At 45.6% G+C, this 1153433-nt stretch overlaps 2 protein-coding genes across 3 annotated transcripts; one reads left to right on the top strand and one right to left on the bottom strand.

The window, feature by feature from the left end:
• The first annotated feature begins 356444 nt into the window (after positions 1–356444).
• EFR3B (EFR3 homolog B) lies at positions 356445–858247 on the top strand. Of its 2 annotated transcripts, none has more exons than XM_069233752.1 (23): positions 356445–356689; positions 541335–541411; positions 561385–561512; positions 595379–595529; positions 672902–673023; positions 733137–733286; positions 743624–743758; positions 750686–750764; positions 754166–754301; positions 757821–757982; positions 784018–784129; positions 797175–797226; positions 801855–802027; positions 802834–802909; positions 807819–807980; positions 811472–811603; positions 820617–820684; positions 821128–821255; positions 822572–822663; positions 831284–831332; positions 833930–834036; positions 836802–836851; positions 848560–858247. In XM_069233752.1, exons 1-23 carry the CDS (start codon positions 356680–356682, stop codon positions 848663–848665), a joined length of 2457 nt encoding a protein of 818 aa, XP_069089853.1. In that variant the 5' UTR covers positions 356445–356679; the 3' UTR covers positions 848666–858247. The 2 variants fall into 2 exon arrangements, with proteins under 2 accessions (XP_069089853.1, XP_069089852.1); XM_069233751.1 differs by lacking the exon at positions 356445–356689 and adding an exon at positions 518442–518576.
• Positions 858248–951151: 92904 nt separating this feature from the next.
• Positions 951152–968781, bottom strand: POMC (proopiomelanocortin). The gene is made up of 3 exons (XM_069236708.1): positions 968706–968781; positions 953386–953524; positions 951152–951884 (listed from the first exon to the last, which is right to left on the bottom strand). The coding sequence occupies exons 2-3, from the start codon at positions 953512–953514 to the stop codon at positions 951231–951233; spliced, it is 783 nt and encodes a 260-aa protein (XP_069092809.1). The 5' UTR covers positions 953515–953524; positions 968706–968781; the 3' UTR covers positions 951152–951230.
• Between the last annotated feature and the right edge of the window lie 184652 nt (positions 968782–1153433).

The following is a 1153433-nucleotide window of genomic DNA, read 5'->3' as shown; positions in this document are numbered from 1 at the left end:
TGCAGACGGGTCTAGCTGCAATGTTCTGAATAAGCTGCATGCGGGTCTTGCTGCAGTTTTCTGAATATGCTGCAGGCAGAATTAGCTGCAGCATCCTGAATACGCTGCTGGCAGGTTTAGCTGCAGTGTTCTGAATAAGCTGCAGGTGGGTCTAGATGTAGTGTTCTGAATACGTTGCTGGTGGGTTTACTGCAGTGATCTGAATAAGCTGCATGCAGAATTAGCTGCAGTGTTGTGAATAAGCTGCAGACAGGACGAGCTGCAGTGTTCTGAACATGCTGCAGTCGGGTCTAGCTGCAGTGTTCTGAACATGCTGCAGGCGGGTCTCGCTGCAGTGTTCTGCATAGGCTACAGGCAGGTTTAGCTGCAGTGTTCGGAATAAGCTGCGGACAGGTCTAGCTGCAATGTTCTGAATAAGCTGCACGCAGGTCTTACTGCAGTGTTCTGAATATGCTGCAGGTGGGTCTAGCTGCAGTATTCTGAATATGCTGCAGGCGGGTCTAGCAGTGTTCTGAATAAGCTGCAGGCAGGTCTAGCTGCAATGTTATGAATAAGCTGCAGTCTGGTATAGCTGAAATGTTCTGAAAGAGCTGCAAATTGGTTTAGTAGCAGCGTTCTGAAAATGTTGCAGGCGGGTCTAGATGTAGTGTTCTGAATGAGTTGCAGGCAGGTTTAGCTGCAATGTCTTGAATAAATTGCAGGTGGGTTTAGCTGCAGTGTTCTGAATATGCTGCAGGCGGGTTTAGCTACAGAGTTCTGATTAAGCTGCAGGCAGGTCTAGGTGCAGTGTTCTGAATAGGATGCAGGCAGGTCTAGCCGCAGTGTTCTGAATAGGCTGCAGGCGGGTCTAGGTGCAGTGTTCTGAATAAGAAGCAGGAGGGTCTAGCTGTGGTGTTCTGAATAAGCTGCATGCGGACCTAGTTGCAGTGTTCTGAATAAGATGCAGGTGGGTCTAGATGTAGTGTCCTGCATATGCTGCAGGCAGGATTAGCTGCAGTATTCTGAATAAATTACAGGTGGGTTTGGCTGCAGTGATCTGCATAAACTGCAGACAGGACTAGCTGCATTGTTCTGAATAAGCTGCAGACAGGCCTAGCTGCAGTGTTCTGAATAAGCCACAGGCGGTTCTAGCTACATTGTTCTGAATAAGAAGCACTCAGGTCTACCTGAAGTGTTCTTAATATGCTGCAGGCAGGTTTAGCCGCAGTGTTCTGAATAAACTGCAGGTTGGTCTAGCTGCGGTGTTCTGAATAAGCTGAAGGTGGGTCTAGTTGTGGTGTTCTGAATAAGCTGAAGGTGGGTCTAGTTGTGGTGTTCTGAATAAGCTGCAGGCAGGTATAGCTTTAGTGGTCTGAATAAGAATAAGCTGCGGATGTTTAGGGAGGTAATTAGGGTAGCAGTTATTTGATAGTATGGTAATCCAAGCAGAGGCCTATCGTAGCCTGGAGTAAATATGGCAAACAGAAGGAAGGGGGGGGGGGGGGGGGGGGGGGGAGGGATTTTACAGAGCCTGAAACAGACGAAGGGGAGGCACTTTTGGTAATCTGAGAAATGACAGTAAGAGAGCTACCCAGTGGTTAATTTGTAAATAAAAACATGCCAGTGCTCAAAGCTTTCCTCTGAAATACATGGTTGTTGGATTTAAACGTGTGAGCACGGAACACTGAGGCTGCCGAATTGTTAAGACACCTCTGGCCTCTTAAATTCATTTACAGCCACTCCCTGCCCCTTCAGCTCACTCTTGCAGCTTTCTCTCTTTGTGACGCTTTTTCGTCCTTCCTCCCTCCGTCTTTCCCATATGTATCTTTTGCAGGCAGTAATTGCCCGATAGAGAAAGATAAGTGCCGGCCCTCAAAAATAAGTGCCGGCGCCCCCCGCCGGCAACCACAGCCTCAAATTAAGCTCCGGAGCCACCAAAGAGAAAGGATAAGAACACTGACTGAGAACAACGTCTAAGCAAGGTTGAGAATCGAACCTAGGTGAGCCGGCCACCGATGGCATACCCGGAAGGCGATGACCCTCCCTCAACGAAACCATCATTTTTTTCCTGAATACAGCTACCTTGACTTCTGTCCGTAGAAAATCGACTTCTATGCGAAGTGCAGAATTCTGTCAATTCATCCAACCATGCGGGTGTACCAGTGGAGTAACGAAACGTGACCCTACCCTCTCCTGCAAAGTACACGGATGCCACATTCTGAACTCCCTCGGGAGCTCTCCTGCCGGTGTACTGAGCTGAGGGGGCCCCCTGGAGCTCGTGCCCCCGCGCGCACCGCGGGGGCCTTTGTTACGCCACTGGGGCATACTGAAATTTTACCTGTCTCTATAAATTCAATGTGACAATCTTTTTGTCTGCGAGAATCTTGTTAAAATGTGTCCTGGAACAGCATCAAAGACATCGAGAAGGGAAATATCACGGGCCCAGGCAGATGGAATCAGCAACAAACAGTGCTTCCAATGTAAGGGCCGTGGGGGGGAGAGAACAAGGGACGGAAGTAGACAAATGTTTTTCAAAAACGAGAGCCGAAAGTGGGCCAGGTTAGTGATTCTGGCACCTTCCATTAAACCTGGTACTTTAATCACCCAGGCGCATTAACAATTCATGATTGTGCTAATGACATTCCGTTGTGGGTCCTGCATCCGAGAAATAACTGAAACAATGGATGCTGAGTGCAACGAAAAAGGAAGCACTGGCAGGGTTAACACTTACATCTACCACAGTCCTTCCAGCGCCACGAAGCGAAAGGTACTCTGTTACACTTCGTTCCTCCTCCTCGGCACCGTTGTCGTAACCTCAAGGCTCTCACCCCTCGGGTGGCAACTTATCAGTTAGAAATATCTCTCAGTGACTCCTCCTCCTGTGGTCCTCGTCACTCTCCTACAATCCTTTGTGTGTCCTTCCCCTCTCTGTGGAGCAGGGGATTGTGGGATAGAATGCCCCCTCCTCTCTCCTTTCAATATCATTGATGTTGCAAGGCCCACCTTCTCTCCTGCTGTGGTGAACATGACCATGGTGGAAATCTCTGCTGGCACAGACCTCTTAGTCCCTGTTGGATCTGGCCCTTTCTACAGATTCATCCCCAAACTTTTTGTCTTCTCCTAATTTTTCTGATCCTTTTTGCTGACATTATGACTCTGGTAACTTCCTCACTGCTGATCAGTGCTAAAGTGCATGTGCTCTTCCTTGTAAACTTGGTATGATTGGCTTATACCAAATTGGCATATTTAATTTACCTGTAAGTCCCTTGTACAGTGGTATCTCTATACCCGGGGCCTGTAAATTAAATGCTACTAGTGGGCCTGCAGCGCTGCTTGCGCCACCCACTGAAGTAGCCTTTCAAATCTGTCTCACACCTGCTAGCGCAGGACCTGCGTGCGCAGTTTACTGCCACAGGGACCTGGCATCGAAATTTACTTGCCAGGCCTGGACCTCCCCGTTTACCACACGTAAGTCACCCCTAAGGTAGGCCCTAGCTAGCCCCATGGGCAGGATGCTATGTATGTAGAAGGCAGGACATGTGCCTAGTTGTGTGACCTGTCCCGGTAGTGACAAACAGCCTATTTGGTTTCTCACTGCTGTGAGTGCTGCCTTCTCATAGGATTGAATTGGAAATGCCCTGCCTTATATCTGGGTGGTATTGTCTGATCTATGAGGGGTAGCATAGGCATGTTTGGTATGGTTGTAATGGTAGTGAGAAATGTTGCTTACTGGTGTAGGTGGATTTTTTATTACCATTAGAGAAATGCCACTGCTAGAAAGTGGGCATTTCTCTGTGCTTATAACTCTGGTGTTTTGCAGCTTGACTCCAATCCACGTCTGGGGCAGAGTGACAGCTGGGCTTTGTGCATACTTTTTAGACAGCAAGTACACAGGGAGGGTGGTGGTGTCACAGAGGTGCATCTGCTTACTAAATGGTCTTTCTGGGCTGAGAGAGGGAGAGGTGGGGGCACACCTGCAGTTGTAAAGGCTGTGCCCTGGCCTCACACAAAAGGCTCATTTACACCCCACTGACGTCTGGAGACTGTGCTGGAAGAGAGAGGGGACACTCTTAGAACCAGTTAGGACTAGTTGGAACCCCTTCTCCTCCTTTTTGTAACAGTTGTGCAAAATGAGTATAAGTGCAGGGGGCTTTCCCCCACATTTTTGAGCACTTTTGGAACTGGGACCAAACCTCTGCCAGAGAGGCTACTGGACTGCGCAAAGGACTCATCTGGACAGCCCTTCTGTGTGTTGCCCTGCTACCTGGCTTCTACCAGGTAGCGCAAAATGACTCATCAGGATTGCTTTTCTGCTTGTTGTCCTGCTGATCAGCTGCCCCCCTAGGCTTGGGCTGGGCTGGCACTGCTGGGCTGACTGAAAAGATCGCCCCTGCCTCCCTTTGGGGTGCTGTAGGGAAGGACTGCCTATCCTTGTGCCCCCCCCGAGTGCCTTTCGGGAGCCCATCACGAGAAAAGCGCCTTGAGCGATACCCTCATGGCGGGCTAGCATGTACAGAGTGTTGGCTGAGGCCTCCTTCCAGCGTGGCTTGAGCGCTTCATTAGTCTGCACGGAGCGCGTCTGGAGGCGCTCTGGAGGTGCTCCGCGGCTTGATTGCTTGGAAAATCACCGCTGTGACCCAGGCAACGTAGAATCTCGGGACGCTTCTGAAACACGCTCCCTGCAGTCCCCCCGGGGTAAGTGGGACAAGAACCAGATTGAACGTTCTCCTAGAGGTGCCGCCGAGGTGAAGCGCTACAAAGAGTGCCCCCAGGGCATCAGCAGGAACTCCCTTTTGGGTGCCTTCACTGCTGCGGCCCGGAAAGGGCTAAAAGAAGGCACGCGCACCTTGTCGTGTGCAGCCACCTCACAAGCGGGTGGGAAGCCTCATCAGAGGCCCCCCTGCTTCACCAGGCCCCTACCCTCATCGTAAGACTTGCGGGCGGGGTCAAAGCCTCATCAGAGGCCCCCCACACCACCGGGCCCTTCTCCCCCAACATCACTGCCCTGAGTGGCGATTGAGGCACGTGTGCCCTCGCTGGCAGGTAGGAGAGCCCCCTGCCTGGTTGAGGGTCAGAGAAGCGAGGTGCCCCCCAAGTAGGGAGTGGGGCCATCTGCGCCCCCACATCACCACCTTTCGTTGGACTACCACTCATTGGAGAATGGCAGCTCTTGGGTTGGGGTTACTGGCCCTGGGACACTATAGGTGAGGGTGTGTCCCTGACAATATAATGTTTGGCATTCATGCCTTGCTGTGTATCTTCTAATGTTCCTCTTTATGGGCATTTATGATGATGTGCTTTTTAGGACTTGCGATGTGTTTCCTAATGTTCCTTTCATGGGCATTTATGATAATTTTATGACAAGTGCATTTCTTTAGTAATATCTTCCTGACTACTGCTTATGTTGCAGAATAACCAGTAATCTATGTGTTTTATGTGACTACTGCTGGTTTTTGCAGATTACCAGTACTATGTAATGTTCTGCCAACTGCTTGGGTAGCAGGGTATTGCTGACATGTTGTCGTTGGTGTAATGATGTTGTGTACAATACAGTTTAATTTTATATATCTTGGTGTTGTATTTCCTTTGTGGTGTGTGTATTGCATCACGTGTGTTGTGTGTGTTGTGCAAATGCTTTACACATTACCTCTGAGTTAGGCCTGACTGCTCGTACCAAGCTACCAAGGGGGTGAGCAGGGGTTATCCTGGGTGTGTGACCCCCTCGCCCTGACTAAAATGGGTGAGTTTGGCCTGGCTTAGGTGCATACCCTAGCCAACCAGAAACCCCATTTCTAACAGTCCCTTTCCAAATTTGCTGGTTCATTTTTGTGTTTGGTGTCAGCGGGTTTTGACATACTACTGAGTGTCCTCTTGGCCTGGGAGAAGGAGGAGTTTCATTTGACCCCATGTTTGTTCCAATTCTGGGATGAGCCTGGAAGGTAGAATAGTGCTTCCTGAGAGCCGACTGTGGGTGACACTCAAGGGAAGGCAGGTGATTGAGAGTGGTCACATCTGTCTGAGGGGGGGAAGTCACATCTGTCCGAAGGGGGAGGTCCTAGTCTTCATGGCTAATACTCTTTAATGGGTTGACACATCTCCATCCTTGTGTTCCTGCTGGCATCACACCAACAGTCATCCCTGACAAGTACCACGCATCAGGCATTAGACTAACGCAGTTCAGTGTGGTGGTCCGCATCACCACACTGAAATGCAAAATCACGCATTATAGTGCCTATCACCGTTGTCAAGCCAGAGCACCTATAATGCATGATGCACCATTAGTCTGAAAGCTGTGGCAGCGCGATGCACACTGCTCCGCGGCAGGCGTAGGGGCTGGCTTGATATGCTTGCGCTGACTGTGCAACAATGTAGCAGACAACCCCGACACCATGGTGGCATGATAACTAGTGTGATGTCAGAGTCACTATCAGTACGCCCACTGGCTACAGTGGAGATAGTGAGTCTCTCATAGAGCAGATGTCAGACTTGTTTTAATAGGCCACGTCAGTGCAAGTGGAGCGGGCGGCATTTCCAGTTATGATCACTTAACTAATGGCAGCGCAGCTGAGTGAGTGCACTGCTGAGTCGCACACAGTCTGCAGCAGGCCTCTAAGGTTCACCCAGCCCACCTGTGCCGGCAGTGGCTGAGTTGCGGTGTTGTGTGAGCATCCTGCCAGCCCGGCACATAGGGGAGCTGCTTGCTGCTTTAATTCTGCCTGCAGTGTGCCCTGTTGTGCAGAGTGTACCAAGGTGATAATCCTGCGGACAACTGCAGCCAGTAGGGATGTCCAGCTTGAACCTGAGTCCGGCCGTGGCACCACCGGGTGGGCTGAGCTACTGTCTGCAGCTAGCTGTGTCTGTCAGTTTGTCACTACAGAGGGGCCCATCTGTTGCCACAGCGCAGGCTCTGCTTGTCGCCTCCAGCAGATTCTAAGTAAATGCAGCAAGAAGTCTGTCCCTAGTTATAAAGACTTAGCTGAATTTGCAGTCTGTTCTTTTGTTTGCTGCACTGGCGTGCGGTGTAAAGAAGTGCACATAGTCCTTGCTGGTTGCCCGACTGCAGTGACAGGCACTATCTCAAGTGGGTGTAATTTCTGATATTGATAAGTTTCTCTTGTCTTCATTGCTTGATTTTGCTTGTGAGAAAGTGTCACTCATAGTTGTTGAAATGTCACTGATAATTACACTGGAATTATGAAAATGTCACACAGCATTCTGAAACCTTGACAGCTATGAACAGTGGGAGACAATAAATAAATAACAAAATGAATGATATAGTTCAACACAACAGAGGGTTACTTAGAAGCTCAGTGGTCTTCATGTGTGGGAACAGTTCCAACCCCCCAACCCTCCCTATCCTATTAAGACGAGAAGTGCCCTGGTGCAGGCGTGTACGGGTGCAACTGGATATGTGCTGTCTGTATATGAGGATATACTCCTTTTGTCAAACCACAGAGAGGCCTAGGGGCACACGATTGGCTGTGGCTGTCACCATCATAGGGCTTACCAAACTATCCTCAAATATTAAGGATGTCTCCTGTACCCAGTAAAGGAGGGAATTAAAATATGCTCTCTATTTTCGCGCATCGGATCCTAGAGAGCGCATGCGCACTTCAGAGCAGTGTTTATCGGAGTAAAATACAGGGATACCTTTGCTCATCAAACTCAAAGGTTACAGTTGTCTCGCCCCGGCAGTGATGTCACTTCTGTTACTGTAACTTCCGGTCTCCTGAGAGCCCACCCCGGAACTAACATAGGTATAGGTGGGTCAGATGGGTAGTGACATCATGTCAGCACGTGTTAGTCACATGCTAGGGTCCTAGCCATAGTGTCTAGTGTCTAGGTCTATGGGTGCCTTGAGACCCTCACGGGTGAGTAGACGCGCTTTACAAATACTGATTGATTGATTGATTGGGATGTGTAAAATTGTAGCCCTACAGGTGTGCGCAGTGTTTCTGCACCTAAGAGGACAAGTCTGGGTATGTTCAGACCGTCACAGCCCTGTGCCAATTGTCTGTCTCCTCACAGGGAGGAGTAGTGGAAATACACAGCCCCCCATTGCGGTATACCCTCCCCAGAACTGATGTAGGTGTAGGTGGGTCACATGGGTTGTGACATCAACTGAACATGTGTTAGTCACGTGCCAAGGTCCTACCACATGGTCAGGGCTTTACATCAGCCCTCAACGAATCAGAGCCCCTCTGGAGAGCATGTGCTGTAGAGGAGTACGCCGTTTTTGACCGGTAGAATGCATATAAGGAGCCTCCTAAGCAGACTAGGCCCAACCCGGAGCCCCATCCTGAAAGAGATTGCTCTGTCATTATGAAGAGATACAACCACCTCACCAAAAAGGCTGTCTCTGAAGGTGGATTGAACACTATTGACAGATATTATTGTACCCTAACGCAGTCGGTATTGGATGAGAATGCGCAGCAGGGTGCCACAAAAGGTGGGGGTTACGATGTTATGGGTTTTCAAGAGGACCTCTGCCACCAGCTTGAAAAGCTCAGCCTCAAGGATTTACCTCAGCTGACATCCCCGATTAAGTGTGACAGCAGTGACGCAACGTGTAGCGAATTAAATGTTCATCGACACAGAAGATGGTGAAGAACCTGTTGCCCGGACTAAATCGCTGGTCTATGAAGATATGGGGTTTCTGGAGGAAACTGCTCCAGAGGCTGTCATAGTGCAGCAGCCGCGTGTAAACTCTGACGCCTGTTATGCACCAATGGGCCTGTGCGACTCTCAAGATTTCAGAGCTGCCGCAGAGTGCCCCAAAAATGACGAGGTTAGTAAAAAATGCTACAGACACAATGTATATACAGCTATATTTTATGTTTAACTAATAGTTTCTTTCTTTTTGAGCAGTAGAAAAAAACAACATAAAGAGCCGTGGTAGATGGGCCGCCCTCAAAGGTTAACGGTGTAAGTTTTTACTGCTTATGTTGTTCAAAACAGTCTGAAAGTTCCACAAGCCAAAACAAAGAGCCGCGTAAGAAATGTGTTTGTACCTATAATGGCGTTGCTTTTGAAAAGAAAACTCCAGGCGTCCCCTACGATGCCATATGGCCTGTAAAAGGCTTTGCAACAACTGATGTGAACACCTGTGTCAAACGTGACTTATAACCTTTGTTATGGTCATAAAATTAATGATCCTCAGCAGGAGGCTCATGAGTGTCTATAGGAATTATACACATTAAGAACAATCTGACATATATGTAGCAGGCTAGAGCCATACAAGGTACATAAGGTGTTAAGGGTGGTGTATCGGCTGTATGAGGAAAATAAATATGTCCATCCTGATATGGTTAAGGTCTTGTCGGCAACACTCAAAGAGATCTGATACTCGAGTGAACCAGGCTCAAATCTTGAGCTTATGCAAGGGATCTGTACGTATTTTGATAGAAGGACAATAGAAAGAGTGATAGAAAGACATATGTGTGATATTTAATTTTAAAATAGAAGAATCGTCTTTTTAGTCGCACAAAGACTATTTTGAAAATGCTAGGTCCATGGTAGCAGTCCTTCACTGTGTTATTTAACGTTACATACTTAGTCACTTTTAGGACGGGTATCAGAATGTCGCGGCGCAAGATGCCTATGACTTATACCCAGGATAGATATGTATTGCCAGATTGGTATATGTGTTGGTCAAAGAAAGAATAGCTGAAATACACCTGGTAACTGCGTTATCTGAAGAGTTGTGAGCCACCCCCGGAGATGCAGTGCAACAGTTCTGATTGTATCACCAAATGGTGTATCAACCAATGGCTACCCACAATGGATGAATACTGGAGTGCGTACAAAAGCTGCATGCGTAAGTTAAGACTATCTCCGACGACTGGATTACGTAGTGCCTTGGAGCTTCTGACAGAAGATTATTTCACAAATAAAGGTCTTGTATCGTCAGACCCAGAACTGTAAGAACTTTTAAATGTCGTCAGTATCCTGAGTGTATAAAGTTATAGGAGGAGTGAGCGGGAAGTTGTGTCTAGAGCAATTGAGTGTATATCTATAAAAATATCAAAACTTGTGACGGTGAGACAGATTAATGGTCCGGCCCCTAGTAATGTATGTAGCCTGTGTCACACTATGTATACGTAGTGAAAAGACAGCAAACTGTCTAGCAACAATGATATTGCGTGTACCAAGAAACTGTATCAAATCAAATCAAATCATTAACATTTATAAAGCGCGCTACTCACCCGTGCGGGTCTCAAGGCGCTAGGGGGGAAAGGGGGGGTTATCGCTGCTCGAACAGCCAAGTCTTTAGGAGTCTCCGGAAAGCGGAGTGGTCCTGGGTGGTCCTGAGGCTGGTGGGGAGGGAGTTCCAGGTCTTGGCCGCCAGGAAGGAGAAAGATCTCCCACCCGCCGTGGAGCGGCGGGTGCGAGGGACGGCAGCAAGTGCGAGGCCAGCGGAGCGGAGGGGGCGGGTGGGGACGTAGAAGCTGAGGCGTCTGTTGAGGTATTCCGGTCCCTTGTTGTGGAGGGCTTTGTGTGCGTGGGTGAGAAGACGGAAGGTGATCCTTTTGCTGACTGGGAGCCAATGCAGGTGTCTCAGGTGTGCGGAGATGTGGCTGTTGCGGGGTACGTCGAGGATGAGGCGGGCCGAGGCGTTTTGGATGCGTTGCAGGCGGTTTTGGAGTTTGGCGGTGGTCCCGGCGTAGAGGGTGTTGCCGTAGTCCAGGCGACTCGTGACAAGGGCGTGGGTCACGGTTTTTCTGGTGTCGGCGGGGATCCAGCGGAAGATCTTGCGGAGCATGCGGAGAGTGAGGAAGCAGGCGGAGGACACGGCGTTGACTTGCTTGGTCATGGTGAGAAGAGGGTCCAAGATGAAGCCGAGGTTGCGGGCGTGGTCTGCGGGGGTCGGTGCGGTGCCGAGGGCCGTGGGCCACCAGGAGTCGTCCCAGGCGGACGGGGTGTTGCCGAGGATGAGGACTTCCGTTTTTTCAGAGTTCAGCTTTAGGCGGCTGAGCCTCATCCAATCTGCGACGTCCTTCATACCCTCTTGTAGGTTGGTCTTGGCGCTGGCGGGGTCCTTGGTGAGGGAGAGTACAAGTTGGGTGTCGTCGGCGTAGGAGGTGATGATGATGTCGTGCTTGCGTACGATGTCGGCGAGGGGGCTCATGTAGACATTGAAGAGTGTCGGGCTGAGCGATGAGCCTTGAGGTACGCCGCAGATGATCTTGGTGGGTTCTGAGCGAAACGGAGGGAGGTAAACTCTTTGGGAGCGGTTAGCGAGGAAGGAGGCGATCCAGTCCAGGGCCTGGCCTTGGATCCCGGTGGAGCGTAGGCGGGTGATTAGGGTGCGGTGACAGACGGTGTCAAAGGCAGCCGAGAGGTCGAGGAGAATGAGGGCGACTGTTTCACCGTTGTCCATCAGGGTTCTGATGTCGTCTGTGACTGAGATGAGGGCGGTTTCCGTGCTGTGGTTGGTTCGGAATCCGGTTTGTGAAGGGTCGAGCAGGTTGTTGTCTTCCAGGAAGGTGGTCAGCTGTTTGTTGACGGTCTTTTCTATTACCTTGGCTGGGAAAGGTAGAAGAGAGATGGGGCGGAAGTTTTTCAGGTCGCTTGGGTCAGCCGTAGGTTTCTTTAGTAGGGCGTTGACTTCAGCGTGCTTCCAGCATTCGGGGAAGGTAGCAGAAGAAAAAGAAGAGTTGATGACGGTCTGGAGGTGCGGGGCGATGATGTCGTCGGCTTTGTTAAAGATGAAGTGCGGGCAGGGGTCCGAAGGGGCGCCGGAGTGGATAGAGTTCATGATGGATTTGGTTTCTTCCGTGTTGATGTGGGTCCAGTTGTTGAGGGTGATGTCCGGGGAAGCGGGTTCAGTGGTGTATGGTTGGGTCTGGTGTCCGAAGCTGTCGTGGAGGTCGCTGATCTTGCGATGGAAGAAAGTGGCGAGGGATTCGCACAAATCCTGTGAGGGCGTGACGGCGTTGGCGCTGGCGCTGGGGTTGGAGAACTCTTTGACGATGCTGAAGAGTTCTCTGCTGTTGTGGCTGTTTTTGTCTAGTCTGTCGGTGAAAAAGTTCCTTTTGGCAGTGCGGATCAGGTGGTGGTGTTCGCGTGTAGCGTTCTTGAGGGCGGTCATGTTGTCAGCGGTGTGGTCCTTGCGCCAGGCCTTCTCAAGGGCACGACAAGTTTTCTTTGATTCTTTGAGGGTGTCAGAGAACCACAGAGGTTTTTTGGTGTTGGTCTGTCGATGCGTGCGTTTGAGGGGAGCAAGGTTGTCAGCGCAGTTGGAGATCCAGTTTGTGAGGTTGAGAGCTGCGTCGTTGGGGTCGGTGGTGAGGGTGGGTTGGTTGGCGGCGAGAGCGGAGAAGAGTTGCTCTTCAGGGATCTTGTTCCACTGTCGACGAGGGATGGGTTGAGTGCGGAGGTGGGAGGTCTCGCGTCGGAATGTGAAGTGGACGCAGCTGTGGTCGGTCCAGTGTAGGGCAGAGGTGTGGCTGAAGAAGACGTGTTTGCTGGCGGAGAAGATAGGGTCGAGCGTGTGTCCGGCGATGTGGGTGGCGGTGTTCACCAGTTGTTTGAGGCCGAGGTTGGCGAGGTTGTCGAGCAGGGTGGTGGTGTTGGGGTCGTTGTTTTGTTCCAGATGGAAGTTGAGGTCGCCTAGGAGGATGTAGTCCGGTGAGGCGAGGGCGTGCGGGGAGATGAAGTCGGCGATGGCGTCGCTGAAAGAGGCGCGAGGTCCGGGAGGACGGTAGACGAGGGATCCTCTGAGGGTGGTCCTTGGGTCGGTGCGAATCTGAAAATGCAGGTGTTCAGCGGCGAGGGGGGGGTCTTCGGTGGAGGTGGTGACGCTGATGGAGTCTTTGAAGATGATGGCGACACCTCCTCCTACTTGGTTGGTGCGGTCTTTTCTGGAGATCTTGTAGCCTTCGGGGATGGCGGGTAGCGATGTCTGGAGCAGAGGAGGCGTTCATCCATGTCTCCGTGATGAAGGCGACGTCCGGGGCTGTGGAGTCCAGGAGGTCCCAAAGTTCAACGGCGTGCTTGTGGACGGAACGAGCGTTGACCAGGATGCACTTGAGGTGGTTGATGGCGCGTGGGCTTGTGGTCGTGGTAGTTGCGTGGTGGAAGATGCGTTTGCAGGAGTTGCAGGCGAAGGGTCCATGGGTGCGTTTGGGGTGAGCTAGGAAGCAGGTTTTGGAGCGCCCTGGGTTGAGGGCGTGGAGAGTGGTGGGGTCGTAGCGGATCAGCGGGGCTTGGGGGAGCTGGGGACCAGGGGTCGTGGCGCTGGGCGCGGGCCAGGCGCGGACGGGCGCAGACGGGCTTGCCTCTGGCGCGCCTCCAGCGCGCCAGCGGCGTGCCCGCTGCGCGCGCCCGCTGCGCAGACGCGCAGCGGCCGCCATAAGAGGTAGGAGGGGGGGGGAGGGGTCAGCTGGGGGCGAATGGGAGCTGGGGGGCGGGGGCGTGCAGGAGGTCGCGGCGGGAAAGCGCGAGGGAGGGGGGGGACAGGTAGAGTGAGAGGAGCTGGGGGAGGGGGTTTAGGGTGGAGGAGGGTGAGTGTTAGGAGGTTTGGAGATTAGGGAGAGAGATAGGAGTAGGGTTGTGAAGATAGGGGAGGGGGGGTTGTAGAGGTGGGTGAGGGAGAGAGGTAGAGTGAGAGGATAGGGAGATAGGTAGTAGAGGGGGTGGCGGGAGGGGGGGAGAGATAGAGAAATAGATAGAGAAAATAGATAGAGAAGTCGATAGATAGGGAAATAGATAGATAGACAGATAGGTAGGTAGGAGGAGGTGGAGAGTGGGGGATTTAGATAGTGAGATAGGGAGCTAGAGAGATAGGAAGATAGGAGGAGTGAGGGAGGTAGATAGCGAACGGGTTAGCTAGGGGTGAGAGAGGGGGAGGCGAGTGAGGGAGGGGGATGAGGAAGGAGCAGGAGGGCAGGCTCGGGGGAAGAAGACGGAGGAGGTAGAAGAGCCGAAGACAGGAGAACAGAAGACAGAAGAACAGAAGAGCAGAAGAGCAGAAGAGCAGAAGAGCAGAAGAGCAGAAGATCGGAAGAGCAGAAGAACAGAGAAGAACAGAGAAGAACAGAGAAGAACACAGAAGAACACAGAAGAACACAGAAGAAGAACACAGAAGCACAGAGAAGAACAGAGAAGAAGAACACAGAAGACCGGAAGAACACAGAAGAACAGAAGGGAAGAACAGAAGAACAGAAGGGAAGAACAGAAGAACACAGAAGAAGATTGCAGAGGGGGAGCGAGGAGGAAGAGACAGAGAGGAGGAAAAGAAGCAGGAGCAGGAGAGAAGGTGAGTGGCGCGGGGCAGGGCGAGGGGCTGGGAGGAGGGGGGTACTTACAGTTAGGTGGGTCTCAGGAACACAGGAACTCGGGAACTTGGAGGAGCTGCAGCGGCAGGGGGAGCGACCTACCCTTGGGTCAAGGGTCGCTACCACTGTCGCGCAGCGGCCGCCATAAGAGGTAGGAGGGGGGGGGGGAGGGGTCAGCTGGGGGCGAATGGGAGCTGGGGGGCGGGGGCGTGCAGGAGGTCGCGGCGGGAAAGCGCGAGGGAGGGGGGGGACAGGTAGAGTGAGAGGAGCTGGGGGAGGGGGTTTAGGGTGGAGGAGGGTGAGTGTTAGGAGGTTTGGAGATTAGGGAGAGAGATAGGAGTAGGGTTGTGAAGATAGGGGAGGGGGGGTTGTAGAGGTGGGTGAGGGAGAGAGGTAGAGTGAGAGGATAGGGAGATAGGTAGTAGAGGGGGTGGCGGGAGGGGGGGAGAGATAGAGAAATAGATAGAGAAAATAGATAGAGAAGTCGATAGATAGGGAAATAGATAGATAGACAGATAGGTAGGTAGGAGGAGGTGGAGAGTGGGGGAGTTAGATAGTGAGATAGGGAGCTAGAGAGATAGGAAGATAGGAGGAGTGAGGGAGGTAGATAGCGAACGGGTTAGCTAGGGGTGAGAGAGGGGGAGGCGAGTGAGGGAGGGGGATGAGGAAGGAGCAGGAGGGCAGGCTCGGGGGAAGAAGACGGAGGAGGTAGAAGAGCCGAAGACAGGAGAACAGAAGACAGAAGAACAGAAGACCGGAAGAGCAGAAGAGCAGAAGAACAGAAGAGCAGAAGAGCAGAAGAGCAGAAGAGCAGAAGAACAGAAGATCGGAAGAGCAGAAGAACAGAGAAGAACAGAGAAGAACAGAGAAGAACACAGAAGAACACAGAAGAACACAGAAGAACACAGAAGAAGAACACAGAAGCACAGAGAAGAACAGAGAAGAAGAACACAGAAGACCGGAAGAACACAGAAGAACAGAAGGGAAGAACAGAAGAACAGAAGGGAAGAACAGAAGAACACAGAAGAAGATTGCAGAGGGGGAGCGAGGAGGAAGAGACAGAGAGGAGGAAAAGAAGCAGGAGCAGGAGAGAAGGTGAGTGGCGCGGGGCAGGGCGAGGGGCTGGGAGGAGGGGGGTACTTACAGTTAGGTGGGTCTCAGGAACACAGGAACTCGGGAACTTGGAGGAGCTGCAGCGGCAGGGGGAGCGACCTACCCTTGGGTCAAGGGTCGCTACCACTGTCGCGCAGCGGCCGCCATAAGAGGTAGGAGGGGGGGGGGAGGGGTCAGCTGGGGGCGAATGGGAGCTGGGGGGCGGGGGCGTGCAGGAGGTCGCGGCGGGAAAGCGCGAGGGAGGGGGGGGACAGGTAGAGTGAGAGGAGCTGGGGGAGGGGGTTTAGGGTGGAGGAGGGTGAGTGTTAGGAGGTTTGGAGATTAGGGAGAGAGATAGGAGTAGGGTTGTGAAGATAGGGGAGGGGGGGTTGTAGAGGTGGGTGAGGGAGAGAGGTAGAGTGAGAGGATAGGGAGATAGGTAGTAGAGGGGGTGGCGGGAGGGGGGGAGAGATAGAGAAATAGATAGAGAAAATAGATAGAGAAGTCGATAGATAGGGAAATAGATAGATAGACAGATAGGTAGGTAGGAGGAGGTGGAGAGTGGGGGAGTTAGATAGTGAGATAGGGAGCTAGAGAGATAGGAAGATAGGAGGAGTGAGGGAGGTAGATAGCGAACGGGTTAGCTAGGGGTGAGAGAGGGGGAGGCGAGTGAGGGAGGGGGATGAGGAAGGAGCAGGAGGGCAGGCTCGGGGGAAGAAGACGGAGGAGGTAGAAGAGCCGAAGACAGGAGAACAGAAGACAGAAGAACAGAAGACAGAAGAACAGAAGACCGGAAGAGCAGAAGAGCAGAAGAGCAGAAGAACAGAAGATCGGAAGAGCAGAAGAACAGAGAAGAACAGAGAAGAACACAGAAGAACACAGAAGAACACAGAAGAACACAGAAGAAGAACACAGAAGCACAGAGAAGAACAGAGAAGAAGAACACAGAAGACCGGAAGAACACAGAAGAACAGAAGGGAAGAACAGAAGAACAGAAGGGAAGAACAGAAGAACACAGAAGAAGATTGCAGAGGGGGAGCGAGGAGGAAGAGACAGAGAGGAGGAAAAGAAGCAGGAGCAGGAGAGAAGGTGAGTGGCGCGGGGCAGGGCGAGGGGCTGGGAGGAGGGGGGTACTTACAGTTAGGTGGGTCTCAGGAACACAGGAACTCGGGAACTTGGAGGAGCTGCAGCGGCAGGGGGAGCGACCTACCCTTGGGTCAAGGGTCGCTACCACTGTCGCGCAGCGGCCGCCATAAGAGGTAGGAGGGGGGGGGAGGGGTCAGCTGGGGGCGAATGGGAGCTGGGGGGCGGGGGCGTGCAGGAGGTCGCGGCGGGAAAGCGCGAGGGAGGGGGGGGACAGGTAGAGTGAGAGGAGCTGGGGGAGGGGGTTTAGGGTGGAGGAGGGTGAGTGTTAGGAGGTTTGGAGATTAGGGAGAGAGATAGGAGTAGGGTTGTGAAGATAGGGGAGGGGGGGTTGTAGAGGTGGGTGAGGGAGAGAGGTAGAGTGAGAGGATAGGGAGATAGGTAGTAGAGGGGGTGGCGGGAGGGGGGGAGAGATAGAGAAATAGATAGAGAAAATAGATAGAGAAGTCGATAGATAGGGAAATAGATAGATAGACAGATAGGTAGGTAGGAGGAGGTGGAGAGTGGGGGAGTTAGATAGTGAGATAGGGAGCTAGAGAGATAGGAAGATAGGAGGAGTGAGGGAGGTAGATAGCGAACGGGTTAGCTAGGGGTGAGAGAGGGGGAGGCGAGTGAGGGAGGGGGATGAGGAAGGAGCAGGAGGGCAGGCTCGGGGGAAGAAGACGGAGGAGGTAGAAGAGCCGAAGACAGGAGAACAGAAGACAGAAGAACAGAAGACCGGAAGAGCAGAAGAGCAGAAGAGCAGAAGAACAGAAGATCGGAAGAGCAGAAGAACAGAGAAGAACAGAGAAGAACAGAGAAGAACAGAGAAGAACACAGAAGAACACAGAAGAACACAGAAGAACACAGAAGAAGAACACAGAAGCACAGAGAAGAACAGAGAAGAAGAACACAGAAGACCGGAAGAACACAGAAGAACAGAAGGGAAGAACAGAAGAACAGAAGGGAAGAACAGAAGAACACAGAAGAAGATTGCCGAGGGGGAGCGAGGAGGAAGAGACAGAGAGGAGGAAAAGAAGCAGGAGCAGGAGAGAAGGTGAGTGGCGCGGGGCAGGGCGAGGGGCTGGGAGGAGGGGGGTACTTACAGTTAGGTGGGTCTCAGGAACACAGGAACTCGGGAACTTGGAGGAGCTGCAGCGGCAGGGGGAGCGACCTACCCTTGGGTCAAGGGTCGCTACCACTGTCGCGCAGCGGCCGCCATAAGAGGTAGGAGGGGGGGGGAGGGGTCAGCTGGGGGCGAATGGGAGCTGGGGGGCGGGGGCGTGCAGGAGGTCGCGGCGGGAAAGCGCGAGGGAGGGGGGGACAGGTAGAGTGAGAGGAGCTGGGGGAGGGGGTTTAGGGTGGAGGAGGGTGAGTGTTAGGAGGTTTGGAGATTAGGGAGAGAGATAGGAGTAGGGTTGTGAAGATAGGGGAGGGGGGGTTGTAGAGGTGGGTGAGGGAGAGAGGTAGAGTGAGAGGATAGGGAGATAGGTAGTAGAGGGGGTGGCGGGAGGGGGGGAGAGATAGAGAAATAGATAGAGAAAATAGATAGAGAAGTCGATAGATAGGGAAATAGATAGATAGACAGATAGGTAGGTAGGAGGAGGTGGAGAGTGGGGGAGTTAGATAGTGAGATAGGGAGCTAGAGTGATAGGAAGATAGGAGGAGTGAGGGAGGTAGATAGCGAACGGGTTAGCTAGGGGTGAGAGAGGGGGAGGCGAGTGAGGGAGGGGGATGAGGAAGGAGCAGGAGGGCAGGCTCGGGGGAAGAAGACGGAGGAGGTAGAAGAGCCGAAGACAGGAGAACAGAAGACAGAAGAACAGAAGACCGGAAGAGCAGAAGAGCAGAAGAACAGAAGAGCAGAAGAGCAGAAGAGCAGAAGAACAGAAGATCGGAAGAGCAGAAGAACAGAGAAGAACACAGAAGAACACAGAAGAACACAGAAGAACACAGAAGAACACAGAAGAACACAGAAGAAGAACACAGAAGCACAGAGAAGAACAGAGAAGAAGAACACAGAAGACCGGAAGAACACAGAAGAACAGAAGGGAAGAACAGAAGAACAGAAGGGAAGAACAGAAGAACACAGAAGAAGATTGCAGAGGGGGAGCGAGGAGGAAGAGACAGAGAGGAGGAAAAGAAGCAGGAGCAGGAGAGAAGGTGAGTGGCGCGGGGCAGGGCGAGGGGCTGGGAGGAGGGGGGTACTTACAGTTAGGTGGGTCTCAGGAACACAGGAACTCGGGAACTTGGAGGAGCTGCAGCGGCAGGGGGAGCGACCTACCCTTGGGTCAAGGGTCGCTACCACTGTCGCGCAGCGGCCGCCATAAGAGGTAGGAGGGGGGGGGAGGGGTCAGCTGGGGGCGAATGGGAGCTGGGGGGCGGGGGCGTGCAGGAGGTCGCGGCGGGAAAGCGCGAGGGAGGGGGGGGACAGGTAGAGTGAGAGGAGCTGGGGGAGGGGGTTTAGGGTGGAGGAGGGTGAGTGTTAGGAGGTTTGGAGATTAGGGAGAGAGATAGGAGTAGGGTTGTGAAGATAGGGGAGGGGGGGTTGTAGAGGTGGGTGAGGGAGAGAGGTAGAGTGAGAGGATAGGGAGATAGGTAGTAGAGGGGGTGGCGGGAGGGGGGGAGAGATAGAGAAATAGATAGAGAAAATAGATAGAGAAGTCGATAGATAGGGAAATAGATAGATAGACAGATAGGTAGGTAGGAGGAGGTGGAGAGTGGGGGAGTTAGATAGTGAGATAGGGAGCTAGAGAGATAGGAAGATAGGAGGAGTGAGGGAGGTAGATAGCGAACGGGTTAGCTAGGGGTGAGAGAGGGGGAGGCGAGTGAGGGAGGGGGATGAGGAAGGAGCAGGAGGGCAGGCTCGGGGGAAGAAGACGGAGGAGGTAGAAGAGCCGAAGACAGGAGAACAGAAGACAGAAGAACAGAAGACCGGAAGAGCAGAAGAGCAGAAGAACAGAAGAGCAGAAGAGCAGAAGAGCAGAAGAACAGAAGATCGGAAGAGCAGAAGAACAGAGAAGAACAGAGAAGAACAGAGAAGAACAGAGAAGAACACAGAAGAACACAGAAGAACACAGAAGAAGAACACAGAAGAACACAGAAGAAGAACACAGAAGCACAGAGAAGAACAGAGAAGAAGAACACAGAAGACCGGAAGAACACAGAAGAACAGAAGGGAAGAACAGAAGAACAGAAGGGAAGAACAGAAGAACACAGAAGAAGATTGCAGAGGGGGAGCGAGGAGGAAGAGACAGAGAGGAGGAAAAGAAGCAGGAGCAGGAGAGAAGGTGAGTGGCGCGGGGCAGGGCGAGGGGCTGGGAGGAGGGGGGGTACTTACAGTTAGGTGGGTCTCAGGAACACAGGAACTCGGGAACTTGGAGGAGCTGCAGCGGCAGGGGGAGCGACCTACCCTTGGGTCAAGGGTCGCTACCACTGTCGCGCAGCGGCCGCCATAAGAGGTAGGAGGGGGGGGGGGGAGGGGTCAGCTGGGGGCGAATGGGAGCTGGGGGCGGGGGCGTGCAGGAGGTCGCGGCGGGAAAGCGCGAGGGAGGGGGGGGACAGGTAGAGTGAGAGGAGCTGGGGGAGGGGGTTTAGGGTGGAGGAGGGTGAGTGTTAGGAGGTTTGGAGATTAGGGAGAGAGATAGGAGTAGGGTTGTGAAGATAGGGGAGGGGGGGTTGTAGAGGTGGGTGAGGGAGAGAGGTAGAGTGAGAGGATAGGGAGATAGGTAGTAGAGGGGGTGGCGGGAGGGGGGGAGAGATAGAGAAATAGATAGAGAAAATAGATAGAGAAGTCGATAGATAGGGAAATAGATAGATAGACAGATAGGTAGGTAGGAGGAGGTGGAGAGTGGGGGAGTTAGATAGTGAGATAGGGAGCTAGAGAGATAGGAAGATAGGAGGAGTGAGGGAGGTAGATAGCGAACGGGTTAGCTAGGGGTGAGAGAGGGGGAGGCGAGTGAGGGAGGGGGATGAGGAAGGAGCAGGAGGGCAGGCTCGGGGGAAGAAGACGGAGGAGGTAGAAGAGCCGAAGACAGGAGAACAGAAGACAGAAGAACAGAAGACCGGAAGAGCAGAAGAGCAGAAGAGCAGAAGAGCAGAAGAGCAGAAGAGCAGAAGAGCAGAAGAACAGAAGATCGGAAGAGCAGAAGAACAGAGAAGAACAGAGAAGAACAGAGAAGAACACAGAAGAACACAGAAGAACACAGAAGAACACAGAAGAAGAACACAGAAGCACAGAGAAGAACAGAGAAGAAGAACACAGAAGACCGGAAGAACACAGAAGAACAGAAGGGAAGAACAGAAGAACAGAAGGGAAGAACAGAAGAACACAGAAGAAGATTGCCGAGGGGGAGCGAGGAGGAAGAGACAGAGAGGAGGAAAAGAAGCAGGAGCAGGAGAGAAGGTGAGTGGCGCGGGGCAGGGCGAGGGGCTGGGAGGAGGGGGGTACTTACAGTTAGGTGGGTCTCAGGAACACAGGAACTCGGGAACTTGGAGGAGCTGCAGCGGCAGGGGGAGCGACCTACCCTTGGGTCAAGGGTCGCTACCACTGTCGCGCAGCGGCCGCCATAAGAGGTAGGAGGGGGGGGGAGGGGTCAGCTGGGGGCGAATGGGAGCTGGGGGGCGGGGGCGTGCAGGAGGTCGCGGCGGGAAAGCGCGAGGGAGGGGGGGGACAGGTAGAGTGAGAGGAGCTGGGGGAGGGGGTTTAGGGTGGAGGAGGGTGAGTGTTAGGAGGTTTGGAGATTAGGGAGAGAGATAGGAGTAGGGTTGTGAAGATAGGGGAGGGGGGGTTGTAGAGGTGGGTGAGGGAGAGAGGTAGAGTGAGAGGATAGGGAGATAGGTAGTAGAGGGGGTGGCGGGAGGGGGGGAGAGATAGAGAAATAGATAGAGAAAATAGATAGAGAAGTCGATAGATAGGGAAATAGATAGATAGACAGATAGGTAGGTAGGAGGAGGTGGAGAGTGGGGGAGTTAGATAGTGAGATAGGGAGCTAGAGAGATAGGAAGATAGGAGGAGTGAGGGAGGTAGATAGCGAACGGGTTAGCTAGGGGTGAGAGAGGGGGAGGCGAGTGAGGGAGGGGGATGAGGAAGGAGCAGGAGGGCAGGCTCGGGGGAAGGAGACGGAGGAGGTAGAAGAGCCGAAGACAGGAGAACAGAAGACAGAAGAACAGAAGACAGAAGAACAGAAGACAGAAGAACAGAAGACCGGAAGAGCAGAAGAACAGAAGAGCAGAAGAACAGAAGAGCAGAAGATCGGAAGAGCAGAAGAACAGAGAAGAACAGAGAAGAACAGAGAAGAACAGAGAAGAACACAGAAGAACACAGAAGAACCGAGAAGAAGAACACAGAAGCACAGAGAAGAACAGAGAAGAAGAACACAGAAGACCGGAAGAACACAGAAGAACAGAAGGGAAGAACAGAAGAACAGAAGGGAAGAACAGAAGAACACAGAAGAAGATTGCAGAGGGGGAGCGAGGAGGAAGAGACAGAGAGGAGGAAAAGAAGCAGGAGCAGGAGAGAAGGTGAGTGGCGCGGGGCAGGGCGAGGGGCTGGGAGGAGGGGGGTACTTACAGTTAGGTGGGTCTCAGGAACACAGGAACTCGGGAACTTGGAGGAGCTGCAGCGGCAGGGGGAGCGACCTACCCTTGGGTCAAGGGTCGCTACCACTGTCGCGCAGCGGCCGCCATAAGAGGTAGGAGGGGGGGGGGAGGGGTCAGCTGGGGGCGAATGGGAGCTGGGGGGCGGGGGCGTGCAGGAGGTCGCGGCGGGAAAGCGCGAGGGAGGGGGGGGGACAGGTAGAGTGAGAGGAGCTGGGGGAGGGGGTTTAGGGTGGAGGAGGGTGAGTGTTAGGAGGTTTGGAGATTAGGGAGAGAGATAGGAGTAGGGTTGTGAAGATAGGGGAGGGGGGGTTGTAGAGGTGGGTGAGGGAGAGAGGTAGAGTGAGAGGATAGGGAGATAGGTAGTAGAGGGGGTGGCGGGAGGGGGGGAGAGATAGAGAAATAGATAGAGAAAATAGATAGAGAAGTCGATAGATAGGGAAATAGATAGATAGACAGATAGGTAGGTAGGAGGAGGTGGAGAGTGGGGGAGTTAGATAGTGAGATAGGGAGCTAGAGAGATAGGAAGATAGGAGGAGTGAGGGAGGTAGATAGCGAACGGGTTAGCTAGGGGTGAGAGAGGGGGAGGCGAGTGAGGGAGGGGGATGAGGAAGGAGCAGGAGGGCAGGCTCGGGGGAAGAAGACGGAGGAGGTAGAAGAGCCGAAGACAGGAGAACAGAAGACAGAAGAACAGAAGACAGAAGAACAGAAGACCGGAAGAGCAGAAGAGCAGAAGAGCAGAAGAGCAGAAGAGCAGAAGAACGGAAGAGCAGAAGAACAGAGAAGAACAGAGAAGAACAGAGAAGAACACAGAAGAACACAGAAGAACACAGAAGAAGAACACAGAAGCACAGAGAAGAACAGAGAAGAAGAACACAGAAGACCGGAAGAACACAGAAGAACAGAAGGGAAGAACAGAAGAACAGAAGGGAAGAACAGAAGAACACAGAAGAAGATTGCAGAGGGGGAGCGAGGAGGAAGAGACAGAGAGGAGGAAAAGAAGCAGGAGCAGGAGAGAAGATGAGTGGCGCGGGGCAGGGCGAGGGGCTGGGAGGAGGGGGGTACTTACAGTTAGGTGGGTCTCAGGAACACAGGAACTCGGGAACTTGGAGGAGCTGCAGCGGCAGGGGGAGCGACCTACCCTTGGGTCAAGGGTCGCTACCACTGTCGCGCAGCGGCCGCCATAAGAGGTAGGAGGGGGGGGGGGAGGGGTCAGCTGGGGGCGAATGGGAGCTGGGGGGCGGGGGCGTGCAGGAGGTCGCGGCGGGAAAGCGCGAGGGAGGGGGGGGACAGGTAGAGTGAGAGGAGCTGGGGGAGGGGGTTTAGGGTGGAGGAGGGTGAGTGTTAGGAGGTTTGGAGATTAGGGAGAGAGATAGGAGTAGGGTTGTGAAGATAGGGGAGGGGGGGTTGTAGAGGTGGGTGAGGGAGAGAGGTAGAGTGAGAGGATAGGGAGATAGGTAGTAGAGGGGGTGGCGGGAGGGGGGGAGAGATAGAGAAATAGATAGAGAAAATAGATAGAGAAGTCGATAGATAGGGAAATAGATAGATAGACAGATAGGTAGGTAGGAGGAGGTGGAGAGTGGGGGAGTTAGATAGTGAGATAGGGAGCTAGAGAGATAGGAAGATAGGAGGAGTGAGGGAGGTAGATAGCGAACGGGTTAGCTAGGGGTGAGAGAGGGGGAGGCGAGTGAGGGAGGGGGATGAGGAAGGAGCAGGAGGGCAGGCTCGGGGGAAGAAGACGGAGGAGGTAGAAGAGCCGAAGACAGGAGAACAGAAGACAGAAGAACAGAAGACAGAAGAACAGAAGACCGGAAGAGCAGAAGAGCAGAAGAACAGAAGAACAGAAGATCGGAAGAGCAGAAGAACAGAGAAGAACAGAGAAGAACACAGAAGAACACAGAAGAACACAGAAGAACACAGAAGAAGAACACAGAAGCACAGAGAAGAACAGAGAAGAAGAACACAGAAGACCGGAAGAACACAGAAGAACAGAAGGGAAGAACAGAAGAACAGAAGGGAAGAACAGAAGAACACAGAAGAAGATTGCAGAGGGGGAGCGAGGAGGAAGAGACAGAGAGGAGGAAAAGAAGCAGGAGCAGGAGAGAAGGTGAGTGGCGCGGGGCAGGGCGAGGGGCTGGGAGGAGGGGGGTACTTACAGTTAGGTGGGTCTCAGGAACACAGGAACTCGGGAACTTGGAGGAGCTGCAGCGGCAGGGGGAGCGACCTACCCTTGGGTCAAGGGTCGCTACCACTGTCGCGCAGCGGCCGCCATAAGAGGTAGGAGGGGGGGGGGAGGGGTCAGCTGGGGGCGAATGGGAGCTGGGGGGCGGGGGCGTGCAGGAGGTCGCGGCGGGAAAGCGCGAGGGAGGGGGGGGACAGGTAGAGTGAGAGGAGCTGGGGGAGGGGGTTTAGGGTGGAGGAGGGTGAGTGTTAGGAGGTTTGGAGATTAGGGAGAGAGATAGGAGTAGGGTTGTGAAGATAGGGGAGGGGGGGTTGTAGAGGTGGGTGAGGGAGAGAGGTAGAGTGAGAGGATAGGGAGATAGGTAGTAGAGGGGGTGGCGGGAGGGGGGGAGAGATAGAGAAATAGATAGAGAAAATAGATAGAGAAGTCGATAGATAGGGAAATAGATAGATAGACAGATAGGTAGGTAGGAGGAGGTGGAGAGTGGGGGAGTTAGATAGTGAGATAGGGAGCTAGAGAGATAGGAAGATAGGAGGAGTGAGGGAGGTAGATAGCGAACGGGTTAGCTAGGGGTGAGAGAGGGGGAGGCGAGTGAGGGAGGGGGATGAGGAAGGAGCAGGAGGGCAGGCTCGGGGGAAGAAGACGGAGGAGGTAGAAGAGCCGAAGACAGGAGAACAGAAGACAGAAGAACAGAAGACCGGAAGAGCAGAAGAGCAGAAGAGCAGAAGAACAGAAGATCGGAAGAGCAGAAGAACAGAGAAGAACAGAGAAGAACAGAGAAGAACACAGAAGAACACAGAAGAACACAGAAGAAGAACACAGAAGCACAGAGAAGAACAGAGAAGAAGAACACAGAAGACCGGAAGAACACAGAAGAACAGAAGGGAAGAACAGAAGAACAGAAGGGAAGAACAGAAGAACACAGAAGAAGATTGCAGAGGGGGAGCGAGGAGGAAGAGACAGAGAGGAGGAAAAGAAGCAGGAGCAGGAGAGAAGGTGAGTGGCGCGGGGCAGGGCGAGGGGCTGGGAGGAGGGGGGTACTTACAGTTAGGTGGGTCTCAGGAACACAGGAACTCGGGAACTTGGAGGAGCTGCAGCGGCAGGGGGAGCGACCTACCCTTGGGTCAAGGGTCGCTACCACTGTCGCGCAGCGGCCGCCATAAGAGGTAGGAGGGGGGGGGAGGGGTCAGCTGGGGGCGAATGGGAGCTGGGGGGCGGGGGCGTGCAGGAGGTCGCGGCGGGAAAGCGCGAGGGAGGGGGGGGACAGGTAGAGTGAGAGGAGCTGGGGGAGGGGGTTTAGGGTGGAGGAGGGTGAGTGTTAGGAGGTTTGGAGATTAGGGAGAGAGATAGGAGTAGGGTTGTGAAGATAGGGGAGGGGGGGTTGTAGAGGTGGGTGAGGGAGAGAGGTAGAGTGAGAGGATAGGGAGATAGGTAGTAGAGGGGGTGGCGGGAGGGGGGGAGAGATAGAGAAATAGATAGAGAAAATAGATAGAGAAGTCGATAGATAGGGAAATAGATAGATAGACAGATAGGTAGGTAGGAGGAGGTGGAGAGTGGGGGAGTTAGATAGTGAGATAGGGAGCTAGAGAGATAGGAAGATAGGAGGAGTGAGGGAGGTAGATAGCGAACGGGTTAGCTAGGGGTGAGAGAGGGGGAGGCGAGTGAGGGAGGGGGATGAGGAAGGAGCAGGAGGGCAGGCTCGGGGGAAGAAGACGGAGGAGGTAGAAGAGCCGAAGACAGGAGAACAGAAGACAGAAGAACAGAAGACCGGAAGAGCAGAAGAGCAGAAGAACAGAAGAGCAGAAGAGCAGAAGAGCAGAAGAGCAGAAGAGCAGAAGAGCAGAAGAGCAGAAGAGCAGAAGAACAGAAGATCGGAAGAGCAGAAGAACAGAGAAGAACAGAGAAGAACAGAGAAGAACACAGAAGAACACAGAAGAACACAGAAGAACACAGAAGAACACAGAAGAAGAACACAGAAGCTTGGAGCTTCTGACAGAAGATTATTTCACAAATAAAGGTCTTGTATCGTCAGACCCAGAACTGTAAGAACTTTTAAATGTCGTCAGTATCCTGAGTGTATAAAGTTATAGGAGGAGTGAGCGGGAAGTTGTGTCTAGAGCAATTGAGTGTATATCTATAAAAATATCAAAACTTGTGACGGTGAGACAGATTAATGGTTCGGCCCCTAGTAATGTATGTAGCCTGTGTCACACTATGTATACGTAGTGAAAAGACAGCAAACTGTCTAGCAACTTGTGACGGTGAGACAGATTAATTTTAAATTTAATTTTAAAATAGAAGAATCGTCTTTTTAGTCGCACAAAGACTATTTTGAAAATGCTAGGTCCATGGTAGCAGTCCTTCACTGTGTTATTTAACGTTACATACTTAGTCACTTTTAGGACGGGTATCAGAATGTCGCGGCGCAAGATGCCTATGACTTATACCCAGGATAGATATGTATTGCCAGATTGGTATATGTGTTGGTCAAAGAAAGAATAGCTGAAATACACCTGGTAACTGCGTTATCTGAAGAGTTGTGAGCCACCCCCGGAGATGCAGTGCAACAGTTCTGATTGTATCACCAAATGGTGTATCAACCAATGGCTACCCACAATGGATGAATACTGGAGTGCGTACAAAAGCTGCATGCGTAAGTTAAGACTATCTCCGACGACTGGATTACGTAGTGCCTTGGAGCTTCTGACAGAAGATTATTTCACAAATAAAGGTCTTGTATCGTCAGACCCAGAACTGTAAGAACTTTTAAATGTCGTCAGTATCCTGAGTGTATAAAGTTATAGGAGGAGTGAGCGGGAAGTTGTGTCTAGAGCAATTGAGTGTATATCTATAAAAATATCAAAACTTGTGACGGTGAGACAGATTAATGGTCCGGCCCCTAGTAATGTATGTAGCCTGTGTCACACTATGTATACGTAGTGAAAAGACAGCAAACTGTCTAGCAACAATGATATTGCGTGTACCAAGAAACTGTAAAGTATGCCGTGTTTATATTTCGCTAACTTTCTTTACTTTTAACTAAATGTTCTTATACAAAACAAGCGTCTTTAATTTCATGGTTTGTAACAAATGATAACATGTCGGTGGATGTGTTAAGGAAGCTTTATTACGATACAAGAGGGGTCAGTAGCTTCAGGAGCGCCGAAGCGCTGTTTAGAAGGGCGCTGGTTGAAAATGAGCTGGTAAGCAGAGCAGTGGTGAAGACTTAGGGGCTCATTATGAACCCTGGCGGTTCAGACCGCCATGCCGGTGGCGGTGGCAAAGACCGCCACCGGCACGGCGGTCTGAACCGCCATATAATGAGCACAGGGAGGGCCGCCTGTGGCGGCCCTCCTCCACCGCCAGGCTACCGCCGACAGGAAGCCTGACGGTGGAGGAAATCATCATCCAACAGGGGAGTGCTGCCCTTCGGATAATGATCCCTTTTCCTCCAGCCGTTCCCTGGCGCTGGCGAAGGGGTGCTCCGGGGCCCCCCTGGGGGCCCCTTCACTGCCCATGCACTTGGCATGGGCAGTGCAGGGGCCCCCGTGCAGTGGTCCGTCGCGCAGGTCCCTGCCCGATTTACGGGCAGTGATCTGCGCGACGGGTGCTACTGCACCCGCAGCACAGTGGCGTTGATGGCGGCTCCATGTGGAGCTGCCGGCAATGTCCCGGCCCTGCATTCTGCTGGGCCGGCGGGCAGAAACAATGTTTCCACCCGCCGGCCCAGCAGAATGTTGTTTATGCAGCCGGCGGGGTCTCGAGGGGGCTGCCGTGTTCATAATGACCCCCTTGGTTATCTGGGGAAGAGGCATACTTACTTCACAAGCCAGCCAGGAAGTGTTTTAAGAGGAGACCTACAACAGTTAATGCACAAATAGATTATCAATGGCAGGCGGACATAATCTTCAAGATTCAGCAAAGCATAATAATAGTGCTCGATACATATTAATGGTCATAGATGTATTGTCCAAGTATGCCTTTGCAGAAGTGCTAAGTGATAAAAGTGGGACCAGCGTCGCCGAAGCCTTTAAAGCTATCTTCAGGAAAAGTCAAATCTCTCAAAAACTACAAACAGACGCAGGAAAAGAATTTTTAAACACATTGTTTCAGAAATTATTAAAACAACATGATGTTCATCATTTTGTAACGCACACGGAGGTAAAAGCAGCTGTATAGAGCGTTTTAACAGAACTTTAAAGTCTAAGATGTGGAGATATTTCATGGCCTAGAACACCTACTGATACGCGGATGTCATACAGACTTTTATAGATGCTTATCATGCCAGTTATTATCACAGCACCATCAAAATGTCTCCCATAGAGGTAACACCAGATAATTCATTTAAGATATGGAGAACAGTGTACGAGAGCCGGTTCCATGCAGGTGTAAAGAAGCCTCTCTTAAAAGAAGGTGACCATGTTAGGGTTTCAAAGATGAAAGGGGTCTTTATGAAGGGTTACTAGCAGAGTTTTAGCGATGAGATGTTTATAGTGGAAAGTGTGGAGCTTAAAGAAAATGTATATATTTGTAGGTTAAAGGACTAGGATGGGGAATCGGTGTTTGGCGTCTTTTACAAAGAGGAGTTACAAAAGGTACCTGATGATCTGCACAGGGTGTACAGGGTTGAAAAGATTCTGAAAAGAAAAGGTAGTGGAGCTAACAGGCAGATCTTTGTCAAATGGCCCACAAAATTTAACAGTTGGGTGTTGGCCAGTTCTGTGCAGGGTGTGTGAGTGCAGGGAGGTATCGCTGTAGACATTAAGATGGAGACAATGCCATTTTATATTACTCTTCCATCCAATGCCTCAAAGGACTTGTTCCCGACAATCAAATTTCTAATTATACCGTGAAATTGGCTAAACCTGTGGACCTGAAAAGGGACTGGAAGGTAGCCCTAACAGAAATCTAATACCCTAGAGCATGGAATACGTTTTCAGTGCTAGAGGCCAACTTTACTATAAAGGGCGATCAAGACCTTATGAGCATCCACGCCGGCTTTCCTCACAGCTATTACCCATCCATCGCTGCGGTGGTCGAAGGCATCAACAAATCCATCGCAATATTGAAATGTGTACGAATATTCAGTTGGTGTTAGATAACGTTAGAAGAAAAGTGTTTCTTAAAACTCCAAATCGTGATACAGTGTTTAGCTGTATGAGTAAACTAAGAAGGGTTTTAGCAACAGTGCAACATATAAAAAGCCAAGTGGAACCAGATCTGTCATGCCTCGATATTAACAGCAGCTTCTATACACTATATCGTAGAGCCGCAGAGGATCGACAATAGTTATTTGCCACTGCTAAGATGAGTCCAGGTGAAGGGTGAAAAAAAACACAATGGCGAATATTCAATACAAAAAAAACAAACTTAAAGCACAGTTCCAGAGGAAAAGTGGACCCTCACTACCAATTAGGGGAGGAGTCAGCCGGTACCTGCAAGCGCTATGTACTCGGAACAAGAGTCCTCACTCACCATCCGGTGACATGCTTCATCATTGGACCATGCTCCTCATCAGGCCAGCACAGCAATGCCTGACGGGGCCCTCAAGGGGGCTCTTTGCCAGAGATCTTTTCGAAATATTTGCCGGAAGTGTGCAAGAGTGTGGGATAGTAATCAAGAAGGCTGTTAAAATTGGCTAGGGAGATCCAAAGGACAAACCTTTATTAGAAAGATGGAGCCCCTGTCAATATTAAAAACAGAAATGGTAGGGGAGGCTGGGTATAATGACCCAATTCCCCTCCAAGTTGGTCTGATTATATGTCCTGTACCCCTATTCTAGGTACTAACATAAGAGGTCATGTGTTGGTAATTCCTACACTACCTACCTAAAAAATCTGGTCAACATGTTTCTCGCTCTGGTAGTCTTAAGGATCTGTTAGCGATTTGTCAGGACCTACAAAAAATCCTAATCCTCACTGTCCCGTAGACACCTACCATAAACCTAATTGTAGTTTTGGCAATCTAAGAAGGAACCTAAAAAGGGAGTAAAAAGAACTCGTTACTCATACTCCATATTGACAACAATTGGTACATCTGATCAGGTGTCAAGTAGTGTCAAGCATCTAAGTGGAAACCACCATGAACAAACTAGGTGCTCAAAAGAACGTGAAAGGTGATTACAACCATGTGCCACTAAACACGTGCCCTGTGTTCAGCAGGTCAATTCTTACCCTCCTAGAGTCAGAGGAATGGGCCCCTTGGGAAAGCATCAGCACTGGTTGTTCAACAAGTTTACTAATCTGATCAAATGGTTTAAAGAAAATGATAGTCGTTATATGCCACCATAAAGCCTCAAGCCTCTCAAAACAAAAAGGTCAAATATTATTGGTAGTTCTCTGCACTGAATAAACTCATGCAGAAGCTGTAGTTCAGGTGGATCTGTCTATCCAGTGCTCCAGATTCCAAATCACCAGCGTACCCCTAGATACACCCTCTGTCGAAGTTCAACCATATCTTAAAAATGACAATAATAGGAACCTCCTGTATTTTTTATGTATAATGGGTAGCCTAGTTCTAGTCAACTTGTACTCAGTGTTAATCATCTCATGTATGGGGACCGGTGGTCACTGAAAACAGTTATTTATCTTTACAGACATGTCATGTGATTATAAACAGTGATATGCTCACTGGGGTCTGGTCAAAAATTGCAACAACATGCAAAAGCCCACATAAAATATTGGCATATATGTGACTGATCGCCACAAACGGAGGGCACTCATCTATGTGAACACCTTACTCTGGAGCATGCATTGTTTCTAGTCTCGGAGCTTGGGCTCCCACCTCCAGGAGGGTCAGAAACTTGTCTGTGGTGGCAGGCTTGTCGATATCAGTCATCCAGCCTACTACAGGACTAGTAAGTTTCAGAGGGCACCTCTAAGGTGTTATCTGGGTGCATGTCACAATAAATCAGACACTGGCATTAGTATGGATTTATTGAGTTTAGGTGTTTGATACCAAATACCATAGGTTTTAGTAAAGGCAATATCTAGCTGGTTAAGTCCTAATGACCAGTGCCCAGTACGTACCTTATGATGGCTTCCCTGTTAACTTGTAATGTCTAGTAGTGGAACTATACATCACAGGGGCACATTTACTCAGGCAGGCATGCATAAATGCAGTACTTTCACAAAATCATTGTGCTCATGAAGATGGGCATGATCATCTGCTAATGTTACGTGGGCCATTGATATTCTGTTATCAGTTTTTCTATATCATATACAAGCTTCCCTTTCACCAGTGTTATTTCAGCTATGTACAGAGCACAGAATGCCGACAAGCAAATCAGAAATACTGACAGAGTAACAAAGTACCATTTCTCAAACATCTTTAACAAGTGTCTTTTAGCAGCTAAGACGTCTGTAAATGACTGGTTTGAAGGGGTCAGAAAGAGACTACATTTTCTTCACTGTCACCTTGGTTGGCAGACGTTCAAGCACATACCAACTTGTAGTTTGGGGCAAACCACACCGTTGGTTGAACAACGAAGATGGACTTTCAGCAGGTTTTACTCTTATTTCATCGATATTCAAATGTGTAACATTTTGGTTTGTACTGGGGGTCTGTGCTTATCTCTAGTGCTTCTAGTATCACTCTGTATCCGTTGGTCGTGTTCCTCAATGTATACTGTCTTTATTCCAGTAGCAGTAATTGTAAAACAGGTACAGACCTGTCTGTTGTAGGAGTAGATTGTTATTTCCGGTGTTGGCTTGGTTGGGGCTGCCCCTTCTGCTGATTGTTCTTCCGCTTGTCAGCCCAAATATTGCCCCCAAGCCTTTTAGTCGTTCTCGGGTTGTATGGTGCTGAGGGGTCGGGGATGTTCCTGAAATTCTTCTGCTGCAGTAGTGGTAAATTATGGCAGTGCTGCTTGCGATGGCGCCTCTTCACGTAACGTACATGAATCTTATTCTTGTTGTTGGTACATTTGACAGCAGTTTATGTGGCCAACAGGACATACAGGGGCTAGAGACAGTTGGATCTCTGGAAGGGGTACCCACTACTTTGCCAAGGGTCTAGCAAGGCCCAAATAAAAGCAAAGCATTTAGGGGGTTATTCCAACTTTGGAGGAGGTGGTAATCCGTCCCAAATGTGACGAATTTACCACCAGCCGTATTACGAGTTCCATAGGATATAATGGACTCGTAATACGGCTGGTGGTATATCCGTCACTTTACCGTCACTTTTGGGACGGATTACCACTTCCTCCAAAGTTGGAATAACCCCCTTAGTCTCTTGCAAAACAAGTGTCTCACCAGTTTGTGTGACATGTCAGCTGTCCTCTTGTTCTGAAACTTCCCCCAAGCTGTCACTGGTCTTCCAGTAACTATTCCATATGGCTCAATTTTGGTTTTGCATCAGGGGAGTTTCTGATGCTCATAAGTGCAACTGGCAGAGTGTCCATCAATGTTAAGTTTCTGCACATACTTTGCAATGTTAAATTTTGATCATGCCAGTCTTCCTTCCCACCGCTTCTGGATGATAAACCCAGTGTAATTTTAGCTTATCTTTAGAGCTTTACACACCATGCAACTGTGGCATACCTCTGCATATTTTTTTTAATGTTCTTATTAACTCATAACATGGTCATACAGTTCACAAAGTCATTTCTACTTATGTGTGCAGGGATGTGCAATGTTGCTGTGATTGGATAAAGATACCGGTCTGCCAGCATGTACCTTTTTCCTGTTTTGTCCATCCAGCGCCCATTAAAATGTGCCAGCACAGACCCTTATTTTAGTCCTTCTGTTGTAGCATTTTTCTATATTTCTTGTATACCTTCCAATGATAAGTTGTTATATTAGATACTTATGAATCCCTGCTCACATTTTATATCACACTGATCAAATGTTTATTATCATAGGCATTTGGCTATTCAAAAATTGAGTAAAGATAAATAAATGTTAGAAAAGTACACTTATTAATTAACTTCAAATATTACAAACCTTGAAAGTCTGTGTTTAAACAGTACTACTTTTCTTCTAATATTATACCTATTATTATATTCCTTGGACATACATTCTCTTACTATGTATTTACATATCTATTTATTACTCTAGTCCTACAGTACTAGAGAAAAAAATAAATAAACATAAAATAAAATCTATAAATATTAAAATTATAAATAAATCTTTCAAAAAAAACATATTAATAATAATAAAGACTAAATACATTAAATAAAAATAATGATCAAACAATGTGTGTGTGTGTGTATATATATATATATATTAAAGAAGAGAACAACACTAGGACAATGTTGCCTAGTGAAGACGCACACTCAGGAATTTGCAAAATAATAGTATTTATTCACACAACGCGTTTCGGCTGTCTAGCAGCCCTGTTCACGTGTATAGTTCAAACAATGTAAACCAGATTTAAATACACAGCTACATATAAACAAAGAAACAGGACTGCATGTATTCTACAGATAACAATGGAAATAGAAACAGGACTACATCATTTTAGATATTCGGATAATAGTACTTGATAATAGCATCCATGAAAAACGTGAACAGTAAAAGATAGATAGTAAGGGATAAATCAACCTTATTCTCCATATATAAATACATAAATATATATCAATACATAAATAAATACTAATAAATATTAAATATTCACTAATAAACATTTATCCATTTATAAAAAATTCATTGATGACATCTTACTGCGGTATATTCTAAAATCATAATTATACTAGATGATACTAATTAATTAAACCATTGTAGGTATATAAATAGGTATAAAATATCATAAAATGTCGATATAAATACGGCTCATATATATATATTTTCTGTCAAAAACAATTCACTATTTGATACAATCTTATTTTATACATATATATACTACAGAGACCTATATTTGATCTTTCCCCTACCTACAACGTACTAATTTCCATGTATCTTTTTTATAACCTGATTCCACCACAGTATCGGTACTATATATCTATCTTCATATCATAAAGGGACACAAAACTATTTTTCCCCCTTGTTAAAATTCATAATGCCATAACATAATCAGTACTAATTCTCTGTAGCTCCTGTCAATATCACCCAAGACCAATTATAAGCTAGAATCAGGAATCCATCCGGACACCTCCATTCTAAAAAAGACATAAAAGTGAAAAAAATGGCATAAAAGTGAAAAAAATGAAAAAAAATGGAAAAAAAATGAATAAAATGAATAAAATTAAATCCATGCAGTATAATCATCGATAGAGGAAACAATTAAACTGCAATGCCACTACTTAAATACAGATAGGAGACTCAATTTCTTATATCCTAAACACTTCTTCAACTTAATCATCAAATAAGTGAGTATTCAACTCCTCCCCAATATTCAAACCCCCAGGTGTCTTAGTTTCTAAATCTAAAATATATTTAGATTCTTTTGTGCGTAAAATCAACTCTCTATTACCACCTCTATGGTGTGCTGGCACATGTTCAATACCAAAGTAAGACAATAAGGTGCCATCAGAATTATGGAAGTCCTGAAAATGTCTAGCTACTGGGTAGTGAGGATCTTTCAATTTGATAGCACGCATATGTTCAAGAATACGTTTTTTCACTATGTGTTTTGTACTTCCCACATACCACAGCTGACAAGGGCATTCCAATACGTAGATGGTAAATGGAGTACTACATGTTATGAACTGTTTGATTTGTCTGTTCATCCCTGGCTTTCTTGTAGAATACTCCTTTCTACTTGCACTATTTCGACAGGCTTTACAATGTCCACAGGGAAAGAATCCTTGTAAGTTATGTTCCTTAACACCAGAAATGAGAGAGACATCATTAGATCTCAACATATCATGAAGATTGCAACCTCTTCTATAAGTGATCGAGGGCCATTTCTGAATTTCTTTGCCAATAATAGGATCACTCTTCAAAATTTTCCATTGTTTAGAAATAATCTTCTTAATCTGGGTAGCGTCCTCATTGTAGGTTAAGATCAATCTGATGTCATCGTTATTTTCATTTACCTCTTTAACCTTATTATCAAAGAGAGTATGGATTCTTTCAACCTTTTTGATTTTCTCAGTAGCTTTTTTGATTACCCAATTTGGGTAACCTCTTTGTCTAAACCTAACAACCATGTCTTTCTGTTCTCTTTCAAATGCCTCATTGGTATTACTTATTCGTTTAGCCCTCAATAGTTCTCCATATGGGATACTCCATTTTAATTTGTCTGGATGTCCACTTGTGGCATGCAATAAGCTGTTTCCTGCTGTAGTTGGGTTTACGAGTGCGCGGTGGAACAGTCTGGTGATTTCTAAAGAGATTATTGTCCGCCCCCTTGAATTCAGGTCCGACTTCGAATAAAATGGAGCCGCGAAGGGTGCTGGAGGTTACCGGACGGCTGTGATCCAGCTCCACTGGATGCGGTATGGGTAATTGTTAGCCGCCGGTTCCAGGGACCGATAGTGGGGGCGAGCCTGCGGTTTTCTGGAACAGCATCAACTCAGGAATATCCCGAAACTCATTTTCCATTCACTTTCTCACTTTTTCATTTTTGAATAACTTCGTGAGCAGCGCTTTGAAGAAATAAGCCAGAACTCTGTGAAAAGCAGCCCGGTGCGGTCCTGTACAAAATAAAAGAACGGTGAGGTGAGACATTGTATCCACTTTCTATATCTTCGAACGTTTTCCATTTCGGTTGAATTGGGCTTTTGCCCAGGATCGGAGACCCGGAGGGACATTACGGATAGTAGGCTGCTTCCGATGATAATTAGCGTATACGGTACTGTTCAGGTTTCTCTATGGATTACTATACAGGCGACTTGAACACCAAATATCATAATCAAGTTATATGCTAGTAGTGAGTTGTGATTAACGAAATCTGTTAATCCGGTGCAGTTTTTTATGGATATATGCCTGTTGATTACCTGAGTTGTACCTTTCATGAGTCCTTTTCTATACAAATGGTGTATTGTTCAAAATGGGAAGAATGGACTTTCAAGAGGGTAAAAGAGAATAATTACAATAAATAAAAGATATATATTCTTTTACCTAACGAGTTACGGCAAGGGGAACTGGGCATTTTGCCCGGGTTTTTTTGCAATTTTGTATATTTTGTATATTGTGTTACTGTTTCTTTGACACAATTGGTATTGTAATACAGTATTTTAGTGATATAGTTTTTGTTTTTTTGTATAATTGGATTTGTACTATTGTCAACATTATGGATGATGACATCGTTAATGAGAGAAAAATGGCTGCTCAGACGTTATTTGCCAAAACTGCTATGAGAGGACATTCATCTGTGAATGATATCGGGGTTAATAGTGATTTAAATGCATTACTATATAAATTGGAAAAATCGTGTAAACAGGAAATATCTAAATGGTGGGAAGCCACGTCATTGCAGAATTACATTGATCAAGACATGGTCCCGAGAGGACTAAGAATCTTTATCACACCTGTATATGAGTCACCCAACCATAAAATGTTGAAAGAGTGGGCGGATGATTCGGCCGTTAGCTCTAAACATATGTTGGAAATTTTGGTCAAATACGCATGGCGTGATAGAGAAACCTTGTTAACTGATATTAAGAAAATGAAAGAGGATCTTGCCAGTAGATTAGGAAAAGAAAAATAAATCATTTCACGTTTCCTTGAATCTATGAAAGTGAAATTGAAGAAATATGAAGATGATATAAAGATTAAAAAACAACAAAAACTTCATAGGGATATAGGGGACTATGAAAGTGGTAGGATCCTAACATTTAGTAGGAAATACGATCACCTGTACAGATCAGGCTCAAATTCTTCTATGCCTGTGGTTCAGCCTTCAACCTCTGAAAGTGAACATGATAGTGTCCGGGAATCTGACTCTTTGAGTTCAACAGATAGTGAAGTTTCTAGTGTTGAAATTACTAGTAAACCGGCCACTTTTTTAGACGAATACCGCCTGTTAAGGCGCGGCAGGCAGGTATCATACAAACAGAAAGGAGAGGGACAGAACTACAGAGGCAGACCAACAGGTCGAAGGGGAAGACGAGCCGGAGTCAGAAGAGGAGAGAGAGAACTAGAAACCGCAATAAGAAGAGATAAAAATTTGGAGCGAGGTGTAACATCAACGAATGGCTCCAATGCCGTAGTGTAATGGATATTGAAACGATAAATAAGACGGTTATTAATTTATCCGATCATCATCTAACTGAGAATGATAAGAAAACACTTTGTTTAGGTCTCTCCTTCTGTCCAACCACACGATTTAATTATGTTGAAACTCGTATTGATCTTTTCAAGTTTATCAGAAAATTGAAACTAAAAAAATGGTTTTAATTGAAAGGGAATACTGGCATCAATGTAGAACCATCTATAAATCATGATAGTGATGAACATGGCCTAATTATCAGTGATGTAGATACCTTGATAACCCTTCATGAGTTAGAACAGGAACAGAGTATACAGAATAAAGAAAATAATTGATATCAGACTTTAGATGAATTGGGTGTTGTTTATGATCATGCAATTTCGTCGGGCTTCAAACCTAAGTCGACATTTTTTCCAAATATGAACCACGATAGTCTCGATACCTTTTATGATATGGCAGTTCGGGATCTTTTACATTTTCGACATCGAACATGGTTTAAACCTAGAAGTAACACCAATATGTCACATAACCAAAATGAGACTATTAGACGATTGGCAGAAGATGGTGATACTATGATCTGTCCAGCAGATAAGGGAGGTAATATAGTCCTTTGGAAACGACAAAGATATATTGATGAAGTCATGCGACAATTGAACAATAAACACTATTACAAAGTCGTGAGTAAAGAAGTATATACTAATAGTATTCTAGGAATATGGCAGCTTTTAGCAGAATGGAAAGATAAAGGCCTATTACTATGGGAAGAATACTGCTTCTTGAAAAAGGACTTTCCTAAATTACCGATCTTCTATATTCTCCCCAAAATACATAAAAACATAGTTAATCCTCCAGGAAGACCAATAGTATCCTCTTGTGGTAATGCCTTGGAAAACGTATCCAAATATGTGGATTTCTTTTTGAGGGATTTTGTTATGAGTCTACCCTCTTATGTGCAAGATACTAAAGATTTTTCAGGCAAATTAGAAGGCATTGTTTGGGAGGATGACTTTTTACTTATATCTCTAGATGTTAATTCATTATACACCATCATTGATCATGAGATGGGTGTCAAAGCGTGCAGACATTTTCTACATACAAGGTCCTTACGATACTTAGCACATACAGATATGATTCTTGAGATGATAACATATTGTTTAACAAATAATATTTTCTTATTTGATGGTCAGCTGTATAAACAAGTTCTGGGGACCGCAATGGGAACTTGCTTTGCTCCCAGTTTTGCTTGCCTGTTCTTAGGCCTGTGGGAAGAAGACATTTTTAAAGATGAAGAGAAATATTCTGAGATTAATCAGATCACATTGTGGCTCAGATATATCGATGACTTGTTTATAATTTGGAAAGGCTCTGAGAATGAGGCCAAACATTTTATTAAGAAACTCAATGACAATGATTATAATATTAGACTATCATATAATATAAGTCATTCCTCTATTGAATTCTTGGATACTAAAGTTACGATTAAGGATAAGACGATCCATACTGAACTTTTCCAAAAAAACTATAGCAGGAAACAGCTTATTGCATGCCACAAGTGGACATCCAGACAAATTAAAATGGAGTATCCCGTATGGAGAACTATTGAGGGCTAAACGAATAAGTAATACCGATGAGGCATTTGAAAGAGAACAGAAAGACATGGTTGTTAGGTTTAGACAAAGAGGTTACCCAAATTGGGTAATCAAAAAAGCTACTGAGAAAATCAAAAAGGTTGAAAGAATCCATACTCTCTTTGATAATAAGGTTAAAGAGGTAAATGAAAATAACAATGCCATCAGATTGATCTTAACCTACAATGAGGACACTACCCAGATTAAGAAGATTATTTCTAAACAATGGAAAATTTTGAAGAGTGATCCTATTATTGGCAAAGAAATCCAGAAATGGCCCTCGATCACTTATAGAAGAGGTCGTAATCTTCATGATATGTTGGGATCTAATGATGTCTCTCTCATTTCTGGTGTTAAGGAGCATAACTTACAAGGATTCTTTCCCTGTGGACATTGTAAAGCCTGTCGAAATAGTGCAAGTAGAAAGGAGTATTCTACAAGAAAGCCAGGGATGAACAGACAAATCAAACAGTTCATAACATGTAGTACTCCATTTACCATCTACGTATTGGAATGCCCTTGTCAGCTGTGGTATGTGGGAAGTACAAAACACATAGTGAAAAAACGTATTCTTGAACATATGCGTGCTATCAAATTGAAAGTTCCTCACTACCCAGTAGCTAGACATTTTCAGGACTTCCATAATTCTGATGGCACCTTATTGTCTTACTTTGGTATTGAACATGTGCCAGCACACCATAGAGGTGGTGATAGAGAGTTGATTTTACGCACAAAAGAATCTAAATATATTTTAGATTTAGAAACTAAGACACCTGGGGGTTTGAATATTGGGGAGGAGTTGAATACTCACTTATTTGATGATTAAGTTGAAGAAGTGTTTAGGATATAAGAAATTGAGTCTCCTATCTGTATTTAAGTAGTGGCATTGCAGTTTGATTGTTTCCTCTATCGATGATTATACTGCATGGGTTGAATTTTATTCATTTTCTTCATTTTTTTTCATTTTTTTCATTTTTTTCACTTTTATGCCATTTTTTTTCACTTTTATGTCTTTTTTAGAATGGAGGGGTCCGGATGGATTCCTGATTCTAGCTTATAATTGGTCTTGGGTGATATTGACAGGAGATACAGAGAATTAGTACTGATTATGTTATGGCATTATGAATTTTAACAAGGGGGAAAAATAGTTTTGTGTCCCTTTATGATATGAAGATAGATATATAGTACCAATACTGTGGTGGAATCAGGTTATAAAAAAGATACATGGAAATTAGTACGTTGTAAGTAGGGGAAAGATCAAATATAGGTCTCTGTAGTATATATATGTATACAATAAGATTGTATCAAATAGTGAATTGTTTTTGACAGAAAAAATATATATATGAGCCGTATTTATATCGACATTTTATGATATTTTATACCTATTTATATACCTACAATGGTTTAATTAATTAGTATCATCTAGTATAATTATGATTTTAGAATATACCGCAGTAAGATGTCATCAATGAATTTTTTATAAATGGATAAATGTTTATTAGTGAATATTTAATATTTATTAGTATTTATTTATGTATTGATATATATTTATGTATTTATATATGGAGAATAAGGTTGATTTATCCCTTACTATCTATCTTTTACTGTTCACGTTTTTCATGGATGCTATTATCAAGTACTATTATCCGAATATCTAAAATGATGTAGTCCTGTTTCTATTTCCATTGTTATCTGTAGAGTACATGCAGTCCTGTTTCTTTGTTTATATGTAGCTGTGTATTTAAATCTGGTTTACATTGTTTGAACTATACACGTGAACAAGGCTGCTAGACAGCCGAAACGCGTTGTGTGAATAAATACTATTATTTTGCAAATTCCTGAGTGTGTGTCTTCACTAGGCAACATTGTCCTAGTGTTGTTCTCTTCTTTAATTTTAAACAAAACCGGAGTGCTCTGCCGGTTCTCGACGCACCACCCCTCATGGGTCTTTAGGAACCCGATAGTGAGCGTTTTTGTTTTTGTGCATATATATATATATATATATATAAAATTATAAATAAAAAATATTATATTTTTACTCTCTTGTAAGCTTTACTTTGTCTACCCATCACCATGTCATGTCTCTATCAATCTACCCTCCATTCCCACTCTGACTCATCCCAAATCCATTCTACTACTTTCACCTCCTCTTCCACATCTAACTCACCCAAACCTCAGTTTACTACCATGATCTACCAAACAACTCTACTAAATTCTCCCTCATTTATCTCACCTTTAACTCATCCAAAACCCCTCCTGCTACTATGATCTCCCTAACCCTTTCCACAGACTCTTCCCTCCCCCATCCACCCCCTTTTACTCATCCCAAGGCTAAATCCTATTACTATAAACTCCCAATTAACACTTCTGGATTCTTCCCTCCTCTACCCCTCCATTACTCCAGTTAATCCAACTAACAGACTCACATATCCGCGGCTCAAATTAACTCATAATAATACTAAAACTGTACTCATATGTCCCTATGCTAATCCACCACTAATTCCTTTTGGGTTCCAGAGTAGCGTGCTACTTGCCGAAAGGCACTTCAACGCCTCATCAGGGGTAGTAAGCGCTATATAAATACTATTACAATACAATACAATGTGGCCATTAGTGAATACAGCACCGAGGCCATAGTGGAATAGGACTGCTTGTCACAACATATAAGTTTAGTAGTGTGGGACTTTAGGTTATGTCAGCTCCCTCCCGGGGTTGAAGTAAAATGTGCAGCATATACAGACTTTGCCAAACATATGGGACAAACATAGAATATCAATGGTGATGTAGGTATCTAGATGAAACAACACATGCTACTCTGACGAATAAACCGCCGTAAAATGCACAGTCCCCAGAACAGATGGCTTCCACTACAAAATGCACTTCAAAGTAGTTCCGGAATACTGATGCCAATCCTAAAATTTGACAGCTCCCACCCAGGGGTTATGTCCTAAAACGAGGAGCTATAGTGGAAAATGCTGCCTAGTAGAGTCAGACAAATAGGTTAAACCAGTTAGACAGCTCCCGCCAAGGGGTTGAACTCGACATGTAATTAGCCGGTTCGCGTTTACGAGAAAACATTGTTAAAACAGAATCAGGGTAAAATCCACTGACTTGTTGCTGGAACACCGCCCTCCGGTACACCTACCCCTGCTCCGGGCTCCCTGAGATGGAGACTGCACAGGGAGGGGGTGAATTTCACTGGAAGGAGAGGTGTCACCCCAACAAAAGACGGACTAAGGAATTAAGGCCCTCATTATGACATTGGCGTTAAGTACCGCTTAACGCCATGCTGACTGCCACTGCCGCAGCGATTACTGCTACCCATATTGTGACACACACACATAGCAATTCGTCAGTATACAGCCACACACACAAGTCCGCCAGCCCAAACGTCAGTGATAAACTCGCGGTAGCAAAATCCACACCGTTACGCCAACAGAACTATGCCCACAGCATTATGACTCACAAATCACCGCAGCGGACATTCAATGGCGGTAAACCATTGGCGCTACATACAGCTGCACTCAAAATACACACACACTAACAAAACAACGCTACATGGAACAATTTGAATAACACACACCTGACATCCATACACACACCACACCCACACACCCACATACCCACACCACTATAAAACACACACTCACATTACCCACAACCCTTTACAACTAAAAGCAATTGCCACAAGGGAGATAGCAAGACCACAGACAAGACCACAGCCACACACCATCATCACCTATACACCATCCACGCACCTTAAATCACACAACCCCAACCCATCACCCCACACACCCTCACCCTCACCCACACCACTCACACTACACCCATGGCCCCACAACAACACCCCAGGTTCTCAGAGGAGCTAAGGGTCATGGTGGAGGAAATCATCTGGGTAGAGCCACAGCTATTCAGATCACAGGTGCAGCAGACATTCCTTGCTAGGAAGATGGAGCTATGGCGGAGAATCGTGGACAGGGTCAACGCCGTGGGACAGCACCCCAGAACAAGGGATGACATCAGGAAGAGGTGGAACGATCTATGGGGGAAGGTGGGTTCGACAGCAGCAAGACACCAACTAGCTGTAAAGAGGACCCCCACCTCCTTCCCACAACTAACAACATGGGAGGAGCAAGTCTTGGCAATCATGCATCCTGAGAGCCTGGCAGGAGTAGGAGGAGGACTGGACTCTGGTAAGTCAAATCTCTATTACTATCACCCCCCTCCTGCATGCCATAACCTACCCCCACCCTCCCACTCATCACTCCTCCATCTCACATACACCCCAACATCACAACCCACCCCTCCCAATACCAAGCCCTGCATGTAACACCAATGCACGGACCCCCATCACAGGCCTGCATGGACAGCCATCACTAAAGCATGCACACTAGAGAGAATCACCTAGCCCACCAAATAACTACACACACAAGGCAAAGCTGCCAGGGCAATAACAACCATAGAGGGCAACACACCCATGCCCAAGATGTCCCAATACCAAGCCCTGCATGTAACACCAATGCACGGACCCCCATCACAGGCCTGCATGGACAGCCATCACTAAAGCATGCACACTAGAGAGAATCACCTAGCCCACCAAATAACTACACACACAAGGCAAAGCTGCCAGGGCAATAACAACCATAGAGGGCAACACACCCATGCCCAAGATGTCACACACAGAAACAATAACACTGCATTTACATCCACACAGGTCCCCCACCCAATGTCACTGGAGAGGAGATGCCAGCAACATCCAGTCCCCCCCAAAGTGGCCCACAGTGACAACAACAGCTCTAGACGCCTGGATCTGGATGACCAACCTGGCCCATCAGGGATCTCCGGACAGTCGTTTAACCAGTCACAGTCCCATACTACCACAGAGCCTCCCCCCTCAGGAAACACCAGCAGAGCACCCACCCAGCGGGCCCATACCTCTGTCCCCAGGACACGTCAATCAGCTGTGTGTCCACCACTACAGGGACCCCAGGCAACCCCACAAACACAGGATGTTCAGGGACCTGGGGTCAGTGGCAGTGGGCACACGGTTCAGGGGACAGAGGCACAGGACAACAGGGAACCTGGGAGGACTACTGTGCGACAGGGTGAGGAGAGGCCCAGGGAACCGACTCTCCAGGAGGAACTCACCAAGATCCTGGGAGCATACCAACATTCCCAGGAGACGATGTGCCAGATACTGGACAAGTTGCAGGAGTCCCAGCGACTGCACGGTGGACAGTACCTGGGGATCAGGATGGACTTGAAGGACATAAACCCCACCCTGGTCACCATTGCAGGGGTGCTGGCAGACATGGCCAACACCATGAGGGAGGCAGTGGCACACCAGTGGGCCCCTGACACTAGCCAAACCACTGAACAGCCTTCCACCTCTGCTGCCACTTGTGTACAGGAGGCCCCCCTACAGGACCAACAGGCCCTCAGCACCCCTCCCCTGCAGAAGGAGAACCACCCCGCAATTGGTCCCTGCGATCCAGACAGAAGCCAGAGACTATTGCCAAGACCCCCGCCAGGAAATAAGACTCTCCTGATTGTCACCCTTGTGTCCCACCCTGTCACCCTGTCCACCTTGAACTGTCATTGCTCCACTTCTATGCCCCCTTGGACAATGCACCTGTGATCCACATAGACTAGACTCTATCCTGGACATTCCTCCACCATCACCCCAGCCCATTGCACATCCCCCTCTACTTATTGGCACTTAAATAAACATGATTTGAATAAATACAAGTATGGAGTCTGTCAAATGATTGAACTATGTATTCATTTAACAAGCTTTAAACACTGCAATACAAGTGTACAGTAGTGTATACATAGGAATCACCTGTAGTTGGCTGCAATCAACACACCAGGAGCGATTGTGGGGCACAAATATCTGCAAATAGAGATGCCAAAGGGCACAGTAAGGGGCCATAGAAGTGGAAAAATCAGCCTACCAGTGACAATGCCAAACACAAAACTGTCAATGAAAAGTGAAGTTACAGTGTCTTACCTGTGTGTCATTGGAAGTATTGTCGTATTATTGCACTTCTGTTGTCCTCCTCCTCATCCTCTGCCTCCTCATCTTCACTGTCCACAGGGTCCACTGCTGCCACACGGCCATCACCAGCCTCATCCTCCTGCAGAAAAGGCACCTGGCGGCGTAAGGCAAGTTTGTGCAACAGACAGCATGCCACAATGATCTGGAAGACCTTCTTGGGTGAGTAGTACAGGGATCCACCTGTTAGATGGAGGCAACAAAACCTAGCCTTCAGGAAGCCAAATGTCCTCTCTATGATTCTTCTTGTTCGCCCATGTGCTCATTGTAACGATCCTCTGCACTTGTCCTGGGATTCCTCACAGGGTCAGTAGCCATGAGAGGTTGGGGTAACCAGAGTCACCTGAAAATATAGAGGGACAACTGTTAGCCACACCCTAAGCCTTAGGGCCCACACCATACCCATACACCAACACCAACAGGGGGAAAACCAGGGCTCACCTATTAGCCACACCCTGTGCCTCTGGAGTTGAGCCATCACATATGGGATGCTGCTATTCCTCAGGATAAAGGCATCATGCACGGACCCAGGATACTTTGCATTGACATGGGAGATGTACTGGTCCGCCAGGCACACTATCTGCACATTCATGGAGTGAAAGCTCTTTCGATTTCTGAACACCTGTTCATTTCTCCGGGGGGGGAGACAAATGCAATATGTGTACCATCAATAGCCCCAATAATGTTGGGGATATGTCCTATTGCATAGAAATCAGCTTTCACTGTGGCCAAATCCTCCATCTGGGGGAAAACGATGTAGCTGCGCATGTGTTTAATCAGGACAGACAACACTCTGGTCAGCACTATTGAGAAAATTGGCTGAGACATTCCTGCTGCCAAGTCCACTGTCACTTGGAAGGAGCCAGTTGCCAGGAAATGAAGCACAGATAGGACTTGCACAAGAGGGGGGATCCCGGTGGGCTGAAGGACAGCAGAGATTAGGTCTGGCTCTGATTGGGCACACAGCTCTGTGATTGTGGCCCTGTCCAGTCTATAGGTGAGGATAATGTGCCTGTCCTCCATTGTTGGCAAGTCCACCAGGGGCCTGTACACGGGGGATGTCTCCATCTCCTATTCATCCACAGTGGTTGCAATCTAGGGGACAAAACTGTGAGCAGCTGGTCAGTAGTCCATATTTACAAACACTACACTGCATTGCATGTTATGACTGTAACAGTACATTGTTGTATAGGCCCAAATGGTGCCTATGTGTACTGTGACGCAGTTAGGTGCCATGGCCTGCCCCCTCCCTGAAATGGCGCCCACCTGTCCTTTATGGAGGTACATGTGGAAATGAGGTAATTCCGCTGACGTTGTGCGCCACTGTGGGACGCGGTTGAGAACCGCTGTGCAACTCCTCATCGGATACCATTGGGCCCCATGGGCTACAGTGGCCAATGGTGATGTACGCCGGCGGTGACGGTACGCACCGCCGTGGACGTGACCACCATTTTCTATCTGTTCACTCACTTGCTACCTGACCTTCAACAGGAGAGAACCTACACTGCAAGTTCTGCTGTGACCGGTGTCCAGAACCGACCATGGATCGTGTCACTGGGGAAAGGGCCCCTGCCTTCACCGCTGCAGAGTTGGAGAGACTGGTGGATGGGGTCCTACCCCAGTACTGAATGCTGTATGGGCCTTGTAGGAGGATGGCCTGGCTTGTAGTGGGTACCAGAGGTACTTACACCTTGTGCCAGGTCCAGTTATCCCTTATTAGTGTAGAAGAGGTGTTTCTAGCAGCTTAGACTGATAGAAGGTAGCTATGGCAAAGCAGCTTAGGCTGAACTAGGAGACACGTAAAGCTCCTACTATACCACTGGTGTCATATGCACAATATCATAAGAAAACACAATACACAGATATACTAAAAATAAAGGTACTTTATTTTTATGACAATATGCCAAAAGTATCTCAGTGAGTACCCTCAGTATGAGGATGCCAAATATACACAAGATATATGTACACAATACCAAAATTATGCAGTAATAGCAAAAGGAAGTAATGCAAGCAGTGTAAAGTTACAGTAGATTGCAATAGGAGCACATAGGTATAGGGGCAACACAAACCATATACTCCAAAAGTGGAATGCGAACCACGAATGGACCCCAAACCTATGTGAGCTTGTAGAGAGTCGCTGGGACTGTAAGAAAACAGTGAGGGTTAGAAAAATAGCCCACCCCAAGACCCTGAAAGGTAGGTGTAAAGTGCACCTACAACCCCCAGAGAGCACAGAAGTCGTGATAGGGGGATTCTGCAAGGAAAACCAACACCAGCAATGCAACAACAGTGGATTTCCAGACCAGAGTACCTGTAAGACAAGGGGACCAAGTCCAAGAGTCGCGACAGTGTCGAGAGTGGGCAGGAGCCCAGGAAATGCCAGCTGAGGATGCAAGGAAGCTGCCACTGCATGGAAGAAGCTTGGTGTTTTGCAAGAACGAAGAGGACTAGGAACTTCCCCTTTGGAGGATGGATGTCCTACGTCGTGAAGAAGCTTGCAGAGGTGTTCCCACGCAGAAAGACCGCAAACAAGCCTTGCTAGCTGCAAGGGTCGCGGTAAGGGTTTTTGGATGTTGCTGTGGCCCAGGAGGGACCAGGATGTTGCCACTTGGATGAGGAGACAGAGGGGGCGCCCAGCAAGTCAGGGAGCCCTCACAGAGGCAGGCAGTACCTGCAGAAGTACCGGATCAGGCACTTGGAAGATGAGTGAACTGGAGTCCACGCAAAGTCACAAAAGGGAGTCCCACGACGCCGGAGGACAACTCAGAAGGTTGTGCACTGCAGGTTAGAGTGTCGGGGACCCAGGCTTGGCTGTGCACAAAGGAAATCCTGGAAGAGTGCACAGGAGCCGGAGCAGCTGCAAATCACGCGGTACCCAGCAATGCAGTCTAGCGTGGGGAGGCAAGGACTTACCTCCACCAAATTTGGACTGAAGAGTCACTGGACTGTGGGAGTCACTTGGACAGAGTTGCTGAGTTCCAGGGACCACGCTCGTTGTGCTGAGAGGGGACCCAGAGGACCGGTGATGCAGTCTTTTGTTGCCTGCGGTTGCGGGGGGAAGATTCCGTCGACCCACGGTAGATTTCTTCAGAGCTCCTGGTGCAGAAAGGAGGCAGGCTACCCCCAGAGCATGCACCACCAGGAAACAGTCAAGAAAGCCGGCAGGATGAAGCGATACAAGGTTGCAGTAGTCGTCTTTGCTACTTTGTTGCAGTTTTGCAGGTGTCCTGAGCAGTCAGTGGTCGATCCTTTGGCAGAAGGTGAAGAGGGAGATGCAGAGGAACTCTGGTGAGCTCTTGCATTCGGTATCTGAAGAATTCCCCAAAGCAGACACCCTAAATAGCCAGAAAAAGAGGTTTGGCTAACTAGGAAGGAAGATTGGGTACTAAGAGAGGTAAGAGCCTATCAGAAGGAGTCTCTGACGTCACCTGCTGGCACTGGCCACTCAGAGCAGTCCAGTGTGCCAGCAACACCTCTGTTTCCAAGATGGCAGAGGTCTGGGGCACACTGGAGGAGCTCTGGGCACCTCCCCTGGGAGGTGCAGGTCAGGGGAGTGGTCACTCCCCTTTCCTTTGTCCAGTTTCGCGCCAGAGCAGGGCTGGGGGATCCCTAAACCGGTGTAGACTGGCTTATGCAGAGATGGGCAGCATCTGTGCCCATCAAAGCATTTCCAGAGGCTGGCGCAGGCTACTCCTCCCCAGCCATCACACCTATTACCAAAGGGAGAGGGTGTCACACCCTCTTTCAGAGGAAATCCTTTGTTCTGCCTTCCTGGGCCAGGGCTGCCTGGACCCCAGGAGGGCAGAAACCTGTCTGAGGGGTTGGCAGCAGCAGCAGCTGCAGTGGAGACCCCGGAAAGGCAGTTTGTCAGTACCCGGGTTCTGTGCTAGAGACCCGGGGGATCATGGAATTGTCTCCCCAATGCCAGAATGGCATTGGGGTGACAATTCCATGATCTTAGACATGTTACATGGCCATGTTCGGAGTTACCATTGTGAAGCTATACATAGGTAGTGACCTATGTATAGTGCACACGTGTAATGGTGTCCCTGCGCTCACAAAGTCCGGGGAATTTGCCCTGAACGATGTGGGGGCACCTTGGCTAGTGCCAGGGTGCCCACACACTAAGTAACTTTGCACCCAACCTTCACCAGGTGAAGGTTAGACATATAGGTGACTTATAAGTTACTTAAGTGCAGTGGTAAATGGCTGTGAAATAACGTGGACGTTATTTCACTCAGGCTGCACTGGCAGGCCTGTGTAAGAATAGTCAGATCTCCCTATGGGTGGCAAAAGAAATGCTGCAGCCCATAGGGATCAAGTGGAACCCCAATACACTGGGTACCTCAGTACCATATACTAGGGAATTATAAGGGTGTTCCAGTATGCCAATGTGAATTGGTGAAATTGGTCTCTAGCCTGTTAGTGACAATTTGGAAAGCAGAGAGAGAGCATAACCTCTGAGGTTCTGGTTAGCAGAGCCTCAGTGAGACAGTTAGTCATCACACAGGGAACACATACAGGGCACATACTTATGAGCACTTGGGCCCTGCCTGGCAGGGTCCCAGTGACACATAGACTAAAACAACATATATACAGTGAAATATGGGTGTAACATGCCAGGCAAGATGGTACTTTCCTACACAACCCCCCCCCAAACGAAGGACAATAAGACTAGCCATGACCTGATGAGTCTTCATTGTCTAAGTGGAAATATCTGGAGAGTCCATCTGCATTGGAGTGGGTACTCCCAGGTCTGTGTTCCACTGTATAGTCCATTCCCTGTAGAGATATGGACCACCTCAACAATTTAGGGTTTTCACCTTTCATTTGTTTAGCCAAAGTAGAGGTTTGTGGTCTGTCTGAACAATGAAGTGAGTGCCAAACAGGTATGGCCTCAACTTCTTCAGTGCCCAGACCACAGCAAAGGCCTCCCTATCAATGGCAGACCAACACTTTTCTCTAGGGGTCAACATTCTGCTGATAAAAGCTACTGGTTGATCCTGGCCCTCAGAGTTAAGTTGTGATAAGACTGCCCCTACCCCTAATTCAGATGCATCAGTTTGAACAATTATTTCTTGGAGTAACATGGGCTTTTTAGGACAGGTGCAGTGCACATGGCCTGTTTGAGCTCCTCAAAAGCTTTCTGACAGCTAGCTGTCCACAATACCTTTGTAGGCATCTTCTTGCTAGTGAGATCATTAAGTGAGGCTGCAATGGAGCCATAGTGTTTAATGAATCTCCTGTAAATACCCAGTGAGGCCTAGGAAGGCTCTCACCTGGGTCTGTGTTGTAGGGGGAACCCAATCCATGATTGTCTGGATTTTCCCCTGAAGTGGTTCAATCTGTTCTCCACCTACCAGGTGTCCCACATAAACCACCTTTCCCTGCCCTATCTGGCACTTTGAAGCCTTGATAGTGAGGCCTGCCTTTTGCAGGGCCTCCAAAACTTTCCACAGTTGGACCAGGTGATCATCCCAGGTGGAGCTAAAGACAGCTATATCGTCTAGATATGCTGCACTAAAAGCCTCCAACCCTTGCAGGACTGTATTCACCAACCTCTGAAAAGTGGTAGGTGCATTTTTCAAACCAAAGGGCATTACTGTGAATTGGTAGTGCCCTCCTATAGTAGAAAATGCAGTTTTAGCTTTAGCATCCCCTGCCAATTTGATCTGCCAATACCCTGCAGTCAAATCAAAGGTGCTTAGATACTTGGCAGATGCCAGTGTATCTATGAGCTCATCTGCCCTGGGTATAGGGGGAGCATCAGTTTTTGTTACCTGGTTGAGACCTCTGTAATCTACACAAAACCTCATCTCCCTTTTTCCATCTTTTGAGTGAGGCTTTGGTACAAGCACCACAGGAGAGGCCCATGGGCTTTCAGAATGTTCAACCACTCCTAGATCAAGCATTTTCTGAACTTCTTGCTTTATGCAGTCCCTGACATGATCAGGTTGCCTGTAGATTTTACTTTTGACAGGCAAGCTGTCTCCAGTATCAATTGTGTGTTCACACCAAGATGTGGTGCCTGGCACAGCTGAAAAGAGTTCAGAAAACTGTCCAAGCAGATTTATGCAGTTGTCTTTCTGCTCAGCAGTAAGACAGTCTGCCAAAACTACACCTTCCACTAAAGCATCATCTTCAGTGGAAGAGAAAAGATCAGGGAGAGGGTCACTCTCTTCTTCCTGTCCTCCATCTGTTGCCATGAGCAGGGTGAGATCAGCCCTGTCATAGTAGGGTTTTAGGCGGTTGACATGGAGCACCCTAAGGGGACTCCTGGCCGTGCCTAGGTCAGCCAAATAGGTGACCTCGCCCTTCTTTTCAACAATTAGATGGGGTCCACTCCATTTGTCTTGGAGTGCCCTTGGGGCCACAGGCTCCAATACCCACACCTTCGGTCCTGGTTGGTACTGAATCAGAACAGCCTTCTGGTCATGCCATTGCTTTTGGAGCTCTTGGCTGGCCTGAAGGTTTTTACTGGCCTTTTTCATGTACTCCGCCATTCTGGATCTTAGGCCAAGTACATAGTCCACTATATCCTGTTTAGGAGCTTTTAAAGGTTGTTCCCAACCCTCCTTCACAAGTGTTAGTGGACCTCTTACAGGGTGCCCAAAGAGGAGTTCAAAGGGGCTGAAGCCCACTCCTTTCTGGGGTACCTCCCTGTAAGCAAAAAGGAGGCAAGGTAACAGGACATCCCATCTCCTCCTGAGTTTTTCAGGGAGTCCCATTATCATTCCTTTGAGAGTTTTATTAAACCTATCTACCAGTCCATTTGTCTGTGGATGATAAGGTGTGGTGAATTTGTATGTTACACCACATTCCTTCCACATAGCCTTCAAGTATGCAGACATACAGTTGCTACCCCTGTCTGATACAACCTCTTTTGGAATACCCACCCTGGAAAAGATTCCCAGGAGGGCTTTTGCCACTGCAGGTGCTGTAGTGGTCCTTAGAGGAATTGCTTCAGGATATCTTGTGGCATGGTCCACTACCACCAAGATAAACCTGTTGCCTGAAGCAGTAGGAGGGTCAAGGGGGCCAACTATGTCAATCCCTACCCTTTCAAAGGGAACCACAGGTAGTGGAATAAGGGGAGCCTTTGGAGTGCCACCAGTCTTGCCACTGGCTTGGCAGGTCACGCAAGACTTACAAAAATCTTTTGTGTCCTCTGACATCCTAGGCCAGTGAAACAGGGGGACAAGCCTTTCCCATGTTTTGATCTGGCCCAAATGCCCAGCCAAAGGAATGTAATGTGCCAGAGTTAGGAGGAACTCTCTGTACTGCAGGGGAATGACCAATCTCCTGGCTGCTCCAGGTTTTGGGTCCCTTGCCTCTGTGTACAAGAGGTTGTCCTCCCAGTAAACGCTATGTGAGTCACTGACATCCCCATTTTTCTGCTTGACAGCTTGCTGTCTGAGACCCTCTAATGTGGGACAGGATTGCTGTGCCACACTCAGCTCCTCCCTGGCAGGCCCCCCTCTACCCAAAAGCTCAGCAGTGTCTGCTGCCAGCTCATCTGGTGAAGGTTCTGCACAGGGAGGAAATTCTTCTTCCTCAGAAGGAGAATCATCTGTGTAGGGAGGGATAGTGGGTAGGGATTTACCCTTGCTACCCCTAGCTTTAGGGAGCACTTGCTCCATTGTTCCAGGATCCAAGTCACCCTGTCCTTTTTGCTTTTTGGCCTGAGCCCTTGTCAAAGCACAAATATGCCCAGGAATGCCCAGCATTGCTGCATGAGCCTCCAACTCCACTTCTGCCCAAGCTGATGTCTCTAAATCATTTCCTAGTAGACAGTCTACAGGTAAATCTGAAGCAACCACAACTTTCTTTGGACCAGTAACCCCCCCCCCGGTTGAGATTCACAACAGCCATGGGGTGGCTAAGAGTGTTGTTATGAGCATCTGCCACTTGGTACTGGTGACCAAGTAGGTGTTGTTCAGGGTGTACCAGTTTCTCTATTACCATGGTAACACTGGCACCTGTGTCCCTGTAGGCCTGAACCTCAACACCATTGATTAGGGGAAGTTGCTTGTACTTATCCATATTAAGGGGACAAGCAACCAAGGTGGCCAAATCAATGGCACCTTCAGAGACTAACACAGCCTCTGTGGTCTCCCTAACAAGACCAACCCCAACTAAATTACCAAAAGTGAGCCCAGCTACTCCCTTGGATTGGCTATTAGTAGGTTTGCTCCCACCACCACTGCTATTACTAGGGGCACTAGAGGTTGCAGTAGGGGTTGTGGTAGTGGGAGGTTTGGTGTTTTTCTTTGGACAACTGGCATCAGTTGTCCAATGGCCTTTTACTTTACATAAATAACACCAAGGCTTTTTTACTTGATTTGAAGAGGATTTGGACCCCCCCCCCCACCAGAGTGTTTTTGTGGGCCTGATGAAGACTCATTTTTAGATTTGTCCCCACCCTTGTCAGAAGACTTACCATCCTTCTTCTTGCCATCCTTGTCACCCCCTGTATGAACTTTTCTGTTCACTCTTGTTCTGACCCATTTGCCTGCCTTCTTTCCCAATTCTTGGGGAGAGGTCAGATCTGAGTCCACTAGATATTGGTGTAACAAGTCAGACACACAGTTATTCAGAATATGGGGGGTCATTCTGACCCTGGCGGTCCATGACCGCCATGGCGGAGGGCGGCGGAAGCACCGCCAACAGGCTGGCGGTGCTTCCTGGGCTATTCTGACCGCGGCGGTAAAGCCGCGGTCAGAAAAGGGGAACCGGCGGTTTCCCGCCGGTTTTCCCCTGGCCCAGGGAATCCGCCATGGCGGCGCTGCTTGCAGCACCGCCATGGGGATTCCGACCCCCTTCCCGCCAGCCTGTTTCTGGCGGTGTCCACCGCCAGAACCAGGATGGCGGGAACGGGTGCCGAGGGGCCCCTGGGGGCCCCTGCACTGCCCATGCCACTGGCATGGGCAGTGCAGGGGCCCCCTAACAGGGCCCCACAAAGATTTTCACTGTCTGCTTTGCAGACAGTGAAAATCGCGACGGGTGCCACTGCACCCGTCGCACCCCTGCAACTCCGCCGGCTCCATTCGGAGCCGGCTTCCTTGTTGCAGGGGCTTTCCCGCTGGGCCGGCGGACGGCCTTTTGGCGGTCGCCCGCCGGCCCAGCGGGAAAGTTGGAATGACCGCTGCGGTCTTTTGACCGCGGTGCGGTCATTCGGCGGTAACTGCATGGCGGGCGGCGACCGCCGCCCGCCGCGGTCAGAATGACCGCCATGGTCTCTTAGAATAAGATTATACAGGCTTTCATAGTCAGAAACTTTACTGCCATGTAACCACCCCTCTGAGGCCTTCACTGAACAGTCAACAAAGTCTATCCAGTCTTGTGAGGGCTCTTTTCTGGTGTCTCTGAACTTAATCCTGTATTGTTCAGTGGTTAAGCCAAATCCATCCAAGAGTGCATCCTTCAAAACTGCAAAATTATTAGCATCACTTTCTCTAACAGTAAGGAGCCTATCCCTACCCTTTCCATTGAAAGATAGCCATAGAATAGCAGCCCACTGCCTTTGAGGGACCCCCTGTACCATACAGGCCCTATCAAGTGCAGCAGACCACTTGTTAATGTTATCCCCCTCCTTGTAAGGGGGAACTATCTTGTGCAGATTCCTGGAATCATGCTCTCTCACAGGATTGCTATCAGGAATACTGCTGCTGCCACCATGGGGTCCAAACCCTAATCTCTGTCTCTCCTTCTCCAGGTCTAGGGATTCCCTGTCTAGAGCCAGCTGTTGCTGTTTAAGCTTCAGCCTGGTCTCTTCCACTCTCAACCTTTTGAGTTCCCTTTCTAACATGTTGTCTTCAGGGTGGGTGGGTGGGTTGGGAATGTTTAGACACTGAGGATATATTGGAAACAACAGAGGAAGACCTGTCCCTAACAGCTTGCACTCTAACAACCTGGCCTCCAGGAACAAAAGCATCCCTACTATGATGAGAGCTTCTATTACTACCAGCATTGCTATAAGGTCTGCTAAGGGGCAGATTTGGAATAGAACCCTCCACACCTCCTTCAAGGGGTTCCCCTGAGTCAGAGTGTGAGCTATCTACCATCTTCTCAATTGAAGTGCCAGCTAGGGATTTATCATTCTCAATGAGCAAATTAAATAGAAATTCTCTTGAAGGATTCTTTCCTATCACTAAACCTCTATCAATGCAGAGACTCCTTAGGCTCTAAAAGTTAAGATTGTCATAAGTAGTATTGACCATTTTAAGAGACGTTCCTACATCAGACATGATAGAAGAAGATTTAGAGACAGTGAGAAGAGAGAAAAGGTTTCAGGATTTTTTAAAGAACAGGAAAACATTTTTTTAAAAACTTTTTGAAACTTTTAGAAAGTTTAGGAGTTCTTTTCAGCACTTAGCAGAAAGTGTAAGAGAAGAAAAGCAAAACTTTTTGGTTAGGTGTACATACACTGAACTTGTTTTGTATATTATTCTCTTATGAAAAGTACAAAATGACAAAGTGGTAAGTACTTACAAGTACTTATCCCACCACTGCACAACCAATGTAGGAGGCTGGCCTGGCTTGTAGTGGGTACCAGAGGTACTTACACCTTGTGCCAGGTCCAGTTATCCCTTATTAGTGTAGAAGAGGTGTTTCTAGCAGCTTAGACTGATAGAAGGTAGCTATGGCAAAGCAGCTTAGGCTGAACTAGGAGACATGTAAAGCTCCTACTATACCACTGGTGTCATATGCACAATATCATAAGAAAACACAATACACAGATATACTAAAAATAAAGGTACTTTATTTTTATGACAATATGCCAAAAGTATCTCAGTGAGTACCCTCAGTATCAGGATGCCAAATATACACAAGATAAATGTACACAATACCAAAATTATGCAGTAATAGCAAAAGGAAGTAATGCAAGCAGTGTAAAGTTACAGTGGATTGCAATAGGAGCACATAGGTATAGGGGCAACACAAACCATATACTCCAAAAGTGGAATGCGAACCACGAATGGACCCCAAACCTATGTGAGCTTGTAGAGGGTCGCTGTGACTGTAAGAAAACAGTGAGGGTTAGAAAAATAGCCCACCCCAAGACCCTGAAAGGTAGGTGTAAAGTGCACCTACAACCCCCAGAGAGCACAGAATTCGTGATAGGGGGATTCTGCAAGGAAAACCAACACCAGCAATGCAACAACAGTGGATTTCCAGACCTGAGTACCTGTAAGACAAGGGGACCAAGTCCAAGAGTCGCGACAGTGTTGAGAGTGGGCAGGAGCCCAGGAAATGCCAGCTGAGGGTGCAAGGAAGCTGCCACCGCATGGAAGAAGCTTGGTGTTTTGCAAGAACGAAGAGGACTAGGAACTTCTCCTTTGGAGGATGGATGTCCCACGTCATGAAGAAGCTTGCAGAGGTATTCCCACGCAGAAAGATTGCAAACAAGCCTTGCTAGCTGCAAGGGTCGTGGTTAGGGTTTTTGGATGCTGCTGTGGCCCAGGAGGGACCAGGATGTTGCCACTTGGATGAGGAGACAGAGGGGGCGCCCAACAAGTCAGGGAGCCCTCACAGAAGCAGGCAGCACCCGCAGAAGTACCAGATCAGGCACTTGGAAGATGAGTGAACCGGAGTCCACACAAAGTCACAAAAGGGAGTCCCACGACGCCGGAGGACAACTCAGAAGGTTGTGCACTGCAGGTTAGAGTGTCGGGGACCCAGGCTTGGCTGTGCACAAAGGAAATCCTGGAAGAGTGCACAGGAGCCAGAGCAGCTGCAAATCACGCAGTACCCAGCAATGCAGTCTAGCATGGGGAGGCAAGGACTTACCTCCACCAAACTTCGACTGAAGAGTCACTGGACTGTGGGAGTCACTTGGACAGAGTTGCTGAGTTCCAGGGACCACGCTCGTCGTGCTGAGAGGGGACCCAGAGGACCGGTGATGCAGTCTTTTGTTGCCTGCGGTTGCAGGGGGAAGATTCCGTCGACCCACGGGAGATTTCTTCAGAGCTCCTGGTGCAGAAAGGAGGCATGCTACCCCCAGAGCATGCACCACCAGGAAACAGTCGAGAAAGCCGGCATGATGAAGCGATACAAGGTTGCAGTAGGCGTCTTTGCTACTTTGTTGCGGTTTTGCAGGCGTCCTGAGCAGTCAGCGGTCGATCCTTTGGCAGAAGGTGAAGAGGGAGATGCAGAGGAACTCTGGTGAGCTCTTGCATTCGGTATCTGAAGAATTCCCCAAAGCAGAGACCCTAAATAGCCAGAAAAGGAGGTTTTGCTACCTAGGAAGGAGGATTGGCTACTAAGAGAGGTAAGAGCCTATCAGAAGGAGTCTCTGACGTCACCTGCTGGCGCTGGCCACTCAGAGCAGTCCAGTGTGCCAGCAACACCTCTGTTTCCAAGATGGCAGAGGTCTGGGGCACACTGGAGGAGCTCTGGGCACCTCCCCTGGGAGGTGCAGGTCAGGGGAGTGGTCACTCCCCTTTCCTTTGTCCAGTTTCGCGCCAGAGCAGGGCTGGGGGAACCCTAAACCGGTGTAGACTGGCTTATGCAGAGATGGGCAGCATCTGTGCCCATCAAAGCATTTCCAGAGGCTGGGGGAGGCTACTCCTCCCCAGCCATCACACCTATTTCCAAAGGGAGAGGGTGTCACACCCTCTCTCAGAGGAAATCCTTTGTTCTGCCTTCCTGGGCCAGGGCTGCCTGGACCCCAGGAGGGCAGAAACCTGTCTGAGGGGTTGGCAGCAGCAGCAGCTGCAGTGGAGACCCCGGAAAGGCAGTTTGGCAGTACCCGGGTTCTGTGCTAGAGACCCGGGGGATCATGGAATTGTCTCCCCAATGCCAGAATGGCATTGGGGTGACAATTCCATGATCTTAGACATGTTACATGGCCATGTTCGGAGTTACCATTGTGACGCTATACATAGGTAGTGACCTATGTATAGTGCACACGTGTAATGGTGTCCCTGCACTCACAAAGTCCGGGGAATTTGCCCTGAACGATGTGGGGGCACCTTGGCTAGTTCCAGGGTGCTCACACACTAAGTAACTTTGCACCCAACCTTCACCAGGTGAAGGTTAGACATATAGGTGACTTATAAGTTACTTAAGTGCAGTGGTAAATGGCTGTGAAATAATGTGGACGTTATTTCGCTCAGGCTGCACTGGCAGGCCTGTGTAAGAATAGTCAGATCTCCCTATGGGTGGCAAAATAAATGCTGCAGCCCATAGGGATCTCTTGGAACCCCAATACCTTGGGTACCTCAGTACCATATACTAGGGAATTATAAGGGTGTTCCAGTATGCCAATGTGAATTGGTGAAATTGGTCACTAGCCTGTTAGTGACAATTTGGAAAGCAGAGAGAGCATAACCACTGAGGTTCTGGTTAGCAGAGCCTCAGTGAGACAGTTAGTCATCATACAGGGAACACATACAGGGCACATACTTATGAGCACTGGGGCCCTGCCTGGCAGGGTCCCAGTGACACATAGACTAAAACAACATATATACAGTGAAATATGGGGGTAACATGCCAGGCAAGATGGTACTTTCCTACAGGCCTCCACACCAACAGTTGAGTACACTGTGAGCACGATGCATAGGGCATTAATGCATGGAGTGCTGTGTGTGAGGGCCTCGTGTAGGGGGGAGGGTTGGTGGAAGGGCTCTGGGCAGCATCCTGCATGTATGGTGGGCAATGTCTGTGCATAAGGGGATGTGAGGGCTATGGTGGGCCATGAGTGTAACAGGCAGGACGGTCTGACTGATACCTTTTCCTATGTGCATTTCTCTGCAGGTCAGCAACCATCAAAAAAAGGGTATATGGCGTACAATCGCCAAGGACATGCGGACCCTGGGGGTCTATGACAGGCGGAGCACCCACTGTCGGAAATGGTGGGAGGACCTGAGACGCTGGGCACGGAAGACGGCGGAAGACCAGCTGGGGATGGCCTCCCAACGAGGAAGGGGTGCCCGTTGAACCCTGACCCCCCTGATGGCCTGCAGACTGGCGGTGGCCTATCCAGAGCTGGATGGGCGCTTGGGGGCATCACAGCAGCCACAAGGGGGCAAGTACAGTGCCCCAATATACTACTTGTGCGTGGTGGGGTGGCGCCTGGGTGGGGGATGTGGGCCTGTGGGTGGCCCTAGGCCAGGCCAGACATTGCAGGGTAGGTCTCATGTTGGGCATGGTCTGATGTAAACCTCCTCCAACCAAGGTAGTAGGCATCCACTACTGGACTGGGGTCTGAGGGTCTCAGGTATGCAGAAATTGGCATTAGGTATCCCTGTCCCTGGGCTATTGACTAGCATTGTGACTCGTAGTGCATTGCCTAGTGCGTAGGGCTGATCCCTGTGTGTGTGTGTTGTGTACGCCAACTGTGGTGTTGTTGCTGCCATTGACCAAGGGTATCCTTTGTCTCTCTCCCCTTTTTGTTTTGTCACCCTGTCCTTATGTGCATTAGCATCATCTGGCAGAAGAGCAGAGGCCCCAGTGACGGGGAGAGCTGTATCCCACAGGGCCCAGGAGGACGAATCCACAGACGGTGAGGGCACCAGTCGGACAGAGGGGAGCACCATGGCAGAGACTGGAGGGGACAGTCTCCCCTGGAAGCTCCCTGGTGGTGGAGGACACCTCTGTGCCCACCCCAACTACAGGTACAGCTGCCCCCCATACCAGCACCGCCCTCCCAGCAACCCCTCAGCATGCTTCCTGCACCTGCTCAACAAGGAGGGTGGGCATCTCCTTCGCCCCAGGCACCTCAGGCCCTGCCCCAGTTAGCCCTGCTGCCCTGAGTGAGGAGGCTATTGACCTCCTGCGATCCATCTCTGTTGGGCAGTCAACCATTGTGAATGCCATCCCGGTGCTGGCAGCCCATTTGCAACAAACAAATGCATTCCTGGTGGGCATTCACTCTGGCATGGCGGCCAAACAGAGATCAGTCCAGGCTCTGGCCTCCTCCCTGATGGCAGCTATTGTCCTTTTTTCTAACCTCCCCCTTCAACTTCCTCTATCCATTCCCATTCCCCTCAACCCCAGCCTGTCCCAAGCACACAGGCAGACCAGCATGCACATAAGACAACACACAGGAGTGGTTCAGGCAAACACAACCACCACACATCATCCCACAGGCACTCACACAAACACCATCATCCACTGCCTCCACTGTGTCCCCCTCCTCCTCGTTGTCCACCTCCCTCCCAGTTGCGTCTACACTCACACCTGCATGCACTACATCCTCATCCACTATCACCATCATGCCTATCACTACACCCCCTCACTGGCAGTCACCACCCCCACATCCATGCACACATCCCCTGTGTCTTCTCCCACTGTGTCTGTGCCCCCTCCTCCCAAAGTACACAAACGCAAGCACTAAGACACGCAACAGCCATTCACCTCACATCAGCATCCAGCCCATGCACCTGCACCCAAAATCAGCAGACAGACACCTCCTACAACCACTTACTCTTCCTCCACTCCCAAACCTTCACCCTCTTCCCGCCCCATGTCCCTAAGAAGATTTTTCTCTCAACCGTTGACCTCTTCCCTACTACTCCCCCCCCGTCCTTCACGTCGGGCCATGGTGGTCAGAACCCAGGCAAGCACCTCAGCCACCCAATCCACAGCCACAGTAGTGTTGACAGCTACTGCAGGTTGGAGAGGATCCCGGGCACCAGTCAGCAAAACTGAAAGGGTGCCTGCACCAGCAGTGTCTAGGAAGGGCAAGGAGGCACCACCAGCTGCGACAGGGAAGGGCAAGGAGGCACCACCAGCTGCGACTGGGAAGGGCAAGGAGAAATCCCCGGCTGCTGACAGGAAGGGTAAGGGGCCTGCACCAGCAGGCAGGAAGGACAGGAGGCCTGGTGCTGGGACTCATTTGGAGCCCCCACCACCAACCATGGTGGTCCAGCCGTCCAAGGCTGCAAGGGAAGGGCTGGAGCCTCCCCCCACCACTGCCAGCACCGCCGCCAGCACCGCCACCAGCACCACTGCCAGCAGCAGCAGCCCCAGTGGGTAGCCGTCCGAGGCTACACGGGATGGGCTGGAGCCTCCCCCCACCACTGCCAGCACCGCCCCCAGCACCACAGCCAGGAGCAGCCCCAGTGGGCAGCTGTCCGAGGCTGCAGGGGATGGGCTGGAGCCTCCCCCCACCACTGCCAGCACCACCGCCAGCACCGCCACCAGCACCACTGCCAGCAGCAGCAGCAGCCCCAGTGGGCAGCCGTCCGAGGCTGCAGGGGATTGGCTGGAGCCTCCCCCCACCACTGCCAACACCACCGCCAGCACCGCCACCAGCACCACTGCCAGCAGCAGCAGCAGCCCCAGTGGGCATCCGTCCGAGGCTGCAGCGGATTGGCTGGAGCCTCCCCCCACCACTGCCAGCACCGCCACCAGAACCACTGCCAGCAGCAGCAGCAGCCCCAGTGAGCAGCCGTCGATGGCTGCAGGGGATGGGCTGGAGCCTCCTCCCACCACTGCCAGCCCTGACACCAGCACTGCCACCACTGAGCAGCCGTAACCGCCGGCGGACAGTGTGTAGTCCTGCATCCATGGGCTGTTGTGCGTTCTTGCCCCTGCATATCCTGTGGGTCTGACACTCAGACGAGAAACTGTGACCTTGCACTCCCCAAGATCTGCATCACAGGGCACAATGCCCCCTCCAGAACCAGTGGAAGAAGCCATGCATTCACCACATCCTTTCCAGGATGAAGCACACTGGGCACAATGCCCCCGCCAGAACCAGTGGAAGAAGCCATCCACTCACCCCATCCTTCCCAGGATGAAGCACACTGGGCACAATGCCCCCTCCAGAACCAGTGGAAGAAGCCATCCACTAGAGAGACTGTGGCCTTGCACTCCCCAGGACCAAGCAGTGGGCAATCCACCCACTGGAGAGACTGTGGCCTTGCACTCCCCAGGACCAAGCAGTGGGCAAACCACCCACTTGAGAGACTGTGGCCTTGTACTCCCCAGGACCAAGCAGTGGGCAATCCACCCACTACAGAGACTGTGGCCTTGCACTCCCCAGGACCAAGCAGTGGGCAAACCACCCACTTGAGAGACTGTGGCCTTGCACTCCACAGGACCAAGCACAGGGCATGTTGTCCCCTCCAGAGGAAGTGGGCAAACCACCCACTTGGGAGACTGTGGCCTTGCACTCCCAAGGACCAAGCAGTGGGCAAACCACCCACTTGAGAGACTGTGGCCTTGTACTCCCCAGGACCAAGAACAGGGCATGTTGCCCCCTCCAGAGGCAGTGGACAAACCACCCACTTGAGAGACTATGGCCTTGCACTCCCTAGGACATCGCACATGGCATGTAGTCCCCTCCAGGACCAGTGGTGTTGCCCCATCTTCCGGCTGAGGTGCCCCACCCATTCCCCGTCCCCCTGAGGTGTCTGTGTATTTCCGACCTGATGCCCCTGCAGTGTTCTCTCCATGTTGTTGCAGGAGTGAGTTGGGGCCTTGCCCTATGTGTTGTGGCCCTACGGCCCACGGACATTGAGGACTGGGCATTGTCCCTCCATTTGGAAATATGTTTATACGTTTGTATTTTGATGCACTTATCCCTAGTATTTTATCGTATTACACTCACTTTCTTCAAATCATTTTGTCCTTGCATTATTCCTGAGGGGTACGGGGTAGGTATGTTATGTTCCTTCTTCTGGTTGTGTGTATGGTGATGGGGTGCAATGTTGGTGATTGCGTGTTATGTGTGTGTGCCACTCTCTTTTCCCTCCCCTCTCCCTTGTATGCTAGGCGGCAGTACTCACTGTGGTCGTCTTCGCTGGGGTTGCTGTTCATAATGCAGCAGAAGGTAGACGAGCATCGGAAATATGTGCAGCTCAGGCTCCATGGCGTTGTGGATGTTCACAGAGCATCCACCGGTGAGTCCTTTGAATTCTGAGCTCTGTTTCCACCATGCTTTTGATGATGTTGTCCTCCCCGGAAAAGGTGGCGGATTGGACTCTCTTAATACAGTGGGTGGTACATTGTCTTCCGCCTGGCTGTTGGCGGTTACCGCCGTTGTGCTTGTTGATTCCGCCGTGGCGGTCGGTGTGTTAAAGTGGCTGTCTCTATGAGCGGTTTCCGCCGTGGTCATAATTCAATTTTTCCATTCCATTACCGCCGGACTGTTGGCGGTATTACCGCTGCTTTATCACCAACCGCCATGGTTGTAATGAGGGCCTAAGTCCTAGATCGTGGCTGCCATCTTGGAGTGTGGAAAAGAGTTCTAAGTACCAAGAAAGCTGAAAACTGGCTCGAAAAACCAGTCCCAAACAGTGGTGGCTATCCCAAATACTGTATTCCAAAGTGGGTGAGGAGAGAACACCTAGGATAGGGCACATAATGTAACCGTCTTCTTAATGAAAGTATGGGACAAAAAAACTCTGACCATCACAGTTAATTAAGCAAAACCAAAAAACAAGATAAATGTATGATTTATATGGTTGTACAATAGAGATATGATAAAGGTACCATAAACAGCAAATGGTCATAATAGAAAGGTGTTAATGCACAGGCCACCTAAGGGAAGGATGGATATCAGAGTGGGTGGCGCCTACAGGCTTATTGTGTTTACTCAGGTGTGTAACCTGTGTTCCTGAAAGATAATGTATGTAGACTGGGGTCAATGTGTCCTGGTCATATAAAATCTGTCCATGGGACATCATCATTTAATACAGTAATATGGGTCCTCAGACTGAAAACCCACTGTTCTTCTCTCACAAGCAATTTCTTTGTGGTGTCAACACAGTCAGTAACCGTCTCCAATATTACCCATTTTAAATCATTAGGTGTATGATCCTGTGTAATGATGTGGTGGGTATGTTTAGTCAAAGCCCGCTGACGTTTTATGGTGCTCCGATGCTCATTGATGCGGGTCTCAGCCATTCTTTTAGTCATGCCTATGTAGCGGACGTCGCATGGACATTGAATCATATAGATACAGTTCTTGGTGCTGCAATTAGTATGTCTATGTGAGTGTCAGACCCTAGCTCCTCCTAAATCAACCTCAGTAGTGGTCATAGATAGAGAGCAAATATTGCAGTTGCCACAAGGATGGTGTCCCTTAACAGGAAGCCAAGTCTGTGCTGCCTGGTACGAGAGGTTGTGGCACATCTTGGTCTGGTATGAATAACCAGATCCCTGATGTTCTAGGTTCTCCTGAATGCAAATAGACGGTGCTCAAGTGATTCCCCTGTGCTGGTTAGTGTAGGCCATCTCTTACTGAAGATTTTCTTTATTTGATTACTGAGAGGTGTGTAAGTTGTGACACACGTAAGTCTGTTATGTTGGGATTTCAGGGAATCTGTCAGTAATACGTCTCTCTGTGTATTAGGAGCCCTGTTTCTGGCGTGGGAAATCACCTTAGTAGGGTAATGTTGGTTACCCAATTTCTTGCACAATGCAGTAGCATATGCATTAAAGTCAAATGTGTCACTACAGTTCCAGCTGAGTCCTAAGAACTGGCCATATGGCAGATTAGTCCACAAGGCTTTTGTGTGATGACTATCAAATAAATGTAAGCTGTTCCTGTCTGTATGTTTCTGATAAATTGATGAGTGCAAAGACTCACCCCTCAATACAATGTGGAGGTCCTTAAAAGCCACTTCCTCATTTAAGATGGTAGCAGTGAAGTGTAAATTTTGGTCCAGGGTATTCACCCAATCGACAAATCGTATCGCCTGTTCTTTGTCGCCCCTCCAGACTACGAGGATATCATTTATGTATCTCTGCCAGAGTTGGATCTTGGAAGTAAAAGAGTGTGGAGACTCCAAGATGTAGCGCTTTTCAAAGGAACACATATATAAACAGGCCAGACTAGGAGCGAATGTACTGCCCATAGATGTCCCCTCTATCTGATGGTATAGTTGTTCTTCAAACTGCAAAAAAGTTATCTTTCAAACCTAGAGTGGCGCATTCCAGGATAAATCGAATTGGAGTCTTATAATCCCATGTAGTTGAGGAAAGTATCTCTTCTACCGTTTCATGGGTAGCGTACTAGGGTATATTATTGTACAGGGTCTCAACATTGAGACATATCAGCATGTCAGTGGAGCCACATGCATTGATCTAGGCCAACAGTACAAAGACATCCTTAGTATCCTTTAGGAAAGTAGAGGTCTGCTGCATTTTCGGTTGTAGGAAAAAAATCACAAAATTTGGACAAGGGTTTGAGTATGGACCATATGCCTGACACTATTGGATGTCCTGGAGGGGGGTCCCCTTATGTATTTTGGGTAGACAATAAAAATAGGGGATTTGTGGTTCTTTGGTGTCTAGGAATTCTGCCTCTTGGTGAGTAACCCATCCCCCTACCTCTGCCTCCTCTGTCATGCTCCGAATCGTCCGTTGTAATCGTTGAGTGGGGTTCACCATAATGGAGTCACAAGAGGAGGTGTCACTCAACAACCTCAAGCGCTCTTGTCTGTAGGATGCCGTGTCCAAAATCACTATGGCTCCTCCTCAGGTTTGATAGTGATCTCCATGTCCAGGGATAACGAGCGAATTGCCTGCTTATCAATCCCGCATAGATTCTGGAATGTTCATCTGGATTGCAATAGTTCAATATAATGGCGTACTGCCTTTTCAAAAGTAAGAACTTCAATGGGTACCATATTAGGAGATGGCATGAAGGTGGAGGGATTCCTTAAGTTGGTATCTCCTGTCTGAATGGCTGCTGGGTGATCTTTGAAGACAAAAATGTAGGCAGACGTTTCTGAACAGTGATACTACTTCGCAATTCAGTCAGAAGAAATAGTCTTTAGGTGTAGGAACAAAACCCAAACCTTCATTCAAGACTTTAAGCTCTGTAGAGGTAAGAGTTTTGCTGGATAGATTGATAACTAGGTATTCTTCACAGGTACTCCGTTGTGGCTCCTGGTTACCATCTGTGATTCTTCTGGTTCCCAGTGCACATTCTTTCCTCTTCCTCTGTTTCTTCCTCTGTGCCGGCCTCTTCCTAAAAAAGGGGCATATGGTAATTGTGGACGTGATTGGAAGAAAGGGTACAGAGGATGGTGCCACATGGGAAATTGCAGGTACGGGAGTGGGGGTACCGTACTCATCTGTGCGTAATGTTGGTTGGTATTCTTCTTCCACTCCTCAACACTACTCCAGCCATCTGATCTCGAGCTATAATTATATGCCTGTGGTTTTTGGGGTCTGCCCCCTGATTAATCTCAGAACTCCATCCCTCCTCCCTGTTGGTAGTCATCCTTCGTGTATGGGTACATTTTTTCCCTGCTGAATTCTGTAATTTAGCAATCTTTTGAGGGGCCAGATATTCTTTAGTTTCATTAAGTTCTGAGTTAATTTCTGCCAAACGTGTCTTAAACTGGGTTATCTGTATTGTCTCCTTGATCCAGGTCTCCCTCATGGAAATGTGTCTGGTAATTGAGTCAGCCAGTCTTTTTAAGGTGTTAATGATCAAGACCAATCAATCTCGGCTACACTTCCCTGCTATTTGTGCCCAATCATTTCTAAATTGTAGATCTTGCAGAAAAATCCAGGGTACATTGGTAACTCTGAGCCCGTTAGGAGCAATATTATTTCTTAGATATTCAGTCATGACTGTGCCATGTAAAATCGTCTTGATTAATTCCTTTTTCAAAGATGACAGTTTATCCCAGTGTAACGGGGATGCCGTTACACGATTGTCGCTGGCAATGACAGTTGCCGGGGCAACCACTGACAACAACACTGGAAAGTGCCCCCGGGGCACTTTCCGACTAAAAGATCCAGCATCCTCGGAACACTTCCGGGGTTACAACGCAGGCAGCAGGGGACAAGTTTTAGACAGTGTGAGAGAGGAGAAGGAGCAGAGAGCGCGAGGAGACTCGAGAGGACGACAACAAGGACAGCGCAACAACCCCCAAGAAGAAGACGACACAGAGGAACCAGGAGAGGCACAGAGGCAGGAGAAGGAGAACAGCCAAACGAGAGAAGGAAGAGACACAGAGGAGCAGGAACAGGAGAGGAGAGGCAACGCGAGGAAGGAGGAGGACGGAGAGAGAAGAGGTGAAGGAGGAGGACCGAGAGTGAGATCAGAGGACGGAAGAGAGGAGCTTCACAACAGAAAACCCTGCCACGTTCCTGGAGGGATGTGGCTGCACAAGGTACAGTCCTATTTTCTTACTAGAGCTCCCACTGGGGAAAAGGAGGAGGGAGAGGAGAGGGTAAGGGAACAAACAGGGCAGCTAACCCCATAGAAAAGAGGTGGGTTAGAGAGGAAGAGGAAGAACGCATTGTCACAAGCACCTATGCATGCCCGACACGGGTGACACCTGTGTGATCCCTCCTCACATCCACACTCACTCCCTTCCCTGGTGATCCCGTCTTATAATAAATTGAAAACCACCTACCTGAAACCTGGATTTCTCCTCTCTTCCTCTCGAGGCACACCAATCCAAGCAGGAAGCGACTCCAGAGGAGCAGAGACATCACCAAGAGAGGAAAGAAAGAAGACAAAACAAAAGGACCTTAATTTGTAATAACCATCTTATCCCAAAACTATCCCAAGAAATAAACATAATACGCTGACAATCCATTCGGAACCTGTAGTCCATCTATTACTTAAAGCAAGTTTTGCGCTTGCACCCAGTCTTCCTTTGAGCTACCTGATGGTCATCGGCAATCCTCTCCTAAGATCGAGAGAGTTTGGAGTATGGCTTGAACATTATCTTCATCAAAACTCAAACCCTGAAGGTCCGACATGATTATGTCGAGTCACAATGATGCTTATAACAAAAAAAGGAGGAACAAAAAAGAAAGGAATTGCCCCACAGCTGGCCGCTGTACTTATATGCAACAAAGGAAATCAACGAGGAGGACAATTGATCTGGGAGGTTTATATGGTCCTGTGCATCATTCTCCCCAATCATACAAAAAACAAAAAGAATGCACAGTTCCAGAGGAAAGGAGGACCCTCACTACCAATTAGGGGAGGAGTCAGCCGGTACTTGCAAGCACTATGTTTTTGGAACAAGAGCAATACAACAAACCCAACTATGTGGTTTTGTTAAAACCATTTTGACACTATTTTGATCATGACCAGTCTGAGCCGGTGCCCTGGAAAGTTATTGTTAAGCTTCATTTAAGACCGTGATGAAACAGCGACTATTAACAAGTCATTGTGGTGATTAAGAAAACAGACGGTGACCCCTCTATGTACAGGGATTATTAAAGAAACCAGACTGGATATGGAGGACCTCTGTTATGTACAAGGCTGATTTGGGGGGTTTCTTCCAAAGTTTGTTTAGAAGAGCCATGCTGTTCTTGAGAAGAGGCTACAAAATTGCAAAAACCCACGCTAAAGCGGTGGCTACGAACATTGCACAGGATGTGGGTGGTTCTGTGATGTCTGCTGTTGTCGAACACAATTAAACAACCTCAAGAAGGAGCGGGCTGGTGTACAAGTCACGCACACATGTTAAAAGGAAGCAGGGTGTCTCAAAGCACAGGGGGCGGCAATCCCCTTATAATAAAAGACGGCGCTCTTCAAAAGGTGCTCACAAAAGAAGATCCGTAAGTCGGAAGAGAGCTTCAAAGAAGAAGAGAGCGGGCACAACCGTAAATATTTTTTAAACCGCAGTAGTCTGCAAACAGGACCTTCATACATTGCACATCAGGTGAATGCGCTAAATCAGAGTTTGACTTGTTTTCTCTAAAATCCACTCAAACTAGCATCGAAAACAGTTTTTTCATGGAGGTATCGCATCTAGCCACTTTGACGCCTATGTCGCCGATAGAGGTTTTTGTGTCTGGGCCCACAGATATGTATCTGGATCTCAACAATACGCTGCTGCACCTTATTTGTAAAATGGTAAACGTGGACAGTTCCAACATAGCGAATGCAGCTAAAGTGGCGACGATCAACTACCCCATCACAACCATGTTTAATCAGGTAGACCTCACCCTTGGTGACCGACTTATCACGCAAAGTGATAACATGCACTCATATAGGGCCTTCATCAAGAGTTTCTAAATTACAGTTGTAATGCCCTGGACACCCAGCATTCAGAGGGGCTCTCCTACAAAGATACGTATGGACAATTTCAAGGCAAGGAGATGGAAAGGAACAATCATGGTTTTGCAAAAAGAGCAAGCTTTGCCGCAGTCAGTAGACAGTTTGACCTCCTTAGACGTATACATTCAGACCTTTTCTACATGATAAACTGCTCGTCAACGGTATTGATCTTAAGATCAACTTACCCCCAACAAGGACTCATTCTGTCTCATCAGTGGGGATGCGGAACAGCATAATCTGGTCATACTATCCGCTAGCTTGTTTGTAAAGAGAGTGAAAGTGTCACCTAGCTTCAGGCTAGCCCACGCCAAAGCTGTACAGCTATCAAACACCAAACATGTCGTTGAAAGAGTAGCTCTGAAGATATTCAGCATTCCAGCCTGCACCAGATTAACCCAGCAGCAAAACTTATTTCTGGGGCAGCTACTGAAACTTATCATCATAGGTTTTGTGGACAATACGTCTTTTAGCAGCCTACATTCCTCAAACCCTTTCAGTTTCAAACACTACAACATTAACTACATGGCACTGGTCCACGAGGGGTCTGTGATTCCTGCAAATCTGTACACACCGAGTTTTAGAACAGTTCATTTTATCAGGGAATATCTTGGTCCGGTATCAATAACTGGGAAACATCTGAGGGACTTGGGAGTCGTCGTATCAAGAGAAGGATACGGGGCTGGCTACAAACTGTTCGCTTTCGATCTAACGTCTGACGTGAAAGATGGTGACCACTATAATTTGAACAAAAAACGAAATCTAAAAGCTGAAATACGTTTTAGTCAACCTTTGGCTACCAATGTGAACATGATTGTATTCTCTGTATTCAACAGCATCATTTAGGTCAACCACGACTACCAGATTCTGTTTGACTTTCTTTAAAATATTGTAAAAATGGACACTGTTCAAATACGTGACTTCTTAAGCTGTCATAAGTACGGTAGGAAATAATTTTTGCGTGTTTTTCCAAGTGACAAAGTACCTGAGGAAATAGGGGTAGAAAGATCTCACACGCTTATCTTTAACACAGATCAGCATTACAAGAGTGGAACACAGTGGGTGGCCCTGTTTTTGGATATCGACAAGGTTACAGTGTTTGACAGTTCAGCGGTGTTCCCCGCGCATAGCATCTATACAAAACCTGTATTCAAGTATATAAAAAAGCTGCTGATAGGGTAGAGTATAACAAGATGTGATAACAGGATTCTCTAGCCATCATATGTGAGGAGTATTGTATATGTTTTATTACTAAAATGTCTGAAGGTTTGACGTTTAGAAATTTACTAAACATACATTTGAGCAATCTAGTAAACAATAACCGTATTGTTGTGAAATATGTGAAAGAAAATGCCAGGTCTACGTCAAGCTCTGTTAAAACAGAATACTGTGTTTGTCAAAAGTGTAAGTTTGTGTAACACATGTGTGTGTAATGATGAATGTCTACAATAAAATAATTGAAACTTGAATTCAGACTATACATTTCTATTCTGCCGCCTAGACACACATTTTTAAAACCTTTTGAAAGATGACAGAAGCGTGTTGAAAAGTAAACAAAAAGTGTTCCTAGCACTACTTGTACTATCAATTTTAGTACAAGTATTACAGTGCTAAACTCACGAAAGAAAATAAATGAAGAAAAATCAATCAATATTTTATCCGATGCAAAACTATACACCCAAACAATGGAACACATATACGTAGGTTCAAAAGTCAGAAGAAAAATCAGACATTTAACCTGTGTTTGTTTTGGAGAATATCTTTTTTAGGTTCCAAAGGCAGAGTCGCAGTGTTCCAAGAGGGGGATAGCCGAGGACAAAAAAGGGTTGCTGGCATCCCAGGGTTGGGGTTAAAAGTAACAGGTGCTGGAGAACTTGGGAGGCTGCAAGTCGGATCTTCCAAACTTTCAAGCAGGTGCCTGTGTTCGGCATTACAGAGGATCGCAGAAGGAATGTAGAGTTCTGCAGTGGCTCGTAGAAACTGATCCCAACCTTTAGGCACTTTCTGGAGCGATAGTGTTTTGGGGTGCATGAGACCTTTGACTAGGTCGTACATGGGTGGGACACAACAACCGGTTGACCTTTGTAGAGGAATTCACCCTGTTCCTTCCACTAGGTCAGGTCTTTAGATGCTGACATTTTACTTGCCCCTCTGTACCTTTGACTTATATTTTTTAAAAGGTCTTCGACAAAGACGTCTGAGGAAGGTGGTGGGGTTGCTGGTGGTGGTTTAAATAAAAATCAAATCAGGGTCTATAAAGCGCAACTACTCACCCGTAAGGGTCTCAAAGCGCTAATGGGGTTTGTCCTCTGAGCTTCTGTTGAAGAGCCGGAATTGAGGTAGCAATGGTGATCTTGAGGCCTTGCAGGGGTTGCTGGAGACGGTTCAGAGTCAGGGGTATACACAGTCAGTTTGCTTTTGTCAGTATACCACTGCTTGTAATATTGTAAAAAGTTTTGTAGAGCTTTGGAGTATAAATCAGCTTTGTTGTGAGGTTTTAAATAAGTACGGTTCAAAATGTCTTTAATCTTGGCATCTAGACGTAGTGTTTCATTTTTCCTTATATCCCAGCCAACAACGGTCCTAACTGTTCCAGCTGCTGGCGCGGCACCAGGTATATCGTTTGGGTGTAATCCATCAGTTCCCTGCTAGGAGGCTTGTGATTAACGGTATCGCTATACCCAGTAACGAGCCTATAAAACCACCCAACTGCTGTACCAGTGTCTTCTTTGAAATGAGGGAAGCCCTTTTATTACTAAGCTTTTTGATAAGGTTGTGCTTCTTCTTTAAAATGTGGAACTGGCTCTCTGATATAGGGACATTGCCTTTTAGGGTGTTTAAGGCAATTTCTGAAATGGCGGCCACTAAGTCGTCCAAAGCCGTGCACAGAATGGCCTTTCTTTGATGGGGTTTAGATGTGACTAGCATTTTTAGGAGGGCTAAATTACGGCATAGACTGGCAGACATGGTCATCACCTTATATTATAAGGCTTAAAGTGTAAATGCTATAAAACTCTTTTTAACAATTCTTTTCATGGGCTCTGAGTATGGGTTTGGGTGTGTGAGTGACAGGAAGATCGGGTGGTAAAATACAGGCACATAATCTTCTGGAGTACTGGGTTTTAAGTCCACCAATAGGTAGCCATGAGGTTTCGTGGTAGCATCCTTCAAGGCTGCCGAGAAAAACTGTTTGTTTCCGGGATACATCTGTTTAACAATGATAGATATTTGCTGTTTGTCACAAGGGTTTCTAAATAAAACAAGGTATGAGGAGTTGAGAACTATAGAATGGATGCTCTTACCCTTGTAAAACAAGTTCTGCACGATGTAGCATATGCTTAGATTGCAATGGTGTGAAAATTGGGTAAAAGCTTTTTCTATCTCAGGGTGATCCCCACACTTGTGTGTAAGATCATCTACAATCACCATGTTTACAAGGTCTGTAGGTATTAATGTGTCATTGTTGAGATTACTAGGTATGCCTTCTATAAATTTGATATGGGGGAACCCTTGGGATAGTTCCGTATAAAGATCTTGCCAGCATGAATAAAACCTTACAATATTGTTAGGGGGTTTGGGATAAAACCCCAGGAACATTTTCTAACAGCTTCTTTTTTAAATAACTTTTACCGTAATTTGAGGGGCCTGCTAAAACGCAGGAGAACTTATGTTGCAATCTGGTGTCCACAGTTGTGGGGATTCGAGACTCTAATGCACCTTTAGTAACTGTATGATAGGGTTTTGTAGTCTGTAGTCAGGACCCTTTTATCAAACACTACACGTAAGGTTTTATGCGCGGTTGAGTTGTAATTTCCTGCACTATGTTAGGCTGTTGTACAATAATTGTTTTATTATTTTCACGGCTGTTCGACATAGCTTATTTGTTCACCAGATACTTTAGACTGTCAAAATTGCTTTTTTGACGGTATTGTTAACATTTAAGATGATAACTCAGACGACTTGGTGAGGTCTGGAGTGGGTAAAAGTTAGAGACAAAGTCTAATGATAAAAAAACTTTGGCCTTCATTACAACCCCACAAAATCCATGGTGGTATGCGGGGTCCTGATACCGCCTGCGGTCTAGTGACGGCCGCTGGGCTGGAGACCGAAGTCTCCAGCCCAGCAGTCGTTACCACTCTGGCGGTCGGTGTAAAAGCGGCGGTAATGCCGCCAACAGGCCGGCGAAAAACAAAATTTAATTACTACCATGGCGGTTACCGCCATGCAAAACCGCCACTTTTACACATCGACCGCCAAGGTGGTAACGACCGCTGGGCTGGAGACTTGGGTCTCCAGCCCAGCGGCCGTCACTAGACCGCCGGCGATATCAGGACACCGCATACCGCCATGGATTTCGTGGGGTTTTCTACCGGCACGAAATCCATGGCGGTAGGCACTATCAGTGCCAGGGAATGCAGTCCCTGGCACTGATTGGGGTCCCCCTTCCCCTGAGTCTTCCCCCAACACACACGACCCCCCTACCATCCCCCAAAGGTGGTAGGACCTCCTGCCCCCCCACAGAAACACCCACACACTCCCCCACACCCCCTACACGCATGCTCACACCACTCATACACATACACGCACACATACATGCGCACATTCACACAGACATATATGCCACATTTCCCATACACACCCCCATGCACGCACACAACACACAACACCCCCCACCCCCCTCCCCTAACAGACAATCACATTCCCTTTTCCGGTGATCCTCCGGGAGGGAACAGGATCCATGGGGGCTGCTCTGCTGCCAGCACCCCGTCACCAGAACACCGCCACGCCGAATCCTGGGACGTGATTCGGTGGGCGGTGTTCTGATGACGTGGCGGTGGAGGTGGAGCAGCCTCCACTTCACCGCCGACCGCCAGTATGGCTGCTGGCAGCTCTCCGTCCGAAAAAGGGCAGAGGGCTGCCAGCAGTCATGATACGGTTGGCGGAAGACCGCCACCACTGGTGGTCTTCAACCCGTAGTAACCTCGGCGGTCTTTAAAAAAGACCGCTGAGGTTAAAATGAGTGCCTTTGTCTTTTCCACGTCCACGAGGGGCGCTCCCAGGAAAGGTTGAGTGGGTGAGATTGGTCTCGCCAGGCTTAGTTTCGCCTCCATACCCTTTTGGAAAGTGAGAAGGTTTGCGGTGTGGAAGTGTGACAGAAGCTTTGAAGTGCATAAGGACTTAAAAAAATCCACACAAAAACATTTAAGGTGATAATGGGGACTTTCATACACACTGCATTGTCTGATGTTTTATAAGAATAGGTTTTGGGTCTGGATAAGGTGAACTCCACTATGTACTCGTCCTTTTCTAGTTCGCTGTTCAAATCTCCTAGATAACCGCCTAGTGAGGGTCTTCATCCCCTTCTTTGATCACAAAAATAACAGAGTTGGTATTGTGATACAAACACCTGTCCTGAAGTTTATCCAACAGCCTTTAAAGGAGCATGAGTGGTTGTGAAACAGGCAATGAAGATGTTTATATTGTTACACCTTGTGGGGTACTCTTTTGAATATTTCCAACACAGAGCTGTGGTCCCATCATTGATAAACTCACAACTGGACACCTCATAACACAGGGCAAAAAGGTACTTAAACAACTCATCAGTATCTGTTATTATGTTCGTGTTTGACAAGTTTGTGCGCTGTGCGAATATTCCCTATAAGGAGTTTAGGCACAGCTTGGCTAACTGACACCTGGCTGGGTTGACCTCGATGAACTCGGGTCTCAATCTTATACCCTTGTGAGCATAGTAATCATAAATGCACTTTTGCTTAGAGATCTCTTTAACACACCATTCTGGAAACCCTGAAGTCTCCTGCTTGTCCCTGAGAACTAAGTTGATATAGTCATAAAAGAGTTGGGTTATAGTCCCTTCAAAGTGCCATATTTCCAATATTTTACCAATTCTTGGGTGTGTTGGGTTTCAAACTCTTTACCTGTTTAGTCATCTCCACCACAACATCTCTGAATAGATTGCATGCTTTTCGTAAGATCATTACATCCCACTGACATTAAGCTTTCAACTCGGGTTAAAAATGAAACTTATTTTCAAGGTTTTCACCATACCATTGTAGAAAGCTTTCTTTCTCAGCAGGCATCATATCATTGACACCGTAGCTGTCCGGCAGAGGCATGGAGCCCTCATAATTCTGATTCGCTCAGGTGTTTAAAAAGTGGTAGAAAAAACCTTTACACCCTCGAAAATCAAAGGCTGTTGACAATTTGCTCAATTTCATGGGCAGAAAATTCAGGGTATCGATGAACCTTATTTTTAAAGGCACAGCCACTAACAGCATCAGTTTGGAACCCTTGGTGATAAGTTCTATGGGCATCTTTTCACAAATCGTGTTTTGCAACATAAAGAATGAGTCATACGCTTTCAAGTTATGAGCCAAAAGGGTCTACCCTTTACATTTTGGCTGAATAAAAGTGCTGAGGAAATCGTTCACATGTGAATGACCTTCAGACTCCCAGTAGTCATCCAAAGTTAGATGATGAGCATAAATATAGTTAGGTTGGTGTACACCTGTCTCTTGTGTACACTCTGTGTCAAAACTATGTAGTCTTCGGTTTTGGTCCAGGCCGCCCTTTAACCATGTAACACTTATGTTCTGTTCCCGCCTGAAAAGACACCTTATACCTGGGATATTTCGTGCCTTTGCATATGTGATCATTGGCTACCTGGCACCCACATCACCTACAGTCTGTTTTAAGGATGCATCGAACAAGCCTGTTGTGAATGCTCAAGCAGTTTTGCGAGCGACAAAACAGCTTACAAGTGCAACACCTCATCTTCTGATCGGCGACTATGACGCACCCGTCCTTTTGACACATTTTACACTGCATTTCACATTGGTGAGTTGACTGAGTTGTAGATGTGGTCGTAATGGGTGCACACGTACTTGGCTCCTCGAAAACCCTTCAGGTTCAAGATGCCATAAAAGTGATTTTCATGATGGAGAACAAAAATGGTCTTGTTTTTCGTTCGTTCTGCAGTTGTGAATTACTTCCAAGAGCCGTTGTGGCAAATAACTTTTACAGTAACAGCAAAATAGTTCTTAAATAGCCCTAGGTCACCAAATCCAACCATTATGTTGTGCGCAATTTCAAGCCCCACATGGGCTTCATCTACTCTATACATAATATCAGCATCGGGGGTGCTACGATCTGACAGTAACCCGGCGAAGATAGCAGCCAGACATGTGTTTGACATTCCTTTGTTAAAGTTGAGCAACCATTGCTGTTTCTTACCAATGATTTTACTGTACAAGATACTCTTTAAAGGTCTGGAAACCCCCCCCCTCAAAACCCGGAACAATGAGGGCGACGACTCTGAAGGTGCCATATGCTACTATTTCTGCCTTACTCTGTAAAGGATTAGAGAGGTTTTCTATAAATTCTACAGCGTCAAACACATCGTGGGACGTGGGTCTGGTAAACAAGGGACTGTCAATGCCCTGCCCCTGGAAGCATAGCTGGAAGAAATCATTAGGCCCCACATTGTATAACAACTGTTCTATGAGCGTTGTATGGCTTGGTGGAGAGCTAAAACCCCTTGATCAGAGGAGTTTATGTGCTCTAGGTTAACAAAACCGAATTCTTGATAATGCTCCTTAGCGTTAAACCTCTCTACAGTACAACTGTACCTTTTAAGGCTCTCTAAAAAAACCAAGCTCTGAATCCTCAGATTTGAGATTGGTGTTGGATGACGAGCTCTCAGGTGAATCATTTTGGGATAGCTGACTTTGGGTCTGCACAGATGTATTTTTAATTCTCCTTGTAGCACATATTATGGCTTTCTTTAACCCCTTGGCTGCCAGGCCTTTCCCCCTTCAAGTGCCAAGCCTTTTTTTGGCTGTTTGGGGCAGTTCGCTCTTAGGCCCTCATAACTTTTTGTCCACATAAGCTAACCATGCCAAATTTGCCTCCTTTTTTTCCAACATCCTAGGGATTCTAGAAATAACCAGACTTTGTGGGTTCCCCTGAAGGAGTCCAGGAAATCAGCCAAAATACAGCAAATATTTCATTTTTAAAAAAATAATGGGAAAAATGTGTTTTTTCCCCTGAAAATGGCATCAACAAAGGGTTTGCGGTGCTAAAATAACCATCTTCCCAGCTTTCAGGAACAGGCAGACTTGCATCAGAAAACCCCATTTTTTAAACACAATCTTGGCACTTTACTGGGACATACCCCATTTTTACAATTTTTTGTGCTTTCAGCCTCCTTCCAGTTAGTGGCAGAAATGGGTATGAAACCAATGCTAGGTCCCAGAAAGCTAAACATTTCTGAAAAGGAGACAAAAGTCTGAATTCAGCAAGGGGTAATTTGTGTAGATCCTACAAGGGTTTCCTACAGAAAATAACAGCTGAAATGAAAAAAATATTGAAATTGAGGTGAAAAAAACAGCCATTCTTCTCCACGTTTTACTCTGTAACTTTTTCCTGCGATGTCAGATTTTTTAAAGCAATATACTGTTATGTCTGCTGGGCTCTTCTGGTGGAGGGATATATAGGGCTTGTAGGTTCATCAAGAACTCTAGGTACCAGAGACAATAAATGAGCTGCACCTTGCAATGGGTTTTCATTCTATACTGTGTATACAGCAATTAATTTGCTGAAATATGAAGAGTGAAAAATAGGTATCAAGAAAACCTCTGTATTTCCAGAATGGGCCCAAGATAAGGTGTTGAGAATCAGTGTGTAACCAGGCTGCTTCATCCCCGGTTCCCCGCAGCTCGGACAGATCGGAGAAAGAGTGCCCCGGGGGCACTCTGCAGCCTCAACCGGAAGTCTCTGGAAACCCGGATGTCTGGGTTTTCAACAACACAAAAAAAGGACCATCAACGCGCGGCAAGAGAGAGAAGGAGACAGAAGGCTGGCTGGAGAGACGCGCACCAGGAGAAAAACGCACTGATGCAGAAACCGAAGAAAGAAGAGGCGGACCCGACCTGGAGACGCGGCATGAGGGGATCACTAAATGATGCATTTCCAGGGACAATGCCCAGGTACGTGCATGCTTGCACCACCGATATCGGTCCATTCTGGGGAGAGAGGAGGGAGCGGAAGGTAAAGGAGGGGGAAACGGGGAGGACCACGACTCCTCTGATTGAGAGGGGGACCAGGGCGATAACAAAAGCGGCATAAATATTTTGTGTCCTCATTAGTTTTTCTTTTCTTACCTTATTTGTTTTTCCTTTCGGGTCACTCCATCGCTGAATCACCGAAAACTGCACACCAACCCGCCATGTGGACTGTGAAATAAACAGTCCCACGACCGGTGTCTACTTATTTACTAAGTAGTGTTACCATTTTTTTTCTACTCTTCTTTGTTTATTTTTCTTTCTTTCTCCTCTTTGTGCTTTGGCCTTGCGTGGCAACGAGAAACCTAGCACCACCGGGTGAACCCTCGAACCGGGTTGTTGGACACCCCTGCACTTCTCTTCACCTCACCGCACCCTCCCATTTTTCCCTAAAAACCCTTATAAACCGAGCCCGAGGAATCCCCGACTTACCTTTATTTTTATTTTCCCCACGACTCCCCGACTCTAATCCCGACACCGTTGGACCTCCATACCGGCGAAGACTACGCAAGGCAGTACACGGAAGACCACCTGAAAGATAAGAAAGGAGAGAATTACCACAGTGAAAGACTGAGAACTAGTCATAACAAACAATACAAAGGAGATATACATAAGAAAATAAAGAGTTTCAACTTGAAAACCCATAAGTCGACTTGGTTTGAGCTCTGTTCACACATCGCTACACCGACCCCTCGGACACAATGGTTATTTGCATCTCTAAATTCCCGGGTGCCCATACTAGCATGTGAATTATAGGGCATTTCTCAAATAGACTTCTTTTTTACACACTGTCTTACATTTGGAAGGAAAAAATGTGGAGAAAGACTAGGGGCAATAACTCTTGTTTTGCTATTCTGTGTTCCCCAAAGCCTCTTGATAGAAATGGTATCTCACTTGCGAGGGTAGGCCTAATGGTCGCGACAGGAAACACAAACTGGACACATCACATTTTTACATTGAAATCTGATGTGTTTTTTGCAAAGTCCCTAGCTGTAGATTTTGACCTCTAGCTCAGCCGGCACCTAGGGAAACTTATCAATCCTGTGCATTTTGAAAACTAGACATCTAGGGGAATCCAAAATGGGGTGACTTGTGGGGCTCTCCGGGCTCTGTTACCCAGAATCCTTTGCAAACCTCAAAATTTGGTCAAAAAAACACTTTTTCCTCACATTTTGGTGACAGAAAGTTCTGGAATCTGAGAAGAGCCACAAATTTCCTTCCACCCAGCGTTCCCCCAAGTCTCCCGATATAAATTATACCTCACTTGTGTGGGTAGGCCTAGCGCCCGGGTCAGGAAATGCTCTAAAACATACTGTGGACACATCACATTTTCCCAAAGAAAACAGAGCTGTTTTTTGGAAAGTGCCTAGCTGTGGATTTTGGCCTCTAGCTCAGCTGGCACCTAAGGAAACCTACCAAACCTGTGCATTTTTTTAAATTAGACACCGAGAGGAATCCAAGATGGGGTGACTTTTGGGGCTCTTACCAGGGTCTGTTACCCAGAATCCTTTGCAAACCTCAGAATTTGGCCAAAAAACACTTTTTCCTCACATTTCGATTACAGAAAGTTCTGGAATTTGGGAGGAGCCACACATTTCCTTCAACCCAGCGTTCCCCCAGGTCTCCTGATAAAAATGGTACCTCACCTGTGTGGGTAGGCCCAGCACCCACGAGGCAATACCCCAAAGCACAATGTGGACACATCACATTTTCCCAATCAGAGCTGTTTTTTGGAAAGTGCCTAGCTGTGGATTTAGGCCTTTAGCTCAGCCGGCACATCGGGAAACCTACCAAACCTGTGCAATTTGTAAAACTAGGCACCTAGGGGAATTCAAGATGGGGTGACTTGTGGGGCTCTCACCAGGTTCTGGTACTCAGAATCCTTTGCAAACCTCAAAATTTGGCCAAGAAAACACTTTTGCCTCACATTTTGGTGACAGAAAGTTCTGGAATCTGAGAGGAGTCACAAATTTCCTTCCACCCAGCGTTCCCCCAAGTCTCCTGATAAAAATCGTACCTCACTTGTGTGGGTAGGCCTAGTGCCCACGAAAGGAATTGCCCCAAAACACTATCTGGAGACATCAAAATTATCAAATACAAAACTACCTGTTTTTGCGGGGGCACCTGCGTTTTTGGTCCTGGGCTCAGCAGCCACACAGGGAAGCCTACCAAACCCAGACATGTCTCAAAACTACACACCCGAGGGAGTCCAGAGAGGTGTGACTTGCGTGCATCCCCCAGTGTTTTCTTACCCAGAATCCTCAGCAAAGCTCAAATTTAGCTAAAAAAATCATTTTTCCCACATTTCTGTGTGGAAGCACCGCACCGGGATGAATTTCCTACCACCCAACGTTCCCCTCAGTCTCCCGGTGAAAATGATACCTCAATTGTGTAGGTGGGCCAAGTGCCTGTCACAGGGAAGAGCCACAAACATGTCGAAACTGAGGGGGAACCAAAGCGGGTCCATAAGAGCAGTTGGGAAAAAAAATAATTTTAGGCTGACAAATGGGGCAGAATTTTTATTGATATAGATGAGACAATGCTGGGTGGTAGGAATTTTGGGGATTCCTGCAGATTTCGTAAGGTTCCATCACAAAAATGGGGAAAAATGTGTGATTTTCAGCAAAGTTGGAGGTTTGCAGGTGATTGTGTGAAACAAAATGGTGCGGGTGCATGTGAAGCACACCACCCTGGACTCACCCAGGTGTTTAATTTTCAGATGTGTCTAGGTCTTGTGGATTTTTCTTCATGGCAGTGTCCCAAAGTCCAAAAACTGCAGCCCTCTCACCATTCCAAGTGGGACGATTTTGAGAGTTAGCCAAGCTCTCATGGCCCAAATGTATAACCAAAACCCCAAATAATCAAATTCCCTCTTGCTTGCCATGGAATAAGATGTTTTAGTGTGCAGGGGGAGAGCTGAAAGGCTGTTACCCCTTCAGTTTGGGTGGGGGCATAACCACGCCCATACTGGTTGGTAGCCACCACCCCTGGCATCTAGTAGACTTTCTGCCCGCTCAGGGTGTGGATTGTGGGTAATTGCCCTATCTGCCCACTGGTGGGCAGAACAACTTTGGCCCCATTTATTTGGGGAGGGGTTATGGCCATACCCCCACCCTCTTATTTAGGAAAAAAATCTTCCCTGGTCTCTGGTGGGCTTTCTGCCCCCCTTGGGGGCAGATGGGCCTTCTGAAAATAGGCCGAACTGCCCCCAAGGGGGGCAGATATGGCCAACAGTAATGTGCCCCCATGGGGAGCGACCCTTGCCCAAGGGGCTGCCCCCACCAAACAAAACACACACATACACACACACCAATCCCTGGTGCCTAAGTGGTTTCTCCCCCCCCCCCGGGGGCAGATCGGCCTAATAGAAATAGGCTGATCTGCCCCCAAGGGGAGCAGAAATGGCCTAAAATAAATTTGCCCGTCCAGGAGAGCGACCCTTGTCTAAAGGGTCGCTCCCCTTGCGTGAAATTAGCGCAAACAAAAACCCCTGGTGCCTAGTGCCTAGTGCCTAGGGGGCAGATCGGCCTAATAAAAATAGGCCGATCTGCCCCGAAGGGAGGCAGAAAAGACCTAAAATAAATTTGCCCCCAAGGGGAGCGACCCTTGTCTAAGGGGTCGCTCCCCATATATACAAAAATAAAGTAAAAAATATATATCTATCCCCATCCCTGGTGTCTAGGGGTTTCTGCCCCACCCCCTAGGGGCAGATTGGCATAATTGTAATAGGCCAATTTGCCCCCAGAGGGGCACAAAAGGCCTAAAAGTAATTTTGCCCCCATGGGGAGCTCCCATTGCCCAACTGTATTTTTAAAGGATAGATCTAAAGGAATTGTTTGTACCTCCATGGTTGTCTGCTTAGTCTTCCGATTCTTTAAGGACAGGCGATTTGTTTTTGGCTTGGTTATGCACGGCTTGATACCCCCTTCAATGGTTTTACACGACCCTGGCTGATGCGTGTCTGCTGTTGAATGTGCGCACCCATTGGGGTCACTAGGCCCATGCACAAATGGAGTTCCTGTAGAAGTGTTCAATGTACTGGTTGAAGGATTTACTTGTAAAGTGGTTTATGGGTTAAAGTTTGTACCTGGTTTATGACTGTTATCTGCAGAGCCAGCACACAGTTTTTCCTGACGCACAGCGTTCATCTCGTCGGATGATTACGACTTTGTGTTTTGAAGGGTCCTTGTGATGTCCTTTAGAGGTGTCGACAAACGTTTAGCCTTGCGCTGGACTCCTCCTGAGATCTTTTGTGATGGCTCTACGATGTAAACATAAAAAATACATATTAAATGTTACTATAACTACTACATCCTAGAGGAAAAAGCTGCTTGAGAGAGAAAGACATTAGGATTCATTTCACTTTACATTTTGTAAAAACGCACCTGATATGTTCCTTTGCGACGTCCCTTTCTTTATTGAAAGTCTGTCTTTAGACATTGTAGATTTCCTTTTTTGGACCACCTTTTTAGCACCCTGTTCTACTTTTTGCGGTGGCATGCTGTCCTTGTATGCCCCCAGAGAATCTGTAAGGAAAAAAAGGAATAACTGTCACATTTACAATATAATACACAGCCTTGGAACACTCTCTGGGGGTCCCCACCTGCAGTGCCTCTATGGGGGGTTTTGGACTGTCAAGGTTGATGCTTACATAGCGTTTACACAAGGGACCAATTTATTTACCTGCAAGAGTTGTATTGTGCTGCACCACAGTGCGGCGTCTTGAGCCTCTAGAATTTGCTGTAGTGCGTCCACCGCCAGCTGTACTTCGGCATCATATACTGTATAAAAAGCACACATACAAAGGAAAACATTTTTAGAAAATAAAATAACAAATAAGACAACGTTGTTGAGACTGGTAGGATGACATAGATCTCTGAACTATAAAGCTCTAAATAGATGTACCTTGCTGAAAGGCAGCCGTTTCCTCGTGGGTCCACATTAGCCCTGGGAGTTCCTGCGTACAGAAGAGGCAAATTGGCCTTTAAAAAACAACTCTAACAATCACTGGCGGTTTTAGACCATAACTCATTTAGTGCCACATTTTATAATCATCTGTCAATCACTCATTTTGAATTATGTACTAGTCACACGTAACATACTGCTAAAAACCATAGCACAACACCCTGGAAAAGCAACCACTCCCAGGAGACTATGCAGTTAAGTAAAAGACATGAAATATAAACATAAAGGGCTCTAATTACCATGGTGTTTTTACACTATTTGTTCAGACTACAACCTTGTATTTTGCATAAAAGTTAAGAATGGGAACACACAATCCTCATGAAGTCTCTTTCAGCAGCTGTTTTAAATTATAATCCCCGCCAGACCCTGCGCCATACTTAAATTTTTGTTTAACAGATTTACTTACGCATTACACACATATTAAAAAGACTATAAAATATACAAAGGCAGTAAAAATGGTTACTCAAATAATTAAGGGATGAATCGTGACTCCCCTAATTAATGTATTTTTTATTAAATAGCCAGGTACAGGTGATTTCAAGGGAATATGCTGAGGCGTTTGTCGGATTTCACCAGGAATTTTTACATACACAATACAAAATAAAAAAAAAACACTTACACATTCTGTCTCTCAAGATACTGTGTATCAGGTACCCCTAACAATTCACTCTCCTCTACTCTGCACCGAATCGCAGGGCTGCAGTGCTGCCCTGCCAAGTGTCACGTTTAGAGCATCAGAATAATGCAATACCAGGTAATTTTCCTTACCTACCACCATGCCAGAAATTATCATAAACAAAGAACAACGTTCTGGGAGTGTTGCAAGAATCTCTTCTTCCAATTCTCTACATCCATGTAGTGTTTATCAAAGGCCACATGTTGGTGCTGGTGTATAATGTATGGTATAGGAATATCAATTTATTTCTATTTTTTATATGTTCCCACGACTTCATAGCATGATTTTACTTGTGATAAAGTGTCACTTATAGTTGTTGAAATGTCACACACACTTACAGTAATTATAAAAAATATAGCACAGAACAATCTTAAAACCTTCCCATTATGTCTATATGGTGGACACCCAGCCCCTCTCTCTCTCTCTCTCTCTCTCTCTCTCGCTCTCTCACCATATGTTACCAACAGTGAAGGGCGGAGCTATGGGGAAACTGTGCCTGGAGGGCGGGGAGCGGACCTTGGCCGAGCCTTGCGCTCCTCTGCACACATGTAGTTCATAACGGACCCCGAACCAGTGGAGATCAGTGGGGCCCGTCGTCTGGTGCCCCTAATTTAATTAAAGATTACCGCAGCGGCCTGGTATGTAAAGCTGACCCCACACTGCCACTAATGCTCTCGGACCCTTGGAGGGTCCGACGTTGCGGCTATGTATTGAGCTCCTCCTACTTGGGAGAAAGATCACCGCTGCGGCCTGGGTTCTTACGACGAATTTCGCTATTGAAGCTCTGGCCCTCATAGATTCATCCATCCCCTGACCCGAGGCCGGTAGGGATCAGGTACAGCATTCACCCCTCTGGGAGAGTTGTCCCGATGCCTACAGGTCTCAGGGGGAGGGATGTAGGGCTCAGAACAGTGCTGTGGGTCATCAAGGACATCAAGGGTGGGTGGTACATGTTATGTCCGGCCCTGGAGTGTACCAGGAGCCCTGACGAGGGGTGACTCGCACCGATATGGTGATGAGAGCAGGGACCCTCTGTTGGTGGATAAAATGGTAGGGTCCTGACGTCAGGGCTCAGAGTAAATAAAGAGAGCCGGGCAGTTTGGCGCCGGCAGGTTGAAACTATGAGCACGGTGTACGGGTGAATTATTTGCTGCGCGAACGCGGCTCCCAATCGCACCGCTGGTGTCCCAGGCCGGTGGTACAAAGTAAACGTGCACTGTTTACAGGGCATATAACAAATTGGCGACGAGGGTGGGATCACTCACCGCTCTTCCCTCCGTGTGCACGGAGCGACGGGGGAGAAGCGACGGAGCGCGGCGGCCGGGCAGGTCGGGAGACTCTTCAGGGGACGAGCGCCGGGAGCGGCAGAGAAAAAAAAAAAAAAACCCCAGCACAGTCACGAAGCGGCACGAAGAGCGAAGGCGGAACAAATGAAACCACGTGGCGCCCGCACTCCGACAAGCCCACAAAGCAAATAAACAGCACCACGAGGCGGCATTATACACGGTGAGAGAAGGGGGCGTGGTTGTTCAAAAAGGAGGGATCCCAAAAGGAGGGCAGGCCCGAGAACATCGTATAAGAGCACACACTACTAACTGAGGAGCCTCTATAAAGGACACAGAAAAAAAAAGAAAAAAAAAAAAAAAAAACATTTCACCAGTACAATGGACACATTCCCAGCATTAGAGCCGTTCGTAGTGGAAGGGCCTCCATCAGCTCAGGCAGCTAAGTGGAAGTCGTGGGTGGAGCGCCTGGAAAACTATTTTGCAGCAATGGCGCTGGACCCAGACAGGCAGAGACCGATGCTCCTGCACATGGGGGGAGCCATGATACATAGAATTAGCAAAACAGTAGTGGAGGAGGGACCCCCGTTCAACTACCGAACTCTAAAAAGGGCAATCACAGCCTATTTTGAACCCATGGCAAACCCAGACTATGAACGATTCCTTCTCCGCCATGCCAGACAACAAGCGGAGGAGTCAGTAGACACCTATTATGCCAGACTACGGGAATTAGCCAGCACATGCACATTACAAGATCCGGAGGATGAAATCAGAGCCCAATTCATCCAAGGATGTTACTCCACAAAACTAAGGGAACACATTCTGCAAATACCTGGCATGGCAATGGCTGACATGTTAACAATGGGCAGATCAAAAGAACTTTCCAAAGTGAGAGCAGCACACATGGAGTCAGCGCTCATGCAAGGGATTAAAACAGAGCCAGGGAACAGTATCAACTCGGGATCCACCACAAAACGGAAAGACAAACCAAGGTTGGCGACCAACCCACGGCAATGCTACATGTGTGGGGGGACATTCCCACATCAAGGAAGATGTCCGGCATTAGGAAAACAATGCTCAAACTGTCAAAAACCAAATCACTTCGCGAAAGTATGTCGTTCTGCGACAAAACCGAAGGTAGAGAGACAAAGAGGGAATCATGCAGCGAAAACCATTCAACAACCAGACGTAATTCCAGACATGGATGATGATGATGAACCGGAGGGGACAGTATACGTAATACACGCCACAGAACCCGGCAGCCGCACAAGAAAAAGAGCCCCGAAATGCAAAGTGAAAATAGCTGGCCACCAAGTGACAGCGCTAATTGACACAGGGGCCTCAATCAACATCCTAGCACAATCGGCGTTTAGACAGTTGCAACCAACTCCCCTACTTCGCCGCACAGCTGTGCAAGTATTTGCTTTTGGATCCACCACGCCGCTTCCGCTGGCAGGGGTATTCACAACAAACATCAGTCATGAAGAACACACGATCCAAGCCAAGTTGTATGTTGCCAAGATAGGAGCGGGGATGCTACTCAGCTGCCGCACAGCGGAAGAATTAAAATTGGTAACCTTTGCATTCAGCATACATCTAGGAACGCTGGATAACCTTCAGGAAGAATATAGTGGTCTGTTCAGAGGGATTGGCTGCCTGAAAGGAAGGCAAGTGAAACTGCACATCGACAAATCGATAGAGCCAGTGGCCCTAAAACACCGAAGGATAGCGTTTAATCTCAGACCGCAAGTGGAGGCTGAACTCAAGAAATTGGAAGACGCAAGTATTATGGAAAAGGTGGAGGGGCCCACACCATGGGTCTCTCCCATCGTAGTCACCACAAAACCGAAACAGCCAGGAGAGGTGCGCATATGCGTGGACATGCGCCTACCCAATGTGGCCATTAGGAGAGAACGCCATCTCACCCCCACAGTCGATGACATCGTGACAGAGGTCAGTGGATCAAAATGGTTCTCAAAAATGGATTTGAGGGCCGGATATCATCAGATCATGTTAGCCCCGGAATCTCGGGCAATAACAACATTCTCAACACATGTGGGGCTGAGGCGGTACAAACGCCTAAGTTTTGGAATTGCCAGTGCGGCGGAAGTATTCCAGGATACCATACGAGGGATACTAGCCGGGCTGGAAGGAGTAATCAACGTTAGTGATGACATTTTAGTACATGCCCCCACAATAGAAATACATCTAAAAAAACTCCGGGCGGTGTTTCAACGACTACAAGTGAGTGGGCTGACCCTACACCGAGAAAAGTGTGAGTTTCTAAGACAGGACATTGCATTCTTTGGGTACCATTTTTCAGAACACGGTGTCCGACCTGACCCTGAGAAAGTAGCGGACATAAAGGCTGCGCCTGCTCCCACATCTGTCACCGCAGTCCGAAGTTTTTTGGGAATGGCGACTTACTGCGGAAGGTTCATGAAGAACCTAGATTCACTCACAGCCCCACTAAGAGAGCTTACGAAGACAAACACCCCCTGGGAATGGACTCAAACACATGAGGCAGCGTTTCAGGCGACAAAGCAGGCACTGTCCTCAGAAACAACGTTAATGTACTTTGACCCGGCAAGAGACACTGAACTATCAGTAGATGCCAGCCCGGTCGGTCAGGGGGCTGTGTTATCCCAAAGAGGCAAAGATGGTGAGTGGGCCCCAGTGGCCTATGCCAGCAGAGCTCTGACTGTGACGGAACAAAGATACTCTCACATAGAGAAAGAGGCATTAGCCGTAAGTTGGGGATGCCGCCACTACCACTTATACCTATATGGCCATCCATTCCTTGTCTACACTGATCATAAACCTCTGATCCCTTTGTTTAACAAAACAGCGTCTCAACCACCCCCACGAATAGAGAAGTGGATATTACAACTTCAAGAGTATCAATTCTCGGTGGTCTATCGGCCGGGAACCCAAAACCCGGCTGACTATTTGTCACGTCATGCAAGACCGGCCTCAGATGAAGAAAAGGAGGAAGCAGAGAACGTTGAGGAGTACGTGCGACTAGTGGTAGAAAGGTCCAAGCCACTGCCGATGTCGCTGAAAGAAATTCAGGAAGCAACTCAACGGGATGAAGTGTTACAGTTGGCCATGTCATGTGTTCAGGATGGGAAGTGGCATATGTTGAAACAAAACTTGGCACGAAGAACCGAGGATGCAGGTGTGGCGCTACAGGCATTATTCCGTGTTCGACATGAGCTGGCGGTATCATCGGAGGACTGCCTTCTACGAGGCAGTCGCCTTGTTATCCCAGATGCCCTCCAACAACGCACTATTGATTTAGCTCACGCTGCCCATCAAGGCATGGTAAAAACCAAAGCCAGACTGCGATGTAAAGTGTGGTTTCCGAAGATGGACTCCAGAGTGGAACAAACAATACAGAGGTGTCACGTTTGCCAAATGATGGGGCCAGCGGATCCCCCATCCCCCATAATCACAGAACCGATTCCATCCACCCCTTGGCACCGGGCAAGTGCCGATTTAGGCAGTTTACCAGATGGCAGACACATGGTGGTGGTCATTGATGACTTCTCAAAGTATCCGGAGGTAGAGTTGGTGGAGAGTACCACCACGGACAAGGTAATATCGTGCCTGGAAAAAATGATGGCCACCCATGGAATTATGAAAGAGTTGAGGACTGACAATGGTCCCCCATTTTCAAGTCATGATTTTGCCAAATACCTCGCGTCGCACTCGATTCACCACCGCAAGATAACTCCCCGATGGCCTCAGGCCAATGGGGAAGCGGAAAGATTCATGCGTACCCTAAACAAAGTGATACGAATCGCAGTGGCTCAAGGAAAGAATCTAGACTGTGCTATATTTGAATTTCTCAGAGAGTATCGTTTGACACCACACAGCACCACCGGAATGTCACCTAGCTTATTATGTATGAGAAGGAATGTGAGAGATACCATACCTCAGCTTGACACGCCCACAACAATTCAGGATCAGGTGGAAAGGAAGCTACGAGACAGACAAGCTAAAAATGACAAGATGTCGAAGAAAAGACGAGCTCGGGTGAAAGACATGCAAGTGGGTGACAGAGTGTTGATAAAAAACCGACATCCGGGAGGGAAGTTCAAGACTCCTTTTGAGCCCTATCCATGGGCAGTGGTGAGAGTAAAAGGGACCCTAGTGACTGCCAAGAGGAACGAGGAGATCGTCACCAGGAACATATCTTGGTTCAAACAATACAACTATGATGACAAGGTCGTTGGAGAAACAACACCAAGGGATGAGGTCAAGGAAGAACCGGAGGAATTCGTGATACCCGAAGCACAGGGAAGCATATGTCCCCAGGTGACAGTCCACGGAAGCCCAGAAACTCGGCAAGGAGCGGAGGAAAACAAAGGTGGTGAGGTGAACCAAGATGTTGGAAGCAGAGAAGTGGAAGAGATGCCGGGAGATGGGGTGACAGAGAATGCGCAGAGAAGAGGTGGGAACAGGTATAACTTGCGACCCCGCATCCTTATCCCTAGGAAGCTCCAAGACTATGCCTGTGAATAACTTAATGTTTTTCACAAGGAAAAAGGATTTACCAAGGTACTGTGTTGTGTGATGCTAATGATTTTCATGCCAGAGACAGGGGATTATGTTTATGTTTGTTTTGGTTCATTTTAGATTAAGTTGAGGAGGAATGTTATGTCCGGCCCTGGAGTGTACCAGGAGCCCTGACGAGGGGTGACTCGCACCGATATGGTGATGAGAGCAGGGACCCTCTGTTGGTGGATAAAATGGTAGGGTCCTGACGTCAGGGCTCAGAGTAAATAAAGAGAGCCGGGCAGTTTGGCGCCGGCAGGTTGAAACTATGAGCACGGTGTACGGGTGAATTATTTGCTGCGCGAACGCGGCTCCCAATCGCACCGCTGGTGTCCCAGGCCGGTGGTACAAAGTAAACGTGCACTGCTTACAGGGCATATAACAGTACAGTGGCCCCCGTCGCTGTGCACAGCGCCCTCCTCTGAACACCCCTACTCAAGGGGAAAGATCACTGCCACGGCCCGGGTTCTTATGGCAGACCCCGCCATAGACCCTACACCTCTGCGGCCCTCAGGCAGGCAGGGGCTGGACGGCATTCCCAAAGGAGGAGCTCGCCTCAATCCCTACTGGCCTAAGGGGTTTCGGTGTTGGTGTGGATCAGGCCGCGCTCCTCGAGGAAGATCACAGCCCTACCTAAAGACCCCTACTTGGGGAATATCACCGCTGTTGCATGGGGGGCTAGTACTACGGTCCCACCAGGAACCCTACCCATCTGAGCTCCTCAGGCAGGTAGGGGACAGACAGTGCTCCCAAAGGAGAAGGGTACCTCGATCCCTACCAGCCTAAGGCGCATCAGTGTTGGTGGGGATCAGGCCTCGCTCCTCAAGGAGGAATGCGGCCCTGCCTAAAGACCCCTACTTGGGGAATACCACTGCCGCTGTGTGAGGGCTTGTAGTTTGGTCCCACCAGAAACCCTACACCTCCGGAACCACACCATTGCCACCCTGGGCCCATACAAGTTGTATACCACAGCCCACAACCCTGCGTCAGCTCTGCTGTAGTGTGTGAGGTGAGTGGAAGGGAATAAGGGTGGGAAGGGCTCTGGGGTGCTGTGTGACAGGCTTACCATGTGTATTTAGGCTTTAAATTGTATTTATTTATGTTATGTTATTAAAGTCTCTTCTGTAATTCTGTGCTGATGAACGCTGTCATTTTGTTTGCTCACCTGTACTCAAATTTTAGTCATTTTTTTGCCACATGACCCATGCTTTGCCTTTAAAATTCTGTTTGCCTCTACAAATACGGGCCTTTGCCATCCTCCCCCTTCTCAAACTAAACACTGGATTGCACAAAACATAAACAAATGCCTCAGATAATACTGTTCAAAGTACAATGCACATACATTACGTTCTGGGTGACATAGGGAAAGGGCTGGAGACAGTGGTAGGGAGAAACTACATTATAAATATGAAAACAGGCCATAGTTATTTACCTTAAGTAGAAGCTGGTTTGCATCACCACTTTGTGCTCTGCCCTTCATATTTTTTTTTTCCTTGATGGTCTGGGTGCCCTGCTCTGCGCAAACTTCACACATGTGGTCCAAAAAGAGGCTTGTGAATGTGGTTGTGTGTATGATCCCTGTGGACTTTTATACTTGCTACAACATGCTAATTGTGCATTATGTTAAAAGTTGTTCTATTAAGCTCCAATGGCCACTAATGTTTATAGAAGGTAACGTAACACGAGATGAAAGAAGTATCCGAAGACCATGATAAGCCTTCAGCAGGCAACAAATAATGTTTACTCAGTCTGTTAACGGCGTCGCATCTCTTGTTACGTTACCTTCTATAAACATTAGTGGCCATTGGAGCTTAATAGTACAACTTGACACTTCCATAAGTTGGAGCCTTGAAAAAGTCGATTCTGCCGAAACACGTGTCAGCTGTTGTTTTTCCGAATATGAGAATTGTATTGGCCTTTTGACACCGTGCCCATTGCGTCTTACTGGGCCAGGTGATGTTTTTCCTGAGACACCATAGAGGAATCAATTGAAATTTTACATATCTGCGATGTGCCGTGGCTTTTCTTCCCTCCTGATAGGTGCTTACCTGGTGAGGTGACCATTCTCCTCTCAGAGATATTTAGGGTCTCTCCTCTGGATGTTTCCTCAGAGTCGGTTTTGCAAGACTTCAGCAGGACTCCTCTGCAACCTGTGCTTCACCTTCTACCGTCGGATCAACCGCAGAACTGCTCCAGGAACTCTACAACTGTAACAAAGCATCTAAGAAGGCTACTGCAACTCTGTAATTCCAGTTCCTGCCAGCAACTGCAACAGTTTCCAGGTTGTGCATCCACAGAAGGCTCCCTGTCTTCATCCTGCACTGGAAGAATTGAAGGAATCTCCCGTGGAGTGACTGAGTCACTTCCCTGCTTCAGCAGGCACCTCACTGCAGCGACGACCAGTACTCTGGGTCCCCTCTCCTGATGATGAGCATGGATCCTGGAACACAAGTGGTGGACCAAAGTAACCCAGACTGTCCAAAGGTCCAACTGTCCAAATTTGGTGGAGGTAAGAGCTTGCCTCCCCGAGCCAGACAGTACCCCTGTGCACTGCGTGTTTTGCAGCTCCTAAGGCTTCTGTGCGCTTCTCCAAGAAATCCTTTGTGCACAGCATAGCCCAGGTCCCCCGAACGCTATCCTGTGACACTCAGCTCCCCGAGTTGTTCTCCGGTGGCGTGGAATCCCTTTGTGTCCCTGTGTCCTGGGACTCCTGTGAGTGCTGCCTGGTCTTCTGAGGGCTCTCTGAAGTGCTGAAAGCCCCCTCAGTCTCCTCAGTCTGAGTTGAGACCCCCAGGTCCCTCCTGGTTCCAGGTAGCGCCTTTTCCCACCAAACACATCTTTTGCGTGAGCCAAGGCTTGTTGGCAGAATCCAACAACGAAAACCAGCCTGCATTCTTCTACTCCACGTGGGACATCTCTTGCACCAAGCAGGAACCTGCAGCTGTGATCTTTGGTGCATCTCTGACTTTTTCTTCTAACTGGAGAATACACTTCTGCACATTCAACTGGGTTAGCAGGGGCTCCTGTTCTTCCTGGACTCTTCAGCTTTTCTTGGACTTGGTCTCCTCTCTCCATAGGACTTCAGGTCCAGAAATCCATTGTTGGTGTCTTGCAGTCTTGCTTGGTTTTTGCATAATTCTTCATCACAACTCCTAGTGTGTTCTGAGGAAACTTGCTGTACTTTATTCCTGTTTTCCTGGGTTCTGAAGTTGGGCACTTTACTTAGCTTTGGTGTTTTCTTACACTCCCGGTCCCCTCTTAGGTGCCGGTTTCCCACCTTGCCTAGGTGGGAAACCAGCATTCGCATTCCACTATTTTAGTAAATGGGTTGTGTTCCCCCTAGGCCCAATGTTATCTATGGTGATTTTCACTGTTTGCACTATTTTATGACTGTTTACTTCCCTGATTTTGGTTACTAGTGTTTATTTAGTGTATAATACTTACTCCTAGGGGAGTATAGCCTCTAAGATATTTGTTGCCTTGTGTCACTAAAATAAAGTACCTTTATTTTTGGCAACACAGAGTATTGTCTTTTCTTGTGTGTAAGTACTGTGTGACTAGAGTGGTACTGCAAAAGCTTTGCATGTCTCCTAGTTCAGCCTCGGCTGCTCTGCCTACAGCTATCTCTAGACAGCCTGGCTTCTAGATACTGGCTACATTTCACTAATAAGGGATCCCTGGACCTGGTACACGATGTAAGTACCTTAGGTACCCACTACAACCAGGTCATCTTCCCACAGCAGGTTAGATAATAGGGGCAGTGGGTAGCAACTCCTCTAGAAAATACATATCGGCATGAAACCCCCTTCACGGATGAGCAGACCTCACTTATGTCCCCCCTTACACACAGTGTCCCTCCTTAAGAAAACTATGACTTGTGGTTTTTAAATGTCTTGCTCTAAGGTCAGATACACCCTCATTGATCCTTTCTGTACATGTGGTGCATGAAGATTATTTTAAAAAGGGCCCCTGAGGATAGGCCGCAATGGGGGGGGGGTTCTGTATTTCCATTACTCCTCCCTGTGAGGAGGCACACAACCGGCACAGGGCCGTCACCGTCTGAACATACCCAGATTTGTCCCCTTAGGTGCAGAAACACAGCGCACACCTGTAAGGCTACCATTTTACACATCCCATAGACCAAGACACTATGGCGAGGACCCTGGCACGTGACTAACACGTACTCACATGGTGTCACTACCCACCTGAGCCACCTACACCTACATTAGCTCCAGGGCGGGCACTCAGGGGACTGGAAGTCCCAGAAAGAGAAGTGATGTCACTTCCGGGGTGGGGCAACTGTCACTTTTGAATTTGATGAGCAAAGATATCGCCGTATTCTATTGATCGATGATCTCCAGTTGAGAGCACATTACTATTTTATAAATGCAGGCAAAAATAAATTTTAAGCATTCTTTCTTTGAAAAAAAAAAATATATATATTTATGATGTTTATTGCTGGTTAATAATGTATTCATGAAATCAAGCTTTATTGCCTTTTTTCCTCAGAGTGGGACAGGTATATCAATAAAATGACATAAGAAGCATTCTGCGGAAAAGCTCTACTACACAGGACGATTTACTTATGAAGGAAAGGCTTAATATTTATAAGTGCCCAGCACACTATGCAATTGCTTTTCCCTTTAATCTCCTATCGAGCCGTATATATGCACATTTTCCCTTTGCAAGTAACTTAAAAGCGTTCTCTTATTATGTTTGTCTTCGCCCTGGGCACAGAAACATCGACAAATTTAACAATAGAAAACTGTGCAATACTTTACCTTTTGTACACAGAACAAAAGGTTACCAAATGTTGTGGGAACAAAGTTTCACCGATTAGTTATGAAACAAACTCTGAAAAGCTTTACTTTATCATAACTTTAGTTCGGCCAATGGCCATAAAAGTACAAAATCACCAACAAAGAATAAAAACCTCTCATAAATATTTAAAAGACTTATAAAACTGCAAAGAGTAAAAATAATGAACATTCATCCTTTATAACAAGCATATACGAATAAAACAGGATCCCCACATATAATCAATGGACCAATTATAAAATTACTCCAACATTCATAGGTTTATAATGAAAATAGAATGTGTTGAATGAAATATTCAATCCCTGCCCATCATACATTATTCATGTGATGGCAGCCGGTCCCAAAAACACAGATAGGGCCCTTTGCCTGACTGATTATCATGGAAGCAACCCCTTTCGATCTGCATCTTCACATATGTAGTAAAAACCAGGAGACAGCAAATACAATTGAATGCTGTGTCGTCGATCTAAGAATCCTAAGTGTTATTCTAAAGTCCCTAATACTCAAGTTATGACATATCAGGAGAATCCAAGCCGTCCTATGGGCATGATACTGGGGACAAAAAACTATCAAATGCTCCATAGATTCCTGAAACTCAGGACAAAAGGGGCAGCTCATCTCTGCTACAGGGGTAGAACACTGCCACTTCGTAATATACAGTACTCTTGCAGCCAGGAGTTCAATAATATCCATGTACTCCTCCAGCGAGAGAGAATCCTTGAATTCTAAAAAAGTCGAAGTCAGGGAACCCACTCTCTCATGTGTATGTAGCCCTTCATCAACCCATCTCATGTACATCCCCTTTACAATAGACTTAGATACCCGACATGAAGATTCCAGGTTCACCCATAGGTGCTCACATCCAATCTCAGACAGGCATTGTTTTGTATATCCCAGCCATGGAATCCTAGTAGCTCCAGGGAGCTCTAGTATATGATCTAAGCCCAATCGAAAAGATGCTAGTTCTGCGGTGGACCAAATCCTCCACAATAACAACGGTCTAAGTCTAACCTTAATGGGCAAGAGCTCAAATGCCCGAAGCTAACTGAAGGTGGACAAGAGGGGTACTGACCAACATATTGGTAAGGAGATGCAAAAAGAAATTGTCCACCAACTCAAGATGATTCACATTACCATGCCCCCAAAGATCCCCCCATATAACACCCCTCCTAGGGTTGGCAAATTATACATTTGTAATGCTGGGGTCATCGGACAAAAACTAGAACCCTGGCTGCCCTCAAAATACCACTTGTATAGTGCTCCAGTCTGAGCTTGCACTTTACAATCCAGATATTCAACGGTACGAACCCTCCATAAGCAAACACCATTAAAACCTAGGATGGTACCGAGTAGAATGGCAAGGGTTTAAAACAAGATACTTGGTTTTGCTAAGGTTAATCTCCAGCCACCTCTGTCCACAGAAGGCACCAAACTGGTCAGGCCAATCCTGGATATCCATTGGAGGCTTTGATATCAGTAAGGTGTCATCTGCAAACAAGAGAACCGGTACCCTACTACCAGCAGGACTCAGGGCATCATGGTTACCTTGTTCTAAGAAGGACACCAAGTTGTTAATAAATAAACATAATAGGGATGGAGCTAACACACACCCCTGTCTCACACCCTGCAACACTGGGATGGGGTCAGTCAATTCCCCAGTAGGACCACACCTAACTTAGGCATAATTTTTTCTCATGGAGTATTCTAAAGATATCGACAAAATATTTTGGTGCACCCACATTAATCAAGACTTTCCACAATGCCTCTCTGGGGATAAGATCCAATGCCGACTGAGGGTCAACAAGAATTATGTATAACTGTCTGCCCCCTATCACAATATGTTTCCAGTATACTAATTGCAACTGGAAAACTGATCAGTGGAAATCGTCCATGCTCGAAAGGGAGTGAGCACATCTACGTCCTCCATCCAGGCTTGGAGTCAATATTATAAAAAATGACTAGTTTCTGCGAGCTATCAATTAAACTAATTGGCCGATAGTTCGATGGAAGCGACATTGAGCCCTTTTTGTAAACTGGAATGACTTTGTCCCCCCGCCCAGGTCCTTAGCATAGGAAGTCCATTCATGATGCTATTAAAGAATAGACATAAGGAGGGACCCCAAATCTCTTTCTCTGCCTGCCTGCCCGAGACCTTATCCAGGTCAGGCGCTTTTCCAGGTGTAATCCACTTGATGGCTTTAATAACCTCAGTAAAGGTAATGGGGCAAGTAAGACCACCTGGCTGACTAGATGTGTCCTCCATGAGATCTAAAATAGCACCAGACCCATTAAACCCGGGATCGCTCGTGTAAAGACTTGAGAAGAGATCAACACAGGCAAAAGTAAAAATATTACAAGAGGTTGAGGCATTAAATTATGGGCTCTTTTTAGCCAAGGTTTGCCAAAAGGCATAATGGTCTTTTCCTTTTGCTGCTTGAAGAAGATCCTCCCAAAAGGCCACTTCATGGTCTTGTTTGGCCTTAGCTATTGTTGGCTTATAAGAAACCCTAGCTTCCTGAATAGCGGCTCTAATAACTCTTTTAATGTCAGTCATCAATGAGCACCTGGATAACCTACAAGCCATAGCGTACCAGTGTGGCAGTTTGGGGAGAGACCTAGCCTCAACCAAAAAAAGCTCCAACAGGGTGCAAAACAGGGTGTTATGAATACCAATATAAACCTCCCACAAACCTACAGTATGGGAACTCCCTCCCAGGGACGTAACTGCTTCCAGAGCAACAACAAGAGACTCATACAGGTGCTGCTGGATATTGGGGGAGGAGGCGATAGAGCCCTACTTCCATCTGCGTCAATTTCTAGTTAGCAGAAGCCTCCTATCAAAATGTTCATGCTTGTGGAGTGGAATGAAAGTACCCACCAAATTAAGCAAAAAAGCCAAGACATTGTGGTCGCTGTCCAACTGCGTAACCACCACCATATTAACAACATGGCTCCACAGCCTTATGTCCACCAGAACATAATCTACGTGGCTTGTTCCTCCCTGACGATTAAAAGTAAACTCCCCATCCTTGTCTGAAGTAGCACTCCTGTTGGAACCTCTTAACCCAGTATTAAGAGTGAAGGCATTAGTTTGCACGGCAGCCACTGGCCATTTTGACACGGTCAAAAGATAATGCAGGAAAACCCCACACTTCATCCTCCTACCCAGAAAATGTCACAGTATCAAGGGGTTCAAAGTTACAATTGAAATCACCAGGCACAATCCTGTATACATCAACAGAAAGAGTTTGCAAGAGTATGCAAGAAGACATTGAGTGCATGCATTGAGTGCATCAATAGCAACCAACCTGGATTTAATACCATCATGCCGACAATAAACATTAGTCAAACATATTGTAACCCCATCAGGAAACCATAGGGAGGCACATAAAATATACGGGGAACCAAGATCAATGACATTAGCAGTGCAAACCGGGGATGTTTCCAGCCAAACTACAAGCCCCCCGCCGATGGCCTACCCCTCCGGAGCATGGGGGCAGGTTGATCAAAAGTAGCAGCCCATGCCTGAAGAGTGATGAAGTAGCCCATGTGTCCTGGAACATACATATGTCATATTGGTCAACAAAGTCACTCCACTCTCAACATACACGTTTATTGCCAGTTCCTGCAAGATTCCAGGAAACTAACTTTGTCAAACACCCAATTCTTGAATTAGGACCCCTGATGTTAAGCTTACCCTGGTGCACAAATGCATGGAAGAACAACCTAAGGGATGCACATAATTGCAACAAATTATCAGAAAGGACACTAGGAGCATCACAGACTGGAAAATCAACAACAACTTGAGACTCCAACAAATCAGCCAATGTATCTCCTACTTCTTGTCGGCTGTGCCACAAAGGAGTCCCCTGGTGGTCCAAGGAGTGCTTGAGTCAGTAGTTAACATCAAGATCAAAAAGTGGCAACTCTCTGCTGGAAATCAAAACAAGAGGAGCACCCATGGATCTTACATACTGGTCAGCAGACCTCCTTCTTACCATTTGACCCAAAGGGCAGGAAAAAGCAGGTCCATAGAAGTATCCCAAAGAGACAATGCTCACTGCTCAACCAAGGTTGCTAGCCCTGTAGCCAGTCTTAAGCAACCGTTGTACCATGCCCGGGGACCTACAGTTGACAACAATGCAATGCCCTTTTAAAGACTTGGCTAAGTTACCAATCCACCCAGTTCTCCTGACGAAAAGAATGTCATTGTGCTCTGAGGAGTTATAGGCGGCATTCCTTGAGAGCCAATGGCATACTTTATTTTTCAATTCCCAATTCATTTCCTACTTCTATGGTAAAAGGGGTGGTACTCCCACCACCACTGCCACATATGGACAGCATTCTGAAGGTAACTCCATAGGAGGCAGGGGTTGTGTGGATAGGGACTCTGATGAGGGTTAATTTAAAGCATTATCTGATTCTTGCCTTGGCGGCCTAGCAGTTATTATAGCCGAACAAGTTGGTGCTGGTTCTACTACCCTCCAATACTGGCAAAGGCTTATTTGCTGAATGGACAATTGGGTCAATAACAGATACATACACCTGAGTTGGTTTATGAGAACTGGGGCTGTTGCTGGCCTTAACTTGGGCATGAAATCGTACATTAGGGGCAGATGAAGATAAAGGATCCAATTTGCAGACAAGATCCTGAATAGTCCCTTCCAGACAATTAATCCTATCCACTAAGGGAGACATTGCAGCAGACACCATACTTTTCACCTGGCCCATAATCTTGTCCCAGGATGTGCTAAGACCCTTCCCATCCACTACCATACAGCTGGGTTGATTCACGACCACTTCAGGGAGACAGCCCACTACGGAAGATCGTGGGTCAGAGGAGGATTGCACATTGGGTCCCTTCTTTTTAGTAATTCCAGGCCCAGATCCTGCTTTTGTCTTCCTCTTTGTCCTTACCGAGGGAAGGCCAGGACTGTCAGACAGAAGTAGCTCAGAGGTATAACAAACCAACTCCTTATCTGCCCTCACCTGAGAGGTGGAGCTTAATAATGTTGGGGGCGTTGAATTAAGGCAACTATCCGATACAACTCTTTGAGAAGCAACCGAGAGAGAATTCACACTAGGAGAATGAAGACTGGGCCTCTCCCCCATCACTAGCGATAAACTTCTCTTGCCCAATTCAATCTCCCTTGAGACCACGCTTACTGCCCAGACAAGAAAGAAGTCCATGGTAGAACCTGCTTGAGAAATACTTGTGCATCCATCCTTCCCAGCAGCCAACTTACATTTCCCCATTACAGGCGTGAGTCCTACAAAAAACAGGGAAAATAACTAAGGTTTACCAGTGATAAAAGATAAGGCGTCAAGCAGAACCAAATGGGGTGGTCCAGCCTCTTCCGGGCAATGACAGGTGAAGACAGGTCTGCTCTTGGCCTGGTCTTCACCTGAGTGCATCCGGGACGCGCCTTGCAGGGTGCCGGGCGTCCTGACGTAAAATGCCTCCGGGCGCAAGGGTTAAAGCAACCTGCAGTGACACCTGGGTTGTGTCATGTGAGTTGCCCCCTCCACTGCCCTCACCTCTCCTCCTGTGTCCCCGTGACCCTTCAAACTTGCAGAATATCTAGTCCAGTCTCACACCACAAGCAAATGATCCCAAGATGCTGGCTGAGTGACCTCATATTGGAAATAGAGGTTTACCTACAAGGATGAAATCAGAATCTCTCACACCTGTTTATGTACCACTCAGGTGCACCAGCATCACAATGGCAAACCATGACATCAACAATGGTGATTAAGGCAACTTAACTTTGATATGGCTCCAACAAACAAGTTGCCACCACTGGAGTCAGGGGTTTTGGAGACAATGGCCATCTTACCATAAAGATTGCGCAGATATAATGTTGACGTCCATGTAGTAGAAGTTAATGTAGCATTATAGAACAATCACTATATGTACCCATGCACTCGCTTTGAGAATGCTTGTCTAACCTGTCAGGCTGATCCCTGTTTTGTATGCATTTCCAGCTCTACCCTAGGCATGAGTTGCCTCACTGCTGCAAAGCCCTACCTCTTGAGTCTAGCGATGTCCGATTGATGCACCCATGCAAATGCACGATGAATGCGCCCAGCTGCTGATGTCTGCTGCATTACCCACCGCCGCCACCGTGCACTAAAATATGGCGTCTCGCTCCGCGTCCCTTGTGTCCCTTGCTAGTGCACATCCTGTGCTAGGTAATCGAATCATGCAGCGTACTGCGAAAATCGCATTTGAGAAAGCAGGCTTTCCAGGGAATTCCAAAGAAAGAAAATATCAGGACTTGACATGGCCACTGGCCTGTGAAATGGGAAATGTATCTGAAGGCACTGGTGCAAGCACAGGCCAGAAGACCAGAATGCTGAGCGAGTGCAAATTGCCTCTCCAGACAGCCTTCACTGATGATCTTTTACCTCAGATGTGGAGCCACAGAATATAGACATTTCTAAACCCATTTCAAAGGCATCTCTGGGCAGGTCTGTCTCAGCAGCTGAGGAAACTCGGCAAAGGGAACGGACGTGTAATAAGACCATATGAAGTATGAGATAAAATTGTGTTCATTGCTAGAAATTGCAACTTTCACGGACTAAATGCTGTTGTAGCGATGGAACATCTCTTCCAAGCTCCAGCATCACGCACAAAGCCTTTGCTCCTCCAAGTGGAATCTCGAGAGGAGCATGAGGTATCCCTCAACAAACTGAATTTACAACTCACTTTTCCAAAAGTATTAGGCAAAATGCCACAGGTTTATGGGCAGATCTGAAGAGGATGCCATGAAATATTCCAGCCCTGCAGTGTCTGTGGACACCTGCCAGGTTCGATTTTAGAATATCAAGGACAAACATAGCGACCTGCCAAGAAATAGCGCTCACAATATCGATTATCATTATACTATGAAGATAAGTGTTCATAGGAAACTATAGGTTGAGTATTCGTAACTCCACACAACTCCATCTACGTACGTTGAAGATGTAAATATGACCATAGTGCACAGATGTGGAGTTGAGAATAGTATGTTTATACATTCCTGCACATCCTTGTGTTCAGCATAATGTGGCAGTCAATATTTTGGTCAGATTTGGTCAGTCAATATTAAAATATTGATATTCTGGTAGAATACTGAATTCTGTGGTACGTATCAGTAGAAAATCATGCAGGCAGGGGTCACTTTTAAGGTCGAGCGCACAAGTGCTCCATCCCTGTTATAATCTCTCTTTGGGATTGTAACCACGCCCATCTCATGCCGGTCACGTTCATTGGTTTGTGGGCTTGCCTTTTATAAAATCCACTTGCTTTCATTAGTGAAAGGCACGCATAGGTCATGCCTTTTCCAGTGTTTAGCCCTCCTGGAGCGCACCGGCCAACTATTGAAAACTTACGAGACTCGATGTTTTCAGCCTGGTTTCTGCACTACTTTATCTTTTTATTTTTCACGCAGCGCGATGGCGCTGAGTTTTACATAGCGCAATCGTTTTTTTTCTTTCAATTTGTGTGACAAGAAAAGTCTGGTTAGGAGTTTACAACGCTAATAGCTCTAACTCGAGGAAATGCGAGACCCGTTGCATTACAAATGCTTGTTATTTTTTGTGTTTGGGATCGCCAGGCTCTTCCTGGTGGTTCTGAACAAAAACAAAAGTACATCAGAACGTCCACCCTAAATAAGGTGGACACTTTCGGGCCATCAGTGTAAGGATTCCCTGACTGACCTAACTTGGGCTCTGCAGGCAGAAACACGACAGTCTGCCCGACTCTAACTAGCGCGTGCTGACAGTCAGTTTAGCAGACAGGGTTTGTGGTGGAGTACTCTGTCCGCCAACTCTCAATGAAGCCATTTTTCCTATAATTTAACCACCTATCTAATGCATATGTCTTTTTTCCATTGGTGTGTTTGCACAGTGTCTGCAATGCAAGACAGCTCATTTGTCCCAGATGTATCAGCCCTAATTTATTAATATTCATAAGGCTGGATCCCTGAGTCCATGCAAATATCTCAGAATGCTAAAATGGATGACTGCAAATAACATCAAACCTATGTTCTTACAATTATAAAATGCCGGCGTTGAAACCCTAAGCGGAAGTTCCACTATCAAAAACTGTGCCACAGTTTTAAATGGACATGAGTGAGAAAATCCTGCAGTCCAAGTTCTATTTACATTTGGGGAGCTGTCCTGCACGAGCTGCTTCCATGTTCCAAATGGCTGCCAGCTGCCATTATCAGTCAGTAATCTTTCAGTGCTGTGTGTCTACAGCAGCGTAGCAAGGGTGCTGTGGCCCAGAGTTCAAGCAGGAAATGATATCACTTGCCAGTTAGGTAGTAAAATAAAGCCATAATTAGAGTGCAAACGGCCTCCCAAACTCAGGGACCTGGTGCCACTGCACCTACTGCACTACTGATAGCTGCACCTCCGAGGGGTACCCCTTTCTGCCACCCCACATGCCTTGTCTGATGCTCAAATGACCTTGACACAGCATTCCACAAAGGCATTTGTGATTTGCAATCGCACTGCCTGAGATATTGTGCAGTGTGGGCTTTGCTGCTGCAAAAGACATTTCTTCACCTGCCCCATCATCTCTGCCACATCGACTTCACCAAAGAGGTCCCTCATAAGTCTACTAACGTCTTAAAACTAAAGCTCCGGATCTTTTTTTTATAAGTACCACCTTTATGAGAGCTTGTTTTCCTTTTCCACCTCTCTTCTGTATGCAAGCCAGTGGCCTGATTTAGGTCTGATTTGTACCTTCGAAAAGCTAGATGTTGTTTAGTACAAGGCTTGTTTGCACCCTTGCCATGTTACTCTTCATGCAGAATAATAGGTGCTGCTCTTACTTAGCTCTACAAAAGGCCTGGTGGCCTCTACTCAGCTGCTGTAATCGGGGAGCCTTCCATTTGCTATTGATGCTCATTAACAATTCACAACTTCGCTATCACAATATGCTGTCTGAATGGGATGTGGACGCTTAGTGACTCAGTGGAAGTGGCATGATGAGTATGCTTAACCCCACTTGGTTCACTGTGATTGTGGCGATACTGTTGATGGCACCGTGGCAGCGGTAGGTGGTGGCAATGGTGGTGGCAGTAATAGTTGTGGTCAGTGGTAACGGTGGTGATGTACTTGGTTGTGTGGTAATAGTGACTGTGGTAATAGCGGTGGTGGTTCTAGTGCTGGGGATGGTGGTGGTGAGAATATTAATAATGGTTGTCTTGACAAAAATGTTCAAAAGTAAGCCCACTGCATTAAACAAATACAAAAACAATGCTTCTTGTTCATAAGTTATGTATGAGACGAATAATTGACTGACGCTTGACTGAATTTTTGAGGTGTAAAATAGTCCCTCATTGCAATGTAGGCACTCCATAAAATGCAAATGTTACACCCATCTGCTCGGCTTGGCACATCGAAACAACTCATCTGACATTAAGTGGCATATTTAAGAGCCCCTAGCTCCTCTTTGCGCCACATTTGCATCCTTGTGTTTTTACGCAAATATGGCCCAATGAGGACAAAAACCCTGCACCATATTTACAAAGTGGCGCAATGCTTGCATTGCGTCACTTTCTAACCCCTTGCGCCACATTATGACGCTAGTCACTCTAACTACCGCCATGGTATGATGTATTTTAAATACGGTGCAACCATGGAGGCGTTAGGGTGGCGCTAAGAGGCATAGTGCAGTACCACTTTTCATAAATCTGCCCCTAAATTAATAAGCCTACCAGGCTGTATGGCAAGCCATGAAAGTTTAAAAAAAAAATCTTTCAATCAGAAATCTGCAACTTGGAGCCCTTTGGAAGGCACAGCTACTGTTTTTGTACTTGAAGCTACTAATAATAAGCGAGATTACACATCAACGAAAAAGAAAAAATGTTGCATGACAGACAATTTCCTTTTATTCTTTCAACCAAGGACAGACATAATTGAATATCTCATTGACCTTTTATCAGAAATGAACACAGGCCAGACAGTGGAAATTTAAAGGGCCACATGTAGGTAGCTTTTTGCACGTCGCAAACAGCAAATTTTGCTGTTTGCGATGTGCAAAAAGCACATCGCGATGCACAAACCCAGTTTTGCGATTCGATAACCTGGTTACCGAATCGCAAAACAGGTGTGCGACTCACGATTAGGAAGGTGTGTTCCCTTCTTAATTGCAACTTGCAGTGCAATGTAGGATTGTTTTGTGACCGCAAACGCGGTTGCAAAACAATTGCAGTTAGCACCCATTTCAAATGGGTGCTAACCCATTCGCAAAAGGGAAGGGGTCCCCATGGGACCGGGGACCCCTTCCCCGTTGCGAATGTCACTAAAAACATTTTTTCAGAGCAGGCAGTGCCTGCTCTGAAAAACATGAAACGAAAATGTTAATTTTTTTGTTTTTGCAATGCATCTCGTTTTCCTTTAAGGAAAACGGGCTGCATTAGAGAAAAACAAAACTGCTTTATTGAAAAGCAGTCACAGACATGGTGGTCTGCTGTCCGCAGCAGGCCACCATCCCTGTGAGGGCCGCCACTCGCAAGGGGGTCGCAAATTGCGACCCACCTCATGACTATTCATGAGGTGGGCATTTGCGACCCCATTGCGAATCGCTAACCGTGTCATGGAAACTGTTGTGCATAAGGTTTTGCAACTCGCAAATTGCGAGTTGCTCTGACTCTCAATTTGCGAGTCGCAAAACCAAACGTACGTACATTTGACCCAAAATGCTGCATCAGTTCAGTTGTAGTCACTGGCCCACATTATCACCTGCCTGCTTTATGGTCTATCGTCAGTTTTTAAGAAATACTGTGATATTAAAGATATATAAAAAAATATATATATTGCTCCCCTCTCCATGTGATTAACATTATTTTAGATGTTTAAATAAAGGCAACGATAGATGGCTTTTAGTTTTTATTTTGTGCTTTTATAAATCAGTCATGCAAATTAACATAAAACTGCTATCAGGCAAGAGAAGCCAACTTTAACTATATTTTAAAGAACTGGTAACAATACATGTTGGTGACAGCTGTGCTACCAAACAAGAGCCCATTAAAAGGGAATTCATTGCACCTTCACCTAGGATCAAGTTTTTGTTACTCCCGTAATTCTTGCAACATAGGTATCTTACGCCATTACATTTCTGAGGAGATCAGAGGATTTACATGGCAACTACGTATACAAAGTAACATATGTCTTAGATATCCTTAAATATGCTACTTATGAACAGGGGTGTAGCTTTCAATAGTGCAGCAGGTGCAGTGGCACCAGGGCCCACTGCTGTGAGGTGTCCATGGCACTCCAAATATAGTTATTATTTACTGGCAGAGCATTAGATGAGACACCATTCTCCATGATTGCACTAGGGCCCAAGGGCACAGATGTTCATGAGATATTTACTCTGGAAATATATGCCCTGAAAGTGACATTCTGTCCATCCCTCACTCATGCGTAACACGCTGCAGGGACCGCTCAGGCTGCATTGTTGTGGATGGCAGCTGAGTCTTGCACTGATATATGAGAAGGAAGGCTCAAGCTTTTGTTGGTAATACTTTCCATTTCCTATACCTTTACAGCTCCTACTCTTCCTTCTTCTATTTTACACAAAATACCCAGCACTTGGAGGTGAGTGAGCATTACGTACACTGAATCCTTCTTAAAAGTCCAACCCAATCATTTGCACAGTTCCTGGGTTTCTCAAGTGAGTCCTTATGTTCTTCGACAAGGCGGAAGTTATTTGGTTCCATATCATGCAAACAGTAGTACAGAGGAAGAGACTGGACGGTTTCTGGGTCTACCATGCAAACCAATAACAATGTCCTACTATTTTGGTGACTCGTGTCAGATGAATGGTGTTGATGCCTCAATGAACTTGTGAGTACATAGGGAAGACCAATGTTCTAATGGCATGGGGTTCCTTAAAAAAAGACTAGAAGACCCTTTGGGAAACATAATAATAAACCATTTGAAAGTTACTAGACACATAAAAATGTATTGTATTATTTCAATAACTCAAAAGGTACCCTTGAGAGCAGTGCATTTTTCTCAAGCTTAACATTATCTCTGAGAAGTAGAAGCATTCAAGAAGCAAGTCAAAAATAAGTATAAAAGATTAATAACTAAACTTAATTAAGATAATACATATTTACAATTTAGTGTCAATTATATGTAAACATTAAAATCAACTAAAGTGTGTAGCATCATACTTTCAACCATCAGCCAGCTTCATGGCTCCTAATACGTTTTCAGATAAGCACAGTCTTATGTTTTACTTCTACAATGAGAGAGGGAAGAGGACTATGCAAAAAAGATCTGCAGACAACATGAAATAATTTTAGTCAGGTGAGTAAAAGTAGAAAAATATTTTCTCATCTCCTTACTTGAGCATTTTAAATTTAAGGTATCTTTGTTTTCTTTACCTCAGATATGAGAGTTCTTAAATCCATGAAAGCCATCTTTTTATTGTGCTGTTGGTTTTTTGTTTTTAAAGAATGTTTTTGTCCTTTTCAGATATCCATGTGTTACTCTGCATTGGTGGTGGGTTCACGTCAGGCTGTGAGCACCCTTGAATGTTTAACGGGGAAATCACGGCTGAATTTACAAGGTCTTTTGAGTTTGGGGCTCTGTTCTCTCTTCTAGTGCCCACGGTATGCTGCCATCTTGCTTCTCTCCCAGCATTGTTTGTATCCTGGGACATCTCTCAGAGACAGAGGTGGTCATTCTGACCCTGGCGGTCTTTGACCGCCAGGGCGGAGGACCGCGGGAGCACCGCCGACAGGCCGGCGGTGCTCCAATGGGGATTCCGACCGCGGCGGTAAAGCCGCGGTCGGACCGGCACCACTGGCGGGGTCCCGCCAGTGTACCGCGGCCCCATTGAATCCTCCGCGGCGGCGCAGCTTGCTGCACCGCCGCGGGGATTCCGACCCCCCCTACCGCCATCCAGATCCCGGCGGTCGGACCGCCGAGATCCGGATGGCGGTAGGGGGGGTCGCGGGGCCCCTGGGGGCCCCTGCAGTGCCCATGCCACTGGCATGGGCATTGCAGGGGCCCCCGTAAGAGGGCCCCTACATGTATTTCACTGTCTGCTGTGCAGACAGTGAAATACGCGACGGGTGCAACTGCACCCGTCGCACAGCTTCCACTCCGCCGGCTCGATTCCGAGCCGGCTTCATCGTGGAAGCCTCTTTCCCGCTGGGCTGGCTGGCGGTCTGAAGGAGACCGCCCGCCAGCCCAGCGGGAAAGTCAGAATTACCGCCGCGGTCTTTCGACCGCGGAACGGTAACCTGACGGCGGGACTTTGGCGGGCGGCCTCCGCCGCCCGCCAAGGTCAGAATGAGGGCCAGAGTGTCAAAGTATGATGGAATTCAGACCTTCTCCACTTCACGTTCTCTTTGGGGATCACCGGAGGCCAAGTTTGTGTGCTCTTTTACTTTCTATAATCCTCTTACCTTGGAAGATCACTCTGGAACATTTTCAGGCCTTCCCTCCAGATCTAAGATGGTTTTTCTGCAGTGTACACTCTTGCTTGTCATTCCCAACAAGGCTTCCTTAATAAACATGCTGCTTGTTAGTTTCCCAATTCATTATGGCTGACCAGTTTCCTGTATGTCACTTCCTGTTCCTTTTTTAAAATTGGGATGCAACTACCAAATACTTCCAGACAAATACTGTAATGTACATTTATGGATACACTTATTAGATTAACATTGTATCGTTAGTAAGAAACATTAACGTATAAGACATCAAAGCAGATTATCACATATTTTAATAAAAGTTTGAGTAGACAGATTAACAGATGGTGAGATCGTCTTTCGTTGTTTTTAGACTAACATGTTTCACTCCCTGGCTGGTGCGCACGCCTGGGGCTATTTCAAGGCTCTTTACTAAGAGTTCTTTCTGCAAAAGAATGCAAAAGTCACAACTGTAATAGGAGTCTTCGAACATATGTTTGGATCTGGATATTAGTTTTAAATCATTGGTCCATGGTCGAATTTCTGTCACTGGTAGGTGGCCTTAGTACCTGTAGGCGATGTCGTCCCGTGAATCAGAAGGTGAGGGGAGGTACCCGAGGGGAGAACGCACCATCCTGACCAGACCGCATGAGACCATGACCCTGTCCAGCCTACTGGACATGACCTTGAAACTGGCAATACACCGGTGGTGCCTGCTGGCCTGCTGATGTGTTTCTTGGTGAGCAATGAGCAGTCGCGGCTCGCAGTGGTTACAAGGGACGGGGCGGCGCACGGGGTGGTAGAAAGGGCGGAATATTAATAATATTCGAAAAAAAAGAAAAAAAATACCTTCATGCCATGCCGCACCACCGATCCTCCGTCTCCTCAGCAGCCAGCACAGGCTCCCAGCCTGCCCTGTGGCCAATACTGATGCTGCGCAAAGCAGCATTAGGATTGGCTGGGAGCGCCCAGCGAGGGCGCTCCCAGGCAGACAAGGAGCCTGTGCCTGCTCTCTCCAGCACGGCAACACAGTGCCGGGCTGGAGAAAGCACAGTGTGCATGTGTGTTTGGCCAGCCCGACACGGCCGGCCAAACACACATGCGCACTGAGGAGAGTGCACAGTGCACTTCCCGCGTTCCCGTCATCCCCAAATCCCTGCCCCTTTAACAATGAAACAATAACACAGTGCCAGGCTGGAGAAAGCACAGTGTGCACGTGTGTTTGGCCAGCCCGACACGGCCGGCCAAACACACATGCGCACTGAGGAGAGTGCACAGTGCACTTCCCGCGTTCCCGTCATCCCCAAATCCCCGCCCCTTTAACAATGAAATGATAATAAACATAGTTTATTATCCTTTTGTTGTTTAAGGATTTGCAGAGGTTGCTGCTGGTGGGGGGGCGATGCTCCTCCGCCATAGCGGAGGAGCCGCTGCTGGCATTTCGCCTGTATGCTGGTTGCTCTGTATCTCCCGCGAGGTGGTGTGCAGTATCTTGCAAAAGCCCAAAATACAGTAAATAAAGTACGTTTTTCATGCAAGGGAGAGGCACACTTTGTGAACAAAACTGGAACAGCTGAATTTAAGTTTCTACTAAAGGACAGTCTGACTTTTTAATCCGCACTGGTACTAGGCTCCGCCTCTTAACACAGCAAGACCTGTTCAGAGGAAGCAGTGTTCGCAGACAGAACCAGAGATCTATATTTTCTTCTCCTTTTGAACTATCGAATTTACCAGCACCAATGTTCTAGCTTGTGATTGATTTTGACATTTCACTTGGATGCCCCAGATCATCATTTTTTAAATGTGCTTGAAAACCTTGTATTGTAAGCTAAGAAAGGTCAGATAACATCTTATCTGGAGGCAATGTGTGAAGCTGAGACGTGGGAAATGTCATGCAGTGTACTATTCCTACATGTGGACGTCATCCAGAAACAAGCACTGGCAAAGCCAACTGGTTGCACTTTGCTAATGCTTTTATGATTGCACGGGCACACCTAATTTTAAATGTCAATTGTAAATGTGTACCTCTGATTTCTCAGGTAGCTCCTTAACGGAAATTCAGTCCTTCAACCATGTAGGTGAGCAGATGATAGTCTCCTTACTGGTTTGAGCCATTAAATGCACTCATTTGGCTTTGCATGCATGTTCTGCACATAACGTAATTTGTAAAGAAACAAGTGCCAGGGCCCATGTCAGGAGACCACTGCAGCTTGCACCACCCATTGTGCTTCTAATGGCAATTCAGAGCTTTTATGCATTAAAAATTACAAATACCTGCCACCCAAGCTATTTTTATAGCTTTGGGTGGCAGATATTAGTCATTCTTAATGTATATAGAATTATTAAACAACGGTTGTGTTCATCTGGCTACCTGTCATAAACCCCGGTGATGGCAATTAAGTGCTGGTGCCGAGCACCAGAAACCACCGGCTCAAATTAAGCACTGGTCCTGCATGGATTATGGGCACTAGCTGCATGCTTGTTTTGTCACTGAAGTAGCAGATGCTTCTCAAGTTGAGATCTTGGTGGGTGTTGTGTTCTGCATCTCTGGTGCAAGTTTTGTGGGTTGATCTTCTTCCTTGAGTGCCCTCTAGTACTAACCTCTTCTGGCCCTGCTAGACTTCACTTCCCTGCACTCTCTGTACCCTCTTCCGAGTCTGATGATGAAATTGAAAGTTGGGCATCCATGTATGGTCCTGGCCTGCGTTATTAATCTTCTCAGAGTGATTTCCTCTAATCCTTTGGTTTGCTTTCTTTTTGTACGGCACTGGTCAGTGTGCAGTGTTGACTGTTTCCAGCAAGTCAATGGAAGGCAGTGGTCAACCTGATGACGTAGTAACCAAGAACGCTCCGCTTTGGTTTGCCACAGGGTCTCTCGTTCTACGCGCCTCTTGAATGCCTTCATTGCACGCGCTTCAATATTGTCCTGTCCGTCATTTGGATCTTTAATTCAGTTTGTCAGCAATTGTTATTGGATTACATGTTTTTTTTTTTTATCTAGTTTCCTTTAAACTTTTGTTTATTTCTTGAAATTGTTCTAGGCTTGCTCACTTCCTCGACTCATTAGTGTAGCATGCTTGTACAGTCATCGTAGGTTTCTTAGGCTGATTCCTTTTGTGTTATTAATTTCTCTGTCATTATCTAGGATTGCCCCATGAATCAATGAATCAAGAACTATTTGAGAGCCCTGCGAGAAGAGTTTCTAGATTTCTGTTTAATATACCATTCTGTGTTCTTTTTGATGCTTTTGGGTGTGGCAGTGTCTGGATGCATAATTATGAACCCCTTAAGCTCAGGACTACATATCCACACTTCCTGCTGTTTCTTGCCTCTCAAAGTAACTTTTATGCTGGTTCCACTCTCCAGGCAAGGGAAAGAGATTTAGTTGGGTAAAGGGGATTCAACCAATTTAAGGCCCGTTTGTTTTGTTTGGATTAAAGTCTAGAGGTTCTCAGTGTGCAGCTTCTCTTACTTTGATGTGGACAGCTTGTTGCTAGGAAACTATTGTTTCATCACTTGATTATAACACTGTTAAACCACAAATACACCCAGGAGCTGACAGCTGATTCTTTCCATTGCAGAATGTAAAGAAAATAAATGGTTCTCTTCTCTCTCTCACAGGCTTATGAGACTGTGCATGGCTGTCAATGCTCAGTAGGAAAATGCCAAATCACTGAGGGGCTTATTTACAAGCGGCCTGCGCCAACGGTGATTCACTTTTTTTTCCCACCAGTGGCGCCGGCTGCGGACCTTTATGTACAAGGCGACACAAAGCTACTGTGAGTGGCTTTTCATGGCCTTGTAGATATGGAGTAAGGCAACACAGCGCAAGTCACTGCGTTGCCTAACTTTGTGTCAAAGAGGGGTTTCATAGTGTTGCAGTGGGGTTTCCCATGCAACACCCATGGATTTTGATGCATTCCCAGATGTACTAGATTTTGTAAACCTGAGAATGCGTCAAAAGCCTAGGGGCGGCGTAAGGTAGGGGCGACGAGGAGAAATGACTTTATTTCTCCTAGTATTTTCCTCAAATGTGTGCTTCATTCTACGACGCACATAGAAGGAGGAAAACTCCTCAGTTTATTGTTTTTGTGCAGGAATGTGCCCCTTCCTGAACCAAAAATAATCATCCCTACAACGCATACACCCTAGCACCAAAATATTGTAAATGAGGCCCTGGCTTACTTCCCTCTGAATATGCGCTAAACCATCTCCACCTCGACCAGAACACTCATGGACCACGTGTTCGCTGCAAGGAAATCTCTTCACGGATTTTCTTTAAAAATGAATTTAAACCCAAAACAGCCCGTCTGGCCCCCAAAGGCGACTTGGAACTATCCCATTCTATTTGAGAGGTAGGATCTCTCGCTGAGGAGTGCAGACAATTTGTTGCCTGATGCTCTAAGGTTCTCTTTGAAGGAGTAGAGAAGATTTGCAGTTCAGGTGGTACTGACCTGGAATGAGCAGCTGTCAATGCAGAAGCATCTTTATGATCTGAGGCATTTGCAAGTGATAATACCTAATAATGGGGTTTTAAACGTCCCTATATTGTGCGACTGCAAAACTACTGCAATATACCTGCTCAGGATCACGCAGTTCGACGACGAGGCCACGTCTCCTCACATAAAGATCAGAAATAATCTGTGATGTGCAATTCAGTAACCTCTAAATTCTAGCTTCTTCCTGACAATTGAAGAGCAAGAATTCAGTCGCACAAAATCAGTAACGCCTCCACAGTCAACCAAACCTTCAGAATATAGGGCCTGATTACAACTTTGGAGGAGGTGTTAATCCGTCCCAATAGTGACGGTAAAGTGACGGATATACCACCAGCCGTATTACGAGTCCATTATATCCTATGGAACTCGTAATACGGCTGGTGGTATATCCGTCCCATTTGGGACGGATTAACACCTCCTCCAAAGTTGTAATCAGGCCCTAATGTTTTAGTACACACTAGAGTAACTTTAAGTATAGTTAATTACATTGAAGGTACCCTGGTTTAGTAGAACAGTTTTGTTCAGATGACTTGAAATGTTGCACCGATCACGATTTCACTTCACCTCACTACTACATACAGAAATAACTGCACAGACGAACGAATCGTTTGATGAGCTAGCCTTCAGGTCCACATTTCGTTTCTCCATTTGAAGTGTAAATGTTACCAATAGCAATGTTCCAGCTCTTTTTGTTAGAGATTTTGACATTTCACCCGGTGTGTCGTGTTCAAGTGCTTCACATCTCTGCAATTTAAGAAGAGCACATGTGACTTTTAATCTTGGAAGCAGAGACCTGGCACCCTTACTCGAAAGGCATTCCTTCAGTTAGATCATCAGTAATACTCTATTCCTTCAACAAAGTCTGGAAATGTGATATTGTTCACAATGAAAACCCATTTTCTGTGACAATTGTACAGATACCTGTGGACCTTCGAGCGATTCTGAAGATGTATAAAACCCATATCCTGGAATTAACCACCTGTCTTTGACCCTCCACAACTTCCTCAAAGGATGTTCAAAGTTGACCCATTTTATACCAGATCATTGCATTCATGAAAGCAGTTGCTTTAGCTGCACAATTTATCCACCAATGTTAAGTTCTTCTAGGCAATATCTTATACGCTAGTTGCAGATGTATGTTTTTCCTTGCCCATCCACACGTTTCCTTACCATATGATATTTGTGTCACAATACTCAGTTAATTCAAACAGATTTCGAGAAAAGGGGACCATAAACTGCTTCCAGAAGAAAACTCCTGGCTGACACACCCAGTCAGTTTCATCATCCCATTCAATCTAGACCAGTGTGAGGGTGAATCTTCTGAAGCAGGTAGGGAATGAGTCCAGTGCCTCTAACTGTTGATATTGACAAGGCTTGACTCCCCGTGCTTCATCCGGGTCTCTTTTCCCAGGTCTCTGCATGCTCATCTTTTATTTCTTGGGAGTGTAGGTGCTGGAATTTAAATCTCCTGTACCTTGCACCATGGAATATCCCAGTCTGGAAGAGCTAACCTGGTGAGGCAATGAGTGAACAATACTGCCCTCAAAAAGAGTTTATCCTTAACGCACTGCTGTAGGCAACCATGCCTTTGTTGCGTCCACATTCAGCACAAGCGCCTAGTGATCTTGTTCAAGACAACTCAGTGGTGTGTGCTCACATGCAGATCCCATTCTGCCAGAGCCGGCTGGCTCAGCCTTTCATCCTTCCAAGGGCAATAAAATTGGGATCGTTGAGTTGGAGAAGAATAATCTTTATTTTCCTCTTCCCTACCCTCCATCCTAGTCCATGCACACCGGCATTGTCGGCTTCCACTCACTTACTGCCTTAAATCCTTTTAGCTACGAAATTACAGGATTGACTGTAAATTCTCCCGTGTTTCTCTTCCCCTCGTCTCTCTCTACTTACTTCTTTCTCCTTTATGAAGATGTGTCTCTAAATCGCATATTTCCCTTGCTTTTAAACCCCTCCTTCGGTAACCCACCTTGTGCAAAGCCTAGACACTCCCGAGATTCTAGTCCTTGCTGTACCAAACTGCTGAATACATAACAACATAGATAATATTCTTTTCATTTACTTTGCAAGGATAAATGTCTAAATTGGTGTCACCTGGATCACACCCTATAACCTGCAAATTACATACGGATCGAAGCAATGGAATCTAAACCCACTGAGTTATCCTAGCAGATAGCCACAGGAGCCATCATCATTTCAAATAGATTTTTTAAAGTTTTAAAGATTTTTAAAGTTTACGATTTTTGTCTTGGGGGTGTAATTTAAATGTAGCACTTTCGGGAGGCGTGGCCTTCACTGACCAGATAAATGTCTATATGTATTCCCACACCCTGGTCACAATGTTATCAATTTTGTAGCACAGGACTAGGAAATGAAATAGGTGACCCACATAGAAATAACAAATGGAAGAAAGAAAATGCATCGCATCACATGCACTGGACTCATTCACTTCCCTACTATAGAGACGTGAGTTCAACTACCGATTCCATTGCATTTGCCACCCGGGTAAGCCCACTGATGTTACATGGCCTCTGCATAAATACACGACTCAGTTACTCACATTACTCTTTTCATTGCACTGCAGTACATTCAATTATTCAGCCATAAATGTAATGTACTTGACAATCACACAACTGATCAGCATCAAGCCTTTCAACAGTGCACAATGATATTGTTTCATTAAAATGATTAATTAGTGAAAAGCAGAACATTTCGTATTGTTCTAGTACCTCGACTAGTAAAGAGCCAGGACCATCAGATAACACACATCATGCATTATTTTCTATTATTGTATGTCAGCTGCAAGCATTTTGCAAAATTTATTCATTGCATTGTTCTGTACCGGCCCTCATGTTACCTGTAATCGCTTTGTAATACAGTAAGTTACAGTAGCATCCAAGAGTAGGTGGGACCATTTACTCAACAACTGCCAATCAAGATTCAGGCCGGCAAGAGGGACTAAAGCAGCACTGGCCAGCATCAGAGAGCACCTTCTAGCTTCATTGGACAACGACAGTCATATGGTATTGATACTGCTAGACCTTTCGGCAGTCTTCGACCTGCTTGGCCATGAAACTGTGTGGCAGACCTGTGAGCTCTTGGCATGGTTTCCCTTGTCTTTTTGCTTCTAACCTCCTGTTTTTGATCCTGTGCTGAATTTCATTTTTGCTAGCTTTAGGACTCTGGGCCTGTAAATCAACTGCTACTAGTGGGCCTGCAGCACTGATTGTGCCACCCACATTAGTAGTCCAGTAAACATGTCTCAGACCTGCCACTGCAGTGTCTGTGTGGGCAGTTTTAAAGTGCCATTTCGACCTGGCAAGGGCACCCACTTGCCAGGTCCAAACCTTCTTTTTTACTACATGTAAGTCACCCCTAAAGTAGGCCCAAAGCAGCCCCAAGGGCAGGGTGCAGTGTATTTAAAAGGTAGGATAAGTATTGGTGTGTTTTACATGTCCTGATAGTGAAATATTGCTACATTCTGTTTTCAGGCCTATCCCTCCAGTAGGGTAACATGGGGATTGACTTGAAATATCTTCAAAGTGTAATTTCACATTGAGAGCTGTCATGGGTCCTTTTTAGTTTGCCCGGACACAGGAGTTTAGCTTAGCTTTGACTTGCAGGCCTGTGTCCTTTTACCTAAATAACATGCTCTGTTTTTATTATTTGTTTTTATTCATTTTAGCACTTCTTGCATTTTAGAAGAAATGTTTTTATTTTATAATAAGTTGCCATTCAGTGAAAGCATCATTATCAGTAATGTTGTATTAGATTGTCATCATGTTCTTCTGCTACATTTGACAAAAAACAGAATGTGAACATGTCAGGCAATTGTTATGATATTGCCGATACAAGTTTGCACACACAATCTAACATTTAGGTACATACCTGTGAAAAAGTAGCCTCTTTCTAGCATGGTTACCCCCTACTTTTGACCTGTTTGTGAGTGTGTCAGTGTGTTTTGCCTGTCTCACTGAGATCCTGCTAGCCAGGACCCCAGTGCTCATAGTTTGTGGCCTATGTGTGTGTTGTCAGTAGTGCTTAACTGTGTCACTGAAGTTCTACTAACCAGAACTCCAGTGCTTATGCTCTCTCCACTTCCAAATTAGTCACTATAGTTTAGTGACTTCAAATTCCAATTTCAGTCGGCACACTGGACCCCCCTTGTAGTCCCTAGTATATGGTACCTAGGTGCCAAGGGCATTAGGGTGCCAGGAGATCCTTATGGGCTGCAGCATTTCTTTTGCCACCCATAAGGAGCTCAGACAAACCCTTCTTCAGGACTGCCACTGCAGCCTGTGTGAAATAGTGCACACACTATTTCACAGCCATTTTTCACTGCACCTAAGTAACTTATAAGTCACCTATATGTCTAACCTTCATTTACTGAAGGCTAGGTGCAAAGTTACTAAGTGTGAGGGCACCCTTGCACTAGCAAAGATGCCCCCACGCTGTCCAGGGCCAAATCCTCGGACTTCGTGGGTGCACGGATACCATTACAGGCATGCACTATATATAGGTCAATATCTATATGAAGCTTCACAATGATAACTCAGAATATGGCCATGTGAGGTGTCTAAGATCATGGAATTGTCTCCCCATTCCAAATATGGTATTGGGGAGCCAATCCAATGCATCCTGGGGGCTCCACCATGGACCCCCAGTACTGCCAAACCAAGTCTCTGAGGCTTGCACTGCAAGTACAGCTGCTGCCACCTCACAGACAGGTTTCTGCCCTCCTGGGATCTGAGCAGCTCAGTCGCAGGAAGGCAGAACAATGCATTTCCTTTGGGAAGAGGGTGTTACACTCTCTCCATTTGGAAATAGGTGTTACATGCTTGGGAGGGGTAGCCTCCCAGAGCCTCTGGAAACGCTTTGAAGGGCACAGATGGTGCCCTCCTTGGATAAGCCAGTATACACCGGTTCAGCGACTCTCAGTCCCTACTCTGGCACAAAACTGGACAAAGGAAAGGGGAGTGACCACTCCCCTGTCCATCACCAAAGCTCCTCCAGTGTGTCCCTGGCATTAGCCATCTTGTTTTCCAAGGTGTGGGGACACTCTGGAGAACTCTGGGTGGCCAGTGCCAGCAGGTGACGTCAGAGACCCCTCCTGATAGGTGCATACCTGGGTAGGTAGCCAATCCCCCTCTCACTGTTATTTAGGGTCTCTCCTGTGGGTTCCTCTTCAGATTCAGTTTGCAAGTTTCCTCCAGGAATCCTCTGCTTCAGCTTCTGACCATCAGATCAACCGCAGACTGCTCCAGGAACCGCTGTAACTGCAACAAAGTATCCAGAAAGGCTACTGTGACCCTGCAACTTTAGCTCCAGCCAGCAACTGCAACAGTTTCCAAGGTGTGCACACTCTGAGGACTCCCTGCCTTCACCCTGCACCAGAAGAACCGAAGGAATCTCCAGTGGAGTGACAGAGTCACTTCCCTGCTCCTGCAGGCACCTTCAAGATGACGACTGGTTCTCTGGGACTCCTCTCCTGATGACGAGCGTGCTCCTTGGAACACAGGTGATGAACCCCTTCGACCCAAACTGTCCTAAGGTCCAGCTGTCCAAATTTGGCGGAGGTAAGAGCTTGCCTTCCCGGTTTGTGACAGTACTCCTGTGCACCGTGTCATCTCTAGCTCCTTGGGCTTCTGTGCACTTTTTCCAAGAATCCTTTGTGCACAGTGTAGCCCAGGTCCCCAGCACACCATCCTGTGATGCACAACTCGCTGAGTTGTTCTCCGGCGGCGTGTGACCTTCTTTTGTTGTGCTACACCAACAGTACTCCAGCAATTTGCACCTTCTTTGTCCCAATGTCCTGGGACTACTGTGGGTGCTGCCTGGTCATCTGTGGGCTCTCTCCAGTGTTGGGAGCCCTTCCTGCCTCCTCAGTCTGAGTTGAGGCCCCCAGGTCCCTCCTGGGTCCAGGCAGCGACATGCTGATGCAAAATGGGACCTTGCTTGAACCAAGGCTTGTTGGACAAATCCAGCGCCGTAAACAGCCTGCATCCAACATCTTGACGTGGGACATCTCCTGCACCATGCAGGAACCCACAGTCATCTTCTTTGGTGCTCTTCTGCAGACTTCTTCTAACTGGAGAAACCTCTTTTGCACCATCTTCTAGGTTGGCAGGGGTTCCTGTCCTTCCTGGAATCTTCTGCGACTTCTGGACTTGGTCTCCTCTCTTCACAGGTCTTCAGGTCCAGGAATCCACCATTTGTTGCTTGCAGTCTTGCTTGGTTCTTGCAATAACTCTTATCACGACTTGTAGTGTGTCCTGAGGAGTACTTTACTCCTACTTTCCTGGGCTCTGGGGTGGGGTATTTTACTTACCTGTGGTGTTTTCTTACACTCCCAGCGCCCCTGTACACACTACACTTGCCTAGGGGGGAATTTGTGATTCGCATTCCACTTTCTTAGTATATGGTTTGTGTTGCCCCTAGGCCTATTGCATTCTATTGTATTTTCTACTGTTTGCACTATTCTATGACTATTTACTTAACTGATTTTGGTCTCTAGTGTATATATTGTGTATAATACTTACCTCCAGAAGGAGTATTGCCTCTAAGATATTTTTGGCCTGGTGTCACTAAAATAAAGTACCTTTATTTTGGTAACACTGAGTATTGTCTTTTATTGTGTATAAGTACTGTGTAACTATAGTGGTATTGCAGGAGCTTTGCATGTCTCCTAGTTCAGCCTAAGCTTCTCTGCTACAACTACCTCTAGACAGCCTAAACTGATAGAACACTGACTACATTTCACTTATAAGGGATAACTGGACCTGGTATAAGGTGCAAGTACCTAGGGTACCCACTACAAACCAGGCCAGCCTCCTACATAACCCATGTCAGGATGTCTACACAAACAATAACATGTGCCTTATAAAAACACCTTGTGAGACAAAGGCCATAAGAGGGGGTTCCACTCAAGATATTCCATCTATACTGCATGTCACTTTGCAGCAGGCCTCAGCCTTTGTGTCTCTACGAAGCCTGATTCTGTTGCTTGTCATTATTCTAATCATTGCAGCTCATGCATTTTATCACAGGTTACAGTCTTTTCAATAAATGTATTGAAAACTATGCTGCATCTTCTTTCTTGCATGTGTGTCTCTTACACAAGTAACAGAATCAGGATTGTGAAAATAAGTGATGTGAATAAAAACAACTTCAACACATTACAATAAACATGAATATGCAAATTCCTCCCTAAAATGTATTTTCTACCCTAAAGAGAGCAAGGCATGATAAACCTAATCTGCCCATGTCATCTCTATGAGAAGCCTCCCAACCCCCTTTACTTTAGTAGAAGGTCGGCCTCCAGTCTCCAAAATTGTATTTTTAAATTGTGAGTTCAGAGACCCCAAACTCCATCTCTATCTGCTCTGTCATAAGAACTCTCGTATCTCTATGAGACTGCTGGATTAGGGGCAGGAGCACCTCTGCTTGTAGGTGACTGAGTCATTCCTACACCAGTTAGCAGATGTTGTCCCAGTCCTTCCGGCTCTCTAGCAGCACCTCACCAAGTCCATGCGATAGACTGCCAGATATCACCTTTACTATTTGTGTTATGACAGAGTAGATGGATATAGAGTTTGGGGTCTCTGAATTCACAATTTAAAAATACAATTTTGGTGAAGTTGGTTTTAAATTGTAGGTTTGAAAATGCCACTTTTAGAAAGTGGGCATTTTCTTGCTTAACCATTCTGTGTTTGTGCCTGTCTGAGGAACACACGTCTGGGTCAGGATAACAGTTCACTGTTTGTGAATTTACTCTAGGCAGTCATTGAAAGGGATCTGAGATGTGCCATGCATTTCCCGATGTGTTTTTCTGATCTAGAGTGGTGTGAGAAGCTGACACTTGCCCCTGAATAGGGCTGTGCCTGTCCTTACACAAAGAAGTCTCTAACCCCTGAAGTGTGTCTGGGGCCAGGGCAGGGAAAGGCAGGTTTCTTGTGCACTACAAAGACTTCTCTTTTGAGGTTTGCCTATTTCAAAGACAGAAATGGGTATAAGTACTGGACCTCTAACACCACATAATTAGAGCACTTCTGGACTGAGGACATTCTGCCAGGAATAGCTGTATACTGTAGGAGATACTGCTACTCTGCCTGTTGCTTTGCTGTGCTGGCCTGCTGCTTGCTGCTCCTGTCCTGAGAGTGAAAGGAATGGACTTGGCTTTCTACATCTTGCTTTCCAAGGTTCTCTTGAACTGTGTTTGCCTCCTGTTAAGAAGTCCTAGGGAAATCAAAGTCTTCATCTCCCAGAGCCTGGGCTCTTCTTCTGATCGTTCTGACTTGCCAAGTGGTGCCAATTCCAGTCCCTGGGCACTTGGAAATGGAAACTGGAGACCTGAAGGAAAAAATCCACGCACTGATGCATTGTGGCTGAAAAATGGACGCAGTGTCTATATTGGGTTTGAAGAATCAACGCAGAACATGTTTCACCCCAGCTCCATCCACACAGTGCATCTTGATTTTCCACGCATTGTCCTTGGGTGTCGATTTCTCATTGACACCACTCTGCAGTAAGGAACCAAGGCTGTGTGTCAACGCATCGCCTTTCCTGCAAGGAAGGAACCGACGCATTGCCTCCCTTGTGAGGAAAGAATCAACACATCATCTCCCCTGTTCTGTAAGAAACCAATGCATTTATTTGCTTTTTTGGCACCTCATGTGCCCTGCGGCCCGCATCATCTTTGTTTTTGATGCATCCCAGGTACTTTGTGCTAAAAAGATACAACCATTGATTCCTATGGACTAAGACTCATTTGAACCATTAAAAAGTGATATCTTTATTTGTGTATGTTGGATTTTTGTCATTTTGGTCTTGTTCACTCAGATAAATATTGGCTATTTTTCTAAACTGGTGTGGAGTCCTTTTGTAGTGCTGTCACTTGTTACTGTGTGTGTGGGTGTACAAATACTTTACTCATTGCCTCCGAGATAATCCTGACTGTTCAGGCCAAGCTACCAAGGGGGTGAGCAGGGGCTAACTTAACTGTGTGATTCCCTTACCCTAACTAGAGTGAAGGTCCCTTCTTGGACAGGGTGCAAACCACTGCCAACTAGAGACCCCATTTCTAACACTGTGGTATGCAACGAATGGATGGGGATATCCAAATTATTCTTCATGAGTAATGGCCAACAAGCAGGTGTTGCAACATCCGAATGCTGACCCTGGCGGTTGCAACTTCTTCAGCAGAGTACTCTCCATGGTTTAATGCACATGTGCAATCCCTTGCCCAAGTGGTCAACTTACAAATCCTCCAGTTCTTTATGTATTCTGATGACTGATGACACCAAGATATCAATACTTATGGAAAATAGGCCTGGGGTCATATCTGGTTCGTAAAGTGTATAGGGCAGACATGGAGAAATGACTAGTTTTGAATTAAAACAGTGCTTAATTTGAGTCATTGGTTGCCACTGGGGGGCACTGGCTCTTATTTTTGGGGACCAGTACTTATTTTTTTAGAATCAGGGGAAAACACACAGATCTGAAACATTGAGGATGAGAAAGATGGCAAACCCATCAGAAAAGGAGGAAGCAGAGACCTGCAAGAGTGAGATAAGGGGCCAGGGAGTGTCTGGTAGTGGATTAAAGAGGCATGATTTAAGACTACCAGCTTTGGTACTAGGCAACCACGTTTAAGTGCACCTTTGTCAGGTTTATGAGCAGGAAATCAGTCACTAGCACTTTTCCTTTCAAATTAAGCACTGGATTAAAGTAGCATCTTTGTTTCTGTCTTAGTGTATGACATCAAGAACAACACTCTCCTTTTCAGATGGCCAACATCATTAGCACTGATCCTGACACCCACTCTGAAGGTGTGCTATTTCCAACTCTGACCTTTCTTTCTAGCCTCAAATAAATAAACTTGTTAAAAACACACCTTTCCATGCTGAGAAATGTTTTATCACTCCTACAAGTAACCCAGATGAGAAGAACTAACTTGATCATTCTCAATAGCCAAGATTGACATCTGGACTTCTGCAACATTGTCTACACTAGTCTCTAAAACACTCTTCACCTGACCTCATGGAGTCCAGAATCAAAATTCACGCTTGGGTCTCAACCTTTTAGGTGTGAAAACACAATACCTCCATTGAAAATCCAGTCCTTCCACTGGCCCGCTGCTGTGCACCATGAATAAACTATATTGAAATAAGCGCCCCTGGATACTGTTGTGAACTAGTAATACCCAATGGGCCTCATAGGGCCCTGAAATCAACAAATTCTGATGGGATTCTTCAATCCAGAATTATGGTGCTAGAGCCCTTAGTGGTAAAAGACAGACATGAAGAAATACCCTTGGCACATCAAACAAACCTTCAGAAGGTTGCAATATGAACATATTTCCCAGATGAACTATTATCTTTTGATAATATATACATTTATTAGATCCATCCTTTACAGGTGTATTTCACCTCCTACAATTCAGACAACATCACAAAACAACATAATTTAGGTAGACATTCGAAGAAGGGCGCATTGTAACAATGATAAGTACCTTCTCCCTCAGATCTGCTGACGCTTACTGGAATCTAACTCTAAATAGAGTCAGTTTATTTCACCCAGCCTGGCCATCCAATTTTGTGGTCCAATCACCGGACCATACACTGGAAAGATAACAAACCAAAGGTCTATTGAAAATATACGTGCCTCCACAATGGCAACTGCAGAGATCAGAGCAGGCCAAAGGAAGACTCACATTGCCCTAGGGAGAAACTCTGGGCCTAATTTAGAGTTTGGGGTAGGGGGCTACTCCATCACAAATGTGACGGATATCCTGCCCACTGTATTACGATTCCATTACTTCCTATGGACATCGTAATACAGTGGTTGGGATATCCATCATGTTTGTGTGGGAGTAACCCTTATGCCAAACTCTACTCAGGCCCTCTGCCTGCTCACCGTTTGGCTTCTCAGAGCTTATACTCCCTCACCATACTAATTAATCCTAAGGCTATTTTCGCCAAAGCCATTACAGTGTGTCCGACACTTTGGCTAAATTCTTGTCCAATAAACCCAACACTTGTGAAAGAAACTATTTTAATTGGAGTGTTCTGCAGTGGCTAAAAGCTTACATACTAATGCTATGTAAGGCATTTTAAAAATATTAATAAGAAAGAAATACCCTGTCATGTATACAGTGAGAAAACAACATGTCTTAGGTAAAGACTGAAAGATGGCTGAGGCTCATTGGCATCCATCTAGTCCTTGAAATGATGGCGTCAGCTACAAGTTACTGACAATCGAGATAAGTGCAGGAAAGACGCTACAGGAAATTACATCAGTTAAGGGGGTAAGGTGAGTATTAAAGCAAATAGCAAAAAACAACCATAGAGAGTAGTTGGGTCCAACTGGGTCCCAAATCCAATGCAAGTTAACAGGACGTGGTAGATGAAAAACTAGTCAGTTCTATAGTCAAGCAGCTTTGAACCAGGGTCAGGAGGCAGCTGCAGGTATGCCACTATCAAGGTCTATGGAGGACCAGCACCTACGCACACTTTGATGCCAATTGACGAAGGAGCAAGTGTTGAGTAAGGGTGAGAGGTTTGTCCCAGTCAACAGTTTTAGCTTTTTGCTTAGAAGCTTTTTCAGGCCTCATAATGCTTCAGCAGTGCAAGGCTGAATGCTGTAGACAAGCAGGGATCATTGGGGTTGGATACCTTCTTTTAGCAATACCTTGGTGGCCTCTACCTTTGCTTTTAAAAGTTATCAGCGAGAGAAACCAGGCAAAAGTTGCACAGCGGACAAATCTTTTCAGGTAGGTTTAGCCCTTGTCAAAGTCCTCAGGAAATAGAAACATTTCTAAATTCCAACTTTGTCAAAAGTTGAATAGCTTCAAGCTTTCCGGGACTTTTCTTAAGGTACCATATCATGGCTTTTAGCAGTAGACAGTCTTTTCAACTAAATTGATTAGGATCCTGGCCCAATATCAGTTCCAACTAGTTGTACTGGATTTCTTTAAGGTACCACAGCACATGCTCTTCTTGTGTCCCACTTCCTTCTTTCCAGCCCGGGGAAAAGGTTAGGTCAATGCAATTGTTCTCCTCGGTCATTTCTTAAAAGCTCTTCTTTCAGATTCCCAGACCCCCTGATAAGGACTTTCAGCACTGGAGAATGTAGAGGAAGCAGATTTCCTTCAGTTCTTCCTTGGGTGACAAGAGTACACCCGCAGTCTCTTCTGAGTTTCTTCAGGTCCCAGCAGCATTCTCAGATTAACCCAACAGTGATTGGTTGGAGCTCCCAAAACTGTGCCTGTAAGGTTTCCACACTCTCCTCTCCCACTTTTTTTGGCAGGAGCTATTCCAGGGAAAAACATTCCTGACTTTTGCAACATGGCAGAAAAAGGTACCACCGTCTTCCCTTCAAAGGAAGCCCTGCTTAATCTGGTTATCGTTAACTGCCCCCCCTACTTAGGGGTAGGGAGCCTGTTTTTCACTGGAAAAGGCTGCTACTAAGGCCCTTTCTAAATAAGGATTGCATTTAAGATGGGAGCGAGATAACAGAGAGTCAGATCTGCTTGAGCGTGGCTCATGGGTACACATCTGTGCTTCCTTTTATATGTATCTGCTAAGTGCAAAGCTGAGTGGTTCCAGGTAGTGTCATTTATGTAATTAAATGTAATTGTCCTGCTGATGGAAGGCCCACAGAAGGGGCCTTGCTCACATTCAAACTCCACATACTGGCATAATATTCACATGAGGCAATCCCATCATCAAAGGCAAAACCCTTTCTGTTTCTGTGAATGAAGAACAGGATTTTGCCTTCGGATATGATGTTTTGGTTCACCTGTGGTGCCCCTAGGCAGTACTTAATTTGAGGTGGTGGTTGCAGGTGAGCACCACTGACACTTTTGTTTGTCTGGAGGACACAGTCCAGAAAATACCATATAAAAGCTTCCAAATTCTCCCGAAGCCTGCTCTGTCCCTTCTAGAGCTAGACATAGAAGTTGCATCACTGAGACAGAGGTTGGTTACTGGCTTGTAACATCACACATCACCAGTGTGAGTCGTCCCTTAGAAAACTAGAATTTTTGTGGGCCGGGGAGGCGTTGCCAGACCACTGAGAGGTCCGCCACAAACCCCTAATGAGGGGCAGGATCCAAGGAGGCAAGAAGGCCAAGCCTGCAGCATTTTTTAAAAGGGCCAATCATCAGGCCAGGTTTAAATGGCCAATGGGGGCCCAAGAGGATCACAAACCTTCGCCGTTTGCCCACCCACCCACACCAAAAACGCAGGTGTCGCAGATGCGAGAAAAGAGTGGGCTCAGGCAGAGTCACCAAAGAGGGACAGCAGCAGGGTGTGCAGTAGCCACAGGTGGAGCCGCTGAAGTGAGTGCCCTTGGGATGCCTCATGGCAGGGTAAGGGGAGCCTGCAACCATTAGCAAGTGGTCAGCAAGAGGACGGAATAGGTGCACAGTGAGCTCCCCCCATGGAGTTTGTGTGACAATAGGGGGACACTCCCCCTCCTGGATTCCTGGGGCTAGTTGCCTTCAGGTATAGGGCCTCCACAAGGTATTGCCTTGCTTAAGGTAGGCCCTTTACCTTCATTGCACCCTCTTCCACTTACTCTCCCAGTGTACGGAGTAGTCCTTTTTCCCTCATAATTTATGAGGCATAGGGATCTGAGGCCCTGACGAAGGCCCCGAGACCTTCCATGGCTCAATAGAGAGGGCAGAAACATGTTGGCCATTGACTCTTAGATAGGCGACCCTGTGAGTCCTTGCAATAACAGAGGTTTCCCAAATTTGTTTTTAACCACACCAATGGTCACCACTATTAAAAGTGTACTTTCACACAGGTGACTGCTTAGGTGTTTATAAGTATACCCTAGGTTAGCTGGATCCCACATTTTTCCAGAACAGTGATAATATATGCACTCCCTCCTGTTCCTTCAACAGTGAGGTTGAGTCCGCCCAGGTGGCATTGTCCCACCTGGGTGGGGCTAGGTGGTCATATGATGAAGCATGACGCTATATAGTGTGTGAGACCACCTAGTCCGTAAAGGAAACTTTCCCTCCCCTCCCCCACCTTCAAATCTCGACTCTCCATAGTACCCACCAGCATCGACTTACCTTACAAGGTCTAGGAGCTACTAGGAAATTTCCACTGTTTAGACAAACTTGTGAACCCCGTACTTTCTTGTGTGATTTTCAGCAATGGGCAGACATTAGCACTTGCAGCCCGGGTAGGCACCGAAGGTTGCACACAATACTCAGCAGCATGGTGTAGCCTAAAACCTGCAAGAAGTGCTATATCTTTGCAAAATGGGGCTATTCACTCTAGGCGCTGTCAGGAAGTGCTGGGTAATACTGAACCAACAGAGCTGGATCCACAAACAATGAGGGCCAGAACACTGGACTATGTGTGGGGGCCTTGATTTTGAACAGTTATGTTTGACCATTTGTATTTTGTGTGAATGAAACTGCTGCCGTTTTTGTTCCAAGAATGACTCGTGTTGTCATAAGGAAAGGGATGGGGTTCATGCACCTGCCCTGGGGGATGCACAGGGACTCGCCCATCTGGGAGGGGTTATAGCAGTGCTTAATTTGTGCTTGTTTCAGGTGCGGAGCAACAGCACTTATTTTTGAGGGCTGGCTCTTATTTTTCTGCCTCCAGCATTTTACTGCGAGCAAAATACACATATGCGAAAGATTGAGGAAGGGAAAAACGAAAAAGCGTCACAAAGGGAGAAAGCAGAAAGCTGCAAGAGTGAGCTGAAGGGACAGGGAGTGGCTTTAAAAGGATTGAAGACGCCCGAGATGACTTCAGGATCATGCCCCCTCAGTATTCAGCGTTCCCACATTTAATTGGAGCAGCCGCGTGCTTAAGAGGAGGGCTTTGGGCACTGGCACGTTTTTATTTACAAATTAAGCACTGATGATAGCACCCCCACCACCCTAATCCCAACCACAGTCCCGATTGGCCCTGCTGAGCAGCCCTGACACTGATCTGTTGGGCGCTCACAGGGCGATAAGTGGAGCAGCGGATCCATCACAATTGGCTACCAGAACCTATATACAAATCCTTAAGCAAAAACGCTGATCAATTTAGTAAAAATCGCTGTAAAAGCTCTTAAGGTCATCCACGCGAATGATGCAGTCCTTGTTTACATTTCATGTTTTACTTAATCGTGTATTCCCTAAGAGTATTTGCTTTTTCGAATCTTGTGTTTGTGTGTTTTTCCCATGCAACATATGACTGGTTGTGGGTAGATGTTCATGACGGGGCATTATTGAGAGTGCTGGAGTTTAGGCTGAAGGAGGTGCCAGTTTCTCATAGTGCCTGAAAGTGGCTCATAAGCCTCACACTACATGTTCATACAATCCTTGGCCTCTCTGCACAGTGCACAGAGAGACAGTCATATATGTGCCAGTTGTAGTTACCAGTTTTTGTCAATAGGGCAGGAAGTCTGAATGAATACAATTCTTAATATACTGACAATAATGTGTACACTACATGGGTGAGGCTGCAAGACCTATGTGGGAAGGAATGTACTCTCGTCAGCTGTACTGTGACCTGGCACAGGGTCAGTGAAGAAGTTAAAAGAGGCAGGGATCTTTTAATGTGGATGCAAAGGGTTGGATTCTAAAATTCCCAAATCTGGGAGCTATAGCCTTCAGGAGACACAACAGTGGCCTTCTGGCAACCTCAGCCCACCATGAAGAAGCATGGGAATGCTGGAAGGATGCCCCAGGAGAAATCACTAACTTGGAGGGTAACGCCCCATGTGCCTCATCCCAAATGAGAGTGTCTGCCACGTTTAGTGCATGCCATGCTGCAGAACAGGTTGGAGGACTTTACTACTGAAGAAGTTATGCAAGTGAGCAATGCACCTTGGAATGATCCTAGTCTCAGACCCATAATAGGATAGGGGTTCCTAACGAGATACTGTGATGTGTTTTCACAGGAGCCTTCGAACAGCGAATCAGAGAAGCTGGAGAGCACTAGTTTGTGGTTATACATTATGACAAGCATTGGCAAAGCCAAATGGTCTTGCGCTGGCCGCTGTCCTTCTGGCACCTCTTGTTTTGAGGCTGCTGACCATCTCAGGATTCAGAAGTGGGTGACATCAGAAGTTCTGGAATGGTGATCCAGTTCTGGAATGGTGATCTGGAGGTAGTGGTTGTATCTGGAGGCAGCTGTTTGGTACTGTCGCCATTTTTCTATGTTAGCTGGATTAAAGGTCATTTTTCTCAAGAGCAATATGGCCGGGATCCTCATTTTAATTCCTACAGATTGGCAACAAGTGGTAAATTCTCAGCGGTGGCCATTTTTGATTGGTCAAGTTGTTTTGCAATGCTTTGTCTGTGAATTTACATGGACTCCGTTTGATGCCCATATTGGATGTGGCAAATATAAGGTGAAGTAATCTCACTGCATCTTGTAAGTTACTAGAGTTTCAGAGACTTAATTATGTCAATGATGATGGCAGATACATTTTAGTGGATCATATCCACTGTAGTTTTGCAAATCATTATTTTTTTTATTCTCTTCAGCCATCATCTCACATCTCTCTTCAGAAAGAACATTGTTTTGTCATCCAAATGCAGTCCATAAATCCTCCATCTCCATTTTTGCAAACCCCAGGAGAACTTCTAATTAAATAGAAGGAATATTTTAGGGCCTTCAAATCCTGCCTTGGAGCTGTTGGTGGATTCAGATTCAAGGCAGACAGGAAACGCTGGCTTTTGGAACATTCTCTTGGTTTGGACGGTCAAGAGATATTTGAACACTTCCCTACCTATACACCTGTAAATGAGCTCGATGAGTATGATGAAGCTGTTAAGATATTAGAAAAACAATTTTCCCACACCACCAACCTTGTTGTTAGGGAGACATTTTATTTCATGCAAACAGTAGGCTAATTAATCTGTTGACATGCAAGTAGCCTCATTGAGAGTTTTAGCTGCCAAGTGTGAACTCGCCAATTTTATGGAGCAACTTATTAGAGACCAATTGGTTACCAGATGTTTTAACAAAATGTTATGTTGTAAATTTTATAGAGTGTGTAGTTGCCACCAAAATAAAAGAAACTGTTCAACAGTGGCCAGAGTACAGAGTGCCCAAACAGAGAGTCAAGAAGAGAAAAGCTGGGTCTTCAGAATTTTCTTAAAGGAAATGTGATTTTGGACATTCCAGATAGCAAGGGTAAATGTATTCTAGAGAACTGGAGGTTTTGCACGAAATGAGCGACCACCCGCTCTTATTCTCATAACACACTGGAGAGTGGCCAGCTTAAGGTTGGCTAGGTACAGGGGCTGTGGGGGCTGGTACAGGTATATCGGACTAGAAAAAATTGGGGCCCCCTAGAAGAATAGGATTTTATGGGTGGAGTACAAGGTCTTAAACTACACACACCTCTCCATAGGTATTCAATGCTGTTTGCGGATCTAAGAGAGGTTCTTGACTTGCAAAAATCCCACATTGGAAGAAGCTTTTGAAATTTCAAATAGTATTGAAGAATCTGAAGCTTCTGCAAATGTTTTGAACAGATGTCAAGAATAAACTATATGTGTGGGTAAGGATAATAAGAGAGAGAAAGATCTCTCATCAACAAGGGAAATTGCTTTTGGTTTTGAAAGATCTTGTTTTCGTTGTGGTTAGAAAAAACATATTGCTTCTATTAAAATGTGTCCTGAAAAGAAAGGGTGATGCATGAAGTGTAGTATTATTGAGCCTTTTGATTGTGTTGCGATTCGTGTGTCAGATTAGGTGGGAGGGTCAATGTTGTATCAGAAGACCAGGATGACCAAAGATTAAGTTAGTAATTTGGTGTTGTTTGTGAATGTTCATGAAAATTATATGCTCATATGCAAAGATCCTATTGAAGATTTCTGCTTGGATGGTGTAATGATTCCTCTTGTGACTGATTTAGCCCGCCTCACAATGTTCAAGTTTTCTTTTAGCATTATGACATATTTCAGACATCATGTTGAGAAAGATATGGATGTGCTTCAACTGCAGACAATAATAGTGATGAGAATATCTCCTACTGCCTGCTCTTACAGACTGAAAACTTTTGGTAACTGTTAGAAATGGAGTCTTTGGTTGGCAGTCTACCCCCTGCCCAAGCAAGGACCCTCACTCTAGTCAGGTAAAGGAGAATCACCCACAGTTAACCCCGGCTCACCCCCTTGGTAGCTTGGCACAAGCAGGCAGGCTTAACTTCAGAGTCTAGGTGTAAAGTATTTGTACCAACACACACAGTAACTCCGTGAAAACACTACAAAATGACACAACAGAGGTTTAGAAAAATAGGAAATATTTATCTAAACAAAACAAGACAAAAACAACACAAATCCAACATACACAAGTCAAGTTATTAATTAAAAAGCAAAAACAGTCTTAAATCCTTGAGAAAACAGTAAAACACTGTTAATGTTGAAAAGTACTTGGGTAGCGTCAAAATAACACGCATGGGTGAGTGTGCCTCGGAAAAGGCTAGCGATGCGTCTATTTCTCACCCGCAAGCAAAACCGTGCGTCGTTTCTCCTCCTCTGGTTGCGTCGCCGTGCGAAGTTTCTTCTCTCCACAGGAGAGCGGTTCGTCATTTTTCCACACCCAGCGATGTTGTGTGAAAATCCGTCTCCACAGTATCAGGAAAACTGCGCTGTGTGGGTTGCGACGTTATCACCCTCCGTCAGCGGGTATTGCGCGTCGTTTCTCCAGCTGCGTGCGTCGATCTTCCAGCCGCGATGGAGGTGGAGCATCGATTTCAGCCCCGAAGCCGGCGATGCATTGTTTTTCAGCCGCGTCTCGGAAGGTGCGTCAAAATTTTCCCCGCACGGCGGTCTGTGCGTGGATTTTCAGTCTTGGTCTGCCAGCTTTACCTCCCAAGGCCCAGGAACTGGATAGGCCACCAGTTGGCAGGGCAGGAGTCTCAGCAGAGAGTCCAGGTGGTAGCAGGGGATGTCTTTGATGGCCCTGAGACTTCAACAACATGAGGCAAGCTCAGGACAAGCCCTTGGAGATTTCTTCACAAGCAGGAATGCACAACAAAGTCCAGTCTTTGTCCCCTTGCACAGGCAGAAGCAGCAACTGCAGGATAGCTCCTCAAAGCACAGTCACAGGCAGGGCAGCACTTCTCCTCAGCTCTTCACCTCTTCTCCAGGCAGAGTTTCCTCTTGATTTCCAGAAGTGATCTGATTTTCAGGGGGTTGGGTGCTCTTTCTATACTATTTTGCCTTTGAAGTAGGCCTACTTCAAATGAAAGTCTCTCTTGTTTGTGAGATCCTGCCTTGCCCAGAACAGGCCCCAGACACTCACCAGGGGGTTGGAGACTGCACTGTGAGAGGGCAGGTACAGCCCTTTCAGGTGTGAGTGATCACTTCTCCCCTCCCTCCTAGCACAGATGGCTCATCAGGATATGCAGGCTACACCCCAGCCCCCTTTGTGTCACTGTCTAGAGAGAGGTGCAAACAGCCCAACTGCCAAACTGACCCAGACAGGGAATCCACAAACAGGCAAAGTCACAGAAATGGTTTAAGCAAGAAAATGCTCACTTTCTAAAAGTGGCATTTTCAAACACCCAAGACCCCAAACTCCACATGTCCATCTACTCCCAAAGGGAATCTCCACTTTAATCATATTTAAAGGTAACCCCCATGTTTACTTATGAGAGAGACAGGCCTTGCAACAGTGAATTTGGCAGTATTTCACTGCCAGGACATATAAAACACATTACTATATGTCCTACCTTATCCATACACTGCACCCTGCCCATGGGGCTACCTAAGGCCTACCTTAGAGGTGTCTTACATGTAAGAAAAGGGAGGGTTTAGGGCTGGCAAGTGGGTACACTTGTCAAGTCGAATTGGCAGTTTAAAACTGCACACACAGACACTGCAGTGGCAGGTCTGAGACATGATTACAGGGCTACTCATGTGGGTGGCACAACCAGTGCTGCAGACCCACTAGTAGCATTTGATTTACAGGCCCTGGGCACCTCTAGTGCACTGTACTAGGGACTTACTAGGGAATCAAATCTGCCAATCATGGATAAACCAATCAACAATACAATTTACACAGAGAGCATATGCACTTTAGCACTGGTTAGCAGTGGTAAAGTACTCAGAGTTCTAAAGCCAACAAAAACAGGTCAGAAAAAAATAGGAGGCAGGAGGCAAAAAGATTGGGGATGACCCTGCAAAAGAGAAAATGTCCAGCAGTGACCCATTGTGGACACACCTTAATCATGGAGTTATAAGAAGCTGTTATTCACCCTGAGAAGAATCACTACTTACTTGAATATAATGAATCTCTATTTTAGTGATTTTTGAATCAGAGTTTCATCATGTACCAGTGAAGAACCTCAAATAGAGAAAATAGCAAGGTTAGTAACAAATAGATAGTTAAATGAGAACTATAAGAAAAAATATTTGATAATGAGTCAAATGTAAGTCTAACCCAAAAATGAATTTGCAAGAGTTAAAAAACTGAGTAAAAAGAATAAATTCTACAAGATTGCAGAACTTCACTACTAATGCAAAAGGCAGGCTAGAAACAACCAAATACTTACTGACCCAGCCATAAAAATTTCCAGTCACATGAAGTCCAAACCATAAGATGTCCTGCCACCAGGGAGGACTATAAAGGGCCAACCCCCAAACCTATAGCACTTAGAAGAAGCAGCGAACCAGAAACAACAGAAAGCCTTGACCCGCCTTCCTTAAGAATGCCCCTAAGGGTGTCCTCGGTTAAGGACAGATATGATAAGGGTGCCTCCTTTTTGGGTCTCTTAGGGCCTGGGAAGGGCCAAAAGCTGAACGTTAAAGAGCAGACTGTCAACCCAGAGCCTCTCAGAAACCTCAGACACTCAGGGCCAGATGTATGAAGGTTCGCAATTGCGAATACCAAATAGCGATTTTTACCGAATCGCTAACTGGGATTCACAAAATGCGATGTAACAAGATCATCACAGAATTTTTAGCGATCTATTAAAATTCGCAATCGCAAACAGCAAGTACCAAATAGGGATTCGGTAAAATAGCGAATTAATAAAATAGCGAATCGGTATTTAGAAATCGCAAATTGCGATTTTTGTATTCTAGAGCAGCATGATGACATGACAAACAGGAAGTGAGTCAGTGTATGCTTTTTCCAGAAACCTGAGCCACAGGAGCAGACAGAGAGACCCAGCACAGCACCAGGGAGGCCCTCAGGAGAGTCAGCCAGGACCAGGTGAGCACAATGATGTAATTGGCAAGGACACAGGAGGGGGGAAAAGAAAACTGAAATTCAGTGAGCAGGAATTAGAGTTGGAGGTGCTCACAGAAGAGGTGGTCAGGAACCATGACCAGTTATTTGGCAAACACTCACTACATGTCCCAGAAAGTGAGAAAAGGAAAATGTGGACTGACATCCAGACCAAAATCTGCACGGTAGGTGTTGCGCAGCGTACAATTGAGGAGATACGCAAGTGCTGGTATGACTTTCAATCACGTGCCAAGGAGAGGGTAGCAAGCAGGCTGAAGGAAGCAAGGAGCACTGGTGATGGACCACCCATCCAGACACCGTCCACCCCCTTGGAAGACATGGTGGAGTCAACACTGCTGCCTGAAGCAGTAGGTGGTGTCACTGACATAGACAGTTCAGGCACACCACGCACCAGCAAAGGTAAAGGCAGTAATGATTTGAATCACCATATGTGCATGTACAAATGTCCCTTAGAAAAATTGCAATGGCACCATGCACTGTGAGAAATAGTCCAGGCCACATTTTCCATTCAACACAACAATGCCTTATGGGAGTGTAAGTCCATACCCCAAAAGTGCATCTACTACATAAATAGCAGTATTGTGTAAAACCAAACAGAGAAACAGTACAATAGACAATTAGAAACACTATGCCAGGGGGAAATGTTTATAATGAAAGTAACTGTGAAATGACACATGCAAGAAGAACATCATGAATGACATGCTGAGCATTGTTGTTGCAGATGTTCCGGGCCCTGACGCAGCAGAAACTGGAACAGGTGGAATGACGAAAGTCAGCCACAGTCTGATTCAAACATCACTGAGTCCATCATACCAGCACCAACCAGACGCAGGGCAAGAGTGGAACCCCTCCCTGAGTTTACTCTGGACTCTGATGAATTACAGAAAGATGTACCCACACCACCTTTAGATGGTAGACGCACCCACAGTCAGCAGTCCCTGTTCCGGCTTCAGTCTACTCCCCTCAGAAGGCGTTGTGAAGAAGGCAGATAGAGCACAGAGGAAGGTGAGGGCCCATCACTGTTCAGTGGTCTTGAGGCATCCATGTTGAAAGTGCAGCACCTGCAATGTCAACACATGAGATGAATGTACAGGCAGTTGGTGTCTCTCAATCACAACATGTGCAAGCTGCAAGAGGGACAGCGAGCTACAGCAGAACGCCTTAGGGAGATGACAAATGCCATTAAGAACTCTGCACTGTAATGCAGCAGGAGCATGTCACCCACCGTAGGCGCCAATTGATGGGTAGGTTGGATGGGTTCAGCAGATCTGTCAATCGGCTCACTAACACAACTGCTTTGCTGTCACGACGTACTGTGGGCATGCAAGTGGAAATGGCACATTGCAGTCGTGACGTTGCACGAGGATTGGTGCAAGTCACCAATGTATTGGAGACAATGCAGACAGCTCGGAGTGCTTTAAATAGCAATCTGGTTGGTGGGGATAGTGAGGAGCTCTCTAGCCTCAGCAGTGTCGCAACCCCTGTGATGGATCCTAGGCATCGCAGTTCCAGACACAGTTCTGTCTCAGAACCTACAACAAGAGGTGCCATTGAGCCCATTGAGTGTCAAGCGGAGTGCGTGGATGCAAACACTAATGTGGAGAAGCTCAGGGCCTTGCATATTATGTAGCAATGCATTGATACTATGATGTCAATAGTATGGCACTGTAATTGGGACCTGATTGTGACTTTTGAATACCTATGTCCTATTCACACATATTTGACCTGGAGTTGAGGTAAAAAATGTGATACCTGAGGCAAAAAATGAAACAAGATGTGGTGTCATTACTTACATCAGAAAAAGCTGTGCATAATCTCAGCATGTCTTTGCCTGCCCTCTGCTGCTCTGGTTCTGTCTACTGGGTGAAGGGGTGGCAAGGGGTCATCCTCCTCATTGGAGTCCGTCTCTGTGGGTTCAACTGGTATGCCTCTTGTTGTTGCAATGTTATGCAACATTGCACATGTGGCCACGATCCTGCAGGTGGTTTCTGGACTGTATTGAAGTGCGCCTCCACTTTTATGAAGGCATCGGAAGCAACTCTTCAGCAGGCCACAGGCCCTCTCCATGACGCTTCGGGCCATATTTATACTCCGTTTGCGCCGGATTTGGGTCGGTTGGGCAAGGGGGCATGACTCCTGTCTTTGCTAAGACAGGAGTCATTTCAATGGGGGTTGGGAGTAAAAAAAAATGGCGCAAATCGGGTTGAGGCGAAAATTTTGCCTCAGCCTGACTTGCCCCTTTTTTTGGCACCCAAGCTCCATATTCCCCTACTCCGGCGCTGCCTGGTGTACGTCATTTTTTTTTACGCACACCAGGCAGCTCCGCCGGCTAACGTCGGCTAACGTCATTGAATAAATACGGCGCCCGCATGGCACTTCAGAATGGCGTTAGCCGGCGTTAGATTTTTTGACGCACAACTGCGTTGGCGCAGTTGTGCGTCGAAAAGTATAAATATGGCCCTTCGTGTCCTCCTATGTGCCGCTTTGTATCTCCGTTCACTTGGTGTGGCAGGATTAAAGTACGGTGTCAGGATGAAGGACCACACTACAAATGCACTGTCTCCTAGAGGAGTGTCAAATTACTTGTTGTTATCTGTGACATCACATATACATTAAGCAGCATTGTTCTCTGTTACATTACTAAGTAGGTATCCTTGACCAAACTCCCCAGCAAGAAGTCTTGTGTGAATTCCACTGTGCCTAAAGATGTAGGAATCATGTGTGCTACCAGGGTATCTGGTCACAAGATCAGTTGTGATGTTGGGTGCATTGCATATGACTTGGATGTTCATGGAATGGCTATTTTTTTTATTCCTATACATATACTTTGTTGCAGATGGTGGACAGATTGCTACATGTTTCCCATCAATGTAGCCAATGACGTGTGGAAACTGGGCTTCCTGGTAGAAAGTATATTTAGTTAGCTGCAAATCCGGTGGGGAGTTGGGGAATTTTATGTGCAGATGAAGTTTTGTTAGCATAGCAATGAGGAATGTATTAAAGAAGTGTGAGAGCGCACTTTGAGGTACACCTCCAGCTGCTGCTCTGACCCCTTAAAAGCTTCCAGAGACTAAGAAGTGCAGGGAGCATTATACCTGCACATGAGTGAGTATGGCATTGGTTCTGTGTGTGTGTCGCTGCAGTAGGGGTTGTAAATCAGCTATTAATTTAAGTATGATGGCAGAGTTCAACCTTGTACTTGTCATATATCTCCTCCACAGTGTGATCAAAGGGGTAATGCGCACTCTGAAAATGTGCTTCTGTCTCCTCCTCCCTCTGCTCAAACCTGCCAGGACCCTCATCCTCCGCGCCATGACGTAGAGTGCAGTCATTGTTGAAAAGGGCTGATGCATTCTGGGCCTCTTTATACCTGATTTCATTTCATGGTAAATTGCCCGTGCAAAACCTCATTTTGCAACTAATCGCAGTTTGCGACTGCTTCATACATTTCTTATTCCTTATTTGCAAATTGCAAATTGCGATTCACAATAGTCGCATTTTTAGGGAATCTCTATTTGAGCGATTCCTTAAGAATACACCGCGAATGCCTTTCATACATCGTGGAAGGCTATTTTGCATTCGCAAACAGTGGAAATTTGCAATTTGCACCGTTTGCGAATGGAAAATAGCTTGATACATCTGGCCCTCAGGTCCTCTTTCGAGGATCATCAGAAAGAGCCAGACCCCAGGGAAACATGAGAACTAGAGGTAGACGTGTAAGCTACGGAAAGCCACTCATTGAGCATCAACAGTGAAGGACACCAGCTTTTAGAATAACAGCAATCAAAAGAACACTGTAGACTGTTTTCTAACTCGAGTATGAGGTATATGTATATATAATAAAGGCTCTTATCACTTTCTGGGCTACAGGCAGCTGAGATCAAGGTGACTGGAAAGCAGTGTCTGACAGAACACTGAGACAAGATGTGCTCTTTTCTCAGCATCAAAGCAGATGGGACACCGGTATCTGGTATTTTGAAAGAGGCCGTAAACCTTTCTGAGGATTCTTCTGTAATACAGAATATGCAGGTGCGAGGTCTGTGCGTCCTACCCCACTTGATGGAGCTCCATACAATGCAGCACATGGGATTCCGGGGGCCCACGTAGTCACCCCCCTATAGGCAGGTGCAGTCACTCACAGCTTGTGTCTGCTTTCCTTCAAATGCTGGTCAGGTGGCTGCCTGCCACAGAAAAAGGTGACTGTTAGCTTCAAGCAGCCAATCTGTCTTTCACTAATGTTGAATGGTGAACTCACCAACTTACAGCTTAGCCAAATATATTACTTTACTTTAGACTGTCCCTACCAGTCAAAACTGGGTAGCAGAGCCCTAAGGGGACAGCCCCTTGGATGACACAAAATAAGTCACCATCTTGAAGCAGGTTAGAAGCCGCACCTCTCTAATCCCATGCCACACACCAGCTGCCACGCCCAATTTGTTGTCTGAGCCTCCATCCCCTCCTTATTGATGGCTGAAACACACCCTTGCCACCATGCACCACAACACACATTGAGGCTTGGAGGTTGCTGCATGAGTACACTGCCATACTGTCTCTGCTTTTTGGCTGGCCTGTGGCCCCAGCGTCCTCCTAAATGGTTAGTCCTTGCAGGACTTCTGATTCACATATCCTACCTCTCACCGTGAAGTTTGTGAGCACAGCTCCCCATACAGTCCCCCTCAGGTTACAGTCTTGTATTCTCCGGGACCCACTTAACTACTTGTGCCCATTTACCCTTGCCCCATGACATTCTAAACTGCCTTATGGTGAATGCATTCAAAAGCAAAAAGGCCCAGACTTAGTGACATGTGGGAAGGAGATTGTAGCAAGACATCTGCTAACTTAAGTAGTAAGTCCCAATTCTTCTGATTCCTTCAATTATGTTGCATATTTGAACCCTAACGATACCCAACCGATACAGCTCCTTGAATATAAACCATTAGAATCTAGATGTAGAATTACTAAGAAAAGGTGAACTTTTTAGGACTTACCGCTCACTGATAGCTAACACGATGGACCCAAAAGCCCAATTGTGAGCTTGTTGGGAAACTACCTCGGTACACTTGACGTTGATGAGTGGATGGAGGCTAAAATGGCCCCATGCACAATAGCAATCTCCTCTAACCTCCACCTCATCCAATGCCATTACGCACACCACATTTACTATACCCCAGAGTGGTTGTCGGAACCAGTGGTTCCCAACCTGTGGTCCAGGGACCCCTGGGGGTCCGCAAAGGCTCCTCAGGGGGTCTGCGACTGCTTAGAAAATTAAATAATATTAACAGATTAGGTCCTCAGCTTTCAGTAATGACTCAGTAGGGGGTCCTCAGATTCCAATAATGATTCAGTGGGGTCCCCGGGTTCTAGATAAAAGTGGGGATCCACAGACGTCAAAAGGTTGGGAACCACTGATCTAAAAAGAAACCAGGGGTATCCCCTAACTGTCCTAGATGCTATACCAAGAGGGACACCCTGTAGTGCATGATTTGGGACTCTCTCTATATAAAGCTATACTGGGCAAGGATCCGTTGCTACCTTGCCAACATCAAGAGTCAACCAGTGGATTTGACACCCAAATTGGCCTGTTACGGCTCATGGAGTAAATGAATGGCAGTAGAGCAATAAGCCCACTCATATGACTGGGTTTTTTAATTGCTGAAGGGACATAGCGAGAAAATGGAGAGCTGAGGTTGAAGCCTCAGTGAGGGAATAGAAACAAGGTACGACCAGATGCTCCACAAAGGAACTTATGGTATACATTGCAAGAGAGCGCCCACATAAACTTCAATAGGATTTGGGGGAAATAGCTGGAGACGCTGTGAACATTGTATGACTGACATCTTTTGTAGAACAGGATATGTTTGTGTATGTGCTGTTGTACTCAGGTCTTCCATTGAACCTCAGTGTCAGAATAAATCTTACTTGCATAGCACAAAGGTTTTTGAAAGGTACACGGATCTGCCAAAAATATCTGTATCTGTGTTATATGTTTACAAAATACAATAAAACAGATTTTGGAAAAAAGAAGCAGGAAAAGCTGTCACTGTACATAGAGACTGTTTGGAGAGAAGCTTCACTTCTTTGCTGAAAACACGATGCAAAATGAATGAGTTCAGTCAAAGATGCTACTTGTCCCATGAATCCACAGCACTCTCACAAAAAAAATGAATTTGCAGATTATAAATTCCCCGTGGCCCAGAGCATCCTTTGTAGACCATCGAAAAACATATTTGCTGAAGCTGGAAACATGTTGCTAGAGTATTGAACGTTTACAGACTATAGTTTCCCCTTGGAATTTGTCGAAGGACTGAACTGGATTTAGAGAAATATTCCAATAAACTATTTGTGTTTCAGGAATTGAATGTATATTTCCAAACTCCTGTGCGGAGTATGAACTTTTATGTTCTGCATCCTATAATTTCTACATGAGGAGTACAAACGATCCCCATCTCTTCACAGACTTTGATAAGTTTTCTTTTGATACTCTTATGGAAAGTGATTGCTTGGTGTCAAGAAAACACCACAATACTAAGGTACATTTGTTGTGCACAAAAGTTCATAGTTGGCAAATGTTCAATTAGAAGGCAATATAATAAATTATGTCAATTACAGCTGCTCACGGACCAGACTTACATGGGTGGATCCCATTGGAGGTTCATCACAGAAAGCTACCTACTATCCCACAGTAATCACAATATCATCAAAAATAATCAATGAAATCCTCAAACCAATCAATAACTATGTGAATCCCACCCATCCCACACCCTTACACCATTTGACGAACAACTGTAATGTCACCAACATCATAATCAAAGACTGCCAAAATTAGACAGCACGTTGACAGCAGAGAAGTCCCACTCATCTTTTTACTAGTAAACGTTTTTGAGACAGACCGAAGTATGCCAGTTTAAAATCCTCTATCCACTGAAGACCTGTCAAGCATCTTCAATTAACTAAAAGCAACATCATCCCAACATCAATAGTGAAGGCCTTTTCTGGAGTCACCCTCAATCCACTCCTCAACATCTGCAACATGCTACATTTCCAAGGTATTTTTCTCAACACTCTCAAGAGCAGGCAAATTCTGCCTGTCCTCCCCGAGGAAACATAACATGGACCTTGATAACTTGGCTTATCACACACCCACCATTTCTATTTAAGATCATCGAAAAAGCAGTTGCTGCTCAGCTCCATGCAGTGCTCAATTTGTGCTTGTTGTTTCCGGTGCTGAGCACCGGCACTTATTTTTGAGTGCCGGGGCTTATTCTTCTACCTCAAGCATTTGCTGCGAGCAAAAGACACATATGGGAAAGACGGAGGAAGGGAAAAATGAAAAAGCGTCACAAAGGGAGAAAGTAGAAAGCTGCAAGAGTGAGCTGAAGAGGCAAGGAGTGGCTGTAAATAGATTAAAGAGGCCCAAGATGGCTTCAGGATTACGCTGCCTCACTGTTCTGTGCTCACACATTTAATTGCAGCAGCTGTGTGTTTAAGAGGAGGGCTTTGAGCACCAGCACCTTTTTATTTACAAATTAGGCACTGGCTCCATGCAAAAGGCAATAGCAACTACCTACTTCATGACCACTCTGGATGCAGACCTCAGAGCGTAAATGAGATCCAGAAAGTTGAAGGCACATTCTAGATGATGTCTTCTCATTATAATGGATCTCTCTGCAATCTTTGACACCACCGGTCACTAAACCTTTCTCAACACCCTCTGCTGAAGAATGGGCTTCAATGGCATTACCATTCAGTGGTTCACATCCTACCTGAACAACTTCAACTTTACTTCAGCTTTGGAAGCACATAAAAAACCCAAGCCACCTGTCAGTAACTATCTCGCAAAGGTAGAAATGCAACCCCAACAGCTGTACAAGCCCTAATACTATCTCACTATAACAGAGGCAACACCCCACTCTTTGGCATCCAAGATTCAGACCTGATTGCCTGAAGAGCATACTTCAAATTGCTGCCTGACTCCCGGAGGATCTTTGGAAAGAATCTCATCTACACTCAAAACACTCAATTGGTTTTGTCCACCAATGTGCATAACTTTTAAAATCTTTTGCATCACCTACAATGTGATAAATATGCACATTCCAGCTTGGTCATATCAAGTACCTGCAAGATTTATGGGGGGTACAGACAAAATATGCAACAAGGAGAAGACAATATCAAAGACTTTTCATGCTATGTTTCTTTTAGAAATTGGGTCTCTAGTTGGCAGAGGTATGCACCCTGTCCAAGTAGGCCACAGTCCTAGCCAGTGTAACTCAGATACACACCGCAAATTAACCTGTGCTCACCCTCTGGTAGCTTGGCACTGAGCAGCCAGGCTTAACTTGTGCAACACCTAATTACAGTAACAGTGAAAGACACCACAAAAAGAATCTACACCAGTTTGGAACAACATAGAATATTTATCTGAGTGAAACAAGACCAAAACGACAAAAATCCATTAAGTAGAAGTCGAGATATACATTTTTAAAGATTAAGGGCCACGTGTACAAACGCCAGATTTTGCGACTCGCAAATTGCGAGATTTAGCGACTTGCAATTTGCGAGTCACAAAAGCTGATGTACAACAGTGTCTCAGACACTGTTTGTGAATCGCAAATGGGTCACGAGGGACCCGTCTCATCAATATTCATGAGGCAGGTTGCAATTTGTGACCCATTTGGGAATGGCCGCACTCACAGGTATGGTGACCTGCTGGGGTCAGCATACCCCCATGTCTGTGATTGTTTTTTTAAATAAAAACGTTTTTTTTTAAATGCAGCCCATTTTCCTTAAAGGAAAATGGTATGCATTACAATAAGAAAATGAAAAGTTTGCTGCTTTGCTCTGAAAAAATGTTGACGCCCCCATTAACAAAGGGGAAGAGGTCCCTTGGGGATCCCTTCCTGTTTGCGAATGGGTTACCACCAATTTGAAATTGGTGGTAACTACGATTGTTTTGCGACCGCATTCCTGATCGTAAAACAATCATATATCCCCTTGCGAGTCGCTATTAGGAAGGGACGCCCTTGCACTCCCCTTCCTAATAGTGAGTTGCAAACCCATTTTGCAATCCAGTAATAGGTTACTGAATTGCAAATTATGGTTTTGTACATAGGATAATGCTGTTTTTTTGGTTGCAAGAAGCCAGATTCTGCGAATTGGGCCACTTGTGAGCAAAAAAGCTACGTTCATGTGGCCCCAACTTTGAAAACAGTGCTTATAAGTCACTATTGTCAAAAGATTACTTGAGGTCGCGAGGAACGAGTGCAAATCCAAGGTTCAGGCCGACTGCGATGGAGGGTAGGCCAGCTATAGAACCCACACAGAGTCCAACCAATATTGTCAGTGAACAAGCGTTGGTAAAGCCGTAAAGCAAGATCTATTGTTCAGTTTTAATATTGTGACATCCAGATATGTAAGAGCAAGCAAAGTGGCAGTGAGAAAATGTACTATGCGGTTGCCTTCTTGAACAAGGCTCTTCTGCAGAGCACTACTTCTGAGACGAAATAAGGCCCAGACATCCTAGGGATGGAGTGCTTTATTCACTGACAAAAGCTTTATCTATTCTAATTACAAGTAGTCACTGGGAATTCAGTCCAAAATATTTAACTGAGTCTCTGCTGAACTTGTTAAAGTTAGGTTAGAAGTTCATCAAAGAAAGAAAATAGAGGAAAACACACGTGCTGGACTCCAGGCTGGCTCACACTACTGTATTAGCAGATTTACGAATTACACACATTTGCAGTGCTCCCAACCTTTCTAACCAACTTTGGGACTCGTGTACAAAGGTTTTGTGGTTGCAAAGCCTGTGATTTGAAATTGCACAGGGTTTGAATCAGTGAAATACTGCTTTAAAAACTTTCTGATTAGCAAAAGGACGGTTCAGTCCTTTACAAATCACAAATAGGAGAGAGAATTAAAAAGACGTCCCCCTTCTGCATGGGATTCACAATTTACCATATTAACGATTTGTATCCACAACTGAGTAAGCAAATCATTGATCCGTGGAAACCGATTTTTAAAAATAAAGTAGTTCCTGTCTGGGAATGCAAATGGAGAGAGGAAGGTCTTCTGTCCCTTGCAGGCCTCCATCTGTGGATTCACAGCCAATCACATTGGTTCCCGAACTGCCTAATTAATATTATTTAGGCAGGTCCTTCTGTGACCCTCTGCAAAAAAACAATTTGCAATGCTATATATTAGTGCATAAGTCACATCGTACATTGCATTTCCATTCCTAAACCAATTGGTATTCAAATTGCGCATCTCTGACATGCGAATGCAAATAGATTTTCAGGCTCTTCGTCGTATAATTAATGAGATCTAATCCCTGTGGCAGTTCATGTCTTCAACATTCATACGAGAAATCGTCTATTCTACTTCAGAGAGGACTTCCAAAAAATGAATGCTACCATGGACTTCAGCTGGTAATCCCTCTTATTCTCGCTGCACTCCCTCTCGTCTGTCCCCCGCTTGTGTGTCTCCCCCACCCCATCTGTGCACATCACTTTCTTCATTTGTCACTAGGCTTCTATCCCCATGCATATGTACAAAATCACCAAAAATGAAAAACTTTTTGAATTAAATTTGAGCCACAAAAGTCACGCACATTTAGACGGAATGTGAATCATTAAACGCAGTAAATGGTTCTAAAACTATGTGATGTGTCCAAGCTTACTTAAAGCTCATAGAGCCTGTCTGCTGTTGCTGAACATGAACAAAAGAGGAGCAGAAAACAGAAATTAGTGGAAGCTGGTAATGGTAATTGCAGAACACTTTAAATCCCACACATTCAATCCAAATTAGTGTCAAGGGAGTACATTGCTGTTTACTGAGGTGTTCTTTGTATTGTCTTTCTCAGCTCATTCAATTAGACCATTTCCAGGGCGCAAAAGAAAAGGTCTCCGATTCAGCAACTACAGGGCATATTTAAGAAAAGTGGCTCTGCACCCCTTAGAGCCCTCCTAACGCCACCATGTGTGCACCGTATTTCAAATACGGCGCACCATGGCGGTAGTTAGGGGACCAGAATATAGCCTTAGAACCCGCCGTAGTGGGCTCTACCGGCTATTAAAGGCCCGCTCCCCGCATTAAATGCCCGAGCCGAAGGAGAGGGCATTTAACAAGGGAGAGGAACTTTAATAGCCGGTAGAGCCCGCTACGGCGGGTTCTAAGGCTATTAGAACATTCTGCCACTCAGGGCAGAATGTTCTATTTAAAAAAAAAATGTTCACAGAGCCCGAGGGGATTAAAATCCCCTCGGGCACCGTGAGGCTTTGTTCACAGCTGTTGCTGTGAACAAAGCGAACATTGGAATGTTGGCGCTGCGGGCTTTTACCGGCCAGTAAAAGCCCGCAGCACTCCATTGTTTTCAATGGAGCCCCCAGCATTCCAATGTTCTAATATGAATTTTTTCATGCTAGTCTGGCGCTTTACAGGATTAGTGTCAAAAATGTTGACGCCAATCCTGCAAAGCACCGAGATGCCCACTGTAACCAATGGAAGCCTCCTTTTAACGCCTGCTCTGAGCAGGCATTGAAAGTGCCGAAAAAAATCATGCAAATAAACCTCCTAGATTTCTTTGCTCCGTTTTTTCAGTCCCTCTAACGGGGGAACTCCCCCTTTGCATACATCATGCCTGGCGCAGCCATAATGTCGCACAAAACGGTTACAAAGTGCCACAATGCATGTATTGCGCCACTTTGTAAATATGTTGCAGTGTTTTTGGCCTTCTAATGCCACATTAACGTAACAAAAATTATGCAAATGTGGTATTGGAATGGCGCTAGGGGCTCTTAAGTATGCCCCTATCTTTTTAAATCCCATTGCCCTTTCACTCTTGCCTGCTCACTTTGCAGTCTCACTATAGACAGCATTGTCACAATCATCCCTCTAACCAATACTTCAAAGTACTCTTGGAGTGGGCTTTGAATCTGGCCATCGCTCATGAGTAGTTGTTTTTTGTCTATGTCAATTAGCTGCTTCTGATTCAATGGCTTTTCTCTTTATTGCTGTGTTTTTCATGCCCCCAGAAGATATAGGCGTCACCCTACTATTTCAGTGGTTGAGTGAATCCTTCCATTTCTGATGCTAGAAGACTGTGGGCCAGATGCAGGAAACAAATAGCGAGTCGCAAATGGCAAAAATTGCCGTTGCGACTCGCTATTCGCGTTTCCCAATGCAGAAATGCATATTGCGAGTCGGTACCGACTTGCAATATGCATTTCAGAATCGCAAATAGGAAGGGGTGTTCCCTTCCTATTTGCGATTCTGAGTGGTATGCAATACCATTTGCGACCGCATATGCGGTCGCAAATGGTGTCGCAGTTACCATCCACTTCAAGTGGATGGTAACCCACTCGCAAATTGGAAGGGGTCCCCATGGGACCCCTTCCACTTTGTGAATGGACCCACAAATATTTTTTCAGGGTAGGTAGTGGTCCAAGGGACCACTACCTGCCCTAAAAAAAAACCGAAACTAAAGGTTTCGTTTTTTTTTTAAGTGCAGCTCCTTTTCCTTTAAGGAAAATGGGCTACACTTAAAAAAGAAAAACTGCTTTATTGAAAGCAGTCACGAACATGGAGGTTTGCTGACGACAGCAGGCCTCCATGTTTGCGAGTGCCGAGACTCGCTATGGGGCCGCAATTAGCGACCCACCTCATGAATATTAATGAGGTGGGTCATTGCGACCCCATAGCGAGTCGCAGACGGTGTCTGAGACACCGTACTGCATACCAATTTGTAAGTTGCAAATTGCGAGTCGCAGGGACTCGCAATTTGCAAGTCGCAAATTAGCATTTTCCTACATCTGGCCCTAAGTTCTTTCTGCATAATTCTTTGATACTTGTATCCATGATAGTGTGTGTCCTGATTGTCCTACTTCTCTTCCTCCGTTCCCCTCCAAAGTTATCGGCCATTTCTGCCATGTACACGTCCTCCGTATCACGCTCTCCCACCCTCAACTGGCCCCTCCTGCCTTCCCTTCTACTTTTTTAACACAAAGCACTGCTGCCACTCGCTGACTCTCTCCCTCCTGCCCCATCTCTTTATCCCTCTTCCTCCTCTGCTGACCCGCCTCCCACTGCTGCTACTAATGCCTTTGTTAGTACATATAATTGTCGTGTAGGAATTGGCTAGGCCAATAGTGGTAGGCGGCCATCTTGGAATGGTTCTACAGTGTGGTTTTGTATACTTATTGTTATACCGTTTCAAGATGGATATCCTGATGCATCAAGATGCAATGGCACGGCCAACTGGAAGTATATAAATGAACATTCCAAGATTACCGCCTGCTGTTATTGGCTTTGCCAATGCGTTTGCCACAATTCTACAAGCATTGCGAAAGTCAATGCCAACAGCAGACAAGACTGATTGGTTTTACCAATTCTTGTTCAGTTTTGTTATTGTAACATCCAGGCACATATAAGTAGGTGCAGGGACAGTCAGAATTTGCATTATGCTGTTCCCTTCTTTAAAAAAAGGCTCCTGATAGCGAGCAGAAGAGCAGCACTTCTGAGAAGAAATACTAGGGCCCGTATTTATACTCCGTTTGCGCCGAATTAGCGTCGTTTTTTTCGACTCAAATTCGGCGCAAAACTAACGCCATATTTATACTTTGGCGTTAGACGCGTCTAGCGCCAAAGTATGGGCAAATAGCGTCATTTTTTTGCGTGAACGCCTTCCTTGCGTTAATGAGATGCAAGGAAGGCGTTCCCGTCTAAAAAAATGACGGCGACGCAAATGCGTCGTATTTATACTCCCGGGCAAAAATCACGCCCGGGAGGTGGCGGGTCAAAAAACCCCGCATTTGCGCCACTATTTAACGCCTGGGTCAGGGTAGGCGTTAAGGGGCCTGTGGGCTCAAAATGAGCCCACAGGTGCCCTCCCCTGCCTCCAGGGACCCCCCCTGCCACCCCTGCCCACCCCAGGAGGACACCCAAGGATGGAGGGACCCACCCCAGGGACATTCAGGTAAGTTCAGGTAAGTATAATTTTTTTTATTTTTAAATTTTTTTTGGGTGGCATAGGGGGGCCTTATTTGTGCCCCCCTACATGCCACTATGCCCAATGACCATGCCCAGGGGACATAAGTCCCCTGGGCATGGCCATTGGGCAAGGGGGCATGACTCCTGTCTTTACTAAGACAGGAGTCATTTAAATGGCGTCTGGGCGTCGAAAATAATGGCGCAAATCGGGTTGAGGCGATTTTTTTGCCTCAACCTGACTTGCCCCATTTTAAGACGCCCTAACGCCATTTTCCCCCTACGCCGGCGCTGCCTGGTCTACGTGGTTTTTTTCCACGCACACCAGGCAGCGCCGGTCTGCTAGCGCCGGCTAACGCCATTCCATAAACACGGCGCGCGCATGGCGCTTCAGAATGGCGTTAGACGGCGCTAAATTTTTTGACGCTAAACTGCGTTAGCGCAGTTTAGCGTCAAAAAGTATAAATATGGGCCTAGGAGTATAATGCCTGACCCACTGGCAAAGTCTTCACCAATGTAAAAAACAGGCGCCTTTGTGAATTCGGTCTAAAAGTGTCAACTGATTGTTTGCTGAACTTTCTGAAAAGTTAAACTAGAATATTACCAGTTAGAGAGAACGTACAAGAAAACATAAGCCTCGAGTCCAAATTAGCCTGTGCTGCCTTAACAACCTTGCTATTCCAAATCTATCAGCAATGTCTCCAACCTTTTTAATGGTCTTTGGGCGTCATGTACAAAGGTGTTTTGTGGTTGCAAAGCCTGTCCTTCAAAAAGCACAGGGACTAAATCCGCCAGACACTGGATTTAAACATGTCAAAACTCTTTCACTAGTTGGAAAAATCTTTCCTACTTATAAAATGGATTTTGCGATCCATTACGCATCACAAATAGAAGGCATGAAAGAGATGTCCCTCTACTATCTAGGATCCACAATGGACTGTATTAATGGTTTGTGATTGAAATTGAGGTTCCAAACCACCGATTGCACCCAGGGTGGGGTGGTCATTGATTCGCAAAGGGGAAGATGTCCCTATGGGAATCATGTCAGCAGTCTAAGGGAGAGCAGGGTCTGCTCCCCGTGATGTGGTCCCAAACAGGAAATTTGTTTCAATTATTAGAAGCAGCACCTGTCCCTTTAAAAGACACAGGCTTCTTTTAAATAAAATGCTTCCTGTTCGGGAATTCAAATGCAGAGATGGAGTTCTCCTTGTCCCTGGCAGGCCTCCGGCCGCGTATTTGCAGCTAATCACAGTGGATATCAAATTTTGATCTGCCTAATCAATATTCATGAGGTTGATTTGCGTCCCCGTGCAAATGTCCAATTTGCCTTGTGACCTATTATCACTTAAGTCACATTGCACATTTCATTTCCATTCCTAAGCCAATCGGTATGCAAATTGCACATCTCTAGTTTGTGAATGGAAATAGTATATAATGCCCTTTGCCGCATACTTAATGAACTCATATCACCTATAGTCGGTCATTCCGCTATCCAGCCTAAGAAGGCGGGCTGAGGAGTGGGGCAGCTTCTTTTAGGAGAAATGAACAGCAACAAAACATGAGTGGAGCATTTAACTTCCTAATCTCAGCTCCGACAAACAGTCCACCTAGTAATTCCGAGTTCTGTGGCTTGGTTAGTCCACGGGTTGTTTTGAGGAATTACCACCTCACACATTTACAGGTTTACATGGTATGGAATTGCACCTGGTAAAATAATCTTCTTTTCTGCTCACGTTATCCACACAGCAGTTGGAAAATGTCAGCAGAAAAGACCCCCATAATTAGGGGGAAACCATGCAGTAAATGGTCCAGTAATTCTGGTATTCTGAACCTCAAACTAATAACAGACCGTAAATAGAGTGGTGATGCCAGTTGCAATCGATAACCACCTACCGAGCCAACTGGGACAAGGAAACATGTTGAACATGGATATACCCAGGTAGCTGTGACAGTACTGGGCATAAACATGTAAAGGCACGCTGACATTGAAGAATGGACCTGCAGCCTGTCCATACTTGCTTTGACCTTCATTTTGGTCAGGGATGCACCCGTCCGTCTCTGCTGCCAGGCCTGCTGCACCTTCCAGCTGGGCCTTTGTGTCTGTTTAAGGCATTTGGGGCCAGATGTATCAAAGGGTTTTACCCATTCTATGTGTATGGGAAAATGTGTTCATACATATGACCCTTGGTACCCACCTACCCTGTGCCCATTGTGAGCTGCACATGAATATTAGTACCCTATACTCAGTGATCAGAACCACGTTGTCAAGTGCCAATTTTGAATTGCTTTAAAATACATTCTTCCCCATAGTGGTATCTGGTCCTACACAAATCTGCCTATGAGCTATTACATCTAGCAAGGCCCCAAGTGACCACTAAAATGATGCTGTTATCCTCAATCTTATACTTTGCTTCCAGCAATATGGACTTTCCTGGATGATTCCACTTCCTCTCTCCCACACATACACATCCAGTGATCTACCACCACATCATCACCTCTGGCTTGCTCCACTCCCATCTTCCCCTCTCCATCAATCATTATTTCAAAGATTTCAATATTGATGTACCTTCTCCCCCATATTCCCACCTCCCAAGGCTCTCTTGTTCTAGTTCTGATGCAAAAAATCACTTTATTCAATCATAGCTTACTTAAACCAAACCTATCATAATCTGTCATCTTGACTCCTACTGTGACACTCTCTGCTCAGCTTTCGATTCTGTGTACCCCAGAACATTCATTCCTGTGGCCCATGCACCCCAGTAATACCCTCCACTGATTAAAGAGCCAAATGCCCACTTCTGACCGAGGAGTCCAGAACACGTAACTTGTCATGATGTTATAAGAACAGCCTACTTCAACGACTTTAATTTCATGCACTTCAGCTACTTTCCGTCAACTCTATTCTTGCAGCAACTCCCACTCCTATAATTTAGCCCAGCCACCATCTTGTTTCCTAGTTGCCCTCAACAGTGCACTCCTTCTTCATCACACTGTGTACATACAAGCAGCACATATCTCTTTCCAACTCTAAAATCAGCCATCTTCTTCATCTGACACCATTACTTCCTAAACCTTCAAACCGCTGGCCGCTTCTCTGGATTTATGTTTTACCATACCACTCCTGGCCACCACTCTCTCATTTGTACCTCTTGTCCTCAGTGCTTCTGTAATGCTGTAGTCACACCGCTATCGAAGAAGCCCTAACTTTTTCTTGCGTCGGCTATTGTCCTCACTCGCCTTTTTCTCCACAACACTTGAATGACATCTGTGCTATTGTCTCACTCTACTCACAACACAGAATACCCTCTTCAGTCAGATGTTCTCGGAGACTCCCCTAACATATGTTTTAAATTTCATTCCTGCAGCCCAGCACTTTTATCTTAATTATTTTAATTAAAGCACAGTGCCAAATTGTCTGTCACTCAGTTCTCAGATTGTTCTTGCTCTGTCAACTGGAGTTCTTCACGTTCCGAGTCACATCTCAAGATGTGAGGTTCCTACAAAGTTCCATCCTTGACATCATCTTCTATTCTCGTTTCACACCTCCCACCTTGGTGGCATCATTCCCCTTTCCAGGCTCTCATGCTAGCATTATGTTGTTGGTATGCGAATCTTCTTCCCAAGCCACCTCCAAGATCAAATTTCAGGATGCTAGACAGTGATCCTAGTCTGAATTGCTCTCCATTCCTTCATTCTCACTAGCTCTGTAAATGAGATTATCTACTCTCTTGCTTTCTCTGCTCCAACCACTGTACTGGCCCGCCTTCTATTTCCCAGAATCTCCAACTCTACCCCTCCTCCGCCAGGAATCCCACCTATTGATTTCTTTAATGCCACTCATTGCCATGAGTGTCACAGCCGGTAAGTACTAAGTTCTGGAAATCAGCAAGATATACTTTCCTTCTTAGTGCAGACATCCATATCTTTCATCACCGTATAGTGAAAAATATTTATTACTGCAATAGACGTCTATTTCACCTCTCACTTTGCTTTTAATTTCCATGGGGTTTAATAAACACCACTGCTGCACCACCACACATTGTTGATACCCTGGGGCACACTCCTCCATCTTCCTGTTTACACCACACTAGAAGGATTAGGAACAACAGGTCTGCATACAACTTCCTCACTCTGGTCTGTGAGTCTATCCCTGAAGCATCCCCAATCTGCTTCTCCCAAGCCCCCTACCTTCACCCTTACCAAAGTCTGTGCTCCACCAGACATCACCCCCTAGACACCTGTTGTGTTTCATTCTACTTTCCATCTTTTAATCTACTTTCCCATCCTCGCTTGAACACAATCCCAAGTGAAATGGTGGCTGCATCCTCTCTTCTGCACAATAAAGGCTAAAGTTGCCCTAAGTGGGAAGGGTATGCCCAGACGTGGGTCCCTTGCTCACTGTGCCACTGGATTCAAGCTAGCCTGGCTGATGAAGGGTGAAACCCTGAAACTGGTCCCAGCATGCTTGTTTCCGGTCCAGTGAGGACCTGGCTTGGCAGTTCGGGCTGGACTGTTCCCATGAGGAACAGGGTCAAGACCGATTTGCATATGGCTGGGTCCAAACTGGGGTGGCATGGTGAGCAAATGAATGATGGATTAAACCCAGATCTGTGACTGGGGGTGAGTGTTTGCATTGTTCGGCACTCCGTCCATCATCCTTTTGTGTTGCAAAAATATCGAAGCCTAAATATCGAGTGCCAAAATATCAACAAGTAAATGTAGGCAAACATAGATTAACTTTACTTAAGTGCCCATATGTACTTTGCTAGTATATGACAATGTATGTACCATCACGGTACACCGATATGGATTAAAAATGGTAAATCTATACTATGCTGTATGCACTTACCTTCCCAATATGTTGGTACTTGATATTCAGACCTTGATATGTGGACCCCCACTATATTTTTCTGCTCTATATTCTGACTTGCAACCCTGCAGGGGATCGTGTGGGAGTGCTGATTGTATGGGGTGCATTTTATGTAATTTAAACATTTTTTCTATTATATATTACAAAGCTTTTTTTTTACTTCAACCCTTAGAATTAAAACTTCGGATTATATTTTTTTTAAAGTCATAATTTACAAAGCTAACCAGTTTGTATTCACAAAAGTTGGTTTTACATTTGCAAATGTATTTATTCACACAAAGATTTGTGTCTCAGTAACTCCAGTACCATGGGTGGGGAGTGTCAATCTATGCTGAAATGCCATGAACGTGTTTTGCACCCACAAACTGACACGCTTGTAAGTACTAAGAAATGTCTGTCCTGCCCATTCCCAACCTGGCAAAGACGGGAGATTTACTTCTGTAATGGCCCAATCCCAACCTGGAAAAGACTGGAGAAGACCGGAGATTTACTTCTGTAATGACCCTTTCCCAACCTGGAAAGGACCCGAGATTTACTTCTGTAATGGCCCATTCCCAACCTGGAAAAGACTGGAGAATTACTTCTGCAATGGCCTGGCGTAATTGCACTTCCAGAGTGGTAAGAGAAAAAGAGCAGACCGAAAATGGGTGAGGTTTAAGAAAATAAGTTTTCCCCGAAATCAAAGATAAATGCTGTTGTAAGAATTCAATAACATCTGTGCACCATATATTACAAGGCATGTGGCAATGCCTCCACACAGCTGGAGCTGCAGATGCCTACATGCAGAAATATGCACTCTCCTGGGATGGGATGGTAAGTATGTGGGTTAGATTTATTTAATTATTACTATACAATTATTATTGCCATTATTGTTGCTGATAATAATACTGGTAATTGTTTACAGAAATGGTACAAACGGGTTTTTTCACTAGCATTAGTTGAATGAGTGTTTGACAGTGAAGCACATTCGATGATGTTTTATTTGCAACTCTAGAAGGTTGCGGAAATAGCACCTGTCTGCTGGGGTGTAGTTTGCATCAAAGGCTATGTTAACAGGCGCCTGTTCTCTCTCTTTTGTGCCTTCAGCGTTTACTCTCTGAGCCCATCCTGAATTAATTTTAAATGGCGTCAGGGGGACCAGTGAATGTGGCAGCTGTAATTGTTTTGCATCATCAGTCCTCTGGCAGAATGCACGGTTTGTACAGTTTGTGTCCTAGAGGGGGCGCCACAGTGGTTCAAAGGGCAGATGGCACATTGCTGTCGGTGTAGGTCCAGTCCTGTAGGTGACTGGAGCCACAGAATCCATTTATGTTTGTATTCATGTAGTTTGGAACTTTGCAAGGCATCTGGCACGTCCGGCAAGAAAGACACAGGATGCCCATTAAAAGGGGTGAGTTCAATGGAAAAGGTGAATTAATTAGAAAGGGGGAAGCAATTCTGGCTGGGTTTAGGCACAAAAAACGTGGCTGTGACGCCTGAGCTGGTGATTTTATTGTATAGATTTATCAGGTGTTTAAATGTCTCCATAAAACGACATTGCAGATATTTGAGCATTACATCGGTCTTCTATTTACTCCTGGGGTTTTACTACATCCTTTTCCCTCTACTATAAATCTCCTAGAAAGACTGCTGTGCTGTCTGAAGAATACTTGCCCACTGTAATCTTTTTTTGGAGCATCTATTTTGATACAACGCAGCAGCTGAGCTCTAGCCCAGTGGTTCCCAACCTGTGCTCCTCAGGATGTCATTGACTGCTTTGAAAATTAAATAATATTAACATATTAGGTCACCAGCTTTCAGTAATGACTCAGTGGAGGGGTCCCTGGAGTCCAATAATGATTCAGCGGAGGTTCCTAGGGTCCAGTACTGATAAAGTGGGGGTCCACAGAAGTCAAAAGTTTGGGAACCACTGCTCTAGTCGAGCTGCACGCGTCTCCTTACAGCAGAATACCTCAGCTTCCTAGTAATCCTACTTATATGCAGCAAACCTAGAACATACACTCTCTGTTCCATAGAACATCACATCACTACAGCTTCCAACCCAGCACATCTCCCCCTTTAATGAAATAACAAAACATTCCTATATACAAAATAAAGAAATAATTAAAGCATCTGACTCTGACACAACACACTAATATCAATTCACATATTGCAATGATAATCTGATCCCCACTCCAGCGGTTTCACAACCCTTCTCTTCATTGTGGATGTGGCACCTTGCATTGTGATATTCAACCTTCCACTTTGTCTAAACAGTATTTTCAGATGTAGCACCCGCAAAAGAATCCTCAGATGTAGCATTCATCTCGTGTTTTACCCCTTCAGCTGCAACTTCTATCCTGCAAACCAGTTTGATCAGTTGGTTTAGTCTCACCACCAATTTGGATCGACTGACCACCATTACCCACACCACTCCTTTCTTTACTTATTCCTAACTGGCCTTTCAACAACATCACCCTTCTGAGGAACACAAGTAGATGTATTTCCCCCCACTAACAGGGCTATTAGACTCATGTGCCAACATTTTCCATTTTCCAATTGCATTGAATTCTTCATAAGTCTAACCACTTGCAGTAGTTCGTAATACTGTCCCTTTTGGGCATTTTTCAAGGTTTCTTTATTCTCACCACCTGTCCTATTTCGATATGTAGCAATTTACACCTCTTTTTACTATCAAAATATTCCGTGTACAACTCATGCATCTAATGCATTCCTTCCTTTGCCTTTTCTATGGACCATTCCTTCTTTGGACCTCTATGGAACAGCCAATTCGGACCACACCTAAGCCTTGGATAACACACTCTCATAATCTTAAAATAAAGTGACACATGGAGCAACACCAGGGGCATTACATTTGCTAATGCAACCATTTAGCTCTACTCAATTGTGCCTCCCAACTAGAATCACACCTATGAGGCATTTGAGACAACTGAATAATCTCCTTCGACAATCTATTGAATCTCTCCACAATACCAACGGCATTAGGATTGTATAATAAAGTAGTGTGATATAATACCCCATAATTCTCCAAAAACAGTTTAGCTTTTTTAGACATACATTTTACTCAATTGTCATGCAATAAACTGACAGATATCCCCTCACTCAAAATATTACTCCGGAAATTGCATTACAGAGTCAGTGACTACCTTCTCCACCAATTTAATTAGTAGCCACCTGGAAAACAAATCCATCACATTCAACACATACTTGTGTTCATACTCAAGCGGTCCCATCAGGTTCACTGTAGTACATTCCCACGGTTCCTCTGGACACTTTAAATTATGCATAGGTGGATTTAACATCTTCAGCGACTTATCTGATCCATTACAGTTCACACATTCTTTCAGTAATTGCTTGATGGTTACAGCCAGACCAGGCCACCAATATAAACCTTTTATTGCCTGCTTTGTCGATACAGTTCCAAGAGAACCACAAGCATAACCCAAAGGGCAAGAGCCTGACCACAGGCTAACTGTTATACAGAGGAACTCAGGGTAACAAAACGCCACTGCAAGCAACTGCAGCACAAATGTCGAACAAGTCAAGCCACCACAGATAAAGACATCTTTAAATCAACCCTGAGGTGCTACCACCATCAGATAAGTAACACAAAGTGCACAGCTCTAGCAAATCGTACTGACACCAGCACTAACAGCAGCAAGAAAATCTTCACCAACAACAAAGATTTCACTGTGTCTTCTGCCACCTCCAGCAACATCATCCACTCACAAGACCTTTCAAAAAGGTCTTGGAATTCTTTTGTAACAAAATCACCTCCATATATAGCAACTTTGACCCTCAACTGGACCCTGTCACAGTCGGAATTCAACTTCCCATCATGGCTTAAGAACAAAACCTGGCCTGCCAGTAACACCATTGCAATTGCTGCTACCATGAAGGCCATCCATTTGGGCTTCCATTTGACCCTTGCCTCCACCAGGCCTTTGCCAAAGGGTTCCTACTGCTCAGCGAAGCACTTATATCCATCCTAAATGCCTCTATTGACTCATTCACATTCCCAGACACTTGGAGATATGCTACCATCATGCCACTTTTCAAGAAACCATCCAATGACCCAGCCGCACCCACCAACCATACCTGGCAAAGGTCTTTAACTGATACGTCATTAACCACCTCAGCAACCACCAGCTCCCAAATGCCACACAGTCCAAATTCAGGCCCAACCACAGTACAGAAACAGCAATCGTCGCCACTATAGATGAAATCTGCATGATCCTTGACAGAAGAAACAAATCAAAATACAATACTTCTTGTACAACTCATGCACAGCAGCCGTCATTCTCCTGCAGCATTTGACATGGTATAACACCCCATCCTCATCAGGCGGCTGTATGAGATTGGCATCCAAGGATCCACTCTCCACTGGATCTGCTCCTTCTTAAGAGATAGAACACAAGATATCAGACTGGCAACTTACTTCTCAGAAGCCAACAAACTCATCTGCTGAGTGCCTCAAGGTTCATCCCTCAGCCCCACACATACATGATCCCTCTGGCCAACTTCATCCACGCACATGATACTAACATCCTCTCCTACACTGGTGACATGCAGCTGATACTCTCCTTCTCAGACAAGACCCCCAACACAAGACACAGGTTTATCGCCTGCATGACCAAAGTCGCTAAATGGATGAAACCCAACTGTCTCAAACCTAATACAGACAAGACAGAATTAATGATCTTCGTCAAGAACAACTCACCATGGGACTATAACTGGTAGCTCGCCGAACTCGGAACCACACTTACCCCAGAACTCATGCCAGGTCCTTGCAATAGGCATTGGCAACAAACTGGACATGACTGCACAAGTCAACACCGTCACTGCATCCTGCTTTCACACCCTGAAAATGCTTAAGAAAGCTCTTCAAGTGGCTCCCATGTAACACTAGAAAAACTGTCACTCACACCCTAATCAGCAGCAAGTTCCACTTTTGGACACCCTCTGTGCAAGGAACACCAAGCAACTCACTAGACGACTACAAACAATTGAGAACTTTGCAACCAGACTCATCCTCAACCTCCCACACAGAACTCACATCACACCCCAACTTGTGGAACTCCACTCGTTCCCAATACACAAACACACTCAATTTAAACTCCTCACATACACATTCAAGGCACTACAGAACTCAGGCCCCACCTACCTGAATAGTTGCATCTACTTTCACCAAACACCCATACACCTCCACTCTGCAGAACTGCTACTTCCACACATCCCATGCATACACCGGTCCAGATCAGAAGGACAGGCATCATAAAGTATGGAATTGCCTCCCACTCCACATCAGAGCCTACTCTTCTCTTCTTGAATTCCGCAAGAAGCTGAAGACCAGGCTTTTCAGTTACTCAACCTACCACAGGCAGGGCTAGTCACACACACCAGCTTAACACCAGGATACCCTCTTGGTGATAGTGGGCTTTACAGATAGGCATGACATAACATGACCCTCCTGCATCTGTTCCATGATAGATGTTCTCAATTTACTTAGAGATACAACCCTACCATCACGTTCAATGTACTTCCCATCCATGACAAGTTCATCCCTCAATTCCCCCCAAATTTTACTTGTCCACTCAATGTTTACTTTCTTGGCTATCCAAATACAATGTGCTCCTTAAAGTTTTGTCACACATTTCCATCATTCCATTACTTTTCCTTAATCGTAAACTTTCCCATATCACAAACCAGGGGAATGTTATTATCTTTTCACTCTCTGTGTTTACATTTCACCATCTGTGGAGGCATCCTAGATAATAAAATTGCTTTCAAATTCTTCTTCCTTAGAACATACACCAGGCTGAATGCATAATCCTGCATGTGCATTGACACACGTGCCAGTCCCGTTGAAACATTTCACCATACAATCAATCAATCAATCAAGGAATTTGTAAAGCGCACTACTAACCCGTGAGGGTCTCAAGGCGCTGAGGTAGGCGGGGGAGGGTGAGGTGCTGCTACTGCTCGAACAGCCAGGTCTTGAGAAGTCTCCTGAAGGTAAGGAGGTCTTTGGTTTGACACAGGTGGGTGGGAAGAGTGTTCCATGTCTTGGAGGCGAGGTGTGAGAATGATCTGCTGCTGGTTGTAGTTCTGTGGATGCGTGGGTGGGATGGTTGCGAGGGCGAGGTCGACAGAGCGGAGTTGCTGGTCGGGGTGTTGAAGGAGAGCCATCTGTTGAGGTATTCTGGTCTGGTGTTGTGCACTGCTTTGTGAGCGTGGGTGAGGAGTTTGAAGGTGATTCTCTTGTTGACGGGGAGCCAATGCAGGTCTCTCAGATGGCCTGTGATGTGGCAGTGGCTGGGGATGTCCAGGATGAGACGTGCAGAGGCGTTCTGGATGCGTTGCAGCCTCTTCTGGAGTTTGCCCGTGGTTCCTGCATAGAGGGCATTGCCGTAGTCTAGTTTGCTGCTTACGAGGGCTTGGGTGACTGTTCTGGTTTTGGTGGGGATCCATTTGTAGATCTTTTGGTGCATGTAGAGGGTGTTGAAGCAGGAGAAGGAGATGGCGTTGACTTGCTGGGTCATGCATAATGAGGAGTCCAAGATGAATCCTAGGTTGCGTGCGTGGTCAGTGGGAGTCGGAGCGGATCCGAGAGTGGCAGGCCACCATGAGTCATCCCATACGGAGGAGGTGGAGCCGAAGATGAGGACTTCAGTCTTGTCGGAATTGAGTTTGAGGCAGCTGTTTTTCATCCATTCGGCGATGGCCTTCATTCCTTCGTGGAGGTTGGTCTTAGTGCAGTCCTTGGTGAGGGAGTGGATCAGCCTGGTGTCGTCGCCGTATGAGATGATGTTGAGGTAGTGAGATCGGGCGATGTTAGCGAGGGGCCCATGTAGACGTAGAAGAGGGTTGGGCTGAGGGACAAACCCTGGGGTACGCCGCAGATGATTTTGATGGCTTCGGAGCGGAATGGGGGGAGGAGGACTCTCTGGGTTCTGCCGGTGAGAAAGGAGGTGACCCAGTCCAGGGCTCTGTCGCGGATTCTTGCATTGCTGAGGCATGTGCGTAGGGTTTGGTGGCAGACGGTGCGAACGCGGCTGAGAGGTCCAGGAGGATGAGGGCCGTGGTTTCGCCGTTCTCTAGTATGGTTCTGATGTCACTGGTGGCGGCGATGAGGGCAGTTTCGGTACTGTGATTGTTGCCGAATCCAGATTGGGAAGGGTCCAGGGTGCTGTTCTCCTCGTGGAAACGGGTCAGTTGTCTGTTGACAGCCTTCTCAATGACTTTTGCCGGAAAGGGGAGCAGGGAGATAGGCCGAAAGTTCTTGAGGTCCTTTGGGTCCACCATGGGTTTCTTGAGGAGGGCGTTGATCTCAGCGAATTTCCAGCTCTCTGGGAAGGGGGCGGACTCGAAGGAGCTGTTGATGATCTTCCGTAGTTGGAATACTACGGCATACACCATACTGCCCCAAGTAAATAATCAAGAGACCATACACCAGTGCTTTCCACCCTGTGGTCCGGGGACGCCTGGGGGTCTGTGAAGCCTTCCCAGGGTGTCTGCGACTGCTTAGAAAATTACATAATATTAACAAATTAGGTCCCCAGTTTTCAATAATGACTCAGGTGGGGGGGTCCCTGAATTCCAATAAAGATTCAGTGGGGGTCCCCGGGATCTAGTAATGATAAACTGGGGGCCCACAGAAGTAAAAAGGTCAAAAGTCAACCACTGCCATACACACATCAAAGCCTCACGTTCAATACCAAAATGCTTCTCTTCTACTGGGGATATAGAATGTGATGCAAAAGCAATAACCCACTCATAACTATCTTTTCCTCTTTGGCTTAATTCAGCTCCTAGTCTTAAATGACTAGCTCAATAGTTGTTATGTTCAGTGCATTGGGATCAAAACCCTGGAGTGCTGATGCCTTTATGATATCTCATTTAATCTTTTCAAAGTTTTATTGGTATTGTTTGATCCACTCAAATTTACTCAAGGTTTTTAACAATTGTCTAGTGTGAAACTGCTTCATAGAAAATGTCTGTACAAAATTTAAAATAAAAATCTACCATCCCCAGAAAAGTGCTAACATCCTATTTATTTTTTGGTGTCAAAGTTAATTTGATTGTTTCAATCACTGAGGATGAGGTTCAGCATCATCACCACTAATTTCATGCCCATGTTAAATACACACTCTGCACAGAAAACTTGTATTACGCAAACTCCACAGTTAATCCCTTCGCCCTCCAACACATGCACTACTTTTGCAATCGTTCATCATGTTCATCCTTATTCCTCCCAGTTGCCAGCATGTTGTCCTGAAAAAAAAAAGTACTCCATTAAATTTCACAAACAATTTCAACATGGGCCTCTGGAAGACCACAGACAGGGACACCAAGCAAAAGGGTATCCATTTGAATTGGAAACATTAATTATGAGTAATAAAATTTGAAGGAAATCTGGTGATAGGCTGGTGACAAGATGAATGTGGAAAAATACTGTGCGCCTCTTATCATGGAGAGCATTTTACCAATTTTGGGAAGAGAAAAGCGATCAACAATTATGTTATTTTTCAAATGCCTAAGGTCTATGCAAAGGTGGATCTTCCCGTTGGATCATCTGGCCACTACAACAGGAGCAATCCAATCAGATGCCTCGATTGGTTCAATTATGTCACCAACTTTACTAACTCCTTGGTTACTTCATCTCTAAACTAAAAGAGTACATTCCGTACTTTATGCACATTAGGTTGAGCATCATCCTTTAACACAAGTTTGTGCTCAAACCCTTTTAATTTCCCAATTATCTCACTAAAGACTTCAGGAAATTTCTCAGACATTTCTTTTCCTGTGGGGTCTCTCTCATCCATCAGCAACACTTACTCACAGCTATTCAGGTCCCAAACAATGTGTAAATTGCCTTGGTCAAACCAAACCAAAACAGAAGGTCCTTCCTTTGCCACATATAACTTGCCAAGGGTGTTCCTCCTCTTAAATCTGAAAATGAATGTATGGTAGCCAAAGATTTCTATTGTTTTATCACTGTGCACTTTGAGATGAAGATCTAGTTCGCACAATCGTTTTCCTGCCCTGCTCAAAAACTTGTCTTTCCAAACACTCTCTTCCACAATAGAGCAATGTGAATCTGCCACCATGTCACTCCTCACTCAACCGATGGATAAATTGCAAATGAGTTTACTCACCATCAGTGTTAAGAATTACACTCTTCTTTTTAGGCATAACTTTTTTTCCAGCTCTCAACCTCACACACCTATTCATCATCATTGTAGATGAATTTTCTCCAGTCGTTCACTACACTATTGCAGTCTTCTTTCTACACACCTAAGAAAAGTGACCAACAATACCACATGAACTACAGCACTGTTTCAAATCAGGCAACATTTTGGAATAAGCTAAATGATTCTGACTCTCACAACAATAGCACTGTTGAGAACCTTTGCAGAGAATTTAACATTTTTATTCTCTGTGTTTTTTTATTTCTTTCACGCTTCACGTTGATCTTCCCAACTTTCTCACATTGCATACTCTGTGTACCATCCTTAATAGCTTTTGCACTTCTACTTGAAAGTTCTGCTTTCCCTACAATTGCCAAAACATCTTTTAACTCACATCTCCCTTGAACCACAATCTTTTTTGTATTGCCTGAACTCTGGCATGCATTACCACTTGGTATCTAATAAATTCCTATTACAATACAAATTGGTCCAATGGAAGCACAACAAGACTACAACACCCAGAATGCATTAGACTATGACACAAGGCTGTGTATGTAATTGCCCGGAGGGAGGTGGTCACCATAACTGTTTCTGTCCTTAAGGTTACTAAAAAGGCATTCATTTTGATACACACTTAATCTATTCAGTATATGTTTCCCATCTCAGCCAAAAAACAATAGCTAGGTCCCAATTTCTGGGTGTCTGAACATGTGCAAATCAGGAACAATGTCGTATACCAGGCATCACGCTGGGGTTCGCCTGCAGCCTTTTTAATGTTTCTTGCATAATCCTTCGTTGCTATGTTTACTTTTTGGCTCTTCCTCTCGCCATGCAGTAATTTGGTCCTTATTATCTTGCACTAAGCACCTAGAATTAATTTGGATCCTCTCCAACATCGTGCACAGGGATTACTTGCTAGAGCAGCTGGAGTGCTGACTGTTTTAATGATTGAATTTCTGCTTTTGAGATTTCTATTTAAGCATCAATGCTGTTAACCAGTCTTTGGCAGCCATTTAATAAAGTCTATCTTCACAAATTCTGTACAGTCTCAACCACTATAATCCAGCCTTGTTCAGTTCGATCCCTTACTTCTTTCTGCAGAGCTCTCAAGGTTTCCAGGTCCATGCGTAAAGTAGTTTATCAGATCCAATTTTTTCACTTTGCATTCTGGGACTTGTAGTCTCGATTTTAAAATGCTTTAAACATGACTGCACATCCCAATATGCACACAAGAAATCTTGGCTTTGTTTAGCTACATACAAATGTAACCTTGGAAACAAACTCCTAATGCCAGGGAAATATACACATTACTTTGCAGAGCAGAAAACGATCTTTCCCTGAATAAATTGTTTGACATTTTGCCAATAACATATGCCCTCATTGCAAGTTTGGCAGTTTTCAGGCAAGACCACCATGCAAAATGGCACCCCTATACCGGCAGTGGTGGCGGTATTGCGACCGCCGGATTACGAGTCACAAAACACAAAATGCTGTGATACAGACACAAAACCAATACTGCGAGGTCAACCCGCAGCAAAAGAGGGACTGAACAACCGTCGTCCACGCCACGCGGACACCATTCCAACCGCCATATTATGAGGCAACCTCCAGAACAGCGGAACATGCACAGCGGAAAACGTTGGCAGTTTGCACCACAGTGGAACAAAAAGGCACCCCGGAAAGTAGCCAACACCACATTGGCTAGTTCAAATATCCCACACCTGATAACCATACACACACCACGCACACCTGACTACGCCACCATATAACGCCCCCCACCAAAAATCCCTTGCGACAGATACGAGCAGCCACAGCCACACTCGAGGCAAAGCATACCCCAAACACAGCAAACAAATATCACACAGCACACATTGCCCAAATGAACACCACAACTCACCAGCACACACAGCCAAACACCCCCACAACACCATACACCACGCATTGCACCCGACACGCACAACACATACTACCCCACAACGTGTCATGCCAGAAGCACCCACGGTTCACCTGCAGTGAGTTGCAGGTCATGGTGGACGAGATCATCAGAGTCGAGCCACAGCTCATGAGAGTCCAGGTACAGGAAACATCCATAGCCAAAAAGACAGAGTTGTGGCATAGGATCGTCGACAGGGTCAACGCAGCCGGCACATACCCATGCACAAGGGAGTACATCAGAAAGAGGTGGAACGACCGCAGGGGGAAGGACCGATCCATGGCATCCAGGCAGAGGTAGCCAGAGACAAGACTGGCGGTGGGCCCCCACCTGCTCCCCTTCAGTTGACATTCTGGGAGGAGAAGGTCCTGGACATCTTGCATCCTGAGGGCCTGATTGGCATCAGCGGAGGGCTCAACTCTGGTAAATCAGCAATACCCTCCACACACCAACCACCCATGCTCAGCATGGCTCCCCACCACTCTCCAACCCACTGCAACCCACCCCACTGCCCCATCCCGAACACCCCTCACCCCTCCTTTGCATGTCACCCCACCCCACTCCCACCATCCCTACACACACACCCCTAATGCATGGACGTCAACCACAATGTGAAGAACCACAGCACCCACAATCCTAACCAAATCAATGTCTGCAGTGCAGCAGCTGTCAATGCCAGCCCTGGAAGCTAATCGAGCCACTACATGCATCACAACAGGGACATAACAACTACAGTCACTCAACTTACATCTAAGGTATCCATCCACAGGTACTCTGGCCACTGACACCCTGCAGGGAATGCCAGGTTCAGACAGTCCTCCCCAGGATGAAGGCCCCACTGGATGTCTGGATGAGGACGACTTGCCTGGGCCATCTGGAGCCACTGGACAGTCCACCAATGGCACACCCACCGTGGACACACCGGACACCCCTACCCATGTGGCAACAACACCACAGCCAGACTCTGAACCCCAAACCTGTGCCCCAGGGACCCATCAATCAGAGGTGTGCCCCATAGTACAGAGGCCAGAATCAAGGGCACCCATCCTAGACAATGAAGCCATGCTGCTACTGGAGTGTGCACACTGTTCCAGGGTCACAGGGGGCCAAGGGCAGTGGGAGGGAACCGTGGGCCAAGGGGCAGGACAGTCACACCAACTGACTGCCCAGGAGGGCCTCAACCAAGTCCTGGGTGTATACCAGCACACCCAGGACAGGGTGGCCCAAATCCTTGCTACTGTGCATGAGACCCAGCGGCTGCAGGGGCAATACTATCAGGAGGCCACGCAGCAGTGGCAAACCCACAATACCACCATGGCCACCATAGTAGGGGTGCTCAGGGACCTGAGCACTGTCATTTGTGAGTCCAGCACCCACCAGCAGGCCTCTACCACTGGTCACATCCCATCACAGCCCTCCACGTCAGCGGCAGCCAGTGGCATGGAGGCTCCGCCACAGGACTCGCAGGACAACAGCACCCGACCCCTGTAGCTGAGGAACCCCCACACAAGCGAGGACGTCCAAGTAGACATCCAGCCGGACATGATGGCCAGACCACGACCACCGCCAGGAAGTGACCCTCTCCTGAACATTCTCCCTTGTGTGTGACTATGAAACCTTGTCGACTATCCAGTCCCATATCTCTGTCTACCCATAGCCAGCACACTGGACCCAGACTACCTACAGCTGGACTCACCATTCTGATGAACTCCGCTGCCATGAACCCACTCATCACCCCTCACACTTGTACATACCAAATAAACAACAATTGAGCATAGTTCATGTCTACTTATTTATTTGCCATGAGTATGCGTGGAACTGGCAATACGTGTACAACTGCCCACCCATCGCCCAGCACATTCATGGGAGAGTGACATAGGAGGGAGCAATATCCCAGGAGAAAGGACGTGTAGCAGGCAGTGGCTGGACATATGTGTCAATGGAGGCAACAGGCCAAGTAGGGACCACAGAACACCACAACATTGTCCTGAAAGTAGAGCAAGACAGGGACAACAATAACTGTAGTATCACAGATGCCAACCCCACACAAATGCACTGTAGGAACAGGAATCCATTGCAGATATGCCAGCCAGGTCCACAACCATATGGCCAGTACCTACACACATTAATACATACCAACCCAAATGGTCCAACCCGCACAGCACCCAGCGACATACCTGAATCCATACCCACTGCCACCAACAACAGTGTAGCACTGTCTTCCAATGTTGAATCCCAGGACAGATGCTGCACACATGCAACAACCCTGTGTGGCACACACATAACACCTGCACTGGCAGCTCAGGGGACATATTACACACACATTGATGGCACCAGTGCACCAGCACAACAGCTGCCTGACTATGGGCCTGACCTGTACACTGTGATTACCTAAGTCATGGGCACATGTGACACCCCCCCAACCCACCTAGAGTTAGAGCTGCAACCAATAGCGTCAGTGGTCACAGGCAACAGGTGGCATCAGTGACAAGGCAGACAGTTGTAGAGGACACATCACACAGTTTACACATCCCTGCATCTCAGCCGAAGTAATGATGAATCAGCTCTGCCCTGGAGTCAGCTGCATCCTCATCATCATCCTCTTCATCACTCCCCAGGTCCCCTTTATCAGCCACTGGCACAGCTGCCCCCTCCTCTGCATCCAGCAATGGGATCTGACGCCTCAGGGCCAGATTGTGCAGCATGCAGCAGGCCACAATGATCTGGCTCACCTTCTGTGGGTTGTAGAGCAGGGAATCCCCGGAGACATGCAAACAGCAGAACCTGGCCTTCAGCAGACCGAAGCATCTCTCAATGACCCATCTGGTACGACAGTGGGCCTCATTGTAATGGTACTCTGCAGCTGAGGTTGGATACCTCACAGGTGTCATGAGCCAGGGCAGGTTGGGATGGCCAGAGTCACCTGTGTGTATAGATGGAAGAGGCATGTGAAGACCGAGAGGGCACTAGGATAGGGACACAAGGGTTCAGAGAGCTGAGGGCTGCACTTATCCTGGGGTACATACCCACGAGCCAGGCCCAGTCCCTCTGGAGTGGAGCCATCATGTGTGGGATGCTGCTGTTCCTCAGGATGTAGGAATCATGCACAAAGTCTGGGTACCTGGCCATCACCTGGGAGATGTACTGGTCCGTGAGACACACCACCTGCACATTGACCAAATGAAAGTTTTTGCGGTTTCTGTACACCTGTTCATTCCTCCTGGGTGGCACCAGGGCAATGTGAGTGCCATCAACGGCCCCAATCACATGTGGGACGTGTGTGACATGGTAGAACGCAGTTTTGACTGTGGCCAATTCTGCACATCGGGGAACCGGATGTAGCTGGACATATGTTTAATCACAGCACACAGTACATCCCTCAGGACGTTGCTGAACATGGGCTGTGATATCCCAGCTGCGAGGCCCACTGTGACCTGGAAGGAGCCTGAGGCAAGGTAGTGGAGGACTGACAAAACCTGCACTGTGGGAGGATGGCATTGGGATGGCCAATGGCAGGCAACAGATTCGGCTCCAAGGGGACCACCAGTTGCATTATGGTCACATGGTTAAGGTGATAGGTCTAGATGATGTGACGCTCCTCCAGAGTGGCAAGGTCGACTAGGGGCCTGTACACCGGTGCATTCCTCATCCTCAGCCATGCATAGTACCTGGGAACAGGAGAGAGCTGGTGCAATGTTGTGCTCTACAGACGCATGATGCACTAACTTTCACACACATTAAATATTGGAAATGTAAAATTGTAGCCTCTTGTCAGCATGCATGGGACAGGTGGAAGTGAGATCATCCTGCCGGCGTAACATGTCATGGCGGAGGCGGTCACGACCACTGTGCAACTCACCATTGGTTCACACTGTTGCCAACGGTGATCGCCGTTGGTGGTGATGGTAATGTCCGCGGCGGCCGTGACTGCCATTTCATGTGCTCATGCCCACTTGACTCTTGAACCTCGTTCACTGAAGACCTCCACTGCGTGTGCTGCTGTGTACTGACTCTGGTAGCCAAGATGCTATGTCCTGCAGCAGACAGGGCCCCAGCCTTCACCCAGGAGGAGTTGGAGCGGCGCATGGACGGGGTCCTGCCCCTGTATGGACAGTTGTATGGGGCATCAGAGCAGCAGGTGAGCCTATTGTCATTGTCCTGCATGTGAGTTGTGCGCATAGTGATGGGGGCCTTGGTAGGTGGTAGTGTGAATAGAGCATGGACATGGGTGCAGGGCCAAAGGCTACATTGGCTAACGACATGTGGGTGTGGAAGTGTGATGTGTGCTGTCCACTGCTGTCCCAGGGATGCCACTCTATATGACTGTCTCCTGCTGTCTGTGTCGCCCATGGGATTTGGCCTGCCATCGCCAAGTAAGTGTGGAACCTGGGGGTTCATTCCCGGCAGAGCACCCACTGCAGAAAGCGGTGGGAGGACCTGAGATGCTAGGCACGCAAGACCGCTGAGGCCCAGCTGGGGACATCCTCCCAACGAGCGAAGGGTGCCGTCAGACCCTGACCTCCCTAATGGTCTGCATATTGGTGGTGGCCTACCCTGAGGTGGATAGGTGCTTGAGAGCAGCACAGCAGCCACATGGGGGTAAGTACTCACTCTCACTTGCAACATATGTTGGCATGTTGGCTCTGGGTGGGCACCAATGGGTAGCTGTGCCGTGGATGTTAGGTACAATGATGTCCACTATGGGTTGTGTCCATCTGGGCAGGATTGACATCACAGGTGTAAGTAATGCCATGCAGTCAGTGACAGCGGGGCAGACTCTTTTGATGTAGGAACCGTGTGTCCAACTACTTGCTAGATGTGTTGGCCAGCACATGGCAACAGGATCTTTAGACCTGGGGTGTCAGGGCATTGTGATTGGTCCTGGCCAACCACTGTGCCAGGGGTGTATCCATGACCTCATTCAGCTGGCAGGCACTGTATGTATAGTGGGGTGGGTGCACCAAGTGGTGACAGTACTACTTGACAATAGCCAAGAAGGCCAAACAACTAGCCGTGCAGGATCCTGTTGGGTGTGCCGTCCTTTGCATGCCTGTCTCAATGGCCATGGGTAGTGGGCAGGTACTGGATAGGTGTGGAGGGTATGACACTCCTTATGTAGATATATGCATCAGTCAAACCATCAGCGGTTGACATGTGCATTGTTGCAGTTTCCCCCATGGTGTTCCCAAGCTGTAGGATGTTCAGAGTTGGGCATAATGTATCATGGAATGGCATCAAATGCTGATGTTCTACCATGTGTGACCGTTGTGCTGGCATTGACCGATTGCACCCTGTCCCTCTCTCTCTCCCTCCCTGTTCTCCTCTGTCTTTGTGTGCATCAGCATTATCTGGTGAAGGAGAAGGGGCACCGGCAAGTGGGGAAGCAGCAGCCCACAGGACCCAGGAGGCTGACACCAGTGGTGCCGAGGGGACCAGTGGGACAGAGGGCGAGGGGAGTGCCATGCATTCACGGTGCCTTGTCTGGCCTACAGAGATTGTTTGAGGCTCTGGCCTCCTCCTTGACGGCAGCCAGTGTCCCTTCTTCTTCCATCCCCCCTCCAGCTACCTGTTCCCAGACCCACATTTCACTCCCCTCACCCATCCAAGGAACACATACTGACCCACATGTATCCACATCAACAGACACGGTACACAAGGACAGATATAAGAACCACAGATGCCACCACCACCATGCACACACTCAACAGACACATGCAGACATGACAACATCCACACCCTGCACCAACTCCCCAAGCATCTCCCCGTCTCAGTCGACACACCACTCACACCTGCAGTAAGCATCACATCTGTCACTAATCTTGCCACATATACCCTCACTGCCACCGTTACCACATCTTCTGACCCCATTCATGCACCCCATACACCAGTGGCGCAGACACCACGACTGTCAACACACCCATATGCAGCACATCCATCCTACCTGCAGACACCACCCCAACATGCACTCACACTTCCCCCCTGTCATCTCCCTCCATCTCCTCCCCACCTCCTCCCAGTACATGTCAAGGCACACACTCACCCACCCAACAAGCCCCAGAACACACATTTCATCCACTTACGCACCTGCACCCAAGGCACATCCTCGTACACACCTCACACCCATACCCACTCCCTCCACTCCCAAACATCTTTCCATTGACCTCCCATGTGTCCCCAAAAAATGTTTTCTCTGCGAGTTTTCCCTGTTCACCACCACTGACCCAGTCCCTATTCCCCCCACGCACCCTGCTACCCTTCCTATGCCCCTACTTTCTGCATTCCAGTCTGCCCCTGCCCCTACACCACCTGCCATTTCCGTCCCTGTCACGTCCACTGCTCCTGCTGCCAAACCCTAGCCCACTCCCTCCACTTCCCAGGCCAAGCCCACTCCCTCCACTTCCAAGGCCAAGCCCAACCACCCACTTATTGAGCCCCCCCCCTCCAAGGGCAATCCCAAGGACCCCCCTTCAAAGTCAAGCCCCAGGCGGAAGGACGCCCCCTCCAAATCCAAGGCACCCCTGCTCCCACCCCCCTCACCTCTGAGGTGCCTGAATTCCCCATTGATCCCCCTACCCTGTGGAGGCCTGCCCTTTGCAGTCAGGAGTCAAGTTGGGGCGCCAGCTTATGCCCAGTGTGCTCGGGGCACTATGGATTTTGGACTGGCCCTTGGGCCTGTATGTTAATTGTTTATTGCACACTTTTGCAAAATATTATATTTATGCCCCACTACACTGTTGGTGTCGATCTTACCTACCTAGTCCTGGCTTTCCTTCAACATGTATGTGTTGTGGCTGCTGCCTGGTGCGCCAGCCCTTCCGCTGTGGCGGGCCGAGCGGTAACTTGGGTGTGTTCTGCAGATACCTTCCAGAGACTTGTGATATGGCGGTCTTCACCACCAGGCCCGCGGCGGTGCGGCTGCCAACTCCACTGCAGTGGTACGCTGACCGCTAAACTCGTATTCAGGGCTTTAGTGTATCCTACGATGGATGACCCATAAAAGACTGCATTGAAAGTAATAGTTACAACATGCCTCTTTGACGCACAGGGTTGGAAACATCTTTCCAGTAGAACTAAGAATGAAACGCTAAGGTTTTGATCCATACAGACATTTCTTACAGTCTCTTGTATTCCAGATGGGGCTGTTCATTCCTGGATAAAATGCAAACTGCTTTTCTATTTACTAAACAGAATACACATGTCAAGCTACTCCAGAAATGGATATGCTGAGTTTTCCGATTTAATTGTTTTGAGTATTAGACCTTTGGCATCAATAAATTTCAAGGCTTGGAGCCTTAGCTCACGAAATAACCATATATTTGCAGTATATTTAGTTCTCTAGTTTCAGAGAAGTGCCTCAGCTGGTCGTACCCCTAAAAGACAAAAGGCATCAGCAGGACACCCTTCTCCGGTCAAGCTGCAAGATTATATAATTCCCTCTCAGTAAAGAGAAGCATCCAGGGCCACCTTTAATCCAGGAAATATGTAGAGATCTGGCTTTGTAAAAATAGTCAAGCAAAGCCACACCTACCAACAAACAATTCTATCACCCAGAGGGAAATACAAATAGCAGATCCTTCCAGAAGAGACTCATCCAAGGCCTCAGCTGATTTCTCCTGAAGGGTAATAGGCACAATCATGTGCACATCTGTCTCTCTTCGGTTCACTCTACTCCAGGTGTAAGTGCAACCTCACAAGTGCAATGACAAGAGAAGTGCCTTCCATTACTCATTATGCACAACACCAAACCACTTCCCACATAGGTCACACCCATGACCCACACTCTTCTAAACATGATAACAAAATACATGAATATACTATTCATTCAGTCTATCTCCCACTCCTGTTTGCCTCACTACCTGCTTAAGCTTAGAGACTGATGTCACCATGAGAGCATCATTCTGGCCATCATTCATGATACCAACAACATTCTTTCCTGACAGCCCACCCACCAAATCAACATTCTTCCAAGCAAGCGCTCCCCATGGTGTAGTGGGCTAGCCATCAGCACTTTGGCATCACATCAGGGGCATGGGGAGCTATACAAGTACAAATGCAATACATAGTGGTGACATTAACTTGCAGGCGCCTAGAAGCTACAGAAAGCGGCATGAAGCACTTGACAATTAATAGCGCCGCTGATTCATAGAACAACAACTATTAGGAAACCCAAGGCGAGAAAAGGATGGTTTAAATGCTGTTCTTCTCTTCCCTCCAGATGGTTATAGGAGCCGCTTCCCTGCTCTGTGATTACTGCACGTTATTTACACTGCTTCGGGCCAGCTTTACGTCTGAAGAACATGGCCGCAACGACCTTGGGAAAGGAACCAAAAATAACTCGGGGCCTTTCCTTCACAACTGCTCCTGCTTCCAGCACTGAAGCGAAGGCTAAATAGAGAAGCAAAGTCAAGGAGAGCAGAGCTGCTTCCAGGCTGCTGGTCGGGGAGTCCCAGAGGATTCAGGCTTGGAGGAGGTAAACACGAGCCATACTGCAGCAGACTGGTGAAGGCTGTGTGTTACATGACTAACTAAAGCAGGACACCGGTGCTGGCTGTGTGTTATGTGACTGACTGAAGCAGGACAACAGTGCTGGCTGTGTGTTACATGATCAATACAAGCAGCAGACTGTGTTGGCTGTGTGTTACTGTAGCAAGCTGGCTTTCTTCTAGCATGGCTACCCCCTATTTTTGGCCTGTTTTTCAGTGTGTTTTTTCTGTCTCACTGGGATCCTGCTAGTCAGGACCCCAGTGCTCATAATTTGTGGCCTATATGTCAGTGTGTTTTACTGTGTTGTCAGTATGCTTGACTGTGTGACTGGAGTTCTTCTAACCAGAACTCCAGTGTTTATGCTCTCTCTGTTTTTCAAATTTGCCACTACAGTCTAGTGACTCCATATTCCAATCCAGATTGGCACACTGGACCCCCCTTATAAGTCCCTAGTATATGGTACCTAGGTGCCCAGGGCATTGGGGTCCCAGGAGATCCTTATGGGTGGCAGCATTTCTTTTGCCACCCATAAGGAGCTCATACAAACACTCCTTCAGGACTGCCACTGCAGCCTGAGTGAAATAGTGCACACACTATTTCACAGCCTTTTTCACTGCACTAGGTACGTTATAAGTCACCTATATGTCTCACTTTCAGTTACTGAAGGCTAAGTGCAAAGTTACTGTGTGTGAGGGCATCCTTGCACTAGCAAAGGTGCCCCCACGTTGTCCAGGACCAACTTACCAGACTTCGTGAGTGCAGGGAAACCATTATAAGCGTGCACTACATATATGTCAATACATATATGTAGCTTCACAATGATAACTCCGAATATGGCCATGTGAGGTGTCTAAGATTGAGAAATTGAACTCCCAATCCTATTCTGGTATTAAGGGGACAATTATATGCACCCTGGGGGCTCCACCATGGACCCCCAGTACTGCCAAACCAGCTCTCTGAGGTTTCCACTGCAATCCCAGCTGCTGCCACCTCACAGACAGGTTTCTGCCCTCCTGGGGATCGAGCAGCCCAATTCCAGGAAGGCAGAACAATGCATTTCCTTTAGGAGAGGGGTGTTACACCCTCTCCCATTAGAAATAGGTGTTACAGGCATGGGAGCGGTATCCTCTCAGAGCCTCTGGAAATGCTTTGAAAGGCACAAACGGTGCCCTCCTTGCATAATCCAGTCTACATCGTTTCAGGGACACCCAGTCCCTGCTCTGGCATGAAACTGGACAAAGGAAAGGGGAGTGACCACTCCCCTGTCCATTACCACCCCAGGGTTGGTGCCCAGAGCTCCTCCAGAGTGTCCCTGGTGTTAGCTATCTTGGATTCCAAGGTGTGGGGACCCTCTAGGAGCATCTGAGTGCCCAGTGCCAGGAGGTGACGTCTGAGACCTCTCCTGATAGGTGCATACCTGGTTAGGTATCCAATCCCCCTCCTCTCAGGACTATTTAGGGTCTCTCCTCTGGGTGTTTCCTCAGATTCAGTTTGCAAGACTCCACCAGGACTCCTCTGTTTCAGCTTCTGACCGTCAAGTCAACCACAGACTACTCCAGGAACCGCTGTAACTGCAACCAAGTATCCAGAAAGGCTACTGTGACCCTGCAACTTCAGCTCCAGCCAGCAACTGCAACAGTTTCCAGCTTGTGCATGCTCTGAGGACTGCACCAGAAGGACCGAAGGAATATCCCGTGGACAGAGTCACTTCCATGATTCAGCAGGCACCTCTCTGCGACGAAAATCGGTACTCTGGGACTCCTCTCTTGTCGACAAGCGTAATCCTGGAACACAGGTTGTGGACCGAAGTGATCCTGACTGTCCAAAGGTCCAGCTGTCCAAATTTGGTGGAGGTAAGAGCTTGCCTCCCCGTGCTAGACAGTACCCCTGTGCACTGCGTCTTCTGCAGCTCCTTGGGCTTCTTTGCACTTCTTCCAAAAGTTCTTCATGCGCAGCGTAGCTCAGGCCCCCAGCACTCTATCCTGCTACGCACAGCTCCCTGAGTTGTTCTCCGGTGGCATGGGATCCCTTTGTGTAGTGCTGCGACGACCACACTTTGCAACTTCTTTGTCCCCGTGTCCTGGGACTCCTGTGGGTGCTGCCTGGTCTTCTGAGGGCTCTCCGAAGTACAGAGATCCCCCTCTGTCTCCTCAGTCTGAGTCGAGACCCCCAGGTCCCTCCTGGGCTCGGGCAGCGCCTCTTTGATGCAAAAAGCATCCTTGCATGAACCAAGGATTGTTGGCGGACTCCAACGACGAAAACAGCCTGCATCCAACTACTCGACGTGGGACATCTCTTGCACCATGCAGGAACCCACAGCTATCTTCTTTGGTGCATTCCTGAACTTTTCTTCTAATTGGAGAATCCACTTTCGCACCTTCATCCAGGCGGGCCGGGGTCCTGTTCTTCCTGGACTCTTCATCGACTTCTGAAGTTGGGCCCTGATTTATACTTTTTGCTGCAAAACTGCAATAACACAGTTTTGCACCAAAACATTTAGCACCAGCTTGCACCATTTCTGAGCACCAGCCGGGTGCCATATTTATGGAATGGTGCAAGCCGGTGCAAAGGGTAGGCTAGCATAAAAGAAAATGACATTAGCCGTGTGTGGCTGGCGGTATGGAAGAAGGGGGTTTTGCACCAAAAAATGACTCCAACCAGCCTAGCATAATTTTCTGACGCAAAACCATCCATACCACATGACTCCTGTCTTAGAAAAGACAGGTGTCATGCCCACCACCCCAATGGCCAGGACAGGGGACCAGGGTCCCCTAGGCATGGCCATTGCACCCAGTGCCATGTAGGGGGGCCTATTTCAGGGTCCCTAATGGCACTTAAAAAAAAAATACTTACCTGTACTTACCTATACTTACCTGGGATGGTGTCCCCCATCCTCCGCTGTCCCTCTGGTGTGGATGGGGGTGTCCCTGGGGCCTGAGGATGGCACCTGTGGGCTTATTCCATGGTGTTCCACCATGGAAATAGGCCCACAGGTCCCCTAATGCCTGCCCTGACCCAGGAGTTAAATAATGGTGCAAAGCAAGTGTTGCACTAATATTTGACCCCTACCCCCCTACCACCCCCGCTGTGCGTGATTTTAGCATGGGGGATAAATATGCCGCTAAGGCCATAGAGTAATTTTTTGCATGGGACTGCCTACTTTGCATCTCATTGACGCAAAGTAGGTTTCCACGTCCCAAAATGACTTTAACTCCATAAATTTGGCGCTAGACCTGTCTAGCGCCAAAGTATAAATATGGAGTTAGTTTTGCACCAAATTTGCGTCAACAAATGACGCAAATTCGGCGCAAAACAAGTATAAATATGCCCCTTGGTCTCCTCTCGCCACAGGTCTTCAGGTCCAGGAATCCATTGTTGGTTTCTTGCAGTCTTGCTTGGTTCTTGCATAATCCTTTACCACGACTTCCTGTGTGTTCTGAGGAAACTTGCTGTACTTTACTCCTGTTTTCCTGGGCTCCGGGGTGGGGTATTTTACTTCCAGTGCTCCTCTACACACTACACTTGCCTAGGGGGGAAAACGACATTCGCATTCCACTATTTCAGTATATGGTTTGTGTTGCCCCTAGGCCCGTTGCAATCTATTGTGTTTTTCACTGTTTGCACTATTTTCTGACTTTGTACTTAACTGATTTTGGTTACTAGTGTATATATTGTGTATAATACTTACCTCCAGTAGGAGTATTGCCTCTAAGATATTTTTGGCCTTGTGTCACTAAAATAAAGAACCTTTATTTTTGGTAACACTGAGTATTGTCTTTCTTGTGTATCAGTACTGGGTGACTATAGTGGTACTACAAGAGTTTTGCATGTCTCCTAGTTCAGCCTTGGCTGCTCCGCTACAGCTACCCCTCAACAGCCTAAGCGGCTAGACACTGCCTACATTTCACTAAGGTGGATCACTGGGCCTGGTATAAGGTGTAATTACCTCTGGTACCCACTACACACCAGGCCAGCTTCTCACAGTTACATGACCCATAGAAGCAACAGACTGGTGCTGGCTGTGTGTTACATGACTGACTGAAGTAGGACACTGGTGCTGGCTGTGTGTTACATGACCCATAGAAGCAGAAGACTGGTGCTGGCTGTGTGTTACATGACCCATAGAAGCAGCAGACTGGCGGTTCCTGTGTGTTACATGACCCGTAGAAGCAGCAGGCTGGCTGTGTGTTACATGACTGATTGAAGTAGGACACTGGTGCTGGCTGTGTGTTACATGACTGACTGAAGCAGGACATTGGTGCTGGCTGTGTGTTACATGACTGACTGAAGCAGGACACTGGTGCTGGCTGTGTGTTACATGACTGACTGAAGCAGGACACTGGTGCTGGCTGTGTGTTACATGACTGATTGAAGTAGGACACTGGTACTGGCTGTGTGTTACATGACTGACTGAAGCAGGACACTGGTGCTGGCTGTGTGTTACATGACCCACAGAAGTAGCAGTCTGGTGCTGGCTGTGTTACATGACCCGTAGAAGCAGCAGACTGGTGCTGGTAGTGCGTTACATGACTAACTAAAGCAGGACACTGGTGCTGGTTGTGCGTCACATGACTGACAGAATCAATAGACCAGTGCTGGCAATGTGTTACATACATATCTGTCGGTCCCCTGAGGTCCCTATTTTTAAAAATTGCAACTCATAACATCAGGGTAACTGAATACCAGCAGATTCTGGTTGTAGGTGTGTATTTGTTAGTGTAATGCAGGGTTTCCAACCTTCCCTGTACTGAAAGCTACTTGTGATCAATTAAAATCATCCCGAGCTACTAATATTATGAGCGTTGTAATAGTGGCAGCATCAGACAAGATTACATTAATGGTCACCAATGCAAGATTACCAGCAGTGATCACCTCAGCTTAAAAGACACAGTTACAAGCAGTAATGTAAAAAGTGCTTTATCAATGTGGAATGCCTCTGTGCATAATGCACAGTAGCTACAGCTACAATACACAAGGTAATAATAGTACTAATATGTCTTAACGCCTCATGACATCACTGAAACATCAGCTTTAAATACATTTTGAAAATGCATTCATGTTTATCTAATGAGTTCTGAAAATGCACACATTTTTATCTTGAATTTTGGTATCTGTATATTAATTCAACCAAGCAAAAGCTTCTAAATTAGTAGGCTGGCCTGCACAAAGGAGAGAGTTGCTTACAAGTAGCCAACAAGCTACCTGTTGGAGAAGCCTGGTGTATTGGAACCACCTTACAGACTTATTTCAACACACATTTTGTTTCTCATAGTTCCTCCACTCTGTCTTACGTGTCATATGAAGGAGTGGCTAGAGTAATTCCTGACCATTATTTCAATGTCTCATTATTTCACTAACTTTGAAATCAGCTGCAGGTAACTTTCACATGTAACTCCAGACAGGACCAGCATTCTTCTTATAGAACTTTTTATTTTACAGAACGTTTTAATTTTACATCAGATCCAGGGCCGGCTTTAGGGCGGTGCGAGCGGTGCGGCCACACTGGGTGCTGGCCTAGATGAGATGAGAGAGGGGGTTTGACCTCAGGGGGGCGCTGTGTTTAGCAATAACTTAGAAACCTGCAATTTAAAAGCACATGCTGAAAAGATCTGTGTCTAGCCTTCAGGAAGCAATTAAAATGTCAAGATAATGCTTGTGATTAATGTTCCTGCTAGGGAGAGAGATGGGAGTTTTGTCTAGTGGCAGCTTTGACTCGCCATAAAGTAGTGGAGAGGGTTAATATGCCTTCTGCAAAGAACAGAACTATGGCCTTCATTATAATGTGGTGGTACCCCCACATTATGAGTATGGCGGGTTGGCCGCTGCCAACCTGCCACATCTCCACTCATACCACCATGGCGGTATGAACTGCTGGGCCGGAGATGTACATCTCCTCCCGGCAGTCCACAGCAGACCGGCGGCGGCATTATGAGCCAGCCTACCGCCATGGTTCCTGCAGCGGTAGCACTGCCATGAAAACCATGGTGGTAGGGCTACTGGTGACAGGGCTACCAGTCACCAGTAGACAGCTCCTCCATCCCCCACAGCAACCACCTGATCCCCCCTACACACATAGCACCCCCCACCCCCATACGTTCACAGCACCCCCCCCCCCACCCCTGTACGGTTACAACGCCTCCACACGCCCTCCCCGCATACATGCACACATACACCCACATGCACCCTGCATACAACCAGTCACTAACACTTCCATACACCCATTCACTAACACTCATCCATACACGCATCCACTCACACTCATCCATAAACGCATTCACTCACACTCATCCATACACACATTCAGGCACACATACACACATACATCCAAACATGCATACTCACACGCATACACACTGACATGCAGACACTTACTCACTTCAACATTCATACACGCATTCACTCACACGCATACGACCACGCATACACCACAACACTCACAGTCGCATTCACACACGCACACACACATTCAGACACACACGCAGACACCACACACTCACACACAACTTCCCCCACCCTCCCACCCTGCTCCCCTGTCGGACGCCCGAATTACCTTGTCCGGCGAGGAGGTCAACCGCCAGCACAGGCCAAAACCATAATGAGGGCCTATATTTTTTATGTGGATAGCTGTATGGATTAGTAAAGCCAGCCTTTACAAGCGCTTTAAGACAAATGAATGTATGCGAAAGGGACTATGGAGAGATGAGGGGCACACTTTCCGGGTGGTAGTTAGGGAATCCGAGAAGGTGGTCACGAGGTGGGGGGGCGCCAAAAAAAGACTGCTGCACAGGGCGCCGACAGTGCTAAAGCCGGCCCTGATCAGATCTGCAGCTCTACATTTCCTAAGCTGCTCAATACATTAAATCATTGTGCCTAGCTTCCCGCTTTTCAACATATTTTATAAGCAGTTTTCGTGACATTGACAATACTGTAATAGAAAATCGGATATAGCCTTCCGATCCCACGAAGGAGGTCGATGACTTTGCAAAATGGAGCACTGAAGGCAGCATACTCTCCAGACATGCAACCGAACAATTCAACCAACACACCAGCCCCACCTTCTTCCCCCGTAGCTTGGTCTGAAGGAGCATTCACACCCACCTCATAGTGGGCAACCACTGCACGGGCCAGCTGCTCAAGGAAATAGCAAGGTCGAGAGAAGGAAAAGAGAAGAAGGCAGGAGTGCAAGCCAATACACCCCACCATCTTCCCGGGCAGGAGGGGGTGGAGCAGCTGCATAGCCTGTGCCAGCTCCCTTTTCTGTTGTCACGAAGTCTGAAAGGAGATGTTCTTTTGCCTCACATCATTCTCTAGGAGGTGTATTTTCTACCTATTGTGTAAGTAAGTTAATATTTCAATTAAGAAAAATTGGTACAATAAACAATATGCAATAGATTAAAACATGTTGTTAGAAATTGGGTCTCTAGTTGCCAGGGTATGTCCCCTGTCCAAGTAGGGACCACAGTCCCAGTCAGGGTAAGTCAGATATACAAACTAAATTAACCTGTACTCACCCTCTGGTAGTTTGGCACAGAACAGGCAGGCTTAATTCAGAATGCAGTTTATAAAGTATTTGTGAATCACTTAATCACAGTAACACAGTCAAAAACACCACAAAAAGACTCAACACTGGTTTAGTAAAATAGATTATATTTATCTTAATAAGACAAGACCAAAACGACAAAAAATCCAATTATCTAATCAAGAGTTAGGTGCTTGTAAATGAATTAGATCCACAAGGTTGATGAATCTACATTGCAGCATAGTAATTAAATAATTCTGTTGAACTCCCAAAATCATTAAATAATTGTGTAGAACTCCCCACGATGCCCAAGGAGTGGTTGTATTCCTAGGATACCCAAACTTTAAGTGCTAGAGTGGGAGGGACCACGTTTCGTGGGTCTCACACTGCCGTAGTACAACAATGGCTGGGAGAGGGTGTTATAGTGTGTTATAGTAATCAAAGGAGAGTGCAGAGTGCACACCAACTTGGTCCCAGTCAGTGATGGGGGTGGTGAGAAGTTACGGGCGTCTCTATCAGCAGGACTATAGTGTGACTCCTCTGGCAGCCATCTTTGGCCCTGGAATACAGAAGGCTCTGGCGTGTCCTTGTGGTACGGAATCAGGGAGACTCTGAAGCGGCCTCGTGGGTTAGACTTGGCTTCCATGTAGCCAATGGGGGGTGTGGCTCCTGGCCCTTTTTAATTGCCACACAGGGCTTTGTGGCTCTGTCACCGGCAGCCTCGCTCATAGGGCCTGTGATACTGGCAGGGGACGGGTGCTCTGGCACAGTCTCAGTAAAGTGGGGGGGTGCGCCCAAACTTGTTAATTGCAGTCATGGTGGCCTCACACACATTGCACGTGTTCTCTGGTGCAGGCGGCTGCAGCACCCCGTAGATCAGCCCAATGCAGTGGCTATGGGGAAAGTTGGCCCACATGCTGCTTCTTCCCAAAGAAGATTCCAGTCCTTCACCTGTAGGACAGGCATAGTAGGCAGTAGGCCAACACAACAGAGCAACAGCAAGGTGGCCTTTCTTCCTATAAGTCAGCATACAGCAACAGTAGGCCAACACAGCAATGCAGTGCAGTCCCTCCTGGCAGCACAGCAGTCCTTCTTCCTGACAGTAGAGTTCTGATTTGGTGGCGTTCGGGATCAGTATTTATACTTGGTTCCCAGGTTCTGGAAGGTTGGGTACACTTCCGGATCTCTCTTCGAAGTCCCCAGGGTCTCTTCCCTGCCCTCCCTGGCTCCAGACGCTATGCAGGGGGGTATGCAATCCTTTGTGTGAGGAGAGGCACAGCGCTTTTCAGAAGCAAGTGTCAGGTCCTCCCTCCCACCTAGTCCAGGAAGGATCATCAGCCTGGTGATGGGCCATCAATATACTAACACCACACCCACGCTCCCTTTGTGTGTCACTGTCTAGTGGTAATGCACAAAGCCCAGTTGTCATCTGCCCCAGACTTATATTCAGAGAATGGCAGAGGCACAGAATGGTTGAAGTAAGAAAATCCCAACTTTCTGAAAGTGGCATTCTGAGACTTCCAATTTAAAATTCAACTTCACCATAAGTTGTGATTTTAAATTGTGAGCCCAGGAACACCAAACTCCATATTTCTAACTCGTTCCATTTGGAAGAAATACATAAAAGGTGTTTTAAGGCAACCCCAATGCTATTCTATTGGAAAGACAGGCCCATACAGTCCACTTTACTAGGGACTTACAAGTAAATTTAATATGCAAATTGTGGAGAAGCCAATATTACCATGTTTAAGAGGACAAAGCACCTGCACTTTAGCATTGATCAGCAGTGGAGAAGTGCACAGATCTCTAAAGGCCAACAAAATAGGTCAGAAAACAGGAGGTCAGAGGGCACAACGTTAGGGGAGACCACACCAACAATGCCAGATCTAACACATGTATACATTATGTTTTAAGAGCAATAGTAATGTCAAACCTAATAATTGAAAAAATGGTAAGTGCATTTAAATGCTGTTGAAGTGAAACTTAAAAGTAATTTAAAAAACAATCATGAAGATTAAGAGTGTAAAATTTTGATTTGTGGTATCCTCCCTTCTTTTTAATTTCTTCTTGGCCATATGCACAAAATTTACAAACTTGCCAAAACGCACTAGCTCAGTCAGTTGATTGGTTTGGAGACAGTATCTCAAGGCGTCCTCACAAGTTGAGTGGCTGGCAGATAAAAACATTGGTCTCAGCAAAGTGCAACACATTTAGAAATTCTGGACAGCAACATAGACTGAATTCTCTCCCATAGTCACAAACCTGGCCAAGATTCCTAGGCCAAAAGTGTTCATGTATCAGCAAGACCATTAATCTAGCACATTGTATTAACTGTCTACAGTTTTTTAATAACAATCTTGATGGCCTGAGGTGAGTAGGTTGCTCTTATTGACTCAAGATCAATGTTCAGGTCATTATCCGCGATTGTAATGTATGTTGACCAGGGATTCTCTGATGCCCTAAAAACTCAAGTAGGACTTCCTTGAGGGATCCAGGATTGGCTGTGATCAAAGAGCGCAAACACTTAGGCCCTGATTAATACTTTTTAGTGCAAAACTACACTAACGCAGTTTTGCATTAAAAAGTTTAGCACCGGCTTGCACCATTTCTGAGCACCAGCCGGGCACCATATTTATGGAATGGTGCAAGCTGGTGCAAAGGGTAGGCTAGCGTGAAAAACAAGTGACGTTAGCTGGGTGGGGCTGTCGGTATGGAAGAAGGAGGTTTTGCACCAAAAAATGACAATCGGCAGGTTAGAGTAAAACAAAATGACTCTAACCAATCTAGCGTCATTTTCTGACGCAAAACCATCCATACGACATGACTCTTGTCTTAAAAAAGACAGGAGTCATGCCCACTACCCCAAGGGCCAGCACATGGGACCAGGGTCCCCTGGGCATGGCCATTGCACCCAGTGCCATGTAGGGGGCCCATTTCAGGGCCCCCAATAGCACTTAAAAAAACAAAATACTTACCTGTACTTACCTATACTTATCTGGGATGGGGTCCCCCATCCTCCCCTGTCCCTCTGGTGTGGGTGGGGGTGTCCCTGGGGTATGGGGAGGGCAGCTGTGGGCGTATTCCATGGTTCCACCATGGAAATAGGCCCACAGGTCCCCTAACGCCTGCCCTGACCCAGGCATTAATAATGGTGCAAAGCAAACTTTGCACCATTATTTGATCTCTCCTCCCCCTGTGTGTAATTTTAGAACGGGGGATAAATATGGTGCTAAGGCAATAGAATCATTTTTTTCACGGGAACGCCTACTTTGCATCTCATTGACACAAAGTAGGTTTCCACATCCCAAAAAATGACTTTAACTCCATAAATTTGGCGCTGGGGGGTCGAGCGCCAACGTATAAATATGGAGTTTGTTTTGCACCCAATTTGCGTTAAAAAAATTACCCAAATTCTGCGCAAAACAAGTATAAATATGCCCCTTAATGAGTCATGCCTTACATTCCAAAATTGACTGTTCAGCCCAAACTCTAGTTGCAGTAACGATTTGCCGAGTATAGTTTGTCAAGTTAAATATTCTTCTGGAAGGCTTGCTTTGCAGTTTGTCAAGGGTGGTGGAAAATTCCACTGGATAGAGTTGACGTCTGCAAGTACAGGTTGGCAGCAACTTTGCCTGAACAACCTTTAAGATACCTTAGGCCTTTGGACTGTACAATCGGATAAGTTTACATTGTGCTATAACCGCTGATGCTTTCTTAGTCAAGTGTTGCAACTGCGTGTTAATCTTGTCTTTTTCATTAAGGCGTACTCATAAATATGTCAGTGTGAGAATATTTCTTTATTTTTCATCCTTGTTACTACAAACTGATGTCAAATAGTCATAACCCCTTGTGCAGTCCTCCCACCGAGGAAATGTTGACAGTAGTTTTCTTTGCCAGTTTGTTAGCAGATGGGGCAACTTAGAGTTTATTTCGATGCAGTTCTCATCATTATAGAAAGTCGAAACATGCGCGATCCATTGCTCCTTTGTTACACTGTTCTCTCCTGAACGCCCAGCGTTAACTAGGTTACTGATAGCACCCCAGAATGATACCTGATTGCAGGGGTTTAGCAGGGTGTGTACAGACCCACTCTCCCTCAAAGAATTTGCCTTGGCCAACCACACGCGGAGATATTAATGCGTTGTAGCTTTGTTGCCATGCCTTATTGTTTCTGTTTTTGTTGTATTTTCTGGGCATTTCTTAGATCACTTGCTATTTTGTAGAGTAAGCCTGTACCAAGGTTCCTTATCAGAGCCCAGATAGGTGCAGTTTGTTGGCCTGTTCTCCTTACTGCCTTCTAAAGAGTGACACAGGGAGTCAATGATATTACTCACAGTGAATGTAGGATAAGACCCAAGTCGGAGTTGGTCAGTATGGTTGTCCACAAGTTTGATGATTGCCGGATGCTACACAGTGTCATATCACTGACTTTAATTGAATTTCACTTGATCCTTTTTATTAGTGCAAAGGTTTCTTCTCCATTAGAGGAGCCCACGTTGCACGCCTGACCGGCTCCCTGAGCTCTCGGTCATAAGGAGGCTTCTAAGTGGTCACTTTCCTGCAGATTATGAACTGCATAGCACCAATGTTACATCCTTTGAGTAGAATGGATTGAAGCGGTGGATTATCTGTTTCAATTGGGTCAAGACAAGGTTCAGTAATGTAGAAACGTAAATTGACAAGCTGCCTGAGGCCCACCCAAAGTGTTTATGTTTCAAGGCTGATTTCCATAATTTGTGAAACCTCTGGAAGGGGACTGCCTTTACTGCCCAGGTTTCCTTCAGCCATATGATATCGCCAGTCATTATGAGCTGGTTTCTGCCTAGTGTCTCATCAGAACCTTTTTTTAGATGGAAGGCATGCTGGGTGCATGCTGAAACCTTACCTAGGAGTGCATTCCTCACTGCTTACCATTGGCTTTGCCTTTTGTCATCATTGTTTGCTTATTTTCTTTTCGGTGGCATTGTTTGTTGTTGCTGGTCCAGGATGTGCTTGTCCTTCCCTGGGAGCATAGCCTGTTTACCACCTCTCTAATTAGCTCCTTGTATCCTTCCACGAGTGCTCGCTTTTCAGGGACTAGGTCTTTTTTCTTTTTTGTGAAGCACTCCATGAGAATGCATGTGTTTTATCCAGCTGTCTCCTTTATATGCTTCCCCCCCCCGCACACTAGTACTGCATGCTTCTATGCAATCCCCACGCTATCTGTTGCTGTGTGCTTCTGTGCAATGCCTCCCACTGCCTCAGTATTGCTCACTCTCTCACTGTGTGATTCTCTGTCCCTTCCCCTCTGCTCTCCATATGTTTTTCTCCTCCTTGCTTCAGCCTGTTCCCCATCCACTTTGCATAGAAAATTTTGTTTGAAAAAAGCGCTTGTGCCCTACTTTTTTTTAATCTACAGATCAGCGTGATGATGCGACCACAATTGTCTCATTGTTTTCTATGCACATGCCTTAGCAAAGTCAAATACGAAAAGTCCTTTCTCCAAAATATATTGACTTTGGCAATGCTTGTTGGTATAAGTGCTTGTTCAATAGTCTCCCTGCCCTTCTCTCTCCTGATCTTGTTCTCCCCTTCCTCTGTCTTCCCCTCAGAACCCCTCTCATCTCTTCTTTCTCCCAGGTTCTCTCACCCTCTGACACCTTCTGCTCCACTACTAGCTCTCTTGTCAAACTTGTGCTTCCATGATCCCAACTAGACATTGTTATTTCAATTGGAGGAGAGAGGCAGAGGTACAGCCCTGTGTCCTGCCTCCAACGCCACCTGGTACCCTTTCACACTTCAAGGAGGCACTCTTGCAGACACACCCCTACTGACCTTAGTATGACCCTCAGTGGTTTCTAGGGTGACCACCAGGTAAGTAGTAAAATGATGGACAGTGACAGTAAAAATTCAGGACAAAGGGTCAAAATTCAGGCCAAATATTCAGGACAAAAGTTAATTTTTACAGACACATCTGAGAATGCCACATAATTACAAAATAGATAGATGGCAGAAGTACACACTAAAATAGGTTTATGTTCTTTAATTTATATTGTTCATTGGAGTATTGAGCAAACATTCACACTTAAGAGGACAGAATTTAACAGCCAACGTACAGGGCAGTTTTCACAATTCTACCCCAGTACCATGAATGATTGTGACGGAAGCAGTGCTGTGTTGCAGAACATAGACTGTGAGTTCACAGGCAGTAGCACTATTAGAGGGTGTGAAACAGAGAGAGAAAAGGAGAGAGGCAGAGATGAATGACGAGGTAGGAGAGAGGAGGGAACACATAGAGACAAGCATTTGCAATGCAATGGGTCTTGCATTTCTCCTAGTTAGAGCTATTAGCAGTTGTAAACTCCCAACCAGACTTTTCTTGCCACATTAAATGGAAAAAAAGAGTGCGATCGCGCTGCTACAGTTCACTCCTAGTGAAACCTATCGGCAAAAGGGCAATTATCTACGTAAACGGCAAAAGTGCAATTAACTATGTAACAGGGTCGATGTCATGCAAAGCGCTCGACTTCTGCCAAGCGAGATCGCGCTGTGAAAAAAGATAAAAAGTAGTCCACAAACTGGCCGGAAAACAGTGAGCCTCGTATGTTTTCAGTACTTGGTCGCTACGCTCGAGGAGGGCTAACCACCGGAAAAGGCATGACGTATGCATGCCTTCCACTATTGAAAGCAAGCAGATTTTAAAAGGCAAGCCCACGAACCAATGAAAGACACTGACATGACATGGACGGGGCTCCGAGCCCTTTTCTAACTACTAAAGCGTCTTGCAAGCAAAACACATGCGCAAGCACATGCAATGCCGGCTCAACCCTAAAAAAGGAACTGGCAGAGGGCGTGGTTGAAAAGGGAGTGGACAGAGAGATGATGTGAGGGTTCCTTTTGTAAGTTGCATGTCAGAGCTTTCAATCCCAATTACAATGTGTCATATCTTTGAAAGCATGATACTGTTCCGCTCAATCCCTTTCATGCAATGCAGTGCAGCATCTTCACTTAGTGTGCTGTGTTGAGTGAAATGTTAGTAAATATGCCCCTCAATGACAGGTGTCCAGATGGCCATTTTGTTTTGAACCTTCTACAGGGCTCTGCTGCCTTTTGGCTAGTGTTGCGCTAATGAAAAAACATATGCATACAGACAGAAAATCACTGTTTGTTCATACTTTTTAAATAATGAGTTCCAGCACGGAGCGTTTGTCTAACAGGTTACAGTCTGGCAGTATAAGATTTTTAGGTCAATACACACCACTCATGTTATTTTAGGCATTTCTAATTCTGCACTTTGTTCTCAATTAATTTGAAAAGATGAAATAAAAACGTTACAGAAACAGAAGTTACAGTAAAATGAAATCCCTCTGTTCATAGGCTAGTCCTTCCTGCTAGTCTCTCTCACACTGCATTCCCGTCGCTGCTGCCCCTGCAGCCCGCCCCCTTTTTTTGTGTTTTCCGCCCCCGCTCCCACCTTTCAGCTGTCCTCTCCTCCCCCCCTCCCTACTTAATTGCGGCCCCGTGGCCCCCCGCTCACCCATCAGCACCTTGAGACCCTTCACTGGTGAGTAGTGCGCTTTGCAAATGCTGTGATTGATTGATTAATTGTCCCACATTCAGCTCTTGAAGTGCTTTTGCCTCAGGGCATGGTGCACTGCACTGGCTGCAGGGATGATAGCTACGCCTAGAAGCCAGCCAACAAATTAACAGGGCATGTCGAGCCAGAGCTGAGCCAAGGGCCTGGCTTGGCTCTCAGAGACTGTACATGATCTGAGCCTTAAATATGTTTGTCATGTAAATCTTACAAAAAACATCACATGAAATATGATAAAGTCTCTTTAAAAAAAAATATTTCTTTAACACTTGGAAGCTTTGAAATGAATGCATCACAGTACAGCACTGCACTGAAAAGTGCTTATTAGAAATAATAGTTTTTAAACACGAACTTAGAGCAGGCTTCTTCAAGTAGCTCATAAACTACTAGAAGCTCTCCAGCTACCTGCAAGTAGCTTTCCTGTGTGCACTGGTCTGCTAAATTAAATGGGTTTGCTTGGATGAATTAATATATGGTTGAATTTACAAAATATATTTAAATCATTTGAGTGATAAATCTTGTGGCATTATGAGACATATTTCTCATATTGTTATCTTGGTGCTAGTCAGGGTTTTGCAGCTGTGTCTGTTATGCTAAATTGGTAGAGATATTGACATTACAATAGGCAACCCTGCCTGACGCACTGAGATGATCACTGCTGGTAATGTTGTATGGGATGGCTATTAGCGTAATCTTCTCTGATGTGGTCATTATTACAACACCAATACTATTAGTAGCTCAAGATAATTTTCATTGAGCATAAGTGGCTCTTGACTTAGAACCATTCCTGGTGACTGTAACCCGTTAGTGAACTGAGAGGCAAGACACATGTCATGTGAACCCTGTATGTGGCCCAGATTGTTATAGAAAGAGCAACATTATGCTCTATTAATCGAAACACATTAGGTTTTTGCACAGCTGGATTTATAAACATGTATTTGAAGGCCTCTTCCTATGTGAAAGTGAAGAAAAAGGAGGATGAGTATAGTAAAAGAATTGCCTAAGATCACACAATTCATCAAAGGGAGGAGCTGTGATTAATCCTGGTACTGCTGTTTCACTTTGAACAAATCAGCCACTTAATGGGTATCCATTTGACTGTCCCTTTTACTTTGGATGTTAATGCTTTGAAGCCTAATGAAAGCTCGGCTTTTTATGGGCTTGAGGTTCCAATGTGTCCTGAAACTGCACCAGGGCCAGACTTCAGGCCTGAGGCTGGCTCGAGCTTTCATCAGCGCATCTACCTCTAGCTACACCCCTGATAGGCCAGCTTTGGTGCTGGAGGCAGACGGCATGACGGTCTTTGTTGGTGCACCCCAAAAGATCAACCTCTCCACAGATTCCCTTATTACCACCCTCCAGTGGTGCCCCTCATCTTCACATTGACCTTCTCTCTTGGGTATGTACTTTTTGTGATAGTGCTACTTACTCCAAGTACGTAGGGAAGGTTGTCGGAGTGTGTTACATTACACACATATTATACAGAGAAAATGACTCATAAGTGTGTGGGATAATGTATAGTGTATGTTATTTATGACAATGAGAGCTACAAGGTGTAGGAGTCAGATGCCATTCATGCTAGTTGTTATATGTTAAGAGTCCCTGGCCTGGAGAAATATAGAAACTCAGGATTTAAAACATAGCATGGTGGTTGGGATTGTTTTTATTAATAAGTGTTTATTATTATCTAAAATAAGCTATTTTTAGCTACCTTAAATTAACAAAGTCTGGGGAAAAACGATAGGAAGTAACAACATGAATTCTGTTACAACATCAGTAACCCACTGAGCTATCTTCATAAAAAAACAATTATTTGATCTGCATGTTACACCTTGTGCTTTGCAGAAGGTGCATTATCACTCTGTGTATGTTTATGAAAGTAAAACATGGTACTAGGCAAAACTCAGATATCTCAACCAGATACAATAATCACCGCAGTAGAATAGAGATTATTGACTAAAAAATGCTGGCACTTTAGGAACTGAAACATCGCTTGTAAGCTATTTCAAAATGCAACCCCCCTTCCCATACACCCACTCAACCCCAACGCTGCCCCTGGTGCGATGTAAGAAGCTCCTGTGTAAAAGCAAAATGCCTTGCCTTAGGCCAGAGCAGGGGAGCCCCCCTGCATGCTGTGACTGCCCCGAACTGGCCCATTGTTAGTCTGTATGTGACAGTCAGTCGGCAAATGACAATGGGCCCATCGCAGTCTGTGCAAGGCCCGGGAGGGGCTGCTTTTCGAGCACAGGTAAGGAGTGCCAGCCGGCCCCAACATGGAGTTCTGCAGTCCAACCCTCAAAATGACAGACTAAAGGATCCGTAAAATGGATCATCACAGACAACGGACGTGAGATCCAAATAACAGACGATCTGTGGAATTTACAGATGGGTGCTCACCCTAGTGGTTTCACCCCTTGCTGACATCGCAGCCATGCTCAGTGACATCACATCTGCCCTCCAGAAAATATTTGTCACCATCACTGACGTCATTGTCTATCACTGGCGTTATAACCCTCCTCGTTGGTATCATGATAACCCTTAGTGACAGCACAAAACCATTCATGACGTCACATTCACCCACGCTGACATCATTAAATCACCCTCAATGGCAGCACAAGACCAACATTGACGTCATAGCACCCTCTCCCCCACTTTAGGAACATTATAGTCATCTCTACTGACAACATAATACCCCTCAGTGCCATCACACTCCCCTTGCTAGAATTGCAGTAATTTTACTGCCATCGTAGCAACCTCGGATGTATCACAGCAGCCCTCAGTGACCCAATGGCCATCTTTGCTGACATCATCATGACTCTTAATAAGATCACACTCACGACCTCTTTGTCGTGAGCACTAGAATAACCATCACCCTTGCTACGATCATAAGCAGACGCAGGGGCATCTTAACATCCCTTTCCCTAAGCTTCCATCATAGACACTGCTGTAGAGTACTGCTAAAAATCTTTTCCAAAGGCAATTGGGCTCATAGTGAAGACCTATTGGCTTTGCCAATGCTTGTTTTCTTTAAGTGTTTACTTTTACCTTCCTAACTTCTGGTAGTACCCTAGCCAGTAGCAGTGCCTCACAGCAGTGGCTCCGTTGTTACACGTTGCACCATCACAGAAAGCTTGAGTCCTGTCCTATTTCTTACTCTCTGGGTTGCTTGATGTGTGATGTGGGTTTAGAATGTCATTGCCAGCATTTTAACTCCAACTTGAAATGCTTTTCGCTTCCCTCTCCTTTGTCTGAGTTAACCTGCTGGCACCTTCCATCACCCTGTGTAGGCTTCATAAAACCGACCACCATGCTCGTCTCACTGTGGCCCAGTGAGAAACCCTCTTCCTTCCCTTTAACATTCTTCCTGCTAAATCTTTTGAACACAGGCTGGGTTCTGGCCCTTGTAGTGCAGCTGTATCCTCACTCAGTCGCAGCTCGCGGGTGTTAAAGGGGGTGGGGTGGCGCTCACGGGGGGAGATGTGGGGGCATGGAGGAATAGTAATAGATTTTTAAAAAATTCATAATAAACTTACCTTGGCTCCTGTGCCGCGCGCCGCTCCTCTGCACCTCTGCAAAGCAGCATCAGGATTGGCTGGGAGCGCACAGCCAGGGCACCCCTCAGGCAAACTGGGAGCCTGTGCAGGCTCCATCCTGCCCAGCAACACTGTTGCTGGGCATGAGAGAGTCCTGTGTGCATGTGTGTTTGGCCGGACCAAGACGGCCGGCCAAACACACATGCGCTCTGAGGGGGAGTGCTGGGGGAGTGCAACTCCCCCTCAGAGCATGTCACCCCTGTGGCCCCGCCCCTTACAAGGAAACAATAACAAACACTGTTTGTTATCGTTTCCTTGTAAAGGTTGTGCGGCTGCCGCTGCTGGCAGGGGGTAACGCTCCTCCACCCTCATGGAGGAGCCGCCCCTCTCCTTACATCTCATGCGCTTCAAATAACCTAGAATTCTGACTCCTCCCCTCGAGGTTCAGTAGCGTCTCTGCTTATTGAATCGGGGTGCCCCTAAACCATCATTAACTTCACTGTTGTGACCTCTGGCAATCAGTGTTACTGTGGTAGGGATGGGAGAACCTCAAGGCCGGACTAGGAATCGGCATTTCCCGAGGAGGCTGGAAGGGTGGGGGCCGCTTTAGTTACTGGGGACGGTTATGTAGCAGTGCAGCAATGTTTCAAGCCATTGCAGAGTTCGCTGTATATCCAATAGTTTTCAGACAACTATAAAAGTGCCATGATAACTCTGGTGATTAATGTGCCCACTGGAGAGAGATCTTTGTGTCTAGTGGCAGTTTTGACTCATCTAAGGTAGCGTAGATGGTTAATATGTCTGTTGCAAAAAGCGTGTACTGTGCAGATCACAGAACAGTATTTTATGTGCATAGCTTAGCAGGATACTGTTTTTGTCACAAAGCTCATTTTGTTACTGTGCAGTTCATAAGTTTCAATCATAATCTAGCACAGTGAGCTATGAACTGCCATCAAAGAGCTTCATGCAAACTTCATAGTACAGGTTAGAAAGTAATGCTTCTGTCCGAGTCTTTAATTATCCTAATTTTGATAAATAGTGTTTGTTGGGGTAGAAATAAATTTTTGTTAATAAAGTCAACCCTAGCCACTGTGTTACATTCTGAATCCTGAGTTTCTGCTTCCCCAGATCAAGCACTCTTAAAAAATGCCTGTCAATATAAAAACAAAAATTGTTGCGCTATAAAACAAAAGAAATACATGTGAGAGAGGGGCTATGGAGAGATGAAAGGCAGGTGATGGTGAGGGAATCATTGAATGTCCCCAATAAAGATTGCTGCATGTTGGAGCTCTGTCAGATCATCATTTACTATGCTTTAAAAAAGAAAATTGAATACATAATAAAAAATGTGTGGTAGGATGCAATGTTTTTGCCATTTTTTCCCAAATTTTCTTGGTGGGACTAGAAGAACCCCTCGAGCCCCATTGTAGTCATCAGGCTTGCTCACCATGCACTATATGATGGCTAGTCTGACATAATTTGCCAATGCTGCTTGGGTTCCAAGTCTGATCCTGTACTATGCACCGCCGCCCTCTACGTCACTGTGCTCTATGTCACTGCACTCTATACCACTCTACTCTGCACCACTCCACTCTGCACTGCTGCACTCTACTGTGCATCACTCTGATCTACACCACTGCATTCTATGGCACTACATTATACACTGCTGAATTCTATGCTGCTGCACTCTGCCTCACTATACTCTGCAACAGTCTATGCCAATGCACTCTACACCAGTCCACTCTACTCTGTGCCACTCCACTCTAGTCTGCTCTGCAGCTCTATACTCAATGCAACAGCACTCTACTCAGCACCACTGTACTCTGCGCCACTGGACTCTAGGCCACTCTGCTCAACATCACTCTACTATACACCAATGCACTTTACCTTATGCCAATGCACTCTACACCACTGCAATCTATGACACTCTACTCTGCAACACTTCACTCTGCACCACTGAACTCTACAACACTCTACTCTGCACTACAGCATTCTATGCCACTCTACTCTGCAGCACTCCGCTTGATGCCACAGCACTCTATGGCAGTATATTCTACTCTGCACCACTCTATGGGCCAGATGTAGCAATTTCTGAATTTGAGATTCGGAAATTGCGAGTCGGTGCGACTCGCAATTTCCGAATCGCAAATTCGGATGCAGAACGGTGTCTCAGACACCGTCTGCGAATAGCTATGGGGTCACAAAGACACACCTAATTAATATTAATTAGCGATTCCCTGCACTCACAGGGATGGTGGCCTGCTGGAGAAAGCAGACCTCCATGTCTGTGACTGCTTTTTAAATAAAGCAGTTTTTTTTTTTTATTGCAGCCCGTTTTCCTTAAAGGAAAACGAACTGCAATACAAAAAAAAGAATGAAACCATTTGGTTTCGTTTTTTCAGAGTAGGCAGTGGTCCATTAGACCACTGCCTGCTCTGAAATTTTTTTTTGCCAACATTCACAAAGGGGAAGGGGTCCCATGGGGATTTTGCGAATGGGTTACCACCAGTGTGACACTGGTGGTAACTGCGAATTGCTTTGCGACCGCATTCGCAGTCACAAAGCAATTTAGCATTGCGGTGCGAGTCGCAAATAGGAAGGGGACACCCCTTCCTATTTGCGAGTCGCATTCACATTTTGCAAGTCGGTACCGACTTGCAAAATGTGAATGTGCATCGCGATGCGCATTTTGCATAGCGCAAACTGCGATTTTCGCAGTTTGCACCATGCAAAATGCTACCTACATCTGGCCCTAAATCACACTACTCTGCACCACTGCACTCTACACCACTGTACTCCATGCCCCTGTACTTCATGCCACTGGAATTCACTCAGCGCCACTCCACTCTGCACCACTGCACTCTGCTATGCACCACTACAATCTATGCCACTGAATCCTATGCTTCTGCACACTACACCATTATACTGTATGCCACAATACTCTATGCCACTATACTCTGCAACACTCTACGCCAATGCACTCTACACCAGTCCACTCTACTCTATGCCACTCCAATACACAACATTCTATAACACTCCACTCTACGACACTCTACTGTACTCTTTGCCTTTCCATTCTAACATACTCCACGCCACTCTTCCCTATGCCACAAACTTTTAGCCATGCTAACCAGCAGCCTCACTGGTGTACAACATGGTTCAAACACATTGGCAAAGCCAATAGCTCTTGCATGAGTGGGACCAATTGGCTTTGCCAATGCTTGTTGTATAGGCCACTCCCAGGGCATTCCTTCTTCCATTACTGGATTTATAAAAACACTTGGCTACCTGGAACGGGACTTCCCAGTGCTAAGGAATAACAGAAGGCGACCAGCTTTACTCTGCTTCGGGAAATAGGTACGTTTTTAATTGCTTGCGAAAGCACAGCCAATTATTTTCGCTTCTCAGCCTTACAGGAAGAGAATTCCATAACTTAAGGGTTAAGTAGGCAAAAGACCGCTCACCGTGCCAGGCTCTCCTCACCCTATGTATGGCAAGGAGGTCCAGGGAGGATGATCTAAGAGATCTCCTCGTTAGATAAGAAAAAATCAATTGTTGAATAATTTTTGGGCCCTGCTTGTATTTGTCCCGATGAACCAGACAGAGAGTCTTAAACTTGATCCTACTCCAAATTGGAAGCTAGTGCAGGGATTTGAGAGCACCAGTTGCTGAACAAAAGTTTGGAACCCCCGAAAGAATCCTAGCAGCCGCATTTTGAATAAGTTGCAATTTCCGAATCACTACTCTAGGCCTCCCTAAGCAGATAGTGTTTCCATAGTCCAGGCATGATAATGTCAATCCCTGGATAATAATCCTTCTAGCTTCAAATGGAAGCCATTTCAGGATTTTACAGAGAACTCTCAACAGGCCAAACCAGGTGCCTGTGATTCTATTTGCCCGTGAGACCTATGGACAACTTGTGATATAATATAAAGCCCAGGCTTTTTACTTCAGTTTTTGGCTGCGGGCTCTTTCCCAGTGTAGAGGGCCACCTGATTTGTTGCCAAATGGATGAATTATTACAACCAACAATACCTCAGTTTTCTCACCATTTAATTTAAGATAACCATCTCTGTCAGACAGTTATTGAGCTTTGTGGAGGAACTCTGAATATCCTAGGATAGTGAGATGATCAATTGAGTATTGTCCGCGTAAGAAACAATCGTGAATCCAAACACCCCTATAATATCAGATAATGAACGCATATAAATATTAAAGACGGTTGGGCTAAGCGATGAACCCTGTGGAACACCGCACCTCAACTTATAACTAATAGAGTAACAGAGTCCTTCGAGGACCGGGAAGCTCCTCTCGCTCAAGAACGAGGTTAACCAACTTAGCACAGAACCGGAGATATCAAGGTTTTCCAGGCGTTGTAGAAATACATCATAAGAGATTGTGTCAAATGCTACACTCAAGTTGAGAAGAACGAGTGCTGCCAACCCACCAGAGTCAAGAATCTGCAAGAGGTCTTCAGTTTCCCTCAATAAGGCAGCTTCAGTCATGTGAACCACCCGGAAACCAGTCTGGGTGGGATGGAGGATATTGTTGGACTCCAAGATGACTACTTGTCATTGACAAAATCTGACAGAATCTTACTAGGCCCTGGTAGAAGAGAGATAGGCCTATAATTCTCCACCACCAGGGGGCCCAGTGATGGGGTCTTTAACAAAGGAAGGATAATGGCCTGTTTCCACTCCATCGGGACCTGACCAATTTGTAAAGAAAGATTGTAAATCTTGGTCAAAGTCGATAGTAGAGGTTCCCCGCCCTTCATTAAGATGCCTATTGAGGCAGGGTCTAGCGGTGGAACTGAAGTTCCTGATCTGGCTAAATTAACTACCTCTGCTTGATTAATGATGGGAAAGCATGGAAGCCCAACACCATAGGAATTAAAGTTTAATGCAACCTCCTGATGCCCTAATGAACTTTTCCTCGGAGCATCCTGGCTTGGGCGCTCCGGCCAATCCTAACACTGCTTTCATGCTGCCAGCAGCATGAAAGCAGCATTGAGATTGGGAAGCAGGGCAGCCTGGGAGCCTGTGCCTGCTACAACGAGGACTGAGGAGCGGAGCGGCGGCGGTGGCGGAGGGTTAGGTATGATTTTTTAAACGTATTTATTTATTGTTTGTCATTCCCCCTCCCCCTGCCGCGCCCTGCCCCGCCCCTTTTGACCGTCGCAAGGCTGCGACTGCTGTAGTGCGCTGTATGTTGGTCTTCCAAGATATCTGTTACAAAAATTACAACTAATTCGGAATACAGAGGCTAGACAGATTTTCAGCCTGGGCAAATTTGAGAACATTTCCATGTATCTTAGGAAACTTCATTAGCTCCATATTGATGACGCAGAAATGAAGGTTTTACATTTATTAGCGCATAAACGTAGTACTGCAATAATCAAGTGTGACTTTAACTGAAATAATAAAGATTGTACGGGGACAAATGTGCCCTCAGAGTAGTTTGCCAACATTTATAAGCGTGCTTTATATAACGTGATGTATTAGAATTATACGAATTTGACATAATCGTAAACGTGTACCATGATTTGCTTGTTAGAAATGTCTTAGCTTAGCATAACTTTAGTGGAGGCTTTGGCCTAGTTGCCTTGTCTCATGATTTAGATGCTCGTGTTTTTCCAATGTGCTAATGAAACGTGTATTCTTGCTTGAAGCTGTACTTTTCCAGTGAGATCGGTTCACATGCTTATCTTTAAGGTTTCGTGCCAGCCTGGCATCTTCTTCTTTGCTCCAAGGTCAATCTGCAGGTGCAGACAATGGACGCTCTGAAAGTGAGTTAATTGGTAAAATATGTTGCAACTTACGTTCCCGACTCCAAGGATAATGTATGCTTAGGTAGAAGCTTGTGAACTGTAGTTTTTGATTGGACAATTTGAAGCCAACCTGTGAACCCTCCAATGGAAGACCCTACTGGATTTGAACTGTTGTCTATTTAAACCAGGTGCACAAGAAGAAAGCAGCCATTACCCATTGCACCTATTGAGGACATTGCAGACATTGCAGCTATTATGGCCCATCTTGCTGCGACGCCATTTTGAAAGAGACTTTGATGCTTTCTCTAATCGAGAGAAAGAGACTTTAAGAAATTCTCGCCCTAGAGACTTTAACTTTGATTCGTCTCTTTGCATGAAGTAGTAGTTTTGTCCTTTTATCTTGCCGCTGTGAGGAAATTGCCCCGTCCACCCTGCCCCTTTGCCCCGTCCCATGCTGATCGAAACCGGTATCCATGCTGATCGAAACCGGTACCTGTGAGACGAAGACTTCCTTGAATGCTGATTGAATTTGGTAAATATGAAAGGAAAATGTACAATTGCATTGTGTTTCTTTTAGGTAACCAACTGCTGATTTTTGATAAGAGCCCTAGTTAGGAGTTTTCCAAATTAATGTTGCTAAATTGTTTTCGCATGAAGTCCCACATGCAGATGCTAATTTGAGGATAGATGAGGATTCATTTGTTGCACGATGCAATTTGAGACCTTGTTATGCTGACCAATGTATGCAATTAGCTCATTACAGATTATAGTTTTAGTGATTTGCATTGCTATTATCGAATGCCTTGTTATTCAAATGCTGCATAGATTGCATCTTTTCCGCCGTTATGGACAGCTATTAATGTTCATTTACATATATCATTTGGTGTTGAGACACATTTATATTGTGCTAGCTATGTTAATATAGGGAAATAAATTGATTAACTTTGAATAAACTGGTGTGGTTATTTATGGCCGAAAGGTCATAGTTCGTCGAAATGTTTTCTGGATTAATTGTGAAGTGTTATGTTGATCAGGGCATTGCTTATGTTCATTATTGATTGTTGACTTGATTAAATTGACTGATCTTGTGTGAGGAGAGCCCCACTTGGTCAAAAGATTCATCGACCTAAGAGCGTTCACATACAGGTAATTTATTAGGTCGGAACGCTCTATCAGTAGATGGTAGCAGAGGACGGTTTCGCCCTTTGGGACCCCTCACTCTTAAAGTACATGGTATTGAATTAATGGTTTCGCCCTTTGGGACCCCTCACTCTTAAAGTACATGGTGTTGAATTAACGGTTTGGCATTTTGGGACCCCACTCGAGAGGTATATGGTGTTGAATTAGATTTTTCTTGGGTAAAACAGATTGAGAAAATGATGATGGGCTAAGTCCCCCGCGACTTTCCCGGGATCTCGGAGCTTGCGAATGGAGAGAATGGAGGTGTGAGATCGGCGTTGGCGGTACTAGTGATGGTATGAGTGAAGTTAGGATTTTGCGCTTGCATAGCTTATTGCCGCAGATTGTGTGAAAAGGTTGCGAGGATTTTAGAGAATAGCGGAGGTGCGACTCCGAGTGTGAGAGTAGGGAAGTCGTCAAACTTCATGTGCATGTGGCGCTTTGTGCAGAAAAAGGTCCACGTGGTTGTTGTTGTTGAGACGGGCCCTGCGAGGTCAAGAGACTCCGGAGTATGTTGAAAAGTGTATGAGACACTTGTTTTATGTTGTGGTCTGGTCGGTTTAGTAGGTTGACCGGGCGTGGTCAACGAGTCGGTACGTGTGTAAAGGGAGTGAAAGAAAACTTCGACTTCGGGCTTTGACAAATTCTAAGTGCACTAGAATAGATCATTGACAAGTTGAGAGCAGTCTGCGGGTCAGATTTGCTTGCGAACGTGGGGACCGAGAAAGATGGAATAACTGCCGAGGCTAGTGAAAAATCCCTAAGGTCCTGAAGCGATTGTGTTACCCTTCCTGTAGTAAACCGACAGATCTGTTTTATTATTATTTTGGTTGCTCGCGATATATGCTAGAAGTTGTTACGAGAGGAGCTGAGTGAAGGAGGACTAGCCGCGAGGCTTTGTCAGCCACAGTGTGTGTGAGTGTGACGTCACTAGGAGCCGCGCTGGGATAGGTTGGTTGCAGAGAAGGGTCGCGCACGGATTGGACGCAGTCCGTGGGGCTCGATTGGAAGGGGAAAAGCAAGCGAAGAGTATTCCGGGAATTAAAGTCACCTATTGATTACAAATTTGTGAAATAAAAGACGAGAAAATGAAATTTTTGAAAGCATTAAAGAGTGCGATGAAGGGGGAGTCTTACATTAAGGCGAGTGTAGGAGAGGAGACGCCACCCGAAGGTACACCAGCTTACATTGTAATGGAGGAAAGGGGGGTAGCTCCGTGCCTTTGGCTAAAGCAATGGCACAAGCTGACAGAGAAACATGGGAGCGTTCCCGATCCATGGGACATTCAATATAAGGATTCTAGAGAATTTGAGGTTTGCGATGTACGACATGAAGGTGCCTCCAAGGCCAGCACAGTTTGAGGCTCTAGCGATTTGGGAACTAATGGCTAGACAGCAACAGCAAAAGAAGTTCGAGACCAGGATAAGAAAGGCAGAAAAGACACTAGCGGACGCTAGGTGGGATAATGCACAGAAGGTGTGGAGGTCAGATATATTGCAGGGGATAAAATTGTTTCCCGCAATTGCTAAGGAAGAAGAGGCGACAGGCAAGAAAGCTACCTGTAAGACAAACAGGAGGTGTTCCAAAGATAGAGAGGAAGACGAGTCAGAGGATGAGGAGTTCATCATGCAATTGCTGAACGACCGTCCACCACCTTATGCAGAGAGTGGACAAGGTCCAAGTACCAGTTCTGCCCCTCCGGCACCGGTACAGAATAATGAAGCTCCGAATTCAGAAATGCCATCGGGATCTAAGGACCCGAGTTTACTGTTCACCCCGCAGATACCGCAGGTTAGGAGAATATATCCAGATGTGCCTATATTGAAAACAGCAGAAAATGATCAGTCGCAGGTCCCAAGGTACTACAGCAGTGACAACAGTACGGGAATGATTCTAGATCCAACCGTAATGGGAGTACAGAATGGTCGCAACCCAACATTGGCACAAGCTGAATCAACCAAGTTTTTGATGCCTCAAAAGCAGTTGCAGGGGGGAAACGCACATGCTCAGATGACGGGAAGTCAGACGGGCATGCCGGCAATGATGACCCATAGTGTGGGAATGAACATGCCTCAGAACATGGGGAATGGACAGAACCCAGATGCGATATCCCTACCCATTACTGTAGGTCCACCGGTACCTTTGTACGTTCAGCCTAACTCAGGTATGATCGGTCAAGGATTAATGGTGCAGAATGGGACGGAAAGGAGGTGCATAGAAAACACTCCAGAGACAACTCCGATAGTGGCTCAGCCAACTGGATCTGGGTCCTTGATGGAGTTTAGTCCCATATGTGCTCAGTCAACAATAGTGAGGTCGAGTCCCCCACTGATGATACCGCTATCATCGAACACTGAAAAGTTGCCGCAACCATCAATGGCAGTCGATGTGAATGCTACACTGATGGGGTTGAATGCGCAACAGCTAACACAGTGGTTCAACAGTCTGAATTCCACACAAAGCTCAGCCAGTGGGAAGGGAGAAGACTATCTGAATAGGGTAAGGTTGAACATGGAAGCAGAAGAATTGGTGGAAGGTACTATGGGTCTGAATAGGTTAGAGTCCTACTCGGAAGAAGAGCTGAGGTATCTATGTCCCAGGATTACGAGGGAAGTGAACAAGGTACATAGAAGGTTGCAAGAAATAGCTGACAAAAACGGGGTTGAGATAGACAAGACCAAACACTTGAGCAGGAGCTATAGATTGGATTTCGGGACCACAGACTTTGAACACATGAGGTCAGCAGGCATGAAAACGCACCTTAGAGAATTGCTGCAGAGTGCACAAGTGTGGAGGTGCTTAGACAAGTGGGAAAGCAGATGGGCAAAGAAAAAGGAAAAGAAGAAAGACAGTGTCCCAGAGCACAACGAGAAAAGACCACAGAGTAGTGATGCAATAACCATGTTACCAATGAGGGAGACAGCAGGGGGAAAATTAGTACATGTACCGTGGCACAGAAGTGACATTCAGTCTTTTACAGATGATTTTCCCAAACTGAGAGAGAAACCGATTGAATGGTATCAACAGACTGATAGGTTTGTGAAGCTTGCAAAATGTCTTTGGGAAGACCTGAACACCCTCTTTGCGATTGTGGTTCCGGCAGATTTGTGGGAAGACTGCAAAAGGGCTGTAGGTTGGCCGACAAGTGAACCAGAGAGAGACAGGGATACGGGTGCACCATCACCTATGGTGATGAGCTTGTACTATAAGGTGATTGAGCATTTGAAGATGAAGGTTGCTGCGAAAAATGTGGATTGGCAGAAGATTGATCGAACTGCCCAAGAGGCTAAAGAGTCGATTCATGGTTACTATGAGAGGTTGTTGAAGGCGTTCAAGAACTACAGTGGCACGGAAACAATAGAGGCGAAGGACATGCTTCATTTTGTGTTTAGATTCGTGGAAGGGCTGAGACCAGAGATAAGTCAGATGATAAAGACGCATTTGATTTGTTGGCAGTCTAAACCTATTGATGAGGTGTTGAATTATGCGAAATACTGTAGCGACGAAATTGAAGTGAAACAGAAAAGGTTGAAAGAGAAAGTGATGATGATGCAACTTAAAGCAGCTCAGACAGGTTTGCAAGGGTTGCAAGGGTTCCAACAGCAGACACCGCAGCCGCAGCCGCAGGGAAATATGATGTTTCAGCCACAGGCGAGAGGCAGAGGCAGAGGAGGCTTTGGGAGTAATGGTCCGGATTTGAACACTGTTGTGATTCCGAATGGTGTGCAGGCAATGAAAAAGGTGATGCCGTGTCATGCGTGCGGAATCGTCGGACATTGGAAACGCGAGTGCCCGATGGTGGTGCAGGAAGGTGCAGGTGTTGGTCAGCAAAACAATGATGTCAATGCATTCCAGACAATGAGGGGACCGAAAATGAGAGGTCCAAACCCAAATTTTCAGACCGTAAATCAGCTGCAGGGATTACAGCCCATGCAGCCGCAGCAGATGCAGATGCCCCGTATGCAGATGACGCAAATGCAGCCAATGCAACAGCAGTTTCCCATGGTACCTAATCAGCAAATGCAAATACCCTTGGCACCAGTGAGTCAGCAGCAAGTGATGGTTCCTCCACAGGTCTCGGGTCAGGTGATGAGTGCAAATGGCACAGTACAACAGTTCCCATTACACAGTGAGAATGGAATAAACAATGTATGGGAGAGTGAAAGTTCAGATGAGGAGGGAAATTGTGTGCTTGCAGCATCCTTGGAAGTTGATCAAAAGGGTCCGTATGTGGAGGGAAGAGTTATGGGTCATCGTGTTTCATTCTTGGTTGACACAGGAGCCACACGTTCAACTGTTAGGAGCATTGAAGTACCAAATTTGCCACTCTCAGGGAGAACAGTTCAAATAGTGGGAGTAGCAAACAGGCACCTGACGAACCCAATCACAGATCCAGTACCAGTCAGAATTGGTAACTATCAAGGGCTACACAATTTTGTGGTATGTGACTCAAGCCCGATAGCATTGTTAGGGAGAGACCTATTGTGCAAATTGGGATGCTCGATTATGTGTTCGAACAATGGAATAAGAATTCAGACGAGCAGTGATGGGGAAGATGAGGACAGTGTAGAAGGGGATGAGATGGAAACTGTCGATGAAGAATATCCTCTGATCAACCTTTTTCCGATGATAACTGAAGCAGATATTCCAGCTGAATTACGGGAAACAGTCGGAAAAGAAGTGTGGGATATGACAGGAAAAGAGGTGGGATTAGTGAAAGGAGTGGAACCAGTGAAAGTGACCGTGAAACCCAATGTAATCTTTCCCCAGACCCCACAATATCACATGGCACAAGACACCCTCATGAAAGTCGCCCAACTCATTGACGAGTTTGTAAAACAGGGAGTATTGAAAGAAGTGTTAAGCAGTCCATGTAATTCACCAATCATGGGATTAATAAAGCCGAGTGGAAAGGTCCGAATCGTGCAGGACTTGAGGAAAATCAATGACATCATAGTTAAATGTTGCCCCGTAGTACCGAATCCAGCTGTGATAATGTTTCAAATACCTTGCGATGCCGAGTGGTTCTCAGTCATCGACTTGTCACAAGCATTCTTTTCGGTGCCTCTTCATGAGGACAGCCAATTTCTCTTTTGTTTCAAATTCTTAGACAGAGTTTACAGTTGGTGTCGAATTCCTCAAGGGTTTTCGGAGTCACCGTCAATTTTCAATCAGATTCTAAAGAAAGACTTGGAAGCGTTAGAATTGCCATTCGAGTCAACCCTAGTACAGTACATCGATGACTTACTGATTGCGTCTAAGACAGAAAGTGGCTGCACAGCCGACACCATTGCTCTGCTGAACCATTTGGGAAGGAATGGACACAAGGTGTCTCCTTCAAAGTTGCAGTTCTGTCAGAAGAAAGTGAAATATTTGGGACATCAAATAGAGAAAGGGTCACGGAGAATAATGAAGGAAAGAATAACAAGTATACTTCAAATGAGTCCACCAAAGACGAGGAGGGAGGTGAGAAAGTTTTTAGGGATGGTGAGCTACTGTCGCCAGTGGATTCCCAACTTCTCAACTCTAGCAAAGCCCTTACTGAAACTGACCCAGAAGGATGCCTTGGATGAAATTGAGCTGAAAGGAGATGAGATGGATGCTTTTATTGAATTGAAAGAATGCATGTGTAGGGCTCCAGCTTTAGGTATGCCTGATTACACAAAGCCTTTCACATTGTTTTGTCATGAACGTGATGCATGTTCTTTGTCTGTCTTGACCCAAGCCCATGGTGGCATAAACAGACCAGTAGCGTATTTTTCAGCTACTTTGGATCCGGTCGCAGCAGCACTTCCAGGGTGTTTGCGCGCCGTAGCAGCAGTTGGTATCAGCCTCACTCAGAGTGAAGGAATAGTGATGGGACACCCATTAACAGTCATGGTCCCTCACTCAGTTGAGATACTTTTGACCCGCTCCCGAACGCAACACATGACTGGAGCAAGACTCACAAGGTATGAAACAATAATTCTGGGCTCACCGAATGTGCAGCTGAAAAGGTGCACTACGTTGAATCCAGCAACCTTGCTTCCCGGTGAAAATGCTGAAATTGAGAACGCTGAAGACGTCGAGCACGACTGTCTTCAGGTGACTGAATTTTGCACAAAACCCCGACCTGACATTAAGGATACTAAGCTTGATGAAAATTACCAAATTGTTTTTGTTGATGGGTCATGTTTAAGAGATGCATTGGGAATATTGAAAGCAGGATATGCTGTATGTACTGTAACAGGTGTCTTGGAAGCGTCCTGGCTTCAAGGAGTCTATTCTGCACAAGTAGCAGACCTTGTAGCCCTTACAAGAGCATGCCAACTGTCTACATTAATGAAGGTTACCATTTACACTGATAGTCAGTACGGGTTTGGAATTGTGCACGACTTTGGGCAATTATGGTCACAGAGAGGTTTCCTGACCTCTTCAGGGTCCCCAGTGAAAAACGGGGAAAGAATAAGGGAATTGTTACACGCCATTCAGATGCCAGCCGAAATTGCAGTGGTAAAGTGTAGTGCTCATACAAAAGGACAGGACTATGTTTCCCTGGGAAATGCATATGCGGATCAAGTCGCAAGATTTTGTGCCTTGAACTGTATATTGCTCAGGGATGAATGGAATTCGATAAGTGAGCCAGAGCTTGAACCAGCTGAAGCATTTGCCTTGAAGGTCGTGGATACAATGGATGAACTAAAAGCATTACAGAATAGCGTCAGGGAGGATGAAAAAGCTTCCTGGATTAAATCACAATGTACAAAGAGACCAGATGAGTTATGGGTTTCAAATGAGGGAAAATTTGTTTTGCCAAATTGTCTCTTATCGCAGCTAGCGCGGTTCTATCATGGGCAGGCTCACCTAGGGAGAGATGCCATGATAAGATTGTTCAAAACTGATTGGTTTAACCCCAGATTCCGTCAAGTTGCAGAAGCAGTCTGCCATCGATGTATCATTTGTCAACAGATGAACCCAGGAAAGGGAACGGTTGTGAACGTGAGCCACATCGGTAGGGCAGGCGGCCCTTTCAGCAGAATGCAGATGGACTTTATTGAAATGCCTGTGCATGGAGGTCTGAAGTATGTGTTGGTGATTGTGTGCATTTTTAGTCACTGGATTGAAGCATACCCCACACGTAGAAATGACAGCCTTACAGTTGCAAAACTATTGTTGAGGGAGTTGATACCACGTTTCGGATTCCCGATCTCTTTAGAATCAGATAGAGGAAGTCACTTCAATAACGAGGTGATAAAGTTACTTTGCGCAGCGCTGAACATTGAGCAAAAACTGCATTGTAGCTATCGCCCAGAAGCCTCAGGACTGGTGGAACAAATGAATGGTACACTGAAATCAAGAATGGCGAAAATATGTGCCTCGACAAATTTGAAATGGCCTGACGCATTGCCTTTGGTGTTAATGTCAATGAGAAACACTCCTGACAGAAAGACTGGATTGTCCCCGCACGAGATTCTCATGGGCAGGGCCATGAGACTTCCTGCAGTTCCCGCAAACGCGCTTTTGAATATTACAGATGATATGGTGTTAGACTACTGCAAAGGTCTGGCTGACGTGGTTCGCTCTTTTTCTCACCAGGTAGAAGCAACCACATTGCCACCGATCCAAGGTCCAGGAAACACACTGAAAGCAGGTGACTGGGTCGTGGTAAAGAAGCACGTGAGGAAGTCGTGTCTGGAACCCCGTTGGAAAGGCCCTTTCCAAGTGATCCTGACGACAACTACCGCTGTGAAGTGTGCGGGAGTTCCCAACTGGATTCACGCCAGTCATACAAAGAAAGTGTTGTGTCCCACAGATGAGGAAGTTGAAGCGCTGAAACTGCCAGTTCCTGATAACAAAGTGCCAAGCGCTGAGACAGAGCAAAACAGAACTAGAAGCGAACAAGCAGAAATAGAGGAGAGAGAAATATTCTCTGAGGACGAAACAACCGATTCACTTGGGGAAGACCAAGGAGAAGCCTCAGACAGCGACGAAGCAGCTGAAGGCAACAAAGAGCCTGAAGCAGCTGAAGGTGACAAAGAGCCTGAAGCAGCTGAAAGTGACAAAGAGCCTGAAGAAAGTAACGGTGACAAAGGGCTCGAAAGAGGTGAAGAAGCAGGAAAGCCTGATCAGAGGAGGGCTTTCCCAGAAGCAGACGGCACAGAAAGAGAAAAGGAAAACGTGATTGACTCCCCAGAAGGAGGGGACAAGGCAGAACAGAACGAAACTGCTCAAACCTCATCAGAAGAGATCGCAGGTCCATCAAGTGGACACAGTGCAAAGAAAAGACCAAATATATCACCAGTAAAAGCAAAGACTAGAGAAAAGTTGAACGACGGTGAAGGGCCAAAAGTGAAAGAGAAAAGAAAGGAAGTGTCTGTCGTGGTACCAACACCAAGTGAAGAAAAAGACTTTGCCAAAGAGGAAAGTACCAGTGAGGCAGAATCAAAGAGAGAGGCAAAATTGAAAAGGAAAAGAATACCAAACAGGAGATATTCTGGTCCAGAATGGGCATATGTAGTCAATGACGATTGGACTGACGAATTTGTATCTCTTAGCCTCGAGAACGAAGAAGAAGAGATACCAATAGAAAAGAAAAGTTTTATGGACACTGTTGATTGAAAAGCTGGTAAATGACATTGCTTGCTATAATCTAACGTGATACAACCAGCTGAGACATTGCTAAACCGGATGAGACATTTGCTAACTTGATGAGACTTTGATAACCTGATTGACTCTTAAACCCAATTTGAGACAACGTTGCTAACTGAAAAAAAAAAAAAAAAGGATTGAGTTATTGCCGAATTGAGACAAATGCTGCTAACCGATAAGTGACTGGGCTCCTGAAGAAGACTGTGTGAACATTGCGCTCGTTCAGCTTTGTAACTGAATTGCTAAATCGTTTTTTTTATAGGTGCTTCTAGCTCCCTGATTCTATACAGATCATGACTAGGTACGCTACACAAAACAGTAGGGTGAAATATTGTAAATATGCGTGTATAGGCTTGATAGCTGCATGTGTACTAATAATAATGGCAATAGTGCTTGCAACGCATGGTAAGGGTGAGAATGAGAAAATTGATGCTTCTACTCCTGTTCCTGTTACTGTCACTGAACTAACCGCATTGAAAAGACTAGAATTAGATGAGAGACACTTGCATGATAAAAAGGAACTTTCGTATAACGTTTTCTATCGCTTGCTAACAGAATATGTTGAGACTATGGATGCGAAAGATTGTTATGTGTGTACACAGATACCGACATCGGTAAAGGAAGGGGTGACTTATCACCACATGCCTCTTACATATGGGATTACATGTAGTATAGTAACTTCTAGATTTTATGGTCAGACAAACATACAGTATTTTTATTCGAATTATGATGTTACCTTTGCATATGTTCCTATAATCACGCAGCTAAGCCAGATTGCTAAAGATTGGGATGCTAAAATAATGAGGGAATTTTTCGAGCCAATGCAACCTTTTGAAACGGCTCACGCACATAGGGAAAATCTTACCTGCTCGCTCTCTGCACTAGAAATAAGCTTTTTAGATCGCACAGATGATAGAAGGGCACAAATGAATGTGAAATTAGAAAAAGAGCTAAGTAAGAGGACTTCCGTAGATCATTATGCTTTTGCCGCAATAAGAACACAAGGGAGAATAGCTTTAGATGCTTGGCATGTAGGGAAATTTTGTATATATCGAGGTGAATCTTATTATGACAACATTTTTGTGGGAGCGAGTGAATGTAAACATACGTTTATCTTTAAGGCCAAATGGACATTCATGCTGAACGGACTTGACCCTGTCATACCAGGTGTATATTACATTTGTGGGCATAATGCCTATTATCGTCTTCCAAAGGGATGGTGGGGGAGATGTTATTTGGGTATAGTGTTCCCAAAGGTTTATCAACTGGATGACCCATCGGTGATTTCAAAGACGCCTGGATCTCATCGTATCCAGAAAAGAGAGACCGCAGCTGCTGTGGTAGGAGATATATTTGGAGCCATGATTCCTTCATTGGGAGTTGTGTTGAATTCCATCAAAATAAGAAAGTTGTCTACTATAGTGGATAACATGTTGACAAAGTTTTCAGGTGCTATAATCCTGATGGATGCTGAACTTGCAGCAGAAAGAGCTATGACTCTTCAAAACAGGCTTGCCCTAGACATTCTTTTAGCAAAGGATGGCGGCGTTTGCAAAATGCTTGGTGCGCGACACTGTTGCACGTATATACCAGACAACAGTGTGAAAATTAAAACAATGCTTGCAAATTTAACGAAAGAGAGTGCAGACTTGAAGGAATTGAAAGAACCAGGAGTGTGGGAGAAGGTTGGAAAGGGAATTGCTTCAGTGGGAAATTGGCTTGGTGGCATTTGGAATGGAATATTGCTAAAAATAATACAGGGAATATTAATAGTACTGATTTGCATTTTTGGGATTTGGGGAATAAAAAGGGGAATAATAATGATCATGGCAAGAATTAAAAGAAGGAAGGAAGAGAAAATGATGAAAAGAATGGCAGAAGAATACAAGGCAAGAACAAGGGGAACTAAAAGGCAGAGAGAACTGACAGAATTTTAATGGAATAAAATTTGTGGGAATAGTTTGTGTGATGACAAGTAGTCATCAGAGGAGGGATTGATGACGCAAAAATGAAGGTTTTACATTTATTAGCGCATAAACGTAGTACTGCAATAATCAAGTGTGACTTTAACTGAAATAATAAAGATTGTACGGGGACAAATGTGCCCTCAGAGTAGTTTGCCAACATTTATTAGCGTGCTTTATATAACGTGATGTATTAGAATTATACGAATTTGACATAATCGTAAACGTGTACCATGATTTGCTTGTTAGAAATGTCTTAGCTTAGCATAACTTTAGTGGAGGCTTTGGCCTAGTTGCCTTGTCTCACGATTTAGATGCTCGTGTTTTTCCAATTTGCTAATGAAACGTGTATTCTTGCTTGAAGCTGTACTTTTCCAGTGAGATCGGTTCACATGCTTATCTTTAAGGTTTCGTGCCAGCCTGGCATCTTCTTCTTTGCTCCAAGGTCAATCTGCAGGTGCAGACAATGGACGCTCTGAAAGTGAGTTAATTGGTAAAATATGTTGCAACTTACGTTCCCGACTCCAAGGATAATGTATGCTTAGGTAGAAGCTTGTGAACTGTAGTTTTTGATTGGACAATTTGAAGCCAACCTGTGAACCCTCCAATGGAAGACCCTACTGGATTTGAACTGTTGTCTATTTAAACCAGGTGCACAAGAAGAAAGCAGCCATTACCCATTGCACCTATCGAGGACATTGCAGACATTGCAGCTATTATGGCCCATCTTGCTGCGACGCCATTTTGAAAGAGACTTTGATGCTTTCTCTAATCGAGAGAAAGAGACTTTAAGAAATTCTCGCCCTAGAGACTTTAACTTTGATTCGTCCCTTTGCATGAAGTAGTAGTTTTGTCCTTTTATCTTGCCGCTGTGAGGAAATTGCCCCGTCCACCCTGCCCCTTTGCCCCGTCCCATGCTGATCGAAACCGGTATCCATGCTGATCGAAACCGGTACCTGTGAGACGAAGACTTCCTTGAATGCTGATTGAATTTGGTAAATATGAAAGGAAAATGTACAATTGCATTGTGTTTCTTTTAGGTAACCAACTGCTGATTTTTGATAAGAGCCCTAGTTAGGAGTTTTCCAAATTAATGTTGCTAAATTGTTTTCGCATGAAGTCCCACATGCAGATGCTAATTTGAGGATAGATGAGGATTCATTTGTTGCAGGATGCAATTTGAGACCTTGTTATGCTGACCAATGTATGCAATTAGCTCATTACAGATTATAGTTTTAGTGATTTGCATTGCTATTATCGAATGCCTTGTTATTCAAATGCTGCATAGATTGCATCTTTTCCGCCGTTATGGACAGCTATTAATGTTCATTTACATATATCATTTGGTGTTGAGACACATTTATATTGTGCTAGCTTTGTTAATATAGGGAAATAAATTCATTAACTTTGAATAAACTGGTGTGGTTATTTATGGCCGAAAGGTCATAGTTCGTCGAAATGTTTTCTGGATTAATTGTGAAGTGTTATGTTGATCAGGGCATTGCTTATGTTCGTTATTGATTGTTGACTTGATTAAATTGACTGATCTTGTGTGAGGAGAGCCCCACTTGGTCAAAAGATTCATCGACCTAAGAGCGTTCACATACAGGTAATTTATTAGGTCGGAACGCTCTATCAATATTCAAGAAAGGTTTGAATGCAATGCCTTGTGCCTTTGTCATAAAGCTATCTTTCAGACACATGACGCTAACTACATTACTATTGGTTGAAAAAGTATATTCCTACCAGATCTCTTCGCTCAGCCTCTCTCAATTCAATATGTGTGCCTAAATTTCGAAAGTTTCTTACTTGGAGGTCGTGCCTTCTCGGTGGTCATTGCTCAGGTTTGGAATAAACTCCCTCCTGAGCGACTGAACTGAACCATCTGAAGTTTCTAAAAACACATGTGTTCAAATAATTGAGGTTGGTCTATTTATCTTACTTTCTCTTTAGCGCCAGGACACCTCCGTGTAATTAAATGCTTAATAAACTAATAGAAAAAAGAAAAATAGAAATTTAGGCAGCACAAGTTTAATGTACACCCCCACCTCCCAAGGATGACCGTCCCGAACTTCATCTTGCGATGCACTTTGGTGAATTGCTGGCACTTTGCTTTAATGAGGCTCATCTTCTGTAGTTCGTGCTACCTTGTGTCTGAGCTCCGGCAGTCAGTTTGACTGAGATCAATCAGCCTCTCACTCTTTCTAGTTCCAATCTTCCAGGCTGTGAATAGCAGTGTGATGAGACATGAGCGCCGCCTTTCATCTCTTCCCATTTTACGGATTGCCAGCCGGCCCTGGGAATTAACATGACAATTTCGTCAGAGCTTTTTCTTGGAATCATTGAAGCCAGAAGTGGGTATCGCCTTGTACTGTACGTGTCTTGAGCAGAACTCATTCCACCCCGTATTCTATTTGTAAGCGTGATCCCTATGACGTACTCTGCCAGAGTAGCTAGTCATTTGCAAATAAATGTATGGTACAACTGTAAGGGTGTCATGATTGCTGAGTCAGTTAAATGCTCGCTGCTAACATCTGCAGTGACAGGAGGTTACAAATTGGAAACCTGAAAAGTATTTCAGTCCTTCAGGTGTTGTAAAGTAAACGCAGCCGATAACAGCAACGCCTTTTAATTAAAATATTTAGAAGAGACAAAACAGTGGTGTAAAGTGTTCATGGGTGTCAGTCAGGGGTAGCAGCTGCTACCCCTGGCTGGTCTTTTGCTACAACTGGTACTGCCCTAGCTACCTCTGATCTCAGGGTTCATGAAGGCACTGACAGCCACAGAAAGTACCACAAAATGCACAAGGGGTGCCTGGAGGAGGATTGCTTGCAATAAATCTAACCAAATCTATTCGCTCGAGGTAGCATCCCAACCCATCGTTCTTGTGCACACCACGGTACCTCAGATTGAACTATCCATATGCAAATCAGCCTTGGTCCTGCTGTAAGAGAAACAGTCCAGGCCAAGCTCCAAACCAGGTCCCCTCTGAACCAGGACACAAGCAACAGGAGACCAGTTTCACCCTGATTGGCGCTCTTCAGCCGGGTGTAGCTTGGTTCCAGTGGTACAGTGAGCAAGGGACCCATGTCTGGGTCTACCTGTCTCACCTAGGGTGGTACACGAAACACAAAAAGGTGACGGAAGGATGCTTGCAGTACGTGTAAGCACCGGCAACAGAAAGTAGACATGGCTTTTAGGAGCCCGGCTTATTTCCTATACTTACCCTTGTGGTCCTTCACCTGGCTTCTTAGGAGCAAACAAGGGGCTGTTGAGCGGTTAACGATGGAGCAGGGGTCAACCCAGTGATGTTATGAGGGGTCAAAGGATGGATGATCTCACTTCCTCTATTTTGGTAAATCAATCAATGTCCAGGATGGTTCTTTATGGAAAGTTAATATTTCTCAATATGGAACTAACGCTCTCTGCAGTGGCAAAAGATTTTTTTTTTAAATGCACATCGGACTTTTAACAAAGTACTAGACACCTCTAACACATACTGTATTATAGTTCTGTCGCACAAACGTTATGTAGGTTACAAAGAAAAAATAAAGAATTTGACTGGTGGTTTAGCCCTGTGCCCTCTTTTTCCACTGGTGCCCTTGGGATGCTGCTGGCTGAGGGACCTGAGACCGCAACTCATAACCGCCAAGGTTTCAGATTGCTGTGTGTGACATTTTCATAATTTCAGTGTAATTATCAGTGACATTTCTACGACTATGAGTGACACTTTCTCGCAAGACAAGCAAGCGATGAAGACGAGTGAACCATATAAATATCGCAATATATTGAGAATCCTATACTTCCCATTGTACGTTAGCGCCAACTTGTGGCCTTAGGTTAACACTACTCAGAGCTTGAGCAACTGGAACAAGAGGTTTTACCGCAGTTCAGGACACGGTTCTTTTGCCTGACAATCTGAGGCATTGCAATAATGCGGGGAAATTACCGGAAATGCGTTATTCTAACTCGAGATGTGTGACTCTTGTCAGGGCTGCCGCAGCTAAGTCTCTTTACTTCCGGGTCGCCGGCAAGCGGCCTAGCTATAAACAGAACTGCAGAATAGGGAATCAAAGGGCTCTCTGTCCTGCATAATGTGGGTTCTTCCCGTGAAAGGTGCCAGTGTGTGGATCCAAGTGAAATAACGTGATGTATAGGACTCGCGACTGCCCCTGAATCTTATGAAATGAAGTTGAACCCATCGCCAGGCTGTTAGGGGTCAAACTCATATGTTTGAAAGTTTTACTGTAAGTGTGGATTCCCTTTGTTTACCAACACATTCCCTGAATACAAGGTAATATCACAAAACAATGCAAGAAATGCCTACACTAGCCGTGCAGTCAAGCAAAACTGTAATAAATCTGTTTAAGAGCGTGAGACACCAGGATTGTAGCCCCATGGGGTAGGGACACAATTGGGCATCCCTGCATCACTGAACAGTAGCAGTTTTCCTGCATGGCATGCCATGCTGCTGCAGTAAGGCATTCACCTTTGTTTCACATTGTTTATCTTTCTCTTCATCCATCAGTAGTCTCTAGCAGCCTAGGAATCGTGTACACCAGTGGTTCCCAACCTGTGGTCCGTGGACCCCTGGGGGTCTGCAAAGCCTCCTCAGGGGGTCCGCGACTGCTTAGAAAATCAAATAATATTAACAGATTAGGTCTCCAGCTTTCCGCAATGACTCAGTAGGGGGTCCCTGGATTCCAATAATGATTCAATGGGGGTCCCCGGGTTCCAGTAATGATAAAGTGGGGGTCCACAGATGTCAAAAGGTTGGGAACCACTGGTGTACACCTTTCACCTACTATAAAGAGATGCAAAAAATGTAACTTTGGACCACAAGAGAAACATATGACCCTCAATCAGCCAACTCTTTCCAGGGATAATCCCATCCGAATAGGGGAATACCAGGCTGGAGCCCTCGGGTGCTGAATCGACTCAGTATCCTGTTCACCTGCAGCTCCTTGAAGTATCTCAACAGTGACACGCAGCGCTTAACACAGGCGCAAAATGCATACGTTAAATAACCATAGCATTCTGTAACGTACATCTATCGATCTGTCTATACATATGATATCACTCTACAATTCTTTGCATAGCTGTGCCCCCCAGGGAAGCACGTGAACAGTTCTGACCATTCTCTATGCCCCAAACCCCCCACCACCCACAGGCCCGTGGCTCATTAGAAAGAGTAATTCCCGCTCGGGGACCCTCTTAAAGATTAAAGACATGTTAAACATTTAAATTTATGTTCCATAATATTTGTAAACATTGATTTGTAAATGTAAGCCATGCTGATGTTGTCTCCCTTCATCATGAGAATAAATCGCCAGAACTTGAACAACATCCAGTGCTAATTGGCGGCAGAAACCAGACCTGAATAATTTAAAACAGGATCGGATATTTTACCGTACTTTAGCATTAACCATTAATAATTAAGCAGGTTTATGCTGTCTCAGAGCATTTTGTAATTATGACTAATCTGTGGGATTGTCTGGAGGATGGCGCAAATGAGATAAGATACAGTAGGTTGCAATCAGCTCTTTCACAGTCAGTCCACAGGTATGATACCCATCTGTGGATATGTACGGCCTTTTTCATTCAGTTGTTTTCATCATTAGTTTTTGAATCCATTAGCAATATTTACTCCATTCATGCTGTCCCGTGGCTTCCGGATGTGTAGCGGGCTGAGTCACATATGTGGGATTAAGTTTGTTGTTGTGTCATCAGCTAGTCAGTTATTTTCATTGTGCTTTGTGTCCCCATGGACCCTTACTCCTGGTACCATGTAACAGGCAGATCTTACGTCAGTGACACAGTGAGCATGTGGTGCCTGGAGACCAGCTGAGCATCCCTTAGCCGGTAACAAGGCCAGTGGAAGCCCCATGTGCAATGAAGGGGGTGGCTCCCTTGAGCCACGGCTGACGAGCCTTGGAAGGCATGCGTGCCCATGAGTGGTACTTAAACCCGAGAAGACATTTGACAGCATTTCAAGCAAGCCCCTAAACCATGCTGCTCCCTGCTAATGACGGGCTAAACCCAGAAACACGTGTGCAGGTATATACAGCACTTGCTGCACCTACAGAGGTGAAAGACTTTATTACTTTACGAATTCGATTGCATTTACCATGATGCATTGGGGTTGGACTTTGTTGCTGGAGTGTAGGCAGTGTGCTCCCTTTCTTTGGGAAACTCCTGGTACCATGTAACAGGCAGATTTTACGTCAGTGACACAGTGAGCATGTGGCGCTTGGGGACCAGCTGAGCATCCCTTACCCGGTAACAAGGCCAGTGGGAGCCCCATGTGCAATGAAGGTGGCAGAACCATATACCAGGTGTATCCTTGCCTCCTGTATGCATGAATGAATGCAGATTTATTTAATGTAGCACCTGATACAAACAACTGAATGCTAGACACTATATAGTGGTGGGTGAAAGCAAAACGCGAATTCCTGACCCAGAGCCCCGCTTGGTGTCAATATATTTATGTATTTTTATTTACTATTTTTTTTTTAATTTACAAGGCTGATGGTAAAGCTAGACCTCCAGACCAGAACTTAAAACAAGCCAAAATGAAGAAACTAAGTCATCTACCTGCTAGCCTGCTGTAAGCATAATACTTTGATACAATCTCTTATATTTCTTTCTAAAAAGTTTAATCATACAACCTTGTAGCTCAAAAAAACATAAAAACATTCTTCATCCGAGGTACTCTAGAAGTCGTCAAAGCCTCGGATGCCTCTATTTTAATTCTGAGACCATCAAGGATTCTTGCACCTCTGCATACATGAACCTCAATCACCCCTGCAGCCATCAGCCTCTCACATCCCTCTCTTTCACTCTTGCATCCATCAACCTCTCACATCCTTCTCCTTCCAACCCCTCAGATCATCTTCTGCCGCTCCTGCATCCATCAGTCTCTCAGCGTCCTCTCTTTCAGTCCTGCAGCCATCAAGATCACGGATCCATCGAGGCCTTGGATCATCTTCTATCACAGATCCCCCCCTTTTCACTCCTGCAGCCTCTCAGGTCCTTGTTTCACTCCTGCTTCCACCAACCTCTCAGAGCCCTCATTCCTGGAGCCATCAAGGGTGCAGAGCCTTCTCTTTCACTTCTGAAGCCATCAACCACTCACAGCCCTCTCGTTCAGTCCTGTAGCCACCAAGGACACAGATCCCTCTCTTTCAGTCATGCATTAACAACCTCTCAGTCTTTCTCTTTCACTCCTGCAGCGATCAATCTCTCAGAGCCCCTTCTCTCAGTCCTGCAGCCATCAAGGCCTCAGAACGCTTTCTTTCACTCCTGCAGCCATCAGCCTCTCAGATCTCTCTCTAACTCTTGCACCAGCAAACCTCTCAGAGCCCTCTCTTTCAGCCCTACAGCCATCAAGGACACAGATCTCTCTCTCTCACTCCTCCAGCCGTCAAGGACGCAGCTCCTTCTCTTTCATTCCTGCAGCCATCAGCCTCTCAGATCCCTCTTTCACTCCTGCATTCTGCAAGGTGGAAGATCCCTCTCTTTCAGTCCTGATGCCATCAAGGCCTCAGACCCTTCTCTTTGAGTTCTGCAGCCATCATGGTCTCCAAACCCCTCTCTTCCACTCTTGACACCATTAAGCCTTCAGCTCCCTCTCTTTTACTCTTGATACTTTCAAGGCATCAGATCCCTCTATTTCTCTACTGACTTCACAGAGACTCAGATCCCTCTCCACGTTTGTTGGCTTTTTCAATTCGATACTAAATCCTGAGTAATCTTTTTTGCCTTCCAGGTAGGAGAGAACATCAATGTAACATTCTACGCGACTTCTCTGGCTCCATTGATCAAATTGTGGTATGGGAGTTCACCTTCAAATCTAGTGCTTGTCCCACCCCAACCATTTTTACAGAAAGGAACCTAAGCAAATGGGATTGCTGTATACCTCCGTATCACAAGGACCCTCCCCATATGCTTTCATTTAGCACATCAGAGCATCCTGCAAAATGTATTGGTTTAGTTCAGTTGAACACTTTGGACTTTCACACGTGAATACACAGATATGTAAATTTCAAGAATTGAAAAACAGATGTGGCCGCTTTGGGTCAATGATACCTCTGCCAAGGCATTTTTCACAGAAATAGAAGTCATAATCATTCTGCGGGTGGTGTGTGTGCATGGTCACTTGCTCTGTCCTTAGGCACCAAAGATAACCAACTAATTCACTGTCTTACAAACCAAGGATCATTTTTCCAAATACAGAATGACCACCGTGCGAACATCTAGGGAATGAAGATTTGTCTATTCTGGACAGGAGGGAGAAGGGAATAATCCCTTGGTGAAATTATGACCGGTTGACAAAATCTGAGCTCTAAAAGTAGAATTTTGTGTAACAAGAAGGGGTCTAAACATTTAACCAAAGAAGGGTCTCAAGTCATCAACCACCCATATCTCACAGGCATCTAATGGTAGTAAATAAGTTACCCAGGAAGCAAAGCTTTAAGGTCAAAAGTCTGATGCCAACAGAATCGGTGGGGATGAATTAGTAAAACTTCATAGCCCCTAGAACTAGCAGGTGGCACAACAGGCTTAGATGGGACAGACAGCCTATCACCTGCAATATAATCTGTCCATCAAGGGTTCTCTTTCACCTAGATCTCCCCATGGATAAATAATAGACACTTGCTGTCTTTGTCAAGGCATCCCAGGCCCTTTTAACACCCACTGAAGGCTTTCAGAGTTGGCGTCATTTAAAAAAAATAAGTTTCCACAAATGCAATTGTAAGGCCTCCTGCACAAACCTCAGGTTCTGAATTAGGGATTTCTTGCCCAGGCCACCTAATAATGAAAGTGAATGGCAGCTTAAGGTAATGAGAATGAAAGATAAAAGAGAGAGATACTGGCCCACCTTAATGCAATGCAAGTAATTTACTAGCCCTTTGCCATCATTGGTACTCCCTTAGTATGCCTTTTTTCTGTAAGGGTCTGTAGGGTCCCTGTCTTGTGCACTGTCTTCCACCTTCTGACTCCCACAGAGGAAATTTCCCTTATGAGCTAATTATTCGGGGTTTCTCCTGTTCTGCTAATCCAAGGAAGCTTTAGCAGTGGGTATATGTGAGAAAATGAATGACTTTCCCATTCGTACCCCACTAAGGCTCTCATGTATCAATGCATGTCCCCATAGACACAGAACGGAGACAACCTTTGATGCATGATGCCCTTAAGTGTGTCAGAGCAGAAAGGTGGGCAAGACGTTCTGCTGGATTAAGAATGATGTTGGGCATAGATGGCCAGGGTACAAGGATGCCAGGAGGGTGCTGGATGGTAAAGGAGGTTCTTAGCCTTCAAGTCTATTTCATGATGAGGCATGAAAAACAACCCTCAGTGTAAGAGCTAGAAGAACATGTTAATTTGTTAATTCCTCACGTGTGCAAAGACCATTTATGCATGTATTTATTTATTTACAGATGAATTCGATCAGGAACTTTGTACAACAAGACAGTCCAGGGTACAGAAGGCAGCAATCAGAAGAGGTGACTTAGATATACCTTGCTGTTGAATGTTGCAGGAGTCAGAAAAAACATTCTACAGAGGACCCCGGCAGAAACAAACAGATACAAAGACAGGACAGTGTTCTCGAGGAGGGGGTTGTTGAACTAACATGGGAATAGAAGCCAAGAGTGGCTGATAGGTAGGATGCCAACCGCCCCCCCCCCCCCCCCCCTAAGTGCTGGACTTTTGTATGGTATCCTGATGCATTTTGGGAGTTGGAGTCTTGTTTTCCTTCCATTGCCCCAATTAGACTAACACAGCTGAAGTCAATGATCTTTCAGAGAAAAGTTCAGGACTTGAGACAATGTGTGTAATGATCTGGAATGAGGCGTCATCATAGTGATATGCCTCACTAGTGAACAAACTCAGATGTTTTCTTTCGTTTTGTACATTCGGAACAGCATTCTGGAACATCCTGTGGTGCATACATTACTTAAAGTCAATGTAATTGAATCATTCAGGAGCCACAAACTATGTAACAATGTAAAGCATCCTTTGTAAGTTAAAAAACATTATGGAGGAAAAGATGGGGCGACAACACAAATTAAGCACAACACGATACAAAATATTGTTCTAAATAATTCAACAAGTGCAAATGAATAGGAAGAGATACAAACACCAGTACATTAATGATAAACAGCAAAAACATGTGCCAAATATCTGTGAGTAGCTCTGGATGATCAACGATAGAAGAAAAGTTCTTCATAAAAGAGACGGTGAAGGTATTTGCAGCCGCTTCCTATCGATTTCGAAATTTGAAAATTTGTGATTTTGAAGCAGCAAATACTTTAACGCCATCCTAGCTGTTTCCAGCCACAGCTTATGGTAAGTGTCATGAAAACACAAGGTAGATGCTGCGTTGAAAGTAATCACTAAGATATCGAGAACAAATTATTTTTCCAAAAAGAATTCCATTCCTACAGAGGATGCCTCCCAGACACTTGTGTAACTGGTCCACAAGTGGGAGAGAGCTGCATCAGATCCTTCATATTTCCAGTACAAGGAGACCCACTGATGACATGTTTAAAGACGTCCATATTTAGGTAGGCTCATCTAGGTAGCCTTTGTAACTATGACAACCATTCATTCTCTTGGAATTTTATATCAAGTTTTTTTCAAAATTTCGTTTCAGTTTCTGAAGACTGGCAAGTTTATATTCGTATTTGTTTAGTTTAGATGTATTTATGTCTATATTCCAAGAAGTATTCCAAATAGATTGTTAACTGTTGAGATATTACAAGTAAGGGTAGACAATAAAGGGTAATGGTTGAGTCACATGTGTAAGAGTAAAGAGTGGGTGGGACAATCTAAATTTGGGTATTTTCCTGTTCGTTTTCTCAGGGTAATTTATGTTTTCCTAAAGATTCACAGATCAATGCCACTTATCGGGTGAGAGTAGATTCTGGACATTCTTGTCACAGACACGTACAAAGTATTTGATTCCTTATGCATAAGGACATTGGCGTTCCTGGTCCCTTACGCATAAGTAAATTAAGGCACATCCTCCTACAGTAGAAATGAAGGGAGCAGGGTAGCAGGGAACAAAACAGTTGGTCTGGCTGGAACCAACATTGCCGGACATGGTAATGTAGAAAGTCTCCTTTGTCGGGACAGAAAGACAGGTGAGGAGGGGTCCTCACATTTTGCTAATGCTACTGTCAACATGCCTGTGGCAACCATTTTCAGTTACTGCTAGAAAGCTGGTGCATACGATGCTCATGCCCAAAGGACTATAGTCATGTTTGTGAACATGGATGTCTGCACATGCACAAGCAGCCTCAGCAGAACGTTAGCACCATTTCAAAGATTTGCACAAATGAGCATCTCAGACAGCTGAGGTCCACAAGTTGGCAGGGTCATCCGGCAGCCAAACTGGAGCCTGCAGACTTGAAGGACGTAGCAGAAGAATAGATGCAAGCTGGAGACACCATAGTGAGCACAAGTGATCTGCATCTCATCCCCTTCAAAGACACAACGGTTCTGATGATCTCTTAGGGCCTAGACATCGTCCTCCAGAGAAAGTACTTTCAGTTTAAATTTCCCTCTCAAGAGTGAGGTTGAGCAAGATACTTTGACCATATTGGGAAAAGAAGAAAAGGGCCTTAAGGCTGGGATAATAGTTTTTTTTTCTGGACTAGAATTTGATCATCTCCATTTTAAGCCATTCAATACAAAAGTGGGTTACTCCATTATTTTTATGGTCCCCAAGGTCTCTGGAGGCTCTTGCTCGTGATATACCATACTAACGTGAGGTATTAGTTCAAATAATACTAGGTTCAGCATTCAAACTTTGCAACGTATCTACCTGTTGGTGACCCAGCAAGATTTCATGATGACTCTATACTTAAAGGAAACATAACTGCATGTGCCCATTGCAGAACCTTATCAGAGGTGCAGGAAGTTTGATGTTCTGAGTCAACACTTCCATTTTATGGTTTTAACATTCCATCTAAAGTCCACCAACTGGATCATCATGAATGCCCTTGTCCCTCTTCTGGAGGCAGCCATTTATCACTATGTGGATGACTTGCTCACCCATGCTTCTTTACAGAGTAATGCACAGATGAGTATCTGGGTGATATGTTCCTGCTTTCATTAACATGGCTCTATACTTAATTGCAAGAATTGTTGGCTCGTGCCTCCCATGGTCTTGCATTTATCAGCAATAGGATTCTGCACAGATGCTGGATCAGTTGTCTGATAACCTGGGGAAGCCAAAAAACCCAAGCTACCTGGAGCTGAGAATGCAGCTTTAAATGGTGGTCTACTGTTGGTACTGTTAAACCTGACAGCGTTGGTGTGTTCTGCCCCCAAACCTTTTGCCTTCTCCCCTCCTGGTTGCTTAAATAAGTTTTTGTTGGCATTAGGACAATGTACATTTTACCACTGCTAACCAATGCTAAAGTGCTTGTGCTCTCTCTTTTAAAACTGTAAGATTGTCTTATGCCGCACTGGCACACTCAGTTTAGTTATACATCCCTAGTAAAGTGGTGCTATATCTATACAGATCCTGCAAGTTAAATGCTACTAATGGCCAGCAGCACTTATTGTGCCACCCACTTAAGTAGTTATTTAAAACATGTCTCAGGCCTGCTACTACAGCCTGTGTGCCGTCTTAAAGTGCCAATTCAACGTGGCCTAATACACAATTTTGCCAGGCCTAAACCTCCCATTTTAATACATATGTTACCCCTAATGCAGCCCCTAAGCAGCTCATAGTGTAGGGTGCAGTGTATTACCATGCTGTACATGTACTTTTAAGTATTATATGTTCTGGGTTGAAAAATGCCCACATTTGTTTTTTCACTACTGTGAGGCCTACCTCTCCCTTGGGATAACATTGAGTTGGGTTACTTTACTTCATTTAAGAAGTGCTAACATTTGATTGGGAACAGGTAGAAATATGATGCTTAGACTCAAATGAATTGTAATTTAAAATCCTTTTTATTGGTAAAGTTGGATTTAAGATTATAATTTTGAAAATACCACTTTAGAAATTTGACATTTTCCTGCCCTAAACTTGTCAGGCCTTCTAAGAGTTTCAAGCTGCCTTAGCCTGATTGTTGATCTCCCATCAGGAATGCGTGCTGGGTCCAAACAGTGAGCAATAGGACCTGGGTGTAGCTGGAAGAGGGCCACCCTGCCGGATGGGAAGGATGGCACTGTTCCCTGTCCCACATATATTTCAAAGGCCACCCACTCAATTGACACTGGCCTATCGTCACCGTAGACCTCTTGGAGTCTGGGCAGGGGAAGGAAGGAAATGTCCAAAACCAGGTTAGGGATAGCCAAGACGTTTCCCCCAAATCAAAGGGTGGCACCAGACATCAATATTGGACCCTCAGACCAACTCTTCAGTACACTCCTGGATCTTCAGACATTGCAGAAGAAGGACTGCCTTGTTCCCCAGAGGACTGCCCTGCTGCTTGAGGTCTGCCTTGTTCCTCAGAGGACTGCCATGCTGCATGAGGCCTGACATGTTCCTCAGTTGACTGCCCCGCTGCTACCAGAGGACTGCCCTGCTGGTTGATGCTTGCCTCGTTTCCCAGAGACTGCCCTGTTGTTTGAGGCCTGCCTTGTTCTTCAGAGGACTGCCTTGCTTCTTGAGGCCTGCCCTGCTCTCTGAGGAGAAAGACTGGACCTGGTCTCTTCACCCCAGGCTAACCGGAGTGACTCCAAGGGTCAGTTGGCTGCCCTTTTGTTACAAGCTACAAGAACACAACAAGCTCCAGAGGCCTCCTTGCAACTGCCCAGCTGACCTGCTGCAACTGGCCCTGCCTGGACCTGCAGACCTGCAATGGAACCTCCTGGACCTGCAACTGTACCTGCCGAAGTCTTGCTAGCCTCTACTGGAGTGAGTTCCTGATCCCCAAGTGTTGCCTTCTCAGGTCCTGAGCCCTTGGCTGGCATCAGTTAAGCTCCTCCTGCGAAATCCTGACATTCTGAACACTGAGAATGTAACTTTTTTAGCTGGGCTATCCTAGTCCCTATATCCAGCCTGCACTCTATCATGATCAGCCTGAACTTGTGACTTTGAAAGACCCAATAAAGCATGTGATTTTGGCTAACTCAACTACCTTGACATGCTCAGCAGAGGATTATCCCTGAGGGCATCCTTCCCATGGGCCATCATGACAGAAGCCATCTGATTAATCTGGGAGCAAATCCCAAATCCAGGAAGATAGTCAACAGAAGGCAAAAGAATTCTTTCTATTGAGAAGAATTGGTGGAGATCTTCAATGCTCTTAGACTTTTCTTACCCTTGGTGCCTCAAAAAACTGCATTCATGTATGTGCCTACAATGCAGTCATGGTTTCCTATATCAGCTGATGGAGGTACAAGATTGAACTTCCATGCCAAAGTAGCGATCAAGAAAAGCACAGTGAAACCTGTCGACAGTGCTTAGTTTGAATCAATGGTTGCTGGTGGGGGCCTCCAGCACTTATTTTTCCACATTAGATATTTACCAATAGGAAGAGAGTGAAAAACAAACACATAGGATAGACAGAGGAAGAGAAAGATGGAACAACTATTACAAAGGGAGAACACAAGGACCTGCATGATGAGATAAAGGGGTTGGGAGAGTCTCATAGCGCATAAAAGAAGCATGAGGTGGATTTAAGTCAGACACCCTTTGTAGTGGGCTCGGCCATGTTTAATTGCACTGACACAGGCCTCTAAGCAGTGCTCATGGCACCTCTGTTTTACAAATTAAGCACTCCCTGGGCACTGAGACACCTGTTCACTCCTCATATTGGGGTGACTGACATAATCCAAATGGACAGACTAACTGTGGTGTTCCTCTCCTTCCAAACATTGTAGGTGGTATGGGAGGGTTAGGTGGTTTTCGGGTGGTCTTCCCAGAGAACTTCCCACTTGCCTTCCCTCTTTTCCCCAAAATGAAGGAAGGAGAAAGTCTAATTTTTGGCGGCTTCACATCCTGTCCTTCAGCAGGTTCATCATCAAAATGTTGGTGCAATTTTCCCACAGCATTGCAATCTCGCCAACCTCTGGATAGTGTTGATTCTAAATAACTGACAGTGAATCTGGTGCTGATGTCAGTTTACCTTGAACTAGGAAGGGTTGAGGAGTTAGCAGCTCTTCTTTTAAACAGTATTTTCTGGGGCTCTCTCCGGGTACCCTGCTTTTATGTCATAAACCCTACTCCATTTCCTCAATGATTCACTTGGCTAAAGAGATGGAACGGACAGGTTTCTGCCCATGCCCAAACTGAAAGTTGTACCGATTAATGATTGTGACACCTATAGATGTCCTGACGGTGTTCATATTTACACTGAAAGATCCCAGCCCTGCAGGGAGTCTGATTCCCTTTTGTTTGTTTCAGAGCTTCAGGATTGTCTAGGAAGGTGTGTATAGTTTCCTTTCAGTGCTAGATCAGTTCTATTACTGCTCAGGCTTATTGGCTTGCTCAGGTTCCCCTAGAAGTAGGTAAACATAGCCAGAGTCATGGTAGCCTACTCGACTGATGAGCAAGGGGTTCCTTGGTAGATATCTGTAGGGCTTTGGCTTATGCCTCAGATTGCACTGGCACTGATGAAATTCCATAGTTGGTCGTTGATTGCTTTCTCTAGAACTTCATGTTTCCAGTTCTCAGGGAAGGTGCCTGTGCTGATGGAGCAGTTGATTGTGTTAAGACGCTTGGGGGCGATGGATGCCCTTGCTCTGATGTATATGTGGAGCAGGCAGGGGTTCCGAGGGGGCTCCGGAGTGGGTGCTGTCATGATGTTGAATGTTTCCTTGATGGCGAGCGTGGACCAGTCATGGATGGTCTGGGTGGGTTCTGTGGGTGGGGGTGGGTCTGTCACAGTATATGGCCTGGATCTTGTGGTGGAAAAAGGAGGCGAGTTTGTCATAGAGCTTCTGTGACAGGGGATGCTGGTGGCTTCAGAGGGGGGATCTGTGAACTTGATGACTGAGAAGAGTTCCTTCGAGTTGTGTGTGAAGGAGTTGATGCTCTCCAGGAGTGTGTCTTTCCTTGCATTCTTGATTTTTCTTGATGGGCGGTGGTTGCGGCTCTGAATGAGGCGAGGTCTTCGCAGGATTGGCTGTTCCTCCATTTTTTCTCTAAACGTCTGCAGGTACAGCTACCCCTTGGCAAAGCTGTACAGCTTCTAGACGCTGAAGGAATAGGAGCCCCTAATTATGAAGTGTGTTATCGTGTGATGCAATTGCAGGGGCTCATAAGATGGCTTTAGAGGGGCCAGGCAAGGCTGGGGTTATTGAGGCAACAGAGCTTGGGCGGCAGAACAATTCGGAAGGTCTTGCTGGGTAGCCTAACACTATTAAGCATGCATCCCATAACTTTCTACATAATGCAATGGTACATCAACAGATATTTAAAGTGGGTAGGCAGAAAGTTTGCCTAAACAAATATGCATTCAGATTAAAGATTGACATTGTTGGAGGATGCTTTCAAACAATGAGGCACAGTCACTGGCACAAAAGACCACTTGAGCTGGATGGAGGGCAAGGTAACTGGACATTCAGTGGAAACTCGGAGCCCACCTTTTGTTGAGGACAAACTCTCAGCATCTTTAAATACTAATGAATGAGACCCTGGGTCTGATTTAGAACTCAGCAGACTAGTTACTCCAGTACAATGCTGACGGACATCATGTCTGCCGAAATCTAAAACCCTTTCTATCCTATGGGATTTAGATTTCAGCAGATGGGATATCTGTCACCGTTGTGACGGAGTAACCCACCTGCCAAGTTCTAAATCAGGCCTTGACTATCCATTACAGTCAGACAGCACACAGACAGTGGCCTAAGGCAAGATGATGGGGCCTGTGCCCCCAAGCAAAACACGGGGAGGGGCCCGTGTGGACCGGTAAATCACAGGTATTCAGGGGCTCTTGGTTGAACGGCAGAGCCGCTGAGGGGTGGGGCCGCCGTGCCCGCAGGGGCTGCAGGGCCTCGGTAGCTCTGCAGGCGCACTGCCACTGACAGCGATGTGAGCCACTGCGAGGTCAGTCCTTGATGTTTTCTTAAGCCCCGGCAGACGGTGCATCTCATTAGATCTGCGGCGGGGAAGACGTGTTGTATGGACAGCCCTGAAGGATGGCGCACTTCCACGCCGCGCCATCACCACACAAAAGAATGCACGTCAGAGGCACCTGATTTGTGCCTAATATTATTCACTTATGAAACAGATTCGGGCGGGGGCTGACAAAAGCCGTGAAAGTGGTGGGTACACTGACCCTGAGCCTGCCAAGGCTTGCCGGCTCCTCTTGTTGGAAGAGGCCGAGACAGTCATCCATGTCTGCGGAAGGACGCCGTTTATTATGCTTGGCATCCCTGGCACCCGAGAAGCTTCCGCGGCCTCTCGAAGCCCAGTTAATCCGCCTGACAGGAAGCACTTTAGGCGACTGGAGAACTGAATTGTTGAAATGCAAGTGAAATAAAAGAAACCTCTAATAAAATAGGCCGCGTTATCCATCAAGGGCTGCTGATAGGAAAAGGAAGCAGGCACCGTGCGTGGCTTAATTTAAGGACAGCCTCTCTGCATTCATCTCCTACTCTAAAGCTCGTTATCAGCCTCAGAAAGATGAGAGGTTCAGTCGGCATTTTAAACAAAGAACCTTTGCACAGGATGCTCAAGTGTTGTACCTGTTGCCCAGCTCTCGCCAGGACTTCCGCCCGAGTCTCTCCCACCACACAAGCACCTTCCATTGAAGCAGAAAAAAGGTGTCAGAACCGAACGCATCATCTCACGTGTTGATGTCACTTTCTGTGTCAGTGGTTGAAGTTAAGTAACAAAATGGAGGACACCCCAAGTTTGAAAAACCGTAGAAAGGATATATAGATGCGTCATGAAGGGGTGAATAAAAACTATGGGGCAGATTTAAGAGCCCCTTGCACCACTTTAGTGCCGCCTTAGTGTCATTTTTGGCGACGCTAGGGTAGTCTTTCCCCCACGCCATATTTACAAAGCGGCGCAATGCATGAATTATGCTACTTTGTAACCCTTTGCGCCACATTATGCATGCGCCATGTATAATGCATGCAAAGGGGGCGTTTCAGCACAAGGATGCCTGCAAAATGGAGCAATGAAATCTACAAGATTTGATTGCGTCATTTTTAAAGCCTACTGCAAGCAGGCATTAAAAGGACACTCCCATTGTAATCAATGGGCCTCCTTGCACTTTGCTCCACTAGCGTCAAAATGTTTGAAGCTAGTGGAGCAAACCGCCACAATAGTATAAAAAGTGTTGACGCTATTGTTCCTAATATCGCCATGGTACGCCGTATCATAATAGAAGTTAAGGAGGCTCTGGGGGGCTGCTAGAAAAGCGTTGCTGCATTGGTTGCAGCGCCACTTTTCTTAAATTTGGCCCTATGCATTTTTTAAATGTCCTCAAGATTCAGAGTTTAGGTATAGTGCATTATTTGAACCATTGCAGATACTTGATTACACGTAATGGCAGATAATTCTGAGTACGTTTTTGAAAAAGTTTTTTGTTGTCACTGACTTACTAACAGGAAGCCAAAAATATAGGGAAATTCAGGAGGAAGTAGCAAGTTATACCATCCTGACTTTTCACAATAAAAACGGCACCCCAGAGGTGTGGGTAGGCCTACGGCCCAGGACAGGAAAACCCCATTATAGTTACTATAGAAACTTTTAGGATGACGTTGATCTTTGGCAGTGAAAATAATGGAAACACAGTTGTGGGTCCAACATTGGCAGAGATATCTTCCTGTGTGAGTGAATTATCATTTTTTGTGAAAACATTCTAAAAACGGTACGGATGCCATGTTCAACACATCGTTCCGGTTAGCCAGAGTGAGGGAACTGCCAGTGACAGAAACCTTAGGATAAGTAAATTTTAAAAATATATGGTTGTGGTATGTTTGCATAGAGCCTAGAGGTCATACCTGCAGTCAGAAGACAGGTACCCTAAGCAAGTATTTTGTCGTCAGTTGCTTTTCAGATTTCTGAAAGGCACTGCACCCAGTTTATTGCCTGTGGACACTCTGACATTATAGCAAACCCATGTATGTCTGATACCTCTGTGTTCAGGCGACCAAGATGGAGGTCAATTCTTGGCTGGGGTAGTTTCCTGTGGGATGGAGGCTGGCAAGAACTGTCATGTTTTGAAAGAGAAATGCTCTAAATCTGACAACCTTCATGTTCAGTGTATTCTACTGGCCAGCCAATCAGTGTGAGTGAGTTCTGGCACCCAGAGATAGGAATCTTAGAACGTGTAGGCGTTGACATTGCATGATTGTGGTCTGTTTCCATACACTCCAGTGGTGATACATGTGACCAAATCTGTTTTTTAGCTTTCACTTGCTTTCCCCCCTTTCCCAAATTCATTGCACCCATTTTTTCACCTTCAGCCATCCTGATCCCAGAGAAAACCGATCTGTTTTTAGTAACCCCACACTCAACACCAGAAGAACAAAGATGGGTGTCAAACCTTGGCAGAGATGTATTCCTATGCGAGTGAGACTGAAAGAAATTAACATGTTTTAGAAAAAAAATGATAAAAGTCAGAAAATTGTAATGGTCCTTGGTTTCTACCATTCAGCAAGACAGGGCAAGAGAGGTCAGGCTGGCACCAATAGATTCAGCATGGCATGCAAGAGGTACATGTGTTCAAACAACCCAAGGTTAATGTTTTGAAAATATTTCCAGCAGACAGGTGAAACCCCGGCAGTGAAAGGGTTAAATATCAGCCATATTGTACTTTGGTATCAAGTGAGTACTCTTTCTGTCTCTTTGCCATTCACCGTGAGATATCATTGGTAGTAGTGTGGGTGCATAGCACTATGAAGCAATGAGAAGAAGGCAAACATGAAAAACCACAACCAGGCCCATCTACGTGAACTGTCCGTATGGTATTAGTTTCCCTTCCATGCATACAGTACCTATTAAATACATTTATACAAATCACTGGAAGCTGAGCATTCATTCTATGTATTAGTCCATTAAATCGTTCGTGCTGATCACCTTTTAATTCATGGATGTCCATACTGTGCCCTTGTCTTCCTTTATTCTCTTAATTACTCACACACAATGCTTAACTTATAAAAAGCATAAGAGCCGGGTCCCTCGTCAGGGGGCCACCACAGCTTGCTCCGCCTATTGCCACTGCCGGCGCTGCCAAAGACAGAACTTACAACACTACTAACCATTGCACTGGTACAATTGTGAGAATCCAGACTGTTTGAGCCCCCCAAAATATATATTGAATTAATAAACAAGTGTTGTTCTGCTTATCTATAAATTACGCAAACACTGCCATCATGTGGCAGCTGTCATAAGTCCCGGCGCTGACAATTAAGTGCCAGTGCCGAGCACTGGAAACCACCAGCTCAAATTAATCACTGCTCACAGTGCGTCATGCGTCACACTTGTGATATTGTGTAGTATCTTCTTTGTTGGACATTTATGGTATCTAATTGAGAAAGCCTGGGACTGAACTGAAGGCTAAGAGATGGTAAGTCTATCCAGTGTGCATGATGAGTTACCTTTTCCCTCGTATTTCATTGTTCTTTATTTTCCTCTTTCTTTTCAGGTCTCTTAAAACCGGTGCCAACTATTATAGAGTGTAGAATGACAAGGGACATCAGGAAACAATAAAACCAAACCAGCAGACAACAAGGAGCCATGAGATTTAGCGCAAGCTAAATATTCGCCACGCCCAAGAGGGTTGCTGCTCCTTGTGATCACATGAATGCTGGTGTTCTTGGTGAGCATGAAGCATTAAAAGGCTCATCAGCACTCCTGACAACCAGCGGATGAATGTACATGTTCAAACTAAGGGAGAGCAGCAGAGGCATCAAGGGGATACAGTGGAATAGGGGCTATAAATCAGAGGAGTTACAGGAACCCAAGACTTTGATCCAATGAAGACTCGAGCTGGTAAGGGCATGTGCCATGAAAGGGATTGAGACCGCCACAGCGAGAAACATGTGTCTTGCTAGCAAGCTTTGACACGGTCACTATCAAACCATCAATGATATCCTTTCATTATACACAGATGGCACTAATAAGCTGCCACTTTAGTTCCCAACATACCTTTACGGTTATTTCTAAGTCATGATCTTAACTGTTCTCTGTGATCTCTCACATCCCATAAGGATCCTTTCCTGCCAAACTCACTTTGGGTGGGCCCCAGGGCAGACAGGAGCTACTGGGTTCCAAACATTTGAGTTAATTTGCCACTGGTGTTCTGAGGTCCATCTGACTATGGCTCTGCACACAGGGCCAAGTACAACCTTTCCACACTTGGTTCTCATGGAGGCGGGGTCTAGCAGTCACAGGCTTCTCAGAGAGGTAGTATACTGGGCAAGAACTCAGAACTGAACAATCAACCAACTTACACAAGAACTCAATGTCCTGCCCAGTGCTCGTCCTTTTGATGCAAAAAAGTACTATTAATCTCACAGCAAAAATAAATGCTAAACAATTCAATATGCAGATGCAGGGTGTTCTTCCAAGCACACATCTCCTGCCTTCTGGGTGCTACCCCCATGTTTCTTAACCAAATACCCTGTTCCTGTCTCTCTGACACTACATATTATAGTTCCCCAGCAGTCTCTAGTAAAAGTGTGAATTAGGCTCAGGTGCAGATAACATTTCCCACAGTTTTAAATGCAGTGCTTAATTTGAGCCGGTGGTCTCCAGTGCTTGGCACCAGCACTTAATTGTTAACATCAGCACCTATAATAGCCTGCCATGTGGTGGCGCTGTTTGTCTGTTTTAGAGATGAGCACAACAGTTGTTTATTAATGCAGCAAACGTTCAAAAGTACTAATACCTGCAGCCCAAGCTGTTCTTATAGCGCTAGGGGCATGAGATAGTCTGAATGGTCAAACCTGCAGGAATGTGAAGGTTAGTAGTTATTTTGGTACTGTTACTGGGAGACTGGCAGGGGCAGTGGATGGTGCAAGCTGCAGTCTCCTGACAAGGGATCTGGCACTTATTTGTTTACAAATTAAACACTATGTAAATGTGTAATCACTTCATTTGATCATACCCCGCAGTGGTTATGGACAGAGTCAGTCTCATGTGTTTTGCACTCGAATCAGTGTGTTGTAGTTCTCTATCCCAGCCATACACTAGTACCTGGGAACTTGTTAATTGTCTTGTTCACAGTTGAGGGTTAAGAGCAAGCTCTGGTTGCATCCTCGGCATGAGCAGCCTTCTGATAGGGCAGATCAAATGTAGCTCAGTGGCCTCCATTGTAGCAATCCTGGTGCCTTCAACTGTTGCGGCCCTCATCTGTGCCAATGCAGGCGGATCCTATGGCAAGGCAGTTGTGACTTACTTCTGGGTCAGTGCAGATTAATCCCATGGTTAGGACTGAATTAAATTAATCCTCATCAAGAAAGATGCAATCCTTCTCTTGGTTAATTTCTGCTCTGGACATCTGCAGTCAGTGTAGACCCATCATCTGTCTCTCAGCTTTGTTGCGGCTTTTCATGCCATCAGTAACAGCAGAATTGAATTGAGGCCCGCAGCGGTCACCAGGGGTCACACAAATAATTTAGCTTGGACAGTCTTTCAGGTGCCGTTCTCAATGGGAACAGTGATGGGTGTTCCGGAGACTGACTTGCAGCAAAGGTAGCCACTGGGTACTCTCTCAATCATCCTGCTTTCTCTGGAGGTTTTCAATGCTAGCAACATGTTAGGAGCTTCCTCCTGTAAAGTCTCTCTTCCTGCAAGGCCAGACAGACTCCTTTCTTCTCTTAGCAGGCAGGCAGGCTTCTCATCACTAGTCAGACCATCGGCTCCTCCAGCAGAAAGTGCAAATTTCAGGTGATGTCTCCTCACATCTGCAACAGGTGGTGTCAGGCAGACAACAGCCCTGGTCACACAACAGTCCTTTGAGTATTCTGCAGAACACTCCCTTCCTTGATCATCAGGTGGCCTGCAATACACCTGGAACGCAAGCCTCCAATTCTAAATGTAACTCTTAACCACCGCCCAGCCCTATCCGATGCTGAGCACTTCCACTCCATACATAAAGAAAGAAAGGATTATCCCCTCTCCCCTAAGAAAAGGGAGCAGCCTCTTCTCTACTCACTATTTAAATACATTTGTATAATTACCATCTCATGTCTCCTCCCTACATTACACATTATTCTCAGCTTCAGTTTACCTCTTTCCCTCATGCTAACTTTTACTTCTAGCCAGTTATAACCTCTTCACTGCCTCCTCTCTTTCAACAATTTCATATCCCCCCTTTCTCCCTGGATTTTGTGCACTACACCAGATCTTTGTTACCTATTCTTAAACTCCCTCTCCCCTTCTCTCCAATCATTTCCCCTTCCAGCTTCCCCCGGTGCCTGTTTTTACCCCATAACTTACACATCTTTTCGCCTCACATCCCCCCCTACTAATCATCGGATACTTCACACATTACCAGCAAGATATCCCCACAGCGGATTACCTTCTTCCAAAGACCTCTCATTTACACTTCTCCTGTTCACTTCCCATTCTCTCCCTTCCTATAGTAAATCAAACCAGTCCTCTGTCTCGCCTCATAATCTTGTCCTTCTCCGCTGTAATTATCCATTGTCTCTTCGCCTTCCACGATATTCTCATCTAGCCTCCTTCCATTCTTCTCTACCTTTTCCCCTCAAAACACATGACTATCAAGCCCCCTCCCTTTTTTCCTTTATTCAGCACTACTATTGACCTCCTGATCCTGTCCATCCTCTACCAGAGATGTGGACACCACCAACTGTGCGCTGTCAAAGAAACATGGCTGTTAATTAACACTGATGTGACCCTAAACATACTTTTGCCCCCAACTACCATGCTCTATACGGTAACAGAAAGCCGGGTAATGTTAGAACAGTAGCTATCTTACCCAACCCCCAGTTCAAGTTCACAGAAATCACGGGCCTCTTCCTCCTTCTTTATATATCTATCAGTGAAATGCACCACAGTATCAAACTTGTCAGCCATCATAACAGACCTTCATTGACCTCCAAAACATGGTTCTATCTTCCTGTCAGAATGCCACAACCTGTCTGAACATCTACAAAGTACCTGGTACACATTCTAATAATAGGTGGCTTCAGTATTCAACTTGACAAAGATTTGCTCACAAAGGACTTCCTTTCAATATTTACACGCCTCAGCTTCATCCGACATTCCAAAGGTCCAACCAACTAAAGCAGCATATAATCTATCTCATTCTACACCACACTCTACCCCCTTCAAAGCTCTCCATCACTCCACTAGCTTGGAGATAAGATTCTCCATTCCCTCGCTCATGCTCCAGGTGAAATGTCATTCCCCAAAAAACTATTTATATTTCAAAGACACACTACAAGAATACTCCCTCAAATGCTCTATCCTTTGTTTACAACACATTTTCCTATCAATTACACATCTCAAACAACTCTAACTGTAACACAAATCAATTCTACTCCAAAGTCAAAGTGGTTCTTGCTGAATCAGATATGTTAATTAGAAATATTAATGAGTGTTTATGCATTTTGAATAATAAGAAAAATGTAGAAATACATAACATAGACAAATTAATGTGCACGCTTGAAAAGGTGCCCACGGAGAGTGGTCACCAAGATTCATGAATTATATTTAAAAAATGACAAAAAATATGTGAAATGTTGAAAATGCTTAATAATGATGTAGTAATATGCCATATTGAGATATATAACGTATGTTTTACATTATATTGTAGAGCTAAATTAGCCGAAGTCGTGGCCTAGTTTTGCCAGGCCTCATGCAGAAACTGAATAATAATGCAATGTAGCGAAGCTAATGTGCTGTACTGACCATGAACTGCTCGTTGTTTAATAAAGTCTGCTTAGCTAGAAGTTTTCTGCGATGAACCGTCAGACAGGAGATTATGGAATCAAAAATGTATCAAGGACTGTGTAAAGTACACTGGATGTGCTTTCCCAGGATTCGAACAATAGAGACACTGACTGGAGAAGAAGATGCAACATTTTCGATACCTGACGAGCCAGATGATAAAGACATCGTACAGAGAACCAATCAATACCTTGAGAACTGTGTAATACTAGAATTCGTAGATTTGAAAACCTAGAATTATTGGATAGAGTCATAACTGGTGATTAACTGACCAATTAGGAATTGGGGGATAGTCTGGGTAACTTTGATATAATGACGTGACAGAAGGGGAGTGCTCAGATGTTAGGGGCAGATGTCGGACAAGAGACCTCATTCCGAAGTTGATGCGATATGGGGGAGAAGAGATTCGAGATTTTGTCATTGGGCTCATGCTCTTGAGAGCCTGATGCGATGCTGATCGATTGATGTCTTGAAGACGAAGATTTACTTTGTTGCCGATCCATACCGTGGATAGGTAGCTATGACAATGTGACTGATTTACCTTTTATGCCTTTTCTTTCTAGGTACCAACTGCGCTGTTTTTATATAGATTTTCTCTTAGCTAGATGTTTTTCCAAATTCACGTTCTAAACTGTTTTCACATGAAGTCCCACATGCTAATGCTAATCTGGGTTAGGTGAGGGTCCTATGCTAAGACGCTGACATATACAGTGACAAATGATTGACGGACTGATTTGCTGAACTCTGCTACTGATGTTGACATATTCATCTTTATTGACTTATGTTGAAGCATTAGAATATATGTTTTTCTCAAGTTTTGATTAGAATATGTTATTGGTGGTCACTAATGAAGTAATCTTGAGTTGATTGAATAAAAGTTTGAATTGATCTCATGAATTAGTATTGTAACTAATAGGGAATAAAATTGCTATATTGAGTTGTGGTTATTCATGAAATGTTGACGCTATTAATGACTTGCTTAATGGTTATTGATTTGTGTATTGGTTATTGATGAACATTTGTTACTACATGGCTAGGATACTCCATGCGAATCAAAAGGTTTATCGACCTATATTCGTCCCCTTGTAAGTTTACTTACTAAGGACCACTAATACCTGAAAAAGTCTTAATAAAAAGCAGCGCACCCAGAGCTTGGTTCAGCCACCACCTCATCGAATGAAACAAGAAGACAAAAGCTTGAAGGATGTTGGCTAAAAACCCACAAGAAATTGGACAAGATTGTTTATAACATCACGCCAATTGTAAGAGATAAAGCTGAGCCAAAAATCCTTCTGTAAAATCTGCATCTCCTCAGCAAAACATTTTCAAACAGAACCCTTTAAAATCTACAAATAGCATACTTCCAGCCAAGATGGTGTCTGACCACTCAACCAGGCCCAATCCAAGTCCACCTGGGAGGTGTCAGTATGTAAGGCTATGCTTAAAGCATCAAACTATTCCTTGTAAGAAGGAAGGTGTTGCCCACCAGAGACAGGAGATGCTGTAGTGCAATGCTGCCACCCCACACTGCTGTACACCCACTAAATGAAGATGGCAGCCATTCGGCTAGCCAGGACCCCAGTGCTTATAGTTTGTGGCCTATATGTGTTCCCTATGTGGTGCCTAACTGTATCACTGAGGCTCTGCTAATCAGAACCTCAGTGTTTATGCTCTCTCTGCTTTTAAAATTGTCACTGCAGGCTAGTGACTTATTTGACCAATTCTGATTGGCACACTGGAACACCTTTATAATCCCCTAGTATATGGTACCTAGGTACCCAGGGTATTGGGGTTCCAGGAGGTCCCTATGTGCTGCAGCATTTCTTTTGCCACCCATAGGGAGCTCAGATAATTCTTACACAGGACTGCCACGTCAGCCTGAGTGAAATAACATCCACATTATTTCACAGCCATTTTACACTGCACTTAAGTAACTTATAAGTCACCTATATGTCTAACCCTCACTTAGTGAAGGTTAGGTCCAAAGTTACTAAGTGTGAGGGCAGCCTGGCACTAGCCAAGGTGCCCCCACATTGTTCAGGGCAAATTCCCCAGACTTTGTGAGTGCGGGGACACCATTACACACGTGAACTACATATAGGTCAATACCTATGTGTAGCTTCACAATGGTAACTCCAAACATGGCCATGTAACATGTCTAGGATCATGGAATAGTCACCCCAATACCATTCTGATATTGGGGGGACAATCCCATGCATCCCCGGGGCTCCAGCATGGACCCCGGGTACTGCCAAACTAGCTCTCTGGGGTTTTCTCTGCAGCTACCGCTGCTGCCAACCCTCAGACAGGTTTCTGCCCTCCTGGGGTCTGGGCAGTCCAGTCCCAGGAAGGCAGAACAAAGGATTTCCTCTGAGAGAGGGTGTTACACCCTCTCCCTTTGGAAATAAGTGTTAAGGGCCTGAGAGGAGTAGCCTCCCCCAGCCTCTGGAAATGCTTTGAAGGGCACAGATGGTGCCCTCCGTGCATAAACCAGTCTACACCGGTTCAGGGCTCCCCTCAGCCCTGCTCTGGCACGAAACTGGACAAAGGAAAGGGGAGTGACCACTCCCCTGTCCATCACCACCCCAGGGGTGGTGCTCAGAGCTCCTCCAGTGTGTCTCAGACCTCTGCCATCTTGAATGCAGAGGTGTGAGGGCACAATGGAGACCTCTGAGTGGCCAGTGCCAGCAGGTGCGGTCAGAGACCCCTCCTGATAGGCTCTCACCTGGTTAGGTAGCCGATCCTCCCCTGAGGGCTATTTAGGGTCTCTCCTGTGGGGTTCTCTTCAGATAATGAAGGCAAGGGCTCACCCGAGTTCCTCTGCACTTCTCTTTTTGACTTCTGCCAAGGATCGACCGCTGACTGCTCCAGGACACCTACAAAACTGCAACAAAGTAGCAAGAAGACTACCAGCAACATTGTAGCACCTCATCCTGCTGGCTTTCTCAACTGTTTCCTGGTGGTGGATGCTCTGAGGGCTGTCTGCTTTCACCCTGCACTGGAAGCCACAAAGAAATCTCCAGTAGGTCAAGGGAATCTTCCTTCTGCCAACGCAGGCACCAAATTTCTGCATCACCGGTCCTCTGAGTCCCCTCTCATCTTGACGAGCATGGTCCCTGGAACACAGGAGCTGGATCCAAGTGACTCCGACAGTCCAATGGTCCTTCTGCCCAAATTTGGTGGAGGTAAGTCCTTGCCTTCCCATGCCAGACAGTAATCCTGTGTACTGCATGATCTGCAGCTACTAGGGCTTCTGTGCACTTTTGCAAGACTTCCTTCATGCACAGCACAGCCCAGGTCCCCAGCACTCCATCCTGCATTGCCCAACTCACTGAGCTGACCTCCGACTTTGTGGGACCCTCTTTTGTTGTGCTGAGACGACCACTGTGCTCAGATCTTTTGAATGCTTATGGGTGCTGCCTGCTTCTGCATGGGATCTCTCTGTTGCTGAGCGCCCCCTCTGGCTCCTCCTCCAAAGGGCGACCTCCTGTTCCTTCCTGGGCCCTGGCAGCACCACAAATCCTCAACTGCAACTCTTGCAGCTTGCAAGGCTTGTTTGTGGTATTTCTGCGTGAAAACAACTCTGCATCCTCCAGCACGCCGTGGGACATCTTCTGACCAAAGGAGAAGTTCCTGGAACCTTCCGTTGTTGCAGAATCTTTGGCTCGTTCCACCCAGAGGTAGCCCTTTTGCACCTTTATCCTGGGTTTAGTGGGATCCTGCCCCCCCCTGGACACTTGCATGACTCTTGGACTTGGTCCCCTTCCTTTGCAGGTCCTCAGGTCCAGTAATCCGTCTTCAGTGCTTTGCAGTCAGTTGTTGTCTTTGCAGAATCCCCTATCTCGAATTTACTGTCTTACTGGGGTAGTAGGGTAACTTTACTCCTACGTTTCAGGGTCTTAGGGTGGGGTATCTTGGACACCCTTAGTGTTTTCTTACACTCCCAGCAACCCAGTACACACTACACTAGGCCTGGGGTCTATTCGTGGTTTGCATTCCACTTTTGGAGAATATGGTTTGTGTTGCCCCTAGGCCTATTGTCTCCTATTGCATTCTATTGTGTTCTACAGTGTTTGCACTCCTTTTCTAAGTGTTTTACTTACCTGATTTTGGTTTGTGTGTATATTTTGTGTATATTACTTACCTCCTAAGGGAGTATATCCTCTGAGATACTTTCGGCATATTGTCACTAAAATAAAGTACCTTTATTTTTAGTAACTCTGAGTATTGTGTTTTCTCATGATATAGTGCTATATGATATAAGTGGTATAGTAGGAGCTTTGCATGTCTCCTAGTTCAGCCTAAGTTGCTCTGCTATAGCTACCTCTATCAGTCTAAGCTGCTAGAACACTACTAATCTACTAATAAGGGATAACTGGACCTGGCACAAGGTGTAAGTACCACAAGGTACCCACTATAAGCCAGGCCAGCCTCCTACAATCAGCCTCTAGATGGGCTGGAAGGGGGGGGGGGAGGTTGTAGACATGTAGCTGAAATCCTCTGGAGCCTGGACACAGGGGTGTGGAAATCTGGGTCCCAAACCCAAAAGGAGGAAATGCAATGGGCTGCTACCCAACTGCTTCTTGGACCTGGAGTTGTCAATGACAAGACTGCTTCAAACAGTGAGAGGAGTCGTGAACATGTGGGTGCCACCAGATTGGGAACCTTGAGCCCTCTGTGTGCAAATGATTCTGTCACTGTGATCAGTGAGTGGCCCATAGAAGAAAGGAGGAGGTGTACGGAGGCTCGCTTAAGGCCCTCAGGCCTGCCTCTCCCTTGGTGCGGACTTACATAAGTCATTGTCCCATCCCTGTTGCTCTCTGCTGCGCTTCCCCATCAACTCAAAATGCAATGACAAGACAATGGCTGATATAGCTTATGGTTGGCTAGGATGGGTGATCTCGGAAGGCATCTGAGGGGGTCTGTCATAACACATGCATACACCTAGCGCATGAGAGCTTGGCCACCACTGGTATAATCTTCATATATATTTCATTTAGATATTCCCTTTTTCACTATATGTATTCATGTGTCCATGTGTAATTTTTTCTAATGTTATTAAAGTATTTGTTTCAGTACAATGTCATAGTTCAGTAAGCTTGAATATATTGTTTTGTGTACACTTTTTGGCATTGTCTGATATCTTTATTTCTAGTTATTGTTTTAAAACGCTAAAAAAAGTTTCATATAACTTGATAGCTTCATTCTTTCAGTTATGGGATTCAAACAATAAAAAGTCTCACAGAACATAAGTAGGTGAAAGACTGAAGGAGCTTCAAGGTTGATTGCTTATTTTCAAATATTCAACAATGTTCAGACAGAGGGGGTCATTACGACCCTGGCGGACGGTGTTAAAGGTGCGGTAATACCGCAAACAGGCCGGTGGACAAAAAAAGGGAATTATGACCGTGGCGGAAACTGCCAACATAGACAGCCACTTTAACACACCGCCCCCCACGGCGGTACAGACAAGCAGCGCGGCGGTCACCGCCAACAGACAGGCGGAAGACAATGTACCGCCCACAGTATCACAACCCGCCAATCCGCCACCTTTTCCGGGGCGGATTCACCGTGGATAAAAACACGGTGGAAACAGCTTTTGCAATGGGAAAACGCTCACCTCAACACACTCCACGAGGAAGGAGGACACCATGGAGCCGGAATTACAAATACTCCCTGCCCTTGTCTTCCTGCTCATCTACGAACACCAGCAACGGCGGCGCCGAAGACAACGGTGAGTACTGCACCTACGACATAGGGGAGGCAAAAGTCATGGACACACACACGCAACACCCCCACCCCCACCCTCGCACATTACAACACACACACCAATGCATTTCCAAACATCACAGTAACAACCCACAACCCCCCCGGAAGAATGCAAAGACAAAAGGAAATCAGTTCAAACATTGTAATGTATGAAAATACAGTTCCAAATATATACAGATATATATACACATTCAAAATTATATACATTACGAGAAGTAGTGCAGGTATGCACATATCAATGTCCGTGCACCACTGGTCCAAAAATGCATGGGCGAGGCCCACACTAGATACCTATCCACAAATGGAGAGAACACTGCAGGGGCATCAGATAGAAATACAACAGGCACCTCAGGGGGAAGGGAAGGGGGGGGCACCTCAGCGGGATTACAGCACCACGACAGATCCACGACGGGGCTCCATGCCCATTGATGTATCTTGGGGAGTGCAAAGCCACAGTCTCTCAAGTCTCTACAGTGGGTGGTTTGCCCACTGTACCATCCTGGGGAGTGCAAAGCCACAGTCTCTCAAGTGGATAACAGTCTCCACTGGTTCTGGAGGGGGACTGGTGCCCAGAGTGCTTCATCCTGTTAAGGACAGATGGAGTGGATGCATGTCTCCATTGGTTCTGGAGGGGGAATGGTGCTCAGAGTGCTTCATCCTGTTAAGGAAAGACAGAGTGGATGCATGTCTCCACTGGTTCTGGAGGGGGAATGGTGCCCAGACTGCATCAGGCTCCCTGTGACGGTTCCTGTTCCCTCACTGTCCCAGCTGCACATGGGATAACGATGCTTGATGTGGCGGTGTTTTCCTTGTTCAGTGGTGCTTTGCCCTGTTCAGCTGTGCTTTGCCCTGTTCAGCTGTGCTTTGCCTGTTCAGCGGTGCTTTGCCTTGTTCAGAGGTGCTTTGCCATGGCGGTCTCTGACCTGTTCAGCGGTGCTTTGCCATGGCGGTGCTCTGCCCTGTTCAGCGGTCTTCACCATGGCGGTGTTTTCCTTGTGCAGCGGTGCTTTGCCCTGTTCAGCGGTGCTTTGCCATGGCGGTCTCTGACCTGTTCAGCGGTGCTTTGCCATGGCGGTCGCTGACCTGTTCAGCGGTGCTTTGCCCTGTTCAGCGGTGCTTTGCCAAGGCGGTCTGTGACCTGTTCAGCGGTGCTTTGCCCTGTTCAGCGGTGCTTTGCCATGGCAGTGTTTTCCTTGTGCAGCGGTGCTTTGCCATGGCGGTCTCTGACCTCTGCATTGGTGTGTGGCATGACGGTCTCTCATTGCCCAGCGGGGCTGTGGCTGCCAGGGCCCTCCTGGGCACTGCCTCTGGCGGTGGTCTCCTGACCAGTGACGATACTGCTGCCCTCCTGGGCACTGACTCTGGCGGTGGTCTCCTGACCAGTGACAATACTGCTGCCCTCCTGGGCACTGACTCCGGCGGTGGTCTCCTGACCAGTGACGACGGTGCTGGCGGTGGCGTCCGGGCCGCCGGGGAGGATTGCGCCCTTCTCCGCCATGCTGCTCTTACTAGACTGTGCAGACTTCTTCTGGCCCCTCACCACCTTTGGAGGAGTCACAGCTGACTCTGCAATCCCCCTGGGACCCTTGTGAGCAGTTTTGCTGCCAGGAGTCTTGACCCTGTCCCGTCGGCCACTTTCCAACTTGAGGTGCTTTACAGGGGGTGGACTGGCAGTGCTTTGGCTCCGTGTCACACTGGCTGCCCTGGTGGCCGGTGCACTCCACACACCTTGAACACGCACCACAGGTCCTGGAGTTTTTTTGGCTGAGGTGCTACTACGGGACTTATGAATTGGAGGGGTGGGGGTGGGGGTGGGGGAAAAGAGGTCAACGTTGCTGAGGAAGAGTTACTGACGAAGACTGGGATGGGTAGCTGGAGGGGGTCTGGGAGTGGAGGAAGAGGAGGTGGTTGTAGGAGGTGTAACTTTAGGTGTTTTGGGTGCAGGTGCCCGCGTTTGTGTACTTTGGGAGGGGGCGTCACAGACACACTGGGAGTGGACACAGGGGACGTGTAAATGGTAGTGGGGTGGTGAGTGCAGGTGAGCGGGGTATGGTGCTGGGTGTTCTGGTGCGAGCCCTAGTGCCTGTAGATGTAGTGCATGCAGGTGAGAGTGTAGACGACACTGGGAGGGAGGAGGGAGACGACGAGGAGGGGGACACAGTGGAGGCAGTGGATGGTGCTGTGTCTGTATGTGGGTGAAGCTTGCGTGAGTGCCTGTGGGTTGTGTGGTGCCTGTGTTTGCCTGAGCTACTTGTGTGTGTTGAGGTGTATGCATGCTTGTTTGATGGTGTGCTTGGGATAGGCTGGGGTACAGGGGATTGGGTCTGGGTGGAGGAAGTTGGAGGGGGGAGGCTAGACACAGGGACATATCCCCAACATCATAGGTGCTATTGATGGCACCCATGTAGCTCTGGTCCCCCCCCCACAGGAGTGAACAGGTGTACAGGAACCGGAAGAGTTATCATTCGATGAATGTACAGATGGTATGTTTGGCAGACCAGTACATCTCCCAGGTAAATGCTATGTTCCCTGACTCTGTGCAGGACGCCTACATCCTGCGGAATAGCAGTATCCTGTATGTGATGGGTCAACTCCAGAGGCACCGTGTGTGGCTATTAGGGGACTCTGGTTACCCCAACCTGTCCTGGCTATTGACCCCAGTGAGGAATCCCAGGACGAGGGCAGAGGAACGCTACAATGAGGCCCATGGGCGGACTAGGAGGGTGATCTAATGCACCTTCGGCCTCCTGAAGGCCAGCTTCAGGTGCCTCCATATGACAGGTGGTTCCCTATTCTACTCACCGAAGAAGGTGTGCCAGATCATCATCGCCTGCTCGATGCTTCACAATCTTGCTTTGCGACGTCAGGTGCCTTTTCTGCAGGAGGATGGTCCAGATGGCGGTGTTGTGGCAGCTGTGGAGCCTGTGGAGCCTGTGGACAGTGATGAGGAGGAAGCTGAGGAAGAAGACATAGACAACAGGGAGTCAGTCATACAGCAATATTTCCAGTGACACACAGGTGAGAACATTTCTTTTTTACCATTACATTCACTTTCACACTTCTACCTCTATCATGTCTGTCATTCCATAGCACTATTTGGTCACTGAGTTGTACCTTTCCATTACGGTTTCACAGGTGTGGTTACCAACGTGTGTCATCTGCTTGCATCCTTCAAGGACTTGTGATGTGTGACATAGGTATGTTGGCTTTACAATTGAAAACGCATTTTGACAATGTCATTGATAATACAAATTTACTAAATCACAGACTGACTCCAGATTGTTTTGTGGTTCAAGGGTGTTTACTTAAGTGCTCAAAAATGTAGGGGGGTTGTAAAATGGTGATGGGGGATGGTGGAGGAATGTCCATGCCAGAGTCCAGTCTATTGGTCACACAGGTGCACTGCCCATATGGGCATAGGAAGTGGAGCTGGGGCAGTTAAAGTATGGACAGGGTAACAAAGTGGGACAGTGGGAGGACAATGAGGGTGGTCTCATTTCCTGCCGGGGGTCTTGCCATCTTGCTCTGTCCTGTTCCTGGATCTCAGGGACCGCTTGCGTGGTGGTTGTCTGTCTGCTGGAGGTGGGGTGCTGGTGTGGTGGTCCTGTGGCGTCCTGTCCACTAGCGCTGGCGGAGGTGGTGGGCAGTTCATCGTCCATGCTAGTGTTAGGGGCCCCTTGGAGTGCCACGGTGTCCCTCATGGTCTTTTGTATGTCCTTCAGCACCCCTACGATGGTGCCCAGGGCGGAGCTGATGGTTCTGAGTTCCTCCCTGAACCCCAAATACTGCTCCTCCTGCAGGCTCTGGGTCTCCTGAAACTTGGCCAGGACCGTCGCCATCGTCTCCTGGGAGTGGTGGTATGCTCCCATGATGGAGGAGAGGGCCTCGTGGAGAGTGGGTTCCCTTGGCCTGTCCGCCCCCTGTCGCACAGCAGCCCTCCCAGTTTCCCTGTGTTCCTGTGCCTCCGTCCCCTGGACCGTGTGCCCACTACCACTGATCCCAGGTCCCTGTTGTTGTTGGGGTGGTGGGTTATCCTGGATTCCCTGTAGTGGTGGACGCACCGCTGATTGACGTGTCCTGGGTACGGATGTATGGTCCCGCTGGGTGGGTGCTGTGCTGGTGTTACCAGAGGGTGGAAGGTCAGTGTTGGGCTGTGCCTATGCAAGGGGAACCGACTGTCCCGAGTCCCACGATGGTCCGGGCTGGTCATCAGGATCCAGTAGGGCAGAGCTGCTGTCGTCACTGTGGGCCTCTTCTGTGGGTGGAGTGGAGATGTCTGGACCCTCCGGTGTGGTGACGTTCCTTAGTGGTCCTGCAGGGATATGAGAGCATGATTATTGCATGTGTGTGTGTAATGGTGTGCAATGGGTGGGTGTGCGTGTACCCCAGTGCAAGCATTCCTGTGTGTGGGTTTGTGTGATGATGGTTAGGGGGTTGTTTTGGGTATGTGCAGTGAGCATGCTTTGGTGAGGGGTGACCATGCTTAGTTGTGTCATGCAGGGCTTGGTGTTGGGATGAGTGGTTTGTGTTATTAGTACTTTAGTGAGGATTTGGGGTGATAGGGGAGGGGGTGAGGGTGGGGGTGTGTGATAGCATGCAGGTAGGGTGGGGGATATGATAGTTAAGATTTGACTTACCCGTGTCCATTCCTCCACCGACTCCTCCGAGGCCCTCTGGATGCATGATGGTCAAGACTTGCTCCTCCCATGTTGTTAGTTGTGGGGGAGGAGGTGGGGGTCCGCCGCCAGTCCGCTGTACCGCGATGTTGTGCTGGAGACCACAGAACGCACCTTTCCCCGTAGGTCGTTCCACCTCTTCCTGATGTCCTCCTGATTTCTTGGATGCTGTCCCACAGCGTTGTCCACGATTCTGCGCCATAGCTCCATCTTCCTGGCTATGGAGGTGTGCTGCACCTGTGAGCCAAATAGCTGTGGCTCTACCCGTAGGATTTCCTCCACCATGACCCTGAGCTCCTCCTCGGAAAACCGGGGGTGTCTTTGGTGTGACATGGGGTGGTGTGGGTGATGTGTGGGGTGGTGTAAGTGTTGATGTGTGTGGTGATGTGTAGTGGTGTGTGGTGTTTTGTGCGTGGAATGTTGTATGGGTGATGGTGTTGTGTGCCTCTGTGTGGTGGGGTTCTCAATTGCTGTGCTCTCTGTCTCTCTGGCCTTCGTTCGTGAATTATGGTCGTAGGGGTTTGTGGGTGATGTGGGTTTGTGTTTTATATTGAATTGGGTGTGTGGGAGTGGTGTTTGTATGTGTGTCAGGTGTGTGTATTTGGAATTGTCCAATGTGGCGGTGTTTTGGAGATGTGTGTGTATTTTGAGCGCGGCGGTGTGTACCGCCAATGGAATACCGCGGTTGAAAGACCGCCGCGTGGATTCGTGGGTCGTGATAGTGTGGGCGTATTTCTGTTGGCGTGACGGTGGAGGAATTGTTTTCGCCAGTTTAACACTGACCTTTGGTGTGGCGGAGTTGTGTGGGTGTCTGAATTTCGGTGGATTCCGAGATGTGTGTCATAATAGCTGTGGCGGAATTCCGCGGCCGCGGCGTTTTTTTGGCGGTCTTCTGCACGGCGGTAAGCGGCATTTACCGCCAATGTTGTGATGACCCACAGAGTCTCTTACCTATATTGTGGTACTGATGTGCTAGAGAGGAACATCCATCCAGGGATATCAGGCGGCAGCTTGCACAAGACAAGATCTTTCATCTGTAAACACCTTAACTTGTTGAAGGCTGCAGAGAAGATAAATCGAGGTCTTTAACAGCTCGTCTAGCTGCCTGTGGTCAGTACAGTGGCTGTGGTTCAGAGACAGAAACAACAGCTTCTCCTTAATGGACACTACTTTGTTTAGTCCAAAAATTTGTGCAGGTGTGAGCAAAACCATCGAAAAAAGACTTGCGACAGGCCCCTGTTGGTGCTAAGATTAGTTAATTTAGTTGATGGGAAGTCAGGGGTGAGGAAAACACGGCAGACAAATCCTAACTTACAGTTGCAATGTCACAATAGTTTGTGTTGTTCTGTCTGGCAGTTGGTGTGGGCTAGCATGAGTCATTGACCCATTTTCCATCACTTAATGTCCAAAAAGTGCTTGCAACTGAGTGAACTAGGAGGACAGCCCATAGAGCTAGGGGCACGTTTCAGGGCAATAAAATGCCAGAAACGGATGGCATTCCAGTCTAATTTTATAAAACTTCCTTCCCTCAAATTGGTAAACATGGGGTAGACTTATTTAACCATTTTATGCAAGGCTGAAATGTCACACCTCCAAGGAGTGAATCATAAATCTCATTAATTCCACAACATTTAACTGGCTGTGTTGATTAGATTGCCCAGTTGCTCTGTTGCATACAAATGCCAAGATGTTTACAAAACACATTGCCAACCAACATATTAAATGAATCCCTTTCCTAATTAACTCCTATCAAGCCTGGTGTTTAGGAGACTGGCAGGGCTCTCAAAACACACGCCAAACTGGCCACCTAATTGAAAAGTGCCTTGGGTGAGAGGGTGATACTGGGAAGGATGGATCTAGTACACAGCATAGAAATACCTCCCCAGAGAGGTGCAGATTAGTTCAAAATGAAGCAGAACAAGCGTATTCAGTTGTCCAAGGATTCCTGGATTATCCATGCATGCATGTTCTGAAAACATGGTACTACTTTGAGTTTCTCTACTTTTTATGAACAATTGAACAATCAGAGAAGGGTAGTGGTTGTTTAAAAAAGAAGTGATTTTTTTACAGCAGAAAACCATCACCAGTGATGAAAAATGCTGAGTGCATAAGTGAATGACAGAGGAGAACTGCATGTCTCCCATTGGGTAACAGGAAGATGGCAGAGGAGAACTGTATGTATCCCATCGGGTTGCAAGAGCACGCTGGTGATGTTATGACAAATAGTTTTAACACCTTATGGTGAATGTATCTGGTATGTTACACCTGTGACCCTTTGGTGTTGTTTTCCCCCCTATTTCTTTGCCTTCTTCCCTCCTGTTTGTTGAAAATATTGTTATTGGCTCTAGGACTCTGGGCACTTTACCACCTGTTAATCAGTGCTAAAGTGGTTGTGCTTACTTTCCTAAATGTTTTTAAATTGGTGTGCACCCAATTGGCACCGTTAATCTACTTACAGAGCCTGTAAATGACAGCAGATTGGATCCTACCTGCTTACCAATCTGCCTGAGGTGCATTGCTGGTTGGCCTGATTTTGTGGTAGCTCCTGCTACATTCTTCCCCGAAGCAGCTAATCCTGTTCAGTGGCTCCTCCCCTGAAGAGCATCTGGCCTTGTGGAGCCCTCTTTGGTCACAGCCTGAAGCTTAGTTCCACTGGATATTTTCAACTTCCAAAAAAGTGACAAAGTCTGAACGTAGAAATCTTCACTGCAACTTCATCCAGCGGCTCTCCGACGATGATGCTTCCTTCTTCGACCCTGCCAGCTGCATTGCGCCACTGAACTTGACCTTCTCAGACATTTTTCTTCAAAAATTCTTCACCCAATTAACTCTGTGCAAAAGAACCACATTCCATCACTGTTGTCCTTAATGTTTGACTTTGCCCCACTCTTGTGTGACCAAATATCCGCAGTTCACGCTTTGTTCTTTTTGGTGCTATTTTTCACTTGAAACTTTGAAAATCCATAACTCCAGTTCTACTGATTAGATTTTTGTCATTTTAGTTTCAAATTATTTATTAAAGTATCCTCTTTTTCAAAGTTGGTGTGGGATTTTTCTTCTGTTGAGTTTTCACTTTATCACTGTTTGTGTACTGCCTAAATACTTAACACTGTGCCTCTAAGTTAAGCCTAACTGCTTTTGTGCCATTATACAAACACAGGTTAATTTAGTGACTTTTGTGATTCACTCTGACATAGATTGTGGTTGTTGCTTGGGAAGGGTTTTCACCCCCCTCAATCGGAGCCGAGAGTTCATATAGCACATCATCCCTGTTAGAACTGTCTGTATGACTAATGGAAGATGAACTCAAGATGCATTATGGCTGTCAGTAAACAGCCAAGGTTCTGCTTTTTTATTCATAGTAAAAACAATGTAAGGATTGTAATCACTTTTCTAGCATTTATAAATATATTTAGAAAATATAAAATATCTGGGAACAGAACTAATTCCATCTTGTTTCCAAGGTTATCAACAAAGGGAAGACAATAGGAAGATAAGTATTTAAAATTGAATAGTGATGCATCCGGGTGATGAATAAGTGTTGTCAATGCCTCTTCAGCTTCTTTAACCTTGAACCAAAATGCACTTGTAACTTACTGAGTCGGGGATGGAGGCACTGTATTTAAAGTTCAGTCTAATTTTCCACTGGAGGACATTTGGTTGGACTGATTGTAACTTTAAGGTTTTAACCAGTCTGCATGAACTTTCACTCAAAATTGTGTTTACAAACCTGATGCATCTGGTGCACATTATACGAATAAACAAATTGTATAGGATCACCAATATTATGTTTTTCAGGCAAATTCATATTGGAGATATTTGGGAAACAAGAGGAACAAAACGGCTGACAAGATATTGACCAAAGTTGACATCATGTCAAAGGTTTCCCCAAATCTCCTCGACTTTCGGGTCGGTGTAACTCAGTTCCTAAAAAGAGAGTTTAACAAATGCACAGGTATATTACCCATCGCTTGCAGATAGACCTCATGTCATCAGTTCTTCAAAGAAGTATTATAGGAATAATGGGCTTTGGGTCAGAACACTTCTGCTATTGGCTTTCGTGTGTTTTTGTGGTTCACTTGCTTGGCCGTGCTATCCATTAATATTGTGACATTTTCAAGGATCATTACATTGCCTCATTTGTATTCCCATTAGGTTCTGGTAATCTAACTGTCATTTTGTTGGACTTGAGATGCAACATGACCTCTGGTAATGAAAATCTGATTATGTTCTTTCATGTATTTATTTAGCTGACACGGTTGCATTTTACTGGTTGATTTGTGGCTTTTGTTTCAGGGCGTGCTGCTGTCTGGTTGCCTTCCCTTGTATCCTCATTTGCTTTACTTTGCTGTAATGTTAACGTGTTGCTGGGTTTAAGATTTTTCACAAATTATAGAACTGCACAGTAAAGGCTTTCTTATAGACGCAGATAAGCCTCTTGCCATTTGTCAAAAGTATGCACTATGCAGACATTTTTTGCTATGTATGTCTTTTAAGTTCACTACTTACAATGCAAACGCCATCTCCTGATTCCTTTTTAATTAAAAAAACTTTCTTTTAAGATAAAGCTTAATTCTTCTAACAGAATTTGTTAGGCAAAGTGGATGTGACTCCTAACTTCCATGTGCTTAAAACTCAAGATGTTCCTTCAGCATGGGATTTTCGTTCTAGCATAACCCAAGTTGCTGTCCACAAATAAAGGCTTGGATTTCGTGTTCTAGGACCACGAATCCAGGGACTTATGGGACATGGTTTACTACACACACAGAATACAGTCACAGCGTGCAGTTAATGGGTGTCTGCTTCATCAAAGTGGTACCCGCTGTCTGTATCAGTAAGTTGCCCAATTGAGACATTTGGCCTCTGCAAACTGTAGGAAGAACAAGGCCCTTGACCATGCTCTGTGCTCACCATAAACAGTCCACAGCCTGCAGCCATGTCCCATGTGCAATCAGAAGAGGGAACTGTCATTGCATAGTAAACATCTACATGCAGTACGTAGAAAACAAGGCCTGTGGTTGTACCTTGCACCTAGGACACTAGGGTCCATATTTTTACTCTTTTTTGCGCCGCATTTGTCATTTTTTTACGCAAAAGCAGCGCAAACTTACAAAATACAATTATATTTGTATGTTTGCGCCTCTTTTACATAAAAAATTACGCAAATGCGGCGAAAAAAATGTATAAATATGGGCCTAAGACCAAGACCTGTGGCAATGTGCGGTATATAATGAAAATAGGACATAGGCCCTCATTATGACAGTGGCGGTAAAAAACGCCTTCCGCCATAATATGACCGTAGCCGGAATTCCGCCAAAAGGATGGCGCAATTGCGGCTGCGAACATGGCGGCGGATGGCGGTAAGGTGGCGCTGCTGCCAGCAGCAGCGCCACACCAGTAGACCGCCACAGACCCTATCATGACCCATGATACGGCCTCGCTGTGTTCTGCTGGTGGATGCTGCTGGCAGCAGCGCCCCGTCCCGTCTCCTGCCGGAGGACACCCTAAAATCAGGTAAGTTGGGTACTCCGACAGGGGAGGGGGTGGTGGGTGTTGTGTGTGTGTGTGGTGGTGTGTGTGTCTGTTTGTGTGTGCGTGAATGCGGGTGTGTGTTGCATGTGGTATGTGTGTGCATGTATGGATGTGTGAGTGCATGTATTGTGTGTTGTGTGACTGCATGTGTGCTTGTATGTATGTCAGTGTGTTTGGGTGTGTGTGTGAATGGATGTATGCATGCGTTGGTGCATGTGGCTATGAGCGTGTGTGATGGTGCGTGAAGGTGCATGTATGTTGGGGGATGGGTTTGGAGAGGGAGGGGGATTTGGGGGGGGAAATCTGGGGAGGGAGGGGGGAAGACCCCTATCAGTGACAGGGAAGGAATTCCCTGTCACTGATAATGTCTACCGCCATGGTTTTCATGGCGGTAAGGAGGCCACAAAAACCATGGTGGTAGGCGGGGTCATTATCCCGTGGGCAGGCTAGTGATGGCTGCCTGGCTGGAGACTGAAGCTCCAGCCCGGTGGCTGTTACCGCCATGGCGGACAGAGTGGTACATTGGCAGTTTGGCCTGAGCCAAACCGCCAATGTAATATGGTGGGGAAAAGTACCACCAGCCTGTTGGCAGTATTTTTCTCTATAATACCACCATCCCCCAGGGTCGTAATGAGGGCCATCGTGTCTGGCATGTTGTGTATGTAATAAATAAAGGACATTACCTGCAGCTCTCGCCTATGTGGAGTCTGCTCAAGACAGAGGCCTTGCACCATTGCCAGATGCCCTGTGCATATGCACTTTGTCAGACACTGGCTAATGGAAACTGGTGGTGTTCAGGTTTGGTGTCTTAAGGAGTGCAGATGCTGACAACTTGCTATAAGCGCAAAGAGGTTCAAGCCTTCCCCAGGCAACTTCCAAGCCTCTAAATGTGTAGCAGGAGGGTGGGTTCAGAACACAGTCTCTGTCCTTCCTGTGACCCCAGTGCCGGAGGGCAGGTGACTGGCATAGGACAGGATCACATAAATCCAAATGGGAATAATGAAATATCTGGGAGAGGTGCAGACTGGTGGAGCTGACTGAGCAGACAAAGACTTCTCCTTAGAAGGCCCCAGTGCCTCACATAATGCACTCACAAAGTACACAGCCTAAGAGTGGGAAGTTGAAGTCACCCACAACAAAGAAGTGCCTCCAAATGCACCCAAGCTGTAAAGTGCTCCTATGGCAAAACAAATGAAGATCCTATCTTCTAAATTAGACAGATTAAGAATATCCAAATGTCTAAACCCAGATGTCTGTATGTGTTCTTATTTATCCTTGACACGGTGGGGAGGAGTCATTTGACCCAGATGAATGTTGCATTAGATGTTATATCTATGCCATTAATCAAAGAACTTGATGATATCACAGTTCCTAAAATATAAGGTCTGGCAACATTTGTGTTAAAAGGCAGACAAGACGATGATTCTTCAGAAATCAGGTAATATGGTGTCTTCCATTATCTAGGTTAAGGAAGATGGCGGCCTACATGGACTAAGATGGAGTCCGACCTTAGGGACATTTTGTTAGATGGACATTAAAGGTGGCTACCCACCATTTTCTTCTATCCTAGCACCTTTACCACTGTAGTATGGAAACAGGATTCTGGAGGTGGTAGCCTGACATGAATGTCTAGGCATATTTGTTGTGTGGCATTTTGTTGTCGTGCTGATGTTTTATGTTGTTTTTTGTGCTGCTGTGTATTTCTGTTCCATTATTACAATTGGATTTTGTTTTGTTGTACTGCAGTTGCTGTTCTGCATTCTGTTCTGACTGTATTGTTATACTCTGTTACACTATAAAGGTGTTATTATGTTGGCTTGTGTATGTTATTGTGTTATGTTCTGTTGTTTACTTTAGATATGTCAATATATATTGCTAAATGTCCACCTGAGTGCTGCACATTAATGTTCCTGTGGCAGGCTACTATTCACCACTGAGTATGGTGGTAAAATAGGGCCCTTATCGTCAACTATTTAAGACAACTGTCGGTCCAAAATGTTGGCAAAGACTGAGTCTCAACTTAGCATTAAAAAAGCTCAGATTGTGGGATATAACCATAGTTGTTATACAGCTTGCTTGTACGTAGCTCACTATTAGTGAAGATAAATGTGACATGTAGTGTGTGGTACTTGTGACAGAGGTGTAGGGTATCTATAGCTTCATAGCCAGAGATTCCCACTGTGTTCTCCTGAGCCGTGTACTCCATCTGGCCCTCTGGACATGGCCTTGTCTTCTTGGCAGCCACCTTGCCCAAAGTTTGGACCTACCTCCCTCTGCCCCTGTACTGGCACTAGAAAATGCCTGCTCTCTGATTAACAATAGAGGATGATGCCAGATTATTTAACTCTCACCAGAGTTATAATTGTCAGGCAACACTCTGATGCCAGGGAGTATAACTGGCACTTTATTCACATTGCTGTGAGAAAGTGGATGCATTCAGGGTCTAAATAGGCAAATTTTTTTCATTCAAGTCAAATGCAAATGCGTATAAAGGTGTATTCTAGCTAAGGAGTCAAGGGTTATATTCTCAGTTATATTTGTTTTTTGTCACTGCTCATAACTTTTGTCTGAGTTTCGTTTTAGTCATTTTGCGTTCCTGTGCTGTGTTGTGTATGCCTCTTCTGTTTCTGTGGATCAAATGTGATATTTGTACAATTTAAATTGCTTGTACAACTCTTCAGTAGAGGCATTAAGGCATGGACGTCAAGTCATCAAAATGCTAGGGGTAGCGGAAGTGACATCATATACTCTTTGGCCTTAATGATGTCACAGGAAGCAACATCATACGATCTTTGACTTTGAATCCTCCTTGGCAGTGATGTCACATAACCTTAATCCTGATGACATTACAATAATTAACACTGGTAAAGTTCCATAATAATTGCATGATTAGCATAACACAAACAAATTTCTATTTTTGAATATCGTCTATGCAAAGGTGTGGATATAATATTCTGTGACACCCACTTTATCATACCTGGAACCTGGGGACCACCAATGAATCATTACTGGAATCTGGGGAGCCCCCACTGAGTCATTACTGAAAGCTATGGACCTAACCTGTTAATATTATTTAATGTTCTAAGGAGTCACGGACCCCCTGAGGAGGCTTCGCTGACCCCAAGGGGTCCCCGGACCACTGGTTGGGAACAACTGTGTTAAGGGAACAGTTACCTGAATTGTAGTAAGCAGGAAAAGTGAGTCTGAAAGTCTGATTTCTTCTGGTGGAGACTGGAGGGTGAGGGCTTCCCTCCCCAGGGAACATTTTGAAAATGAAATGGGCTCTAATAATGCATATCAAGTCATTTCATGGTGTATCAAGCTACTAAAATCTGACAATTGCAATGAGCTGAACCAATTATGTTTTTAGAAGATCCAATTTGCCACAGGTGTCAACTATGCCACGATTTTTCTCCAGTATGCAAGCACAGCCCAATCTAACATCAGACTTGCAAGCATAACACATTCTCACTCATTCACACTTACATTCACTTACACTCACTCACACTCAGTCTTGCTCACTCAGCACTTACTAGCACGCCTTCATTTTCAGTCAGTCTCTTGCACGCACTCTTACCCTGACTCACTAATTCGCATTCTCTTACTCTCTCTTACTCACTTATATTTACTCACTCACACACACACACGATCCTATATACAAACAAAATGCTTAAACATATACACACTCCCTCCGGCAAATTCACTCTCACCCACATACACGCACACAACATACATTTAAAGCAATTTTATTTTTCTTGTCTTAAATGCCAGTGACTGTCCATTCCAGATCCTGCTGCTTCTATTTTAGCTACACAGATAGTGAATAATAGACTAGTGTTTACTATTCATGTAATATAAATGAGCAGAAAACCAAGTTGCAGTCTGACACTACAAATGCTGGAAATGGCACTGTTTTTGCCACCTTTAAGGTCAGGGGTCGCAAAGGCAGTGCCAGAAGTCGCAAGGGGCAAGCCATGGGTCTCAGCTGCGACCCCTGGCGACCCCTAAATGACGTCCAGGCACTGAGGCACTCTTAATGTTCTAAAACATTTGTGGAAATCTTTGGAATGTTACAAAATTTCTATGGCAGTCAAAATGAAGCATACAAGAATAATGAAAATGTGTTTTAATATTTGTCAATTAAATGGCAAAAAGAATAATCAAGCAAACTACATCAAACTTCAGTCATGCTATTGATTTATTTCCAATATTTCTCTCTGTCTGGTGATAGGGGTTCCCCAGCTCTCATTGTATGTTTGTGCCCCATAGGGCACACTGCGACTTGGCACGTTCCATAATAGGGAACAGGAGATGGCCTACACTGCGTGAAGGGGAGAAAGCTAGGTTGGTGGCTTCCCTGCAGATGCATACTACATAAAACATTGCGTCACAATGTAGTTTACCTCCCCCGTTGTTATCTACAAGCTAGTTATGCGAGCTGCTGTCTGGGTTCCATTTGCTGCCTGTATTATAACTCATATTAAGTTTATCAACCCATTTTTTCCTTTCCTGATGTTTTTTTATCCGTTAATTTCAGAACTACTGGTTACCAACAGGCCTGACACCATTTGCTCGTTAAGTACTCTCATGCACAACGTCAGAGTGCAACAATTTATAATGTCATTTATTTGTAAAATGCTGCAATACTTCTGAAACTTGGGCCCAGATTTATACTCTGTTTGCACTGAATTAGCGTCATTTTTTTATGCTAATTCAGCGCAAACTTAACTCCATATTTATATTTTGGTGCTAGACTAGTCTAATGTCAAAATATTGGAGTTAAAGTCATTTTTTTGATGAGTGAACCTACTTGGCGTCAATGAGATGTAAGGTAGGCGTTCACATCGAAAAAATGACTCCCAGCCCCTATCGCCCTATTTACCCTTCCGTGCAAGAATGGTGCACAGGAGGGCCTCAATAATAGTGCTAAGCCTGCTTAGTGCCGTTATTTAACACCTGGGCAGGCATTAGGGGACCTGTGGACCCATTTCAATGGTGGTACACCATGGAATAAGTCCACAGGTGCCCTCCCCAAGCCCCAGGGACACCCCCACCCACACCAGAGGGACACCGGAGGAAGAGGGACCCCATCCCAGGTAAGTATAGGTAAGTAGAGATAAGTGTTTCTGTTAAATATTTTAAGAGCCATGGGGGGCCTTGAAATGGGCATTGGGTCCAATAGCGATGCCCAGGGGACCCTTGTCCCCTGGGCTGGCATTTGGGGTGGTGGGCATGACTCCTGGCTTTTATTAGACAGGAGTCATGTGGTATGGTAGGTTTTACATCAAGAAATGATGCTAGGCTGGTTAAAGTCATCTTATTTGACTCTAATCAGCCTAACGTCATTTTTCAGTGCAAAATCCCCCTCTCCTATACCGCCACCCCCACCCGGCTAACACCCTTTTCATTGACATTAGCCTACCCTTTGTGCTGAATTGCGCCATTCCATTAATATGATGCCCAGCTGGCGTCTTGGTATGGTGCTAGCCGGCGGTAAACTTTTTCACGCAAAACTGCGTTAGTGCAGTTTTGCGTGAAAAAGTGTAAATCTAGGCCTTGGTTTGCTGCTGGGTGTCTTTTCATCTGATTTACTCCAGTAGACAACTTGAATACATATCTCCTCTTTTTTTAAAATGCACTTCCAACATCATGTGGCTACACCATGACCTTTAAAAACACACGTTTTTAAAATCAAAGCTTTCTTGCAGTGCTTGGGGTGCAATAGAAAAGGCCTCTGGCCCACACTCCTGAGCAGAGAGCTTCACATCAGGTTTATGAGAAATGGAAATTCACATGCTCTGCACCTTGTTATTGCACTGATGTTTCCATCATGAGTCAAAATGCTTTACTGGGGCTTTTCTCCTCCATGCCTGTGCTGCACAGACCTTCACACAGGATAGTAAATCCACCCACATGCCAATACTCTTCGAGGATATCTGGTCCTGTCAGGAAAAATGAGAGCAGTGCACAGAAATCATTTTACTCGGGGTGATTTAGTTCAGGGAGAGTTCTTTAGCTCAGCAGTATGGGAACCAGGGTACAAAGACACGACTTAACCACGGCTGGGTGAAACAGAGGACACGTGGGGCCGAAATGAACAAACGTGGCGCTGCATCCAATACAATGCCACTTTTCTTGCACCCCCTAGCGCCCTCCTAACGCCACAATGTGTGCGTCGTAATTAACATACAGCTCACCATGGCAGTAGTTAGGGAACTAGTGTCAAAATGTTTGACGCTAGTTTGGCGCTTTGAAGGATTAGCGCCAAAAATGTTGAAGTTAATCCTGCAAAGCACATTGAGGCCCATTAAAAACAATGGTGTGCCTCCTTTTAACGCCTGCTCCGTGCAGGCGTAAAAAATGCCGCTAGGAATGACGCAAATAAATCTTTTAGAAATTCCCCCCTTGCACACATTATGCCTGGCGCAGCATCATGTGGCACAAGGGATTACAAAGTGGCGCAATGCACGCATTGCACCACTTTGTAAATGTGGCGCAGCGTTTTTGCCATATGATCACCACATTACTGTAAAAAAAAGGATGCTGATATGGCGATATATGGCGCTAGGCCTTCGTAAATTTGAACCGTGGTGTACTACTGTTCATTTCTTCAGGCATACACACTTGCCATATGAATGCAAATATTTTATTCCCCTGTAGAAATAATTACACAGTTTCTAATTGGGCGGCAGGTGAATTACTAAGGTTCCTATTGTATTATTGTTGCTATAATTATTGTTCTTGTTATTGTTATCATTATTGAAGTAATAATATTAGCGACAAGAAAAAGAAGAAAAATAACAAGCAAGATAATATAATGCTATTCATAATAATTATGTATAACTTCGTTGCTAAGATCAAATATGTCGCTATCATTGTGCCAGGAGAACAGAACACTCCCTACCGGGAGCGAGGCTGAAGACACACAGCAGTTTCTTGAGAATCAGAAGACGATAATAGGTCTCCAGCTCAGCCAATCAGAGGCCATTTAGGAAATCTGCACGGTAAAGGCAAGTATCTTCAATGGTAACTTGACATGGCTCAATCGGAGTTCTGTAAGAATGGGGGTCTAAATGTTCTTAGAGTACAATACTCATACCATTTTGCACACCTAACATAGGGCCTGATTTATATGTTGGCAGTGAGGATACTACATCTTACCAGCAACAGAGTTTTCTTACCGCCAGCCTAATGGTCCAGCTGCCTGATTTCCAAGCAGACAGACAATAGGTTTGGCCACCGCATTGTCTACTCTGCCACTGCAAGAGCCAAAAATCTCTGACGGCCTACCATTTAATCATGTACTTCAGGCCCTTAGTCATGGGAAAATATAATTTGCAACCATAAATTAAAGACACTAATAATTCAGGACCTGTGGAAACTCTATTCCTGTGGTTCCCAACCTGTGGTCTGGGGACCCCGGGGGTCGGCAAAGCCTCCTCAGGGGGTCCACGTCTGCTTAGAAAATTAAATAATATTAACAGATTAAGCCCCAGCAGTCAGTGAAGGGGGTCCTCGGATTCTAATAATGATTCAATGGGGGTCCCCGGGTTCCAGTAATGATAAAGTGGGGGGTCCACAGAAGTCAAAAGGTTGGGAACCACTGCTCTATTCCACTCTACTCCACTCTGAGCTACTTCACTCTATGAGACTCTACGCCACTCTGTGCCACTCAAACCTATGCCTCTCTACACTGCTCTACGCCACTAAACTCTACAACACTTTATACCAGCCTATGCCACTCCAGTCTACACCACTCCATGCTACTCCACTTTACGCCACTTCACTCTACTCCACTCCACTCTGCAACAATCTACTCTGCTCTACAAAACTATACAATACTAGGAGTGGGTGGAACTCGTGCGGTTTCACACCGGGAATTTCGCAGAGTTATCTAAAACTTCCATGAGATTCCACAGAGCTCCAAGAGTGGCGGAATTCAGTACGATGCGCTGCTTGCGCTAATTTTTAGTGCTGGTAGCTTGACCCACGCTGTGCAATCAGCATGAGTGGCGCTATGCAGAACGCCAGATGTTGCTACTTCTTTCTACCTCTGAAGTAGATTTTTTACTTGAGCAGCAGCTTTCTCACCGCAAGTGGTGCTTTCTCATCGTGAGCAGTAGTGACCTGCCGTGACCGCCCGCATTGAGAAATCTCGCCGGGGGGCTGTCTAATGCGTGATTTTCTTGCTCCCAAACCTAACGCTGTGCGCAAGAAAAAACTTTGCCACACAGCTGTCGGTGGAGATTTTCTGGAACTCCGAACTCAAAGAGGAGCGCAGAATGGGCAAAACTCTGTGAACTCCGCTGGCAGAGCAGAATTTTTCACCCACGCTATATGATACTCCACTCTCCAACACTCTGTGCCACTCCACTCTATGCCATTCCACTCTATGACATCCTACAACACTCTACGACACTCCACTCTACTCTACTGTACTCCACTCTATGCAACTCTATACTATGACACTCTGCTCCATTCCAGTCTATGACACTCTACTCCACTTCACTCTACGCCACTCTATATACCACTTCACTCTACCCCAGTCCACTTAAGAACACTATGGGGGTCATTCTGACCCCGGCGGTCTCAGACCGCCGGGGCCAGGGTCGGCGGGAGCACCGCCGACAGACCGGCGGTGCCCCGCAGGGCATTCTGACCGCGGCGGTTCGGCCGCGGTCAGACTAGGAAAACCGGCGGTCTCCCGCCGGTTTTCCGCTGCCCTACAGAATCCTCCATGGCGGCAGAGCGCGCTCCGCCGCCATGGGGATTCTGACACCCCCTACCGCCATCCTGTTCCTGGCGGGTCTCCCGCCAGGAACAGGATGGCGGTAGGGGGTGCCGCGGGGCCCCTGGGGGCCCCTGCAGTGCCCATGCCAATGGCATGGGCACTGCAGGGGCCCCCATAAGAGGGCCCCACAAAGTATTTCAGTGTCTGCATTGCAGACACTGAAATACGCGACGGGTGCCACTGCACCCGTCGCACCTTCCCACTACGCCGGCTCAATTCTGAGCCGGTGTCCTCGTGGGAAGGTTGATTTGCCCTGGGCTGGCGGGCGGCCTTTTGGCGGTCGCCCGCCAGCCCAGGGCAAATCCCAAAATACCCTCAGCGGTCTTACGACCGCGGAGCGGTATTTTGGTGGGGGAAGTCTGGCGGGCGGCCTCCGCCGCCCGCAGAATCACCCCCTATGTGCCACTCCACTCTCTGACACACAACTCTATAACACTCCACAACACTCAAGTCCATGCCAGTCTCTTCTATGCCACTAACTTTTAGCAGTGCTGAAAAGCAGCCATGCTAGAGTGCAACATAGCTAAAACACACTGGGAAAGCCAATAGCTCTCACATAGGCGAGATCTATTGGCTTTGCTAATGCTTGTTGACCAGTGAGGAAGGGGGGCACTACTATTGTGAAGCAGATTACTGTCATGCCCCAAGGTGTTGGCGACTCCCCCCATATGTGAGTCTGTCTTCTGTACTTGACTCAGGAGCTTCCAGCTAGCTCTAGGGCACCCTGGATGTTAATGGGGAACATAATCATGCAAACCCTGAATAGGTGTATGCCACCTCCTCTGTGTGATATGCAGGCCATGTCTAACATGTTCTTGCCCCTTCCACCTGCAGACCTCACACGTGGCTTCATTCCTTCATTCATTCATTCCTCCGCTGTGCATCAGCAATAGAGGTTCACAATACCCAGCTCTGCTTCAGAAGTCCACAACGATTGGACTGGACTCGAGCCGTCAAATGATTTATGTCAGGCACCAGCACTTCCCTTCCATTGGCCAACTTGTGTTTCCTCTGCAAGTGCTTTGCCTGGCAGCAAAACTATCACTGATTATTAAATCTGTTCGGCTCTTGCCCACTGCATACCCACATACTGCATATTCTCAAGAAGCTGGGGAGAAGGGCTGTAATAAGTTTCCTGAGCCATGCACTAGCACTTTTATCATTGGTTATTGATATTTCAATATATTTAGGTCACCCTCGGTAGGTGGTGCCCCCCCTTTTGACAGCTGCACAGCAATCATTTACAGAAACTACAGCAAGCGCCTCCTGTCTCTCGACACTGGGTGGGCTGTGGGGTGCTCTGAATTCGTAACACAGGTGATGTAAATCTCTGTGACACCCTACATTGGAATGGCTACTGCTGTACAGCAATTTAATTTAAAAAAAAGAATAAGTAAACTGATTCTGAAAATCAGTCTCCTGGTTCGGCCTATCTGCTGCTAGCATTCAGGTGCAAGGTCATCCTTTTTACTTTTTTGCATCTTAACTTTATGCTGGAAGCTGTTTGTGCCATATGCAGCAGTGAGGCATGTGCTCACCATAGACCTGTTTCATACATGGTGCTGCGCCTGTGGAACCATACACACTCTTGAGATATTTTCACCACATAACATACTAGTTTGTGTCAACCTTACAAATGAATATGGCTGTGTGAAAAAATACCTGCGATTCAAGTTACATTTTTGTATAGATGATAATATCTTCTTTTTAAACAGCGCGTCGTGACGGCCCCTTCTGAGCGCTGTATCTAAAAGATGTTGCCCTTACTTGATGCTGGTGCTCGGTTTAGAGATCTTTGGGAGGATGAAAGGCTGAGTCGTCCTTGCAGGGATTCAAGCCGTTCACCTGCCAATCTTAGAGTTCTTCGAGTGGCGAATCTAATCAGTTTGTATAACATCACTGGAGACCGAATGAAACAGCACTCTGGAGTAAGCACGAGACAATGTGCAGCCAGCGGCGGTTCCTCCGTGGGAGAAGAGGAGTATCGTTCCTCACATTGTTGTGCAGAAAGAGTCAAAAATAAAATGGTAATAAAATTGTTTTATTACCATTTTATTTTTGATGCATTCTGCCAGTAAACAAAGTGTGAGGGCGGGGCCAATGCATCACACCTGCCAATGATTGACAGCAGTGAGGAGTGACCACTTCTTTGTGAAGTGCGCATGTTAGTTTGTCCGGCTACCTTGTTACGGCCAAACCGACATGCGCACTGAAAACTTCTCTAACCTGGCTGTCTTGGACAGCTGGGCTGGAGAGCAGGCACAGGCCTACAGTACCTTTTGGAGTATGGAGACAAACCTTCTCCAGCTGTTCAAGATACTTCAAAACAGCGTCTTGATTGGATGAGGGAGTTGGTTGTGGGCTTTGCTTGGAGGACATGGTGCAGAACAACAGGGACATGCTGCAGTACATCGAGTAAGATATGTGATTTTTTAAATATTTATATTATTGTGTTTGTGTAGGTATACTAGCGTGTTTTGTGTAGTATAATAGTGTTTTCTATATATTTCTTTGCGCATGTCAGTATTTTGCATCCCTACAATGTAATTTGCCACCAACCGCCACTGTATGCAGCACTATGTAAAACCCTGCCTTGAGGAAATGAATGAATGAATTATTGGACTAAAGGTGAGTGAGCCAACAAATTACCAGAAAGAGACAAGCCAAGGGCCAAGCAAAGATTTGGCTGGTCTCTTAGCTCATGCACAAGGCAAGCAATGAATATATGTGGCAGTGCCAGGGGTCGCAAGGGGTAAACCAGGGGTCACAGATAGTCCCCGGACAACCCCTAAATGACGTCCATAGGTGTAAGCCTTGAACTTAATCTTAACAAGGTAGTTCCTGTGCCCCTGTATATATGTATCCATATTCATATAGTACAACATAACTGTTCTATGTGGGAGGAACAAAGGGGGGGACTAAGCTTTATGGCATACTTGGGTCAGGAGTTGCATTTATTTTAGTCTAGTATTTATGTCTTAGAGACCTCCACTGAACTACTGAAAATGCTAGTGTGCACTATAGATATGGCAAATAACAATAATGACAATACCAGCACCTGGAGGATATGGCCCAAGATTTCTACATCAAACCAAGTATTCAGTTACAATATAGTGCCAAGGGGGGCATATCTGAAAGTCCTGGAGTAAATATAAGCCTCTTGCAGGGATGCCTATTACCTTCAGTGTGCTGTCTCCAAATAGCTGCTGTTGACTCAGCAACAAAACTAGATCTCCCACAAGCAGGCCATCTGGCCTATTATTGACATGCACTATTGACATCTACAACAAGCAGGCAAGCTAGCTGACTCTTCACATGCACCATGGATGTCTCCAACAAGCGCGCAAGCTGGTTGACTTTTGATGTGCACTACTGAGATCTCCCACAAGTGGGCAAGCTGGCAGACTCTTCATGTGCACAATTAAGATTTCCCACAAGAAGGCAAGCTAGCAGACTCTTGAGGTGCATCATTGAGATCTCCCACAAGTAGCCACACTGGCAGACTCTTGAGGTGCATCATTGAGATCTCCCACAAGTAGCCACACTGGCAGACTCTTGAGGTGCATCATTGAGATCTCCCACAAGTAGCCACACTGGCAGACTCTTGAGGTGCACCATTGGCTCTGTTTTCAAGACAGTTTAGGAAGAGCCTTGCACATACTGATGGAGATCTCATCAAAGTACAACCCCATTTAATCAACAAACACTTCAGAACAATTGCTTCAGCCTCTATCTTCCACATTGTGGCCCACACTTTGCACCTCCACAGGCAAACAAGATATCAACAGGTGCTGCAAGTTAGCCAAACATGATTGTGGAGGGGGCACAGATTAGCTGAAAAGAAAGTATCAGACCATTCAGGTGAACACTGCATTTCAAATGGATTTGCCACTGTAGAGTTCAGGCAAATTAATAGTAAGAACCCTTGATACCTTTCAAATTAAATACAGTCACCAAATACCTGACAGTGGTAGTCATAGTCATCTCAGAGACCTTGCTTGCAACCCCCAGGGTTCGAATTTCCACATAAGTTGACATGAGATTGTCTGTTCTGGGCTAAAAGTATGGGAATAATTCTCAATATTTAAAGACAGAACGGCTCAAGAGAAAGATTGAAGTCCTGAATCTTGGTGTCTCCCTCACCATGTACAGCGGTGTGTTATAATGCAGGTAAATTAATATCAACTGCTTGCTGGCTAGTGAGCGGGCCTCTGGGATTCCAAAAGCTCTGCACATGTAAAGAATGAGTCCCCATCACTTCAATAGACAGACTGAAAGGTAGGTGCCTCTTTTGGTGAAATCCTTTACCCAGCAGAGTGTTACTGCATTACAGAATACCTTGTTACAGTGGCAGGCTTTTTCCCTTTTTTAATTTAAGAAGTGTTGATAATTGTTAAATAACATTGACAAGTTCTACATGTGATCCAAACATGCCACATTGAAATAATAAGCATTGGCAAAGCCAACAGGCCTCACCTATGTGAGAGCTATTGACTGTGTCAATGTATTTTGGCCATGTTGTATAGCAGTGTTGCTGCTGTTCAGCATTACTAAATGTTAGAGATGTGGCGTAGAGTAGAGTGGCATAGAGGAGAGGAGAGTGGCATAGACTCAGTGGCATAGAATTGTGTGGAGTGGTGTGGCATAGAGTGAAGTTGAGTGGTGTAGAGTATAGTGGCACAGAGTGGAGTAACGTAAAGTTGAATGGTGAAGGATAGCGTGGCAGAGTGGAGTGGAGCAGAATGGCATAGAGGAGAGTGGCATAGAGTGATCTAGAGTGGAAATGACTCGCTTAGAGTAGAGTGGTGTAGAGTGGTGTAGAGTAGAGTGTGGTAGAGTGCAGAATAGTGGCATTATGTGGATTGAATTGGCATGGAGTGGCAAAGAGTGGCGTAGAGTAGCGTGGCATACATTAGATTGGTATAAAGTGGAGTGGTATAGTGTAGAGTGATGTAGAGTAGAATGGCATAGAGTGGGGTAGAGTAGAGTGGCAAAGAGTTGAGTGGTGTGGAGCAAGATGGCATGGTGTATATTGAAGTGGCGCAGAGTGCTGTAGAGAAGAATGGTGTAGAGTGGCATGGAGTGGTGTAGAGTTGAGTGGTATAGAGTAGAGTGGTGTACAGTGGAGTGGAGTGGCATAGAGCAGAGTGGCACACTGTGCTGTAGAGTGGCACTGTGTGCAGTGTTGTGGCCTACAGTAATGTGGCATACAGTAGAGTGGCGTAGAGTGGAGTGATGTACAGTGGCATAGAGTGGGGTGGAGTGGAGCAGAGTGAAATGGACTACAGTGGAGTGGATTGTCAGAGTGGAGTAGCATGGTGTAGAGTAGAATTGTCTTAGAGTAGAGCTGCATAGAGTAGAGTGGCGTAGAGTGGAGTCGCATAGAGTGGGGTAGGGTGGCATTGTGTGGAGTGGAGTGTGGTATAGCAGAGAGGAGTGGCATGGTGTAGAGTAGATGGCATAGAGTAGAGTGGCATGGAGCGGAGCAACAGTGGAGCGGCATACAGTGGCATTGAGTGGCGTACAGTGGAATGGAGTAGAGTTTCATAGAGTGGAGTGATGTAGAGTAGAGTAGAGTGGAGTGGCATAGAGTAGACTGGCATAGAGTAAAGTGGGATGAAGTGGTGTAGAGTGACTTGGGGTGGCGTAGTGTGCGGTGGAGTGAAGTAGAGTGGCTGGTTTGATGAGACAGCCTGCTGTAGATTTTGATGCGATCGCTTTAGGCTTGTTGTTCTGGAGCTGAGGTTTTGTTTAGAAATGCTTGTGGCACCAACTTTCTGGAAGACCATCACATTTCCCTAGGCTACCTGTGTAACTGTGTAATGTCCAGAAGTTGTCATATTCTGTTCATATCTTTGGAAAGTAAAGTTAAACAGCAAGTATGTGCATCACTTCTATATTCCAGTAACTTTACTTAGTTTTGCACAGTATTGCCCGATGCCCACGCATTGTTTGGGGTCAAGATCAACATGTTTTTATTTATATTTTGCCCACAGGACAAGTAGTTTCGAGTCCCTGTCGCACAAACCCCCTGGCCTCCATTTAACAGTACCACAATATGGACCATTGGGAGGAAGACTTTCTGCTATAAGACAAGAACTGTATCCATATGTATAAGTTGTTCAAACTTGTATATTTGACTAATTAGTGCAAAGCCTTTGCTATTAGTACAAGCATTCTAAAACAATGCACTGAGCCGTGAGTTCAACTTGAATTACTGTCAGTGGTTTTGGTGTAAAACATGTACACATATTTGCAAAATATAATATTCCAAGGGTATTTACAATGCCCATAAAATGTCTACTGTGTATTTACAAATATAGGCATGAAATGATATTGGTGATTGCTTGTTTTCAAAATAAATTGTACACAAATAATTACAACATGAGAAAAGTGCTAAACTATTGAGCAACTTTAAATGCCACTTCTCCGAGGCATCATTTAGTAAAATGTTCAATTCATGCCATTAATTTAAAACAAGATACAAATAGGGTTAAGCATTAAAAAACCATTATGGGCAACATGAAAATACCGTTGAAGTTCTGTTCCCTGTGGGAACACACCAGCCGCTCACTGCTCAACTGGATTCAAGCTAGGCTGGCTGATGAGGGGTGATACCCCGAAACCTGTCACAGAATGCTGGATTACAGCCCAGGGAAGACGTGATCTGGCAGGTTGGGCTGGTCTATTCTCATGAGGAACAGGGTCAAGACTGATTTTGCATATGGCTGGGTCCAAACTGGGGTGATGTGGTGAGCAAAAACATGATGGAATAAACCTAGATCTGTGTCTGGAGGTGAAAGTTTGCATTGTTCAACATTCCGTCCATCATCTGTCCTTTCTTGCTTTGGTCACTTCTAGGGACAGCATCTTGGAAACCTCATCCTTATCTGGCAGCATTATTGAATTTACTTCTGACTGGCAGGCTGTGCCAGTGTCTATATCATTGACACATCACTGAGTTAAGCCAGGTGTCAGAGAAAATAGCCCAGTAAGTTGTCCCAGTAAACAGCTACAATCCCTTTGCTGCTGGCCCATCAGTGTATGGGAGAGCAGTACTCCCTCTTCAAAGCCATTTTGGATATTGTGAAGCAAGAGGTCTCAAAGGGTCTCACTTTCTCCCTCTTTACCTCCATTGGCCATAAGCATGGTCATGTCAGCCTGGTCATAGTGAAGCTTCAGTCGGTTGACATGAATCACCTTGCAGGAGTACCAGGGGGCTTCTCAGGTCTACCAAGTAGGTGATCTCTCCCACCTTTTTGAGTATGGGATAAGGTCTAGTCCACTTGTCCCCTAGGGCCCTGGGACCCACAGACTTAACCACCCACACAATTTGGCCTGGTTGGTATTCAACTAGAGCTGCATTCTGGTCGTACAACTTTTTTAGAGTGCCTAGCTGGTCTTCAGATTTTCTGTTGCTGAAGCAATCTGGGAGCGGAGGCCTAACACATAATCCACAAGGTCCTGTTTGGGTTCCTTTAAAAGTTTCTCCCAACCTTCATAGACCAGACTTGATGGACCTCTCATAGAGTGCCCATAAACAAATTTAAAGGGACTGAAGCCCGCTCTCTTCTGTGGTACCTCCCTGCAGGCAAACAAAAGGCATGCAACAAGATGTCCTTCTTCCGTCTGAACTTCCCATTCAAGCCCAAAATTATATCTTATAAGGTCTAGCTGAATTTCTCAGCTAGACCATTGGTTTGGGGGTGAAAAGGGGCAGTAAACTTGTAAGTAACCCCACACTCATCCAATATAGCCTTCAAGTATGCTGTCATAAAGTTTGTTCCCTGATCTGAAATCACCTTTTTGGGGAACTCTAGTCTGGTAACAATACCAAGCATAGCCCAGGCCACCACAGGAACAGTTACCATCCTCAGATGAAATGGCTTCAAGGTACTTAGTAGCAAGGTCTGCCACAATAAGGATGAACCCTTCCCCTGAAGCAGTCTTGGGATCCAGGGAACCAACAGTGTCAATCCCCACCCTATCAAAAGGTGCCCCCCTGCTTTAAATGGGATTTGGGGAATTTTGGGCTGCCCTCTCGTTTTCCCACTAGTTTGACAAGTGACACAGGAGTGATATTGCTTCTTAACCTTTTTATGCACATGGGACCACTAGAAATGGCCACAGGATGGCATGGCTTAACAGTAGAAAGAAGGCCCCAATGCTCTGTGCGAAAACTGTGATTGCTCCCTCTTTAAGGTTCCTGGACTCACTATACAAAGCACCATCATCCTAGTAGATCCTGTGGGACCCACTGGTATCCCCTTGCTCTTGCACTTTAGTGTGGCTCGGAAGGTCCTCAATGGTTGGGCACTCTTTCTGATCTTTGCAGAATTTCTTCTGAGAGGGCCCTCCCAACCCTTGAAACTCTGAGCCTTCATAGAGGTCTCCCAGAAGGATTTCTTCTTCCTCTTTAAGCCCTATGTCCTCCCCTTGTGAGTCAATTGCTCCTCGACTGTGGGAAGTTTTAGGGCTGGTTTCCCACATTTCTGGTCCTTCCTCTTGACTGCAGGTACTTGGACCAATGTTCCATACTCCAAGTCCCCGTGACATCCCAGAAGTCTGTTTGGGGACTTATCGATACACTCGCTCAATCAGGCATACTCATCACTTCAGCAGGAGTCCTAACTTCAACCTCCGGCCTGGCAGAGCTTTTCAGATCACTCCCTAACAGACACTCCAGTGCCAGGACAGGGATAACAGATACTTTCCAAAGGGGACTAACCACTCCTCACTCCAAGATGACCATCTTCATGGGATGTGAGCTCAACCCATTAGTAGTGTTGGGTATCTCATGTAAGGCATCTGGGTTGATCTCTTCTCAGAGTATCAACATGGCAGCCGTTACAGTGGTAGGGGCCCCTGAGTCCTCAAGATGGGTCATGTTGATGACAGGCCATTGTCTGTACTTCCTGATGCCAGGTTGTAAAGCGGGAAGGGCTTCAGCATCCTGTCCACCTATAGAAACTAGGATGGTTTCAGTGTAACCCCTGGTTTCCCCTGGGCGGCCTACTCCCACCCCAATCACCACAATAGCAATCTCCTGGGACTGCCCACTGTTGTTTGAGAAGGCATGGAGCTTTTCCCCTTTGCACCCATCTGACTTCTTCTTAGTAAAAGGTGGTTGGGACTCCCCTCCCTACTCTGACTTTTATGTCCCTTCAGATAAACCCTTCTTATTAACTTTGTTGCTCCCCTTCCTCTCCCTGGGAAGGCTTGGATTCTTCATTCATAGAGTCATCCCTTGAGACTTTTTCAGACAGTTGAGTGCCTAACATCTCATCAGCTGCCTTACCAAGGTAAATTGGAAAAGTCAACTTAGTACCCACTGAGTTCTGGTCCAGCTATAAAGAACAATTACTAAAGATGTTCTTTTGCATAAATAAATCATGTAGTCCATCATAACAATTTGCATTATTGCCGTTCAACAAGCCCACCAGTGCTTTCAGTGAGTTTTCAACAAAATCCTCCTGTTTGTGTTTTGGCTCTTTGCTCAAAGCCCAGAATCTCTTCCTGTACTGCTTTCAGACCAAACCTAAACACTAAAGCACCCTTTGTAGGAAAGTACCATCTTGCCTGGCATGTTACCCCCATATTTCACTGTATATATGTTGTTTTAGTTGTATGTGTCACTGGGACCCTGCCAGCCAGGGCCCCAGTGCTCATAAGTGTGCCCTGTATGTGTTACCTGTGTTATGACTAACTGTCTCACTGAGCCTCTGCTATCCAGAACCTCAGTGGTTATGCTCTCTCATTTCTTTCCAAATTGTCACTAACAGGCTAGTGACCAATTTCACCAATTTACATTGGCATACTGGAACACCCTTATAATTCCCAAGTATATGGTACTGAGGTACCCAGGGTATTGGGGTTCCAGGAGATCCCTATGGGCTGCAGCATTTCTTTTGCCACCCATAGGGAGCTCTGACAATTCTTACACAGGCCTGCCATTGCAGCCTGAGTGAAATAACGTCCACTGCACTTAAGTAACTTATAAGTCACCTATATGTCTAACCTTTACCTGGTAGAGGTTGGGTGCTAAGTTACTTAGTGTGTGGGCACCCTGGCACTAGCCAAGGGGCCCCCACATTGTTCAGGGCAAATTCCCCGGACTTTGTGAGTGCGGGGACACCATTACACGCGTGCACTATACATAGGTATGTATGGCTTCACAATGGTAACTCTGAATATGGCCATGTAACATGTCTAAGATCATGGAATTGCCCCCCCAATGCCATCCTGGCATTGGAGAGACAATCCCATGATCCCACGGGTCTCTCGCACAGACCCGGGTACTGCCAAACTACCTTTCCCAGGGTTTCACTGCAGCTGCCAACCCCTCAGACAGGTTTCTGCCCTCCTGGGGTCCAGCCAGGCTTGGCTCAGGAAGGCAGAACAAAGGACTTCCTCAGAGAGAGGGTGTTACACCCTCTCCCTTTGGAAAAAGGTGTCAGGGCTGGGGAGGAGTAGCCTCCCCCAGCCTCTGGAAATGCTTTGATGGGCACAGATGGTGCCCATCTCTGCATAAGCCAGTGTACACCGGTTCAGGGATCCCCCAGCCCTGCTCTGGCGCGAAACTGGACAAAGGAAAGGGGAGTGACTACTCCCCTGACATGCACCTCCCCTGGGTGCCAAGAGCTCCTCCAGTGTGCTCCAGACCTCTGCCATCTTGGAAACAGAGGTGCTGCTGGCACACTGGACTGCTCTGAGTGGCCAGGGCCAGCAGGTGACGTCAGAGACTCCTTCTGATAGGCTCCTCCAGGTGTTGCTAGCCTATCCTCTCTCCTAAGTAGCCAAACCTCCTTTTCTGGCTATTTAGGGTCTCTGCTTTGGGGAATTCTTTAGATAATGAATGCAAGAGCTCATCAGAGTTCCTCTGCATCTCTCTCTTCACCTTCTGCCAAGGAATCGACTGCTGACCGCGCTGGAAGCCTGCAAAACTGCAACAAAGTAGCAAAGATGACTACTGCAACCTTGTAACGCTGATCCTGCCGCCTTCTCGACTGTTTTCCTGGTGGTGCATGCTGTGGGGGTAGTCTGCCTCCTCTCTGCACTAGAAGCGCCGAAAAAATCTCCCGTGGGTCGACGGAATCTTCCCCCTGCAACCACAGGCACCAAAGAACTGCATCACGGGTGCACTGGGTCTCCTCTCAGCATGACGAGCGAGGTCCCTTGAACTCAGCAACTCTGTCCAAGTGACTCCCACAGTCCAGTGACTCTTCAGTCCAAGTTTGGTGGAGGTAAGTCCTTGCCTCCCCACGCTAGACTGCATTGCTGGGTACCGCGTGATTTGCAGCTGCTCCGGCTCCTGTGCACTCTTCCAGGATTTCCTTTGTGCACAGCCAAGCCTGGGTCCCCAGCACTCTAACCTGCAGTGCACGACCTCCTGAGTTGTCCTCCGGCGTCGTGGGACCTTCCTTTGTGACTTCGGGTGAGCTCCGGTTCACTCCACTTCGTAGTGCCTGTTCCGGCACTTCTGCGGGTGCTGCTTGCTTCTGAGTGGGCTCTTTGTCTTGCTGGCGCCCCCTCTGTCTCCTCACGCAATTGGCGACCTCCTGGTCCCTCCTGGGCCACAGCAGCATCCAAAAACCCTAACCGTGACCCTTGCAGCTAGCAAGGCTTGTTTGTGGTCTTTCTGCACGGAAATACCTCTGCAAGCTTCTTCACGACGTGGGACATCCATCCTCCAAAGGGGAAGTTTCTAGCCCTTGTCGTTCTTGCAGAATCCACAGCTTCTACCATCTGGTGGCAGCTTCTTTGCACCCACTGCTGGCATTTCCTGGGCATCTGCCCACTCCCGACTTGATCGTGACTCTTGGACTTGGTCCCCTTGTTCCACAGGTACTCTCATCAGGAAATCCATCGTTGTTGCATTGCTGGTGTTGGTTTTCCTTGCAGAATTCCCCTATCACGACTTCTGTGCTCTTTGGGGAACTTAGGTGCACTTTGCACCCACTTTTCAGGGTCTTGGGGTGGGCTATTTTTCTAACCCTCACTGTTTTCTTACAGTCCCAGCGACCCTCTACAAGGTCACATAGGTTTGGGGTCCATTCGTGATTCGCATTCCACTTTTGGAGTACATGGTTTGTGTTGCCCCTATACCTATGTGCTCTCATTCCAATCTATTGTGACTGTACATTGCTTGCATTGCTTTCTATTGCTATTACTGCATAATTTTGGTATTGTGTACATATATCTTGTGTATATTTGCTATCCTCATACTGAGGGTACTCACTGAGATACTTTTGGCATATTGTCATAAAAATAAAGTACCTTTATTTTTAGTATATCTGTGTATTGTGTTTTCTTATGATATTGTGCATATGGCACCAGTGGTATAGTAGGAGCTTCACACGTCTCCTAGTTCAGCCTAAGCTGCTCTGCTAAGCTACCTTTTCTATCAGCCTAAGCTGCTAGAAACCCCTCTACACTAATAAGGGATACCTGGTGCAAGGTGTAAGTACCCCTTGGTACCCACTACAAACCAGGCCAGCCTCCTACATTGGTTGTGCAGCGGTGGGATAAGTACTTGCAACTACTTCCCACTTTGTCATTTTGTACTTTTCATAAGAGAAAAATATACAAAACAAGTCCAGTGTATGTACACCTAACCAAAAAGTTTTGCTTTTCTTCTCTTACTCCTTTGCTAAGTGCTGAAAAGTACCTCTAAACTTTAAAAAAGTTCTTAAAAAGTTTTAAAAGTTTTTTTCTCTGTTCTTTAAAAAGTTCTGAAAACTTTTTTCTTTCTTTTTCTGTCCCTTAAACCTTTTCTATCATGTCTGGTACAGGCCAAACTCTTGATCTGGCCAACATAGCTTATGACAACCTTAGCTGGAAAAAAGCAAGGAGTCTCTGTGTAGATAGAGGTTTAGGGGTAGGGAAGAATCCTTCTAGAGGACTGTTGGTTAATATGCTCATTGAACATGATAAGTCCTTAGGTGGCATATCTGGTGAGAAATTAGCTGATGGTTCACACTCTGACTCTGGGGCACCCCCAGTAAAAGTGTTAGATGGGAACCTTCCCAACCTGCCCCCTAGCAGGCCACCTAGCATGGCTGGTACTAATGTGAGTTCCCATCACAGTAGGAGTGTTACTTCTGTAGGCCAGAATGTTAGAATGCCATATGTTAGGGACAGGTCTCCCTCTGTTCATTCACACCATTCTTCTGTCCACCATGCCCAACCCACCCTCCCTGAAGACAGAATGTTAGAAAGGGAACTCAATAGATTGAGAGTGGAAGAGTCCAGGCTGAAGCTTAAAAAGCAACAGCTGGATCTAGACAGGGAAGCATTTGACTTAGAAAAAGAAAGACAGAGGTTGGGGTTTGGACCCCATGGTGGCAGCAGCAGTATTCCAAATAGTCATCCTGTAAAAGAGCATGATTCTAGGAATCTGCACAAGATAGTTCCCCCTTACAAGGAGGGGGATGACATTAACAAGTGGCTTGCTGCACTTGAGAGGGCCTGTGTTGTACAGGAGGTCCCTCAAAGGCAGTGGGCTGCTATCCTATGGCTATCTTTCAGTGGAAAGGGTGAGGATAGGCTCCTTACTGTTAAAGAAAGTGATGCCAATAATTTTACAGTTCTTAAGAATGCACTCCTAGATGGTTATGGCTTAACCACTGAACAGTACAGGATCAAGTTCAGAGAAACCAAAAAGGAGTCTTCACAAGACTGGGTAGACTTTGTTGACCTTTCAGTGAAGGGCTTGGAGGGGTGGTTACATGGCAGTAAAGTTTCTGACTATGAAAGCCTGTATAACTTAATCCTGAGAGAGCATATTCTTAATAATTGTGTGTCTGATTTGTTGCACCAGTACCTAGTGGACTCTGATCTGACCTCTCCCCAAGAATTGGGAAAGAAGGCAGACAAATGGGTCTGAACAAGGGTGAACAGAAAAGTTCATACAGGGGGTGACAAGGATGGCAAGAAGAAGGATGGTAAGTCTTCTGACAAGGGTGGGGACAAATCTAAAAATGAGTCTTCATCAGGCCCACAAAAACACTCTGGTGGGGGTGGTGGGCCCAAATCCTCTTCAAATCAAAACAAAGAAAAGAAACCATGGTGCTATTTATGTAAAATAAAAGGCCATTGGACAACAGATCCCAGTTGTCCAAAGAAAAGCACCAAGCCTCCCACTACCACAACCCCTACTGCTACACCTAGTGCCCCTAGTAATAGCAGTGGTGGTGGGAGCAAACCTACTAATAGCCAATCCAAGTGAGTAGCTGGGCTCACTTTTGGTAATTTAGTTGGGGTTGGTATTGTTAGGGAGACCACAGAGGCTGTGTTAGTCTCTGAAGGTGCCATTGATTTGGCCACCTTGGTTGCTTGTCCCCTTAATATGGATAAGTACAAGCAACTGCCCCTAATAAATGGTGTTGAGGTTCAGGCCTACAGGGACACAGGTGCCAGTGTTACCATGGTAATAGAGAAACTGGTCCACCCTGAACAACACCTACTTGGCCACCAGTACCAAGTGACTGATGCTCATAACAACACTCTTAGCCACCCCATGGCTGTTGTGAATCTCAAATGGGGGGGGGGGTTACTGGTCCAAAGAAAGTTGTGGTTGCCTCAGATTTACCTGTAGACTGTCTACTAGGGAACGATTTAGAGACATCAGCTTGGGCAGAAGTGGAGTTGGAGGCTGGTGCAGCAATGCTGGTCATTCCTGGGCATATTTTTGCTTTGACAAGGGCTCAGGCCAAAAAGCAAAAAGTACAGGGTGACTTGGATCCTGGAAGAATGGACCAAGTGCTCCCTAAAGCTAGGGTTAGTAAAGGTAAAACACTACCTACTATCCCTCCCTCTACAGTGGATTCAACTTCTGAGGAAGAAGAATTTCCACCCTGTGCAGAACCTACACCAGAGGAGCTGGAAGCAGACACTGCTGAGCTTTTGGGTGAAGGGGGGCCTGCCAGGGAGGAGCTGAGTGTGGCACAGCATACCTGTCCCACACTAGAGGGTCTAAGACAGCAAGCTGTCAAACAAGCAAATGGGGATGTCAGTGACTCTCACAGAGTTTACTGGGAGGACAACCTCTTGTATACTGAAGCAAGGGATCCAAAACATGGAGCTGCCAGGAGATTGGTGATTCCTCAGCAATACAGAGGGTTCCTCCTAACTCTAGCCCACGACATTCCCTTAGCTGGGCATTTGGGGCAAATGAAAACGTCCACGTTATTTCACAGCCATTTACCACTGCACTTAAGTAACTTATAAGTCACCTATATGTCTAACCTTTACCTGGTAAAGGTTGGGTGCTAAGTTACTTAGTGTGTGGGCACCCTGGCACTAGCCAAGGTACCCCACATTGTTCAGGGCAAATTCCCCGGACTTTGTGAGTGCGGGGACACCATTACACGCGTGCACTTTACATAGGTCACTACCTATGTATAGCTTCACAATGGTAACTCAGAATATGGCCATGTAACATGTCTAAGATCATGGAATTGCCCCCCCCCAATGCCATCCTGGCATTGGAGAGACAATTCCATGATCCCACGGGTCTCTAGCACAGACCCGGGTACTGCCAAACTACCTTTCCCGGGGTTTCACTGCAGCTGCTGCTGCTGCCAACCCCTCAGACAGGTTTCTGCCCTCCTGGGGTCCAGCCAGGCTTGGCCCAGGAAGGCAGAACAAAGGACTTCCTCAGAGAGAGGGTGTTACACCCTCTCCCTTTGGAAAAAGGTGTCAGGGCTGGAGAGGAGTAGCCTCTGGAAATGCTTTGATGGGCACAGATGGTGCCCATCTCTGCATAAGCCAGTCTACACCGGTTCAGGGATCCCCCAGCCCTGCTCTGGCGCGAAACTGGACAAAGGAAAGGGGAGTGACCACTCCCCTGACCTGCACCTCCCCTGGGAGGTGCCCAGAGCTCCTCCAGTGTGCTCCAGACCTCTGCCATCTTGGAAACAGAGGTGCTGCTGGCACACTGGACTGCTCTGAGTGGCCAGGGCCAGCAGGTGACGTCAGAGACTCCTTCTGATAGGCTCCTCCAGGTGTTGCTAGCCTATCCTCTCTCCTAAGTGGCCAAACCTCCTTTTCTGGCTATTTAGGGTCTCTGCTTTGGGGAATTCTTTAGATAATGAATGCAAGAGCTCATCAGAGTTCCTCTGCATCTCTCTCTTCACCTTCTGCCAAGGAATCGACTGCTGACCGCGCTGGAAGCCTGCAAAACTGCAACAAAGTAGCAAAGATGACTACTGCGACCTTGTAACGCTGATCCTGCCGCCTTCTCGACTGTTTTCCTGGTGGTGCATGCTGTGGGGGTAGTCTGCCTCCTCTCTGCACTAGAAGCGCCGAACAATTCTCCCGTGGGTCGACGGAATCTTCCCCCTGCAACCACAGGCACCAAAAAACTGCATCACCGGTCCTCTGGGTCTCCTCTCAGCATGACGAGCGAGGTCCCTTGAACTCAGCAACTCTGTCCAAGTGACTCCCACAGTCCAGTGACTCTTCAGTCCAAGTTCGGTGGAGGTAAGTCCTTGCCTCCCCACGCTAGACTGCATTGCTGGGTACCGTGTGATTTGCAGCTGCTCCGGCTCCTGTGCACTCTTCCAGGATTTCCTTTGTGCACAGCCAAGCCTGGGTCCCCAGCACTTTAACCTGCAGTGCACGACCTCCTGAGTTGTCCTCCGGCTTCGTGGGACCTTCCTTTGTGACTTCGGGTGAGCTCCAGTTCACTCCACTTTGTAGTGCCTGTTCCGGCACTTCTGCAGGTGCTGCCTGCTTCTGAGTGGGCTCTTTATCTTGCTGGACGCCCCCTCTGTCTCCTCACGCAATTGGCAACCTCCTGGTCCCTCCTGGGCCACAGCAGCATCCAAAAACCCTAGCCGCGACCCTTGCAGCTAGCAAGGCTTGTTTGCAGTCTTTCTGCACGGAAATACCTCTGCAAGCTTCTTCACGACGTGGGACATCCATCCTCCAAAGGGGAAGTTTCTAGCCCTTGTCGTTCTTGCAGAATCCACAGCTTCTACCATCTGGTGGCAACTTCTTTGCACCCACCGCTGGCATTTCCTGGGCATCTGCCCACTCCCGACTTGATCGTGACTCTTGGACTTGGTCCCCTTGTTCCACAGGTACTCTTGTCCATCGTTGTTGCATTGCTGGTGTTGGTCTTCCTTGCAGAATTCCCCTATCACGACTTCTGTGCACTTTTCAGGGTCTTGGGGTGGGCTATTTTTCTAACCCTCACTGTTTTCTTACAGTCCCAGCGACCCTCTACAAGGTCACATAGGTTTGGGGTCCATTCGTGATTCGCATTCCACTTTTGGAGTATATGGTTTGTGTTGCCCCTATACCCATGTGCTCTCATTGCAATCTATTGTGAATGTACATTGCTTGCATTGCTTTCTATTGCTATTACTGCATAATTTTGGTATTGTGTACATATATCCTGTGTATATTTGCTATCCTCATACTGAGGGTACTCACTGAGATACTTTTGGCATATTGTCATAAAAATAAAGTACCTTTATTTTTAGTATATCTGTGTATTGTGTTTTCTTCTGATATTGTGCATATGGCACTAGTGGTATAGTAGGAGCTTCACACGTCTCCTAGTTCAGCCTAAGCTGCTCTGCTAAGCTACCTTTTCTATCAGCCTAAGCTGCTAGACACCCCTCTACACTAATAAGGGATATTTGGACCTGGTGTAAGTACCCCTTGGTACCCACTACAAGCCAGGCCAGCCTCCTACACCCTTCATATGAATGTAGAAGTGTGTCACGTCTTCAGCCCTAGCTAGAAGGGTATCCCTTCCCTCTGGTGGTACCAACACCCACACAAGCGTGCCCAGTGCCCCTGCTACATCTTGTGCATCAGAAATGCCCTCTCACAAGCAAGGAACCACTTTTCATTTTTGTTCCCCACCACACAGCCACAAACAACCTCTTTGAGTACATGAGGGGTGTGACTCCCCTTTGCGTACACCTCACCCACACTGCCACCTCCTTCTTCAGGCAGGACAGGTCATTAACTGGCCTTTTTCTGCTGCAAGACTGGTTTATGCATCTCCATTGCTATTCTCTTTACTTCTAGGGGCCTATCCAGCCTCTCCTTCTCAAGGGTTATGGCCGGCTTCTTTTCCTTAAGGCCTTGGGCAAGAGTCTTCTTTTGAAAGGTCAGCCTCTCTTTTCCCAGGAAGGCCCTATGCACTATCTTTCCCTGCTTGTCCTTGATCTTCAGCTGAAGGAGTGCCAACACAGAGTGGCTCATGCTGCTGGAAGAGGTTGCATTGCTCTCAGCACTGAAATGCGCACTGTCGATTTAAGGTTGCCACCTGCCTCCTCTTTTTCTGGAGGTTTTTTATTTTCTCCATCATTTTCCACTGGAGTGATCTGTGCTTGGTGGGCCTCTTCTCATGCCTGGGGTGTTTTCTTGTAGCTAGTCTTCTTCAGTCAGCTGCAGCTCCTTCTCCTTACACATGGCCTTCATCTTTCTCACAGTAAGGTAAGCCTGGGTTGTCATATCAACCTCTCTGTTAGCCAAGGAAAAAAGTGCAAACATTGTACCGAAAAAACACAAATTTAGAAAAATTATAAAATAGCCCAGTTCAAAACCCAAATGCCAATTAGAAGTCAAAAAACTCATTTTTGGTTCTATAATCAGCATAAGAATTTTTTATTCTACTTTCTAAACCCGATAAAATGGCAAAAACACAAGTGCAGATCCCACCACTACCATCCAGAAATTAAAGAAAGTGGATTATTATCAGGGTAGGAAAATACATTAAGTAACCCTGTGCTAAATCCCTGGTACCGTTAGACAAAGCAGTCAAACTTAAATCAATGGGAACTGGTACAGTATTGAAGCAGTGCACAAACAGCAGAAAATGTTACACAAAACACAATACAACTAAATTTACAATTCAAAAATAAAGAGAAAGATGGTGTGAATAAAATAGGACCAAAATGACAAAAATCAATAAGGGCAACCGTAGACAGGAATTGTTAAAGAATTCACATAAAAAGTGCCAAGAAAAGTAAAGCGCCCAAGGTTTTCAATGGCTGTGGTTGACCAGGACTATGCTGAAATTCCAGGCTGACTACAATGTAGCCTGGGTCAGATACACCAAGCTAATTGCTCTTGGTAAAAGTCTGGAAGTCAAAAAAATAGAAAACATTTCTAAGTCCCACAGCAGAGAGGGACTTTCTCACTTTCCTGAAGAAAAACTTCAACATTTCTTCTCAGTCCCAGCACAGAATGAACCTTTGTCACTTTTTGAGGAGGGAAATCGCCACCACGCTGGATGCCACTGTAACTGTTGCTGCTGCGTCGGACCCAAAGTACCGATACCTGAAGCGGGTTGGTCCTGCTGGTGCGCTGGAGCTTTTGAGGTTTCTTGCTGAAACTTTTCTAAGTCCCAGCTCTGAATGACACTTAGTAATTTTTTCAGAGGTGTGGAGATTTCTATGCAGGATCAAGAGGAAACCCAATAAGAAGCAGTGGAACTGCTTGGCGGATACTTTTTCCGGCGAGGATAGCTGAAACTAGAGAGGAAAAGTTTAAAAAAGTTTCCAAACTCTTCTGGTGCCAGCACAACCACAAGAGTATACTTCTAAGGCCCCTAGGAAGGCACTTAGGGCCAGATGTAGAAAGCATTTTGCATGGTGCAAACTGCGAAAATCGCAGTTTGCGCCATGCAAAATGCCTTTTGCGATCCACATTCACAATTTGCGAGTCGCACCGACTCGCAATGTCCGATTCGCAAAATCGGACTTTGATACATATGACTAATAGGGGCTCAGGCAGAGGCCATCAGCAACGTCTATTCCCAGTATGATTGCCATTGGTCCACTGGAAGACTTCACAGAAATATAAACTTCAGCTTTTTTTTATGTTCTTGGAGCCACATGGACAATCAGACTGATGATCTCCAGAGATCTTGCAGTCCTTGGATTTTAAGTGGAAGGGCATCCAACCTGTTCTGGTTCTTCTCTCAGGTCACAGCAGTTTCAGTGAGCCTGGTTTCTAATCACAAGTCCAGCAGTGTCCCGAGGAAGGCTGGGAGATGGTCCAGGTTCGTAGGGTTCCCCAGCCTGTGTATGGGGGACACAGTAAGGAACTTCTAGGTGTTCTCTGACCAATGGAGTACATATTTCCAAGACCTAGCCTACCTACTTTTTAAGTGGTTTCTGTTTATCCTTATGCAAACAGGCCCAGAATGCATTATGTCAGAGCAAGTCTAAGATGGTTACAGTCTTTAGCAACACAGGGGTGTGCTAAGGAAATAACTTTCAGCCCCCTCCCCCACATCTAACTCTAAAACCCAGATAAAATAGGCCCTAGTGAAAAAGATGTCTCTCCAGGTGTTGTTTGCTTCACAGGTCTTTATTAAGATACACGCCTATAGAAACGTCTCATCCACTCAGAGGCTCCCGGCAACTGAATTGTTAATGGGCAGCCTTCTTTAAAGATGGGTAGCCTTCTTTACTGTAATGTTCAATTATATCTTGTCAACAGGTATTGCTCCGGACAGTTGGAAGGGCTCAATAATTCATCCTATTTACAAGGGAGGGAAGGCCTCCCTACCATTCAACTATCGAAGAATTCTCTTTTGGACGTGGACCTGAAATACTTTTCTATAGGAATTTTGCAGCACTTAGAATTGTGGGCCGAGGATAATGGCAGGCTCCCCATTAACTAGACTGGCTTTACCAAGAAGCAGTGTACCTTACCCAACCTTCTGGCACTGAGTTTGACAATTAACAGAGCAAAGGCCACAGGGATGCCTCTCTACATATGTCTTGTAGATTTTAATCCTCAAGATAAACTGTGGGCAAAATTACAGCAATGAGGGCTGCCGTCAAACGTATTGAATGCATTATTATGCTCTACTCTAACACATGGTTAAAAATTAAACTTGGGGACGGTTCTTATATATCCAGGCCCGTTAAGACTACAACCGGTCTGAAGCAGGTCTGTGTGCAGGCTACACTTCTTTTCAACCTGTAAATAGCAGATCGATTACCAGTATTAGATAATCAGCCAGCCCACCCCCCAACCCTTGGTGGTCGCCAACTATCTATCCTACTTTATGCAGATGATCTGTTGATGTTTAGCAACTCTAGAGTAGGTCTACAGAGACTCCTGAATAGTCTAGGAGGGTATGCGCAGGCCAATGACCTGGAAATAAATCAAGGTAAAACTAAAATAATTGCCTTTAATTAAAAACTCACCTCACATCGTAAATGGCATTTGAACGGACAGTGTATTGAGGAAGAGGCAACTTACACATACTTGGGGATCAGGATTGACTCAAAAGGTACGTTTGCAGGGCATAGGGATGTGATAAGGGAGAAGGCACAAGCTCTAAACTGTGCATTTGGAAACCTAGCAAAGTCAATCATTGGGCACCCTCTTAAGCCAATGACAATGGAAATGAGAGCCAAATTACTCCTGACACTTTCATATGGTACAGAAATAATGAGGGGGTTGGAGAAGGTCTTGTTAGATAAACTAATAGTCAAATCATATAAAGAATTTTTTCGGCTACCCAGAATGGCCTGTCCGGCCCAAGTCAGACTAGAATTTCCATTAGGAAAGCAATCACTGGCCAGACCAGCAGCATTTATCAAGGGATTTTATCAATTACGACTTGCCACTAAAGAGACACTAGCCAATTTAGTATGGCAGGAATTCAATCTTGAGAGGGGTAATAGTAGCTTCAAGGAGTATCTAGAAAAAAGCATAGCACAGCTGGAGCTGGGAACCCCATGGGGTAATACATTGCCTGGCCCAGTCTTCAGGAAAGCAGGAAACAAATCAGTTAAACTCCTAAGCTGGTTAGAATATATGGAAGAGTTATCTAAATGGCCTCATGGCTGATTGGTTTTAAATTCATATAAACTAGGTAAGGAATCACTCATCTTGTCCACTCCTTCTACCTTGAAAACCAAGCAGAGCCTTTTAAGGCTAAGACTGGGAGTCATCCCAACCCTTGATTTCCTACCCAAATGGAAAAAGGATGCTGGGACAGAGACCAAGGAATGAAGGCTATGCCATCAGACTATGGAGACGTTGACCCATGTGGTCTGTATCTGTCCAGTTCTGGCCAGCCAGAGAAGGGAATTACTGAGAAGGGAATTCAATGCCCTAGGGGTTCGATCCTGCAGATCAGCCGTAATTGCAGCATTTGACCCAAGCAATTAAATGCTAAACATCAGGCTAGTTCAGTTTCTGAGAAACTTTGCCTCCTTAGTCGCCCCATACCGCTCCCTTTAAGGAAGGAAAAGGGGTTGTTTAGACAGATAATTTTATCCCAATGTTTAAGGTTAATGGAAGAGGAGATGTTTTCCAGCCCGACTAACCCTTTACTGGTTAAGGGAAGCAAGGGCTATATGATGCTTTTTAAGACAAAATTAGATAAAGTTTGGAAAGTATCCTATCTAATATATGTTCCTAGCCTATCAGGCACCATGAAGCAATTAAGTGGTGGCTAGGATGCATTTTATATAAGTATTGTCCCCGGGTATCGGGTGTTTTTATTATGATTGTGTTTTATTGTTTTAGTATATAGGCGTTTGCTTGACATTTTTGTATTGCACTTCGTTAATGCTAGTATAATAGTCTGAATTTATTGAAGATATAATCTGCACAACATCAAGTTATGAGGCTGTAATGTTAGGCAAAAGGGCAAAAGACGTGTAGGTCATAGTTAGGTGACAAAGGGAAAAGTCTTGTATGCCCTCCTAACTTGTATGTCAACTGTGAGGATTTAAAGCTGGCAATGGGCGGGCTAATGGGCGAGAATACTCATGGTATTGTCAAACAGGTCTGCCTCCTCTCGGAATGATGTTCTGTGATCAGATGTTTTTATGGTTTTGATTAACTAATAAAATAAAGATTTCAAATTTCAATTGTTAACCTTCAAGCGCTCTCAGCATTCCAATCCTAGAACCATTTCACAACATTCTACTTATCAAGTCATCTTAGTAAGATGCAAGATACCACACACCTTTCCTCCAATAAAAAAATAAAAAAATGAATGTCCAACATAAACATAAAAACCTGGAATTATAATATGAAATGACTAATTACACTGAATACAGTCATAGAGATACATTAAGAACTTACACCTGAGAGCAACAAAGACATAGAGATTGTTTACTTAAGGTTCAAACAAACTCACTCTGATATTGTGGTCCAGATGTCACCTGACCACTTCTCCTTGGTTGTGAAACACTGGGCTTAGAGTCTTCAGAACTTGGAATGTCTTTGTTGGGAGGCACAATCGCCACCCTGCTCAAGTTCCAAATACTATTGTCACTCAGTTAGACAGCATTATGAAACAATGTTAGCTTTGGTTGGAAATGTTGCATGTCTCAAATCATAGTTGAGTTTTCTTATTTTTAACTTTTCCTTTTGTGATAACCACCACCTGTCTAACACAGGAGCATACCCTACATGTTTGTTTCTCACCCGCCCTGGATATAGCAGAGTTACAGATTCACATCCACTAAATAACTCAAACTGTATTTTCCCTGTGATGGAATGAGGAGTCAATCTATATAATTTCAATCTCTCCAAAATTTCAAATTTCCAGTCTCTATTTTGTGCTTTCACTATTTGAATAGTTTCTTTCAATACTCTGTTGAATCTCTCTACCATTCCATTAGTTTCTGGATGGTAGAGAGAACATCTTTTGTATTTGATACCGTTGTTGTCTCAAAACACTTCCATTTCTTTAGAGACTAATTGAATTCCATTGTCAGTCAACAAACTTTCAGGTAGACCTTTCCTACAAAATATATCATCAAGACACTCAATCACTTTTTTTGTCTAAATGTACTCCGTTATGCGAATTTCCGGCCACCTGGAATAGAGGTCAACTAAGTTCAGCACATAAAACTGGCCAGTCCTGCAGGTTATAGGGCCCAAAATATGTGAACTCTTGTCTTGCAAATCTTATCACTCGACATACACACAAGACAATCCCTTACTGCCCTCTCTACATGGACATCCATGCCAGGCCACCAAAAATGTAACCTAATGCGTTCCTTGGTTTTGGATTTCCCTTGATGGCCTTGGTGACTGAGATTTAGGACTTTTTCCGGTAAGTTTTGAAGTGGTATTAGCTTAGTGTCCCTCCAGAGTAAACCATTTCTGAAAGTCAGTTCATCTCGTACATTCAAAAACTTTTTGATTTCTTCAGCTTCACCTTTTCTGTAAGGCCAGCCTTCCAAGATTCTTTTAATAACCTCCTTTAAAGCCACATCATTTGACAATAATATCTTACAATTTTCTTCTCTGATCACGCCTTCTGTAACCTCAATCACCCTAAAGTCCTCTAGGTCATCAGCATCTTCCATTACGTTGTTTTCTACACCTGTCTGAGCTAGCTGATCAGGGACAAGACACGATAAGCAGTCTGCAACTTTATTCTCAGTACCAGGAATATGTTCTACTTTAAAGTCATAATCTTGCAAAGCTATTAGCCATTTATAAATTCATGAAGAAATGGCATCCAGACTTTTCTTTATAAAAAGACATCTTTCAGTGGTTTGTGATCAGAAGTGAATCACCCCACAGAAACTTCTTGAGTTTTTTTACTGCCCAGTATATACAGAGAGCCTCCTTTTCAATAACAGAGTTTCTCAGGTCCTACAAGAGCTCTAGAAAAAACCTGAAAGTTTCCTCCTGTCCATCTTTCACTTGTTTCAAAACCACCCCCCCAGAACTTTATTGCTTGCATTGGGGGACCAAAATAGATAGCCTCTTGCTATCAAAGCTTTTGAAACAAAGGGGCATCACACAATGCATTTTTAATATCTCAAATTCCTTTTCACAACTATCACACCATCTATGTTTGGTTCTCTTTTTTAATAGTTCTCTCATGGTGTGAGTACGACTGGCCAGCCTGGGTAAGAACTTGTTGTAATAATCTGCCATTCTGAAGAAAGTGACAAGATCCTCTTTTGGGCAAAGGGAGGTTTACTGTGCTCTTTATTAACTGATCCTTAGGTCTGACTCCTTCACCAGTAAGCTTGTATCCTACATAGTCAATCTCTGTAAGGTTGAACTGGCATTTACTCTCTCTCAATGTTAAACCTCTATCTCTAAATCTGGTAAGTACTTGCCTTACTCTATCATCACGCTCTTCCTGCGATGACCCAAACACTAATACATCATCTTGATAAATTTATTTTCACTCATACCATTTAAAACATCCTCCATAACCCTTTGGAAAACAGAAGCTGCCGAATTTAAACCGAACAGTAACCTTGTAAATTTGAAGGTACCAAAGGATGGATTGAGGAAGGATGTTAGATTCATAGATGTATCATCAAACCATATCTAGTGATATGCCACTCTAAGATTTAATGTTGAAAAAATCTTTGCTCCCTCCAGCAAAGTCAGCATATCTGTTATATTTGGAAGTAGATATTTGTCTGCTGCTATATTCTTGTTAAGACCCCTCAGGTTAACACAAAGCCTCATTTCTCCTGAGGTTTAAGTGCTAGAACTACCGGCGGTAACCACTCAGTAACGTCTGTCTTAACAATAATACCATCATCCTTTAACTTTTTAAGTTCAGTGAGCATGGAACTTCGTAAAGCTATTGGTACACTACAGACTTCTTCTTTGAGCACAATTTTGTGGACATAGTTTGTTAAGCACCCTAACTTATTAGTAAATACTTCCTTAAATTCTTCCTGCAAACAAGTAGTTTTTTTCATCATAAACTATTTTCTTATTATCATTATTCTTTTCATAGACATTTTTGGTAAAATTAGTTTTAGTAACACTTTTTACCTTACCAAATTGCTCAGCATTCTCTTCTTTCTTAAGAACGTCAACACACGCAGGGGAATGTTCTTCGTTTTGCAACTACCAATACTTCGTCTAAGTTAGGGTTATCTTTCTGCCACAGTTCATCCTTTATCTTCTCAACATTGCAACCAAGCATAAACTGATCACGAATACACTCTTCTATCAAATTATCAAACTTACAAGATGCTGCCAGTCTACGTAGATCTGTGACATATTTTTCCACTGATTCCTGGGCTTTTGCATACACCTACCAAAATGATAACGTTCTAAAATCATAATTACTTTCGGTAGGTAATGCTTATCAAATTTGGTTATACATATCACAAATTCATTAATATTGATATTCTCATCTTCACTTAACTCGGGCAAATGTTCAAAGACTTCTTGACCTTTTGATCCTAAACAGTGCATTAGCAATGAAGTCTTCCATTCTGCACTTAAAGATAAATCACATACACGTGCATTATGTAAGAAAACTTTTTTCCACTTTGACCATTTAATAGGTGGATCACCCAGGGAAGTCAAAAGGAAAGACAGAGCTGAAACACTTTGCATCTTAGTAGTTTTTAAGTACTGAGCATGTAAAGTAAATATCACTAATGAGATTTATTTTTTTACCAAACAAAGTAAACTAACTTAATATAACATTTCAATACACATTTTATAAATAGAAAAGTAAAAGTTATTTCCTAACTTTTACAGTCATTACAAATGTAAGACATCGCATTGCCTTAGCCTCTTTTATGTGATGTCCATTCTTGAAAATCAATGTGTTGATGTATCTTTTTCTTTTCTTTTTTTTCTTTTTGTGTGCGCTTCACAGATAAATTCAAATAGAATATGTTAACTACGTAGAGTAAAGTGCGTGCAAAGTTTCCAAAGGGAGTTATAGTGCACACAACATTTCAATGTCGGGTCCACACCTGTCTTTGAAGTGTGCAGGTCACGGATATGCTTCCAAAAGAGATTTTGTGTGCTCATGCGTGGGAGGAGTGCGCGCCTGTCTTTGCAGAGAGTGTGCACATCACTGACAAGCTTCCCAGAAGAGATCTCATGCGCGCATGCGGCGTAGTGATTTCTCAAAGAAGAGCTGCGTCAAGCAGGCTGCACCGTAAATCACGACTGTGAAGTGCTGGAGGTCATACGGTGAGTCACAAGAGAATAGTAAACCAAACGGTCGCTCTATAGAGAAGTACAAACTGTCCAATTTAAATGTGATGGAGTCTCTCAAGTTTAAACAGAGTTTGTTTCAATATGTGCATCTAAGAGGCTAGTAAATAAAATAATGAGCTCGTCACAGTACCTAAATTCAGAGAAACAATGTTGTTGGACCTGGCTTTTTGACAGGGACATCCCCAAACTTTTTGCCTCCTTCCTCCTATTTTTTCTGACCTGTTGTTGTTGGCTTTTGACCTCTGGGCACTTTACCACTGCTAACCAGTGCTAAAGTGCATATGCTCTCTGTGTAAATTGTACTACTGATTGGTTTATCCATGATTGACTATTTAATTTACTTGTAAGTCCCTGGTAGAGTGCACTACATGTGCCTAGGGCGGGTAGATTAAATGCTACTAGTGGGCCTGCAGCACTGGTTGTGCCACCCACCTCAGTAGCCCCTTAACCTTGTCTCAGGCCTGCCATTGCAAGGCCTGTGTGTGCAGTTTCACTGCCACTTCGACTTGGCATTTAAAGGTACTTGCCAAGCCTAGAACTCCCCTTTTTCTATACATAAGTCACCCCTAATGTGTGCCCTAGGTAACCCCTAGAGCAGGGTGCTGTGTGGGTAAAAGGCAGGACATGTACTTGTAAGGTTATATGTCCTGGTAGTGTAAAGCTCCTAAATTCGTTTTTACACTACTGTGAGGCCTGCTCCCTTCATAGGCTAACATTGGGGCTGCTCTCATACATTGTTGAAGTGGCAGCTGCTGATCTGAAAGGAGCAGGAAGGTCATATTTAGTATGGCCAGAATGGTAATATAAAATCCTGCTGACTGGTGAAGTCGGATTTAATATTACTATTCTAGAAATGCCACTTTTAGAAAGTGAGCATTTCTTTGCACTAAAACCTTGTTGTGCCCTTCAATCCACGTCTGGCTAGGTTTAGTTGACAGCTCCTTGTGCATTCACTCAGACACACCCCAAACACAGGGTACTCAGCCTCACTTGCATACATCTGCATTTTGAATGGGTCTTCCTGGGCTGGGAGGGTGGAGGGCCTACCCTCACACAAAGGACTGCCACACCCCCTACTGGGACTCTGGCAGACAGGATTGAGCTGAAAGGGGGCTTGGTGCATTTCTGAGACACTCTTTGAAATCACCCCCACTTCAAAGGCACAACTTAGTATAAAACAGGGCCTCTGCCCTACCTCATCAGACACTTGCTGGAGAAGAAACCTGAACCAGAAACTACATCCTGCCAAGAGGAACTGCCTGGCTGCTCAAAGGACTCACCTGTCTGCTTTTCTACAAAGGACTGCTGCCTTGCTGTTGGCCTGCTGCCTTGCTGAACTGCCTGGCTGCTCAAAGGACTCACCTGTCTGCTTTTCTACAAAGGACTGCTGCCTTGCTGTTGGCCTGCTGCCTTGCTGAACTCTTGTCTGGCTGTAAAAGTGCTCTCCAAGGGCTTGGATAGAGCTTGCCTCCTGTTCCCTGAAGTCTCAGGACCAAAAAGACTTCTCTCTTCCTCTTGGACGCTCCGTGCGCCGAACTTTGACGCACAGCTTGTTCTGCGGCAAGAAAAACGCCGCACACCGACGCTGATCGACGCCTTCGGGACGACGAAACTTTGACGCACGGCCTCGCAAGGACAACGCCGCCCGACTTCCCAGGAGAAATCGACGCGACGCCTGCCGTGAGATCAAAACTTTGACGCACGGACTCGCAAGGACAACGCCGCCCGACTCCGCAGGAGAAATCGACGCGACGCCTGCCGTGAGATCAAAACTTTGACGCACGGCCTCGCAAGGACAACGCCGCCCGACTTCCCAGGAGAAATCGACGCGACGCCTGCCGTGAGATCAAAACTTTGACGCACGGACTCACAAGGACAACGCCGCCCGACTCCGCAGGAGAAATCGACGCGACGCCTGCCGTGAGATCAAAACTTTGACGCACGGCCTCGCAAGGACAACGCCGCCCGACTCCCCAGGAGAAATCGACGTGACGCCTGCCGTGAGATTGAAACTTCGACGCGCAGCCCCGCAGAACGACGCGCAGCCGGAAAACAAGCAGGAAAATCCACGCACAGACCCGGGACATCTGGTGCTCCCCGCGAACCACAGAAAGAGACTGTCCGCGCGCCGAAAAACGACGCACGACTCCCCGCGTGGAAAATAACGACGCAAGTCCGTGTGTGCTGAGGAGAAATCGACGCACACACCAGTTTTCCACATACCTCTTCTCCTGTGGCCCTTTGAGGAGATTTTCCACCAGAAACCAGGTACTTTGTGTTTGAAAGAGACTCTGTTTACTTTCTAAAGACTTAAGACACTTTATATCACTTTTCAGTGATATCTTTACAAATTCGTATTGCAACTTTGATCGTTTTGACCTGAAGATACCCAGATAAATATTATATATTTTTCTAAACACTGTGTGGTGTATTTTTGTGGTGTTATGCTATGGTGTTGTATGATTTATTGCACAAATGCTTTACACATTGCCTTCTAAGTTAAGCCTGACTGCTCGTGCCAAGCTACCGGAGGGTGAGCACAGGCTGATTTTGGATTGTGTTTGACTTACCCTGACTAGAGTGAGGGTTCTTGCTTGGACAGAGGGCAACCTGACTGCCAACCAAAAACCCCATTTCTAACATTGGTGATCAGCGGTGAGGATAGGACTTGTGTTTGTGCAGTGACATACAGTAGCTAAGTATTTCACTACCTACCCACAGTTGAAGGTCAACTTGATTTTTCATCTTTTTTGGCTTTTGATTCTCTGATGTCCTCCTGGATATACTATTGATATTTTGGACTTTGGATTTTGTTTTTTGCTGGTAAGATCTTATCAGAATGTGATTGCTTACCTACTCATTCTTTGTTCGTACTGACCACCTCACTAAGGCTGACCTAAGGAAGCTTTGCAGAAAATGGGGCCTTCCTGTAGCAAGGAGATCTACTAAGGCGGAGATGCTACATAACTACATAGTCTGGGGGGAGGAAAGATGGGCAGAGAGAGAGGCAGCAAGAAACCAAATGACTAAGTACCCCTCAGATGAGGAGGAGGACTACGCACATGAGGAGGAAGACTGCTCACATGAGGAGGAAGACTACTCAGATGAGGACAGTGACCCAGAAATAGATGAATGGCTCCGAAGTCAAAGGCGACAGGAGCAACAATTAGAGGAGTATCTTACAGAGGTTGAGGCAAAAAGACTCTTAGCCCTGGAAGAAGAAAAGATTGCAGCTCAAGAGCTGAGCTGTAAAGAGCGGAAACTGGAGGCCGGAAGGGCTGAGTCCAGTTCAGAGGGTGGCAGCAAAAATCTTGCATCTAGTACTGCTGAAGAAGGGCACAAGCCCAGAGATGTGGTGCCCAACTTGAAGAAGGGAGTTGACACACCCCAGGCGGTTCAAGGGTATGAGGTAGTTCCCGTTATGCACAGGGTCCCTGAGAAGGATTGGGGAACTGGCACAGGGAGTCATATTCCTACTGGGGGGAGGGACACTTTACTGACTCTAGCAGAGAGTGATAGAGAAAAGGGTTCCCCCCTGGTGAACGTCCTGGATATAGAGTGTAGAGACATCCAAGAAGAGTATGGGTTGAGTGTCAGGGACAGACAGATACTGTCTCACCAGTCTCAGGAGGGTGAGGTAGAGTGCTTTTCCAAGGTTGAGTTACTGGGTGGTTGGGTGAAGGGTACTGTGGTTAATACATGTGAAGGGCAGAGTGATGTAATTGCTGGAGAGCATATGTCTGGTCCTTATTTTCCAGAGCTACGCCAACACCAGGTGGAGTGTGAGTTCTCTGACCCCAGGGAACTTACAATGGAGGCACACTTCTGGGTGAGTACCAGAGAGTCTGAAGAGGCATTTGGGGGTGCTCCTGAAGGGAGTGGTCTAGGTGGTTCCCAACCGAGTGAGGTGGGAAAGGATTGTAGTGTGCCAGGTAGGTCCCAGGTCCTAGAGGGTTCCATGAGGGAACACCAGGAGGGAAGCCTAGCCTGTACCGTAGGGCCACCTTTTGAGGGAAGCCCCGCAGTGTCAGAAGAACTTGGGGGGGTGACTGTAGCCAGCATCCCAACAGTTCTGGTGTCTGGCAGTACCCCTCCTAGTGAGGGGGTGCAGAAGTCCAGACATAGAGTTGAGAGGGGGTTGCAGACCCCAGTGGAGGACCTTGAGAGTCAGGGGACAGCTCTGAGAGCAGAGCCCCCCAGGAATGACCCAGGTGAAACCGTTTCTGGTTTGGGGGAAACCCAGACTCTGCCGGATGGGCAGAGGTCGGGAGACTGGTGCCAACCAGACTCTTGTGTGGCCCTTGGGGACGGTGTGTCCCTTGTGGGGGGTGAGAGTGCCCCCCAGGAAGTCCTGGCATGCCAGGCAAAGATTCAACCTCAGGGTGGTGACTCTGGGTTGGATACCCAGGTTCAGAGGTTAAACTCTGACCTGGTGGGAGGTAGGTGTGCCTCCCAAGAAGTCCTGCTGTGCCAGGCAATTGTTCAACCTCAGGGTGGTGACTCTGGGTTGGATACCTAGGTTCAGAGGTTAAACTCTGACCTGGTGGGAGGTAGGTGTGCCTCCCAAGAAGTCCTGCTGTGCCAGGCAATTGTCCAACCTCAGGGTGTTGACTCTGGGTTGGATGACCAGGTTCAGAAGTTAAACTCTGACCTGGTGGGGGGTAGGTGTGCCCCCCAGGAAGTCCTGGCGTGCCAGGCAATTGCCCAACCTCAGAGTGGTGACCCTGGGTTGGGGAACCAGGCTCAGAGGTTAAACTCTGACCTGGTGGGAGGTAGGTGTGCCTCCCTCGAAGTCCTGGCCTGCCAGGCAATGGTTCAACCTCAGGGTGTTGACCCTAGGTTGGAGAACCAGGTTCAGAGGTTAAACTCTGACCTGGTGGAGGGTCAGTGTGCCCTCCAGGAAGTCCTGGCGTGCCAGGCAATTGTTCAACTTCAGGTTGGTGACTCTGAGTTGAATGGTCAGGTGCAGAGGTTAAACTCTGACCTGGTGGGGGGGTAGGTGTGCCTCCCAGAAAGTCCTGGTTTGCCAGGCAGTGATCCAGTCTGAGGGTACAGACCCTGGGCTGGAAGACCAGGTTCAGGGTGTCCCCCCGGATCTGGAGGGAGGGGCTACTGATAACAGTGCCCCTACCATTTTGTCTGAGGAGGCCACTCCTAGTTGGAGGGTGCTGGAACCCAGAAGGGAGGGCAGGGGGAGGGAAGCCTCACCCCGGGCCCTAGTCCAACCTGAAGGTACAGACCCCAGGTTGGAGGGCCAGTTGCAGGTTAACAGCCCTGCACTGGTGGAGGAATGGTACAGGGCGACTTCTGTAAGCACCCTGACCATGTTGGACTCTGGGGGTACCGCTCCAGGAGGGAGGGTACAGAGCCCCAGAGGGGAGGACCAGGTTCAGACTGTCATCCCTGACCTGATGGAAGGGAGAGTGGTTAAAGGGTGCCCAGCACCTGGGGCTACCGCCCCCCACTCTCCACAGCCACAGTGGTTGGAGAGCTTTGAGAGGCCTGGGGCCTGGCTCTCATCCCCGCGTGGAAAATAACAACGCAAGTCCGTGTGTGCTGAGGAGAAATCGATGCACACACCAGTTTTCCACGTACCTCTTCTCCTGTGGCCCTCTGAGGAGATTTTCCACCAGAAACCAGGTACTTTGTGTTTGAAAGAGACTCTGTTTACTTTCTAAAGACTTAAGACACATTGGGGGTCATTCTGACCTCGGCGGTAAAAGCCGCTTACCGCCGGTCAGAAGGCCGCCACAATACCGCCGCGGCCGCGGTCAGCCGCCACGGACATTCTGACCCACAACTGCAAAACCTCCGAAAATCCACCCTCCACTGCAGTCCGCCACATCAGCGGCCAGCGGTAAACTGGAGAAGACCAAACCTCCACCGCCACGCCAACAGAAATACGCCCATCTCATTATGACCCGCAAATCCACGCGGCGGTCATTCAACCGCGGTATTCCATTGGCGGTAGACCCCGCTGCGGTCAAAATACACACACCTTTACAAACCCCTACCACATTGGACAATTTGAAAGGCACACACCTGAAACCCATACACACACCACTCCCACACATCCAATACCATATAAAACACACACCCACAAACCCCTACCAACAAAAACCAGAGACGAAGGAGAGAGAGACACACATCAGAGAATAGATAGCCAGACACACAGAGGCACACCGCAACATCACACACACCACATAGAAGCACAAAGCACCACCCACCAACACACACATCATCACATACACCACCCCACACCTCATACACACCACCCCATAGCACCACAAAGGCACCCACGCTTTTCGGACCAAGAACTCCGGGTCATGGTGGAGGAGATCATAAGAGTGGAACCCCAGCTCTTCGGCTCACAGGTCCAGCACACCACCATAGCGAGGAAGGCGTAGCTCTGGCAGCGGATCGTGGACAGGGTCAACGCGGTGGGACAGCATCCCAGAAATAGAGAGGACATCCGCAAACGATGGAACGACCTACGGGGGAAGGTGCGCTCGATGGTCTCGCGACACAACATCGCAGTGCAGAAGACTGGCGGGGGACCCCCACCCACTCCACCCAAATTCACAACATGGGAGCAGGAGGTACTCAACATCCTGCATCCTGATGGCCTCGCTGGAGTACACGGAGGAATGGACTCTGGTAAGTACAAGGCCAACCACTTCACCCCACCCCCAGCATGCTAACCCCCACCCTCACCCCCAACCCCCCAGCACACATCCTCCCTGAGAATGTCTCCCCAGCACAACCCACCCAACACCAACCCCTGCATGCCACCCCCAAACTATGGACACCCATCACCTAAGCATGACCACTGAACATACCCATCACCCCCCCCACAAAACACCCTCACAACACCTCCCCCAAGGGAATGCCAGCACTGGGGGACAAGGGCACCTATAAAACGCAAGCTAATGCACACACAGAAACAATAACCATACCCTCTTACCCCATGCAGGACCCGAACGACAACACACCGGTCAGGAGGGACCAGAAATGTCCATCCCACCCCCGGAACAGGCCACTAGTGATGACAGCAGCTCTGTCGACCTGGAACCTGACGACCAGCCCGGACCATCGGGGACCTCTGGGCAGTCGGTTCCCCTCACCCAGACACAGGCCACTGCAGACCCAACCCCCTCTGGGAACAACCGCACAGCTCCCACCCAGCGGGCCCATGCCTCTGTCTCTAGGACAGGTCAAGCAGCGGTGTGTCTACCACTACAGGGCCCCCAGGGTAACCCACCAACCCAACAACAACAGGGACCTGGGGGCAGTGGGAGTGGGCACACCGTCCAGGGGACAGAGGCCCAGGGAAACAGGGCAACTCGGAGGGCTGCTGTGCGACAGGGGGGGGAGGAGAGGCCCAGGGAACCCACTCTCCAAGAGGCCCTCACCACCATCATGGCTGCCTACCACCACTCACAAGAGACGATGGCGACGGTACTGGCCAGGTTCCAGGAGGTCCAGGCACAGCAGGAGCAACGCTACATGGGGTTCAGCGACCAACTAACCAACATCTCAATCGCTATGGGGAGCATAGTCCAGGCCCTGAACCGCATAGAGGACACTTTTCAGGACCATGTGGCATCACACCGGGCCCCTGTCACTACCCAGGAACAGGAACAGCCTACCACCTCCGCCGGCGCTAGTGGACAGGAGGCCCCACCACAACGACAGCCCCCCAGAACCCCACCTCCTGCTGAACAACAACCGCCCCGCAAAAGGAGCCTGAGATAAAAAAAAACGACAGAGTAGGATGTCAAGTCCCCCGCCAGCATCACATACCCCCTGAAGTCCTCCCACTGTCCCACATGGCCACCCTGTCAAACCTTGAACTGCCCCTGCTCCATCCTGCCACAGGCGTATGGACAATGCACCTGTGAGACTGAGAACTGGACTCCGCCATGGACATTACTCCACCCCCACCCATCACTGTTTCACCATCATGTACCAATATCTATGCACTAATAATAAATCACACATTGCACTGAAATCAATCAGGACTCTGGCTGTCTTATTTACAAACGTATGATCAATTACGTATTGTGAACATTGTGAATTACACATACCGAGGTAACTTAGCATTAGTCCATGGGCCAACCAAGCCGAGGTCACGCAGTGGCTCATACAGCACAGAAAAGGGAAGGGAAATTCAAACATCATGTCCATAGGTCTGGGGGGAAACCGACAAAGTTGAGATGCAGGAGGCTTTCAGGAAATGTAAAATGGCATGGGTGATCATTACCTGTGTGCTACTGGAAATACTGTGCTATTACTCTGTCCCTGTTGTCTGTGTCGTCCTCTGAGTCTTCCTCCTCTTCACTCTCCGCAGGCTCCACAGCTACTTCAACACCACCATCTGCACCATCCTCCTGCAGGAAAGGGACCTGACGTCGCAATGCCAGATTGTGAAGCATACAGCAGGCCACGATGATGTGGCACACCTTCTTTGGTGAGTACATCAGGGATCCCCCAGTCATATGCAGGCACCTAAACCTGGCCTTCAGGAGGCCAAAGGTCATTTCGATGATCCTCCTAGTTCGCCCATGGGCCTCATTGTACCGTTCCTCTGCCCTGGTCCCGGGATTCCTTACTGGGGTCAGTAGCCAAGGCAGGTTGGGGTAACCAGAGTCACCTATTAGCCACACACGTTGTCTCTGTAGCTGCTCCATCACATAGGGGATGCTGCTATTTCGCATCACATACGCGTCATGCACTGACCCTGGGAACTTGGCATTTACATGGGAGATGTACTGGTCAGCCAAACAGACCACCTGGACATTCATCGAATGATCACTTTTTCTGTTTCGGTACACCTGCTCATCGTCTTTTGGGGGTACCAAAGCCACATGGGTCCCATCAATGGCACCAATGATGCTGGGGATATGTCCAAGGGCATAGAAATCACCCTTCACTGTAGGCAAGTCACCCTCCTCTGGGAAAATGATGTAGCTCCGCATGAGTTTCATCAGGGCAGACAACACTCTACTCAAAATCTTTGAAAACATAGGCTGAGACATTCCAGATGACATGGCCACTGTGGTCTGGAATGACCCACTTGCCAAAAAATGGAGGACTGACAAAACCTGCACCAGAGGGGGAATCCCTGTGGGTTGGCGGATGGGGGACATCAGGGCTGGCTCCAGCTGGGCACACAGTTCATGGATAGTGGCTCGGTCAAGTCGGTATCGTAGTATGATGTGGCGTTCTTCCATTGTCGACAGGTCCACCAGCGGTCGGTACACGCGAGGATTCCTCCTTCTCATCGCAAGTCCCAGCGGACGGTGCCTAGGAAGGACAACATGGAGCACAGAGTCAGCCAAACCACAGGTACGTACAGACAGCTTGCACAGTTAAAGAATGGCAATGGGTTGAAAGGCGTGTATGTGTGGCAATGCAAGGCCTAGGCCTGTGTGTCACATTCAAAATTAAGCCATGTAGGCCCTTGAAATGGCGGCTGCCTGACCTGTGAAGTGGGACAATGGGATGTGAGGTCAATGCGCTGGCGGGGCACACCGTGGCGGTAGGCGGTCGAAGACCGCGGCGCAAAGCCGCATTGGTTAACATTGAAGCCTATGGGTTTCAGGAGCCAATGACGAAGTGCGCCGGCGGTCGCGGTACGCACCGCCGCGGTACGCACCGCCGCGGGCGTGACTGCCATTTTCTATCTGCTTAATCACTCGAGACCTGATCATCCACAGGAGAGGACCTATACTGCAAGTGCTGCTGTGACCTCGGTCTGGAAGATACAATGGCTGCTGCGACTGGGGAAAGGGCCCCTGCCTTCACGTCTGAAGAGTTGGAGAAGCTCGTGGATGGGGTCCTCCCCCAGTATGCGGTACTCTACGGTCCTCCAGACCAACAAGTGAGTACACCGGGTGCACATGGGATGGGCTATGCCTGTGTGGATTGGGGTGGATGTAAGTTGGTGGGGTGGGGGGCGAATGAGGAGTGCAACGCCCGACAGATGAGAGCATGTGCCATATGGCAAAGTTGGTGGGGGGGGCCAATCACATCTAACATGCAGGTCATTGATGAATTCCTCCTTTCCACCCTGTACATGTCAAATAGGTCAGCGCCCATCAGAAGATCGAGATTTGGCGTGCCATCGCCAAGGAAGTCCGGAACTTGGGGGTCCACAACAGAAGGGGCACCCACTGCCGCAAGAGGTGGGAGGACATCCGCCGCGGAACAAGGAAGACCGCAGAAACACTGCTGGGGATGGCCTCCCAACCTAGGAGGGGTGCCAGTCGCACCATGACCCCCCTGATGTCCCGGATCCTGGCGGTGGCTTACCCAGAATTGGATGGGCGCTTTAAGACATCACAGCAGACACAAGGGGGTGAGTATCAGCACATTCTCCTATCTTTCTGCACAGTGGAGGCGTCTGGGTGGGGGAGGAGGGCTGTGGGTGACATTAGGCCAGGGCGCTTTCTGTAGTGTAGTCCTCTCCCTTAGGCATGGCCCTGTGCCCCCGGCCCCCACCTCGGTAGGGTGACAAGTACAGCCATTGAAGGTCCAGCATCTCCCATGTGCGCGTTTGACGTCTCTTGGCCTGTTGTCCTAGTCAGTAGTACTGAGTAGTGTACCCCGAATGCGCGGCTTAGTGCATTAGGCTCCTGTGTCTGTCCTCTCCGCCAACGGTGTTGACATTGCATGCACTCAACCTGGTCTTCTTTTTTCTCCCCCCACCCTTTCTCTTCATCTTCTTGTGCATGTGTGCATTAGCATCATCAGGCGGAGGAGATTTGGCATCGGAGCACGAGGGAGCTGCAGGACACAAGGCCCCGGTGGGCCCAGGAACAGACACCGAGGGCACCAGTGATCCGGAGGGCGAGGGGAGCACCACGACGGGGACCGCTGGTGAGAGCAGCGAAAGCGACACGTCCTCGGACGGGAGCTCCCTAGCGGTGGCGGCAACATCCGTGCCCCCCGCCTCTACAGGTACAGCCGCCACCCAGCGCACCAGCCCCGCCCTCCCAGCAGCCCCTCAGTCTTCGCTCCGTGCCGGTTCGCCCAGGAAGGCGCGCGTCTCCTTCGCCCCAGGCACCTCAGCCCCTGCCCCTGTTGCCCCTGCTGCCCTCAGTGCGGAGCTCATTGACCTGGTAAGGACGCTCATTGTTGGGCAGACGACCCTTTTGAATGCCATCCAGGGTGTGCAAAGGGAGGTGCAACAGAGCAATGCGTACCTGGAGGGCATTCATTCGGGTCAGGCTGCCCATCAACGAGCGTTCACTGCTCTGGCCTCAGCACTGACGGCAGCCATTGTCCCTGTTTCCAGCCTCCCTCTTCTTACTGCCTCCAGCCTTTCTCTGTCTCCTGTCCCTCAGCCTATCCCATCCACACCATTAGACCAGCCTGCACACACCTCAACACCCAAGAGCAGCTCATCCAAACACAAGCACCACAGATCCCACAAACACTCACCCAAGCAACACCCAGATGCAGACATGCCAACAGCCACTGCCACCCCTGTGTCCCCCTCCTCCTCGTCTCCCTCCTCCCTCCCTGTGACATCTACACTCACACCTGCATGCACCCCAACATCAGCCAGTGCTTCCATCACCACCTCACCCTCCAGTACAGTCCACACTCGTGCAGTCACCACCCCCACTGCCATTTACACGTCCCCTGTGTCCTCTCCCACTGTGTCTGTCACCCCCTCTTCCAAGACACACAAACGCAGGCAACCACCCACCCAACAGCCATCCACCTCACGACAGCCTACAGCACCAGCACCTTCACCCAATGACAGCACACCTGACTCTCCTACAACCACCTCCTCTACCTCCACTTCCATCTCCACTTCTCCTACCTTTTACCTTGGCCCTAAAAAACTTTTCCTGGCTAACCTTGACCTCTTTCCCCCCGATGAGCTCCCCCATCCATCTTCAAAGAGTCCCAAGAGCACCGCAGCCACCACCAGCCCAGCTTCGGGTGTCACTGTTGTGCATGGGCTCTGGAGCCCACCCTTTGCCAGCAGTGACACATCCATCAGCAGCAAGGACACGTCCAGCCCCCCCCGCCCCCCCGGCAAGAGGACCCGCAAAAACAAGGGCCGCCGTGCGAGGACCGACAGCGCTGCCCCCAAGGAGCAATGTGCGGCCACTTCACCACCCACACCATCTAGGGGAGGCAAGGGCCCGAGAGCCCCATCAAAGGAGCGGAAGGGCAGCAGGAGCGCGGAGAAGGTGGACCCCACATGCCACATCCCAGCTGGGAAGGAGGACACTAAGGAGGCCAGGAGTCCGTCCCCGAAGGGTCCAGAAACGTCACGGTCCGAGGGCGACTGAGCCGGGAGTCCAGGCCAGGTCTGGCTCCCTTGACCTGCTGGATGAGCACCGCTGAACCGGGCCCGCGGGGCAGAAGAGCACCGCTGAACAGGGCCCGCGGGGCAGAAGAGCACCGCTGAACAGGGCCCCGCCGTGGAGATAGGCACCGCTGAACAGGGCCCGCGGTGCAGAAGAGCACCGCTGAACAGGGCCCCGCCGTGGAGATAGGCACCGCTGAACAGGGCCCCGCCGTGGAGATAGGCACCGCTGAACAGGGCCCGCGGTGCAAAAGAGCACCGCTGAACAGGGCCCCGCCATGGAGATAGGCACCGCTGAACAGGGCCCGCGGTGCAGAAGAGCACCGCTGAACAGGGCCCGCGGGGCAGAAGAGCACCGCTGAACAGGGCCCCGCCGTGGAGATAGGCACCGCTGAACAGGGCCCGCGGTGCAGAAGAGCACCGCTGAACAGGGCCCGCGGGGCAGAAGAGCACCGCTGAACAGGGCCCCGCCGTGGAGATAGGCACCGCTGAACAGGGCCCGCGGTGCAGAAGAGCACCGCTGAACAGGGCCCGCGGGGCAGAAGAGCACCGCTGAACAGGGCCCCGCCGTCTCAAGCACCGCTCCGCTGGGCACCGCCGTCTCAAGCACCGCTCCGCTGGGCCCTTCATCTCAAGCACCGCTCCGCTGGGCCCTTCTTCTCAAGCACCGCTCCGCTGGGCCCTTTATCTCAAGCACCGCTCCGCTGGGCCCTTCCTGTCATGCACCGCTCCGCTGGGCACCGCCGTCTCAAGCACCGCTCCGCTGGGCCCTTCTTCTCAAGCACCGCTCCGCTGGGCACCGCCGTCTCAAGCACCGCTCCGCTGGGCCCTTCCTGTCAAGCACCGCTCCGCTGGGCCCTTCCTGTCATGCACCGCTCCGCTGGGCACCGCCGTCTCAAGCACCGCTCCGCTGGGCCCTTCTTCTCAAGCACCGCTCCGCTGGGCCCTTCTTCTCAAGCACCGCTCCGCTGGGCCCTTCCTGTCATGCACCGCTCCGCTGGGCACCGCCGTCTCAAGCACCGCTCCGCTGGGCACCGCCGTCTCAAGCACCGCTCCGCTGGGCCCTTCATCTCAAGCACCGCTCTGCTGGGCCCTTCATCTCAAGCACCACTCCGCTGGGCCCTTCCTGTCATGCACCGCTCCGCTGGGCACCACCGTCTCAAGCACCGCTCCGCTGGGCACCGCCGTCTCAAGCACCGCTCCGCTGGGCCCTTCATCTCAAGCACCGCTCCGCTGGGCCCTTCATCTCAAGCACCGCTCCGCTGGGCCCTTCATCTCAAGCACCGCTCCGCTGGGCACCGCCGTCTCAAGCACCGCTCCGCTGGGCCCTTCTTCTCAAGCACCGCTCCGCTGGGCACCGCTGTCTCAATCACTGTTTATGGTTCACTGTGCCCACCATGCCTCCTCCTTGACCAGTGGAGACTGTCATCCACCTGATGGACTGTGGCTTTGCACTCCCCAGGATGGTCCAGTGGGCAGCCCACCCACTGTAGAGACATTGAGAGACTGTGGCTTTGCACTCCCCAGGATGGTACAGTGGGCATGGTGGCTCCTCGTGGATCTGGCGTGGCTCCTCGTGGATCTGGCGTCGTGGACTCATGTGGCTGTGGTGCCCCCCCTTCCCTTCCCCCTGAGGTGCCTGTAGTTTTTACATCTGATGCCCCTGCAGTGTTCTCTCCAAAGGACTCAGGTCTCCTGTGTGGGCTTTGCCCTTATTTCTCAAGACTTTGGCCCACGGATATGATGAATTCGTAGGATGTGCAGGACTTGGTACTTCAGTTATACACTGATGTGTATGTCATTAGTTTTGTTGTGAATATCTTTCATGGTTGTATGATAATTTTCTGGAGCTTTTTGGTACATAAATATTTATTCCAAATTTGATTATGTCCTAGCATTTTTCAGGGGTGTTTGGGTGGTGTCACTGTGACTTGTTGCTCTGCATTGGTGTGTACATAGTTGGGGGGGGGTCGCATATGTGTGTGCCCGTAACCTTTCGTCCTCCCCCTCCCGTGTGTCGTAGGTGCAGTACTCACCGTTGTCGTCTGCGCCGGACTTCGTACTCGTGGTAGATGAGAAGGTAAACGAGAGCAGGTAGGATGTTTAATTCGGGTTCCATGCTGTCCTTCCTCCTGGAGTGCGTAGTGGTGAGCGTTTTCCCGTCCGTAGTCTGTTTCCGCCGTGTTTTTATCGGCGGTGCTCTCACCCCGGAAAAGGTGGCGGATTGGTGAGTTGGAATAGTGTGGGCGGTACATTGGCTGCCGCCTGGCTGTTGGCGGTGACCGCCGCGCTGTTTGTTTGTACCGCCGTGGCGGTCGGAGTGTTAAAGTGGCTGTCTGTGTTGGCGGTTCCCGCCAGGGTCAGAATCCCATATTTTTTACCGCCGGCCTGTTGGCGGGTTGGCCGCCGCTTTAACACCGACCGCCAGGGTTAGAATCACCCCCTTTATATCACTTTTCAGTGATATCTTTACAAATTCGTATTGCAACTTTGATCGTTTTGACCTGAAGATACCCAGATAAATATTATATATTTTTCTAAACACTGTGTGGTGTATTTTTGTGGTGTTATGCTATGGTGTTGTATGATTTATTGCACAAATGCTTTACACATTGCCTTCTAAGTTAAGCCTGACTGCTCGTGCCAAGCTACCCGAGGGTGAGCACAGGCTGATTTTGGATTGTGTGTGACTTACCCTGACTAGAGTGAGGGTTCTTGCTTGGACAGAGGGCAACCTGACTGCCAACCAAAAACCCAATTTCTAACAAATGTGTTTGTCACAAAACCTGAACTCACAGAAAGAACATGTTCGGCGGGGTACCTGACGTTGCTGAATTCTCATTATTAGTGTTGATAGATCCTTCTTTCTCAACGTGGCAAGCAAAGAAGAATAAATGAGTTCATTAATGTTGAGATGTTACCGATAGGTCTTCGAGCTCATCTCGGCATTCATCGCCAATGTGAAAAAGATGTCTCTCCATGCATTGTTTGCTTCACAAGTCTGTATTAAGATACACATCTATAGAAACGTCCCATCTACTCAGAGGCTCCAGGCAACTGACTTTTTAACCTTCAAATGCTCTCAGTATTCCAATCCTAGAACCATTTCACAGCATTCTAGTTATCATGTCATCATAGTAAGATGCCAGATACCACAACATAGGCCCACAAAAAAAAAAAAAAGAAGTCTAGTAAAACAAAGCAGGTCCATTCAGTAACTGGACAAGGGGTTCACAGGGATTTTGATTGGGGCCTGCTTGATCCTTCTCAAAACCACAAAAGATTTACATGTGCCTCAGACAGGCCGCTTTTGCAGGATTTGAAATTGTTGCACCAGCAGAAATATTGTGCTGGGTTCAGACGGGTCATCACAGCACATTCTCGCTGACCTGACAATCAAAGTGGTCTATTGTGTGGCTCCTGACAGGAATTTCACACCTCATTACAGGCAGGGCAGCAGCTGCAAACTATGGGTAATTAGCCCAGAGTGGCCCAGGCAAGTGAATATACCTTTTCTGAAAGTTGTATTTCCAAACTAGCTAGAACAAATGAACTTTGACAATGAATTGGATTTTTTAAAACTGTTAGGGAAAGTTTTTGAACTTTCACTGGATAATTCAGAAATAATGATTTAGGGGGTCATTATGACCCTGGCGGACGGCGGAACTCTGGCGGTAATACCTCCAACAGGCTGACTGTGTTCCACTGGTGTATTATGACTGTGGTGCATTCGCCACGGTCACACCGCCGGTCCCACCAGGACACCGCCAGGCTGCAGCCGGGTAGTCGTAATCTGCCAGGGCAGCGCTGACCTGGGGATTATGAGTCCCCAACCGCCAGCCTGTCCATGGCAGTAAGGAAAGGCTGGCGGTAAGGGGGACTCGGGGTGCCCCTGCACTGCCCATGCAATTAGCATGGACAGTGCAGGGGCCCCCAGGCACAGCCCCATTGCGCATTTCACTGCCCGTCGGGCAGTGAAATGCGCAATGGGTGCTGCTGCACCCGCTGCACATCAACATTGCTGCCGGCTCTATTACAAGCTGGCTTCAATGTTGATGTGACTTTTCCACTGGCCAGTGGGCGGAAATGCTGTTTCCGGCCGCTGGCTCAGCGGAAAAGTCATAAAAGGGTGCAGCGCATACCGCCAGCACTGGCGGTATGTTGGCACCTGTGGCTTTGGCGGTCTTGAGAAAAGACTGGCAAAGTCGTAATGAGGGCCCTAATCTTTACTAGTATGTCCTATGGGAACAGCTAATCCCAACACAGTGGAACTTGCTTTAAGTGATTTATTCACTGTAGGTACATGCTAACATTAATTTAGGCTCATACTACTTCTAAGCACTATAGACCCTACCTTATGGGCTATAAGGTCATTAAGGGTGACTTATTCTGAGCTTGGAGGAAGGCTTCTAGACCTGAGAAAGAGTTTATTTTATGTGTCTTTCCGCAATGAAGAGAGTTTGCAGAGTGCAGGGGACCAGGCTTCAGAGGAGGCCCGTGTCATGTTTTTCTGGTCACAAAGTGGTTGACACTTTATAGTGCTTCAGTCCACATGTGACATTTAAGTTTACATGGCATATATGTAGTTTTTACACCACATGCAATAGTTTTACTTCAGTAGTGCATTGCCTTGTGGAGCATGAGTCTAACCAGGTTTACGTGAAGTGATGCCTTGGTAGGAGCGCAGCGGGCTGTCTTCATTGTTAGCTTGTCAGGATTTGCTGATCTTGATTGACAGAATCTCATGAAAATTATGACCCGCTCCCCTGAGCAAGCACCAACAGCAGAACTTAAGCCTAAAGGGCAAAGGGATGGGAGAGGAGAGAGACAGAGATGAGACAGCTGAAATGGTTTGGTTTTGTCAAATACACATCTCTTGTTGTTCAAGAGATTCACAGTACCATTTTCCAAAGGGGAACGCTACATGTATACTTAAGGTAAATAAAAAAACTTTTTTTCTATGTTGCATAACAACTGAAATAATCTAAAAAAGATAGGTATTGGTGAATATGATTCTCAAGTGACACATGAAGGAAGCCAATAACAGCAATGGTGGAATCCTCAGTCGAGAGAAAACCTGAAAGTTAGGGAGGAAGAGAAAGCAAAGTAATAAAATTCAAATGGTCTGCAAGTTTCAACTCAGGGTTCATGCAATAGGTCCACAAATAGTACAAATCATAATCCAGAGAGCAGGTCAGAAGCCAGGCAAAGATCAGGGTACTGAGGGAACAGAGAAGGGAACAAAACAGCAAAGGCGATGGATGTAACTATGGCAAATGAGCTGAGCGAAAGTGAAAGAGCTATTACAACTCCATAGTTTTTAGGAACCTTCCCAAGGGAAATGAATTGCTTATAAAGCCCTGCTTCCAATGGCGTAACAAAGGCCCCCATGGTGTGGGGGGAAAGCTCCGGGCAGGGCCTTTAGCACAGTACTCTGGCCAGAGAGCTCCAGAGTGAGTTCACAGGGGGGGCCCTCCATGTATGTTGCAAGGGGGCCTCATCAACTTTTGTTGCGCCACTGCCTGCGGCCATTCATAATGCGGAAAGTTCCCCCCTTTGACCTCCACTGGTGTGATGATCCTCATGCCTCAGCGGCCAGAGACCAGCCCTCCAAAACCTTCTTGACTTTCTCAACTATATTTTATGGCAACCAGACGGGAATCCCCAAGTCATATTTCCCTTATTTCCAACAGGTTCATTGAGTAGCTGAACATGAGGATGATCCCTTGTTATGTGAAGTGATGCGTAGGTGGGAGGGCAACGGTGGCAGTGGTATGAAAAAGGTCCCCACAGCCCACGCAGTGCAGGGGGCCCACTCAGCACAGTACACTGTGAATGGATGGCAGGCCTCTGAAAGCTCCAGGTGGGAGGAGGCCTTCTCCAGGTACTTTGCAGGGGGACCCCCTTAAGTTTCTTTATGCCACTGAACGGTGGTGCATGACTTAGTTGAGTAAGGTATTGTGGGAAAACGGGGCTTAATGCAGAAGCCCCTTCACTTCTTGTCCCCATTTTTAGCTGATACTGGTGTTTTCTGACTGTGCTCTGGGCACTGCTAACCAGTCCCAGGGCCAGTGCTCTGTTTAAAATGCAAATTAGGCATAATTATAATTGGGTCTGACAACCTACCTAAAAATCCCTATTATATGGTAGTGCATGTAGGTTTAGGTACCCCAGTGTAAGCAGGGCACCCCTTGGTGCACTGCTGTGGTCCTTGGTGTCATTTTAAAGGCAGGCCTTGCTGTCTGCTTTTAAGTTCAAATGAACCCCAAATTCGACTTTGGAATTAAAAGTACTTCCAAAGCCTCAAACTACCTTATTTTTGCATATACATCATCCCTAAGGTCTGCCCTAGGTGCCACCAGGGTCAGGTGCAGTGTAAATATAAGAAGGGACCTTATAAAAGATATTACATAAGCCCTGGTGAGGGAAAAACAGCCAAATTAATTTTCCCCCTTATAGTCAATGGGCTCCATTGGCTAACATTGGGAGACTTTATTGTAAAAATAATAAAGTAATATTGCCAATAGAGATTAGCCAAATATAGCAAGTTTGGTACCAAATTAAATTTTATAATAAACCCAACAACATGCCAATGTTGAATCTAATATAACTAGCCCAGGGAAAGAGTAGTAGTGCGCTTTCCTGATGGGTCAGCCTCTGGCTGTCTGAGCCAGGCTACCTCAATGAGGTGTGAAGTGGCCTGGGCTAAGACAAAGGAAGCATCGGGTGTGCAGATGGCAGAGCAGGATGGGGGAAGAGCAGCCAAACTGGTCTTTAAAGGAGGGAAAGCCCCTTGGGACAGAAACTGGACCTCCCCCATTTCCTGTTCCCCCAGACAGATGTGAGCCCCTCTGAGTAGATTAGGAGACGGGCTAGAAGGGACATGTTAAGAGAGACTTAGCCGCACTAGTGGGTAGGCTCAGCCAGATATAACCTCTAAGGATGGATTTTCGCCATCTTGGATTTTTGGAGAATTTTGCTTTCTGGGATTGATTTTTGCCACACTTCACAGGAAGTGGTCACCCCAGAGGGTGGTGGCCTGCATCCCATTGGACAGGAGCAACCCCCTGCTTCCCACCCAAGGAGCAAGGATAAATATGGCAGAGCTGCCCCACAATTCAGATCCCTGCTGGAAGAAGATACTGGAGAAGAAGGACTGCCCTGCTGGACCCCTGGCCTGCAACCAGACACTGCACTCACAAGGACTGCACCAGCTGCACACTTTGAGTTTCAACAAGAAATTGACTCTGTGTTGTTTCTGCAACTCCAGGACTGGACTCCCTGTAAGCTACAGGTACAAAGGAGCTGACCAGAGTCCATTGCATCAAGTCCTGATAGAAGAGCCCAGCTGACCAGTATCCAGTGGCTATTTGCGGATTCTGACCAGATGCATTCTGGGGGATGGTTGCCCCAACTCCCAAGGAGCAACTCAGAGCTTTAGGAACCTTGGATCAACTTTGTGGACACTTCAAGGACCCAAAAGGACCTCTGGGAGAAGATGTTTGGAGAGGTTTTGAGCAACTTTTGTAAAAAGTTCCATAAGTTGAAAAGGTGCATTGTGGGAGTTGTAGTTTCAGGCCCCAAGAGGAAAACCAGAGCCTCTGAACCCTTGACTGGTGCTGTGGACCACTTTCCTGAATCAAGAAACACTTCTGAAAGTAAATGTAACAGTGTTACCTCATGGGTGGCCTGAACTCTGGACTTTTTCCCTGTCTCATGCAACCTTTTTAACCCTTTGAGAGCTGTTTGCTTCCAAGTACTAGATTAACTTTTAATCTTAAGAAATTCATATCTCTGGTTCCCTACATTGGATTATTGTCATGTTGGTGTCATTTTAAAGATAAGAATATTTCATATTTTATAAACTGTTGTCTGATTTGTATTGTGTGCTGTGTTTTACTTATTTATGGTTTTGTTAATATTAAATGCTTTACACACCTGTCTCCTAAATTAAGCCAAACTGCTCGTGGGTCAAGCTACCAATTCTTGAGTAAGAATTAATTTACTGAGATCTTGACTGGACCTAGTAGGGGTGTATGGCCTGCTGCTAAGTGTAGGTACATATCTGCCCTTACTAATAATCCACTTTCCAAAAGGTATGATTACTTTTTATTTGAAGTAATATGTACATAGAAGCCCAGTGGCCTGTCTTTATTGGTAGTGCACAAACTAGCTGAGTATGAGCAGGAGTTATGTTAAGTGATACAGATGGAGGAGCTCAGGGGCTTGTCTTCCAAGTACCAGTGGATATTTTCTTCTGTAATATGTGGACCTGCTGAGGATAATCAGGACCAGGTGTTATGTGAAGTGATGTGTTAGTAGGAGCATGGTGGCCTCTCTTCATTGGTGCTGCATGGACTAGCTGAGTATTAGCATGGTCAGGTCTTATGTGAGGTGGTGCATTGGTAGGAAGATAATGGTCTTTGATCATCGGTGGATTATCACTTATGTGATGCATATGTAAGAGCGCAGGGCATGTCTTCCAAGTGCCAGTTGGTGCTTTCTGCTGCAGTATATGGACTTGCTGAGTATGTGCATATGCAAAACATCAATGGTAGAGAAAAAGATGCTGTATATATTTCTTAACTTGTTACAATAGGAATTAAAATACTGTCTGATCAGTATAAGTTATTGCCTAATAACCTTTTATCTCAAATTGAATACTATTTTACCTATCCGTGGGAACTTTTTTTGTTTTTTTGCATTTATATACCCAGCTTCTCAGGAAGACTAGGATGCCCCTTTGTATCCTGTAGAGCATGAACATAATTAGGTGTTATGTGAAGTGATGTGTTGTTGGGGTATTACAACTAAATATTATGCTACAATAATATCATGAAACAATATTGAGGACTAAAATATCGACACTGTACAAATATATAGATAACTATAGTTACCTTGACAATACATAAATCTTCAAGGTATGTAGATGTGGAATTAAGAATAGTACATCTACACATACCTATGTGCATTCATATTTTGGTTCTCATTATTGTGTCCATGATATTATGGTAGTTTTTTTGGTAGGATATTTTGACATACAGGAGTGCTGTGGCATCTCATTCATCGTTCATGGATGATCAGGTGTTAAGTGACGTGATACTTTCGTAGGAGAGTGGTGGGCTGTCTTCTAAGTGCCAGTTGATTCTTTCCTCTGCAATGTCTACTGAACACACAGTTTCCAAGAAGGGACTGAAACAAAGAGTCAGACTGGTGAAGAGCATGCTCAGGATACCTTACCCTAAGCACAATGATCAACTAGATTCTTCTTAGATGTATTATTACAGTATTTTTAAAGTTATTGAACAAGAGTTTGTACTGTTTGTACTGTGAACAAAGAGCTGTTATGTTTGGAAAAGACGATTACTTCCTCTGTCACTGGCATTCCCTTTTGCTGCTGACTCTTTAAGGGACTGGTCCAGGCCCTCCTATGAGAGAGGAGCTGTGGCCTCTGACTCTTTCAGCACTCCTGGTCCAAAACGATGCCTTACTGACTCGAAGAAAGCAGTGTCCAATGCACAAGTAAAAATTAATATGAACCTGGCAACAAAAAGCTTAGATTGGCCGCATACTCCTATATTGTAAAAGTATAAAGCGGGTGCTCATAACACATAAACATATTGTTGCCAAAAATGTGTACTGCCAAGGAAATCTTAACCAGTATAGAAACTTACAAATAGAAAAGTATGTGGAGCACTCCTATAGACTTAATTAGGTTATGTGAAAGCAGTTATGAGAAAGAAACGAATGCAGTTATAAATATGTGAATAGAATAAATATGTACAGACTTTTGAAAAATATGAACAGACACATAAGGAGATGCAGTCCATAAACACCAAGTATTCCAAAAAAAACAATATTTATAACATCTTCAACAATATTTGACAGTACAAGTTAGACATACATAAATCAAAAACAAACACTAAAATAATATCCAAAATGAATCCATCCAGAAATAATCCTGATGGTGATAATAAGGTTCAATCCAATCACAGAATTCAATCAGAAATAGCTCCTTTCATGATCGTAAAGTTCACTCTGATTGGAAAAAACAGCCAACAACTCCAGCCGACACGTGTTTCGTCCCATTTTGGACTTTATCAAGGTTGAATAAACAATAGCATAAGTTATAACAAGAGTATAATAATTCTGAGAAGTCCAACAATATGAGAATTCACTCATCTTTTTGATAATAACCCAATCTGTATTGATTGGGTCTTGAGTTAATCACCTATTTAATATCATGCAAAAGAAAAAGTTAGACCAAAAACCACAGTAACCCATACGTGTGGTAACCCGTGCAATAAAGTCCGAGTACTAGAGCAGTGTGTCAAATGGTGGAAAAGAGAAAGAGGACCCGACTATTATCTACAATCAATTGCTGTGAGTAATGCATGCATTCAAAATAAACAGAGAGTCCCACAATACCATAGAATTTCAAGTACCTCTTGAGGGGGTATTTCTCCATATCCTAGTCTCAGATACCTACATGTATAAAGCCACATCTTAAGTCCTACTCTCATACACCAGAACTGGTAAACCTTATCAACAAATAGGAGCCCAGTCCACCAACAAACCTGAACGTAATCATTTAGTTGTGTAATGATTAATTTTAAACTGTCCCATCGAACACATGAACATGTGAAAACTCACTCGTCTCGCAAAATTCGTCTGCCAAATAGCCTTTGGAACAGCTCTGAAATAATCAGACTGTGGTACTGTTGTTATATATTCAAAAATCGCAATTAGTCCAAAATAAGTCATATGTATGAGCAATACTTATTAAAGATTCAATTATGAAGTATGCCATCGAGACATGCCCAAGCATATCGAACATTAATCTCAAAAGTAAATTTCCATCATGAAGACAGCGCCCATTACCAGTTATATTGGTTTCCCTTGTCCAACTTAAACATATTTAAATACATAGTGTTTGGCCATGAATATTTCTGAAACATAAGCGAAACAGCAATTGCCGATGGCAAAAACATAGCCCACTCTGTTAATGTAGCCTTAGCGCACCCAAATGTTGCCATGCCTTAAGTAAATGTTATGAAGCCATTAAGCATAAATGTCCAAGAGACACTTATCCAATTATCCTTACTGCAATGTATTTATAGAAAGTCCAGAGAAAACGGCATTGCGTCTACATTGAGAGGCAGCAACTCGCAACTTGATGCGAGCGGCCATTTTGAAGTATGTAGAAATAAAGAAGGGACGACACCGCCCTGTACGAAATGCAAATAGAACTCAATATTCAATCTAGTTGTATCTATGAGCGCCATCTTAAGATGTGCAACTCTTGCCAGTAGATGTATATATACATACTCCAAATATATCAATGACCTACCTATTGAATTTCAACATAGGAAATCTAACCCATATTTTTTATTACACCGATGACATAGCAGAAAGGATATAGACCGTCCTCAAAAACATCCAGAAATATTTTAAATTAGAAAGAGAAATCCAATAGTAAAATAAATATGTGTCCCTATCCAAAATTAACTTACAGCTATATATGGCGTTTGTATAAGAAATATGTACCTTCAATATAAAAACAACCTCGTTTAATGTCCATGAATTCATATTGTTAAAGCACCATCTTAAAGTGGATATACACACCCTCTCTAGTTGTCAGCAGGCATGTCAAACTAAATTAAACACTTGTCAAAATCTCTGTGCTGGATATATAAGTCATGGTGTGGACTCCCTGTTGTAATTATGTCAATGTGGAATAAATTACTCATAAAGAACAACAGAAACAAGGTACAGACCAATTGTACACAAACATGCATACCCAATGGTGAGTTAGTAGATGATTTAGTACAATGGCTGTTGAGAAAATAGAATTGCAGAGTTCTTCATGTCATTTCATTCATTGTGATGGCGAAATAAATAGTTATTAACCACACTTTTGTGGAACAAAAAAATCCTATTTACAGAGTAGTGCATTTATCATAGAAAATAATGCATTTCATGGTCAATATGCACAAGTAGCTTGTGGCAGATTCATGAAAACATGGCTGCCGGCTGACCTCTTGAGCTGAATGCCAACTGATCATTGAATCTATTTGGTCTTGTGCTTTTCGTAAGCATCCCCCCTCTCCTTTTTCTAATCACTGCACTGAAGCTTACATCCACACTCTACTCATGAACCCCATTCCTCTGGGGTTTATTGTTTTCTATCAAGGTGAGCTGCATCTGCCTGCCGGCGATAAGTCGCCCCTTCAAGGTCTTTGCCGCTTGTTACAAGAGGGTGGTTTTGCCAGGAGGTGCTGATTTCAGAAGCAGGATTTCAGATACTGGCTCCTGTAGTCCATAGGGTGGAGGGTACCATGTGGCGTTGAGACTAATTTCCTTTTGTTACATGGAGTGGGCTGGAAGGGGACACACTACCAGATCCAGGCTTTGCCATCGTTAGATATTGGTGTTTTGTGGCAGCTGACTAGTTCTGGATATATGGACCAGGGCCTGCGCATCCATTGCTGACATGGGCTGCTGTGGGTGGATGCAGGACTAGTCACAGATGTCAATTGGTAGAGCTATCTGCTGGTTCACTCTGCCAAGAAATATAAGTAGAAGATGCGTAGTCTGCAAGGCATGGACCTGTCTCATTTTGGGATAGTGTTGCTGTTGTGGCCTAACACAGAGGGTCTCTGGTTGGCCCAGTACTTATTTATTTGTTTCCTCATTGTCTATGACAGATAAGACGGATATTCTGTTTTCAGTGGTGGGGGCTATCTGTTTCATCTGGTGGTGGTTTCAGCTCACCACTCCTGACTCTGTTCTGATGTGCTTGTCACTGTCAGGAACACAGCAGAAGTGAGTGCATAACATTGTAGCCATCCTCCCCTGGTGATGGTATGTGAGCGGTGGTGCATTAGCTTAAGACTCTCCTGGATGTGGAGAGTAGATGGTGCCTGGAGCCTTGGTGGACTCTTTCCCTGCAAGTGGCTGGGGCAGAGATGTTCAAAAGGCTCTTGATCCATGATGGTGGGACCAGACAGGGTGTGCACACTGATGGTAGTAAGCTCTGTCCTGAGTGATCTAACCTTCCTGGAGGGACTGTTAGGGTTATACCTCTGTTGCATGCCTTCAGCCGGACAGTAGGTAGTTGCTGGCCACAGGGGATTTGCTGCAATGGTTTTGGGAAGAGGGGATTGCAGGTGATGGATGAAGGTCAGGAGATCATAGATCAAGAAGGAGCTTGGTACTGGTTGGATTTTATACCTCCTGGTCCTGGGAGATGCTCAGTTCTTAACCCTTACCGCTGTGCACCTCCTTTTTCTGCCTGCACATCCTTTGCTTTCACTCTTGGGATTGGAGAACTTGCTTACTGCAGTAACAATAGGTGCCTTGGAAGGCTCTTCCCTTGTACCTCATGCGTGCACATTTCCCACCTTGCTCCAATTCTCCCATTCCCCTTGCCTCACCATGCCTAACCCTTTTGGGCCTCAACCTCTCTGGGTTACCCTTCTGCACACATGTGCAGCCTCTGGCTGTTCTAGCTGTCATTTTGTTGCTCCTTCTCCTGCCCAGTTGTAGGAAAGTGCCCTTTTTGTATTGTCACCCCCACATTTATTTTTCCAGTGCTAATGGAATCGGCTGTGAAAGTGCACTGGAGTCTGCTAACCAGGCCCAGTGCCAGAGCTCTCTCCCTAAAATATGATACATGTAAATTTGAACCCCAATTGGCAAGGAATTTAGCCCCTTATAAGTCCCTGGTAAATGGAACGAGTGGCACCCAGGGCATGGGAGATAAAGAGGTCACCAAGGCCTGAAACACTGATTGTGCTACCCTGAGTGACCCAAGTAAACGGATGACAATGGTCCTGCCATGGCTAACTGTAGGAGCAGTGCGAAGTGCCCAAACTTGACTTTGCCCTCACCAAGAGAGGCAAGGTCACAGCACTATCTTTACTATATCTAGGGAGCTGGCCAGGGTAAGAGGTGGGGAATATCCCTCAAGTCACATTCCAGGCTTTTTGAATCATCATGGTGGCCTAAAGTCAAACCAAGTTAAATGGGGGCAGCAGGAAGGCCATATTAGTAATAGTAATAGATTAGTTGTGGAAAACAGAGTAGGCAGGATCGAGGTCACTATCCCTTCAGAGGGAAAAATGAATATGGGGGGATTCCATTTCAACCTAATAGGTACGATTGTTTGGGGGGGTGGAGGCAGCCCACGATTTAAGTAAGGTGGATTAGGAGCAGGCCTCTCTGCACAGCATCAGTTTGTTCTCCTGGAACATATATGGGCTAAGTAGTGCAAGGAAATGGCAAGTGGTTGATGGAATTATAAGGCAGTATTCTATTTTATGTTTCCTGGAGACTTAGCTGTGCAGAGAACCGCCATTGTTAGATGGTTTTATGGGGATTCATCAAGCGGCCACAGAAAATCACGTAGGTCAGTCCTCAGGGGGATTGTTAACCTTGGTCTCAACCCAGATTGCCTCCAGGGTATGGCATATTAAACACAGTGTAGTTGGATAATGGCCTGTGGCTTATAACTGCTGGATGTAGGTAGGAGAAAAAATATATTATTATCTCAAATGTATGTATAAATGTGTATGGTAGCACTGATTATACCGGGCAGATTCAATTGTTCAAAGATGATGTTATTGCCATGGGTGAATTATACTTCAAACCTTGAATATTATTATGGGAGATTTTAATCATAAGCTGCTTTCTCAGTCTGTGAATGGAAAGTACAGGGAGTGCCTCGCTGCCATTAATTTACAATCTATTTGCTTTATTAGATTTCCTTTTGTCAAATGGATTAATGAATTTAAATGGTTGTTTGCCCACAGATATCCCAGGTTGAAAAAGTTTAAGCAAAACAATCAGATGTGACCAATCGATTATGTGTTTGTTCCAATGTGGGCCTTTACGCTGGTAATGAACTTGGAGGTCCTGCGGTTGGAGGGGAGTGATCATTATCCATTAAGAACTATTATCCAAATGGATATTGCCCCAAGACAGAGGAGGGACCTAATGCTGAATATTGATTGCTCAAAACGTTTACGAACAAGGCTCTCAGAAAAGCACCTACATTTATTGAAAGAATTGCAATATAACTACAGTGATATAGATATTGGGGAGGTTCCCTTAGATCCTTTAGTCAAGTATAAGAATGTAATAAATAAGGTGGATGCATGCCTTACTCTTGAAGACAGGAATTGTAATATTGGTCATTCTGAAAATAAAGCTAGGAAGCAGGAAACAAATAATTGGTTTGGTAAAGAATGTAAGATATTAAAATGTAATATTAGGAACCTGGAAAGGCACCAAAGGTGTGTAAGAAACATAGTTGAGGGGCACCAGCTTTCTATTTTAAAAAGGGAACTTCGAATTTTGGTAGCACGAAAGAAAAGGGAATTAAAGGCAAAATGTTGGGATGTTAAAAACTATAGAGTTTAACGGTGTTAGGAAATGTTGGAGATTTGTACAGTGTGGGATAGGTATTTCTCAAAAGAGGACCAAGGGTCAGGTGAGAAAGGATGTGTGGGTAAAATTTCTAGAAGAGCCATTAGGCAAAGATTATATTGGCCTCTACTTTGTTTCCCCTGTTTCTTGCTGATTTAACTGCAGTTCTAAATTTGTCTAATGCATTTAGCCCTAAAATGAATGGTAGAAATATTAGCTGTCTTTTGTATGCGTACAATCTGGTGATTTTTGATCGGACAGGAATTGGATTGCAATGGAAATTGAATATATTCGGGGATTATTACATAAGGAAAAAAAAAAAAAAAAATATGGAAAAAAACAAAGTGTCCGAAATAGGGAAGAAAGGGAAAAGTATCAATTGGCCAATTAATAATACAAAAATAGAGAGAATTATTAGTAAATATAAATACCTAGGGTTATGGATTTCGCAGAGTTTAGGTTGGAAGAACTATCTTGCTTCCTTGCAAGATAAGGCACTGGTGTCAAATAGCAGGCTTAAGGAGATTCGATAAACAATATGGGGGCTCGTCTCTGCGACCAGTATTGCAAGCCTATCAGGCCACGGTAAGACCGCAATTTGTGTATGGAGTGGAGGTGATGGGTATAGGGGGACAAGAATAGATGGGACCTGAAAGAAGGGAAGTGTTTAAAAAGGCTACTCAGCCTCCCTACCTTAACTATGGTGCAGGTGATTAGAATAGAGACAGGTTTACTTGGGTGGACACAAACTACTTGTGTAGAGGTGTTATAATTATGGACGAGAATTGATAATGTAGGAATATTGAAAATCGCCTAATTATGTAAAAAGGAGATACTGCAAGGCGAATGATCTTGGGCACGGGGAATTAGAGGAAGCATTTTGGCCTGTGCCAGGTTATTTAATATACAGGTAACAAGGGGGATCGATGAGATGGGTGTGAGTAAAACAGAGTTTTAAAAACTATTAAAACAGGCCTCAGGGATGAGGATCTATTGTACCTGAGTAATAACAGTTCAGTTTCTCATTTGCTAAACTCCTGGGAGAATGATGGAATCTTCACCTACTTGGAAAATATTCCAAATATTAAGATGCGTCACAGTATATTAAGGCTTTGCTGTAGAATAAATGTTGTTTTATATGTCAGGTAACCAGGAGGGTTTGCAAAATGAAGAGAAAGTTTGTTAATGTGGTCTTAATGGGAAAATGAATTCAGTCCATATCCTGATTGATTGCTTATGGTTCTTACCCCAGCGGAAAAAGTATTTAAAACCTATTTCTTAAAATTATGGCATTAGAGAAAGAGGACAAGCAATTGACCTTTTAATGGACATGAGATTTTTAGATGTGACATGTGCGATGGGTCGATTTTTAATTAATGTGGCTACAACGTTGAGAGACAATAATGTGATTTATTTAACAGGTTGAGGAAGAACAATTATTATACAGAGTAAGGTTTTGTATATGGTATAGTTATATAGTTAGGACATGTTTTATTGTATTTATGACCTAGTTTTTAATTGTGTATAGTGGATTTTTATGTGATTATGTGTTTTAATAGTGTTTAAAAGGCTACAGCCTAAATAAACATATTTTGGACTGACTGCCACTATCTTTGCTACATGTCAGACAACTCTAAGATAGGCTCCTGAGCCCAGGAGGCAGAGTGCATTATACTAAAGGCATGGACTTATAAGTGCAAGCTTATATGTTCACATTGTAGCCTCTTTCCTTTAAGGGCTACTATAGGTGTTCAGGGGGCATACGATAATATGGACTGGTACTTGGTCATTCCGAGGTTGCCAACTCCATTACAGTCTCACTGAAAAGTGTCATGTTTGGCATCGAACAATTTGTCTCATCAAACATGACTTGTTCCCCAAGTCAGATTTATTGTGACATGCACCCACGTGGCTACCTTAGGGGTTGCCCAACTGGTTCCCCAGCCTTTTCTGTGCCCTGGCTGACAGCCTGCAGCTGCTGCTCCCAAGACAGGAATCTGACCCCCCTGCCAGGAGGTGTGAACACTCCCAGGAGTCAGAAAGAAAGGCCTGAAGGGTGGGAGGGGTCACCTCACTCCCTGGCAGGATGGCTAGTGATGCAAAACAAAAGGTATATGTATCGCACCTCCTAAGTGAAAAGCAGTGAAGGGCAGTAGTGGGTCAACAATAGACATCAACGTCAATCTGAGGGTTGGTGCTAGATTGGTATTGTGTACCATACTACTCTAGGTACTGGTGGCAGTGGGCAGAGCCTCACTGTACTGCAATTTATTTAAGACTGGATACCACAGCCCACAAATGTAGCAGTCCGAGAATAAACGTGTAAGTCCATCACATATGGTTCTGCAGGCAGCAGTTACACAACCAAAGGCATATTCAGTAGCAATAAGGTCTTTGTATCTACCAATACATGTCACATCTTTGTAACAGTCAGCCCAGCCAACACGTGTTTTGGCACAGAAGTTCACTTTTTCAAGGCTGTAAGTATATAAATCAAATAAAGTACCACATGAGGACAGGGATAAAAATCATTATCTGAATTATGCCAAAACACAAATAGCATATATGGCATGTAATGCCCATGTGTTAACCTTCTATATACAATAACACATTCCCCGTGGTTCAAATAATCCCAAATACCATTATTCTAACCACAGGGTCTGTACAGCCGAAGATGGGTGCTTCCATTTTTGAAAGTGGCAGAATAGAGGCTTCTAGGTAGAAAAGATGGCACCCTCCACAGGAAGTGATCACCTCAGGGGTGGATTAGCATGTGGGGCTAGTAGCCCATTGGCTACCAGCACCCACACCCCTAATACCCTTAAATCTATTATCTAACGGGCTCCCCTGGCACCCGAACCTCAGATCTGATCGACCTGTAGCAAAGGACAAAGAAGAGACTTGAGTCCAGTGGAAAAGGAGCCAAAGGCTGCACCTGTGGCTATCATCCAGCAACTGCACGACTGCGACTGCAACTCACCCAGCTCCAAAGGAAGGAGGAACCCCCTCTGCATGCCAAAGGCAGCACCAGAACTCCCTTGGAATGGAGGTACTAGTCCCCTGCAGCCTGCAGGCAAATCACACTCTCCAAACAAAAGAATCCGTGGCCATTGGGCTCACAGAGAGTTCACCCAAAAGTAACTTGTCTAGTAAATTGTGGGTAATGTAGTCCTGACCTCCAGTAGGCTTCAGTTGGCTACTGTTTCCCCCCAGACTCCAGGACATTAAAGTAACAGAAAGCTGAATTGGCTCCTGTTGGTGGCCAGTTGAGCTACCACTAACTTTGTTTGATGCTGCGCCTTGAGGGAACTCTGCAACATCTTCAACCCGATGCCCCAGTGGCCTGTTGTTGAGATTTTGCACCAGTTCCTCGCCAGCACCATCCAAGCAGCAAAACCAGCACCTGTGGTTCCCTTGTTAAGAACCACAGACAACCAGGACAACTCTGCTCCTCGGGCCTGTTAGCCAGGTAAGAATCAACTGACTTTCCGAGCTTGGTCCAGGGACCTGCACCACCTTTACCTGCAGTGAGTCCCACTGAACTCAACCTGCAAGTGACTGATTGTCTCCCTATTGACCGCAATGTTAACGTTTTGCAAGAGTGAAATACAGTGATTTATTTTTCCTTTGAAAATCTATAACTCTGGTTCTACCCATCTAATTGTCTTCATTTTGGTGTATAAACTTATATAAAAATCTACTTTATTTTCATACATTTGTGTTGGATTTCTTTTGAGTCATGTCAATTACTTATCGTCCACGTTGGTACTCTGAAATGCTTAACACATATTCCTCTAGTAAAGCCTGACTGCTCTGTGCCACATTACCAGGACTGAGCTAAGGATTTATTAGTGTGAATTCAAAGGACCTATTGGGTGTTACATGAAGGTATTGCATACACCAATTACTACTTGAACCTCTGGACACAGTTCCCTCTTTTTCATTTATGTCACCTCTCTCTGCGTCTCCCTGCCATACACCACAACCTCACTCTACCACTTGATTTTGCCTTCCTCCACCCCCCACTCCTACCAGCCTGGAGTCTGTGCCTTACCTTCCCAATGGTACCCCTCCAGGTGCCATCCTTTTTACCATCCTTGAGGTATGACCCTCCTGGAATCCCATTGTTGTGCTGTGCTCCTGCCTAGCCATGTTAGGTCTAGACCCCTCTGATCTGTCAGACCCCTTTGCCCTATAAGCCTTGTTTGTTCCACCACAACTTCCCTTTAGGCTGTCTCTTCCTGCCCATTCCCCTTCAAATATTCTCCTTACCCATACACCTTCTGGCTCAGTTTAAATGAGGTCCTGTGATCTGTCCCTTCCAATGCCACAAATACCTTTCCCTGCCACAGGTGAAGAGCAATGCAGTCTTTCCACCCCTTCCTGAACCCTGCAGTCCATGTCTTCCCTTCTGCCCTCTAGCCTCTGTTTTTGACTGCACTGCTCTCATCTTGGGTCTTGGTCCATGAGGTCTACATCTGCATTTCTATTCCTGTTCATGTGTTGTCCCCCCACCTCGAACCCTCACACCACATTCTATGCTTTGCATCCGCATTCTCAGGGTCACCCAGTGACTGGCTAGTGGGGGTCACCGGCCCGCTTTCCTTTATTGCACGCATGCTGCTTATGCAACAGCCCTATTTTCCTTTACCATCCAGGTCTAAGATGATGTCCCGCAGGCTTGAAGGAGGAGGGGGAGGAGTATGCAGAATGTGTACAATAATGCATGTGCACCCTTGAGCTTTGGTTTGAAACTGGGATGCTAAGTCCTTTACTGGTATCAGACAGGGGTGTAGCTTCGGTGGAGGGGGGTATGTTTGGGGTATAACAACCTCCAAAGAAATGTATTTTTGTCTTGATAGTTTTGTCAGGTGGTCTGGGGTTAGGTCTGCTGTCTCTGTGTTTTTCACATTGTGAGCCAAGAATGAAAGACAAAACAGTGAACTTTGATGTAACAGGGAGAGAAAGATAGACAGAGAGAGAGACAGAGGCAGAGATACCCAGCTGGTGGCTGAAAGAAATGTGAAACCAGATAATCTGGAATCAATACCAGCTTCCCTACTTGCACAAATAGTGTGATCCTAGGCAATTTTGTTTTATTTCACAGAGCCTCTTTTTTGCACTAGTGGCAGTCATTCGGGGTGAGTTATGAATGTTTCTAAAAACTGTCACGTTCAATAAATGTTCGTCTTTGCAGTGATACAATCTGATGGCAAAACACTTCAGAAAGTTAAGGAAATACACTTAGGCTAGCTTCAATCCGGTGACACAGTGAGTCCTAAGTGCATCGGGTATACCCAGAGGTGGGTCCCAGTCTCACTGTGCCACTAGATTCAAGCCAGCCTGGCTGATGAGGGGTGATACCCCGAAACCAATCCCAGGATGCTTGTTTCCAGTCCAGGGAGGCTCTAGCCTGGCAGTTCGGCTTGATAGTTCCCAATGGGAGCAGGGTCAAGACAGATTTGCATATGGCTGGGTCCAAACTGGGGTGATATGGTGAGCAAACAAAGATGGCTTTAACCCAGATCTGTGACTGGGTTTGAAAGGTTTCAGCACTCCATCCATCCTCCTTTTGTGTGGTTTGGAAAGCTGTACCCGTCTTAGGTTTCCAGGCAAATTACTGGTTTTCTAACACCCAAAAGGTGATGAGATAAGTAAATACTTGCAAATAGTCAAACCAATGGCAATCACTTAGGTAGCATTCCAACCCATTGGTTTTTGCCTACTGAACCACTCTGTACAGAGGCCCACCTAATGCAAAACAGTACCACCCTGTCCCTCATGGAAACAGTCCATCCCGATTCTCAGCCCTCCACCCTAAGGCCCACTGCTTTTTTTAGTTGGGAAATCTGAGATTTCCACTCTTAATTCACACAGACTGAACTACGTCCCCGTTCAAAGAGTGGTCCTGGTGATAATTGACACTATTCGACACATGCTTTGAATGTACCAGTTCCTGTCTCCTGATTCGGTGGAGGGACTAACCGGATACCTTGGGAATTTTGAGATAACAGGAGTCAGCTCATAAGCAGCATGGAGTGTACAACAGTGTGAATGCTTACCGGGACCTCGTTCCAGAACCACCCTTTCTGCTTTTAGAACAGTGGGCCAAGTGGGCAGGTGCCCTATTTCACCTGACTTCTTGAGGTCTATTAAACAGGAAGCCTCACAGGTTCACATGAGAGGGACTGGTGCAAGTGAACATAAGTAATATGTGTATGTTAGTGTACATGCTTAGCTGAATATCTCCCTTCCCTCTTTTGGAAGAGTGGGCCAGGTGGGCATGTGCCCTATTTCACCTGACCTCTTAGAGTCCATTGGACAGGAAGCCTCACAGGAGAGAGACTGATGCAAGTGAGTATGTTAATGTACATCCTTAGCTGGATCTCTCTCTTCCCTCTGTTGGGAGAGAGGGCCTGATAAGCATGTGTCCTATTTTCCCTCTCTTCTTCTAGTCCTTTGAACTCAGAGGGACTGATGCAAGTCAACATACGTAATGTGTGTTCACTGGTGTACATGCGTGTCCGACTCTCTCTCTGAAGCCCAGAGTGTCTGGTTAGGTCAAACCTGCAGAATTTGTAAATATGTATTCATATTCCTGTTAATAAGGTCCCTTCCATAGCATTTCTTGTTTGTTTGTCCTTTTTTGTGCTCAGTGGTGTAATGTGAATTGTTGACCCCACTGCAAAATGTGATGAGGTGGCCCCTGTGTCTTCATAATTCACAGATATACATCGGACATGGGTTGAATGGGGGCCCACTTGTAGAGTTGGGGACCCTCTGTAGTAGGGTGACCACCCATCCACAATTTTCATGGACTGTCTGTAATTTAGCACTACTGTCCGTTGTCGGTGATGATCGGCTTAACGGACGACATTTGTCCATAATTTTAGCCTTTCAGCTACAAGGACAAATGTAATTAGGTCAATTCAGTTTCCCCAGCTGGATTGAAATGCAGGGAGTTTTCTGTGCTCTGATGCAGAAGGAGAGGGCAGACAGATAGGAAACAGGCTTTCTTGCCAGGGTGCCTCCTTCCTGAAAGAAATGCAAATGTGTACAACTGGTAAATCTGCAAAGGGGCTTGGAAACCAGTATTGGCTTTAACTGAAGGAGTCACTTGAAGCTTTTGCCGTGGGTCCATTTTAGTTTGCTTGGGTACAGGAGTTTAGCTTAGCCTCTGCTTGCAGGCTTGTGCCCTTTTGCCTACATAACATGTTCTGTTTTATCATTTTATTCATTTTAGTGAACGCTGGCATTTTAAGTAGGAATGTTTTTATTTTATAATCAGTTGCCATTCTGTGAAGGCGTCACTATCCAGAATATACGAATTAGACTGTCATCATGTTCTTTAGCTTACATTTTCCAAAGAACAGAATGTCGACATGTCAGGCAATTTGTTATGATATTGCCGATCCAAGTTTGCGCACCCAGCCTAATCTTTAGGTACATACCCATGTCAGGATGTCTGCACGAGCAATAACCTGTGGCTTATGAAAACACTTTGTGAGACCAAGGTCATTAGAGGGGGCTCCACCCAGGATATACCATCTACACTGCACATCACTTTGCACCAGACCACAAGCTTTGTTTCTCTACAAAGCCTGCTTTGGAGACTGGAGGCCGACCTTGTCTTAGGGTAACAGGGGTTAGGGCACTTCTCATGGCATGGGCATATTTGGTTTAACATGCATTGCTCTCTTTAGAGTAGACAATGTGCTTTAGGGAGGAATTTGTGTATTCATGTTTATTGCAATATGTTGGGATTGTTCATATTCATATCGCTCATTTTTACAATTCTGATTTTGTCGCCTGTCATTATCCTAATCATTGCAGCACATACATTTTATCGCAGATTGCAGTCTTTTCAATAAATATATTGACAACTATCCTGTATCTTCTTTCTTGCTTGTGTATGTGTGTCAGAGACTTGCTACTAATGAGAAAAAGGGTAAGACTTGTTCCACCATGATTTTCCCTCAGAGAAAAGAAATAATCCATGCAAGAGGCTGCCAGAAACCACCTTTACTATTTGGGCTATGGTGACATACTGCCACAAAGCTGGAAGGATTGGGCTGACAGCTGTCAACATGTGAAGGAGTGAATCAGTTGCCTACAAATAGAGATGCTGCTGCCCCTAAATCAGCAGTATTGTATAAATATGAGGGTCCTTACGACATGGCACGACCAGCGATAGTGTAGGCACTAATTTTTGAGTCTCCTGAGTATCTCTGTCTTACATACACTAAGGTACCCTAAGCACTATTGTACGGAGACCTCTGTGGTCTTGGAGACAGTCCTCCTCACTTGAATAGGAAATACCTATCTAGGTTGTAGGTTGTTCAAGCTTGAACCTTAAAAAGTTTTTATTCCTCCATTGGTGTTCCCAACTCTGAAACTTGTCACTTGACATGGCAAACACCATGAATAAACCAGAGAACTGCAGACAAGCACTTACGCAGTTTCTTCTAGCCAATAGATTAACAGATGACGTGGGGATGTCACATTTGATATAGAAGCTCACAAAGCATACCAAACAGAAACATTTTATTCTTGGGTCACTTTTCGTGAAGTGAATGACAATTCACATACATTTCACACCTACAGAATAGCGAACATACCACAGCGGTACTGAGCTTATCAACACCTAGAAATACCACTTTCTTATCAAGATCACCAAAACTATTTCAATGGCACCCTTCCACATGTAATTCAACCCGTGAGATTAGGTCTTTTAAGTAATGATGGACCAGCATAGCCGACTTTTGCCATGTATACACCACATCCCGATGTGCAGGCTATGTAAGTAGCTGACAGACACACACTTTACAATGAGCTATTAGCAATATATAGATGACTAATACAATTCGGAATGCAGACTTTGAACATCACCGCAGCGAGAGCTGCTCCACCTGTCCATCAATTGGCTGCAACAGGAATTAATTCTCAGAAAATACATTCAATGATGGGCAAAGCACCCATGGAATGGGAGAAAGTTCCGTTCTGGATAACACAAAAAACAAACCAGTTGGAAGCAGTGTTTCCCCATATATGGGACTCAAATATAAACATAGAGTACTCACAATGTGCTTGCCATTTGGAATGGTTCCCTCAATAGATGACTACGCCACCTAGGGTACAGTCTTTGCTGCAATCTACACTACCACACATGATACCCGATACTTGCTAATTTACTGGAAGTGTTAGAACAAATCCCAAATGAACACGGGGCAGCCCTGGCCCAGGATTCGGGGATGAAACTGATGTGTAATTTCAACACAGTCTCCTCAATTATCTTAAGCAATATAAAGAGGAAGCAGCAGCATTGGCCATTCACCAATAGCTACAGGAGATTCCTCAACAAAATCAGGAACGCGAGCTGCCAAAGATTATCTCCGAAACTTATACTAGTATAGGTTGGGATAGTCTGGGTGCCAGATCACCTAAACCACAAATTCAAAGTACCAACCATAAGGAAGGCACTAAGCAAGCATCAAAGGGTTCTAAAAAACGTTGGGGCAAACAAAAACAAAATAAAAACAAAAGACGAGAAGAGAAGATTATCTGCAACTGGAGACCTCTGAAAGAAGATATAGGGGGGCATTACGACCTCGGCGGTCTTGTAAAAAGACCGCCGAGGCCGCGGGAGACAGAATACCGCCATTGCCGGCGGTATTCCTGGCTCCCTATTATGACATTTCCGCTGGGCCAGCGGACGGTAACAGTGTTACCGTCCGCTGGCCCAGCGGAAATGTCACATCAACATTGCTGCTGGCTCATAATAGAGCCGGCGGCAATGCTGATGTGCAGCGGGTGCAGTAGCACCTGTCGCGCATTTCACTGCCCGAAATTCGACGGGGCTATGCCTGGGGGCCCCTGCACTGCCCATGCTAAGTGCATGGGCATTGCAGGGGCCCCCAGGGGCACCCCAAGTCCCCTTACCACCAGCCTTTCAATGGCGGTGTCTACTGCCACGGACAGGCTGGCGGTCGGGGACTCATAATCCCCAGGGCAGCGGTGCTTGCACCGCTGCCCTGGGGATTATGACCGCCAGGCGGAATCCTGGCGGGATATTGGAGGGGCCAGCGGTATGGCCATGGCAATTCCGCCACGGTCATAATTGCTGGCGGAACACCACCAGCCTGTTGGCGGAGTTACCGCCACCTTACCGCCAGCCACCAGGGTCGTAATGACCCCCATAATCTCTGAAATAGAGAAACTTTAAAAACTTCTGATAGATGCCAAAATACTGACACACGTCCCTCTTGTTCCTTTTAGTACATGCCAGATAAACGGTATGAGAGAGTGGGCCAGTCAGAACACTGCACTGACTACATGAAGCCGAAGAAGGACTCACAAGGTTCACAACGTTCCTCAGAAACTTATGTTAAAAAGGAGGACACACCCCTGGTGCAAAAGCCCCAATTTAAAAAGAAAAAGGTGGCAGCAAATACTATTAAAGGTGCCAGCAACGTTGAGAATATTGCTGAAGAACAGGACGTGGGCAACGACTCTGCTTGACAGCTAGATCATCAGGATGTGACAGCAACTAATGACTTTCTCGTCATAGAAACAGCAGACAGGTGCGTCTCCCCACCTGACAGAGTTTATGGATTAAATATGCAAATGGAGGCAGACATAGAGCACACCGTATAAGTAATATTTTGGGAAAATTTGAACTGTGATATTCTATTGGCAGAAAAAGATTGACCACCGGAATTTGTCTGCAAGCTCCCACTTGGGGAAGATATCACTTTGCCTTCTTTCTCAGTCCTAGTTCCAGACATGGTAAAGGAAGCTTAAGCTGCTGATTGGGCCCCTGCGCTGTACTGCAACTACATAGGTTGGGATAAAGGTTCCCCCTTCCATATAATACCTATTAGGTCCACACCCCAGCCTCAACCACACTATCCCATTAAACATGAGACTAAAGCCTCAGTGAGAAAGATTCTCACACAACACGGGCACCGGGGATTAATTGAGCCCTGTGTCTCTGCAATGAATAACCCATTGTTCCCCATTGCAAAACTAGACCTTTCATAGAGAATAGTCTTAGATTACAGACACTTACACTTTCATATATGCACCTATGCAATACAAAAAGCATACAGTACAGCACTAATTAACAATATAGTGCAGAAAAATACAAAACAACCTTGGATATTCCCAGTGGTTTTTCTGCCAAAATCTAGCATCTGAATGTCAAGATTTTAGCACTTTCAGCTCATTGGGATCGCAACAGCACTTTTGTCGTTTGCCTCAAGGGTATAAAAACAGCCCAGGGTTGTTTTCAGCCCACGTAACATCAATACTACAGGATATTGATCCCAAGGAGTTGTCCTTTTGGGATGATATTTATCTCATAGATGACGACTTCAACATTCATTTTGCCAGGGTCAATTTGATCTTTCTTGGATTTACTGCCTCAGGCTATAAATTAAATTTCAAGAAAACAAAGATCGCTTTTCTCAGTGTCCTATTTCTGGGATACGAGTTATCAGATGAAGGCAAAAGCATGGCCCTGCAGTTTCTGGAGAAATGTGTACAACTACAAACACCAAATACCATCAAGAAACTACAGTCGTTACTTGGTTTCTTCAATTTTGGCAGAGCATACATACTTGATTATACTCAATGCAGAAAACCACTTTATGACTTAGTTTAACCAGATTTCTTAAGCAAACATTGGACACCACAACATACGTGCATTCTCAGAGAATTTCAGCAGGAAATGCTAGAAGCAAAACACTTACACACATGCAACAACTAAACAACATTTTGACCTAAAATTACAAACACAAGAATTTCTCCAATAAGAACATGAGTACTCCACAAATACTAACATACTACCATTGGATCAATCCCAAACTATCATTCAGCACAACCAGCTGTAGACGCAAAACATCAATATTCTGCTGCTTGCGCAGCCGTAAGCGGGGTAATGAGGGATCGTGCATCCCACCCTCAAGACACCTACACACAGCCTTTAGGGGACTGCACTGCACAGCTGGCAGAGCTTAGGGCTCTTATCTTGGCACTGGAACATACAGATCTGGAGCAGCCCACACTAATTTTGTGTGATTCGTATTGCTGCGTCCAGTCCTACAATGATTAGCTCAATCACTGGTGTTTGAATGGGTTCAGAGATTCCAGGAAAACAACATTAAAAACAGAACTTTGTGGGGCAGGGCAGCTGACCTTTGGGACAGACTACCGAAAGTTCATGCAGTACAGACATTAGGCAATCAATGTGTAGGAGTACATGTGGTAGGAAATACTTTGGCTGATGAAGCTGCCACATCTGCAGTAGCTACAGCTTCTGTTGCTGTAATAACTCATTCACATACAAGATTGGATAATGAAACACTGCCTGCTGTGAAAGTTTTGAGTGACAGCCAACCTTTACCAAAAGCATAACCTACAAGATATACCTACTATATTAGTGCTCAAAACGTTTCATTTGCAACAATTCCAGGGCTCTGGTATCATGTGATCCCCAACCAAGACCAGAGACTAGATCTCATCAAAGCAGTGCATGAGGGTGTCACTTCTGCTCACGCTGGTATGGTGGCCACAATTTCTCTTCTGCAAAAATGCTTTTGGAGGACAAGCAATATGTCCTCTGCTGTGAAATTTGTCAACAAATAAAAGGATCCACCATTAAACATCCACTGCAGACCAGACATCATGCTTAGTGTTAAACAGACCACTACAATGTGTGTACCTGGACCACTGTGGTCCCCTGCAACCTGATTGTGCATACAAGTACATCCTAGTCACTGTTGGTTCCTGTTCTAGATTCCTGTGGGTAATGGTCGTCTGACGCTCGAGCTGTTATTAAAGACCTGCAGGTCTTTATCAGTACATATGCGGTTGCAGCATTCCATTTGGACCAGGGCCCTGCTTTTGCCTCTAGGGCATTCAGGGACAGCATGAAGATGGTTGGTGTTGAGCTCCATTACTCCTTAACTTACCATCTCGAGGGAATTTGGCTGTGGAGAGGAGGAATCGAGACTTAGAGCAATCCTTAACATCAAGAATATTAGGTTTAGGCTGTAGTTGGCTTCATGGGGTCCAGAGAGCAATAAATAATCTGCCCAGAAGATCCTTGGGAGGTCGCACCCCTTTTGAGGTATAATTTGAGATACCTATGTATGTCCCAGATCTTGATGGTCCTGGCGTGCTGGTGGCAGACACACCATCTGACATGAATGAACGTGTCGCTGTTTTACAGGCACTACAACAATTTCAACAATTTTGAGATGAAAATGTATCTGCCTGCCCTGCGTGAAAACTCAACGACGCATTGTCTGTTTGCGCCAGAAAAATCGACACACACCTCCCCGTTTTCCACACATATCCTCCTCTGCGGCCCCTTGTAGAGAATTTGAACGCAAACCAGGTAAATTGTGCTTGCAAGAGACACTTGTTGTTTTTTAAGAGACTAACAACACTTTATATCATTTTTAAAGTGATATTTCAACATATACTTATTGCATCTTAATCACTTTGACCTGCATCTTATCAGATAAATATTATATATTTTTCTAAACACTGTGTGGTGTATTTTTGTGGCGTTCTACTGTGTTATTGCATGATTTATTGCACAAATACTTTACACATTGCCTTCTAAGTCAAGCCTGACTGCTCAGTGCCAAGCTACCAGAGGGTGGTCACAGGATAATTTGGATTGTGTGTGACTTACCCTGATTGGAGTGAGGGTCCTTGCTTGGACAGGGGGTAACATGACTGCCAACCAAAGACCCCCTTTCTCACAATATTGATGACTTTTCTTCTGACTCACCTGCTTGTGCAACAGAAACTGTATCAACACATGTAAGCTGTCCATATGGCTTAAAAATAACTATTTGGTTTATCCATGGTATTACCTGTGGATATTGTTGACATTGCTTGCTTTTCTGCTTTGGGTTGGCTTTGTCAGTGTTTTCTTTCTCTATAAATTGTCATTATCTTCCCAAATGCTCCGCGTTTGAGCCGATTGATGAGGTTTTAACACCTTACTTATCTGCCCATAAAGTTCAAAGAGGCTTGTCAGTTGTGAACATTTCAGCAGTTCTAATTTAAGATGGGATTGTTTGGGCTAAAGTACTCTTTGACTTTTACAGTCCTACTGAGTTCATTCAAATTCTGTTAGAAATGGGGTCTTTGGTTGACAGTCAGGTTACCCCCTGTTCAAGCAAGGACCTTCACTCTAGTCAGGGTAAAAGAGAATCACCCTCAGCTAACCCCTGCTTATCCCCTTGGTAGCTTGGCAGAGCAGTAGGCTTAACTTCAGAGTGCTAGGTGTAAAGTATTTGTACCAACACACACAGTAACTTAATGAAAACACTACAAAATGACACAACACCAGTTTAGAAAAATAGGAAATATTTATCTAAACAAAACAAGACCAAAACGACAAATATCCAACATACACAAGTCAAGTTATGAATTTTTAAAGATTAAACTAAAAAAATAGCGCTTAGAAATACGGAGTCGCGTAGACCCCCAAGTACAGTACCTTTGGTGAAGAGTGAAAACAAGTCAGGGATTGCTGCGTCTGTGCGAAACGTTGAGTCTGCGCACTTCAAGTGGCCTCGGTCACGACGTGGTGCAGCGACTTCCACTGAGTCGCGGACTTCAGCGGAGCTGTAGCGGCGTCGGGCCTGCGAAGGTCGTCGCATTCCAGCAAAGATCACAGAGTCGGGTGCAAGCGGCGTCACCGGATTCAGCAGCGGCATCGTTTCGTAGTCGTCCGAAGTCGATTTCCTTGGATTTCCACCAGCTTTCCTTTCAAGGGCCCAGGGACTGGATAGGGCACCACTTGTCAGAGCAGGAGTCTCTCCAGAGACTCCAGGTGCTGGCAGAGAGAAGTCTTTGCTGTTCCTGGGACTTCAAACAACAGGAGGCAAGCTCTAAATCAAGCCCTTGGAGATGTCTTCACTAGATGGAAGGCACACAAAGTCCAGTCTTTGCCCTCTTACTCTGGCAGAAGCAGCAACTGCAGGATAGCTCCATAAGGCACAGTCTCAGGCAGGGCAGCACGTCTCAGCTCTTCAGCTCTTCTCCAGGCAGAGGTTCCTCTTGATATCCAGAAGCGATCTAATGTCTGTGGTTTTGGGTGCCCTTCTTATACCCAATTTCTCCTTTGAAGTAGGCCTACTTCAAAGTAAAGTCTCTTTTGAATGTGAAATCCTGCCTTGACCAGGCCAGGCCCCAGACACTCACCAGGGGGTTGGAGACTGCATTGTGTGAGGACAGGCACAGCCCTTTCAGGTGTAAGTGACCACTCTTCCCCTCCCTCCTAGTACAGATGGCTCATCAGGAAATGCAGACTACACCCCAGCTCCTTTTGTGTCACTGTCTAGTGTGAGGTGCAACCAGCCCAACTGTCAAACTGACCCAGAGGGGAGTCACAGAAATGGTATAAGCACGAAAATGCTCACTTTCTAAGTGGCATTTTCAAACACAATCTTAAAATCAACTTTACTAAAAGATGTATTTTTAAATAGTGAGCTCAGAGACTCAACATGTCCATCCGCTCCCAAAGGGAATCTACACTTGTAAGGAAATGCCTCCTTGGCATGGTTACCCCCTGAATTTTTGCCTTTGCTGATGCCAAGTTATGATTTGAAAGTGTGCTGGGACCCTGCTAACCAGGCCCCAGCACCAGTGTTCTTTCCCTAAACTGTACCTTTGTCTCCACAATTGGCACAACCCTGGCACCCAGGTAAGTCCTTGTAACTGGTACCCCTGGTACCAAGGGCCCTAATGCCAGGGAAGGTCTCTAAGGGCTGCAGCATGTCTTATGCCACCCTGGGGACCCCTCACTCTGTGCATACAAGTACATCCTAGTCACTGTTGGTTCCTGTTCTAGATTCCTGTGGGTATGGCCATAATGGTCGTCTGACGCTCGAACTGTTATTAAAGACCTGCAGGTCTTTATCAGTACATATGCGGTTGCAGCATTCCATTTGGACCAGGGCCCTGCTTTTGCCTCTAGGGCATTCAGGGACAGCATGAAGATGGTTGGTGTTGGGCTCCATTACTCCTTAACTTACCATCTCGAGGGAATTTGGCTGTGGAGAGGAGGAATCGAGACTTAGAGCAATCCTTAACATCAAGAATATTAGGTTCAGGCTGTAGTTGGCTTCATGGGGTCCAGAGAGCAATAAATAATCTGCCCAGAAGATCCTTGGGAGGTCGCACCCTTTTTGAGGTATAATTTGAGATACCTATGTATGTTGAAGATCTTGATGGTCCTTGCGTGCTGGTGGCAGACACACCATCTGACATGAATGAACGTGTCGCTGTTTTACAGGCACTACAACAATTTCAACAATTTTGAGATGAAAATGTATCTGCCTGCCCTGCGTGAAAACTCAACGACGCATTGTCTGTTTGCGCCAGAAAAATCGACACACACCTCCCCGTTTTCCACACATATCCTCCTCTGCGGCCCCTTGTAGAGAATTTGAACGCAAACCAGGTAAATTGTGCTTGCAAGAGACACTTGTTGTTTTTTAAGAGACTAACAACACTTTATATCGTTTTTAAAGTGATATTTCAACATATACTTATTGCATCTTAATCACTTTGACCTGCATCTTATCAGATAAATATTATATATTTTTCTAAACACTGTGTGGTGTATTTTTGTGGCGTTCTACTGTGTTATTGCATGATTTATTGCACAAATACTTTACACATTGCCTTCTAAGTCAAGCCTGACTGCTCAGTGCCAAGCTACCAGAGGGTGGTCACAGGATAATTTGGATTGTGTGTGACTTACCCTGATTGGAGTGAGGGTCCTTGCTTGGACAGGGGGTAACATGACTGCCAACCAAAGACCCCCTTTCTCACAATATTGATGACTTTTCTTCTGACTCACCTGCTTGTGCAACAGAAACTGTATCAACACATGTAAGCTGTCCATATGGCTTAAAAATAACTATTTGGTTTATCCATGGTATTACCTGTGGATATTGTTGACATTGCTTGCTTTTCTGCTTTGGGTTGGCTTTGTCAGTGTTTTCTTTCTCTATAAATTGTCATTATCTTCCCAAATGCTCCGCGTTTGAGCCGATTGATGAGGTTTTAACACCTTACTTATCTGCCCATAAAGTTCAAAGAGGCTTGTCAGTTGTGAACATTTCAGCAGTTCTAATTCAAGATGGGATTGTTTGGGCTAAAGTACTCTTTGACTTTTACAGTCCTACTGAGGCCATTCAAATTCTGTTAGAAATGGGGTCTTTGGTTGACAGTCAGGTTACCCCCTGTTCAAGCAAGGACCTTCACTCTAGTCAGGGTAAAAGAGAATCACCCTCAGCTAACCCCTGCTTATCCCCTTGGTAGCTTGGCAGAGCAGTAGGCTTAACTTCAGAGTGCTAGGTGTAAAGTATTTGTACCAACACACACAGTAACTTAATGAAAACACTACAAAATGACACAACACCAGTTTAGAAAAATAGGAAATATTTATCTAAACAAAACAAGACCAAAACGACAAATATCCAACATACACAAGTCAAGTTATGAATTTTTAAAGATTAAACTAAAAAATAGCGCTTAGAAATACGGAGTCGCGTAGACCCCCAAGTACAGTACCTTTGGTGAAGAGTGAAAACAAGTCAGGGATTGCTGCGTCTGTGCGAAACATTGAGTCTGCGCACTTCAAGTGGCCTCGGTCACGACGTGGTGCAGTGACTTCCACTGAGTCGCGGACTTCAGCGGAGCTGCAGCGGCGTCGGGCCTGCGAAGGTCGTCGCATTCCAGCAAAGATCACAGAGTCGGGTGCAAGCGGCGTCACCGGATTCAGCAGCGGCATCGGTTCGTAGTCGTCCGAAGTCGATTTCCTTGGATTTCCACCAGCTTTCCTTTCAAGGGCCCAGGGACTGGATAGGGCACCACTTGTCAGAGCAGGAGTCTCCCCAGAGACTCCAGGTGCTGGCAGAGAGAAGTCTTTGCTGTTCCTGGGACTTCAAACAACAGGAGGCAAGCTCTAAATCAAGCCCTTGGAGATGTCTTCACTAGATGGAAGGCACACAATGTCCAGTCTTTGCCCTCTTACTCTGGCAGAAGCAGCAACTGCAGGATAGCTCCACAAGGCACAGTCTCAGGCAGGGCAGCACTTCTCAGCTCTTCAGCTCTTCTCCACGCAGAGGTTCCTCTTGATATCCAGAAGCGATCTAATGTCTGTGGTTTTGGGTGCCCTTCTTATACCCAATTCTCCTTTAAAGTAGGCCTACTTCAAAGTAAAGTCTCTTTTGAATGTGAAATCCTGCCTTGACCAGGCCAGGCCCCAGACACTCACCAGGGGGTTGGAGACTGCATTGTGTGAGGACAGGCACAGCCCTTTCAGGTGTAAGTGACCACTCTTCCCCTCCCTCCTAGCACAGATGGCTCATCAGGAAATGCAGACTACACCCCAGCTCCTTTTGTGTCACTGTCTAGTGTGAGGTGCAACCAGCCCAACTGTCAAACTGACCCAGAGGGGAGTCACAGAAATGGTATAAGCACGAAAATGCTCACTTTCTAAGTGGCATTTTCAAACACAATCTTAAAATCAACTTTACTAAAAGATGTATTTTTAAATAGTGAGCTCAGAGACTCCACATGTCCATCCGCTCCCAAAGGGAATCTACACTTGTAAGGAAATGCCTCCTTGGCATGGTTACCCCCTGACTTTTTGCCTTTGCTGATGCCAAGTTATGATTTGAAAGTGTGCTGGGACCCTGCTAACCAGGCCCCAGCACCAGTGTTCTTTCCCTAAACTGTACCTTTGTCTCCACAATTGGCACAACCCTGGCACCCAGGTAAGTCCTTGTAACTGGTACCCCTGGTACCAAGGGCCCTAATGCCAGGGAAGGTCTCTAAGGGCTGCAGCATGTCTTATGCCACCCTGGGGACCCCTCACTCAGCACATACACACTGCTTGCCAGCTTGTGTGTGCTGGTGGGGAGAAAATGACTAAGTCGACATGGCACTCCCCTCAGAGTGCCATGCCAACCTCACACTGCCTATGGCATAGATAAGTCACCCCTCTAGCAGCCTTACAGCCCTAAGGCAGGGTGCACTATACCACAGGTGAGGGCATAGGTACATGAGCACTATGCCCCTACAGTGTCTAAGCAAAACCTTAGACATTGTAAGTGCCGGGTAGCCATAAGAGTATATGGTCTGAAAGTCTGTCAAATACGAACTCCACAGCACCATAATGGCTACACTGAAAACTGTGAAGTTTGATATCAAACTTCTCAGCACAATAAATGCACACTGATGCCAGTGTGCACTTTATTGTAAAAATACACCCACAGGGCATCTTAGAGATGCCCCCTGAAAACATACCCGACTCCAGTGTGGGCTGACTAGTTTTTGCCAGCCTGCCACACACCAGGCATGTTGCTGGCCACATGGGGAGAGTGCCTTTGTCACTCTGTGGCCAGGAACAAAACCTGTACTGGGTGGAGGTGCTTCTCACCTCCCCCTGCAGGAACTGTAACACCTGGCGGTGAGCCTCAAAGGCTCACCCCCTTTGTTACAGCGTCACAGGGTATCCCAACTAGTGGAGATGCCCGCCCCTCCTGCCACTGCCCCCACTTTTGGCGGCAAGGCTGGAGGAGATAATGAGAAAAGCAAGGAGGTGTCACTCCCCAGTCAGGACAGCCCCTAAGTTGTCCTGAGCTGAGGTGACTCTTACTTTTAGAAATCCTCCATCTTGCAGATGGAGGATTCCCCCATTAGGATTAGGGATGTGCCCCCTTCCCCACAGGGAGGAGGCACAAAGAGGGTGTAGCCACCCTCAGGGCCAGTAGCCATTGCCTACTGCCCTCCCAGACCTAAACACACCCCTAAATTGAGTATTTAGGGGCTCCCAGAACCGAGGAAGATAGATTCCTGCAACCTAAATAAGAAGAAGAACTGCTGACCTGAAGCCCTGCAGTGAAGACGGAGACGACAACTGATTTGGCCCCAGCCCCACCGGCCTGTCTCCCTACTTCAAAGAAAACTGCAACAGCGACGCATCCAACAGAGCCCAGCGACCTCTGAAACCTCAGAGGACTACCCTGCGTCTAAAGGACCAAGAAGCTCCCGAGAACAGTGGCCCTGTTCAAGAAATTGCAACTCTTTGCAACAAAGAAGCAACTTTTAAAGACCCCACGTTTCCCGCCGGAAGCGTGAGACTTTCCACTCTGCACCCGACGCCCCCGGCTCGACCTGCGGAAAACTAACACTACAGGGAGGACTCCCCGGCGACTGCAGAGGAAATCCAGAGGCTCCCCCTGACCGCGACTGCCTGCTTCAAGGAACCCGACGCCTGGAAACCACACTGCACCTGCAGCCCCCAGGACCTGAAGGAACCGAACTCCAGTGCAGGAGCGGCCCCCAGATGACCCTCTGCCTAGCCCAGATGTGGCTACCCCGAGGACCCCCCTCCCCTGTGCCTGCCTGCATCGTTGAAGAGACCCCCGGGTCTCCCCATTGATTCCTATTGAAAAACCTGATGCCTGTTTGCACTCTGCACCCGGCCGCCCCGTGCCGCTGAGGGTGTACTTCCCATGCCTGCTTGTGTCCCCCCCAGTGCTCTACAAAACCCCCCTGGTCTGCCCTCCGAAGACGCGGGTACTTACCTGCTGGCAGACTGGAACCGGGGCACCCCTATTTCCATTGAAGCCTATGTGTTTAGGGCACCACTTTGACCTCTGCACCTGACCGGCCTTGAGCTGCTGGTGTGGTAACTTTGGGGTTGCCTTGAACCCCCAACAGTGGGCTACCTTGGACCCAACTTTGAACCCTGTAAGTGTTTTACTTACCTGTGAACTTAACATTTGCTTACCTCCCCCAGGAACTGTTGATTCTTGCACTGTGTCCATTTTTTAAATAGCTTATTGCCATTTTTGCCAAAACTGTACATGCTATTGTGATAATTCAAAGTTCCTAGAATACCTGAGTGAAATACCTTTCATTTAAAGTATTGTGTGTAAATCTTGAACCTGTGGCTCTTAAATTAAATTAAGAAAATATATTTTTCTATATAAAGATCTATTGGCCTGGAATTGTCTTTGAGTGTGTGTTCCTCGTTTATTGCCTGTGTGTGTACAACAAATGCTTAACACTACCCTCTGATAAGCCTACTGCTCGACCACACTACCACAAAATAGAGCATTAGAATTATCTCTTTTTGCCACTATCTTACCGCTAAGGGGGACCCTTGGACTCTGTGCACACTATTTCTTACTTTAAAATAGTATATACAGAGCCAACTTCCTACATTGGTGGATCAGTAGTGGGGTACAAGACTTTGCATTTGCTGGAATACTCAGCCAATACCTGATCACACAACTAAATTCCCAAAATTGTCATTAGAAACTGATTTTTGAAATTTGAGCTATTTTTCTACATTTTTTAAAGTCCTGCTAGGGCCTTGTGTTAGTCCCTGTTAGCATTTCTTTTAGAGTTTAAAAGTTTTGTAAAAGTTTGGATTAAGTTCTAGAGATAGTTTTAGATTCTTAAAAAGTATCCCAACTTTTAGAGAAATAATGTCTACTACAGAAGAGATGGTGGTGGAGCTCAACCTCACCCCTTACCTGCATCTTAGGGTGTCAGAGTTAAGGACTCTCTGCAGAATCAAGAAACTAATAACTGGATCAAACCCTACCAAAGTACAGCTCCAGGAGCTCTTGGCAGAGTTTGCTAGAGACAACCCCTCTGAAGATACCCTTACAGAGGGGGAAGCTAGTGATGTGGAGGAGAATTTCCCCCCTCCACTCCTAGTTAGGGAGACCGGGGTTCCTCCAACCCTGACTCCACAAGTGATAGTCAGAGATGTTGCTTCTCCCACAGGGGAGTCCAACAGCTCTAGAAGCATTGAGGGCAGCCTCAATGAAGATGACCTCCTGTTAGCCAGTATGGCCAAAAGATTGTCTTTTGAGAGACAGCTCCTAGCCATAGAAAGGGAAAGACAAGAGATGGGCTGAGCTCCCATCAATGGTGGCAGCAACTTAAATAGGGTCAGAGATACTCCTGACATGCTAAAAATCCCCAAAGGGATTGTAACAAAATATGAAGATGGTGATGACATCACCAAATGGTTCACAGCTTTTGAGAGGGCTTGTGCAACCAGAAAAGTAAACAACTCCCACCGGGGTGCTCTTCTTTGGGAAATGTTCACTGGAAAGTGTAGGGATAGACTCTTCACACTCTCTGGAAAAGAGGCAGAATCCTATGACCTCATGAAAGCTACCCTGATTGAAGGCTTTGGATTCTCAACTGAAGAGTACAGAATTAGGTTCAGGGGGGCTCAACAATCCTTGAGCCAGACATGGGTTGATTTTGTTGACTTCTCAGTCAAAACACTGGGTGGTTGGATTAATGGCAGTGGTGTAAATGATTATGATGGGCTATACAATCTGTTTATGAAAGAACACCTTTTAAGTAATTGTTTCAATGATAAACTGCATCAGCATCTGGTAGACCTAGGTACAATTTCTCCCCAAGAATTGGGAAAGAAGGCAGACCATTAGGTCAAGACTAGGGTGACCAAGACTTCCACAGGGGGTGACCAAAAGAAAGGGGTCACAAAGACTCCCTAGGGGAGGAGTGTTGAGACATCCAAGGGTAGAAGTAAAGAGTCTTCTACAGGGCCCCAAAAACCTGCTCAGGAGGGAGGGTCCAAAGCCTCTTCACAATCCAATTTTGGGGACAAGGATAAAAACTTTGATCCCAAAAAGGCATGGTGTCTTAGCTGTAATCAGCAGGGACACCAAACTGGAGACAAGGCCTGTCCCAAGAAAGGTTGCACTTCTACTACTACTCCAGTTAGCACTGGAATAGCCAGTCTCCAGGTGGGATCAACAGTGTGCCCAGAGCAAATCAGTGTTCACACTGAAGCTACATTAGTTTCTGAGGGTGGGGTGGACTTAGCCACACTAGCTGCCTGGCCCCCTAATATGCAAAAATACAGGCAGCAACTCTTAATTAATGGGACTAGTGTAGAAGCCCTGGGGGAAACAGGTGCCAGTGTCACAATGGTGACAGACAAACTGGTTTCCCCAGGACAATACCTGACTAGACAAACTTATCCAGTCACCAACGCTGACAATCAGACTAAAGTACATCCCATGGCTATGGTAACTTTAGAATGGGGAGGGGTCACTGCCCTGAAACAGGTGGTAGTCTCCTCTGCTATCCCAGTAGACTGTTTGCTTGGAAATGACCTAGAGTCCTCAGCATGGGCTGAGGTAGAACTCAAAACCTATGCAGCCATGCTGGGTATCCCTGAACTGGTGTGTGTCAAGACAAGGGCACATTGCAAGGCTCAGGGTGAAAAAGAGGTGTTGGAGCCTGGAATAATGGCCCAACCCTCCAAGAGAAAAGGAAAGAAGACTGGGGAACCAGCTTCAACACAGCAAAAGAAAAATAACCTCTCTTCCCAAGAAGAAGTTCTGCCCTCTGAGGGAACTGAGCCCATGGAGTTGGAACCTTATCAAGTTGAACTCTTAGGCCCAGGGGGACCCACAAGGGAACAGCTGTGTAAGGGGCAAGAAACCTATCACTCTCTTGAAGGCCTTAGGCAGCAAGCTGCTGAAGAGACCAAAGGAAAAATCAGTGGAACACACAGGGTCTATTGGGAAGATGGACTCCTTTACACTGAGGCAAGAGATCCCAAACCTGGTGCCACTAGGAGAGTGGTAGTGCCTCAGGAGTTTAGAGAGTTCATCCTGACCTTAGCCCATGATATTCCAATTGCTGGGCATTTGGGACAAACCAAGACTTGGGAGAGGCTAGTCAACCATTTCTATTGGCCCAACATCTCCCAGAAAGTAAAGGAGTTTTGTGCCTCCTGTGCCACCTGTCAAGCCAGTGGTAAGACAGGTGGCCATCCAAAGCCCCCCCTCATTCCACTTCCAGTGGTGGGGGTCCCCTTTGAAAGAGTGGGTGTGGACATAGTGGGTCCACTTGAACCTCCCACAGCCTCAGGGAATCAGTATATCCTAGTAGTAGTGGATCATACTACTAGGTACCCTGTAGCAATTCCCCTTAGGTCCACTACTGCCCCTGCAGTAGCCAAAGCACTCATTAGTATCTTTACCAGAGTGGGATTTCCTAAGGAGGTGGTGTCTGACAGAGGTACCAACTGCATGTCAGCATACCTGAAACACATGTGGAATGAGTGTGGGGTGACTTACAAATTCACCACACCATACCATCCGCAAACCAATGGTCTTGTGGAAAGATTCAACAAGACATTGAAAGGCATGATCATGGGGCTCCCTGAAAAGCTCAAAAGGAGATGGGATGTCCTCTTGCCATGCCTGCTTTTCGCCTACAGAGAGGTGCCTCAGAAGGGAGTAGGGTTTTCCCCCTTTGAACTTCTTTTTGGCCATCCAGTAAGGGGACCACTAGCTCTTGTAAAAGAAGGCTGGGAGAGACCTCTTCATGAGCCTAAGCAAGAAATAGTGGACTATGTACTAGGCCTACGTTCCAGGGTGGCAGAGCACATGGAAAAGGCAAGTAAAAACCTTGAGGCCAGCCAACAACTCCAGACATTGTGGTATGGCCAAAAGGCTGCTATGGTTGAGTTTCAGCCAGGGCAGAAAGTCTGGGTTCTGGAGCCTGTGGCTCCCAAGGCACTTCAGGACAGATGGAGTGGCCCTTCCCCAGTGCTAGAGAGAAAGAGTCAGGTCACCTACCTGGTAGACCTAGGCACTAGCAGGACCCCCAAAAGGGTTATCCATGTGAACCGCCTCAAACTCTTTCATGACAGGGCAGATGTAAACATGTTAATGGTTACAGATGAGGACCAGGAAGCTGAGAGTGAACCTCTCCCTGATCTCCGCCCCACTGACCCTAAAGATGGCTCAGTAGATGGAGTGATCTATTTAGACACCCTCTCTGGCCAGCAGCAAGCTGACTGTGGGAAAGTCTTACAACAGTTTCCTGAGCTCTTTTCCCTAACCCCTGGTCAGACACACCTGTGTACCCCTGATGTGGACACAGGAGACAGCATGCCTGTCAAAAACAAAATTTTTAGACAGTCTGACCAAGTTAAGGAAAGTATCAAAGTGGAAGTCCACAAGATGCTGGAATAGGGAGTCATTGAGCACTCTGACAGCCCCTGGGCTAGCCCAGTGGTCTTAGTCCCCAAACCTCACACCAAAGATGGCAAGAGAGAGATGAGATTTTGTGTGGATTACAGCGGTCTTAATTCTGTCACCAAGACAGACGCCTATCCCATTCCAAGGGCAGATGAGTTAATTGATAAATTGGGTGCTGCCAAATACTTGAGTACCTTTGACTTAAATCAATCAATAGTTTATTCGGTCCAGATTTGGACCATTTGAGAAGTTAAAAGTAATCATACATACAAAAAGGTAGAAGCCATAAACCGTTGCATACTAAAAAAAAAAAATATATATATATATAAAAAGGACATTGGCAATTAATACAGGAAAGAAGTTCATAAAATTACATAAAAGGTTTCATAAATAGTTAAGACAAGACTCTCAAAATAGTCTCTGGATCTTACCCTATGCAAGACGCTAAATGCTAAAATGATACTGATCAGTTGTTAAAAGCATAAAAACCATTTTAAAACGGGTTTATACAATAAGAATAAGACATAAAAACTACATACGATAGCTCCTGTTAGCAGAAGTTAAAAATCAACCAGTGGAAAATGATGCCCTAAGTTAATCAGTTCTATTGAATAAGTTGATCAAATAAATTGCATTTTACCATTTGTAAAATTATATATGCTGAGGAGCTATAGGTCACTTCTGTTGGGGTAACCCATTAGACAGCATGCTCGGGGATACAGTCTTTTGTCCTCGATAGGTTGCACTAATAGTTTTATTTAAAATCCCAGACTTAATATAACAGGGTGCTAGTTCGCTAACTTCTAGACTGTACTTCAACCGGTGGATTAAGATCTGTAGTGATCCTACTGCGGATTTTCCATGCTGCTGCCAAATATTTAGAAACAGAACTCACTATCAGCATGGAAGTATCATATTTGCATATTCTATATGCACTGTTACGGTTTTGTATTGACAGTGTTTTGCACAGAGGGGTAATCCACTTCCTTCAGGGGCATTTGTACAAAGGACAGAAAAATAGAACATGCTCAGAAGTTTCCTTGCATAGATGACAGTTTGTGCATTTGTCAGATAAGGAACTATTGGTCGACCAGCAGGCCGTGAAGCTGTTGACTGCCAATGTTCCATATCTGAACTGGAGTAATAAAGAGCGAGCACGGGCTGGTATAGGGAGATCCAGGAAGCTTTCAGGCAGAGGTTCGTGCTTAACCAGCAGCAACTCTGCTGTCAGCCGACCTAACCCATTTGAGCCGAGAGATTCCTCATGGATCTTTTCCCAATAACGGTCTTTGATCAGGCGTTTAGCGTTACCAGGAATCATCTCAGGATTCTCCCAATAATGGGATAAATTCAGTTTAACCCAGGCCGCTTTCATCTCCCTTAGCCATCGTACTTTTTCCCATCCATAGCAAGGTGGCAATAATTCTTTAACTGCTAACCTGAAAGGTTCAAGTTCATCCATTTTCCATAGTCTGACCCAGTACAGAAGTGGTCTTAGGTGTGCTGTGTCTTTAATACTATTTAGACCCAGGTCCAGTCTTAGGGGGAGCATTGGCGTACCCTTCCCTAGTCTGGATATGTGTCTAAGGAAATTATTTTCTTTGACTTGAAGAGTGTCCATTTGTCTGTGAGATCCCCAAAGTTCCGCTCCATATAGGGCCGCGGCGCGGATTTGGACTTTGTACCTTTGACTTGACAGCAGGGTACTGGCAAATAAAAATGGCACCAGGAGCAAAAGAAAAGACAGCATTCTCTACACCTGATGGGCACTATCGGTTTACTGTGATGCCCTTTGGCTTAAAGAATGCCCCTGCCACCTTCCAAAGGTTGGTGAATCAAGTCCTTGCTGGCTTGGAGTCCTTTAGTGCAGCTTATCTTGATGATATTGCTGTCTTTAGCTCCAGCTGGCAGGATCACCTGGTCCACCTGAAGAAGGTTTTGCAGGCCCTGCAAGCAGCAGGCCTCTCTAACAAGGCATCCAAATGTCAGATAGGGCAGGGTACTGTGGTTTACATGGGACACCTTGTAGGTGGAGGCCAAGTTCAGCCACTCCAACCCAAGATCCAGACTATTCTGGACTGGGTAGCTCCAAAAACCCAGACTCAAGTCAGGGCATTCCTTGGCTTGACTGGTTACTACAGGAGGTTGTGAAGGGATATGGATCCATAGTGACACTCCTCACAGAACTTACCTCTAAGAAAATGCCCAAGTAGGTAAACTGGACTATAGAATTCCAACAGGCATTTGACACCCTGAAACAAGCTATGTGCACAGCACCAGTTCTCAAAGCTCCAGATTACTCCAAGCAGTTCATTGTGCAGACTGATGTCTCTGAACATGGGATAGGGGCAGTTCTGTCCCAAACAAATGATGATGGCCTTGACCAGCCTGTTGCTTTCATTAGCAGGAGGTTACTCCTCAGGGAGCAGTGTTGGAGTGCCATTGAGAGGGAGGCCTTTGCTGTGGTTTGGTCCCTGAAGAAGCTGAGACCATACCTCTTTGGTACTCACTTTGTAGTTCAAACTGACCACAGACCTCTCAGATGGCTAATGCAAATGAAAGGTGAAAATCCAAAACTGTTGAGGTGGTCCATCTCCCTACAGGGAATGGACTTTATAGTGGAACACAGACCTGGGACTGCCCATGCCAATGCAGATGGCCTTTCCAGGTTCTTCCACTTAGAAAATGAAGACTCTCTTGGGAAAGGTTAGTCTTGTCCTCTTTCATTTGGGGGGGCGGTTGTGTAAGGAAATGCCTCCTTGGCATGGTTACCCCCTGACTTTTTGCCTTTGCTGATGCCAAGTTATGATTTGAAAGTGAGCTGGGACCCTGCTAACCATGCCCCAGCACCAGTGTTCTTTCCCTAAATTGTACCTTTGTCTCCACAATTGGCACAACCCTGGCACCCAGGTAAGTCCCTTGTAACTGGTACCCCTGGTACCAAGGGCCCTGATGCCAGGGAAGGTCTCTAAGGGCTGCAGCATGTCTTATGCCACCCTGGGGACCCCTCACTCAGCACATGCACACTGCTTGCCAGCTTGTGTGTGCTGGTGGGGAGAAAATGACTAAATCGACATGGCACTCCCCTCAGAGTGCCATGCCAACCTCACACTGCCTATGGCATAGATAAGCCACCCCTCTAGCAGCCTTACAGCCCTAAGGCAGGGTGCACTATACCACAGGTGAGGGCATAGGTACATGATCACTATGCCCCTACAGTGTTTAAGCAAAACCTTAGACATTGTAAGTGCAGGGTAGCCATAAGAGCATATGGTCCGGGAGTCTGTCAAATATGAACTCCACAGCACCATAATGGCTACACTGAAAACTGTGAAGTTTGGTATCAAACTTCTCAGCACAATAAATGCACACTGATGCCAGTGTGCACTTTATTGTAAAAATACACCCAGAGGGCATCTTAGAGATGCCCCCTGAAAACATACCCGACTCCAGTGTGGGCTGACTAGTTTTTGCCAGCCTGCCACACACCAGACATGTTGCTGGCCACATGGGGAGAGTGCCTTTGTCATTCTGTGGCCAGGAACAAAGCCTGTACTGGGTGGAGGTGCTTCTCACCTCCCCCTACAGGAACTGTAACACCTGGCGGTGAGCCTCAAAGGCTCTCCCCCTTTGTTACAGCACCACAGGGTATCCCAGCTAGTGGAGATGCCCGCCCCTCCGGCCACTGCCCCCACTTTTGGCAGCAAGGCTGGAGGAGATAATGAGAAAACAAAGGAGGAGTCACTCCCCAGTCAGGACAGCTCCTAAGGTGTCCTGAGCTGAGGTGACTCTTACTTTTAGAAATCCTCCATCTTGCAGATGGAGGATTCCCCCAATAGGATTAGGGATGTGCCCCGCTCCCCACAGGGAGGAGGCACAAAGTGGGTGTAGCCACCCTCAGGGCCAGTAGCCATTGGCTACTGCCCTACCAGACCTAAACACACCCCTAAATTGAGTATTTAGGAGTGCCCAGAACCGAGGAAGATAGATTCCTGCAACCTAAAGAAGAAGAAGGACTGCTGACCTGAAGACCTGCAGTGAAGACGGAGACGACAACTGATTTGGCCCCAGCCCCACCGACCTGTCTCCCTACTTCAAATAAAAATGCAACAGCGACGCATTCAACAGGGTCTAGCGACCTCTGAAACCTCAGAGGACTACCCTGCATCTAAAGGACCAAGAAGCTCCCGAGAAAAGCGGCCCTGTTCAAGAAATTGCAACTTTTTAAAGACCACACGTATCCCGCCGGAAGCGTGAGACTTTCCACTCTGCACCCGACGCCCCCGGCTCTACCTGCAGAAAACTAACACTACAGGGAAGACTCCCTGGCGACTGCGAGCCCGTGGGTAGCCAGAGTTGACCCCCCTGAACCCCCACAGCGACGCCTGCAGAAGAAATCCAGAGGCTTCCCCTGACCGCTACCTGCTTCAAGGAACCCGACGCCTGGAAACCACTCTGCACCCGCAGCCCCCTGGACCTGAAGGAACCGAACTCCAGTGCAGGAGCGACCCCCAGGCGACCCTCTGCCTAGCCCAGGTGGTGGCTACCCCGAGGAGCCCCCCTGTGCCTGCCTGCATCGTTGAAGAGACCCCTGGGTCTCCCCATTGATTCCTATTGAAAAACCCGACGCCTGTTTGCACTCTGCACCCGGCCGCCCCTGTGCCGCTGAGGGTGTACTTTCTGTGCCTGCTTGTGTCCCCCCCGGTGCCCTGCAAACCCCCCGTGGACTGCCCTCCAAAGATGCGGGTACTTACCTGCTGGCAGACTGGAACTGGGGCACCCCTATTTCCATTGAAGCCTATGTGTTTTGAGCACCACTTTGACCTCTGCACCTGACCGGCCCTGAGCTGCTGGTGTGATAACTTTGGGGTTGCCTTGAACCCCCAACGGTGGGCTACCTTCGACCCAACTTTGAACCCTGTAAGTGTTTTACTTACCTGTGAACTTAACATTTACTTACCTCCCGCAGGAACTGTTGATTTTTGCACTGTGTCCACTTTTAAAATAGCTTATTGCCATTTTTGCCAAAACTGTACATGCTATTGTGATAATTCAAAGTTCCTAGAATACCTGAGTGAAATACCTTTCATTTAAAGTATTGTGTGTAAATCTTGAACCTGTGGCTCTTAAAATAAACTAAGAAAATATATTTTTCTGTATAAAAATCTATTGGCCTGGAATTGTCTTTGAGGTTGTGTTCCTCATTTATTGCCTCTGTGTGTACAATAAATGCTTAACACTACCCTCTGATAAGCCTACTGCTCGACCACACTACCACAAAATAGAGCATTAGAATTATCTCTTTTTACCAATAACTTACTTCTAAGGGGAACCGTGCACACTATTTCTTACTTTGAAATAGTATATACAGAGCCAACTTCCTACAACACTTTAATCAGATTTAAAGCTAGCCCCCATGTTAACCTATGAGAGGGACAGGCCTTGCAACAGTGAAACACAAATTTAGCAATATTTCACTGTTAGGACATGTAAAACACATTACTATATGTCCTATCTTAAACATACTCTGCACCCTGCCCTTCGGGGTACCTAGGGCATACCTTAGGGGTGCCTGGCATGTAAGAAAAGGGAAGATTTAGGCCTGGCAAGTGGGTACACTTGCCAAGTCGAATTTACAGTTAAAACTGCACACACAGACACTGCAGTGGCAGGTCTGAGACATGATTACAGAGCTACTTATTTGGGTGGCTGCAGCCCCACTAGTAGCATTTGATTTACAGGCCCTGGCACCTCTAGTGCACCTTACTAAGGACTTACTGGTAAATCATATATGCCAATCATGGATAAACCAATCAACCATACAATTTACAAAGAGAGCATTTGCACTTTAGCACTGGTTAGCAGTGGTAAAGTGCTCAGAGTTCAAAAGTCAACAGCAACAGGTCAGAAGAAATAGGAGGCAGGAGGCAAAAAGATTGGGGATGACCCTGCATAAGCAAAAAAAGTCCAACAAATTCCAAATGTGTTTAAAATATCAATGGCTGATGTTATTACACCTGGTATAGTTTCTGATGACTCGGATGTTAAAACAGTTGATTTTATGCTTTCTGAGCTGGAATTCTACACAGTATTTGAAAGTGATGATGTATCTGTGAACACAGCGAATTATGGAGAAATGTTGGAGACATTACTTTCTGCACTGAGCTAGTAAACCCAGATCAGTTTTTAATTACACACAATGGGAACATTGTCCGACTCCACCTGTGGGGAGCTCCAAAACATATATACATAAGTCTGCATATTTTACTGGGCACAATGCTAAAAATGCTGAGTCATAATATTTCAATCTACCACCTTCCAAAAATGAGGAAAATATTGCTAACTGACACAAAACTGATTTAGTCAGATTCCTTTGTTTCCCGATTTGCTGTTGAGGGTTATGAGTATTGGAAAACACTATTGGTGTGAAGAATGTATGGGGAACAAGATATGGGGTAGGAAAGCTTTGTTTAGAGCATGCCTTAATCCTTTACAAATTATATTTTTAAATGAAACTGGCCAACAAACATCCTGTTTAAGGTTAGCAAAAATAAAAGAGATGATCGCACCCAGCATCCCCAAGCAAGCTAAATTTGAGGATTGGCAGATGTTTTTAAATGTCACCGAAGATCAGCTTACAGCTTGAATTCAGAATGGTACCTTTAATTTCTCAAATTGAAGTGCCAGTGTGTAGATTTTGTGTCCGAAGGACACAAATGGTTGCCAGGCATATTTTGTTAATTTCTCAGGGGGTTTCAAATTAAGCCGGACAGACCCTCGCTATGTCTCAGGCCAGCACTCGTACAGACATTGTGGGTAAACTATGCCAACAATGGTTATGTTCTTTCTTCTTAGCGTAAAGGGACATCTTAGTCTCCTGTCTGAGGAAATAGAGTTACAAGATTTCTTGGTAGGTCCGAGGTTTCCTGTATGCCATATACAATGAGATTTGGAAGATTTATCAAATGGAAGCTGCTGCACGTTTAAGGCAAATAGATAAGGAAAATATAGAAAAGGCTTTAGCTGTTGTTAATAATGTTATGAACACTTTGTCTAACAGAATTCATACCTTAAATAATATTGTGTCACCTGCGATTGACATTCAGAATTACATGTCCTTTTTACAGCATGGTCAAAGTCAGCTGCTTTCCATCATGCGGTTAGGTTGGACATTACAGGTTCTGAAAAATGGCTCTGTGCCCTGGAAGCACATAAATGGTGGCGAATTGTTTGCCACTTTTAATTTGTTCCAGCAACAACAGATAATGGTAAAAGAAGAAGCTAATTACATCATGCTTAATATAGAAAAGCTACAAAAGTTGCCTTTTCTGTGGCAGAAATTCCCTTAGTAGTATGGTTAATACATTGAGTCATCAATCTGCCCATTTCCACTTTTTGTTTCACAAACTGTTTGAAACATTTGGCTGTAAACACTGTTAGAGACAGTTGCATACACTACGTTCGGGAGTTGCCTTTCAATTTCAAATGTATGAATTACGAAACAGAGGTCCTTCTTAGTGGAAGCGAATGTGAGAATACTGTTAGTCATTCTATGATTTGTTATTAGGTATCCTTGCATGGCCTTTGCAATGCGGAGGTCCCAAACTTGGGTTGCCATCTGTTCCTTTGATTTGTCCAGTCTTTTAGATACTTTCGAATGGAAGTTATGTGATTCTGAACAAAGAAAGCTACTCTGGTATGAATCCCGGAATTTCTTATGTTATTTCAGTTTCTCAAACTGTAACTTGTTGCAGCCATGTTTTATTCCCCCCCACCCCCGCCCACACAAGAGATAAGAGTAGCAGACTTGTGGCACCACATTTCTACTTCTAATGTAAATTTTGACAAGCTAAGCAGATAAAAGGTGCTATTGTTTCAAAAACAAGTTGCCCTGACATTGGCCAGAGAGATGTGCGATCTCCAGATAGCAAGGTCATCAGCTGAGATACAGTCCCTATTAAATACCAATTTCCCCAGACATTTTGGAGAATTGGTAAGCAGAATTTGTAACACCTCTGGCACTGTTGGGATTATACACTTTTTTAAAGCTGTGGGTTTTAGATCCGTTAGCACCTTCCAGACCGTGTTTGTAGTCATACCCTGAGCCATACAGTCACTCTTTTTGAGTGTCTTTGGTGGATTTCCAATTACTTTGGCATTAATTGGCAGAACACTGCTACTGCTATTTTTTCTACGCAGTGGCTGTCTCACCTCAACAAAGCGGAGTGATGGAGCCCAGCTGTATTGTGACCACATGATTCAGTACTTTTTGAGGCCTCTTTACTGGAACAGCTGGAGTATGATTGGTCATTGACGTTCCAACCAATCCTAACATGTATGCAGCTAGTTTTCCACTGCATTTGGTGCTCCTTCGAGTGTGCACCAATAGTGTGTCTTGCCGTGCAGCCTGTGCCTCCTGTGGACAACTGTGTTAATGTTCTCAATGAGGATTCATTCACAGACATGCCCTTTGAGATTGAGGTTGATCCGCGAGGCATCCTACAAGCCACTGCATGTGAATTTCTTGGCTCCCACAACATCTGGCACAATGGATAGTGCAGCTTCCACAGGTCATTTGAGGTTCCTGCACACTTCTGATTCATGGATCCCTTTGCTAACCCTTTGATTCATCTATTGCCTGCCAAAGTGGAATCCTTTCTGGTCTCAAACTCCGCTGATGACAGGAGAGACCTTTTGCAAGACCATGATTATTGTTGATTTGACCATTGACTTTTTCAAAAGTGTAAAATGTGACACTAAATTGCCTTTTGATTCGGCCTGTCTACCAGCCTGCTTTGCTTGTCACTTTTGACATTTTGGCCCTCATTAAAACATTGGTGGAAAATGCCGCCTACCGCCACAGCGACTGCCGCCAACATACCATCGCCATGGCTACCGACCGTCCACCAAATTATGACCAAATTATGGCCAGCCTGTTGGCGGTACTACCGCCACTATTACACCGACCGCGGGGTATTAATTACCCTCTTTGTCTCTTATGTATGGTTTTATTCTTGCTTTTAAGTTTTTACTTTAGAGCATTTTTAGACTTTGGACTAGTACCCTTGTTTCTGCAATGGGGAGAGTGTTGTGGGTCCATTTTAGTTTGCTTCGGTACAGGAGTTTAGCTTAGCCTCTTAATGGCTGGCGCTGCGCGTCGCGAGTGAGCGACCTCTGACCTGTTTCAGGTCCTGAGCTCGCCCCCCACGACCGCAGCACCAACCTGCTGCCTCCTGCCTCTGTCCCCCGACCACGCTGCTGTTTGCGTGTTCGAGGCCCTCCTCCACCCGCAGGCATCCTCCTGCGCCTCATCCCTGGGGTCTAGTGGGCTCTGACTAGCTTCACTTGACCCGTGTGCCGCTTCTGCCGTCCCGTAAGTTGTTTTTCTCATTTTTCTGCGCCTCGCCTCCGGCGCTTCTGCCCCCGTTGTGCCCCTCTGATTGTTGTTTCCCCGATCGTGTACTGTGCCATTACTGTATTTCATACTGTGTGTTTTCATATTGTGACTGCCTTTAATTTCGCTCAATTTTTTGTGCCTTTTGCCCCTTGTGCGCTCCCCCTGCTCTCCGATCCCTGCCGCTGCCTCCCTGCGGCCCTGCCCCCCTCGCGCCCCCATTCGCCGCTCCCTCCCGCCTCCCGCCTCCCAGCTGCTCCTCCCTCCCCCCCTCCCCCTCCCTTCTTAATGGCTGGCGCTGCGCATCCGCGCAGCGGGCGCGCCGCTGGCGCGCCGGAGGCACGCCAGAGGCAAGCCCGTCTGCGCCTGTCCGCGCCTGGACCGCGCCCAGCGCCACCCCCCCGGTCCTCGCGCCCCCCGCATCCCCTGCGTCCGCTACTCAACCAACTAACTCCGCGCACTCAACCCCGGCCCCTCCGCAGAGTGCTTCCTTGCAACCCCGAAGCACACAAAAGGACCTTTCTCCTGCCGCACCTGCAACTTCTCCTGCGACAGAAAGGCGAAGCCAACAACAAGAACTTCCAACACCAACCACCTGAACTGCATCCTCATCAACACACGCTCCGCACGAAAACACGCCATCGAACTCTGGGACTTACTCGACACCACCGCCCCTGCCGTGGCCTTCCTGACCGAAACCTGGTGGAACGACTCCTCGGCCCCGGACATCGCAATCGCCATACCGGAGGGATACAAAATCACTAGAAGAGATCGAACCAACGGAATCGGCGGCGGAATAGCCATCGCCCACAAATCCACCCTCAAAATCCACACCCACACGGACAACACCCTCAAGACAGCCGAACACCTCCACTTCCAGATCCACACGGACCCCAACACGACCCTCAGAAGAACCCTCATATACCGCCCTCCTGGACCAAGAGCCCCCTTCAGCGACACCGTCGCCGACCTCGCGAGCACCCACGCCCTCGCTTCCCCAGACTACATCCTCCTGGGAGATCTAAACTACCATCTGGAAAATAACAACAACGTCAACACCGCATCACTGACCTCAAACCTCCTCAACCTCGGACTCCGTCAACTGGTCAACACTCCCACCCACATCGCCGGACACACTCTTGACCCCCTCTTCACCTCAAGCAACCACATCTCTTTCAGCCACACCTCCGAACTCCACTGGACCGACCATCACTGCGTCCACTTTTCCTATACGAAAATCACCGAACACCACCGCATCCCTCTACCTCCTCACCGCCGTTGGGGAAAAATCACCCAAGACCAACTAACCAGCACCCTCGTCAAAAACCCACCACCCGACTCAACCGACCCGAGCTCTGCCGCCATCAACCTCCATCAATGGATCCTCGACTGCGCCAACACCTTAGCCCCACTCAAGAAACCCACCGCCAACCAAGGAAAGAAAAAACCAGCCTGGTTCACAGACCAACTGACCGCCTCCAAAAGCCTCTGCCAGAAGCTCAAGAAGAAGTGGATCTTAGAGCGCACACCCGACAACCTCGCCTCCCTCAAAGACGCCAACCGTGAACACCACCAACGGATCCGAGTCGCCAAGCGCGCCCACTTCACTGAACGCATCAACAACAACGCCCACGACTGCAAAGAACTCTTCGGCATCGTGAAGGAACTCTCAAACCCCAACGCCAACTCCAACGACATCCCGCCCTCCCAGAAACTCTGCGACGACCTCTCCACCTTCTTCCACCAGAAAATCACTACCATCCACGACAGCTTCAACGCCACTCCGCCGCCAGACCCCACCCCTGACATCTCCACAGACGCCTGCCGCCTCACCGCCTGGACCCACGTGGACGACACCAAAACAATAACAACCATGAACACCATCCACTCAGGCTCTCCCACGGACCCATGCCCACATCACGTGTTCAACAAAGCCAACGTCATCATCGCCCCCAAACTCCTCAAGATCATCAACCTCTCCTTCGACTCCGCCACCTTCCCAGACAGCTGGAAACACGCAGAAATCCAACCCCTCCTCAAGAAACCCAAGGCTGACCCCAATGACCTCAAAAACTTCCGACCGATCTCTCTCCTCCCTTTTCCAGCAAAAGTCATTGAGAAGATCGTCAACACACAGCTCGCCCACTTCCTCTAAGACAACTCCATCCTAGACCCCTCTCAATCCGGTTTCAGACGAAACCACAGCACCGAGACTGCACTCCTCGCCGCCACAGATGACATCAGAACTCAAATGGACAACGGCGAAACCTCGGCCCTCATCCTCCTCGACCTATCAGCCGCTTTTGACACAGTCTGCCACCGCACCCTACTGACCCGCCTCCATGAAGCCGGCATCCAAGATAAAGCCCTCAACTGGATCTCATCCTTCCTCTCCGACAGAACCCAGAGAGTCCGACTCTCCCCTTTCCGCTCCAAAGCCACCAACCTCATCTGCGGCGTCCCCCAAGGCTCCTCCCTCAGCCCTACGTTGTTCAACGTCTACATGGCCCCCCTCGCTAAACTGGCCCGCCAACATCACCTCAGCATCATCTCCTATGCCGACGACACCCAGCTCGTCCTCTCCCTGACCAAAGACCCTCTCACCGCCAAAACCAACCTCCATGAGGGACTAAAAGCCATCGCCGAGTGGATGAATGACAGCCGCCTGAAGCTCAACTCTGACAAGACGGAAGTCCTCATCCTCGGGCGCACCCCTTCGGCCTGGAACGACTCCTGGTGGCCCACCGACTTCGGACCCCCACCCACCCCAGCCAGCCACGCAAGAAACCTCGGCTTCATCCTGGACTCCGTCCTCACCATGTCCAAACAGGTCAGCGCCGTCTCCTCTTCCTGCTTCAACACCCTTCGAATGCTAAGCAGAATTTTCAAGTGGATCCCAACAGGAACCGTGAAAGACGGTGACCCAAGCCCTCGTCAGTAGCAGACTTGACTACGGCAACGCACTCTACACAGGCATCCCAACAAAAGACATCAAACGACTCCAGCGTATCCAAAATGCATCCGCCCGCCTGATCCTCGACATACCCCGCCGATGTCACATCTCCCCTCACCTGAAGGACCTCCACTGGCTCCCCGTGGACAAGAGGATCACCTTTAAACTCCTCACCCACGCTCACAAGGCTCTACACAACACCGGACCTACCTACCTCAACTCCAGACTCAACTTTTACGCCCCCACTCGTCAACTCCGCTCTGCCAATCTCGCCCTCGCCATCGTCCCCAGGATCCAGCGCAAGACCTCCGGCGGCAGATCCTTCTCCTATCTCGCCGCCAAGACCTGGAACTCTCTCCCCACCTCTCTACGCCAGACCCAGGACCTCCTCACCTTCAGGAGACTCCTCAAGACCTGGCTCTTCGACCGCTAGCAGCTCACCCCCCCCCCAGCGCCTCGAAACCCTGACGGGTACATAGTGCGCTTTACAAATGAAATGATTGATTGATTGATTGATTAGCCTCGGCTTGCAGGCCTGTGCCCTTTTACCTAAATAGCATGCTCTGTTTTATCATTTTATTAATGTTAGCAAAAGCTTGCATTTTCCATAGGAATGTTTTTATTTTATAATCAGTTGCTATTCCGTGAAAGCGTCACTATCGCAAATGTATGTGTCAGACTGCCATTATGTTCTTTTGCTTACGCTCTCCAAAGAACAGAATGTGGACATATCAGACATTTTGTTATCATATAGCCAATCCAAGTTTGCCCACACAGCCTAATGTTTAGGTACATACCCATGTCAGGATGTCTGCAAGAGCAATAACATGTGCCTTATAGAAACACCTTGTGAGACCAAGGTCATCAGAGGGGGTTCCACCCATGATATGCCATCTACACTGCAGTAGACCTCAGCCTTTGTGTCTCCACAAAGCCTGCTTTGGAGCCTGGAGGTCAACCGTATGCTAAGGTAACGGGGTTTGGAGCACTTCTCATTGACATGGCATGGACAGATTAAGTTTATCACGCCTTGCTCTCTTTAGGGTAGACAATACGCTTTAGGGAGGAATTTGTGTATTTATGTTTATTGCAAATTGCTGGCATTGTTCATATTCATATCGCTTATTTTTACAATCCTGATTTTGTCGCTTGTCATCCTAATCATTGTAGCACATGCATTTTATGGCAGATTTCAGTCTTTTCAATAAATGTATTGAAAACTATCCTGCATCTTCTTTCTTGCCTGTGTGTGTGTAAGAGACTTGTTACTAATGAGAAAAAGGGTAAGACTTGTTCCACCACGATTTTCCCTGAGAAAATTCCCATAGTCATTGCAATAGGCTGCCAGAAATCACCTTTACTATTTGGATTGTGGTGAGGTACTGCTAGAAAGGCAGAATGATTGGGCTGCCAACTGCCAACTAGTTTAGAAGTGACTTTGTCGCCTACAAGCAGACTTGTAGAGACATGAGGGACCTTACAACACTTTCTGATGGCAAAGATATTTTCTTTTAGAGAGGTAAGGGTGTTCCAAGCTGAGCTGTGGAGTGTTGAACTTTAATGAGCAGTTATAAAAAATGTTTGCAGTAAGTATAATCTGTATATTATTGAAATCTATACTTTAGAAGCACTTTTTTCATTAACCTAAATACATATGCGCAATTTGTGGAAACCTTTATTATGCTGTGTGTACTGCATGTTTAAAATAAAGAATTTCACATTTACAGTACTTTTAGAGACCTCTGGACCTTATGTTACCTACAAACATTGGCTTACCCAATAGGTCTCGTCTATGCATGAGTTATTGGCTTTGCCTGTGTGTTTTAGCCATGGTATACACAAGAGTGGCTGCTGTTCAGCATGGCTAAAAGTTAGTGGCATAGAGGAGAGTGGTGGAGATTGCCACAGAGCAGAATAGCAAAGAGTGGAGTAGAGTGTTGTGGAATGGCAGCAAGTGTCATGTTTAGGTGTGGCATACTGTGGAGTTGCATAGAGTTGCATACAGTGGGGTGACATAAGTAGAGTTGACTGGTGTAGAGTGCATTGGCATAGAGTGTTACAGAATATAGTGGTGTAGAGTGAAGTGACATTGAGTGCAGCAGCATAGAATTCAGTGGCATACCGTGCAGAGTCATAGAGTATAGAGGCATAGATTAGAGTGGTGCATATAGAATGCAGTGCTGTAGGGTAGAGTTGCACACAATCAAGTGGCCTGAGTGTGCAGTAGTGTAGAGTGGTGTATAGTGCAGTGGCATAGAGTGCAGAGTAAACTCAAGTGGCATTGAGTGGTGCAGAGCTAAGTAGCATAGAGTGGTGCAGAGTATAGTGCTGTAGATTGCAGTGGTGTAGAGTGGAGTAATGCAGAGTAGAGTGGCATAGAGTGTGGTGACGTGGAGCGTATTGGTGTAGACTGCAGTAGTGCTGAATAGAGTGGTGTAGAGTGCAGTGTTGCAGCATAGGGTGTCACAGAGTGTAGTGTTGTAGAGCGGCATAGCGAGCAGTGGCATAGAGTACAGTGGTGCAGAGTAGAGTGCAGTGGCATACAGTACAGTTGTTTAGAGTGCAGTGGTTTAAAGGCGGAGTGGGGCAGAGTAGAGTGGCATACATTGCAGTGGAGTAGAGTGGTATATAATAGAGTGGCAGAGAGTGCAGTAGTGTAGAGTGGTGCATAGTGCAGTGGCATAGATTGCAGAGTAGAGTTGAGTGGCATAGAGTTTAGGGACATAGGGTGGTGCAGAGTAGAACAGCATAGAGTGGTGCAGGGCAGAGTAGAGTATAGTGCTGAACATGGCAGTGGAGTACAGTGGAGTGATATAGAGTAGAGTGGCATAGAGTGCAGTGGAGTAGAGTGGCATACAATAGAGTGGCAGAGAGTGCAGTAGTGTAGAGTGGGTGTATAGTGCATTGGCGTAGAGTGCAAAGTAGAGTCGAGTGGCATAGAGTGTAGTGGCATAGAGTGATGCAGAGTAGAGTGGCATAGAGTGCAGTGGTGTACACTGCAGTGTTGCAGCGTGGCATAGAGTGGAGCTGTGCAGAGCAGATTGGTGTGGACTAAACTGGAGTAGCTTGCAGACACACAGAGCACAGTGGTGTAGGGTGGCATAGAATGCATTGGTATAGAGTAGAGTGGTACAGAGTAGAGTGGAAAGGAGTAGCATGAAGTGGCATAGAGTGCAGTGACATATAGTGGAGTGGTTCAGAGTAGAGTGCAGTGTTCCAGAGTACAGTGGCATGGAGTGGTGTAAAGTGGAGTGATGCAGAGTAGAGTGGAGTGGAATATGAATGGTGTGGTAGCACATTGCTATAACAGACAACACTCTTTTGATTGAAATAACCATTACATTGGCACCGACATACAGTTTTACTAATAAAACTATACAGTGCACAGACAATGATGTGTGAAAATTGCATCGCCTAGTGTAATGATTTGTTTTAATCATATTAAGATATTTCTTTCCAGCACAGTTCAGAATTAACAAAGGTGTGCTTCATTTGTGTTCCTAATTTTGATATACTCTGAAATCCTTGCACACTTCATTTAAATGTTTTCATGTGATAGAAAAAAACTCTTTCCTACCCCGAGTATCCAGCAAGATTGTCACATAAATCCTCCCACTTTGAAGCCAGAAAAAGAAAAGTAAACACAAGCTCCCACCAAAGACACAGCCTGACATTTGACCTTGTACTTTGAATGCACTGCAAATGTGACGAGATAATAACAAGATTTATAGGCCTGTTTACAGAAAGGGAGCGCTCGGAAGGATACTGTAAAAAAGATTTGGGCCAGGGAAGGGATAAACTCAACCTGAACAGCCTAAAACAAATAAAGCCAGCAAATTGAAAGGAACGAAGAAGGGACGAACTCAAGCTGGACTGCCTAAAACAAATATAGCTAGCAAATTGAAAGCAACGAAGAAGGGACGAACTCAAGCTGGACACCCTAAAACAAATAAGGCCAGCAAATTGAAAGCAATGAAGAAGGGACAAACTCAAGCTGAACTGCCTAAAACAAACTATGCCAGCAAATTGAAAGCAACAAAATGTGAGTTACAAACTGCAAAGCTAATGGCAAGCAACAAGCGGAATGCATTCACCGGGAAGCTATCTGAGTGTACTTAAAGTGACAGCTGTAGGATACTTTGTGGGGAAAGTCCAGTATTGTAGCCCCATCTGTATCATGCAGAGGTTGGCCACATCAGTCTCTCAGGTATTATAGCGAGAAGCACTGGAGTGGTCTCCATGTTACAGAAAAGGTCTATACAACCCATCTTATCAGTTTGCTGACAGTCCCTATGGTGTAGAGCTTCTGGCACACCTCATCTGGGGTTAGTGCTAGGTGGCAGACAGGAAATCGGGCATTTAATGTTTGTTTAAGGTGTTTGTAAGTAAGGAGTTGACCCAGGTGAAGATTGTAGTCTGCCACTAGGGTTTGGAAATCTAGCAGCTCACCGTCCACAAATTCCCAATTTTAAAACGCCTGCAGAATGCCATTAACGGAGTTGCCCCGAGCGCAGTCATCCTGTGCGAGTGAGAAGGCCTAGCAAAGGTAGTGCAGGAGCATAGGGTTTCTTCATGTCAGTGAGTTTGCAGGTTCTAGGAAGGCAAGAGAGCTGTGCAGGATAACCCCGTATGGTGATCCATAGAATGGTCAGTAGGAAACAATGAGTAATGCAGTAAGCCCTCCTTAAAGTCCTTATGGATAAATACCATCTCATGCAGGGGACAGCCAGACATTCAGCGAGCCACCCGTTGGGGCTGTGCAGCTAAATAATAGCGTTCTAAGTCTGGAAGGCCTAATCCACCCGCAGTCACATTTATCTTTAAAGTGGAAAGAGGTACCCAACGCAACTGTGCCCCAGTGACCAAATCTGATGTATGCCATGTCTGAAGAAGGAATGAGGGATGAGCAGGGGGAGGTTTACATAATAATACAATAATCAGGTAGCACACCATCTTCACTAGTGCCACGTGGCCCATTACTGAAAGAGGAAGAGAGACCAAAAAGCAAACTGGGCTTGGTGGGAATGTGTCGCTCTGCCCAGATTTCCATTGTGCAGATCAGTGGGAAAATGGTAGATATTAATCCTTAGGTATTGAAAGGTAACTGGTTTCCAGTTCAATCTGAAGTCTAATTGTACATCAAGGGGAAAACAGTACCATATGTTAAAGAAACACTAATTACATTTAAAAAATATTCTCATGTTCTTCAATTTTTTTTTGTGCCATTTACCTCCTAAATATTTTGAAGATTCTACGTGTACTCTGACACATAGGGATAAGCCAGATCACTGGTTTGGCTTTTGCTGAATTACAAAACTATTTTAAGACATGGACAGAGTGGGCAATTTCCTTGCAAAACCTTGCAAGGGGTCTGGCCCCTGCTCACCCTTCACAAGCACGAACAGTGGACCATTGCACCAGAAGAGTTTACCAAGATGAGTGGGTGCTACTTGTTCAACCACTTGACAGTGCCTCTTCTATTTCTCTCCTGTGTGCAGAGACAACTCCTCAGGTACGCAATACCTTCCGATACTCTTGGTGGACCCATCTTGTCTGATTTTATGAACTTTCCCACCTTGTTCTTTTCTTCCTTATTTAGCTAGTTCTTAGGATAAATTTTTTATCCTTTGGATAAAATACTTTGGATCTCCCATCTGATCTCGATTTCATGTTCTTCTTTTATTGTCTTTGATTGGTAGTCCGGGCTTCGAAGCTCTGAGAAAAATGTAGAGTCCCAGACATACACACTAATCCTGTGAGACTACAGACAGGTTGTGTGTGCCTCACATCCTGACGTTAGGTGTGAGACTGTCGTCCACAAAATCTGCTCTGCCTCATTAATGTTTTTTTAGGTTGAGGTGAGCCAGATGTTTTTGTTCAACTTGTTTAAACTAGCATGAGGTTAATTACCTTAATGTTTCCCAAATTGTTTGCCTGGGGTTTTTAAATGTTTTGAAACATAATCAACATTTTGCTATTGCTTTCTCTCCAAGAAAGATCGGGTAGATTTGGGTAGGGTGGTGGCTGAAGGGCATTAATTTACTACTGAACAAGGACGTAATGTGACACCTGAAAGTAGCATACCAGAAGGCAATCACAAAAAAGACCACAGTGAATAAATAGTGCTATGTAGAAAATAGTAAATAAATGCACTGATAAGGTAGTGGGGTATGGCCTCTCTTGGATGTGTCTGTAAAACTCACTTGTCCTGAATTGTGACCCTTTGACCTGAATTTTTTTACAGTCCTGTCCAGAATTTGCCTCCATGCCAGGTGGTCACGCTACTCTGTAGGGCTGGGGACTCTCTTTTACGGTTAAGACCACACCTTTATGGCAGGGGCCTGTGTTACGCCTCTGCTGTGCTGTGCTCCTTGGACTGGTACCTGGAGAGCCCTGTCTGAACAGTGTGAAAGGGGTGGCCTCTTTTTAAAGCGGACTGGCATTCAGAGGGCATGTGGGGGCGGTGTTAGGCGCATAAGGAGGGGCGGAGAGTGGCGATACATGAATAAAAGGATCCGGAGTGGGATGGGACGGACCTATATCCTTCCACCCTCCGTCATCCCCGAGGAGGACGGTGTCCGACACAGCTGAATGAATCTCCCCGCTCCTCCATTCATCCCCGCCCCGCCCGGGCCCCTCCCTCGCTCGGCTGCTGAATGAAAGGGGCAGAGCCTGGCAGGGCCGGGCAGAGGCGACTGCAGGCGGCGAGGAGCGCACCAGACAGGGACAGGAGGCGATGATGTACGGTAAGGGAGCCTAGCGCTTTCTCGCGGCCCCCGCTTCGAGGCGCCACCCCAGCCCCTCTGATCCCCTGGACTCTCAGCGCACAGAGGAGAGCCTGGAGGAACGTGAGGGGTACGAAGCCTGCTGGGCGCAAGGCTCGGCTGCATGTCACGTCCAGATGTGCAGCCCCCGCTGTGTCTGTGGGTCCTGGGTGCCTGCTGGCGCGGTGGCGTGTGCCTGCTGGCCTCGGTGGCGTGTGCCTGCTGCAGGTCATTCCCCGCGCTGTGGCTCACCGAGGGCATCTTTGGGCGAGGGGTGCCCAGTGCTGGGGGCGGGGGCACGAAGCATGCGCTGCTGCAGGTTTCCGACTCGGGTTTGGACAAAAGCTGCAGGCACTCTCTGTCTGATTTCATGGGGTTCACACCAGATGTGTGCTTCTGGCCGGCAAACTGGTGTGTGAGGTGACTTATATAGTGCAACACCGCAAGCTGGGTCATTCTGGGCACTTCCAGACAATAAAAGACACTTTTGTAAACGCTGTGGGATTTGTCCAGGATCACACAGTTATGATGACATAAGGAAAATCGCATTAGAGTCTTGGCGTTCTATTTCTACCACCCAAGATCTGACCACTAGGCACATCATTGTCAAGTGAAGCAGAACACGGGGGGTGCATCCACCATTCATCAGACAGACAGATAGGTGGCAAATCACAGAAAAGAACCACTGGTAAAAAGGGACAACATGACTTCTCTTCCCCTCTTAAATGCTATTGTCCCAGGTCTGCACCTAGTGGTGTTGCCGGTCATAGTACACACTCTACGAGGAAGTAGCGTTAGACTTTGGAGTGTGGGCAATTTCATTTTGCCAGTCAAAGTCCATTTCAAGGTGTTATTTAGAAATGTCTGGACCCCTTTTTGTTGTGAAGGTCATGGAGGTGTTGGAATGAGGAGGAGTCTCCGTCACTGACTTGTGGTTATATGCTGGCAGTCCAGTGGCCATGCCTTCACGCGTGTGGATGCAAACAGGCCGTTCACAGGTACCGGGGTACTTGCCAAAGCGAGGGATGCAGATGAGCTCAGAATCACATGTGCCCTCTGGGTGGGCACGTTATGTGGGATCTCTCATGCTAACTTGTGTAGTCATAATTGAAAGCATGACTGTTTCTGTGGCAGCAAATACATGCATGACCTTTTACTAAGACTGGCATTGAGCATTTTACCCAGCAGTAGGTACACTGACACATACCCTAAACATGTTTCACGTATGTTACCTCCCATGATGTGAGGGGGGGTACTGCTAATCACCCACAGGGGACTGCTCTGGGATGTATGTATTCAGGTGTCATTTGTGGCCACTTGCCCTGAGGTACGGTAGAACGTGTCAGGGTGCAACGTGCCATACGTTTTTCTTAAGCGGTATGTGTTCTCCAAGATGGAACATCGTGAATAAGTTCTGGTCGGTTTCCACTTCCTGGCTGTAATTCACGTAAAGTATAACGGGGCTGGCAACAGAGTGTGAGACAACCTAAGCCACATCAAGAAATTCGTGACATTGCACCTGAAAGGGCTAAATTTAGAGGAGGAGCTGAACTATGATGTCAAAATCTGAACTGCTTGTAGACTTCCTGTGTTGACACATCATTAGTATACGTTTGATGATTGTTAGATTGCTGCAACATACCAAAAAGCAATATTTAAATGTGCAGCATGAGCTGAAATTATTTTAAAAATAACATTCCTTCATTCTGATAATGTTACAGGAGCATATGAAAAAAACATGCCTAAAAGAAATGAAGACACGTTGATAAAGATGAATCAAGAATATAGGATTAAACCTGTGACTGTGGCCTCTATAGCCATTATTAATGCGTTTTTTTCAAGTATAAGCATCATGGAACCATATTCTCAGTTACGTGGGAGGCCTCTGGGGGCACTATGTAGTCACCTGCTCCAGATTTAGGCAGTTCTGAGGAAGTCCTGATTTAAATAACTAGTGATTTGTTGTGTTCAAGTATGCCATCTTTTTGTTTGCGTCTTGGAAGCTGTGTAATTTCGTGGATTGCACTGTAGGTAATTTGAAGGTAAAGGTGCCATTTGGGTCCATTGTCTCTTGAGTAGCAGGTGTAATGACTTCCGGGGCACAGGTACAACGCTCCAAAGAGAGGGTGGCCTCAGTCCTTGAGTTAAGGAGTGGTCGATGATAAGAACGCAAGCTCTCTTGCCCTGTTCCACCAGTGTGATTACAGGAGGGTATGTGATGGTTCTGGAGATTCACAGGATAACCTTCCCTGGAGCATCACTGGGGAGAGTTGGTGACACCTCATTAAAGATATGTTATTGTGGCGTTACCTGAAGGTCAGTGTTTGTTTGTGGAGGACATACATGGAGGGTGCACATGGGGTGAACAGAGGCTGAGTGATATGGTGCAACATAATTAAAACATGTTCCCAACATTTAGTTTGCACTATTCCCTCGTGGTTAGACCTAGCGCTGTGAGGTGTCTAGTGCACCTCTATACAATCAGAAGTTATGGGAGGGAGGTTTCTGTAGACAGAGGGGGTCTTAATGTTTGCTCCAGACATTAACGAAAGGTGATTAGTGTAATTGAGAAATCAATATAAAGCTGTAGATGCTCTCCAGTGACAACCAAGAGGAAGCAATTTATTTGCATAAGAGGCGGTGAGACAAGAGGTCTGTGCATTTCAGCAAGACTCTGGCCGCTTAAGAGCAGTGGTTCTTAACCTGTGGTCCGGGGACCCCAGGAGGTCTGCGAACCCTACTCATGGGGTCTGCGACTGCACAGAAAAATAAGTAATATTAACAAATTGATTAAATGTATTTACATAAAGAAGCATATTTAAAATTGAAAATTCTAAAACGTTTTTAAAGGTAAAGGAATTTCAAATTGGAGGCTGAAAATTAAGTTGATGTCCTCAGATGGAGTTGTAGGACAGTGCAAGGGCTCAAACAAAATATGGTTTCTCTTTATTAAAGATATAAAAGATCCAACCTTCCCATTAAAATTAAAATTGTGATTTTTCTTTAAAGTTCTTTGTGAATTAAATAAAATATTTATTCATTTATGTGTTATTTTGTAGTTGAAATCATCAAAAACTGTGTAGGTCAGGGCCCCTGGTTCCCAGTAATGACTTGGTGGGGGTCATTGGATCTCAATAATTATTCACCAAGGGTCCCCGGATTCCAGTAATGATTCAGTGGGGGACAGCAGTCCACAGAAGTCCAAAGGTTAAGAACCACTGCTCTGGAGAACATCTTCTGGGTTCACAGCAGCGGTCGGACGAGACAGCTGCTCCATGACATCTCTTTCTGTGTCAGTAATGGAGTTGTAGGTGCACTCTTGAGAAGTAGCCGGTGCCTGAATCTGGTGGCCACTATCTTATAACTATCAACTCTAGGTGATGCTATCCCACACTACCTGTTACCGCGTGATGGTGCAACAGTACCTGTCTGCACACATGGGGCCAGATGTACGAAAGGATGTTACCCATTCTGTGTCTATGGGAAAAAGATTTTGTACATATGGCCCATGGTGTGGTATATACCGTGCTGACACACTACAATATATACATTGTCATTCTATATGTAATGTCATGATATGCCATTTCGTGGTAGCTGATAGCAAGGGGCACTCTGAGGCGTGACACATTCTCAGGTGCAGCTTCTGAGAGGAGAGGACCTGGACCTGGAGGTTATTCTGTTCAGTAACAGTTTGCCAGAGAAGGCTACTCATGAATATGGAGATAAAGTATATAATAATAACAACAGTAACAATAGCAATATAAGGATGATGATGATGAGAACGATAATAATATAGGGATGATGATGATGATAATAATAGTACTAATAATAGTGGTAATAATGATAAGACTGATAATGATGATAACAGTAATAATAATGCTGATAATGATGATGATAAGTATAATAATATAATGATGATGACAATAATATAAGGATGATGATGATAACAATATTAATGATATAATGATGATGATAACAATAATAATAGTACTAATAATGGTGGTAATAATTATAATGATGATGATAATTAATAATACTGATAACAATAATAATATAATGATGATAACAAGAGCAATAATATAATGATGATGATAACAATAATAATAGTACTAATGATAGTGGTAATAATTGTAATGATGATAATAATGATGATGATAACAGTAATAATAATATAATGATGATGATAACAATAATAATAGTGCTAATAACAATTCTAATGATAATTTTGAGCAGTGCTACAAATCGACATTCTGACGTTTCTAAGCACTATAAACACCCCAGTTTAGTGTAATTCCACATTCTTATGTTAAATGACACAATATTGAGGTGTTCTATTAAGTGGCTTGTGGTACGTTCCGGTATGTCGTGTTATAACTTATGATGCGCTTGCGCATATGTCGTGGTCGCGTGTCCGTGGGTGCTCCGTGGGGGGCAGTTGCATGACGTCGGTGAGGCTTCTGCAGGAAATGAATTGCCCCTCACAGCATCGGATCGGTGACCCTCTCTGCGGGTCTCCGCGGTCCTTTCCCCCCTCTGTTGATGACACGAGGACAGTCGAGGGCAGCCCTAGAACAATGTGTAGTCTTGTGCATAACACCTGCGCACCCCGGCAGCCGCGAGCTACCCGTAAGTCCTCGGAAGGAGGGAGCTCCTTCGGTTCCTGAGAGGGTTCAACACTGACCTGGGTCGGACTGAGACAGAAAACAGGCCCGGGAACCAGAATAAAAGTGGCCTCCATTAGTGAATCAGAAAGCCAAAAAAGTGGCCGCTGTTTGCAAAATGGGGCCGTTCCGAACGTGTAAAGGCAAGCCGTGTAAGTGTTTACAAGGTGTGAGGGAACGCGTTGATTTGACCTTCCTGCAGGCAATGCTTGTTTTAATATATGGGAAATCATCAGTAAGTACCGGCCCACCAGACCCTAAAAAAGAACCCCAAACAGTCAAAAAACTCAGCCCATGCACTGCTCTATCAGACCAGCCCCTCGGGCACCTTCTGGTTGCCCTGTAGGCCAGCCGGGCCCGGTGCCTCAGCTGCAGAGAGCGGTCAGTGTGCAGGGAACTGAGCGGTCAGTGTGCTCGGAGCTGTCCAGGTGCTGAAGTCTCACTGCCGGCTTCTGAGCCATCTGTCCGGCCCTGCGTCTCAGCTGCAGAGAGCGGTCAGTGTGCAGTCAGTGTGCTGGGAGCTGAGCGGTCAGTGTGCTGGGAGCTGTCCAGGTGCTGAACTCTCACTGCTGGCTTCTGAGCCGCCATTCCGGCCCTGTACCTCAGATGCAGAGAGCGGTCAGTGTGCAGTCAGTGTGCTGGAAACTGAGCGGTCAGTGTGCTCGGAGCTGTCCAGGTGCTGAACTCTCAGCGCCGGCTTCTGAGCCATCGGTCCGGCCCTGTGCCTGAGTTGCAGAGAGCGGTCAGTGTGCAGGGAGCTGTCCAGGTACTGAACTGTCCGGCCCTGCGTCTCAGCTGCAGAGAGCGGTCAGTGTACTCGGAGCTGTCCAGGTGCTGAACTGTCCGGCCCTGCGTCTCAGCTGCAGAGAGCGGTCAGTGTGCTGGGAGCTGTCCAGGTGCTGAACTGTCCGGCCCTGCGTCTCAGCTGCAGAGAGCGGTCAGTGTGCTCGGAGCTGTCCAGGTGCTGAACTGTCCGGCCCTGCGTCTCAGCTGCAGAGAGCGGTCAGTGTGCTGGGAGCTGTCCAGGTGCTGAACTGTCCGGCCCTGCGTCTCAGCTGCAGAGAGCGGTCAGTGTGCTCGGAGCTGTCCAGGTGCTGAACTGTCCGGCCCTGCGTCTCAGCTGCAGAGAGCGGTCAGTGTGCTCGGAGCTGTCCAGGTGCTGAACTGTCCGGCCCTGCGTCTCAGCTGCAGAGAGCGGTCAGTGTGCTCGGAGCTGTCCAGGTGCTGAACTGTCCGGCCCTGCGTCTCAGCTGCAGAGAGCGGTCAGTGTGCTGGGAGCTGTCCAGGTGCTGAACTGTCCGCCCCTGCGTCTCAGCTGCAGAGAGCGGTCAGTGTGCTGGGAGCTGTCCAGGTGCTGAACTGTCCGGCCCTGCGTCTCAGCTGCAGAGAGCGGTCTGTGTGCTGGGAGCTTTCCAGGTGCTGAACTGTCCGGCCCTGCGTCTCAGCTGCAGAGAGCGGTCAGTGTGCTCGGAGCTGTCCATGTGCTGAACTGTCCGCCCCTGCGTCTCAGCTGCAGAGAGCGGTCAGTGTGCTCGGAGCTGTCCATGTGCTGAACTGTCCGCCCCTGCGTCTCAGCTGCAGAGAGCGGTCAGTGTGCTCGGAGCTGTCCAGGTGCTGAACTCTCACTGTTGTTTTCTGAGCCGACACTCAATGTATGCTTCCAGTGACACTACAGTATTCAGTGCAGCCTACAGTGCTCCAAGGCGCTACACCGAATGGAAAACAACGCTGTAAAATGACCGGCTCCTGCAGTTTGCGAGGTAGAGGCAACATGGAGGTGCTAGAAAAATTAATTAGGAAAACGTAGCTGGGAAAGCATGAATCATATTGGCACAGTTATAAAAAGTCCAGAAATATGCAGGTGGTGTCAGATGCGAAGGAAAAGACAACAGGCGGGAAGATATTTGAATATTCCACACGGGGCCCCACGGTAGGGTCCTCATTAATGTTGCTTCCGGCTGAAAACTCCGGTTTTAGGCTAAGACCGCATTACAAGTGGCGCGGTAGTTCCGGACACATAGCTGCAAAAAGGACTTGAAATATGCACGTGTAATGGACCAGAATGTGGGAAAAACACGCAGAAATCTGTGCAGTTACAGTGCTTTTGGCACATTATTCTCAACTCAGTATGTCAAAACTAGTAAGGGCCTGGTAATGGTGCGGTATTACCACCCATGAGCGGTAATACCGTATCAGATAGAACAGTGCCGTATTAGTGGGTCACTTGTCATGGGCTTCTAAGAGGTTCCACTGATGGGACCTTCACACTAGTACCACTCGTGGACTCCCACAGGTACCCCTGTAAGCGATGCCCGCTTTCTGTCATTGAGAATTAAATGCCCAATGCAGTGTCTGAACCTAAAACTGCCCAACTCACGCATACAAGTGAGTGCCACATCAACTGGACGGAGGGCAGTAACGAAACGTGGCAGATTCTCAGCCTTCCACAAAAAAAGTAAGGACTGAGCCCTCTAGCATATGAGGGAGACAATACATATAAGCGCTGACAAACCACCCCATTCAAAGGGTTTATTTCCTCTGTCTGTAGTCAGTGGTGGACATTCCACCTGCCTTCAAGGGACAGTGGCGGAATTTCTGACAAAGATCCTCCCATCTCCAAAGTGTATCAACCCATGACAGAGAAAGCCACTTTGAGGCAGAAACCTCCTTGGTCTAGGCCATTGACTCCAAGTCGATTGTAACCATGTGAATTTTTTTTAAAAACACCCAAAGATGTTTTTTTTAAAGTGCAATAGAGCGCACACACCATTTTTGGGGTCCATCACGTGGGGCCTTATGCCCATAGCCATCTTTGGTTTAGCATTTCCAAAAAAGCGATTTGTATTTTGGAAATGCTAAACCAGCTTATTGAAACGAATGGCATGGGATTTTCTATTGCAATTTCCTAATTGCGATTCCTACTCCATAGGAATCACTATTAGGAGATCTGAAATTTAATACATATAATTTTGCATTTCCTAAATAGCAAATTCTAAGGAGTCGCTATTTAGGAAATGCAAAATTGCATTTTAGTACTGTGTGAGATGAGTGACCCAAGCAGGCTACTCATTAATTACACAGAGGGAGATGAGTAGTAGATCTAGGATGCCTTAGTAGGGTTGCAGAACCGGCTGGTATTCATTATATGCTGTCGAGGAGGCAGTATGCACCTTAGTCATCTTAATGTGATGTATGTCAAGGGTTCCACAAAGTCAGACATGGTGAGCTGAAGACTTGAGTAGCTTTTAAAAATAGAGAAAAGCACTGAATAGAAAAAATACACCTTTTGCGGCCAATGGCAGATGTGCTGGATGGTTTATCTGGAGGGGTTTGCCAGTTATGAACTTTGCAGGAATTGAACCCTTCAGCAGAGAATGGCCATGACTGAGGCCAAACAACACTACAGGGGTTTCAGATGAAGCTTACAGGAGCTAGGGTTCTGCACGGTTGGAAACGTTCAGAGAGGGGCAGCGGCTGACAAATTTACACTCTTCTCTGGATTGGACCAGAATTTGTCCAGCTCAGTTGAGAGTTAGAATCTTGCACTTGACATTTTGTGGATTTTGGATCCTAGCTATCAGGTGCAGCTGATGGGGTGATCTGTTGGCTGGTCACCTTATGATGAACCATTGAGTCCCAGTTGCAGGAAAGATAGTCATCACCATGAGCAGAGTCATGTAGTGAAAAGACACAGAGGGAGGTGGCCATGCTAGGAGAGATGGTAGCCTTAGGAAGCACAAAGTGTTCAATCAGTTTATTCCACACCAACAGTAAGGCAGGCGGACAGGAATGCGAATTCCAAGGCAGGAGAGATGAAGTGACACGTCAGTCCCTGCAGTGAGGAAGTCTCCGCGACCCAGAAGCCCTGTGGTTTTATACAGTCAAGAGGAGGTGAGTGTCAAGACTGGTGAAGCCAAAGTCTCTACACAGGCTGGAGGGGTTTGCGAAAGCTGAAGAAAACAGTGAACCTGGGAAAAGGTCATTCATGGAGTTTGGCCACAGAGAAGTCTTCAGCAGAACGGACCAGCAGCCGCAGAGGATGTCAGAAGAGGTGACGAACCAGAAGAAACCAGCTGGTTAGAGCCTGGGCTTTGATAAAGGAGCACGTTCTGGAGGAACCAATGTCTCAATTGCGAAGAGGAGAGGCAGTTGCAGGCTGATAGAGGATTGGGAGGACTCAAGCCTTTGATTCACAGCGGTAGCTTATTTTTAAGAGGGGCTCTATGGATGATATTCAGTGGATGTATTAAATCATACCTTTAAAAGTCCCCAGTGAGATTTGATATGGGTAACCTATAAAAAAATAATAGTTCATATAAATGGCTGGGAACAGAATGGAAAGAAGTGGAATTCAAAACCACATCTTGAAAAGATTTACACCATCACAATAAGTGTAAGTTCCTGTAAACCCCCGTTGACCCCAAGCAGAACACTTTTCCTTTACCCGACATGTGTAGCCCAGCCTCCCCCACTCCTTCTGTTCCTCGGTAGGCAAAGACCTTGAGCAGGCAAGCTCTCTGCTTCAAAGAGCTAACTCTACAGAGGGGCGGCTCCTCCGTTAGGGCGGAGGAGTGCCCTCCCCACCAGCAGCAGCAGCTGCAAACCTTTTACCAAAAACGATAATAAACTGTATTTATTATAAAACGATAATAAACCAGGTTTATTATCGTTATTGGTAAAAGGGGTGAGTCGACGGGGTGATGAGCAGTGAGGGGGAGTGCACTGCACTCCCCCTCAGTGCTCATGTATGTTTGGCCGGCCGCCTCAGGCCGGCCAAACTCACATGCGCACTAGGCTCTCTCCAGTCCGGTACTGTGTTGCTGGCTGGAGAGAGTTGGCACAGGCTCCCAGTCTGCTTGAGCAGTGTCAGGATTCGCTGCCGGGCAGGGTGGAAGCCTATGCCTGCAGTCAGCTGAGGAGCAGATGGAGTGTTTTTTAATGTTCTGCTTGCCATGAGCCGCGACGGACTATACATCTCTTTTGGCTCTATCTATCCTCCTGAATTCCAGAAACATCCACACTTCAGGTTTCTTGGCACTTGGGGTTCTCAACACAAAAACAGCAAAGTACACCTCTGTACCTGTGTGTGATGGCGTATTAGGCTCCTTCTGATGAGAAAGTTCAGTCAAGAGAGGAAACTGGGCCTTACTTCCTGAAAGGGAGCTCCTTCCCCCAGTGTTAGGTACAGCTGGCAGGAATCCTCCCCTGTGCATGAAGTCAGCGCGCCATTGCTAGATCTACAGAGAACAGTGTTTGGTACCTGACTTCTGAAGTTGTTCCTACCTTCACACACCTTCAGCTAGATGATCCAAACGACGACGCTCCCACAGAATTCACGAATAGCATTTGCATTTAATTTCAAAGCTTCTTTCCAGCCAGAGAAATGTAAATGCAAGTGTCTGGCATTTAAATAGCAGTTCTTAATGTTTGACAGAATATGCTCCTGGAAAAATATATCAAAGTGGTTAATTCTGCTTCAAAGGTCTAATGCTTAGGTCTCTTCATCTTCCGAAGGCGTAAAGATCAAAGATGCCACCAACGCGATCGTGATAAAGACCTTTAGATCCCTTAAGATGTTAATCAGATAATTGTGTTTAGGGTCACTGTTCACATGGTGCCTGCAGGTCCAGAACAAAAGTAAAGTTGGGCAAAATGTAGAGACACATCACTATTTTGTCCTGGTCTGCCTTGAAAGATGCACATTGCTGGTGAGATGTATGCACACCTACAGAGACTTTGGGGTGCAGTGTAACTGGGAAGAAGGTTTGGTCAAGTAAAATGATAAAAACTGAAGACTGAGGGAAACGCACAGGCCTCAGTAAAGTCCCATAAACAAGGATATAGTCGAGTATAAAATCTGGGCTTTGGATTAGGCATATGGGACTCCCCCGCTGGGGCTGGCTTTAGTGTAGATGACACCAAGTGCGAAAATCTTTTTTGGTGCCCCCCATAGCCCCTCTGCCACATACATTTCATTTGTTTTAAAGCTCAGAAAAAGTCTAGCTTTACTAATCCACTAAGCTATGTACATAAAATACAGATCTCTTCTTTGCAGCAGATATATTAACCTTCTGAGCTACTTTATGGTGAATCAAATATGCCACTTGATAAAACACTAATCTCTCTCTCTCTAGCACGAACATTATTCACAAGCATTATCATGACATTTGTATTGCTGCTTCAAAGTTGGACACACAAGGAACTCTGCAGCAAGCGCTTTTAAATGGTAAGTTATTGCTAAACACAGCGCCTCCCTGTGAGGTCAGTGCCTCCCCTCCAGGTCACCCGGCCAGTGCCGCTGCCTCGGTCGCAGCGCCCTAAAGCTCTGCCCACACCACAAGACAAACCTTTGCAGAGCCTAGCGTGAGACTGATGACCCCTTGTCTCCAGGGCCCAAAAGGGGCAACCCGTAACCCGTGGACCACGGTAAGGAGAACTATCATCAAACAAGTAGTCCTTGCGGGGGAAGTGTAGCCGTTGACTTCCACGGCAAGTAATGAAATAACAACCCTCCTCTTAGGAAGGAAAGGTTTTTGTTCAGTCATTCGTAATCTTTATTGAAACTTAAACAAACCATTACTTCTATAAGGTTCATGTTTAAGAAATAAATCTTGCTGGGGTTGCCTAGCTTGTCGGCATCGAGGGGTCTCCAGTGCATGGCAGTTCTTAGTTGATGGAGTGGTTAGTCTGGTTAATTCCGATAATGAATGAGACTCCTCCATCCTAACTAGTTACGCGACCCCCAGCAAGATTGTTTTTCTTAGATATGAATCTTTTTGATAAGAAGTCATGATTTTGTTTAAGTTTGATTAAAGGTTATACATAATTGAGGAGGGTTTTTATTTCATTACCTGCTGTGGAAGTCAAGGGCTGCAGCTCCCCCGCAAGGACCACTTGTTTGATGATAGTTCCCCTTGTCGGGGCATGGAGGAAGCAGGCCAAGGAGATGCCCTGTGGTTTTCGCTGGCATCAACAAGCCTTTTACTCATCTGGATCTTGCTGTAGCTGTCAGCGTGTTCAGCTAGATCGAACATTTCCAGAACATCCAATTGGATCAGCAGATCCATAGCATAATTCTTAACTGTATTCGGCAGGGCTTTGCAACCACTCATAATCAGGAGTAGACAATAGAAACAAACACCAGAAAAAAACATAAAACAAGTATCAGGCAGTTTTCAGCACTGACTGGGCAAGTAGATGATTGCTAAAATAATTGAAATGAGAACTGAACTGCAAAGAACTGAATTGTGAATAAATCAAAGCAAAATGGATTCTGGGAACTGGTGTGACATATGAGTTTGAATCACACACTTGAAAGATTAACCAGAGATATAGCAGCCACTTTCTCTGACATATCTTGTATCTAGGGTCGGCAACATTTGAATAATTTCCTTTTGTGTAATTATGTAAAATCTCAGAACAATTACACCTAATAACATGAAAATAGGAACAACTCAAATCTGGCATTTTGTGTTGTTTTCACACAAACTGCACTCTTGCATCCAAGATTGGGACAAGAACATAGCTTGCACTGCAAAAATTGTGGAAAAAACACAAGATGCTCACATTCTGACCATTTGTATTGTTTTGTTGCTCCCACAAATGTAATGTTTATCCCAGGGACCCCTAATTACACCACTGGATGCAATGGAGTTATTGTGGAGAGTTTCATGTAAAAAGTGAAATATTAAGTGTTGGAAATTATGTTAGTTACATTGAGAAAAGATTTTTTGTGGACATTCGGAAAGTTTCCTGGGAAGGCACTCTGTCCATTGCTTACCATTGGCTTTGTAGCTTACATTTGCTTGCTTTCTATTGGCTGGCTTTATTTGTCTTAGGCTGTCTAACATGTCTTTGTTCCTTCTGTGAAGCAAAGTATGTTAATCACCTTTCTGACTCACTCCTTATATTTTTCCATGGGCGCTCACTGTCTGCAAATAGGCCTTTGAATTCTTTTCTTATGTTGTCACATTTGTTGTGCATTCAAAGACAGAGACGGAGATCCCAGCTTGGTGTTTACTTTTCTTTCTCTGACTTGAATGTAGGAAGATTTATGTGACAAGGTTGACAATGTGACATGTTTGCTGTGTACTGGGGAAGGAAAGACTTTTTCTAGCACACAATTTAAATGTCTGTAAATGAATTGTGCAGTTATTTCAGAATATGTCAGAATTCGGAAAGCACATTATTTTCAAATTCTTAAGTGTGGAGGAAACAAATACTTTAATACAATCAAAACATATCAATGCACTAGTTGATGCCATTTCCACACATTATAGTTTGTGCGCTGTGTAGTTTTATCAGTAAAACTGTATGTGCAAATGTAATGGTCATTTCAGTTGAAAAGATGCTGTCTATAATGGCAGTGCACTACAACACCAGGCATACTCCACTTAATGCCACTCCACTCTACACTACTCCATTTTATGCCATTCCACTCTACAACACTTTACTCCACTCTACGCCACATCCCAATGCCACTCAACAGCACTCTACAGCACTTCACTCTATGAGACTCTATTCTACGACACTCCATACCACTCCGCTCTATGATACTCCACTCTATGGCACTCCATTCAGTTATACCCTACTCTACGACACTCCACTCTATGCCACGCTGTCACTCCCCTCTAATACACTCTATGCAAATCTATGCAACTTTATTATAAGTAACTCAACTCCACTCTATGTCACTCCACTCTACAGCACTTCATATCTGGCACTCCACACTATGACACTCCACCCTATGACACTCCCCAACACTCTACGACCCTCCACTCTATGACACTCCACTCTACAACACTTCACTCTATGACACTCTATGCCACTCTACACCACGCCACTGTGCGTCACTCTATGATATGCACTCCACTCTGTGACACTTTACTCCACTCTATGCTATGCCACTTCACTGTACTCCACTCCACGGTACTCCACTTTACAGCATTTTACTCAACTTTATGCTATACCACTCTGTGTTATGACACACTATGCCCCTCCACTCTAGGACACACTACTCTATTCTACTTCAATCTACACCACTCTACTGCACTCTGTACCACTCTCCGCCACTCCGGTATACGCCCCTCCATGACACTCCACTCTAGGCCACTCTGATCCACTCATGCCACTCCAAGGTACACCACTTAACTGTACGCCACTCTACAACACTCCACTCTATGACACTCCACTCTATTCCACTCGAAACCACTCCACTCTTTGACACTTTACTCTACTCTATGCCACTCAACTCAACAACACTTTACTCCACTCCATGAGATGCCACTCTGTGCCACTCCACTCTACCACACTTAACTTCAGTCTGTGTCCTTCCACTCTACAACAACTCCACTCTATGATGCACTACTCCACTCTACGACACTCTACTCCACTCTACGACACTCCATTCTACTGCACAACACTCTGCTCCTCCTCCAATCAACACCCCTCTTCTTGATGACATTCTACTCATCTCTAGAACACTGTGCTCTACGACACCCTACACCACTTAGGCCACTCTACTCCACTCTACAACACTCTACGCCACTCCACACTATGACACTCCACCTGACAACTCTACACCAGTTATGCCACTCTGCTGCACTCTACAACACTCTATGCCACTCCACTCTATGACACTTCACTCAGCAACACTCTACTCCACTCTATGACACTCCACTCTATGACACTGTACTCCACTCTACTCCACTACTCTACTCTACACCATACCACTGTACACCACTCTATGCAACTCCACTCTACGACACTCTAGGCTACTCCACTCAATGACACTCTATTCTACTCTATGTCCCTCCACTCTACACCCCTTCACTATGCTCCTCTACTCTACACCACTCCCCTCTGACACTTTATCCACTCTGCACCACTCAACACCACTCCTGCCCAGCCACTCCCCCTACTGTATGACACTTTACGCCACTCTACGCTATGCCTCTTCAATCTACACCACTCCACTCTGACACTCTACTCAACCCTATGCCATTCACCAGCACACAACTCCACTCTACACAACTCTATGCCACTTTTCTCCAGTCAACACTACTCTACTCTACAACACTTTACTCCGCGCCACTCTGCTCCACTCTACGCCCCTTCACTCCATGACCCTCCAATCTACTCTACTCTGCTCTATTCCACTCAGCTCCACTCAGTTCCACTCTGCTCCATTCCACTCTTTGCCACTCCATTCTATGCCACTCCATGCCACTCTCCTCTACAGCACTAACTTCAGCAACGCTGGGGTACAACAATGGTTAAATCACATTGGCAAAGCCAATAGCTCTTGCATAGGTGAGACCAATTGGCTTTGTCAATGCTTGTTCCAGTCTGTGGCTAATCTGGCTGCCGAGCACTGTCTGGGCTTCACTTGCCTTCTCATTTCGGCAGATTTTCTCTTTGGCTTGGACTCCACAATTTGTACTTTATTTCTTGGCATGATCAAAATAAAATCATTCCAGGGGGACAAAAAAAAACAAATGTTCTGTGATGAGATCAGCAGCTGCCTCAGCCATTTGCCTTGCATCCTTTCCAGTTATTACGAAATGTCTTCTTATCTGCCAACCTCACAACTTTAAAAGGGACGATACTTCCTTCGGAAATTGAAAATAGCCTTTTATTAATCATTTTTTATCGTTTTCCATCTCGTTAAAAAATCAATTGAACCCATTGAATTTTATGTTCTACAAAGAAAATGACCCACATTTGGACCCAGAATACACCTGCTGCAGTGGGTCCTGAAATTCTAGTGATTGGAACAGAGCAATGAAAGTTCTGGGCACTTTCCTGCAAATAAGACTGACTGGTTTGTGGAAGCAGGATAGGAATTCAACCCCTTCAATGGACTCACCTGGATGCCGGAGGGAGGGACTACGAGTCATTCCCACGAGATAGAAAAGTTTAACAAGCACTGGCGAAGCCAATAGGTCAAATAGCTGTTGGCTTGGCAATGTATTTTTACCATGTTGTACACCAGCGTGGCTGTTCAGCATGGCTAGTGGCGTGGAGTGTCATAAAGGAGAGTGGTGGAGTAGTGTTGCAGGGTGGATTTGTCAGAGTGGATTTGTCAGAGTTGAGTGGCTTAGAGTGGAGTAAGGGCAGTAGAGTGTCGTAGAATTGAGTAGAGGGGAGTAGAGATCAATGGCAGAGAGTGCCATAGAGTGGAGTGCTGTAGGGTGGAGTGAAGTGGGCTGGAATAGATTGGAGTGGATTGGAATGGATTGAGGTAGTCTGGTGGATTGGAGGACAGTGGGGTGGATTGGAATGGGGTAGAGTGGAGTTGATTGGATGGAGTGGGGGACTGGAATGGGTGGACTGGATGGGGTGGATTGAAATGGGCTGAGGTGGATTTGATTGGGGTGTATTGGAGTGGGGTAGATCAGGTTGGATTGGGGTGGGTGGATTAAATTGGAGTGACAGAGCTGGGGTGGGGTTGTGTGGGATGGAGTGGATTGGAATGGGTGGGACGGGGTGGATTGGAGTGGAGTGGGGTGTTATGGAGCGAGGTGGATTGGAGAGGGATGTATTGTATTTAGGTAGGTGGATTGGATTGGAGTGGATTGAGTGTGGTGGATTAGATTGGGTGGGGTGGAGTGGATAGAGATGGCCTGCGGTGGGGTGAACTGGAGCGCAGTGGATTGGATTGGCATAGGGTGGGGTGGATTGGAGTGGAGTGGAGCAGGTTGGATTGAGTGGGGTGGATTGGATGGGGTGGATTAGATTGGGGTAGATTGGATTGGGGTGGGATGGACTGTATTGGGGAGGTGTGAATTGGAATGGTGTGGATTGGAGTGGCATGGATTGGAGTGGGGTGGAATGGAGTGGGGTGGTTTGGAGTGGGGTGGATTGGATTAGGGTGGAGTGGACTGGATTTGAGTGGGGTGCATTGGAGTGGGGTGGTTTGATTGGAGTGGGGGTGGATTGGGTTGCTGTGGTTTGGATTGGAGAGGGGTGGGGTGGGATGAATTTGAGTGGGTGGATTGGGTTAGACTGAATTGGAGTGGGCTTGATTGGTGTGGGGTGGATTGGACTGGAGTGGAGTGGATTGGAGTGGTATGGATTGGAGTGGTGTGGTGTGGATTGGAGAGGGGTGGACTGGAGTGGGGTGGACAGGAGTGGACAGGAGTGGACAGGAGTGGAGTAGACTGGATTTGGGTGGATTGGAGTGGATTGGGGTGGAGTGGGGTGGGTGGACTTAATTGGTGTGAGGTGGATTAGATTGGAGTGGGGTAGAATGGATTGGGCTGTATTGGATTGGAGTGGGGTGGATTGTGGTGAATTGGAGTGTGGTGAAATGGGATGGAGTGGGGTGGATTGGATTGGGGTGAGGTGAGGTGGATTGGAGTGGGATATTGTTTTGGATTGGAGTGGGCAGATTGGTGTGGGGTAGATTATTCTTTATTGAAATGGGGTAGATTGTTTTGGGGTGCAGTGGGGTGGATTGGATTGGGGTGAGGTGAGGTGGATTGGAGTGGGGCATATTGTTTTGGATTGGAGAGGGCAGATTGGGGTGGGGTAGATTGTTCTTTATTGCAATGGGGTAGATTGTTTTGGAGTGGGGTGGATTGGAGTAGGGTAGATTGTTTTGGATTGGAGTGGGGCAGTTTGGAGTGGGCAAATTGTTTTGGATTGGAGTGAGGCAGAGTGGAGTGGGGCAGACTGTTTTGGACTGGAGTGGGGCAGATTGTTTTGGATTGGACTGGGGCAAATTATTTTGGATTGGAGCGGGGCAGATTTTTGTGGATGAGTGGGGCAGATTGTTTTGGACTGCAGTGGGGTGGATTGTGGTGAATTGGATAAGAGTAGGGTGGACTGGGGTGCAGTGGGGCAGATGGGATTGGGGTAGAATGGATTGGGGTGCATTTGGAGTGAGCTAGATTCTGATGGAGTAGATTGTTTTGGATTATGGTGGGGCGGACTGCAGTGGGATGGATTGTAGTGGGGCAGATTGGAGTGGGCCAAATTGGAGTGGGGCAGATTGTTTTGGATTTGAGTGGGGCAGATTGGAGTGGGGGAGATTGTTTTGGATTGGAATGAGGTGGATTGGAGTGGGGAGATTGTTTTGGATTAGGGTGGGTCAGATTGGAGTGGGTCAGATTAGGGTCGGGCAGATTGTTTTCGACAGAAGTGGGGCAGATTGTTGTGGATTGGAGTGGGGCAGATTGCAGTGGGGCCAATTGTTTTGGATTGAGTGGGGTAGATTGTTTTGGACTGGTGTGGGACAGGTTGTTTTGGCTTGGAGTAGGTCAGATTGTTTTGGATTGGAGTGGGGAAGTTTGTTTTGGAATGGCATAGGGCAGACTGAAGTGGGCAGATTGTTTGGGATTCGATTGGGGCCTATTGTTTGGGATTGGAGTGAGGCAGATTAGAGTGGGACAGATTGGAGTGGGGCAGATTGTTTTCAATTGGAGTGGGGCAGATTGTTTTTGGATTGGAGTGGGGCAGATTGGAGTGGGGCACATTGTTTTGAATTGGCATGGGGCAGATTGGAGTGGGGCAGGCTGTTTTGGATTGGAGTGGGGCAGGTTGTTTCAGACTGGAGTGGGACATGTTGTTTTGGCATGGAGTGGGACAGATTGTTTTGCATTTGAGTGGGGCAGATTGTTTTCCATTAGAGTGGGGCAGATTGTTTTGGATTGATGTGGGGCAGATTGTTTTGGACTGAAGTGGGGCAAATTTGAATGGGGAAGATTGTTTTGGAATGGACTTGTACAGATTGTTTCGGATTGGAGTGGAGCAGATATTTTTGGATTAGAGTGGGGCAGATTAGTTTAGATTGGAGTGGGGTTGATTGTTTTGGATTGGAGTAGGTCAGATTGTTTTGGATTGGAAGGAGGCAGATTGTTTTGGATTGGAATGTGGCATATTTGAGGGGGGCAGATAGTTTTGGATTGGAGTGGGGCAGATTGTTTTGCATTTGAGTGGAGAAGATTGTTTTAGATTTGAGTGGGGCAGATTGTTTTGGACTGAAATGGGGCAAATTTGAATCGGGAAGATTATTTAGGATTGGATTTGTACAAATTGTTTCAGATTGGAGTGGGGCAGATTTTGGGGGATTGGAGTGGGGTACATTGTTTTAGATTGGATAGGGGCAGATTGGAGTGGGGCATATTGTTTTAGAATGGAGTGGGCAGATTGTTTTGGATTGGCGTGGGGCAGATTTATGGAATTGGAGTGAGGCAGATTGTTTTGGATTGGAGTGGGGCACATTGTTTTGTATTGGAGTGGGGCAGATTTGAGTGGGCAGATGGGAGTGGGTTGGGTTGGAAGGATAAGAGTGTGGTGGATTGGAGTGGAAACAATGTCACTCTGCAATCTTTATAACAAGATGATCATCATCTTTTGAGAACAGCGCCCATGATCCAAAAACAAAACAGGAGTGTAAAGTGAGAAAAGAAGACTGTGCAAAATAAAAGAAAGGAGTTAACTATAGAAAATAAAACTTTGTAATTTTGTTTGTCTTGATGGGCACGTTTTTGCCAGTCACACGCCTTCTGTTTGCAGGGCCCTAGAAGCTAAAAAGAAGTACCTCAATAAATGTCTGGAGCAGCGGATGGGCACTAAGATGAATCAATCAGTGCTTGGTCCCTGCTCCAGAGACAGGAACGGAAATTATGCTTGGCCTGGTCATGAATTATGAGGTTGTAAGGAAGAGTGCCATGCAAGCCAACAAATGTGAAGCAACAGGCGGGCTCCAAGTCTTTTTTTGTTAACAGAGTCTTGCAAGAAAGATGCATGGGCTAGCACATGCCACCGTAGCCTCGAACCTAAGAAGCAACCCCCTGATTTTCACTGAAGTGACATCACATACCCATTAAGAAATGGAGCCAGGGAGATGGGCCCAGTTGTAATCCTGAGTACTGGTAACTGAACAGTCCATTACAAGAACTAGAACTTTAATATACCTGTCACTATGAGGAGACATAGGCTCGTTCAGCTTTCTGAGCAGGTATTTGGAAATGCATTAAAATAAGTAATATTAAAGGTATCAGAGGCAAGCTGCTTTCGGATGTACAAAACGTCCTAGTTCTTTTGAACCTATGAGTAGCACCGAAGACGCACCCTTGCAAGTCACTTGCTCCTGTCAACCGCTGTGAAATACCTCTCAGCTGCCATTAGCGCAGTTCCCCAATTCTTTCTTTTGAAATGCCAGTGAGTGACACGAAAATGCATCCATTATTTCCTTTGCCAGCTCAGCATCAAAATAATAGTTACCATATTGAATTAGAATGGCTTCCATACTGGGGGTAATTACATATCAACACTGTATAGGAAAGGTTTGCTTGCATTGCTCGGATTGCTGTATCCAAGGAATGCAGAGTAAAAGCAGCATGAGACCTGGCACTCAATGCCTTGGGAAGAACCTTCTCACCTCTGTGAAAATTGCTTTCAAACATGTCCCCTAAACTTTAAATGTGCCAGACTGTAAACACAGAACACATTATTTCAGAGTCTGTGGCACTGATGGAGGGAGAGGGCCAAGTGAAAGCACAATGGCCTGGATTTAAGGAAAGTGGCGTTTCGTTTCATGCAGCACCACTTTTCTTGCGTCCCACTGCACCCCCCCTAACACCACCATGTGTGCGCCGTATTTAATATACGGCGCACCATGGTGCAGGTTAGGAACAATAGCGTTATAATTTTTGATGCTATTTTTGTTCTTTGCAGGATTAGCGCCTAAAATGTTGGCGCTAATCCTGCAAAGTACACAAAGGCCCATTATAAATAACGGTGTGCCACCTTTTAATGCCTGCTCTGTGCAGGTTTTAAAAATGCTGCTAAAAATGGCTCAGTAAAATCTTTTAGATTCCACTGCGCCATTTTTGTGGGCCCCCTAATAGGGGAATGCCCCTGTTGCATACATTATGCCTGATGCAGCAAAATGTGGCGCAAGGATTTACAAAGTGGTGCAATGCAAGCATTGCGCCACTTTGTAAATATGGTGCAGTGTTTCTGCCATACTATTGCCACATTAGCGTAAAAAAAATGATGCTAATGTGGTGATAGTTGGCGCTTGGCCCTTCATAAATTTGGGCCTATATGAGTAAACTCTAATACTCGTGGCTTGTGAGGTCCACTCCGGGGGCTTCTAGGCTCAGGTCACGCGGTAGACTGTTAAAGAGACTAATACAATAAGCTACATTGCATTCATTTCACATGATGTATCTACAAAAATAATTGAGCATAATATAGAAAATCTATAACAACCCCCGCACTCTACGACACTCCACTCCACTCCCCTGCATTCTACGGCACTCCACTCCACTCTACGACACTCTACTCTACCACACTCCACTTCCCTCCACACTATGACACTCCTCTCCACACTACCACACTCCACTCCCCTCCACTGTACGACACTCTGCTCCACTCTACCAGACTCCACTCCCCTCCACTCTACGACACTCCACTCTACCACACTCCACTCCCCCCCCCCATTAATGATCCTCTACCCCCGAAGATGCATTATCAGGAAAAACACTGGTTTACAGTGCCAGGAAAGTTAGGCTGAACGTGAGCCAATTGTGGGTGTGGGGCTTTTACGGGGTTACAACCAATGCTTTAAATGGGCAGGTCCTGTCCGGTATGGAGTACCTCTACTTCTTTTGTTTAAAAGGGAGAGTACCTGGACTTCTCAACACTTGTACAATACTTTGAATGGGAGAGTGCTGGCACTTCTCAGGAGCAAACAGGTACTCTAGATAGTGAGAACCTGCACTTCTAGATTTCTATTTAAAGCACTGGTCACAACAGACACCAGAAGTGGGTGTGGGTGGGCCTCAACACCCTCTCCCCGTGTAATGCCCACTGTGATGAACGTTTCCTTGGTCTTTCCTCCTCAACATTGTGTGTTGAAAACATACTGCTGTGTTAACTATATGGATCTCTCATGAGATCCATATAGTCCAGGCCAGAAATGCGTCTCCTCGTCTTGTATCTTTTCATTGCTGTTTCTGTCTCCCACTCCATCCCTCTGTGTCCACCAGACCATCTTACCCCTCTTTGTGTTCTTAGTCACATCCATGTCACAGTGAAGGTCAGACCATTTTAAAACTAATTTGTCTTTTCAACCCTCGGTCGCTATCGCCAAAGACGCAAAACTAGATAGATTCTTCACCCTTTTGGCAGTCACAAGGGTGTTGACAGTAGAGGGGTCACCTTGATGAAAAAATGTGTCTACATAATGGGGCAGCCTACAGTTATGTCTACACAGAGTCAAGAATGAGCTGCTGTTATGTTGACAGCACTGGGGGCCGATGACCCTCAACAGTGGAGGGTCGCCGAGCCGCAGTGATAGGCACCTTAAAAAAAAAACATAGTGCCTTTAGCTCAAATTCCAAAGCTCCTAATCAACCGCGTGACTGAGAGCTCTGGAATTAAGCCTAAAGGCAATGTGAATTTCTCACAGTGCCCGTCAGTAGGCCAAAAAAAGAAAAAGGTACTTACCAACTCTCCTGCTCCTCGTCTTCGTCTGGCACTTCCTGGAGCCTTAGGCAGTTCCCCTCTTCCAATCCCAATGCTGCTTTCATGCTGCAGATGAGAAGCTTGAGAGAGGCACCAGGATTGGCTGGAGCGAGCTGCCTCGACGCTCCAGAAGGCACAGGGGAACTGTGTCTGCTCTCCACCCAGCTCTCTCACACAGCTGAATGGATAGGTTTACAATGCGCATGTGAGGCTGGCCGGCTCAAGGCAGCAGCCAAACTGCCATGCGCAGTGTAAACTGGGGGAGTGAGTGCCACTCCCCTGCTGCCAGTCACCAGCAATGTCCCGCCCCAACACTTCTCGGGCTGGGAGCAGTGAAAAATAAAAATCGTACTTCATTGTATTACCATTTTATGTTTCACGTTTGCTGCACTGGCTGCAGGGGGGTGATGCTCACCTGCCCCATTGAGGGGGAGGGGGCACCTCTGGTTGACAGATTGGTCGGACAGGTGGTAGAATGTGTAAACTCCCTGCCTTCCATATTAACCACATCTCTAGAGCTGAAACCTTTGTAAAGCATTATTTGTTCAAATTAAAAACTTCAAACTGAGTGGGAACTGGAGCAGGTCCTGGCACTAACTGTGGTAGTGTATTTCCATGAAGAGTGCAGGGACAAAAAGTAGTCATGGTGTGAACCTGCAGGTCCCTCAAGAGTGCTAACTAGGGCATGAAGAGAGGAACCAGACGTGGTCACCTTGAGTCTGTATGCCAGGTTCAACAGAAGAAGAGACTGTTGTGTACCACTTCTTGAAATGTCTTGGTTATTCCACAAGCCTTCCTCTACTGAACAGAACTGTAAGAGAAGCCATCCTTGTTGTCATGCAGCTCCATTGATTTACTCTAGATGTTTAGTGTTTTGCCGCCTGCCTTGGTCGTGTCCTTTTAAACAAGCACATGTTGCTAAGACCGCTGTCTGTGCCCAGGACCCTTGCACAGCTGCAAAGTACGGATGTGGGTATTGAGAGTGAAGGGAATTTTGTTCCCACATATTCGTAAAACTCATCATGTGATTTTAAACTGCAGTTATTTCTCAGCAGCCTGTTCTGCACAACCCACCCCATCTGTGTAGGATGGCAGAAACCTGAAAACATTGACATCTGATAGGAAGATCATCCTATCAAAGACTGGACAAACAGTGTGCTGGGAGGGCAAATCAAGAACCACGTGGACTGTAAAGGGGAACATCTTGTGCCTTTCTCGTTTTTAGGGTGGGCGCATCCAGCTTCGGGGAGCCAGGCACTACAAGAGCTTCGGTGGAGCCAGGCACTACAAGAGCTTCGGTGGAGCCAGGCACTACAAGAGCTTTGGTGGAGCCAGGCACTACGAGAGCTTCGGTGGAGCCAGGCACTACAAGAGCTTCGGTGGAGCCTGGCACTACGAGAGCTTCGGTGGAGCCAGGCACTACGAGAGCTTCGGTGGAGCCAGGCACTACAAGAGCTTCGGTGGAGCCAGGCACTACAAGAGCTTCGGTGGAGCCAGGCACTACAAGAGCTTCGGTGGAGCCAGGCACTACAAGATCTTTGGTGTAGGCAGGCACTACAAGAGCTTCGGTGAAGCAAGGCAGATTGTTCCACCGGCTTTGGTGGAGCCAGGCACGACAAGAGCTTCGGTGGAGCCTGGCACGACAAGAGCTTCGGTGGAGCCTGGCACTATGAGAGCTTTGGTGGAGCCAGGCACTACGAGAGCTTTGGTGGAGCCAGGCACTACGAGAGCTTCGGTGGAGCCAAGCACTACAAGAGGTTCGGTGGAGCAAGGCAGATTGTTCCACCGGCTTTGGTGGAGCCAGACACTACAAAAGTTTCGTTGGAGCCAGGCACTACAAGAGCTTCGGTGGAGCCAAGCACTACAAGAGGTTCGGTGGAGTAAGGCAGATTGTTCCACAAGCTTCGGTGGAGCCAGCCACTACAAGAGCTTTGGTGGAGCCAGCCACTACAAGAGCTTCGGTGGAGCCTGGCACTAAAAGAGCTTTGGTGGAGCCAGCCACTACAAGAGCTTCGGTGGAGCCAGGCACTACAAGAGCTTCGGTGGAGCCAGGCACTACAAGAGCTTCGGTGGAGCCTGGCACTACGAGAGCTTCGGTGGAGCCAGGCACTACGAGAGCTTCGGTGGAGCCTGGCACTACGAGAGCTTCGGTGGAGCCTGGCACTACGAGAGCTTCGGTGGAGCCTGGCACTACGAGAGCTTCAGTGGAGCCTGGCACTACGAGAGCTTCGGTGGAGCCAGGCACTACAAGAGCTTCGGTGGAGCCAGGCACTACAAGAGCTTCGGTGGAGCCAGGCACTACAAGAGCTTCGGTGGAGCCAGGCACTACAAGAGCTTCGGTGGAGCCTGGCACTACAAGAGCTTCGGTGGAGCCAGGCACTACAAGAGCTTCGGTGGAGCCAGGCACTACAAGAGCTTCGGTGGAGCCAGGCACTACAAGAGCTTCGGTGGAGCCAGGCATTACAAGAGTCCTTGAGTAATTGTTGGCTCATGGGGTTGGGGTTGGAAGAAAACTGAAAGCGCCATACATGTAACATACCGAATGCCCATTTCAGTTTTTGAGCACATGGAGCTTTGGCATAGTTATTTGCCACAAACGATGTCCTCAGGATGAAAAGGGCAAAACCTTGTTGGGGGGTGGAATTGTGTTAGCGATAGCCAAGCTTCATCCCACTTCTGCTCCAGCATTTTGCTCCAAGACTGCCTGTACCAGTCCCCTAAAGGTGTCAAGGTCCTGTGAGGCAGCAACATCTGTGTGCTTATGTGCTGTGTCCTTCCGCTGGCTGGAGAGTGCCGAGGGTCCTGAGGTCGGGAAGACTCTTGGATGCCTGGAATAAAGTGAGCGGGGCAATTAGAACTGGGTATTTTTTTCTGCTTCCTCCTTTGCAACTTCCCTCCTCTGCCTCGAGGGTGCAAATGCCCGGGACAGTGGAAACTGTTACCTGCCGGGGCTGGAAGAGTCCCAGGGGCTCTCGATTTTGCCCTGAGAATCTGAAAGCATAGTTATGGGAGTATTCAAGCAACTGGACTTCTAAGGAAACTGTCTCTAGAATGTGAGGATTTTACTGAAAGTAATATGCTATTATAACACAAAAGTGCAACTTAGACTAACTTCATTCCTGGGGGACCACAACAACTTGCGCAATTTACCCGGAAAAGAGACAACCTCTGAAACTACATCTTAGTGGTTTTTCCCATGCTGAGCTCCTTAGTGGAAATCAGAAGATGGCTCGGCCAATGTGATTGGCCTCAAGAGTGCTTCCCATCTACCACTCCCCAGCTCTCCCACTGATGACGTCCGAATTCCAGAAAGGTTTACAGGCCCGAAGCTGAAGGCTTGAAATGTGACCAGAACCAGCTGTTAACTTATCCTTCTGCTAAGTACTGGTCATCGACCAACAAGCCACTTCGACATTTTTTCATCCTTTGTGCATTTTCCCATAATATATCGCTGAGCATTTTTTCTGAAGCTTGAATGTGCAAGATTGTGCTTGCTTTATAATCTTTGATCTCTATTTCCATTTTTTTTCAATTTTTTGACCCGGTTGTGACCTTTAAATTCTTTATTTGTCAACTGTCTTGTTGTGTTAACTAGTTTTGAACACACAGCACATTGATTTATAAGAACGGCTTCACCCCCAGTGCTTTTGCCTCACTATAAAGGTCGAGCCAGGGATTTTCCAGGAAACCATTCACCTCTCTAGCTTCATCCTCTTTGGACCTTGTCTGAGCTCCAGTTTCCTGTAGGGATGGAACGGGATATTGTGTTTAACATCTTACCACAGACTCAGCTGGAGTCCCATTGACTTCCCCTCTCCCAGCTTTAGAATCATATACTTTCTCTAAGAAATCCACAACCATCAGGAGACCAGAAATATGTGGGTCTCATGATTTGTATTGTAAAGTTATGTGGTGACAACATAGGACATGCAGGGAAAGGATGTGACATATAAATAATATTCTTAGCTTAAACATACTAAGTAAGAATCATGGTACAATGCAAGGGAGGGTCATCTGCTGTCCTTTTTTCTAATTAAAGGTGTAGTGTTGATTGACACAGCCAACATTACACTTGATGATAGTGCCAAACATACATCAGAATGCTAAGTGATGTGGGGTACCATGGAAGGAGTAAAGCAGTGATGCAATCTAGAACTCATTTACCTACTTCTTACTGGGGCAGAAGCAGAGTAGAAGAAGGACTCAGGGGAATGATGGTGGCACACTCAGCACAACATTAAAGAGGTTTGTGAGCTTGAAATCAGACTCTTTAGCCAATAAAAAGATGAGTATAATTAAAAATCATGTTTATTTATCTGTTGAAAGGTTACATTGCCCTGTAAAAATGTCATGATGTACCACTTACATTTAACCACATTCGGACCCAATTCGCAGCTTACCTTTGCAGTATGTAAAGTGGTCTTACAGTAGTACTACTTAGTACAAAATGCAATTCACAAACATACCAGTGGGAATCTCTACTATTTTCTTTGGGGAGATGTCTCTAGGTGTAGGTTTACTCCTTACTTGTGAATGTGGAGGGACTGAGGACTGGTGGAAAAGGGAAGAATATCCACTACTGAATGCAAAGGGTTTACAGAGGAATAAAGAGGGCTTTAGGAAGGGGTAAGAAGGAGTTTAAGGAGGGGCATACCAATACAACCACCCCCCACAAAAGAGTATAACCATCAGTATTCACCAACTACACTACACAAAATTTACCTCTGCCATAACTGTGAAAAAAAGTGATTGTCCTGCAGTCTTTCCGTACGTCTAGCATTACACGAGGATGCTCACAGGTACTGGAAGACCCGTTCACAGAAAATAATAGAGACAGGGTCTTAATAGAACACTCTTCTGTGAAATAATTACATTATTTCAACTTCTAAATTATACTGATATTTTCTTTTACATTAATAATCAATATTTTATTGGTTTGAAAATTAACAGGTTAACTTATTAAAAATACATTACATTTTTACAATTTCATTAAAAACTTAAATGTAAAGTACAGTAATTAAACAAAGCTTTTGTTTAAACTGACCAAATATTAATTATGACTACCTTTCTAGGTAAGGTGTTTTTACTGTATTTTATTTCAAAATTAATCTTTGTGAAATCAATAGGTTTAAATTGTTCAATTATTTAGTAAACATTTGTAAGAGGTAATGTGCTCTAGCATGTTATTTTGTTAGTTTGAGGGTAAAAATAATTATTTTAATTTATTTTACATTCATATTTTACAATAAAATAAATATTTGTAAAATAAATAAACTTTAATCATTTTCCCTATTCTTTCACATATGGAGATTTTCAGTGTGGTAGTGGAGATCTCTACTATGAGGGTGGAGATCCCCAGCTACGTGCAAAAAGTTACAAGTAGTATCTATACACTAGTAAATTTAGATCCACTCCCTGGTTTCAGGGGGTGGAAACATGTATGCCTAGACCTTGTGGAAATGATGAATAGCTAAAGGTAGTACATTTACTCCAAAGTATAGGAGTAAATTTACATGTGTGGATTTACTCAAGTGTTAATGTTTCTTTGTGAATAGGCTCCTCAGTATCGAACCTTTAGGCTTTAGAGATTGTCTCATAATAGACCAATCGACTTTTAGTTCATAGTTTGAAATCACATCTGGATTGTGCATTTTCATAGAGCAGAGCTCTCAATTTACCCAGTTTGAAGCGTAAGAGGTGCATGCAGTCCAGTTTCTTTGTTTCCATTTTCAATTTGTTACACTGTTAGATCCTATTATGAAATTAGGACTATAAGACCTATGAAAAAAAAAAGAGGACAGCCAAGAAACACCTGGCGCTGAGGCCTCGAGGCTGACTACATGGAGTTGGGTTACACCTGGAGTCAGATTGAAAGAAAAGCCTAGGAAAGAGGTATCTGGAGGCTTACACCCTAGGAGGGGGTAGTAGGAATAAGTAAGTACAAGGCCAAGAATGCAAGCAACCTGGACTAGGTGAGGTTTTCACACATGGATCTGAGACAGACAGACAGACAGACAGATGCTAGACAAGTTGTATCTAAAAGGTAAGCAGCGATGAGGTAGGGTCAGTCTAATTGTATGTGTGCTCTTGAAGCATCAGCTGGGTTGGACAGTGTGAGTTGCTTGTAAATCATGTCTTTAAAAGGTCGGCCTGTGAGGCAAACTCAGTTACATGCTGGGCGCATGCATTTAAAAGTCCAGTAGGGCTGGGGTACAGTCAATCACCTATTAGATGGAGGCCTCTGAAATACTTGCTGGACTGGTCACGCTTAGTCACAGCTCAGGGTCGTGTCTCTAAAAGGCACGTGGTATGATGCAGAACATTCACGTTAGACGTGCCTCTCCATGGGCTGGGCAGAGTCAGTGACATCACTTGCCCTTCTGAAACAAAACTAAATACAATGCATTCTTAAGAGATATTTTAAAACAAAGAAAGCTCATTTTGCTGATGCTGATCTCGACCTTATTACATCATCACAAGGGTAAAAGGTCACCCATATCACGCTTTTTACCTGTTAAGTGTTGTTGTTCTTCATCTCACATTTTCAGTAAATGCTTTCGGGGTACAGAGGTCAGCGTGGAGGATTTTATGACTGTGCCCCATAGACATCATTTAGGGGTCGCAGCTGAGACCCCTGATTTGCCCTTTGTGACTCCTGGCACTGCCTCTGCAACCCCTGGCCTCAGATGTGTCAAATTCAGTGCCAGGAGCCCAGTGGCAGCTCTTCAGGGACTCCACTCTCTTTGTTTCCTGTCAATTTTGTATCACACTTGTGAATAAAACAGTATTACTCACTATTAGTGTAATAAAAATGGAGTATAATTAGCTGGCATACGCCCTTCCATGGCAGCTGAGCTAAGTAAAAAATGCTTTTAAATGTATGTTGTGTGTGTGCTTGCGGGTGAGAGCGTGTTTATGTGAGAGTGTGTGTAAGTATGAACTTGTGTGCATGTGTAAGTGTGTGTGTGAGAGTGAAAGTGGAGGTCAAAGGGCATGTGAAAATCACTTCCACTACCCCTGGTATTTCGGTGAATTGACGTCAGTGCTGTGCCCATCACATTTCTAATCCATCGAGACCTAAAACAACTGGTAACCAGAAGAAAGGCACCCCAGAATGTGCTGCTCGAGCTGCCTGCTGGCACACCCCCTCGGCTCTGAGTAATAGCAGCTCGATGCTAAATACCGCCTTCACTCCCGGCACCAACTGGCTGGTGGGTGGCCTTCATTACATGACTAAGCAATGTCAAGACACCGCTTTTGGAGCATCAAACGCTTACTGTTTAGGAAGGATGCAATTTTAGACTTCCAGCTTGCCCGTTCTTGCTCTAACTACCGCATGGATGCTGATTGGTCAAACTTTTGGGGTGGAAGTGACATTAGGTAGCCTTTGACTCTCGGCCAATGAGATCAACGAGTTGATCCCTTGACCCACTCAACCTCTGAACAGACTCTTATTTGCTGATAAAGGAGTTACAGATAGCACATAGAGTGGGACCTACAGCAAACACAGCTCTTGGGACTGGGCTTGTATTTTTCTCCTGCCTCTGCCTGTATTATCCCGTGGCCAGGGCAGCGGCAGTTCCTTCGTGGGAGCGGAGGAGCCCTCCCCCGCACTGCTGTGCAGAAAGCGGTAATAAATTGCTTTTATTACCATTTTATTTTTTACGCTTTCTGCCAGGAAACAGGGTGCGAGGGCAAGTTAGGGCCAGGGCATCATGCTGCTAATGACTGGCAGCAGTGGGAAGTGGTCACTTCAGTTTGAATTACCTTGCTACGGCCAAACTGACATGCGCAATTCAAACCTCCCCAACGTGGTTGTCTTAGACAGCTGGGTTGGAGAGCAGGCACAGGCCTACAGTGCCTTTCGAAGTGTAGAACCGACCTGCTCCAGCCAATCAAGATGCTTTTTTCATGCTGCTTAACAGCATGAAAACAGCACCTTGATTGGATGAGGGAGTTGACTGTGGGCTTCATTCCCGGAATATGTGCTGCAGAAGAATGGGATGTGCTGTAGAACATCGAGTAAGGGAAGTGTTTTTTTATATTTATATTGGTGTGTATGTTATGTGTGTAGTTTTTTGTGTCTGACTTTTGCACCCCTCCAATTTAATTTGCTACCAACCACCACCGGGCCAGGGTCAGTAAGGGCTGCACCAGGGTTTCAAAATAGCAAGCTAAAGTAGCTGCAGAGTCAGACTGAGAGGGAAAACAGACCTGAGCATCAAAATAAAAGTGGTCCCATTAGTGAATTTGATACTAAAAAGGTGGCCTATGTCTGCCCCCTTGGGCAGTTTTGAACTTCTACAGACATGATGTGTATGGGTTTTTCAGGGTATGGAAGACGGGATGGATTCCATCTTTCTGCAGGCAATGTTTGTGGTAATATCAGGGAAATTGACAGTAAAAACTGGTCCATAAACAGACCCAAAAACAACTACAAGACCAGCCCACATAGGGACCTACCATACCGGTACTACTTCATTGCTCTCACATCAGCACTAAACCATCTCAGGCCACCTGATGCTTGTTCTTGCTGTTTTTCAGTCCACCTACTCTTCAATGCGAGTCATCGTCTCAATGGATGTAATGTGCCATTTCAGTAACTAGCGGGGAGCAGAGAATCGAAAAGTCATATTTTGCTTATTGGGTCTTGTGTAGGCCAAGGCACAGCCAGAGGTTTATTTGGGCATCTTGGTGATGTCCATCATTTCTGCAACCAATATCTGTCCAGTTAGACTGTCAGTTGCTTTGGATATCTTCCGCATACCCCTGCACTCTGGCCTGCAGCTTCTGTTTTATCGTAACCTGTCATACTTAGAGTGCCCAGGTTCAAGCCTCTCTGATCTTGACTGTGGATCATCTCTTCTCTTTCTAGCCGACTACTCCTTCTTTAATACAGTTTTACTACAGTTTTTGAAAAGGAGTATAATGTTATTGATGCAAATACAGCTGCAAAAACACAATAATTGCTCAGTCTTTCCAATGGGAGGCAAATTTTTGGTGGAATAGACTTTTCAAGAGCTAAAGTTCTGCAGCTTTGTAACCTTCCAAGCACTCACCTCTGGTGCGAGGCCTGCAGTAGGTGGCATCTATTTTTGGTGTGAATTGTCCTTGTGGTGGGCTCAGTCTGTGCCTTCAGCTCTTTCCAACTGCAATCAGCACTGATCCTTTACAATTAATTCCTGGGCTTTAAGTGTGATTAAAAAAAGGGGGGATCAAAGGGAACATGGCTAAAGAGGCGTGAAACGGAGTCCTTTACAAGGGAGTGTGGCCAATGTGAATAATGGATTAAGCTAAATTAATTGTATCTAGAAACCTGTGTTTCACAAAGTAATAAAGTCAGCATGCTGTCTGAGATGTTGAAAGGTGCAAACACACCAGGGCAAAGGCCAGCAATTGAACACAATGCTGAAAGAAAATCCGTCCAATAGACAGATGGAGAAAAGCGCCTTCTCCCAATTTTTTTAGGTCCTGTAAATTATGGTGTTAAATATGGAGCCCAAAAGGCACTTATTTCAGTCACTCTTTTTAATTACTGTTGGTGCTCAAACCTGGCAGGACCAGCCCCATTTAGAATCCTGCCTGCAACATTACCGGCTTAGGTGTATTTCAATATTCTGTTTTTCTCGAATTGGAGCCTATTATATGGATCACCCTGTCCTTCCTCAGCTTGTGGAATTAACCCCTTTCAGCCATCCATCTGTTGATGAAGTACATCAGGGTGACTGCATCAGCCTATTAGATCTGGGGGCCACGTTGCCTTTTTCTGAGTACATTCGCTGTTGATCTGGACAGTGTTCTGAATAAATCACAACAGTACACTATCATGTTTCACTTGTATTCCCAAGTTTGTATTCACTTACCGATACTTTTATTCAATACTTATGTTCTAGGGGATTAATGGCACTTTAATCTTTAATTCTAAGAGTACATCACACTTCCTCACTGCTCTGTGTTCAGCACTTAGCAGGAGACCATGTTGTTTAAGCTCACATCAATGTCTGCTACTCCATACTGAACCTGGGTGTCATCTTTGTGAGTGAGAACATGTTATATAGCCTCACTTCTAGGCACAATGCTGTACAATGAGTGCATCTGTAAAAGTACAACATTAGCAAGCCAGTGCTTAATTTGAGCCAGTGGTTTCCAGGGCTCGGCCCCACTTCGTAATTGTCAGCACCAGTTCTTATTGGCACATAGTGGCGCTCTCTGACTAATTTAGGGATGAGCACAACAACAGCCATTTATTAAATGGCAGGGGCAATGGATGGTGCAAGCTGATGTGGCCTCCTGACGACCTCCCTAGCGTTTATTATTATTATTTTTTTTACAAATTAGGCACGGAAGCAAACACTGATACAGTTCTTCTCACGAGCAAATATAGGTGTTCATAAGTGGGCCTGCCCCACCACATAATAAACATAATTTGCAGTTGCTTTATAAACATTGTGCACGTTCTTAGAGAACTGCATTGCCACCAGCAGCCATGTTGTGTTCTTAACAGGGGCGGATTACGTCACAGCCTCTGACGTGGTGCAAAGGGCTCTCTGTGCTCCAGGAGCAGGCCCCCGCGGATGGTTCATGGTGGCCTCCGGCTTCCCGTTGTCTCTTCAGACAGCTCGAGTGAACCACTGCATCGCTGCGGCTTTATTTAGCATGTTTCATAGGCCCAGCCAGAGAACACAATGAAGAGATTTGTTCCTAGCTGCAGGGGACAGAGCTGAGATGAATGTCTTGTTATGGATGGACACTACGGGTCCTCGGCGTGGCTTGCCTGCAGGCCCCTGGCTATGAGGCGGTGTCCATCAAACAGAAACAGCTACACAGCACGCGTGTACCTCTCCTTGTCAACTTAAACCCGCTATGTAAAGAAGTACAACTGTTCACTGTGACACTCTGTAAACCACACAGTCACTACGACTCTTCATGTTAAAATCTGACCCAAAAATTAAAACACAAATTCAAACGCCCCCGCACCCACACACGGTCGACCTTCACAATATGGTCTGATTATTTCCTGGTTGTCCTGGTCAGCTGTTACTCTCATTTTTTAGGTCGAGCACCAAGAGCTCTGGCCTGTTGTAATCTTTTGTGGGCTTTTAAGCACGCCAACCTCACGTCCCTCACTTTCAGTCGTTCGTGGGCTTGCCTTTCAAAAATCCTCTGTTATCATTGGTAAATGCTTTACATTTGTCCCTCCTTGGGGCAGTTTTGTTACCGCTTTGGCCATCGACCCTGTTACCTGGATAATTGCACGATTGCCGATACGTTTGACTGCGAGCAAAATTATTTTTCCTTTTCTGTCTCTTCTTCGCGCTTAAGCTCATGGCGGCCATAGTGCTTTGAATCGCTCGCTTATGTCACCTGTTTTCCTTTTCATTTTCAATTTATGTGGCAAGAAAAGTCCAGTTAGGAATTTACAACGTTTATAGCTCTAACTCGAGCAGACGGGAGACCCATTGCATTGCAAATGCTTGTTTACCCTTTCTCTTTTTCTACAGCATGGATAGACACAGAAATATTTTATGTCACAATGAAAATTTCAGACCCAAAGACCATAACACTGGAGAAAGAGAGCAACTAACCAGTTGATTCTTCAGATGAAGGGAGTGTAATTGTAAAGTGCTTGCGCTGAAATATGAAAAGGGCACAGAGGCAGGGCGGCTGCCTTTTTTATGCATTCTTTTGATATGTTATGTTACTAGTTTGACAAAATTCCCAACTATTTTTGACCTTCTTAAAAGGATCCAGGCCCCTCGTCCACACTAGGGTGCATGCTTCATCTTAGGGGCATATTTTGGTTCTGGGGCGCAGGCAGACCCCTGCCTGAGTATGGCCAGCTCTGCACGGACACATCCATGTGTTTTGTATGGCGTACACTGAACTGTATATCAGTGGGGTGCTTCGCATGAAGGGGGCTTTGCTACAGGTAGTGCAGAAAACTGGGTAGAAGAACTGAGTGTGGGGGGCACCATCCAGTGTTGGTGAGCGCAGGCTTACAGGGAGGGCTTGAGTAGGGAGGGGCAGGGCTTTGGGGGGGAGGAGAGTGGAGTGGGAGGGGTCAGAGTGGCAACTCTTCATGGTGTGCCTGTACAGTTACTGGCTTGCCTACATGTGGTCTCTCCATCTCTCTCTCTCTCACACACACTCTCTCATTCACTCTCTTTCTTCCTATTTCTCTGCCTCTCTCTCCCCTCTCTCACTCTGCCGTTTTTTTCTATATGCTCTATCTATCTGCCTATCTGTCTATCTAAGTAATCCCTTTGTCTATAACTCCTCTCTCGCTCTATCTTCTTTTCTCTCGTTCCTTCTTTCTTGTACCATCTCTAGACCTATCCCTCTCGCTCTCTTTTTCTCTTTGTCCCCCTTTTTAGGTTTCACCTGCACACATGCTTACCTGCTGCTTGTGCACTGCTTGTGAAATCTATTGTTAATAAAAAAAAACTTAAAAGGGGCTTAGAACCAGTCCCTTACTTACTTGAATTTACCATTGGCTTAGTCCAGCATCGCTTTGATTTACGTGCTTCTGATTGGCCAGCACGTCGTCTGCTGCTTCACTTCCTGTTGTTTTGTTCGCTGTTCTTGCTATCAGGTTGCCTCTGGACCAAGTTCTCCTTCTGGTCACTTCCCATTGGACACTGGCCAGTGTCCTTTCTCTGGCTACGACGCTGGAGATGCTTCTTTTTCGTTTCTGCATGCTGTCTTCATGCTTCGCTGATGTCTTCTTTCTTCATTCCAGTCTTCTTTCTTCTTCGCTGCATGCCATCAGCTGTGTCTTCTTTAAAACTTTTAGTATTCAAGGGATGCTTCCTAAGGAGAAATCAAATAAACAATCACCGAGACGCTGGCTCTGCATAATTCGAAAGGACTTTCTCACGTACGAGAGGAATAAAATAACTACAAAACATATTTTTTCCTGATGGGATTCACTTTTCATAACTTCTCCGTGGAGTTTGTTCAACTTAAGAACACTTCCAAACTGCAGTAAGAAATTTGGTTTTCCTGATCGCATTGGTACATTTTCCCACTTTTGATGCTCTGTTTATCTTGAATGGAAAACCCAATGAAGTCCAGACTCCCTAATTTCTGTCATTGCTTTGTTCTTTGAAGTAATCGCAGAAAGAAAACACTATAAAAATAAAGGCGAAGAGTCGAATTCCTCAACCCAGGCAGTACTTTGCGTACGTCCTTCAGAGCGAGGCTCTTTTGCATTGAAGGTGAATGCTTCGGATCATGAACATGTGTTTTAATGCTCAGGTGGCCTTTATAATAGGTATGAAAGAGATGGACTGAAAGGACCGTCTTTTTGTCCTCTCTTTTCATTCCACACACGATGCGGCCTTGTATCGAAGAGGGGCCAGTCGAGAAAGTACGCGCCATTGATACTGAGAACAGGGACGGAACGCACATGCGCAAAGGAGGGTCTTTTTTGATCAGTAGTTTTAAAGTGTGCTATATTTTCAATTCAAATCCCCATTTGGAAATGTTTTCATAAATCTAGCTTCCTTCTCTTTATTCCCTCATGTTTTCCCTTCCTAATTAGAGACAAAAAGTCTGCGTTCACTGCAGTTCTTTTGAGCTCTTTTTATATTAGTTGCAGCTTGCTTTTGTTGCTTGGTAGGAAGTCTGGACTAATTTAATTACAATGACTTGTGAGACACCTCATTTGCTTGCCATCAGTTATTTTCTATAATGCCACACACAATGGCATGCAAACATCACAAATCTGAAAGAGGCATGATGGCATCCACCTAGGCAATGCATTAGAATCCTGTGGACGTCTGCTGTACCAAGTAATGAATTCCCAAACTGTTTAAAAAACTCAGTGCATCACACGGATGTGGGGTCTGTGCCTTCTTACAAATCCCACCCCAAATCTGGGCTTCGCAATCACGAACTTGCAAGGTATGTCCTCTCACAGCTGCTCCAGTCCCAACTCATTGCATCATAAACTTTCCACAGAAAAAATATTTTTTTTTACTTCAGACACTCAGGCCCTCATTTATACTTTTATTGCGCTGCATTACCGTAATTTTTTTACGCAAAGGCGGCCCAAACTTACAAGATACGATTGTATTTTGTAAGTTTTCCCCACTTTTGCAAAATACAATTGTATTTTGTAAGTTTGAGCTGCTTTTGCATCAATAAATGACGGAAATGCGGTGCAAAATGTATAAATCAGGGCTTAGTGCTTTAAATGGATTACAAATATTAGAAAAATGCTACAATAATGTTTGTTTTATATTTGATAAACCATTAACGGTTTATCAAATTTAAAATAAACATTATAACGTTTTTCTAATATTTTAGGATCCAGTTACATAGAAAGGAAAAACAAAGGCGAAACGTATTGGCTTTGCCAAAGCTTGTTCTCTCTTCCTCCTTTCTCTGTTTCTCTTTCTTCCTCTCCCTCTTTCTCTCGTCGCCTTCTCTCAGTATCCTTTTCTCTCTATATCTACCTCACCCCCTCTCTTTATTCCCTGACTTTTTTTCTCTCTGCCATTTGTCTCTTTCTTTCTCGCTCTCTCTTCCATCTCCCTCGTTTTCACACTCTCTCTATAGCATTTCTGACCGCCCAGGCACCTCTGATCACCTCAGCACCTCTGATCACCTCAGCATCTCTGATCACCTCAGCATCTCTGATCACCTCAGCACCTCTGATCACCTCAGCATTTCTGATCACCTCAGCATCTCTGAACACCTCAGCATCTCTGACCACCACGGCATCTCTGAACACCACAGCAACTCTGAACACCACAGCATCTCTGACCTCCACGGCATCTCTGACCACCACAGCATCTTTGACCATCACCTCAGCATCTCTGACCACCACAGTATCTCTGACTACAGTATCTCTGACCATCACAGCACCTTTGACCACCACAGTGTCCCCGACCACCATGGCATCTCTGACCGCCTAAGCATCTCTGTCCACCACCTCAGCATCTCTGACACCATGGAATCTCTGACCACCACAGCATCTCTGACCATCTGTTGCCACTAAGGCATTTCTGTCCACGACCACATCTCTTTCCACACTATCCCTGTTCACCCACACAGCATCTCTGATCACCATGACATCTCTGACCACCACAGCATCTCTGACCATCTGTTGCCACTAAGGCATTTCTGTCCACGACCACATCTCTTTCCACACTATCCCTGTTCACCCACACAGCATCTCTGATCACCATGACATCTCTGACAACCACTGCATCTCTGACCTTGGCATGTCTGATCACAGCATCTTTGACCATCTCAGCATTTCTGACCACCTCCTAAGCATCTCTGACCACCTCAGCATATCTGACCACCTCAACATCTTTGACCATCACAGCATCTCTGACCACCCTGGCATCTCTGACCACCTTCTCAGCATCTCTGACCACCTCAGCATCTCTGACCGCCTCAACATCTCCGACCGCAACAGCATCTCTGACCGCCACATCATCTCTGACCATCTGTAGCCACTAAGGCATTTCTGTCCTCCACAGCATCTCTTTTTCCATACTGACTCTGTTCACCTGCACAGCATCTCTGACCACCATGCCACCTCTGACCACCACTGCATCTCTGACCTCCACTGCATCTCTGACCACCACAGCACCTCTGACATTCACAGCATCTTTGACCACCACAGCATCCCAGACTACCTCAGCATCTCTGACCACTTCAGCATCTCTGACTGCCACATCATCTCTGACCATCTGTTGCCACTAAGGCATTTCTGTCCTCCACAGCATCTCTTTTTCCATACTATCTCTGTTCACCTGCACAGTGTCCGTGCCCAAAAAGGCATGTGTACTGCCACGGCACCACAGCATGTCTACTGACATGGTATTTCTGCCCACCAAGCATCTCTGACCGCCTTGCACCACGACACCTGTGACTAACATAATTTCTCTCCAGCATATCTTTTTTTGTTTTCCTTGTTTTTTTTTTTTTTTTACAATTGGGCAGCTTGTGCTTCATCTGTCGCCAGTGGTGGGTACCAATACTCACTTTTGAGGACTGGATTTTCTAGAAACACCAGACTTCTTAATGTTGGTGTCTCACTGCCCAAGAGGTCCTTAAGCACGGGCCACAGTCGGTTCTGCCACAGCTTGGGGTATGGGTTTGTAACAAGCAGACAACATTGGAGACATGTATGCTTGCCTGGCGCTACCAGAAGACTCCCTGGCACACAAATACCTAGGGCAATCCTGGGCTTTTATTTAGCAAAGCAGTGCACTTCGGGAGTTGTAGTCCAGCGTCAGTTAGAACGAGGCGATAAGAATAACTAACCGGAAAATAATGGTTTGTAAAAGGAAGGCCCAGGGCTGTGAACGTGGTGCCCGAGTGACATGGGGTCACCTGGTAACCATGGCACTTCTGCCCTCTCTCACAGAGACAGGGAAGGGCCAGCTGTTGCCAGATGTGAACGCCCTGGGACATCCTGTGCATCTTCTGTCTAATCACTCCAGCAGGGCAGGACTGATGCAGGATTTTAGGATATCCAACTAAGGTGAATTTACATTCCAGGATTCTAAATGGAAATCATTTTACATAACCAGAAGTCATCCTGATAAACGGCCATGCTCTGCCCACCCTGCACATGCGGTGGACACCCCTGGCCTGCAAGGACTTTTTGTCTCACATATTTTGTTTACCAGAACATTCACTTCTGACGTCCGTGGCCTTTGTGTAGCTGAACAGTGACCAGGATCCGTGCTTTCTGTTCATGTCTCTGCGAGGCAGTGAGAAAGAAGAGAGACGGTCTCCTCCCAGACACCCTTTAAGCCAGAAAGCTGAATGCACGTTCAGTTCTCATGCAGTAACAAAGGACCCGCTCCCGCCTTCAGCCGCCCGCCGGGGATCTGTCGCACAAGCACATAAAGAGAGAGCAGGGCTGCGGTGGGAAGGAGAGTGGGGCTCCGACAGTATTATTTACTCCTGTTCCTTTTCACTTGGCTGCCCAGGCCGGGACCTCCTTTTATCTTGAAACTAGTGGAATGTCAGGGGAGCTCCTTAGGACCCCCCTCCACCTTGCACTCTCCTGCAAGAGGCATGGAGGGACGTGAGAGAGGAAGTGATGCGGTTACACCAGGGCTTTAAGTGGGCCGGGTCCTGCCGGTGCTCACCACCAGCAGTTCTAAAAAGCAGGTGCTGAGATGGGTCCCTATCGGGCTCTCCATTGCCCTCACCATTGGGGTGAAAATATCTTACCTCTGCAGCAGCACCGCCCTTCACTGCCTTTGGTGTAACTTTAAAGAGACTCTTTGTAGTCCTCCACAGTCTCATCATTTCAGAACTGAAGCTTTTTCAATATTTTATAGAAAGATGTAGGTGTAATGTTACTTGTATTGTATATCTGGATGCAGTGACAGAAAGAAGCAGCAGCATACCAGTCGGGGAACACTATGATAATCACAGGTTTTTCGTTTATAGTGTTTTAAGCCACACCCTTAATTACATCAGCCACGCCCCTCCGAGAGACCCCCAAGTTTTTCCGTCCCACTTAAAGCCCTGGCTAACAATTATAAGAGGGGAGAAACAGAACGCAAGAAATGGCAGTTGTGAAGACATCGTATGCAGCACATATCACAAATTAAATAGCTTTTGTTGCTGAATAATGATAGTTATTGCATTGACTCATGTAGCCACCTCGGAATGATGAGAGTTCCAGCTGACCCTGGTGGGATCAAGAACATTAAGCCCCCAGTCTGCGTGCGGAAGCCCCATAAACTGGGAGAAAAGAGGTTATTGTGGAAGGGGTTGCGGACATGGGGGATGAATGAGAGGCGATAACCTGGAGTACAATACATGGACTGCTGTGTACATCTAACAGGTGCCCACTGATAACACAGGTTTCCTAAGCTCGGAGAGTGATCGTGTCTTGGCCATGACTCCCTGGGGGTGCTTTGGTCACACTTGGCCACGGTGTCAAATGCACATATTATTACATGAAAGTCCAGGCCCACGTCTACTCCCCGCTTCACCTCCAAGCAGTGCTTAATTTGTGCTTGTTGTTTCCGGTGCTGAGCACCGGCACTTATTTTTGAGGGCCGGCGCTTATTCTTCTGCCTCAAGCATTTGCTGCGAGCAAAAGACACATATGGGAAAGACAGAGGAAGAGACAAACGAAAAAAGCGTCACAAAGGGAGAAAACAGAAAGCTGCAAGAGTGAGTTGAAGGGGCAGGGAGTAGCTTTAAATGGATTGAAGATGGCTTCAGGATTACGCTGCCTCAGTATTCCGTGTTCCCACATTTAATTTCAGCAGCTGGTGTTTAAGCGGAGGGCTTTGGGCACCGTCACATTTTATTTACAAATTAAGTACTGCCTCCAAGACTGTCCCTTCACATAAAAGCTCTACTTTCTGTGTCTATACAGATTTCGCAGCAGGGCACCAGCACAAAGTGGTCCACCCGGGGCGCAGGGTCCCCACGAAGTACAACACACAGGGGGTGCTGGCTGTGGCCTCTGGGAGGAGGGGCTGGGACGCGAGCGAGGAGAGGGGTTCATTTCGCGCCAGCTTTGATGAAATGCTTTCTGTAATTGCCTCCTGTCCAGCTAAGCTTGGCACCCCCTGGACGCCGGGGTTTGCCAGGACGCTCGCTGTGCAGAGCCTAATTAATTGATGTGTCATGAAACACAGGCGCGGGGCCTCTCACCTTCCCGTGAAGGTGTCCCGGATGCACAGATAGGCAGCAGTCATTAATAACGTGATTTATCTCGTAATCCAATTGGAAGGAATTCCGCCAAGGCATGCTTTGGAAGAGAAATGCAGTAAATTCTCCCGAAAGTACGTCTTGCTGTCAGTATAAGGAGCAGGTACATCTTAGGGTGGATGAAACCCCCCTCCTCCACTGGGGTCCTACCGAGGGCCAATTCTGGGGGCACAGGGCCAACCAGAAATGCTTTGTGGTCAGTTCCAGGTAACCAGAACTGCTGGCTAGTCTTGAGGGGGGGGGGGGGGGGGGGGGGGGAGGGGGGTGTTCCACAAGGGAGTCCTCATGCTATAGGTATTACATACCGCGTGCACGTGCACACTTGGGCCCCGCCCTTCCAACCACTAGCACACTTGACAAGTTTGTTGTATTCAAGAATAGGACATCAGTCAAAGTTACTTCGCTGACATTGCTGAAATTGCACGTTACAAGAGTGATTGTAAGTACAGACCAGTGCTTAATTTGTGAGTAAAGAGGTGCCGTGCTCAAAGCCCTTCTCTTAAACACGAGGCTGCTGTAATTAAGTCTGCCAGCGCTGAATACTGAGGCAGCGTAATTCTAAAGCCATCTCGGGCCGCTTCAACCCATTTACGGCCACCCCTGCCCCTTCAGCTCATCCTGCAACTTTTTACTTTCTCCCTTTATGACGCTTTTTAGTTTTTCCTTCTTCCGTCTTTCCCATATGTGTCTTTTGCTCGCAGCAAATGCTTGAGGCGGAAGAATAAGCGCTGGCCCTCACAAATAAGTGCCGGTGCTCCGCACCGGAAACAACAAGCACAAATTAAGCACTGATACAGACATCAAATGACATCTCAAATATCTTGACGATGAAGATAATATTGCCATAACCTTTCACCGGTACAATATTTACATTTGTTAAGGGTCAGGTCCGCAGCCAAACAGCATTTGCATAAATGAGCCTCAAGCAAGCACGTGACCTCCAACCGAACACAGGGCCAGATGTAGGAAAAAAGCAATTTGCGACTTGCAAATTGCGAGTCCCTGCGACTCGCAATTTGCAAGTCGCAAATTGCTATGCAGTACGGTGTCTCAGGCACCGACTGCAACTCGCAATGGGGTCGCAATGACCCACCTCATGAATATTCATGAGGTGGGTCGCAAATTGCGGCCCCATTGCGAGTATAGGCACTCGCTAACATGGAGGCCTGCTGTCGTTAGCAGACCTCCATGTTTGCGACCTGCTTTTCAATAAAGCATTTTTTTTTTTTTTTTTGAAGTGTAGCCCGTTTTCCTAACAGGAAAACGAGCTGCACTTAAAAAAACCGAAACCTTTTGTTTCGTTTTTTTTTCAGGGCAGGGAGTGGTCCCTTGGACCACTCCCTGCCCTGAAAAAATATTTTGGGGTCCAGTCACAAACTGGAAGGGGTCCCATGGGGACCCCTTCCAATTTGCGATTGGGTTACCATCCACTTGAAGTGGATGGTAACTGCGATGCCATTTGCGACCGCATATGCGGTCGCAAATGGTATTGCATCCCAATGCGACTCGCAAATAGGAAGGGAACACCCCTTCCTATTTGCGAGTCTGAAATGCATTTTGCGAGTCGGTAACGACTCGCAAAATGCATTTCTGCATTGGGATACGCGTTTTGCGACTCGCAAACGGCAAATTTTGCCGTTTGCGAGTCGCAAAACGTTTGCTACATCTGGCCCACAGTGTTGTATATTTACAGAACCAATAACCAGGGAACGCTTCCCACACCATTCCTGCTCAGATCGCCACATGACCGACACCGATCACACCCCGTACACAGTTATGCCGTGGGCACCCCTGGAGTAGTGCTCGAGGGGCTGGACCACCAGCAGGTCACCCCCCTCCAACCAGCCCCTGTGCCCAGCTCAGAACTGCATGACTAGAGTTGAGATACATCAAATGTTCTTGGTCATGAAAACTGATCTCTTTTGGCATAATTACTGCCACTATGTCTGGCAGATTATTGCCAAATTTAAGGGTTTGAGTGGCTGGTGTTTGCCTGGCCCATGTACTCACTGCCCCCAGAGGAAAAGACGATTAGGAGGGTCACCGAAAGATAGTTGTGTTTTTTTTAACTCCATTGCCTTGTCCAAGTGCTTAATTTGTGCCTGTTGTTTCCGGTGCGGAGCACCCGCACTTATTTTTGAGGGCCGGCACTTATTTTTCTGCCTCAGGCATTTACTGCACGCAAAAGACACATACGGGGAAGATGGAGGAAGAGAAAAACGAAAAAGCCCCACAAAGGGAAAACGCAGAACGCTGCAACAGTGAGCCGAAGGGGCAGGGACTAGCTGTAAATAGATTAAAGAGGCCCTAGATGGCTTCAGGATTACGCTGCCTCAGTATTCCCTGAACATTTAATTGCAGCGTGTTTAAGAGGAGGGCTTCGGGCACCGGCACGCTTTTATTTACAAATTAAGCACTGCCTTGTCCCCTCAGTGTTAACACTTTCCAGTTGGAAGTGACACCTCCCAGGAGGCAGCAGGCAGTGCTGAAATAGCCTGGTAACAAGGGAAGAGGAACACAGTTCCCTCTTTGGTCCCACTTTCTGCCTAGAGGAAAAAAAACGAGGCATTGCAGATTGTAGAATAATGTGGAATACAGGGGTCACCCACTTAGAGATGGTTTAACTTACACTCTGTTTGTAAGCATGGCTTAAAGGTTTTATGCCATTGTGCCCATTTAAAAATGCTGGTAATATATTTTACCAAACTCCAGAGGGTTCCCCATAGAGCCCTGATGGAGGGGTCTTATCATTAGCTAATCTATAAGAGGATGATCTCATTAAGGTGACTAGATAACAAACTCTTTTTTGAAGAGTTTTCAAGGTTTAAATAGTGGGTTATCCCAGTAAAGTCTAAGGGAGGATTTTGTTTTTTAGGTGGGTGACTACCAGTAAAAAGAGGGTACCATCCATCAAACATGAGTGGGTTGGCAGTTACGCTGTATGTCCAGGCATGTGAGCAAAGAGTACATCCTTTATCATTTGTTTGGTGATACAAAATAGTTTATAGCTTAACTGAAGTTCAGAAAGCCTAAAGGACTTTTTCACAGTGACTGTATGTTGTCATCAATAATGTCATTTGAGCTTCAACAGGAATGTCATCTATGATTTCGTTTAACATCTCTCATTTCAACACCTAAGTATGGCCTTTTTCATCTTTTGTTTATCCAGTGAATTTCTGTATTCTAAGTTGTGCATTTGCCCAACCCCCTCAGTCAACCTGAACCCAACCATATGAGACGGTGCCAATCCTCAATGTGCACAGGCTTTGGCCTTGCCCCGTGAGCAGCAGGGTTTCATCACAGGGCCTGGGCTTTGGCCAGATCCTGCACCTTAACACCCGGGAGCAGCCAATCCCTGCTACATATGGCCTTTGGCCCTGGAAAACGGGCGTTGGCTGCATGGCCTGGTAATGGGACAGGTATCCTCCTTGTACTTCAATGGCCAATAGAAGGAAAAGCTGCTTCAACCAATCAGGTTTGAGTATTTTTTCATTTTTGGTCCCTCATAGTACTACAAGGCAACCCATTCAGATAATTCTACTTTTTTCTGAGAATTAACCTCTTCATGCTCAATGCTAGTTTCTCGAAAACAGTGAATGGATTTAGCCCAAATCACAAAAAAGCACGCTTTCTGAGTAAAGTTGTAACTTTTTGTCAAATTTGTTGTAATTCTATTCAGCCATTTTTTTCTGTATTGGAGATCAAGCTTTCCTATGGGAATTAACATGGGCAATAGCACTTTTGGGACCTCTGTGGATTAACTTTTTTCTAAAAAGGTTTGTGCAGATTCATCAAAATGCACCAAAGTTAGGAAAAAAAAAGATGCTTTTTCTTCGGAAACTAACTATAACTATACAGTGCTGACTTCCACACACACACACACACATATATATATATATATATATATACACACATGCATATATATCCTACTGGCAGTCACCAGTAGGTAGTTATAGTTAGGACCTAGTTTCCATAGGAAGACTGTTTTTTGACTTGCCTATACCTTTGGCACTGTTTCACAAATCTTCACAAAATTTCCCCCCAAAAAGTGTCCTCTATGGTCTTGTTGAGCACAGAAAGTTTCGGGACAATTCATCAAGTGGGGGCGAGAAAAAGGAAGGGCTAATAAAAGTGCATTTCCTATGTTAATTCCCATATGGTCTTTATACACAACTTTAGCCCGAACCACTGTAGAGAATTACACCAAATTTGGCAGGGAGCTAGATCGTGGTGCATAGATCGTGATTTGGTGTAAATCGGTTCAGTAGTTTTGGAGTTATTAAAGGTTAAAAAATATAGATAACTAGGGGCGTGGATCCTCCACGGATCCACCAGTTCCCATGTTGATATCTGATTGGCTGACAACACTTCAACTAGGAAGTGTTGGCAGCCATTTTGGGACTTGGCTTCAGCGGAGTCCCAAAAATAAAAAAATTAAAAAAAGAAAAGGGGGCAGGGTACGAATACCCTAACCCCCTTGCCTTGGTCCTGGAGCTCCCTTGTGACCCTGCCAGGGGTAAAAAGTATTTTTGTAAACATTTTCAGCACAATCCGTGGGTGTATCCGCAGATTTTGCCAAATATGTTTTGGAAATCTTCCTATTAATTTGACCCCACCCGGGTGAGCCAAGTCCCAGAGACATGTGTTACATAATAAATAAAGAGGGGGTGCACAGGCCCCCTCCTAGAGCTTTTAAAAGCCAAGGGGACCACCACCTCCCCTGGGCTACAAATATGAAATATATGGGGGGGCCACCCAGACCCCCCTGGGCCCTGGGGACCACCACCTCCCCGGGACTATAGTTAAAAAAAAAATGGGGGGGGGCGGCGCATAGACCCCCCGATCCCAGGGACCAATGCTTCCTCTTTGCTCTCAGCCCAGTTTTGTGCATACCTGCTGGTTGCCCTTCCCTCGTTCTCACTGCTTTGTCCTTGCTCTCAACCCTGTTTTGTGCATGCCTGCTGCTTGCCTTTCCCTCCTTCTCACTGCTTTCTCCTTGCTCCCCCCTTGTTTTTTGAGTGCCTTGTCCTTGCCTTTCCCTCATTCTCACTCTTATGTCTTTGCTTTCTCCCCCGTTTTTTGTGTGCCTTCTCCTTGCTTTTCCCTCGAAGGGTCTGCGTGGCGTGTGGTTGGATGCTCACAAGGGGGGTTGGATGCATGTGGGGGGTTGGTCCTAGGGCCTAGCTGCTGGCCAGGCCCTGCGGTCAACCCCTACTGTGTTAAAAAAAGCATAGGAAATTCACTGAAAAAAACAAAGGTTACAGTGATGTTAAAGTTAGGAAATATAATTTAAAAAAACATAGAATTTCACTAACAAAACAAAGGAAACTAGAACTTGCGCCCTCGTTATGCACTGCTAATTAACCCAGATATTACATTACTCATGACATTGTCTATGACATCATTAATAATATCACTCTAACATTTGCAGTAAAATTATTGATAAGAAAACTGTGCATGGTGAAGGCGCAAGTTATAGTTACCTTAAGGCACTAGTTATGGTTACTTGAAATAACTCTAACCATAACAGTGGTTTTGTGTGTGTGAAATCTGAACCTAACTATAACGTACTTATAACCTTTAGTTTTTAGTGAAATATATATATATTTTTAAGTGAACATACATATATATATATATATATATATACATATATATATATATATATATATATATATATATATATATATATATATATATATATACATATGTATATATATATATAAACTGTAAACTTCGCACTTGTATAGCGCACTACTCACCCGTTAGGGTCTCAAGGAGCTGTACGCATACCGCTGTGGAACCCCTCCTGGCTTTTCCAGGCTTTATATATATATATATATATATATATATAATCCAACAAACGGTCCTCATTGTGGCGCGCATCTCATGCTGGTGCAAGCGTGAGGAATGGACCTTTCCTCTTAGTTATATTTAAAACAAACAACTGAGAACAATTGTAACGCTGCATTCCAGGAAGGTTTATATGCTTTTTAATTCAGCCGTGTACATCACCAACCATCACCATCGACGCGCTTCGACCTCCTGGTCTTGCTCACAGTGTGAGTATTTTTTCAATGTTTCTTATTTATAGTCTATCACCTCTAACATACCTAGTGCATTATGGGACATGTAGTAAACTTTAAATCCATTTATCCTAAAGAAAGGATACAACCCCTAATAATATTACCAAAAAAAAGTAAGATATAAAACCAAATTCGTACACAAACATCTGGAAAATGTTCTTGCCAACGAATAAATGTATGAATGAAAACGAGAGAGAGAGGAGTCCCCATGTTAGATGCCAATGTCAGTTTGCTTGGCAATAACCCTTCTATGAGGAGTTCACTGATCAATTCACAATCATTATATGAAAATATTTCAACATACGTGGATCACTTTTTAGCTCCTATGGTACTCAGCCTTAGCTCCTACATAAAGGATACAGGTGATTTTCTGAGAGTATTGGCTGGCATTGGATGGGAGGTGGGGTACAAGTTAATCACTATTGATGTGGTATCCTTATATACATCCATCAGTCATGAAGTAGGTGGGGGTTGGCTGCAGGGCCTCTCCTGCGGCTGGGCCCTGTGGCAAACCCTCTATAACCACCCAACCCTGCATGCATAAGTCTCTGAGTGGGTCTGTGAATGTGTGCATGAGTACCTCAGTGGGTCTGTCAGTGGGTGCATGGGTCTCTGAGTGAGTCTGTGAGTGGGTGCATGAGCCTCTGAGTCGATGTGTGAGTGAATGCATGACTCTTTGAGTAGGTTTGTGAGTGGATGTATGACTGTCTGAGTGGGTCTGTGACGAGGTGCATGAGTGTCTGAGTTGGTCTGTGAGTGATTGAGCCTCTGAGTGAGTCTGTGAGTGGGTGTGTGAGTTTGAGTGTCTAAGTGGGTCTGTGAGTGGGTGCGTGAGTGTCTGAGTAGGTCTGTGAGTGGATACATTGGTCTCTGAGTGCATCTGTGAGTGATTGCATGTATTTCTGAGTGTGTCTGTGAGTGAGTGCATGAGTCTCTGAGTGGGTCTGTGAGTGGATGCATGAGTCTCTGAGTGTGTCTGTGAGTGGGTGGGTGAACGACTGAGTCGGTCTGTGAGTGGGTGCATGAGTGTCTGAGCGCATCTGAGTGGGTGTGTGTGTCTGTGTGTGCGGGTTTGTCAGTAGCTGTGTGAGTGATTGGCCCACAAACAGTGGCGGACGGTAATTTTAGGAGGGGAGATAGATGAGACACACACGCACACATACACACTCACTTACACTCATTCATTCACACACACACTCACATCCATTCACAACACTCATTACGAAATATTCAAACATACATGCATGCACCAAACATTCATAAAAAAAAAAAACACACACTTACTTGCAGCTCAGCCTCGGAGGTCTCAGCAGAATTGGGACTGCTGCCTTGACCTGAGGTCAGCCAATGAGGGAAGGCAGCAGTCCCAACCCTCACCTGTACTTCAATGAATTAATCATTATGGGCCTGATTATGACTTCAGCGGAGGGGATTACTCTGTCCCAAATGTGACGGATATCCAGCCCGCCGTATTACGAGTTCCATAGGATATAATGGACTTGTAATTCGGCCGGCGGGATATCCGTCACATTTGGGACAGAGTAATCTCCTCTACAGATGTCATAATCAGGCCCTATGTGTATTCATTGGGCATGTTGTCATCCTTGCCTGGTCTGACGACAGGGCACAGGTATTTCAGCTAACATCTCATACCTACACTTTACCTAAAATACTAATGCTGAAGACAGCTAATTACAATTACACATAAGGTTCGGCACCTGTCCCCTTTTCTTTCAGTTTTATCTCACTTCTGTTTCTGGTAAAAATCTGGAAAAGAAAAGGAAACCCTGCCTTTGTTGAGGAGCTCAGCAGGACTTCTCCCACAGACATGTTTTTTAAGTCTGCAGTGTCCCACCCCACTTAAAACTCAGAATATATTGTAAATAAGCATCTTCAATTTGTTCTGAAGGTAACATCATGCATCATTGGGCATCATTTTGTATAGCCCCCCCCATAATACGTTTTACACGCCCCTTTGTGCAGATCTGAACATTTGGGCTTGATCACAGGTGTGCAGGGGTCAGATGTAGTAATTATTACACCTGATAAAGTTCAACATTGAGAAGTTCTGAAATTTTCAGATACAAAAATTATTGGCTGTCCCGTATTTTTCCCCGAAAATGGGACACATCATATGGATTTTCACCGGCATATCTCAGCTGTTAAATTTTGGACGGACAACCTATTGAAATTTAATAGGGGTGCAAACTTTAATTCCAGATTTAGGGCCTTATTACAACATTGGTGGTCTAAGGACTGCCAATGCCGCGGTGGCAATCGGACTGCCTCAGTTGTGGCAGTCCGACCGACACATTTGAGGTTGACAGGCAGACCCGCCAACCTACTGCTGTCCCTGCCGGGATCTTCGATCCCGACGTGCTGACGGCAGGTGCAGGTTGTAATCAGCCAGGGCAACGCTGAAGTCAGTGCCATCCTGATACCGCCATGAAAAGGCTGGCGGAGAACAGGTGCATTCCTGCCCATGCCTGTGGTATGGGCATTGCAGGGGTACTTCTGCCCCGTACCCTGCACTGCCCATGCGTGTGGCATGGACAGTGCAGGGGTCCCCTTGCCCAGGACCCTCGATATGCGTACTGTCTGCACAGCCCCCAATAATGAGTCGGCGACAATGCTGCTGCCACTTTCCCACTGGGCTGACCGGTGGAAACCTTGGTTTCCGCCAGTCAGCCCAGTGGGAAAGTCATAATGAGGCCGGCGAAGAGGTCGCCAGCAGGGCGGCGACCACGCCATTGGGAGTTTGGCGGATGGGTGTTCCTGTCTGCCAAACTCACGATCGGCCCCTTAATTATCAGATATAATAAAGTATGCAGTATTTATAACTGAGATACCTGCGCAAACAGGTATTTGCCCAGGGATCATAACTTACCTGGTCACTCATGATCGGGGCCACTAGAATTATGAGGTTGTGCTGGGATTTTCGCATAATTATAGATTTGCCACCTTTGCCACATAGTTCATCATCTGACACAGAATCTGCTCAAATGGTTCAAAAGTTACTAAAAATGCGGTGACAAGTGTTGCCCCATGCCGGAAGGCACTTTGAAAAATTGGACGGTTCGTCTTTGTGTTGCTTATTGCTATATTTGGGTGCTGATCTGATACTAATGATGTGCAACCAATCCCCAGAGTGTTACCAAGTATAAAAATGTGCTGCACTGTGTCACATAATTTGCGTTTTCTTGCCTCATAATTTACTCAACCTTGCGGCATAAAATGGCCTTGTCTTGCCACATAATTGCAGTAGCCCTGCACATAAACCGCCCCTATGGGTCGGTGACCTGTGACTGGGTGTTAAGGTGGTCTCGCTCGCGCTGTACCTTGGACGCTCGCGATACCTCCACGTAGTGGCGCGAGCCATCTCCCTTCTTGCTCCTTCATTGAAACGGAGTTCCCGCGAGGACCGCTATGACTCATGCTGGTTCCCTTCTGCTCACTCCCTCAGGTTTAAGGATCGTTTGAACGCGTCTCCTGTCTCCTGGGGTGTGGAGTGGGGGATTGCAGCACCGCCGCATGACGCAGACACCAGCAGAAGAAAACACAGACTGCAAAAATATATTTTGTAAAAGCCTGGACTCCAAAACACAGGCGTTCCGAACACTGAACTAACATCGGGTGAACACGGCCTGCATGTCCCCAAACACGCCTGGAATGGTGTTAGGGCGGGTTTGACAGGATTGAAATGCAGGTCACATTTTTATTGGGAGATATTTACGTAAAGGTGGACATTTTTCCTGCCTATATTTTGGGGTCTATGTTTTTACGTATGTATTTTTGCAGTCTAAATTTTCACATGGAAACCGCACAGATGACCCCTGGAAAGGACGCAACATGCAAGGTTCAACTCCCTGTCTCCTCAGGCTCTGACCCCCTTGAAGAGAAAGAATGAGACCTGCCTGCACTTCAGAGCACACGGAACTCACTCTTTTTTCCATCAAACGCTTAATACATGAAGCACACACCTAACACATTAATGAGATCATTTTAAAAAGCGCTGCAAATGGTATGTGCACCCTTTTCCCCACCCTGACAGACACGCGCCTGCACATACTGTTGGACTACAAGTTCTGTCATTGCTATCACAACCCTTGCACAGCAGCAATGCCACGCTCCAAAATATGCGCGCGCAGTCAAGTCTTTTTGCGATCTCCCAGCATTCCCGCGACCATGTGTCAGTAGCGCATCTAGTCCAGGTTCTTTGAATTCTGGGGCTTGTAGTCCTTTTAGCCCATTGAAAAATCAGGCTACAAATGCAAAGAAAAAACCTGGCATCGATGAGCTACCAGTGATGGTTTTTTTCAAAGCCAATGGCATAGTGTCACCAATCCTTAGCGGTAGCAGAACAGGCTGTTTTCACTGCCCATAACATCACAGGATGTGACGTCACACATGAAGTGACATCATATGACATTTGTCTTCAGACAATGAGTGAATTTCACAGGTGCGTACTTACAGGGGGATAGGGATGTATGGGGTGCAACACACCCTAATAAATGGATTCTGGTGTGCATAGTTAGATCCTAGGGCCTCCAGTACGGGTAGCAGTGTCTGTGGTCAGGTTTCCACAGAGAATAGCAGCCCTCAGAGCACAGACACACTCCGCGTTTAACCTATAGAAAGCGTCCCGGTGCTGAAACCTCAGCTCAGAAACTCTCAGCACCTGGAATACCAAGGCTGATAGTCTTAAAATCACCTTGTGCCTCTATAATTAGCTATCAGACACTCCCTGTCCCTCTGTCTCATTCGTGAAAGTCCCTGCTTTCTTCCGCCGTCACGGTTTTAGCGTCTTTCTCCGTCTTTCTGATCTACATGTTTTCCCGCTTTTCTGTTTGGTTAATAGCTGATGCACAAAAATTGGTGCCGGTCCTCAAAATAAGTGCTGGTGCCCTCTACCAGCAGCTACCAGCTCAAATTAAGCCCTGGACACACTACTCCATGAAATTTTGCTTTGTCCTAAAAAATGGATGTGAATACTACTCGCTCAAGTAGATCCAAGATCTGATCATTTAGCACTATTTCTTAGGGCAAAATGCCTTCTCGCACCCATTTTGGATGCTAAAAAATAGTGCTACATGCAAAATTACTCTTCTCGTGTAATTAAGCAGAATCCTCAGATAAATTTGCGTGATTACGCTACACTGAATTATGCAAGCTACGCCCACCCCTACAAAGTACTCAGGTATGTATATCATATATGCATCTAATTTAAGTAAAATCAAAGGGGCTTTGCTTTGCCCACACCTAGCAATAGGACTGAAAATCTGTAACCATCCCATTGTTCCTTTGCTGCTGTCCACCAATCTGAAAGCGCAGAGGGGCGGGTGACTACAAAGAGCTAAAAGTAACCCTGGAATTTTTTTTAAAGGCCGCTTCCTTTTTGCACCAAGCCAGTAAATGAAGAGCGAGTCCTACTCTCTACTCAAAGGGTAAGGGTGGTTATTGCTAATAATTTTTTTCTAAAAATAAAGACAAATGAACCATTTTACCAGAGGCGGGCCCTCTGCTATAGCGGAGGAGCATCGCCCTACTGTTGAAAGACAGAAAAATAAAATGATAATTAAACTACTTTATTATCATTTTATTTTTCTGCTTACGGAGGGTGGGGCGGGGCCAGCAACCCCCATGTCACCAGGGAGGAGGAGTAGTAGTGGTGCGCTCTAAGTGCGCATGCCAAACTGACATGCACACTTAGAACTCTCCACCGAGCTGTATTTTACAGCTGGGTGGAGACCAAACGCAGGCTCCAAATCCCTCCCTGAGCAGCATTTCAGCCTGCTCAGGCCAATCTAGGTGCTTCTCTCATGCTGCGTAACAGCATGAGAGAAGCATCTGGATTGGGTAGGGTGGGGAGCAGAGAAGCACTGACGCGGCAGGAGCACCGAGACGACATCCGGCAGCACAGGTAAGTGTTTAATTTTTTTTTATTATTCCTCGCTTTCCCCCGCCACCCAGCGCTCCGCACACTCCCCCTCCAGCCATCCCTGCATTTTGCAGCACAATTTTCAAATACTAAAGGCAGTTTTAAAGAAAAACTGCAGTTCTATTAAATACTTTGGTGTTTAACAAAGTAAACCCAGGAGCAATACATCTCGCAGCAGTTAATCAATTATGTGCTTGTAAGCAAATAGTGTGTTGTTTCCTTAGGGTGCTGTGGGGGATACGATGGTCTGGGATCCCAGAGCCGATCCAGCTATGAAGACAGCCCCCACCTTCAGCCAAGTGAAGGTCTGCGTCTGCGATAAAGCTCGCAGCATATTCTTTCAAGGGCAAGTGACGTAATAGACATAAAGGGCCTGATTTTGAGTTTGGCATATGGGGTCACAAACGTGACGGATATCCCATCCACCATATTAAGATTTCCATAGGATATAATGGAATCGTAATAAGGCGGACGGGATATTCGTCACGTTTGTGATGGAGTGACCCCATCAGCCAAACTCTAAATCAGGCCCAAAATGTCCCCCGCCGGCCCTTATTTTTATTATCAGTGCCCTTCTACACCAGTTATTATTGTGTGAGCACAGCATGTACTACAGTGGCGACGAGGCACCCCTGGCATTGCTGTTCTTACACTGCTGATGGTTTCGCCTCATTCTGTGGTGGGTGGATGGCAGCTGTGCTGATACAATAGACATGCCACCTGGAGGCACAGAGAACAAAAGCACACGACAAAGGCTGCAGAACTAGACAATTTACAAGCCAGCCCTGAAATCATTGTCCTTGTGTTCTGAAAGGGCACCCGCCTAAAACACTGCCAGGCTGACAGAAATTCGCACATGTCAGAAGTAGCAAGGATGGGGGGAGAGAATGCCTTCTCTATGTTACACAACAGCACTCTGTTTACCAGTCTAGTGAAAGGCACAGGCAGTTGTTTACTGGTGGGCCCATGTACATGCATGCCCTTGGTACCAGCCACTAGCACAGCTTGTGTAGTCTGTCCAGATAGTCAGTGAAGTGGGCCTTAATGAAAGCAAAGGAACATGGGCCTGAGGGTTTGTCATGCACTTGCCCCCTGCCCCCGCATAGCACATCACAGCTTGTTGCTTTTGGGCTCCATCATAATGGCCTTGTAATCCTATAGACCCACTGAAAAGAATCTGAACTCCTTTTGCCTCTGCAGATAAGTAGAAAGCCAAAGTCCATAAAGCCATGTGGTCAGGGATGACGTGCTGAGGCCACATCAGTATTAAACATTGACATTTCCAGATATCTAGCAGAATGGTATCTTCAGGGCTCATCCGGTGAATGATGTCACAATATTTTTCAAAAGCTCAGTCGGTGTCATCAAACGAGGGACCATTCTAGAAGGCCTATTGGCGATTGTCATGTCCAGAGCCAGAGAACGAGAACTGTCGTTTTATTTTCACTGGATGGCCCTTTAAGTGAATTCTAAATCTGACAGCACAACGTAAGAAACGTAGGGCCAGATGTAGCAAGCAGTTTTGCCCATTCTGTGTCTATGGGAAAATGTGTTCATACATATGGCCCGTATTTCTCTAGGTGCAAATTTCAATGAGGGTGAATGTTGGACATCAGCTTTTAAGACATGAAGGTTTCTAATTCCATGGCTGCTAGGATGTCATGAATGAAGATGCACCCACGTCTTATACAAATAGCTTAGAAAGTAATTTATCCTAGGTTGCGCAGCCAGTAAGAATGAGCCAACATGGACTGATTTGCTGGTTCTACCCAGAAAGTTGTTGCGCGCTGGCATTCCATATATATCTAAATATATAACACCAGAGTGCGCAGGGCAACGTAATGTGACCTAGAATAATCCAAATGGGCACATTTGTAGGAACGTGATGACATTGGGCAAGGCTGGCAAGGGCAGTGGGTGGTGCAATCTGCAATGTTTCTGCATGGTACCCTGGCATTTATTTTCTAGAAACGAAACACTGCGCGCGGTTCTTGAAGCCAAGCCGACCCTTGCTTGGCTCGGCTCGCCCTGTACATTTCCTGGCTCGTCCACCTCTATAAGTATCATTCTATTTCTTACCGTACCCTTACCTTTCTAATTTACTTTATCAGTCGAAATAGACAAATGTAATGGGTCTTTCTCCTTTTCCAGAACTCGTATAATGCTGACCACTTCCGCTGGAAGAGGGGGGGTGCACCCTTCCAGTCGGAGGCTGGGTGCTGGAAAGGGCAGTGGGGAGGGGGTGTGTGGGGTCATGGGGGTGGGGGATGTACCCTTCCAGTCGGAGGCTGGGTGCTGGAAAGGGCAGTGGGGAAGGGGTGTGTGGGGTCATGGGGGGGGGAGGATGTACCCTTCCAGTCGGAGGCTGGGTGCTGGAAAGGGCAGTGGGGGAGGGGGGAGGATGCACCCTTCCAGTCGGAGGCTGGGTGCTGGAAAGGGCAGTGGGGAGAGGGGAGCGGGGGAGGGGGGAGGATGCACCCTTCCAGTCGGAGGCTGGGTGCTGGAAAGGGCAGTGGGGAGGGGGGATCGGGGGAGGGGGGAGGATGCACCCGTCCAGTCGGAGGCTGGGTGCTGGAAAGGGCAGTGGGGAGGGGGGAAGCGGGGTGGGGGGGAGGGGTGCACCCTTCCAATCAGAGGCTGGGTGTGGGAAAGGGCAGTGGGGAGGGGGGAAGCGGGGGGAGGGGTGCACCCTTCCAGTCGGAGGCTGGGTGCGGGAAAGGGCAGTGGGGAGGGGGGGAGGATGCACCCTTCCAGTCGGAGGCTGGGTGCTGGAAAGGGCAGTGGGGAGGGGGGGGAGGATGCACCCTTCCAGTCGGAGGCTGGGTGTGGGAAAGGGCAGCGGGGTGGGGGGAGCAGGGGGGATGCACCCTTCCAGTCAGAGGCTGGGTGCGGGAAAGGGCAGTGGGGGGGGGGGAGGATGCACCCTTCCAGATGGAGGCTGGGTGCGGGAAAGGGCAGTGGGGAGGGGGGGGGAATGCACCCTTCCAGTCGGAGGCTGGGTGCGGGAAAGGGCAGTGGGGGGGGAGGATGCACCCTTCCAGACGGAGGCTGGGTGCGGGAAAGGGCAGTGGGGAGGGGGGGGAATGCACCCTTCCAGTCGGCGGCTGGGTGCGGGAAAGGGCAGTGGGGAGGGGGAGGGGAGAGCGGGTGAGGGGGGAGGATGCACCCTTCCAGATGGAGGCTGGGTGCGGGAAAGGGCAGTGGGGAGGTGAGGGGGAGGATGCACCCTTCCAGTCGGAGGCTGGGTGCTGGAAAGGGCAGTGGGGAGAGGGGAGCGGGGGGGGGAGGGGTGCACCCTTCCAGTCTGAGGCTGGGTGCGGGAAAGGGCAGTGGGGAGGGGGGGAGCGGGGGAGGGGGGAGGATGCACCCTTCCAGTCGGAGGCTGGGTGCGGGAAAGGGCAGTCCAACTACATAGACAGCTATTTGAATTCGAATAATTGTCCCTCATCATTTCCCGGTAAACACAGAGCTTACACATTTCATTCTCTATTTAAATGCTAATCAGTAATGTGCAGTAATTACTGTCCAATTAAGGCGAGGCATGTTTCCCAAACGCGAAAGCATAACATGTTTTTTTTCTGACCATCCACCATTTTCTGTTAGCAAACTAATGTTCCAAATAAAAATATAGAAATAGCTCGTATTTACTAACCCAGAGGAGTTGTTTGCTACACTGTACTGTACTGGCACTCCTCAATTAGAATCTTAGCACCCAGCTGAGAAGTGCATATATTCAGGTTTTGAAATTAGAGGAGCTCAGGCACTGGATACTTGACATTACCTGTCTGTATGAAACATTGTAGCAATAATAATTACACCATAGTACAGCAACATAACACATTATTTTTACAGAATCCAAGCGTCAGTAACAGCCATCCACACATTAAATGAGGTATTAGCTCCGCCCACATGCTTGTTATAGTTTTTAGGTCACAGCCTACCAGACAGCGTGGCTGGTTAGTTGCTAAAGATGTCTTCGGGACATTCTGAAAGCTGACCTAAGAATGCATTCCACCCATTGCTTACCATTGGCTTTGTGGTTAGTAACTCACATTTGCTTGCTTCCTGTTTGCTGGATTTATTTGTTAGGTCCTGTCCAACATGTCCTTGTCCCTCCCGTGGAGCACAGCCTATTTACAGTATTTTTTCACCAGTGGCAGGCCTTTACATTTTGTTTTGATCTTGTCACATTTGCTGTGCTTCCAAAGACAGAATTCAAAGTCAGGCTTTTCCTTCCAAGGGAATTTGATGTTGACTTTTCTTTCTCTGACTTTAAAGTGAGAGGATTTATCTGACAATCTGAGAGTGTTAATGGAAAGGTTTTTTTCTAGCACACAACAACATTTAAATGTCTGTAAATGAAATGTGCAAATATGTCAGAAGATATCAGAATTAGTAAAGCACAAATGAAGCATTTTTTTTGTAATTCTGAAGTGTAGTAGAAACATTTAAATATGATTAAAACACATCAATACACTGGGTGATGGCATTTCCACATATTATCTATTGTTTGTGTGCTGTATAGCGTTATCAATAAAAATGTATGTCTGTTCAAATGTAATGGTAATTTCAATAAAAAATATGTTGTCTGTAACGGCAGTGCACTACCACACCCTGTATACTCCACTCTATGCCAATCTACATCGCTCTATGCCACTCTACACTCCTCCACTCTACACCACTCTACTCTACTCCACTCTATGCCGCTCTCCTCCACTCCACTTGATGCCACTCCACTCCACTCTGCACCACTCAAGTCTACAACACACCACTATTCAACACCCTACACCACTCTATGCCACTTCACTCTGCGACACTCTACTCACCTCTATGCCACTCCACTCTATGCCACTCTACGACACTCTACGAAACAACACTCAATCCCATTCCACTCTACTCCACTCAACTTTATGACATTCTACTCAAGTCTATGGCACTCCACTCTACGGCATTTTACTTCACCCTATGCCACTCTATGCCATTCTATTCTATGCCACTCTACACCACTCAACTCTTTAACACTTTGCACTTCTCTCTAGGCCACTCTGCTTCACTCCAACTCTATGACACTCTACGCCACTCCACTCTAGGCCACTCCACGGCACTCCACTCTACAACATTCCACTCTATGCCACTCTCTCCCACTCTCCGTGCTCCATGCTACGACACTCCACTCTGACACTTTATTCCATTTTCTGTTACACCACTCCACTCTAGTCAAGTCTACTCTACTCCACTCCACTCTATGCCACTCCATGTCAGTTCACTCTACTCCACACTATGACACTTTACTCCACTCTACAACACTTTACTCCACACTGTGCTACTCTATGGCACTCTACCCTATACCCCTTCACTCTACGTCACTCCACTCTATGACACTCTTCTCCATTCCACTCTAAAGCACTTTAAACCACTCCACTCTACACTACTCTAGGCCACTTAACTCTAGGTCACTGTATGCTGCTCTACTATATGACTCTACGCCATTTCAGTCTACGCCACTCCACTCTTTGACACTCCACTCTATGACACGCCACTCTACAACACTCTAAGTCAGTCTATGCCACTCGACTCTACACACATTACTCCACACTACACCACTCAACTCTACTACACACTACAACACTTTACTCCACACTATGATACATCACTTCACTCTACTCTGACACTTCACCACTCCACTATAACGCTCTTCGACTCTACATCCCTCCACTCTACAATCCTCCACTGTACGACATGTCACTGTACACCACTCCACTCCACTTTATGAAACACTACGTCACTCTATGCCTCTCTACTCTATGCCCCTCCACTCTACAACACTCCACTGTACAGTATTCTATTCCACTCTACAACACCCCATGCCCATCCTCTCTATGACACTTTACTCTACTCCATACCCCTTCCCTCTATGGCCCTCCACTCTATGAACCTCCACGCTATGCCATTCTACACCACTTTACTCCATTCTACAACACTTAACTCCACTTCATGCTACGCAACTCCACTCTACTCTGCTCCACTCTAAGCCACTCCACTGTATGGCACTCCACAACACTTCACTCTACGACACTCACTCCACGAAACTCTATTGCTCCACTCCACTCTATGCCATTTGACTCTACAACACTCTACTCCACTTTATGCTACAAATCTCTACGGCAATCTACACCCCTCCACTCTATAGCATTCCACGCTATGACATTTTGCTCTACGACCTCCACTCTATAACACTCCACTCCACTCTACACCGCCCTACTCTATTCCACTCTAATCCACTCTATGCCGCTTCACTCTAGGCTACTCTACTCCACTCCACACCACTCTACTCCACTGCCACTCTATGCCACTCAGTTCCACTTCACTCTACGGCACTCTACTCCACGACACTCTACGACCTTCCACTGTACGATCCTCCACTCTATGACTCTGCACTCTACAGCACTCTACTCTAAGATACTTTACTCTACAACACTCCACTCTCTTTAAAAAACTTTATTTATTATTTTCCATATCGTACATAATAGACAGACAGCCACACCAAATCCTGGGAGGAGTATTTGAACATGTATGGTACAATGAGTGCAGCATAAAACTACAAGACGGACAACACAAGAGTAATCATGAGCAGCATATGTGAGAGGAAGGCCATGCTGTGTGAAGATAGCTGGTAGGGGTTGGGGGGTATAACAGAAGGGAAAATATCAGTACCCACAACTAGCGAGTTGTACATCCCAGGAGTGTCAGGTCTGTCTAGTCGCTACCACTTTGCGGGGGTATCAATCGTTAACAGCTAGCTCCTCAGAGGTTGCCAGATATCTTTGGATCAGGATGTGGGTGGGTAAAGTGAAGCGGACTGTTTACTGGTGTTGTCAGAGTAAATGAGGTTATGGAGCCAGGCCTCTGTCGTGGATGGAGTTCTGCTACCCCAATGAATAGCAACCTCCGCTTGGCTAAGAGTAGAGCTATGGCAGCATAGAGCCAGATCGATGTGGGAATATCGTGAACATAACCCAATAGTGCTATGAGGGGTCTGCGGTCCTGGCTGACGTTAGTCATCAAGGCTAGACAGTCGATTATGTGTCTCCAATATGGAGCAGTATTAGAGCAAGTCCACGTCATGTGCGCAAAATCGGTTGTGGGAGCGTGGCACTTAAGGCAAGTTGGGGAGCGGGTGTGGTCAATCCTAGCCAATGCTTCAGGAGTGGTGTAGGCCCAGTGTAAAAATATAAAGTGTATAGGTTTGTGGCGGTTGTTCATGGAAACCAAGCGCGTTGCGCATAGCAGGCACTCCAGACTTTGTCAGTGAGTAGGAGCCCCAACTCGTTCTCCCAAGTGGCACGTAATTTGGTTTTGTGGGAGGGCAAAAGCTTCAGACGGGTATGATATAGTTTAGATGCCAGTCTTCTGCTCTCCGTGTCCGTAATAACCAGCGCAAGTGGTTTAAATTCTTTGGGTGCCAAGGGATAGGTAGGAAGTAGGGCACACAGGGCGTTCTGGAGGCGCAGCAGCACAAAGTGATCCATGTACGTAGCATTTGCCAATCTGGGATCCTTCATGCATGAAAATACATGCTCCTCAGGAAACAGATCTCCAAAGGTGTGGATATCTAATGTAGTCAGTGTATGATGAACTAGTTGTTCTCTAACAATGGGAAGCCAAGGATTGTTAAGTATGGGTATCGCAGGGGAGTATAGCATCCCCTCTTGCAGGAGTTTAAAAAGTTGGCGCCATGCCCAGCATGTGTTGAGACAGTTTAGATATCCAAGGAGTCCAACAGGAATCCTGCTCGAAGCAGCTCCTGGAGGAGAGTGGGGGAGATAAGATCCTTCTCTGGTACGGCATATGGCAAGCGAGCATCTGTGTGATACCAATAATGGGCATAGTGGCACTGTGCAGCAAGATAATACAAGGGAAAATGAGGAACTCCGATTCCACCCTGTTCATAAAGGAGAACCATGACATCCCAGCGAATCCTGGGTCGCCTGCCACCCAGATAAATTGTGTCAATAAGCCCCTAATGGATGAGAAGAAGGAGTAGGTGAGAGGGATGGGAATGGTATTAAACAAATACAAGAAGCGGGGGAAACCACAATCTTGATTAAGGCAATAGGGCCCACCATCGACAACGGGACGCAAAGCCACAGGTCAGCCTGTTAAGTGCAGGGCCATAGTTCAGGCGTATGACCTGCTCCTTATCCCGGTGTAACTGCACACCGAGATATCTGACTGAGTCGGACACCATCAGAGTGAGAAATCAGAGTTGACTAAAGAGGGTATGTCAGTGAGGGGGAACAGCTCAAATTTCACCCAGTTAATGCGGAGTCCTGAAAAGGTCCCAAAGCAAACAATCTTTAGTAGGACGGCATCTCATTCGCGTGAAGAAAAACAAGCAGTGGGCCCAGTTTGAACTGTAATCCCCTGTGGAGATGTTTGTACTGTAGAGTGCGAACCATTGGGTCCATGGCTATGATAAATAGCAATGGGGGGAAGGGGCACCCCTGACTGGTGCCCCTAGTGATTGCGAAGGAGGATGAGATAGAACCATTAAGTGGAATCCAGGCGGTGGGCTGCAAGAACAGCAGCATAATCAATGATGCAAAGCCGCAGGGAAATCCCAATTTGTGTAGGGCTGCAAGCAAAAATGGCCATCCTAGAGAGTGAAATGCTTTTTCAGCGTAATGTAGAGCTACCGCAGCTCGGGTGGAGGATGATATCCGGTTTATTACTGCGAACAGGGTGCGGAGATTGATGTAAGTGGATCGGTGTGGGACAAAGCCCAATTGGGCCGGTGATATGATTTGGGCCATTAGCAGGGAGAGTCGTATGGCTAGGAATTTAGCCAGTATCTTATTATCGAAGTTCAACAGGGATAGAAGTCAGTAGGAGCCGCATAGCCGGTGGTCTTTTTCAATGGTTTGGGCAGTAATGTGATCACTGCTTCACTTAAAGTAGGGGGCAGGACCTGGTCAGTGCACTGCTCTGCCTCCTGTGGCTCCACCCTGTAAGAAGAGTAATTTCCCTGTCAGGAGTTCAAGGCCCTCCTCCACCCGCAGGCTTCTGCCTGCGCTTCATCCCTGGTGTCTAGTGGGAGAGCTCTGCTTTCCTACTAGGCTACCTTCTGCCTCTCGCCTCCTTTTGCTTTACTCTGCTCTCTGCTTTGCTTCACTTCTGTCCCTTAGTCCCTTAGTGCTCCTTTTGCTTGCTTTGCTCTCTGCTCTGCTTCACTACTGTCCCTTAGTGCTCCTTTTCCTCGTTTCTCTCTCACTCTGCTCTCTCTCTCTCACTTTTGCTCTCCCCCTTTCTCTCTCCCCGCCACAGCTGCCCCTGCAGCCCGCTCCCCTCCTCTCTCTCCCGCGCTGCACTCCTGCCGCTGCTGCTCCCGCGGCCCTGTCCCCTTTTTTCAGCTCCGCCCCCTTTTTTGCGCTGTTTTTCATCCCCCTCCCACCTCCCAGCTGTCCTCTCCTACCCCCCACCTCCCTACTTAATGGCGGCCGCTGCGTGGTGGCGCAGCGTGCGCGCCAATGGCAAGCCCGTCTGCACCCATCTGCTCCTGGACTGCGCCCAGCACCAGAATTCCTGGCTCCCTTCCCCCCACCGCCGTCACGCTCGTCTTCACTACAACGCCGCCACCCTCCACGCCCTCAACACCGGCCGCTCTCCCACCTGCCTTCATGTCTCCCCACAGACCACCCGCGGACCCTTCTCCTGCTGGAACTGCACCTTCACCAGCCTCCTCGCCAATGACCCACCCACCAAGGCAGGACGCAACCATCTCAGATGTATCCTCCTCAACACATGCCCCGCCCACCAGTACGCAGTAGAGCTATGGACTCTACTTGACTCATCCTCCCCAGACGTCGCCTTCCTGACCGAGACCTGGATGAACCCCTCCTCAGCGCCTGACATCGCCATAGCATACCGGACGACTACAAGATCACCGGCAGGGACCGCGCCAACAAACCAGAAGGAGGCATCGCCATCATCCACAAGAACACCCTCAGGATCACGACCAACACCGAAGACACCCTCAGCACTGCCGAACACCTGCACTTCCAAATCCACACTGACCCAAACACCACCCTCCGAGGGACCCTCGTCTACAGGCCCCCCGGCCCACAACAGCAGTTCAGCAACTCCATTACTGATATCATCAGCACGCACGCTCTCACATCCACTGACTACATGCTCCTCTGGGACTTAACCTTCCACCTCGAAAATACCAATGACAAAAACACCGCCACCCTGCTAGACAACCTCTCCAACCTCAGCCTCAAACAGCTCGTCACGACACCAACCCACTCCGCAGGACACACACTTGACCCTATTTTCTCTGCCAGCAATCACATCTCTTTCAGCCACACCACCGAGCTCCACTGGACAGACCACCGCTGCATCCACTTCTCCTTCAAGAAACCCACAACACACCACAACCCACAACGGATCTCCCACCGCAGTTGGAACAAGGTCACCGAAGACCAACTTATCGCGACCCTCTCCCGGAACCCACCCATCAACACCACCGACACTGATGCAGCTGCCCACAACTTCAGGCAATGGGTCAACACCTGTGCCAATACTCTCGCCCCAATCAATAATCCCTCCAACAGACACACTGACAGAAAGGCCTTCTGCTTTACCGCCGACCTCCACAAATCTAAGCAAAGCTGCTGAAGACTCGAAAGAAAGTGGCAACCAGATCAGACTCTGGACAGCCTCACAGCCTTCAAAAACACCATCCGCAGACACCACCAACTCATCCGAGCCGCCAAGAGAACCGCCTTCAAAGACCGAATTAATGCACACAGCCACAAGGAGCTATTCAACATCGTGAAGGAACTCTCCAACCCCAGCTCCAACGACATCCCACCATCCCAAGACCTCTGCGACTCCCTAGCCTCCTACTTCCACTGCAAGATTGAAGACATCCACGACAGCTTCAGCACCCAGACCCCCCCGGCAACCACCAACACCACAGATTCACCTCCAACCAACTTCCTGCTCTCCTGGACCCCCGTCAATGACAACAACACCATCAAAATCATGAACACCATCCACTCCGGCTCTCCATCTGACCCCTGCCCTCACCACATCCTCAACAAAGCAAGCTCCGTCATCGCACCCCAACTACGGAAGATCATCAACAGCTCCTTTGAGTCTGTCACTTTCCCGGAGAGCTGGAAACACGCCGAGATCAACGCCCTCCTCAACAAACCCAAGGTGGACCCAAAGGACCTCAAGAACTTCTGGCCTATCTCCCTGCTCCCCTTCCCGGCAAAAGTCATTGAGAAGGCTGTCAACAGACAACTAACCTGCTTCCTTGAGGAGAACCACACCCTGGACCCATCCCAATCCGGATTCCGCAGCAACCACAGCACCGAAACCACCGGTGACATCAGAACCATAATGGACAGCGGCGAAACCGCGGCCCTCATCCTCCTGGACCTTTCGGCCACATTCAACACCGTCTGCCACCACACCCTACGCTCACGCCTCACAATGCTGGAATCCGCGACAGAGCCCTGGACTGGGTCACCTCATTTCTCACCGGTAGAACCCAGAGAGTCCGCCACCCCCCATTCCGCTCGGAGGCCACCAAAATCATCTGCGGCATATCCCAGGGTTCGTCCCTCAGCACGACCCTCTTCAACGTCTACATGGCTCCGCTCGCTAACATCGACCGATCCCACAACCTCAACATCATCTCATATGTCGACAACACCCAGCTGATCCTCTCCCTCACCAAGGACTCCGTCAATACCTACCTCCACGAAGGAATGAAGGCCATCGCCGAATGGATGAAGAGCAGCTGCCTCAAACTCAATTCCGACAAGATGATAGTCCTCATCTTCAGTTCCAAACCCTCCACATGGGATGACTCCTGGTGGTCTGCCACTCTCGGAACCGCTCCGACTCCCACCGACCACGCATGTAACCTAGGATTCATCTTGGACCCCTCACTATCCATGACCCAGCAAGTCAACGCCATCTCCTCCTCCTGCTTCAACAGCCTCCGCGTGCTCTGAAAGATCTACAAATGGATACCCACTTAAACCAGAAGAACAGTCACCCAAGCACTCGTAAGCAGCAAACTGGACTACTTCAATGCCCTCTACGCAGGAACCATGGCCAAACACCAGAAGAGACTGCAACGCATCCAGAACGCCTCTGCACGCCTCATCCTGGACATCCCCTGCCACTGTCACATCACAGACCACCTGAAAAACCTGCACTGGCTCCCAGTCAACAAGAGAATCACCTTCAAACTCCTCACCCACGCTCACAAAGCACTGCACAACACTGGATCAGAATACCCCAACAGACGACTCTCCTTCTACACCCCAACCCGTCATCTCCGCTCCACCAACCTCGCCCTCGCAACCGTCCCACGCATCCGCAGAACTATAACCAGCGGTAGATCATTCTCGCACCTTGCCGCCAAAACGTAGAACACTCTTCCCACCCACCTGCGCTAGACCAAAGACCTCCTTACCTTCAGAAAACTTCTCAAGACCTGGCTGTTCGAGCAGTAGCAGCACCATCCCCCCCTTCTCCTCCCTTCCCTCCTCAGTGCCTTGAGACCCTCACGGGTGAGTAGGGCACTTTACAAATTCCTGATTGATTGAGTTTCCAGGGCCTCAGTTTACATAGCTTATAAGTGCGGCACTAGGATGTGCTTGTACACCTTATAAAATGCACCTGTGAAGCCATCCAGGCAAGGGGCCTTGGATCTGCCCAGGGCGTCATTCGCAAGGACGATCTCCTCACATGTGATTGGTCCACTGAGAAATTGTTGCTGAGCGGTAGTGAGTCAGACCATGGCCACTTCTTCTAAATATTTAGCCATTTCGGAGGTGTCATCACAGTGTTGGGCAGTGTAAAGTTGTGTGTAGTAGATGAGAAATTCATCAGAAATATCCTTAGGGTCAGAAATATGTGTGCCATCAGCCGTCATTAATTCAGGGACATGGGAGGAGGAGCTGGGAGGCCGAAGAAGGCATGCTAGGGTACGTCCCAGGCACTCGCCCTCACCATAACAGTGAGCTCTAGCGTATTTACCTAAGTATTGCATCTCACGTTCTGCCAGGTCCCTAAACTCTGCCATTAGGGCGATCCGTTTCGGGAGATCAGGATTGCCAGAGCAGAGCGAGTAGGCCTGATCCAGCTCCAACAATGCCGCCTCCACTAGGGTCAAATTTTTCTATAAGTCCTTGAGGACCCAGAGTGTTTTGATATGCAGATGCCCCTCACGTAGGCTTTGAAGCCCTCCCAGAGGGTGGCCCATGAGGTTACTGAGTCCTTGTTAAGGTCAAAGTACTTCATGATGGCAGTACTGAGCTCAGTACAGAATGTCGAGTCATGGAGTGCTATCTCGGGGAATCTCCATACAGGTCCGCGTTTACTGAGTTGGGGGAGGGAGATGGTCCTCTTAACCACAGAGTGGTCGGAGAGGGTACAAGGCAGGTGGGTGATATCAATGGGACAATCCGGGGAGACACCAGCCAATAGTCAATGCATAACCATGTACTGTGGGGAGCTGAGTAGAATATGTATACTGGGGTGGTGGGGCAGTGTAGCTGCCAGGGGTCCTGTAGTGAGTACATATCACACATGTCTTGTAGAACGTGGAGGGAGCGGGGTTTACTGGCATGACTTGCTGCAGTGGTATAAAGCAGTGGATCTAAGAGCATATTAAAATCTCCCCCTACCACAATGTGATCTGAGTCCATACGATCGATGTGGGCATTCAGTGTCTGAAAAAAGTCGGGATCATCCGTGTTCATGCGTAGTATCTTAAACCCAGCCAGCGTGCCCGCAGCCAGTATAAATCGTCCTTGGTCATCTATGAAAGTGGAATATGGGTGGAAGGATAATTGTTTGTGGATGAGAATGCACACCCCCTGCAAATAGAAGCTATAACTAGAGAACTAGCGATGCAGGCTCCAGGGGGCAGCAAATGTATATGTGGAGCATGGACACAAGTAGGCTTCCTGAAGGAAGACTATTTGAGCATTATGCCTGTTCAGATACTGCAGCACTTGCTTACCCTTACGTGGATTATTGAGTCCCCTAATGTTCAAGGAGATGAGTGTGATGTCTAGGGTGGTCCTCCATTGATATATGTTGTTTGTCATCTATAGAGTGTTGTAAAACTGGATATTTTACAATGCTTTTGGGAGAGATGATCCCAGTTTCGTACCTAGCGCCCTCTTGACCTGCTACTATTATGTAGTGTTACTTATGTGATGCAAAGGTGTTCATGTACTGAACACTGCAGGAATAATTTTATAGTACTTTTTATTCTGAAGATCATTAGGGTAGATGCATTAAAGATTTGTTGATCCTCTTAGTTAAGCAATAAGACAAATATAGAGGCGATGCTGGTGAATACAGAATGATTTTTGTCAAGACATTGGGAAACTTAATTGTGACATGAAAATCAAATTGACAGAACTTTGCTTTATCATATCGTTGATACGGACCCTCAATGACCTAGCGGGTGCGCTATTTTAATTCCAGTTTTAGTAATATGGGAGCTAGAACCAAGTTGCTTCAATGGTCATTTTGACATAAACTTTTTGTGAACATGTAGAAATGGCAACCAATGCAGTGGGGGTCAACCTATGGATCATTAGGGAAAGTTCATCCCCTAAATTTAAGCCAATGGATTGAAAACTCTTATGGCTCTTATTGTTCTACCGAGAACCATAATGATGAAGAGTAAATCTTGCCACAACAACTTTCTCACACCCAGGTCTTGTGTCAGGCACCTTTGTTATCCCAAAGTAAGCACAATCTCTAGGGACTTACCTAAACATGTTAAAGGTCCTCCAGCCTGTCAGTAAGGGGACAGCAGATCTAAAGTCAATGAAAATATTGGGAAGAAGATTGTACTAATGAATATCAACACCAACAAAATGGTGGCATACTAATATCGAGGATAGAATATCGAAGGACAAAATAGCAAAAGGTATTTGTATATAGGGAAGCATAGATTGACTATTCCTAACAGCATCTGTACATTTATGTGGTGTTAGGTTTAGAAAAGCTAGACTTTACTTACCTGTTGATATTTTATTTTTTATATTCCGTCTTCGATATTCAGTCCCATCAATATTGTTGATTTGATATTCAGGGGCACACCTTGGAAGAACACAGGTAAGGAAGTAGATGAATGCTCCCTTCACTTGCCTCTTCTAGGGTCAGGTGCCTCTGACTATCTCAAGTGTAGTTTCAAAGAAAGGGAGCACACAGCCTACACTCCAGCAACAAAGTATGACCCCAAATCATCATGGTAAATGCAGTCGAATTCACAGTCTATTCAAAGAGTAATAAAGTCTTTCACCTCCGTAGGTGCAGCAAGTGCTGTATATCCTTGTACACGTGTTTCTGGGTTTAGCCCGTCATCAGCAGGGAGCAGCATGGTATAGGGGCTTGCTTGAAATATCTCAAGTGTGATCAGCTGAGTGCAAGGAAGGCTGGTGGGGAAGACTCCTAACTAGTTCCCTAGGTCACCTTTCTTGATGTTGGCTGAATTCTTGTCCAGAGGAACAGAACTGATCTTTTGCAGCAGGGGAGGCGCAGAGGAACCACTTTCTTTTCCTTCAGTCCATTTGACACCATTAGAAACATTCTTTCTCAACAATAATATGACTCTTGGTGTTGATTTGTAATTGGAAGATCCTGATTTTCTTAAAGAGGCATGGTCCTCAAGCAGAACTAAGGGCCAGATGTAGCAAAGGTTTAGCGACTCGCAAACGGCGAAAAACGCAGTTTGCGAGTCGCTATGCCACTTTGCTATGTTGAAATGCATTTTGCGAGTCGGAACCGACTCGCAAAATGCATTTCCGAGTCGCAAATAGGAAGGGGTGTTCCCTTCCTATTTGCGAGTCGCAATGGTATGCATTTACATTTGCGACCGCGATTGCGGTCGCAAATGAAAGCGCAGTTACCATCCACTTGAAGTGGATGGTAACCCAGGCGCAAACGGGAAGGGGTCCCCATGGGACCCCTTCCCCTTTGTGTCTGGCACTAAAAATAATTTTTCAGAGCAGGCAGTGGTCCAATGGACCACTACCTGCCCTAAAAAATACCGAAACAAAAGGTGTCGGTTTATTTTTCAAAGTGCAGCTCGTTTTCCTTTAAGGAAAACGGGTTGCACTTTGAAAAAAAAAACTGCTTTATTTAAAAGCAGTCACGGACATGGTGGTCTGCTGTTCCCAGCAGGCCACCATCCCCGTGAGTGCCCTGACTCGCTATGGGGTCGCAAATTGCGACCCACTTCATTAATATTAATTAGATGGGTCTTTGCGACCCCATAGCGACTCGCAGAAGGTGTCTGAGACACCTTTCTGCATTCCAAATTGCGAGTTGCAATTTGCGAGTCGCTGGGACTTGCAAATTGCAAGTCGCAATTTGGAATAATGCTACATCTGGCCCTAAGATATTGAATAGCCTATGTTCGAGGATTGAGGTGGTGTTTGTTTGGTAGCTGAGCTCGTCTAGCTATGGAGCAGCGGAAGAAGGGTCTCCATCAAAGAAGACCCTTCTGGATAGCTCTGTCCAGGCTTCTTTGTTCTTCTGCGGGTTCATATTCCCTCCAGTTTTGTGGCCGTACGATGTTATGATGCAGTACAGAAGTGTGCAGTGGTCACTCCATGAACATAGGCATGTATTCAAGACAAATACCATCCCATTATTGACGAAGATAGTAAGTAGACCTGGAGAACAGCTGCTTTTCTTGCAGTTTTTCCAGGTTGGGCATGAGGGTTTGAATGAAGCAAGGTCAGTCTTGTTGACCAGATTTTGAAACTGTAGAGTATGTTTAGCTCAGAATAATTAAAGAGAATGGAGGCAATGAGTTCACGGGACACCTCTGCAAAGGTGATATCGCATGGAGGCATTCTGTATACAACAGGGATGAGGACATGGAGATGGGCGTGAGATCGCTGCAGAAGATGTGGGAACCACATTCAGGAGAAGAGAATGTGAGAAGAAGCATATCTGGAAAGGTGCCTCAGTACTCTAGGGCGGAATCATCCTCGCTCTTGTTGAGATAGACCTTAAAGATGATCTTGTTCCTAGTTATTGTATCTTCAAACAAGAGGCGAGCGTCTTCCTCTGCCCACAGGTCTTCGGGCCAGTGTGGGCTGATGTGGGTGATCAGGTTCTGGGTGTGATAATGGTTCTCTGCCAATGGTCTGTCTTTGATGAGAATTGACATGAGTATTTTGGAGGGGGCAGGAGAAAGCATCAAGGAGAGGGGGAAATTGAAGTGTATAGGAGAGGTGACCCCCAGCGAGAGAGAGAGAGAGAGAGGATGGATATAACTGGGTTTGATGGAGAAGGGAAAGTAGGATTAGGGGAGGAGGCTGGAGTTCTTGGTTCTGTCAATAGTGTGCCAGTAGGGTGGTTTAGAAGGAGAGGAAGGGATGTTTTTGAGGGTGAAGTAAGCTGAAGGGATGTGGGGTGTGAGCAGGGCTGAAGGAAGATGGAAGGAGAGTGGAAGACATAGGCAGGATTTTCATGAAAATTGTGTGTAAGGAGAGGGAGAGATGTAAGTGGGTATGGGAAAAGTGAGTGGTGGGCAGGTGCACTGTGGGAGAGGATCAGTAGCATGTGGGGTGAGGAATTGAGGGAGGAAAGGTGTGGAGGGCAGCGGTGGATACTAAAGGTATTCTGAGGAGTATGTGTACAGGGAGGAAGGCGGGGTACCTCAACGAAGGTTCAGTAGGGTGGTCCAATAAGCAGAGGAGTGAGGGCTGTAAAAAAAGTGGAGGGTGGGGTAAATGGAGTGATCTGTGGCGGGAAAGGGTAACAGGTTAAAGGGGAGGAAGAAAGGATAATGATTCAGGAGTGGAGCTTAGAGCGATGTCGAGAAAGGATGTTGGAGGCAGTGGGATGATGCAGGAAAATGCATGGCCTAAGGAGTGTACATGTGGTGGGAGCACATGTGGTGGTATGATACCAAAGAAGTGCACATAGCTGCAGACTCCACATGCCAGTCCTTACAGTGGAGAGGGCTCAGTACCCTTGCTGGGTTCAGAGACTGGGCACCCCACAAGGCTCACCGGGCGTAGACTACACCTGTCCGCTCCATCCTGATGTGAGTTAAAGATGAACTAGGAACTACTCATGTCTCAAAACTCCAGACAGGATCACTAAGGAGTAATGAATCCCAGTCAGTTGCTCACAGATGTAGGATGTAGAGGAGGCTGAATTTACTAAGGTCTCAAACTCCCCTATGAGGTACATCCAGAAGCGGATGCAGAGGCCTCGAATATCTTGCCAGGATGCCTTTATGAGGACCACAAAGATGTTAGATTAAAAAGTAGCTAAGAATTTGCTCAGATCTGAGTATCTCTGACTCCCAGATGCCAAAGCTGAGTTGAGAATTACTCAGGCCACCAATGCCCGTTTCACATCTGCACTCATAGATGTGGGATGAACGGTCAGCTGACGACTACTTTGACCACATATATTCTGCCAGATTCACATGAGCTAGAATTCATTTTTTTTAAATGAACATGTATTTAAACAAGCTTTGGGAAAGCCAATAGGTCGGTCTTTAATGTGATAACTCATGCAAAACAGGTATGCTCCATGCGTGATGTGCATACACAGATGCTGCTTATCAGATTAAAGCTAAATCTATTGTCTTTGCGAATGCAGGGAAGAAATATAGCAAATACAAATTACTTTCTGTATAGAATATTTCTAAGCAAAAGAACTAAATCTAGAAAGCAATGTGATGATTGTGCTTTTCAGATGTAAAGTAGTCCCTCGCACATTCCAATGGAAGCACTTCCAAGAAGCATGACGATACTCCAACCAGCCACTAGCATCAGGAGAGATGTGTATTTCTGTGGTCGGAATCGTAGTCCACTCTATATATACTTTATAGAATTGGTAACAATAGGTTTTGCAGACAACTGCGCTGTCAAGAAATACAAAAAAGTGAGTCACCGTAAGTCAGAAAAGCTTCCCATAGCTGTTAACATGGGCTACTGATATCCACGACGATAGGCTAAAATAATACTGCTTTTTAGGTCTGGCATTAGCCAAGACCTTTTGATTTTATTAAAATTATATGTATACTACTTACTTACTTAAGTACTACTTATATATATAAGTCATAATTACTTAAAGGGGCTTTCAGCCACCTGTCTTCATCCATTGGTCTGTTGTTGTGTCATTCACATTGTGCTTCCTCTCGCTACAGCATAGAGCATGGGCCAGTGGGGCAGCCTATTAAAGCCACTGACGGACCTCAGTCTGAGTGACTGCATTTTACTCTTTCACAAGGAGAGCATACTCACGCAAGGTATTTCCCTACTGTGCAGTGTTCGTGCTTTTAGTTTATAAATATTTTACTGTTGTCTTTGTGTTAGGAGCCTAATACGGTAGTGGGATGCTTTTGATGCCACCACAGGACATGTTTCAGCTTTATCAGATGTCTTCTGCTGCTACTCTTGTTGTAAATTCCTCTAGGTTGGACTTTTTTATCTGACTTCTGCTATTTCATATCAGCTCACAAGAACTCTGACTATGAGCCAAGCAATGTACTCTAGCTTTGCAACCCTGTGTTTCTTAATTTCTCTGTTTCTTTGTTTATTTCTTGCCTTCCTTCCTGCCTTCCTCGTCTTACTTTCTATCCTTCATTCTTTGTTCCTTTCTTTCCTTTCTTTGTTCTTTCTCTCTTTCATTCTTTCTTTCCTTTTTCTTTCCTTCTTTTTTCCTTTTTATTTCTTTCTTTATCTTTTCCTCTTTTTGCCTTCTTTTCTCTCTCTTTTTCTTTCTTTCTTTCCTTTTTCTACTTTCTTTCTTTGCCTTTTCCTCTTTCCTTCTTTTGTCCTGCTCTCCTTTTTCCTTCCTTCTTTTTCCATCTTTAAGTTTTCTCTCTTTGTCTTTCTTTCCTTTTTTTCCCTTTCCTTTTCTTCTTTTTCCTTGTTGCAATCCTTCTTTCCTCTTTCCTTCTTTTCTTTTCCTCTCCTTTCCTTTTTTTTGATTTCTTCTCTTTTCCTTTCCCTTTTCTCTTCCTTCTTTCTAGCTTTTCTTTCTTTCTTTCCTTCCCCTTTTCCTTATTTCTTTCATTCTTTTTTCCTCTTACCCTTCTTTTTTCCTTCTTTCTTTTTTCTTCTTTTTCCTTTTCGTAATTGTTCCTTCTTTCCTAATTTTTCTTTCTTTCCTTCTTTCTTGCCTTCTTTCTTGCTTGTCTTCAGCTCACACTTACGTTGAATCTAATCTAATCAGGGTGCTCTCTCTATCTCTGCAATCCTGCCAGTCTTGATTTGTTTCTTTCTTTTTGCCTTCCTTCCTTCTTGTCTTCTTTCTCCAAGGCAAGAGGCTAGCAGCCAATGCCAGACCAATTGGCTTTTTTTAGGTCTGTGTTAGACAAGACCGTTTGGTTTTACTAAAATTATATGCATAACATACTTAAAGGCATTTTTACACTAAAGTACTCAAAAAGTGATGGATGGAATGCTTGAATTAATATCAGCTACTGGTAACCACTCTGGGCTGCATCCCAATCCATCTTCATTTTGCACACTATGTCACCTCAATTTGGACCCAGCTATATGCCAATCAGTGGATGGATTGGGATGCGGCCCTAGTGATTACCAGTGACCGATATTAATTCAAGTATTCCATCCATCACTGTTCTGTAAACTTATTGTGTTGTTCTAAGTAGGACGAGTATTGCCAGACGTGGCTCCCATGCACACTGTTACTGGAACCAAGCTAAACCCGGCTGATAAACCCATAACTGGGGCCAAACCGGTCCTGGGTTGCTTCTGTTCTATTTCAGGAAGGACCTGGCATGGCAGCTCGGGCTGGACTTATCCCATTGGATCAGGGTCAAGGCTGATTTACATATAGATGGGTTCAAACTGAGGCGGCATGGTATGCAAAATAACGCTGAATTGGGATGCGGCCTGAGTGATTACCAGTAGCTGAGATTAATTCAAGCATTCCACCCATCACTGTTCTGTATACTTATTGTGCAGTGGTTTTCAGGCACACTTCATCCATTAGTCTGTTGCTGTGTCATTCACATTTTTTTTCCACCCACTACAGCATGCATTAAGGGGGAATATGTCAGACGATTTCAGCCACGGACTGACTTCACTATTACTTGTAGCATCAGTCTGCTTTTCTGAGACCAAAAGCATTTTTCTTTTTATTCAATGTTTTTTCCAAAGCTGCTTGTACAATAAAGATGTACAAAAACCATGAAAAAACAAAAACAAGAAATGCAGAAGGCTGCAGGTCAACACCAAACCTATTAACTTTGTAAATGCATGTTCAGTTTTGTAAAGAGATTGTGAGGTTAGATTGATGAGAACCGAGAGCTTTGTTTGAATAGGTTCTGAGGGAAGAAGCAATATTTGTGGCTGTGGTGGTGCTTTCATCTTCCTTGACATTTAATAAAGTGTGGAATGCAATGAAGGGCGATATCGAATGTCATTGGTAGTTGCCAAGCACCCACAGTTGCTATAGTGCAATGTACCCCAATGGTGCAGCTGGTTGAGTTGGGTAGCTGTCGTGGTCTCACCTTTGGGCTGCTGTGCCAGCCATCTTGTCCACACGGTGCGGTTCTGCCTCACAGTGGGCACCACTGATGTGTAGTAAAAGTCATCATCAATCTGCTTCACAAGCATTCACAAAAGATGAGGACACATTTTCTGGCTTCCCATGATGTCTGTGGCATCAGATCTTCAAATGTCATTGAGGAGATGGAGGGACTGGGACCTGCCTTTTGCTGATAGCATTCTGTTTTGGCTTGGCAGAGGATCTGTACATCTTCGTACATGAAAAACCCTGGTAATGCCTTCTGCTTCAATATCCCCCTGCATGTAGCCTCAAAATACCGCATTTGATGCGCATCATCTGCTTCAGTATCCCCATGCTTGTAGCCTCAAAATACTGCATTTGATGCGCATCACCTGCTTCAATATCCCCCTGCATGTAGCCTCAAAATAGAGCATTTGATGCGCATCACCTGCTTCAATATCTCCCTGCATGTAGCCTGAAAATACCGCATATGATGCGCATCACCTGCTTCAACATCCCCCTGCATGCAGCCTCAAAATAGAGCACTTGATGCGCGTCACCTGCTTCAATATCCCCCTGCATGCAGCCTCAAAATAGAGCATTTGATGCGCATCATCTGCTTCAATATCCCCCTGCATGTAGCCTGAAAATACCGCATTTGATGCGCATCACCTGCTTCAATATCCCCCTGCATGTAGCCTCAAAATAGAGCATTTGATGCGCATCATCTGCTTCAATATCCCCCTGCATGTAGCCTCAAAATACCGCATTTGATGCGCATCACCTGCTTCAATATCCCCATGCATGTAGCCTCAAAATACCGCATTTGATGCGCATCACCTGCTTCAATATCCCCCTGCATGCAGCCTCAAAATAGAGCACTTGATGCGTGTCACCTGCTTCAATATCCCCCTGCATGCAGCCTCAAAATAGAGCACTTGATGCACATCATCTGCTTCAATATCCCCCTGCATGTAGCCTCAAAATTGAGCATTTGATGCGCATCACCTGCTTCAATATCTCCCTGCATGTAGCCTGAAAATACCACATTTGATGCGCATCACCTGCTTCAACATCCCCCTGCATGCAGCCTCAAAATACCGCATTTGATGCGCATCACCTGCTTCAATATCCCCCTGCATGCAGCCTCAAAATACCGCATTTGATGCGCATCACCTAGCTATTTCAGAGATAGCCGGAGGAGAAGATTACAACTGACATTGTTCTTTTTTGTTTTTAGTTCAAACCAAAAAACATTTTCAAGCGCCTCATTTTAGTTGCCAGTTTTAGTGGTGGCTCCTAAAGGGTCCTAGTTTGCTTCGAACCAGCAGCCCTCTTAATCTGCCAGGCGCTTGCTGCCAAGCTAGACGTGACAAGGGCGTTGCCCTCTTTCCATTAACCTTCAAATGAGTTTACTTGTTTACAAATGTCACATATACATAGCTAGACGTGGGATGTATCTACTCCTTGTGACCTGTATTCTCTTCATTCTTGACAATTCTGTAAGATTCGACGTGTAGCTCGACTCATACTTTTCTTAGGGTTTTTGGGGTGCACGTTAACCAGCCCACTCACCTGTCTTACAGATCCACTTCTCCCACTCTTTCAGTTGACCTTCCCATTTACAAGGTTGAGATAAGCTTCCCTGGGTCTCCTTCAAATTGCTACAGTCAGATCAATTCGAGCTGCCATATTTTTTAAGTGTCCCAGATTTTCCTGTCCAAATGAAGATCCCCCCCCCCCACCTCAAATTCCCATGTCGGGCCAAAACGGCATCAACGCTTTTATTTTGGACTAACTTACATCCATGTATAGTGCTAGCAAAACCTTCCTTTGCTGGACCACTTAGCACAGATTTTGGACTTACCTGAAAATTAACATCCAAGCCTTCTACTTTCTTATGTCTGTTTACTTGGCCTACTTTTGCTTTCTCACCATCGCACTGCAATCGCCTTTGTCAATATCTGTAGCACCCTAGTTATCCTATAAACATCTGAAATAAAAGTCGCCCATAAATATTATGTAATATGTTACATGTAAAATAAAATGGATACATAAGATACAATGTTTATGCCATGTTTGTTGAGCATCCTCCTTTCAAGTCTACCAATGTGTATATAGTTCAGCTAAAGTGTATGCAATTCATGCAATCTGCTGCCCTTGTAGTCTGTCTGTAAAGAGGAGTTGTTCTTAAAATGAATCCAGACTGAATGCACCTCGTTGTCCTTATTATTGGTCCATATTACTCACCCACTAAGCAATGCAGCACATTAATGTAGTCTCGTATTCTAGATGCACCTGTGGGAACTCAATGGGGTCTATTCACAAAGTCATTTTGAAGTATTTAAAATAGTACTCCTGTAAGTACTCTTACATGCCTTCGTGAATTGGCCATAAAATATCTAAAATTTGAATAAAATGGGAATATTCAGGGAACGTTCATCTACAATTAGTACAAATAGAAATGGCTGTGCGCTCTGCACTTGTACTAATAGGACTTGGACCGTTTTGGGGCGAATTCAAGATCTGTAAAATAACATTTAGGAGTAAAAGGAAGGAAAACATTTAGGGATGGGTCATCCGGAAATAGGGATTCTTACACATCCTCTGGACGTCTATGTGGCTTCTCATCATTGAGAAATAATCAGAGGAGCATTTTGGACTTTAGAAAAAAGGCACATTCTGCCCAATGCTGAGTTAAGTACTTGTACCTGCTCAGAGCTGTGGAAGTTTACAGAACATATCTACCTGCTCAAGGGATGGGATGTTTCAGAAATCTACTTGTCCTGTAAAAAGATCCACTTGGGACTTTTGATGCCCTGCAGTGAGGGATGTATAACAGCAGCATTCTGATTATGTAGGAGCTCTGATATTAGACTCTCTGGTAATGTTAGGCCTTAGATTACACCAGGACATGAATTCATGGAGGGTCTGATTTTGCCACCTTCGTGTAAAACAACACACAGGGGCTGGAAGTAATCAGGAAGCAGACGATCCAAGGTTGGAAAGCCTATCAGGCTGTGCACACCCAGAAACTGACATGTTTAAGTCTATTCACCAGCTCCTCTGCAAACTCGTAATGCACTGGAAAAGGCTTCAAACTTACTCCTGACAAGGACAGCAGTAAAACGTCTTCCAGACTGGGAAAAGGGGGTGTAGGTAAAGTTAAGTTTCACCCGATCAGGCGATTATCTAATGAGAAAATATACATGTGTACATTTGCTGATGTGAAAAAGGATTTCACAAACGTTTTCTAGGAGTGTGGCTTCCAGGACAATTTATGTAAAGTCTTGTGAATTCCTGAAAGTTGTATGCAAGGATATGCACCTCCTGGTGTAATTTGTGCAATCATTTACGAATCGGACCCCCAGTTTATTTTATTCTCATAATGGATTTTTACTGCTTTGCCATTATTAATTTTGTTTTAAAATGTTGGCATAAATTGAACACATTTTACTAATTGATGTCTTAGCGAAGTGGTATTGAAAGTTGCACAATAGGTCAGTGAAAAATGTTCAATTGTGTGTACAGTTGTGGGTATAATTTATCTTGAAAGCAAACAATCACCAATTTGCTGGTCTGCCTGTATTTCATATAGTCAGTATAGGCTCTGAACGCATCATGAACAGCCTCAGATTGTTACATTTTGCAGATGAGTACATGTTAAGTACTGAAACCACTGACAGTAAAGCCATTGACCTCACAACTCCCTGTATTGCCTTAGGTCGCATGCTAATTGTAAAGGTTTTGCATTAATGCGTCACATATACACGTTTGAACAACTTGTAGATACAGGTACAATTCTTGCCTTAGTAGTAGACAATCTTCCTTCACAGATCCATATAGTGGTTACGGGAAACTGACAGCCACAACATGTTGTCATTGACCCCAAACAATATGTTCTGGGCATCGGGCGTTATGACAACTTCTGAACTTCAGACTGTTACACAGATAGACTAGGGAAATGTGATGGTCTTTTACAAAGTTGGTGCCCCAAAAGCATTTCAAAACAAAACATCTTCTTCAGAACAAAGGAGCAGATGTATCATGAAGGCCTTTTGCGATTCGGAAATAGCGATTTTTAAGAAATCGCTATTTCGGACTCGCAAAATGCCATGTATCACATTTGCGAATCCGTAATAGCGATTTCTTAAAAATCCCAAATGCTATTACCGAACCGCAAATTGCGATACCGGCCCCATTCGCACCTATGGGCCTGGTGGCCCATATCTGCGAAATATTTGCATTTCCAAAATTGCGATTTCTGAATTAGAAATCACAATTTTGGAAATGCAAAACCCCAGGGTGCTGGGGGCCTAAGGCCCCCTCTGCTGCACCCCAAAATAATTTTTGGGGACATGTAAGGTGCACAAATGCCAAAAGGGCATGTGTGCTTTACATGTACAATTTAAAAATGCATTTTAAATGCATTTTTAAGTTTTGCACATGATTACTACCAAGTTCAACTTGGTGGTAATTAGCGATTCCTAAATGCCCAAATCGCATTTAGGAATTGCTTCATACGTGTGCTAAGAAATCGCAAAAAAGGAATCCTTATTTGCGATTTCTAATTTAGAGAGTCGCAATTTTAAGGAATCGCTATTTTAGCGATTCCTTAAAATTGCGTTCAGAATGTATTTCATACATTCTGAAATGGCTTTTTGCATTCACAAACGGGCATTCGCACTGTTTGCGAATGCAAAAAACCTTCAGACATCTGTCCCAAAGAGCTTTAAGATAGCTGATGAAAATCTTCATCAGCCTGTATCATCAAACCAAGCCTGAAAAGTGTACGTGTCCTTCTTATCCCAATGTGGCATCTTTGGATCACAGTTAGAACTTGTCTCTGTTAGTTAACAGTTATAAGTTTAAAAAGGAAAAAACACTGTCACTCATAAAAAAGTACTCTGTAATGCAGTAGTACTCTGCCAGGTAAATGAATGAATGATAGGATTTATACCGCGCACAGCTACCCCCAAGAATGTCCCAGTGCGAGAGGTGAAAGTTTAGCACAAAAAAGGAACCTACCTGTCAGTGTCCTCTTGAAGGGGATGGACTCCTTCTTCACATGTGCCCAGGTTGTTGTCTCCCAGAGGCCCAGTGACCCAATGACCAGCCACCAAGTGTTGGTATTCTTGCCATCCTCTGGTTACAGTAGAACACCCCGTGGTACCTTGAGGGGGTCAGCCGCGATTCCCTGTTTTAATCATATTGAAAAGGGACATGTAGGCAAGTGGAATGCAGATATATAAATGTACACACTGAGACAATAAAGCTGATCTCACTGAAATGCTTGGTGAACAGCCAGGACTTCAATCTTTCTCTTGAGCGAGCAGTTCTGTTGTCAAACACTAAGAATGATTTCCACACTGTTGGCCCAGAACAGAGAACACCCTGCCAACTTATATGGAAAGACAAACATTGGGGACCCAAGCACGGTCTGTGAGGTGACTACCGCTGTCAGGTATTTGTTGAATGCATATAATCCAAAATCTATCAAGTTTGCTCAATGTGAGTTTGCTTGAGCACTAGAGTTGGAAATCCATTTGGAATGCAGCAACCGGAAAATGTACTGAATGTTCTGACGCTGTCTTTTCAGCTAATCTGTACCCCCTCCATAATCATGTTTGTCTCACTTTCAGCACCCGCTGCTATCCTGTTCCTTGGTGGACGTGCAAAGTGTGGTCCACAATGTGGAAGACTGAGGCTGAAGTAATTGTTCTAAATAATTTGTTGGTGGGATGGGGTTGACTCAATAATGTCATACAAGTCTTGAAACACCCTCCCCTGTCGCGCTCCAGGACATAAAAGATAGACTAATAACTGGAAACTATGGGCTTCATCTCAATGACTTTGGAGCCTCTCATTGGCTCCCCAGCTTCATAGCCCTGTGCTACCAACACAAGGTGCACACGAGAAGCACCCATTCAACCACATACTTCATCCACAGCACCTGAAGGAACCTGGGAATAAAGTACACAGGACATAGACAAGCCATCTCTCCTTTGGAAGGAGGATCAAAGTCTATCACTCCATGCCATGACTGTCGACTATACGAATGTAAACATTCACTCATTCACTCACTCACTCCGTAAAGCCCCACTACCAACACTTAGAACAGTTTCTCTCCCATAATGCATAGCTGCCTCCAAGCTATTTCATATGTAGGTGTATTTGATTACCAACAGATAAATACAGTTGTACAGGAAGTACCTTGAGGGCATTAAGTTCAAGATCTACTCCACTGAAATCTGGAGCCAGGCTCTAGCCAGATGCCTGACTCTGGCTCAGCTTGAGATCCTCTTGGACCCTTGACCCCGAAACCAGGTAAGCTTTCACATGGCTTCTGCCAGCAACCCACGTCCTGGCCTGTGACACGAATTAAAGACAAAGCAGTGACCTTTGATGTAAAATGGGAGTGAGGAAGAGACAATCACCCAGTGGCTGAACTGCACAGTCAATCAATCAATCAATCAGTCACTTGTACAGCCCGCTACTCGCCCGCTAGGGTCTCAAGGCGCTGAGGGGGGGGGCAGGGGAGGTGCTACTGCTCGAACAGCCAGGTCTTGAGGCATTTCCTGAAGGTCAGCAGGTCCTGGGTCTGTCGTAGGTGGATGGGGAGGGTGTTCCAGGTCTTGGCGGCGAGGTGGGAGAATGATCTGCCACCGGCTGTAGTTCGGTGGATGCGAGGGACAGTTGTGAGGGCGAGGTTGGTGGAGCGGAGTTGACGGTTGGGAGTGTAGAAGGTGAGTCGCTCGTTGAGGTAAGCTTGGCCGGCATTGTTGAGTTCTTTGTGTGTGTGGGTGAGGAGTTTGAAGGTGATCCTCTTGTTGATGCGGAGCCAGTGTAGATCTCTTAGATGGGCTGAGATGTGGTTGCGGCGTGGGATGTCGAGGATGAAGAGTGCAGAGGCGTTCTGTATACGTTGCAGCTTTTTCTGGAGCTTGGCCGTAGTTCCCGCGTAGAGAGCGTTGCCGTAGTCCATTCTGCTGCTGAAGAGGGCCTGGGTGACCGTCCTTCTGGTTTCGGTGGGGATCCACCTGAAGATCTTGCGGAGAATGCAGCGGGTGTTGAAGCAAGAAGATGAGACGGCGTTGACTTGCTGGGTTATAGTGAGCAATGAGTCTAAGATGAATCCTAAGTTGTGTGCGTGGTTGGTGGGTGTCGGTGCGGTTCTAGGGTGGCTGGCCACCAGGAGTCATCCCATGCGGAGCGGTTGGAGCCGAGGATGAGGATTTCCGTCTTGTCTGACTTCAGTTCCAGGCGGCTGCTCTCCATCCAGTTGGCGATGGCCTTTATTCCATCGTGGAAGTTGGTTTTGGCGGTGGCGGGGTCCTTGGTGAGTGAGAGGATCAGCTGGGTGTCATCGGCGTAAGAGATGATGTTGAGGTTGTGGGATCAGACGATGTTGGCGAGCAGTGCCATGTAGATGTTAAAAAGGGTCGGGCTGAGTGAGGATCCTTGGTGAACGCTGCAGATGGTCTTGGTGGCTTCAGAAAGGAAAGGAGGGAGGCGGACTTTTTGGGTTCTGCCGGAGAGGAAGGATGTGATCCAGTCCTGGGCTTTGTGGCGAATCCCTGCATTGTGGAGGCGTGTGCGAAGGGTGTGGTGGCTGATGGTGCCAAAAGCAGCCGAGAGGTCTAGGAGGATAAGGGCTGCAGTTTCACCTTTGTCGAGCATGGTCCTGATGTCGTCAGTTGCGGCGATGAGGGCGGTCTCTGTGCTGTGGTTGCTACGGAAACCAGATTGAGAAGTGTCCAGCGTGTTGTTGTCTTTCAGGAAGCGGGTCAGTTGGCCGTTGACGATCATCTCGATGACCTTTGCTTGGAAGGGGAGGAGGGAGATAGGTCTGCTTTAGGTTTCTTTAGTAGGGCGTTGACTTCGGCGTGCTTCCAACTTTCCGGGAAGGTGGCAGTCTCGAAGGAGCTGTTGACAATCATACGGAGTAGGGGGGCGATGATGGGATTTGCCTTGTTGAAGACATGGTGGGGGCAGGGGTCGGAGGGTGAGCCGGAGTGGATGGTGCTTATGGTTTTGATGGTGTCCTCGTCATTGATGTGGGTCCAGGAGAGCAAGAGGTTGGTGTGGCTGGGGTCCAGTGCGTCGGGGTTAGTTGTGGCAGCGGCAGTTGTAGGGGTCAACGTGTTGAAGCTGTCATGGATGTCTGTGATCTTGCGGTGAAAGAAGGTGGAGAGGGAGTCGCAGAGGTCTTGCGAAGGCGGGGTGTCGTTGGAGCAGTACCGGGGGTTGGCGAGTTCCTTAATGATGTTGAAGAGCTCTTTGCTGTCGTGGGCGTTGTTGTCGATGTGTTCCTTGTAGAAGGATCTCCTGGCGGTCAGGATGAGCTGGTGGTGCTTGCGGATGGCGATCTTGAGAGCTGTGTAGTTGCTCTCTGTTTGTTCATGGCGCCACTTCTAGATTTTTCAGCACTCCCGCTTGGAGGCCTGAAGGTCAGCGGTGAACCAGATGGCCTTGGTGCTGGTGCAGCTGTTGGAGGGTTTCCTGATCGGGGCGAGGGTGTTGGCGCAGTCGTCTATCCATGGCTGCGTTGGGGTCGGTGGTGATGGGTGGCGGGGCTTGGGGGAGGGTGGAGATCAGTTGGACTTCAGTGATCTTGTTCCAGCTGTGGCGGGGGATCTGTTGTGGGTGGTGGTGCATGGCGGGTTTCTGGAAGGTGAAGGCATGGCGGGTTTCTGGAAGGTGAAGTGGACCCAACGGTGGTCGGTCCAGTGGAGTTCGGTGGTATGGCTGAAGGTGACGTGGCTGCTGGTGGAGAAGACGGGGTCGCGCGTGTGACCGGCGGAGTGGGTGGGCATCGTGACAAGTTGTTTTAGACCGAGGTTGTCGAGCAGGGTGGTGGAGTTGCTGTTGTTGGCGTTCTTGAGGTGAAAGTTCAGGTCGCCGAGGATGATGTAGTCTGTAGAGGTGAGGGTGTAGGTGCTGATTATGTAGGCAATGGAGTCACTGAACTGTGGCCGGGGACCAGGGGGTCTGTAGAAAAGAGTTCCTCCGAGGGTGGTGTTGACGTTGATGTGAATCTGGAAATGTAAGTGTTCGGCGGTGTCAAGGGAGTCCTCGGTGTTGGTCGAGATTCTGATGGTGTTCTTGTGGACTATGGCGATCCCACCTCCCGGTCTGTTGGTGCGGTCTCTGCGGGTGATCTTATAGCCTTCAGGGATAGGTATGGCGATGTCAGGTTCCGAGGAGGGGTTCATCCAGGTTTCGGTTAGGAAGGCGACGTCCGGGGAAGATGAGGTGAGTAGGTTCCAGAGTTTGACGGCGTGCTTGTGGACGGAGCGGGTGTTGAGGAGGATGCAGCTGAAGTGGTTGTGTTTGGTTCTGGTGGGATGCTTAGCGGCTTGGGGGCAGGTGAAGCTGCAGCTCCGGCAGGAGAAGGGTCCATGGGAGAGCTTCGGGGTGGCTTGGAAGCAGGTGGCAGAGTGGCCTGTGTTGAGGGCGTGGAGGTCGTTGACACTGTAGCAGCGTCAGGCGCTGTGGGGAACGCAGGGGCCAGAGGGACAGAGTGAAACCTTATACCCAGGGATCAGTATGAGCTTCCCCACTTGGATAAATTGTGTACTCCTAGACAAATACTTTAATTTTCCTAGACTGTTTCTTCATTATTAGATATGAGAGCACCTTTAAATATATGAGTTCAACATGTGTGATTTACTATAATCTCTTGTGTTTGATTTACCAGACTATAAAGTTGCTGAGTTGCTCCATGGATAATATGAGCCTATGCCGCATACAGGGTACACATGACAAATGACTTTGCTGTTAGATGACTAAGGACATTGTCGTCAGGGTGGGAGTGGGGAGTAGGAATATTTTTAAGCTCATGTTTAAAAATGATTGCTTTTGATTAATACTTCTCGATGCAGTGATATAATGTACTAAGGTAAAACACTTTAACATGTTAAAGAAATAAACGTATTTGAATTTTGAAGCGACGCCAACATGTTTTTACATGATGCATGTTGTACGTTTTAAATGCCAAATATTTTCATGGCTCGGCTCGTGCGTTGGCTTTTAGAGCCCAACCAGATCCTGGACTCTGCTCAGGCTCAGCTTTCCTTGGTGATTATTTGGCTCACCCACCTTTAACCTAATTAATTCATTCACTCATACAGTAGTTTTATATATTGTTGCGCATTCATTCATTACCCATTGACGTTACACAAGCTGATTAGATTTGCCACTAGAACAAATCAGTGATTGGCTGGTTAACGGGCTCGGATCCCTGCAGGGACCACTCAGCCTTTCATCCTCCCAAAGATCTGTAAACCGAGCACCACCATCAAGTAACTGCAACATCTGTTAGATCTAGCACTTAGAAGCAGCCGACATGAAGCACCATATAAAAAAGAAGATATTATCATCTCCATATAAAAATGTACCGTGAACTGCAGGTTTTGTTTTACACTGTTGTATTTGTTGGGTCGATGTACACCAGTATGGTTTATAGTGAAAATGCATCAAACAGGGTTACGGGGAGCATATGGCTCACTGCCTGCATTTGACTCAACCAGCTTTCAGCATTAAGTTAAGAAGAGGAAAAGAAATAAAGAGGATTTGTTTGCAGCCAAATAACTGCAGCAGATGGGCCGAACTAGGAGCCTTATTTTCAGTGTCAGTTTACTTATCCCTTCAGTATTGGCATCTCTCGATGCTGGCTTCTGCAGAATGAAGATCCTGGGATGCCTTAGTACATGCAGTCATAGCAGTATGGCTGGGGAGCTGTACATAGACTCTCCTGCATCTCCTGGGACCATGTGTCCTGTAATAAGTGCAAGAAATAACATGGATCCAGACGGATCTCGAATCCAGCAGGGATTACTTATTTGGATCTGGGATCTTGCTAGTCCTACTGTAATGTGGAGGATATGCCCCTATGTAACTTGATGACACTGAGATCCATTCAGCAGCCCCCACACCTTGTCTGCTTTCCCTTCCAAGCAGCAGCTTACAGGCAGGGAAGGGGGTTCGTATTTTCACCTGGGCCCAAAACAAAGTCCTGATTTATAGGCCATCAACCCTCTTTTGTTCGAGTAACATCCTTGCTGGGGGCTTTCTAGAGCCTGACACCTAGATACCAATGCAGTGACAGGAAACAAAGAGGCACATCTTCTCATCACTTCACAAGTACTTAAGAGAAACTCTGATTTGGAGAAAGGTTTTTGGCTTTGTTCGACTCCTGTACATAAGAGACATGCATGAACTGAAAGTGTGTCAGATGTATGAGTATATACACAAATAACATGTTAAATAGCACTTACTCATTTTGTTAACTTTCATTCTTTTATAGAGCGGGTGTGAGAGTGCTTTGCATCACACCCACACATTGGAGGGAGACGATAAATCATACAAATGTGTAAATCAAGGTACAGAATATGCTCATAAGAAAATCAGGGCTACAACAAGTAGGAACCACATAGTTCCTATTTATGTTAGGAGTGCACGGTTGGAAGAAACACAAAGGCGGGAATTAAAACGCAACACAGTGGTTGGGCTTCACTGTCTTATTAAGATTTTGTTGCCATACAGATTTACTGTCACATTTGACCTTGTTGCCAATTCTTTCTTTGTGGCAGAGTTTTGAAAAAATGAAAGTATAAGCTGACCGCCAGACTCTGCCACTTGTGCCACCCCCTCCCCCTTTCTGCTGCCACACCAGGACCCCCAATTCTGGGTTCCCAGAATACTTTTTCCACTTCTAGCACTGGTAACAACCCCCTGGCTTGCTGCTGACTCCAGGCGCCTGGGATGACGGGTCCACCTTCCCTGGAGCCAAGTGATGGTAGCATGTCCCCTGAGACTGAAAGCAAGGCTGCTGAGAGCTGGAGCGTGACTCAGGCAAGACCACAAACACACAGAAACAAACAGCCTGTCATCTCCTTCTCCGGCTGTCCGATTCCTTCTGACAGCGGTGTGTTTTGGATACCGAGGCGGTAGCCTCATTACTCCACATTTATTTTGAAATTTTTAGTGGGCATTTTGTTTACTTAATGATCTGTGCTACTTTGTCACAGGAGAAGCTGGTTCACAGAAACAAACACCGCACGTACTTTGAAATTGCAGGGCGGCGATGAGCAGACCTGAACGCCAATAGGAGTGGCGTGTGCACTGTGCATGCGTACTAAGAAATGTGCGTAAACGCACTCACGCGAAGAAAGCAACCACCCCTTCAGGCACCCATCAACACACAGAAGAACCTCGCACCTCCACACTTACAGCCAGCTTACAGATGTGCGTGCACAGACATCACATATGTATGGACATACATTGCATGCGCAGGTGGCTGTGGGATGCATTAGTGTGTGGGTGAATAGCTGCTAAATGCATACGTGTGGGTGGCTACATGGAAGAATAGATGGACCTAAGGATTTCAGTGTACACATGTGTGGATGGATGAAAGTGAGTGTATATGTTGGCAACACAGGTGGGAGTGCATAGCTGGATGATTACTCCTGTGATACATCTGCCATGCGGCCGGATGTGCAGAAGATCCTTCAGTAGAGGAAGCTGTTGCGTGCCTGGAAGGGAACTTGTGGACCTGGACCTTTATCCTGCTTGTCAATATGGATTCCACCCTCTCCCTCCCGGAGGTCGAATATCAGGCTCTGCCTTCTGTCAGATTGCTGCTTATTCTTTTAAAATGGGGATTGTTTTTTACTTTTCTTTCTCTGACTGCAAAGTAAGAGGATTTTGTAAAGTGAACTATGTAACAATCTTGTTGGGAAGTGGAAAAGAAATGGCTTTAGGATGTCATTTTGTTTTAATACACAACAAAACAAATACCTGTAAATTAATTGTACAAACGTTTCAAACTATATTATCAGTTAATAAAGTACTAATAAAGCACTTTCTTTTATAATTATGAAGTGTGATGGAAAGAAAGACGTTAATAAGTTCAAAACACTTTACTTGGTGATGTTCACGTGGTAAATATTCACTAAAACTCGGTTTCCACACATTATAGCGTGTGCATTGTGTAGTTTTATCCGTGAAATGTCTGCTCAAATTTAGTCATCCTTTCATCGGAAAATGTGGTATGCGCAAATACCAGTACTTTACCACACCATGCTTTGGCGATGTCTTTGCAACAGTGCGCTCCATAACATAACAGTACTTTACCACACCGTGCTTTAGCGATATCTTTGCAGCGGTGCGCACCATAACAGTACTTTACCACACCGTGCTTTAGCGATGTCTTTGCAGCAGTGCGCTCCATAACATAACAGTACTTTACCACACCGTGCTTTAGCGATATCTTTGCAGGGGTGCTCTCCATAACATAACAGTACTTTACCACACCATGCTTTAGCGATGTCTTTGCAGCGGTGCGCTCCATAACATAACAGTACTTTATCACACTGCGCTTTAGCGATGTCCTTGCAGCGGTGTGCCCCATAACATAACAGTAATTTACCACACCATGCTTTAGCGATATCTTTGCAGTGGTGCGCTCCATAACATAACAGTACTTTACCACACCATGCTTTAGCGATGTCTTTGCAGCAGTGCGCTCCATAACATAACAGTACTTTACCACACCATGCTTTAGCGATGTCTTTGCAGCGGTGCACTCCATAACATAACAGTACTTTACCACACCGTGCTTTAGCGATGTCTTTGCAGCAGTGTGCTCCATAACATAACAGTACTTTACCACACCGTGGTTTAGCGATATCTTTGTAGCGGTGCGCTCCATAACATAACAGTAGTACTTTACCACACCATGCTTTAGCGATGTCTTTGCAGCAGCGCGCTCCATAACATAACAGTACTTTACCACACCGTGCTTTAGCGATGTCTTTGCAGCGGTGCGCTCCATAACAGTACTTTACCACACCGTGCTTTAGCGATGTCTTTGCAGCAGTACGCTCCATAACATAACAGTACTTTACCACACCGTGCTTTAGCGATATCTTTGCATCGGTGCACTCCATAACATAACAGTACTTTACCACACCATGCTTTAGTGATGTCTTCGCAGAGGTGCGCTCCATAACATAACAGTACTTTACCACACGTGCTTTAGCGATATCTTTGCAGGGGTGCACTCCATAACATAAAAGTACTTTACCACACCATGCTTTAGCGATGTCTTTGCAGCGGTGCGCTCCATAACAGTACGTTACCACACCATGCTTTAGCGATATCTTTGCAGTGGTGCGCTCCATAACATAACAGTACTTTACCACACCACACTTTAGTGATGTCTTTGCAGCGATGCGCTCCATGACAGTACTTTACCACACCACGCTTTAGCAATATCTTTGCAACAGTGCGCTCCATAACAGTACTTTACCACACCATGCTTTAGAGATATCTTTGCAACAGTGTGCTCCATACATAACAGTACTTTACCACACCACGCTTTAGCAATATCTTTGCAACGGTGCGCTCCATAAAAGTACTTTACCACACCACGCTTTAGCAATATCTTTGCAACGGTGCGCTCCATAACAGTACTTTACAACACCGCGCTTTAGCAATATCTTTGCAACGGTGTGCCCCATAACAGTACTTTACCACACCATGCTTTAGCGATATCATTGCAGCGGTGTGCCCCATAACAGTACTTTACCACACCATGCTTTCGCGATATCATTGCAGCGGTGCGCTCCATAACAGTACTTTACCACACCATGCTTTAGCGATGTCTTTGCAGCGGTGCGCTCCATAACAGTACTTTACCACACCATGCTTCAGTGATATCATTGCAGCGGTGCGCTCCATAACAGTAATTTACCACACCATGCTTCAGCGATATCATTGCAGCGTTGCGCTGTGAGAAGGTAGCCTCTTTCTAGCCTTGTTACCCCCACTTTTGGCCTGTTTGTGAGTGTATGTCAGGGTGTTTGTCACTGTTTTCACTGTCTCACTGGGATCCTGATAGCCAGGCCTCGGTGCTCATAGTGAAAACACTATGCTTTCAGTATGGTTGTTATGTGTCACTGGGATCCTGCTGGTCAGGACCCCAGTGCTCATAGGTTTGTGGCCTATATGTATGTGTCACTGGGACCCTGCTGTGTGGTGCCTAACTGTCTCACTGAGGCTCTGCTAACCAGAACCTCAGTGGTTATGCTCTCTCATTACTTTTAAATTGTCACTAACAGGCTAGTGACCAATTTTACCAATTCACATTGGCTTACTGGAACACCCTTATAATTCCCTAGTATATGGTACTAAGGTACCCAGGGTATTGGGGTTCCAGGAGATCCCTATGGGCTGCAGCATTTCGTTTGCCACCCATAGGGAGCTCTGACAATTCTTACACAGGCCTGCCACTGCAGCCTGAGTGAAATAACGTCCACGTTATTTCACAGCCATTTTACACTGCACTTAAGTAACTTATAAGTCACCTATATGTCTAACCTTTACCTGGTAAAGGTTAGGTGCAAAGTTACTTAGTGTGAGGGCACCCTGGCACTAGCCAAGGTGCCCCCACATTGTTCAGAGCCAATTCCCTGAACTTTGTGAGTGCGGGGACACCATTACACGCGTGCACTACATATAGGTCACTACCTATATGTAGCTCCACAATGGTAACTCCGAATATGGCCATGTAACATGTCTATGATCATGGAATTGCCCCCTCTATGCCATCCTGGCATAGTTGGCACAATCCCATGATCCCAGTGGTCTGTAGCACAGACCCTGGTACTGCCAGACTGCCCTTCCTGGGGTTTCACTGCAGCTGCTGCTGCTGCCAACCCCTCAGACAGGCAGCTGCCCTCCTGGGGTCCAGCCAGGCCTGGCCCAGGATGGCAGAACAAAGAACTTCCTCTGAGAGAGGGTGTGACACCCTCTCCCTTTGGAAAATGGTGTGAAGGCAGGGGAGGAGTAGCCTCCCCCAGCCTCTGGAAATGCTTTGTTGGGCACAGATGTGCCCAATTCTGCATAAGCCAGTCTACACCGGTTCAGGGACCCCTTAGCCCCTGCTCTGGCGCGAAACTGGACAAAGGAAAGGGGAGTGACCACTCCCCTGACCTGCACCTCCCCTGGGAGGTGTCCAGAGCTCCTCCAGTGTGCTCCAGACCTCTGCCATCTTGGAAACAGAGGTGCTGCTGGCACACTGGACTGCTCTGAGTGGCCAGTGCCACCAGGTGACGTCAGAGACTCCTGCTGATAGGCTCCTTCAGGTGTTAGTAGCCTTTCCTCTCTCCTAGGTAGCCAAACCCTCTTTTCTGGCTATTTAGGGTCTCTGTCTCTGGGGAAACTTTAGATAACGAATGCATGAGCTCAGCCGAGTTCCTCTGCATCTCCCTCTTCACCTTCTGATAAGGAATCGACCGCTGACCGCGCTGGAAGCCTGCAAACCTGCAACATAGTAGCAAAGACGACTACTGCAACTCTGTAACGCTGATCCTGCCGCCTTCTCGACTGTTTTCCTGCTTGTGCATGCTGTGGGGGTAGTCTGCCTCCTCTCTGCACCAGAAGCTCCGAAGAAATCTCCAGTGGGTCGACGGAATCTTCCCCCTGCAACCGCAGGCACCAAAAAGCTGCATTACTGGTCCCTTGGGTCTCCTCTCAGCACGACGAGCGAGGTCCCTCGAATCCAGCGACACCGTCCAAGTGACCCCCACAGTCCAGTGACTCTTCAGCCCAAGTTTGGTGGAGGTAAGTCCTTGCCTCACCTCGCTGGGCTGCATTGCTGGGAACCGCGACTTTGCAAGCTACTCCGGCCCCTGTGCACTTCCGGCGGAAATCCTTCGTGCACAGCCAAGCCTGGGTCCACGGCACTCTAACCTGCATTGCACGACTTTCTAAGTTGGTCTCCGGCGACGTGGGACTCCTTTGTGCAACTTCGGCGAGTACCGTTTCACGCATCCTCGTAGTGCCTGTTTCTGGCACTTCTCCGGGTGGTACCTGCTTCAGTGAGGGCTCTTTGTCTTGCTCGACGTCCCCTCTCTCTGCAGGTCCAATTTGCGACCTCCTGGTCCCTCCTGGGCCCCAGCAGCGTCCAAAAAACGCCAAACGCACGATTTGCGTGTAGCAAGGCTTGTTGGCGTCCATCCGGCGGGAAAACACTTCTGCACGACTCTCCAAGGCGTGGGGGATCCATCCTCCAAAGGGGAAGTCTCTAGCCCTTGTCGTTCCTGCAGTATTCACAGTTCTTCAGCCTAGTAAGAGCTTCTTTGCACCAACCGCTGGCATTTCTTGGGCATCTGCCCATCTCCGAGTTGCTTGTGACTTTTGGACTTGGTCCCCTTGTTCCACAGGTACCCTCAGTCAGGAATCCATCGTTGTTGCATTGCTGATTTGTGTTTTCCTTGCATTTTCCCTCTAACACGACTATTTTGTCCTTAGGGGAACTTTAGTGCACTTTGCACTCACTTTTCAGGGTCTTGGGGAGGGTTATTTTTCTAACTCTCACTATTTTCTAATAGTCCCAGCGACCCTCTACAAGGTCACATAGGTTTGGGGTCCATTCGTGGTTCGCATTCCACTTTTGGACTATATGGTTTGTGTTGCCCCTATCCCTATGTTTCCCCATTGCATCCTATTGTAACTATACATTGTTTGCACTGTTTTCTAAGACTATACTGCATATTTTTGCTATTGTGTATATATATCTTGTGTATATTTCCTATCCTCTCACTGAGGGTACACTCTAAGATACTTTGGCATATTGTCATAAAAATAAAGTACCTTTATTTTTAGTATAACTGTGTATTGTGTTTTCTTATGATATTGTGCATATGACACTAAGTGGTACTGTAGTAGCTTCACACGTCTCCTAGTTCAGCCTAAGCTGCTCTGCTAAGCTACCATTATCTATCAGCCTAAGCTGCTAGACACCCTATACACTAATAAGGGATAACTGGGCCTGGTGCAAGGTGCAAGTACCCCTTGGTACTCACTACAAGCCAGTCCAGCCTCCTACATTGGTTGTGCAGTGGTGGGATAAGTGCTTGAGACTACTTACCACTCTTGTCATTGTACTTTTCATAAGAGAAAAATATACAAAACAAGGTCAGTGTATATACACATAGCCAAAAAGTTTTGCATTTCCTCTTTTCACTCTTTTCTAAGTGCTGAAAAGTACTTCTAAACTTTCAAAAAAGTTCTTAAAAGTTTAAAAAGTTTTTTTCTGTCTTTCCAAAAAGTTCTGAAAACTTTTTCTCTTTGTCTATCACTTTAACTCTCTCTAAAAAATGTCTGGCACAGGAAAAAATTTTGAACTGTCCAAACTTGCATATGATCACCTTAGCTGGAAAGGAGCAAGGAGTCTCTGCATAGAGAGAGGTTTGAGTGTAGGGAAGAATCCTTCCTTAGAACTGTTAATTAATATGCTTAGAGTACAGGATAAGGCCATAAGTGCCCAATCGGTAGAAAAAGTAGCTAATGGTTCTCAATCTGATCCAGGGACTCCCCCAGGAAAAGGTTCAGGAAAGAAACTTCTCAGCCTGCCCATTACTAGACAGTCTAGCATAGTTGGTACAGAGGTTGAATCACATCATACTGATGATGTGCTCTCACATTATGCTGGTAGCCAAGCTGTTAGGGTGCCCTCTGTAAGGGACAGGTCTCCTTCTGTTCATTCCCATCATACCTCTGTATCTAGGAATGTCCCTCCCACCCACCCTGATGACAGATTGTTAGAAAGGGAGCTCAATAGATTGAGAGTGGAACAAACCAGACTGAAGCTCAAGAAGCAACAGCTGGATTTGGATAGACAGTCCTTAGAAATAGAGAAGGAAAGACAGAAGTTGGGTTTAGATACCCATGGTGGCAGCAGCAGTATTCCCCATAGTCATCCTGCAAAAGAGCATGATTCCAGGAATCTGCACAAGATAGTTCCCCCTTATAAGGAGGGGGATGACATTAACAAGTGGTTTGCTGCACTTGAGAGGGCCTGTGCTGTACAGGATGTCCCTCAAAAGCAGTGGGCTGCTATCCTATGGCTATCATTTAGTGGAAAAGGTAGGGATAGGCTCCTTACAGTGAAAGAAAATGATGCCAATAATTTCCAAGTTCTTAAGAATGCACTCCTGGATGGTTATGGCTTAACCACTGAACAGTACAGGATAAAGTTCAGAGAGACCAAAAAGGAGTCTTCACAAGACTGGGTTGATTTTATTGACCATTCAGTGAAGGCCTTGGAGGGGTGGTTACATGGCAGTAAAGTTACTGATTATGAAAGCCTGTATAACACAATCCTGAGAGAGCATATACTTAATAATTGTGTGTCTGATTTGTTGCACCAGTACCTGGTAGACTCTGATCTGACCTCTCCCCAAGAATTGGGAAAGAAGGCAGACAAATGGGTCAGAACAAGGGTGAACAGAAAAGTTCATACAGGGGGTGACAAAGATGGCAATAAGAAGAAAGATGGTGAAAAATCTCAAGATAAGCATGGGGATAAGGGTAAAACCAAAGATCCCACTTCAAATCTTAAACACTCTTCAGAGGGTGGGGATAAAACAAATTCTTCCTCTTCTTCCCAACCTGCACACATTAAAAAGCCTTGGTGCTTTGTGTGTAAAAACAGAGGCCCTAGGCCAGGGGATAAGTCCTGTCCAGGTAAACCCCCTGAGCCTACCACCACTAATACATCAAGCTCTAGTGCCCCTAGCAGTAGTGGTACTAGTGGTGTAGTTGGGTTCACTTATGGGTCCATAGTGGAAACTGATGTAATCAGTCCCAAGACAGTTTCTGTCACACCTAGTGGCATTGGCCTTGCCACACTGGCTGCTTGTCCCCTTACAATGGATAAGTACAGGCAGACAGTTTCAATAAATGGTGTTGAGGCCTTGGCCTACAGGGACACAGGTGCCAGTTTCACTTTGGTGACTGAAAACCTAGTGCCTCCTGAACAACACATCATTGGACAACAGTATAAGATTATTGATGTCCATAACTCCACTAAGTTTCTTCCCTTAGCTATAATTCAGTTTAGTTGGGGTGGAGTTACTGGCCCTAAGCAGGTGGTGGTATCACCTAGCTTACCTGTCGACTGTCTCTTAGGTAATGACCTAGAGGCCTCAGGTTGGGCTGATGTAGAGTTTTATGCCCATGCAGCCATGCTGGGCATCCCTGAGGAATTGTTCCCTCTCATTTCAAGTGAAATGAAAAAGCAAAGGAGAGAAGGCCTGAAAACTCAGGATCCCTCTCCATCAACAGGTAAAAAGGGTATCACAGTATCCCCTAAGCACCCTACCATTCAGGATACTATTCCTGTGGTGGGAGAAACCTCTCCTGGGGTGGCACCTGTTCCAAGGGAATCATCAGCTGGCAAAGCTGGACTCCCTGAGGTGGAAGTACCTCTCTGTGGGATAACTAACATTGGTGAGAAAAACAGCACCATTTTAGTTAACATGGAGCATCCCTCCAACCCTCCCAGAGAAACTTTAGTGCAGAAACCCTGCACTACCTCACAACACTTAGGACAGCATCCCTGCCCTAGTGTGGAGCTCATAGGACAGCATCCCTGCCCTGCTCCAACTCAAGAGAAACAGCATCCCTGTTCTCTCTTCCAGCCAGATGGACAAAGTTTTTGCCCAGCTATGGCTTTTCTGAGACAGCATCCCTGTCTGGCATTTCCATCACTACAAATAGGTTCAGTGGACAATTCCTACTGCTCTAAACTAAAACTTACTGATAGAAACTCTGAAAATACATCTTCACATTGTTGCTTAGCTAAAAAACTTCAAACAGGGTGGTTTACATCCCCACAGGGAAGTAACCATATAGTGGATGATAAAGGGAGTAACCAGTCTATTGCAGAGCTACTCTCTACTTATCACCACTTAGACAATAAAGTCTCAACTGGCCAAGGTTAGCCTTATTGTCCTTCGTTTGGGGGAGGGTTGTGTGAGAAGGTAGCCTCTTTCTAGCCTTGTTACCCCCACTTTTGGCCTGTTTGTGAGTGTATGTCAGGGTGTTTGTCACTGTTTTCACTGTCTCACTGGGATCCTGATAGCCAGGCCTCGGTGCTCATAGTGAAAACACTATGTTTTCAGTATGGTTGTTATGTGTCACTGGGATCCTGCTGGTCAGGACCCCAGTGCTCATAGGTTTGTGGCCTATATGTATGTGTCACTGGGACCCTGTCACACAGGGCCCCAGTGCTCATAGGTGTGCATGTATATGTTCCCTGTGTGGTGCCTAACTGTCTCACTGAGGCTCTGCTAACCAGAACCTCAGTGGTTATGCTCTCTCATTACTTTTAAATTGTCACTAACAGGCTAGTGACCAATTTTACCAATTCACATTGGCTTACTGGAACACCCTTATAATTCCCTAGTATATGGTACTAAGGTACCCAGGGTATTGGGGTTCCAGGAGATCCCTATGGGCTGCAGCATTTCGTTTGCCACCCATAGGGAGCTCTGACAATTCTTACACAGGCCTGCCACTGCAGCCTGAGTGAAATAACGTCCACGTTATTTCACAGCCATTTTACACTGCACTTAAGTAACTTATAAGTCACCTATATGTCTAACCTTTACCTGGTAAAGGTTAGGTGCAAAGTTACTTAGTGTGAGGGCACCCTGGCACTAGCCAAGGTGCCCCCACATTGTTCAGAGCCAATTCCCTGAACTTTGTGAGTGCGGGGACACCATTACACGCGTGCACTACATATAGGTCACTACCTATATGTAGCTCCACAATGGTAACTCCGAATATGGCCATGTAACATGTCTATGATCATGGAATTGCCCCCTCTATGCCATCCTGGCATAGTTGGCACAATCCCATGATCCCAGTGGTGTGTAGCACAGACCCTGGTACTGCCAGACTGCCCTTCCTGGGGTTTCACTGCAGCTGCTGCTGCTGCCAACCCCTCAGACAGGCAGCTGCCCTCCTGGGGTCCAGCCAGGCCTGGCCCAGGATGGCAGAACAAAGAACTTCCTCTGAGAGAGGGTGTGACACCCTCTCCCTTTGGAAAATGGTGTGAAGGCAGGGGAGGAGTAGCCTCCCCCAGCCTCTGGAAATGCTTTGTTGGGCACAGATGTGCCCAATTCTGCATAAGCCAGTCTACACCGGTTCAGGGACCCCTTAGCCCCTGCTCTGGCGCGAAACTGGACAAAGGAAAGGGGAGTGACCACTCCCCTGACCTGCACCTCCCCTGGGAGGTGTCCAGAGCTCCTCCAGTGTGCTCCAGACCTCTGCCATCTTGGAAACAGAGGTGCTGCTGGCACACTGGACTGCTCTGAGTGGCCAGTGCCACCAGGTGACGTCAGAGACTCCTGCTGATAGGCTCCTTCAGGTGTTAGTAGCCTTTCCTCTCTCCTAGGTAGCCAAACCCTCTTTTCTGGCTATTTAGGGTCTCTGTCTCTGGGGAAACTTTAGATAACGAATGCATGAGCTCAGCCGAGTTCCTCTGCATCTCCCTCTTCACCTTCTGATAAGGAATCGACCGCTGACCGCGCTGGAAGCCTGCAAACCTGCAACATAGTAGCAAAGACGACTACTGCAACTCTGTAACGCTGATCCTGCTGCCTTCTCGACTGTTTTCCTGCTTGTGCATGCTGTGGGGGTAGTCTGCCTCCTCTCTGCACCAGAAGCTCCGAAGAAATCTCCTGTGGGTCGACGGAATCTTCCCCCTGCAACCGCAGGCACCAAAAAGCTGCATTACTGGTCCCTTGGGTCTCCGCTCAGCACGACGAGCGAGGTCCCTCGAATCCAGCGACACCGTCCAAGTGACCCCCACAGTCCAGTGACTCTTCAGCCCAAGTTTGGTGGAGGTAAGTCCTTGCCTCACCTCGCTGGGCTGCATTGCTGGGAACCGCGACTTTGCAAGCTACTCCGGCCCCTGTGCACTTCCGGCGGAAATCCTTCGTGCACAGCCAAGCCTGGGTCCACGGCACTCTAACCTGCATTGCACGACTTTCTAAGTTGGTCTCCGGCGACGTGGGACTCCTTTGTGCAACTTCGGCGAGCACCGTTTCACGCATCCTCGTAGTGCCTGTTTCTGGCACTTCTCCGGGTGCTACCTGCTTCAGTGAGGGCTCTTTGTCTTGCTCGATGTCCCCTCTCTCTGCAGGTCCAATTTGCGACCTCCTGGTCCCTCCTGGGCCCCAGCAGCGTCCAAAAAACGCCAAACGCAGGATTTGCGTGTAGCAAGGCTTGTTGGCGTTCATCTGGCGGGAAAACACTTCTGCACGACTCTCCAAGGCGTGGGGGATCCATCCTCCAAAGGGGAAGTCTCTAGCCCTTGTCGTTCCTGCAGTATTCACAGTTCTTCAGCCTAGTAAGAGCTTCTTTGCACCAACCGCTGGCATTTCTTGGGCATCTGCCCATCTCCGAGTTGCTTGTGACTTTTGGACTTGGTCCCCTTGTTCCACAGGTACCCTCAGTCAGGAATCCATCGTTGTTGCATTGCTGATTTGTGTTTTCCTTGCATTTTCCCTCTAACACGACTATTTTGTCCTTAGGGGAACTTTAGTGCACTTTGCACTCACTTTTCAGGGTCTTGGGGAGGGTTATTTTTCTAACTCTCACTATTTTCTAATAGTCCCAGCGACCCTCTACAAGGTCACATAGGTTTGGGGTCCATTCGTGGTTCGCATTCCACTTTTGGACTATATGGTTTGTGTTGCCCCTATCCCTATGTTTCCCCATTGCATCCTATTGTAACTATACATTGTTTGCACTGTTTTCTAAGACTATACTGCATATTTTTGCTATTGTGTATATATATCTTGTGTATATTTCCTATCCTCTCACTGAGGGTACACTCTAAGATACTTTGGCATATTGTCATAAAAATAAAGTACCTTTATTTTTAGTATAACTGTGTATTGTGTTTTCTTATGATATTGTGCATATGACACTAAGTGGTACTGTAGTAGCTTCACACGTCTCCTAGTTCAGCCTAAGCTGCTCTGCTAAGCTACCATTATCTATCAGCCTAAGCTGCTAGACACCCTATACACTAATAAGGGATAACTGGGCCTGGTGCAAGGTGCAAGTACCCCTTGGTACTCACTACAAGCCAGTCCAGCCTCCTACATGCGCTCCATAACAGTACTTTACCACACCATGCTTTAGTGATGTCTTTGCAGCAGTGCGCTCCATAACAGTACTTTACCACACCATGCTTTAGCGATGTCTTTGCAGCGGTGCGCTCCATAACAGTACTTTACCACACCATGCTTTAGCGATATCTTTGCAACGGTGCGCTCCATAACAGTACTTTACCACACCATTCTTTAGCGATGTCTTTGCAACGGTGCGCTCCATAACAGTACTTTACCACACCATGCTTTAGCGATATCTTTGCAACGGTGCGCTCCACAATGCACTTCAATCTGCATACTACACTGGTACTAGTCTTCCACTGAATGGACGTGGCTCGTTTGCTACACTTCTTCTTTGTGTGATGCTTGGTTTTTCACTATCGCTATGGCTTCAGTGGTGTTACATTGAAAGCAGCACCCACACTCTGAAAGTTGTCCCAGCACCCCTGCTGAAGGTAAAAATTTGATCAGAGCAAAAGACTGTTTTCCCTGCTGCTGCCACTTACAAGTCGACAGAAAAGGGTGTTTCTGTCCTGGTCCACCACTGCTATGAACTGCATTTTAGATTTGCTTTTGGTTTTAATGGAAGAGTTTCTGCATTTCCTGCATCTTTTTATCCCTACTATCATGTTCTTTTTCATTTCACTCATAAAAACTTAATTCAATTGAATAACTTGGTTTAGACCTTCTAGGTTCCTGATTCCTTAACTGTGCTCTTGCTTTGGTTAGTTGTTGCACATGTTCTACATGCATTGGTCAGAGGAAAGCCCTGCTGCTCGAGCCAAGCTGCTGAAGGTGATCAGAGATTATTCACAGGAACCCCTTAACTTTTAATGGGTGAGATTGCTTGGACCAGGGAGGTCAGTCACAACTCACATCTGGACTGTGGCTTGTTATTGTATTTCCAGCTGACATTATGTCTACCTTCTTGGTGGGAAACGCTCCACAGTCGTGTTGCATGGCTTGATTCATGTTGTGTTGCAGCCTTGCAGCAAGAGAGGTGATGTAGCACAGATTTGGCCATTATGTTTCACACTGATATCCTGATTTCCTGAAGCTGAGGTGTTCTCAGTTGGCGTAGACTTTGATTGACATGTTGGGTAGTGGGACATGACAGCCTCTCCTTGCTGATTTTGCTGCTTGGTGTCTGGATCATACGCCTGTTGGTAGGGCAAACTGTTCCAGTTACATGGCAGTGGTTGAGAGAGATGACAGTGTGTCCCACTTCCAGTCATTTCAGCAGGAGAGGGAAGGTGACCTACCTTGATAGCTCACGCCATGGTGCTAAATTGTTTTAACAGCACTGGTTGTGGAGAGCAGGATTCCATGAACACTGTACAAGAATAAGACTGCACCCTTCGAAGGTTATGGAATCAAAGTGGTGAAAGAAGGTTTGTGGGATCAGCAAAATGATAAAGAAAAGGGGAAACGACAAACAGAGAAAACGCTGTAATATAAATGTAAATGCTGGCAAGATGTCTCATTGAAATAAACACTGGCCTCTAACATCTAATGTGGCCTACAGACCTTGAATTTGAGATCTGGGAGGCCAGCTTAGCCTCTCATCCTTCCATGGGCATTATATCCTCCTCCGCCTCCTTGTTGCAGTCATTACTTAATTGGGGGGTGTCCATCTCCACTAACAGACATTCTGTTGTCCCTTATCAATCTTCCACAATGGAAGAAAGCTTAAAAAATATCTCCACATCCAGCTGGTGCATAAAGGTCACTCCCACCCAGTGGCGGCTCCCCCGCTATGGCGGAAGAGCGTCGCCCCCCGCCAGCAGCAGAAGCTGCAAATCTTTTACAATGAAAGGATAATGTTAGAAATTGGGTCTTTGGTTGGCAGTCAGGTTACCCCTTGTTCAAGTAAGGACCCTCACTCTAGTCAGGGTAAGTCACACACAATCAAAATTATCCTGTGCCCACCCTCTGGTAGCTTGGCACTGAGCAGTCAGGCTTAACTTAGAAGGCAATAAGTAAAGTATTTGTGCAATAAATCATACAATAACACAATATAGCACCACAAAAATACACCACACAGTGCTTAGAAAAATATATAATATTTATCTGGATAAATGCAGGTCAAAACGATTAAAGATGAAATAATCAATTGTAGGGATATCACTGAAAGTGATATAAAGTGTCTTAGAATTGAAATATTACTGTAAAAGCAGTAAAAACTGTCTTAAGTTCTCTTAGAAACAACAAGTGTCTCTTGCGGGGCAAAGTACCTGGTTTGCATTGAAAAATCCTCGCAAGGGACCACAGAGGAGGAGGTGTGTGGAAAACGGTAGGTGTGCGTCAGTTTCGCCCCTTCGCACATGGACTTGCGTCATTATTTTTCACGCGAAGAAGACATTGCATCGATTTCCGGCACGCGGACTTGGATCCTTTTCAGGTTGCGGGGTTTTCGGACGCCCCGGGGACGATGCGTGGAATCCTGGGCTTGCAGAGCGAAGTCACAGGTGTTGCGCTGATTCCGGTGGGCGATGCGTGGAATTTTCTACCACACGGCAGGCGCTGCGTCGATTCCTCTCAGGAAGTCAGGCTGCATTGTTCTGAGTTGGCTTGCGTCGATCCAGTAGGGCAGTGCGTTGAAGTTCCTGTCTCGTCGCTGGCGCTGCATCAATCTTCTGTCACGAAGTCGGGCTGCATCGTTCTGGACTCGGCGTGCGGTGAATTTTTCACCGCGAGCAGGCTGTGCATCGTTCTTGGCAGGCGGTGCATCGAATTTTCGCCGCACGGGGATTCCAGTTGCAGGAGAGAAGTCTTTTTGGTCCTAAGACTTCAGGGAACAGGAGGCAAGCTCTATCTAAGCCCTTGGAGAGCACTTCTGCAGCACAGCAGGAGAGTAGCAAGGCAGCAGGGCAACAGCAAGGCAGCAGTCCTCTTCAGAAAGCAGTCAGGTGAGTCCTTTGGGCAGCCAGGCAGTTCTTCTTGGCAGGATGCAGGTTCTGGTTCAGGTTTCTTCTCCAGTAAGTGTCTGAGGTGGTAGGGCAGAGGCCCTGTTTTTATACCCAAATGTGCCTTTGAAGTGGGGGAGACTTCAAAGGGTGGCTTAAAAGTGCACCAGGTCCCCTTTCAGTTCAATCTTGTCTGCCAGGGTCCCAGTAGGGGGTGTGGAAGTCCTTTGTGTGAGAGCAGGCCCTCCACCCTCCCAGCCCAGGAAGACCCATTCAAATGCAGATGTATGCAAGTGAGGCTGAGTATCCTGTGTTTGGGGTGTGTCTGAGTGAATGCACAAGGAACTGTCAACTAAACCCAGCCAGATGTGGATTGTAAGGCATGGAAAGATTTAAGTGCAGAGAAATGCTCACTTCCTAAAAGTGGCATTTCTAAAATAGTAATATTAAATCCAACTTCACCAATCAGCAGAATTTTGTATTACCATTCTGGCCATACTAAATATGACCTTCCTGCTCCTTTCAGATCAGCAGCTTCCACTCCAACAATGTATGAGGGCAGCCCCAATATTAGCCTATGAAGGAAGCAGGCCTCACAGTAGTGTAAAAACGAATTTAGGAGTTTTACACTACCAGGACATGTAAACTACACAGGTACATGTCCTGCCTTTTACCTACACAGCACCCTGCCCTAGGTCATACCTTAGTGGTGACTTATATGTAGAAATAAGGGGAGTTTTAGGCTTGGCAAGTACTTTTAAATGCCAAGTCGAATTGGCAGTGAAACTGCACACACAGGCCTTGCAGTGGCAGGCCTGAGACAAGGTTAAGGGGCTACTTAAGTGGGTGGCACAATCAGTGCTGCAGGCCCACTAGTAGCATTTAATCTACATGCCCTGGGCACATATAGTGCACTCTACTAGGGACTTATAAGTAAATTAAATAGCCCAATTGGGTATGATCCAAGGTTGCCATGTTTAAAGGGAGAGAGCATATGCACTTTAGCACTGGTTAGCAGTGGTAAAGTGCGCAGAGTATAAAAACCACCAAAAACAGTGTCCAGAAAGTGGAGGGAGGCAGGCAAAAAGTTAGTGGTCTGACCCTAATGCTGTCAGGTCTAACAGATAATAACCTATGTTTATTATCCTTTTGTTGTGAAAGGGGTGGGCCATGGGGGGGACAAGCAGTGAGGGGAGTGCACAGAGCACTCCCCTCAGTGCGCATGTATGTTTGGCTAGCCACCTTGGGCCGGCCAAACACACATGTGCGCTGTGCTCTCTCCAGCCCGGCACTGTGTTGCTGGGCTGGAGAGAGCAGGCACAGGTTCCCAGGCTGCCTTGGAGCGCCCTGGCTGGGAGCTCTAAGCCAATCCTAATGCTGCTCTGAGCAGCATCAAGAATGGCTGCAGGGCACACTGGGAGCCTGTGCCTGCTGCCTACCTTCAGCAGAGAAGCGGCGGCGTGGAGCGGAGGTAAGTTTTTTAAAAATGTATTTATTTTAATTTATTAACAAGTTATTTTCTCTGCCACTGCCTCCAGTTAAGAGTTTTGTTGCACATTGGGATTTGGTTTTGGTTCTCTTAGCTCTCTAGAACTTTTTTTGCACCTATGGAGTCAGTTCTGGTTCAATTTTGAGGCGGTAAGTGTTCTCCCTGGTGCCGATCACCTCAGTCAGAAGACTGAGTGAGCTGTGCTCATAACTATGCTGAACTCCTTTCTCGAAAACTTTCCCAGACAGGCTAGTGTTAAGGATGACCCATCCTTACTCTCTAAGGTTTATGCTTCTTTTTGTTAAGATCACAAGGTCATTCTCCCAGAGATTTTCCCTTGCTCTTGCTTCTCTAGAACAAGACGTACTGCATTGTTTAGATGTGAAAAGAGCAGTAATCATATACTTGGAAAGAGTTTCCTGTTCCAGGAAGTTGGACTCTTCATTAGTAACTATGGCCTGGCAGGAAGGTTAGAAACCTTCTAGTCCTCACCTGAGTCATTGGGTTTGCTGCAACATTGCTACTGCTGATGAAGAGAGCACTTTACCTTGCCCTTACGGGGGTCAAGGAGGTCAACCAGTGGCATGTCTGCATCCTGGGTGGAAGTCCAGGAGTCTTCAGTCTTGGAAATTTGTAGAGCTGCTACTTGGTCAGCGGTCCTGACTCTTGTAAATTATTGTATTTTTTGCAACTATGCAGGTTATGTGGAGCTAGGGTCAAAAGTCATTTCAGCTGTTTTACTTCTGAGTACCACTTAATTGCTTAAGGTTTAGATTGGATATCCCTGTTTCTATTTTTTACAGGTAATTCCATTACCGCGGGTGCTTTCTTCCTGGTCACAGCCAATAGGAAAAACTTGCCCTCCCAAATTGCTATTTGCTGGATTTTAGGAGTGTTTTAGTTTACAGGACATTCTCTGGGTGGGCGGGACCTTTGGCCACTAGGGGGAGGCATGGATACGTTTTGAAGCTTTTTTCTATGTTTAGAAGATAGATAATGGATAACATAATATGTGTCGGTGGAAGTGGGCGCTCCTCAATTAAGAAATTATTAGAATAAAGGAAGGAAGTACTCAGATGAATGGAATTACCAGTAAGTAACTGAAAAAATATACACACTTACATTTACAGCACTTTACAAACAACAGGAATGCAGCCTAAAGTGCCGTGTAAAAAGTCAGAATACGAGCCAGATGTTGGGCATTTACTCTCAGGTGACTAATTGCCTTTGAGGAATGAGGTAACATACTTTTCATCCCTAGCGCCTACATGCCAGTGCACGTGCCTGCCACTGTGCACACCTAGCACCCAGTGCTTTATTTGTAAATAAAAACGCGCCGGTACCCAAAGCTCTCATCTGAAACACGTGGCTGCTGCAATTAAATGTGCGAGCACATAATACTGAAGCAGGGTAATCCTGAAGCCGTCTCGGGTCTCTTTAACCCATTTACAGCTAGCTACTCCTTGCCCATTCAGCGCACTCTTGCAGCTTTCCTCCTTCTCCCTCGGAAACGTTTTTTTCTCTTTTCTCTTCCTCTTGCTTTCCCATGTGTGTCTTTTGTTCGCATAATAAATAATATATAAGTGCCGATGACCCGCACCGGAAACCACCGGCTCAAATTAAGCCCTACTAACACCTCATAGAAGTACAGAGGACATCCACTGTATTTAAAATCCGGCCATTTTGCTTTCCGGTGCCGAGCCTCACTCGGTACTTGCACACTGAAAACGAATCTGCGGCGTTGGGAAACTGCTGACTCCGAGGAAGAGGTGTCCTATTTATAGGATAAAACAAATTGTATCAGAATGATAAAACACACAGCACAGACCGCGTACAAGCTGTCTCCTTCCATTCAATTTAAAGGGCTGTAAACATGTGTCGCCTGGCCCAGTAAACGGGAGCTGTCGCCTGCACTCGAACCTTTAATATCTCAAAGACTCCCCATTCTGAGAAAAATGTTCATGCCCTCTTGCTAAACTCTGTAGAGAATTAACAAAATAAAGGAAGCAAATTGAATATCTCTTGCATCCTTCGACCGTACGCAATCGTCATTCAGCCAGAAGCCGGGGAGTCCCGGGCGTAGCGAGGGTGCAGTTCAGGAAAACTGGATCAAGGCTTCATTTTCAGGAAGAAAGCAGCATCTTGAGGGCAAATGAGGAGGGGGCCGCTGCCCAGGGCGCCAGAGCAGGGCCACATTGTGGAGCCTTCCGCTGGGTCTGATCTGCTTTTCATTTTACAGAAGGCTCCTGAGCGACTGACTAGATGGAAGGTCGGTGGGCCATGTACTTTTTAGAGATTCACAGGCCCTCGATGCCTTGTTTGTGTGCGGCTTCACAGTGCCGGGTGGAATCCTAGATGCTGTTATTCTCCCATCCTCACGTGCAACACCACGCGAGGGAGGCGGGGGGGGGGGGGGGGGCAAGGGGGGGCAATTAATCCTTCTGTTGTCACTAAGATATTCACATAGCATGATGTTATTTATTGTTTTACATTTTTCTATTAGCGATTTTTGGACAGGCATTTACTATTTATGTATTTAAAACACCACATAAGGCCAAACGTGGTGGTGAGTAAGAGTTGCCTCCAATCCAAGGTTGTATACTGCGTCCTATAGCACAATAATTCTACACATGGTCCTTGGTAGTCCAGGGCCCCAGGCTGTGCAATTACCGGATCCCAAAACTGAGAGGCCAATCAAATGTGGTTTAGGAAATAGCTGAAAACCAAACTTTTCAAGCTCACTTCTAATTGATCTTCATGGAGAACAAGGGAGCGACTGAAGGACATTGGACATGGTTCAGGCGTCTTATGATCAAAAGAGCAGTGGACATGGTTCAATCCCCATCTCATTTCACTCTAACTTTCCCATCTCGCTCCAGACTTTCCGCCATTGCCTCCCTGCTTACATTTCTTAATTTGATAAAAACAAGAGTGTAGGGGCACAAGGCTTTTCTTAGAAACCCACCGCTGGGCCTGGGGAATGCTGGGCTTGCAAAATACCAAGGTTACCTAGTCTTGATTGCAGGGGCCGCTCCTCTGCAATGGCGGAGGAGCGTCGCCCCCGCTAAGAGCCAGCAGGAGAAAAATAAAACAGTAGTTTACTACAGTTTTATTTTTCATCTGCTCTCGCAGCCAGCAGTGCAGGGAGGGGCGGGGCTGGGCCACGGGAGTGGGGAGTGAAATGCACCTAAGTGCGCATGTGTGTTTGGCCAGCCTTTCTCTAGCCTGGCTGCGTTGAACATCCAGGCTGGAGAAATTGCACAGACCCCAGTGCATTGTCTGAGTGGCAGTCCAAGCCGCTTAGACCAATCCTGACGCTTCTTTCATGCTAGGTTTAGCATGAGAACAGCACCAGGATTGCTGGGGAGCCTGTGCTGGTGTCCCAGTGAATGCAGAGGAGCAAGGCGGCAGGAGGCAGCGGCGGGGACGGTGAAAGGTATGTTTTTTTAAATTGATTGTTTCTCCCGTCGTCCCCCCGTGGTCTGTCTGCCTCATTTAGATGCGGGCGGACCTTAAGTTTGACCACAGTGGTGGGTACTCCATCACTGCCCTGGACAGACTTCTCCAAAGGCCCGACGCAGTGAGGACAATTGGAGAATTGGCTATATCTCCATCCTCCCAATTAGGATTTGCAGACATACAGCAGTTTTGTCTACTCTCCGTCACCGACAGGCAAACCCTGATGGTAAGGGACAATGAAAAAGAAATAATGCCTCCTGTGCCATGGGAGATCACTCCCATGGTAAAGGGGGCATTATCTTTTTTATTTTCAAAAAGTCAATCCTGGTTCTTTTTTGAAAATAAAAAAGAAAACTGTTTGGTGCAAGGCTCCGTCACGTTGAAGCAACCCTGCACCAAACTGCGAAAGCCATTGACAGGACCCACTGTCACAGTGATTTCAGCCAATGCTATATAAATGACTCCTAGCTTGGCAGTCATTCATACATCTACCCCGTGGCACCTCCTCCCCTCAGGGCGACAGATTAATTTACTCCATCGGCCGTCCTCCAGAATATAAAGGAGGCCCCCTGTCTAATAGTTTTGTTATCTGCAGACAGAAGGCACACATTCCACGCCACTTTATTAATTTTGGAATCAAGAACTTCCCACGATTCTTTAATGGCTAATAGGTTGCAGTCAAACTTATCAATTTCCACTCTGATTGTGGCTGAAATTTTAGTTGTGGCCCCAAGATCAATCTGTCACTAACAGTGGTCTGGTTCAAACGATGTTACACGCTTTCAAGATTGTAGCACTCTACAATTTTTTGATTTTCCCATAATTATTCTTCTGACAAGTGCAAATAATGGCCTTCCTCCCTCTGCCACAACCCTCCTTCAGTCGCCCCCCACTCCACAAGCTCATCCGAGGGATGATTCTGGCACCAGAGCCCCCATTAGTTCCTAGGGATCTATAGGCCAGTTCACTTAGTGTCACACTCAGCTAGCGTCCCCCATCTTTACTAGTGGATTGATTGTCAGAAATAGAATCCCGGCAGGGGGCTGGTAAACCACAGAGTCCAGACCCTGTGACTTTAGTGTGTCAATCCTACATGTGCCTCTAGTCATTTGTGGCCTGCATCTGCTGTGGCCAGAGTCTGCGTTGGTTTGGCAGTGTTATTGGACTGCCTCAAGATGCCATCCTTCCAAGAGCCCCCTACAGAACCCTACATCCAGCATCCACATGTCAGAATTGAAGATCGTTGGATTGAGAAGTGTGACTTGCTCAGGGATTCAGAGGTGCTCCCAGTGGCAGATAGAAGCAAAAAGAACAGATGATGGGCGGAATGCTGAACAATGCAAACATTCACACCCAGTCACAGAGATTTGGGTTTAATTCATTGTTTTTTTGCCCACCATGGCACGCCATTTTGGACCCAGTCATATCCAAATTAGTCTTGACTCCGTTCCCCATGGAACAGTGCAGCCCGAACTGCTAAACCAGGTCTTCCCTGAACCGGAAACAATCATCCAGTGACCGGTTTCAGGGCATCACCCGTCATCAGCCAGACTAACTTGAATCCAGTAGCGCAGTGAGCATGGGACCCACTCATGGCCACTTAGGGCGACAAAAGCAAAAAGAAAAGAACAGATGATGGACGGAATGCTGAACAATGCAAACATTCACCCCCAGTCACAAATATCTGGGTTTAATCAATAGTTTTTTGCCCACCATGCCACCCCAGTTTGGACCCAGCTATATATGCAAATCAGTCTTGACCCTGTTCCCCATGGGACTAGTCCAGCCCGAATCTGCCAGGCCAGGTCCTCCCTGGACAGGAAACAAGCATCCTGAGACCGGGTTCAGGGTATCACCCTTCATCAGCCATGCTAGCTTGAATTCAGTTGCTCAATGAGCACGGGACCCACGTCTGGGCATACCCTTCCCTCTTAGGGAGACAAAAGCAAAACAAACAGAAGATGGACGGAATGCTGAACAGTGCAGACATTTACCGTCAATCATAAGGATCTGGGTTTAATCCATCATTTTTTTTGCCCACTACTCCACCCCAGTTTGGACCCAGCCATATTCAAATAAGTGGCAAATAGGTCACCACTCTTTAGCCCCTGCCACTCAACCAATAGCAGATCCTCAGGTAGCACCTTAGGGTGAAAGGAGAGATCCAATGACTTTGTTTCCACCTGGCGGCTGTAGCTGTCTGCGTCACATGCACCCACTGATCTAAAATACCCGTACGCCTACCTTCAGGAGTACCCGGCTCTATGTGCACTGTAATGTGTGATAGGTCATGTGGATCTCCAGGAGGTGCCAGAGCATGGGCTGATCAATTTGGCCCGACGTTGCAGTACATAAACGACCCCTCATGAGGTTTCTGACCCCACTAGGAACAAGATGACCACCAAACAGTGTCTGCAATCTGGCTATAGGGTCCCCTCAGAAGTCCCATTGGAGAGAGGGGTGGCCGCTGATAATCTCATCCTGTTAGTGGCCTGTGGCAATGGGCGCTGGTGCCACTTTAGCTCCCAGGTGTCTGTCCCACCACCAGATCGCAATCATATTCTTCTCCAAGGGGAAACGGACGGTCTTCTTCTTCTTTGGCCCCAGCACTGCTTCAGTGACTTCCCAAGGTGCAGCAGCACTGTAGCTCTTGGCCTTGCTCTCAGGTGAAGACTGATCCACCATCCAATATCAGATACCAATGAGGTTATGTGGCGATATGACGTGTCAGTAGCGAAGCTCAAATAACTCATATCTTACTCTATGCTCTGCAGGCCACACCCCTTGTGTCATGTATCAATAACTTTCAGCTAAAATTCTTCTGTCTGACCATGTGGTTATGTATTCCTTGAGTTGGAAGATTACAGGTTGCATGCAGGGGAGGGCAGGGCGGGGGGGGGGGCAGATGGAGGCCTCATCGGGTATAGGGTTGACCATTACCAATACAGATTACGTTTTATTTAGACTTTTGCCCCAGAATTTTTATTTGGCAGGAAGAAAGTTTATTTTGATTGGGTGCCCAGAGCTTTGCAAAGTGACTTTCTACCCTCCTATTGGTGTTTTCGACATCTGGCCTTCAGTCTATGATCTCCCTGTTTCATGGCTATCAATGTGGCCTTATAGATGGGAGAACCTACTTGGGTTTTGATGATCCAGGTGTAAGGATCTAGTGATTCTTCAGAGTGATAGCAATTGGCTTGTACAGTGGAATTGTATTAGCTCCTGAAAATACAGACTTCAAGGTGGCAGATAAGGTGTGGTTCATGCAAGAAGGTGATGGGTATTTGCAGCAGAAAGGAGTGCTTGTGGGCTGGGCTCAGTAGGAATTCAATACCTTGAATACATCAGATGAATGCTTCTCAGAAGCACACGTAAAAATGTGACTTAACTAGATGTCTTAATTGGTTGCTACTGGGCCGCAGATTGCCAGGCAAGTAACTGATGGCAGCAGAAGAGAGACATAAGCAAAATGGGTGTAAGGAAGCCTGGGACACATTTACCAGCACAGGCAAAGAGCAGAAATGAGTGCTAGCAGTAGGCATAGAAAAAGACTAGGCCTGGGCAGAACTTGCCAAGTTTCACTCTGCAAAGTTACATAAAAACTCAGCGAGAAACTGCAAGCGGTTGGAATTCGGGTATGTTGCACTGCTCGTGCTGATTTTTAGCATCAGGAGCTTGTTCCGCACTGTAAAATCAACACGAACTACACCACGCACCGTACCAGAGGGCGCTGCTTCTTTCGGCCACTCGAGCAGATTTTCTACTCAAGCAGCAGCTCTCTCGACTCAAACGGTAGCGACCTGCCACGACCATCTGCATCGAGAAATCCTGCCGGGAGGCTCTACATTTCAGAAGCAGATCGTTTAACAATGTGGGCAACCTAGACTACCTCCAACACCCAAGCTAGCTGATCTATAAGGGAGCATACACTCAATGTGCACAGGCCCCTTGCATGTGTCCCAGTAGCACTTGGATACAATCATGGTATACTCATGAAGATTCAGTTAAACCCACCTGGTAGCCATAATACAATTAGCAGTTCCCACTCTTTTCCCCCTCTGTTGTCCAGTGCGTTTTTTCCACGATCTGTATAATGTCTATCGGGCTGTCAAGGTCTGCTGAGAAAGCAGTCTGTGTTACAGCCATGAATGGTCCGGCTCATGGGTGACTGACCACATTACCCAACAGTAAACTGACCTCTTGTGAGGTAAAACTAATTTCCACTTACCATGCTTTCTTCTTTTAGATTGTGCCACATTGTGGTTCATGGAGCGGCACCCTCAGACATGCCAAAAGCATTTGTGGGGTCGGACTCAAAAGCTTTGGGGGGCACCTCTTTGGTTTCTGATCCAAGAAACAGCTCGTAATTAAGAAATTTACTCAGTCACGTTAGCTTCATTGAGAAGAAACAGGTCAGACTTTTTGTTGCATTATTTGAAAACATGTTGTAACAATAGAGCGGGCCCGAAAATACACCGGTGTTGGGGGCAAGAGCCCCTGGTGCCATCCAGAGCTGGAGATAGTCATTGTTGCTTTTGTGTCGTGAAGAGGTTGATTTCTTCTTATTTGCATATTTTCTGAACAACGTTTGCACAAATTTTAAATTGATGAAATTGGAGTGTGTCTTATGTAATTAGCTACATTTGCAGGGAGTAAATATGCAGTGTTGGGCATTGATTCCCGCACGCACGACAGAGCGGGGCGTCCGCCCCTTCCATGTAAGGAGCACATGCTTACAACACGCATTAGCCAACCAGTTGAACGACACTTACCTCGACCAGAAGAAGCAGTGTCAACATGCATGCAAGACAGACTGAAAGTTGAAAATTCTCCTGGTCACCCCTTATTGGTCAGTAGAACTTGCTGCGTGATGCCGCACTAAACAGAAAACAAATTACCCACAATTTAGGGGCTCGATTCACAAAGGTCCTCTGCACTCGTGGCGAAGGTCTCGCAGGTATGGTGGGGGGCTTGTACTCATGGTGGGACGTCCCCAGTGAGAAACTGTAGAGTGGAGGTCCTGCCACAAGTGCGGTGATCCTGCCACGAGTGCGGGCCCCCTGCCATGTGAAAGGGGCCCTTTGTGAATCAGGCCCTTAATGTCCATAACAACTACTTCCTAGCACTTCCATGACCTTGTCAGGGCTACCAAGCACTATGTAACTGATACATACAGAGTAGCTACTTACTCAACACTCAAGAAAGTGCATCATGCCTCGTATGGGGTACTGAAAGCACTATATAAATACCATTAGAATACATATGGCGATCCTCCCTATCTGCCGCAGCCATTAGGCAACATATACTGGTGCTAGCCAACCTCCTTATTACATTAATACACCTTAGTATGTAAAGGTAACAATCTACCTCCTCTACAGTGGTTGCTCTTTCTGAATAATGGTACCATTAGAACCTAATTCAACATGAGTGAAGAATGTAGGAGGCTGGCCTGGCTTGTAGTGGGTACCAATCGTACTTACACCTTATGCTAGGTCCAGTTATCCCTTATTAGTAGAGTGTAGTAGTGTTCTAGCAGCTTAGGCTGATAGAGGTAGCTATAGCAGAGCAGCCAAGGCTGAGCTAGGAGACATGAAAAGCTCATGCAATACCACTTATATCATATAGGTACTATATTATAAGAAAGACAATACTCATAGTTACTAAAAAATAAAGGTACTTTATTTTAGTGACAATGTGCCAAAAAATATCTCAGAGGATATACTCCCTTAGGAGGTAAGTAACAAACACAAAATATACACAACTAACCAAATCAGGTAAGTGAAACAGTCAGAAAATAGTGCAAACACTGTAGAATACAATAGGATGCAATAGGCCTAGGGGCAACACAAAACATATACTAAGAAAGTGGAATGCGAACCACAAATGGAACCCAAGGCTAGTGTAGTGTGTAGAGGGTCGCTGGGAGTGTAAGAAAACACTAAGGGTGTAATGGAGACCCCACCCCAAGACCCTGGAAAGTAGGAGTAAAGTACTACTATTTCCCTAGAAACACACTAAAGTTGTGATAAAGGATTTTGCAAGGACTACAACAGACTGAAAAAGCACTGAAGACGGATTCCTGGACCTGAAGACCTGCAAAGGAAGGGGACCAAGTCCAAGAGTCGCTAAAGTGTCCAGGGGGTGCAGGAGCCCACTAAACCCCGGATGAAGGTGCAAAATGGCTGCCTCCGGTTGGAAGAAGCTGCAGGTTTTGCAACAACGAAAGGAGGTAGGAAGTTCTCTTCGTGCAGAAGTTGTCCCACGGCGTGCTGGAGGATGTAGAGTTATTTCCTTGGCAAAATACCACAAACAAGCCTTGCTAGCTGCAAGAGTCACGGTTGGAGAAAAAGGGTGCTGCCCGTGCCCAGGAAGGACCAGGATGTTGCCACTTGGGAGAGGGGACAGAGGGGGCCCTCAGCAACGTAGAGAGCCCATGGACAAGAAGGAAGCACTTGCAGAAGTCCTTGAACACGGGTTCAAGAAGACTGAACACGGCGGTCATCTCAACACTGCAAAGAGAGGTCCGACGACACCGGAGATCAACTCAGGGAGCTGAGCATCGCAGGACGGAGTGCTGGGGCCTAGGCTTGGCTCTGCATGCAGGATTTCTTGGAAATGTGAACAGAAGCCCTTGTAGCTGCAGATCACGTGGTGCACAGGATTACCGTCTGGGGAGGGGAGGCAAGGACTTACCTCCTCCAAATTCGGACCGTTGGGCCACTGGACAGTCTGGGTCACTTGGGTCCACCACCTGTGTTCCAGGGGCCACGCTCGTCAGGATGAGAGGGGACCCAGAGTACCGGTGAAGCTGAAGTTTGGTGCCTGCTGAAGCAGGGGGAAGATTCTGTCGACCCACTGGAGATTTCTTCGTGGCTTCCAGTGCAGGGTGAAGGCAGGCAGCCCCCAGAGCATGCATCACCAGGAAACAGTTGGGAAAGCCAGCAGGATTAGGCGCTACAATGTCGCTGGTAGTCTTCTGGCTACTTTGTTGCAGTTTTGCAGGCGTCCTGGAGCAGTCAGCGGTCGATCCTTGGCAGAAGTCGAAGAGACAAGTGCAGAGGAACCCTGATGAATTCTTGCAAGTCATATTCTGAGGAAAAGCCCACAGGAGAGACCCTAAATAACCCTCAGAGGAGGATTGGCCACCTAGTCAGGTATGCACCTATCAGGAGGGATCTCTGACGTCACCTGCTGGCACTGGCCACTCAGAGGCCTCCAGAGTGCCCCCACACCTCTGGAAACAAGATGGCAGAGGTCTGAGACACACTGGAGGAGCTCTGGGCACCACCCCTGGGGTGGTGATGGACAGGGGAGTGGTCACTCCCCTTTCCTTTGTCCAGTTTCGTGCCAGAGCAGGGACTGGGGGTTCCCTAAACCGGTGTAGACTGGCTTATGCTAGGAGGGTGCCATCTGTGCCCTTCAAAGCATTTCTAGAGGCTGGGAGAGGCTACCCCTCCCCAGCCTTTAACACCTATTTCCAAAGAGAGAGGGTGAAACACCCTGCTCTCAGAGGAAATGCTTTGTTCTGCCTTCCTGGGTCTGGGCTGCCCAGACCCCAGGAGGGAAGAACCCTGTCTGTGGGGTAGCAGCAACTGTAGCTGCAGAGGAGACCCCAGAGAGCTGGTTTGGCAGTACTGGGGGTCCATAGTGGAGCCCCCAGGATGCATGGAATTGGCTCCCCAATACCAGATTTGGAATGGGGGGACAATTCCATGATATTAGACATGTTACATGGCCATATTCTGAGTTACCATTGTGAAGCTACATATAGGTATTGACCTATATGTAGTGCATGCATGTAATGGTGTCCCCGCACTCACAATGTCCGGGGAAATGGGGCACCTTTGCTAGTGCAAGGGTTCCCTCACACTTAGTAACTTTGCACCTAACCTTCAGCAAGTGAAGGTTAGACATATAGGTGACTTATAAGTTACTTAAGTGCAGTGAAAATGGCTGTGAAATAACGTGTGCGTTATTTCACTCAGGCTGCAATGGCAGTCCTGTGTAAAGGTTTGTCTGAGCTCCCTATGGGTGGCAAAAGAAATGCTGCAGCCCATATGGATCTCCTGGAACCCCAATACCCTGGGTACCTAGGTACCATATACTAGGGAATTATAAGGGTGTTCCAGTATGCCAATTGAAATTGGTAAATGTAGTCACTAGCTTATAGTGACAAATTTAAAGGCAGAGAGAGCGTGAGCACTGAGGTCCTCATTAGCAGAGCCTCAGTGACACAGTTAGGCACTACACAGGTATACACATTCAGGCCACAAACTATGAGCACTGGGGTCCTGGCTAGCAGGATCCCAGTGAGACAGGCAAAAACATACTGGCATACATGTAAAATTGGGGGTAACATGCCAAGAAAGATGGTACTTTCCTACAAAGAACCAGTCTAGTTTAAAAGCAATCACCCGGAGGACTTTGTGAGCCCTGCTAACCTTAGTGAGAAGATTTGCTCTGGTGCACCTTGAAGATGGCCCAGGTAACTCCAGATAGGCTTCATGTGCAGATATTGGAGAGTACTGTTTAAGGCGTCTGATGTAATTAGATGCTCCCAGATAGCCTGTGGCTTCTGTTTATTGATATGGACCAAGTGCATGGCAATTGTGAACCACCACTGGCTCTGGGGACAAATAACTTCACCTTGCAGAATCATTAATGCCCACCTCGAGAAATGTACAATTGGTCCTCTCCTGCTGATAATGACATCCCACTGAGGGCTGTGCTCTGTCCCCCAGTCCTCCAACATCAAGGTGGGTTAAGTCAATCACATAACAGCCTAATATGGCGTATAACATTGCCCATCAATTCCCTTCGTGTGCGGTTTGAAAGTAAGCTGAGACATTGGAACTGAGCACACATGAGACAGCTGCTGGTTTTTCTGCACTGATATAGACATGATCAACCAGCTGCAGCATTTTTTCAGGTTTTATCCAAAATGTTTGTTTGTAGCTAACAGAATTAAGGATGCTACATTTGAGGTGCAAGGCTGGGCATTTGGGGCCCGATGTACGACCGCCAGAAATAGTGACTCGCAATTTGTGCGTCGCTAGTTCCGTTGTGCGTACAATTTCTGGCATCAAATTGCGACTAGCAAACGAGTCGCATCGCAGTTATCGAAAACGCAATCTGCGAGTTGGCAACTGCTCGCTGATTGTCACTGCAGTCACAAATTGCAAGTGCGTGCGCAAATAGCGACTGTACCTTTAAAAAGTGCACAAACACTCCTGGTGCACTGCAAAGACCATCAAACGGGAAGTGGTGTCCCAGGAGATCCCTGCATGGGAATCACAGCAGCACAATCCCACACCACTGGCTACCTTGGTACCACACACACAACAATGGCCAGTCAACAGAGGGACAAAGCAGCAGGGGAGCACAGACGCAAGATCAATTTCTCAGAGGGGTAATAGGAAATCCTAACCGAGGAATGTTGCAATCACCAGAGGAGCTGTTTGGTAGGTTGTCACAGTGTCCCTGAGATTGACAAATGCAAGATCTGGAGGAACTTGCAGATCCAGATCAATGCCCTGGGCGTGGCCACCAGTTCAATCAAAGAAATAGAGAAGAGGTGGTACGACCTGCACTCCAGGGCCAGGAAAGGGTTGCAGCCCGGCTGCGTGACATCCAGGGGACAGGAGGAGGTAAGTGTAAAGTCCCTTCTACTTTCACCTGGTTCCAACACCCTGCTGCCCACAAGCATGCAACACACCCTCACCCATATATGCTTGGATTGTCCATGTAGATGAGGAAATCACCACAACTGGTGCATTATGGTACATGTAGTCATGAACAGAAATAGTCCTGTTACTGTCATGCAGTATTTGATAAACGTACCACAACAAATGAGCCAGTGTCTCACAAATACTTTTTATTCTATTTCCCATTTCCCAAATAGATACAACTGGTGAAACCTAGAAAGGGGACTGTGAAGAGGGAAAGGTGCAGTCCCAGTTCCTGCTTGAGGAAGGGCAGGGTGATGTGCTCCTGAGTCCGCCCGGAACCATGCCGGACCATGACAGTGCAGCTTCTAGTTCCCCACATGCCACTGTGGCATGGGGTTCAGTAGTCCTCCAGCAGACCACACCTTGATGCGTCCCCGTGACCAGGGTCTGGCGCCTGTGCCCAACCCAATGGGCTCAAAGACGCCAGCAGGCACAACAGGCTGCACGCTCACAGGAATGATCCAGCAACCAGTCTGATTCTGGGAGCATCGAACAGGCCATGTTGAGAGTTCAGCGCCTGCAAAACAGACATATGTGCATCATCAGCCAAAAACTCTCCCAGGGGTTCAATAATATCACCCAGCAGATGGCTGCTAACCAGGGACACCTCCTCTTCTGGTTAGCCAGTATTCGTCTTCTCCTCACCATCAGGTACATGGAAGCCATTGTGGGTAGCCCCTGATGCATTCTGGGTCCTGTTTTTATAGGCTGGTTCAAGTTAACACCTATTTTGGATTGGTGTCAAATTGCAAATGCAAACAGGCCATTTTACAACTACCCCCAAACTGCGACTCGTTTGTACATGCATTTTTGTGACTCGCATTTAGTGGCTCGCAAATTGCAACTCGTATTTTCCAGGTGCTTTTTTTTGCAACTTGCAAACCACTCGCATTGCAATTTCAGCTTTGTGACTCCTTGTCCTATATTGCGTTTGGCCGTTTTTGCATTCGCAAAGTTGATTGCAACCGATTTGTGAGTCGCAAATCAGTCGTACATCTGGCCCATAGTTAACAAAAGCTAACAGCTCCCCTTTTGTAATCCTGGTGTATTTAGATATTTAAAAAGAAACAGATTTGCGCAGTTGGTGTGGACGTCACCACAATATAGACAGGGGAAAGCTTTTGCTCTCAGCGAACAACAAAAAAAAGAAATATTAAACTACAGTTCAGAATGGAAAAAATTATTCCTTCTTTGTCTCACAAATGTTTTTTCAGTATTTACTCTCATGTTTAAATCACAAACATCACCGTCAAACAACAGTTATTTCAATAATTAGCCCAAAGACGTAGTTCATTTAAAGAAGGCACTCAGACTTTAGAAGAATCTCAGTCATGTAGCATTTTTTTATAGTCTGATGTCTTGAATTCTAACATAAATGCTTGTGAGATGAATACCTGATAACTGTGAAAGTAGTTACAGATCTGGGCAGCTACTTCTACACAGAAAAAGGCGGTTCCAGTGGCCTCACAACATCAACACAGGGTAAACCTGAAAATGAAGGCAATAGGTTTAAAAAATGCACAGAATAAAATAGGCTTGGTTGTGGCTTGGAAGACTGTATGTTTTGCAGTATACTCTTCGTGGCAGCGGGGCAGAGTATCAGGTTCTTCCATCAAGATATTGCTTTACGGATAAAACAGGAACCCTTGAAGGTATTTCAAAAACCTATGTATTGTATTATAGGTGTGTGTGTCTTTTTGTAATAATGTGTGCTAAAATGTCCTAACAGCGTAAGACTCCTATAGAATTTGTAAATGTATATATACAGTGCTTATGACCCTTGGAAAGCCATTGAAGCGTTTTTTTGGCGAATACCATGCTACCCGGGAACCCGAGAGTAGTAATTAGTAGGCTAGTACATTTTTTTTGGTTGCTTTTTCTTGCGTTATTTGCCACATCATTTCACTTTACTGACTAATATGGCGTTTACTTAATCTTTCATGCCACATAATGTAGTCTATCCTGTCACACAATTCGGTCCTCCCATGTTCCTCGATAGCAGTGGCCCTGGTAATAAATTGCACGTGTGTAGCGCTATGCCCTCGATACCTCACCATCAATTCTTGCACCAGAACTACAGTGCTTAATGTGAGCCGGTGGTTTCCAGTGTGGAGCACCCTCACTTATTTTTAAGGTCCGGCACTTATTTTTCTTCTGCCTCAAGCATTTACTGTGAGCAACAGACACACGCGAAAGACGTGGAACAGAAAGACCGAAAAGCGTCACAAAGGGAAAAAGCAGAAAGCTGCAAGAGTGAGTTGAAGGGGTAGGGAGTGGCTGTAAATGGATTAAACAGGCCCGAAATGGCTTCAGGATTAGGCTGCGCAGGTATTCTGTGGTCGCACATTTAATTGCAGCAGCCGCGAGTTTCAGAGGAGGGCTTTGGGAACCGGCACCTTTTTATCTGCAAACCGAGAACTGGCAGAAACTCTCGGTGGTGCGCTCATCTCTACTCACGGAAGTGCGCTCTGCCGAGTTTCGTACGGCGCCATGAGGCCCTCGCGTGTTTTTTACGTATTCCCAAAGGCCCTTACAGGTGACAAGAGCCCCATTGTGGGCTCGCGGCGCCACCTCCACTTTCTCTACTCAGTGCCATTTGGTTAAACAGGGGCTCAGCCCACAAGCGCTAATCCGGTGTAAAGCGCTGCTCGGCTTTATTGTTCGCCTGCTGTCTGGTAAACTATTTTTAACTGCACTCGGTTGATAAATAAAAACTGCAGGCGCTTTGCGGTGGTATAGAATTGGAAAAGGCTTGTTTCTCTAATATTGAACGATTCCCACCGGCTCGTTAATTGGGTATTTCAGTCTGGCCCTGTGGGTCCATAAAACGGATGTTAATTTCTGTGAACGAGTATTCACTCGGATGATGGGTATTCAGTTCGAGGAGTGGGGTTTCTTGTAATGACGAATGAGCGCTGTCGCCTGATTCATTAGGAGCGACCGTTCGCTGATCCACGGGGTCCAATGTACGTCCAGGAGGGCTGCCTGGATGACTGAGTTTCAGAATGTCCTCTTAATAGATTCATAGTGTGAACCAGATTACAAAACTATCTCCGCGTGTAATTTCATCCAACACACAAAACGCTTAGGTCATTCGCAAAGCATTGTTTTGCGCTCATAAAAAAACATTTTCTCAGGCATCGATTTTGGGGTGCGCCAATCTTCCTAGAGGCGTGGGGAGTGTGTCCCCACCAGTGCTTAATTTGTAAATAACAACGTGCCGGTGCCCAAAGCCCTCCTCTGAAACACGCGTCTGCTGTATTTAGATGTGGGAGCACGGAATACTGAGGCAGCGTAATCCTGAAGCCATCTGTGGCCCATATAATCCATTTAAAGCCACTCCCTGCCCCTTTAGGTCACTTTTGCAGCTTTCTGCTCTCTCCCACTGTGTCACTTTTTCGTTTTTGTCTTCCTCCGTCTTTCCTAAATGTGTCTTTTGCTCGCAGAAAATGCTTGAGGCAAAAGACTAAGCGCCGGCACTCAAAAACAAGTGCTGGTGCTCAGAACCGGAAACAACAAGCACAAATTAAGCACTGGTCCCCACAAAGGTACAGACCCTTTCCACGCCCTCTCCCACCGTGGATAGGCCAAGTACTGCTACTGCAATCACAGGAGAACTTTTTGGGAGTCCAGTTGTACACTATACACAGTTCACATGTGGAAATGCCTTAACACACACACAAAATGAATAATATTTCTTCTGAAACTGCTGCATCTTTTCTGGAGCCCTCCTGGAATCCTCCGTGAATTCCAAAACTATCTAAATCTGCACAATAGGAGTCAGGGGCGTCCGAACCGCGGAGGGGTTGGGGTTCTTTCTGGGCCTCCTCTATCAGCAGCTCGGCACACCAGCTCATCCATAAGCCGCAGTGAATATATCCTCAACAGAGGAACAAGCAGCAGCAAGGGAAAACCACAGCTGGGTGAACAGATCAGGGAAAGAAAGAAGGAATACTGAAGGAAGGTTCAAAAGAAGGAGGTATGGATGAATGAGTGGGTGGATGAATGAGTGGGAGAAAGGATGAGTGGATGGACAGGTGAAAAGATGGCAGTCAAGGGATGGATGAGTGAGTGAATGGATACGTTTGGAGACCACTGACATAGAGTCTGCCTCTCCTGGTTGTTCCCGGGGGCAACCATCATGTGAGGCCGGTTTTTAGGGTCCGGCTCTCCAGATGTTGCAACGCGGCGCTGTGAAATGCACCGTTCGCTGGACTGCTGCACCATCAGGCGAGCAGAGCCCTCTGGAGAATTGTCCAAAGTCTAACAAGTGCAAGCTAAAAGGTACCAGTATTGTATAACTCACATGACACAAATATTTCCTGCTAGCCACATTTATTTAGATTTTTTTTCAGGATTTTGCATTTAGTATCATGTAATGCTTTAGTCCATTTCCAGTGTGCTACATTGCCAACCCACCACTGCTGTGCTAAAATCATTTTTTTGGGACAGTGTGCTTCCTGCCCACGCCACGCCTGTGTGAGACTAGCCCACCCTTATCACCCACTTTGAGACTGTGTGCTCCTTGCCCACCCTCAAGCCTGTACATTATTTGCCACCTTTGAGCCTGTACACAACTTACCTTGAGTATACTTTCTACTTACCCACACTTAAGCCTGTGTGCTCCTTGCCCAACCTTGAGGCTGTGCACTACATGCTCACCCTGAAGCCTCAGTACTCCTTGTGCACTCTTCAGCCTCTATGCAAATTGCCTTGAGCCTGTGTGGTACATGCGCACACTTGAGCCTGTGTGCTTCTTGCCTTCATCCTGTGTGCTACTTGCTTGGAGCCTGTGCACTACTTGCTTCCCTTGAGCCTGTGCGCTACTTGCCTCCCTTGAGCCTGTGCGCTACTTGCCTCCATTGAGCCTGTGCGCTACTTGCTTCCCTTGAGCCTGTGCTCTACTTCCCTTGAGCCTGTGCGCTACTTGCCTTCATCCTGTGTGCTACTTGCTTTGAGCCTATGCGCTACTTGCCTCCCTTGATCCTGTGCGGTACTTCCCTTGAGCCTGAGCGGTACTTCCCTTGAGCCTATGCGCTACTTCCCTTGAGCCTGTGCGCTACTTGCATCCCTTGAGCCTGTGCGCTACTTGCCTCCCTTAAGCCTGTGCGCTACTTGCCTCCCTTGAGCCTGTGTGCTTCTTGCTTTTAGCCTGTGCGCCACTTGCCCCCACTCAAGCCTGTGCAGTGCTTGCATCTGGTTTGTGTGCCTCTTGCCTTAAGTCTGAGCGCCACTTGCTTGCCTTTGTGCGACTTGCCTTCATCCTGTGTGCTACATGCTTTGAGCCTATGCGCTACTTGCCTCCCTTGATCCTGTGCGGTACTTCCCTTGAGCCTGTGCGGTACTTCCCTTGAGCCTATGCGCTACTTCCCTTGAGCCTGTGCGCTACTTGCATCCCTTGAGCCTGTGCGGTACTTCCCTTGAGCCTGTGCGCTACTTACTTCCCTTGAGCCTGTGCGCTACTTGTCTCCCTTGAGCCTGTGCGCTACTTGTCTCCCTTGAGCCTGTGCGCTACTTGCCTCCCTTGAGCCTGTGCGCTACTTGTCTCCCTTGAGCCTGTGCGCTACTTGCCTCCCTTGAGCCTGTGTGCTTCTTGCTTTTAGCCTGTGCGCCACTAGCCCCCACTCAAGCCTGTGCAGTGCTTGCATCTGGTTTGTGTGCCTCTTGCCTTAAGTCTGAGCGCCACTTGCTTGCCTTTGTGCGACTTGCCTTTAGCCTGTGTGGTACTTCACTTGAGCCTGTGTGCTGCTTGTCCTCCCTTGAGTCTTTGCAGTACTTGCTTTTATCCTGTGTGCCACTTGCCCACACTCGAGGCTGTGCACTGCTTCCATTTGGCTTGTGTGCCTTTTGCCTTGAGCCTGAGAGCCACTTGCTCATGCTTGAGGCTTTGTGCTACTTGACTCTCGAGCCTGTGTGCTGATTACCCACTCTCAAGCCTGTGGCTGCTTGCCTTAAGCCCGTGGCTACTTACCTTAAGCCTGTGTGCTCCTTGCTTTGGTCCTATGTACAACTTACAGTTGTGGAACCAGTGTGCTGCTTGCTCACCCATGAACTTGTGAACTATCAAGCCACCTTCAAACCTGTGTGCTCCTTGCCCATCCTCAAGCTTGTGCCCGACCCGCCTCAAGCCTGTATACTACTTCCCACCTTTCAGCCTATGAACCACTTGTCACCCTCAAGCCTGAGTGCTTCCCCCTCTGAACCTTTGGGCTACTTGACCATATGTGCTACTTGCCCCCCATGAGCCTCAGCACAACTTACCCTTGAGCCTGCGTGCTACGTGGCTTCTGCATGTGTGCTACTTGCCCACCCTTGAACCTTTGTATTACTTGCTTTGTGCCTATGTATTACTTGCCAACACTTGAGTCTGTACTCAACTTGCCTTTAGCCTATGTGTACCTTGAGTCTGTACACTACTTGCCTTTAGTCTGTGTGCTGTTTGTTAAACCTTGAGCTTGTGCGCTACTTGCCTCAAGCCTGTCCGCTACTTGCCCACCCTTGAGTCCGTGTGCTACGTGGATTGAGTCAGTGTGCTACTTGCATTGAGCCTGTGTGCTACTTCCATTTGTGGAATCAGTGTGCTGCTTGCCCAGCCCTGAACTGTTAAACCATTAAACCACCCCTCAACCTGTGTGCTCCTTGCCCACCGTTGAGCTTGTTCCCTACCTGCCTGAAGCTTGTGTACTACTTGCCCCCCTCCAGACCTGAGGACTACTTGCCCACTCTTGAGCCGGTGAATACATCCATCCATAAGCCTGTCAAATATCCACCCATCTCTGAGGCCGCATGCTTATTTCTCACCAACAGACACCTGTGAATCCAATGCCCATGTTTGCTCCATGGCAATAAAAGATGCACGCATCTCATAACTTCCAAGTCCTTCTGCAGAACCCCACCAATTGAGTCTTATAGATCACAGGGGCCTAGCTTGCATTGGTGCAGCATGTGTAGTGGCCCTGAGGGCCCACTGTACCCTGATTATTGCTGTGTGTGTTTTACAATTCAGACAGCAGCCAGTGAGCCCATATTCAGTCTTGCACTATGGAGCATGGCAAGGGCTTTAAACTGGCCAGTACTGTGAGGTTATTTTGAAAGGAAGAGTACCATTTGGGGCCCGATTTAGATATTGTAGGACAAGTTACTCCATCACAACGGTGACCGATATCCTGTCCGCTGAAATCCAAATCCCATAGGATATAGTGAGGTTTAGATTTTGGCGGACGGGATATCTGTCACCGTTGTGACGGAGTAACTTGTCCGCCAATTTCTAAATCAGGCTGTTAACTGGAGAGTAACAGCATTTCTGAGAAACGAGCAGGCACTCTGGCATAGGGTACCTGCAAGTGTTTAATTTGGGCCGGTGGTTGCAGATGGGACTCAGCGGAATTCATTTTTGGGGACCCGTACTTATTTTTCTTCATTAGACTTTGCCCCAGAACAAGAGAGAGAAAATCACACAAGGTGGAGAAGAAGCAGGAAGAGAAAGATGAAAAGAAATCTGACAAAGTGAGAAAGCAGAGACAAAAATGAGCATGCAAGAGTGAGATAAAGGGGCAGGGAGTGTCTGTCAGTGGATGGAATCAAGAATACACTGGTCCTTGGCCAAGTCCCCTCAACCCATCTACAAAAACTTCTAACCCCAGCCCTCTCCCTCTGACTGCTTTCCCCACGCACAAACAGAAGCCACCCCTGGCCACCTACGTACCAACTGGGACCAACTCACCCCTCAGAACACCACAGCCTTCGTGAACTTGGTCCATTCTGGAGCCCCCTCCCATCAATGCCCGCACCATTTGTTCAACCTCGGAAGCAACAGGATCAGCGGAGAGCTCACCACCCTCTTCAATACCTCTCAAATCTCAGCCACCTTCCACGAAGGATGAAAACACACAGAAGTAAAACCCCTTCCTACTGCAGACCCCATCAACCTCAAAAACTACTGTCCTATCGCCCCGTCTACTCCAAAGTCTTGGAAAAGGCTATCAATCACCAACTCACGCAACACCTGGAGAACAACCGTTTTCTCAACACCTCCCAATCCTGATTCCGCGCCAACCACAGCACCAAAACCGCTTTGATTGCAGCAAGAGATGCCGACAGAATCCTCTTCGACCAGGGAGAATTGGCAGTTATGATCCTCCTCGGTCTCTCAGTAGCACTATGATCCTCCTCGACCTCTCAGCTGCATTTAACACCGTATCCCCTCACACCATTATCAAGAGGCTACACTACATCGGAATTCAAAGAGATACCTTCAAGGGGATCACATTCTTCCTTACTGGAAGAACCCAGAGAGTTGTTTACCACCGTTCAAATCCGAGCCCACATGTAAGGAAATGCCTCCTTGGCATGGTTGCCCCCTGACTTTTTGCCTTTGCTGATGCTATGTTTACAATTGAAAGTGTGCTGAGGCCTGCTAACCAGGCCCCAGCACCAGTGTTCTTTCCCTAACCTGTACTTTTGTATCCACAATTGGCAGACCCTGGCATCCAGATAAGTCCCTTGTAACTGGTACTTCTGGTACCAAGGGCCCTGATGCCAAGGAAGGTCTCTAAGGGCTGCAGCATGTCTTATGCCACCCTGGAGACCTCTCACTCAGCACAGGCACACTGCTTGCCAGCTTGTGTGTGCTAGTGAGGACAAAACGAGTAAGTCGACATGGCACTCCCCTCAGGGTGCCATGCCAGCCTCTCACTGCCTATGCAGTATAGGTAAGACACCCCTCTAGCAGGCCTTACAGCCCTAAGGCAGGGTGCACTATACCATAGGTGAGGGTACCAGTGCATGAGCATGGTACCCCTACAGTGTCTAAACAAAACCTTAGACATTGTAAGTGCAGGGTAGCCATAAGAGTATATGGTCTGGGAGTCTGTCAAACACGAACTCCACAGCACCATAATGGCTACACTGAAAACTGGGAAGTTTGGTATCAAACTTCTCAGCACAATAAATGCACACTGATGCCAGTGTACATTTTATTGCAAAATACACCCCAGAGGGCACCTTAGAGGTGCCCCCTGAAACTTAACCGACTGTCTGTGTAGGCTGACTAGTTCCAGCAGCCTGCCACACCAGAGACATGTTGCTGGCCCCATGGGGAGAGTGCCTTTGTCACTCTGAGGCCAGTAACAAAGCCTGCACTGTGTGGAGATGCTAACACCTCCCCCAGGCAGGAGCTGTGACACCTGGCGGTGAGCCTCAAAGGCTCACCCCTTTGTCACAGCCCAGCAGGGCACTCCAGCTTAGTGGAGTTGCCCGCCCCCTCCAGCCACGGCCCCCACTTTTGGCGGCAAGGCTGGAGGGAACAAAGAAAGCAACAAGGAGGAGTCACTGGCCAGTCAGGACAGCCCCTAAGGTGTCCTGAGCTGAAGTGACTCTAACTTTTAGAAATCCTCCATCTTGCAGATGGAGGATTCCCCCAATAGGGTTAGGATTGTGACCCCCTCCCCTTGGGAGGAGGCACAAAGAGGGTGTACCCACCCTCAGGGCTAGTAGCCATTGGCTACTAACCCCCCAGACCTAAACACGCCCTTAAATTTAGTATTTAAGGGCTACCCTGAACCCTAGAAAATTAGATTCCTGCAACTACAAGAAGAAGGACTGCCTAGCTGAAAAACCCCTGCAGAGGAAGACCAGAAGACGACAACTTCCTTGGCTCCAGAAACTCACCGGCCTGTCTCCTGCCTTCCAAAGATCCTGCTCCAGCGACGCCTTCCAAAGGGACCAGCGACCTCGACATCCTCTGAGGACTGCCCCTGCTTCGAAAAGACAAGAAACTCCCGAGGACAGCGGACCTGCTCCAAGAAAGGCTGCAACTTTGTTTCCAGCAGCCTTGAAAGAACCCTGCAAGCTCCCCGCAAGAAGCGGGAGACTTGCAACACTGCACCCGGCGACCCCGACTCGGCTGGTGGAGAACCAACACCTCAGGGAGGACCCCCGGACTACTCTACGACTGTGAGTACCAAAACCTGTCCCCCCTGAGCCCCCACAGCGCCGCCTGCAGAGGGAATCCCGAGGCTTCCCCTGACCGCGACTCTCTGAAACCTAAGTCCCGACGCCTGGAAAAGACCCTGCACCCGCAGCCCCCAGGACCTGAAGGACCGGACTTTCACTGGAGAAGTGACCCCCAGGAGTCCCTCTCCCTTGCCCAGGTGGAGGTTTCCCCGAGGAAGCCCCCCCTTGCCTGCCTGCAGCGCTGAAGAGATCCGTTGATCTCTCATAGACTAACATTGCGAACCCGACGCTTGTTTCTACACTGCACCCGGCCGCCCCCGCGCTGCTGAGGGTGAAATTTCTGTGTGGGCTTGTGTCCCCCCCGGTGCCCTACAAAACCCCCCTGGTCTGCCCTCCGAAGACGCGGGTACTTACCTGCAAGCAGACCGGAACCGGGGCACCCCCTTCTCTCCATTCTAGCCTATGCGTTTTGGGCACCACTTTGAACTCTGCACCTGACCGGCCCTGAGCTGCTGGTGTGGTGACTTTGGGGTTGCTCTGAACCACCAACGGTGGGCTACCTTGGACCAAGAACTGAACCCTGTAAGTGTCTTACTTACCTGGTAAAAACTAACAAAAACTTACCTCCCCCAGGAACTGTGAAAATTGCACTAAGTGTCCACTTTTAAAGTAGCTATTTGTCAATAACTTAAAAAGTATACATGCAATTGAAATGATTCAAAGTTCCTAATGTACTTACCTGCAATACCTTTCAAACAAGATATTACACGTTAAATTTGAACCTGTGGTTCTTAAAATAAACTAAGAAAAGATATTTTTCTATAACAAAACCTATTGGCTGGATTTGTCTCTGAGTGTGTGTACCTCATTTATTGTCTATGTGTATGTACAACAAATGCTTAACACTACTCCTTGGATAAGCCTACTGCTCGACCACACTACCACAAAATAGAGCATTAGTATTATCTCTTTTTACCACTATTTTACCTCTAAGGGGAACCCTTGGACTCTGTGCATGCTATTCCTTACTTTGAAATAGCACATACAGAGCCAACTTCCTACACCACAGACATCAATAGCGGCATTCTTTAGGGCAAGTCCCTCAGCCCCGCTCTCTTCAACACTTCCATGACCCCCCCCCCCCGGTCAACATCATCAGAACCCCAGGATTAAACATCATATCCTACGCAGACGACACCCAGCTCATCCTCTTGCTCTCAGAAAACCCCACCACCACAAGCTCCAACTTCTGCAGATGTATGACAAGCATTGCCGACTGAATGAAAAACAACCGCTTGAAACTCAACATGGTCAAAACGGAACTACTGATCTTCTGCAAAAACCCATCCCCGTGGAACGACTCGTGGTGACCAGCCGAACTAGGACCCTCACCCACACCGACCGACCATGCAAGAAACCTCGGCATAGTACTGCATAGCAAACTAACCATGAAATCCCAGATCAACGCTGTCTCCTCTGCCTGCTTCCTCACACTTTGCATGCTATGGAAAGTCTTCAAGTGGTTCCCCATCAACACCAGGCGCACCGTCACCAAGGCCCTAATCAGCAGCCGTCTAGACAACAGCCAACACTCTACGCAGGAATTACCACCCACCTCCTAAAGAGACTGCAGACCATTTATAACTCTAAGGCCAAACTCATCCTCGACCTCCTCCAACGGACCCACATCAACCCCACCTCGGGAAACTCCACTGGCTCTCCATCCAAAAGAGATGTCAGCTCAAGTTGCTGATCCACACCTACATAACTCTGCACAAGCAAGGCCCAGCCTATATCAACCACCCCATAAACTGACACCAGCCCTCCAGACACCTACGTCCCACGCTCACACCCACCGCATTCGGCGAAGCAACAGTGGAGGACGTTCCTTCTCCTACCGTGCGGCAAAATATTGGAACGACCTCCCTCTGCACTTCCGTACCACCACCTCTCGTGTAGAATTCAGGAAGGCACTCAGGACCTCTCCGGCAACTGCTCCTCCTCATAGCCTGGATACCCTTCTGGGTGATTAGCTGCGCTTCTCAAATCCACTGATTGGTATTGGCGCATCAACATACAACAGCAATGGCCATGAGCTTCTCAGCTAAACCTTGGGCCCCAGCGCTTATTCTTTTACAAATTAAGCACTGGTACCTGTACCTTTATTTTTTAATTTCAAGCACTGCGAATGATACAATGGCTCCCAACCCAGAAATCGTTTCTATCTCCACAGTCCTATTAACTGATGTACGCCTGACCCTCTCAGGTTTTAGCGCGTACGTGAACACATTTTCAATGTTCATTGCCGATATCTAGTTTTGATGTTTTTTTATTTCCTTTGGGCAAAAAGCTCTGCTGAGCTGCATGTGTTTAATACAAATCTGTCCTGCTCTATTCCCTTCAGCCCAGATGTTTCGTGGAGGTAGACATACAGCAGCCCCCCAGTAGGCACGCTTCAGGCACCATCAATCCCTCTGCAATAGTTCTAGGCGTCACAGGGCTCGTTTCAGCAACCACAATGATTAGCTTGCATGGCGTGGCTGCGCGCGGACGTCAGACTTGCGTCTCGCGGCGCCGGCTTGAAAGGGGCCTTCCTCGCGCCTCTTGCTGCGCGCGCTCTGAAGTTCTAATCCTCTGCCTTTGACCCGCTTCCGCTCCAGCGCTGCACGCCGATGTGAGGAGCAGATAATAGCGGCTCGGCTGAGCAGAGGAAATGTATCCTGCCGCCAAGACTCCCGCGCGCGGGAAACGTGGAGGGGAGGGTGTGAAGCCAAGCCAGGCAGGACTGTCCTTTCCCAAATACCGCTAGAGCGAAACCAAATTTGGTGTGTCCCCCTCCTCCCCGTTTCATGCCGATGTACTGCACCCAATCTCTTGTGATTAGGGTGACACCAGAGCCACTGGAATTATGTGATTGTGCAGTTGCTGTGTTTTATGCATTGATTTGCTACATTTGCCACCTAATCCATCACCTGCTGCATAATTTGCAGATTTTAGCCAAACATTGTTTCTAGCTCATCCTTGTGAGTGAACACAATTCCACACTTCGATTTACCTTCAGCAATGAACACGTGGTAAAACAGAGTACAAAATAGCTGTTAAAATGTTTGCACCTTTTACTGCCTATTATTGGCAGTGCTTAATTTGAGCCAGTGGTTTCCAGTGCGGGCATTGGCACTTATTTTTTTAGGCCAGGCACTTATTTTTCTGCATCAAGTATTTACTGCGAACAAAAGACACATATGGGAAAGGTGGAGGAAGAGAAAAACAAAAATGTGTCACAAAGGGAGCAAAAAGCTGCAAGAATGAGCGAAAAGGAGGGGAGTGGCTGTAAATCAATTAAAGAGGCCATAGATGGCTTTAGGATTATGCTGCCTCAGTATTCTGTGGTGGCACATTTATTTGCAGCATCTGCATGTTTCAGAGGGGAACTTTGGGCACGGCACCTTTTTATTTACAAATTAAGCACTGATTATTGGCACAAGGCATCAAATCAGTTGGGGAGCTGCACACCACACCCAGAATAAACCATAATTGCTTGTTAGAGGCAGCAGGTTCTGGTTGGCTGAAGCAGGACCCTAGCCAGGCAGAACCTGCCACTGCCATCAAGGGTGGGTGATTACACTTACTGTATAACCTGTGCTCACCCTTGGGTAGCTTGGCACAGAGAAGTCAGGCTTACCACAGAGGCAATGTGTAAAGCAAGAACACAGCACTTCCCTGCCACAACCACGCTGCACAGCACAAAGGAGACTTTACACACAGTGTATGTATAAAGAAATGGCATTCACCACACACCTTGTCAACACAGTATGGGTATAATGTAACTCTGAGCCTATGCCTCAATTTGCAATGTAATTCACTATGTGAGACCTAACTGTTAAGCACTATTTATGTATGTACACATGAGGAAAATGGTACATTCCCTCCCTGCACCCACATAAGGTGCCAAACGTTGTCAGCACAAGACCCACCCTAGAATTTCCCACAGTCAGTGTAACACATAAATTCAGAGTGCTCCTTGGTTTCCAATGTTAGCAGCAAAATATACATACAAGGGTTACAATACTTTTGTATAGCACTGCGGCCAAAGCAAACTAGTAAGACGTAATGCCAAATGTAAGAACTCCTTGATAGGATAAACGTGACCAGTAGGACCACAGCACTGCCTTTGCATTCACCTGCCCTCACTCCCAGACATCCACTCTGCCCCACAGTGCAGTGCTACAGGTATCAGCCGGCACGTGTGCACACTTACTCGTACACCGTCACTCCTGCCATCCTAATGTGAAGTCCTGATACCCGAATAGTGGAGGACAGTGTGTTTGCAAGCACCCTTGGTCCCATACGGCCTTCACCCACCAACCAGCTTCAACTATCCCACCCCTCGAACCAAAGATTGCATCAACCTATCCCTGGTTAGTGGGCTGCTCACGGCTAGTCACCAATCTCAGGGTTCCGGAGTCAAGGTGGAGGAAATGAAAAACAGCAGGTAAACAATTAAGGAGGATACGTTCAGGTTCCCAACAAAAGGTTCACTCAGAGGTCTGCAGAACACAGGTGAATGGTCACAGGGTCCGCCGTTAGACAACGAGGCGCCCAGCCCAGCCAGACAGTTCAATGTTTCCAGATAGTTTCCAATTTCTGCACCTCCGGAATGGAGAGGCGCAATCGGGGCTTGTTGATGTGAGTCAACCTCAACACTTCCAGTTGCACACAAGTTACTAGGCCCGCACCTCCTGTACCAGAGGAAAACATCATGAACAACTAGGTCTAAACCACTACTTGCCTGAACCACTACTGCTAAACAACTAAAAAGTCTCTACAACTAAGTACTGAACAACTACTGTCTAAACAACTAATTTTAAGGTAAGGTTTTATTTTTATTTTTTATGGTTTATTAGTTGTTTAGAATATATATATATAAATTACTTGTTCAGGCCATTGTTATTCAGGCACAATTGTTGTTTAGACAGTAGTTGTTCAGTACTTGGTTGTAGAGACTTTTTAGTTGTTTAGCAGTAGTGGTTTAGGCTATAGTTGTTTAGGACTTAGTTGTTCTGTCACATATTTGTACCAGAAGAAGCCACGTCTGGGGGCACAAAGACTCAAGTGATCCTTGATGGATATGAATCCATGCAAAAAGTGCTGAGTGCTGTACGTCCACAAAAAGGAGGCCCAATGTTAGGGGGTCCAATGATCTGAGTTGCCCTGACCGTACGTTCAGTCACAAGCCAATTCCCAATGTGGTACCTCCTCAGAAAGAGGCATTAGTCTGGTGCATGATGACTTGAACTGCCTCAGACAATGCTGGACTCTCCCACAATGCCTAGCACACAATGATGTGAGTCACATTAGTCCCTTGGTCACACTCGGAACTTGGTTTCCATACCTCTCTGGAATGAATCACACTGTCTAGTGCGCAGTGACTTTAGACTCACTGGACTCTCCGGTCACACACTTCAACGCAAGCCAAGCCGTGCAATACGAGGCCAAGTACAGCACAACTCAAGTTGTACCCCCATCTCAGTGTTGCAACCAAGGAGCAGGGCACAGCACACATTGAGCATGCAGCCAAGGTTCACAAAAGAGAAATTCAATACACTCGACAATAGCGGGCCCCACAGGGTCCCGCATCGGGTGATCCTGTCCACACTAACAAGGCATTTTGGCATAGAGTAGTCCTCACAATGAAGGGCCACTCACCTGACCTCATCCTTGGCAAGCTCCGCACCAGGCAATTCTGGTCTCCATGCACAATACTTAGACCATGCTAACGCCCTGCTGCCAGGTGAAATCAAGCATATGATGTAGACAGCCAAGGGCACTGCTCTCCAGATATTACCGCTCGTCGATGTAAGTCCCTCGCGGGAGGTCTTTGATGTGCCTGAGACCTCCTCCGAGAACAGGGAGCAAGCCAACATGCCCTTGGAGAGTTGGGATGCTACGCAGCAGCAGGCCAGTCTCTAAGCAGGAAGGGAAACACAGATCCCCTCTTCGGACAGTTATTCTCCTGGGCACAATGGATTCCTCTGGCAGTGTGCCTACACGGTTTAGCAGCACCTGTCCCGGGTCACCGTAAAGGTTACTGTGCCTGGTAGGCGTTGAGTTATACTAGATGGTTCCTTTGAAGTTGGCGGTGGTTCAAAGGGTTCTCCTTTGAACCACAGATGTCACCCTAAACGCCTTCCCTGTCTGCCCTGAGGCTCTGGAATGTAGAACTTTATCTTTAGTGGTGCCATGCCCTGCCTTCGAGAGGCCAAGTGTCAAAAATCTCTCCCTCAAATCTATCTATCCAAAAAAGTGCACCCAAAACACACAGTGCATGTCCCCATAGTAGCCAGGGCCTTACCGCCCCGGGTATGTCGTATACCTGTTCCACCTGGCCCTCCTGGGCACAGCACCTCAACCATGTCCCTACACACCCACATTCCCAATGCCAGACAGTGGGGAAGTGCCCAGAGTCATAAGGTCATGCACAGAGAGTCAGCAATGACTGGGAAAAAAAAAAGCAAAAAGTTTCAGGAAAATTCTCTCAGCAGAGCCATGTCCAACAGGGCTTGACTGTGATGACTGGAGAAGGGTCGGGACTGATTTGCATATAGCTGGGGGGAATGGTTTGGGATGCAGCCCAAGTAATTACCAGTGGCTGAGATTAATTTAAGCATTCCATCCATCACTTTTTATTTACTTTAGAGGGTTATTGCAACATCCATCATACTCTATAGGAAATAAGGCAACGTCTTACTTCTGTATACTAAAGTAATATCCTGTGTCTTCTAAATAAATCTAACACTTGCCAGCATCCGCAGTGTGATGAGTCCCAAAACCTATAAGAACAACCATTGCCAAAGCTAATAGGTCTTATTGGCTTTGTCAGTGTCTTATAGCCATGTTGTACAGCAGCATGGCTGTTGTTCAGCATGGTTAAAAGTTAGTGATGTGGTGTAACGTAAAGTGGCATAGAGGAGAGTTCTGCAGGAGAGTGGAGTAGAGTGGCGTACAGAGGAGTGCATAGAGTGGCTTAGAGTAGCAAAGAGTAGATTGGAGTTGTGTACATTAGAGTGGAGTGGCGTGGGGTAGCATATAGCAGAGTGGTTTAGAGTAGGGTGGTGTACACTGAAGTGACTTATAATAGAGTGGCACAGAGTGAAGTGGCGTAGAAAACTCCTTTACATCTGACTGAAACACCTAGCGCAGGCTTGATTCATAAATATCTCCTCTGTAGCATAATAAATGTAGATGAGAAATCATATACTGTGGTTAATAGTATTTGCAGAGGAGTAAATCTAGAGATACCTGGAGCAAAATCTAGTGAAATCAATTTGCGTATAGACATGTGAACCATGCTCCAGGCCACAGTAGCGGCTGCTGCCAGGAAGGGGTGGGGGGTAGGGGAAAGTGCGTGGAGTGGGGGCAATACATTTTTTTTAAACGGACGTGCCTCCTTGATGTTCCTCTGCCTCAGTTCTTTTTGTCTTCCACCTCCCCACCCAGTCCCAATACTTCGTTCATGCTGTTATCCAGACAGCCAGCCAAACAGACATGCGCACTTAGAAGTGCACATACCACTCCTTCTCCACCTGCTGACAGGTCTTCATTAATCTAAAAAAAAGAGTGCTGAATGCAAAAATGTCATTTCTCTGGAAAAGCAGATATTAACAGTCCCTTGACTTAAGGAAACAAGTTTGTTTGTGGAAGTGTTCACTATGAAATGCAGAATGCCGTTACTCACAGGGAAGTTAGCCAATGGATGTAGTGGCTGACCCACTGTGACATGCTTTATGATGTAGTGGGTGGAAGAAAATAGGAATAACACAATAACACACCAATGGATGAAGATGGCTGCTGATCAGCATGGCTAAACATTAATTGTGTGGCATGCAGCAGAGTGGTGTAGAGGAGAGTTGTGTACAGGATAATGGAATAGAGTGGCATAGAGAGGAGTGGCATAGAGTGGCGCAGAGTGGAATGGCATAGAGTAGCATGGAGTAGAGTGGTGTAGAGTGGAGTGGCATAGAGAGGGTTGGAGTGGCATAGGGTACAGTGGTGTCGAGTGGAGTGGCATACAGTAGAGTGGCAATAAATAGAGTGGCATAGACTGGAGTGGCATAGACTAGCGTGGAGTAGACTAGAGTGGCACAGAGTGGAGTGGCATAGAGTAGAGTGACATAGTGAGAAGTGGCATAGAGCAGAGTGGCATAGATTGGAGTGGTATGGAGTGATGTAGAGTACCGCAGAGTGGTACTATGTGGAGTGACGAAGAGTAGAGTGGTGCATAGTGGAGTGGTGTGGGGTGGCTTGTAGTAGAGTGGTGAAGAGTAGAGTAGAGTGACAGAGTAGATTGGTATTGAGTGGAGTGATGTAGAATGGAGTGGATTAGAGTAGAGTTGCATAGAATAGATTGGTATAGAGTGGCAGGGTGTAGAGTGAGGTGGTGTAGAGTGGTACAGAGTAGAATGGCATAGAGTAGAGTGGTGTACAGTGGAGTTGCATAGAGTAGCATTGAGTAGAGCATCATGGAGGAGGTTAGCATGGAGTGGCGTAGAGTGGGTTGGCATTGAGTGGCATTCAGTAGAGTCTCATAGAGTCGAGTGACAAAGATTGGCATAGAGTGGAGTGGTGTGGCATAGAGCAGCATAGAGTAGAGTGGCATAGAGTAGAATGGCATATATTGGTGTGGATTGGGTACTACAGCATGGCATTGTGTAGAGTTGAGTGGCATAGAGTGGAGTTGCATGGAGTGGTACAGTGTAGATTGCAGTTGCCTAGAGAAGAGTGGAGTGGCATAGAGTGAAGTGGTGTAGTGTAGAGTGGTGTAAGGTAGAGTGGCATAGAGTGGGGTGGAGTGGAGTAGATTGTAGTGGTGTAAACTGAAGTGGAGTGGAGTAGCAGATAGTGGTGTGATGTGGCACAGAGGTGAGTGGATTGCATAGAGTAGAGTGGAGTGGCATAGAATAGAGTGGCATAGAGTACAGTGGCATAGGGTAGAGTAGCGTAGGGCTGGGTAGTATAGAGTGGAGTAATGCAGCGTGCCATAGAGTGGTATTGCGTGGAGTGAAGTGACCTGGAGTGGTGTGTAGTAGCATAGATTGGAGTGGTGTGAAGTGTAGAGGCATAGAGTTGAGTGGAGTGGCATAGAGCACAGTGGAGTTCAGTAGAGTGGCACAGAGTGGAGTGGAGTGGCATTGTGTGGAGTTGAGTGGCGTAGAGTAGAGAAGAGTGGCATATTTAGTTTGGAGTGGAATGGCATAGATAGGAGTTTTGGAATGGCTTGGAGTAGAGTGGTGTGGAGTAAAGAGGCATGGAGTAAAGTGGTGTGGTGTGGTATGGAGTAGAGTTGTATGGAGTGGAGTAGTGTAGAGTGGAGTGGCATAGTGTAGAGTGGTATTGTGTGGAGTGCATGGAGTGGCATAGAGTGCTATAGAGTGGAATATTGTGGAGTAGAACAGAGTAGTAGAGTAGAATGGAGTGATGAAGTCTAGAGTGGAGTAGCATAGACTTGAGTGGTGTAGAGTAGATTGGAGTGAGGAGGAGCAGATTGCTGTAGAGAGGAGTGATGTAGAGTGGCATAGAGTGGAGTATTAGTGTGGAGTGGTGTGGAGCAGTACAGTTGGGGGTTAAAGGAACTAAAGTGTCAATTGAGATGGCAGATCGGGTAAAAGCAACATAAATGAGAAGCCGTATGCCAGGGTTAAAATTTTGAAAGAATATTGCACGTTCAGGAATAATACTGAAATGCATATAAAAAGAAATAGTGCGTTGCAAAACGACAAGAAAGAACAAAGAGGAGGAAGAACACAGTAGCTGGTCCATGCTCCAGGAAGGAGCTAACACAAGAAAGGAAGGGAAGCCTAGGGGAGCTAACCAATCAAAGGATTGAAAATGAGTCTGACAATGAAAACAACTTGTGATATGATGCTGAAATAAGGGTGTAAGCCCACTGAATTGTAAACAATACATTGCACAGCACAGTGCATGCACTGTGTAGGTGAGACCGAAAAATGTGACATCAGAACTGGCCAGATCACCACATACATAAAGTACTTAATACTGTTTAAAAGCAGCATATGGCATAGGGTTCTGAAGAAAAATATTCATTGTTCCTCGGTGTGCTCATATTTGGTATAAATAATTGCGAGTGTGCACTTCACTACCGAGCAATGTCATAGAATCCCATAGTTTGAGCATATTGGCTACATTCCCCTGTACCCACTCTCCAGTGCACCCTCTTCAAAAGAAGGTGCAGAGACACCGGGCTTGATTGACAAAGCCATTTGCACATATCCGTTCTCCTTACAAGTAGAAATAGTTTCATTTACGAGGGCAGATTCGCTTTTGTAATTCACAAAATATGAGTTTGCACTCAGAAAATGATCTACCCACATGTACTTTTACTGGTGTAATACAACATCAACGTGAATATACTCCCATAGGTGGTGTCTGGGCATTTCAGGTTGAGAATGCCCTAGAAACTTCATGCACACACATAAGTTTGTGAGTTTGTGGGTAGTCTTTAAGTTTTTATCAGCCCATTTGCACCCTGGAAAGGAATTCGACCTGATTACGACCTTGGTGGATGCAATACTTGGTCATAAATGTGACAGATATTCTATCCGCCGTATTATGATCTCCATAGGCTATAATGGGATCGTAATACAGCGTACGGGATATCCGTTAGTTTTAGATGGAGTAATCCCGTCCGCCAAGATCGTAATCAGGTCCTAAGTCTGTTTCCAGGCTGGGAATGCAACACTCTCAAAAGTGGTGAGAGTGTAGGGGGAGATGTTTCTCCACAGGGACGGAAAAACACAAAAAGTGCAGTTGTACTAATGAGAAGCCGTTCTTGTCTGCACAGTTGTAAACACAGTGAATTATGTAAGCAGAACTGATTCACATTAAAGGATGCGGAAGATCACAAAAGGCTTCCAGCAGTACACCTACAAACGTTTGTGCACCCCAGAATTTCGGAAATCTATGCTCAGTCATATGAGTAAACCTTCATGTGAAGAGTTTACAGTGTCTTTGAGAGTAGGCCCTCTCATCCTACATTATATTTTTCTAACAAAACCTTTTTTTAAAACACATTTAAAAGCATGTGAAGAATGTAGTGCTTAGTTTGTAAAAGAAAGAGTGCGGTGCCCGGAGCTCTGCTCAGAAGCCGTGGGCCCGTGCTGACAAACGTTGGCGCACGAATACCGAGGCTGTGTTTAGTCTTAAATCCACCTCGTGCCTCTTTTATCCACTACCAGATACTCCCTGTCCATTTATTTCGCTCTTGCAGGTCCCTGCTTTCTCCCTTTGTGACGGTTTTGCTTTTTTTTCTCTCCCTCTGTCTTCCATTGATTTGAAAAAATAAGTGCTAGTCATAATGATGGGCGTGCCGTGGGCGTGGTTAAAAGCCCAGATACATACCAACACGTCGGAAAAGCAGCGCTTGCGCACTGCTATGCCCGGCCTAAAAAGTGGGGCCCAGTACTTATTTTTGTTTATTTTACTTATTTTTTATTATCATCATTCTTTTTTATTCCATTTCGAATTAAATACTAGACACGATCACCGTGGAACACCTGGCACTGAGCTTCACACAGTGGTGGGGACCCAAGTCTCTGGTTCTTGCTGGCTGTTGCAGCTGCCCTCCCTTGCTCGCTGGAGCTGACTCTGGTCTGCAGGGGCCTGGCTTTGCCTTGAGAACATGGGAGCTGTACAGCTGCAAGTGGTAATTTCCCCTCAGCCTGATCCTCGGGACAGATGCACGGAGCAATGCTTAAGGACAGAAAAGCAGTAGGAATGATTTACCAAAGGAATCAATCGATTTAATGTCTGAAAGTCTTCGTTGCCCAGGGCCCAAGGTATTATCATTTAGGAAGTCGATTGCATCTGGTCAAAGGACAGATGAAATGATTGACACCTTAAGAGCAGGATTTAATTAATTCAAAGTGCAACCTTGGTCCGGATCCCACGCTAATCACACAAGCCTCATAGCGACTGGCTGCATTTTATATAGTTTTCCTTATTTCTTTCGTAAACCCTTCTTTGCTTTTTAAAGCTCTTTTCAATTAATTCAAAGGTTAACATCAGTACACATCCCATATTGCTCATGTAAGCCTCATATTGACTGTCCCTGTATTTTACCAGTTTTATTTGAATCTTGAATGGGCAATCACGTTTCTTTTCATGTAAAAAAACATTCAGAAATGATAATAAAACAATAGCGTTTCATAGACAAATGCAAGCACAGTACCAAAATTACATGAGAATAGAAACACAATGCAATGCAGGGTCTTTCTGTATCGTTTCACATCACTGGTCCATACTCAAGCTAAGCTGTATCCTGGGTCATTGACTTGGGGTTGGCATCCCTTCTCCTCCAGTCAGTGCATTTGATTGGCTCTGATCAGCATATCAGTCTAGCGGCCAACAGTGCACATAAATGAAGCGCATCTTTTGTTTAAAACAAACGTTAGTGAAGCCAATAGGTCTGATGTTGGCTGCCAGCCTTTTGGGTTTGTCAAAGCTGCTTTTGTTTGGTTTTGGATTTTGCAAAACTTTATTGATGGGTAAGTTGCTGGGCGCTCCTTGATCTAAAAAATAAATAAAATAAAAATTATTCTTTTTGGTCTCAAAAGCATGCATTGCCATAGTAGAAACTGGCACTGAAGGACACTACTTATTGTGCAGCTGCACTCCCTGTGAAAGGGTAGAATACTGTTGTTCACAGTGAAATTAGCCAATAGCTGAAGTGGGGTGACCCGCTCAACCATGCTGTATTGGGTGGGACACAAATGTGAATGAAACAATAACAGACCTGTGGACGAAGAGTGCTGGTATTTTATGGATATACGTCTAGCAGCTACCACCAGACCCAAAAGTCTTATAAAATATTGAAAGAAATAAAACAGTCTTAAAAAGGTCTTAAAATGTGAAATACAGATAACAAAAGATTGGCTGCACATAATATAAATATTATTTGAAAATATCAGTCTTTTAAAGTTGACATGACTCATATTTCAGTTTAGTTTTTTGGAGATAAAATTAAGTAGCACAATCATTATTGTATATAGTTTTAGTGGAAAACATTGTTTGGAAATCTTAATATAATTTGTACAAGTTGAAAAGTATTATTTTGGCCGACATTGTGTACCTTGCTCATGACCTAAACCTGAAACATTATCTTGCTAAAGACCTGAGTGGAAGAACTACTTTCAGTGCAGTACAAGTGTGGCTCACAGTCAGACCTCATCAACAAGAAGAAGATATCCTGCGCCATAGGCTTGTCATGCCGCGTACAGCAGTAAGTGTTTGAGTCGTAAGTGCTTGGCGAGTGTTCGAGTGGAAGGCAGGAAGTTGTCTTAGACCGAGGCCATAAGGTTGAGAGTAATGTTAGAGTACTAGCTATAGGAATAGCGAAATAAGTATATGAAAGGATGAGAGTGTCAGGCATTCTGTAGAATTTGGGTAACTGTCCTAGCAACAGTAATGGAAGAGGTGTGAGCAGAACACCCAAGCCGTGAGTGGGATTGAGACCTGAGCCATAGTTGTAGAGCCGAGTATCCTAGCCCGTCCATCAATCAATATGTGGTACTGGAGGGAGGGGAAGAAATGGCAATGGAAAGATGAAGGAGGCACCGAGTAATGAATAGAGAAGACTTCCTATCAGTAGGGCCATTAGCTCTGCTTTCGATGGAAGGAGGACTCAAGAAAGGACATCTCCTCTGCGGAGAGGCCTGCACCTGTCTGACTGAGCTAGGAAGACTTTTGGTTCTGCCATCACTTGAGAGAGAAGATACTAAAGGTACATTTTTAGGATACTCCTACTAATTGCCCTGAGGATGAGAGAGATTTTGGGAGGAATTAGGGACTAAACTATTTTCTTGTTTTCTATGGTCATTCTGAAGGTGTTCTCCTTTGGTAATTCTGGCCTTATTGTCTTGAAATGATTATTATAAGTGACATGATTTTTAATACCGAAGAAAATAATTTACAAAAAGAATGATTCCAACAGGTAAGCGCCGAATAACATAACTGTATGACCCTGTGCAGAATTATTTTAGTTTATTCTTATAATTTAAATGGTGCTTTGAAGCCTTAGTGATATATTGTGTCTTATAAATTCCCATGAATAAATACATATAGAAATTAATGTCATCTAATCAAAAGTGTGCATTTATATCATGCTTTTATGACTGTTTGTTATTTGCGTCAGGTTATGGCCAAAGGAAATATACATATTGGAGTGTCAGAGCCCAGCACATGTATTGTGCATCTGGCAAGAAAAAGAAATGAGCTTAACCATGCTGAACATGTTTGGCTCACATTGAAGGAGATAACATGTTACAGGATAACAGTTTTTAGGAATCTGAAGGGATCAAAGGCGAGAAGATTATCGATCAGGTGTGTCCAACCTAGGCTCGGTTGGGCTGGAGGCATGCTGGATTTTCAAGATAATCATTAGGAAAGTAAATTCAATTTAGATTCATGTAAATTTAGAATGTGTGTCCTAAAAATTAAGCATGGTTGTGGCCATCCTGGACCTTCTTTGGATCCACTTGCTACCGCTGAATCAAATCCGGTAAAGTCTTCCGGTAGGAACACAAGACCATGGACTAGAGCCAGGAGCGGCTTTTCGCTCTCAACAGCATCAAACTATCACCGTACCACAGTAGTGACAAGGATAGAACTGTGACAATAAAAGATGCTGTTGAACTAAGGATTTGCTTAATTGTTTCTTGCCAGATGTAGAAGGAGCCTAATCCAGTTTTTCAAGAAGTGTAAAACATAATTTGAGGGGGGCGACGGTGGCACACATGGGAAAGGCTGCAGGTATTTGTCAAAGTTTGCGCTTGATTTGGGTCAAAAAGACCACTTAAAGAAAACAACCACAATTCTATCTGTTCTTGTTGGCCATACTGCCGACTTCCCGGAAGCGGACCAGGATGACATCCTCATTACCTAGTTAAGCTAGGCCTTGGCATAAAGTAGCCCATTGGTTTCACACATTTGTATCAGGATTTGGGACAAAGGTTCCAATCTCATTTTATTCTGATTGAGCATTTTATTGTTCTAAGTAAGACTTTAGTATTTCAGTAAGGAAGCCTTTGAAGACTAAACGCAGTTTGTTCGACCAATCGCTTCGACTACAAGGAGAACAGGTCACCCTCCAAGCTTACACTTATTTTCATCATGGCAAGCAGCACACCTGAGCTCAGGAAATAAAACAGTGTGGACGCAATCATGCAGCATTGCTTAAAGAAATGTTTGTCATATTTGTTTTTGTTAAAATGCCCTTTCGATGTGTTTGGATCCTTACCCATGTTTCTGATTAAAAGGAGTGCATCATGTAGTTAAGGCGGGATCTATAACCACCTTCTTCAGTTCAATCTGTAGAACACATGAAACAAGCTTATCAAAAGCTATGGTGTAGTCTACAAAATAAAATAAAGCTTCTTGCCATTTTTCTAGGATTTTCATCAACATGCCTAGTGCCATGAGATTGTCTTTTGCGCAACTGGCGGCTCTAATTGTGTGTTTTGTTTAAATCAGGACATTCAATCACTATTTTGCACTGACTTCTAGTCAGGTGAGCATCTGTTCAGAATTATCACATTATCGGGAACAGCGTAAGTCAACTATAGAAAATAATATACATTCACATTTTAAGCATAACAGGTAAAATTGTTCCTGTTCTTAGAACATGGATTTTGATAGCTATGTTTACAATAGACATTGTTAAAGGATAAGAGCTGGCTTTGATACAGGTAGACAGAGTGTTGCTCAAATTGTTGCAATTTGGAAATCTAAATAGCTTGAAAGTAACCGGTGTGGTGCCGAACAAAAATAAACCCTGACAGAAACAGTGGAATAATGCAAAATGATGCCCCCCTGCAGAATGTGATGAGGGGCACAAGCCTCCTATATCTTACATACCCCTTGGCCTCAATGGAGCCCCTTTGAGAAATTGGGGTCCTGTGAAGCCCCCTCCCTCCCCACCCCCCCGGCAGCAGGGGGCTTCAGGTGCCTGTGTTACCCCTAGTGTTGTAACAAAGGCCCCAACAGGCCCCAACAGCACCCCAGTCCCCCGATGCGAGGGGGCCCCTGTGCTCCATTCACTCTGTTTCCTCTGTTCCTTACTATCATTGAAGATGCTCAAATGCTAACTCATATATCCCATTCATTGGTCTTTCAACAAAACAACTGCAAGAGGCTTCTCACGCTTATGAACTCCTTGTAAGGCATTCACAGTAGCCTACAGATTCTTTGCATCAAGCATACATGGCCAAGAACTTACAAGGGACAATGGGGACACACTTTTGAGGTACCTCGTTTGGCTTAGACAAATTTGTAAGTTTTTATTTATACATCAGTTTAGCAATGATGACAGATTACTGCCACCAAAGGAGATCTCAACTCCAACTCTACTACAACTGGTAGAGTATCAAGGCTATAACTGCAATAGACAAAGATGGGTGAACCTATTCCTGGCTGTTTGTTGTGACAGCAAAGACCTGATTCTATCCAGCTCCAAACAGACAGACAGTTACTGTGGTGATGCCTACAGAATTTAAATGAAGCCTCAGAGACATGCCGTAGCTTATAGTAAGTGTTTCTTTCACATTGGTTTCTGGAAAATGGGAATCTGTAAAACATAATAGTGCTCTCTTCTGCTCATACCAGACAGGTATACTACAGCACCTTTTAGGGAAAGTAACTATCCAGGTGGCTGTATGTTCAAAGTTTGTGGGGTTTGTAATCACATATAAAACAATATTATTTTTCCTGTTCCATCGCCCATCAAATCACAGTAATTCTTGAGACTGGACATTACTTCTGGTGGATCAGAGTTCTGGGCATGTAATGCACCACATTTTTGATGGGCATCATTTAACTTTCAAGCATGCGTCACAAATACACTATCTAATCAAACTTGGAACATCTCTTCTTCTGTGAAGCAAGGCTCACCCTTGCTTGGACTCCATCCTTTTAGGTCTCGCCTAGGCAGCGCATGCGCTGTCTCTTTGAGACATGCTGTTTCTACTGTATATGCTTTGGGCATGCCCCTTGCTTGTCATTGGTTCCTTTCTGTGCCCTTCTAAATCCGGTTCTTTTGTGTGGTGCATCAGTCAAATTTGTCTCTCCTTTTGTGGTTTGGTGAGCCCCCATGGCGACTGTTACATGTCTTATCTCTCCATGGGGCATTTAGGTTACTGTTGCTGGACTATTTTCTTAGTTTGCCTTGCCTCTTGATTTTCGATTGTTGTTTTTAGGGGTGGTGAAACTACCACGCTTGAGCTGATGCGATTTTTGCCATGCCATCCTCTCCACCGTCGCACCCGCCCTGACGCACTTGTGCTCCTATCACTCTTGCTCTTTTGCATTGTCCTCAGGGTACAAGTTGGGGTGGACGTGGTCTACCAGTGTCCCCACTTTTAGAAGGGGGTGTTGGGTTCTCAAAGTCTGAGGCCGGTGGAGGCTTGTAGGTGTCCGTATTGTCGCCTCGTGCCCTGGCGTGGCGCCGGCCTCAGCAGACGGTGAACTGCATCACCTAGGCTCGCAGAGCAGACTTGGGGCTTTTAAAACGGTCAGCCTTACTAGCTGCATCATCTTTTTTTGTGTAAGTGGTTGTGGTCTGGGTGGTTCAATACCCTTACAGCGAGCCTGCAAAACGAGGGTCCAATCTTCGCTAACTCTCACTGCCTGAGATTTGCCCTGTTCTAAAACGTTTCCCCTCTACTTCTCCTAATCGTGAGAGGAGGCCGCTCCACCTGCCTAGCTCGAGGTGGGCAGTTTTCATTCAGGTTAATTTAACTATAGGTCCGAAATGACTGACTCACTCTGAACCACCAACCAGGCAAAGCACTACTCTCTCCACACTGTACGGCGCCTGCTAAATTACCCGAAAATGTGTTTATATACAGCAGAGATATATGCGAACTCAGTAGCTAATGAGCACGCTGATTTTAGTGCAGCACTCTCGGGTCGGCCAAGGAGACTCCAATACTCCAGTCCTAGATCAGTTTATACACTATGGGCCTGATTACAAGTTCCATAGGATATAGTGGAACTTGTAATACGGCGGGCAGGCTATCCATCACATTTGTGACGGATTATCCCATCTGCCAAAGTCGTAATCAGGATCTAAGAGTCCTTCCTACTCCCTGTTGACATCCAAGGTGTGTTCAAACAGTGAATTGGCTGTTGTGCATGCCGGAAGTTCTGAAATTACAGGCAAACATAATCCCCAGAAAGAACAACAACGGGAAACAGAAAGGCTGAATTGATACGAGATTTTCGTATGTAGTGCAGAAGTAGCCGCCGCAGGTAAATGTACTTGCAATAGATCGGCATGTAATTAATAAAATACTAAAACACCTTTAGTAACATAGTACCAGCTCTGCACTTCTTAGCAGCAATGCAGTATGGTAATATTTAATCAGTGCACTTTACCATAGGACTGTAATATTTTTATTAGGGCACTTTAGCGCTTCTCCATAGGGATGGCGCGTTCTTAAGCACTTGTCAACCTCTATTGGCCGTGAAGACTAATAAAGACCAATATTAAGAGGATGCTCCTAGATACCTGCCAGGTTGTAAGCCATTAGCTTATTTTTGAGTTTTTGTACATTTTGGTCTGAAAATGGCTGCCAGCCAAGTGCAGAATTTCCCAGACTCTCACCGACACCACATGCGTCATAAAGCTATCCAGACACTCTCCACAACCTTACAGGGGCCTTTGATGAAAACGGAAGCAGACCTAAGTCTCTTCAGTATTAGAAGAAAAATAGTTAAATAGTTGTCCTGATTAATTACGAAGTTCAGTTTAATTGGCTGATGAGTAGTTCATCGCAGGGCTTTTAAGGGAGTGGTTTTATTTTAATTAAATGTATCATTGTAGGTCTTGAATCACCTCTCCGGAGATGTTCATTGCTAAATTCCAATCTATTTTCAAAAATAACATTTTTGAACCTATATGGAAGGAGCAATATAAGTAGTGCTAGTAACATGCAGTGCCAGTAACATGTTCTCGTTAGCAGCAGGTACAATTTAGTCCAGTTCGGATTCCAATATCACACTTTGTTGGGGGAGTCCGAATAGAAAAATATTTATTTACATTGAGTACTTAGACATTAATATTGTACTTTCTGTAAATGGTTCTCAATGTTCTCTTGATGAAGAAGAACAAAAGAAAACAGATTGGCACATTCATCAATACGGACTACCAGTTGTACAAAAATAACACTTTAAATAAGTGCTTCTCAAAGCAGTGCTATAATGTTTCTATTAGTGTCAAAGCTTCTTTGTTAAAGAAATACACTTTTTTAACATTTGAACAGACTTTATCATATTTTCATTACATAGCACAGAAGCCCATCCTTGGCTGTTTGTAGCCATTTATCAGTGGCACGTGAAGTAACAGTAGATGTTGTAGTACCCAGGCTAATGTGCTGCATGGCTATGCCAATGCTTGTTTGTTTTGTCACCAAGGACTCTGTTCTCCTCCAGTGAAAACAATCTCTTGGGATGGAGCTGTCGGGTACTGGATATCATTTTTAAAGCATCCCTACAGTTTATAACCTGACACCTTTGCCCATTACCATCTGCGGTAGAACTGTCAAGACGTTAAAGGGCCCTTCTTACTGTCCTACAGAGGGGAAGCTACGGTTAATGCCTGCATGTTGTTTGAAAGTGCAGCCGCTACGCTTCATTCTTGGTCTCCTCTTAAGTAAAGTTATGGACATTTTTGCACCCAGCCTCTAAAGCTGCATTGGGCCGACCATGCATCTATTATAGTGACCAATGATTTAATCTGTATTGTGGCTAGAGCGCCTAGCCAATCATAACCATTTGGAAAATATCATGTAAGGGGAGTCAATGAAAAAAATATCTACAACTATCATGGGAAAGAAAGAAACGATCATCAAGCTACCCCCTGATTTTTATTATAGCCTTATCAACACTCCCTGTAAAAAAATGTTAGGCAATCCAACTATTCCCCTGCTGGTGTATGGCTCACGAGTCAGAGCGAAACATGTGTCGGCTGAGGATCCGTTTGCTTGCAGTGCATCAGAAATAAAAGCATTAATCCCAAATCAACTTTGGGTGTTCCTGCTTTGAGCAAATACAGAGTGCTATCCCATATGAGAGCTTACCAATTACAACCTTTCTTCTAAATCACAGATCACTTAGAAGATGAAACTGGTTGAAAGCCTGCACCAGGAATCAATATAAATATCTCAGGAATCATGGCAGTTCTGATTCTAAATCACATACATGGGAAATTGGCTTCAAAATTAACTATTTGGTGTCAAAGCATAATGTATGTAAAGTATTGACATTCAGTCTTACTTAAGTCTGCCTACCTGCTCTCAGTATGAAGCACAACATAATATCTCATTCAGCAAACAATCTGAGTGTTATTGCAGGCATAGCATGTATTGGCAAAGCCAGTAGGCTTGGCCTTGGCAAGTTGGTGCAATTATCAATATTTTTTTTTGCATTGTAAGCGTATACCACACAAATAAGAAGCAATACAAAAACGAATGAAACATGCCACCGCCTAAATGTGTTAATTAACTATTGCGTGTAATTTTATTGGAAAAATATACGCGTTTCCTGGCACTGGGTGGTACTTTGAGGAAGGAAAGAAAATCTTTTTGGTTTTAATGCACATCACAGGAAATATGATTCTTATTTGTGCAAAGAAAAGGTGCTATTGGCTTTGAATAACCTGAAAACTCAGTTTAATCACACAACGACTAAAAAGTCACAAAGGATAACAAATGGAAAACTGCTGCACTGGTAAAGTAGAGAATTGGACAAACAGCCCTGGTACTGAAGGGCATTACTCTTTAAACGGGTGTTCACATGCAATCCAGTAAAATGCCATCACACATGAGTACAGTACAAGAGAGTTATTAGCTGGAGTGAACAGACCTACAGGCACTTGATGTATGGTGGGGTGTTTGGAAGCAAATCATGAATGTCTGTGTGTAATTGATGTATGTGTGTGTTTTTTACATGCTTTAGTCGAAGGTAGCAAAACAATTAAAGCTGCTTCTAGGCCAGACCTGAAAACAAAATACTGTAAAAAGAAAGTGAATGAGGAAATAGCCCCTCCAAAAGTACATTTTCCATTGCTTGACCACTGCTAAAGTTGCCATATTTTCTCACCCTGAAATGCCTTTCTCTTCTCCGCTGAACAGGAAGTGAAGGAAAGCTTTGGGATGCTTCACATCAATGGAAAATGGCCGTGGGACTTTTGGGAGGATGTGAGGGTGGAGAGGGGACCACAGACTCTACACTAAAGAGCTCAATAAACCCAGGCTTACACTGTCCTCGTGTATGTAAAAGCTAGAGTTAGAATAGTGTATAAACCCAGTCCTACATTATGGGAGGAGTGAGTTTGGCTTGATTTAGCAATGACATACAGATCAAAGTTTTAGCAGGGAGGTAAGGTCGGACCTTTGGTAGCCTGTGGTTTAGAGGAGGTGTTTTTGCGAAAGATGTTATTGCAGTCTGTTCTCACTTCGAGGCGCTTAGTTGTGTTTGGCGGGGCTCTGGCCTTCCACAGGTGGCAGATTAAGGGCCTGGTTTAGAGCTTGTCGGACTCGTATTAGGATAGTAGCATATGGTGGGCATGGAACATTGCTCGAATTGAGATTTTCCACCTTTTGAGGCCTCTGGTATTACGAGTTTGTGGAGTAAAACACCAGACAAAAATTAGCCACTCCCTGGAATGCTGCTCTCCGTGAAATACATGATATTCTTCTCGTTTTCTGTGAATGTGGCGCGGTCTGTGGCCCTAACAAACGTAGTATATGCATATGTGACGTGTATGCAAATTATCACTTAGAAGCAACCACTGTTGTCCGCGCGGATCACAAGGCACATTTGCAGCACGTAGCGATAGCTGGGCATTGGACTGCTGGTGGCTGCACAAACACCCGAGGGTCAAGGAGTCCCCGAGCCCGGGACAGAGGCGCCTTCTGTATCACATCCGAGCAGAGGGGGCTGCTGGCGGCTCTGAATTCCTGCAGGACCTTAGCAAAGGGCAGGATTTTCTCCTTTTGGCACAAGTGTCGTTTAATCTGAAAACACAGCATGCTTCATAACAACCTCAACAATGGCCTCGTGCTGGCCAAGAACCATGCTCTGAAAGGGATTGTCCATTCAAATTCAGAGGAAATGTTTGTTTAATACAACCCCTTGTCCTGGAAACAGCACCCACCTCCCTCTGAGTCTGCGTATGGAGAGGGCATGTGGTTCTCGTGGATTATAACGGGTTCACGAGTTTCCATGACGTTGCAGGATAAAGTCTCAGCACGGACGTCAATTCACCAGAATGCCAGGAATCGCCGAATGAACTTCACACCCCCTTTGACCTCTGGCTGACCTCTTGTCTCATATTTAGGCCTGAATGGCTTCCTGTTTCCTGCCCGAGAGGTTATGGAAGGACATGGGAGAGGAAAATATTGACATTAAAATGGCTACTTACAATATTGTTCCTCCTTGTACTGCTTTTAGGGCTCTTGAGATTAGAGGCCAGTGTTACCCAAGGTCATTCAGTGGTAGCACCTACTACTTCGGATTGGCAGCGTTAGCCTTCTGAAACACAATAATATTCCAATGCCAGACAATATACAGTAAAACAAAATGAGAGGTTTTAACTTATTTCTCATGGAGCGATCTAAGTACTAACATTAAAAAAAACAAGCAGTGGCAAAGTCAACTGGTTTAGCTTTGTCGATGCCGAAGGAACGGCGTGATTGGCTTTACCAATGCTTAACCAAAAATGTTAAAAGTATAGAAAGCAATGTATCTTGTCAGAAGTGATAAAGAACAGATGAATCCTAGAATTTCTGGCCATATCTTATCCATTATACCCATTGTAGATAGAGACACAAGATGCACGCAGATATTACGACCAAGGCCCTCATTGTGGGTTGGCTGGAATTTGGTGGCGTGATACCGGGGCCTGGAGTCTACATTACTGGACAGTATCTCCAGCCAGTACAAGTTTTTCATCAAATGAGAAATAACAGCTTGGATAAGGAGCAGTCACGGCTCGCGCTGCATGGAAGGGGTGGGACGGCGCAGCGCGGGGGAGTGGTGCGGGGGGCTTCGGTATGAATAAAAATAAAATAAATAAAAAAAAACACTTACCTCGCTCCTCGCAGTGCTGCTCCACTCTCCCCCGTCACTCCAGGTAGGCACAGGCTCCCAGCCTGCCCTGCGCCAATCCTGAAGTTGCTCAGAGCAGCATCAGGATTGGCTGGGAGCCCCCAGCCAGGGCGCTCCCAGGCAGACTCGGAGCCTGTGCAGGCTCTCTCCAGCCCGGCAATTGTGTTGCCGGGCTGGAGAGAGCCCTGTGCGCATGTGTGTTTGGCCGGTCTGAGACACCTTGAAAAAGAGTCTTTTTATGGGCAGTGGCAACTGGGAAGCCATGAGGAGATGGGGTGAAGGGTTGAAGGGCATTCTTGTACCTGTCAGTTGGGAGTATTGTCTGTTCCCCCTGAACTGTTGAAAGAGTGCATGTGGGAACTGAGTAATGTTGCCACCCCCCGCCCCATCCATTGCAGCTAAAGGAGCAGGCCCGGTGTGTCCAAATCCGGAATTTATTGGGTCCAGTTTTTGGATCTGATAATTCGATGCCCAGAAACACATCATTGAGACTTGAGGTATTTCACTCGACTGCGTGGAACACCCCAACTCATAATGAGGGCCTTAGTGGGCACAGCTTGTAGTGTACATTTAGGGTCAGTGAAAGTAACAGTATTCCAGAAAGAGATCATCTTCAGCACAATATAGCTGCTTCACACATAGATTCTAGAGGGGGTGACTTCTGTTGTTTTCCAGTTGGTCAATTTCCTGGCTTACTATTAGACAAATGACCATAATGAAGGCTCAGTTTTGATTGACTGGGAGGATGTTTTCCAAATATTGCCCATCTCTCTACCTGTACTGATTTGCGGGGGCACCTCACTTTGCGGGTGTACTGAAAATGAACTAATACCCCTGCAATGCATTTTTTCTGATACTGATTGGCCTGCTCACTTAGCAACCCACAGATACCATCCTTAGCAACAACCAAGCATGCAGTGTGACATAAAACTAGCATTGCATTTACATCTTCATGGGAGAGGGAATGCATTGTTTGGGATGCACAAAGGTGCAGATAATGCTAGTTTTGGAGCGCTACATCTGCATTAAATGTAATACCATAAGTACAGTGTGTGGGTATCTATAGGCCCAATAGGTTGCCTTGGGGGCACATGGGTCATTTTGAGTTGTAATGTGTGAATTTGGTTTTACACATTTTGTGTATGGACTCCTCTATTTGTCTGGGAGTAGCCAATCAGAATAGTCCTACTACATGGGTCTGATTTGTGGAAAGTATGGATGTGTTAGGACAAATCTAATTTGTTACTGTATGCAATCAGAATTCCTGTGGATTCACCACAGCGAACTGTCTTTTGTGGTCCAGGGAGATACTGGCAGTCCGAGCATAGGATTCTTTCTATGCGAGAGCAAGAAATCCTTCCCTTTTAAGTCGAGCGCGCAAATGCTCTGATGTGCTGTAATCTCTCTGTGGCTTTTAACCATGCCCACTGCACGCCCAGCACTATCACTCGTTCCTGGGCCTGCCTTTCAAAAATCCTTTGTTATCACTGGTAATTGCTTTACGTTTGTCCCTCCTCTGGGTAGTTTTGTTACCGCCTTGGCCATCGGCCCTGTTACATGGATAATTGCACGTTTGTCGATGCGTTTGACTGCAAGCAAACTTCTTTTTCCTTTTGTGTCTCTCCTTCACGCTCATAGTGGTCGTGGCGCTTTGAATCAGCTTGCTTATGGCAACTGTTTTACTTTTCATTTTCAATTTATGTGGCAAGAAATGTACAATGCTAATAGCTCTAACTTGAGCAGTTGCGAGACTCACTGCATTGCAAATATTTGTTTTCTAGTGTGCCTGTAGAGTGCATTTTAAATAAGAGGCACATTTTGCTTGACTTGACGCTAATCGTGTTGTCCAACACTACTTGTGAGTGCTCAAGAATATCTCTGGATGCTAAAGGATGTAGGTGGTTGGCCACCTATTGGCACCTGCATGTTTCCTTGGCAAGTTTGTGATTTCCAAAAGATGTTTTTAGTTACCAATGAGGTTCCCTTGTGTACACATGGTGATACCTGTACCTTATCTTATAGGATGCACCAAGAATCTGATGGAAGAATTCTGTCATATAAGACTGATTGTCAATTATAGACATATATTTGGAGACATAAGGTTGTACCCAGGCATATAAAGCTGCCATCATTGAGCTGTTCCAAGCATGTGATGGAAAACATTGACGTATGAGACTATACACTGGCATATGTGAATACTGTAACATGTTTGGTACATGGGAGCTGCCTTCTGATGCTCTGGAGGGACGTGGGGCCAGATGTAGCAAAAATAAAAATTGCGACTCGCATTTTGCGTGTTGAAGCGACTCGCAAAATGCGAGTCGCAAATTGGAATGCCAGAAAAAAAAGCGATCCGATTTTGCGACTCGCAGCCGGACTCGCAACGCTGTGTGCGAGTCCACAGTTTGCGAGGTCGCTGTTTGCGAGTGTGCAAAAACGAACTCGCAATTAGCGAGTGGGTGTCGCAAATTGCGAATACCTTCAAAATTGCTTGCAGATGCAGCAGAACACTCCAGAAAGCATACCAGAACACCCTGGAAACACTTCCTGGCACATGATGATGACATCACAGCCAGGAAGTTAACAAATACACCTGGGAGGAGGGCTCAACAGTGAGCAGTGTCTCTGCCACTCACAGTAGGGTGCTGAGGAGTGGTAGGCACAGCACCATGGACGCAGCAGGGACCAGCCAGGCTGGCAGGAGGGGCAGGAGATCATAGATAACAGCCAGGACAGATTCATGTGGCACATGGCGTTAATGTGCCACATGACTGGTTGGCATTTCCCTGCCCATGGACAATTTCAACTTGTATATAGTTTCTTCATGACATTAATAAAACAGTTATTTTTGTTCCACTTAACAAATGGTTAATAGGTGAGTATGGTGGGAGTTGACACGTACCGTCCAGAATATTGCGTTGCAATGTGGTCCCGTCTCAGTCTGCCTTGATTAGCTAGACTCCTATTCCCATGATGGCGATGTGGTTGTTCTTGCTCTTCATCATCAGGATCTGGGTCTGCAGGGGTGAGAGGTAGCCCACGTCGGGTGGCTATGTTGTGGAGGATGGCGCATGCGACCACAATTTCGAAAGCGGTAATGGGGGTGTATTGGAGGGTGCCTCCACTGCGGTGGAGGCATCTGAATCTTGCCTTCAGCAGTCCGAAGGTGCGCTCGATCAGGTTCCTGGTCCTCTTATGCACACTGTTGTATTGCCTCTCTGAATCATTGCTGGGTGTTAAAAATGGAGTCATGATCCAAGTCCAGATAGTTGTGCACAGTGACCTGTGTGTATGTCTGCAAGGTGTATGCAGCTCTACCTAGGAGGTATCCGTCTCCAAACTCCCCACGTTCCAGGCGTTGATGTATCCCACTATGTCTAAAAATGTATGAGTCACGGGTACTGCCTGGAAACTTAGCTACGATGTCCGTGATGACGTAATGGGCATCACAAACAACCTGTATGTTGAGTGAGTGGGTACACTTTCTGTTGCGGAAAATATGTTCCAGATTAGCGGGGGGCATATTTGAATGTGTGTCCCATCTACACATCCAATGACATGGGGGAAGTGGGCAATGCGGTAAAAGTCCAGCTTGGTGCTGTTAATTTCTGCCTCATTCCTTGGTAAGTATATGAACTGAGACCTGTGCGCTACTAAGGCATATAGGAATGCCCTGAGGAACCTTGACACTGCACTTTGGGATACCCCACCTGCCACGGCAATGACCCCCTGATAGCTCCCTGAGGCCAAGAGGTGCAGTGCGCATAGTACTTGCACATGCGTAGGGATGGCGCAGCCACGCAGAGTCTTGTGTTCTAGCTGTGGTTTTAGTAAATCTATTAATTCTAGTATGGCTGCGCTGCTAAGGCGGTATTTATCATAGATCTCCTCTTCAGTTTGCTGGAAAAGGGTCTGCCTTGTTCTATATATCTTCTCCTGTCTGTGGCCCCTCCTCCTCATCTGCTGTGCAGCGTAGACTCTCCTCCTCACTGCTATCAGGTATATGTCCGCCATCTTGAGTGACCCAGATGCCTTCTGGGTCTCCTTTTATACTTTGGTAATGGTTACCACCTGCTCTGAGTTAGTGGTAAATGCGACTTGCAAACTGGGCTTTTTGCGACTAGTCGCAATTTGCGAGTTGCAATTGCATAAGGTTTGCGACTCGCAAATTGCGACTTGCAATTTGCGGGTCGCAAAATGGGGTCGCAACGGATGCGACTCGCAAACGGGTCCCATCGCTTTTTGCGAGTCGGAAATGGGCTTTTTGCATCCCATTTCCGATTTTGCACTGTCGCAAATTGCGAATCGGCCCGTTTGCGAGTCGCAAACGTTTGCTACATCTGGCCCAATATTTCTTCCAAGTCTATTTGTTCAAAAATGGAGTTGGGTTTGCTAGCCTAATAGAATCACATGGTTGACTACTAGCAAATGTATTTAAATGCCACCTCTGTTTGGGAAGTTTTTCAGGAGTTCCAGGGCAGACAGGTGTAACTGGGCTCAGATTGTGACAATCAGAGACTTTCCCACTGGTGTGTTGGGGCTCAACCTTACCCTTGGATGCAAACCTGAGCACCAAGTAGACCCTGTCAGCACCTGACTCTCAGGGCAGCGAAGAAGAGCAGACCAAGCCTTAGTGAGGGAGGTGGTGTGGAGTTAGAGACTCGGAACTTAATGAGTCAACAAATACAAGTTAATAGCTCAATGTCCTGTTAGTGCTTACCTATTGAAAAAGAAGACATATGTTACTCAAAACAACATAATATTACAGAAGGTAGAAAATTAAACTGGGGTTATTGATATCTTTCAGCACTTACTGAGGAAACCGCCTAGGATATTACTGTCGGACAACCTCTTTGGTACACCTCGAGCAACAGTTCAAATTCTGTCACTAGGGACCTCCCTATAGGCGGTGTTGCTCTATGTGGTGTGCAGTACACAGCGAATCAGCGGAAGCGCTAATATTGTCTTGGCTCTTAAGATTGGTGTGTGAGGGGTGTCTGTAGTGCACAAGCCGTGTTGTAGGTGAGCGACGACAGCATCAGCACCAGTCGAGGAAGCTGCAGTGCTTGATGGATCTTGTGACTTCGGTTCCTCCTCAGGCTCAAATACAAAACCCACCATCCAAACAACTTAGGTGCTCAGCACTGATTGCAATGGTGAGTACTAAACTCCTGGTGAAAGACTCTTGGTTGATGTGGTTCTCTTCCAGTACTCTTGCCGTGGACTATCACCCAGTGTGTCTTCTTGGCGCTCAATTTCGCAAGTGAACTCAGCTGCAAAAGTTCCTCACTCCCCTTTGCTTATGGAGGTAAATAGTTCTGCTCACGCTGTGGGGTCACTTTGGGATCCCCGGGCCTCACTCTCACAAAGGAGAGGAGGCTGTCTCACTTTACCTATTAACCTATGGGAAGGAGTCCCCTTCAGTGAACAACTGGCCCTGAGAGGGCAGTTGAAATCCCTAAGCTTCAAAAAGGTCCTCTGTCTCCTCGTCTCCACACCTAGAAGTCTGACCCACTATACAGATTATCCCTGGAATGTCAATGAGGAGCCTTTGGGGATCCTCAGAAAGACATATTTCAACTTTTCCGAAAGTTTGTTTGGCATCATACAGGCTACAGCTAGTAAAAAGCTGCTGATAAAATTCAAAGTGATTGCGAACAGGGGGCCCCAATTTGTGCGTTGTTTGGGGCCTTAAAAATCCTTAACGCAACACTGACCGGAGACACTACTCTAAAACCCGATGAGCTGTCAGAAGCCACACTCAGTAAGGAGGAAACACAAAGAGTCCCCCCAGATCACAGAGCCCCTCTGAATCTTAATCAGTGTCACAAAAAGGCCTCCAGGGCACAAGCATGACCATTGTGTGTGCTGGGTGGGGGGTCACAAATCTACAGCTTGCTATGATGCAGTCAAGGCAGGGGCGTAGAATCTCCACAGCCATGCAGGGGACTTTTTCCATCCAAATAAATGACTGAGTTCATTACTTTCTGGTTGTAGTGAGTAACAATCAAAATTGTAAGCTATGCCATCAGTACGCTATTATTGTTTCTAGGTTGTGCTAGTAAATTTGTGTTTTAAATAAAGTTTTAAAACGACTGAAAAAGTAAACCGCTTGCAGTGAACACACAAATAGCTATCTCTGTTTTGGCATTAGCATACACTAATGAAGCTGCTTGTGACACCACACAGTCAGTCTCACCTTTGTACATGTCCCAAGAAAAAGGTGCTCACTCAAGCAGATGAGGACACTTGTATGCTTGTAGGGAACATTCCAGTCATGACTCTCCCTGTTCTCTACAGAACTATAAGGAAATTCTTGCTGAAATGCCTCTAATTGCTGTAATAAATATTACTTTGTTGTGGTGGGACCATTGGAAATTGTGGAGCTGGGGCAATTTTTTTTATCCATTTTGCACTTTATAAATTGCAGAGATGCTCAGACTGCTGCCAAGATGCACAAGAGTTTCCTCTTCAGTGCAGTTTGCATGGAAAACTCTTTGTATGGGCACAAGGTCTCCTATGTTCCATCAGGTGCCTCACTGACGCTTTTCGTGAGATATACCTTTTTGGATCTTTGATGGTCCTAAGATAGCCTCTCGTGTGTCACTTTCAGTGGCTCTTGTTGTCTTCCCTGTAACTTGTGCCACTGGCACTGAATTACGGTTGGTATTTTCCTCTCGTACAGCACTGTAATTCATCTTGTTTGGTAGAATTGATTCTAAGCCTCGGTTTTCCAAGTTGTGAACAGACATTTATGCCCAAAGGGCGAGAAACGCCAAGATGGGTGACATCAACAAGATTAATTGTGAATCTGCACTGTAGGGTCTCTAACCCTTCTGAGCTTAGGTGTGTAGTGCCTAGACTAGATGGGTGGTGGGTCACTACTCCTATGCTGTGGGTAACAGAGTGAGTATTAGAGATGAATGGAGATAAGGGAGTGGTCCTCCCACATCAGTTGTAGCAGCAGTTGAAGAAGGATTTAATCAACCCTTTTTTAATTTGGTTATCATCAAATTTTGATGCTCAACTAAAAGCTGATAGTCACTATAACTCTTTTCTCTGCTGATGTCTATTTTGGATTACTATGAAGCTGTTGTTACAAATGTGCACCATTATTCACTAAATCATGGTGTGAACAGCACTCACAATAAAGGTTATCTACTAGCAGCCTGTCTACTAAAGCTTTATGACAATTGCAGTGACTGAATGTGTCAATTGTAAATTGTAACATATTCAGATATGATACTGGAACTGAAAAAGGCCTTAAAATTGCAAATGGATCTGGCATTTACCAGCTTCTAAGAAGTCATGGAGTGAGTAGGTTCAGTCCTCAGCCAAGGTACATGTTCTCGGTTCAGGTGTTTCCGTATTGCACAGGTGTCTCTGTAGAAAGAAGACAAGGGGCCTGGGTAGAGTTGTCTAAGGAGACATGGTGCCCTGTGCATGAAAATCACTCTTAAACCATGTTTTATTTTATTCTGGCATCCTTTTGCTTTTTGCTGTCTGAGCATCACTCATCATGCTTGGCTCCTGATCAAGCAAATGAGGCTCATTTGATTTTAATGTGCAATGAGTGACAATGTGTTGTCTTATGTTTATTTAACAGAACCTTTTTAAAAGCAACATATTCATTATGAAGTGTTTGGAAGGACACACTCAGCCAGGCTATTAGTGGCAATAACAACGTGTGTGTTGCAGGTTGCAAAAATAAACACAAAACTGTCACTTAGTGCAGACAGCGCAGTGCTCGGTGATGTAAAAGTGGTGTACAAGTGAGTAAAGTATAAGCTGATTTATTACACAAAATATTTTTGGAGAGCTTATACAAGTGGTCCACATAAATTCATGCAGAGACATTATTGGGCAATGAAATGAAGTCCAAAATAGGGCTGGTGGCCATTTCTATGTTGTTGATAAATGTCTCTAGAGAACCAATTGGCAAGTCATCATCAGGAGTTAAAAGACATATGAGCCAACTAATTGTTAAGAGTATTCAAAGCAAGGCCATTAATAACACAGTGGCGGCTGGTGATGGAGTGTCCCAAGTGAAAAAGGGAAGAAAGGGGTGGCCGACTGGGCCAGACTGGGAACCCAAAGCAGCCATGGCAATTTTGTCAGACCAGCCCCGGCACGGAGGCTGGAAATGGGAGTGGGTAGATTATGCTGGATTGCTGCTTTTGTTAATGGTAGCCAATATTGCAGCACCATTGCAAAACAGGCCCCCGGTCACAAAAGCACCCCCCACCCCTCCTGCCTCCTCGGGAAATGCCAGGTGCCTGCTAATGTCAGTCCCGCCCTGGTGGCCAAACATGCTCCATATACTTTACACAGAAACCACAAAGAAACACCAATTGAACTAATTACCGAGTCATTCAACTCAGTCAAGACATGAAGTGCCACTAATGTGTACTAGAGAAACAACAAACTGGAGAATTCTTGCTGGGTCACTCTTATTTGCTTTGTGTTTTCTTGATGGAATGGTGGCTGTAATCAATAGTGTATCATGCTTGAGCCTGTCTCCATTATTGATTTTTCCCAGTGCTTTCTTTCACATAAATATTCTCTTATTCAAATAATATCCTGCAAAAACTCTGAACAGAAAAGTTTCTTGAAGACCAAAAATGAAAATATCTGGCTTTAAAAGAGGTGGTCAAAGAGGACCTTCTGGTTTCAGATCTTCTGAAGTTTCAGAATTTCTGAGTTGGACTTTGACACTGGCTTATATCTACTGACTAGAAATCACAAGTCTTTGTCTTGACCTGATGGCCAACTCTTATTACCTCCATTTTGGTGGGGTTGCATATTCCTTTGTTTCCAATTACACCTTGAATGGATTTGTTCACCCTGTATTTTCTGGAGAGATTGAGGAAAATGACCACGAGCTGAGTATTGTCTGTATAATTTGATATTGACAAGTCATAAGGCTTAATGAGAGGTACCTGTCTGCACATATATGCTGTAAACTAGTAAAGCTATGACCGGGAGAACTCTGTGCTACAACAGTGTAAATGAAAACCTAAAATGAGGGAAGGTATCCACCCATGAGTGAATGGTACTCTCTGCTGTTTGCTGGCACCAAATGCTGCGCTATTTGATATGTACAAAATCAATAGAAAGATTTCAAAACTAAAAGTGTGACTGATACCATTTCAAGGCATTACCTTAATCCCACACTAGTCAGAAACCTTGTTGGGCCAAATGGTTTCTGTGCTAACTGCAGGAGACAGGCCTAGTGAAAACAAGGCAATGCTGTTTGATGCTCTATCTCCTGCTTTTGTTTCCTTGCCTCATTCATCTCTACTCAGCCCCCTTCTGTCTTTCCTCAGCCCATTTCCATCTCTACCTCTCCTCTTTTATCATTGCCCTGTGCATTCTCTTATTTTCAATCCCTTGAACCTATGTGGTTCCCACATTACTTCCCCAGTGTTGTGCACCTTCTCGTGCCTGTCCATCCTCTTTCTTTTTCTCCAGTCATGTTTCTTCTCCGTCACTACCCGTCTCTCCTCAACCTTTACTGAATATCCTCTGTATCACTTCAGTCCAACTGACCACCACCAGATTTGGTAGCCAATGATTTAGTTAGTCACTGTCCCATGTGTGGCACTGATGGTGAATCCATTTTCCAAACCAATGTGGTTGCAGCCATCTTACAAGAAAAGGAGACTACATCAATAATTAAGAAGGCGTTTTTCAGATAACGGATAGATAGATAGATAGATAGATAGATAGATAGATAGATAGATAGATAGATAGATAGATAGATAGATAGATGTTCCCTGGGTGCCAAGAATCTTGGAGACAGTGGCTGCTTCCAAGCTGCATGGGTTCCTACACTCTCAGTGGCTGGATAGCCTCCCATAAGGATTTAGACCACAGTAAACCACCGTGAACATGTTCATCTGTTTACCTGATGATGCATTAGCTGCCTCACATAAAGGATAGTTGTCAGTCTCGATTCTTGTTGGTCTTGCAGTATCGTACAACATGATGAACTTTGATGTGTAGCTTGCTCAGCCTAGGTTGGAGGCAGCTGCCTCAGAGGCAGCCTTGAAATGGTTTGACTCGTTTCTAACAAGTCACACAAAGAATGTTAGACCTGGCTATTTCCAGTCATCTGCAGTGAAGGGGAGAGGGGCCTGCTGCTTTACTCATATGCAGTTCATAAAAAGATTTGCCTCCGTAGAAAAAGGGCCAAAAGATGACTTCTCTGCTGTAAGGCAGGGGCAGGAGGAGCATAGGCCTTGCATCAACAACAGTGGCCTGAAACTGAATGAAACCAAAAGAGAGGTCCATTATGGACTCAGGACAGAAGGTTCTGACCAATTAAACGTTCTCATCGCCTGCAAGTTGTTTAGAGCTCCTCCTTCTACACAAAGGACCGGATTTAGAGTTTGGTGGATGGGTTACTCCGTCAGAAACGTTATAGATATCCTGCCCGCCCTATTACCACTTCCGTAGGATATAATGGAATCGTAACACGGCGGACAGGATATCCGTCACCTTTGTGATGGAGTAACCCCATCTGCCAAACTTTAAATCAGGTCCTTAGACTCCCTCTTATATCTCCTATCTTGCTACACAATGAGATCATGTCCCTCTTTGAGCCCTCTCTCCTCTCCATCGTTCTCTCCTTAACTCAGCAGCTCTCTGGGGGTGGCCATCAAACTGTTCTCTGCATCCTCGGTCTCCTGTTTCTCACTTTCGCTTGTCTCTTTTCTCTCTCCTTGTTGTGTTACTCATGAATCCTCTTCTCAGCCCCTCCTTTCGGTCTCACACCTCTGATCGCTCCCCATCCACTTGCCTTTTCTCAGCCTCCTTCGCCACATTTTATCCTCCTGAACTCACATCCTGTTTCTCCTCAGCTATACGCCTTTCCACTGTTCCAAACTATCATCAACTTTGTCTCAAATCAGAAATCAGCATCATTTTAAAGTGTTCCTGCATATTCACAAACCTTCATCGTTTATACATCTGGACATCCAGATACACAGGCATTTTCCAATGTTTGTTACAAGAGTTTTAACACTAAAAAGCGATAAAAGGGTTGACATAAATACGTTCATAAACAATATTGGTTCCAGAGAATGTTCTGTGCAGCTTCTAAAACTTTACAAGCATGTCTCTCCTCAGTTTTAGTCCCGTGGACCCAGCGCTTTACTTTTCCCCCATCTTGCTCTCATGTTATATTAAGACGTCCACCTTTCTTGGCAGCCCACCCTGGCAAGACCGGACTGGCTCAAATTAAGTACTGCAGCCCTGGCAATAATGCTCAAAGGAGCCCCGCTTCCTACCTCTTCTCATGTTATCTCTCTCTCTCTTCCTATCCATCCATTCTTTCTCTGTTCTCTCTCACATACCCCTCTTGGTCCTCTGATCGCTCACCATATCTCACCCTTCACTCGCTCTTGCTGGAATTGACATTTTAAATATGGTGTTGAAAACATTGAGCACGCTCCAGGCACCCACACCTTATTGATGAGTTTGAGGCCAAAGGACAGCATGGGAAGCAGGGTCGATTGACTTATTTTAGTAAGGTTTTTTGGGGGACTTGGCGCATATCTTGCAGAGGTGTCTCTTTGTGCTTATAATTGTGAGGATTTTAATTAATCAGGAACGATAACGTAAAGTACCACATTACATTAGTTGTAGCTTGAAGCACCTTGAAGCTTAGGTGTAAGTGTGCAGTAACTCAACCCTAGTTATGGATATTTGCCCATGGAATGGATCCATAAGTTAGGCGAAGATTATTTCAAAGATAATGACTTTTGTTAACTCTGTCCTGTGTTTATATTGTCATATTTGACTTAGTGATGCGTGAATGTTCGAGTTTTAGAGTGCAGCCCTTCAATCCAAGAACACCTCTAAACCCACCCCTTCAATCTTAAAGTGAGTGCCGGGAAATGTCACTGCCTCCGCCTGCCCAATAATAAAAAATTATAATCTTAAAATACTGCTCTGCATGTCTGACTTCTCTATATATTTTCTACTACCCCTTCTTCCTTTACAACCCCCATTCTTCTGCGCAACATGTTCCTTCTGTCCGCTCTCACTCCCTTGTTACCTCCTCATCCTCCCTCTGGCGGCCCACGCAGGGTCACCCCTCGGCTACATTTTCACCTCTCTTCCTTGTTTTCTCGGCCCCAGCTCTGGCCCTCCTCGCCCCTTCGTCAAAATTCTTTCCTCTCTATCCTCCCTCTCTCGTCTCCGGGTTTCCTCGCCCCGTCCTCCCTGTCATTCTCTCCGCTGTTCCACATCGGTCTTGTCTCTCCTCCAACACTCCGTAAATATACGTACTTTGTTCGTTCTTGCAGCACACAATGAAGAAACAATTCAGCTTCTAGGCGCTTTGGCTCTCCCCTCCTCCACTGCAGAAAGTGTTTCTGTCCTTCAAACGTCACTCACGGGCCATCCGCCAATCCTCACCTCCCCCAGGAGACCCCCGCTCACTTTTCTGATATCACTCCTCTTTCATCCCTTTCCTCCCACTCCCCCGGGTCCCCTGTGAGGCCGTGAGACCCCCCCTCGTCCCTTGGCATCCCCAGGCTCGCCCGCGGCCCCTCTGCTGTCTCCCCGCGGGGGCGCGCGCCTGTCACGTGACTCGGGCGCGCGCCGGGTCTCCGCCTCCTCCCGTGAATGGGAACCAGCGGTTCCCGGTAGCAGAGGCTGCGCGAGACGCCCCCCCGCCGCGGACCCCCCCCTGCCCCGGAGGCGGCCATGGCGAGGCGCGGCACCTCCTCCTCCTTCCCAGGTAGGACGCACCGCGGGGGCCCGCTGGCCCTAGAGCGCGGTGCATTGTGGACCCTGAAGTGTCTCAGTCGGAGGCAGGGCTTTTGTTGGCACTTTGTTGATAATACTTTACTGCCGGCTGGTGACAGGCCATGAAGGCTGCGTGTGTGTCGTGTCGCGTTCCTAGTACTCCTGAGTTCGGTCATGCAATGTACTATTCGTGTGCGTTTGTTTTAACATTTATTTGCGGTTTTATATGGTGTGACCTCGAAGGTATCGGGGCGCTTTCCACGAGCACCAGATATGGAGGACACGTTTTAGGGGGAGAGTGAGTGACTTCCCTAGCATCACAGTGTGTTGAGCTGACGCCGGGGCTCGAACCTGGTGCAAGTCGGCAGCTCTGGCCCTCATGCCACACCCTCTCGCCCCTGAATAGTATTTACTGGCCCCTTTGGTGTCTCCCGAGAGTTCGCTCGGTGTAGGAGCAGTGAATGTGGCGATCAGCGCGGCTGCTATTCTTCCGGTTTAATGATTATCTACAAAACAGTTGAAAATGTTCACTCGCTGGAGCCTGTGAGCTTTGGACAGCGGTCACAAGTTATAGGCCAACGACAGATTGAAGGAAATGTATCAGGTCATCACGTGCTGGGCTTGAGCTTATCATCTCGTCTTGGGGTTTTCATTTGAAATCTGCATATTGATTGAGAAGTGGTGAACTCCAAGTGCCAGAATGCTACGCGCCTGCGAGTTATTTTGGGGCTGCATCATTTTTTGTCAGCTACGCTATCAAGGGCTTCTCATGCCAGACCAGGGACACCCCAGATCACTTCTGTAGCCAGAAAGTCCGCTAGAGGGAATGGACGGCAGATCTTGTGCACCTGTGACTGCACGACATTGGCAGACCCCCAGTGTTAAATTCATTTTATGTTATTGGAAATGTGGTACCAATTGGAGATCTTAGTTTTTCTGAATCAGGTGTTGGTTCCATGCCACATTTTGGTATGAACTTTTCAGTAATTGTTTGACTTTTCTCCAATATGTAGGATTGCAAAGAACAACAAGCATTGGCAGGGCCAATACATGTCTTGAATTTTAAGTCCTGACTAAAAGTGAAAAACATGAATTCTGTACATAGGGCATCTGTGAGATAAAGAATTTAATATATGATGAATCCGGAGACTTTTGAGGTGTAAATTATTCCCACCTACATTGCAACAAAAGCATCCGATAGGTGCAATGATGTACTAAACAGTCAATTGCGGGAGGTGAGAAAGTAATACTCCTCTAGGTAGTAAGAATGACCCAGCTACTTACTGGTAATATTTATTGTTCCAAGTCATCATTATCCTAGTTATAACCACATGAAGTAAAGCAGCTGCAACAAAAGTCCCCTCTTCATTGAACACATCCTGTAAACTATGATATAAATGTATCAAGTGAAGACCAGGTTTTAGCTCTGCGAATTAAGTGAAGAGGAACACCTTTCTGCCAAGGAAGCAGATAAACCTCTGATCGACCTTTCTTAGACACATTCTGGCACAGTTTTTTAAAGCTCTGTATAAACATCGAGAATCATTTCCTCTATCCATGTACATAAAGTAACCTTTGACACTTTGTTACCTTTAAGGGACAACTCAATGGTGACAAATCAACTGTTAGACTTCCTGTAGTCCCTGGGCCTGTCGAGATAAAGGGATAATGCACGTTTAACGTACAGTGAGTGCAAAGATTATCCTTCTTCAGACTTAGGTGAAGCAAAGAATAAAGGAGGAATACGTTCCTGAGATGCATGAGAAACATAATTCACCTTAGGAACAAAAACAGTCAGACCTAATACCTACTGTTAGAAAGTCGGTTTTTGGTGGACTGTGGTGGGTTGTGAGATGTGCTCAAGCAACAGCCACAGTCCTTTGCAGGGTGAACCACAAAAAGACAGTTAATTAACTGTGCTTATCCCTGGGTAGCTGGGTAAAAAAAGCAGTCAATTGAGTGGTAATGTGTAAACTGCTTATGTAGCACAAAAGCAGTAATAAAGTGAAAACACTACACAAAAAACCCAAACCAATTCAGAACAATAGAGTACATTTCAACAAATCATTTGACACCCAAAACAAAGAAATCCAATCTGTAGAACCAGAGATATGAATTTTTAAAGTTTTTAGGAAAAACAAGCACCTAAAAGATCAAAGCACCAACTACAGACATCCGACTGTGATGGAGCGCGGTTCGGATACAAGAAATGGATAGGTCCTGGTTAGTGTTTACCTTCGGCTTAGATAAATTCTTAAGAAAAATGTTCTGAGAAGGTAAAGTTCAGCAGGGAAAGATGAGTGAGTGCCATCACCAGATACCTTTGGGCTAAAGCTGCAGTGAAGATTTCTACATTCAGACTTAACCATCGAAACGGAAGTTGTAAATCTCCGGCGAGGCAGAGGGCTGTAGCCGAAAAGAGTTCCATGAGGTCAGATACCCCTTTGGCAAAGGACCTCTGAAAACGGACAGGCTAATGCGGTGAAGAATGTACCAGGAGAAGCCGCAGAGACAATCCAACTGGCAATGCACCTCGGACGGATAGGTGAGCAGGTTGGTCCCGGTCTCTTCCTGGTTCTCAGTGCAGTTTTTAGGCAGATTTTTTTTTTAAGTCCCCACTTTTGGATTTGGGCTACCTGGGCACCTTCAGCACCACTTCCAAGTTTCCAGGACTGGAGGGGCACCCCTTGGAAGGTCATGACTCCCTCAGGCTGGGTCTAGGTGCGGGTTCACAATAGGGTAATCCTTTTGTGTCCCTGTGGCTCTGAAGAGGAGGCCATCAAACTAGCTTCTGTGAGTCACTCTGGAGGTCCTGGGACAGTTGAAGATCCAGTCCTTGTCCCCAGGCAGAAGTTGGCGTAGCAGCCGGCCAAACAGGACAGCAATCCAGGGAGGTCGGCAGTCTTGTACAGCAGCAATTCTGCAGAGTGGCAGTCCTTTCAGCAGCACAGCAGTCCTTCTTAATGGAAGAGTGTCCACTGGTCCAGAAGTGTACTGAAGAGTTGGTGTCTGAGGTCCTCTTTTTATATCCCAGTGCCCTGGTTCTGGAAGGTGGAAGAAGCTTCTAGACAGTGGCTTTGAAGTGCATGTAATTCCCTGCCCTGGCTCCAAGCTGGCTGCAGTAACAGTGTGGGGTTGGTAGGACCTTTGTGTGAAGGCAGAGCACAGGCTATTCAGTTGTAGGTGGGGCTGTGCTCAGCTCTGCCCCATCCTGCCAGCAGATGGCCCATCCAGACACATCCAATCTCTCTATCATGTGACTGTCTGAGTGGAATTCGCAAAGTTTAACTGTCAGCTACACCCAGTCATGTGATCCAAGACAGGGTACAGGCACAAAATGGCCAAGGGCAGGAACATGCCAACTTTCTAAAGGTGTCATTTTCAAAACTGTAGTGAAAAAAACAACTTTACCATTAAAGAGGGTTTGTCATTACAATTTCATAGACATTAAATATGACACCTAGTCCCGATTGGAAAATACAGCTTATTAGGTGTAATAAAGACTTCCAAGTGTTATCCAATGGTAGGTGTAGGCCTCACAGTAGCCAAAAAAACAAATTTGGAAGTTTTTCGCTACCAGGACATGTAAAACATAAACATACATGTCCAACCTTTTAATTACACAGCACCCTGCCCTATGGGCTACCTAAGGCCCACCTTAGGGGTGAGTTATATATGTATAATAAAAAGGAAATTAAGGCCTGACAAGGGGGTTTAATGCCAACTTGACATGGGAGTTTAAAACTGCAGTCAGACAAAAATGGCAGCTTTGTGACATGTTGAAGGGTTACTTAAGTGGTTGTCAGAATCGGTGCTGCAGTCCTCTGATAGCTATTAATTTATGGCCCCTGGGCATATGGTATACTGCACTACACAGGACTTGCAGGTGAATTAAATATGCCAAGTGGGGAAAAGCCAATTTGACCATGTTTTAGGGGAGCGAGCACAATCCCTTTAGCACTAGTTAGTAGTGCTAAAGTGCACAAGGCTGTTTTGCCAACAAAAACGAATTTAGCAAAAAGTGGAGGGTAAAAGGCAAAAAGGTTGGCAGAGAGGCCTGTAGAGACGGCCAGGGGCAACAACTACTTAAACAGCCATAAAGCTAAGAAAAGGAGGGTTATAAAGTAAAGCTGATAATTGCTCCACTCTGTGACATGAAGTAATAGCTACCAAAAACACCATTGTAATAGAAAGGAATTTTAGATCAACAGGGAGATGTTCAAACGGAGGACATTGAAGAGTTCTTAGAATAAATAGAAGATCCCAAAGAGGAGAAGAGGGTCATACTGAAGGTCTAGAAATAGAAAAACTTTGTAAAGTCTATAAACTAAGGTAGCTGCTTCCCGAAAAATACTGTCAAAGTCACAAAAAGCCTCAATAGCAAACCAATGGGACTTTCAGCTAGAAACAGACATTCTTGGGAAAATAATCAAGCCGAAATTGAAGAATGTCAGATAAAGAAGCAGAGACCGGTGAAATAGCTTGAGATGAGCAACATCTGTGAAATATTGCACTATGCGTAGAATATGCTTTGAAAGATGGCTCTCTGGATCCCTGGATAGCCACAGCTAAGTAAGAATGAAGGCCCTTTTTCTGAAGAGAAACCCTTTCAACTTCCAAACTGATAGATTGAGCTTGAGAGGAACAAGGTGATTGAAATAACATAGAGGGGAAGGATAGTGAGGTAGAACTCACTGAGGAAGAATCACCAGAGACTTGAGCAGAGGGAACCATGATCTGGGAGGCCAGAATGGAACCGCCACCACCACCACCACTATCTCTGCCTTCTCCCTCTGGATTTTGAGCAGCAACCTTTGAATCAACGGGAATGGGGTAAAGGTATGTAACAATTTGTTTATCAATTCACCCAAAGGACATCTGCCCCACGCTCCCTATTCCGGAAACTGATAACAGAACTTCTGGAGAAGAAAATTGTTATTGGATGCAAAGAGATGAAACACTGGTGTCCCAAACCTATTGCACTCCTTCACAAAAATCTGTCTGGATAAACACATCTCCTGTGAAGGTGTGCACACTCTGCTGATCTTCTCTCACATTATCCAGATCTTGATGTGAAGTGCGAAATCAACAGATGAGACTCTGCTCAAGTTCCCAGCAACAAAGCCGCCTTTTTCAATGTTTTCAGTGAGTGCTTCCTTGGTGATTCAGATATGTCACTGTATTGTCTGATCTCCCCAATACATTGCTTTGATCGACCTGAGGATAAAACTAGAGGACAGCATCATATAATGCCATTGCCTTTCCCCAATTGGATGTTCTGTAAGACTCTTTGGGAAGCCGCTTCTCTAGGGCTGAAAGAGTTCTCAAAGTTGCTTTCCAACTCAAGGTGCTGGTATTTGTCTGTCATCAAAATTATTGTAAGATTCAAATGCATTACCATCTTCTTGCTCAGATTCTCTGAGATAAACCACTGCAGGAGTTGTGATCTGATCTCTGATGTCATCGGTACCAATGTTTCTATTGATTGAGAATGAGTGGACCAAAACCTGTGCAGTTACAGCAACTATGTATACAGATACAGCCTTGCCCACTGCCCCAGAACATCCATTTATTTGTAAGCTAAAGCCCAATGTCAGGATCATTAAAGATGACAGAAGAATGTTCAAATGCTCTGCTCTGTCCTGTGGCAGGAAGGCTTTGCCCAGACATGTCCTGAATCTCATACCACCGAAAAATAAGATAGTTTGAAAGAATCAAAGTGTCAATTGTTTTAAATGATTCAACTGAACCAACATAATCAACAATTTGAAATTCTATTGTTTTATTTCTTTCTTTGAATTCCAGTAGACTCCATCATTCCGTATATTTGTTATTTTCTGAAAATAGTTTTGAAATGGGGGACCTTTATCTTTGTTCTTGATTGCTAACAGTAGGCAAGGTACATGTAGAATTTGCGTAGTTTGATCTGAAAAAGATATAGATACTTATTTGAAAGCCTGTTGGCTATGCCATGCTGGATGTGCTACTGGTGAAAGATCTTCATTGAATCGCAATACAGGTCAGAGCCGGTGTCTCCAGCCAGTCCATGGAGCTACCAGCAGCTGCCGTGTACCTTTAGAGTAGCTTGAAGCCTTGAGTTTATTTTCAACTAAGAACAAGGTCACATATTCCTTTTAAGGTTAAGGGAAGGCTTTTTTATTTTATATTATTATCGTCATGCAGCAGATAGCACGGCCTGATAATGAGCAGTGCTCAGTCAGATTTATGGCCCAGGCTTGGGCTGGGACACAGAGGTGAAAAACCGAAGCACTGAGGTATTTAACTCTTAAATAAAAGTCCTTGTCAACTCAATATTGGAGCATGAGAACAAAATGATGTTTCTTAAAGCTGTTAATTGGGAGAAAAATCAAATGAAATGTTACCTTTTATGATTAAATTAACTCTTCATTTTAATTTTCTCCCATTTCAAAGTGTCACGTTTACAAACAGCAGCGTTCTTGCTTCCAGTGACCAGTAGACACTGTGCAATATGTATAACGGGAAAATACAGTTGTTTTTTTAAATGGGAGAAATTTAAAGTGCAGAAAAATCTTTCATATTTCGAATATTTTTGCAGAACATTATTCTGCACTTTAAATTTCTTCCATTAAAAAAATGGTTGTATGTTTGTGTTATACATGTAGCTGTGCCACGTACGGCAAAATGTATGTCCTGTGCTACAGGTACATATAACCCAGGCTCTCAGTCACCCATACACATTTATGCCATTCATTCGCACATGTGTTCCATCATCTCCAAAGACCACGTTGTAACTGACACATATGGCAGGCCTGTCATAGTGCCCCATTCCAAGTGTTTTGTTCAAGCTATTGTAGCATGGCTTCATGGACATTAGACCTAAACTCATTGAAGCTGGTCGTGAGGGTGTCTGGTAACAATGCGTGTGTTGTTTAGCCTTGAGTAGCTCACCATGATTTTCACTGATCAGAAGTAACTCCCACTACACAAAAGGTTACCCCCTGGGCCAGAGCAGATTAACTTTTAGAGGCAACATTAGGATTACTTCTCACAGTGTCAGTGATCTGCTCTTTCCTGGAGAAAAAAGCTTTGTTTCGTTAATGTTCACTGGTTGGCTGGACACATCGGCTGCTGTCAGAAAACGAGCCAATGGCAGCAGTTTCTGGTGCCTCTTACACTATCTGCTGATCTCTGGTAAAATTTAGACCCTGTAGATCTGCTTTCCATACCACCTTCTGAGTGTCAGATGCTAATTGTACATCCTCTTATTATATTATGTTGTGTTACCGGCACTTGTAAAAGTCACCTTAACCTTCTGGTATGGCCCTGTAGATCCTGCCTCTATCTTAGGTGATGCCTGCATACGGAAGCCTGCAAGGTCTTCAACAACTTCTGAACATGAACTTTTGTGGCAGAGACTTGTCTTTGATATCACATGTTAAGTTATGTCATGTTCAATTATTTTGTTGTGCACGCGTGTGCACCTGTGGTTTCATGAAGCGAGGAACCAGGTGTGCAGAAAGAAGTACTTCTGTGGTTGTGACAGAGCAACAGATACCCAGGCGTCCGTCTTGCAGCGTCTGTAGGGCATTTAACTGGACCGGAAGAAACACTGACCTCTGATAGGGAGCGCTTAACTTCTCATTGTGAGAAGACTTGCATGCTTCCGGTCTGCATCTGACCCGCACACAACCGCGTCACTTCCGTGATCCCTGATTTCACTAACCCTGGCTGAACAATTAAGATTATTTTTTACAATACAAAGGCTACTTACAACAAGTTGATTATTTGTTGCAGTCGGAGGACACTTTGTGAGGGTTAATGTGAAGTTAGTCATCTTTTTACTTTGAGAAAATGAGTTGTGTCTCATGTAATTTAACTCGCAGCTCTCAGAAGTACACCTTTATTCGAACAAAAATGTTTTTATAGCCCTGCAAAATCATATTTGATATTCCTACTTTTGTTACACGTTCATTATTAATTCGCATTATCTCCAGTTCATTAGTGTAAAGGTTGTTGATATTTCTTGTGTTTCAAGCCTCATTAAATCGCTTGTGAACCTGCTCATGACAGGGCTAGTTAGTGCCTGGTACCTTTGCTGGCGACTTGAATTATGTTTCGATATTTTTTAATGTGGTTGTGATTGGTTGTTGGAGCCTCCTCCAACCTGAACCTGATTTTTTTTTTATTTCTATCTCAGTGGTGTTTTTTTGTTCTTTGCAGTGCTAACATTTCCTCATTTTCCATGTCGTCCAGTCCGAATTTTCTCCATTTTTTTTTTAAGGTGGTGGTGATGTGCGATGCTAGCCACAGCGATATGACACTATCTTGACATCTAAAGTAAATACAATAAAATAGTGCATGAATAAAAACCTATGGCAGTTCTGTTTGAAATGATAAGATAAACATAGCTCGTCTACAAAGGGCATTATGATGTGATTGGTTGCTCTGGACTCGGAATAAAATATGTTGAAATGATTTGTAATGACTAAATGATAAAACGCAAATCTAAAAACGAGCTTTAGCAGCGGATCCCTGCTAAACTGAGCATGCGTGGCATCCCCAACCGCAGAGCAACTAATGCACGCAGAGTGGAGGTGGCAAGGCAGGCTCTCGGTAGATGCAAGCATTAGCTGCACCCCGAGGCTGGAAGTCACCCAGAATAGCAGCGCCTCACTCTGACTCACTCCGCATAGGCGGAAGAGATGGCTTACTACCCCTCACAGCCATCTATCATTGCACAGCCCTGTGTATGTCTCGGAGGCATGTGTTCCCATGTCAACACATCTCTCTCCCTCTCTCTGAATTTGTGAGATCTGACCGGGCAGTGCAGCTGTCAGTTACCTTATGTGATCAATTGAAAAATATCTTTCAGGAACAGTAGCGAGAGAAGGGTCTTGGCTCCTCCCACGTGTTGATAATTTTGAGTACCTCATTTGATTGGGCAGAAGCCATGTGTTTCCACTCAAAAAGAGTGCTCGTAGTGATCCTTTACCTTGTGAGAAAACTTACACTTAATACATCAGGAGTAGTTTACCTATGGATAAACCAATGATCCAGGCTATAGAACTGATCTGTTTAGTATGAAAAGTACCCACAAAGGCAGTAGGCCTGAAGTACTTATTGTGAAAAGCATGTTAAAGCCAATAGGCACTCAGTGATGGATTGTTATTAATCTCTGTTAAAGACTGTAGACAGACATTTTTTTAACATGAAGAATCACAGATTACAGTAGTAGGTGAAGCTATTGTGGTTGGTTACCCTCCCTAACAAAACCTTGGGATTGACATTTTTCATTGTCATTATCATTGTCAACCTCTGGTAGGATGAGTTGCATTCTACTTTGCTGTCATTTTGTATATATTTATGTTATTATGACTGTATGCCTGATGGTTGCCTTGAGAGAAAGGTCAGGTCACTAGGACTGGTTTGGTTTTTGTCATAAGCCAATGATAAATAATCTATTATAAAACGCACATGTTAAATCTGATAAGCTTTTAAGGGTGGAATGCTATTACACTCTGCTAAACCCTGTGTACAGGAATTTTGCTACATAGAATCTCACGAAATCGTTTAGTAGTCAACGGTTTTGCTGTTAAATATGTCCTTTGGTAAACCACGGTGGTAGATGTTTGACACTTTGATAATTGTTTCTAGACACTCACAGGAGTCCTTGTTGGGTTTAATTGTCTGCCAGTCTCTAATAAAAAAATAATAATAACAAATGATGAAAATAGATTATGGCCCCCATTATAACCCTGGCGGTCGGTGACCGCCAGGCCTATAGTGGCGGTAGTACCGCCAACAGGCTGACGGTACTGCCAGCGTTATCACGACCGTGGCCCTTCCGCCACTGTAATACCGCCGGGACCGGCGGTATACCGCCATGGCGGTCCCGGCAGTCGTAATCTGCAGTGCTGCACTGGGGATTTCGACTCCCCTTACCGCTAGCCTGTTCATGACGGTAGACACCGCCATGTGGCGGCTGGCGGTAAGGGGATTCGGGGTGCCCCTGTGGTCCCCTGAACTGCCCATGCACTTAGCATGGGCAGTGCAGGGGGCCCCCAGGCACAGCCCCATCGCACATTTCACTGCCCGAATGTCGGGCAGTGAAATGCAAGATGGGTGCTACTGCACCCGCTGCACATCAGCATTGCCGCCTGCTCTATTACGAGCCGGCTGCAATGTTGATGTGACTTAGGTTGTAATGAGGTCCTATATGTGCATTATATGTCTGTGTTGTTATATGTCCTGCTTGATTCGTAATTCATGAATACATATACATACATTCATAGGAGGGCTGTTGGTTAGCGCTTGTCCAGCACTGCTTTGTTTGAGTTCCCTTCACACACTGCTTCCAAGCAGGTGTCTTCAGATGCTGCCTGAGGGCTTTTTTAATGGCAACAACTAGGGCTACCACCCGAAAATCTGTTCAGTGTGCTTCAGTGCCAGGGCTTGTGGGTTTGCAGTGTTCCATGTCCCCCCATTATAGTTCCCCTTATGTTTCTTCCTGTCTTCTTTTTCATATTGAATTTTTTTGTTAGAATGTACTGCAGGTTCCCAGCCAATGCTTGCTCTCCCAGTCAGTGCTTGCTTGTTTCTCATTTAATTTGCAGTGCACTGCATCCAGAGCTTCTAACCCAGATGGCCATCTTGGATTGGTATTGTCCACAGTGTATCGTTGATTTCTCATGCACATATGGCCATCCTGTTAATTTGTAATAAAGTGTGTACAACACCATTGCTAGACTGCAGGTGAGTTAGGAAGCACATTCAGTCATAAGCCAGACCTGTTGGCATTGATCCCCAGAAGATAACTTTCTTACGACGCATACTCAAAAGGACTTATTTTGATGCTTCAAAAAGCCTCATATGATAACAACACAACTGAAGTAAAAACTTTACACTTAAGTTGGGGCTATTTTCATTGTCGCTTTCTTTGAGCCAACTATTTGTTGGTTTGCAGGGTCATGTTTCTTGCCAGGTTTCATCAATTGGATTGGCACCTCTGCTGCAGTCACATTTTGCTGCTCTTATATGGGGGCTCTATGCATTCTAGGTTGAAAGCGATGCCAGCTTTAAGTGTAGCTCTTGGATAGGTATTGGGTCAATTAGTTTCTTTCAGTAAAGGCTTATAGTGCTTCCCAGAAACGTCAAATTTTTTCCGCCTCCATGTTCTGCTTCTGTTGGCCAAGGTTCATCCAAATTGCTTTGGAATGTGCTGGTGATGTTCTAAGGTGTTAGGTTAGTCATCGGTGTGGCCACAGCGACATGTACGAGTCGCCATCACCATCTTTCTCAACCTTCCGACTTACACAGTGCCGTATTCTTCACGAGCAAAACTGACCCGAGCCACAATTGTTTTCTAGTTGTTTCTCTTACTTCTGCCTAGAAAAACATCTTCACGTCTGCATGGTATAGATCATTCCTGATTCGTAAATGCATGCCATGTACGCAGTGTACATAGACATCCACTTGGTTTACATCACTGGGCGGTCCAATGGTGGGGTCGGTTGAGTGAACTCTTGAGGAACGCTAATGCGACTTAGGTGAAAACCCATGGAGTCTAACTTAGTGGGCGCTCTTCAAAATTTGCATTTGTAATTCTACCACTTATCTTTACGCCTAACATAGGTCTAAAAAGTTCATGAAAAAGTTCTCTACTAATTGTGGGAATTGCATCAAACTGTGTACACATCACAAAGTAGGTATAGAAAGGGGAGTAGTCAATTAAAAAAAAATTAAGTCAAAATAAGACAGTGAAGGTCCACACATTACTTACATTTCTCACTCCATCTGGCACATAATCCATTGAGTAGGCACGGAAAGAATCTCAGAAATAATCCCAAAAGGCAGAGGAGGGGTGGGAAGCTAGCGGGCATCATGCAATATAATGAGTGTAAGGAAAAGGAAAGTGTAATGAAGGTGTCTCAAAGTCGATCGAGAGTACAGGGGTGGATTGTGTGCTCCCTTTCTTGGGCTCAGGCAGTAATGCAGGAGGGGTGTGAGGCGTGTAAGCCTCTGGCCACTGGGACATAGATGTTTATCTTAAGATAGTCACTAAGTTTAAACCTAGAGCCCACCCTATAAGTGTTGATGAGGACCTCTATTATGTGCCTTGAATGTAATTGCAATGTGAGGAGCAACTCTTGCAGGAAGCCTGGAGTTGAGTCTGCCAGGGATGGGTGTATTATCTGCAATGTTCTTCAGTTGCTTTGTTACAATATTACACTAAATTGAATAAAAAAAGAAAAAATGGGAATAAGTGATAGTTTTTTTTTCTTCTAATAAAATGCATTCACATAATAAATTCACAACTGTTGGGACACGATTGACTCCTGCATGTAAAATAGACATGTACCCCGGCCTTGAGTGCTCGACCCACTGTGAAGCTGCTACACGGACTTTTTAAAACAAGTTGCCCTCCAACTGTGCGATTCTAGACCATACAATGTAACTTTAGACTTGCAGACTGCTTGTTAGAATTCTGTACACATGGATGGTAAACAGTTGCCCAGAGGACCACACGTGGTTAGAGAAATATTAAAAAATGTGTTTACAGTTCACGCCACAAGTACGTCTTTCTGTCACCTAATTCCTGGTTCCTTTGTAGGCCTGGCTTTACATTGCAGGTTTCTATAAAGGCTTTTGTCCCTAGTCTTCTATAAAAAATAAATAAAAACATAGCGTGCAGTGGGCTTCAGAAGAGTTAAAAAAACACATTTCACAGCTCGTGCTGCTGGCTTTTTGGTACATCATCCTACCTCCGAGACAATGTTTCCATTGCAGTGCATGAAGTGCATTATTTTCAGCAGATAGCACTGAGGCCCTCATTGCGACTTCGGTGGTCTTTTTCAAAGACCTGCGAAGCCGCTGCAGCCAGCATACCGCCAGTGCTGGCAGTATGCTGGCCGCCCCATTAGGAGTTTTCCACTGGGCCAGCGGGCGAAAACAGCATTTCCGCCTGCTGGCCCAGCAGAAATCTCACCACAACATTGAAGTCGGATCGTAATCAAGCCGGTGGCAATGTTGCAGTGAATCAGGTGCAATAGGTACAACAGCACCTGTCTCGCTTTTTACTGCCCGTAATTCGGGCAGTGAAAAGCGCAAAGGGGCTGTCCTTGGTGGCCCCTTTCACTGCCCATGCCACGTGCATGAGAAGTGCAAGGGCCCCCGGCACCCTTTTCCGCCAGCCTTTGCACAGTGGGGCTACCGCCATGCAAAGCCTGGCAGAAAGGGGACTCATAATCCCCAGGGCAGCGACTGCCAGGCTGTTGACAGGTGGTAACCTGGCAGTGCCGGCGGTCGGGCTGTGGCACATCTGGCATGGTCATAATAGGGCAGTTGGACCGCCCTGTCTGTGGCGGTCTGACCGCTGTCGCTAGTGTGGCGGTCTTGAGACAACAACACTCTTAATGAGGGCCTGAGTGTTTAGTGAATGCAGGAGCCATCCCGGAAAGAAGATTTACGCCAATAAAATTTACACATCCGCTTGGTAAACAAACCATTACTTGAAATATCATGTAAATATGTATGCAAATTACTTTACTATTTTTCAAGGCTTTTTTGCCTGTCCTTTGTAGCTTCAAATATATATTTTAAATAATTTTTTAGACACCATCTTTATCTCAGTTCATTGCTTCAAGAGCCTAAACAACCTTCTTACCTCCAGATCTTTCTGAGTTGTTGCCACTTCTGCTCCTCTCTGCCATGAGAACCTGGAAGTGACCATTGTCCTCTGTACTGAATATCTGGTACACTTTTAGTCCCTCGATCAGAGATGATGGAAGATGCACCTATCTATCATAGACTCTCTTATTCATTTTGCCATCCACTTATTTCTTCATCTATCCATGCACTCATTCAACCTTTCAGCTGTTGACACATTCTCACATTTACCCATTCACCCATCCATCCACGCACAAATTGCTGATGAGTGGATAAGGACGTTCTCATAAAATAGCCAGACCTGTTGGTTTTGACATAACTTGTTTATACTGAATACAGATAAAAGACAGTTGATCATGCTTGGATTTGGTCCTGTGATCTTCAGCTTGTGCATGCATCTCTTTTTGTAGACACTTCTACTCAGTCAGCTATCTTATTTGCTTACAGTATGCTGTTGTTTTTGTGTCCTTTGCTCACGTTTTTTAGGTTGAGCGCGCAAGCACTCTGACGTATTGTAATTTATCTGTGGATTTTAACCACGCCCATTGCTATCACTCGTTGATAGGCTTGCCTTTCAAAAATCCTTTATCATCATTGGTAAATGCTTTACGTTTGTCCCTCCTTGGGGCAGTTTTGTTACCGCCTTCCCTTCGACCTTGTTACATAGATAATTGCACGTTTGCAGATACGTTTGACTGCAAGCTAACTTCCTTTTCCTTTTCCGTCTCTCCTTCGCGCTCATGCTCATTGCAGCCATGGTGCTTTGACTCGTCTCGCTTATGTCAACTGTTTTACTTTTCATTTTCAATTTGTGAGGCAAGAATAGTCCAGTTAGGAATTTACAATGCTAATAGCTCTAACTCGAGCAAACGCGAGACTCATTGCATTGCAAATGCTTGTTGTATTCTGTTGGTGTTCTGTGTTTTATTTCTGGTGGGATGGTGTGGCTCAAACTGTTTTCCAATTCTCCATGAACATTGTTGTTGACAGTGGTGTTCGTGTTACTTGATTTTCCCACTTTGTCTTGAAGGTGAAGAATGATAACAAGGCCCTCGGTCTATGAGGTTGTGCACATTTCTAGGCTGCCAGTTGCTGCCCGCGCAGCTAAACTTTAGAATGGAGAGATAAGTGGCCCAAGGGACAGGAGTGTTATCTCCTTGGGAATGTGTTTGTGAGAGGTCAACTTCACTGCTGCCAGCATTCCTGATCTGGTACATCCAGTACACAGAGCAGCAGCTTAAAGCCCCTACTGGTAACTTTGAACTGTGGAAGTCAATGAAACTCCTCTTAGATGCACATTGCAGAGATAACTCAATGCCAGTAATACAGAGACTACTTCAATTTAATTTCTGTTTCTTTCACTAGAGGTATCTGCAGCTGGCTATCTTGATTTCATTTTTTGACGCCACATGCCTTCTCGGCTGCCGTTGACACCATTGGCCACAATGTGATAGGTAAAGTTTGCTTATATTGGCCACCATCAGCGTAACCACGCTCTCCTAGTTTACTTCCTTCCGGCAGAACTGCACTCAGTGAGTTAATCCCATTCCTTATCAGAACTGCTCACATCAAATGTGGCGAACATCAGGGCTCTATCTACCTTCTCACCAACACTTTTCAGTGCTTACGTAACCCCCATGGCTGAGAACTTAGCCACCCCTAGAAATATCACATGCGTCCACCTCAAGACTGAAGGTGAGCCAGACAGCCCTCTCAGTGTATCTCACTGGCTGCCTCTGGTTCATCACTGGACTGGGAGGAACTGGCTTTGCCTCAGTAGCAAAAACATGTAGTCCAGCTCCTGGCCCTGTCAGTACTGCTCTTCCACTACCAGTTCCATAGGGATGAGGGACACCTCCAAGCACGGTGGACAAAGCATGAAATCTGGACGTGATCGTTGACTGTCATCTTTCATTCTTGCCCCCTCTGTCCGCTCCCAGATTAACATAGACTCCTAAACTGCATCCCACCATCCATCTCCACGCCAAGTGGTCCTGCTGCTGCTCTGGGGTCTTAGAAGATCACCTTAATCCTCACTGCGGTTATATCTCGCCTGCCCTGCACTATTGCTACTGTGTATGCACTGACTTCCTCAGGTCACCTCCCTCAGAATTCCAAAGGGTACCACTGCATTTACCACCAGTAACCTGAGTTACCTCCGGTCCCTGCTATTGATGCCTCTCACGTAACATTCAACGTCCCCCACAGCTCAGTCCCTCAAATTTCATCCATCTCTAACCTCTGACTGTTAGTCTCCTGATGCCAAAACCAGATTATGTTTCACCGCCCTCCAAAGTGTCCCTGACTATGACATGTAGAGCTTGCATATAGTTAAGGCAGGTGGTGCTATAGTTCAATATCCATATTAAAGTTCAGATCTAGGTATTGTCTTCAGTGGGTTATTTGCTGAACTGCTGCACTTTTCCTTGTGCAACTAGAGAAGCGTGGTTATGGGGAGAAGCCATGTGTGCCGAAGCTAAGGGACTGTGTTCATTGTGGCTGAAACTCCACGATACAGACCAATCGAAACAGTAGGCGTCAGCGTGCAAGCAGAACTACATCCTTTTTGCAGTTTTCTCCAACACCCAAGCATAGGCAAAGAGCCATATTTGCTCCATCCTGGTCACTGCCCTACAGCCATGATGCCAAACACTTCTGACACAGACCTCACCTACACAGTTGATATCAACCATAAACATTAACGTGTAGTGCTTATGGCTCCTATTACAACCTTTCACTGCAATGCGCATATGGGGCATTGGCAAAATAAGTCCTCAAGTAAGACATCAACACAACACCCATATAGGCCACTTGAGAGAGCTACACTCCGCCATTCGTAGTGGTGCTATACTAACCTCAAATGCACTTCTGCACGTCAATAGGGGTATGGAGTGCTATATAAGTGCAACTGCAGTACAATATTCCTGATTGCAGCAACTGCATGCAGTTGGCGTAGCTTGCAAAAAGTAATAGCAAGAGGACTTCAGCACAATAAAGCACAGAACTCTAAAAAATAAAGTGAGTACCCTACTGCCCATCCCCGTATAGCCAAATGTGCTTTGCTTAGTTCCATCGCCCTTCTTCGCCTGAGACAGTCACATGACTGCAGCAGGTTGTCGCCATCTTGCAGTCACTAACTCCACTGGAACACTCCGGCACTTTTGCCAACTAACTTTGGAATTATCAGACTGACAACTGGCTCATGGCCTTGGCTATTTACCACAGACATTATCTTGAGACAAGAAGGACCACCAGACCTCACAATACTTTAGCTATGGCCAAAATAATAACCAGTTCAGACTTTGTCACTGATTCTCCAGCGCGTTCTGATTAATACTCCTTACTTGAACAAAGAACACTACACACTAACGAAACATGTGTCAGCTGTAGCTGATGCCTTTTCCAATCAATGGGAAACCTCTCAGTCCATCATCACATACATGTAAGATATTGGCAACGACATTCCTGCCATTTGCATGTACTATGAATGTTGAATACATATCATCTGGTAGACTATGCAGTTATTGGTTCCATACATATTTAAACATGATCCTCTTTTGGATCACTTAAAACAATTCTGGCATCACTTAGTGTACAATCAATTTGCTTCCTATGCTCCAGACAAATACTGCTAGTTCATGTCAATGGTGGCCTTGTCATCACTTCCGGTACGCTTTCTGTTAGCAAAGGCGTAGCCTGTTGTAGCATCAGCTAGACTTGGCTCTAGTTCAATCTATGCAAAACTTAATACTATCATGCCCCTGTCATTCAAGAATGTGCAGCTAACCAGAACCACTGCTACCAGTGTAATAGTTAAGTCGCCACCTTGCTATTGGCTGGCTAAATGCAACCAGTAGAGAAGAGGTCGGCTTCAGATTAGGTGCACAGGGTGGGTCTAAGCCTGACGCTACACCAGTTTAATTATCTGAGCAATGGGAGAGAGATGGGCAAACTTTTTTTTAAAGAAAAAAACATATTGGTCAGCCAATATTTTTTGTTGCTTTGGGTTTGTTCTTTTGGTGAGGATTGTGTGGAAACTAATTTGCGAGGAAAGATAAAAACCTCCCTGATAGCCTTAACATTGATGACAGCACATTGTTTAAATTTCCGGATTTTGGTAGGTACATGATGCAGTTATGAGGAGTTCTCATAACCCATACACAGCTATGCCTTATTTCCCCTTTTCTGTTGAATTCTGTGTTTTAACCCCACTGCGGGTGAGGCAAGTGAGTCCACTCTAAAGGTCCCAGAATGATTTGGATGTGATTGGTGCCCAGCAGAGCACAAGGCGATGCTGGATTGAGTGTGGACCCAAAGTGGGGCTTAACTCCCAGTGGAAGTTGGTTACTATTCCATTACAATGCGCTACGTAAAGTGAAAGGTAGTGGTGGCTGATTTGTAATGGAGAGATCCAGACCTTTTTACCTGTAGTCCTGGGAAGAGTCTACTGATCCCCTTTCGCCAAATTAATTCAGTCCTCCATAACTGGGCTTGTTCATTTTCTCCCTGAATATGGTATTCCGTGGTTGTACTTATGTTTGGCATATCTGGAGATTGTGTACTACATGAATGATATTCTCTGCAAGAGCACGATGCATATTGGACAGGATGGTCCATCCCGCTACTAGGGTTAGAGCAGTTCTGGATTTGTTGCCCTTGAAGCCTGCACCTTCAGAGACTGTCTGTTGATGAGCTTGCCCTGCCCACTCTACACTTGCCGGACAGTCAGTTAATGAGAACCATGGCCGATGCCCCAGTGGTGTACAGGAAGTATGGCTCCAAAGAAAGTAGCAAAACCCATTAGTTTGACTTTGTGGGAGTGTTTAGTACACACTTCTGAGATATAGAAGTTTAAACCCCTGATTCACCTTGAACTGGTCATTGTGTGAAATCAGATCTATCAGAACATCATCTTACTGACGATACTCAAGTTCCTATGGTTGGAAGGTCCTTTAACCCCCCCCCCCTCAGTTCTGAACCTGGGTGTCCCTTAGTTCCCAGTGGTAGTTTACTAGCCCAGTGAGTCATCCCTGGCTGCCTCTGGCACAAGATAATTGTTTCCAATCATCCCCAAGATGCCGGTCCCTAAAAATTCTCACAGGTTCGGATGCCAACCTACAGGTCCATGTGTTTTTTCTGAATTGGACCTGGACACGGCAGTAGTGACATATGCCCACCAAGCTACCTCCAATTAATCAGAAACTGCAGGATATGCTAGAACAAAGTGTTGGATCCTTGGTCTGGGGATATTTTGTATCCATTCATACATTAGAGAGTCACTAATATGCCCTTGTTGTTGTCTAATCAGGATGAAGGATCATCCGTGGACATGGTGTTGAATTATGAGATATTATGATTTGTAGTCAGTCTACACCCTAAGTGTTCACCGTTGAGAGATTGTGTAGTATTGCGCAATTTTAAACGCCAACATTTGTGTTTACTTCAGAATTAAAGAGTTCATCTTGCAGGGACAGATCTCGTTTTTCTAGCTCGCCAAGCACCCCCTGTCAACCTCAGTGTCCCCCTTAAGTGTGTCAAAACACTTTACATAAGGCTGAGTTGGCAGTTAAGGTTTACAGGAGACAGCCTGTATATATTACGAGAACATGCAAAGCAAATTTAAGAAGAAAAGAAAATTATAAAAGAAAATTATATGTCACATGTGGGCACTACGCAAAATATATAAGGGATAAAGTAATAAAGTAGCCCCTGTCGTATATTATAAAGATATTGCAAGCCACTGAGGAATTCCATAACGATATAGAGGAATGAGGCCGAAGGCCGACTTACCTCATAAGGTTATGGAACTCCAAAGTGACTTGTAATGCCCTTGTAATTTACGCCGATGGTGGGGTACTTTATCCCATATATTACATGGTCACACAATCAACTTTCAGTTTAACCACTTAAAACTTTGCTCCATAGCTCTTTCATAAGAAAGAGCAAGCAGGTTTTCAAATATGATGAAAAAAACAAAACCTTTAGTGCAACATTAAACACATCAAAAACCTGTTAGATATTTGTTGTGAACAGATATTAGAACCAGTTCAATAGAAGTCAGTTTAAAAAAAAAACAAGGCTGCAATAGCTCAGAATATGTAGAAACATGCAGAAAGATTCTAGATTATCTCTATCTAATGAGTGCAAAAAATAAATATGATCTGCCTGCTTGTCATTCTAAGCTAAAAGTAGAGCAGAAGAAAGAAAAGCAATGTTTCATTTTTGTTGCTTTAAATAGCTGCTCAACAACTTGACCTGCCTTTCATCTCAGCTGCTGGCTTTTGCAGTAGGCATTGTGGTATCGGCACTCGACTGTAATAACTTATAATAGTCGAGTTCTGATGTCTTTTCTTTACAGTCGTTGACTGGGTGCGTCACAAGTTGCCGATTGTAAAGAAATTAAAGACTGGGGTTTATACAGTGATTACCGAATCCCATGGACTATAAAGAAATTAGAGACTGGCGTTTATACAGGGATTACAGAATCTCCTGTATTATAGATGCATACTACATATAGATATAGATACACTCTCCCGCCATCAACCTGCCAGTCCCCTGACAAGGATGCTGCTACTAATTTCCCACAATTCAAGCATCCCTGTAGAAAGAAGAATACAATACACCCGCTTGTTGATATTGCATTCATAAGTGGTACCACATGGCAGGTTCTTCTATGATTCTATCACACCGGGAGGGTTCGAGGAGATTTAGAGACCGGCAGGGGTTAGCTCCCCACTTCAATACATCTATCACAATAAGGAACCCTTGGGTCTATAAGGATTGCTGTTACAAATGAAGACCTAACTAAGATGGGATATCCCTTTAAAAGGACAGTTTCCCTCACCCCACCAAAGGTGGCATGCTTCATCATTGTGGATCTCCTCGTACTGTGATGCCTGGTTAGTGGATGGGCTACAACCCCCTCTCCGAGAGGGAGGAGCTAAGGGATGTTTTGTCTTAGAGATATATATTCTGAATACCACAATGATGAGCACGGGTGGTGGGAACAGCATGGCAAAATGTGAGGGTGAAAATTAAAACTGACTGCAGGCTACGCACTTTCTTTTATTCATGCGCACTGGGGCAGGATTAAAACCAAGGCACTGCTGGAGAAAAACTGCCCACTTTTAATGTCTGTAGAAGGTCAACATGTTTCAGCTCATTGACCCTCCATAGAGGTGTTGCAGCTTTCTTCAGGACCTAATCATAAGTGCTTCTGCGTAATGTGTACATGCAAGTGTATCAAGAGAAAATAGAGTACACAAAACCATCCAGTGATCCTATGAACCATCATTAAGTGGAGGATTCACTGGTGGTATGTAAAAAAAAATACATATTTGGGGATGTGGTTGAAATACAAGTTAACCTCAAGACATGGTTGTTCGAACAGTGACCCTCCCTGCCCCCACTTGAGCCTCCCCCCCCAGCGCCTTGAGACCCTCACGGGTGAGTAGCGCGCTCTATACATTTTTTGATTGATTGACTGATTGATATTTGGACAATTCTGCTAATTCTAAATTCTAGAATTATGCAATCTTGAGCAACTCGGCGTCTTGTTTTTAAGTATTGGTGACTTAAAAAAGGAGAAAAAGTATAACATTACAGTGTAAGGGGGCTTACCGGCTCATGTCAGGAAATGCACCACCACTCACGTGGCTCAGGGGACTCTCCGACCTACGTAGGGGTCATAGGAAGAGGACGTTGTCTCTAAACGTGGCGGCTGTGGTGGAACTTTAGAACAACAATACCATATGTACATACAGTACGATTGCAAGATTGTTGGAACTGCTGTGCTTAACTTTATTTGTTAAGCATGTACCTGCCAGTTCCAGATGGGGCATATTTTCTTTTTTCTTACTTTTATTCTTTTAAATGATCTTTCGGATGCTTTTTGAGTAAGTGTGTGTAAGGTGGATAAAAAGGTGAATGACTGCAAAGGTGGTGTCAGAGTGCATGTATGATGACTTATTGAGTTTTTAAACTCACCAGTGACTGATTATGCAATTTTAGTTATGAGCCAGACCTGTTGTCATTGACTGTGCTTGTTCAGCAATATCTCCCTTGTCCCTCTTTCCATGATTTGTTTGTTAAAGGGGGGAGGAAGTTAATTTATTTACTTACCCTTGATTCAGATGTTGGTACAGTTTCTTGCTCCAGCTTAATCATTTCTCATAATTTTTTTTCTGAAAGTCAAGACCTATCATTTTACTTTATAATCCCTTTTTGAATTGTGAGCACACTTTGACCATCAGGTTCAACAATCGGCTTGATGGTACAGCCTAGTAATAGTTGAGAAGCAGAGACATACTGTAATCGTATGTAAGACAACCAAAAATACCAGTGTGAATGCCACCCAGTGTGCTGTTCACAGAGGTAGTAAAACAGTCCCATGACCCATATATGTACAGTAGTCTCTGTCGTAAATTTGCCAACCAGAGTAAACTGAAAAAGGAAGGTATTTATCTAGTGGGAGTTTGGCCATGGGCAAAGAGGCAAAGAGTCTAAAGTTCTCCATAAACTACTTTTTAGGTTTGGTTTTTGAAAGTGCCAGTGTCAGTAGACCTATTGCTTTATAATATACTTAGAGAATGCTTTCAATCCAACCCTTTCAACCATTGGCTTGCTTTCCTCAACATCTTTCAGACATTGCCATGAGACTTTGTCAATCACATCTTGGCTCAGCCCAGTGGTGTGTTCATCTCGTACGCTTGCATGGGTGTATCTTCCTGCCTTAAACAGAATAAGGGACTACTTTTAACTATAACCCTCTCTGTCCAGTTCGGCTCCATTTATTGTGTTTAAGCTGCTTGCATTACCACATTAAAACCAGGTCGTCTGGCCGTTCCACTACTTGTTAAGGAAGCATGCTGGCATTGGATTCTTTATAGAGTGATCCAAATCAAGATATTGAATGGCCGGTGTTGAGAGTTTATTTTTAAAGCACCCGTTAGAATCACTCTTCTTCTCTGCATAGTTTTCACTGGTAGGCTTTAGATCTAAGGTAAATTCTGTTGGGTAAATGTGGAGTGTGAGATCAATAAACTCTTCTTTACTGTTTACCACCTCCCTGTTTTTCTAAGTATATTTCTTGTCTCCATCTTAGGTGTCTGCGGTTGTTGCGGAGCTTTACGTCCACGCTATAAGAGACTGGTTGACAATATATTTCCAGAAGATTCTGAGGTATGTTTTCTCTGTCTTGGTGTATTTATATAGTTATACTTTTTGTCCTATGTTGAGAAAGTGACAAAAATGTACCAAGACCACCTTAACTGTTTTTTCATTCCTTTCATAGTAGGGGTGGGGTTTTAGAATTCAATTGAAACAATTAAGGTAGTGAAAGCCAAGACATTTGGAAGAAACCTTTCATCCGCCTGGTAAATGGGCATTGGCACTGCCAACTGTTTTGTTTTGCCTGTTGAAAAGATATTTGCAAGCTCGAGTAAGACACGGATGAGGGTAGCTGCCCCCTATTCTGCATCTGATCTTGGTGTTGAGAGAACCTTGCTCTGTTGATCTCTTTGCTCTCCTCGAGTTGTGTGTTAATTGGTGGACACTTTTCTTCATTGAAAATACAAAATTAATGCCACTACCAAGGGGATTAGAGGAGCTCGAGTTGGGTGGGTGGGGAGAGGACTGAGGGACACAGAGTGCAGTCCAGTCTACAAGAACGAGAGCTCGTGGTGTGAGGGATACGGATTAAAAGGTAGAAGCATAAAGACTAAAGGAGGTTGAATAGACCAAAAGGATAGTGCAAGGTGTACATCCAGAACATGTACGGCTTAATGAGCAGCAAAACCTGTTTTCCCTCCACACATGCGGAATGGGTGCAACATGGTAGTAAGAAGTGCAAGCCTTTCTCATGCACACAACACTGGTAGTTGCACCACTTGGCCAACTTCTTTTGGACAGCTGCTCAGCATGTAATGAAACCCTGCAGTGCACTCATTGAGTGTCACATGCCCCTGGACAGCTATGTGTTATATACATGCAGCACAACACACAGTAAGGCAGCACAACACACAATAAGGTAGATTGCCCACACATACTTCCATCCACTCATGACATTTTCACATTGGATGTGATTTCCAAAATGATTTTCTCTGGAGTTCCACTTTTGAGTGGGCCTCTCCCTGGTAGCTGTTCTGGACAGATGATCTACCAACAGATAGTTCTGATGGGTAAAGCTATAGCAGAAACTTGCATTGAACACTGTCTTCTGCATCGTCATCATCTGCTGATGGAACCTCTACCGCTAAAACATAGGGTTCATACGTTGTATGAACATGAGTATACCTGGGCAGCCTGAACCTCTTGCATTGATAAGCCATTGAGGAACCCAAAAGCATCCATACCATTCAGTCCTGCCAGTGGGGAGGCAAGACCTGCTCTGACAGACCGTTCTTTTGTTGTTTTTGGATGATTTTGTTTTCTTTGTTGTAAGGAGGGCAGCAGTAGTTATTTCGCAAAGACGAGTGAAGATATGTGATGATAGGTTGTGCGGGATCAACTTCTTTTAAAATGATGGATTTGCAAGTGCCTTTTAAGGGAGGTCAGTACCAGTCTCATTCGCAGCAAGACATTAGTATTCTTCTTGAGCCATGGCTTAACTGGTTCTAGCACATATACCAACACAAAATTTGGAACTTCTTCATGAGGGCATTTTTGTGGGTTTGCCATTTTTCATGGGTTCACTGACTTCGTTGTATGGAGATAGGCTTTAACTTAATTACCTGGGAGTCACAAGGTTTAATGTCGGGCATTGTGTGTGTAGCTATGTGTAATGTGGTGGTCCAATGGAAATGATGGCTAGCATCTTGAAAGAGATAGCAACACTATGGGGGAGGTGGAGAGACCCCATTCTCGTCTCTGATCCTTATTCCCTGATCCTGAAGTATTACTTCCCTTTCCTCATTTTATTATTTTATCTGTGTTTCCTAAGCATCTCATTATTTGTCCTTTAAAAACAAGTCCCGTTCCCTTTTTCTTCATGGCCATTCCTCACAATTATGTCAGAGTGGGCATTACCATTTAACACAACTTCCACAGCCTCACAGTACCATGATTGCCCAGTATATATGTAAGTACACTTCTGAACATTGTCACATGATGAGGAAATAAATGTTGTTGGAAAAAGTGTTTGTGGAAGCATTAAGTGGAAGGCACACTGCGTGTCACATTGGTGTAGAACATGTCTCCATTGTGCAATGACCAAGCAGATGGTTGAAGTGAAAGTGTGCTGTACAAAGCGATGCATGATTAGCGGGAAGGTGTCCGTTGGTTGCTGGTACACAGATGTCTGTAGGGTTGCTAAAATATAGTTAATGAGAGGACAGTTATTGCAGGCAATCTTCCAGCTTTGGCATGCGCAGCAAGTGGAGTGGGGGATTCAGTTTTGCTGTAGATTTGGAGTGGGGGATTCAGTTTTGCTGTAGATTGCCGTCTCTCCATGACCTATAAACTAAGGCCACATTTTGGTGCTTTTTGATTTTATTTGCTGTCAGTTCGATAGCGCTGTCGCTTCATCAAGGACTGGAAAATACTTGACTTCTGTAGTTAGTTGGCCACTGTCCTTATGGCCTCTGCTGTGGTTCTCAGACTCTGATGCATTTGGGTAATTTCTTCAAGAGCTTTATCTTTTGAAAAGAACTACATTTCTCACTTTGCCAGTTTAGATTAGATTGGATTTGTAGAGTGCTTCTTGTCACCCATGAGGGTATATAGGCACTCGCGGAGTCCAGTTGACTAGCCAAATAGTCAGGGGTTCAAGGACTTTAAAACTGTGGAAGAGATGGGGAGGTCTGGAGATGAAAGGATAGGTCATTCCATGTCTTCTCTGCTAGGTAGGAGAAGGAGCCACCTCCACATCTGCAACGTTGGATGGGGGGGTGACTTAGAAAAAGGGAAGCAAAGGGGAGGTGTCTGGTGGGCTTATGGAAGTTCAGGCAGTGGTTCGAGTAGGTGGGTCTGCAGTTGTGTAGGGCCTTGTATGCGTGGGTCATGCACTTGAACTGGTATCTTTTCTGTATTGGGAGTCAATGAGTTCCCTTAGGTAGGGGGTGATGTGGGTTCATCTAGGGAGATCCTGCACGAGTCTGGCTGAAGCATTCTATATGGTCTGTAGTCAGAGGATGTGAGCTGCAGTTCCTACACAGAGAGTGTTGCCGTGGACCAATCAGATGAAGATGAGGGCCCGGGTGATGGCACATCTTAAGCTGTAGGGTAGCCATTTGAATAGCTTATGAATCATGCAGAGGATGAAGAAGCAGGAGCAGGAGGAGATGAAGTTAACCTGAATTGTCATGGTTAGCTAGTTGTCCAGAATGATTCCTAGGTTCCCTGGGTCAGTAGGGGTAGGAGTAGGTCTGAGTTCTGAGGTCTGCCAGGATGCGTCCATGAGGAGATTTTGTTTCCAAAGATCAGTATCTCTATCTTCCCTGTGTTGAGCTTCAGGCAGTTGTGCTTCATCTAGTTGATGATGTCTGTCGTGCAGTTGTGGAAGTTGGTCTTAGTGATGTCTTCAGAGAGCGAGAGGATAAGTTGTGTGTCATTGGTGCAGGATATGATGTTGAGCCTGTGGGTTTTGACAATGAAGGCCAGCGGTGTCATATAAGTGTTGAAGAGGGTTGGGCTGAGCAAGAATCTGTGGAGTACTCCTCAGATGATTTCCTTGGGTTCAGGGGTGAAGAGTGGAAGGTGTACTTTTTGTGCCCAACCGGTGTGGAAAGAGGCGATCAATCTTGAGAGCTGCTCCTTGGATGCTTATGTTGTGCAGCCTTGTGATGAGTGTGTGGTGAGAGACCCTATTAAAGGCTGCCGATAGATCTAAGAGGATCAGAGCCGCAGTCTCTCCTCGGTCGAATAGGGCTCAGATGTCATTGGTAGCCTCAGTGAAGGCTGTGTATGTGCTGTGGTTGCTGCAGAAACTGGGTCGGGAGTCCAGTAGGAGGTACTGGTCCAGGTATAAGGAGAGTTGTTGTTTGATTGCTTTTTCTAATACTTGGCCGGGAACGGGAGCAGGGAGAACGGTCAGCAGTTGTTGAGTTTTCTGGGGTCTGCTGATGGTTTCTTTAGTAATGCGTTGACTTCTGCATGTTTCCAGTAGTCAGGAAAAGTGGGTTGAAGATATGGTGAGGTCATGGGTCTGTTGGGGCCCCTGAGAGGACAGGTTTCATGATAGAGGTGGTGTCCTGTGGGCTGAGCTCGCTCCATTTGGTTAGTTGGATGTCTCTGGTGGTAACGGGGTTGTTGTGTTGCGTAAAGAAGTCAGTGGCCTTGGGCTGGGGTTTGAAGTTTCTGTAAATGTTGGTGATCTTGTCGTGGAAGAAGTTTGCAAGGTTGTTGCAAAGTTCCTATTAGGGGATAATGTTGTTTGTTGCATCTGAGGGGTTGGAGAATTCTTTGACTGTATTGAAGAGTTCATTGCTGCTATTGGAGCTTGATTAGATGTGTGAGGCTAAGGCTTTTTTGTTCAATTCTCTCAACTATGGTAGAGGTTGAGGGCTGTCTTGAAGGCGGTCTTGTCAGCCGTGTCCTTGCTGGTGCGCCATCTCTTTTCCAGTTGTTTCCAGTGTCGTGTAGCAGTTCTGAGGTCTTCAGTGTACCAGCTAGCTTGCTGGTTGGACCTTCTGTGGGTGGTGTTGCCGATGGTAGTGACGCTTTTGTGCAGTTAATGATCCAATTGTTGAATTTTCTGATGTTCTGGTCTAGGTTGTTGGAGGAACTGGGGTGGGTAATGTTGATGGTGTTGATCCATGTGTCCTTGAGACTTTGCTCCAGCTGCAGTGGGGGGCTTTGGGCAGACTAAGGATACAGGTGGGAGAGCTGGTGCTGTTGAAGTGAACGATGGAGTGGTCGGTCCAGGGTGAGTTCCATGGTGTGGATATACATGATGCAGTCGCTGAAGGTGAAGATGGCGCCTAGCATGTGTTGTGCAGTGTGAATTGAGTTGTGGATGAGTTGGCTGAGTCCGATGTTGTTCATGCTGTTGAGGAGGTTGGTAGTGTTGATGTCATTGTGATCGTCGAGATGAAATTTGAGTTTGCGGAAGGAAAATGTAGTTGTTGGAGTCTATAGCGAACGGGGTAATTAAGTCGATGAAGTTGCAGAATGCTGGACGTGGACCTGGAGGAGGGTAGGCGAGGATGCCCATGATGAAGGTTCTGATGTCTGGTTGGAGTCAGAAGTTAAGGTGTTCTATGGTTGGGGTGATGTTGTCATTTGTGGTGGTGTATTGGATGGATTCCTTGTGTATGATGGCGATCCTTCCGCCTGTCTTGTGGATGAAGTCACAGTCGGTGATCTTTTATCCTTTAGGTATTGTGCTGGCAATGTCGGGTACAGAAGTAGGGTTGAGCCAGGTCTCAGTAAGAACAAGCATTTGCAATGCAACGGGTCTCGCGTTTGCTCACGTTAGAGCTGATATTGTTGTAAACTCATAACCCGACTTTTCACCTATCGGCAAAAGTGCATTTATGCACGTAACCCGAAAAAAAGTGCAATTAACTATGTAAAGCGCTCGACTTCTGCCAAGCGAAATCACGCTAGTAAATTAGAGGAAAAAGTAGTCCACGAGCCGGACAGAAAACAGCGAGCCTCGCATGTTTTCTGTACTTTGTCGATGCGCTCGAGGGGGGCTAGCCACCGGAAAAGGCATGAGGTATGCATGCCTTAGACTAATGAAAGCAAGCAGATTTTAATAGGCAAGCCCACAAACCAATGAAAAACACGGACGTGACGTTGACAGGGCTCCGAGACCTTTTCTAAACACTAAAGTGTCTCGCTGCGATACGCATGCGCGAGCGCATGCAACGCAGGCTGGACCCTAAAAAGGATATCAAGTGTGAGGATGGAGGTGAGGTCCCAAATCTTGGTGGTGTGTTTGCATAGTGAGTGTGTGCTGAGAAGGGCGCATGTGAGTTGGTGTTTTTGTATAGGTGGTGTCAGTGGTGTGTTTGGGGTCAGGCTGGTCAGTGGGCTGGTGTGTGTGCTGTGGCAGGTGAAGTGGCAGTGGGTGCATGTGAAAGGTTCTACTATGGAGCATGGGTCGGCGCAGTGGCAGTGTTTGTTGCAGTGTCCGAGGTCAGTGGTGTAGAGCTCGACAATGGTGAATCTGCAGGGTGCGGAAGGGCCAGGGGTTGTGGCACTGGGTGCAGTCCAGGCGCAGACGGGCATAGACAGCTTGTATTTTACATTTTGCTAATGACTGAAGAATGTTTAGGTCTTCTCTTTTTCTTCCAATGTAGGACAATGTTGTTGCCGCTTTGGGCTTGACTTCGAAGTGCTGTCCATGTGGAGTGGCCTAAGGGAGTGGTTGCAGTTCCACCTACTAACAAGGAGGAGAGGATAGGGTTATCAGTTGGATCCTAGTTGCAGGGACAATGAGCAGAAGTGTAGGCCTCACACCTTGGTCCACAGAAGTTGCAAGAGGTCCATGACAGACGGCACAGCCCAGATCTGGGAATGCGATTATGGATATCATTGCCATCCTCCAGAACCTGTGTAGAAGCCAGTTAGTTCGAATACTCTTACTGCTCATTCTGTGGTTAATGGTGGTGAGTGAAGACACCTGTAGTCTTTCCTGGCATTGTTTTGGAACCCCTCCTGTTATATGGTGCCTGGGGTTCTTGGCTTGCCACTACAGATTCTGCATTGGATAAGGAGATTTTTGTGTATCAGCTTCATACGAGTAAGATTTTGCACATGGCATGCGCCTTGCATAAGGAACAAAGGGCCAGATGTAGCAAAGGGTTTTTCCCATTCTGTGTCAATGGGAAAATGTGTTCGTACATATGGCCCAAAGTGTAATGAGGGGGTAAGTGATCAGTGAGGCAGAGACAGCTCCATGAACGAGTCAGTTAAAGGCAGGACCCGGGTTGAGTACTTGGAAATGCTGCCTCCATGTGTATCCTTATGACTTTCTTCTTTCTGCATTTCCTCTTATCTCCCCCTTCAGTGTGCTTTTCCACCCCCATTGACTCCACCATATCAGTGATGTGCAGTCATCTAGTCTGCTTCTCAGCTGCATAGAAGTGTGGACGAAAGGGGGGGAGGCACACTGCCAGGCACTCCAGCACAGAATTCACCTAGATGCATTATGGTAAATGCAGTACATGCTAACACCCACTTTAGGTGAAAGTCTTTAGTTTGCACCCTTGTTGGTGCAGCTGGTGCTGTGTATCTCTAGACATGTTTTTCAGGCTATTTGGCCTTCAGTAGATTAACCCTTTAAATTTGCGATTGCTGGCGATGCTGCTCCCAGTCTTCTCAGGTTTCTGTACCACTAACAAAGCGGAGATGCATCCCAATGAGCTTGTCAGCCCAATAACTCAACAAGGAGACAATCACACTGCCTGGCATACCAGCACACAGTTCACCCCCATGCATTGTGTGAACGAGGCACATTGCATAGCTCACAATGCATGGCTAACTACAGTGTCTGCCACTGCCTTTGTCAAGTTCCTCTTCGGTACCAGGGAAGATGTCTGGCACAATGCAGCAACACATTAGGATGGTGATTACTGCTAGGTGTGGGTGATTAAACACAGATGGGTATGTAAATTAATCCTCAAATGACAATTTATATGCTGTTAAATTTTAGATGCAGATTTTCCTCTGTGATAAACCTGCACCTACATTCTGAGCAAATTAATGCAAATCTCCATTTATTTAATTTTCTATCCGCCAGAGCAGATTGACATGTGCATTTTCTGCACATGAAAATCAGTGCACTGAAATGCCTGCTTGTGGACATAACAAAGCACAGGTTTAGGATTATGCATGATTTCGCGGATTAAGCTCGCATTAATATGGCGTGTAACATAGGTCTACATTTCATCCTGAATCCCCTAAACTAGAGCATATATGATCAGTTGTACGTGATTATTTTCTGCTTCTAATTTGCTTTTTCTTTGTGAATCTGGCTCCTATTTCACCTAGTATGAATCCATGGGTGGTGCAGTAGTGATTGGTGGGATTATGGAAGGCTGTAGGGATTTGTTCTGCTGACCATTTTGTAGATGCTTCATGAGGGGGACAATATAAGTTTGAGTGGCAAAGTACAAGAAGACAGAGGATTTGGGGTGTTAAGGACCTTTGCCAGTGGAGGGGGGATATCGGTGTGGCATCTCATAGTCCGGGCAAGGTAATGGGGAGCGCCTTGGGCCCCCTACGGTCATAACCTGAGGAACTCTAGGTGCACACGTTAGCTAAGGAGGTGGCTGGCGGTTCTCTTAGCGGTTGACCATAGCAGTGAGGGAAAACTAGAGCAGTGTGTTCCACTGGTCCAGCGTCATGGAGACGAGAGAGTGAAGGATCTTTGCAAAGTGAAGTGGGAGCTGGGGGCAGAGGTTTGCCGATGCTTAGCATGTGGTAGCAAGAACATCTTTAGGAGTTTTGGGGCCTTGGGCCAGACATACTTTGGGGCCCCAGTTCGGAGCAGCTTTGGATTTATTATCTAGTTGCAGATTGTTAGTGTCCTCTTTGGCTTTGTCATTGACACTGCACAGGCAAACTAGTCCAAATTGTAAATGTGTTTCCTTGTAATATTGAGGGATAGTCATGTGTGTTTTCAGTGTTGTGAGGTCCTGTTTTAATTTAAAAGGAGCTTTTTACGGATGTTGCATGGTGTTGAAAATCACAAACACAATATTTCTCTGCAAAATGTCTGTTCGAAACTCCCACTTACTACCTGCATTAAAAAAAGGAAAACTGTATTTAAAAAAATATGTTTAAAAAATAATTCAAAGTCATCAGGGCAGGATTGTATGGAGAATAGAGGATCTGGGGCCCTTGAAAGGTTGGGGTCCTGGGCCAGAGCCCACTTACCCATGCCTTAAAACGTATCTGAGTGGTATCAGGGCTGGAGTGGAAGCCCAAAGCAGCCGGAGCGACTTCTGACCTGTTTTCGGTCAAGAGCTCGCCCCCCCACGTCCGCAGCACTACCTTGCTGTCTCCGTGTCACTGATCCCCGCCCACGCTGCTGCTAGCGTGTTCGAGGCCCTCCTCCACCCGCAGGCATCCTCCTGCGCCTCATCCCTGGTGTCTAGTGGGCTTCTGGTAAGCGTCGCTAGACCCGTGTGCACTGTGCCATTTTCGCCGTATTTGTGACTGTATTTTGTTTTTCTGCGCCTTGCCTCCTTGCGCTCTTGCCCCCATTTGTGCCTTTTTCAGATTGCTGTAATACGCTTTTACATTGTGCCGCTTTCGCCGTATTTGTGACTGTACTCGGCCTCTCTGCGCCTTGCTTCCTTGCGCTTTTGCCCCCATTTGTGCCTTTCTTAGATTGCTGTATTCCGCTTGTGCATTGTGCCGTTTACCGTATTTGTGACTGTATTCCGTATTCTGTGATTTGCCTTTTGTGCCTTTGTGCTTTTTCTTCCAATTTGTGCCTTTTGCTGTTTTCCGCTTTTTTCGCCCCTTGGGCGCTCCCTCTTGCCGCTTTTCCCTGCCGCTGCCTCCCTGCGGCCCCGCCCCCCTCGTGCCCCCATTCGCCGCTCCCTCCCGCCTCCCAGCTGCTCCTCCCTCCCCCCTCCCTTCTTAATGGCTGGCGGTGCGCGTCGAGGGTGAGCGACCTCTGACCTCTTTTCGGTCAAGAGCTCGCCCCCCCACGTCCGCAGCACCACCTTGCTGTCTCCGTGTCCCTGACCCCGCCCACGCTGCTGCTAGCGTGTTCGAGGACCTCCTCCACCCGCAGGCATCCTCCTGCGCCTCATCCCTGGTGTCTAGTGGGCTTCTGGTAAGCGTCGCTAGACCCGTGTGCACTGTGCCGTTTTCGCCGTATTTGTGACTGTATTTTGTTTTTCTGCGCCTTGCCTCCTTGCGCTCTTGCCCCCATTTGTGCCTTTTTCAGATTGCTGTAATACGCTTTTACATTGTGCAGCTTTCGCCGTATTTGTGACTGTACTCTGCCTCTCTGCGCCATGCTTCCTTGCGCTTTTGCCCCCATTTGTGCCTTTCTTAGATTGCTGTATTCCGCTTGTGCATTGTGCCTTTTACCGTATTTGTGACTGTATTCCGTAGTCTGTGATTTGCCTTTTGTGCCTTTGTGCTTTTTCTTCCAATTCGTGCCTTTTGCTGTTTTCCGCTTTTTTCGCCCCTTGCCGCTTTTCCCTGCTGCTGCCTCCCTGCGGCCCCGCCCACCTCCCGCCCCCATTCGCCGCTCCCTCCCGCCGCTCCCTCCCGCCTCCCAGCTGCTCCTCCCTCCCTTCTTAATGGCTGGCGCTGCGCGTCGAGGGTGAGCGACCTCTGACCTGTTTTCGGTCAAGAGCTCGGCCCCCCACGTCCGCAGCACCACCTTGCTGTCTCCGTGTCCCTGACCCCCGCCCACGCTGCTGCTAGCGTGTTCGAGGCCCTCCTCCACCCGCAGGCATCCTCCTGCGCCTCATCCCTGGTGTCTAGTGGGCTACTGGTAAGCGTCGCTAGACCCGTGTGCACTGTGCCGTTTTTGCCGTATTTGTGACTGTATTTTGTTTTTCTGCGCCTTGCCTCCTTGCGCTCTTGCCCCCATTTGTGCCTTTTTCAGATTGCTGTAATACGCTTTTACATTGTACCGCTTTCGCCGTATTTGTGACTGTACTCTGCCTCTCTGCGCCTTGCTTCCTTGCGCTTTTTCCCCCATTTGTGCCTTTCTTAGATTGCTGTATTCCGCTTGTTCATTGTGCCGTTTACCGTATTTGTGACTGTATTCCGTATTCTGTGATTTGCCTTTTGTGCCTTTGTGCTTTTTCTTCCAATTCGTGCCTTTTGCTGTTTTCCGCTTTTTTCGCCCCTTGAGCGCTCCCTCTTGCCGCTTTTCCCTGCCGCTGCCTCCCTGCGGCCCGCCCCCTCGCACCCCATTCGCCGTTCCCTCCCAGCTGCTCCTCCCTCCCCCCTCCCTTCTTAATGGCTGGCGCTGAGTGTCCGCGCCGCTGGCGCGCCAGAGGCAAGCCCGTCTGCGCCCGTCCGCGCCTGGACCGCGCCCAGCACCACCCCCCCTGGTCCGCACGCCCCCGCACCACCAGACGTCGCTACTCAGCCAGCGAACTCATCGCCCTCAACCCCGGCCCTTCCACAGCTTGCTACCAGGCCACACCGAAGCACACCAAAGGACCCTTCTCCTGCCGCGCCTGCAACTTCACCTGCAACAGAACAAGGAAACCTGCAACAACCAGCACTAACCACCTCCACTGCATACTCCTCAACACACACTCCGCACGAAAGCACGCCATCAAGCTCTGGGACCTGCTCGACACCACCGCCCCAGACGTAGCCTTCCTGACCGAAACCTGGTGGAGCGACTCCTCAGCACCCGACATCGCCATAGCCATCCCGGACGGCTACAAGATCACCAGAAGAGATCGCCCCAATGGAATCGGAGGAGGAATAGCCATCGCCCACAAATCCACCCTCAAAATCCACACCCACACGGACGACACCCTCAAGACAGCCGAACACCTGCACTTCCGGATCCACACTGACCCCAACACCACCCTCAGGGGAACGCTCATCTACCGACCCCAGGACCACGAGCCCCCTTCAGCGACTCCATTGCCGACCTCACGAGCACCCACGCCTCTACGGACTACATTCTCCTTGGAGACCTCAATTTCCACCTGGAGAACAACAACGACGCCAACACCACATCACTGACCGACAACCTCTCCAACCTCGGACTTAGACAACTGGTCAACACACCCACCCACATCGCCGGCCACACGCTCGATCCAATCTTCTCCGCAAGCAACCACGTCACCTTCAGCCACACCACCGAACTCCACTGGACCGACCACCACTGCATCCACTTCACATTCAAGAAACACACCGAACACCACCGCACCCCACTACCTCCTCACTGCCGCTGGAGCAAAGTCACCAAAGACCAACTGACCAGCACCCTTGCCCAGAGCCCGCCTACCGAGCCCACCGACCCGGACACCGCCGCCATCAACCTACGACAGTGGATCAAGGACTGCGCCAACACCCTTGCGCCACTCAAGAGGCCCACCGACAACCAGCAGAAGAAAAAAGCCGCCTGGTTCACATACGAACTCATCATCTCCAAACGCACCTGCCAGAAACTAAAGAAGATATGGCTCCTCGAACGCACACCAGACAGCCTAGCAGCCCACAAGGAAGCCACTCGCAAGCACCACCAACTAATCCGACTCGCCAAACGTTCTCACTTCACAGAACGCCTGAACAACAACGCACACGACAGCAAAGAACTCTTCTGCATCGTGAAAGAGCTATCCAACCCCAGCGCCAACGCCAACGACACCCCTCCCTCCCAAGAACTCTGTAACACCCTGTCCACCTTCTTTTACCAGAAGATCGCCGACATCCACGACAGCCTCAACTCCACGCCTCCGCCAGACCCCACCTCCGACTGTCCCACCTACAACAACCGCCTGACCACCTGGACCCACGTAGATGACTCGGAAACTTGCAAGATCATGAACTCCATCCACTCAGGATCCCCTTCAGACCCATGCCCCCACCACGTCTACAACAAAGCCGACTCCACCATCACCCCCCAACTTCGTAAGATCATCAACTTATCATTCGAAACCGCAACCTTCCCGGAAAGCTGGAAGCACGCCGAAATCCACGCCCTCCTCAAGAAACCCAAGGCAGACCCCAAAGACCTCAAAAACTTCCGCCCGATCTCCCTCCTCCCCTTCCCGGCGAAGGTCATCGAGAAGATCGTCAACGCTCAACTCACCCACCACCTCGAGGACAACTACATCCTGGACACCTCCCAATCCGGTTTCAGATGCAACCACAGCACCGAGACCGCTCTCCTCGCCGCCACAGACGACATCAGACAGCAAATGGACAACAGCGAAACATCAGCCCTCATCCTCCTGGATCTCTCCGCAGCCTTCGACACGGTCTGCCACCACACCCTACTAACTCGCCTCCACGAAGCCGTAATACAAGAGAAAGCCCTCAACTGGATCACCTCTTTCCTCTCCGGCAGAACCCAGAGAGTCCAACTCCCTCCCTTCCGCTCCTAAGCCACCAACATCACCTGCGGCGTACCCCAAGGCTCATCCCTCATCCCGACGCTGTTCAACGTCTACATGGCCCCCCTCGCACAACTGGCCCGTCAGCACAACCTCAACATTCTCTCCTACGCCGACGACACCCAGCTCATCCTCTCCCTCACCAAAGACCCACACACCACCAAAGCAAACCTCCACGAGGAAATTAAGTCCACCTCCGAATGGATGAGGAAAAGCCGCCTGAAGTTGAACTCCGACAAAACGGAGGTCCTCATCCTTGGACGCACCCCCTCGGCCTGAGACGACTCCTGGTGGCCCCGTGCGCTGGGACCCCCTCCAACTCCAACCAACCACGCATGCAACCTGGGCTTCGTCCTCGACTCCGCCCTCACCATGTCCAAGCAGGTCAACGCAGTTTCCTCCTCCTGCTACAACACCCTCCGCATGCTCCGTAGAATCTACAAATAGATCCCGACGGAAACCAGAAAAACTGTGACCCAGGCCCTCGTTAGCAGCAGACTGGACTACGGCAATGCACTCTACACAGGCATCTCCGCAAAAGACATCCAACGCCTCCAACGCATCCAAAACGCCTCCGCCCGACTGGTCCTGAGCGTACCCCGCCGATGTCACATCTCCCACCACCTGAAAGACCTCCACTGGCTCCCCGTGGACAAGAGGATCACCTTCAAACTCCTCACCCACACACACAACGCCGGACCTGTCTACCTGAACAACAGACTCAACTTCTACGTCCCCTCCCGCCAACTCCGTTCCGCCAACCTCGCCCTCGTCCCCCGCTTCCAACGCAAGACCTCCGGCGGCAGATCCTTCTCCTATCTCGCCGCCAAGACCTGGAACGCCCTCCCGACCACCCTGCGACAGACCCAGGATCTTCTCATCTTCAGGAGACTCCTCAAGACCTGGCTCTTCGACCAGTAGCAGCAGGCCCCCCCCAACCCCCTTTCAGCGCCTTGAAGCCCTAACGGGTACGTAGCGCGCTCTATAAATACTATGATTGATTGATTGATTGATTAAATGTTGTCAAACCAGCCCCCATAGTGTGCATATTGAGCGAGCCTGACCACTACATTGGGGCTTTGGAGGTTCTCCACCCCACAAGAAAATATGGAATAAAATATGCCAAAATGGTGCATTTTACAGCACATGTTCATTATATATTCAATTGTATTCGTTTTTAAAGCATAGTAAATGATGACCTTACAGTGTGCCAGGATATAGTAATCTTTATTGGGGCTACTAAATGATTCCCTCACCATCAGCCTCTACAACAGTGACTCTCATCTCTCCATATCCCCTCTCTTACATGTATTTAATTTGTTTATAGTGCCTCTCTTACCAGCGTAGGGTGTTGGAGCACTTTACATCACACGCGCACATACGGAGAAAATGAATCATACTTGTGTAAATCGGTGTGTCGAAAATGCTGACAAAGGGGACTACAAGGTGTAGGATTCACTTTTCATCCATACTGGTAGGCATTTTTTAAGAGTGCTTGGTCTGGGGAAACATAAACTCATGATTCAGAACGTAACAGTGTTTATGGTTTACTTTATTAATAACTGTGTATTTCTACAAAAATAGACCCTTTTTAGCAAAATTAGGGTAATCAAAGAATAGGAAGAAACATACATTTCTAACCTGTACCATGCAGTTTGCATGCAGCTCTTTGCTGCCAGTTCATAGCTCACTGTGCTAGATTATGATTGTAATTTATGAACTGCGCAGTAACAAAAGGATCTTTGTGACAAAAGCAGTATCCCACTGAGCTATGCACATAAAATACTGTACTGTGATCTGCATAGTACACTTTCTATGCAGCAGCCATATTAATCCTCTGTGCTATCATAAATGAGTCAACTTGCCACCATCTCTCTTCAGCAGGTACATTGATCACCAGACTTATCTTGGCACTTTTATTGTTGCCTGAAAGCTGTTGGCTATAGAGGGAACTCTGCAGTGATTTTAAAACTGCTGCACTGCTACAAAAATCGGTCCCCAGTAATGAAAGCTCCCCCGACTCTTCCTGCCTCCTGGGAAAATGCCCGATGCCCGGTACGGCCAGTCCGGCTTTGCGTGGTAGTGGTGGAGGTGGTGGTTGAGGTGATAAAGATGTCAGCACAGGTCGCTAATGAAGCCCATCCTGAGGGTTGACCACAGATAGTGATTTGATAAAGTATCTTTATTCTTAAAAGAGAGAAATGCTAGCCTATGGGCAGAAGTAGTTGGTTGGCCTGCCTCCCCCCTTGTCTAATGATGCCTGTGGGATTCTACTCAATCCCACACATGGTGGGTCGCATCCTAGATTGGGCGGTAACATCAGACCTTGATGTCTGAGTCCTGGTGGTATTAGACGTGCCCGAACTTGACCACAGTGTAATTACAGTCACTCCAACACAGCTCATTAAATGCTCCATAAATAGAGTAAAACTCAAGAGAGTTCGCCGACATGATCTAACTTTTACTGGCGAAGAGCGAAGGGACCAGTGAGCCTAAAAACGTGTTCCTTGTTCTATAATCAATAGGTAAGGTAAACCAGCTATTTTGTGTGCAGCCTGCAGTCTCCATTTAGAGAATCTAAATGTTTCTAATTATAGGTCATTCGTATAATGAATGTGTGAATGAATTACAGCACCAGTCATTACTGCTCCTTGTTTTACTGAGAGCATAGGCATGTGATATTTTAGCCTTCCTAGCTGGAAGAAGCAGTGACCTATTTGATAGTCATAGCTTAAAGATCCACTGAAACCTCAGAAAGGAAATTCAATCAACTTTAAAACAAGGCTAAGCTTGGGCTGAGACTAGAGGTCAACTCTACACCACTTAGGCAGTATGTCAGTAGTTGAGGTTGAATCTCTTCCAAATCCGCCATCGCAATTCCCAAAATTACAATGACAAAGCCAAAAACAAACAGAAGATGCCCGGAAATGCAGAAATCACAAAACTGCAAATGCTGAAGCGATATGGCCCTGTACAAAGCCATGTTTCTCATAAATCATGTAGCATCTGATTTGAAAAACAATGAGAGATTAAGCTAGAACCTCCCAAAGAGATCAAGAAACTTAACGGACCAGGAAACAACTTTACTGGCAAAGAAAACCCAACAGGGAGTTGGAGGAGATTGAGACGGTCATCTGAAAAACCACAGTGACTCGAGTGTGCAAATCAGGCAATTTAGGAATTTCAAGTTGGTTCTTTTGGCCAAGGAGAAGAATGTCCATCCCAACCACAGTGAAGTGGAGGAAACTTATGTACATCAGGAAAGAGAAATGTAGAAAAATAAGGTGACTGGAAAGGGTCATGGCTGATGGGTGCATCCAGGCACTCACAGGGGACGCTTAAGATCTAACAGTTGACAAAGTGAACAAGCATTTGCAATGCAATGGGTCTCGCGTTTGCTCGAGTTAGAGCTATTAGCGTTGTAAATTCCTAACTGGACTTTTCTTGCCACATAAATTGAAAATTAAATGTAAAAAAGTTGATATAAGCAAGTCGATTCAAAGCGCCACGGCCGCCATGAGCATGAGCGTGAAGGAGAGACACAAAAGGAAAAAGAAGTTCGCTCGCAGTCAAACGTATCAGCAAAAGTGCAATTATCTATGTAACAGGGTCGATGGCTAAGGCGGTAACACAACTGCCCCAAGGAGGTACAAACGTAAAGCATTTACCAATGATAAAAGATTTTAGAAAGGCAAGCCTGTGAATGAGTGATAGTGATGGGCGTGCTGTGAGTTTGGTTAAAAGCCCACAGATATATTACAACAGGCCAGAGCAATTGCGTGCTTGACCTAAAAATGTAGGGGTAGGAGAACAGTCTTAAAGGTACAGGCAGCTGTTTTTGACACTACAGCAAGGATCAAAAGTGTTCTATTGATACAAGGGGCATGTTCAATAAGCTAAAAACATGTATACAGTTGTGTGTACTCTGGTATTTTAAACTGAATAGTGTGGGCAGATTGTGGAGACCTAATTGAAATAGATCTGAGGTAATTCAAAATATGCACCACTCCCAGAGTGCTGACAATGCAGCATTATGTAATACGAAAGATCTAAGACAGAAGTTTCCTATGAGAAGTCTGCAGATGTCCCAGGAGATGTAATAATAGACAAGGCGGTTTTACCTTAGGCCGTAAGAAGATTCCAAAACAGATTATGTAACTTGGGCAATATTAATAAAACAGGCTAATCACCATGACCACATGAGAATACTTATGAAGCACAGCCTAAATCAAAAATTCTACAATTCATCTTGTGGTTAATGGTATCAACATTCAGCAACATCAAGTAGTTGCTTGTGTGACTATTCAGTTGCAGAATTTACAATACTCGTAATATGGGGATGTGCACTGTGGGGAGGTTTAAGAACTCATTTGAAGAAGTTTACTTTAAGCAGAGAAATGCTTATGCTACTAATAAACTGAAGTTTGCTCTTAAACCCCCCGCCCATAGAATCTGTTAGTGCGAGTTGTGCAACAGTTGAGTACTGAACAATGCAAACACTCACCACCAGTCACAGATCTGGGTTTCATCCATCGTTCTTTTGCTCACCATGCCACCCCAGTTTGGACCCAGCCATATGCAAATCAGTCTTGACCCTGTTTCTCATGGGAACAGTCCAGCCCAAACTGCCAGGCCAGGTCCTTCCTGGACTGGAAACAAGCATCCTGGAACTGGTTTCATGGTATCACCCTTGATCAGCCAGGCTAGCTTGAATCCAGTGGCACAGTGAGCAAGGGACCCACGTCTGGGCATACCTTTCCCACTTAGGGCAACTTCAGCAACACAAAAGGATGATGGACAGAGTGCTGAACAATGCAAACACTCACCCCCAGTCACAGTCACAGATCTGGGTTTAATCCATCGTTCTTTTGCTCACCATGCCACCCCAGTTTGGACCCAGCCATATGCACATCAGTCTTAACCCTGTTCCTAATAGGAACAGTCCATCCCGAACTGCCAAGCCAGGTAACCCCTGGACTGGAAACAGGCATCCTGGGACCGGTTTCAGGGTATCGCCCGTCATCAACCAGGCTAGCTTGAATCCAATGGCACAGTGAGTTATTCGGGTTTATGTGCAACAGCACATAAACTTGAGTAACACCTTGTAAGTATTGATAATCCCTTGTACACCATGATGAAGAGCAGCTGTATATATTGTGTGTTTGATATAAGTTTGTAGTTAACCTTTTTTAATTTAAAATTATATACAATCTTTAAAAAAAACTCAGTTAATATGATTTCCTTTTAAAATCAAGGTCGTGACTCAAGCCGTCCAGTGAGACCCTTTAAAAAGTTAAGGTTTTTGCTGGTTAATCCAGTGCGTTGTCCTAAAAAATGTCTGCAGATTCTGATGTTGGCGATTCTACAGAGAGCGCAAGTTTAGGATTTGGTCGCATGTGATGCACTAAATAATTGCTGGGCGGTGGAAAGGGAAATTAATTGTAGCTATTTTGCAACATAGAAAGAAGCCTTTAAATATGAAGATGATCTAATAAATCCAGAACCATCTTAACCTCAAGGGAAGAAGAAGTTTCGCAGTAATTGCCGGTGAGTATTGAGGGCTCCACAAGGTGATCTCCCAGGATGCAGATTTTCACTGTTTTATTGTAGATCTTGACTGGTGCTGTTAAAAAACAACCAGTGGATATCGATTTGCAGTGGTCATTGCTGTGGTCACTACTGTTGCTTCTGTGCTGACATCATTGCTGTGGTTACGTCTGTGGTACAAGGTGTGCTCCCTGCTGCGGATGTGTAACAACTTCAAAGGAAACGCTGCGGACAATATTTGTACCAGGGAAGAACCATAATATGATTGTGGAGAGGGACTACTTTTTAGCCCTTTCACAGCAGAAACACAATACTACATACAATGTAGCCAGACCTAAAAAGTGGAATGGGTGAGGTCATGGGATGTGAAGAGCTAGAGCAGAAGGAAAGCTTTATACCAGTTATGTTCTGCATGTCCACCTATATTAGCTCTGGATCTCCATAAAATAGCTCTCACAATCCCTCCAAATTGAACATGAATAACAAAAAATCAACAAAGCCAATTAGTCTTGTCCATGAAACCTATTGAGTTTGCCAGTGATTCCTTTTTTATTTTTCCATGATGACTGTCGTCCATTTTGGGATGGTAAATTAATAATAACCTGTAAAAAAAAAAAAACAACACAAAATGGTCATCACATATGCGTGCGCATGCAAGGTGCCCATATTTCAATGATTTTTCTGAAAGAATAATCAAAAACTTATTTTTTTTATTTATTCTTAATTTTCTTATCCAAGGTGGTGGACAGCCATCACTTGTAAATTAAAGGGGCATGTTGCAGTGCAATTGAAGAGTTGCTAAGGGCTAGATGTAGCAAGCAGTTTTGCCCATTCTGTGTCTATGGGAAAATGTGTTTGTACATATGGCCCTAAGTAGCAGAGAATAGCTGCCAGGTCGTCACATAAAATAATTTCCTAAAAAATAAAGAAAAAAAAGCAATGCGAGTAAGCTTGAACACGGAGCGGGGAGTGATGATGACACAGAGGCTCAACAGTGATGCAGCTGGCTGCGGGGCAGTAAAAATCTGTGCTCTTACCAGAGGGAAAACAGGGGGATGAAATGAAACGTAGGAGCATTGAAGGTTGAAAAAACAACAAAAGAATTAGGGCAAAGTGGGCCTAAAAGTAGTGAAACCGTGTGAAGGGAAGAGCAATGAGGGATTTAAAATGTAAAAGAAAACAAGCGTAAAATAGGCAAAGAGTAAAACACATACACTGTCCCATTGTGTGGTAGAAGAAGAAAGTAATGCTTTGAGTGTGAGCAGTGGAAGGATCCAACTCACCATATCAGAAACACTGTAAAGCAGCTATGCTCCAAGGGAGGGACAAACACCGGAAGAGGAAAGAAAGTCCATTGATAAAAAGTAAGCAAATGTGATTGCTAAGTACATCAACCAGTGATAAGCAATGGGCTGACCAAAAACTCACTTTAAGTGTTGGTGTTGTACAAAATAGATCTTACTACGGCAGACTGAAGCTGTCTGTAGGCTCCAAAAAGACAGAAGTAAATGAACCCTGCCCACCTTGCTATCTCGTTTATCCTTTTTTTCTCAGAATGTACATCACATAAACATCACAGTGTAACCCTCTTTTCTTCCCCTTCAGGATGGACTGGTGAAATCCAACATGGAAAAATTGACCTTCTACGCTCTATCGGCTCCGGAAAAGTTGGATAGGATTGGTGCCTACCTGTCGGAAAGGCTGAGTAGGGACGTTGCCAGACATCGCTATGGGTAAGAGAGCATCGTATGAGTTTCTAACCAAAAAGTAATGACATATGAGAAAATGTACTATGCGTGCAGAGACGGTAGCTATTCAGCTATGTACCGCCCGGTAATATGGGTGCAACTCTATTTCTTCATATTATTAGGTTATTGAAACGTCAGATGATAATACTTGGGTACAGATCTATGCAAAAGCCACTTTACCCATGTTGGGCAAAAAATGTATGCCTCGGTTTTCTTTAGTACATATTTGGAAATAATCTAGCTACCACTAAAATATCCTTTGAGTGATTTGTACCTATGCTTGCTCCTTATAAAAATGTGTCTGGCTTCTGTTGATTTTTTGTTTCTGATTCTTTGTTTGTTCACCGTTCACATAAAAATGCTTGCTATACCTGTAAACCACCAGCCGGCTACCACTAAAATATCCTTTGAGTGATTTGTACCTATGCTTGCTGCCAGTGCTTTAAATGGAAAAATAGAAGTGCAGGTACTCTGTAATAGAGTACCTGCTTGTTTCTGAGAAGTGCCGGTACTCTCCAATTAAAAGTATTACGTTTTTCTTGAGATATGCCGGTACTCTCCCTCTCAAAATAAAAAAGTGCCGGTACTCAGTACCGGAGAGTAGCGGCCCATTTAAAGCACTGCTTGCTGCTTATAAAAATGTGTCTGGCTTCTGTTGATTTTTTGTTTCTGATTCTTTGTTTGTTCACCCTTCACATAAAAATGCTTGCTATACCTGTAAACCACCAGCCGGCTGCCAGCCCTGTCTATGGTGGGCTTTGAAAAAGCAGTATTCATCTTGTCAAGGAGCCATAGCGTTACAAGCCATCCTCTTTGCAATCTTGACAGGCAAATTGCAGTTATTTTTCTCTTGCCTTTCTTTCGGACGATGTTGCTAAGTGTGCACTAACACACCAGCACTGGTAATGCTAGTCTATTTCGCGGCATCATTTCATGAGCTATGGAGTCTGTCAAATTCTGCGCGAGACAAAATTGGCTCTGATAGTTCAGTGTCAGCTTCTGTTCATAGTGTTCAGACAAGTGATGGTGGCACCCCCTCTCCGTGCGTGATGGAAAAAAGCCACGTCATGCCATATCATACCCTCATCTGCTGCCAGTGTAGGGGCCCCTGCTGGGCCGCTGCAAGCTCGCCTGCCTGAGCACATCAGGAACAGCATCACATCATGGCTGCCCTGGCATGAACTCGCCCTCTTCTCACAGCTGAGATGGGTTGCATGCCAGCTGAGACGTTTTTTATTACTTATTTTTGAACTGATAAATTCCAGTTACAAACACAGAACAAAAAACAATAGTGTGACTATAATTTCGTGGACATGAAGAATTATGTGCCAATTCATCAGAAAAGCTTCAATGGAAAGCAAAATTAAATCTAAAGACGCCCCCACTAGGAAAGCAAGCATAAGAATAAAGTGAGTGCCATGTTACAAAGTAATAAAGATGTATGTTGACGCACAGCAGGGCCTGTCTTGTTTGTAAATACACACAAAAACGTCATGCCCCACATGTCAAGGTAACTTCTTTTTCTAACTGTTTTCTTCTTGTCTGGGCAGGTGTCCAGCTCTATTATGGAACATAATTCTGATAGATAATGAAAATGGTTCTTTAGCAGGTCAGTAGATTATGGAACATAATTCTGATAGATAATGAAAAGGGTTCTTTAGCAGGTCAGTAGATTATGGAACATAATTCTGATAGATGATGAAAGGGGTTCTTTAGCAGGTCAGTAGATTATGGAGCATAATTCTGATAATGATGAAAGGGGTGCTTTAGCAGGTCAGTAGATTATCAATCTGCTTCATTATTCTCAAACACTTCCAGGGAAATGCTGCGACTGTGGCCACAACACACAAGTGGGAGATGTAAGCTTGGCTCCTCCCGGGCTTTGTTTTACCATAAGATCTTGCATTTGGCCACTATAGATGGTTTACTAGCTATGATGGACAATAGCACCCGGGCATGCCATGGGTAAATGATGGATATCTTGCCACTGGGCATCAGATGATCAAAACACATTTTGCAAATCACAATTGAGCTAATCATTAGATTCCTTTCAGTGCTCAGCATTCCGCTGATTTAAGCAAAATTCCACATTAGACATATGTTGTTTTACACTTAATAAAATAGTTAAATTCCTTTATGGTTTGGTACAGCTTTTGAGCTTTCCGTGTATTCTCCTGAGACAGAATGGTTTGTTTTGCACACCCTTCTTTTTAGGTCTTGACTGCAGACGGCTTCAGTGATTTGATGTTGATGAACTACTATGTAGCATACCCGTACTTGGAGTGGGCTTTGCGTAGCCGATTGATCGTGGTTGGTTGGATTTCTCGTCTATCTCAATTGATTGGTTCTTACTCAGTGGCTTTCCCTTCCCTTCTTGTGTCTGCTTCCTCCTTATAGCCCCAGGTTCTCTGTGTTGGTCCTCCCCAGCTCATCTGTTGCACTCCTCTCAGCTTTTTAATTTATGTATTTATTTTTTTAATTTTCTATCCCTCCTCCATTGCCCTCATTACCCCCTGCCACTCCTTGTGTGGTGTTGCTTGGCAGACTACACTGAGTTGCTCACCCAAAACCCCCTGCCCCCATCCACAGATCTTGTGCCTGTCGCCACCCTGTTTCTTTATCTTTTGTGGAGGGCCCGACAACTGACATTTGCTACTGGGCCGCTGATTTCTCTATAAAGTGCGTTAGCGCCACATCACTTATTTTTTAGTGTACCGTTTTGGGCCGTCTGCCATCTTGGGATAGCAAACTAGAAGTAAAAAAACTAAAACCTGCCTCAGTGTCATGATAGAAGTGTGTGCATGCATGGCGACAACAGAACATGCATACTCATCACACGGGCAGCAGCCATTTTGACTGTGGTTTCTAAAGCTATTCAGCATCAGAAATGAGCATCTGTACTTTCTTTTTGCTGATGTCTGAAACAAGCACCTGCTTCTGGAAGGGGGTCGCAGATTTCGCTGTGGATGAGTGCAGTTTGTGGCACTCAGTGCGCCTCCTGACAGTTTCTTTGCCTCTGCGTCTGCATCCATAATACAGAGTGGGTGAAAAAGCAAAGGGTTCCTCTTATTAGCATGGCGCCAGATCTCCATGCTAATGAAGGAGCGACCCCTTAGAACCGTGCTTTGTTCTAAGGGCACCGGCACATTTTCACTTTTTTCACAATATAACAACATTACAGAGAATACAAAATCAATGATTGACTACTGACAACCAACAAACACTTAAACTTGCAAGATGCAAAAATAATGTGGTTTAACCTATCTTTTAGAACCAGGATTGGCAAATGAACAACAGAGAGAAAAAGACTAGGTTATGCTGAAATCTTATTTGAGAATGGAAACTGAAGCCTTTTAAATAAGATAATGTGTGTGTTAATGTACTGAGTAGATAGCTTTTCTAGAGATTGAAGGAAAGCAGAAGCACTCTGTGCACAGCGGAAGGAACATTAAGGAAAATTCGAACAGCAGAATTGTGCAAAATCTTAGACAGTCAAAGAGACCGAGATGGAAAAAGAAACAGTGTAGGAAGCTGGCTCTGTATATACTATATCAAAATGAGATATAGTGTGCACAGAGTCCAGGGGTGCCCCAGAGGCTTAACAGAGGTTAAAGTAGATAATACTAATGCTCTATTTGTGGTTGTGTGGTTGAGCAGTTAGGCTTATCAGAGGGTAGTGCAAAGCATTTGTTGTACACACACAGTCAACAGAGGAAGCACACACTCAATGACTTAACTCAAGACCAATGGTTTTTATATAGAAATAATATATTTTGTTAATTTATTTCTAGAAACACAAGATTCAAGTTGCAGGTAAGTACATAAGTTAATAAGTATTTCATATAAGTATCAATACCACTTTGATTGGAATTGGTAAGTTGTACAGTTTTTGAATAAATGGCAATAATCTATTTCAAAAGTTGACAGTGCAATTTTCAGAACAGTTCCTGGGGGGGGGAAGAAAAGTTAGTACGTTTTGCAGGTAAATACAACACTTACAGTTCCAGTCTCCGGGGGATAGGAAATCCACTGATTGGGGGTTCAAGTTAACCCCAAACACCCACCACCAGCAACACGGGGCCCAACGGGTGCAGAGGTCAAAGTTAAGGCAAGTTTAACATGGGTTCCTATGGAGACTGGGGGCACTTGGTTTCAGATCTGCTGGCAGGTAAGTACCCATGACTTTGGAGGGCAGACCTGGGGGGTTTAGAGGAGCACTGGGGGGCCACAAGTAGGCACCAAACTCACACCCTCAGTGGCAGGCGGGTGCAGGGTGCAAACAGAGTGTCGGGCTCCCAATGCTTTCCTATGAGGGGTCCCCGGGGCTCACTTAGATGCTGCAGGCTGGATCCAGGGGGTCAGTTCAGAAAAACCACAGGCTAGACAAGTAGGAGGGCCTCCTGCTGAACGTTGCTGCACCGGAGGTTGGGGGCTGCGGGTGCAGTGTACCTTAAGGCGTTGAATATCTTCGTCCTGAGCTTTCTCAGTCAGCGGAGTCCTCTGGATTCACCCTGCAGGTGTTGTTGTGGGGGGGCAGGAGAGGTCAACCCAGGGTGGGGACTTGCTCGTAATTGCCTGGGAATCCTCTCTAGCCAGTTGGGCCAACTTGCCGCCAAAAGTGGGGCTTTGTCTGGGGGGGGCGAGCATCTCCACTAGCTGGAGTGCCCTGGGGCACTGTAATGGGAGGCCTGTGACTTTGAGGCTCACCGCCTGGTGTTACAGTTCATGCAGAGGGCAGGTATGAAGCACCTCCACCCAGAGCAGGCTTTGTTTCTGGCCTCAGAGAACACAAAGGCCCTTACTCCATGGGGTCAGAAACTTGTCTGCTAGTGGCAGGCTGGCACAGACCAGTCAGTTCTACACTAGAGGATTGGGTAAAATACAGAGGGCATCTCAAAGATGCCTGCTATGTGCTTTTTAGAATAAATCCAACACTGTCATCAGTGTGGGTTTATTGTGCTGAGAAGTTTGATACCAAACTTCTGAGTATTCAGTGAAGCCATTATGGAGCTGTGGAGTTTGTAATGCCACACTGCACTTACAATGTCTAAGAATGGATTTAGACACTGTAGGGGCATATTGCTCATGCAGCTATGCCCTCACCTGTGGTATGGTGCACCCTGCCTTTGGGCTGTAAGGCTTGCTAGAGCGGTGACTTACCTATGCCACCGACAGTGTTTTGTGGGCATGGCACTCTGAGAGGGATGCCATGTCGACTTTGCCTTTTTCTCCCACCAACACACATAATCTGCAATGGCAGTGTGCATGTGTTTGGTGAGGGGTCCCTTAGGGTGCAACAACACATGCTGCAGCCCATAGGGCTCCTCCCTGGCCACAGGGCCCTTGGTACCACTGGTACCTTTTACAAGGGACTTATCTGTGTGCCAGAGGTGTGCCAATTGGGGAAACAATGGTACAGTTTAGGGAAAGAAGACTGGTGCTGGGGCCTGGTTAGCAGGACCCCAGCACACTCTCAGTCAAGTCAGCATCAATACCAGGCAAACAGTGTGGGGGGGAGGGGAATAACAGCAATCAGGGCCAGTTTCCTGCAGTCTGTATATCAGACCCTGTTATGTGTGGCAGAGTTATGCAACAGTTTGCCTTTAACTACTGTATCTTGGAGCAACCAAAATCAGTAATTGTGAGTGAGAGAAATGGGATTGGAAAGTATCAGAAAGGGAGGAGGAGGCCATTGGAGCAAAGGATCCGGAAGAAGGGAGACTAGGTAGAGAAAGACCAGACTGTGATCACCACTGGGAAAAAGTATGAATTTCCTTTTTACTGGGATTCTTACAGGGTTAGCGTTCAGATTTACAGCCCTTCACTTCCATGAAGCACATAGACCAGGTTGGAGTGTATTTTTATTTCTCTCAGGGTTTTGTATAGCGCTTGCAGTCGCATTGCAGCTTCTTCAGAGTGCTTGTGTATCACAACAGAGAAGCCACTCAACTCGCATGGTCTAATGTAAAGGAGGCAGTCTCCCCGCATGTTATGGTATCTATTACAGGTTTTAGGGGTAGTGAACAGGTGAGACTTCAAAACTCTACAGAGCCTCAGAAAGTTCTCGTCGGCTGTTGAGGTGAAGGGGGGATGGAGGTCGGTACGGTGGATCCGTTCACTGCTGGGATCACCGCTGAACCACTTGAATCCAACTGGTTGGAAGGCTGATCCGTTCAGGAGAGCTGGCCTTGGACGTGTGGACTGGTGAGGAGCATAATGTCAGATCGAAAAGATGATTTGTGATTAGGGAAACTAGGTTGGGAACGTATGATGCATTGTCCAGCATGACATTTAACATGTTAGTAATGCGCAAATAGGGCAAAACCAGTAGGTCTGAGTTTAATGTGCTAACACATGCAGCGTTACTACATTGAAGTGAGGCAGGCGGGAGGTATCCATCAGGAGCAGAATTAAAGGGCTGTAATTGTAATATTGTCTTCCTGCAGTTCAGTGCAGTGGAGGCAGAAGGATGAAGAGCCAAAGGTTTTAGTTGAGAGATTAATAATCCACTGGGCTGAGCCAAGATGCCATTGACAATCTAAGACCAATGGCTGACAGAGGCTGGCCAAAGAGATCAATGGTTGAAAAGAGCAGACACAAAACACACTCTGTGTATATTGTAAGCAGTAGGCCTGTCTGACAGCTGCACTGTGAAACACCCGACCTAAGCTACATGAAACAAAACAAGCAGCTCACTTAAATGAATGCAGTGTCACAGAGGGACTAAGGAGAACCTGAGGAGAGACCAATGGCATCCGGCACTGATAGATTACCCGGAGTGGATTACCTTCCCCAGAGTGAAGGCAGGATCTTCCCTTCTCATTGTTGCCTGAATTGCTTCATGGGAAGATGCAGTTTGCTTCACCAAGTATTGACGTGAAGGCTGCATGGTACCTTCTGACATTCCTTCTACAAAGTTGTCTGCATTTGGCAGAGGACAGAAAGTAAACATATGGATGCAATGATAAACAGTGGATTTATCTTTATCGTTTTTGTGGGCAATAAAAGTTGTGATTTGGTCATTTAAGTGCTGGCTTCTAATTTAGTGTGAACAGAAAGCTTGGCTTGAAATTCCAGCAGGGCCAACTCGCCCTTTAATGATCCGTGAACAATAAATAAAGTACTATGAATTTGTGCAGTAGTAATACTTGTTATTTATAGTGCTTTGAAATTGCATATTGCACGTGTATTTATGTTGCAGACCTAGCCGAACTGCAGCATAGAGTCAAGGACAAAGATTCAGGCAAGAAGTGGTTGGGGGGTACGTGGGTTCTGAGAGCACAAGTGGCCGGTACTTTGCATTGATGTGTTTTAAAAAGTGGGTTTTTGACCCAGGTGGGTCTTCAGCTCTTTCCGAAAGTGGAGCAGGTTTGGGGCACTCTTGATTGATTCTGAGATTTTGTTGCAGATCAGGGGTGCATAGATGGAGAATGCCTGTTGCCTTTTTCCCTTTTCTACTGTTCTTTATGTTCAGTCTGATTGTGTCCTGGCTGTGGGTGTGCTGAGAGCCACCAGAGGTGCTGCATTTTTCAGCCACATAGGTGGGACGCCAGATGTTAGGGCTCTGTAGATATGATGCAGTGGGCTCTGAATAGTTTGGGCCAGCCTGGCTAGTAGTCGCCAATGGAGCTTTTGGTCTCCCTAGACTGACCCGCGCACAAAACCCCTCCAGTGCTCCTCAGGCCATGTTCTCCTGTTGCCTCAGATCTAGAATTTGGGCAAGTCTCCCACAGATGCTTGAGCAGTGGAAGCAAGATGTCTGTGCATGCTTTCCTTAAATGTACAAGTTTCAGACTCGGCCTGTGTTCCTTTCACAATTCTGAAGAAAGGCGTGAACCCTAGGGGAAGGGTCAAACTTTCACCTTCCTTGCAAAGTGCTTCCTGTTCCATTCAACACTTTTTGACCTCTGAAGCCTGTCAAACAAAATGATGATTTCTTAAGCAATATTGAATATTTTCTGTAAATATGCCATGGAAGTGTCACACTTTGCTGACCAATCAGCTCACTGAGAAAGAGGGCATTAACTGACAGTGAATGGCTGATGCCCATAACTTTGAATCAATTTCTATATACCTACTCTGCCAGCCAGTGGGCTTGTGACGCCACAACTTTTTCTGCTGCTGCTTAGCTTCTTTCGGTACCACTGTGACGTCACAACAGTGGCTGTCACCAGCGCTTAATTTGTAAATAAAAACGTGCCGGTACCCAAAGCTCTGCTCTGAAACACGCGGCTGCTGCAATTAAATGTGCGAGCAGGGAATAGGGAGGCAGCGTAATCCTGACGCCACCTCAGGTCTCTTTAATCTATTTACAGCCACTGCCTGCTCCTTCAGCTCACTCCTGCAGCTTGCTGCTTTCTCCCTTTGTGACGCATTTTCGATTTTCTCTTCCTCCGTCTTTCCCATGTGTCTCTTTTGCGCGCAGTAATTGCTTGAAGCAGAAAAATAAGTGCCGGCCCTCAAAAATAGGTGCCAGTTCCCCGCACCGGAAACCACCGGCTCAAATTAAGCACTGGCTGTCTGGCTGTCACCCATCAGTGCGTAGCAAGTGAACATCAGGAAACAGCAATGTCTTGTGCCCCTCCCCCCCCAACTGGGGCATTAGAATGAGTTTTCCGACCCTCTGCTGCTTCACCCGATTATTTTGGAATCTAATGAACATTCCAGCGGGAATTATCGTAATGTTCTGGCCTTCAAGCTCATTATGCACCCGTCCCCCTTTACCTCCTATAACTCCTTGCTGAGGTGATGGGCGCTTATCTGACAGTAACGTGCATTAACGCTGCACAGTGCCCTCCGTACTGAGTCGAGAAGACGCGGGAAGCACCGACAGAGGGTATTTCCCCCTCGGTGACGCGTCAGTATTAGTTGTAAACGGCTCCCCCACCTCTCCTGACCTTCAGCTCTTTTGACCAGTTTCGCGGTTTCTCCGCGAATGAACGCCTCGTTAAGGAACCTCGCGCGGATTCACTCCTCGACGGGCTGCTTCGGGGCTTGTGTAGCGTTTTCAGTCTGTGCTTGAAGTGGGACTTTCATGCCTGGGGAGCCTGCGCGGGGCCCAGAGAAGAGGCAGTGAGGCACGGACTTGTGATCTGCAGACGCAGATGGCATGTGACAGCTTGTCGTGTAAGCGTCTGCCCCGGGAATCTCCCTCCAGCATCCTCTCTCAGGCTGAGAAGAGAGGGGACCACTGATTCAGCTGGCATCCTGCATCCCAGGCAGGGCAGGTCGCAGGGACTGGCAGCAGGCGCGTATAGGACTCACAGGCTCCCCTTTCAGAACGGAGAGAATATTCCTTTCAGGCAATATAAAGTGTATTTTATTTCCCTATGCCATTAATGTAACGCATGTCGCTGTTACTCAAGGAAACAGCAGATTTTACTCTCCTTCTTGGCTTTAATTCTATTTATAGCTACCTGGAGGAAGAGGTGTCTGGAGACCACAGCATGCTTTTTCCTCCGTAAAACATCTCTTTTGATGCTGGGCTGTCGTTTCAACAGGAAAGAAGATTCTTGTGAGAAGAGCTTGGGTGGCCCCTCCCCGCCCCCAGGTCCACCAGCAATGCTTCTTACCAATAAGGCTGGGTCTGGGGCCAAGATTCCTTGCACACGTGAATAAACACCAGCCACTTACAGCCTAGCCCGGGTGAGAGGCAAGTCCCTTCTATTACCCCACGAGGGGGCAGCGCGCAGGGCAAGGCCACTAAAGCCGACGACTCATTCCTTCTTTACCTGTAAGTTATTTTCTTGTTCACAACCCACTTAGAAGAGGGCCGGGTTCATTTGCCAGCATGCTGCACCTCAGGACCCTGGACAGGAGCAACGTGGGCGTCTGCCAGCATGGACGCCGTGCAGAAGCGGATGTACCACTCTGGTTTACTTCCGGTACCTACTTGCTGATGCCGGTGTCATGGGAAACAACTGGTGTTCTGGGGGCTCAGTGACCTCCCACGGCAATAAAAGGGAGCCGGCCAGGTTGTTATAAAGTGTTGTGTTGGTGTTGGCACGAGAGAGACCGCTCGGGCGCCAGGTGTCCACCAGAGCTTAGCTGCGCTCTTCCTGGTTCAGGGCCTTTTGGAAAAAGTGTTTTTAGGCTCTTTTAGGGTGACGTGTTGATAGTGAGCTTTGGCCGATAATGAACAAAAATGTATTTGGACTTGAGCCGGGTGGCCTGTTAGGGGTAAATAAAGGATGAAAAGTGCACACTTCTTACACAAGTAACCACGTGATAGAAATGCAAATGTAATTAAACAAGAAGTATGCATGACATTATTGAGTACTTTAAGGAAGCACAGCAGTGTGCATCCCTGCACCCCCGCCGCAAGAATCTGAATGAAAAACACTAAAAACATGGAACACAAGTGGGAAAAATGTTGGGTCTGTTTTCAATTTACAACGTTTAGAAATATATATAGTTGTGTCATTTGATGACTTAAAAGTGTGTATCTTTGGAAGGGGATGGTCTGGACTACAACTTTGTGTAATCAAATTGAACGTTATGAGGATTTGTAAAGCGCAGCTTATCACCCGCGTGGGTATCTAGGCGCTATGCAGGTGCGGGGGTCGGGAGTGTGACTCAGGAGTCAGGCTGAACTGTCTGATTCTGGGGTTTCCATGGAGTAGCTCAGAAGGGCCACGTCTTGAGCTTCTTCCCGAACTCAAGGAGTGAGGATGAGGCCCTGATGTGGTGCAGGAGACCGGTCCAGGACTTGGTTGTGATGTATGAAAATGAACGGCCTCCGGTTCTGCTTCTGTGGATGCGGGCAATATGTGCTATGGAGAGTGCTGCAGATCGGAGTGGTCTGGTAGCTTGGTGGAAGTTCAGGTGGTGGTTGAGGTATGTGGTACCGGTGCTGTGCACGGCCTTGAATGTGTGTTTCAGGAACTTGAAGTGGCAGCGTTTCTTTATTTGCAACCAATGGAGCTCACTGAGGTATGGTGTGATGTGGTTACCACGTGGAAGGTCAAGGATGAGGCTGGCGACGGAATTCCAGATGGTCTGGAGTCTGTGGAGGAGCTGGGTGATATTCCTGCATAAAGTGCGTTGCCATAATTCAATCTGCTTGTGATGAGAGTTTGTGTGACTGTGCGTCTTGAGTTCTGGAGGAGCCATTTGAAGATCCTGCATAGCTTATATAGGATGAAGAAGCAGGAGAACCATACTGTGTTGACCTGCGATGGCATGGTGAGTTTGTTGTCTACGATGATTCCCAGGTTTCTTGTGTGGGACATGGGAGCTGATGTGGGACCCACCTCCGATGGCCACCAGGAGGAGTCCCAGGGTGAGTTCTTGTTCCTGAATAGCAATACCTTAGTTTTAATGGTGTTGAGCTTCAGGCAGTTTCTTCTCTTCCAGACGGCCACGCTGGTCATACAGTTTTTGAAGTTGGTTTTGGTTGAGGTAGTGTCACCTGAGAGAGACATGGTGAACTGCTTGTCGTCTGCGCAAGAGATGATGGCTATTCTGTGTGATCTGATTATGTTAGTGAGCAGTGTCATGTATATGTTGAATAAGTTTGGGTTGAATGATGATCCCTGTGAGACTTTGCATAAAACTTCCTTGTGTTCGGAGGAGTAAGGAGGTAGTCTTACTCGTTTGGTTCCACCTGTGAGGAAGGAGGCAATTCATTCGAGTGCTACGTTGTGTTCCTTTTAAAATCGATTACTTATTCACTGTAAGCAAATGTTATTAACAAATCAAGGCAAAACATACAGGAACAAATTAGTTGGCGGCTGCAGACCGTAACCTGGTGGTAAAGGAGAAGGCACCCATTGAATGGCATTGTTCATTCAGGAGCAAAGAATGTGGGACGCTGGCCATTTTTAGAGAACTGAGAATTACGCTTTTAGGTAAAAGTCAGTTGCATATTTCCCCTTTCTGTGGGGGCTGTGGCAGAGGCTTTTTTTACAGCAGTTTTGGAATTGGATGCCAGATAATGGAAGGAGTGCTGGCCGTCTTCTCACTATTACATCAGCCTCCTTTCGACCTTTTCTGGACTTCCTGAAGGTCCAGAGTATGGCGTTTGATATGGGATGGAAGATGTTCAGCTGTTTTAGGAATGAAATAGCTAGTAAGCAGCACTGTTTTCTCAAGGTCAACCAGGACAAGCATGTATGTGGGTACAAGCTTGCCTCGTCCTCATCTATATGAAGGTCTTGCATGGCCAGCATCTTTTTGATTAAGCCATGTGACGAGATATCTGCATGCTGTCCACTTTAAGGATCAAGTAAGGCTCCCTTTCTAGCAGAGGGGCAGCAAAGGTATCATAGGCCATGGTGCAAAGAAGGAAATTGGAGCCACAGCCACTGGTTTTGCAGTAAAAAAAGAAAAACGCTAATTAGGGTGAAGTAGGCCATGGTGCCTCTTCCCCTGCTGCACTGTTCATAAGTTTACCCCTTTTTAGGTCACAGCCTACCAGAAAGCGGAGCTGTCTAGTCTGCTAAAGACATCTTGGGGACATTCAAAAAGTTGACCTAGGAATGCATTCTGCCCGTTGCTTGCCTTTGGCTTTGTGGTTTGTAACTTACGTTTTCTTGCTTTCCGTTTGCTGGCTTTATTTGTTTTAGACTGACTAGCTTGAGTTAGGACCTTCCTTTTCCAAAACCTTATTCACAGAATTATTCCCAGTGGCCCTCTTCTGTAAACAGTCTAAAGCTTGTTTTTATCTTGTCACATTAGCTATGCATTCAAAGACCAAGGTCAAATGCCAGGCGCTGTCTTCCAAGGGCGCTTGTTTACTTTTCTTTCTCTGACTTTAAAGTGAGAGGATTTATGTGATAATCTTGCTGGATAGTGGAGGTACAAAAAATATTTTTTTCCTAGCACACATCAAAATGTATATGAACTATGTAAGTATTTCAGAATATATCAGAATAATGAATGCATAAATGATGCACTTTTTTGTTATTTCTGAAACATTTTGAAAACAAATACTTTAATATGATTCAAATTAATCTTTAAACTAGGGGATGCGACATCCACCCATTTTCATCTGTGCACTGTATAGTTTCATTAGTAAAACTGTGTTACTGTACAAATATATTGGTCATTTCAATTGAAAATGTCTTGTCTGTAACGGCAGTGTGCTGGTGCACAACATGGCTAAAACACACTTGCAAAGCTCATGCATAGACAAGACCTATTGGCTTTGCCAATGCTTGTTTACATCTGCTCACATCACCTGTCTTGGGCTTCGCAGTTCTCAGTTTTCGTGCCCGAGAGGCAGTTCTGTGCCTGGAGCGCGCATCACAAACCTTCTTTTTCATTCATTCATGTAGCCTCTTCTCTGAGAGGGGATCATTTATAATTCCACATTCTAACCCCTGACACATCTTCTTTTCGCCAAGAGCTTCCCTTGCCGCCTTGGTTTTGCTGCGGGGGTCCTGGGATTTCACCGATAGGTTTAGTAACTTCTGTTGATAACTATTAATGATGTGAATCGGCTAAAAAATATTATTTTTAACTGCTGAATGAAATGTTGTTTGCTCCAGAGGCATCCTCAACCCGCTTTAGGAGCTACAGAGGGGTGGGGCTCTTGATAGGCCTCCTCTATCTGCACCTCGTCAGTGTGTAAGGGTGGGAGGGTGAGTGAGTAAAAGTCTGGATGGATGAATGAGTGAGTGAATGAAACAGTGAATGGGCTGGATGGGTGAAAGTGTGGATGGATGATGAGAGAAAAGATGGATAATGGATGGGTGAGTTAAAGGATAAGTGGATGAGTGAAGGGGTAAATGGATGAATGAGTGAATGAATGGATCAAGCGAAAGGCTGGCTGGATGGTGTGAAAGGGTAGATGGATGAGTGAGGGAAAGGATAGATGTAAGGATGGATCAGTGAAAGAATGGATGGATGGACGAATGAAAGGGAGGGTATAGATTGATGGCTGGATGAAAAGGTGGACAAATAGATGAGTGAAAGGGTGAATGGATTGATGGGTGAGTGAAAAGGTGGATATATGGAACAGTGGGTGAATGGATGGATGAGTGAAAGGGTAAATGGCTGGATGTGTGAGAGGATGGATGGATGGGTCTAAGGATGGATGGATGAGTAAAAGGATGGGTGGGTGAGTGAAAGGGTCGATTGATGGATGAATGAAAGGGAGGATGGATGGAGTAAAAGAAATAATGGATGAGCGAAAGAATGATTGATTAAAAGATGAATGAATGGATGAAAGGGGGCTGATATGTGAAAGGATGGGTGAAGAGGTTTGATGGATAGGTTTAAAGGTGGATGGATAGGTTTAGATATATATTGGGAGACGGATGGGCGGATGGAATGGTGACAGACTGAATTATGGATGAAGGATTAAATGGATGACAGAATGTAAAGGTGACATGGTGAATATCAGCAGGTGGATGGATAATGAAGTGATGAATTGGATACCTGCTTGAATGGAAGAGACAAAAAACTCTTGTAGGGTGGGTCGGCCGTCGAGGGAGGACTTGCTTGGCTTGCTGGCATAAGAGCTTTGGTTCAAAGTGGGAGGTATTTTAATTTTCTGGCTAATCCCTTGGTAACCCCCCCCCATGTTTAATTACATCTTTAATTTTCTGGCTAATCCCTTGGTAAACCCCCCCGCCCGTCCCTCCTCCCAGATGCAAAGAATAACTCGGGTAGTTTCAGAACTAGCATCGCAGGTCGAGAAGTGTTTCTTCTGCCCGCACCGCGCACCGTACCCGCCGAACCGTTTCTGCAGCTGCCCCCTGCCGCGCCCCTGGCATTGTGTTGCTTCAGTTTCCATTGGATGGCAGATCGGAGTGGTATGTTTGCAGCTGTCCTCAGACAGGCAGTCTGTGTTTTCTAGTGGCTTTTTGGGTTGCAGTTTTTCTTACCAGCCCAGCTGTCCGGGCTGCTCTTATCTCCCTGCTGCAGAACCGGCTCTTGTCACCCTGAGTGTCACCCTGGCCCGGTGCCCCCGCCTTAAAATGCAAGATTTAAAGCTGACAAGTGAGAAAAGCAAAACCGCAAGAAGTGTGTGTGGCTTCGGTTTCCTAACGGCTGGGAATTGAGGTCAACCCCAGCCCCACTTGCTAGAAAAGCTTCGAGTTTCTTGTTGTTACATAATGCAGTGGTCGCCCCACATTAGCGCTGCTGTGCCGTCTGGGACCTCGAGATAGTGAATATTTCTGTCTGTAAGTAACACTTGGCTGGTTAAACATTCAGTTTAAGAAAACAGCCTGGGCCTGTGTTGCTGTAATCAGCTACACACCAGTGCAAGGGGAGAAAGGAGTCAGCAGGCCGGCCCCCTGGGAAGGATTTCTGATTAAAGGTTGACAGCGAGGTCACTGTCGGTGTCCGAAGTGCGAGTCCATTCTTCAGGGAACACCTTTAAAGGGCGAGGCCTTGAAGACGAGGCAAAAGGTGGCCGCGTGGTGGCCGCGTGCTGTTCATCTTTAATGCAGATCGGTGCTTAATAAAATATAAGAATGATGTTGTGGCATAAATCATCATCCCGGAAGTGGACGGACTGCACGTGCAAGTCATTGCCGCCGAACGTGTTAAAGAGAATTGCACGTGTACATGGAAACATAAACACAGACGTGGAGAGCTGCGGGTCTGTTATCAGTCACCGAACGAAGCACCTCCCAACTGGAGGGAGAGGAAACCTATTCCCGTGAGCGTGTGAAGACAAAGAAGTATAAAATACAAGACTAATTTAGGATATTCCTAGAGTCAGACAGAAGAGGGGTCATGCGTCCATTTTCTTATGATAATGGCATTACTCCTAGTCCTACTCCCTCGCCTTCCTTTAAACCAATAAGGCTTCCTGCCTCCCACTAGACCCTCCCTTCCCCTTTTAAACCCCCCCCCAACCCTTACCCACTCCTGTACAAAAACCAAGCCCAAGTAGCAACTCAGACAGTCCGTACCGGGAGGGCGGGAGGGAACGGAAAGGAAGGCGAGGGAGTAGGACTAGGAGTAATGCCATTATCGTAAGAAAATGGACGCATTACCTCCCGTCCCTCCCTCGCCTTCCTTTAAACCAATGAGACATAGCAAGAAACACACAGGAGACGGACACTGAGTTGCAAGAAGTTTATTATCATGCACAAAGGCCACCAAAACCCCACCCCTATTACCTCATAGAGGATAAGACTCGGTGACCCAATACCGACTCCAAACCACCCAAGTCCGACAGCCCATAATGCCGAACAAACGTCGATGGAGAGGCCCAAGTGGCGGCCCTGCAAATTTCCACCACTGAAGTCCCCTGAAGCTCCGCCACCGTAGCCACCATACCCCTGGTAGAACGACCCTGAATCCCCTGAGGGTGAACCACCCCTTTCAAGGAATAAGCCAACAGAATCAATGATCTCACCCACCGACTCAAGGAAGCCGTAGAAGGCTTCTCCCCTCTACGGGCCGGACCGAAATTCACAAAAAGCAAATCACCCTTACGGAAAGGAGCCACCACACGCAAGTACTCCAACAAAGCCCTGCGTACATCCAACGAATGCAAACGAACCTCCTCCACCGAGGAGGGATTCGGACAAAAGGAAGGAAGGATGACCTCCTGGCGAGCATGAAAAGAAGAATTGACTTTCGGGATAAAAGAAGGTACCGGAACCAGAACCACCCGATCCTGAAAAACTTTACAAAAAGGAAAAGAACAGGCTAAGGCCCCCAATTCCCCTAAACGGCGAGCCGAAGTAATGGCCACCAAAAAGAATGTCTTCAAGGAAAGATGACGTAAATCACAGTCCCCTAGAGGTTCAAAAGGGGCATCCGTTTAAACATCCAAAACCAAAGAAAGATCCCATGAAGGAAAAGAACGTACAGGGCGAGGAAACAAATTAAGAAGCCCCTGAAAAAATCTAGGCATCAAACGACCCTCATCCGGAAGATTACGCCACGGACCTCTAAATGCCTGAATAGCTGTCCACTGTACCCGCAGAGATGCCACTGACAACCCCAATTGTGCACCTTCCTGCAATCAGGATAACCCTGGCCCCCAGAAGCCACACCCTCAACAGAAAAGACCTGATTAGCTGAAACGGCGGGAACGCATACAAAAGGCCAATCGGCCAAGGACACCACATCCCGTCCACCTCCAAAGCCCGAGGACACCGAAACCGGGAGCAGAAGCGCCCGAGCTTCACGTTTTCCTCGGACGCAAACACATCCAGCACTGGAAGACCCCAGAGACGAACCAGATAAAGAAACAGTGACTTCCGTATGGAGAAAAGTTGAGAAGAAGGAATCACCCTGCTCAGCAGATCCGCCCGAACATTGACCACCCCCCGAATGTACGTAGCCTTGAGAGAAGGAACCCACTCCTGAGCCCACACAAAAATCCTCCTGGCCAGACTGAACAAAGCCCTTGACCTGGTCCACCCCAGTCGGTTGACATAAGCCTTGGCCACTAAGTTGTCCGTCCGAACAAGAACCGCAGCTCCCTTCAGGGACACCTGGAAATGGATCAGAGCCAGCAATACAGCCCTCAACTCGCGCCAATTTGACAACCGATTGGCCTCTAGCGGGGACCAGAACCCCTGAATCTGTGCCGACCCCATCCAAGCACCCCATCCGGAGAGGCTGGCATCCATCGTCACCACCACCGGGCTCAAAGGAGACAAAGACACCCCTACCCGAAGATGATCGGCATCCAACCACCATCTCAACTCCCTGCGAATCAATCCTGACCCCGGAATCCTGGTCATCAGAGAACCGGACCATGGCGTCCACCTTCTCAGGAACCAGGTCATTAAGCACAGCAGATGGAAACGCGCCCAAGGGACCAGAAATATCACAGACGCCAAATGACCATGCAGACGCAACCATAGAAGACCACGGGGGGCAGTCCGTAACACAACCTTCCTCACCATGGACTGGAGCACACCTAACCTTTTTTCTGACACTGTCACCAAGCCTAGAAGAGTCCGAAACCGAGCCCCTAGAAAAACCAGATCCTGGGATGGAACTAAATCTGATTTTCCCCAGTTGATTAAAAACCCGTGGTTTTGCAGGACCACCAGAACTTGGGCCACCTGTCTCTGCAACAGGGCCCGTGAGGGTGCATGGATCAAGATGTCGCCAAGATATGGATGAATAACCACCCCTCCTGAATGCAGCAAAGCCACCAGAGGGGCCAGCACCTTTGTAAAAATCAGAGGAGAAGACTTGAGGCCGAAAGGCAGTACACAAAACTGATAGTGCTCCTAATCCACAACAAACCTCAGGAACCTCTGCGAAGTCCTTGCTACAGGCACATGCAGGTAAGCATCCTGCAGATCCAGTGACACCAGAAAGTCCCCTCGACTGACTAATGGAAAGATAGTCTGAATAGACAGCATGCAGAAATGCACTGTGCTGATCCAAGTATTCACTTCCTTCAGATTGAGCACAGGCCGAAACCCCCCTGATACTTTCTGAACTAGAAATAAGACCGAATAAGTGCCCTGACCCCTTTCTTCCAGCGGAACGCTGCAAATGGCCCTTTTGACCAGCCAGTCCCGGACACTGCCCAACAATGCCTTCCGCCATGGCCCTCCTGTAGGCAGAGGAGTGGGACGTACCCCCGAATCTGGAGGCACCACAACAAAATCGATGATGTAACCATTGGCCACAATGTCCAGCAACCAATGATCGCTGACACTCTCCTTCCAAGTTGAAAGAAAGTGTCTCAGCCTTCCCCCAACCGGCCCTATGCCAGGCCCACAGTGATTGTCAGGACCCCTTCTTGAACCCACCCCTGTTTGAAGGAGCAGACTTCTTAGGGGAAAAACGCGGCTGAAAACGACGTTTCCTAAAAGAAAAAGACTTGGCATCCATCTTGGGAGAAGAACGGGAATGTTTCTTCCACCCTTTTCCTGAAGCATATCCCCCTTTATAAGGCAAGGCATGCTTCCTTTCCTTAAACACTTTGGAAAGCATGGAAGGCAATTGATCCCCAAACAAGCTACGACCCTCAAAAGGCAGTCGCAGCCAGGCAGACTTCTCCCCCGGGTCGGCCTTCCAGGACCGCAACCAGAGGGACCTACGGGCCCCAATCAAAGCACCAGACGCCAGAGCCGAAGTACGGACCACATCTGAAGACACATCTGCCAACAACCTGGCCTGCTGCTCCATACCAGCCAGGAGCTCTGAACACTCCGCCCCTTCCTGAACAGCCACCGCCAGCTTATCAAAGTCCTGCACCAACGACTGGGCCGCATAAGCAGAATATATACCTGCCCTTAGTGCCAGATTCTCAGCTGCAAAAGCCCTCTTAAGCCCTGAATCCACCTTACGGTCCGTGGCATCAGTAGGCACACAATCCTCCGGATTGACTGCAGTCCTGCCAATCAGGGTAGCCAAAATCGAATCCAGGCGGACCGAGGGAGGTAACACCTCCTCCCCCTCAAGTAAATAAAGTTTCTGAAGGAAACGAGGAACCTGAGCCTTATCCACATCCTTCCATTCTCGAAACACCATATCCTTCACAGGGCCCTGAAAAGGCATGGCAAATTTAGAAGGCGTCTGATATTGTGGAAATAAGTGAGAGTCCGAGTTTGTAGGTTGAAACACTGGAAACCCTAAATTGTCCCGTACATGTGCCATCACATCCCACATCTCCTCCCTGGAGACATATTTACCCCCAGAGGACGTAGATGGAGCATCCCCTTCCTCACTCTCTGAGGAGGACTTCCCTGCAGACGCAGGTGTATGGGTAGCCTTAGACCGACTAGGCCTGGCCATCCCCGCTTGAAGAGCTCTGGAAACAGCCACCTCGATCATCTCTTGCACCTCCTCCCTGGACATGAGGGGCGCAGCACTACCACCCGGAATCTGGGGGCCCCCAGGGTTTGAAATGCCAGCAGCACCTTCCTCCTCCGAGGAGGAAGAAGAAACAATCCTCCGTCTCTTAGCCGGAGCTTTAGGCATGATAGCAGCAAAAAAACACACTGCCACCAACTCTCAAACACCCCCCAATATACAGGGCCTAGGACCTCCCACAGTACCACCATCAACCTCACATAAAGGTCAAAATCAAGAATTGTAGTCAAAATGCGGGCAGAACGCCCGTCCTACTCGCATAGGAAACCCAAAAACGATCCTCGGCATCTCCACGCGGCTCCGCGGCGTAGAAAACCGGAACTTGACGCCCCAGCCACCAAGAGCCGGCTGACCCCGTCAGCCACCTCCCAGGACGCGTCTTACGAGCAGCCCCGCCTGCTCCAAACAGACACGCCTGGCCGAAACACACCTCGCGGAGCTCCGCGTCCCGAGGAGTGCACACACCGATGTCCCCCAGGCCCCGCCGTGAAGATAAGAGAAAAGTAAAGTCTAGCGTGGGCTAGACAAAAAGAAACAGGAGGGGGTAAGGGTGGGGGGGGGGTCTAAAAGGGGAAGGGAGGGTCTAGTGGGAGGCAGGAAGCCTCATTGGTTTAAAGGAAGGCGAGGGAGGGACGGGAGGTAATGGCTTTTGCTTTGTATGATTATCCTGCAGCATTGTGTTATCACAGGACTAGTGCTCTGGTGATCTGATTGTAGCACACTGAAGCCATTCGGTCTCTGCCAGTGTCGCTGTGTAGATCAGTATGTCTTTACTTGGCCATAAGGAGTGAGTAGTGCTTGTAAAAGGGGCTGGTGCAAGGCTCTGGTGTGAGCGCCTCACAATGCCCTTCTGGGGCCGCGCTGATGAGTGAACACCTGACACTGAGCTCCTCACACAAGGCTTGAATTGGCCGATAGGGCAATCAGGGAGTGCTTGATGGACTGGTCTGACAGATCAATGTGCGGGCCAGTTTTTCAGCAGTTTGTTGGCCAATTTTATTGCCAGGTGGGCCAGTTTTTACTCTTGATTTCCCTGATATTATCAAAAATATTGATTGCAGCAATCGCAAACGCATGCTGCCTTCTGTACCTTGCAAAACTGCTATTGATCATGTCTTTACAAGCTCAAAACCGGCCTGATTTGCAAATGTGGGACACTTTTTTAGCTGTCTGGTTTGTTAATGGGGCCTCTTTTATTTTGGTGCCTGCTCCTGGTTTTTGTCCCAGTTCGACCTTGCCTCACACCACCCATCACTGACTGCTTGGGGGGGGAGAGTAGCAGTTGAGGGTGGCGGGGGTGTCAGGGGGGTGGTGGTGTCATGTTGAAGACTTCATGTGTCAACATCTCACACTGTCCTTCATGGACCACACTGGGGCCTAAAGAGCAGACACCAGCATCATACCCTTACACTGCCCATCACTGACTGGGCTAAGGCTTGAAGGCCTCATACCAGTGTCAACTTCTCACGAGTGACCACTCTTCAATGCCCACCAATGATAGCTCCACACACTGGACATCAGTGCCTGGCAGGCAGTTTAGGCTTGACTGTTCCTATTTCAGCAGTACCAAGACTGATGTGCATAAGGCAGATCTCTGTCTGGAATGGCACTGTGGGTGGAAAACAGTGGTCTGCAATGTCCCGAGTATTTACCAGTGACTGAGACTAATTCAAGCATTCCCTCCATCACTTTTTGGAGTAGACGCCCTAAGTACGAGCTTACTGTGCCATAGGACTCAAACTATACCTCACTGATGTGGCCTAAGTGGGTTGAAACCAGCTTAAGGGTGCTTGCGTTCCTATCTGGAGGGAACCCAGCCTGGCAGTTCCTGCTGGACTGTTCAGAGCAGGACCAAGCCTGATTTCCGTAAAGGCAGGGCTCTTGTTTCGAAAGGCAAAGTTGGTGAAAATCGATGGTCTTGAGTGAGGCCCGTGTGTCCACCAGTGGCTGGTGCCAATGGAATGGAATGGATGCATTCCTTCCATTAGTTTGTTGTTTTTGCACTGGACTCCAGTGGCGGCCTCATACACTGCTGCTTACCCGTGTCATCTTTTCCTGCTGCTTACCAGTACGAAATTCTTAAAGTGCCCACCTGCACCTGCTTCTTACACTGGTGATATTGAGGAGCACCTGAGTAGTTGCTCCTCAGACTGCCAAGCAGTCCCAGCGTTTCTCACTGCTCACAGTTTATAAACGAGGCACTGTATGCAGTTCTTCAGTGACGATGTGATGTTAGCTCCCATTCGGAAGATGATCTGCAGCTGAAGGGATAATGCGTTATTGAACTGTAGATTTATACAGTGCTTACTACCCCTGACAAAGCGTTGAAGCTCTTTGCAGATGGATAGAACGCTACTCGCTAGGGCCCAGAGGTAGTTTTGAGTACTGATTGTAAGTGTTGCAGTTGCACGTACTTTATGAAGCATTGTTAGAATTGGTAGACCCATTAGTTCCATGCGGTTTCTGGTCTAGTTCTCTGGTGTGAGGTCAGAGTTCATATTTTGCGATGTGCGTAACAGGGCACGCAAAGAAGAAAATAACACATTATGCCAAAAACCCAAGCGTTTATCTGTTTAAATGGATGATTCCAACCTTTTATAAATACACGTCTCTTGAAAAGCAAACACCCAGCCATGTTCACAGATCCTACTGAAAATGTCATTCACCATTAATGAATAATTCTGCATAGCATGGCAGCATAGGAGAAGCATTTTGTTACCACTGCCCCTTCTAGCTCCCAAGGTAGAATAAATAGTGTAAAACATAGTTAGTAGTAGAAAGAAGCATACGGTTACACACATTTTCTCAATCAATCAATCAGGTGTTTTAAAGCACACTACTCACCCATGGGGTCTCAAGGCGCTGAGGGGTGTGTCCTCAGAGATCAGTTGAAGAGCCAGGTCTTGAGGTCCTTCCTGAACTGAAGCAGTGATGGCGAGTGGCTGAGATGGATAGGTAAGGTGTTCCAAACGTTTGCTGCCAGGTATGTGAAAGATCTTCCTCCAGCCGAGGGCTTCTTTATGCGGGGTACATTGGCGAGTGACGGCTGGGACGAGCGGAGAGATCTGGAAAGGAAGTACCACGTGATGCGGTGGTTGAGTTAGCTGGGTCTGCTGTCGTGGAGGGCTCTGTAGGCATGTACGAGGAGTTTGAAGTTGATCTTCTTCTCGACGGTGAGCCAGTGGAGGTTTTTCACATGTCCTGCAATGTGCTCTTGACGAGAAATGTTTAGGAGGAGTCTGACGGGGGCGTCATGAATTGGTTGCAGCTTGCTCAGGTTCTTCTTGGCGGTTCCGGCTTAAAAGGCGTTGCTGTAGTCAAGTCTGTCCATGATTTCTAATAAAACGTCTTCATTTTCCTGATTACAAATGCTCACGGCCTCTGTAAACATCTCATGTGATTAAAAAGTGCTGTGCAGACCATAGGCATTTCATATTTATTACATACGTGTTTCATTCATTGTAGACAAAAGCCCTTGGCCCAGTTCATCAAAAAGGGATCTCCACACTATCTGGGCAGTGTTGTCACGGCTTGAAATGGCCGATTTCACGAATCAGAATCAGTTGGTGACCAGTAAAAATTTACGAAGTGTCTGGCCCTGCATTGCTTCTCAGTGCACAACTTTTGATACTTTTGTTTGAGGAAAAACTTTTTTGTTAAAATCTGCAAATTATGCCTGTGATGGTGAATTAAGTGGTGACTGCAGGAACTCCATATTTAGTTGGAAAATGCAGCTTCATAGTCACTTTTTTCCAGTGGCTCTGCTCACAGACCTCAAGAGACCTCAGTTACACAAATTGCAAGTGTTACGGGTCTGGCCAGAAAATAAGGACAGTGGCACTGACTCCCTGGGAGAAAAACTCCAAGAGCATCCGGGGCATTTCCTTTTTTATTTTTTAAGAAACACGCTCTCAAGGTGCTTGGTCAGTAAGATTGGGGGGGGGAGAGGGGTGGGAGGGGATGAACTTCAGTTTTCCCGACAATCACGCTGGTATATCTTGCGAAAATAAAGTATATGAGAAGCAGGGCATGAAGGGGGCTTATGAGGCTGTGTGTTAATAAAGCACTTAAAACACAAGATTTTATAAAAGTACCAAAAATGTGGGAGCTCTTCAAATCAGAAACGAAAGAGAGAGCATACATGTGTTTTTGTCCGTGTATGTGAAAATATCAGGTGAAATCCGACAGGCACTTCACCAAACCCAACTTGAAACACTCGTACCCAACTATTTATTACAGAATGCATTTTCAGGGGAAGGGGAGTATCAACCCAAACACCCCCTTGAAGCTACTCTCATGCCTAAGAAATAAAAGAACAAAAATGCTGACTTGGCTACCATGATATGGTGCCTGGCCATTATTTCAAATTTTGCCAAAGATGCTCTTGTTGCATTTGTAAAAGCATTATTGATGGAAAGTAGCTGCTGAAATGGTGGAGGATCTCTAAATTTGCCGAGAAGGTTGCTGCAGGGTTTGAGAAGGACTTGATTCAAACTACATTGAATGTACAGCACAAATGTGCTGCGTTGGCAAAACACTTGGTGCAGCTGGTTCAAATATATAAGCCCAGCACAAGTGTTGTCCTTTAATGCTGGAATAGCACACAGAAGCTATAGAGCCATTTCAAAAGCTGTATGAAAAGGAGAGGGAGCCCACAGGAGTAGATAAATTGCATTTTTAACCACCAGGAACCATGTCCATGTGTTTTCTATGCTTTGTGGATTTTCCAGGAACAAATCTACTCAGCCTCTGCTGGTTCGAGAGGCTCCTCAACGTTTCAGAAACATGCAAAGAAAAGGACCTGCTTTGTAACACTCACTGTACCAGGTGACAAGGTCCTAGGATGTGTAAGCTTATCGGATGGAGATTTATCCGCCCTGACACCACTGTTTAGATGGCCATGACTACTTGTACTTTGTAAGTGGTGATGAAGCTGAGGAGAACTTTCAGCTCCTTACTCCAGAAATAGGACTCCATTGCTACCCCTCTAAGGTGCATACGACTAAGCTCTAAGATGTATGTGATATTATATAAACGGAAGACTACTAATTAGTCATTTAAACTGGGCACACAAAAACAGTTTGCTGTCCATGTACCACAGAATGTTGATAACACTGTGTATAGGACTGAAACTGAGTAATACTAGGGATCATCTGGCTGAACCGGAAGCAGGTAGCTGATTCGGCAGAGTTCGACTGAGCCGTGGAACGGCCGCGGTAGCGGCAGCAGGCCCTTCAGGAGTGGGGCCCGACCTGGAGCCGGATTCGCTTGTGGCTGCCTGCAAACCGGCACAGCGGCACAGCGGCACACAGCGGTATACCCCCCTCCCTCAAGGAGAGATCAAGGAGCGGCAAAAACACGGAGGGCAGCGGACCCGGATCCGCTCCCGGCTATTTGCAGCCCAGCACAGCAGCGCTGCCCCCACTCCCACGGAGAATTCAAGGAGTGGTAAACGCGGGGCAGGATCCCTGCCTCATCACTCTGCTCGCAGCGCACTGAAGCGACAGCAAGCCGGAACTAAGCCGGAACCAAGCCACACGTGGAAACGCCAGACGCCTGAGACAACAAACACTTGGCAGAAGGGGCAAGCAAGGCGTGTGGCGTTACTGCAATTGTAAAGTTTAACGAACGACTCCAGACAGGAAGTGCCGAGCCGCTGCCCGGAGCACGTTGCGCACACACCCCCCTCCCAGCCAGCAGCGGCTGCACAGAGCGCACCGGGACAGACCGCTAGCACCCAGCCTCCGACGAGCAGCACACCCAGCCGCGGAGAGCCGCTGCTTGAGCCGCAGCTTGTGGTAAGGGAGGGCCGCGGGGGTAGAGCCGCGCAGGGACACGAACAATTGCCTGGTTCTGCTCGCATATTCACAGCGGTACCTGCGCCAATCACAGCAAGTGCAGGGTGGACTCAAGCCGGTGCGTCACACGTGCGCTGGGCTCCTAAACTACAACATATGCGGGGTTCTTCCGGATAGTAACTACACACACGTTTATATATACGTTTATATATACACATTCAGACAGTCCCTGGCGCAACAGCTGAAGGCCATCATTGCCAGAAAATTGAGTGCACAGGAGGGGCTCTGCAGTGTGTGTTAGTGTATGGCAGGAGGAGGGGCTCATCTTAAACCTAACAACGAAACTGTGGAAGGAGCGCGTCGACCTCGGATGCTCCTCCAGCGTTACTAGAGGAGGAGTGATTACTACGTCTGCCAAAAGCGCAGTCCGGTTGAAACTACAGCCTATCAGCTTGTCGTTCTTATTCAGTTGGAACTGTCTCCATCCTCACTTTTGGTTATCTTTTGGTTATCTAAAACCCCAGTCTCCCTTCACATCTCTCCTTTCTGTAAGCAACGGAACTGGAAACGTTTTGGTTGGTCACTTACGTCACGAGGCCAAGTCAGAGGTTACAGTGAATTTACCTACGCCCGCCCGTATCGTGTTGCATACCTGTGTACCCCTGTGGGTACCCCTGTGGTCCTCAGGGCTGCTGTTCCTTCTGCTGGCCTCCACGTCTCCCCCCGCCGTCGCCTGACATCGCGACCGCTGTGTGGGGGGAGCGTTTGACGGGACAGGACGGGACTACATTACCTAGGTCCCCTTGCACCCCGGAAGCCGAACCAATGCATTTTGCGCGCCCAAAGGCTCTATTAAACTGATCTTGCCCCTGGCTGAGCGGGACCGGGCTAAGCCAGGGCAAAGGGCGGGCCGCTGTGTGGCCGTTAGGGGGGCCGGAAGGGGTCGGGCTGGGCCAATTCGCTAAGCTGTCAATTGCTTCTATCTAATCTGATAACGCTTTAGTAAGCTGTATACTTGGGCTCTATTTAATTGAGTTATTGTGCCTTCTGGGTCATACACACTGTTGTTCTGTGTTATTGCTGATATATGTAGGTGCCCTATACTGTATTACGATATAAAAGCACTGTGCAGGGCTTTAAATACTAGACAGTCCATCGAGTATCTTATCGATTCTAGTAGTGGTTGTTATATACGTGAGGGTGGTGTAGAATGACTAAAAAATATTTCCACCCTGGATAATTACCTGGTTAAAATGGTGAGCAAGATAAACATTGACAGAAGGAAATCCTTAGGGAAGGAGCCCACCTCAGAATTTTTTTCATCTGTAGATGATGGTAGCGGTTCTATTATGGTGGATCCCCTTAATATTGAAGCTTTCCCCTTGGAAAACTCAGCCATTTTACCCTTAGTCTTAGAACCACCAATTCAAGACCCATTTGAGCCCCCGAGTGAGTCTGCATTGTCTCACTCTCCTCCTAAGAGAGCTGTTAGAAAATGCAGAAAAACGCAAATTAAGCGGGGGAACATACATCTTAAACCAACGATAGAATATGGTCATAGAAGTAATGTAGCTAATAACGAGATTATAATTAATAAGGACGAGGTGAATTGTGATCTCTTGGGTCACATCGCTAAGCTATTTGAGGAAAAACTAGACCATATGACTAAACCTCTTATGGAAAAAATTGAATTGTTATCTACGGAGGTATCTAGGTTGGGTGGTCTTTTAGATAAGATGTGTAAGGAACAGACTATGAAACAGTCTGAGCTACCTGTCCAATCCGGTAACTCTGCACAATTGGTTGTAGCACAGAGGTCATGTTTACCAGAATCCAGGGAGCCACCATGTATGGTGGATAGTACCTCTCATATGAAAGCAGCTGCATCTAATATCGTGAGGTACACTACTCCCGTGAACAGACCAAATCATATTAATCTTCCACCTGATTGTGAACCATATGTCATAGTCCTTTCGAATGTTCCTCCCTTAGACCCAACAGCAATGAATTTCCGTGAGGAATCACATGATTCTCTCAAACGGAAATCAGTTGCTTGGTTAAACAAAAACTGTGGTTTCCCCCCACATCTATCAGATCATATACTGTCTACTAGACGGGTACCATGGATTGGAAACGCGAGGAAAAAATGTAAGGGGGATTGTGTAATTGTTAATTTTAGGCACCCTCAACATGTTGCGACTGTTCTTCTTAGAGCAGCTTCTTTGGATGTAGAGGAGTCTGACGTGGGGGTGCACCCTCTGGGTTATTTTTATAGACACTTAGCCAGTACATCAGAATTTTCTAAAAAACACAGACTCTTGACTAATAGAAGAAACACAAATTTTAATTCTCCTATTGAAAATAGATTCTCGGTACTGAGTACTTTGGATGAAAACGATTGACTCCCAAGAGCAGGGGAATCTATCAGAGAAATGTTAGTATATACCCAGACGTGGGAACAAAAACAGAGTATAGAATATTTAGAACCGAAACTTATAGTACCTTCGAGCCACAGAAATTTACGGACAGTTAAACTGGTAAACAGCGTTAAATCCCCTTATTCCATTTTGAGTGAGGTAATCAGTTTGGGCGTACCTGATAAGTGCCTTACAGTGACTACGGAGGTTAATGACGTTAGTAAAGACTATAATCAAGTCAAAGAGTTAAATCCTTTAGTTGAACCAGAGGATGTTGCAGAAAAAGACAACTTACCTATAGTATTAGATTCACCCTATGTAAAAGGGAAAACAAATATTACACTGATATCTTGGAATATTGCTGGCTTAGCCAGGAACCTTGAGGATGTGGTATGGTGTTCCTATATTGAGAATCACGATATCATATTCCTACAGGAAACTTGGATGGTTGAAATCCCCCATAGGTTGGGGTATAAAACATACTGTTCTTATGCTATTCCATCAACTAGAGGTAGAGCCTCAGGGGGGCTGGTTATCTGGGTTAAAGTGACTCTAGAAATAGATGTCACCCAGCTATCCATCCCCTCTCCGGACCTACTAGCCCTTAAAATTGATACAAGAGGGAAATAAACTATACATTTAATAAATATATATAATAGACCGTCCCCATCTAACAAGGAATCAGAGGTGGTAGAACTCTTGGATTCCTTTTTAGATTCATTAGGAGATAATGCAAAGGTGTTAGTTGGTGGGGACTTTAACTGTAAATATGAGCCTGTCTTGGGGTTGGAAAAACTACTTGATGAACAAGATGCAGCTAATGATATCCTGCCCTTAGAATCTGTAAGTTCAGTTAAAAGCACAAAAGCCGCCTTACAGATTTTACAGTTGACTGTGGCACATGATCTAAGGGCTTGTAATGGTCGATTCCGATCAGACAGACCAGCAGCTCCAACATATTTTAAGGGAAATTCCAGGTCACATATAGATTTTGTAATGGCTACCCGGAATATATGGGACCAAATAACTGATTTCAAGATAGACCATAGGACGGAGAGTGATCATTTCCCCCTCCAACTATGGCTAGACTCTCAATCATTTATTATTAGATCCGAAGAAGAGACCCTATTAAATACCACGGTCGCGGAGCTAGAGGTAACCAATAACAAGCGTGCTCTAAGATGGCCATATATCTTGGGAACAGAAAAGACGCTGATAAATATTTACAATGTATTTACTGAAACGGTAGGAGACTTACAGTCAGCATTAGTGGGAACACAAGCTGTTCTGGATTTACATCTTAAGCTGGTAGATGCACTAACTCCACTAGTGAGTAAAATTTATAAAAAAGATGGTAATAGGATAAGGAACCACCTTGAGACAGCGAACCCATGGTATAATAAAGATTGTCGAATAGCAAAATCAAGATTGATCCAGGCAGTAAAATCCGGGAACTGTTTGGATATAAAAAGCAGTAGACTAGCCTACAAAAACACTATGGCCCAAGCTAAAAAAGTATGGGATGAAAGTTTTTGGGAAGATCTCTTGAGTGCAGCTAAGTCACGGGATCAGAGCATGTTCTGGAATTTAATCGCTAAGGGAAATAAGCAGGGTAGATCAACAAAGGATATTTTCCTAGATGAAAATACTTGGTGTGATCACTTCACTAAGCTCTATGCTAACAAAAAGGAGAGTTTGCCCTTCGGGGACTATGAGACAAACTTAGAAATGAGTATTGCTCCATTATCTTTTAGTTTAGAAGAAACTAATAAGGCTTTATTAGCTGTGAAAATGGGCAAAGCCCCAGGCCCTGATAAAATTCCCGGCGATTTACTAAAATATGATGTGGATGTGTGGGGGCCTTATATAAATTACCTGAGTAATTCCATTGTGGCAGGCACACCGATCCCCGATTCATGGAAAGGGGCAGAAATCATAACAATTTTTAAAAAAGGTGATCGCTATGATCCAAGTAACTACCGCCCAATAAGTTTAATAGACATTTTTCAAAAGATATATGCCAGACACATTTTAAATAGGCTTTTAGATTGGATTGAAGAGACTAAAATATTAACCAAATATCAGGCTGGTTTTAGAATAAAAACCAGTACGGTTGACCAGGTGTTTAGGTTTATGTGCATCTGTTGGAAGTATATAAACATAAGGAAGGGTAGTCTCTATGTGGCATTTGTGGATCTAAGGACCGCCTTTGATCTTGTTCCGCGCAACTTGTTGTGGATTACATTAAGGAGCATGGCGGTCCCTGGGGAACTACTAAAAGAACTTATCAAGCTTCACACAGGGAACTATGCAAAAATTAGATGGGGAAAAGAAGGTGAAACCTCAAGGGCCATACCTGTAGATCGTGGTGTGCGCCAAGGTTGCGTGTTAGCACCTACACTCTTCTCATTATATGTTAATGATATTCCAAGCTATTTAAGGAATTGTGTACATGACTCCCCGTAGCTAGGTGGTGAGCCGGTTACGGCATTATTATTTGCCGATGATACCATCCTTATTTCTCAAACTCCGAGAGGTTTGCAAAATTTGGTGGATTCTTTCCAGAAGTATTGTGTGGGGAAGGGGCTAGAAATAAATCCTACCAAAACTAAGTATATGTCCATAAACCCCAAGAAATCCCTCAGGAATAATCTGTCCTTGGAGAATCAAAAACTGGAACAGGTAGGGAGCTTTAATTATTTGGGGTTAATGCTGGATAGTAACCTGTCCTGGAAAGGACAGATGGATAAAAGCATCTTATCCCTTAAACAAAACTCGATGCCTATTTTAAAAGTACACAGTGCTAGTTATTCTAAAGCAATTTCACCGGCACTTGAAGTATATAAAGCGAAGGGCCAATCGGCCGCCCTTTATGGTGCTGAACTCTGGGGCTACTATTGTAACAATAATTTTGGAAAAATGGAAAACCACTTTGTACGAAGGCTACTTAAAATACCGACAAGAACTCCTCTAGTCCCTGTTTTCCTTGATATTAACCTTAAAAGAGCAGACTATCAAGCATTATGAAGACCACTACTGTATTGGGTTAGGTTATGGGTAACCCCGGAGTTGAGTGATTACAAGAGTGGACTGACCGAATTAACTCAGATAGATGGTCATATGAATACCCCTTGGTTAAAATATGTATCTAAGTGGTATGAGAGATTAGGTTTATCACACCTATGGGAAGTTCCTCAGAATATGACAACAAGTACCAGGAAATATGTAAAGGACACCTTTTGGTCTTATGTCAACGGAGAGCTATTGCATAGTTCATCGATTGGTATTTTGACTTTGAATTTTTTGAACATAAAAGATACACCTAACTTCGAACAATTTTTGGATGAGATCGGTCCTCCACTGGCAAAAACACTATACTTACAGTTTAGGTATGGGGTCTTACAGACTAATGCATACACATGCAATTGGGGTAAAAGGTTGTGAATTGTGCACCCTCTGTACTTTAGGGGCTAAAGAAGATGTTGCTCATCTACTCTTCTTTTGCCCAGTATACAAGAAACCAAGGGATTGTTGGATCAAACCCGTTTGTAAATATGTGGGGGTTAGATCCTACAAAGAAGCAGAGCGCATATTTCAGTCTAATACTTCACAATTAGTGGTGTTTGGCACGAGTAGATTTTTATTTAATGTGTACCTTATCAGGAAACGACTTGGTCACAAACTGTAATATTTTGTTAGGTGGCCCGCTTTTTCCCGTCCTTGTATAGTTATATGATGCACTGTTTCTTCGATCCAAGTTAATTAATTTTTTAGTTCTGGCTTTTAATTAATTTATAAATTGTTATTTATATTTTTATATGCGGTACTGCTTAATCATGGAGACATCCATATATTTCTTGCCAACTGTATGTATTGTATTTTATATCTAATTGTGAAATGTATATATGTATGTTGTATTTATCTCTTGTCTTGACTTTTATGGCAATATTTGCCGAAATAATGTTTAACGAACGAACGAGTAATACTAACTGTAAAGTTTGAAACCTTCAAAACAATAATTTTGGTTTTGTCGAAGTTAATGGATGGTGAGAGCAAGAAGATGGATCTGGTGGGCATTCAGGATCACAAGAGAGTAAAAAAGATCCAAGTGGTATTACACGTATGACACGTGTGGGAGGAAACCATCAAGTGCCTCAGCTGCCTCGGTGATGGCCAGCAGGAAATATTTAAACACATCATCGAGTAAATTTATACTCTCACCACATCTCATAGGTATGGTTGATAAAAATCTGTCCAATGCTGCTCTTTACTGCTGTAGTACCAGGAATACCCTCTCCCTATAGACTGAATACACATGATTGGCCCAGATGAAAAGGTGCAAAAGTCTCTGTCATATGACAGTGCTGTAACCTTGATTGTCAAGATGCAAGAAAGCCAGATGATCCTTGAGCACCATTTGATTAATAGGTCTGTGCACAATGGGTTTATAAGCAGTAGACCTCTGCTCCTCTAACATTGGATCAAATGAATTGAATTATAAGAGTAAGGAGTTGAATAATTAGAGCTTTGGGAAAGGTTGGGCACACACCCATTGCGGAGTTTGACCTTCCCCGTTGGTCAGTGAAAAGGCCACATATTCCAGAGTTCCCACTGTCTGTCTCTATATTACCTATAAAGTCCTTCCTAAGCCAGTCCTTTCCCCTATGCCTGTTTCCAACCTCAGAATCTGAGCATCCTTTACAGGATCTCTGTGTAGGTTCTTAGGTAGAAAGAAGTGTTTCCCTTGTTGCTTCTATGCCACTACAGGATTTGGCCATCCACTGCTTACTACTGCACAGGCCTCAGTAGATACTGCTTTGCCCAGAGCCAGTTCTCACCACTTAGACTAGGCCAAAACTCTATGGCAAAAGATGATTGTAATTGTAAAACTATAGGTCACGCTCAGATTCCTGAAGACGATTGGGGAGTTACTTTGTTTCACAGAACGGATTTAAAGAAGCAAAATAATTTCGGTGTATACAGGGGAGAAGAGGTACTTAGGATGCAGAGGGGAAGCTGCTGAACATGCACGGTCCTTGTATCCAGACTGGGTAGGAAATGGGCAGCTTGCAAGGGTCAGATGGTCCTTACAGTGTTAGCCTGTAGAGCCTGTTTCTAAGAGCCTCTGACCAGAATGAACCTAATTTCGTATTTTAAAGAGCTGGTATTAAATGCCTGAACCGCGATGAGGGTGATAGTTTTCTCTAAATCCAAACAAACTCGCCAAGCAATTGTTGAACCTATTATGCTGTATATTGGACAAAACAATCTGAAACCTCAGACAGTTTAGGCCATTCTACTGTATGCAACCATGTCAGATTCACCTCTTCTTCTAGAAGACACCTGTCTTTTCCAAAATATGTCCTCAAAGTTATTGATTAATGCTCCATTGATTCTGCTACACTGCCTATAAAAAGTAATCTAAGCCTTCGTGTTTTACTGTGTGCAATTTTTAAAGACCCATTTCTTCTACACTGAGACTTTTTTCTCTTCTTAGTTTCCAAATGAATTTCAATTTAAATCCATCTTTGATTTCTTTTATATTTAATATGAGTAACTTGTAAAACTTTATTTATAATCATCATTAACATATTATAGTTGAACTAATTTTATACTTGATCTTTTGCAGTTATTGTTTAAAATCACCGTTAATTTTATTGAAAGCTCTTAAACCTCATTCATGTCTAGTTATCAGTACCAGCCATTTGTAATCTACATTGAGTTTTTGTATCCCTATCTATTTTTTTCCAATTTTCATTAATACCCACCTGCAGTCTGTTCTGGACACTTTACCACATTTGTTCCTATTATCACTAACAGACATCCTTCATCTCTGAGTGAATATCTGTAGCTGCATCTGAAGCCTCTTCTTGTCCCCTAGGTACGTCTGCATCGCCATGGAAGCCCTGGACCAGCTGCTGATGGCCTGCCACTGTCAGAGTATTAACCTTTTTGTGGAAAGCTTCTTGAAGATGGTGGCCAAGCTGGTGGAGTCTGAGAAGCCAGACCTGCAGATCCTGGGCACCAACTCAGTAAGTGTGCGTGTGTCACAGCGGCTCCACATGCTGCAGTTGAGCGGGTCTACAAAAACTAAAAATTGGATGTAGGGTCCAGCCTTCGTGAATTCTCATAGGGCCAGATGTATCAAGCTCCCAGTTAACATTTTTTAAATAGCGAATTTGAAGAAATCTGTATTTAAGAAATGCAAAATGGAATGTAAACATTGCGAGTCGGTAATAGCGATTTCTTAAAATTCACAATCACTATTAACGAATCGCAACTATGGAATGGGGCTCCATTCATCCCTATGGGCCTGTAGGCCCATAGGGGCGGATGGTTTTGCATTACCTAATTTGCGAATTCCAGTTAGGAATTTGCAAATTAGGTAATGCAAACCCCAGGGTGCTGGGGGCCTAAGGCCCCATTTGATGCACCCCAAAAAAATATTTGCGGACATGTGAAACGCACACATGCCCTAGGAGCATGTGTGCGCTACATGTCATTTTTAAAAATGCATTTATAATGCATTTTTTTAAATTGCACATGTGTACCACCAACTTGGATTTGGTGGTAATTGCATTTCCTAAATGCCCAATTCGCATTTAGGAAATGCTTGATACATGTGCTTTGGAAATCGCAAATAGGAATTCCCTATTTGCGATTTCCTATTTAGAGAATCGCAATTTGTGATTCTCTAAATGGGGTCGCAATTTTAGTGAATTGCTATTTTAGCGATTCCTTGAAATTGCACAGCGAATGCCTTTCATACATCTTGGAAGGCATTTTTGCATTCGCAAACAGCCAAATTTTTCAATTCACACCGTTTGTAAATGCAAAATTGTTTGATACATCTGGCCCATAGAGTGGAACGATAAAAGTATGGTGTTAGATGGTCAGGTTTTCCCCTTTTGCTTTCTGTTAGAGCTTCACATTGTTTTGCATGCAGTATACTCCTTAATATGCTTGAGTGTCATGTTAGCGATGATGTTTAAGGACTGAGATAAGCCGGAGGTGGGTGGTTTTCAGCTCTTGCTGAACCCTTACATGAGCCTGAGCTCTCAATGAAAGCCATGTTACTTCTCTTTTTCATTACATCTGCATTTGATACGTGAGGCCACCTGCCATGATGCACGTCACTAGTCTGCTTTAACAACCTGAGCTATTTTATTCCACCATGGTGCGGGTGGAAAAAAACAAAAGCGCGTCAGGACCGGCGCAGTGCCACCATGACATTTTGGAAAAGTGACATTGTGTGGCTCATAACCCAGATTTGAACTTTTCTGATTCTTCATCATAGATTTTGGACTCGTTCGGTAAATATGCTCTTTGCTCCAACTCCTTTTTGAAATCCTTTGATGCATATGAGCATGTTCCTCTGCCTTAGACGTCCCTGTTTCGATCTCTGCGTTTTATACTTCTCTTTAACTTAAGTAAATCGGATACATCACTTTTCAAGCAGCGGTGGTAGCTATTCGTATAATGAAGTGGCTAAAAAAAGAACAATATCCATTCATTCTCCTAGTTGCACTTGCTTTTAAAATTAAATGTCCTTTTCTGGAAACATTATGCATCACTTGCTATTTTTGAAGTGTTAATGGGAGAACAAAGCCTTGCTAGTCTCCACTAGTAGTCTGACACTGTGATTCACTCTGTTTTGTTTCATATGTTTATTAAGATTATATTGAATGTCGCAGAACCTTCCTTCCATAAAGTACTTTAACAGAGGGCTTTTGTAAGCTAATTTCACATTAGCACCTTCTCCAACCATAACAAAAAGCTCCAGATGCTCCTTCTGTTTAATCTAACTAGGTCTGGCTCATGTCAGTCCAGACAATTTGATGTCATGTCTACCACTGGGAGAAAATAATGTATGTACTTAGGTATGGGCCACTCTTCGACTGGCTTCTTTGTTCTGCATCATATTCATTTGACAGCACCATAATATTTTTTAAAGGTTTACATGTCCTTTTTCTGCACCTAAAATGTTGTGCCGCAGAAGTAAGAGCCTGTGCCATGGCAGCCACTGAGCACTGCTGCCTCTTGGCCTCCCTTCTGGCCAGCCCCCACCCTCCTTCTGCAGGAGTGATAGTCAGTTTTTAACTATCACTGAAGACTTGCAAACCAAGCATTCCTAAACACTTGCAATTTATTTCCTTGACCCCTTCAAAGCTCTTGACCTTATACTAACTAGATATTGTAGTCACTGGGTCATTTAAAGGCAAATTGAGGAAAAGGCTGGGGATAGAGTAGTTGTCTGTGCTTCACTCGCCAGATACTGTACTCAAGCCCCTTTGGGTTAAATGTTCTCTTTCAAATCGGATCACCTTCCTTGGTTGACTTGAGAAAACTTGTCTCAGTGTTTAAAGGTTTTGAAGCACAAATGCACCAGCTTGCATGTCATACTTTAAGTGTCCTCTCCTAAATGCATGTCTGGGTGTGGAAGGGCATCAGGCAGAATAGTCAGACCTCTTACAGTTGTTGGAAACCCTGACTCTGAAGTAGGGGGTGTTTGTTAACATCTGCTACTGGTAGGTCAGGATAGCAAGTCTGTTCGAGTAGCAGAAAACGATGGGCGTCTTTTAATTGAGGGAGCAGGCATTTTTAGTGGCTGCTAAAAATCCTACTATCTTCACAGCTATTCTAGCATTTAACAGTTAAAAGATGCTAGACCTTCAGAAGTGTGAAACTTTACATCAAACAGATGTGTGTAAGATAATTTTCTACACTGCATATTGATGGTTGTTAATAATTTCAAATTTAGATTCCACAGTTTAAGCGTATTGCAGCTTTTTGAACGATGTGAAATTAATGTGATTTATAAATGATCATAATTAGTGCAAATCTGAAAGTATATGTGTTTTTTCTCTGTAGTACAGGCCTACCTATATTGAGGTCAATTTTCTAAAACTACTCTTTTTCAGCTAACACGACAGGCATATTTGTAGACTGCATTCTCATTGTCAAGGAAGTCTCTTTACTGTATTGACAGAACACGATGTTCAGCATTATGCAAATTAGTGGTACTGATTTTACTGACTGGAGAAGGATCACACACTGAGTGACCCAGTGAAGATGGAAACCTGTGACCAAGTTGTCCACCAAAGATCCTTGGAGTGAATGCATTAGTCTACTAAGCTACCAGATCTGCCTGGATCTCGATGCCTTCGTCTGACGTTTGGCTATTTGTTCGTGTCCTGAATGTTTTTCACAGAGGGCACGTTGGCCATTTTTCTATAATGAGCAAACGCAGGTAGCTCTATTCATTTGCACAGGATGCTTGGAACGTATTAACATGCAGGTTGATCTGTTCTCTTTAATGTACTATCCATGCTGTGTTGCCCTTCAGTGCTTCTCAGTCTCCATCCACCATGTCACCATCGCTGAATCCGTTGAATGCGACAGCCCATAATTCACATGTGAGAGGATACACGTCCCTGCACTGTGTGGTTAGTTGCATTATCCTGCCCTTTTTGTTTAGTTGCATTATCCTGCCCTTTTTGTTTAGTTGCATTATCCTGCCCTTTTTGTTCTTCTCTTGTTCTTTCTGTTATATTCCTGACCGTGGCTGCTGGTAGATCGGTGCTTGTGGTTCCCCGTACAATTCTGGACTATTGAATTGGGGGAAGTAAACCAGTCCACAAAGTAGTCCTTAAATGGACCTTTTTTTGGGGGGGCGGGGGGCGGTGTCGGGGGAGTGTTAGTAGACACAAATGGAGTCTTTGCGTGTTCGCGGTCTGTGCCAGCAGGATGGCCTCTTGGTCTTGTGCTGTGATCAGATTGACCAGCTGGCTCTAGATTAAGCCGGTGACGTATGCAGTACTCAGACATAAAAACTTGAAAACCAGGCTTGCTTAAGTTGGCTCCTTTTAAAAAAAATCTTTCGAAAGTACTGTTTCAGAATCGTAGTTGCCCCCAAGTCCACATTTCAAGAGTGCCTGCTCCCACCTGCCTGGACAAGACTAAACATTCCCCCCGTTTGAGGAAATCAGAAAGATTTGAAGGAGCGAGCGGCCTGCTCTTTCCCAGGGACCACATCTCTCCCTAAGAATCTAGCGATGGTGGAGAAAAAGTCTATAGCACAGATTGAAAGACTCACCAAGACAAGTGAGTTAACATGGGAAGTGGCTCTATTCGTATTCCAAAGACAGACTTTTACAGTCCACATGGGAGGCCCATAGCACATTCCACAGCAGTCCGCTCCCCTATGCTGTGTTAGGCTGAACCGTAGTCCGGGGTCCAGCACTGTCCTTGTGTTCTCTGTAAGGTGCATCTTGACCCTACGAGATTCCCAAAACTGTTTGGACCTATTGCCTTCTTTTTACACCTCTTAACTCATTTGCCGCTGATGCATTGTTCTTCATCACAAATGGAGCAGTAAGACTGTGGTTACCCATTAATGATCCTTTTTTTATTTTTTACTAGTGGGTGCTGCAATACTGCAGTTTTGCAGTTTCTTGGTAGGCCGTATTGTTACAAAGTAACCCATGCTGGAAATATTTTCAGGAGTTCCATAAAAGTTGGGGATTAATGGGCTCCAATTGCGACGATCACAGTCTTTTAGGAGTGTGATCTGGGGGTTAACCTTACTGTGGACCCCAAAGCTGTGCACCCAGTCGCCCCTTTAGCACGTCACTCTCAGGTTAATGGAGTTGAGAAGTCCAAGGCTTACAAAAGGAGTTCATTTAGGGTTAGAGACTCAGAACTCAGTAGACCATTTAACAGCAATAATAAATCATGGCCCATTCAGGACACACATAACACAGCAATATTCATAAGATTCAGAAGGACACATTGTACTTGTTTTACATTTGGGGCATAGCGCTTTCTGTTCCCTGACAGGCAGAGTTCTTGCTGAGACAGTCATATGAAAACCTAGTAAGCAGGAACACCACAAAATTGTAGCCATAACTGGCCATTTTGACAAAATTAGCCTCTGAATGTCTCGTAGTAGGAGGTTGTTAAGAGATGATGGTGTTGACATTTGCTGTGTGGAAAAGCCCAGTTCCCTCATCATTTGTGACATGCTTTAGTTGTTGAACCCAGTTGGAGTTGTGACTGTGCTTGGACATAGAAACCTATGCTTTGAGTTGTACTGATCCAACCATCAATATAAAATCTTTAGTCGGATTAAAATGAATCCATAAAAGGGAAACACAACACGTATGGTATATAACAACAAAACCACAAGATACAGTGGTAAAAATATAACAAATTAAAACATATAGACTGATAACCCTAAAATGCATAGACTGTTAATCCTAAAGTGCATAGCAATTATGTAATCCTTATAGCGCGCCTGCAGTGATCACATAGACAGATAAAATGATTCGAAATCATCACTTCATCATAAACAAAACCTGGCCGTGCAACACTAGTCCGGTTCCAACTTCACCAACATAACACCATTACAAACTAAAAAGTGCAATACCATTAAATACCTAAAATTGCATAATAGATACAATCATAAGCACAGCACAACCACATTCCATATTGAGTATTTAGAGCCATTTGAAGCAGCTATTGCTCCCAGAATCCTTCATCCTGCTACTTAAAAGACAAGAGTATTCCAAGATACAACCTGTCCAGAGGTTATACCTTTTTGTCTGATCCTTCACATATCCAGTAAGAACCACGAAGCAGCAAGAACTATAAATTGTCTGACATCACATCGGAGGACCCTAATTGCCTTTCTACAATCTCTAAACCCCAGGTTGGGACAGAGTGGTGAAATCCATTTCCTTTTAACCCCAGCATAAGATGGGCAAAAGATGACAACATGAACAATAGTTTCGGGCACCTGGGGACAAAAAGGGCAACTCCCGTCTAGGTTGTTAGATACCTTTCGCCACTTAACAGTGACCGCTCGAAGAGGCAGGGTCCCAAACTAAAATTTTGTATATAAGGTTTTAGACAGGGAAAGTTTGATCTCGTCTAAATATCCTTCTGTTATATACCTGTCCTTAAATTCAAGAAAGGCGGTGGTGAGCGAACCCACCTGTGCAGAGTCCAAAAACAAGTTATCTATATATTGTCAGTATCAACTTTTAAGTGCCTCTTTTGAGAACTCTGAAGCTGCTGCAGGGGTGGACCAAAGATCTCTACATCCCATCCCATTAAACTGACGTAGAATAAACCTAAACCGGGGAAGTCTGGAGGCCACTGATAATCTCATTGCATCCTCCAGGCCCTGCCATAATGCTGGAGTCACCCACATCCGTCTGTAGTGTAAAACAGGTCTAAGACCCACTGTGTCAATGATAGGTTTTAGACCCATATATTAGAGGGACACTGATGGGAAGACTAGTGATGGGCCGCAGGAACGGATTTTCAACTCCTTCCAAGCTGCTAACATCCATAATGCCCCACAGCTCCCACCCATAAAAAGTTGCCCCAAGGATTTGAAGATTGTAGATTTGTAGTGGAGGGGGGGTAGAGGTTGGAATGGAATGGAATGGAATGGAATGGAGAGCCGTGTTGGGACCTGATTGTAAGTAAACTGTGTTGTGTCCAATCAAACTTCTCTGTAATCGTGATCCCTAGGTATTCATATATTTGAAGACGCTCCAGACGGGCACCGTCCGGAGTCGGGGCTGAAGAGCAAGGATTAAAAACCATGTCCTTGGGTTTCCTGAGATTCATTTCCAGGCGCCTCTGTTTGCAGAATGATCCAAATTGTTCTCAATCAAATATTGATACTTTATTTCCACACGGAAACTGGCATGACTTGCAACATAGTTGACCTAAAGAATGTTGTTTTGGGCTGGAGTCCCATTGAGCCACGGCCTCTGAGTTTCTGCGACATTTGAGGATTTGGAGGCTTTCTTGAAGATTGCACTCGACTAGCTATAGGAAAGCATTGACCTCTGGAAAAGCATTGATTTTTCCTGCTTTCGTTTTGTAAACACTCGAATCCTTTGAGTTCATATCTTGGCTACTGTAAGTATTAAAAACTTCTAGTTTTCTTTATTATGTGTTTTGCCATCTGCTCTTCTTTTCTAACAACTGTAACCATCTCGTGGGGTAAGCCTCATCTTGAACGAAGCGATGTCTGGGAAGTTGAGGGCAAAAAGCAAGTACTTGGGTCGCCCCCTGGCACAGGCATAGATAAAGCACCAGGGCGTAGGGGGGACTACAGCACTTATCGCCAGTGGTGCCCATTAAGCCCTATCTCCAATGATTGACAGTGACACTGGATCAGCTGAAGGGAAGAAGGGGAACTTTTCTTCAGTTCAGGTGTCTCCCTCAGCTCTTCCAAATGCAGAAAAGCAGTTTGGCTGAGCTAAGGGAGAATCAGGGGCCAAATCCAGCCTCCTTCCACAACTCTTTCTGTTCCTGTTTGATGTTGTCAGTTGCTGCTGGTACAGTGCTTAGGGTAACAACTCTTAAACATTAACAGCGGGAGCTGTGAAAGGCCCTGGAGCCTTTGTCCGCGGGGTTTTCTCCTGGGAGGCTTTCTTGCAGTCGGGACATCCCAGCCTCATGGGGTGGAATAGTCTAATAGTTTTATAGCTCGCTGTGGGACACTGTACCAGTTACCAAAGTCCAGCTTCCTAGACCTCTGCCTTCAGCTGTGACTTGTAATGGCCAGTAGAGGATGTAAGCACAAAAGGAATCTACTCAAGCCAAAGCCTTTGCTTAACCACTTAATGTATATGACAACTGATGTCACTAAACTCACGCCGGTAGTGTTATCCTTTTCCTTGGTGTCGTGTGTGCCTGGTCTCCACATTTGGCCATCACAGTTAAATACTTTCAGTACCCCAATAGACCTTTTGGTGTGACTTGAAGTTGGGCAGCCTAGCCTGTTCTGTCTACTCTTTGGCTGCCCGTTTGATGTTCGTCTGAGAGATTAAACATCTCTCACCAGTGCCTGCTGCTTGGCCATTTGAACAGCCTAGTCCCCAAAAGCAGGGGGAGGTCATAATATCAAAACTCTTTAAGGATTAAGGTGTGCCAAAAGGTTTTAAAGAAACACTAGTACTTGTGCAGTACTGCAACATTTAGGCCTGGAGAGCAGTATTCAGGGATTATGTGAAACAGACCAAGCGCTTCTTGGGGCCTCGCACTCCTTTTTGGGAGTTGATTCATCTAGTGTCACATTGAGTGACATATCCGTCTAAGAAGGTGGCTGACAGTGTAGTTCTGGACCAAATCGACCCCTTATTCCACCTGCCTTTATACTTCAATTCGTCTCAGAGGTTTATTTTCGTAGCCCAGTTGGCCCTGCCCTTCCTGCTTTGCAAGAGGTCTTGATCTGCGAGTTTGGGGTTAACATGTCTCTTTTCAGACTAACTATTTTAGGTTGAAGAATTCTCAGGAAATTAAATCAGGAGACAGACACTGGTTAAAAACGATAGGAGGGGTTAAGGGATGTGGCAGGGCTTATGGTTGAGGTGAGGTATTGCTTACGTGAAGGATTTTAGTTCAAAAGGAAAGTGAAAGTTTCAGAAGGGAGCATGGGGTTTGCATCTATGATGGAAAACAGAAATTTGCAAGAAAGTGGGAGAGGGACTGTGTTAGGGGTTTAGGAAATCAAAGGGAAGTGGTTAAGTGTACAAACGATTTACTAGATGTACTATTTGGAAAAAAGATTGTAATTCTGAAGTTGTTATAAAAAAAGATGCACATATTTTCTTATATGAACCCAGAGAAACAACATGGTACTCAGGATCCCTGGAAAGGAACAACTTTTTCTTTGGTGGCTCAAAAGTTAATGGAGGAAATCATATTCAATTAAGGATGAAACCTGATTGAAGAATAACTGAAGGTATACAAAATATTTCTTTCCAGGCTAAATCAGAATATCTCTTTTGCTTTGGATGCTTCATGACAGCTGTTCTCAGTTGTCAACAAAATCTCTGCCTGTTCTATGGAAAATAATACAGCCCTTCAGGAGTTCAACAATGAGTTGTCCCTGTTCTTTATCTCACAATTCCAGGTGAATCAAGGCACAAAGAATCACTGACACCAGCCAAAGGACTGCCTTTACCCTGCGATTCATTTACATTGAGCCATTTCCATTTTTTATGCTACATCCGTAGAGAAGGTAACAGAACTCATGTTTAAAGACAAGTATACTATCTCATAGAAACAGTTAAACCTCTCCTTGTCCACAGGCTCACTGCGTCCACAATGTAAAGCATCAGTGGTAATTCCATTGCATTAGGAATACCTATTGGACACCCTATTTGTAGACAATAATTGCCCTACCACATCAGTCTTCTTTCTGGGAGAAATGCTGGATAGATTTATTACCAATCAGCTCTCAGGTTTTCTGGAAGTGTTCATCTTGATTCTCAGCCACTGAGCTTTTGACCAGGGAGGGAACTGCAATTGCTCTAGTGACAACAGTGAACATTTTGAGAACCATCCAGGATTAAGGTGGCGTGGCGGGTCTGATTGCACTGGATCGGTCCTTCGGATTTGATAATGCTGACCATGCCATTCTTATGTCCAGAGAAGGATCTCCGGAGTGGATGCGACTTGGCTTTACTCTTCCTTTTTGGAGTCACAGTCTCAGACCTTGCAACCATTTGCGTCTGAGAGCTTTGCTGTTCTTTGTGAAACGTGTCAATTGTATATATTAAGTCACTGGCAATGTGATTAAATTTTTTTGGATGCTCTCTTTTGTTGTACGCAACTGATCAAAATGCTCCAGTGTCCGTGTACGATCTTCAGAAATATCTATACATCATGCAGCAGTGGATGAGCAGCAATTTCATTAAAGTGAATGGCAACGACAAAGTTGCTACTTATTGGGAAAAACTAACACCTCTGGCAAAACCCCATCTGGCTTCACTTATGCTATGCCCCCTCGGCCCTGTTACGCAGTCAATGTTACAACTTTGGGCATTGTACCAGTGGGAACTTGTCATTTAAAAGTATACAAAAATGTGATGGATGGAATGCTTGAATTAATCTTAGCGACTGGTAATTACTCGGGCTACGCCCCAATCCATTGCTATTTTGCACACCATGCCACCTCAGCCAGCTATATACAAATTAGTTTTGACTCTGCTCCAAAGGGAACAGTCCAGCCTGAATTGCCAAGCGAGATCCACCCAGACCCGGAACACTAACAACCCACTACTAGTTTCACCCTACTTAGGGCTCATCAGCTAGGTAAAGCTTGGTTCAAGTGACAGTGACATGGGACCCGTATCTGGGCATAACCATCCCACTTAGGGTGAGACACCAAAGTATACAAAATGTGGTGGATGGAATGCATTCAAGAGGAATTACACTATTGGTTGGTATCCTTCAAACCGTTTGATAAGAAGAAACCTGGTCTAGTAGGAGGCTGGGTTAACTTTGAGTGGAAGAGTAAGAATCAAGAGCGTACATCATTGCTTAAGGGACCATAAATTCACAAAGATTCATTTTTGGCCCCTTGTTTATTCGGTTGCATTTTGTTAGCTTTAACAGAGTTTAACAGTAAGATCCCAATGGATACTTGGAAGCACATGTAATGTTTTTGTGTGGATCCACTGTTAATTTGAGGCTTCAGATATTACTCTGGCTGCATCCCAATCCATCAGTATTTTGCACACCATGCCGCCCCACCTATATCACTCTTGAACGTGCTCCAAAGGGAAAAGTCCAGCCCAAAGTTCCAATCTAGGTCCTCCCTTATTATTTCAAGCATTCTGTGCATCATTTCTTGTACACTTCCACTTGTCCTTTATGGCACAGTTTAATGCAGTGCCATCTTCGGATGCACTGCATTGCCTGGGAAAGCCTTCCTTTCTTACCAAAATGTTCTGATGTGAAATATATTAGGTTGGTCTTTGCTTCTGTTTTCCTGGATCAGTTGCAGAAATATTCCTAAATTTGCACGCAGATAAGCTGATGCCTTGAAAAAGTGTGATGATGTCTCATTGGCACTTATTCCATTGGCTGCCTGTGAAGCAGTACATTTCTTTTAAGGCACCATGTCTACAACGAACCCATAAGAATCCCTAAGACATTAGGATTTTGTATATGTAATGTCTACCTCTCTCGATTAAAAGACAACCCTGGTAGACCTAAGAATGAACTACTCACCATCATTTCTAAGTTAATGAGATTCTGATTATTATCAGAGGTGACCTACATGGGAATCTATCCTCTTGGGACATTGATGACTTGTTTTGCGAATTGTGATTCACCAAGGGGCTTCTAGTCAAATTTAAAGAGCAATGCCTTAGCAAACTGGATCATTACAGGAGACTTAATATGTGGTGCTAATTTGCCAGCTTAACGATGTCCTTCCAGTGATTTTTCATCATGTCCAGCTTGTGTATCCTGTAATGTCTCTAGTATTGTATTGGATTATGCATTGGTACCAGGGTTGTGGTTTAACATGTTTAGCAGATTTTCGATTTTTGATTGCTCTACAACTCCTTGTTTATCACGTCAGTTTTTTTTTTAGCTGATGTTAAACTACGGGTAACTATAGGGAGTTTTGTTCCAAATGGATTCTGTAAAAACAAGTAGTTCCATTAATTTATACTTTTGAGTCCTTCCTTTGATAACTTTATATGAATATAAAGAGGCAGCAACACGTTCTGCAGGTGAGAATTTTTTAACAGTGAGGGAAACTTTCATACAATGGGCTAAAATCATTCAGGAGGAATTACACAATTGGATGGTATCCTTCAAACCGTTTGATAAGAATATACTTGGTCTAGTAGGAGGCTGGGTTAACTTTGAGTGGAAGAGTAAGAATCAAGAGCGTACATCATTGCTTAAGGGACCATAAATTCACAAAGATTCATTTTTGGCCCCTTGTTTATTCGGTTGCATTTTGTTAGCTTTAACAGAGTTTAACAGTAAGATCCCAATGGATACTTGGAAGCACATGTAATGTTTTTAGTACGGATCCTCTGTTAACTTGATGCTTCAGGTGATGTTGAGGACACACAGGAAGGCTGGTCGATAGAATTTATTGAGGATCTAATAAGTGAAGCAAATTTTTCAAGGCGTCACGTTCCAGCTGTATCCACATTGATGTGTTCATGGGAAAGTCAAAACTTTGGACGATTGTCTTTTCTTGCTATGCAATGTGGTACGTAGTTTTATGGCTGTTTTCTGTCCTGGAAAGCAGTATAATAGGCATCATAAACAACAAGCAATGGCAAAGCTAGTAGGTCTGACCGTAGCAAACTGATGAGGTAGTAACTCTTTTTTAGGTCAGCATATGCCACAAAAATAAAAATAATGAAAAAAGAAAACAAGGTGCCACATAAACATGTGGCAGCCATATAGATATATTTGTATGAACAATTTTAAATTAAGAAAACAGTTAATTATTGCATTTAATTTAAATAAATAGTATTGTGCTTCCTGAGAGGCAGACATATAATATCAATAACCAGCAATTCTAGCTGAAAATACATAGGTTACCAAAGCACTATTGTCAGATCTTGAGAGGTGGATTGAATCTTAGGACTTGGTGCTGCCAATTCAAATTGGCTTGTAAAAGAATTGTGTCTGACAATGTAACTGTGCTCCACTTTGTTGGCTTGTACCTGCTCTCTCCAAAAAAGCAAAGGTGGCACACTTGATTTTTATTGGAATACAAGAGGAGAGTGTCGGGAGTGACTCAACCCCACACATGCTCCAGTTTTAACTAGAACTTCAAGCGGCTGGAATACGGACCGTAGGTGCTTCTACCGGTTGCATCCTTTGGAGTTAGTGTGACTATAAGGGGCAACCCCCCTCCGTTTTCTTCCAGACCAGAGGCTAACTGCCTTTTCTCGTAGGGACCTCCCCCTAAACAAAACATTCAGGAAGGCTCGACACATATTTATTATTCAATTTGAGCACTTTCCATATTACCAAGCATGCTTTCATGCTTCTTGTCCTATAGGGTTCCCCGACCCTGACCCCGACCCAGACCTTCCAGCTCTTAGAGCGGGCAGAAACATGTTGGTCCCTTACTTTTAGACTCCTTGAGTCATCATTCTGAACGGAGTCCCTACCCTAGTTTTTATTCTTACCTACGAACACCTATATTAAATAATGTGTGTGCGACCACCTAGTCCGTAAAGGGAACTCCCTTGAAGGCACAGCTACTTTCCACACCCATCCCCTACCTGGAGAATACGCGCCTAACTAGCGCCTCGTAAACTGGGCCTATTAGTCCAGTTTCCTCCAGCTACACCCCACACCTTTTGTGTATTTACACTTGATTGTTAGACCGCAGTGCAGCTTTCGACAAGGTGGAGAGACCACTTCTCTGAGAAAAAATTGGGCCTCATTATTAGTGCTCATTAGTGCTTTGCTCTCTAAAACTTGGGTCAGGATGCAGACAATAAAGATGGTTTGTTAATGCGCCTTGCTTACTTAACTTGTACATCGCTGGCCCCGTTAAATGTCTCAGCAGAACTAGATGCATTCTGCCTTATCTCGGCAAACTACAAATTTCTTTAGTTGGCTTATGCTGATGACCTGATCTTCATTGGTCAGACCCAGGTAGGCCTCCAGAGATTACCGAGCTTGCTATCGGATTGTAATCTTTGGAACAGATAGATTATCCATGAACATGAGAACGAAGGTTGTATCACTTGGGAGAGGTAGATTTGCTTGTTGTTAGTTTGTTAAACTTCTAACGTGGGCTTCCACCTCCAGGACGTGGCACCTTGAGTGGTGAGATGTTGCAGAGGGCCTTGGATGCAGAGGGTTGGGCAGGACTTTTTCCTAGAGGATTGCGTAGGCAACTTGGTTGTGCATAAGATCGGACTCAGTGCATTAGGTTGTGGAAACGTTTTAATTTGAGTCACTCTACCACACAATGTCTGATTTCATTGAAAGTGGGTATAGCAGGTGTATCGAAACAAGCAGAAAGGGAAACTACCCTACACTTCAGTAGTTTACATAGTGGCGAGGAGAATTCTATTTGGAAGATGTGTGAGAGCTCTTTGGAGTTTGATCTTAACATTTACTTGAGATGTTGTGATCTCAAGTCACTCTAGGATATAGCTGTTGTAGAGAAAAGTAGCTTTAAGGAAAGGATATTGTATAGAGCTTTTGAATGTTTACATTGATGTTCCTACTTCCTAAAGAAATTTTGGATTGATCCCATGATAATTTGTTACAACACCTTGTTTTTTAGGGGCGAGCGCAAAGCACTCCGTTCCTCTTCTAATCTCTCTTGAGGGGGATTTTAGCCACGCCCATGTTACGTCAGTCACTTTCATTGCTTCGTGGACTTGCCTTTTAAAATCCGCTTGATTTCATTAGTAAAAGGCATGCATACGCCATACCGTTTCCGGTGTTTAGCCCTCCTCGAGAGCACCGGTAAACTACTGGAAACATACGAGGCTCCATGTTTTCCGTATAGTTTCTGGACTACTTTCTCTCTTTATTTCGCTGCGCAATCAGTTTTTTTTTCTCCATTTAATGTGGCAAGAAAAGTGCGGTTAGGAGTTTACAACGCTAATAGCTCTAACTTGGCGTAGTGCGAGACCCGTTGCATCGCAAATGCTTGTTTTGTTTGAAAGTGTTTTTATTATTTCTGTGGTTAAACTTTAAATTCAATCAGATCTGCACTATCATTTCTGGACAGTGGTCTGGTCTCACAGGGCCTCAATTTATACATTCAATATTGTGCTAGTATTAAAATTTCAATACGTCGCCGCTCTTTGCGATGCACTTAGGTCATATACTATTTGTCTTAGTATTATTAGCAGAAGCTTGGCGACTATAACTTTAGAACAAAAACGTTTAACCGTTAAGTATGATAGCTTGTTAGCGCCTCAGATTGATTGTATATTAGGAATTGGACCTATTGTTCATGCAATGTTCCTACAAATTTGATCACATATGTGATGCTAGGCAAGGGACCTCTCAGCCATAGTACTGTTTGTTCTAGATTAAAGTGTGATAGAGTTTTTGAACATAACAGCGAAGCACTGGAATTGTGTTTGCGTCTTACACAAAAAATAGTTCATTTGGTGGATAAATTTGTTTCAGAATCTCTGCAGCCTCTAAGAGATCATACAAACGTGTGATAAATGTTTGTTTGGGTTGCAGACCCTCGGGTGAGTAATGTATATTTTGGCCTCTGTATGTAGGGTTCTACTGTGGTGATATATAATTGTTTTTTTATGGATTTTTAATCGGTTAACTTCTAACATTTATGAATGCATCAGTGAGTCTGATATTGCAAGTCAATTGTTCGTTAAAAGCTTATTGACAAGTTGTACATAGTTGTTAAATAAAAATTTACTTTACCTTTAGAAACTCCTTGATTAAGGAGTGATTATATAGATCTTGTGGTGGGCTAGTTTTTTTTAATCTTGCCGGCCCCTGCACGTTCCACTGACTACGCTTGCAGATGCTCGAGAAGGTCACTAAGGTACCTGTGGCCTACCTACCCATCTATGCAGAATAAATAGAGTAGCTAGTGATTCAGGAAACCACATAAGACTTTTGTATTTTCTTAATTCTGGTCATTTTAATTTCAGATTTATTTTTGACAGCTGTATGATTTTCAGCGCGAAAAGCAAGCATGCAATTAAACAATAATACTATTAAATTAATGGAAATTTGGGAGAACGAGATGATTCCCCTTGAATACATTTGTTTAGCTGCTTGAGAAACCTTGTGCCATTTCTGCCTTGCTGTTGCCCTGGACAAATGCCACAGCTCAGTTTCGAGCACTCAGGTGCGCTGCCCACGGGCATTAAGTATGCTTTACTCCCTGGTAAGCAGAGCTCTGTGTCCCATTTCTCCCTATAGATGTTGGTGTGAGGGGATGTAGTGCCAGCGGCAGCCGCCGCATATGTTGAGGGGTGGTGGGAGAGGGGTGACAGGGGACAACAGGGGAAACAACCTTTTAAAAAAAAAAAACACTTACCTCGCACCGCCCTTTTCCCACCTCTGTTTCCTGCTGCCTTGCTCCTCAAGTGGTGTCCCAGCATTCACTGGGACACCAGCACTGGCTCCCCAGCAATCTTGGTACTGCTTACATGCTAAACATACCATGTAAGCAGCATCAGGATTGGTCTGAGTGGCAGTCACTGCAGCTCAGATACATGCCTGAGGTCTGTGCTGTTTCTCCAGTCCAGCTGTGTAAACCTAAGTGTGCATGACGGCGGGCCAAACATACATGCGCACTTAGTGCACTTTCCCCTCCTCCACCCTCCCACCTCCCATGGCCCAGCCCCGATTCTCCCTGTCCACTGATGAAAAATAAAATTATAGCAAGCTATCGTTTTATTTTTCATCTGCTGGCTCAGCCAGGTGGGGGGCGATGCCCCTCCACCACTGCGGAGGAGCCACCCCTGTTTAGTGCATTAAAAATATATAATTGAACGTATGTTTGGGGAGAGCAGCAAAGAGCAACAGAAGTTGCGGCCTTTGGTACAGGCGCGATGGCATCTTCCTATTCAGTAGTTTGCATCTCTTTCTCAGTGTTTGCTAGATTAAAGCAGAGCTTCTTACGTAGGAAAGTGTCAAAGTGGAGCAGAATTTGATCCAAACTTGTTTGCTTTTGAAGCGCTGGGCCCAGCGTTTTAGTAAATCTCTGTCAACGATGATGGGGCCCAATTACATGGATGTAATACCACCTGCTATCAAGCTAGACTTGTTCATGGCCTCAGACCTAGTGCTTAAAAAAGACAGATGATGAGGATGGGGGAGTAAATTGCATGGTACGTTCCGATGCCTAAGAATGGAGCTGGGTGCATGCATGGCTCACTGTGGGTGGCGGAATGGGGGCGGGGAAGAGGCGTTCCTTGGAACTGCGCTCAAGGGTGGATAATGGAAAGGCCCATACAGAACTGCAATGGGGCATGAGTTCTCACCATCACTAGCTTTCTAACAGTCGCTAATCGTGCAGCAGTAGATGCTATTAGACTCAATCATTTATCCATCTTGCATTCTTGATTGTCGCTCTGGCGTCTTGGTTCCTCTTCCAGTGAGTCAGATGGTGCAGTGAGTCATTCAGGAGGCTATAAAAGGAAGCTCTGCTCTGAAAGAATTCAGAGTGTATATGTGATCTGAATTGCCTAACCCAATATGTGCTTTGGTGATAATTTCACGTTGGGAAATTAAACTTAGCTCTATTCGTTTACAATGTCAGCAGTTGCTCGTGGTGCCGACCTGGCTTGCCGTGGAGACTGGAGACGCACCTCTCCGGGCAGGCCCAGTAAGGCATAAACTGGTCTGTGGTTGCTTAGGGAATCTTCGGAGGGGGTGTGACTGCTTGTAAGGAATGTTGTGCCCTGTTCTAGGAAAGCCCAGACTGACTTGCCTATGCGTGGTACCTGTCCATAATCGCACCAACCGGCTACAGAAAAATTGACTTTGCTAGGGTTCACATTCAGATGTTTTTATCCATCACTTTTGTGCCTTCTGGGGGAGTTGCCTAGGTGGTCTGCAAATGCACAAGCATTTATTGCCACTCCATAGCAAGTACCACTTGAGCTTCTTGTTGGTGCACTTTCTGCCAGCACTCAAGGGCTCTTCCTTTTAAGAGCCAGCAGTGTCTTAACCATTCCAGTGATTCCTCAGGGAAGCGCTATAGCTGGGACAGACTCTGCTGCTTGACAGATCCCAGGGCAGCGACTAGAAGTCCTCCAAAAGTGCTTTTATATCTAGCGCATTATCACCGGCAGGGTATCATGGCACTGAGCCGGTGCGAGTCTAGCCACAAGGACAAAGTGGGACTACTCCAAAAGCCAGGTCTTCAGCTTCTTGCAGAATTCAGGAAGTGAGGGGGGGCTCTTATTTGTAGTGGGGGTCGCTCCACGGTTTAGGGGGTGATAGAGCGTTCCGTCCTAATAAATTACCTATATTCGGACGCTCTTGGGTCGATGAATCTTTTGACCAAGTGGGGCTCTCATCACCCGAGAGTAATCAATCAAAATCAACAATCCATAATCAATAACGAACATAAGCAATACCCTGATCAACATAACACTTCACAATTAATCCAGAAAACATTTCGGCGAAACCATGACCTTTCGGTCATGAATAACCACACCAGTTTATTCAAAGTTAATGCATTTATTTCCCTATATTAACAAAGCTAGCACAATATAAATGTGTCTCAACACCAAATGATATATGTAAATGAACATTAATAGCTGTCCATAAAGGCGGAAAAGATGCAATCTATGCAGCATTTGAATAACAATGCCTTCGATAATAGCAACACAAACCACTAAAACTATAATCTGTAATGGGCTAATTGCATACATTTGTCAGCATAACAAGGTCTCAAATTGCATCGTGCAACAAATGAATCCTCATCTAACCTCAAATTAGCATCGGCATGTGGGACTTCATGCAAAAGCAATTTAGCAACATTAATTTGGAAAACTCCTAACTAGGGCTCTTATAAAAAATCAGCAGTTGGTTACCTAAAAAGAAACACAATGCAATTGTACAATTTTCCTTTCATATTTACCAAATTCAATCAGCATTCAAGGAAGTCTTCGTCTCACAGGTACCGGATTCGATCAGCATGGGACGGGGCAAAGGGGAAGGGTGGACGGGGCAATTTGCCTCATAGCGGCAAGATAAAACTACTACTTCATGCAAAGGGACAAATCGAAGTTAAAGTCTCTAGGGCGAGAATTACTTAAAGTCTCTTTCTCTCGGTTAGAGAAAGCATCAGAGTCTCTTTCAAAATGGTGTCGCAGCAAGATGGGCCATAATAGCTGCAATGGGCAATAATGTTCGTAATGGCTGGCAAATGGCTGGTAAAGTTCGCAATGGGCTATGTCCGGTAATGGCTACTTTCTCCTTGTGCACCTGGTTTAAATAGACAACAGTTCAAATCCAGTAGGGTCTTCCATTGGAGGGTTCATAGGTTGGCTTCAAATTGTCCAATCAAAAACAACAGTTCGCAAGCTTCTACCTAGGCATACATTATCCTTGGAGTCGGGAACGTAAGTTGCAACATATTTTACCAATTAACTCACTTTCAGAGCGTCCATTGTCTGCACCTGCAAATTGACCTTGGAGCAAAGAAGAAGATGCCAGGCTGGCACGAAACCTTAAAGATAAGCATGTGAACCGATCTCACTGGAAAAGTACAGCTTCAAGCAAGAATACACGTTTCATTAGCACATTGGAAAAATACGAGCATCTAAACCGTGAGACAAGGCAACTAGGCCAAAGCCTCCACTAAAGTTATGCTAAGCTAAAACATTTCAAACAAGCAAATCATAGCACACGTTTACGGTTATGTCAGACTAGTACAATTCAAATACATCACGTTATATAAAGCACGCTTATAAATGTTGGCAAACTACTCTGAGGGCACATTTGTCCCCGTACAATCTTTACTAGTTCGGTCAAAGTCACACTTGATTATTGCAGCACTACGTTTATGCGCTAATAAATGTAAAACCTTCATTTCTGCGTCATCAATCCCTCCTCTGATGACTACTTGTCATCACACAAAACTAATCCCACAAATTTTATTCCATTAAAATTCTGTCAGTTCTCTTTGCCTTTTAGTTCCCCTTGTTCTTGCTTTGTATTCTTCTGCCATTCTTTTCATAATTTTCTCTTCCTTCCTTCTCTTAATTCTTGCCATGATCATTAATATTCCTCTCTTTATTCCCCAAATCCCAAAGATGCAAATCAGTACTATTAATATTCCCTGTATTATTTTTAATAATATTCTATTCCAAATGCCACCAAGCCAATTTCCCACTGAAGCAATTCCCTTTCCAACCTTCTCCCAAACTCCTGGTTCTTTCAATTCCTTCAAGTCTGCACTCTCTTTCGTTAAATTTGCAAGCATTGTTTTAATCTTCACGCTATTGTCTGGTATGTACGTGCAACAGTGACGCGCACCAAGCATTTTGCAAACGCCGCCATCCTTTGCTAAAAGAATGTCTAGGGCAAGCCTGTTTTGAAGAGTCATAGCTCTTTCCGCTGCAAGTTCAGCATCCATCAGGATTATAGCACCTGAAAACTTTGTCAACATGTTATCCACTATAGTAGACAACTTTCTTATTTTGATGGAGTTCAACACAACTCCCAATGAAGGAATCATGGCTCCAAATATATCTCCTACCACAGCAGCTGCGGTCTCTCTTTTCTGGATACGATGAGATCCAGACGTCTTTGGAATCACCGATAGGTCATCCAGTTGATAAACCTTTGGGAACACTATACCCAAATAACATCTCCCCCACCATCCCTTTGGAAGACGATAATAGGCATTATGCCCACAAATGTAATATACACCAGGTATGACAGGATCAAGTCCGTTCAGCATGAATGTCCATTTGGCCTTAAAGATAAACGTATGTTTACATTCACTCGCTCCTACAAAAATATTATCATAATAAGACTCACCACGATATATACAAAATTTCCCTATATGCCAAGCATCTAAAGCTATTCTCCCTTGTGTCTTTATTGCGGCAAAAGCATAATTATCTACTGAAGTCCTCTTATGTAGCTCCTTTTCTAATTTCGCATTCATTTGTGCCCTTCTATCATTGTGCGATCTAAAAAGCTTATTTCTACTGCAGAGAGGGAGCAGGTAAGGTTTTCCCTATGAGCGTGAGCTGTTTCAAAAGCTTGCATTGGCTCGAAAAATTCCCTCATTATTTTAGCATCCCAATCTTTAGCAATCTGGCTTAATTGCGTTATTATAGGAACATATGCAAAAGTAACATCATAATTTGAGTAAAAATACTGTATGTTGGTTTGACCATAAAATCTAGAAGTTACTATACTACATGTAATCCCATATGTAAGAGGCATGTGATGATAAGTCACCCCTTCCGTTACCGATGTCGGTATCTGTGTACACACATAACAATCTTTCGCATCCATAGTCTCAACATATTCTGTTAGCAAGCGATAGAAAACATTATACGAAAGTTCCTTCTTATCATGCAAGTGTCTCTCATCTAATTCTAGTCTTTTCAGTGCGGTTAGTTCAGTGACAGTAACAGGAGCAGAAGTAGAAGCATCAATTTTCTCATTCTCACCCTTACCACGCGTTGCAAGCACTATTGCCATTATTATTAGTACACATGCAGCTATCAAGCCTATACACGCATATTTACAATATTTCACCCTACTGTTTTGTGTCATGATCTGTATAGAATCAGAGAGCTAGAAGCACTTATAAAAGAAACGATTTAGCAATTTGTTACAAAGCGGAACGAGCGCAATGTTCACACAGTTTTCTTCAGGAGCCCAGTCACATATCGGTTAGCAGCATTTGTCTCAATTCGGCAATAACTCAGTTCGGCAATAACTCAATTCTGCAATAACTCAGTCTCCTTTTTTTTTTTTTTCAGTAACTCAGTCTTTTTTTTCCATTTTTTTTTTTTTCAGTTTGCAACGTTGTCTCAAATCGGGTTTAAGAGTCAATCATGTTATCAAAGTCTTATCAAGTTAGCAAATGTCTCATCCGGTTTAGCAATGTCTCAGCTGGTTGTATCACGTTAGATTATAGCAAGCAATGTCATTTACCAGCCTTTCAATCAACAGTGTCCATAAAACTTTTCTTTTCTATTGGTATCTCTTCTTCTTCGTTCTCAAGGCTAAGAGATACAAATTCGTCAGTCCAATCGTCATTGACTGCATATGCCCATTCTGGACCGGAATACCTCCTGTTTGGTATTCTTTTTCTTTTCAATTTTGCATCTCTCTTTGATTCTGTCTCACTGGTACTTTCCTCTTTGGCCAAGTCTTTTTCATCACTTGATGTTGGTACCACGACAGACACTTCCTTTCTTTTCTCTTTCACTCTTGGCCCTTCACTGTCATTCAACGTTTCTCTAGTTCTTAGTTTTACTGGTGATATACTTTGTTTTCTCTTTGCACTGTGTCCACTTGATGGACCTGCGATCTCTTCTGAAGGAGTTTGAACAGTTTCGTTCTGTTCTGCCTTGTCCCCTCCTTCTGGGGAGTCAATCAGGTTTTCCTTTTCTTTTTCTGTACCGTCTGCTTCTGGGAAAGCCCTCCTCTGATCAGGCTCTCCTGCTTCTTCACCTCTTTCGAGCCCTTTGTCACCGTTTCTTTCTTCAGGCTCTGTGTCACTTTCAGCTGCTTCAGGCTCTTTGTTACCTTCAGCTGCTTCAGGCTCTTTGTTACCTTCAGCTGCTTCAGGCTCTTTGTTACCTTCAGCTGCTTCGTCGCTGTCTGAGGTTTCTCCTTGGTCTTCCCCAAGTGAATCGGTTGCTTCGTCCTCAGAGAATATTTCTCTCTCCTCTGTTTCTGCCTGTTCGCTTCTAGTTCTGTTTTGCTCTGTCTCAGCGCTCGGCACTTTGTTATCAGGTACTGGCAGTTTCAGCGCTTCAACTTCCTCATCTGTGGGACACAACACTTTCTTTGTGTGACTGGCGTGAATCCAGTTGGGAACTCCCGCACACTTCACAGCGGTAGTGGTCGTTAGGATCACTTGGAAAGGGCCTTTCCAACGGGGTTCCAGACACGACTTCCTCACGTGCTTCTTTATCACGACCCAGTCACCTGCTTTCAGTGTGTGTCCTGGACCTTGATCGGTGGCAAGGTGGTTGCTTCCACCTGGTGAGAGAAAGAGCGAACCACGTCAGCCAGACCTTTGCAGTAGTCTAACACCATATCATCTGTAATATTCAAAAGCGCGTTTGCGGGAACTGCAGGAAGTCTCATGGCCCTACCCACGAGAATTTCGTGCGGGGACAATCCAGTCCTTCTGTCAGGGGTGTTTCTCATTGACATTAACACCAAAGGCAATGCGTCAGGCCATTTCAAATTTGTCGATGCACATATTTTCGCCATTCTTGATTTCAGCGCAAAGTAACTCTATCACCTCGTTATTGAAGTGACTTCCTCTATCTGATTCTAAAGAGATCGGGAATCCGAAACGTGGTATCAACTCCCTCAACAATAGTTTTGCAACTGTAAGGCTGTCATTTCTACGTGTGGGGTATGCTTCAATCCAGTGACTAAAAATGCACACAATCACCAACACATACTTCAGACCTCCATGCACAGGCATCTCAATAAAGTCCATCTGCATTCTGCTGAATGGGCCACTCGCCCTGCCAATGTGGCTCGTGTTCACAACCGTTCCCTTTCCTGGGTTCATCTGCTGACAAATGACACAACAATGGCAAACTGCTTCTGCAGCTTGACGGAATCTGGGGTTAAACCAATCAGTTTTGAACAATCTTATCATGGCGTCTCTCCCTAGGTGAGCCTGCCCATGATAGAACCGCGCTAGCTGCGATAAGAGACAATTTGGTAAAACAAATTTTCCCTCATTTGAAACCCATAACTCATCTGGTCTCTTTGTACATTGTGATTTAATCCAGGAAGCTCTTTCATCCTCCCTGACGCTATTCTGTAATGCTTTTAGTTCATCCATTGTATCCACGACCTTCAAGACAAATGCTTCAGCTGGTTCAAGCTCTGGCTCACTTATCAAATTCCATTCATCCCTGAGCAATATACAGTTCAAGGCACAAAATCTTGCGACTTGATCCGCATATGCATTTCCCAAGGAGACATAGCCCTGTCCTTTTGTATGAGCACTACACTTTACCACTGCAATTTCGGCTGGCATTTGAATGGCGTGTAACAACACCCTTATTCTCTCCCCGTTTTTCACTGGGGACCCTGAAGAGGTCAGGAAACCTCTCTGTGACCATAGTTGCCCAAAGTCGTGCACTATTCCAAACCCGTACTGACTATCAGTGTAAATGGTAACCTTCATCAATGTAGACAGTTGGCATGCTCTTGTAAGGGCTACAAGCTCTGCTACTTGTGCGGAATAGACTCCTTGAAGCCAGGACGCTTCCAAGACACCTGTTACAGTACATACAGCATATCCTGCTTTCAAAATTCCCAATGCATCTCTTAAACATGACCCATCAACAAAAACAATTTGGTCATTTTCATCAAGCTTGGTATCCTTAATGTCAGGTCGAGGTTTTGTGCAAAATTCAGTCACCTGAAGGCAGTCATGCTCGACGTCTTCAGCGTTCTCAATTTCAGCATTTTCACTGGGAAGCAAGGTTGCTGGATTCAACGTAGTGCACCTTTTCAGCTGCACATTCGGTGAGCCCAGAATTATTGTTTCATACCTTGTGAGTCTTGCTCCAGTCATGTGTTGCGTTCGGGAGCGGGTCAAAAGTATCTCAACTGAGTGAGGGACCATGACTGTTAATGGGTGTCCCATCACTATTCCTTCACTCTGAGTGAGGCTGATACCAACTGCTGCTACGGCGCGCAAACACCCTGGCAGTGCTGCTGCGACCGGATCCAAAGTAGCTGAAAAATACGCTACTGGTCTGTTTATGCCACCATGGGCTTGGGTCAAGACAGACAAAGAACATGCATCACCAGCATGACAAAACAATGTGAAAGGCTTTGTGTAATCAGGCATACCTAAAGCTGGAGCCCTGCACATGCATTCTTTCAATTCAATAAAAGCATCCATCTCATCTCCTTTCAGCTCAATTTCATCCAATGCATCCTTCTGGGTCAGTTTCAGTAAAGGCTTTGCTAGAGTTGAGAAGTTGGGAATCCACTGGCGACAGTAGCTCACCATCCCCAAAAACTTCCTCACCTCCCTCCTTGTCTTTGGTGGACTCATTTGAAGTACACTTGTTATTCTTTCCTTCATTATTCTCCGTGACCCTTTCTCTATTTGATGACCCAAATATTTCACTTTCTTCTGACAAAACTGCAACTTTGAAGGAGACACCTTGTGTCCATTCCTTCCCAAATGGTTCAGTAGTGCAATAGTGTCGGCTGTGCAGCCACTTTCTGTCTTAGATGCAATCAATAAATCATCAATGTACTGTACTAGGGTTGACTCGAATGGCAATTCTAACGCTTCCAAGTCTTTCTTTAGAATCTGATTGAAAATTGACGGTGACTCAGAAAACCCTTGAGGAATTCGACACCAACTGTAAACTCTGTCTAAGAATTTGAAACAAAAGAGAAATTGGCTGTCCTCATGAAGAGGCACCGAAAAGAATGCTTGTGACAAGTCGATGACTGAGAACCACTCGGCATTGCAAGGGATTTGAAACATTATCACAGCTGGATTCGGTACTACAGGGCAGCATTTAACTATGATGTCATTTATTTTCCTCAAGTCCTGCACGATTCGGACCTTTCCACTCGGCTTTATTAATCCCATGATTGGTGAATTACATGGACTACTTAACACTTCTTTCAGTACTCCCTGTTTTACAAACTCGTCAATGAGTTGGGCGACTTTCATGAGGGTGTCTTGTGCCATGTGGTATTGTGGGGTCTGGGGAAAGGTTACATTGGGTTTTACGGTCACTTTCACTGGTTCCACTCCTTTCACCAATCCCACCTCTTTTCCTGTCATATCCCACACTTCCTTTCCGACTGTTTCCCGTAATTCAGCTGGAATATCCTCTTCAGTTATCATCGGAAAAAGGTTAATCAGAGGGTATTCTTCATCGACAGTTTCCATCTCGTCCCCTTCTACACTTTCCTCTTCTTCCCCATCACTGCTCGTCTGAATTCTAATTCCATCGTCCGAACACATAATCGAACATCCCAATTTGCACAATAGGTCTCTCCCTAACAGTGCTATCGGGCTTGAGTCACATACCACAAATTTATGTAACCCTTGATAGTTACCAATTCTGACTGGTACTGGATCTGTGATTGGGTTCGTCAGGTGCCTGTTTGCTACTCCCACCACTTGAAATGTTCTCCCTGAGAGTGGCAAATTTGGGACTTCAATGCTCCTAACAGTTGAACGTGTGGCTCCTGTGTCAACCAAGAATGAAACACGATGACCCATAACTCTTCCCTCCACATATGGACCCTTTTGATCAACTTCCAAGGATGCTGCAAGCACACAATTTCCCTCCTCATCTGAACTTTCACTCTCCCATACATTGTTTATTCCATTCTCACTGTGTAATGGGAACTGTTGTACTGTGCCATTTGTATTCATCACCTGACCCGAGACCTGTGGAGGAACCATCGCTTGCTGCTGATTCATTGGTGCCAAAGGTATTTGCATTTGCTGATTAGGTACCATGGGAAACTGCTGTTGCATTGGCTGCATTTGCGTCATCTGCATACGGGGCATCTGCATCTGCTGCGGCTGCATGGGCTGTAATCCCTGCAGCTGATTTATGGTCTGAAAATTTGGGTTTGGACCTCTCATTTTCGGTCCCCTCATTGTCTGGAATGCATTGACATCATTGTTTTGCTGACCAACACCTGCACCTTCCTGCACCACCATCGGGCACTCGCGTTTCCAATGTCCGACAATTCCGCACACGTGACACGGCATCACCCTTTTCATTGCCTGCACACCATTCGGAGTCACAACAGTGTTCAAATCCAAACCATTACTCCCAAAGCCTCCTCTGCCTCTGCCTCTCGCCTGTGGCTGAAACACCATATTTCCCTGCGGCTGCGGCTGCGGCTGCGGCTGCGGCTGCGGTACCTGCTGTTGGAACCCTTGCAACCCTTGCAAACCTGTCTGAGCTGCTTTAAGTTGCATCATCATCACTTTATCCTTTAACCTTTTCTGTTTCACTTCAATCTCGTCGCTACAGTATTTCGCATAATTCAACACCTCATCAATAGGTTTCGACTGCCAACAAATCAAATGCGTCTTTATCATCTGACTTATCTCTGGTCTCAGCCCTTCCACAAATCTAAACACAAAATGAAGCATGTCCTTCGCCTCTATTGTTTCCGTGCCACTGTAGTTCTTGAACGCCTTCAACAACCTCTCATAGTAACCATGAATCGACTCTTTAGCCTCTTGGGCAGTTCGATCAATCTTCTGCCAATCCACATTTTTCGCGGGAACCTTCGTCTTCAAATGCTCAATCACCTTATAGTACAAGCTCATCACCATAGGTGATGGTGCACCCGTATCCCTGTCTCTCTCTGGTTCACTTGTCGGCCAACCTACAGCCCTTTTGCAGTCTTCCCACAAATCTGCCGGAACCACAATCTCAAAGAGGGTGTTCAGGTCTTCCCAAAGACATTTTGCAAGCTTCACAAACCTATCAGTCTGTTGATACCATTCAATCGGTTTCTCTCTCAGTTTGGGAAAATCATCCGTAAAAGACTGAATGTCACTTCTGTGCCACGGTACATGTATTAATTTTCCCCCTGCTGTCTCCCTCATTGGTAACATAGTTATTGCATCACTACTCTGTGGTCTTTTCTCCTTGTGCTCTGGGACACTGTCTTTCTTCTTTTCCTTTTTCCTTGCCCATCTGCTCTCCCATTTGTCTAAGCACCTCCACACTTGTGCATTCTGCAGCAATTCTCTAAGGTGCGTTTTCATGCCTGCTGACCTCATGTGTTCAAAGTCTGTGGTCCCGAAATCCAATCTATAGCTCCTGCTCAAGTGTTTTGTCTTGTCTATCTCAACCCCGTTTTTGTCAGCTATTTCTTGCAACCTTCTATGTACCTTGTTCACTTCTCTCGTAATCCTGGGACATAGATACCTCAGCTCTTCTTCCGAATAGGACTCTAACCTATTCAAACCCATAGTCCCTTCCACCAATTCTTCTGCTTCCATGTTCAACCTTACCCTATTCAGATAGTCTTCTCCCTTCCCACTGGCTGAGCTTTGCGTGGAATTCAGACTGTTGAACCACTGTGTCAGCTGTTGCGCATTCAACCCCATCAGTGTAGCATTCACATCGACTGCCATTGATGGTTGCGGCAACTTTTCAGCGTTCGATGATAGCGGTATCATCAGTGGGGGACTCGACCTCACCACTGTTGACTGAGCACATATGGGACTAAACTCCATCAAGGACCCAGATCCAGTTGGCTGAGCCACTATCGGTGTTGTCTCTGGAGTGTTTTCTATGTACCTCCTTTCCGTCCCATTCTGCACCATTGATCCTTGACCGCTCACACCTGAGTTAGGCTGAATGTACAAAGGTACCAGTGGACCTACAGTAATGGGTAGGGATATCGCATCTGCGTTCTGTCCATTCCCCAGGTTCTGAGGCATGTTCATTCCCACACTATGGGTCATCATTGCCGGCATGCCCGTCTGACTCCCCGTCATCTGAGCATGTGCGGTTCCCCCCTGCATCTGCTTCTGAGGCATCAAAAACTGGGTTGATTCAGCTTGTGCCAATGTTGGGTTGCGACCATTCTGCACTCCCATTACGGTTGGATCTAGAATCATTCCCGTACTGTTGTCACTGCTGTAGTACCTTGGGACCTGCGGCTGATAATTTTCTGCTGTTTTCAATATAGGCACATCTGGATATATTCTCCTAACCTGCGGTATCTGCGGGGTGAACAGTAAACTCGGGTCCTTAGATCCCGATGGCGTTTCTGAATTCGGAGTTTCATTATTCTGTACCGGTGCCAGAGGGGCTGAACTGGTACTTGGACCTTGTCCACTCGCTGCATAAGGTGGTGGACGGTCGTTCAGCAATTGCATGATGAACTCCTCATCCTCTGACTCGTCTTCTCTATCTTTGGAATTCAGACTGTTTGTCTTGCAAGTAGCTTTCTTGCCTGTCGCCTCTTCTTCCTTAGCAATTGCGGGAAACAATTTTATCCCCTACAATATATCTGACCTCCACACCTTCTGTGCATTATCCCACCTAGCGTCCGCTAGTGTCTTTTCTACCTTTCTTATCCTGGTCTCGAACTTCTTTTGCTGTTGCTGTCTAGCCATTAGTTCCCAAATCGCTAGAGCCTCAAACTGTGCTGGCCTTGGAGGTACCTTCATGTCGTACATCGCGAATCTCAAATTCTCTAAGATCCTTATATTGAATGTCCCATGGATCGGAAACGCTACGCTCCCATGTTTCTCTGTCAGCTTGTGCCATAGCTTTAGCCAAAGGCACGGAGCTACCCCCTTTTCCTCCATTACAATGTAAGCTGGTGTACCTTCGGGTGGCGTCTCCTCTCCTACGCTCGCTTTAATGTAAGACTCCCCCTTCATCGCACTCTTTAATGCTTTAAAAAATTTCATTTTCTCGTCTTTTATTTCACAAAGTTTGTAATCAATAAGTGACTTTAATTCCCGGAATACTCTTCGCTTGCCTTTCCCCTTCCAATCGGGCCCCACGGACTGCGTCCAATCCGTGCGCGACCCTTCTCTGCAACCAACCTATCCCAGCGCGGCTCCTAGTGACGTCACACTCACACACACTGCGGCTGACAAAGCCTCGCGGCTAGTCCTCCTTCACTCAGCTCCTCTCGTAACAACTTCTAGCATGTATCGCGAGCAACCAAATAATAATAAAACAGATCTGTCGGTTTACTACAGGAAGGGTAACACAATCGCTTCAGGACCTTAGGGATTTTTCACTAGCCTCTGCAGTTATTCCATCTTTCTCGGTCCCCACTTTCGCAAGCAAATCTGACCCGCAGAGTCTGCTCTCAACTTGTCAATGATCTATTCTAGTGCACTTAGAATTTGTCAAAGCCCGAAGTCGAAGTTTTCTTTCACTCCCTTAACACACGTACCGACTCGTTGACCACGCCCGGTCAACCTATTAAACCGACCAGACCACAACATAAAACAAGTGTCTCATACACTTTTCAACATACTCCGGAGTCTCTTGACCTCGCAGGGCCCGTCTCAACAACAACAACCACGTGGACCTTTTTCCTGCACAAAGCGCCACATGCACATGAAGTTCGACGACTTCCCTACTCTCACACTCGGAGTCGCACCTCCGCTATTCTCTATGAAGTTCGACGACTTCCCTACTTCTACACTCGGAGTCGCACCTCCACTATTCTCTAAAATCCTCGCAACCTTTTCACACAATCTGCGGCAATAAGCTGTGCAAGCGCAAAACCCTAACTTCACTCATACCGTCACTAGTACCGCCAACGCCGATTCCACACCTCCATTCTCTCCATTCGCAAGCTCCGAGATCCCGGGAACGTCGCGGGGGACTTAGGGCATCATCATTCTCTCAATCTGTTTTACCCAAGAAAAATCTAATTCAACACCATATACCTCTCGAGCGGGGTCCCAAAGGGCGAAACCGTTAATTCAACACCATATACCTCTCGAGTGGGGTCCCAAAAGTCGTAACCATCCTCTGCTACCATCTACTGATAGAGCGTTCCGTCCTAATAAATTACCTATATTCGGACGCTCTTGGGTCGATGAATCTTTTGACCAAGTGGGGCTCTCATCACCCGAGAGTAATCAATCAAAATCAACAATCAATAATCAATAACGAACATAAGCAATACCCTGATCAACATAACACTTCACAATTAATCCAGAAAACATTTCGGCGAAACCATGACCTTTCGGTCATGAATAACCACACCAGTTTATTCAAAGTTAATGCATTTATTTCCCTATATTAACAAAGCTAGCACAATATAAATGTGTCTCAACACCAAATGATATATGTAAATGAACATTAATAGCTGTCCATAACGGCGGAAAAGATGCAATCTATGCAGCATTTGAATAACAATGCCTTCGATAATAGCAACACAAACCACTAAAACTATAATCTGTAATGGGCTAATTGCATACATTTGTCAGCATAACAAGGTCTCAAATTGCATCGTGCAACAAATGAATCCTCATCTAACCTCAAATTAGCATCGGCATGTGGGACTTCATGCAAAAGCAATTTAGCAACATTAATTTGGAAAACTCCTAACTAGGGCTCTTATCAAAAATCAGCAGTTGGTTACCTAAAAAGAAACACAATGCAATTGTACAATTTTCCTTTCATATTTACCAAATTCAATCAGCATTCAAGGAAGTCTTCGTCTCACAGGTACCGGATTCGATCAGCATGGGACGGGGCAAAGGGGTAGGGTGGACGGGGCAATTTGCCTCATAGCGGCAAGATAAAACTACTACTTCATGCAAAGGGACAAATCGAAGTTAAAGTCTCTAGGGCGAGAATTACTTAAAGTCTCTTTCTCTCGGTTAGAGAAAGCATCAGAGTCTCTTTCAAAATGGTGTCGCAGCAAGATGGGCCATAATAGCTGCAATGGGCAATAATGTTCGTAATGGCTGGCAAATGGCTGGTAAAGTTCGCAATGGGCTATGTCCGGTAATGGCTACTTTCTCCTTGTGCACCTGGTTTAAATAGACAACAGTTCAAATCCAGTAGGGTCTTCCATTGGAGGGTTCATAGGTTGGCTTCAAATTGTCCAATCAAAAACAACAGTTCGCAAGCTTCTACCTAGGCATACATTATCCTCGGAGTCGGGAACGTAAGTTGCAACATATTTTACCAATTAACTCACTTTCAGAGCGTCCATTGTCTGCACCTGCAAATTGACCTTGGAGCAAAGAAGAAGATGCCAGGCTGGCACGAAACCTTAAAGATAAGCATGTGAACCGATCTCACTGGAAAAGTACAGCTTCAAGCAAGAATACACGTTTCATTAGCACATTGGAAAAATACGAGCATCTAAACCGTGAGACAAGGCAACTAGGCCAAAGCCTCCACTAAAGTTATGCTAAGCTAAAACATTTCAAACAAGCAAATCATAGCACACGTTTACGGTTATGTCAGACTAGTACAATTCTAATACATCACGTTATATAAAGCACGCTTATAAATGTTGGCAAACTACTCTGAGGGCACATTTGTCCCCGTACAATCTTTACTAGTTCGGTCAAAGTCACACTTGATTATTGCAGCACTACGTTTATGCGCTAATAAATGTAAAACCTTCATTTCTGCGTCATCAGGGGGACGTAGGAGAAGAAGTCAGCAGAACACGGATTCAGCCTACACTAAACAGAATCTCCCTGCTATCTCCTCGGTTTCTCCCAGCCTTACATGTTGCTTTTTCTCACAATAATGATTAGAAACTGATTAAACGAAGTGTAGTTTTATAAAGCAACAAAACATATCTGGCAGGTCATTTTACACTGATACCACCAATCTCACTTGATTCGCAGATTTTGGTCTTTTGACCCAACTCCACTACCAGTTTCACTGTACAGAAGTTTGAACTCATTGCTTGTTAAGTTGCACACTGTGCTCCATTAATAGACTCCCTACCATTTATTGGCCACCTAAAATCTTTATTTTTAATTGGAATACCAAGTGGGACACTCACATTTTTAAAATTAAAAGTAACATTTTTATTTTACCATATTTCATGAAATTTCAGCTGAGGCATGTTTTGTGGTACTGTTACTTCATCAAGGCTGAAATAAAATTGTAAAAACACAGTTAAACACCATTTTGAGGCACAAGATGACATCGGGAGTTTGATCCAGAGTTTCTGCTCCAGCCTCCTCAGTATCACATGAGCTGAAGAGAAGAGCTGTGTGAACGTCCCGTGTTGGCAATGGTCACAGCTGTCTTTCTGTGGACCACTTAAAGATGCGCGAAGGCCTGTGGGAACAGAGAGCACCAGATCTAGCTCTATTGGCATAGAGAAGAGACAAGAGAGGCGGTCCAATGCCATTCAAAGAGGAGACATCAGTAGATGTTGAGGTGTTGAGGTGCAGTGGGAGAGCAACTATTGGCACCCGTAGATGGTCGTGGAGTAAACCATTAGTCTTCCAGGCAGTGGTGAGGCCTGACACTGGGTCACAATTGATGGTTAAATGGCAGTGACGGCCATGTACCGCTATGGCCCGCGATATAGTTTTTCTTCTTTCTTTTTAGCCATCTTTTTAACACTAACATTTCTGCAACATCTTTAATATTCACAACTTGCCCCAAATTTGTAAGGGCAAGTTTGCATTGTTCCATGTATTAACAATGATGCCCTGAGGTACAGAAGCTCTATAGAAAAATATAAAATAAATTGTAGTTCTGAGAGACGATTGACTTACACTAAACACAGCACAACGCACTCTTCTGTCTGCACAGTGTCTCACTGCCTTGAGTTGCACCCGTGTGTGAGTGGGGCGGGCTCTTCACCTAAAATATTACCAGAACATGCTTACCCCACTTCTACCGTTCGCCGTGTCATGTGCTGCCTACTGACCTCCGACAATTTTATTTTTACAATAGATTTAGCTTCTATGACAAGTTTTATATTATTCATGTTCTATAGATTTGGATATCATTGATGCAGTCTTCTGTCAGAGCATTTGATAGGACAAAATCATGTCCTATCCCGATGAGTGATGGATGGAAATGCCTGAGTCTGCTTCAGAACCTCTCTAAATTCCTCAGGGTAGTTTGACTTGCTTTATGCCCTTAGAGGCAGGAGGAAGCTGGTAAAAAAAATTGTCCAAACCACACTTCATAGAGCATTTTACCCTATGTTGATAAGCCACACCCACTACTCATTGTAACACAAGCAATCCCAGAGGCCTTCCAGTCCAGAGAAATCTGAGTCCTTGGCACAGGGAGCGCGTGCTCTACATCTGAGTATTGGCCTCCCGCTCGGCAAGTCCTGCTACAGCAATGAGACAGTGTTGAATGCTTAACACGTCTTCACATGACACAATGAGGCTCAGGGCTTACTCGCTGGCAGACTTCTACAGAGCCTACACCATGTGAGCTTGTACATTTTTCATTACCCCCTTCCTCGGGAGCGCCAGTTGAGATGGACTGCCACTAAGATCCTGTAGAGCAGTGGTTCCCAACCTGTGGGTCGGGGACCCCTGGGGGTCCGCGAAGCCTCCTCAGGGGGTCCGCGACTGCTTAGAAAATTTAATAATATTAGGTTCCAACTATCAGTAATAACTCAGTGGGGGTCCCCAGGATTCCAATAATGATTCAGTGGGGGTCCCCGGGCTCCAGTATTGATAAAATGGGGGTCCACAGAAGTCAAAAGGTTGGGAACCACTGCTGTAGAGTGCTATGAAAGGACTCAAGAGGTCTGCAATGTTAATGGTTTTTCAAACTGTCCACTCAAAACAGTGATTAGCGTAAGATCCCTCTACAAGGGCTTCACTATCAAAACGTCCACAACTCTAGGTAGCACCTCCTCTGCTGCAGGAGGGAAGCTGTGAGAAGTTTTGAGGTAGGGCAAAGTGGGCACTGACCTCTGTTTGGCAGACACTCCTGCCATGAGGACCTTGAATAACGTTTCAGGATAATGCCTTAAATACCGTTTTCACTTAATTTATTTTCAATGTGGGTGATCTGTGGGAATCTACTAAAGACATTTTGCAAAAAATATTGTGTTGATGTTTTCTACAATATCCATAAAAAATGTTTCCTTTATAGCAAAACAGAGCCTCACATAGGAGAAATGAAAGGGGGAGCAGATATTCTTTGCAGTAATGTTAGTTAGTGGTGCTGTGTTACAATATTGAAAAAATACATCACTATTAGATGTAAACATATTTAGAATTTGGAACAATCTGCCTGTGACAGTGATCTGTGCAAAGAGAGCATGGAAGAGCTGAAAGTGGATTATAAATTCAAAGCTATTACTACCAGGGACCTCCAAACTATGTTTGACCCACGGTCCCCAAATTCCTTAAGATGTCCCTGCATTTGGAGTCTACAGTGGGTCTCTCTCCTCTCAGAAAGCTGTACTAGATTAGTTGAATTTTCCTAGAGATTGTGAGCCACCGAAACACAAATCCATCTTAGTTCAATACAACTGTGTAGTGCAACCACTGCAGGTCATCATATGATGGTAGGTGACCTGAAGCCCACTGCAATCCAGATCCCCCACTTTCTTCCATGATCCCTCCCATCCCGCTCCTCGACAGCTTAGTCTTCCGGTGTCTGATCATTTTAGCCGCATTACCTGTGACACCTCCTGTGCTGAAGTAATTAGCTCTGTCTTGCTGCTAGAGCTCAGCGAGTAAGCTGTTAATTAGCTCATTATCTGTCACACCAGGGCACTCTCTGTAGCATCCGCCAGACCACCATGGCTGGACCTTGCCTCTATTGTTTGTGCTGTTCCATGGGGGTGGTTGCTGTTTGCTTTGTACCAGAACTGAAGAACCTCAGAATGCAGAAGAAAATCAGCCTGGTAGCCTTATTCCCTAATGTTCAGATGCTTATTTTTATAGGTGCCATGCTTTATAATGATGCACACAGCCCTACAGAGCACAGCCAGCCCACATTTGTCATCAGTTGCACCTGGGGCTTATATAATACATGATACATTTCCTCATACACTGCCCCAGATATGAGGAAATACAGAATTTGCACTGAATTTCACCTGCATTGTCACTGGCTTCAGGTATGTACAAGATCTGCTCTGAGATGCAGGAGATCCCTGACCCAGCAGATGAGGCAGCAGGCTTATGATACGGTGTGAGAGACAAACACCTGTCATGCCCCAAACCTGTAAATCACGCAAGCTTTATTAATGTTAGACCGTGCGTCCTTGGCGTGGTCTCCCCTGTCTTTTTTTGCCTCTGCTTCCTATGTTTTGACTGTGTACTGTACTCTGTTTTTTTCTGTTTTTGGTACTCTGGGCACTTTAACACTGCTGACCAGTGCTAAAGTTCAAGTGCTTCTACGTAAATTGTATGTGTAATTGGCTTTTCCATGATTGGCATATTTGATTTACTAGTAAGTCCCTAGTAAAGTGCACTAGAGGTGCCCAGGTCCTGTAAATCAAATGCTACTAGTGTGCCTGCAGCTCTAGTTGTGCCACCCACATGAGTAGCCCTGTAAACATGGCTCGGACTTGCCCCTGCATTGTCTGTGTGTGCAGTTATAAACTGCCAATTCGACCTGGCAAGTGTACCCACTTGCCAGGCCTAAATCTTCCCTTTTTATACATGTAAGGCACCCCTAAGGTAGGCCCTAGGTAGCCCTATGGGCAGGGTGCAGTGTATGTTAAAGGTGGGTCATGTACTGATGTGTTTTACATGCTCTAGCAGTGCAATACTGCCAAATTCGGTTTTCACTGTTGCAAGGCCTATCTCTCTCTTAGGTTTACATGGTGGCTGCCTTTAAATATCTTTTAAGTGCAGTTTCCCTTTGAGAGCAGGGAAATATGGAGTTTGGTGTCTCTGAACTCACAATTTAAAAATACATCCTTTAGTAAAGTTGGTTTTTGAGGTGTCAGTTTGAAAATGCCACTTTTAGAAAAAGGCATTTTCTTGCTTAAACCATTCCGTGACTCTGCCTGCTTGTGTATTCCCTGTCTGGATCAGACTTACAGTGGGCTGTGAATCCCCTCTAGACAGTGACACAAAGGGACCTGGGGTGTAGGCTGCATATCCTGATGAACCATCTGAGCTAGAGTGGAGGGAGGAGTGGTCACTTACACCTGAATGGGCTGTTCCTGCCCTCACACAATGCAGTCTCCAACCCCCCTGGTGTGTGCCTGAGGCCAAGACAGGATCATGTGAACCACAGGGACTTTCCTTTGACGGTTGCCTACTTCAAAGGCAGAAAGGGGTATAAGTAGTGGGCCCAAAACCCCAGATTTTTAGAGTACTTCAATCAATCAATCAAGGTTTATAAAGCGCAGCTACTCACCCGTTAGGGTCTCAAGGTGCTGGGGGGGGGAGCGTGTACCGCAGGTGGTTTAAAAAAGGCATGTCTTCAGTTCCTTCGTGAAGCTGGGGAGGCAGGTGGTTGTCTGATGTGGAAGGGTAGGGCATTCCAGGTGGTGGCGGCGAGGTAGGAGAAGGGGCGTCCTCCTGTTCTGGTTTTCCTCATGCGGGGTACTTCTATGAGAGAGAGCTGGGCTGATCGTAGGGTCCTGTGGGATACGTGGAAGTTGAGTTGCTGGTTAAGGTAGGCAGGTCTGGTGTTGTGGAGGGCTTTGTGTGCGTAGGTGAGGATTTTGAAAGTGATTCTTTTCTCAATCGAGAGCCAGTGCAGTGTGCGTAGGTGTTGTGAGATGTGACAGTGTCGGGGTAGGTCGAGGATCAATCTGCCGGTTTTTGTTGATTCCGGCATAGCATTGAGTTGAGGGCCCAGGATGAGTACTTCTGGAATCAAGAGGAACCTCTGCCAAGGAGAAAAGCTGGAGTAGGAGTACTGCCCCTTTGTCGGTGACTATGCTTTGCTGGGTTGGCCTGCAGTTGCTGCTTCTGCCTGAAAGAGGACAAAGGCTGGACTTTGTGGTATATTCCTGCTTGTGAAGAATCTCCAAGGGATTGAATTGAGCTTGCCTCCTGTTTTGAAGTCTCAGGGCCATCAAAGACTTCCTCTGCCAGCACCTGGACTCTCTCTGAGACTCCTGCCCTGCCAAGTGGTGCCCTATCCAGGCCCTGGTCCCTTGAGAGGTGAAGTTGGCAGAACAAGGACTGAAATCCACGCACAGAACTCCGTGCTGGAAAAATGTTGACGCATGACCTGCAATGTGGCTGAAAAATGACGCGCCACACACTTTGTGGCTAAAATCGACGCTCCACTTGCATCGCGGCTGAGAGATCGACACATTGCGGCTGGAGAAATGGCGTAACACCCACTTGCAGCTGCTGATAACGATGCAAACCCCACGCAGTGCGGTTTTCCAACACTGTGCGGCCAGATTTCGCACGCATCATCGCTGGGTGTCAAAAATGAACTCAAGCCTGCACATATTTGAGGTGTCCGTCCAGCAACCAACGCATCTCTCTCTTACAGGAGAGGAAAGCGACACATCGCCGACCTGGCCGGAGAAGAAATGACGCACGTCCTCACTTGTGAGTAAGCAACCAACGCATCGCTGACTTTTCTGGCACACGCTCACCTGTGCTGCTTTATTTTTGACACAAACCAGGTACTTTGTGTAAAATCAACATTTCCATTGTTTTCTATGGAGTAAGACTCTTATTCTTTTGAAAATTCATATCTTGACCTGTGTATGTTGGGTTTTTGTCGTTTTGGTCTTGTTTGATTTAGATAATATTACCTATTATTCTAAACTGGTGTGGTGTCCATTTTGTAGTGTTTTCACTGTATTTCTGTGTTTGTTGGCACAAATACTTTACACATTGCGTTTGAGATAAGCCTGACTGCTTGTGCCAAGCTACCAAGGGGGAGAGCAGGGGTTATCTTAAGTGTGTAGATCCTTTGCCCTGACTAGAATGAGGGTCCCTGCTTGGGCAGAGTGCAAACTGACTGCCAACCAGAGAACCCATTTTAAACAATTAACTTCTAAGGTCTTAAGTCATTCCATTTTTTTTAGTCAAAACATTTTTAATGTACATCTTCATCTGAGTTGCGGCAGGTGCGGTGCTTTTATATTGCACTTTTATATAATGTTCCAGCATAATTTGGTACTGGCACCCTTCACAATAAACTCAATATCAAGACCTGGAGAAACAACTATAAATGTTATTAGAATTCAACAGAAGCTTTGCATAGATGTAGATTCAGTGAGTGACAACTCCATTAAGGTTAAAACAGAAAAGGTTTGTTTGTGTTTTTTTCCTGGACAGGAGCATTGGGTTTAGTTCCTAGCTCCGCTGAAATTAAGTTCCAGAAGATTGTTGCCAAAGCTTAGAATGCTTGGTTCAGTCCTTGTACTGAGGCCTTCTATTCAGGTGTTGCAAGGAATAAGGGGATCTTGTTCCTGAACCTGGGACAGCTCCTCCATTAAGGCGGAGGAGCGTTGCCTCCACTAACTAAATTGACCCAGAGATGAAAAATGAAATGGTGATAAAGCCCATTTTTTACCATTTTATTTTTCACTAACCTTGTGCTGAGTGCCGGGATTGGGGCGGCCCACTGCTGACTGACATCAGCAGAGATAAGTGATGGGCATGGCGCTTTAAGTTTAAAGTACGCATGTCTGTTTGGCTGGCTGTCTTGCGACGGCCTGTCAGACATGCACATTTTAAACCTCTCTAACCCAGCTCTAACGCAGCTGGGTCAGAGAAAGCACAGGCCTCCAGTGCTCTTAGGAACGCTGAGAGAGCGTGCACCATCCAATCCTGGTGCTGCTTTCGTGCTCTGTAACAGCATGAGAGCGGCACCAGCATTGGTTAAGGGAGTTGGCTATAGATTTGAGGAGAGCAGAAGAGGACCGAAGCATGAGGACACGTCGTTGTGCAGGCTGCAGCAAGCAAGCTAATTTTTTTATTTTTTATTTCCTAGGCACCTTGCATCTAGCGCTCGTGAATGCTTTCACCCTTGCCCATTTCCCATCCCCACCTCTCTCAGAGTTGCCAGCCACCTGTCCAGAACCCTCTAGGACCACCTGAGATGTGGAGTAAAGTTTTCAGATATGGGGTTCAGCTCAAGCGAATGGCTTTATAAGCAAAGCAGTGTGGGCCACATGTAGGTAGCTTTTTGCAGGTCGCAAACAGCGCATTTCGCTGTTTGCGACATGCAAAAAGCACATTGCGATGCACAAACCCAGTTTTGCGATTCAGTAACCTGGTTACCGAATTGCAAAATGGGTTTGCTACTCGCATTTAGGAAGGGGTGGTCCCTTCCTAATTGCGACTCGCAGTGCAATGTAGGTTTGTTTTATGACCGTGAACTCGGTCGCAAACCAATCGCAGTTTGCACCAATTTCAAATGGGTGCTAACACATTCGCAGAGACCCCTTCCCCATTGTGAATGTCACTGTAAACATTTTTTCAGAGCAGGGAGTGGTCCGAAAAAATGAAACAAAAACGTTTCATTTATTGTTTTTGTAATGCATCTCGGGCTGCATTACAAAAAAAACCTGCTTTATTGAAAAACAGTCACAAACATGGTGGTCTGCTGTCCGCAGCAGGCCACCATCCCTGTGAGGGCCGCCATTCGCAAGGGGGTCGCATATTGTGACCCACCTCATGATTATTCATGAGGTGGGCATTTGCGACCCCCTTTTCGAATCGCAGATGGTGTCAGGGACACCATCCTAAAATCGGATTTGCGACTTGCAAATTGCGAGTCGTTCTGACTCGCAATTTGCGGGTCACAGATCTGAACCTACCTACATGCGGCCCTTAATATATTAAAAGTATTCCTCACTTTGATAGGGATTCATTTTAGTTCCTTCAGAATGACAGAAATACTGTTGAATTTTACTGGTGGATTAGAGAAGTCTAGTTTTTGAATATATGACTGCCTTGATTCTAAATAATAAAAGAAAATAACATAAAATATAAGAGATTAGAATGAAAGGCCCCTGAATAAAAATAAACACATTTTGGAATACAAATAACAAAAAGCAAAAAAGTTAAGTATGACACCCCTGTATTGGTGGAAGGCAAATTTAACTCTCAAATCAACCCAGGAAACGCTAAGAATTAAAACATGAATTTTATTCTTTTTCACACCACCTAAACGTCTGAGTAGTGCTAATAGAACACGAAAGGAAATGCCATAGCTGCGGTCCTGCAGGAAAAAGTGCTCTTCCCCGTGTGTCACTGTCTATCTAGTTCTCTCACCCTTGGCACTCTTTAGGCGAAGCACAGATCTACTAACCCTTTGCCTGATTCCACCAGCAATCTGAAGCTTGGCAGCCAGATGCAGAGGTTTTCCTGGGACAGGTATCTTGAAAACCTTGCACGCCAACTTCCACTTAACACGAAAGTGTACTGTGAGACAATTCAGTGAAGCAGAATGAGAATAATGTGCTTCCAGTATTATCACTGAGTGAAGGACCAATTTCAGAAGATCCACAAAAGTGCATTCCTGCCACCAAAGCTGTATTATATTGCATTCCCGGTCCCATCCTCCCTCCCTCCTAGTCATGAGCTGAACAGAGGTGGGGTGGGAATGCACTTTATCACATCACCTGCCGCCTTCTGCTACCATCTTCTTCTGAACATCTGCAGAATCTGTACTGCACACTCCACCCAGCCAAGCACCTAATAACATTCCTGTCCTCGTGAAACAGTAATAGCCTCTCCATTGGTCTTCCATTCTTCCTATACCCCTAAAGTGATGCCTTCTTCACCCATGGGCAATTCAACCTCCCAAGAACCACCGGGCCTCCTCCTTCCGGCATCGAGTGCCTGTAAACTTTTAAATCCCCTCTCATCTACCAGCACTCCAATCTAAGGATCCCTAAAAATGATACAAACCTCCAAACATGGCATCATCCCAGAAACTAGCCCATGAGCTTCCCCTAGGTGTTTGTGAAGAATGCATCGTTTGCATTATTCCACTGACCTCACATGTTTCCTCCCACCCCCTTTTATTTGTATGACCACCACCTAACTTTTATTCCGTCGGTTTGTGATCTGTATCAATTACAGTATTTCTATTGAAACACACACAAATAAAATTTCTCGAATGGAAAAGTGACTCATTTCTCTGCTTCACAAAACGGTCTGAAACAGCACCGCACCAGTCTTCCTGACTTACATGCACCATGCTGACAGTTTTTAGACTGTCATTGAGGCTCTGGTTACTATTCTTGAATGTGTAATGCTGGATTGTGCCAGTCAATCCAGCCCCCCCCCAAACCCCCCCCCCACCCCAATGCTCCCAGCTTAACCCAGTGACTATATTTCAGGCATTTATCCATTTGCATTTCACAACTTTGTCATCACCACTCGCAAAAGGCTTCATTAGCTGCCCTTGCAATATCTCTTTCAATTCAAGTTGTTTTTTTTCACTTGAAAGGTGTTAATTGTGAAGCCACCTCCGCATCTCCTCGTGTGGGGGCTGTTTACATTCCAGGAACAACGACTTGCTGAAGGTAGAAAAAGTGGCAGCAGAAGATCTCAAATTGTGTCTCCAGCCGTCTCTACCCGCTTATCCTAAATTCTGGAACGCACTGAAGCCCCTACTGTAGTCCCCTCTCACCTTGTGCATGTCACCTTACCTTAATCTCCAATAAGTTTTCATTTTATCTGAAAGGATTTTTCATATTGCATCTTAAGTTAGTGTTGTCAAGATTCCTTCGCTTCAGTGTGTATTCTCAGACGTTATCTCGTGTAGTACTGTTTCTTTTTCCCTATGGCTTTTGAATTGCTTTGTACAACTCTTTCCCTGAGCGAGTTCATGGATTGGTGGTGACACTCTATGTTCATAAGGAGTGAAGCTTTCAACATTGAGACAGGATCATACCTGCTTGGGGTCACCAAACGTCAAAGCTATTTGTGATATATGCAGAGATGACAACGGGGGAGGAGGTGGTGTTAGAAACATCTGAGAAAGCATAGGTAAGTTGTAAATACAAGAATGAGTATAAACATGGGATCCAGTTAAAGCCTCACTTGGGATAGATGATAACAATACAGCCATCAAGAATTGATGGATGTCCCACTCGCTGAACCGTCAGTTCTTCTGCTTGACTTAGAGATCTTGAGGATGCTGCGCTTCCACTGTGAAGCAGACGTTAGCTTTGCTATCGGAAACATCTGTTCGCCGTACAGCACCCATCGAGAGTGGTGTTGGAGGAGCCTCATGTATTTAGACAACCCATATGCTTGTAGGAGCTCTGCTATCGGACACACCCTTTGTGCCGTACATCAGCCATCGAGAATGGTGTGTGATGGGACACTCTATTTATGTGACCCATGCACCACTCTTCTCAATGGCTTATTTCCCCTCCGCCGTGAGCACGAGGCGGGTCTCAGATAAGAGACAACAAAAAATGTTGCATGTTCTCATTTTTTATTTTTGTTGCTGGGGAACAAAAAATGCAGACTAATTACCCATGCTGCAATAAATGGCAGACCAATCACCACTCATTTCTTTCAAGGAAGAAGCTCCCACCATGGCTGTGATAGCAGTTATACAAAAATCAAACCAGCAGAAAACCTCAAATACTGATGAGCTGGCTATCGCTGTGCTAGCGAAGGTGTTGCTTAAATTAAGACCCTTGGAGATGTGTCATTTGCATACCAACTGAAATGCGAATAGGAATGCAATTTACCATGTGACCTATGTACTTACAGGGTACATCGCATTTTGTCCCTTTGTAAGTGACTACTAGACAACCTACCTAATTCACATTAATTAGGCAGCAGTTTGCCTGTAATTAGCTGCCAATGCAGAGGTGGGGGCATGCAATGGCAGCAGACCTTTGTCCCTGCATTGCTTTCCAAAACAGAAAACCTATTTTTCATAATAGCAGCTTGTTTCCACTAAAGGAACAGAGACTTTTTTTTAAAAATAGATCCTATTTTGCAATATATCAGGCGCAGTGAGCAGTGGTCCTCAGCACTACCGTCTCCTTCCCCGAAGGACTCCGACATGATTTGCAAAGGGGACGGTGTCCCACAGGGTACAAATCAGATACCGCCCCAAGTCAGGGGGGTCGGTACTTCATCAGTGGTGTGCAACTGCATTGCGGTCACAGACATTGACACATTCCTTTCCAAATCATGAATCGAGGAGGCATGCCCCTTTAGCTCCCCTCTGATTTGTGATTTGGAAAGAATTGTTTGAATTATAAAAATAATTTTGTACATTAAGAAAAGCACTTCTAGCATCACTAATTTTGTCATTTAGTGAATTGCAGGGTTTGGGACTACAAAAGGGCTTTGTACATCTGGCCCTTGGTCTGTGTAATTTGAGAGCTAAAAAGTTTAGAATAGTGGCTTTGGGGATATCTTTAAAAATATGTCTGTTGAGAAGAGAAGGATTGGTTCCAGTTACAGGGTGGAAGTGGGTTTCATACCTTCTACAGTTGATGCTTCAAATAATCAGGACAAAGTCATGCAGGTGTGAGACCATCCACTCTTTGAATCAGGGACTGAGGCAAGAGTAAAGTTAGGTATTCCCGCAGGAGTAGGTAAATACTACCTGGCAAAGGCAAAATGATTGCAACGCAGATGTTCGGTTTCACTGCATACAAAGGCATAATTCATCTACAAAATCCTCTATCACTGTTCATCATCTCTAATTAGAAAAGACTAGGAGTAAATCTCTGGGCAGAGCACAGGTGTCCCCCTGGGGATTTGAGGACATTCTCCTAATGAAGAAGCAAGTATCAGGGCTGACCCTTATGACTTACATCTTCAACTCACTTGTAACTGCTTTATGGCATTATGGGTTATGTTTTCTTTTATACTTTCCACTGTTCCTATTGTTGGTTTAAAAAAATATATATTAGTATTTACGTATGTTAATATATTTGGACCTAATACTAAATGAATGACTGTTTTCCACATTTGTAACTACTGCGCTCAATGAAGCCACACCGTTATATAATTAAGCTTTATTTGTTAAACTTTAAATAGCTTTTTAAAATATTGTTTATATTCATTATCTGATTAGATGTTACCTATATGCTCTATATATTATTGCTGACCACCTTGCTACACTTGCACCTGCTGTATAATTTTCCAGTTAATACTTACATGATGCATCTTTTACATTATTATATATTTGTATTAATAATATTTAATTTGAGTTAGTTATATTTAATGCTCAGTACCTGGTGAATTACTATTTTCTATACTTTTAACAATAGTGACTACATAATGCATGTCGACACTCCATCATTATGTAGTTTTACATTATGACTTATGCTCAAAATGATCACCTTTTTTATTCATGTTTAATACAAAGTTATACTATGAATACTAACTGACCACCTTGCCTATACTTTTAATTACCTTATCACTTTATTCATCCTTTGACTTGTACTTTGTGTTTCATATTTATTGCATATTATTTTTATGAATGTTTATACTTCATGCTTCAACCGACCACTTTTGTACATTTTAGCTACTGTTGTAATCTAAAACACACCATTGTGATTTATACTCTGACTCATACTTCATATATACGTCTTTGGTTTTTGCTAAACAATTTTTATTTGGCATTTTGTCCATGGGTAAACAAGGCAAACCTTAGCACATAATGATAAGTACTACACCTCACTCATATAAGGATCTTTATAGCATTACACAGTCTCCCCATTCTGTACATCAAGCTGTCCCAAGCCATAGCAGCTCAACCACTTGCCCCAGATTTTCTGTGTTTCTGTGTACACCACCGAGCCTTATAGATAGGTTCCTCGAGTTTGGCACACTTATCCATGCCCGTGCACCACTCTGATAGGGTTGGCAAGGCCATGGATAATCATATCCGCGCAATGTCTTGATTGGTGACCATCATTGCTATCCCAATCATGTACCATTCTTCCTCACCTTCACCCACCTCGTCGAGAACCCCTAGTAATGCTTGTTGCAGTGTGAAGTTGAGAGGAGCTCCAAGAATCCAGGTCTGGGCACGCATGATATGGCACCAATAGGCAGCAACTGGAGGGCATTGCCAAACAATATGATAGAAGTCCGCATTAGGGCAGGGGCAATAGGGGCGTCATGGATCTCTTGCCAAAGAGGGGCCAGGTATGTGATGTGAAGGCAGTTCAGAAGTTAAAGCCTTGAGGAGATCGCAATCTTTTGGGGTGACAGGCATGACAATGTCCAATCTGTCTCTTCCATTTCTGTGTCAGGTCTAGGAAGCCATCTGTGCATTTAACATCAAGGTGCATTAGATGTCAGAGGTACTGTCCCCCCTCCCTAGTGTACCCATCAGGAATTTTGCCGGTATGGGCGTATGGTTGGGATGCTCTGTTAATTATGATTTTTTGGGGTTGTAGCTGGAGGTACGTGTGGAATTGTTGTCGACAAACAAAATTGTGTTTACAGCTCATGAAAGGAGTGGATTGTGCCCCCTGCGCATAAGTCCCCCTAGACAGTGATACCAATCCTGTCCCATTTAGCGAAGCCTTGGAGTTGTGACATATGTGTCAGTTGCCTACTCCTCCTCAATGAGGTTTGTTGTGTTAGGGTCTTAACCAGTTCCAGGTCTCTAGCCGCACCCCACCAACAATGGAATACCATCCTAGTGACCTCCGGGAGGTCCTGTCGAAAGGGACCATCATAGAGGATTACCATCAGTTAGTCTAGGTTCAGAAGTGAAAGTTTGGTTCTATAAGCCTGGTCGCCCCATCCGCCTGTCAGACATTTATTCACCACCAGGAGGTGTTCTGCCCTGTAGAATGGAAGGAGGTCTGCCGTACCTTCCCCTCCCTCATAGGGCAATTTCCTAAGTTTACTGTAGGCGATTCAACAAGAGGAAGGAGAGGGGCACTGCTGCAAGGTGCTGGAACCAACTATGCGGAATGAGGCGGCGATAGTTTTGAAAGACATAGATATATTGGGGGAGGATCATCATCCTTAACAGTGCTGTTCCGCCTGCTAATTGCAGGGTAGGGAGTCCCTATGCTATAGGAATGTCTCAACATGGTTTGTTAGAGAGGTAAGGTTTAAGTCTCAGGTTTCGTCCAGGAAATACTCCAAATATTTGAAGGCACTGCCGTGCACCAGGACGTGGGTGGGCCATGAGCTCTCAGCAGCTCCCCTTGAAGTGGAGGAAGCTACAAATTGTTGAGGTGGACCTATAATCCTGAGGCCATACCGTATAAGAACTGGGAATGGGAAAATAAAAGGATGATGTCTTCAACATAAAGGGAGATCAAATCTTTCCTGCCATCTGCCCAGTGCCATTCCCATACCGGAGCATCGGAGTGCAGTAGCCAAGCCAAAGGTTCAATGACGAGGGCAAACAGGAGCGGCGACAATGGGCAACCCTGCCTTGTGCTACTCCAGATGGGGAAAGAGTCTGACAATGCTTCATTGACCAGGGTGTGCACCCTTGGACTTGAGTATAACTTTCCTATATAAATTCGGATCCTAGGGCCTAGACCCATTCTCCTCAAAGGTTCGAACAAGAAGGACCAGTCCACTGTGTGAAATGCTTTCTCAAAGTTGAGGAATACGGCCAGTGGGTCCTTGAGCTCCCGCATACAGACCACAGCCAGATGCACTCGGCGGATGCAGTGGCTTGTGCTGGGAGCTGGCATGAATCCACATTTGTCTGGCTGGACCAACCAATGAAGGAATGGCCTAAGTCTGTTTGCGATAAAGTTAGCGAGGATTATAACCTTATCGTTAATTCATGAGTTTGGCCCATATGCGCACAGAGGTTGGTGGGTTGGCCTGGTTTGGGGATGACTACTATAGTGGCTGTATCCATATCAGCAGGGAGAAAACCCTTATCCTCTGCTTCTGTGTAAAGGTTAAGATTGTACCGGGTGAGAAGCGAGGCATATTTGAAGTAGAACTCTGCACGGAATCCATCAGGTCCCGGTATCCTGCCTGATTTTAATCCCTGGATTGCGTCCAAGATTTCCCCCTCTGTGATAGGGGGTGTCTTGGGCCTTACGGTTGGCCAGAGTAAGTGTGTCTAGGGGGATGTTGTCAAGAATATGATGCCAAATTTTGCACAGTGGACTCTTTGTGGGGATACGTAATGTGTGGGCATTTGCTTGTAATGCCCGCAGATGCCCATACAGGGAGATTGTCTTCATCAAATGTTTCTAGAACAATACGAGAGGACATATCTCTGATGTACAGTAGTTTCCCTAATTTGTCAACTTCCTCGTAAAATCTTTTGCGTGGATGCTCTCCAGCATTTACGTGCTTCCTCTAGGGCCCCTTAACAGAGGGACGTTCTCACCAAAGCCATTTGGCGGCTGAGATATTCTGACGGGTGTCGAGCATGCCATTGTTCGAGATCCAGGATGTGAGATTCGAGGGCCACCATAGAGTGGACCTCGCCTTTCTCATTCTCACACACATAACCCTTGACCGTGCCCCAGAGGGTGGCTTTACAAGCCATCCAGAGGGTACCCTGACAAGCCATCCAGAGGGTACCCTGGTAGTCCACAGTGCCCTGTTGTGGGCAAAATAGCTCTCTAGCTCCGTGGCGAGGAGCTATTCAAATTTCTTATTGTTAATGTACAGTAATGTTAATGCACATTGAGGTGCCACATGGGTGTCAAGATCTCCCTGGTGGCACCCAAGGATAGCGGCACCGGAGAGTGGTCAGATATACCCCTAGGTTGTATAGCAGAAAAGGTAATTTTCAACATGTCAGAGGATATTGGAGCAGTAAAAGCTCTATGCATGGGTGTGTCTTGCAGGAGGCTGATGTGTCTGTGTATTAAGCAGAATGGGGGAACCAGGATCTCCAGCTATCGCAGGGGCCCAAGGCGTCCATTCTGTCTGTGAGTCATTTAGCTTTGGTTAGTCATCCATTGTAGGGGGCCCTGAAGTATCTACCCCGAGGTCAGGGGTGGCATTGAAATCCCTTCCTATCACAGTGGTCCCAAGGGGGCATCTCTGCAATAATTCCCATAAGGGCTTCTAAGGCCTGCAGGTGGGCGGGACATACATACTAAGGAAATTGTAGGACCTTCCTTCAAGGAAGGTCCCAGTCCCCACATACCAACCCGTGGGGTCAACAAGCGCTGGTTACTGATAGGCATAGGGTGTCACAGTTTTCACTGGGCTTACCGTCGAAGTTGATGAGGGTTGGGGGACGACCCCGGTTCCAGCAGGTTCTGCTCTGGCCGAGGTAGGGGCGACCCCTTCCGGTAGCCACGGTGCTGTTTGACAATAGCAAGTCACTACAGTCCGTGCCCTCCAGAAGGAGTCCCAGAGGAAAAACCCCAATAGGGTAAAAAACCTCCAACAGGAACTCCCTGAAACAGAAGGAGGACACCAAGGCGTTAGAACTGAAGATCCGAGGGTACAGGAAGACTGGAGACGAAGACAGGTCAGGAAATACTGGATTCACAAGAAGAAACCAGCCGGAGCGTGACTACCACCAAAGGAGTGTTGCAACGCAATGAACAAACAGCTGAATTCCCCTTATATACCCCTAGACAGGAACTAGGAAACAGGAAGTAGAAACACCACCATCTTGGATTGGGGAAAAGATAATAGTGAATAAAGCACATGCGTTCAAACAGAGTGAAACAATGCATGCTGGGAAGAGAGGAAGTGGGCAGCATGCTGGGAAAGGGAAAAGGCAGGCATAAAAACACCACCATGTGCAGGTATTCGGCTTTTGCCTGTAGATACTGGTAAGTGGTTGTAGGAAGTTGGCTCTGTATGTGCTATTTCAAAGTAAGGAATAGCATGCACAGAGTCCAAGGGTTCCCCTTAGAGGTAAAATAGTGGTAAAAAGAGATAATACTAATGCTCTATTTTGTGGTAGTGTGGTCGAGCAGTAGGCTTATCCAAGGAGTAGTGTTAAGCATTTGTTGTACATACACACAGGCAATAAATGAGGAACACACACTCAGAGACAAATCCAGCCAATAGGTTTTGTTATAGAAAAATATCTTTTCTTAGTTTATTTTAAGAACCACAGGTTCAAATTTTACATGTAATATCTCATTTGAAAGGTATTGCAGGTAAGTACTCTAGGAACTTTGAATCATTACTTTAGCATGTATACTTTTCACATAAAACACAATAAGCTGTTTTAAAAGTGGACACAGTGCAATTTTCACAGTTCCTGGGGGAGGTAAGTTATTGTTAATTTTCACAGGTAAGTAAGTCACTTACAGGTTTTAGTTTTTGGTCCAAGGTAGCCCACCGTTGGGGGTTCAGAGCAACCCCAAAGTTATCACACCAGCAGCTCAGGGCCGGTCAAGTGCAAAGGTCAAAGAGGTGCCCAAAACACATAGGCTATAATGGAGAGAAGGGGGTGCCCCGGTTCCAGTCTGCCAGCAGGTAAGTACCCGCGTCTTCGGAGGGCAGACCAGGGGGGTTTTGTAGGGCACCGGGGGGGACACAAAGTAGCACAGAAAGTACACCCTCAGCAGCGCGGGGGCGGCCGGGTGCAGTGTGCAAACACGCGTCGGGTTTCCTTCAGGTTTCAATGGGAGACCAAGGGGTCTCTTCAGCGGTGCAGGCAGGTAAGGGGGGGGGCTCCTCGGGGTAGCCACCACCTGGGCAAGGGAGAGGGCCTCCTGGGGGTCACTCCTGCACAGAAGTTCCGTTTCTTTAGGGGCTGGGGGCTGCGGGTGCAGGGTCTTTTTCCAGCCGTCGGGAAATGGAGTTCAGACAGTCGCAGTCAGGGGGAGCCTGGGGATTCCCTCTGCAGGCGTCGCTGTGGGGGCTCAGGGGGGACAACTTTGGTTACTCACAGTCGTAGAGTCGCCGGAGGGTCCTCCCTGAGTTGGTTGTTCTCCACCAGTCGAGTCGGGGTCGCCGGGTGCAGTGTTGCAAGTCTCATGCTTCTTGCGAGGAGTTGCAGGGGTCTTTAAATCTGCTCCTTGTAACAAAGTTGCAGTTCTTTTGGAGCAGTGCCGCTGTCCTCGGGAGTTTCTTGTCTTTTTCGAAGCGGGCAGTCCTCAGAGGATTCAGAGGTCGCTGGTCCCTTGGAAAGCGTCACTGGAGCAGGTTTCTTTGGAAGGCAGGAGACAGGCCGGTAAGTCTGGGGCCAAGGCAGTTGGTGTCTTCTGTTCTTCCTCTGCAGGGGTTTGTCAGCTCAGCAGTCCTTCTTCTTGTTAGTTGCAGGAATCTAAATTCTTAGGTTCAGGGAAGCCCTTAAATACTAAATTTAAGGGCGTGTTTAGGTCTGGCGGGTTAGTAGCCAATGGCTACTAGCCCTGAGGGTGGGTACACCCTCTTTGTGCCTCCTCCCAAGGGGAGGGGTTCACATCCCTAATCCTATTGGGGGAATCCTCCATCTGCAAGATGGAGGATTTCTAAAAGTTAGAGTCACTTCAGCTCAGGACACCCTAGGGGCTGTCCTGACTGGCCAGTGACTCCTCCTTGTTGTTTTCTTTGTTTCCTCCAGCCTTGCCGCCAAAAGTGGGGGCCGTGGCCGGAGGGGGCGGGCAACTCCACTAGCTGGAGTGTCCTGCTGTGCTGTGACAAAGGGGTGAGCCTTTGAGGCTCACCGCCAGGTGTTACAGCTCCTGCCTGGGGGAGGTGTTAGCATCTCCACCCAGTGCAGGCTTTGTTACTGGCCTCAGAGTGACAAAGGCACTCTCCCCATGGGGCCAGCAACATGTCTCTAGTGTGGCAGGCTGCTGGAACCAGTCAGCCTACACAGATAGTCGGTTAGGTTTCAGGGGGCACCTCTAAGGTGCCCTCTGGGGTGTATTTTACAATAAAATGTACACTGGCATCAGTGTGCATTTATTGTGCTGAGAAGTTTGATACCAAACTCCCCAGTTTTCAGTGTAGCCATTATGGTGCTGTGGAGTTCGTGTAAAACAGACTCCCAGACCATATACTCTTATGGCTACCCTGCACTTACAATGTCTAAGGTTTTGCTTAGACACTGTAGGGGCACAGTGCTCATGCACTGGTGCCCTCACCTATGGTATAGTGCACCCTGCCTTAGGGCTGTAAGGCCTGCTAGAGGGGTGTCTTACCTATACTGCATAGGCAGTGAGAGGCTGGCATGGCATCCTGAGGGGAGTGCCATGTCGACTTACTCATTTTGTTCTCACTAGCACACACAAGCTGGTAAGCAGTGTGTCTGTTGCTGAGTGAGGGGTCTCCAGGGTGGCATAAGACATGCTGCAGCCCTTAGAGACCTTCCCTGGCATCAGGGCCCTTGGTACCAGAGGTACCAGTTACAAGGGACTTATCTGCATGCCAGGGTGTGCCAATTGTGGATACAAAAGTACAGGTTAGGGAAAGAACACTGGTGCTGGGGCCTGGTTAGCAGGCCTCCGCACACTTTCAATTCAAAACATAGCATCAGCAAAGGCAAAAATTCAGGGGGTAACCATGCCAAGGAGGCATTTCCTTACACAACCCCCCCCCCCCCCCAAACGAAAGAGGATGAGACTAACCTTTCCCAAGAGAGTCTTCATTTTCTAAGTGGAAGAACCTGGAAAGGCCATCTGCATTGGCATGGGCAGTCCCAGGTCTGTGTTCCACTACAAAGTCCATTCCCTGTAGGGAGATGGACCACCTCAACAGTTTTGGATTTTCACCTTTCATTTGCATCAGCCATCTGAGAGGTCTGTGGTCAGTTTGAACTAGGAAGTGAGTACCAAAGAGGTATGGTCTCAACTTCTTCAGGGACCAAACCACAGCAAAGGACTCCCTCTCAATGGCACTCCAACGCTGCTCCCTGGGGAGTAACCTCCTGCTAATGAAAGCAACAGGCTGGTCAAGGCCATCATCATTTGTTTGGGACAAAACTGCCCCTATCCCATGTTCAGAGGCATCTGTTTGCACAATTTATTGCTTGGAGTAATCTGGAGCTTTTAGAACTGGTGCTGTGCACATAGCTTGCTTCAGGGTGTCAAAGGCCTGTTGGCATTCTACAGTCCAGTTTACTTTCTTGGGCATTTTCTTGGAGGTGAGTTCTGTGAGGGCTGTCACAATGGATCCATATCCCTTCACAAACCTCCTATAGTACCCAGTCAAGCCAAGGAATGCCCTGACTTGAGTCTGGGTTTTTGGAGCTGCCCAGTCCAGACTAGTCTGGATCTTAGGCTGGAGTGGCTGAACTTGGCCTCCACCTACAAGGTGTCCCAAGTAAACCACAGTTCCCTGCCCTATCTGGCATTTGGATGCCTTGATAGAGAGGTCCCTTCTTCAGGTGGACCAGGTGATCCTGCCAGGTGGAGCTGAAGACAGCAATATCATCAAGATATGCTGCACTAAAGGATTCCAACCCAGCAAGGACTTGATTCACCAACCTTTGGAAGGTGGCAGGGGCATTCTTTAAACCAAAGGGCATAACAGTGAACTGATAATGCCCATCAGGTGTGGAGAATGCTGTCTTTTCTTTTGCTCCAGGGGCCATTTTGATTTGCCAGTACCCTGCTGTTAAGTCAAAGCTACTTAAGAATTTGGCAGCCCCTAATTTGTCTATTAGCTCATCAGCTCTAGGAATGGGATGAGCATCTGTCTTGGTGACAGAGTTGAGACCTCTGTAGTCCACACAAAACCTCATCTCTCTCTTTCCTTCTTTGGTGTGAGGTTTGGGGACTAAGACCACTGGGCTGGCCCAGGGGCTGTCAGAGTACTCAATTACTCCCAATTCCAGCATCTTGTGGACTTCCACCTTGATGCTTTCCTTAACTTGGTCAGACTGTCTAAATATTTTGTTTTTGACAGGCATGCTGTCTCCTGTGTCCACATCATCAGGTGTGTCTGACCAGGGGTTAGGGAAAAGAGTTCAGCAAACTGCTGCAGGACCTTCCTACAGTCAGACTGCTGTTGGCTAGAGAGGGTGTCTGAGTAGATCACTCCATCCACTGAGCCATCTTTAGGGTCTGATGAGAGGAGATCAGGGAGAGGTTCACTCTCAGCTTCCTGGTCCTCATCTGTTACCATCAACAGATTTACATCAGCCCTGTCATGGAAGAGCTTAAGGCGGTTCACATGGATCACCCTCTTGGGGCTCCTGCTTGTGCCCAGGTCCACCAGGTAGGTGACCTGACTCTTCTTCTCTAGTACTGGGTAAGGGCCACTCCATTTGTCCTGAAGTGCCCTGGGAGCCACAGGCTCCAGAACCCAGACTTTCTGCCCTGGTTGAAATTCAACCAGTGCAGCCTTTTGGTCATACCACAACTTCTGGAGTTGTTGGCTGGCCTCAAGGTTTTTACTTGCCTTTTCCATGTACTCTGCCATCCTTGAGCGAAGGCCAAGTACATAGTCCACTATGTCTTGTTTAGGCTCATGAAGAGGTCTCTCCCAGCCTTCTTTAACAAGAGCAAGTGGTCCCCTTACAGGGTGGCCAAACAGAAGTTCAAAGGGTGAGAATCCTACTCCCTTCTGAGGCACCTCTCTGTAAGCGAAAAGCAGACATGGCAGGAGGACATCCCATCTCCTTTTGAGTTTTTCTGGGAGCCCCATGATCATGCCCTTTAATGTCTTGTTGAATCGCTCAACAAGGCCATTAGTTTGTGGATGATATGGTGTAGTGAATTTATAAGTCACCCCACACTCATTCCACATGTGTTTTAGGTATGCTGACATGAAGTTGGTACCTCTGTCAGACACCACCTCCTTAGGGAAACCCACTCTGGTAAAGATACCAATGAGGGCCTTGGCTACTGCAGGGGCAGTAGTCGACCTAAGGGGAATAGCTTCAGGATACCTAGTAGCATGATCCACTACTACTAGGACGTACATATTTCCTGAGGCTGTGGGAGGTTCTAGTGGACCAACTATGTCCACACCCACTCTTTCAAAGGGGACCCCCACCACTGGAAGTGGAATAAGGGGGGCCTTTGGATGCCCACCTGTCTTACCACTGGCTTGACAGGTGGGGCAGGAGAGGCAAAACTCCTTAACCTTCTGGGACATATTGGGCCAGTAGAAGTGGTTGACTAACCTCTCCCCCGTCTTGGTTTGTCCCAAATGCCCAGCAAGGGGAATATCATGGGCTAAGGTCAGAATAAACTCTCTGAAACCCTGAGGCACTACCACTCTCCTAGTGGCACCAGGTTTGGGATCTCTTGCCTCAGTGTACAGGAGTCCATCTTCCCAATAGACCCTATGTGTTCCATTTTTCTTGCCTTTGGACTCTTCAGCAGCTTGCTGCCTAAGGCCTTCAAGAGAGGGACAGGTTTCTTGTCCCTTACACAACTCTTCCCTTGAGCGTCCCCCTGGGCCTAAGAGCTCAACCTGATAAGGTTCCAGTTCCATAGGCTCAGTTCCCTCAGAGGGCAGAACTTCTTCCTGAGAAGAGAGGTTCTCTTTTTGGTGTTGTGTTGCAGCTGGTTTCCCAGCTGACTTTCCTTTTCTCTTGGTAGGCTGGGCCATTTTTCCAGACTCCAGCTCTACTTTTTCACCCTGTGCCTTGCACTGTGCCCTTGTCTTGACACACACCAGTTCAGGGATACCCAGCATGGCTGCATGGGTTTTCAGTTCTACCTCAGCCCATGCTGAGGACTCCAGGTCATTTCCAAGCAAACAGTCTACTGGGATATTTGAGGAGACCACCACCTGTTTCAGGCCATTGACCCCTCCCCACTCTAAAGTTACCATTGCCATGGGATGTACTTTAGTTTGATTGTCAGCATTGGTGACTGGATAAGTTTGTCCAGTCAGGTATTGGCCAGGGGAAACCAGTTTCTCTGTCACCATAGTGACACTGGCACCTGTATCCCTCAGGCCCTCTACACTTGTCCCATTAATTAAGAGCTGCTGCCTGTATTTTTGCATGTTAGGGGGCCAGGCAGCCAGTGTGGCTAAATCCACCCCACCCTCAGAGACTAATGTAGCTTCAGTGTGACACCTGATTTGCTCTGGGCACACTGTTGATCCCACTTGGAGACTGGCCATTCCAGTTTTAGCTGGATGGGAGTTAGAAGTGGTATCTTTCTTGGGACAGGCCTTGTCTCCAGTTTGGTGTCCAGACTGACTACAGCTACGACACCAGGCCTTTTTGGGATCAAAGTTTTTACCCTTGTACCCAGAATTGTTTTGTGAAGAGGCTCTGGGCCCACCCTCCTGTGCAGGTTTTTGGGGGCCTGTAGAAGACTCTTTACTATTTTTGTTTTTGGCTGTCTCACCACCCTTCCCCTGGGGAGGTTTTGTGACCCCTTTCTTTTGGTCACCCCCTGTGGAAGTTTTGGACACCCTAGTCTTGACCCAATGGTCCGCCTTCTTTCCCAATTCTTGGGGAGAAATTGGTCCTAGGTCTACCAGATGCTGATGCAGTTTATCATTGAAACAATTACTTAACAGGTGTTCTTTCACAAATAAATTGTACAGCCCATCATAATTACTTACACCACTGCCTTGAATCCAACCATCTAGTGTTTTTACTGAGTAGTCTACAAAGTCAACCCAGGTCTGGCTCGAGGATTTTTGAGCCCCCCTGAATCTAATCCTATACTCCTCAGTGGAGAATCCAAAGCCCTCAATCAGGGTACCCTTCATGAGGTCATAAGATTCTGCATCTTTTCCAGAGAGTGTGAGGAGTCTATCCCTACACTTTCCTGTGAACAGTTCCCAAAGGAGAGCACCCCAGTGAGATTTGTTCACTTTTCTGGTTACACAAGCCCTCTCAAAAGCTGTGAACCATTTGGTGATGTCATCACCATCTTCATATTTTGTTACAATCCCTTTGGGGATTTTCAACATGTCAGGAGAATCTCTGACCCTATTTATGTTACTGCCACCATTGATGGGTCCTAGGCCCATCTCTTGTCTTTCCCTTTCTATGGCCAGGATCTGTCTTTCCAAAGCCAATCTTTTGGCCATCCTGGCTAACTGGATGTCCTCTTCACTGGAGTTATCCTCAGTGATTTCAGAGAAGTTGGTCCCTCCTGTGAGGGGACTAGCATCTCTGACTAGTATTTGTGGAGTCAGGGCTTGAGAGGCCCTGTCCTCCCTAGATAGGACTGGTAGGGGGAAATCTTCCTCCAAGTCACTATCCTCATCCTCTGTGTTGCCATCCACAGAGGGGTTGGCTCTTTCATACTCTGCCAACAGCTCCTGGAGCTGTTGTTTGGTAGGTCTAGAGCCCATTGTTATTTTCTTGATTTTACAGAGTGACCTTAGCTCTCTCATCTGTAGATGGAGGTAAGGTTTGGTGTCGAGTTCCACCACATTCACATCTGTATTAGACATTATGCTTCTAAAAGTTGGAATACTTTTTAAGAAACTAAAACTAGTTCTAGAATCTAATTCAAACTTTTAACAAACTTTTAAACTCTAAAAGAAATGCTAACAGGGACTAACACAAGGCCCTAGCAGGACTTTAAAGAATTTAGAAAAATTTCAAATTGCAAAAATCAATTTCTAATGACAATTTTTGGAATTTGTCGTGTGATCAGGTATTGGCTGAGTAGTCCAGCAAATGCAAAGTCTTGTACCCCACCGCTGATCCACCAATGTAGGAAGTTGGCTCTGTATGTGCTATTTCAAAGTAAGGAATAGCATGCACAGAGTCCAAGGGTTCCCCTTAGAGGTAAAATAGTGGTAAAAAGAGATAATACTAATGCTCTATTTTGTGGTAGTGTGGTCGAGCAGTAGGCTTATCCGAGGAGTAGTGTTAAGCATTTGTTGTACATACACACAGGCAATAAATGAGGAACACACACTCAGACAAATCCAGCCAATAGGTTTTGTTATAGAAAAATATATTTTCTTAGTTTATTTTAAGAACCACAGGTTCAAATTTTACATGTAATATCTCATTTGAAAGGTATTGCAGGTAAGTACTCTAGGAACTTTGAATCATTACTTTAGCATGTATACTTTTCACATAAAACACAATAAGCTGTTTTAAAAGTGGACACAGTGCAATTTTCACACTTCCTGGGGGAGGTAAGTTATTGTTAATTTTCACAGGTAAGTAAGTCACTTACAGGTTTTAGTTTTTGGTCCAAGGTAGCCCACCGTTGGGGGTTCAGAGCAACCCCAAAGTTATCACACCAGCAGCTCAGGGCCGGTCAAGTGCAAAGGTCAAAGAGGTGCCCAAAACACATAGGCTATAATGGAGAGAAGGGGGTGCCCCGGTTCCAGTCTGCCAGCAGGTAAGTACCCGCGTCTTCGGAGGGCAGACCAGGGGGGTTTTGTAGGGCACCGGGGGGGGCACAAAGTAGCACAGAAAGTACACCCTCAGCAGCGCGGGGGCGGCCGGGTGCAGTGTGCAAACACGCGTCGGGTTTCCTTCAGGTTTCAATGGGAGACCAAGGGGTCTCTTCAGCGGTGCAGGCAGGCAAGGGGGGGGGGCTCCTCGGGGTAGCCACCACCTGGGCAAGGGAGAGGGCCTCCTGGGGGTCACTCCTGCACAGAAGTTCCGTTTCTTTAGGGTCTGGGGGCTGCGGGTGCAGGGTCTTTTCCAGCCGTCGGGAAATGGAGTTCAGACAGTCGCGGTCAGGGGGAGCCTGGGGATTCCCTCTGCAGGCGTCGCTGTGGGGGCTCAGGGGGGACAACTTTGGTTACTCACAGTCGTAGAGTCGCCGGAGGGTCCTCCCTGAGTTGGTTGTTCTCCACCAGTCGAGTCGGGGTCGCCGGGTGCAGTGTTGCAAGTCTCACGCTTCTTGCGGGGAGTTGCAGGGGTCTTTAAATCTGCTCCTTGTAACAAAGTTGCAGTTCTTTTGGAGCAGTGCCGCTGTCCTCAGGAGTTTCTTGTCTTTTTCGAAGCGGGGCAGTCCTCAGAGGATTCAGAGGTCGCTGGTCCCTTGGAAAGCGTAGCTGGAGCAGGTTTCTTTGGAAGGCAGGAGACAGGCCGGTAAGTCTGGGGCCAAGGCAGTTGGTGTCTTCTGTTCTTCCTCTGCAGGGGTTTGTCAGCTCAGCAGTCCTTCTTCTTGTTAGTTGCAGGAATCTAAATTCTTAGGTTCAGGGAAGCCCTTAAATACTAAATTTAAGGGCGTGTTTAGGTCTGGGGGATTAGTAGCCAATGGCTACTAGCCCTGAGGGTGGGTACACCCTCTTTGGGCCTCCTCCCAAGGGGAGGGGGTCACATCCCTAATCCTATTGGGGGAATCCTCCATCTGCAAGATGGAGGATTTCTAAAAGTTAGAGTCACTTCAGCTCAGGACACCCTAGGGGCTGTCCTGACTGGCCAGTGACTCCTCCTTGTTGTTTTCTTTGTTTCCTCCAGCCTTGCCGCCAAAAGTGGGGGCCGTGGCCGGAGGGGGCGGGCAACTCCACTAGCTGGAGTGTCCTGCTGTGCTGTGACAAAAGGGGTGAGCCTTTGAGGCTCACCGCCAGGTGTTACAGCTCCTGCCTGGGGGAGGTGTTAGCATCTCCACCCAGTGCAGGCTTTGTTACTGGCCTCAGAGTGACAAAGGCACTCTCCCCATGGGGCCAGCAACATGTCTCTAGTGTGGCAGGCTGCTGGAACCAGTCAGCCTACACAGATAGTCGGTTAGGTTTCAGGGGGCACCTCTAAGGTGCCCTCTGGGGTGTATTTTACCATAAAATGTACACTGGCATCAGTGTGCATTTATTGTGCTGAGAAGTTTGATACCAAACTCCCCAGTTTTCAGTGAAGCCATTATGGTGCTGTGGAGTTCGTGTAAAACAGACTCCCAGACCATATACTCTTATGGCTACCCTGCACTTACAATGTCTAAGGTTTTGCTTAGACACTGTAGGGGCACAGTGCTCATGCACTGGTGCCCTCACCCATGGTATAGTGCACCCTGCCTTAGGGCTGTAAGGCCTGCTAGAGGAGTGTCTTACCTATACTGCATAGGCAGTGAGAGGCTGGCATGGCACCCTGAGGGGAGTGCCATGTCGACTTACTCATTTTGTTCTCACTAGCACACACAAGCTGGTAAGCAGTGTGTCTGTTGCTGAGTGAGGGGTCTCCAGGGTGGCATAAGACATGCTGCAGCCCTTAGAGACCTTCCCTGGCATCAGGGCCCTTGGTACCAGAGGTACCAGTTACAAGGGACTTATCTGCATGCCAGGGTGTGCCAATTGTGGATACAAAAGTACAGGTTAGGGAAAGAACACTGGTGCTGGGGCCTGGTTAGCAGGCCTCAGCACACTTTCAATTCAAAACATAGCATCAGCAAAGGCAAAAAGTCAGGGGGTTACCATGCCAAGGAGGCATTTCCTTACAGTGGTGAAGCAGAAGTTTATGCAAAATAGTTTGAATGTAAAGCGCACTAAATGCGCTATGCGCGGCAGGTCTGAAACCCACTCTTGGTCTCAAGTCCCGCCGCTTCTGCCCTTGCAGCAGAAAACGAAAGAAGGGGGCGCGGCGAGTGTTGCGACCCCTGACCAGGCTCGCTGCTTCTCCCGCGGCCTGTCTGCAAGCCACGGCTTCTCCCGCGGCTCGCACACAGGCTGCGGTATTTAACAAATGCCGCGCCGCGGCGACCTGAGCCTGCGGCTGCGGCGTGACATAGGGTCTTGTGGAGGAGGATCGCCACCCTTCTAGTGCTGTGGATTAAGTCAGCATGGTACACTTGATCAGAATCTGGGAATGAAGTCGCTTAGCATATTTTACAATGGCTGTTCTGTTGATGCAGTCAAGGAGGCCATTTACGTTCCAGGACATAATTTGCAGTGTCATTCTATGGTTAAGTGGGACTAGGTGATAAAGAGGTATGGTGAATGGAGTACGGCTCTGTTGAGCGGACAGGAGTCACCGCGGGGAGCCGGCAATGCAGCAGTAGGCCTTCTAGGCGAGTAGTAGGTGTGGGTGTAGGCAGGTGCATGCTATATAACAAAAAGGAAATAGAAAACAACAACTCCATTCCCAACTCTCCCCCCACTCTGTATTCATACAGAAGCATCTGTCGCCCTAAAAAAACCCATAACTAAATCTGAAGAAACAGGTGTAAAGTTTGCTGGGCATATGAGGTGGACCTGCTCCCTAATAAGACATTATATTCATGTGTGACTGCTGAGAGGACACTCAAGAGGCTGCAGGCATCGAGAGAGCATGGTCAGGCACTGTCCATTCGGTAACCTGAAGGGACCACAACCGCTTCCTGGTATCTTAGAGAACTGACATCTTGTAGGGTCTCCTGGGGACATCCGTCCACCTCCACCTCCACGTCTGACGTGGCCAAGAATCGTTGAGTTTGGGTATGGCCCCACCAGGGACGTGTCTGACATCCACTGCCTATCCGTAGCCCCCGGCAGGGGGTCAGGGCATCCTGCTCTCAGTGACGCCAGCTCGGGTTTGGCAATCTTTTCAGGATCTTCTGTTCCGTCGCCCACTCCTAGGCAGCATCTGTGGTATCGAAGAAGTGAGCATGCTCCTGGAAAATCATCTTTAGCCAGGCAGGATGGATGAGCATATAATGAATATTCATACATAGAGTTTTTGTTTTACTTCATTGAAAGACCTCCTCTGTTTCTGAGTCGCCTGAGAGAAGTTGAGAAATATCATGATGTTAGTGGACTGGCACCTCAGTGGTCCTGTCACTCTGGCTTCCCGGAGGATAGTGTCTCTGTCACAGTAATTGAGTAGCGGGGCTATCAGTGGGCAGTGAGGTTCTCCTGGAGAACGCAGGACCAGGGGCTCGCTCCAGAGCAAGCCACTGTTAGAGTTTCCCCTCTTGCAGCCAAGTCTTCAGGAGTACTGTAGTGGCTGGGCTTTCAATCCACTCTTGATAGCATACAAAGCATAGGTTATTTTTTTCTCAACCTGTTTTGTGCATCTAACACTCATTATTCCAGGGCAGTTGTGGCTGAGACAGTTTTCGCCATGTTAACTTGAAGTGAGGCCACGTCGTCCTCTAGGGTAGATATTCCACTGCCGTCAGCCTGGCCACCATATTGCGGAGGTCTTGCAGAAGAAGTGCTACATTCACCCCCACTTCACCCACCTTGGCCTCCACTGCTGTAGAGGAAGCCTGTTTCGCAGCAAGGATGGCGTTTTTATCGACAGGGGTTCCGGGCTGCGAAGGTTTGTGGGCCGGGCCCTTGTGGGTCATACCTCCCACTGAGGTTGCAGATTTGTCAATGGTTGATTGAGTCTGCGACCCAGAGGTATTATCCTTTCTCATGCTGATGTAGTAAAGCAAGGACTGCTAAGGAAGTAGCATAGCAATACCAGCCAGTAGGTTGGAACTGAAATTCGGGTGGGGGTGACAATGGGTAATGTCCATGGCCTCACAGCGAGTTGTGGGCCATGTGGGCGGCCACCAGCAGCATAGGGGGGATCTTCTACCAGGCCGCTTGCCCAGGAGTGTGCAGAACGCAGCATGAGCAACCAGTAGGCCTCGGTCAGGCCTCAACCCTCGCAACGGGGGGGAAGTTCATCCAGCGGACTGTGAGGCATTGAAGTCATGGCCTTCACCAGCCCGCTTGCCCACAAAGCCTCCTGGGAAGCACATGCAGGTGGAGGGCCCTCTCAGGGAAGTTCTTCGACCAGGATCTTGTCCTCTGGGGGTCCTCCCTCTGTTCCCATTGGGCGCGGGCCAGCCTTCTCAGCCAGAAGAAGAAGAGGAAAAAAGGCACCAGGAGGCCAGGTGGCTTGGGGTGTACCCCGGCCCCAATCCACATCGATGTTCCCTTTTAAATGCCCCCCACTTGTTGGGGCCGAAGGGCCCAGCAAAGGCCTCCTGGAGAGCTGGGATGGCCGCGTGAAGGCCCGAGGCAGAGAGTCCAGGCCAGTCTAGAGGTCTGGGTGCAGCCGTCGATGAAACAGTTCAGGTGGCAGGAGCTGCCCCACCGAGTCATTTCAAGGGCTCCCTTAGAGAGCAGGAAGCCTTTGTCAGTAGCGGCCTATTGCATGCGGGGGAGGAGGCAAGCGACTGTGCTGTGGATGAACGATGGACCTGCTGCAAAGAGCGGCGGTGTCACACGTCAGCCAGGGGCATTTGGTGAACTTCCCCATTGTGCTCTGGGTATACGTCGTTGGGTTGCAGGCAGGACGGTCAGGAATGGTGGAGGAGGTCTGGGAGCGCCACTGGAATGCATCTGCCGTCTTGGGTGTTCAGGCCACGCCTCTAATGTGTATTATTTAACATTATATATAGTGCTTAGTTGTCCTTTTTGTATTTATACTTTATGCTTTGTTTGATGCTTGTGTACACTTTTAACCAGTATACCCATTGAAAGTGCTTAGAAACCGACGTATCAAGTGTTATACAAGTAAATCTAATTTAAATGTTATAAAATATGCTTATTAATAATATGGCTAAGGCACCATTTGGATTCACCGTGTGGATAGGTATCAGCAGAATTTTCCCACAGGATTTAGAGTCTACCTTGCACAATAAGGAGAGGTTTGTTTTTATTCAACATAATCTAGGGTTGTATGTTCTGGTTTGAAGTCTTGGAAGTATTCAATAGAGATTAGAGCAGCAATGTTGTTAAGGTCCATGTAGATGCCTGAAGCGGCTAAAGCATGAGTAGTGCCATATCAAGCTGACGATGTTCCTACCGCAAAGTGGAGACAAACTCCAAACCATGCATTCACAGAGCAGTAGAGAGGTGCCACTGCATGGCCCGAAGAGATGGTTCTGAGATGAGGTGTTTCTGTAGTTTATGATGAATCTTTGAATGTATTGTACTTTGCTTCGTGCAACAAAAACACTTTCATTTAAAGGAGATTTAGTTAGCATGACAAGTCTTAACAAATTCACTTTTTTGCCGAAGGACAGCAGTGTATATTTTAGCACATACGGCCCCTACTCTTCACTAATTGCAAACTCTGTTGTGGACTTTGGATCTCACTATACACAGGTGTGGGAATGAAACTCTTTCTCTTATATTTAGATGTAATGAATCTGTGTTCCTGATGCACCACTGTTTTCACCTTCCTAGATCCAGAATCCGTCTCAACTGGTGGGTTGATTCCCTCCCTAGATCTTACTAGCTCGCCATTCGCGAACAAACACACACGGTAGCTTTTTCCCCCAGCCCTTTTAGAGAAAAGTACAGTTTGCGTGAAGTAGCTCTTGTATCCGAAAAGCAGCCCGGCCATTAGCCCGACCCTTTAGCTTTGCTTCTTCTAGGTCTGCTGTTACGCAGCAGATCTTTTCAAATGTTGCCGCGGTCCGGGTCTTCTTCTAATGTTCTTTCTGAGGGAGCTTTCGATTCATCTCCACTAACAAGAGATGTGGATAGTCACTGTTCTAGATGGCTTTCAGACACTGATCATTAAGACTGTTGCTTGAGACCTGCAAAGGTCATTACATACCATTAAGCATCTTCTGCTGCCAAGGGAGGCTATATTGGGAATAGTCAATGGTGAGGAGCCCAGTGTCTCAAACTGATGTAATGAGTCTCCTCCTTGACTCTTCCTGCCTCCTACACTCTGTGGTCTTATAGCCTTAAATCTTCCTTCACCAGGAAGCACAGGTTTTGATATTTTGAAGTAAGTTTCTGTATATTGTAGGCTTTGGAAATGTAAGCATTCTTGTTTGCATATTTGGAAAAGTTATTCCATCGGCTGACAGGATTCTAAACTTTTGGGCTGCCATTTTGGCTTGTGCAGAATTAGCCAGAATGTGTGATAGTTATATATACTTTGTAAAACTAAACACCTACAAAATGCCTTATGTCGTTTTCAATGTTCAGTTCCTATTGATTTTGTATCTTAGATCTGCAAATGCAAATATTCATTTCATCTCTCCATGGAGATGTGTTGCAGGATTGTCGCAGGCATCATGAGGGTGGGTAACATGATATATTTTGATAATCTGCACCTTGCACTGTGACCTCCAAGGTCTATTCTCCCTCAACACTGACATCTGACTTGGTTGCTGGATAGCCCTCCAGTCCTTCTGTTGTTCAAGATGATCAGTGTCCTTGAATTTAGCTCAGTAGAAGTAACTTTTCCCAGCAACTTGGGACAGTTTGGCCTAGTTTTGAGCAACTTCGAAATCCTTTGGGGACCAATTTGTTGGGATCATTCCCATCCCCTGAATCTGTTACTGATGAACACCCTTTGACCTTTCAGTGATTTTAGACCGATAACAGTGGTAGACCAGTTCTCTTTAGCTGGAATGTTTTCATCAGTGAATGTTTGGTCAACCGATGTATTTAGAGCATCCTTAATTTCATCCAAATGCAGAAGAAATTCAACAGAAGTAAATTTGCGACTCCTGAGTAGAAATGTATGAATCTGACCCCATTCTGGAAGTAGAGGGGAGAGTACGCTTCAGCTAGAATCCCCGCCGTAACCCACAGGCGTATCCCTCTTCTTACAACAAACCCACCACACCGACCTTGGTTCAGCCGAGGACTGTAGACTGGTGACATGAGTGGCTTCTTTTATGGTACTCTGACACGTGAAATTTTAGTGTAATGCGTGCATCTAAGCACATAGCATCATATAGGCTGGAATATCATATGGCTCCCAAAATGTAACCCTTGCTACATTCTCAGCAGTGATCCTTCCAAGGACAGCACGTCTCAGGTTATCTTTGGTTTCTCAGTTCTTTTCAGTCTCTAGTGTTTGCTGTCACAGTCTGGTTAGAATCTTTTATCTCAAATGATTAAATTACGAAAGACTGGTGAGCATGTTTTCTGTGTCTTAGCCTATAATCGAACTAATTTATTTGTTGGCTAACATGCTTTCATGTTCCACATTACTTTCATGCGTAATTGTGAGAATGCACGTGTAAGGACAAGGTTACCGTCGTGCCATAGTCTAATTTAAATTGCTTTTTTAAATTAATTTTCACGGTGGAGACGTCCTTCCTTTGTACTTGCCTCCGATTTATCGTTTCTCTCCTGCTGTGTCTGTTTTCCAGAGTACATGGAGTTTTTCTCTTGCCTTGGGTTGGCATTAGGAAGTGTTTTCAGGCCGTGGATTTATTTTTATTTTTCAAGTTGTATTCGTGTATTCTTATGTCCAGTCAGTCAGTCAAATTTCTTTATTCGGCAGAATGTAATAAAAGTACAAAAATTAAAACACAGTTACATTAAATATGAAGCAATATTCGGCGGACATAATTCACAATTCCAGAGTACAGAAAAAAATATTTACAGGTAGGAATCTAAAAATTCCTATAAAAGATGATACCTAAAATGCAGTAGCGACATCATGGTCAAATAGAATCTAATACAATTACATTTTTATGTCCAGTGGACCCAAGATATCAGCTCTCTGTACATAAAAGGAGGTGAAGATAAACTTGGATGTTTCATAGAAAGTACACTTTTCAAACAATAACATAGACAACATTAAGCAAGAAAGTTAAAAAAGAAAAGAGCGGGGATGGAGGGGCGTGGGCGAGTTATGCACCGTGGAAGGAAACTTGAACAGGAGAGGACCATGAGTGGTTGAGTGAGGAACAAGATGAGAGGAGGGGCTGGGGGGGAGGGGGAGAGGAGGATGGCACCAGCACATGATGTGCAGAAGTACAAGGACAGGTGAGTTGAGGGAAGGTTACTCAGGGGTCAAGTAATGAGATTATTTTTGGAAGGTTCACCTGGTTTTGAAATAGAAGTTCAGTGAGTTCTATTTGGATGGAAAAGGAGGGTTTTTATTTTTTTTCTGAGAAGTAATTAACGAGTCTGGTTGTGGCTCTGTGTTCGCTCGGTGTTGTTCACATCTGATGTAGTATTAAACAGAGCACCGATTCATTCATCCATTGGAAATACTTGCTGCACCCCAGATCCCCTGGTCTCTGTTTTCACCCGCTGTGTGTGGCAAGTGCCACGATCACAAGCACCAACACTACAACTGCCACCACGAGAACAACCCTACAAGAACTCTACCACAACGTGTGACTGCAGAAATAAAACACCTGAACCGCACATCTACCTACCTGCACCAACAACTCTACTTTATCACAACTGCACAAAGGCCTTTAATCACAACACACCTACAGCATTACACCTGCAACAGAACTACAGCTCTGCAACTGCATCAATATCCACCTGCACAACAACGATACATCAGTTCTGCAACTGCACAACTACAACATTCAGGCATATTTCAGGGTAACCTCTGAATCCCAGAAGGAAGAGGGTCTGATTGAATGGTATGTATTCAGGGCTTTCCTAGCATCTGCAGACATCTTCAGAGGATGGATCAATGATGGTAACAGTCATTCCTTCAACCAACTCCTCAGACTACGGCTGTACCTGTCGTTTCCTAATGGCCGCCCTTCTACCTTTGCTCAACTTCTTACCCACTCAAAGCGCTACGAGGCGGCTGGAAACTGAAATATAGCATAGACAAAATGGAAAATAAATAAACTGTACTAATACAGATGCACAGCTATGCCTACAACGACAACTGCAGAAGAGCATCACTGCAGTTATACGACAAAAACAATCCCAACTGCTGCAGGCATTTAAAACTATAGCGAACATACAGCTGCCAAACTACAGTACCAAATGCAGAACTACTACATCAGTGCAACTCCACCCTCACATGTACAACTAGTGGCATAACAAAGGTCCCCACAGCCCCGTGGTGCGGAGGGCCCTGAGCTCCCAGTGTTCTATTAGGACAGCACCCTGGCCTGAGAGCTCCTGAGTGAGTCCAGAGAGGGGAGGCTCCTTGTTCTTTGCAGGGGGACTTCTTCACGTTTCGTTACCCACTGTGTACAACAACCCAAAAACTGTACAGAAGGAAAACAGCCAATCCACTTCACAACTGCACAACTCCAGCAACACCAAAACTGCAAAAGCAATGCCCCTCCTGCACGCTCCACCAGCAATTGCTGAACTACAACACAATAAGGTTTACAACTATCCACCTCCAATGTAACTTCAATGTAAGTGCTCCCCTTACACTGCACAGTCCCAACCTTATTTCTACAACGCACAACCTCTATTGACGTATAACTACAACTATGCAATACCACAGTCAGAGAATTTCCAACCATTCCACCACACTACAACTGTTAGCATGTCTATGAATCGTGGCCCACACACCTCCAAAAGCTTGATCGGAGCCAATCACTGAGAAGCTGGGCGCGAACTCTATGGATCATGAGGCTTCTGTCAGGTTCTTCCACTGTCTTGTGGGAGTGACTGTCTCATTTTGGGAGGGTTCTCCGCTGAGTTTGTGGGCGGCAGAGTTAGAAGGCGAGGACAGGCGTGAGCAGTTTGGTGGTGCTCGCAGGGTTTCAGGAGGTGCCATCTTTGTGGAGTGACTTCCTGTTTACTGGACTTCATACATTAAGGCGCTCTCCCACTCTGCTGTATGCAGTTTACTCAGTTCACTGTGGATTCCTTCACTTCTGGGGAACCTTGTTTCATTTGCAGAGCAGGGGTAGGTTTATAAGTGCTGCTGACTTTTCCTTTGTGCCTCACAACCCGTCTGGCTTCTTTTCTTACTTGTACTTTTTGCCACTGTGGTTTTTGATCCTTTTCTGTGTCCTTTTCCTGAGATCTGCTTACTCGGATTTCCTTCCTTTACATTGTTGCTACTTACTCCTGATTTAGATTGTGGAAAGCGACCTGCCGCTATCCTAGGTTTTGACTGTGGGCATTCCATGGGTGAAGTGGGAATTCTCCGCTCCTGCTATGCACCAGCACATTCAAGGTATGACCCTAGCGCCCGGCACCTGTGAACAACTGCATAGACGCAGCACCACTGCAAACGACTTTACACTTGCACAACTACAATAGTGATACAACTGCACAGCTATGCCTCTGCTACAGGACAAACACACCACAACTGCACCGCTGCAGCACCACATAATGTAGTTACTGCACAAACACAATAGTACCAATGCAGCACATTTACAACATCCAATGTGCACTACTACAACACACCAGCTGCATAGCTGCAGTGCCACAACAGCACAACACTTCTAGTAGCATATCTACAAAATGACTGCAAGTTTAGAACACCGTCTCCAATATAACTACAACAAAAGCGCTACTCACATTTGCCCAGATGCAATTCAAACCTCCACCACTTCACATCTACAACAAACCAGCATGAGAACTACACACCGGCATAGTATTGCAGCTCAGTATCTGCAGCACAACTACATATTTACAATAAAACTAGACCTCCTCAACATCACAACTGCATTTGTACGATAAGTACAGCAAAGCTCATACAGGAAAACTACCAGTGCGCAACCATCACTCCTCACCTGAAAAAGCACACCAGCCCCTTACACATGCATGGCAACACAGTGAATGCATAACTGCAACGACACTAGTGCTGTACCATTGCAAAACAACAACTGCACACCAGTACATCAGCTGTACAACTACAACACTGCAACTGCATCCCCAACTGTACAACTACAACAATTCATCTGCACAACTGTATGACTGTAAGCACTGGACTATAATGTCCTTTTAACTACCTTTCACACCTGTACACTTACAATGAAACAGATCCGTAGCTACAAATATAACACCTCTTCACAGCCACCTACCTTTACATTTTACAAGTAGGGCACATTCACACTTGCATGCATTCAACACTGTAACTGCACAAATATGGCACCACAACTGAATTCATCTTAGAGCCCCATATTTTACAACTTCACAAATACAACATTGCAGATGCCCAACTACAGCATACACTACCGCAGACTACAGTCGCAGAGGCAACAACACAGCTCCACAACTACCACATGTTGTACCGACCGGATAGAAGCAGGGATCCAGAACAAGCTTTTAAAAATACCGCCTGGTATACCCACAGGAGTTTCCTTTTATTAGAGGGTACCAGGGGTATAGATAAAAACAAATCAGTTCCAGTTTCTGAAAGGTAATAATGTTCCTAGAAACCTTTAGTTAGGCTAACATGTTTCGGCCCTCGCCAAAAGCTCGTCTAGGTCTGGGGCCTCCGGCCAGAGCCACTGATACAAAGGAGACCAGTGTGCCTGTTCTCCTCTGTGTCAGTGGTGAGGCATTTGCTCTCTGCAGTAAATCACACAGTGCGCCTGTTCACCTTGGTATCAGCCCTGAGCTGTTTCTATCTTTGAGAGTTTTTTAGGGTTCAGGGATGGCTACGGGTGTGGGAGAGTAAGGGTTTTTCAGGGTGCAGTGATGTGTACGGAATAATAAGGTGGTTTAGAGTTCAGGGATGGGTAAGAGTATGGGGTAGTAAGAGATGTTTTGGGACCAGGGACGGTTAAGGGTATGGAGTAAAGGGGTTTTAGTATTTTAGGAGATTCTGGGGGTTATTTCAACTTTGGAGGAGGTGTTAATCCGTCCCAAAAGTGACGGTAAAGTGACGGATATACCACCAGCCGTATTACGAGTTCCATAGGATATAATGGACTCGTAATACGGCTGGTGGTATATCCGTCACTTTACAGTCACTTTTGGGACGGATTAACACCTCCTCCAAAGTTGTAATAACCCCCTATATTTTTCTTGTAGAAGTAACGGAAGATATTCCAGAGCTAAAATTAGAAAACATTTTCTATAAGTTCACACAGTCTTCCTCACTCATATGAGAACAAAGTCAGATATTGTGAGTAAAACGTTACACCTCCTCAGATAATGAGCTATGGCCTCACATGTATTCTTGAGGATCTTTGCTCACCTCTGCAGAAGAACATACAAGATAGTCATCAGTTCAGCCAAAGCCCCACGTTACCGCACGGTGACATACCCACACCTTTGTATTTTAGTACTGTTTATACTCCTCCTCTGCACCCTTCTGGTTTAATTTAAGGTTGTACATTTTTTTAATTGAGGTAGACACTTAATCAAAACGTAGGTTTTGTCAACCGTGTCATTTCGAAACAAACAGCATTTTTTAACTTGTGTTTTAGGGTCAGTATATTGCAGCCAAATTCAGCCCTTCAGCTTGTGAACCAGATAATTTGAGAAAAAAATCTTTCTGAGACTCACCGTTCATAATGTGTTATTAAATATACCTTCACAAGCACTGCCCCAAAAGGCGAGTAATGTTGCCTACTTGTGGTTTCTGCCTACCTCTAATTCGTGGAGGAAATAAGTGTGGTATCCACATAGTAGCCACACATTTCTGAATGTAGCTATCCGAGAATGCTGCACGTTTGTAAATGCTTCCCTCAAACTGTGGTTAGAGATGGGTATAAGTTGTACCCCTCAAAATATTGGAGTACTCCCAATAAAACTGTACTCCTGCGTGTGTGTCACACTCATAAGGGACAAGTAAAGTGCAAAGCAATGACCGTGAAGTCAATGCCAACTTTACGTGTCCCCAGGACACACACAGGGCAATTTTTTGCACTATTTAAATACCATAAAATGTTGTTTTGTAGACATAATTTGAGATTTCCAGAACATTCTGGTGTTAAAAAGTGCTAGGGTCTATGTAGGCAACATTAGCCTCTAGTCCCCAGGGATTTAAAGTTTTCTAAACTATTTAGGGGGTCGACCGGGTTCCCCAGATGCCGGACACTGTAGCCCACCCTCATTGGTTTTTGAGTCTTGTAATTTTGATTTTCCGTGGCAGCAATTTTGCCACTTTTCTGTCCACTGTGGTAAGCCCACATCTCAGGTACAGTTTTTTATCACAACTGGGGAATTATGGATGGTAGAAAGTTTGCTGGACTTTAATTTAACAATATTTTAACAGTATTTTCAAGGTTTTTTTGAGGAATAAAAGATGGTTGACTCACAAAACCCACACCGCCCTAAATTGTCCGTGGTCACTAGTTTTCAGATGTATCTGGGGTTGGTAAAGTTCCCAGGCTGTCTGCCACAGATACTGCCACTGTGCCTAGCGCAAAAGCCTTACCAGTTGTCAGCATCCCCACTCCCTGGGCATGCAATAGCCAACCTGCAGATGTGGTTTTATTTGGAGATGGATAGGAACATTGAATGGTAGGAGACTTGATATTATATATTCATTTTCACAGAATGTCTTGCTCCTTATTTTCAGTGCCTACAAAAAATACATTTTTGAAAAAAACTAGCTCTCTAACACCTGATACTATATACGATCCAAAATTTGGAGCAGCGGGAACAGCCCCGCTTCCTAAAGTCACGTTTTTTGGGACATTTAAAAATACATGGTTTTCTACCACTTTAGGTTCTGTTCATTTGTTTTTTAATTGTCAGGCGATGTAGGGTCAGTTCACAATGATGCATCATTTGATGCACGGCTTGAGAGTTGACCTGTGGGTATTTCAGGCTTTTATTAAAATTATAAATACTACATGACTCTGTGATCAAAAGAGCCTGGCAGGTGTAGCACCCGAGTTCCCCGAAATACTAATTTTTCAAAGCACCTTTGCAAGCAGAAGTTCCTTTTTAAAAGTGCTGCAAGCAAACATCCTTGTGGCGTTTTGAGGCCTGGAATAGAATTATTCATCCATCACTTGCCCAGAGTCGGACTGGAAAACAAAATCAGCCCTTGCACAGATGCTCAAAGCAGCCCCACACTGCAGGAGCCCGCGAATGGAATGGAGTCTGGCGCAACTGATTGGGTCAAGGCAACCCTTCTTGCTCAAATTGCAGAAACCTACCCTGCGGCCTACCTCGAAAATGCCCGAGTGGCTGAATGGTCAGTTGCTTGTGGCTCTCTTCATCGCTTACAACTAATTTCTGAGCCCTGTAAGTTCCAGGTAGGAGCCCATACAGTTCTGCACAGAAACAATTTGTGTCATCCCGAGATGCTCACTGTCATGCACAGAACACCCGCGCTTTGTCGCATATCACGTACTCGTTTTTATATAGAGCTCGTGATCAGCGACAGTATCTGTGTGCTTCCGCGCTGTACCCTTGTGCTGGTAGCCTGTACCAGTGCTTTCACCTGCACAAATCTGGAGGGTGGTGGGGGTTCTATACTTGTGTCCAGGTGCTTAGGCAATCGTTGACTTTTCACATGTGGTTCTGAAAGACGGTGCCTGCCATCCATTAGTGGTCCTCAGCCCCAGGAGACAATACCTGGTTACCTTTAAATCATGGCTGCCGGTACATGCTATGCAGTGTACTGTGTAATGAAAGCTATGAAAGCCCATACCACGTATAGAATCACTTCCCACACCTGATGAAAACCAATACAACATCGTATCGACCACAGACCCTGTATCGGCGTTCTGTTTGTGAGGGCAAGCGCTTCAGCACCCCATGCAGGGGTAGTAAGTGCTGTATAAATGCAACAGTGGAATGCGTTGGGCAGTGGCCATACGCCCACGACTGCTGGGACGTGCTTACGGGGTCAGGTGCTTCCTGTGCCTCTGAGATATTGCAACCTTCTAGCTGAGCTCCCTTGAGCTATTGAGTTCTCTATCCCTGAGTCTTGCTGTCACCCCAGTGCTTCTTTTCTAAAGCTTATATTTCAGATCTTCACCTATAGTACGCTTGTCTCCTTGTAACCGTTGACTCGGTAAGTCCATCTTGGAGATACAGCTGCATCTGTACCGGTTGCTAGTTGCTGCTTCCCACAAGGCATTCTTTTCTGACCTGTTGTGCTATCTGGACAGGCAGCATGGCTTCCAGAAGGGGTTTTGCTTTTCGCAGTCTCATGGAGGGAAGTGAACAGTAGACCACAGAGTCAATTCTGCGGCAAATTGGATTGGATCATAAATACAATTAACTGCACATACATCTCTGCAGCAAGCTCCTTAAGCTATCTTAATGGGACTGTAATCGAGACGCTGCAGTAGGTATCTTCACCCGCTCAGCAGTCTCATTAGAATCAGAATTTGTTATCTGAAGGTTAGAGGCAGCCCAAAAAAATCAGCAAATTTAAAGCAATGTTGTGAGCACAGGAAGATCTAGAAGAACGGGTGAGCCCTGCAGAAGAGAAGAGGAAGCGGAGGGAAACAGAGGACTGCAGTGCTAGGAATCAATCCTTTGCACAGTGGCATAAGCGTTACCATAGCAACGGAACACATCACGTATCCCAGATGCACTTAAACAAAAAACATTACACTCAACCTGACTGCCCTGCAGCAGTTTACCAAATACATCACACAGATGCACTACACCAAGTACTGCCCATCTCCGCACCCAGGGTTTTAAAAAAATATTACACACAATATAGCAGCTAGGCCTGAATACAAAGGGAGGGCAAAGTATCGGAAACAACCATTACTGTCACCATTTAGTCATCCCTAAGAATTGGAGTAGACGCCTCACCCACTGACCGTGACATGCTTCACCATCAGCACCTGTCCACACCCTAGTAGAGCAATACCAGCAGGGCAGGCTCAACCAAACCTTTGGGAGTTCTTAGATAAAGTACCGACTGGATAGAAGCAGGGATCCAGAACAAGCTGTTAAAAATACGTCCTGGTATACCCACAGGAGTTGCCTTTTATGAGAGGGTACCAGGGTTTATAGATAAAAATAGTTTCTGAAAGGTAATAATGTTCCTAGAAACCTTTAATTAAGCTAACATGTTTCGGCCCTCGCCAAAAGCCCGTCTGGGGCCTCCGGCCAGAGCCTGAGCCACTGATACAAAGGAGACCAGTGTGCCTGTGTGTCAGGGGTAAGGCACTTGCTCTCTGCAGTAAATCACACAGTGTGCCTGTTCACCTTGGTATCAGCCCTGAGCTATTTCTATCTTTGAGAGTTTTTTTAGGGTTCAGGGATGGCTACGGGTGTAGGAGAGTAAGGGTTTTTCAGGGTGCAGTGATGTGTACGGGATAGTAAGGTGGCTTAGAGTTCAGGGATGGGTAAGAGTATGGGGTAGTAAGAGACGTTTTGGGACCAGGGACGGCTAAGGGTATGGAGTAAAGGGGTTTTAGTATTTTAAGAGATTATATTTTTCTTTTAGAAGTTACGGAAGATATTCCAGAGCTAAAATTAGAAAACATTTTCTATAAGTTCACACTCTCTTCCTCACTCATATGAGAACAAAGTCAGATATTGTGAGTAAAACATGCACTTTCTATAGAAGCAGCAATATGTCCTTAGAATCTCTTTTGTTCTACCACAGCTTCCCTCAGTCCCATAAGGAACAACTAGAGCACAAACATTCTAAATTGATGGTATAATACGGCACACCTGAACACCATCTTGACGGAATCAAAGTTTTAAAACTGAAAGCATTTCCTACACAGGAGACTGCTGTAAATAAACACAATGAGGGGTTTCTTTTTGTCATCATGGTTAGTTAGAAATTATGGTTATTGCTCTAGAAAGCTAAAATGAGGAGTCAATTTTGTTTTGCTTAAATATCTTTATGATCGATGTGAGAAAAAAGGTTGCTGTTCTAAGTGAAGCGGGTGCTTGCAGCAGCTGCCTCCAGAAGCGTCTCCATTGTTCTGCTGCAGTTTCACCGCAGTATTCTAATGAACAACTAGAGAGCTAGCAGTCTGTATTTATGGAAAACGTGTGTCGCACCTAAATACCATCTTCACGGATTCACAGCTGTAAGAGTGAAAGCATTTTCTTTAGAAAGGGGCAAAATGGGACGGTACATTTTGTCATATAAATTATGGTTGGTGCTGTAAAAGCTAAACGAGGACACATTTTCTTTAAATTCTCAAATACTTTCCTCGCCAATTAAATGTACCTCCAGCAGCAGCTTCACAAGTGGTTCCCCAGAGTGCTAACATCTCATACTCTTGTCAAACCATCTTGATAGAATCAAAGCTGTAAAACTGAAAGCATTTCCTAAAGCGGTTTGTTTTTGTCACAGAAATATTGGTTAGTGCTGTAGAAATCTACAATCTGGATACGTGTTCTTTGAGTTCTCAAATATCTTCCTCATCCATTTCGGTAAAGCATACTGATATGCAAAGTGAAATGTACTTTCAACCCCAGCAGCGGTCAGTAAACTTCCTAGGGACCAACTGCAACTTCACCGCAGAGTTAGTTATAAAGAGCTTGAGTGATAGCTTGTGGTATTCAAGGCAAAAGTGAGAGCGGAATGCCATTTTATTGAAAATGGATTCAGAAGTCTTGAACTTAAAGCCTTTCCTGATGAGCGGGTTGAAATACATTAGCATTTAGATGGTAATCCAGAAATGATACCAGGGTTGATAGTTTTTAGTAATTTGAGCCATAATATATTTTTGAAAAGGCTAAAAATAGTTAAAAAGTGAGGCATCCTCATAGCTATAGCTATCACTTTATACATATGTTTACTCACCCTACCCATCTTCTCAGTTGCTTAATTGCTAATTTTCAAATAGCATTTTGCTGGACAAACTTTGTATGCAGCTGTGGTTGGGGCTCTCAGAGAGATGCTAGCAATGGATTGGGTGCAGACACAATGGCAACCCCTGCATCACACAGCTAAAAGTTGTGCACAGCAGCCGTTGGCCATCTGCTGAGGGTTGTGTACAGAGACAGCATGGGTTTGGTACCAACGCGAGGTTATGCATAGGGACTAACTATAAGGCTAGTTCCTGTGGCCAACCCCCACTACGAACGACCCTAGGTCTTGTGCAGCGGGGTTTGGGCACTCTTGGAGGGTTGGATGCTAGGCCAATTTAGAATATGATCAAAAAATGACTGTACAGCAACCAACTCACTGAATACAAGCAAAAATTAAAGTGGTGTTATAGAAGTAATGTTAAAAAATTCAGAAATCGTTGTTCAGATTGCTATAGAGTACAGAGGTCCTAAAGGCATTATGTGACTTCTAAACAGTGCATGATGGGGGTGCAAGTTATAGTTAATTGGTAAAGTGGTTTTGTTATTTTTTTAATTAATTATTTGAACGCATAACTATAATGTAAAAAAGTTAATGTGGGTACATATGTGGGTAGATCATTTGTTACTGCAAACAATGTGTGGTAAAGTACAACAGTGTAATACAATGTGTTTTTAAAAGTCAACATGTATTATATGCGTTGTAAAAGCCTGTGTAGTAAATGCATGCATGGTAACAAATGATATTCGTCACAATATGCCCGGTCTAGTCTCTTTCGGAGCAGAACTATGAAGCACATGAATAATGCTTCCTAAGTGGCAGCTGTCCTCCGCACGTTTCATGATTAAAGGGGTGGGGCGTTAAAGGGACAGAGTGAGAGTGCACAGCAGTCTCCTCAGTGCGCATGTATGTTTTGCCGGCCGTCTCGGGCCAGCCAATCGCACATGCACACTAATCTTTCTCCAAACTGGTACTGTGTTGCTGGGTTGGAGACAGCAGGCAGTGGCTCCCAGTCTGCCTCGAAGCATCAAGCCAGGGCGCTCCAGCCAATTCTAACGCTGCTTTCATGTTGCCAGCAGCATGAGAGCACTGTTAGGATTGGCTGCAGGGCAGGCTGGGCAAGATTTTTTTTTGGTTTGTTTTTTTAATTTAATGTTATCCCATTTGTTTTGGGTGCCCCCCCACTCCGCTGCCCGCCACTCGCCACCCCGCCCCTTTACCACACTGCGAGCCATGACTGCTCTCTCCCCTTTATCAGCCTAGAGTCTTTAAGTGAAGAACCTCATGCCACAATGTCTCCGCTCTCCTCTGTATCAGCCCTGAGTCATTAGGCTCCTGCACCTCGATCTCCTTCCTCTTCACCACCTGCTCGGCTTCACTGAATTGCACTCTATGAAAGAATCACCTCTTTATTTGCAATAAGGAGTTTATCCATTTAACCGTGGAAACGAAGCACCCCCTACACACCCGTGACTCCCTACTCTCTACTCCGTCTCTCACACACGCACCTCCTCTCTCACTCCACACCCGGGTGACGATCGCTCATGTTAACCTGAAAAAAAAACAAATCAGTAAATAATATTTGGCAGAGTGTGGCATTTTAAGTGTGAGCCTCCGCTAACCGTCTTTAAAGGAACTGGAGCGGGCGTCGGGTGTTTCCCCGGTGACCCGGAAGGGTGGGGACTGGTTTTGCAGCAGCGGGGGGGCGTTTTTGTTACTGGTGCTGCAAACTCGGCTCCCAGTAACAAAAGCAGCAGTGCTTCGTACTTGCAAAAGTCCCCCACCCTTTCACCCCCACCCCCCGACCGGGGGCTGGTCTGGCGTAATTGACAGGGCCGGTTTGTGCTGTGTACGCACTGACAGTCTGTTAATCGAACTATTATCAGATTTTTGAACTCATAAGCACAGCCGAGTTCACTGGTTGCTTAGATGTCTGCACAGGCTCGTGCATAAGGATCGATGGATGACGTGGTTAAGGCTCTGCCCTTGAACTCTTCATTCTTGATTTTAACTCCAGGTCAGATGTTGGGTTGGCCATATATAGTGCTCAACTCCTGGCTCCCCATCACATCCTGACTCCCAAAATAATGTTCACTGCAAGTCCCTCTTTCTTGTAAGAGGTTCTACTGCTTAGATATAATATATTCTCTCTAAAGCACCACAACCCCTAGATGTAGGCATGCTCTATAGCCAATAACAACAAGAATGACTTCCATGTGCCCAGAAAAAGAAGAAACAACACAAACTTTATTGTGCAGCTCATTCATGTTGGAGAATTACCTACTAGAAAATAAAAAGGTTCTAAAAAAAACGTGTCTCTGGTTCTAGGAGTTAGGTCAACTCTATATGGAAAAACAATACCCGTTTAAGGGTGATATTCTTAACCGAGAAATCCTGACGTTTATTTACAGCTTTGTGCAGAAATATATAAAGCGTTTCAGACTTGCCTCCCTTCACCTAGACATGTAAGCACCTGGTACAGATCTCTTTGCATTGGCCAACCAACCCTTGTTTCTCTTTGTTCTCTCCCCCTCGTGCCCCCGCAGTTTGTGAAGTTTGCAAACATCGAGGAAGACACCCCGTCTTACCACAGAAGCTATGACTTCTTTGTGTCGCGGTTCAGTGAAATGTGCCACAACAACGACGATGACTTGGACATCCGGAACAAGTGAGTATGACGATGTGTCTCCTTCTCTGAGGCAGAACATTCCTAAGAAACTACAAAAAGATACAGTGATGATCAAGGTTGTTTACTGTTCTTTCCTGCAACAACCTGGCCATATAGACAACACAAAATGTATTGGATGAGGAAGCCTCACCTATACTTCGGTGGCATGCTTCATCATAGGTGCCCTGTTAAGATGATACTGTCAGGGTGGACTCAACCTCTGCGCGAGGGAGGTTTCAGTAAGGATTACTGGATAATCAAGGGATCACCTCAAGGTAAATCCAAAGGCCATTCCTTTGTTGTTGGGTATCCAGGGTACGATCAAAATAGGGAAGGTGGACGAGTACGAATTCCATGGCTTGATAATGCTCTGTAGTGCCCTTCAAATACCTTGAAATTACCTCAAGGTATTTTTGCAATAAATCTATGATGAAACATTGCACAGAAAATGTGGGGCTGGGTCGTTGCAGGAAAGACCAATAAATAATCTTGATCACCATCGCATCTTTTTGTGGTTTTGTGTTATGTTTTTGAGGATATGTGGTGCATCTGAATCTCTATGAGATATACTAACATAACAATTCTACCCCTTGCTTTATTGCGTTTCTCTCCGCAGTGTACCTCAGTAGGCTTATACCTTGTGTTGTTGAAGAACAAGCTGCAGTGGGTCCCCTACTGACTGGGATCTCTGGTGGGAACTTTCATTGAGACAGTGAAAGTAGTGTCTGTTGGATCCCATTTTGGCATATTGGGTTTACCAAATTAACTTAGCCGCAATGGGGAAAGCTGAGTTTGCAGCTTGGTTCTTGTTCCTAATGCCATAGATTGTTTTAATTGATGCTTGTTGGTTCCTGTTGTTTTTAGTTGGCATTTTTGTTTCACCAATAGAATTTGTAACTGGACATATGTTATGCACTATACTGTCTTGTAGCACTTTTGGAGTATGGGGACCCATGCATTTCTAGGATTTTAGTCAAGGAGAGTCAGTGTTTTGTGTTTGATGTTATTTGATGGGCCACTGGAATTATGTGGCAGGGGCGGACCAAATTATGCTGCAGGATTGACTAAATTATGCAGCAAAAAATTGCAAATTACGTGGCATAATGTGGCACAATTTATGATATCACTTCATTATTTTGTCATTTGTACACATGGGAACACTATCAGAACAAATATTTCACTATACTGGTACCCGTTTAACACCAAAATACAGCATTAAGCAATTGAAAGATGAGCAGTCAACCTTTGTGAAGGCATTTCCACTGCACTGGGACACATGGCCAACTTTTTAGTAACTATTGACCAGTTTGAGCTGGAAACCAATTTTTTGTTAAAGTCTTCAGATTATGCAGCAGATACATTTTGTGGCAAATTCGACAAAGCCATAATTATGCGGAAAAGCCAGTGGCTGCATAATCTCACAATTCCAGTGGCCCTGCTTATATGTAGCGAAGTCCAAAAAAATATGTGCCATAAATATATGCAGTACAAAACGTTTCTAACTTGTCTACATGGATTTATGTCATGGATTTGACCATCTGATCCTGTTAAAGTTGAGGCAGAGCACTTCTGCCTCGGTACGTTCAATATATGGACTGACTACACTTACTGGAGCAGAATATTAAAAGACACTAATGGCCCGGAAGGTTAGGAGCAAAAATTGTTATAGTTGGTGCTCTAACCTTTCCTCTGGCAAAATAAAATGCTGGTGATGGTGCAAATTGCTGCACATACCTGCGGTGAGCAATAAGTTAGGTCATCATTAAGGTCGACGATGGTGTTTAGGGACAGTTGGTGCTTCCAGATCCATTAATTTTGGAGGATGGTTGAAAGTGGATACATGAGGTAGTTGCTTACTAATGCCAATACTTTTGCTGTATTTATACATGCATATCCCAACCATCCTGCATTTGGTCCTGTTTAAAAACGTGCTTTACATATAGAGTCCAGTCGAGCAGTACAGAGATTTTTAGTATGATCCAAATTCTCCTTTGTGAATAGGCTGGTATCAAGTTGAAGTGTATTTGATATTGCAGTTGCTTCCTTCCCTGGAACCAATTTGTTTAGCTGAAACTACAGGAAGACGTTATTCATCTACTTGACTATACCTGGTGACTACATCAACACAGAGTTAGAAGATGCATGCATTAGACCTCACAAGAAGCCATCTCTGATGTGTTTCACCAGTGATGGTTAGGTCCATGAATCAGGCATGCTTGTAAGACAACTATTTTTCTGCACGGATAGTGAATTATTATGTCCATTCACCAGAATTCACAGTATTTCACATTATGGATGCTGTCCTCTATATCGTAAACTCTGGCATTTTGTTTTTTTTATCTGATATAATCATATTTGAGCAAATGTCATGACATCAGCGAGTTTTACGTAGATGGTAATTTGAAGGAGGATTTGAATGCAAGCACCTGTGTTACTTTGGGGAATTCCCTATTAAAACAAAAGTGGGAGAGAAATTAGAGATATAACCTATTATAATGGAACTTTCACAGGACCCAAATCCCCTGGTCATGAACGGTGGCACGCTTGATCCATTTTTGGTATTGCTTTTAGCATGTTGGTCACATTTAAGGCATAAGCCATTAAGGTGTATAAAAAAAAATATGACTTGTTTTTTAAAGTATTAGATTTGGAGGAAGCCTTTCTCTGAGCGGACCACCTCAAAATCATTAGACAACAAGTGCTTGCTAGAATAGTCCAGTGTTTGTGTCTGGTAATCTGATAGCTTACTTTCTGGTGGAGATGGTGACTTTCCTGAAGGGAAAAGTGATGTCCTTGCACCAGGACAAAGAGGGAAAGTGAGACATATGGCAGGCAAATATACAAGACATATTGACCCTCATTATGTCATTGGCCGTAAATTCCGAATACTGCCGCAGTGACTGCCGCCAACATACCGCCGCGGAGGCGAGCATCCGTCTGCCAGATTATGACACATACACACAAAACCGACATAAAACAGCCACAATCACAAATCCTCCAGACCCACTGTACGTGATAAACTGTTGGAACTACCGCCCATACCGTTACACCACCAATACTACGCCCTCCAAATAAGGACCCACGAATCACCATAGCGGACATTCAACGGTGGTGAACCATTGGCGGTGAACACCGCCACAGCGGATATGGCCACCCAAATCCAAAAGAAGACAACATTGGTCAGAACAAAAAACCCACACCTGACACAAATACACACACCCACCAACAGCACTATAAAACACACACCACATCGCCCCCAATTCTTTGCTAACACCACAAGACGGCTACACTTTGCAACGCTAATCCAAAAGAGAACTGCACACACATATCACAACTACCAATTCATCCGACACACACCACACACCCCACCACATCACCTTCTGCACAACGTACACACACCACACAACACCCATGTCCCCACAAAGACACCCCCTTTCGCCGATGAGGAGTTGCGGGTTATGGTTGAGGAAATAGTAAGGGTAGAGCCTCAGCTGTTTGGTCCAGCAGATATTCATTGCCAGGAAGATGGAGCTATGGCGAAGGATCGTGGACCGGGTGAACGCCGTGGGACTACATCCATGCACAAGGGACGAAATAAGGAAGAGGTGGAACGACATATGGGGTGAAGGTGCGTTCCATTGCAGCAAAGCACCAGCCTCTATCCAGAGGACTGGCGGTGGACCCCCACTCTCTCCCCCATAGCTGACAGCATGGGAGGAGCAAGTCTTGGCAATCCTGCATCCTGAGGGACTCACTGGAGTAGCCAGAGGACTGGACACTGGTGAGTCAACATTTACTACCTATCACCCTCCCATGGCTGCACGCCATCTCAACCCCCTCACCCTGACTCCAATCACTCCACTCCATCCCACACAGTGCACCATCACAATTAACAAACCTAAATGCCAAGCCCTGTGTGCCATACCCCCTACATGCACATCCCTTCCAGACCTGCATGTACACCCACCACCAATGCATGCATAGCATGGAGAACTAACAATCCCACAATCCATCACCATACACAAACAAAGGTGGCAGGGCAACAGCAATAATAATAAGGGGAAGCTAGTGATGCAGAATGAGACATGTAGCATAATACACCACTTACATCCTCACAGGTGCCCCAGCCAATGTCAGAGGCGAGGAGGTGCCATGGCTACCCAGTCCCCCACCAGAAGATGGCCCCAGTGATGACAGCAACTCTGGAGCTCTGGATCTGGATGAACTCCCTGGCCCAACAGGGATCAGTGGTCAGTCGGCTACCCGAGCCAACACCCAGTCCACTACAGAGCCTCCCCCCTCAGAATCCAACACCATAGCAGCCACCCAGCGTTCCCAGGACACATCAATCAATAGTGTGCGCACCTGTACAGGGACCCCAGTCCACACCTCACAGGCAAGACAATGAGGGTCCTGGGGTCAGTGGGAGTGGGCACACCATTCAGGGGACACAGGCACAGGGGGACAGGGACGGTCGGAGGACAGCTGGGTGCCAGGGGGAGGACAAGCCCAGGGAACCGACTGCCCAGGAGGCACTCACTAATGTCCTGGGGGCTTACCAACAATCACAGGACAGGATGGGCAGGTGATAAACATCATGCAGGAGAACCAACGGCTGCAGGGGGAACACCACCAGGAGATCAAGCAAGAATTGCATGTCCTGAACACCACCATTGTCTCCATTGCAGGGGTGCTGGGTGATATGGCCAACATCATGAGGGACTACACATCACACCAGGGGGGCCCTTCCACTAGCCAGTGTACTTACCAGCCCACCACATCTGCTGCAGCTAGTGGACAGGAGGCCCTGCCACAGGACCCACAGGCACTCCTCCCCCTGCAGAAGGTGAACCACCCCGCCAACAGTCCCTGCGACCCAGACACCAGAGACAGTTGCCAAGACCACCACCAGGAAATGAGCCCCTGCTGAATGTCCCCCTTGTGTTCCGCTGTGTCACCTTGTCCACTTTGTACTGCCATTTCTCCCATTCCTATGGCCCCTTGGACATGGGACCTGTGCTACAAACAGACTGGCCCACTACACTGGACTATTCAACCATCACCCTACTCTATTGCACTTTGCATTGTATACACATTTTTAATTAACACCCTTGGACACAACTTGAGTAATAGTGCTTTATCTGAAGGTAATGTACAATGTATTGAACTTTAATGAACTGCATGATCCTGTATAAATGTCCAGTAATATGTTGATCCATCCTACAAATGCGTCTCAGCAGTCTGTACACATCACAGCATTACACTGTTGTAGCCACAGCAACATCTGCAATAAGGGAAGGCATAGGTGACAGACATGTGGGATGCAAAGATAATGACTGGCATTATGCTACAGCCACACAGCACAACACTGAAATGGAGAAATGTTTAGTTCAACAGTCTTACCTGAGTGTCATTGGAAGTACTGCTGGATCATATGTGTCCTGTTGTCCACATCCTCTTCGTCTTCCTTACTGCCCTCTGTCCGCTGCTGCCACAGCTGGATTGTCACCCCCAGCCTCCTGCAGATAGGGCACATGCCGTCTGAGGGCCAAGTTGTGCAACATGCAGCACACAACAACAATCCTGCAGACCTTTTCAGGGGAGTAGCATAGGGATCCACCGGTCAGATGGAGGCACCTGAGCCTAGCCTTCAGGAGCCCAAAGGTTCATTTCAACAATCCTCCGGGTACGCCCATGAGCATCATTGTACTTATTCTCAGCCCCTGTTCTCGGATTCCTAACCGGGGTCAGGAGCCAGGACAGGTTTGGGTAGCCGGAATCACCTGCAAGAAGTGAGGGACAAACATTAGCCCTGCACAATGGCATGGGGTATGACCCCGGATGGCATACACTGACATACATTGGGTGGGGACTCAGGCTCACCTATAAGCCACACTCTGTGCCTCTGTAGTTGTGCCATCAGCTGTGGGACACTGCTATTCCTGAGGAAAAAGGCATCATGCACCAACCCAGGATACCTGGCAGTGACGTGGGAGACGTACTGGTCAGCAAGGCACAACACCTGGACATTGAGTGAGTGGAAACTCTTCCTATTCCTGTACACTTGTTCCTTGGCCCTGGGGGGGGACTAAGGCAATATGGGTCCCGTCAGTGGCCCCAATAACATGTGGTATATGTCCCATTGCATAGAATTCAGCCTTCACAGTAGGCAAATCATCTACCTGGGCGAACGCGATGTAGCTGCACATGTGTTTGAGCAAGTCTGCCAAACCCCTTGCAAGTACAATAGAGAACATTGGCTGTGACATTCCTGCAGCCAAGCCCACTGTCACCTGGAAAGAGCCAGTTGCCAGGAAATGGAACACTGAGAGTACCTGCACAAGTGGGGGTATTACTGTTGTGTAACGGATAGCAGGTAGCAGATCTGGCTCCAATTGTGCACACAGCTCTGTGATTGTGGCCCAGTCCAGACAATAAGTGAGTATGATGTGCCATTCCTCCAGAGTAGCCAAGTCCACAAGGGGTCTGTACACGGGTGCTGGCCTCCTCCTCCCATTCCTCCACAGTGGTTGGTACCTAAGGGACCCAAAAGTAAGAAGGGAGGGACAACAGGAACCATGAACACATTACAGCAGTGTACACAGAGCGTGCTTGTATGATGGACACTGGAATTGTCCCGGTGAGTACATTCGACTATAATGACGCACTTATTAATCTGTACCTGTATACTAGCATTAGAAAATGGCAACCGCCTGTCCTGTATGCAGGGACAGGTGGAAGTGACCTCACTCTGCCAGCGTTCGCATCATGACGGGAGGCGGTCTGCACTGCCGTGCAATTCCTCATTGGCTAACATGGCCCTCTATGGAGTATGGGAACCAATGATGATCAACGCTGCGGATGTGACCACCATTTTATTTCTAGCACCTCACTTGATTCATGACTTTCCACAGGACAACATCTCCAGTGCGTGTGCTGCTGTGACCTGTGCCTGGAACCTGCCATACAACTTGCAACAGGGGAAAGGGCCCCAGCCTTCTTGTCGGAGGAGTTGGAGAGGCTCGTGGATGGGGTCCTACCCCTGTATGGGCAGTTGTATGGGCCCCCAGACCAACAGGTGAGTACACCATGGGTACGTTGCATGCGACATGGCTGCATGGAGATGTGTGTGTGTGGGTGCTGGCAGTGTGTCATGTGGAGGGGTGTGGCTGGTGGCAGTATTAAGGCAGGGGTATAGGTCGTGTGTGCCTGATGAGGGGTAAATGCAGTTTGTACAGTAGCACAACCTTAAAGTGGCGGGGTGGCGCGCGGGGGGGGGAATTAAATACAAAATAATAAAATAAATAAAAAAAACATACCTGCGCTCCCGTGCCGCTCCTCTGCCTCCTCCGTCTTCTGCTGCTGGCACAGGCTCACAGCCTGCCCTGCGCCAATCCTGACACTGCTTAGAGCAGCGTCAGGATTGGCTGGGAGCACCCAGGCTCTCCCAGGCAGACTGGGAGCCTGTGCAGGCTCGCTGGAGACAGCCCTGTGCGCATGTGTGTTTAGCTGGCCTGAGATGGCCAAACACACATGCACTCTGAGGTGGAGCACTCCCCCTTAGTGCACGTCACCCCTGTGGCCCGCCACTTTTCCCAAAAATCGATCATAAACCCAGTTTATGATCGTTTTTTGGATAAGGGTTTGCAGCTGCCGCTGCTGGTGGGGGGGGGGGGCAACGCTCTTCCGACCCTATGGAGGAGAAGCCCTTGAGTTTGTAGGCCATATGTGTGACAGGCTGGATTGTCTGGTTCATGGTGTCCCACTGTTTGTGTTTCCTCTGCAGGTCAGCGCCCATCAGAAGAAGGGGTTGTGGCGTGCCATCGCCAAGGATTTATGGCCCCGGTGGTCAATAGCAGGTGAATCACCCACTGCAGAAAACGGTGGGAGGACCTGAGACGGTGGGCCCGAAAGACCGCGAGGACCAGCTGGGGGCGGCCTCTCAATGAGGGAGGGGTGCCCGTCGGAACCTGACCCCCCTGATGGCCCGCATACTGGCAGTGGCCTACCCAGAGCTGGAGGGGTGCTTGATGGCATCACAGCTGCCACAAGGGGGTGAGTACAGTGTGTGTGACAACCAGTTCTGTTTCCTCACATGGGAATTGGGTGCAGGGCACTAGTCAGTGGATGCCTCAATATGCCAGTTTTGACATTGCTGCGTGGTCCGGCTTAGGTTAATAGGGTGAAATGCATGTTTTTGATAGCTAGGTAGCTGGCTTTCCATGGCAGACAGGGCTTAGTTGGTCCCAGTTGGTGTGTAGCTGGCATTGTTTGGCTCCTACCTGCTGTGGTACTTAGCCAATGGTAGGCCAGTGTGTTCCATACTGCCCATTGTCAATCTGAGTGTGTGACAGTGATGTATATGCCATCTGAGCTGTTGGTGCTGTGATTGGCCCTGTGCTCCATTTCTCCCCCCCCCCCTTTTCTCCTTTTGTCATCCTGTGCATGTGTGCATAAGCATCATCTGGCGAAGGAGCAGGGGCACCGGCGAGTGAGAGAGCTGCAGCCCATGGGACCCAGGAGGCAGAGTCCACCGACGCCGAGGGGACCAGTGGGACGGAGGGTGAGGGAAGCACCACGGCGGGGACAGGAGCTCAAACCACCGACTCTGATTCCTCCTCTGATGGGAGCTCCCTGGTGGTGGCGGACCCTTCTGGGATCACCCCAGCTACAGGTTGTACCCCCATCCCATACCAGCACTGCCCTCCCAGTGGCCTCGTACCGAGTTGCCTGTGCCTGCTCACCCAGGAGGGTGGTCATCTCCTACACACCAGGCACGTCAAGCCCTGCCCCAGTCAGACCTGCTGCCCTCAGTGAGGAGGCTATTGACCTCCTGAGATCTATCTCTGTAGGGCAGTCAACCATAGTGAATGCCATGCAGGGGCTAGCATCCCAGATTCAGCAATGCAATGCCTTCCTGGAGGGCATTCACAGTGGCTTGGCGACCCTACAGAGATCGTTTCAGGCTCTGGCCTCTTCACTGACGGCAGCCAGTGTCCCTGTATCTTCCGTTCCCCCTCCAACTACCACTTCCCAGTCCCCGTCTCCTCACCCCCAACCTATTCCACACACACATTCAGATAAGCATGCACACAATATCACACAAGACTCGCACAGACAAACACAGGCAGCACACTTCAGTCCACAAGCACTCACACAGCCAACACACAGATGCACACACAACATCATCCACTGCCTCCACTGTCTCACCCTCCTCCTCCTCTCTCACAGTCACATCCTCACTCGAATGCACTGCATCAACAGTCCCTGAACATGCCACCTGCACAGCCTTGCCCACAGTCACCACAACAGCAGACCTGCAGACATACACACCACATGCCAATCACCACCACCACCATCAGCACCTCATGCAGCACACCCACCTCACTCGCTGACACCACCACACTATCCTTCCACATGTCCTATTTGACCTCCCCGCTCTGTCTGCCCTCCTCCAAAGACACACAAACGCTCGCACTCAGACCCCCAACAGCCATCCACCTCACACACGCACACTGTCCATGCACCTGCACCCACGACCAGCACATCTCCTCCTCCTACAACCACTCCCTGTACCTCCACTCCCATTCCTCCTCCCACATCCCGCCCCATTGGCCCTAAGAAGCTTTTCCTTTCCCGTCTTGACCTCTTCTCTCCCCCCCCATCATGCCCATAAGCGGAAGGTCCCATCCCCCCCAGCCAAGTACCTCAAGCACCCAGTCTGACACTGTTCTACTCCCAAAGTCTCCAGCTGCCTCTAAGGGGCACATGAGTGCCATGCCGGCCCCCGCCCGAGGGCACTCCTCCACCACCAAAATGGGGGCCTAAAGTGCGGCCCCATCCTAAACAGACAACCAAGACCATGGAGCCACCTCCAAAACCGAGGGCCAAGGAGACCCTCCCAAAACAAAGGCCAAGGGGACCCCTCCCAGGACAAAGGCCAAGGAGACCCCTCCAAAGACAAAGGTCAAGGAGGCCCCTCACAAAACTTAGGCCAAGGCGGTCCCTCACAAAACTAAGGCCAAGGAGCCCCATCCTGGACCAGAGGCCAAGGAGCCCCCTCCAGAACCAGTTGGCAAGGAGCCCCCTCCAGAACCAGTGGGCAAGGAGCCCCCTCCAGAACCAATGTGCAAGAAGCCCCCTCCAGAAGCAGTTGGCAAGGACCTCCCTCCAGAACCAGTGGGCAAGGAGCCCCCCTCCAGAACCAATGGGCAAGGACCCCATCCAGAACCAGTGGGCAAGGAGACCCCTCCAGAGCCAGTGGGCAAGGATCCCTCTCCAGAAGCAGAGGGCAAGGTACCCCCTCCAGAACCAGTGGACAAGGAGCCCCCTCTCAATGAGAAGCCCCGCCCATTGCCCCCTGAGGTGCCTGCCCAATTCCAACATGATGCCCCTGAACAGTGGAGTCCCGATGTTGTCAAGAGTCAAGTTGGGGCTTGGACTTTGCCCTGTGGGCATTAGAGACTTTGAACTGATTTTTGGGCCTGCATGTAAATGTGCATTTGTGTATGTCTTTGGATTTCATCCAACATGATTACAGTGGTTGGAACAGAGGTATGTGTCCTGTCTTTCTTTGCACCTGGGTACTGTTACCGTCAGGATAACTAAACACCTGTGCTACCATGACCAGCTTCACCCACCTTATCTGACATACATTTCGCTTGTAAACTTCCTTTGTCCCAAAGGGCATCCAGGAAGCCTGTGGGTTCATGCTCACCCTCAGCATGCACAGCGTCTGAACAGAAATTGCTGCTGTCCAAGGACCTTATTGACACGGTCTTCTGGACCTTGATCTCTGGTCTGGTCTTGTTCTGCCATTCAGAAGAAGTTGCTTGATCCTTTAGTGTATGTGGACCTTCAGCATTACACAAAAGGTCACAGCCAGTCACAGAATGCCAACCAGGCAGCACTGCCAAGATTGTCTCCTATAGCCCAGCCTGTGAAAAATGTCCAATCTTTCAGTGCTCAACAATCCTTTCACCCTGAGACCATGCCAGGAGCTCTCTCTTCCTGCGGAAACGAGCATTAAAAAAGGGAAAAACAGGGCTGCCCACCCGTTCCAGCCTCAACAGAGGCTAAGAAGTGCCAGTCCTTCCTAGAAAAGTGGCTGCTCTACTCTGTAACATCTCCGGAGGAATACACTCCATGCTTTCCCTCCTGTAACACCACAGCTAAATGATCAGCAATGAATGGTCACTCTCAGTGATGAAGAATGCTAAGGTATGCCACTTACTTGCCCTACTCCATTCAAGCTTCTTATGCCTCCCACAAACATCTACTTAAAGTAGAGAAATGTTTCCTGTTAGGAGTAATGGAGTCAGTCATCACCCATCTGTAAATCAGTTTTTCTCTAACAGAAGTTTGAGATATTGGCATTGACCCAGGTGTTGGTAGCAGTGCAAAACAAGGACTGGCTTTGCTCAGTAGCCTTCAGAACTTACCTATCTCGCACCAACAGAGGAAGTGCCTCTGGTTGATGATGGAAACCCTGCACACAAAAGATATTACCAGTGGGGCTCAATCCCGTACTTTGAATTTTCACCTAGATTCTGTGCACAGTAACTGTGTTTCTGCAGTAGTAGATTATCCAATTCTTTCCCTACCTAAACATTTGTCTTACCTGAGCAGTGCCTGGCAGAGTGCATTCTAGGCATGAAGCTTGGCATCTCACACTATCTTCATTTTCTCTATTCACTACCCTAGATCCTTTGTCTTTCACTTCAAGAGGATTCCATCCTCAAGAGAAATATTTAACTCCAGCTTGGTAAAGACATTTCTTTGCCCAGAAAGGGTGCAAGTGATCTCTTAAGCCATCATTAATGACAAAACTGGTGGCGTGTGGTTTCCAGTGAGGTCTGGAAATTCAGATGTCCTAAATAGAGCTACCTCAGGACTCTTTGAGGCCCTTACCTTCTCCAAAATGTTCAGTGTGCAAGGGAACTGTCACCTCCCAATACTAGAGGTTTTAAACCCTATAAAACTGTTGCAAACAAATGTCTGTGACAGATCCTCATGAGATTAGCCTGTGGTAATTGAGCACCAATGAACCCGAAGATCATATGAGACTGTGAGGTGAAACTCTAGATTGCCAAACACTGAAAGACTCCACAACAGGACCGGTCCAAGTCAGATGTTCAGTCCCGGTCCCGTTCCAGTAACAGAAGCCGCAGGAGTCATTCCAGCAGTCGGTCAGTGCCTCAATCACAGTCATCTGGTCAGTCAAAGAAAAAGCACAGCAACCTAAGCCGGACTCGGCCCCTTCCAGCTACTCACATTTTCCTGCGAAGGTGTGAGGGTGGCACCATAGATCTCGATCTCACTCCTGAAGTTGATTAACTTTGGAGCCTAATTCTCAACTTGTTCTGGCACAATCCAAGTTTCCGGAGCCTTCTGCTACACCAAAACTGATCAAAGAGTTCTGCGAGGCCATGCTTCGACTCTTCCGATCCTTGACAAATCCATCTGGCACACCTTTAAGCTCCATGGAAGCGAGAGGCTCTCACATTCAGAATACCACCTGATTGTTCGCCCCACATGCTAGTTGTACCTTCTTAGCCCATCACTGGCTGCCTCCATCTTCAATTCCTACCTCGCCTCTGGCAACATGGTCCACGCTGGTTCCTGTAACTTCGACGCCGAAGCTTACTGCATCAACTTCAGAAGACCAGGTACCTATTGTACTCTCTGACTCTGAGCCAGGTTGACCAGGGATGCTTTTGGCTGCTCACGAGGCACCACTTTCTCCACTCGATCTGCCACCTCCACAAGGTGCATTTCCTGTTTGGCACAGATTCGGACAATGATTACAAGACGAGTGATGAGATTGGACAGTCATATTATGAAGAGAACTGGTATGATGAACTAAAAGAAGCTAGTGACCTTGATACCTCCCTCTGAGTTGGGGCTCCTCTTCTCTCTCACCCCCTGATCCTGCCACTGGAGAGAGCACTTCTTATGTCATGGTGATTCGTAGAGTGGCTGAAGTCCTTTATTTCCAGCTTCCCACCTTGGAGGTCAAGACTAATATACTGGTAGAAGTCCTCCAGCTTGGGCAAATATCAGCCGAGCCCCTCTTGCGTTTCCATGAGGCACTTACAGATACCTTGTTGGGGGCCAAACTTTTCTCTGGACCTCAGTCAACTGCCACTGTCCTTCCCTGGGCAACCCTGCTTTTTCATCTCATTACCTCTCCCTGAAAGCTTATAGGTGCAGGCATTTACAAACAGGACAAACACAAACTAATGTCCAACTACTACCCATGATAATGAGGAGACATGTAGAAAATTTATCTTCTCATCCACCAGCTGTACTCTTTGAATGCCAGCTGCCTCCTGTTCGGTGGGATTCGGTGGCTCAAGTTCCTAAAGATCTCTGACCTGTCCTAGCCCACGCTATGCAGGACCGCTGTATCACGGTCAAGTTCACAATTTGTTGTAGCTTGGACACCACCAAATCCAGCATGCAGGCCGTTGGCACTAGTGTCGTCATTTGCATGGCTGTGGTCAGCCGGTTTTTCAGGTGATGTCCAGTCATCCCTCATGGGCATGCACTTTGTCAGGACTCGCCTCCTTGCGGACAAGGCAGATTCCCCTCTAGATCGGTTCAATGTGAGTAGGGCCACTGCCAGCTCTCTATGCTTATCTGCCCCACCGCGCAGCATTAGCCTTGTCGCTACTTTCCCAGCAGAGGCATCCCGTACCGTCAGCCCATCCAACCTCAACGAGGTGCCTAGCAGTTTCTTGGTTGAGATGGTGGTGCCCACCACCTCCACGGTAGGATCAATGGGCCCCCTAGTCCAATGCTCCCTCTACAGCCTCTCCTACCAAATTCCTTTAGTGTGCCCTCAGTGGAGAACGGGCGCTCATTGGGAGGCAAGATCTGATATTTCTTGCCAAGTTGGCAGGACATAACATGAGACAGGTGGATCCTGCAAATTGTTTGGAAGGGGTATGATCTACCTTGCCTTCCCATACCACCGCACCTTCCACTGCCTGTCCCCCCCAACCCCAACCCCCCTACAGCACCTTGAGACCCTCCCGGGTGAGTAGCACGATTAATAACTTTTTTGATTGATTGATTGATTGATTGAACTACTGACCTAGGACTATCTGTCTGTTTTGCGACAGGAAGCGCAACCTCTTTTGGATAAAGGGGCTATCGAGAGGGTGCCCGTGCCAGAAGTAGGACGTGGTTGTTATTCCTGCTACTTTCTGGTGCCCAAAAAGGACGGACGACTTTGTCATGTTTCAGACCCTCACCTTTTCAAATCATCCTTCACAAGGAACAATTCAACACGTTCACACTTGCCCAAGTCTTGCCTTCCTCAATCCTGGAAACTGGAATGTGGCACTGGACCTGCAGGATGCCTATGTCCATTTATCCAATCAGCAGGCCCCTTGGTGCTACCTATGGTTCATGGTGAGCCAAGAGCATTTCCAGTTCAGGGTGCATCCCTGTGTACTCAACAGTGCCCCTCTGGTGTTCACAAAAGTGATGGTGGCTGTGGCAGCACACCTTCAGAGGGCAGGGAGCTCAGTCTTCCCCTATCTCGGCATCTGGCTGCTGAAGGCACGCTTGCCCTGTTATACCGTTCCTACACATCAAGTAGGACTGTGCATCTCGTCAACATAAATGTCAGCGTATATGGGCTCAGTCCACTCAGTTGACACAGTTCATAGCTAGCTCACAGTGCCCCATTTGAACCTCTGAGCACACCAGGGTACCAGGTGCATTTTGTAACCTCACACATGACTACTTGGATTGCCAAGGAAATCATGGAAACTGATATACCCTTTCGTTGTCACTTATCATACCCAAGATGAGACACAGGAAATATGCAAAATGTCTTTTAGAGCATTTATTAAAACAATCTTATTCTTGCATTGAAAACATGAGCTGCAATTCTTAGGCAAACAAGACAAAGCATGGTAACCAGTGTTACAAAAATGGTAAAGAAGATAAACAGTTAAATCATGGTAATATTATTGTGTTTGTACACTCCTATCTGTTACCACCTATACTATCGAAAGCATAGTGAAATTACCCTCTGCCAGATCAATTGGGGAAGCCCGACCCCCCTTCCCATACCTTGGTAAGATGTTTCAGGAAGCCGGACTGGTGTGGGGCAGGATATTGTCCTATGCAGGGTAGAGGTCAGTATCGGCATCAGTCAGCCAAGCTGCATCACGGGCACAGTGTGCCATATTCCAGGATAATCCCAGCTGAAGTGCTCTTCTACCGAATGTGGCGCAGAAGCAGTATTTATACTACAAGCACTGTTCATGTCACACTGTCAGAGGTGCAGGCGTGCAGAGCTATCTCCACAGGCAGTAAGAATACTTAGGGCATCGCTTCTGTGTGCTTAGCCTTGGACGAAATGTACAGATTTGATAGCATCAATGCTTACGAGGAACAAGCAACATGTACAGTGGTTTCTCAGCACATTATCACATGAGTGAAAAAACGTGTAAAAAGTAACCATCAGAAAAGGAATGCTAAGTTAAAAACGCACAGTCCCAGGCAGTCGTCAGACACCTCCACACTACAGACTGTCATTATACCACTACTGGGGACATTATTGTTGATGATCTTTACCGATGACACCATAGTCTTCTTCCATATTGTTTGAAATTGGGTCTCTAGTTGGCAGAGGTATGCACCCACAATCCTAGTCAGAGTAAGTCAGTTATACAACCTAAATTAGCCTGTGCTCACCCTCTAGTAGCTTGGCACAGAGCAGTCAGGCTTAACTTAAGAGACAGTGTGTAAAGTATTTGTGCAACACTTAAATTGCAGTAACACACTGAAAAGCACCACAAAATGACTTAACACAGGTTTAGAAAAATAAAGGATATTTTTATGAGTAAAACAAGACCAAAAATCCACTAAGTAGAACGCTAGATATGATTTTTAAAAGAATAAACTGCAATATACCACTTAGAAGTCAATAGCACTTAAACGTATCTTGAGGTCGCACTAGACTGGGGGAAATCCAAAGTTCAGGCCTACTGCGATGGAGGACAGGCCGGCTGCAGGACCCAAACAGGGCCTGCTGAAAAAATACCTTGGATGGAGGCTTGCATCGATGTCGAGGAGGGGATGCGAAGGCGAAGGTTCCGATCTGCACAGCCCTAATCCCCACTCCATGATTCAGCACAGAAGAAGACAGCGACCTTCGAATGAGATTGGATTGCAAGATCATTAAATTAGCCACAGCCTGCAATGTGACCTGGGGCAGCTCAAGTAGACATTACGGAACATGCAACATCTGCCCCCCAACACTGCTGTTGGAACATACATGGCCTAGCAAGTGAGCTTAAAGATCAGGACTTTGTCACTTTTCTCCAATCCTTCTTGGTGGTCGCCTCCAGGAGACCTGGGCCCTAGCAGCAATCGCTATCCCTGGGTTCTCAACAATGTTACCCCAGCAACCAAAAAATCCAAGTCCAGACATAGTAGAGGGGGGCCTCACATTTACCTGTCCACAGCAATCAAACTTAGTAGCAAGGAGCAGAAAAATGACTTGGACAATATCCAAAAACTGCATATAACATTGCAAGAGTGGTGCACAGCCAGTTCAGCCATCGCATCCATCACATTGCATTGACTTCAATAAACCTGTAAGCACCACCCAACTGCAAAGATCATGCAGAGACATTGAAGAAGCTCTGTGACAGCATCCTCAAAGTTGAGGCGTCCCATCCACACTCTTTGAAGATAGTAACAGGTGACTTCAATACGTACCTGTTAGGTCCATCACCAAAGAGCGAAATCACCATGGCAGAAGAGCATCAATGGGACATTCCAACACAGGCAAGTACAGATCTAGAGTGGAGGGACCAAAAGGGCATTAATTTGCTCCGCAAACTGGAACATCTGGGTTTTAGAGCCCTCAATGGCCGCTAACAAGGTGATATTCCACATGCCATGTCCTTTTAGTACACCGGTGTGAATTCTTTGATTAACTAAATGTTTTGATCCCTCTGTCTTGACAGCAAGTTTGCTTATTCAAAATGGGAGAAAGAATGGAGAGTGACCATCTCGCCAGGAGCTGGAACTTGCCCTTGCCATGACTGAGAACATCTGCACCTCAGACCCTCCAGGATCTACCTATCTGGCCGACCTAAGGAGGGTAAAATGGTTGGCAACCACCACTGAATCCCTTGAACAGGAAGCCGAAAATCACTTAAAATTGGCCCAAAAAGAAACTGGGAGGGAAACTCATAGACTCTTTCTCCCAACAACACACCTCAAAATAAAACCTTATACTGCCACACCATCCCTAGGCCACCCTTTGCAAGGTTGAAACAAGTGCACAAATAGAGAAATCAAAATTCTAAAAAAGGAAGCCAACAAAGCGCTGCAAGCAGTATAGCAGCTCCCTCATAGCTAAACTCTTACAGCCACCTTGAGGTGCAAGAAAACGGAGTTCAAAAGTGTGATCTACAGCAAAGAAAAGGAAAACACAGAGAGGGTCATTCTGACCCTGGCGGGCGGCGGACGCCGCCCGCCTGGCGGGAACCGCCAAATGGCCGCTCCGCAGTCAGAAGACCGCGGAGGCCATTCTGACTTTCCCGCTGGGCCGGCGGGCGCCCGCCAAGGGAGCGCCCGCCGGCCCAGCGGGAAAGGCCCTGCAGCACAGAGGCCGGCTCCGAATGGAGCCGGCGGTGTTGCAGGGGTGCGACGGGTGCAATTGCACCCGTCGCGATTTTCACTGTCTGCAATGCAGACAGTGAAAATCTCCCTGGGGCCCTGTTAGGGGGCCCCTGCACTGCCCATGCCAGTGGCATGGGCAGTGCAGGGGCCCCCAGGGGCCCCACGACACCCGTTCCCGCCATCCTGTTCCTGGCAGTAAAAACCGCCAGGAACAGGATGGCGGGAAGGGGGTCGGAATCTCCATGGCGGCGCTGCTTGCAGCTTTAACGCCGTGGTCAGAATGGGCAATGAAGCACCGCCAGCCTGTTGGCGGTGCTTCCGTTGCCCCCAGCCCTGGCGGTCTTGTACCGCCAGGGTCGGAATGAGGCCTAGAAATTTTCTGGGCCAAGCTCATCTGGGATACCAAGCATCATAATCCCAATGCATTCTGGTGGTCTGTCAGCACCCTAAAAAATACATCTCAGACACGCCTGGAATCAAACCTGTATAAGGAAGCCTGGGTATCCTTCCATTCCGCTCACTTTAATAACAATGCACATGCAGCGGACAGCTAAAAGGCCCGGGGGTGGCTTCAGTTTACGTGCACTGTCAGTTTCATCTCCTAGTGGCATAGACGAGGCGCAAATTATAGACAAAGCTACTGTGCAATGGAAGATGACCAAAGGCAGAGTCACTGGTGCTCCTGGCCCAAATGGAATCCCTCAAGCCATTTATAAGACCAATCTAGCAAAATGGACAGGGTACATGGCCCCTGTATTCATTCACACTCTTCCAGGCTCCACAATTCCAGTATTTTGGAAAGGGTCCATTAAAGCATCTATTTTCAAGGGAGATGATAAGTCAAAGGCCAAAAGCTATAGACTGATAGCCATCTTTGACAATGAGGTGAAGTACTATGTGGGCATCTTACTGGAACAGCTACGTGTCTGGGCCAATGCAAACACAATTATCCTGATCAATCAAATGTCTTTCACAAAAAAATAGGACCTTGTCAATCATAATGGCACTGACCTTACTGCTCGACTCCTCAAAAACAGCTATATTACCCGTCGATCTGTGCTACTACAGACTATAAGCAACCTTTGACTGTGTTAACCCGTAACAGGCTTTGGAGCAAATTAAAAAACTGGTCTGCACTTCCGGCGCTCCTACAAGCGATTGAAAATTTATACATGAACACTTGGGTTAGAGTAAATCTGGGCAGCGGATCTAACCTTTCCAGGGCCATTCCAACATTCTGTGGGCTTAAGCAGGGATGTGTCCTAGCCCCCACTCTTTTCAACCTTTTTCTGGTGGACCTTTCTCCATCTCTGTCTTGAGTTATCTCCACGCTCCAAAGCTAGACTCAATTCTCCTTTCAGATCTGCTCAATGCTGATGACTTGGTGCTGATCAGCTGGACCAAGGTCTGGATGCAACTCCTTCTGAATGCCACCCACGAATATTCAATTAAAAAAATGGCTTGACAGTTAATACTAAGAAAACCAAAATGAGGACCTTCTCTATATGAACAAGTGGGATAATTAACTGGTTTCTCGATTCCACCATGGTTGAAGACGTCAACTAATATATATACCTCAGACTTAATTTGACTGTAAAGGAAGCTTTAATCCCCCTGGGAAGAAATAAAAAGGAAGGAGCTTGCTTTGGCAGCAGGGCTCAGGGTGGTATTCAGGAACCTGAACAGTATGTTGTACAGTCCCATTTTAGAAATAGCAAGGGCCAAGGTAGTCTCAACCCTGGTATGGGAGTGAAGCTCTTCAGGGCAGGGTCTCAAAAACCCTGGACAACATGGTCACAGGAGTCTATAGGGAAATCTTCCAGCTCTCTAGATACTCTTCACCCACCCACCCCGGGGCTAGAATTTGGTCTAGCCAGTCAGTATCAAGATGTGCTGCATTTACCATCCTGCACTACTGGTTTCAGTCTGCCGAAATGAACACTGTACACCACAATGTTTGGTTGGAAATAAACAAACCCCATTCAGCAGCTAGAGAATATCTGAAAAAATCAAACAACCAGTTTTGGTTAGCACAATTATACTCTATATTGCTGGGCCCCGAAACTTTTTGAAGAATCGTTAACAAATCATCAAAATTAATGTAATCTCTGGAGGACAGGGCATCTCTCGACACCCGTGTCCACATGTGGATGGTGCTAAACAGCCACACCTCCCTAAGACCACAGCAATATCTGGGCGAGGCTTTTAGAAACAGGACCAAGGGAATTGTTTTTAAAACAACACCTAGGCATCCTCCTTACTAATGCACATGCAGCACCATGGCTAACGGAAGGTGGAGAGGCAAAAACCAAAAGAGGACTCAATCCACACTATCTGCCTCTGCAGGTCCACTTTAAATCTCCGCCATTGCTAGCTCCACCCTTCTGGACCCAGGCAGGGGAGCATTCCTGCAGACAAGCCATGATTGCATGCCTGAACTCCGGAGACCTCCAGAGTCCCTCAAGTAATCTTCTAAACAGTAAAATATTTTCAGGTAGTTGACAGGGCCCTAAAGAAAGCAAGAAAGCATTTCACTCAGCCTGGAACACTTGCACCCTCTCAGTCATATTACTCATAGTACTGGGCTAAACTCAACCTCGGTTTACTTGCTGTCCTGAAATAGCCATTTGCGTTAGCCCTTCTTGCGCAAAGCACTTTACTTGGATGTCTACACTGATAGCTCAATAGCAAGGCACCCATTCCAACCACCACCCTAAATAATCTCTTCAAAAGTTTTTCTTTCGAAGAAGCAGACAACCCTGTGGCCTCAGGCGGAATAATGTTTACTTATTTTATATGATTGTTAAACTGCTCCTCTCACACACGCACAAAGAAGTTTTTTTTATCTTTTTAGCCAGAGATCCAGACATTGATCGCTTTCCTTCCCTTACCCGACAAGGAAGTCTTTATAATTTTAATGTAATTATTTTTCTGTTGTATTATATATATTTTGTAATTATTTTAATTAATCAAACAGTAAAGCTTACTGCTAAGAAATTACACTCAAAAACTGCATCAAGGTAACCCCAATGTTAACCTATGGGAGAGATCGGCGTTGCAGTAGTAAAGACCAACTTAACTGTTTTTTCCTACCAGGACATGTTAAACTTAAAATTACATGTCTGACTTTTTACATACACTGCAACCTGCCCCGGGGCTAGCTAGGGCCTAGCTTAGGGGTGACTTACATATATTAAAAACAAAGGTTTGGGCCTGACAAGTGGGGTTTGTGGGTGGTACAACTGTAGTTGGTGGCGCAACCAGTGCTGCAGGCTCACTAGTAGGCACATATAGCGCCCTTTACTAGGGACCTACGAGTAAATTAATTATGCCGTTTGTGGATAAGCCAATGTCACTATGTTTAGAGCACAGAGCACCTGCACTTTGGCACTGGTTACACGTGTTAAAATGCACAGAATCCTAAAGCCACCAAAAGTGAAGTTAGCAAAATGGGAGGTCAGAGGGCAAAACATCAGGGGGAATCACGCCTAAGATGCCAGGTCTAACACATCAGAAATTGAGGAGAAGACCATTCTCCCAACTCTGCTGGCTGATAGTGGCACTGTGAGAATGGGCTTTGCACCATGTAATATTTTTGTTAATCACCAAAGTTTTAGGGTTTAACAGTACTTGAGTGGGCATGGTCAGCAGTTGTCTCCGCACATTCCATAAGTTGGAGATTCTCTGGGACATCTCCCGCCCCATCTTGCAGGCCAGACATTATCAACCTATAGACAACTTTGCAACTCATCAGAATGTTAAGTTAAATACATTTGCTTCTTGTATATGCCCTTCCCAACTCCTTTAGTGCCAAGAGTCCTTCAAGAAATCAGTGAGAGTTCTGTGTGTTCTGTCATTCTGGTGACTGTGACTTTGCTTCACCAAGTCTGGTTCTTGGACATCTTCCAACTACTTAAGAGGTACAACATCTACCGCTATTAAACAAAAGACCTGATGCCTGTAGTGGGAGGCATACTATTTCAGACCCTCATATCACCATACAGCATGGTTCCTGAAGAGCTAGTCTTTCTACAGCTGGGCCTTTCTTCAGATACCTTGGAGGTCCTGGTTGTAGGCTGAATGTTTCCCACCAGAATATTGTATGAGAGCAATTGGCTAAGGTTCTGTCCCTGAGCACTAGAGTAGAACATCAATCCCCCCTCACATGCTTGGTGAATGTTGTGTTGTCTTTTTTGCGTGACACGAATGCAGGTGGACAAGACCTACCTCACAGTCTTTGGGGCCAACAGAACATATATGGGAAGTACATCTCTATCGCTGACATTATCTGGTAGGCCTAAAATTTCCCTCAGCCACTTATTACCTGTGTGGTATTTGTAGACCATACAAGGCAGAGATTCAAGTAGACACAGCAGGATGGATTTGATGCTGGTTTATTTCCAGTTTAGTCCATAAAAGAAACTTCATCCACTACCAAGATACAGAGCATCCACTCCCCACTCCCAGTGCTTCCAAGACTCCAACATCAACATTCCGGAGAGTCCAAGAACACAAGGGAAAGAAGGGGAAGCAGTGGGAGAAACCAACTAAGAGAAAGATATAACTAAAAGGTACACAATACAGATAAAAGGAACAATTCTTTAATAAACTCAATAAAGAAATAGTGTAACACACCACACTATCTTCCCCCTAAATGAAAAGATTTTTTTTTTTACACTTTGACAACTCTATTCAAATTCCAAATACGCCCATCATCCACTTTGATAGCTCCTTTAAACACCTTAGTAACTTTAAATATTTTACTGTATTGAGAAAAGCTTGTGCGATTTTTTTTCGGTAACTTAATCCTAACAGCATCACCAACTGCAACAACAAGAGGTTTGACTGCTTTACGAAAATCATGTGTCCACTTCTTCTTCTCCTGCAAAGTCTTCTCTTTGGCTACAGCTAGTTCTTTAACTTTCTCATGATTCAACTCCTTTCCAATATATTTATTCACCCATGAAGGACTTATGTTGGTGTTGGGCACTCTTTTCTTGAACAATACAAATGGGGACTGACCAGTACTGGAATGTGGTGTATATCTATAACTTTCAACCTTAGATTTGACAGCTTCTATCCAACCACGTCCTGTCAATTTAGCCACTTGAATGGTTTCCTTTAACGTCCTGTTAAAGCGCTCAACCATACCATTAGTTTCAGGATGGTATAGAGCACTTTTCTTATGTAATATGCCTCTAGATGCTAAAAACTCACACATGTGCTTAGAGGTAAATTGAACACCATTGTCCGTTATAATGCACTTGGGATATCCTTCCCTTGAAAATACCCCTGCAAGAAAATTTGTAATTGACTGAGATGTTATGTCAGAGGTAATCAAAATTTCCGTCCAGCGAGACAACATGTCCATTACAACTACAATGTACTTAGAAGCAGAACCACAAACCACAGGTCCCATAATATCCATTGCAACATCCTCCCACACTTCATTAGGATTTTTTCTAATTTCCAAAGGACGAGACCTACACTTGAGCGTTTTATCTGCAAATTTGCATTCGACACAGTCACAAACAACTCTCTCTAACGCTAAATCCATTCACGGCCACCAATAAAATTCTCTCAAACGTTCCTTTGTCTTGCAAATTCCATGGTGGCCCAAATGAGCTAGATGTAACAACCTTTCTCGTAAACCAGATGGAGGCACTAGTCTCCCACTCCTGAAAACCAAACCATCCTCAACTGAAAGTTCATTCCAAACTTTTTTATACACATTCTCTTCGTCACAATCAGCTGGAATGCGATTAGATTCAATCAAATCCTTCACCCGCCTTAAACTAGTATCATTACTAAACTCCATTAACCATTCATCTTCTGTGATACAACCCTCAGTCAAAGTGCACACTTTAACATTCTCTTCAATCCACCATGTGCTACAATCTGTATCTTGGTCCCAGCTAAGTGACCTTAGTCTTGACAAACAGTCAGCTGTGCGGTTCTCACACCCAGGAACATATCTGACAGAAAATTGGAAGTCTTGTAGACCAACAATCCACTTGCAAATACATGAGGAAATACAATCTAGCCCTTTCTTATCAAAAATTTCTTGTAGAGGCTTATGATCGGATTGCACAACAAACTGAGATCCCCAAAGAAACTGTTTAAACTTCTTTATAGCCCAGTAAATAGCCAAAGCTTCTTTTTCAATGGTGGAATACCTTGACTCCGCTCCCCTCAACGCTCTGGAAGCAAAGGCAATTGTTACATCCTTACCATTATACTTTTGCTTAAGAACACTTCCTAAACCCTTATCTGAGGCATCAGTTATGACACAACATGGAAACCCTGGACGAAAGCTGCTGAGGCATTGAGCAGAGGATAGTGCACTCTTTAAATCCTCAAATTCTTTCCTGCACGCTTCCGACCATGCAAAATCAACACCCTTCTTTAGCAACTCTCTAATACAGCAAGACCTACTGACAAAATTGGGGACATACTTAGAATAGAATTCCACCATGCCTAAGAACACTTGCACATCTTCTTTTTTTTCAGGATCAGCAAAATTAACAACAGTTTTAACTAGATCTTCCTTTGGTTTCACACCTTGAGCAGAAATTACATGGCCTAAATAAGTGATATCTGAACATGCGAACTTGCATTTCTCTCCCTTTAGTGTGATTCCCTTACTACGAAAAATGTTCAAGACTTCTCTAACCTTAGAAAGATGTTTCAAGGGTGTTAGAAAAAATGAGAACATCATCTTGAAAAAAACTAACGCCATCAGTTTTACCAAGAATATAGTACATTAATCTTTGAAATACGGAAGCAGCAGATCACAAACCAAATGGCATCCTATTAAATTTAAACACACCAAAGGGAGTGATAAATGAAGTCAGCAATTTGGATTCTTCACACAATTGGACTTGGTGATAGGCTGAACTCAAATCTAAAGTTGTGAAATACTTAGCCTCCCCTAAAAGACTGACCATTTCATTGATGTTAGGTAATGGAAATCTGTCCTCAATCACAGCTTTGTTGAGTTGTCTAAGGTCCACACAAAGTCTAATATCCCCTGATTTCTTCACAGCAACTACAATGGGAGCGATCCATTGTCCAGCCTCGGCTTCTTCAATTATGCCCTCAGATTGTAACCTTTGCAATTCAGATTTAACTTTGTCCTGCAAAGTGAAAGGGATTTTCCTGACTTTGCACACTACTGGTTTAACACCCTCCTTAAGATAAATGCGATGTTTGTATCCTGTAATGCACCCCACTTTAGAGGTAAATACGTCAGGAAATTCACCCATGTCATCTTTGATGCTGCACACATTTTGAACCAACACCTGAGGAATAGAGTTGGGATTCAATATAATGCCCAGCATCTTCTGATGTGGTCAGCTTAGAATTGTGTTGCCAATAACCGGAACATATATTTTCCCAGTAATCGTGTTCCCTCTGAAGGTTATAGTAGCTTCTAAGTAACCCTTCAGCTCAATAGGTTTTCCACCATAACTGTAAGGAATGATGTCAGGATCCAGTAGAGAAACTTTCCCCTTAAAATGCTTAGTAAAATCTGAAACTGAAACTAGAGAAAGTTTCGCACCCGAATCCATCATCATTGAAATAGATGTTCCGTTGACATCCACAAAGTCCGAAGGATACTGACAACTGATATTAGCGACACAATTAACATCATTAATAATCTGTAGAACAAATTCTCGATCGTCATTACAATCAATTTCCTGAACTTTGACTTTAAATTTTGTTGATGATTTACAATATTTAGCAAAATGTCCTTTCTTGGAACATTTGTTACAGGTAACAAGTATTGCAGGACAGTCTTTACTATTAGCTAAATGAGTTGTAGAGCCACATCTAAAACACATTAGTCTTGTTCTAATGTTAGCTTGAAATTTGTTATTAGTTTTTGTATCAAGAGCTTGGACATCCATTGCAACATTTCTTGATTTCCTCAAATTCTCAATACAAGCCATTGAATGTTCAACTTGCTTTGCAATAATTAACACTTCATCCAATGATGGATCATTCTTGGCACATAACGCCTCTCTTACTTTGTCACATTTACACTCAAGCATGAATTGGTCTCTAATGTGCTCTTCTAGATTTTCTCCAAAATTACATGATGAAGCTAGTTTGCGTAATGCTGTCACAAAGTCTTCAATAGATTCATCATCAGTCTGCTTACGTTTCCCAAAGTAGTAGCGTTGTAAAATGATTGAAACTTTAGGTAAAAAATGCTTGTCTAGTCTAAGTAGCGTAGATTCAAATTCATTCAGAGAGTTGTCACCTTCTGCACCATCTGACGTTGTTATTGCAGGTAAAGCTTCCAAGATTTCCTGACCTTTCGCACCAAGACAATGTTGTAAAACAGAAGTCTTTCTTTCAGATGATAAATTGCTGCCGCAAACGCGCATGTAGGTCAGGAAAACAATTTTCCATTTTTGCCATGGTATAGGAGATTCTCCAGGAAGAGCAAGAAAAAATGGTGGAGGTGTAATGTTCTGCATAATATCTTCTTATTGCAGAGAAAATTGTAATACAGAAAACTGAAGTGCCACGTAAAAGAAAATATCCAGGACAGATTAAACTGCAACAGAGTAGAGCAGGCAAATATAAAATTGGTCTCTTTGTTAATTTGTATGCTGAAAAAAAAAAAAAAATAACGCTCCTCAAGCACATACACGGTCCATGTCCTAAGGTTAACAAAATGCTTGAGCACTTCCTTACAACCTGAAATGTAGCAGTTGAAGTGGCAACAGTAAATATGCACAGCTCAAAACTGGGTGCACGGCAGAGCGAAGAGTTGTTGTGAAACAGAGCGCGTTTCACGAGAGCACGGCTGGATAGAGAAAGTGTTCACGTTGCTGTGGTAACAGAACACCAACACAGCAAACGCACGCGTTTCTCGTGAGCGCGGCTGGATCGAGGAAGCACGCGTACACGTCGCTGTGGCAACAGAGCTCTAATACAGCATATGGAGAGAACGCGTCTCCAAGGACACGAGTCAAGAAAACGGTTGCCACACGGCCGTAGGAAAATCATAAACAAACACTGGACGAAGAACTGTGTGGCTCAAGAAAACGGTACAGAAAAGATATGAGCCACATTAAACAACAAATTTTACAGTACCTTTCCTTTTTCCTTATCAGTAGAGACTGAATAAATTAAAGTGTTGAAGTTTCAAAGATAAAAATCTCAGAGATCTTGACAATCAGGGTATCCCACCTTCGTCGCCAAAAGTGTGGTATTTGTAGACCATACAAGGCAGAGATTCAAGTAGACACAGCAGGATGGATTTGATGCTGGTTTATTTCCAGTTTAGTCCATAAAAGAAACTTCATCCACTACCAAGATACTCCCCACTCCCAGTGCTTCCAAGACTCCAACATCAACATTCCGGAGAGTCCAAGAACACAAGGGAAAGAAGGGGAAGCAGTGGGAGAAACCAACTAAGAGAAAGATATAACTAAAAGGAACACAATACAGATAAAAGGAACAATTCTATAATAAACTCAATAAAGAAATAGTGTAACACACCACAACCTGACACTGGTTCCTGCCAGGTTAATGCACAAAATATTTACATCAATAGCCTCTTGCGATGTTAGGCTAATTTTCTGAATGACACCTTTTTGGTGGTCATTAGGGTGGCAAGACACATAAATGATTTGCAACCCCTTTTGCATTTGAAAGCCTTTTACAATATTCCATAGTGAAATCCAGACTCACCCTTTCTTTATCCCAAAAGTGATGCTGGAATTTTATCTAAATAAAAAGATTGTTCTTCTGACATTTCTTCTGCAACTCCCTGCCACCTAAACTGAGGAGTCTTTGCACACTGTGTACATAAAGCACTCATCCAGAATCACCGCTCTCTACACTTTACATGGAGACCAGCATCCATCCAGAGTCTGGGAACAGTCCACCATAACAACAGTGGCTTTGATGGTATGACCAGGCATGACCTGCCGGAGACATATACAAAACAGTTACATGCACTACCACCCTCATAAATTCTGCCAACACGACACTCCCGATGCTCAGTTTAGCCAGGTATTTCTCTGCCACCTGTTTCTTTAGGCATAAGCTGTTTAATACTCCCTTTCTCATTCTGATTTACAATGGAATCTAGCCACATGTTTCGAAAGGTAAAGAGGCGTGGTGGAAAAGCAGGGTGAAGTGACATATTTGGTGAATGTTACTGTTAGTCTGTAGGGTTTTCCCTCTTATCACCTAACCCTCAGTCATCAGTCAAATAACTCACACCAATTGACTCCTTTCCTAATGAATGTAACTATAGAAGCAGTTTCTGGTACCCACCATACCGTAGCAGAAATACTCGCAAGTCGATAACAGAAAAGAATCAAGACAAGAGTAATGGAGTCACAATGGTCCATAGTCTGGGAAAGAAAAGTTGAAGTATGAGTGGAAATTTATATTTCTTTCAATATATACTTTTGTATGTTTGTTGCTCGTCACAAACGTTCCCATTAGTACATATTGAAAGTTGTGCCGTGAGCATTTTTTCCAGGCTTAGTGCAAGGAATATTCTGTGGCTATGACTTTGACATCGCTAGTTTGCAGCCAAAATCATCTTTAAAAGAAGAAACAAGGCAAGAGAATTTCATTTCCCATCATCCATCTGCAGAGGAAGTGACATCATCTGTTTCCCACTAACAACAATTTAAAAAGAGGACGGCAGCCAAGATAACTTCATTTCCCGTCACCATCTGAACACGAAGTGACTGACATACTTGTGTTTCCTGCCTTTAATTTGCATAGGAAATTACATCACTTCCTACTTTCTCCTTATTTCATCCAACTTCTAAGCATCCCCAACATAGTATGGCCACAGAGAAGGGCATTTTCTGTGTAGGCCTGTTATGCCCAAGAAGGTCTTGGGGAATTCCACCGAAACCTGAAAAGTAAGTATATAATCATGTGTCTCACCCCATACCCCTTACTGCTAATCCCCACAATTACACTTAGACCAGAACAACACTCACGCTCACAACCCGTAGATCCAACCTCTTACACACCCTAGTAATTGCCACAAACTGCAGAACACACACTCCAGGCCATGCTTATTAATGCTCGTTCTGCAGTATGCCATGCACCAGATATCTCCGACCTCATAACCTACCACAAGCTTGACACCCTCTTCATCACAGAAACAAGATCTACCTCCTTAGCCTCACACATCCTAGACATCCTTCTTCCGACAGGCTACAGCATCCATCATGTTGACTGAAGGGAGGGGGTCTCTTTGTCATCAATAAGTCCTCCTGGCTCCAAAGGCTACATTCTCAATCTCCTCTTTTCAGCATCAATAACAATCCAATGCAAACCACTCATACTTCTGGACTAACACAGCCATCGCTCAAATGTAATATTCCATGTCCCTTTCATCTTTCCAAATAAATATGCTTTTTTCTGGAGTATTTATGTACAAAGTTCTGGTATCAAACCTTTTAATTAAACTTGAGCACTGCCGATGATTTGGGTTATCTCAAACTCTTGTGGGGGAGTTTAATATGATGCTATTTCCGTGTGTATAAATTGAATTTAATAGTCCAGAACACGAGTCCTTGTCTCTGCCTGGAAGTTAGAGGATTATTGTGAAGTAAACCACTTTTCAGCCTTTGACGACTCCCAACCTCTCTTACTAAGGGCATCTGCTATATGGAGCTCTGGAGTGACCGAGGCCTGCTGACCAGCCTCCAGCAGCCGGTGCACTACTCTGCAAAGAAAGCCTTTGTCCTGTAACATACTTTGGCAAGTCAACAGCATCTCCTTTGCACTCAAGGGATTTGTTAATTGTACAGTATTACATTATGGAGTTCAAGAGGGAAGATGGTTTTCCTCGCTTGTACCTAAACCAATAAAAGATTACAGACTGCTGAGCCTGTTTTAGCAACATAGATCTTAAGCGGAAAGCGAATTTTCTATGAACATGGTACAAACTTCAGATTCACAGGGTCAAGGTAGTGTCAGTTGAGAAAATCAACGAAAACATTACATTTTGATTACCAACACGGTTTATCCTTATTTTATTTGATTAACAATTGCCGGTGTCAGCTACAGCTGCAGTGCTTAGCAACATGGGCTTTCACATTTATGAACATTTATGAATTATCATCTGCTGGTCACATCTAATCTCTAGTGTTCACACCGAGTCTTTGGTGCTGAGAAGGGACAGCGCCACAAAGCAGTCAGGAAAATAGATGAAAACCTGCTTCAAGCTGCATATTTGCTTAATTTGAGCCGGTAATTTCCAGTGCGGAGCACCGGCACTAAATTTTTGAGGGCCGGCACTTACTTTTTCTGCTAATTATTTTTCTGCCTCAAGCATTTAGGGCCAGATGTAGGTAGACAGCAAATTGCGACTTGCAATTTGCGAGTCAGAGCGACTCGCAAATTGCAACTCGCAATTCGCGATGCAGAAATGTGTCTCAGACACCTTCTGCGACTCGCTATGGGGTCGCAAAGACCCACCTCATTAATATTAATGAGGTGGGTCGCAGTTTGCGACCCCATTGCGAGTCTGGGCACTCACGGGGATGGTGGCCTGCTGGAGACAGCAGACCACCATGTCCGTGACTGCTTTTAAATAAAGCAGTTTTTTTTTTTCTATCTGCAGCCCGTTTTCCTTAAAGGAAAACGAGCTGCACATAGAAAAATTCCCGAAACCTTTTGTTTCGGTTTTTTTTCAGAGTAGGCCGTGGTCCATTGGACCACGGTCTGCTCTGAAAAATAATTTTGTGATCATTCACAAAGGGGAAGGGGTCCCATGGGGACCCCTTCCCGTTTGCGAATGAGTTACCATCCACTTCAAGTGGATGGTAACTGCGAGTTGACATCGCGGTGCGAGTCGCAAATAGGAAGGGAACACCCCTTCCTATTTGCGAGTCGGAAACGCATTTTGTGAGTCGGTTTCGACTCGCAAAATGCGTTTCTGCATTGCGGGCGGGCATTAGCGCCTCGCAAACGGCGTTTTTCGCCGTTTGCGAGGCGCTAATGCCTTGTTACATCTGGCCCTTACTGCGAGCAAAAGACACATATGGGAAAGATGGAGGAAGAGAAAAACGAAAAAGCGTCACAAAGGGAGAAAGCTGCAAGAGTGAGCTGAAGGGGCAGGGAGTGGCTGTAAATGGATTAAAGAGGCCCAAAATGGCTTCAAGATTACGCTGCCTCAGTATTCAGTGTTCCCACATTTAAATACAGCAGAAACGTGTTTAAGAGGAGGGCTTTGGGCACTGGCACGCTTTTATTTTCAAATTAAGCACTGAGCTTCACCGGCCACATTTCTCAAGAACAGCATACATAACACTACAGTTCTTTCAAGCTTGGAGAGCTTCATCTGAACAGTGATGCAATATAGCACGCGAGCAAAGAACAGATGGAGACTTGGAGGTGGAAATGTTTTCGGTGACTGTGTGAGAGACTGTATTAACCACCGTAGTGGTTTAGGGAGGGAGGAAGATCAACGGAAGGGACAAGACTTCTGCCTGGTTCCTGTTTTCCTTGTAAAATGGGCTCTGGATATTGTTTGCCAGCAAGCACATCCCTCAAACAGGAACTGAGTCCATTTGTTGGACATCTTGTGTGGGGATTTTAATTCGTTCAGCTGAGGGTCGTCCCCAATCAGACTGGCTTTACCCTGTAGGTTGCTCTGCTAACCTACTGACAGCAGAGTGCTGGATGGTTCTTATATCAAAACAAAACTGTCGTTCTTTCCGTTGTCAGAGAGAAGGCGAAAATACTCACACATCTACTAAACTCTATACAAGTTTATTCAGCAAAAGAAAATGCAATATTGCTATGCAAAGAAACAGCAAGCCCCACCCACTGCCCCCGAGGCTGTGAGAATCTAATGCTAACCCCTCCCCAAGTGGCACGTCATTTATAGATTTCCTCGTGCACTACTTCAGGTGGGAATACCTGTGACAGAAACCGAAACTCAGATTAACGGGTGCACGGCTTGTTCAAGAGAAGCGCGAAAGAGGAACTTGAGAAAGATAAAAGAAATGCAAACTTCTAGATGGTGAGCTAGACATTTGTGCACCCTCGCCTAGCAGCGCCAAGCAAGAGAATGAGGCTGGAAATGACAGAAACGAGAGAACAAGACAGCCTATGTATAACTTGGGTGCAATGCGAAAAAAAAACAACAGTGAATAAACCAATGTGCCACCAGCTTTTACAGTGACGTTTAACACGGTTTTTGTGCAATTCCACGCCACTTGAGGGTTTCATCTGTGACTGATCATGTCCTATGGAGGCGTGGTGGGCCCAGCTCTGTCTTGAGTCTCTGAGACGGAAGGACTGCTCTGAGGGCTATGGAAGCGAGTCTCTTGTTGACCCTCAAGGACAGAGAGGTCAGATCCTGTCAGTGAAGTCGCCTTGTGGAACTTGACGTCTTTGGCTGGAGAATGCAGGAGGGCATGGAGACACCGGAAGCTGCAACCACCTGGAAGAAAAGCAGCATACCAGTGGCGTCAGAAAGGCCCCCACAGTCCCCGCGGTGTGGGGGGGGGGGGGGGGCCTCAGCACGCCACCTGGTCTGAGTCCGGTGGGGGGCCCTTCATGTTCTCTGCTGGGGGAGTCCTGCAGTTTTGTTACGCCACTTCAGTAGACTAGGTGTAGCTGGGCATTTCTGTCCGGCCTTGTGAAAACTCTCACTTGTGTTTGGTGGCAATATTATTTTGGATGACATCTTGAGCCATTACATTCAAGATTGTCTCATACTGTCTTTAATCTTACCAACAAACACCGTCATTAAAATATTAAATTACACAAGTGATTTGTGAGGTAACTTTAGGATTTATTCCCCTTCAACTGGATCTCCGTTTTATCCAGAAAGATAAAATTTCAGCACTCCCTCGGAGTTCTTTTAACAACGAGGTTGAGTCCGCCCAGATGGTATCATCTCACCTGGGTGGGAATAGGTGGTCAAATGAAGAAGCATGACAGTATAATGTGTGTGAGACCACCTAGTCCATAAAGGGAACTCCCCCACTCGAACGTCACTACCTCATTCCATGCCTACAATTGGATCACTAAGTTGGTGACCCACTCACCGGTGAAACGGGCCAGAGGGCCCGCTCCAAGTATTCCCCATACACTTTGTGTTTTAGAGTCTAGATGAAACCCTGCAATTTGCAGTAAGTGCGGATCTGAACTGGATTAGTGGTGAACTTTGCTGTAACATAAACTGTGGGCTAGTGGCTAAGGAATGTTTCCTTAGTATGATCTATGACCTATGTTGGTCCTAGAGACTTTTGAACCTGCATAGAACAGGTTTCTGGAAGATTAGGACACAGTGCCAAGTGTCCATGAAAAAGATGAGACCTTTGCTGCTTGATTTTACAGGTACGTCCGACACAGAGCTTTTGCTCACAAAGATTGAGGTTACAGAGGGACCCCCAAAAATCACATATGACCTTGTAGAGACCTTCTTGTTTTCCACTTCGAGCCATACCAGGCTGAATATTTTTAATCTACAAAAATTGTCTAAGTCCAAATATTTTTTTTTTGACCAGGACAATACCCAAACTTTTCCCTAATTTTGTTTTATGACATGTTGGCAGTGAAGAGTGCCTAGATCCCAATCTGCCACACTTCTCGATTATCATTTATTTCATATATATTTCATTCTTAAGTAGGTAGCTGGTTTTGTTTTTTCATTTTTACTCCTTCCCTCATCCAATTTTATTCATTTTTCAGTATTGTCTTCATCATGTCATTTATAAATCTCTAAAGAACATTTCTGAATGTCAGATATTGGTGTAGGTTTCTGGGATCATCAGTGATGCTGTTGCACAGAGAAGATGCAACTCTAGGGAACGTCCTACCACTTAGTTAACATTTTTTGAGGGGGATCAGCAATTTCTTATTAGTTTGTTGGTCTCCTGCCCTTGCTTCCCGTTGTCAAGGAAATGTTTTATATTGAATTTGCTTTGTCGGTAATCCTTGTAATGAGCAGATGGCACCCACTGAAAATCATTTAGGGCCAGATGTAGGTAGGTTTCCTTTTGCGAGTTGCAAATTGCGAGTCCCAGCGACTCGCAATTTGCAACTCGCAAAAGGAAATGCAGAAAGGTGTCTCAGACACCTTCTGCGACTCGCTATAGGGTCGCAAAGACCCACCTCATGAATATCTATGAGGTGGGTCGCAGTTTGCGACCCCATAGCGAGTCTAGGCACTCACGGGGATGGTGGCCTGCTGTAGTCAGCAGACCACCATGTCTGTGACTGCTTTTAAATAAAGGAAAACGAGCTGCAAATAGAAAAAATACCGAAACCTTTTTGTTTCTGTTTTTTTCAGAGTAGGCACTGCCTGCTCTGAAAAAATATTTTTGTGAGCATTCACAAAGGGAAAGGGGTCCCATGGGGACCCCTTCCCTTTCCCGAATGAGTTACCATCCACTTCAAGTGGACGGTAACTGAGAGTTGGTTTGCGACCGCTTTCGCTGTCACAAAGCAACTCTACATCGTGCTGCAGTCGCAAATAGGAAGGGAACACCCCTTCCTATTTGCGAGTCGGAATCACATTTTACGAGTCGGTACCGACTCGCAAAATATGATTCTGCATCGCGGAAGTCCTTTTGCGCCTCGCAAACAGCGTTTTTCGCCGTTTGCGAGTCGCAAAAGGCTTACTACATCTGGCCCTTAGTTACATAATATAAGTTTTTAATTTGTAAGTAATTAAAGTTAGTTGTAAAGTGAGTGAATCTCGATCAGTGTCAGCAGTGGATTAATACCAAGATTTTCACAAAAATAAGTTGTTGCTGAGGACAAACTTGTATTGCATCTCGAAATATTTAAGTGTTAATGTTGAGGTTAATCTAAGGTGAGCTCCTGATTTGCTCTACTGGGTTTGGTGCTAGATAAACGCTGGGTGGCTATTCACTGGATGCAGCCCAATGCACCGGAGGCTCGGAAATGGGTCTGGGAATGGGGCGTGGCAGAGGAGAGGAAGTTGAAGATGGTCCGCATGGATGAACACGCGAAACAGGATTTGGACAGGTGGGTGGGTATGTTAGATGGTTTGGCGGCTACCACTATGCCAGCGACGGCCGCTGTGGCGGCCTCGCAGGGCTCAGATGATGCACCCACTCCAGTGGCGATTTGATGAGGGCTGTAAGTGATGGGCTTAGACAAACAGCGGCTGCTGGAAGACATGGGATGCAGGGCAGACCACAAGCTAAGGAAGAGGACAATAGTTAGCGGTCGCTCTTCTTCCCCTCCCACCTTTATGATTGGTTGCCAGGCAGCTCTCTTTTGTATTCAGTCATCGGAAGTGACCAGGAGTGAAAACATAGGGGAAAAAAAAGGCTGATGAATAGGCAACATTGCATGTTATTCCAATACATACACACCGCCGCTGCCGGTTACATGTGTCTATGTTACTCTTAGTGTTATTGTTTGATGATCTTATTGTATGGTGCGAATTTTCTGATCTTGGAGACCACACACATTTTAATGCCTCTAGACTGTATTGGAAAAATTGATTTTTATAATGTAGTTCAAGAAACAACTGTACTGCAATATTTGACATGCAGTGATCTCAATAAGTACGTTATAAACAAGCATTTTCCATGCAACGGGTCTCGCATTAGCTCGAGTTAGAGCTATTAGCGTTGTAAAGAAAAAGAAATGTAGCGCGATCGCACTACGTAAAATGCAGCACGATTGCACTGCGTGGAAGATAAACAGATAAAGTAGTCCGGACACCATGCTGAAAACATCGAGCCTCGTATGTTTTTAGTAGTTTACCGGTGCTGTGTAGGTGGGCTAAACACCGGAAAAGGCATGACGTATGCATGCCTTTCACAAATGAAAGCAAGCTGATTTTAAAAGGCATGCACACGAACCATTGTAAGTGACTGACGTGGCACGGGCGTGGTTTGAAGCCCAAAGAGAGATAACAGAATGTACGGAGCGCTTTGTGCTTGCCCATAAAAGATGGTGAGGTTAACCCCCCACCCCCATGGTTCTTACTTGAATCCCATGCCAGGAGCATAACAATGTCCCCCCTCAGCCCCAAGCTCCAGGGGGCCCCATCAGTACAGCACCTGGCCTGAGTGAGCCCAGAGGGGGCCCCTTCCAGCTTTGTTACGCCACTGTCCCATGCTTCTGGGCAGAGAAGAACTTAACTTGGTCTGGTATTTAGGCGCACACCGGAGGGCCTTGTTGAGCCTTGTAGGAGGGAATAAGATATTGTGGCAAAGTGACTAATCTTGAAAGTTGTAGATGTGGAGTCAACGCATAGTGTTGGCAGTTGACCGTAATTGTGTGATTCCAGGTAGATCATCTTATCTTCCTGTGCTTCGCAGATTTATATACGTGCAGCGCTCACACTTCCTGCCTGTGTTAGCTATTTTCAGGACCATCGTGGTTACATTTGTCACCCTTGCCCCCATGAAGTAATGTTTCTACAATCCCGTCTCATGCAGAACCTTCACATCACACTCTGGCATGCACAGAAATTTAAGGTCGAAACGGTGTTTTTACAAAACGCCTGCTTTTCATCATAAATCTAAGATGAATCATCGGAGTACCACGGAAGGTGGAATAAATATTCCACACAAAAGAATGGCCCTGGTGCATTGACGTGCTTAGCATCCTATTGGAGCACCCGGGATGTTTAGTGGAGGTAGCCGGGTGAAGCGTCACATGAACATTGGGTAAAAGCCACAACCTACTTGGGAGCAGAGGCTCTGCATGGAGCCTTCCTCTGAGCCTATGAAGTAGTGAATGCTCTCAGCAGGGGGGGATGGAGCGCCCCTCTGAGCCTTCTACGTTACAGCATTGGCCCGAAATATATAATGGTCAATTATGGCAGTGCGCTATGTGGGGTTAATGCAAAAAAGGTGACAGGGAAGGAGGGCGAGCAGAGTTCTGATTTTCCTTGCCCATGAATTGAGACAGAGGCTGCAGAAATAAACACCAGCTCCAGTCAAAGGCTTCATTTGGGCTCATATTTGGCAGTAGTAATGATAGCGCTTTCCGCCTCACTGCTGCATTTCTAATTGCTGTTAGTAGCAGGTCTTATTATTACCCGATTTAGTGGTACTCAGTTTGCTGACCTCAGAAGAATCAAAGGCTTAGTTGCCCTTGGCGTGACTCAAGCATGCGACTGGCAGATCACAGCTGATGTCAGTGGTGAGTATTAACTTACTGAGCCATCTTAGGTCTCTTGGAGCGAAGGCTCTTCAAATTTAATCTGTGCACATGGACATGTTGCAGAAAATTCAGAAAACTCCTTAAATGTGGATGCAAATCTGGAGTGACTACAACATTTCGAAGCATTTGGGGGACAGAGTTGATGAGCTGATTATTTTCCACCTTCTCTCGAAGGCTGAGGTGGCTATCATGGCCACCATACTCTGCAAGTTTGATATCAAGGTAACGTCATGTCTCAGTAAAGAAAATGTGTCAAAGGAACACCACATAGAAAGGAGTGAACCAGCCTACTGAGCCACAGACATGCATCTGCCAGGTCTCAGGGCAGGGGCTGAACCACAACATCAGAATGGCTATCAGACCATCTAGGACATAAAATGGCTATCACATGCCTACATGTATGGTATTGTGGAAATCTTAAGACAACAGAAATACCGCAGTGGAAAGGCAACAGAGACACAACCTTAATTATCCAATTTGATTTGAAACAGGCCGAAACCTACATCCTCAAAGCTGTCAGGCAAAAAAAAAGGCAGAACACTCCTTGATTGACTGATACTGCACATGGATTTATACAGAACCCTAGGATAAACGCACGATATGGCATTGGAAGTTATCATAAAGGTGACTGAACAAAAGCTGAGATCAACTTCCTGGTAAAACACAGAGGAAAAACTATCCCTATTCTGGACAATTTGCCCAGGGAGGCTCTTTTTCATGCATTGTCATTTTTTTGCCACTGAAACCTTCATCAGTGGGGATGACTAAGTGAGTATGAGGATGTATGTGGGCAGAATTAAGAATAAATGCAACCAGTAGTTTAAAATGTATGTATTTGGATTTATGTAGCAGAGACACGAGCTTCAAAGTAGTGGAGCGCAATACAAAAGTGGTTAGGCGGGAGGTGCACAGACAATGGAAGTGTGGAGAGATCCAGCCAGGACAAGCAGAGTTATCAGCTGAGATACATCTTCAGGAGGGTTACACATGGATAACGGGGTTGCTAAAAGAGCGCCATCTTCTGTTTCTTACTATAGAACAGGAGCTATTAAGCTTAATGGTTGTGGGTGGGGAAGAAGTTCCGGATTATGGGATCAAAGCAAGAGAAGGCTTGGCGTCTTGTTTTTCTTTTTATAGTTTTTCTTTCTAACACGGTGAGCTTTCTGCTGCAAACATGACAGAGGTCTTCACCGGGCTTGCCAGATATGAAGTTCACAGGGGTGGGGTCAATACATTTGGCAAGCTGGCCTGCCCTCAAAGTTTGAGAACTACAGTGGGATTCAGCTACGTAGCACTGTAGGATTCCCCATAAAATTGATCACAACCTGACAGAAGACTTGAGAGTTATATTGTAATACAAAATGAGGCCACTTCCTACTAGTTGTTTGTGCCTTTATAGTTCACCCCTGGTGGCTTAAGAGGAGGTGTAAAGCTGCCTCCTACCATCAGGAATGCACATGAAGAAGCTTTTACAGAAGATGAAGTTACTGCTAGCATAGAAGATAAGCGAGAGCAGATTATAGTAGACCTGTACATGATTGTGCAATTCATTTCATTCACTGTTTTCTGTATTTGCTCCACCTGGATTTGAATATTGTATCTTTATTACTAATTGCAAATAACATAAGGTTTGCTGTAGTTTATTTTCTAAAACTCAGACAGAAATAAAAAAGAACTAACATTGGCACACCAAGAACAAATACTTCATACTTGCTGTTGTCTGATAAGGGATGCCTCAGACAGGCTGGCACTCAAGACACCGCTCGATCAACTGATAGCATCATCATTTGAGTGTGCTGCGCTATCGAAGGGTCCATCCTTCAACAAAGGTCCTATTTATTTACCATGAGAGCGGATTAATTGATTTTTAGATGCAGGTTTTCCTTAAACTATAATGCAAGTAGGGCACTTGGGTTACTCCTCAGGTACCATGCGAGTACCACTCCTAGATTCCAGCTCCCGGATAGATCATCATTTTGAACAGGCAGTTCTCTGTATCATCTTATTCCAGCCTTTGTTGTCTGGCGCTTCCCTGATAGGGTTCCCTGTTCTATAATCTACCAATGTACTGGCCATTGAGAGTGGTGGATATTATACAAGTCATCCAGTTTAGTAACCTCTGTAGTTTTAACCCATATACACAGCATCCCTAATGCTTGGAGACTTATCATTGAAGAAGCTTAGCAATACTGCTAATAACTCCATTTTACCATTTGTTGAATTGGCACTGTTATCTTATGCTTTACCACTCATTGCTAAATTTTGATGGTTACATTTTGACAGTATAGATCACACTCAAACCACTTTTGAATCAATGGTCAGTGATACAGTATGTAGCTCACTCATCCTCCAACATCATTTCTTCTGCCAGCTCCAGCCTTCTCTCGATGCTTGAGCTCATGAGCTAAATGCCGGATAAGCAGCTTTAGGCTATGGATGTCCACATCCACTCCCGCCGACATGATAAGCTGATGGGTTTACATGCTTCCCCTCTTCTCTGCCCTCTTTCGTCCATTCCTTTCTTTATGTGCACGCGTTTGGCTGTGCTGCTGTGCGGCTGAAGCCACATCAGAAATCCGCGCAGAGTTAAAGCGGTCCGACCAGCATTCAGATTTCCTGTTGACAAGTTTGTAAACATGCACAAACCTACTTTAATAGAGCGCTGCCATCCCTGATATTCCCAATGACAGAGACTGCTGGACATTATTTCATAACATGGGATGGATCACTACATAATCCTATAAAAGATGAATCCTGATCTCTCTGACCCGCATAATATGTCAGATTATGACCATCAAATTATTATCCGTGCATGTGGCTCAGGAGAAAGTCTGCTGTGGCTCAAACAATCTATATCTTCTTCTGCTGCTGCCACAGAGAGACCCTGGACCACGCAGTGGCTTCACAGGGCACACAAGGGGAGAATTTGATTTGGTGGCTGATAAAGGAAAGAACTTTGTTAAGCAAAGCACCGCCTCTGGTGAGAAAAGATGGCCATTGAGTGCAGGATGCCAAGGGCCATGGATGCTCTGGTTCATAAACATGTCTCTGGATGCGGAATGGACCGGTCTTCATTCAGGATCACAACACGGAGTAGGACAGAAGGCAAGGCCAATGCTGAGAGGTACTGAGTGTGGTGGGAGAGGGTGAACATGCATGAAAGCAAAGATCATTGAGAGACGGGGAAAACCATTGGGGAAGGTTGGGCAGAAGGTTGGATTTATTCAAGACAGAGGACCCGAATCTAATTAACAGTGATGTTTAATCTTATAGGAGAATAAGATGCAGGCATCGGTGGGAGATGTCTTTGAGCAGATAGAGCTTATGATGACTAGTGAAGAAGTAACGACTTGTGACGATGAACCAAGCAATTAAAAGGCACTCGCTTTCAAGCTTCTACTCTACACCAAAGTCAATATTAATTTTTGTAACAATTTTTCCTTCAGAAAATATTCCCGAATTGTTTGGCATTCAATTTGAGTAAAAATGTAAATGCCATTGATTAGTACTATCGGAAATTGGTCTTCATTACTTCTGAAGGTTTCCCATGAATTTCAGCCAGAGTTAGATAAACTTGTCCCTAGCTCCTTGGATCATGAACGCTCACTCGGGAGGAGCTCTTGCTGCTTTCAAGCCTCCTTAAAGTGCCCTTTAAAGCACCTATTAAAGGAGGAAGCAGAGCTTCAGTTGACAGATCCACCCTAGCGACCCTCAACTGCAGGTTCAGTTCGCTGCTTCACCGCACCATCCTTGGATTCTGATGATATACCAACTTCAGCCACTCGCTGACCTCATGGTGCAGGGCACTGAGTTGTAGCAGCTTCATTGCGACTATTTCCGGGACCACCGGCAAAAACATAGTTGATTGAACTAGCACCTTGTTATCCTTTGGAGGCAAAGTGCAGCTTTCGATGTTGAACGTGGTCATCGCTTTTCTGCCTTGAGCCCACGCAGACGTTTAGGCCTTCTTTGAGCTCACAAATTAGGGCACATAGTTCCACTACCTAAAAATACGAAAAGGTTGATGGCAAAGAAGCTTGGGTGGTTAGCCGACCACCACCTACCCAATGGGCTGACTGATTAGATAGTAGCTGACGTATCTTTTTCACCGGAAATCTGTAGGTTAAGTGTCCCCAGAGGCGGAACAGAGGGAGGGAGTGGGGGTGTTAATATCTGTGTCTGTCTTTGTCCCTCTGTATCTATTTCTCTACCCCCCTGGCTTGCAGATCATAGATTTACATGCCACCACTTATATTTACTCAGTGATTTATAAAATTAACTTCATTGCCCCGAGTAATGACTCAGTAATAGCTTCTCCCTACTCAGCCCTGGTGAAAATGGTTCTCCACGGAACAACCAAACTTTATTTGTTTTACTGTGGTTCTTTGTGATGTGCTGTGCCTCTGGGAGGATGGGATGTCTCTGAGTGCTGAGGAAACCAAAAGGATGTAGGAATTTTTATGTGTCCAAAGAAGGAGGTTGTCCCCTCGGTCCCGTAGGGTCTCCACAGAAGGTGTGTCTTCCTCGCTCTGTTTACTTACCGTGGTGGGTTCCCGGGCGGAATGGCAGCCGAAGACTGTTCCTGAGTGCGGATCCTTGGACATTAACATATCGTCAACAAAACAATACTTCCCCAGACTAAGCGCCAGTTGGTTTTGGGGGACCACCCTTAGATAGCGTATCAGACATTGGATGTAATTTCAGATGAGGTAACAAGGGCCTAGGACATTGGGTGGCCTTTTGGGCCAGGAATATTGATTTTAATTTATTGAGTTGTTCTGCTGGCAGTCAGTGCAGATGTTTAGTGGCCTCAGGGATGTGGTTGGTTTGAGTGGCTTAAATAGAGGATGAGTTGTAGCCGCGCTTTTGCACCCGTACGTCATGTAGTGTTTTAGCTGTGTTTCTGCCCCCAATGCCATTGTAATAGCCCAGTCGAGATATGACAACTGGTAGCAACCGTGCTGTCCCATGAAGAGTCAACAGGATGGGAAGTATCTCCTGATAAAGGCTTAAGTGGTAAAAAACTGACATGAAGGCCGAGTTTACCAGCTGACCCCTGATAGGTCAGTGTCAAAGGACACCTGCCAAGTTAAGCAAATTAGTGTGAGCTTGTGGGCGGAGCCAAGAGCAGGCGACCATGTAAATAAGGTTAAGACTTCTAAGTACATTATTTCAGTTTTATACACGTTTAGGGAGAGTTGGTGTGTCTTAATTCAACTCTGGTCGTGTTACACACTTCCTGCAACCTCTGGATGTTCCTTCCATTCTGCCGAAGTTTGAGGTCCAGATGTGAAACATGTGTTTATTAAATATCAGTTTATAGTGACCGACAATGTTAGTCAGAGGAGGCATGTTTTTGTTAAAAAGAGTGATAGGGCAGGTGAGTGAAATGAAGGACGCTGCTTTCAGCTGCTTGTGGGGTTTGGGAGGAATGTAACAGCAGTTTAGCATGGTACTGACATCAGTCATTAACAGTGAAAACAATTCCATCACATATTAAACCCAGTGAAGTCCCTATTACATACAAGTACATTGTCACTGCCCAGGCCTGGGAGACTATATCATCCCAGGGAGATGCAAAGCTTGAGCATCCTTCAGTGAGGGGTAGAGTTACATGACCTTAGATGACATTGTGACCTGACGTGCGTGACCCTACGTGACTATACATGACTTTACGTTACAGCCCCTCTAATAAATAGTCTTCTTGGGCATTTCCGCACCCGATGTCAATGTGCTTCACTTACAACAGGACTTTGTGCTGTGTTATCCACTTGCTTTTCTAGTCTTTGGTCCTTCAGTGTTTTACAACTACAACACCATATAAACAGCCTAAAACCTCCACACAATACTCGGCCTGCACACAAAGTGTACCGGGGCCTCTTGGTTCTTTCTAATGTTCTCACTGGTGTGTCGGGGACTGTGGTGGTCACATGTACGCTGAGACACACTCGCTGCCTCACATCGGCAGTGCATTGTTTTCACAGCCATAGATTGTCGCCACGGCAACAGATGCTGGTACACACGGTGTCTGCCTTTAACAGATGCTGATGGTGCGCTTCACAGCCCCTTGAGGTGTCTCCCTGGCTCTCACCAGCTGTGCTCGTTTCTTATATCACTCACCAACCCGACTGACTCCTACAGCCACTAACTGCTCCTCACAGGTGCTGATAGTGGCCACGTGACACCACTCACTCAAATGCATTGACGTTAACTCCCTCTTATGTTACTCCCATGGGCTTTAATTGAGGCTAAGTGCTTGTCACAGAAACTGGCAGGCAGTAACTGCATCACACATGCAACAAATGAATGAATATTGACACGTGCGTAGTGTATGCAGTGCCCTTTATTGACTCCAGGCGTTGAATGCCACATGCATTGATTGCCTCTCACAAGTACTCATGGACTCCCCGCAAACTGCCGCTCCGAGCTACCCACCCTGGCCAACACTGACCACCGCTGCAGCTACTGACTGCCACTCCCATGCTTTGACTGACATTTTCTGCGTATCACAGCCGTTTACGAAATCATGAAGGCAATGACTTACACTCAGTCACCCGCTGACTCATGCATTATTCAATCCTCATTTATAGTCACACCCACTGACCAACCACCTCTTACTTACAAAGGTAGAAGCACCTCCTGAATGACAGTCACAGGCACTGACAGCCCCAACCAGCACAGTAACCACTAAGGGCCAGATGTACCAAAAATCCAAATTGCGACTTGCAATTTGCGAGTCCCTGCAATTCGCAAATTGCAAGTCGCAATTTGGTATGCAGAAAGGTGTCTCAGACACCTTCTGCAACTCGAAATGGGGTCGCAAAGACCCACCTCATTAATGTTAAAGAGGTGGGTCGCAGTTTGCGACCCCATTGCGAGTATGGACACTCACGGGGATTGCATTGCGAGTCGCAAATAGGAAGGGAACACCCCTTCCTATATGCGAGTCGGAAATTCATTTCTGCATAGCAAAGAGGCTTTTGCGCCTCGCAAACGGCGTTTTTTCGCTGTTTGCGAGGCGCAAACACTTTGCTACATCTGGCCCTAAGTCTAATGATCACTTTGCATTTATACAAAGAATGACTGCCGCTCAGCCTCCAACAGCCACTCACAGCATCAGATACAGTGAATGTTAATCTTATGTTAATTTTTTTTTCTAAAGCACGCAGATGCCATGAGGCCACTTGGCGCTGAGGAGTCATGGAGCCTTCATTGCTATAGGAGAGAAGAGAAGAATTAACAAAAATTCGGGTGAGATGAGGTTGTAAAAAGCTATGTTTTTAGGTCTTTTATGAAACATAGCAGGGTGGTCTGTGACTTTAAGTGAGGTGGGAGGCTGTTCCAAAGCTTAGCAGTACCACCAATAAAGCGCCTGCCTCTCCAGTTGGCCAGTTTAAACCAGGGCATCCTGACATTTTTAGCTGAAGCAGAATGAAGCGTTCTGGCAGGGGTGTACCATTGCAGGCTCTTTCTGAAATATTTGCAACCTGAGCCACGTAGGGCCTTGTGGGCGATACAGAGGGCAATGAAAATATTTTTGTTTTGGGTGGGCAGCCAGCGTAGTTTATGTAGGGCTTGGGAGGCTGGCAGCTAGTAGCATCCAAGCAGCTGCATTCTGCAGAGTCTGGAGTTTTCTTAGCAGTTGTTGCTGCATGTTAAGGTAGATGGCGTTACAGCAATCGATTTCTGACAGGACCAGGGTGAGGATCACTGTTTTCTGGAGTTCATGGGGACTAAGCAGAATGTTTTAAAATTAACCTTCTGGTGTTGAAGAAGGATGAGGTAAGCGCATTCACATGTGCTCCAAATGCCAGTTTGTCGTCAGATAAGACGTCCAGGTTTCTTACCTTCTTGACAGGGGTGGGAAGTGTCCCCAGATTTTATGGCCACCAAGTGAAGAACAGGAAGGGGAGGGGGGCATTACCAAAAGGAGAACCTTGGTCTTGTCCGAATTTAATTTCAGGCAGTTTTGCTTCATCCATCTCCCACCTCTTGCAGTCGTGGATTCTAACAGCCGGGAAAATCACTGGAAATTGAAGCATTGATTTGTGTGTCACTGACCTATGACACCAGGGAGAATCCGAAGGATCTGATCAGGCTTGCAAGGGGTGTAACATATATGATAAAAAGTGCCGGGCTTAGTGATTCACCCTGGGAGACACCACAAGGCATAGAGAAAGTGGTAGAGACAAATACATTGAAGGATACAGATTGTTCTCTGCCTGAGATGAATTTTCTGAGTGTAGCCACTGCGGTATCCTTTATTCTTATGGTGTTTAGGCAGTTAAGTAGGACCTTGTGGTTGACTGTAACGAAAGCCACCTATAAGTCCAGAAGGACCAGGCCTGCTTTCCCTCTCTGATCAATACTAACTCTAATTTCTTCTGTTGCAACAATTAGGGCTGTTTCCATACTATGCCCACATCTAAAACCAAATTGGGTATGGTCTAGAAGAAGGTTATTCTCCAGAAAAAAGATGAGTTCCATGTTTATTGCTTTTTCCACCACTTTGGCTGGAAATGGGAGGCGAGTTATTGGGTGATAGTTGTTGGTTTCGAGGGGGTTAAGTGTAGGTGTTTTGAAAAAGAGGTAGATTAGAATCTGTTTTCCAAGGTTTTGGAAAATATCCTATCTTGAACATCTCATAGATCTTTGTAAGGTGAGGTACTACAGGCTTTGAAGCCATCTGTAGAGTTGCTGGAGGACATGGATAGATGGTCATCTAGATTTAAGCAAGTGCAGTAGCCTTCTAACCTTTTCTGATGTGAGGCAGGAAAAAATGGTTAGTCTAGTCATTTCTTGAGATGCCGAAAACAATTCAGTAGAAGTTTGACAAACCTCCTCATTTGAAGCAAACACATTATAGACTTCTGCTACTTTATTTTATTTTGAAAAAATCCTGACAATTAATTACAAAAAGACTGATTACCAATCAACAAATCAGCATTATTGAGATTGTTAATCATTTGGAAGAGAGTTCTAGCTGAATTTTTGGCTGATGTAATTTTGAAGGAAAAATAGGAGGATTTATCTTCTTGAACCCTATTTTTGTAGTCCAGGATACACATTGTATTTTTGTCTTTTTTTAGGATCATACTTTTCGCGCCATATATGTTCTTGTTTGCAACAGAGTTGTTTTTGTCGCCTGAGCCAATAATATTGGTCGCCTATAATATTCACTCAATGTCTCTAACAAGCGCCAACTGCCTAATAAATGTCACATTCTCACAGTCACAGACAGCACCTAACTGACTTTCACACACATGGGCTGCCTCCCACATTCACAGGCAGTCTTTCAATGGCTTTGTCTTTTTAGCAAATTTATTTGAAAATTGGGTTGTTGAAAGCATTATGTGACCCAAGTTTTTCAGTTCAATCTGAAGGAAGTGGGGGCGGTCACTGCTCAAGAAAGGCAGGCTCGCTCACTTGTTGGTGGAATCTTGCCTTCAGCATTGCCCATGCAGGAAGGAAATGACACAAAATTGTGGAAGGAGGTGGCGCAAGTAGGGAAGAGGGGAGTGGTGTCCTGGGAATTACTTTGGGGACTTATACCTATTTGTTTTTACAAATTAATCACTGTGCTTGAAATATGTGTGCTACAGGAGGGGGAAGACAGGTGGGCCTTTTCATCAAGCAGTGTTAGCAGGAAGATGCGATGAAGGGCCCGGAGTAGCCACCACAGTGCCTCAGAGGCAGGTTGCTATGATATAAATTCAGTGCTTTATGTGCGTACAAGATTATTTGGGTATCTTGAAGAGTACTCAATGCTCAGTAGTGTGGTTGCTGTCTCAGATTTTTATTGTAATGTTATTTCTTTTTGGTAAGGCGAATGAAAGGGTGCAGGGAAGGTTTACCACAAAACTCAAAATGTTTATAATAACTTTCTTAACTTTTCTCTTTGACATTCAGCTGAGTGTCAGGTTTCAGTGGTTGTATTGGATGTTTGTCAAGGTGGATTGCAGAGTTTTCCCTAAAAGTGTGTGAAATCAAACATCTAAATCATTAAATCAACTGTTGTAGGCCTGCAAATGTACGCAGTGAAGGCCATTTAGACCTGCCTATAGAATCTACTGATTTTCACAATATGTTTACACATGTGTGCTGCAAACTGCACTTTTTGTGTTTTCCAAAAGAGACATTTATCCTTCAATTTCTTTTGCAGAATGTTGGCCTCATTTGCTATGTTTGGGTCAGTTTGCCTGGTGTTAAAAATTGTTTCTATCTTTTTATGTTCCTAGTCCATCCCAGAGCACATACCTTATCTATGGGACTTGTCTCAGGCAGCAGATCACAAATCACTGGTGTCAGACTTATGTCGCCATTCACTTTTCCAATAACCATAGTTGAGCAGACCTGTTCTTGTTAGTCAGCATGGTACCCAGAATGAACCACAGGTGCATGAAGTGCTCTTTAAGGATAGCTGCTAGAGGAGACTGCAAGTGCCGGCAGTTTCCAGGTGAGTAGTAATCCCTTTTTTTAATATACAATAATCATGAGATAGAGTTCTTAAGCGTATCAGGAATTGTCCAGGTGGAAGGATGGGGGACTTGAAGTGTGGTCTTTGAGGGAAGGGTTTTGGTACCTTGTGTGATAGGCAGTGTCTCCACTTATTGTATTGCTCTGGGTGTGTCACTGCACACATGCATGCGTTGAGTGAAGCAAAGTTAGATCAGAGGTGGCTGTACTTCCTGCGTGCCTTTCATCATTTTGGGATCTCTGGTTCGATTCCTTTCATCGGTATGATGCAGACTTTTGTGTGAGTCATACCTCCGGGCAGCGCAGCGCTGCAGGTTCTGTTGGGTAGTGCGAGCCTTCATCTCTTGGGGAAGAGGAAGTTGCTGCCTTTCTGAATTCCTGGTGATCTTGAGTGTGTGTTGTGTATGATAGAGAGAATTCCATAATTGCATTGCTAGATTGAGGAAGGAAGTTCCACTGATAAGTTGCTTCACATAAGGAGGGTGCTGGTTGTTATGCTGGTCTAGAGAGGAGATTTCCTATTGGTGAATATTTGTACAGTTTTACTTAAATTAATGTGTGACACTTGATGGCCCAGGAGCAGCACAGAGTGCCTGGAAGGTGGAGCATCTGGACAATGGTAGTCTGTAAAGCAGTTGCGTGGCTGGTGTAATGTGGTCTTGTAGGCAACAGTGTAGGGTTGCCTTGTTGCAGCATTGTGAATAGCTTTCATTGTTTGGAGTACAAATGCTCCTTCAAAGGGTTGGACTCACCCATTGCCTTAGGTCACTCAGGGACACTGAGGGGGGGACCATAATGATGATGCAGCCTTCACACTGTGTTTGCTGTGCATTTCCTGATGGCACAACCTTAACAAGTCTGTGGCATGTTCATGGCTTCTTAAAGTAGCAGGTCTTCTAGGTTTGCATAACCGGTTCTGCACTCTGTTCTGCCACAATCTGGCATAACAATAGACAATAGCATCTGTAACTAACCCACAGGGCGCACTTTCACAGTAAAATAACATCTCTGAGCCATATGTTTAAAACCTGCATTAACAGGGGTTAAAAAATTGGGGACACACATAGATCCTGTACTTACACTTTTCACAAGTAGTGAATTAAGTTGTCTTTACTTGTCAGTGACTTATGTGTGGGCACCATAGACAGCAATGTGCTGCCTAGTTCATGTTCAAACTGTATCATGAATTTGTTATAAGTGAGCACAGGACTGTGATACATTTCCAGCAGAAGTACTTATTCACATTAAGAGCAAGGTATCATTTTGCAGAAAAGTGGCTTGTGCAAAAATGTCCCCCTCTACACATGCGCTTCTCCTTATAGCACAGGAGAGGGTTGTTAAGAGGTAACAGGCATTGTGACCACAGGAGGGGCCGTGTTGTTCTCCATTACTTTTCCTACTCTACTCTGCCGGGAAAGGAATGCGAACAAAAAACTGTTCTTCCATCACCCACACATTGGTATGTAGAGCTGTCCTCACCTCTTACTTATGCAACACAAATACTTCATTAAATTCAGAGCTTTGGGGTCATTGCTTAATTTGAGCTGGTGGTTTCCTGGGCCCAGCAACAGCACTTAATTGTCAACACCAGCACTTATGACAGACTGCCACAGGGTGGCGCAGTTTTTTCAATTTAGATATGAGCAGGACAACAGTTGTTCTTTAATTCAATATACATTAAAAATTACTAATACCTGACAGCCAAGCCATTCTTTAAACGTTGTGGTCCTGAATAGTCTGAATTGTCACATGTGTGGATGTGCGATGGTGAGTCGTTGTGTTGGTGCTGTCATTGGCAGCGCTGGCAGAGGCAATGCTTGGTGCAGGCTGCAGTGGCCTCCTGACGAGGGCCCTGACACTTATTTCTTCACAAATTAAGCACTGCTTAGGGTGTTGCCAGATAAAAATATTGTAAGCTTTGCACTTTCCCCCGTTAGCCCGTAGTCTGATACACATCTGTAGGAAGTGTGAGATGGGGAGCAGAGCCACGTGAAGGCAGGTGATGAGGGAGGGGCAATGCATGAATAAATGAGTGGGAGGATAGTGATAGAGTGAGTGGAAGAGAGATCCACTGATGCCAGTGGTAGTAATGGCAGCTGCAACTATGGTGTCACTCTTGTGCTCATCGCACTCTTGTCCTTTAATCATTCAACAACAAAAAATGCCTTGCACCTATGCCCGTTCATTCCTAATGATTGTCACTATTTTCTCTTTAAGTAGTGAATGAGTTGCTTGCAAAATAAACAGACTTCTGATTGTACTGGGCCCTGTTTCTTGATCTCTCAAAGTAGACTTGCCCAAATCAGAGCTGTCAGCCATTCTATAACAGAGCCCACAATTATGAATGACTTTATCCTTGCCCTCCCTGGCTTTAATAAACACTGGTCCACTGAGACATGGTCAAGCTGGGTGTTGCCATACTCCTAAACATTGTTCAAAATTATTTATATGAATAATTAATCTGTGTGTGTGTGAGTGTGAGTGTGTGAACAAGAAACAAAGGTCGCAGGGACGTTATAGTTAGGTTCAAACATACAATACACAGAACCATAGAAATCTAGCAGTTATAGTTATCTCAAGTAACTACCACTGGAGACCTAAGGTAACTTTAACTTGCTCCCCTGCCATGCACAGTTTCTCATCAATAATTTCACTGCAAATGTTTTAGTGATATTATCAATGATATCATAGAAGATGTCATGATCAATGTAATATGTGAGGTTATTAGCAGTGCATGGGGAGGGTGTGAGTTATATTTATCTTATTGCAAGAGTTATAGTTACTTGAGATAACTATAACTGCTGAATTTCTATGGTTTTATGTGTGTAAAATCTAAACCAACTATAACGCCCCTGTAACCTTTGGATTTTTTATGAATTTCTAAGTTTTTAAAATGTTTATTTCCTAAGTATATCGTCCCTGTAACTTTTGTTCATTTCAGTGAGGTTCCACAGTTTTTAATGCTATTTCCTAACTATAATGTCCCTATAACCTCGGTGTGTGAGTGGGTGTCTGAGTGGTTGTGTGGGTGTCAGTGTGTGGTGTGTGTGAATGCTTGTGTGACTGGCTGTGTGAGTCTGTGAATGGATGTGGGAATGGCTCTGTGGGTGTGTGTGTATAGGTGTGTGAGCGGCTGTGTGGGTGTGAGTGTGGGTGTGTGAGTGGTTCTGTGGGTGTGTGGGTGGTTGTGTGGGTGTGTTAGTTGGTGTGTTCTTCAATCCCCTTAGTCAATGTAATATCATTGTGAACCAAGGAGTCTCTAACTGTTCTGGATTTCCTAAATGTGATTATGGGTCTTACACCTACCTCATTTATGATGATGGGTTCACTTCTAAGAATTCCCCAATGTTTTTTCAATGTCTGCCTGATCTCTCTCGAGTGCCCACTGAATGTTACAATAACTCTTTTAGTAGTATCTGATGCTGGTCTTCTAGTCTCAAAGAGAATACTTTCCCTACTCATACTGGAAACCCATTTCACTGCTTTATTAAGAACCCATATAGGGTAGCCTCTTTCTTTGAATCTTGTTAATATATTATTTTGCTTCTCATTGAAGGTGGTATCAGTTCTACAATTCCTTTTAGCCCTAAGGAGTTTCTCATATGCAATACTTTACTTCAGGCTCTCAGGATGGCCTCTGCAGGCATGTAAAATGCTGTTTCCAGCTGTAGGTTTTCTAAAGGGACGGGTATGGATCATATCAGCTCTTACCTCAGCTACAACATTTAGGTATTCAATCTGAGTTTTATTCAAAGTATGTGTGAACATTAGATTCCAAACATTTGTGTTCAAACAGGCAACAAACTCACTTGCACTTTCTTCTGTGCCATTCCAAATGATGAACAAATCATCATTGTACCTGAGCCACAGGACTACTTTTTCCATAAATTTCATCAGGGTTACATCGGTGAACACTTGCTCCTCCCACCAGCCCAGGAAAAGATTTGCAAAGCTGGGGGCAAAACAAGTGCCCATTGCAGTCCCTTGTATCTGTCAATACAAGCCTCCATTGAACAGGAAGATGTTATTCACCAAACAATGTCTAATCATTTCAATTATCATCTTAGTGTGATCTAGTAGTCTGATAGGTATCGCTCTCAAAAAATGTTCACAGGCTGCTATTCCTAGCACATGATCAATAATAGTATATTATTTTCTGACAGCGGGACCTGTTTAGCAGGTCCCGCTGTCAGAAAGCTGAGTTATGTTTGCTTTTGCTTAGTTGGAGCGGTCAGCTCCCACCAAGCAAAAGCAAACAGTTGTGTCCCGGGGTGGGCACCCCAGGACATTGTAGGAGCTGGCCCTCAGGTGGTGGTTCCCAGGGCCATCAGTAGATCCTCAGGGGGGGCGCACACATAGTTTATGCATGGCCCCAGGGAGGTGGTGGTCCCCAGGGCAGTGGGGGAGGGGCCATCAGGCCTCCCCCACACATTAAAAGTAGTTTGCCCCAGGCAGGTGGTGTGTGGGGGCCGCACAGCCCACTCGCACATGTAACAAAAATTGCCCCGGAGACGTGGTCGTCTCTAGGGCTGTGGGGGGGCCGGGAGACCTCCCCCCCCCACATTCAAAACTATAAATGGCTCCAGAACCTGGCCCACCCAGGGGCCTTTTAAAAAAAAAAAAAGCGGGAGCTGCAGCGTTTGATTTTCTAAATGTTTTTGCTGCAAATTCGTGGCAAAAACGTTTAATTTTTTTTTTTTTCTCAGTCAGGGTCCCTCTGAGTTAAGGGGTCAGGGTGTCCTTACCCTGGCCCCTTTTATTTATTTTTTGCATTTTTTTCTGAGACTCAGCTAAAGCAGAGTCCCAAGATGGCTGCCAACAGTTCCTGGTTTGAAGGGTTGACAGCCAATCGGAGCTGTTCATTTCCCTGCACGAGCTCATCATTACTTGTGAAGTCGTCACGGCCAGAGATAGCTAAATTTATTTTCCATTTAATATCTCCAAAACTACTGAATGGATTTACACCAAATAAGCGAAAGCACACTTTTTTGACCCTCCCCTTTCTCTTGGCCCCTGCTTGACGGATCACCCCAAACCTTTCGGTGCGCAACAAGAATCACCAGGGCACTTTTTTGGAAAATTTCATGAAGATTTGTCAAACGGTGCCAAAGATATTGGCAAGTCAAAAAACACTTTTTTCTATAAAAACATGGTCCTAACTATAACTAATTAGTTGTGACCGCACTAGGTACTACAGCGTTTCTACCCCATACCACTGTATGCCACTGTGTGCCTCTGCAGTCTACACCACTCCATTATAAGCCACTCCACTGTACGCTACTCCATTAAACACTATTACACTCTAGCAACTCCACTGTACAACACTCCACTCTATGCCACTCCACTGTGCACTATTACACTGTACACAACTCCACTCTACACCAATCTACTCTATGCTATTACACTGTATGCAACTTCACTCTACGCCTCTTCAGTTTACGCCACTTCACTGCATGCCAGTCCATTATATGCTACTCCAGTGTATGCTATTCCACTCTACACAATCCCACTGTATGCCACTCCACTTTATGCTGTTCCATTGTTTGTCACTCCACTGTATGCTACTCCACTCTACCCCACTTCAGTGTATGCCACTCGACTCTGCCCCACTTCGTTTTACGTTATTCCATTTGACGCCACTGCACGGTACACCACTCCTCTGTATGCTATTACACTGTACCTCATTCCAGTGCACACCACGTAAGTCTACACCAGTTCACTGTATGCCACTGCACTGTATGCTACTCCACTATATGCTATTCCAATCTACGCCACTTTAATGTTCACCACTCCAGTGTACACCACTCCACTGCATTCTGCGCTAGTCTATTGGATGCCACGCCACTATATGCAGTTTCACTCTACCCCTCTCCACTGTACACTACTCCAGTCTACACCACTCCACTGTATGCCACTCTACTGTATGCTATTCTGCTCTGCGCTATTCCACTGTACGCCACTCCAGTCTACGCTATTACACTGTATGCAACTTTACCTTTGCCCCTCTACTGTGTGGTATTCTACTCTACCTCACTCCACTGTGTGCTATTACACTGTACCCCACCCCACAACACACCACTTCAGTCTGAACCAATTCTCTGTACATCACTTCACTGTACGCTACTACACTAAATGCTATTACACTTTACGCCACTCCACTGTGCGGTACTACCCTATATTCTATTACACTCTATGCCACCCCACTGTACGCCGCTCCAGTCTACGCCACTCCACTCTACTCCATACCACTTTATGCCACTCCACTATACACTACTCCAAACTACACCACTGCATTATACTCTCCTCCACTGTATATAACTCTTCTCTACTAGACTGTACTCCATTCTATCCTTATACATTACACTGTCTAAATTTGAACTGAACTCTATGCTCAAACACTGTATTGTACAACACTCTACTCCACTCTACAACTCTACTCAACACCATATGACACAACACTCCACTCTACTCTATGAGATGCCACTCCAATGTATTACAGTTTCGTCGACTCTGCATTACACCACTTCAACATATGCCATCCCACTCTACGCTAATCCACTGTACCTACTCCACTTTATGCCACTCCACTGTACACTACTCAACTCTATGTTGTTCCACTGTATGCCATTCCACTCATCTACACTCCACTGTACAGTATTCCACTGTATGCTACTCCACTTTACGGTAATCCACTATACACTACTACAGTGTATGCCACTCTACCCTATGCCGCTCCATTGAATGACACTCTTCTCCACTCTGTATACCTCTACTCTGTAAACGTCTACTAAACTTATGGCACTCTTCAACATTTTAGTCTACTCTATCCCTGTACACTCCACTGTCCAACTCTGTACTCCTCTCTAATCCCGTACACTCCAGTGTTTAACACTCAATTCCACTATACATTTTTCTATACTACACAGCACTCCTCTCTACTGTACGAGACCCCACTCCCATTTATAACAGTTTGAATGTTTAAGTGAGTATCTGAGTGCATCTGTGAGTGGGTGTGTGAGTGTCTGTGTGGGTTTGTCAATAGCTGTGAGAGTGATTGCCACAAAGGAACCCCGCCTGCCCTTTTATCCAACAAGAGGCCACAGCTTTGCATGAAATATCTACCGAAGTGTAGTTCTTTCTGCTTCCTTGGGTAATTGTCTAGTATGTATTCTACACTACAACTGTGTAATGGAGCACAAGGAAATATCACCAATGACCTTGTGTGCGTTTTGGAAACATGACTGTTCCTGTTGCCTGTTTCTCTAGAATTCTGTGATAACATAAATCCTCCAATAGAGACCAATGAGACTACAAAGAGGTAAACCTCCACCAAACCAGAGTCCTTCCTATTATCTATATGAAGTAAGTGCTTCTTTGTTTTGTGGAGATGTCCTCATATTCCTTCCCATCAAGAACGCAACATCAAAATCGGCGGGAAACACTGAGGGGGGCCCTCTGGGGTGTCTTTGTAGTCTTGATGGCCTTTCTATAGGAGAATTCATGTTATCACTGAATTCTGGAGAAATATGCACAAGGAGCAGTTACATTGTCAAATGCATACAAGATCACTGGAGACATTTCCTTGTGGTCCATTAGGCAGCTATAGTGTAGAATACACACTGGACATTTACTCAACGAGGTAGCACTTACTAACTAACCAGTAGAAAGTACTCGAGTTGGATAGACATTTTGTGCAAACTGTGGGCTCTTGTTGGATAAACAAGCAGGTGAGCTTCCATTCTTGCCATAATGCTCATTTCACAGAAATTCAAACCTCAACAGCAAGCACTTACAAATATAAATGTGGCAGGTTCCCCAGTTGAAGCTTCTGGAAAGGAAATATTATCCTAACTCCTTGGCTTGGCGAAGGCAAAACAAGTGTGTTTACATGGCAATTCCATATTGAAAAATGATCTGAAATCCTTTGTGGAGGTGAAAGCGTCTTTGATCTATTGGAGTGCAATCTGTATGTGACTGTGACAAATGGGTTCTTTTTTGTCCTTTCCTGGAGGGCCACATGCCCCCCTCTCCTGCCCCCAGCCGATCTCTGTTCCAGGGACCCCATCCCCTGGGGCCCGCCCATTTGTCCTTGGTGCCCTCCAGAACACCCAGTGTGCAATGGGACCTGGGGGTGGTGGGGTCTCAATGCTCCCTCTGTCCCAGCCAGCTCTCTGCGTCTTGCGGGAGCCGGCATTGCTGTCATCCACAGGGAGCAGCTAAACATGCAGCTCCCTGTCTTTCAGATCAATAGTTTCCTCTGTTTCCCTGCCTGCATGTCTGCGGACAGACAAACATAAGAAACCTCAGCTTCCAACAAGCAAGAGGTTCCTGGGAGTGGAGATGTGTTTGCTCTAACTTGGCAGGAGCTGTCAAAGCTTTCACCAAGTCAGAGCAAACAACTATGTCCTGGGGGTGGACATCCTGGGACATAGCAGGAGCCGGCCCTAGGGGGGTGGTCGTCCCCAGGGCCATTATTTGCTCCTTGAGAGAGAGAGGCTGCACGACTCCCTCCTCTTCAACCTTAAACTGTGCCCCGGGGATGTGGTGGACCCTGGGGGTTTGCAAAGGACCCCTTTCATTATCTTATTTCAGCCCCGGGGACGTGGTGGTCCCTGCGGGTGTGGTGGAGGGTTGGAGGGGTGCAGGCCCCCCTGTACAGACTTGTTATTTAGCTCCAGGGAGGTAGTGGTCCCTGGGGATTTGTAGGAGACCATAGGGGCCTCCCCTATATAAAATAAGGATTTTGCCCCACGGAGGTGGTGGTCCTCGGGGCATGGGGGTACATGAGCCCCCGTACATTTTTGTCTAGCCACTCCAGGGAGGTGGTGGTCTTGTGCGCCCCTTCCTTTCTCAATGCCCCTGGATTTGCCCACCCAGGGGTAAAGGGTGGAAGAGTGCCCTTTAAAAAAAAAAACTTCTATAAAGTTTCTGAGCTTTAAAAAAAATGCTTTTTAGATCTTGCGGGGTCAGAAAGGGCTCCCCTAGACCAATTCTAGGGGCCCAGGGTGACCCCCCACTGGCCCCTTTTCTTTTTTTTCCACTTTTTTCTGAGACTCGGATGAAGCTGAGTCCCAAGATGGCTGCCAACAGTTCCTTGTTGAAATATTGGCAGCTAATCAGATATCAACACAGGGACAGTTGGATCCGCGAAGGATCTGCGTCCCTAGATATCTATATTTTTTTACCTTTAATATCTCCAAAACTGCTGAACGGATTTACACCAAATTACAAAAAACTCAATCTGCGCAACAAGATCTACCTTCATGCCAAATTTGGTGTAATTTCTTTCAGCAGTTTGGGCTGTACAGGTTTATGAAGATCCTATGGAAAATGAATGGGGAAAATGCATTTTGGGATCCTCCCTTTTTCTCGGGCCCGGCTTTACAGATCATCCCAAAACTTTCAAGATAGCAGCTGAACCCACTGAAGTATAACTTTGGAAAATTCATGAAGATTTGTCAAGCTGCACCAAAGTTCTTGGCAAAACAGAAAATGCTCTTTCTATGGAAACTAGGCCCTAACTATAACTACCTACTGGTGACTGCCAGTACATAATGTCAAATAACAAGTTATTTAGGGCAATTCCACTGATAAACAAGCAACCACACCTTTATTACCACATTGCAAAGCTCAGGTTTGAGGTAATCAGCACAGTACAAGAAAACTGACACGAGAAAAACATGTTTTACTGTCTCATAGATTGCATCTAACAAGCCAGATAGATTGATTCTAATTCTAACCTGTGCCCATTTTCCGCTGCACCTCTGTAAACTCTAGAGAGAACTAAACGAGCCTAGTTTGGTGCCTTCTACGACACCCTTTCCCCCTCTGTTACCAAAACCTGTCTCCACCACTGATGTTTCCCTTTAAGCAGAATGTGTTTTTCTGGTGTACTCTTTTTTGGTTGCGTTGGTGTGGTGTTCAGCAAAGATTAAGATGTTTTAGTTACAATGTGACCTCTGCTGTCGCAGAGGGGAGAAAATATCTGTGCGGCAATTGTCTAAGTTGCATGTTAGCTCTCTGAAGCTGTATTCATTGTGGTCTGTGGCGCTGACGAGACTGTACTTCCCCCTGAATGAATTTGACAAAATAAGCTTCTCTGCGATGAATAAGTCGGTGACCTGATTAATTTGCGTGATTGGACGTTGATGCTGGATGTTGTATGGATGTAGGATAATCCTGCTGCACTTGGCCGGGCTGAAAATAATGAAGCAATATACTGTTAGTATAGGCGAATAGTCAGAGCCGCTGATATTATGCATCACTGGAAGACCCAATAAAGTGGCGGGATTGAACAAATTATGTGGCAAGAATTGACAACTTTTGGGCCGTATTGCGGCATATTCTTAATTTGAACACATAATAATACAGTGTGGGCAAATATATAGCCTTATTAGTCGCAGGATAGCACTAGAATAAAGCAATCAGAAATGTATTGGTGACCTGTTCAACTTTCCAAAGATTAATGTGCGACCTCTACCATGTGTGGCACTTTTTAAGGTCGAGCATGCAAGCGCTCCTGCCTGTTGTAATCTCTCTGTGGGCTTTTAACCACGCCCACTGCACGCCCATCACAATCACTCGTTCGTGGGCTTGCCTTTCAAAAATCCTTTGTTATCATTCGTAAATGCTTTACGTCTGTGCCTCCTTAGGGCAGTTGTGTTACCGCCTTGGCCATTGACCCTGTTACATGGATAAGTGCACATTTGCCAATCCGTTTGACTGCGAGTGAACTTCTTTTTTCTTTTGTGTCTCTCCTTCGCACTCATGGCAGCCGTGGCGCTTTGAATCGGCTCGCTTATGTCAACTGTTGTACTTTTTATTTTCAATTTATGTGGCATGAAAAGACCAGTTAGGAATTTACAACGCTAATAGCTCTAACTCGAGCAAATGTGAGACCCATTGCATTGCAAATGTTTGTTGTTAATTTTGATTTGTTCGTACTAGAAATATTTTTTGTTTACATATGCAAATTATACATCAAAATGTACATTATTTAGCATCTGCTATAAAGCCAGAATTATGCGGAAAAACACTGGCGAATCACATTATCCTGGCGTCCTCACATCATAATGTGCTTATATTGTGGTTCTCCATTTCATGTACCTTTGATGTCCAGCTCTCATTATTCATTAAGCTGGTTCATTAAACCGATGAACAAGGTCCTTCTAGAGTCCCACCTCTACTTTTGTTATGGGGCCTAAGTCATTTACTGTTTTTTGAAAACATTTGCTGTAGCAGAGGTTCATCACAGAAGTCTATAGTAGTAGTTCCCAACCTGTGGTCCGGGGATCCTTTGGGGTCCGCAAAGTCTCCTCAGGGGGTCTGTGACTGCTTAGAAAATTAAATAATATGAACAGATTAGGTCCCCAGCTTTCAGTAATGACTCAGTGGGGGCGGTGGGGGGTTCTGCAGAAGTCAAAAGGTTGGGACCCCCTGGTCTATAGTATTAGCTTGGTCTATGTCCATCGCATTTCTTTTGTGGGAAATGCCACCACTATGCAGTGGGATTGGGAACTACTTCCAATTTGTTTTTTTGTTGTTTTTTTTAATGAAAAACACTGGGGGTGTTGCTGCCACACGTTTAGCTCTGGTCTGAACTAACACCTACGTACCCCTATGTGCCGCCTGTACCTCAGTTACTGCTCTTCAATTTGTCAGTGAGAGAATTAGACAGTGAATGTGCATTTTATTTGCTTTCTGTGGTATATGCTAGTATATGACCCACAGTTAAATATGGTTAGTCTGCAGCGGTTCTGCATAGTCAGTGCCATGGCCGCTCCATCAGCGTCTTCATCCTTTGTGTTAGTCGCTTCCTGGTCCCCTCAAAAATGCCTCGAACAGCAAACATGCAGACAGCTCAGTGAGTTAACAGCCGCTGCTGACATCTCATGGGTTCCATAGGTCACGGGTTTGAATCGTGACAAGGCCATGTAAGTCTCCTATCATTCGAAGGTTGGTCAGTTGAGAACTTTCATACTGAGAAGCAAGAGCAGTAGCTAGGAATGGCGCAAGTGTGGTGTTGGCGCAAACACAGGTGGGATCTCCCTGAGCCCTGTCCTACAAAATGGAACCTCACCGAACGTTTACGCTTTATCCTTCCTTTTGTTTTCACTTGCAAATTAAGGGGTCCCTATTCTTTGGTGTGATAACGAATTTGAAACCATCTCCAACATGTTCTCCTCCATCTCACAGTACCATTTCAATGAACGTCAGGAAAGAAATATTTGCACACTTGACAGAACTTTTCAGTTTTGTTTGGTCTCATAGACGCTCTGTAACTTGATAGCTTTCCTACATAGCCACAGCCAGGGTACATATGAAGCTTGCTACTCGAAGGACCAGCAGAGCACCGTACAGATGATGTATTTGTTGTAACTGAAGCATCTTGAAGCTCTGGTCTTGTGGGCCAGAGTGAGGCAGGATCCAGAAAGCAGGATGTGTTGGTGCATGAGCGCATAACGGAAGCAGTAGTTGACTTCCTGCTGTACAAATGTCTTAAACATATTTGAATGAATTTGCACATTTGAGCACATTTGCATTTCACATACTTGCAGTTTGTGTCAAAGGAAGATGTACAGATTCCCTCAGAATAACACATTTTTAAGCCAAGTACCAAAGCTGAGATTAGAAGTAAGATCTCTAGGATCCGAACTCAATGGCCTAGTCATTTGACCACATTTTCTCTTTTGAATCAATGAAAGAGTCAGTACTTGTGAATGAAAGCTACAATGTGTGTGACACATCGCTGAAGCCTCCCCTTCTGCACAAGGTCATTTCCATCACTGATGAATGTAAATCTTTCTTTTGGTCTCTAGAATCCGGATGGCGGGCATCAAAGGCCTTCAGGGAGTCGTGAGAAAAACTGTAAATGACGAGCTTCAGGCGAACATCTGGGACCCGCAGCACATGGACAAAATTGTCCCCTCCCTGCTGTATAATCTGCAGTATGCAGAGGAGGCTGAGAGGTGAGTGTGTCCCTTCCCCGTCTGCGGGTAGTGATCAGCACTGAGAGCAGGAGTCCTGCATAATGTCTATCTGAATATGCTCAGAATGTTCTTCTTGAGTGAACAACACCTTACGTGTTGCCCATGTAACGTATTGTGCAAGTGCATTTGAAAGTTTGTTTCAATGTTAAAATCTCCCTTGTGTTTCTCCATGATATACTATAGCAAAAGAGCAACAGCCCATCACTCTTGGTCCAAAAAGATCTGGATGTCCATTTTCTAAGCTCTGACCATGCACAATGAATCCTTCCAAGACTGAAAAGTCTTTAGGACATCAGACCAATCAGAGACCAAGCTGCTAATACTTTTATCAAAGAATTTGATTCTATGAATGTAACTTTAGTAGTGACTGGCCTTTCCAGCTAAGCTGACCTCATCCCGTGTTCGCCAAAGGCCTAAAACTCTCTCGTATCAGCCTTGCCTTTAAACTAGTGAGAATGAACACTCTTGCACATTCCAGTACCCCTTGACAAGTCCTCCCCAATATGTGTGGAGCAAAGTGAAATCTGGCAGTCAGCAGCCTCACCCAAATACAACTTTAATTTCTGTTGAAGATCTCGAATCCCATCCCTATGAAGTATTTTGAGCCAGCTTTGCATAGACCATGTAAAGTAGGTATAAGAACACAGATCCCACTATCTTACATAAAATATCCCCAATAGTATGTGTTTCCATAATATTTCCAAAAGGAGTTAAAGTAGTCAGTACATTATTCTGTATATTTACCATGGAGTTTCTTGAAATGTCACAAGTTGGATGATAGTTTCAAATCACACAAAGCTTTAGCCATAGAAGATTATAGTTTGTCTTTGCAAAGAGAACGCTATCGAATACATGTTTTGACCTTTGTGACTTTTGTATAAAGGGCTTGCTCAAGGCTTAAATTAAGAGACATCTTGGGGTTGGAGAGAGTCAGAAAGTGGTGTTTTCAACCAATAATGGAAATTAATTTCCAAATCCTGCATGAAAGCTGTGTAAAAGAGTTCAATTGAATTACCCGCCATTAGGGTGGGTGTGAAAGTGGATTTAGATTTTAATTTTGTCTCTAATCAGTGATGTAGGTCAACATCTAGATGTTGTCCCTAGCCTTCCATACAGAGTCTAATGCTTCGATCAGAATTGATGGAATTGACAAAAATAAACATCTTCTCCTGTCTCTGGTGGTCTGTTCCGTAGTAGTTTACTGGTATAATTTCCTAAAAAGGGGGTTAGTTTGTCTTTACTCCTGTAGTGTAGCACAGGTTTATAAGGCCTGGGTGATATTTTTAGGTGAGGGGAGCTTGGTCATGGTCAGTTTATCTCACCTACAATGAACTTCCTAGCTCTTGAAAAACACTGAAAAGAAATGGGTTATTGGTGAGAATCAGAGTGCACTAAACAAAAGCCTATGATACGACATAATTTGTAACACAAATTGCAGCTTTGCTGTAAAGTTCCTGATTTTGTATTGTACTCCAGTGCTCTTGTAGGGCCAGGGTGATCATTGTGTAGCACTTGAACATATAGACCTCTATCTGTTCTATTGCTGACAAGCTAGTAACTTCCAAACATCCCCCTTTCAACTTCTAACACTACTGACCCAGCTTTGGATCTTTTCTACTTCATCGTCTCTCTTAACTTCAAACTGTCCAGGTTGTTAAAGACCATACACCAAATATGTCCCCCTCTTCGGAACACTCTTCAGTGTCTTACTGCGGCAAGGGCTAATCCTTGATCCATATACAAATATAATCTTGATTCCTAATCATGATGTCCTTGGCCCCGAGTGGATCATCACCACCAAAGCAAAGAAGGCTTATTATCGGAATGGTTGTATAGGTGCAGCTAAAAACTGCTACTCCTGACAGCCAGTTTAACATCATTTGTCATGCATCAGCGTATCAATATTGCTTGTGTGTAATCTTTAAAAACGTAATAACACTCTTATTTAGATTTTGGTGGACGGGGACATCTGCTACATTTGGGACGGAGTATTCTATTTACCAAACTCTAAATAAGACCCCTTGGGGCCAGATGTGTCAAGCTATTTAGCATTTCTTAACAGACGGAATTACTTTTTCAGGCCATTAAGAAAGAGTAAATGGGCAAATTACAATTTGTAACCCCTAGAAATCGCGATTTAAGATTACCAAAATAGGAAATCGCAAATATGGAATTCTTATTTGCGATTTCCTAAGCACATATACCAAGCATTTCCTCAATGCGAAATGGGCATTTATGAAATGTTATTACCATCGACTTCAAGTCGATGGTAACCATGTGCAAATTAAACAAAATATACCCAAAATGCATTTTTTAAAGTGCCCTGCCTAGCGCCCATGCCTCTAGGGCATTTGTGTGCTTTACATGTTCACCAAATGTTTTTTGGGGTGCATCAAGGGGGCCCATAGGCACCTTTGGTTTTGCGTTTCCAAATTTGCGATTTCCTTTTAGGAAATCGCAAACTTGGAAATGCAAAACCATTTGTACTTATGAGCCCATAGGAACAAATGGTGTAGCATTTCCTAAATACCAATTTCCTAATAGCGATTGCAACTCTGTTGGAATTGCTATTAGGAAATCAGAATTTTTTACATTCCATTTTGCATTTTCTAAATTTCAATTTCTTAGGATTCGCTGTTTAGGAAATGTAAAATGGCCCTAAGTTGCTTAAAAAGGAGTTGTGATGCTTATTGGGACCAGGGGGTAATTTGATGCAGCACTTGTGCTTAAGCCAATTGAAGTCCTAATATTTTAAAGGTGAATAAACTATTTACCTCTTCTGACAAAAAATGTGTCACCTAATAATCTTTTATTTTGAACAAAAAAGTAAGTACAGGGCGAGATTTTAAGCCAATGCGTGATGAAATGCCATTCACATTTTAGACCAACCCATATAATATCAGTCTGCCTGTGCAGTGCTTTGCAGTTTGCAGTTTGTGTACTTCAAATTGTCCTTGCCATGTCTGCCCTCCACCGAATTGCACATGTAGAACTTGGGTGAAGCCAGGCGAAGCTAATTACAACAGTTTTTGCCTACACTAACAGCACAGATCTTCTAGGGAACAGTTGTGATGGTACTTATGTGCACACATTAACAGAGATTCCATCCATCAGCTTCTTTAAAAAATGAAAGGCAAGGGAGTTGGGATAAAGAGAAACACTGGCAAAGGGGCTGTGATTGAGGTAGGTGTGCTCTGAGAAGGATTGACCCAAAGCAAAGCCCCAAGTAGACTTTCAGACATCAGTACAGGGAATGGTGGCAGCACTGCTATCCCACATGCACGCACCGCAGACTAGGGGCTTCATGTAGAGTTTGATGGAAGGGATACTCTGCTACAAATGTAAAGGGTGTCCCATCCTCCGTATCACAAGTACATGCCACTTGTAACACAGCACTTGGTAATCTGCCACATTTTGACAGACTATCCTTTCTACCAAATTCTAAATAATGCTCTAAGTCTAAGAAGAGACTAGCTGAAAAACATCATGAGAAAGCCCCACCAACATTGGGATCATTTTTTCTATAGTAACATTCAGCTAGTGCTTTTCAATGCTTGTTACAAATAGCATTTGTTTTTCCTAATATGGCCACCACACCATCACGCAATAGCAGCGGCACGTGGTAAACTTGTCCTTACTCCTATATGATATTAGTGGGTTTACTGACGCTGTTGGTCTTGGCCCTCTCTGCAGGGTCACCTCTAAACATTTTGCCTCCTCCCCTTTTGTTTTGCTGGGTTTGGTTTTGTTGGCCTTAGGATTCTCTGCACTTTACCTCTGCTAACCGGTGCTAAAGTGCCTGTGTGCGCTCCCTAAAACATGGTAAAATTGTCTTACATCTGACAGGCATATTTAATTGACTTTTTCTAAGTTCCTAGTAAACTAGTATACCATATACCCAGGTGGGGTAAATTAAATGCCACTAGTTAGGGTGCAGCGCGTATTGTGCCACTCACTTAAGAAGCACCTTAAAACATGGCTCAAGCCTGTCAGTGCAGCCTATATGCAGTTTTAAAAAGCCAATTCGACTTGGCAAACAAACCCATTTGCTAAGGTTAAAACGACCTTTTTAATAAGTATGTCATCCAAAGGGTAGGCCTTTAACAGCCCATAGGACAGGATGTAGTGTATTTAAAAAGTTGGACATGTACTTTTAAGTTATACGTGTCCTGACAGTGAAAACTCAAAAACTTGATTTTCACTACTGGGAGGCCTACCTCTCCCCTAAGATAACATTGGGTTACCACATTACATTTAATAAGTGATCATTTTTGATTGGGAACAGGTAGAAATGTCGTGTTTGGTGTATAGGGAGTTGTAATTTAATATCCTCTTTAATGGTGAAGATGAATTTTAAGCACAATTCTGAAAATGCCACTTTTATCATGTTGGCATTTTCTTATCCTACAAATCACAAAACAGAGTATTCCCAGCCTAAAACTGTCAGATTCCTTTCCTACGCAGGATCCTGGTATCAATTCAAAAATGTTTTTTTATATGTGACCCTCACCCACTCTAGTGGTGGCATGCTTCATCATCGGGTCCACTCCAGCGCCTAAAAGCCAGGCGGGGCTCAACCATATTCCAGGGAGGATATTATTCCTACCGGGGAGGTTACAGAAATAAAAATACCTTTCATTGGCCAAATATATCCCTTTATTCGCTGTCAGCGTAGTTAATCACTTTGAGTGAATTTGTAGGATGTTATGATCCAGTGACCCTCTCGGAAACTGTTGCAATTTTTTGTCAGGACTTCTCTATATTGGGTTGCCCCGGTGTCAATGTACAGCGAGTCTGAAACAAACTCACGAAACATGCAGTGCTAACCCTTGCATGTGGAGCAAGTCTATTAACTCGCCTTATACACTCACAAGCAGGGCCATGGTAGACAGTTTGGGCTACCATTCACACCACTGGGGTGGCGGGTGGATGTGCCCCTGTAGTCACACAGTCGTCAAAAGAAACACGCATCTGATCCAACTACTTGTGCGAATTCATAACTCCGGTTCTACTGATTAGATTTTTGTCATTTTGGTGTCAAATAATTTATTTAGATTTACTAAATGTTTCTAAATTAGTTCTGGATTTTTGTTATGTTTTGTTTATTACTGTTTAAGTACAGCATAAACATTGCCTTTGAGTTAAACCTGATTGCTTTTGTGCCAAGGTACCCGGGGGTTAAGCACAGGTCAATGTAGTGACTTTTGGTAGTTCACCCTGACAGGGATTGTGGCTGTTGCATGAGTGGGGTTTCACCCCACTCAACCAACAACCCAATTACTCACAGACACTTGACAGACTGCCATTTTGTTTTGACCATTCCAGGCTCAGGGTTTAGTGTATCATGCCTCAGAAGTGAAAAGCTGGTATCGAGGTGGGGGTCCTTCTCGTACAGCGGCTGGCGAGCCATTATAAAAAAAACTCTTAAAATTAGAAAGGGTGATATGTTTGAAGAGCTGTGAAACAGACAAACCATTTTTATTGAGTGTCTTATTTTGTAATTGCTCTTTATTAATGTGCTACTGGTCTTTGCCTGGGTTGTGTTTGTCCAGCGAGAGAACATAACGCCTTACAAGAGGGCACCTGGGTTACAATGCAGTCTGCTTTCTCTGTGTGCAGTGCTAAGGGGCATGCCAGTCGATGCTTGTTTCTCTCAGTTCTTTAGGCATCCCTAAGAGGGGATGGCTTCTGGTAGTTTGTAGCTGCTGAGGTAGCAGTGGCAAGCATGTACATATTCTGTGCTGTACACAATCATCTGTTCTTGGGGCAAGTGGAAGATAATATCTGTATTTTGTACACAGCAATCTGAGTTTTGTTTTTCAGTTGGGAAGGGGCAAGAAGCTGGGGAGTATACTGATTTCTTTTATTTTTATTTACATTGATTTTCTATAGTACCCTTTACAAGTAACATTAACTGCTTATGCATCATGTATGTGTAAGCAGTTGATGTATACATGGCTCCTTATACTGATGACGGGCAAACTGAGATGGCAGGTGGGCTAATGAACGATGGGTTGGAATGCTACATCAAGCGATTGCCAGTGGTTAGACTTATTGTGAGCATTCCTTCTATTCTGTTCTATTTGCATGTCTTGTAGAGCTCATGGCTACCCAACACAGGCTTCCCAGCGCTTTCAGCCCTAGCTAGAGTGGTGGATGTTTAGGCATAAGGAAAGGTATTCAATTGTTTTCTGAAACTTAAGCGAATGAACGACCTCCACCTCTAGTTCTCTTAACTCTGGGGACAACAAGAAGGCATAGGTTGTTTGAACTGAGGTCTTTATTGCTCCAATGGGGGTTGACAAATTGATGAAGGATACACAGACCCACTTTATGTTTTGCCCGATGTGTGATTTATAGTGCCTTGAATTGCATGCTGCTGCTTATTGGCAGCCAGTGAAGGGTAGTGAGTGCTGTGCGTGCTGATTGAGTTTTAGGAATGCCCAGCATTATTTGTGCTGAAGCATTCTGGATGATTTGTAGTTTTTTTAATGACAAACACTGGGCTACCCAGATAAAGGGAGTAGCGGTAATCAGGGTGAGAAAGAATTAGGCCATGAATCGTTGTCCTTCGCCCTCCATCGGGAGCCATTTCAGAGTCATCCTCAAAGCTCTAGGGAGGCCAAAAGCAGCTGGCTGCAATCTTCTTTGCTTGGGAAGTCATGGTGAGATGTTTATAAAGAGTAATCCCCAAACTTTTTAACTCTGATTTGGGGTGTAGACGTTCTCCTAGGGACACAGGATACTTAAGTTGGTCCCAAAGTAATGGATTGTTACTGACCTCCAAGACCTCCATCTTGCCCCTGTTTAATTTCAGGCAGCTGACTGCCATCCATATAGAGACCTTCTCCAGACAACTGCTTAGTCTTAGAGAGGCAGAGCGTACATCGGGAGATAGAGAGACGATAATCAGCGTATCGCCCGCATAAGATACCATATTAAATCTAGGTGAACAGTTGATATCGGATATAGGGCTGACATACAGATAAAAAAGCGTGGGGCTCAGGGAGGAGCCCTGCGGCACTCCACATTTTAGCAGATGAATTGCAGAGAGAAAAGGCCCCTCACTAACCTGGAAGCTCCTCTTGTTCAGGAATGACGAAAGACATTTTAATGCACTACCTGTAATGCCTACATCTTCCAAAAGACAAAATAAGGTGGGATAGGAGACCATGTCAAAAGTGCACTTAAATCAAGAGGAATAAGTGCTGCTGATCCACCCTGGTCTAAGACCCTTTTAGGATCTTCCACAGCAATCAGGAGCACTGTTTCCGTACTAGAGCCTGGGTGGAATCCTGTAGGATGAAGTATATTGTTAGATTCCAGGAATTCTGAAAGATGTCTGTTTATCACCTTTTCTAAAATTTTGCTGACACCTTCCATCACCTTTTGTGTATTTGATGGTTCTAGGCTGCAGCAGGACCCCCCCCAGGGGTTAAGGTGCTGCAGGATTCCATCATGGGAGCCAGGGGGCGCCAAGTTCTTTCGGCGTCACTGGTGCCACGCGCACCCTGAGCTGCCCGGGACAGTGACGCTGTTTTGACACCATAAGTTGGGAGAAGGCACTTTTTTTATGTGAAAGGGGCCCACGCTACATCACTTCGTAATCCTTTGCATTTTTGGGTGAATCAACGTCTATGGATAAAACCCACTTCATAGGTATTTTTTGCGAAGCTTTGTGATTTAATCTATGTGAGCCACGTATTTAAAAGGCACTGTATTTGGAAAATGAATGGCTTTACAATTACAGAAATGTTTAAAAAGAAATGCTGGGTGGTTACTTTAATCACAAGTTAAAAATGCGAGCGAAGCTAATTTTACTTTTTACTTCAAAATCTGCGTTAATGTACACTTAGTCGCAGCTGATGTCCTCTGAAGGAGCTTGCGTTTTTTGTTTCCCCTTTGAGTACTTCTAGGGGATTACGGTAATTGTTGCTTAATCAAGGTTTGATTTGTTGCGTGCACTGCAGAGACAGCAGGTCAGGCATAATTTAAAGATCAGTGTTGCTCTCTGCATGCCACTGGTGTCGTGGACTTAAATAAACGTTGCATCTTATTTACTTTGCTGCAGAAATAATGTGCCTTGTGGTGCCAGGCGACAAGTACAGTGTTTCGTCGGGCCTGAATGGCACAGTTTGTGCCAACATTGTAAGGTCCAGGCAGGTGTCGCGACGCAGAGAGGAGCTCAGTGAGGACTTGTGCTGTGACATGAGGGCGCGCCTCTCCTCCAAAAGGCACTCTGGAAGTATTCCTTCATTGATTGTAGAGCTTGTACTTGTTGAGTTGAGGAACTAAAGAATGAATCAATGATTGGCAGGATAGATAACTGAGAGAAAGAAAAGGTGGTCAGTCAGTGCACGGATTCAAGTCAGCATGGGTTGATGAATGAGTGATTTTTCAACATAAGCTCTCATGCGCTGTCAGTCATCAATTCATCCATTCATATATTCCGTCATCAATATATCCACTGGAACTTTCTCACATGACCCTCTCCCTCCCCCAAACATGCACAACTTTGCCAATCAAGAAATACTTCCATTCATTAAACCCAGCCTTGGCTTTGCTATGAGGTGTTCTTCAGTTGTAATAAGGAGGAGTTCATATGTTCATATTTGTGCTTTGACCTTAAATTGTCAATAAAGGTTGTTTTCAGTGGAGGCAAAGACAGACTTTCAAAGGCTCGTGGTGGTCCTTCCAGTTAGGCCTTCAGGGAGGTGTGAGGGGTCTCGCTCAGCAGGATGTGCACAGTCAGTTCTGCTGTCACCATGATTTTGGTCAAGTGAGTGCTCCATCAGGTTCCAGACGAGGATGTCACACAAGCCGCATTGACAACGGTGGCACAGTATGTTTTCATGATACATAGCATGTTTCGTGGAGACGGCTTTCAGTTTTTAGTTTGCACTAATTTCTGCTCGATTTATTTGTTTTGTTACAAAAATTAAAACAAAAGTGATTAACTCCCTGACAGTCCAATGACTGTACAGTATTACACCATGGTAAGTATCACTCTCTCCTGTCACCTCTGAGGGGGTCGTTAAGACTTGTTTAGCCACAATAAACATCACGATTGAGTAGATTGTTATAAGCAATTGTAAACCTGGGGCTTTTTTATGTTCTTCCTACATTCACAAAGTTTTCTAAGTGTACTCATTTCTGATCCCCATCACTGGCAACTTTCCAGTAGTTTTTACGTTAAAAACCTTTGTGATTTCAAATCACGTTCATGCAAAGGCATTTTCACAAATGCAGTTTTACATAGTGTAAAATTTTGTGTGTGACTATGCCTTTGCATTAGTACTTCAGGTCTTTTTTTTTTTCTCTACGGAAAATATATTTTTTCAACTTATTCTTCCCCTCCAAATTTGGCGGTGTTTACTTTTTCTCCTCTCTCTGGAAATCGATCAGTTCTTTCCCATGTTATTAATAAATCTCAGACTGTTTCCAGGGTGGAAATCGGATGGGTACATTTTTTAAATGCCTACAAAGAAATACTTTTGAGGGTGTGTCCAAACAGAGATGGTCCTGCAAGAATTCACACATGTGACATGTAGGTCACGCACAGAGGTGGGCATCCTTTCTTCCTACTGTTGCATTCATTGATTCATTCTTGCATTTATATTCCCTATGGTCAACTCTCTATAGACATAGGGCACTCTGTAGGCCAGTACTTTTTGTGCTTTATTCCCCAGTTATGAAACTTTGGAAGTAAAACATCAAGCAAAGTGAACCAAGGGTATTGAGTGAACCCAGATAGGGGAGCATAACCTTGCCCTAGACATGTGTATTGCTGACGGGACCCTGTTGTGTTGCTGGGAACCGTGATGTGCACACTTTGCAGGTGCAGTCTCTTTCAGGGTTTAAGGTTCTTACAGAGCTGTGATCGAATGTTGGCTGAAATTAAGGATTAAGTACTGGTTATTCCTGCTATTTCTGCAACTGGGTGTTGAAGCCCTTCCATGAAGGGGCCTAAAGGACTAGTAGTCCACAAGTAGTTACAGGTGAGTAACCTTTCATGATTATATACATATATATTCTGTTTAACTAACTGTAAACTACCAGTGAAAGCGACCACAGAGGCAAAGGTACTTTAGACTTAAATTCTTTGTGAGCCAGGTAGAAGTGAATATATGCATTCAGAAGGCAGAAGGATTCTCACTGCCACTGCCAGTTCAGACACGCCTGTGGAGTGTTACAGAAAATTGGAAATGTCCATGCAGTGTTCCCCAGCGAGGTGAACCATTGAATTTGAGACATTGTTGCCATCCTGTGGTTACAGCCAATCTCCAACTCACGTTGTGTCTTGTTTGCTTCCGCAGCCGCTCTCCGTCTCCCCTGCAGGCCACAGAGAAAGAGAAGGAGAGTCCAGCGGAGCTGGCCGAGCGGTGTCTGCGTGAGCTGCTTGGGCGCGCGGCCTATGGAAATATCAAGAATGCAATCAAGCCGGTCCTCATGTAAGGCTATATCTGTCATCTAAGCAGATTGAGCACTATGTGGAATATGCCACATACACTCAGCAATGGTTGCTTTTATAACTTAATTTTGAATTGTAATTCGTGTGTCTAGACTTCAGATATTTGAAATCGGCAAGTAACAATTGGGTCATACTCAAAACACCTCGGGTCAGGCTCCATCATGGGCCTGGTAAGGACAAACTCGAGCCCTGAATTCTCAGAGGTGGAGATCAGTGCCAGGTCCGCGTGCCAGGTTGTGCCCAGCGGGTTCTCCGTTCCCAAGGCCTGTTCTTGCTCTGAACACTCCTGTGCATGCAGCATCCTTAAAGTTAGGAAGGAGCTTGAAGAACTTCAGGACTGGGATAAAGGGAAATTTCGAAATAGAGAAGCAGTAAAGGCTTTTTTCTAGTTATAAGTAAGGGGTCCATTTATTATGTTTCTTTGTAATGTTTTGAACAAGCATATCACATGTACCTTATTCTCAAGTCTTGAATTAGGGGTTGTCGGTGCACAAACATTCAAAGTGCCAGTAAAAGCTTATGGTAAAACCTACACCCGAGGTGTTAAGACTTGAACAATACAAAATATCTTCACAACTTAAAACAAGCAAAATCATATTTCCTGTACCTATAAGATCCTAACACACACACACAATTAGTATATAATTTTGCAGATGCCCAGTTGTGTGTAAGAAGGCACGATTTCGTTTTTCGTTCTTTAGTGCTGTTATCCATGTGATTGAATATCCATGTTTTACTTCTTTAGTGTGTTACCCGTGTGATTGTTTGTCCTTGTTATCCATCATTCTTTAATGTTATCTGTGATTGAATGTCCGTATTATCTGTGTGACTGAATATCCATGTTTTCAATCTTTAGTATATGACCAGTATGATTGAATACCCATGGTACCGTTGTGACTGGATGTAGGATGTTTGGCGAGCTACACCTTTAACTATTGATATATCTGTACTGATGTTAGTCCCCATTTGAGGGCAGGCGGCAAGCAGGGTCTCCTGGGCAAAGATTGTGCATGGTGAGGCTGTTTACTTCTGATGTCTTGGGGTCTGTCCTACTATGGCTCTGCAAACTGGGCCAAGTACAATCTCTCCATCACTTGACAGTCAGTGCTAGAGATGGCGAGCTGTCACATGCTTCTGAGGGAGGCGGTGTGGGGGTGCTCTAACTCAGCACTCAACACACACACATCAGTATAATAAATGGTTGTCCAACCCAGTGCTGGACTTTCAAGAAGAAAAGTACTTGCATGCGCACTAGAAATAAATACTACACGTATGAAAATGTGCACCAGGCTATATATTGTCCTGGCAGCGTAGTACTACTATTCGCTCTGGTCACTTCCTTACGGTCCAGGTAGATTCCTCCCTAGGTCAGTAATTAGAAAGATGAAGCTCAGTTGTAGATTACCAAGTGCTCTTGAAATTGTGCTCAGTATCTTTTGCATTCACTGGTTCTCAGGGAACAAGTCTGCTTGTCTGTGTGCAAACTGGCGTTCTCAGCGGCTGCCCTGCTTCTCTTTGACTCATCTGCTCCTGTCTTCTGGGATGAGTGTGAGTCGGCAGCTCGCCTCGACCACCTTAGCGGTCGTGTGTGCAGTGATGGGGCTGCCCTTGGCTGTCGGCTGCTGCTCAGGGAAGTGCTGTTTTTTTTTCACGGCTTGTCTCATAAGGAAGCCCTGCTGCCCCGCTTAGGCTATTCAGGTCTCGATCAGTGCAGCCACGCACGGGTTGTGCTCGAGCAGAAGGTAAGGCTTTGCACAAGCCTCGCTATTTGGGTGCGGGCCATGGCTAACGTCTTGTTGCGGTCTCAGGTTGGGCAATGGCTCAGGACATGTTGCAGTCTCTGGTTGGGCGGCTGCTTCACAAATGTAACGCAGTGGCTCAGGTCACAGCGCAGGTTCACAGTTCATGCATAGCAGCTCAGGTCGCACCACAGCTTAATTCTGTGGGCGCAGTAGCAGGGCTATGCCACATCTCCGTGATTCCCAGTTTAATTGCAGAGAGAGTCTTGGGTTCCTTGACATCCTCCACTTCCAGCACACCAGGGTCACATTGTACTTCACTTTTCCTGGACCGTCACTCCTCCCAACAGGAAAGCTGGCTTCAAGATGTTTCAGGGCAAGTGAACAGCTCTTAAGCAAGGGGTAGACTTAGGTAATGTCTACTCACCTCTGGAAAGCTGGCAGGGGCTGCTTTCTCTTTAAGGCTCCAAGGCTCTGACCCCTTTGTTTTCTGGTCCATTTTTATTGTAGCAAGATTGAGAATAATAATGTATTATTCACTCTTGGTAAAATGAAGAAAATGCCATCCAGCAACACCCTGAGACAGCTAGTGACACAGACTGAAAGCCAGGCCAGGCACATGAAGGCACCTGCACGACTCTTCAGAGATTATCTAGGACTGGTGAAACCTCCAGCCGCGGCGCGCTCCGGTGCCTTACCATCTGTGAGTTGGTAAAGCATCACAGCTAAAGGTATCCACGGGGGATGCAGGCTTAAGCCCTGCAGTGCACCTGGCTACACGCCAATCAGCCACTCACCCAACCCTTTCATGACTCTTCTTAGAGTTGGGAAAGGGTGTTGTGAATGAGCAGAGACTAAAGCCCCGAATCTGTGACTGTGCGGGTTCAGTGCTTCAGTTTCAAGTGCTGGACACAGGAAGAAGCAGCAGCAGTCCAAATGGGACCTGCACAGACAAAAAGGTAAGTAAAAATGCTTCAACATGCTGTGTGTGCACGCTTGAGAGTGTGTGTCTGTGAGAGAGCGTGTGCGTGTGTGAGCATGTCTGCGTGTGTGTGAATGTGAGAGAGTGTCACTGAAGGAGTGAGTCAAAGTACGTTGGAATGAGTGGAAGGAAGAGCAAGTTCCAGTGAGAATGAATGAGAGTAAGGGGGAATGCCAGTGAGTGTAACAGTATTACTCTGTGTGAGACTGAGTGAGTTACAGTTTCTGAGTTTAATTGTCGGAGAATATGCGGTACAGTGATTCAGAATGAGAACGAGTAAGACTGATTGAGTCAGCCTAAGTAAGGGTGAGTGACACTGGGTGAGAAAGATTGAGTATGAGTGAGTCAGACTGAGATTAAGTCAGATTGAGTGTGAATGAGACTGAGTGAGTATGAGTGAGGCAGAATGATAGTGAGTGAATCAGAATAACAAAAATGAACGGGACTGAGTGAGAATGATTGAGATGGAGTCACAGTGAGATTGAGTGAATCAGTATGAGTGGGACTGAGTGAATCAGGAAGATTGAGTGAGTCGAGGAGACTAGGTGGGAATGAGTGAGTCAGAGTGATGAGTGAAACCGCATTAGACTAAGGCCCTGAGTTAGAGTTTGGTGGAGGGGTTACTCTGTCTTAATGGTGATGGATATCCCTTCCGACAAACTCTAAATCCCATTATACCCTATGGGATTTAGTTTTCGGCGGACGGGATATCCGTCACCGTTGTGATGGAGTAACTACTCCGCCAAACTCTGAATCAGGCCCTAAGTGAGACTGAGTCATTGTGAGATTGAGTGAGAATGATTGACACTGACTGTGACTGAGTCAGAGTGAGGTTGAGTGAATCAGAAGGAGTGGAACTCAATGAGAATAATTGAGAATGAGTGCGACTGAGTGGATCAGAGTGAGAAAGAGCGAGACTGCTGGAGCAAATGAGGCTGAGTAAGTCAGAGTAAGTGCGAGTGCGAATGAGAGTAAGTGAATGAGATTGAGTGAGAATGAGTGAGCGAGTTAGATGGAGCGCAAGCAAGAGTAAACAAACCTCCCTAGTAGAAGTCAGGCTTGCTTACTGAAATCCGAGCCAAGGATTATGCCCCACCAATTTTTATGGTCATCAGCCGCCACTGGAAGCTGGCTGTTAGACAGACATCAGCTCTGGTCACAAGCAGTCCTCTGAGTTCCTCACCTCAATCTTGAGCAGCAGGTCAGACTTTAGATAACTGAAATGAATCCCACAGGCCTCCATTACTCTGTCTCACTAGTACACATGATATATGTACAACACAGGCCACATACAAAACGTACACAAGATACACCTGGGATGTTTGCGCTAGGGTCTGGATAAGAACATAAAACCTGAACTATAAACAAATGGGCCAGTAGGCATCTATCCCAGTGACATAGATAAACAGGTTTGGTCACAACTAGAATTCACAAAAGATGGTATGCTGCTCGCACTCTCTCTAGGCGCTTTAGTTGGATTTAATATTTAAAAATTCATAACTCTGCTTATGTACATTGGATTTTCAACGTTTTGACCTTAATGTATTCAGATAAATGATATCTATTTTTCTAAACCCGTGTGGTATATTTTTGTGGTGTTTTCACTATGTTACTGTATGATTTATTGCACAAATACTTTACACATTGCCTTCTAAGTTGAGCCTGACTGCTTAGTGCCAAGCTACTAGAGGGTGGGCACAGGATAATTTGGATTGTGTGTTACTTACCCTGACTAGGATTGTGGTCCCTATTTGGACAAGGGTGTATACCTCTGCCAACTAGAGACCCCATTTCTAACAATCGGCCTCCCTAACATGAGATGTTGGAGGAGTCAAACACTCTACTTTTCCCTTTCTTGCCTTTTTACGAAAGGATCCCTCAGGACATTGCGATCATAGACTCCCTCTTCTCCATGGATCTCTTTTGTGGTACCCTGTGGCACAATACAATATAGATGCATACATTTAGACCCTGTCCAGGTCTCTGGAACTGTGGCACCTCCTGTAATCCCTTGCTGGGTTTTTATTTTTATAGATGGGACTTCATCTGCCTCCTAGAAGTGAACTCTCCTCTGAATTTTAGTGGCACTTTTATCTTCCAAGAAGCCTGGACCACTGGTCTCCAGTGCCTCATGGCTGGGCTCGGATGTGATGGGCTTTGCTTTGGTATCTCCCTGGTCTGCTGAAGCCTGTTTCATCTTCTTTAGGATGGAGGGAGGGGCCCAGTGAGGTTTCCATCGATGTCCTGTTGCATCTGTTGCTGTAGTCTAGCAGTTGAAAATCACCTGTAGCTACACCAGGGGTCCCAGACCTTTTTTTGTTAAAAAAAAAAATCTCCCTAGTTTCCATGAAAATCATCCTGAGCTACTGTTCGTGATGTGATAGTCCATCCAAAACTGATAGCGGTGATCACATCACTGCATTAGGCAGGGTTGCCAGGAGTAAAGTAAAAAACATTATCAATTTGGAATGAATCTGCATGGTAATACATAACAGCCATAGCTGCATTCCCCTGGCACCAAGGTAATAATATGAATAATAAATCTGTCCAACTCAAATAATAGCTTTACATTTATTTTGAAAATGGAAAAAAAATATTCTCCATACATCAGCTTATGAGTACTGAAAATACACACATTTTCACTTCAAATACATGCATTTTAATTTTGGCAAACAAAACATATTTGATCCAAGCAAAGGCTTTCATATTTAGTAGGCTGGGCTGTACACAGGAGAGCTACTCACAGGTAGGTGGTGATCTACTGGTAGCTCATGAGCTACTCGTTGGAGATGCCTCATCTACACTGTGTTCTTTTCCTCACCTTCCCATTGTTCCTGTAGTTGTCTGGCCTCAACCAGTTGGGCTTTTTTTTGCCAAACACAGTTTCTGAGCCGCATGGGCTAGGAGGGATAGAGAATGTTGTTTTCCCTAGCAAGGACTGTTAATTGCCCACATGCTCACAGGCATTTGTTAGGTTGCATCCTTAGGTCTAACCTTGGTCTGCAGCGTTTATACGTTAGTTTGTCCCCACAGGGCTTCTAGCATGGAGTTTTGGTAGGTTAGAAGGCAGTATTACATCAAGAATAGTGTAGAGAGAGCATCAACTCTCAGAGAAGCCAGTATGTCTGTAGTGGAATTAGTTACCCTGGGAAATGCTCACTGTTCTTTTGTGCTCAAATTGTGGATATTTAAGTATGTCTTTACAGTAGATTCTTAAAGCTAATTTCTTCTAAGAGAGTTCCACTGAACCCAGTTCTGTTCCAAAGATTGTTCTGTATCAGGACGTCCTCCGTTTCCTAGCTCTACTGTTAGTCACTAGCAGAGGTTAATGGGCTTTCTTGAGCAGAACTCGGTACAAATGATTCTCTGGACCAATTTAGGCAGTGGTCTTGGCATAGATGTGGAGGACATCCCTGAGAACAGACTTTGAACTTCAAGATTAGGGCGACTCTCCAGCTGTTTCCACCTGCAGACAGGTGCACATTCCTCTGAGCAGCTATTGGCGAAATCTACCTTCCTTATTAGATCCTGTATTCCAGCTCATCCGGTCATCGGAATGTTGGGTCTTGAAGGGTAAAACTAGCATGGCTTTGGTAGTGTTGCTAACCCACTCATTAACTATTTCTCATTCCCACAATTCCAGAAGTTATATGCATTCCTTGCCCTGGTCGCGTGAATTTTTGCAGAAGAAATCTCCTAGAGTTCCTACTTGTAGAAATCCAACATTTTTTGCCTCCCTGATCCTCCCCTTTGTAACTGGATCAGCCCTCCTCACTACAAAGGCATTAATTTGTCACCACTTTCAGGGCCTTCCACAAAGTGAAAAGGCAGCAGATCTGGAGGGGACCCACCATTTAAATAGGCCAGGCAATTGTAGCTCATTTACATTTTCTGATATATAGAGCTTTTTATGAACTGTTGAGATAACCAATGCCACAGGTAAAAACTCCAGTGGTCCAAAAGCCACACAATCTAGGAGAACACCCAAATCAGCGGAATTCCTCACAGCCAGTCTTATTGCAATGAGTATTGAAAGTGTATGAAGTGAACAATTTATATTCATTAATTGATGTAAATGATTGCTTGCAGTAGGAATGGCTTCTTCACTTCAAGCCTTCTATAAGACTTCAGTTCAGTCTGTTGCTGGATTGTTAATGTTTTATGTTTTTCTCCCGCCTCCCCAAAGGCATCTGGATAATCACAAACTCTGGGAGCCACAAATTTTTGCCATCCGCTGCTTTAAGATCATCATGTACTCCATACAGGTGAGAAGAACTTTTAAAAACATTGCTAGAATTGGCGTCTGGGAATGATTGGGGCGAGAAAATATGCATTTTCTTCAACATTCATGTGAAGGCATCAATCAATCAATCAATCAATCGAATAAGATAAACTGTTATGTAATTCATTTTAATACATCTGACTTCATCATTGTTGATGCTCTGTAACTGAGGGTCTGTGCAGGGATCCTCAGAGGATTTGTTGTGTAGACAATGTATACCTCAATAGCCTGTGCAACCCATGCACACTGTCAATCCATCACGCACAGGGGAATATTCACTCCGATAAAGTCTCTCCGGGGTAGACTATCTCCCCTGCAAGCACTGGCAAATACACTGCGAGCAATGGCCAGACACTCCATGTCAAAACTGTGTCTTTTAGCACCACTGAGCATCCCTGCGAGATAACTGAACACCAAAGGTAATTTTGATGGGCAAGTTCAAAGCAGAGTGTTGCTGGCACACAATGTTAAGACTTATTGAGAACTTTCTATTGAATGGAAAGAGGATGGCATGTCACTGTTGCCAGCACCTACTGCACAGAGAAAGGTGAATTCACTCATTTTGCAGTCAGAGAAAAAGAAGTAAGGTCAATTGTGTGACAGTCTTGCAGGGGTGCCTGGGGGGGCGGTTAGGTATGGGGGAGATGTGTGGAAGGAGGGGCTGTAGATGTGTGGGTGGGCTGTGCACATTCAGGGGCTTGGAGGGGCATGGGTAAAACAACTCTATGCAGTTCTGTAGACACAGCCTTTCTGTGGGCTGATGCCCCCTCACAGCAGTGTAGTCTCCAGCCTGGAGCACCCACAACAGAGGCACAAAGTGGTGTGACCTATCTGCTTCTGGCTATAAACAGCCACAAAGTCATCAGGAAAGAGACAAAAGGGTGTTTTTACCTGAAAGATCCTTCTGACTCTGAACAACAGACTGCAGCCCCCTTCACCCCCGCCCTCTACCAAGTGACAGTGTTACAGGAAGGACCAAATCGAATTTCTGTAGGAGCCTTGTCTCCTTTCTCCTCACTATACAGTCTAGGTCTTCTTCCTCCTGCATCCTGATAAGCTTCCAGTGTCTGGAAAAACAGCATCACTCCAGCTTGTGCACAGGAGCAGGCCCGGGATGCCCAAATGGAACCCACAGGTCTTCATCACCCTGCTTCACTTATACGCACAATGCATAAACTACAATAGTCACATACACAAAGATGCACAACATAAAGTTTGATGGAACTAGGTGACAAAACAGGGTATAAATCTGAATGCACATTGGTGAGACACTCCCAGCCAGTGCCAACTAACTCATTTTTAAGGAGTGTGTGAAAAACAAAACCCTAATTCACAAAATAGTGAGGGAAGATCTTTAAATGAGACTTTTTTTTCTGTGCCAACTCCCTTTGTGCAGCATAAGGACCCTGTACCAAGGTTGTGACACTCCAGACTATGTGTAAAAGGGTTGTCCAAGGGTTGGAACACAAGGGGCTAGGGCTTTTATTGTTTAAATGATGTGTACACTCAGAATCACATGTTTAAACTGTCTGTTCTGGATATTGTCTACTATGTTTAATGTTGTTTCTTTCACAGCTTACATTTTCTGATTGTCTGCTAGCTCAGAAAGCCTTCTCCCACTATACTCCTAAAACCTTGCAAGAAAAAATGACCTTGACTTACTCCTCCTTGTTTCTTTTCCTTCCTTTCTTCAGAGACCCTTTTCATACCTTACATCCTCTGCGTACTTTCCATTTCTGAGAATAGACTCCCCTACGTCTCATGCCTGCCTCAGCCCTTCTTATTGTAATTCTGCAATTTGCTGATATCTCATTTCATAGATCACAACCTCTCCTCTTTAAAACCCTATCTCTGTAATCTAATCTTTTCTAATCTCCACCAGCCCATCTCTGTCATCAACCACTCCCCTGAAACTACATATCCCCGTAACCTACTTTTTATGAATGTATCGCAAAGTAACTGGAGTAAATGCATGAAATGTTCTCTTGAGAGCTCATGACTAATCTCAATAACCATTACATTGACAACTAACTTTTGGTTCCTGAGTAGCATGCTACGTGCCGTAAAATGCTTCAATGCCTCATCAAGGGTAATAAGCGCTATATAAATCCAACTACAGTTACAATCTGAGAAGATATGTGGTTCAATATGGCAGCAGTATTTTATACAAACATGGAAGATTTATTAATTGTAGAAGAGAGTTTTACCATCTAGAACATATGCGGAGACACAGTAATCATGCAGCATATATTTTAGGAAATCGTTAAAATGATCACTGTATACACCTTTAATTAATTCATCGTGAGTTTAAAAAATAAACGACAATAAATATTGGAGCGATACAAATATTTTTATTTAGCCAGCCTGTCCTTTGTTTTGCAACTAATTAATTCACACCTTTCATTATTGCATATTTGTTGGCGACGAAATGGGATGTTTTCTACTGTTTTTAAATCGTATTAAGGTAGTGCTTCTAATGAAATGTGTTTAGTAATTGCTGTTGAGCATAAAAACAAGGGTGGCCCACGCTTGTCACCTGGATTTATTCATCTTGCTACAAATTGGCAAATAGCACGTAAGTGACTAAGGGCCAGATGTATAAAGCTCCTGGTTTGCATTTCTTAAATAGCGAATTTTAAGAAATTGCTGTTTAAGAATTGCAAAATGGGATTTATGAAATTTGTGATTCAGTAATAGCGATTTCTTAAAATTCGCAATCGCTATAACCGAATCGCAATTAGGGAATGGGACTCCATTCATCCCTATGGACCTGTAGGCCCATAGGTGCAAATGGTTTTACATTTTACAATTTGCGAATTAGGAATTCGCAAATTAGGTAATGCAAACCAGAGGGTTCTGGGGGCCTAAGGCCCTCTCTGATGCACCCAAAAAAATACTTGCGGACATGTGAAGCACACACATGCCCTCGGGCATGTGTGCGTTACATGTCATTTTAAAAAATGCATATATAATGCATTTTTAAAAATTGCACATACTTACCAACAAATTGGATATGGTGGTAATTGCATTTCCTAAATGCCCAATTCACATTTAAATAAATGCTTGATACATGTGCTTTGGAAATCGCAAATAGGAATTGCCTATTTGCGATTTCCTATTTAGAGAATCGTAATTTGCGATTTTCTAAATGGGGTCGCAATTTTAAGGAATCGCTATTTTTGCGATTCCCTAAAATTGCATAGCAAATGCCTTTCTTACATCTTGAAAGGCATTTTTGCATTCGCAAACAGCTGAATTTAGCGATTCACACCATTTGTGAATGCAAAATTATTGCTTGATACATCTGTCCCTAAACCTTCTTTCCTAGTTAATAAAAGAATACCGTACAGTAATTTACGAAATGCTTTTTTTTTTCTTTCACAGCCTCAACATTCACATTTAGTCATTCAGCAGCTTCTGGGGCATTTGGACGCCAACAGCAAGAGTGCTGCCACGGTAAGGGCCGGTATTGTGGAGGTCCTGTCCGAGGCAGCTGTAATCGCAGCCAGCGGATCAGTAGGTAAGTTACTTTAGCAATCGTCGAAGGATAACCATTGTAATATTAGATTGTGTTTGCCATTGTAGCCATTGGTGAAGTTCTTGCTGTGGGTGTGTGGTACTTTGCTGTTAGCATGGTCTCTTCGATCACACAAACATCATCATTTGGGATGTGGAGATAAGACTATTAATTATTCCAGTGGGAGTTACCTCCTTAGAAGTGTCTGAGCTATCCAAGGTCACAGAGCCCTTTTTTCGTATTATATGCAAATGTGCGAAGAGGCTTTTCGCACACGGTTTTATTTACCCACAGTTTGATTCTACAGAATTTCTGTGGTACAGCGATATAGAGAGAATCGTCCTCTCCACCTTCAGCTCTTGTACCTGGGATTTTTCCTTTTTCAGCTTCCTAATGCTGGAGGCTACAGTTACTTTGACAGTCCACAAGAAAGGAACCGGCTCACGCTGTGACATCTGCTTCAGTAAAAACCTGAAACAAATTGGTGCAGAGGGTTACCTCAGTACCATGGCAGCGGTGTGATGAATCTGTGTACTCAGGTCTAGTCCCTTCTGAGTTTGAGAGTGCTATAGTGTGTCCAGCCTTTAAAAAGTACCCTTTAATCACTAATAAACCCAGTCACTCTTGACCTATACCCTATCTGTCAGGTACCAGAGGAAATCCAAGTTGAATCCCTTCCAAGGAAGGATGACGCTCTTAGCTTTGACTGGAGAGCCGAAATAGATCCTTGACAATGATTGGGTTAGCAGCCTCATTCTGTTAAACTTCTTAGAGGCCTTCGAGGTGGTGGACCATCAGCTCTTTCTTCAGCCCTGGTCAGAGCTGGGAGTTGGAAGCCTTGTCTGAGAGCAGATCTCATCCTTTCTAACTATGTGGTCCTAAGACTACTTATCTCTATATTTCCCTCCAGTGTTCTCTGAGTTCACTGTGGCGGGTTTCTGGGCTTTCCTACATTTTTTGATGAATGCAGCAGTATGCCCTGAAATTTAATGACGTAACAAAAGTGCTTTTTGCTGTAACAATGTTTGGTCTCAAGATTTTTGACGTAGCTTACTCAAACCCCACTCACTCCAATCAAAGACAGTAAGAAATTGTGGGATCCAAATTGATGAGAATCTCGTTTCCCTTCATTCTACAATTGAGCCCCACAAGCTGCAACCACCAGCCGTGGCTTATGTGCCAAGTTTTGCCATTTTAAATGGAATCCGAATGAGCAACATTCCCAGGTCTATTGCAGCCTTTAGATTAGCTAATGATATCAGCTTGGGATGTACCCCTCTATCGGCTGTACCGTCCCCTCTTTGTCCCCCCATCCTGCTGTCTGACTGCAGTAATTTATACCATCTCGTCACTGACAGCCTGCTTTTGTTCTGTTTCCTTTCATTCAAGATAGAATGGGATCTTCTGGTTCCCACATCTTGCCCAATTATGTTATTTTGTTCCTACTACACAGCGGTCCTTCTGGACCGCCCTTTCATTCAATCATTCCTGCTTTCCAATCGAGTCCACTCTCTCGGTATAGCCCTCAATCCCACTAAATGCATGGAGTACCTGTTTGCAGCTCAAACAGGTAGTTAGCCGAGAGTAGGAGCCCATATTTATTACTCTGCCTCCATCTCAGACTAGTCTCAAAAAAATTGGTAGCTTAGGTGGCATTCATATTCATTCTTCTTCCACGTCTTTAAACGACCTCACCTGGTGCTGTGACCGGATTCCAGGTGTGGGGCAGGGGCTAGCATCATCGACGGGCTATGCAACGGGTAGTGCTACAGTGCTCACTCCATGTCAGTCCGGTGGAATGCACACCTTCATGTTTTCACCAACTGTTGAAGGAAATGTAATCTGAGATCTGGTTGCAAAGGTAATGATGATATACCCCTCCCTTAAAAAAGTTTATTTCTTACACTTATCTCTTTAGCAAGCAAAGGACCGTATCGTTCTCAAAGCTGAGTCTGAACTTATAGCGGGATTTGCACATTTTAAATTTTAGAAAATAAATAATTTCTCTGGCACCAGACTGTAGTTTGTTCACTAAACCAGTCAGGTTTCAAAGACATATCATAGCTGAACGCCCAGGTGACAATCATCTTTATAAGAGTCAGTCTGTACACTAACCTCATAGAAGTCCTTCTCTTCAGATAGGAAATGTCAGTAACATGTCTCCAGTGTTGAATGTATGAATTCTGGCTTGGTCTGATCTTTTCAATCAGGTGTTACCTTTGATCGGAGGAAAATTGAGGACCCTGCAATGTTGAACATAAAATGTTCCTGGAAGTCAGATTTTGTTGCAAATGTTACACAGTTATTGATGTCGCAGAGATATCTGCAGGACCTCACTGCTTCAGCTTGATGTTCACTTAAGCATATCTCCAGCAGATGGTGATCACTACTGACTGCTCTAGTTATGGATGGGATGCTCAGAAAGCAGATCCCCAACCTAGAGACATGTATCTGGATTAGAGAGAGAATAAGCCAGCTGCCTCACCAATGCACCGCTCTAGCTAAACAAGAATGGAGGAAATTATCGAATAAAAGCATGCTAATGTGGTAGGGATATGTCTTGAACAACAGATGAACCTGCTCTGAGACTCTGCAGTTTCTTATAGTTTTTGCTCTCGGTCTCCATGTACAACATGCCTTGTTTCTTTAGTTATTCCTGCAAACGTAGTCTCTTACATTTCCCTGTATCTTGTGCACTTTTGTGGTGGAGGGTACAAAAAGTGGCAATCTGCATACACCTCATGGTAAAAAGGATGAAAAAGGTATTACTTTGTGATTATGCAACTCACGGCTTGCCTCATAGCAGTTTAGTGATGCATTGCATACCAGCATACTTTGTAAAGATGTTCTCTCTTTATATTTTAAGTATAAACACATTGGCCCTCATTCCGAGTTTGGCTGGCGGCGGTAGACCGCGGAAGCCATTCTGGCTTTCCCGCTGGGCCGGCGGGCGCCCGCCAAAGGAGCGCCCGCCGGCCCAGCGGGAAAGGCCCTGCAACAATGAAGCCAGCTCCGAATGGAGCCGGCGGAGTTGCAGGGGTGCGACGGGTGCAGTTGCACCCGTCGCGATTTTCACTGTCTGCAACGCAGACAGTGAAAATCTTTCTGGGGCCCTGTTAGGGGGCCCCTGCACTGCCCATGCCAGTGGCATGGGCAGTGCAGGGGCCCCACGACACCCGTTCCCGCCATCCTGGTTCTGGCGGTGAAAACCACCAGAAACAGGCTGGCGGGAAGGGGGTCGGAATCCCCATGGCGGCGCTGCAAGCAGAGCCGCCATGGAGGATTCTCCCAGCCGGGGGTAATCCGGCGGGAAACCGCCAGACCCGGCTGGGCGACCGTGGCTTCACAGCCGCGGTCGGAATACAAAAGGAAGCACCGCCAGCCTGTTGGCGGTGCTTCCGTGGTCATCGACCCTGGCGGTCGATGACCGCCAGGGTCAGAATGACCCCCATTGTCTTTTAGGATAGTTCTCTCAAGTTTCCGTCTGGACCTAACTAAAAATGTTTTGTTTTCTCTTCTTAGGCCCTACTGTGCTGGAAGTGTTCAACACGCTCCTACGGCAGCTCCGGCTTAGCATTGATTATGAGCTGACTGGGAGCTATGACTCCGCCATGAATATTGGTACCAAAATTATTAAGGAGCATGAAGAAAGGATGTTCCAGGAGGCAGTTATCAAGACAATAGGTATGTAGATACCCAAGTAGTAGGTCAACTTGCATAGACCATGGAAGCCTCTGCACAGAGGCTAAATACGATAGAACATGATCTGCTCATAAAAAAGCATGTGTCAAGAATTAAGCGATTTCTTATTTTTCTACATTTTTGTTAGTATTGTTTAAATTTTTTATATGAAAATACTCCTTTGTGGCGCAATCTTACAACAAAAAAACATTTGTAAGGCAGTTTCTGAGCAGTGGCATCCAGGTGACCCCTGTCAATCTTCAGAAACAGAAGCTCATGGCATCCTCTCCCACAAACCTGAACCACCCCACTCATAAGTGTACACACCCCGATGCTCTCCCTCAGGCAACAGGGTGGTATCAGATGTTCAGGGGTCCACGCACATCCAGACCAGATACATCTTTCTGCTGATTTTTTACTGTTCTTTAGATCCAAAGGCATCGCCCTCGCCTTCCCAAAACAAGGTTGAATTGAAAATACAAGACGAAAGTGATTTGGCATCCTGGACCTCAGGACATTATGGCCTTCAGGTCAAGACCGAGGTGATCTAGCAAAATGTCAGGAAAACCTGAAAACTGCCTTGTTTAGACAATCATTTCACTGCAGACACGTCACTGTGGGAATGGGGATACTCATTGGAGTCCTTGTTGCTTCCAAACCTAACTCACCAAGCATCCTGACTCACTTTGATGGGCCTCTGGGTGGTAAATACCTGAAGCGGACTTCCATGCTGACTCGCGGTAAGCCATATTATCACCTTGTTGTTAAGTTGTCTACTAAAACCCCTCAGCCCAGCTCTGGGAATATATTGTAATGTTTACCACTATACAAGAATTAAGACAATAAAACTCTAACCCAGATTTTGTTATATAGAAGAAGCATCAGGTCTTCATATCTACCCTTCATTGTGCAATACTGTTAATTCACTATTACTTAAAATCTGAAATTCTTGCAAGTTATCTGTCATTCACTTTGATCTTACAACTATTGCAGTTCACAAAGGATTTTTTTATTTAACTATGTTTGGCCTTCAGGCAGTGATACTCAAAGTATGGCCCGGGGGCTGCATGCAGCCCTCCTGATCTTTACATGCACACACCCCCCCTAACCCCTGTTAACGTTGCTCTTTACTCAACTCTGCACTAACATTAAAAATATGTAAAATAAACGGGCAAGCATTTATTTAAAGGTTAAATGCAGATAAAGAAATTAAGTAACTAGGTTGTACTGCACTGTTAAAGTTAAGGAACATCCTAATTTAGAAAGACATTGTGCAGCAAATGTTTAAACATATGATAAAGTCTCTTCAAAATTCAAAAAGTGTATTAAATTAACAGGCAAAACTGTTTCAACTAAGTTAAGCAGATTATATCAGTGCATCGAGATTTTTTTTTTCCGAGTGATAGTTTTCAAACATTAACTTAGAAACATGTATGCTCCCCCACACGCTGACAACAATGCCAATAGTGAACTAAGAGACAAGTCAGTAGTCGAGCTCCCTCTGGGTTGTCTGGGCTTCTAGTTTACATAGACCACATTATAGTTTATGAAATCAAACACAGGAGACGTTTTTGTACAGGACACATCCTGAACTCTTGAATTTCAAGGTCCTCCTACGTGATAATGAAGAAAAAGGAAGGAAAGTGAAATAAAAAAATTGCCCAGGATCACACAATTTGGTCAAGTGGGGAAGCTGAGATTGATCCCAGGTCTGGTTGCACATTGTGCAATTCAGCTCAGCCATTAGATGTACATGCTTAGCTTCCCCTACACCCATATTTACCCCACCACACTGCTCCACACCCCTGCCCCCGCGACCACCGTACTGGCATCAGTGTGGTCGTCGGTCACACCACCCACCAAACATTTGGCCCCTGGAAAAATGTTGCGAGTACCCATGCCTTAAAGTATTCCCCCAAGTATCTGAAAGCTTTAAAATGTAAGTGTCAGTGATGAGTTTCATATTTTTAAGGGATGTCTGTTTGTTGATTATTCATACGATACAACATTCTAGTGACACTCAACCTTGCATAAATCGTTTCCAGCCCTGTTTTGATTTAGTGATGTAAGACGTAGTCTTCGTAAGTAACAAATTAAATTCTATTTCATCACAGGAAGAATAAAAAAAATGTTCCATGTAGTGGGACTGAACGTTTAGGTTCATAAAAATGAATTCCAAAATTAACAAATTAGGACCTCAACCTATATATCATCATAAAAAACGTGTTAAATGACCACATTCCTATCTGCTTGAACGGGTGGTGGTTGACCTACTATGGTTCAGACCAAAGCATGATTGGAAATATTTGTAGTACAAATATCAGATACAATGTCGCAGGACAGAAATAACTGGGATTTTCAGTAAATAAGATGCTACCTATATGGGCATATATGTACATGTGTATTTGGAATAGAACGAAAGAAGAGTTTGGGGGAATAGCGTTCAACAAAGAAAGAATCAAGTTAAAGAAAACTCCATTGCAGGAAATCTATATCATGTTTCCCTGGCTCGTTTTTGATTTTCGGACATCTGGTGTTTTTAGCTCTGGGCAGCTGGGACCTGCTAATTAGCTTCTAGCTGCATGCACCCTGCGGTGAGAATGACAAATGATGGCGGGGTTAAACTGACGTATTTGATACTTTGATATATTAGCTGTAATGGATGCACACGTTTAGTATAGATGCTCAAAGGTCTCATATGAAATTATAGCTTCTGAAAAAAATATAAAATAATCTTAAACAACACTTATTGGTTCAATGGGCTGTGGGCCTATATTTAAAAGAAAACCAAAATTGGTTTTGCAATTAAGATTCTATAATCAGCTATATATGCACACTTGTGTCTTTCCGAGCTGCAAGGTGATGTTTATTCACTGACACCTAAAAATAGAATATAGTGGAAAACAAATTTTTGCACATAAACCTTTGATTAAAGTGAAACATTTTGGCTTACGTCTGTTTTTCTACCATTTTTTAAAAAAATGCTACAAGCTCAAATTTGCAGTGTGTAGGTAAATTAGTCGGAGACAAAATCAATAGAAGCATTATATTTTAATGATCTGCATTATTTTATTTAATATTATTTGTATTGAGATTTTGCATTGAAGATAAACAACAACAATGCAACATAATATACTCATATACGGAGATTGGTAGTAACGCCTGTCACAAGACATAGCAAAAGCTATAATCATTACACATGGCAGTCCGAGTCCAGCACACATCAACAACCTGGGAAACAGAGGCAAAAAGTTAGGGAAGACCACGTCAAGAATGCCAAGTGGAACAGTATACTTGGAGCAAGCCTGGAGGGTCTGGAAATGCATTTCAAAGGAGGGGCGCCCATCCGCCCTCTCCAGAGGATAACTGCAGCTTCCGCAGAGCAATCCACTGGCGGCCTATCCCCCAAATGTGTTCTGTCAGCAGGGAGTCAAGGTCCCAAAGGAACAGCTGGAGGAATTATCAGGGGATTGGTGAAATAATACAAAAGATAGGGGAGGATCACCATCTTTGATAATGAAATTCTCCCTGTAGTGGCCAATAGTAATTTTGTCCAAAAGGATATTAAAGGTTTCAGTGATGTCAAAACTGGACTTAGATTGCCAGCAAAGAGGTCAGGTGGAGAGCGGTATAGTCAAATTCCCATATATCGGACCTTCAATTTTTTCCAAGTGAGGGGGGTGCCATCTATAGTGATTGCTTGTGGGGTGAGGTTATCGTGCAGTGGGTAAATGGAGGTTGCTCTAGTTGACGCTCATACCAGACATCATAAAGAACAATTGTAGCACTGTTTGGATGTTAATAGGATTTGCCCAGGCATCGCAAAGAAACAAGAGATCATCCGTGCAGAGTGATACGGCGTGTGTCCTGTCTGTGAGGGAAATACCCCAGTGTGTACCATCCCCATGGAGCTGAATACCCAAGGGCTCCAGGGCCATCTCATAGAGCATCGGTGAAAGCAGGCACCCCTGTCGCATACCGCGTTCCACTGAAAAAGCCCATGAGATGAGTCGGGCCACCCAGACCTGTGAGAGTGGCTTTGTGTGCAGGAGTTGTGTGTAGGCAAGGAGGCGATTATCAATGCCCATTCGCATGAGCACGCAAAAAAGGTAAGAACAGCCCAGGTAGTCGAACGCCCTTTCAAAGATCCAGCACCAGGCACACCAAAAAGAGATAGTGGGCTTGGACCTGGTCCTAAACTGGGAAAAGGCACCGGAGGTTGTGGGAAGTTCAGCACCGGGTACAAACCTGTTTTGATCTGGGTGAATGAGTTCTGGCAAGATTTGGGCATATCAAGCGGACAGTATATTCCCCAGGTTTTTATAATCCACTCCTAGAATAGCAATGGAGCAGTAGGAAGCAACATCGGTAGGGTCCCGGTGGGGTTTGGAAATGGAGACTAACAAAGACTCCAGAAGAGAGAATGGCAGTTCGCCTAGCCAAAGGTCTTCGTTGTACAGGTCAGCTAGTTGAGGCGCAAGGATCTCAGCATATGTGCTGTAATATTCTATAGGCAGTCTGTCAAGGCCAGGGGTTTTATTCCTAGCCAAGTCTTGGTTTGCCTGTTTGACATCTGCAGGATTTATAACCGCGTCCAAGGTGTTCTGCTCAGGATGTAGAGGCGCTCAAAGAATGATTCAATAGCACCCTCGCAATCTACACAAGGCGCTTTGTATATGTGGAAGTAGTAAATTCTGTAAAGATTTCATGTTGTGTGTGCAGTGCTACACCACAAGAGGGGAGTGGAATTCAAGGATGTAGGCTTCTTTTTTCTCTTGGCAGATCAGCCAAGCAAGGAGGCGTCCCCATGTATTAACTTTCATATGAGTTTTGGATGCGTACGCAGTAAGGTTAAGCAGCGCAAGTGCTCCACAAGGGAGGCATGTTTGCGGTTAGCATCTTCCAACCCAGGGCGGCTGGAGGTGTCCCACTTGGCCTGGCGCTCTAACACCGGTAGATGTTGTTCTGCCTCTGTGATTTCCTTGTTTAGCATACGGCGGACTCCAACCCCTTCCTAAAGGCAAATACCTTGGGTGACAACCTTGCAAGCATCCCACTCAGGGAGTTTGTTGAAGGCATTTTCAATAAAGACATTGTGAATATGGGAACTCTGGGAGTCCCAAAATACTGGGTCCTCTAGGCCCTCCCGGGACAAAAGCCAATTAGGGGTTAGGGGAGTGAGGGGTCTCCCAGTGCAGGTCCATGATGTGGGCGTAATGGTTGGAATCCACTGGACCCAGGTACTCTGTGATCTGTAAGGAAGGTCTAAGTGTTTGGGAGCACAGTATGCAGTGTAGGCGCACAAATAGTTTGTGGGGTGTGGAATAGAAGGAGTATGTTCAGAATGTAGGGTTGAGGGCTCTACAAGCATCTACTAGCACCCAATGTTGTATCAATTTTGCAAACCAGTCTGAGTGTAGGGAGGGGAGCGTGGCAGCAGTGGGTGGGAGCAATTTAATTGTAGGTTGAGGACACAATTGTAGTCAAACCCTCTCCCCCAGGAACCATGAGAAGTGAGTCTCCTGGGATAGTAAGCAAGAGAGTGTCATCTAGAAGTTGTCTTGATCAACGCTGGGCGGGTATATACTCCCAAGTATAATAGGGAGGTCTTGAAGGCAACCCTCAATAAGCACATACCCCCCATCTTTGTCAATTATAGTATCAATTATTTGAAAAGGAGTCCCTGGACAGATCCATATCAGCGCACCACTGTTGTATGCATAGTACGCGGTGGCATAGATTGAACCACACCAACACTTTGGGAGTCGGGGCAGTTCTGTTAGGGTGGTGTCTCTCTCCTAAAAGGAAGCTACATGGAGTGGTGTAATTTGAGATACAAATAGATGGAGTAGCGTTTGCATGTAACGTTCATGCCCCTTACATTAAGGGTGAGAAATATGGTGGATATTAGTGGTGCCATTGTGAGGATGGAAAGAGCATGATAGCTATGAGGCAAGGTGCGTCCGGATGTGCCCCCTTGCTTGTGCCCCCTTGTAATGCTGTGTCAGCACTATACACCTCCACAGTGCTTAGTTCGGAATAATTAAGGATGGGGGATGAGCTTGTAACTGTGAACAAAGAGAGCCTGCCGCAACAGGTGGAACGCCCAGACTGGGTGTTCGTTGATAACTTAACCATACTGAATGGTTGGCAGTCATGATGTGAGACAAGAGTGGGCATAGCAGTCCACCCTATCAGCATTGTTAGTGCAGTGGGGCCCAGCAGTTTAACTACAGTGTTGTGGGGGGACCAGGCTATGCACTATACCATCACGTGGGTGATGGAGAACGCGATGCGTTAGGTAGAGCACAGTGTCAACAAACTTGCAACATAGCCGCATTAATAATAATACACATCAAAAGAGGGTAGAGACATTAAATTATAGTTTCTGCAGTCTGAGGTGTTACCAACCGGAGAACAGGTAAAGTCTGGGTGGAGGCAGAAGGGTCTAAGGCCCTCATCATGAGTGTGGCGGTCTTAAGACCACCACACTCGCGGTGGCGGTCTTACCGCCGATGTCCTGTGGTGGGACCGGGGTGGCCGGAGGTGAGCTCCTCCAGGCCAGCAGCATGCCTAAGACCGCCGGCCGTATTACGAGGCAGCAAACCGCAAGGCTTTTTGCGGCAGTCGCCCCGCCACGAAAACCCTGGTGGTAACGCACTCGGCGTCAGGAATCCTCACTCCTGTCGCCAGCACACGCACCCCCACACACTTGAAGACACACACCCCCACTCGCCCACACACTTCCTGACACACACCCACACTCGCCCACAGACTTCTTGACACACACCTCCACCCGATTGCACGCATACATACAGACCCCCAACCGTACGCATCAATACAGACACCCCCACTTGTTCTCACCCCCACACCCCCACTTGCTCGCACACATATGCACCCCCCTCCGCATTCATACACACACACCCTCACCCTCCACATACATCCACACCCCCACCACCACGCACGTATAGAGTAACACATGCACGCACAGCCATTCCGACACACCCGCACATGCTCACACACATACCGTACATGCACACACCACACACAGGCACCTACCAAACACACACACAGACCCCTACCGGTCGGTCCATGTACCTGTCTGGCTGCACAGTAGCCCATGTCGCTGTGGTTGTCCAGGAGGGGGTGGATGTCGGAGATTCCACCGTTAATGCCGCACCGCCATGCAAGGACCGCCGCGCCATACTACTACTATTCGGAATATGGTGGGTGGAGTCCTTCCGGCAGGGTGGTGCTGGTGGTGGTAACGCCTCTCACCCGCCATCTGCCAGGCAGACGGTGTCGGATTTCTGCCTACTTATGGGCAGAAATCCGTAGGTGACTCTTAATATAGCAGCATTTGGACCGCTTCGACAGCAGTCTTTGCAAAAGACCGCCGAAGTCAAAATGAGGGCCTGAGTCTCCATAAGTGGAGAAAATGTGGGGACCTTTGTCTATAGCCCAAGTATCGGCCTCCACATCCAGTTGTGTGGCAGCCGCAAGAGCCTGGTGGGGATTCTCAATTATCTGCCCCAGTTCTGGGCTTTCAGTGAGGGGGATTTCGGTACAGTGGGAGGAGGTCTCCCTTGGGAGCGTTTTCTCCATTTCTATTTTGGCCTAGGCAGTCTAGTGGTTCTGCTGTTTGAGCGTGACACGGAAGTATCAAAGTTTCTGTATCTCCATTTCCATGCCTCTGTGAGGTCAGTGAAAAAGTGAGTCTCGCCCTAATGTATAATCTTGAGTCTTGCTGGGTATAACAAGGAGTATTGAACCCCCAGCTGTCTGAGACATCTTTTGGCTTCAAGAAATGTGGTTCGCTGGCATAGAATCACAATTGTATAATCTGGGAAGATCATAACATGTCTGTCCTCCAGCAGAAGGAGGCCGTTAAGGCGAGCTGCACTTAGGATGGCATCCCAGTTGGGGTAGGGGTTGTGTCGGGCGCGATGTGCCAGTTCCATTGAGAAGAAAGTAGTGAAGTCCAAAGCAGGGACAAAGGAGAAGGACCAAGGGTCTAGGAATTGCAGATGGCCCTTCCCTTCCACCCCCTCTGGCAGGCCTAGTTTCCAGACATTGCTCCTGTGGGAGCAGAGCTCGGCATCATCAGCTTGTTCGAGTGTGCAGATACATTCCTACAAATCGCGAATAGCTTGTTTGTTGTCAGAGGTTTGGGGCTAAATCGCAGCCCTATTGTTTTCCCACTTAGTCACCGGTCTGTAAGTTGTTGGTGGTCATCTCTGAGGAAGCTCGAGACCCCAAAGGAGTTTCCATGGACTTACGGGAGCTTTCAGTAGCTGTTGAAACTTAATTCAATTTATCCTTTAGAGGTTGTGAGGGTACAACAGATGGGTCTTGCTGGAGGGCATCTGAAATTGTGGAGGGGGGTGGGCTGGTTGTGGTGTCTTCAGGGTTGATGCAGCAGATTTCGGGTACCCATGGTTTGTTACAGTGAGAGGATCTCAACCTCCCAGTGATGTGATTCCTGGGCAAGGAGAAGGATCTAAGGTGACCAAACGGTGCAGAGACACAAGAAGGGGGATCACAAACCAGTTGAGGTATGATGTAGGGCTTCTTTCAATGTGTAGGGGGTGGGCAAAGGTTATCACTGAGCCTGTCGATTCCAGCCAAGGTACCTGCATCGGTGATGTCAGGGATTCCTATTCCATGATGGGATGGAATTCGCCATGCCCTGATTTGGACACTAAGGACTTAAAAAGTGTTCCGCAGGCCAGGGATTACAGTGCGGGGTCCGCACTGTGGTGTATCCATGCCACGATGTGGACACTGAAGGTTTCTGTCCCAGTGGCCTTCCCGCCCCAGAGAATAGGTGCTGGAAGTTTGTGAGGGCTCAGCATGTGAGAGCAAGGCCCCAACCAGGACAGAGAAAGGGAACTGGGTGTCAGACAGGTGCACTCGTCCGAAGGCTCCTAGTGCACCTCTCACAAGTTGATAAATGTTTAATTTCAGGTTGGATAAGGGTCGGCTTATGAGAACAATCATGGGGGCGGGTGCACCATGAAGATGGAGGCAGGGGCCACAGGCGTGGCAGGAGAGGTTGGGCCGCAGGCTTCCTCGCCCAAGTTCCCACCATAGGCAGGGGTCAGTCTCTGTGTGTGCACCTGATGGGATCTGCCCTCCCCCTGAAAAGGCAGTCGAGTAATAGGCCAAGCCACAAGTGTCAATCTGGTTCCGGCCCCTGAGGCCCCTATACCTGCAGCTATATAATCTCAGGACCTTCCTGTGGCTCGAAGGATAAACTGGGCCAGCTCAAGCACTGCTCTTTAAAGGCAAGTTGGGGTGAAGTTGTGCCAGGATGGTAGGACACGATTATGGTATTCTTGCGGGCTGGGTGTGACATTCTGCACAGCTTTGTCCAGGCTGTTGTTTTCACCAGGGCGGGGTCAGGGTTCTAATTGCACAATTAAGAGGGCCTGTAGCCAGTGGGCTGAGGCAGGGAGAGTGTTCCCTGGCTCAGAAGGTTGTCTTAGTGGTAGGACTGCGAGCCACCCCAATGCGACTGAGCATGGTGATATTGGTGTTGGGAGCAGCTTGCATAGGGCTGGGGATGCTGGTGTGGTGAGCGCAGGGCCTGGGAAGAGAACAGAGGGTTATCTTAGTGGTGAAATTGTGCCGCCACTTGCAACTGCTAAAATCGGGCACTGCAGGTCAGAACGGGCCATGGTCAATGGGGAAGGCCGCTATGGGGGAGCGGGCTGCATCGCACCACCTCTACTATTGCCAAACAGGCTCCTATCCGGTGATGAATTTGGGGCCTCTCTGTGCTTCAGGCCTCTGGTTCAGGCACCTGGCTCCAGATCTGGCAGGGGGACTCCCGGGTCAGAGTCGTCTGCCCCAAAGGGGTGCTAGTGAGCCGTCATTTTGTCACCGTCTTGGCTGCACAAAATGAGGAGCGCCACCATCCTCACGAGCCAGACAGATGCAGGCATGCAAATCAGGAAATCTAAGTGCCTTGACTCGCCTTCCCCATTTCTCTGTCAGGTGGGTGTTGATCCCAGGCCCCAAGGTTTCTGCAGCGATTACAGGATGGATGGTACGGAGCGCTGCTAATGCACATAGTCATCATTACCTGCTTGGCCCAGATCTGCACTAATAATGTATGTTTTTGTAAGTTTTCCTATTATCTGCCTGAACTTTATCTAGTATTAGTGAAAACCATAACCATTGCTGTTAATTGCCCTACTTGACACTCATTGTCCCAGAAGTACCGTGCAACTGCACACCTTGAAAGGCTACTAATTTTATTGGTTCCCTTGGATTTCAAATTATGAATGCCACCAAAAAACATGCAGCAGTAAGATAGTTTGGGCTATTTCTCAACATTACGGGCCACATATACGAAATATAGGTTTTGCGAGTCGCAAATTGCGAGTCAGAGCGACTCGCAATTTGCGACTCACTAAACCTTATGTTCAACAGTGTCAATTACACTGTTTGTGATTTGCAAGGGGGTCGCAAATGACCGACCTCATGAATATTCATGAGGTAGGTCGCAATTTGCAACCCCCTTGGGAATGGCCACCCTCACAGGGATGGTGGCCTGCTGGAGACCACCATGTCTGTGACTGCTTTTAAATAAAGCAGTTTTTTTTTTTTTATGCAGCCCATTTTCCTTAAAGGAAAACGAGATGCATTTCAAAAACAAAAAATGAAAAGTTTTCTTTTCATTTATTCAGAGCAGGCAGTGGTCCATAGGACCGGTGTCTGCTCTGAAAAAATGTTTTCAAATGAAATTCACAAAGGGGAATGGGGTCCCATGGGGACCCCTTCCCGTTTGCGAATGGGTTAGCACCAGTTTGAAACTGGTGCTAACTGTGATAGTTTTGCGACTGCATTCGCGGTCACAAAACAATCATACATGGGACTGCGACTCGCAATTAGGAAGGGAACACCCCTTCCTAATTGCGACTCGCAAACCCTTTTTGCAATTCAGTAAATAGTTTACCGAATCGCAAAAATGGGTCTGTACATCCCAAACTGCATTTTGCATGTCGCAAACGGTCCGATTCGCCGTTTGCAATGTGCAAAATGCTTCATACATGTGGCCCTACATTCCTGAGAACATAATAATTACAACATATTGTACACAACAGACCAGATGTACAAAGCACTGGGCATAAAATACTGGTCCCAAAATGGTCGCAATTTGTGAACAGTTTTTTGCGACCAGAGCAGTATTTTGCAAACCAACCTATGTACTAATATGGTCACAGTTCGACCTACATCATGAATATTAATGAGGTAGGTTGCAAACTGAGGCCCACCAGGATTCACAGCCATCACAGAGTTGGTGGCCTGCTGGAGTCAACAGACTACCATGTCTGTGATTGTTTTTTAATAAAGAAAAGTTTTTTAAAATGCAGCCAGTTTTCCTTGAAGGAAACGGGACTGCATTAAAAAAAAAAATATCTATATATATATTTTTCTTTTGTTTGTTTAAGAGGAGGCAGTGGTCCCGTGAACCACTGCCGTAATCAAAAGTAATGCAGGTAAGCGCTCCCCAGAACTGGCTACTAATTTACTAAACCTATATTTTTTCCATATTGTGCTCACCTGGCTTTCACAAAGGGTCTTTGTGTTTCTCTGATGCCCTGCTTTGTGTTGGGCGTCACAGTACCACCGTGCAGTTGGCTATTCTGCCCCTCCCTCCGAGGACACTGAGTGGTCTCTTGCTTTTGTGTCCCCTTCTTCTCAGAGACAGATGGCCACCTAATGCTGCTTCCTCCTCCTGGTGACGTCCTTCATCATTTACTCGTTAGCAGATCCCCTCTGTGGCCACACCCACGAAACTGATGCCATGTTGATTACATAGGTTCTGCACACTCTATTCCTACACTGTCTTGTAGCGTTTCCATCACCTGCAGATTGAAATGCTAATTCCCTTGGTCCTCAATTTTATTTGCTTGCACTAACAGTGAAAGAGGTCATTAAGTGACATCTACTTAGTCCCTTATGCTAAGACTCAGCCCTCAAAGATTCAGAAAATGTAAACATTCTGAGAAAGACGCACATTTTCTATTGTTGAGTTGAGGGTTTTTATCTTTTTCCTCCTACCTTGTGAAGGTGTTTCCTCCTACCTTTCAATCTAACACCTGTTTGTTCACATACGCACCTCCAGGTCCCAAAATATCTGTTTCACTTGTGGAGTCCTCAAGGACTCCATACTGTTTCCTGACATCTTCAGTCTGTACATGGAGCTGTTTAGTGCTGTGCTCGCTGATAACCGCATCAAGCTTCGAGAACATACTGATGATACACAACTCTGCTTGAAAGTCTCCTCTGCTTTACACATCCAATGTCCAAGACACTGTCTGACCTTGTTCCATACTTGGATGTCAGGGCATACCTGAAGCTCAACCCAAACAATCCAGACCTCAGTTTTTTTTTACTAAGAGTAGCAAACAAGAAACAGTGCAGCCCGACTAAATGACATGAACTTTTCAGAGAATGCCAAGTCGCTTGGATTCACTCTAGACATCGAACTCGTCCTCAAGGAACTCATTGCCAAAAAGTAATGTCGGCCTATGTCGCAACACTGCTCCTGTTTAGTTGAAGAACACTACATCATTGTACATCAACCATCCACAGCTCAGCTAACTCTCCTATCACTTGTTGACTTTAGGCTTGACTTTGACCCTGTACAGCGCTCTGCTACCTTTTGCCTAGGTTGGCGCTATAGAAATACTGCTACATACATACATATTTGAGATATTTCTGGAGCTTTCTATAAGTAATTGACAGTCATACTTTAATTGATGTGATTCTGAATATCTTCTTGTAGTGTTTACGGCCACATAGTGGCTGCGCTTCCAGGGACTATTCCGATGCCCAAAGAGGGCAAAATGAATCCATTATTCTTCCACATTTTTGAGACGTCTTCCTTTATCACAAATTAACATTCAAAATAATACTGTGTTGACATTATAATCCTATTAGGATCAAAAAAAGGCGCACGTGAAAACAGGTTAAATCTCTTTATACAGGGAGTGCAGAATTATTAGGCAAGTTGTATTTTCGAGGATTAATTTTATTATTGAACAACAACCATGTTCTCAATGAACCCAAAAAACTCATTAATATCAAAGCTGAATATTTTTGGAAGTAGTTTTTAGTTTGTTTATGTTTTAGCTATGTTAGGGGGATATCTGTGTGTGCAGGTGACTATTACTGTGCATAATTATTAGGCAACTTAACAAAAAAAAATATATACCCATTTCAATTATTTATTATTACCAGTGAAACCAATATAACATCTCAACATTCACAAATATACATTTCTGACATTCAAAAACAAAACAAAAACAAATCAGTGACCAATATAGCCACCTTTCTTTGCAAGGACACTCAAAAGCCTGCCATCCATGGATTCTGTCAGTGTTTTGATCTGTTCACCATCAACATTGCGTGCAGCAGCAACCACAGCCTCCCAGACACTGTTCAGAGAGGTGTACTGTTTTCCCTCCTTGTAAATCTCACATTTGATGATGGACCACAGGTTCTCAATGGGGTTCAGATCAGGTGAACAAGGAGGCCATGTCATTAGATTTCCTTCTTTTATACCCTTTCTTGCCAGCCACGCTGTGGAGTACTTGGACGCGTGTGATGGAGCATTGTCCTGCATGAGAATCATGTTTTTCTTGAAGGATGCAGACTTCTACCTGTACCACTGCTTGAAGAAGGTGTCTTCCAGGAACTGGCAGTAGGACTGGGAGTTGAGCTTGACTCCATCCTCAACCCGAAAAGGCCCCACAAGCTCATCTTTGATGATACCAGCCCAAACCAGTACTCCACCTCCACCTTGCTGGCGTCTGAGTCGGACTGGAGCTCTCTGCCCTTTACCAATCCAGCCACGGGCCCATCCATCTGGCCCATCAAGACTCACTCTCATTTCATCAGTCCATAAAACCTTAGAAAAATCAGTCTTGAGATATTTCTTGGCCCAGTCTTGACGTTTCAGCTTGTGTGTCTTGTTCAGTGGTGGTCGTCTTTCAGCCTTTCTTACCTTGGCCATGTCTCTGAGTATTGCACACCTTGTGCTTTTGGGCACTCCAGTGATGTTGCAGCTCTGAAATATGGCCAAACTGGTGGCAAGTGGCATCGTGGCAGCTGCACGCTTGACTTTTCTCAGTTCATGGGCAGTTATTTTGCGCCTTGGTTTTTCCACACACTTCTTGCGACCCTGTTGACTATTTTGAATGAAACGCTTGATTGTTCGATGATCACGCTTCAGAAGCTTTGCAATTTTAAGAGTGCTGCATCCCTCTGCAAGATATCTCACTATTTTTGACTTTTCTGAGCCTGTCAAGTCCTTCTTTTGACCCATTTTGCCAAAGGAAAGGAAGTTGCCTAATAATTATGCACACCTGATATAGGGTGTTGATGTCATTAGACCACACCCCTTCTCATTACAGAGATGCACATCACCTAATATGCTTAATTGGTAGTAGGCTTTCGAGCCTATACAGCTTGGAGTAAGACAACATGCATAAAGAGGATGATGTGGTCAAAATACTCATTTGCCTAATAATTCTGCACTCCCTGTAGAAATAGGACCTGTGAGATAAGTACAATTTTTCCAGCAGCCTTATCTGTTTTACTGTCTTAATACAAAACGACCAGCAGAGGTCAGTAAAACACCAGAATCGCTTTAGCATTCCCTGGATCCCAGGCCGTAGAAACCTGACTTCCATGAACACTGGTAAACAATAATATTTTTTGAAATGTGTTTCCAGTGATGCGACCCCCGAAGGCCATGATTATATTTTTTTAAAAAAAAACTGAGGTTTGGACGATACGTGCCACATCCAGCGTGAAGGTTGCTCGGTCTCTGTGTTCCACCTTCTGCGATCTCCGTCATATTTAGAGTTATGACGTTATGCAAAATGATGCACTGCCCCCGCCCCCCCAGAATGTGAGGAGGAGCCCCTTACTCTTTCATGTATCACAGATGTTTATTGGCCTTGGCCTGACCGGGACCCCTCTAAAGGCCTTGGGGGGGGGGGGGGGGGGGGGGGCTGAAAGGTTGGGGTACCCCTGCACCTCAAGGCTACAGAGGCCGCAGTTGCCTGTGTTACGCCCCTGGTCTGCAGCTCAGCATCTTGTTCTCCTGCACAGCAAGTCTCTGCCACCTGCTCACCCATCAAAGACCCCCAGAACTTCACGTGGGCTGCCCCCAAGGCCACGCAGCTAATCATACCATAATGTATTGCTGGTGGCCATCGAGGGGTGTTTTACCAGGCACCCCTGGTGTTTAATAAAATTGTGGTTTGCCCCCAGTTTATCTGCTGTGGATATAATAAACGGAGCCTGGCCGCATGGCCGCAGGTTTGCACCCAGACCGAGAGAGTGTGGGTGCGCCCATTCATGGCCTAGTGAACGAGGGAACGTCCCTGGGCCGCGTCGCCCTGTGACCCACCGCAGGACTCAGGGTGCTGTGGACACAACAATTGGCGACAAGGACGGCTCCCCCCCATGCCGCCTCATTCCCCGCCAAGGGTCTGCACCCCGGTGAGGGGCTACGGACCCGCCCTGCTGTGCGCATTTGGCGCCGGCGGTGGGTGTTCCGCGGCACAAGGTGTTGCACGGCCTCGCCAGAGCATCCCTCAGTGTCACGCTTTCAGGAAGGTGAGCACAGTATTGAGACGCTGCCAACAGCACAAACTGGCCTCTTGCTGAGTTTGCGTCCTGGCCATGACCAGCTGCGATTTTGGGGCCCAGGATGTCGGAAGCGGGTCGTGTTCGTTTTGGAACAAGTGCACGCCACATAAAGCTTTCATCTTGCCCCGCCCAGCAGTCATTGCGAGCCTTCAGTTTGGAGCAAGCCTCACAGGCGAAGATAGAGTTGCCGTGTGGCTGTGCAGATGTTTGGACTGTCTCCTTGTGTGTTTTTGTGTGCCAGCATCAAGACACTCGGGTTCCTCCCACCCTACCAAGTGGCGTTAAGAGTCTAGACAAGGCATCTAGTTTGGACATCCAGGGTGCCTACTGCCGTCCACCGCAACAACAAACAAAATCTTGGCACAATGTCATCTGTCCCAACCATTGAGCCTTTTCTAATATATATAGCCCGTTCCTTGTAGGCAGCCAAGTGAGCCACATGGGTTGACGGCATCAAGATGTACTTTCTTACCGTAGGCCTAGAGGCCAACAGGCATTGCCATATGCTTCTCCATATAGCGGGCGCTCACATCCATTAACTCTCAAAGATGATGGCTGAAGCTGGTCCTCCTTTCACCTACATCACGCTCAAAGCTGCTCTGATGGCACATTTTGCACAATTGACCAACACGGATTATGAGCAGTTTCTGCCCTGTCAGGCCCGGCAGCCACCTGAAGAATCATTGGACAAGTTCTATGCCAGACTCTGAGAACTTGCGAGCATCTGCATCCAACCCAGGGAGCTTAATGAGATCTAGGTGCAGTTCATGTGGGATTGTTCATTAGTCAAATTACAGGAGCAAATTCTACAAGCTCTGGGGATAAGCATGGCCGGCCTAACGCTGGGAAGGTCGAAGAAACTCTCAAAGGCCCGAGTGGCCCATAATGAGGCAGCCCTCAAACGCACCGCCTATCAATCAAGTGACAAGTGACACCAAGCCAAACATGAATCGGTGAGACTGCAAAAAGAAATGTCTCAGTCAAACAGGGCATGCCAGTGGTGTGGAGGTGGCACTCCACATGCTGGTAACTGCCTGGTAGAGGGAGAAAATGGTTATTGTGTGGAAAAATGAATCACAAAGCCAAAGCCTTCTGGTCTTCTCCACTTCAGAAAACCCCCAAAAAGAAATCAGGCAACTGCGTGGATGCTGAATCAGTGTTGGCAGACAGTAAGATGGATGACGACACCACAGAGGGTATAGTATACACACAGTGGAACCAACGCAGAGAAGAACCCCTTATGGGCTCTGTTGCTGAGTCAAGGAGGAGGATAAGCCATTCACAGCGACAGTGTCGGGCATCCATCAATATTTTGCTCCTATTGATTTTACAGTCCATGCCCACACCTCCAGTTCTCCCGTCTCTGACTACTAGGGTGTACACGTTTTGCACCAACACCTGGCTATCACTTGCTGGAGTTTTCACATTAGTGATTAAACATCAAGGCCAGTCCTTAATGGCCAAGATGTACCTCCCCAAGAGTGGATCTGGCATGCTTCTCAGCTGCCACACCGCTCACAATTCCCAATTAGTTTAGTTTGCCTTCGGGGTCCATGCCATCGCCGTAGATGCCCTCATTGGATAGTTTTAGCCCCTCTTCAAAGGAATTGGCTGTCTCAAGGACTGGGAAGCAAGATTGCACATTGACTAGTCTGTGCAACAGGTCACCCTACGCCACAGAAGGATGGCTTTCCACCTTTGTCCCAAGGTAGAGGCCAAGCTTCACAAGCTGGAAGCAGAAGATCATCACTGAGAAGGTGGAAGGGTTAACACCATGGGTCTCTTCCATTGTGATCGGGAGGAAGACATAACAACCAGGTGAGGTGAGGATATATGTCGACAGGCACCTCCCAAACATGTCCATAAAACGAGAGAGACAGTTGACTTAATTGTGGGAACACTATTGTGATCAGGATGGTTCTCCAAGATGGGCCTGAGGTCGGGCTACTATCAAGTCCTCCTGGCACTTGAGTCCTATCATGTAACAACTTTCTCAACTCACATCGGTTTGCAGAGCTACAAGAACCTCAGCTTCTCCATCTCTAGCACAGTTAAAGTGTTCCAGGATATTATCTGGGGGGTGTTATCCAGACTCCAGGGGTCTTAAAAATCAGCAATGACATTTTGGTGCCGGCCCCTTCATTGAAGAACATCTTCACAGACTGAGAGTGTGGTTCAAGCGTCTCCAGGATAGTGGGCTCACACTTCAGCAAGAAAAATGTGAGTATCTCAAGGAGGATATCTGTTTCTTCAGCTACTGGTTCTCTGCTAAAGGAGTTACCCCTGATCTAGGCAATGTCCAGGACATACATGAAGCAGCCGCATCCACCACAGTCACTGATGTCAATAGTTTTTTAGGGATGGTGAATTACTGCTGACCTTTCATGCAGAACCTCTCATTACTCACAGCACTTCTCTGAGAACTTACTAAGGCCTCAACCTCGTGGCAATGGGGTGTAGAGCAGGACCAGGCGTTCAAGGCCATGAAACAGGACCCTCTTGGAGGACACTACCCAGGCATATTTTGATCCAGCAAAGCCACCAACCACTCTGTGTACACCAGTCCCATGGGCCTCAGAGCTGTTCTGTCTCAGAAACAACAGTGTGGAGAGTGGACTCCTGTTGCATATACCAGCATGACACTAGCCCTGACCGAACAGAAGTATTCACACATAAAAGAGGAGGCAATAGCAATACATTGGAGGTGCAATTATTTCCATGTGTACCTTATTGGCCGTCCATTCAGAGTGAACATTGATGACAAGCCGGTTATGCCTCTGTTCAAGGGGTCGGCGTCAAAACATCCACCTTGGATTGAGAAATGGATTCTCCAATTGCAAGTATACAATTTCTCAGTGCATTTTAAGCCACAGTTCCACCGTCCAGAAGGCTATTTGTCGCGACATGCCCAGCCAGTCGCCCCTCAAGAAGCACGGGAAGCAGCAGATACGGAGAAGTAAATCATGATGTTCCGTGGAACGGTCTTGCCCTCACCCTATCTCTCTAGTGGGCATCATAGAGGTGACCTAGAACAATCATTGCCTCATGTCAACCATCGCTGCGACACGGTTTGGAAAATGGGTCAACCTACACTCTAGTCTGGCTCAAAAAACAGTGGAGGCCCATTTCACCCTGCGAATCATGCACTATGTGAAGAGTAAATTTACAGCTACAGAGAACAGGTGGCTCCTGAGGGGACCCCGGCTGGTGGTACCCTCCTGCTTGGCACAGTAGATCTTGCACATGGATCACACCAAGGAATTGTCAGAACCAAGAACAGGCTGCACAGTAACATGCAGTTCCCTGGTTTGGATGATCTGGTTGAGCACACTGTCTGGCAATGTGACCTATGCCAAGCAACAGGTGGCCTAGACTCTCCACTACCCTCAATCACCAACCAATCCTGGAGACCTTGTGGCACTGTGCTAGCGTGGATTTTGGCAGCCTTCTGAATAGCTGTCATCATAGATGATTTTTCCAAATACCCAGAAGTGGAATCATCCCATCCACATCAGCAGAGGAGACCTTCCCAAAACTTGGTAAAGTCATTCCCACCCATGGTACTTGATAAGGGAGTTGCACACGGACAATGGTCCTTAGTTTAGTAGCCAGGATTTTGCAAGCTACATGGTGTCAAGGAACACAAAACAAGGAACCCCAGGTTGACCCCAAGCAAATGGAGAGGCCAAGCAGTTCATGCCAACCATCAACAGGGTAGTACGAATCACTCAAGCGCAACAGCAAAATATTGAAACAGCTGTCTATGCTTTTTTTTAAATGACTACTGTCCCACGCCTCACCCCAATACTGGCATAGCTCCCATCACCCTCTGTTTAGGGAGAATGGTGGTGTAAGATGCATACCACACCATCCCTGGTGAGAAGAGACCCCAGTTAATAACCATGTGGCCCTATCTCTGAGATGTATCTGAAATCACAAGACGTCACAACGCAGGCGGTCATTGTTCCTAACATCTATGGCTACCAGGGGTCCAGAAACTGTCACAAGAAATGTTTTGTATTTCAAGGAGTTTCATGAGGCATCTGATACTACATGGAGGTGTGAGAGTGTTCCCACCAGATGCACAAAAAGCCTGCCACCTCCTGACACAAGTGAAGTGTTCAAGGCAGCAGAGTTACCCCTCCCAGTTTCAGAAGCACCTCCAAAGTTATGCCCAAGCCCCAGACCAGTGACTGAAGGCCTTCCTGCAGTGGATGCCTCAGGAGAAGGTTTGCCATGATATGACCTCAGAGGGAACCCCACTCCATCACAGCAGTTCCCCTACTATGCGATGGGCTGACCACCAAAGACCAGCCAAGCCCCCACCAGGTTGTTATTAGTGATCGACCTATGCCGTAAGGGACTATTCCAGTATCCATATTTGCGTTTTTAATGTAAGGTTTTGTTTTCTTCCAAGTTAAGGGGCAATGTAATGTTGCTGGCTGTCGAGGGGTGTTTTACCAGCACTCCTAGTGTTTATTCAAGTTTTGGTTTGTCCCAAGGTCCCCTGACTGCGAGATAAATAAATGGGGCGGGACCGCATAACCGCAGGTCCGCACCCAGACTAAGAGAGTGTGCATGCACCAGTTATTTTGCTCCTGCCTAATCATGGCCTAGTGAACGAGGGGAATGTCCCTGCGCCCGCATCGTCCTGTGGCCCACTGCGGGTCTTGGGCTGCCACACAACACACATCGTAAACACCTTTTATTCCTTACATCTACAGATAAGGACAGTATCCTGAAATAATAAATCATGAAACTACCTCCTGAAAATTTGTAACCATATGACCATGCAAATTTCACTTACGCCTACACAAGTTGTGCCCGCCACAACTGTAAATGATGGGAAACGGTGTTATTACGAGATCCAGACTGCTTAGAGTCGCAAGAAATACTGAATGTCAAAAATGAATGCTCACCACTGACACAAGGGGTGTTCTAGAGATCACAAGCTCAGTCCCTACCAAGACTGACTCAGCCTTACAATCTTCTGAGTCCAGTACATTGATGATCACTTTTCTTTTAATAGAAACCATTGTTTTTGCTTTTCAGCACAAACAGAACAGGACACCATTCGCTGGGACAGACAGGGAACCTGCAGCAGGGATTCATAACAAAAAATGTATTCTTCTGACCTCTCCCCACCCCCACAAACATCAAGCCCCTCAAAGACCATAATAGGACCACCATTTGCCCCACACCCCGGCATGTTTCTTTGGACACCCCCTTGCGATATAAATAGGTTTCTCCAACTTTGCACAGTGTAGCAGTGGGGCTGATGCTCTTTTCCAGTTATTTGCAATGTCTCTCTTTGCCAATCCCCACCAGGAATTGGTCTCCCCGGGGCCCCCCAATACATCAAGAATCCCCAGTAATGCAAATTTTGGTTGTCTCGATTCTTTGTCCCATAACATCAGAGATATTTTGGAGGATAGCAAGCCAGTATCGTAGAGGAGGGCTTCCCCACATAATAGAAGTCCCTTGTGTTGGTCTGACGCTTGTTGCAGCTTGGCTCTGGGACTCTCCTCACTCTCTAGAGTCTTCTAGGAGTAAAATAGGTGCAGTGTAGATACTTTATTTGAAGTAGGTATAATCTCTCTGATATAGCCAGGCTGCGAGTTGCCATTTAGGCTTCAGTCCACTCCACATCTTCCAAAGGTCCCACCCAACCCTTACAATGAGCTCTCCGGTGGGACAGGCCACAGGGCGAGTGGTTAACCAGGGCTCTAAATACCTGCGAAGCACCCCCTTTCCTATTGTTCCCAGGAGAAACTGAGCCTCCAGGGTGGTGTATTCCGATGTGCTGCGAGGGCCTCACAGTGCCCCACCAAGGCATGTTTAAGCTGGAGATAGCAGTAGAACCGGGAATTGTGGAGCGTGAATTGTGAAGGTTTGCAAAGGATTTTAGATAATCTCCTTCCCACACATCACCCAATTTCGACACTCCTACACTATCCCAGTCCCTTAAGCCTTCCATCTGTGTAACCTACATCACCCATTGGCCTGTCCAGAGCAGCGTCTGCAGCGTAATCCTGTGGTCCCAACCCATCCAGTGCAAGTGGCCCTCCATGTCTAGAGCACTACCCTGGGCGAAATGGGCGACCCATATAGCAGGCCTGTGAGGATGTCTAGGCCTGTCAATGCAATGTCCATCCTGAAGGCTGAGTCTGCCACCCTCCACACACCCATTTGTTCACCACTAGCGTTTGTGGAGCCCAGTAGTAGAGCTGAATATCCTCCATGGCCAGGCCACCATCGAATTTCGATCTAACGCTCTTGAGAAAGGAGACCCTGGGCGGTTTACGCCTGCCCAGATAAAGTTGCAAGCTTTGGCGTTAATAGTGGCCAGCCAATGATTTGGTACCAAGAAGGGATAGTTCTGAATGGTGTACAAAAGGTGTGGAAGGATCATCATTCTGTACATTCTACCCTCCCTAATAGATTGAGCGGTATCTTGGTCCACCTATGGTGGTTGCATTGTTCAGGCTAGATGTCTGAGGTTAAGGCTCCATGCTAAGTCTGGGTCCCAAGACATTTGAATTTCCATGTAACAAAGCTGAGGCACCTTATAGGGACCCTTGGGTGCCAAGTCTCCTCTTTCCCGGTTGCCCCACAGAGGGATTAGTAATGATTCAGACCAGTTTCCCTTCAACCTGGAAGCAGACCCAAAAGTGTGAGTTTCTTGGAGTAGAACAAGTCTGGGCCTGTGGCAGTGAAGGACGTGCATGATGGCTCCTCTCTTAATACGATCGTAAAGCCCTTTGATGTTCCACGTCAGAGCTGTAAAATTAGTAATGTTGGCTTAAACAGCGATGCAGAGATAAGTATGTGTGGGTATGGTGTGAAGTAACCCAGCTGTTAAAAAAAAGAGAAAAGTCTTCTTGTGTCCCTCCCTCCATGTACCGGCAAGAGGGACAGAGGACAATCAGGACCATGTCAGGCAAGGACAGTGAGTTGTGTGACGACAGAACTAAAACCAAAATGAATAGAGCTACAAACCAACCGATTCCCAAACCCTCCAAAACCACCCCACCCTGTGCCCTCCTCCTCCCAATAGAAGCATCTGTTGTCCAAACTTAAGTCCACTTCGTAACTAAGCAGTAACAAAACCTGCTTCTTGGGATCCCGCCTCGTTCCCTGATCAGCATGCTGTGTGGAAAGGATGTGGTGATGCTGGCACAAAAACGTGTGATAATCACATGTAGTTGTCCCCCCTAGAAGGACATCTAGTCACTCCCCATGCAGGGGTCAGTCCTTCACGCAGATCCAGCTTCCGACAGGGCCAGTGTGCCAATCTCCTCCCTCTCTGAATCCAAGGTAGCGGGCATCTCCAGCTGGTTACAGCATCCACTGTGGGATTGTTTCCTGTAGTGGGGGGGGGGGTCCTGCCGGTCTTCATCATCTTCCGCCTCCTCCACATGGTCTGGTCATGTCAGCGGCAGGTTTGAACGCAAGTGTTTCCCATCTGTTAGCCAGTCCCACGCCCCTTCAGGTGTATCAAAGAAGTGTGTTTTATCATTAAAATCCACCCACAGCCTCACTGGGAACAGGAGCTTGTACAGGAGGCCCATAACTCTGAGTTCAAGCTTTACTTGACCATACGGTTTCCGCTTGAGCTGCACTCGGCGGGTGTAGTCCAGGAAGATCAGTTACCATGAAACATAAGTTGCTCCTTCGCTCTGGCCCCTCAAAAGATAATGTCCCTATTGTAATAGTTTAATATTTTGGCAATCATTGGGTGTGGTGGAGCCACAGGAGGAGGTTTCTTGGCTAGCGACCTCTGTGACCTCCCTACCGCAGAGCAGTTCGATAGAAGGTGGCCTTCAATCCATGATGACACCCATTGTTCCAAGAAGTGCTCTGGTGTGACCCTTTCACCCCCTACCGTGAACCCAAGAAAGTGGTGATTACATCTGAAAACCCTTTTTTTCTGCATCTTTTATCCCATTTGGTAAGCCCCTTTGAAGTTGTTGACAGGCACAACACTTTGGTTTTGAGGTCTCAGACCGCATTCTTCAGCTCGGAAATCCGTCCTTCTGCATCCGCTACTCTACCCAGGGTATTCCACAGGTCGTGATGCAGGAGAGCGACGTCCACCTGGACTTCACCAATCTTAGTTTTGAGAGCTGAATGTGAGTCTTGAATTGCCTGCAGGATCACTGTAGTGCCTCCCCCATCTTGCAGATCTTCATTCTGGGGTTATCTCAATCCACTCCACATTTATAGCAGACATGGTGGTGTCCATCTGTTCACCTGCTCCAAGTAGGCAAAATCTTTGAGAGAAATGTGGCGAAAATAAATCACTGGGGTAGTCAGATTTAGAGTATCCAGTTCCTCATTTCTCACTTGTAAAGCCTTAACTCTGAACACTCCACCCCTCCCTCGAGTTCTTGTAGCCCCGGTATATGTAGCAACAAAGGGCGGAGTTAGAAAATTAGTTAAGTGGTCGCTCAAAACAAGGTCCTAAATTAACTAATGTCACTGCTTTCAGGTAGAGCTTAGAAACTCCAAAAGAATGGTACAAAGTGATATATTCATTGCAGAATATGAAAGGACCAGGCACAGCCTTCCTAACTGGATAACCATATGGGGCACCTTCCAAAACCTAGATAAAGGCAAAAACGCAGTGCATCTGTTTATTTAACATTAGTAACATTTATTTACTGAATAGTTTTATTTGGTGCGGACCAGACTCACCTGGGGTCGTACCTATTTCCACCACAAACTGTAAGTGGATAGAAATTACCAAACATAGGACAATTCAATTAACACGTAGAACAATAGAGATTTTCTTGTTCCTGAAAGCACGTCCTAGCACAGCAATCCTTATTGTTGATGCAATTTTTAGAAGGTAGAACATGCATTCTTGCACAGCAATTTTTTTCCATTTTCCCTAAAAAACACAATTTTGCTATATATTACTTTAGTATACCCAACATGTTGGGTAAAAGGACGTAAATCTGGCCAGAAAGGGTGTGCTCTGAACATCTTAAAAACAGTTCAGCACTGGGGCGGTAAAAGCCTCCGCAGTTAAGGGCTTAAACAGAGACATTGAGATGCTCCTTCTGTTTAAAAAGCAGGATGAGTTAAACCATATGAGATGCTCCAAAGAAAATATACCTCATGTAGAGATCTTCAGCTTGCATAGTCTTACCATGTGATGGGGGTGTCGTCATGATGTGGCCATATTATGGAAAGATCATTATTTGGGGAAAATAATATATGATGTTTGAAAGACCTGATGAAACTCTACATAGACATGACTTTCAGGTACTTTAAAGCCATCCAGGCCAAAACATCATTGTTATGCATGACTGTCACTGAGTGCCACTATCATGAATACCAGATTCAAAATCTAGTTATTTACTCCTATGACATAGCAACCGTGGGAAACAAACATTGTTTTTTAGTATTGCTAGGTCATAACAGAATTCCTGGCAGCTCTAACTGGGCTCTTTGAGGGAGAAAAGGTTATACTGTATATGGCTCACCATTTCTCATGTTCCTATTGAAAGCAGGAGCAGATGATTTGGGGGGACATACCTAACATAATAAAACAATAGATGGTCAACAAATGAATGACCGGGATGAGTTTCATTTAAGGTTTTGAGTAATATCTTAGAGAACTCTAGCTTCACTATTGTTGTCTATTTGATGTCATTCAGAATCCCTCGGTGAGAAGCATCCCCATTAATTACTGTTGCCCATCTATAATTCTTTATATTATGGATGGATTCCTATGATAATGATACCATAAAGCCTTTATTCAAGGTAAAAATGCAATGAGGTAATATCAAAAAGTGGGAAATGAAATATGAAGATCTGTAGTAAACAATCTCCAGTACAGATGTATTTGGCTCCTAGAGTTTCAGACCTCAGCTCACGCCGCACCTATAAAGTAGTTCTTTACTTTTAGTACAAACGTATAACCATTCTGTTACTAAGGTATGATTTTTTTCTGACTTATGTAATGTCTGTCACACATCTGTAACCATCTGTAACACAGTACAATCTGTGTAAAGTGCTCAACTACTGCCTAAGCCCAATCCGTGCCACATAAGCACCCCAAATAAAATGTGTCAATATGTACAATCTCAAACCATGTGATTAGCTACTGAGGCGTGATGAATTGCAAGGCATGACTCAACATGGTTTACCTGTATTGCTGGTGAGATGTTTCATGTGTTGTTGGTGCTTCCAGGGAATGGTATCATGGGTGTTTGGGATATTTTCAGGCAGTGTCTATTGTTTTCATATTACTGGTGGATATTGTGCACACTGCCCTGATGTCAGGATGCTTTGCCTCTGTCACTCTGTTGGGCTCTACTTTCTTGCATGCTACTGGTGCTCTCTGTCTTCTCAGGTTCCTTTGCCAGCACGCTGCCAACCTATCAGAGGTCAGAGGTCATGCTCTTTATTATGAGCAAGGTTCCGCTACCTTCTCTGCAACACGCTATTGAAATGGGGAAAACAGGGTGAGAAACAAACTGTCTTACTCTTTCTTTCATACACACCCATCCCCCTCCTCAAGAAAGGGGAGCCATGTTGAAGCAGAACACTGGGTGCATCTGAAGAGTGATCTTCAAAGTTTGACCATAAACACGATCTGGCTTAGAAACGGGTGGGGATGCAGTTTGGAGGAGTCGTCTAGCGTTCAAGCACCAAGGATTCCAGTTGGCTGATGGCATCTTTGAGTCTCAACATATCTAACCCATGTACTCCATTAGAAAAGCTGTGACGATCCTCACTGATACTTCACGCATAACCAGGTACCATGACCTGGTGAAAAGTTTGGTCGTAAAATACACTTATCATACTATAACATTCATATAGAGCTATTTCTTTCCGAACCAAGTTGTGTTACTTGGACTATTTCAACATTGTTAGGAATTGAGAACTGCTGATGAACTTCCAATGTTCTGCATGAACTGGCTCCCTCTTCTTTCCCTAACGCTGTTAGATCTTGACACTGTTTAGTTTGTGTGTAAGAAGATTGTTTAAATAAATGGCAAAGGAAAACTGCATTAAGAAAGATTAATATTTCTCAGATAAGTATTTGGAGACTACATGTAAAAGTTAAAAAAAACTTACTGTTTTACCTACTAGGGCTGATAGACCAGATTCTGCACTCTCCCAACCTCTGTAGAGAGTAATCTAGAAAGTAAGAATACCAAAAACCGTAGCAAAGAACAAGGATCAAGGTTTTAGGGTCCTGTCATCATAATTTTACAGTCTTCCATTAATATGAACTTGGATTTCTAAATGTATTGATTTTTATTTAACTAAGTTTTACATATTTCTTTTAAGAGATTCACATGGACAGTCATTTAAATAGTTGACACATGTTTTGCAGTGTCAGGTTCACTTCATCAGTGATATCAATAGGATTCATTGACATTAAGTATACATGTATCCAGAAGGTTATTTGTCATCTTAAAAATACAATTTCATGATTCTTATTCGTGTTTTTACAATGACATCAAATGTATAGTTTTTGAAACACTGTTGATTAAAGCTTATGTACATGTGATTTGATTTTAATTTTATAAAGCTCTTGAATGCCCAAAGGCGTCTTGGCGCTACTGCTGAATTACACATAGGAGCTAAGAGCGATACTGCTAAAAGATTAAGAAGCCAATCTTAAGAGATTTCCTGAAAGAAAGAAGATCAGAGTGGTTCTTTAGCGCCAAAGGAAGTGAGTTCCTCAACTTTGCCACCAATAGGAAAAAACGTCTACCCACACCACTCTTTTGAATCTTTTTAGTACAAGATCCTTGACTTCAGAAGATCTAAGTGTTTTGGAAGGGGTGTACTAGATGAATCTGTCCTAGAAAAAACGTGGGGCTTTTTTACGTAAGGCCTTAAACGCTATTTGAAGGGCCTTAAATTCTATCCTTTTTCTGACCGGCAGCCAATGCAACTTGATGAGAGCTTGCTTCACAGATTGATGTCTAGGAATACCCATCAGAACTCGAGCTGCTGCATTCTGTAACATCTGAGGTTTGTGGGTAAGTCTTTTCTGGAGGCCCAAGTATAGCACATTCCCAAAATCCAGCCTGGATAGTATGAGCAGGGAAAAAACTGATTTCTGCAGTTGGGGGAATAAAAAGGGCAAAAGTTCCTGATTATTTTTAATGTAAAGAAGACTGCTGACATAAGGGCATTCACCTGATCTTCAAAATTAAGTTTTTTATCGACGACAATCCCGAGATTCTTCGTTTTCGGTACTGGCAAGGGAAGAGTCCCCATTTCTTGAGGCCACCATCTAGCAGACCAAAAAGAAGTATCAGTGCCCAACAGAAGGACCTCGGTTTTATCCGAATTTAACTTCAAACTATTTATCTTCGTTCAGTCACTTGTCTGAGACATACATGAGCTAAATATTGAGACAGTGACTTTTGGATTGCTAGAGATCGATGACACAATTTGGATATCATCAGCATAAGATACTACAGAGAACCCAAAGGACTTAATTAGCCAAGCTAAAGGAGTGACATAAAAGTTAAACAAAGTAGGGGTGTAGTTCCCAACCTTTTGACTTCTATGCACTTCCACTTTACCATTAGTGGAACTCGGGGACCCCCACTGAATAATTATTGGAATCTGGGGACTCCACAGTGAGTCATTACTGAAACCTGTTAATAATATTTAATTTTCTAAGCAGTCGCGGATACCCTGAGGAAGATTTGCAGACCCCCAGGGGTCCGAGGACCACAGGTTGGGAACCACTGAAGTGGGGTTCAAAGATGAGCCTTGAAGCACCCCACATGGCAGGCAAAACCGATCTGAAACAAAAGCGCTCAGCGCAACATGCTCCTCTTCTCTCTCAGAGAGAAAGTATTTTATCAAGTTGAGGGCAACCCCTCTAATCCCCAATTCAGCAAGTCGGTCAATCAAAGTAGCACGATTGACCTATCGAAAGCTGCTGAGAGATCTGAAACGATCAGGGTGGCCTTGCCACCACAATCCAGAATAGATTTCATTTCCTCCGAGGCTGCTACAAGTGCTGTCTCTGTGCTATGAACAAATGTAAACCCATAGTGAGAGGGCTCTAGCAGACCATAATTGGCTATGAAAGACATGAGTTGCATGTTTATCCCGTTCCCCAGTAAATTTGTCGGAAAAGTTAGCCTCCAGATGAGCCTAAAATTACTGGGCTCTTGAGGGTCCAACCCATTTCTTTTAGTAAAGGTTGGATGGAAGCCTTCTTCCATTCACGCGGAGAATAGCCAGTATTAAATATTTCATTAAAAATCATGGACTTTTGGGAGTCTAATATGTCCGGGGCAAGATGAGCAATTTTAGGAGGACAGGGATCAAATGGAGAGCCAGATTTTGTAGTTACAATTAAACTGGATACCTGCTCAGTACTTAGCAATGAGACATTTTCAAAGATAGCTAAAGTATGTTGCCTTGCCATGATGGACGAAGCCGTGGGAGTTAGAATCTTATTGGTCATAAACTTCTTTCACTTCTGACTGAAAGAACTTAGCTAAGGTATTGCAGAATTCTTGACTACCACTCTTGGTACCAGAAACCTGTTGGTTTCTGGCATTTTTGCTACCCTTTTTACCGTATTAAATTGTTCTTTAGCTGAATTATCTTACCGGAGAAATAATTTGTTTTTTTCTTCTTCATGTGATCACCTCTCAATACAGTTGATATTGTGATATTTAAAATGAGCGACATACACATAGAATGTAATACAATAGTTCAACCCTAGATGTTTACCACATAATTGCCCCGTCCCCTGAATCAGCATGTGCCTTTCCCACGTTATAATGTTTTTTCGTGATTGGTTGTATTGGTTATCTCCTTCCTGGTCGTATTTGTCATGAATATAAATTCAGTGAAATAAACAGAACTCATTTAATCTTGGGGAGGATACATCTAGGTTCTCTATTCTCATAATTCCTGTATTGTAGTACTTGTAACCAGATCCTTAAGAAATTACCTGGTCTTTTCTTAATGGTGCAATGGCTATCCATTGCCATTGTGTTCCACGCTTGCCAGTCCCATAATCCCACTGTATGTCAGGGGGTGGGGGGTTGTTTATGTTTCCAACTTGATGCTTGCTGTGATTAATAGCTGGAAAATCAGTGCCCAGACACCACATGTGGATACATGCCCAATCACACTAAAACCGCTTTCACTTTTTGTGGGTATTTAATCTCCAATCATTTCTTTATTGGCTTCTAGGAATGCTTTGAAATAAGCTGTTAATAGATGGCAAAATCAGGGTATGTGAGCTGGGTATCCCATTAGCTCGCATTTCTCCTAGTGCTTGTCTTGTGTTTCAGGATTAGCTCTCATTTCTCCTAGTGCTTGTCTTGTGTTTCAGGAAACATCTATATAATATGTCTCAGGTTTCATACTAGTCCACTGTGATTTTTATAAAGGATTCCCAGTAATGGACCAATTTAGTGCACCACATTAGGCATCCTTACAATTTCGGCAGATGAAAAAGCCCATCCGCCTAAATTCCGATGGGGAGGTTGCCTTCATTGTGGATGCCTCCCCGTCGGGCCCATTACAAGTTTCCCGCTGGGTCAGCAGGTGGAAACCTCAGTTCCCCCTGCTGGTCTAGAGGGAAACAGCCTACAGCATTGTCTACGGCCTGTAATAGAGGCAGCGGCAAAGCTGCAGTGTGCAGGGTGCACCATCACCCTCGCAATGATCACTGTCTGCAAAGCAAAGCAGACAGTGAACTTTGCTACGGTGCTGGCCGGGGGAGCCTGCGCTGTCCATGCCAAGTGCATGGGCAGTGCTGGGGCCCCCGTGGGGCCTCCTACATGTATGCTCTACCAGCCTTTTCATGGTGGTGCTACCGCCATTAAATCGCTGGCGGAGAATTAAGTCTTAATCCCCAGGGCAGCACTGCTTGCAGCGCTGCCATGGTGGATTAGGACCGCCATGACCTCCAGACCGCTGGGATGACTAATCTTGGCGGTGCTGATGGTCCGACCGTGGCACGTCTGCCACAGATGTAATATGGTGCTCAGACCGCTGCATTGGCTGCAGTCCGACCGCCACCACGAACCTGGCCATCATGAGACTGCCAGGTTCGTAATGAGGGCTTTTGTCTCTCCATAAAATTTTCCTAAAATTCTTCCAATATGTCCCTACTTACAGCTTCTTCCCATTTAGACATATGTTTCCACTTGGGTTTAATCATCTAAATAGGGTCAATAGCTTGTACAAGGTTGATCGCACCCCCTTAAAGCAGTGGTTCTTAACTCAAACCGAGTCAATGCAAAGGTTCAACAGTGCCTATTCAGAGGGTCTGCAACGTTTAGGAAAATTAAATATTAAAAGAATAATCAACTACAAAAACACAAACAAGCTAAATTGAAATTAAACTTTATAAAATGCCCTGTTAATATAATTTAAATTTGAGGCTAAAAATTAAGTTGGTATCATTATCTTGATTTGTGGGAACAGTGCAGTGGTCTCCGCTGTTTGTTTCATGCTGTCCGATCTCTGTTACCTTTATCCTGACATATTAAATTTATTTTCTTTGCCTGGGTTTCGTTTGGGTTTTGTGGTCTAGTGCACTGGTGAATCAGTTCCATGCTTTCCAAGCCTTCGCATGCTTCAAGCGCATGATGATTATTTGTGTCCAGCTGAAACTGTGGCATGCAAGGAAAAGTCAAGAAAAATCTGATTCCCTTCTGATTAAGATTGGATGATCTGGAGTTTAGGGGATTTTCTTTTTGCAAGCTTGAACTCTGGGAGCTCCTTGAGCTTAACAATCTTGTTGCATTTGAACACTTGATTCTTGTCATCTAGCCTCTTTCAGCAGCAGTTCTTTTTGAATAAAAGAAGGCATCTTAACAAGAATGTAGCATGGCCAAGTTACCAGACCAGCCAGTGTACCCTGACAATTTCAGCATCCTCTCCTCTTTAAGATGCAGAATTTGAGCAAAAATGATTGACATTAGTCTCCAATATTTTTTGCTTTAATGTCTTATTTTACGTTATAAATTCTAAGGCTATGTCGTCCTGTGTGGTTCTCAAGACCATCACTTTTTCATGCAGAGCATGGATTTGTGCATTTATTTTCAGCATCTATTCTGTTTTGTCGTCACTTTAACTTTCTGGACTTCTATTTTTGATCCCAGTTCCTGGATTATTTGTTCTGTTTGGTAGACATCTGGGAATAATATATGTTCATTAACGTGTACTAGTAAAATTTGATAAACTAGAATTAACGTTCTTTCAAATCAATCTAATGATTGAAGCTTTCAATGAATGTGTCATATTAAACATGACATGGGATCTATAAATGACAGAAGGAAAAGTACATACAAACAGCGTGACTTATTCTAGCACGTATTGCAATTCTCAGTTTGTCCAAAAACTGAAATTGAGCAAAATTAGGCCCCTATTCAGAACTCAGCGAAGTTACTCTGTCACAACGGTGACGGATATCCCGTCCGTCAAAATCTAAATCTCATTCTATACTATGGGATTAATGTTTCCTGCGGATGGGATACCCATCACCATTGTGACAGACTAACCCATCCGCCGACTTCTAAATCAGGCCCTAAGTGTACATATTTAAGAGCTGCTTTAATTGAGGCCAATTGCATCCAAATAGCTACTGTACATAAACTCATAGCTCTCAAAACTGATCATGTGCTATTTTTTAGAAAATATTATTGAGGACACCATGGATGTGTTAATGATCAAAGAAATATCTTTATTTACCTCACAATTTTGCACTAATAATAGCATTTTACTGGTTTATATGTGCTTCAATTAATGATAAACTTCTGTATGCTTGATAATGTGGTGTCCAAATGAATATTCCAAAAGTAAAACAATTTCCTTCTTATAAAACATTATTTTATTGTATATTTTCTTGAAAACAACACACTAAAGATATCAACATGAAAACATTCGAAGTTAGTCTCACTGCAAATTTTGATAAGATATTTTTTTGTTCATTGAGTTTCTTAAGCTAAATGTTTTAGAAAACTAACATGTTTTTTTGTTTATAGTCAAAAGGGCACCATTTTGTCTTAGCTACTGGATGAAACACTCCTTAAATGTGAATCTTTTGTTTAGTTACATACAATTGCCACTGCGCCTTACCATCTGTTGATATAGAAGAGCCAAGTTTTCGTAGTAGTGAGAACACTTTGGTACACTCAAAAACAATCCTGATATATTTTATTTTTGTGGCTATTGTATTGCATCTATAAATCAGAGGGTTCAAAATCTGAAATTAATAAAATGAAAAAAATATATAAAATGCTCCCCAAATTATTATTTATTATGAATGAATCCTCTTTAGATTGTTTAGCTCTGTATTATTGTAGCTTTAGGGCAAATTCAAAATTACAATACATGTTCGAATAAGTAATGCGATTTTTGCAGTTTTTTGTATAGTTTTCATTTTTTAAAATTTTTGATTTTGTGGCATGTTTAGTACTGCATATTCATCGAAATCTTCAATTGTTTGGGTTCACAGAATGGATGTTATTTCTGTTGCATCAATTTTTTTTGTTTTCACTGTGATTAAAACGTATTTGAGAATCTAACTTTTAAGTCATTTAAAAGATAAATGTTTTTGGTATGTTTTTGAGATGGAAAGTTCCTTTTTGGATATTTGTCTACTTATATATAAATTAGTAATATTCACAGCCCTTATGGAGCAAATTAGTGTTCTTGACACGTGCCCGCTGTTTTGTTGCCTGTCCATGTGAATCTCGAAAATTAAACCTGAATGACACACTTTAGATATATTGTAGAAGAATATACTCCATTGTCATTTGTATTTTAAAGAAATCCAGGTTTATAATAGTGGTCCATATTCTTTTCAAAAGTTCTTCAGTTTAACTCTATGGAGTAACCTGTGGTTTCACTTTGGGGTTGCCTTCAACTCGCTGGGTATTGGTTTCAATCTCATTACCTCAAATTTATTCCACAAAAATATGAGCAAGGTGAGGCACCTAGCTCTCGCACAGGAGATTTTAAAGTTCATTTATCCCGTCCAATGATGGATGTCAAATACTTTTCTCCTATTGAGTCTCTAAACCGGAGGTCTTTTTCATTAGCCCCTGGCGTATCAAATTTAATACAGCTTTTCTGAATAAACTCAAACTCAATGCTTTTCACCCCCTTCCCTTCTCTTCAGTGAAGACCTCAAATTTCAAGATTGAAAACTCTGTATCCATATCAGTGCACATAAGCAGCTATCTCAAAGCTCTCCTTACACCCCACAAAGAAAATGAAACACCTCTTAATACCTGATAACCAAAAAGATATGGTTCATGCATTTGCCCTCTCTTGGCTAGATCACAATATAATCTTTCTAATTGGAGCTTCCTCTTCTAACCTTGCCTCAGTAAAGCCTGTCTTCCAAGCTATAACTCAACTGATTGCCACTGTAAGACAATTTGATCCTATCTCATCAGCGTTTTAACAAATACATTGGCTTTCAGTAGAAGAAAGAAAATAATTAAAATTTTGCTGGCCAGGGTATAAGGCCTTGCATTTGGGCACCCCACCTTATCAGTCAACATTTTAGACAGGCTCAAGTGAATTGAAGGATCTGAGACTCCCTTCAGCTGGACACCCGTACCTTTTAAATATCTCTAGCTTTATAACAGTCTTTCAGTTGTGTGGTCCCTAATCTTTTAATCTCTCTTACGTCCTCTAAAATAGGCACAATCCCACCTCCTTTCCTTCAGAACATGGTTGAAACCACTTATTCTGAGTTCAAACTAATGTTTTACTGCTTTCCTATTAAATATCTGCCTAGTCAGTCCTGTCTGTATTCAGCTCTATGCTGTAATATTCTAAACTGTTGAATCAATCAAAATATTAGATTGTATCTCTCTTGTTAAATGTAAAGCACACAAATGTCTGTTTGGCACAGCTGCATAATAGGAAAAAATAAATAAAGGAAAACTTGTGTGTTGCTTGTGAAAGCACGATTCTTTGGAATTCTAACTTTTCAGTGAATTCTTACATTTTTATCAGCTGGATGTACAGACAGTAATAACGATTAAAATAACCTATGGTTTGTAAAGTGCACAGTCACCTGGGGGTTCTTGGCCATCCATAGTAGATGTTTATTACCTTCCCCATGTAAGTTCACTCATTCTATCAACATTGGGAGGAAGGAATGCTTTGCCCAACACTTAATAGCCACTTCTACTTGCATTCACGTCTTTGTTGTGATGTTGCTATGTTGCAATCCAGAAAGCTGTGTGTGGCACTTAAAACCATGGTGTGCAGTCCTACTCTTTTGTTAGATAGTGCATTGCAAACAAATCAAGTATGTAAAAAGAAATTGAGTGTTGCGGGTTTTCCCTAAACGCAAATAGTTTCTCCCTGTTTCTTTCTCTTTTTCAAATTTTTCTCACTGTCCTTTTCTTTTTTTGTCTCTCCCTTCACTCTTTCTTTCTTGATCACCCCACCATTGTGTCCTTAAATACAATCATCTTACTTCACAGGTGAGGTGTGCCTGTGGTATTGCTTTGTCTCTAGTAAATGTAATAAAGTATTATAGGTGATTAGGGACTTAGGGCCTCATTTATTGTTTTGTGGGCAGCCTGACAGCACTGCGGAGGTGACGGCCATGCTATAGTTTCTCTGTCCAGTCTTCTCGTCATTTAAATTGAGCATTGATTGCCCTACTCTAAATATGATGTGGGCATTATCACTGTGCAATACTGTAGACCAGTGGTTCCCAACCTTTTGACTTCTGTGGACCCCCACTTCATCATTAATCGAACCCAGGGACCCCACTGAATCATCATTGGAATCTGGGGACCCCCCCACTGAGTCATTAGTGTGAGCTTGGGACCTAATTTGTCAATATTTATTAATAGTTTTGATTTTTTTTTAGCAGCCGTGGACCCCCTGAGAAGGCTCCGCGGACCCCCAGGGGTCCCCGGACCACAGGTTGGGAACCACTGCTGTAGACCAAGGGTTCCCAATGGTGGAGCCAGCTCTTACTCCATCATTGGAAACCCAGTTGTAAATCAGGTAAGTGAACAGAAAATTTGCGGGGCAGGTGATCCAACAATTCATGCCGTGGCACCTACTATTACAAACTCTACATGAGGCCCTTAATTGTCTTATTTTAGACAACTTCTGACATCAAAACATGCCTATGATATGCAAATATTTGACAGGAATTCATAGGGAGATTACATAATCCCCTCCAACAAACATAAATATTGCTAAAATGGTACCCCCATTCTTGATACATGTCTTCCGTTGTAAGAGAAGCTCACATGTTTTATTTAGGTTGTTTGTGTTTCTTCCAAGTAGTTCTTTTATAAAACAGATATAAAATCTTTTTTAAAAAAGTCAGCGAAAGCCCAATACAAAGGCTTGCCGAGAATAGTGTTGCAAATGTGTCCTGTACACTGTTGTGGATGCCCGGAAGAGCTGGGGTGGACATTTTCGCCTCAGCGCAGCCCGTAAAGACTGATAAGCTGGCTAATGGACACAGGTACTACAGAGGACAGTTGGCGGGTCCAGGAGCAGCAATGTCGGACCACTCTAAACTGCCTCAATAATGGACCCCTTTAGAGGTGAGAGGGGGCAGAGTAAAGGCATAAAGAGTGGTCCACACATCTAAGGCCGTCTGCAGTCTTGGAATTCAGAGAAAATTGGAGCGCATCCAATCAACTCTCTTGACTGCTGACAAGACAACAGGAGAGGATAATGTACAGCTAGTAGACAAATTGCTAAGAAAAGGGAATCTGGTGTGTGAGACTTCATATGCTTTTATTAACTAGAGTGGACAAAAACAGTATAAAATAGCATTTTAGAAGTTTGATCAAATGTAAAAGCCATAGTATGACTTTTTGGCAATTTACCATAAATGGCTGAAATGTGTATAAATAGAGTTCTGCCTCCATTCACTTGTCTATACGTGTGATTGCTATCCTAGAGTATCCTCTTGCTTTTAAAAGAACCAGTGCACTTTGATTAAAAGCAGCCTGCGGAGCACTTAAAGATGGAACACTCTAGCATCTCGCTCACTTTTAAAAGGCTCTTGACCTTCACTGTGTATCATCCATTAGAACATGCCTTCAGGAGAAGTTTAAAAAGTTAGATTTAGTTGATTCTGCATGCAAAAAAGGTTTAGAAAATAAAGTGCAGAGTAAATAATCCATAGATTGCAAAAGCATGCAGCTTGTTCTTTGTTGTGGCATGGTTTGGCATTTTATTGTTGTCCATGCCCAGGTCATATAAAAAAGCAATTGAGTAAGGTTGTCTGACTTTGTCATCTTGTACATTATAATCAGTTGGAATGACTGCCTGATAGAAAAGTTCATCTGCAAACTTGATATTATCTTTCTGAAAAAGCACAGAACTTCACAATTGTAAACTTCAACTCCTCATTTCTATTACTAAAAATATTTTAATCCGACAAAATGCTCTTATGAGTAGCTACAATTTTAAAGAAGACCTCTTTTTCATGGAACTGTCTTCAGAGCTCAAAAGAGAGGAACATCTCTGCAGCTTGAGCCTGTGTATGCAAAGATTTCCAGAGATTCCATCACCTCATACACAACCAAACCAATTTGGTTAGGAGGTAGACACCACAAATGGTTTCTTCTAGTTCTGGTATTATGTCCACATGGCATTCAGCCTGACGGTACTCTCTCTCCTTGTAGTAGTTCTGTGGGAGACCGCACAAGGGGACCCTTTTGCTCCAGTCACCAGTACCCTTTATTTCTGATACAATAACCAACCTTCTTAATTTGATTTTGAGCTTCACGTTTAAGAAACAGGCAAGCTCTCTGTGAGGTTTAGTAATGTTCTGAGAAGAATTAAGAAATGTTTTGTTAAACTTTATTGAATGAATTACAGATTTTAATATAATCTTGCAGTGATTAGGTCGGGGTCAGCAGCCAAGGGATACATACATTACCTGTGAAGAAAGTCTTTTGCTGCTCTTGCAGAAGAACCCAGGAGGTAGACTGACTGGTGTGGACAAGAACCGCCCTGATCAGCCAGATAACAAGTTCAGTTTGAGCATCTTGCCATGGGTTTAGATAAAGTATACCTGCTGAGATCAGGATCTGCAAGCATTCCATGGGCCGACCTGCTCACTCTCTTGTGTGCATCCTAAGCCACCATGCTTCATCTTCACCAGTGACTATAAGATGCCCATGAACCTGCATTGCTGCATCGTCACTAGTGCTGCATTACTACGTTACTTCCTCAAATGACTATCCCCATATGCCCAAATTTCTTGCACTCACCATTTCTAAACACAACAATCAACTGTATCTTTCCTTTCTGTCCTGATTCTCATTCACTGCATCACTGCTTGAAGCAGCCAAAGGCAGTGCCTCGTCTGTGAGCCCTATCATTTTTGCAGATGATGGTTGAGTGTACGCAGTTTTTGTGCTGCCTATGCACACCTCCCACAGCTAACACTTGCCTTGTTCCTCGCCTGCGGCCCACCCACACCACAAACTTTTCTGCACCCACCTCACAACTGTTTGCCTAGTCTGAGGCTTCCACACCTCCAGTCCCCAAGTACTCAGGGCTATGAGTGGAGGCTTTGCAGTCTCTTTTCGCTGTCTCTTGATATCTCTTATGGAACCATAGACAAGAAGGAATATCTGAGATCGAACTGTTACAACACATGCAAGCCAGTACTGTGGTGTCTATCCTTTGGCTATTATCTACATGTATCTAAACATTGATATGTTTGTAACTAGGATACAAAGACAGATACTGTTATTGTCATACATTCTATCAAAGCTACTAGGTGTATATCAATGATAATATTAATAATACTAACAATGACATTAATCTTAATACTAAATAAAGCCTTCAACCTTTTCCTAAAAGAATAATACTGCCTGTACAATATAATTTGACTGATATATGTCTTTCTGTCTCTCTGAAAATCAAACCCTAAAAAGTAGGACCTTCACATTTCACCAGACTCACTGTAGTATCAGGTTTCGGCATTTCCAGGTACAGCAGCAATACGTCTTACAGGAATTGCAGGTTAGCACCTGTGTAGGGCAAACCCTGTAGAACAGGCATGACACCCCCTGACCTCTGCCTTAAAGGCACTGTGCAAAATCTTGTAAAGTTCATTGTTGCCTATTAAAGATGGGAGGATGTCTTGAGCCAATAGATAGGGTTAGTGGGGTTGCACTTTACAACAACCAAAGGGTTTTGTCTTCTGGTTTGTAAGCAGTACCCATTTAAATGGCGAACACAGTGAGAGAGCTCCTTTTGGTTTTCACAGGAAATGTTCTCAGGATGGTCATTTTGCTCTTTTGTTTTTTTTCTAATAATTGTGATGATAAATAAATGTATACTGAGTAGGAGTATGAGTGCCTATAAAAAACTTCCGACAATTCACATATCTTTTTATCATTTCCATACACGCTAGGTTTGTAGATAACATCTGGAAAAAAGGTACACTGCAAGCTAACCAGACCAACAGACATTAAGAAAACTAAATTAGTTGATGTTTCCCAGCCTAATAAGTACTTATGATTCTTGCTGTGTCTACCGCAGGGTGAACAGGACACGACTGATTCAGATAATGCTGCTGAAATCGCTTCTTCAGGTAGGCAAATTAAGGACCACTTAGAAATGTTGTGTTCATCGGATTCTTAGAGGAGGTGAATCCAGTAGAAAATGCATAATTCTGCCACTTAACAATATTACACCTACAACATGCCAAAGGACAATATATGGACTCCTAGGCCAGCTCAGGTGTACTTTCCCTTTAACTTTGTTTTATTAAAAGAATGTCATATAGCGAAACCAAGATATTTAATGTATATGTCTGATTGGAGTATCATTGACGTATCAGCATATCAAGGATTGGATCACAATTTTATATGTTGTTTTGTATTTCTGGGAGGTAGAGGTTGAACTGCTGTTTGTAACCATGGGATCACTCATTTACCTTACTCTCTCCTTACTCCTCTTTGACTCTCCTTTGCTGTAGTTTGGCAATACTCGTGCAATTTTCCAACTCTTTCAGGGGATAAGTTCTAAATTTTAAACATAAACGTCTTGAACATCAGCTTATTAATGGTTGTACTCCATAGTGTTTTTGGGCTTGTTAATTATTTTTGTTATGGGGTATCACTAATTTGTGTTAATTCAGGTACATTATTTCAGAATGTCAGATCAGTTGACTAGACCACTTTTGTACTGAGTTATAACATTGAAGACCGTCCATAGGATATCACTGTGCCTCTCATTCTTTCAAAGCTCCAGAATTATCCAGTTCTACTGTGTTTATCTTCATAAAGCCATTGCCAAATGATATCTGGAGCCATTTCTCCTTACGGATGAGACACATGCATTTCCCCTTTATTTGAGCACTTTCCTTTTATTGTTTTCTTTAAGAATGTGCTTTTCCAGACAGTCAGCGCCACTACAAGGTATTACATTGTAAACCACAAGAAAATAGATCTTGATTTCCCCGACAGAGGTAGAACTTCCTTGGTATTGTAATCAACATTTTAGAAAGTCATCATCTGGGGAGTAACAGTGCTGACAATTTAAGCAGTACACTCAGGCCTTCCCAAAAACTGCAGCTGACCCAAAGACTGTTAAACAACACCTTGAAGGTATGGGATGTAACTCCTTTTGGCCTGTTCACAACAAGAACCTTCTCAGCGTGCTCCATTATATCTCCCGGATTCAAGAGAGCGCTCTCATGAGAACACCATTTTGGTCATTTTGAGGAGATCTTATGGTACTCGTCCCAAAGGTATTCTACACTGTGGCTGTGATCCTTCTTGCTGTGATCAGAACAATTCTCATTATCTGAACGAATTCACCTCTCCTAAGCAGCTCACAAGAAGCACTTCAGAAGTTTGCAGGACTGTCTCCGAAAAACCCCTTTGAATAGGACAGAATGGCAATCCTAAAGGACCTTCAACAAGGTCATAGCATGCATTTAAATGCAAAACTGCATTTTACTCAGATCATGACTCAATGTCAAAAATAACCTTGTCTCGTTCTTGAAGAGAAGATGAACCTTGTATTGTAACTCAAGTGGAGGAGTAGGAAATTCACTCAAAACCAATAAAGACAGTGACTATTAGGGTAAGGCAGCATAATCTAATTAATGATACCAACATACATACAGACTGTGATTAAAACTACACAAACAAATCCTCCATGAACACACCCAAATCTTGGGACATCCCATCACCAGGTTACCATAGCCAATGTACCGTTGCAAACTATGATTTTAATGCTACAGACCCCTACTATAAGTAAATGTGTTTTCAAGTATCAAATCAAATTAATGTTTATAAAGCGCAGCTCTCACCCGTAAAGGTCTCAAGGCGTTGAGGGGGTTTGTCCTCTGAGCTTCAGTTGATGTATCATATTTGGAAAGTTTGCAATTTATGTTCTGTACACTGCCAAAACTTTCTCATAGAGATATTGTTGTTCTTAGTAATTATTCAAGGATGTTACTTACAGTGTACTTGACTCTTTTGATAAGTAGCTCCGTTACATTTTTTCCCGTTATGGCAGGTAGACGAGTCTCAGCGGTCCACAGAGGCAGAGAAACATCTTTGGAAGTAAACTAGATAGGTTTTTGGTTACTCACTGGCCATTTCTTATGTGTGCTGTTGGGGTGAGGGTGAAGTTTAGTACCATCTTGTGGTCTTGTAGACAGTGTCTTGTACCCAGTAATTTCTAGTTTACCAACACCACAACACACAATTTTAATTGAGCTTGCTTTGGAATTGGAGATTTGGCACCCTCTGCTGTCTTTGACAATATTGTCTGGATATTGACTATTTACCAAGCCAGCTCGTAGAATTCCATTGGGTGAAATAATTACCTCGATGCACTCCCTACTCAATAGGCTCTGTTGCTTTTAAAACTGCACGTGGTTCTGATGTCCCTCCCCTGGAAAACAGAGGTTATTTACATGTAGCAGGAGCTTTGCAGCCATCTGTACCTCATGTAGTTAATATGCCGGTACATTTAACTCTTTTTAAGGAATGGGCCAAATAGGCAATTGCCCAGGGCCCTCATCTTCCAAGTGGTTCCTTGGTATGTGATTAGGACAGTAGAAAACTCTATCCTCTGTGTCTGTGTCAACCTTATCCTCTCTCGCTTTCTCTGTCCACATCTACCTCTGAGTCTTTATCTACCTATCCCTTATTCACCATTCTGCCTTTCTCGATACATCTTTCTCTACCTCACCTAGCTCTTGCTCTCATGCCTCTGTTTCTCTCCCTGCCTTGTTCACCCTTCATTACCTCTGGCTGTATTTCTGTCTGCCTCCCTTTGTTAAATTTTGCCTCCTTCTGTTTACCTTGGCTTTCATTAACTCTCCTTTCTATTTCTACATCACCCTTCCCTGCCTCATCTCTCTTATTCTCTTTGTTTGTTACACCTCATCAGGCTTTACCTCAATCATCCCTGCGATTCTCTCTACCTCCTTTTCCCATGTACCCTCTCTCTGGATACCTCATCTCACTCCGCCACCCTTTTAGTCTCTTTGTCTGTCTCATGTATCTTTCGGTCTTATACTTTTCTTCTTACTTCACTTAACCTCTGCTGCCCACTTTAGCTCTCTACCTATCTCTAGTTACCTCTACATCTCTATGTAGTTACGTCCATTTTTCTGTCTCTTCATTCTCTACCCCACCTTGGTCTAACTGGCCTCTCTTTCAGTATTTTCTCGCACCCTACAAGTGTGACAATTCAGACTATTCCAGGCCCCCAGAGCTATAGAAATGGCTTGGGCTTTGGCTATTAGTCATTTTGACGTATATTTAATTAGCAAATAACTGTTGTTGTGTTCAGCTCCAATTTAGACAAACAGCGCCACCATGTGGCAGACTGTCATTAGTGCCAGTGTTAATAATTAACTGCCGATTCCAAGCACCAGAAACCACCAGCTCAAATTAAGCACTGCCCCGTTCTCTCTTCCTCGCTGCTCTCTTTGCTCGACCTTTCTTTCTATTCTTGTCTTCTGATTTTGTACCCTTTCTACCTCATCACTCTTTTCACTTTGCAGCTCTCTAAACTTCTTTCATTGCCTCACTTCTCTACCTGGCTACCTCTACCTGTGCATATCTTCTTCCTTTCTCTACCTAACCTTTCTCTTTCTACCTCACACCTCAATATAACCATCTCTCCATATACAAATGTTCTTGACATTTAACATATAAATCAGTATTGGTTGGCATCATGAGGGCTTGAGATACCTGAAAATGGATAGTAAATTTAAAGTTTCTGAGCATAGGTTTCAAAAATATGTCATGCTCAGAGCCATAAAGATCCACAAGATTGCACCATGCCAATGGCCAGTTTTACACCTCCCTACACTTCAACACTCTTGTGGAGTCCACACATATGAAGCCTCATTAGTAATACGTATGTGATGGATAGAGCTGCTGCGACTAGCAGGCCATTTCATTGTCAAATAAGTTTTCACTGTAAAGGAAGATCATGCCAAAAGTAGCCAAGTACTTGTGAAAAGTGGACATCTTGCCACATAATAAATACATTGCCGCATGTTAACCAATGTAACACATAAAAAAAACTCTCTAGCCACATATGTCACTTGCAAGAAAATCTAATCTAGATGTACCGGCCAAGGGTTCTCAAGGAGTAACTAATTTGGAGTGTTGTACAGCTGAAGTGCATTCCCCTGACGGAGTCAAGGTTTCACTGTTTAGTAGCATTCTTCCTCAGAGTACAGTTTGGACCTGACTTGAACTATCTTGATATAACTTAAAATTGCTCTATGGAAAGAATATTAATGAAATAATTTGTCCAGGTTTTCAATCAATCAGTAAATTGATGTGCACTTCACTGGGTGCTCACCACTGTGTCAAGTCAGGAATAAATGATGTTTCTTTGGATGTCCTCCTTAAAATGGTAGTGGAATAAGAAATAGCCTATGTTACAGGAGCATGAAGTCGGAGCTTGTGTATACACTGCACGTGTGTGTTTATTTACAAATAAATCCAATGCGAAATTCCTTTGACCAACAAATATTGCAATAAAATTATGAAACTGTACCCAAAGTGTATTCTATTTTGAAATATGATTTTATTTGTTTAACATTGTGCAGTGTTCTCAGATTCTATGGTGTTAAATTACTACATTGTCATCTCAACAACCCAATTTATCTCTGTATTTGTTATATTTCTATGCATACCTCATTTGATGCTCTCTTTTTCCACCTTCCAAAACCTGCAGGTCTCAATAGGATTTCAGTGCAATAATTTGCTTTCAGCCCTGCCCAGCTCCTTCCTTGACCCGCTGCTCTGTGTATCACTCATGGAAGATGGTGAGATCCGCCTTTTTGTCTTGGAGATCCTCATTAGCCTTATGGATCGCCATGGAAACAGGCACAAATTCTCAACCATCAGGTATTACTTCAATGGATTTGCATTGTTGACATTGTTTTCTCCTTCCAGCAGCTTACCTCTTCTCCATTGTTGTCTACATTAAGATTAATGAACTCTAGACTATGAAAAACAATACATTATTTCAGTGCAAAGTGTTTTCTGCAAGCCGGTGAGCTGACTTAATTGAATAGTGATTTGTGATGATCAGCATTGCTCCGCAGGATGATGTGAGACAAAATCTACTAGGGTAATAAATAGGAATAAAACATTGCACTCTGTTGATAAGTGCTGTATGTTATAAGGTTAAGACTGAGAGAATCCTATACAGTACTAGGCAATGGTGTATAATTGATCTTGATTGTTATCCAGTCATTACTATCTATTATAGTCGTATAGGTATAATAATGTCTTAGGTAGTTTCCACGTTGCAGCCTTTAAAGGGTGCAGCTCATTCTTACTGAATATAGAAAACATTTGGAAAATAATCATCATGCTTTTAATATACTGATACCAAGACACATATTGATCCGGGTAAGACGTATAATCAACCTCACCATTCAGGCTTTTAGGTTCAAAAGTGCACCCTTATCTAAAGCTCATGGGCCCTCTGCCACAGAGCCTCTTGTTGAAGGTGTCTTCAGGTAACATCTAGTAAACTGCCATGTTTGTCTGTCCATTGATGATCTGATCTTTTTTTTAGATTTGTTTCATAGTGCAGAAAAATGTGCTAAAACAAATTACAAATAGGGCTGTGCATTAAAGACAATGTTGTACATCAAAAACAATCTGTCAGCATTTTTAAAGCACCCCTTCTTTTTTGTCTTTAGTACAATTAGTGACATATCAGTTCTAAAGCTGAAGGTTGACAAGTGTTCCCGCCAAGATACCCTCTTCATGAAAAAGGTATGACGTGCTATGTTGCTGATCAGTTATTAACTGTACTTCCATATGAAATGTTCCTTTTAGTTTACCTCTCACATGGATGGCTGTAATTTTTATGATTTTCACTTACCTGCCACCCAGTTCAAAGGAAGGTTAATGAAAAATTATGTCTGTTAATAGGTTGTTTTCGGAAGACACCAAGAGACACAATGGGGGTCATTATGAGTTTAATGGACCGAAAAGGCCGTCTGCCAAACTCCTGCGATCAGGTTGCCGCCAGTGCGTCCGCCTTCCTGCGGGCCCCATTAGGAGTTTCTCACTGGGTCAGCGGGCGGAAAAAGTGTTTCTGCCGGCTGGCCCAGCGGGAAACAGCCTACAACATTGACGCAGGCTCATAATTGAGCCGGCAGAAATGTTGCAGTGCGCAGGGTGCACCAGAACCCGTCGCACTGTTCTGTTCACTGTCTGCAAAGCAGACTTTGAACAGCGCGACGAGGCCAAGTGCATGGTCCCCCCCCGGATTCCTCTGCAGCCCATCTCCGCCAGTCTTTATGTAAAAGCTGGTGGAGAGAGGGGTCTTAATCCACAGAGTGGCGCTGCTTGCAGCGCTGCCCTGGCGCATTAGGACCGCCAGCCGCTCCTATGGTGGAAAACTGGCCATCCCGACGGTCCAACCGTGGCGCTATCGCCATTGTCCTAATATAGTCAGACCACCACATTCACACCTGTCCTACCGCCACTGAGACCCTGGTGGTCTTCAGACCTCCAGGGTCTTAATAAGGCCCTATGGGGGTCATTCCGACCCTGGCGGTCATGGACCGCCAGGGCCGGGGACGGAGGAAGCACCGCCAGCAGGCTGGCGGTGCTTCAGGGGCAATTCTGACCGCGGCGGTAAAGCCGCAGTCAGAAAAGGGAAACCAGCGGTTTCCCGCCGGTTTTCCCCTGCCCCAGGGAATCCTCCACGCCGCCATGGGGATTCCGACCCCCTTCCCGCCAGCCTGGTCCTGGCGGTTTACACTGCCAGGAAGAGGCTGGTGGGAACGGGTGTCGTGGGGCCCCTGGGGGCCCCTGCAGTGCCCATGCCACTGCCATGGGCACTGCAGGGGCCCCCTAACAGGGCCCCATTAAGATTTTCAGTGTCTGCAAAGCCGACACTGAAAATCGTGACGGGTTGCCACTGCACCCGTCACACACCAGCAACTCCGTCGGCTCCATCGGGAGCCGGCTTCATCGTTGCTGGGGCTTTCCCGCTGGGCGGGCGGGCGGCCTTTTGGCAAGTCGCCCGCCCGCGCAGCGGGAAAGTCAGAATGACCGCTGCAGTCATTTGACCGTGGTACGGTCTTCTGGCGGGGGAACTTTGGCGGGCGGCCTCCGCCGCCCGCCGAAGTTGGAATGACCCCCTATATCTTTTCTGGTGTCTCCAATGACTGGCATTCCTTCGTAACACAGTTTATGGAAATTGCATTATGCTACAACATTTCCCAGAGCGTACATTTTATGTCTATCTTAATAACTTACATTACCTATTGCATGAACTTCCTTATAGATAGTATAATTTTTGTGGCATTGTCATAGATAAACCAGACAGCATGAACTTCCTGCTCGGGAAAGAGGTTTATTTTGAGCTTATATAAATATGCAACTCATTTATCAACTAAAGTTCATTCCTTATTCAGAATTATAGTCTCTTTTTTTCTTCAGAATGTTTTCTAGGTAATCTGGGCCAGGTTATGTTTTAAGCAAATATCTCCCCAACCTATTAGACCTTTTGAAGAAGCCATTAGTCAAACTCTGGGGAGTGTGTCAACTCCTCCTCCTGAGAAGAGAGAACGCAGCAGTCACTCTCTCTATTCCACCTGGACTTCTGCTCTCTGTCTGTCTTTCTCCCTCAATTTACATAGGCCAAAGCTGCAGGTTCTGATAGTAATCTCCACCCAATTCTCTGCCAATAAGTTGATGCTCTTTAGAAGAGGTCTTTGTAATTCTCCCCTATTTCCCTATAGGTTGTTTGCCCTTTCCCTCTCCTGTCAATCAACCCCTTTATCAGTAACCCAGCCCCCCTCCTCTTGTCATTTAGCATAATGGCATCTCGTTTGACAGGAGACTCGGGGACCACAGGTAAGCTTTTTTTTTCTCCTCAATGTGAGCCCTGTTTTTTAACCTTTTCTCTCTGCCCCATGTTGGCTTCTTTCAATACCAAATGAGGTCTCAGCCCCTCCTGTAGGAGTCAGTTGCAACTACTCTGTCTCTCTGTCTGCCAGCGAGGATGCAGTGCAAACAACTCCTGCAACAGTTCCCTGAACAATGACGAGCATCCGTTTAGAGTAACCTTCCGGCCTGCTCGCAATGTAAGCTTTCCTTATTGCTTCCTGTTTCAGGAATCAATTGCTATTCTAGTGCAGGATGTGCCTAATGTGTCCTAGCTCCCCAGAGTCAAAACATCCACTTGCATACACTCCTGCTCTGTAACAGTCATATTAAGGCTCCTTGGAGCTGGAAAGTAGATATTTCTAGATTGTAAGACTTACTCGGCTTTTTGATTTGTTGTCTGCATAAGTGTTCTAGAAAACTCTACCAATCATAGTTTATTTTCTTCGAGGTGGAACTGTATACTACCCCTGCTGTGTACGTGCGTAGAAATAATAACTTGAAAGAAAATGCATGTGTAAGATACTTCAAAGATTTAAAATAAAACAATATGTATAGTACTTGACAAATGAGTCACCTATTTTCCTTTGTCAAGTCTCTTTAGTTGATGGTCTTTGAGATCTTTCCTGTGCGGTTATCTTGATAAAGGAGCTTTGACCAGGCCAACGTGGGTGAAATCTGTACCTTTTAAAATGTACACTCATATATCCCTTGACTCTGGCAGATACTCATTTTATTTTTGGTTGGCTTTTGTGTTTCAGCCACTGGCCCATCAATTCCTGCGCACTTGAACCATATAGGGGGTCTTTTGAGGTCACACTGGCAATATGATTGTCATTGTTTTCCTCCGTGGAATGGTCTCATGCTGGAGTCTGTATCATTTCCTCTAAGTACAGTCCACCGATATTCCAATTCATTGAATATTTTTCCTTGAAAAGCATTGAAATAAAAATGTCAGAATTTCCTTTAGTTTTTGCCATAAAACGGTCAATGCTTATAAAACCTATTTGGCTGAAGTGATTGTACTTGAAAAGAGAAATTGATTATAATTTGACAGTGTGGACTACAGCATCCTCCTCCATCTCCTCAGGACAGTGGGAAAAGTTCCAGATGACATCCTAAAATTGTTTCAGTAATTTGTTTGTGATCACACTATGGGGTATAGGACTCTGAGCTCCTGCCTTCCCTTGGCATTACATTTATATGGGACCGACAGAAGAATGTCATATCTAATTGCCTCCTAGGCATTCGATTGGACTGTACTGCTTATGTTTTCCATTCTTCTCATATACAATTTGATTTTAAACTTTCTTCTAAAAATTGTTTTCCAGCATACTTTGAAACCTAACTCTTCTCCCTGGTACTTTCACTAATCTTTAATCCAGGCCAGATCCTCTCCATAACCATATTCTAACCCCAGAGTTGACCGTGACTATTTCCCTGACCCGAGCCTAGGGCCTAAAAGGGCTCGAACCCTTAACCTTACCCCCATCCTAACATAATCCAACACAGACTCTTACCCGGATGGAAACCTAACCATGATCCTCACCTAGTTTGGTCACTACTCACACCTGCCCCTCCCAGCCACCCAGTAATCTAACCATACACTGGCCTTAACCTTGTCACTGATAGTTACTCTGACTGATACTTAGCCATGACTCCAACCCTAATTGTGACCCTCAAATCTAAACCTGACACTAACTCCCCTCTGCCCCGAGCAATCTTTCACCATATCTCTTGCTATAGTATTCTCATTTTGTGGAAATGTTTTTTCTGTGTTTTTTCTATTTTAGTGAAATGTTCTGAGGTGAACAGAATGGAATGAAATGTCATTACCCTTATGCTGCTCCTTTCCCAAATATTTTTAGGCTTTGACACGAAGTATGTCTCGCTGTCAAACAGTACCGGATAGCATTGTTATCCTAAGCAGTCATCTTTCTGCAGCAGTCACATCTGAACAGCTCAACCATACTTACTTGAAGTGTTCAGCAGTCAAACAAGAACAATTAACCTTAAAAACTACTTGATAGATGCTGCTCTCTGTTTGGATTTATAGCACTAAACGGACACCTAGTACGGCATGATGCAGGTCTACCTTAGAATAATAGCCTAAAGAAGGCAGACTGCATCTCCTGCCTTGTGTGGAGATGCAGCTAGTACACTGAGGCCAGCCTTGTTTAAAATTAAATGTTTTATAATTGTTGTGTCTCTGAAAGTGCTTTTGCATGTGATAGTTTACAGAGATCCTCTCAGTGGTTTTCTGGAAGATTGCAATGGATGAAGCCTCTGAGAAATATTCAGTAGGTGGATGAGCTGATCCCAACATCTTTGGTAGCCTGTAGAATTTGTAAAAATATTTTCCGAGATGTTCACTGAGCCATCAAGGAATAATTTCCAACATATGAATCCACGAAAGAACCAGTTCTGGAGTCCCATGCAGTCTGAATCGACAGTAAACGGTTCTCACTAGTAAATACAACCAATGCATAAATATCGCTTTTCCTGGTTGCCAAGAGAGACACTTACCTTTTGTATTGAGTAGTAATGAGTCGCAACGTGCTGTTTAGAGCAGCAATGACAACTCCTTTCCATTACTTAAACGTAACACAGATGCAAGTGAGTGTATTACCTCATGCTTCTCACAAAGTACTGTCTTTAGGTATTTTCAGTTTGTGAATGAATATGCAGTGTAATAAATAACCATAATAAACATAAATAGATGGTTGCATTGTTTTCTAAATTCTCGTTCTCGTTCATCTAAATTCTTGTCTTTCTCCCGCAGCATTCTCAACAGTTGTATCGACACATTTACTTGAGTTGTAATGAGAGGACCAACATTCATCCACATTATGAGGCCATCTATGGCATGCTGGCTATGATCAGCATAGAACTGGCCAACGAGGAGGTGGTGGTGGACCTCATAAGACTGGTATTAGCAGTGCAGGTACGACTGGGAAAAGGGGTTGTGGAGGAATTGTTTTGTGATAGTTTATTTGTCAAATTCTCTGACTTAGTGCAAAATATCTAGAGTATTGCTTTCCATATCCCCCCCAGGTCTGTTTCTGTACAGTAGGGTTTTGCTATATTTTATGTTTAATCTTGGAGGTCTGTGAAACAAGCCCTGATACATGTGTAAAAGGTTTAAACTCTACAGTCCTTTCTGTCTGATCAGTCCCCAACGCATCGGCCTGATAGGTCATAGTTGACAGGTGAGGGGTCTGGCACTGCCCAGTAAAACGTTATTGTTCCATACGTTGTGGGGTGGCCCCTCGCAGTACAGAGGTCTTCATTTGTGATTAATTCAGAGCCTGACCAAGAGGTGAGAATCCGCATTGTTTCTTTCAGTTGGAAAATATTGATTTTGGAGACTGTAAAATTGTTCTGGCTTAGGGTATGATTTGCATCTAGGCCGGTGTTAGGCATTGCAGCATTGGTGTAAGTTTGTTTAAACAGTTAGATTTAATTTTAAGAAGTTTGGCAACATCACGTTACGTTGCTGATATCAACTTAATCAACTCCAGATTTAGTTCAGGCTCAAAATGAACTGTCAGTGTTAATATGACAGTTTTCACTTCACCAGTGTGAAGTTTTTTGCTAGTTGTCGGTAGTAAAAATAAATGCAACGATGAACGAAATTGCTGATCAATGCAGAACGCCCATTAAATAGAAACTTTGTAGATGGTTTAAGGATCAGTTGAGTCTGAGGGCCACTTCAGCAGTGAACCACACCATTAAACTGAGGCAGTTCATGTTTGAGCTAAGGCTAAATAATGGCTGACGACTGAGGAACTGCTTTGAGAGTTAGGAATATAAATATCTTTGGCATGGTATGCGTTGGCCCATCCAGCTCCAGAGGAGCTATGCGTATTATAGGCATGGCAGTCTTGCGTAAAGCTGAATCCTGCTGTTCTAGTGATGACTTCCATCACAGAAGGTGCAAGGCAATAGAATGCTTGAGGGTCACTAGCACTACATGATCTCAGCACGTGGTTGTTTATAATTTTACATAATGTGAGTGATCCATCTGGAGGCGTGATGCTGACGGTGTTATCCCCGGCGGCTTAAGCAAGGTTGTCTATATTTTTTCAAAATACAGATTTACAAAGTTCCAGTGGCAGTGATACTCTATCAGTGGTGTTTCTAACAAATGTATGTTTTTCCTGCCACCACTCATGCAAAGCCTCATTATCAGACCTTTGTAAATCCTGATTCAGGCACAAATCAGTGTTTGCACCTAAATCAGGATTTCATGTTATGCGCTAATTATTGCACACAACAGGTTTTTCTTCACATGATTTTTGCCGGGTAAAACCTGGTAGAATTTGCGCAGGGATAGACTCTATCATTCAGAGTTTTGCATCTTGCAATGGGTGGAAAACTCATAATATTACATTTTTATAGGTAAATGGAGCATATTTCAATCATAAGAAGACCAATATATCAATAGTACCTCAGTAGATTAAATTGAAAGGCCATGTTCATTCAAGCATTACAATGCACTGCATGATATGCCTATGTACAAATTTTGAGTCACATTATGGAAGAGAGCACATTATTTCTTATATCTGGTTGAACTGATTATTCTTCATGTATGAGTATAGTTGATGTTTTTAGGTTCTACCTAGTTGCTGTGAATTCCTACTTTGTAAAAGTGGATAGCATCAAAATAAATCAAGTTAATGAGTAGTTATGCCATTTCATCAATAAGACACTGCTATTATGGAAAAGAAGTGCTCTTCTCTAAATCTAGGCTTCTTGTCTAGAGTAGCATCCCTTGTAAGAGAGTTTATTTCAAGTCATTTTGCATACTAAATTGATCCTCCCCAGAATGGATTAAGTGGCTTGCTGGCAGATACCATGACATTTAACCTTCATAGGTAGTCTAAGGGGTAACAAGGCAACTATGGAAGGCAGTGCATGTTTGTCCTATGCAGTCGACCCCCACTTGCTCAATAAACCGGTCTAGAATGGAATGTCACAATCAAGATCATAGGAGAAACCAATTTGAACATACCAGGACCCATCAGATCAGTTTCTAACCTAGAGATTAAAATGTAAGGGCAGGAGAGCACTAAAAATGACAGTAAAACTGGGCAAATGCAGTATCATATGCAGAAAGAATTCAATAGCAACTGAAAAATAAATGTTGAAATATTTTTCTCACTGTTTTAAATTAAATTTCGCCAGTGTCAAATCCATTCCAGTAATACTGCAAAATATTTCTCTGTGGATATTTTGCAGGGCAGTTACTCTAAGCATGTCTTCCTTCATTGTCTGTCGTAGATTAAGGCCCAGTATGTCCACAGGGTGCCAACCTGTTTGTGTGAAGATTTACTTACTCCCTGATTTTTACTACAATCTGTGCTCATTTTCTCTCCAGTAAGCAAATGGCCAAACAAGCTGGGATCAGAAGTAGGGACAAAGTCCATATTAATTCATAGTCTTCAGTGAAACATTACCATCCTCTGATCATCACTGCTATTTCTTTTATATAATTAAATAACAGGTTTATTTATAGCGTAGTAGAAACTTTACAGAAATTATATTCTACATCAGTAGCCGGATAAGTGGAAGGCAACTCCTCAACATTCATATTACCTCTACTCGTATTCTATCATTGTACCCATTCTATATTTCTGTACCTCCGATTGCAGTCCCCAGATCTTAACACATGTTCAGTCATAGTGATTTATACATTTGAGTGTCAGACATAAGGTAGAAAACGATTACACTAATATCCATTTTTACAGTAATCCCATCATACGTCAAAGCAGAGGCTGAGAAGTGTGCATTGGGACAGGCGAAGAGACTGATTTTTATTTTGCTAAATTGAAAGTTTTTATTTTTTTTTGGAACAGGGTTAACAAGCTGTTTTGCACCTAGCCTCAAGTGTAGGGTAATCATAAGTTACAGGCGCTTGTCCCACAAGACTGTACAATTATCAGTTTCCCATGATGTGTTTTAAAAGCCACACAGGTTTTTTTTTAGATTTTACTTAATGAAGACAGTGTATACTTTGTTGCCCATTGTCATGCTTTTCATAAAATGCAACACAGAGACATTACTATATTTATGAAGGAGAGAGCTGGTCTTCACCAAAATTGTGATATTATTACAGAAATGAACAGACTCTGGTACACATGCTCCTAATGACATATTTTTGCAGCCTCCATAAAATAATGTCAGTCACTATCAATGTTTTGTTTTTCCACAGTGGTTGCTTTTTCTGCATTCTGCAAAGATTGATGTTTGAATAAACCAGAAGCTGCATGATATTCCAGAAAAACTGTCATCTCATAGTTCTGTTAGCCTTGCCTGGTGGGTTTGGATGGATGGTTGTGTTTTTTGTCTGTATGTGTGAGTTCATACGATTAGATTTTTATATTAGTTTCGTGTATTGCAAAACAAAATGTGTTGCTTTGTTATGTTTTGCAGGAACTTGCCTTGACCAATGAAGATAACCTTCCTGTGTATAACCGCTGTGCCCTTTATGCCATCTCTGCTGCCTACTTGAATGTGATCAGCCAGCTCACAACAGTACCTGCCTTCTGTCAGCACGTGCATGAGGTTTGTGTCTAGTGCTGCTCCTGTCTCTTCACTTCTCACAAGCCACTCTGCTAGCAACTGGTATTTCAAGTGGAGAATTGTAGTGATGGAATGCCTGGGCTGAGTGACCATGCTGCGACAGTGTGGTGATGCAGTGGATGTTGGTGCTTGTGTGCTGGGTGAATCCTGGTATGGATTACTGTACAAGGGAGAATAGAGCGAGCCCTAAAAGGACCTACCTGCTGTGCACTGTAACCTGAGGACCTAAGAACTTTCCTCCTACCTGAATGACTCTAGACTCTGACACTTCAACTAAAACTTTCTGGTGACATGTTGTTAAGAAGAACTTAGCAGTACTCTGGGAACAGTTTGTAGTTCATTTTGACAGAGCAGGGGGCTTGGATGGAGATGTAACTAGGGGGAGTAGTTTGCAGTCACCAACCCTCAAATTCACCTGCAAATGGTGCTGCTGGACAGAAAGAGCCTAGTGGGAGGGTGGACAAGGACCAGGAGGAGAGGACAAGAAGCCAGCTGAATTGATATAAAACTGTACTGGTGCTTCTCACCGAAGAGGCCAAAGCATAAGGGCTGTAATATGAGACAGTAAGAATAAGCAGCACAGAGACACTGTGTGCAGTTAACAGAAGTGTGGAGATTCTTCATGAAAAGAATACATGCTTTCTGAGCATCAGAAATACAGCAGAGGTGAGTGTACATTTGGGTGATCTGGGGGTGAGCAATGTAACTCCTCTCATTCCAGGAAAAATAGCTGTGGAGGGTTCAGAAACTTCATTAACCTGAAAGGGTCCAGCGTGAGGCCTGCCCATTCATAGGAAGATGTAAAAGGAGCCCTGTGGAAGGGAAGCCTTTTGTTCCTTTGGCCATCTGCCACATTGATTTCATGGTTGTCATTGCTCCTGCTTTGGCTAATGGGACTTCATTGCTCCTGGTCCTGTAGGCTGTTTCCTTCCGCCCTGGCCTCCTTCGGCCTCCCTGTGGTGATTTCACACGCAGGCACTCACAAACAGTCCCACGAGACCGGCCCCTGGCTTCTGCTACCCATTTTGAAATCTAAAGTTGTTCTGATGAACTCTTTCGCCGTGGATGTCTCTTGGGAAGGTATCACGCTACCAAGTGCCTGCTAATATGATCTCAACCTCACGATAGATGTTAGAGTCCTGATGATGATCCTGGTATTTGTTGAGGATTGAAATGCCATTGACTTATAATATGGAAGACCCATTTGTGAGTATACGATTTGTTATAATCAGCTGTGTTGTTCTTATTATTTTGACACGCAAGATGATCAAGTTTATCATATGGGAGTGCAGCACCGAGCATGTTGTTCTGCACTGACACTCACTGCTCCTCTTTTGTCACTTTAATTGTTCAATTGATTAAAATTGGCCATTGGCTACACATAATTTCTGCGTATTCTTTCAACTAGAGACCTCTGTTCCTTGTTCTATGTGTCACCAGCATGGCACCTGGCTAGTGGGAGGGGGAGCTGCTTGCAAAACCAGTTTGATGTAGCTGAAGAGGAGGGTAATGCTCAGTTCCCTAAACACACCCATGGCTGGCATACAAATTACCTTCAGGGGCAGGAGGAGTCTGCCATGTTGGATTTGACTCTGACTAATGCTCTGTAGGATAATGTGCAGTGCAGCAAGTAGAATGTGCTGCCAAAGTGGGAAGGTTTACCCTTGGGAATTTTTTTACTTATTGGTTAGAAAGTGTTCAAGACTCACCCACCCACTTGCATACTGGCTAGAGAATTCTGCAAAAGTGGCACCTCACCCACAGTTCATCAGAACACTCTGTACAGTAAGAGAACAAAAAAGTGCAGGACCTGCTGTTTGAGTCCTGTGTGAAGATGTGAAGGGCTGGACATGGACCAAAAAGGGAACTCAGGGGTTCAGTTGGCTGATCTCCTATGTGGCTACAGGAATGCAGAGAGCTGCAAGAGGCCTTTTTCCTGAAGTGTCAAGCTGACAAATAGCAATTGGAAGTGAAGTGGACCCTGCTGTTGCCTATGCTGGAGGAGTCCTGGCCCCAAAGTGCTGTCTCTGAGGTATCAGGAGCCTTTGAAGTGATCAAGAGGAACTGCTCTAGAAACTTAAAAAAGTTCAGACAGAGAAAATGTAAGACTAACAATACCTCAGTGGCGTTATCAGGCACTCGTGGCAAATGTGTTTAATTTTGAAGCGATTTTGAGCTCTGTAAAAAAAGAGTAAATCAAAAGGTAGACACTTTTAGTGGGTGAAGTTATGAAAAGTATCTATCTGTCCATCCTGGGGACTTTGACAGCCATGAAATTTGAATGTCTTGCGCACTGCACTTTTCCCACCAAAATCAACGGCTTCGGTAGGACCTTTTCCACCAGCTACTCAACATTGAAAGGACTTTGGCACATACAGCCAACAACCTTGCACTCTTGGAGGATTTTGACTTCCATTTCCGAGGTTAAGGAGCCTGAATTAGAGTTCGGCGAGCGGGTTACTCTCTTTCAAGTGTGATGGATATCCCGTCCGCTGTATTACATGTGTCAATGGGTATAATGTACTTGTAGTACAGTGGACAAGAACTCCATCACGCTTATGATGGAGTAACCTGTCCACTGAACCCTAAACCATGCCCTAAGTCAGAAGGTAAAATCTTTCACCATGATGAACCTGCTTGGGGTATCTGACCCACACTCGGTGTATCCAGCCCATAGTTGGCCTGAAAATGCGCATAGGTCCCGGTCAGCTGTGAACAGTGATTACTGATTAGCTTTTCACTTTTTCTTGATGCCTTTTGCCTTAAATCTTTAAAAAAACATATCCCCAGTTCTTCCTATTGGAGTTTTTGTCATTTCGGTGTCATTATACTCATTAAATCTTTCTCTATTACTCTAAGTTGGTTGTGGGAGTTTTATTTTTTTGCGTTTTGACTTTTTAATTGTTTTATTATTGCAACATCATGCACATTTTCCTAAGTTAAGCCTTCTGCTCTGCACCTTAGCCACACAAGCATTAGCCCAGGCTTAAATTCTTGAAACTGTTTTATCTTAACCAGTTTGTGGTCTTATTCCTTGTGATGGACTCCGATCCATCGCAAATAATGATGCAATTAATAATGCAGTTTCTTACAGCATCCATGTATCGTGCAGTTATGGTTCTATATGATTCCTCGGCCTAATATCCTCTTGCATGGAAGAGATATTTTTCCGCGCTTTCCGATGAGGATCATTCCATTTTATACATCCGTGGTGCAGAATGTGATGCTATGTTTACTTATCCGTGCATGCTAACATGACGGTCTCCTAGTACTATAGAGAAATGAACTAGAGCACAGTGGTGGATGTTAGTTTTTGAAGCGAATGGCTTTTCCTGCCTTCTTCAAACATGATTTGTTATTTCAAAGCAAATATGTAATTGAAACAAGTGCCGCACTAGAACAATTTCACTGTCTTGGTCTACCTACAAGTCATTGTTTGTTGAAGCAGGATTTATGAGGACTTAGGCTGTTTGGGCATTTGAGTAGGCAATAACCTCATTAAACATTTGTGAAAAATGAACCAACAATGTAGTAGGCAAGTGGTTAAAGCATGCATTTCTTAACTTAATTTACAAGATATGATTATTCTTCTGAAGTTTGTCCCAGAGTTCACCCTCATTCCCAGAACTAAGCAATGCTTGCATTGCCCCGAGGCAAATATCCTTGACTCCTACAATACTGAATATCACATATAATTGGATGATGTATAGTTTTACCAGTTTGAAGATGATCCTGAAAACCCTCCAGATGTATCCCACTGCCTCTCTCAAGTCTATCAACAAATGCAGCAAAATTGGCCTTGTTTAAATGGTGAAGAATTGACAACCTCCTTTTCACTTCTGTCAATCCACCCGACTTCCCTCTATCTTGGGGAGTGGATCTGGACACCCTACCACCCCTAGAGGATAAGATGCGTAATTTGATTGTGATCAACTGTGAGCTCGTAATAACCACCTCCTTTCCAAGATAAGCATGAATTGCTAAACTGCATTTTGCTATCTACCTCTGCTGAAAAGAGCCTTGCCCATGCTCCATTGCCCTAATTAAATGACCATAACCATTGCAGTGGACATATTGAGCCTGGAGTTTTGCAATAGCCAAAACACTGGCCTCCTCGCCTCATCCCTGTCAAAACTACTTCATTTCAGAACTATGCAACTCCCTTCTGTTTGGCTGGAACTGACTTACAACTTCACTGGCTTGAAAGCGCTTACAAGCCTTCATTGGCTACAATGAAAAGAAAGAGTGTTTTAAGGCACTTTGGCCCTCATTACGACCCTGGCGGTTTGTAACCGCCAGGGCCGCTGGACGGGGAGGCACCGCCGACAGGCCGGCGGTGCCCCGCGGGGCCGCCGCGGTCAGAGAAGGGAAACCGCCGGTCTCCCGCCGGTCTCCCGCCGGTCTCCCGCCGGTTTCCCGCCGGTTTCCCGCTGCCCCCAAGGAATCCTCCAAGCCGGCGCAGCTTGCTGCGCCGGCTTGGGGATTCCGACTCCCCCTCCCGCCATCCAGTTCCTGGCGGTTCTCCCGCCGGGAACCGGATGGCGGGAGGGGGAGTCGCGGGGCCCCTGGGGGCCCCTGCAGTGCCCATGCCAACGGCATGGGCACTGCAGGGGCCCCCGTAAGAGGGCCCCAAAATGTATTTCACTGTCTGCCTTGCAGACAGTGAAATACGCGACGGGTGCAACAGCACCCGTCGCACCTTCCCACTCCGCCGGCTCGATTACGAGCCGGCATCCTCGTGGGAAGGGAGTTTTTCCCTGGGCTGGCGGGCGGTCTTTTGGAGACCGCCCGCCAGCCCAGGGAAAAACTCATAATACCCTCCGCGGTCTTTTGACCGCGGAGCGGTATTATGGAGGGCTAAATTCTGGCGGGCGGCCTCCGCCGCCCGCCAGAATCAGAATGAGGGCCTTTGTCTCATGCACAAGGCACTCCATAGCCATGCACCAAACTGTTTTTTGCCACCTGATTAGATTCCTGGGGAAACGGCCTTTACTACGTGGCCGGAACCACACAGGCCATAACCATGCAGGTGGGAGTCAGAGTAGTTTTTAGGACAGGGCAGGTAAGTTTTGGGGTTCAGGGGATGGGTCTGGGTAGTTTTAAGGGCAGGACGGGGTTACTTTTAGTGCTCAAGGCAGGGGGTGGAAGGGGCAGTTTTAAGGACTGGGGTGGGGTGGATTGCAGAGATTGGTATCAGGTGTAAGGGGGAAGGGCGGAGGACAATTTACCACTCATGTTTTTATACCAAACATGCTTTTACTACAAAAGTCGTTGTAAAGGCATGCATGGTAAAGGCATGAGTGGTAAAGACGCCGTCGTTGTTGTGACTGCATTCTTAAGGTATGCGTGGTTCAAGCATGCATGATTCCATCATACAAACTCCTGGGGAAATGGCCTTCACTACGCGTCCGTAACTACGCAGGCTGTAATCACACAAGCATTACCTCACTTGCCTGAACCATGCAAATGCATGGTTAAGGCACCATGCATATGCGTGGTTCAGGGACATAGCTGGAACAGCTGGGAGAGGAACGCGGCAGCCTGATAAGTGGGGCTGGGGTGGGTGGGGGGCAGAATTTATAAGAACAGAGTGGGGTGGGAGGGCTTGGGTGGGGAAGGGGCAGTCTTTTGGGGAGGGGCTGGATTTTTTAAAAGGTTTTTTTAAAGGGGTCTGTGTTAGAGCTCAGGTGGAGGGAGGCTGAGGTAGTTTTAAGGACAGGGTGAGGTTGGTTTTAGGATTCAGGGTGGGGGCGGGGTCAGGGTAGTTTTTAGGACAGGGCGGGGTAGGTTTTAGGGTTCAGGGCAGGGGTGGGGCCAGGGTTGTTTTAAGGACAGGGCGGGGTATGTTTTAGGGTTTATGGCGGGGTTGGGTGTAGTTTTTGGGACAGGGCGGGGTAGGTTTTAGGGTTTAGGTCGGGGGTCGGGGTAATTTTTAGGGCAGGACGGGTGCAGTAGGGTTTAGAGCGGGGGTTGGGGTAGTTTTTAGGAAAGGGTAGAGTAGGCTTTATGGTGTATTGCGGGAGCAGGAAATCGGGACCGTTTTTTGGACAGGGCGTGGTAGGTTTTAGGGTTCAGGGCGGGGGGTCGGAGTAGTTTTTAAGACAGGGTGAGGTAGGTTTTAGGGTTCGTGGTGGGGGGTCGGGGTAGCTTTTGGTCAGGGTGGGGTAGGTTTTAGGGTTCAGGGCAGGGGCCTATGTAGTTTTTAGGACTTGGTGGGTAGGGTTTAGGGTTTACAGCGGAGGTTTAGGGTTGTTTTTAGGAAAGGGTGGGGTAGGTTTTAGGGTGTAGGGCGTGGGTCAGGGTCGTTTTTTGGACAGGGCGGGTAGGTTTTAGGGTTCAGGGCGGGGGGGTGAAGGTAGCTTTTTAGGACAGGGTGGGGAAGGTTTTAGGGTTCAGGGGTGGGGTCAAGGTAGTTTTAAGGGTAGGGTGACGTTAATTTTAGGGCTCTGGGTGGAGGGTTGTAGGACTCAAGGCAGTGGTTGGAAGGGGAAGTTTTAAGGGCTTGGCCGTGGTGGATTGCAGAGTATGGTGTCAGGTGTAGAGGGCAGGGTGGGGGACAATTTACCACGCATGTTCCTTTACCAAACATGCTTTTACAATGAAATGCCTAGTCGCTGTTGTGATGGCATTCCGCATGGTTCCATCAAACAACCAGTTCCTGAGGTATGCCAACTAGTGATTGTTGACTCAACCATTCAGGTAGAGAAGATGCTTTGAACGATCTCTTTAACTCCAAGACTCCTATCCATGGAATGCTTTTCTACTCCAGCTGAGTCTGGTAAACAATTACTTTAAAATCAGGAGACCATAAAGACTCACTGATTCTGTACAACATTAGTTAAACATATCCTTTACCTGCCAGGCATCCTCAGTTGGAAACTTTGCCTAAGGCTGGCTTGCCTGTTCAAAGAAAGTACACAAGCTATTAAGGCTCTGTCATCGCGTTGGCAGTCATTTTCTAAGGTGGCTATCTCTGGATGATGTCCATTGCAGCTACAGGACAGATGATCTTCCTACCGCTTTTTCCAGCAACTATATTATAAAGCTACTGTTGCCCCGCCTTTACCTATTCCTTCACCTCCATAGCGTTCTGAAGACACCAATGTGTTTTCTAGCAACTATATTATAAAGCTGCTGCCCCCTTATATATATCTCAATCTCCACAGCTTTCTGAGGCCACCTATATGTGGGTAGAAGTTCCTAATGAAAACTCCAACTTGAAAAAATAAATAAGACCCTATTCCTTCAAACTACTGGCCCTCCTTTCTGCCCTTCTAAGGGATGCGTTTTGAACTCACAGAAGAGGGAGTTTCTTAAGTATAGTGAAGCTAGTGGTTATGCCTGCGGACCTAAAGGTTTGAGAGCCTGTGCATATGGACATACTTTGTAATTGCTTTTGTTTCTCAGCTGCGCAAAAAGCACTACAGCCTTCTCCCCTTCTATTACTTAAAAGCAAACAGTCTGAAATGTGGATCACCTATAACAAGGAGCACTGGAGTCCCTACAGTGACGTTTTTACTATACACATGAAGAGTCATACCCTCTCTTATCCCTCTTTTGTTCATCTAACATTAACTTTCCTGCAAAAACTTTGACTGCACCTTTAGTTAGGTTGTATTTACTGAGTTTACACCATCACTTCCCAAAAGGAACTCAACTTTTAAGAGTTTAATTTCAGTATTAGTGTTACAAAAAACCCTAATTTTCTTAACTTGGGGTTAGGCTTCTTATTATTGTAAGGAATTGAACTTTAAGAATTAGGGTTAGTGTTATAAATCATATTAGTTTAAAATAATAACATTTGTTTGTAGGGTGAATATTATAAGAAATTAGTCAATTTAAATTAAAGAAAAAATGTATTTAATAAACCATATGCAACAATAGGGTTAGAATGTAATTTACAATAGTAATAAAATAATGCAAGGGAATTGAAAGAAATACTTTAATGCAATGTAATTAATTTAACTTAAAATGTTTAAATTGAGGGTTAGGATTAGCATTTAGTTTATTAATTGTTTTAATTAAATAGAATAAAACTTAGTGTTAGTATTCGAGTTAAGATTAATGAATTATTATATATATATCTATATGTATATATAGATATATATATATATATACAGATGTGGTTAGAATAATTATATGGTCTCCTATTGTAAGATATTAAGTAAATTCAATTTAATTTTAGATTACTTGTTCTTATTAACGAGAGTTAAAGTAATTAGATTAATAATAAGATAAAAAATGTTTATCATTAAAATTAAGAATAGATGATGAAGTGAAGGTATAGCAAAGCAAAAAGAACCAAGTAAGGGTAATTTTAACATTACTAGTAGGTTGATGAAAACCATGTAGGATGATGTAAAAGTGGGGAATTTAAGTTTGGGAAATTAAAGCTAAAGACATAAAACCATATATGAACACTTGTGATGTGGCTCATTGATGCTTGTTTGAAAGAATCTAACCCTATTATTATTAATATAGTTGTGAGTTGCAGTTAATAGAAATTTATGCAAATATACTTGAGATTCGCAAATTTCATAATATAAGTGCAGAACACCGATAAAGATGAATTCACGAGCTGTGATGGTATATTAGTGACAAGGAGGAAATAAACTCATCTGAATCTTTTGACAATAGATTGATACATTACCTTAACAGCCACAGCTTTGTTGAGGATACTGCCTAGTCACTGCACAAAAAATGGCCTTTTCCTATGGACATTGATTTTGTTTCATATCAATGTTGTCAGTAACATTCAACAACAAAAGTGTGTCGCCATAGTGCAGAAAGGTGAATGTGTTCAAACTGGACCTATTTCATCATTTCTCTGTTAAATTAATTTGTTATTTTAATGTGGCAGTGAATCGTTCTACAAAATGCTGGTGAGAAAGTCATGATATTTTGAATGCTTGTCGCCTTCATTTGAAACCATTTTAAACGCATATTCTGTTCTTCCTTTTTTGGGGGTGACTTGCATATCACACTATTTGTCCAGGTAATAGAGGCAAGGCAAAAGCAGGCACCGTACCTTCTTCCGGAGGACGTCTTCCTAGAGAAGCCCAGGTAAGACATGCAAATTTATGTGGTGAGTCTGCCACCGCTTGTGTGACATTTCTAGACTGCAATAAAGTTTAGGCTTTTTTCTTATTGTAGCTTCTCAATGTTTTCGTTCGCTATAATCGCCAAATCCGCTGCTCCTCCCTCCACTTATTTACCCTTTCGCAGGGTTGAATCAATGGCTATGATCCATTTTTTAAGACTTAGGCTTTTGCAAAGTTATGAGTAGATGGTTGTCCAAGGCTTTCTTGTCCCGATTGTGAACTGTGCTGTTGGACTATGCAAACTTCAGCATATGCTTTAATGTTGAGCTGTTACATTCTGAATAAAATGTAATTGTGAAAAATATGATGATGCTTTGCAGAAAATCATATAACCCTTATAGCTGGGGTTTTTCCTTTTTACTATCCGTGAGATGTAACTCTCAGCTATATATTTTATTTCCTAAGGTTACCAAAGAGTGTGGATCACTTGGAGAGGGAAGTCCTGTTCTTGCAGAGTAAAATTAGCGAGGTCCTCGGAGGAAGTGGCTATAACTCCGACAGGCTCAGCACACCCTATATACCACAACTAACAGGTAACACTTCACACTTGAGAATGACAAACAATTTCTGAATCAGGCATTGTATGCCCAGTACTCATGTCAAGGTATGTAATGATGATTTTCTTTTTATAGGGCCAATGTCCTTTCAAACATATGGAGTCTGTGATGATCCTGAGAAATGTTTGGCAAATGATCAAGGGCATTATAAACAGCAGACACCTTGTCCTTAGCAGCACAGGCCTTTGGGTGGAGTTTTTGTATCTACAGAGTGACAGAAGAAAGAGATCTTACACCCATAAACTAAAGGAAATTTTATAACAAAGATGGTGCGAACCTTAGGAAGGTAGTGAGATCCGACACTGAGAATGTTTTTGTTCTCCAGTTGTATGGGAACTTTCCCAAGAGCAAACAGTGGGTGATCAGTATAAACCTCATTCTTTGTTACCTAGAACCACTGCGGCGCATGGGATGGGCGAGTATGGTATTAACCCTAACTTGACAATGGAATTGTGGACATCTTGTAGTCTACCTAACACTTTAGTGCAGGCCAACTTAGCGTATAGAACACCACTCCCTGTCCACCCCAGCCTGACGGTTCTGAACTTTTATTTTTAGATGGTGCTACATGACAGCGGTCGTTGGTATCGCTAGCAAAATAATACATTAATAAACACTTTATTAGAAATTACAGATACACAAATATATTATGACACATCTAAAAACATCAACTTTTCAAACACTCATCCTCAGTCACATATCTGGGTTTAATCCATCGTTCTGGCTCAGGGTGAGTGTTTGCATTGTTCAGCACTCCATCCATCATCCTTTTGTGTTGCTAAAGTTGCCCTAAATGGTAAGGGTATTCAAGCTAGCCTGGCTGATGAAGGGTGATACCTTGAAACTGGTCTCAGGATGCTTGTTTCCGGTCCAGGAGGACCTGGCTTGGCAGTTCGGGCTGGACTGTTCCCATGAGGAACAGGGTCAAGACTGATTTGCACATGGCTGGGTCCAAACTGGGGTGGCATGGTGAGCAAAAGAACGACGGATTAAACCCAGATCTGTGACTGGGGGTTGTTGTCAGCACCCAGCTTAAAAGATTACCTTTTTATTTAGTCAGGCAAACAATAATGCAAACATAACACATTTGGGAAAAAGAGTATCTCATTGACTAATAAAAAATGTGTCATGACACAAATCATTGAAACATTATCCATCCTTATTAATTGGATCTAACTGTAATATTTTTTCCAAAGCCTATAATCCAATGTTTGTGTTGAACTGGTCAGGGTGTTTCTCCACTACTTAATGAGGTACATTTCATATTTTACTTGCTGGTTTATTTTTACCAGATGAAGATCGTTTATCAAAGAGGAAAAGCATTGGTGACACAATTTCTCTACAAGTTGAAGTGGAGTCGAGAAACAGTCCAGAGAAGGAGGAGGTATGCTGCATATTGTACACTTTAATCAATTTATTTTATTACCAGATATTCATTTTGACACTAATTGCAGACTAGTTAGTTTATCTACGTTGCTTCGGTTGTTATGTTCTAGTTCTTTATGGAAACGGACCAAGCACTTTTCTTGAGTGTTGTCTGAAGCTCTGGAACTTACACGTCTGAAAGCATAAGGTTAAAATATTGTTGCACTGTATCAGATCCACCAAGATGGTGCACGGTCTGCTTCAGATATCTCACAAAAAGGAATGCAAAAATGTATGCCTGAAGAAGGAGACATTTAAGCATCGTTGTGTAAGCACAGTAGATGGCATGAGCATATTACAGCTGAGATTGCTGTAGCGCAAAGGATCAAGTGCCAAGACTTCTGGTGGAGGAAGCTGCAGATGACATCCTAGGGAATCCTTCAGAATATCTTCACAAGCTAGAACAAACATTTGTAATGCAATAGGTCTTGCATTAGCAAGAGTCAGAGCTGTTGTAAATGATAATGACAACCTCGCATTTGGGACCTGATAAATATTTAGCCATGGAGCACATTAAACCTTTAACAGAAATAAACTGTGTGTGTGCATTCCTTCATACACTTGGCGTTAGACTTTAATGGTCTGAACAGCCCCTACAGAGCACCACATTAAAAATAGCATTTGGAAGAACATGGTCATGGAACCATATAGTCAGCTCCTAGACGGCATAATCACATGAAAAAAGAATGACAAAGGACATTGCAGTTTAACTATATAATCAGCCCCTTGAGGGCAAAGCGTATTACACATTTTCAGGCCTAGCAGGCCTTTTAAATATTTAACTGCGAAGTCAGCGGCACAAGAGTGCAGTGCCACATACCGTTACGAGATGTCCCTGTAGAGTCAATAGCAGAAGGGGCACTACCACTGGTCGTGGCTAGATGCCCTTTACAGTCAACAGCAGAAGGTTGCAGTACTACTGGTAGTGGCTAGATGTCCCTGTACAGTCAACATCAGAAGGTGCGGTACCACTGGTTGTGGCTAGATGTCCCTGTTGAGCCAAAAGCACTCAGAGTACATTGTCACAGAAGGCTGCCAGAACTTCTTCTGATGCCAGAAGCTCAGAATGTCCCCCAAACCAGGAAATGGCTGGAGAAGTACCAGGTCCTCCGTGAAATGGCTTATATATTTAGTCATGCTGTACATTAAACCTTTATTAGATATAAACTGTGTTTGTGCATTTGATGAAGGTGTAATACCACTGGTCATGGCTAGATGTCACTGTGAACCCAATTGAGTTAGTAGTGCCTTGGGGCAATCATCATCCTTCAGCCGTTGGAGAGCACAGTGCATTACACATTTGCAGGCTGAGCAAAGCTATCAGAATATTATTACAAACAAGGTCCTTAAAACACAAACTCCTCTCAGCTCAAAAAACATAAGTTCCAGCTATAAGAAAATTTAAACATTCATTGAATGGTGGAAGAGGTAATGGTTTTTGTGCCCCCTCTACCCTAGTGTGACCCACAGAACGGCCTGGTCAGAAAGAGCACATTGTTATGAATGTTTTGGTGGTGGTTTCATTGCCCTAGGACCACAGCAGGCTGAGTAATGGGCAAAGGTGTTTTGTAAAAGGAATACCTGCAAAGCATTATGGGGTGAGTTTCAATGAGTGCAGTGAATATTGTGGTATCGGCTCTTCTGCTGTGGGGGGAGAGCCGCGGTTGAGAATTCATTCCCGGGTTGATTTCATGCTATATAAAGCAACAAAAAAATGTACAAAATACACACACGACACTCTACTTGTAATTACTGATTATGTAACGTAAGGACCAAGTGAAGGGCATATGTGGAAAACGAACCGCGGGCGTGAGCACGAGTGCTTACTGACAAACACAAGAGGCAGGAAACAAAGAAAAATAGTCCTTCCAAGCAACAGACAAACATTCCAGGCGTAATTAAACTGTACTTGGCCGGTGCTCCTCAGTCAAGTACAGGAAATTACGTATTGGCTGCCAAACCAGTTAGGAGGCAGCAAAACAAGAGCGACACTGCCTTCAACCTATGGTAAGCGACAGGCAGCGGCAGGCGGGAGAAAAGTCCTGTACTCCATCCAACAGGTCTTGCAGACAGCGCATGCGCAGTCTAGGCTCGACCTAAAATGGGCCCGATTTGAAGCCAGAAAATTTTAATTTCCTCTGATCAAAGCCACAAACTGTGCTTGTTATCCTTTGTAGAATAAAATAGCCTCATAAGGTGTTCTAGAGATCACTACAAAGGGAATTCTGCTAGATTCTTGAATGATAAATGTTATTCTAACCCACTTCAACAGTACTGGCATTATCTACTCCACAGGATGAAACATCAAGTCACCCATGAGTCGTTCAGACTTGCAGATGGCATTTAGACACACTCACCAGGGCGTCAATCATAATAAACTCAAGTGAGTGTAGCTTTTGATAACAAGGTTACTTGTTCCCATGTTTTACATATGGGTTCTATAAAACTCCTGCAAGTAGTTTGAAAGGCTGCAACATGCTTTGTCAGTGGTGTCTGCAGGGCAGAGCCCCCATTTAACATACTTTAAATAGGGTCTCGATATGCTCCAGGATACGGATTAAGGTGCCGTTCTGGCCTACTACAGTTTTTTCCACATCCAATAGATAAATCTGTGCCTAGAGAGGACCCATTTGGAGGATATGTAGAGTACTTTAAACATCATAGTAACTGTAAGGTGCTGTATGTTTTCTTTTGTACATCAATTGGTTATTTTTCGGTCGAGCCTAGAGAGTGCTCATGTGCTGTCTCTCGACATGCTGTAATCTACTTCTGTGAGCTTTCACCATACCCAATAGACGCCCATCACTTTAATTCGTTCTTTGGCCTGCTTTTCAAAATTCCATTGGTGTGTTAGGTAAATGCTTTAGGTTTGTCCCGCCTTGAGACTGTTTTGTTCCCGCCCTAGAGACTGACCCTGTTACATGGATTATTGCACGATCGGCTATAAATGCTTTTTTCTTTTGCCTCTCCACTTCACGCTTGTGGCAGTATGTTGTTTTGTCCTCTGGAATCTCGCTGTTTCTTTGCGGTGTTTGTACCCCACAAAGGCTGCAAACTGGAGGGGGATTCTTTTTTATTTATTTACATAGCGTGAACTCGACTGGAAGATTGGAGCGCTTTACATGAGCACTGGTTAAATTTGCAGCCCCATTCCTAAATTCTTCCGCTGGGAGTAGTTTGTGTTCTAAGTGCCTTGTTTGTAATAATATTCTAGCAGGCCTGCACTATGCCCTCTAGAGGATGAATAATATATGGTTACTCTGCAATGCTCTCTACCCTTCTCTTTTCATGTTATCATGCCCTGTAGGGGGTGACTATATGGTTACATGACCAAGTTTCTTCCAAATGCTATTTTTATTGTGGTGCCCTCTAGGGGATGTTCTGAAAATTACAGTCCAATGCAAAGTGTATGAAGGAATGCACAAACACAGTTTATTTCTAATAAAGGTTTAATGTGCTGCATGGCTAAATACTTACAAGGTCCCAAAAGCGAGACGTTTTGGCTATGCCAATGCTTGTTGTGTTTTTACCATAAGGTAAATTGGTATTGTACTTCATGTGAACCCTCATGCTCTGAAGATGGGAGGGATCAGATATGGATGGGTGGCCAAGAAAAGTGATAATATTAAGTGATTTCTATCCTCTGATTGTGTGCTTTCATAATTCACTCATATCACCTGTCTTGTGTTTAATGACTTGCCTACAAAAAAACAGTTGTAAAACTATTAACCTCCAAACTCTAACAAGACATGGGTATGAATGCAACACTCGAGCCACTCAACGTGATTGGTACATATCCAGGAATGTGAAATCCAAAAATAGAACTACTCTTTTCTTCAGTAGCTGGAGCAAACTCTATGGGGGGGGTTGGACGAAAGAAGATTCAACCTTAATAGAGGTCACGCTATCAATTCAGTTTAAGAATTCTTTAAGATTTATTGCTAAATCTTCAAATTCAACTTTATTTTGATTTAAATTAGTAAACCATAAAAGCAAATCCATTACTCATTTTAAAACTCCATCAGATAAAAACACATTACAACAATAGGTGTGTCCCCAGTGTGTCTGCAAGTTTCCACTTTACATCAAGGATTTTGCCTTTTCTTAGCAAATTATCCATACCAATATTTTTATTTTTCTGTGAATGTTCTCCCGCGTGTAGCCCTCTTCCCTCTTGGGCCTTTGAACCTTTGGAAAAGAAAGTCTCTATCAGCCCAAAAAGTGTCCTTGGTGCCCCAGCATGAGCATCCTAAGGGCGTATGTCTTCATCAACCTCAAGAACTAGGTCAGGATGGCAGAAAGGAAACAGAAAGCATGCACATTGTATTTTTTAAAAACATTTATTAAGTGCACATCATAAACAGGAGATTTTCATCATAGTCAATGCACCTCACAGTGGCAAAAATCCTAGCTGCAGCCGCCACAGCTCAATCTCTCTGCGACATTTCAACAGACCTTTTTGAGTCTTAGATGTTGAATATCAGGGAAGGTATTGCCATCCCTTCTTGTTCCTCCGACTTCTGTCGTAGAACCACTGTTCCATCTTTCCCCCTTTTTTGCCTTCTTCCTCTCTTACGAACAATTTCTCTCATCATTGAAGAATCTATAACCTGGGTCTCTGCTTAGAAGTATTATTTTATTCAGGCACCCCATAGAGTTCTTCTCCAATTAGTCCTAGCCTTATTGTTGATCGTGGACAATGTGTTAATCATTAGGGCGGTCTTAGCTATCAAACACTCTGTAGTCACCACATTGTTAGAGGAAAATTACTCTTGATTCCAATTGCACAGGTTATTACTGTGTAATCTAAGTCACAGATGCAAAGGCAGCAATATAAAGAGACTTCAAATATTCTTGGTTAGTATTGTCATAGTCCTCCCCTGCCGATATATTGAATCTGTCCCCCTGGCAGTCTTTGAAGACATCCTATTTGCATCTAATAAGAAAGGTGTCAGCTCCTTCATTCTTTTGAACCTATCTGGCATTTGACACCGTTGACCATGTTTATGTGGTAGATCTCCTTCAAGGCATTGAGCTGGGAGGTACAGAATTTGTCTTAGCACAGTCATTTGCCATCAAGTAGAGATAATGCTCTCTTTTTCTGTGTGTTGTAAACTGCTCTTGTGCAGAGAGCCTCGAGGATTTTCTCTGCCCCCCAAACTCTATATTGTGTACTTTGAGCCTATTGCTATGTGGATGATGTCATAGCTCTGTTCCCATTGGATGGAGGCTTGGGTACACTGCTTCAGAGGTTTTTTATTTGTGAATGTTTGAGGTTTTGAACTTTATTGGTCGCACTGACTCAAATTAATCTCTGAAAATTGGAGGTCACTTGGATGTAATAACCTCTAGGGACCCATCATCTTGGCCCTGGATCTTCGAGCCCATCTACATCCTGTAAAAGTGCTAAGAATCTTGGCTTCTTATCTGATTCCTTCATTGCCCTTGATTCAATTTTTTCCTATTTTCATTATCCTGTTTTTAATACTTCAGGAGTTTACAGACAATTTTTGTCCCTGACCATATCTGGCAAGCAGTTTGCTGTTTTGTGTTTGTGGACTTTTGCCTTGAACATGAGAATCTCATAGGTTACTTGTTCCCATGTTTTACATATGGGTTCTATAAAACTCCTGCAAGTAGTTTGAAAGGCTGCAACATGCTTTGTCAGTGGTGTCTGCAGGGCAGATGCCCCCATTTAACATGCTTTAAATAGGGTCTCGATATGCTCCAGGATACGGATTAAGGTGCCGTTCTGGCCTACTACAGTTTTTTCCACATCCAATAGATAAATCTGTGCCTAGAGAGGACCCATTTGGAGGATATGTAGAGTACTTTAAACATCATAGTAACTGTAAGGTGCTGTATGTTTTCTTTTGTACATCGATTGGTTATTTTTCGGTCGAGCCTAGAGAGTGCTCATGCGCTGTCTCTCGACATGCTGTAATCTACTTCTGTGAGCTTTCACCATACCCAATAGACGCCCATCACTTTAATTCGTTCTTTGGCCTGCTTTTCAAAATTCCTTTGGTGTGTTAGGTAAATGCTTTAGGTTTGTCCCGCCTTGAGACTGTTTTGTTCCCGCCCTAGAGACTGACCCTGTTACATGGATTATTGCACGATCGGCTATAAATGCTTTTTTCTTTTGCCTCTCCACTTCACGCTTGTGGCAGTATGTTGTTTTGTCCTCTGGAATCTCGCTGTTTCTTTGCGGTGGTTGTACCCCACAAAGGCTGCAAACTGGAGGGGGATTCTTTTTTATTTATTTACATAGCGTGAACTCGACTGGAAGATTGGAGCGCTTTACATGAGCACTGGTTAAATTTGCAGCCCCATTCCTAAATTCTTCCGCTGGGAGTAGTTCGTGTTCTAAGTGCCTTGTTTGTAATAATATTCTAGCAGGCCTGCACTATGCCCTCTAGAGGATGAATAATATATGGTTACTCTGCAATGCTCTCTACCCTTCTCTTTTCATGTTATCATGCCCTGTAGGGGGTGACTATATGGTTACATGACCATGTTTCTTCCAAATGCTATTTTTATTGTGGTGCCCTCTAGGGGATGTTCTGACAATTACAGTCCAATGCAAAGTGTATGAAGGAATGCACAAACACAGTTTATTTCAAATAAAGGTTTAATGTGCTGCATGGCTAAATACTTACAAGGTCCCAAAAGCGAGACGTTTTGGCTATGCCAATGCTTGTTGTGTTTTTACCATAAGGTAAATTGGTATTGTACTTCATGTGGACACTCATGCTCTGAAGATGGGAGGGGATCAGATATGGATGGGTGGCCAAGAAAAGGGATAGTATTAAGTGATTTCTATCCTCTGATTGTGTGCTTTCATAATTCACTCATATCACCTGTCTTGTGTTTAATGACTTGCCTACAAAAAAACAGTTGTAAAACTATTAACCTCCAAACTCTAACAAGACATGGGTATGAATGCAACACTCGAGCCACTCAACGTGATTGGTACATATCCAGGAATGTGAAATCCAAAAATAGAACTACTCTTTTCTTCAGTAGCTGGAGCAAACTCTATGGGGGGGTTGGACAAAAGAAGATTCAACCTTAATAGAGGTCACGCTATCAATTCAGTTTAAGAATTCTTTAAGATCTATTGCTAAATCTTCAAATTCAACTTTATTTTGATTTAAATTAGTAAACCATAAAAGCAAATCCATTACTCATTTTAAAACTCCATCAGATAAAAACACATTACAACAATAGGAGCCAAAGGTAATGCTGACCCATCCACTAAATACATACCGGCTTGAATTAATTAACAATAAACAATCAATAATGAATAAATATCAGAACACAATATTAAAACACCTAATAAAAACAAAAAACTTAGGGTGCCTTTGTCACAAAATCGATTAGATAAGGATGTCAAGGCATGCTTGTGCTGTAAGGCGTGTTTAAGTAATGAGGCAAACTTTTGGGTTTGGAAGGGACTGTAAATACAAGAGAGCCGGGATGTGGCAGGAAATTGTGACCTCTTTCAACAATAAAACCAGAAACAACCTGAGGAAGGGTTTGCAGGGGTCGCTCGTCACAAGGACATGTTAGAATGCCCTTTGAATTAAACTGCCCCTGAGGGAAAGAAAGTTGACATTGAGTCAAACCCAACCTGAACCTAGTGAGAAGCATCCCAACTCTTGTGCTTGGTACCGTCACCAGGCATGACTCCATACCCAGGGTTGTCTGCACCAGCACATTAGTTTTATTAGCGGGTTTTAACAATTTACAAGCCTCCCTTTCCTTAACCATGCAATCCTTATAAATGTTTTTAAGCCATGTCTTATCCACCACCGTAAGATGGCCTGGTGAGCTGAAAATATCCGACTTGCCCAGCTTATGGCACATGTCTTAACCACAGGATGCGTAAGCCCCTGTCAAATCCAAGGCAGTCCAAAATGATGTCTCTGTTCAGCGCAGCCTCCTTGTTATGCCAAACAGAGCACCATAAGATCAAAGGAGCCAATTTGATACCATCCTCCACATAGGGCAACCCCAGTTCTTCATGAATTGCATAACTGGAAGAGCCAGGGGGCATGCCTAATAAATACCCGCAGATCCTATTTTCTCCAGTCTGGAGGCTCTTGACATCTTTATACCCACACAGGCCAGCACCATAAGTCAGGGTTGGGACCCATTTCCTAACATAAATCTCAGGGCCGACAATGATTCACTCCCTATTTTGGAGACAAGACCAAAGAGAAAACCAGCGGAGGAACAAAACTTCTGACACCTTTGTTTCAGACAAGAACCCCAGGACCGATTTGAGTCGAAAACAACACCCAGATATGGGAATTCATGGGTTAAGGCCAGAGGAGTACTTTGTAGTAGGAACCGGCTGCATTTAATTTGCTTACGCCCACATGGCATCACAAGTGTTTCAGATCGGTTTGTAACGATCTACTACTAAAGCTATTGTGCAATAAACTTAGTAACAATTTAAGTAAAGATTACAATAAAGTATATAAAATGAGTGATAGTAAATGGCAGTGTCTTTCTACATATTTAATATGTCAAGATGTTGTGTTTGCATCTCATATTGATTTGTCTCCTTTTAGAAAGCACCAGCGGAAGAGATCACATTTGAGACACTGAAGAAAGCCATTGGTATGTACTGAAGTAACCAATTCATATTTCCCTACACTGAAGGCTTAGTTGTTTGTCAACTAACTAGACTCATATTGCTCTAAGACCAAAATGCTTCTAATATTGTCTAATCGTCCGCTTTTTGGAACACCTATAGCTCCTGCCTCTATAAACATTCAGAATTATGACATTGGTTTTCTACAAAAAAGTGAAGCACTGAGTGTGACTTGATTCTTCAAATATAATGAAACCTGAGGTACCCGAAGGTCATGGTTTGACCTGTCCATTGGTCTTTCCTTAAGAAATAGAATGTGACTGTGATACTTGTGCCCATTGATGCCTGATCCATAGACTGCTGCTGTGTATGCAAGGTGTACTGTTCTCCTCCAGTATGTTCCTACACTGTTGCTAAAATTTGCGTGTATGTGTGTAGCTGCACAGAACTTGGCATCAAGGGTCAGGATATTTTTTCGATGCTTAATTTTGTTCATATGTGAATGCTATATGAATATGTTTCGCAAAATCCCTTTTTATGCCACAACAAGCAGCCTTTTCCACTCTAAAGTCTAACTACCCACAGATGTGGCCTATGCTTCCACTCAGAACCCAATCTCCTTGCATCCTCTTTCTTCCTGATTTAACATAGATTTGAAACCCTACTTGTGTTTCCTTTTCCTTACATATCCAACAGAATGGCATTAAGAATACTATTTCCCCTGTTTCAAAAAGGAAGTCTTACATGATTTGTAACTACTATTAGAGTTGCCTTGTCAACCAGCATGATTAGCTTTAGTTCATATATTCCAATATGTGTACTAGTCGGATGAGGATTTTTCAGAAATCCATTGAGAATTTCAGACATTTCTAAATGGTCCTCCTGAAGCTCCCAACATAATTAAATTGTATATTTTGTGTGTTGACGATTGCACAACTATGTGCTTATAACTAAATGGCTAGATGCAGACAGCATGCAATAGTTTCCTGTTCTTTCGTTCACTTGCATGGGTGCAAAGGCACAAAGAGAACGGCAGTGGTGGCCAACCAATATGGCTTAGTGGCTAGTGCCTGATCCGAGTCAAAGCCATAGAAAGAAGTTTGCTGATTGATGGAAAGCAAGCAGCTGATGGGTCTTGCATGGGCCGCTTAAAGGGCAGAACATGTGAAAATAGGGTAAAATAGTTTGAGCGGTAGTTGGCAAGGATAAAAAGTGTCATTAAATGTGTCAGTGAAAGGTCACCTTGTGGTGAAATAGATGCCTTAGAGGACCAGTGAGAAGGCTTCCCTTGTAAAGAAGGCTGCTGAGTATGGATTGCTTACCCTTTTTCTAGGTCTTTTCATTTTACTATAAATAGTTACTTATATACATACTTACATACTGGGGCTTTCAGACTTCCTCATCCATTGGTCTGTTACAGCGTCACTCACTGTTTTCTTCCACTCAGCACTGAATAGAGCATGGTGCACTGCTTCCTGTCTGTGAGAGACATGGCATTCTGCCCAACCACAATGTCATCACCCAGACATCAATCCCATTCTGCTTGTACTGTGCTGTGTGTGCAGTAGAGGTGGCATCTGTCTTTGAATGTGCTTTAAAGTGATTATCAAGATGATCAACTGTGCATGCCCATTTACATGCATGGAAGCCATCTTTGAAATTTTTTATCCTTGTAAAATAGATTCAAACAAGGTTACCTATGAATGCGCACACATAGGCACCCACCTTTCGAAGTTTATTTAAAACTTTATTACAAAATCCATTAAAGCTGGCTTCTCCTTTGTGCGAGTGTTCACATTGCCATTTTTGAATGGGTTTTGTAATAGCATTTTACAAAAAACATTTAATAAGACTGCCAACATTGCTAAACTCATTGTTCTGCACCCAACATCAGACCTATTGACTTTGTCAATGTTTGTTTATGGATCTACTTGAGAAGCCTAGCTTGTATGAAACTTGTATGTATTATGGGGAAAAAACCCTGCCATAGACGACGACAACCTTCAGCCGTGGAGCAATACATCTGAATATTTCTTCCTGTGTTCGGGATCGAGGAACACTTTTTCAATAGATCTATTTCCTTAAAAATATATTGTAAAATGCATTTCAGTATGATGACCAAGCTGAATCTTTTACTTTCCATTTTAACTGCAGCTAAGCATGAAATTGCATGAAGTGTTAGTTTGTTGCTGTTCTTTCAGTACACATGGCACTGGGTTCATATGTATAAATGCTGTTGTCTCTGTCTTCAGCAGTACTAGTTAAAATAAAAAAAAAATGGTGGCCTGTATTTACTAGGTGTATGAGGTGGTGAAAATGAATTCACTAAACCAGATGACACTATCCATCTTTGTAGTGAAGGCATTGTTGTCCTTCTTTTAACATAGTATATCTACTTCACTGAGTCGGATGTGATATTTACATATAGTAGAAAACACATGTTAAATAAAAAAAGGTAAGGGATACAAATCTGCGTTACAGTCCAGAGGCTTCTATCAGACATGTCTCAGAATTATACCACAGCAGTGCCTCTAGTCTTTATTTTCTGTCTTGTGTATTTTATTTCTTACCTGCTGTTTTTTTTCTGATTTTTGCTTATGTTTTTTACTCTTCTTTGCCTCAGTTGACAACGTTGCAGTGGAAGAACAAGAGAGGGAACGGAGACGACAAGTGGTCGAAAAGTTCCAGAAAGCTCCCTTTGAAGAGATAGCTGCCCACTGTGGTGCCCGGGTAGGAAGAAGTTCATAGTCCTTTGTCTACTGAAATATTCTTGTCTTTCTTAAAAGTCATAATCACTTAAGTGAGGCAGATCCAAGCAGCCCAAGGATAGGTAGTTCTTTACTGGACACAGCTCCATTCACAGGACTTTTGTCTCTGCTGGCTACAGCGTCTGTGGTGGGGAGACAGACAAAGTGTCCTGATAACCTGATATGATTTTGACTTTGTGGATGTTAAAGGGATGGCCAGTAGAACATCAAGACTCGAAGGGGCCTCCTTTGCTGGTGTGAAGGGCCAGGAAGGCCTGCCCTTAGGGTCACAGCAAAGGATCCTTCCAGTGGTGGAGGAGGGCACAAGCTTTGCATGGTCTTTTGGGTGGTCCTGCTGGAGCCCAGATGCAAGGATGAGGAAGATGGTATACCCCATGAGGTGCAGCACGGGATGAGGCTTAGCTGAGTGGTGAAAGCAGTGTGCCAAAGGTCTATTATTCCACTATATAGGAGAAACAGCCGAAACAAGATGAAAAGTGTATTTTCCTAGCCACGGTCCAAGAAAGGGGAAAATGTGTGGGGGGAGGAGGGTGCCTGATGAGGCAGACATTTTCTTTAGCAATATTATGAAGGGGCACAGGCACTAGAAACAATCCTTTAAAAAAGTTGACAATGAGGGAAACAATATCTAAGTTGTGGAATCATGTTTGGATAAAGTAGAGACGTCCTTAAGAGACTTCGGCATACCAGTCCTCCGGGTGGAGAGCAGAGTGGATACAGTGGAGTAGGAGCTCACGGTGCATATGGACTACTGCGTGAGAACCTTGAGCACTGCTGACCCTAGGGGAGGCATTGTTAAACCTGCAGTGCTCGAGACAGATCAGAGTGCTTGCTTTCTCAGCGTTTGACCCTGGATCGGATATTATAGCGGTTGTGGAGGACTCCTGTACAATACACGCATTCCCTGCTCACTATGTTGGTGTTAAACAGCTTAAGTGGGCTTACAGGTTTCTCTCTAGGACAGCGGTTTCAATGAATGTGGGGATTGGAGGCACTAATGCTTAGAGACCTTCAGATAATACTCCCTAGAAGGTGTCGCTTCTAAAAGAGTATCAACAGGTAGATAGGAACCAGATTCTCCTGTTTCCTGATCTCTGCCGCACAAATCAAGCCCAGAGAAAGAAGCATTTAAAATTACAACAAGGATGGATTACTCTGGGTTTCCGCTCCTCCTTTGGTACCTTACATGGTGAAGGGGTTTGAAGGAAGAGAAAACCTCTGTTCATGCAGATGAAAGCTGCAAAATCCTTCCTGAAAGATGTCACAGGAGCATCAAAAAGTACTGATATGGTGGAATAACTGACACAGACGTAGGATAGAGTATTAGACTGCACTGCGTTCCTTCCATTGGGCCATAGGCCCTCAGTGGGGCGTCTAAGCCCCCAAACTTCTTTTTCGCCCTTTTCAATCTGTATACATGAGGGGCTTCAGCGATGTACTAATGTACTGCCTGTATCCCTGGTGTTTCTTTTCCTTATTGCCTCTCCCCTACTGGCCTGTGCCTCTTTTTCATTCTTTACTTTTTTCCATAAGGAGATTTTCTAAATTGGGTGCTTTTTTGGCACAGCATTATTTAGAAAGGTTGCAAGTGGCCGATTCTCTGCAGTGACAATGGGCGGGAGTACCCCCTTCATTACACAGGTATACCTCTTGTTGATACTTGTTTGAAGGGATCAGCCATAGTGTTTTGTTATTGCTAGAAACTACTGCTGATAAAAATAGTTAGATTTAAAAAAAAAAAAAGCCATATCTGTACAATGCAAAATCTCAACATAGCTATAGGTTTAATGGACCTGATGGTATATTTTTTGGTCACGCCTACCTGTGTGTGTGTGACTAGCTTTCACCCATCCTCACCCACTCCTGTGTTGCACCCATAGCCCTTGTGATCCTTGAAACATATTTTAATTATTTGTTCAGGAGGGCTTAGCAGCTGCCATTTGCTACTAGAGTGTTCGCATCACAACAGTTTTACACACATCCATTGATTCAACCTACCCGTTCTCCATCCGCATGTTTGTTGGTTCCCCACCTGCTTCTCCGTTGCTCTACGACCCCTTCCCATTGTTACATTTTTTTAAATTTGAATGGCTCAGCAGCTGGCAAATAGTTGGACAAATAGTGAAAAAAAATTTTTTACTTGACCTAAGTGGCATCAGCCATTTAAGTCAGTAAATTTTGAAAAAAGAAAATTGGCTCCATGCCACTCCTTAGATGCCTACACATGCAGTGATGCATGCATGCTCATACACCATCACACGTGCACACCTGCAGAATGAGGTGTTTTCTTTTGTTTATTTTTTAATTTTTTTGGTGATGCCACACAGCATTGGCAAAAAACATTCCTAAAGTTAGTTGGTCAACAAGGTGAGACCTATTGGCTTTGCCAATATTTGTTTCACTTTCGGTTAATACGGTGAGAGGTGTCACTGTATCATGGCTTGATGAAGCATTATGATTGTGACATTCTCCTGTGGCATGAGGTTTCTAAATATGTTATATTCACGTGTTTGTTATGTTTAGAATAACAACATTAAGCCTATAAAAGTGTTGTTAAATAAAATCAGCTTGTGTTTCTTTTGATATGAAAAAAATATTAAATGTAGGTTTCTGTGCAAGCTGCTAGTGGTTTATAATGATAATAAATATTCATGTATCAACATTTTGGTTTGTTTTTAGTGCAGGTGGATAGTGTTAACTGCATTCATTTTTCTTTTCTTTTTTCAGGCGACGTTGCTTCAAAGCAAACTTAATCAAATATTTGACATAACAATTCGGTAAGTTCTAGCAGTGTGTTGAGTTGTCGCGACTTGAATGTATGGTACATTTTCAGTAGAATGCAGGCCTATTGTACGCTTTATTATTTACACAGTAATCGCTGATTACAAATGTGGGCTTGACAAGCCTACAGAGGTTGTCATTTTCACAAATATATTTTTCACATGTATGCCTACCTGTTTTTACTGTAACATTTTTTTGTTTTGTTAAGTGACGTATTGGAAATATATCGCACATACACGTAAATCAAACATGTAATACCAATGAGGTACCTAAGTTACAACATAGATAACATATACTAAAATAATTTCAGACTGTCCTACATTTATGATTAAATGTATTAATTACCATTTGTATACATGCATATTTATTTTTTCACATAGTACTCCATTATTCAGTGTAAGGACACACTTGAAGGCCCAGCTCTTCACTAAGAGATGTACTTTTATCTTTAAAGGTTTGTTTCTTTTCAGTTGTCATTATGCACCCATAACATCTGCCCACAGTGGTAATCACACACCCAGCAATTTAGCATTACTGTCAATGGAAACCGCCTTAATTTAACAATCAGTACAAAATTAAATGTGAACACCAGTATATTTCTTTTGTATTCATTGCTAAGATTTGCTATTATAAATTTAATTATAGGTTCAGTTGCAGTCCCCAACATTACTTTCTATGTGAACATCTTCAAACCACCTCATTTTGTTTTCATGAGTCATCTGAAGAAGTTTAGCCTATGTTTATTTATGAAGGCATCAGCAAGCAAATTATCCAGTGTAACTCTGTAAATAGAAGGCACATCTCGATTCCACCAGCAAACATGGTAGACGAGAACTGAAATATATCACAATTTCCATCCAAACACCTTTCCCCATCTCTTTATAAAGTTTTAACAGTGTATATCATTACATGTCCATTATTGAATTTGCAATTTTCAAATAAGAAACATAAGAAGTAAACATTGTGGTCTCTTCATGCTGCCAGTGACCACTTTTTTTCTGTGCCTTTTATGTAGTTGTACTAAGTTTACCCATGGCTGTGTCCTGTTTGTCCTGCCATAGAGAATCATATGTGTGCATTACTTTTTCAAATTTATTTTTAGTCCTTGCACCTTTGTGCAGTTAAATTAAACATTTATGTCTTGGAAAGTAGCATCCCCATTTTTACTTTCAGAGCACATTCTATACCCAGTTAACGTGGAATAGCACACTTTCTACATCACTGTACCTGGTATACCATTAACCAGACCATGGCGGCCTTATATCTGATGGGTCTGTGAGCAATTGAACATTTTTGCCCTTTCTACCAGGACATCATTACATTTTGAACTTTTTTACTCTTTTCTTTTGAAAGTCTTCTGCTGTAGACCATTGTACCTTCTCTTTGATCTAGCTGATGAATTTTGGTGGTCTTGGTTTGGGCCAGTGTGTGGATAATCTGGTCTTAGCCAGTACCAATCTTTGCTAGAGTCACAAGTTTCCTGTGCTTTTTCACTTTTTCCTTTTTAGGGATCAGACCTAGTAGACATTGATTGATGGTTGGGTTCGGAAGTCCTCTTGTGCTATGCTTTAAACCAGCTGTTACTTTGGTCCAGAACTCTACCCGCTGTTGTGTTGCCAAGTAGTGTGCAGACAGTTTGCCATCTCTTCTTGACAGCATGGACAGTTAGATACTAGCCCTGGGTAGGTTCTACCTATTTAAGCAGCATCAGATAGGACACATGGAGCTAGTTGTATTGTACCAGTTTAAATGGGTGTTTCTGGATATTCTCTTCACCCATTTACATGCTTTGCCCTGCTCCCGCTCTGTAATTGGTTTGTCAGTGCTAGCCTGCCATTTCCCTTGGTTGACACAGCTACTTTTGGCTTTTCAAACGTAAGTGCTCTCTATATACTAAATATTTGTTTCTTACTTTGTGTCTGCACTAACAGTGTTACCATTGTACATGCAAACCAAACTTCATTGCAATTTCAAAACTTATATTTCTATTTATATAAGTAAAACATGTTTTATTATTAAAAGTGAAAGAATAATTAAACCATATGTGTTCATCAAATAATAACCCTGCTGTATTTAACAATTTAAATATATATTTTTATTATCCAATTCTATTGGTAGCTTACTCCACAATGGTGCATTTGCATGAGCCTCTTTCCAAATCCTTTAAAATCATTTTAGACTTTAAGTACTCTTATGAAAAGCACAAAGGGTTTAACTACATTTCAGTGTTTACCATATCAATCCATTTCACTGGATTTCTTTATTGTCTGTGGTAACCTGCAGTCATAGTCATTCTTGTTGTTTTAAATTTAACCAGCAGGGTAGGTGTGGCTATAGGGTTTTATATGTGTTTTACTTAGTTTCTACCTCACTCAGCCTAAGAAGTCTTTAAAGTCAGGCCTAAGGTTTACTTTTGATATCTCACTGTTGTTGCTCCCCCCCCCCCCCTCTGAAATTAGTTAATGGGGCCTTCTAGGGGTGTCTGCAACTGCAGTACTCGAGCATTAAAGGAGCCTCTCAACTCAAGTGCAGATCCTCCATTTATTCACTCAAATCTACACTGGTATGGAAGCCGAACACAAGTAATCATTTGAACCCCAATATTTTGATCACCCTGATTCTTACCCAATTAGTCGAGCTCCAATTTCTCCATCAGATATACCCATTAGATTCTACATTCCTCACAAGAAATCATCCATTTGGCAGAGTAAAATTAAATACATAGGGAAACACTAATAAATTAGTTTTAGATGAAAAATAGGACAAAAATAAGTTTATTACAGAAAGTTTAGTAATTATGTGACAGAGGAAAATGCCATAAAGGCTGAATTACAGAAATCCAGAATCACAAAGCTCGGACTAAGTACATCTCACAGTCATAAAGAGTTCTGACAAATTCCCATAAGGAAAAATCTAAGGCAGGAGGACATACCCTCACACAATGAACCCAGCAATAAGCCCACGACAGGCAGCATGTACCCTCGGGAAAATAGAATGAGCCCACAAATACTGAGACGCAAGAACTTTTATACACAAACCACATTACTATTAGTAGAGGCTGCAAATTCAGCATGGTATGATCATGGTTATAGTTGCATTTGAGAAATCAGAAACAACGACCTCATAGTTATGAACTACGTAATTATTTAGCATAATTATTTAACACCAACTAATTTCTTACGGTAAGCAAAACATTCCACCTGCTCTAACAGCAACTCCTTTCTAGAGATGATCAGCGCAAAATGAAACATTTCTTAGACAATGGCTTATAAAACTAACACTTCTTCAACAGAACTTGCAGCAGATGCCCTGGAGTATGATACTGTGTGTACACGATGGAAGCTCCATTCACAATACACACCTCTTAATACAATCTAACATTTCAGCCCTTTGATGTCAATCACTCGATGTTCCGCAAAAAAAAAAGGAGCGATAGCTTACAGTGGGATGCTGATTGGGAAGGGGGGGTGATCAGGAGCAAGATGAACAGAACATCCAAAACTCCATCCATATTAAAGAAAATAGCATCTCATATTAAAATGTGGCACAACTATTTCACAGTGTTATTTACAATTCTAAACAATGTAGTAGATTTGTTTCAAGTGTAACATCATTAATTCATCTGTTACAACTGTATTTATCATTAAAACTCCAAGAATTGAAAAATAATTTTTCACTCAACATTGCCCAATTTGCACAGTTGTACATTTTAGAAAAACACTACTATACTGATGGACCCCTCCAATGTCTTGGTGGTATTTGCTTTTAGCCCTCCAAAGACACAGGCTACCTTGGTTATGGATGCCTCTTCACTGTTCTGGGATGACACATGACAGCGCAAGGTCTGTGGTCCATTACAGAGCAGCAACTATGCTTTAATGTGCTGGAGCTCCTCCTTGCCATGTGGGCATTTCCCCCCTCCACCTCAGGGAGCACAATTCAGATTGTATCAGACAGTACCATCCATTATCCATCATCAATTATATCAAAAGATGGGGCGGTGTGAGGTTGTGGACCTGTGTTGTGAGGTGATTTGCGAGACAGGGAATTTTCCTGGTTGCTGCTCATCTTGCAGGTTCCCTTGTCCTGACATGAGAGCAGATGCTCTTAGCCACCTCCCATTGGAAACCCACAAATGGTAGCTGCATCCTCAAGTCTGATGTAGCTGATTTTCTCCAGGTTGGGGTGCCCATATATGGATCCTTTCCCATGGCCTGGAGCACAAAGTCCTCTCAGTTTTGTGGCATACACTTCCTTCTGAGCTGTTACCTGAGGGATGCTTTCAGGTTCAGTTGGTCTCCCACCAATTCCACTTCTTCTGAAATTCTGTGGCAGGTGCAGATGAATTGGGCACAGCCAATCCTGATTGCCCTAGATTGAGCATGCAGGATCAGGTACGACAATCTGTTAGCACTTAGCCACCTCTACATATATCCCCTTGGAATCATTCTCACTGATAGCAACAAAATTCACAAATAACGTAAATGATACACACCTATATTTAAAAGTGATTTTCGCACCAGAGATCCAACCCCTCAAATACTGAATGCATCTCATCCAGACCTACATATTGAACACCTACCCAAAGCTTAACCCTACCAAAACAGAATTCCTACTATTTGCCAAGACAACCAGCAACAACTAATAGAAATCTGGTTCATTGACATGATGGAGCTGCTGTTGCAGCAGGATAATCAGTTCCTCCACCCCAAACTTCAACCGCTGCATCTACACATGAGGAGATTGAGCGGTGCTAACTATGTTCCTGATGAAGTTGCAGGCACCTTCTTGGTGGCCAGGAAACATACAGTGAAATCCACCTACATGGGTCACTGGAACAAACTTAAGTGGTGTGAGTCGGAAGGCCTAGATTGTTTTAAATTCAGCCTTTTCTATATCCTCCAATGTGCACTGTCTTTTGGTCTGCAAGGTCTAGAAATAGTTGCAGTTAAGGGCTATTTGGCTGCCCTGGCCATCTTCATGTGTATCCTGACTAGCCATCCTTGTTTAGATTGGCACTAGTGGTACATCTTCTAAAAGGGTTCTTTTACTTATTTCATCCCTTGCCATTCATTGTTTTTCAGTGGGATTTGAATCTAGAGTTTAGTTTCTTAGCAGCATCCCAGTTCAAGCTAATGGATAGTTGTCCAGTTCGACTATTCCTGTGGCAGTATTTGCAGCTTGCAGCACTGGATCATGTGAAGCCCTCTCTGTTTGTGCAACTTTCACAGTTTTCCTCCAGGATAAATTGTTGCTCCGCACTTGCTCATTCCTCTTAACAATGGGGATTTCTGCTTTCCATATAGGCCAGTCTGTTGTGCTTCAATATTTTTCCCTCCTCATCATCCAACCAAAGCAGAGAAAACATTACATAGATTAAAACCAAGTGAATGCTATCCTATTACATCAACTACATGAAAGAGGACAGAATGGGGGGGTCTGCCTTTGTGGTTTTCACCGGTGCTCTAAAACCTATGTCTTGATGAGGGCAACTATTCCCAACTTTCTCATTGGATGCCTAACCTCTACAGGTAGGAGAGTCATGAATGAGGGACACTGTAACAACGTGACCGTGTACATGTACCCACACTGAGAAACCAGTGTTACAAGTAAGTAACAGTTCGATGGCATCTGTCGCTGTAGATACACATGGTATGCATGAGCTCGCCATCTGGTGTTGGGTCGGAGTGTTACAAGTTGTTTTTCTTCGAAGAAGTGTTTTCGAGTCACGGGACCGAGTGACTCCACCTTCTGTGCTCATTGCGCATGGGCGTCGACTCCATCTTCGATTGTTTTCTTTCCGCCATCGGGTTCGGACGTGTTCATGTCGCTCCGAGTTTCGGAACGGAAAGATAGCTGAAGACGGAAGATTTTCGACGGTATCGTTGCGATCCGGTTAGAGATAGACACATACGACGACGCGTTGAACATCGAAGCGCTTCGGTGCCCTTCGGGGTAGATTTCGGCACCCCGTCGGGGCCTAGTCGGCCCGACCGCGTGGAGGACAACGCCGATGGATCGGACCCCGTTTCGATTCTGCCCCGAATGCCACAACAAATATCCTTATACGGACCTGCACTCGGTCTGTAATCTGTGCCTGTCACCCGAGCACAGTGAAGAATCCTGCGAGGCCTGTCGGGCGTTCCGGTCCCGAAAAACTCTGCGCGACCGTCGAGCGAGAAGACTGCAGATGGCGTCCACGCCGAAAGAGCGTCGACAGTTCGAGACAGAAGAAGAACAGGAGGAATCCTTTTCCATCCAGGATTCAGACTCCGACGAGCTACACTCTACAAGAACTGTGAGTAAGACGTCGAGATCAAACCTTAAAAAAGGAAAGAAGGCCCAGGGGACGCCACTGCCAACCGGCCATGGCTCCACCCAAATTCTCGGTGACCAACAATCGGCACCGAAAAAGGCCCATTCAGTGTCGAGATCGTCCGACTTCGGTCGAGACACCGGCACGCAGCCTCCTCGGGACCGAGAGAGTGCTAAACAGAAGCATCGACACCGAGAGTTCGGTGTCGACACCGATCGACGCCGAGACAGTGGCGCCGAAGACCATAGAGGCCAAGAATTTTCGGCACAGAAAAAGAGGAAGGTTACCTCGGAGCCGAAAAAACAATCGACAGGGCTTTCGGAGCCGAAAAAAGCGACATCAGACCCTGTTTCTGGCTCCTATACCGAAGAGCATTCTATGTCTTCTCAACTGAAGAAACATAGATTTGAACAAGAACTGCAATCCACTGACGTGGATCACACGCAAAAGCGTATCTTTATTCAGCAGGGGACTGGGAAGATCAGTACCCTTCCACCTGTCAAACGAAAGAGAACGCTTCAGTTTACTCCTCAGCAAGACACAACACAAAAGGTAACACCTCCTCCCTCGCCTCCACCTGTAACTCCGGCTTCGCCAACTTACACCCCGTCACATTCGCCAGCTCACACCGCCATGAGCCACGACGACCAAGATCAGGATGCGTGGGACTTGTACGACGCACCAGTGTCTGATAACAGCCCAGACACATACCCAACTAGGCCATCACCACCGGAAGACAGCACAGCCTACTCACAAGTGGTGGCTAGAGCAGCTCTATTCCATAATGTGGAACTACACTCGGAACAAGTAGAGGATGATTTTTTATTTAACACCCTCTCCTCAACCCACAGCTCCTACCAAAGCCTGCCGATGCTCCCAGGCATGCTACGCCATGCAAAAGACATTTTCAAGGAGCCAGTTAAAAGTAGGGCAGTGACGCCTAGGGTGGACAAAAAGTATAAGGCGCCTCCTACGGACCCTGTCTTCATCACCTCTCAGCTGCCACCAGACTCTGTGGTGGTAGGGGCTGCCAGAAAACGGGCAAACTCACACACTTCTGGGGATGCACCTCCCCCAGATAAAGAAAGTAGGAAGTTCGATGCAGCCGGGAAGAGGGTTGCTGTCCAAGCAGCAAACCAGTGGCGCATCGCAAATTCACAAGCGCTGCTAGCGCGATACGACAGAGCCCACTGGGATGAGATGCAGCATCTCATTGAACATCTCCCAAAAGATCTGCAAAAAAGAGCAAAACAGGTTGTTGAGGAGGGTCAAAACATTTCCAACAATCAAATACGCTCCTCCATGGATGCAGCAGACACGGCCGCAAGAACCATTAATACGTCGGTTACCATCCGTAGGCACGCATGGCTCAGAACGTCTGGATTCAAGCCAGAAATTCAGCAGGCAGTGCTTAACATGCCAGTAAACGAGAAACTTCTGTTCGGTCCGGAGGTCGACACAGCTATAGAAAAGCTCAAGAAGGACACTGACACTGCCAAGGCCATGGGCGCACTCTACTCCCCGCAGAGCAGAGGATCTTATAACACCTTCCGCAAAACACCTTTTAGAGGAGGGTTTCGGGGTCAGGCCACACAAGCTAGCACCTCACAGTCCGCACCGCCCACCTACCAGGGACAGTACAGGGGAGGTTTTCGGGGCCAGTATAGAGGGGGGCAATTTCCTAGGAATAGAGGAAGATTTCAAAGCCCCAAAAACACTACCAACAAGCAGTGACTCACACGTCACTCACCCCTCCCACACAACACCAGTGGGGGGGAGGATACATCAATATTACGAAGCATGGGACAAAATAACTACAGATACATGGGTCCTAGCAATTATCCAACATGGTTATTGCATAGAATTCATGCAATTCCCTCCAGACATACCACCAAAATCACAAAATTTATCAAAATACCATTCACAACTTCTAGAGATAGAAGTTCAAGCACTACTGCAAAAAAATGCAATAGAATTAGTACCAAGCACACAAATAAACACAGGAGTTTATTCACTGTACTTCTTGATACCAAAAAAGGACGAAACACTGAGACCAATTCTAGACCTCAGGGTAGTAAACACATTCATCAAATCAGACCACTTTCACATGGTCACACTACAAGAAGTGTTACCATTGCTCAGAAAACACGACTACATGACAACCCTAGACCTCAAGGACGCATATTTCCATATACCAATCCATCAATCACACAGGAAATATCTAAGGTTTGTATTCAAAGGAATACATTACCAATTCAAAGTATTGCCTTTTGGTTTAACAACCGCTCCAAGAGTATTCACAAAGTGCCTAGCAGTAGTCGCTGCACACATCAGAAGGCAGCAAATACATGTGTTCCCGTATCTAGACGACTGGCTAATCAAAACCAGTTCGCTCACACAATGCTCAAACCACACAAATCAAGTCATACAAACCCTCTACAATTTAGGGTTCACCGTCAACTTTGCAAAATCAAACATTCTGCCAAGCAAAGTACAGCAATATCTAGGAGCCATAATAGACACAACAAAAGGAGTAGCAACGCCAACTCCACAAAGGATCCACAATTTCAACAGGGTCATTCAACACATGTCTCCAAACCAAACAATACAAGCAAGAACAATACTACAGCTCCTAGGCATGATGTCCTCATGCATAGCCATTGTCCCAAACGCAAGACTGCACATGAGGCCCTTACAACAGTGCCTAGCCTCACAGTGGTCTCAAGCACAGGGTCACCTTCTAGATCTGGTGTTGCTAGACCGCCAAACTTACCTATCGCTTCTATGGTGGAACAGTATAAATTTAAACATAGGGCGGCCTTTCCAAGACCCAGTGCCACAGTACGTAATAACAACAGATGCTTCCATGACAGGGTGGGGAGCACATCTCAATCAACACAACATAAGAGGACAATGGAACATACATCAAACAAAACTGCATATAAATCATCTAGAATTATTAGCAGTTTTTCAAGCACTAAAAGCTTTCCAACCAATCATAACCCACAAATACATCCTTGTCAAAACAGACAACATGACAACGATGTATTATCTAAACAAACAAGGAGGAACACATTCAACGCAGTTAAGCTTGTTAGCTCAAAAAATATGGAAGTGGGCTATCCACCATCAAATTGGTCTAATAGCACAGTTTATTCCGGGGATACAGAATCAGCTGGCAGACAATCTCTCTCGAGATCACCAGCAAGTTCACGAATGGGAAATCCACCCACAAATTCTGAACACCTACTTCACACTCTGGGGAACACCACAAATAGACTTATTTGCAACAAAAGAGAACGCAAAATGCCAAAACTTCGCGTCCAGATACCCACACAAGCAATCCCAAGGCAATGCCCTATGGATGAACTGGTCAGGAATATTTGCTTACGCTTTTCCTCCTCTCCCTCTCCTTCCTTACCTAGTAAACAAATTGAGTCAAAACAAACTCAAACTCATTTTAATAGCACCAACGTGGGCAAGACAACCCTGGTACACAACACTGCTAGATCTGTCTGTAGTACCACACATCAAACTGCCCAACAAACCAGATCTGTTAACGCAACACAACCAACAGATCAGACACCCGGACCCAGCATCGCTGAATCTAGCAATCTGGCTCCTGAAATCCTAGAATTCGGACACTTACAACTTAGCCAAGAGTGTATGGAAGTCATAAAGCAGGCCAGAAGGCCATCCACTAGACACTGCTACGCAAGTAAGTGGAAAAGATTTGTTTGGTACTGCCATCATAATCAGATACAACCACTAGAGGCAACTCCAAAACATATAGTAAATTACTTGCTCCATTTACAAAAAGCAAAGCTAGCCTTCTCTTCTATTAAAATACACCTTGCAGCAATATCTGCATACCTGCAAACTACATATTCGACTTCCTTGTATAGGATACCAGTTATCAAAGCATTCATAGAAGGGCTTAAAAGAATTATACCACCAAGAACACCACCTGTTCCTTCATGGAACCTAAACGTGGTTCTAACAAGACTCATGGGCCCACCCTTCGAACCCATGCACTCTTGCGGAATACAATTCCTCACCTGGAAAGTTGCCTTTCTCATCGCCATTACATCTCTAAGAAGAGTAAGTGAAATTCAAGCGTTCACAACACAAGAGCCTTTTATACAAATACATAAAAATAAGGTCGTCCTACGACCTAATCCAAAATTTTTACCAAAAGTTATTTCTCCATTCCATCTAAATCAAACGGTAGAATTACCAGTATTCTTCCCACAGCCAGATTCTGTGGCTGAAAGAGCACTACATACATTAGATGTCAAAAGAGCATTAATGTACTACATTGACAGAACGAAGAACATCAGAAAAACTAAACAGCTATTTATTGCATTCCAAAAACCTCATGCAGGTAACCCAATATCAAAACAAGGTATAGCCAGATGGATAGTTAAATGCATCCAAATCTGCTACCTTAAAGCAAAAAGACAACTGCCCATTACTCCCAGGGCACATTCAACAAGGAAAAAAGGTGCTTCAATGGCCTTTTTAGGAAACATCCCAATACAAGAAATATGTAAGGCAGCCACTTGGTCTACGCCTCACACATTCACCAAACACTACTGTATAGATGTGCTATCCGCACAACAAGCTACAGTAGGTCAAGCTGTATTAAGAACTCTATTTCAGACAACTTCTACTCCTACAGGCTAAACCACCGCTTATGGGGAACTAACTGCTTACTAGTCTATGCATACCATGTGTATCTACAGCGACAGATGCCATCGAACTGAAAATGTCACTTACCCAGTGTACATCTGTTCGTGGCATCAGTCGCTGAGATTCACATGGACCCACCCACCTCCCCGGAAGCCTGTAGCAGTTCAGAAGTTACCTTCAATTTTGTACATTTGTATATATATTACTTAATCCTTTAATAGGTACATACTTACATTTTTCATTGCGCGGGCACTATTACTATAGTACAACTCCTACCTCACCCTCTGCGGGGAAAACAATCGAAGATGGAGTCGACGCCCATGCGCAATGAGCACAGAAGGTGGAGTCACTCGGTCCCGTGACTCGAAAACACTTCTTCGAAGAAAAACAACTTGTAACACTCCGACCCAACACCAGATGGCGAGCTCATGCATACCATGTGAATCTCAGCGACTGATGCCACGAACAGATGTACACTGGGTAAGTGACATTTTCATTTTCAGAAACAGTACTTTTTCAGGAGAATAGATACCTATTTTATCCATTCTCCAATGTGCTATCATTTGATATGACATGGTAGATTAAACTTATAATATTAATAAAGTTGGTCTATTTTATGCAGACTGAACAAACCATTGGAATGTCCATCATTATGCATTGCCTTGGATTTTCATCATTTTGCTCTCTTTGTTACAGACCACCTCCAAGCCCATCCGGCACCATCACAGCTGCTTATGGCCAGCCTCAGCATCATTCGATTCCAGTGTATGAAATGAAGTTCCCAGACCTTTGTGTCTATTAACTGAAGACACAGCTTGAGAAAGAAGGGCCTTACAAAGTTTAAAATTCTCCAAGAGAAACTAAAGAATGAAAACACAAAATCAACCAGCTTCACCTGAAAAGCAGTTATGTGGCGCAGGTGTTCTACCACGTTGATGTAAATTCAGGAGAGTTACATGGCATCTTAGAGCTACAAAATGTTTTTTATTCTCTTGGAGTAATGCTTTTTATCTTTTGTGTTGGTGACACCTGATTTTATGCAATGTTATCCCATGAATTATCTGTTCCAACTACTGTGAGAGGCTTGCAGCTTTCCCTTTGACGTCTTGCACTATTTATGCAAAGATTGATTACAAAGGATTCCCAGAATGGATGTCAGAATTGTATATCATCTTCTTAATTCATTTAATTCATATCACCACTACATAGAGAGTCCATCATTGTCCCAGGTGTGATTTTTCTTTTTTTAGACATTGTACATTAGGAGGAATAATGATCTCAAATTAATCACAGATGTAAGATGAACACAGTGCCCCTCTGTGTACATATGTGATTATGGAAAAAAAAAGATTTTACTCTTTTTCAGAGGTTTAAAAAACATAATATTAATGTGGCTAGTCTAAACTAACATGTGGCTTATGAATGCAATGCCCTTATGCCCATGTCTTTGGGGTGAAGACCATGTCCTTGATTCCCAAATGAGAGATGAGGGTGATATGATAGCAATAATGAAAATTGATAATGAAGGACCTTTTGCTGTGCTAGGTTTAGCTCATGTAAGAGATGCCTGTATGCACATAGTGGAAGTGGTCAGGTTGCACCAGACAGAATAAGGTTGGGGGATCATCAATTGTGCAACATGTAATTTATTTTTTAAGTCATGCGATGGTCTTCCTAATAATCTTGTAGAGAGAATTTGCAGCTTGATTAATTCTTCCAGCTGTCTAACACATCTTCAAAAAATGTACCCTAGCTTTATTAAACATAGAGCCTGACTTAGTTGTCAGCAGAGGGGTTAACCCTTTGCAACGGTGATGGACATCCCATCTGCTGAAATCTAAATACCATTGTTTTCTTTGATATTTAGATTTCAGCGGACTGGATATCTGTCACCGTTGCAATGGAGTAACTCCACCACCGAGATCTAAATCAGGCCCATACCTCCTCATATATCACAGTATAAGGTAGACCACTGGCAAGCCTGTTCAGTAGCAGTTGGTTTGGCGATACTACACTTGGGTCTTAGATGCTTATTTCTAGTAACATTCCATGGTTACCCGTCTGTCATCTTAGTACCGAAGGCAGCATTTGTGGTATGACTGCGCCACTCTTTTACCACATATTATCATTGTCTACGTATACATTTGACAAAACAGTGTCAATAAAACCTCTGCTAAATGCCTTTTTTAGTTGTAAAGGTTTATTTTGTTAATTCTTCTAATTTTAATGACCTTATTTATTTTTTATTTGATTTGATTTTCACTAATTCCCTCAGATTGAAGCTGGTTGATCCCCCTTCCGCTTTCCTTTTTCCTTCCAAAGTGTGAGCTATTAAAATGGGTGTTGTTACCACCGTTGTCCTATAGTACCAGTATATGAGGTGGCACCTTTAGAGATAAGAGCTGTCTGAAGTTTCAACATGGTTTTGCTTAAAGTTCAGTAACTGGCAACAATTTTCGCACAGGTATCTCAGAGAGGCTCAAATGAACCATTTTAGTAGCTCATGCAGTGATCTCTGGTTATAACCAGCATGTTGGATATCATCTTTGTTAGAACCAAGTCAATTCAGTGGTATAGCTATGTGTGACTGACCTGTGAATAATATTTCAAGGCTAGCATAACATAATAAGTCATGTTTTAGGTACAAGATGTGTTTGGGTATATTGGCTTACCTGTAGATGACTAGAATGGTGTTTGCCATTTCAAGGTTTTCATTGCAGAACATCCTAGCCAGAGCTCTGTGCATTTTATCACTGCCTAGTGTAAGGTTATGCAAACTAAGTATTGGAGAGGCAGTTTTTCAGCCTACCTACTTAAGACAGTGAATGCAAATGGAAATCATTTGGGAATAAGTGGTCATGCTTAAATCTAACATGGATCCAGCTACCTTTTGGCCTGTTGCCTTTAAATATATTTTTTCAGACTTATTTTTTATCCTTATCTTCTGTTAGGAACACATAATCCTTATCTCTTAGGAACACATGGCAGTGGGTAAAAATATAGGTAAATAATCTAATAGGAAAAGATCAATGCTTTTTCGATTTTTTAATTTATGTAAATCTTCAGCAAGTCTTGCAGTATAATGCATAGAGTTTGTCACGGTGCGTGGCAATCTCATACTAAAATCCATCTGTTCTGGTTTTTTTTTTTGCGTAGACACCATACCAGCGTAAATTGATTGAGGATCTTAGCGCTTCTCTTTTCAGTGGGCATTTTGCTAATGATCAGAGTGCCAAAGGGATTTGCACCCTTGTTCATTCGGGCCTCTGCATCTTGTGTATTAGCGTGCTCATGGGCAATGTATCCTTGATCAGTGTGCTCTTTGGACTACCCCATAATTATTATACCCAAACCATTTTGCTCATTATCAATGTTTTCATTAGCACCAAAACATTTACTATTTGATAAATGGAATCTTACTTAAGCGGAAGTTGGCTATCTGAAAAATGCCAGTTTTTGCTATTTTACTCACAACTTTGTGCACATTATCAAAATGTTTATGACTTAGCAAAGGTGAATTTGTCAGCACAGATGCTGTTATGAATTTGTGTATATAGTATGTTGCTGAATGTTCTTTGTGTACACCAATTTAAAAATAGAAATGTGTATTTGGTACAAACACAAAAATGTTGTACACTATGCTATCCCAGTCTAACATTCCAAACCCTGCAGGTAATATACCTTTTGTTGGGCTACCCAAATATAAATTCCTAGGCTGGTGCAATACAGTGGCTTATGAGACCACAGAGACCTCTTTGACACAATTCATCTATTTGAATCTATGTAATTCTATTTTTCAAAGACAACTTAAAAAGAGGTTTGATCTAGAAAGGTAAGTCCAATGAAAGGTAAAAATCTCGGAGTGCTGGAATTGTTAAGAAGAGAAGAAATAAATACATAGGCAAGGTTCCAATCTAATGACAGCTAAGACATGCACGTTTCAGAAAGATTCACAATTGTGAAAACGGGATTTAGGCCAGTGTGAATTACTCTGTACAATTATTTTTTTAACTTATAAGGGTCCAAGCACATTTTTCAAGTGGTCAGGGACAACATTTCTTCAGACTCTCTGGAAACTTGTAAAGCCAAAGCAAAGAAGTGCCACAGGGGTTTAGTTAATGACACATTTTGTATTGAACAATTACATCATAGGTTTGGAAACATTTCTTCTAAACTACAGTAGCAGTAACCACACCATAATTTCTCTTTCATCAGTGTGAATTAAAAAACCCAAGTTAGTCTTTGAGCCTCTGTATTTGCTGCTCTACTTCCCACAAAGTAAGTTACATTGAACACTGTACTCGGGACATTTGTATTGTCCTTTACTTTTTAGGGAAATGAAATCAAGTAGAACAATATATTGCTTATGCCTGCTGTAGCCAAAACTGCTCCCAGTGAAATTTTATAAAATTGTTGCTTGACTTGAATTATCTTCATCTTTAGCTAGAGATTTGAATTGTCCAGTTGCATATAAGAGGTCATGCCATACTGAAGCAAGACTTGCCTATTGTCTTTAGCTTTGGGAAAGGACTGTGCAAGGATCTCAGCACTGGAGACAAGACAAAACTTTGCCCCCTGAATTGCTCACTACACACTGGAAAAAAACTTGTTTTTTAGGCATTTTGCAGTAATTTGGCAGCACCTCTGCGTGGTGTCTGCTGCCTTACCTTGCCTTATGATAGCACAGGCATTGCTTGTGGTACGCCTTTATGTAGTCATCAATGAGACTTAAGGCCTGATTACGAGTTTGGCGTGTGGCAGTCCGACCGTCAGATTATGATCCTGGTGGTTCAGCTGCCAGTAGGCTGACACTACTGCTGGGATCATGGATCCCGACAGGTTTGCGGTGGTCAAAGCCGTGATCAGCCACAGCGGTGCCCATGGCGGCACACCGTACTAATCACAACTTTACTTTCCATCAGCCTTTTCATGGCTGGGTCCCTGCCATGAAAAGGCTGGCAGAAAGACAGTGCTGGGGTCCACAGAACGGCTCCAGCACTTCCCAGGACCATGTAGTGGGAAGTGCAGGGGCCCCCCTGCAGCACCCTTGGAATGCAGACAGTGCGCCTTCGAAGGGTGCTGGTGTGCAACGTCATTGGCCTCAGCTCCCTAGGAGAGCCGAGGACAATGCCGCCACACTGTTTCAGGCGGGCCGACCAGCGGAAACGTCGTAATATGATGTTTCCACCGGTCAGTCCAATGGAAAGATGGTAATACAACCCAGCGGCCTCATCCCCGCAGCTTTGGCAGTCCGGTGGTTTGACCACCAAAGTCATAATCAGGTCCTTAGTTATTCACATGACATCATTTGTGATTGAAATCTGTAATTGTGATTCACAAATTCTAGTTGTACACACGTAGATGGATTTATCAATAAATTAGAATATATCACTACAGAGTAATCAGTGCTTAGTTTGAACTGGTGGTTGCAGGTAGGGCCCACCAGCATTCATTTTCAGGGACCAGCGCTCCTTTTTTCTTATGAGACCCCGCAGAAGAGAGTGAAAACACACAAAGTGGAAAGCAGGAGGAAGAGAAAGACAGGAAATATGTGACAAAGAAAAAAGGCAGGAACCTGCAAGAGTGAAATAACTTGGCAGGTAGTGTCAGGTGTTGAATTAAAAAGGCATGAAGTGAACAGCTTTGGAATTTGACACGCCAACATATAATAGCAACAGCCCTAGGCTTGTGAGCAAAATTTTGGGCCCTGGCAATTCTTCTTTTACAAATTAAGTACTTTGAGTAATTATTTATGTAGGTAAATTTTCCACAGGGCAGATTGTGTGCTTTTCAGGATGGAAACATCCTCAGATGATAATGAACACCCAGAAACATGAAAGTTTGTTGGATTCACAAACTTTTTGCATGTCATTTCCTACCCTGAATACAGAATTACTCTTGTCAAGTGCAAGAGTAAATCCATTTGTGGAAAAGGGAGCAAATACCTCTAGAATATTGGTGGGGTTTTAGGTGAAGGGGATTTAGGAAGGGGCCATGTGGAGAAAGCAAAAAAGTACAAATAAACGTATGGATTACCAACTCTGAAATGCTCATTTGATATATTTCGGAAAGTGTAAATATTAACGCATAACATTATGCCTAGGAGCTGTGACAGCTTCTAGAAGTACTACTTGAATCCCTGGGAAATCCAAAAAGGTCTGACATTTGCTGCAAGTAGAGAAAAAAACCTACACCAGCAAATTTACCATTTTTCTAATCAATCGGCTGATGTATGAAAATAATGTGTGGGTGGACACAAAAAAATATATTCTTTTACACTGAACTTTACTTGGATTTTCAAACATTTTTACACACAATTATTTTAAGGTATTTGGATATAGTGGATGTGTAGAGCTCCCTGTCTAATAGTGGTCACTAACTATGCCAGAGTCTGTGTAAAAGTTTGATGTAATTGCCATTTCACTTAGTTGTGTTGTAACAATTTTAATGTGTTCTTCGGTGACTACACACAGGTGTATTATTACTTCCATAACAGCAAGATTGCTCTGTGAGTCAGGCATGTATGGCTATCTGTGTGTGAGTGCGTGCACAATCCAGACATTCATCCTTCCAAAGCCAGGACTCTGAGTACCATTAAATTGGGTAATTGTAACATTTTGTATCCACAGAGATCAGAAGGGGACAAACTGTAATGTAAAATGGTATTTAAAATATGTTATTATTATTCAAACACAAACATTGAACACTTTAATAGAAGTATTTTTGGATGCGTTTGTGACTTTTAAAAATGTATAGAGGTTTTACAGATTGTCAAAGGAGCTTATTCGAAAATGTGAGAGACACTGGACGCTCTTGCATTTGAAAATGTAGATATGAAAGATGATCTTTTTTACTTTGTAAAGAAAGATGTCAGGAAAATAATAACAATCAAATTGTTATTTTTTCCCTATTAAATTTCTGGCACTGGGGAGGACACTTATAATCTATGTGAAATGATCGTTTACAGTACTTTCCACAACCATACTTTCTCGATTGTGCATGATACTGTGTTTGCTGTGTCAGTCTCAGTGGTTGCATATATTTTTAGAATTGCAAGACCATGAGAATTTAATGTCCTTGCTTTGTTTCTTTCTGTGCCTGTTTCTTTTTGTTACTAATCTGTATGTTTTCATTACCTTTTTTGTACAGCATGTTACAACTGCCTAATATTTGATTCATTTACTGTGTAGTGTGGAACCTGGAACACAAACCTACTAAAATTTAGATATTTCACCTCCAGGCTTCAGATTTTTTTAGCGCAGGGGAAAGCAGCTGTTTTTTGTTTTGGTTGTGCTTTCGTTTTTCCACAACAAAACGTGTATTGTAAGTAAATGTTAGTGTAGATATAATGTGTGAAGAATAGTGTTTACAATTCACATAGAAAAGCACAGCCATGCATTGCCAGCAACACTCTGTACATATCTCATATATTCATGTGTTCATATGTTTCTCTTGGAGAAATAATGTTGTTTGCTCATTGTATATTGACGTTAGAGTGTAATGCCTACTTTTGTATCCAGCTGATATCCAAGTATTTTTTACATCTTGTCTCTTCAAAGTTACGTTTTATATGTCTGTGCATGTAATGTACCTCCAAAACGCTTGTCACAATATCTGTAGAAAAATACATTGTATGAAGTGTATCAATACCTTTTTAGATTTTGGTAGCCATTTAAGGTGGGGGAATAACTAGGAACATCAGCCTTTATCGTTTAAAAAAATGATATTTGTTGCATGTGTTCTTTCAACCCGAAAAGCAAGTCTATCCTATGCGGTGCATGTAAAACCAGTAGGCTGTATCAGAGGATAAGATTCTTTGCGATGGTAAATGAGTGTATAATTAAAACATTTACTTAGAGTTTCCAATATCTGCTTTTAAAAATGAACAAGGGATTTGCCCTTTATGTGGAAAAAAAGAAACCCACATAAGTTGTGGTGTAACCTTTAATATCATAACAGCAGATCTTGCCTCTGGCTTGAAGAGATTAAAAGCCATGCCCTGCATGGAAATATATTTTTAACAACGTGCCGAGGTAGATAGAATTTGTGCTTAAAGTTTAACCTGCAGCCGTCTTTGCATCATTTTAAAATATACTTTGATGATTCAATGTAGTAAAATTGTGCTCTGGAGAACAGTATTTATACCTATGTCTTTTCTGCAATCAGTGTCAAATCAGACAAGACCCGTTGTGTTCTATAAAGTATCTGGCGTAGTTACATTATACTCTAGGTGTAGGTAGAGAAGCAGATCAAATTAGAAATATATTTTTATTCACCTGCACCGCTTTTCTACCGAGCCGTTCCTGAACCCCCATGCCATAATGTTTGACAAGAATGAGTCTGTAAAGTAAGTAACTAATTTTTTACTTATTCCTATATGAGACATAGGTAAATATCATGACAAGGCTTATGGCTTAGAATGCATGTACCAGCATTAATTTTGTAAGACTTCCACCCCCAAGATTTAGTGGAAAAGAAACAGACTTATGCATGACGCAGTTAAAAACTTTCTTAACCATCATTTTCAAAAGTATTCTGTTCCCACATTTGACAATTTGATAAGCCTTGTAGTATTTAGTTTCATAAACCATCATGAATCTCTGTTATTATGAGGAAAAATTTACATTTCAAGTAGATGAGGTATCTGTGAAAATATCCATTATCCATCTACAAAAGTGTTACCAAACATTTGTGACTTTTACGTTATGTATGGGGAATGAGGTATGTGAACTTTTTAGCTCACAGTCCAATGTGCAAGCTACGGAAATAACATCCCTGCAGGATAGCATCTTGTTTAATAGCTTCTAAGTTAAACGTTTACTTTAGAAGCACATTTCGGTCTGCCAGAATTTTTTATGAAAAGGTACTTTGTGCCTTTTAATTTCCATACATGTTATAAACTGCATAGCTACCAACTATTGGTGTAGATGCTCATGCATAAAAATTGATTAGAAAGGGAATGGTCAGCAGGTTATGTCTATTAATTGTCTGAGAGTTCTGTTCCGCTGAAACATCTTTACATTGACTAACAACCACACTGCTCAAAGTGTATATATAAGCAGGCATTGAAAAGTATGTGCTGAGTAACAATGTGGTTACTTCTTTATCCCTATTCTAACCATGAAAGCTGAAACCATACAAACGTTTGCATGGGTCATCTGGTCGCTTAAAATGAACTATTTCAGATCTCAGCACTATTATCAGGTTATCTGTTCACCTTTTACAAAGGATTTACCTATTTATCAGTCATATCCTGTTAAAGGTTGCTCCGAGACATCAAATATAGATTTTCTTATAGTGCGTTGTCTTGTCTGTAAGCAGCTGAAGAATAGGTCCAGGTTTTTGTCAAATGGTTCTGTTATTCTATATCTGGAAACTAAATAGCATCACTCCTATTCCCATTACGTGTAAATCCTCATTGAAAGATTCATTACATTTGCACATAATGAAAGTAAACTAGTTTCCAAACAGTACAAAATAACTTTTTTTTATCCAAAGGAAAACATTGTGTGTTTGTCAGTCGACTCAAGTGTTGATGACTTGGATATAAATCAGAAAATTAAATGAAATCTTATGTTATTTCTTCCTCAAATTATCTGAGACTTTTCTGGACATGTAGTTGTTTATGTTCTCCACCACTGTGTTTGTGATGGTGAAGTGAACCGAATATGGTGTTTTGAGCTAAAAATGTCTTAGAAATGTATTCTGACAAACTTGGCCTTAGTACTAACCCTAATGAGATGTCTTCCTCAATGCCTCACCCTGCTATTATTCTGCATCTCTGTGTGCCTGCTTTCTTACAAATGAAAGGGGCTTTGTTGCACAGCACTTGCCATAACATTTTTATTATCAGTTGGTAGAACAAGTAGTCATTGTCTGAGATATACATATGGCTAGTCTCTGTGTTATAAGTTATCTTTTAAACACAGAAAAGGCATCAACAGCACTGTAGAATTGCTGGCAATCTTGCAATCTGAAAGTGGTTTGTTTAGTCCAGTCCAGCATACAAAAAAAGCAAGAGCCAATTTTCTAAAGTTATAAGGCATGTCTTGGGCTCACAGTGAGGCACTGATAATTTTTCTCCTGAAACAAAAATGACGATATTTGCACTGAGTGATTTTTTTGTAAGCAACTACCTTTGTCATTACTGTTATTCCATGTGTATGTTACATTAAATGTTGTGCATTGAGTGATGCGGGAAGCATTTCTTCGTTGTTGTTTTGTCTGTACTTTAGGACCATTTTATGAACACAGTTATTTTGTGACAAGAATGTGAGGAAAAATGTTCAAAGGTCTGATGTAAAAAAAGAAATGTTAGATGCGATTTTTCCAGTGTCACCTCTGTGCCCTTTTCAAAAATAAATGTCAATGTTGTCACACTCTAGCAGTTCGATATTTCTTATGAAAATGCATAAAGCAACGTAAGATGAATGTCACAATACTGTAGTGTATTAGTGACTGGGGTACATTAAGGTATTGTCTAAACGGCAGAATTTATATCTCTTATTTGATGCTGAAGCTTATGTATTATAAATTAGCTGATCTTCACATATGGTAACCAAGAACAGTATGAACATGCGACTGTGTGGGAAAGCATGTCTTCATCTGGTTTACAAAGATAGGGGCTACAGATGGGCAATAGAAAATGTGAACAAGTACCAGCTCAGTTTACTGTTTAGCAAAACCTCTTGGAAACTCTGCTTATTACGAAGCAAAAGTAGGTGCGTGCCAGTGTTGGCACTATATAGATTTTGAAGGGTGCATGGAGGTAGCCATTCAAACAAACAAAGGCATCAAATCAAAAGTAACAAATGTGTTTGGTTGTCCTTGGGTTTCAGATCATGAACAAGCTTAATTCAAGAACAAAAATGCTATTCAGTGCTTTCCCCACAAACCTCTGGCTCTAGGAAGAAGACGTCCTTTGTTAAAAAGGATTGTGTAGAAAAAGGCTAAAACCAATACTAAATAGGTACCTAGGAAAAGAAGAGCCTCACCCTTTTCAGAAAGTAGGTAATGGAGTAAAAATTAAATTCCCACTTTAACCACCAAAAAATAAAGTAAGATCTTTGATATTTCTTTCTATATGCATGTTTAAACATTCAAATTAAAATATATGTTCAAGGAATTGTGTGTTTGCAGGTAATGTTGCTGTAGGTCACATGCTCTTCGCACTTATTATTGGGCATGGACATTGCAACATGTTTTTCTTCGAAGGGTTTCAGGGTGTCTTGTGACCCCTTCCGGGAAAGCTCACAGTACACCAGGACATAAACATAACTGCCATTGTCTGCATAATTTCAAGTGCTCCAGGACCATTGTGCAAGCCCAAAAAAATGGAGGTCTTCAACATGGAAGGCCAAAAGCTGCCACCCAAGTCCATTGTGCTACCATCATGCTACTGGCAAATGCTTTATACGCACATATGACCGAGCCTTGTTCAGAGTCAAACCGTAATGAAAAGCATGGGGCCAGCTCATATGAGAATGACCTGTGTAGAGGGAAGGTATAGACACCATGCTTTTTACATTTTCTCCAAATTGCAACAGCAAATTTCCATGGTTAGGCCAGCATCTGATCTCCAACCTCTGGCTTTCAAGGGAGCCATGATAGCATGCAAGTCTTGTCAGTGCAAGAAAACTGTCTGACACCAAAACAATAGACTTTAGGCTCATTACAGGCTGCAGGACCTAGGCTCTCCAGGGCCACCATCCAAACAGTACATGGAGGAAGTCAAGTGGACTTACTCTGATGGCGAAACGGATGGGGCCTCTAGTACTCCAGAGACCTATGGGGAGCGGAGTCCTGAATATTGAGACCTGTAATGACTCCTGTTACGGAGAGTGCTCATCTCTAGGGCCCTCAGTAAAACCCATACCCAGAACAAAGAGAACCTCGAGGTTTACCCAAAGACTAAACACAGGATATTTCCTCCAGGTTTCAACCTCAATTAGAGCCTTGTCGCCAGGGCAAAGAATGCCACTGAGATTACCATGAACTGTACCCTAAATAGACCCAGAATAAATCTCAACAGTTGGCTCTGCCCGCTGTTCCCCTGGCAGTTTTAACTCAAACGGGCCTTCAGCACCAAAGGTACAGCAGACAAAGGCCCTCATTAGGAGTTTGGCGGGCGGAAAAGGCTGCCCGCCAAACTCCCGCAGCTCAGTAGACCTCCAGTGCGTCTCCTTCCTGCTAGCCCTATTATGAGTTTCCCGCTGGGCCAGTGGGGAATGCACAACAACATTGATGTTGGTTCGTAATATGGCCGGCGGCAATGCTGTTGTGCGTCAGGTGACAGTGATTTGCGTGAGTGGGCTGGCTTGGGGACTCCCCGCCTTGCCCATGCTAAGTGCATGGCCAGTGCAAGGGCCCCCCAGCACCCTGTCTCCACCAGCATTTGCATGGCGGTGAAACCACCATGTAAACGCTGGTGGAGAGAGGGGTCGTAATCCCTAGAGCAGCTCTGATTACAGCTCTGCCCTGGCAGATTATGACTGCCGGCACCGCCAGACCGTCTGGCGTCTGAAAAGTGGCAGTGCCGGCAGTCTGACCGTGGCACTTTTACCCCGGCGTAATGGCGCAGTTGGACCGCAGACTTGGCGGCCCAACCATGACAGGGTCATAATGAGGCCCAAAGTCTCTAGGCTGATATCCCCAACCTCAACACTGATAGACCCAAGAGCCCAAGTCGCAACACTGAAAACCTCAATCCCTGCATCAAGAGTTTGCACTGCCTGTCTTGGTTCTTATATCGACTCCAAGGAGACCCTGGAAAGCGGCATTGAGCTTGACACTAATGGAGCCCCATTCGACTGAAAATCTAGGAGATCAATCAGGTGTAAGGGACAGGAGGATTTATATTGGCCTTGCTACAGCCACATTGTTGCACAGACTCCAACATCAGAACATCCCCATGCCAAAAAATCTGTCTGTTTTAGAGAGGCTATTTCTGAGAAACTTAAACCTTTTCTAATTCCAAAGAAAAAGCCATGAGAACCTGCACCACATTCACTGTCACATGCTCCGTCTGTGCACACGGATTCTTATCAAGAGGCCCTGGTAACCGAACCCTGCTGATGACCCCATGCCTACTGATGATGGGAATAACCCTTTGCATGATTATAATGTGGACCCTTCAGACAACCCATCTTTAGAGCCAACCTCCTTTAAACCTTCACTATTCGACTATGCACCGGCATGTCATGCATCAATCAACAAAAAGCAGAACACCATGAAGTTAAGCTGCAGATGAAATCATTTCTTCATTGCCGAAGAGATATATAAAGCGCACTGCTACCCAGGGGCATCTTGGTGCTGGGAGCCAGAACAAGGATCCAGTCAGCCAGGACGTTGGAGAGTAAAGAACCAAGGGCCTGATTTAGAGTTTGGTGGATGGGGTTACTCCATCACAAACATGACAGATATCCCGTCCGCCTTATTACGATTCCATTATATCCTATGGAAATCTTAATATGGCGGATGGGATATCCGTCAAGTTTGTGACGGAGTAATCCCATTCGCCAAACTCTAAATCAGGCCCCAAGACTTAAGAAATTTCTGAAAGTGATATGGATGCCCGTGAGCTTGCTATGTAGAGGCAATGAGTTCCAGACCTTCCGTAAGATAGAAAAAGGATTTACTTCCCCACATACTGGTCTGATTTTAGGAACCACCACTCCTCTCTTACTGTTAGATCTCAAGTGACGGGCAGGAATATACCATTGAAATCTCCCAACAATTAATATGGGACCCAAATCATTAGGCACATTGTGGATCAAAAACTGTGCTTTAAACCTGGCCCTTTTTTACAAACTGGAAGCATGTGCAGCTTATGTGGTTCTCTCGCTACAGGTTGGAGCCTCTGTAAATTAAGGATGAGGACAAGTGCCACATTCTGTGCCTCCTGAAGTCTAGATTGCAGTGCCTGATTCAGTCCCAAATACAAGGTATTGCCGTAATTGAGGTAGGAAGCTGTTGAGTCCTGAATAACTGTCTTACGTGATGCAATGGAGAGAAAAGGAATCTATCTTCTTTAATATGTAGTTGAAGAAGCCAAAAGGGGTTTGGACACGTTTTTACAACTGCAGACAGTTCCTTTACAGGTTAAGTTTTGAGTGACCAACTGAGACTTCTCCTTCAACCAATTTATAATGTAATATTGCTTCCCTATAAGCAAGTTTCTCTTTAGGTAAATAGGCTTCTCCAAAAATTGCTTTAACCCTCTACATTTCCTTTGTGCGTTTTTTTAAGATTGTCCATAAACCAGGAATCATTTTTCTCTTCTTGACCTTTTTTAAAAGAGCTTCCCATTGAAAACCAATTTGATCTACATTAGATGAAAAAGAGAGCAAATTAGCTACAGGTGGCTCTATGAGGTTTGTCTGATTCATTTTGCGGCAAGCACGAGTATGTCACGTGGAGGAACGTAAAGTGAGTTTCCAAACTGAAGGGCGTATTGCGATACTAGGACTACTAGATGGTAGAACTATGAGGGTAGTTGCCACCTGTAAGGCCTTGTTATTAGAAAAATAAATAGCTATAAACCTATGCTCTTCAATATGCATAGGGATTTGACCAGCCGTGTGAAACCAAACACACACATCACCACAGTGACTGCAATAGTGCCTCCATTAGGAATATCATTGTAGGGCAAATAAAGTCTCCCAAGATGGTCAGCTTGGGAATTCAGTAGTTCTGAAAGTGGAAATAGTGCTTGAGCAAAGTCAGAGCTAGTCACTGAGGGACAGTTATTAAGCACTCCTTAAAAGAAGACTAAGCCAGTAATCTCTAAATTAAAAGAGAAGGCTTCAAAGCATAGTGATTCTAGTTTGAAAATAGAACCTTTTAACCTCTTCTGAAAGACTATCTCCAAACCCTGCTCACTTAATTAGGGTGGTCATGTCTTAAAATGCAGTGCCCTAGGGGAATGGCCACCGCATAGTCGGCCTAACAAATCTCTTAACCAAGTTTCTGTAAAGAACAAAACCCCAGGTTCATGTGTCTGAATGCATTTTAAAAAATCCCTCTCAATTTTATTTTACAAGAGACCTAGGCCCTCATTATGAGACCACCAGCCTCGCCGTGACGGTCCTACCACTGCGGAGCCAGTGGTAAAGACCGCCACATTACAAGTTGTGAGGCTTGGCAGATGCAAAAAGACCGCCGAAGTCAAAATGATGGCCCTAGTGTGAAATAAATATCCAAGATAACTTCACTTCCCTCCCCCCCCACATTCAGAACTGCTTATGACCTGCTCAATCTTATTAGTTTCTGTAATATGAGAGGCAATAACAGCCTTGTTCAGTGTTTCAATGAATTTAGGCTAGGGCCGTAGGCAGCGAAAGAAAGCTGCCGTTTCAAGCCTCTTCTGCGCCAGCGTGTCCTGCACAAGAGGCCTGAAACACACACAGGACAGGCCAGTGCACAAGATGCCTGAAACTGCAGTATTCACTTCCAAGGCCCGCTCCTGAATGTGCCAGATCTCGGAAGCACAAAGCACAGACCCTGACCCGAGATCTGGTGCATTCAGGACTCCACGGATCACGGAACTCCACCTCTGTGGAATTCCACAGAGTTTTTTTGTAACTGCGGAATTCTGCCGAGTCGGACTCCATGAACTCCACCCAGGCCTAGTAGTTACTTAATCTTAAAAGTATGCAAAAGTGTCGACAGAGAACTTTAAAGATCTAGTCAAAACTTTGTCATCGTGGTATAAGGCAGATCCACAGGATCCAATTTACAGCCATTCTTATGTACCCTGGTTGTACTCACAACACCCAATAAGGCAGCCACTCAGACTACAAGGATCACACCCCTGCCAGATAAGGAATGCTAAAAGATTCATGCTGACAGAAAATATGTAGCAGCGGGAGCCACCGCACAATGGTGCATCACCAGTTCTGTTGGTTTGCTTTCCAGGGTCGTTCAACACTAGAGGAAACGGAAGAGCTTATAAAGACCCTTCCTTAAGCCTATAATAAGAGAGGCAAGGAAATTATTCAGGAAGGAAAGACAATTCCCAATGCAGACAGCAGATGTGCCCTAGATGCTGCTACCACTGTATCCCATGAGATAAGTACAAGTGACCTTTGCACACATATATGGTGAAAGGTGTCTAGATTCAGGCCAGAAGTCCAAAAGCACCTGTTAAGCCTACCGTTTAATGGAGTACATCACTTTGGCCTGCAGGTATATGTTAGAAAGCTAAAGGAGGACCTGGAAACAGTGAAATCCATGGGGAGCTACAACCCTAGCAAACACTGCCAGTAAATGAATGCAGCAGCCAAATCAGCAAACAGTGGATAAAGGCAGTCATATTAAGCACAGCAATCCTTTGTTTGAAAAAACCACAAGATATACACCAAATATGAGTACAGTAGAAATAACCATAGAAAAGGCACAGGCGCTGTCAGGATTTAACTACAATTTAATTCCGGGACTGCAAAGCTAATCCCACACCTTCCTCTTTCAGTCAAATAAGATATGTACTGATCTCCAAAAGTGACTGGATAGACCCTGACTAGCCCCCAGACTATTCAAGGTGCAGACAGGGAACTGAATACGATGGTCCACCTCCAATCGTAGAGACGCTGGGACCAAGGATGACTTTGAGTGTTGGAAGTTGGACCAGGAAATCCAGAAAAGGAGCAAGCATAGCTCAGTATCTGTGAAAGGAAGGGTTAGCCTGAACTGCCTATCCACCTGAGGGAACCAAAGAAGAGCAAAACAAAAAAGGTGCAGGTAACTCAAAAGGCACAAACTGTGTGACTGGAATAGAGAACCTGTAAAAAATTGGGTTATTAGTTGAGGGGGGTCGAAGCCCTTCTCCGAAAACAAGCACAATCCTTGTCAGGGTGAACCACACAGATCACTTAATTAACCTCTGCTTAACTCTCTGGTAGCTTAGCACAAAGCAGTCAGGATTAACTTAGAGGCAAGTGTAAACTTTGTATGCAACACATAAACGGGATTAAGTGAAAATGCCACACAAGAAAATTCCTAAAACAGTTTAGAAAAATAGGATACATTTTAATAACTAAAATGACATTAAAACAAATTAAATCCAAGCAGTAGAATGAGAGTCATTAATTTTTAAAGGTTTAGATAAAAATAGATAAAAGTAGTGCCAAAAGGCAAAAAAATAGCACCAAAAAAACACAACTCAGGGCACTTGCGTGTCCTAACAAATTTTCAAAGGTCTAGATAAAAATAGATGTAGATAAAAATAGCACCTGAAGGCACAAAAATAGTACCAAAGGTAGAAAGCCAAAAGGCACAAAGTACCAACTCAGGGCATTTTTGTGTCCTAACCATTTGGTGGCTGCAGCCTGTGTCCTGGGTCACATGACTGTGAACAGCTTGACAGTTGGTCTTTGTGTTCCTCCGAGACAGTGAGTCAAAGGGGGTCTAGGTGTTGGTGGGATGGGTCATCATGCTAGGATGGTTGGAGCAGAGCTGCCCTTGCCCCACTTACATTTCAATGGGCCACCTCCAGCACACACAGAAAGGGACCTGACTCCAGCCTTTTGTCATCACAGACTACTTGGAGCTTTGGCAGGGGATAGGAGGAACTTTCCTGAGCCAGATGTGGGGGTAGCCAGGATGTGGCCCTCACTTCAAAGGCTGGTGCCTGGTAGAGTTTACCTTCAATGATTGAGCAGGGCTCAAGCAGGTTCAGTTGCAGGTCCAGCCAGGTCCAGTGCAAGATAAGCTGAGAAGTTGCAAAGAGGCCTCTGGAGCATGTTGTGTCCTTTTAACTCAGAATGGGAGGTCAGCCTATTGACCCTTGGAGTCACTTAGGGTAACCTGGAATGAAGTGAGCAGGTCCAGACCTTCTCACAGACCAGGGCAGGCCTCAAGAAACATGGCAGTCCTCTGGGGAGCAGGGCAGACCTCAAGACACAGGGCAGTCCAATGGGCAACAGGGCAGGGCTCAGGAAGCTGGGCAGTCCTCTGGGGAACAATGCAGCCCTTATTCTATGATGTTCATAGACCTAGGAGTGTAATAAAGAGGTGGTTCAGGAGTTCCAATATCTATACTTTGCACCAGCCATTGAAGTGAGTGCCACATCCTGGCTACCCCCACATCTGGTAAATTAAATGTACCAATTGGATGTAGTCCAATTGTGCTATGTTTTATTGAGAAAGCACAATCGTTAACACTGGTTAACAATGGTAAAGTGCACAGAGTGCTAAACCAACAAAATCAGGTTCAGAAGGCAAAAAATCTGGGGTAGAACCTGCAAAAAGGGTCATGTCCAACCAAAACCATCAAACGCTGTTTCCAGGTAAAACGTAATACTGTGACTGGTGCTTAAATCTTTTCATCTCTTACTGACACAGAAGTGTCTGGAACCTTCCAGCTCCTGCTAGAATGTTCTGGCTATTCTGGGAAGTTTCAACTCTTCTGGCTCTTTCCACTTGGCCTCAGAAGTGCTATTCTGTGTCATCCACTGACCCCACTCTTTCACCTCCTGAGAGAACTCTGCAACACTCATCAAGGCTGACCCATATCAAGCCTGTATCTTGGAGATTAAGAAATGTGGCTGCATTCCTAGGAAATGACCACATGGAGCATGAACTCCATGATTCCTGACAGGCGCCCAAAATAGGGGCTCCACAGCATTAAAAGAATAACCTTCCACAGATCTCCCAATTCTCACAAGACCTGTAGAATAATACTATATCTTCCCTGTGTGAGGAGATAACCACAGACATGTGGGTGATATCCATTGTCGCCTACGTCTGTTGCCTGCTGCTCCATACCAGACCACCCAATATTCCACAACAGTGGCACACCATGAGCCAAAATCACCAAAGGCTGCAGCAAGGGGCGGACTGGCATTGCCTCAAAAGAGGGTGAAAGAACCTGTTCTACTGTTCAGTAGAAAAAAAGGTGTCTACTTGTATTTCCTCATTATCAACAAACATTGAGGCTGTTACTTGACCTCTGGCCTCTGTCAGTACATAATTTCATAGCACTTCAAACAGACAGCTCAGCAGGACATCACTCTGCTTCTTTGCATAGGGGACTGCATGGAGAACCTTGATCTCAAGGATGTCTGCTTTCACATGCCCACTGTTAGAAATAGGATCTTTGGTTGGCAGTCAGATTACCCCCTGTCCAAGCAAGGACCCTCACTCTAGTCAGGGTAAGTCACACACAATCCAAATTATCCTGTGCCCACCCTCTGGTAGCTTGGCACTGAGCAGTCAGGCTTACCTCAGAAGGCAATGTGTAAGGTATTTGTGCAAAAACTCATACAATAACACAATATAGCACTTACAAAAATATACCACACAGTGTTTTAGAAAAATATATAGGGGGTCATTACAACCCTGGCGGACGGTGTTAAAGCGGCGGTAAGACCGCCAACAGGCCGGCAGTAAAAAAATGGGAATTATGACCGTGGCTGAAACCGCCAACAAAGACAGCCACTTTAACACTCCGACCGCCACGGCGGTACAGAAAAACAGCTTGGTGGTCACCGCCAACAGACAGGTGGAAGACAATGTACCGCCCACAGTATCACAACCTACCAATCTGCCACCTTTTCCGGGGCGGATTCAACGCGGATAAAAACACGGCGGAAACAGCCATTTCAAAGGGAAAACGCTCACCTTTACACACCCCAGGAGGAACGACAACACCATGGAACCGGAACACCAAATTCTCCCTGCGATAGTCTTCCTGCTCCTATACGACCATCATCAACGCCGGCGGTGAAGACAACGGTGAGTACTGCACCTACGACATAGGGGAGGGGGAGGCAAAAGTCAGGGACACACACACGCAACACCCCCACCCCGACCCTCTCCACTACAACACACACACCAATGCATATCCAAACATTACAGTAACAACCCCCAACCCCTCCGGAAGAATGCAAAGACAAAAGGAAATTAGTTCAACCATTGTAATATATCAAAATACAGTAATCAAATATATATAGATATATATACACATTCAACAAAATATACATCACGATTAGTAGTGCAGGTAATGCACCATTCATTGTCCGTGGACCACTGGGCCCAAAATGCATGGGCGAGGCCCACATCAGATACCTGATCAAAACGGAGAGAACACTGCCGGGGCATCAGATAGAAATACAACAGGCACCTCAGGGGGAAGGGAAGGGGGGGGGCACCTCAGCCGGATGAGTGCACCACGCCAGATCCACGAGGGGGCTCCATGCCCATTGATGTATCCTGGGGAGTGCAAAGCCACAGTCTCTCAAGTCTCTACAGTGGGTGGGTTGCCCACTGTACCATCCTGGGGAGGGCAAAACCACAGTCTCTCAAGTCTCTACAGTGGGTGGTTTGCCCACTGTACCATCCTGGGGAGTGCAAAGCCACAGTCTCTCAAGTCTCTACAGTGGGTGGTTTGCCAACTGTTCCATCCTGGGGAGTGCAAAGCCACAGTCTCTCAAGTCTCTACAGTGGGTGGGTTGCCCACTGTACCATCCTGGGGAGTGCAAAGCCACAGTCTCTCAAGTCTCTGCAGTGGGTGGTTTGCCCACTGTACCATTCTGGGGAGTGCAAAGCCACAGTCTCTCAAGTCTCATAAGTGGGTGGGTTGCCCACTGTACCATCCTGGGGAGTGCAAAGCCACAGTCTCTCAAGTCTAACAAGTGGGTGGTTTGCCCACTGTACCATCCTGGGGAGTGCAAAGCCACAGTCTCTCAAGTCTCTACAGTGGGTGGTTTGCCCACTGTACCATCCTGGGGAGTGCAAAGCCACAGTCTCTCAAGTCTCTACAGTGGGTGGATTGCCCACTGTACCATCCTGGGGAGTGCAAAGCCACAATCTCTCAAGTCTCTACAGTGGGTGGGTTGCCCACTGTTCCATCCTGGAGAGTGAAAAGCCACAGTCTCTCAAGTGGATAACAGTCTCCACTGGTTCTGGAGGGGGACTGGTGCCCAGAGTGCTTCATCCTGTTAAGGACAGAGGTAGTGGATGCATGTCTCCACTGGTTCTGGAGGGGGACTGGTGCCCAGAGTGCTTCATCCTGTTAAGGACAGAGGTAGTGGATGCATGTCTCCACTGGTTCTGGAGGGGGACTGGCGCCCAGAGTGCATCACTCTCCCTGTGACGGTCCCAGTTGCGTCACTGCCCCTGCCGCTCATGGGCTTGCAGTGCTTGAGTTGGCGGTCCTTGCCCTGTTCAGTGGTGCTTGCCCTGTTCAGCGGTGCTTGCCATGGCGGTCTTTGCCCTGTTCAGCGGTGCTTGCCATGGCGGTCTTTGCCCTGTTCAGCGGTGCTTGATTTTGCAGTTTCTGACCTGTTCAGCGGTGCTTGCCATGGCGGTCTTTGCCCTGTTCAGCGGTGCTTGCCATGGCGGTCCTTCATTGCCCAGCTGGGCAGGGGCTGGCAGTCCTTCATTGGGCAGCTGGGCTGTGGCTGGCGGTGGCCTTCTGGCCACTGACGATGGGGCCGCCCTCCTGGGCACTGACTCTGGCGGTGACCTCCTGGCCACTGACGATGGGGCTGGCGGTGGCCTCCTGGGCTGCAGGGATGATGGCGGTCTTCTCCACCGTGCTGCTCCTCCCAGACTTTGGTGATTTCTTCTGCCCCTTCCCCACCTTGGGAGGAGTCACAGCTGAGTGGACACTCCCCCCGGGACCCTTGTGAGCGGCTTCTGATGCTTCACAGGGGGGGACTGGCTGTGCTGTGGCTCCGTGTCACACTGGCTGCCCTGGTGCCCGGTGCACTCCACATACCTCTAACAACAGGCACCACTGGTCCCGGAGATTTTGTGGCTGAGGTGCCTATGGATTGAATGGGGGGGGGAAGAGGTCAAGCTTGGTCAGGAAAGGTTTCTTAGGAACACCGGGACGGGTAGCTGGAGGGGTCTGGGAGTGGAGGAAGAGGAGGAGGTTGTAGGAGGTGTAACTTTTGTGGCTTTGGGTGCAGGTGCATGCGCTGGAGGCTGTCGTGAGGTGGATGTATGTTGGGTGGGTGTGTGCCTGCGTTTGTGTACTTTGGGAGGGGGCGTCACAGACACACTGGGAGAGGACACGGGACGTGTAAATGGTAGTGGGGGTGGTGTGTGCAGGTGAGCGGGTGTGGTGGTGGGTGTTCTGGTGCGGGACCTAGTGGCTGTAGTGGTAGTGCATGCAGGTGAGAGTGTAGACGAGACTGGGAGGGAGGAGGGAAATGATGAGGAGGGGGACACAGTGGAAGCAGTGGATGTTGCTGTGTCTGTATGTGTGTGATGCTTGTGTGAGTGCCTGTGGGATGTGTGGTGCTTATGTTTGCCTGAGCTTCCCTTGTGTGTTGACGTGTGTGCATGCTGGTCTGATGGTGTGCTTGGGATAGGCTGGGGTACAGGGGATTGGGTCTGGGTGGAGGAAGTTGGAGGGGGGAGGCTAGAGACAGGGACAATGGCTGCCATCAGTGCTGAGGCCAGAGTTTGCAGGGTTCGATGAAGGGCAGCCTGACCATAATAAATGCCCTCCAGGAATGCATTTGTGTATTGCAATTCCCTTTCTACACCCTGGATGGCATTCAAAATGGTAGACTGCCCAACAGTGAGTGACCTGAGGAGGTCAATGGCCTCCTCACTGAGGGCAGCAGAGGTGACAGGGGCTGAGGTGCCTGGGGCGAAGGTGATGCCCACCCTCCTGGGTGAGCGGGCACGGGGCGAAGGCTGAGGGGCTGCTGGGAGGGCGGTGCTGGTAGGGGGGGTGGCGGCTGTACCTGTAGAAGTGGGGGGCACAGATTTTGCCGTCACCACAAGGGAGCTCCCATCGGAGGACGAGTCCGTGTCGCTGGTTGCAGATCCTGTGACCGCCGTGAAGCTCCCCTCACCCTCCGTCCCACTGGTGTATTCAGAGTCCGTGGTGTGGCCCTCCATGGCCATGTGGGATGCAGCTCCCTCGTGCTCCGGTGCCACTGTACCTCCGCCTGATGATGCTGATGCACACATGAACAGGGAGACCACAAAAAGGGGGGGACGACAGAAGAAAGACAGGTTGAGTGCATGGCTTACCGCTACCGTTGGCGGACAATACAGACACAGCAGACCCCTGCACTACGCCGCGCTGTTGGGCTCTACAGATGCAGTTCCTGAGATATGGCCTACATGGCTATGGTGGACATCTGCACACATAGATGACACAGGGGCATTTATACCTGTACTTGGCACTCTACAGAGGTGGGGTGGAGTGCCACATGGCCTGCATTACGGAGGGGCCTAGCCTACGGAACTCGCCCTGGCCTAGGGGAACCCACAGCCCTCCTTCCCCACCCAGACACCTTCACTGCGCACAAAGTCTGCAGAAGGATGTTGTACTCACCCCCTTGTGTCTGCTGTGATGCCCTCAAGCGCCCATCCAACTCAGGGTAGGCCACCGCCAGGATCCGGAACATCAGGGGGTCATGGTGCGACGGGCACCCCTCCCACGTTGGGAGGCCATCCGCCGTCTTCTTGCTCATGCGGCGAATGTCCTCCCATCTTTTCCGGCAGTGGGTGCTCCGTCTGTGGTGAACCCCCAGGGTCCGGACGTCCTTGGCGAGGGCACGGAAAATATCCTACTTCTGGTGGGCGCTGACCTACATGAAATGTACAGGGGAAGAAGAGAAGTCATTAGCAACTGCACCATCGAAGTGAGTGGCCCACATCCCTAGCCTTGCCATGTGGCACATGCATTCACAGTCCTTCATGCACGCAGAACTGTGCCCTCTTCATTCTTACAACCAGCCCTCTCCACTCAGGCATAGCCCATACAACGTGCTCCCTGTGTACTTACCTGTTGGTCTGGAGGACCGTAGAGTAGCGTGTACTGGGGGAGGACCCCGTCCACGAGCTTCTCCAACTCCTCTGCAGTGAAGGCAGGGGCCCTTTCCCCAGCACGCGAGCCATTGTGTCTTACAGACCGAGGTCACAGCAGCACTTGCAGTGTAGGTCCTCTCATGTCGAAGATCTGGTATCGAGTGATTGATCAGATAGAAAATGGCGGTGACGTCTGCGGCGGTGCGTATCATCACTGCCGGCGCACTTCGTCATTGGCTCCTGGGACCCATAGGGTCCAATGTTAACCAATGCAGCATAGCGCCGCGGTCTTCGGCCGCCTACCGCGACGGTGTACAACGCCAGCGCAGTTACCTCACATCCCATTGTCCCAGTTTAGAGGTCAGGCAGCCGCCATTTCAGGGGCCCACATGGCTTCATTTTCAACTGCATCACACATACCTAGACCTAGACTCAACACACATACAGGCAACCTTTTGGATTATGTTTCGTGTTCTGTGTAGACTGTGGGTACATACCTCTGAGTTGTTTGACTCTGTGGTCGCTGTTGTCCTTCCTAGGCACCGTCCGCTGGGACATGTGAGGAGATGGCGGAATCCTCTGGTGTACCGACCGATGGTGGACCTGTTGACAATGGAGGAGCGACATTTAATCATCACCTACAGGTTTGACTGTGCCACAATCCAGGAACTGTGTACCCAGTTGGAGCCTGACCTGTTGTCAGCAATCCGCCATCCCACAGGGATCCCCACTCAAGTGCAGGTGCTATCAGTGCTCCATTTCCTTGCAAGTGGGTCATTTCAAACAACAGTGGCCATGGCATCAGGGATGTCCCAGCCTATGTTTTCCAACGTGTTGTCGAGTGTTGTCTGCCCTGCTGAACCACATGCGGAGCTACATCGTTTTCCCTCAGGTGGAGGATTTAGCTACAGTGAAAGGTGACTTCTATGCCCTTGCACATATCCCTAACATCATAGGTGCCATTGATGGGACCCATGTAGCTCTGGTCGCCCCCCACAGGAGTGAACAGGTGTACAGGAACCGGAAGAGTTATCATTCGATGAATGTACAGATGGTATGTTTGGCAGACCAGTACATCTCCCAGGTAAATGCTATGTTCCCTGGCTCTGTGCATGACGCCTACATCCTGCGGAATAGCAGCATCCCTTATGTGATGGGTCAACTCCAGAGGCACGGTGTGTGGCTATTAGGGGACTCTGGTTACCCCAACCTGTCATGGCTACTGACCCCAGTGAGGAATCCCAGGACCAGGGCAGAGGAACGCTACAATGAGGCCTATGAGAGGACTAGGAGGGTGATCAAACGCACCTTCGGCCTCCTGAAGGCCAGGTTCAGGTGCCTCCATATGACAGGTGGTTCCCTATTCTACTCAACAAGGAAGGTGTGCCAGATCATCGTGGCCTGCTGTATGCTTCACAATCTGGCTTTCCGACGACAGGTGCCTTTTCTGCAGGAGGATGGTCCACATGACAGTGTTGTGGCAGCTGTGGAGCCTGTGGATAGTGATGAGGAGGAAGCAGAGGAAGAAGACATTGACAACAGGGACTCAGTTATCCAGCAATGTTTCCAGTGACACACAGGTGAGAACACATTCCTACCTACTACAAGTACTTTCACACTTCTACCTCTCTCCTGTCTGTCGATTTCAAACAGTATATGGTAACTGAGTTGTACATTTCCATTACCGTTTCACAGGTGTGGTTTCCAACGTGTGTCATCAGCTCAGATTCCTCATGGACTTGAGATGTGTGACATAGGTATGTTGACATTACATTTGAGAACGGATTTTGTCACTGTCATTGCTAATACACATTTTCAAAATCACAGACTGACTCCAGATTGTTTTGTGCTTCAAGGATGTTTATTGAAGTGCTAAATGTTGGAAGGGGGTGGTAAAATGGTGATGGGTGATGGTGGAGGAATGTCCATGGCAGAGTCCAGTCTATTAGTCTCACAGGTGCACTGCCCATATGGGCATAGGAAGTGGAGCTGGGGCAGTTCCAATATGGACAGGGTTACAAAGTGGGACAGTGGTATGACAATCAGGGTGGTCTCATTTCTTGGCGGGGGTCTTGGCATCGTGCTCTGTCCTGTTCCTGGATCTCATGGACCGCTTGGAGGGTGGTTCTCCGTCTGCAGGGGGTGGGGTGCTGGTGTGGTGGTCCTGTGACGGTGCCTCCTGTCCACTAGCGCCGGCGGAGGTGGTGGGCAGTTCTTCGTCCATGCTAGTGTCAGGGGCCCCTTGGAGTGCCACGGTGTCCCTCCTGGTGTTAAGTATCTCCTTCAGCACCCCTACGATGGTGCCCAGGGCGGTGCTGATGGTTCTGAGTTCCTCCCTGAAGCCCAAATACTGTTCCTCCTGCAGGCGCTGGGTCTCCTGAAACTTGGCCAGGACCGTTGCCATCGTCTCCTGGGAGTGGTGGTAGGCTCCCATGATGGAGGATAGGGCCTCGTGGAGAGTGGGTTCCCTTGGCCTGTCCGCCCCTGTCGCACAGCAGCCCTCCCAGTTCCCCTGTGTTCCTTGGCCTCCGTCCCCTGGACTGTGTGGCCACTACCACTGCCCCCAGGTCCCTGTTGTTGTTGGGGTGGTGGGTTATCCTGGGTTCCCTGTAGTGGTGGACACACAGCTGATTGACGTGTCCTGGGTACGGAGCTATGGGCCGGCTGGGTGGGTGCTGTGTTGGTGTTACCAGAGGGTGGAAGGTCTGTGGTGGCCTGTGACTGGGTGTGGGGAACCGACTGTCCCGAGGCCCACGATGGTCCTGGCTGGTCATCTGGATCCAGTTGGACAGAGCTGCTGTCAGCACTGTGGGCCTCTTCTGTGGGTGGGGTGGAGATGTCTGGACCCTCTTGTCTGGTGACGTTGGGTAGTGGTCCTACAGGGGTATAAAAGCATGATTATTGCATCTGTGTGTGTCATGGTGTGCAATGGGTGGGTGAGCGTGTACCCCAGTGCTAGCATTCCTGTGTGGGAGCTTGTGTGATGATGGTTGAGGGGGTGTTATGGGTATGTGCAGTGGGCATGCTTTAGTGAGGGGTGTCCATGCTTTGTTGTGTCATGCAGGGCTTGGTGTTGGGATGGGTGGTTTGTGTTAGTAGTACATATGTGAGGAGTTGGAGTGATAGGGGAGGGGGTAAGGGTAGGGGTCTGTGATAACATGCAGGTAGGGTGGGGGATATGATAGTTAAGATTTGACTTACCAGAGTCCATTCCTCCACCGACTCCTCCGAGGCCCTCAGGATGCATAATAGTCAAGACCTGCTCCTCCCATGTTGTTAGTTGTGGGGGAGGAGGTGGGGGTCCGCCGCCAGTCTGCTGTACCGCGATGTTGTTCATGGAGACCACAGAATGCACCTTTCCCCGTAGGTCGTTCCACCTCTTCCTGATGTCGTCGCGATTTCTTGGGTGCTGTCCCACTGCGTTGACCCTGTCGACTATTCTTCGCCATAGCTCCATCTTCCTAGCTATGGAGGTGTGCTGCACCTGTGTTCCAAATAGCTGTGGCTCTACCCGTACGATTTCCTCCACCATGACCCTGAGCTCCTCCTCCGAGAACCTGGGGTGTTTTTGCCATACCATGGGGTGGTGTAGGTGATGTGTGGGGTGGTGTATGTGGTGATGAGTGTGGTGATATGTAGTTGTGTGTGGTGTTTTGTGCGTGGAAGTAGTGTGGGTGATGGTGTTGTTGCCTCTGTGTGGTTGGGTTGTCTATGCTGTGCTGTCTCTCTGGCCTTCTTTCAGAATTTTTGGTCGTAGGGGTTTGTGGGTGATGTGGGTGTGTGTTTTATATAGTATTGATTGTGTGGGAGTGGTGTGTGTATGTGTATCAGGTGTGTGTATTTCGAATTGTCCAATGTGGCGGTGTTTTGGAGATGTGTGTGTATTTTGAGCGTGACGGTGTGTACCACCAAAGGAATACTGCGGTTGAAAGACCGCCGCGTGGATTCGTGGGTCGTGATAGCATGGGCGTGTTTCTGTTGGCGTGACGGTGTCGGTTTTGTTTTCGCCAGTTTATCACTGACCTTTGGTGTGGCGGACTTGTGTGGGTGTCTGAATTTAGGCGGATTCCGAAATGTGGGTCATAATAGCTGTGGCGGAATTCCGCGGCGGTGTTTTGGCAGTCTTCTGCACGGCGGTAAGCGGCATTTACCGCCAATGTTGTAATGACCCCCATAATATTTATCTGGATATTTGCAGGTCAAAACGATTAAAGATGCAATAAGAAAATGTATAGATATCACTAAAAAGTTATATAAATTGTCGTAAGTATTTTTAAAGAAAACAAAGTCTCTTTTAAGCACACAGTACCTGGTTTGCGTGAAAAATCTCCGCAATGGGCCGCAGAGGAGGAGAAGCGTGGAAACAAAGGGGGTGTGCGTCGATTTCTCTGGACGCACACAGTGATGCGTCATTTAGTTTCCACGCGGGGATGGTTGTGCGTCGATTTCCATCATTCACGGATCCTCTTTGGGTTACGGGGTTTTCAGATGCCCCGGGGCCTGTGCGTGGAATCCTGGGCTTGTGGAGCGAAGTCACAAGCTCTGTGTCGTTCCGGTGGGCGTTGCATGGAAGTTTCTTCCGCACTGCAGGCTCTGCGTCGATTTCCCCTCTGGATGTCGGGCTGCGTCGTCCCAGGTAAGCTGTGCGTCGATCCGGTGGGCCGTGTGTCGAAGTTCCGGTCGCAACGCAGGCACCGCGTCGATTTTCTCCCTGCGAAGTCACACTGCGTCGTTCCGGTTCGGCGTGTGGTGAATTTCTCACCGTGGGGCAGGCTGTGCATCAGTTTTAGCAAGCTATGCGTCCAATTTTCACCGCACAAGGAGTCCAATTGGAAGAGAGAAGTCTTTTTGGTCTTGAGACTTCAGGGAACAGGAGGCAAGCTCTATCCAAGCCCTTGGAGAGCACTTCTTCACCACAGCCAGGGAGCAGCAAGGCAGCAGGGCACCAGCAAGGAAGCAGTCCTTCAGAGAAAGCAGTTAGGTGAGTCCTTTGGGCAGCCAGGCAGTTCTTCTTGGAAGGATGCAGGTTCTGGTTACAAGCTTCTTCTCCAGGAAGTGTCTGAGTTGGAAGGGGCAGAGGCCCTGTTTATATACCCAAATGTGCCTTTGAAGTGGGTGAGTCTTCAAAGAGTAGCTTAGAAGTGCACCAGGACCCCTTTCAGTTCAATCCTGTCTGCCAGGGTCCTAGTAGGGGGTGTGGCCCTCCACCCTCCCAGCCCAGGAAGACCCATTCAAAATGCAGATGTATGCAAGTGAGGCTGAGTATCCTGTGTTTGGGGTGTTTCTGAGTGAATGCAGAAGGAGCTGTCAACTAAACCCAGCCAGACGTGGATTATAAGGCACAGAAAGATTTAAGTGCAGAGAAATGCTCACTTTCTAAAAGTGGCATTTCTAAAATAGTAATATTAAATCCAACTTCAGCAGGATTTTATATCACCATTCTGGCCATACTAAATTTGACCTTCCTACTCCTTTCAGATCAGCAGCTACAACTCAAAAAATATATGAGGACAGCCTCAATGTTAGCCTATGAAGGGAGCAGGCTGCACAGCAGTGTAAAAATGAATCTGGGAGTTTTACACTACCAGGACATGTAAACTACATAGGTACATGTCCTGCCTTTTGCCTACACAGCACCCTGCCCTATGGGTTACCTAGGGTATACCTTAGGGTTGTCTTATATGTAGAAAAAGGGGAGTTTTAGGCTTGGCAAGTACTTTTAAATGCCATGTCGAATTTGGCAGAGAAACTGCACACACAGGCCTTGCAATGGCTGGCCTGAGACGAGGTTAAGGGGCTATGTAAGTGGGTGGCACAATCAGTGCTGCAGGCCCACTAGTAGTATGTAATGTACAGGCCCTGGGCACATATAGTGCACACTACTAGGGACTTATAAGTAAAGTAAATCGGCCAATTGGGTATGATCCAATGTTACCATGTTTAAAGGGAGAGAGCATATGCATAGGTTAGCAGTGGTAAAGTGTGCAGAGTCTAAAAAACAGCAAAAACAGTGTCCAAAGGTTCATGGTAGGTGGCAAACATTAACAACTGAAAGTACTACCCTCTATGGTCACAATTGCCTCAAGACTGTTTGACAATGTACTCTAGTAGTTTTGGTGCATCTTCAATGCAATTTGTTGTTCCATACCTGGACGACTGGCTGGTAAAGAGCAACAGTCAACAGGAATGCCTCCCTCACACTCAGCAAGACGTTTCTGTCTCACAGATTAGATTTCACAGTCCATGCCAAAAAACCCACCTCTCCTCAACTAAGGAAACCTTTCTCAGAATCAATACTAACAAGCAAGGCCCACCCAACAACGAGTGATGGCATTTCAAATGCTGTTTCCTCCTTACCAAACGTTGCATGCTCTCACTGCAATCATGAACTTGTTATGAAGGGTGGCTTCCTGCATTGCAATAGTCCCAAATGCTCATTTGCACATTCACCCACTGCAGGATTGTCTGGCAAGACAATGGTCACAGGAGACTGGGCAGTGGGAAAAGCTTGTGTTGGTGGAGACCAGAGTTCAACACAAACTGCAACATTTGGCAACACATTATGTATAAGGCATTGACATTGGCTCATCAAGGTGTCTATAAACAGGGACCAAAGTACCTGAATTAGAGGATAGCTGAATACCGTTCAGCGCAACCTCTTTGTTCCACTAGTGCTGGGTTACTGGTGGTCCCACGGTTTAAAAGACAGAGCAGTGGAGGTTCTTCTTTTTCAGTCCTAGGGGCCAAGGCTTGAAACAAGCTTCCTACTCATTTAGGAATTTAGGAAAGAACTGAAAACATTCCTGTTTAAGCATGAGTGAGCAGGTGCGGGTCGCTGTTCCTCTCCTCTGGTCATACCTTTAGCGCCAGGACACTCTTTGAGTAGCCGTGCACTATATAAGCATATTCCATTCATTCGAACACCAACAACTTGTTACTAGGTATGTTGTCTCTTGGCCCCCAGCTGCAAGTGACCACCTTCACCACAGACACTTGCTCTTACAGGATGGGGTGCACATTTGGGTACCCTTACAGTTCAAGGACCGTTGTCTCCTCAGCAGTTGAGGTTACACATCAATCTATTAGAATTAATGCCACCACATTTAGCACTCACAACATTTTACAAACTGATTCACAAAAACACAGTGCCCATTCTGACATACAACATGACCGCAATGTATTGCTTTCAGAAAAAAGTGGGCGAGGCAGCCATTGTGGTTGTCTACGTTTACCCAGACAATCTGGCATTAGGCCAATTGCCATCAAATCTTTCTTCAGGTCGACCACCTCCCCGAACAGAACAATGACTTTGCAGACCTGCTCAGCCGGACGCATCCAGAAATAAAAGAGTGAGAGAACATCAATTAGGTACTTCAACAGTATACCAACCACTGGGAAACCCAATGGCTTACCTGTTTGCAGCATGAGAGAATGCAGAATGCCAAAACTTAACCTCCAGATACACACACTCCTAGTCCATTAGCAATGCAGAATGGGTGAACTGGTCCAGGATATTTGCATACACTTGAGGAAAGTGTTCTTGGTACTCATTCTTGTAGCACATACTATCCATGGTACTATGTACTCCTAGAGATGTCTTTACATCCACACAAGAATCTGCCTCTACTGCTCAATCCCAGAGCATGCAAAAACCTAAAGCATCCAAACCCGGAGCACTCACTCTTGTGATTTGGCACCTGAAGTCTAGGAGTTTGGCTTCCAAAAGAGTACATACTAATTCTGACAGAAGCCCTCAAGCTCTCCACTAGGGTTTGTTATGCAGCTGAATGGAAGAGGTTTGGCAGCTACTTCACCAGTCTTAGCAAAGAGCCATTAGAGCCCTTGATACAAGATACTGACAACTATTTATTTCACATGCAAAAGGCAAGCTTAGCATACACTACAATCGGGGTACATGCAGCCACTTGGACAGCGTACATACTGAATAAACGACATCAGTAAATTAATAAGAAATGTTGGTAATAAATGCGTTTATGTGCAGCTTTAAAAGAGTAATTCCACCTGAATACCACAAGTCCCTTTGTGGGACTCGTTCAATGTTCCCAGTAGACTCCTGGAGGGCAACCATTTGAGCTGTTACACCCATGCTCAGTTCAGTTTCTTGCATGGAAGGTGGCCTCCCTCGTTATAAAAACTTCACTTCATGGAGTCAGTGAACTGTGAGCTCTAACAATGTAGGCTTTTATTCAAGTGCGTAAATATCAGGTTGTTCCTAGAAGTCCTCGTATTCTGCCTATGATTATCTGCCTATTTCAGGGTAGTGAAACCTTAAGAGTTTCCAATATTTTTTCCACATCCTCAAACAATTACAAAAAGACCTTTGCACACGCTAGACATCAAAAGAGCTCTCATGTACTACGTTATCAGAATGAAAGCATTTAGAAAAGCTAAACAACTCTTTGTAGCATTGGTTATCCCCCACTTAGAAAATCCTATTTCCAAGGTGGGCATTGATAGATTATAGTATCTAGTATCCATGTCTTTAATGCTAAAACAAAACATAACACTGCAAGCTGTGTCTAGGACCCATTCCATTAGCAAAAAAGGGTGTCATCATAGATTTCTTTGACAACTTTCCACTTACAGATCTATAAAGGGATAGAACATGGTCTAAAGGGATTAGGTCTGGGTAGGGTTTAGGCAATATATATATATAGATATAGGAAATGAGTTAGTGGTTGAACAGGTGAATAATCTCTGTCAGGGTGAAACACAACATACCTCAAATTAACCTGTGCTTAACCCTCTGGTAGTTTGGCAGAATGCAGCCAGGGTCAACTTGGAGGCAATGTGTAAAGTATGCAGCACATCAAACAATAATAAAGTGAAAACACAGAAAAATCCCACACCAATTTAGAAAAACAGATTAACATTTAATAAATTGAGATAAAAATGACAAACATCCAACCAGTAGAACCAGAAGTATTCAATTTCAATGCTTTAGGTGAAAATAGTGCCTAAAAACATCAAATGCCAGCTGTGGCTAACTGGTCGCCCCAGACTGGGACAAAGTCACAAGTTCATGCCATCCACGATGTCACACAGGCCATATACAAGAACCAAGCTAGGCCCACTGAACAAAGTACCTTTAATCCTGGTTGCTGAGCATCGAGAGATCTCCCTTCGAGGAAGCGTCATTTAGTTCTGAAGAAGCAGAGTCCCACATTGCCAGCGAGGATGCTGTTGACAAGAGCATTGCGATGCAAAGGCCAGTGTTGAGCATTTGCAGTCCTGAGGAGGCTGCGGGCTCGGAGGTGAGGTTCGGGGTCAGGGGTGCATCGCGCTGCTGCAGTTCAGAAGCAGTGATGTGAGGAGTTATGTTATGTTGGGTCACTTCTGGGCGCAGCTGAGTTGTCAGAGTACCTTCGGGCCCACATCCAAGGGTCCGGGACTAGGGTGGCACCACTTGGAGGTTTGGACTCACAGAGATCAGGTGCTGGGATCAAGGTGGTTGAAATCTTTTCTGTCCCTGAGGCTGTGATCAGAAAGGTAGCCAACTATCCCTTGGAGTCACTTTGGTGGTCCTGGGTTTAAGAGGCAGGTCCAGTCCTTTCACTCAGGCAGCAGGGCAACAGAGTAGCAGTCCTTCGTGCAGTACAGCACAGCAGGCCTTCTGAGTTTTCCACAGGTAAAGAGGTGTACTAGAGAATTTAACTTTTCACCTACAGGTGCTTGGAGTTTCCATCCTCCCTTTTCTTCCCCTAGCCTGTGTGTGGGGGGAGGGAGGGGTCACAAAAGACTGGTGCCAAACCCTTTGTGAGTGAGCTCAGGCAGAGGCTTTGTGATAAGTGTGGAAGGTGACAGCTATTCCTCCTCATCAAGTCAGAGATGGTCCTTCTGCCAACACCTATTCCCCCTTTGTCTCACTGTCTGGGAGGAAATACTCAAAGTCCATCTGCCCAGTCATGTGACCAAGGATATGGGCTGCAGGCACCAAATGGTTAGGACAAGAAAGTGCGAACATTAAAAAAGTGAAATTTTCAGAATTTGGACTTAAAATACAACTTTACTTTTAACAAGGTTTAATCACAATTCTTTATACACCAAACTTGACATCCTGACTTGCTCCAGGACTAGGGACTTGCAAGTCAATTTAATTTGCCAATTGGGTTTAAGACTATTTCACTTTGTTTCAATTAGGGAGTACTTTAGCACTGGTTAATAGAGGGAAATGTCATTTTCAACGCAGTAAATGCAACAAGATGTATTTACTGCGATACCGTCACCACACTTACCGGAACAACGACTCCTTTTTCTCTGCCTTAACCATGCATGTGCTACACATGCATGGTTAAGGTAGAGAAAAAGGGAGTCCGCATCGGGAGAGGACGCAATCAGGTAGGTGGGGCTGGGGGTGGGTTTTCAGGGGTGGGGTTGGGGTAATGTTGTTTTTAGGGGCAGGGGTGGGGGTTTGGGGTAATTTTGTATTTAGGGCGGGTGGGTTTTTTAGGGGCGGTGTGGGGGGTCGCGGTAACTTTGTTTTGAGGGGAAGGGGTGGGGGTAATTTTGTATTTAAGGCAGGTGGGGGTCGGGGTAGTTTTGTTTTTTAGGGCGGGTAGGGGTCTGGGTAATTTTGTATTTAGGGCGGGTGGGGGGGTGTTTTTAGGGGCGGTGGGGGTTGGGGTAATTTTGTATTTAGAGCGGGAGGAGGGGTCAGGTTTTCAGGGGAGAGTTGGGGGTTGGGGTAATTTTGTGTTGTGGGGTGGGGGATTGGGGTAATTTTGTATTTAGGGCGGGTTGGGTTTTTAGGGGCAGGGTGGGGGTTGGGGTAATTTTGTTTTTTGGGGTGGGTTAATTTTGTATTTATGATGCATGGGGGCGGGGAAATTTTGTATTTAGAGGCGGGTGGGGGGGTCGGGCTTTAAGGGGCAGGGGTGGGTGTAATTTTGTTTTTAGGGCGGGTGGGAGGGACAGTTTTTAAGGGGCAGTGGTGGGGGGTCGGGTAATTTTGTTTTTAAGGGCGGCGGTCGGGGTAATTTTGTAGTTCATGGGTTTTTAGGGGCGAGGTAGGGGGTCGGGGTAATTTTGTATTTAGGGTGGGAGGGGGTATTGGGTTTTAAGGGGCAGGGGTGCGGTGTTTGGGTAATTTTGTGTTTACGGGCGGGGTGGGGGGTTGGGGTCATTTTGTATTTAGGGCAGATTGGGTTTTTAGGGGCAAGTGGGGTAGGGGGTTTGGTTAATTTTATTTTTTGGGGGTGGGGTGGGGGTCGGGGTAATTTTGTATTTAGGGCAGATGGGGGCCAGGGTAATTTTGTATTTAGGGGTGGGTGGGAGGTTCAGGTTTTAAGAGGTGGGGTAATTTTGTTTTTAGGGCGGGTGGGAGGGCCGGATTTTAAGGGGCAAGGGTGGGTGTAATTTTGTTTTTAGGGGCAGGGGTGGGAGTCGGGGTAATTTTGTATTTAGGGCAGGTAGGGGTGGTTTTTTTGTGGGTTGGGGTAATTTTGTTTTTTGGGGCGGCATTGGGGTGTTGGGGTCATTTTGTATTTATGGCGGGTGGGGGTGGATTTTTAGGAGTGGGGATGGGGAAGGGGTAAGTTTGTATTTAGGAGCTGGTGGGGAGGTTGAGTCTTAAGGGGCAGGGGTGAGGGGTCAGGGTAATTTTGTTTTTAGGGGTGGGGTGGGGGGGTCTGGGTAGGACGCAGTCAGGTAAGTGGGGCTGGGAGAGGATTGGGGTAGTTTTTAAAGGTGGGGCTGGTTGGGTTATTTTTTTTTAAGGGGCGGAGTGGGGTGGGATCAGGGTAGTTTAGTTTTTAGGGCGGGGTGGGAGGTTGGGTACTATAGTTTTTAGGGCGGGGTGGGACGTTGGGGTAATTTAGTTTTTAGGGGAGGGGTGGGGGTTCGGGGTAATTTTGTTTTTAGGACTGGTGGGGGGTGTGTTTTTAGGGGTGGGAATGGGGGTTGGGGTAATGTATTTAGGGCGAGTGGGGGGGGTCGGGTTTTCGGGGGCGGGGTAGAGGTAGTTTTGTTTTTCAGGTGCAGGGTATTTTTTGGGGGGGGTTCGGGTCGGTTGTTTTTAGGACGGGTGGGGGTTGGGGTAGGTTTTAGTACTCAGGGCGGGGTAGTAATTAGGGGCGGGTGGTTCATTCGGGGTAGTTTTATTTTTAGGCAGGTGGTGGATGACTTGATGAGTCTCATGAAGATCAGCTGTAGGCTGAACCGGGCCGCGTAGGAGCTCCCGTCATGCTCCGCGGCTGAAACAACGGCTCGGAAGGACGCACGCTTGCAGGCAGACACGTTAATGCCAGCGCCGTCCCGCTACAACACGGAAAAAAGACAGTTCGGATTCCCTGGCTCCCCCAGCTGCTCGCCGCTTGCCGTGTTTGCCGCTGCAACACGGAAAAAGACAGTTCGGGTTCCTGCTCCCCCCTGCTGCTCACCGCTTGCCGTGTTTGCCGTGTTTGTCATTTCTGAGGCATTTCTTTGGAGGAATTTCCCCTTGGGCTTAGATGGCTGTCAAGGGAATTCGTCTGCAGTCCTGAAGAGGCCTGAGACTGCATGATCAGAGTTTTCTTCTCTGAGGAAAAGAGGACTGGAAATGGAGGTGAGGGGGGCTATAGAGGGCATGACTTCTCACTACCGAGGGAGGTTTTTCCTCTCTTTCTTAAATTGGAAATGGAATAGGCTACTGGGCTGTGAGCATTGTTTGGTGTTGGTGCAGTACATTTTTGTACATTTTTGCACTGGAAAAGTGGCTGGTTGAAAGGAAGCGCTAATTGGTACGGGGCTGGTTTCCTTTTTTTTTGCTTCTTCTTTTTTTCCAAAGCCGTTGCGCTAGTGGGGAGAGGAAGGGGGCAGCAGGGCGCGTGTAAGGGAAAGGAACAGCGCTGTATAATGCCCCGTTCTCTGCACTATCTCCAGGGGAAAGGACGCCCTGCTTCTAGGGCTCCAATGCTCCCCGCACTGCTAAACCAAAGCACCCAGCCACACTCGACAATCACCTCGACATGGATTTGTCTTCGAATATTTTTCCTCCACCAACTGTCGTATTACCTTCTAACGACAATTCTCCTCACAGCTTACCGCCCTCTATGACTAGCTCGCAAAATGCTGGTTCGGATTTTCTACTGGCAGAGGCTAGGAGCTTGGAATTGGACTTAGATTTAAATTCACAATCAATGAATAAGGCTAGCCCGCCTCTGAATCAATCAGCCTCAAGCTGTAGCGTTGAAGCCACTTTCAGTCGGGCTCTGGATTTGGGCGCAGGCTCTAAAATGCTCTATCCTCTGTTCTCTGGACTAGTGAAGGGTCAAAAGGGCGACGCTCCCGCATTGACTACTAACTCAGCCACTGCCTCTGCTCCTCAACCTAAGAGGTCTTTACTTGATCTCTCTCGCGAGTCCTGTGAGTCAGTTGCTGCGTAAGTGATAAGCGCTACAGGTGGGCCCCCCTGAACCCCTCTGTTAATGGAACTTCTGAATCGGTCCAGGATCAGCTCAACTCTCAAATGGGCTTGTTTTCTCACGCACCTAGAGTCAAGGCAAGCTCCAATATTCTTTCGGAAAATCTGCTTCTTCGGATCTTGTCTGAGTTAAAAGCCTTGAACATTTCACAAAATGAGGCAAATCAGAAGATGGAATCGCAACTCAATTTAATTTCGAGTAATATACAGCAACTTAACTCATGCATCAAGGAGATTGAACAGCGTGTATCGGCCCTGGAGGATACTAGTGTCTCCAAGGAACCATTAGTGGCAAAATGTCAGGCTGATTTGTTAGACTTACAGATCCGGCTAGATGATGATGAGAATCGCTCACGCAAATCAAATTTGAGATTTACGGGAATTCCTGAAGGGCATGAAAATGGACAGACTGTCACAAACTTAATCACTGATCTTATTCTGCAGCATGATCATGCGGGCCCATCGGGTTCCAGCAGAACAGTCACCCCAAGCAAAGTATCCTTGAACTATCCTCGTTAATTTTGGTGATTTTCGGGTCAAGGAACATATTCTTCCACAAGCAGTTAAGAGTAAAATACATCAGGTTCCTGGCGATTTCGCCTTTAAAAGATTTTCAGATATGTCTGTGGCGGCTGCACATCGAAGGAGAGAATTGAAAGGGATGATTCTGGCTTTCCAAAAAGTTGGTGCTCCGGCAGGACTTGTACAGCAATCCAAACTTAAAGTGTCTTATCAGGGACATTCAAAGTTAATTCATACAGTTGATGCTGCTAAGACTTTGTTGCATTCAATTCAGAAGCAGTCAGGGCAGAGGGTGGGGAGACGGGGGAAAGATGATTAAGAGAGAGGGATAGGTGGATGGACTTGACACTGGGAGGGGAATTGTTCCTTCAGAAAGGTGGGTTTCATAGAGTGAAAATCAAATGCGTCTTTATGGTACCTACACTTCAGTCCTTTCCGAGTCTATGGTGAAGGGCGCCATGTCAAGGCACCGATTAAAGAAGGGCGGGGTTGGGGGGTAGTGGGTGGCCCCAGATTGCTCAGGCGGGAGGGCCCCATGCTCTGGCCACCCAAGGGTGGGGGTGTGGGTTGGGGTTGGGTGTCAGGAGGGATGGTAAGGGGCGCAGGATCCTGGTTTTCCACACTAAATGGTAGCTATGTGCATTTCAGAATGGAGAAGGTTATAGAGGGGGTTATGTTAATTGGACTAGGTTTAGATCAGGTATTTTCTTGGCAATTTTCTTGAGAACTCAATGGCAAGCTTGAATCGTTCACTCAGAATAGTTTCCTGGAATGTCAATGGGTTAAATAATTGGAGGAAAAGGTCTGCAATCGAAGAAAGGGTAGCTGCCCTAAATCCCTTGGTTATTCTTTTACAGGAAACTCATATTCCAGTAAAAAAATTACGGGCTTCCACATATTTAAAGAAATGGCTGATTTCAAGGTGGTTGCCGCAGCCTCAGCAGCCCATAGAGGTGTTGCGGTCTTTCTAGCCAGAGGTCTCAATGCATTGCCGCTTGTCTTTTTCTGCGATTCCGAAGGACGATGGTGTTGGGTGCACTGTTTAATTGCTAAAGAAAGCTTTGTTTGCGTTCGTTTTTTTATGCACCCTTGTTAGATGATCCTGCTCCCTATGCAGGAATATTCCAGTCCCTTTTGCAATTATCAGGTAAAATTATTATTGGAGGGGATTTTAATTTTCTTCAGGATCCAATTTTGTATACCACTGTTAGGGGCAAGAAACAAAATAAGCCTAGAGTTGCCAAAATCTTTAAAGACTATGTCAAAGTGTTGATGCTTTGTGATCCTTGGAGAAGGAATGCCCTCATGAGAGAGAGTATACGTGTATCTCAACCCGGCTCAAAAGTGCCTCTTGCATTGATTTTTTTCTGTTATCTAAAACATTGCGCTTTAAGGCTCAGTCGGTGCGGCACTCTTGCTTATCTGACCATGCCTCCCTGGTGTTAAAAGTGTCTCTTTATTCAGAAGTCCCCAAGTTTGAGACTAAAAGGTGGGTTTTCAATCAGCAGCTTCTTCAAGACGAGGGTTGGGTCCAGGGGCGTAGGAGACAATACATTTCTGGGGGGGACAGGGACAGCCTTGGGGACTTTCAATCAACCCTATAGAAATCGCTCGCTGTTTACGAACTGCAGGCTCCGATAAATATACACAATCATATATATTGGAAGTGAAATAGGGAGAAAGGAAGGCATGTTTACACAGTCTGAAAGTATCTTTTATTGTTATTTATATTCACAAAGTAATTAGCTCTAATGTGAAAATAACATGTTAATTAACCTTGCATCTTCATGCACCAAGCAAATCAAGGTAGGAGGGTAAAAAGGAAGAACATACCCTTTGCGCCCCACACCCATCATGCCCTTCGCCTCATGCCAATTGGAACCACACTGGAGAGATCAAAAGCGATTAGGTACAATAGTTGTAAACTGTGCTCGGAAACCATAGTTCTAATAACACTTCTACTCCTGTGTGTGATCTTGGGAAGCTCAGCTCCACATCAGTCATAACTAGAAGCATTTCAACTAAAGAAACTCTTGGAGTTACAGTCTATATAAACATGGATTCTCTAATCTCTGAATAAACTGCAGTCACTAATTTCTTTAGAAACGGCTGTTTGTGATGCACCAAGTCACAGCGTGTAAAGAAAAGACATTCACTGATTATAAAGAAAAGACATCAGAAAATGACTATGATAGGGTTATTACAGTCGAGTTCTGACATTACAATGCCTTCTGCCAGAGCTAGCAGCCAAGGTAAAAGGCAGATCAGGTCAAGGAGCATAATTATTAAAGCTGTTTAAAGCAAAAAATTGAATGTTGCTTTTCTTTCTTCTGCTCTACTTTAATAGCTTGGAATGACAGAACCTATGCACTAAGGTTTTAAGTGGTTTGTGGGAAAGTTGGTGGTGTGACCATGTATTATATGGGGTAAAATACCCCCTGTGTACATAAGGACATTGCAAGTCACCTTAAAGTTCATACATTATAAACAAGCAGTGGCAAAGCCAATAGGTCTCGCCTATGTAAGTTCTATTGCCTTTGCCAATGTGTTTTAGCCATGCTGTACACTAGTGAGACTACTTTTCAGCATGGCTCAAAGTTAATGGCATAAAGGAGAATGATGTGTCATCGACTGGTGTGGCATAGTATCATGGAGTAAGTAGAGTGTCCTAGAATGGAGCAGTAAACTTAACTTTGAAGGAACAGGGGTCCCTGGAAAGAAATGCAATACCACTCCCATAAACAATGATATTAAAGTAGTATGCAAATGGAATGTTTTATGCATTTATCCAATCAAAATATAAAATATCAAATGTAGTGGGAAAACATCAACAGGGGAAATCGAGAAAGACTGGTATTCGGGCATTACACAAGTTATCTGGATGACCCAATGTCGCCAATTACAAGAAAAATTTAAAAAGTAACTTATATAGTACAGTGGTTTGGAGGAGGCTGGCCTGGTTTGTAGTGGGTACCTATGGTACTTACACCTTATACCACATCCAGTTATCCCTTATTAGTGAAATGTAGGCAGTGCCTAGACGCCAGGCTCTCTAGGGGTGGCTGTAGCCAAGGCTCATCTAGGAGACATGCAAAGCTCATGCAATACCACTGTAGTCACACAGTACTCACACACATGAAAGAAAATACTCAGTGTTACAAAAATAAAGGTACTTTATTTTAGTGACACAAATGCCAAAAATACCATAGAGACTATACTCCCTTAGGAGGTAAGTAATACACCAGTTATATACACTAGAGTGCAGCAATAGCAATAAAAATAGAAAACAGTGCAATTAGTGAAAATCACAATGGTTAGAAATGGGCCTAGGGGAAACACAAACTATGTACTAAGAAAGTGGAATGCGAATGTCAGTTTCCCACCTAGGCAAGTGTGGTGTGTAGAGGGGCGCCAGGAGTATTAGAAAATACCAAAGGTAAGTAATAGAACCCACCTCAGAGCCCAGGAAGGCAGGAGTAAATCACAGTAACTTTCCCAGAACACACAAGAACACGAGAAAGAAGATAATGCAAGAACATCAAGACGCAAAGGGTGGATTCCTGGACCTAAAGACCTGTGGAAGAATGGGACTAAGTCCAAGAAGCACAGAAGAGTTCAGGGAGGACAGGAGCCCCCGCTAACCTGAATCAAGGTGCAAAAGAAGAACCACTGGTGAAGAACAGTCAGTACTGCACCCAAGAAGATGGATGCGGGTTGGTGCAGATGATATCCCACACCGGATGGATGATTGCAGTCTGGGTTGCATCGCTGGATTCCACCAACAAGCCTTGGCACAGGCAAAGCTCATGGTTAGTGGAAAATGGCACTGCCTGGGACCAGGAGGGACCTGGTGGACTCTACCCAGGAGTCAGAGGGGGCTCTCAGCAACTCAGAGAGCCCACAGAATACCAGCCAGCACACACAGGAGTCCCCCAGCACGGGGACAAAGGAGTTGCAAAAGGAGGCCCACGCAGCACAAAAACAAAGGATCCCACGCCGCCAGAGAACGACTCAGGAAGCTGTGCATCTCAGGAAGGAGTGCTGGGGGCCGGAGCTACATTGTGCACAAAGAATTTCATAGAAGGATGCCACGGGCCTTGGCAACTGAAAAACACGTGGTGCACGGGGTACTGTCTTGTGTGAGAAGGCAAGCTCTTACCTCCACCAAAGATGGACAGTAGGACGTCAGGACCATCGGGACCACTTCAGTCTACCACCCGTGATGCAGGATCCATGCAACTCGTCAGGAGAGGGGACCCATGCAGATGGTCGTCATTGCAGAGAGGTGCCTGCTGAAGCAGGGGAGTGACTCCTTCACTCCAAGGGAGATTCGTTCATTCTTCTGGTGCAGACTGAAGCCAGGCTGTCCTCTGAGGATGCACGACCGTGAAACAGCTGCAGTTGCTGGCAGGAGCTGAAGTTACAATGTTGCAGAAGTCGTCTTTGCTTCGTTGTTGCAGTTTAGTTCCTGGAGGGTCCAGATGCAGTTTCTTCGGTGAGAAGGTGTAGTAAAGGATGCAGAGGATTCATGCTGGAGTCTTGCAATCTGAATTTGAAGATCCTCCCAAAGGAGAGACCCTAAATAGCCCTGAAAGGGGGATTGTTCAGCTAAACAGGTAAGCACCTATCAGGGGACGGCTCTGATACCACCTGCTGGCACTGGCCACTCAGATGCTCCCAGAGTTCGCTGCCAACTTGGAATCCAAGATGGCATAACCCAGAGACCCTCTTGAGGAGCTCTGAGCACCACACCTGGGGTGGTGATGGACAGGGGAGTGGTCACTCCCCTTTCCTTTGTCCAGTTTCGTGCCAGAGCAGGGACTGGGGGTACCTGAACCGGTGTAGACTGGATTATGTAACGAGGGCACCAAATGTGCCCTTCAAAGCATTTCCAGTGGCCTGGGGAAGGAAGCTACCCCTTCCAAACCTATTTCCAAAGGGAGAGGGTGTAACACCCCTCCCCCAAAGGAGATCCTTTGTCCTACCTTCCTGGGCTTGAGCTTCTCAAGCAACAGGACGGCAGAAACCTGTCTGAGAGGTGGCAGCAGCTGGGGCTGCCTGAAAAACCTCAGAAGGCTGGAATGGCAATACTAGGGGTCCTCTAAGGAGCCCCTAGAGTGCATGAAATCATACAACCAATGCTTGGTATGATTCCAACATGTTTGATACCAAACATACCTATGTTCGGAGTTACCATTATGTAGCTGGGAATAGGGAGTGACCTATTTCCAGTACACGTGTAAAATGGCATCCCCGCACTCCTGAAGTCTGGGAAAATGGTCCTGGAGGTCGTGGGGGCACCTCTGCTAGTGCAGGGGTGCCCTCACACACAGGTACTCTGCACCCTGCCCTCAGGGCTGGAGGGCCTGCTATAGGGGTGACTTATAAGTGACCTGGTGCAGTGTAACTGGCAGTGAAAGGGTGCATGCACCTTTTCACGCAGGCTGCAATGGCAGTCCTGCAGAAGCCTTTGCATGGGCACCCTATGGCAAAAGAAATGCTGCAGCTCATAGGGATCTCCTGGAACCCCAATGCTCTGGGTACCCAAGTACCATATAATAGGGACTTATAAGGGGGCACCAGTATGCCAATCTTGGGTGAAATACTGAGTTACCAGTATGCAACAACCATAATTTAAGGGAGAGAGCATAACTGTTGGGGTCCTGATTAGCAGGATCCCAGTAGACACACTCAAACACACTGGCAAACAGGCCAAATGTGGGGGTAACCAAGCTAGAAAGAGGCTACTTTCCTACAAGGTAAGCATCCACAATAATGATTTACAAGCTTTTATACACCCACTTTTACATGAATGACTCAAATAGTGAATCAAGAAGTCATTAGCTCATAGTACCTACAGTATGCTTATGCCAACTTATGTACAATATCACAAATTCAAGCCAAGGTACTTTGGCCGACGATATGGCGATCCCCTAGACAAGTATCAGGATCATCCTAAACCTTCGTTAAGCTTGAGTTAAAAGGGTTACAGAGTGCTTGTAACCAAAACGGCCAAGATAAATCTGACTCACGTCTCATATGAGTGACAAGGCAATCAATGGAGATCTGAATCTCTAATCAAGCGCCAATGCCATAAAGTAGTAGTAGAGTGGAGTAGTGTCACAGTGTAATAGAGTGTCGTGGAGTGGCAGAGTGTCGTAGAGTGGAAAGGCATAAATATGAGTGAACTGGAGTAGAGTGAAGTAAAGTAACGTGAACTTGCATAGAGAAAGTTGGGTAGAGTGCTGTTGAGCATGGTACATTGTTGTATAGTGGAGTGGCATAGAGGGTTGTGCAGTGGCGTTGAGTAGAGTATTGTAGATTGAAGTGGCATAGAGTGGTGTGGAGTGGCATAGAGTGGAGTAAAGTGGATTGGAGTGGCGCATAGGGAGTTGTGTAGGGAGTTACAGAGTGGAGAAAGTGTTAGAGTTTAATGGAATAGAGTGTCAGAGTCTAGTATCATGGAGTGTAATGTCAGAGTGAAGTGTCATAGAGTGGAGTTGGGTGGTCTAGAGTGAAGTGGCATAGAGTACAGTGGTGCAAAGTAGATTGGTGTAGAGTGAATTGGTTTTGAGTAAAGTGGTGTAGAGTGCATTGACGAAGACTGCACTGGTTTAGCGTACAGTGCAGTAGCGTAGAGTGGTGAAGAGTAGAGGGGAGCAGAGTGGAGTGGCACAGCATAGATTGCAGTGGTTCAGAGTGATGTGTCATAGAGTGATGCAGTGCATTGTAGAGTGGAGTGGTGCAAGGTAGAGTAGACTGGTGCAGAGTGCAGTGATGCATAGTAGAGTGGCATAGAGTGTAGTGGCATATAGTACATTGGTGTAGTGTGCAGTAGAGTGGCATATAGTTGAGCGGTGCAGAGTAGAGTGCTGTGGTGCAGAGTAGAGAGGAGTATAGTTCAGTGGCGGAGTGCAGTGTTGCAGAGCAGAGTGTCATAAAGGGCAATGGTGTAGAGTAGAGTGGCATAGAATGCATTGGTGTAAAGTGCAGTGATGTAGAGTAATGCAGAGTAGAGAAGAGTGGCTTAGAGTACAGGGGTGCAGAGTAGAATAGAGTTGCATAGAGTGCCGTGGCATAGAGTGGATTGCTGCAGAGTACAGCATAGTGGTGAAGAGTAGATTGTTGCAGAGTGGAGCATAGTGATGTAGAGTGCAGTAGCATAGAACAGTGCAGAGCAGATTGGAGTGGCGCAGGGTACAGTGGAGTGGTGCAGGGTAGATTAGACTGGCATAGCAAAGAGCGGAATTGCGTAGATTGCAGTGGCATAGAGGAGATGATTTCAAAGTAGAGTGAAGTGCCTACAGTGGAGTGGTGTAGAGTAGAGTAGATTAGAGTGCCGTGGTGCAGAAAAGAGTGCATTGGGACAGAGTACAGTGGCATTGAATGCAGTGGTGCAGAGTAGAGTGGCGTGGAGTTCAGTGGCAGAGCGTAATGTTGCAGATTAGAGGGTCGCAGAGTACAGTGGTGTATTGTAGAGTGGCATAGAGTGCAGTCGCCTAGAGTGCTGTGGCGCAGAGTACAGTGGCATTGAAAGCAGTGGAATAGAGTGCTGTGGTTCAGAGTAGATTGGCATAGAGTGCAGTGGCATAGAATGCATTGGTTTTGAGTAAAGTGGTGAAGAGTGCACTGGCAGAGTGCAGGGGTGTAGTGTACAATGGTTAGAGTAGAATAGCATAGATTGCAGTGGTGTAGAGTGGAGTGGTACACCATAGATTGCAGTGGCGTAGAGTAGCACAGAGTGGAGAAAAGTGGTATAGGGTGCAGTGGCATAGGGTAGATTGTTTCAGAGTAGAGTGAAAAAAAGATAAAGAAAAGATAATATACTTCAATATGCTTAAGTATGTAACGATAAGAACAACATAAATAATAACGCTAGGCATAACGGCCCAAAATGAAATATGGCTTCTCCCTGTTAGCCACGCTATAATCAAGCCCTTCATTACCTAGATAAAAAAGCATTAAGCATAAATCTTAGAAAAATCTACCCTTCTAAAACCTAAATTGTTGTGGGAAAGGGTAAAATCTGGGCCCAATTTCGACTTCACTGTTTCACCAACTGGTGTGATCTTAGGCAAATACAAATACTGTGTTTCACAGCCTCCTTTCTAGCCTGCAGGCACCAGGCTGAGTGGGACTCTGTTTCCTCTTTAGATCTTCCTCATTGTTCTGCAGCTCCTCTTAAAGGCCTCCTGCAGTGCCCTCCTGCAGTGCTCCTCTTCAAGGTGGCAGCAGGTGATGCAGACAGTAATCATCCAAAACTCTTCTCCTCCTCGTGCCCTTTGTTCTTATGAGCACCCTTAATGCCCACAGCTGTGAACAGGACAAACAAAACGGCAGAGGGCCTCCTGACTCACCTTCATTCTGTTACCATCAGATTGGAGGATGGTCCATACAGGGCTATTATAAGTATCGCTTTTGTGCGCTAATGGCCCTCTGAATATTAGATGTAAAAGGGGAAATTATTTTGTCCCCTTGTCCCCCCCACCTTCGTCCCCCATGTCCCCCACCCTCCAAAATCTGGGGGGGGGATACGTCCCCCGCATCCCCCACACTTCCTACGCCCATGGTTGGGTCCAGATCTCTAAGAATGAAATTAGTGAATTTTTCAAACACAATCAGGGATCTTCAACTCCGGCTATAATTTGGGATTTGTTTAAGGCCTTGGTAATCGCCAAGGAGGCAGCTGGTAAATCTTCTCAGAGACAACAAACCAGGGGCCTGGAAGAGGCAGTGCAAAGGTGTTTAGTTGCTTATCTACAGGTTCCCTCGGAAAATAATAGACAGTCTTTTGAATTAGCTAAAAAGGCATTGGCCAACAATTTTCTTAAGAAGGTTGATATAGGATTCCAGACTTATAAACAAAAGGTATATGAGGAGAGTAATTTTACAGGCAAATTTTTGACATGGCAGGCTAGGGATCAAATTGCTGGTAATATCATACATGCCCTGAGGTGCCATATCACTGGGGTTAGACATACTGACCCCAGAGCTGTAGACGAAATTATGCTAGAGCATTATAGGTGAATTTACAGCCATGCTCTGGACATTGACCCTAGGTCAATTAAGGAATTCTTGTGGAAACTCGATATTCCTAGTCTTACAGAAGAGGACAGCGATGTTCTAAAACTGCCATTTACGAAGCCAGAACTCCTTGAGGTTGTCAAGAACCTCCCTACGGGGAAGGCTTGTGGACCTGATGGCTTTCCGGCTGAATTTTATAAAGCTTTTATTGGGATATTCATTGATGATTTTCTCTATTTGATTAATGGCCTACTTAGGGGCGAACAGATTCCCAATTCTTGGCACTCAGGGAATGTAGTCAGTTTTCCAAAACCAAATGAGGACAGGGAATATCCTAATGTTTATCGTCCAATCTCTTTGCTAAATACAGATTATAAAATTATTATGAAACTCTTGGCTAATAGGCTCAATGGGGTTGTTAACAAACTGGTGCATCCCAATCAAAACGGGTTCATAGCTGGTCGGCAACTTGCAACTAATACACATTTTTTGGCCGAGGCTCTTGACTATTTTGCCTCTAATAAGACTTCTGCCATTGTTCTTTTATTAGATGCGGAAAAAGCATTTGATTTGGTTGTATGGGATACACTCTTCGTAGTATTGGCTAGCTATAAGGTGCACTCTCAGGTCTCTGCACTAATTCAAAGGTTGTATTCAAACTCTGAAGCTAATATTATTAATAATTCAGTGTGTGTTGGTTAAGTTCAAGTACAACGAGGGACTCGGCAGTGTTGCCCTTTATCTCCTATACTTGTTGCTCTTTTCATTGAGGCTTTAGCCATTAAAATTAGACAAAATAGTCAGATTCAACCCCCTTTAAAATCAATGGGAAAGATTAAACTCTACGCTGACGATATTATTATGTTTTTGGATGAAGAACGAACTTTGCAGGCAGAGGTTTTTAGTGTTTTTGCCGAATTTGAGCAAATTGGTGGCTACAAGATTAATATGAGCAAGACCGATATTATTCTGTGTGGCACCTCTTCTATTAATCTGCTCCCCGAATTAAGACACTGTGTGAATACTAGGCCAAATAGATACCTTTGGGTTTATTTTTCAGCCGATACAGGAGACCTGTATGACCTTCATTACGCTCCGCTGCTCACGAAAACTCATGCTTTGCTGCCCGATGGGGGTCTCTCTCCCTTTCTATACTAGGTCGAATTGCATTGATTAAAATGTCAGTTTTACCATTATTTAATTTTTTGTTCTCGGCCATCCAGTGTGTTTTAACACAAAACTTTTTCAAAAAACTGGAGTCTATGTTTCGTCCTTTGATTTGGCAAAATCAGAAGGCTTGAGCTGCATTAAGCACATTATATGGGGATAAAGAAAAGGGGTGGTTAGCTTTGCCCAATTTTAAAGACTATTACTTTGCCTTTTTTGCGCATTATCTCACTAGTTTTAAATTAGAACAATTTGTAGGTTCGACATTCTCTAATGACTTTTGTGAGTTAATATGTAGCGAGGGCAACATTCGGAATCCAGCACTTTTGGCGAAATCTCCCAAAAAGTTTGTTATAAGATTCTTAAATGGCTCTTTGAGAGAAAGTCAGATTTTTTCAGAAAATATTCAATTCCATATCTGCATTTCAACACCCCCCTTACACAGGTTATGTTACGCTCTGGTGCTCAGCTCAATCAAGACTTAATAAGGAGGTGGGGGCATGCAGGATTTAGCAAAATCTGGGATTTTCGTATCAATGACAATTGGGAAACTCCCTTAGAAATCCAGATGGTTGTCAAAAATGACTTTCTTTTGGTGGGATCCTATAATATTATGCTAAACAGTCTAAAGGATCTGGATAACAAATTAATCATTAACGCCCAGGCGTTAGTCTCAGAATTGGTGAATCCTTCTGGAATAAGGAGCGCCGGGTCCTGGAGAAGGCTATTGATGGACAGGGATAAGGTCGATCTGGAGGCAAAGGCAAATAAAATGGTCTCGTCAGGAGGACTTTGAAGTGAGTGCTGGGAGAGAATTAATGATCTAAATTTCTCAGTTCTCAGGGGTGTGAAGTGGCATCAAATTATATTTTTCAGTAAATGGCTATTATATCGAACTCCGCAAGCCTTGTCCTGTGTGGTGCCCAGCTGTCCTGATCTCTGTTTTCGCTGTAAGGCAGTAGGGATGGCGGGTTGGATACATGTGATTGGGACATGTCAATGTATACAGGACTACTGGGAGGGAATATTCAAGATGTTAACAACTATGGCCCAGGTTACTATAACTCCCAGTATCCGGTTGTTGTGCATAGGCTTCGACCCCGAGGCAAGGCTTCCTTCCAGGTGGGAGAAACTCATTTTTATCGCCACTGTGGTTGCTAGATCTCTCTTGTTAAGATACTGGCGCTCTGAGTTATCTCTCACTCCTCAAGAATGACGGAGCAAAATGGTGCTAGTCAGAAATCAGCAAATGAGATATGCTAGTAGAATAGGAAGTGGTAAAAAAATGTTCTCGATTTGGGGCGAATTATTTTTAGACAACCGTGGAGAAATCTGTTCTTGAGTCACCTATTGAATGAATTTACATAGCAACCTAATCTTAGTGTTTCTGTTTAGAGCTTGTTCTCTGGGAATTGCTGGGGAATTTTTTTAAGACAAAGTTTGGAACTGCAATGTATTTTATCTTTCTTGTTATCATGGTGGATCCTCATAAAAACTCAATAAAAAGAAAAAAAAGACCGGTGGCTGGTTGGGGTAGTTTTATTTTGTGGGTGGGAGGTCTGGGTAGTTGTGTTGTAGATCAGGTGGGGGTTCAGGGCAGTTGTGTTTTAGGGCAGGGGAGTCAGGGTAGTTGTGTTTATAGGGCAGTGGGGAGGGTGACATGCGAAAACCACGTATGCCGTTCCACACATGCTTTTACAAGGCATGCCTTTACAATGAAAAATCATTGTAAAGGCATGCGTGGTAAAGGCATGCGTGGAAACAATGCGGTCGTTGTTCTGACCGCGTTGTTCAGGCATGCATGGTTGGTGCATGCATTGTTCCATCATACATCCGTTAACAGTTGTAAAGTGTGCAGAATCCTAAAATCCAACAAAAATGGGTTTCGGTATACAGGAGGGTGATGGCAAACAGTTTGGGGATGAGGCTGCAGAGCCCGCCAAGTCCAGCAGTGGAGTTTGGGTAGTAAAGGGGTTTTATGTTAAGAGATGGATAGGGTGTAGGAGTATAAAGGGATTTTAGGGTTCGGGGATGAGTGGAGTTTAGGGGTCAGGGATGGGTGTAGTTTATGCATAGGGAGGTATTTTTAGGTGCCAGGGATGGATGGTGTTTAGGGGTGCTGAGGGTTCAGCGAATTAAAAGCACACAAAGTAATTGTTTGAAATGTAAAAGATATAAATAAAAAAATAACGTCCCCTGACATAAAGGATTAAAATAAATACCCTCAGCAAACATGTTTCTGAAACTAAGACCAGCAACCATTTAATTTATACCTTTAAAAATAGGTATGCAGAAGCCAATTTCAGGAAATATCCAATCTATGAATTGGTTTCTATAAAGTGGTAAATGCCATCCATTGAGAATATTTTCATTTTGCTGTTTAAATTAAATGGTTTCTCTGTAATGGAATTTCATTAAATTGTTTTTTTATGTAATCACATCCAACCTTAAAAAACACACTTTAACAAAGCATTATTATGGGGATATTCATGCCCGTCAAGAAGTAGAAGTCGGACCAACTGTTCTTCAAAATTTGTTACACCTTGCAAGCCACTCCTTTTGAAAGAAGAGGATTGCTTTCGGTCTATGCAGAATGTGATCTACATCAGTATAGGCTGCAAACACTAATAAATGTGCCTTCTCACCACCCCCTTCCCCCACCTCTACCTCCTCCAATGCAAACTCACGTATGGCGCTTGGAACAGTAATTATTATTTTAATTATTTAGTCCTCAACTTCAGTGTACGTAGACTGTCCTGTTTTGCATCAATACACCTAAGGTGGAGTCTATAACAATGCATAATAGATTTCAGGGACGGGATCACGAGTCACCTCAAAGCAATTACTTACAAGAAAAACAACTTGCAACATCTGCATCCAACCCTAGATGGCAGTAGTGTTCAATGAAGGTGAATCCACAGCACTACAAGCAAGCCAATTGTGACAGGGGATATATATTTTGCATTCGCAGAAACCACTAGAGGAGGGGATGCAGATGTTATAGGAATTATGTTTGGAGGTACATATTCAAAACGGAAACATGGATGCTGGTGAACTGTGACCATCCTCATTATTGATGGGAGCTGAAATCAGCCCTGGAAAAGCATTATATCCGACTCTTTCGTCATCACTGAGCAAACGCTTCAAGAGACCTGACCCTTTCCAGAAAGGTTTGGGTTGCACCACAATCCGAAACACATATGGGGCTTAACTATTCATTTGGCAGCCTATTTCCCAAGATATTTATTGGATAACAAGCTATGAACCCAAAGGAAAAACGAAAACTTTCAGAAAGCTTCACTCACAGGGTTGTGAGCTCTCATCAGTGCTGCCCTCTTGATCATCTCACCTCCCCACCCGGCCGTCCACCGCTTTGTTAGTTGGAAAATTTAAGAATCCCCCTCCCCCCATCCCCCAGCCCCCCGCCGCGAATTTCAGTGACTAATCTACATCTCTGTGCAGACTGATCCACCCTGCTTTGAGAACTGAGGGCCCGATTCTCAGACACCTTCACTTTCATTTAAGGGTAAAGTCATAATTGCAAGTCACATGCATATATTCTCCTTTGTAAATGGATTTTCTCACACACAGTATTGCACCAGCATGGAGTAAAGTTGCATGTGAGTGAATGTGCTCCCAGAGGCAATTTCTGAGTGTCCCAGGTTGGGGTGCCTACCTATGTAGCTGAAGGCTCACAACCTTGCAAGCTTACAGGTATTTTGAAGGCACTATTATAGCCTTAGAACCCGCCGTAGCGGGCTCTACCGGCTATTAAAGGCCCGCTCCCGAGTTAAATGCCCGAGCCGAAGGCGAGGGCATTTAACAAGGGAAAGGGCCTTTAATAGCCGGTAGAGCCCGCTACGGCGGGTTCTAAGGCTATTAGAACATTCTGCCACTCAGGGCAGAATGTTCTCTTAAAAAAAATAAATTGCTCAGGAGCCCGAGGGGATTAGAATCCCCTCGGGCTCCGTGAGGCTTTGTTCACAGCTGCTGCTGTGAACAAAGCCCATTGGAATGTTGGCGCTGCGGGCTTTTACCGGCCAGTAAAAGCCCGCAGCACTCCATTGTTTTCAATGGAGCTGCCAACTTCCAATGTTCTAATGCGTCCATTTTTTTGCGATAATGGCATTACTCCTAGTCCTACTCCCTCGCCTTCCTTTAAACCAATGAGGCTTCCTGCCTCCCACTAGACCCTCCCCTCCCCTTTTAAAACCCCCCCCCCACCCCTACCCCCTCCTGTACAAAAACCAAGCCCAAGCCGCAACTCAGACAGTCCGTACCGGGAGGGCGGGAGGGAACGGAAAGGAAGGCGAGGGAGTAGGACTAGGAGTAATGCCATTATCGCAAGAAAATGGACGCATTACCTCCCGTCCCTCCCTCGCCTTCCTTTAAACCAATGAGACATAGCAAGAAACACACAGGAGACGGACACTGAGTTGCAAGAAGGTCAACATCATGCCCAAAGGCCACCAAAACCCCACCCCTAAGACTTCATAGAGGATAAGACCCGGTGAACCAATACCGACTCCAAACTACCCAAGTCCGACCGGCCAGAATGCCGAACAAACGCCAAAGGCGAGGCCCAAGTGGCGGCCCTGCAAATTTCCACCACTGAAGTCCCCTGAGACCCTGCCACCTAAGCCGCCATACCCCTGGTAGAACGACCCTGAACTCCTTGATGAGGAACAACCCCTATCAAGGAAAAAAACAAACAGAATCAATGATCTCACCCACCGACTCAAGGAAGTCGTGGAAGCATCGCCGCTACGGGCCGGTGCGTACAGCCAACGAATGCAAACGAACCATCTCCACCAAAGCGGGATTCGGACAAAAGGAAGGAAGGAAGGATGACCTCCTGGCGAGCATGAAAAGAAGAATCGACTTTCGGGATAAAAGAAGGTACCAGAACCAGAACCACCTGATCCGGAAAAACTTCCCAAAAAGGCAAGGAACAAACGGCGAGCCGAAGCAATGGCCACCAAAAAGAACGTCTCTAAGGAAAGAAGACGTAAACACAGTCCCCCAGAGGTTCAAAAGGTTAAACCGTGAAAACCTCCAATACCAAAGAAAGATCCCCTGAAGGAAAAGAACGTACAGGGTGAGGAAACAAATGAAGAAGCCCCTGAAAAAATCCCGGCAACAAATGACCCTTATCCGGAAGGCTGCGCCACGGACCTCTAAATGCCTGAATAGCCGCCCACTGTACCAGCAGAGACGCCCCTGACAACCTCAACTGTGCACCATCCTGCAAGACCTGCATCACATCAAAGAGAGACGTGCCGGTAGGATCCAATACACGCCTCAAGCATCAAGAAGAAAAAAACCTTCCACAGCCTACCCAAAGAAAGTAAAGTGGAACGCCGCCTGGAACCCAGTAAAGTAGAACTCAAAGCCACTGGCACCCCCAGACCCGTCAAACCTCGGCGGGCCATTCCCAGGCCGTCAAGTGTAATCTCCCCCAAGACCTCAACGAGAGGCAGGGAAACTCCAGGGGTGACGGACACAGAGGAAGAGGCCACATCCGACCGGACGCCCTCAGCCACAGCAATGGGAACCAATACGCCCTAGGCCAATGGGGAGCAATCAGGATACCCTGTCCCCCAGAAGCCGCACCCTTAACAGCAAAGGCCTGAGTAGCTGAAAACGGCGGGAATGCATACAAAAGGTCCCTCGGCCAAGGACACAACATCCCGTCCACCTCCCAGGCTCGGGGGCACCGAAAACCGGGAGCCGAAGTGACCGAGCTACGCGTTGTATACGTACGCGAACACATCCAGCACTGGAAGACCCCAGAGCCGAACCAGATGAAGAAACAGTGAACTCAGGAGGGAGAAAAGTTGAGAGGAAGTAACACCCCGCTCCGCAGAACCGCCCGCCCAATGCCGGAATGTATGCAGCCCTGAGAGCAGAAACCCACTCCTGAGCCCACACAAAAATCCTCCTGGCCAGACTGAACAAAGCCCATGACCAGGTCCCCCCTTGAAGGATGACATAAGCCCCGGCCACTAAGTTGTCCGAACAAGCACAGCAGAACCACCAAATGACCCTGCAGCCGCAACCATAGAAAAGCACGGAGGGCAGTCTGTACCACAACCATCCACACCACGGACCGGAGCACCACAAACTTCTTCACAGACACTGCCACCAAGCCAAGAAGAGTCCGAAACTGAGACCCTCGAAAAACCAGATCCTGGGATGGGACTGAACCGATAGCCCCCCGTAGATTAAAAAAACCCTGGTTCTGCCGGACACCAGAACTTGGGCTACCTGCCTCTGAAATAGGGCCTGCGAGGTAGAATGGATCAAACGTCGTCCAGATACGGATGAGTAAACACCCCTTCTGAATGTAGCAAAGCCACCAGGGGGGCCAGTACCGTCGTAAAAATCTGAGGAGAAGACTTGAGGCCGAACGGCAGTACACAAAACTGACAGTGCACCCGATCCACAGCAAACCTCAGGAACCACCGCGAAGACCCTGCCACAGGCATGTGCAGGTAGGCATCCTGCAGAACCAGCGACACCAGAAAGTCCCCGTGACTGACCAAGGGAAAAACAGTCAAATTAGACAGCATGCGGAAATGCACCATCCTGATCCAAGCATTCACCACCCTCCTATCTAGCACAGGTCGATACCCCCCAGATACTTCCTGAACTAGAGATAATACTGAATAAGTGCCTAGACCCCATACTTCCAGCGGGGCGCGGGCAACAGCCCCATGACCAGCAAGTCCCGGGCACCGTCCAACCACGCCTTTCACCACTACCCTCCAGCCGGCAGAGGAGTGGGACGTACCCCGAATCTGGAGGTATCACCACAAAATCGAAGACGTAACCATTGGTCACAATGTCCAGCACCCAACGCTCGCTGACACACTCCTTCCAAGACGAAAGAAAGGGGCTCAGCCTTCCCCCAACCAGCCCTACGCCAGGCCCACAGTGATCGTCAGGATCCCACCTCGAACCCACCCCGGTTCGAAGGCGCCGACAGCTCATGGGAAAAATACGGCAGAAAACGCTGTTTCCTAAAAGAAAAAGATATGGCCTCCATCCTAGGAGAAGAACGGGAATGCATCTTCCAAACATGTGTTTTGACCAGCCGTGGCGGGATACGAACCCTTGTCCTGGGGAGCATCCGGAACCAGAGGCCGATGACACAGCCGCTGAGCTATTGCTCCCTGCCTATAAGGCAAAGCAAGCTTCCGTTCCTTAAAAGCATTGTAAAGCATGGAAGGCAAATGAACCCCAAACAAGCTATGACCCTCAAAAGGTAGACTCAGCCAGGCAGACAATCCCCCCGGGACGGCATTCCAGGCTCGGAACCAGAGGGACCTCCGGGCCCCAATCAAAGCACCCGACGCCAGAGCCAAAGCACGGACCTCATCTGAAGACACATCAGCCAACAACCTGGCCTGCTGCTCCATACCAGCCAGGAGCTCCGAACACTCTGCCCCATCCTGAACAGCCACAGCCAGTTCATCCAAGTCCTGCACCAACGACTGGGCCGCAGCAGCAGAAGAAATACCTGCCCTCAGAGCCAGATTCACAGCCGCAAAAGCCCTCTTAATCCCTGAGTCCATCCTACGGGCCGTGGCATCAACAGGCACACAATCCTCCGGATTGACAGCTGTTTCGCCAATCAGGGTAGCCAAACATGAATCCAGGAGGACCGAGGGAGGCCATACCTCCTCACCCTCAAGTAAAGAACGTATCTGAATGAACCGTGGAACCTGAGCCATATCCACAACCTCCACTCCCAAAACACCATATCCTTCACAGGTCCCCGAAAAGGCATGGAAAATTCAGACAGCGTCTGATATTGTGGAAATAAGTGAGAGCCAGAGTTGGCAGGACTGAACACAGGAAATCCCAAATAGTCCCGTACATGTGCCATCACAACCCACAACACCTTCCTGGAGCCATAATCACCCCCAGAGGACGTAGATGGAGCATCCCCTTCCTCACTCCAGAGGAGGACTTCCCTGCAATTTCAGGAGAATGGGTAGCCCTAGCCCCACTAGGCCAGGCCATCCCCGCATGAAGAGCTCTGGAACAGCCCCCTCGAACATCTCCTGCACCTCCTCCCTGGAAATTATGGGCGCAGCACCACCACCCTGAATCTGGGGGCTCCCAGGAGTGGAAATGCCATCAGCACCTCCCTCCCTTGAGGAGGAAGAAGAAATAATCCTTAGAAGATATTTTAAGGGCGTAGGTGGGATTCGTACCACTGCACACAGGTATCCTGCTGCACCAAAGGTACTTGACCTCGCCATAGAGCTATAGCTCCTGGATTCCGTCCATTAACTGCATCTGTAGGCACGACCTTAACCACAGAACACAAGGCCACAAACCTAAAAAACACCTTCAAATATACAGGGCCCAGGAACAATATCCCAGAACCAATCCATATAAAGGTAAAAACAAGAACTTCAGTCAAAATGCGGGCAGAACGCCCGTCTTACCCGCACAGAAACCAAAAAACACTCTTCGGCATCCCTCCGCGGCTCCGCGGCGAAGAAAAACCGGAACTTAACGCCCCAGCCACCAAGAGCCGGCTGACCCCGTCAGCCACCTCCCAGGACGCGTCTTACGAGCAGCCCCGCCTGCTCAAAAAAGACGCGCCCGGCCGAAGCACACCTCGCGGAGCTCCGCTTCCCGAGGAGTGCATCCAACGATGACCTCCAGGCCCCGCCGTGAAGGTAAGTGAAAAGGGAAAGTCTAGCGTGGGCTAGACAGAAAGAACAGGAGGGGGTAGGGGTGGGGGGGGGGTTTAAAAGGGGAGGGGAGGGTCTAGTGGGAGGCAGGAAGCCTCATTGGTTTAAAGGAAGGCGAGGGAGGGACGGGAGGTAATGATGATTCAGCGGGGGTCCCTGGGTTCCATTAATGTTAAAGTGGGGGTCCACAGAAATCAAAAGGTTGGGAACCACTGGCATACAGGATTGGCACAGGTTATTAAAGGGCACACACGTATGGACATAATAAAATGAACAAATACAAATGAACCCTGTAAATAGAATTATTATGAAATGTTGTAAAAAGAGAAACATTTCAGGTTACACCCTGAGCCGGAAGCAATTATAGTGCACACCCAAATGAAGAGGAGCTGCCCCCAGGGTCTGAGAACTGGAAAATAGTTTAAGCACAATACCCACCAGGAATGCCATCAGGTATGGCACAAAACCTTGCAGAAGAAAATTCACAACCCTATCCAGAGCATATTAGAACATTGGAATGTTGGCATGTCCATTGAAGACAATGGACTGCTGCGGGCTTTTACAGGCCGGTAAAAGCCCGCAGCGCCAACATTCCAATGTTCGCTTTGTTCACAGCAACAGCTGTGAACAAAGCCTCACGGAGCCCGAGGGGATTTAAATCCCCTCGGGCTCCGTGAACATTTTTTTTTTTTAATAGAACATTCTGCCCTGTGAGGCAGAATGTTCTAATAGCCTTAGAACCCGCCGTAGCAGGCTCTACCGGCTATTAAAGTCCCTCTCCCTTGTTAAATGCCCTCGCCTTCGGCTCGGGCATTTAACGCGGGGAGCGGGCCTTTAATAGCCGGTAGAGCCCGCTACGGCGGGTTCTAAGGCTATATTAGAACCCGGGGACCCCCGCCTGAGTCATTACTGGAAGCTGGGGACCTAATTTGTCAATATTTGTTAATATTTTTCAATTTTCTAGCCTCTCACGGACCCCCTGAGAAGGCTTTGCGGACCCCCAGGGGTCCCCAGACCACAGGTTGGGAACCACTGCTGTATGCTATTTCGTCTATAGAAACACTCTAGGAATTCTTTGGAAATTCCAGAAAAATCAAATATTCTCTTGAAAGAAAGGTGTGCGCTTTCAGGAGTAAATTTAAACAATTAGAACGCATAGGTATCCAGGTGAAGTGAGTAATTAGTCTCATTTAGTCCAGGTCCTGGGATCAAGGTGGTTGGAACCTTTTCTGTCCCTGAGGCTGTGATCAGGAAGTCAGCCAACAGGCTCTTTCTCTGTCGATTAATTCCTGGATTAGGCAGAATATTCAATGTTCCTTGCTGGTACCCAACAACACAGAAAGATGCGTTTCCTTGACAACTTGCCTTCCTATATACTTTCTCTTTTTTGTATGTGCTGTGCGTTTAAACTCCAGGCAGTGAGCTTGTGAGAAGAAGTAATCCGTTAGTGGAAAGCAATCCCTTGCTAAAGGACAGGGGTTGTTGGCATGTTATCTTGTTCCACGCTCCCCATAAGTTGGTTATCCTTCCTTTGTTAACAGACAGCATGTTTTTTTCATTTCTGACAAGTTATAAGGAGGCCATGAAAGACAGGAGACGATTAAGAGGCAAAGAACAGTCAAGGCTGAAACTTGACCTTCATATCATATTTCTTGAGAGCTTAAAAATGTGTATTCTTTCATTCTGATATTGCTGTGAATTTGTCTTGATTGAACGAGTTGCAAATCAAATAAAACCTTTTTTCAAATAAAAATGGTTATGCCAGGAACATATGAGTCATAAAGTGTTTTGATTGTGCTGAAAGAAAATGTGAACATTTTATTGACTTCTCCATTTACCCAATTAGATTCCACAAGCATGTTTTCAGGCTACAGTGCCTAGAGAGCAACGCGACCTCATTTGGTGATGTACTTATGAAACAGCTTAGAGAAATCTTGAAGGAATGTGACTGCTATACAAGTTATATTTTGTATCCAAAGGAAAATGCCTACATATTGGCCCAAAGTGTTTTTTTCCTTCCTGATTTACCTGAATCAATACAATCTGTGCCACTCTCTCAGATCTCCCTCCTTTGGGGGAGATGGCACGTTCATAGCAGACTCCTAACTCGTGTGGAAGAAGTGTAATGTGACAGGTCTGCTCTTACAAAAAAATGTACACCTGCTAAATCATCTTCATTTTAATAGTACTACACAGGTTATCCTTGTGGCCTGCAACACCTTCAAAACCTGCTGTATCAATTACAAAGCCCTCATGACTTGTACCCCCACCTCTCTGGCTGGTGGCACTCAGCCCATCCACAATGAAGGCATCATCAGACTGGAGACAAAGAAGTGTGAAAAGGGGGAAAAAGCAACATGCCTTTCTATCTGTGCACCCTGGATCTGGAACATTATCAGGACCATTCCAGACTTGCTCCAATTTAGGAAAGAGTTGAAGATACACCTCTTTAAAGGAAACTTTAAAGAACTACCTCTCAAATCACTTGTTGACTGTACCCTTTCTCTCGACTATACAATTCTCTGCTGCCTTTGGATAGGTTCTCACTGCACAAATACATAAATAACTAAATACACACATACATAACTTACAGACAAAATTAACTCCTCACTATCACATAACATATTCTAGCCACACCAACCAATACAAAATACACCCACTTCGGATTAATGCCCGCCACCACATATTCTGTCTAGGTGTCCATCAAAGATAAATGGTCTGTCGGCTGACCTCCTTTCAGCACATTGTCCACCTTCCTGGACCTAGCTCTTAGATATCTCCCTTATCTGCTACAGAATGGTCCTTCAAAAGCCAAGGCCATCTTTCTTGCAAAGTGTTCATTTAAAAAAAGACTCTGTCCCCAGGAATAAACCCAGAATAATGGTTCTCCAAAGGAGTTTCCTTTCCTCAAAATTCAGTTCCAAAATAACTGTCCCATTTTCCTGATTGTTCTGATTACTTTTTCTTTTATGGAAGACAGACAGCAATCAAAAGCAATATCTCTGGATTGTTTTAGGTGAACATGTTATTTGTTTTGTAATTGAGGATTTCTCTCAGAGGGGCTTCCATAGGACTTCCATTGTTGGAGAATCAGAAGGGGGGAATGGATTACATTTGCAAACACTGTTGGGAAGCTCAAGATTTGAGATAGGATGGAAGGAGGAGCATGTATATTCACTCTGGCCCATCTAAGAAGATAGAAAAAAGTTAAACTATTGTTCTGCTTTCATTTTTGCCCAGACTTGATTAATCCTATCTGAGAAATTGTGACTGGTCTTCACATACACATGGGTGTGGTATGAGAGACAGTTGAATAATTGGCAAGCTTTTCCTTTGGAAATGGCCTTATTTATTTCTTCAGAGGTCATAGTTCTGTATAGAGGTTTTTTCAAGCCTCTTTCAGTGGCAGCTTGTCGCCTGCCCACTGATATTTCTTGAGATTATTAATATTTGTGACACAATTGTGATCTCATTTGTGTCCAGCTGATCTAGTTAGTCTTTTGAATTCCCGTTGGATGGTTTGAGATCCAGGGAATTTGTTTCCTTTTAGTAAAAACAGTAGGGATTATTTTAAGGACTGAAGAGTTGTGTTTGTGGAATATTCTGGAATAAAGGTGATCAGCGAGTGGTTGGTCCGGGCTATAGGATCTCTCTCAATAAAGGAAACTCTTGTGTAGGAGCCAGAACAAAATCCAGCTTGTGTCCTGCTTTATGGGCGGATCTAGAGATCCTTTCAGGCATCCCACATTAAGAAAGGTGGATGAAGATTCTCTTGCAGCTCACTTCTGAAGGCTTCTCCACATGAAAGGTGAAAGCCAAAAGGATAATGAGGAGCTAATTTCCCACGATGAAAGCAGCGTCACTTCTCAAAATTCAGACAAAAAAAATTCAAGAGTCTCAAGTGATCGGTTTAGGCAAACAAGTACTAGGAGTGTCAGTAGCTGAATAAGAAAGGGAGGAAGCCAGCCGGGCAGGTGAAAGAATAGACTACTGTGAAAAATTGAAAATTAGTGGAAAAAAGCTACCTTTAAATAACTGTGGATTTGCATTGTCTTTAACATTATATCACCACAAAATATAGACAATGGTTTCTGTGCAGCCCCTCCATTTCCTTATAACCACAGCAAAGAGATGATTAAACTTCTTATACACACCTAAAGGGTTTGTCACATTAAAAAGGGTCTTCTGTATTTTGGTTTTCAAATTCATACTACTTTTTTTATCTTATTGATTGATGTTGGTGGGCTTTGATGACGACAAGGATAAAATCAACAAGAGACTGTAAATTGTGCCTATGTGTGAAAAGTATATAGAATGTCTTCCGTGGGTTTTCCATCCTCTAAATCTTTACTATTCTGTAAGTAAGAACTAACACTACTATGGCCTCCTTCAATTTAGGTCTTGGTGAGACTTTATCTAATCTCTTTCAGAGTCTATCATATTTTTGTTTCAATAGTAGATTGTAGGCACCTCCTGAAACTCAGTAGCGTGGAAAACCAAAAGCTCACATGAAAAATCTAAGTCGGCCCCCTGACATCCATGCCGCAGATTGTCCTTGCCTTCCCTCTCACTAACCCTTGTCGCTGACCCCCAGGGACTCCCACATTCTGCGTTATCCTTACCTTCCCTGCCATTTCTCATCCCTTACACAAGGATCAGCCTCGGAATGGTTGAAGGCTCAGCTATGATTGCCTACAAAGAAATATAGAGATGATAGGACATCTTGGGGTAGGAAATCCTCAGCTGTATGACCACCAGACGGTCAAACTATCCCTTAGCCAAAGATCAATCAAAGTTTACAAAATAAAAGCACTTTAAATATGTTTTCCTTACCAAATGAAGAACAAATCATGTTTTGGGGGCCTTCCATTCCTTCCAAATCATAAAGAAGCAAAGATGTGAAATATTTACATCTACGTGTTCAGCTGGTTTAATAGGAAGATGCAGGATTCTGAAGCTGTTCTACACATCTGCACAGTCCCAAGCTCCAAGTACTGGTAGTGCTCTGACCTAGGTTACACTCTAGTTCTTTATTAGACCTTATTCTCACAGGTTGGTGTTATGAAAATAGGTTGTAGTAATATGTGGCTTTTGACTGCATTGAGGCTTCACTCAACTTTTTGACGTCTGACTACTTATTTCCCTATAGGAAAATTACTCGGTAGCAGTTGATCAAATGCAGCGTTTTGGTATTCTGCAGCTCTCTGACCTAAACATTTACAGCCTGATGCATTGTGAATGCAATTGAACTAACTGAAGGAGACTAACACATTATAATGTTTTGTAAGGGTAATTGGTAATTTGGGGCTACCTAGAAACTCTACAGAGTGATGGTCTGGTGGGTGTTTATCAGTCTGCCCACCGACAGCATTTGCTTCCTGCAGAGCGTTTATCAACACAGCAATATACAGAGAGAAGCTTTGAAGCTCTTCCACCATTGCTTGAATGGAGGGTGTTTACATTTTGCAGAAGCCCACCTCATTCACTAGATGTTTACATATTTAAATATTTACCATTTTCAAGGTAAAGTAATACATTTTAGGCATCACACCTTTGCTTATCCCGAGAGGGGGATGAGAAAAGGTGTGAATGGGAGCATATGTTGGAGGAGGCACCGCCACATCTCCATGTGGGCATGTATGTTCAGTGTGGGCGCTGGTGCTCCACTCCACACTGACCAGACAGGTGAGATTGGGTGTCCACCAATTTTTTGAGGGGCAAAGGAAAAAAACAAAGGCATTTCTTTTTACTATTGTCCTGATTATTTACAAGCATGCATAAAAACACGTTCTCTGCAGATTGAACAGGCTTTGACACCCACTCCCCTGTGAGGTGTCATAAGCTGCATACAGCAGTATCCTTGAGCTCAGCCACCCAATCACCAAAAATCTAACCACGATTTGGAAAGCCCTACAGACAGAATGGATTAGCTCTTACCATGCTTGATTCTTGGTCCCAGTCCCAACCTTATTCAGTCAACATTTTTTTCTTTTCTGGCTTTCTCCATAATTATGATGCATTGATGAAGCAAAGCTGTCCCATCAGACCTCCTCAACTGCCCTAGGAGATCTGCATGATTTCAGTTCTATTTACCCGGTGGCGCAGTCATATTCCTGTTCTTTCTGGCTAAGCTTTGGTTGTTTATACCTTTCTTTCCAGTGTTGTGTTTATTCAGTAGTAAGCTGGATCACTCTGTGCCCATGTGTCTCATTACCTAGTCTCCAAAAGCTACTCTGACTCTAAATAATTACTACATTTGAACAAAAGCCTTTGGATTTGTCCTTTCTGATGAATTAGGAATGCATTAATGTTATGAGTATGCAAACGTAAAACAATATGGTGGGCAGTCTTAGGGGGTCATTCTGACCCCGGCGGTCAGAGACCGCCAGGGCCAGGGTCGGCGGGAGCACCGCCGACAGACCGGCGGTGCCCCGCAGGGCATTCTGACCGCGGCGGTTCGGCCGCGGTCAGATGCGGGAAACCGGCGGTCTCCCGCCGGTTTCCCGCTGCCCTGCAGAATCCTCCATGGCGGCGGAGCGCGCTCCGCCACCATGGGGATTCTGACACCCCCTAGCGCCATCCTGTTCCTGGCGGGTCTCCCGCCAGGAACCGGATGGCGGTAGGGGGTGCCGCGGGGCCCCTGGGGGCCCCTGCAGTGCCCATGCCAATGGCATGGGCACTGCAGGGGCCCCCGTAAGAGGGCCCCACAAAGTATTTCAGTGTCTGCTATGCAGACACTGAAATGTGCGACGGGTGCCACTGCACCCTTCGCACCTTCCCACTACGCCGGCTCAATTCTGAGCCGGCGTCCTCGTGGGAAGGTTGATTTGCCCTGGGCTGGCGGGCGGCCTTTTGGCGTCCGCCCGCCAGCCCAGGGCAAATCCCAAAATACCCTCAGCGGTCTTTCGACCGCAGAGCGGTATTTTGGTGGGGGAACTTTGGCGGGCGGCCTCCGCCGCCCGCCAAAGTTAGAATCACCCCCTTAGTATCATGGTGCCCTCTAATGTGTAATGCTTGCTCTAATATAATCCAGCAATATTTGAGCTACTGTAGGCTGTTTTGAAAAATTGGTGCCCAGTCTTGGCGTAATGCTCAGACAGCACCTATGAGAATGACCAATCAAGTGCAGAGGAGAAGGACAGACTTAGTCAGCCCTTGGGATAATAAATAGTCAATGAGTTACCCTAGCCATTGGGAGCGGGGAGTCACCTATAAATTCTCAAATAATATTCTCCGCAACTCTTTGGCCCTAAGGCGACAAACCTTGGAGATAAGTGAAAAGTGAAAGTTGCAAATTAAACCGCATAAATAATTTAAACTCTCAATTGCTTCAAATTTTCGGGAGTCAATAATGAAGGTGTGAGATGTAGTTTAAAGTCTGAGTTAAAATGTTATCAAGAATGAAATATAAAATAGCAAAAAGGCATAAGTGTGTAAGAGTCTGTCTTATCACAAAGACTTTCTCTGGCTCAAAGTGTGAATGTGAATGACAAGGATGAGAGCATCATTTCAGCTTCTCTTTCCCTGGGACACGTTGTATACATTTAACAGTGATACAAAAGTTTCACAATTAAAATGTTCTTCTGTCCAGTCATAAAGCGAAGATTCTGTGGGACAAGGACAGTTTCCATCGAGATCGTAAATTCTGGCAAAGAGCCTTCTACACACAAGATACATTCAACTACACTTTTAACAACTTTGAAACAGTTGGTAAGGTTCTCATTCATGTACGTTTTATATGGAAACACATCTCGTCATTTTTATTCTCACACATCTTCACACAAGAAGCTTATTCCTATATAAACAAGTTTTAAGATTAGTCAAATACATTAGAAATTACAATGCTGGTCAAGGGGTTCAGCAGGAAAGAACAATATTATTTATTTGTTAACATAGGAAGTTTGTGTCATGCAAATTATGTGAATGGCCATCTTAGAGGTCAAAAGAAGCAATGTCAGCTTAGTTAGCAGTAAACAATTTGCCAACATCAGCATCTTCTGTCAAGATTTAGAAAAGAAAAGCGTGCATCTAACAGGCAGCACTTGTTTAAGCCTATAATTTACTTGTTCACGTTAGTATTTAAATGCATTTATTTCTATTAAAATCATCTAGCACCATCATCAGGTTTTCTAGAGAGATCCCATCTTCCTTAGATCACAAACCATTTTCATGAAACAAAGCTCACTTCCGCAGTAGAATTGCTGCCTGATGAGAAGTGGTCCATGGAGAATCTAGTGCCTCAGGTGGACAGCCAGGTTTTCACAGTTTTGGTAGCAATGAGACAAAATAATCTTTCCCTTGCTTGCTTTATAAGTATATTTACGGAACAGGAGGGACTAGCAAATGGTGAAGTATTGTGCAACACTGGACATTGGATGAGTAATGCCAGTCTTACATGGGTAGACACTGTCATAACCATGGGAGTCAGAGCTTGGAATCCTGGCAGAGTGTCAGAAAGAAGGGCTGAAGACATTGGATTAAACCACTTGGAACTTGGTGAGATTGGGGCATCAGTACTAAAACCGTGTTCTTGCCGAGTCTTTTTCAGGAAAAGAAAAGCTGGCAGTCCCTGCAGAATTCCAACACTGTTGCATACATGGAGAATACAGTACATGACAGCACCCTTGCAATGAACTACAGCTCTCACCCGGCCATGAACTTTCCTGTAGACTGGAAGCAGAGCATCCATTTTGAATATGTGGGTATATCTTCCCTCATGGTACACAGTGTCAGTGCTAGGAAACTGTTGCTTCAGCCAGGAATTTGTTTCGCAAATCTATGATTTTCTTTACTAAAGACCAGTTGGTTCCTTGAGTTGTACTGAAGGACATTAGGAATATAGTGATGTATTTCTGAAAGTCATATTGTACGTGGAAATAAACGGAACTATTTGAACATTTAATATTAAATATTCTAAAGTTGTGGGTGTGTTGAATTTCACCCAAGGGTTATCCTGTGATGGAATAGGAGGGATTCATAAGCCAGGACGGTGTTGGTCATGTTACATATGAATGTCAAACGAAAATATATTAAAATTCTAGTTTGTTACATGACTTGCTAAGATGGGGAATAGCAGAATACTAATATTACTGTGCAGTGCTAAAGGGGTCAAGTAGAAACTAAAACTCATTTTCACAAAGAATGCATAGTGATGAAGCTGAACTTAGTTATTCTATTCATAGGGAGAAGTGTCCCCGAAAGAACATATATATGAAGTACACATTTTTTGGGTGTTGAGTTTCAGAAATGCCAAGTTCCACATAAAAGTGCAGACAGTTGGCTATGCATAAATATTTCTATTATATAGCCATTCACTATTCCAATTAAATCAGAAACCTCATGGTACGTTACTAAAGATAACTTTGGCTTTAGAAATTCACTACATCCTGCATACATCATTGATGAGAAGAAGCGATGATTCAGAGTGATGGAGTCCAGTGTTTCTCTTCTCTCTCGTATCCTACTTCCCTTCCCTTGCTTCTACCTCTGTTCCTCATTCTGTGTGTGTGGTCACTGGTGAAGGTGGTGAGAGACAGAAGAGTTCATTGTTCGTGTTGGATTTCGAACACACGGTTAGTACATCCTGACACAGAGCCAGTCTGTTCTACACATTCACTGAATATGTTTCAAGTAAAGTAGAGCTCTACCTAATTCTGATGTAGAATAGATTTGATGAAGTTGGTGTGATGTTTTTATTTTAAAAATGCTTATACGAGTCCTCTGGAAGTAGATATGTAGTGACTTCCAGTTGGATTGTTAGTCCACACATTGTTGTATGTTTATGGCTCAATAGGAACCAGAGAAGGAGAAATGTATGTAGAGTTGGTCTAAGCAAAGTCTGTGACCTGAATACTTTTGGTAGCTTATCAAAACATTAACTAAACCAAATAATGTTTAAATACAATATACAAGATGTGGACTGTATTTGTTATTGAATATTCAGTGGACCGTCTTTGTTCCGGTAAGCAATGACGTATCTGCCCCTCATGCACAGAATGGACACATACATAGAGATATGGTATATTTCAGGCGGCAAAGTAGAAGCACTATGTTAGTGGAAGGAAACAAGCTAAAGAAGTTAAAGGACTGAGGTTGGCTAAGTGGTAATTCTGGTCATTTTACTAGCAGTGTTATTCAGACTTCCAAAAGCCCAAACTTGTGTGATTGATGTAAACTCTATGCAGCCACCCATTCACTTAGTCGTTAATCAGATCATTTAGTCACCAATGCAGTCACTCAGTCAACAAACCATCCATCTATGAACTAACTTACATATAGTATCCATGCACTCAGTGACTTACACATATAGCCATCCATGCACTTACTCCCTGTCCCAACCGTTGACTTATCACATTGACCTCACTAAACAATGAAGCATCACTTTTACTTATGAACTAACCAGACCTACTAGATTTGGCGTTCATTGCTAAACTCGGAGGCAGAGTTATGCACATTCACTTATTTCTGAACTTTAAGGACACAGATTCTACTAATAGTGTTACCTTGGAATTAAACGTAGGGGTCAATGAATATTTCTAGCCAATCTCATATTCAAAAATGTATAACGGCCAATACACTTCCAAAACATTTGGAACACCTCACAATTATTTTTAAACACGTTCTCAGATGTTGACATGTGAATGAATAGTCATTTTGTACATCACCATAGAAGAGATTCATAAAAATATAACTACATGTGAAATTCTAGTGAGATTGGTGTGTCACTCTTAAAACGGAGTCTCAGCTGTGTGTTGTGTGCGTGTTACACAATGCACATGAACATAAATCCAAGTCGCACTTTGTTCACTTTTAAAAGAGCTCCATCTTAAATCATCTTCATTATTCTAAAATATTGTATCAAGTTCTTTTAAACAAGCTGTACTATAAGACTGGAGTACATGTGGATAGGTGGCTGATAGTTTCAGAAAAAAGTAAGAAATAAATGTATGTGGCTGTTTTTGTTCTTGTTCCATGGATTACTAATTTGACATATTTCACTTTCATTAGCATTAAAAGAGCTCAGTGTGCATCAGGTGTGTTGACTGAAGAGTTTCTTCTGCTTTTTCTTGTTATGACCTTGGAATTCATTCATATGTGTTAGAGGTAATTCATTGCTTGTGTTCATCAGGGGCACAGATAAACTGCCCTTTGAAACGTGGCTAGCAGCACACTGAACGGGGTCTCGGGAGCTCCTTGGCTTCTTTGAGACATCCATACAAGTTGCTCCATGTGAGAGCCAGGGAACGCAACACACGTTCTCATTATATTAAAAAGTAAAACACACGGTGTGCTGTTGAGTCTAAAACAAATGCTATAATGGGAGAAATAAATATTGTGTAGCCACAGATAACTGGCAATATCCCCAACAATTTGTGTAGGGTCATGAACACCCTAAAACTGACCTGGAATGTGTCTTGTATTCTGCGCATATTCCTGTGGCGTAACGAAATTTGCGGGGGCTTCCCTGCAAAGTCCCTGGAGGGGGCCCGCTCTGCCTGGACCCAGTGGCCTGCCGCCCGTGCACAGTGCAGTGTGCTGGGGGCCCCTAAACTCACCCCCCCCCTTCCCCGACCCGCAGGGGCTGTAAGGGCCTTTGTTACGCCACTAACATATTCCGGGGTTACTCTAGACTATGGGTACTCACAAACTTTTTCTCGGAGGCCAAAATTGCAGTATGGTTTGCGGCCGAGGGCCGCACTGAAGTGACAGCGGGGGGCGGGGCTTAAAGGGGGCGGGGCTTAGAGGGGGAACAACCACCCCACCCCCTTTTTCAAAACAATGCCCCTACCCCAGTAACACACACAGCGCGCACACATACAGCGCCATCTGCTCTCACCCCTACCCCAGTAACACACACAGCGCGCACACATACGGCGCCATCTGCTCTCACCCCTACCCCAGTAACACACACAGCGCGCACACACACAGCGCCATCTGCTCTCACCCCTACCCCAGTAACACACACAGCGCCATCTGCTCTCACCCCTACCCCAGTAACACACACTGCACCATCTGCACACAGCGCCATCTGCTCTCACCCCTACCCCAGTAACACACACTGCGCCATCTGCACACAGCGCCATCTGCTCTCACCCCTACCCCAGTAACACACACTGCGCCATCTGCACACAGCGCCATCTGCTCCCACCCCTACCCCAGTAACACACACAGCGCCATCTGCTCTCACCCCTACCCCAGTAACACACACTGCGCCATCTGCACACAGCGCCATCTGCTCTCACCCCACCCCAGTAACACACACACACAGCGCACACACACAGCGCCATCTGCTCTCACCCCTACCCCAGTAACACACACAGCGCGCACACACACAGCGCCATCTGCTCTCACCCCTACCCCAGTAACACACACAGCGCGCACACACACAGCGCCATCTGCTCTCACCCCTACCCCAGTAACACACACACACAGCGCACACACACAGCGCAATCTGCTCTCACGCCTACCCCAGTAACACACACTACATTAAAAACAAATAAATAAATAACCAAAGAGCCTTACCTGACTCAAAGCACTGTAAAGATGCCACAAATGTGGAACAGCAGGCAGGCAGGCGGGCAGCAGACGTGGAGCCGGTGACAGGAAGCAGACGACCAAAGCCCCATAAAAGTTAGCTGCAAGCGCTGACTTTTATGGGGCTTTGGCTTCCAGGATCGTCAGGGCAACGCCATAAACAATGGCCGCCGTATGTAAACATAGAGGAGGGCCGCGGGAGCATGCTCCCGCGGCCCTCTTCTATGTTTACATACTACTGCCATTATGATGTGGCGTTTGGTGTGCGTCTCGCGGGCCGCCAAGCTAGGTCCGTGGGGCCGCTGGCGGCCCGCGGGCCGTACTTTGAGTACCGCTGCTCTAGACTCTTGAATTTCCCTTTGAAGCGTTGGGATTGGGGAGCTGCTCGGAAAAAGTAATACTTTTTTAGTATTTCCAAAGTCTTGCAAGTAAAGGACATGATCTCGCAGCGGAATGTATTTTTTAAACTCCTGTGGGTAGGGCAGTGGAAGGGAGACATCCACTGAGCAGCTTTTAAAAAGAAAAAAAATCTCCACTTTTCCATTTTGTCCGAATTCAGGCCATCCTATTATTCAGGCACTTGTATGAGCATAAAATCAAGCCCATCCCGACAAAGAGGTCTGTCTCCGGAGAGACCCCAGCCCCTTGCGCATGCGTACATTGGAGCTGAGGTGTGAGGGGCAGGCAGTGAAGCTGGAGACAGGCTCTAAAGGAACATCTGTGGCACCCTCTGCCTCAGTTGTTTGTTTTCTCCTCTTTTCGGTTTATTAGTATGTTTATAGCGATGGGTACAATAGTTGCAGTGCTGATCATAACGTTATAAACAAGCACTGTGTTGCTGGGTTGGAGAGAGCAGGCATAGACTCTCACTCTGCCTCGGAGTGCCCTGGCTGGGTGCCCTGTCCAATCATAATCCTGCTTTCATGCTGCCACCAGCATGAAAGCAGTGTTAGGATTGAACGCAGGGCAGCCTGGGAGGCTGTGCCTGCAGTGGAAGTCCAGAGCGGATGGGAGCAGCGGGGCAAGAAAGGTATGTTAAAAAATATATATATATATATTTTTTTTGTCGCACCCCCGTCATGCACAGTGCCGCCCTGCCCCTTTTCCTCCTGCGAGCCTAACTGTAAATGGCACTCGTGAACTGCAGCACAGAGTGGGCTTGTAAAACATGGCTTTAGACCTACCTGGTGTATCCTGACTGCAGCAACCTAAAAATGTGCCGTGAAAAAAACACTTTTTGGCAAGTGGGACCCTCTTCTTTTAAATATTAATAAATCACCACTAGGTACACCTCATTCCCCACAAAGTAGGGCGCCTGATATTCAAAAGTGTAACAGGCAACATTAAAAGTTGGCATCTACCTCCAATGACTAGCCCTTAAAAGCTGTTTCACGTCCCGGGGCTGTAGTTGGATCCTAAAGATTATAAACTTTGATCTGTAGCTTTTAAGAGGAACCCACTATAATAGTAATCAAGACACTATTTTTCAGACATCCTAAAAGTCATTTTCGTTGTTGAAGTCAACTTTTTAATAAATTCTTAGGAAAAGTAACATTTGGAAAGTTACCTTTTACCTTCCTGAACCCCCAGTGGCTAATTAGAATTAGCCTATTGATGGCTGGTCTGCCAGTTTTTGGTCTTAAGCAGGCATAAAAATGACTCCAAGAGCAGAAAACATGGCCTTTGTGTCTGGAGGGTTTTTCTCCCTTGCAGGAAGACCAGTTAGAGTGGACCCACGATTTTCATGAACTTGTAAAGGGGCCTGCCCCTTCACACATAAATGTAAGGTACAAAAGGCAACTTTTTATTCTCCCTCAGCCAGCCTGGCACTGAATCCAGAGGGTGGCGAGCTACCCACAGTGCAATTTTTGAGTGACCACAATGGAGGCTCAGCTCATTTCCCTGGCCACACCACTAGGTGGAGACAAGAGCTCTGCAGAAGGGAGAAAGGGTTTACCATTCTTGGTTTTTAGGGCTGAGCGTATCATTCACCGAGAATGCAGGTGTGACTTTGCCCTGTGGTCCCATAAGTGACCCATGGCCTGAGCTGGTAAGGTGGACATGGCAGATATGTGCATGGAGACACAAGAAGAGAGCTCCAAACACCTTCAGGGGCATGGAAAGGGTCGCTGAGTCACCTGCGGCATGCAAGGGTTAGTAAGGATCTACAAGCATATTCGCTAAAGAACACTGAGAGACCTCTTGGGTCTGGCCCAGCTGCAAACTGCATAGTACTCAATAATGCCATTGGTCCTAATTGTGGAACATTCTAGAGTGGTTGTGCAAGACTCCTCTTATGTTATGTTACTGGAACTTGGTATAGTGCAAACGACTCACTACAGAGGGAGTATCTTGGTGCCCTGCAGAATCCAGGCAAGACAACCAATCAGAATAGCCAGGTCTTTAGAAGTTTTTTTAAAGCTGCTGAAAACCAAACAGGAATGAATATGAAGAGAAAATTTCTTCCACTGATAAGGGGCAAACTAGGAGAATGACTGACAGCCGTATCTTAATATATGGATGTGGCGGGGACACAACAACAACTGATCCTTTGATCTAAGATTTCTGCTAGGACAGTAATAAGAAAGTTTCTCCCTTAGGTAAGCTGGCCTGTTTCCAACCAAAGATTTGTATACAAGACAAATAAGCTTGAACAGGGATATTTTTCTCACTGGAAGTCAGTGAAGAGCTTTCAGGGTAGGGGATGATGGAGAGCACTGAGGAAGCTCACTAACCAGGCGCGCAGCCGTATTTTAAACAACATACAATTTGGAGAGAAGCGATTCATTGGCCGCTACAAGACATTCCCGTAGTCAAGGTGGCTCATTATAAGACCCTATATAAGAGTTCTTTCTGACCTTAACAGGAGTCACTTGAATACTTGTTGAACGGGTACATAGTTGCAAAGCAGGCGCCTCAATTGACATAATCTGTTCTCTCATGGAAAGATTTTCGCCAACCAGGAAGCCAAGATTTTTCACTGCACTCCTGAGGTGAGGGGTTGAGCCTCGTTCAAGGGGCCACCAATCATCTGACCAGTGAGTCTACACCCTACCAAACAGCACCCTGTCTCCATTGAGCTGTAAGCAGTTCTGAGTCATCCAAGTGGCAATTTTCCTCATGCAGTCAATTAACCTGTTTTTAGCATTTTCCAAATTGTGCCCAAAAGTTATGATTAATTAGGAATTATCTGCATAGGAAATTATTTCAAAGTCATAGGATTTCACTATCTGGGCAGGGGCCGCACATATATGTTAAAAAGAGTAGGGCTCAAAGAGCTCTGAGGGACCCCCTTTTCCAGGACCATGGTCTGACATTTGGAAGGATTGAGTGAGTCTCACTGGGTCCTTTTCTCAGAGAAATCTTTAAGCCAGTTCAGGGCCTTACCATGGATGCCTATCTCATAGTCTATGAACCAGGATGGAGTGAGAGATGGTATCAAAAGCAGCTAACAGGTCGAGTAAGTCCAGCATAGCCAGAAATCTGGCATGCAACGATAGTCTGATGGAATCAAGTACAGCCACCAATGCAGTTTCCGTACTGTGAAAAGCTCTGAAGCTCGATTGCGTGGGGTCCAATAGATGATAATCACCCAGAAAGGAGGAGAGTTATCTATTCACAACAGCATCCAAAATCTTGCCTTGGAAGGAAAGGAGCATGATGGGCCGATAATTGGTAAGATCATTAGAAGCAGCATTAGGTTTCTTTAAAATAGGAGAGACCTGCACAGCTTTCCACTCCAGTAGTATTGTTGCTGAATTCAGTGATAGGTTAAACAAAACAGTGATACAAGGAAAGAGTAGGGTTGACAAATTGGCCGCTATGTATTGGGGGGCTAGGGTCAGACGGGGATCATGATTTAACTTTATTCGATATGCCAGACACTTACTCTGGAGTAATGGGCTCAAACTTCTCAAGTAATGTCTGGAAGTTTATGGTGGGTGAGTTATATGAAAGTGAGGCAGCAAGTAGTGATGCTGTACTGGGAAGATTCTGATAAATGTTTATGATTTTCCCCACAAAGTGGTCTGCAGGTGCTCCACATAGAGCTTGTGTGGTTGGAATAACAGATGTGCAAGCATGGGGCTTAGTAAATTCATTTAGCACCTTGAACATTTCTTTAGCAGAATTGCTGGCTTGGTCAATCCTGTTAACCGTGCATAATCTACATGCTTCTCTAATCTTCCCGTGATAGTCCCCTAGGGCATGATTGTGTTCCTTTTTATCAGAGGAAGATTTCGCAACATGCCATCTTCTTTCCAGTCTTCTACAGGTCGGTTTTCCAGTTTTCAGTTCCCCAGAATACCATGGAATTGGGAGAGCACTGTGTAAGAGGGGTAACTGTGTCCAAAGCCTGAAAAAAAGAGTTCTGATAGCTGACTAAGTCAGTGTTCATATCCTGAGTGTTCTTTATATCAGCAGCAAGGAAGACTGTTGTGAAGGAAACTGGAGTAACCCGCTTCCAATGCCTCATCGTTCTTCTGCCAACCCTCTTGTGTTTAAGTTAGCCACCCTTGCTCGGGAACTGAAAAATAATAGAATAGAGATCTGGTCATACTAAGGTCTTCTGGGATGAATGTCAAAGTACTGGAAGTTAGTGAACACAAGGTCCAAAGTGTGTTACCGGCTATGTGCGGGGGGCCAATAACTTTCTGGAATAACCCTAACATCTCAAGGCCAGTGAGCAATAGAGATACCTATGTGTCAGACACAGAGAAATATGCCCAATTTCTGTCCAGATGGTATAAAGACCACTACCTACAAACCAGACTCTTGCTAGGCAGTCAGAACTGTTCTTATGAGGACTGCCTCAGCATACCTGCAGCAACTTCCATGGACATCAACACCACCCAGTCGTCTTCAGTGTCGCTGGTAAGTCCTGGCCATCCATTCTCTTGTGGACACCAGCGGCAACACACACCTGTAAAGCCAAAAGAAAAGAGAAAGAAAAAGACAAGTACTTACAAGTTACCTGCATGCACACGTATAGCAACAACGTTAATACTAAATCTAATCTCGTTTTCACACTAACGCTGTGCACTTGCGCGCATATGCAAGACCAACCTACACTAACCCAGGCCTTTAGACCAATGCCCTAGTGGGCTGAAGAGTTGATCACTGAACTAAGTCTGGGGAAAAGTATTGTAAAATTGCAGGGACACTTGTTAAATCCCTGAAAACCGATGTTGGTGAATTGCTCTTCTAGCACCAACCTACACAAATGACTAATAGTCACTGGACGCGACTCCTGCCAAGAAATACAAGTGAAGGAAGTGTTTAACCAGGGGAAGGGAGATTCACAGCTCCAATTTGTTCCATGTGTAGTGTTTAACATGGTAAGTCATATGTTGTAACCTTCCTTACACAGAATCCCGAGATCAGACGTTGGTCCCATCGAGAGAGGAGCGCTATATGGTTGTTGCAAGTCCAATTGCCATGCAGCAAGGCTTGGCTATTTTTTGTCTCTTTCCCCCTTTCTCTTTGGTGCTCTTCTGGAGAGAGTGGTTATGTTACTTCCTCAGCCAAGCATCGTGGGAGTGGGGACACAATCCTTGTGCATCGGTCCTGCTGGGCCGGTTATGACAGGTTAGTCCATGCGTAGACATTTCGAATATCTTGGGCCTTTGAGAGAGGGACAATGAGGGATTGTTTGCAATAGAGCAAACAGGAACTGCTGAAAATGTTAGTAAGAGTGCCCACAGGAACATTTTCCCTATTGTTAGGGAGTGTCCAGGAATCACCCCCACCCACGATCTAGTACCAACCATAAATGTGACATCCAATTAACTCTCCTCAGTACATGTTCGGTACCTGTGGAATAATGCTTGCTGGGTCCTGAAAGGAACCCCAAAGGACTGACCTGCTCTCTCTTGCACCCAGGACAAAGACGTTTAACTCCAAGAGTCAGCCACCCTACTGTTTACCTACAGGGACACAAAAAGCTATAAGAGCCATTTTACCTAAAGTGACCAGTTGACCAGTATCAACTGGACCTTGCTGAGGGCCTCTGCTGAGGAGTGAGTCTTGGCGGCTGCTGCTAAAAATCTAACAGTTACTGTTATACTTTAAATTCATATTTTATGCACTACCTTTACATTAACATATCTAGCGCTCCTCTATCCACCCTGCTTTCAGTTCGCTAACCAGACAACAATAACTATAACTCATCACTCTGCCCTGCACTGCTTGTACCTTTTCACATGACATCACTTATACCATCTGAACTCATAGCATTCATAACAACATTTATGACAACTCAAAACCCACAATTTCTGAGAACACAGTGCATGGCAGAGTGGCGAGTTTTATTGTTGTGTGGTTAGTATGCTGAAAACAGTGTGCATGGGGAAGTGCATGCACCTTAAATAAACAAATCCCCTGGGGTAGGGCAGGACCTGGAGAGGTGGCACAAACAATTTATTGCACCCCACCTCCCTGATTCTCCCTAAGGCTCCGAGGACCCCACCCACCGAGGCCAAAGGTAAATTAGAGGGGAGGTGGGCATGCAGCCTCCCTCCCCCCTCTCTATGAGGTCCCAGGAACCCCATCCCCAGGGGCCTATTCTAAATTAAAGGGGAGGTGGGCGTACAGCCTACCCTCCATGAGCTTCCAATGGCCCCTGGTACCCCATTCCACAGGGCAAAAAAGAAAGAGCACCACCCTCCCCTAGCCTCATAAGGGCCTCGGGTACCCATCCCCTCAGGTTGCTATTGAAACCGTATGCTCTTCTGCTGGAGTGCAGAAATCTCTAGAGGTTGGTTCTATGGATTGCGCTTTGTGTATTGAAAAATGTTACAAGAAAGACCCAAAAGTGTGTTAATATTTTTTTAAAGGGCTTTATTCAAAATATTTTATGACAATCATTTTAATTAATAATTTCAATGTGCGAATTTATGAAATATACATTTGATTATAGCTATTGGTGGCTTTTCAAAAAAGCCAGTCTGTTTGCCTTACTTAAAAAGACACCCTTTATATAAATGGTTACACATAGTTAGCTGTGCACACCAGTGGGTGGTTGGGTGCAGGGCCGGCTGCAAGCCACAGCAATCATCACCTTATCATGTTACTGTATATGAGCTATAATAAGGTAACTATAACACACATCTCCACAATGCAAAGTATTGACATTAATGATGTCATTTCAGATATTGCAATATTACTATCAATGATGTCATAGAACATGTCATGAGTGCTGTAGTATATGAGGTAATTAGCAGTGCATTTTCATTATAAAGTAAGATATTATTATAATTCTTAACCATAATGTCGCTTTAAACTTAGTTTTTTTCAGTGAATTTCTATGCTTTTTTAAAGTAAAGTAAGTTGTCCATCGCCATTTGAGGCTTGGGTGTAGGGTCTGGCCCTGTTCTGCTTACAGAACGTATGTGTCAGTGCTTTATAAATAGAAATAGATAAGACCTCAGAATTGTAAATGTCACTAAAAAGTTGCTATTGTCATTGAAGCTCACTTTCTGGTGCTCTGGAGTGCTTTCCTCATTCTTACCAAAAGAGGTCTGGACTAGGAACTAAAAGGACCAAACCAGCCCTGCTCTCTTCCTCCTTGATATTTAGGCCTCTTTCCGTCCCTCCTTTTCTGTCATTCTCCTTCTCCTTTCTTTCTCTCTTCTGGCCCTGTTGCAACTATCCCTAGAAAGTTGCAATGATGCAAGCGGTGTCCCTGGGTTTTCAAACCCACGTCCGATGGCTCTAGCCCACAGGGGAAATGCTTGATGGAGAAATGGCTAGTTCAGCCTTGTCTTCATTGCGCCAAAACGATTGGCAGCAACTCTTCCTTGCTGCTCACCAATGCAAGAGTTCACTAGTCAGGCCTCCTCCTTGCCACCCTAGGGTAGACGTTACTATACCCTCCCCCCTCCACCCCTGTTGTGGTGCCACAGCAGCTGAGTCTTGAGGTCCTTGTGTTGTGGGTGGGTATCCTGCAATCTCTGGGGTTCAATGCAATGCAGATCCCTAGGTTGACATTGCCACTTTTGCTAGTTGGATCTCCACCTGCCACAGCAGCAGGTCCACCTCCATTTGTAGAAGGCACTGGTGGAACACGTCTAGCCTCTAGGACAGGGATCTGCAAAGTCGGTCCTGGAGAGCCGGGTCCATGCCAGGTTTTAAGCATATCCACATTTAGAAAAAAGATGTTTCAGAGATCTACATTTTTCTAAATGTGGATATGCTAAAAATCTGGCATGGAACCGGCTCTCCAGTACCGACTTTGCAGAACCCTGCTCTAGGACAAGGACTGGACTTTCATAGAACTTTATAACTCAGTCTCCCCAGCCCCACTATGTGGTGGTTATAGCACATGCTAAGTGGCCACAATGTACATATGAGGAAGTACACCACCCTAGAAACACCACTAACTTAATGAACCTACAGATGACTCAACACTGATTCTTGTGTAATGCATGGTGGAGGGCAGATGGTTCTACTGATTGGTGATATAAGTATGAAGTCTCTTCCCTCATGTTTTGTAGAGCGCAGACAGTTCAGACTGTACGCACAACAGCACTCTTGATGCTGACACTTGCAGCCCTACAAATATGATGGGAAAACCACAACTAGAAGATCAATAATGTTTAGAAAGAGAGCATAACACAAACTGGTTTTATTCAGGGGCTGAAGGCTTCAGCCTATTGTTGGACTAGGCCGTTTCTGCAGGGCCATCCCCAAACTTTTTGCCTTCACTCCTCCTACTTTTGCTGAATTCGTTTTTGTTGCCCTTAAGACTGCTAACCAGTGCTAAAGTTCTTGTGCTCTCTCATCAAAACATAGTTGAATTGGTTTATACACAAGTGCCATATTTAATTTACTGGTGAGTCCCTTGTAGAGTGGTATACCCTAAACCAAGGCCTGTAAATTAAAAGTTACTAGTGGGCATGCAGCATTTAATGTGCCACCCATTTAAGTAGCACCTTAAAACACTTCCCAGGCCTGCCACTGCCTGATTGCAGTTTTAAACTCCCATGTTGATTTGGCATTAAAGCTCCTTTACTAAGGGGGTTATTCCAACTTTGGAGGAGGTGTTAATCCGTCCCAAAAGTGACGGAAAAGTGACGGATTTACCACCAGCCGTATTACGAGTCCATTATATCCTATGGAACTCGTAATACGGCTGGTGGTATAGCCATCACTTTACCGTCACTTTTGGGACGGATTAACACCTCCTCCAAAGTTGGAATAACCCCCTAAGTCTTAAACTCCCCTTTTATTACATATATCACCCATAAGTTAGGCCCTAGGTTACCCAGAGGGCAAGATACTGTGTAATTAAAAGGTTGGACATGTACTTTTTAGTTTTACCTGTTCTGATAGTGAAACACTCGTAAATTCGCTATTGCAAGGGTTATCTCTCCCAATATTGGTGTTACCTTACTACATTTAACAAGTTGTAATTTCCAAATGGGAACAGGCAACCAGTTCATGTTTGGTGTCTTTGGGACTGTAATGAAAAATCTTATGGTAAAGTCAGATTTTAAATTAGAGTTTTGAAAATGGCACTTTTTGAAGGTTGTCATTTTTCTATCTTAGCCATTTAGTGCCTGTAGCCTGTTTCTGTTCTCATGACTGGATGTTGTTGACAGTTGGGCCTTGTATATTCCTCCTAGACAGCCACACACAATAGGGAGCTTAGGTGTGCCTAGATGGGCCATCACTGGCAGGATTGGAGGGAGGAGATGGGTACATCTCAACATACACTTGAATAGGCTGTGTCCTGCCGCCACACAAAAGGATGTATACCCCCTGTAGTTAGTCTGGAGCCAGGCCAATGAAGGCAGGGCACCTGTGCATTTCAAAGGCATACCTCTTGTCAACATCAGGACAGTGCGTGCTCTACGGGCGACGTAATGCTAAAAGCCAATACTTATGTCATGTAATATTTCATGCATTATATGTGTATGCAGTATGTTAACCTTTTGCATTGCTGAGATTCCTATTGAAACATCATTAATACTGTTTACAATGCATTGCTCATTTTCAAGGCTTTGCTGCAGGATTACAGGGTGTGGTTAGGGTGTGGTCCCTATTCTAAGCCTTTCTAGAATCCTTTCCTGCAGCCTAGCTGGGTGTGGCACGTGGGCGGGGCCTGGGTCTATTTATGGGGCCCAGCCCAGCGCCACGTGCTCACTATTCAGAGGTCCCGGTGCAGAGCAGCAGCATTTTCCTGAGCTTCTGTTCCGAAGGCCTACATATGATTTACAGGCCCTGTCTTCATTTCCTTGGTGATCTTCAAGCAAGGCGGTAAGGTGGAGGTCGGGTTAGGCCCCCGACTCCGTTTTCAGAAATACTCGAGCTTTGGGCCTTTTGGTTACATCGCGTGTGCATTGATTTTTTTGGCATTTAAATCTTGACATTTAGACCTTGATGGTTGAATCGGCAACAGTGTGCACAATTCATTCTTGGCATTTAACTCTTACAGTTCCGATCGGCAGTGTGCGCGACCGTATTTTGGTATTTTAACCCTTGATGATTGAATCGCCAAAAGTGTGCACGATTAATTCTTTGCATTTGACTCTTGCAGTTCGGATCGGCAGTGTGCACGATCATATCTTGGCATTTAAACCTTGATGGTTGAATCAGCAGCAGTGTGCACGATTCATTCTTGGCATTTAACTCTTCGGGTTTGGATCGACAGTGTGCGCGATCATATCCTGGCATTTAAAACTTGATGGTTGAATCAGCAGCAGTGTGCACGATTCATTCTTGACATTTACCTCTCACAGTTCGGATCGGCAGTGTGCGCAATCATATCCTGGCATCTAAACCTTGACGGTTGAATCGGCAACAGTGTGCACGATTCGTTCTTGGCATTTATCTCTCACAGTTCGGATCGGCAGAATGCGCGATTATATCCTGGCCTGAATCAACAGCATTGTGCGCAATTCATTCTTGGCATTTAACGCTTGTAGTTCAGATCGGCAGTGTGTGCGATCACGTTTTGACATTTGAACTTTGATGGTCGAATCGGCATCAGTGTGCGCGATTCATTCTTGGCAATTAAAACTTGCAACTCAGATAGGCAGAGTGCGCGATCGTATTTTGACATTTAAATCCTGATGATTGAATCAATGATAAAGTGCGTGAGCCATCCTTGGCGTTTAACCCTTGTGTTTCAGATCGGCAGATAGCGCAATCATTTCTAGACATTGAAATCTTGATGCACAGTTTGATATTTAAAGTGTATAACAATTCATAAGCAATTGAATCTTGAAAGCCTAGACAGAGTGTATCCTTGCAGTATCATTCATGAGCTTATCACAGTTTATTCCTGAAAACCAATGTGTTCATTGATTACTGTTATAGTGTGTCCTTACAGTATCATTCATGAGTCTAACGCAGTTTATTTCTGAAGAACTAATGTGTTTATTGATCACTGTTATTAAGTAATTTCTATTCAAAGAAATAACTCAAGTCAGTTCAAGGTTCAGAGCATAAGATTGAATTCTACAAAAAACTCTCATATGAAAACTTGCATAATCCTTATTTATTTTCCAGGTACTCAGAGTTAATAAGGTCATGATATAGGAAAGCTCTCGATCATTCATGTTATCAGTGTATAGATGTTATGAACAAAACTTATGAAAGTCAATGTGAATAATCTGGTTATTGTGTTCTTAACTTTTACTTCCACAGGTCTCCTTCCCCACTGTTCCCAACCTAAAACCCCATCCCCCACTTGGCCATTCTTTAACTCTGTGCTATAATTGATAGTAGAGTTTGGAGTTGCCAAGAGTTGGACATATTGGGAACAGGCGCAAACCCCGAGGATCCGGACTCCCTGACACCTCTAGAAGCTTCTCCACACTTCAAAGGTACACATGGGTATAAATACTAGCCCTCAGAAACAAACTCTTCAGTATACTTCTGGACCTGTGGATACTCTGCCAGGAATAAGGACTGCTGAAATGCTGAAAGGGCTGCCACTCTGCTGGATTGCTGCTCTGAAGGACTGCTGCACTGCTGTGCTGACGTGCTGCACTCTTACCTGGGTGAGAAGGACTGGACCTGCAACTCTAAACCCAGGACCCCAGAGTGATTCCAAGGACTAGTTGGCTGGCCTCCTGATCAGAAGCATCAGGGACACAACAGGCTTCTAACAACTTTGCACATAGCACCTGGACTCTGCTATTTCTGAGTCCTGCCCTCCCAAGTGGTGCCCCCTCCCCCAAGTCCCGGACCCTTGGAAGTTAGAACCAACGTAAAGTGACACAAAGCCTTGCCATACAGGGGCATGGCCAAGATGGCGGCCAGAGCGGCAGCTTAATCGTAGAGCTCCGCTCTCGGCCCACCGTCACACCAAAATCCTGTGCCCTGCTGTGACCCAAAGCGCCTGGGATCACAGCGCAATCACTGCCTGGCATAATTAGAAGCTCCGGGAGAACGGTGCCCCGGAAGGCGCGGCCAACACGGAGGACCCGGTGATCTCGGGACGAAGCGGCCGCCATTGCTGAGGACCGCGACCGTCGCTCGAGCGCGTTCCGCGCTGAACCAAGGGGAGGTAGGGAGAGCACCCGGCCTCCTCGTCCCTCGACGAGCATCCCCCGTCCCAACACCTGGCATCCACTGCGCCCCTCGTTCCAGAGAGGGCGCCCCACCCAGGCTGGGCCCGGCTGCATGTCCCCGTGGAACGATAGGGAGCAGTGGATGCCTGCGCCAAATGCTCGGGGCCTATCCTGCTGCCTACGTGGGACCGTCGCTCGAGCGCATTGCGCATTGAACTAAGAGGAGGTAGGGAGAGTGCCCGGCCTCCTCGTCTCTTGAGGAGCGTCCCCCGATCCGACGCCCGGATTGGGGAACGGGAGACGCCCCTCGTCACGGAGAGGGCGCCCCACCCGGGCTAGACCTGGCTGTACGACCCTGTGGGACGATCGGGAGTAGTTGGTGCCTGCGCTGAATCCCCGGGGCCTATCCTGCTGCCTACGTGGGGAGAAACATCGTTCCCCACCACAGCGCCACGTGAGAGCCCTAGACCCAGCGCACAGGGACTAAATCTCCCAAATGATGAAAACCTAATGCACGGCCTCTCTCAGCCTACAGATTTCACTGTTGGAGCCCTCAGTATTTACAGCTGCGGGATCCCCCGTGGCCTCGGTTCACGAACAGCACCCCCCCCTGGCGCAGGGCACCACACGGCGTGCCGGATCCAGCCGAGCCCTCCATACTGGCCGGGGGGCCCGCTGCCGCACCGCCAGGGGCTTCTATGAAACAAACTGGGCCCCAGCCTACGGAGGCGGAATAAACTCCAGAACATCAAAATGGACAACAACAACAGCATGAGCCATGGAACCCCTTATTAAATTGGAAAACGACTGAAGTGGAGGACGTGTTTGGTAGAAACCGGAGGTATAAGTGGACCCTCCCAGCAAATACCCGACCATTAACCCCAGTGGAACGACTCAGTGCAGGACATCAAGGAAACATGGTCAAACCAAAACACCCCAAGACAGGGCCGTTAGGAGATGGCGATCCTCCCCCGCCAACCGGCCACCCAGACATGCAATTGACCACTTCCCTACAACTCACTGAAACACTGCGCACGCATTCCCTCCAATTTGATAAAATAATGCAAGCAATAATGGACACTAAATCCTCGTTGGAAGGGAAAATTGATGCTGCAGTACTGGAAGTCTCACTGCTACGCGCTGACCACCGCAAATTAACAGAAAGGGTCCACGACACTGAAACGACTCTGAAAACCGTCCAACCAGAAGTAATGGATATGAAAACTAAAATGCAACAAATGGAACTGGACATAGCTCAACTACAACGCAAAGCGGAAGAAGCTGAAGGACGCTCCAGATGGAATAACATCAGATTCCTTGGAATCCCGGAGCATATGGAATCCCCTAAGGCAGAGGTGTTCTTGGAGTCCTGGCTGAAAAACATACTCACAGAACAGTCCCCCGGTACAACACCAGTGATCGAAAGGGCGCACAGAATCCCGAGCAATCCGCCCCGCCCTGGGGCTCCGCCTCGACCACTAATAGCACGCTTCCTAAATTATAGGGACAGAGACCTGGTGCTCCAATGCTTCAGAACGTCAGACCAGATCCAGCTGGAAAATAGCAGGGTCACAGCTTACCCAGACTATACAATGGAGATACAGCGCAGAAGAGGGGCGTATAACAAGATCAAGCAGCTGTTGCGTGAAAAAGGCATCACTTACTCCCTCATGTTCCCAGCACGACTACGCATAGTAATGGACGAGACAATCCTAATGTTCCCCACACCCGAGGACGCATGGACATGGATCCACGCAAAGGGATTGGTTGATCCAACCAAAGAAGACACATCAACCGAAGAATGGACTACTGCTCGCCCCAGAAAGAAAAAGAAAAAACCTAAAACGTCCTCTCGCCCCACAAAAGCGCAAATGGCGTTGGACCAAGCACAAATACTAAAAGACACTAACTCTTTTGCTCGTGCGATGATGGATCCTAGGAGCGAATCGGACACCAACGACACTACCTCACATGGGGGAGACACAAGCCCAACCCCCTCCCCACTGCTGGTGGGCCCAGACCTTACCCCACGATTGGCTAACGAACTCTAAATGAAAAGGATCGGCGTCCGCGGTCCTCCTCAGGTGGCGGCGACAACAGAGGTGTGGCCCGCCTTCGTCATCGGGGCTTTCTCCTTGAAATCTTCAGTGGACAACAGTCCTCAACATAAGAAGCAATGACTGAATCTTTGATAAACCAAACAAATGCGCTTGGTACAGCAGAGGCAAAGGCATATCCTGAAGGTGGGCCTCCCAAGGGCCTGACCTCGTCCAATCCACGACCCCCTATACCTGAACTGTTTCCGAATGGACCTGACTTCCCTGGAAGCCACCTTATGCACCGGTTGTGCCACTTTGTTTAACAAACGGACACTGTCCGCAATATCCTTTTGGTTGGAATATTCTCTCCTCTTTCTTTCACTCTTAACCCACTATGGGATTCTTCTTTCTCTTCGGCACGCGGGAGACGGTTGGGCATTAGATGGGGTTACTCGGGGCGGGTGGGCGCAGGCGAGACGGGGGGGCCTTGGGGAATGGGGTGGCTTGAGCAAACAATGATCAGATAGCCCCCACCAGCTTCCACACATCACAACGAACAAGGAACCTATATATAACTTAATAACCTGGAATGTGAAGGGCATGGCAGGTGCTAGCAAACGTCATAGAATACATGCATATTTAAAGCGCCACCATACTCACATAGCAATATTACAGGAAACACACATTACAACTGCAGAGGCTGCCCGGTTGGAAAAATGCTGGTCGGGTTCGATATATAGCGCTGGCGACTCATCCTATGCCAGAGGGGTGCTGGTCTGGATAGCCCCGGGGGTCCCCTTTACAATACAACACAACATAAAAGACAAGGAAGGCAGGTTTATACAACTAAAAGGGCTGTTGGACGGGGAGGAGCTCGTGATAAATGGATTATATGTCCCGAATATCAAGCAAGGTGAATTTTTACAAACAACGATATCACAACTAACCAACGACTTAACTACATCATGCATTTGGGGAGGGGACATGAACTGCGTTCCACACGTTGATAAAGACAGGTCTCATCCCCCATTAGTGGCCACCCTGCCAATGAAAAACTCCCTAGCATTAGGCACATGGATAGAAGAGCGACGACTGACTGATATATGGAGGCACTTGCATCCACATAAAAGAGAATATTCTTATTACTCCCCAGTACACCAATTGTATACCCGGATAGACCTCATCCTTACCTCACAGAACATAACACATAAAATAATGAATGCAGAGTACTCTGCCAGGGTACTCTCGGATCACTGTCCACTCAAAGCACAAATCCGATGGGGCAAGCCCCGCTCATGTATCCCAACCTGGCGACTGCAAACGCAATTATTACAAGACCCGCCATTCAGGAAGGATATAGCTATGCATATATCAGCATATTTCAGATCGAACGCTGGGACAACTAGCTCTAGAGCTATTGAGTGGGACGCACATAAGACAGTCATAAGGGGGGTATGTATCTCAACCACAGTCGGAGTACGTCAGACTTTAGTGCGCGATCTCCGAACATTGGAACAATAAATCCAAACTTCTGAATGCAAACTTGCCAAAGGTACCACAACCTTGGCGAAAATCACTGATATGCGCTCTAAATGGACTGACACAGAAAGCCACCTCAGACATTACGACTATCGTTACTATTTAGCTCGTACACACGCTGAAGGCGACAGATCCGGCAAATTATTAGCATGGCTTATAAACAATGAACGCCAGAATCTCCCCATAGGGGCTATTCGTCTGGAATCAGGGCGGATAGTTAATACGCAGGCAGAGATAAATAATGCTTTCAGAGAGTACTATAGCTCACTGTATCAACCACGACCACCTCCTACTAACACTCAACTAAAAGACTTCTTCAGTGGTATTACCCTGACTCGTCTATCTGCCGCCCAAGTGACAGAGTTAGACAGTCCGATAGAGATAGCTGAAATTCAACGTGCACTACAACAGTTAACGCATGGCAAAGCACCTGGCAGTGATGGCATTCCCATTGAATACTACACCACGTTTCAACGCCAGATTTTGACTCCATACTTAGCAATGTTAAGGGAGGTTCTAGAGCGAAACCAGCTCCCTGACACATGCCGGGAAGCGCTGATAGCAGTACTACTGAAGGCGGGACGCGATCCACTAGATGTTCGCTCTTATAGGCCATTATCATTGCTAAATACTGATTGTAAATTACTCGGCAAGATTTTAGCCAACCGCCTGCTACCATGTATATCAGAACTGGTCCATCGAGATCAGGCAGGCTTCATACCCGGGCGTAGCACCTTCAGCAACATCAGGAATCTGTTACGCCTGATGGGAAATTCTACAGCAAACGGTGAGCTGCAAGTTGCAGTCTCACTGGACATCGAAAAGGCGTTTGATACACTGGGATGGCCCTTCCTAATAGAAACACTTAATCGTATGGGCTTTGGGCAAACATACATCGGCTGGGTGGAAACACTATACGCTGGCCCAGTGGCTAGGGTTAGGACAGGGGACACGATCTCCGAAAAATTTAACATCGGAAGAGGCACCAGACAAGGATGCCCGCTATCCCCACTTTTATTCGCACTAGCCATCGAGCCCCTGGCTGCCCGTCTCCGTGTAATGGCCCCCATATGGGGCATCTTAGATGGCCAGTCGCACCAGATAGTTTCCTTATATGCAGATGATGCGCTGATTTTTCTACGTGACCATGTTATGGCCATCCCGGGCCTGTTGGAACTTCTAAAAAAATACAGCGCGGTAGCCGGGCTAACAGTGAACTGGGCAAAATCCTGTATATTCCCCTTGCGCCCGGTCCCCGAGATACTCAGAACGCAATCAAGCCTGGGTGGCTTGGAATGGTGTTACACCACATTCAAATACCTAGGTGTAAATATATTTCACGACAATCAAGATCTAAGAGATGGCAACCTTGGTCAAGTGATCAGATCAACGAGGGGCTCCTTGCCCTTCTGGTGCTCACTCCCATTGTCTCCCATGGGAAGAATTGCCATCGCAAAGATGATAGTGCTGCCACGCCTCCTCTACTATTTCATGGCATTGCCCCTTACACTGCCGAGCTCCTTTTTCAAACTATTGAATAGCCTATTTACAGATCTAATATGGGGCAAGGGACGCATACGCGTTGCATTAGCAAAAATAACCCAACCACTTAAACTAGGGGGGCTGGGCGCCCCCAAGTTTGAAGCGTACTATGCAGCCTCCCAGATACAATGGATAACCACCTGGATTGGAAATCCCACCGGCGCGGAGGCACAGAAGGTGCTGGCGGATCTCGACGGTACGGAAGTACTGCAATACCTTATGAATCGGACAAACCCTAGACACACAAGTAATATGCTACTGACCACTGCACACTGGGCCTGGGGACGTTATGCACTGCGAAGCAGTAAAGACCCGCAGTACTCCCCCAGGATACCACTATTGGCTCACCCCACGCTGGCAAATATTGCGGTCACGCTGGGTCTGAACGCCTGGGTCAGCAGAGGTATACGCACACTTGGAGACATCTACCAAGACGGGCAACTTCAACCATACGAAACATTAGCCGACAAACACGAATTGGGTCAGGGGGGTTTCATAGCCTACGGCGCAATCAGACAGGTAATGCGAGAGTTCTGGAGAAACGGCAGCTCGGAACCAGATGTCTCCCCCTTGCTCCACGAGCTACTGGGGAGCGTCAGCGTTTCATCAAGCATATCGAATATATATTGCATCCTCACCACCCAAACCGAACACAAACAGGAACAAGCAAAAAACAGATGGGATTGTGTATTGCCGGAGCCCTTAACACTTAACTCGTGGGAACAGGCGATGAGAATGACCCGCGAGGTTTCGCGTAATCCCCGCTTTCGATATACACAGTTTAACTATGTACATCAGACTTATTTAGCACCACACCGTATAACACGCATGTTCCCCCGCTCCCCCCAGACATGTCCCAGATGCAATACAGAAGAAGCCACCTTCTATCACATGACCTGGGAATGTCTCCCGGTTAGGAATACATGGATAGCCATAACATCGTTATTGACTGAATGGACGAACATCACACTATCCCCCACTCCTGAAGCATGCTTACTGGGTATAACACCCCTCTCCAAGAAACACAAACGATCATATAAATGCATTGCCCTGGCCTTGGTGCTATATAGACGCCTTATCGCCATGCACTGGAAGGCTCCGGGCGCCCCTACGGTGACCCAATGGTGAGAAGAGGTAATACGCTGGGCCAAAGCAGAAACACAGACCCTACAAAATATGTTGGATAAAGGTATTCTAGTTAAAGGCCTAGAGGTATGGAACACATTCGTGATAGCTGCAGAAAACAAAGATGACGTCCGTCCTCCCTAAAACAACACAATAAGACAACCCCCGCTACTTCTGCGGCAAATGGAATCATTACCACACTGGTTGATCGACACGCTTGGGGAAAGTGATACACCAATTTAGAAACCGCAATAACCCGCAAATGAACCTCCAGTGGGTTCGCTGGAGAATTGGAAAACGAGCGGCGCTACCTCCCCCCCCCCCGACATCTAGCTCACCCCGCTGCTGCCTCCCCCCCTCCGTCTGCCCCCTCTCCCCCCTCTCTGACTGTGCCCGCCGTGCCCACTCTATTTCTCTGTTTAATTTCTTCTGCTATATTTCTCTGTTTATTTAATAACTTTGCACATACTAAACTACTGTATAACTCGAAAATATAATCTGTAATGCCCAAATTGGGCTGCGGTGGAACTGAGACATGTAGTATGTGCAAATAACGATAGTTGTGAACAACACGTGCCGAAACATACTGTAATCTCTGTTATTTTATTTGAAAGTTGCCACCTGGCTGATAAAACAATAAAAACATATTAAATTTTTTTAAAAAAAAGCCTTGCCATACAGCTGCCAGTCTCATCAGAATTGACACTGAGCAACGCAAAGCACCCCAAAGCCTCACCGCACTGCTGCCATCTCCTCAGAAGCGATGCAAAGCCCCACTAAGCTACACCTCACAGCTCCCCCAAACCAATGGAAAGTCCTGCAAAGTCTCACCCAGCTTCTTTGGAACCGATGCCAGACGACACAAAGTCTCGCAAAGCAATGCCTTGCAGACAACGCTCCAAGATTTAAGGTACTTTGTTCAATGGGCCTAACTGGGTCTCTGCAGCCGGCCCCTGCTACATCATGGTAAGCCTGATAACCACAGTTGAGCTCTGTGCTTTTTGGTGCTATTTTTCACTTAAATCTTTAAATTTGCATATCTCTGGTTCTACTGATTGGATTTTTGCCCTTTTGGTCTTGTTTTGTGCACATTGCCTCTAAGTTAAACCTGACTGCTCTGTACCAAGCTCCCTGAGGGTTGACCACCAGTTAATATAGGGTTGCCTTGTGCCTCACCCTGACAAGGATTGTGGTTGCTGCTTGGCCAGAGCACACACCCCGTTCAACCAACCACCCACTCCACTGTTGTCAGGTCTGAAGTCCAACATGCGGCAACTCTCCTTCAAAAGAAACTCCAAAAAGTCCCAGCAAAGACAATGGTGGTCATTCTGACCCTGGCGGTCTTTGACCGCCATGGCGGAGGACCGCGGGAGCACCGCCGACAGGCCGGCGGTGCTCCAATGGGGATTCCGACCGCGGCGGTAAAGCCGCGGTCGGACCGGCACCACTGGCGGGGTCCCGCCAGTGTACCGCGGCCCCATTGAATCCTCCGCGGCGGCGCAGCTTGCTGCACCGCCGCGGGGATTCCGACCCCCCCTACCGCCATCCAGATCCCGGCGGTCGGACCGCCGAGATCCGGATGGCGGTAGGGGGGTCGCGGGGCCCCTGGGGGCCCCTGCAGTGCCCATGCCACTGGCATGGGCATTGCAGGGGCCCCCGTAAGAGGGCCCCTACATGTATTTCACTGTCTGCTGCGCAGACAGTGAAATACGCGACGGGTGCAACTGCACCCGTCGCACAGCTTCCACTCCGCCGGCTCGATTCCGAGCCGGCTTCATCGTGGAAGCCTCTTTCCCGCTGGGCTGGCTGGCGGTCTGAAGGCGACCGCCCGCCAGCCCAGCGGGAAAGTCAGAATTACCGCCGCGGTCTTTCGACCGCGGAACGGTAACCTGACGGCGGGACTTTGGCGGGCGGCAGAATGAGGGCCAATATGTCCAGCTGGTTTTTTAAGTAAGTGAAAACGCTTCTTCCTGGATTGGTAAGTCTGTGAGTGTATGTGGTAATGAGTCTACACAAATGAGTAAATATTTGGACGAATGGATACAACAGTGAGTCCCTGGATGGATGAATGCATGTATGATTGAATGTATGATTGAGTGATTTAGAGCATGAAAGGATGAATGCATGAGTGTGTGGATGGGTAGATAAATTAAATGGTGCATGAGTGTGATGATGTATGAATAGGTAATGAAGGCATTGACGGCTGGCAGTATGAATTGATGACTGAATGTAAAGATGAATGAACCAGAATACATGAGTAAACACATGTACAAATGGGTGAGTACATGAATGAGTGAATGCATAGATGAATAAATGGGCTATTAATCTACTCACAACAACACATTCATCTCCAAATCTGTCTATTCAGATACCCAAAAACACAACTCATCCCTCTATCAATGAACATGTTATGTCTCTTAGGATCATGCTAAGTATTATTTATCCATCTATCTTATTTTTATCATCCACTTACACGTATGCATCACGCATAAAGATGGTTATGCATGCTTGACTGTATTCATTTAGTCTTTGAATATAGTATGCTGTCAGTTTGTATTTCTTTGTATATGTGTACTTCTGTGTTTGCAAGTGCTTGTCTATATGTACACAAGTGCTTGTGCGTCTGTTTTTGAGTGTACAATGGTGCTTGTATCTATATATACGTACCAGCATGGCTCCTCTTCTGCGTGTATTGGTGATTTTATGTATGTTTTGGGTTTGTGTGTAAGCATATAGTTGTTTTGCTCTGCTTCTGCATTGTAAAGAGATACATGATTAGTGTGGGCATGGGTTTCTGTATGGTTAACTATATGCAAGACTGCTCATAAGAGTGTTTATGAATGCTTGTATGTCTGTTGGCTCTGAGCTCTGTTTATATATGTATATTGATTTTTATTTGTTAGTGGATACCTTTAGCTCTTTTCTGTGCATTTGTGTGTTTATGTGTATGCATGGGTGCCTGCATGTTGTGTGTCTTTGTATGCATTCACAATACCAGAACCAGACTACTGACTTCGTCAAATCTGGTTGTATATCTTGTCATGAATGGTGCATGCACCATTAAGTAAAATATTAGAAGTCTGCTCTCATTTTATTTTGTATAGGTTGAACTTTCCAAGCCACAGATAATTGTTTTGCTCTGTAGACATAGTAAAAATACTATGCATGTTTGCATATAGACATGTATCTGTTATTTAGGTAGTGAACCAAGACAAAATGCAGTGAGCACTGTACAGGGTCGGAGGCAAAGACATAGTCAATGTGTGATTGAAGGGGTAGTTGGTTTATACGAGTAAAAGTGGTCTGTTGTTGTATCATGATATAGGGGGTCATTATGACCCTGGCGGAAGGCGGAGAAGCGGCGGTAATACCGCCAACAGGCTGGCGGTCTTTCCTCTGTGTATTATGACCATGGCGGTTACCTCCATGGTCATCCGCCGGTTCTCCGTTCCGCCCGCCTGGGCGGAGACGACCGCCGGGCTGGAGACCAGGGTCTCCAGCCCGGCAGCCGTCACTATACCGCCGGCGGTATTTGGACCAGGCTGACCGCCATGGATCTCATGCGGTTTGAAACCGCCATGAAATCCATGGCGGTAAGCACTATCAGTGCCAGGGAATTCCTTCCCTGGCACTGATAGGGGTCTCCCCCACCCTGACTCCCTCCCCTAACCCCCCACCCCCCCCTGCAACCCCCCAAAGGTGGCAGGACCCCCCTCCCCACCCCGACCCCCAACATAACATCACTCATACACACACGACACGCACGCAGGCACCACCAACACACATACACGCACACACACCGACATACATGCCAACATCCACACACACAGTCAGACACGCACACCTACATTCAAACATACACGCACACATCCATACATACCTACAGACATACACGCACTCATTCCCATACACACCACACCCCTGCAAGCATACACGCACTCACACACCCCCTCTACATACACACACACACACCCCCATGCACGCACACAACACACAACAACCCCCCACCCCCCTCCCCTCACGAACGATCGACTTACCTGGTCCGACGATCCTCCGGGAGGGGACGGGAGCCATGGGGGCTGCTCCGTCGACACCACACCGCCAACAGAACACCGCCACGCCGAATCACAGGACGTGATTCGCTGGACGGTGTTCTGTTGGCGTGGCGGTGGAGGTGGAGCAACCTCCACTTCCCCGCCGCCCGCCAGTATGGCTGTTGGCGGCTCTCCATCCGTAAAAGGACGGAGAGCTGCCAACGGTCATAATAGGCCGAGCGGCAAACCGCCACCACTGGCGGTCTTCCGCACGGCGGTCCCTCGGCGGTCTTGAAAAAAGACTGCTGAGGTCAAAATGACCCCCGTAGTGTTCTGTTTCTCTCAGTGCTTAATTTGTGCAGGAATAAGTTCAGGGTCACAGAGTTTCACTCATAAGCTTGTGGTCTGAGTAAACGAAGGTCAGGGTGTGGAATACCAAAGCAGTATAGTCATTATTCTACCTCATGTCTCTTTCTTCCACCACCAGACATTTCCTGCCACTTTATCTCACTCTTGCAGGTTCTTTTTCATCCCTCTTCTTTCTTTGCCACTCTTTTTTTTTCTTTTTCTTCATACTATATGATGCGAGCAAGCAGGGGCAGTGAATGGAATTTCTTTATGGTGGGGGTGATGTGTTTATGTTTCTTCAGGTCTTTGATGAAGTGTGCTGCTGACTCTAGGATGTCATTAAGGAAGGGGTGAAAGTGGAATCTGGGAGGCTGCAGAGCAGAGTATTTCCACCAACCAAGAGAGAGAGTATGAGGCCTTGAGCGGCAGTTCAGTAGTCGCTTTCTAGGAAGAATAGTTTCCTGTTTTTTAGTAGGGAGAGCTGATAGAAGGCCATCTTCGTGTTCTTGGAGATGTGTTCCTTGCTGGTGGGACTATTGTCAATGGGGGATATGAGAGACTTAGCACTGAGTGAAGGTAGGGGATGAAATTAATCCAGGTTCATGTTGTGTAGTTGTGCTTGTCCTCTGCAAGCAGCAGGAATTCTGCTTTGGAGGATCTTGCCTGTCTTGAGAGCTATAGGGAAGACACATTGTATGGAGAACTATAGATTGTTGTGTAGCCATTTTAGCTATAGTTTTATACACATTATTTTAGCAAACTAGGCCTGCCACTGTGCACTTTAACCTAGATATATTTTATTTTAGCTTTGTTATATTATTTTAACAGTAGCTACATTTGCGGTCTTGTTTAATTTTCTCTATCTAGCTGTTCTTCACCTAGGTCAGCACTGCGTTCTTAAACAAGACATTTCTTTCACTCTGTGCTTTTCTCAAGGCTGCAGTAAGATAGGTTGCCAGCAAAAGTGGTACGCTTTGTCTTCAATGTTCACAGAAACATACACACTCTTACGTGGGGATCCTTTCTTGTAACATCAGCTGTTTTATTATAAAAACACTACTTGACCCATGTACGTTAGAGGGAGACTCCAGCCAGATGATCACAACTGTATGCTAATTGCTGATTACTTTGCTACAGCTACTTGTAGACTACAGGCCTCTTGCTCAGGTATGAGAGATGATGTCTTCCCAAGGGGAACCTGATGGGCAGAGTTAGAGCTTAACATGCTGTGTTCTAACATAGCCTAGGTATGAACTATCTCTACACATTCTTGTGACAATATTGTAGCGTTATTCTTGTGTTTTACTCTCCTGGTCAACCTTTCAATATTATTGTGCTTCATCGTCCTAATTATTGCAATACATGCCTTATAATCTAAGATGCAGTTGTTTCAATAACACCTTATTGAACTATACTCTGCCTCTGATTGTCCTTGCACATGTGAGACTAATGTAACTAAGAGAAACGGATGAGATCTGAGTGACCACGATTCCCCTGAGTAGTCATTTATGTCATGCACCCGGTTGCCCAATCATCCCTGCTCTTGGGTGGAGATGAGGCACTGCTAGTTAGCCGGAACAAACCCAGATTAGGCTGACAGGTGTCACCTGTAGTGGGTCAGACTCAGTCGCCCGCAGTATAGGTCAATCGAATCCAGTAGTCTCATTAGGATAATGAGAACCTATGCGACAAGATGATGGTGAGTGAGAGTGAAAGAGCTTCTCCAGAGGGCTTTTATGAAGGTTGAGGACAAGATATCATCTTCATACGTGGTGGCATTAAGAGAGTTGAGGATGTTGGCACGGTCGTTGAGAGAAATTGACTTTTTGGACAACTACTGTGGCATGTTGCAGGAAAGAGGAGACGGTGAAAAGAGAAGCAAGTTTAGTGTTGTTGATGTGCCGTGGTATCATCTTTATTTGGTCATTGAAGAAGTGATTGATGGCATTGACCTTGTCCGTGGAGCGTGTGTTGGGAGGATCAGACAGGGTGTCATGAGGACTTCTTGGACCTGAGTTGGTTCCACCATTTCTTAGTTTCATTTTAGATTTCATATTTTACAGGTTTTAGCTGCATTGCTTTTAGCAATTACATTTTACACACTTTGCTTCACTTCGCCTGCATGATAGTATTCTAGGAATTTACTGTATGAGTTGCTTCTTTTAGTTAGCCTTTCCTCAACATGTTCAGTGCATTCTGTCCAAGGCTAGGAACTTCCCAGAGGAGTCAATGTCATGTTCAATTTACTACAAACATCTTTCACCCCGGCAGGTTTGGGGGTTGGGGGTGTAGGTGAGACACTGTGAGTTAGCCAGAAGTTGGGCCTGTGGTTTTTGACAGTGCGGACGGACTTAGGGTCTCATTACGTGTTGCCAGTCAAACTGCCGCTACTGTGGCAGTCTGACCGCCACGTTACAACTCTGGCGGTTGGACGGCCAGGGGACCGCTGTCCCCACTGGGAACATGGTTCCCGATGGTCCGATGGCAGTCTGAATTGCACTCAGCCAGGACGGCACTGAGTTCAGAGTCGCCTGGCTGATTACAACTCTGCTTACCGCCAGCCTTTCCATGGTGATCTGACTACCATGAAAAGGCTGGCATTAAGCCAGTGCTGGGGGCCACAGGGGGCTCCTGCCCAGCACCCTCAGAATGTGCACTGCAGACAGTGCGCATTCTGAGGCTGCTGGCCCCCTCCCGTACGACAGCACTGGCCTCTGCTCCATGTGGAGCTGAGACCAATGCCACAGCACAGTTTCCACTGGGCTGACCGGAGGAAACCTTGGTTTTCACCAGTCAGCCTATTGGAAACCTTTTAATGGGGCTGGTGGGGAGACCATCAGTTCCTCCACAGTCTCCTCACTGTGAGGCTGGTGGTGGGCTTGTCTGACCGCCAGACTTGGAATGAGGCCCTTAGTCTCCCGCAGCCTGAAGTTCTACCGTCCTAAATACACAGTCCTATTATCTTAGTAGGAACCGTACAACAAGGGATAGATTCAGTGCCTGATTTTATTTTAAAAAGTGGTCTGATTCTGTTGAGAGTTTCATTGAGGGTTTTGGTTAACTGGGAGCATTGGCAGCGATCTTGTCTTTGGCTGTGGTGATGAATTGATATGTTGTCCTGAGCCAGACGGGTTTAGGCATCTAAAACCTGGCCGTATTTGCTGGTGAACCTGCAAAAAAGATATCCCGGTTGAGATGGATGCTAGGAAATGCAGTGATAACTTCCTCTGAAGAGGAATGCTAATATGGCTGTGTAGCAGCCATAGGCTACAACATCATGATGCAAACAAAGTCAAAACGATTTGGCTTTGTTGTTTGTTAAAGCTTAGCATGTAATCTCTGTGCACCATTTTTGATGTACCTCAGGTGATTATGCACCAGCTGCAGAGTAACTCAGCCATACACACTTCCAACATGAATAAAGAGAGCACAAGTATCAATGGAACTTGTCAATACGCCCATATAGGACATCTCTCTCTCTCTCTTTGTATTCTGTTTCTCTCCCTCACACACCTAGGCAGCGGGAAATAAATGGGGGGGAGAAGAAAGGATTCAGGAACAAAGACACAGTGCAAGTGCACCAGGTAGAGCCTGCTTTTAAGTGCTGCAAATTTAAAAGATATGAAAACTGATGCGAAGGAAGATGGAGTGGTTGTCTCAAGCTGTGTGAGAATGAGGCTCAGACTTTGGACTGAAGATGATGTATTCCAGGTTGTGTGTCTTCTTTACACTAGGGTGTAGGATGCTGTGGCAATCCCTCTTTAGATGACATATACATAGACCATATACCTGAAATTACAGTTTATAAGCAGATGCCAACCAGCTGAATATTTATTAATAATTGAGGAAAATATAAGATCATATTTTGCAGCTGCATGTGTCGCCCCTGTTACTGCCTAGGCCACCACTGTGGAATGAGGGTCACAGGGCAATAGGAAAGTATCCTGAGTGGTGCAGCCTCGGAAGGGAAACAAAAGTGGTCCCAGGCATGGGTGCCAGTGCCCTCCCTAGGAGGGTACAGGAGTATGGCCTCTGGTACTCCATCTCTTCTGTTACTTCTCCTTGGGCTGTATGCACATATTGTTCAGTAGAGGGGCTCCCGCCCCTGGCTCAGTGATCCTAATGGTGCTGGCATCACAGCTGTTGCAGTCTTGGGCACAGTGGGAGAGGGGAGTCGATCAGCTGGGCCACAGTATAGAAAAACCGAGCTGCAGAACGATTCCTGACCCCTCACTCTGTCTAGAAATGCTTGATGGGTTGAAGCACTGCTTATTCAAGTACTTGGGTGCCAGACTGAGGTGTCTGACCATGGTTTATTCAGAGCATCAGTCTCCTGTTGTGGCCTCAGAAGCTGCCCAACATGTGCCTTTTAGCTATTCATCTTTCTCAGGTTGATAAAAACAAGAAGGTTGAGTTGAATTTCTTTATAATAAGATATTTCATCCTGGCGAGACTGGCTTGAAGAGAATTAGAGGGATTTCGCAGGCTATCCCTCTACCTGCCTGCCTTTCCTGCCTCCAAATGAGGGGGAACTGAGAGCGAGGGGGGTGAGGAATCTGCTCTAAATGACCCCACGGTGTCTTACCGGACCAACTGCAAGGGATTGTCTGAAAAGTACAGTTCCCCAAATCCAGCGGCGCTGGCTCTTACTTACAATGGGGGGATAGGAAGGGGGTACAATAGTAATTTAAAAAAAAGAAAAGAAGCGGCACTTATCTTTGGACGGATGTCCTCCTCTCGACGTCTCTCCTTCTCTCCTGGGTCCAACGTACGACGGGACCCAGGAAACTGCACTAGACAATCGTGGCACTGCTTTCATGTTGGTAAGCAGCATGAAAGCAGCATTAGGATTGGTGGGAGCAGGTTCTCTCAGCGTCACCAGAGCGCTGGAGGCCTGTGCCTTCTCTAACCCAGCAGTCTTAAGACAGCTGGGTTAGAGATGTTTAAGTGCGCATGTCAGGCTGGCCGTCGCAAGATGGCTGGCCAAAGGGACATGCGCACTTTAAACAAGTGCACAGCTCCGTGCTTCCCCTCGGCAGCAATTGCCCCGCCCTGATACTCAGTTCAGGAAAGGGCGCTGAAAAATAAAATGGTAATAAACAAAGTTTATTACCATTTTACTTTTCTGTCCTGGGGGCATTTTTCTTAGCGGGTGATGATCCTTCGCTCTCATGGAGAGACCACCACTGTCCAAATCTAGGAAGTTAGCTAGGTCAGCTAAGGCATCATCAACTGGAGAAAGCCTACTGTAACCTGCGGTCACTTTTAACAGTCTTACTAGGGCTGTTTTATGCCTGTGGGTGAGGTGTGCATGTGTGTGTGTGTGCGTGTGCATGTGTATATGGCAGTTTGTGTGTGCCTATGTTTATAGCAGTATGTGTGCCTGTATGTGCATCTATCAATGTGTATGTCTCTGTGTGTATCAGTGTGTGTGTCGGAAGCTGGATCACAGGTTACAGTGCCCTTGAGCGTGTTACAATACCATCAGGGGAACAAACTACGTTAATGCACCTTTAGTATATATCTATCTCTAAACATATATATCTTCACTATACCTATGTATATATCTGTGTCTGTGTGAGGGAGAGAGGACTGTAGGTCACATATTTAATAGTTATTATGCTTTACTCTTCCAAGAATTTTTAGAAACTTTGACCTGAAGATCTCTGCCTCGGGTGCAAATCACACAATGCTTTACATAGGATTGCCACCTCCAAGCAAAGCGTTAATTTCCTACTTCTAGTTTCATTTCCTGCATTCTGCAACCATCCCTTTACAAACTTGCAGAAACTAGCACTTTGCTTCCACTGAAAAGATCTAGTATGTTCCTGGATAGGTTGAAGTAGTTTTCTCCCATAGTGACAATCTGTTTGTGAATAAAAGTCATAATTTCCATAAGTAAACTTGGGACACAGCTACAGATGTCATCCGTATACTCCTGTAATATTTATCAAAACACATTTTGTAGTAGACATAGATTTTTCTTAAATATGCAGCAAAGGTGAGTTTTCTTTAAATAAAAAGCTTTTCTGTGTCTGAAAGCCTCAACAGTGAGTAATTCAGTTCTGACCAGGTTCTCCCCTCTCGTCCGGCAATAATAATCTATTCCAGGAAGTGTAAAATATTTTTCCTGGGAGAGAACAATAAAGGAAACACGAAAGAGTTAATTACATGCCATCTACTGCTTGTTATCTCAGAAGGTGGGTGAGGGAAGTGGGCAAGAACAATGGATGGAAGACCAGGTAGAAGCCTGAACATTTGGTATGTTGACAGTATACAGGGTTCCATTGAGAGGAATGCCTTTGATAGTAGTCTGCTCCCAACCAAGCCGTATCTGTTTACACAAGGAGGGGATTTTTTTCTCTAAGCTAGCCAATGTTAGTTTTCCCAGGGAGTTCATTCATTATAAGATAGCCCATGTGTGGTACTTCAGGATGCCCAACACTGACACTGGGGTCTCAAAGACCCCAAAAGCAATACTTGCTGGGATTATTTACAGTAGAACAATCAGAAGTGTTGAAAAAGTTAGGCTGGCCTAATTTGGGGATTTTCTTAGAGCTGGATTAGGAGTTATCATCAATCCGCCCCCCCCCCCCCCCCTTAGTAACTACTATAAGAAAAGCTTCCTGTGACCAGAATCAATGACCACAACTGAACAGAAGAGTAACAAGCTCTAAGGAAAGTCTAAGGGCCTTATTTAGAGCTTAGAAGATAGGATACTCAATAAAAACATGGCAGATATACAGTTTAATATGCATTTGTATTACAGCACATTGGACATCTACCGTACTTCTGCTAGAGGATTCCATCAATCTCTAAATGAGAGCCCATGACTATTGATCGTACTGCACCCTTCCATCCCACTACTGGAACTGCTCTCAAGGGTCAGAACAAAAGATCTCCTGTAGCATCACGGATACAAACGTCAGAAGGTATCTTGGAAAAAGAACCAACAGAACAGTTGGTCCTGGAGACTGTGCTGGAGCCGTGGCTAAAGCACATGGTTGAGCATACCTTCCCCGAATGCTGAACTGTGACCTGAATCCAAGAAATCTCCCTCAGCTTGTTGGGAACCTTATTATTGTCTAGGAAGAAGTTGTGTGTCTTCAAAAACTTCGGACTTTATCACCTCCAGAGGATGGCCTGGAGCAAAGTGGAAAGCCTTGGCCAAGGTTCTGGACAAGCATTAGGCAGGATATGGAGCAATTCCTTTTTTTCCTATTGCTATATGTTTTAACAACAAGTTCCACTCTTTTGCCTATGTGACTTGAACTTTAGTGCATCTATCTGCACGGCAGACCGTTCAATGTCAGCGTGGTTCACCAGATCAAGTTCTGGACATACAGCAAAGTATGTGATAAACACACAGGGTATTGGGGAACCAGAATTAAGTCCACAACACGACCATGCTGGTTGTAGTGCACTCATCAACAATGCTGAACAATGTTTAACACATTCCCAAGCTCAGCAGATAACTATAAAACCCTGTGGTGTGGTTATTAATGGAGCTATGAAACAGTAGAACCAGCACACGGAGTAAGGTTTAATGGCGCTGGCTGAAGAAGAGGCGACATGGCACAGAAATAAAAAGGGGACTAGCTTAAATTTTGGAATACACTTCAGTTGGTAAGGTTCCTTCAAATCTATCAGCCATCTTAGAATGATACAGTTTTTGTACAGTATAGATATTGAATAAATAGAACACACTGAAGTCATGATCACATAGATAAGTATACTCACATATATGTATAATTTTAAAAACACATTTAAGTTCCAATTCACAAATTACATTTTGTAGTATGTAAACTAGTACTACTGTAGTACTACTTACTGCAAAACGCAATTCACAAACCTGCGCAGAAATCTCCATGTCCCCCTCTCCTATAATGTCTATAATGAGATCTCTGCACATGTAAGCTCACTGCTTAGGCGGATAGACACAACTTCTGGCAGTAAATGTGGGACGTACTAGGGGAAGTGGTGGGGTAACAGGGAATATTTTCTTATGAATGAGAGGGGTTTTGGGAGGATATGGAGTGGCTTAGGGAGGGGTAAAGAGGCGCTTAAGGAGGGGCATGCTAATGCAAACAAGAGTCCACTAAAGAGTAAGACATTCCTATCCACAAACTACATTTCTGAAGTTACCTCTGCTTTAGTGGTGACAAAACAGTAATAAATGTACTTCACCCCAACCTTGAAGTAAGTCTAGCACTGCACAAGGCCACTTACGGGTACTGCAATACCTGATACTCCGACACTCACTTAGAGATAATGTATTATAATAATAATATATTTAAATTATTTAATAAACATTTAGTTTGGAGAGGTAATGTACTCTAATGTTTGATTGTGTTAGTTCTACAGCAAGACTATTTATTTTAATTCATTTGACCTTTAACTTTTACAATAAAATAAATGAAATATTTAAAAACAATGAATACACTTTAATCATATTCCCCATTTTTTCCCATAAGGAGATCACCACAGTGGTAAAGATCGCCACCAAGGTCGTAGAGTTGTCCATCTACATGTGAAAAGGCACAACTAGTAACTTTATACTTGTTAATGTGGGTCCACCCCCTAGTTTCAGTGGGCGCAGACGTGTAAGTCTCCACTTTGGAATAAATTTACTGTTGGAAATGGTGAATAGCCAAATGTAGTCATTTTACTACAAAGTATAAGTAGATTGACATTTATAAATGTACTCATGTTTAAATGTACCTTTGTGAATTGACCACGTAATGTTTAATGTATCTCAACTAGAGTATTATATTTTGCTGATGCTTCTACCTAGGCAAGGCAGCTCTTGTATTTCAGGGCAGTGTTGAATTGGTTTGGAAGTAATGTAACCTCCCAGGGCTCAACAGGCTTTTCTGTCGTCATGAACATTTCACAACATTAGTGGGAGAATCCCTGATAGCAGCACACATGCACTTCTCTCAGTGTGAATGCTATTGACATGGAACCCTTTTTCCAAACTATATTTGTGTGCCATAAATAATAATTAATTATAATAATTTTTATGTTAGATCCAATGCTCAAATGTTAAGTTAACGTGATTGCAGTTGAAGCAAGTTTAGTATGATGGATGGAAAAGTGTTTATTAATATTATTTAGTTATGCCACATTTATGTGAAACCTCCATCTTGGATAAAATGGATGCAGATTCCGTAAATCACTCCTGTATTTACCCCTTCCATCAAGACCCCCTGTAAAGCTTCTGTCCTCACAAGCTCCACCAGATGAAGACAGCTGAGGTAATGGATTATCCTTACAGTTATGAACACAAAGCTGTCAATGAATTTCCTTGTGTTCCTGATATGTTGTAACATTCAAGCTTTTCCCTCTGTAGTTCTGCTGTGTAGATGGGTTACATGCATTTGTGTTAAATGATACTGTTGAAATGTTTCCCATTTTGTTCGAACATCTCTGGATGGCAGTAGCACAGAAGAGGCTGAACACTTTCTTAGAATGGGATAGCGCCTATGTCTTAACGTAATGATGTTAAAACTTCTGATTTGCTAAAGAATTGTTACTTACAATCATGCCATGATGAATCTGCTGTTTTAACTAATTTGATATGCAAGATTTGTGCATAAGAACCATTTGATTTTGGGGGTGAGCCAGTAGACTTAACTATTCTAATATGGATGCTGTGTGATCCTTTCCGTATTTTGATGTTCATTTGGACTTTTGACGACTCTGTAATAACCCTGCATTTGAGCCTTTATGACTTTTATTCTGTATTGCTTGCTTTTGAAATTTCTGTGATAAAACCCTTTACATGTTTTCCTTAATCTATAACTCAATTGTTGAGTGGTCCTACTTAGTTGATTTACTACTCTGCTACATTGATGTGTGGGAGGATGACTTTTTGAATAACTATTTCCAGTGGGAGAACTGTAAAGGTAAACATTTTGAGGTTCCTAAAATTTGGGAGTTCTTAAAATATTGGGATATGGTTGTTGCTCTCACAATGATCAATGTGGAATTAAAACACACACACCTAGGCTGTGTGTGATAGCCTATGAGTCAAAGTAACACTGTATTAACTAAAAATGAGTGTTCGAGTCTGAGTCGGTCATTGCTAAATGCAAAAGGAATCACAGTGCAGTTTTTTGCAAGTGATTGTATAACCAGGGAGATGGAGAAACCGCAGATTCATGGAGATCTAGAGTACATGCTATTGTAAAGCCAACGGCAATAGTAGCCCCATTCCAATAGAAGTGATGCTACCTTTCATACACTGCACTTGACGCATTCTTTAGGTGGATGGACACAACCGCTGTCTAATTAAACTGTCATAAAGAGGAAGATTGACAAAGAGGCGGAGCCAAAGACGCTCTGACTATGCTGCTTTTAAACTCATCTTGGTAATAACACAAGCTTTTGCCCCCAGGGAGATTTCTCTGGCATACGTAAAAAGGTGTTTAGTTTACATATGTGGGCATAAGGTTGAGTGCACCCACTGAAATCCAGAGCTGCAACCTTCAGCTTACACACAATGCTTTGCATATGGTGCAAAAAAGCTCTCAGATATTTCAGAAACATATTTCTTCTTCAGTCTCAGAATCTTATGTTGCACTTGATTCACCTGTTTTGATTTTGCTTCCAAAAATTGCTACAGATGTGAACATGTTAACAGGAGGGTGCAGAGTTATGAGTCTCACAATTCTTCCTGAAGTAACTAGACAACACAGAAACAAACTAGTAAGGACATCTAGGAGACTAATTTAGCTTGCAAAAATGTATTTTCTTCCATTCATTTACAGTATTGTACAGTCTGTTGAATATGAAAATAATTTAGCCAACCAAAAAACTAGATGTTCACTCATAGAAGCTTATTATTCTTTCCTTATGTACATCATTACCATTTTTATTTTTATTACATTTTTTCTATTCATTTTCTGAAGGGGTATACATTCAAAAGTAAGAGAACATAAAGTCAGATTTCAGAAACAGCAAACTGTTCTGTAATATAACAGGAGCTGGTCAAGGTAACTGTATTGATGTGAAGCGTGCTCATGTTGTGCCTGAAGCTAGCTGTGCACTAAGAACACTCTCAAAGCTCCCTACTGGCCTTTTTTGTGGGCGTTCTTGATGGCATTTTTGAATAGAGTCATTAGTGGGGTTTGACTCCGCTCAGGGGTCATGAACCCACCATAGCGCTTGTCCTTGGGTGGCGTTCCCCACCGGAAGTGATGCATCCTGTAGGTTCCATCCTTTTTCTCTGCAAGGCCCATCATCACCTCATTGTTATCCAAGCCTTCTTGGGAGTCGTATTCGGGGTAGTCGAGCCCTAGTGAGAGGTCTCTTTTGAGATCCATGGGATAGCTCTCGGAGGACTCATCTTCAACGCCGTTGGGGTACACCTTGATGGGCCGCCTCTTCCTGCCAACTGGTTTCCCCCACCGGAAGTGCTCCATGGAGTAGGAGCGTTTGCTATCTTGCCTTTCCATGCCCTCGCCCTCTTTGCTGCTGTCATGGGCGCCGCTGCTCTGGCTCTCTGATGTGGTGAAGAGACTGACCATTGGATTGCTGGGGAGCTCTTCTCTCTTGTTTCCTGCAGTGTTACCGCTGGTGCTGTTCTTTCTGCCGAATTTGTTCCAGCGGAAGTGGCTCATAATATATTTCCTAATGTTCTCTGACAGAGGCTGCATGTGGCCATTACCAGGGTAGACGGGGGATTCCGCTGACAGTTCCACTTTACAACCTCTGATACATTCCTGTGGAAAATTAAGAAGATTATTTGGAGATGCTACGTGCTGGTTTTCCTTGCAGATTTCACTTGAGAAATTTATTGACTATACAAAATGGATTGGGAGAGAAGAAGTACTGAAACACATTATTACCATAGCATGGTTTATCCAGCAGAGACAACTAAAGCATATGTGCTGTGACAATGGAAAAGATTCTACCAGTTAAATGAGATGGGCTTGTATACAGTAGAAGACATGAAAGACATTTCTGTAACAGGAGTCTATATTGGCCAACAACAGCTGGGTTTAGTCTCGTTTAGCAGCTTGCTAATTTAGCGAGATCACACCAAAGCACAGTACAGCAAGAGATTGTCAGTATGTTTTGGAAGATACATTACTGACCTAAAAATGATTCATAACATTTATGCAGTTCAACTCCTTTGATACATTGGCTGTGACCAAGGAAAATCAATTGCAAATGGGATTCTATTTTCATACTAACAGGCTGATTTAGAGATTAGGATGTATCCCTGCACATTTGTAGTCCTGATCCTGGAGCCTGAGATCTCTCTGTCAGTGAGACATCTACAATCAAAGGACCTCTAAAGCAGGCTAACCATTGACTGTGCCCAGTTCTTCACAGAGCCCCTCCTTACGGGTCTGGCAGTCCTGGGACCACCAGACTGGCAGTGGAGGTCGGACCGCTGCCAAAGCAGTGGTCTGGCCTCCATATTACGACCTAGGCAGAGCCGCCACGGTCCTACTGCCGGCAGTGCCAGTCAACAGCCTGGAGGTGCTGGTGGTCTTAATCCGCCAGGGTAATGCTGCCCTGGGGATTACATGTCCTCTGTCCGCTGCGTTCCACCGCCATGCAAAGGCTGGTGGAGACAGGGTTCCGGGGGGCCCATGGGGCCCCTGCACTGCCCATGCACTTGACCAAGTGCCAAGTGCATGGGCAGTGCAGGAGCCCACAGGGACAGCTCCGTTGCGCTTTTCACTGCCAAAATTACAGGCAGTGAAAAGTGCGATGGGTGCTGCCGCACCTGATGCACTGCAACATTGCCACCGGCTCAATTACGAGCTGGCATCAATGTTATGGCGAGTTACCCGCTGGGCCAGTGGGCGGAAACGCTGTTTCCGCACGCTGACCCAGCAGAAAACTCATAATAGGGCCTGTGGGCGGAAAACCTGAGTGGTGATTTTCTGACCCAAAGAGTTTGGTGGGCGGCCCCTGCTGCCCGCCAAACTCTTAATAAGGGCCAGAGTCTTTGCTAGGACAAGAGCAGGGCATTTAAATAGTGATGTTGCTGAATTTAATGATCTTCTGTGTCAATTTTGCAGGCAGCCAACCGCTGTGCTTCAACAAATCAGTGGGCCAAGTCAATTAAATTTAAAGTAAAGTTCTAGCATGTGGTGGTGGATGGAGTTTCTTTAGATATGAGCAATTGCATGAAAGGGTAGAGAGATGGGTGGTACACAACATCCTTTAGAGGCAGAACTGTGGATTTGCTGTTGATGTTCCACTTACCAATACACTGCCCTCGGTAGCCAGGTCTCGGCATTTGTTGCTTTCCCAGCACTGGTTGTGGGCCCAGGCTGTGTGGCATAATAAGGCTCCAAGTGTGGCAAGGACACAGCTCCATACTGGTCTCAGCATTTTGGGTACCCTGAGAAGAAAAGAGATTGAAGTGAAGATGGTGCTTTACATCAGCTCACACAGGGTCAGTGAGGTCATCAATGATGTCATTTGAAGAAATGGTGCACACTGATTTTGCAATATTTTTGCTTTGATTCCATAATAAGTGTTAGACTTTTCATCCTTGGCGTGGTCTCCCTTAACTTTTTGCCTCTGTTCCCCAGGTTGTTGATGTGTGCTGGACTCTGATTTTGCTGTTTTTGTTACTCTGGGCACTTTACCACTGCTAACCAGTGCTAAAGTGCAAGTGCTCCTGTTTAAATTGTATGTAAGTGGTTCATCCATGATTGGCATATTTGAATTACTAGTAAGTCCCTAGTAATGTGCACTAGAGGTGCCAGGGCCTGTAAATCAAATGCTACTAGTGGGCCTGCAGCACTGGTTGTGCCACCCACATAAGTAGCTCTGTAATCATGTCTCAGACCTGCCCCTGCAGTGTCTGTATGTGTATTTTTACACTGTAAATTCGACTTGGCAAGTGTACCCACTTGCCAGGCCTAAACCTTCCCTTTCCTTACATGTAAGGCACCCCTAAGGTAGGCCCTAGGTAGCCCCAAGGGCAGGGTGCAGTGTATGGATAAGGTAGGACATATAGTAATGTGGTTTATATGTCCTGACAGTGAAATACTGCCAATTTCGTTTTCACTGTTGCAAGGTCTGTCTCTCTCTCCTAGGATAATATGGGGGCTACCTTTAAATATGATTAAAGTGTAGATTCCCCTAGAGAGTAGATGGACATGTGGAGTTTGGGATCCCTGAACTCACAATTTAAAAATACATCTTTTAGTAAAGTTGATTTTAAGATTGTGCGTTTGGAAATGCCACTTTTAGAAAGTGAGCATTTTCTTGCTTAAACCATTCTGTGACTCTGCCTGGTTTGTGGATTCCCTGTCTGGGTCAGTTTGACAGTTGGGTTGTTTTTCACCTCACACCAGACAGTGACACAAAGGGAGCTGGGGTGTGATCTGCATTTCCTGATTAGCCATCTCTGCTAGGAGGGAGGGGTGGAGTGGTCACTCTCATCTGAAAGGACTGTGCCTGCCTCTGACAATGCTGTCTCCAGCCCCCTGGTGTGTGTCTGAGGCCTTGCCTGGGCAAGGCAGGATTTCACAAGAAGGTGTGAGTCCCCTTTGAAGGAAGGTGACTTCAAAGACTAAAATGGGTATAAGAAGGGCACCCAAACTTACAAACTTTAGAAACACTTCTGGAATCAAGAGGAACCTCTGCCTGGAGAAGAGCTGATCGCTGAGGAACAAGTGCTGCCCTGCCTGTGACTGTGCTTTGTGGAGCTTTCCTGCAGTGCTGCTTCTGCCTGAGTAAGAGGGCAAAGACTGGACTTTGTGTGCCTTCCATCTTGAAGAAGAAATCTCCAAGGGCTTGATGTAGAGCTTGCCTCCTGTTGTTGAAGTCTCAGGGATAGCAAAGACTTCTTCCTGCCAGCACCTGGAGTCTCTGGAGAGACCCCTACTCTGCTCTGTGGTGCCCTTCCAGTTCCTGGGACCCTGAAAGGAGAGGCTGGCAGCCTAAGGACAAAAATACACGCACCGAGTGCCGTGCGGAGAAAAGATCGACGCGAATCCGATCGCGGCTGAGAAAACGACGCGACGCCGGTTCCGCAGCTGAGAAACGACGCCGCAGGAAACGCGACCGAAAACCCGACGCCCGGAGCAGGAGAAACGACGCGCAGCATCGCTGACGGAGGCTGAGAGATCGCACCCTGCGCCGCGGGACTTTCGGATCGTCGTGTGGCTGGCTTTTTCAACGCGCACCGCCGTGCCGAGTTGTTTTCGACGCACACCGCCCGTGCGGGGTTATTTTTGACGCAAACCAGGTACATTTTCACGCTAGCAGCGCTAGTGTGGTGTTACAACTACCTAAAGACTCTTTTTATTTTAAACCTTTAAAAAATCATAACTTGACTTGTGTATGATGGATTTTTGTCGTTTTGGTCTTGTTTTGCCTAGATAAATATTTCCTATTTTTCTAAACTGGTGTTGTGTCATTTTGTAGTGTTTTCATTAAGTTACTGTGTGTGTTGGTACAAATACTTTACGCCCAGCACTCTGAGGGTAAGCCTACTGCTCTGCCAAGCTACCAAGGGGGTAAGCAGGGGTTAGCTGAGGGTGATTCTCTTTTATCCTAACTAGAGTGAGGGTCCTTGCTTGAACAGGGGGTAACCTGACTGTCAACCAAAGACCCCATTTCTAACAATAAGGAAGTAAACAAATGCATTTTCTCAACTTCTCAAGTGTAAAATATTTCTAAAATATGTGTGGTAAAACAGTCCCCCCAGGATTTTGTTTTCACTAAAGCTTATTCATCGACCTGGATTTTGTTCTCCAAAACTAAAAGAAATCCGGGCTGTAAACGAAGGAGATGTGCGCAAACTGCAACAGAAGCACTATGTAAAATCACTCCTAAGTTATGTAACACAGAATGTAACAAAACCTGTTTGCGTCAGTACCTATTACGCAAGTGGCTAATATTGTGCAAATAAATGTTTGCATCAGACCTAATGTATACAATGATGCTGTAAAGCAGTTAATCTTTGCTTTTCCAGCTTGGCATTACATGGCAGTATCAAAATCACCCTCCAATAAAACATCATGGAAAGCCGTGCAGGTCAAACTTTCATTCCTAAAAAATGCCGTACTCCATATTAAATAACCCGGATCTGTGATCCATAGTTTCCAAGCCTCCGTGCCTCCTAAACGGAATGGCCTGTTTTATCTCTGCATCAAGAAGTCTCCCAAACTCAACAGGGGTTCTACCTCCCTGACACTATTCTTAGCTCGGTGGTAAGTTTGCTCAACTTGTCAACGAGCACTTAAAAATAGCAATCGTGTGGTATCCAACGTCTTCAGACTTTGTTTTAAGGATATTTTAATGTGAGGGTTTGATTCCCAAAGCAGATTCCGCAAAGGACACGAGTCCCTCCAGGAGAGCTCCAACATTTTGGAAATTCGCCAGTCACCCTGGGGGTACTCTACGACACTAGCTGGAAAATCTGCCTAAGTAAATCAATGTAGGTAAACATGATATTGTCATTTTATTGACTTGTATGGGGCAATCGTACTCACAAATAAAAGGCATTGTACACGCTGGGGTGATGCAAAAGAAAAGCCAAAGGGAAGTGCATGGAGGCTGCATCACAGGTGATGTTTCCATCAAGGAGTGGGTGGATGGAGAAGTGGCCTATGGGCAGAGATCAGAAACAGGAGGGTAGGGGCAGAGCTGCTTGTGAGAATTCATCAGTGGCCATCTGGCATGTGGGTGATAGCCAAGGTCCTGCAGAAAGGTAATTTATTACAGAGAAAATAGTCCCTTCTGCAATGATGTATTGGGCTTCCGTTCCTGTTTCCATTAAAAAAAAAACTTCTTCTGTGTTGAAGAAGACTGCTTGTGGGTCAAGGGTGGAAAACTAAACTATCAGTAACGTGAATCTGAATACCCACAAGCTCCACAAGTTCCACAAGTTTGTGGGCGTTCATTATAGTTTTCCAATTCAACCTCCATACCTCTTTTTCTGACCTTACCACAAAACCAACAGCAAGATGGTGGGTTTGCCCTGCCACGGTTGCAATGTATGCCTCGTAAACTCCACTACTAGTAATTCCATGGATGTGGAATTTCAAGTAAAATTTTGTTTCTGAATGTGCACCATAGATAAAGGTGCGAAAAAGTGGAATTACTCTCAGATTCATTATTAAGGCGTTGTGTTCAGGTTTTCTTGTTTCTATAGACTCTATACATTTCAGTCTAAATCCCTGAGACACGTCGAGAAACTAATTTCGCCAAGAATACAATAAACAGCTTGGAAAGGAGAAACCAAGTTGCCCTTTTTGACCTAGTGTGTTTGCAGATAGTGGAGATGATGCTCAAACTAATTTAGGGATGGATGGTTTACCCAGGGCTTTAGCAACTGAGCTCCTCTCCTAAAACAGAAATCAGGATGCTCAGAGGTGGCAGACACTTCTGTTCAAGTATGCGCGGGAAAGGGGAGGGCAAATGAGACGAAAAGGGTAGTAAAGGAGGTAGGTCATGCAAAGCTACTAGAAATGCCCACAGACTTAGACATGTTTTTTTTTACAAGTTTTAATTACAATTTACTGCCTTGAAAACACTCATAAATTTAAAGCAATATCAAATTTGTCATAGCTTTTATCTCAGTTTGGGAAAGATTAAGGGTCATCCCAATATTCTAAGGCAGTGGTCTTCAAACATTTTAATGCTGTGCCACCCCGACCCCCCAGTGGAAAAAAAAACATTTGGCCCCCTCTGAATTTTTCACACATACTATTAAATTGGAAATGTTTAAATATGCCTAGACTTATTTGAGTATTGCAATTAAGTTCTGTTACTGTTTTAAAATCTATGATGACAAAAATACTATTTGGGAAGGGCAGCCCATACTTAAAAGCATCCACAGTGTGATTATCAGAAGTGGGGTCGGGTGTGGGTTTTGAGGAGTATTTGGAGTCCCTTCCCTTTTGACTGTTACTCCCAGTTTGGATATAAATGACAAAACATGTTAGTAATGGCCCATTCCAGAGCGGTTTCCTGCTGCTCATTCTTTTCAGATCAAAACAAAGCCCTGTTATTAGCATAATGCTTCTTTTGGCCAGACCTTGGCACCCCCCCGTCCCCTGGGATCACCTGAGGCCCACTTATGGACCCAACTTGGCACCCCCCAGTTTGAAGACCCCTGTTCTAAGGAGAAGTGGTTTGTGCCGAAAATTGTTTGTAAAGTTTAGGGTGCAAATGGACTGAGCTGCCTAACAACAAAATTCCCTTGACGCTGATGATCAGGTTCACAACCACACTCTAGGAGAGGGACGGATTTCCAAGTCCTACACCTGCAAAACTAGGGTTAGTGAAACATGATATAATCGTACGTTTAAGACAAGAGTAGAATTACTTCTGTAATTTTACTTAGATGTACAGTTTTCTTTGTAACTCGATCCATAAGTCTTTAAAAGCTTGAGAATGTCCTTGAAAGGTAACAAAAACAAAGGCATAGTGTGCAGTGTTGAGTGCATTTGACAAGCCAGTAGCCCATTTACCTTGTGTCCTTAATTGACTGTAATAAAAGAGTCAGGAAATGGAAAAGATCAGAAAAAGGCAATGCAAACTCATCACACATGCAATCTTAGAACATCACATGCAGAGTTTCACTCCCCCACCCCCAGCCCCACCAATGCAGAAGTTTTCATTTCAGTTCTGGGCATCTGCACTGCAAGGTCCTTGTGGCTCCTAAATGACCACCTTCTTTGAGACAACCATCACAGGCTTCAGTCAGTGGGCTCTTGCAGACGCTCCAGGTGTGATCTTTTGCAGTTTCCAGACAGCCCTTTAAAGACGTCAAGGGGAGGAAGGCCACTGATAGGTGAGATAATGTACCTAGGCCCCCTTCCCACCAGACAGTGAGAGTAGCTTAACTTACCTCCAGATAGAACTGGCCTAGCAGTAGAACTGATTTTAGCCAGACTATAGGGAGGGATCTGGGCTGAATGTATCTTGCCTCAGGTGGTGGTACAGGGACAGAAAAGCTGAAAAAGTTGTATCATGTGCAAGGAACTATCATCTTGTGCCGCACGCAATCTATTGTTGAAAAATACATAATCCATTCTCTAATTAGTCTCAAGACATACCACATATAAAACCAAATCCACAACAGCCACTCAAGGGGAAGAGAAGAGTGCCAGGGAAACTGAACAGATTTCACACAGAGAGTTGGTGAAAGGTTAAAAAAAAAATCACAGACATCAACACAGGCAGCAAGGAGAACTTTACAAGCACACAACTCAGGATGACTTACTCAAGACCATACATACAATAATATGGTACTTCAAGAGAGTGGCGTGCCTACCCTGTTCTCCACAAACCCACATAGGTAAAATACAGCTGATTCCCTCGTGCACACAGTTAGATCCTGCAACGTGTTCCAGTATTCAATGCAGAGCTTCTTTATTTGATGAACTCGGTCTTAGCCATGCAGTTGTTCCATTTCAAACACTCATGTTCAAGCCAACAAGTGTTTTTTTCAACCAACTTCACCCGGGCTAAAAACCGTATATTTCAATTCAATTACTTTACTTTTTCTAAGCAAGACAGAGATCCTTTGCACCTCGTCACCAAGGCTCGATATACACAGAAAGCGCCCTACTGCCAAAAACAAGGAAGGCAACTTAGTGCTCAAAATAGATAGTGATTAGACCACAATCAATCAGATTGCAAGATCACACCTGGGTGCTAACATTGCAACTGATTCTCCATGCTATCAAGAAACTACAGATAATGTTAGATGTGATGCAACAACCAAACCACCAGAGTGCTATTCAAAGAAATCAAGTGAAAACATGCATCCCAATGTCCTAAAGTGAGCATACTTCTATGTTATAATATAATACATGCAATATATAGACCTCATCTCTCCAGTATCCAAAACAAAGTCCTGTAAACTCCAAAATATACCAAATCTTCACATCTATGATTCTCTGTCTTCCAAAATGAGGTTCCTACAATGTATAAGTACCCCCATAATAATTCCATAGTAAATAAAATCACCATGCAAAGTGTGTCACCCATAAATCACATACCAAATATGCAACAACTATTCTCACCCGTCTCAACAATTTCAAGTTCAGTGCAAGCTCAAATTTAACTCCACTCCAAGATAAAACTACGGAGTACAATATAAGCGTTCAGTAATCTGCCCCAAACAAATAAACATACTTATCACAATCTGCACATACACCACCATATCTCACAACTCATCCCCTTCCAGTATATCCCATGCCTGAGAAATGCACGTATTTGGCGTCTAAGGCAAGCGCCATATTGGGTGAATTTTATGTACGTGTCCACATGCCAGTCTAGTCACATGTAACATTATCTGTGTTTCTCACACGGCACCATCTTTAAGCATAAATCATACTAAAGGAACATATTAGTAGGTAATATTGATCCTGATTTTATATTCAGCGCTCCCATTGTAGCTAAATGTTGTCTGTTTATCAACCACAAATGCGCGTAAGCTACAAAGTCCACATTTGAAGAAACCATCACTCTTCAAGCTCAACAAATTTGTTTGCGACACTGTACCTGGATAGCTTGGACTAAGTCATATTTTTCTTGGTTCTCGCCTTTTGAAATGACACGCCGTTTTTCCATTGTCCCTATATGTATAGGCATGGTAAATATCCAGGGCCTTATTTTTGCTATCCCTATTGGACCTCGGTCATAACCCCTCAAAAGCAATCTGCATCCGATGGCCACCGGTTTATTTTGGAACTCTACATCATCAGTACAGTTCCTCCTTACTCTTATCACTTCACCCAGAGGTATAGCTCCACTATGGCTAAGAGCGAATTCATCAAATATAGATTTGGATTAAAAACTGAAAGATTGGAACATCTTGTAGGATATAATAGTGTACTTGAGGGAATCAGCTGCATATAAAAACAAGCATTTGCAATGCGACGGGTCTCTTGTTTGCTCGCGTTAGAGCTATTAGCGTTGTAAACTCCTAACCGGACTTTTCTTTACACATAAACTAATAATGAAAAGTAAAACAGTTTCACATATGCGAGCCGGTGGTTGCCATGAGTGTGAAGGAGAAACAGAAGAAGAAACAGAAGTTTGCTCGCAGTGAAACTTATCAGCAAAAGTGCCATTATCCATGTTACCGGCAAAAGTGTAATTATCCATGTAACCAACAAAAGTGCAATTATCCATGTAACAGGGTCGATGTCATGCAAAGCGCTCGACTTCTGCCCCGCGAGATCGCACTGCACAGAAAATGAAAAGGTAAAGTAGTCCAGAAACCAGCTGAAAACACAGAGCCTCGTATGTTTTCAGTAGTTTACTGGTGCGCTTGAGGAGGGATAAACACCACAAAAGGCATGACTTATGTATGCCTTTCATAAATAAAAATAAATCGATTTTTAAAAGGCAAGTCCATAAACTAATGAAAGTGACGGCCGTGACATGGGCGTGGTTAGCAGGCCACATAGAGAGTGCAACATGGTCCAGAGTGCTTGCGTGTGCTCGACCCTAAACATTCAGCTGTGAAATCTGTGTGGTCACCAATGGTCTGTGCCATTATGGTCTGATGTGCAAGCCACACGGATCAACCAAGACCAAAGTAGGCAGGGGTATGGAATAAAAAATATGGCAAGAAAAGACACATTATGTGTCATAGTGGGGTACATTTGGGGCAGTATAATTTCACTATTTTATCGTTTCAACAAGCAATAATACTGTCTGGAAAAAGTGTTACCTTGTAAGTACCAGATACAAACCTGAATACAACAATAAGTAACTGAGAGGTGACCAGTTAACCTTTTCACTAAACAACACTATGTGTAGTGTTTTTATATATTTAAACAATTGTATTGAGTTTTTCGGGATTATAAGCACAAGACATTTACATCAGGCATACAAACCTCATTTGAGTGAATTAGCATGGATTGCAAGTTATAATTCATATCTTCTAATCATGTAAATACTTCCATACAGCTTAACAGGGGCATGTAAATAACATTATATATCTGAAAAAATAGACCAATCATTGATGGAATATAGTCGTGGATATGGAGAAATAGATTACTGTAAGTGAACATTAACATTAAACTCTGTTTTTCACCACGTTCATCCTAGTGTAGTACTTTTTAGGACCTGTAAATTAATTTGAGCTAGAAAGAACGTTTATTGAACTTTGCAAATCATGCAACCAATGTTGTATTATGTGCATTGAAGAATGTAACCTATTACATTTTACTTTGAATATTGTACTCTATGAACTGTTAGTGAATCATGCCTTCCGGTGTATAACACATAAGTAACCATATTAGTGTGGTACTGCAATATCAAGTTTTAAATGTCAGGAAACACAAATGCTGTAGCAAAAATATTGATGACCAAAATATCGACATGGTAAGTATGCATAAGTAAATATGACTTTACTTAACTCCATATATGTGTACTTTCAGGATATGGCTATTTGCAACATACGTAGATGTGGAGTTAGGAATAGTAAATCTATACTTACCAATCTGTCCTTATCTCCACAATATTATGGGTGTCAATATTTTTGCTACAATATCTGAGGTCAGTATTCTGACAAACAACTTCCTGTTGCAAATTATATCTCTTAAACCACCATGGTTTTGCAATCCCCATCTCTTCTGAAGAAAAAATCCTTATTTCTCGTGCTCTTACGAAAAGAATCCACGAATAATACAATTAGGAGCATATTTACAAGCCTCTAGTGCCACCTTGTGCCGCCCTAGCATAATTTTTTTTTAATGCTAAGGAAGCGCTAAGGAGGCCTTTCTCCCAGGCCGTATTTCCAAAGTGGCGCAACACTAGCATTGCACCACTTTGTAAACTCTTGCGCAACATTATGCCTGCGCCAGGCATAATGTATGCAAGGGGGGACGTTCTGGGGCAGGGAGGCCCGAAAAAATGGAGCAGTGAAGTTTCCAACATTTCACGGTGCCATTTTTTGCCTCATTTTTAACGCCTGCTCAGAGCAGGCATTAAAATGACCCGCCCATTTTAATCACTGGGCCTTCCTGTTCTTTGTTGCATTAGCGTCAACATTTTTGATGTTAGTGCAGTAAAGCACCACAATAGTGTGAAAAATATTAATGCTGTTGTCCTAACGACCGCCATGGTGAGCCGTATTGTAAATATGGCGCAACCATGGTGTCATTAGGTGGGGCGGGGGGGCGCAAGAAAAGTGGCGCATCAGGACCTATGCTTTACTTTATTGTGAACATGTCCCTTAGAGCTGTCATTGCAGAAGAATGGAAACAATAGCAGTTTGGTGGTAGTGGGTGACTGCATTCTTTCAAAACCAATACAAGAGTTAACTTTTTGTAGGCTTTGTGCACACGGTGGCTCACCTTTGTCATTTTTGTCGAAAAAAGATTATGTTTTCTGTAGGTAATATACATTTTTTAGGGTTCCCTCCAAATTATTTGCTTAAATGTCTACCTTACTGGCATTGCTGTTCACTGGGCAGCGAAAGTCTTCTAATCAACCTTTGACTGCATAAGTTATATTACTAAAACATGGTGCTAGGAAGGCAAACACTACTTGGCATATTTGTGTTTTAGATAGACCCACTGTAAAACTTGGCAAAACATGCTCAAAGTAGAGTAATTGTCAAATGCCCATGTGTAATGCAGTGTGGCCTTCTGTGTCTCACTCTAGGAAAAGGCTACAAATTCCATTCTTTTGACATTTTACTAATTAATGAAACAGCAGGAAATGTCACTCCTGTATTTGTTAGGAAGGGAAAGATGATTAATCTAAGAAATCTGTCGCACACACAGGCAAACCGTGTCACTTGTGATTCTCGTTTAGAGTTTCCAGCTGTGTCGAAATCATCCAAAAACTCGTAGTAAGGTCCTAAAGGACACCTCTTGAAATGAGAAAAGCAGGAACATTGCAACACCTCTAATTAGTTGCAAGAAATGTTCTTGATCCATTATTGTAGGGCAGTGGTTCCCAACCACTTTCAAAAGTAAATAATATTAACAGATTAGGTCCCTAGCTTTCATTAATGACTCACTTGGGGGCGGGGGTGAAATCCCCAGATTCCAATAATGATTCAGTGGTTGGGTTCCAGTAATGATAAAGTGGGGGTCCACAAAAGTCAAATCGTTGGGAATTACTGTTATAGGAGATTACATTGCCGGAACAATCCAATCCTGTGAGTCTCAGCTAGGGATGAGAAAAATTGCTCAGCTTAGTCTATACCCAGTTTGTCACCTTTTTAAAATTGTGTTACCTTTATAACTTCACCAAGTTGAGGAAAACTTTTTTAAAATATGGAATTGTAATGTTAAATGTATTTATATAGTGACACGGCCCTTGCATGTATTAAAAGAATGTTAAAGAATGTTACAGGTATTGGTCTGTAAGATTAGTTACACAAATAACAACTTAAATAGCACTTCCTATTTTTTAATTAAATGTATTAATAGTGATAGTCATCGCAAAGTAAGGTGTCAGAGCACTTTATATCACATGACCACATTATACGTTGACAATAAATCTATTGTGTAAAATAAATGTAAGGAAATGTTACGTATGACATTGAGGGTTACAAGGTGAGGAGTCTCATAACATCCATACTGGTAGGCATTATGTGTCAAGGGTGCAAGTTTTGAAGAAACACAGTCAGGATTTCATATCTAACACAATAGTTGGGGTTGTCTGTATAAATATAATTTTATTGATACCCAAATCACTTTTTAGCAACCTTAGGATAGTGATCAAGTGAGGAAAAAGCAACGACTTTACCACGTCATAGATGCAGTAAACTGCAAACACAACATTATGTTAAAAGCCTTTGCAAATAGTCTGTGTATGGTTCACATGTCACAGCGCAAAACTATTGATGTCCTAACCTCAAAATGAGACCCATAGTGTCGGAAAATCTCTTCAATACTAAATTCCTTATCAGGGATGAACCAATTGAGTGTGAAATCTGGGACCTCTCCATTGCATTCTGGTACTTGTTGTTCTGCATTTATAGGGTGGCAAACAGGACTGTGTGTACAAAATGAAAAGAAATCCTGGGACTGGACGAACTTCTCAAGTCCAGAATCATGAGCTGTAAATCCTGGTGGGTGAGCTGCCATCAAGGATGATTTTGCCCATACCGACCACTTCCTCAAAGCCTTTCCAACGAGCTAACACATCTCTGTAAGGGAGCATCGCTCAGCATCACTTCCTCACAGACGGTTAGCGGGGCTGGTCCTCCAAAGCACTTATCGGCATGGGAAGTAGTACTACAGGGGAACTCTTTAACATACTCTTTGTGAGTCGTTCTCGAGATGCCCAACTCTTTGATAATAAAAGTGCAAATCTCGATTTGTACTAATTGTATATGAATATTCTCTGGACATTGATATACTTTCCCATGTTACATGTTTTGGGACTGAGTCACAAAGGTATTTATGAGTGCATAAAAGATAGGGTGACCAGATGTCCCGGATTGGCCCGGACAGTTTCTGTTTTCCAAGGACTGACGCGGTGTCCCAACACATTTTGGAAAAATAAATGCATGTCCCAGTTTTTGAGAGAGGGCCGGGTGGGCATGTTTACACGGAGCCTCTCATCACCACCAAGACGGAGATTACTTCATAAGTGTCCCCTGCTGTGCTACCTGGTATCATTCACCCAGCACAGAAGGGGTTAATGAGGGGGGGATCAGCGTCCAAGGCCGGATCATAAGGAACAAAGCATGGGCGAGGTAGTCTTTAAATGTCTTGCAACAGAGTTTGTGTGTATGTATATATATATATATATATGTACATATATATATATATATATATATAAATATTTTTATTGATTTTTATTGTAGTACTTCAAAGACATTGGTAGTGCAAGCATGTTGTCCTATTTCAGTGTCAATGGCTCTCCCGGTTTTTGGGTCTCAAAAACTGGTCACCCTAATAAAAGAGTACTAAAGGAGTACTAGTTTAGGTACTAGTTTAGGTACTCCAAACTGTCGTGAGTGCTTAGGCATATGCCTAGGACCTGTAAAGCTGTGCCTATTTCATGTGGTTCACAAAAGTGACTTCAGAACAAAGGTTGTGGTAGTTTCGGTGGCACCCACCCGCCAGCCCTCACACCAGGGAACGGGATTAGCAGGAGAGAGTGGTAACCTGTAGCTGTTTGGTTAGTGCAGTTGTGCATTTGTTCTCTTTCGGATGAAATGCATTTAGCCACGTGAGTGAAACCCTCCTCTGTCCTTCCCACACTCACTCACCCCTTACGACTGCTTCACATAGGATTCATTTACGACGTTTAAGAAGAGGAGGAAAAAACTTCTGCAAAGTCTCCGAAAACTAAGGCGGCCACTGTATGGACATTGTTTCCAAACCTGGGCTTTCAAATTACAACCCAATGTATTCTGGGTGTTGCAACCTTGGATTCTTTTTATTTAGATAATTACACTACACACCTCTAGGCAATGATTTGTAGGTTGAAAAAACACCACCTGAAGGACTGAGAGGCACCCATGTGATTACCGCTGTTCACCGGTGACACCTCTCGTTCCACTTAAATTGGAGTCCCAGATTCCCTTCGCCAGACCTCACTTTTCATCTCAGAAAATCCAAGAATGTTGCAGAATGTTGGCAGTAGCGAGCATCACCTGTGATCGGAGCGATCTACAAACCCGGACGTCGGGTCTGTGACTCGCAGACACAGATGCATCGTTTGAGGACCACATTGAACACATGCAAAAGACTTTGAGATTCTGCACAGAATATCTGCGCCTTAGCGGCAAGCGAATAAAAACCCTTTGTGGTTAGGCACAAATGAGTTGTGCTTGTGGAGCCTGATGAGTTCCCAGGGTCCTTGAAATATCACCCATCTGGTTTCTGACACAAACACGCACCTGGGGTCACATAATGAAACTGACAAATGACCCTTTTTCATTGACTTGATGCTAAACTGCTAGTACCCGTACTCATGCATACATAGCGTCTGTGATTGACTGCACACAACACGTTTGTCAAGGGCGCAGACTGAATATTTGACCAGCTATTTCTTGAAGCCGAATGAGAGGTATTTTTTTGGGCGAGTGAGGCGGAACGCTGCCTGAGTACCCCATCTCTGAGTCGCATACAAAGGCACCTCTAAATCAACCAAGCTTATATAGGAGCATTCATGGGATCCCTTCTCTGTGACGCCCTCTTGAACACTCTACACAACAATCAAGTTTTCAGTCACAATCTCTTGGCATACACTACCAGGGCCTGATCACTTAAAGTGAGCACAGGGCCTGATTCACAAACCTAAACTTACAATGTTGTGTAAGTGTACTGTTTTATTCCATTCACTAAATCACAAACTATGGTCTAATAGTAACTTTAGGACTACAGAGGCTCCACATTTGGCGGGGGTTGGAACGTTGCTTGTAACAAGACATTCATGTCTCCACAGTCGTAAAGTTGTTATTTAAATCGTACTTTGTGAATATAGAAAAATAGTAAACTCCCACAAAAGTGTACATTTACCTTTGTGAGTCTTTGCCAGAGTATTGGGCTGACCGATGTTTTAAATGGTTGATGAGTTGGAGCAGCGCTATTTTACCACCTTACACTGTGGTAAACCACTCAAAGTCACAGAAACTTGAACGGCAGATGTTGTCCTTGGCTGGAAATGTAGTTGAATTTGTTGAAATATGTAAAGTAGACAACAGAACATAACACAACAGCACACACAAAGGAACATAGCAACACAAATGAAACCATAACTGGGCACAACAAAACACCCACAACACAAAATGTAACACAGCATCCACAGTACAACACTTCAATATTACATTGCATTAACGCAGCAAAAAACACAAAGTAGGACAAACACCAACACCACCACAACAAAATACAACACAAGAAATAAGAACAAACGTTCCTACCACCCAGTACCACCTCCAGAGCCCGCTTTCGTAATAGAGCGATAAAAGGTGTTGGCATCAAAGACCACTTTAACACCACAGACATAATATGGTGTCAGTCTTATGATTCGGTGTCCGACGCATTATCCTTTTGTAACACAATCCTGTAGAGTCCCTTAGGGATGGTGACAGAGGTGTTAGACACCTACGTGTACTTCAGGTACATTTAGAAACAACCTGCTTGTGTTTTGTTAGATAAATCTATGATGATGTCTTTGGCTCAGAGGGGATAACTGCCCATGGAAGGATGCTGGTGAACTTTGACAAGCCCCTTCTTCAGTGTTCTTGGATGTGCAGCCCCCTCTAACATTGTATCTTCACAGAACAGATGGTGTCCCCTCCTGTGTATTGAAATGCTGAAGAATGACAGACCAGGCACATGGTTTTCACTTCGGTAAGTGGAAAAGCAATTACTTTTTATTTTCTCTTTATGAGAACCCAAGGCCTTCCCGAGCTCTTGAAGTGCTAAAGAGAGTCCAGACAATGGGCTGTGGGAGGGAGCCTGCTTCGGAAGCCCACTGAACACCCTTACAGCTCGTTTGTATACTGCCCTGTGTATCATGTACTGCCCTTCAATGTGTGATCGGTGCAAAACATTGTCAGCATTAAAAGGTCACAGCATCTCAACCGCCTTGTACCCAGGCGTGGGGCGGCAGAGGGAGCTTACCTGCCGGTGATGGGAGAGTCTGGTCTCTCGGTCTCTCTCTGCCTTCTTCTGTCTCTCTCTTGCTTTATGTTCTCTCCCCTTCTCCCTTGGAGGTAATGTAACTCTCAGCTCAAGAGCAGGTCTTTTTATACCACGCGCGGGCTCTGCGCGGGGTGGCACGTTCACGACAAGACCTTCCGGACAGACCATTTCAAGAGCAAACTGGGAGAGTACAAAGGAGAGAGGAGGGGGAGGGAGGTGGGCAAGTGGAGAGAGACTGACGCAAGAGGGTAAGAAAATATACTCTGAAACGAATGTGGTGGCCCAGCGGTAAACAGGGGCTTGAAGCGACTTGAAGCGGTGCATGACCAATGGAGGCTTAGCACCTTCTGCCCAAATGGAGATCCATCCAGGCTTCATCAAAGTTTCCCAATCACGTCATCTAATTGGATTTGCACACTGGTGACAGCAGGTGTGGTTAGACGTCAACCATGTCACCTTAGGATGCGTGCTAAATGGCACAGATTAGTCTCAGATCCTGACACGTGTTTCTCAAATTAGTAGATGGACGGTCTGTTTGTCTGTGTTCATAAGGTGCACCCAATGCAGTTGGGGTGGTGCTAATATGGTGGAAGGTGATAACATTTGACAAGCTCTTCAGTTCTGAGCCCCACCTGCAGACAGGCCACTTATTGGACAATGCAACCCAGAAGATGTTACAACCACATCATCTAAGCGTTCTGCAGTGTCAGAAAGGATGGTGTAGGGTTGTGTTGTTGTGCATAAGTAAACACATAGATGATAGGTTTCTGAAGCACAAAATCTACCTGGGACTCTACGAGGCAGAGTTACAAAGCACAAAGCGTTTGTTGAAGTGCAAAGAGTTGAGTGATAAGGGAAAGTTCTCTGATTTCTGGAGGACCTTTTTAAATCGTGAAGGTAATCCACTGGTGGAAATAACTTCTGTGTTATCTACAGAAATTCCACTAGTGAATTGTTGTTCTGATTTAGCACTTCTTTCAGAAGGCAGTTGATTTCCCATCACCAACCAACTCTAAATCAGAGCAGACATAAATCTGCGAGGAGGCACAGTTTATAAAATCCGACACCACGGTGTTTAGAGTTTATCAGGTGCGACACTTATCACCTAAGATTAGTTTTGCCCATAAAATGGGTCAAACCTGCATGTTCTGGTACTCAACAGGTCTTTTGCTCACTTTAATTCAGGCTGGTTTTCCATCCTCCAAAATTTGAATGAGGGATGCTTTTTTTATCGTGGGCTGTTGAAACCTGAAAAACTCATAATTCAGATATGTGTGATAGCTGAGCTTGCTGCATATAATAGACATTTTCGGCATACTTGTAATAAGGGTGAAAGTCTGAAAATGCACAAGTTCAGGTGTTTATAGCCACAGTGACACTGTCTAAATGTGACCCCGGATGCTGTCACAGCCCTGATCTGTGATGAGCACGCCGGGCATTTATGACACAATGTCCTGTAGTGCAGTGATTGTAAACCTGTGGTGAAAAGAGTGCATGCACCAAGAGGAAAAACGACAAAGTTATAGGTTGGAATCTAGCATATTGCTTCATCTTTTAAAAATAACACTACATTTTGAAAAGCTCCATATTCCCATTAAAATTAAATTCGATTTTACATTTTTGCGTATTTTTTGTTTCTGGATTAAACAGAATACTTCGTAATTTGTGTACTTGTTTTATGAATTCTGTTTCTGTCGTTTCTATTGTTTCTATCTGTTTCTATTGTTTCTGTATTGTTATGCATTATTTTGTGGTCCAAATCATAGAATTTGGTTTCCAGTAGTGAGGGTCCACAGGAAACAAAAGTAGCTTAATCGAGGTATTCAAAGAGAAAAGCCTCGGAGTACCAAAATGTGGGAGTCTCCAAAAGGTGTAGTCGGGCACAGTGCACCTCTCTGTGCAGGGCGTGCAACCTTTAAGAAACACACTGGCTCATTGGTGCCAAAGTATGTTGGTGAAGGCCTGGTACCTGTTTCACAGTGGGCACTTAGCATCCCTACAATAAGCTAATGTTGGCAAATTTGCAGCATCACAAGCCTTTGGGTATCCTGTGTATGAACTCTCTGTGTGAGGAAAGCCCCCACTTCTTGCCTGGTATTTGATGTGGTCTCATCGTTGTTAGTGCCCAGGGCCCCTGCTAACCAGGTCCTCTGGGCCAGATGTCTTTCCCAAAACTGTTGTGATGCATTAGCACAATTGAAAATACCCTTAGCTGCCACTCTAAGCCCCTAGTAAATGGTATTTAGGCACCCAGGGCATGGAGTACTAAGGGTAGGCCCCTGAGGGCAGCAGCACAGATTGTGCCACCCTCTAGGGTCATGCATCCAGATGCTTCCAACACTACCATTGCAGGCTGAGTGTCCTGGTGCAATCCTAAAATGGAAACTTGACACAGCACACAACCTGTGTGCCCTGTCCATTACACACTGCATGCAATATAGGTAAGTCACCCCTCCGGCAGGCCTTCCAGCCCTAAGGCAGTGTGCACTATACTGTGTGTGTGGGCATAGATGCATGAGCAATATGCCCCTACTGTGTCCTTCCCAAACCTAGGACATAGTAAGTGAACATAACAAACATTTTAAATGCATGTGCTGGACACTGATCAGTATGTGTTTCACAGCTACATGATGGACACTCTGAACCCTGGGTTGTTTGGTATCAAACAGCTCAGAAAAATAATTCCAAACTGGTACCAGTAGTGGATTTATTGGAACATGTACCCAGGGGCCACCTTGGAGGTGACCCCTGCAAAGCTAACTAACACTGGCATGGTTGCTGGCCGGTCACAACCAGCCTGCCACCACCTGACAAGATTCTGGAACCCTGCGGTGAGAGCTCCTGCTCTCTGGGTCCCACACCAAAGCCCTTCCTGGGTGGAGATGTCATACCTCCCTGCTCAGGAATGTGCACTGCCCTGCTAGTGACCTTCACAGGGCTTACCACCTTTGAAACTTGACCCACAAGCCTGCTGCTAGCAGCAGATGGCCACCCCTGTTGCAAACCCCTACTTTTGGTGGGAGCAATGGTGAGAAAACACACAAAGAACAGGAGGAGTGGTCAGCCCCAGCTTGCACCACCCTTATAGTGTTGCATGCGAGGTGACCTCTCCATTTCATTTTCCTACATCTTGCATGGAAGGAAAATAGCCAATCAGGTGTAGGGAAGTGACCTCGCCCACAGGAAGTAGTCACTTAGTGGGTGTAGCCACCCTAAGGTAGATGAACTATTAGTCACTACTAGGTACTGCCCTGAATGCCCACTAAATACAGTACTTAGTGGGCACCCCAGACCAGAGATTCAGATTCCAAGGACACAAGAAGACCAGCAACAAAGAAGACTCAAGGCTCGTGAACTGAAGTCCTGCTGCACCAAGAAAAAGGTGCCAAACACTGCCTGCTGCACCCAGGACTCAATAATGACTGCAGAGAGGTTGCTCGGACATCCGACAGACTCTACAAACTCCCTAGAGGACCTTCACTCTTCTAAAAATCACCAAAGGTCTCCCTTCAGAGAGAAGACATCACTCTCCTGCAACCAAGACCAAAAGACCAATTAAGTCCAGTTCACTGGCCGGCTGCTGACCAAGGGACTGGATGTGGCAGCCAGACCAGATTTCACCCGACAGACAGTGAGGACAAAACCTGCAAGTGTGCAAAGTTTGGTGGCAATGTGATCTGCAGTGGCCGAACCATGCAATAGCTTCAAGTGCTGGTCACTCCACATCAGATGCTCAGAAGGACAGTCCACTCTGGACTGAAAAAGGACCAGGAGGATGTCCCAGTCGAGGGACTTCATAAAACACCAGTACCTCCCACCAGAGTGCCAGTGGTGGCCTGCAAGTCACCGTCAAAGCAACCTACCTCCTGCTTGCAAGGGCACCTTTGCGCACCGCTCCTTGCTCACCAATTCTCTCTGCACCTGGCTTCCCTGTGCCCTGCACCGAAGATCCAGCTGTGTTCTAAGGGTCCCCCACCCCTTGCAACCTTGATATTCCAAGGGGACCCACTGGACTCACCTTGAAGTCCACCTGTGCAGTGCTTTCCAGGTGGTCCCCTGCAGTGGCCTTGCACCAGCTCCAACGACTTTCTGCAGCTGCTCCTGCTAAACCCCGGAGTCACCTGAGCTTCTCCAGCTGGTCCATAGGGCCGATGACCTTAACCTACAACCAAAAGGAGACATCGGTGAACATCTTGCCTGATTTTATATGCATTTTTAACGTATTACTCCATTGATTCCTATGGTGCGTAGTTACGCACAGAACTGAGGCATTTTCTAAACTTTGCAAATTCATAACTTAAAAAGTACTTACCTAATTTTGATGATCTTGGTCTTAAAAATATTATAAAAATCTGAAATATTTTTGTAAATTGGTCTTGAGTTACTCTTTTGAGTGTGTATCTTGCTTTAGTGATACTGTGAGTACAACAAATGCTTTGCAGTTTTCCAAGATTAGCCTAACTAATCAATGACCCAGGACCTGGCCAACCCAGAGGCTTCACTGAAACAAGCATGGGAGCCCGCACTCATTTTTAAAAAAAAATTTGCAGTGGATCCGCCGTGATTCCCACCAAATTTTTGTTTAAAAAAAGTTCTGTTTATCCCTGGGGCCCCTTTTGTTTTTTTCATCTTTTTTTCTGGGATTCAGCTGAAGCCGAGTCCCACATGGCTGCCAACACTTCTTAGTTCAAGTGTTGGCAGCCAATCAGATCTCAGCACAAGATCGGAAGGGGTGCGAATCCTTCACGCCCCTATATTTACAAATTTCGATTTTCATTTATTTCTCTAAAACTACTGAATGGATGTACACCATATAACAAAAAAGGCTCTTTCTGGACCAAAAGATACTTTTCTGCCAAATTTGGTGTACTTCCGTCCAGTGGTTTGGGCGCTAGCGCTGTTCAAAATCCCTATGGAAAAATATATGGGGAAAAATCATTTTGGGACTCCCCCTTTTTCTCGTCCCCTGCTTGACGAATCTTCAACGGGAAGTTTTGGGGTGATTTGTCAAGCAGGGGCCGAGAAAAAGGGGGAGTCCCAAAATGATTTTTCCCCATATATTTTTCCATAGGGATTTTGACAGCTGATTTTGACTGCCAAAGCCGCGGGTGCCAGAAGACCGCCAGTGCTGGCAGGCTTCCGACCGCCATATTACGAGTACTGAGGGAGTTCCGCCACAATTTGGGTGAAAATCCTTCAGCAGTCGTGCTGGCGGCCGGTGGCGCAGAGGCGGTTCCACAGCCGTCACGGCCACGCCACAAGGACTCAGCCCGCCGTATTACGAGCTGTGATACGGCATGGCGGTGTCCTGATGGAGGGTCGCTGCCGGCGGTGGAAGCGCCGGGTCCAGTTCCCTAGCTGACGACCTCCTCACCGGATAAGGTAAGTCGATGGTCCGACAGGGAGGGAGGTGGGAGGGCGGGGAATGTTGGGGAATGTGTGAATGTAAGTGTGAATGCGTGTGTGATTGTTGAAGTGAGTGCGTGTTGGTATGTTTGTGTGAATGCGTGTCTGTTGGTGCGAGTGAATGCGTGTATGTGTGTGTGTTGGTGAATGCATGTTGGTGAATGCGTGCATGTATGCGTGTTGGTGAATGCCTGTATGTATGCGTGTTGGTGAATGCGTGTATACGGGGTGAGTGTGGGTGTGTGTATGCGGTGAGGGTGGTGCTGTCATAGAAGGGGGCTGGGGGGAGGGGGTGCTGTCATGGAAGGGGGATCAAGGAATCGAAGAGGGGCGTTGGGGGAGTCATCTGCCGGTGACAGGAAAGGAATTTCCTGTAGCTGGTTGCCTTTCCGCCAGGGTTTTCGTGGAGGTGCTGCTGCAGCGGAAACTCTGGCGGACAGGCGACTAGTAATACCGCCGGCGGTCTTCAGTGGACAGCCGGCCCGGAGGTGCTGTCCTCCGGCCCGGCTGTCCTACCGCCCTGGTGGTACCAGTGGGGACATGGAGGTTTGGCAGAGGCCAAACCACCACACTCGTAATCTGGCGGTCTTCACCACCGGCCCATCCGCGGTGAGAACACCATTGCGGCCCTGGCGGTCTTTGGACCGCCATGGTTGTAATGAGGGCCAATATCTGTTAACTGGCCTGACTTCGGATTTCTCAATGTTCAAATTATAACGAAATACCACAGATTATGTATACAATTTTTTTTAAAAATGGTGAAATAGAAATATTAGGATTAGACATATGCAGTAATCCCCATACGCAGTAAACCTGACCTCTGTGTTAGACCTGACACTTTTGAGCTGGACCCCACCAAACCTTTTTCCTTCACCTCTCTTGTTTTGCTGAATTGGATTTTGTTAGCTTTAGGACTCTATCCCTTTTACCACTGCTAACCAGTGCTAAAGTACTTGTGCACTCTCCCTCAAACATGGCACAACTGGCCTACAGCTAATTGACATATTTAATTTACATGTAAGTCCCTAGTAAATAGTACTATATGTACCCAGGACCTGTCAAATAAATTCTACTAGTGGGCCTGCAGCATTTATTGTGTGACCCATTAACATGGCCTTATTACACGTCTCTGGCCTGCTACCGCAGCCTGTAGTACAGTTTTAAACTTCCATTCTGACCTGGCAAATAAACTTTTTGCCAGGCCTAAATCTTCCTTTTTAATACTTATAAGTCATCCCACAGATAGGCTATGAAGGCTCATAGGGCAGGTTTATTATTTTTAAAAAAGTAGGACATGTGCATTTAAGTTTTACATGTCCTGGTAGTGAAAAATCTCCGAAAATCATTGTTCGCTATTGCAAGGCCTATCTCTCCCAGAGGCTTACATTGGGTTACTTATTACATTTAATAAGTGATAACTTACGTTCGGGAGCAGAAAGGAAAATTAGTCTTTCACTCAAATGAATTATATTTTAAAATCCTCTTCAATGGTAAAGTCAAAGTTTAAGTCAGAGTTCTGAAAATGCCACTTTAGAAAGTTGTAATTTTCTTGCCCTGACCAACTGTGCCTTTTGTCTGTATCCTGGGTCACATGACTGTGAACTACATGGCAGTTGGGCTTTGTGTAACCCTCCCAGACAATGAAACACAGAGGGACTAGGTGTTGGCTGGATTGGCCATTCTGCGAGGATGGTTGGGAAAGCGCTGTTCCCTGCACGGCTTACATTTAAAAGGGGCTATCTCCAGCAGACACACAATGGAACCTGACAAAAGTCTCAGAAGTAGGACTGCCCTGCTGCCCTGCTGCTGGTGGAATGACTACCCTGATGCCCTTCTGCCTTTCTGTCAGAGGAAGGAAGGAAGACTGGACCTGCTTCTTGAACTCAGGACCACCAGAGTGACTCCAGGGGCTACATGACTGGCCCCCTGTGTGAGCTAATGGGGCATAACAAGCTCCAGAGACCAGTCCTGCCTCTACCCAGCAAACCAGACTCAACTGGACCTGCCTGTGCCCTGCTGCTGACCTCTGCTGGAGTGAGTCCTGACCCAAAAGAGGTGCCCCCAGGTATTGGACCCTTAGCTGTCATCAGAGTGTACTTCTCCTTGTCCAACTGAGGGTTCCCTCAAAATAGACACAGCACAATGCAACTCGGCGCAGGACCTTGCCTCGCCGCTCCTGATTGCCATACTCAAAGGAACCAATGCAGTGCAATGCAACTCGATGCAAGACAGTGCATCACAGCACCTAGCAGTTCACGTTTGGCAGCTTCATTGGAAACAATGGAGTGCAACACAACTCAGCACAGGAACTTGCAGCCCAGCAACATGCCACTCCTCATCACCTGCCTCATCAGAACTGACGCAGAGTTGCACTATTTGACGCAGTGTGACACAGTACCTAGCGTTTCTGTCCAAGTACAAGTAGGTTCACTGTGCAGCAGGCCAAACTCAGTCTTGTACCTGGCTTGTGCTCTAGCATGGATGACCTGAACTGTGTGCCCTGGTCTGGAGTGACCAGATAACCCCAGTTGGCGCTTTGTGCTTTTTGGTGCTACTTATACTTATGACTTTGACATTGCATATCTCTGGTTCTACTGACTGGAGTTTTGTTGTTCTGGCATTGTTTTATTCATTACATTGTACTCTATCTTTCTAGATGGGTGAGGAATTTTTCTTATGTGATGTTTTCACTATATTGCTGCTTGTGTGCTGCATAAATCCTTTATGTATTGCCTCTAATTTAATCCTGTCTTCTCTGTGCCAAGCTATCAGAGGGTTAAACCCAGGTTAATTTAGTGACTTTTGTGGTTCACCCTGACTGGGATCATGTTTATTATTTGAGTGGGGCTTCCATCTCTCACAACTAATGCCCAAATTTCTTACACTCTACATCTTTGTTTTTGCATCCTGTAAAGATATTAGATGTACAATATGTTTTCCAAAAATAGTTTCAGGAATAACATGAAAAGTAATTGTGAAAGAGGGTATCATTATCACGTACCCCTTCTAAGTTTAAAATATGGGGATTCAATACATTTAACAAAAACTGAAGTTTAAGAGACATCATATAGCAAACCAATATACTATAGAATTTTCTGACGGAAGTCATGCCAGTGTAATGTTCTAAGCGTAAAATCCCAACTGACAAAAACAAATGCTATCTCTGCCTCCAGCGTTATAGTTGCCATTGAATCCAATAGTTTTGAGGCACCATGGATAATATTTGGAAATGTTATGGAATTATTATTATTATTGATATATCTCTCTTTTACACAACCGGATTGCTTCAGATCACTTAAATGAGGAAAGTGTTTATCAATATGCAATGCCAACAATTTTGCATATATTTCACAGTGAACCAAATGTTGCAGTCATCGTTCTAAGGTGAAGATGCAACTCCTGAAAAACCTTACTCCTGCTTGTGTGGCACTTGAATCCTCTTGTGAGAGATGCATTTTTGACCAGACCAAAGTATTTGCAGCCAGAAGCACTTTGATTAGATAAGTGCATTGTAGAAACAAAACTATGGTGGTTTTATGCTTAGAGGGGCTTAGAGATCTTTTGACCTATTCACTGAGCTCTTTGATTGTTAAGAATGGGGCAATCTGATATTCCAATCAATTTAGGAATATTACTTTTTACAAAGGAAACAATGCCTGACCCTGCAAACCTGTGTTGGTGTGCTATAACCTTTTTAGTTATTTTAATTATTTTTTTCTGTCGCAGTTTTCAAATCTTCAGTTTTCTTTTTAAGGAGGAAAATCTCTTTGGCCATGGAGTCAACTGTTGCCATGGCGTTCTGAGCATCACTAATCCTTTGTCCGACCTCAGATACCTGTGATTCTAGATCTGACTATGTTCTTCATTCTTTGGAGGGTAAAATTGGTTTCCATGACAGATGTTTTTAAATTTCTTCCATGACATCTTCAGTGGTGTGCAAGCAAGAAGACTTGGAAGGTGACTATTGCCTTTTTTTAGCCTCTTTATTGATATCACCTGGCAATTCTTTGCAATAGATAGCTACCAACCTGGATGAGGCAATGAGTTTGGGAATGACAGAAGTTTGAGTGCCTCCCTTAAGTGGTGTGTATTCAGCTACAATGCTCTCAACAGATGTTGAATATCTGATGTAGGAAGAAGGTGCCATCTTATTGAGCTGCCAAACTGGTTGTGTTTTTCCCAATAATAGAACATTGGAATGTTCGTATCTCCATTGCAGAAAATGGAGTGCTCCGGGCTTTTACTGGCCGGTAAAAGCCTGGAGCCAACATTCCAATGTTCTCTTTGTTCACAGCAGCAGCTGTGAACAAAGCCTCATGGAGCCTGAGGGGAATTTAATCCCCTCGGGCTTCGTGAGGAATTTGTTTTATTTAATAGAACATTCTGCCCCAGAGTGGCAGAATGTTCTAAGAGCACTTAGAACCCGCCGTAGCGGGCTCTACCGGCCATTAAAGGCCCTCTCCCTTGTTAAAGGCCCTGGCCTTCGGCTCGGGCCTTTAACGCGGGAGTGGGCCTTTAATGGCCGTTAGAGCCCGCTACAGCGGGTTCTAAGGCTATAATAGATACCTTAATAAAGATAATTGAACCCAACTGTCTGAGCCCAAATCCCAGTTAACAACATGGTGTTAGAGTGTGAAAATTACTAGTAAAATTGTGTGATTAACTAAAAGAAAAAAACGCGTTTAAAAGTGCAAGGCTGAAATTAAAATAAAGCCTACACTGATAATTGACACAGATATTTTGAAAATGAAAATAAATCACTGTCTAGTTAAATGTATTTTATGTTTTACTAATTGAGAGTGATGAAGAAATAATAATTACATGTTCAGAAAATTAATAGTTTGAGTTTGATGAAATGTTGTACACTGCACATTTTACTGCATTCTTGTGCTGTATTTTGAAACATTTATTTACTTCCTACCAGATAGCGTTCCACGGAAAACGTTGTCTTTCAGTAGTTTTATGTCGGTTGAAACATTTTATTTCTGCGACAGAAACTGGTGATGGCAGTGAAAGGAGCTGAGCCAATGAGGGAGAAAAGAACACAAGAAGTGCAACATGAAGAAACGTGCTTATAGTTTTAATTGGTTCTGTCCAAAACCACCCTACAGTCTAACCAATGGCAGAGTATTTAGTCACTTTTTGGGACTTTAATATTGTGGTGTAATCTCAGACTTTGAGGAGATTTTGCTTTCTCCTTTGCTGTGATCAGTCTTATGCAGAATTCTTCCCTGCTGATCAGAGTGCAGTTCTTCCCTGTTCCTGGCTGTGTCAGATGTGCTTCTATTTCTGTTAGTGAAATAATGTGCTACGTGCCACTGACAGTTCAGATGCATTAAGGCCAAATAATACTGAACTGTTCCCATATATGTCACTGTGCACTGAAGCTGACCATGAAGATGCTCCACTGAAGAAGTCTTTCCTGCCTGCTGAACCCATTAAGGAGAAACTGAGCATTTGTCTTTCTTGCAGGTTTTCATGTTTTTCTCTTCTAGAAACCCAACCACTATTTTTGCTAGTGCCATGGAAAGATGTTTTCCAAATTAGTTTTTGTCTTCTTTTTCTTTTTGCATGGAGTCCAGCATGCTTAATCTAATTAGGATAATAGCTAGAATGTCACATTCTGAATTTGGCTGCGTAAAATAACTGATTGTGAATAATACATCTGTGTTAACTCAATGTATTAAATCTCAACTGTGCATCTGATATTGCTGTTATTCTGCATGGTGATTCTTGAGTGCCTTATAATTCATAGTCTGTCAAAGCTGAGATTCTTTAGAAGGTTTGGTCAACCTGTGTTATTCATGTATCTTTATAATTTGGTTTTGCGCTTGGTTTACTGGATCTTAGCATTGTTAATCTAAAGGGCAATAAATGGTTGAACTTTACTAAACTGGTGTGGTGATTCATGGCCAAATAGGTCAGGATGTGTTTAAATTACTGACTCTAATGTTGATTGATAATGGTATTGTTTGGTTTTGTTTATTGTTGACTTCCTTTTGTTCAGAGGCAAACACTCACATCCATCTGAGTCCAAAGGTTCATGTGACCTCATGAGGGAAGGTGGTTGAATACCCTTACGTGTCCCCTTATAAAATAAATTATCATAACAAATATAAGGTAGGGCACGCCCACAATGGAAACAGTTAATCTGACAATCTGGTAGAACCACATGAGCATTATTAATAGGGAACATTCGTATGCTGCTAAGGTAGGGCATTAATGCCTTATTAGAAAGCTGGCAGTGAAGAACAGTTCTTTAATAATAATGGAGTAGTAAATCAGATTAACAGCCAAGCATTAGAGCTCTTACAATGCTCAGTAGCCACAACCAGAGTAAACCATGAGAAATGTCTTTCAGATTTTTACTTGCTTTTTCTTCGGCATCCCACCATTTGTCTGTTACTTTGCCTATACAAAAGGGGCAATTGTCGATGAAAATATGTTTCAGCAACATCAGTCATGGCATCATCAGTAAATCCGCTCCCCTCAATATAGTTTCCCCCTCACGAACTCTTAGGCCCGTATTTATACTTTTTTTGCGCCGCATTTGCGTCGTTTTTTGACACAAAAACGGCGCAAACTTGCAAAATACCATTGTATTTTGTAGGTTTGCGCCGTTTTGCGTCAAAAAGCGGCGCAAATGCGGCGCTAAAAAAAGTATAAATACGGGCCTTAATTTATAAAACACCCCATAATTAGCCCAACCCTAAACCTCTTTTGGCAAGCTTACAGTTCCACTGAGGCGCTTACTCCCTGTGTGCAAACTAGTAATGGTTTCAGTTGGAGGCCCTTGTGCTTAATGACTCACAAAAGAAATGACGTCCTAGGCATTTAAATGAACCGAGCCATGTACTCAGCATTTGTAGAAACTCTTACAAATAAAAGAATCCAGTTTCCATATTGTAATAAGTGACATCTTACCAGGAAGGAGAATGAATGACTCATTTGTTGTTAGTGACAATGTTGTACGGAAACAATGAACATATCATTTCTGACCCTGAAAATGTAATTACAGGGGCATTATTGCCACGTGAATCTTGCTGAATGTCTGTCATTCTGGACCGAGAGTGATGTCTGCCCCACGACCTCTTCTCCAAGGGTGCATAATCATAAATGCAAACATTTCAGATTAGGAAGATGGAAAGGTTTTAAAAAATTAATCGGGAGAATGTATTTCCCCCCATGGACATCTACTTAAACAGAGGCTTTCTATTTAAACAATTGGGTTTATTGGCATGTATGCAGAATAACCACAGTGTTAGACCTGACAGCCTTAGGGTAGTCACCCCTAACTTTTTGCCTGCCTCCCTCCACTTTGTGGATACTGTTTTTGCTGGTTTTTAGACTCTGCGCACTTTACCACTGCTAACCAGTGCTAAAGTGCATATGCTCTCTCTCTGTAAACATGGTAACTTTGGATCATACCTGATTGAACTATTTAATCTACTTATAAGTCCCCAGTAATGTGCACTCCAGGTGCCTAGGGCCTATAGATTAAATGCTACTAGTGGACCTGCAGCACGGATTGTGCCACCCACTTAAGTAGCCCCTTTTCCTTGTCTCAGGCCTACCATTACTAGGCCTGTGTGGGCAGTTTCACTGCCACCTCGACTTGGCATTTAAAAGTACCTGCCAAGCATAGAGCTCCCCTTTTTCTACATATAAGTCACCCTTAATGTGTGCCCTGGGTATCCCCTAGAGCAGGGTGCTATGTAGGTAAAAGGCAGGACATGTACCTGTGTAGTTATATGTCCTGGTAGTGTAAAAAACCCTCAATTCGTTTTTGCACTGCTGTGAGACCTGCTCCCTTCATAGGCTAACATTGGGGCTGCCCTCATACACTGTTGAAGTGGCAGCTGCTGATCTGAAAGGAGCAGGGAGGTCATATTTAGTATGGCCAGAATGGTAATACAAAATCCTACTGACTGGTGAAGTCGGATTTAATATTACTATTCTAGAAATGCCACTTTTAGAAAGTGAGCATTTCTTTGCACTTAAATCCTTCTGTGCCTTACAATCCACGTCTGGCTAGGTTTAGTTGACAGCTCCTTGTGCATTCACTCAGACACACCCCAAACACAGGGTACTCAGCCTCACTTGCATACATCTGCATTTTGAATGGGTCTTCCTGGGCTGGGAGGGTGGAGGGCCTACCCTCACACAAAGGACTGCCACACCCCCTACTGGGACCCTGGCAGACAGGATTGAACTGAAAGGGGACCTGGTGCACTTCTTAGCCACTCTTTGAAGTCTCCCCCACTTCAAAGGCACATTTGGGTATAAAACAGGGCCTCTGCCCTACCTCATCAGACACTTGCTGGAGAAGAAACCTGAACCAGAAACTACATCCTGCCAAGAAGAACTGCCTGGCTGCTCAAAGGACTCACCTGTCTGCTTTCTACAAAGGACTGCTGTCTTGCTGTTGCCCTGCTGCCTTGCTGAACTCTTGTCTGGCTGTGAAAGTGCTCTCCAAGGGCTTGGATAGAGCTTGCCTCCTGTTCCTTGAAGTCTCAGGACCAAAAAGACTTCTTCCTTTCACTTGGACGCTCCGTGCGCCGAAAATTTCGACGCACAGCTTGTTTCGCGGCGAGAAAAACGCCGCACACCGACGCTGATCAACGCGACGCTCTCGGGACGATCGAGACTTCGACGCACAACCTCGCAAGGACAGCGCCGCCCGACTTTCCAGGAGAAATCGACGCGACGCCTACCGTGAACGCGAAACTTTGACGCACGGCCTCGCAAGGACAACGCCGCCCGACTTCCGAGGAGAAATCGACGCGACGCCTGCCGTGAGACCAAAATTTCGACGCACGGCCTCGCAAGGACAACGCCGCCCGACTTCCAAGGAGAAATCGACGCGACGCCTGCCGTGAGATCGAAACTTCGACGCGCAGACCCGCAGAACGACGCGCAGCCGGAAAACAAGTAGGAGAATCCACGCACAGACCCGGGACATCTGGTAATCCCCGCGATCCACGAAAAGAGACTGTCTGCGCGCCGGAAAACGACGCCCGACTTCCCCGCGTGGAAAAGAACGACGCAAGTCTTTGTGTGCTGAGGAGAAATCGACGCACACACCCTTTTTCCACGCATCCCTTTTCCTGTGGCCCTCTGAGGAGATTTTCCACCAGAAACCAGGTACTTTGTGCTTGAAAGACACTGTATTGCATTCTAAAGACTTAAGACACTTTATATCACTTTCCTGTGATAGTTCTACAATTTTCCATTGCATCTTTATTCTTTTTGACCTACAATTATCCTGATAAATATTATATATTTTTCTAAACACTGTGTGGTGTATTTTTGTGGTGTTATATGGTGGTATTGTATGACTTATTGCACAAATACTTTACACATTGCCTTCTAAGTTAAGCCTGACTGCTTGTGCCAAGCTACCAGAGGGTGGGCACAGGATAATCTTGGATAGTGTGTGACTTACCCTGACTAGAGTGAGGGCTTTTGCTTGGACAGAGGGTAACCTGACTGCCAACCAAAAACCCCATTTCTAACATTGGTGATCAGCGGTGAGGATAGGACTTGTATTTGTGCAGTGACATACAGTAGCTAAGTATTTCACTACCTACCCACAGTTGAAGGTCAACTTGGTTTTTATCTCTTTTTGAAAATCCGTTTTTTCCTGACAATTTTCAAAAACTAAATCCTCACTCAACATGTCTCTGACTGGGTCTCAGACAGGGGACTTTGACCTAGTCCAGTTGGATACATACACGGTCAAACAACTAAGAGGATTCTGCAGGGCATTAAGGGTACCCACCCAAGGGGCCTCCAGAAAGGAGGACTTTCAAGTGGCGCTGAGGGCCTGGGCAGAAGCCCATTTAGAGGATGATGAGGAAGAGGAGCCAGAAAATGGCCCCTCAGAAGGATTTTCACTATCTATGGATGGTGTTACCACTGCAATTGTGCACCCTTCCAGACCAGGGAGCAGTGTCTCCATGCAAAGCCTGACCGCAGAGGAAAGGAGAGAGGAAAGGGAGTTCCAATTGCAAATGGCAAAACTGAAAATTGAGGCACAACAGGAGGAGAGGAGGGCAGAAAGAGAAGCCAAACAAGCTGAGGCTGAAAGAGCAGCCAAACAGATTGAAGCTGAAAGAACAGCCAAACAGAAACAAGCAGAAGCGGAAAGAACAGCCAAACAAGTGGAAGCTGAAAGAGCTTTGGCTGAAAAGAAACTATTGTTGGCTCATGAACTGAGTCTCAAGGAGCTGGAGATCAAGGCAAGACAGTCTGAATCCAGCAATAATGGTGGCAGCATACAGACAGGACCTGCTGGAGAAAAGAAGGTTCGTATACCCAAAAATGTGGTGCCCAGTTTTGTGGTGGGAGATGACATAGATAAATGGTTAGCTGCTTATGAAGTTGCACTAAGGGCTCATGAGGTTCCTGAAGGGCAATGGGGGGTAGCTATGTGGGGTTATGTGCCGCCATTGGGGAGGGACACACTTCTCACATTGGATCCACCGGATCAAAACACATACCCACTCCAGAAAGCCACTTTACTTGCCAAGTTTGGGCTGACCCCTGAGGGATACCGTCAGAGGTTCAGGGACAGCACCAAACAAACCACACAAACATGGGTAGATTTCTTTGATTTCTCTAGTAAGGCACTGAATGGATGGGTGCGGGGCAACAAAGTAGCAGATTATAAAGGTTTATATGACTTGATCCTGAGAGAGCATATGCTTAATGTTACTTATACCGATTTGCGCCAGCACCTAGTGGATAGTAAGCTGACTGATCCCAGGAAGCTTGCTGAGGAGGCGGACCTCTGGGTTAGCACCAGAGTGTCCAAAAAGGTACCTGGGGGGGACTCCCACAAAGGTGGTCAGGGTTCCCAACAGAAGAAAGAGGGGGGAGATAAACTTACAGATAAGGAACTCTCTAAAGGCCCCCAAAAGAATTCCCAGGGAGGGGGTGGCAACCCTTCCTTTTCCAAATTTGGGAAAAAGCCAGGGACATTTGACAGGTCAGGAAAATCTAGCCCCAAATGCATGGAGTGTTACCAGTATGGTCACTATAAAGGCGATCCCCAGTGCCCCAAGAGGGCACCGTCCACTACTGGACAGGTCCCTGGGTTGACTAGTGTAGCGCTCGGGGGGGAGATGGACCCAGATAGCTGTGGGGGACAGGTAGAGATTTCCCTAGTGTCCCTGGGAGAAGGAGAAATGATGTCCAAGGTCCACATGCCTAAAAATACTTCCAAGTACCGGCAGTGGGTCCTCATTGATGGGCAGAAGGTGGAGGCTCTGCGTGACACAGGAGCCAGTATGACTACTATCAAGAGTCAGCTGGTGTCCACAGAGCAGATAATCCCTAATACATTCCACCAGGTCATAGTCGCTGACAATCGCGAGAGTCACCTACCGGTGGCTCGGGTTCCCTTTGAGTGGGGGGGGGTCTCTGGTATTCTGAAAGTAGCTGTGAGTCCTGCCATGCCTGTAGATTGTCTGTTAGGCAATGATCTAGAGCATACTGCTTGGAAAGAAGTAGAGCTCAGATCTCACCTGGAGATGTTAGGGTTACCTGAGTGGGTCTGCATGACCACCCGGTCCATGGCTGACCGAGAGGGAAGTCAAGGGCATCTGGAGCCTGGAACGATGGCCCAGAGAGCTGCCAAGAGGAGGGACGAGGGGCGCGGGAAACCGGCCCCAGAAGTTCCCACAGTGGCTGACGGGGCTCCTGAGGAGGAGACTCCCGAGCCAACTGGGGAAGACATTGCCACCCTAGGTGACTTACCTGAGCTTGCTGGCTGGCAAGTTGAGGGTGGACCCACCAGGGAGGAATTCTGCAAGGCGCAGAAAGAGTGTCCCACTCTAGAAGGGTTGAGGAAACAAGCCTTAAACCAGGCAGCAGGTGACGCCTCTGGCAATCACCACCTATATTGGGAGAATGATCTCCTCTACAGTGAGCCTAGGGTTCCGGTCTTTGGGGCAGCACGTGTGCTGGTGGTCCCCCAATGTTACCGAGCCTTCCTACTGGGTCTGGCTCACGACATTCCCCTGGCAGGACATTTGGGACAAGACAAGACCTTCAACAGGCTTGTCACCCACTTTCACTGGCCCAAAATGAGGACACACTCAGACAAATTCTGCAGGGCTTGTCCTACCTGCCAGGCTAGTGGTAAAGCAAGAAAGAGGGTTAAAACCCCCCTGATTCCACTTCCTGTCGTTGGCACCCCCTTTGAAAGGGTGGGCGTCGACATTGTTGGCCCCTTGGACCCCAAAACTGCCTTAGGCAACAGGTTTATCCTGGTTTTGGTGGACCATGCCACCTGGTACCCAGAGGCAATCCCTCTGAGGACCGTAACTGCATCGGTGGTAGCCAGAACCCTGATGGGGATATTTACCCGTGTGGGATTCCCCAAGGAGATAGTGTCTGACAGAGGCACTAACTTCATGTCCGCGTACATGAAGCATCTGTGGGATGCGTGTGGTGTAACCTACAAGTTCACCACACCCTATCACCCCCAGTCTAATGGGCTTGTGGAGAGATTCAACAAGACCCTGAAAGGCATGATTGGTGGCCTCCCTGAGGCCATGAGGCGTAAATGGGACGTCCTCTTACCATGCCTTCTCTTTGCTTACAGAGAGGTCCCCCAGAGGGGGGTAGGGTTCAGTCCCTTTGAGCTTCTCTATGGGTACCCCGTCAGGGGACCCTTAAGCATTGTCAAGGAGGGATTGGAGAACGCTCCAAAGACACCCCCTCAGGACGTGGTCAGCTACATGTTGGCCCTCCGCAATCAGATGACCCGCTTCTGGAAAGAGGCCCAAAGTAACCTGGAGGCCAGTCAAGAGGTGATGAAACAATGGTATGACCAGAAGGCCACTCTGGTAGAGTTTCAACCTGGAGACAAAGTGTGGGTAATGGAGCCAGTAGAGCCCAGAGCTCTCCAGGACCGCTGGTCTGGCCCATTTGAAATAAAGGAGCGGAAAGGGGAGGCCACTTACCTAGTGGACCTCCAAACCCCTAGGAACCCCCTAAGGGTGCTCCACGTGAACCGACTAAAAGCTCATTTTGAGAGGTCGGAGATCAACATGCTTCTGGTCACAGATGAAGGAATGGAAGAGGAGAGTGAACCTCTCCCTGACCTCCTCTCTGCCCAAGAAGGTGATGGGTCCGTAAGCGGGGTCATTCTGTCTGACTCCCTGACTCTAAACCAGAAAGGAGACTGCTATGAGCTGTTGGAGCAGTTCTCCCCCCTCTTCTCCCTTACTCCTGGACTGACCCACCTCTGTGTTCATGATATTGAAACCGGTGACAGTCTCCCTGTGAAGAACAAAATTTACAGGTTGTCAGATAAGGTGAAGGCCAGCATCAAGGAGGAGGTCTCCAAGATGTTGACGCTAGGGGTTATTGAGAAGTCCAGTAGTCCCTGGGCCAGCCCAGTGGTGTTGGTCCCTAAGGCTACTGCCCCAGGCGCGAAGCCAGAACTCAGGTTCTGCGTGGACTACCGGGGTCTCAACTCAGTCACACGGACTGATGCTCACCCCATCCCCCGAGCTGATGAGCTCGTGGACAGGCTAGGCGCTGCCAAGTTCCTGAGTACGTTTGACCTTACTTCAGGGTACTGGCAGATCGCCCTGACTGAGGGGGCTAAGGAAAGGTCCGCCTTTTCCACCCCTGACGGCCATTACCAGTTCCGGGTGATGCCGTTTGGATTGAAAAATGCCCCCGCTACCTTCCAACGGTTGGTTAACGGGGTCCTGGCTGGCAAGGATGCCTTCTGTGCAGCCTACCTGGATGACATAGCTGTCTACAGTTCCAGCTGGGAGGAACACCTGCTCCACCTCAAGGAGGTGCTTCAGGCCCTGCAACAGGCAGGCCTGACCATCAAGGCTAGTAAGTGCCAGATTGGGCAGGGTTCCGTGGTGTACTTGGGACACCTAGTAGGTGGTGGCAAGGTGCAGCCACTCCAGGCCAAGATCGAAACTATCAAGGCCTGGCAACCACCTCGAACCCAGACTGAGGTGAGAGCCTTTTTAGGCCTCACCGGATACTACCGCAGGTTTGTCAAGGGCTATGGTACCATTGTGTCCCCCTTGACAGAACTCACGTCCAAGAAGCAACCTAGGTTGGTGAATTGGACAGAGGCTTGTCAGAAAGCCTTTGACGCCCTGAAGGAAGCCATGTGCACGGCCCCCGTGCTCAAGGCCCCTGACTACTCCCAGGAATTTATCGTGCAGACAGACGCTTCAGAGCATGGCATAGGGGCAGTTCTAGCACAGCTAAATGAGGAGGGCAGAGATCAACCGGTAGTCTTTATTAGCAGAAGACTATTACCACGGGAACAGAGGTGGAGTGCTATTGAAAGAGAAGCTTTTGCTGTGGTCTGGGCACTGAAGAAGCTGAGACCCTACCTGTTTGGGACTCACTTCCTAGTTCAGACAGACCACAGGCCCCTCAGATGGCTCATGCAGATGAGGGGCGAGAATCCAAAACTCTTGAGGTGGTCCATTTCCCTACAGGGGATGGACTTTACGGTGGAACATCGCCCAGGGGTTGACCACGCCAATGCTGATGGTCTCTCCAGGTACTTCCGCCTTAGCGATGAGAGCTCCCAAGAGGTCGGGTAGCTCTCCCCACTTTCAGCTGGGGGGGACACATGTTAGACCTGACAGCCTTAGGGTAGTCACCCCTAACTTTTTGCCTGCCTCCCTCCACTTTGTGGATACTGTTTTTGCTGGTTTTTAGACTCTGCGCACTTTACCACTGCTAACCAGTGCTAAAGTGCATATGCTCTCTCTCTGTAAACATGGTAACTTTGGATCATACCTGATTGAACTATTTAATCTACTTATAAGTCCCCAGTAATGTGCACTCCAGGTGCCTAGGGCCTATAGATTAAATGCTACTAGTGGACCTGCAGCACGGATTGTGCCACCCACTCAAGTAGCCCCTTTTCCTTGTCTCAGGCCTACCATTGCTAGGCCTGTGTGGGCAGTTTCACTGCCACCTCGACTTGGCATTTAAAAGTACCTGCCAAGCATAGAGCTCCCCTTTTTCTACATATAAGTCACCCTTAATGTGTGCCCTGGGTATCCCCTAGAGCAGGGTGCTGTGTAGGTAAAAGGCAGGACATGTACCTGTGTAGTTATATGTCCTGGTAGTGTAAAAAACCCTCAATTCGTTTTTGCACTGCTGTGAGACCTGCTCCCTTCATAGGCTAACATTGGGGCTGCCCTCATACACTGTTGAAGTGGCAGCTGCTGATCTGAAAGGAGCAGGGAGGTCATATTTAGTATGGCCAGAATGGTAATACAAAATCCTACTGACTGGTGAAGTCGGATTTAATATTACTATTCTAGAAATGCCACTTTTAGAAAGTGAGCATTTCTTTGCACTTAAATCCTTCTGTGCCTTACAATCCACGTCTGGCTAGGTTTAGTTGACAGCTCCTTGTGCATTCACTCAGACACACCCCAAACACAGGGTACTCAGCCTCACTTGCATACATCTGCATTTTGAATGGGTCTTCCTGGGCTGGGAGGGTGGAGGGCCTACCCTCACACAAAGGACTGCCACACCCCCTACTGGGACCCTGGCAGACAGGATTGAACTGAAAGGGGACCTGGTGCACTTCTTAGCCACTCTTTGAAGTCTCCCCCACTTCAAAGGCACATTTGGGTATAAAACAGGGCCTCTGCCCTACCTCATCAGACACTTGCTGGAGAAGAAACCTGAACCAGAAACTACATCCTGCCAAGAAGAACTGCCTGGCTGCTCAAAGGACTCACCTGTCTGCTTTCTACAAAGGACTGCTGTCTTGCTGTTGCCCTGCTGCCTTGCTGAACTCTTGTCTGGCTGTGAAAGTGCTCTCCAAGGGCTTGGATAGAGCTTGCCTCCTGTTCCTTGAAGTCTCAGGACCAAAAAGACTTCTTCCTTTCACTTGGACGCTCCGTGCGCCGAAAATTTCGACGCACAGCTTGTTTCGCGGCGAGAAAAACGCCGCACACCGACGCTGATCAACGCGACGCTCTCGGGACGATCGAGACTTCGACGCACAACCTCGCAAGGACAGCGCCGCCCGACTTTCCAGGAGAAATGGACGCGACGCCTACCGTGAACGCGAAACTTTGACGCACGGCCTCGCAAGGACAACGCCGCCCGACTTCCGAGGAGAAATCGACGCGACGCCTGCCGTGAGACAAAAATTTCGACGCACGGCCTCGCAAGGACAACGCCGCCCGACTTCCAAGGAGAAATCGACGCGACGCCTGCCGTGAGATCTAAACTTCGACGCGCAGACCCGCAGAACGACGCGCAGCCGGAAAACAAGTAGGAGAATCCACGCACAGACCCGGGACATCTGGTAATCCCCGCGATCCACGAAAAGAGACTGTCTGCGCGCCGGAAAACGACGCCCGACTTCCCCGCGTGGAAAAGAACGACGCAAGTCTTTGTGTGCTGAGGAGAAATCGACGCACACACCCTTTTTCCACGCATCCCTTTTCCTGTGGCCCTCTGAGGAGATTTTCCACCAGAAACCAGGTGCTTTGTGCTTGAAAGACACTGTATTGCATTCTAAAGACTTAAGACACTTTATATCACTTTCCTGTGATAGTTCTACAATTTTCCATTGCATCTTTATTCTTTTTGACCTACAATTATCCTGATAAATATCATATATTTTTCTAAACACTGTGTGGTGTATTTTTGTGGTGTTATATGGTGGTATTGTATGACTTATTGCACAAATACTTTACACATTGCCTTCTAAGTTAAGCCTGACTGCTCGTGCCAAGCTACCAGAGGGTGGGCACAGGATAATCTTGGATAGTGTGTGACTTACCCTGACTAGAGTGAGGGCTTTTGCTTGGACAGAGGGTAACCTGACTGCCAACCAAAAACCCCATTTCTAACACACAGCAACTTGCAGCGGAATATAAAAAACGGATATTACCAGTGCTTAATTTGTGCTTGTTGTTTTCGGTGCTGAGCACCGGCACTTATTTCTGAGGGCCGGCGTTTAGTTTTTTGGCTCAAGCATTTACTGCGAGCAAAAGACACGTGGGAAAGACGGAGGAAGAGATAAACGAAAAAGCATCAGAAAGTGGAAAAGCAGGAAGATGACAGAGTGAGCTGAAGGGGCAGGGAGTGACTATAAATGGATGGAAAAGGCCCGAGGTGGCTTCAGGATTACGCTGCCTCAGTATTATGTGCTTGCACTTTTAGTTGCAGCAGCCGCGTGTTTAAGAGGACAGCTTTGAGCACCGGCAACTTTTTATTTACAAATTAAGCATTGAGTAAGCTGCTAGAGTGAGCTGAAGGGGGAGGGAGTGGCTTTAAAAGTTTTAAAAGAGGCCCGAGATGGCTTCAGTATTGCGCTGCTCTAGTATTTCGTGATCGCACATTTAATTGCAGCAGCCGCGTGTTTAAGAGGAGGGCTTTGAGCACCGGCACGTTTTTATTTACAAATTAAGCACTGGATATTACTGCATCCTTGAGTAGGCTGTTCCGAAAATTAATTAAATGTGCATTATTATCTTCGTACTTTGACCAATAATCATGTTCTGCTCTGCTACTAATTTATACTATCTCGCAGTAATGTAAACATATGTGGGGTGACGACTTAGCAACGTTATGACTCCGTAGTATACCTATTCAATCATTTATGAAGCACAGCGAGGAAACTTAAATGAATATACATATATATTTGTGTTAGAAATGGGGCGACTCTAGTTGGTAGCGGCTTGCACCCTGTCCAAGTAGGGACCCTTCCATCTAGTTAGGGTAAGGGAGTCACACAACTAAGATAACTCCTGCTCAAACCCTTGGTAGCTGGGCACGAGCAGTCAGGCTCATCTCAAAGGCAACGTGTTAAGCAGTTGTACATAACACACACAGTAACACAGTGAAAACACTACTAATGGACACCACATCAGTTTAGAAAATAAACAATCTTTACCTAAACTAACCAAGACCAGAACGACATAAAAATCCAAAATACAGAACTCAGAATATGACTTTTCAAAGGTTTAAGCAATTCTGCCCAGAGAACTCTATGGATGCGGGGATGTTACACACAGTACCTTTGGGTGTGTCAAAGTCCAAGACAGAAACAGCCGCAAAGAAAGCATCGAAAAGCACAGGGATGCGTCGGTTCCTGGGTCCACGAGGAAGCAATGCATCAATTCTGCTATATGCAGTACTGTTGCATTGAATCCCGACTGTAAGGGGAAGCGAGGCGTCAAGTTCCGAGGCAGTTCCTTTCAGGAGCACTGCGTTGGAAACTTGGGCGCACAGGTGTGATGCATAGAAATACAGACATGCTGAAGGTCGATGTGGAGGCGTCAAACATGTGTTGTGTCAATGTCCTCTGCTGCGGTCCAACAATGTATTGATGTTTTTAGCCGCACAGCAGGGCCTACGTCGGAGTCAGTGCGGGGGTCTCAGGCATCAGAGACACGGGACGCTGGACTCAGAAGACGGCTGTTCTTTGTGCCGCGCACAGGCGCTGTGTTGATTTCTTCAGCCGCACAGTGGTGATGCATGGAAATTTCGCCTGCACAAATGTGTTGCATCAGAAACATAGGCACTGGAGGAGCAATGCGTTGATTTTGTAAATCTTGACAGCAGGGACAACCACCAAGGACCCAGAACTGGAATGGGTACCACTTAGCAGGCCAGAACTCCCAGCGGTGGAGTTCAGTGGTGCTGCGGATGTAGTCTTTTCTGGCCCTGAGTCTTCCAACAGGAGGCAAGCACACACAAGCCCTTGGAGAACCTTCACAAGCAGGATACACAGCAAAGTCCAGTCCTTGTCCTCTCCAAAGCAGAAACAGCAACTGCAGGCCAACCCAACAAAGCAACACACAGCAAAAGGGCAGCATTCCTCCTTATAGCTCTTCAGCTCTTCTCCTTGGCAGAGTCTCCTCTTGATCCAAAAGTGTTCCAAAATTCTGGGTTTTTAGGTCCAATACTTATACCCCTTTTGGCCTTTGAGGTAGGCATACTTCAAAGGAAAGTCTTTGTTGTTCACAAGATCCTGCCTTGCCCTGGCCTGGCTCCAGACACACTCCAGGGGGTTGACGACAGCAATGTGAGAGGACAGGCCCAGCCCTAGCCAAGTGTCAATGACAACTCCTCCCACCACTCTGGCTCAGGAAGACCCATCAGCCAGTTGATGGGCCATCAGGATATGCAGGGCCCACCTCAGCTCCCTTTGTGTGACTGTCTAGAATGTATGCAGGCTAGCTCCTTTCAGTCTAAACCAGATGTTGATTTCACATGTAGGCAGAGACACAGAATGACAAAGCAAGAAAACACCCACTTTCTAAAACTGCATTTTCAAACACAATTTAAAAACCACCTTCACTAAAAGATGTATGTTTGACTTGTGAGTTCAGGAAATCTAAACTCCACATCTCTATCCCTTCACAATTGAAAGCTACACTTGTAAGGTGTTACAAGGCAGCCCCAAAGATAACTTATGGGAGAGATAGGCCTTGCAATAGTGAGACACTAATTTAGCAGTATTTCACTATTAGGACATGTAAAACACACCAACACATATTCTTACTGTCACATATACTGCACCCATCCCATTGGGCTACCTTGGGCCTTCCTCAGCGGTGCCTTACATGTACTAAAAGGAAAGGTTTGGGCCTGGCAAGTGGGGTCCTTCTACCTTTCACCTGCAATAGAGCGAGTGGCCTTGCCTGAATAAAGTTCTTCCCAGCGTGTTTGTAAATGGGTACTTCGCTAAATTAGGTGTGCATAGGTAGAGTGCATGTTTGTAGTGCTGTATGTGCATGGCAGGTTAAATCAGGAGATGACACAGCTGGGTCTATTTTGGATTGCATATGCTATTGTGATGTGTAAAATGGAGGTTGAAGGTATCCTACCACAGCTGGCTTTACAGAAGCTTTGGTAGTGAATCATACTGGACAATATCCCTGCTGGGGGAGTCCCTCCAGAGAATCCCAGCTATAGCTGCCTGTTGGAAGAGCTGCCTAGGGAAGCATAGCGATTCTGACATCCAAAGTAACATCCACAGTGTGAAGCAACAATCAAGATCTGTTCTGCAAGAGACTGAGGTGATCCCCTAGTAGTCTGCCCATTCCGTGCATGTCCCCGGATGCCCATCCACGGGGCCTTGAATTCTTCTTTGCTCTGCTCCCTAACCTATTAGAGTTGGGTGAAAGTTGGTGGCAGGGATTAAGAATTTCAAAATCTGTGAATCTGGAGAGCTCCTGTTGAGGAGGAGCCATCGGTGACCATTGGTGTCTGTTTCCTGCTCCCCTGAGGTATACTGCATCAAAATGACTGGCCACGACCTACAGTTCTAAACAGATCTAAGCTGTGCCTCACCTGTGCCCCTCCTTGAAAATCAGCCCTGTGACCTTTGGTCCCAAACCAACGTGCCCCAGGGACGCTAGAACGTGGGAACTATAGACATCTGTAGTCCCCCATTGTACTACCGCCTCACCTTCCCTGAAGATCCTTCTGTGGGGTTTGCTCTTTGTTTGGGTGCTAGGCTCTGCTTGGGCATGTGACGTCTGCAAGTGGCAGAGGCTCTGAGATGAGAAGGGGCTGGATGGCACAGTCTGCAGTCTCCTACCCCGAGCGGAGACAATGCTGCACGATGTTCCTGGTGAAAGGTCCTACCAGAGAACAACACGGGCTAGGGCAGCCTAACTCTATGAACAAAACACTTCAGGAGTCAGGCTGAAGCACAGAAGACTTAAGAGACAGACACTGGGTAACAGTCTGAGAAGGAAGCCAAGTTGAGTAGCACCTGTTTAGGTTCCCTGTATTAGTGATTACCTTATTGGCTAGAAATCCTCATAATTACTGGACTTTTGTATTTAGGCAGACCTAGATGTGTAGTATTACATTGTTAGTGCAAAACATTACTTTTTATTTTTTAAGTAAATCTGTTGTAAAGAGGAATGTCGTGAGCTGTTGAGTTTTGAATCTCTAGCTGCACATCTATCTCCCTCAGTAAGCCTTGGACTGCTCATCTTGCTACTCTGAGGGTCAAGTGCTAAGTTAATGTAGTCTGGGGCTTAGTTTTGAGAGTCCTCAGTAGGATGGCCCCTAGACATTAGAGGCAAACAGACTCAGTCACCACAATTGCGAGTCCTGAACAAGTTTTAATGGCCAGCTAAATGAAGCAAATCAGCTGAGATTGTTTGCTGCATACGACATTCTGGATAAGCATGCAAAGTAAGCTGAGATGCATCTATGATGTCAACCCTGAAGATTGTCATGGATGGTGTCAACAGTATTTACAACAATTGTGGTTTGCTGCACTCCCTTGACCATTGTTTGTGTCACTCACCATATTTTTCCACATTTCGCAAGTCAACATGCATAGTTTGGAAGCTAGTCTCTTATATTATGTAGGTGTGACATGTTTAGCACACGTATCATTTCACTCAATGCTTATCACGAGGCCACTTCATAGACTGAGGCTTATCCTGAACATTGCCGCCTTATTCGTTTGATCCACTGCACTGCAGAGCTCATTCAGTACAGGCTGCCTTTTACCTCTCCAAATTCTGCTAACGCAAGTTGCTGCCTGCACATTGTGACATCAATTTCGAGCGCTTTTGCCCCTGCCCAAAACAGTGGCAAACTAGTAATTACTTCAGCAGGTGTAATAAAAACAGGACCCAGGGATTAATGGGCCTTCTACACCTCAGTTACTCTTTGGTTTACAACCCAACCAGGAGAAGTCGAGAAGGCGAAGTGGAGAACTTGCTTGCATTAGGGCCAATGGCTATGCAACTACCACCCCCCCCTCGCTATTTCATATGGACTGACTGCACTGAACCATGCTTTTTTTTCTATTTGATCAGTTTACTTAATACGCAATTGTGGCATGTCTTCTTGAAGTTCCTCAACGGATATAGTTTATCAGCAGAAATAGTTAATGGAATCCTTTAGTGTTAGACCTGGCATTCTTGGCATAGTTCCCTCCCTAAATCTTTGCCTTCAGACCTCCTGTTTTTGCTGACTTTGGGACTCATTACGAGTGTAGCAGTCCGAAGACCACCACACTCAAGATGACGGTGGGACCACCCCACTTCGGCACAATAACGATCCTGGTGGGTGGACCCGCCAGGGGACCACTGTCCCTGCCAGAGACATTGTTCCTGACGGGCTGACGGCGGTCTTGGTTGTAGTCTGCTAGGGCGGCGCTGAACTCAGTGCTGCCTGGCTAATTAGAGCCTTGTTCTCTGCCCGCCTTTTCATGGTGGTTTCTCCACCATGAAAAGGCTGGCAGAGAACAAGTGCAGGATGCCACAGGGTAGTCTCTGCACTGCCCATGCCCATGCCCATGGCATGGGAAGTATAGGGGCCCCTCTGTGCTACGATAAAGCACTCGGCTCCCTTAAGGGAGCCGAGTGCTTTATCGTAGCACAGTTCCCGCTGGACTGACCAGCGGGAACGCCTATTGCACTGTTCCCACCATTCAGCCCAGCAGAAACATTGTAATACACTCAGGGGGGATGCCATGGTGGTGGTGTCCTCCCCGCAAGTTTAGTGCAAGTTTTGTGACCGCCAAACACGTAATGAGGGGCTTTGTTTTTGCTGGCCTTAGGACTCTGCATACTTTACCACTGCTAACCAGTGCTAACATGCTTGTGCTCTCTCCTTAAAACATGTTAAATTTGTTTATGCCCAGTTGATATATTTAATTTACTTATAAGTCCCTAGTAAAGTGGTACTTTGTGTGCACAGGGCCTGTGAATCAGCTGCTACTAGTAGGACTGCAGCACTGATTTGCCACCTACTTAAGTAGGACTTTAAGTATGTCTCAGGCCTGCCAATGCAGCCTGTGTATGTGCAGTTTTAAACTGCCATTTTGACCTAGCAAACTAAACCTTTTGCTAGGCCCAAACCTTCCTTTTTAATGTAAATGTCACCCCAGGGTACACTACATTTAAAAAAGTAGGACTTGTACTTTTAAGTTTCACATGTCTTTGTAGTGAAAATCACCTAAATTCGTCTACTGCAGGGCCTACCTATCCCATAAGATAACATTGGAGTTAATTATAACATTTCAAAAGTTTAATATCCAAATGGGAACAGGTAACCATTTCATGTTTGGTGTCTTTGGAATTGTAATAAAAAATCCTAACATAGCAAAATCAGATTTTTAATTACAATTTAGAAAATGCCACTTTCAGAAAGTTGCCATTTTTATGCCTTATCAATTTGGAGCCAGCAGCCTGTCCCTGGGTCATATGATTGGGAGTAGTTGACAGTTGGGCTTTGTGTATTCCTCCTAGACAGCCAAACCGATTGGGGAGCTTAGGTTTGACTGGGTGCGCCACAACTGGCAGGTTGGGAGGGAGGAGCTGGGCTCAGCCCTACTAACTTTAAAATAGAATGTGTCCTGTCTTCTCACAAAGCGCTGCATACCCCCTGTAGTTAGTCTGGAGCTAGGGCCCGGAAGGCAGAGCACCTGTGCACTTTATAGGCATGCCTCTAGAAGCTTCTCCCCACTTCAAAGGCAAAACTAGGTATAAGTACTGGACCTCGGACATCAACTCTTTAGTACACTTCTGGGCCTGTGGATACTCTGCCAGGAAGAAGGACTGCTGGACTGCTACTCTAAGAACTGCTGCCTTGCTGTGCTGACCTGCTGCCTGCTGCCCTTTTGCCTGGGTGAGAAGGACTGGACCTGCATCTCTTGAACCCAGAATCCAGAGTGACTCAAGGGCTAGTTGGCTGGCCTCCTGATCTGAAGCCTCAGAAAAATAGCAGGCTTCCAACAACCTCACACCTGCACCTGGACTCTGCTATCTTTGGCCCATATTTATACTTTTTTAGCACTGCATTTGCGCCGCTTTGTGACGCAAAAACTGTGCAAACTTAGAAAATACAATTGTGTTTTGAAAGTTTGCACCGCTTTTGCGTCACAAAATGACGCAAATGCGGCGCTAAAAAGTATAAATATGGGCCTTTGTGTCTGCCCTGCCAAGTAGTGACATCCCAGTCCTGGACCCTTGGAAGTGGGCTTAAGGTGCTCTGCCAGCCTGTGAATCCAGTGGAACTGACGCATTTTCTCTGCTGCACTGTGCAAACCAGAGCAGAATTGACACATTGCTGCTGTTGCCTGGATTGGACCTGTCACAAAGATCCATATTGCCTTCCCAGCCTCATCAGATCCGCTACTGTGCGATGCACCCTCAGTGAAGGCTACCGCATCTAATGTTGAGAAGAGACTCAACGACGATGATGGACTCTGCATTCCAGTCTCACAGTTCCTTAGAACCGATGCATCGCCCTGACTGAGCGCTGCTTTCTCGATGTCGAACTTTGTATCACAAGCACCATTGATGGGATCCTTGATGATGAAACAGGCCCTTATTTGGCAGCCTTACCGCATCTCAAAACCCACACATTGCTCCATCTACACAAAGCTTCTACGACGTGAATCCTCGCAACGGTCCGCAAACCAGGATTTAATATTCTGTTCAGCTGGTCTAACTGGTACCCTGTGATTAGCCCTCACTCCATCGCAGTAGCCCTTGTGACTTTGTCCCAGTCTGGATCGACCAAACATTCACAGTTGGTCCTTTGTGCTTTTTGGAGATATTTGTACTGAAATCTTGAAATTTTAACATCTCCGGTTCTACCAATAGAATGTTTGTCACTTTGGCTTGTTTTATTTATAAAGGAACTGTTGTATAGCTATTTAGCCATATTTTAGACACATTATTTAAGTAACCCAGGCCTGCCGTTGTGCACTTTAGCCCAGTTACATTTTATTTAGCATTGTTTTATTTTTCTAGCAATAGCCACATTTGCAGCGTTGTTTTATTTTTCTCTATGTAATTATTCTTTCGCCTAGGAAAGCATTACGTTCTTAGCAGGACATTCATTTCACTTTGTGCTTTCTTCAAGGCTGCAGTCAGATAGGGTTGCCGGCAAAGGTGCTACGCTGTGTCTCCAACATTCAGAGAAACATACACATCTCTACGTGGGGACATCTTCTGAGAATATCAACTGTTTTATTATAAAAACACTCCTTTGTCCCATGCACGTTAGAGAGAGATTCCAGCCAGATGACCACAACTGCATGCTGATTGCCTCGCTACAGCTGCTTGCTTAGACTGCCGAACCCCTTGACCCATATGGGGACGATGTCTCTCTAGGCTATAGGCTTCCTTACCCAGGTATGAGGGATGATGTCTTCCCAGGGGGGAAAACCTGAAGGGCCAACTAGGGCTTATTATGCTGTGCTCTAACATAGCTTAGGTAGGAGAACTATATGTCATTTCTAGTGACAGTATGGTGGGACTGTTTTTGTGTTTCACTCTCCTTGTCACAACTTTGCCTTTTTTGTGTTTTATTATCCTAGTTATTGCAATACATGCCATTTTATCTAAGATGCAGTTACTTCAATAAATCCTTATTGAACTATATTCTGCCTATGTTTGTCTTTGACAGTGTGAGACTAATGCAACTGAGAGAAAGAGATGAGATCTGATTGACCACATTTATCCTGAGGAGTCTTTCTTGTCATGCGTCCGGTAGCCACAATCATCGCTGTTCTTGGACAGAAGTGAGGCACTGCAAGTTAGCCAGAAAGTCCAGATTAGGCCGACAGGTGTCACATGGTGTGGAATTGTACTTAGTACTTATTACCCACAGTCTATGCGATTCCGCCACCCAAATCAAGTAGCCTCACAATGATAATGAGAACTTACGCAACAATGGGCCCCCAACATTTGGTCAGGCACTAATTTTCGGATCCTTCTCTATTTAATTAACTTGGTGTGGGATCATGTTTTGGTGTTCTCACTTTATTGCTGTTTGAAGTGTTGCACAAATAGTTTATACATTGCCTCTAAGTTAAGCCTGACTGCTGTGTGCCAAGACACCAGAGGGTTGAGTACAGGTTAATTTGGGGATGGCTTATCTCTGACGAGGACTGTGAATGCTGCTTGACCAGGGCTCACACCCCAGTCAACCAACAAACCATTTCTTACATTAGTGATCAGTGGTGAGGATTTGGACTCGTGTTTTTGCAGTGCCATACAGTGATTAAGTGTACACTACTATCCCACATCTGAGAGCACTTCAAATGTAAATTCTCCTTGATTAGCTTTATTGCTTTTAGTAAATTCTTTCCCTGACTGTTGAACTTGAGACCACACCGACAACAATAGATTTTGAGCTGGCCAACATGGATATCTTCACTGTGGCTGAGCTCAAAGAGTTCTACAAGGAGAGGGGACTTCCGGCAGAGAGCATCACCAAGTCAGAATGGTCTCAATCCTGACTCGGAGGGGCTGCACCTTGCCTCCTACCACTTGGGGGCATATTTATACTCTGTTTGAGCCACATTTGTGTCAAAATTGTGACGGAAATTTGGCGCAAACCTAACACCATATTTATACTTTGACGCCCGACCCCGCGAACGTCAAAATTCAGCAGTGTGCGTCATTTTCTGGATGCGTGAAACCGCCTTGCGTTAATGACATGCAAAGTAGGCGTTCCCGTCCAAAAAATGACTTTGAGGCCTGTGCGCCTTATTTATACTCGCTCGTCATGTTGACGCACAGGAGGGGGCGGGCCTTAAAAAATGGCGCCCAGCCTGATTTGCGCCGTTTTTTAATGCCTGGATGAGGGCAGGCGTTAAGGGACCTGTGGGCTCATTTCCATGGTCTCTGACCATGGAAGCAGTCCACAGGTGCCCTTTCCTGCCCCAAAGGGACACCCCCTGCCACCCTCGCCCACCCCTGGAGGACACCCATGGATGGGGGGACCCATCCCAGGTAAGTACAGGTAAGGAGAGGTAAGTAATTTATTTTTATTTTTATGTGGCATAGGGGGGCCTAACTTGGGCCCCCCTACATGCCACTGTGCCCAGTTGCCGGGCAGGGGGGCATGACCCCTGTCTTTGCTAAGACAGGAGTCATTTCAATAGGGGTTGTGTGTCAAAAAATTGCGCAAGTCTGGTTAGAGCCATGATTTTTTGACTCTAACCTGACTTGCACCATTTTTTGACGCACAACCCCCATTCTTCCCTACGCCTGCGCTGGCTGGTTAGAGTCATTTTTTTTTACTCTAACCAGCCAGCAACGACGGCTACTGTCAATGCATAAATAAGGCGCCCGCCTGGAGCGTTGCAATGACGTTAGCCGGCGATACATTTTTTTGACGCAAACCAGCGCTGGCGCTGGTTTGCATCAAAAAGTATAAATATGGCATTTGGTGTCCCAAGTAGATCACCAAGCCCTGACCACCTGGCTTGGGATTCTTATTGTGTAGTGTTCTCACCTTAATACTGTTAAAGTGTTTCACAAAACTTTTAAACATTGCCCCATAGTTTAAGCCTAATATCAAAAACAACAAACATTCCCCTCGTGCACAAAGTAACTCTATTAATTAATTTAGCATTTCATGCTATACAATTCACAAACAGGGGAGTCAAATATTTTGATTATTCAAAACTTAGGGGGTCATTACGATCCCGAGGGTCGGCGCTAATATGGCGGTAAGTACACCAACAGGCTGGCAGTACTTACCGCCATATTATGACATTGGCGGGTTGGCTGGGCCAACATACTGAATTATCTTTAACAGGGATGGAAGTGATCTCCTGAATATAATAAAGTGGGGAACCACAGCCCACCCTTTTGCATTTCCAGCAGAAATATAATTTGGGAAAAATTTCACCCTTGAGCAAAAATGTTTTCAGTAATACCAATTATTATCAGTTTTTTCCATTCTGCAATTTTTTTTAATCAATTAGTTGGCACCATTATAATGATAAAGTAGGGCATAGTAGTTCACCACAAGTAATAGTGTCACTATTCTTGGTAGACCAAATAAAAGTTTTGGTAATTTAGACATGAGCTCAACAAGTAGTAGCTAAGGCACAGAGCAAACAGCTTAACTCAAGAAAATGTGTAAAGTATTTAGAATTACCATAGTAGTTAAAATGTCAAAGCCGCAACATAATAAAAATCCCACTGCAGTTTATAAAAATAGAGACTAGTGTAACGAACAACATGACATCATAACGACAAAAATCCAATAAGTGGAATCGGAGATCTGAATTTTTAAACTTTTAAATAAAAATAGCACCTAAGGGCATCTGATTGCACTTGACTGGTGCCTTGTTGCAATTTAAGGCTGACCATGGTGGGGCACGGGTCAAATACACAAACCAGGTTAGATCCAGTTGACAGTTTTACCTTCGAACTAGAGGGCAGATTTACATTTCAAGTAATGCAACGCAGCAAGGCAAGTTTCTGAGTTGTGCTGCGTTGCATGAAGCAGAGATAGCAGAAGTGCACCATATCTACCATGGTATGGCACACTTCTGCTTCCTTCTTGCGTTGGTGCACTGTGTGCATCCTAGTGCCAAAACAGATACTGTTGCGTCATGGTGCAAGGGTGCCTGTGTTATGGGCAAGATTGTTTTTGTGCAGTAAGTCACACCTTCCTGCACAAAAACAGTCCTGTAAGACATTTTCTCCTTTGCATAAGTGCCTCGGAATGCAGCATGCATACAAAGAGGAAGTAATGATGAGAAATAAAGAGATTTCTCCTCTTTACGTCTAGGTCGGGGAGTCCCACCATTCTAGTGCAAACACAGGTTTACAGACCTTTGTAAATCTGAGATTCCATCAAAAAACCATGGGTTGATGCATGGGAATGGCCATATTCCACCCATGGAATGAATGCCTGCCGCAAGGTGACGCAAGGCAGTGATATGCACTGCCTTGCGTTACTTTGCATTTAATAAACCATGCAGAACCATGCAAGGTCCTTTTGTGTAGCTTAGTAAATCCCACTTCAAGACTTGCGTTGCCTTGTGATGCCTTGCAACACCTTGCGTCACGCAAGGGCAATGCAAGCCCTTGGTAAATCTGGCCCTTAGCCTCTGAAATGGAAGTCAAAAATCCTCAGCAGGGCAGAAGACTGTGGCCAAAAAAGGTTCCATGAGGAAGCATAGCCGTCAGACAAGGTCCCGGTCCTGATGAAGTTAACTTTTGGCAGGAAAGGTCTGAGTGGGAAAAATGCAAATTTCATGCGAAGGTTCCCTCCCTGGATGAATAGTTTTGGTGCCTTCACTGGTGAAGATTGCTACATTTAGTTTAGTGACATTTAATTTACAGGCCCTGAGTACATTTTGTAGCTTATACAATGGACTTACAGTAAGCTAAATATGCCAATTAGGAGTAGAACCATTTAAACATGTTTTAGGGAACAGAGCACATGCACGTGACCTGCTTAGCAGAGCGCCGGTGCACACAATAAAAAACCTCAGCAGCATCAGTCCCAAAAAATTGGGGTGATCATGCAAAAAGAGGAATTTTCCTGCAATTTTGATTTAGAAGCAGGTAGCAGATATGGTTATCAGGTGCACAGTGATATTAATTGGCGACACTGATGAGTGCAAAAAATACATCAGTTTTTGCCCCCTGTGAGCAGCAACAACGCCTGGCAACATCCTCCTGTACTTTTTTGTGTGCACTTTTGCAACATTCCTTTCAGCCGCGGCCCATCCTTTAGGGCGGAGGGGCCATGCTCCCCCACCTTTTGCCCCTCATGAAGAGTGCCAGTCAGGCTGAGCAAAGGTCAGCCTGACAGACTCTTCATGTTCAGCTCAGGCAGCCAGGAGCGAGACATGTGCGATTTGAGCAGACTCCTGGCTGCCTGAGCTGAACTTTGGTGGGCTGAAAGGTCATAGCTCCTATGGGCGTGACCTTCTCAGCTCAGCAATGGTGCCTCGGTGACGAGGGGAAGCTCACCCATTGACTCCGACCTGGGCGCTTCAGGTTTAAGCCCTGAAGCGCCCAGGGCGAGTGTTAATCAGTGACACCTTGTCACAGAGTGGGGAGGGGTCAGATGTCTCACTGACCCCATCCCACGCTGTGACGAAGTTGGGACTGCTGCCTTCCCTCTCTGGCTGACCTTAGGCAACAGTCCCAACCCTCCAGGGACCTCCGAGCTGAAGGTAAGTGTGTTTTAAATGAATGTTTGGTGCATGCGTGTATGTTTGAATGTTGATGAGTGTTGTGAAAGAATGTGTGTGCATGTGTGAATGAATGAGTGTGAATATGCTTCCTGCCCGCCCCCCTCCCTCCTAAAATTACCAGCCGCCACTGATTCATTTGTGTTTTTTGGTTCATCTATGCCTATTTTAAGGAGACAGGGCGGATCTCAGCAGGCTTTGCAGAGCCCAGTTAGACACACTGGAAGAAGGCAGGTATCACAAACCACCATCATCCTTGTGAAGAACAGTGCTGACATTTCTCAGAAACTCTGATTGCTTCTCAGTATGCTACTGAGTGAGCTCACTTTAAAACTGTCTCTTCATAATTGTTGCCACAAGCATGCACTTGACATGTCTCTTCTGTTTTAAAGTAATTACAAATAAACAATGTGAAGAGCAGATCCAGTAACATGTGCTTGTGCTGCTTTATGGTCTCTTGAAGTAAATTGATAGGTTGACCTGGAATTATGTTGCTCATTCAGAATGCTGTGAGCACTGACAAACTGCGATTGGAACTGAGACAAACACTGCTGGCACAAGGGAACCGAGTTATTGTGCCCAAAGAAAATGCACAGATTAGTGGAAGTGGGATTTACCATTGATGTCCAACACTCCTGGTGCAATCTTCCTTCTTCTGTTATTCAATGAAGGAACTGGGTCCAGACCCTGACAGAGGGATTGTGATGCTGTTTTTCCTTTGCCCTTTCTTCTACCCCTGCCTAGGTCCGCCCCTTTGTAGGGTGGAGCCATAAAAGGCACGCCCTCTCACAATGCTTCATCTCGGAACCAGTTGGATCCAACCTTTTACTTTAGTGGGTGGAAGTGATGTACGAGAAATATATTTCACTAGCCAAAACTGTATCACCAGCAATCCTCCAGCATACAGACCATCCAGCACCAGAAACAAAATGGAAATGTGGGGATGGGGGCCAGACAAACTTATTGGCTCCACAGTAGAGAAGCACCTGTGTAGGAAGATAGGGCGTGTACACTATATTATCTGCTTTCCTACAATGTAGCCTCCTTCCTTCTCAGTGGCATACTAATTGCCCGCAGTACCTGTGGTTTGAGGGGCCTCTGAGCTCCATATGGCCCCCAGCAGCACTGTCTTTACAGGTAGCGGGCCCCTTGCCAGATAGCTCCTGACTCGGTCAGAGCGTGGGTGGCCCTCTCCATGTATTTTGCAGGGGGCCCCCTCAGGTTTTGCTACGCCACTGCTCTTTCTCCTTGAAAATTGTGGAATGGGCCAACTACCCACTAGTAGTGCTAGGCTTGTTTTCTCCACTGTGAAGCTCTGAGTGCCCCTGAGGTCTTAGAATCTGCGTCTTTAGTTGGGTGCTCAGAAATAAAGGATGCCACACGGTGGTCCCACTTCCTCCTCATGTACATCATCTTTCCCCATTTTTCACTGAACATCACATTAATTAATATCTGATGATCGTTCTCTTTGGCGCCTCTCCTTAGCAAAGTCATCCTGCGCACGTCTGATCTCCCTAAGGAGTCTGCCATCAGTTTTGCTAAATATCTTCTTTAATGCATATGCAACTTTGTATTTTTTCTCAGTATAAGTGTATTCAGATTTCAAAAAAGAAAACAACAAAGAAAGGAAATTTGATATGGTAAACAGTAAAAGGATTATGTGTAATGCGTATTGGCCTAACAAGTACTCTAAACAAGAAAGAAATGTAGAGCTCAACGTAAATGTGTATTTATTGTTTTTATTATATTGCTATTAGCCACATAGATGTCATATGAAAACTTCTGGAAAGTTATGACTTTCTTTAAAAATTCCTCCACAATCTTAAATCAACTTTAAACATTGGTGTAACCCTTTGTGAGTACATTTACAAAGTCTTCTAGGAGTTAAACCCAATGTTTTAAACTTCAGGCATCATCCATCGAAAACATCATACATGTAAAAAGATGGCAACATGGACCACGGAATTATTGAAAGGAATTGAAGAATTTAGCTATGATAAGAAGCTCAATGAGGCTGGGAAACGCCCATGGAGAAAATGAGACTGAGAGGAGAAGTGAATACTCTAGATCAATTCTATGTAAATGTAGGTTATCAAGTCTACCCATTTCAAATATATTCACATTCAACACATATGGCAGAGAACCTATGTGGAACACGGCAGGATAGGCAATAAAATCAACTGGTATTTAAAAGTGATATATACATTTTGCAAAAATAATAGGACATGTCAAATTGCAAAGAGATGCTTTCAGTTTCCTCTAAATTACATGCTTTTTTAGGTTGAGCATAAGCGTATGCCCTCTTGTATACTTTTAAGTATACTTCTTCTGTGGGCTTAAAGCCATTTCATTTGTTTGTTTCAGTGTCATTTAAAAATCCTTGCTTGATAGTGTTCAGACATGCTTCTTTGTCCCTCCATTTTGTCTTTGGGAGCAGGGACCAACTACTGTATAATTACGCTTTGGCATGTTTATCTGTTCTTTGGGGGGATTTTTTTTTCTTGGTTGCCTGCTCGTGTTCGGCGAAGCTTCCCTTTTCATTTGCAGAGCATTCTTGTTCCCAGCTTAGCTTTGCTGCAATGCTGTTTCACGAAACAGGACTGTAAATCAGGCTGTTATCTTGGTCACAATTGCTAAGCATTCAAACATCAAGATCATAAAACAAACACTCTCATTGCTGCTTGTTTTTATATGCATTTTTCGTTCGTTCTTTACATTTTGCCACTTGTCTTATACCGGAGACCGCATGGCGGCAGCCTGATTTTTGTCACTGCTGACATGTGAGTGGAAGGTGAACTAAAAAGTGAAGGATCCCTTCCCCAACCTAAACATCGAAGAGGGATGAAAAACTAAAGCAGTCTTCCAATGGTACGACTGTTATTGCAGTGGCCAGGTCAATGTTGACATGCACATAACTCCACATAGTGCGGAAATCAGTAAAAATGCTATTTCTTTCCATCAAATATTGCTTTATATGAATGCTAGTAATATTGTGCTGTTTACAATTTATGTTCATCTCTGTTCTTCATCTTTCATGAGATCTCGCGCATGTGACATGTCTGACGATTTCCAACAGAACTGTGGTGGGTTCTGCCTCTGTTCTACATATTTTGTGGGATCATCCGCACGTAACGTTCGACGATTTCTAAAAAAAACTGGGCGAGATCGGTCTCTGTTCTCCATCTACCATGGGATCACCCACACATAATATGGTGGATGCTTTTCAAAAGAACGACGATGGATTCTGCCTCATGTAACCGTTTTTTTTCTGCGCTATAGAATTCGCAGTGTATCTCCTCACTGTTACCCAGAAGACCTTACTCACTATATTCTATTCTGCGTTGGTCATGCCCGTGCTCCACTTGTTTTGGTTACTCTCCCAGGGTAAAGCATGTGTTTAATCACTTACTTTATCCATGCTTGGTGGGTTTCTGCGCTATCCTTCACTGGTCTCTAGCCGCTCTATAGTGCCCTCCAAGGGGAACAACAGTCAGCCAGTGGACACTTCCGTGTTTGAGACTGTACAGTGGAAGCCCATGCAGAGTTTGGAGGGTGACATTGGGGCTGAGCTCACTGGTGTCTTCAACCGAGGTGACTATGTGGTAATTGTGCAGTCATCCCACCTGCACTGTATGTTCCTTTCCAAACAGATTCAGGATTGTATGTTAGTTATTTAACTAGAGGGTCTGGGGCTTGATGGGTGGCTTGTGTGAGATTCCTTTATTGACCAGTGGATGTCACTGATTGTTATGAAGCAGATATTGTTGTTACAAAAGCCACTTATTAACCAACATGGCCTGTGTTTCCATATCGAAGTCATCCAAAATATTGGGAAAACATTAAAGTCAGTACATATCTCTTTTTTGACTCTGAACATACAAGAACACATGTTGGAGGAAATTACTTCAAAGGTAACTCAGAGTTGTCTAAACTATTTTTAATTATTTATTAAAGGAAGAAGAGCTAGGATAATGATGTCAAAAGAATAGAGAGGAGGTTAAATAAAATATATTAATTAATGTAACCGCTCTTGACTCTTCCAGATTCTTTAAACATAGACAACTGCCCAGAACTTTTCGTAGGAGTTGGGAACTCTAGCAGCATGATGGATGGTTCTTAATTTATTTCAGGTTTACATCATGTCTATTAAGTAATTCTGAAAACAAAAAGTACTTTACTCGCTACAACACAAAACATTATCTCAATGTTACACCTTAGGCACAGCCAGTCAGCAGAAATAGTAAACTCAAGTTTTCCTGAAATGACAGATGGATAAACATTACAATGGAGGTAGAGGAGGACAAGCAAACATGGAAAACACAATTCACCATAGCAGTAAATAGTGATAAAGCCAATATGTCTTACTTTATTAATGGAAGAGCTGAGAGTGTTTAAACTTTCAAACACTGTTTAAAATCTCTGCAGCTCTTAAAAACCATCCAAATTGGTGGATCTTTGCGATGAGTATTAGAGGATAAGAAAACTGCTGCAAGCTGCTTCTCTGGGCCACTGGCAATTCCTCATTCTAAGTCCTCTAGACAATGCTGCAGCTGCTTCTCTGGACCTGTCAGTAATGACTCATTCTAAGACTTCTCGACAATGCAGGAGCTCCTTCTCTGGTCCCAGTGGAAATTCCTCATTCTAAGTCCTGTAGACAATGCTGCAGCTGCTTCTCTGGTCCCTAGTGGTAATTCCTAAGTCATTCAAACAATACTGCAGCTGCTTCTCCAGTCCCAGTGGTAATTCCTCTTTCTAAGTCCTCTAGACAGTGCTGCTAGCTGCTTCTCTGGTGCTGTCAGTAATTCCTAATCCTTAACCAGCCTTACATCATTTCCTGATGCAAAACTATCCAGACCACAGGTATCCTATCTTATAAAAGACAGGATTCATGCCCACCACCCCAATGGCCAGCACAAGGGACCAGTGTCCCCTGACATGGCCATTGCACCCAGTGCCATGTGGGGGGCCCATTTCAGGGCCTGCATGGCGCTTTAAAATAAAAACAAAAAATGCTTACCTATACTTACCCAGGATGGGGTCCCCCATCCTCTGGTGTCCCTCTGGTGTGGGTGGGGGTGTTCCTGAGGCTTGGGGTGGGCACCTGTGGACCTATTCCATGGTGTGTAACCGTGGAAATGGGTCCACAGGTCCCCTAAAGCCTGGTCTGACCTAGGTGTTAAATAATAGCGCAAAGCAAGCTTTGCAACATTATTTAGCCCCTCCTCCTACCCGTGCGTCATTTTATCATGGGGGGATAAATATGGGGCTATGAGGACAGCACCATTTTTTAGATGGGAACGCCTACCTTTGTATCTCATTGACGCTTGGTAGGTTTATGCATCCAAAAAATGGTGCACACTCTAATATTTTATATAAAATATAAAGCTCCAAATCTAAATATGGAGTTAAGTTTGCGCCATATTTGCATAAAATAAGTGATGCAAATTCAGTGCAAACGGAGTATAAACATGCCCCCTGGTGTTTAGCATTTTAGGCAATGTGGTGAAAACTGGGCTAGGAGATGCATAATTTGGCACCATTCTCTTCAGACTGTTCTCAGTGGAAGCAGAAAAGCTCTGTAGGTGGTGGCTTCTAACTCACTGTGCTCACTTGTTTTGTCGAATTTGGGGTTGCTGTTCATGCCTCCCCCCTTCTAAGGTTCACAAACTGCCACTGCCTTCCACCATTAGATGACGAAGGACAAGTAAAACAAAAGTTCTTTATAGTTTTCCCAAATAAAAGGATACGCAACGTAAAACGTGTCCTACAATGGTATACTTAAGCCAGAAAACAGCTTCCTGCCTGTCCTCGTGGAGGCAGAGGCTTTGTTGGGCTGGTCCTTCAGAACACTCAAGATGCACTCAGTTTTCTTTCTCGAATGATTATCAACTCACAATTGTCCTTTCCTATCAATGAGCGAAGCATGTGTCCTTGAACGAAGTGGCGGTGATGCACTTAGTGACCTTTAACCCGGCTCCCCTCTGACCCACTGTGTTGCTATAGCATTCGTCTACGTGCATTCATTGATAATGGTCTTGGCTCGTGAAATGACCGGCTGTTTTGGAGTAAAAAGGGACTAATTTTTCTTCCTGTTCGCTAGCCTGATTGCCAATCCTCACAACAGGGTTTGTAGAGGAGGAGGACACCAGCAATGAAAGTGGCTGCAAAAGAATGACGTCATGAATCCACGAAATCGTGTGTATTGTGAACCCTTCATTAAGAATTACAGAAAATGGACAGGTCACATTTGATAAAAAGAGCGAAAATGTGCGCCATGGAGTACGTACACACTACCACACATGTGTCCAATGGGAATAAACACAACTCCACCCCCACTGCATGCAAAGTGTTGCTAAGATATTTGCACCAGTGTAATATTACACAACATAGCTTACTATAGAAGAGAACTTAAGACGAAGCGCCTCTGAGAGATGCAACAATAACAGCTCTGCTAAATGGCGAGGTAGTTTAACAAACGTGGCTAAAGCCAATAACAGCTAAGCATCACTTATCCCATGTTATTAATCAGGGATGGTCATCCTCGCTAGCAAGGAGGCAAACATTACAATATTAGATTCATGAATGTGTTAAAGTTGAGCTGGAAAGACTCAAATCGTTTTTGCAAACAGCAAATACACTCATCAGACCTGAAGGACAACACACAAGACAAGCAGTCAAGATGCACAACCAGATGCTGTAACTAAGATGCACAACATGCCAATACTTTATAAGGGCTTATTCCATTACCAAAGAGACACACAACCTTCTCTTTACAGAGCTGCAATCATCTGCCTACATAGAGACGACCACCTGGGAATAAGCACAAAGGAATGAGACACCAACATTCTACCGTACTACCCTCTTCAACACATCAGTCCAAGAGAACAGAAGACATGCATACTTGAAAGCAGAGTAACTCCCAAGAAGGCAAGTGGAGATAGACAAGAACAAGAAACAAGCATAAACACATTTGCCCTTTATGGATCTGACCGCTTTGTATTTGTAGTGCCTAGTTTCACACCCAAGATGTCTCTAGGTTCTGTTTATAGCTACCAGATAACTATTGTTACCCAACTTGATGGTTTTCTGTTTAGTAACATTAAAAGCCTGAAAAATTGAGTGGAACCACCGGGATTCACACTTGGCATCATGGGGTTAGACCTCTACAATGGTCACATTAGTCTACAGAGCACCCACAAAGAATTGTCTGTCAAAATATCAAATAATATTGGAGCCTAATATCAACTACTAAAATGTTGTCTAGTTCAGGCTAAAACAGTACATAAAAATGCGGTGTTATAAACTTCACAACTAAACACCTCGAAGGTACTGTCAAGATGAGTAGATGTGGAGTTCGTAGTGTAGGCCTATATACTGTATAGCAAATCCACCTTTTCTGCATGGTCACCTCAGATTTCCCTCCTTTTCCGGACCCTAATTTTGCTGGTTTTTGCACTGTGTGCACTTTACCTCTGCTAAACAGGAGTAAAGAGCTTGGGCTCCCCTTTAAATATTTGTTAAATTGTCTTATCCCTGACATCAACAAATTAAATTTACCTATAAATCCCTAGAATATGGTGTGTGAAATACACCCAGATCCTGGACGGTAAACGCCACTTGTGAACTGCAGCACTTATGACACCATTCCACAGTGCTGGCCTGTAAAACATGGCTTCAGGTCAACCACGTGTAGCATGACTGTAACAGCTTAAAAACCTGCCCTCAAACCTGTCAAAAATATCATTTTGACAGGTGAGAAACCCTGCTTCAACTATTAATAAGTCACCCATACATACATTTTGTCACCTGCAATATAGAGTGTCTGATATGTGAAAGTGGAACATATGCGAAATTAAAGTTGCCATGTTCATCCAGTGACTACAAACCCCAAAGCTATTTTTATTGGCTAGATGGTAACTGGGTTGCAGAAAATGTCCAAGTACAGTTTATAAGCTTTAATCTGTAACTTTTGACAGGAAACCATTAAAATGGTTGTTGCAATACTTTTCATATTTATTAAAAGTTTAATTCATTTGGTAAAGTGAGATTTTTAATACATGTTTAGGAAATGTTGCTTTTGGAAAGTTACCTTTTCCCTCTTTGAAGCTCCTATAGGATAATTTGCATTATCCTCCAGTGGGACAAACCTGTATGAAGTTGCATCAAAACTAGTCAAGTAGCTGCCCAGCAAAAGCTTGACTTTAATGAGATGTGAGACCCACTCCCAGAGAAGAACAATGGTTTAGGCCTGATAACAGGATGGACTGAGTGTAGGGCATTTGACCCCTATAATCTCAGAAAGGGCAGCTGGGGTGGGCCTAGGAGCTCCATTAGCTTAAAAGAGGTAGATTTGAGGAAGACAATAGGAGGAAAAATACCACTGGAACTGTTTCGAGTGGACATAGGGAAGCGTACTGCTCATCCCTGGCCAGAACTCTGGGTGGGCACAAAAGCTCTGCACAAGGAAGAACAGGTTTATCCATCTTGGATTTTAGGATTGTTATCAGTACGACAAACAGGAACTGTTGAAAAAATGGGTAGGGTTTCCCATGGCAAAATTTCCCCCACTGGTTAGGGAGCATCCAGGAGCCATCTGCACCTACTGGGTAGTGCCAGACATAAATGTGGAACCCCAACGAAGGCTCCTTAGAAAATATTCTGGAGCCTGCTGTCTGAGATCTGACAGGAGACTTAAAGGACTGGACCCGCTACCTATTATACACAGGATAAAGATGTGGGCTCCAAGGGTCTGTTGGCTGACATCTTGTGTGGCTGCAGGGACACAAGAAGCCGCCAGGGGCCTTGTTCTGAAGTCACTAGTTGACTAGTATCAACTGGACTTGAACTGAACCTTACTGGAGGTTTCTGCTGGAGTGAGCCTGGATCCCTAAATTCTGTCCCTCAGGTCCTGAGATACTTAAAAGTGACCCAGAGGAGCTGCTCCAGAGACCCTGAAAAGTTGGGACCTCCAGAGCTGTCAGGGGGAACCTCACAGCAAAGGTGACTATTTTTGATGCAACTTTGTACAGGTTTGTCCCACTAGAGGATTTTGAGCTCAATAAAGAAGACTAAGAAGGTAAAATATTTCACCCTGATAAACCCTCTCGGTGTATTAAACATATGCTCCATCACAGTTGGCCTGAAATTGCACCTAGGTCGTGGTTTAGCACTTCTGTGAACTATCATTGGTTCTTGTCACTTTTTTGTGCTATTTTTGAGTAAACTTTAAAAAATCGTATTTTCGGTTCCTCTTATTGGACTTTTGTCTTTTTGGTTATTCAAATTTACTCTATTTTTGTAATATAGTTTGTGATTGGTATTGTTTGGTGTTTTGACTTTATAACTGTTTTGGTACTGTATAAATACTTTCAACATTTGAGGGGTGGGTGGAACTCACAGAGTTTCACTCTGCAAAAGTATGTGTAGTTATATAAAAACTCCATGAGGTTCTGTGAAATTCTGAAAACAGGCGGAAAATACTGTAGAACAACAGAATGGTTCTAAAAAAGTGGAGACAGCGCAGAGATCAAATATGTGATATTGTGCAATATTCATAGTGATGCATATAATCAAACGGTATGCCTTATATCAGTTTATGAATGGCAAAACAATCCATTAATTTGTCACAGTTTCTGTTTACAATATAACTTATGTAATAGAAAATCCCATCTATCTTTGTCGATGTTTCCACCCATTTTTGTACATGGGTATCTTCAGGACAGGAAATGACGTATGACACTTCACCTCCGAGCAGTGCATCTTGCTAGGTTGCTGGGGAATCCGGATCCACACTTGTTGTAAGAGGTAACACATCTTTTTTGCCTGAAAACCTTAAAGAAAAGCTATGCATCTTGTCAAGCTGGTACATGGTCCACCAAGGAGACACTGACACACTCCCTAATACAGTAGCTTTCAAAATTCAGCGCATCTGTAAAACTCTCAAAAAGAGCCACTAACTGGCTCCCACTATGGCAGTGAGTGAGCTCCAGAGTACATAATAATATCTTCTACAAGGAAGAAAAGTAACTCTGCAAAGGTTTCCTTCCAGTCCCTCCATGGAATAGGCTACTTCCCTAGGGGTTCTGCAGAGAGAAAGAAAGGAATAAGAGAAACAAGGTTAAAGCATACATCACTATATCGCACTTTGTGTATTAAGCAATATGTAAAACTGTACTTCGTTTTCATCTCTAGGACCCTGGCCGCATCCTGGATTTTTTAAAATCTAGGTCCATATTTCTATATAAATATAATTGTATTTTGTAAGTTTGCACCACTTTTGCATCAAATAATTACACAAATGTGGCGCTAAAAAGTATAAATATGGGCCCTAGTGTACTTATTTGAAACAGGAGTAGGATGTTTCCTAAAAAACAGATGTTTGCAGCACAGCATCTCACTGTGGTTTGACCATTTGCTAGACCTGCCCTGTGACATCACAACCTCTGACATCATCACCCAGGCTTCTCCAAACACATATAGGTTATAGACATACTAGACTATACCACAGAAATGTTGATTTTTCTGTTGCTACCCTCATTTAAAACATCAGAGCAGTTGTACAAAGGTTTTTATCTGTGGCAAATCCTCCTATTCACTGACTGAGAGTGTGCAACTGCTAACAACCTTTTTCTAAGGTATTAAACCGTTTAGTGATTTAGAAATGTTTTTCCTGATGGCAAATAGGTTTAGAAATGATGACTAAGGGTGTGGCCTGGCAACAGGGCTGACAGGACTTGAGCCCTTCAGCTTCAGGCCAGCCCGTAAGAAATCCTGCACAATCCTGTATCAAATCCATGCACATCGCCCCCTCAAGCTGTTGCACCGGATGCAGATGGGGCAGTGGGATGTGTAGTCCACTGTGGCCAGGCCCCCCATGATAGTTGGCGAAGCAAGGCAGCGCTGAAGATTGAGTCCAAGTTGGGGGTTGGGTGAAGCCAGCCAAGTGGCATACAGGAAAACGCAACCCACCCACTGAAAATTGCACCTGATGGCCTTGGAGGCTGCCCAGCTCAGAGGAGTCCCAGCGCACGAGGAACCTGCCGCAGACTGCGCCTGACGCTGACATGGAGCGGGCTGGGCCTCTCTGGTTCTGGTGAGGAGAAGGCACTGAGGCCAGCATCAACAGAGAGATGCATCAGAGCCGTGAGGGCCCATGCTGGAAGCAACTGCACCCAGTAGGATGCCCCAGGGGAGCATCCGCATAAGATGGGGGGCCCACCTGGGAACCAGTGACCCCCCCTGCCCGGCCTGTGTTGATTTCCAGTGAACTGTGGGAGCAGTCTACGGACCTTACCCAGGACTAGAACTGGTTATTCTGACTGGCCCCAAAGCACAGCAGCAGAGCAGGACACAGAAGCCGCATACTGCAAGGAGGGGCCAGGCATGACCATGCCCTGATAAGCCCCAGGCTCATTTGTGGACTTCCAGGACCCTGCTGAGGCACTGGGAGGGGAGCAGGAATGTGTAGGATGCCCTTCAACCGTGCACACAGGAACTGGGGCACCACGGAGAGGCCCTAAGACATTGGAAGAGGGCCCCTCTGACGGGAGTCACAGATTCGTTGGAGGGGTGGCTCGGCTCACCCGGTGGAGGGATACGCCTGGAGGGGTGGGCACCTGAGTGGGAACCCCCAGACTGAGGCAGTAGGATGTGGGGGGTGCCTTGTCTCCCCCAGGGGTGAAGCGGCACGGACTGTCAACTGAAGAGCCCCTGACATGGAGAGCCCCCAGGTGTCCCCTAACCCACTTATGGGTAGGGAGGCCTCTTGGCAGATAGACTGAACTACTGCTCTCGCATCATCTGAACACATTGAACCACAGGCAAGAAGACTTGGCATGTCGCCACAGGGACAGCATTCTTTGAGCTGCCCATGAGCGGGTTGTCCGCCTATTTGGGGACAGCAAGGTAGCCATTTACCCGGACTACACAAAAAAGGTGCAGTAGCAGCGAAAATCCTTTTTAAGTGTAAAGCAAAAGCTAAGGGTGTTACAACTCCAATTCATGTTTCTGTACCCAGCGAGACTGAAGGTCATCTCCCAAGGGAAGGTACACTTCTTCGACCATCCTGATGAGGCATGGGAATGGTTAGAACTCTGGGACAAGACAGCAGGACCCTGACCGAGGGGCAGTCAGCAGCAAAACCAGGGATCCCTACCTTGAAGGGGTCCCTGATGCAACCGCTCCATGAAGGATGATTCAAATGCCCTACACTTGGGTTCCCAAAGGGTGACGATCAGAGAAGATGGGACCATGCAATTGCACAGATCGGAAGCACAGGAGATGGAGTAGACGGATGGGACTCAGCCCCTTTTGATTGGAGCAGAGACTGGGGCGTCAGGCCCTGTGCTGGACTTTGTGCCAGACTCCAGGAGGTGGCTGAAGATGGATGCTGCCTCTAGAACTGGGTGCTTGTGAGGTTTGTGAGTTGAATGACTGTGGGGGCCATAAGTCGTTGGAAGGTAGCACAACACTCAAATGGTGTGTAACATTTGACAGCAGCGCACAGGGATGCTGGGCTGCATTGAACTGGGACACCACACTGGGGAAAGCCAGGCCAGGAACAGTGACCCACCGGGCGAGAACTGTTGCAGGTGAGGGGAGCTGGAACATCATGTGCTGGTGTGAAGGGCTGATGGTTGGTTGGATGAGTTAGCCAGCCCCTGTTGGACAATCTGGGATGCTGTGCAAGTCCTGACACATGGAATCAGTGAGCATAGATAGTTGAGAGTTTGTCATATGTTTGGCCATGGGTGGGTAGGGGGAGTTTGGTTTACACTGTTTACATATGTTGTTGTTCAGACAGCAATTGAGAGTGGGTGTGATGCAGTTGGGGTATGGGCGAGCTCACACAATATCATTTAGATGATGATGGGGTGTGACTATATAATTGTGACTGGAATGTAAGGGGATTAGGTACCTAAATCAAGAGAAACAGGGCGTTCTCCTTCTTGAAGAGACATAAGATCAGAATTGAGTACTTGCAGGAAACTCATTTGTACAATGTAGGAGCTAAGCGACTAGCAAAAAAGTGACAGGACAGGTTCTCTGCTCATCCTACTCTACATATGCCGGGAGGAGCTAACCTGGATAGAACCAAGACTGTCATTTTCCTTAACTTACATGGAGGCTGATGAGGGAGTGAGGTATGTGTGTTGCAGGGGGTCCTTGATGGGAAAATACTGATGATACGGAACACCTATGCTCCAAACACTGATGATGCTGCCTTCGTCTTGGCTATGCAGGACCAAGTAATGGAGGAGGTGAAATCACCACTTACATGGCTAGGAGACTTTAATTGCATCCTAGATTGCAATTTAATTAGAACACCACCCAGGGTGGGTACAAAACTACTCATGACTACAGCACTTAGTGGAGTAAAGCAGAACATGGGCTTAGTGGTGTTCTGGTGTGTGAGTCATCCCACCCAAATGGCATATACCTGCCATTCCATTATGCACAACACCTTCAGCAGATTAGATAAGATACTGGTAGCTGGGATTCCATGGGGAGTGAACACTGAGGTGACACAGGGTGCTTCCTGTCCAATTACTCCCCAGTCAGCTGTGCATTACCATGGGGAGGTGGCCGACACAAAGTGAGATGACATGGAGGATGCCAGAAGATATAGTTGCGGACCGGACTGTAAAGGAGGCTCTCTCAAGAATGTTAACAGTCTACATGGAGGGTAACAGGGGTGCCATGGTGCACAGGGCCACGGAATGGGAGGCCGTCAAAGCAATACTAATGCCTGGGGCTGACCTGCAGGGTACCACGACAGCTGCAGGTGGAACTGGGGAAAGAGGAATCGGAGCTGGCTTCGATGCAAGAAGAGCATCACATCCTTCACGACACATGTAGGATTGAACAGGGGTGGGCAGGCAGATATTGGATATTTAGGGTCGTCTAGACAAATATACACTATGCACTAGATGACCCCATAGACTTGGAGGAGCTGCGGGCAGTATTACACATGCTCCCATGGGCCAAGGCACCGGGTGGCAATGGCTTCTCAATTGAGTTTTACCAGGCTTTCTCAGCAACGATCACACAGGGCTTATTCGAGGTTTTCCTTGAGGCTCGAGACAAAGGGATGATGCGACCGACTGTGAGGGAGGGAGAGATTTGTATGTTGTTGAAACTGGAAAACGAGAAGGCTGACCCTTCGGCCTACATGCCGTTTACAATAATAAACTCTGACATGAAGGTCCTGTGTAAGCTGCTGGCCAACCGGCTGGGCCCCCAGATCTCTAGCCTGGTCCATGAGGATCACTGTGGCTTATCCCGGGTTGGAACACCGGGATGAATGTCAGGTGCTTATCCCTTATTCTGCACGAAGTTGAAGCCACAACAAAGAAATGACATTGGTCTCCATTGATCTAGAAAAGGCCTTCGACATAGTGGATTGGGGTTATCTGTTTGAGGTCCTGAGGGTCAGGGGTTTTGGACACCACTTTCAGGGGTGGGTCCGGTTATTGTGCAATGAACCCAGTGCCAGAGTGCATGTGGGACGGAGTCATTCAGAAAAATGGGAGCTGGGCCACGGGACGCATCAGGGCTGCCCATTCTTACCACTCCTGATTGCTTTTGTGATGAAGCCTCTGGTTGCGGAAATTGGGCTTACCATTAGGGAGCGTCCAGCACATCATCTCGATGTATGCGGATGAAGCATTAATCTATATTTCCTTTCTCCACATCTCACTGGTGATCCTGTTGCACCTGTTGGATGATTTTGGGAGCCTCTCAGACCTCAGGTTCAACCGTGCCAAATCATTGCTGTTCCCTCTCGCGTCTCTGGTTGGAACACCAGTGTAGCGCCTCCTGGATACTGGGTTGCACTGGGAACTGGCACACTTTAGATACCTGGGGATTATAGTGGCGCGTACAAGGACACACAACAACATGGGCAGGGTGCTGGACTCATTGAAGAACTTGTAACATCCTGGAATACACTACACCTGTCTTTGATGGGCAGGCTGGTCATCTCTAAGATGATGCTCCGGCTGCACTGTCTATACGTCCTGCAGAATTCACTCTGCCCCCTACTAGCAAGGGTGTTCAGACAACTGGACTCGATCCTTATCTCCTTGTTGTGGGTGGGCAGACGTACCAGGGTAGCCCCGGCTATGCTGACTAGATAATATGAGGAGGATGGACTGGAGGTGCCATGACTAGATTTGTATTACTACGCTGTGCATTTGCAGCATGTGGCCTGATGGCTGGAAGCGGAGGCAGTTGGGAAAAGCGTTTGCTGGCAGAGATTGTGGAGGCAGCCCAACTGCAGAGCTGTTAATGAAGGGAGTGGGGGTCTCAGGCGACATGCTTTATGTAATGCAACAGAGTGCGAGAATATGGCAACGCTTTGTAACAGTGGTGCAGAGGCATGCCCCGTTCCACTGAGAGCTGCTGACATAGATTATGGTACAGATCAGGCCAACGGCAGCCAATATATCCTTCCAAACATGGAGGAAGGGTGGCTGTACCCTCCTGGGGATCTGTACCCTGAATGGGAATTTATCACGTTTGAGGAGGCTCGTGCAGAGTTCGCACTAGGACCAGGAACCTTCTTTCACCATCCAGGTTTGGCTAAGGTGGCCAAACAGATCTGGCCCTCCTTTCCTGCAGCACCTGCAACCACCCACATCCTAGGGATCCTGCTGCCTTGCGGTACCGGTGGGCATCTGATCACCCTGTTATAGAAAGCCATAAGGATCAATGCAGCAGGTAGACAGTTTGGGATGCCGACTTAGGGACCCCACTGGAAGATGGGGACATGGCATGAGTCTGTGAGCTTACACGATTAATCTCTAGTAAACCCCCTTCCAGGTAGTACACTATAATTTTCTGCACCATAACTTTTTGACCCCTAGGGATCTCCATCGCATGATACCGGCTCGACTGTCCTCCTTGTTGTGGCATCAGGGGGCGGGCTTCCTTCATCTGGCCTGGAACTATCGGCTTTGCCGAGTTACTGGACCCAGGTGGTGGCCGAGTTAGGGCAGGCTACACACCTAAGAAATGAGAAAAACGCCCCAGTGCTGTCTACTGGGAAACATTAAGGCCCATATTTATACTTTTTTAGTGCCGCGTTTGCGTCATTTTTTGACGCAAAAGTGGTGCAAACTTACAAAAGCGGCGCAAATGCGGTGCAAAAAAAGTATAAATATGGGCCTAAAAGACACAAAGGTTGCAAAATGGCATTCAGATTTCTGCATTTGGCACTTGTTGTGGCTGGGCGCAAGGTTGCCATCACTTTGATGGGTCAGCAATCCCCTCTGATAGAACATTGGCCCAGGGACAAAGCGGAGTGGTCTCTAGCTGAGGGAGTTCACATGAATCTCAGTAGGCGAGATGATAAGGTGGGTGAGGAACTCATTCTCTGGCAAGGCTTGTGTGATAGGCCTCTGGACCCAGATATCACCTTGACAACAGCTGATAGTGACAGCTCTGTGGGTAATGGGGACTATAGAGATGAGCCAGTGTAGGGAGCGACCCCCACCCCACACCTCGCGACCGGAGTACATGTCAGGTGTGGAAGAACAAGTAATTTCCCTGCGAGAAACTGAAACTGAGTGAATGCTGGATGCAATGGTGAGTGCCTTCCCATGCTTTACCCTCCATGTGTCGAGACTCATACTCCTATTGATGCTATATTGTATATTGTATTTTCTAAAACTGAGAAATAAAGGTTTTGATAAAAAAAGAAATGATGACGCAGTTTCGAAGGGGTGTGGTTGTGAAGTACTTTCTAAATATCTCATCAGTAACCCATGTATCAATGGTTTGTATCCATAACTCACAAACCATTGATCAGTTACCAACTTCCCAGGTGGGGTGGTAACTGATTCGCAAAGGGAAAGGGGTTCCCTGTAGACCACTACACCTGCGGGAATCATGGTGGCAGCCTCTGCGGGAGTAGGCAGTGGTCTTGCCTGTCTTAACTCTCACTGAAGTTTTCCAAATGGGAAACTTTTTTTTTTAAAGAAGTCCAGTTTTCTTTAAGAGACTTGGGCTGCTTAACAAATTTAAATACTTTCACATGGATGGTGGTCTGCTGTCTCTTTGCAGGCCACCATCAGTGTGAAGGTAGCCAATAAAATGGAGGCACAATTTGTGTCTGCCTAATGAGTATTAAGCATGCAGGTCACTGTGTGACCCCTTCCGATTTCTAATTTTGCGCACTGATCAATCAGTATATAGCCCTGTTCGCAAAATAAATTCCTGGTGTCAAAAGGTCAGTTCACAATTTGCAGCTGATTTAGTGATTAGAACAATAATACATCTGGCCCTCTTAGTTTTTTGGGTTAAGGTACTGACAAAACTATTTCCACAGTTGCACAGTACACAAATGTTGCCATCTTTAGAAGAAGCTGTTCTCTGATAGTTTCAATGTATATATGTGTGTTGTCATAGCAACCTTTATCTTCCCCTTTCACTGTTTTCTCATCAATGACTCCAACCCTCATTGTGTTCTGCATATATCCTGAACAACATGTTCCAGGCGAACATACACAAGAAGGACAAAGGGTGTGCCCTGGTCTATGCATATGTTTTGTCCCTAGAGCACCACTGGGACGACACGTGCTCCCAGAGCTAAATGACTGTTGCGTTGCTGGCAACAGGATGTGGGTACATGGATGTGTATCCGCCAAAGGGACCGGAAGTGATGTTGTGTGCCCTTTATTTCCACAAAAGTAGCCACTTGTCCCACCTTTAGTCCCTCTAGGCTCTTATTTGCTGCTGAGGGTCTGGGAGAAGGACACGGAATGGAAATTACAACTACATAGGGGTCCCAGGACTGTATTATGCAAAGTGTCAGTAAAATGTATGCAAATGAGGGAATCCTTTGCCTTTGTATGTGCTCCGTATTCCAGACATGGGCATAGAGGCAGACACGCTGACTGTGCACCACATAAAGGTGGCGTACAGTCAGTGCGCCCCACAAGGGTGCCCATGTCAGTCTCGAGGACCCCCAGACATTTCCCCGCAGGCGGTGTTGTCACTCACTGCACATGCTTGCAAGGGGATCGATACCCCCATTCAGTGGCGGCCGGCAGCTTTGAGAGGGGGGCGGGCGGGGCACACACACAAACACACACACAAACACACACACTCACACACACACACACACAGGCTCATTCTTTCACACACAGACATGCACGCACGCACGCTCATCCATTAACAACACTCATTCCATTCAAACATACACGCACGCACCAAACATTCATTTTACAAGATCACACACATTCATTCTTTCACACACACACGCACGCACGCACTCACATCCATTAACAACACTCATAACACTCAAACATGCACACGCGCACCAAATATTCAATGTAAAAGATAACACACCTACATACATACACACACACACACGCACTTACCTTTAGCCTCCAGGTCCCAGGAGGGTTGGGACTGCTGCCTTCCTTCACTGGCTGACCTGGGGTCAGCCAATGAGGGAAGGCAGCAGTCCCAGCCTTGTCACAGAGTGGGATGGGGTCAGTGAGACTGCTGACCCCACCCCACTCTGTGACGAAGTGTCACTGATTGACACTCGCCCTGGGCACTTCAGGGCTTAAACCTGAAGCGCCTAGGGAGAGTGTCAATGGGTGATGCTTTCCTCGTCACCCAGGGGAGGGCCTCGAGGCACCTTTGCTGAGCCGAGGAGGTCACGCCCATAGGGGTCGTGATCTCCTCAGCCCAGCAAAGTTCAGCTCAGGCAGCCAGGAGTCTGCGCAAATCGCGCATGTCTGCTCCTGGCTGCCTGACCTGAACATGAAGAATGTCTGTCAGGCTGACCTTTGTTCAGCCTGACAGACACTCTTCATGGGGTGGGGGGGGGGGGTGTGGCCCCTCCGCCCTAAAGGACGGGCCGCCACTGCCCCCATTTCAATATGAGAGCGAGTCTGCCGCCTCAGTTTAAGGGAAACCAGTGGCTTCGAAAGGCTAGTCAGCCTTACACTGATGCAAACCTGCAGCTACACTGAGAACAGCGCATTGAGTGTAACATGGTGGACTGTCCCCGTCTCTGCCGTGTGCACCCAGTTAAATGTGTGCAGCGATGCAGAGTGGGAAAGTGCGTCCTATTTGTGATAGGGCCCATAGTGTCCTTTTTATGGGTGAGCGCAAATGCTCTGTCCCATTCTGTCATCTCTCTTTGGGCTTCAAACCACCCCCATGTCACATCAGTCACTTTCATTGGTTCGTGGGCTTGCTTTTTCAAATCTGCTTGCTTTCATTTGTGAAAGGCATGCATACGTCATGCCTTTTCCGCTGTTTAGCCCACCTACACAGCACCGGTAAACTACTAAAAACATACGAGGCTCGATGTTTTCAGCATGGTTTCCAGACTACTTTATCTGTTTATTTTCCACGCAGTGCGATCGCGCTGCATTTTACATAGTGCAATCACGCTGCGTTTTTTTCTTTACAACGCTAATAGCTCTAACTCGAGCTAATGCGAGACCCGTTGCATTGAAAATGCTTGTTACTCATAGTGTCCTCTGATCTTGCTGCTGCCTTTGTGACCTCCTATGACAGGGCTAGCAAGAGCAGTGGCAGAGTTGTCCAACAGCAGTCCCTAATTGGCATCCATGACTGTTTGCAGCAGTCTTCCTAGTATTGGGCTTGCAGTGATGCTGCAGGTGCTCACAGCGTTGTAGGAATGTGTCACTGTGCTGATCTATGAAGCATCACTCCACTGTAATGTACTGCAAAAGATGCTGATGTTTCTCCCATTCATAATGCTCACCTTTGTAATAGAGGTAAAGGCTAGGGTTACAGAAAGTTAGACTGTCAGATGGCTCTGGGAAATGGAAATGGGGAAGAACCAGAGGGTCCCACTGATCCTGAATGAAAGTCCTAGGGTAGGTAGGAAGCCACCTCGCCAACAAAGTCTTTATCTTAGCACAAAAAATACACTATGCTTGTAATGATATCCACCATAATCACACTCACTCATCCTTCTCCCGTCCTGCCTAGTGACCAGCGGAGAGTATGGGAAAAGAAGATACCGTTGAATCATCACCGTGATGTGACATGCTAGCATGGTGGGTCTGTTGGCTCTGTGGTTAATGCATCCACCCAAGGAATCTGTGTTTGACCTAATGGACAGGGGTTCAGAACCAGTACAGCCTTTCATCTTTCTGAAATAAATAAAGTCAACACTATCGAGTTGGACAACAATACAACATCTGTTATTCAGTTCCAGCAGGCACCATGTGGTGAACATACACCTCACAGATGCTTACATTACGTTAATCTACCTTATTATATCGCCAGCACATCACAAGCAGATCTCTAAAGTGGATGTATGTCCATGATTGGTACACAATCATATATTTTGCATATTTTTTGAAGTGCAATGCAACAAAGAAACATTGTTCTCCAGTCACCTAAAATTTTGAGTATAGTGCTCAATATGGCACAACCTTCTCAGAAGATCTGCTCAACATAACTCCATGCTTCAAAACTTGCCCAGTGAATAATTGTGCTGGGAGACATCAACATCTGTATTAAAACAAAAACCTTATAGTAGAAGAACAGCCCATTCATTTTGGTAGGGTGAGTCCATCCCTCTTCTTAGGGTAGCTGTTCTGCCCCTGTCGCATGCCACCTCCACCATCTATGGCACTTCTGCTGTCTCGGGTGGGGTGCAAAACAAGACCAGGGCAACTCACCATGCCTTGAAGGAACCTGGACTAATGAGTATATGAAAAACAGTGGTTAATTAAGGACTCATTCCCTATATTGTAAAAAGAATTAACATATAACCAGAACGTATATAATGAAAATTACATAAACATCCCAACGATAAGTGCATAGATATAAGATCCTCATTTACTGAAAATGATTACAAAACATCATTCTTTTTAGATCTTCTTGTTGGATAGGCCCTCAAGGTCTTTTTGCTCCTTACACCAATTAACTGATAAAATCCTCCTACTTTTTAACCCTGACGGTCCTTTCATTCCTCACACTCGTTCCTCCTTCGTGATCTTGTCTCTATGCTCTCTTCTCTTTCTCATGTCGCCCAGTCACCTTCGGCATATTCCACTTTCCCCATCATCAAGCAGTACACCTGGGGTTTTCACTTTCCTTATTTCCTTGGGATCTGCCCATTTGGTTGCCCTTTCTTGTGCAAGACTTCCAGCTTCACTTGAACCATGTCACTCACCTTATGTTGTCTCTCCTTCCTCTTAAACCCCATGGTGTGTCTTGCAGGAGACAAGATTCCTGGGTTCGGTCTTAAGAAATGACAGTTGTCTCTGTGAGAGGCAACCTAGTCTGTTTGCCAAGGTGCTGACGACATTAGGACCCATTTGTTAGTTATAAAGTCATGATCAAGAAAGAAAACAGTTAGAGGGCACCAGAATAATTCTGAAAGAAAAATGTTACAGGGTTACTTGGTAATTTATTGGAATTTTATTAGGAACTGTAGATGTAGATCATAGCTAAAATCATTCTCAGTGTTCCAACCACAGAGAAGCAAATCACTAGAACACAGAATGTGCATTGTTAAATTAAAACTGGTGCATGCAGTAAGCAGAAGATAAGGGTGCAGAGTTAGTGGTACAGTCAGACCATCACCTTGCTGAAGCCTTTCAGTTAAATTCAGAGACAAAAGTGTTAGTTGTATGTCCTCAGTTAGAAGAAAGTAAAGCTTTAGAATCTCCTGAAGTCATGCAAGGCCCACTCAGCTCTAAGAAAAGTATCCCACCCAAACCTTTTCACCAGGGTTTGCAGAGGCAGAGGCCACTCCACCAGCCATTTCTCCTACCAGGCGCCCTACAGACCACCCAAATGATAATCAAATTAACACCCCTTACTTACCATGTTTTGCTTTAGTCTCAGACCAAACCTCACAGCAAGGAGAGGGGTATTTCTGTTGATTCATCATAATGAATATGTACAGTTCATTGCTGATTGGTCCTTATACTTTGGACTCTTTGGTCATGTAGTTTTTCCTGTATTTATGGGTATTGTACTTTTTTCATTAATGCATTGTGTTATGTTTATGCCTTAATATGTGGCTGCTGAGAATAAAAGGTGAGGAGGAGGCGGCACCAAGTCTCACTGTTGTATAATGGCTGTCATCAAGTTTCTGATCCCCAGATTCCAAGGCTCGAGTAGTTGGTATACCTCCTAAATTTTGTGATCGGGAAACATAAGGGGCTCCTAAAGATGGCTTTATTGTACTATTAGTTAGTAATATTTTGAACAAGAATCTTTTCTTCACTGGAAGCCGAAGCAATCCTACAGGCTTTGTGGCTTCATTCTGAACCCAGTCCACCTGAGACCATGTCCAAGACACACTAAAGGCCTCATTACTCACAAATGTGACGGGTATCCCGCCCGCTTTATTACAAGTTGCATTATATCCTATGGAACTTGTAAAATAGCAGACGGGATCTCTTCACGTTTGTTAAGGAGTATCCCATCCGCAAAGGTCATAATCAGGCCCTAAGACTTTGCACCAGATTTGTGATACTTTAGTAAAGTAAACCCTGTGCAATGCGTTTTAATGGTATTTAATTTCCAAAGTAAATCAGGATTTGCGTGGAAAGTTGGCCAAAGCAGCATAATGTGTTACCTTGGGCTACTGTGCGTAAAGTGGATTTTCATGTGTGGTACATGGGCATTCCAAGAAACCACCCACAGGCTTTTAGGCAGATATCTATCTACCAACATTGATAGACAAGGATGTGCGCCAAAACCACACTCCTCCTCAAGGCAGGCATAAAGGAGGGAATATGTTTTAATTTCTTCATACCTTTCAAACTTTGCATGTGTGTTGCATTGTACAGCGCAAATTGAAAAGTCTTAAAGCAGAGTTTTTGTACTGAAAGGGTCCCCTTCCAGTACAAAACCAATGCTTGACAGAACCAGGCGTCCTTGCCCTGTGGTGGAAGGGTGTCAGGATTGGCGCATGGCAGCCTAAAGTGCACCAGTGGTAAAGGAGGGAAAAACAGACCAAAATCTTAGAACATATAGCGCTCTTTTTCACTTTTCCTTTGACACAATGCAGCATAGCAACGTTTGTTCTTGTGCTACATCTGGCTATATCCGTCTCATCAATTTAAGTGGTAACAACACAAACTGCAAACATTTGTCTCCAGCTCATTAAGGAACAGTGTTAGTTCAGTGTTAAGAAACCAAAAGGTGATGCAAGGAATGGTTGAATTAATCTCAGCGACTGGCAATCGCATGCGGCCACGTTCCAGTCCAGGTGGGTCCATGCCTCGGTTTCTAATGGGTTTTGGAGAGATCAGGCCCTGTATCAACATGGTAGGCCAAATGGCAGTATCCCACAATTGAGATTCTAGATTGGTCAACTTTAAAAAATATATATATATTGGTTGTCATCAACCAAATACAAATTGGAGTATTCAAGAAATCGTTTACAATTGTGTTACATAGCTTTTGAACTACAGTTAGACTTAACTACAATTAATATCCCTCCCCTATGTCATGTAATCTCAAATCAGTCCTCCCACCCTAATCAATTGGTGCTATCCCACCCCATCCTTCCCCCACCCCAACTTGTTCCTACTAACTTAGTGCATCTGAACAAGCAGTCTCTGTGTTACACAAACAATTGCAGTCATCCTTGTCCAGTCTAATAATCAGGTTCAACCATGAGCTACTATGCCCAAAATGTAGGCCCTGCTTATAGCTGCTCCTCTCAAATGTGATTAAAGTGAAGAACTAATAAAATAATGTAACTGTGATGGGACATCCAGGAGGATGAGTATCGTCCTTTGTATATTCTGTGAGAACGCCTCAACCAAGGAGTCCCAGTCCTGGGCAATGGGGTGTTTATGTCAGCCTGCTCTTTCCTTCTTATGTAGATACACACTCTCAGATTTCAAACAGGGGGATGGTCGCCTGCCCCCAAAACTGTATTGCTGATGAAGTAGGGCTTCTCCATATCATTAGAATATGGCGCCTCCCCAGCATTTGGGTCAAGTCCAGGAATCTGGTTGAGGCTTTATCTAAGTATGGGTGAGAAAGAAAGTCTAACAGAAATCCCTCTAAGAAATTAACTTGATGCCGCCCAGTAATTTGGTGGAATATAATAATGATTCTGGTCCAGTAATCCCTCAGTGACCCACACATCCATGAAATGTGAGGTAGGTCCGCATCCGGGGATCAGCATCGAGGACAGAGTGAGGAGGCCCCTTGGTAAATCTTGGACATGCGATGAGGTATAAGATATGCTCTGTTTAATATATTGAATTGAATATACTTAGAGTTCAAGTTGTGAGATACTTTATGTGGTAATGACTGAATGCACTGCCAATTGGAATCATGCAATGGGTGATCTATGTTATCTTCCCACTCCACACAAAGGGAATTTCTAGAGATGCTCTTGATATAGCCAGTGGTCTGGATGTGTACTGTTCCAGAGAATGTAAACTCCTTTGAATAACAGAGTTGACAGACGGTTCTGTGTCTTGGACCAGGAATGCCATCCTCAGCGAGTATTTAATTTCAGCATAAGTGAGGAAGTAATCAGGGGGAATTGTATACTGTTTTCTAAGAGTATCAAACATTAATAATTCACTGACTGAAAAGAGAATGGAGATAGGAACAATTTCCTGTTCGGCTCAAGCTTTTAAATGAGGTTGGGGGATAGTGATGTTGAGGGCAACAAATCCCACAAGAAGGGTCGCTGGGGCACAGAGGGATCATGAGCATCAGAGATGGTATAATGCCATGGAGAGCATCGAGGGGACTCTAGGGAGGGGAGCTTTCAATGAAAGGGTTATGGAGTACATAAGACCTAGACGTCATTCCCAAGTAGGAAGGCCCGTCTCTGTGAGGGAATGACCTGCTAGCCAGCAAGTCAGCCATTGAAGTTGGGATGCAAGAACATACGGTTAAAAATCCGGGATTTCCAAGCCACCCACCTCAGTTGGGAGTCTAAGAGTGGCCAACGCTACTCGCCTGGTGCCCCTGTGCCAAAAACATTTGCCAAGTGTTATATCCAATTCTTGAAAAAAGGTACTAGGGAGCGATAAGGGTAGCTTGACCAAAAAGTATAAGAAGTGGGGAAGGACTATCATTTTAATCAGAGCTATCCGACCCATCACAGATAAGGGCAGTGTCACCCCAAAGGCAAATTATGCCTTTAACGACCGGAGAGCTCTACCCAGGTTACCATCCAGCAGGGCCTCCAGTGTATATCTGGGTTGGTCAATAATACCTCAACCTTTGTTGAACTGACATCCATCGCATTAACATAGACCGAAGTCTGTATATCTACACTCACTTCCAGTGATAGCATCTAAAGATAGGAAACCTGAAAACATGTGGGACAGATGATCAGTTAGGTATTTACAGCACCTCACAATTGTTGAAACTGCAGGGTGGTTATATACTGGATGTGGTAAGTACCTCCAAATGGAAATTTCCTATGGAAACTTAGGAATTTAGAACTTCCCACATCAAATTCTGCATACATCTGAATTTCCAATATGTTTTCCCTAATAAACATTACAGCAGGTATGACTTGCCAAATTTCATCCAAGGAAAATTGTAGTAGTGTGATACTAAGTGCAACTCTTGAACTGCATTGCAGTTTAAAGAACTTTAAAGGCCAACTTAGAATCAGCAAGAGCTTGGTGTCGTCGTCATAGATGTAAAATCTGGTTCCATGAAGCAGTTTTTTCAGAGATATCATACAAATATACCAGTACAAAGTACTCTAACAGGTTCTAGAGACAAGAGTAGAGCAATATCCAAACAACCAAAAAAAGTATTCTCATGGTCATTAAGTGTTGAGTTCTGCCTGGATGAGGAACCTGCATTGCACCAGAAGTCAAGCAGCCATTCAAGCACAGCCATATAAGCTCAGGAAGCAGAGTACAAAGAAAGGCAAATGCAATGATTAACAAGCACATTGAATAATAGGAGCAGAGAAGTGTAACTGTAGACAATAAGGATGGAACTCGGTTCGTGCGCGTACGGCTGGGCTCAAAGCGCGTCAGAAGAATACTAGAGCAGTATTTGTGATGCGAACAATGACCAGTCACATAATAGAGACCGAGGATTCAGTAAAGGTTTATTAATGGGAATTCTGCTGCAATGGTTTAGCAAAAGAATTGAATGAGAACATATGTAATGTGCCCTTCATCGGAGACGGGAGAAGATGATTCATTTTTCAATTAACTTCCACTTAGGTCAGGTCTTTTATCGGTGTGAAATCCACAAGCCAAATAAGTCGGATAGTGCAATAATGTATAGGTACAATCACAAAGTGAAAATGATGAGGAGATCATGATTTTGTTAAAGACACCCATACTTCATATTACGTATGCATTTCTAAAGCTACTTAAAACTCAGCATAAGACACATACAAACACCTTTTGACATCACAGAGATAAAAGTGCTAAGGAGGAAATAGTAATAAATAAATCTTGATCTGGTACAGCATAAATCTTTGTTACCAAGCTTAAAGCTGAGCTGTTCACACACTTGAAAACGGATCCACAATAACACTTGAAACAATGAGAACTCCTAGGCTGCACCAGTTGTGAATGACAAATCAGGCAATGAAACAAGGTTTGTAGTGGGCACAGATGCCCAGACTTTAAAGTGCACAGGTAGAGGACTATGGCGGTCATTCTGACCCTGGCGGTAAAAACCGCCAGGGCCGTGGTCCGCGGGAGCACCGCCAACAGGCTGGCGGTGCTCCTATGGGCATTCTGACCGCGGCGGTACAGCCGCGGCCAGAAACAGAAAGTTGGCGGTGTACCGCCGGCTTTCCGCTGCCCAGGGGAATCCTCCATGGCGGCGCAGCTTGCTGCGCCGCCATGGGGATTCCGACGCCCATACCGCCATCCTGTTCCTGGCGGTTTCGGCCGCCAGGAACAGGATGGCGGTATGGGGTGTCGTGGGGCCCCCGTAAGAGGGCCCCACTTAGAATTTCAGTGTCTGCTTTGCAGACACTGAAATCCGTGACGGGTGCTACTGCACCCGTCGCACCCCTTCCACTCCGCCGGCTCCATTCGGAGCCGGCTTCCTCGTAGAAGGGTGTTTCCCGCTGGGCTGGCGGGCGGCCTTTTGGCGGGCGGCCTTTTGGCGGTCGCCCGCCAGCCCAGTGGGAAACCCAGAATGACCGCCGCGGTCTTTTGACCGCGGTACGGTCTTCTGGCGGTTCCCACTTGGCGGGCGGCGGGAGCTTGGAATCACCCCCTATGACAGCACAGAATATCCCCACCAATCGCCTGACATTCTCTAACCTGGTGCTGATGGGCTGGTGGAATAACAAGGAATGATAGCTACATAAATTGTATGTCTCTTGGAGTTCTGTTTACTTTCTGCTCTGTGACATTAATATTTCCTGTTCAAATGGGGGAAATTTACATTTTTAGGCACGCCAAGAAAAGTTACGTAATGTAGGTTCAAACCCTCCAAATAGCATTTTTCATCTGCACTTTCAAATTGATGGAGGCACAGGGATAATCTGTCAGTCTGAGAATGTTCTGCAGACCACTGGCTTCAGTGAATTCCTTAAAAGCAGTAGCCCACTGACTGGAGTCAGTAATCAAAAAGGTGATGTGGGAATGTTTAAATGAGTCCCCACCGCTGGTAATTACTTGGGGTTGCATCCCAGTGCATAATATTTTGCTCAAGCAGACACTCAACACAAAACCCAGCCATATGCATATCAGCCTTTGTCTTGCTCCAGGTTATACAGCCCAGCCCAAGCTGCCAGGACAAGTTAATTTCAGGTGGGCAAGCAAGCAGACTCAGACTAGTTTCAACTTACTTAGGCTTCATCGGTGAGCTACAGCTTGCTTTCTACGGTACAAGGAGCAGGTGACCCACATTCGGACAAACCCTCTGCACTTTGGGATTCACACTGAGGAAACATAAATGTGATGGGTGGAATGCTTGGATTGATCTCAGCCAGTGGTAATGAGGTAGGCATCTAAAAAGTTTGTGTCAATGCACACTAATTTGATTTTCATGGCTACTCATCCGTCATGGTGGGAGTCAAGATTGCCTCAAAAGCATTTTAAACAAAATCAAGAACTGGGAGGAGGACCAAAAGAGGCTGGGCATTGGTTGTAGCAGTTTGAAGACTATTGAATATACAAAGCACAGGATAATCTGGGAAGGCATTTGAAAACATTGACTCAGAGAGGCTCTTGGTACACCCTTCCAAGGAGAAACTTCAGGAGGTGACATCCACAGCCTTAACATCCAAAATATTTCTGGACAAATGTAGAAACAGTAGCATGGTCATTTTAAATAAATTCATCTTCTAATTTAATACCTCATTTTCAGACCAACTTGCCACCACAGAGAGAACAGGAGTGATGATGTTGTAGCAGGCCTCGGGAGTCAGATGCTTTTTAAGTAAACAGTATATCAGGAGTATGTTCCACATAAAGAGCTTCAATGAATAGAGACCTTCTGAAATAATAATTATGATAACTTGTTTTATATAGTACTTCATACTTCAATGTTACCATCTCTAAGCACTGGAAACAGCAGGGACCAATTTTAATAATACTCATCCTTGAAGACTGGAGACATTCACCAAACTGAGTTGGCGCTGTGAATGGGCTCTTTCCAAGGGCCATAGAATTCAATATGTTACTGTGCAGCAACCTATTGCTTTCCCTCGTCCTTTAAAAAGCATGAGTGTTTATCTGCTCCATCATTCTTCAGACCCTCAAAATACTTCTACTGGCAGAATATCTGTCTGTTTATGCAATATCAACATCCTAGGTAATGTCTGCGAGTACATTAGATTGCTCTCCCTCTCGCCCACAGCTGGACAGTTCATTTAAGATTCTGCTGAAGCACTGCCCATCTACAGAACAATGCAGCAGTGGAACCTTCACAGTTCCGAGTTTTGCTTAGCGAAGGATCCTGCTTGCAGTTCCATGGAGGTAATATGCATAATCATGTGGGTGTGGTGTACCCCTAGAATTTGTACTCCCCTAAAGAAACCTCACTAACACGCCTATGGGTGTATAGATTGGGGACGTAGTTAAACCTTAATTTCATGAGGCAACATGTCTCAAGATAAGGTTCATATCAAAAATACAATGAATTAATAAAGGACAGACTCAAGTGAGTTGTAGAGAGGAATGAGGAATTTAAAAATATTTACTACAAAAAATTCAAAGGGTATGATACAGGATAGTTAAAATGCAGATGCACAGAATCATTGCCATGAAGGCCCTCAGCAAATGGACCATTCAGAATAATAGATGAAATCAAAAATATTCTAAGTTCCAAATGAGCAGGGAAATCAGTATGAAATCGGGCAACTTCTCTAGTAGCGTAAAAAAATCATTTGGTTCACCCCCAAATTCAAGGGTTTATAAGGGAAATCTTCTCATAGACAATCATAGAAAGTGCAGAGTCATCATGGTGTGAGCAAATAAATGCAAAGTCAGCAAATAAGAATATTATATTAATAAGTGTCATACAGCCCTACCATCTAAACATTAAACCACTATATGAATATTGATTCAACCCCCTCTGATCTAATGTCATCCCGAGTTGTCAGAATAAACTAGTTACAAAAACAACAGTGAACTATTATGAATGAATGCAATACAGCATGAAATGGAAGGACCTTGAAGAAAGTTACAATACTGGGCCCATGTTAGAGAAGCTTCTTTGAGAACAGTCTCAATAGGAAAGAACAAACAGGACCTGCTTGACTATGTGCAGCAGAAATTATAAACAGGACACAAACATGATAAGGCATCCATTTTGAACAAGACGGCATCCAGACCTAGCTCAGTTGTAGTTAGCATAAGGCAGGGGAGAACACTTTAACAGATTATATCAAAATAATTTCAAAGGCATTAGCATCATGTCAGTGAACACATGAATGTAAGTGTAAATCACCATTCTGAACATTGTTAATAATGCACAATTCTAATAATATATCTCTGTTTCTGCAATAATGTCGGTGGTCCTGGGTAAAATCTGTAAGTACCTTGGAATGCTTCCCCTCGTGCCCCAGTTGGACGGTTCATGAAAGGTACGGCTAAAGCATTGCCCATCCACAGAAGAATGCAACAGTGGGACAATCACAGTTACAAATTCTTCTTAGTGAAGAATCCTGCTAACAACTCAATGGAGAGTTAATATGGATGATCATCTCCTTCACGACCCTCATAGGTCACTTTACTACAGCGATCACCCAAATCCTTCGGACTAGCAGCAACCTCGAAAATCAGATCCAAAAATGTTTTTCCATGCCAAGCATCCATGTGAGAAAGCAACGAAATAAATGTATTTGTTGGCTTCCTTTGAGGGGGACATAAGTTTGCTATCAGAGCTTCATGTGCTGCAAGGCATTTTAATACTGAAGACTCAGGAAAACTACCTGAATTGAGGAAGAAAGAAGAATCCAGGCTAATTCCCAAAAAGTAATTGAACTTGCTTTGAGAGCCCAAATAATACCCTTTGCAGCTTTGTTAGCTTCTGTGGTGGGAACCTGGGAAAACAAGAGATGCATCTGGCAAGAAACCCATACATAGTGCCATATTAAAGGGGGTAATTGCTGATTTCTTAAACATAATGACAACATGATAAAAAAAGTGGTAAATGCCTTGGCTGTAGTCGTCTTACAACATCATCAAATTTTCATCTAAAGATATTACAAAATGAGCACTCGTCATATGATATCAATCTATGGCATAAGACATGATTTTGGTTAACCTCTCGGGTGCCTTGGACGAGGTCACCTCGTCCTACACCCGGGAACTGGGGAGAGCACTAGCGCTCCCCCCCCGTGCTCCCCACCCACCCCCCCAAGGCAGGGATGGAAGGGGAAGCCCTTTCCCTTCCACCCCCGACCCCCCCACCCTCCCTGTGACGTCAGCACGCATTGCGCGCTGACAATCATAGATGGCCTCCTCTGCGATTGAAAGAGAAATACAAAGCACGTGGGGGAGGCCCAGAGAGGCTTCAAAGGGAAGGAAAGGAATTTCCTTCCCTTTGAAGTCTCTCTGAGCGTTTCAAAAGCCGGATTTTGAAAAGCCCACTAGAAACCAGGGATTTTTTTTTTTAAATGGACATAAGGGAGCGACTCCTTGGGCAAGGGTCGTTCCCAGGGGGGGGCATTTTTTGGGAAGGTCTTTTCTGCAGAGGGGCAGAAACCTCTAGGCACCAGGGATCTTTTTTTTTTTTTCTTTTGGTTTTGTTTTATTTTTTTTGGAGGTGGGGAGCGACCCCTTAGGCAAGGGTCGCCCCCCTAGGGGGCAAATTATATTTAGGCCATTTCTGCCCCCCTTGGGGGCAGATTGGCCTATTTTTATGAGGCCAATCTGCCCCCAAGGGGGACAGAAACCCCTAGACACCAGGGAGGTTTTTTTTTATGTGAATTTCACGCAAGGGGAGCAACCCCTTAGGCAAGGGTCGCTCCCCTGGGGGGATGGGGATTTATTTTAGGCCATTTCTGCCCCCCTGGGGGGCAGATCAGCCTATTTTGATTAGGCCGATCTGCCCCCAAGGGGGGCAGAAATCACTAGGCACCAGGGCAAATTTTATTTTTGTGCTTTATTTTGTTTGTTTGTTTTTTTAGAGATGGGGAGCGACCCATTAGGGAAGGGTTGCTCCCATGGGGGCAAATTGTATTTAGACCATTTCTGCCCACCTTGGGGGCAGATTGGCCGATTTTAGGTCAATCTGCCCCCAAGGGGGCAGAAACCACTAGGCACCGGGGATTTTTTTTTTTGCCCCAATGTCACGCAAGGGGAGCGACCCCGTAGGCAAGGGTCGCTCCCGGGGAGGAGTTGGTGGGGTGGGGGGTCAAATTTATTTTAGGCCATTTCTGCCCCCCCTGGGGCCGGCTGAGCTAGAGGCCACTATCCACAGGTAGGCACTTTGCAAAAAACACATCTGTTTTCTGTGAAAAAATGTGATGTGTCCACGTTGTGTTTTGGGCCATTTCCTTTTGTGGGCGCTAGGCCTACCCACACAAGTGAGGTACCATTGTTATCGGGAGACTTGGGGGAAAGCTGGGTGGAAGGAAATTTGTGGCTCCTCTCAGATTCCAGAACTTTCTGTCACCGAAATGAGAGGAAAAAGTGTTTTTTTGGCCAAATTTTGATGTTTTCAAAGAATTCTGGGTAACAGAACCTGGTCAGAGCCCCACAAGTCACCCCATCTTGGATTCCCCTGGGTTTCTAGTTTTCAAAAATGCACTGGTTTGCTAGGTTTCCCCAGGTGCCGGCTGAGCTAGAGGCCAAAATCCACAGGTAGGCACTGTTTTCTATGAAAAAATGTGATGTGTCCCTGTTGTGTTTTGGGGCATTTCCTGTCGCGGGCGCTAGGCCTACCCACACAAGTGAGGTATCATTTTTATCAGGAGACTTGGGGGAACGCTGGGGGGAAGGAAATTTGTTGCTCCTTTTAGATTCCAGAACTTTCTGTCACCAAAATGTGAGGAAAATGTGTTTTTTTAGCCAAATTTTGAGGTTTGCAGAGGATTCTGGGTAACAGAAGCTGGTCAGAGCCCCACAAGTCACCCCATCTTGGATTCCCCTAGGTCTCTAGTTTTCAGAAATGCACAGGTTTGGTAGGTTTCCCTAGGTGCCGGCTGAGCTAGAGACCAAATATAAGAGAGTGTGTAAAAAAGACGTCTATTTGAGAAATGCCCTGTAATTCACATGCTAGAATGGTCACCCCGGAATTCAGAGATGTGCAAATAACCACTGCTCCTCAACACCTTATCTTGTGCCCATTTTGGAAATACAAAGGTTTTCTTGATAGCTATTTTTCACTCTTTATATTTCAGCAAATGAATTGCTGTTTACCCGGTATAGAATGAAAACGCACTGCAGGGTGCAGGTCATTTATTGGCTCTGGTTACCTAGGGTTCTTGATTAACCTACAAGCCCTATATATCCCCGCACCAGAGGAGTCCAGCAGACGCAACGGTATATTGCTTTCGAAAATCTTGCATTGCAGGAAAAAGTTACAGAGTAAAACGTAGTGAAAAATTGCTACTTTTTTCACCTCAATTTCAATATTTTTATTTTTCAGTTGTTATTTTCTGTAGGAAACCCTTGTAGGATCTACACAAATGACCCCCTGCTGAATTCAGAATTTTGTCTACTTTTCAGAAATGTTTAGGTGTCTGGGATCCAGCATTGGTTTCATGCCCATTTCTGTCACTGACTGGAAGGAGGCTGCAAGCACAAAAAATTGCAAAAATGGGGTATGTCCCAGTAAAATGCCAAATCTGTGTTGAAAAATTGGGTTTTCTGATTCAAGTCTGCCTGTTCCTGAAATCTGGGAAGCTGGTGATTTTAGCACCGCAAACCCTTTGTTGATGCCATTTTCAGGGAAAAAACCACAAGCCTTCTTCTGCAGCCACTTTTTCCCATTTTTTAAAAAAACACGAAATTTTCACTTTATTTTGGCTAATTTCTTGGCCTCCTTCAGGGGAACCCACAAAGTTTGGGTACCTCTAGAATCCCTATGATGTTGGAAAATAAGGACACAAATTTGGGTTGGCTAGCTTATGTGGACAAAAAGTTATGAGGGCCTAAGCGCGAACTGCCCCAAATAGCCAAAAAAAGGCCTGGCACAGGAGGGGGAAAAGGCCTGGCAGCGAAGGGGTTAAACCTTATAAAGTACAGGAAAGGCCTAAGGCAATACAAGTAGCTTGGTATTTCTTCCCTTGCCAGAGAGATGTGGAATGCAGCATTAGGGAGCATATATTGGTACAACCAAGAAGGCAACCTTGCGATGACGCCCTGTCAGCCAATCCTCTGGATGTAGCATGTCCCATTGAAGGGGATTTTGTTCACCTCTCATCCTAAGTGGGTTGCAGGACAGGAACTGGGTCAAAGGGCAAACATTGATAACTTGTTGCATACCTCCCTTCTTCTTTCATTTCTCTGTAATGACAAATCTTGGAGATGAGAAGAAAACCGTAGCAATGGAGTCTTTGGTGCTGAAGCCCTAGAACTCATTCTCCACTTGCAGTAAATCTTCCTGATAAAAGAAAATTTAAGAGGCCACAGCCATGATTGCAGTGGGAAAGCAACAAAGTAAACCTAATAACCCCGCTGTAAAACTCAAAGGTCCGATGTGATCTGAGTTGAGTGAGATCTTTAGTTGGATTCGCAAAGAGCAAGCTTCTCACAGGCTGTGGGAGAGGATGGAATCCAGAGAGGCCTTGGTTTCATGGTAGAATAATCTCTGGCCTCTGGACATAGTAAGGTCCTCAAGAGTTCCTCTGAATAAATACAGAGAGAAATGAAAAAGGGCTCTAGTATCCCTGGCACTATCTGTCTTCTTATCCCTCTATTTGCACAATGTATTAAGAATTATTTCAAATATGCATAGGATTGTGTTTGGGTGCCCCGGGGAAGTATTACTATCTCTCCTCTTGCTATTGTATGTTTGGTGTTTCATTCCACCTCTGATGGAGTGATTGCATTGCCTCGGATGCAGAAATATTTTACATCTGAAAAGTACACTCATCACACATTCAATTCTTTATGTCAAACATCCATTGCATACAGAAATTAATGTGTTTTGTATATCATTTACTGTTGTAGCTTTATTATGTTTTTGGCAGGACTCGTGTGAGACCCGTTGCCGCCATCATCATTACCATTATCATTTTACCACTTCCACCAATACTACCACCATTTTTCATCACTGCCACCACCATTGCCACCTCCACCACCATACTATCACAACAGCATTTGGCATGCCTGTGGTTGTCTGCTTTATCACATGAAAGCAGTGCTTAATTCGTGCTTGTTGTTTCCGGTGCGGAGCACCTGCACTTATTTTTGAGGGCCTGGCTCATTTTTCTGCCCCAAGCATTTACTGCGAGCAAAAAGACACATATGGGAATGATGGAGGAAGAGAAAAACGAAAAAGCGTCACAAAGGGAGAAGACAGAAAGCTGCAAGAGTGAGCTGAAGTGGCAGAGAGTGGCTGTAAATGGATTAAAGAGGCCGAGATGGCTTCAGGGTTGCCGCCTCAGTATTCTGTGCTCGCACATTTAATTGCAGCAGCCGCGTGCTTAAGAGGAGGGCTTTGGACACCCGCACGTTTTTATTTACAAATTAAGCACTGCATGATAGCCAGACCTACTGGCTTTGCAAATGCTTTATTTGCTGTAATATTCCGTAGTTGCGAGGGATCTCGTTTTATGGAGGTGAAAACAATATGTTTGTAGCACTTTCTAAGCTTTTCCTCCAAGAGTATGATTAGGTCTTTTATTGGTGAGGCGCGCTGAGCGCGTGCCTTCCATTTTCATGTTTTATTGTGTTTGCTTGAAAGTGATTTTCCACCGCTGAATGTCCCGCTGTACCGTGTCGCCTATTATCCCTCAGAGCGGGCAATTTAATCTGGATAAGATGTTGGCACCTCGGTGCGAATGGCTTTCCACAGATGATGGGGCACACGGCAGGTGTGGGGACGGGAAAAATAGAAAAACAATTCGATAGCACAGGGACGAGAAAGGTCAGCGCCAGGAAGGGATCATTAAAGCTGATCAACGGTGCATAACAACAATATGCAGTCCTCTTTTGGACGGGGTGAACATTTCAGTTAGGATTTCTGAATGCCGTGTGATGAAGTCCCCCCAGCCTCCAGGCAAATAAAGGCGTAAATGAGCGCCAGTCGGAATTCCCGCCAAAACCGGCCATTGACAGAGCTCTAACAACTTACAGTCGCTTTGCTCGCCAAGCAAGGTTTAAAAACCCACCCTATTAATAGTCAGGAAATTAAATACACACTTACATGATTGATAAAAACGAGGAAAATAAAGCCTTAAACCAGCGAAGGCACTACAATACTTTAATTTGGCATATATTACACAGAATCATGCCCAGGGGCGTAGGAGACAATACATTTCTGGGGGGGACAGGGACAGCCTTGGGGAGTTTCAATCAACTCTATACAAATCGCTCGTTGTTTACAAACTGCAGGCTCCGATAAATATACACAATCATATATACTGGAAGTGAAATAGGGAGAAAGGAAGGCATGTTTTCACAGTCTGAAAGTATCTTTTATTGTTATTTACATTCACAAAGTAATTAGCTCAAATGTGAAAATAACATGTTGATTAACCTTGCATCTTCATGCACCAAGCAAATAAAGGTAGGAGTGAAAATGAAGAACATACCCTTTGCGCCCCACACCCACCATGCCCTTCGCCTCATGCCAATTGGAACCGCACTGGAGATATCAAAAGCGATTAGGTACAAGAGTTGTAAACTGTGCTCGTAAACCACAGTTCTAACAACACTTCTACTCCTTTGGTAATCTTGGGTAGCACAGCTCCACATCAGTCATAACTAGAAGCATTTCAACTGAAGAAGCTCTTGGAGTTACAGGCTATATAAACATAGATTCTCTAATCTCTGTATAACCTGCAGTCGCTAATTTCTTTAGAAACAGCTGTTTGTGATGCACCAAGTCACTGCGTATAAAGAAAAGACATTCACTGATTATAAAGAAAAGACATCAGAAAATGACTATGATAGGGTTATTACAGTCAAGTTCTGACATTACAATGCCTTCTGCCAGAGCTAGCAGCCAAGGTAAAAGGTAGATCAGGCCACAGAGCATAATTAATGCAGCTGTTTAAAGCAAAAAATTGAATGTTGCTTTTCTTTCTTCTGCTCTACTTTAATAGCTTGGAATGACAGAAGCTATGCACTAAGGTTTTAAGTGGTTTGTGGGAAAGTTGGTGGTGTGACCATGTATTATATGGGGTAAAATACCCCCTGCGTACATAAGGATATTGCAAGTCACCTTGAAGTTCATACCTTATACACAAGCATTGGCAAAGCCAATAGGTCTCGCCTATGGAAGTTCTATTGCCTTTGCCAATGTGTTTTAGCGATGCTGTACACTAGCGAGACTACTATTCAGCATGGCTCAAAGTTAATGGCATAAAGGAGAATGATTTGTCATCGACTGGTGTAGTGTCATGGAGTAAGTAGAATGTCCTAGAATGGAGCAGTAAACTAACTTTAAAGGAACAGGGGTCCCATGAATAAAATGCAACACCACTCCCATAAACAATGATATTAAAGTAGTATGCAAATGGAATGTTTCATGCATTTATCCAATCAAAATATAAAAGATCAAATGTAGTGGTAAAACATCAACAGGGAAATCGAGAAAGACTGGTATTCGGACATTAGACAGGTTATCTGGATGACCCAATGTCACCATTTACAAGAAAAATGTAAAAAGTAACCTATATAGTACAGTGGTATGGAGGAGGCTGGCCTGGTTTGTAGTGGGTACCTATGGTACTTACACCTTATACCACGTCCAGTTATCCCTTATTAGTGAAATGTAGGCAGTGTCTAGAAGCCAGGCTCTCTAGGGGTAGCTGTAGCCAAGGCTTATCTAGAAGACATGCAAAGCTCATGCAATACCACTGTAGTCAAACAGTACTCACACTCATGAAAGAAAATACTCAGTTACAAAAATAAAGGTACTTTATTTTAGTGACACAAATGCCAAAAATAGCATAGAGACTATACTCAGTTAGGTGGCAAGTAATTCACCAATTATATACACTAGTATGCAGCAATAGCAATAAAAACAGTTAGAAAATATGCCGCCAAAGAACCACTCAGGAAGCTGTGCATCGCTGGAAGGAGTGCTGGGGGCCGGAGCTACATTGTGCACAAAGAATTTCATAGTAGGATGCCAACAAGCCTTGGCAACTGAAAAACACATGGTGCACAGGGGTACTGTCTTGCGTGTGAAGGCAAGCTCTTACCTCCACCAAAGTTGGACAGTAGGACGTCAGGACCATCGGGACCACTTCAGTCCACCACCCGTGATGTAGGATCCATACAACTCGACAGGAGAGGGGGCCCACGCAGATGGTCGTCATTGCAGAGAGGTGCCTGCTGAAGCAGGGGAGTGACTACTTCACTTCAAGAGAGATTTGTTCATTCTTCTGGTGCAGGCTGAAGACAGGCTATCCTCTGAGGATGCACGACCGGGAAACAGTTGCATTTGCTGGCAAGAGCTTAAGATACAATGTTGCAGAAGTCGTCTTTGCTTCGTTGTTGCAGTTTGTAGAGTTCCTGGAGGGTCCATGTGCAGTTTCTTTAGTGAGAAGGTGAAGTAAAGGATGCAGAGGATTTATGCTGGAGTCTTGCAATCCAAATCTGAAGAACCTCCCAAAGGAGAGACCCTAAATAGCCCTGAAAGGGGGATTGGTCAGCTAAACAGGTAAGCACCGATCAGGGGACGGCTCTGACACCACCTGCTGGCACTGGCCACTCAGATGCTCCCAGAGTTTGCTGCCAACTTGGAATCCAAGATGGCAAAACCCAGGGACCCTCTGGAGGAGCTCTGAGCAGCACACCTGGGGTGGTGGTCCAGTTTCGTGCCAGAGCAGGGACTGGGGGTACCTGAACCGGTGTAGACTGGATTATGTAAGGAGGACACCAAATGTGCCCTTCAAAGCATTTTCAGTGGCCTGGGGAAGGAAGCTACCCCTTCCAAACCTATTTCCAAAGGGAGAGGGTGTAACACCCCTCTCCCAAAGGAAATCCTTTGTTCTGCCTTCCTGGGCTTGAGCTTCTCAACCAACAGGAGGGCAGAAACCTGTCTGAGAGGTGGCAGCAGCTGGGGCTGCCTGGAAAACCTCAGAAGGCTGGAATGGCAATACTGAGGGTCCTCTAAGGAGCCCCCAGAGTGCATGAAATCATACAACCAATGCTTGCAAAAGCCTTGGGGTATGATTCGAACATGTTTGATACCAAACATACCTATGTTCGGAGTTACCATTATGTAGCTGGGAATCGGTAGTGACCTATTTAAAGTACACATGTAAAATGGCATCCCCGCACTCATGAAGTCTGGGAAAATGGTCCTGGAGGTCATGGGGGCACCTCTGCTAGTGCATGCACCTTTTCACGGAGGCTGAAATGGCAGTCCTGCAGAAGCATTTGCATGGGCTCCCTATGGGTGGCAAAAGAAATGCTGCAGCCCATAGGGATCTCCTGGAACCCCAATGCCCTGGGTACCTAAGTACAATACACTAGGGACTTATAAGGGGTACCAGTATGCCAATTTTGGGGGAAATACTGGGTTACCAGTATGCAACAACCATAATTTAAGGGAGAGAGCATAACTACTGAGGTCCTGATTAGCAGGATCCCAGTAGACACACTCAAACACACTGACAAACAGGACAAATGTGGGGGTACCCAAGCTAGAAAGAGGCTACTTTCCTACAAGGTTAGCATCCACAATAATGATTTACAAGCTTTTATACACCGACTTTTACATGAATGAGTAAAATAGTGAATCAAGAAGTCATTAGCTCATAGTACCTATGCTTATACCAACTTATGTACAATATCACAAATTCAAGTCAAGGTACTTTGGCCGACGATATTTCGAACCCTAAGACAAGTATCAGGATCACCCTATGCCTTCGTTGAGCTTGAGTTAAAAGAGTTACAGAGTTCTTGTAACCAAAACGGCGAAGATAAATCTGACTCACGTCTCATATGAGTGACAAGGCAATCAACAGAGATCTGAATCTCTAATCAAGTGCCAATGCCATAAAGTAGTAGTAGAGTGGAGTAGTGTCACAGTGTAATAGAGTGTCGTAGAGTGGAGTGGCAGAGTGTCATAGAGTGGAAAGCTATAAAGAAGAGTGAAATGGAGTAGAGTGAAGTAAAGTAATGTGAAGTGGCATAGAGCAAGTTGGGTAGAGTGTTGTTGAGCATAGTACATTATTGTATAGTGGAGTGGCATAGAGGGTTGTGCAGTGGCGTTGAGTAGAGTATTGTAGATTGAAGTGGCATAGAGTGGTGTGGAGTGGCATAGAGTGGAGTAAAGTGGAATGGAGTGGCGTATAGGGAGTTGTGTAGGGAGTTACAGAGTGGAGAAAGTGTTAGAGTTTAATGGAATCGAGTGTCAGAGTCTAGTATCATGGAGTGTAATGTCAGAGTGAAGTGTCATAGAGTGGAGTTGGGTGGTCTAGAGTGAAGTGGCATAGAGTACAGTGGTGCAAAGTAGATTGGCATAGAGTGTAGTGGTTAAGCGTAGTGTAGTGGTTAGGCGTAGTGTAGTGTAGTTAAGCTTGAGTTAAAAGAGCTACAGAGTTCTTGTAACCAAAACGGCGAAGATAAATCTGACTCACGTCTCATATGAGTGACAAGGCAATCAACGGAGATCTGAATCTCTAATCAAGTACCAATGCCATAAAGTAGTAGTAGAGTGGAGTAGTGTCACAGTGTAATAGAGTGTCGTAGAGTGGCAGAGTGTCATAGAGTGGAAAGTATAAAGAAGAGTGAACTGGAGTAGAGTGAAGTAAAGTAATGTGAAGTGGCATAGAGCAAGTTGGGTAGAGTGTTGTTGAGCATAGTACATTGTTGTATAGTGGAGTGGCATAGAGGGTTGTGCAGTGGCGTTGAGTAGAGTATTGTAGATTGAAGTGGCATAGAGTGGTGTGGAGTGGCATAGAGTGGAGTAAAGTGGAATGGAGTGGTGTATAGGGAGTTGTGTAGGGAGTTACAGAGTGGAGAAAGTGTTAGAGTTTAATGGAATAGAGTGTCAGAGTCTAGTATCATGGAGTGTAATGTCAGAGTGAAGTGTCATATAGTTGAGTTGGGTGGTCTAGAGTGAAGTGGCATAGAGTACAGTGGTGCAAAGTAGATTGGCATAGAGTGTAGTGGTATAGAGTGCACTGGTCTTGAGTAAAGTGGTGTTGGTGTAGCGTGCATTGGCGAAGACTGCACTGGTTTAGCGTACAGTGCAGTAGCGTAGAGTGGTGAAGAGTAGAGGGGAGCAGAGTGGAGTGGCACATCATGGATTGCAGTGGTTCAGAGTGCTGTGTCATAGAGTGATGCAGTGCATGGTAGAGTGGAGTGGTGCAAGGTAGAGTAGACTGGTGTAGAGTGCAGTGGTGGAGTGCAGTGATGCAGAGTAGAGTGGCATAGAGTGTAGTGGCATATAGTAGATTGGTGTAGAGTTCAGTAGAGTGGCATATAGTTGAGCGGTGCAGAGTGGCGTGCCCTGGTGCAGAGTAGAGAGGAGTATAGTTGAGTGGCTGAGTGCTGTGTTGCAGATTAGAGTGTCATCAAGGGCAGTGGTGTACAGTAGAGTGGCATAGAATGCATTGGTGTAGAGTGCAGTGATGTAGAGTGATGCAGAGTAGAGAAGAGTGGCTTAGAGTACAGTGGTGCAGAGTAGAATAGAGTTGCATAGAGTGCTGTGGCATAGAGTGGATTGCTGCAGAGTACAGTATAGTGGTGAAGAGTAGATTGTTGCAGAGTGGTGCATAGTGATGTAGAGTGCAGTAGCATAGAGCGACGCAGAGCAGATTGGAGTGGCGCAGGGTACATTGGAGTGGTGCAGGATAGATTAGACTGGCATAGCATAGAGTAGAGTTGCGTAGATTGCTGTGGCATACAGGAGATGATGTCAAAGTAGAGTGAAGTGCCCTACAGTGGAGTGGTGTAGAGTAGATTAGAGTGCAGTGATACAGAAGAGAGTGCAGTGGGACAGAGTACAGTGGCATTGAGTGCAGTGGTGCAGAGTAGAGTGGCGTGGAGTTCAGTGGCAGAGAGTGCAATGTTGCAGATTAGAGGGTCACAGAGGACAGTGGTGTATTGTAGAGTGGCATAGAGTGCAGTGGCATAGAGTGCTGTGGCGCAGAGTACTGTGGCATTGGGCACAGTGGAATAGAGTGCTGTGGTGCAGAGCAGATTGGCATAGAGTCCAGTGGCATAGAGTGCATTGGTTTTGAGTAAAGTGGTGAAGAATGCACTGGCAGAGTGCAGGGTTGTAGTGTACAATGGTTAGAGTAGAATAGCATAGATTGCAGTGGCGTTTTGTAGAGTGCTGCAGAGTAGAGTGGAGTGGTACTGCATAGATTGCAGTGGCGTAGAGTAGCACAGAGTGGAGAAAAGTGGTGTAGGGTGTAGTGGCATAGGGTAGATTGTTTCAGAGTAGAGTGAAGAAAAGATAGAGAAAAGATAATATACTTCAATATGCTGAAGTATGTAACGATAACAACAACATAAATAATAATGCTAGCCATAACGGCCCAAAATGAAATATGGCTTCTCCCTGTTAGCCACGCTGTAAGCAAGCCCTTCATTACCTAGATAACAAAACATTAAACATAAATGTTAGAAAAATATACCCTTCTAATAGCTAAATTATTGTGTGAAAAGGTAAAATCTGGGCTCAATCTCGGCTTCACTGTTTCACCAACTGGCGTGATCTTAGGCAAATACAAATATTGTGTTTCACAGAGTCTCCTTTCTAGCCTGCAGGTGTCAGGATGAGTGGGACTCTGTTTCCTCTTTAGATCCTCCTCATTGTCTTGCAGCTCCCCTTGAAGGCATCCTGCAGTGCTCCTCTTCAAGGCAGCAGGTGATGCAGACAGTAATCATCAAAAACTCTTCTCTCCTCCTCGTGCCCTTTGTTCTTATGAGCACCCTTCCTTAATGCCCACAACTGTGAACAGGACAAACAAAAGGGCAGAGGGCGCAGGGGTCCTCCGGACTCACCTTCATTCTGTTACCATCAGATTGGAGGATGGTCAGTACAGGGCTATCATAAGTAGCGCTTTTGTGCGCTAATGGCCCTCTGAGAAATAGATGTGAGAGGGGAAATTATTGTGCCCCCTTGTCCCCCCCCACCTTCGTCCCCCGTGTCCCCCACCCTCCAAAATCTGGGGGGGATACATCCCCCGCGTCCCCCACACTTCCTACGCCCATGATCATGCCTATAGTACGCCAGTGCTGGAAATTGAAGAAATACTCTGGGAACCCATAAATTGGGGTCAAGGTGTAGAAGAGGAAAAAGGTTGGAACCACAAGGTGCAGATTCAGATGTCTGCTACAATAGTGATGACAGAATAGTTTGTCAAAAACATTTTTAACAAACTATTCTGTCATCACTATTGTTCAGATTTATATATATATATATATATATATATATGTATATATATATATATATATATATATGTATATATATATATATATATATATATATAAAACACTCCACTTGTGGCGTTCCCTTTCGGCACCTGAACGTCAACGGTGCTATTCCTCATACGCACGCCATCGCGTATTATATTACACACTTCTCTTCCGTGGATATAGGAAAAAGGCAGCACTCCACAGCCACAACGAATTCAATCATGTTTATTCACCTACAGGGACGCGTTTCGGCGTTACCGCCTTCATCGACCTGTGAGCCGCCATTTTAGCTCGGTTTTTATACTCCAATTACAATGACCTCAATTAACATATATCATGCGAAAAACTGTTTTAGTCACAAATTTTCACCATACATTTCAATTAAACAGCAATTAAATACAATTAGAAAATATACAATGTAAAAATGCATTAGCTTGTCGAGTGTCAATTCTTCAGTGTTTATAAAATGTGTTAAACTAACCCTCGCCTATAATCCATGAATACAACTATCTCTATTCAGTCAGTGATCCTTTTCAAATTCATTACCATTATGATTCAATAATAATATGCGTGCTGAATGATGATCTACATGAAATTCATTCCTTTATATACCCTTATTTTCTTAGTGTATTTATGTATACATATATAGTGACAAAATATTCTCATCAATCCTTATGAGTATGGATCTCTCTAAAATTACTTCATTAATATAAGTGAAAGTGCATCTCCTCACTACTATTCAATCCATTTGGCTCTTTGGTATCAAATGCCAATATGTATTTGGATTCTAATTTCCTTAAATGTTTTTCTCTGTCACCTCCCCGAACATCTTTTTTCACTCCATCTATCACGCTATACATTATTTCCTCTACTTTACCTCCGTGTACCTCATGTATGTGTCTAGCTACCGGGTAAGTCTCATCTCGATTTGAAATTGCCCTCAAATGTTGCAAAATTCTTAGATGTACCTGCAATTTTGTGCTGCCTACATACATTTTGGGACAGCTGCATTTTAGTATATACACCACATGGTCGCTTTTGCAATTGTATTTGCCTCTGATAGAGTGTATGATTTTACCTCCTACTTTAATAAAACTGATATTCTCTCCATTTTTACAGGCTTTGCATTTGAAGCATTTATAGAAGCCATCTTGGGGTTTGAGCCATTTAGTATTAGACGTTACCTTTCTCACATCACTCTTGACTAAAATATCTTTCATGGATGTTCCTTTTCTGTATGTTATAACAGGTTTATTACTTAATTGTTCCCCAATCACAGGATCACTCTTAAGCATGTGCCAATGCTTTTGTAGCAACTTTCTCATCTCCAAGTGTGCCATATTGAAAGTGGTTATAAACCTCGTTGTATTCTCTAACTTGTTCGATCTCTGTCCTGTTCTGTTACATGTCCTAGATGCTCCCCCGTCTTGTCTAGAAAATAGAAGCAAATCCCTGGTACGTGATTTTACTTTTCTGACTGCCCTTTCTAATATGGGTTGAGAATATCCTCTATCATGTAATCTGTAAACCATTTCTCCTTGTACCTCTTTGAAATTTTGCTCTGTGCTGCAAATTCTTTTGGCCCTTAGCAACTCACCGAATGGGATATTATCAATCAATGATTGTGGATGATAACTAGTGGCATGCAGAATACTATTGCCGGCTGTTGGCTTTCTATATAATGTTGTTTCTATTTTGTTATTGACAATCATTATTTTCACATCTAAAAATTCAATCTCATAATTATGGACTTTCCCAGTGAATCTTAGATTACAATCATTTATGTTGATCTCTTCCAAAAACTGTGTAGCAGTACTCATATCACCTTTCCAAATTATAAAAATATCGTCTATATACCTTAACCACAAAATTATGTTGTCATTCCATTTGTCCATGGGGGAATTGTTAAGGACCAATTCTTCCCACCACCCCATGTAGAGGTTGGCGTAACTTGGGGCAAAACATGTGCCCATCGCGGTACCCCGTTGCTGTTCAAAAATCTCTTGATTGAAAAAAAACATATTGTGTTCAAGGCACCATTGTATCATTTCTATTAACATTTTACTATGCTGGTAAAAATGGATTGGTCTTGCACGTAAAAAGTGTTCAATAGCCTTTACCCCTAGATTGTGTGGTATACTTGTGTATAATGATACAACATCTAAACTTATCAGCAAAAATTCACTCTCCCATGTAATGTCGAAAATCCTCCTCAAAAAATCCGTACTATCCTTCAAATATGAAGCTAAATTCATTACTAGAGGTTGTAGAAAGGAATCTATATATTGGGACACATACTCAAAAAGACTCCCTCTGATAGATACTATCGGTCTACCTGGCGGCTTTAAGGCATCCTTGTGGATTTTTGGTATCAAGTAGAATACCGGGAGTTTAGGAAAATCAACCTTCAAAAATCTGTGTTCATGATCATTAATAAACCCCTCTTTTCTCCATTGCTCCAGTTTATTGTCAAAATTGACCTTAACTTCATCAACATGTTTCATATCAATCCTTCTGTAACATATTGCATCATTTAATTGCTTGTATGCTTCTTCCATATAATCCTCTATAGACCATATCACAACATTCCCCCCTTTGTCAGAACTTCTAATTATGATCCGTGGATTATTTGATAACTTCTTCAAGGTCTTATAATAAGTATTCTTGTTTCTACTGGTTTTGCTCATCATCTTCAACCTGAGAGCTTTCAGTTCTTTAGTTACAGTATCCGAAAATTGATCAATCATGTCTCCACTTGGGGCTGGAACAGTTCTAGATTTTGATTTAAAACCTGATGCACCTTCTTTGTCTAATCTTATTCCCTCAGATTCCAGTCTTGCAACTAGTTGTTCCTCACCAATCTCCTCAATTGAGTTATCTTCCAATGACCATAACTGTCTCATTAAGTGTATATCTTCAATTAGTGGGTTACCCTTCCATTTGTCAATTTCATCCTGTTCAAATTCTGGTCTCTCACTAGGTCTCTTTGTCTTTCTTTTACTGATAGCATGCATCTTTGATAATTTTAATTTACGTGTAAACAGAAACAAGTCAATACGGCTTTGCTCATAATTAAACCCATCTGGTTGGCAGAAAGAAAGACCTAAGGATAAGTTCTTAACATCTTCTTCTTCTAAGATAACATCTGTTAAATTAATTATTGTTTTATCATCGGTCAATACCGTCTGTTGCTGCGAGTCTTTTTCTCGCCCTCTTCTACATTTGTTTCTCTTCCCCCCTCGTCTTTTCTTCCTCTGCTTCTTCCTCTTGCTCTGTTTGATCCTCGCCATGGTCTGTGATTGGTCCTGCGATCTTTCCTTAAAAAATCAAATTCGTCCTGTAAAGAAGTATGAGTTTGGAGACGACCTGTATCTTCAAGATCAGTATCAGAACTTTCACTGATGTCTGTGGATTTCATACTTTCTATATCTAATCCTCTAGAGCTTTTTCCATTTCTTTTTAGTCTTCTCCAGTAATCAAATTTCTTTGCAAATGTGTAGATCTGCCCCGTTTGGTAATCAATCGTGTCTCTGTTGAATTTACGTGCTTTTTTCTGTATGATTTCTTCCTCAATTTTTGCCAATCTCTCTTCCATAGCTGTTTTTAATGAGTCTACTAATTTTTTGTCAGTGAATCCATCGATTGTCTTTTCTAAATTTTCAATTTTCTCAATTGCTTTGTCTCTTTCGATTTGGGCGTATTTAACTAATATTCTCATCATTCCTGCGGAGCTCAATGCATTATGGGCTGCCCATTCTTTTAACAAATCCGGATCTTCATATGTGGGCATAATGAAAATGCGTAATCCTCTTGGAATAATCTCTGCTTCTAAATACCTGTTTAAGGATTCGCATTCCCACCATTTGTTTAACTCTTTTTTCTTGAATTTTTCTAACTCTTTGAAAGATCCATAAACATCGGCTCTTCCTTCCGTTTTGTCACCACTCAAAAGCGCTGTTTCACTCGCATTAGATTTAAGAAAAACTAATTCAGCTCTCGCTTTCCTGTTTTCATACAAATCTTGAATTTTAAGAGCCATTGTACACCGTCTTCAGGCGTTTAACAATTGTGAATGTAAACACGATTATTTACTCGTTGTGTGCGCGCGCCGGTGTCTCCAAATGTGAAAGAATTGTCACTAAGGCGTTTGACTCCGCAAATGTTCTTCATAAGCATAAACAGCCGAGCATCTAGCGCTTACCGGTTCACGGCGCCCGTCACCTTCGGCGTCCTCCGACCCCTGTGTGACCTGGTTCCTGTTCACCGGCAACGCCGGCTCGGCTTGGTTTGACTCTCCAGGGGGGGCGGAAAGGTAATTACGTAAAACACTCCACTTGTGGCGTTCCCTTTCGGCACCTGAACGTCAACGGTGCTATTCCTCATACGCACGCCATCGCGTATTATATTACACACTTCTCTTCCGTGGATATAGGAAAAAGGCAGCACTCCACAGCCACAACGAATTCAATCATGTTTATTCACCTACAGGGACGCGTTTCGGCGTTACCGCCTTCATCGACCTGTGAGCCGCCATTTTAGCTCGGTTTTTATACTCCAATTACAATGACCTCAATTAACATATATCATGCGAAAAACTGTTTTAGTCACAAATTTTCACCATACATTTCAATTAAACAGCAATTAAATACAATTAGAAAATATACAATGTAAAAATGCATTAGCTTGTCGAGTGTCAATTCTTCAGTGTTTATAAAATGTGTTAAACTAACCCTCGCCTATAATCCATGAATACAACTATCTCTATTCAGTCAGTGATCCTTTTCAAATTCATTACCATTATGATTCAATAATAATATGCGTGCTGAATGATGATCTACATGAAATTCATTCCTTTATATACCCTTATTTTCTTAGTGTATTTATGTATACATATATAGTGACAAAATATTCTCATCAATCCTTATGAGTATGGATCTCTCTAAAATTACTTCATTAATATAAGTGAAAGTGCATCTCCTCACTACTATTCAATCCATTTGGCTCTTTGGTATCAAATGCCAATATGTATTTGGATTCTAATTTCCTTAAATGTTTTTCTCTGTCACCTCCCCGAACATCTTTTTTCACTCCTGGAAGGGTAACCTACTAATTGAAGATATACACTTAATGAGACAGTTATGGTCATTGGAAGATAACTCAATTGAGGAGATTGGTGAGGAACAACTAGTTGCAAGACTGGAATCTGAGGGAATAAGATTAGACAAAGAAGGTGCATCAGGTTTTAAATCAAAATCTAGAACTGTTCCAGCCCCAAGTGGAGACATGATTGATCAATTTTCGGATACTGTAACTAAAGAACTGAAAGCTCTCAGGTTGAAGATGATGAGCAAAACCAGTAGAAACAAGAATACTTATTATAAGACCTTGAAGAAGTTATCAAATAATCCACGGATCATAATTAGAAGTTCTGACAAAGGGGGGAATGTTGTGATATGGTCTATAGAGGATTATATGGAAGAAGCATACAAGCAATTAAATGATGCAATATGTTACAGAAGGATTGATATGAAACATGTTGATGAAGTTAAGGTCAATTTTGACAATAAACTGGAGCAATGGAGAAAAGAGGGGTTTATTAATGATCATGAACACAGATTTTTGAAGGTTGATTTTCCTAAACTCCCGGTATTCTACTTGATACCAAAAATCCACAAGGATGCCTTAAAGCCGCCAGGTAGACCGATAGTATCTATCAGAGGGAGTCTTTTTGAGTATGTGTCCCAATATATAGATTCCTTTCTACAACCTCTAGTAATGAATTTAGCTTCATATTTGAAGGATAGTACGGATTTTTTGAGGAGGATTTTCGACATTACATGGGAGAGTGAATTTTTGCTGATAAGTTTAGATGTTGTATCATTATACACAAGTATACCACACAATCTAGGGGTAAAGGCTATTGAACACTTTTTACGTGCAAGACCAATCCATTTTTACCAGCATAGTAAAATGTTAATAGAAATGATACAATGGTGCCTTGAACACAATATGTTTTTTTTCAATCAAGAGATTTTTGAACAGCAACGGGGTACCGCGATGGGCACATGTTTTGCCCCAAGTTACGCCAACCTCTACATGGGGTGGTGGGAAGAATTGGTCCTTAACAATTCCCCCATGGACAAATGGAATGACAACATAATTTTGTGGTTAAGGTATATAGACGATATTTTTATAATTTGGAAAGGTGATATGAGTACTGCTACACAGTTTTTGGAAGAGATCAACATAAATGATTGTAATCTAAGATTCACTGGGAAAGTCCATAATTATGAGATTGAATTTTTAGATGTGAAAATAATGATTGTCAATAACAAAATAGAAACAACATTATATAGAAAGCCAACAGCCGGCAATAGTATTCTGCATGCCACTAGTTATCATCCACAATCATTGATTGATAATATCCCATTCGGTGAGTTGCTAAGGGCCAAAAGAATTTGCAGCACAGAGCAAAATTTCAAAGAGGTACAAGGAGAAATGGTTTACAGATTACATGATAGAGGATATTCTCAACCCATATTAGAAAGGGCAGTCAGAAAAGTAAAATCACGTACCAGGGATTTGCTTCTATTTTCTAGACAAGACGGGGAGCATCTAGGACATGTAACAGAACAGGACAGAGATCGAACAAGTTAGAGAATACAACGAGGTTTATAACCACTTTCAATATGGCACACTTGGAGATGAGAAAGTTGCTACAAAAGCATTGGCACATGCTTAAGAGTGATCCTGTGATTGGGGAACAATTAAGTAATAAACCTGTTATAACATACAGAAAAGGAACATCCATGAAAGATATTTTAGTCAAGAGTGATGTGAGAAAGGTAACGTCTAATACTAAATGGCTCAAACCCCAAGATGGCTTCTATAAATGCTTCAAATGCAAAGCCTGTAAAAATGGAGAGAATATCAGTTTTATTAAAGTAGGAGGTAAAATCATACACTCTATCAGAGGCAAATACAATTGCAAAAGCGACCATGTGGTGTATATACTAAAATGCAGCTGTCCCAAAATGTATGTAGGCAGCACAAAATTGCAGGTACATCTAAGAATTTTGCAACATTTGAGGGCAATTTCAAATCGAGATGAGACTTACCCGGTAGCTAGACACATACATGAGGTACACGGAGGTAAAGTAGAGGAAATAATGTATAGCGTGATAGATGGAGTGAAAAAAGATGTTCGGGGAGGTGACAGAGAAAAACATTTAAAGAAATTAGAATCCAAATACATATTGGCATTTGATACCAAAGAGCCAAATGGATTCAATAGTAGTGAGGAGATGCACTTTCACTTATATTAATGAAGTAATTTTAGAGAGATCCATACTCATAAGGATTGATGAGAATATTTTGTCACTATATATGTATACATAAATACACTAAGAAAATAAGGGTATATAAAGGAATGAATTTCATGTAGATCATCATTCAGCACGCATATTATTATTGAATCATAATGGTAATGAATTTGAAAAGGATCACTGACTGAATAGAGATAGTTGTATTCATGGATTATAGGCGAGGGTTAGTTTAACACATTTTATAAACACTGAAGAATTGACACTCGACAAGCTAATGCATTTTTACATTGTATATTTTCTAATTGTATTTAATTGCTGTTTAATTGAAATGTATGGTGAAAATTTGTGACTAAAACAGTTTTTCGCATGATATATGTTAATTGAGGTCATTGTAATTGGAGTATAAAAACCGAGCTAAAATGGCGGCTCACAGGTCGATGAAGGCGGTAACGCCGAAACGCGTCCCTGTAGGTGAATAAACATGATTGAATTTGTTGTGGCTGTGGAGTGCTGCCTTTTTCCTATATCCACGGAAGAGAAGTGTGTAATATAATACGCGATGGCGTGCGTATGAGGAATAGCACCGTTGACGTTCAGGTGCCGAAAGGGAACGCCACAAGTGGAGTGTTTTACGTAATTACCTTTCCGCCCCCGCTGGAGAGTCAAACCAAGCCGAGCCGGCGTTGCCGGTGAACAGGAACCAGGTCACACAGGGGTCGGAGGACGCCGAAGGTGACGGGCGCCGTGAACCGGTAAGCGCTAGATGCTCGGCTGTTTATGCTTATGAAGAACATTTGCGGAGTCAAACGCCTTAGTGACAATTCTTTCACATTTGGAGACACCGGCGCGCGCACACAACGAGTAAATAATCGTGTTTACATTCACAATTGTTAAACGCCTGAAGACGGTGTACAATGGCTCTTAAAATTCAAGATTTGTATGAAAACAGGAAAGCGAGAGCTGAATTAGTTTTTCTTAAATCTAATGCGAGTGAAACAGCGCTTTTGAGTGGTGACAAAACGGAAGGAAGAGCCGATGTTTATGGATCTTTCAAAGAGTTAGAAAAATTCAAGAAAAAAGAGTTAAACAAATGGTGGGAATGCGAATCCTTAAACAGGTATTTAGAAGCAGAGATTATTCCAAGAGGATTACGCATTTTCATTATGCCCACATATGAAGATCCGCATCCGGATTTGTTAAAAGAATGGGCAGCCCATAATGCATTGAGCTCCGCAGGAATGATGAGAATATTAGTTAAATACGCCCAAATCGAAAGAGACAAAGCAATTGAGAAAATTGAAAATTTAGAAAAGACAATCGATGGATTCACTGACAAAAAATTAGTAGACTCATTAAAAACAGCTATGGAAGAGAGATTGGCAAAAATTGAGGAAGAAATCATACAGAAAAAAGCACGTAAATTCAACAGAGACACGATTGATTACCAAACGGGGCAGATCTACACATTTGCAAAGAAATTTGATTACTGGAGAAGACTAAAAAGAAATGGAAAAAGCTCTAGAGGATTAGATATAGAAAGTATGAAATCCACAGACATCAGTGAAAGTTCTGATACTGATCTTGAAGATACAGGTCGTCTCCAAACTCATACTTCTTTACAGGACGAATTTGATTTTTTAAGGAAAGATCGCAGGACCAATCACAGACCATGGCGAGGATCAAACAGAGCAAGAGGAAGAGGCAGAGGAAGAAAAGACGAGGGGGGAAGAGAAACAAATGTAGAAGAGGGCGAGAAAAAGACTCGCAGCAACAGACGGTATTGACCGATGATAAAACAATAATTAATTTAACAGATGTTATCTTAGAAGAAGAAGATGTTAAGAACTTATCCTTAGGTCTTTCTTTCTGCCAACCAGATGGGTTTAATTATGAGCAAAGCCGTATTGACTTGTTTCTGTTTACACGTAAATTAAAATTATCAAAGATGCATGCTATCAGTAAAAGAAAGACAAAGAGACCTAGTGAGAGACCAGAATTTGAACAGGATGAAATTGACAAATGGAAGGGTAACCTACTAATTGAAGATATACACTTAATGAGACAGTTATGGTCATTGGAAGATAACTCAATTGAGGAGATTGGTGAGGAACAACTAGTTGCAAGACTGGAATCTGAGGGAATAAGATTAGACAAAGAAGGTGCATCAGGTTTTAAATCAAAATCTAGAACTGTTCCAGCCCCAAGTGGAGACATGATTGATCAATTTTCGGATACTGTAACTAAAGAACTGAAAGCTCTCAGGTTGAAGATGATGAGCAAAACCAGTAGAAACAAGAATACTTATTATAAGACCTTGAAGAAGTTATCAAATAATCCACGGATCATAATTAGAAGTTCTGACAAAGGGGGGAATGTTGTGATATGGTCTATAGAGGATTATATGGAAGAAGCATACAAGCAATTAAATGATGCAATATGTTACAGAAGGATTGATATGAAACATGTTGATGAAGTTAAGGTCAATTTTGACAATAAACTGGAGCAATGGAGAAAAGAGGGGTTTATTAATGATCATGAACACAGATTTTTGAAGGTTGATTTTCCTAAACTCCCGGTATTCTACTTGATACCAAAAATCCACAAGGATGCCTTAAAGCCGCCAGGTAGACCGATAGTATCTATCAGAGGGAGTCTTTTTGAGTATGTGTCCCAATATATAGATTCCTTTCTACAACCTCTAGTAATGAATTTAGCTTCATATTTGAAGGATAGTACGGATTTTTTGAGGAGGATTTTCGACATTACATGGGAGAGTGAATTTTTGCTGATAAGTTTAGATGTTGTATCATTATACACAAGTATACCACACAATCTAGGGGTAAAGGCTATTGAACACTTTTTACGTGCAAGACCAATCCATTTTTACCAGCATAGTAAAATGTTAATAGAAATGATACAATGGTGCCTTGAACACAATATGTTTTTTTTCAATCAAGAGATTTTTGAACAGCAACGGGGTACCGCGATGGGCACATGTTTTGCCCCAAGTTACGCCAACCTCTACATGGGGTGGTGGGAAGAATTGGTCCTTAACAATTCCCCCATGGACAAATGGAATGACAACATAATTTTGTGGTTAAGGTATATAGACGATATTTTTATAATTTGGAAAGGTGATATGAGTACTGCTACACAGTTTTTGGAAGAGATCAACATAAATGATTGTAATCTAAGATTCACTGGGAAAGTCCATAATTATGAGATTGAATTTTTAGATGTGAAAATAATGATTGTCAATAACAAAATAGAAACAACATTATATAGAAAGCCAACAGCCGGCAATAGTATTCTGCATGCCACTAGTTATCATCCACAATCATTGATTGATAATATCCCATTCGGTGAGTTGCTAAGGGCCAAAAGAATTTGCAGCACAGAGCAAAATTTCAAAGAGGTACAAGGAGAAATGGTTTACAGATTACATGATAGAGGATATTCTCAACCCATATTAGAAAGGGCAGTCAGAAAAGTAAAATCACGTACCAGGGATTTGCTTCTATTTTCTAGACAAGACGGGGGAGCATCTAGGACATGTAACAGAACAGGACAGAGATCGAACAAGTTAGAGAATACAACGAGGTTTATAACCACTTTCAATATGGCACACTTGGAGATGAGAAAGTTGCTACAAAAGCATTGGCACATGCTTAAGAGTGATCCTGTGATTGGGGAACAATTAAGTAATAAACCTGTTATAACATACAGAAAAGGAACATCCATGAAAGATATTTTAGTCAAGAGTGATGTGAGAAAGGTAACGTCTAATACTAAATGGCTCAAACCCCAAGATGGCTTCTATAAATGCTTCAAATGCAAAGCCTGTAAAAATGGAGAGAATATCAGTTTTATTAAAGTAGGAGGTAAAATCATACACTCTATCAGAGGCAAATACAATTGCAAAAGCGACCATGTGGTGTATATACTAAAATGCAGCTGTCCCAAAATGTATGTAGGCAGCACAAAATTGCAGGTACATCTAAGAATTTTGCAACATTTGAGGGCAATTTCAAATCGAGATGAGACTTACCCGGTAGCTAGACACATACATGAGGTACACGGAGGTAAAGTAGAGGAAATAATGTATAGCGTGATAGATGGAGTGAAAAAAGATGTTCGGGGAGGTGACAGAGAAAAACATTTAAGGAAATTAGAATCCAAATACATATTGGCATTTGATACCAAAGAGCCAAATGGATTGAATAGTAGTGAGGAGATGCACTTTCACTTATATTAATGAAGTAATTTTAGAGAGATCCATACTCATAAGGATTGATGAGAATATTTTGTCACTATATATGTATACATAAATACACTAAGAAAATAAGGGTATATAAAGGAATGAATTTCATGTAGATCATCATTCAGCACGCATATTATTATTGAATCATAATGGTAATGAATTTGAAAAGGATCACTGACTGAATAGAGATAGTTGTATTCATGGATTATAGGCGAGGGTTAGTTTAACACATTTTATAAACACTGAAGAATTGACACTCGACAAGCTAATGCATTTTTACATTGTATATTTTCTAATTGTATTTAATTGCTGTTTAATTGAAATGTATGGTGAAAATTTGTGACTAAAACAGTTTTTCGCATGATATATGTTAATTGAGGTCATTGTAATTGGAGTATAAAAACCGAGCTAAAATGGCGGCTCACAGGTCGATGAAGGCGGTAACGCCGAAACGCGTCCCTGTAGGTGAATAAACATGATTGAATTCGTTGTGGCTGTGGAGTGCTGCCTTTTTCCTATATCCACGGAAGAGAAGTGTGTAATATATATATATATATATATATATATATATATATATATATATATATAACACCAACTCCTCCACAGTACAAAGGACGTGCTCGGACACTCGTTGTCAGTGCATATGTTTATTGAAACAATGCCTCCTCACAACGCATTTCAGCCGTAGCCTTGATCATGTATGGGACGGCTTTACCATTTACATATTAACCCCTTCGCTACCAGGCCTTTTCCCCCTCCTGTGCCGAGCCTTTTTTTGGCTATTTGGGGCAGTTCGCACTTAGGCCCTCATAACTTTTTGTTCACATAAGCTACCCACGCCAAATTTGTGTCCTTTTTTTCCAACATCCTAGGGATTCTAGAGGTACCCAGACTTTGTGGGTTCCCCAGAAGGAGGCCAAGAAATTAGCAAAAATACAGTGAAAATTTCGTTTTTTTTTTTAAAAATTGAAAAAGGGGCTGCAGAAGAAGGCTTGTGGTTTTTCCCCTGAAAATAGCATCAACAAAGGGTTTGAAGTGCTAAAATCACCAGCTTCCCAGCTTTCAGGAACAGGCAGACTTGAATCAGAGAACCCAATTTTTCAACACAATTTTGGCATTTTACTGGGACATACCCCATTTTTATGATTTTTTGTGCTTTCAGCCTCCTTCCAGTCAGTGACAGAAATGGGCATGAAACCAATGCTGGATCCCAGAAACCGCAACATTACTGGAAAGTAGACAAAATTCTGAATTCAGCAAGGGGTAATTTGTGTAGATCCTACAAGAGTTTCCTACAGAAAATAACAACTGAAAAAAAATAATATTGAAATTGAGGTGAAAAAATCTGCAATTTTCTCTACGTTTTACTCTGTAACCTTTTCCTGCAAAGTCAGATTTTTGAAAGCAATATACCGTTACGGCTGCTGGACTCTTCTGGTTGCGGGGATATATAGGGCTTGTAGGTTCATCAAGAACTCTAGGTACCCAGAGCCAATAAATGACCTGCACCCTGCAGTGGGTTTTCATTCTATACCGGGTATACAGCAATTAATTTGCTGAAAAATAAAGAGTAAAAAATAGCTATCAAGAAAACCTTTGTATTTCCAAAATGGGCACAATATAAGGTGTTGAGGAGCAGTGGTTATTTGCACATCTCTGAATTCCGGGGTGCCCATACTAGCATGTGAATTACAGGGCATTTCTCAAATAGATGTCTTTTTTAAACACTTTCTTATATTTGGAAGGAAAAAATTTAGAGAAAGACAAGGGGCAATAACACTTGTTTTGCTATTCTATGTTCCCCCAAATCTCCCGATAAAAATGATACCTCACTTGTGTGGGTAGGCCTAGCGCCCGCGACAGGAATTGCCCCAAAACACAACGTGGACACATCCCATTTTTTGACAGAAAACAGAGGTGTTTTTTGCAAAGTGCCTACCTGTAGATTGTGGCCTCTAGCTCAGCCGGCACCTAGGGAAACCTACCAAACCTGTGCATTTTTGAAAACTAGAGACCTAGGGGAATCCAAGATGGGGTGACTTGTGGGGCTCTGACCAGGTTCTCTTACCCAGAATCCTTTGCAAACCTCAAAATTTGGCTAAAAAAACACATTTTCCTCACATTTCGGTGACAGAAAGTTCTGGAATCTGAGAGGAGCCACAAATTTCCTTCCACCCAGCGTTCCCCCAAGTCTCCCGATAGAAATGGTACCTCACTTGTGTGGGTAGGCCTAGCGCCCATGAAAGGAAATGGCCCAAAACACAACATGGACACATCCCATTTTTTTACAGAAAACAGAGGTGTTTTTTGCCAAGTGCCTACCTGTAGATTTTGGCCCCTAGCTCAGCCGGCACCTAGGGAAACCTACCAAACCTGTGCATTTTTTAAAACTAGAGACCTAGGGGAATCCAAGATGGGGTGACTTGTGGGGCTTTGACCAGGTTCTGTTACCCAGAATCCTTTGCAAACCTCAAAATTGGGCTAAAAAAACACATTTCCCTCACATTTCGGTGACAGAAAGTTCTGGAATCTGAGAGGAGCCACAAATTTCCTTCCACCCAGTGTGGGTAGGCCTAGCGCCCACGAAAGGAAATGGCCCAAAACACAACATGGACACATCACATTTTTTCACAGAAAACAGTGCCTACCTGTGGATTTTGGCCTCTAGCTCAGCCAGCACCTAGGGAAACCTAGCAAACCAGCACATTTCTGAAAACTAGACACCTAGGGGAATCCAAGATGGGGTGACTTGTTCTGTTACCCAGAATCCTTTGCAAACCTCAAAATTTGGACAAAAAAAACACTTTTTCCTCTCATTTCGGTGACAGAAAGTTCTGGAATCTGAGAGGAGCCACAAATGTCCTTCCACCAAGCGTTCCCCCGAGTCTCCCGATAAAATGGTACCTCACTTGTGTGGGTGGGCCTAGCGCCCACGAAACGAAATGGCCCAAAACACAACGTGGACACATCATATTTTTTCACCGAAAACAGAGGTGTTTTTTGCAAAGTGCCTACCTGTGGATTTTGGCCTCTAGCTCAGCCGGCCACAGGGGGGGCAGAAATGGCCTAAAATAAATGTGCCCCCCACCCCCCCCGGGGAGCGACCCTTGCCTACGGGGTCGCTCCCCTTGCGTAACAGCGCAATAAAAAAGATCGCGGTGCCTAGTGGTTTCTGCCCCCCCTGGGGCAGATTCACCTAAAATCGGCCGATTTGCCCCCAAGGGGTGCAGAAATGGTCTAAATACAATTTGCTCCAGGGGAGCGACCCTTGTCTAAGGGGTCGCTCCCCATCTCTAAAAAAACAAACAAACAAACAAGAAATTAGCCCTGGCGCCTAGAGGTTTCTGCCCCCCTTGGGGGCTGATTGACCTAAAATCATCCGATCTGCCCCCAAAGCGGGCAGAAATGGCCTAAATACAATTTGCCCCTCCAGGGGAGCGACCCTTGCCTAAAGGGTCGCTCCCCATCTCTAAAAAAACAAACAAACAAAAAAAAAAACAAAGAAAAATTTGCCCTGGCGCCTAGAGGTTTCTGCCCCCCCAGGGGCAGAAATGGCCTAAAATAAATTTGCCCCCCCACCCTCCTGGGGAGCAACCCTTGCCTACAAGGTCGCTCCCCTTGCGTGACGGCACAAAAAAAAGATCCCTGGTGCCTAGTGGTTTCTGCCGCCCTTGGGGGGCAGATTGACCTAAAATCGTCCGATCTGCCCCCAAAGCGGGCAGAAAGGGCCTAAATACAATTTGCTCCTCCAGGGGAGCGACCCTTGCCTAAGGGGATGCTCCCCATCTGTAAAACAACAACAACAACAAAAAATCCCCGGTGCCTAGTGGTTTCTGCCCCCCTTGGGGGCAGATCGGCCTAATTAAAATAGGCTGATCTGCCCCCCTGGGGGGCAGAAATGACCTAAAATAAATTTGCCCCCCAGGGGAACGACCCTTGCCTAAGGGGTCGCTCCCCTAAGGTGAAACACAAAAAAAAAAAAAAAAACTTCCTGGTGTCTAATGGTTTCTGTCCCCCTTGGGGGAAGATTGGCCTCATAAAAATAGGCCAATCTGCCCCAAGGGGGGCAGAAATGGCCTAAATATACTTTGCCCCCTAGAGGAGCGACCCTTGCCTAAGGGGTCGCTACCCACCTCAAAAAAAAAAAACTAAACAATAACAATTTTTTTATTTTTTTTATACCTGGTGCCTAGAGGTTTCTGCCCCCCCCCCTGGGGGCAGATCGGTCTAATAATAGGCCGATCTGCCCCCTGGGGGGGCAGAAAAGGCCTTAAAAAAATGCCCCCCCCCGGGGAGCGACCCTTGCCTAAAGGGTCGCTCCCCATCTCTAAAAAAACAAACAAACAAAAAAAAAAACAAAGAAAAATTTGCCCTGGCGCCTAGAGGTTTCTGCCCCCCCAGGGGCAGAAATGGCCTAAAATAAATGTGCCCCCCCACCCTCCTGGGGAGCAACCCTTGCCTACAAGGTCGCTCCCCTTGCGTGACGGCACAAAAAAAAGATCCCTGGTGCCTAGTGGTTTCTGCCGCCCTTGGGGGGCAGATTGACCTAAAATCGTCCGATCTGCCCCCAAAGCGGGCAGAAAGGGCCTAAATACAATTTGCTCCTCCAGGGGAGCGACCCTTGCCTAAGGGGATGCTCCCCATCTGTAAAACAACAACAACAACAAAAAATCCCCGGTGCCTAGTGGTTTCTGCCCCCCTTGGGGGCAGATCGGCCTAATTAAAATAGGCTGATCTGCCCCCCTGGGGGGCAGAAATGACCTAAAATAAATTTGCCCCCCAGGGGAACGACCCTTGCCTAAGGGGTCGCTCCCCTAAGGTGAAACACAAAAAAAAAAAAAAAAACTTCCTGGTGTCTAATGGTTTCTGTCCCCCTTGGGGGAAGATTGGCCTCATAAAAATAGGCCAATCTGCCCCAAGGGGGGCAGAAATGGCCTAAATATACTTTGCCCCCTAGAGGAGCGACCCTTGCCTAAGGGGTCGCTACCCACCTCAAAAAAAAAAAACTAAACAATAACAATTTTTTAATTTTTTTTATACCTGGTGCCTAGAGGTTTCTGCCCCCCCCCCCGGGGGCAGATCGGTCTAATAATAGGCCGATCTGCCCCCTGGGGGGGCAGAAAAGGCCTTAAAAAAATGCCCCCCCCTGGGAGCGACCCTTGCCCAAGGGGTCGTTCCCTTATGCCAATTTCCTTTTTTTGTTACCATCCCTGGTGTCTAGTGGGCGTTTTGACAGCCGGATTGCTTTCAATCCGGCTGCCAAAACTCAGTGAGAGACTTCAAAGGGAAGGAAATACATTTCCTTCCCTTTGAAGCCTCTCTCGGCTTCCCCAACGTGATCGGAAGAGAAATGCAAAGCATTTCTCTTCCGATCGCGGGGAGGCCTATGACAATCAGTGCGCGCACTGATGTAACAGGGGTGAGGGGGAACCCCACAGAGGGAGCGCTAGCGCTCCTTCTGGGCTGTGTGCCCAGGACGTAATGATTACAATACATATTATTCAATCGCTGAGACCAAATCCTGATCTATTTCCTACAATAAACATGTCAATAATGTAATCGAAGATTTTTTTATGATCACAGATTTCTTGTATTTCACAACCTGATTCACCCACCATATTGATATCTCAATTACCAAACACGCCCAATCCACATTGTTTTACTCCATATTGCATATAACGACAACTCATACTACAAAAAAGGAAGAATAAGAATACACATACTTAAGAAAATGTAACAACCAACATCAATCTTCCCTCAGGAGTCCAACTAAGTCAGTCCACCTTACCTTGTTTAGCCCAAATGGACATTCATTTCTTCACTAGAGTTAAAACCAACAGGACTTAAAGTATCTAATCTAATTATTAATTTGGATTCCAAAATCCGCAATTCTTTCTCTATATTACCCCCTCGTATATTTAACTGAATTTGGTCAATGACCACAAAGCTTAACATCCTTTCATCTCCATTGTGTACTGCATGAAAGTGTCTAGCCACAGGGTAGTTATGATCACGATTGCAGATAGCTCTTATATGTTCCAACACTCTCTTCTTGGCCTTGTGTATTGTGCTCTCAACATACAGTTTGTTGCAGGGGCACTTTAAGCAGTGAACACAGAAATCTGTATTACAATTGTAATGACCTCTTATCTCATGGGAGTAAAGACCATTACCACTTAGTACCTCCGTACAATTTACACTGTACTTACACGCTTTACATCGGTTGCAACAGCAAAATCCAGCTGGATTTCCTGACAATTTACTTGACTCCTGTCCAGATGTTACTGCATTTTGACTCAGATCATCTCTTAGTGATTTACCCTTGCGAAAAGTAATTAAGGGTATATTGGTAATAGAAGTATCTAAGATGGAATCAGTCTGTAAGATATGACAGCTTTTGGTAAGAATCTGTCTGACAGAGTATGCCTGATTTGAGTATGTCGTAATGAATCTCAAGTTTTCATCTAACTTCTGCTTGCCGACCTTTGTATAAAGGAGCTCATCCCTTTTGATATTGTCTACTTTGTTTTTAGCTTGTTGTATAATCTTGTTCTTATATCCTCTCTCTTGAAATCTCATACACATTATAGTACTCTCAGGCTGATTACTATCCCAAGTATTGCAAATTTGCCATGCTCTTAATAATTCTCCTTACGGCATACTCTCTATAACCCTCTGTAGATGTGCACTCTTCACATACAATAAGCTATTACCAGTGGTAGCTTTTCTGTGTAATCTACTACTCAAACTGTCACCTTGAATTGTGACCTTTACATCCAAATATTGGAAATATTTGTTATTATGCTGCTCACTCAGTTTGAGATTGTACTCATTCTCATTCAAAGCCCCTAGAAACCTATATAGAGAACATTCATCAACTTTCCAAATCACAAAATTGTCATCTATATAACAACACCACATCACTATTTTTTCCTCATAATCTGGTACACTGATGGATACTTGTTCCTCCCACCATCCCATAAATAAATTAGCAAAACTGGGCGCGAAACAAGTACCCATCGCTGTTCCCTGTACCTGTCTATACACCTGATTGTCAAACAAGAAAAAATTATTTTTAAGGCAGGAGCTAATCATATCACAGATCATCTCTGTGTGTAACAAATAGGAAATCGATCTAGCCCTCATGTAGTGTCGAATGGCCAATAGCCCTAGGTCATGTTGAATGCATGTATACAGACTTATAACATCCATAATTAATAATATATAATCATCCTCCCATTGTACGCCATCACTCAATTAAAAAAATTGGGTCGTATTTCTTAAAATTCGCAATTGATATTACCGAATTGCAATTAGAGAATGGGACTCCATTCATCCCTTTGGGCCTGTACGATAGGTGCAAATGGTTTTGCATTTCCCAATTTGCGAATTCCAGTTGGGAAGTCGCAAATTAGGTATTGCAAACCCAAGGGTGCTGGGGGTCTAAGGGCCCCCTGATGCACACCCCAAAAATATTTGCAGACATGTGAAGCACACACATGCCCTAGGGGCATGTGTGCGCTACATGTTATTTAAAAAAGATGCATTTATAATGCATTTTTTAAAATTGCACTTGCTCACCACCAAATGGGATTTGGTGGTAATTGCATTTTCTAAATGCCCAATTCGCATTGAGGAAATGCTTGATACATGTGCTTTGAAAATCGCAAATAGGAATTCCCTATTTGCAATTTCCTATTTAGAGAATCTAAATTTGCGATTCTCTAAATGGGATTGCAATTTTAAGAAATCGCTATTTTTGCGATTTCTTAAAATTGCACAGCGGATGCCTTTCAAACATCTGGATAGGCATTTTTGGATTCTCAAACAGGCTAATTTTGCGATTCGCACCGTTTGCGAATGCAAAATTGCTTGATACATCTGGCCCTAAATCTCCTGATATAGCTCAGTGAGCTATGAACGGACGTCAAGGAGCTGAATGCAAACGGAAAGGCATGAGTTTAGACCCCTATTATTTTTCTCCATCTGTTGTTTTTTTAAGGTTGTTCAAAATGTTCCTTTAAATTAAAAACAAATTTTACTAGTACAGTTAATCCCAACCACTGCTTTTCGATTTAAATCCTGACTTTGGGACTGATTTAGAATTCAGCGGACGAGTTACTCCATCAGAACAGTGACGGATATCCTGTTTGTCGAAATATAAATCCCATAGGATGGAATGAGATTTAGATTTTGGCTGATGGGATGTCTGTCACCATTGTGATGGAGAAACTCATCAGCCGAGTTTAAATCAGGCACTTAGGTGCAGATTTATGGAAAGTGGCGCTGCACTGAGTGCAGCGCCACTTTCCCTGCACCCCTTACCACCCCCTTACCTGCACCATGTGCGCCGTATTAAAAATACTGTGCACCATGGCGCAGGGTGGGGGGCAATAGCATCATTTCTCATGACTCTATTGATGTACTCTGCAGGAATAGTACCAAAATATTGGAGCTACTCCTGCAGAGTACATAGGGGCCCATTCTAAAGAATGGAAGCCCCCTTTTAACACCTGCTCTTGAGCAGACATTAAAAGTGGCGTAAAAAAGGGCGCAAGGAAATCTCATAGATTTCCTTACGCCATTTTCCAGCTCCCCTACAGGGGGAATGCCCCCTTTGCATACATTATGCCTGGTGCAGGCATAATGTAGCGCAAAGGGTTACAGAGTGGCGCAATGCATGCAATGCATGCATTGCGCCACTCTGTAAATACAGCTCAGGGATTTTGGCCTCATTGGGCCACATTAACGTAAAAAATAATGACGTAATGTGGCGCAAAGTGGTGCTAGGGCATTATAAACATTCTCCTTAGTGTTTCTACTGACCATGCACGCTTAACATACCAGCACTGGCATAACAAAGGTCCCTGCAGCCCCTGTGGTGCAGGGGGGACTGAGCTCCAGTGGTCCCACTCAGCACAGCACCTGGTCTGAGTGAGTAGAGAGGGAAGCCCCTTCCATGTTCTGTGCAGGGAGACCCCTCCAGTTTTGTTACACCACTGCATCCCAGTATGGATGGCATGTCATTCGTACACCCTGTAACCCTCAACGTCTTCGGCAACATTCCCTGTATGTTGATTTACATACTTGTATGATTATTTTCTCTGTATAAAGTGTGTGTGTGTGTGTGTGTGTGTGTAATGTAAAGAGTTCTAAGACCATATAGTAGGATGAGTGACACTATAAATATTAACCAAATACAAGCTATTTAAACAGTTACTTGTGTAAATGCTCATACAGACATTCTTATGGTCGATGCATAACTCTTACCCACAGGGGTTGAACGAAATCAAATACCTGCCTCCAAATCGTAGTTTCTCTTTAAGTACTTATAAAGTGAAAAGAAGCTGTGTGTCTTTGTCTGTCTTCCTGGCATTGATACCTAATTGTGAGGCTTTAGATAGCTTTCAGCTGTGATGAAGGTCAGCTGATGGCCTTTTAAATCGGGCCTTTGTTTTGGACCCAGCTAAAAGTGAAAATAAGAAAGCCCCCTCCCAGCCTGTAGCTTGCTGCTTCCAGTGGACACTGCTGATGGCAGCAAGTTACACAGGGACAAGTTTAACTTAATTCCCTGGGGCCTACCCCAATCTGGCTCAATAATAGCTGACAGGTCATGGATCCATCTGGATCACCCTCATTTCCTGCATTGCAGGTATTTGAACTTTTCGTAATGAAAATGCATGGTTGAATGCAAGAGAGACATTAAAATATTAGGGAACAGAATAATTTAAATTTCAACATTTATGCAAAAACATACACAAACTGATTTTTGGGTGCAAATCACCACTGCTTAAGTTTTACATGTGTGTTATTGCCAGTGTTGGTGGTCATCGATAAATACAAAAATACATAACATCTGTGGTTCCAAAACCCAGTCTTCTCATAGGGAATAAGTATCGGGGAATAGTGCAATTTCTAAGCCTTCAAAGGTACCAATTAGGACTTCTCCTTTCCTGATGGGTATTGTTGGACCTGGCCCTTTTGGCAGGTTCATCCCCTGACTTTTTGTCTCCTTCCTCCTTTTGTTTCTGACCTCTCCCTGTTGGCTCTAGGACTCTTAGCACTTTATCACTGCTGATCAGTGCTAAAGTTCAGGTGCTTTCCCTTCTAAAGTTGGTATGTTGTCTTATACCTAATTGGCATATTTAATTTACCTGTAAGTCCCTTGTACAGTGGTATCCCTATACCCAGGGTCTGTAAACTAAATGCTACTAGTGGGTGTGCAGCGCTGTGTGTGCCACCCACTAAAGTAGCCGTTAAAACCTGCCTCAGGCCTGCTAGCGCAAGGCCTGCATGCGCAGTTTTCTGCCACAGGGACCTGGCATCTAAATTTACTTGCCAGGCCCAGAACTCCCATTTGACTACATATAAGTCACCCCTAGGGTAGCCTCTTGCTAGCCCTATCGGCATAGTGCTATGCATGTAGAAGGCAGGACATGTGCCTGGTTGCATGGCCTGTCCTGGTAGTGACAAACAGCCTATTTGGTTTCTCATAGTTGTGAATGCTGCCTTCTCATAGGATTGCATTGGAAATGCCTTGCCTTATGTGTAGGGGGTATTGTCCGATTTATTAGTGGTAGCGTAGGCATGTTTGGTATGGTTGTAATGGCAGTGAGAAATGCTGCTTACTGGTGTAAGTGGATTTTTGATTACTATTACAGAAATGCCACTTCTAGAAAGTGAGCATTTCTCTGTGCTTATGATTCTGGTGTTTTGCAGCTTGACTCCAATCCACGTCTGGGCAGAGTGACAGCTGGGCTTTGTGCATACTTCTCAGACAGCCTGTGCACAGGGAGGGTGGAGGTGTCACAGAGGTGCATCTGCATATTGAATAGTCTTCCTGGGCTGAGAGAAGGGGGAGGCGGGGGCACACATGCATCTGTAAAGGCTGTGCCCTGGCCTCACACAAAATGGTAGTTTACCCCCAACTGATGTTTGGAGCCTGTGCTGGAGGAGAGAAGGGGCACTCCCAGAACCAGTTGTAACTGGTTGAAACCTCCTCTCCCATTCTTTGTTAAACCACTGCAAAACTGAGTATAAGTACAGGGGATTTTTCCCCACAATTGGGAGACATTTTGGACTTTCAACATGCTTGTAACTGGACACAGATTGCTGCTGGAGGGACTCGCCAGGAACCGCCCTGGACTGCTGCTTCTGTGCTGACCTGTGACCTGCTGGTCACTTGGAAGAACTGCCACTTGCTTGCATCCACCTTATGCTGGCCTGCTGCTGGGTCCTGTCGCCCTGTGCTCCATTCTAGTTTGTCCCCCAGGGGCTGGATACTGTGGCCCCTTACCCCTGCACCTGTCTACTTAAGTGCGAGAGGAGTGCTTGTTCTTTGAAATAAAGAGCACCTGGAGAGCGCTCTACTTTTTTTCCCCAAGCGCCTTGTGAGCGCTTTCCTTGTATGTCCTTGGAGATTTTATAGTGCTCTGCCACCGCAGCCCGGGTAGCCTGTTTCTACCAAGAGTGAGTGGAAAGCGCTGTTGGGTTTCCCAGGGCATGAAAAAAAGGAAATTGGAGCAAGCGTGCTCCTATCGGTGCCACCGGGGCGAGGTATGCTCCGATTTGCACCCCCGGAGCACCAGAAGGCCCTTACATTTGGACGATCACCGTTGCGGCACAGGCAAGCCTTCTCTCCTTTGTTCTGGGATCGTGCGAGGAAGGAAGCCTCATCAGAGGCTACCCGCCCAACCGGGCCCCTCAGCTGACTTGAAGACAGGCACGGGGAAAGAAGCCTTACTGAAGGCTCCCTTTGCCCTACTGGGCCCTTGGTTGTGTGTTGCGAGACGGGTGGAGACGGAGGCCTATAGCGGAGGCTCTCTGCCCCACCGGAGCCCTAACTGTGTTTTTGGAGACCACACGCAGGGGGGAAGCCTCGCCAGAGGCCCCCCACACTGTAGGTCCCATCTTTTGGCCCCATATTGTTGTTCTGGCTACCCCCCCCTTCTGGAGGGCCAGTTGAGGTCCAGGGTGGCCCCCAGAGATTGCAGGCCCAAGGAGGAGTCCAATATAAAACCTGGAGGGGATGCGTGCCGCCCCCCTGCCCCTAACATCAGCCCAAAGCTCCTGTTTTGCGCAGAGGGGTGTCGGGGGCTCCCTTATTTTATGTTGTGGCACTGGAAGTGCCCACCCACCAAAAAACAGGTATACTTTGTGGAAACATGATTTCCAACATTACTGTATGGGCATTATGAACTGGTGTGCTAAACTGTTTCCTATATGATGTGACATATATGTGCTGATGTACCTTTTATGGGCATTCTATGCTAATATATTTTTATGACTGGCCATATGCTTTCTAATGTTCCTGATATGGGCATTTATGAATCTTTCATAGCCAGTTCATTCCTTTAGTAATGTGATTCTTGACTACTGCTTACATTGCGGAATAATGAATAACCTTTGTGTAATGTGTGACTAGTGCTGGTTTCTGCAGAGTAATTATTGTGTAACATTCTGACAACTGCTTGAGTAACAGGGTATTACTGACATGTTGTATTTGGTCTAATTATGTTGTGTACAATACAGTTTATTTTTATTTAATTTGGTGTTGAATTTCCTTTGGGGTGTGGATAGCGCATCACGTGTGTTGTGTGTGTTGTGCAAACGCTTTACACATTGCCCCTGGGATAGGCCTGACTGCTCGTGCCAAGCTACCAAGGGGGTGAGCAGGGGTTATCTTGGATGTGTAACTTCATTGCCCTTACTAGAGCGGTGGGTTCTGCCTGGCTTAGGTGCATACCATAGCCAACCAGAAACCCCATTTCTAATTCCATTTCTAAGCCTTCAAAGTTATCAATCAGGAAGTCTTGGAATATTACATATGGTGAATTGATCAGATCCATCAGAAAAAGTAGTCCTGCCCCCCTACATGAAACAGCTAAAGAGGAAGCCATTATGAGATTTCGCATAAGGGGATTTTCAGAGAAGGTTCTAGATATTGCTGTTAAAATGGTGGAGGATAATAAAACAGATGATTTATTATTCAGACCTGACAAAGCAAAAGAAGATGATGTACTTACCTAAAGCCAAAAATATCGATAACATGAGAATGATTTTCACATTCTTGAATCAATCATCTTAAGTTAACAAAATTGTGCAGAAACAATGGACAAAATAGTGGGATCAGCCATACTGGATTCACCGTCTTTAAAATATCTAACCCTGTAATATCTGATAACAGTGGGTATGCCCAGTACAAAGCATGTACACATAGTAGTAATGTGTCTTCTTACAATATACCATTCTAAGGAAGGGAACAAAAAATTAAGAAAATAATTCCGTACAAATCGGATTTCACCATTCATGATATTACTTCCCCCTGTAGAAAGTGACATAAAGACCGTAAGGCCTGACTCCATCTTGAGCAGACCGTGACCACATTTGCACTGTTTTTTGCAGAGTCATCAACATGTCTGCTTAGACACAGGTGTCAGCTGTCCTTATCTTTCCAAGTACAAGTGAAAGTGCTACGTCACTCAGAGAATGACATTGATGATTGCTAATGCGTTTTTCTCATCCTTCACAGGATTCGAAAATGTTTCACTGAGGTCGAGGGATATTTTGACCCTGTGAGGAGTGTGGTTAACCATACACAATCATTTCAAACCCAACAACAAATTTAAACACCATGAGCAACGTGGCCATGGAAGAAAAACTCCAATCAACAAAAGTTTCAAATCTTAAATTTATAGCCACAAAGCCAAAGTCATGTAAATTGGGTGCAAAATCAAATTGTATAGATAAATAAAAACCATGGGTTGGCCAAATCGACGAAACAAGATTAATCTACTCAACATCAGCAAGTTTAATCTACTGAACATCAACACCATTAGACATTCAAGAAGAAGAATATATATTAATAATGAAGCAACTTGTGAAACAGAAATATACAGTACTTTAAATCAGACTGTAAAGACATTAGTCAAATCAAATTACAAATATTTTGAAATCAGGATTTGGACATAGATTGTCCCTACTTCTAGCCACATTAAGATAAGCATGTATGGGAACGGCTAACACATGCAGGCGAAAGTCAAAAAGAGAGAGAAAAATAATTCAGAAACTCATCTATCTCGGGTGAAGTTAAACTAACTAAAAAAAAAAATAGGCGGGTGTCAGCATGCTAGCTTCTACTAAAGAAACGCAGGTCAGGGGAAAATAACTTTTGCAATAGAATATACCTCTCCTAGGGTCAGCATTTAATTCAGTTTCGTCAGCAAAGCATGAAGATCAACAGCAAAGTCTGTTACAAAACACCATCAGGGAAAGTGGAGAACAGGGGCTGTACAGGGAAACAACTGGAAAAAGAAACATCCAAGGGGCAAGAGGAGAACAGGAGGACAACTGGGGAGCGGTTCTCTGAAACTTATGAAGTCCATCCTTGTAGCAAAGTTAACGAATGACTCTGATTCGACAGTTCAGTGGTTCCATATCATGCAAAAGGGGCAATATCCAATCAGTTATTTTGAGCAAAAATCGAATTTGCAACATAGCTAAGTTTTCTCAGGTTTGGTCTGAAGTCATCTCCTCCTTCCTTGTGAATCCAATAATCAATAACTTTTTTGTGCATCATTTGATACAATACACGTTCTTCCCGGGGTGTAAGACGAGTTCAACAGTTCCCATGTGAATGTTCATGTTAACAGTATCAACTGCTTTAACCTTTAGTCCCCAGGCTTAAATGTTCCAGAATCAAGGTCTTTGGGAAACAAGTCTCGTACATTGAACAATGGGACACTTCACTGTTCATAAGAAACAATCTAAATGACAAATTCACGTTAGGAAAAGAAGAATGATTCATCACTTTTACATAACTACAAATACAAGGTCTGCAGGTCTAGTTATGCTAACACAAGAAATATAATGCATTAATATCATTATTAATAAAACACCAATGCAAACCTATAAATTCAGCATTAATAATATATCATCAAAATGTGTAAAAACATTTAATTAAGAATTGCAATCTTGGTTAAAGCATTACATTGGGTATGACAGAGAAATTAATTTATTTTTATTCACACATAACTTTATACTAATAAATCACGTTAAGCATTATAAACCAAATTTGTTTCACTACTAACCGTTAGTATAATGTGTATAATATACTTCAACATTATTTTGATCTTGTTAGCACATTGTCAGTTCTGGTAGGCACAATGGTGTCTGCCACAAAATAAAACATGAGCACATTTAAAATATGTGTCAGTACATCTTTCTCTAGGTTAAACTTTTAAAATGTGAATATAAATGGCACCTAATGCTGACATCTAGGTCACTAAAAGCACTACTAAAATGTTATGCTCCAATATAAGACATCTGGGGCTCTATTACACATTGGGCGCACTTTCCCTGTTTGCTCCCCAAAACATCTTTAAATAGGTGCGCCAATGCAAACAGGGAAAATGACCTCTATTACAGTGAATAGGCTGCCTCCAGTGCGGCCGGGGATTCATGATACCCTGGGGGGTAGCGCATTCAAGTGAAATACGGATTCGCTCATTTGTTGCTTTTCTTTTTTGCTTGTTTAGTATTTGCTTACTTTGCGCATGTTTTATAAAGCACTTTGGCCCATATTTATGGTTGATTTGCGCCGCTTGAGCGTCATTTTTTTTACGCTAAAATGGGGCAAACCTAACACCGAATTTATACTTTGACACTAGACCTATCTAGCCTCAAAAAAGGACGGGTGCCACCTTAATGAAATGTATAAGAGCATGATTCTTGCAGTGGATCGAGTATTGGTTCATCATAGGTTATGCCATTAATTAATTTTGTGTCATGTATTTGTATGAGCTAATATTTAAAAAAAAAGTGAAATACAGATCAGCTGCTTCAAAGCAGCTTTGTTTTTTAATGTGCAGGCGGTACTCGCCTGTGCTTTAAATAGGGATTAGGGATCACTTTGCAGGTGGGTGCAGTAAGTGACTTCTCCCACCTGCAAGGTGATGTCTGGGGAGGGTCCATACGGACCCCCTTTCCAGCCTCCAGAGGGCTGCCTTCAGGGGGCGCACTGACAGTGCACCACTTTTTTGTGCCTGCGTCCATAATACCGTACGGGCGCAGAGACAAAGTGATTCCCTTATTTGCATGGGCCAGTCCCCCATGCAAATGAGAGAACACCCCCTTGAGATAGCACTGGCTCTACAAGTTCAACAGTGCCATCTGTATTACAGAAGGGGCCCCAAGGCCTCTGTAGACCTTTCTGTAACACCAAAGTGCCCAGGAGGTGCACAAAGTGGGTGCACAGGCATGTTGCAATCCCCAGGGCACTTTCTGTAATACGGCCCCTGATGCAACATCAGTCTGGAACAAGTGCTTTGTTGTTTCTATCTCAAGGTCAAACAAGAACAATAGCCAAATAGTGTTGTAGGAATTGTCGTATTTTTACCTTATTTGTTTATGGGAATGTATCTTAGACTAGCATCTTGATGCACATTGGTTAAGACAGACATTCCTAAGGAGATATGGTAAATTCCTATCTCAGATAAGATATAATATAAAATACTCAACACTTGACCAGTTGTAAGGACAGGTCCTTCACCCCAGATTTTTGTGCAAGATACTGCCAGAGAAGATATTGAGGGCCAGAGATGTTGTTGCATCGCACTTTCCAATGAATCCGCTGATATAAAGAAAAGTTCAGGAGGAAAGGAGCTGATGCAAAGCATGTTTACTTTTCACAGGGAACATGGCCTCCCTGACTAATGATAATTACAACTTCTAGCTTTAAACAGGCATACAGTGTGCTGATTCTCTCTAAAAACTCTGGGCACAAGTTATACTACCGTAGTACATAGATATGGGTGTTAAGGTGTTAGTTTTTCAGATGACATTTTAACGATAGAAATCTTAATTTTATTCTCCTTGTTTGCAAAATGAATTTCCCCTCCTAGCACAGATGGCTCAACAGGATATGCAGGCTACACCCTAGCTCCCTTTGTGTCACAGTCTAGAGGAGAGGTGTAAACAGCCCATCGGTCAAACTGACCCAGACAGGGAATCCACAAACAGGCAGAGTCACAAGATGGTTTAAGCAAGGACACGCCTAATTTCTAATAGTGGCATTTTCAAACTAAGGCCCATATTTATACTTTTTTAGCGCTGCATTTGCGTCGTTTTTTGACGCAAAATTGGCGCAAACTTACAAAATACATGGTATTTTGAAAGTTTGCGCGATTTTGCCTCAAAAAATAGATAGAAATCTGGAGTTTGGGGTCTCTGAACTCACAATTTAAAAATACATCTTTCAGTGAAATACATGGTATTTTGTAAGTTTGCGCCGATTTTGCGTCAAAAAATGACGCAAATGCAGCGCTAAAAAAGTATAAATATGTGCCTTAGAATTTTAAAAAAAAATTCACTGAAAGATGTATTTTTAAATTGTGAGTTCAGAGACCCCAAACTCCAGATTTCTATCTGCTCTCAAAGGGAATCTGCACTTTAATAATATTTAAAGGCAGCCTATGCGAGAGATAGGCCATGCACAGTGAAACTGAATTTAGCAGTATTTCACTGTTAGGACATGTAACATACATCAGTTCATGCCCTACGTTTAACATACACTGCACCCTGCCTATGGGGCTACCTAGGGCCTACCTTAGGGATGCCTTACATGTATAAAAAGGGAAGGTTTAGGCCTGGCAAGTGGGTACACTTGCCAATTCGAATTGGCAGTTTAAAACTGTACACAGACACTGCAGTGCCAGGTCGGAGCCATGTTTACAGGGCTACTAATGTGGGTGATACAACCAGTGCTGCAGGCCCACTAGTAGCATTTAATTTACAGGCCCTGGCCACCGCTAGTGCACTTTACTAGGGACTTACTAGGAAATCAAATATGCCAATCATGGATAAACCAGTTACACATACATTTTAATTGGAACACTAGCACTTTAGCACTGGTTAGCAGTGGTAAGTGCCCAGCGTATCAAAAACAGCAAAAACAGAGGCGAGCACACTTCAACACCCTAGAAAGCAGAGACAAAAAGTTAGGGGAGACTACGCCCAGGATGCCAAGTCTAGCAGCCATTAATAATTGTGACATAAAATTGGGCCTCGGCAGAGCTTGCTGAGTTCTGCTACGAACGGACAAAAAAGCTCTGTGATCTTCTGCAGAATTCTACCAGTGGGCAGAGTTGCTCAACGTGCCCGCTTGTGCTTTCTTTTGATGTTTAGGAGCGCGATGCGTGTTCTCGTGCTGAATACTGCACGCGGTCGGCACCACTCGGTTCTCATGTGCGCAGTCATTTTGTTTTCTTCTGTTTCAGTACATGGTGCTGTGTCTGACTTTTAATCCACTCCTAAACTTTTCAATCTCCCCATCTAATTCATCCACTCCTCATTTTCCTTTATTGTATCAGTGTGTGTCATTGTGTTTGAGCATTATATGTTTTTGTCATTTTTTGTGTGTTTTTTGTGACTGTGACTACTTTTTGTTGGTTTTCCCTTAACTCCTTTTTTTCTTTCTTCCTTTCCTCCTTCTCCTATTTCTTCCCTTTTTCCCACCTAGCACCATGGCAGAGCAAAGAGGAAGAGGGAGTAGCGGCGCCAGTGTGGCTGCTATCTACACACCTTGTGGTCCTCGGCGCCACAGAGGAGTGCAGCCCTGCCCTATTTTTTCCAAGGCAGAGGTGGTAGCATGTGTGATTTTTGTGCAGGGCCACCTCCCATCCATGCTGGCAGCAGGCAGCAGGCCTAGGAGGGGTTATGCCTTGCTGGAGCGTCAACGCTGTGGGGGAGGGTGTGCTGGATTGTGCATTGGCACACTGGGCTCCAGCGCAACTAGCAACAGTTGCTCGCTTGAGCTGAGTATTTAAGAAGCCATGCAAACTCCTCTGTCCTGTCAATAAGATAGTGGTAGTAGTAGTAGTAAGTAATATCAGTGTGTTAGCGTTCTCTTCTCTGTGCTTTTCTTTATGTGTCTTATACAGTCCCAATCACAATCTCCCAAAGATGTGTAGTATGCATCTATGTATTGAAAAGGGAGACTGACTTAACCCATAAAAATTGGTTGAGAAGCAAAGATCATTTGTTGCAATGTATTTGTAGTTCCAAGTGTAGTTTGGGTTTAGGCAATTTGGAATAGGGCTAAGGTTTTGTAAATTAATAGGGCAACTCGATACTAGTACTATAGATAATCTAATTTAGAAAAGTAGAGTTTTATTGCATTTGCCTTTTCCTGTCAAAATATTTTTGGGGAGATTAAGGCCCTCATTATGATCCTGGTGGTGCGTGATAAAGTGGCGGTAAAACCGCCAACAGACTGGCGGTAATTACTGTCAAATTAGGACCATGGCGGAGAAAACTCCCATAGACAGCCAATGTACCACACCAACCGCCAGGGAGGAAACAACACTCACCACAGCGGTAGCCAGCAACAGCCAGGCAGAAGACAAAGTACCGCCCACCATATTATGACACAGCACACCGCCACCTTTTCCGGGGCGGTACCAACACCATCAAAAGCCTGGCAGAAACGCATCACAGAAGAGAAAGGACCCACCATCGGAGACACAGGGAAGAACAACGCCGCTATGGAACCTGAACTGCAAGTTTTCCCGATGATCTTTTACATTATGCTCCACCTGGAACACCAGCGCTGACGGAGATGACGATAGTGAGTATAGCCGCCCAGCACACAAGGATGGGAGGGAGGAAAATGAGATTGACACACACACACGCACAACACACACCAGTCACACACACACCATACACACAACCAGCTGCACACGAAAAACAATTTACCCCCGATACACAGCAGAATAATGGACAACAAGAATGGACGAAAGTAATTGTAATCAAATCAACATCTACAAAAATTAACCGATTTGTCAATGAAACAGATATGTACATATGTACACAAAGGGACACTGCCCAGTCTAATGTTCAAAGGGACCGCATGGCCACATTGCAGAGTCTAAGGCCCAACTCGAATCATGACTTCATCTGGATAGTACTCTGCAGGGGCATCAGTTTGCAAATGGGCAGGTACCTCGGGGGGCATCTCAGCCGGATGCGGAAACAAGTCCACTGGCTCTGGATGGGGCTCCATGCCCATTGCTCTGTCCTGGGGAGTGCAAGGCCTCTGTCTCTCAGGTGAGTGATCTCTCAGGTGAGTGATTTTCCCACTGTTTCTGGATGGGGCAACATGCCCATTGCACTGTCCTGGGGGGTGCAAGGCCACAGTCTCTAGAGTGGGTGACTTTCCCACTGGCTCTGGATGTGGCTCCATGCCCATTGCTCTGTCCTGGGGAGTGCAAGGCCACAGTCTCTCCGGTGGGTGACTTTCCCACTGGTTCTGGAGGGGGCAACTTGCCCATTGCTCTGTCCTACGGAGTGCAAGGCCACAGTCTCCCAGGTGGGTGACTTTCCCACTGGTTCTGGAGGGGCCCCCTCGTACAGCATCCCCTTGAGGGTGGCCTACATGGTGTCCGCTGGTGGTGATGGCTGCAGTGTGTTGGCGATGGAGGTGCCTCCTGGACAGCCTCTGCGGTTGCTGATGGCTACAGTATCTTGGTGGATGGAGAAGCCTCCTGGACAGCCTCTGCAGTTGCTGATGGCTGCAGTTCATCAGCTGCCGGTGAGGGCCCCATGACAGCTGGTGGTGGTGGAGGTGTCACCCTGACAGACTCTGCTGGAGTAGAGGGCTTCATTTCCTCCATTAAATTGGGCGTGGATTCCTTACCCTTCCTGGCAGCAGTGGATGGCTTCTTCCCCTTCTTGGATGGAGGTGCAGGCTCCTTCCCCTTCTTGGATGGAGGTGCAGGCTCCTTCCCCTTCTTCGATGGAGGTGCAGACACCTTCCCCTTCTTTGATGGAGATGTGGTATCATTACTATGATGAGTAGGTGGTGCAACTACTGTCCCCGTGGACTATTTGGCTGAGGTGCTGGGCTGGGCCTTTGGTACCCTGCTCATACTGGCAGAAGGGGGCTGAGAGGGGGAGGGAAGAGGTCAAGTTGGGCAAGGAAAAGCTTTTTAGGGATGGTGGGGCGGGAGGATGGAGGAGTGATGGGAGTGGAGGTAGAGAGAGTGGTTGTAGAAGGTGTATGTCTGCTGGATTTGGGTGCAGGTGCATGGGCTGTATGCTGATGTGAGGTAGATGGCTGTCGGGTGTGTAAGTGCTTGCGTTTGTGTCCTTTAGGAGGGAGGGACACACAGGGTGTGAGAGGACAGAGGAGACGCGTTTGTGGCTGTTGTGGAGGTGTCTGCTAGTGAGGTGTGCGTGCTGCTTGGTGTGGTTCTGTTGGTGGTGGATTCTGATGTAGTGCATGCAGGTGTGAGTGTGGATGTGACGGGGAGGGAGGTGAAGGAGGAGGGGGAGACAGTGGAGGCAGTGGATGTTGTTGTGTCTGCAACTGTATGGTGTTTGCGTGAGTGGTTGTGTGATGAAGTGTGGTGCTTGTGTTTGCCTGTGCCACTCTTATGTGTTGTCTTGTGTGCATGCTCATCTGTATGTGTGCCTAGGATGGGTTGGAGTTAAGGAGAATGGGACTGGGAAGTGGTAGTCAAAGGGGGGATGGTAGAAACAGGGACAATAGCTGCCGTCAGAGAGGAGGAGAGAGCCTGAATCGATCTCTGTTGGGCCGCCAATCCACAGTGAATGCCCACCAGGAATGCATTGCATTGCTACATCTGGGATGCCAGCCACTGGATGGCATTCACAATGGTTGACTGCCCTACAGAGATGGATCTCAGGAGGTCAATAGCCTCCTCACTCAGGGCAGCAGGCCTCACTGGGGAAGGGCCTGAGGTGCCTGGGGCGAAGGAGATGCCCACCCTGCTGGGTGAGCAGGCACGGGCAACTCGATTAGAGGCTGCTGGGAGGGCGGTGCTGGTACGGGGGTGGCAGCTGTACCTGCAGCTGGGGTGGTCACCTGCAGCTGGGGTGGTCACAGAGGTGTCTGTCACCACCAAGGAGCTCCCATCGGAGGAGGTATCTGAGTCTGTGTTGTCTCCTCCAGTCTCCGCTGTGGTGCCCCCCCTCGCCCTCCATCCCACTGGTTCCCTCGGTGTCAGTGGACTTTGCCTCCTGGGTCCAGTGGGCAGCAGCTCCCTCTGTCTCTGGTGCCCCTGCTCCTCCGCCAGATGATGCTAATGCACACAAGGACAGGATGACAAAACAAGAAAGGAGGGAGAGAGACAAAGGATACACTGGGTCAATGACTGCACCAACACCACTATTGGCATACACATCACCGTCACACACAGGGAACAGGCTTAAGCACTATGCAATGCAGTACCAGTGATATGGCTAGTGACTAAGGCAAGATGAGGAGCATACACCGCCAACTGCAGCACTCCTGGGACCCACGATGCCCTGGCTGAAATGGACTGCTAACAAGCTTGGTTACCTGTATTCGCCATACACCCATTACCCTTCAGAAGACCCATGCTGCAATGTCTGGCATTGCCTTAGGGGCACCCACTAACACACATCCACCACCTGGATACCACCCCACCAGTCAAAATATATCATGATACCCACTGTACTCACCCCCTTGTGACTGCTGTGATTCCCTCAAGTGCCCATCCTGCTCAGGGTAGGCCACCGCCAGTATGCAAGCCATCAGGGGGGGTCAGGGTCCGATGGCACCACTTCCTCGTTGGGAGGCGATCCCAAGCTGGGCCTCTGCGGTCTTCCGTGCCCAGTGTCTCAGGTCCTCCCACTGTTTCTGACTGTGGGTGCTCAGCCTGCCATAGACCCCCACGTCATTGGCGAAGGCACGCCATAATCTCTTCTTTTGATAGGCGCTGACCTGCAGAGGTGATACAGATGGGAGGACACATTATTACACATACAATCCAGCCTGTCACACATAGGGCCCACGAATCCCGTTTCTGTCACCATTGGCACACACATCGGTCAGCGCACACCAGGTACACTACCACATTACATCCCCCAATACATGATGCTTGCACACACATCTCCAAGCATCCTTCCCACATGCATCGTGCCCAAAGTGTACTCTTTTGAAGGCATTGACCTGCATAGGCAATACAGACAGGAGAGCACCATTAAACAAACAATCCAGCCTGTCACAGAAGTGGCCCACCATACCCGTTTCTATCACCATTGGCACACATACAGCCCAGTGCAAACCATGTACACCGCCGCAAGACTTTCCCTCAACCCCTACCCCCTTACACGATGCTTGCACACACATCTCCATGCATCCTTCCCATGTGCATTGTGCCCAAAGTTTACTCACCTGTTGGTCTGGAGGCCCATACAACTGTCTATATTGGGGTAGGACCCTATCAACCAGTCGTTCCAACTCCTCCGGATTGAATGCTGGGGCCCTTTCCCCGGCCACACAGGCCATGGTAGGTTCCAGACACAGGTCACAGCAGCACATGCAGTGTAGGTGTTCTCCTGCTGAAGGTCAGAAAACAAGTGAGGAATCAGATAGAAAATGGCGGTCACGTCTGCGGCGGTGTACACCATCCCCATTGGCCACTGTACTCCATAGAGCCCCATATTATCCACTGAGGAATTGCACGGCGGTGCAAGACCGCCTTCCACCACGACGCCCAATGTCGGCGGAATTACCTCACTTCCACCTGCCCCTACATACAGGACAGGTGGTCGCCATTTCAGGGGGGGGTCAGTCATATCGACAATTACTGTGTCACAGATTAGATTGGCACATACTTCGCCATTAACATTGTCCCATAACATAAGTGCACCATGTGGACTGCATTTGTGGTTTTGTTGTTCCAATTGTGACAGACTACTCACTCTTGTGTCCCTTAGATACCTACCGCTGCGTATGAATAGGAGGTGGAGACCTACTCCTGTGTACAGACCCCTGGATGACTTATCTACACTGGAGGACAGGCACACTATCCTCACCTATAGACTGGACAGGGCCACAATCACAGAGCTGTGTGCCCAATTGGAGCCTGACCTGATCTCATCTATCCATCATCCAACTGGGATCCCCCCTCTTGTGCAAGTGCTATCAGTACTCCATTTCCTGGCAACTGGTTCTTTCTAAGTGACAGTGGGCTTGGCAGCAGGAATGTCACAGGCAATGTTCTCAAACGTGCTGACAAGAGTGTTGTCTGCCCTGATAAAACACATGTGAAGCTACATTGTTTTCCCCCAGGTTGAGGATTTGGCCACAGTGAAGGCCAAGTTTTATGCAGTGGGACGTATCCCCAACATAATTGGGGCGACTGATGGAACACATATTGCATTTGTCCCCCTCCAGCAGAATGAACAGGTGTTCAGGAATCGTAAGAGTTTCCACTCCATGAATGTTCAGATGGTGTGCTTGGCAGGCCAGTACATCTCCAACGTCAATGATAAGTATCCTGTGTTGGTACATGATGCCTTTGTCCTTAGGAATAGCAGCATCCCAAATGTGATGGCCCAACTACAGAGGTACTTGGAGTGGCTAATAGGTGAGCCCTTGTTCCCACCCAGTATATGTTGTTGTATGGGTATGGTGTGGGCCATATCGGATAGTGTTTGGCTAAATGTTGTCCCTCAATATTTGCAGGTGACTCTGGTTACCCAAACCTATCATGGCTGCTGACCCCTGTGAGGAATGCCAGGACAAGGGCAGAAGAATGTTATAATGAGGCACATGGGCGAACCAGAAGGATAATTGGAAGGACCTTTGGCCTCCTGAAGGCCAGTTTCCGTGCCTCCATTTAACAGGTGGATCCCTGTGCTACTCACCCAAGAAGGTCTGCCAGATAGTAGTGGCATGCTGCATGTTGCATAACTTGGCCTTCAGACGCCATGTCCCTTTTCTGCAGGAGGAGGAGACTGGAGATGCCCTTGTGCCAGCAGTAGACCCTGTGGACACTGAGGCTGAGGAGGCAGAGGAACATCTGTGATCTATCAATACTTCCAATGACACACAGTTAGGACAGTGTAACTTTACATTTCAATTACTTTGGTTGGAATCTGTGTGGCAATGGCATGATGATATTTCCCACTTCTATACCCACTTGCTGTTCCCTCTGGCAATTCATTTTACAGATGTTGGTGACCTGACATATACTCCTGGTGTGATCACTACAGCCAGCTACAGGTCATTAATCTATGCTCATTCTATGTACAGTTAATTTGCAATGTTTGTACCTGTTTCAATGAATACATATTTGATATACATGACATACTCCAAATTGATTTTTTTCAAAGGGTGTTTATTGAAGTGCTAACATATATGTGCCTCTGTCCCCTTAACCGGGTACCCACTGCCACTGAACCCAGGTTCCTGATTGTCTTGTGTGTTAGGTGTGGCCTGGGGTCCCTGTAGAGGTGGACACACTGCTGATTGATGTGTCCTGGGACAGAGATGTGGATACACTGGGTGGATGCTGTGGTGGTGCTTCCTGATCGGTGAGGCTCTGTGGTGGTGTGTGACTGGGCCTGGGGAACCGACTGTCCAGTGGTCCCTGATGGGCCAGGTAGGTCATCCAGATCCTGAAGACCAGGGTTGCTGTCATCACTGTGGGCCTCTTCAGTTGGGGACTGGATAGTGCTGGCACCTCTTCTCCGCTGACATTGGCTGGGTTACCTGTGGGGATGTAAATGATGTGTTATAGTTAATGTGTGTGACCTATTGTACTACCGTGGCTTCCCCTATGAGGTTGGATTTGCCCTGCCAGCTTTCACTTGTGTATGTTAGTGTATGGTGGGATTGTTAGTTCTCTATGGTGTGCATCCTTTAGTGGTGAGTGTCCATGGAGGGCTGTGAGGGGTGTCCATGCATTGGTACAACATGCAGGGCTTGGCATTGGGATGAGTGAGATGTGATGATGGGGTGTGTGGGATGTAGTGGAGTGATGGGGGTGAGGGTGAGGGTGTGTGATGGCATGCAGGTAGGGGGTAATAGTAGTAGAATGTTGACTTACCAGAGTCCAGTCCTCCTCCGACTCCAGCCAGGCCCTCAGGATGCAATATTGCCAAGACTTGCTCCTCCCATGCTGTGAGTTTTGGGGGAGGAGGTGAGGGTCCACCGCCAGTCCTCTGTATAGCGAGCTGGTGTCTTGCTGCTATGGAATGTACCTTCCCCGTAGGTCATTCCACCTCCTCCTCATGTCATCCCTTATTCTTGGGTGCTGTCCCACGGCGTTGACCCTGTCCACGATTCTCCGCCATAGCTCCATCTTCCTGTCTATTGATATTTGCTGCACCTGTGCTCCAAATTGTTGTGGCTCTACCCTGACAATTTCCTCCACCATGACCCTTAACTCCTCCTCTGTGAAACGGGGGTTTCTTTGTGTTGCCCTGGGTGTTATGTGAGGTGTGTTGGTGAGGGTGTGTTGGGTAATGTGTTGGGGTGTGTGATGTGGAGTGCGTGAGTGGTGTATAGGTGTGAGTAGTGGGTGGCTCTGGTTGTGTCAGTGGTCTTGGTGTCTCTCTGTTGGCAATGCTTTGCAGTCGTAAAGGGTTGTGGGTAATGTGGGTGTGTGTTTTATAGTGGTGTGGGTGTGTGGGTTTGGTATGTGTATGGGTGTCAGGTGAGTGTTGTTTAAATTGTCCAATGTGCTGTTGTTTTGTCTGTGGGTGTTCATTGTGAGCGTGGCGGTATGTACCGCCAATGGTTTACTGCCGTTGAATGTCCGCCGTGGTATTTCGTAGGTCATAATGTGGTGGGCGTTGTTCTGTTGGCGTAAAGGTATGGGTTTTGATACCACTAGTTTATCACTGACCTTTGGTCTGGGGGATTTGTGTGTGTGGCTGAATTCTGTCAGATTGGTGTGTGTGTCATAATATAGTTTACGGATATCTGCTGCTGCAGCGGTATGTTGGCCTCCGTCAGTGTGGCGGTAAGTGGGATTTACCCCCGATGTCATAATTAGGGCCTATGTCTTCTTTTTTTAGAAAGTCCTGCACAACCAGATTGATGCAGTGCTCCAAACACAGGACCCTAAAATAGCCACCATTTGACATGGCCTTGACTATATTACTGTCATTGTTCGTAGTAAAAAATCCAATTCTGAGACCTCTGTGTCACAGCCATTCAAACATCTTGCTGTTAAATTTGTCCCAGAGGTTTGCACATGTATGGGATTTCTCCATGGTGAACATGGCTGCTATTGCATGCCACCAAAATCCCTTAAAAGTATCTTGAGTGATGAGACCTGTAGATATCTATTGCCTAACCCCCACAGAAGAGATACAGTGGGCTGTGATACACATGTAATCAGTTGCTTGAAACTGGTCCACATGTCTGCCATCAGGTATGTGAATGGCACTTTGCTGCATAGCTTGTCCAACCAATTGCAGTACATTGTGATGCAGCACTGGAACAGCAACATTGGCAAAATAGGTCTGACTTGGAACCTTCTATTTCGGGCAGATGGCCACCACAAATTCTACAAAACCCACTTCCTTTCACAAAAAAAGGGAGAAGGTACAATGTTAACATTTTAGCCAACTTGGCATTGTACAAACAGGCTGTTGGGTGGTTGCGGTCAAATGGCTCCTCCTGCCTAAACAATCCAATAATAGTAGCCTAGATTTTCTTTTTTTTGGGGCCACTGATGCAGGGGACTTCCGAGAAGACACAATGTGCATCTTGGGGCAGTCACTGTATGCCATGGTGGCTCCAATTGACTCTGAGTCTTGTGCCATTTTGTGGTCACTGAGACGGGTGATGCTGGTGCACTGCTGAGGACAGAGCTCCTTTTTGTGAAGATGTCACCCTCTTCTTCCTCAGGACCTCCCACTGTGAGTGGACTTGGAGCTGATGCTTCCCAGCTCTCCTCACTTCCCCCACAACCACGTTCAGCAGATTTTTTAAGTTGCTCCTCCCACCGGATTACGTCATGTCTTTTCATATGGGTTGTTTGGCCTCCAGTATCATAGTGTGAACCAGGCTTACCTCGACAAACACTTGCATGGCAAATGGAGCATATTGTGATGTTCTCCTCCTGCTTGCTAATCGCAAAAAGTACTTTCCTAGAGGGCCAGTGCCAATGCCTGTAGAAGAATTGGAGGTAGGTGGGTGTGTCATCGATTGCCTCTCTGCCGTGTATACTTCTACTAAGGTAGGGGTTGGTACTAGTGTCTCATCTGGGGCTTTACAAATATGGGAGCTGGTGGTGCTACCTGTGCTACATCCCTCGGAACAGGTTCAATAGGAGGTGTAATGCCCATTGACATCAATTCACTAAAATGCCAGGGGTAGCGGAAGTCACATCACATGCCCTTTGACCTCCACTTTCACTCACAGGCACATACTTACACATACAAATTCACACTTACACACTCTCTCATATAAACACACTCTCCCCTGCAAGCACACATACAACATACATTTAATAGCATTTTTACTTAACCCAGCTGCCATGGAAGGGCATATTCACATTTTTATTACACTAATAATAATACACTATTATTCACTACTAGTGTAATAAAAACTTACAGAAAAAAAGAGAGCGGAGCCCTAACTGACATCCATAAGGAAGAGATGCCGATGTGTTCCTGGCACTGACTTTGCCTCCTCTGAAGCCAGGGGTCGCTAAGGCAGTGTCAGAGGTTGCAAAGTGCAATCCAGGGGTCGCAGCTGTGACACCTGGTGCCTCCTAAATGAGGCCCATGGTAATGTCAGACTCCTCTGTGCCAGCTTCCATAACAATGACTGGCTCATCGCCATCCTCCTCCTCATCCCATCCCATAACTCCAAGGTTTTCTGGAACTTTTATTTTCTCTTGTCCAGATCATCATCATCAGAAGAGGTGCTTGGTAAAGATGTTTAGGGACCCTTCCTTTTTCTTGCTGGAGATCTGGGAGCCAATGATTCTAAAAGAGGAGGTTCTTGCTTGGCAGGAAACTCAACATCCTGTTCTTCTCCAAGTTCCAGAAGATCTACTATTGCTGGCTGAAACTGCTGTCCACTCTGCTCTGTTTTACTGAATTGATTTGGGACAAACCCAATTCAACAGCACTGCTTGTCTGCGCTGCCATGATTGCAGTGGCTGCCTCGCCGACAGACATGGTCTTGGGCTTAGATTGGGATGATGCTGTTGATGTGGGAGTGCTGCTCCCAGGTTCCTCCTCAGTAGCCGGTACAGCAGATGCGCCTCTCTTGAAAAAGGTTGTGATCGGCACACCAGTGGCAGAAAGTTGCCTCTTTTCACTGGTCACTTTCTTGGTAGCACCTTTCGTTGGGGCCATCTCAAAGTTGCCAGTTGGCAGTTGCACTGAGCTGCAGAAGCTTAAGAGATTGGAGGACTGATGTTGTGTTGTGTGGTCAGGTGTTTTGTACAGGCCTTTGGTTCAGCAGTAATGTGGGTGACGTTTGTTCTCTTGTGCACCTAAGAGCAAGCAAGCAAGAAAAACATTTGGTGAAACATGACATTTTTGCAGTTTGAATTAGTACAGACAGAGGTAATATGATTTATTGTGGTTGGTTACTTAGGTTAAAATTAACAACAATGTATCCAACTATTTTAAATTCAACCACACCACCATAACATAAAATTTTATTTCCAATCAGGATAACACAACATACAGAAATAGCTCTTTGCTTTATCCACATCTTCTAAAAGAGACACCTGTGGCAGTCAGGGAGGTGCATTGGTAAATTGAATAATCCTTAAACAATGAAGGTTAGTGCACCTAAGGTGTCAAGGGGGAAATGGGATGTCTATCAAAAAATGAGTGATGCCTGTGTATTTGCATTGCATCTACTCTATGGCAGGCAAGGGGTCTAGGGAAAATGGAACTATACCTAAACGAATGAATGCTGTTCAGGGGTGGATGCATCGAGACAAAATGCAAAAAAAGAGAAATAACTGAAAAACAGTACAAAAATGTAAATTAAATATGACAATTGCAAAAAATGCATGCAACATCTGTTCATCATAATCATATTCATAATATACATATACTACAATGCTCCTGAAGCATATTGTTAAACTAATATCACATGCAAGTCCATGGTCAAAGCACACTGGCTGGCTGCACAAAATGGTTGCGGTCACATGGTCAAACAACAACAGCGAGCAAGGAGGCTTGGGGAACAAAGAACACATGGAAGCCTATGGGAAAAGCATAATAGCTGAGTACACAAAATGGCCTATGGCCACATGGTCAAACCAACAACAGCAAGCAAGAAGGCATGGAGAACAAAAAACACGTGCAAGCCTTTGGCAAAAGCACACTGGCTGGGTTCACAAAATGGCCTCTGGCCACATGGTGAAACCAACAACAGCAAGCAAAGAGACATGGAAAACAAAGAACACATGCAAGCCTATGGCAAAAGCATACTGGCTGAGTACACAGAATGGCCTTTGGGCACATGGTCAAACCAACAACAGCAAGCAAGGAGCCATGGAAAATAAGGAACACATGCAAACCTATGGCACAAAAGCACACTGGCTGGCTGCACAAAATGGCCCCAGCCACAGAGTCAAACAACAATAGCGATCAAGGAGGCATGGAGAACATAGACCATATGGAAGCCTATGGTAAAGGCACATTGGCTCGCTACACTAAATTGCCACCAGTCACATGGAGAACCAACAAGCAAGGAGGCATTGAAAACAAAGAACACATTCGGGCCTATAGACACAGACTACACAAAATGGCCCCTGGCTACACTGAATGGAGAACAAAGACAAATGGTGGCCTATGCCAAACACACTCACACACTCACAATGGCCAGACAAAGGAGGGATGTTAACACTGAAGAAAACACTGCCATTAACTCAGCAACATCAAACACATAAAAACTGAGCTATAACATTTTTACAACCACATATATCCCCTATGGCATCAAATATTACCCCACATATACACTTTTGCAGAAAAAAAAGAAAAAAAAAAATAACCAATACTTTTAATTTAATCCAATGCCATCCCTGCCTTAAATTATGTTTTAATTAAAACAACATATACTACAGAAACAGTTCTTTTATGCACTGATGACCAGTACTGAGGCAACCGGCTGAACGGCCTGTTTGTAGACTAGGCCACATAGTAAAATAAATGAATATTGCAAATGTAACAAACATGGAGAAAAGGTACTGAACTGTGCAATGTTTTCCCTTAGAAATGGTGAATAATGAATGCAAAAAAATAACTAGGCCCCAAATGAAACTCTACGCCACCCACCACAATGAAATTTAAAAGTCAAATCAAAGTACAAAGAAATACAGTGCATCTCCAAGCAAACAAACAACACCTCATACAATAGTTTTTTAACTTACTTGTGTGATAACACAAAAGCAAAGGGACTTATTTACAAGACCCTGTGCGCCGCCGGTATGTCACTTTTAGTGACGGTCCAGTGGGGCACACTGCAGGGCCATATCTACAAGGCCATGTAATGCCACACTGCGTAGCTTTTCATAGCCTTGTAAACATGGACTAAGGCAACACAGCGCAAGTCGCTGCCTTGCCTCACCCTGTGATAGGGGGGTGTGCCATGAGCTTTACGGTGGGTGTTCCCACGTGACACTCATGGCATTTGACATCTTCCCAGATATACAAGATTTTCTAAACCTGAAATGCATCAGGGGAGGCATAAGGGAGGCACAACAAACTGCCAACTGAAATGTTGCATTCCTGTTGGCTTATTACAAAAACCCTATTTCACTTTATAGGTGCCAACAGCAGCAGAGTTTGTTTCACTTTTTCAGGTGCTGCTGAAATTTACACGTGCCTTTTCAAGCCTCTACCTCCAGGGGAGGAGGGTAGAAAAGGTATCAGGGCAGCACGTCTGGCTTATGATGGCTGCATTCATACCATATCATGGCCCTACCTCAATTAATGTACATTTTGAGATGCAAAAATAGATTTATAAATCCTTTGGAAACCTGTTGCGTTATTGTATTTACTAATGCATTGAATGTTTACTCTTTAACATAGTGTTGTTGTTTTTTTAGGTCAGCGGTGTCACTAGCTTAGATTATTATGGAAAACATTGTCGGGGTCAAAAAGCCATGTGATGCCAATTCCTCAGGTGTCATCACTGGATGAACATTTGAATGATGTCTCTTCCGCTGTCAGTTTGGTGAATCAGCGTTCATGTAAGTACACCTTTAAATATGATTGTGTGAGTCACAGTGCACAGTCTAGTAAGTTTTATATCTTGATTAGCTGGGGATTGTTAGTGCGTATATTCTATCATGTGTATGGAAACATTTTGCCCACTTGAGTGGTATATGTATAAAATGCATATATTATTGTACTTTGGGCCAGATGTAGCAAACGTTTGCGACTCGCAAACGGGCCGATTCGCAATTTGCGACAGTGCAAAATCGGAAATGGGATGCAAAAAGCCCATTTCCGACTCGCAAAAAGCGATGGGACCCGTTTGCGAGTCGCATCCGTTGCGACCCCATTTTGCGACCCGCAAATTGCAAGTCGCAATTTGCGAGTCGCAAACCTTATGCAATTGCAACTCGCAAATTGCGACTAGTCGCAAAAAGCCCAGTTTGCAAGTCGCATTTACCACTAACTCAGAGCAGGTGGTAACCATTACCAAAGTATAAAAGGAGACCCAGAAGGCATCTGGGTCACTCAAGATGGCGGACATATACCTGATAGCAGTGAGGAGGAGAGTCTACGCAGCCCAGCAGAGGAGGAGGAGGGGCCACAGACAGGAGAAGATATATAGAACAAGGCAGACCCTTTTCCAGCAAACTGAGGAGGAGATCCATGATAAATACCGCCTTAGCAGCGCTGCCATTCTAGAATTCATAGATTTACTAAAACCACAGCTAGAACACAAGACTCTGCGTGGCTGCGCCATCCCTACGCATGTGCAAGTACTATGCGCACTGCACCTCTTGTCCTCAGGGAGCTATCAGGGGGTCATTGCCGTGGCAGGTGGGGTATCCCAAAGTGCAGTGTCAAGGTTCCTCAGGGCATTCCTAGATGCCTTAGTAGCGCACAGGTCTCAGTTCATATACTTACCAAGGAATGAGGCAGAAATTAACAGCACGAAGCTGGACTTTTACCGCATTGCCCACTTCCCCCATGTAATTGGATGTGTAGATGGGACACACATTCAAATATGCCCCCCGGCTAATCTGGAACATATTTTCCGCAACAGAAAGTGTACCCACTCACTCAACATACAGGTTGTTTGTGATGCCCATTACGTCATCACGGACATCGTAGCTAAGTTTCCAGGCAGTACCCATGACTCATACATTTTTAGACATAGTGGGATACATCAACGCCTGGAACGTGGGGAGTTTGGAGACGGATACCTCCTAGGTAGAGCTGCATACACCTTGCAGACATACACACAGGTCACTGTGCACGACTATCTGGACTTACTAATAGTGTACTTTTGTGCCCAACAGGTGACAGTGCATATGCTCTAAGGCCATGGATCATGACTCCATTTTTAACACCCAGCAATGATTCAGAGAGGCAATACAACAGTGCGCATAAGAGGACCAGGAACCTGATAGAGCGCACCTTCGGACTCCTGAAGGCAAGATTCCGATGCCTCCACCGCAGCGGAGGCGCCCTCCAATACACCCCCATTACCGCTTTCAAAATTGTGGTCGCATGCGCCATCCTCCACAACATAGCCACCCGACGTGGGCTACCTCTCACCCCTGCAGACCCAGATCCTGATGATGAAGAGCAAGAACAACCACATCGCCATCATGGGGATAGGAGTCTAGCTAATCAAGGCAGACTGAGACGGGACCACATTGCAACGCAATATTCTGGACGGTACGTGTCAACTCCCACCATACTCACCTATTAACCATTTGTTAAGTGGAACAAAAATAACTGTTTTATTAATGTCATGAAGAAACTATATACAAGTTGAAATTGTCCATGGGCAGGAAAATGCCAAACAGTCATGTGGCACATTAACGCCATGTGCCACATGAATCTGTCCTGGCTGTTATCTATGATCTCCTGCCCCTCCTGCCAGCCTGGCTGGTCCCTGCTGCGTCCATGGTGCTGTGCCTACCACTCCTCAGCACGCTACTGTGAGTGGCAGAGACACTGCTCACTGTTGAGCCCTCCTCCCAGGTGTATTTGTTAACTTCCTGGCTGTGATGTCATCATCATGTGCCAGGAAGTGTTTCCAGGGTGTTCTGGTATGCTTTCTGGAGTGTTCTGCTGCATCTGCAAGCAATTTTGAAGGTATTCGCAATTTGCGACACCCACTCGCTAATTGCGAGTTCGTTTTTGCACACTCGCAAACAGCGACCTCGCAAACTGCGGACTCGCACACAGCGTTGCGAGTCCGGCTGCGAGTCGCAAAATCGGATCGCTTTTTTTTCTGGCATTCCACTTTGCGACTCGCATTTTGCGAGTCGCATCAACTCGCAAAATGCGAGTCGCAATTTTTATTTTTGCTACATCTGGCCCTTTATGTGTTGTACAATTATAATTGTAATTAATAAATACCACAATTTAAAACTTATTTGTTTACACTAACAAATTGTTAATGCTGGATGAATGGCTAGTCTTTCTTCTTTGTAAATTTTTTAGCAACCTACACTGTGATCAAGGCTGGTTACAGAGCCAAAGCGTGCCAGGTACACTGCCTGCGATATCAATTAAACACCTGGCATTACAGCTCATGAGGTATGGGTCATTATTGGTGGCATATGAAGCAAAATTTGTGTGGGCTGGGCCCACGTAGACGTCACTCCTGCTGGGCAGAGACAGAGTCTGGGCATAACATTATGGCTGATATATATATGTATTTGTGTGTGTGTGTCACACACACAGTGGTGATTGCCACTGTGACATTGCAGTTAGGTCAGACTTAGGTCAGACTTTCCATAGGAAGAATTTCTTTTGTTTTGCTATTAATGTTGCCGCAGTTTGATGAATCTTCACAAAATGGTTCAGAAAAAAGATCCATCCACCTCTGATCCTTTCTGGAAATTTTCTCTTACCTGGAATGTTTTGGGGTGATGCATCAAGTGGGGACAAAGTAAAAGGGGGCATGTCAAAACACAATTTCACCATGCAGTTTCCAACAGAATCACACCAAATTTGCAAAAAGTTAAATCTTTAGAGCTCTATGTATATTAGGTGTAAATACGTTCAGTTGTTCTAGTGAAATTAAAACATAAAGCTATATTGACAGTTAGTCTCTCTGGAGTACCACAAGAACCACACAGAAGCGGGAATTTAAAAAATAAAGCATTGTGATTGGCCAAGTAAGCTTTTTCTCTCATCAGTTATTTTGCTGTCCCCAGGACCATGACTGGTTCTGTGGGGTTGAGCTCTATGACTGCAGATTACAACATCAGAAGAAATGCTGCAGCTGCCATTGCAGGACACAGGATTTTGTTCCTGTGACCTTAAGAATGTGTAAACATTTAAAAAATACAATGGCCGCTGTACTTTTATCCCCTGGCCCTTGTTGGGGACCCCCCAAAAAATAAATTTGTTGGGTCACTATGATCCTATAAGATTCCCTAAGGAAATCAGGGAAAAAGCTTAAGGCTCCCTTGAATGCATTACCTGTCGCTGACACCCCCTTTAAGAGGTTGGCCATCAACATTGTAGGTCCCTTGGACCCCAAAACTGCCTTAGGCCTTAGGCAACCGGTTTAGCCTGTTTTGGTGGACTATGCCACTAAGTACCCGAGGCAGTACCTCTGCGGACTGTGGCTGCCCCTGGCCAGCGCCTTGATATGGATTTTCACCAGATTGGGGTTCCCCAAGGCAGTGGTGTCTTCCAGTGTTACCAACTTCATGCCTGCATACATGAAGTCTATGTGAAAGGAGTATGGGTAACCTACAAGTTCTCCACACCCCACCATCCACAAACCAATGGGCTTGTTGAAAGTTTCAACAAGACCATAAAAGACATGATTATAGGCCTGCCTGAGCCCTTGAGATGAAAGTAGGACATCCTCTTGCCAAGCCTTCTTATTGCCTACAGGGAGGTGCTACAGAAGGGAGGTGAATTTAGCCCATTCAGGCATCCTTATGGGCACCCTCTTAGGGGGCCTCTTTGCCTGGTAGGGGAGAGGTGGAATCAAGCTTTCAAGAAGCACTCACCCAACGATGTGGTTAGCTACATGCTAGCCCCCAAGAACCTGATGACCAAGTGCTGGAAGAAAGCTCCTGAGAACTTTGGGGCCAGCCAGGAAATCATGAAGCACTTTAAAACTTGTCCCAGGTCTGCCATTGCAACCTGAATGCAGTGTCACACCGCCGTGTCGACTTGGCATTTCAAAACCCTCAACAAGCCTTAAACACCCCTTCTAATCCATATGTCACCCCAATGTAGACCCTAGGTAGTCCACAGGGCAAGGTGCTGTGTAATTAAAAAGTAGGACATGTATTTTTAAGTTTTACATGTCTTGGTAGTAAAAAAGTCACACATTTGTTTTTTATTAGTGTGAGACCTACCACTCCCATAAGATAACATTAGGGATTGCTTATTACATTTAATAGGCTGTAGTTCCTAAACCAGAGGAGGTAGATATATCATGTTTGGTACCTATGGAATGGTAATGATAAACCCTTTTTAATGGTAAAATCCGATTTATCATTACAAGTTTGAAAATGCCACTTTTAGAAAGTTGGCATTTCCCTGTCTTTGGACCTTTGACCTGCAGCCTGTCTTTGGTCACATGGCTGGTTGTAACTGACAGTTAGGACTTTGTGAATTCCTCCCAGACAGTCACACAATAGTGTGATTAGCAGAGCCTGAATGCACCATTATCTAGCTTAATGGGGGGAGGGGCAGAGCTAAGCACAACCCCACTTGCACCTGAATAGGCTGTGCACTGTCTCCTCACAAAAGGGCTAACAATCTTATAATGTCAGTGCAGCCAGTTTGGGGCAAGGGGGGGGGGGGGCAGGAAACTCCCAGAACTTCAATTAATCATTCCAAAACCTTCTCCTACCATCTAGGAGCAGGTTACCAGAGTATAAAATTAGGGCTCTCAGACCCACTCTTCAGGTCACAACTGGACCTGCGGAAGGACTCTCAGAGGACTTCATGCTGCTGTGACCTGTAGTGCACTCTGTCAGGCTGCTGCTCTCCCTGGAAAGACAGGCTTTGCTGCCTGGGACCTGCCTTGCACCCTCAGAGGCCAACCCTGCTGCTGAGCCTTACATCTACGGCTACATCTGGACCCTTGGTTGTGGTGCTAAAGGTGACCAGATATCTGCAGTTAGCACTTCTATCTTTTAGGCATTATTTTGGATGTTAAACTCTATATCTAGTTTCACTGATTGGATTTTTTATTGTTTTGTTGTCAAAAAAGTCTACATTTTACCATGTTTTTCTAAATTGGTTTGGGATTTTCCTTGTGTTGTGTTTTCACTTTATTACTGTTTGTGTGCTGCATAAATACTATACACATTGTCTCTAAGTTAAGCCTGACTGCTTTTTGTGCCAAGCTACCCAGGGTTAAGCGCAGGTTAATTTTGTGACTTTTTGTGGTTCACCCTGTAGGGGACTGTGGCTCTTGCTTGACCAGGGCTCACATCCCGGTTAGCCAACAGCCCAATTTCTCACAGTATTGTTCACTTTGCGAAATATGTCTCAAAGTCTCATGGAAAATTTTGCAAAAGTTTAGTCCTGTTAGTCCTTTCTTTTGTAGCTTATGTATTTTATGGATTGAATGTGATTCATTATGAAAATAAACAGTGGTTCTTTGACAGTAAATGCTTTTCAGTAATATGGTGCACATTTTGTTTCTGTTTGTCGGGGTCATCCTTTTTGCCCTGATCACCCCCATTTCTGACTAATGCTGGTGGTTACTAACTCTGAAGGTGCCTTGGGCTCTGCTTACTAGGCCCAAGGCCAGTGCTCTGTCCTCCAAAAGTATATAGTAATTGGTTTAATTCTAATTGACCACGACAACCTACCTGTAAGTCCCAAGTATATGCTAGGGCATGTATTTTTATAGACCACAGTGGACGTAATGCACTTAAGTGTGCACTGCTCTGGTGTCTGGTGTCATTTTAAAGTCATACCTGCCTTGGAGGCTGATTTTAAAATAAAAATGTGCCCAACTCGACTTTGGAATTAAAAGTACTTACAAAGTCCAAAACAACCTCTTTATGATTTATAGGTCACCCTTAAGGTATGCCCTTTTTGCCCCAAGGGTAGGTGGTCTCATTATAAAAAGCTGGGACAATATCAAATATGTTTTACATGTCCTGGTAGGGGAAAACAGACAAAGTTATTTTTTACTTATTGTAGTGCTGCTAGCCCTTTGATTCTAGCAATATCATTCAAAGTATCAAAATAATGATTGCGAAGGTTGGATTTATTATAATTATTACATGAAAGTAGTTTTAGAACTTATGATCCTGAAGTTACCTAAAACAGCCTTGTAGCAGCCTCTTCTGATTGGTCAGCCTTTTACAGCCTGAGCCAAGCTGCTCCCTGAGTAGGCATGAAAAGGCCTGGTGCTGAAACAATACAGACATTTGGTGGGAGGAGATCTATTTCCTGGAGAAGCCAGGAGAGGAAAGGGGCTGGGGAGATAAGGTGGACTTCAAAGACAAAAAAGCAGAGATCCCAGGACCGGGGCCAGCCACCACTTCTTTGATCCCCAGCCAGATGAAAGCCCACCTAATTAGATTAGGAGAGGGGATGGGTAGTCAGATGTTATCCACACCTCTGAGTTGGGTTACACAGACACACACTCTAAAGATAGAATTTCTAAATTTTGCCTTTTATGAGAGCAGTGCTTTTTGGATCAAACATATGCCACAATTTGCAGGAAGTGGTCACAGCAGAGGGAGGTAACTTTACCTCCATTGGTGGGAGTGACTCCCCCCGTCTACCAGCCCAGACTGAAGGATAAATATGACAGAGCTGCAGGAGCCCTCAGATCACTGGCTGGAACATCAGAAGAAGAAGGACTGCTCTCCTCGACCCTTGGACTGTACCATAGAAGGCTTGCACTCAAAAGGATTGCACCTTCTTCACTCCCAACGCTCCATAAAGAAAGGACTGTGCCTGCTTCAAAACGAAGAGGAGTGAACTCCCTGAGCAGCAGATAGGTAGAAAGGCGCTGGGAGGAGTCACCTGCAAGAAGTTGGGATAACTGGATGGTGCCTGGCGGTGCTGGTACGTTGTGGGAGATTGGATCCCAGACCCCAGGAGGCAAGCCAGAGCTTCTGAAACCTTGGCTGGTGCTGCTGGACACTTTTCAGCACAAAGGAAACCACTCAGAGGAATTTCTGAAAGTTTGGGAACTTTTTGCAAAGTTTTGGTAAAAAGCTCCAGAAGAAGAATGGCTTGTCATTGAGAGGCAAGCTGCCATTGTCGAACCCTGAACCAGCTTGACCATGCTGGTTTGTCCCTCTGAATGCTCCCAAGCTCCTCACAGTTAACGTCGAAGACAAAGACTTTCAGGAGCTCACCGAGTCACTGCCCTGCAGCAGGCAACTCCAGATCCGAGGAACCCAAAGGCTCGTTGTTGAGAGAAAAAGTTCTGAAAAAGTGACTCAGTGCGAAGGTAATATCATGACCGTGACCTAATGCTCACCCTATCTGACCTGTACTCCATCGCAGTGAGCATAAAACTTTGATGTTATCTCGGTCCGGCGCGACCAAATAGCCGTGAGTGGCACTGTATGCTTTTTGTCAATAGAATGCACATTTTGTCAATTTAGTCTTTGACAATTCATATCCTCTATTGTTATACATTGGTGTTGGATTTATATTGTGTTGTGTCTTAAATTTATTCATTGTTTTGGTGATAGTAAATATTTTACCTTAGCCTGTCACCTAAGTTGAGCCTGACTGCTCATTACCAAGCTACCCAGGGTTGAGCAAGGATTAAGGGCCAGATGTTTGAAACTTTTTTGCACTGGTAAACGGTGCGAATTGCAAAAATAGGCCGTTTGCGAGTGCAAAAAAGTGGTCTGCGATGCATGAAAGGCATTCGCAGACCAAAAATAAGAAATCGCAAAAATTGCCTGGTTTTGTGACTCGAAATTTGCGATTCGGTATTTCCTGTAGGGAATTGCGAGGCCCAAATTGCGAGCTGCAAAATCCAAGTCGCAAAGAGATGCATCAAAAAATCGCAAATTGTGATTATTCGCAGAATGGCATTTTGCACATGCAAAATACCATGAACTGAAACCAGGTGGTAACCAGGTGCAACCTATATAAAGAGGCCCAGAATGCCTCAAACTCTTTTCAACAATGGCTGCACTCTACGTCATGGCGAGGAGGATGAGGATCTTAGCAGGTTTGAGGAGAGGGAGGAGGAGACAAGAGCGCATTTTCAGAGTGCGCATTACACTTTTTAACCTGACAGAGGAGGAAATATATGAGAGGTATAGGTTGAACTCAGCCATGATACTTGATCTGATAACTGAGCTACAACCCATACTGCAGTGTACAACACTAAGGACTCACAGCATACCCACCAATGTGCAGGTATTATGCTCCCTCCACCTACTCGCCTCAGGGAGCTATCAAGGGGTCATAGCAGCAGCTGAAGGGGTCTCACAGAGTACCCTCTCTAGATTTTTCAATGCATTCATCAACCCAATGCTGAGCAAACTACAACAGTACATCAGATTCCCCCACACCCCACAGGAATTACAGCAGACAAAAATAGATTTTTACCAGATAGCACAGTTCCCCCACGTCCTAGGTGCCATAGATGGCACACATGTGACAATCTGTCCACCATCAGCCACAGAGTATGTGTACCGCAACAGGAAATACCAACATTCCATGAATATACAGGTGATATGCAATGCCTCCTACATCATTACTGATCTCATGGCCAGGTACCCAGGGAGCACACATGATTCTTACATCTTTCGCCACAGCGGGATTCACACACGACTGCTAGCTGGGGAGTTTGGTGAAGGATATTTACTAGGTATTGTCCCTCTGTACACTGATGCATTGATGGCATGCCGATGTCAGATGGCTCAGTTACTCATCATACCCTCTGTCCCTTCCAGGAGACAGTGCTTAAGCAGTGTGCACCTACATGATGACGCCCTACCTCAATCCTGCAACACCAGCTGAACGGAGATACAATGCAACACACAGGGCGACCCGCAACGTGGTGGAGCGCACCTTTGGACTGCTGAAGAGTCGCTTCCGGTGCCTCCACAAAAGTGGAGGGACACTACAGTACAGCCCAGAGACCACATGTAGAACAGTGGCTACTTGTGCAATCTTGCACAATATAGCTGCCACCAGGGGCATACCTGTAGAAATATGTGAATCTGAATCAGATGAGGATGATGATCCCATACCACCCCTACAGCCAGCAGACAGAACCAGTGCAGCAGAGGGAAGGCAAAGGCGTGCCGACATCACACACAACCATTTCAGACGTGAGTATAAATGACACAAATCCTCTGACAACTGTACCTGTGGTGAAATAAATGTATTACCTTAAGTCAGGTAATGTACGTGTGAGTAATAACAAAAAACAGGTAATGTGATAAACTCAAAACAATGAAGGACCAGAGTAATGCACTATTACTTCATAGTGTCGACAGCAGTCCACTGGCAGCTAGAGTCATTTTTTGCGCCCATGCACACCACTCGGGTGGCCAGTTACATCACTGGCACCTCTATTGTCACCCTCAGTGGCAGTGCTGTGCCGGCACTGCGCCGTCTGGTGTCCGCTGCTGGTACAGCAACACTGCTGAGGCTGGAACTGTCCTCAGTGTCCCCAGTGCTAGCTCACTCGGAGTGGCTGACCTTGGTCCCATAATGTGTTCGATCACATTGCTGATCTGCACAAGTCCATTCACAACGTCCCTGCTGCTGTGTGCTGCCTCCACTTGCGCAGCCACTGCACGACGGGCAATCAGTGCTGTTGAATTTGCCACCCTGTTAGAGGAACGACAGAAGCTGACAAACATGTTCCGAAATCTGCGCTCCTGTCTGCGCTGGCTCACCCTCTCATGGTGCAGCTCCTCGCAGAGTTCACGGACAGCACTTGTGAGGTCCCTGGTGTCCTGTGATGCCTGCACCTGTCCCTCACGCAGCTGTACAATGTTATTATTGAGTGAGTCAAGTTGGCGATGCAGGCCCATCATGTTGCGGTTATGTTTGCGCAAGTTCTTATCTAATGCGAGGATCCGCTTATTTTGTAGATGCTGCAACATAGCAGCTTCCAGGCCACCAAATAAGGAGGGACCCTCACCTGCCTCATGCTGCTGTGCCCAGGAATCTGTTGCCATCCTGCGTGGTGCTGTGGTCTGATGACACCTGACCTCCTGCATCTGGCTGCGCCTGCCTGTTACTGATGGGGTACTTGGCCCTTCGTGCTGCTCATCGGAGTCGTTGCTGAGCTCTGGCAGTGCCCTGGGCCTGCGTCATACAGTCGCAAAGTTGAGGGATCCACTGGTGTTTGAATCGGAGGCCAGATGGGTGTCTGTCTCGCCTACCCGTGCTGATGCTGTGGCTGCTGGGCCTGGCCCACCTGCAACAACAATATGCAGCATGTCAGTTATGTATGTTACATTTACAGTCAGCCAATGGTAATAAAGGTACAGGTACTTCTCTACACAGTGTTGTGTGTGTTGTGTTCCTCTGGGTGTCACTCTACTTAAATACATTGTATGTGCTACGTTCAGTTCTGGGTTGTGGACTGCCACTCCCATAATGCATTGTTGTGCTGCTTCTAAGATGTGGACTGGACTACTTCTCACACTGTATAACATCACTTGCTAATTCCTAAGGGGCTTTTGTGCATACACATATAGGGTTACAAATCAATATTGCACTTACCTTGGCTGGTGCTTGGTGTGCTGGAGGTGTCGATCTCTGTGGCCCCAGTCACAGATTCAGGGAGGAGTGTGGACTCGACTAGGTCCTCCAATGGTGTGGATGGTGCCTCTGTGGGTGGACCGCCTCCTGTGCCCCTGGCCTCCGCAAGTCTCCTTGACACCCTCTCCTTTGCACGGGACCGCAGGTCATACCACCTTTTCTTGATCTCTTCGATGGAGCGCTGTGCTACTCCAATTGCACAGATTTTTGACTGTATGTCCGCCCATAGTCTCCTCCTCTCACTCTCAGGCACCTGGAGTGAGCTTTTTCCAAAAAGGCGGTCATGGCTCCTGACCACCTCCTCAGTCAGCACCTCAAGCTCCTGCTTGCTGAATTTCAGCTTGCGCTTTCTTTCACCCTTCTCCTGTGCTTGACCTGGGGTATCAATCCTTGCTCAGGTGTGCTGGCTCCTTCTGAGTGCTGCTCTGTGTGGCTGGGCTGCTCTCTCTCAGGATGCTGGTTTGGGTGTGGCACCTGAAACTGGCTGGGAGGACTCATTTCCTGCTGGTGATGTCATCAGGCTCCTCCAGGTGTGCTTTCTCGAACTTTCTCGCAATTTGCGATTTTTTTACCGAACCGCAAAAAAATCGCGATTTGCGAAAATGCTAATTCCGAATCGGTAAATGGGCCTCGCAAATCACAAACAGCGATTTTTAAGAAATCGCTATTTCTGAATCGCAATATTGTTACATGGCCAATTGCGAGTCGGAAATAGCGATTTCTTAAAAATCGCTATTTGCGATTCGCAAGCCACTGTTTTCAAACGTATGGCCCTAATTTACTAAGCCTTGACTGGACCTCATTAATACTTGTTGTATTTTTACTAGTTGAAGGTGCATACCTCCACCTAATAATAATCCACTTTTCTACACTGTGTGAGTTTGTCTATCTTTTTGTTTATGAAAGGTACTGCTTGTAGTAATTTAGTGAAACACATATTTAAAATTGTTGAGCAATAAAGTTGCAATGTTGCCCCTTCTTGTCAGAGTGTTTAATTTTACAGAAGAATCAGATTTGTTCTTGTGTTGATGGCTAACTGAAAAAATTCTTGTGCTCGTTAATTTTTTGGTAGTTATATGGTTAATATTAATAATAATGTGACTAGAAACACTTTGACAGTTTGTAATACTCTTAGCAGTAATGCTATATTTCTGTCAACATCTTCCTTCTATCTGTGGGTTTTGTTTGTGCCTTATTTCTCTGCAGTACAGTTTACCAGTAGCAGATAGCAGTATTTGCCTGTTGTATGTGGAAATTTGGTAAAGCAAAAGTCAAATGTGTAAAAGTTCTTCAATTATTTTGACAAAGAAATAAAGGTGCATTGTGTTCCAACAGTCACCAGAGTGGCTATGGTTGTTGACATAATTTAGTATAATTGGGCTGTCTTTATATCCCAGTTATTGTTATAAATCAATAAGACGGATTTTTACCATTTGTTTTTATTAGTTATCTATTCTATTTGTTTTCGTTCTCAAATGATTAGTAATATGTGTGTAGTACAATTGGACTGTGTTTGTGTTGCCCTTTGAGTTAATAATCAAACAGATAATGCTTTATATGTGTATTTAACATATTATGCATTTGTTTATTGGTTTCCATTATCATGTGATCATAAATGTGTGTTTCATCTGGCTATGTAGAATGTCTGAAACTTTATATGTGCAGTCTAGTTTGTTGTTTTCCATGTGAACTGGGTTTGGTATTACTGTCCTACATGTGTAACCCAAAATGAATTAAAGCCAATCACTGTATTTGTTAAAAATTGAGTCAATGTGAAGTTGTTTCTTATTGGGCAATCATCAGTCCATGTATATGTGTGTTTCACAGCTATTGAAACACGTGTGGCTGATTGGGCACAGTTTTATTTTTTGGGCCAAGAAGCATGCTAAGAATGTCGGATTTTAGATTAACTTACATTTGAAAGTATTAGATCTGACATGGATTTATGCCACCCACTGTGGAGGGAATGATATAGGCGAACTAACTGGAGTTAGACTTGAAATTAAGATGAAAGACATATTTTGCCAGTTAATGTGTATGTTTCCAATGACACATTTTGTGACCTCCAACATTTGTGAAAGTGAAATCACTCAACTGCTAATGCTGCAGAGTTTGAAAAAACTCACAGACATGTTAACAAGACTGTGTCAGCATTTCTTAAAGACCATTGAATGCCTTCAATTTTCACTTGGATATTAAATATTCACAGACAGTGCTGTATAGTGAAAATGGTGTGCATTTTACCAACTGTGGAAATGATGCTTTTCTGTCAAACATTAAAAATTGGGTTCTTGAACATATGTAACTGAAATAATTTTGAATAAGCCAAAACCTCTTTTAAGAGCCCACCTATAGTCTCTGTAACAGAAAATGCAATTTTTTGGAAATGTTTTAAATGTTTTTTTGTACCACGGTACTACCTAGATATTATTGCAGTAGTACAGCAGTGGGTGCGCCATAACTAGTAAAACAAATTAAAAAAAATACACATTCAAAGATACATTCCCCTACCACTACTAACTTAACTAAGGGGTCTAAAGCCTGCCTACACTACATATCAGGAGGTGGGTGCCGCCCACGCGGGCGACCTCCCTGCCAGAGTTATTAAGAGTTTTCTGCTAAGTCGGCAGGCGGAAACCTGAGTCACAGGCTACAGTATTGTCTTTGGCTTGTAATCGAGTGGGTGGAAATGCTGTAGTCTGCAGGGTGCACCAGCACCCTTGCAATGTTCACTTTCTGCAAAGCAGACAGTGAACATTGCAAGGGTGCTGTCCAGGGGGAGCCCTGCACTGTCCATGCCAAATGCATGGGCAGTGCAGGGGCCCCCATGGGGCCTCCTGCACCCGTTCTGTAAGGAAATGCCTCCTTGGCATGGTTGCCCCCTGACTTTTTGCCTTTGCTGATGCTATGTTTACAATTGAAAGTGTGCTGAGGCCTGCTAACCAGGCCCCAGCACCAGTGTTCTTTCCCTAACCTGTACTTTTGTATCCACAATTGGCAGACCCTGGCATCCAGATAAGTCCCTTGTAACTGGTACTTCTAGTACCAAGGGCCCTGATGCCAAGGAAGGTCTCTAAGGGCTGCAGCATGTCTTATGCCACCCTGGAGACCTCTCACTCAGCACAGACACACTGCTTGCCAGCTTGTGTGTGCTAGTGAGGACAAAACGAGTAAGTCGACATGGCACTCCCCTCAGGGTGCCATGCCAGCCTCTCACTGCCTATGCAGTATAGGTAAGACACCCCTCTAGCAGGCCTTACAGCCCTAAGGCAGGGTGCACTATACCATAGGTGAGGGTACCAGTGCATGAGCATGGTACCCCTACAGTGTCTAAACAAAACCTTAGACATTGTAAGTGCAGGGTAGCCATAAGAGTATATGGTCCGGGAGTTTGTCAAACACGAACTCCACAGCACCATAATGGCTACACTGGAAACTGGGAAGTTTGGTATCAAACTTCTCAGCACAATAAATGCACACTGATGCCAGTGTACATTTTATTGTAAAATACACCCCAGAGGGCACCTTAGAGGTGCCCCCTGAAACTTAACCGACTATCTGTGTAGGCTGACTAGTTTTAGCAGCCTGCCACAAACCGAGACATGTTGCTGGCCCCATGGGGAGAGTGCCTTTGTCACTCTGAGGCCAGTAACAAAGCCTGCACTGGGTGGAGATGCTAACACCTCCCCCAGGCAGGAATTATCACACCTGGCGGTGAGCCTCAAAGGCTCACCTCCTTTGTGCCAACCCAGCAGGACACTCCAGCTAGTGGAGTTGCCCGCCCCCTCCGGCCAGGCCCCACTTTTGGCGGCAAGGCCGGAGAAAATAATGAGAAAAACAAGGAGGAGTCACTGGCCAGTCAGGACAGCCCCTAAGGTGTCCTGAGCTGAAGTGACTCTAACTTTTAGAAATCCTCCATCTTGCAGATGGAGGATTCCCCCAATAGGGTTAGGATTGTGACCCCCTCCCCTTGGGAGGAGGCAAAAAGAGGGTGTACCCACCCTCAGGGCTAGTAGCCATTGGCTACTAACCCCCCAGACCTAAACACGCCCTTAAATTTAGTATTTAAGGGCTACCCTGAACCCTAGAAAATCAGATTCCTGCAACTACAAGAAGAAGGACTGCCTAGCTGAAAACCCCTGCAGAGGAAGACCAGAAGACGACAACTGCCTTGGCTCCAGAAACTCACCGGCCTGTCTCCTGCCTTCCAAAGATCCTGCTCCAGCGACGCCTTCCAAAGGGACCAGCGACCTCGACATCCTCTGAGGACTGCCCCTGCTTCGAAAAGACAAGAAACTCCCGAGGACAGCGGACCTGCTCCAAGAAAAGCTGCAACTTTGTTTCCAGCAGCTTTAAAGAACCCTGCAAGCTCCCCGCAAGAAGCGTGAGACTTGCAACACTGCACCCGGCGACCCCGACTCGGCTGGTGGCGATCCAACACCTCAGGAGGGACCCCAGGACTACTCTGATACTGTGAGTACCAAAACCTGTCCCCCCTGAACCCCCACAGCGCCGCCTGCAGAGGGAATCCCGAGGCTTCCCCTGACCGCGACTCTTTGAACCTAAAGTCCCGACGCCTGGGAGAGACCCTGCACCCGCAGCCCCCAGGACCTGAAGGACCGGACTTTCACTGGAGGAGTGACCCCCAGGAGTCCCTCTCCCTCGCCCAAGTGGAGGTTTCCCCGAGGAATCCCCCCCTTGCCTGCCTGCAGCGCTGAAGAGATCCCGAGATCTCTCATAGACTAACATTGCGAACCCGACGCTTGTTTCTACACTGCACCCGGCCGCCCCCGCGCCGCTGAGGGTGAAATTTCTGTGTGGACTTGTGTCCCCCCCGGTGCCCTACAAAACCCCCCTGGTCTGCCCTCCGAAGACGCGGGTACCTACCTGCAAGCAGACCGGAACCGGGGCACCCCCTTCTCTCCATTCTAGCCTATGCGTTTTGGGCACCACTTTGAACTCCGCACCTGACCGGCCCTGAGCTGCTGGTGTGGTAACTTTGGGGTTGCTCTGAACCCCCAACGGTGGGCTACCTTGGACCAAGAACTAAGCCCTGTAAGTGTCTTACTTACCTGGCTAACCTAACAAATACTTACCTCCCCTAGGAACTGTGAAAATTGCACTGTGTCCACTTTTAAAACAGCTATTTGTGAATAACTTGAAAAGTATACATGCAATTTTGATGATTTGAAGTTCCTAAAAGTACTTACCTGCAATACCTTTCGAATGAGATATTACATGTAGAATTTGAACCTGTGGTTCTTAAAATAAACTAAGAAAAGATATTTTTCTATATAAAAACCTATTGGCTGGATTTGTCTCTGAGTGTGTGTACCTCATTTATTGTCTATGTGTATGTACAACAAATGCTTAACACTACTCCTTGGATAAGCCTACTGCTCGACCACACTACCACAAAATAGAGCATTAGTATTATCTATTTTTACCACTATTTTACCTCTAAGGGGAACCCTTGGACTCTGTGCATGCTATTCCTTACTTTGAAATAGCACATACAGAGCCAACTTCCTACATTGGTGGATCAGCGGTGGGGTACAAGACTTTGCATTTGCTGGACTACTCAGCCAATACCTGATCACACGACAAATTCCAAAATTGTCATTAGAAATTCATTTTTGCAATTTGAAAGTTTTCAAAATTCTTAAAAGTCCTGCTAGGGCCTTGTGTGTTAAGTCCCTGTTTAGCATTATCTTTTAGAGTTTAAAAGTTTGTTAAAAGTTTGAATTAGATTCTAGAAACAGTTTTAGATTCTTTAAAAAGTCTTCCAACTCTTAGCAAAATAATGTCTGATACAGAGATGCAGGTGGTGGAACTCGACACCACACCTTACCTCCATCTTAAGATGAGGGAGCTAAGGTCTCTCTGTAATATCAAAAAAATAACCATTGGCTCCAGACCTACCAAAATTCAGCTCCAGGAGCTGTTGGCAGAGTTTGAAAAAGCCAACCCCTCTGATGATGACATCACAGAGGAAGAAATTAGTGACTTGGAGGCCAATGTCCCTCCTCCAGTCCTAAATAGGGAGAACAGGACCCCTCAAGTCCTGTCTCCAACTGTGTTAGTCAGAAATAGTGAGTCCCTCACAGGAGGGTCCCACATTTCTGAAATCACTGAGGATGCTCTCAGTGAAGATGACCTCCTGTTAGCCAGGATGGCCAAAAGATTGGCTTTAGAGAGACAGCTCCTAGCCATAGAAAGGGAAAGACAAGAGATGGGCCTAGGACCCATCAATGGTGGCAGCAATATAAATAGGGTCAGAGATTCTCCTGACATGTTAAAAATCCCCAAAGGGATTGTGACAAAATATGAAGATGGTGATGACATCACCAAATGGTTCACAGCTTTTGAGAGGGCTTGTGTAACCAGAAAAGTGAACAGATCTCACTGGGGTGCTCTCCTTTGGGAAATGTTCACTGGAAAGTGTAGGGATAGACTCCTCACACTCTCTGGAAAAGATGCAGAATCTTATGACCTCATGAAGGGTACCCTGATTGAGGGCTTTGGATTCTCCACTGAGGAGTACAGGATTAGGTTCAGGGGGGCTCAAAAATCCTCGAGCCAGACCTGGGTTGACTTTGTTGACTACTCAGTGAAAACACTAGATGGTTGGATTCAAGGCAGTGGTGTAAGTAATTATGATGGGCTGTACAATTTATTTGTGAAAGAACACCTATTGAGTAATTGTTTCAATGATAAACTGCATCAGCATCTGGTAGACCTAGGACCAATTTCTCCCCAAGAATTGGGAAAGAAGGCGGACCATTGGGTCAAGACAAGGGTGTCCAAGACTTCAACAGGGGGTGACCAAAAGAAAGGGGTCACAAAGACTCCCCAGGGGAAGGGTGATGAGACAACCAAAACTAAAAATAGTAAGGAGTCTTCTACAGGCCCCCAAAAACCTGCACAGGAGGGTGGGCCCAGAGCCTCTTCACAAAACAATGGGTACAAGGGTAAAAACTTTGATCCCAAAAAGGCCTGGTGTCATAGCTGTAAACAGCATGGACACCAAACTGGAGACAAGGCCTGTCCCAAGAAAGGTTCCACTCCAAACTCCCATCCAGGTAACACTGGTATGGCTAGTCTCCAAGTGGGATCAACAGTGTGCCCAGAGCAAATCAGGGTCCACACTGAAGCTACTCTAGTTTCTGAGGGTGGGGTGGATTTAGCCACACTAGCTGTCTGGCCGCCTAACATGCAAAAATACAGACAGCAACTCTTAATTAATGGGACTAGAATAGAGGGCCTGAGGGATACAGGTGCCAGTGTCACCATGGTGACAGAGAAACTGGTTTCCCCTGGCCAATACCTGACTGGAAAAACTTACACAGTCACCAACGCTGACAATCAGAGAAAAGTACATCCCATGGCAATGGTTACTTTAGAATGGGGAGGGGTCAATGGCCTGAAACAGGTGGTGGTCTCCTCAAATATCCCAGTGGACTGTCTGCTTGGAAATGACCTGGAGTCCTCAGCATGGGCTGAGGTAGAACTAAAAACCCATGCAGCAATGCTGGGTATCCCTGAATTGGTGTGTGTGAAAACAAGAGCACAATGCAAGGCACAGGGTGAAAAAGTAGAGCTGGAGCCTGGAAAAATGGCCCAGCCTACCAAGAGAACAGGAAAGTCAGTTGGGAAACCAACTGCAACACAGCAAAAGAAAGGGAACCTCTCTTCTCAGGAAGAAGTTCTGCCCTCTGAGGGAACTGAGCCTTTGGAGCTTGAACCTTATCAGGTTGAGCTCTTAGGCCCAGGGGGACCCTCAAGGGAGGAGCTGTGTAAGGGACAAGAAACCTGTCCCTCTCTTGAAGGCCTTAGGCAGCAAGCTGCTGAAGAGTCCAAGGGCAAGAAAACTGGAACCCATAGGGTCTATTGGGAAGATGGACTCCTGTACACTGAGGCCAGAGACCCCAAACCTGGTGCCACTAGGAGAGTGGTAGTGCCTCAGCTGTTCAGAGAGTTCATCCTAACATTGGCCCATGACATTCCCCTTGCTGGACATTTGGGACAAACCAAGACGTGGGAGAGGTTAGTCAACCACTTCTACTGGCCCAATATGTCCAACATGGTTAAGGAGTTTTGCCTCTCCTGCCCCACCTGTCAAGCCAGTGGTAAGACAGGTGGGCACCCAAAGGCCCCCCTCATTCCACTTCCAGTGGTGGGGGTCCCCTTTGAAAGAGTGGGTGTGGACATAGTTGGTCCACTAGAACCTCCCACAGCCTCAGGAAATATGTATATCCTGGTAGTAGTGGATCATGCTACCAGGTATCCTGAAGCTATTCCCCTTAGGTCGACTACTGCCCCTGCAGTAGCCAAGGCCCTCATTGGTATCTTTACCAGAGTGGGTTTCCCTAAGGAGGTGGTGTCTGACAGAGGTACCAACTTCATGTCAGCATACCTAAAGCACATGTGGAATGAGTGTGGAGTGACTTATAAATTCACTACACCATACCATCCACAAACTAATGGCTTGGTTGAGAGATTCAACAAGACATTAAAAGGCATGATCATGGGGCTCCCAGAAAAACTCAAAAGGAGATGGGATGTCCTCTTGCCATGTCTGCTTTTCGCTTACAGAGAGGTGCCTCAGAAGGGAGTAGGATTCTCACCCTTTGAACTTCTGTTTGGTCATCCTGTAAGGGGACCACTTGCCCTTGTTAAAGAAGGCTGGGAGAGACCTCTCCATGAGCCAAAACAGGACATAGTGGACTATGTACTTGGCCTTCGCTCTAGAATGGCAGAGTACATGGAAAAGGCAACCAAAAACCTTGAGGCCAGCCAACAGCTCCAGAAGTTTTGGTATGACCAAAAGGCTGCACTGGTTGAGTTCCAACCAGGGCAGAAAGTCTGGGTTCTGGAGCCTGTGGCTCCCAGGGCACTCCAGGACAAATGGAGTGGCCCTTACCCAGTGCTAGAAAGGAAGAGTCAGGTCACCTACCTGGTGGACCTGGGCACAAGCAGGAGCCCCAAGAGGGTGATCCATGTGAACCGCCTTAAACTCTTCCATGACAGGGCTGATGTGAATCTGTTGATGGTAACAGATGAGGATCAGGAGGCAGAGAGTGAACCTCTCCCTGATCTTCTGTCATCAGACCCAAAAGATGGCACAGTAGATGGAGTGATCTACTCAGACACCCTCTCTGGCCAACAGCAAGCTGATTGTAGGAGAGTCCTACAACAGTTTCCTGAACTCTTCTCCTTAACCCCTGGTCAGACACACCTGTGTACCCATGATGTGGACACAGGAGACAGCATGCCTGTCAAAAACAAAATCTTTAGACAATCTGACCATGTTAAGGAAAGCATCAAGGTGGAAGTCCACAAGATGCTGGAATTGGGAGTAATTGAGCGCTCTGACAGCCCCTGGGCTAGCCCAGTGGTCTTAGTCCCCAAACCTCACACCAAAGAAGGAAAGAAAGAGATGAGGTTTTGTGTGGACTACAGAGGGCTCAATTCTGTCACCAAGACAGATGCTCATCCAATTCCAAGAGCTGATGAGCTCATTGATAAATTAGGTGCTGCCAAATTTCTAAGTACCTTTGACTTGACAGCAGGGTACTGGCAAATAAAAATGGCACCTGGAGCAAAAGAAAAGACAGCATTCTCCACACCTGATGGGCATTATCAGTTTACTGTTATGCCCTTTGGTTTAAAGAATGCCCCTGCCACCTTCCAAAGGTTGGTGAATCAAGTCCTTGCTGGCTTGGAGTCCTTTAGCACAGCTTATCTTGATGATATTGCTGTCTTTAGCTCCACCTGGCAGGATCACCTGGTCCACCTGAAGAAGGTTTTGAAGGCTCTGCAATCTGCAGGCCTCTCTATCAAGGCATCCAAATGCCAGATAGGGCAGGGAACTGTGGTTTACTTGGGACACCTTGTAGGTGGAGGCCAAGTTCAGCCACTCCAACCCAAGATCCAGACTATTCTGGACTGGGTAGCTCCAAAAACCCAGACTCAAGTCAGGGCATTCCTTGGCTTGACTGGGTATTACAGGAGGTTTGTGAAGGGATATGGATCCATTGTGACAGCCCTCACTGAACTCACCTCCAAGAAAATGCCCAAGAAAGTGAACTGGACTGTGGAATGCCAACAGGCCTTTGACACCCTGAAACAAGCAATGTGCTCAGCACCAGTTCTAAAAGCTCCAGATTATTCTAAGCAGTTCATTGTGCAGACTGATGCCTCTGAACATGGGATAGGGGCAGTTTTGTCCCAAACAAATGATGATGGCCTTGACCAGCCTGTTGCTTTCATTAGCAGGAGGTTACTCCCCAGGGAGCAGCGTTGGAGTGCCATTGAGAGGGAGGCCTTTGCTGTGGTTTGGTCCCTGAAGAAGCTGAGACCATACCTCTTTGGGACTCACTTCCTAGTTCAAACTGACCACAGACCTCTCAAATGGCTGATGCAAATGAAAGGTGAAAATCCTAACCTGTTGAGGTGGTCCATCTCCCTACAGGGAATGGACTTTATAGTGGAACACAGACCTGGGACTGCCCATGCCAATGCAGATGGCCTTTCCAGGTTCTTCCACTTAGAAAATGAAGACTCTCTTGGGAAAGGTTAGTCTCATCCTCTTTCGTTTGGGGGGGGGGTTGTGTAAGGAAATGCCTCCTTGGCATGGTTGCCCCCTGACTTTTTGCCTTTGCTGATGCTATGTTTACAATTGAAAGTGTGCTGAGGCCTGCTAACCAGGCCCCAGCACCAGTGTTCTTTCCCTAACCTGTACTTTTGTATCCACAATTGGCAGACCCTGGCATCCAGATAAGTCCCTTGTAACTGGTACTTCTAGTACCAAGGGCCCTGATGCCAAGGAAGGTCTCTAAGGGCTGCAGCATGTCTTATGCCACCCTGGAGACCTCTCACTCAGCACAGACACACTGCTTGCCAGCTTGTGTGTGCTAGTGAGGACAAAACGAGTAAGTCGACATGGCACTCCCCTCAGGGTGCCATGCCAGCCTCTCACTGCCTATGCAGTATAGGTAAGACACCCCTCTAGCAGGCCTTACAGCCCTAAGGCAGGGTGCACTATACCATAGGTGAGGGTACCAGTGCATGAGCATGGTACCCCTACAGTGTCTAAACAAAACCTTAGACATTGTAAGTGCAGGGTAGCCATAAGAGTATATGGTCCGGGAGTTTGTCAAACACGAACTCCACAGCACCATAATGGCTACACTGGAAACTGGGAAGTTTGGTATCAAACTTCTCAGCACAATAAATGCACACTGATGCCAGTGTACATTTTATTGTAAAATACACCCCAGAGGGCACCTTAGAGGTGCCCCCTGAAACTTAACCGACTATCTGTGTAGGCTGACTAGTTTTAGCAGCCTGCCACAAACCGAGACATGTTGCTGGCCCCATGGGGAGAGTGCCTTTGTCACTCTGAGGCCAGTAACAAAGCCTGCACTGGGTGGAGATGCTAACACCTCCCCCAGGCAGGAATTATCACACCTGGCGGTGAGCCTCAAAGGCTCACCTCCTTTGTGCCAACCCAGCAGGACACTCCAGCTAGTGGAGTTGCCCGCCCCCTCCGGCCAGGCCCCACTTTTGGCGGCAAGGCCGGAGAAAATAATGAGAAAAACAAGGAGGAGTCACTGGCCAGTCAGGACAGCCCCTAAGGTGTCCTGAGCTGAAGTGACTCTAACTTTTAGAAATCCTCCATCTTGCAGATGGAGGATTCCCCCAATAGGGTTAGGATTGTGACCCCCTCCCCTTGGGAGGAGGCACAAAGAGGGTGTACCCACCCTCAGGGCTAGTAGCCATTGGCTACTAACCCCCCAGACCTAAACACGCCCTTAAATTTAGTATTTAAGGGCTACCCTGAACCCTAGAAAATCAGATTCCTGCAACTACAAGAAGAAGGACTGCCTAGCTGAAAACCCCTGCAGAGGAAGACCAGAAGACGACAACTGCCTTGGCTCCAGAAACTCACCGGCCTGTCTCCTGCCTTCCAAAGATCCTGCTCCAGCGACGCCTTCCAAAGGGACCAGCGACCTCGACATCCTCTGAGGACTGCCCCTGCTTCGAAAAGACAAGAAACTCCCGAGGACAGTGGACCTGCTCCAAGAAAAGCTGCAACTTTGTTTCCAGCAGCTTTAAAGAACCCTGCAAGCTCCCCGCAAGAAGCGTGAGACTTGCAACACTGCACCCGGCGACCCCGACTCGGCTGGTGGCGATCCAACACCTCAGGAGGGACCCCAGGACTACTCTGATACTGTGAGTACCAAAACCTGTCCCCCCTGAACCCCCACAGCGCCGCCTGCAGAGGGAATCCCGAGGCTTCCCCTGACCGCGACTCTTTGAACCTAAAGTCCCGACGCCTGGGAGAGACCCTGCACCCGCAGCCCCCAGGACCTGAAGGACCGGACTTTCACTGGAGGAGTAACCCCCAGGAGTCCCTCTCCCTCGCCCAAGTGGAGGTTTCCCCGAGGAATCCCCCCCTTGCCTGCCTGCAGCGCTGAAGAGATCCCGAGATCTCTCATAGACTAACATTGCGAACCCGACGCTTGTTTCTACACTGCACCCGGCCGCCCCCGCGCCGCTGAGGGTGAAATTTCTGTGTGGACTTGTGTCCCCCCCGGTGCCCTACAAAACCCCCCTGGTCTGCCCTCCGAAGACGCGGGTACCTACCTGCAAGCAGACCGGAACCGGGGCACCCCCTTCTCTCCATTCTAGCCTATGCGTTTTGGGCACCACTTTGAACTCCGCACCTGACCGGCCCTGAGCTGCTGGTGTGGTAACTTTGGGGTTGCTCTGAACCCCCAACGGTGGGCTACCTTGGACCAAGAACTAAGCCCTGTAAGTGTCTTACTTACCTGGCTAACCTAACAAATACTTACCTCCCCTAGGAACTGTGAAAATTGCACTAAGTGTCCACTTTTAAAACAGCTATTTGTGAATAACTTGAAAAGTATACATGCAATTTTGATGATTTGAAGTTCCTAAAAGTACTTACCTGCAATACCTTTCGAATGAGATATTACATGTAGAATTTGAACCTGTGGTTCTTAAAATAAACTAAGAAAAGATATTTTTCTATATAAAAACCTATTGGCTGGATTTGTCTCTGAGTGTGTGTACCTCATTTATTGTCTATGTGTATGTACAACAAATGCTTAACACTACTCCTTGGATAAGCCTACTGCTCGACCACACTACCACAAAATAGAGCATTAGTATTATCTATTTTTACCACTATTTTACCTCTAAGGGGAACCCTTGGACTCTGTGCATGCTATTCCTTACTTTGAAATAGCACATACAGAGCCAACTTCCTACACGTTCTCTGCCAGCCTTTTCATGGCAGTGGTACCGCCATGAAACTGCTAGTGGAGAACAAGGTCCTCCATCCTCCAGACCACCAGGATCTGAGATTTTGGTGGAGATGGCAGTTCCCTGGCGGTCCAACCACCAGGGTTGTAGTGTGGTGATCTATAGACCGCCACACTCGTAATCGCGTCCTCAGAGTTATGAATTACACACAGAGCGCAGCAAAACTGTGTTGCAAACAAGATGATTGCATTTTCTGTGTTGAAGATATTTCAGTTCAAGTCAGATTTTGTTTTGTATACTATGGTAGTACCGAGGTACTACCATGACAACAGCTATCATTACATTTTTGTGCCTCATAACTTAATAACCACTAAACAATTTCACTTGAAAACCCAAAAAAGATAATCTACATACTGTAATTTAAGTTCCTGACACAGTTGCTCCTCAAATAGTGAAACAACATAAACAAAGGGCAAAATACAAAAGAACTCGTCGGATAGCTATACCACTAGATGTGTAAGAAAAAGTAATGCCTCTCTGTAAGAAACATGTCCAATAAATTAATGAATTCCACAATAATGACATGCAGACTACAGAGATGTGTGTACAGTCTAAATCAGGGAACAAATAATCATTCCTTGAATAAACAGCATACAACATTATGGGCCTGATTACGAGTTTGTCGGTCTATAGACCGCCACACCCACAGTGGCGGTCTGAACCACCGCCAATGTGGCGGTCCGACTGCCACATTACAACCCTGACAGTCAGACCACCAGGGAACCGCCAGCTCTGCCAGCATCCCAGATCCTGGCGGTCTGGAGGATGGTGGCAGTCCTAATCCTCCAGGGCAGTGCTGCCCTGGGATTACAACCTAGTTCTCCGCCAGCAGTTTCATGGCAGTACCCCTGCAATGTCAATGCACTTGGCAGCCACCCTGTCGTGAGTTTGACGGAATGGCTTTCCCATCAGTCAAACTCGTAATAGGGCTGTGTGTGCAGTAGTAGTGGTCTCACTGGTAAATTATATGTGTATATTCTACTGTCTATAACCTTAGGGTCTTGGCTAAGATACGTCCTTCTAAGACATGAAAGAGAGTTTCTGGAGCTTGTTTACATTCAATCCAAAAGACCAATCAATTTGTATATTAGCACAATCAAGTCTGAGTGGGCATTTCACCTGTAGGATAAGAAATATAGGCAAAAAATGCACAAAATAAAGATAAATGTAGCATAACTTATTTCTAATGTCCAATAATGGATAACCAATCTGTTCTCTCTCCCAGATATAAAAAGCTTGTGTAGGATTATCTGTGTTGAAGTACATTACTACCAGGAGAGAAAAGATGAAGAAGAAGAAAGGGTAGGAGGTAGTCCTCCATAGGTCCAAATGGAAGATAATATAGTTCCCCTTTCTCTCCTCCTGCTATTAAAACAAAAGTCCTTACGCTACTTGTAATCTGGGATTCTCAGACAAGGAAAAGGATAAAAGCACATGTATACTGTTAGACTTTTCATCCTTGGCGTGGTCTCCCTTAACTTTTTGCCTCTGTTCCCCAGGTTGTTGATGTGTGCTGGACTCTGATTTTACTGTTTATGTTACTCTGGGCACTTTACCACTGCTAATCAGTGCTAAAGTGCAAGTGCTCCTTTACAAAATGTGTATGTGATTATTTTATCCATGATTGGCATATTTGATTTATTAGTAAGTCCCTAGTACAGTGCACTAGTGGTGCCCAGGGCCTTTAAATCAAATGCTGCTAGTGGGCTTGCAGCACTGGTTGTGCCACCCACATAAGTAGCTCTGTAATCATGTCTCAGACCTGCCACTGCAGTGTCTGTGTGTGCAGTTTTAACTGTAAATTCGACTTGGCAAGTGTACCCACTTGCAGGCCTAAACCTTCCCTTTTCTTACATGTAATACACCCCTAATGTAGGCCCTAGGTAGCGCCAAGGGCAGGGTGCAGTGTATGGTTAAGGTAGGACTTATAGTAATGTGTTTTATATGTCCTGACAGTGAAATATTGCTTAATTCGTTTTTCACTGTTGCAAGGCCTGTCCCTCTCATAGGCTAACATGGGGGCTACCTTTAAATCTGATTAAAGTGTAGATTCCCTTTGGGAGCGGATGGACATGTGGAGTTTGGGGTCTCTGAGCTCACAATTTAAAAATACATCTTTTAGTAAAGTTGATTTTAAGATTGTGTGTTTGAAAATGCCACTTTTAGAAAGTGAGCATTTTCTTGCTTATACCATTTCTGTGACTCTGCCTGTTTGTGGATTCCCTGTCTGGGTCAGTTTGACAGTTGGGCTAGTTGCACTTCACACTAGACAGTGACACAAAGGGAGCTGGTGTGTAGACTGCATATCCTGATGAGCCATCTGTGCTAGGAGGGAGGGGAGGAGTGGTCATTCACACCTGAAAGGGCTGTGCCTGCCCTCACACAATGCAGTCTCCAACCCCCTGGTGAGTGTCTGGGGCCTGGCCTGGGCAAGGCAGGATTTCACATTCTAAAGAGACTTTACTTTGAAGTAGGCCTACTTCAAAGGAGAAATTGGGTATAAGAAGGGCACCCAAAACCACAAATTTTAGAAACACTTCTGGAACCAAGAGGAACCCCTGCCTGGAGAAGAGCTGAATAGCTGAGGAAGAAGAGCTGCCCTGCCTGTGACTGTGCTTTGTGGAGCTATCCTGCAGTTGCGGCTTCTGCCAGAGTAAGAGGGCAAAGACTGGACTTTGTGTGCCTTCCATCTTGAGAAGAAATCTCCAAAGGCTTGATCTAGAGCTTGCCTCCTGTTGTTTGAAGTCTCAGGGACAGCAAAGACTTCTCTCTGCCAGCACCTGGAGTCTCTGGAGAGACTCCTACTCTGCCCTGTGGTGCCCATCCAGTTCCTGGGACCCTGAAAGGAGAAGCTGGCAGCCTAAAGACAAGAAAATCCACGCACAGAGCTCCGTGCGGGGAAAAGATTGACGCAAATCCGATCTGCAGCTGAAAAAACGACGCGCCACCGGCTCCGCAGCTGAGAAACGACGCTCGCAGGAAACGTGACCGAAGAATCGACGCACGGAGCAGGAGAAACGACGCACAGCATCGCTGAAGGAGGCTGGGAGATCACAACCTGCGCTGCTGGAGTTTCGGATCATCGTGCAGCTGGATTATCGACTCGCGTACCGCCATGCGGAGTTATTTTTGACGCACACCCGCCCGTGCTGGGTTATTTTTGACGCGCACCAGGTACATTTTCACTCTAGCAGCGCTAGTGTGTATTTAAAACTACTTAAAGACTCTTTTTGATTTTTCATTGATAACTTGACTTGTGTATGGTGGATTTTTGTTGTTTTGGTCTTGTTTTGTTTAGATAAATATTTCCTATTTTTCTAAACCTGTGTTGTGTAATTTTGTAGTGTTTTCATTAAGTTACTGTGTGTATTGGTACAACTACTTTACACCTAGCACTCTGAAGTTAAGCCTACTGCTCTGCCAAGCTACCAAGGGGATAAGCAGGGGTTAGCTGAGGGTGATTCTCTTTTACCCTGACTAGAGTGAGGGTTCTTGCTTGACAAGGGGGTAACCTGACTGTCAACCAAAGACCCCATTTCTAACATATACATTACACAGAGATCATAAATGCTCCATAGAACAATCATTTATGCAGAAAAAGAAGGATAAGTAGATGGAAGAAAATATCAGAGATGCATGTCTAAATACCCAATATACACTTCCAAGACTCAGTGGTTAGTGTCTAAGAATACTTGAGCTCTTCTTCTGTATTTAAACCCTGTGGGCTTTTATACTCAAGGTGAACTAAGTATCTTGATTGACATCTCCTACAGGTCAGGGTCTTGTTCCCCCTCAATTTCATGGATATTTATTCAAGCATGAAAAATATAGTATATTTCTGTCTCTAAAATGTGAATCATGGAAATGGCTGGCTATGGGATAATGTGAATCATTGTTATCAATCACTCTTACATGGTTGAGCACCTTTTTCTTGGCCTTGTGGATTGTGGTCCCCACATACCTTCTTCTACATCGGCATTCCAAGATATATATATACATATATATATATATTATATAATGAAAACTGCATTTAAGAACTTGGTTGCTGGTTTTAATACCCTTGCCAAATGGCTCTGTGATTTCCTTTCTGCTCTTACTATTTTTACATACGTTGCACCTACCACAAGAGTAAATACCTTTAAGGTTGCTCAGCCTGGTTACTTCTTTAAGGTGATATCCCTTTGCAATAACTAGTCTCTCAATGAATGGCCTCTTCTATATATAATATAGGGTTTCTCCCCTGGTATTTTCCCAAGCATGTAACCACTCTTCAATATGTCCCATTGCATATGATTGATGTTATTTTTGACAGTGCTGTCTTCAACATCATCTTTGGTGTTCTGCTGTCTACTCCAACACCCACTGGGGAGAGCCTTTGTTCCAGAACCTGTGAATCATGGTCTTTTGCTCTCTAAGGAATGCCTCATCCGAGCAGCAGTTCCTCCTAGCCTTCATGAGCACTCCGTAAGGGATGTCCACTTAAGCATATCCGGGTGACAACTAAGGGCATTTAATAAGCTGTTGCCTGCAGTGATGGCTGGTTTGCAGTTTACCATCAATCACCTCAATCATAACATCCAGAAATTAAATATCATTAGGCTGATGTTGCAAGTGAAATCTAAGTTTAATGTATTGTTCTTGATTTTATGAAAAACACTCCAGAGCTGTCTCTGCAGGACCCTGACAAAGTATAAAAATATTGTCTATTTAGAGGAACCATATTACTGATCTTTCTATGTCCTCTGCAGTGTCTGCTGCCATGGTCACTTGCTCCTCCCACCAGCCCATGAAAAGATTTGTGAAGGTGGGAGTGAAGGAAGTACCCATATCAGAGTACTTCAATTGTTTGTATATCAATTCAATAAATAAAAACATACTGTTGGTCAGACAGAATTACATCATTTCCAAAACCATCTCAGCATGTGCCATCAGATGTGCCATCAGATGTATAGGTCTTGCCCTCATGAAATGACTGCATGCAGTGATACCAAGTGAAGGCTCAATACATGTGTATAATGAACATACATCAAGTGTCTTTGAGGATAATCACCTAGCCGTTTCAAGCCCTAAATCCTCCCTAGAAAGTCCTTTTTGTCCTTGATGTAAGCTAGAAGGCTAGATATAAATCCTCTAAGAAACGGTCAATACAACATGAAGTATTCTCTGGAGCACTGCCTCTTGATGATACAATTGTTCTACCTGGGGGTCGGGGAGAAAGGCTACCCTGTATTTGTGCGCTTTCTGTAGCAGGTACAGCACTGGAAGAACTAGGTGGTTACCTTTCAATTATTCACATTCCTTCTAGTTAAGGAGGCCTCTATCCCTCCATTCTTCAAGCTTGAACCAGTATTCAACAATGATGTTATTACACTCCTCTCTAGTTATGGACTCATAACAATCAGTATGTGAGAATTGTCTCATAGTCTCCTTTATATATTTTTCTGAGACCAGGCTCACAATGTTACCACCCACCCCTTTATCCAGCAGAGTGAATTGCAATGTTCTAATTTTTACCTAGGAAATCCACTGCCAGCTTTTGTTCCCATTTAATATTCCATGTTCTCTTCCATCTATTGGTTCTGAATGTCTTTAGTTCTCTGATCACAGTGTCCTGAAAAGTGTCTATCACCTCATCTGTGGAACAAAGGTAGACTTAGATTTAAAACCACTGGGAGCCGATTTGTTGTATACAATACCTTGGTCATCTAGAAATGTGTCTATGTCAGTCACTGGTCTCCCTTCTAAATAACTCTGTTCTAGTTTGTAAAGGGCATCGCCACCAGCGAGATTGTTGTTGCCTCTACAATCACTCACTCTGTGGTTCTTGTAGTTACATTTGTAAGCTAGTTTCAATAGATGCCATTTCTTTAATTTCAATTTCCTAATTGGTTTGAAGAGGTCAGTCGTGTTTTTCACATAATCAAAAGCCCGCATGGGGCAAAGAAAGAGGCTACAATTTAAAACTCCCATTTAACTTAATTGAGAGACCTATTTGGTAGGTTGATCACTGTGTCGTTTTCAGTAACCATACTTTTCCTGTTTCCTACTGTTTGGCCACACATTCCTTTTCCTGCTAGAAACAGTGACTGTTGCCAAGAGCACAACCACCACCAGGAAATGAGCCTCTCCAGAATGTCCCCCTTGTGTGCCACGGAGTCACCTTGTTCACTCTGGACTGCCATTGCTCCTCTTCCTATGGCCCCATGGGCACTGGACCTGTACTACAAACAAACTGGGCCACTACACTGAAGTTTTCTTGAACCATCACCCCACTCTAATGCGCTATCCCTTCATTATTGTCACTTCAATAAACACCCTCAAACACAACTGGAGTAATAGTGATTTATCAGACAGAATTGTGCAATGTATTGAACTGTATTATCCTGTGCAAATGCCCTGTAATGTGTGACTCCATCCAACAAAAGTGTTTAGGCAGTCTGTAGTCATCACATCAGTACACAGTTGTGACCACACCAACATCTGCAAAAAGGGAAGGCATAAGTGACAGTCAATTGAAATGTAAAGGCAGTGATTGGCACAACACAGCTGGCACACAGCACTTAACTGAAATGGAGATATGATCAGGTCTACAGTCTCACCTGAGTGTCACTGGAAATACTACTGTATCATATGTGTCCTATTGTCCATATCATCCTCCTCCTACTCCTCCTCACTGTCTTCAGTGTCCACTGCTGCCACAGGTGCATTGTCTCCCCCTCCACCTGCAGGTAGGACACATGGCGTCTGAAGACCAAATTGTGCAGCATGCAGCAGGCCACCACAATCTGGCAGAACTTCTTAAGGGCGTAGCATAGGGACCCACCTCTTAAGTGCAGGCACCTGAACCTGGCTTTTAGTAGACCAAATGTGCTTTCTACCACCCTCCTGTACAGCCATGTGCTTCATTGTACCGATTTTCAGCCCCTGTTCTCGAATTCCTAACAGGGGTCAACAGCCAGGACAGGTTTGGGTGGCAGGAGTCACCTGGAAGTAGAGAGGGACACACATTACCCATTTACAATGGCATGGATTACAACTTCAGTTGGCATACACTGACATACATTATGTGAAGACTTAAGCTCACCTACGAGCCACACTCTGTGCCTCTGTAGTCATACCATCAACTGTGGGACGCTACTATTCCTCAATACATAGGCATCATGCACAGATCCATGAAACGTGGCAGTGACGTGGGAGATGTATTAATCAGGACATGTTTTGAGTGGAAACTCTTCCTATTCCTGTAGACATGCTCATTTGCCCTGGGAGGGACCAAGACAATATGGGTCCCGTCAATGGCCCCAATCACATGTGGTATGTGTCCCATGGCATAGAATCCAGCCTTCACAGTGGACAAATCTTCACTCTGGGGGAATGAGATGTAGCTGCTCATGTGTTTGAGCAAGGCAGCCAAAACCCTTCCAAGCACAATCGAAAACATTGGCTGTGACCTTCCTGCAATCAAGCCCACTCTCACCTGGAATTAACCACTTGCCAGGAAGTGGAGCACTGACAGTACCTGTTTTATAGGGGGTATTGCCGTAGTGCTACGGATAGTAGGAATTAGATCTGGCTCCAATTGTTGACACAGCACAGTAATTGTGGCCCTGTCCAGACGATAGGCAAGTATGATGTGCTGGTCTTCCAGTGTAGCCAAGTCCTCTAGGGGTCTGTACACGGGTACTTGCCTCCTCATCCTCCACAGTGGTTGGTATCTAAGTGAGCCAAAATTGAAATTTGTGTGACTTCAGGAAGTATGGACACACAATATCACAGTACAAGGAGCATGTATGTATGTAGAAGACTGGAATTGTCTAGGTGTGTACAATCTATACCAATGACGCACGTTAATTTATCCAAAATGAGTACTAGCAGTAGGAAATGGCAACCGCCTGTCATGTATACTGGGACAGATGGACTCGACCTCACTCTGCCAGCATTTGGCATCATGGCGGAAGGCGGTCTGCACCGCTGTGCAACTCCTCATTGGCTAACATGGAGCTTTTTCTAGTACAGGAACCAATGATGATCAACACCGGCGGTGACAGTGTTCACCGCCACAGACGTGACTGCCATTTTCTCTGTACCACTTCACTTGATTCTTGACTCACTACGGTTGAACATCTCCACTGCATGTGCTGCTGTGACCTGTGTCTGGAACCTGCAATGGCCCATGCTACAGAGGAAAGGGCCCCAGCCTTCACATCCGAGGGGTTGAAGAAGCTTGTGGATAGGGTCCTACCCCTATCTGGGCAGTTATATGGGCCTCCAGACCAACAGGTGAGTACATCATGGGTACGTTGGATGCGACATGGCTACATGAAGATGTATGTGTGTGCTGGCAGTGTGACATTTGGGGTGGTGTTGGCTGCATGCAATGTGTATGCAGAGCTAGGGGTCATGTGTGTGCTTAATGTGGGTCATATGCAGTATGTAAGCCACTTGTGTAACAGAATGGATTGTTGAGTTCTTGGTTTCCTTCTGTCTGTGTCTCCTCTGCAGGTCAGCGCCCATCAAAAGAAAGGGTTGTGCCGTGCCATCACCAAGGACGTGTGGACCCTGGGGATCCATAGCCGGCGGAGCACCCACTGCAGGAAACGGTGGAAGGACCTGAGACACTAGGCCCGGAAGACCGCGGTGCCCCAGCTGGGGATGGCCTCCCAATGAGGGAGGGGTGTCCGTCAGAGCCTGACCCCCCTAATGGCCCCCATACTAGAACTGGCCAATCCTGAGTTGGATGGGCGCTTGAGGGCAACACAGCAGCCACAAGGGGGTGAGTACAGACTGTGTGGTTTTTTTAACATTTTTGTTGCCTGGCATGGGGTTTGGGTACAGGGTTATAGTTAGTGGATGCCCCAATATGCCGGTTTAGCTTTTCCTGCGTGGTCATGCTTAGCTATGTAGGGTGGTATGTATATTTGGCATTGGTAAGTAGCTAGCATACCAGGGCAGACATTAGTGAGTCCCAGTAGATGTGCAGATGGTAGTTTTTGGGTTCTTTACTGCTGTTGTACCCAGGTAATGGTTCGTCAGTGGAGTCCATACTGCACAATGTTAGTGCCAGTGAGTGATTGTGATGTGTATGACATATGTGCTGTTGGTTCTGTGATTGACCCTGTGCTCTCCCACCCTCTCTCCTTTTCTCATCCTGTCCTTGTGAGCAGGGGCACCGGTGAATGGGGAGCTTCAGCCCACTGGACCCAGGAGGTGGTGAGCACAGACGCCGAGGGGGCCAGTGGGTTGGAGGGAGAGGGGAGCACCACAAAGGAGAAAGGAGCGACGACTACAGACTCTGATTCCTCCTCCGATGGAAACTCCCTGGTAGTGGCAGACCCCTCTGGGACCACCCCAGCTACTACATCTTCCACCACCCCCGTATCAGCACTGCCCTCCCAGTAGCCCCCCCCACCCAGTTGACCCTGCCTGCTCACCCAGGAAGGTGGGTATGCCCTTCGCCCCAGGCACCTCAGGCCCTGCCCCAGTCAGCCCTGCTGCTCTCAGTGAGGAGGCTATTGACCTCCTGAGATCCATCTCTGTAGGACAGTCAACCATAGTAAATGTCATCCAGGGGCTGGCATCCCAGATGCAGCAATGCAATACCCACCTGGAGGGCATTCACAGTGGCTTGGCTGCCCTACAGAGATTGTTTCAGGCTCTGGCCTCCTCTCTGATGGCAGCCAGTGTCCCTGGTCCTTCCGTTCTCCGCTCCAACTAACTGTTCCAGTTCCAAAGCCCTCTCCCCCAACCCATCCCACGCACACAATCAGGCAAGCATGCACCCTAAACAACAAACAGGACTCACACAGACAGGTAGAGGCACCACACTTCACTCCACAAGCACACACACAGCCAACACACAGAAGCACATACAACAAGAGCCACTGCCTCCACTGTCTCCCCCTCCTCCTCTTCCCTCACAGTCACATCAACACTCATGCCTGCATGCACTGCATCATCAGTCCCAGATCCTGCCACCTGTACAGCCTTGCCCACAGTCACCAAAACATTAGACAAACAGACATGCACCCCACACACTGTATGCGCAGTCACCACCACCACCATTACAACCTCATGCAGCACAGCCACCTCACTTGCAGACACCACAACATACATACATATGTCCTTTTTGTCCTCTCCCACCCTGTTTGCCCCTCTCCAATTACACATAAATGCTCCCACTCAGACACCCAACACCCATCCACCTCACACACTGTCCATGCACCTGTAACCAAGTCCAGCACACCTACTCCTCCTACAACCACTCCCTCTCCCTCCACTCCCAATCCTCCTCCCATAACCCACCCCATTGGTCCTAAGAAGCTTCCCGCCTTGACCAATTCCCTCTCCCCCCGTCCTGGCCGTAAGAGAAAGATCCCTCCCCCCCAGCCCAGTACCTCCAGCTCCTAGTCGACTTCTGTTCCTCCCCCGAAAACTACACCTGCCACTAAGGGGCACAAGAGTGACACTCTGGCCCCTGGCTCCAAGCCCACTCCTTCACCCCTAAACAGAAGGGTAAAGACCTACCCCCTCCCAAACTCAAGCCCAAGGACCCCCCTCCCAAGAAGAAGCCCCCAACTCCCCTTCACACACCCCTTCCCCCCTGAAGTGCCTGCCTAACATCGTCATGATGCCCCTGCCCAGTGGAGTGACTGGGCTGTCAGGAGTCAAGTTGGGCCTTGGACTTTGCCCTGTGGCCATTTGTTGACTTTGGACTGGCCAATGACCCTACTGTACATTTGCACATATGTAAATATTTATATTTTTTCTAATTGAGGTGGCTGTTTCCACATGATTACAGTGTTGGTCCAGAGGTATGTGTCCTAGCTTTCTTTGCTCCTGGGTAATGTTGCTTTTGATTTGACCTGCAGATTATTCTTGGTGTGTGGTATGTGTGTTTGGTGTGTGTTATGCATGTGGGTGTGCATGTGTGTCTCTCCCCTCCCTCCCTTGTGTGCTAGGCGGCTGTACCCACCGTCATCGTCTTCATCGACATTGCTGCTCCTGGACCGCCATCGCGTGCTACAGCATCGGCAGGACTTCCAGTTCAGGTTCGATGGCAGCCGCTGACTCCTCTGTGTCCCTGGGGGTGAGTATCTCCTTTCATGTTATGTGTTTCTGCCAAACTTTTGGTGGCGGTGGTTGTAGGAGGCTGGACTGGCTTGTAGTGGGTACTAAGGGGTACTTACACCTTGCACCAGGCCCAGGTATCCCTTATTAGTGTAGAGGGGTGTCTAGCAGCTTAGGCTGATAGAAAAGGTAGCTTAGCAGAGCAGCTTAGGCTGAACTAGGAGACGAGTGAAGCTCCTACAGTAACACTAGTGTCATATGCACAATATCACAAGAAAACACAATACACAGATATACTAAAAATAAAGGTACTTTATTTTTATGACAATATGCCAAAGTATCTCAGTGAGTACCCTCAGTATGAGGATAGCAAATATACACAAGATATATGTACACAATACCAAAATATGCAGTAATAGCAATCGAAAACAGTGCAAACAATGTATAGTCACAATAGAATGCAATGGGGGCACATAGGGATAGGGGCAACACAAACCATATACTCTAGAAGTGGAATGCGAATCACGAATGGACCCCAAACCTATGTGACCTTGTAGAGGGTCGCTGGGACTGTAAGAAAACAGTGAGGGTTAGAAAAATAGCCCACCCCAAGACCCTGAAAAGTGGGTGCAAAGTGCACCTAAGTTCCCCAGAGAGCACAGAAGTCGTGTTAGGGGAATTCTGCAAGGAAGACCAACACCAGCAATGCAACAAAGATGGATTTCCTGACGAGAGTACCTGTGGAACAAGGGGACCAAGTCCAAGAGTCACGATCAAGTCGGGAGTGGGCAGATGCCCAGGAAATGCCAGCTGTGGGTGCAAAGAAGCTGCCACCGGATGGTAGAAGCTGTGGATTCTGCAAGAACGACAAGGGCTAGAAACTTCCCCTTTGGAGGAAGGATGTCCCATGTTGTGATGAGTCGTGCAGAGGTATTTCCGTGCAGAAAGACCACAAACAAGCCTTGCTAGCTGCAAGGGTTGCAGTTAGGGTTTTTGGATGCTGCTGTGGCCCAGGAGGGACCAGGATGTCGCCAATTGCGTGAGGGGACAGAGGGGGCGCCCAGCAAGACAAGGAGCCCTCTCAGAAGCAAGCAGCACCCGCAGAAGTGCCAGAACAGGCACTACAAAGTGGAGTGAACCGGAGCTCACCCGAAGTCACAAAAGAGGGTCCCACGACGCCGGAGGAAAACTCAGGAGGTCGTGCACTGCAGGTTAGAGTGCCGGGGACTCAGGCTTGGCTGTGCACAAAGGAAATCCTGGAAGAGTGCACAGGAGCCAGAGCAGCTGCAAAACACGCGGTTCCCAGCAATGCAGTCTAGCGTGGGGAGGCAAGGACTTACCTCCACCAAACTTGGACTGAAGAGTCACTGGACTGTGGGAGTCACTTGGACAGAGTTGCTGAGTTCAAGGGACCTCGTTCGTTGTGCTGAGAGGAGACCCAGAGGACCGGTGATGCAGTTCTTTGGTGCCTGCGGTTGCAGGGGGAAGATTCCGTTGACCCACGGGAGATTTCTTCGGAGCTTCTAGTGCAGAGAGGAGGCAGACTACCCCCACAGCATGTACCACCAGGAAAACAGTCGAGAAGGCAGCAGGATCAGCGTTACAAGGTCGCAGTAGTCGTCTTTGCTACTTTGTTGCAGTTTTGCAGGCTTCCAGCGCGGTCAGCAGTCGATTCCTTGGCAGAAGGTGAAGAGAGAGATGCAGAGGAACTCTGATGAGCTCTTGCATTCGTTATCTCAGGAATTCCCCAAAGCAGAGACCCTAAATAGCCAGAAAAGGAGGTTTGGCTACTTAGGAGAGAGGATAGGCTAGCAACACCGGAAGGAGCCTATCAGAAGGAGTCTCTGACGTCACCTGCTGGCACTGGCCACTCAGAGCAGTCCAGTGTGCCAGCAGCACCTCTGTTTCCAAGATGGCAGAGGTCTGGAGCACACTGGAGGAGCTCTGGGCACCTCCCAGGGGAGGTGCAGGTCAGGGGAGTGGTCACTCCCCATTCCTTTGTCCAGTTTCGCGCCAGAGCAGGGCTGAGGGATCCCTGAACCGGTGTAGACTGGCTTATGCAGAGATGGGCACCATCTGTGCCCATCAAAGCATTTCCAGAGGCTGGGGGAGGCTACTCCTCCCCAGCCCTGACACCTTTTTCCAAAGGGAGAGGGTGTAACACCCTATCTCTGAGGAAGTCCTTTGTTCTGCCTTCCTGGGCCAAGCCTGCTGGACCCAAGGAGGGCAGAAACCTGTCTGAGGGGTTGGCAGCAGCAGCAGCTGCAGTGAAACCCCGGGAAAGGTAGTTTGGCAGTACCGGGTCTGAGCTAGAGACTCGGGGGATCATGGAATTGTCTCCCCAATGCCAGAATGGCATTGGGGTGACAATTCCATGATCTTAGACATGTTACATGGCCATGTTCGGAGTTACCATTGTGACGCTATACATATGTCGTGACATATGTATAGTGCACGTGTGTAATGGTGTCCCCGCACTCACAAAGTCCGGGGAATTTGCCCTGAACAATGTGGGAGCACCTTGGCTAGTGCCAGGGTGCCCACACACTAAGTCACTTAGCACCCAACCTTTACCAGGTAAAGGTTAGACATATAGGTGACTTATAAGTTACTTAAGTGCAGTGGTAAATGGCTGTGAAATAACGTGGACATTATTTTACTCAGGCTGCAGTGGCAGGCCTGTGTAAGAATTGTCAGAGCTCCCTATGGGTGGCAAAAGAAATGCTGCAGCCCATAGGGATCTCCTGGAACCCCAATACCCTGGGTACCTCAGTACCATATACTAGGGAATTATAAGGGTGTTCCAGTATGCCAATCTGAATTGGTGAAATTGGTCACTAGCCTGTTAGTGACAATTTGTAAAGAGAGAGCATAACCACTGAGGTTCTGGTTAGCAGAGCCTCAGTGAGACAGTTAGGCATCACACAGGGAACACATACATATAGGTCACAAACTTATGAGCACTGGGGTCCTGGCTAGCAGGGTCCCAGTGACACATAACAAACATACTGAAAACATAGGGTCTTCACTATGAGCACTGGGCCCTGGCTAGCAGGATCCCAGTGAGACAGTGAAAACACCCTGATATACACTCACAAACAGGCCAAAAGTGGGGGCAACCAGGCTAGAAAGAGGCTACCTTCTCACAGTGGTCCTGCCCCGGAAATCCGGAAATGCTGGTGGTCTGCTATGTCAGAATATGGTGGGAGGGTCGTTGACTTCCGCCTGCCTGAAGATGCCTACCGCCGTGGCAAGTGGACTGATCACACTGGCAGTTGGGGTGGTACATTGGCTGTCTATGGGAGGGATCACCGCCATGGTCATAATTTGGCAGTCTTCACCGCCAGCCTGGTGACGGTACTACTGCCATCGCCTGCATGGCGGTCAGCTGACCTTCAATGTCATAATGAGGGCCATAGTCATTTCACAACATTGGAGTGAAAAAATGAATAGTTCAATTTTAAATGTTTCTGGGAGTGCACAAGCTGTAAGGTGTGTAAAATCCCAGTATACAAAGAATTCCTCAATGCAATGAGACAAAAACAAACCATAAAACATCATATAATATGTGTTAGAAATGGGGTTTTTGGTTGGCAGTCAGGTTGCCCTCTGTCCAAGCAAGAACCCTCACTCTAGTCAGGGTAAGTCACACACAATCCAAAATCAGCCTGTGCTCACCCTCCGGTAGCTTGGCACGAGCAGTCAGGCTTAACTTAGAAGGCAATGTGTAAAGCATTTGTGCAATAAATCATACAACACCATAGCATAACACCACAAAAATACACCACACAGTATTTAGAAAAATATATAATATTTATCTGGGTATCTTCAGGTCAAAACGATCAAAGTTGCAATACGAATTTGTAAAGATATCACTGAGAAGTGATAGAAAGTGTCTTAAGTCTTTAGAAAGTAAACAAAGTCTCTTTCAAACACAAAGTACCTGGTTTCTGGTGGAAAATCTCCTCAGAGGGCCACAGGAGAAGAGGTGCGTGGAAAACTGGTGGGTGCGTCGATTTCTCCTCAGCACACACGGACTTGCGTCGTTATTTTCCACGCGGGGAGTCGGGCGTCGTTTTCCGGCGTGCGGACAGTCTCTTACTGTGGTTTGCGGGGAGTCCCAGATGTCCTGGGTCTGTGCGTGGATTTTCCTGCTTGTTTTCCGGCTGCGCGTCGTTCTGCGGGGCTGCGCGTCGAAGTTTCGATCTCACGGCAGGCGTCGCGTCGATTTCTCCGGCGGAGTCGGGCGGCGTTGTCCTTGCGAGGCCGTGCGTCAAAGTTTTGATCTCACGGCAGGCGTCGCGTCAATTTCTCCTGGAAAGTCGGGCGGCGTTGTCCTTGCGAGGCCGTGCGTCAAAGTTTCGATCTCACGGCAGGCGTCGCGTCGATTTCTCCTGCGGAGTCGGGCGGCGTTGTCCTTGCGAGGCCGTGCGTCAAAGTTTTGATCTCACAGCAGGCGTCGCGTCGATTTCTCCTGGGAAGTCGGGCGGCGTTGTCCTTGCGAGGCCATGCGTCAAAGTTTCGGTCGTCCCGAAGACGTCGCGTTGATCAGCGTCGGTGTGCGGCGTTTTTCTTGCCGCGGAACAAGCTGTGCGTCGAAAAGTTCGGCGCACGGAGCGTCCAAGAGGAAGAGAGAAGTCTTTTTGGTCCTGAGACTTCAAGGAACAGGAGGCAAGCTCTATCCAAGCCCTTGGAGAGCACTTTCACAGCCAGACAAGAGTTCAGCAAGGCAGCAGGGCAACAGCAAGGCAGCAGTCCTTTGTAGAAAGCAGACAGGTGAGTCCTTTGAGCAGCCAGGCAGTTCTTCTTGGCAGGATGTAGTTTCTGGTTCAGGTTTCTTCTCCAGCAAGTGTCTGATGAGGTAGGGCAGAGGCCCTGTTTTATACTAAGTTGTGCCTTTGAAGTGGGGGTGACTTCAAAGAGTCTCTAAGAAATGCACCAAGCCCCCTTTCAGTTCAATCCTGTCTGCCAGAGTCCCAGTAGGGGGTGTGGCAGTCCTTTGTGTGAGGGCAGGCCCTCCACCCTCCCAGCCCAGGAAGACCCATTCAAAATGCAGATGTATGCAAGTGAGGCTGAGTACCCTGTGTTTGGGGTGTGTCTGAGTGAATGCACAAGGAGCTGTCAACTAAACCTAGCCAGACGTGGATTGAAGGGCACAACAAGATTTTAGTGCAAAGAAATGCTCACTTTCTAAAAGTGGCATTTCTAGAATAGTAATATTAAATCCGACTTCACCAGTCAGCAGGATTTTATATTACCATTCTGGCCATACTAAATATGACCTTCCTGCTCCTTTCAGATCAGCAGCTGCCACTTCAACAATGTATGAGAGCAGCCCCAATGTTAGCCTATGAAGGGAGCAGGCCTCACAGTAGTGTAAAAACGAATTTAGGAGTTTTACACTACCAGGACATATAACCACACAAGTACATGTCCTGCCTTTTACCCACACAGCACCCTGCTCTAGGGGTTACCTAGGGCACACATTAGGGGTGACTTATGTATAGAAAAAGGGGAGTTCTAGGCTTGGCAAGTACCTTTAAATGCCAAGTCGAAGTGGCAGTGAAACTGCACACACAGGCCTTGCAATGGCAGGCCTGAGACAAGGTTAAGGGGCTACTGAGGTGGGTGGCACAACCAGTGCTGCAGGCCCACTAGTAGCATTTAATCTACCTGCCCTAGGCACATGTAGTGCACTCTACCAGGGACTTACAAGTAAATTAAATAGTCAATCATGGAGAAACCAATCAGTAGTACAATTTACACAGAGAGCATATGCACTTTAGCACTGGTTAGCAGTGGTAAAGTGCCCAGAGGTCAAAAGCCAACAACAACAGGTCAGAAAAAATAGGAGGAAGGAGGCAAAAAGTTTGGGGATGTCCCCGTCAAAAAGCCAGGTCCAACAATATGCAATTGTAAGTTTGAAAATTATGGCCCTCATTATAACATTGGCGGTATATACCGCCTACCGCCATGGCGACGGCCGCCAAATGACAGTCGCCACGGCTACCAGCCATCAGCCGTATTATGGCCACAGCTGGATTTCCGCCAGAAGGATGGCGGGGATCCGTCTGTGGCCATGCAGGTGGATGGCGATAAGGTGTTGCTGCTGCCAGCAGCAGCGCCACATCAGTAGACCGCCGCAGACCGTTTCATGACCCATGATACGGCCTGCCGGTGTTCTGCTGGCGGACGCTGCTGCTGGCAGCAGTGCCAGGTCCTGTCTCCTGCCACGTCCCAAAAGGTAAGTCGGGTGCTCTGACAAGGGGGGGGCTCTTGTGTTTGTGTGTGGGTGTGTGTATGTCTGTGCGTGCGTGAATGCGGGTTTGTGTTGCATGTTGTATGTGTGTGCATGTATGGATGTGTGAGTGCATGTATGTTGTGTTGTATAAATGCATGTGTGCTTGTATGTATGTAATAGTGTGTGGATGTGTGTGTGAATGAAGGTCTGCATGCGTGGGAATGAGTGTGTGAATGCGTGTGTGTGTGTGTGTATGAATGTGCATGAGTGAAGGGGGGTCTGGAGAGGTGGGGGGTGGGGGGAAACCAGGGGAGGGGAGCAGGTAAGACCCCTATCAGTGACAGGGAAGGGATTCCCTGTCACCAATAGTGCCTACCGCCATGGTTTTTGTGGCAGTAAGGAAGCCACGAAAACAATGGCGGTAGGCGGGGTCATAATTCAGCAGGCGGTCTAGTGACGGCCGCCAGGCTGGACACTGAAGTCTCCCGTCCGGTGATCGTTTCTGCTGTGGCAGACAGTGTGGTAAATTGGCAGTTTGGCTCTATGGAAAAAAGTACAGCCTGCCTGTTGGCAGTACTTTTCTCCATTTTACCGCTGTCCGCCGGGGTCATAATGACCCCTATGTTTTTTAAAAGTTATGTATAGAATAAAATAAAATTAAAATGAATGCAGTTATATTTAATATAAATATTATTACATTAATTCTTAAATTCAAAATAAAAAATTGAAATATTTTCTAATTCAATAAGAAAGATGTACTATTCTTGTATTCTTTTATGTTTTTTTAACATTAATTGCTATTTATTAATATTTTTAACTAGTCTACATAATTTAATTTTAATTTAACATTATTTCCTATGTGGTTTTATTTAAATTACCTTCCTCCTTTATATTCTATGCCAGGGTTTTGCAGTACCAGTGGTTGGCTGTGTGCGGTGCTAATTTTACTACTGGTTTTTTAGCAACCTGTTACAATCAGATTTTGTGGATAAGCCATAAGTAGCAAACTTACTCAAAAGTATAAGTTAGCTTTGTGAATCAGGCCCTTTGGCTAGTTCAAAATCCAGATGTGGGACCATGCTGTTATGGCTAGAAACCAATTGCTCTAAGAGGCTACTTTAATGCCATTATTAAAATCAAGGGAACTGTCACTAAATAGAGTGTTTATGTTCCCTTAGTTGGCAATACTGTTCTTTCTTGGCCACATCACAAATTATTAGGCATTAGTCTTGATCCAAGTGCCACACCTCAAATATAAGTTAGCTGTGTTACTTATCTGGGATCTGAAATTATAAGTTCATTTCCAGACATTTTTGCTGAAACAATTTAGGGCCTGATTTAGATGTTGGCGGATGGATTATGCTGTCACAAACATGACGGATATCCTGTCCATGGTTTACAATCCCCATAGGATATAATGGTTCCGTAATACAGTGGCCAGGATACCCTTCACATTTGTGACAGTGTAGCCCCCTCGGCCAACATCTAATATAGGGTTTTAGTGTCTTAAGGGTTTATAGTCGCAGCATTAAATTGAAAGAAAATACCATTTCTGTTGTCAGTAAAGACAAAAACATTCCCATTAGTATAAGGATTGTTGCCATGGCTAAAAGTAATAAGCTGTGTGCCGAAAAGATTATAGAGCTACTGGACTCTTCAAAAAAGTTGCCCCCAGTGGTAGTAGCACACAAGGCCAAAGGTGATATCAGACTCTGTGTTGATCTCGTACAGAATAGAATAAGAGAGTTATTGTAGACAAATACCCTTTAATATTGCTGAAATGGTCAGAGTACTTGGTGGAGCAAAGGATATTTTTTACCACTTTAGAGCTTGCCTCAGTTTATCATTAGGTCAAAATATGTGAACATTTTTAAGACTATACAGCATTTATTACCCCCTTTGGAATTTTCTGTTGAATCATATACTTTTGGTTCCTTTTCGGCTGCATTGTTTTTTCTAGTTTATGACTAGTTTGATGGTTTTAGTGAAGTGCATTTTTTTGAAGATGACATCTTAGTTATTTTTGGACACTCTTTGACAACATTCGGCTTTTGGCATAAGTGGCATTAGTTCAAACCATTCATAATATCCCTAGCCCAACAAACAAATATCTGTAGAGTTTTAAGGGTCTGACAGTCTTCTATTCAAATCTTGTTCTACATATTGCAACTATAAAGGCTTCCATTTACCAATGTTTAGGAAAAGAAGTCTAATTCCAATGGAAAGAGGATCATGAGGCAGACTTTGATTTGTTCTATTAAGGAGCGTTTAAATAACACTCCCAAGCTGAGCAATTTTGATTCACACCTTCCTTGTATTGCTGTAACTGATGGCAGGGAGAAAGGCCGATGTGCTGTTTTAGAGCAGGTGAAGATGGAAGTTGAAAGTACCACTGTGTTCACTTCAAGGGGTTTGAATTCAGCAGAATGCAAGTTTTCCACAAGTGAAAGGGAATCTTTGGCAGCATTTTCGGCCATTAAGAAGTTTATCTCATTCTTGGGCGGTCATAGGTTTGAAGTATTTTTGACTCATAAACCTTTTCAAGACGTTTTTGGCAGTAAATCTCATATAGAATTTGCAAATGGATTGTGGTGCTACAGGATTTTGTGTTTGTAGTTGAATACTTTATGTATTACGCATAGCCACTCATAAGTCAAGTACTATTAGGAAATAGACAATGTTATGGATGAATGGTAGTCAGATAATAATATCAACGAATGTTTGATCACATTAGGGTGTATCACAATAAAATGAGTGGTTATCTGAATTGGGGAAGCTACTTTAATGGCAAAAGTGTGTGATTTGGTTAGTAATGGATGGCAAAAGTGCAGGGATTTGGAATATCTTAAATCATTTGAAAGAGGAAAGGAGGAACTTTTCGTACAAGGCTGTTTTCCTTTTTGTGGTGTTAGGTTAGTACCAACAATCAAATAAAGGCCTTGTTTGTGGGAACAAAAGAAGGTCCAGTTTAAGCTTCCTGTGTAAATGCCAGTTCACGGTTATAGTTACTTTTCTTGTGGGAGCTCAATTGGAGGGATTGGACCTTGGTCCCCCATGTATGTAATCCAACTTGTTAGAGGTGAGATCCCACTTTATTATACTTTTTTAAAGCGTCTCGCCATTGATAATATATAAATATGCTTCATCCTTTAAACATGCAGTATTCCAAGTTGTTGTGTAAGAAGGAATTCTGAAACAATAGTCCAAGTTGTGAATTGTAGTGCTTTAATCTCAAATGATATAGAGATGGTAATGAGCACAAAAGAAAGCTCAGCCTACACGTGTTTTGCCCTCTTGTGGTGAGTCCACCTAGGGCTTTCTCAAGGCTGTAGAGGATGAAAAAGAATAAAATGAGTAAAATGGAACTTAATTTTTAAAGATGAGTATTCACCTCTAGATGTGCATCCCAAGAGATGGTGAAGAACCCTGCTGTGCTAATAAATTAAATATCACCATAGAGTGAAGATATATGATAAAAAGAATACCCAAAGTGAATGATGCATTATCAGAAGAGATCCTTGTGAAGATAGTATGTTTAAAAGATCATGCATTATCGTGTATAGAAGTAGATGATGTTTATAAAGATATGACCAAAATGGTAGCCGAAAGGAAGTAAGTAAGATTATTATACATAAGAGAAACATTAGAGAAGCAGTCAATGGTGCTGGCTTTCACTTATTAAATACATGCCTACAATAATTTTTTGTGATCTTGGGCAGACAATTGTATTAAATAAACGTACCAATGAGGATTATTTTGCGTAAATAGACAGCTTATACAAAGTTCCGTTGGAGAAATATAACATAAAGCAATCTGTTTTACCAGCAGGCAATTCAATAGATCTTTTTCTAACTGCAGTCTTCTGTGATCTTGACAAAGAATATCAGAACTACACCAAAAAAACGTAAATATCTTCCTTCCAATGTCAACCTGCAGCAAAAACAAGCCCTTATACAACTAAAAGAAAATAGTAAAATAGTTATCAAAGAAGCCGACAAAGGAGGAAATATAGTTATACTTAATCAAGATGATTACTTGCATGAAATATATAGACAATTAAATGACAAATTTGGTCATATCTTTATAAACATCATCTACTTCTATAAACGATAATGCATGATCTTTTAAACATACTAACTGCACAAGGATCTCTTCTGATAATGCATCCTTCACTTTGGGTATTCTTTTTATCATATATCTTCACTCTATGGTGATATTTAATTTATTAGCACAGCAGGGTTCTTCACCCTCTCTTGGGATGCACATCTGGAGGTGAATACTCATCTTTAAAAATTAAGTTCCATTTTACTCATTTTATTCTTTTTCATCCTCTACAGCCTTGAGAAAGCCCTAGGTGGACTCGCCACAAGAGGGCGAAACACGTGTAGGCTGAGCTTTCTTTTGTGCTCATTACCATCTCTATATCATTTGAGATTAAAACACTACAATTCACAACTTGGACTATTGTTTCAGAATTCCTTCTTACACAACAACTTGGAATACTGCATGTTTAAAGGATGAAGCATATTTATATTTATATATTATCGATGGCAATTTGACGCTTTCAAAAAATATAATAAAGTGGGACCTCACCTCTAACACGTTGAAATGCCTTGTTTGATTTACCTTGCTCATTGTGCTCACCAGAGTATTTGTAAAACAAACAGAAATTAAGAAGTGAATGTTGGTGGCTGGTATGGATCTGGTAGTAGAAGGGAATATAAGAGATTGCATGGAGAAGTGATTCTCTAAGTACTGCTGCCCCTTGCGGCCCTCCTGACCTTTACATGTGCCCCCTGGTCAACATCAGCACTGGGTTGCTGTTTATATGACTGAGCACTAACATTCAGAAAGAGGTTAAATAAATAGGCAAGCATTTATTTTCTGGTTAACTGAAGTTAAAGAAAGGAAGTAGCTAAAGTGTCCTGCACCCCTTATGTGTAGGAACATCTTATTTTTAAATATATCTTACAATAAACTAGTAAAAATGTGATAGTCTTTTCAAAATTCCAAAAGTGAATTTAGTTAAAATATAAGTGTTTCACCTTCTACATCAAATTATTCCAGTGCAATGAGAAGTATTTATTTTAAAGTGCTAAGTTTCACACAGGAGTTTAGAAACATTCATGCTTCCCACCACCCTGACAACAATGGCAAGAGTGAACTAAGATGCAAGTCAGTTGTTATGTGGACCCTCTGGGTAGGCAGAGTTGCTATGATACATGGCCAACATTATATTTTAATAAATCAAACAAAAGAGAAAGTTTCGTACAGCACTTACCTTCAAGTGAAGTATTTTGGGGTCCTCTTATATGTGATAATGGAGAAAATAAACAAATCGCCTAGGATCACACTTTTTGGTCATGTGGGCAACTCAGGATTGATCAGAGGTTTTCTGGTTTCACATTGTGCAATTCAGCCACTAGGTGTAATCCTTTGCTTCCTCTATGCCCACCTTATTCTACCAAACTTCTCGCTTACCACCGCCCTGTGGCCCATTATCACACCACAGAACAAACTTTGTAGCTCCTGGGAAAATGTTTGCATGTACCCATGGTGTAGCATATAGTCAGAGTGATAAACTCAGGAAGACCAGAACACCTCTGATGGAATGCTGTTGTACAGACATGCCTTTGGGAAGAAGTTTCCCTTGGCATTGTAGGACCATTGCACAAATGCCCTTGTGTGATAAGAAATAATAGGGATATTTTCTGTTGGTGACTAGAGGTAACTGTCGTGTGTGACATAACTACTAACTCAGTTCTAAAGGTTCTTAAGGAAGTGTGTAGAAGACAGAGCAATCAAAGTTTAATCTTAACCGATAATGGTGTTCAGTTGAAAATTACGTGAGATGGAAACATTTTTAAGGAAAGAAAACTTCTCTTTATTATCCTCAAACCAATATTATGCACAAGACACAGTAGACAGTAGAATAGAATATACAACTGGCCTAGCATGTAGGCAAGGACTCAGCAGAATAAATGAAAGTATGCTTTTAAGCTTTCAGGTACACTTCTCACTACGCAACAGGAAACACACCATTTAAATGGTTCAAAAATGAAAATATTTTTCTATAAATTATCTACCATGGGTCACAAAAAATGTTCTGAATCAGGAGAAGGATTTTGTAGATCTTGCAAATAATTGTGAAAGAGAAAGTTAACTGAACATAAAAATTGGAAATGAACTATGAATTAAGGAAAGCAGCTGGTGATCCACATGTGTGTGTTAGAATTACAGTTGTGAAGTCTGTAGAAAAAATGGGGTTTCAAAATTGGTAAGCTGTCCAAAGGCGTAAAGTTGTTCAAGGGAGGCAGGTAAACTGGAGAATGGTCTCCTGGAATGTAGTTGTATTCTAATTGTAAAGAAATGTTAAAACACTGTCTATGCTTTTCTTTTTTTTCTACCCTTTCTCCCTAGTTTCCCTGTGTTGTATCTTGACTTTGATGTTGGTATTTGCTAAAGGTAATGTGTCTTTTTTCTGTTTTTGTATTGGGGGAGGTATGGCATCCTTAGCTATGTAGTTAGCACTCTAGATCTTTTCCATTGCTGTGTCAGAGTAGTTCTGGGAACCTTTACAGATGATGGTACTGGAGTGTAGGAAAGCACCCTTTTTGGAATGGTTATCCCCCACCTTTTGCCTGGTATCTGACATAATTTCGACTGAAAGTGCACTGGATTCCTGGTTACCAGGTCCCCAGTGCCAGATCTCTTTTTCCAAAACTGCACAGTCATTTCCTCTAATTGGCACAACTTTTAGCACCCTCTGTAAGTCCCTAGTATATGGTACCCCTTGTACATAGGGACTGGGGTACTAAAGAGGGTCCCTCAGGGCTGCATCACAAATTGTGCCACCCTAAGGAAACCCTCACCAAGCACACAACAGGCAGCCATTGCAGGCTGCGTGTCTTGGTGCTGACAAAAGTGAAATAATGACATGGCACACAATCAGTGTTCCATGTCCCCTAACACTGCATGCAATATATGTAAGCCACCCCTCTTGCAGGTCTCACAGCCCTAAGGCAGGCTGCATTATATTACATGTGAGGGCATATCTGCCCAAGCAGATATGACCCTGCTATGTCTTTGTTGATTCTCAGACATAGTAAGTAATCAGGGAAGCCATTTCAAATACATGGGCTGGACACTGGTCACTACGAGCTCCCCAGCTACATGATGGGTTCACTGAAGATAGGGATGTATCAAACATCTTGTATTGGTGAACCCAAGTTGGATTTACCAATAGATGCACCCAGGTGCCCCCTGAAAAACTGCTAACAGCTATTGTGTTAACTGACTGGTCCTGACCAGTTCAGTCACCTTACCCACGTTTCTAACCCCCTAAAGTGAGAGCCAGTGCTCTCAGGGTCCAGAGACAAAAGCCTGTGACATCTTCCCCAGGCAGGATGGACATGCCAGGGTAGGAAGATTCAAAGGCCTAGCTCCCTTTGTAATGCGACCCAGGTCACTCCAAATGAGGGCGATGACCAACACCCTGTACTAACCCCACTTTTGGCAGCAAGACAGGTGAGAAAATTAGGCAGATTAGGAGGTGTGCCCACTTCACGGCATTCCCACCCCTAAGGTGGATGAGCTGAAGTGGACACCACTTTTTAAATTCCTCCCTCTTGGTTTAGAAGGAATTAGGCCACTAGAGGCAGGGTTATGTCCACTTCCCAACAGATGTGGTCATAGAAAGGGTGTAGTCTCCTTAAAGGTGGGCAACCCATTAGCTGCCACCTGGCAGTCCCTGTAACACCCTCAAATTTAGTATTTAGGTGGAAACCCTAAACCCCAGAACTCAGATTCTGACGACCTAAGAGGAAAAGGACAAAGAAGAGATGCACCCACATAACAGGAGAAGAAGAAACCGATGACCTGGTACCAACCCCACCCGCCTGTCTGCACTCCTTGATGGACTCTGCACCAGAAGACGGCTTGTACTGCAGCTGAACCTCCAGAAAACTGGGAGGATGGCCTGCCTTGGAAAAAGACTCCAGTCTCCAGTGAGTGGCGGACCAGCTCTCAAGCCACCTCTAAGGAAAGGACTCTGCAGCTTCCAGAACCGCAAAGACCCAAGACCTGAAGTCACCACTGCACCGGCCATCACTGACCTGAGTGGGAGTGGACCTCCTATGCCAACAAGGTCCCCCAGATGTTCAGAGTCCAAGTCCATTGTGGTTTCACCCCTCCTGGACTCTCTGAAGTTGCCTGCAGCCTCTTCATGGAGACCCTCTCTCCTGCAGCCTCTGAGGTGAGAGAAACCTGAAACCTTAAGAAACTACCTCAATGGTTCCCGCCGGCCAGAGTTGAAGTGGACCCTTGGTGTCAACGAACTCCCCCAGCCCTCCTGACCTCGAGTCCACTATGGTTTCATCAGTCCTGGACTCCACAATGACGCCTGCAGCCTCAGACCATAAGACCCATTCAACTGCGAGTGCTCCTGGACAGGGAAACCTTATGCCAAAGGACCCCCCTGCATCTGTCATCCCTGGGCCCTGGTGAAGAGTACAAAGGTGCATCTATGTCCCCAAGCACCCCACATTTGCAACTTACCTATTAGTTGTCCCCAACTGGCCCCCAGCCGGAGCCTCCAGCCTAAATCCACGGGGACCAATCCCCATTGAAATACATTGGGCACCCAACGCTGTACTATACCTCTGCACCCAGACGCCACAGTGCTGCCCGGAGTGACCTGTTGGTGTGGTCCTGACCCTTGCCCAGTACTCACCTTAAGTCTACAAGATTGGTCTTGCGAGTTAGCGTAAAGTGCTTGTTTGCTGAATGTGTTTTTCATCCATAGGTTAACATTGAAGAACTCTGAAATTACACTGTGACGATTTTTGCAAGTGAAACATATTTATGCCTAAAAACTTACTAACCTTCTAACAAAGTTTTTGGGTTTAAAGTATATATACACAAAGAAGTGTTATTTTTCTAAATTGGTCTCAGATTTATTCTTTGAGTGTCTGCCTAATTTTTTGCTTCTGTGAGTACAACAAATGGTTAGCACTACCTTCTGTTAAGCCTAACTGCTGGCCCACAGTACCACAAAATAGAGCATTAGTCATATCTATTTTTGCTGCTGCAAACCAATTGGGGATCCACTGGACTTTCTGCACAGTGTTCTTCTTTTTATTACACCATATCAAGAGCTAGCTTTCTACATTGGTGGAACAGCGCTTGGGTCTGCGACTTTGCACTTGCTGATACCACTTGGTCAATAAGTGACTACATTAGTAAATCCAAAAATTGCCTCTACATAAATTTAATTTTATTTTTGAATTGGTTATTTTTTCCAAATTCTTAAAAGTAACTATTAGGGCCCGGTTAGCTCCCTGTAGATTAACAGTTTAAAAGACTGTAAAAACATACTTTAGTTAGGACTGTGAAAACTGTGATAGAACTTTTTCTAGCACGAAAGAGGTCCCATTTTCTAGCACTAAAGAGGTCCCAACTTTAGTGAAATAATGAGTGCCTCAAAGGGTGTGGATAAGGAGCTCGATCTTACCCCTTACCTCCAGCTTTCTCATACGCAGGGGTACAAAATTTAAACAGGCTCAAACCCTACCACTGTAAAACTCCAGGAGCTGTTGGCAGAGTTTGGGCAGGCCCATCCTAATGATGGGGCCACTGACCTTGAGGATCAGGGCAGATTGAGTGAGGAGGAGGAGCTGAACCTTCCACCACTTGAAAGAGAAGAACCTGCACCCTACAGACAACCGAAGGTGCCTAGAGCCCCCGTCTAATGAGAATAGCTCAGGTCGCTTGAGGTCCAGTGAAGAACTCTCTGAAGAAGAGATTCTTGCCCAACCCCAGCTCGTCTGCAGCCTTTCACTTAATGCCAATTGGCAGGGCCAGACTGCCCATTCTCCCAAACACACATTTTCCCTTTAGCTGCAGGCAGTGTGAGCTGCCAAGACCCAGCCATGCTCAATACCCACCTTCTGTTTCTGGCCCACTGTACTGTGGGCTGCTATGAGCAGATTTGCCAGAGTTGATTTTGGTTTCCAATCCTGAAAATAGAAAGTTAAAGCCTATACATAATGCCAAATATCCTCATTGATACTTGGAGACTAGACTGGCCACTGAGGCTAAGCCTATTCAAGTGAGGCTGACTCAACATCTGAGCCTACATCTCTGGATTCTGAGGCTGCTGGGGTTATCTGAGGCAATACCTCTCCACGTGCTGGCCAATACTTAAGCATTAGGGGATGTGCTTGGGCAATTGCTACGATGCCTTGGATGGGTGATGCTGAACTTATGGCATAGTAACATTACTGGTGTATCATGGCAGCGCCCTGTCGTAACTAAACTAGTATTCTTTGATCTGCTAATGCTTTATTGTTTCACTAACTTCGCACATCTCGTAGGCTTCCTTTAAATTCAGTGGTGTCACACCCTGTGATCTCATCAGCAGTGTAGAGGTCAAATGATATCACTTCCTATGATATCATGAGGGTCAAAGGGCACATAAGGTTACGTTTGCTACCTGTGGCATTTTGGTGAATTGACATTCATGGCTGTGCAAGAGCTGTGCTGGTGTGGGTCAGGTGTTTAGTCGTGGTAAGGGCAGACTCATGACATCCTATGTATGATCTGCACTTCCTGCATCTGTATAGTGAGGATAGACTGTACCACCAGCCAGAGACACTGTGTAACAAACATCCGCACTCCAGATAAATGTGTGGGTTTATTCAAGATAACACAACGCTTCACACACCACCAGCTCTGGCTCCGCATCCCAACTCCAAGAGTCTGAGCCCTCAGTCCTCCAGAACCTTACGAGGTGTAAATTCCACATTCTTCCATATTCCAAGATACCACACATCTTCCTCCTTTATATTAGCTATGATATAACATCTATCAGAACACATGGCATGGGTACAATGGGGATAACAAGAGCACCATGACCTTAGAGATTGAAAATAAAGCATCAGCTAAATTCTATAAATAATGCATGAAACACCAAAAAGGATACCTTTACAGAAGAATGACAATCTGTTACATTCGAGATCTTCCAGTTAATGTATCACACAGTCGTTCAAATACTGAGTTGGCTTTACTCTCCTGATGCTGTACCGACAGCCGCGACCTCCATCTTTTTGTATACCTCCCGCTGTGTGATGTAGAATTTGAGTATCCGAAAGAGTCATTGTCTGATGCTCGCTCATGGAAAGGTTTTAGAATACAGAACAGGTCCATTTTAATAACAGATGTGAGTGCTAGTGGGTTTGGCGCTGTATTGAAACAAGGGGTAGGTAAGGATGAAAGAACTATCATGTTCATTTTGATGAGGGGTCCTGAGCACCGGAGGGGTCTCGAGCACCGGTATTCAGTGAAATAAAAGAGAGGCTCTGTGCATATTTTGGACTGTCAGGAAGTTTATTTTATTTTTTGTGTGGGGAACCAGCTTTGTAGTGCGAACAGACCACAAATCAGACTTGGATGATGCAGAAGTGGAAGGTCTGAATGAGTTTGTGGTGTGTATAATAAAATTAGACAAACATTATTTGCCAAAGGTCAGTACGATTTTAGAGTGGTACCGCTTTGGGAAAAGAGTTAAAAACTCATAAGAGTCTGTGGAAACCTATGTTGCACCCTTACAAAAGTTGGCGTCTTCATGTAAGTTGGAGCTTGCTCTAGAGGAGCGTATCAGTGAAATGTTCATGCTAGGGTGCAACGTAGAGAAGATAAGGGATGAGCTAAGGGGAAAAGATGATCCAAAACTGGATGAAGACTTACTCAACTAAACAAAATTGAATGTCCACTAGTGTGTGTGAATGTAATTAAGAAAGAGAACAGAAAAGCATGGAAGGATCAGATGCACAATGTGGTGAAATCGAAAAATGGCAGTGCACAAAGGAGGAAGTTCACAGGAAAATGCTTCAGATGTTGGGTGATTGGTATACGGCTAATGACAAGAAGTGTCCGGCCTACGGAACGGTATGCAGAGATTGTGGAAGTAAGGGTCACTAAACCAAAAGCGACAGATCTCAAAATTAAAGCTAAAGAGTGAAGGAAGTTGGGATAGCAGATGGGAATGAGGAGTACGAATATGATAACTTACAGTGTAGAAAAGTTGTTTTCCAGGTACGGGGCCATGGAGAGAATCTTGGACCAGAGGACGATGCGCATGTGAACAGCTTTAAGATGAAAATGCTGTTCAACTCAGGAGAAAAAAACACTTTGATACTGAGGGTTTTTTATGAGGAGGTTCTGATGAATAAGTTAAAATTATTCAATCCAGATATAAGACGACTGGCCTATGGAGGTCAACCCATCACATTGGTGGATTATTTTGTGGGGGGATTGAAATATAAACAACGGATAACTGCAGGAAAGATTTATGTGTCTCGCAAAGGGGATAGCATAATTAGTTGGTACCACCAGGGAGATTTAGATCCTATACTTCAAGTCAAATACCCCCTCTAACTAAGCTCCAAATGTCTTCCCAAATACAACTCTTGAAATCACAACTCGGCACCCAGGTTTCCTGGTACCAGACTAGGCACCCGTGTTCACCATTGCCATACTAGGAACCCGAATTCACTGTAAACTTGCTGACCAGTGCTGACCAATACCTCCCTCCTGTTGCATCCAGCCCAACAGGATGCACACTAGTCCCCAAGATGGTACCCAAAGATCTTAGTTAGACCCACACACTAGGATCATGATTGTTGGATATTGGAATGTATTGTTGCCTAGTGATGTGGGGAAGAAGCTAGAATGTTGAGGCGGCCTAGTGTCAGTTGAGACTAGGTAGCTGCCAGGGTTGGTTGTAATATTGAAGCTTAAATAAACGTGTACTTTGGCAACATAGAAAACGACGTTGGAGCATCTTTTCAGTGGAGACGAGGATGGGATACCATGTGTGAACGGTGAACCAACCCTGGCGGTGTGATGAGGTCGTTAAAATGATGCAGAGTCGTTGGTGAAGTGAAGACTCAGTGTACCTCATCTGTGTTTCATTTGCCTAGTGCCAACTCGTGCTACAATTCGGGAAGGAGTGTAAACTATGCACTGTAACGCTCAGGTGCCGGAGAAGTGCTTGGACACGTTGTGCAGAGGTGTGTAAATCGAGTGTAGAAACACTGAGGCACCGAAGAAGAGAACGAGTGCATTCCGTTGTGGAAAATAGAGTGAAGAAGCACTGGGGCACCGAAGAAGAGTGCGAGTGCATTCCGGCGTGGGAACGTACCTGGAGTATATGTCGGCATATCTGTAGGAGAAAAATTACGGTTTGGAAAAGTTTATATTCTATTTTATCTTCTGCGGAAACCAACGGCCGTTTGGTCGCGCGGATGTGCTGCGTGCCGGCGCGTAGAAGGCGCCTGGCACAGTACGGGCACGCGGATATCCGGCGTTGTGCGTCGCCCAGGCAACGTTATACGAGTCGCGTTGAGCACGGGGCTATATTGTCAGCACGCATGCGCGCGCGCACGCGCGCACATTACCAAAAGAAATTATTTGGGAAATGCGGTCTGAAGAACAGATTTGCGCGATCTGTGCGCCGGCGGTTTTTCTTTTTGATTTCAAAGTTGCTTCGGAGTGGAGACAAGGAAGGAACAAGTGAGTGATTTATTGGACAATATCCATTTTGAACTTGGTATTTTGCCTAAGGTCTACAGGACTCCAGTCTTTTTGAGTATGCCAGGTGATCTGAATATGCCTTGGGAGGATTGGCGTGAGGCATTTGAGACTTACCTGGAAGCGTTAGGAGGGGCTATTTTCAAGGCAAAAAGAAAATTAGCTTTGCTCAAACACAATTTGGGTTTTGAAGGGAGGAAAGTATTAAAAACATTACCCAGTAACGAGGAATTAGAAGTTAATAGGGATGGTTCGGATGAAGAAGATGAGAGCAATGATATATATATAAGAACTATGACAGCTCTGGAAGAACACTATGGTAGAAAATTTTGTATTGTTGTGGAACGACATACATTTTTTTCTAGAGTCCAATCACCAAATGAATCAGTAGATCAGTATGTGTGTGCATTACGATCGTTAGCCAACACGTGTAAATTTAAAGATTTACATTCAGAAATAATACGCGATCAATTGATATGCCGTACCAAGGACAGAAAAATACAAGAAAAATTGTTGTCGCTCAGGGACCCATCACTAGATGAAGCATTGGCAGCAGCAAGGCGCATTGAGGCTACTTCCAAATATATCAAGGAATTAGGAAGAAATTGTGGTGTAGATGAAAATGATATGCCTGTCCGGGAAGCGGATAAAATTAAGGGTGGCAATGATAAGTTGAGGGTTGAAAAAAAATGTTACAGGTGTGGCAGTGTAAAACATTTAGCATTCTCGATGAATTACCCAGCTAAAAACAGTAAGTGTTTCAATTGTAATAGGACATTTTTCTAAAGTTTGTACCCAAAAGAAAGTGGGGAACAAGAAAAAGGTGAACTGTTTAAGTGATTAAAGTTCCTTGGATGTTGATGAGTGTTGTGAACAAGTAGAGGTACTAATGCTACAAGATATAATATTGGAAGGTACTTCAGACGTGTCTGAATTTAGTGATGTGTGGATGATAGGGAATGATGATTATAAACCGCCAAAATGTGTGGTGGAATTAAATGGAAGACCAGTGAGGATGTGGGCGGATTCGTGTTCCCCGCATACTTTGGTTAATAAAGAAACATGGGTGAAATTAGGTGAGGTGCAGTTACTTAAACCCAAAGTAAATAGAATACCTGTATTAGGTTGTTTCAGGGGTGAAATTGAGTTTAAACAAAAAAAAATCTCCAGTGATATTTATGTGGTGGAGAGTGGAAGATGTTTATTAGGGTGGAGTGAACAGAGAGCTTTAGGAATTATACTGAACCCTAATACGGAAGAACAATTATTGGTTGTGGAGGGTGAAGACATGAAGTCAGTTAAGTGGAAATTAGAATTTCCGGAGTTATTTAACGAGAAACTGGGGTGTTTGAAAGGATTCCAACATAAAATGGTTTTGAAGGAAGGAGCAGTACCTAAAGTACACAAGGTAAGGAGCGATCCAGTAGTGCTGAAAGAAGCCTTAAAAAGGGAGCTGAGAAGATTGTTGGAGATGGGGGTGATAGAGGAAGTAGAGTCATCGGAATGGCTAAGTCCAGTGGTTTTGGCACGTAAACCTAATGGAAACATTTGCATGTGTGTGGATTTGAGGGACCTAAATGACAACATTTGGATAGATAGACATCCAATATCAAATATAAATGAGCTGTTGGCAAGTATTCAGGGTGGTGAGGTTTTTTCTACCATTGATTTGTCCAATGCGTACCACCAGGTCATGTTGCACCCTGATTCAAAACATCTAACATCTTTTATAACTCCTGAAGGAGCATTTAGGTATCTACGCATGCCTTTTGGTTTGGCATCTGCTTTGGCAGTGTTCCAAAGAATCATGCAAGGTTTGTTGGGTGAGGTCAAAAATGTAAAAAATTTCCTGGATGATATATTAGTATGGGCGAAAGATGTGAGGGAACATGATATGTTATTGAGGAAGTTATGTTCCATATTGGAGAAAGCTGGTCTGACAGTGGAAATGAAAAAGTGTAAATTTGAATGCAAAAATGTTGAATATTTGGGCCATACAGTATCTGGGAAAGGTATAAAACCGAAAATGAACCTTCTGGAAGCAATTGAAAAAGCACCTATTCCTTCGAATAAGGACCAACTGAGATCGTTTTTGGGTCTAGCAGAATATTATGCAAAATTTGTGAAGAATTTTGCTGAAGTGGCCCAACCGTTGCACGCTATAATTTAGTTTAGTTTTTCAGAATTTGTAAAGCGCATGGCGGCCCGGAGGCATCCCAGCGCTAAAAGTAACGAAACACAAGAAGGAGAGAGAGCCGGTACTAGTTACAGAATAAAAAGGTTTTAAGCTTTTTCCTAAAGAGGCGCTCGGAAGGTTCCAAACGGAGCTCCGTAGGAAGGGTGTTCCAAAGGTGGGAGGCTCTAGTAGAGAAGGAGTTATTACCCCATGCTCTCTTGAAGCGAGAGACATGTGCATACCTAAGAGAAGAGGAGCGAAGGCTCCTGGAAGGGATGTGCAGGAAAATATGTTTCCTCAGAGAGATGGGACCTTTGTCCTGTAAGGCCCTATGAACAATGCAGAGAGATTTGAACTGGATCCTTTCTCTGACAGGAAGCCAGTGGAGGGTGGAGATAGCCAGTTTAGCGGAGGCAAATTTTGAAGAGTGGGTAAGAAGTCTGGCCGCTGCATTTTGTACTCTTTGCAGCTTCTTTAAAACATAGAGAGGGGAACTAAGGAACAGAGAGTTTCTGTAGTCCAAGCGAGAGAGAATTAGGGATTGAATAAGGATTCTTCTGGCTGTGGGAGGAAGAAGGGTAAGGATCTTTCTAAACATCCGCAAGAGGCCAAAACAGGTAGAAGAGATTTTACTGGCTTGAGAATCCATGGTAAGCCGGGGATCAAGTATCACACCTAAAGTCTTAACTTGGAGTTTAGGAGGAGGAAGAGATTTAAAGGCATCTAAGAGAGATGGAAGAGGGAGAGCGAGGGGGCCGTTACCAAGGATCAGAACTTCCGATTTCCCATCGTTGAACTTGAGTTTGGACTTGGTCATCCAATTGGCAATATCACTCATGCAGCAAGAGAAGTTAGTCACTGGAGAGTCCCCGGAACTGGAAAGAGACACCACTAGCTGGGTGTCATCTGCATAGGTCACCAGAGTCAAATTGTAAGGGGAAATTACTCTCGCTAAAGGTGACAGATAGACATTAAAAAGAGTGGGGCTAAGAGATGAGCCCTGGGGGACTCCGCATGCCAGCGGGTAGAGACCGGAAAAACAAGTACGGTCCAAAACTTGAAATGATCTGTCTTTGAGGAAGGAGGAGAGCCAGGAGAGCGCAGAGCCTCCTACTCCTATATCTGATAATCTTGAACCGAGGAGATCGTGGTCAACAGTATCGAATGCTGCGCTTAAATCAAGCAGTATGATAGCTACATGCGACCCTCGGTCTAAGAGCTGGCGGGCTGACTCAGTTACTGTAAGAAGAGCTGACTCGGTGCTGTGCAAGGTTCTAAATCCCATTTGTGTAGGATGAAGAAGTTCATTGCTTTCAAGATAACTGGTGAGTTCAGTGTTGACATGTTTCTCAAGGATTTTCGAGGAAATAGGAAGAAGAGCAACAGGTGTAAAGTTTTCTAGTAAAGTAGGGTCCAGTTTGGGTTTTTTCAAAAGGGGTTTAACAATAGCGTGTTTAAATGACAGGGGAACCGATCCCAAGGAAAGTGAGTTGTTAAGAATTTTGGTGAGAGGAGGGACAATAACATCTGCTACCTGCACGAGAGCAGAGGGAGGAGCGGGGTCTAAGGGAGAGCCAGATTTAATTTTGGACAAAAGATTGGTGGTCATCTCCTCAGTGAGGGGAGGGAAGGAGATAAGGGAAGCTCCTATAGGTAAGGAGTTTGTAGAATTATCAATGGGGGAGTGATTCATATATGGAGGAAAACCCGAGTAAATGCTGATGACTTTGTCCTGAAAAAAGGATGCCAGTCGATCACTGTAGGACACAGAGGCCTCCATCATCGGGGTAGATCGAGAAGGGGTAGTGAGATCTTTAAAGATTTGAAATATTTCTTTCTGGGGACGCAACGAGCATTCTATTTTTCCACCATAAAAAGTGGACTGGGCCATTTTAATGTTATGGTGGTAAGTTCTAACGGATTGCTTGTATGTCTCTCTGCTGGAGGGACTGTAGCTTTTACGCCACAGTCTCTCAAGTCTTTTACAGTCCTTTTTGAGTTCAAGCAGGTGGGGGGAAAACCAGGGTTTGGGTTTATGAGTTAAGAGGGATACTCTGGTTCTAATGGGTAACACAGCATCCAGAGAGGATGAGATCCATTTATGAAAGGAGTCTGCAGTTCCTGAGGTAGAGGGGTGATAAATTAAATCAGAGGCTAGAAGAGTTTTGCACCACTCTACAGGATCAAGTTTTGACCAGGAACGACCGGAAGAAGTGGTGTTAGGGAGGAGGCCATGAGTGGCATCATACGGAAAAGTGAACGAGAGAAGGAAGTGATCGGTCCAAAGAAGTGGCAAAGGAGAGGCCGTCAGCAGGTTGGTAATATTGCTGAATATGAGATCTAATGTATGACCCTTCTGATGGGTGGGGCCAGATACATACTGAGTTAATTGGAGAGCAGCAAAAGAGGACGTCAATAGTTTAGCCGAAGGGCATTCCAAGTTATCAAGATGAATATTGAAGTCTCCTAAAATAGTGAAATTGGAACGGTTGCAGATGTGGCTAGCTGCAACCTCCGGTAGAGTATCTAGGAAACGTAGCACAGGTCCTGGAGGGCGATAAAGCAAAATGCCTGAAAAGGTGAAAGTGGAGGACAAACATAATGAGAACAATAAGCTCTCACAATCAGGAATATCCAGGGGTTGAGTAGTGCATTTAATAGTGGTTTTGAAAATAATAGCTATTCCACCACCTCTGGCCGTGGGTCTATCTAGATGGATCATAGCATACCTGGTGGGCAGGGAACTGGGAACAGGGAAGAAGAATAAAAAATTTGAATGTTCTAAAGAGTGCCAGCAAGCGTATTCTACCTTAAAACAATGCATTATCGGCGCAGTGGAAATAAAACCTTTTGTAGCAGAAGATTATACCATTGTGTCTACCGATGCGAGCATGCATGGACTTGGAGCAGTACTAATGCAGTCATGCAAAGGGAAGGAACGTGTGATAGCGTTTGTTTCTAGAACATTGAAGGGGGCAGAAGCAACGTATTCTGCTATCGAGAAAGAAGCTCTTGCTTGTTGGTGGGGTGTCAAGTACTTTAAAAACTATGTGTGGGGAAGGAAGTTTGAACTGCGAACAGACCATAAACCGTTAATCGATATGTTCACGACAAAGGGTGCAAAGCGTGCATCTTCCAGAATAGCAAAGTGGATGTATTGTTTACAGGAGTATGATTTTGTTATAAGATATGTACCAGGGGTAAAGAACGTTAATACAGATTGCCTATCTAGACTACCAATTGAGAATCAAGCAGATGAGGAGGAAGAAGAGTGGATGGTTGCGAGTGTCCAACATGTAGGAACTGATGCAATTAGTGAGGAACTTTGGCATGAGTCAGTGGATGGAGATGAGGAATTACAATTGCTGAAGAAATATGTGGGAATGCATTGGTCCAAATTGGGAGAGCGTGTGAGTCAGGTGCCAAATTTCAAGAATGTATGGTTGGAATTGTCCAATCAAGATGGTTTGTTGAGACGTGGTGACAGGTTGATTGTTCCTTATAAATTGAGAAGGAGGTTGTTGGACGTGTTACATGAGGGTCATGGAGGTATGTCGGGAATGAAGAAGAAGGTGAGAAAAGATTTTTGGTGGCCAGGGATGGACCGGGATGTGGAAAGGTTTGTAAGGAACTGTGTGGAGTGTGCATGCAGTGATAAATCCCATGTGGGGGTGAAGACACCGGTTATTCCATTCCCGTTTCCAGATAAACCTTGGCAGAAGGTAGGGATGGACATATGTGGTCCTTTTTTATTGGACACTGGTGACAAGGTTTTTATCATAGTAATGATAGATTATCATTCCAAATGGCCTGAAGTAAGTGTAGTGAGAGATGTCAGGTCAGGTGCTGTGATTGAGTTTTGCGAAGAGGTATGGAGGAGAGAAGGATATCCTGAGGCGGTGGTAACGGACAATGGTCCGCAGTTTACATCTGAGGAGTTTGGCGATTATATGAAAAAATGTGGAATAAAGCACATTAGAACTGCCGTAGCCCTTCCTAGGGAGAATGGACTGGTAGAGAGGTTCAACAGAGTGATAAGTGAAAGTATACAATTGTCGGTGCAGAATGGTCTGAACTGGAAAAAAGAAATAAAGAATCTTTTGTGGAATTATCGCACTACTCCACATTCCCTCACGTTGGAGACCCCATTTGTGTTGTTAAAGGGTAGAAAGCCGTGTACCAAGGCTGTGCCTGGATGGATGGGTAAAGCAGGAAGAGAGAAGGTGAATGAGGAGGAAGTGTTGAAGCGAGTAAGGGTAGGCCAAGACGCATATGATGGAAGAAATAAAGGGAGTTGGAAGAGGTTGGAAAAGTTGAAGATTGGTGATTGGGTGAGAACTAGGGTGTGGAATAAAAAAAAAGGTGAATCTAAATGGTCAATGCCTAGGCAAGTGGTGAGTGTGAAAGGTTATAGTGTGGAGTTGGAGGATGGCAAGAGTTGGAATGTGAGCGAAATAACGAAGTGTAATGAAGCAGAGTTGCGAAAGTGGAAGGGTATGAGGGATGATGATAAGTGGACCGAGGTGAACAATGAGGTATGTAGGAGAAGGAGATTGGTGAAGAGACCTGTGTATTTAAAGGATTACGTGACGTAGGGATTTTATGGATTTTATATACATTAGATAAGGTGAAGTTAATTTTGTTATAAATCGGTTTTGCAGGTTGTCATGCAGTGCATAGTATGCTGTTATTGAATTAGGATAGAATACATTTATGTATACGCATTGTAGCTATGGTATTTTTTTTTTTGTGTTTGTAGGGTAAGGGGGGAGATGTGTTGGATATTGGAATGTATTGTTGCCTAGTGATGTGGGGAAGAAGCTAGAATGTTGAGGCGGCCTAGTGTCAGTTGAGACTAGGTAGCTGCCAGGGTTGGTTGTAATATTGAAGCTTAAATAAACATATACTTTGGCAACATAGAAAACGACGTTGGAGCATCTTTTCAATGATGTTGTGCACAATCTCCTCTAGCTGCAGCACTGGTTCTCTGTCTGTGCAAAGATATTGCTCCAAATTCTCAATATCAATTAACAGTGTGGCCTAGGGACTTTCCTCTAACAGGGCTGGGCATATGCATGATACATTTATGGCCATTCCTATAATCTGGTGTGCTCCCCAGGTACTTTCCTCTCAACAGTAGGAGACAGTCAGCATCCATTGAGTGCTGCGCTGAGAAGTTCCCACTCCGATGTAGAAGGTAAGTCTCCTAATGTATGCTGATCTAAGACATTCACCTGCGTCTACACGTGCATGGAGAAGCTCAAATGGTGCCATAACTGTTCCCAGGGACTTGCCCGGCCTCTTTTAGTGCTCCTAGTACAATGGTGGCGTGGCTTTAAGCTCTCCCTTCAGCGCACGCTGTGAGCTCTCTTAGTACCAGTTGCAGATGCCCTGCAGGCTTACGCGAGCTCTAGCACCGCTAGTGGATTGATGTGGCTTCATGCTTCAGCAAAAGCCATAAGAAGTGGTAGCCAATGTCCAAATTTTTTTTTTAGGAAACAAGAACACGCAGTCTTTTTGTCAACCACTGTAGACCTCAGACAGTGACCTCCTTCATCCACAAACAGCAGGAAACCCTTATAGCCACTTACACAATCAGCTGGTGATTGATCAGGGTGTTCAGGCATTGTGCTTTGATGCCTTGATCCTCATCAATGTGAGAAAGATCTGCACTCCA

The sequence above is a fragment of the Pleurodeles waltl genome, chromosome 5 (genome assembly GCF_031143425.1).
Source record: "Pleurodeles waltl isolate 20211129_DDA chromosome 5, aPleWal1.hap1.20221129, whole genome shotgun sequence".
NCBI classification, from domain to species: domain Eukaryota; kingdom Metazoa; phylum Chordata; class Amphibia; order Caudata; family Salamandridae; genus Pleurodeles; species Pleurodeles waltl.
Note: the sequence above shows the minus strand (reverse complement) of the source record. Positions and strands in the feature narration are given on the sequence as shown.

What these genes read in the sequence shown, in the direction of transcription:
- POMC (XM_069236708.1), bottom strand. Translation starts at nt 953,514, where the DNA reads ATGCTGAGACCAGTATGGAGCTGTGTCCTTGCCACACTTGGAGCCTTA. An exon ending in CTACCGAGGGCAGTGTATTG is followed by an intron (nt 951,885 to 953,385) that starts GTAAGTGGAACA and finishes AATTTTCCACAG; the next exon opens with GAATGTATCAGAGGTTGTAA.
- EFR3B (XM_069233751.1), top strand. Translation starts at nt 518,543, where the DNA reads ATGGCGAGGCGCGGCACCTCCTCCTCCTTCCCAG. An exon ending in TATTTCCAGAAGATTCTGAG is followed by an intron (nt 541,412 to 561,384) that starts GTATGTTTTCTC and finishes CTTCCCCTTCAG; the next exon opens with GATGGACTGGTGAAATCCAA. An exon ending in TCTGTCAGCACGTGCATGAG is followed by an intron (nt 811,604 to 820,616) that starts GTTTGTGTCTAG and finishes CTATTTGTCCAG; the next exon opens with GTAATAGAGGCAAGGCAAAA.